The sequence below is a fragment of the Chiloscyllium plagiosum genome, unplaced genomic scaffold (genome assembly GCF_037043375.1).
Source record: "Chiloscyllium plagiosum isolate Xiang-an unplaced genomic scaffold, Cpla_swu_hap1 HiC_scaffold_18, whole genome shotgun sequence".
NCBI lineage: Eukaryota > Metazoa > Chordata > Chondrichthyes > Orectolobiformes > Hemiscylliidae > Chiloscyllium > Chiloscyllium plagiosum.
This window is the reverse complement of record NW_028270156.1, coordinates 57,490,374-58,643,806: the sequence shown is the minus strand read 5'-3', so window position 1 is coordinate 58,643,806 and position 1,153,433 is coordinate 57,490,374. Positions and strand designations below refer to the sequence as shown.

Below are 1,153,433 nucleotides of genomic sequence, written 5' to 3'. Positions count from 1 at the left end.
CATAACTGTACAGTTGTGATAGTATGCCTCTGAACCATGCAGAAATGACACACTGTTATGACCAGTCCCTGAATGAAGTTATAATTCATGAGACACAATTTCCCATGCAAAAAGCCATGTTGGCCATCCCAAATGAGTCCTTGCCTCTCCAAATGCTTGTAGACCCTGGCTCACAGAATCCCCTCTAACGACTTACCCACCACAGACATAAGGCTCAACAGTCTGTAGTTCCCAGACATTTCCCTGCAGCCTTTCTTAAATAATGGCACAACATTAGCTACCCTCCAAACTTCGGGCACTTCACCTGTGACTGTCGATGATGCAAATATCTCCACTAGGGCCCCCATAATTTCCTCCCTAGCCTCCCACAAAGTCCTGGGATACGTTTCATCAGGTCCCAGGGATTTATCTACCTTAATATGTTTTAAGACTTCCAGGACCTCCTCTTCTGTAATGTGGACATTCTTCAAGACATCAATATTTATTTCCCCAAGTTCACTAGCATCCATACCTTGCTTAATGGTAAATACTGATGAGAAGTGTACATTTAGAATCACCCCATCCCTTGTGGCTCAGCATGTAGGTGACTTTGTTGATCTTTAAGAGGCTCTGTTCTCTCCCTAGTTACTCTTTTGCCCTTCATGGATTCTCCTTTACCTTATCTGCCAAAGCCATTTCTGATTCCTCTCTTAAGTGTATTTTGACAGTCTCTATATTCCTCAAGGAATTCACTTGATTCTGGCTGCCTATATATGTAATTTCCTTATTTCATTTTCAAAACCAGAGCCTCAATAACTCAAGTCATCCAGGGAATCCCTACTCCTGCCAGCATTACCCTTCACTCTAACAGGAACATGCTGTAGATTAGTCTGAGATTTAGGGTCAGACCTCTCGGGAGAGATATTAGGAAGCACTTCCACATTGAAAAAGTAGTAGAGGTTTGGAACTCTCCTATAAAAATGGCAGTGGATGCAAGGGCAGTTGTTAATTTTAAATCTAAGATTTCTTTTGTAAAGTAAAGATGTTAAGGGATATTGGCCAAAAGCAAATAGTTGAAGTTAGGCCACAGATCAGCCATGATCTCATTCAATGACATAGCGGACTTGAGGGGCTGAATGGCTGACATGTTAATCACACTTTCCTATGTTCCTATGTTGTTAATCTATAGTGATTCTGGGTTAGGCTGTGTCTCCATTTTCAAATTCTTCCTATCCTCTCAAACGTATCTCCAATTCTTGTAACCATCTCCCGTTCTACAAGATATCTTCAATCCTTCAATTTTGGGTCTTGGGTATCACTGAATTTAATCAATCTATCAGCAGCCATGCCTTCATTGCCTATGTTCTAGTCTCAGGCATTTCCTTCCTGCACTTCACCGCTTCATTCAAACTCTGTTTAGAACTGAGCTCCTCTGTCAAGTGTTTGGTCATCTATCTGAAGATCTCCTGGAATGGTTATTGCACAGAATGAAGCCATCCAGCCCTTTGTAATCATGCTGACTGTCTGGGAGAGCAACTCATGTAGTCCCATTTCCCAGACTCTTTCAAGTTGTCCTGCAAACACTTTCTTTTTAGATAACTACTCTATGTTCATTTGAAAATCTCAATCGAATCTGCCTCCACCACATTCTCAGGTACAGCATTCCAGATCCTCGTCATTCACTGTGTTAAAAGACACATGCCCCCCACCCCCATGTCACCATCAGCTCCTTATTTACTCTGTGCAGATACCTTGTGATTTTGAGCACCTTTATCAAATCTCCTCTTTATCTTCTCATCCGCAGTTTTTTCAATCTATTAACATAACTGAGTCTCTTCATCCCTATGCGACTTGGTGCTAAAATGTGATAACTTTGTGAAAGGTATTATACATGTGAAAGATATTATTGTTGTCCTCCCATTTCATACCAACACTCTTCCCTTAGTTCATGTTTATAGCACATAGAACATAGAACAGCACAGCATAGTACAAGCCTTATAACCCACAATGTTGTACCAAGCATTTACCTTAATATAAGATTGACCTAAACTACATACCCCTCAATTTACTGCCGTCCATGTGCTTGTCCTCCTGGGAGTATTGTTTCTTCCCCTCAGTTCATTATCTAATCTCAATGTGCCATGACAATTTATACACCCAAGTTTCTCAATGGACCCCCAACATCCTTCTTGGTTTGGTAACAATTTTCTTAACTTTTCCCAGAAAGTTAATTTCCCATGTTCAAAGGTTAGGGATAAACAAAACAAGATGATGGAGATTCCGTGTTACCAGTTTTCCTTTGTCTTTGCTCATATCTCCACTCCCGGCACCTTCCCCTGCAACCGCAGGAGGTGCAAGACTTGCGCCCACAAACCCAATCTCCACTCTCGGCACCTTCCCCTGCAACCGCAGGAGGTGCAAGACTTGCGCCCACACCTCCCCCCTCACCTCCCTCCAAGGCCCCAAAGGAAACTTCCATATCCGCCACAGATTCACCTGCACCTCCACACATATCATTTATTGCATCCTCTGCACCCGATGTGGCCTCCTCTATATTGGGGAGACAGGCCGGCTACTTGCGGAGCGCTTCAGAGAACACCTCTGGGACACCCGGACCAACCAACCCAACCACCCTGTGGCTCAACATTTCAATTCCCCCTCCCACTCCACCAAGGATATGCAGGTCTTTGGACTCCTCCATCGCCAGACCACAACAAAACGACGGTTGGAGGAAGAGCGCCTCATCTTCCGCCTAGGAACCCTCCAACCACAAGGGATGAACTCGGATTTCACCAGTTTCCTCATTTCCCCTCCCCCCACCTTGTCTCAGTCTAATCCATCGAATTCAGCACTGCCTTCCTAACCTGCAATCTTCTTCCCGACCTCTCCGCCCCCACCCCAGTCTGACCTATCACCCTCACCTTGACCTCTTTCCACCTATCACATTTCCGACGCCCCTCCCCCAAGTCCCTCCTCCATACCTTTTATCTTAGCCTGCTGGACAAACTTTCCTCATTCCTGAAGAAGGGCTTATGCCCGAAACGTCGATTCTCCTGTTCCCTGGATGCTGCCTGACCTGCTGCGCTTTTCCAGCAACACATTTTCAGCTCTGATCTCCAGCATCTGCAGACCTCACTTTCTCCGCAGCAGGTAATTAGAAAGGCAAATGGAATATTGTCCTTCACTGCTAGAGGAATGAAGTTTAAAAACAGGGAGTTTGAGCTGGAACTGTATATGGTGCTGGTGAGGCTACACCTGGAGTACTATGCGTAGGTTTGGTCTCCTTACTTGAGAAAGGATGTGCAGACACTGGAGGGGGTGCAGACGAGTTTCACAAGGTTGATTCCGGAATTGAGAGGATTGCCTTATGAGGACAGATTGAGTAGACTGGGACTATACAATTAGAATTGAAACGAATGAAGGGAGAATCTTATAAAAACATATCAAACTATGAAGGAAATAGATAAGATGGAAGGAGGGAGATTGTTTCCACTGGCAGGCGAACCTGGAACTAAGGGGAATAGCCTCAAAATAAAGGGGAGCTGATTTAGGACTGAGTTGAGGAGAAACTTCTTTGCCAAAAGGATTGTGAATTTGTGGAATTCCCTGCCCAGTGAAGCAGTTGAGGCTACCTTGTTGAATCGGTTTAAGGTAAAGATAAATAGATTTTTAACAGTAAGGGAACTAAAGGTTATGGTGAGCGGGCGGGTAAGTGGATCTGAGTCCAGTTGGATCATGGATCAGTCATGATCTTTTTGAATGGCAGAGCGAGCTCAAAGGACCAGATGGCCTACTCCTGCTCCTAGTTCTTATGTTCAATCATTCAGCTTTGTCATTTCACTTGACACTCTTTCACTTATCACTGGTATTATCCCCCTGCCAAGGGCAGGGTGCCTTAAACTGGTAGAACTTCAAAATCCAAGATATTGGACCTGGTTGAAATTCAGACCAGATAAACAGAGTGAATTCAGGATGCATGGCATCTCTTCATCTCCTTGTGAAAAGGGACAAGAAAATCAGCCCCAGTTCTAGTTATCTTTAACCAACCTGTTCAGACATGTTGTGACACTCCTCCAGACACAGTCCAGAACTATTGGCCCAGAGGAACCATGTGAGTCTCCCCAGCCTCACCTGTATGTAGGTACTTGTGAATAAAATTTTTTAACTTGCTCAACCCATGTCTCATAAAATACTACTCCTGACAATGCACAATGATCAATTTTCATTGAAAACTGTATAAATGTAAGGCCTCAAAACCATGAACTTATTTATTTCTTTCAGTCTTCTTCCTATACTTTTAATTGTCACCTAATGATTTCTCTGATCTCATTGCCTTTAGATTATTTTTTCTTCTCTCCAGTTCACTTTAATAGAGCTACACATTATGATCCTGCAAAATAAGCCCTGACCTCAATAAGAAATAAAGTTTGCCAGCATCATTGAGTGAACTGACAGAATACACTTTGTGGCACCATTTGTTCTTAATCAGTCTTAAGTCACAGTAACACCTTAAGAGATTGCTGTGGCTTGCCTCAACCAGCCTAGATTGGAGAATTTAGTACTTCCTGTACAGCCCAAGCTTATGTTACAGTGAAATAAAGGGTGCTGGCGATGCGCCTTCAATATGAGTAAGTAAAGGTCTAACAGAGTTTCATTGTTGCATTAGCCATGGTGATACCAAGGTATTTTGTGAGTGAGGTTATGTAATGGGAATGTTCTTTTTTCTCAGAGGTGATTTATTTAATTAGTCCGACAGCTCGATGGAAACCTCGAACCATAATGGTGTAATTCAAACAAAGAGAAGTGCTTCTGCATATCCATTCAGAATCTTGCATTTTGAAGATACGAGATGTTTCTGGAGAAAAACTAGCATGTACATAGTCAGAAAGTACCAGAGAACCCAATGTAACTGATGTCTGCCAACATCACATTGCCCTCAATGCGTATAGTCTCAATTCAGTGATTGTGCATTAAAGCATTGCACTAATTCAGGGCCTCATGTCATAACCCATGAAGGCAAAGTTCAAGTAGTTTGTGACATTATCTTTGCACAGATTATGGATTTGCACTTGTTCCGAGTGAAATATTTTATTTGGTAAACTGCTCACATAGTATATCTGGGATATTTCCTTTCCCAAGAAGGAGAGCTCCCAATCACTCAATGCTGAATTATTTTACATTCAGAAATAGTTGTTGGCTTCACTCATAGTGGGTTGTTATTGTAACATTATCATTGCATCATTTATCCCGATTAAAGAGAAATTCTACACACACTATCCGCAGTACCGCTTACTTAATACTAACCATGTAATCCAATAGTAAATATATTTTTGCTCTTCTTGGCAGATTACAATGTCTTTTTTTTTAATAACCTTGAGCTACATTTATTTAGAGATAGCTTTACCTGAAGGTGTGGCCTGTTACTCTGTGAGCTTGTCAAGTTGATCAGATGTGTAGCTCTATTGTTTCCCCTGAAATCCTACAAAACGTCATTTTTCATTTTAGTCCATTACAAAGACAAATTGCCACCCTTTGGTTGGCTTCTACCTGAGCCCAGAGTAAACTTGTCTTTACTTGATTAAAAATCTTGTAAACTGCATTGTGACTTTATCTACAGGTAATTCGCAGTTGAGCAACAGTGGAATATATCATGTACTAGGTAATAGGTTTCTGGTTCAAGTCTCCCTCTAGGACTGAGCACAAATAAAAAAGCTAACAGTCCAAAGTACCATTTTTCAGATGAGATCTTAAACCAAAACACCATATGCTGCTGTCTCAATTGGACATAAATGATCCCTGCGGCTGTATTTTAAAGAATAAGAGGGTTATTCTCAGTGTTCTGGCCAATATTTATCCCTTAATCAACATCACAGAAAACACATGCTCTGGTAATTATCACATTGCTGTTTGTGAGATGGTTTGAGCAAATTGGCACCACCCATATTACAATAGTGAGAACCTTCAAAATTATTTCAGTGCTCCCAAAGCACTTTGAAATTTTCAGAGCTTATGAAAGGAGTGATATAAATGCAGATCTTTTTTTCTTTATTACCCTATACTGCCTTTAATAACCTTGACCTACATATATTTAGAGATAGCTCTGACCATATGATTTCATATTACTTCCATATTTACGTTCCATGCATTTCTGTGATACTTCAGTCTGGGTCTCACATTATACATTTAAGTCTTGTTACAATCTATGCGCATTGCCTCGTTTGGTTCCAAGTATTCTCCCCCAACAAACATTTTACTCTTAAGAGTTGGATAGTATTAATAAATCTATTGACCATTACCAATGTGGTTTATTATGCGATCTAAGCTTTTTAAAGTGTTATCATTGAAACAGCCTTACTCATGTTGCTCTGTACAGTTAGTTCTCCAACCAAGGGGGTAGTTACACCCAATGAGTTGTACTTTTGCGAGGTGTTTTACTTACATATATATTATATATAAGGTATGCCAGTAACCTATAAATTGTGAAATCAATATATGTTGTCACTTCGGTTTTAATTTCATAGTGTGTGAAGAAATCAGTTCATATTAACATGTTTGATTGTGGAAATGTTGTAGCTAATTGTTCACCACCATGGAACGTCACTAAAATATAATAGTGATTGCATATGTGTGGCTTCTTTTATGATCTCATGACATCACAAAATCCAATAGCAATAAATAAGGTATTTTTGTGGTGTTGTCATTATGGTATTGCAAGAAACACATACCAATTCGCACAGTTCAACAACTGTGATGAAATAATGGTGAGATAATCCTTTTCAAATAATATTGATATAGGGATAAATATTGCATGGACATTGGTTAACTTCCCTTGTACATCTTCATGGTTGTGTTATTGGACATTTTACATCTATCACTAGGGCAGGGGAGGCCTCATATTAATGTCTCTTCCAAAGGTTTCCATCCCTGTCAGTGCAACACTGCCTCAGAACTGCACTGAGGTGTCTGCCTTAATTATCTGGTCAAGTCTTAGGCATGGTATCACAATAGATGTGTCAAAAAAAGCCTTAAGTAGTTTCCTGCCAAACTCCATTGCTAACCTTATAAAGAATGTCTCACATTGGAGCCTATTTCAAGGATCTGATACCTTTCAAAGCTCAAAGAGTATTTAGTAATTGCTGTGCCAGTCAGGGCATGAAGAAGATGTAATGCTGGGGTTGTGCCCATAAATAAACATTCAGCCCTTTTGTGCAAAATTTCTTTGAGTGAAGAGGATCAAAACGTGTCCTTGAACTTTACACAGTTCCTAGAGGGGCATCTTCGTGGACCATTTGTTCTCCTCCCCTCCACTTGTTTCAACTTTTGTAAAATGTGCTCCCAAAGTTCATGATTTGGTTCATACTGTTATCACAAACTTTCAGCATGCTACCATTAATGTACTTCAATTGAGATGCTAATCTTACATCTAAATATAAATATATTGAACCAGCATTTATATGGTTATAAAGGAACTACAGTTCGATAAATCTCAGCATGTTTTACACTCACATTATAAATACTAATTATTTGGAATTCTCTTTGATGAAATACAGTGTAATGGTTGAATGCAATATGACTACATTTTTAATCATCAGTTTAAAGGCACAACCCAAGGGTGTAGTGCTAAAATCCATCATTCCACCACATACTTTAGCTGCATTGTATTTGTTTTTACAGCTCTATCCTAATGTGGGCATTGACCAGAATAACTTACATCCTAAAGCTCTGATCAGTAATGTATAAAAGACATATCATAACTCTTGATTTGTGTTCTTTGCCTTTATTTGTAAAGCAAATGATAAAATAAAACTTTTTCAACCCCTCATGCTATCTGCAAAGATTTGTTTATTTATACCCTTTGCTCTCTCTATTCCTATGTTCTGTTTATAAAAAAGCATAACTGAATTGATATTGCAGGAATTTGAGATTACAGAAATGGAGACTATGTTCGCATTTGCTGTTTCTCTCTTAATTCTGCCAGTCAACCATAATTATCAGGTCGGGTCTAAACTCTGTACTGCTGCAACATCCAGCCATGACAGGTAGTGGACAATTAAACAACAAACAGGAGGAGCAGGCACCACAAATATTCCCATTCTTAACAATGGAGGAGCTCAACCTATCAGTGTAAAAGACAAAGTTAGAGTGTTTGTACTGATCATCGGCTGGCAGCACCAAATGCATGATCCATTTCAACCTCCTCCTGAAGTCCTCAGCAGATGCCAGTCTTCAGCTAATCCAATTATTTTCCATATGGCGTCATGAAATAGTTGGAGGTACTGATATTGCAAAGGCTTTTGGATCTGGCAACATTTCAGCAGTCATACCAAAGACTGGCACTCCAGAACTAGCCATACCCATAGCTAAGCAATTCCAGTACTGCTAATGGACAGACCTGACAATGTTGAAAATTGTCCGGTCCTCAAAAACTGGAACAAATTCAACCCTGTCAATTACCAGCCTATAGGTCTAGGCTAAATAATTGCAGCAGGGGATGGTATTATCAACAGTGCTATCAAGTGTCACTTAACATTAACTTCCAGTTTGGGTTCCTCCAGAGTCATTCAACTCCTGACCTCATGAGGCCTCATAAGGCAAATCAGGGCAGGACTTATACACTTAATGGTAAGGTCCTGGGGCATGTTGCCAAACAAAGAGACCTTGGAATGCAGGTTCATAGTTCCTTGAAAATGGAGTCACAGCTAGACAGGGTGGTGAAGAGGGCATTTGATACACTGCCTTTATTGGTCAGTGTATTGAGTGTAGAAGTTGGGAGGTCATGTTGCAACTGTACAGGACATTGGTTAGGCCACTTTTGGAATATTGTGTTCAGTCTGGTCTCCCTGCTATAGGAAAGATGTTGTGTAGCTTGAAAGGATTCAGAAAAGATTTACAAGGATGTTGTCAGGGTAGTAGGCTTTGAGATATAGGGAGAGGCTGATTAGACTGAGGCTATTTTCCCTGGAGCAGAGGAGGGAAATCTTAACAAAATTTATAAAATCATGAGGGGCATGGATAGGGTGAATAGTCAAGGTCTTTTCCACAAGGTAGGGGATCCTAAACCCAGAGGCCAGAAGTTTAAAGTGAGAGAGATACATTTAAAAGGGACCTTAGGGGCAACATTTTCACGCAAAGGGTGATGCGTGTATGGAATGAGTTGCCAGAAGAACTTCTGGAGTCTGGCAACAATTATAACATTTAAAAGGCATCTGGATGGGTATATGAATCGGAAGACTTCAGAGGGATATGGGCTAAATGCTGGAAAATGGGACTAGATTACTTTAGGATATCTGGTCAGCATGGATGAGTTGGTCTGAAGGGTCTCTTTCCATTCTGTATATCTCTATGACTCTAAGTAAAAAACAGAACTGAATTTGAAATGAAGTAAAAGCGATTGCCCTTAACATTGATTGAGTATGACATTGAGGAGCTCTAACAAAACTAAAGTCAATAGGAATCCATGGCAAAGAAAAATAACCTTTCACGACTTGGATCCATACCTAACACAAAATAAGATAGTTGTGTTTGTTGGAGATCAATTATTTAAGTCCCCAAACATTACTGCAGGAATTTCTCAGGGTAGATATTTTCTAATCAACCTAAACATTGATGTTACGACCCACTTTTGTAGCAGGTAGAATTTGTACCAGGGCCTCTTGATTTAAGAGGTGGGCACACTACCTACTGGGAGAAAGTGAGGACTGCCGATTCTGGAGATCAAAGCTGAAATATGTGTTGCTGGAAAAGCACAGCAGGTTAGGCAGCATCCAAGGAGCAGGAGAATCGATGTTTCGGGCATAAGCCCTTCTTCAGGACACACACTACCTACTGCACTACAAGGACCCTAATTCCTCAGTGTGATGCAATAGATCCACCAATCGTCAACTGCTCCATCAATGACCTTCACTCCACCATAATGTCAGAAGTGGGAATCAATACATAATTTTGAGCACCCATTCAAGACTCTGAAAGTACTGAAATCAACTACATTCAAATGGAGTAGGATCAGGGCCACCTTCAGACTTGGTCTATCAAGTGGCATGCAACATCTATAGTACACATGTGTCAGCGAAAGAACATTTCCAAGAGTGAATCTAATCCTTGTCCCTTGACATTCAATGGCACTGCCATCACTGAATCCCCCACTATCAACATTCTGGGGGTTAGCATTGACCAGAAATTAACTAGACTAGCCATACTGTGGCTGCAACAGCAATTCTGAGGCTGGGAGTTTGAATTTTAATTTTACCTTCCCAAAGCCTGTCTGTTATCTACAAGGTACAAAGGAATGCATTGGGATACACCCCACTTACCTGGATGAGTGCAATTCCAACTATACTCAAGAAGCTTGACAATGTCCAGGGCAAAGCAACCTGCTTGATTAGCACCCTCTCCACTACCAACAACACTCACTCCCTCCATCCCTGACAGAATTGTAGAAGTGTATACCATCTGCAGGTTGCAGGGCAGCAATTCACCAAGGTTTCTTCAACAGCTCTTTCCAAAGCCAATATCTCGAAGGACAAAGGTAGTATGGAAACACCACTACCAGCCAGTTCTCCTCCAAGCAGGATATGGGCCAAGTGCAGGCAAATGAGACTAGTTTAATTTAGGATATCTGGTTGGCATGGATGAGTTGGACCAAAGGATCTGTTTCTGTGATGTATATCTCTCTGACTCTAAGTCAAAAACAACCACCTAACTATTTTAATCTCATTTTCCGGTACTTGGCCCACAGCCTTGTATTTTCCTGCCCTTGTGTCAAGAGGCCCCCAATTCAAGTCCTACCTGCTCCAGAGGTATGTTATAACATTTCTGAACAGGTTGATCAATTGGGATTGTTTTCCATGAAGCAGAGGAGATTGAGGAGAGACATGATTGAGATGTATAAAACTCTGAGGTGCTGAGATGGAATGAATGTTTGCCCTTGGTGGAGGAATCAATGACTGGGGGCAAGAATTTAAGTTAAAGGACAAGAGGTTTGCAGAGTATGAGAGGAGAGATGTTTTTGGCCAGAGGGTGGAACAAATCTAGTGTGATGCCAACAGTGTGTGTTCAATTCCCATCGCCGGTATGAAGTTACCATGAAGGACTCTCCTTCTCAACCTCTTTCCTTGTCTGAGGTCTGGTGGCCCTCAGGTTAAATCACCACCAGTTGCTTCTCTCTAGTAAGAGAGCAGCCCCTAGGTCTGGTAAGACTATGGCGGCAACAGTAACAAGGAAGGAATTGGAACTCACTACCTGTAAGATTGTAGAGGCAGAAACCTTCAGTGCATTTAAGCACTATTTAGATGTGTACTTCCAATGCCAAAACACACAAGGCTGTGGGCCTGGTACTGGAAAGTGGGATTAGAATAGTTAGGTGGTTGTTTTTGATTTATAGTCATACAGATGTACACCACGGAAATAGACCCTTTGGTCCAACTCATCCATGCCGACCAGATATCTTAAATTAAACTAGTCTCATTTGCCAGCACTTGGCCCATATCCCGTTAAACCCTTCCTATTCATGTACCCATCCAGATGCCTTTTAAATGCTCTAATTGTATCAGCCTCCACCACTTCCTCTAGCAGTTCATCCCATACACACACCACCCTATGCATGAAAAAGTTGCCCCTTAGGTCCCTTTTAAATCTTACACCTCTCTCCCTAAACCTATGCCCTCTAGTTGCGCCAAGGACATTTCATGACCCTTTTTAGCCCTCCTAATTTCTTCTTTAAGTTTTTTCTTACTTCCTTTCTACTCCTTAAGGGCCTTTTCTGATTTCAGTTCCCCAAATCTTACATATGCTTCCTTTGATTTTTGACTAAACTTCCAATATCTCCTGTCATCCAGGGTTCCCAAAGGCTGCCATTCTTATCTTTCATCCTCACAGGAACATACCAGTCCTGAACTCTGATCAACCAGCCTTGAAAAGATTCCCATATGTCAGGTGTGGATTTACCTCAAACAGCCACCCACAATCTAATTCCTCTAGTTCCTGCCTGATACCATTGTAATTAGACTTGATGGGCTGAAGGACCTTTTTCTGTGCTGTAGACCTCAACGATTCCATGACCATGCTGACTTGAAACTATATAAATGTTCCAGCATTTGTTACTGGGTCGAAATTCTGGATTTCCCTCCCTGACAATAGTATAGAGTTACCTATACCAAATGGATTGCAATGGGTCAAAAAGGCAGCTCACCATCAATTGCACAAGTGCAAACACTGGCTCAGTTGGTGATGCCCATATCCCATGAGCAAATTAAAAAAATGTTCCCTTGGTTTATACTTGTGAGTCATCTATCACCCACACACTGGTTTCCTCTTTCCCTCTACTTTCCTTTATGCTGCACTCTTTGATTCTTCAGTAATCCCTTTTAATATCTCTTTTGTACACCTTGGAAAAAAAGAATCACCGATCTCTGTCCTGCCTTCTCTAGTTTTACCTGTTTTTCTCTAACCTCACTGGGACTTCAAATTACTCAGCTCTGCTGGACCTAAAGCTTTGTCACATTATAATTTTCACTGTAAAGATTCCCCGTGGAATATGTGGGCCCTGTGGTAAACTCCTGTTTGGGTTCTTTGGTGTACCTGTGCCACAAATATTGCCAAAGCCTTTAGAACTGTTGTGGAAGCCCTTCAGAGTAGTTGCTGTGCTGGTTCTAAAGCTTCTGTAATGAATCTGTTTTTCCTGGACATATCAGTTGCAAATGGTTCACCAGTTCATCATTCTCAGAATTAAAAAATGCTTACTGCTGCTATACATGATGCCTGAAGCGCTGCTGCTGTTTTCCTTGTGCAATCACTGGATCCACCTTAGCCTTAGAAGAGTGATTTAAACAGCAGCCAAAAAAAAATCCCCTGGGGATACCATGCACAGAGTAACCGCAGTATTGTGGCACTCCCAATAGTGTTCTGAAAAATCACTTGTATTAAGGTGCAGCTCTCTCTAAACTTCCCTGACGTTTGACAGTTCAGAAGCAATTGCATTCAATGGCTTTGCTATTGAGTACTCAAGCAAAAATCTGCAGAACGATGTGAAAAGAGGGATAGTTGGATAGGCCTTTCAAAGAGCTGGTATGAAAACAATGACCCAAATAGCTTCCCATCTGTTGTAGAGTTCTATACTTCACCTTGGATGGTAAGATAGTTTTTAAATATCACAGTTTTGGAAGAAGCCAAATGAATGACAAAGGTAACTTCTAATACTCGACAATTCTGTACTTACTGGTTCCTAATTTGTAATGCTTGTTTCAATAGTTATGTTACTGAAGACATAACACAGAATAAAGGTTAAGTCACCGTAGTCCTACCAGACCATCGGGTTGTTGTCTCACTAAAGAGAGATGACTGGTGGTGGTTAGTCCCGAGGGTCACCATGCCACAGGTGAGGGGAGAGGTTGAGAAGGAGAGTCCTTCATGGTAATTTCAGATGGTGTGGGCATTGAACCCACGCTGTTGGCATCACTCTGCATTGCAAACCTGCAGGCCAGCTATCTGATCCCCTTCTGTATTGCAGCATTTACAATACAGAAACAGGCCATACAGCCCTACAGGGCTTTGCAGGTCTTTATGTCCTTCCTCCCCACCTGATTAAATCTATCCTATCAGTATTATTGCATTCTCCTCCATGTACATATCTAACTTCCCCTTAAATGCACCTCCTGAATATGTCTGCACATTCTCTCCACTCCCTAGGTAAAAAATCTTGCTGTTCATATGTTTTAAAGTTCATTGCTAGGGTGTGGGCATTATTGACTCTGCCAGCTTACAGTGTTGGTGATCTGCTTCTTGGACTACTGCAGTCCTTACAGGATTGGGACACCTACAGAGCTGTTCGCAACCAAGTTTCAGGATTTTGACCAAGCAATAATAAAGGAATGCCGATATAGGTTCAAAGTCAGGATGGTGTGAGGCTTAGTGTTCCCATGCATCTGCTGCCCTTGTCCTTCCAGGTGATGGGAGTCATGGGTTTGGAAGGTACTCTCAAAACAAGATTATTAGCAACCACCTCATGTAGGTGTCCATGTAACATTTTTGTAGAAAGCTGATGAAGCAATAAAAGATATTTTGAGGGACTGAACCATATGTTTAAAGTTGTCATTCTGAACTGAAATGTGGTTCAATAAGCCAGTCCTTTTCAAAGACATGACCAGATGTATAGATGAGGGCAACACATTTGACATAGTCTGCTTGAACTGCAGCAAGGCTTTTGATAAGGTCCTGCATAGGAAACTGATCGCAACAGTAAGAACCATGACATCCAAGGAAATTTGGTTAATTGGATATAGAATTGCTTGAATGGTAGGAAGCTCAGGGTGATAGTCAAGGGCTATTTGGTAACTGTAAGTCTTTGTTGAGTGAGGTTGCTCTGGGATCAGTGTTGGGGCCCTTGCTTGTTGTTGTTTCTCTAAATAATGTAGATTTGAACATAGGAAGTGTGCTCAGTATGTTTGCAGATGATACAAAAACTTGAGTTGGTAAATGCACTAATCAGCGGCAAATAGAATTCAATCTGGATAAATGTGAGGTGATGCAGTTGGGCTGGACAAACAAAGCAAAGAAATACAGAAATAGTAGGACCCTGGGAAGCATAGACAATCAGGGGGAGCTTGGTGTGCATGTCCATGGATCACTTAATGGATGGGGCAAGTAAATAAACTATTTTAAAAGGCAAATGGGATACTTGCCTTTTTTAGCTGAAACATAAAATTTAAGAGCAAGGAAGTTTTGCTGGAACTGTATAAAATATTAGTTAGGCCAAAGCTAGATATTTTTATTCACTTGATGAACATGGGCATTGCTGTTCGGCCTGTATTCATTACCCATCCCCAGTTGCCCTTGAGAAGACAGTGATGAGCTATCTTTTTGAACCGCTGCAGTCCCTGTGCTGTCTAGAACTCTGCCACCGTGGTATACCATGGGAATGGAAACTGTGCAAAATCCATGGAGTCATGGGCAGAAAACTAACAGTAGTAGGCTGCACCTTTATACGCCTGCTCAAATATCCTTTTGTGTTGACTTCAACCTGTTGGGTTTACCCCCATGCCTGTAGCTTGTCTTCATAAGCATTGATTCGCAATGCTCTTAAGGAGGACCCAGGGACTCTAAAGGAATGCCAATATATTTCCAAGTCAGGATGGGGAGTGCTTGGAGGGGAATTTGAGGGTGATGATGTTCCCATGTACCTGTTGACCTTGTCATTCTAGATGGAAATGGCCATAGACTTGAAAGATGCTGTCTGAGGATATTTGGTGAATTTCTGCAGTGCATCTTGTAGATAGTACACACTGCAGCTACTGAGCATCGGTGGTAGAGGGAGTGGAGGCTGGAGGATGCAATATTAATCAAGCAGGCTGCTTCGTCTTGGATGGTGTCAAGTTTCTTGTGTGCTGTTGGAGCTGCACCCATCCATACAAGAGGGGAGTATTCCATCACACTCCTGACTTATGCCCTGTTGCTGGTGAGGAGACAGTGGGTGAGTTACACACTACAGTATTCCTAGCCTCCTACTTACTCTTATAACTACTGTATGTATATGGTGAGTCCAATTGAATTTCTGGTCAAGGCTAACCACCCGGATGTTGATAGTGGGAGATTCATTGATGGTGACACATCATTGACTCTATGATTTGTAACTTAAATAGTAATTACCCGCGTGTATTGTTATCTCATATTTACCAAGGAATTCAGATATCCAGTTCTGAGATGCCTGGAAGTAGATGATTTCAACAGCCATACTGGTAACTTTCCAACTGGCCTCCTGATCAATAGGCCTGGATGAGGAAAACTTCAGCTGCTGCTTTTAAACCTGGTTGATACTCAGTTACCCTCACAGAAAGTACTAACAGGTGGGCTTTAGGTCAGGATAGAAATGAACTTGCCTGTGATTCCCCATTCGCAAGGGCTGCCTGAGCTCACACTGCGACAAAGAATGCAACAGCTACTGAGAGCACAAAACAGAAGATTAGTCACTGTCTTCAGGGGAGCTGAGAGGATGTTGGAGGAATGAAAATCAAACCGTGCCTTTGAAAGCAAATATGTGAAGGAATGTTCCAACACCTCCCCTCCTTCAATCCATCACTGAGATGGCACGATAAAAACTTTAAAGACACTGAGGGAAGTCACAAACGATTGGTTAATGCAGTGAACGAGCGAGTCTGGATCTGCAAAACTGCAAACCTCTCTTGTTGACAAGTAGTAACATGAGAAAACCTGCTGTAGGAATGTCAGTGCTACCTGTAAGGTGCCCAATATTAAAAGCTCATGTGTATCTATATGATTCTGGGGTCTAAATGTCAGGAGTTGAATGCAACTTGCAATTTGAATTCAATGCACAATTGGTTTCAAAAAGGGAGTTCAAAAAGGCAATCAAACGACATATTATATATAAGAAAGGTTACTACACAAAAGAAGAACTCATGTCATAAGACATAAGATATTAGCATAGGTGTAGACTGGTTAGCTAACAGGAATCAAAGAGTAATGACACATGGGTCTTATTTGGGTTGTAGCTGGTAGAAAGGGATCATTGTTGGGGCCCCAACTAATTTCAATTTATATCAATAACTTGGATGAAAGGGCTGTACATTTAATGCCCACATTTGCCAATGATATCAAGAAAGATAGGAAAGTAAGATGTCAGGAAGGAGTAAAGAATTTGTAACCGAATAGAGATGGATACATTAGTGTGTGAGAAATTTGGCAGGTGGAGTATAATGTAGGGAAATGTCCATTTTAGCAGAGAGATGTAAAATCAGCATATTACTTACATGGAGTAATATTGCAAGATCCAGAACCAGAGGAGTCTGGGTGTCCTGAGAATAGATATATACACAGCAACATTTTACAGCAGTTTTAAACAGCCTTAGTGAGATCACTTCTGGAATACTGAATACAGTTTTGGTCACTTTGTTTGATAAATAATATAATTACATTAGAAGCAGTTCATAGAATGTTCACTTGATTCATTCTGGAATGAACTGTTTAGCTTATGAAGAAAGGTTGAATAGATTAGGCCTGTGAATTAGAGAAGCAATCTTATTCAGAAAATTAGAAGCAATCTTATTGAAACAAACGACTAATTTTGCAGCCACTGAATCATGGGTATTAGCAAGAAAATTTGGAGAATCATGGGAGACTGGCAGTAAGAAGATTCCTGATGTTGAGAGCAAAAAGATTCTCAGTCATGATTGCAAGAGATGTATTGTATTAACATATACTAGCATCCCATTGTTTCCTAATCTCACCTCACTGATGTGTCAGTTCCCATTCTCCCATATGCTGGATAGAAACTAGACAGACAATTCTCAATATGAAAGTCAGACCTGTAACCTGGCAACTCCAAGTCACTGCTAGCACCTCCGGTCTTTCATCTTGGACACAAGTTATTAACATCTGAGGGCAAGATTCATCTGCAAAGCCATGCACCAACATTTCATGCCCCAATACCATTTTCTCTCTGCCCAATTTGTTTTGGACAATTAACAGAGATGCCAATATTTGACTGGCTGCACGGCTGGACTTCTAAGATGGCACCAGCCACCAAGAATCCCGGGAGATTCCAGTAGTACGTCCTCCCATGGCAAGGGGGAGGGTACCATAACTGGGATTTCATAGGATTGTGATGTACTGGTAATAAGGTGAGTTGTGAAAATAGAGTGAGAAATCTTGTTAGGTCTCACAGAGAGAAATCCTCCAGTGGACCTGCCAAAATTGACACTCAGCTGAATTTCTCCCAATAATTCCAAAGGTGACTAAATAGAATTGATACCAAGTAGATATTTCCTCTTGTGGGTGTCTAGAACAAGAGGCACTCAGTTTAAAAAATGCTATTACAGGTCACTTTTTTAAAGACAAAGGTAAGGGATTGTTTCTCCTTTTGTATTTCTCTTCTTCCTTTTCATTTTCAATTAAATCACAGGATGTGGGCATCACTCCATGAACCATGACTGGTTCATTAGTGGGAGTCCCTAATTCATTGCAATTCTGAATAAGACACCTCCAAGTGATTGTGCTTTTAGGTGATCAAGAGTGAACTAGCTCCCCTTCTTTTCTTAATAACTACCTAAGATTTAAACAGGTTCTTGTAGTAGTTGGCTCCTTTAAGAATGAGCTCTGAGGGTGGAGCATTTTAGCTGCTAATAAACTCATTTATTTCTTAAATTCAAGGAAGTCAGGTTATAATGGCTCCTTTAAAACATAAATACATTTTGATTGAGAAAAGGCATCCATGAGGGAAGGGATTTGCAAAAACTTCAAAACTTGGCTCTGCTGGTTAACTTATAAAACATAATGATTTACTCAAACTAATAACACTTATTTACAGTGTACAATACACCATCCTTACATGCCCAGCTCCCAGCTTCAATGGCCAGGTAAATTCCCACACACATCGTGCAAATTCTCCACTCCCTCCCTGGCTGGACTAGCAGGTCAAATGGGGAAAGACAAGAATCTAAAACTCTGCCACCATGGTATACCATGGGAATGGAAACTGCAAAATCCCTGGAGTCATGGGCAGAAAACTGTCAGTAGTGGACTGCACCTTTATACACCTGCTCAAATATACTTTTCTGTTGACTTCAATGGCAGCTAACCTGTTAGGTTTACATCCATGCCTGTAGCTTGTCTTCATAAGGGCTGAAGAAGTCTAAGAAGTTGCAAATCACCTTGCCAAAGCCAAAATGAATGGACAATAAATGCAACTTACCAGTACCAATGTCATCCCATGAACAATAACAAATCAATCTCCATCAAGCTCCAAGTCTTAAAAGTGTCAAATAAAAAACACCATTAAGGTACAAATAGCATTCACAGAGTGACAAAAAAGTATCTTTAAAAATGATGGCAATAATTACCTGAAAGGAATTGCATTAGTAACTGATGTTGAGACTTGCTCGATAAGCTTAGTCATTTTCAAATTGAGAAATCTGGGTGAAGGGTCAAGGTTTCTGAGGGAGAAAACCACTAAAATTCAAAGGAATTGGAGCAAGGGTTTACTTAAACATAAAATTTTCGTGGTTAGCTACCATCAGGTGTGCCCTTTAGATAATATGAGGAATGAAAGTTTGAAGAAGGTAAGATTCTGAGAATGAAAGAGTCAAAGATGTCAACACTGTAAGAATCTAAGAAATCTTGAAATCTCACCACACAATTTGCTGTTCTATCTGTAGCAATCTCTAATCCGTTTAGCAGACTCAGGGCACAACTAGTACAAAAATATTTAGCCTGCACCAGGGAAGTGGAATCCTGGCATTACCTAACATCTTGTCACTCAGAGGGCTACACCCACTTATTAATCAAGTGGAGAAGAATCTTCGGTCAGGTTGCCTTTACATGCTCCAGAAAGTAAATCATTGGCTGTAATTCACAAAGGACAATAGACTAGTGTCACGCTAATGCTGTACAGTACTACCAAATATCAGTACAGCACTAATGTAGAGGCCATTGGCTTGCTAAAGTTAGTGGTTGGGACACTGGTTTTCGCAGGATTGCAGCTACCTGGATAAATTAATGCAGCAAGGTTGTCTAGTAAAACATACAGTTCCAGATCTATGGGGAATTTTAATGGAAGCTATTAAAATTGGCATTCCCAAACAAAATCTCTCTCACCTGTTTAAGGAATTAGTGGTAAAGGGAAATGAATCCAAAACAATCACTGATAAACGAGTGGCAAATGGAAGGGGTCAAATCATCTGTCGATAATTTTAACCGACCACTTTGGAGTGAGAAACAACTTTCTTATACCAGGTCTTCAGTAAAATTGACAAAAAATTAATTTAATCATGCAAAAGTAATAGAGCATTCAGGAATCTGTTCTAGTTTAGAAAGTGGTCAGAAGTTATTGTATGGCTTATTATACAATATATTAGGTCTGGAATTGGGTTGCTATTAAGAGGGTGAAGACATTGTGAGGTTTTTATTTCCCTTTAACCACTTTAAAACGGCTGCAAAATCTGCCTTTCTCAAACCCTGACATCTTCATCCCACATTGAAGGCTGTGCCTCCAGTCATTTCTGTTCCGAGCACGTGAATTTTCTCTCCTGAAATCTCTCAACTTCTCCACTTGAATCTCCTCTGTCCTTTAGAGCTCTCCTTTTATCTACATCTCTGACCATGGCTTTGGTCATCTGTCCTAATATCTCCTTCTTGGACTCAATGTCAGTTTCAGTTTGACATCATTCCTCTGAAGCATCTCGGGATATGTTATCAAAATGAATCTATGAATATAGGTTTTCTTGCTATTAGTTACAAAGGGACAGCAACAGACCATCTGCTCAACCAAGAGAACAGTAACATAGTACAGAGAGATTTGAAACATGTGGAGGAGTAGGTAGAGGGTATTAGCTAAAAGATATTGAAATGAGAAACAATGAGAGGACAATAGAAGATAGAGCTTCCTTAAGACTGAAATGTTCTTGTTGGGCAGAATAATCTCAGCCCCCGAACATTGCAGGCATTGGTGAGAAAGTTGGGAAAATCAAGTAAGATTAGCATTAATGAGATTCAATATGTCACGAGCAAAGAGCCCCATTCTCAAACAAAATGTTGAAAAATGAGATAAGAATCTCACCAGTGAACACTGAGAGGATTATTTGCATCCAGCTGCATGTATTAATGTCTCATTGTTACCTAGTATCACCTAATTTATTGGAATGTACCATTCTCTTGCCTGTTGGATAGCAATTAGATGGCAATAATGTCTGACATGAAACAATAAATACCCAGTGACTCTAGTTAACTGCTTTCTCCTCCATCTTGGACAGCAGCCAGCGATATCTCAGGGCACAGTCCACGGGTAGCAACCAGATGCACCCCATCACTATGAGCCTTGGCATTCAATATGTACCACCCTCACCATGCCATCATAGTATATCTCCGATCAACATGGTTCTGCACTTCCATGTTGTACTTTAAAGTACTTTGGCATTTTTATTGCAGTGCTGCCACCAGGACGCTTTCCACACAGCTACAGACACCCAGCTCATGGATTGGACCATCTCAGGGTTCCTCACTTGTTCTGTTAGTGCTTACTCACCATCTCGACCTTGCCTTGCTTTTTGCACTCAGCCACAGTTTAGAGATTCTCAATACCTTTGCCTTGACTTGACTTTTGGTGAAAGGGCAATGCAGCTTGTCAGGAAAAATGGTGGACATGTTGCTGCACGGTTGTGTACTATATCTGTCTCACACCTACACCATGTGCCATTGGCATAGTGGCAACAACCTACATGAACTTCAACCAAACATGTCTCAAAGACTAAGGACTACTTCCCTTAGCACAGTAAGTCAAGGGCAGCATATACTATGAGTTCAGGGGCTTGGACATGGTTATTCAGCCACTTGGGACAGTCAGGGTCAGGGAATTTGTATCTGTACAGTCCGGGGAGTGAGCTGTGCTCAGCCTTTGGATCCAGTGCAAATAGTCCAGGGAGCAATGATATATTACTCAGGGGTCTGCACTGAGTGGTCACTCATCAGTTAGGGATGGCCATCCAAGTCAATCAAGGTGGTGGGCCAGAGTCAGCTTGGGTGCTCTGTCCACTAAGTGAAGGGGAGGTTATCAGAGGTCATTGCAGTGGGAATGAGCGTCTCAATTGTGGGGATTGGAGGTAGCATGCTGGCATGTAGAGTGGATAAAAATTGTGAAGGGAGTAACCCAGCATATGAGGGGGTGGAGAAATGATAAACCTTGGGAGGGAGTTGGAGGGGGTCATTGAAGTCAGCAGCACCTGAACTTCAGCGGTGATCTCGTGCATGCCTGTATTGGTATGACAGTGTGACATATATGGCTCTCCAGCAGTAAAGGGTAGAAATACATGTGATGGGTGGGAACATGGAGAAGGTCAGTGATGATGGGGTTGACAGGGAGTGCAACCAAGAAGCAATTTGAAAGATTTGGGGTGTCATCTAGACTGGTGCATTAACAATCTGACTCACTCTGAGAAGTGCGAACCCTGATTCTTTGCTCGTGATGCAAGTGGAGTTGAAAACGGATGTACCTAACCCGGAGTGGTCATTCTCTGAAGGAAAGGGGGTTCCATTTTCATGCAATGTTATGTACTTCACAGGGCAATAACATTAAAGAGACACCCATTTAGTGACATTGGTGATCGCAAAATGCAGTATATGAATCATAGACATAATTTAATGTGTGGAGTACAGATCTAGTAATGGTAGGCACATCATGCAGCATTAAGAATCAATACCATTAATGACTGTGACACACCAATGGCCCATAGCCTCACATAATGCAGGAGCTGCTCATTTCATACCAGGGACCATCAAATTGTGTGGCACCAAGTGTGGCTAGGCTATGTACCTTCAAGATTATAGCTGCAATTGGAAGGTATTCATTCACTCAATTGATGCTGAGAAGTAAACATCTATCCACAAGTGGTTTCCAGCGAATTGGCACCTTTGCCCTTCGAAGGTCCTTTTCCTTTGCTTCCCCTTATGTCTAAGTGCAGTCCTGAAATCCAGGTGGAGGGAGTCGGCTCCACAGTCGAGCCTTGAAGGTGTGGTTGGGTGACCCTGGGAAGGTCATGGCTAGATGGCCCAGACTTGGTGATTTTTCTCTGGGCAGAGCCAAGTGTACCTTCTTCAGCTTGAACTCCCACAGGACTGAGGCTGCAGGCAGGTCAAAAACCCATCCAGTTCTGTGGCGTCCTGATAGGGAAACATCTGTGGAGCCTGTACATTGGTCCTCCTTTGGCTGGCTGCCCACTGGCACTGCCCCGTCATCTTGTGGGGAAGGGGTACTCAGAGTAAGGCCAAGGCACCTTATTCCCCTGTTGCTTCGCTGTTGGAAACCAGCACCAATGGTTAGAGCAAGGGATTGCTGATCTGTAAATCAGTAGACACTGAGGCTGCTGGACCTGACTTTTCGTGTTGGCTGTTAACCATAGTGGCAGTCAAATGCTCAAATCCCAAGAGGTAGAATGGTGGAATTGTCTCAGTTTTCACAGACTCACAGGCAAACCTGCCTGCTGCTCCTATATTTGCGTGTACATTTCAAAGAAGTTGATAATTGCCGAAATCATGGTGTCCTGTCCTGCCTCGGGTAGAGCAGTTGCACAATCTCTGGTCGTACTATGAGTGCCAGCTGCAACGACATGGCATGCATGTGCTCACCAGCAATAACGGCTACTGAGGTGCCTGTGTCTGAACTGGTGGAGGGTGGAGGAGACAGCCTTGCCAGTACGTTCTCTGAGGGATCTGTGGCTTCTTTCTCAAAGCTGGAGGAGGAGATATCTTGCAGGGTCAACCTCTTGACAGTGCAGGCTGTGCAGATTCCATTTGTACCTGCAGGAGACAAAAGAGAGAACATGTCACAAACAAGGGGTAGCGGTTATGGATTGTTAAGAATTCATTCACGATGATAATGGGAGAGAGGCACAGCTATAGACAATTGGTTGCTGAGGCATGGAAGTTTCAGATTCACCAAATGGTCACAGTCTTCACTGGCCAGGATCCTATCTTCACAGGGAATTGAGCCAAGTGCTCGGCAGCCCACCGTCTGTCTTAGTTCCCTCTGTCCTCATGTGGAGTGCATTCCCCTGGAATGAGACAAAGGGAGGGATGGGGTGAATTGAGAGTTCACCGCCCAGTTGTTAGTACAGGTGCAGGTGGAGGGACAGGTGTCCCGAGATGATGAACAGGCAAAACAAAGGAAATGCAGGGTTAGTAGTTTGGGGGGTGGGGGTGTTATGTGACAGCGAGTGAGGGATGATGCTGTATAAAATAGTGACAATGGCAGACCATGAATCTTTGTGGGAATTATGTGCACGCCAACATGTTCTAGCATCTCGCACATTCCTCATTGGAAGACAACAAGTTTCAACTCTCTGCTTCCCAATATGTACTCAGGCCATGAGTATAAGCTAATGATTCAGACAAAGAGAGGGAGAAAGAAAATGGAAATATGAGAAATTACACAAAGCTCATATGAACACAGGAACAAGAGTAGGCTACTTGGCCTTTCATTACTGCTCCACCATCAAATAAAATCACTGATCTGGTTTCAACCTCAACTCTACATTCATACATGCTCCCAACAATCCCCTTCAAAATCACAAATCTGTCTAACTCGTCATGATCTGCCAGACCACCAATGTCAAGGGCCAGTTTCGATCCCACACTAGTGGTTGAACAGATACCGCATCTACAGTCCTACCTCACCCAAAGACATAAAGGGTACACTGATCATATTGGAAGTGACTTTCTCCTCTTGCAAACAGTCACCAACTCAACTGAACCAACCAAAGATGTGGGTTTTATCAACTAATCCAGCTGACAACCTGACTGGTGAGTCATCCAGCAATTCCCCTCTTATAGAGCAAAGCCTGAGAAATTACTGCAGCACTCAAGCCCCAGAACTCTCCAAAGCAGAAGAGGATCTGGGAGACTCAACAATCCACCACAAAGCTTCCCTCTGTTTGTTAAGATAAAAAAGAACAATAATGTAAATGTCCTTTCTTTCATTCTCTGCAAGTCCCAGTGCTCTGAAGGGCTGGTAACCTGCAGAAACCTTCATGCATTTTGCTCATTATTGAACACATATAGTAAATGTTACACGTATTACCATTGTATTGAGGCACCTCAGAGTGCATCATCCTCAGTGGAAAAAAGTTGCATTTTATTGCACTTTTCGTAATATCCAATTTGAAATCTTATGAAATGGACATTTACATATTTTATAAATTAAAATTCTTTTGGGAAATAAAATTGACACCAGTATTATACACTTGTCATGCAGTGCTAACTGAAACTAAATCAAATCAACAAGCAATTGTTACAATGGTTGAACATTCCGACTATAATAGGTATCAATGGCAAGTACTCCATCACCCTCCTGACTCATGCCTCATAGATAGTCAGGAATTGAGTTATTTGCTGCAAGATTTCCAGCCTCTGGCATATACGTGGAGCCACAGTACCTACATAACTAATCCATTTTAGTTTCTGGTCAATGGTAACCCCCAGGATGGGGTATTCAGTGACAGTGACACAATTGAATGTCAAGGGTTGATGGTTAGAATCTCTGCTTTTGGAGATATTTATTGCCTGGCACATGCATGGAGCTAAGTGACTTGCCACTTGTCAACCCATGCCTCGATATTGTCTAAGTCTAGCTGCATTTGGGTATGGATTGCTTCAGTATCTGAGGAGTTGCGAATGGTGCCGAACATTGTGCTCAGTGAACGTCCCCACTCCGGACATTATGGAGGAGGGAACGTTATTGTAGAAGCAATTGAAGGTAATTGGGCAAGGACACTACCCTAAGGAACTAGGGCTCTTTTGTAGATGGACAGACAAGATTGCAAAGAAACAATTTTCTATTTACCCATTGACCAACTTTCTACTGATGGGAGTGTTCTCATATATAGCTTATGTAAACCTAACAGGCTGAAGCACATACAAATATGTTATTCAGTTTTGAGGTGGTAAATGAATGGAAAAGTACCTCTGCATTCTATAAACAATCCACCCACTAGATACATTGGAGCATGTAGAGGAGAATGGGTTAACTTGAATCTGGACAGATGATGTTTATATGTACAGATGGCTGGGAAGCAGAAGCTAGTGTTTGTGACGGCAACTGTAAGAATATTCATTGTTCTGGTTCTTCCCTTACTGTATGCAATAATCTCTTCTGGCTCAATTCATGATGATTAGCCCGATATTATGTCTTCTAACCAACCTGTTCTGTGCTGTTCATGAAGCCAGAAGAGCTCTTGGTTTTATGTCTTTGTTTTAACCTACAAAGCAAGATTAAACTTTTATCCTTATTTGCCAGGAATTATCTATAAGCAAAGGGCAGGTTGTCCAACTCAAGATGTCTATCCATGTTCAATTAGAGCTTTAAATGAAATGGTACCGACTGTTCCAAGTTTGCCAACTCCTTTGTCACCTGTGAAAGCCATGTATTGAATTTCTTTCAGAACTTTGCAAGACGAGGTAAGTGGCTTCAGATTTTAAAAAAGCAGCTAAAACCAGGCCTAATTAACTGTATCAGATGCTGTTTGACAAGAGGCCACTTCTTTCCTCTTCCCTGCTCCTCATTTTTACTTCACCTCAGCACATGCTACACAAAAGGTGCTATTGGAGAGCATGAAACTGAAAACCAACATTTTGTTAGACCGCTGCCTGCGCTCTCTTTCAACCTGCGAACAAATAGATCAAACATACCATGGGTTTTGCTAATTGCTGTGTAAAGGTTTTGTGTCAACAATTGAACTTCTAAAAAAATTAATGTCTTCTTTACTTGATTCTTACTAGCGCCTGAGGAAAGATAACACTTCAGTATCGCAGCAAACCATGGGCATGCGCTCATATTATTGCAAGCTTTTCCATTTTATTAAAAATTGCAAATGATCCACCCTCCATTTCCCACTTTCGCTCTGTTTTCCAAGAACAGGAATAAAACAGATGGAAAACTGCAATATTCAGACATCACTTAATTAATATGATTTGAGCAATAGAAGCCTGTTTTTCAAGGAGGTTGATGGATATTTGAATGTAAACCTCGAAAAAGAGTCAACTCAATTTGAAATAGTAACATTTTGTTCATGAGGGATGAGAACTTTCTTCATCATCACTTCATCCTCTCCTTTTCAATTGGTTATATACAAACTTCAAAATTTATCATATTGGACAAAATCTGTTCATGAAAATAAATTCTCTTGAATGATGCTCCTCATTTGCCCATATTTAGCTGTAAGAAGAAACTTTAATGCATTGTTGATGTAAAATATTCAATAACATTTGGAAAATGTTGCCGCTCCTCTATAGAGTAAGTCTTTGGTCTGAACGTTAGCTAATTACACAGGATTTTCATGCTGTATCTTACCAAACTCACCTGCATTATTTACCAATCTCACTTCTATGGCATCCATTATGTCTGATTTCTATCCCATCTTATCACGCCACAGTTGATGGCACAACTCACCACTCAGCAGATATCCACCTGATACCTCTTCGATCTGGGAGAAAGTGAGGACTGCAGATGCTGGAGATCAGAGCTGAAAAATGCGTTGCTGGAAAAGCGCAGCAGTTCAGGCAGCATCCAAGGAGCAGGAGAATCGATGTTTCAGGAATGAGGAAGGTGTGCCAAGCAGGCTAAGATAAAAGGTAGGAGGAGGGACTTGGGGGAGGGGCGTTGGGAATGCGATAGGTGGAAGGAGGTTAAGATGAGGGTGATAGGCCGGAGATGGGGTGGGGGCGGAGAGGTCGGGAAGAAGATTGCAGGTCAAGAAGGCGGTGCTGAGTCCGAAGGTTAGGACTGAGATAAAGTGGGGGGAGGGGAAATTAGGAAGCTGGAGAAATCTGTATTCATCCCTTGTGGTTGGAGGGGTCCTAGGCAGAAGATGAGGCGCTCTTCTTCCAGGCATCGTGTTGCCATTGTCTGGCGATGGAGGAGGCCAAGGACCTGCATGTCCTTGGCGGAGTGGGAGGGGGAGTTAAAGTATTCAGCCACAGGGCGGTTGGGTTGGTTGGTGCGGGTGTCCCAGAGGTGTTCTCTGAAACGTTCCGCAAGTAGGCGGCCTGACTCCCCAATGTAGAGGAGGCCACATCGGGTGCAACAGATGCAGTAAACGATGTGTGTGGAGGTGCAGGTGAATTTGTGATGGATATGGAAGGATCTCTCGGGGCCTTGGAGGGAAGTGAAGGGGGAGGTGTGGGCGCAAGTTTTGCATTTCTTGCGGTTGCAGAGGAAGGTGCCGGGAGTGGAGGTTGGGTTGGTGGGGTGTGTGGACCTGACGAGGGAGTCGCTGAGGGAGTGGTCTTTCCGGAAAGCTGATAGGGGAGGGGAGGGAAATATATCCCTCCAATAACAAGGGATGAATGCAGATTTCTCCAGCTTCCTTATTTCCCCTCCCCCCACCTTTTCTCAGTCCCAACCCTCGGACTCAGCACCGCCTTCTTCACCTGCAATCTTCTTCCTAACCTCTCCGCTCCCACCCCATCTCCGGCCTATCACCCTCACCTTAACCTCCTTCTACCTATCGCATTCCCAATGCCCCTCCCCCAAGTCCCTCCTCCCTACCTTTTATCTTAGCCTGCTTGGCACACCTTCCTCATTCCTGAAGAAGGGCTTATGCCCGAAACATCGATTCTCCTGCTCCTGGGATGCTGCCTGAACTGCTGCGCTTTTCCAGCAACACATTTTTCACCTCTTCCATCTGCACAATCTTTAAAAGGGCAAAATGTACCCAGACAAGCACTACCATTCTGAAGCTCACTTGCACATTGCAGACACTAAAGCACCCCTGCACTTTGAGGGCAGTTAAAAGTCAACTGCACAAACCTCTTTGAAAACCAAGACTTCAGCACAGTTTTGATATAGGTAACATATATGGAATATTGCATACCAAGCCTCAAACTGCCTGTGATAAATGCCACAGCAGATTATTTCTATGTTTACCTACAAATACTGAGCCTCCATTTGCCAACCTTCATTGTGAAAGGGAATATTATTGTTCCTGGATTAAAGTATGATCTGAACAGTCATGCCTTGTTAATGTATATTTGGGGAAGGGCAGGGTGAGGGAGGTGACTGTATTCATCAAACATTAATACACTTGACAACTTTTCTGTCCTGTAGGAAATAATTTCACAGTTAGTAATGCAGGTCTAAAATATCTTGCCCAAACTTTGGTCTGACAGACAGCCTCAGGTGATACAATAATCATTTGGGTCATTTTCCTGGATGTGTTGAAATTGCTGCATTGCATCCAAATAATAAGTAGGTTCCATGCATTCAAAACATTGTCATCTCTCTTATTAGCTCTGACAAAATAATTAAGTTGAACAGTACTCTTCAGCCCAGAAGCAACGAACTGGGATTCAACTCCCTCCTCAGATACAGGATTCAGTCATTCGTTCACACCAAGGGAAAAATGTGATTCAGCAAAGTTATGTCCAGACTCTTCTTCAGCAGTTAAAGTCTCTGACTTACCTTGTGTTCTTGGAAGTGGTGGAAGGTTCATCCATTTCCCCACTGAATTTTCATCAGTAGAATTCTTCTTGTTTTTTTCAGAAGAAACAGCAAGGTGCTGACAATGAGAGAAATGGCAGTATAACCCTCTTCCTGCTCACACATGGTTGCTGCAGCCCAGCTTTTATCGAGGTGTGGCTAATTTTTGGTGATAAGTCAAACAGGAAAGCCCTGGAGGTTTCTGATACCACTGACCCCAGAAGCAACCTTTCTTAATTCACATCTTTAATTCGCGAGAGTACTGTACCTCGCTGGCTGGTTTTCTATGGAAAACACAGAAGGTGAAAACAGGGCACAACGAGGTTTATTTTCCAATAAGAGGTCTCCAAGTGTCAAATTCTAGGCCAAGAAATGGCATGATGCCCTATTTCACTGGCTCTCTGTTCCACCCAGCAAGTATTGTGTCTAGCCTGGCCTTGAGGCATTTCCATGCAATGTAGATGGTGGTGGTATTGCCAGCATTGATTTAACAATAATAAATGGCTGTAGTTCCTTCTTCTTTCACACTGTATGTTCAGGCCATCTGTGTAAGATGGGTTAGCTAAAGGCCTGCAATGTTCTGACCTTTCAAGCTTGAGTTTGTGATGGGCACCATCAGAATTATGAACATTGTCACAGCATTCAGTTCTTGGAGACACAAGAAAAGAATGGAGGCATATATCCAGGAGGTTCATCTGACATTTAATCACTGATAGGACAGCAACCCTTTTTAATATTTCCATTGTTGTGATGAGACCATTGGTAGCTCGGCCCATATTTATTGTCCATTTCTAATTAACCTTGAACAGTGAAACATCTACAACTTAGTGTCTTTATAGCCCATTCAGCTGTTAGGTAAGAATATTGTCATATGTGAATCAGACCTGGCAGAGTTAACTGATTTCCTCGGTCTTACAATAATTCAGTATGATCATAATTAATGAGTTTGGCATTTTATTCCAGGGATATTAATTAACTGAGTTTACACTCCCACAGCTGCATGTTAATGTCTTGATAACCCCATTTCAAATTGTTAATGTCTCTATTTAAGAATGAGAATAAAATTGTGATGGCTATTGATTGTTGGAATATGTATATAGAACACTGGGCAGTGAAAGGAGCTGTAAACTGAGAAGTCAATAAACTCTATTCACAAAGGAAGGTGTCTTGATTTTCTGTCTTGTCTTGAATCCAAATTGACACTGCCATGGTGATAGTTAAACTTATGTCTCTATTTTGTTAGTCTAACTACCTGCATTGCCAGTCCAACTACATTGCTATTATACTACCATTGTCCTGAGACAGTTGAGAAAGTATAATTTCACAAACTGTTCATGGCCACAGAGTAATTAATGAACTTGAGGCAGCTGCTACAAACTGATCATAATCCAGTTATATAGAAGACACCACTATTGACAGTCCAGGGCTCAAACATCCTCAACTTTGATTCATCCATCTCCCATCCACACCTATACATGAATGTAACATTGAACAAATCACAGAACAGAGATATATCAAACAGATAATTGATCTTTTATTGCAAATATCATTCTCATGGAATAATTTCTCATGGAAAATTGGAACTCTGTATTTCCAGAGGGCAAAATATTTGGCAATATTGCACTGTTATGCAACCTGCTCAGTGATTTTTTCTATTCAAGTGAACATGAAAGAAATGATGGTGGGATAGATAACAGGGCAGGTATTTTGCCATTCCCGATGTTGTTATTTTAATCAATCTATTTGAGCATGGGGTGACAGGTGGGACTTGAACCCAGATTCTCCAATTTAGCTGTAGAGTCAATACCACTGTGTCATAAATCCATTTCTTTCCAATCTTGTACCCTTGTTGAGAGCGAATTTCTCCCCAGTCTGATAATAAGACGTGGAAATGTTGCTTTCCTAAATGCATCATTTCTTTAAATCACTTGTCATTTTTGTTTCAGCTATTTATTGACGATATTGGGATAAGTATTCAAAGCTTTTGCCACCAAACTAAATAATCTCAGTGGGAGAGTGAAAATTATATCCCAGTTCAAACAAAAGCAATTAAGCCTGGAGGAATGAGAAAATGTAAGAATAAATTCTTCTATTCCCAGTGGAATCAGCCGTATTTCAAATCATGGAGATTTATTACAGCCATTTGGTTGAAAATTGTTCTGCATCGATGAATGTCATTTACATAAAGAGAAGTTGTATTGCTTTTTCTTTTCAATTTATTCCCTCTTTCTTGCCAGGACCTCAGTTTGTACCAGAGTTCTGAATCCAGGGTCTTCAGTATCTCAGCCAACAATTATTGATCACTCTCAGGTCCGGACAGAATTCAATAAGCTGTTTAACTGAGTTAGAGTTTCATTCCTGAGTCTGACTCTGTACATTTTGATGCTCACAAGTGCACCTTCCACCAACAGTACCAAGAAGCAACAACCTGGGCTGATCTCCTCTGTCCTATTCAAGAAACATTGTTATACCCCTCCCTCTATCCAGTGAAAAATCAGCTTATGCAACATAGATCAGTGTTTAAATATTAGATCTTCACTTATTTAAGATTCTGTATCATTCCAAGGTGTTTATAAACTATCAAGAAAGATTAAACAAAGCTCTTTCCTTGGAAGGTAAAAAGCTATTGGAGATGTTATGGTGTAATGAGTAGTATTCATGTTTCTGAACCAGAAGCTCCCAGATTAAGCCCTATTCCAGGACTTTGTGACCAAGAAATTGGTTCTTAATATGGCCAACTTGTAAACCCACTGAACATATGCCTGTGGTATATGATAAGATCAGGACACATTCCTGTTCAGACATGTGATGGAAAGGGATTGGAAGAAATTCTACCATTGTTATCGATAGCTCCAGGCATGTCAAAGTGGATATCACATATACAGTCTCCTTGGAAGCAAGTTGGGTGAATAGCCATTGCAGTTGAGATCAATATCAAAAGCATAGGTCCCTGTTCTGGCTCTGGTTATTTCAGGACCCGCCTCCATGTCCAGAACACTGGGGTCGTAGTTTCAGGATTTGGGATAGGTCATTTCAGACAGAGACGAAGAAAAATTACTTCACTCAGAGGGGGGGTGAATCTGTGGAACGCTCTACCACAGAAGGTTTGGAGGCCACGTCACTGAATATATTTAAGGAAGAGAATGATTGATTTGCACAAACTATAGGCAGCAAGAAGGAGAGAGCAGGAGCATGGCATTAAGATAGAGGATCAGCTATGATCATGTGGAAAGGTGGAGCAGGTTCATTTGGTCAAATGGCATAATCCTACTCTTATTTTATAGACAATAGACAATAGGTGCAGGAGTAGGCCATTCTGTCCTTTGAGCCAGCACCACCATTCAATATGATCATGGCTGATCATTCTCAATCAGTATCCTGTTCCTGCCTTATCCCGATAACCCTTGATTCCACTATCCTTAAGAGCTCTATCCAACTCTTTCTTGAAAGTATCCAGAGACTTGGCCTCCACAGCCTTCTGGGGCAGAGCATTCCACATACTCACCACTCTCTGAGTGAAGAAGTTTCTCCTCAACTTTGTTCTAAATGGCCTACCCCTTATTTTTAAACTGTGTCCTCTAGTTCAGGACTCACCCACCAGCAGAAACATGCTTCCTGCCTCCAGAGTGTCCAATCCTTTAATAATCTTATACATCTCAATCAGATCCCCTCTCAGCCTTCTAAACTCAAGGGTATACAAACCCAGTCGCTCCAATCTTTCAACGTAAGATAGTCCCGCCATTCCGGGAATTGACCTTGTGAACCTACGCTGCACTCCCTCAATAGCCAGAATGCCTTTCCTCAAATTTGGAGACCAAAACTGCACACAATATTCCAGGTGCGGTCTCACCAGGGCCCTGTACAGCTGCAGAAGAACCTCTTTGCTTCTATACTCAATTCCACTTGTTATGAAGGCTAGCATGCTATTAGCTTTCTTCACTGCTTCCTGTACCTGCATGCTTGCTTTCATTGACTGATGTACAAGAACACCTAGATCTCGTTGTACTGCCCATTTACCTAACTTGACTCCATTTAGGTAGTAATCGGCCTTCCTGTTCTTGCCACCAAAGTGGATAACCACACATTTATCCACATTAAACTGCATCTGCCATGCATCTGTCCACTCACCTAACTTGTCCAGATCACCCTGTAATCGCCTAACATCCTCCTCATATTTCACCCTGCCACCCAGCTTTGTATCATCAGCAAATTTGCTAATGCCATCATCTATATCATTAATGTATACTGTAAAAAGCTGCGGTCCCAGCACTGATCCCTGCGGTGCCCCACTGGTCACCGCCTGCTATTCCGAAAGGGAAATGTTTATCACTTCTCTTTGTTTCCTGTCAGCCAACCAATTTTCAATCCAAGTCAGTATTTTGCCCCCAGTACCATGCGCCCTAATTTAGCTCACTAACCTCCTATGTCGGACTTTATCAAAGGCTTTCTGAAAGTCCAGGTACACTACATCCACTGGATCTCCCTTGTCCATCTTCAGAGTTACATCCTCAAAAAATTCCAGAAGATTAGTCAAGCATGATTTCCCCTTCATAAATCCATGCTGACTCTGACCTATCCTGTTACTGCTATCCAGATGTGTCATAATTTCATCCTTTATAATTGACTCCAGCATCTTTCCCACCACTGAGGTCAGACTATGTTTTGATGAAGGTTGTAGTAACATGAGTTAGTAGAGAAATAGAGACCTTCAGAAGAAGAATGAGGTGGAGAAGGAAATGGAGGAAAGCTGAGGGGTGACTTCATGCAAGTCTTTATCATGACAATCATAGGAAAAGAGAAGATGTTTCCACCTGTGAGAAAGGTCAAAACTATCAACTGTAGATATGTACTAATGACAATTAAATCCAAGGAGAACTTAAGGAGAAACTATTTTATCCAAAAAGTGGAGATAACAATTTAGATCAATGACGTTGTATCAGAATTATTCTGATGAAAGAATATCAAACTGAATCATTCATTCTGTTTCTCCCCCCACAGATGCTGTTGAGCCTGCTGAGTATTTCCAGCAGTTTCTCTGCAGTGCTTGGTACATTTTTAACCCATTAGATGTTAATAGAATGAAATTTGCTACTACATGGGAAAATTTGTGGTGAGTCACTTTTGGGAAAGCTAAGATGACAGAGAAAGGAATAGATGGGCAGGTTGATATGAAGAGGAATGGGGAGAAACGTATGTGAAGCAGTTTAGATGGAGTGGTTAATTTCAGTTCTGTAAATTCGATGTAACTCTATGTAATGCTCAGTAAGCAAGAATTAACTGACTGATCCAGCCAGAAGCTTTGTACATCTTTTTTTTTACAGATGTTCAATGACAAAAAGAAAACAGCATCCAAAGCCTTAAAGCATTATGCAGAGGATATCCAGTAACCCAACCTGAGCACCCACAGCAAGTCACAATAGCACAGTCACTCGAGAAAGCCACCTGTGCACCACTGAACCTTCAAAGACTTATGCACAAGGCCGTGGGTATTTGTGAGATTAAAAAACACACACACACACAGACACACAGACACACACACACACACACACAAAAAACCTCCTTGAATATGCCTCACACAAGTCACCCACAAAAAAAGCAACCAGCAAAGTGTTGAGCTGCGGTAATTGGGAGCATTTCCCGAAAACAAAAGTGACCCTTGCCGGATCCATTCTGAATAATGTGGGCCTTTCCTTTCCACTTGGCAAGGCTACCCAGGATCCTAAATAATAACACACACAAAAAAAATTGCAAGATAAAAAAAAACGCAGCTTTAATGAGGCAGGTGCAACCCCAGGTGTAATTTGGCTGAACCTGCCACAAGAACGTGACAATTAAGCAGCACTTTCTGTCCCCCCCAGCGAACAAAAAAAGCTTGAAGGGAAGGAAAAGAATCAAGGTGCCTCTTATATTATGGGTTCATTATAGAGCAAACAATCTGAGAAAGCTAAAGGGTCGTGAAAGTTTTGTTTCTTCCAGCAGCTATTCAGAGATAATCTTTAGCACTTGCACTGTCAAGGGAACAGGTTTCATCTGTGCTGCTTAAGAAATCAGATGGTGTGGTAAGCCAACAAATTAGAACGAATTATAAAGGAGATTCAAACACTGTTATAAGAACAGTTGAATAATTGGCTTGCAAGCTGATGTCTCGCCATGCATTACATTTTGGAAGGTTATGTTCTGAAAAAGAAAGGATGGGGCAGCAAGCAGATAATATGTGGCATGATTACATCTTTATTTCATACTGTAATTGTTAAAGCATTTTGTTAAAGTAACCTTTCAGTCTCTACAGCCTTATCTCAAACCAGAGCACATGGCACATTTAGAATCCTTCCCCAGATAGCCCTTGTGAGAGTGGAGCTCAGAAATCCAGTTCTGAATTCAAGGTCGATATCCACTGGGATATTTGTATTTTGAAGATGTGGGTGGGTCTTCCTCATATTCTGGTTGTCAAGGCCCACAAAATGTTCCTACCAAGTAGCCACACGGTCAGCTAATATAAAAATGGCTAAGATCACGGTAAGAGTGTTCACTTTGTGGTCCATCGGTTTTTTAATTCCTTGTGAATCAACAGAAAGTAGCATTTATGTAGTATCCTTAATTTGGTAAAGTGTCTCCACTCACTTCACAGAAGCCAAAAATCAGACAAAAACATGGTTTCATTCCCCTGGGACAGGAGTTTGGCTGAAGAGGTAGGTTTTAAGGAAAGATGAAGGAAAGGTAGAAACATGAAAAGGTTCAGGGAAAGAACTTCAAAGTAATTGCACAGAGTCCTACTTTGGAAATTATCCTAGTCCTGGAATGATATTTTTTTCTCTATCTGTTAATCTGTGAACAACCCAAGATGCTTGGCTGGCTAAGGAATCGGGTGCTACAGACAGTAAGCAAATAAATTATTCAATGAGATGGATTAGACAAGTCTATTTAAAAGGAGAGGGAACTTGAGAGGTAGAGTGTTTGAAACACAATTTTTGACCACAAGGTTTGGTGGCTGCAGTTACTGGAACCATTGGTGGATAATAGGTTAAGAACCATGTAAAAATTATGACAAAGGACTAACGTTACAAATTAACATGAAAGCCTGAAGCTTATTTTTATTTTGCGTAAGTTGGAGTTGTGTTGAGCTTTTTCTTGGAGGGTTTCTTGGAGACCTAATAAGGTTTCTCACCATATCTTACCACACTTACCTCATTAATCAGCTACTCTGCCCCTACGGCATCTCTCATGTCCAACGTCCACCCCATCTTACCATATGCCATTCCAAGAACAATTCACTGCTCACTGGCCATCTGTAAAATGCCACTGTGCACCCAGACGAGAGTTGGTATTCTGAAGCTGACCTGCTTGTTGATGGATTCAAACTATAGTTAGCAGAGGTGGGAATGATGGCACCAGGTTTCTCTGGGAGTCCTAGTGGACAGATGGTCCAGTGAAGAGGATAGAGCGCTAGATTCTACCAGCCTGGTCTGAGGTCTCCACCTGTGTCAGGCGTGTGCAGGACTAGCCAGCAGTGAAGAAAGGTCAATGACCTTCTCTGTTCCACCAGCGTAAGTGCCACACTCTTCTCTCTGCCATCTCACACTCAATCCATCAGTGCTACTGCATAAGCCTCCCACCAAAGCTCAGGTACCACCACTCTCACTATTGCCTGCAGCACATTCCCTCAACCATTCTTCCCCGCCTCAGTCTCCAACACCAATAACCCCGCATGGCCTCCATCCACCCAGTCTTTTCAATCCTTTGGAACACCCAACCACGTTTCCCCCACATGGCACCAGGATAGCGCGCCCACTCCCCCCCCACACACTATTTTCTCATTCGTCCATCCTACTTTTCTGATTACAGGAAGAGACAGCCCTAAAAGTGCAGAGGGAGAGAGGGAGGGAGAGGCTGGAAGTGTAGGGGAGTGGCCTGACAACAGTATCCTCACCCTCTGTAAGGAGAGAAACCTGTGCATCGCAGGTGAGAATGCAGAGGCATCTATGTCGCCACCAAACATGCAAGTACCAGCCTCCATTCTGCCACTCTCTCACTAATCCTGCTAACACTCTCACTCATTGCATCCCACTGGCTGTGTGGGCTTCTCTCTCTCTCATTTGTCTTGCAGGTTCCTCAAGCATCCCCAGGACATCAGCGGAGAGGTGGCCTATTACAGAAGAACTACCCTGTTGGACCTCTGAAGATGAAAGTATCGAGGTCTCAGAGGAAGCATCAGCAAGGCTGCATCCTGCATTCCTGAAACTTTATTGCTGGAACAGCACAGCAGGTCAGGCAGCATCCAGGGAACAGGAGATTCGACGTTTCGGGCACAGGCCCTTCTTCAGGAATGAGCAGAGAGTGTTCAGCAGGAGAAGATAAAAGGTAGGGAGGAGGGACTTGGAGGAGGGGAGTTGGAAATGTGATAGGTGGAAAGAGGTCAAGGTGAGGGTGATAGGTCGGAGTAGGGTGGAGGCGGAGAGGTCAAGAAGAAGACTGCAGGTCAGGAAGGCGGTGCCGGGCTGGAAGGATCCGGCTGAGACAAGGTGGGGGGAGGGGGGATGAAGAAACTGGTGAAGTCCAAGTTCATCCCCTGCGGTTGGAGGGTTCCCAGTCGGAAGATAAGACGCTCCTCCTCCGACCGTCGGGTTGTTGTGGTTTGGCGGTGGATGAGTCCAATGACCTGCATATCCTCGGTGGAGTGGGAGGGGGAGTTGAAATGCTGTGCCACAGGTTGGTTGGGTTGGTTCGTCCGGGTGGCCCAGAGGTGCTCCCTGAATCGCTCCGCAAGTAGGCGGCCTGTCTCCCCAATATAGAGGAGGCCACACCGGCTGCAGCGGATGCAGTAGATGATGTGGGTGGAGGTGCAGGTGAATCTGTGGCGGATATGGAAGTTTCCCTTGGGGCCTTGGAGAGAAGTGAGGGGGGAGGTGTGGGCGCAAGTGTTGCACCTCCTGCGGTTGCAAGGGAAGGTGCCGGGAGTGGTGGTTGGGTCGGTGGGGGGTGTGGATCTGACAAGGGAGTCGCGGAGGGAGTGGTCTCTAGGGAAAGCTGATAGGGGAGGGGAGGGAAATATATCCTTGGTGCTGGGGTCTGTTTGGAGGTGGCGGAAGTGACGGCGGATGATGCGCTGTACATGGAGATTGGTGGGGTGGTAGGTGAGGACCAGTGGGGTTCTGTCCTGGTGGCGGTTGGTGGGGCGGGGCTCAAGGGCGGAGGAGCGGGAAGTGGAGGAGATGCGGTGGAGGGCACCGTCGACCACGTCGGGGGGGAAATTGCGGTCCTTGAAGAATTGCGGTCAGCTTTCCGTAGAGACCACTCCCTCCGCGACTCCCTTGTCAGATCCACACCCCCCACCGACCCAACCACCACTCCCGGCACCTTCCCTTGCAACCGCAGGAGGTGCAACACTTGCGCCCACACCTCCCCCCTCACTTCTCTCCAAGGCCCCAAGGGAAACTTCCATATCCGCCACAGATTCACCTGCACCTCCACCCACATCATCTACTGCATCCGCTGCAGCCGGTGTGGCCTCCTCTATATTGGGGAGACAGGCCGCCTACTTGCGGAGCGATTCAGGGAGCACCTCTGGGCCACCCGGACGAACCAACCCAACCAACCTGTGGCACAGCATTTCAACTCCCCCTCCCACTCCACCGAGGATATGCAGGTCATTGGACTCATCCACCGCCAAACCACAACAACCCGACGGTCGGAGGAGGAGCGTCTTATCTTCCGACTGGGAACCCTCCAACCGCAGGGGATGAACTTGGACTTCACCAGTTTCTTCATCCCCCCTCCCCCCACCTTGTCTCAGCCGGATCCTTCCAGCCCGGCACCGCCTTCCTGACCTGCAGTCTTCTTCTTGACCTCTCCGCCTCCACCCTACTCCGACCTATCACCGTCACCTTGACCTCTTTCCACCTATCACATTTCCAACTCCCCTCCTCCAAGTCCCTCCTCCCTACCTTTTATCTTCTCCTGCTGAACACTCTCTGCTCATTCCTGAAGAAGGGCCTGTGCCCGAAACGTTGAATCTCCTGTTCCCTGGATGCTGCCTGACCTGCTGTGCTGTTCCAGCAATAAAGTTTCAACTTTGATCTCCAGCATCTGCAGACCTCACTTTCTCCTGCATTCCTACCAGGCCAAATACAGTAACCTCGGAGGGAACTGTTGGCACAGGCAAAGTGTGGGTAGACAACCTTGTGAGTAGCTTGCTGTGACACTGGCTGAGGGAGTAATTGTCCAGGCCACTGGCCTTTGGTGGGCAGCTGGGGAGCAGGCACCTTCTCAGCTCCAGGCAGGAGAGGAGCCTATGGTGTCAAGTATCAGGGACTTCTGCAGAATCCATTAGGAGGAGGAGCAGACAGGGATGCAACAGCCCTCATTAAGAGAAGCTGCAGCAGTGCAACAAATCCTGCCACTATTTGCCTGCCTCCATAGATGGGTTGCTATAGTGTTGTTGTGCAGCAGTGGTCGTGACAGAGAGATGGAACGCACAGAGAAGGTCAATGCTGCAGCCTGGCCAGGGAGCAGGCAGCCTGCTTACCCTCTGTCCTTGACAGTCCATCGGCTTGTGACCAATGCTGTTTCCCTTTAAAAGCTCGTCAAAGGTTATGTTCAGCAGCCCCTCTGCCTCATTAACCCTGCCCGTTCCCGAGTGTGGTCACAGCTATTTTCTTCCCATTGCGCCCTTGTGGTTTCCATGGCGACAGCTGAACGCTCCTCCTCCAGCCCACTCCTAGCCTCAGCCTGACTGTGAGGATGTGCCCCTAGATATCCACAGTTCCGTCCTTGGAACTCAGCCCGTTAACCCCAGACTTCACAGTTCCCCAGGCCGACCAGTCTATGTGCACCGACACTTACCACCCTTTCCCCACGCAGCCCTGCTATCTGAGGCAATCATTCCTGGTGTGTTCATACACTGCCCCTTACCTTTCTGCCTCCTCTCCCCCCAAGATCAGGGTGCCCCTGACTGTGGATGACACCCCACCACCACCACCACGCTATACCCTCAGCAGTGCTTTATAGCAAACCCCCCCACCCCCCAACTCATATTTGTAAATCCTTCCCAATTGTACTGAGCCTTCCCCAGAGCCCACTGCCCAGAGTGGAGACAGTGAGGTCTGAGCTCACTGCCCAAAGTGCCAAAGAATAAACGGCCAAGGCTCATTGCCAGAGCTACGGGCCACACTTGAGTCCAACCTCCTCCCCACTTGCATTAGCGTCTGCAGACAGAACCGACATATAGACTGTATCCCAACGGCCCCCCCAACCCCGACTGAAATGATCAGACTGCTCTGCACAGACACCTGACCAGTGCCTGTAAATCCCCCCAAGCACACTAACTGTCACCCCTGTCAGACTTGCCACTACAGAGGAAATGGACTGTCCTTGCTCTACTTCCTGTACTGCAGAGATAAGTCTGAATAGCTGGTCATGTGCAACCCGCTGGACTAAGATGTGAGATGGCCCTTTATTTGCAGCACCAGGACACACTGACTGATGGATATCTCCACCGATTTCAGTGAGGACTACTCCCCTAAGAGTCAAATGCATGGCTGCCTGTTTGTTGCACATGTCATGTGTTTACTATGTTCATTGCAGGCAGAATGAGACGGGACAATGACTTCGCACCTTGTTTTGCAGCAAGATGGTCGGTACCCAGCCTAAGGAATGCTGCCCAGCTCCCTGTTTGTGTGACTGTGTTAATTGACACAGCAAGGCAAGGCAGGGGTGCTGTTCGTGTGCAGGTAGGAGCTAAGTGACCAAGTGCTAAGAGAGCAAGTAAGAATCGCTAAGGTACAGCCCAGTGCAGTCTGTGACCTGCGTGCCAGTCCCTGGGTGCAAAGGTTCCTGGCAACAGCCTTTCAATGCCAGTTGCTGCTGCACCCAGCAATGCCAGTCTGGCCTTCCAGAGCATTTTGCCAGTGCATTGGTAGGAGTGGCAGGATGGTCACGATGGGTTGGGTGGCTCCAGATGCCAAGATCCATGGAGAGGGAATACATTTGGCTGGTGCCCATGGATCATGCCTTGAGATGTTATTGCCTAGTGTCCAACATGGAAGATAATTTGCAGTAAGTAACCAGTTGAGTTCAGCAGGTTCACACTTTGGTTTCCTTGTTGGTCTTCTCAATATCTAGCCAGTTTGGTCAGATAGTCTACTGAATCTAAATGAAGAATGATGTGGCATGAACAAGGCCCTTAACAAGCAAAATGACCACTAGTGGACATCTTACTGCTACTTAGCGAGAATCCTGCCACGCCACTTGTGAAAAGTATAAACATTGGAGCAAGACGATTTCAAAATGTGGGCCTTGCCACACTTGCTGCTTAATTCTGCCACACGTCTCACCAAAGCCCCCATCTCTCAAGCCCCAATAGAGATTCCACCCAAAGCTATTTTTCAAAGCAAAATGTACAAGATGGACAGAATTCAATCCAATTCCATTATGCCTACTATGGGAATAAAATAACCAGTCCGTATCTCCAAATGATATCACACATTATCAGTGGCTTACCTCTTCAAGCACAATTAGGCTTGGACAATAAACGATAATCTAGCCAGAAACACCTAATCCCATTACAGATGAAAAATAGAAACTAAATGAAGACAAGTTAGATTTCATTTTAGTTTGCTCTGAGTTGGGAAGTGGGATTGGCAATATCCCAAGATGCATTTTGCACCATGTGTTCTCCAAAACACTTCAGCAACAGGAATCGACTGTTTGAAATGACGGTACCTCAAGTTACTTTTTACAATACATGTCAATGATTTTGATAACAGGGACAAAGGCGTGGCAACTAAATTTGCAGATTACACAAAATTAAGGGAAGAGTACGCTGTGGAGAAGACTTAAGTATGTTGAAGACTGATAAAGATAAATTGAGTCATGGGCAGTTGGAGCAAAATGTAGAGAGCTTGTTCACTTTGTTGGGAAGAATAAAAAAAGCAAAGTATTACTTGGAGAACAACTGTGGTGAAAGGTATTCTAGTGCATGAACCAGCTAAAGTTAGTATGCAAGCATGGCAAGTAATTAAGAAGGCTATTACACAATGAATTGAACATAAGAGTGAGGATGTTATGCTTCAGGTATAGACGGCATTGGTGAGACCACATCTCGAGTACAGTGTGCAGTTTTGGTTTCATTTACAGAAGGATGGAGATATATTGGAGGCAGTTTACAGCTGGATTTTTCAGATTAATACCTAAATGAGTGGGTTGTCTTATGAGGAAAGGTTGAGCAGACTGGGCTCATTTCCACTGGAGTTTACAAGAGTGAGAGGGTGACTTAATTTAAGTTTTTTTTAAAAATTTGATTTGATTTAATTTATTATTGTCACACTAACGTAGGTACATTGCATGCAGTACAGGATGATCATGCCATACAAAGTCCGTAAGGGTAATAGAACAAAGCGAGGAATACGATGTTACATCTGCAGAGAAGATGCACAAAGAGTGAGGTCAACATTAAATTTGAAATTTAAGAGTTCCATTCAGAAGTCTAATAAGAAGGTGTTCTTCAACCTTGTGGTCCATGTGTTTAAGCTTTTGTATCTTCTGCCCGACCAAAAAGGTTGGAAGAGATTGTAACTGGGGTGGGAAGGGTTTTTGATGACGTTGAATGCTTTCTTGAGGCAGCGAGAAGTATAGATGGAGTCAAAGGATTGAAGGTTGGTTTGCGTGATGATCTGAGCTGTGATCACAACTCTCTGCAGTTTCCATCTGCAGTCATTGTTTTTACCTCTCTGCAGTTTCTGACAGTCCTGGGCAGACTAGTTGCTATATCGAGCCGTGACGCATTGTATACGATCTTCAACAGTTTTGGTGAAGGAGAGGTGAAAAAGATGCTTCCTCTTGTGACTCAGTGAAGAAGGGATCATTGTTTTAAAATTAACCCTTGTTTGGAGAGTTGGATGTTCAGCTCCATTGTTCCCTGAAGGTGGCAATGCAGGTCAATAGAGTGGTCAAGAAGGCATACGGCATACTTTCCTTCATTGGACAGGGTATTGAGTACAAGAGTTGGCAGGTCACGTTACAGTTGTATAAGACTTTGGTTCGGCCACATTTGGAATACTGTGAACAGTTCTGGTCAACACATTACCAAAGGGATGTGAATGCTTTGGAGAAGGTGCAGAGAAGGTTCACCAGGATGTTGCCTGGTATGGAAGATGCCAGCTACCAAGTAGATTGAGTGTGATTATTTTCATTAGAAAGATAGAGGTTGGGGGGGGACCTGACTGAGGTCTACAAAATCATGAGAGGTATAGACAGGGTGGGTAGGAAGAAGCTTTTTTCTCAGAGTGGGGGATTCAATTATTAGGGGTCATGAGTTCAAAGTGAGAGGGGAAAATTCTTTAAACAGAGGGTGGTGGGTGCCTGGAATGCTTTACCAGTGGAGGTGGGCGAGGCGGGCACAATAGCATCATTTAAGATGTATCTAGACAGATACATGAATGGACAGGGAGCAAAAGGATACAGACCCGTTGAAAATAGGCAACAGGTTTAGATAGAGGATCTGGATCAGCACAGGCTTGGAGGGCCGAAGGGCCTGTTCCTACGCTGTAATTTTCTTTGTTCTTTGTTTTTTGTTTGTTGTGTTATTTTTGGACATCTGTTTTTCAGAAGGTGATGGAGGCAGGATTGTTGAATATTCTGAAGGCAGATTCCTGTTGCCAAAAGAATCAGAGGTAATCAGAGTAGATGGGTTTGTGGAATTCCAAATGTCAGAGCCTGATTGAATGGCAGAGCATGCTGGAGGGGCTGAATGGCCTACTCCTGCTTCAGGTTCATATGTTCGAATGTAATGGATTGGTCAAAAGTGTGTTTGGCAGCTTTGTAATCCAGGGCATTGAATTGCTATCAATTTCACAGAGGCCAATCTCTGGACAGCTCAATCACTTGCCTAAAGCAGGCCAGCCTCTTTCCCATACATATCTTAATAATACAGTTCCACCCCAATGGAAATCTCAAGGGAGGTGTGACAGGATCTTGTAATGTGAATGTTCTGTCCATATGTATTATTGCTGTACTCCTCCCGAATCCAGGAGAATTCCACAATGTTCCTGCAATCCTAGCCTCATTCTGCGATCCTTCACCTTCCAGCACCTTGGCACTGGAGTGGTGAATTGCATTTGGATCCCTGATTGGTTGACTTTGCTTACTTGCCAAATTCGAATGAATCTAAGGCCCTAAAATCTCAGCAGCCTCTACGCCTTCAGAATGACCAAAGTGCCTTACTCAAGTGAAATATAAATCTGGGTTGGATTGAAAGTAAATTCTGTGATATAAAAAGGACAACTGTGCCAAAATGGAATTCCTCAATCAGGTAATTTTATATTTGTTTGATCCATCTATTGTATTCAGGTGATGCCTTTGAACAGCAGTCAGAGGGGTAGCGTATGAGTGCAATATCAACAGGAGGTTTTCTTTCTACTACTGAAAAATTGTTGCAGTCATGGAACAGTTAACATACCAATTCTGGTCACACTTTAAGAAGAACAGCAATGCAGTTAACCCTTCAAGCATGGAAGATGACCTCGCTGGGTAGAAGCAATGCCTTTAAACCAAGCATAAGCCAAAGGATTCGGCAGAATGTATTGGCTGATCCCATCGCAGGAGGTCTTTATTTTTTAAACTGTTTATCAATGCTCAGCCGTACTTGACGTGAATCCTGAACTCCTACTGAAATTAAAACACTACTTCCATCGGAAATATGTTAAGTTCGTAGCATGTGTGCACAAAACACAGAGGATCACCTTGCTTTTTTTTATTACATTTTTGTGGCCAAGAACAGATCATCAGAGATTGGCCTTTTCCAATCTAGTTTCAATTTAACTCTAAGTGCTTTGCAAAGTTAATTTGCCTGAATATTAAGAAATGGAAAAATTTTAAAAAGGCGGAAAAAAACTCCTTCTGGAGGTGGTGACAGAGTGTAAGATGCTGAGAAGTAGCGTGGCCCATGCAGTTTAAGTGTCAGCTGTCAGGGATAGCATAAATGCACAATACAACAGAAATGAGATTATCCAACAAAGGCTCACCAAAAAGCAATAAATGGATAATTGATTAATCATAAAGCCATGGTCACCATTAGCACTTTAACTCCTGCTGACTGGGGTCATGAATGCCCAGTGATTATTGATTGATGGAATACCATCTGCTCCTGGCTACAATCTACTAGGGCCTGACTTAAACAGGTTTTGCGGGTGACTTGATGCTGATTTAGGACCAGGTCCAAAGATATAATCAATATGAATGAGTAGTGATACAATAAACCTGACCTGACTATAAAGAAACAATCATTCAGAAGCAGATCTTTTGCACTATGTATTCCATTTTGATGAGTACTTAGCAAATGAAGTGAAATTTAAATGTTGCAAAACTTGTACAGTTACCTAACCTGCATCATTCAGTTGAAGCATTTGTGTGAACTGAAGACATTTTTTGCCTGCATTATATATTTGATAACCAAGTTTCATAAACACAATTGTATTCTGACTTCAGTTATTGTTACTCTGCAAATATAGTATGAGTTACCCTGACTCAGGTATCAATTTGATCTCAGTATCTCTGAGCTAGTGGCTGCAGGAAGCTGGATGTTAAGTTCAAACTGAGTTGTATACTTCTGTGGTAGTTTCCACAGTGGAAGAGTCTGACAATATAGCTTCCTTGAACTCATCAGTGAAGAATGACTACTTGACACAACACCAGAGCACACACCACAGCTGTGGCAACCCGTGCATTTTCAACCTGTGGGCGGCACGGTGGCACAGTGGTTAGCACGGCTGCCTCACAGCTCCAGAGACCCGGGTTCAATTCCCGCCTCAGGCGACTGACTGTGTGGAGTTTGCACGTTCTCCCCGTGTCTGCGTGGGTTTCCTCCGGGTGCTCCGATTTCCTCCCACAGTCTAAAGATGTGCAGGTCAGGTGAATTGGCCATGCTAAATTGCCCGTAGTGTTAGGTAAAGGGTAAATGTAGGGGGTATGGGTGGGTTGCGCTTCGGCGGGGCGGTGTAGACTTGTTGGGCCGAAGGGCCTGTTTCCACACTGTAAGTAATCTAATCTAATCTAATACAGGGAAAAGGGAGTCAGCAAATTTAGCAGCAAGAAAGAGTTTACCATTTTAGGAGAACCAGGTAGTTCAGTGAGCCCAAAGAAAGTTAGAAAACTGGTGACTGATAAATAGACTTTCACTCTTGTGGTGATTGGAACCAGATGGATCCTGTTGACTATGAGTCCTTTGATTGGGGTTGTTAGCCTTGGCCAATCAGGAAAGCCCTGGCTGACCAGTACAACCAGGGGAGGCCCATTTGGCCAGTGGCATAATGGATAACGCATCTGACGTTGGATCGGACGGTTGTAGGTTCGAGTCCTTCCTGATTTGAGTGCAATGTACTACTTTGTCACTGTCGCATGTTGACCATTATCTATTTGTTGTTGTTTGGTGACATCCTCCGTAGCTGCAGGGATTGGATCCATGTGCTTTCGAATTTGGGTGTATTGCAGCTTAATGTCAGACTGCTTCATGACAGGTTCTGAGGAGCTATAGGCTTTGCATCAGTGTGTTTTCAAATTTGAAAGTTACATGTCGGGCTATTGCCCATTTTTTTAAAAAACAAGGGGATTTACGATCTCCCCAGTTCAGAGGACTGACTCTGAGCTGGCTACAGTCAGTGTATTCCTACTGCTATTAAGGGGGAAAGTTTCTTTGTCTTTTCCCCCTTGTTTAAGAAAGATATTTGTTTCTTTGTTGGGTTTCTTTAAAACAAAAGAAAAAAAAAAGAAAAAGAAATACAACCAGGGGATTTACAATCTCTTCACATAAGGGGACTGACTCTGAGCTGGCTGGCACTGTGTCAGTGTACTGTGCACAATTAAATAACGGGTGACTTGGTGATGGGATACCAGCCTCTGGGCAGTTATTCTAACCGTAAATGGATTTTAACACAACTTTCTGTAAGATTGAACACGTGATACACCTTCAAGGCTTCTATATTGCTGCCTTCACATGAAGGGAGATGGTAGTGTCATGGTAATATGGGTCACTGAATTAATAATTCATACCCAAAGGTATTGATTTGGGCAACATGGGGTTTACATTATACCCTGGCAGATTATGAAATGTGCACTTAATGAAAATCTGGAATGAAAGCTAGACTCATGACAAATATGTAACTCCTGTTGTAGTTGTGGGTATGTTTGCCAAGCTGGTAAGTTGATTTGAAGATATTTTGTCCCTTATCTAGGTGATATCTTCAGTGTTTTGGAGCCTCCTGTGAAGCACTGCTGTCGTGTATCTTCTGGATTTTATTTGGTTCCTTTCCTGCTTCTTGTTCTTCATTGCAGTGGTCGGTATATTGTGTCTAGGTCAATGTGTTTGTTGATGGAGTCCATGGATAAGTGCCACGCTTCTAGAAATTCTCTGGCTTTTCTCTGTTTAGCTTGTCCCATGATTGTTGTGTTGTCCCAGTTGAATTTGTGATTTTTGTCATCTGTGTGTCTGGCTACTAGGGACAGCTGGTCGTGGCGTTTGGTGTTCATGGATGAGGATTGCTAGTTGTCTGCTTGTTTGTCCTATATAGTGTTTCATGCAGTCATTGCATGGAATCTTGTAAATTGTGTTAGCCTTGCACATGATGGGTATAGGGTGTTTTCTTCTGGTGAGTTGTTGTGTGAGCGTGGCTGTCAATTTTATGGGCTGTCATGAATCCATTAATAAGATTCCATGCAAAAACTCCACCTATGAAATGGGCACCACTGTTTTGGAGTCAGATCACTAAGATCTAGAATTGTAAGCAGTGTCATTCCAAATAGCTCTGTTTGTATGTGTAAACTGTTAACAGTTTAATATCTACAATCTTTCAGTCTGTGCATGCATAGTTGAAATAAAGCAGTTCCTATACACTGGACTAACATACAGTAAAGTAAATATGTAAGTCATAAATACTCAGACAAGACGGATCTATTTTGCTATAAACTTCAATGCTTTAATAACAAAGCCATTCAAATAGATAAAGGAGCAATCTGCTGTTTCCATCTATAAGACCCATTTTAAAAACATTGAATTCCTTGTCATTATTTGTCCTGCAACTGGATTTGTTATGTATGCCACAAACAAAAATTCAAACACAACAACTTTGTGAAAGGCAGTTTTGAAAGGCACAAGATTTCCTCTTCAAGGGATTATTGTTTGCAAACCAAATTAACTTACTCACTATGTCAACCTTGAATTCAAAAACAGCTTTAATCATCTCTGTGTTTGGCAGTGGAATGAACTTTCAAAAAGTTTGCTGCAACTTGGGGGAACCATCATGAGCACATTTATTCACAAATAGCTGCAAGTTCCACCACTTCAAAATTCCCTCATCCTACTCTAAATTGGAGCTGCCTACCTTACCTTTTGTGTGATCATGTATCATCAATTTTCACTTTGAAATGGAGCATTTTCTTCATACTGGGGTTTGTCACTCTTTTCACCTTGCAATTAGCTCAAAAACAGATAAACGTGTCACTTCCAGCTAAACTGGGCAGAATTAGGTGAAGGGAAAGATAAAGGGGACAAGGCTTAACGTGCTTGGGACAGGGGTCAAAGAAGTGTTCTAGCTGATAAATGCAGCAAAATCTTCAATATATTTAAGAAGACAGTCTGGTCCCTCAAAAACATCATGCTGTAATTTTGGGATCATGTCTACCAGGAGTCCATGACCTTCAAAAGAAATACCTACCACATTTTTAGCTCCCAGCAGAGCCCATTTCTATGCATTTTTGCATACACTGGCTGTATTGGCTTCCGGTGTTTTGTGAGTTATTGTCTGTTGTTGGCACTTGCAGCATAGGAAATCCTTATGCCCGCTGCTTCTACGTAGGGTAACCTTGCAAAGGGTGGCGAAGTGAGAATTCCAAAATCAAGTCATAATCTGGAGTTTTTGTCAAGGAAGGAGGGTAAATGGGGGCACTCATACTTGAGAGTTGGCCACAAGTTCCTTAAAGCATCCAGTGAGATGTTCTATCTTGATAAAGCTGCCATAAGCAGCTTAAAGAATTTAAAGCCAATGTTTGGAAATCATTGTTCATTGTTGGGTTCAGTCACCAATGACAATCCTGAAGAAAATCATGAACGTTTGCGGCTAGAGCAGGAGTTGCAAAAGTTGACAGGACATACAGGCACCTGGGGCTCAGGGGAAGGATCTCAGTGAGTAGGGAGCTCGCAGGTGGGAAAGAGAGACATGTTTGTTCAGTGCAGTTGGAATTGGTACAAAGCAGTGGTGTAGACAAATGTATTTGTAGCATATGGGTGTTGCATAGGCTTGAAAAAGTCTATAAACCTTGGCAGAATGATTAAACACTTAAAAACAAAATAGTGCAATGCTGGAGATTTTAATCCACCTGATGAAGGAACAGCCCTCCAAAAGCTAGTGCTTCCAAATAAACCTGTTGGACTATAACCTGGTGTTGTATGAATTTTAACTTTGGAGATTTGAAATAAACACAGAAAATGCTGGTCAGGCAACATCTGCTAACATTTTGAGTTCAGTATGAACATAGACATAGAGTATAGAACGTTACAGCTCAGTACAGGCTCTTCAGCCCCTGATGTTGCGCCGACCAGTCGAACCAATCTGAAGCCCATCTAACCTACACTATTCCATTTTCATCCTATCCAATGACTATTTAAATGCCCTTAAAGTTGGCTAGTCTACTACTGCTGTAGGCAGTGCATTCCACGCCCCCACTACACTCTGAGTAAAGAAACTACCTCTAACATCTGTCCTATATCTACCACCCCTCTCGTGCGAGCCATCACCATCTGAGGAAAAAGGCTCTCACTGTCCAACCTATCTAATCCTCTGATTATCTTATATGTCTCAATTAAGTTGCCTCTCAACCTTCTTCTCTCTAATGAAAACAGCCTCAAGTCCCTCAGCCTTTCTGTACGATTCTTCCTCACACCTAGTTCCTGTGTTATGATCAAATATTTGTTATTTATAGTAGATAACATGCACATATTGTAATTGCAGTCTGCCCAGCTGGGATGCTCCTGCTCCTGAAATGCCACCTATCTGTACCCACATTCCATCAAGTTGATTCCAGCCTGCAACACAAGCTCAGTTCACTTGGTAGCATTCCTATTTCTTAATTGGAAGGTTTGGATTTAAGCCCTGTTACACATTTATAATCATAATCTCACTTGACTTTTTCAGTGTAGGACTGAGAAAGAAAGCTCTTCATTTATAAATTGTCTTTCATGATCCCAGAATGTTTCAATGTTCTTTACAGCCAATCGAACGCTTTTTGAAATGTAGGTGCTGTTTCAGTGGAGGAAATACAGCCAACATGGGCACAGCAAGCTCCAACAAACTGGAGGAACAAGCGTTGATTAAGTCAACAAATGTACTCATGTGTTCAAACGGTCCTGGGGATATTTTACATCCTTTTCAAAGGATTTACCATTCCCCAAAAGATGGGATCTCTGTAAACCTTGCTCCCTTTAGTTCTAGTCTCACAGGTATTCACGTTTCTGAGGTGAGACTTGAACCCACAGCCTCGGAGTCTGATAAGATTGCTAGCATTGAGCCACAGCTGACATTCAGGGTACTTCCCATTGCTGGAGCTGCTGCCTCTCAGTGGAGATGCTCAGGTGAACAAAAACAAGAATTCATGGCACTCATTGAAGAGGGTCAGACAGCATCTATGGAGGGACAGCAAGCTAACATTTCGAGGCTAGATGACTCTGATGAACAATCATCTAGACTTGTTCTCTCTGGATGCTGCCTGTCCGCTGTGATCTCCAGAACTGGTTGTTTTCAGTCCAGATACCAGCATCTGCAGTAACATTTTCCTGCTCGTTGAAGAGGATTTGGTTGTTCTCTAGCTATCATTCCTCTTTCAACCGACCCTACCAAAACAAGATTAGCTGTTTGTTTGTTAATTTGTTCTTAGGGGAATCATGCTGTGCTTTGATGTTTATCTCCAAAATACAATGACTGCCCTTCAGAAGTAATCCATTAATTGTGAAGCACTTTGGGATTTATGTGAACTTGAGGATATCACGCGAGTGGAAGCTTTTAATACACTTGCCGTACTTCCATGTTATAGTGAATAAATATACAAAGGGCATAATGGGGTCAGCTTTCTTAATGCCACAAGGTCTTAAACATCTATTGGTCAGCTTTAAAGCACTACCACCAAATGTGAAAGTCAAAAGCTTAACAAACATATTCTGCACTTAGGAAATTGGAACCTTACTGAACTTTGCTCATTAAGGCTTTCAAGGACTTATTATCAAAAGTGGGCAAATCCAACAATAAATACATAGCAGAGGTACAAACAATCAGGCTAGCATGGTAGGTCTGAAAAAGCAATGCTTATGTTTTAAGTAATGGAAACTTCTTGAATATTGTACTCAGAAAACCCTTCAATGAGCAACAATCCTGATGATGACTGAGAAGAAGATTTAAGCTGTTTTTGCACTTTAGTGTTTATGTTATGATATCCAGACCATGGGAAATCCTTCAACAGTTTAAATGTTGTTCCTGATTGTGGCTGGAAAAAGGATTTAATCACTTCAAAGTAAAGAGGAAAGTTTGGGCGCAGTCAAGTAAGGAAGGGCAAGGACAGAGTTGTCAACACTAAGCAGAAAGACTACTTCAGCAAGTGGAGAAAGACAGCATGGAATATTGCTGGCAGAACTTATAATTCAATACACTGATCCTGGTGCTCTTGTAGAAATCAAACAAAGACTTGCGTTAGAATAACACTTTTCATTTCCTATGAATGTCACAAAATGCTTGCTAAGAGTAGTTGCTGTTATAATTTAACAGAGCAGCCAATTTATGCACAGCAATATATTCCACAAATTACATTGTGACCAGACAAATATATTTTGGTGATGTTGATTTAGGGATAAATGTGAATTATGACACCATGGAATATTCTGTATTTGGGCTCAAGGATCCTGGATGTCCACCTGAGAGAAAGGGCCTTGTTTTACTGTCTTAACCAAAAGAAAATACACTTCTCTTTCAATATGGCTCTGCATTGGCAGCTTAGGACCTTCCTGCTCAATGCTATGGAGCTCACAATGTTCTGATGCAGAGGAAGTTTCATGTGGAGGAACATTGGAGAGGAGGAGTCGAAAGACAGGTTTATGTTCTATTTGTACAGTTCTTCATGATCGAAGATTAGTTCCACTCCAAGTTGATGAGTTCTCAGGTGGTTGACAAGTCCAATGCACAATCTCCAGATTCAGTCACACACGGTAGAGATGGTACTTGTAGGATTTTCACTGATGGTTTCATTTTTTATTTTATTGTCATGTGTGTTTTACAGTAAGGATACAATAAAATACAGTGAAAACCTTACATTTGTCACCATGAAGTGGTGCCATTTTGAATTCAGAATAAGGAAAAGAAAAGAAAGATATAGGTTGAAGAGAGTTCACCAGACCTGAGCCAACTCATCGCTGTCAGCGATGCCTGTGCCACCGTCTACACCCAACCCAACCAACAACAGAGTCATGTCTCTTGCTACTGGGCTCACCTCATCGATGTTGTTGTGATGTAATTGTGCCATTGTTTCTCAGCCCCGAACCCAATCAACAACAAAGTCGCTGATCCTCAGGCACCATCTTTTGCCCCTGGGCCTACCTCACCAATAGAACCTCTGCTGATGTGGCAGCTACCAACTCTAGGTCCTGTGTTTGGTCTGAGAAATATAAGTAGGGGCTGACTCTCCTGGGTGCTGAGGTTTACGCTGATCCCACCCAAGGTCTGCACCCTGGGCCGGTTCAAGACCACTCGAGGGCTGCACCCCGGGTCCACTTGCAGTCCGCACGGTGGACTCGTGCTGCTACTGATGCTGTCCAAGCTCAGGACAAGAGGGTAAGTAAGAAAGTAGGAAAAGAGACAGAAAAAAGGAAAAGAAATGCAGTCGGAGCAGATGAGTTTCAGCACAGGAGCCCTACTCTACCTTGGACTGGAAGGTGACCTTTGGGGAGGTGATGCTTGGGCGGATGAGTTGTTTGGAAGCTTGTGTGCTCTCTCCAATGCCTTGACCTCACTCTGCACATCTCCAGCAAAGTCTCTCAATGTGTATTATTCTTTTATCTCTCCAATTGGCTTGACCAAGGAGTTGAGTTGGACGGGATGCTTGATCTCTTGAAGATATCCCAAAAGCATTTTTATTGTGCTCCTGGGAGTCCCCTGCCAGGACCAAATTCTGATTAGTGCAGAAACAGCTAAAGAACTGCGGACACTGGGAATCAGAAGCAACAATGGAAATTGCTGCAACAACTCAGCAGGTCTAGCAGCATCTTTGGAGAGAAAGCAGAGTCAACGTTTCAGGTCCAGTGACCCCTATTTCAAAGTGATTGGAGCAGTTGCTTTACAAATCTCCAGTGGGCCAGCTCTGCCTTTGACTGACTGAGGAAAACGGTATTTGTAGTCCAGGATCTCAAGTCCTGAGAACATGGTCTAGTGTGCAGTGTGATCCCTTGCACTCCAGCAGCCTTCAGAAACCTGCACAGCCCCAGCAGGTACTTCAACGTGCTGGATTTTCCAAACCCAGAAAAAAGCAACACAAAAGCATTGTTCTCTCCCAGGTCAGCATTCCCAGCATTGAGCTGCTAATTACTCAAAACTGGCTCCATTTGGAAGGATATTTTATTTGTATTCCTAACAGCAAACTCTTGAAGGGTCAACGGGCTATGTATCATGTAATAGTGAACATGGATATTACAGGCAGGAGTACTGGGGCTGATGCAGAAAAGCAAGTGCACACTATAACAACTGCATTTTACTGGTCCTTGGGAAGACAGTTGGCAGGTTAGGAGGTGGCGTCATTCCTCTCAATCATTTCATCCATGGTGAAGATGGCATCGGACAGCCTCCTTGCCAACTAATAACAACTTAAAGGCCTTCTACTATCAGCACTTGGATATTTCCTGCATCACAGAAGGCCCACATTAAGTTTCGAAGCTACCCAGTAAAAGTTGACCACCTCAGTGCCTGGGTTGGGAAGAGCTTCCCTTCATTTTGGGCACCCTGTGCTCATTGGAGTCCAGCCAAGGTTTTGCACTGCCTTCTACTTCCTCATCCTTCTACAAGCCTCACTCCTCCCCTACTCTATCCACCTCAGCTCCCAAATCCATCTCTCATGACTGAAGTCAATGAGAAGGCCCAGCAGTCTTTAAACAGGCAAGGTCAGGGGGCTTTCCTGACTGTCATGCTGAAGGCCAGAGACCACTCACCCCCACAACCCTCTCTTCTAATCTCCATCATAACATTGAGCCCTGTGTGAAATCTTTTAATAGTTTACTGGTCACTCCCCCATTGTATCACATTGTTATGTTACATTCTATATATATTATCACATATATTTCATGATGTCACATTACGTATACGATCATATATATTACGTGGCATTATGCACAGGAAGTCAGGAGCTAATGTAGTCTTGATGGGAAGTAGTGTTAGCTTCGAGAAGTAATTGGAGAGAGGATGTGGATATTACTGTGGCCCCATCTTCATTTTGTTCTTATCAGTTATACATTTCCTTACTTCATATGGCTTATGGTTAATCATTAAGCCTTCTTGCAAGGCAGAGAAATATAATACAATACAATTGAACTCAGGGCTATTTGCAATGTAAGTGGCATTGGAAAATGAAAACTGAAGTTAGAAGGAGCCAGTGGTGAGACAGTACAATTGCACCTTAATAACAAGGCTGTATCCATTATAAATGGGATAACTACAGCAACAAGCATTTCAATAATGACTTTATTGTAAAAGAAAACTCCAAAGGAACCAACAGATAACTGAGATCATTAGATATTTACAAAAAGGATAAGTCACAAATGACACAGAAAGTAGGGTTTATAGACAGCAATTGTTTTCAGATGCAGAATTTGTAACAAGTGGGTGCAACATTTCTTGTTTAAATTTGGCTTACAATTGTAAAGAAAAAAGGCACCAACAGCACTATCAATAACCAATGACATCAGATTGGAATTATTATAAAAATAACTGCGTTTACCCTTTAATTATTTACTGTTTAATAAATGTATTCTGCTTTCTACAGAGACCGTGGAATGAACAGCTTTAAGAAATCTAAAGAAAACAGGTTCTTTGAGAGCTTTTTTTTAAGCACATGCCTTTAAACTTATTATAAATTCCATCTTGAACCGCTAACAATGAGCTGGACAACAAAAGTATCCACAGCCTTGCAGACACGCATTGAGAGTGAATTTGCTGAAGAAATATAGTCCACCCTCACGGTCTCTAAGAAAGCAGTTAAACTGCAAGGGAGGCCACACTGTGTAAAACAAGCTTAACAACATTTCATGGTGAGTTTATGTCTGAATAAAACCAGTCTGCGTCTGCCTTTTTGCTGCATGCATTTCAAAGTTTCTATTGCCAGCTTGCAGAGTGCAGGGAGACTGCCTTACTCCAGCAAAGTCTTGTATTGAATCGCTGTAAGATTTGCATAATTTGGATAGATACACTCGTCGACGAATGCTTTATTTTTTTTTACATGCTGTGGAGGAAGCAACAATTGTTTTATTCAGTTAGAATTAGGTACTGACTTTTTTTTTCGGAGGGAGAGGTACCTTTCTCTTTATAGAAAATGAACCCTGTAGGTTCAATAATCCAAAGTTTAAAGCTCAGGGTGCTTTATTTGTGGCTGTGACCGTGATACAAGAGTATTATTCAGGCCTCGTACAGTAGCAGTGCTCTAGGTATGCAAATGCTGATAAGAGCTTCTTCCAGTGACACCAGGACAATGTGTGTAAATATTAGCTGTGTGAATGGCAAAGACTAATATAAAGGCCTCTGCAATTTCTTTAAGACAGCTGTACACATACACTGTAAGAATCTGTGTATTTTAACTGGCACCGCATTTTCATGCAAATATATAGCAATGATGTCAGTTTTATATCTAGGTCTAATAGGGAGGAGATCATTTCGGACTTTCTCGTCTCAAAGAAATCTTTCAATCCGTTTTATACCACGTGTGGGTATGAAAAGCCTCGTAGTTTATTTGTAGTGTTTCTTATTCACCGGGGTTACATTTTGATGGTCTTCGAAGACAAAAACAAAGCAATTGGGCTACAATCAAAATTTGCCACACGGGGGCTGACCGCAGCAGCTGGAGCTGCACCAGGATGTACCTTTGAGTCCAGCATTGCTCTGCACTCTGTCTCGGCTGCTCCTTGTTCATTTAGCGGCAGCACCATGAACCCTGAAGCCAGCATCACTTTTCATTGATGAATGTTTCGGTGTTTCCCAGTTACTGTGTCTGCTGGCCAATTGGGTAAGACAAGCGAGAAATAAGCCCCTGATAGTGACTGCACAAATAAAATAAAGCAAAACACCATCCTCGGCCCATGTGAAATGCAGAGCTAAGCATGGCCATGTCTTTTAGCTTTGAAGGTGGAATGTGAGTGGGCAGTTGAACTGGTGAGAGAGAGATTTATATTCACTGGCTGCATGCCAAACCCGTGCTCTGGGATATCAGCGCACTGAGGACAGTGTGTATTTGGGCTAGAATGGGATAAATTCAAAATACAGAACGACAAAAGCATTGATGACAAACTGATGTTTCACTATTGATGCTGGTGGTTGCATTAATTTGCCAAGGGTGAAGACTCACAACTTGAATGAAGAAAGGAGAAGCATAAAAAAAATCTATAATAAGTTGTGGGCTGGGGTAGAAATGTAACAGTGCAATCTGGTAGATGTGCCAACATGAATGGGCAAGAACAGTTCCATCATGAGCTGCGCTGGGGAATGGCACAGAGGGATTTACAATACCAGGATGGACCGAGTTGTAGAAAAGTGCCAGATTGATTCAGAGAAGAAGCTTGAAATGGCAGCACATGATGAGTGGTCATTTGAACTGAAGGGCGAGGAGTACCAGCTTGAACTGAGGTACAAGAAAGCTTTATGCCAGCATGAACTGGCATGTTTGTGAGGCGAAAGGTCACTTTGAATCTTAGGTTCCCAAAGCCCCCCCACCCCCCCCCCCCCAAACCATCACGGATGTTTCCTTCACCTCATATTTCAGAATAATTAATGAAGATTGACGATTGCAAATAGTCAACTCCTCCGTTCACATTGCATCATGTGCCTATTGGGATGATAGAAAGTGGATTAGCTGGAAGTTGGTCTTTTTCATCCAATTTCAGCCACGCAGGCTGTTCCAAAAATGACAGATTGCCTCTAGCTACAAATGTCACGATTTATAGAGCAAAAGTTAAAAAAGAAACCTTACATAAGGGTGTGTTTTTTTTCACATCACCTCTGGGCAACACTGGAACAAGCTTTAGAGACACACCCACGATATAATCTCCTGCTGAAACTTTTAACCATGCAACATACCAGAGTCATCACTCTCCGAGTCACAGGTTTCAAATGTTCGGTGAGCTTGGATTTTCTCACAATAAATGGCAAATTTAAATCAGCAAAACATGCTTTAAGGATAAAGCACTTAAATTTGTATAGCACCTTTTCATTCTGAAATGTCCCCAGATGTTTCACTTTACCTTCAAAGAGCGCTTGAACCAAGATCTCAAAATGCTGAACAAATTCAACCACAGCAAGAATTTGTATGTACATAGAACATTTAACAAAATTAAAGGCAGAAGGTCAAAGCATATTAGGTCAAAAAATTTGAAACAGAGTTCAATTCCATGGACCATGTTAAAGGAGGGAGGAGAAGTAGAGATGGTAAGGATTTTAGGGATGAAATTTCAGCTGTTCATGTCCAAGTACCTCAAAGCCAGTCAACAATGATGAAGCAATTAAAATTGGAGTTGCTCAAAAGGCTAGGATGATCAGAGTGCAGATATTTTGTAAGAATGGATGAATCAATAAATGAATGAATGAATTAGCTTCATTGTCACACGTACTCACATGAGTACAGTGAAAAATATACAAGTCACCATTTATGGCACCATCTTAGGTACAAAGAATCCTAGGTACAGCTTCTCCAGTTACAGTTCTTAGAAAAATAGAAAAGGAAAAAGACCAGCATAGTTTAGGAATAAATTATGAAATGAAGAAAGAGAAAGTTCAGAACAATGATCTTCTAACCCAGTCCATGCTGTCACCCAGTCTCTGGGCCTTGCCTCCAGACTGCGCAGGGCTTCACCTCATGGTTCACAAAATTGGGAGGTTGCTCTGGAATCATCTTGAGACTGGAAGTCCATGCAGATGCCATGCTAGCTCAAGAGACCGCCATGTAACACCAGAAGGCCACCACACTCAGGTTGTGAGAACACCACGCTGAGCCACTGGGTGATCGCCTTGACAGGCCGAGATGATGCTGGGCTGGTCTGGCAGGCTGCCATGCTGGGTTGTGGGTGAGAGGAAATTGTGCAGATAGTGTGGTCAAGGCTCAGATCTGAAGTCAAAACTATGTGCATTGCATCCTAGTTAGGTTTATATGTTCTTGATGAACATGAAAGCCAAGCTCCAAGCCACAAGTGGAAAGCAATAAATACACCTTTGTAAAATGGCAGAAATAATGATCATTTCTTACCTAATGCCAAGATTCCTGAATTTTTCCAGTGTGTAGATTTACTTCCACTAATGAAATTATAGTAACACAGAATGTAACATAGGGACTGAAAAGAAAAATGAAGATCCTCACATTATTGAGATTGATTCATCCGAAGCAAAACTAAAATCTCCATGAACATTTGCTACTCTGTTACCAGTAAAGTCAAGCTTGCTTTTCTGACGTTGATAATAATCCTATCTTGAAATACGGCAATCAGAGCCATTCAGAGTCAATGGTCATATCATATTCAAATGATCTTTGAACTAATTGGAAAGTGAAAGAAAACAGTGAATACTAGAGAAATTCAATAGGTCAGGCAGCAGCTGTGAAGACAGTAACAGAGTCAAAGTTTCAATTCCAATATAACTCTTCCTTAGAAGAAAAATCATACCATATTCAAAACGTTAACCTTGTTTTCCTCTCCAGACAAATGTGGAGCTTCTTTGACATGCTCTGTGTTTGTTTCAGATTCCCAGCATCCACACTACTTGCATCTTTAGTCAGAAAAATTGAGTTACCTTTTCAGTGGAAGAGGGAAGCTCTTTGTGGTGCTACATTGGCTCAAATCCCAAAAGTGCAGCAACAATGCTCCAAGTCCCCAGTGCGTACACCTTACACCTCATGACCCAAATCGACATCCCAGGAAGTAAACAATCATTCTGCTACCCCATCATCATGATCAGAGTGACAAATTTAGAACAACCAGCAGCAGGTAAATCAAACTGGTCAGGCTGTCAGACAAACAAGCAGTAGCATTAAAAACAGCTCAAGACAGACCTACAGGGTAGGTGATGGCCTTGTGGTATTATCACTGGACTGTTAATCCAGAGATCCAGGGAATGTTCTGGAGACATGAATCCTGCTATGAACCCTGACATGATGGTAGAATTTGAATTCAATAAAAATCTAGAGTCTAATGATGACCATGAATCCAGTGCCAATTATTAGAAAATCCCATTTGATTCATTAATGCCCTTTAGGGAAGGAAACTGCCATCCTTACCTGGTCTAGCCAACATGTGACTCCAGACCCACAGCAATGTGATTGACTGTTAATTGCCCTCTGAGCAGTTAGGGATGGGCTTTAATGCAGGCCTAGCCAGTGACGCCCTCATCCCATGAATGAATTAAACAAAAAACTTGTACAATATGAGGAACATGCTGAAGGCAAAGGGAGAAATGAATTTTTGATAATGTGTCACATGCTTGTCAGCAAAGTGGAAGCACAGAGAACTAAAGGGAAAGCGGCAGTGACATGCCCTTGTAGTGTCTGGAAACAAAGTGGTGTGAGTAATTGTTTTTTTAAACTGATCGAAGGTCTGCAAAAAATACTATGGCAACATTTTTGTGGATAAGTTATTAACTATTTAGTGACTTAAGTCATGTACAGGGCAAAATTTCACAATTGAAACAAAACTTGGAAATATTGTGAACAATTAGGAGCATGATAGACTTCAGGAGGATATGGACAAAGCTGGTGGCTAAACTGTAATTTAGAGGAATATGAAGTGATACATTTTGGTCAGAGTAATGAGGAGCGGCAATATATAAAAAAGAAACAGAACCAGCAGTCTGCACACACTGCAGTGGTGGTTAATACAGCATGAAGGTTCCTGGACTTAACAAATTGGAACATCTGTGCAATTTGTGCAAGGAAGTTACAATGAACCTTTATAAGAATGTAATTTCATCTTAACTAAGTTAAAAATCACACAACACCAGGTTATAGTCCAACAGGTTTAATTGGAAGCGCACTAGCTTTCGGAGCGACGCTCCTTCATCAGGTGACAATCACCTGATGAAGGGGCGTCGCTCCGAAAGCTAGTGTGCTTCCAATTAAACCTGTTGTACTATAACCTGGTGTTGTGTGATTTTTAACTTTGTACACCCCAGTCCAACACCGGCATCTCCAAATCACATCTTAACTAAAGTTTGGTGTGCGATTTTCCCATGTCTACAGAAGTGTGAACAATGGTGACAATGTTCAAAATATATGAGAATGAAATATATCCAAATTTTGAAATCAAGAAAAGCATTTCGATCTTCCACTTTACTTTTAGAAAGGGAATTCAGAGACTCACTATTGAGCAGCAGCCACCTAATTTTCATGCGTTTGTATCTCAATGATGCCCCAACTCACTTCATTTCTGTGCAAATTTTAATTATTCACTCATTCAACGAAAAGCTCAAATCCCCATCATTAAGGTCAGACCAGGTACCGAGAGGCTTCAGCTCACCATTTACTGTGCTTGGCCATCATCCGACTCTATCTTCACCACAATTCACACCTTGCATGCTCTCTGGACACCATCTTCCTTAATGCTTCATTGCCGCAAAATGGCAGCAGGTTCACCATACATCATCATGTCTGCTTTCAGTCCAAAATAAATATTGTCTGTTCTTCCAGGTTTACCTGAAACTTACATGTTTCTGACAGATTGTGTTGTGCGTAGGGGGACACACACAACTTGTGTACCTATACAAGATGAATCTTATTTCTCTTAGCTTGCTTCCTTTGCATGAACTTATTTTGCAATGGCCTCATTGTCTGGAATTGAATTTTAGTGCAGAGGCTTTTCATTGCCCAGTTGCAGGCTGCCCACCTCCTGGCTTGCATTGTTTGTTAGGACAGAGGAACAGGCAAGTGGGGAGCACACTAAATAGTCCAGGGGTGGAGATGTTGCTGTGCAGCACTGTATTACATCAGTGTCACACCTACAGTATGATTTGAAGGTGCTGGTATTGGACTGGGGTGGGACAAAGTTAAGAACCACACAACACCAAGTTATAGTCCAACATGTTTATTTGGAAGTACAAGCTTTCGGAGCGCTGCTCCTTTGTTAGCTAACTACCATTGGTGAAGTGTCAAGAATCGAAATACGGTGATTTAAGTACAGTGAATGGCAAAAGAATGACAGATGAAAAAGTGGTTAGGACCTGGAATGCACTGCATGAGAGTGTGCTAGAGGCAGACTGAATTATGTCTTTCCAAATCAAAGTAGGTATGTATATGAAGATAAAAAAAATTGTGCAAGGCAAAGTGAAAAGTGCAAGAGTACCACTAGCTGCTTTGCTCTTGCAGCTAGTTAGTGTGGATTTGATGGGCCAAGTGGCCTCTTTGTCTTCTGTTACTATTGTTTGATTCAATGAACTATGTATCTTAACAAGAGATTTAACTTGTCTTTAAGTCTGAAAACAAATTCCATTAGAATAAAAGATGAGTAGTGTGCCACACCAAAGATACTTCCAAAGAGCAGAGAAATTATATTGAAACGTGTCAGTAAAGCAGGAAATGTGAAGAGACTTATACATACCTAACCATGATGATGTTGATGTAGTGCAGCCCTCTGCTCTGAGTATTAACCTCAGATGTTTGAAACTTAAGCTCATTACTGCTCCTCTGAAACATGTTCCACTTTGATCTCTTCCATTGTGACGTTTTGTCTGCATAACTTTTTCCCATCCTTGCATTCTCAGGTTTAGTGCACAGTTCAGACATTTGACTCTGGGGATCATAGTCATTGGTATGTTCTGACCTGCTCTTAATTCTCTTATCTCTCCTCATGCTCTGGTGAACCAACTGAGCTCAGTGTTCTTCAATTGTTGTCCCATTTCATCCAAATCATACTCTGATATGTTATGATTAGATCACCCAAATAATCTATTGGCTTCATTTTATTACAGGTTTACACTGAATGAATAATCTCCTTACACTCTTTGCATCTCTTTCAATTTTATCCTTAACTAAATGCCACATTTATGAAGAATGTAGGTTGTTCATATTTTCCTTCCCACATTGACTTAAAGCTGTCATTGATTTGCCAACTCACTTACTTTATCCAAATCATTCTTGTAATTTCTGAACAACCTCTTTCAATTCTAATTTGGTAGCATCAGCAAAGTTCAGTAATTTGTACAGATGTCTTTGACTGCAAGTCATTGGTGTAAAATAGAAATTACAATAGCCTTGACATCTACCCATGGGGGACCTTAAACATTTCATAACCCTCCTCTCCACAGCATATTTTGCCTAACAAATATGTTTTAATTTCTACCCATGCGACCAACGTATTATCCATTCCCAGATTTAACCCAAATCCTAGTAGTCTGCTATTTGGTAGACTTTTGAAGTCTTGGTATATCACAGTTCAATTGTAAAGCTATTTCCATGTGAAATACCAAATAGGTCAGTTAAGTAAGATCCTCCCATTTCCAATCTGTTTGTCAGATTATTATTGTCCAAATGACTTGATACTTCTGCTGATGATGCATTTTATCAGGATGGAAGTAAAATTAATCTATTTATGGATGTAGGTTTGCTCGCTGAGGTGGAAGGTTCATTTTCAGACGTTTTGTCACCATACTAGGTAACATCATCAGTGAGCCTCCAGACGAGGTTTTGTCTGGAGGCCCACTGAAGATATTACCTAGTAGGGTGACAAAACATCTGAAAATGAATCTTCCAGCTCAGCGAACAAACCTACATCCAGAACCTCAACCTGAGCTACAAATCTTCTCAAAACTCGCTAATCTATTTATTCATTTGTTTTTTTCTCATCCTCTTTGAAAATATAACAGCTTGTTCCAATTTCACAATTTTAAAAGGGCAACATTCTAATTCACCCCCCTCTCTTCTCTTTCATAGTATCTTAGGATAAGAATAGTCTGACTTGAAAATTTATGCTTTGTGAGTCCAATTATCAGTCTAAATTTTCTTAACTCAATCCAGCTCCAATACTTACTGTTAATATTCCTGAGGGCTTAAAAGACAGTGAGTCTGCCTCCAGGGGCTGGCAAGTAACGAGAAGACTGACATTGCTTTGTTCTCAGTAGTGTCACTGGGAGTGTGAGGGTAATGCGGGGGTTATGATGCTGGGGAGGGAAGTTGGCGGGGCATGGTATGCAGAGATGATAGAACGTTAGCAGCCAGCAGAGCACTTGATAGGACACAAGATGCTCAATCAGCAATGCTCACAGCAAGGCTGTTAGAGTATCCGCAATGGGCTCACCATTGGACATACAGCATCCCCAACCCACTGGCAACAGATACGTTTAATCGACCTGTTCAGCAGTTTTATGATACACATCTGGAGCAACTCTGACTACAAGTAGTAGTCTTACTACAAATACTGCTACCAACAATAGCAGAGCGAAGTTCCAATCTCTTTCTTAATCAGTCAAATAAGATCTTCAATTTAACTCCACACAGAAAGTCTCCCCCTGCTCCTGGTTGAAACGGGGGAGAATGGAAGGCAACAAGATCAGTACCCTACGCCTTGCCTCCAAATTATACAGCCCAACCACCCTCCCAGCATCCTCCTGAGCAGTGATGACTGAGAGGAGCAGGAGTGAAATTAAATCCTCCCCACAGTCACCCAGCCAAATCTGAAGTTCTCACATGGATTTGTAAGCAATAGTTTAGGTTGTCCCTCCAGTTTACTTTTCATGTATTTATTGTGGCTTAGCCTTTTTTTATTTAATATTTATAAATACCAAACTTTCCCTGAAATACAATTTCAGATTTTTATTGTGTTAGCAGTCTGACTTGATTTATTTGCCCCAATTAAGTCTTATTGTGAATGCTTATCCTAAATTCTAATTATTACATTAGTTTACAATACTTTAATTCTAGCTGTAATATAATCACCAGGGATCAAAACTAAAATTAGGAGACTAATTTAGCTTGATTCCAAATCAGTTTATAATTAGTCAATGTACAACTACAACAATTGCACAACTATACGATTTTTAAGGTAGTTATTTCAATGATTTCCAAACACAATGTGTATTATTTATGTCAATGAAAATGACTTGGTTTTCATGGGTTTCTTCATTGTGTGAACCATGCCCAGACATTTCACAATGTCCTCAGAGTTTTGTTTCCCTCCTTTCTTCTCAATCTGTTGCTGCTCTGCTCTGCTGCTGTTTAAATACTTCAGAGCTACTCAACCAGTGCTCCCCACTCTCCTCACACACTCATCCAGTTCTAAAAGAAGGATTATCAACCAGAAGTATTTACTCTGTTTCTCTCTCTGGAGAGGCTGACAGACCTGCTGAGTAATTTCATTTACTATCATCATTTTCTAACTGCTCGCTAGCCCAATGCTTTATGCAAGATAAGAATAGCTTGTTTGTTTTATATTTTGATGTACCCATTTATAAAACCCAGGATTCATTTTTGTTTGAAACAGCTTTAATAACCTATTTTCCCACTTTTAAAGATTTGCGAATTTGTGCACTTGTGTCCCTATGCAAATTATGTATGTTAAAATGATGTCAATTAATATGTACTTCCTCATCTGCCTTTATCCTGAAGTATATTATCACATTTCACTGCATTAAAATTCATCTGACATCTACTAACTGGTCTATGTACTCCATACCTAATATATAATTTTTCTCCACACTCCACACTATTATTTGTGTTATTTGCAAATGTTGATATTATATCCACATATCTTCATATTGATCACACACAACACACACACATACATACACCAAGAGGAGCAATAGGCCTTCTGTCAGTCTCACTGTTTACATCCCCATAGTTGGAAGTATCCATGAATCATGTGTGTGGCTTTTCTGTCCTTTGATGAACTTTCTAAGTTCGTTATCTCTTTTGCTTTCATGTTGTGTGCATCCATTTTATTATCAAGTCTCTGATTCAGAACCAAATAAAAGATTTTTTTAAAATGTAGGCAGAGTTGGCACTACATTCTCTTTACCAACAAATTATATAATGCCCTCAAAAGTGTTTCAATGCATTTGATTAGCAAAATCAAACCAATAAGTTCAAGGACACAAAACTGATTGAGCAACCTAGGTAACTTGTTGATTCATAAATTTGGACTTAGTGGTCAGTGGTGTGTTTACAACTCTGGTAGTTCTAAATTGGAACCACAGAGTCTCATGCACTGATGTGAGTATGGTTTTGATAAGCTTGTGTTTCTTTTACATAATGCCTAATGCCTCTCACTGCAAAATCTTCTCGTGTTCTTTGAATTAAAAATAACACCAACGTTTTTCACTCTTTAACTGCAATCAATTATTCTGAAAGAAGTTATTCTTCCTGTGTTGGGACCTTTGAGTTATTGATGTGCGCTCCATATTAATTTTCTGTAAACTGATATGCTCCAACACATCTGCTTTAGAAGCTTTACAATAAATCCACAATTACTAATGACTTTACTTTGCATTCATACTTCAAGGTGCTCACTACTATTAGTTTTCTCAGCGCAATGGCTAAATCACCAGACCTCAAGCTGACTTGTGCCTTTTATTGAAGCAGTACATGCTTTGTTTCTTTAAATGCATCAGTTTTCAATAATTCGGTCACAAGTTTAACTAAAAGCGACACACTCCTTGATGTGCCGGCTCTTCGAGCTTCACCTATTTCTTGAGTTCTGGTACTCAGCATCTGCTCTGACTTCTAATGAAATGGATTATCTTGATGAGTTAAATGACTGTAATGCATTAAGCTTAAAACTGAAATACAAGGAGAAAAACAAGTTGAGATTTAAGAAAGATAGGGGAATTGAGCTAGTTGAGGTGAGGAGGAAAGAGAAATTAGTTCTTTCTTGTTCTCAAGCTTGAACAATACCAGAATATTTTGTAAAAGAAAGTTGTAAAGTTACAGAACAAACATCTGTCATTTACTGTTGAAGTCACTAATTATCTTAATGAGAAAGTATTTAGAAGCAGGTAACAAGAGTCTCAGAAAGAAGTGCAATCGAGCAACTTTGGGAGCATAAACCAAGGGGTAGTGAATGGGCTCCTTGTTATAAATGGTGCACGGAGGCAATTGGGTGGATGCTGTGTACATGGACATTCAGAAAACCTTTCACACCATGTAGATTTTTGGAGAAGATTATAGAACATAGAATGAGGAGCAACCCTTGAATTAAAAATCGGTTAGAACAGAGGTAATAAAGGCTAGAGCTAATGATGACTTTACCAGAGTGGTTGGATGTAGTCCCATGGAATGTTTTGGGGATTTACTTCTGTTCATTGAGAATATTGATTGTTTGGATAAAGGGAGTGCTTTCTAAATTTTCATAAGATCTTGAGAATTCAGGGAATCTCTAAAGGCTTCGATATTGGAATAGACAAAGGTAGAGGCAAATAGAATGAAACCTCAGTAAGTAGGCAGGGGGTATTTAAGTAAAACAATTATTATAAACATACGTTGCAGGAGGGAAAGCTGAGTCATGTGAAAGAGAAAGCAAATTTGTGTTCAGGTTCTCAAGGCACTAAAAACAGCATTTGAATAAAACTAATTGGAAACTAGTTTACATGGTGAGAAGTATGGTTGACTCTATGATTGCTGACATAAAAATGAAGATGTTATGGCAAATCTCAGTGTGATTTACCTTCCTCAGTCTTTCCTCCCTCCAAAAGTCTTCCAGCCTTTTCACATTCAAAATTTGTCTGGTTGAGGATTTCAATTTTCAATGATCCATGTTGGTTATATACAGCATCAAAACAAAAGTTGTCAGGTTGTAATTACCAAAGAATCCAATCATTCACAAAAATAAGCTAGTTGATTGAAACCACACAGATTTATTGAGAAATCTACTGCAGTCATATTTTCACTTGGTTTAATTGATGTCTTTTACACATTTCTTTCGACTTGATTGCTTCTTCATCTTAACTTCTTCAGATTTTGGGTGTGGGCAAAGATCTTTCAGTAGATCGACAGTAGCTGCAATTACATAGTAAAGTTTTACTATAAGGCAGAATGATTTGATCTGAAATGTTTCCAACAGTTTCAATTTCAGTGGCTTGTCCAAGATAATTGATGCAATATCTGCTTTGTCCCAATTCTTATATCTAGCAAGTAAGTTTTGTTTTACAAAGACTCCTGCAACTGTTTTCAATAATTCTCAGCCGTCAAGATTGGAATTAATTTGTTCGACAGAATTTACTGAGGTATCAATTCAAAACAATAGAATATAATGGAGGCAGAATATATCAGTAAATTGCAGAATTTGAAATAGTAGCAGGAACTTTGCAGGAGTTGTTATGATGAAAAATATTAAAATTGGTTTGCTTTCAAATCCTAGCCATGTTCCTAGCTCTATAGCTTCCTTCAACCTCACAAACTTCTAACTTCTCTGCGCGCCTCCAATTTTGGCTGCGTGTTCATCCTTGATTGCTCCACCAGCAACAATATTGTTTCAGTTGTCCAGGCCTGAAACTCTGGAATTTCTACCTTAAATCTCTCCAAATCACTATCCCTAACTCATTCTTTTATTTGCTCATTAACACCAATCTCTTTGACCAAATATATGGACAGCTGCCCTATTATTTGTTTACGAACAATGCCACAGACAACACCATCGCCATCCCTAGGTATGTCCTACCCAGCCAACCCAGCAGAGGTAGTGGCACGGTTGTACACATTCAGAAGGTAGTTGCCCTGGAAATCTTAAACATTGACTCTGGACTTGAAAAAGTCATGTAATATTAGGTCAAACATGAGCAAGGAAACATCTGCTGATTACCAAGTTCCACTTCCATCTACCACAGTTGATGAATAAATGTCCATCAAGTAGAACACCATTTGGAGGAAGCACTGAGGGCGGCAAGGACACAGAATATACTGAGGGACTTCAGTGTCTACAACAAGAATGGTTCAGCAGCACCCACTACTGACCAAGCTGGTCGAGCCTTAATGGACATTGATGCTAGATGCATTGGCAAAAGTGGTCAAACAGATGTCACAGATGTTAAAGGTACAGAAGGAGGTCATCCATCCCATCATTGTCAGCTCAAGACTTATGGGACAAAAAAACTGCAAATGCTGGAATCCAAAATAGACAGGCAGGAGGCTGGAAGAACACAACAAGCCAGGCAACATCAGGAGGTGGAGAAGTCAACGTTTCAGGTGTAATGTGCAAGATGGGTCCTGAAGAAGGGTTACACACAAAATATCAACTTCTCCACCTCCTGATGCTGCCTGGCTTGCTGTGTTTTTCCAGCCTCCTGCCTGTCTACTAGCTCAAACAATATCAAAATAATGAAGGAACATGGTCCTGATGAAGAGGTGAATGCAAGCTTGAAATAGTAGCAGTAACATTGCAAGAGTTGATATGATCAAGATATTACGATTGGTTTGCTTTCAAATACTAGCCATGTTCACATGTCACTCTGTAACTTGCCTCAGCCCCAGCTTTGTTTAGGGTGAAGGACCGCACCAAGGTAGTGTTCAATCAGATTTAACATGAGTGAACAGCCAGAAAAAGGCTTAAATGAAATTCTAGGTTATTATGCTTTTTCCCAGGGACTCAGTAGATTTGCTTTGGTATTTCCAAACTTGGTCCGAGACTGAGAAACCGATCTCCCATAAATGACAGGCTCCCAAGTGTAAATCCTACAGTTTAAATTGAACTATTGATATATGACAAGAATCATAATAATGTTCCGGTGTAGAGAACTAATAAAGCATTATTAATGAATTAACAGAATATAAGACTGTTAACCCTAATTATATTTCAAAAGCAATTTATTGATAAGGTAATGCATGAATGCAAATTCTTTCTTTTATGTGTGGTGAAAGAGTTCTGTAACTTTGATAATCAACTCCTGTTATTTGTAGGAATCAGGGCTGATTTACATGAAATGGTTTTCCAGATATAAATTATGATCCAAATTGAGGAAAACCATAATAGCATTCAATTGAAAGACCTAACAGGTTCATCAGCTTTGGAAAAAATTAATTGGTTTAAATAAACTTTGATTCTTCTGCGATACTAATGCTGGAGCTCAGTAAGTGAGATTAAAATGGTTATTAGGTTTGGAATAGATAAGATTTCGCAGAAACATACATACCATCTAATTATGATTAGAAATACAATATTAACCTGTTTACAATCGCTATGATTTGCAGATCAGAGGTTTCTTGCAGCTGCAATGTAACATGAGGACTGCCAATCCTCTTAATTATAGTGCACCAGTTTGAAGTAAGGTGTTTCCATCCTCTTTACCTTGAATACATCCTGCCATCAAACAACATCCAAATCAATTAAAGGGATGTGCCTGAGTGAACATTTTTTTGTTGGCCAACCATGCATATGGTGGCCATAGCATTGGAAATATCGGACTGAATTTCCCCAGCCCCTGAACGATGTGGCCAATGATGAGTCAGTTGGGAAAATGTGGCAGGACCAGAAAAATGAGGTTGTTGTTTGCTCTGTGGGGCCTGCCATCTTGGTTTGCGTTCTCCATCATCTCTGCCCAAACGCAACAGGCAGCGAATACCTGTACCCAGAATTCATAGAGGTTGGCACTGGACACACAACAGCCTCATCACATCATCATGGTATATCTTTGACCAACTCAGAACATCATTATCCACTTCTATACAGCATGTTGGAGCACAGCAGTGTTGCTGCTGTTTGGCTACTTTACATACATGGACAAGAACCCTGGATTAGACCAGGGAGCACCTCAAGGGCTCTTTGCTTGCGTTCTTACCACTCACTCACTTTACACTTCTTCAAATGCTCAAAACCTCTCTGCTTTGCCTTCCCCTTTGCACACTCATAACTTACAGGCTCACAGGACTTTTCTGTCTTACCTTTTCATTGCAGAGCTAAAGCCAGATAATGATTGTCAGCAGTGTTCCTGTAATTCCAAGATCCAGGTTTTTAGCTCTGATGAAGGGTCACTGCTCTTGAAATGTTCTCTCTGCTTTGCTCTTAACAGATGCTGCCAGACCCACTGAGTTTCTCCAGCACTTTCAGGTTTTGAGCCACTTGACATGGTCTGTCTCAGCCTCTACTCAGGGACAATCTTCAGCTGTCTCCTCTCATACATTTGCAGAGTGAACTTGGGGAGCATTTGATGATGTCACTAAGTCCTCTGATAAGGTTTGTTATTTAGAAAACCTGCTACTGGAGTGGTGATATATCTGTAACGAGAGAGAGAGAGAGAGACAACTTACGATGTGCATGGTTGAATAAGTTGCTGCTGTGCACGCATGGCACTTTCTGTGGCACAACACTGAAATAAAACAAAAAACTGTGGATGCTGGAGATTTGAAACAAATAAACTCAGAAATTGCTGGAGAAACTCAGCAGGTCTGACAGCGTCTAGGGAGAGACAGCAGAGTTAACATTTCGAACCCAGTGACCCTTCTTCAGATTTGAAAACCTTAGTTGAGTTCACCTGAGTTGCTCCAGCAATTTCGGTTTTTGTTTGTGGTTCAACACATTCACTCCTTAACAATGACAATTTGCATACCCAAAGTCCTACTCCTCCCCCTTCAGGTCATCCAGCTCCTTCCTCACTGATGACTCCATGACAGTGATTTTGCTGGAGGCAAGATATTAGACCTGGCAGTATGTCTTCTCTAGAGAGAACCCTTTCAGTAAGGAGAATATGTTGACTGTGCTGACTTTTTTAAGACTGCAGTAGCAGCTTATGAGCTAAAACACAACTAATTGGAACACCAAGTACCTTTCCCACAGAAAGGTATATGAGAATTTTTGAGAGCAGACTGAGAGTGCATTGTCAGCTAACAGTAAGTTTTTCTCAGCTTCATCTCTCTTTTTTTTACTTTAAGCAATTCTCAGGTTACTCAATCTCCCAAAGTCAGAAGTCACACGACATCAGGTTGTAGTCATAGAACATAGAAACGTATGGCACAGAACAGGCCTTTTGGTCCAAGATGTTGTGCCGAGGTTAATCCTAATGTAAAATAAAATAACTTAACCTAAGCACCCCTCAATTCACTGCTGTCCATGTGTATGTCCAGCAGTTGCTTAACTGTCCCTAATGACTCTGCTTCCACCACCACCGCTGGCAACGCATTCAATACATTCACAACGCTTTGCATAAAGAACCTTCCTCTGACATCCCCTATACCTTTTTCTAATATCTTAAAATTATGACCCCTTGTGCCAGTCAATCCTGCCCTGTTGAAAAGTCGCTGGATATTGACTCTATCCATGCCTCTCATTATCTTGTATACCTTGATCAGGTAACCTCTCTTCCTCCTTCTCTCCAGAGAGAAAAGTCCGAGCTTAGTCAACCTCTCTTCATAAGGCAAGCCCTCCAGTCCAAGCAGCATCCTGGTAAACCTTCTTTGCACCCTCTCCAAAGCCTCTGTATCTTTCCTACAGTAGGGCAACCAGAACTGGACACAATATTCCAAGTGTGGTCTCACCAGGGATTTGTAGAGCTGTAGCAAAACCTCGCATCTCTTATACGCGATCCCCCTGTTAATGAAAGCCAAAATTCTTAACAACCCTATCAACTTGGGTGGCAACTTTGAGGGATCTATGTACTTGAACACCAAGATCCCTCTGTTCCTCCTGACTGCCAAGAATCCTGTCTTTAATCCTACGTTCAGCATTCGAGTTCAACCTTCCAAAGTGCATCATATTACATTTATCCAAGTTGAACTCCATGTGCCATTTCTCAGCCCAACTCTGCATCCTGTCTATGTCGCACTACAGCCTGCAATAGCCCTTGATACTATCAACGGCATCTCCAACCTTTGTGTCATCTGCAAATTTACTAACCCACCCTCAACCTCTTCATACGAATCATTTATAAAAACTACAAAGAGCAGAGGCCCAAGAACAGAGCCCTGCAGGACACCACTCACCACTGACCTCCAGGCAGAATACTTTCCATCTACAACCACTCTCTGCCTTCTGTCAGCTGACCAATTCTGAATCCAGATAGCCAAATCTCCCTGTATCCCATACCCCCTGACTTTATGAATGAGCCTACCATGGGGAACCTTATTAAATGCCTTGCTGAAGTCCATTTACACCACATCCACAGCTCGATCTTGGACTACCTGTCTTGTCACCTTCTCAAAGAACTCCATAAGATTTGTGAGGCATGACTTGCCCCTCACAAAGCCATGCTGACTGCCTTTAATCATGCTATGCTTTTCCAAATAGTCATAAATCCTATCCCTCAGAATTCTTTCCAAAACCTTGCTGACCACAGATGTAAGACTGACTAGTCTGTAATTGCCAGGGATTTCCCTATTACCTTTCTTGAAAAGCAGAACAACATTCGCCTCCTTCCAATCCTCTGGTATGACTCCCGTGGAGAGTGAGGAAGCAAAGATCTTCATTAGTGGCTTAGCAACCTCCTTTCTCACTTGCTGGAACAGCCAAGGGAATATCTGATCTGGCCCTGAGGACTTACCAAACTTAATGTTTGCCAAAATTTCCAGCACATCAACTTCGTCAATCTTGATCTGTTCAAGCCTGTATCCCAGCTCCTCAAAGTTCTCATTCACAACTAGGTCCCTTTCCTTAGTGAAAACTAAAGCAAAAAACTCACTTAGGGCTTCCCCTATCTGCTCAGACTTGACGCACAAGTTCCCTACGCTAGCCCTGATCAACCCTACTTTCTCCTTGATCATTCTCCCTAGTTCAAATTTGAAATCAGGAGCTTTCAGAACATAGCCCCTTCGTCAGGTGAAATGAGACAGAAGCATACAGGCACAGAATTTATAGGCAGACAGATCAAGGGCAGAGAGATCAAAAGGTCATAGAAATGGAATGATTCTTCAGGACAACATCGACCACAACAGCACACAACCCTGCCACGGCAACCTCTCCAAGACATGGCAGACCATCACTATGGATACTATCATAACACATGGGAATACCACCCAATGCATGTGTGACAGGTACTCATGTGACTTGGCCAACGTTGTCTATCTCATATGCTACAGGCATTGATGCCACAAGGTATGGTATATTGGTGAGACCATGCAGATGCTACAACAACAAAAGAATGGACACCATACAACAATCGCCAGACAGGAATGCGCTCTCACAGTCAGGGAACACTTCAGTGATCAAGGACATTCAGCCTCCCATCTTCGGGTAAGCATCCTCCAAGGTGGCCTTCGAGATACATAACACCACAGAATCACTGAGCAGAAACCGGTAGCCAAATTCTGTGCCCATGAAGCCGGCCTCAACCATGATCTTGGATTCATGCTGGCGGCCTTTACTTGACAGTGAGCCTGTTAGATGGATTCTATAGATGGGAGGTCGACCTTTGTGATTGTCCAGGCCGAGTTCACCACTCTCTGTAACTATCTCCGATTTTGAATGGTACAGTTGCCATACCAAGTAGTGATACATCCAGACAGAATGCTCTCGATGGCGCACCTATAAAAGTTGGCAAGGGTATTCGTCATCATGCCACATTTTGTCAGCTGCCTGAGGAAGAAGAGATGTTGTTGGGCCTTTGTAACCAATGCGTCCGCATGAAGAGTCCAATAAAGCTTCTTGTGGATGACCATTCTCTTGACACTCTCGCACTCGTTCCACCTCTGCGCTGTTAATGTGTAGGGGGGCATGACTAACATCCTGCCGAAAGTCACTAATGAGTTCCTTGGTTTTGCCCACATTAAGAGCTAGGTTGTTCTCAGTGCACCATTTTTCCAGGTCTTCTACATTCTGTCTGTAGTCTGTTTCGCCGCCAACTGAAATTTGATCAACTATGGTGGTGTCATCAGTGAACTTGTAAATGCCGTTAGTCTGGTATTTGGTGACGCAGTCGTGGGTATACATTGAGTACAGTAGGGGGCTGAGTATGCACCCCTGGGGGGCTCCAGTGTTAAGTATTAGTGAGGATGAAATACTGTCCCCAATCTTCACTGATTGTGGCCTGTGGGTCAGGAAACTGAGGATCTAGTTGCAGAGAATGGGGTTTAGTCTGAGATCACTAAGTTTAGTCATCAGTCTCGGGGGGATAATAGTGTTGAAGGCTGAAATGTAGTCAATGAGCAGGATTCTGACGTGGCTGTTCTTGGTGTCAAGATGTTCTGGGGAGGAGTGAAGGGCAAGTGAGATGGCATCTGATGTGGATCTGTTGGTCCGATAAGCAAATTGAAGTGGGTCAAGAGTAGTGGGGAGGCTGGAGTTGATTAATGCCATGACCAGACTTTCAAAGCACTTCATGACCACCGAAGTTAGGGCCACTGGGCGGTAGTCATTGAGACATGCTGCATGAATCTTCTTAGGCACAGGCATGATGTTGGCCCTCTTGAAACAGGCAGGGACAGTGGCCTGTTGCAGTGGGAGGTTGAAAATGTTTGAGAAGATTTCTGCCAGTTGATCTGCGCATGTTCTGAGTGCATGGCCTGGTACTCCATTTGAATCCATCGCTTTTCTTGGATTCACACGAAGGAAAACTGATCTGACCTCTGATGCAGTGACTGTTGGGATAGGTTCATCAGGACTTGTTAGAATAGGTGTTATCTCTCCGCCGAAATTCTGCTCAAAGCGAGCATAGAAGGCATTGAGACAATCTGGGAGGGAGGTGTCATTGTCTGCTATCTTGCACTGTCTCTTTTTAGAACCTGTGATGTCATTCAGTCGTTGCCATAGTCCTTCCAAATGATACAGACTATATTCATTCCCATGCCTTGACATTTTTTGTCAAATCTGCCAACTTCTGCTAGTTTTATATTCTCCTGAATTATCTGGGCACATGGCCCTGCAACATCATCCTGAATGATTTCCATCATTGGATGCTTCACTTGACAAGGTTAATGGCTTAGCCTCTATTCCTTTGAGAGAATTTTGCTACCCCTTCCCACTCCAAACTGCAAATCGAGATTCTTAAACTTATATTTCATCCGCTGTTCTTCTTTTGGATCTCTTAGAGATTGCACATTCTCAAGAGATATTTCCCCAAAGCGAGTTATTTAGATCAATTAAGTGTTCCTTTATTTAACTCTGTCGCACCTTTGCAGATATATTCCCAATTTACATAATTATTAACACATGATAACCCATTCAAGTTTCCAGAAAATAAATGACATAGGCTTTATTTCCAGTTAATGCATGAGGTATGAACTAAATTGTCATCTCTAAATGTTTAGTGGATGTCTATGCAGCCTGGGCTCCATTTATCTGCCTTTCATAAGAATTCTATATTTTATTTTTGCATGAATTAATAGCCGACCTAGGCCTTGAAATTCATGGCTATGCAATTATTTCAGTCTCATGTTTTAACTTGGAAGTTGACCGGCAAAATATTATGCGTACATTTGCCAAGTAGTATTATATTTTAATAGTACATTTAGATGGATCCTGTTAACCGCATTGTAAAAAAGAAGTGAGGTATAAATATTCACACCACCTGAAATTCAAAATCAAATTAAATCACAATTTTTTTCATAATGCCCAGTCCTGTTGGAAGTTGTTTGTTCAATGCTTTAGACTCTTTATATGACTGAAACTAAGATTAGATTACTTACAGTGTGGAAACAGGCCCACCGGCCCAACAAGTCCACACCGACCTTCCAAAGAGCACCCAGACCCATTCCCTTACATTTACCCCTTCACCTAACACTATGGGCAATTTAGCATGGCCAATTCACCTAGCCTGCACACATTTTCAGACTGTGGGAGGAAATCCACGCAACACGGAGAGAATGTGCAAACTCCACACAGACAGTTGCCTGAGGTGGGAATTGAACCCAGGTCTCTAGCAGTGTGAGGCAGCAGTGCTAACCACTGTGCCACCATGCCGCCTGATATTGTTCTTTATACGTTTCCTATACTGCTAAAAAAAGTAATTTGAAACATGTCTATTTTAATTAATTTGGATGTATATATTATTTTAAATTTGCCTTCTGTTAACTAATAATTAAAGTAAACACAGACATTTAAGTAGGCTAATTCAAAGTGTTCTGTTGGTTTATATTTCACAGTGTGATATACAAGATATGGGAAACACATGAAGTTCTTTATCATGAACTCAGCTTTGAACATATCAAAGACAACAACAAAGATTGAATTCCTGTCTTAAAAAAGATGGTGTTGGTTATTATGACATGCTTACCTGCAAACTCTCCATTATTTCTGTCTAGTTTTATCTTTTATATCATAAACTTCAGCAATTTTTAACGTGAAATATATTGGTTCTCAAAGTGGCATTCCCAAACAATTTTGAATGGATATGGAAAACAAACATATTTATTTGTTATACTTTCAGTATTCATTCCAATGGTACAAGTTTTAATTTTTCACTTATCAATGCACTATTGTATATACTTACAGAATTAGGATAAGTTTCATTTGATAATGTCAGATTTGAACACATGTATGTCTCAAAGATCATGAAGCAGAGATTCTTTATTCCACTAGGGAATTAAAGAATAAACAGGAACTATAAATGGTATGTACATGGAAGGACCATATAGGGTTGATGAATTTCTTTGTCTGCCTGCCTTCCCTTCACATCAGCCCCTTTTCCACCAAAGGTACAATTTCATTTCCAGTGAGTCTATTCAACTCTTCCAGTTGCCCTCCTTCATCATTGCCATCTGCTGCAGGAGGTCTCATTACATTGAGAAAATTTGTCTTTTCACTGTGTGTTTGAATATAAAAGTCAGATTTTAATTTGAGATAAATATCAACAGAAAAACAACTTTGGCTTGCAAAGCTTTGAAGTGCATTATCAGCAAAAAGAAACAGAGTATTGAGTCTCAGGAATATGTCTCCTATGAGGTAAAGTTACCTCAAATGGCAGCAAAAAGAAGAGGAAATATGCACTAATTAGGAAGATTTAGTTAAAAACTGCAAAGAAGCAATACATGATAATGAATCACAGCACAACTGCTAAGAATGAGGTAGAGTTATAACAAATCTATATATTTCAATAAGAGTCAAAAATGCCACAATAGGTACTTGACAAGAGTTGTTATTGAAAATGAGACTGATTGTGGGGGTTTACAGTTAATTGAACTTATAAATCTGAAGTATAATTTAACAAATTCAAATGTTATCGGAGACTTTAAAAAATAAACAATGTAAATAATGTTTATGTTCTTTTAGAATTTTTGTCTGTTACGAAGAGAGTTTCGACTGGTTCATGGGGATTTGAAGGACTCTGAATCTGCTGTACAGGTAGTTCTTCTATAACAAGATGGTTGCGTTCTTGTCCAACCCTGCATTATAGAAAAATTGCACTTTAGAAACAGCGCTTAAAGTGTTGACAATGTAATTGCATTACAGCCACACACATATTGAAAGTTCGCACTTTAGAAATAATGTCTCCAATTCATCCATCGCGTTATAGCAAATTCTCATTAATGAAACACACGTTTTAGCAGAATGACCTATACTATTTATTGTATGTTTCAACATTAGAAGCATTCATGTTTAACTTGCACATGTGTTTTCATATGCTTCAGGCAAAAGGTCTACTTCTAAATTATAGAAAAATGCAGAACAGCATGCAAAAGCTTCATTTCGCTTTGAAGGCATTGAAAAAATACCCAAGTCATGAAAGATCCTCCAAAGGAAAGTTTTCATCAAAATTTATTATTGCCTTTGTAAAACATCCTAAATGTTGTTTGGAAACATAAGGAAAATTTTTGCAAAAAAGCATGTTGACCTTCTCAGTGGTCAGGCCCTCAACTATTATTACTGTCCACAGATTGCCTAATCATAGCAGTTTGAGGGTCTTGCTATGCAAAAATTGACTATGCAAAAATTTCAAGTGACTATGATTCTAAAATACTTGTTTGGCTGTAAAGTATTTTGAGGTATTCAAATATCATGAAAGTTGCTACATAACAGCACAGTTTCCTTTAATATGCATGGTAGTGAAAAACTTAGATTCTATATACGTACGCCATCAAGGAGGCCAACTTGCAATTAGGGCTTTCCCATTATGTCAATCTTACAGCAGGCCCTACATGCAGGTCACCGAGACAGGTGCAAGACCAATTGCCATGAACTCAGTTTCACATTTTATGTGACAGGTTTTCCAAGCAGAGAATACATGACTTTCTAGCGAGTGAGGTTTAGGATTTCGCTGCCTGTGGTTGAATGCTGTTCTCTCTTACTAACACACAGTAAGGAGTATTCTTACCTTTTTTTCATCTTTTTAGCTGATTGGGACTGAGTTAGATGAAGCTCATTGCCAATAATGATGAATTTTAATCATTTAGCTTTGTTGGTTTTTCTGCAAGCAGTGCTAGTATTTTTATAAATCTTGCTTTTCTCTCCACAGTTCTTTTTCATGTTCCTTTGTTCTTGTCACTTCTTTCACTCTCTTTTTCACTGATAATTTCATAGATTCCTTTCTTCCTAATATACAGCCCCTAAACCAACCATGAAAACAATCAGCATTTACAAAGCGTAGAATCATAGAATCATACAGCATAGAAACAGACCCTTCAGTCCAATGAGCTCATGCTGATCATGATCCCAAACTAAACTAGTCCCACTTGCCTGCTCCTGGCACATATGTCTCTAAACCTTTCCGATACATATACTTATCCAAATGTCTTTTAAACATTGTAATTGTACCCACATCCACTACTTCCTCAGGAAGTTCATTCCACATGCAAACTACTCAAATGTAAACATTTCTGTAAAGTTACAAAAGGTATTTCACAGAAACAATGTTAAATAAATTTCATATAAGGTACATTAAAGGAGATTAGGACAGATGACCGAGAATTTGGTATCAATTGCAAGTTTTCCGAAAGGGTGAGAGAGAGGTTTAGTGAAGAAATTCTGTAATTTATGGTCTAGATAGCTGAAGATAAGGCTGCCAGATATGAAATGATTAAAATTAGAAATGTGCAAGAAGTCAGAATTGAAGGATATTTTCAAGCATTGAAGTACTGAAAAAGCTCAGAAAGGTAGAGAAAGGCAAAATCCTGGCGGGATTCCCAAACAATTATGAGAATTCTGAAATTAAGAATTTGTTGGTCCAGAAGTGTGACAGATGAGCAAGATCGGGGATTATGGATGACCAGGGCATAATGGGATTGGGATACAGGCAGTAGAGTTTGAAAAAGTTCAAGTTTATCAAGGATGAATGATTTATTTGGGTGATTGGGTCAGAGGATATTGCAATAGTTTGGTGTGGAGGCAATAAAAGCATAGCTGAAGATTTCAATCTCATCTTTTTGTGCTGATTGTTTCTAAACATTAAGTTGGCATGAAAGGAAATGTAATTATTTCAACACCTGTCTACTGACATTTGGTGGAGTGCTTTCCTCATTCTTATCAATAATCAGCAGCCAGAAAGTCAATTGTAATGACTTCCCTACCTGCTTCTACAGCCTTGGCTATGAAGATTTTGGGACATAACATAGCCAGTGAAGGCCAGAGTTAGATTTGCACAAGAAAACAGTGGCTTCCTTTATTAAACTATTTCTGTAGACTCAAGCAGACTCTCTTGGCTAGTACAAAGACTATTGGTAGCATCAAGTGAACAAAATGAACAATGTAATTTTCAAAACATGAATGTGTTGCATCTTAGTCCATCCTATTTCTTGCCTACCACTCCTTCGTTATGTCATCTGAAAGCACAGTGTTAATGTTCACATGCTTGTTAATGACATCCTGCTCTAGTCACTGTCGTATATCTGATTTTGGTGTAAAGCGCTCCAGAAAACACAATGCAATGAGAACTTAGTCAAAAGAATGTAAAGTTCACTGATATATGTCAGTTCTACACATCTATGGCAGTCACTGGAAAAGAGTCAGGTGGCTTTTGAGAAGTGTGCACCTATAAAATTGCAGAGGGTACAGCCACTTTGGTGTTTGCATTGCTGATATAAATGTATCTAGACTTGAAAATTGAACACTTCAAGTTCAGGGGTCAGCAACCCTTCACCCTTTACAGAATTGCCCATTAACTAGAAATGTACTGTTAGAATTCAATGTAGTCTAATGCTTCCTGTTGGGTTTAGTGTGGTGCTTTGCCACAAATCAGAGCACGCATCAATAGATTTATCCTGCCACTTAAATTTTATCAGACTGAACAAATACATAAGCAGTGCTGCATTCTTTATCCTCACAAGATAAGTCTCCGACAAATATTTAGGATGTCGGAAGTGTTAAATAGTTTGTGAATGTTGAACCAATATAGATATCCATTGCCACAAACATTGATGCAGAAATAGTGCAACCAATGTTTTTTTGATCTGAAAATCTAAGGGAGTGAACTACGATAGGGATCTTGCTATCCATTCAATGTAAAATTCAATTAAGTATTTTTAACAGTCATCAACACATTAACTAGATGTTATCAAGGCTGGAAACGGAGAAAATGTATTTCAGATAAATTGATAAATTTGGCTTTAAAAAGTTATTACAACAAAGAAATGTCTGACCAATAACAGGCATTTGTAAAACTCCCGTACAAATGCAGAATGACAATGTTGCACAGTTCCACAGTTTACTGTTCTTAATTGGCATACAGTGAACTCAGTAAGTTCTTGGGAGATTGTGTTGATGTATGATGAGAGGTTGAGTGAATTGGGATGCTATTGTCTGGAGTTTGGAAGAATTAGAGGTGATTTCATCAAAACTTACAAGATTCTGAATGGGCTTGATGGAATAGCGGCTGATTTACTGATCAGAGAATGGAATATGGGTTCATGCTCAGGATCCAATCATTTAGAACTGAGATACAGAGAAATTACTTCATTCAAAGGATTCTAAATCACTGGAATTCTCAATTCCAGGGCTTTGTAATTTTCCATTGTTGACTACATTTAAGACTGGATTCATCAAATGTTTGATTTTTCACTAAGTCAAGGCTTATGAGGAGTGGGCAAGAAACTGGAGTTGAAGACCTGGATCATGTGATCATAATAAATCAGATCAAATCAAATCAAACACGATCATATTGATTGGTGGAACACGGTCAATGGACCATCTTGTCTAATGTTTCTATTTCTCATGTTCCCATGTTCCAGATTTTAGGCCTTATCAGTCAGCTCACACAGTGTCTCCAAGACTTCCTGTCTCTCTTCCTGTGAGATTAAAAACAACTTTTCCCAAGAGTGACTTACTTTTTTACCTGGTAGGAATTATCTATATTGTTTGTTCTCTCTCTGTTTGCTGTCTCATTCACCCATGTTTTCCAAACTGTGTGAAAATCTCTATCTCTGACCTAGCTCAGGTAAAATATTGCACAGTTCCTAAGCTGTGACGTTATTACAGTGACAATTTATGTTGTGGGGCACCAGCACACATTTTGTTTACATTGGAGTTTATTTAAATGCCACGACTACATACAGAAATGTGGCCACCAATTTACACAAAACTGGGTGTCAGGAAATCTTTAACAACTACAAGGTAAAGGAGGCCTTAGGTTACTGTCTCCTATACAGGACAACATCTCCAACAAAGTAATATTTCCTCAACAATGCACTCCAATGCTGAAGTGCTGACTCACAACGAGGGTTCAGAAGCTGATGTTTGACATGAAGGCAGGTGGCTTGGACAGGGAAAATAAACTGGCCCAATGAAGCTGGGTAAACAAATGGTTGCACAAGAGGTAGTTGAACTGGGAAATCTGACTGTAGTTTTATCTATCACCTGAAGAAAGAGAATAAAGCAGATGGTTCAAACAGATGGAAGAAGAGTAAGTGAAATGTATTTCAGATGCTTAATCGAGGTCGTTTGAAACTTGAGATGGGTTACTGCTTTGAAACACAATTCTATCCATGTTCCTTATTATGGAAGATATTGATTTAATCATTTCTGTGTCTTAAAATGAGGGCAGTCTTAAGCCTGTGAACACCCACATGGAAGCTTAACTGTGCTCCCAGGAAGCACAGGTCAGAATATCAAGGCAGTATTGTCGTGGATCTATTTTGAACTCACACTTTCTTTGAGCTTAGCTTCCCTGCTGGGAGCAGAGAATTGTGGAATTGCTCCAACCAAATTATAAGCTTAAATGCTTTAAGTTGAATTTCTCTGCCATTAAAGGCAGCAAGCTGGAAGGAGAATCATTTGCAGTTGTAAAATACTGTGCACCTGCTGCAGTATTTGTACAAATCCATTCACCAATATCTAATCATTCCGCTTTGATAAATTTGTTCATGTCGCTTATTGGAATTTCATTCTGACATACTACGCTAAACAAATGGATTATTATCCTAGTACCTAATAAACCTGTTAATAGTTAAACCAACTACTAAGCACAAGTCATTAGGTGTAACATGAATGACTTGGCACCAGCAGCCTCTCCATAAACATGCCTAATATTCAGAAATCAAAAGATACAGTTCATGAATAAACAGAGCTTTTATATTTTGGAATGAAGTGGGATTTTAACAAAAAAAATCTACGATTTGAACAGAAGACCTAGCAAACTTTAAATTTCCAAAACTCTATTTGTTTCATTGTGTAAAATTTAATTTTTAAGGAGGATATGAGAATTTGACTGCTGGGAAGACTTTTCCATTTCTACTCACTCAGACTTGAATCACAGCCAGGTCGTATGCAGAATAAAATCACCTCTACATGTTCCAAGCTCAGTGCCTCAGTCCCGACTATGAAAGAACACTGGTTACGTACCAACATGATGTTTTTCAATTCCCACATCATCGATCTTGTGACATCTTTAAGTGAGATTGGCAATTCATGTTGAATTATGGAGTTCGATACAAGCCAGGGGAGAAAAGATTCCCATTCATTAGTCCAAATTGGACTTGATTCCCTGTCCCAAACATAAAATGCATGTCCCAAATTATTGAACTGCTCAGTTCCCTATCTGTGTTGATATTTAAAACTATATTATAAAGAGTTGTTGAGAAGAAAGCAATAGATAAAGAGGTTTACTGAAAAGATAAAAGGGCTGACTCTATGATTCCAGCAGTAATGCAAGGCAGAAAAGGATGGATTTTGAGACTCAAAGACTGTTGCGCTGTGATGCACGGCACTGACAATCTGGATGCCTATGATAGAAAGTATTTAAGTGACAACTTATTACATTGGTTGCAAACAAATTGGTTCACTTTTGTTACTTATATATTTACTGTTACAAATGACTGTATTACTTTACCATATGGATGTTTAACCTTCTCATACCAGAAATCTTTTCTCCACTATTTGGTGAAATTGGTAACTTGACTGCTAAAATAGCATAAAGATAAAATGTATGATGAATGTATGCACACAACATTGCCTGCAGTATTTTCCACCGAAGTTTTAAATCACAAATATCTGTCTGTATGCAACATTGTATTAGATTTCCAAACTTCCCAGCATCATTATCAACTCTATTTAAAGTGACAAAGAAAGATCAAAAATAGAAAATACCTAGTTCATAACAACTAATTATTATTACAAAGACAGAATATTTATTCAGTCAGACTGCCCAGCATGAACTCTGTTTGAATTGGACAATCTCTGTGATAACGGTATCTATACACGAGCCTTATTTCAACCATGGTAAACTCAATCTGTTCAGTTACGGCATATACAATAGCCATGTCATAAACTGTGCAAATACTTAACTGCATTATCAAGCCAAATATAAAGTGAACTAATACTAGAACTGTGCAGCATTCTCTTTTTAATAAGCGAAAAGTAAAACAGATAAAACTGCAGTCAAGTAATTTCCTTTCATTGTGCCAAGCTCACCAGTACAAGCAGAGTGCCAAAGTGCTATCACACTCCACCAACAGACTTGATCAACCACAATCATGTGCATTTTCCTGTGCGGTCTATGTCTTGCAAAACACATGAACACACAGTAACACAAAGTAAGATTACTTCAAGTAATACTAATCAATTGTAGAATTATCACCAAGTATTAACTGATGCAGCAACCTCTCTTATCATTACAGTGGTGTCAGTCTTGGCACAATAGCAATTGGCCTCAGAATTAAAACTTCAGAGTTCAAATTCCACTCCAGATGCTTGGGTACAAGTTATAAATTAACATTTTAGTGAAGTACTAAAGGAGATCTGCACTGCCAGTGATTTGACTTTCAAGTGAGTTGCTAAATCAAGAGACTCTCAGTGCATTTTCTTTAATCGTTCTTGGGATGCAGGTGTCACAGGCTAAGGCAGAATTTATTGCCTGTACAGTATTTTCCCAGAGGGCAAGGCAATTCGGAGTAAACCACATTGCTGTGAGGTCTGGTGTCATGCAGAGGTCAGACCAAGTAAAGATGGCAGATTTCCTTTAGTGAGCCATATACTCCATACAGCGTGGAAGCAGGTCATTCAGCTGACCTTCGGAAGATTATCCCACCCCGCTCCCCCTACTTGATCCCCATAGTAAATCTGCATTCCCCATGGCCAATCCACTTAACCTGCACATCTTTAGACTGTGGGAGGAAACCCACGCAGACATGGGGCGACTCTACACAGTGGGTCACCCTAGGGTGGAATCGAACCCAGGTCCCTGGTGTTGTGAAGTAGCAGTGCTAACCATTGAGCCACTGTGCTGCCCCAAACCAGATGGGTTTATTTTATGACAACCAACAGTGATTATACAGTTGTCATTAGACTTTTCTTTATTCTAGGTTTTTATAGATTTTCCAGCCATCCAGGTTGTTAGTGCTTCGCACCACAGAGGGGCTAAAACCTATCACTTCACCTTCTGCTTTAATGGGATTCAAACCCATCATTCCAGAGCATTAGCCTGGTTTCTGGATTACTCATCAACTGACATTAGCACAGCTTCTTCAATGATTGATTGCACAATGCTATTTCAAAGAAGAGCACGGGATCTCCCCTCAGGACAATCTCCCTCCACACCCCTCAGCTTCCAGAGCTGGTGTCCTAACTAATAACTACCCCTCAATTAATTAAAATTTGTTATCAGGTCATTGTTTTCTTGCAGTTTGTGGGACCTCACAAAAAGCTGCTGCATTTCCAATATTTCCAAAGTGGATACATCCAATGTTGCTTGCAGATGCGAGCCGAGCTAACTTGTAAACAGTGCAAGCTGGATGCAAACGATAGTTTCTGGAAACTGCTGTGGTTCTGTTCGCCGAGCTGGAAGTTTTTGTTGCAAACGTTTCATCCCCTGTCTAGGTGACATCCTCAGTGCTTGGGAGCCTCCTGTGAAGCACTTTACAGGAGGCTCCCAAGCACTGAGGATGTCACCTAGACAGGGGACGAAATGTTTGCAACAAAAACTTCCAGCTCGGCGAACAGAACCACAGCAACCAGCACCCGAGCTACAAATCTTCTCACAAACTTTGAGTTTCTGGAAACTTACCCTAGATGAAGAATTCAAGCTGCTCACCATGTTCAGAACACTTTGGGATGCTTTTAGTTTAATCATCTGGCCTTTCGCATGGCCACATCTGAGCTCTTCCAACAATGTTCAACATGGTATAAAATATGGAAGCCATCATATGCATTTTTATCCATGGATTCATTAAAGCATAGCATAGCAATAAGGTAAGAAGAATCTGAATGAGTTACAGGGTTGCTGGGTTGACACTCAATGAGAACTGTGAAGTCTCGAAGGGAATGATATAACGCTTGTGCCATGTGGTCAGGCAATGGGGATCACAGCAGACTCACTGAGGATGGAACATTTCACCACCTTGGAATGGTACAGAACCCGAACAACAAATGGGAATGGTCAACCAGAGGGGAGCATTCTTGGCCCACTTAGCCAGAGTTAATGAAGTCCAGGGCAGTTTTACCAGCAAAATGGTGTTGGACTGAGCATCAACAGCAATCGTTTCATTCCGTCAAAGACATATTCATTTCATCCCTCAGGCACATCATGAACCTAAGTTTCCAATTGTAATAGCAGGGGATGCACGATTCATAAGTCTGGGAGAAGCCTTATCTCAGATTTAGCATCTTTGGATCATGTTTATAATGTTTCCAGAACTCTTACTGACATGGGCAAAGATATGCCATCATTAATGTCTACTGATAAATTGATGACAAGCTAATGATTACTGAGTCAGACGAGCTCATAAAGATGTCTCCCAGAATCCAGAGACTTTGACTGTGCCTGATGCCATGCTTACAGAATGTATATAAGAAAAACACTAGATTACTGCTGACACTCCAACAAGAATATCCATCTATGGTTCAGGGAAAGACAACAACAAATTTATTCAAGAAGCTAAGGCCTGTGTGGCTATCAAAACTCACCACTTGGCAACCATAGCAAAGAGACTGCAGGACGTCCACGGGGCTGAATTGTACAATGAAGAATATGCACAGATCTGCATATTCTGTCTTGATGATTGGACAGTGCATGGCCTCAGAGACCCTGCGCTAGGGCAACATGTTGAACTGATGACTTTTCAGTTTATGATGAGAAGTTGGCGGTCTCCACCTCAGGAACTTGCAAAAAATCCACCAGAGTCATCTCGGTATTTTAAAGTGTCAGGCCAGGGCGGAGTATTCGTTTGGTAGTCAGATATCTCACTCATCCTTCAGAACATGAGCCCTAACTGTTCTCCTCACAGAGAGCAACAGAAGGAACCTGATCTTCCCTCCTCCAGTCTAGCAAGACCTTGGAAATGCCTTAGCATTGATCTGTTTGAATTGTTGGTGATGGCTTATCTTGTCCTGATGAACTATTAGTTCTGAGGGTTGCAAGCTCCAACAAACCACTCTGGAAGCTGTTAGAACCTCTTTCAAGACCACATTTTCCACACGTGAAATCCAACTGTACTCATCTGCAACAATGGGCTAGAATTTAGCACCGTGTTTCCAATGCTTTGGAGTTTCATATGAATTTATTCACATTATGAGCTTTTTAATATATTTTCATGTGATTGGCACACCTGAGAGAGCTAAGTACCATAAAACTTTTCCTAAAAAGGAATTACCATTTTAATTTAATCCTACTCAAATACCACTTTACAACATCACAGAATGACTTTGCTCCATAAAGTCCATTAGTGTTCATACCATGATTGCAGATCTACCTTGCTGCAGTTCCAGATCTGGTCATTTTGTACAACAAACTACATGAGTGCATATTGTTGGAACTAAAGTTAGCTTTACTCAAGCAACTAAAAACATTCAAGAAAGAAAGTGTTAAAGTTAAATGTCTTTTTTTTAACAGACACTACACTGTGGTCAACAGGAGTGACTGCTCCCATTTTTATTATCTTTGCAATTTGTAAACCTTCTGCCTGCAGGCATAGAAAAACAATAAGAACTATGTAGTGCTATTCTGTCTGAAATACTTTGCTTAAGGACTCACTACAAGGCCTTCAGTTTCAACACCATGTCATTTTAGTGTGCCATTACTCATTGAGATATTGATGTCTTTTTGTACTTGCCTAACAGGTTGTAGTGAAATACATGGCGGAAATCCCAGCAGTCACAGTGAACAAGTCAGATACTGTCTTGCAGTTTTGTACAGATAACTGCCTTCTTTCTACAAACAGCTTACATGTGCTCCCAGTGGAAACTTAGATTTTTCAATTCTACATTTGATCTTTTCAAGCACTCTACTTGTCAGTATGTTCTGAAGTCCCCAGAAACTTTATTAAAAAAAGTTTAGCAAACTGTTTCTCATGATAGATATGCCCAAAATTCAGACATAAGTGTTACAGATCTTCCTCCTATTGGTCACAACTAACTATTTGGAAATCTTTGGAATTCTTTACTGTTAAGGACTAAGAATGTTTTGTTGTTGAATTGTTTCAAAACAGTCAGTGGCAGATTTTTGGGTACTAAGAAATTGAGGATAATGTGAATGATGTGGGACAGTGGATTTCAGATAGAAGATCAACTTTAATCTTATTGAATGAAAGAATAGAATTAAAAACCTAAAGTCCCAAGTAGTCTGTTCCTATTTCTTATGGTCTTAAACTTTCTAAATACCAATGTTACAGTGCTTTTAGTAAACCTAATGATCATCTACTCAACAGTCGAACACCATTTCATCATAAAATATGTTGGCTCTTGCATCCTTTGTGCTGAAATGAAATTGTTGAATTTTCTCAACTATTCAAGATGTAAACGTGCCTAGATTCAATTTACGTTAGTGATGGAATTTAACAGCACCCTAGTTTAACTGCAACTTGTACAAAAATAAATTTGAAGGAGGCCACAGAATAAAAGCAGCATAGAAAAATAAAACAATCACAGCATAGGGGAAAGCTATTTGGCCATCATGTATGTTTGCTGTCTGAAGGAGCAAGTTGTTCAACTCACCCCCTATGCCTTCATTCAATAAGGCTTCTCATTCTTCTTTCTCCGGTAATGATCCAATTCCCTCTGTAATGCCTCGGGTGAACCTGCCTCCATTACACGCTCAGTTGTGAAGGCTTTTTTTCCATCAATGCTTCTTCCACCAATCACCTTAAGTCTGTAATCCCCAGTTCTTGATCTTCCTAACAATGGCAACATTATCTCCTAATCTAATCTGTCTAGGTTTCTCATGATTTTGAATATGTCTATCATAGAAACATAGAAGATAATAGTATGAGTCGGCAATGTGGCCCTTTGTGCCTGCTCCCCATTCAATGTGATCATGGCTGATCATCGAGGTTAATAGCCTAATCATTCCATATTCCTTGATCTCTTTAACCTCAAGAGATAGATCTATCTCCTTCTTGAAAAAACATAACCACTTTCTATCGTTATGAATTCCAGAGGTTCACAATCCCCTGGTGAAGAGTTTTCTCCTCATCTCAGGTCAAAAAGGTTTACCCCTTATCCTTAAAACATGACCCCTAGCTCTGGACTGTCCCATCAGTATGAACATCATTCCTGCATCTAACCTGTCTAGTCCTCTTGGAATTTTATAGGTTTCTATGAGATCCCCCTCATTCTTCTCAACCAGCAAATACAATCCAAACTGACTCAAGTGCAGGAAGATGGGACTAGTTTAGCTTGGGAACATGGTCAGCATGGACTGGTTAGAACAAAGAGTCTGATTCCACGCTGTATGACTCTATGACTCAATCTCTCCTCATATGTCAGTCCTGCCTTTCCAGGAATCAATCTCATAAATTTTTGCATCACTCGCTCGATAGCAAGTATATCCTTCCTCAGATAAAGGAAATGAAAACTGCACACAATATTCCAGGTGTGGCCTCACCAATGCCCTGGACAATTGCAGCAATACATCCTTGTTCCTGTACTTGGATCCTCTCGTTATGAAGGTCAGTGTATTTCATGACTGGTGCCTGAGAACACCCAAGTCTCATTGACCATTCCCTCTCAAAGCCATAATAACCTGCTTTATTGTTTTTCCCACCAAAATGGATAGCATCGCATTTATCCATATTATACTGCACCTTACTCAGTCTGATCAATTCATTAGCAGCATTTCTGTATCTTCGTTATAGTTTATCCTTCCAACCAGCTTTGTGTCATGAACTATCATCTCAACCTTCTTTTCTCTAAGAAGAATGATGCTAGCTTCTCTTTCTGTGTAATTTAAGTTACTAATTCTTTGAACCATTCTCGTGAATCTTTTCTGCACCCTCTCCGATGCCTTCACATCCTTTTCAAATCTCAGTGCCCAGAACTACTGTAGTTAAGGCTGAAACAGTGTTTTATACGGATTTAACATAACTTTATTACTTTTGCTGCACATGTACATTCAGGTGCTTATTCCTCTCTTTAGAATTATATTCTGCATAACATTATTTTGTCTCCATTTGCCCTTTCTCCCAATATGAATCACTTCTCACTTCTCTGCATCAATTTCAACTGCCACTATCTGCCCATTCCAACAATCTATCTGTGTCATTATGAATTTCTTCATGAGGTTCTTCTAGTTTACAATACAGCGAACATTTGTATCACCCACAAATTTTGAAATTGGGTCCTTCACAGCAAAGTCTATGCTGTGGATTGGCCATGCCAAGTCGCCCATAGTGTCCAGGGATGTGCAGGCTACGTGGATTAGCTTTAAGGGGTGGTTGAGGGTGTCTGGGATTTTTTTTTGGCGGGTCAGTATGGACTTCATGGGCTGAGTGGCCTGCTTCCCCATTGTAGGGATTCTATGATTCTATGACTAACATATATTAGGAAGAGCTGGGATCCTTATATTGACATTTGGGAGTTCCATTAAAACATCCTCCAGTCTCAAAAATAACTGTTCAGATCTCTGTTTCCCGTCATTCAGCTCATTTTATATCCATGTTGCTACTGACCTTTTAAATACGTGAGCTCTAAATCTGCTTGTGCAACAATTTGTTGAGCAATACTTTAGCAAATGCTTTTGGAAATCCATGTAAACCATATAAAAAGCACTACCCTCATTAATCCTCTTTGTTACTCCATCAAAAATCTCAAGCAAATTAATTAAACATAATTTGGCCATTAAGTCCAATCTGTCTGTTCATAATTAATCACATCTACTCAAATGGTTATTCATTTTGTCCTAAAATATAATTTCTCAAAACTCCGAGGTTAAACTCACTGGCCTGTGATTGCTCGGCTTAACTTTGTGCACTTTTGTTTGCACAAGGGTGTAATATTTGTAATTCTCCAGTCCTCTGACACCACTCATGGGTCTTAGAAAGTTCAGAAAATTATGGCCAGTGGCTCTGCAACTGCATCTCTCATTTCCTTCTGTGTCTTGGATGCATCTCATTTGATCCTGGTGTCTTATCAATGCTAAGTACAAACAGCCTGCTAATACCTTCAGCTTAATTATTCTAACTCTTTAAAGTGCTTGAACTATCCCTTATTTCATCATAACCTGGATGCCATCTTCTTTGGTAAAGAAAGATGCAAAGTATTTATTTAATACCTCAGCCCTTTCAATCCCTAGCCAGCCCTGTGCCATTTTTTACCATTCTTTTACTGTGTATAAGGCTATGGAGCACTTCTGTTAGCTGTCAGTTGTTTCTCATTATCTCAGTTTGTTTCTTTTTTATTTTTCAATTTTCCTCTGAAACTTCCATACTCAGCTTGGATCTTGGTTGTACTATCCACCTGAAATCTGCCATCAGCATCTCTTTTTTTCTTTATCTTAATCTCTATGCCTTTTGTCATTCAGAGAACTCTGGATTTGTTCTCCCTACTTATTCCCTTCATGAGAAATATGTATTGGCTGTGCCAAAACTATCTCTTCATTAAAGGCAACTCTTGTTCAGTTACAGTTCTGTTGTCAACCTTTGATTCCAATTTATCTGGCTAGATCCATTTATACCCCATTGAGGCTGACTTTCCCTCGGTTAATTATTGTTACCATGGATTAATCCTTGTTCTTTTCCATAGCCAAGTTGAACCTTTATGAGACTATGATCACTGTTCATAAAATGTTTCCTCACTGAGGTTCAATACAATTGGCCCGTGTTGTTCCCAACATCATATACCAATTAGTAGTATTGTTAATAAAATAAATTAAAAGCAACAAAAGTAACTTAATAATATAATTAAATCATTAAAACTCATTAAGGATGACATAAGGCTACCTGTGGGAGCTCCTGGATAAGATTATAAGCTTGAGGCTGAACTACAGACACTGAGACATATGAGGGACTGGGGGGTGGAGGGAGTTACCTAGATTCCTTGTAACTAGAAGCAGTCACATCACTGAGGATAGAGTCTTCAGATTTCATCAGCATGTCAGGAGCAAGAGGAGGTGATTGTGACTAAGACAGCTACAGGGACCCAAAGGGTAGGAGTTCAGGAGTATCAGCCTCTTTATTTATCTACAAGGATTGGGGTTATCCCAGCCTGTTTGGATGAGAATGGGAACTAAACAAAGCAAAAACTGTGGAGATGCAGGGTGATCTAGATGTTCTGGAATGTGAGTCACAAAATGTCAGGTGCAGCAGGTAACCAAGAAGGCAATGCCATCCTTTATTATTAGAAGAACTGAACCATAAAAGTAAGGATGTTACAGTTCAGTTATACAGGGCATTGTTGTGACCGAATCCTGAAAACTGTTTGAAATGTTGGTCTCCTTATTTAAAGAAGCACAACAATGCATGAAGACTGCTCAGAGGAGGTTTACTAGATTGATACCTGCAATAATTGGTTTCTCTTATGTGGACATGTTGGATAGACTGGGCTTTTTCTGTCTGAGTTTAGAAGAGTGATCTTGATTGAAGTGTATACAATCCTGAATGGTTTTGCCAGAGCAGATGTGAAAAGAATGTTTACTCATGTGGGTGAACCCAGGAGCTAGGGATACTATTTAAAACCAGAGGTTGCCTTTTGATGACGAAAATGAGAGAACAGTCTTCCTCTCAGAGGGTTGTTCACCTTTGGAACTCTCTGCCTCAGAAGTCGGCAAAGGTTGTGCCACTAAATAAGTTGAAGACAGCATGGATAAGTTCTTGTTGGGCACGCAAGCAAAGGTTGTTGGAGGTGAATGGGAATGTGGATATTGAAATGCAAACAGTTCAGTCATGATCTTGTTGAGTGGTGGAACAGGCTAGAGGGGCCAAACATTTTTCTTCTGCTCCTATTTCGGATGTTCATGTAATCCGCAAGGAAATTGGTCAGAATTCTCTTTAGATAAATCTCGTCAGGCATGTATAAGTCTCATCTCCTGTGGACTCCATGTCCCTGGAATAATGTCCTCCCTCCTATATCATCTTTCCAGCTTTATCCTTTCATTTCTATACTCACTTGTATATGGCAGATTACAATGTTTGAGGATCTACTTGCTAATTTCTAGTTAGCTCCCTAAAATGCAGGACCACAGCCCTTTTCCTATCTAGATTATTGTTACCAATGTGGGCCATGAGCCCTGGCTGATAGCTTATGCCCCTTCCCAAGGTGCTGGTTAGTGACACCATTGACCCTAGTATCGTGGAGGCAACATACTATCCTGGATTCATGAAACGCCTGTCTGTCCCTTATCAAGCCTCTAATCTTTATTCTTCATCTTCTTCACATCTCTTCTATTCAGCCGATGTTTCTAATACACCATGGATTTAGTTCCAGCTGCACTCTCCTGCTAACCCAACACTCTCATCACTATTCAAATCTGCATATTGGTTGGAGAGTGAAATGTTGTCAAGGGGCATTTTTTTTGTTATTCATTCACTGGCTATGGGCATCACTGGTTAGGCCCGCTTGTATTGTGTATCCATAATTGCCCAGAGGACAGTTAAGAATCAACCATTTTGCTGTGTGCCTGGAGCCACATGTAGTCCAGACTAGGTAGGAGCAGCAGTCTCCATCCCTATAGGACATTGGTGATCCAGATAGGGTTTGTTTTGACAATTGACATTGGTTTCATGATCATCATTAGACGAATGATCTAATTCCAGATTGTTATTAGATTCAAATCCCATTATCTGCCTTGATGGGATTTGAACCCAGATCCCCAGAACATTAGACAAAACAAAAACAAAAGAACTGTGGATGCTGGAAATCTGAAACAAAAACAGAAATTGTTGGAAAATCTCAGCAGGTATGGCAGTATCTGTGAAGAGAAATCAGAGTAAACATTCTGAATCCAGTGACCCATCTTCAGAATTAAATACCATTCTGTGTCTGTTTTCAGAATTTCTGTTTTTTACCTGGATCTCTGGATTAATAGTCCACTGATAATACCACAAGGCCATCACCTACCCTTAAACTCCTGCAGTATCTGCCCATTTCTCCCTGATCACCCAATCATTCTCTTTCTGAATACTCTTACATTGCAAATTAGCAGCATCTATCTCTAAAGTTCTCAATCTCAAGAATGCACTGCATCTCCGAAACCCAGAGCCTGAGCTGTTGCAGCTGGCAACATGGCAAAGACATACAGTGCATCTAGTTATTGAGGATATGGAAATCCTTCAGAAGTCCCACAAGGTACAGAATGTGCATTTGGAACATCAGAGGTGCCCTGCCATTTCTTTATCTAAAAATAAAAAAAACTAATCACTTAAAACCGACAGAGTTAATGGCTACTTACTTCCCCTGTGCTGTTGTCATTTATAGATGGGCAAGTTCATTTAAGTGTTTATCTGAAAGGAAATTGAAAAAGGGAATTTCACAGCTTCATGGATTAAATACACAACTTTGGAAAAGGGAAACAAAATAATAATCTGCACCCCAATCAATCAACCAGTGATGTCACAGTCTTTTTTAAAAAATGCTCTTATCTTTTCAGTCCTCTGCTTCTGTAGTCTCCAGCCAGGTCTGCAATGTTCCACTGTGCTCTGTCTCTCCCTTAACCTACACTGCTGCTGTTGTCATCTTTAAACAGGTTTGCATCTTTCTCTGGCACTTCTTTTTTTCTCTATCCCTTAACCGTTGCTGCTGCTGTTATCTTCAGCCATGTCCGCACCCTTCTCCTGCTCTTTCCCTTTCTCTCTCTCAGATTCTGCGACTGCTTCAATCAGTTTGCATTCTTATTTTCCTCTTGCAGACCAGTTCCGTAGCACTTTGCCTTTTGGAAACACATCGCAGAATGTGAGACATACCATCATGAACCTCTGATCAGTTTGTTTACAGATTCAAGGTAAAGCAGGGCAGAATGTTTAATATGTAGATGAGGCTCCAGGGACCATTAAGTGAATTTTACCCCCATTCAAATTTTTAGGGACATTGTCAGAACAATTACAAAGCAATTACATTTTACTTTGCAACAATGTAATTTTTACATTTTAGCGTTCTTTCTTTCCATTTTGGCTTGTACTTTTATGTTGGATCTTTAGGCTCACATTGCTCTTTTATTATACCACTTTTTACCCTATGCTGCAAAATTGTTGTTTTGTTGTATTGTGGAGAAATGGTTACATAATTCTGCAGTTTGAAAGAACTTCAGTTCTTCATAAGTTCTTAAATTGTAATTTTAAGAGTATGAATACAAAAAGTCCATGATGATATTTGGCTGCCCAAGTTCATCCCTCTTGTGTTCAACTCATTTGTTCTAGAATCCAAGTGCATTGTGATCTCTTCCAACATTTCAAACCCATCTGCCCTTGTTGATTATTCAAAGTATATATGTCAACACTGACTGAATAGCTATCTGTAAATTGTGTTTATGTGTTTAAAGAAAACTAATCAGGAATTTGTGACTCCAAACATAATCACACAATATGAGTTCAACTGAGTTTAATATTTTCTGTATTTCACTACCCATACTTGACAATAATGAAATAATTTCCATTTATGTGGCATCATTAATGTAAAAATAAATCCCATTGCAATTCCAAAATTGAAAGTCGAAGTGAGAAAGGACATGGTGCTCGAACAACGGAGGGAAAGCTCGGCAAAAAAAGATGAGTTTTGAGAAAGATGAGACAGGAGCATTAGATGATAGGTTTTAGAGGGAGCATTCCAGTGAATGAGACCAAGGCAGCTAGATGCTCTGCCACAGTGGCAACATGGAGGAATGCACCTACAAAACGACCGAAACATTGTGGTTCAGGCTGTAAAGCTGGAACAATTTATGGATAAATGGTGAGATATGGCTGCATGGGAACCTGGAGACGAAAGGGATAATCTTCAGCTTCATTGATTGGGCAGTAAAATGGCAGAAAGGAAGAGCTGCCTGCTTTTCCTTTCCACCATTTTAAATCAGGCATGTTCTATAATATAGACATGATTGGTTCCACCAGCTTACTGTGCAAACTTTGGAATAACTATCCTGGGGAGGCCAGATTTGATTCTGTGGAATGCGGAGGTGCAGCTTAAGTCAAAAAGGACATGGTGGTCAAGTGTGCTTTTAAGCAAGAGAAGCAAAGGCTGTGGGATTGGCTGCATTTTGGACAAGTAGCGGTTGATGGTGTAGGATGGAGAGCAGAAAGGAAGGAATTGGAATAATTGGGACTGAAAGTAACAGAGACAGAGACAGTTAGGCTAAAATGGCAAGAAGGAAAATTGGGTGTGCAGATGCCAAAATAGGTAATGGTTATAATAGTGTCTTAAAATCAAAGATGGCTTAAGTAGGATGACAGGTTTTCAAGTAGCCCAGTGCTAATTATTTTGCAGAGAAATTTTCGAGATTGTAAGAGTAAAGGTAAGCTTTGACAAGGATCACAGATGAACAATTTCTCTTTCTCTTCACTTGAACCATAGAGATCTATAACTAGATGTGATTTACGTGATAAAACAGTCCACTGTACTCTATTGTGGCAAATTAACGTCAATGGAATTTTCCTAATAATTAATGACACCTTGGAAGCAGGTGCTCCTGTCATAATGTCTTGCCTATTGTTTGCCGGACACTCCTTCTGGATTATCTATGTTGAAAATCTTAAAGTTATGTTAGCATTCTTCAGCACATTTATTAGTGCTCCAGGGGCAGTGACAATCCTAGTTGCTTCAGGCAAATAGTTTCAAAAATGCAAATACATTTGAAAGCTTTAACCATATTCATTATGTGTGCATGGCAGGGAGAGAGCATTAATTTCTAAGATGACTAACAATAGATTATTTTTAAGGTTCGTGCAATGTCTAAATTTCTGTAAAATGGGATGCCATTTTCTGCTGCAATTGCAGCTTTTAAATGCCAACAGGGCTGGCTGGAGAAGGTTTGTGTTATTTGTACAAAGGTCAGCTCTTTGAAGCATCTCAAGCAGCATTTACCTCAAAGCACTGCTGTCGCCAACAAGCCCTGTTAAAACTGCAGCACTTCAAAAAGCAAATGAGACACGGTTGCTGCCATTCTCTCCTGGATTATCCAGTGTTGATACTGTTGAAGCGGTATGTCAAATGACCACTCTCAGAGTGTTGACTGATCTTGATTCTGGCTTGGAACATCAGCACACTTTGCACAGGGCAGTAAATGAGCTTTTCACATCCAGAACTCCACAGGAATCATTCCCAAACCGTCGGGGAATGAATAGCAACCAAGAAGTGAAAGTTGCGTCTCATAATTTCATAAGGTGACGTAGTCAGGTTTCTTGATTGCACTTGTGCTGTGGAGTTTGTCTCACAATTTATGTCAGACAAATTGGGTAACGCAAAGCGAGGCTGGGACAGTACAGAAACAAAATAACACAGATACCAAAATCTGGCAAAAAGTACACACAGAATGACAGGAAAGTCATTCACAGTAAGTCAGGCAGCACCTGTGAAGAGAGAAAGATGTTGAGTATTTCAAACCGTTAACCTTTATTGGCAGCAATGTTTCTTTGGATAGCAGGGCTTCCTGCCTTGGCAGCACTAATTGGTTGGAGGCAGTCCCGAATCTAAGGAGAATGCCCCACTTCAAAGAGCTGCTGGCCAAGATTTTTATGATTAATTGACATTAGTATACAAAGAAAAGGAAGCAAATGTGGGTTGACTGCGATAGCAGTGAAAATTACCTTTTAATTCCTGGGGGTCTCCAGAGTAAATGGCAAAGAATGGCAATGTGAGGAGTCTCCAAGTCATCATTTCATGGGTTCTTTTCCAGACCATTCTGTGACCCTGGAAGTCTCTGTATCAAGTTTATGACTTACTGCCCTTGTTAAAGATTTTTCTGATAGAATTGGGATCGTTATGACGTCCTCTACATGATTCAATGCACTTCTGAAAGAAATCTATTTAATTTTATTACTCTACAAGAGAAAATAAAAGAATAGTTTAGAGGATGCTATCCTCAGAATAGTACAGGTACACAATCCTTTATCCGAAATCCATAAAGTTACAAAATCTGAAGTTTTCTTCGTGAAGTTTTTTTTTCTCCATAACAAGGGAGATGGGCATGCAAACAGTAAACCCAACTCCCACTCGAACCACATCACTCAAATATGATGTGGAGGCGTGCCCCAGTACTGGCAGGCATCAATTCTGTCTCAGCGCTCATAGTACTCACAGGTGTGTCTGCTGCTCGCTAGGATTCTTTCTATTCCTCCACTAAACTGTCACTAATTCCGAAAACCAAAAACCAACCTGCCCTGATGGATTCTGTACACCAGAGAATTGAATGTTCCTGGAAGTGGGCCAGAGTAGACAATCCATCAAGTTTATATTTTAAGTCATTAATGGGATATGGGCCTCACTGGATGAACCAGCTTTTATTGCCCATCGCCAGTTACCTTTGGGAAAATGGTAGTGAGCTGCCTTCGTGAACCAACTACAGTCATTTTCTAAGGATAGACCCATAATATTGTTTTAGAGAGGGTGATTTTGAGCCAGTGACACTGAAGGAACAATAATATATAAGGGGAACCTCGATTACCGAATGAGATGGGCAGGCACTCTTTCGTTCAGATAATTGACTATTTGGTTACTCGATTAAATGTCTTTCCTCTGGGGCTCGGAGTTTTTAAAAGTCTGCACCCCATTCAGGAGGTTGCAGCAGCACACTGTTCATGACCACCCTCCCCCTGCCCAACCCCCCACACCCCACCCCAACCCCTGTCCAACACCGCCCCCCCCCCCCCGGTCTGGCCCCAATACCACCCCCCCACACGCCCCCAACCCCACCCCGTACAACACCGCCCCCTGCCCACCTCCAAACCCGTCCACCCCGTCCCCCTCCTCCGCTGTCCCCCGCCCCCGTCCAATACCGCCCCCCAATCTGGCCCTAACACAGCCCCCTGCCCGCCCCTCCAAACCCTCCACGCCCACCCCCTCGCCCCCATCCCTGTCCAACACCGCCCCCCCCCAACCCCGTCCAACACCATCCCCCACCCCTACCACTGTCCAACACCGCTCCCCTCCAACCCCGTCCAACATCACCCCCCCACCCCCACCCCTGTCCAACACCGTCCCCCCCAAACACCGTCCCACACCATCCCCCACCCCCACCCCTGTCCAACACCGTCCCCCCAAACCCTGTCCAATGCCAGCCCCCACCTCCACCCCTGTCCAACACCGCCCCCCTCCAACCCCGTCCTACATCACCCCCACCCCCACCCCCACCCCTGTCCAACACCGCCCCCCAACCCCGTTCAACACCACCCCCTGCCCCCACCCATATCCAACACCACCCCCCAAACCCCATCCAACACCACCCCCCGCCCCCACTCCTGTCCAACACCGCCCCCCAAACCCCATCCAACACCACCACTGCCCCCACCCGTGTGCAACACCGCCCCCCCAACCCCGTCCAACACCAGCCCCCACCCCCACCCCTGTCCAACAACACCTTCCAAACCCCGTCCAACACCATCCCCGCCCCCATCCCTGTCCAACACTGCCGCCCCAAACCCCATCCAACACCATCCACCGCCCCCATTCCTGTCCAACACCACCCCCCAACCCTGTCCAACATCACCCCCGCCCCCATCCCTGTCCAACACTGCCGCCCCAAACCCCATCCAACACCACCCCCCGCCCCATCCCTGTCCAACACTGCCCCCCCAAACACCGTCCCACACCACCCCCCGCCCCATCCCTGTCCAACACCGCCCCCCAACCCCATCCAACACCACCCCGCCCCCATCCCTGTCCAACACTGTCGCCCCAAACCCCATCCAACACCACCCCCCACCCCCATTCCTGTCCAACACTGCTCCCCCAAACCCTGTCCAGTACCACCCCCGCCCCCATCCCTGTCCAACACCGCCCCCCCAAACACCATCCCACACCACCCCCCGCCCCATCCCTGTCCAACACCGCCCCCCAACCCCATCCAACACCACCCCGCCCCCATCCCTGTCCAACACCGCCGCCCCAAACCCCATCCAACACCACTTCCCACCCCCATCCCTGTCCAACACCACCCCCCCAAACACCGTCCCACACCACCCCCCGCCCCATCCCTGTCCAACACCGCCCCCCCAAACCCCGTCCAAAACCACCCCCCACCCCATCCCTGTTCAACACCGCCCCCCAAACCCCGTCTAACACCATCCCCCACCCCCATCCATGTCCAACACCGCCCCCTGTGTGCCCCCCCTGTCCACTGCCGCCCGCCCCCCAACACTGTGCACCTCCATCTGCCATGGTCCCTTTCCGGGGCAGCCAGACTGGACACCTTCAGCAAGACTGCTGCTGCTGCTGCCACACACACAGCCTCAACCACAAAACTTTTTACTACAACTTTTTGACAGCTTCCACATTTACCCTGTACTGGACAGTTTTGGAGACATTATCTGGGAAAGGGGTGTTTAGGGTACACTCCTCTGTGGAACTCCAGGGAAAGTGTGTGTGGAAAGAGAGAGAGAGAGCGCGGGAGGTCAGTCATTTGGAGACGGTGCCTGTTTAATCACTGTAAGCAAAAGACGCGATTACTGTTAGAAACATGTCTTTGATGTAATGTTTCTATCGGGACCTCAAGATCTCATTCGGATATTCCGATTTTCAGATAATTGGTATTTGAATAAACGAGATTCCTCTGTATTTCCAAGCCAAGATTGTGTGCAGCTAAGAGGAGAACGTGCAGCTGGTGGTGGTCCCATGTATCTGCTGCCCTTGTCCTAGATGGTAGTAGTTGTGGATTTGAAAGGTGGTATCATAGGAGCCTTGGTGAATTTCCGCAATGCTTCTTGCAGAAAATACACATTGTAGCTACTGAGCATAGGTGGTGGAGGGAGTGGATATCTGTGGATGTGGTGCCAATCAAGTGGGTTGCTTTGACTTTGATGTTTTCAAGCCTCTTGGGTGTTATTGGAGCTGCACTCATCCAGACAAGTAGGGAGTATTCCTTCACACCCCTGACTCGTGCCTTCTAGATGATGGATAGGCTCCTAGCCTGTGACCTGTTCTTGTAGCCACAATGTTTATATGACCGCTCAAGCTCAATTCCTAATCAGGATTTTGATTGCAGGGAATTCCCAAAACGTTGATCATAGGGAATTCAATGAAGGCAATGCCATTGAATGGCAACTGGCTAGACTCCCTCTTGATTTAGAGTGCTAACAATCACCTATCATAGGCATAGAGAATCCCAAGAGAAAACAAACTGATCAAAAAAAGGAAGGACAGAGCCAAAACATAGTAATTACCTGAAGAATCATGCAGTAAAGCCAGTTACTAAGAGCAGACTTTTTGCACAATTTTCCTTATCCCATATAATTCTCATTTATTTACTTAAGGCACTTACCATGCAGGTACACACACCCTCTGCCCTCCAGCTGTTTTAGATGAAAGTCAAGGCTGAGACTGTAATGCAGAATTAAGTGAACAGTACATTGTTGGAGATACCATTTTTCAGATGAGACCTTGAATTGAGGTCCCATCTTTTTGCTCAGGTGGATATAAAAGTTCCCGTGACATGATTTCGAAAAAGGTCAGTGTAATTCTCCCCTCTGTGCAGGTCAGTTATTGTCCCTCAATTCAAGAGAGATTATCTTGTTATTATCACATTGCTGTGCACAAATCAGCTGTTATAATTTCAACTTGACAACAGCGTCAGATCAAAAATGCCATAAAATTTGTCTGAATACGTGACAACCCTTGAAACTTTGGAAAATCCCCCCCAAAAATTAGGATCAAAGTATATGCTAATTGGAAATGTGGGCAGGCACCATCACAGTCATTCACCACTCAAGATATGCTCTGTGCGGGTGTGCCTTACACTTCACTTCATCATCGTAACACAGCCTGACTCAGTTATAAGATCTGTGAAAACACCCATTTGTGGGGTGAGAAATTGAGGCAGGTTACTAATGTGAGTACAGCATGTTGTGGCTTTAAAGTGGGGGTGTGAGCTATGAATTTTCTTCTGAGTATGTGCGAATACCTGAGTTTTGGAACTGATAAAATGAGATTGTCTTTTATCCAGGTCAATGTATAGATCACAGAGTATCACAACAGCTGTAAAATGCTATGAAATGTCCACAGTAGACAAGCCGGGGGCTGGAAGAGCACAGCAAGCCATGCCATTGTTCGTAAAGCAAAACATCATTTTTGCCTTAGTCCATGTTTTTATTCTTTGGATGCTAGACTAGACACTATGTGTTTCCAAATTGCAACATCCAGAACAAACTGAAACAACTTTCCTAATCAAAGAGCCTAACTTACCTAATCATCACAGTTCTGTGTAACCTTAGACTCTACAACTCAAACTAATTCAGTTCACTGGTTAAACTTAAGTCTTTGTTATAATGTCTTTTCTTTAATATGTTTGATGGTGTGAACACTAGACCACACTTCAGTGTCAGTTGACAGTTAGCATGCAAATCCATAAATAGTTTTTTTTATGTGAGTATAAAGATTCTCTTTCATGTAGCAGCGGCTATAAAACAAAGTGTTAACCTTTGATTAAAACACATATAGGTGATAATATTGATTAAGGCAATGTTATTATACCACTTTCCAACAAGTCACAGCTGCAAAAATTTATTTCAAACCCATTGCCTAATTCTCCTCCCTCATCTGTTCTTCTTCTGTTAAGTCATTTTCAAAGAAACTTTTCTGACAATGTTCTGTCATAACCATTTCCATGTGCCAGATCGTCCCATAGATACAATGGTATTGGGAGTGGTGCAGCAGAAAAATGGGGAGAATCTGTCACTGTGGAGGAAATAACTGATTCTCTGCAAGGAAATATATTTTATCAGCCCTGTTCCCCAACACGTCACATCAATTTCCACACCAGCCAGTCCTCGAGACCTCTCTTATTGAGATGATTACTTTAGTGAATAGGTCCCACTTGGAACTGTTCCAGCATCTGCCAGTAACTTCACTTCAGAACTTTACAATTGATGCATAAAGAAGAATTGCATTAAGCTGAAGCGGATTTGAGCTGGGGTTTCACAACTAAAAGGACCACAGTTCAACCCATCTATCCAATCAACTATGGAAGTATCTGTCTTATTGCAATTGCATAAGTGCATCAAGTCAGAATACTGTTAAAGTCTAAATAGCATTTCAGTATTAATAAACGTTTCTAAAATTAGTTTTATTGAAATACTCCCTGTGGGAGGAAGGACTGAATAGGTACAACTAAGTAAGACAACTGTTCAGGTATTCTTGACCTTGATTGTATTCCAAAGGCTGGATTGAATGCAGAGCCTCGGCTCCTTCAAACTCAGTACAAACTTTGGAATACAGTCCTAGTTTGCTTCACCAACTCACCCTACTTCTTTTTTGGGCAAGACTTCATAGGATCCCTAGAGTATGGAAGCAGGCCGTTCAGCTCATCAAGTCAACACCAGCCTGCCGAACAGCATCTCTGTAACCCTGCTTTTCCTGTTGGAAATTCCATCAAGTCTGCAGTATCCCTGGACACTATAGGGAATTTAGCATGGCCAATTCACCTAATGTGCACATCTTTGGACTGTGGGCGGAAACTGGAGCACCCGGAGGAAACCCACGCAGCCACAGGGAGAATGTGCAAACTCCACACAGACAGTCACCGGAGGGTGGAATTGAAACTGGGACCCTGGTGCTATGAGACAGCAGAGCTAACCCCAAGGCCACCATGATAATCTCCCTGACTTCCATCCATCTCAGGAAGTGTGTTCCAGGTCATAGATCTGCCAGCCAATTGAAGGCCCAAATTTCTGCATTCTGGTAGCAGCAAACATGAATGGTGGCGACTGCCACTGCTGACAGTCAGCCAACGAGGTAACATTCAGTGGTGGAACCAGACATTGAGATGCATCTAGATCTTGCCTGGGCACACAGCATAACAGGCTGGTTCAGCCAGGTTGATAGGTGATACATGGTTTGTAACAATGGGAATAATGATTGCAGAAGAAGAGCATCAACCTCTTCACAGATCTGTGCAAAATGGTTCAATATTGTGATCCTAAAATGAAGCTCTGGGAAATAAGGTGAAGGCAATCCAATGGCACTGGACTCATGCCAGGAGGACAGTTACTCTGCAAGCGGAATGCAATAGTAGTGTTCTAGATCATAGACAGCCGGCAAAGGCAGGTAATCTCAACCAGAGAAAGATAGAACTTGAACTGGTGACTCAGCAGCATGCCGAAGAGTTTTGCAACCTGTCCCAGAGCACTAGTTCATTGATCACAAAACAGATTTTCAATCAGTACAATGATATCTTTATAGTACAGGTTTAGGATGTCTTCCTGGAGAATATCAAAAGGGAGTACTCAAGAAAGTGACAATTCCTCCCAAATGGATTAGTATCATGGTAGCGGTGAAACAACCAGAAAAGCTGACAGCATGCATTGACCTAAAGTATTTTAGTTTCAAAGTATATAAGTATCCGAAGGGATTGCAATATCCCATGCCAACCATCAAAGGACTTTTGTTTGCAAAGGCAAAAATCTTCATTATCCTCTATGCAAACAATGATTACTGATAAGCGAAGCTGGATCAAAACAGTAGCTTTCTAACAACATTTTACACACAAATCAGCAGATACAAATGGTTGCATGTACCACTTAGCATTTCCATGGCTCCAAAGAAGCATCAGCACAGACAGCAGAAAATAGTTAGTGATCTTCCCAGAGTAAAAGCTATTGTGCATGATCTGCTAGTTTATGGATCTTGGTCATGATCAAAATCTAGTGTGACTGTTAGACAGGGCTTGCCATATGAATTTGAAACTGAATAAGAAAGGATTGCAAAATCAAGTAAATTGATCATGTACCAGCAGGAAAGGCTTGGCCTGGAGTTTGAAATGGTAGGAGCCTGAGCAACGATGTAGCAGCTGATAGATGCAAAAGCAGTGCAATGATTTTGTCAACTATTGAACAAAACTCTGGCCAAATTTGTCATCAGATTGTGAACGATTATGTCAACTCACTACCAAGATCTTAAACTGATATTGAGGCATGAAATAAGATGCAGTTGTTTACCAAAATCAAGAATTAGTGATGACAACAGTAGTTTTGAAATAATATGACATAAATTATGAAGTCAGTCTGCAGTGTAGTGCAAGTGAGACAGGACTTAAAGGAACCTTAATGCAACAAGAACAACCAGTTGCTTTTGCATCCAGGATTGTATTTTTTTCCTCTCATGAAATGTGGCCATCTATGGGCCAGCATTTACCTATCCTTATTTGTCCTTGAGAAGGTGGTGGTGAGCTATCTTCATTCCATTTGTTGAAAACAGACCCACAATGCTATTAATGAGGGTACTCCAGAATATTATCCCAATGACACTGAAGGAACAGTGATATATTTCCAAGTCAGGATGGTGAGTGCCTTAGAATGGTGTTCCCGTGTATCTGCTGCCCTTGTATACCCAGATGGTTGGGCTGATGGGTTTGGAAGGTGTAATCTCAGGAACCTTGACAAATTTTTATTGTGTCTCTTTTAGATGAAAAAGTATAGTAAAAGTTTTCACTGACTGTAAATGTTTTCACTGACTTTGAATGGGAACCTGCCCTATCGTGATGCTGTTGGCCTTAGAGATTTGGGCAGACATGCTGAGATGATCCTAGCCAGATGCAGTCCCACCATTCTCGGCTTGATCTTCCACATGGTTGGGGGTAGCGATTGTTGGTAGGGTGGAAGTAAAAGGTTCAGGTATCTGTGGAGTGTCCCAACAGGATATTTCTGTGGTTTCCTCCCCCGTCCTGCTGGGTGTCAGGCTGGTACCACTCTGTCTCCTTGTGAGGCAGGAGAACCTACTAATGGGTCACGGTTCCTCATCTTGCTATCATCCTGCCATTGATACTGAGAATGATGGCTTGAATGATGGCGTGTACATATCCAGCAGGTCTACCCAACATGGGTCTCTATGGAAGCTACCAACCTGTCCATGGAGAGAACCAGACGCACACATGCTGAAGCCAGCATGGTACTGATGTTGCTGGTGAACTCCTGAACCTTTTATCCAGTTTGCTGACAAAGCTGCCTGTCTTACCTCGGTCTGTGTATTAGTGCAACACTTCAAGCTGACACCACTCTGTCTGGGGCAGAGCAGGTGCCTGGTCTCTGGCAGTCCTCTCAATGCCAGAAATTTGGGATGTTTCTTCCACGGGCAACTGAAGGAAGTGAACACCAGATAGACTGACACAACCACAGGCACATATGCACAACCAGAGAAGGTGTTCCTGCATGGCGGGCAGCTGATCAGGAAGATGTGAATACATCATCTGACAGACCTTAGATTAACCATCAGTCCCAGAGGTCCACAAAATCTCAGCAATGGGAATGGAACTACAGGTACCACAGCAACAACAAGGAGCACAGAAATGACAATACCTGAAGAAAAAACATTGCCCACGTGAACAGCCAGCAACTACATGCACATATACCATTAAGAGACCAGAATGTTTTAAAGACTTGGGGCTGAATCTTACTTCATTTTGGCTAAGTGTGAGGTGTGTCACGTATTTTGACATTATTTTTGCCATGAGGCGCAACTGGATTTCTCACTATAACTTACCAAAAGCACCTCATTAACTACCTACAGTCCCGAAGGCATCTGTCATGTCCAATTCTGTTCCCATCTTACCACACTCCATTCCCGGATCAACTCATCAATCACTGGAGGTTTGCCAAGACACTTCTATCTCTTGTGGCCCCTCTATTGTTTGAAGCCCGTTGTGCACCCGAACAAGCACTGTTCAACCAGAGCTACTCTGCACTGTTCTTACCACTTGCATTGGAAATGACAAAGAGGGGAAATTGTAGTCAGGGACATTTCAGCATGGGAAATCCTCGTCACCCAGAACCAACAGTGGAAGTCAGTCACCAGGTCTGAGGTTTCCATCTGGGTGAATGCAGTCGCACTGAAAGAATTCACGGAATGTCAGCATCCTTCTCCACTGCCACCCTCATCTCTCTGACACCTCACATTCACTCTCGCCCTGCCACTGCATCCACCTCCCACCAAATTTCACGCTCCACCACTTTCACGATTGCCTGCAACATCTTTTATTTTCATTCATTGTGTGTCTCCATTTCTGGCTGGCAAGCAGTTATTGCTCATCCATAATTGCCCAAAGGGCAGTTAAGAGTCAACTGCATTGCTCTGAGTCTAGAGTCACATGTAGGCCACAATTGGCATGATGAATGAGATGAGTCTTTATGGCAATCAACAGTTGTTACTAGGTATCATAGGATTAGATTTTTATTCCAGATTTAATTGAATTCATGGCAGATTCAAACTCCATCCCCAAATATTGGCTTGGGATATAGATTGCTTATCCAGTGAGGTTACCACTACTCTACCACCTTCCCCTATCAGTTCTTGTTTATTCTCACCTACCACAACTCCTGACATCAGTCCTATATGCCATCTGCACTGCCTACTCAGTTACTCAGGGCACCTTCACCAAACCAACTCCATCCCCACTCCTCACTACACCAAGAGCAATAGTGGTTCCACACACTTTCATCTCCTTTAATATCTGCCTCTGTCATTCCAGGAGGAAAACTGTGTCAAGTAAAGCAGAAAACTGTGTCAAGTCAAGGAGGATGGTGGGCTGCATGACATACTGCTTCACATCCCTTATGATGAGAGAATCCTGGCTCTGACTGCAGGCAAGCTCCTGGACTGGTACGAAATCTGACATATATGTGCCAGGAACCCCTCAGCAAAGGTGTTCCTTCTTTCACAAAACCATGTTCAATTACATTAAGCTTTTCTAAATCTCTTGGTAGTTCTCTCTTACTGATGTACTCCAGCATTTTCTCAATGATATATTATACTAATGGGACTGTAGTTTTCTGCTGTCTATCTGCCTCCCTTCCTGAAGAGGGCCATCCCATTAGCAGTTTCCCAATCCACAGAAACCCTCCTAGAATCCAGTGAGTTCTGGAATATTTCAACCAAGCTTCACTATTCTTGCAGCCACTTCCTTTAATGTAGTCTTGGTAACTTGTTTGCATGGCATCCCATTAATTTGTCAAATACTTTGTCCCTCATAATAGTGACTGTTACAAGATTTTTCCTTCCATTCACACCTTGGCTGATATTTTGAGATTTTATAGTCTCCTCCATTATGAAGACTGATGCAAACTATTAGTTAAACTCTCTGCCAATTCCCTGCTTCCCATTATGAGTTCATCAAAGGGCCCCACACTCAATTTATCTACTCTCTTTTAATATGCACATAAAAGCCTTTGCTATTTATTTCTATATTTATTGTTAACTTATTTTGATCATTAATTTTCTCACTTTTCTCAAGTTGCTGTCCCTCAAATGGTACTTGAAATTTGACCATGTTGTGATTGCTATTGCCCTAGAGAATCTTTAACTATGGGATCTCTTATTAATTCCATCTCACTATGTTCTATATTCCATTTCTACATCTAAATCCCCTGTTCTCAAACAGGTTGTGCAATGTACTGCTCTAAGAAACAGATTCACTCAACAAATTCACCTTCCATGTTACCACCACTACATTTTGAAGGATAATTGGTGTCAAGCTGCTCATTAGTTAGTCCTATTGATCTCTTACTGTGAGTAAATGTTTGACGATTCGGCCCTTCTCTGACTCCCACTTCATTACCAATGGATTTTCTGCCCCCAACAGCCTGCCATACAACTTCTCTCAAAGTTTAGTGAGCCACGTTTCCCATCACCGTGATCTGAATTAAAATCCACTCAAGGGCTTGCCTTGGAATATTAGCTGAGATCAGCACTGGAACTTTTGCCTATCATTTCAACCAGAGCAATGGAGATTCAGGGTAAAACCTGGGGCCAAACAGTTGGAAAATAACTAACAGTTGGAAAATATGGTGAGTATCTGTTAGAGGAGGGAGGTTGGTTACCTCAGTTAGCTAGATGTGTGGTATAAAATAAAGGGTTCAATCTTGCACTGCCTGTGGTTGTTCAAAGAGGCCTGCGCTGCACCTTAACCCACACTTATGCAGTGGCTACCCTCAAGATGCATGCAACCAATTGTCTCTCTCTGATGGAGAGCGATGTCTATGGTGCTTTGTGGTTTAGGCTCCTCACATTACATTACATCTTTTAAAGGGGTTCTTTCAAAGTATGGAAGTATTAGAAAGGATGGTATAGTGAGTTGAGGTGGAATCTGTTATTATCTCAATATGCAGTGACTTAACCAAAATATGTCAGTATAGAAATATGCAGGACATAAAATGTAATGCAAATAAATGTAAAGTCCTACTTTCAGGAATCAAAAATAGCGAGACTACTCTCCCAATAATTTAAGAGTTAAAAATATTGGCTTTTAAAATTCTTTGTGTTTATATGTCGTGCTTGGATCCTTAGTTCGTTATGTTTACTTGACGTCAAATGGATGAAATGCAAGTTTTTCTGCATTGGTCAAAATCTTCAATAGAAGCCTCTGTGTGTAGATCTGACAATCAATAGCAAAGGGACCCAGGAACACATTGATCATGGCACCAACTTGTTTTAATTTGAGCTCATACCATGCACATGTCTTTAATATTCAATAAATTATTTGATGAGACAAATTAACATCAAATTGAATGTTCAATTTGGTCCACATCCTTTATAATTTTATGGATCATAAATAATAGCGTGGAGTATCTAATGTGACTTAAAGTCAACATTTTCTTCAGTATAATTAAATGCAAGCAACAACGTTATTTCAAAAATACATGCTTCAAAAGAGAAGAGACTCAGGATGTAGCAAAATAATTAGCTATAAACAGTATTTCAATGTCTTAGGGTTAAATTAAAACATATCAAAATATCCCCACAGAGCAGCATTATCAAACTAATATGGTTCTGAGAGGTATTGTCAAAAGAGGAGAGTGTAAATTTGAGGAATTTATGCTCTAGCTATATTACTCTGTAGTCAGGCCACACCTCGATTGTTTATTTCTGATGATGTTGGTTCAGAGCCAAATGGTCGATCACTGACAGATCGTACATTTGTGAGGAAAACCCTGGAAGGATATTTTTTCTTTTTAGTCATAAATGAAGGTATGTGAAAGATGATCAATAGAAGTTCACAAGGTGTTAGGAAAACATAGGTTTGGATAAGAACATAAGGACATGAGAAACAGGATCAGGAATAGGTATTCAGTCCCCCAAGGCAACAGCATGGTTCAATAAGATGGCTGATTTGTCCCAGGTCTCAACCCTAGTTTAGTGCCAACTCCTCATGGCATTAATTCCCTGATATTTCAAAAATCTATCTACTTCCCCTTGAAATACTTTCAGTGATCTAGCCTCCACAACTCTCTAGCTAGAGGTTTTTGGACATAAGCTCCGAAGAAGAAATTCCTTTGCACCCAAAGTTAAAATGAATGTCTTCTTATAACTTTACCCCTTGTTTGAGATTCCCCACTAGTGGAAATATCTTCTCAGCATCTACCCTGCGAAGCCCACTCAGAAACTTGCATGTTTCAACAAGATCACACCTCATTCTCTAACTCTAATGAATAAAGGCCATAAAACTATAGGCATGGGAGCAGACACAGACCATTCACCCCATCAAATCTGCCCTACCATTCAGTGAGATCATTGCTGATCTGATCATTCTCAAATCCACTTTCCTGCCTTTTCCTAATAACCTTGAATCTCTTACTGATTAAACAGCTGTCTATCTTAGCCCTGAATACCGTCAGTTCTCCTATCACACAATGGTTGCATTCTTGTGCAACCCTCTGTTCTAGAAAAATCACACTTTAGAAACAGCGTTTACAGTGTTTGTGTTGAAATCGTAATACAGCCAACACACATTTTAAAAGTTCACACTGTAGAAATGGTATCCTCAATTAGTAAGTCACATTACAATGAGTTCACGATGATGAAATGTGCGTTATACAGAACGACCTGTACACTGAACTACACAGCCTCAACAGCCCTCTGCAGTAAAGAATTCCACGCATTCACTACCCTCTGAGAGTAAACATTCCTCTGCCTTATCCATCACAAACTTGCTGGACTCTCCCACAAGGGAATCAACCTTTCCGTATCTAACCCATCAAGTCCTTAACGAATCTTGTAAGCTTCAATAACATTGCCTCTCATTCTTCTAAATTCCAATGAGTACAGGCACTACCTACTCAACCTCTCCTCATGAAACAGCCCCTACATACCTGGGATCAGTCTACTGAATCTCCTCTTGACTATCTTCAATGCCAGTATATCTTTCTTCAGATAAGTTGCCCAAAAAATGGTTCATTGTATTCCAAATGTGGTCTGATCTGCATTGTGATACCAAAATCTCCCTATTTCTATACTCCATTTTCCTTGAAATAAAGCCCAACTCTACAATTTCCTTCCCTGTACCATGCTAAAGTTAGATGCTAAGCTCTTATAATTCATGAATGAGCACTCCAAAATCTCTCCATTCTGAGGGTTTTGGTTTTTAAACAACATTGAGCTCCTCTCTTATTCCTGCCAAAGTGCATGACTTATACCTTCCTACATTATTTTCCATCTGCCAGGTTTGTGCCCACTCACTCAACCTATCTAAATCCTTCCGCAGACTCTTTATATCATCCTCACCACCAATTTTTGTATCATTTGCAAACTTGTCTATAGTATATTCACTTTCAACATTCAAGTCATGAATATATATTGTAAAGTATTGTGGTCCCAGCACTGATCCTTGTGGCACTCCACCAGATACATATTGTTCATATTATTAAGTAACCTAATGTGCAATTCCTTATCAAATGTCTTCTAAAAATCCAAACACATTCATACCCTTTAACTATCCTGTTTGTTACATTCCCCAAAGATGATGCCAAAATGGACATGCCTGCTATTTCTTCCTTTATAATAAATCCCAACATTTTCCCAATAACAGATGTTCAACTAACTGGCAGTTAGTAACCTTTTCTTTGTCTCCTTCCCTATTTTAATAAATGTGCTACATTGACAGTTTTCCCAGTCCCTTGGGCGTTTCTCGAACCTAACGATTCTTGGAAGATTACAATTAGTGCATTCACTATCTCTGTAGCTACTTCCTTTAATATCCCAGGATATATCCTATCGGGTCCAAGGGATTTTTCAATATTTAGCCTCATTATTTTCCTTGATACTTCTTTCTCAAGTGATTGTCATTTTATTTATACAGTTGTACAGCATGGAAACAGAACCCAGAGTAAGCTAGTCTTACCTGGCTGCACTTGGCCCATATCCCTCCAAACCTTTCCTACTCATGTAAATGTAATAACCATAAGAAATCCAGAAGTAAATCTAGAAATAAGCCTGAATCTCAGGAACAACTGCAAGATCTAGACTACTCTTAATCCACCATTTTAGAATTCTAGAATTTAGAATTTTAGAATTCCTCTCCTTATTTTGCCCCTTGATTATTTAGTAATTTTGGAATGCTATTAGTATTTTCTACTGTGAAGACAGGTGCAAAGTATTTATTCGACTCCTCCACCATTTCCTGGTTCCCCATTATTATTCTCTCAGCCTCATCCCTTCAGGGGTCTATGTTCTCTTTGGCTACTTTCTTCCTTTTTATATATTTAAATAAACTCTTGCTGTCCTAACCTTTTTAGCTGTTCTTGATTAGCCAACTCCTTCATCCCAGAAATCAGACAAGTAAATCTCTTTTTAAATGGCTTACAATGGCATTTTTTGTTTAATACAGGTACCAAAACTCTGCACAGTACTGCAGGTGTAGCCAGGCCAACATTTTGAAACATTGTAATGAGAACATCAACAATACATCAAGCAGCACCATCAAGGGCATGGTAAAAGGACACGGACTCAAACTAGTAAGCAGAAACGTTCAGACTGATGCCAGGACATTTTGTATCACACAAAGAATGATCAACACACAGAATAACATCATGAGCACAAGAGTGAAAACAAAAACACCAAAGCCAGAGGCTGATGGGATACTATCAGGGCTTTGTGCATGGAAGTCTTAGTGGGCTGAATAGCTTGCCTCAGACATTTGACCTTGCAATGATGCAGTGGAATATTTGCAATAATAAGAAACAGTGGTTGAGAACTAAGCAACCTGATGAGTAAAAGATTAAGATACTGTTACATTTCGATGTATAATGGCACTTTAAGGAGACATTGGAAAGCACAATGAATTAGCACACTACCTTATACATTTGTGCTCAGCCAGGACATTGACATCTCGCATCAAGTTATAAGGACTCTCCAAATTTGAATTGTCTGAGTAACTAGTAAGCTTGACCCACATTATAAATGTGTTCCTGAATTTGGTCTGTCAGTGGTGGTGACATGCAAAGCGCCTCACTGGCACAGAAGAGAATGCATTTGTTGTGGTTTTGTTGAGATGACTTTCCTCTGCACGTAGATACAGAACAAAAAGTACTATAATCGCAACTGCTGACATCTGTCTGTTTCATGAATAAATCTGTATAGTTTAGAGACGGTACTTTATTTACATGTGGGATGTGGGCTTCACTGGCTGGGCCAGCTTTTATTGCCCATCCCTAATTGTTGTTGAGAAGGTGGTAGTGAGCTGCCTTCTTGAAACAGATGCAGATGCATCCAATTATGCTGATAGGAAGAGAGACTATTGCTTCTGCTCTTATGTATTAATATCAAATATACTACAATAGTTTAACAAATTAGTTTTTCAAATACCTACAGCACATTTTATTCCAAAAGGTAATGCAAAATACTTGAAATGTCACAGATAAAATAACAATGACTTTTTTCTAGTAATAGTATTTTTTCATCGGGTGGATAACTTCAGAGTTTGCAAATACACTTATTTTTAAAAGTGGGTAATGTGGCACATGATTGTATTGTAAGGCAAGGTGGGTAAGACACACCTTTTAATCTTCTAAATACCTTTTATTTGGCAGGTGGATGGCAAATTGCAGGACAGGCTTAATCTAATGGTCAGATTAACATCGGTCTGATTTATGTTCACAGCGCATTCTTTAATTTTACTATGTCTATTCTCATGGTAATACTCTGTAATTACCATTGCCAAAAAGTTGATTTTGAAAGCATTCTGAAGCATGCAAGTACAGTATTATATGACACATAGTGCTATTATCTAGCATGTGTATTGTAATTTAGTGGCACTTAAAGGTTCATGGTTGACCTTTGCTTGCTTGTGATACCATAGTATTAAAACAGTGGGGGGATTTGATTGGCAAACCTGCCTTCAAAATGTAATCAGTTTTCAACCTGATTAAAGTACCAGATGAGTCTTCATCTAAGGATGGAGTTATACCGTAGTTTTTGAGCCCAACAGACATGGGTTAATTGTAAGGACTATTTCCTTTTATTTTTCAATGATTTTGATTGTGGATTGAAATGAGAAAAGAACTATTTTACAAACAAGGATTGCGGAAGGGATGGCTTAACTTTTAAAATTGAGCTACCAACACTTCTTGTTTTCACTGCTGTTTGTTCAACCAGTGGGGGTAGGTTACTGCAGATGGCCTGGCACCAAAGAGTTTGTGCAAAGTGAGATTCAGCTGGCACCAAGTAGCTGATTGGCCTGTAGAACAGTGACCAGTTGTTAATGACAAAGACCTTCTGCCTGTCAATGTGATTAGCCCCCAGAAAATTAAATAATTGGTTGCCAGAGCAATATGGTCAGAAGGAGAAATGCTGTCCTTTCATCTACAATAATAAAAAAACTCACCTAAAGTCTGAAGAAAGCCAATTTATTTTCCCTCACCAGTTGTGTATTATGTAGCATTTATCCAAATAATCAGAAATTTTATTATTTATGAAAAGTTTCTTTGTGCCTACTGCAAAGAAGTAGAAAACAAGTGAAGAGAGAGAAACAAACAAACAGCAAGACTTGATGGGTCAGAGAGATCATCTTAATGAAGTCAGAAACAAAATTAGAATTTGCTGGAAAAACTCAGCAGGTCTGACAACATCTGTGGAGAGAAAACAGAGGTAATGTTTTAGTCCAGTGACCCTTCTAAAGAAACATGAATTCTGATTCCTCTCCACCTTACATCTTTCAATAAGATGACCGTGGTGTAGGACAGTCCAGTTGGAAGTCCTCTGCTCTGCCCATTACTTTACTTTGTTTTTCTCTCTCTCTCTCTCTCCTCCCTTCTCTTGGCCTCTGACCCCAGGCCCTGGCCTCCAAATCTGAATAATGTGACACAGTGGCTTAGTGCTTAGCTCGCTACAGCACAGCTTCAGTGACTCAAATTCGATTCCATCCTCAGGTGACTGGCTGGGCAGATTTTGCACATTCTCTCCATGTCAGCATGGATTTCCTCCAACAGTCCAAAGGTTAGGTGGATTGGCCATGCCAAATTGGCCGTAGTGTCCAGGATTGTGCAGGCTAGAGGGGTCAGCCATGGGAAAGCTGGGTTATAGGGTTAGGGGTGGTCTGGATGTGAGGGTCAGTGTGGACTCAATGGCCTGTTTACACACAATGGGAATTCTAGTGGGCATTGATCTCCAGTATGCCACCTCAGTGATGAGACAAAGTTGGGGGCTCATCCAGGATCAGTTTTGAAACGGATACAATGAGATTTGAGAGTAGTGTTAGTAAATGACACAAAGGAAGGAAAACACTGGGTACTGTCGGGAATTTAGACACCACATTGGAAACAGCAAGGAATTTCTTATAGGTGGTGGAGATGTTCCTAGCAATCTTAAGGGAATTTTCAGAACCCAGGTTGATTAGGTTAGCAGGTAAACTGAAGGAGAAATTAAGGACTACAGATGCTGGAGATCAAAGTCGAGAATGTGGTGCTGGAAAAGCACAGGAGGTCAGGCAGCATCCGAGGAGTAGGAGAATCGACATTTCGGGCATAAGCTCTTCATCAGGAATGAGGCTTGTCGGCCGGGGTGCTGAGAGATAAATGGAAGGGGCTGGAGTTGGGGGGAAGGTAGCTGAACTTTGCGATAAGCAGATGAAGGTGATAGGTCAGAGAGGAGCAGGTGGTGGAAAAGGTGATGGGCAGGTCAAGAGGGCAGTGCCATGTTGGAGGCTTGGGACTGGGATAATGTGGGGGAAGGAGAAATGAGGAAACTGGTGAAAACCACATTAATCCCGTCTGGTTACAAGGTCCCAAGGCCGAAAATGAGGAGTTCTTCCTCCAGATGTCGGGTGGTAAGGGTTTGGCAATGAAGGAGGCGCAGGATCTACATGTCCTTGGCAGAGTGGGAGGGGGAGTTGAAGTGTTCAGTCATGGGGAGGTTGGGTTGGTTAGTGCGGGTGTCCCAGAGATGTTCTCTGAAATGATCCACAAAGTAAACTAAAGGTAGCATTGCCCAGCAGAAATAATCCACTTAGGTTCAGAGGAATTGCAAGAGAGGCCAGGTACATCACAATCAGTTGATAATCTGTTTCAGTTAAAATAGCTTGAACGTGAGGAGGGAACAAAGAAACTGGAGATGGAAGAAAAAAAATCAATGCAAGGACAGAAAAGACACAGAAAGGGAGATGGAATTAAGAAGGCAGGAAAATGAAACAAAAAGAATGCACATGAGAAAACTGGAATTAAAATTGACAAGACCGAGCGAAAACAAGAGAATATGAATTTGAACTTCAAATGATGCAGTTGATATGGAGACGTCAGATACTCATGCAAGTTCAGGTTTGCACAGGCCCTGTCAAAATGTGGAGGCATTCTTGAGTTATTTGAGAAAATGGTGAGGCAGATTAATTGGGAAAAGAAGACTGAACACTGCTCACACAGACTAAGTTGGCAGCTAAAGCACAGTAAATTTACACTTCACTATCAGAGGAGGTTTCTTGGGATAATGGCATTGTAGAAGAAACTATGTTGGCCTCATATGGATTAGGGCCTGAATCTTAAAGGCAAAGTCTCTGGGATTTAAGGAAACAGGCAAGGGATTAGATATTTTAGATATTATTCTCAAATGAATCTGTTAGGTTTAGTCCATTTGAATTGATTTATGATCATGAACTCAGAGGTCAATTAATATTAATTAAGGAAAAGTTCTTGAACCAATAAAACAGTCCTCAATGTTGGTTATGTGTCCATGTTTATGGGATGACTTGCCGGAGCTTATAGTTTTGCACAAAAGGTACAATTGAAAATGGAAGGATGGTTAGATAAATATATTCAGCAACCAGAATGTTTCAAGCAGGGGATAAAGTATTGATATTGTTACTACTACAAGGTGAATCTCTGCAAAATTCATTGATCCATACAAGGTTAGCAGGGTTAGTAAAGTGGCTCATCTGATAACCATTCCTGATTATGGAAAAGGAATGAGCTGTGTCACACAAGCATGTTGAAAAGGTTTGTCATAGGGAAGAGGGTAAGGAGGAGTGAAACTATCAAGCAGTAAGAATAGTAGACAATTAGTCCTCTTAAAATTCAACTAATTAAGGCAGATATTGTATGACTGTTAGACACTGAGTTGACATATTAGGAGAAAGGACAACAGGAGGATCATGTAAGGCTGCTGAGGATGTATGAGGTAATCTGCAGAGATGCATCTGGATGTACTACATTAACTACATGATGTGGATGTAGAAGAACTATGAGAAAGTGAGGACTGCAGATGCTGGAGTACCAGAGTTGAAAAATGTGGTGCTGGAAAAACACAGCAGTGGATGTAGAAGAGTCAAGACTGATAAAACAGCATCCTTGTTGGTTAAGCACAGAAAAGATAACTTCAAGCGGAAAGAGAGAGATTCAGTATATGCTGGAAAACCATTTAATTAAAATTAGTCAAAGCAAGTGGAGTTCACCAATACCTAACTAGATGGATCAACGAGATTGCTGAAAGGTAGAGTGTTCACAAAGATAGATTCCACAGTAGGAGGCACGGTGGCTCACCGCACCAGGGATCTGGTTCAATTCTATCCTCAGGCGATTGTCTATGTAGGGTTTGCACATTCTACCAGTGTTTGTGTGGGTTTCCTCTGGATGCTCAAATTTCCTCCCATAGGTCCAAAAGTGTGCAAGTTAGGTGAATTGGAAATGCTAAATTGACCATAATGCCCACAGATGTGCTGGCTAAGTGGATTACCCATGGGAGATGCAGGGTTACAGGGATAAGGTGGGTGAGGGTTGATTTTCAGAGAGTTGGCATGGACTCAATGGACCAAATGGCCTGATTGTATACAGTAGGGATTCTATGCAGATTGAATTGGTATGTTTGGCAGTGTCGCAGTTCTTTCTAAGAATGGCCTATTACAGGGAGTCGAAAAGTATGTTACTGGAAAAGCACTGCAGGTCAGACAGCATCTGAGCAGCAGGAAAGTTGATGTTTCACTTTCCCCTATTGAAGGGATACTGGCAAGTACAATTGACTCAAAGGTTGAAGAAATATCCTCTGTTGTTATGTAAAATGGCTTATATCAATGTTGAGTGATGCCATTTGAGTTGAAGAACAGCTCAGCTACATTCCAGTGGTTTGTGGATCAAGTTGTAACTGAGGTTCCAAAGAGTGTAATTTATTTAGAATACGTTGCGGTATATAATGATGCATGGAAAGAACATAAGAGACTAGAAGAAAATTTGTTTTAGCAATTACAGTTGCTTGACTTAATAATAAACTTAGAAGTGGATTTGCAAAAACAAAAGAACTGCATGAGGATATATTATATCAAGTGTTGCCAAGTATAGCAAAAGTGAAGGCTCAAACAGAATTTCCTGTTCCTGAAACTAAATGAAACGTCATGAGATTTTCAGGAATATGTAGGAATGTGTGCACAATTTCAGTGTGATTGGTGTACCTTTAATAAATTTGTTGAAGCAACAAGCAAAAGTGATACAGTCAGCAAATTGCCAAGCTGTCTTTGGGAAGCTGAAGATTAATTCCCAGGATGCTGAACATCTGTGGTTCTGAGCAATATAATCAGAAGCCTTTGGAGCTCTGGAATAGAAGGTCATATCCTCTTCCCTGCAAAATAAAACATCTATAGCCTACAGAAATCCATTCTTTGTTCCCTTATCATTTGCTGTGTTCATTGCTTTTAACCAATAAGTCAGAGACTTTATAATTTGTGACCCAGTTGCTTTGTATCCTCTACAAGGAAGTGGAAAATATATGAAGAGCGGGAAACCGACAGACCGCAATCCCAAAAAACCAAAAGGACCATCTCAGTGAAGATTGTGGTAATGGCCGTTGAATTGCCTTCCCAGTTTTCTTTCCATTCATAATATCAATTTTTCTCTTTATGTGTGTTTAAGAGTTAGTTATAAGCGGGTTGGAGTTTAAACCAGTTAAACATAGGAACAGGAGTAAGCCATTCCGCCCTTGAGAGAAAGTGAGGACTGCAGATACTGGAGATCAGAGTCGAGAGTGTGGTGCTTGAAAAGCACAACAGGTCAGGCAGCATCTGAGGGATAGGAGAATCCACATTTCAAGGATAAGCTCTTCATCAGGAATACTTCATTCCTGATGAAGAGCTTAGACTTGAAACATCGATTCTACTGCTCCTCGGATGCTGTCTGACTGGCTGTGCTCATTCAGTCCTTGAACCTGTTCCACCTTCCCCTGCGATCATAGCTGAGCTTTGGCCAAACTCTATATACCTGCATTTAGCCCATATCCCTTAACACCTTTGCTTAAAAAGAATATCTATCTCAGATTTAAAATTATCAACTGACCCAGCATTCACATGTATTAGCAGTTTATAATTATTTACATGTAGCTAGATCCTATTTATTAGTAATAAAAAGTCATTCTTGTTAAGTACAGAAACTTGATCCATTGTTTTTGTCAACCTATATCTGAAAAGACTGGCAAATTGGAGAATTGTGTGTACTTTGATAAAAGATTTAACTGATATAAAATTCCAGGAACAACAGACCTTGATCTCCAAAGTACCAGTTAGTGAGGTGTGTCATAACCTGAAAGTATCATTTTAATTCTGGAATATATCTCTGCAGTCACATCCGAACTTGTCTCCCAAATAAAGCAGCAAGTGGCCCAAATTAAACTTCGATTCTGAAGTTCCTTTTTCTGAACAAATTCTAAGATAGTTCACTGTACTTCTTGGAATGATTAAGACTTTCCACTAAATGTTTTCAATATTGATACTGACTCCCACCAATTAAAGAGAACTGGCAAGAGAGTAGAATTTAGGCAATTCATGAAGAGTTAATATACACAATGACCAGTATCAGTCCATTCTGATGATCTCATTCCTTGGATGTTGTATAGCTGCAGCTTTGAATGGTAGCACACATATCCTCTGATCCTATTACCCTCATTTTCTTTTGACCTGCTTAAATGTGGAATAAAAATGTTTCTCCATATTCTCCCAAATAGCCGTCCTGCACTTTGCCATCTGGCTGCCTAATAAAAATACTTGGAACAACAAAGGTATTGTTCACCGTCACAGTGTTGCAATAAAATGAAACACATAACAACTTTTCAACCTAGCATTCACCAGTGGGATTCACTCAACCTGCTTTAAAAATGTGACCACATTTGAAAATAAACACAATTCAAATCTCATTTCTACCACTCAGAAATGCCAATCTTATCCTTTCTCAATGTTGTTACCTCTGGGCATCTTATTTCAGTCTAAATTCACACCGACGTCAGCCTCTCATTTGATCACAGTGATAGATATGTTATTTATTCTTTGAATTTTATCAGAAATGATTTTCTCCTGGAGAAAAATAGTTCAAGTTCTGCTTTGATGCAAAACTTTGCCCAGGAATTGCTTCAGAGCTGCTGTTGTTCCACCACTGTAACTTAACCAGGATTGCAGCAAATAAATCTCCTTCTGTGAATATAAAGGACAACTTCTGCCAGAGTTATGGAATTCAGGCAGTTCCAAGAGGATACCTCATTTGATAGCATTTCCTCAGTCCACTAATTGCAATAAATTGTTAATGATTTTGAGTGAAGTCCTTTTGTTCACTATTTTAATCAAGTTGTTTTATTCATTTAAAACAAACGGTTGAATGACAGCGAACAAGTGAATTTCATCTAAATGAATGATTCAATTTGTAGCATGTAGTGTACAAAGGAATTTGTGCTCCTTAGCTCCTTAGAGACCAGTCCCTGATTTTTTCTATTGGCCTTATGAGCAAGTGATGGAGCAGCATTTGCACGACTGAATGTGCTCAATTAATGTTCATTGCATTTCACCAGGCGATATGAAGGAGGTCGCTCACAAGCATTCAGTCTCAAAGTAGCTCCTGGTATAACAGCAGCTGATGCAAAGTAATCAAACATTCAAGAATTTCCAAGTGGTTCAACTTTATCATCTTAAAATTTAACTTTAAGATATTCGCACATAGACAACTTTAGTAATATTATGAAACAAACGAACATTTCAACATTAACTTGTAAGTTTATACATTGGCACAGCATCGTGGTTCCCAAATTTCATATGGACAGAATCCTGTTTGACTAACCAGGCAAATTGGCAGTACTGCTCAGCATTGCAGGCTAGGGTTCACTGTGCAGGTATCAGTCCCCACATACAACAAGCCATAATCCAACCTTTCGTTGAAGCATTTATTTACAACAATTTCTTTCAGATGTAAGCACACTTATTCTGGTCAAATATTATAATTTGCTCTGAATCATAATCATTAAGAATCAAGTAATTGTTTAATCACTGAGGCACCCTGTAAGATTCTGAACATTATCATTAGATATCCACCTTTTCAGTTATTATTTTTGAGAATGACACCTACCATTTCTTTCGGGTTTGTTTTGGATTTTTCACTAAATTGTGGACGTTGTGAGGAAAAGAACAGGGAAGAGTGGAAAAATAATTACAGTAAAGATATGTTTAGCAGAAGACCGGGTGCAAATCTTTGGAGTGTGTTCCCAATGCATTTTCTGTGTGTGTGTGTGTATTACACAATATTTACATAATCTATAACAGGTCATTATTATGCCTGACACCAAGCATCTGAAACAGACTGCTCTACTTGGAAATCATTTGCAGTAGGAGAATCACAGGAGGATAGGGAAACTATGGTGTTTTCGGGATCACCTCCAAGCATTCCTGAAGGACTCAAACATCCCCATCAACCCATGGCTTGTGACCAATAAAATGCAGGAAGTTCTGTCAGGGAGGCACTCAAAAACTCATGTGACTTCATTAGGACTACAAAGGGGTGAAGTCAAGTTGTTGGAGGCACTACAAAAACCACTAATCTACCTGACCCAATTGTCGCATGTGACAGTGACCATTTCTTATCATCCAACTCAGGGCCTATCAATTCAGATTGAAAGAAAGGCATCTTCAATCCTAATGGCTGCCCAAAATGAAGACACAAGGAACTTCTTGCAATTTGAGTGCAGAAACAAGAATAAAATTGGTAAAGCAAAAGCAACATCTGTATTTTTCATAGGAGGGAAGTAAATTTAGAAACGTTTTCTGATTGTACCAGAATAGAACGCTTAAAAAAAGGTGCAAACTGTTGAATTCATGAATAATACATATGCTGAGGGAATGAGTAAACAGAATTTGTCAGTTAAAGCAGACAGATAGAGTCCATAATCGCACTTCTACTGCAACAGAACCAAGGCAAAAGTGTATATCTGGTCCATACTAATCAAGCAATTAACAAACACAGTTACGTCTTGCTAAGAACTGATTGGAGTTCTCTCAGCAGGTCACCAGCACAAAGCTTCAAATGGACGTTTTACCAGGAACTAACCATTAGAATGTACCATTGTTACAATTGATTGCTTCATTCATCACTTCAATCATTTGATTAAATCAGTGAATAATTGGTTTCATCTTATGAAGGAAGGCAAGAATATGTCATGGATGGTGTGAAGAACAGTCAGTCCTGAGAGGGTTAATGCTTTTTTTCCGGGCAATTGATCCTATTGGTAAGAATCTGGTTCTGCCTGAGTTTTTGGGAACCATTCAAGTTCAATTCTTTGAAGGACTTGTCTCCAGCTTTCAAAGGGAGTTTAAATCTTTTGAAAATATACTGAATACTGAAAACATTCCTCAGCTTTAACAAGGGACTTCTACAATAACCCAATCTAACAAACTTTTATGGAGAAGAGTCCTATCTCTTTTCAAGATGACAAAAACATACATTTACAGGAAAACATGATTAGCAATTTAAAAATATTATTTTCACGTGCTTTCTTTGGATTTTTTTTATTGTGCTTTGACTGCAATGAATCTCAAATTTTACGTAAAATGTATCATTGAATCCATTTTAATTTGATATTTTAATAAGGCATTAACTTGTTAATTTTAAATGGCATAGTTACTGAATTTGCAAATTTTCTGCCATTATTGCACAATATTTCTAACCAGTAGGTAGTGGAACATTTTAGATTCATTTAAGTTATGGATAAACACCTGTGAAATAGATTCAGAATGATTATAATACAGACCAGTTATTTTTGTGAAATATTCAGCTTCCTATTAATATGAAAATGTGGTATAATCTAGGTGAAAATGGCACCCAAATTGCGCAGGCATAGTTATCACGAACCTACCTCCCAAAGCACATCAACATTTGAATTTAATTTTGCTCATTACTCTGTGTGCATGTGTGTATATCTTGTGTAAATGTATGGTTGTGCATGCATGTGTGAGTCTTTGAATATGTCTGAATATTGTCAATTCTTTTGCCTGTTTACACTTCTGTGAAACATCATGGAATATTTCACTACATTAAATGCAGTATATAACTGCAAGCTGTTGTAAGTGCGCAGATGTGTGTAGGCATTAACTGTACACTCACTTTACACATCTATCCAGACCTTCCCTTTCCCCAGCTACTGTCTGAATCAAACTTTGAGCCAAGTTGGATCGGTTAGATCTGTTACTTTAAGCATGCCATCATCTCCATCTGGCATCTATGATACAAACTTAAACTTTCTCAGATATAAGATTGCTTTATACAGTATTTGATGGCATTTTCTGAATTAGTTCAGTTAAAAAAAAATTGTAAACTGTTCTGTCTTGTGTTTATAAATAATAGTAACAAGAATTTGTAAAAATTTATGCCTTTAATCTATTAGAAGCTTTCTCCCTCCAATTTCACTTCTCAAATTCATTGCATTCCAAACATGATTCGCGTTTTCACATTCTAATTCACAACAGCCTTTAAATTTTCTGTCATTTCTGGAAAGATGGAAAAGACTTTTTGTACTTCTTCGAGTGATATTTAGAGCATTTCTTAGTGAAAAAAAACCTTAACATGCTTAAAGTTTGCATTTTTGAAGCTTTGTTACATAATGTGAATGAAACTTCCCTACTGATTTCAAATCGGGCATGCTCAATAACAAAGAGAAGTTAGTCTTTAGGTTCAGCTTCTCTCCAAGTAGTACAGAATAAAAAAAGTAATCCCCACTGCTTCTGAACTGAATGCAGCAAGCTCTACACTCCTGACTGACACTTCACTTCTTCCCTGAATAGACTTTAAACTTCAGACGACCTAACAGGGTACTAGATCAGTACTGCAGGGGGATAATAATTTGCATGATCCATTGTGCTGTAGAATTTTGGATGCATTGCAAGGCCAGTTCCATTTACTTCCACTCTGGCTGCCTGTTGCAGCATTTGAATAGTCCCAGCTCAAGGGGACACAAAGAGCTTTTGTGTGTCATATGAACCATATTCATCATGTAATGCCAGTAACACAAATCTGATTGGACATTTTGACCACTTTGATGCTGATCCAGAGTGCAAGTCGTCAGTGACTGCTAACTTGAGTCTCTATTCCCCCCTTATTTTTTAGCATTGGGATGTGGTTCCTCATAATATGAAACAGCAAATTAATAACAAACGCTCCCAATGAACAAAAACACAGGAGCATGATTGACACTACTTTATGCCGGGACTAACAAAAGGGTGATTTGAGCAGAATTCAGAATGAGTTGCCGGAGCGTGGATTTAATTCAGATATTTAAGATTTCTTCTCTGGAGCTTAAACGCTGGCATTCTCAGCTTACAGCACACTGAGCTGCTACCAAAACTGCTTATTGTATGCGGTTGAATTACTGAGCATGACACGCAGGAGTCCCAAGCTTGTATCTAATGGCATTTTTGTGGTTTGAAAGAAAAAGTAAATTAGGATTTTAGACTCAAAATCTTTGCAGCCATTTGGTAAGATTTTACTTAGTAATAATTTGTTTAACAATCAAGGTACTGGCAATCTTGTTTTGTTACTTTTAAGAAAAGGACAACATATAAAAATAATGTGAGGGAAATCCAATGCTGACAAAGCTTATACATCTGTAGTAATAGAGAGCAGATACATAGGTTACCTTGCTTCTTTGTTTGTACTTTAATCATGCTTTTAACCTGCATTCAAGCTATGGCTTACAGAAAGATACTGACATTATCTTGTGATGCCTTGTAAAACCAGGTTGCCTTGTATTTGGTGGTAGCGTTATTCATTAGAGTGTATCTCTTTTTGTTGCATTTAGCACTACAGACCTATTCATTATTTAACACTTGAAGCTTAAAAGGCTGAAAGGAGGTAGTGCATTTTTTGTTTCAAACCAACCCAGAAGCAATTTGTCATTGGCTTTAATGGAGATGTCTACTCCATGTGGGAAAAAAAACAGCTGACATTTGATTATAAAGAATTGAGGAGGGAGTAATTGGTAAATTTTGACATTATTTTGTTTTATCATCTATACAAGATGAAAAACGATGTGAGGAATTTCTCCAAGGCTAACGTGAAACCGTGATAGAATTCATGTGTGTATTTCACTGCATAAGATACAAACAGAGAAGATAGGTGCCCATGTTTATTGATCTTTTGTGAGAGAGAAGGAATAAGAAGCAAACATCTATTTTAACATCTATTTACAATATGGACACAGTGGACATGGGGAATGTAATTTCTGATCTATTTTTGTCTGCAGTGATGCAGCTTGGTTTTTTAAAATAAAAACGACAGATTGTGGGGAAAGGGGAAAACTGAAGAAATTAGGAACCTTGACTTGTTTTAAATGTATGGGTGAAAATGAGTTAAGTAGTACAAGGAGCCTCACTTTCAACACAATGGAGATTCATGGAAGGTGGAAGAGCACAGATCATTGGAGTTCAGATGGAAAGCACACATCAATGTGATTCCAGGATGCCTCATTCTATTGGTACTATAAACGTAATGCTTTTTTGTTAATTAAACATACTGAATACCTGTCCTTCTGTAGTATATGCTGGAAAACATCAGGTGTTCTGCAAAAGACAAGTGTATGTTCCCACAAGTTGCTATGATGGGATTTCAGCTCTTAAACCCGAGCTGAACCTCAGAATCGCTAATCCAGTGACATTATCATTACATCACTTACACTCCAGAGGCAAGAAGCAAGAGTGTAAAAGTGCTAACTTGTTCAGTGTTAACTTCACTGTGATGGGACCTGTCATTGAAGCAAATTAGTCTACCCCTCATTAATTACAAAAGAGATCCAAGTTTGAAATATCTGAACACACTAAGACCCATTCAAAGCAAAACGCAATAGACTGCACATGGTGTGCCATGATGACAGTCAGAGCTGTCAGAGCAGGGAGATGTTATGTAGATATGCTTGGAGTGCTGCCACCCCAACTGATCATTGGGTATGTGTTCTGCACCCCCCACATGACATTGGGTAAGTAGAAGTGAACTTCCAAGTTTAATTTGGGTTACTAACATGATCTATAACAAGGCTTTTGATGACCCTGATCAATTGCCCAACTTGTGGAGGTGAATAGCATTTCCTGATCCTGAACTCATATTGTTAAAATGGACAAAATCAGGAAGGAGTCAAGAAGTCAGTATGCCAACACTAGCCTTGTAATATTTCGCTCCTGCCCTCCTCTATTTCCAAGTCTTGCAGGGCGTGAAGACACAGCCCTCTATTCTTCAGTGAATATTTTATTCTTTATTTTCCTGAATTGGCTGAAACCCATCTCAATTACACAATGTTTTGCTGCTCTGTATTTTGTCTTCAGAGCACAGGTAGGAATCCTTCTCATTTACAGAAGCATTACAAGATATTGAAGCAAGGATGGAGAGGGGCATGATACATTGGTCATCTTAGGATTGAAACCCAATAATAAAGCATGCCAGAATGTTTAATCCATAAGTTTTGCCCTTCCCTTTCCAGTGAATAGTGCAGTGGAGTACAAACCTATGAAACAAATAACTGTTATATATATCAAAACATGAGGACAAGTTAAAACCAAGATATTTTGAACTTTATTAGCGGTAGTTGATGTTGATAACAGTTTGTAAAGGGTGGTTTATTTGTGTAACAAATTTGTTAAGGCAACCCTGTGTTTACGTTACACCCCTGTCCCACCAGTGAACCCACATGTCTCTTTTGTCTCCTGCTGTGCCCTGTCTGAGCTCATTTTACCATTAGATATATCAGTGTTCTCCACTAATTCCCATTAAACTGATAACAATGCAACCTACTTTTCTGGCTCCCGGGCTAGCTGGTATTGTAAACTGTTTCTTCACCTCGGATACTGTCCCTCCAGTATTCAAATTTGCCTTCATTACAGTCTCCTTGGAAAAATCACCATTGAATCTCTTTGTCTTTGCAAATCACCAATCACCCTCACTCTTCCAGAGTCCTTCAAAATATTCTGAATGGTCTTGACAAAGTGTACATGGAAAGGATCATCCATCTTATGGATCAGTCACTGTTTTAAATTAAGAGTCATTCTTTCAGACAGAGATAGAGTCATAGAGTCATAGAGATGTACAACATGGAAACAGACCCTTCGGTCCAACCTGTCCATGCCGACCATATATCCCAACCCAATCACCTGCCAACACCTGGTCCATATCCCTCCAAACCTTTCCAATTCATATACCCTTCCAAATGCCTCTTAACTGTTGCAATTGTACCAGCCTCCACCACATCCTCTGGCAGCTCATTCCATACACGTACCACCCTCTGCGTGAAAAAGTTGCCCCTTAGGTCTCTTTTATATCTTTTCCCTCTCACCCTAAACCTATGCCCTCTAGTTCTGGACTCCCCGACCCCAGGGAAAAGACTTTGTCTATTTATCCGATCCATGGCCCTCATAATTTTGTAAACCTCTATAAGGTCACCCCTCAACCTCCGACACTCCAGGGAAAACAGCGCCAGCCTGTTCAGCCTCTCCCTGTAGCTCAAATCCGCCAACCCTGGCAACATCATTGTAAATCTTTTCTGAAGCCTTTCAAGTTTCACAACATCGTTCTGATAGGAAGGAGACTAGAATTGCATGCAATATTCCAACAGTGGCCTAACCAATGTCCTGTACAGCCGCAACATGACCTCCCAATTCCTATACTCAATACTCTGACCAATAAAGGAAAGCAAACCAAACACCTTCTTCACTATCCTATTTACCTGCAACTCCACTTTCAAGGAGTTATGAACCTGCACTCCAAGGTCTCTTTGTTCAGCAACACTCCCTAGGACCTTACCATTAAGTGTATAAGTCCTGCTAAGATTTGCTTTCCCAAAATGCAGCACCTAGCATTTATCTGAATTAAACTCCATCTGCTACTTCTCAGCCCATCTGGTCCAGATCCTGTTGTAAACTGAAGTAACCCTCTTCGCTGTCCACTACACCTCCAATTTTAATGTCATCTGCAAACTTACTAACTGTACCTCTTATGCTCGCATCCAAATCATTTATGTAAATGACAAAAAGTAGATGGCCCAGCACCGATCCTTGTGGCACTCCACTGGTCACAGGCCTCCAGTCTGAAAAACAACCCTCCACCACCACCCTCTGTCTTCTACCTTTGAGCCAGTTCTGTATCCAAATGGCTAGTTCTCCCTGCATTCCATGAGATCTAACCTTGCTAATCAGTCTCCCATGGGGAACCTTGTCGAACGCCTTACTGAAGTCCATATAGATCACATCTACTGCTCTGCCCTCATCAATCTTCTTTGTTACTTCTTCAAAAAACTCAATCAAGTTTGTGAGACATGATTTCCCATGCACAAAGCCATGTTGACTATCCCTAATCAGTCCTTGCCTATCCAAATACATGTACATCCTGTCCCTCAGGATTCCCTCCAACAACTTGCCCACCACCGAGGTCAGGCTCACCGGTCTATAGTTCCCTGGCTTGTCTTTACCGCCCTTCTTAAACAGTGGCACCACGTTTCCCAGCCTCCAGTCTTCCGGCACCTCACCTGTGACTATCGATGATACAAATATCTCAGCAAGAGGCTCAGCAATTACCTCTCTAGCTTCCCACAGCGTTCTCGGGTACATCTGATAAGGACCTGGGGATTCATCCACCTTTACCCATTTCAAGACATCCAGCACTTCCTCCTCTGTAATCTGGACATTTTGCAAGATGTCACCATCTATTTCACTACAGTCTATATCTTCCCCATCCTTTTCCACAGTAAATACTGATGCAAAATATTCATTTAGTATCTCCCCCATTTTCTGTGGCTCCACACAAAGGCCGCCTTGCTGATCTTTGAGGGGCCCTATTCTCTCCCTAGTTACCCTTTTGTCCTTAATATATTTGTAAAACCCTTTGGATTCTCCTTAATTCTATTTGCCAAAGCTATCTCATGTCCCCATTTTGCCCTCCTGATTGCCCTCTTAAGTATACTCCTATTTCCTTTATACTATTCTAAGGATTCACTCGACCTATCCTGTCTATACCTGACATATGCTTCCTTCTTTTTCTTAACCAAACCCTCATAAGGAAATTTTTCTCTCAGTGAGTTTATAACTTTGGAACTCTCTGTCTCAGAAAACGGTGGCGGCGGGGTCATTAAATATTTTTAAGGCAGAGGTAGACCGAATTTTGTTAGACAACGGAACCAGAGATCATCTGGGCTAGATGGAAATATGGACTTTGAAATATTAATTGATTAATCGTGATCTTGTGGGGTGGTGGAGCAGGCCAGAGATGCTGAATGATCTCTGTTTGCTCCTAATTTTTATATTCATATGTTGGTGTCTCCCAAAACTGAGTCCACTATTCATCAATTCAGTGGTTGAACCTCTCCCAAGAGCTCCTTACCCTGCACTAGAGTTCCCTACTGGTGCTAATTGGTCACAAATTACATTCTGTCTGATTTTAACCATATGCATTCTCATTCCTCTTCCTCCAGATCAGGCTGTCAGCTTTGACATGGTTAATCACATTACTTAATACTTTCACCATCCAACTAAGTGAGACTGCACTAGTCTGTTTCTATTCTTATCCACTCTGTTGTAGCCAGAGAAGCGCCCTCTTCTATTCGGTAATTATTTCCTTTAGAACCCTCCAAAGGTCTATCCTTGCCCCACTATTATTTCTCATCCTCTCGGCTACATCATCCAAATATCTGATGTTAGGTTGTACAGTGTACGTAATGACATCTACTTCTACCACAGCACAACTTTTCTCCAACCCTCAGTGATTTGTTTTGCTTCCTCTCTGATATCCTGACTTGTACGAACCATAATTTTGGCCAATTAAATGTTGAAAAGACAGAATTCATTGCCTTCAGTATACACCAGAAAATCATTCGCAAGACATCAATTCCATTGCCTAAATTGATCACTTTATGACAATTCATAGATCAGCAGTTTGGTAACATGTTCAAAATGGTTCCTGTAATTTCTGCTTCTTTAAGCAGGAATGAGTGCATTTTGTGATCAATACTTTAGCGTGACTTCAAAGGGACATGTTTGCAAGGTGAGATACTTAAAAAATGTAACAGAGACAACTGCCCTCATCAGTTCTGGTCTGTCCACTAGAGAAGCTATCAGATCCTGTATCGGATTTGCTTTGTTTTTCTGATGTAAATATTATTACTTGAGAACCTGCAAGGGATTCTGCATTGACTCTGAATGCATTTTTGATTATCAGTGTTGTGCAAATGAAAATGATGCCTTTGAATTATCTTCCTGTGTCCCAGTCCAATTTCAAAGTCTGGGGAAACAATTGAGCTTTAATCAAAGTTTTTATTTCAGTGAATCTCTAGTTTGTTCGACAGCTAAAATGCTGCGGTAATGAAAATCCAATTTAATGCAACAACTTTGCATTCCGGGTATCGATCTGAACTAGAAGGGTTACTGTTGTCATTTTGGAGAGATTTAAAATATTTTATTAATTTCCAGCACATTATGATTTTTTCTAGTATGGCTGCTTTTGCATGTGCTTTTATTTAAAACGATATGAGGTTGGGGCATGAATATCACACTTGGCTTCTCAAGCTTGTCCATCATTCTGCAACACAATGGCTGATTTTCTTCCTCAATTTCACTTTCCAGCCTGCTTCCATAGCCCTTGATATAGTGCACAGATGAGCATTCACGTTCCACTGGGATGGAGAAATCCAATGACTCACAGACCTCTGAGGAAATAATTTTCTTATTTCTTTCAGCTGAGTCCTTATTCTGAGACTATGATCCTTAGGTCTAGACTTTTCAAGCAAGGGGAATGACCTGTCAGCATCTATCTTATTCAGTTTTCTATGAGATCTATTCTCATTTTTCTAAGCTCCAGAAAGTATTAGATTAGATTAGATTACTTTAATCTGTGTGGAAACAGGCCCTTCGGCCCAACAAGTCCACACCGATCCGCCGAAGCGTAACCCACCCATACCCCTACATTTACATTTACCCCTTACCTAACACTACGGGCAATTTAGCACGGCCAATTCACCTGACCTGCACATCTTTGGACTGTGGGAGAAAACCGGAGCACCCGGAGGAAACCCACGCAGACACGGGGAGAACATGCAAACTCCACACAGTCAGTCGCCTGAGGCGGGAATTGAACCCGGGTCTCTGGCGCTGCGAGGCAGCAGTGCTAACCACTGTGCCACCGTGCCGCCCACTATAATGGTCCATTATAATAAATCTAACCTCTGAGGACAATCTGTTATCACCAAGAATCAATTGAATGACTCTTTGCGGTCGATTATCTCAGGCAATTATGTCCTTCCTAAGGTAAGGTGACCAAAATTATATATAGCACTCTGGAAGGTCAAGTACTGGTTGAAATAATACAGTGAATGGCAGAACCCTTAGGAGTATTAATATGGAGAGGGATCTGGGTGTAAAAGTGTGCACATCACTGAAGGTGGCAGTACAGGTAGATAAGGTCATTAAAAAAAAGTTCACTGGCATCCTTGCCTTCATTGGATGGGGCATTGAGTATAAGGATAGGCAAGTTCTGCTGTAACATTGTAGGGCTTTGGTTAGACCACACATGGAATATTGTGTACAGGTCTGTTCATAACATTACCCAGAAGAACGTGAATGTTTTGGAGAGGGTACAGAAAAGGTTCACCAGGATGTTGCCTGGTATGGCAGATTTTAGCTACGAAGAAAGGTTGGATAGACAGTGTTTATTTTCACTGGAATGCAAGAGGTTGGGGCATTCTGATACAAGTTTATAAGATTATGAATGACATGGATAGAATAGAAAGTATGAGGCTTTTTCCAGGATTGAGAAGTCAATTACTAAGGGACGCAGATTCAAAGTGCAGGAGATAGTATTTAAAAGAGATGTGTGAGACACGTTTTTCACACAAATGATGGTGAGTGCCTGGAACACGCTGCTAGAGGAGATGGTGGAAGCAGACACAATAGCAGCATACAAGAAAGACCTGGACAAATACATGAATAGGATGGGAATAGAGAGGTATGGACCCTGTAAGTGAAAAGGCAGTATTAGTATGGAAAGGCAAAACATGTGGGCACTGGCTTAGAGGGCCAAAAGGCCAGTTCCTGTGCTGTATTGTTCTTTGTTTTTTTGTATCTCACCAAAACCCTATAGAATGGCAGCAAGACTTCTTTATTCTTGTTCTCCAATCCCTTTGTGGTAAAGACTAGCATACCCTTTGCCTTCCTGGATTTTGCTGCAACCCTTTGCTAATTCCTGTCTTAAGTATACAAGCACACCCAAATCTCTATAGCAGCAATTACTATTTTCTTAACTATTAAAAGACAATTCTGCTTTTCCATTCTTACTGTCAAAGCAGAAAATTCCAAACTTCTCCACATTATATTCAATCTTGCTTCCTCTTGTCAACTCACGTAAATTGTCCATATCCTTTGGTAACTTATTCTAACCTCATCTAGCTCATCTGCTTAATTTCTCATCTAGTTTTGCATTTGTAACAAACTTTCATCTATTATGCAGAGTCACCCAAGTCATTGATTCTAGTAATGCTCTGCATATAGGCAGATCCTTTACTCTTTTCTCCATGCCTCATTGTCATGTGCTTTTCCTCTTCAGTTGCTAGGAGCTTCCTTCTTTTAACTTCAATAAGCCGTGATATGAATGGCAGAAAAGAATACATGAGGTGGTTTCCAATTGCTTTCTTCAGGTGCACTGTTAAGGAAGCACAGGTTACTCTTCCTAAAGGATCCTCTAGCTCTAAGGAGCTATTTCTCTTAAGGTTCTAGCTTTCCTGCCATCACTAACAACAATCTAGTGGAGCTGCCTTCGGCCATAGCTCATATTCCTAAAAATGGTATCCTTGCCTGGTGCTGGACCATCTGCTGGAGAGATTCACAAAGCGACACAGGCAATGACCCCCTAAGGTTTCAAATTACTGTCTATCCTTTCAGTCTTTGATATAGATCGTAAGTAGCTGTGGCTCAAACACTTATTCTAACAATATTCCAATCAGAAAATGATCAGTTTATATCTACTGTCTTTTTCCTGCCTATTAACCAATGCCCAATTCATGCTAGTACATTACACTCCATCCTCTAATCCCCCAATTTTGTGTGGCATTTTCTAAAATGCATTTTGGAATCCAAATGCATTGCTTTCACTTGTCCCCCATATCTACCAGGCATCCCTCAAAACGTGTTAATGTCAAACACAATTTCCCTAAAACCATGTTGACTCTACATCAGCATCTTATGATTTTCTAAGATGCCTTTAATAATTGATTCTAGCATTTTACCTACCACTGATGTCAAACTAACTGACCTATAATCTTTTGCTTTTCTCCCATTCCCCATTTCTTCAATAAAAGGATTATGTTTGTTATCTTAAAATGCATGGAGAATCTAGAAATATTAGTTGCAGGAAATTCTGGAAATTCAAAACCAGTATATCTTATTTAAAACTCAAGATCAGATCCATGGGTTTTATTTGGATGTTATTCTCATTAATTCCACTTATACTTTTGTTTTTCTGATATTAATTATTTTAAGTGCCTCATTCTCCTTTTATTCAATTGATTTCTTAACTTTATTACTCAGACAAGTCGAGAGAAATATCTCCAATATACGTTTGCAAGGAAATTTAAGTCTTTTATCTGACCAGGTTATGTTTTGCCACACTCATAAGAAGAAAGTTTTGATTATGGTAGGCAACTCCTACAAAAAATAGCTAAAATTCTTCTCTTTGCTGCTGTCGTGTACTTCTGATTATCTACAGAGAATGCCTACTTACATGCCAAACCATAAGGTGGTTTCCAATTGCTTACTTCATGTGCAGTATTCCTAACATTACCCTACCTAAAGGATCCTCTGCCTCTGAGCAGCTATTTTTCTCAAGGTTCTTGCTTTTCTGCCATCACCACCAAAACTGGTGAAAAGATGCTCAGCCTTGTCCACCTGAGATCCAAGATCCAAGTCCTCAGCAGAGAATTGCTGTGCACAATGATGTTGCACTTTATTCCATACCGCAGAACGCCATGAGTGGCAAAGTGGGCAATCTCTAACATCACACCAGGCAATGTTTAACACAGTGTCCTACCATGGCACCAATTATCATCTTCCAAAACAGAAGACTGCTAAAGTAAGAGAATGATATCAAGACACGAATTGTCAAGCATTAATTATCAGAAGTAGAAAGGACTAACCAAATATGGGTCATGTCTAATTTCCCAATCCAGTAGCATCACCACAACAAGGTTTGACGACTTCATTTTAATAATGCCGTTGTGCAACTTTGGACACTGCCTTGGACCCCATACCATCATGAGCTACAGGCTGCACAATGTGATCCTGATCCTTTTCTTCTCTAACACATTACTCAGAAGAGCCTGTGTTTGTGAGTACTGAAGGCTGAACAGGGGAGCAATCCACCAGCTAAGTGCAGTACTTATTCTGCTGTTGTGAAAAGGTTCCAGGGAATTCTGAAGTCATCTTTATATCAAACATGTACATTAAAAATATAAACTGTGTTTGGCCTCTGTGGTGAACATAAAGCATCTGGTTAAAAGGCTTGCTGTAACTAACTGAACATAAATAATTCAGAATATGTCTGATGGGCCAGCAATTTCATCCAGAGAGTAGGTAAGCAGTATGGGACCAAGAAGGTGCCAGATTAATCCCTAGGTTCTCTTGCGCTGTAATATTTTGACTACGGAAATGTTAAAAATTAGCCTAAATTAGATTAGATTAGATTAGTTACAGTGTGGAAACAGGCCCTTCGGCCCAACAAGTCCACACCGACCCGCTGAAGCGCAACCCACCCAGACCCCTTTCTCCTACATTTACCCCTTCACCTAACACTACGGGCAATTTAGCATGGCCAATTTACCTAACCTGCACATTTTTGGATTGTGGGAGGAAACCGGAGCACCCGGAGGAAACCCACGCAGACACAGGGAGAATGTGCAAACTCCACACAGTCAGTAGCCTGAGGCAGGAATTGAACCCAGGTCTCTGGTGCTGTGAGGCAGCAGTGCTAACCACTGTAACACCGTGCCGCCCTAAAATTAGGAAATGGGACTCATTACAGCTTCCCATTACTAAATGCCAGTTCTTACAGAATGTGCATCTGTAATGCCATCCAGCAAACAGACTTGGATGTGAGGCCCGTTGTAGTCAATTATACTACATTCAATATGACACAAAGTGTCATATGTCAGCTGCCCTTGAAACTTGGTGACTAGTTCTCACTTTCAGAAGATGCAGACTGGGGAAAGTTTGTAAGAAACAGAAACATAACTGAATATCTTTTATGCTTTAAAGATACACAAAGCATCAGATTTTGGAATGTTACAAAAATCAGTGCACAACAAAATTCATATAGTTTTTACAAAAATTATATGGACACTGGAGTGAAGCAACAGAAAAAAGTGTCCAAATGTTTTGGAGCTCCCAGTCTACCACAGGTATAATATTCTACAGTGCAAAGAAAAATTCAGAGGGCAAGCGGAGGTAATGTAGAACAACAAAACAGAAAGGACAATCACTTTTGTTTTGTTATGGTTAAATATATCAGATAAGAGCAGGTTATTTCACAATCCCTGTCCAGACTTGTTTTGACTTGAAAGAGTTTAACAATCCTGAGACCATTATTTTCCTCTCTTGCTATGGGTGAGCATAATTGTGGCACATTCCATCACTTCAAGGGCCAGTGGATAGAAACCTGTGCTCAGCTATGTATCAGGTTATCCTATTTAATAAGTGGGCAGAGACGATTGCTTCAGGGTGCGCTGTTTAGTCTCTTGGTAAGTTTATGTAAATATAGCTGAGCGTCAGCTATGGAAGGGAAGTATTTTTTGTATCTCCAGCAAGCTGCAGCTTGCCAAGGCAGCTTTTCACACAAAACTTAAGGGAATGAAAGTGCAGAGACTGCCATCTTTTCAACTATTTAGTCTCTTTTTGCTAGCTGGCTGAGTTATTGACACACTTATGCTCAGGGATACAAGGCACAGTGTAGTGTTGTGTCAAAGGTCTTTGGTCTTGATGTTTCAGTGACATTCAATAATGGTTCTTATTACTTAGCACTGAGCGTTTCTTCTCCCCAAAAATATGCACTTTGAGAAATTCCTGGCAATTTTAGAAAGAAAATTCAGTAATCCTGGCACGGAGATTCATTTGATGGGTAGGCAAGTTGGAACTTGGGCTAAAATATCCTCTGGCCTGCTTTTTGGAAATCTAAGAACATTAGAGGAGGAGTAGGCTACCTGGCCCTGGCTTCTGCTCTGCCATTCAATAAGATCATAGCTAACCTGATATTGGCCTTTCTGCTGGTCCCTCATAGTCAATGAATGCTCTATGGATCAAAATCTGTCTAACTCAGCCTTGAATCTATTTAAATGGCCCACCCTCCACTGCTCACTGGGGAAGAGAATTCCAAACATTAATGATCCATGATACTCATTTATGAATGTGCAATTTGTTGCATTTTCCATGATGGCATTATTCAAAGATGGGCAGGAAATTCTCCAGTATCCTGCCCAACATTTATCACTCACCCTGCACTGAAAACAATGCCATTCGGGCTATTTATTTTGTTATTTGTATGGGTTTGCTTTATGAAAATTGTCAGTCACACCTCCAGCCTTACAAAAGGGAATACATTTCAAAGATATATCATTAGTTGTAGAGCATCTTATGACATCTCAAAGCTAGGAAAGATACTGTAGAAATGAAAGTCTTTCTTGTTACTCATTTCTATTATGTTCTTGTTCCTATGAACAATTGACGAAATTCTGAGGCCCTGGCAAGCAATATGCAGAGCTTTGGAGATGAAGAATGTCCAAGGGTCAAATGCTGGTATATACTGAATTATTGAATTCCAGTCAGGAAAATGGTAGAGTTGGTCTTAGCACACCAGGTCAGGCAAGGAAAAACCTAAGCAAGTTTCCAGAGCACAATCTCTTTACCCTTCTATCCCAGGAAAAATGCAAATGTGGACATTTGCTGACAACCATATCGGAGTCAGATCTATAGTTTAAATTGTGTAGTTGCCAGGCTTAACACAGTAAACAACAGTTTTGATAAGAACCAGCTGAAATGGAACGGGCAAGTTATAATCAGAAACAAAGAGATGGCAGATGAGTTAAATGCATCCTTTGGTTCTGTCTTCACAAAGGAGGGCACCAATAATGACCAAAAATGTTGGGGAACACAGGGCCAAGTGAGAGGGAGGAACTGAAGGAAATCAGTATTAAAGAGAAATAGTGTTGGGGAAACTAATGGGTTCAAAGGCGAATTAATGCCCGTGGCTCAAAAACCTATGTCAAAGAGTACTTAAAGATGTGATTATAGAAACAGTGGATGGTCATCTTTCAAGATTCTATAGACTGTGGATCAGTTCCTATGGGTTAGAGAATAGTTAATGTAACCCCATTATTTAAAAAAGGAGGTGGAAAGCAAACAGGGAATTATAGACCAATTAGCCTTGCATTAGTAGTGGGGAAAATGCAAAGGATTTAATGTCAGTGCACTTCAAAAACTAGTGGAAGGATCAGCGAGAGTCAGCATGGATTTATGAACAGGAAATCATGCTTGACAAATCTAGAATTATTTGAGGTTATTATTAGTAGAATTGATAAGGGGAAACTAGTGGATGTGGTTTACTTGCAGTCTCATAGGCTTTTGATAAGGTCACCTAAGAGATTAGTATGCAAAATTAAATGGATTGGGGGTAGTGTACTGATGTGGATAAGTAACTGGTTGGCAGACAGGAAACAAAAAGTATAAATAAATTCTTCTTTTTGAGAGTGGCAGGCACTGACTAGTGGGTTATTGCAGGAATCAGTACTCAGACCCCAGCTATTCACAATTTATATTTTAATGATTTATATAAATGTAATATTTCCAAGTTAACATTTGACACATGGGTGGAAGACTGAGCTGTGAGGAGGTTGCCAAGATGCTTCAGTGTAATTTAGATAAGTAGATTGAATGGGCAAATGCATGGCAGATAATGTGTTAATGTGGCATTTAGATGCAGAGTTAAGGGACGTACATTTATCATGATTGTTTTTTTTTCCCTTCACATATCTACAGAAGTTTATGCAATCAGCTTGCATGTTCTCTGCAGGCTTAATCTCTTATTCTATTTCCCCCTCCTAATCAATCCTTTTGTCCTTCTTTGCATAAATCTAATCTGCTCCAGGTCCCTTAAATACAACAAATACTGTCCCTAATTTAAATTGTAGAATTAGAGTTTAATGCCGATTTCAAACCACAAAATGAAATTACATATGTCCAACAATCATTTGTTATGTAACAAATGTGATCTGCAAAAGAAGCAAAGATGAATTCATAGAGTCATAGAGTCACAGAGATGTACGGCATGGAAACAGACCCTTCAGTCCAACCCGTCCATGCTGACCAGATATCCCAACCCAATCTAGTCCCACCTACCAGCACCCGGCCCATATCCCTCCAAACCTTCCTGTTCATATACCCATCCAAATGCCTCTTAAATGTTGCAATTGTACCAGCCTCCACCACTTCCTCTGGCAGCTCATTCCATGAGGAAAATCTTTTTAAATCTCTGAGTAGTTAGGGTATGGAATGCACTCCCTGGAAGTCTGAAAGAAGCAGGTTCAGTTGAAGCATACAAAAGGGCATCAGATAATTATTTAGGTACATACAATGTGCAAAGGCATAGGGAAATTGCAGGACATTGGCACCAGCTAATGATGTTCATTTAACAAGGTGATGGATATAGACTAGAGGGATTTGGTGTAGAACTACTTTAGCCATCCACCGTCAGTTTTGAGATGACCACTTTAAATGCTATTGGGTCCTAGTTTTAACTGTTAAGACTGGCCAGGTTCATCTTGGAATACAAATGGAGGTTCTAGCTTTTTTTTCTACTGCAAAGCAGCTTCTTAAACTACCATCCCCTCTTTCTTCTGCTTAAACCTCCAACCAAATTTGCAAAAGTCATATTGACTTCTCTGTCATTCAATTGGATACCATTAAATCTGCTTGCATCTTCCTTTCCTATCTCTGGACCAGGACTTGTCAAACTATGTGCATGTTAGGTCAGAAGACAAATTTTGGCGATTCTGGACTCCCTTGTATCAATGACTGGCCTGGAACTCTGACCAAGTCCCAATAGTTGCAAGGTTTCTTTAAATCCTGGAGTTATAGTCATAGAATCATACAGCACAGAGATAGGTCCTTTGGTCCAACCACTCCATGCTGAGCATAATCCCAAACTAAACTAATTCCACCTACTTGCTCCTGGCCATACCCATCCAAACATTTCCTACTCATGTACTTATCTAAGTATCTTTTAAACATTGTAAGCATGACCACATCCACCACTTCCTCAGCACGTTCACTCCACAGACAAATCACCTTCTGTGTAGAACATTTGGCCCTCATATATTTTTAAAAACTCTCTTCTCTTACCATTAAAAAAATGCCTATTCGTCTTGAAATACCCCCTCCTCGGGGAAAGGCACCTATCATTAACCATATTTATCGCCCTCATGATTTTATAAGGTCACCTCTCAACTTCCTTTGCTCCAGTGAAAAAGGTCCTAGCCTATCTAGCCTTTCTTTATAATTCAGACCTTCTATCTCTGAACTCTCTCTAGGTTAATAATATACTTGCTATAACTGAGCGATCAGAACTGGACATAGTTGTTTTTCAATGGTGGGAATAGCTAACTACCTGATCTTGTTGGCATAAGAACCTACAAGATCTGTTGTACCTAGTACAAGATTCAAGGTACTCATATATCTTGTACATATTTCTGATGATATCATCTTGGTGTAAAGCATTATTATACAAAATAAAGATGAACCATCTATGACTCCAAGCAAGCCAGTCTGGTGGCCTCAGACTTGAGGCATAGCAAAAATAAAAAATCACCTGGCTTAGAATTGTAGGTTCCTGTAAAGTAGAAAGAGCTCGCTTCTACTGAGGAGCCATCATCCATGATGAAAATTCATCAGATTAAAGGCCCGTTAGTCATTGTCATGGCAAAACTATTTGGTTCAGCAGGGAAGAGTTCCTCTGCAAAAGGTATTGAAGAAATGAAGCATCCTCCAGATGAGGTGGTTGGTGAGCCATGTGGCTTAGCACCTCAGAAGATTGTCCAAGAGATATCAAGTCATCCAGTAGTCAAACAGTTTACAGACCATACAAGATCAGAGCCAAGGTCAGCAATCCTCAAGCCAAAGATCTGCTGATCATACAAATTCAAAGAGTAAAGGTTCTATAAGAATTATGAAACTTCCAGATCATCTCAATTTGCAAAGTCATTGATTTGGCAGGAGATTAGGTAATGGTTAATATAATAATGTTATTGTATGAACATTAGCCATGGGACAAACGCCTAGGAAGAGATATTGTATAAGACAATACTTCTGATGAGGTTAATTTTGGAGTCAGCATTAAGCCCCACCCAATTTGATGATACCCAGGCAATATTGATTGGGAAATCAAGAGAATAGCTTTGAATGCTGAAGGGGACAAATGTGTCATTTATGACTCCCCATAAGTTTAGTAACCATGCCTAATTAGGTAATGTTATCATGTAATAAACTGCATCACACTAAGACAATAGCTTCTTCTTGTTCAGACTCTCTACTGGTTGTTCCTCGACCATTATAAATTAACTGGGCCCACAACTGAACAAAGAGACATTGGAGTGCAGGTTCATAGCTCCTTGAAAGTAGAGTTGCAGGTAGATAGGATAATGAAGAAGGTGTTTGGTATGCTTTCCTTTATTGGTCAGAGCATTGAGTATAGGAGTTGGGAGGTCATGTTACGGCTGTACTGGACATTGGTTAGGCCGCTTTTGGAATATTCTGTGCAAGTCTGGTTTCCTTCCTATCAGAACGATGTTGTGAAAGTTGAAAGGGTTCAGAAAAGATTTGCAAGGATGTTGCCAGGGTTGGAGGATTAGAGCTATAGGTAGAGGTGCTGAATAGGCTGGGGCTGTTTTCCCTGGAGTGTTGAAGGCTGAGGAGTGACCTCATAGAGCTTTATAAAATCATGAGGGGCATGGATTAGATAAATGGAAAAAGTATTTTCCCTGAGGTGGGGGAGTCCAGAACTAGAGGGCATAGGTTTAGGGTGAGAGGAGAAAGATATAAAAGGGACCTAAGAGGTAATGTTTTCATGCAGAGGGTGGTGCATGTATGGAATGAGCTGCCAGGGTGGAGGCTGGTACAATTGCAACATTTAAAAGACATTTGGATGGGATATGAATAGGAAGGGTTTGTAGAGATATGGGCCACGTGCTGGCAAGTGGAACTAGATTAGGTGGGGATATCTGGTTGGCATTGACAAGTTGGACCAAAGGGTCTATTTCGTGCTGTATGTCTCTATGACTCTATCTTGTGTTTACCAGCGCTAGGACACAAAAAACAGACTTGGGAAGAGAGAGCAATTTATCCGGCATGGGAATTTGATTAGTTTTGCCATCATTGGCATGTAGAAACAGCAAGCAACCTTGGTTATCAGACCAAGCAGGTGGACTCTGATTAGTCAAGGTATTGCCATGGGAATGCAGTAGAAATTGGGAGTGTTCATGACCCTTTTACTTATCATGAAAAAGGGACAATGTCTGTATGAATTCCCTTTGCCCACATAGAATCTGTTCCTATCTATTAGATTAGATTACTTACAGTGTGGAAACAGGCCCTTCGGCCCAAAAAGTCCACACCGACCTGCCGAAGTGCACCCACCCAGACCCATTCCCCTACATTTACCCCTGCACCTAACACTACAGGCAATTTAGCGTGGCCAATTCACCTAACCTGCACATTTTTGGACTGTGGGAGGAAACCGGAGCATCCGGAGGAAACCCATGCAGACACGGGGAGAATGTGCAAACTCCACACAGTCAGTCGCCTGTGGCGGGAATTGAACCCGGGTCTCTGGCGCTGTGAGGCAGCAGTGCTTACCACTGTGCCACCGTGCCGCCCACAGGTAACTTTTAGCACATGCAGAAGCATCACTCTGCAAACTCAACTGATAATCTTAAACAAAATGGAAGTAGCTGGAGAAGCTCAGCACTTCTGAAAGATCTGTAAAGAGAAAATTGAGTTAATGTTACAAGTCCAGTGACCTTCCTCGAAATTTGTAATTCTTAACACAGTCTGGATTATTTAACAAATGATTTCTAATATAAGAATCACATGTGATAGTGGACAATATGCCCTCAGGCTTGACTTCATGGGCATGTTGGGCTCCACTGGAATGCTGCCTGCTGGAAATGGTTGATCTGGTGTGCAAGTCAATAGGATAGATTGCCTGGCACCACACCAACAATGAAACTCATGTATCTCACTACTTATTTACATAGAACATAGAACATTACAGCGCAGTACAGACCCTTCGGCCCTCGATGTTGCGCCGACCTGTCATACCAATCTGAAGTCCATCTAACCTATACTATTCCATGTACGTCCACATGCTTGGCAAAATGGCTTTTTGGCTTGATGACAGTATCCTGATCATGGAGAAAACCATTTTGGGTTTTACTTCACAATAACAATGGAAAACAACTAGCTTTACCTGCTGTTCACATTTTAAAACATGGGCACGGTGGCACAGTGGTTAGCACTGCTGCCTCACAGCAGCAGAGACCTGCATTCAATTCCCGCCTCAGGCTACTCTCTGTGTGCAGTTTGCACATTCTCCATGTGTCTGCGTGGGTTTCCTCTGGGTGCTCCAGTTTCCTCCCACAGTCCAAAAATGCTCAGGCTAGGTGAATTGGCCATGCTAAATTGCCCGTAGTGTTAGGTGAAGGGGTAAATGTAGGGAATGGGTCTGGGTGGGTTGCGCTTCGGCGGGTCGATGTGGACTTGTTGGGCCGAAGGACCTGTTTCCACATTGTAAGTAATCTAATCTGAAACATCCTTTACTCTGGGGAAATCTGAGGGAGACTGAGCATTGCTTAGGACCAAAGGTGGTGGACATTGACCACTTTAAATCCTGGAGTTAGAGTCATACAGCACGAAAGCAGATCCTTTGGTCCAACAAGTCCATGCCAAACATAATCCCAAACTAAACTAGTCCCACCTGGTTGCTCCTGGCCTATATCCCACCAAACCTTTCCTATTCATGGACTAATCTAAGTATCTTTTAAATATTGTAACTGTGACCACATCCACCACTTCATCCACCACAGAAGGGTTTCTGCAATATATGATGAGTGATGATTTGATCATGATAGCCATGATCATGCAGAATAGCTATCTCATCAACGAGCTTACACAGTAAGCATGTGGTTAAGCTCCTTTGCATGAAGTTACCAATAAGATTGATCTTATAGCACATGCAGGTACAGATATCACACCACATATTGACCAGTTAACACAGACGCTTAGTCAACATCAGTTATCGTACCCAGACCCTTGGCAAGGTTCTCCAGTTTGTTATAGCTTCAGATGACATATCCCAAAGTATTACACTCCAGGTGAGGAGGATGAATTGCTTCCTACTTTTTATTCACCCACCCGCTCAGTTGGTAATAAAAGTGTTATTTAGAAAATGGTCCTCTTCCCTTCTCTCAGACTCAAATGAATGTATGTTTTAAAGGAACCAATTTAACGAGGTTTTCTTGAGTTAAGCAAGAGTAACTTTACCAATTACTAAATATGACATGAACTGATTATAAATAAGAAGAGAGTACAAAAAGATAGAAATTAATGAGGAATAGATACACAAATTATTTGTAGAGCAGGGAGGTTGAACATTGCAGTGGAGGCTACAGGTAGCATTGACATTGATAGTTTAATATTTGCTTTGAAGATTCTTAGTTTTACAGGTTGGTTGAGATCCTGTTGTTTCAATGCCTTTCAACCTTTAATGAATTCAGCATTCAGACCGAGACTGTCCTGTCATTATCCTGTTTCTTTTTGTCTGGGTTGTTAGCTAGCTGACCACTGAAACTCAGTGTGAGAGAGGCTCAGTATCTGTAATACAAGGGCGACCCAGGGGTAGTCTTTGACCATGACATTCACAGAATGCCAACGGTTAAACCCAGGCTAATACATGGGTACCTTAGTCCATTGTCACACACAAAAACCTCAGTCCAACTAACACACTCCAGCAGAGTTGAAACTGGCAATTTAACTCATGTCTTTATGTATTCTTCAAAGAGAAAAACAGACAAAGTTTCTACAGTTTGGGACATAATCCACAGGGGTTGGCTTACTGTTGAGCAGGGAATTGTCAGCTACTTACTACCATGCCATTGGAGGAGGTCACTGTCTTGGCTTACCTTTAGACTTAAGAATTATATCTAACTCCTTCTTGTAAACATTCAAACGTTTTGGCCTCAACTGTTTTCTGTGGCAGCAATTCCACAGGCTCACCACTTTTTGGGTGAAGAAATGTCTCCTTTTTTCTGTCCTAAATGGCCTACCTATTTCCTTAGACTGTGACACTGGACTCCCCAGTCATTGGGAATATCCTTCCTGCATTTACCTGTCTAGTCCTGTCAGAATTGTATAAATTTCTATGAAGTCTCTCCCCTCTATCATCTAAACTTCAGTGAAGATAACACACTGACTGATCAAGTTTCTTTTCATATATCATACTTTAGCGGCATCATTAATGGTACTAGCATACCTTTTCTGTTTGAATACATTTATAGTGTAAATATGTTACAATTGGCTATTGTTTAGTGTATGGTTATCTATAGAGACTGATATTGTCTCTCTCTTTATCATTCCTTAGCGATTCTCTTACAGGGTTTCACTTCATAAAGCATTGAAGTGTTTCTACTGGGATAATTCTACAAAGGTGAGAAACCATCATGACTTTAGAAAATGGCACAACAGGGTCTAGGGCTGAATGGCTTAAACTTGCTTTTAATTTCTATGTTCATGCTAGTTCAGTTAAAGTGGCTGTTCAATTCTTAGATCCTTCTTTTTGCGTTCATTAACACGTGCACATTAAAGTGTTGCACTGTTTAATCCCACAAGGTTGCTAACATACTTATTATATCCTAGTTATTCATATTTATGACAGGAAAAGAGATAAATCACCAGGGTACATCGCGGCAAGTAAAAGATCAAACACGGATGTTATCTCTCCATTTGAGATAAGACAATCTCATTTTCTACAACTTCAGTAAGCCACTACCCCACTCATGTATTTTACAACCACTTCCTGTTGTTTGATCTCTTAACCATTAATATGTAAATTATGTTAGACTATTTTAACTTCTAATAATATTTTCTTAACTATATCACATGGCTTCACAGCATTTTCTGTCATCTATTCATTTGAGCAGTTTATTGTTGTATTTACTGCATACTGATACCTCTGGCCTTTGGAAAGTGTAATCAAATGAGAGGATAATAACACCTCTTTTTGTGTAGTGGACCTGTTCAGGAGATGTTTTATTTAGAAGTAAGAGCTGGGAATAGCAGTTGTGCAAAGCACCAAATGATGATTGTGAAACAACAGGAAGAAGAGGTGTAGCAGTAATATTTGGTCAGCATGCAGTTTAGACCTGCCCAAGCCATGATCAGAAAGTACAAGCTCCAATTAGAAATTTGCTTTTAACATATACTACTGCTCCTGCTCTGAAATCTGACCAATCCAAATATAAGTGGAGTTGATGTCAAGGCACAGTGCAAGAAGGCTAACTAAATTACAGCTATGTGAAGTGATTCAAGTGAATACAAAGGCAACACTGGGGCAAACTATGGTAGACAATGAAATTCACTCAGGACATCATTAATCCCTCTGTCAAACAGGCCCAGTAACTTTTCTACATGATTAATATATTTGAAATTTCTGAGTTAGGACACCATTTGAATAACATTTCTTAGCATAACACGGCTCCATTAAGAATGTGAAATAACTGCATGCAGGCCAGGTCCTATTACCATGTCACTCTGCATTTACTAGTGCACAGTATAGTGGCTGGGACCAGGCAATTCAGAGTCAGTCCTCAACTGAGGAGATTCTAATCGCTTGGTTATATCGGTCAGTCAAGGCTTTCCTGATTGGCCCAGGTTAATAACACCAATCAAGGACCTCATAGCCAACAAGGGCCACCTGGTCCCAATTACTACATCCCTCTCCCCCTAAGTTCGGGGCTTCAGGCCTGGACTTTGGCTTGTAGCTTCTTTCTCCCCAGGTCTGGTTCCTCCGACTTGGACTCGAACACAGGTACCGTGTATCAGACTGTAGCCTTTTTCTTACATTGGGAGAGTTTCTTTCTCTTCTTCTAGTAGCAAGAGTATCATGAGTTCATCTATTTTGGACTCTGATGTTTTCTCAACACTAGATGGAGGAGGAGCACCTATGGTTTCTGCTAGGCCTTCTTGCTGCTTTGAGGGGCATGGGATGTTTTGCTACTGCCCATTTGTGAGGTTACAGCTTTCAGGTGATCCACATGTTTGTTCAGGACTGCAACACCTACCGGAACTTTGAATGTCAAGGGACCTGACCTCGCGTCAACCTCGCCTTGGACACATACAGGGCCATTTCCATGGGTCCGGCTCCAAACTTCGTCCCCTGAATTAAATTGTCTCTCTCATTTAGAGGAAGCATTTGGCCAGTATTGGCACCTGTTGCTGCTTCAAAAATTTCACAGGACTCTTTCAACAGTGGAAAGCCACTTGATATTGAAAGAGAAGTGAAGAGTGTAAAAGTGGTGGTAAAAAAAATCTCAAAAGGAAGGGTGATAAAAAGCAAGAGATGCTTGAAGAGAGTATTTCAAAGGATGCAAGGCAAATTGCTCAACATTGGCCAATGAAGGTGAAGTGAAAAAGGGTGCTGATACAGCCAAAGGTACACCAGTGACCATATAATAGGAGGATAGACTAGTGGCTCTTGTGGCACAGGGACAGTGTTCCTAATCTTTGAGCCTGGGTTCAAGACTCACCTGCCCTAAAGGTATATCCTAACATGTCTGAAAAGGTTGAGTAAAATATCAACATTTGATATAGTGATAATGATCCAAGCCTCAAAAGATTGAATGGGAATCAATTTGCAAGGGATCATCAGAGAGGCACAAGCCTCTAAAGCTTAGCAGAAATAGGAATGATAAAGAGTTGACCCTTGTTTGAGTCAGTTCACAAGTCATGTCCATCTGCAAGGTTCATAGTTAACTCTCCATTGAAGTCACCATCGAGCCAGATTTGCAACCAATCCTGTGGGATTCTTAGCCAGTAAGTTTGGTTAAAATCCCTTGACTAATTGCTGAATGTGGCACACTTTTAAAATGCCCCAATTCTAAATCTTGGTTACAGTCTCAGAGGATCAACAAAACATTTCTTATTTACTATCAGAAAAGCAAGATGATATGTAGTATTTTTAGGAAGCAATCTCAGAGTTTCTATTTGACCCTCAAAAATGATATATTGTATATGGAACATAATATTTTGTTTTTTAAAGACCATTTAATTCATTTATGTGAGCTGACGTTGATGAACATTATTTCAAAGAGAGATGAGGGAATATACATTAATTTATCCGGGATTCAGAAACCACTATAATTGAGTTGCACAGATGTTAGTACCTGCATTCCCATTCCTTCACAGACTGAGCCACTCCTTTGTATGCTTCATAGTTTACTGTATGTTGCCATGTGGAGCTTGGGAGTAATTGAGTTTCATATTTTATTGTGAACTATGCTTCTGATCATGTCACTTGTGAGATGCACCTGGAACCTACTGTCCAAATAACAAATTCTCATTTTGTCATTTATCTAATTCCCAACTGGTAACTAGTTTCATTCAAAATAAAGTGGGTGCTTTTGGGGTGAATGTGTCCAAAGATGACCCAATGATGAATTTTCAGATGAAGACACTGCAGTGTGGAAGACTCAGAGATCAGATGCCTAAGCCAAGCAGGGCTTTATTACTTCAGGCTGCTGCTGATAATAGATAGCCAAGTTATCAGATTAATGAAGACAGAAATGTTGAACTTGTCAGTAGGGACTGTGATTCTTCTCACTCAAATCAAGATTATGCTGTACAACATAGTCCAAATGATTTTTCTGCTCCTTGGATGCTGCCTGATCTGCTGTGCTTTTCCAGAACCACTCTAATCTTGACTCTAATCTCCAGCATCTGCAGTGCCCACTTCTGCCTAGTCTAAATGATAGTTTGGGCCTGGAGAATGTAAGCCTGTGCTTTATATTGGTAAACTGCCCAGTTTTAATAGAAAAGACTCCAGCAGTACTGCAGGGAATCTTTGGGAATCACTAAACCATGACTCAATCAACCTCTTCCTAAATGTTGTGCATGCACCAATGTCTTAAGGGGGAGATAGTTTTCATTTATATGGAGAAAGTAGAAACTCTACAACTGTAGATTCCTTAGAATGGTAATGGTTTCTGCACACAATGGATAGTTAAATAAAAAAGCATTCCAATGATCCCATTCTCTTCCCAAACTTTCATTCAAAGTCCTTGTTACATTTCAACAATTTCTTATACAGCATTTGAAACCTTTTGCATTTGTATTCATCATCTATTTTTATTCCCTCTGCCACTAGATGGCATTTACTTGTAAGGCCATTTTTGGTATGTGCAGCTCTTCAGTCAATAAATAACACATTAATCTCAGCATTGCATGTAACATTTATTTCTTACAAACATGACAGCCATTTCCTATACACCTTGTTATTACTTTCCTGATATCTTACTATTTCTATCTTGCAGGGTTTGAACCCCTTACAACAGCTGCCTGTCAAGCCTGTTTAAAAACACCTGTCTGTGATCCTGGCTCAAAGTTTCGGTTTGAAACCCTGATCACAACACTTGTCTGTAACCCCTGATCACAACACCTGTCTGTAACCCCTGATCACAACATCTGTCTGTAACCCCTGATCACAACACCTGTCTGTAACCCCTGATCACAACACCTGTCTGTAACCCCTGATCACAACATCTGTCTGTAACCCCTGATCACAACACCTGTCTGTAACACCTGATCACAACACCTGTCTGTAACACCTGATCACAACATCTGTCTGTAACACCTGATCACAACATCTGTCTGTAACCCCTGATCACAACACCTGTCTGTAACACCTGATCACAACACCTGTCTGTAACACCTGATCACAACATCTGTCTGTAACATCTGATCACAACATCTGTCTGTAACCCCTGATCGCAACACCTGTCTGTAAACCCTGTTCACAACACCTGTCCGTAACACCTGATCACAACACCTGTCTGTAAGCCCTGATCACAACACCTGTCCGTAACACCTGATCACAACACCTGTCTGTAACCCCTGATCGCAACACCTGTCTGTAAACCCTGTTCACAACACCTGTCCGTAACACCTGATCACAACACCTGTCTGTAACCCCTGATCGCAACACCTGTCTGTAAACCCTGTTCACAACACCTGTCCGTAACACCTGATCGCAACACCTGTCTGTAAACCCTGTTCACAACACCTGTCTGTAAACCCTGTTCACAACACCTGTCCGTAACACCTGATCACAACACCTGTCTGTAACCCCTGATCGCAACACCTGTCTGTAAACCCTGTTCACAACACCTGTCCGTAACACCTGATCGCAACACCTGTCTGTAAACCCTGTTCACAACACCTGTCTGTAACCCCTGATCACAACACCTGTCCGTAACATCTGATCACAACATCTGTCTGTAACCCCTGATCACAACACCTGTCTGTAAACCCTGTTCACAACACCTGTCTGTAAACCCTGTTCACAACACCTGTCTGTAACACCTGATCACAACATCTGTCTGTAACACCTGATCACAACACCTGTCTGTAACACCTGATCACAACATCTGTCTGTAACCCCTGTTCACACCCTGTCTGTAACACCTGATCACAACACCTGTCCGTAACACCTGATCACAACACCTGTCTGTAACCCCTGATCACAACACCTATACATAACACCTGATCACAACATCTGTCTGTAGCCCCGATCACAACACCTGTCTGTAACCCCTGATCACAACATCTGTCTGTAACACCTGATCACAACACCTGTCTGTAACCCCTGATCACAACACCTGTCTGTAACACCTGATCACAACATCTGTCTGTAACCCCTGTTCACACCTGTCTGTAACCCCTGATCACAACACTTGTTCGTAACACCTGATCACAACATCTGTCTGTAACACCTGATCACAACATCTGTCTGTAACCCCTGTTCACACCTGTCTGTAACCCCTGATCACAACACCTATCCGTAACACCTGATCACAACATCTGTCTGTAATCCCTGTTCACAACAACTGTCTGTAACCCTGCTCACAACACCTGATTGTAACCCGTGATCACAACACGTGTCTGTCACCCATGTTCACACCTGTCAGTAACCCTGGCTCAAAATTCCTGTCTGTAACCCCCTGCTCACAACACCTGACTGTAACCCCTGAACACAATACCTGTCTGTAATACCTGCTCACACCTGTCTGTCATCCTGGCTCAAAATTCCTTTTTGTAACCCCCTGCTCTCAACACCTGTCTGTAACCCCAACCCCTGTTTAAAACACCTCAATGTAACCCTTGCACACAACACCTGTCTGTAACCCCTGTTCACACCTGTCTGTATTCCCTGTTCACACCTGTCTGTATTCCCTCTTCATACCTAACTGTAAACCCTACTCAGACCTGTCTGTAACCTCTGTTTACAACACCTGATTTTAATCTTTATTTGTAACCTCTGCCTATAACTTAATGCCCAGCTGTCTTTAACAACCACTGAGTTACTCCCGGTTCCATGGCACTTTGGTGTTGTTGCCCACAGTATCACGGGCCTAGTCAAATGAGACCTTCCATACAACAACTCTCATATTCTATACCTTCTGCTCTCCTGAGCCTGTTGGTAATTTGTCCAACCTAAAACCACCTTCTGTACTACATGCACATACTCACTCATTTCTGTTCCATAGATTTGTCTGCTCTTATTCAGAATCCTCAAGCTATTCATGCGGACACAAGTGTGCAAACTTCAATTGGGACAATAGAAAGCCAAGTTTACAGAGTATTGATTGTAGAATTTACAGCTTTAGTCCAACTGATCCATGCCAGTGTTTATTCTCATTATAATCCACCTCGCATTGTGCACTATCACACCCTATAATATTTTCCCGTATGTATCCATCTAGCTCCTCCTTAAATAAGTTAAAAATCACACAACACCAGGTTATAGTCCAACACATTTATTTGGAAGTACTAGCTTACAGAGCACTTCTCCTTCATCAGGTAATTAGTGGTGCAGGATCATAAGACACAGAATTTAAAGCAAAAATTCACAGCGTCAATTAAAACGATATATTGAACAAACCTCGATGGCTGTTAAGTCTTTCATCTTTTAGGGTGGGTGCAGGTTTCTGTTCATTACTATGGGTAAATGTAAATTAATGAATCAAATCTTGCAACCCATTCTAAAAGATTCTCAAAGTGGAGAAGATCTCCAAGATTGTGCATATTGACATGAAACACTTAATCTAAATTTGCTTAAAATATCATTACAGCTCCATGAGACAGTGACCCTTTTGTTATAAATTCTGTGTCTTATGGTCCTGTGGAACAACCACCTGATGAAGGGACAGTGCCTTGAAAACTAGTTCCTCCAAATAAACCTATTGGACTATAACCTGGTGTTGTGTGATTTTTAACTTTGTCCAACCACAGTCCAACACTGACACCTCCAAACCATGGTGACCATTGACACCACTAACTGTTGACTCAAAGTGGAGGGGATCTCCAAGAATATCATGCATTTGACACAGATATCAAGTTTCTAAAGAAATGCAGGAAAGCAGGAAAGATCCCAAAAGGATTACAGATCACGAACCCACTCAAGTTGACCTACAACACAGAGTACGAGGAGAGACTTTGCTGCTGCACGTCTTGCAAACTCCTCAATCATCTTGTGCACCAACTCTGCAGCAGGCGCCATAACCATGAAATTAAGATGGAGTCCAGGGTCCACGCAAGATACAGCATTACAATTACATGACATTGCCAAACAGACAAGGTGACAAAACTACACCATGTACATGCACACCAAGAACAAAAAACAGGAGAAAATTGACATCACCACCAGCTCCCCACCCTCCGGCACCACAGCTGAAAATCAGTCATCAACTTATTGGACCATACCCTTCAACTGGATGAGATTGAAGTTCTTAGCAGAGGGTTCAATTTCTGTCCCACCACTAAAATGGACTCCATGAGTCTCGGAGTAGACATTGAGGAATTCATCAGATGAATGAGACTCCGGGAATTTTTTCAAGATATCAGCAGTGATCCCACTGACAAACTGGAACAGTCATCACAGGGATCAACTGAGGGGCGACCAAAGAAGGAGTCAACTTAGACCCCATCGGAGAGCCGCTGCCATGAGCTTGACATGTGTGCTCAAACTATCTGGAAATATATAAATGCCAGATTCATCAGCCGCATCCACAAGGTAGAACGAAACATCACCCGATCACAATGCAACACCATCTATGCTCTCAAAACCAATCATTGTCATCAAGCCAGCAGATAAAGGAAGAACCATTGTCATTCAGAATAGCACAGATTACAGCAAGGAAGTGTACCGACAACTGCACAACTAGGAATACTACAGGTAACTACTGGCTGATCCAACCAAAGGACACACCCGTGATCTAAAAACATTGATCAGGACTTTTGATCCAGTCCTTCAGAGTTCCCTACGTGTCCTCATCCCATGTACTTCTCACACAGGTGACTTCTACTGCCTTCTGAAGATACACAAAGCCAACACACCAGGACATCCCATCATATCATGGAACGGGACCCTGTGTGAGAACCTCTCTGGCTATGTCGATGACATCTTGAAACCCATTGTACAGGATTTCTCCAGCTTCTGTCACAACACTACAGATTTCTTACAGAAACTCACCACCCATGGACCAGTCAAACTGGGAACATTCCTCGACACAATCGATGTGTCAGCATTCTACACAGCATTCCCCAAGATGACAGCATCATGGCAACAACCTCAGTATTCGATACCAACAATTGCCAATCTCTGAGCACCATCCTACAACTCATCAGTTTCATCCTCGACCACAATGTTTTCACCTTTGACAACCGGTTCTTCATCCAGACACACAGAATGGCCATGGGGACCAACTTTGCACCTCAATATGCCAACATTTTCATGCACAGGTTCAAATAAGACCTTTTCTGCACAGGACGTCCAACCAACACTATATACCAGATATATTGATGACCATGGCGAGAAGTCACTGAAACAATTACACGGTGATATCAATGAGTTTCATCCCACTCTGTCATCAGACTTACCATAGACTACTCTTTAGTATCTGTCTCATTCTTGGACACATTCATCTCCATCAAGGATGGGCACCTCAGCACTTCACCCTGTCGCAAACCCACGGATAACCTCTTTGCTACACTTCTCTAGCTTCTACCTGAAACATATTAAAACAGCCAGCACCTATGGACAAGCCCTATGCATACATAGGATCTCTTCAGATGAGGAGGTACATGACGTACACCTGAAGGTGCTCAAGGATGCCCTCATAAGAACAGGGTACGATGATCAACTGATCGACCGTCAGTTCCAACATGCCACAGTGAAAAACCAAAATAACCTCCTCAGGAGACAGACACTAACTGCAACCGATAATGTACCCTTCGTTGACAAGTACTTCCCGAGAGTTGAAAGACTGCACCATGTTCCTCGCAGCCTGCACCACATTATCAATGAGGATGAACGCAAGACCTTCCCCACGGCTTCACTTCTCACATTTAAATAACCACCATACCTCAATCAGACATTGTTTGCAGCAAACTGCCCAGCCTTCAGGACAACATTGACCACGACACCATACAACCCTGTCACGGCAGCTGCTGCAAAACATGTCAGAGTGTCAACAGGGATACCACCATTACACACGGGGACAGCTCCCACCATGTGGCTTGGCCAACATTGTCTGTCTCATACACTAAAGGCAAGAATGCCCTGAGGCATGATACATTGGTGAGACTAAGGGGATGCTACAACAACAGATGAATGGACACCGTGCAACAATCACGAGGAAGGAGTTTTCCCTTCCAGTCAGGGAAGAGTACAGGTGACCCCACTGCATTATATATATATTTTATATATATATATATATATATATATATACACACACACACACTCACACACACTCACACACACTCACATGCACACACTCACTCTGTCTCGCCTGTGCACACATATAAGTGTGTGGAGTGAATTTGTATTTGCAGAATTACATTTAATTTTGCTCAAAAACTGCATAAATCCATGTAAGATTCCGTAGATCCCACTTTAGAAATAGAACCAGTCTGCCTCAACATTGGGACACAGGCAGACTTTAACCTCACACCTTTAATGCATTGTCTGCGCTGAGATAGCAAATATTGTTAGAAAAGCTGAAGCTATCTTGAGAATGTAACTTAAAAGGAGTTCTGAGATTTACATATTAAAAATCTTAAACTAGCATATCCCATTTTAAAAGGTGAAAGACTTAATCTAAATGTTTTTAATATATCATTGCAGCTCCATGAGACTGTAACCTATTGCTATAAATTCTGTACCTTTTGGTCCTGTTCCACATCGACCCAATGAAGGGGCAGTGCCTCAAAAGCTTGTGCTTCCAAATAAACCTGTTGGACTATAACCTGGTGTTGTGTGATTTTTAACTTTGTCCACCCCATTCCAACACCAGCACCTCCAAACCATTCTAAAAGTGAAAGATTTAACAGCAATCTAGGTTTGTTCATTATAATGTTTGAATTGCATGATACCTTGACCTTTTGCTATAAATTCTGTGTCTGACAATCCTGCCCCACTAATTATCTGATGAAGGAGCAGTGCTCTGAAAGCTAGTACTTGCAAATAAACCTGGTGGACTATAACCTGGTGTTGTGTGATTTTTAACTTTGTCCACCCCATTCCAACACTGGCACATCCACATCATGGCTATCTCCTTAAATAAGTCAGCGACCTCCACATTCTTATTCCCTCATTGCTTTCTTCTGAATTCTTTCTTGTATTTTTTAAATGATTGTGTTATATTGATGACAAATGATCTTCCACCCTGAGCTTTGATTTTTATGTTATATAACTTGGTACTTGTGCAGAAGTTGATTAATTTAATCCTGACCTCATTCACACTCTGAAGGAACTGGGTTTGTAATATTCGCTTCATCAACAGCCTGGCTCCTGGCCTTGATTAGGTTAATTCAGTTGACCTGAGTGGATCAGTTTCTCCAGAGTGTCTGTCGAGCACTCAACAATGTATTGAGTTTTCAGGTACTAGAGTCCTAGAATTGCACAATTGATATAACATGGACACCATAATAAATAGTTGTTATTTTAAGATTTTTGAAAAGCATAATGTCCAAATGAGCAAAGTCATTTAAGATTGGTATGATTCCCAACTTTGATGTCATAGAGTCACAGCCATAGAGTCATAAAGCACAGAATCGGACTCTTCAGTCCAACGCATCCATGCTAGCCAAGTTTCCCAAACTACACTAGTCCCACTTGCTTACATTTGGCTTATATCCCTCGAAACCTAAGCTGAAAGGTAGAGACACAATACATATACATGGAAAACTAGCAGTATTGCTCCTAGAATTAAAACTCCCAGAATTTGCCTGCATAGTTATGCTTTCATGATCATAGAAACATTGAGAATACTTGGAGGAATGCAAGGCTAAATACAATATATTAAATAACACATGAATGAACCAATTAAGAGAACATATTATTTGATGTCTTGTACCAAGATCACAACATAATTGTTGATGTAACTTCAAAGCTATTAAGATGCATGTAGAAACGGGGTAGAAATGTATTTCTGGCTGTTACATAAACAACTGATATTTGACTCACCAAACATAATACGAAGCACCATATTCGAGTGGTACAGTAGCTCAGTGGTTAGCACTGCTGCCACACTGCGCGGGGATCTGGGTTCGATTCCAGACTCAGGCAACTGTCTGTGTGGAGTTTTCACATTCTCCCCGTTTCTGAGTGGGGTTTCCTCCCACCATCGAAAGATGGGCAGTTGACCTATCTAAGTGCGTTATCTCAAAAGATGGTACTGTCAATAGGGACTTAGAAAATTGATTGTGCAACATCAACTGATGCATATAACTCCACTTGAAGATGATCAAGTAAAAAAGTTAATTACTAATTTCTGCCAGAACTCAAGTATGCAGAGTGGTTGCCATCACTGCCTCTTATGTGGGGCAGAGATCCTGTTCAGGAAGTCAACTGCCGGTGCAATTCTGCCAATCCATTATGAACCTCAGATGGCAGGACCATATCACAAACAATCAACTCCTGAACAAAGCCAAGGTGTCCCAGCATCAAATATATTCTCTTACAACACCAGTTGCTCTGGATGAAATAGATATCATCCAGAAGACTAAAATTGTGCTTTCTGGTGAACCAAGCTGAAGGAAGCAAAACCAAAGTATACCATACAAGTCCTTCAAAGGTAACCTGCAAGTTTGAAATAAATGAGTGTGAGGCTGCTGAAGAAAGGTGCAGACAATGAAAGGACCAGAGCCTTTCCAAATCAGAAATTGCTAAACCTCAAGAGCTCAACAACCTTCAGACCAAGAATTAGCCTCTTCAGTCCCCAACAATTACACCATCTACCAGAGATGAGTGTTCCCACGTTGTTTAGCTGCAAAGAGTCTGACATGATTTCTTGAGTCAAATACTGCTATCACAGAACATGGTCTGAGTATTTCCCAATATGTTCTCTCATGTAACATATATCACCAAGATTTGCATTCTCGGTGAGACAGATGTCTTGAAGTTTTTTTAATGGCACTAACTATTTGCATTGTGGTGTTTTTTCAGACTGACACATTCCTGAAGAAGGGCTTATGCCCGAAACGTCGATTCTCCTGTTCCTTGGATGCTGCCTGGGATGCTGCCTGACCTGCTGCGCTTTTCCAGCAACACATTTTCAGACTGACACATTGTCTGGTTTCTCTACTGGCTAAACACACTACATTCACTCCATTGAACTGAAAAAACCTTTATGATGAAGCATTGCATGTTGTAATATCATGTAATTGTCATAAAGTTACACTGCCCATCTAGTTTGGAATCCATGAAGCAATACAACAGGATCTGCATCACCATTATAACCCTGCAACAGCAGCATGAGCAATAACCACTACTTCCAGTGGTGTTGCTGTGGCTGCTAAGCTGTAACCCATTGGTAGATTTGGCAGCCCCTTGTAGACAGTTTTCTGATCTTAAATGGACAGCAGCCCCAGAGACTGGCACTTAAATAGTCATCACTTGCAATATGCTCTCAGGTTTCACTGCCCAGTGAAGGGGGGGGGTTACCTCTGCTTTCATCTCTAGTGTGAGGACAACTGCCATCTCTACATTATCCAGACAGTTGCTTCTGAGTCAGATGTGTATTGGTTAAACCTTAGCCTGAGGTTTGGAACACAAATTATACCTTGGAACGGCAATGAAATTTCTGAGGGTGTGTTACATCATAATTATTGCCCTTAGGAACATGAGTGATTCTGTTACAAGACTATTAATTCAAAGACCTAAATCAATGCTCCAGGGGTATGAATTCAAATCTCTCTGAGGCAAATATAGATATATAAATGTAATTAATTAATAAAGATTTGTAATGATGTCGGTCAGGAAACTACCAGATTATTGTAAAATTCTATCTGGTTCATCAATGCCCTTTAGGGAAGGAAACTTGCTGTCCTTACCCAATCTGACCTAAACATCACTCCAGCGTTGTTGAATGAAATGCTATAGAAAATTGAACATGAATAAAAGCAGACAAGCCACACAGTACCATGCTCGGCCCTGCACAGTTGACCATGCAAAGTCCTCCCATGCATTTCTGCTACCCAATTCTGCTGAATTGCAAAATGAAAAAATCACCAACAAGTGGAGTTACAAGTGGAATCCATCTCTGTAGTGATGGCTTCAGGCTTTTGGAAGCATGGCCTCAAAGCAGTGTTTTTTATGAGCTGCCACTGTTTAGAGAGACTGAACCATGAAGCAACTGCTGCCTTCTCCTGACAACAATGGGCATTTCAGCCAAAATTGGGAGAGATCAGCCACAGAATGGTTACGAACTAATAAAAGGCCATGCACTGTAAACTTCAACACTGCTTCTTTCTCCACAGATGTTGCCAAATTTGCTGAGTGCTTCTAGTTTCTGTTGGAGTATCCATGCCTGTCTGAAAAAAAGCAGGTGTTCCGGGAGTCCTGTTTTCCTGATACCCTGATGTTCCTCAGTCAACCAAAGCCAGCAAAGGTGAACACACATCAGTGATGGTGGCAGACTCCAACTGCTCCATACTGCCTGCTGCATACTGTACGTCACAGTACAGTTGGCTCTGGTATGATGCAATAGTTCCGTTCTCATGCAATCCCACATTGTAAGTAAATCACACAATAACCATGCCATTTAAAGTAATGGGGCCAGAATCGCATTATAGTCAGCGCAGGTAAGGAAAGTTCGTGTTCTACAAATAACAGCCCAAATTCTTCAATCACGTTAAAGCCAATTCTTGTTGAAGAAACATGCATTGTAGCAGAACTGACTGTCATTCTTCTGTTTTAAATGCTTGTAGAATGTTGCAATAAATAGTTGCAAATTCTCACCTTCAATCTGTTGAAAACAGACTAGGCTTTGAAAGGTTTTAGCTGTAATAGACACAGGAGAAGAAAAAATGGACAACAGGTTACAAGCATTTGAAAGGGAAAAATAGTTAATTATTCCAGATGGGAATGTCATTTAGGATAGTTATTCTTTATCTATTCTGAATTTACTGTAATTACTTACATATTAAAATATGTAATGAAAGGTGGAATCACAATATATAAGTACATTCTGTATGGAAAAAGCATAGATATTGCTCATAAAGTTCAGTTGCTCCCATTTGTACTTGATTATTTGTTTCATGCTTATCCCATAATTTATCCAAAGTAGTTGATTTGTCTCCACAACGAATGGCATAGTTTTGAGTCTAACATCTGACATTATAAAATTAGAATAAATATCAGTGCCATGTTTTATTTAGTTGTTCATCACTATCAGCCTGGATTATGCATCTGCAAAAGAAAAAATTGAATTGATATTGGCAATAATCGACCCTTTAGTTAAACAGCCTCGAGGATAAAATCCAAGGTGGGTATTCAGAACACAGGGTAAAATTAACATCATAGCATATACATTGTGGTATTACATGTCTAAACTTTAGTACACTACTTTAAGATTATTTGAATCATGTTTTGAGTTATAATCTTCACTAGTTCTTTTATTAGACTTCTTTAAGCGCTGTGAAGGAATTTCACAAATCTGTGGGTGAGTTTGTGTTTCTAGAGGGAAAATAAATAAAGAGAAAATCTTATATTTTCCACTGTTGAAACATTTGAAAGTGTTGATGAGTTTCCAGCAATGGTAAATAAATGCCAAATATTTCACCAGTATTATTAGTTAATATGTTGAGTGAGAAAGTCTTTAAGTTAGAGATCAACACAAACATGGATAAATTGTGAGGCGCTTCCACAAATTAAAAATTACAAGTCAATTAATATAAATCAGCAAAGATCATTAGTCACATAGAAAGCCACTCAGCTTCCCAGGATTCCCAGCACTGGCACCTTTTTTAAAATCCAGCCATCTATGAGGTCAAACACTGCCAGCCAGGAGCTATCCCGTTAGGGGAGGGAAACAAAAAAAAAATCTTTCTGAGGGCAAACATTTAACATGGATGACACTTAATTGCAAAAACAAACTCATATTCATGAACGTGATGGTATTTTACATCATCAGCTATCTGATCAATGGTCATTGGAACCAAGCTACACAAGTTGCTTGTACTTAGCATCATCCCATCTTAGAACTCTGTCTGAGGAACTACTACTCATTGCCTAACACTAGATGTGACATAACATTTTCTCATTGCAACCTGGGAGCATTATGTACTGGAAAGTCTTCAAATGGTTGAAAAATGTTCACCTTTATTACTTACAGCAATAACAAAGAAAAAGCAAAGAGAATTTGCATGTCCTTCTCAGAACAGAAGAGCTACTTGCATTTTGAATAACAACAAATTTAAAGAACAAAAGCAATGAATGACCACTGCCCCAGATACCATTGATTGAAACCAGACTTAAATTAAGTCCTGACTGGCTTGTTGCAAGTGACACTTCAGTTCTCTAGCAAAGTGATGGTGATGCTTCTCCTGCTCATTGTGCTCACTTTCCTCCACACAGGATGGCTGATGCTCTCCCAGCTCTTCAGTATCCATCCCAGCCTCTCTTTGCCTACTCCAACTGTGCAGAACACAGCATGCTAGGATTATGTAGCACACTCTGTTTGGGCTGTATTGCAAGGAGAAGGGTTCAGTACTCATGCAGCACCTACAATCTCCTACTCTGTCTTTGTGTCATGATCGGTGCTGTATTCATCAGAATAATGTCCAATGTCAAAATACCAGGATGAGTCATTCCATTGGCCCTCTTTGTTAGAATGCACCGTTGACCATTTTATGAAGAAGTATGCCATTTTTAATTGATGCAAGTTCTGAGTGTTCCCATTACTAAGGTCTGTTTCCCACACAGGTTCATTGGAAGCATGGCTGACGGATCCAGCCATAGTTGGTGTCATCATGACTGTTGCTGTGACGCAACTAAAATGCACTGAAACGGAAGTGGAACAGATGCATCAGAAAGCCCAGGAACAGCAGCAACCTCCAACAGATGCCCAACTGCCTCCGCATGAAGAAGTCACAGCTGAAGGTCTGCTTAGGATGCGCACCAGGTACAAGATGCCAAGAGTGTTTCATCCTCAGCACCAGTCTTTGTAAATGAGCAAGAGCCAGCAAAGGCTGAGGGTGTCCTATGACACTGTAACTGAACTATGCCAAACACTGGAACAGGATTCGCAAGCTGAAGAACGATCACAGGACCCAAAACGTTAACTCGGCTTTCTCTCCACATATGGTACCAGACCTGCTGAGTTTTTCCAGAAATTTCTGGGTTTTTTTTATTTCTGAAGGAGTGGATGGTCATTGGCTGACAAGGTGGTGTCTTCGTTGAGCTTATATACAACCACCTCCGTCTAAGCATCTGTTGGGGATCTGCGTGGGATCTCTCAAACTTCAACCCACAATGATATCAAGATTGCGATTGATACCATTTGGTGCCAGATCACACCATTCTATCTCATTTTCCCTTGAGGAGATCAGTGTTGCAGCCTGGGCCGGAGGTTTTGCCAACATTGCTGTTTTTTTCCAGATGGAGGGTGTGATAGACTGTACACGTAACACACTGAGAGGGTCATGTCACAATGCGGCAGACTTCAATGTGCAAATGATTTGTTACCATCGGTACCACTTCAAAGCTGCACCTGCTCCTCTGGGAACTGCCATGGTGACTATTTCTTCAAGAACTCTCATGATGCATTTGGTGGGGGGGGGCACATTCTTCACAAGAAGTTTAATGGGAGGCAGGGACCACCCATTGTGACCGTAGCTGATGACTCCATTACTGGTGCCTGCTGACTAAAGGTGAGCATTAATACAACATGGCCCATCCTTTGACCAGGTCCAAGGTGAAGCAGACGATTGGACTCCTGAAGATATGGTTGTGATGCTTGGGTTGCTCTGTGGGGACGGAGGCTTGGAGTAAAACCCAGACAAAATGTGCGGCGTAATCCCTAGCATTCTGTGATCTGCAAAACTTGGCTGTGATGTGATAGAGGATGAGAGAAGAGGAGCAATCGTTGAGGAGAAAAATGAGGACAGGAGGAACATCACCTTCTGTATGATACAGCACAGCACTGTTGAACCCTACAATCCAAGAAGGACTTAATTGACACCCGGTTCCAGTAAATGAGAGCTAGGAGTAGTGATTATTCATTAACTATACAGTTGCTGGTACTCGAAAGGCAAGCAGTTCCTTTGTGACTGGAGAAGCACATGCAGATTCTATTCATTTCATTCTTAATGTTGGTGAATATGAGTGAATGCTTTGAAGTGATTGAAGCTTTCTCTGTTCGTGATGATCTCATATTGACCAACGGTAAGATGCTGGGTACAATGGGCATTGCAGGCAGATTAGCAATGACTTAGAGCATATTGTCAGTAAGATGGGATATGGCTAAGGGAAGGTGATCAGTGTGGTCTGGTGCTTAGAAACAGCAATTACATGTGCAAGGAAGCATCTACTGTGCCACCTGTATGCCATAAATGCTTTGCTTCATGGTTATTGTTCCAACCACTTTTATAGCAAAGGGTCATTCCAGACTGCCAACATTTGACAGGGTTCAAAGGTGGTACCAGTGTTCAGGGATTCCCAGATACGCTGAGCGGAAGAATCGTCAAACATCAAATGATAGGGGCACCATGGACATTTGATACATTATTAATTAGGCATGTCTGAGGTGATTGTACGAGAAACTATTTTAGGCAGAGAGAAATTCTGCATGAAAATTTACAAAACTGTCACTTTGTCATTATCCGGTAAGATTCAGCCCTAACTTGAAAGTTCCACTGCTGTTCCACAGATTAGTGCAATTGCCAATTACTGAATCCTGCGAAACATAAGATTAGATGTTTTGCTGGGATTTGTTAACAGGTGAAGCTTGGTAACACTGGAAGAATGTCACCATTCTTCTTTGAATTGCACCTGAAGAAGCAAATGTCACCTTGGTTTAACATCTTATCTAAACATCAACACCTCTAGCAATGTTGTATTCTCTGTGTACTGCACTGACAAAAACAGGGAGAAGATCCTCAGGGAGCCTGAGCAGGAAGCAATTTACTCAATGTCGCATAATTACAATGTTTAAAAGACACTTAGATTAGTATATGAATAGGAAATGTTTGGAGGGATATGGACCAGGAGCAGGCATGTGGGACTGGTTTAGTTTGGGATTATGTTTGAAATGGACTGATTGGGCCAAAGAATCTGTTTCCATGCTTATGATTCTATAACTGTATGACAGATTCAGGATTGACCGGGTGATGCCCTTGTGATCAAAAGGTCTGCCAACTCTCAAAATACTCATGATTAAAGCTGACAATGAACAGCGTAATGGCCACCTGAGAGTGGCACAGAAGGAAACAGAACACTGCAGATGCCAATGCCTTCAGAAAGGAATCAGTAGTCATGAAATCATAACTTTGTAAACTATTTAGGCAAAGGCACAGTGAAGATATGAAAGAACACGTGGCATTCTATTACATTTGGTTAAACTTTATCAATTTGCCAGTTTCACAAACCATAATATAAATAGCCTTGGTTTTCTACTTGCTTGTCAGTGCAGACAGATAAAGGCAAGTTTTCTTTGGGAACACTGGGCCAGCTTTGCTTCAGCAATAAAGATAAACAGCCTTATTGTGCAGTAACCCTGACTGGAGATTGCTAAACACCATCCTGGCTGATGGATAACATTGTAATGATGATTAATGACAATAATGAGTTCTGCCTTTATGCATAATGGCCTCTTTAATTTGACTGGTGCCTTTAATAATTTAAGCTGCTGTAAGAATTCATCTTCTTCATTTTTCTATTTCATTCTGCATCAATTTGTGACATATGCAAATTGCTTTTCCCAAAGGCAAAATATTATATTTCATTGTGCAGAATAATAATCATACATCACAGATCCAAAAAGATGAAAGTGGTTTGATCGCTTAGCTGATAACCTTAGGCTGAGTAGAGCTCACATTTATAGTATTGTACTGAGAGTCAGCTACATATATAAATAATGTGTTAGATACATAAGTAATGTAAGAAATTCCAATTTAGTTGCTCCTACATTGCAAAACTTCAAAAAGTATTTTATCGGCTATAAATAGGAGCAGTCACCGATCAGCAACACTATCAAGCAACACTTGCTAAGCAATAACTTGCTCGCTCATGCTCAGTTTGGGTTCTCCTGACCTCATTACAACCTTTGTCCAAACATGGTCAACAGGTGAGATGACGTGGATTGAGAATGGGTTAGCAGACATGACACAGAGAGTAAGAAGAAATAGGGTTTTTTTTTGCAGTGGAAGGCAGTAACTAGTGAGATACCACAGGCATCAAAACTTGGGACCCAGCTATTAAACAGATATGTGAACAAATAAATAAACAAGAAAGGACAGGACTTACACAATTAATGGTAGGACCCTCGGCAGTGTTGTAGAACAGAGAGACTTAAGGTTTTAGGTACACACTTCTTTGAAATTTACATCACTGGTAGACAGGATGGTTAAGAAGGCATTTAGCACACTTGTCTTCATTGTTCAGTATAGGAGTATAGGAGTTGGGATGTCATGTTGAGGTTGTACAGAATGTTGTGGAGGCCTCTTCTGGAGGACTGTGTGCAGTTCTAGTCGCTCTGCTATAGGAAGGATTCAAAGTTTGTGCGAAGATTTGTAGCTCGGGTGCTCGTTGTTGTGGTTCTCGGCGAACAGAACCACAACATAGGAAGGATATTAATAAATTGGAGAGGGTTCAGAAAAGATTTACCAGGATAAACTGGGACTTTTTTCACTGGAGCTTAGGAGACTGAGAGGTGAGCTCATAGAGGTTTATAAAATCATTAGGGATATAGATAAAGTGAACAGCAAGTGTCTTTTCCCTCGGGCAGGGGAGTTCAAAACTAGAGGGAATATTTTTGAGGTGAGAGGAGAAAGATTTGAAAAGGACATGAGGGGCAATTTTTTTTTTATACAGAGAGTGTTTCATGTGTGGAATGAATTGCCAGAAGAAATATTGGATGCTAGTACAGTTACAACATTTAAAAAAACATTTGGATAAGTACACGAATGGGAAAAGTTTGGAGGGTGATGGGCCAAATACAGGCACATGGGACTAATTTAGTTTGGGAACATGGTTGGCATGAACTAATTGGACCCAAGGGTCTTTTTCCAATGCTATATTATGCTATGACTCTATGCCTACGACTATATATCGATGATTTCAATGAGGGAATAAATGTAATGTTTCCAAATTTCCTGATGAGACAAACTTAGAGAGGATGTTGTGACATGAGGAGGCTGCAAAATGATTTCAAGGCAATTTAGACAAGTGAGCAAATGCATTGCAGATGCAGTATAACACGGATAAACATAATGTTGCCTATTTGATAGGAAAAACAGAATGGCAGAGTATTATTTAAATGGTGTTGGATTGGAAAACACTGATGTACAAAAGGATTTGGGTGACACGAGAAACATGCAGGTGCTGCAAGCAAGTAAGCAAGGGAAATAATGCTGGCATTCATTGCAGGAGGGTTTGAATAGATTAGGAATGGAGTTTTATTGCAATTGTGCAGGGCCTTGGTCAGATCATACCAAGAGTATTATGTGCGTTTAGATCTCTTAACCTAAGAGATTATGTGCTTGTCATAGAAGGAGTGCAGTGGTGATTCATCAGACTAATCCTTTGCTCTGATTGAGCTTGATTTCATTGGAGTTGAGAAGAACAAGAGAGAATTTCATTGAGATGTACAAAATTCTGACAAAGTTGGACAGACTGAATGCAAAGATAATGTTTCCCTTGGCTAGGGGTCCAGAACAAGCTGTCAGCATCTCAGAATAGGTCATTTTGGACTCAATGTGTGACAAACCTATAGCATTTTATACCAAGTCAATAAAAAGCAAGTCAATAAATTTCTAGAAGGAGAAAGTGAGGACTGCAGATGCTGGAGATCAGAACTGAAAAATGTGTTGCTGGAAAAGTGCAGCAGGTCAGGCAGCATCCAAGGAGCAGGAGAATCGACATTTCGGGCATAAGCGCTTCTTCAGGTATGAAGAAAGAGTGGAGCTGATGGCATTGAATAAAGGGTTCAGAAAAAATAGAGATAGAGGGAACAGCCATGATCATGTTGAATGGCATAGTGGTCTCAATGGGCCAAATGGCCTACAGCTACCTCCCATTTCAAATATTATAAAGGCAGTGTTCAACTAAGTATGACATCAAGGAATCTTTGCTGGTTGATGGCATACCTAACAAAAAGGAAGGTGGCTGTGGTGGTCGGAGGTCAGTCATTTCAACTCCAGGACAGCTTTGCAGGAGTTCCTCAGGTTAGTGTCCGAGGCTGCTTCTTCAATGATCTTCCAACCACCATAAAGTCAAACGTGAGAATATTTGCAGATGATTGTATCATGTGCTGCACCGCTTGTGATTCCTCAGATACTGAAGCAGATGGTAAGCAGGAACATCAGCAAATATCCAGGCTTGACCAATCAACTGGCACGTAATTATTGCACCAAATAAGTGACCATCTCCAACAAGAGAGAATGCAAGCAACTCTCCTTGACGTCCAACAGTCTTTTGAATAAGCTCAACCGGGCACCTACCCTATTTCGGTGACCCCGTGCTGAAAACACAGTTGGTGGGGTGGGGAGGGTGTGGGGTGGTGGAGGGAAATGTTAAATCCACCATGTATTGCTGTTCCTCCTCCATCACAGATTCAAGATCCTGAAACTCCCTCCCTAACAGCACTGTGGTTGTACCCATGTCCCAGGGACTAGAGTGGATAAAAAAGGTAGCTCCCTACCAGCTTCTCAAGGGCAATTCCAGATGGGCAATAAGTGTTTGCCTTTCTGATGATGTCCACAAGTGAACAAATAAATATTTCAAAAGTGGCCTTGGAGCATCCTAAGGATGTCAAAGGGTCTACACAAATGTATTTTCTTTTGTCTAAATACAGATGATGTACTGTTGATAAATCCGCTTTTCTTAATGCTTGGCAATAACTGGATGAATTTTCAAATTTAGCTTCAGACATGTAGGTCAGACCGCCTTCTTCTTATTCCTATGCTAGTATGGGAAGCAGTGCTACAGCAATTGCCAACATCAAAAGCCACAGTGTGGAAGCAAGCAGCTCCTGTAATACCTCCTGTGACTGTCTGTGTGGAGTTTGCATATTTTCCTTGTGTCTGTGTGGGTTTCCTCCCACAATCCAAAGATGTGCAGATTAGCTGAATTGATTGTACTAAATTGTCCATAGTGTTCAGGCATGTGTAGGTTAGCTGCATTAATTAGGGGTAAATTTACAGTAATAGGTTTGGGAAATGGGTCTGAGTGGGTTACTCATCAGAGGGTTGGTGTGGACACTTTGGGCCAAAGGGCCTGTTTCCACACTATGGGGATTCTATGATAAGACACACAGCCTAGCGGATAGTAGTCAGGCTTCACATTATCACTGTTACCTGTACAGTTTGAAAATAACTTTCAAAGGGTTGGCAGAGTTCAAGAAGATAGGATAAGTTCTCCAAGCATTTCTATGCTAATACAAAGGAAAACCGACTTGATTTCATCCTCATAAATCTCCTGGCAACAGACACACCTGCGAATGACAGTTTTGGTATGAGTGACCACTGCATGATCTTGTTCAAACAATGCCCCAGCTTCACACTAAGGATGCCTTGTACAATGTTCTGTGGCATGAACACATTGCAAAATGGCATAGATTCAAAACATATTCAGCAGCTCAAATTTGAGCACACATGAGGATCTGTGAACCATCTGGATTCAGCCAGAATTTGTTACCTCATGGCTGAGATATCTCCACTCTACCATTACCATCACTCCCTTAATGCACTCCCTTAGAGCACTCCCTTAATGTTTAATGAGGACTGTAAGACAGCACACCAGGAAGAGCACCAGGCATGCCTACATATATCAGCCAGGTGAAGTGATAACACAAGATGGCATCCACACTAACTAACAGAAACAACACACTACAGATAGAGCTAAGTAATTCTATTACTAAAGGATAAGATCAAATATTAACAGTCCTACTATATCCAGTCATGAATGCTGGTGAAAAATTAATCAACACTCAATTTGGGTCAATTTCATTGTTCCCATCCATAAGTCTTGGTGACTATCCTTGCACAATTCTTCTCTGCTGACTTTATTAAGTATGCATAGCACCTCCACTGGGCTAATCTCACACAATCTGGAAGTCAACAGAGATGGTAGTGCTCATGGGTGCTAGGACTTTATATCAGCTCAACACTGCATTTCAAATGCTGCAAGCCAAGAACTGCACTCTGTGTTACCGTGTCATTCCAAATGACATGGTTGAGAGAGGCATGTTGGCACCCTGACTCACAGAAAGGGATATTGCAGGATTTGGCAGATTTAATACTGGACAGCATGACCTTCTTTCCCTAGGACCACTAGATTGATCTACAGTACAGATACTTGTCAGCCAGGTCTGAGGTAGCCAAGTGGATCTGTACAAATGGCCATGGTCCAGAAACTTATAAAACTCGGACAGCATGGACAGACTGCATGCAGCGCTGATAGATCCCCCTGGCTCTGGTTCCAGATCAAAGGGTCACTGTCTCAGGATGTGTAGTAGGCCATTTCAGACTGGGATGAGTGGAAATTTTGCCACTCAGAGGGTGAAACTATAGAATTATCTACCCCTGAAAGCTGGGAAGGCAAAATCACTGAAAATATTTAAGAAAGAAATTTCATGGAATTCTGGAAGTGAAAGGCATCAAGGGGACTGGGAGAGAGGAGGAGGATGGCATTGAGATATAAGTTCAGCCTCATCATGTTGACTTATATACAAATGCCAAGTGGCCTGCTCCTGTTCCGAGTTTCTATGTGGAGTGTGGAGCATCTTCCGTCAATATAACTCACCTACTCCATTCCACAAAATTTCTAAAGCTTCATACCTCAGTATGTCCTACACATGCACTCTGGACACCTCATCATCTCTTCTGTCTGAGGTCCAACTCCTTGATTAACCATAGACCCTCTTGACTGGACTAAAATATTGCTCCCCTTATAATTTCAAACACGGCCATTTGGTTGAGGTATATGCATTCTGTTTGCTGCATAAGCTGCGGGTACTTGCTGCAGGTGTGACATTGACATAGCACCCTACTGTACTCAAGTATACTGACCACTTTGATTCCTCATGCTGACAAACAGGCAATGCTATCTGGCTTTCTGCCTGTGTAAAAAGGCAAGGCAAGGCCAGTGATGCTGTGAGTGTCCAAGTAAGCATAAGGTGAGTACACAGGAAGAAAATAAACAAGGAACACTGAGATGCACCCTCTTTGATGCAGGATATGGTGCCTGTCAGTCGAAGGTTTTTGACCATGGTCAGTCAGGCACTTGTTCCTACCAGAGTCTGGAGACTTGTGTCCTTGCAGACTAAGATTGGGCCATGGTATGTCCAGCAGATCAAGTGGAAGCCATCTGGAGATGGCAGGCAAGTCAGCAGGGATCTGTGGAGAGAATAGTTCAAGGGCTGGGTCATGGTCAGTCATGATCGGTCTATCAAGTCAGGATGTGACCATGTAGTCACTTTATATGATAAAAGTGGAGGCGCAACAAGGGCATAGAGAATACATTGGCTCTGAGGGCAAGATAGGGATATTAATTGCTATGTAAAAGGGCTCACAGGAAATAGGGAAGAATGAAGTCTACAGCACAGGAAAAGGCCCATCAAAACACTAACTACTCTCTCATCCCTTTTCCACTTGGCCCATAGCCTTGTATGCTTTGGCATTACAACACACATCTAAATATTTCTTAAATGTCATGAGGGTTTCAACGACCCTTGTAGGCAGAGTTCCAGATTCTCAGTGGCCTTAAGGTGAAAAAGTTTTCCTTCACATCTCCTTCTGTCTCTTATTTTAAATCTATGTCCCCTTGGTCATTAATTCATTCACCAATCGGAAAGGTTCCTTCTAGTCTACACTATCAATGCCCCTCATAATTTTATACATTTCCATCATGTTCTTCCTCAGTGTCCTGTGCTCTGAGGAAAACAATCCTGGTCTATCCTATTTCTCTTCACAACTGAAATATTCCAGCCCAGGCAACATCCTGGAAAATCTCCTCTGCACACTCTCCAGATCCACCCCGTAATGTGGATTGCAGAGTCTAGACATAGCCTAACCAATGTTTTATGCAGTTCTAGCATAACCACCCTGCTCTTGAACTCCGTGCCTCAGTTAATAAAGGAAAATATTCTGTTTGCCTTCAAAATCACTTTATCTACCTAGGGACCACAGGGACAGAACACAAAAGGGAACACGAAGAACATAGGGATATTTGTGCATCAAAGAGGGAACCTGCAAATCACTCACACTCAAACAAAGTTCGAATCAGGTCTAAAGACAACAATGCAATAACTACACAAAATGGTTGATGCTGCGTGCAATATGGATAGAGTAAGTTACCGCTGTTTGCTTTGGAAGGTGGAGTGAACCTTTGAAATTTGATGCCCTCCTAGTTGGCAATTGCAGCAATCTTCCCCACACTGATGTAGTGATACCACCGTCTGGCTTCAATTTGCACTTCATCAGCATTGTCCAAGAGTGCAGGTTGATAATTATGGCCTCAGCATTCATGGCCAATACATTGTGTGGTCATACTAATTACCTCCTTGTCACATCAATTAGCAACTGTAAGGAGAACATGGCAGTCAAAAACAGAATCTGACATTTTTATTTTGCATCTACATTCCATAGTAGGCAGACAACACTTTGGGGCTGTCAGATTTGCACACTGTAATTAAGGTATGCAGAATGTAATCTGTAATGTGGAAGGGATCTCAGCTCATCTTAATGCCTGCAACTCTGTTTGAAAATGCAGCAAGTTGCTCCCATTGTTGAGAAAGGCCTCTCCCAACTTCTCATGTGATTTGTTCCGATTTCTCATCATAGCCCGTGTCGTTCTGGGCCCTAGAAAATTCCACCCAACTTAACTGTTACTTGGACTGTTGGTATTAATCTGAACATCTGATGTGATCTACCAGGTTTTAAGGAGAAAGTGAGGTCTGCAGACGCTGGAGATCAAAGCTGAAACTTTATTGCTGGAACAGCACAGCAGGTCAGGCAGCATCTAGGGAACAGAAGATTCGACGTTTCGGGCACATGCCCTTCTTCAGGAATGAGCAGAGAGTGTTCAGCAGGAGAAGATAAAAGGTAGGGAGGAGGGACTTGGAGGAGGGGCGTTGGAAATGTGATAGGTGGAAAGAGGTCAAGGTGAGGGTGATAGGTCGGAGTAGGGTGGAGTGGGAGGGGGAGTTGAAATGCTGTGCTACAGGGTGATTGGGTTGGTTCGTCCGGGTGGCCCAGAGGTTCGAACCAACCTCTGGGCCACCGAGGATATGCAGGTCATTGGACTCATCCACCGCCAAACCACAACAACGCGACGGTCGGAGGAGGAGCGTCTTATCTTCCGACTGGGAACCCTCCAACCACAGGGGATGAACTTGGACTTCACCAGTTTCTTCATCCCCCCTCCCCTCACCTTGTCTCAGCCGAATCCCTCCAGCCCGGCACCGCCTTCCTGACCTGCAGTCTTCTTCTTGACCTCTCCGCCTCCACCCTACTCCGACCTATCACCCTCACCTTGACCTCTTTCCACCTATCACATTTCCAACGCCCCTCCTCCAAGTCCCTCCTCCCTACCTTTTATCTTCTCCTGCTGAACACTCTCTGCTCATTCCTGAAGAAGGGCATGTGCCCGAAACGTCGAATCTTCTGTTCCCTAGATGCTGCCTGACCTGCTGTGCTGTTCCAGCAATAAAGTTTCAGCTACCAGGTTTTAACTCAATTAAAACCTATCCAGTTATCCAAGGTTAAAATTGTATCTGCCATTTCAGAATTGCACAAGTGCACACTATCCTGACTTAGAACTATACTGCCACTGCAGCTGGGTCAAAGTCTTAGAACTCTCTTCTGAACAGCATTATAAGTATACCTGCAGTACATAGACTGGAAGGAAGATCACTGTCAACTTCTCAAGAAAAAAACTAAAAATGACCAATAAATTCTGGCCTAAACGATAATGCTCACATCCCATGAATGAGCAAAAAAACATGCTTTGTCAATTGACGTTGATTATTCAATTCAACTGCGGAGCATTGCTAGCTATGAAAGTGGCATTTATGTTCTTCTATTCCTTGGCAAATGTTGTATTATAATTACATTTGGTAACTATCAGGCTGCAGTTACTTTCAATATGAAAAGTGATGCAAAATGTTGGCTTTGTCAAATATTCTGTCAATGTTTTTGTTTGATACAAGTGTAAACGTAACTTTTAGTAAGTATTGCAAATATTTCCTTCACTGATGACCTAGCCCAGTTACATAAATAGTGAGCAGTTTGGTCAAGTTTGTTGCCAGTGGTTGCTCATGTGGTTAAGTTAGCTGCAGGACTACTTGAAGTAGATGCGATATACAGCATGTATGAGAACAGCTGATATCCTTTGCATGCCTCTTTATAGTTCCTCCTTTCTCTGTAATTGGAATTTTTAAAAGTAATTTTCATATCTTTGCTCTGAAATTAACATTTAAACAAAATGACAGCATAACTGTCTCATCAAGTAGTAATGTCTCCAGCCTTTAACACAATTTAAATAGATGTCAGTACTGGGCAGAGCTATGCTGAAATACAGAAAAAACAAAGCTTCCTCACGTATTCTCATTAGCTTGAAATGCAAATATTCTTTCTTCTCTATCCAAACAGATTAGCACATTTTCTCTGAATTTTTGTCACCATTTTACAGTGCAATTATTTGTTCCTGTCCAGTTCACTCCAAACTCAAAACATTTAGATGCCCTTTGAGTGCTAACTAATAAAGCAAACAGCCACCCACAGTGACATTTGTGGGATGTTATGTCATAAACTCTACCCACATTCATTTTTGCTGAGCAGTCAAACATTCAGAGGTCATTTTTCCTTCCAAATTTTTAGGTAAACACTAACAAGACCCTTGCCGTTTACTCTACCTTGCTACATTTTTCTCTTCATCTTCATTATGTAAATTATAAAATTGTCTCAGATTAAGGTCCTGGTTATAAATGTAACAAATTGCCTCAGAACAAGTAGACTCAATCTTCAGACAATGGTGAAAGCATCTTACTCCTCTCCAGTAGCGAACATTTCTGGTGCAATATCTCAAAAAGGGTCTGTGGCCAGATAGTGAGTGTAACTTCAGAGAAGGTCAAGGAACTAGTTCAATAATTCCAGGAATAATGTTAAGCACTTAATATGAGCAAAATTCTGGATTAATGGTGCTGGAAGAGCACAGCAGTTCAGGCAGCATCCAAGGAGCTTCGAAATCGACGTTTCGGGCAAAAGCCCTTCAGCACCTAAGTAATATTTAGAAGCACTATCTTTTGGAGCACTGCTCCTTCATCAGGTGGGTGTGTGAAGGAACAGCGCTCTGAAAGCTAGTGCTTTCAAATAAAGCTGTTGGACTATAACCTTGTGTTTTGTGACTTATAACTTTGTACACTCCAGTCCAACACTGCACCTCCAAGTCATAAATAATATTTCCTGATCTGATGAAAACCTTTTAACCCAGTCCACTATGAGGGGCTGTCAAAGGTAATAGAGACATTTAACTGTCCTAAAAGATTGTTCACAAAGTTTGAACGATTCGTTGAAGCATTGTCACACAGGTCCTGGATGATAGTGACTCAGCTGACTATCCTCCGCCAAGTTAAGAAGGGGTGCATGTTGGCACCATTCTTCATCAGCCTGTCTTTCTCTGATATGCTCTCTAATATCTTCCATGATGATGATCGTGGCATTGAAATCAGGTAATGCATCAAAGAAAAACTGTTCAGTCTGAGATTATTCCAGTCAAATACCTAATCTCTAATGACATATTTCACGCTTTCCTTTTTGCTTATGACTGAATTAACTGAAACTTCAGAATTCATTACACAATGCAGCACAGACTTGTTCCCCAGTGCATGAGACAACTTGACCTTACGATCAGCATTTAGAAAATTGAAGTGATTGCCAGCATGATCCAAAAGAAACCCTTTCTCAAGTCTACACATTCAGTTCATGACTTGAACCTGTCAACAATGCATAATTTCACTTGTCTTTCCAATGCCTCACTTGATATTGACAGTGAGATATATGCAAGAATCGCCAAATCAGAGATAGCCTTCAGCATATTTCAAAAATCAATCTTGAAATAAGGAGACTGAAAGTCTATACAGCTGTAATCCTGCCATCTCAATGCTAGCAAGACTTGGGCTTGATAAATGTGAGGTTCTGTATTTTGGGAAAGCAAATCTTAGCAGGACTTATACACTTAATGATAAGGTCCTGCGGAGTGTTGCTGAACAAAGAGACATTGGAGTGCAGGTTCATAGCTCCTTGAAAGTAAAGTCACAGGTAGGATAGTGCTGAAGGCGTTTGTTATGCTTTCCTTTATTGGTCAGAGTATTGAGTACAGGAGTTGGGAGGTCATGTTGTGGCTGTACAGGACATTGGCTAGGCCACTTGTGGAATATTGCATGTAAATCTGGTCTCTTTCCTATTGGAAGGATGTTGTGAAACTTGAAAGGGTTCAGAAAAAATTTACAAGGATGTTGCCAGGGTTGGAGGATTTGAGCTATAAGGGAGAGGTTGAATAGACTGGGGCTGTTTTCCCTGGAGCATCATAGACTGAGGGGTGACCTTATAGAGGTTTATAAAATCATGACTGGCATGGAGAGGATTAGTAGACAAAGTCTCTTCCCTGGGGTGGCAGAGTCCAGAACTAGAAGGCATAGATTTAAGGTGGGAGGGGAAAGATATAAAAGAGACCTGAGGGGCAAATTTTTCATGCAGAGGGTGGTACGTGTATGGAATGAGGAAGTGGTGGAGGCTAGTAAAATTGCAACATTTAAAAGGAATCTGGATGGGTATATGAATAAGAAGGGTTTGGAGGGATATGGGCTGGGTGCTGGCAGGTGGGAATAGTTTGGGTTGGGATATCTGGTTGGCATGGACGAGTTGGACTGAAGGGTCTGTTTCCATGCTGTACCTATCAATGACTCTATGACTAGTTGCCTTAGGAAGGTTTAAATTGGAATGCACATCTTCAGTAGTTCAATTAATAATTATTCAGATTTACTTTGTAATGGATTTAAATATGTCATAGCAACAAATAATGTTGAAAATCAATCTAGAATGGCAAAATAGCTTGCATATGGGGTGATCCGACAGATGACTGATAACTTCAACCAATATGATGATCAAGCAGGAGTTCTCGTTTTTAATGTTTGTGTCATAATTGCATGAGGTTTATTCAGAACAAATCTGTGCTGGACTGCTGGCAACATTGTACACAGCTTATACCTCACTGGCAACAGATTTAGATTTTCTGGTCTAAAGCAGAAAAGGTGGAATGTTGGTCTCACTGCATTTATTACCAAATCTCTAGGTTCACTTTAAAAGGTGCTTATGAATGTTTCTCTTAAACAGCTGAAGTCTATAGTTTTGGAAGTGAGACTGCACAAAAGCATTGCGTCTTATGCCATTTTCTATGAGGCATGGGTTGACATCTCCCCTCTGAGTACAGTTGCAATAAATTTAAAGTTAGAGAAATACACACTAATGGTTTGCCTGTGTTTAATTTTATGACTCTTAGATCTTGCATTAATTTAATTTTAGCTTTTTTTATTGCTTTAACTGAAGAAAAATGTCATGTCACGCCCTACCCTTTGACCTGCTGAAACAGATGAATGTTGGCATTATGACATTTATTGCAAAATGACCTAAAGCAAACTGGAAGAAGATCAAAAATAACCTCAAAGACTTTCTTCTAGCAAGGTCATAAGTAGCAAAGAAATCAGGTTATTAGTCATAGAAGGAATGAAAGAGAGAAACGTGTTTGATTCCAAGTATACAAACTGTATAAGTCATTATAGCCAGCCGATGTGATGTTAATTCAGGGAATCTATTATGAAGATAATCCATTTGTTGTCCTAATTCAAATAATACAGAACACTTTCAAACTAAACCCCTTACAACTGGTTCTTATTCATTTCTGAAAAAGAGATAGCTTTTCATCTTGTACTCATCAAAACAGATGGAAGAATGTCAACTTTGAAAGGGAGCAACAATTTCTACTGCATAATAAAGGATGCTAATTGGTTGATAAGACAACTCTCATTGGTCAAGAAATTGCCATAGAAAATGTACCAGAAACCATTGAGACCGGCCTGCACAACTTTAGCAGAACGTCTTAATATCTTCCTTTGTCCTGCAGGACAGATTCCTGTGCATGAATATATGTGAACAGTCAGGGATAATGCAGTTGTGGAGGTTGGAGGAGGTGATTATATAATTAAAATCAGATGACAGGTATACTTCAAAATAGTGGCAGTCATTGAACTGAATGCAGACCTCAAGGGGCATGGCTTCAGTTCATGATGTGATAGGGGGCTGCTTTTGATAGAATTGCTCTTCATCATGAGGCCTCCCTGCTCACCTCACCAATAGATCCACTCTACAGCTGGGATGGACATCCAGAAGCTCCAGCATAAAAAGACAAGATCACAGTTTGGAACATTGTCAGTGACTGGAAGGTCTGAGCCAGTATCACAAGCAATGACCTTCCATCAGAACTGAAAAACTCAGAGATGGAACAGGTTTTTGGCAAGTAGAGAGAATAGGAAATGAGGAAGAGCACACATCATCACAGACAACCAACTGAGATGCACGCCCCTCCTCCCCCCACACCAAATACCTACTCACTGAGTACCTGACCTGACCCCTCAAATACTTGACGCACTCTTACTCACATACCTACACCTGTAATTCCTTATCCATAATGTCATCTTAGCACCTCCTCATTTGCCACTTGTACCATCTTACAGTCCTGGCACCTTATCCTCCCACTGAATCCCCCCCAAATTGCTTCACCCACTTGCCTTTATACCCTCTACCCACATACTACTCTATCCCCTTACCCACCCACCATCTGTACTCCCTCACTCACCTGTGACCACACCCTATTTACACACCTGACATCTGTATCCTTCTCCAACCCATCTGTCACCTAATTTGCCACCCATCGACCTCCACCTTAACCCCTCACCCACCCATCTGCTACCCCACATTCTCTCAGTAACTTTTCAAGGTGGCTTTTAACCTTTAAACTGTATTAGTTATCACATTATAACAGGGCATCACCTTTCCAATAATTCTCTCTGAAGCTGTTTCTGCTGTGATCAAGCCAGCTTACACCTCTAGCTGCAAAATTCTTAAAAAGGTAAATGGGTAACTTTTTGTCTCATCTGGGACAGAAGCAGGGAATCCAACACAGATTAAAATATTCAGGCCATTATTTCTGCTTGTGAAGATGAGCAAAACTAAAGACATTTAATGTCAGGTAATAACCAAGGAATTAAATATGACTTCAGTAGAAACATCCTTACCCAGAACAAGCCAAATGTTAGATAAAGATTTGATTTCAATGAAAGTCTTTTATTCATAAAAAGATTATAAAAATTATATTCTATATCATTACAGAAAGTGCGATCCAGTTCACAATTTCACCATACAGCAAGCATTTTAATACAGTTGCAATTACACATGATATTTACAATATACTGAACATTCCATGACAAAGAAACTTTTCAATAGGTTTTGTACTGTTTCCAACTCTTTGGTGTTCAATGGCAGGTGAGCCTTTCCATACTGAGCCTCTGTTGTCGCTGTCTCAAGCTTCAGTATTTTTATATAGTCCCAGACCTCAGAATGTAACAGTGTGCAACAGTTTGTGAAACTTAGTCATGGACAACTAAATAGAGCATTCTGTGGAAACATGGCTACCCATTCTTTGCAATACTTGAGACAGATAGAGCTCAGCACATAGTGACACTTAGAATCTGTACACAGGGATTAAAATATTACCTTCACAATCATGCAAGGCCAAAATAAATAGTTTCATGGAACAATAATAGGAATATTTAGGTACACATGAAGCAAATGATGACAGACACAACAGGATTGAGCAATATGTATAGCTGTAGATGCAAAAGATAAAAGTAGAAGTTATTTCAATACTGCAATGCCAAGTTAAATTTAAGAACATTAAAAAGTGCAGATGGTTGATATTTGTGAAGAATATAAATAGTAAATATTCTGTTTAATTCATTCTTCAATATATTTACAGATGGTGAAATAAATGTCATGAAAACCCAAGCAAAATGAGGCAAAGAAACTGAGCTTCAGCACAGATAAGATGAATTCCCAGACAAGGTGAAAGGGCTCAAAACAAATATATCCTGGGGTTATATGTTATTTATCCCAGGTTTGACATTAAGTGAGGAAAAGACGCACAAGGCATTCACAACCATTATGAAGAAGTAAGCTGACGTTAGAGATGTTCAAGTTGATTGTGGATCAGGCTAGTGTAGTGAAATATGTTTGCAAAACAAAGACAGGTAATTTCAGACCAATTATTTAATTTTGGTTCTTTGTAAAATAACATAATGGATGAACAGCACTAAATGTGCACCTGGTAAATAGCAGTCACAATGCTGTTAACCAAACACTGAATGCATCTGATTCAGACCACTGGAGCATTTGGAGTCCACTGGGCACTGGGGTCTTGAGCTAACAAAGTTCCTGAAAACTAGCACTAAGAGATAAGGTAGATATCTCATGCTGGTTTCATATACAAGCAAAGGGGAGGTAGTCAGTGTGTCACTTATAAAGACCTTATTTTTATTTTTATAATTTTGATTGTTTACCAAAAAGACTGATGAGGGCAGAGCAGTAGACAGTGTTTACTTGGACTTTAGTGAAGTTTTTGGCAAGATTCTGCAAAGTAGAATAATTAGTAAAGTTAGATTACATGGGATTCAAGGTGAGCTTGCCAATTGGATACAAAATTGCCTTAACAGCAGGACTCCAAGTGTGGTGGTGGAGGATTGCTTTTCAGATTGAAGGCCTGTCACCAATGGTGTTCCACAGAGATTGGTCCTAGGTCCTCTTTTGGTTGTCACCAATATAAATAATTTGAATGAGAATATAGAAGGCATGGTTAGTAAGTTTGCGGAAGACACCAAAAATGAAGGCATAATGGTCAGGAAAGAAGGTTTTTGAGGATTACAAAGGAATCTTAATCAAATTGATCAATGGGCTGAAAAATGGCAGATGGAGTTCAATTTGAATAAATGTCAGGTATTGCATTTTGATACAGCATACAACTGTAATGTTTATATAATTAATGGTAAGGCCCTGGGTAGTGTTGTACAACAGAGGGACCTAGGGGTTCAGGTGCATACTTCTTCCAAGTTTGCATCACATTTAGACAGGGTGGTTAAAAAGGTGTTTGGCACCCTTGCTTTTATTGCTCAGTCCATAGACTATAGGAATTGGGAAGTCATGTTGAAATTGTATTGGATAATAGTGAGACTTCTTCTGGAATACGATGTCTAGTTCTGGATGCCCAGTTATAGGAAGGATGTAATTAAGCAGGAGGGGCTCAGAAGAGATTTACCAGGATGTTACCGAGTATCGAAGATATGAGCTATAAAAGAAAGACTGGATATACTGGGACTTTTCCCCTGGAGTTTAGGAGGTTGAAAGGTGATCTTAAAGAAGTTTATAAAATAATGAGTGCTATAGATAGAGTTAATAGTAGTTGTATTTTCCTTAGGATAGGGCTTTCAAGATGAGGGTGCGTATTTTTAAGGTGAGAGGAGAGAGATGTAAAGTCACGAGGGGCAACTTTTTACACAATGGGTGATTTCATATGGAATGAACTTCCTGAGGAAGTGGTAGATGTGGGTACAATTATAATGTTTAAAAGACATTTGGATAAGTACATGAATAGGAAAGGTTTGGAGGGATGTGGGCCAGGAGCAGGCAGGTTTAGTTTAGTTTGGGATTATGGACTGGTTGGTCTGACGGGTTTGTTTCTGTGCTGTATTTTTGATTGTGGACAGAAATGGGAAAATAACTATTTTAAAAACAATGGATGGAGAATTGCTTCACTTTCTTAAAATCAGGTTACCTGATACTCATTATAAGTGCTGTTTGTACAGCTCTTGGTTCAAGAAGCAGGGAAAGCCTAGTGACAGATGAGCTGGAGTCAGATGGCTGTGCACAAGTGGAAATTAGGCTAACATCAAGTAGCTGATTGGTTGGTGAAATTATGAGCAGTTATCAGTTACAAAGTCCTTCTGGCTGCCAATAACTATATGAATGGTTCCCAAGTATTTGAACAGCTTGGCTCTGAGAATGTTTGGGAAAGAAGACAGTGGGCATCTGGTAGGGAAGGAGCTGTTTTGCTCTGCACTAAAGAGTATCTCAGACCTAAAGATAGCCACCTTATTTCTCTTCATCAGTTGCTGTAAGCTGTGACTTTTAATGAAGAAGTCAGAGAACTTGCACCCTGGCCCTCCTACAAATCATCTCAGCAAACCCTGTGGATTGTGGTCACTAAACTGTCTTCTCAGTTTATCTCTCTGCCCATTGCACCCACATATTATTTCTGTCTTTCTTATGCTTTTGTAGAGAAGGAGGTTTATGCGTGGTTTGGAATTTTAACAAGTAGTTATATATTGAAAGTTCATAATTGCTAATCTGTAGTTAGAATCTATTTATTCATAATAATTAATTATTGTGTTAAGTACAGAGGCCTGGTCTACACTCGCTGTCAACCTTGGTATAAATGACATGTAAATTCAGGAATTTTGCAAACGTTTTTAAAATCTTTGAAATTTAAAGAAAATTAAAATTGGAAATAGGGATTTATTTCCAGCATACCACCCCACTGAGGTATAACACATTGTGCATCAGTGTGCAGGGGAACATATTCGTTATAATTGTTGATCTTTTTTGCCTTGGTGAAATTCTGAGTAAACACTCATGGGCGGCACAGTGGCACAGTGGCTAGCACTGCTGCCTCACAGCACCAGAGATCCGGGTTCATTTCTTGCGTCAGGCAACTGACTGTGTGGAGCTTGCATATTCTCTCTGTTTCTGCGTGGGTTACCTCCCACAGTCCAAAATGTGTAGGTTAGGTGAATTGGCCATGCTAAATCCCCCGTAGTAGGGGAATGGGTCTGGGTGGGTGTGCTTTGGTGGGTTGGTGTGGACTTGTTGGGCCAAAGGGCCTGTATGTAATCTAATCTAATCTTATATTCAGATGTTTAATGCTTCTGTTGGTGATACTTCCAAAAGCGCCATGAACCATCAATGCAAATGAGACCTAAGACCATCTACCAAACTTTAATTGTTCCTTCTCCTACAAGAAATGGTAACAATGAAGTATTCTTCAAGTAATCAAGATTCGGAGATGCCGGTATTAGACTGGGGTGTACAAAGTTAAAAATCACACAGCACCAGGTTATAGTCCAACAGGTTTAATTGGAAGCACACTAGCTTTCGGAGCGACGCTCCTTCATCAGGTGATTGTGACACAATCACCTGATGAAGGAGCGTTGCTCCGAAAGCTAGTGCTTCCAATTAAACCTGTTGGACTATAACCTGGTGTTGTGTGATTTTTAATCAAGTAATTAAGGAAGCATCCATTCATCTGTATTGTTCTATGCTAGTACCTGATACAAATGATATGTTAACAGAGTAAAAGTGCTTGAAGGTCGTACAGCAGCATTAACTGTGCTCATCGGTGCAAGTAGCAAAATGGATGCAATCAGTAACTACCTTGACATATTGAAAAGTAGCAGATCCAAAGGATTGTGCTGTCCTAATCTCATAAAATATTGGTTCTTTTGGAATAAATGTAAATGTTGGACTTGCTAACTAAAGTATCTCTCATCTCATCAGTATGTCTGCGTACAAACTGACCGGCACTCTACTTACCATCTAAATTTGATTCATAATCAGCGATTTGGGTGATGTTTAGTCCACTAATTCTGCTTTCTGCATGGTGAATTAATCTATCATGGAATAAGACACACAGCTCTATTACAAGTGCATTCATAGAATTATAGAATCACTATCGTGTGGAAGCAGGCCGTTCAACCCATCGAGTCGACACTGACCGTCCGAAGAGCATCCCACTCAGACCTACCCCCTACCCTATCCCTGTAGCCCTGCATTTTCCCATGGCTAACCCACCTACCCTACATATCATTGGGCACTATGGCGATTTAGCATGGCCAATCCACCTAACCTGCACATCTTTGGACTGTGGGCGGAAACCGGAACGTCCGGCGGAAACCCACACAGCCACGGAGAGAATGTGCAAACTCTACACAGATAGTCGCCTGAAGGTGAAATCGACCCTGGGTCCCTGCTCGAACCCTGGGGGTACTCTAAAATAATTTGTGGAACGCTCTGAGAGCTAATATCTACAACCTTGAAAGAGAAGACAATTGGCAATGGAATATTTTAAATAATGACCATATATGCAATCCAAAATGAATGCAAAATATTTTACTTAATGTACTTAGATATGACTTTTTTAAAAATATCATTTCATTGCAGAGAAAATACTTTATTACTATTGTCATCTTTACCAACTACTTCACCCAGCCATCATGTCAAAGCACGTTCCACTCCTGAAAGCAGTGACCGGTAGCAAATGTAAGGCTTCTAGAGGACCATCTGGACTTCAGTAAAGCAGCATTGGACCCCACCTTCACCTCTAGCTGTGAATGAAATATGTTGTGGAGATTATTGCAACTGGTCCAATGCCTCGTTCAATTTTAGGACATAAAACAGAATCTGTTTTTGTTTTCAGTTTTATTACATTTTCATGGGATCCACCTTACCTTTGGTAAGTGACAAAGTAGCATTAGCACTGGATCTTATTTTAGGCTTTAGATGACAATGCAATCATATGAAAACAACATTTTTGTTGCATACAGTCATCGGACTTGGGCGTCGCTGTCTGGGCCAACATTTATTGTCTGTCGCTGACTGCGCTTCAGAAGGTGACGGTGTTGCAAAAGGCAGTAATAGAAACAAAGTACAAATAATATATAAGCAATAATTAAATTTTATTCTGTTTCTGGAGACAAAATAATAAAAAGACATAGAATTATTACTATAACTATAACCATGATTATTGTTTAATGTGCTAGTTTTGCTAATCATTTTCTTGTCAGCTATATAATTCGTGTGTCTTATCTTGTTCTCATTTGATGTTTCAGTGCAATAGCTTCCTGCTTGGAAGCTCAGATAAACTATGTGTTTTTGAGAACGTAGATTCTGAAACAATCGCCCAAGTGTAATTAATTTAATAATTATCTGCGAAGTTCAAAAGGGATCTAATATCTGAAAAAGAATCCTATTGCATCTTTATACTTGAGTTGAGTTGCTTAACTCTTCCCTTTAATGAACACCTGGGAAACCATGCAACATTTATATTTTGGTATATATTTGAATACAATTTATTTTTAAAGAAAAAATATATACATTGTCATATAATTAGAAAAGCAGAGCCAAATTAGATTTTAAATGAAAGATCTTATGTGTGGTATTTCTTCTCATTGTAATTTCAGTGTTCAAATAACTTGACATTTGGGAAGGTAAAGTTAAAATATTTTGGCTTAAATTGAACTCTGTTATTTCGAGGTCCATCAAGCTAAACGAGCTGACTTTAATTTTTAAAAGAATTAGATACCACACTTATAAAATGCTTCAAGAATGGTGGCAGATAATTTGCATAACGTCATGCTCTTTTTTAATTGCTCGGTCAAGATGAATTTGGTTGGATGCCTGTAAACTCGGATCTATAATTGAATCAAGGACACAGAAGGGACTTTATTAAAGTGTCGATTACCAATAAATTGAATTTAGCATCCCTCATTTTAAAGTGCTCTCAGTCGTCATAATCCCATACTAATTAATCTTGTGGAAATTATCCTTTGTGCAGAACAATCTTCTTGGCAGGCCCGAGCGGTGGTACCCTTACCTCGAGGTCACAAGCTCTGGGTTCAAGTCATCTCACAACAAGTGTGAACTCAGAATTCAAAATATTGATGAACAACCTGTTTGTCTGAAGGGTTATGTGATCATTCTGTCCAATGGGAAGCAATGAGGAACTCCCCTACTTTGGATCTCAGAGAAGCTCAATTTACGGAGGAAAACGTAACCATTTTGAAAATGATTGTTTAAAACACCATTCATTTCTAAGCCACACTCAGCTTTTCTTCATTCCAAACAGCTGCTTTCCTTCACTGAATGAATCGACAGTCTACTTTTTATCCTTGTTACAATCTTAGAAGGTGCTTTATTGAGGATTGAACTGTTTATTAAAATAAGGATTGATCGTGGAAATTTAGTTTAAACATTGCTGAACTAATTTAAAGAAAACACGATCCACCCTAAATCTTTCATCTTATGCATTATCTTATACAACTCTTCTACCCAGAGTAGTATAAGACACCAATCGCAGGCTGTCGCGAACGTTATTTTATTGCAAAAGCAAACTGTTTTTAAAATTGTTTTCATAAACGCAACAAAATGGAATAAAGGTTATATCCTTATGTTTTATGTAGAAACACATACACTGTGCTGCGTGTTTTAGAACCGGGTTACATTAGTTGCAACGGAGGCTCGTAACTTAATTGGGGTTATTGGTGAAAGCTGCCTTTTTCAAACTACCAACTGATATATTATTATATTCTTCGGATCAGAGAACTAGTCCAGTAATTCCTGCCTTTGTCTAACGTGGCAGTGAACGTCCAGAGATTACTTCCCCAAAGTTAGTTTTCCAACATTGTTTCTTGTTGGTGAAATAGATATTTAAATGTCAATTTGACTAACAGTGCCTTATGAAAGCATACACAGTTTGGAGGGAATAGGAGGTATGGTCAGTTATTGAAGAAACTTTGCTCACAATACTTTCTTCAGCAAGAATTCAACCATAGTCCGTAGAATCATGCAGTGCAGAAGCGACCCTTTCTCCTATCAAGTCTACAGCAATTTAAGAAAAAACTACTCTAAATTTAGCTAGACCCAGTTTACAGCAATTGGGCCATTGCCTTGAATGTTTTAAGTGGTCATCCAAGTATTGTTTAAACGTTGGGTGGTTTCCCACCTCAACTACCCTCCCACCACCATCCAGGTGCAAAATATTTTCCTGAAATCCACTCTGAACATGAGACCTTAAATTATGCCCTTGTTATTGATCCTTCAACCGTGGGGAACAACTGCCTTCTATCCATAATGTCCTCGCCTCTCATACACCTCAGGTTCCCCCACCCCTCAGCCCTAATCCCTGATAGAAAACCATTTTTTAAGAATTGGCAACCTCCAGTGTGAAAATCTAGAAAGGGCCAGGTGCTGAACTGCATCACGTTTCACCCGAAAAGACACACCGGAAGCGAATGAGTTGCATTGGTCTATGATTTGAAAAGTCAGATCCTAGTCTTAATTAAAACAATTTCGCAGGACGAATGGAGTCCTCGCTGACAATGATCTTTGGCCACAATATGTAATCTGATGTAACAGAAATTGCTGGAGAAACTCAGGAGGTCTGACAGCATCTGTGGAGAAAAGGCAGAGTTAACGTTTAGGGTCCAGTGACCCATCTTCAGAACAGTAATCTGAAGTGTTCCCACACTCCTTGTCCCAATGATTACCCAATGGCAAAACGAATGCACAAACAAGAGAGTTTACACCTAGTGGTAAATCCCTACCTTAACCCCCTTTTCAATTTCAGCCAAGAAAACACACTGTCTGGCCCAACAACCAACGTTGTGATAATTCCACACAGCTCTGCACTTTGACAGACTATTTGTGCACACAGCACTGGTTATCATTGTCGGGACTTTGTGTTAGCATCGCTCTGGCTGTTGGTTACAGTTTCATTTCTCCTTCTATCCAGCGAGGGCAATAGCCATGTTGCCTACTCAGGCACATGACTGTGTGCGTGTTCATGTGTTTTTTTTAAGCGAAAGCATTGGAAAGGACTCTTTACCCGGCTATTTGCACCAACTTTTACGCCCTGTTCCTGCTGTTGCAGGATGATTGAAATGTCGCCCTGAATGGGCGGACGGTCGGAATTTCATTCAGAAATGTGTTGGGCAGGTGCATGAAGTCTATAATCTAGTTGGACCTAAAAATGACCCCCAGCCCATTAAGTTGGTGCCTGGAGAATATAACACTCCCTGAGGTCAGTGCTGGAAAGTTGGTCGACCTGCTCCCTTATATTTTCTAATTATCTATTTTAAGAGCGTTTTCGGTCACGTTTTGTTTCAAATCCTCTCCTACCCCATTCTCCCCCTCTACCCTTGACAGAAAAGCAACCTTTGTTGACTATTGTTTTAAAAAAAGGACACAGAGAGAGAGAGAATTACTATAATCAACGCTCGCACAATGAATATGGGAGGCTTTATTATTCAGAAAATGATTGATGGTCATACAAGGATTGTGTTGCGCGCTCTACAATCGGATTTTAAAAGTTGAGGGGTGGAATACACTTCAAGGAGCTGGGCAGGGAGTTAAGACCGGGAGAGACTGGGCCCCGAGTATGTAGGAAGGTTCACAGCATTTGACCCCGGGAAATCACACCGTGTAAACATCAAAACCCGAGAAGTGCTCGCACTACCCAGCAAGACCAAGATTTTTGCTTTGTGTGTGTGTGCAGGGCAGCGAAGCAGCGAACGCATCCCATTCTTTGGAGTGCGCTGCGGGACGCCGGTGGGGCGAAACCACAGGGCCGTTTGTCCCGCGGCAGCCGATGAGTAATTGCCCTCATTAATCACGGCTTTCAGCTCATTGTGGTTCGAGGGGGGGTGGGGAGGTGAGGAGAGGCCGAGCGGGCGGACGTGCGCCGCCGGCCAATGCGCTGTCCGGGAGCGGCGTGAGTGACAGCGGACGCGTGGCCGCCCTCCAGCTGCCCCATTGACTCCAGCCAGGGCTCCCAGGGAGACAGATCCTATCCTCCCTCCCCAGACCAGCCAGAGCTTTCCCGACAGGTGACAGTGAAAGCAGCACTTTGCGTGTGTGTTCCTGTCCCGAGCCTCAATGTTTATTTACAATCATAATGACGATGCCACACAATATGAAGAATGAGATGAAAGAGCCTTTGCAATGGTCCCAGACAATAGCCAACTCCAAACCCTCCTTTTCTCTCTCACTCTCTTTGTATTGGAGATTTTTGTCCTAGACCTCGTCCTACTATACAAAGTGTGCCGGAGGTGCAATTCATTAGGGCCACGAAAACACTTTGGAAAGAACGCTGACATTTCAGTAACCAGCGGTTTGGATGGTGTTCTCACATCGTTCAGACGTCTTCACGGATATTATCATTTGTCACCCCCCAAAGCTGTCGTATTTCTATAATGCCATTCTGCCAGCGTTGTGGTACTGTAGATGACCAAATATGCATCTTTTTGCCTCTGGCCTCGTTGTTTGTTTAATATTGAAATCAGGACAAGTTGGCAAAAGTTTGCAGCGCTTTGTGGAATGAAAAGAGTTTTAGACACAACATTGCAAGTGAATTGGTAAATGAACCCTGCTCGGTCTCGTTGAAATACCAATCCCATCAGAGCTCGGGGCAAGTGATCTATTGATTTGAGTTTTTTTTTGCTGAAATATTGCTGAGTTGGTTTACTTTCTGCTGCATAGCTGATGAGTGCCAAATGTATATGCATTAATTTCATTGGCCCATCTGAACATTGTTTGGATTCCCTACTCTCGTTATTCATCACGCTCCTCTGAAGCGTCTTGGGAATTTTCCTTCTCTGTGTAAATACTAGTTGTTGAATTATTGCTGTGAATGTTGTCAGTAATAGTGTACAGTCCTCAGCGCCGGTGCACGCAGTCCCTAGCGACTCTATGAACAGCCCCATCCCAGAATTCTCACTTTAGACAATCCATGGAGACGTTTGATTTTCACTATTGATTACTCTATTTACTTTGTCTTATCACAAATAAATAAGGAATAGAACAAATTAATTATTAGTGTGTTATGCAAATCTTCCATTACAAAGAGATGTATGTCACATCTCCCTCCTTCTCTCACCGGTTTGCACGTTACCTTGAACTGAAACTAGTTAAATCACTTGTTTACAACTCACTGCGGATGCTGGTTAACACTCAACATGGAACCTACCTTCAGAAAGAAAACTGAAGATCAACAGTTCTTATCTTCTGACGTTGCATGCCAAACTGAACTTTCGCCCTGAATGGATATTTCCCCCCTATTTTCAAGATAAAATCGGACAGTTTAGTTATCGTGAAGCAGACACATTGAGTGTTAAGAGCCAATCGTGCGCAATAATTTCAGAATCACAGAATTACTACAGTGCAGGAGGAAGTCATCGGTCAATCGACTCATTAAAGGAACATCTAGTGCCAATCTCTTGTTATTTGCACATACCCTCGCACACTATTTCTATCCAAATAATTGTTCAATGTCCTGTTGAATGTTTCAGTTGAATCTGCCTCCACATTTCCAAGCAGTGCATTCCAGACCCAAGTGTTCGCTGAATGAAAAAGTTTATCCTCACTTTGCCCTTCCTTTTGAAAATCATTTAAATCTATACCCTCTTGTTCTTGAAACTTTTAGGAGCGTGAACAGTTTCTCCCTGTCTATCTTTTCCAGCCGGTTCATGACTTTGAAAACCTCTACCTGATCTCCTCTTAGCTTTCCTCTCTTCAAGGAGAACAGTCCCAACTTCTTCGATCTCTTTTCATACTTGAGGTTCCTCATCCCTGGAACCATTCTTGTAAACCTGCTCTATCTTCAGTACATTCACATTCTTCCTATAATGTGGCACCCAAAAATGTACACAATATTCCAGCTGAGCTCTAACAAGTGTCACATACTTGTTTAAATGGAACTCAATCCACTAATTTAAGTGGGCGTGCTCACATTCTCCTTACAGACAAGAATACGTTCAAACTTTTCCCAAACCGTAGTCAGCTGAGAGTTTAGGCTAATAGGTGTGAGCTCTGCGCTACAATGTACAAGGGTACACGTTATTTAACGGGTTTCTTAGGCTGCAGTGGTAATATCCCTATCTCCGAGTTAAAAAATCTGGGTTCACGTACGACTTGTTCCAGAGGTGTGTCATGGCATGTCTGAGCAGGTTGATTAAACACGAAGTTTAGCGGACATCGTAACAAATGGGCAGAACGTAAACTGCTGGCTGAAAATTGTGAGCTTCAAGACTATAACCTGCATCATTTTTGCTGTTCGTTACATGTAAGAATCAAAGTGCAAAAGCAAGAAATTTGGAAGGATAGCCTGTGTTAATTTGATAAAGTACCCCATTGTAGGTGATCTGACTTAATTCGAAATGCATATTTGCTATCAATACGATGGTGAATGTGTCTGGATCTAATTTGCATATAAGCGATTATGCTTTCAATGAATACATAAGAAGCAAACTCGAAATTAGGTAACAATTTGCATATGTTTAGGCCATTGCCATGGTTGTACTTCTCTCTTGATTGCAAATACGTGAGCTACTAAACATTTACAAAAAATTGCAATGTGATGATCGCATTGATCACTTGGCCTCTATGCAAATTTTATATTAAGAGGTTTATGTTTTTGGCATCAGTTTAACATAGCCATCAAGGTATGAGCGTCCTCGAATACTTTGTTGTATTCCACGCTACTTCCCAAATTATGTCAGAATCACCAACCTGCGTCTGTTAATTTATTCTTTCTACCCCAATCATCTCCCTTTTGGCATCATTCCCACCTATCAAATTATATACATTGTCTTCCTTCTACCATATAATCTCCCAAAGACAACTATTTCACTCATTAGTGCAGTTTTAAATGAAAACAGCAAGTGTTATTTACACCAAACGAAAAACAGCAAGTAATGTATAAATAGAAAATCTTTATTTATAGACTATTTCACATAAAATATACTTTTTTAAAAAATTGTTTATATACAAGTTTAGTAAAAACAAACAAGGTAACCACAGCAAGTGCACATACATGGTGTTTCCCATGCATCAAAACAACCTTCAATCAGACCGGAAAGGATTGGGGGAGGGTAACGGATAGGTAACTCTGCAGAACAAGATTACAATAAATGAAATGCAAGGCACACCATAGATAAGCATCATTGACAATGAGATTTCAATGGAGAAAAGGATTGTTTTGTTCTTGCACTCTTTGACACTGTGCTAGTGGCAGTGTTGGAGTAAGTCATGTTAATGATCTTGATTTTATTGGACTGCTCGTTTTTATTCTGCTTTCATTTATATACAAAAATAAGTCTTCATATAATCCTTGTAGTAAGAATAGATACAAAATAGAAATGTTTACATCAATTGGAATGAAAAAAAAGTATTTCAAAGTACGGAAGCATCAAGTAGTTTTCTTCTCCACTCTAAACCCCAGTATAAAGTTAGTTTTCTATAAATTGACTCCCAAAGGCGACAGGGTATATACGTATGTGACAGACGGATGTCTTTTATGCCACTCAGACATTCCCTTTTAATACCACACCCTTTAACAGCTATATTAGCTACACAAAAAATTGTAGAATACCCCTTTCAGACAGGCATCGCAAGGACTGTACCCTGTCAGTCCGCTCTCCATGGTCCCCTCCATTCACGGGGGAGAGCTATTTACATAATTGCACTTCAGTTATAATTGTTCGTGGCTTTCTCTTGGAAGCATCTTCAAAATGTGTTTTCCTGAGTAGTCTGTGGTCCCCGGTGTTCAGCACTCAGGAGGCTGGCAGTGAAACGAAACTCTTGGTAAACAGAAACGCGCCATCCTTCTCTCCTTTGCTCTGATCTCTTGTTAGACAGAAATGGTGACGCAGAGGTATTGGTATGCTTCCCTTCAAACATCTGCAACAGAAAGGCGAGGAAGAGGTGTGTCACTCAACACATGGATGCACAGATTGCACTTTTGTATTTTAAAAAAATAAAATTTTAAAAAGCGATCTACCGTTGCAACTCCCTCACGTATCAAACTCCACTTTAAAAAAGCAATGCAATGTATTGACAAGTCAGCAATTTGGGAGGGGGTGGTCGAGAAATCAGTCAATCGCCTTACCTGCTTCAGTACCTGTCAAACCAGCTGGTGAAGTCGAGAAGTTCCTGCTCCTCGGGGCTCAGGGCCTCGTAACTTCCTTCATCCGAGGAGTAGGTGGAGAGCGGCGACGCGGGGATGGAGTTGAGGTCGGTGGAGTAGCTGGGGGACAGGGTGGGCGAGGGCAGGCCGCACTGGAAGGCGGCCGACACGGCGTCGTGCTCGTCCAGCAGCTGCTGCAGCGCTCGGATGTACTCGACGGCCGAGCGCAGCGTCTCCACCTTGCTCATCTTCTTGTTGGCCGCGCCGTTCGGCACGTGCTGCCGCAGGGTCTGGAAGCCCAGGTTGACCAGCTTGACCCGGTTCCGCTCGCGCTCGTTGCGCCGCGCGACCGCCGCGGGCTGCTGCTGCGGCAGCGAGTAGCCCAGACCCGTGAAGCTCAGGCGCCGCTTGCAGCGCAGCAGCTCGGGCGAGCTCGACCTCGGCCGCTTCACCGGCTTGGCGACGCCTTTCCCCCCGCCTCCGTTTGTGGTGCCGCCGCCGCTGCTGTCCGGGGACGAAGCCGGGGAGCCGCCGTCGCTGTTGTAAGGAAGCGGCCGGCTCTCCAGCAGGTACTGACAGGAGGACGGCATGAGCTGCGAGGCCGCCGTCCGCTCCATGGACCCGCGGGATGAGGTGCGGGGGGGGAGGGGGGGGGGGAAAGAAGTGAGGCGGGGGTGGGGGTGGGGGTGGGGGGTGGGATGTGGGTGGGTTGGGGGGGGCGGGGGAGCGGTGTTCTGGTGGAAATAGAGTGTTAAATGCAAGCGGCAACAACGGCGAAGAGGAAAGGGGAAAGGTGGGCAAGATGTGGTGGTTGGCAGTTGGCGGTGTGCAGCGCTCGTGGCGTTCGCGTGGGGCTCGCGCTTTCCCCGCAAGGAGCAGGTCCTGACCCGCACCTCTCCGGGAGCCGATCTGCTGCAAACTTTGCAGGCACTCGCCCTTTTCAACACGCGCCTCCCTAACCCTCCCGTCCCCCACCCCTCCTGGAGATGCACGCTCCGGACGAAGCCCCTCCCCTCCCCCAGCAGCAACCCTCTCTCCGATTCGCTGCCTTGCCTCTCGCTCGCGCCCCCTCCCTCCCTCCCTCGCTCTCCCATTGACATTCCACGCGCGTCGCCCCCCTCCATTCGTGCGCCCGGCGCGTGCCGGCCCCGCTCTAAATAAACAAATGGGAGCTTTTCAGCTGCTCGCTGCCGCCGCTGCGGCCGGCCGGCCGGCCCCCGGGAGCACGCGCTGCCCCTCATTTCCATAGCAATAGCTCACCACCGCCACCACCCTCCCTCCCTACCCCACCCCGCCTGCCAATGCCTCACCCGCCTCCCCCAGCCCTTCACTCTCTCAGCTCAGAGCTGCAGCGATGTTCGCGCACAGCAACCACGCTCCTTGCATCCACATCAATATCACTCGCGGAGGTTTACTTGCAAACGGGTGCGGACATTCGCGCTCTTTTTCGGGGGGTGGCCTCAGATCTAAGCTCGCGCGGATCCCGATCTTAGGTTTATTCTCCCAAGCTCTTCTTCCATGCACAAGCACACACACACCTCCCCCGCCAAAAAAAATCCATCCATTCCTTTCACTTTCATCACTCTCTCGCACTGGCCAACTTTTCTAGTCGCTTGCAAAGTCTGGCGGCGTTGAGGTCCCACGCGTACACCTGTTACAGAGAATACGTGTCGATTTTAAACCTCTAATTCGTTATAATTGCATAATTGATTTATCTCTTTTTGGGAGGGAGCAGCTAAGGACGTTCATATTGTATGTCAAGAAGAAAGGAACCCGAAGTGAGGTTGCAGGGGAGTACTTTTGGGGGAAGGTTCAGGAATCCCTAACATCTGAGCGGTGCAATGTAGCGCCTACATGCAGACTTTTGCACTTTTCGCCGCTCAGTGAAGGAGCCAGAATTAAACGTTTGATAAAGTTTCACTTTGCCTTTTCTCCCCCATCCCGTTGTGGGAGACCCATTTGTGTAAACATAACCGATCCTGGTCTTTTTTTGTGTGTGAGCGCGCACTTGTGTCCCTGTTCTCGAGTAGGAACGCCCCCTGTATTGCTTTCATTGCCCAACACAAATAGCCACTTCTGCAAGTGCCGACTAACCCATGCGAAAGAGAACGGCTAATTCTCTAACAACTTAAATTGTATCTTCGGATCGAGCGTTGTAAAACTGGCGAATGGCGGGGTTGTGTGTGATTGTTGGGGGGATGGTGGTGTGGGAGGTCTGAAAGTTTAAATGATCTTGAGTTGGAATCTGAAAACTTCTTTCAAAGTGTATAGTTACTAGAACAGTCCCTGTCTCTAAAAAAGAGAGAAGCTAAATAACGTCAATAAATATCACCGAGATGATTTGAGAGCGTGCTCTAAACAACCATTTGCACAAGGAGCGATATTGACTGCACAGAGAGGGAGAGAGAGAGAAAGGAAATCGATGTTGATGCGTGCAGTTTGTCCTTTCAGCGAGACGGTTGCGAAGACAGCAGTATGCAAAGCGATCGATCACTTTCCGACACAAAATGGCAAAATAACATTCAACGCTAGCCTAATTTCTGACCAGTCCCTCAATATACAGCCCCGTGACTGTAATGCGTGTCTCAGACCGTACAAAATAGCACTTTTTTTCTGTTTCGAGTTTGTAGCTACAGATTTTTAGTACAAAAGCCTTTAGAATGTGCAACTTGTCCCGCTGCCGAAAATATCAGGCGGCGGAGACCCAGACACTTAGACTTTCAGTGTAGTGTCTACAAGTGGCAGTGGAAGAGAATAGGCAGTCAGTACCATTCATGCGATAGACAGCTAGCCTAAATGGAAAGCTTTAGACTGAACAATTTTGTGGAACAGAGTGACGCCCCATTTAAAAAAAGAAAGCATTTATTTCACTTTGACACTTTGATTTCTCTCTCCCAGTTTTTAGCTCGAACTATTATATAATATATAATACTTTTAAACAGTTCCCCTCGCCAAAATACCTCGACGTATTATTGGAATACAGAAAACAACATTTTTGTTGCAAAGTCCCACGAATTTACGAGATGACAAAAGCTTTTGGATGTTGGTGTATTACAGTAGTTGGACTCTTTTATTGCGTACGATAAACTACTCCCGAATCTGGGAATAATCATTACTCATTTATTGTTTTACGCTACCATTGCAGCCTGAAGCAACACGTAACAAATTCAGAATCTTCATATCATTGTTAGCACTGCGTCGATAAAAGAATTTTTTAAAAAATGAGTTAAATGAAACCAAGTCCTTGAAAAGGATCAACAGTTTCAGATATATTTAGACTGCAGTCCCACTAAAGTTCAACTCGAACCAAAGTGGATATCTCAGGTGTAAAACAAAAGATGCTTTGTTTATAGTTAAAACACGCCAGGTTTCTCCTAAACCGGTCACTTATATTTCTCATATACCTTTGTAACTAAAAACACGATGCTTAAATTGGTTGTCCAACACTGAAATCTGAAAGTTCCCCAAAACAATGTGCGAATGTGCTGCAAAATACTATTCCAAATCACGGGCAGCACATCAAATCTGGGATGAAGATCGACAAGGACATCTTTAAAAAGAAACAGCTCTGCTGCAGATGGAAATAATGACACCTAGTGAAGATGTGGTGAAGCACAAGTTTGAGGAGATTTTGCGCAAATACATCGTCGATTGTTTAATCGTTTTTGGTGTCCTTTCTATCATCTCCAACTTCGATATCTGAAATATTGGTGCTTTTTATTCTTCTATGAGAGAATTTTATTCCTGTATTATTGGTGATTTGGATTATTCTAACATTGGATATCCTGATACCTTTGTTTTTTTTTAACACGTGGATGTTCCTTGACACTGATCCAGCTCCTTCAGAGCCAGCTCTCAGAGTGAACAGAACCTTTAACGCTCCTTTTTTACACCTGATACATTTATCATTGATGGTTCTGATTTCTTATTGGTCATTGTGATTCTTCTATTATCAGTGGTTCAGATTCCTCTATTATTACTTGAGGTTCTGATTCCTCTTATTATTGATAAATATTCCTTTTTGTGATTTTGATTCCTTCACTTTTGCAGGTTCTGATTATTCCATTCCTAGTAATATTGATCTCTTTATAATTGATGGTTCTGATTAATTTCTGACTTTCGATTCTGAGTTCTCTGCGAATGGAAGTTCTGTCTTTTCTGTTATTATCATATTATTGTTGGGGTTTCTGAATATTAATGCGTGATTAATCACAATGTTAAATTTAGATTTTTTATGAACTGATTTAACAGGTCAAAACAGATGGTGGCTATGAATTGGTTTAACATATATATATATGTTACTGAATATAGGGTCAGTCTGAAGAAGTTTCACCACAAATACAAAGATAAACGTATATTAATTTCAAGCTCCCTAACTGGCTTGGATTTTACAAAATGTTGTGGTAAAGATGATTACCCAAAGGTGGAGATTTGATGCTAGGACTTTGAGTTGCACTGGGGACATGTTGCTCAAACTAAGTGCAAAATGTTGAGATATAATTTTCCATTGATGTTCTGTGGAGCTGATCGTTAAAATCAGTGGAAAAATGAAGTGGATATGTGGACTCAGATTGCATCTTCAGCAAGAAAAATCCAAGGTAGCCATGGCACTGTCATTTCCCAATTGAAGCAAGATTCAATGGTAAGTAGTCTTAAAGGTAGGGACTGTAAAATTGGACACTAAGGAAGGTTTGGAATTGCATTAAAAATGGTGGACAAAATGTATACACAGATGGTGGCACGGTGGCTCAGTGGTTAGCACTGCTGCCTCACAGCACCAAGGACCTGTGTTCAGTTCCAGCCTTGGGTTACTGTCTAGGTGGAGTTTGCACATTATTCGAAGTGCTCTGGTTTCTTCCCACATTCCAATGACGTACAGGTTAGATGGAATAGTGATGCTAAATTGCCCTTAATGTCCAAGGACATGCTGGCTATATGGATTAGCCCTAGGAAGTGCAGGTTTAAGGGGTAGAGTAGGATGTGGCTCTAGGTGGGATACTTTTCAGAAAGTTGATGTGGATTTTGTGGGCCAAATAGCCTGTTTCCACACTAGGGATTTTCTGACCTTTTGAATCCAAATGAGATATAGTTAGACTTTGACATAATTTAGAAAGTCAGATGAATATTCCAATGAAGAATATATAATGGAATTTAACAAATTGCAACATTGCAAAAAGTCTACTTTGTATTCCTAATTCAGTGTTTGCTGTTAAGTCGATGGACTGCTTGTGTTAACTGGATTTAGACATTCAGAAAGAAAATGCTTATGGAACAAGTGTTGGAAGCCTGTAAGATTAAATAGTCATTTCCCGCAACTCTCATGGCATAAATGGAAGATTCAGCAGGATTATAAAATGGTGGAATTGATGGTAGCAGTATTTAAAAACTTCCAAAATATAGGGTGCAGTTATCAATTTGAAAAATGGATCATCATCAAAATGAGTGACGATAGACACCTTCGGTAGTTATAGCAGACAACAGGACTTGGGGAACTGTAACAGAAATGAGGAACATCTGAGAAATTGTCAGCAGGTGTTTCAGATGTGATTCTAAATATCATAATGAAATCAGTTGTTCCTAACAGAACCTCAAGGTTTTTTCAAATTATGCTTAACACTTTAGGCTTGGAGGAGAAGATGGTGACAACCGCAATGAATGTTCCAGTTATAGATGTATTCAATTGTGCTGTGTTTGATGGTGCAATCGTTTGGTTAAAATGTTGCCTAGATTAGCTACATAATAAGGACTGAATGAAGGTTATGGAGTTTGAGAAATCCACATTTCAGGTTTGTTGGTGACAACACAGTAAAACCAATGAAAAGCATAATAATTCTATCTAAATCAGAGTTAAACCATATTATTAGAAAGATTTGTATACTTCTACTGTTGAACAGGACATCCCTGTAAAAGGCACAAATTAAGCTGGAAATTGAACACCAGAAAAAAAATGTTCTTTTTGGTAAATTAATGTTTTTACAGTTTATACAAATTGGATATTATTGTATCCCTTTAATGTGACCTAATATCACAAGTAACAAAGTTAAAGAAATCTTAATTACATCAGGAAATAGGAGCTTAAAGGAAAAGTAAATGACTGTGGACAAAATCAAGAAGAAATGTAAAGGGACTGGATTGGGGTAGTGGCTATGTTTCTAGTGGATAATAAGGGGGAGTTTGACAACAATTTAAAGGTATGTGAGAAAATATGAATATGTTGGTAATAAATATGGCAGCAAAGAAATCCCCTTAGTAATGGAGTTGTGAAAAGAATCATGCAATATCATATTAGATATTTTATAAAATCTAATGGACCAACTAAGTTGTAAACTAACATCTGCACCTCTGTGCACAGTCCATATGAAAAATCTACTGACGAATGGTTAAGGGCTGCTGTGGTAATGAGTGACAATTCTGCATCATGGAAACGGGCTACATTTATCTCACTTTTCTCTAAGCAACTGAATGCTCTGCAAGCAGGATGAATGGCATTTATTAATGTTAAGGTTTCACAAATCATTTAGTAAGACTTTATGTTATTTAAGGCTATCAAAAATGAATTTCAATCCAGGTAACATGGTATCTTACAAGAGAAGGGCTCAAAGAATGGCAAAGACTAAGGTTATAAGTTGTGATGGAAAAGCAGTAATTTTGCAACCTGGCAATTAAAGTGTTAGGCTGCATCCCTTGAGGTTAATTGGCACAGATTACACACTTCCAGAATCTGAATCAGAAAACGATAGGTATTGTGCACTTTGCATAGACACTGTGAACAGTTAACAGGAGCAGATTATGGCAAATGAAGAGATTGCCAAATATGGAGATCTTGCAGCAGCAGTCCAGCCAAGGTAGGTCATAGTTTGACAAGTTCAAGGACCATTGAATTGACTAGTAATAGCAAGAAAAGTAGACATTCTTATGATTGAGAGATTTTGGTAGCTAATAACTTGGAGGTAAGTTAGTGAAGGATGTTAACCAAAAAAAGGTAAGTTTCGAAGAACATAGTAAAGGCATTGAAGAAAGGATTTTAGTACAGATTGATATGCACAGAAAAACTGCTTCTGATCGCATGTATAAAGCTAAAGCCAGACTAGTGGCTTCAGAATTTGAAGAGAAACATGTTGATTGCGTATAAGATTCAATCCCTGAAGCATTTCTTTGCTGTTTTAGCAATATATTCATCAAGATTTCTTCAGCAGCACCATCTAAGCCTCGACCAGTCTTGAGTGATTCAAAAGATATGAAGTTAATTTGTTTTTAGATACATTTTACATGCCAACCAGCCAGATAGGCATTCTATTCAGGCAGGATTTATCATATTCTTGGTGAGTAAAGATAAGAAATGTCATCCACTTGCTAGGAAAGTCAAGACATTTTTTTTGGAAAATAATTAATTGAAGATTGGCTGTTGAAGCACTGGCACTAGTAGAAGCAATGGATTTGAGAGCCTACTTGTCTAATATTCTGAATGAAATCTTACGTCAGGAACAATCTGAGAAACAAATTACTCATAGAACATTATTTGGATAATGTTCATTCAACAAGCTGTCACAGAGAAAAGTTTGGAATTGACCTTGCTGTGTGAAGGGAATGTTGGAAAGGTTGCCAAAACAAAATGGGTTGACACAAGTTACCAAGTCAGATTCTTTTATAAAAAGAAATACCCTAAAAATGTATTAGATATATTCAAAGAGGGATATCTTGTGGTAAGATGAATATGTGCAGCGTCCAGATGAGGTTATGGCATGTAATGCTATAAGAATATAAATAACTATTTTCTTTAATTGCTTTACAACTACTTATATATGTGGATTTTTTTAAGGAATGGAAAGTATGGAATTTGTTAATGGTTGTATCATAATGCACTACATAAAAGATAATGAATTATTTCTGTTGTATAGTTTTGGAAAGATTGTTACCAGCAGTTTGAATTTAAAGAGGAGGTAAATTGTTCTTGATTTTCATCACTACAATGGATTTAAACTCTATTAATACAGACTACTTTATTATTGGTGGTTCATATTCCCCTATTTAAGGTAGCTCTGTTTCTTCTATTGGTAATTTTGTATTCTCCACTTAAAGCTTTAGTTATTGATATTGCTGTGCTCTTATCTCACCGTTCTAAATACTTCCAGTGATATAAGTATCCGTATTCATCGAACCCCTCCAGAGTGCAAGCAGGCCATACAGCCCATTGAGTCCAGACCAACCTTCAGAAGAGCATCCCATTCAGACCCAGCCCTGTACCCTATCCCTGTAACCCTGCACTTCCCATAGCTAATCGACCTAACCTGCACATCTTTTGATTGGGGGAGGAAACCCACTCAGACACGGGGAGAATGTATAAACTCCACACAGACAGTCGCCTGAGGATGGAATCGAACCCATGTCCTTCGTGCTGTGAGGCAGCAGTGCTAACCACTGAGCGACCGTTTTTGTTTGGATGTTGAAGCTGGTGGGGTAGTCCGTGTGAACCAGAGGGATCCTGTTGCAGTTGTGGAAAGGGACAAGAGAGTGTGAGGGCTAAAGTGCAGGAGACGGGTCAGGCACAGCTCTGGGGCCATCAACCAAAGTGGTGGAGAAACCTCGTAAGAAGGTGGGCCTTTCAAAGGACCCAAAGTTCGAAGTTGGCAGAATCGGACCAGATGCAACTGAGACAGAGGAACAGGGAGAAGTGTGCTACATGGCAATAATCCCTGTTCTTTTTGTTTGATTGGGCTGGAAGAAAACACGATTTGGAAAAAGACATGATAAGAAATTTAACCATGGTACAATTTGTACCCATTAATTCGATAATGTGAAGTTTCTTAAATGATTACGTTTCTGTAAAGATGATATAATTAGAAAATATGCTGTAGATGCGGGGGTGAAGTGTGCAAAGTGTAGAGGAAGGAGATCCGCCCTATATTTGTCCATGCCTGTTCTGCCATCATCTATAATTCCGGTTAGGTGTGTCCAAAACTACGTGTCAACTCAATTCTTCTAAATGATTCACACCGACTGAAGTCAATGAGCTGGAGGTCAGTTCGACGAACATGGTGGTATCCCGTAAGAGAAAAAAAAACTGCAGATGCTGGCATCCAAGGTAAACAAACAGGAGCCTGGAAAAACACAGCAAGAGAGGCAGCATCAGAAGATGAAGAAGTCAGCGTTTCAGGCATAACACTTCTTCAGGATCTCCTGCTTGTCTACGGTGGTATCCCAGCATCATTCGGTTTGTGCAACTCCGCTGTTCATTAAACTTAACGGCCAAGCACACATTTTCATTGCAGATTACTCCCTGAAATGTATTTCGAACAGCAATTGGTGGAAGTAATGATTTGGAGATGCCGGTGTTGGACTGGGGTGTACAAAGTTAAAAAATCACACAACACCAGGTTATAGTCCAACAGGTTTAATTGGACGTACACTAGCTTTCGGAGCGACGCTCCTTCATCAGGTGGTTGTCCTGATGAAGGATCACCTGATGACAATCACCTGATGAAGGAGCGTCGCTCCGAAAGCTAGTGCTTCCAATTAAACCTGTTGGACTATAACCTGGTGTTGTGTGATTTTTAACTTTGGTGGAAGTAAGGTTGCGACCAGTTTTTCGTGATCAGACTATATGCAGATTAGTCGTTTTCAAAGCAACAGGAAACAGTTAAAAGTGGTAAATTCATTCAAAAAGAACGTAACGACTATCTGTTACACAACATGATTTACTGTCCCCAAATATTAAAGGTGCCTAGTTTTGTTTTAGTAAGAACTGACATTTAGGTACAAAAGGATTGAACATCTGCATTGTAAAGACACTCGTTTGCCTTTTTAGAGCGTTGTTGGATGAGTTGTTATCGAGTATCGAATACTTAACACGAGTGTCTCTATTTTGTTCATTCAAAAAAGTATAGTAGCATTTCTCATGAAAACGTTCGATATGATCATATATTCGTCATCTACCGGGGGTCCACTTCCCGTAATATTTGTGACAAAAACATTGACTGCCCTCTAGTGTAGTGAGATGTAATACAATTCCGCTATAAAAAGATATTTTATCTGAGAGTTAGAATATTGTTTTTGTTTTGCTATACAATAGTGTAAGTCAGATATTCCAGAATTTATGATTAGGGAGATGACATGAAACCTTTGCTTTGAGGATAGGCTTTTAGGGAAAATATATTCTTGTGACACCTCTAACGTGCTGTAACACGGTAATCGCTCGTTCTATCAAATTGGAGATGGGTCCCATTAAACAGGTTGTTACTGGACCTCGTCTCTATATTCCTCGTTTCTTAGGACACTTCTGAAAACTTACCTCTTTGATCGAACCAATACCTCCTTACGTGGCTCCTCGTTAACTTTTGGCCGATAACGCTCCCCTGAAGTCGCTTGGGGCTTTTTAATATATAAAGAGGCTCTACAGTGCAAGATGTTCCTGATGCGCTCAGGGGTATGAAAAGGAATCCATGTGCGGTGAGAGCTCCTAACTTGACACCAGGGGACGTGGGTTTAAGCCCCAACTGCTTCAGGGGTATGTAATAACACCCCTGAAGCAGGTTGTTTAAAAATGTATATAAAGGGACACATGGGGAGTATCACTGAAATTGGGGGTACTTTAAAGAATATTCTGCGTGTTCATTTTGAAGTAAAAGTGTGAAATGGGTTGGAGAATCGATTAACTTCAGCCCATCAACAAAAGGAATCCTGTTGAGCCGGTCGCTGACAGTTGAGAATAGGAGGGCGTGGAAAAATGGAATGAAAAATACCCTTTGGTTCTCAAACCAGTGGCTATCGGTATGACTGTTGGCAGGCTAATGTTATTGGGTGAGTTTTCCCACAAGGGCTGGGTTCCAGACGAGTTTATTCGAAATCGAAAACACCGAACACGCTCTTGGTGACTGAGGAGAAAAGCCGGCGTCTCTCCATCAGCATCGGACCTCAGCGAGGAGTTTCCAACAAGGTTTCACCCTGCTATTAGAAATGGAGCTTTAGGGACTTTGACCCAGTGTCTGTGAAGGGATTGTGATATAGTCCAGAGTGTGTTGCTGGGAAAACACAGCAGGTCAGGCAGCATCCGAGGAAGCAGGTGAATCGACGTTTTGGGCATAAGGCCTGTGGACCTGGGGAGCTGAGAGATAAAAGGGACGGGTGGGATTGGAGGGAAAGGTAGTTGAGAAAGCGATAGGTGGATGATGGTGAGGGAGAAGGTGATAGGTCAGAGAGGGGAGTGAAGGTCAGGTCAGGAGGGCGGTGCAGAGTTGGAGGCTTGGGACTGGGATAATGTGGGGAGAGGGGAAATGAGGAATCCACATTTATCTTGTGTGGTTGCAGGGTCCCAAAGGCAGAATATGAGGCATTCTTCCTCCTGGCATCAGGTGGTAATGGTTTGGCAGTGGAGGAGGCCCAGAACCTGCATGTCCTTGATGGAGTGGGAGGGGGAGATGATGTGTTCAGCCACAGGATGGTGGATTTGATGGATGTGGGTGTTCCAGAGATGTTCTCTGAAATGATCTGCAAGAAGGCGTCTTGTCTCGCGGATGTAGAGGAGACCACATCAGGTGCAATGGATGCACTGGATGACGTTGGTAGAGGTACAGGTAAATTTATGACAGATGTGCAAGGATACCTTGGGGCCTTGGGCGGAGGTGAGGGGAGTGGTGTGGGCACAGGTTTTGTACTGTCTGTGGTGGCAGGGAAAGGTGCCAGGAGTGGGTGTGGGCTGGTGGGATCATGGACCTGATGAGGGAGTTGTGGAGGGAATGATCTCTTCAGAACACTGATAGGGGTGGGGAGGGAAATATATCTGGTGGTGGGATCCATTTGGAGGTGGAGGACATGGTGCAGGATGATGTGGTGTATGCAGAGGTTGGTGAGGTGGAAGGTGAGGACCAGTGGGGTTCTGTCCTTGTTGCATTGGCAGGGGTGAGGTTCAAAGGTGGTGGTGCGTGAAGTAGAGGAGATGCGCTAGAGGGCATCATCAACCACATAGGAAGGGAAGTTGCCATCTTGGAAGAAGGAGGCCATCTGGGACTTTCTGAGGTGGAATTGGTCATCCTAGGAACAGATGCAGTGGAGATGGAGGAATTGGGAATAAGGGATGGCGTTTTTACAGGAGGTAGGATGGGAGGAGTTGTAGTCTAAGTAGCTGTGGGAGTCGGTGGGCTTGTAATACATGTCTGTGATTAGTCAGTTGCTGGAGATGGTGATGTAGAGGTCCAGGAAGGGGAGCGAGGTGTCCAAGATGGTCTAGGTGAATTTGAGATCAAGGTGGAAGGTGTTGGTGAAGTTGATGAACTGTTCAACCTCCTCGTGGGAGGATGAGGTGGTGCCGATACAGTGATTGATATAGTGGAGGAACAGGTAAGGGGTGGTGCCAGTGTAACTGCAGAAGATGGACTGTTTCATATACCCGACAAACAGGCAGGCATAGCTGGGTCCCATGCGGGTGCCCATGGCTACCCATTCAGAGAACATCTCTGGGACACCCGCACCCACCAACTGCACCACTGAACACTTCAACTCCCCCTCCCACTCTGTCAAGGACATGCAGGTCCTGGGCCTCCTCCATTGCCAAACCATTACCACCCAATGCCTGGAGGAAGAATGCCTCATATTCTGCATTGGGACCCTGCAACCACACAGGATAAATGTGGATTTCAACAGCTTCCTCATTTTCCCTCCCCTCACATTATCCCAGTTCCAAGCCTCCAACTCGGCACCACCCTCCTGACATGTCCATCACTCCCCCCTTTGACCTATCACTTTCTCCCTCACCTTCACCCACCTATCGCTTTCTCAGCTACCTTCCTCGCCTCACTCCAGATGAAGGGCTTATGCCCGAAACGTCGATTCTCCTGCTCCTTGGATGTTTTCTGACATGCCGTGCTTTCCCAGCAACACACTCTCGACTCTGATCTCCAGCATTTGCAGTCCTCATTTTTTCCTCTAGGTTGTGACATAGTGCCATATCCATATAATAAAAAGTAATAAATAATAAGTAAGCACCATGTTGCAAATTAGGTTTTAGCAGAGGGAAAAATCAGACAAAAACATCAAGGTTTCATGGCTGGGGACAAGGATTTTGAATTAAATCCATTAGGAAGCTATGGTAGGTCAGTGATAAGGAGGACAATTTATGGTCATGGAGGGGTACCTAGTGGTATTTCTGTCATTGTCCTTCCATATGGCTTCCTCTGTGGTCTCCTTTGCCACATTAACAAAGCCCGTTGGCTTATCTTGTTTTACCACATGCTTCTTTAGAATTTTTTTTTAAAAATTACCAACACTGCAACTTGATATGTCCTAATGTATTACAGTGAAAACACCTGAGTGCTCTTCCCCAATTTCTATTCACCGATTGAAATTGGTGTTATAAGCTAAACTTTATTTTATGAACTAACTCATTATCATCTGCCATTTCTGCTGCTAATCTTGCAGTTTTAACTCTCTGCTCTTCCATATGAGATCACGTTACTTCCGGAAGTTAATTTTTGAACTCCTCCAAAATTAGAGCATCATGTGTCTAATCTATTTGCAACCCCTTTATCCACCTATGAAAGTTACTTTGTTTGATCCTTTCAAATTCCATGTATGTTTGACAAGGTTTCCTCCTTCAATTATTAAAATGTCTGCAGGCTTTTGGCACTCGTTTATATGCTCATAAAATGTTTTTTTTCACCACATCATACTCCCCAGACACCTCCTTTGAAAGTGATGCAAACACCTCACCAGCCCTGCCTACCAACTTCGTTTGAATCAACAATACCCACATAGTCAGTGGCCATTTCATTTGTTTAGCCACTTTCTGAAATTAAATGAAAAAGGCTTCGACATCCTTTTTGTCAAACTATGCAATGCCTGGAATATTTAAACAGATCCTCATCTTTGGCTGGAATGGGTTTGTTCTTCATCACTGTCCTTATCACTACTCCCACACACACATTTTTATTTTCACCTCCGCCATTTTAAGTTGATTTTCATTTTTCAGTTCAAAAGTTCTCTCTTTCTCCCTTTCTTCCCGCTTTTTATCCTTTTCTTCTGCTAGGGTTATCCTTTTCTTTTTCCCTTGCCATTGCATTTAATTCAAGTCACTTCTTTTGCAATTGAATTTTAGTTTTTTCCAAAGATTCTGACTGCATTCTTGACAATTGTAAATGCTGAGCTATTGCTACTACTATCTCCCCTTTCTTCATAGACATAGGGTAATCTCAATTTCAGCTTGTCTGCCAATTCTGAAAGCTTTCATCTTCTGTAAACTAGTTGAAGTGACTTTTTTCACATCCAGGAAATTTGTAGCCACTGAAAGAGCCATTATGACACAAGGCATACCCTATTTAAACTAACCAAATGCAACACCTGAATAGAGAACACCAACACTCATTACTCACTGAGTTTGAGTTCAATAATCCTAAACCCTACCTCGAATTATAGATTTTGATCCCAACTAAGAGCCTGCAATTTATTTTGGACTAGATCAAACTCCTCAAAATATATCAAGGACTTACTCTAAACCCTAATTTTTATTTTATTTTAAGGCAAGTGTAAGGCAATTTGTCCACAACTAGGCTTTAAACAAAACACACTTTATTCCTACAACATAGTTAAAATACAAACAAAAAAGAAGAATTGGTATAACTTTAAGTCTATTGAAATACTTAACAAAATAATATATATTTTTAACTACTAATCATCAACTGTTCCAATATAGCAGCATTGCATAAACACACCTTTGGCAAAGGCAATTTCAGTAAAACAGATTTTCCTCATGTGCTAGCTCCTTTCCAGTCTAGGAGAATAAATAAAAACAGAAATAAGTAATCTAGCAGCAGAGGAAAAAGCTTAAAGTTTTTTTTTTGCTACAGCAGAGAGACAGTTGCATCCATCAGCTTCAATAGGCAACTCCAAAACCCAACCGAAAGCAAAACTAAAACCTTGGGTTTGTGGGAGCCTGACTCCAACCACCCATGATTCCTTTGTTTAATTTTTAAAAAGTCTCAGTTTAGCCACTGCTTCTGAAGCAGACATTCCACCACCACAGTGGCAAAATCTCTCTCTGCAAGAGAAACAGAACAAATTTCTCTTAAAGGCATAGTACCACCACAGTGGTAAAGGTTACATGCTTGGAAGATGCTGTCAAAGAAACCCCATTGAGTCACTGCAATATATCTTGCTTATACATTGCTGCCCCTATGCATCAGTGGTGGATGAAGTGCCAGTCAAATGTGCTACTCACGATTCATTCAGACAAATGGTTCTATCATACAATGGACATGCTTTTGGAGGTGAGAGGTGAGTAACTTGCTTCAAAATCTCCTCTCTTTGATCTGCTCTTGTAGCTGTAGTAGTTACATGGTTCAGTTCAGTTTCTGATCAAAGCTAACTGCTGGGATGTTGATAGTGGGGATTTAGTGATGGTATGTTATTGAATGTCAAGAGGGAACAGTTAAATTCTCTTTCATTTGAGACACAAACAAGAAGTATGAGTAGGCCATTCTTTCTTTCCTGCATGCTCCACTATTTAATAAGATCATGACTGATCTTATTGTAACCTTAGGTTCACATTACTGCCCAACCTTAATAACCTTTCACCCGATTTACATATTAAGAACCACCTCTGCCTTAAAAATATTTAAATACTCTGCTTCCACTGCCTTTTCATGAGAGTATTCCAAAGACTCTCAATCATCTGTGAGAAAATAAATCACCTCATCTGAAAGAGCAGCTCCTTATTTTTAAACAATGATCTCTTGTTATAAATTATTCCATCAGAGGAATTATCCTCTCCACATTTACCCTGTCAAAACCTGTTAGAATCATGTATGTTTCAATCAAGTCATTGCTTACTCTCCTAAATTCCAATAAATTAAAGCCTAGCATATCCAACCTTGCCCTATAAGACAACATGCCCATTTCACACATTAGGCTGGTAAATCTCCTTTAAACTGCTTCCAATACATTTATATACTTAGATTAATACAGTATATTCTCTGACCATTTAAATAATATGTTGTTTTTATTCATTCTGCCAAAAAGAACAAGTTTAAACTTATCCACATTGTTCTTCATTTTCAGATCTTCAACCTATCTATATCACTTTGTAGAGTCCTTATGTCGTCTTCACAACTCACTTTCCTACTTGTGCCATCAGCACATTTAGCCACCATACCTCTGACCTCTTCATCCAAATCATTTATATAAATTGTAAAGAGTTGAGGCCTCCACACTGACCACTGTGGCACACCACTCAAAATCCTGCAAGCCTGAAAAAAGACTCTCATCCACTCTGTAGCCTCTATTCCCATCCAATGATTAAACTGAAATGGCCTCAACAGTGTGGACAATTGCAAAGGCTGAGGATTCTACCTTCTGGGTCCCTTTAACTGCCTCATTCACATTCACACACTCCTAACACTGAACACAGACCAAATCAGAAGACCCTATCCTAAGAGGTGTGACTGCCTTCTGGTACGAAGAATCTCTTTCCCACTCCCTGATGCAATTCAGTGTCCAGAGTTGAGCCTCCAACTCATTAACTGTGAACCAAAGCTGCTCAAACTTCAAACACTAACTGCAAATGAGTTTCCTTGTATCACATTGGCATCCAGAAACTCCCATATGGTGCATTTGTGACACATCACCCATCTTACCATCCTTAATTAGTTCTAATTAACTATTCAATTATTTTATTCAATTATATCTTTATATAGTCAGTTGCTGTACTTACTTGAAGTTTTGGAATAATTCAGAATACTTTTTAGTCACTTCCCGGATACTCGCCAAATAACTAGCTTCTTCTACTGTAGCACAATAATTCATAATTCTTAGAGGCTGAAAAGAAATAAAGAATGACTGGAGACTTTGTGATGCCAGAAGACTGGAGGATAGTATGCATCATGTCCTTGTTCAAAAACAATTGTATGGATAACCCCAGAAATAAACCCACACCAATTAATTTCAGTGGTGATGAAACCTGTAGAAACAATTATTCAGAATAGAATTAGGAGCCACATAGAAAAAGGTGCAATAAAAACATTCAGAATCAATTTCTAAAGGGGAAATCATGTTTAACTGATTTTTATTTGAAATTTCTGAAAGAGATAATGCAAAGTATCAGTGAGGGTAATGCTGTTGATGTGACGTACATGGCCTTCCAGAAGGCATTCAATACAATGCCATGTAACAGACTTGACAGAAAACTATAGCTCATAGACCAAAAGGGATAATAGCAATATGCATACAAAGTTGGCTGACTGTTCAGAAACAAAATAACAATCAATCAATATTTTTGAAGCTGGAGGAAGATTTGTAGTGGAGTTCCCCAGGTCTCCATTTCCTGATGTATGTTAATATTCTAGATCTTGGCATGCAAGAGACAATTTCAAAGGAGGTGGATATGAAACTTGGAAACATTGTGAATTCAGCTGAAATTCAAAAGGACATTCAGAAGTTGGATTGGTGTCAGATGAAGGTCAATCTGGAGAAGTGTGAAGTGATGTAAATTAGTAGGTATGACATGGACAGACAATACAAAACAAGGGATACAATTCAAAACGGGATTTGGGAACAAAAGGGCTAAGGTATATCTGTGTACAGGTGGATTGGCAGGCCAGTTGGAGAGGGTAGCTAATAAAGCACAGAGTTTCCTGGGCATTTTTTTTAAGTACAAGAGCAGTACAAGAGCAAGGAGGTTTACTGAACTTGTACAAGGCAAGTCGAAGATTTCAGCTGGAATATTGTGTTCCATTCTTGGTGCTGCATAGGAAGGATGTGAATGCATTGAAGAGAATAAATAAGAGATTTACTGTTCTAGGAATGACAAACTTCAGTTTTGAGGAGAGGCTGGAGAAATTTAAACTGTTTTCCCTTTGGAGAAGAAGGCTAAAAGAAAATATGATAGCAGTTTTCAACATAATAAGGGGACTGGATGGAGTAGATAGGGAGAAAATATTCCTACTTGATAAAAGAATTAAAAAGAGATTTAAAATGAATTGCAAAAGAAGTATGTCAGAAAAATTAACACAAGTGGTCTTGGGCTGGAATCCACTGTTTGGAAGTGCTTAGTAAGAGCTTTTTCAATTGTGATATTCAAGGGAGTATTGGATGATTGTTCCAATAGAAGCAATGTGCAAGGGTATAGGTATAAGGCAGGAGAACGTCGGTCAGTCATGACTCTTATTTGGACAGCCTTACAAACATGATAAGTCAAATGGCCTCCATCTGTGCCACTGCAAGATGTTAGATAGTTTTCTATACTCCTAACTCAAAAGGATATCTGATTAGTTAGAGGAACTGGTTTCAACTATTTCTTAACTGAACACAACTGCTCCTGTAATGAAAACCTTCTTTAGGCAGGGAACTTCAGAATTTAAGTGAAAATTAGAAATTAAATTCTAACTACGAACAAAATTGGATTTGTACAAAAATATTAAGATTTTCTTACTACCAGCCATCAGCATTTAATTCTAATTGAGGTGATCATTGCCTGATTCTTGGGTGGTTCATTTGGTATTTACTAATTATCAAGCCAAAAGCGGTCCAGGTCTTGCTCCATATGAACATGACTGCTTCTGTAATGAAAAATTGCAAATGGTTTTGAATATTGTGCTATTGTCAGCAAACGTGGTCACTTCTGACCTTATGATGGAGAGAAGGTTAATGATGAAGCTGCTTAGGATTGTTGGGCTAAGACACCATCCTGAGCAACTCCCAAAGTGATGTCTAAGGTCTGAGATGATTGGCTTTCATCAAACACAATCCAACCATATTCGTTTTGCTAGATGTAATTCCAACCGGAGGAGAGCTATCACCAATTTCCCATTGACTTTAGTTTTATAAGGGCTCTTTAATGTCATATTCATTGATGCCAAGGGCAATCACTCTCACTCCCCCCTTTGGGCCAGATCTGAAACATTGACTATGTTTCTTTCTCCACAAATGTTGCAGGAGCTGCTGAGTATTTCCAATTTCTTCAGTTTCTTTATCAACTCCAACATCCACAGTATGTTGCTTTTGAGCAAGAGGTCAAAGTTTAGCACAGTTGTCAAAGACAATGGGTAGTTTTCTCAGGCTCTGTTGAGGCAGGCAATGGTGAGGAAGTTAGCAAGACATAGTGAGAATGAAAAAATTCTTTCTTTTCTTGACCACTTAAAAGTTTAATGGCGAGCTGAGAATCTTACTAGTAAACAGTAAGGGTTTATTTTCATGTATTACCATTTCATTATTATATAATTTTACCTCATATTCAGTTTGTTGTTGCAGAGAGAAACGGGATGGCATCTATTCCCAATTTGAAAATGATAGGAATAATCTGGCAGCTGCAGCTCACCATTGTCTTCTCCAGGCATTCATCTTGGCCAATATTCCCTAACATATCAGGGCACACTCCATGGGCAATGGCCATCAACAACCTCCATCTATTGAATTTGTCATTGAAAAAGCACCAGCCTCACCACATCATCATGGGCATTGCACTGATCCATGTGGCCCCTTTATACCAAGCTGGCAGCATTTGATATAGTGCACAGTTGGGGTTTAATATGGCACAGGTGGCATGAACACTGTAAGGTCTTGGCATTGGTAAGTATTTCTGATGCTGCTGCATACAAGATAACATGAGAGCAGTGCCATGGAAATGGAGTGCATACTTAATGATGTGAGCAGTGGAGAATTGTATGAGAAATGTTGTCAGGACACACGGATTGAAACATTCTATGAACCTCCCCCCCCACACTGACGCAGCCAAAATTTAAGACAATTGAGCCCACCATTTCAGCTTTCCTGATGTTGAGTTGGAGGAAACTGAAAACAATGTCTTTTGAAATTTTGAGGACTGAGATTGATTTGATAAGCTGGTTATCAAATGCTTTAGCAAATAAGATGGGTTAATTGGAGGTACAGATCACTCATGGTTTAATTGAATGACAGAATGAGCTCTGGGATTGAAATAGCCCACTTCTGGTCCTATAACTGCGATAAATAGTCTAGTATCATTGATTAATTTGAGAGGGATTGGTGAGACAAAAAAGAATTATCTGCATTTTTATAGTACTATACTCAGGACCTTCCAGGATTTCTTACTTTTCAGTACTTTAATAGAACACAAACTGTTATGTCAGAAAGATAGCAGTTAATTTCAGCACAGTGAGGCTCCTCAGTTTGCCAATACAATAATGATATGTTGTTTTGATGTTGGTTGAGAGATGTATCCTTGAAATATTATTGTGCTTAGGTCTCTGAATTAGAGGTAGAGATGAATATCAGCAAAATGCTGTATCTATTTTAACAGTTGAAACAGTTTTATCTATTTGAAAGCTGTATCTATTTTAACAGTTGACACTCTGCAAGAGGCAACAAATAGATAAGCAGAGGAGAGGGTCAAGCGCAGATACTTAAAAAACCTGGAGGTCATGGTGTAATGGAGGAATGAAGATTCATTGCTGATGTTCCATTTATAGGTAGGAATAGAAGGACATGAAATGAACCATATTTTCCTGAGTTAAAGAAGAGAGATATTGGAGGGAGGCATGATCATCATATTGCACATTGCAAAAACAATCAGGAGTATGAGGAGAGATTGTTGTGGCTATGTGCCTCAGTGCACTAAGTGTTCAAGGAAAGAAAGCAGTTAGAAATATCCAGTAGCATGCGGGTCATGAAAGAGAGTTGAGTAGTCAGGAGTTACATGGAGGAGGGATCAACTTTGGTTTCATTGATAAGATGAGCTTGGAAAAGGCAGGGGAGAGTGAAGTGAAATGCCACAAAAAGACAGACATGTTATAGTAATCTTAGAGGCGACTTGGAGGAATTTTGTTTCTTTTTATTCATTACCAAGATCTGAGCATTACTGACAAGGTCAACACTTGTTGTCCTTAAACTGAGTGGCTTGCTAGACTATTTCAGAGGATAGTTAAGAGTCAACCTGTTGCTCTGAAGTCACATATAGGTTAGATCAGATTTAGGGTCATAGAGATCTACAACATGGAAACAGACCCTTCGGTCCAACTTGTTCATGCTGACCAGATGTCCTAACCTTATCTGGACGCATTTGCCAGATATCCCTCTAAATCCTTCATACCATTTCCTACACTAAAGGACATGAATCGACCAGATGGGTTTTTACAGAATTGAGAAGAGCTCATGGTCACCATTTTTCATTAAACTAACATGTTCAGAGATGTTGTTACACACCTCAGGAGCAGGTGGGACTTGAACCTAGATGTCTTGATCCAAAGGTAAGGACGCCACTCCTACACCCTTTTGAAGCTAGCCTTGAATGTCGAATGTGTTAACTCAAATAAATTCCACCAGCTGCCATTATAGGGTTTAAATCCATCTTTCCAGAATTAGTTTAGATTGCTGGAATATTAATCTGTACATTGCCACTGTACCATCATCCCAGAGTCACTGTAAACTCAATTCCAATCAAAACCAGGAATAGTGTCAAAGTAGACAACTATTTGACAGAAATTACAAATGACAGAATCAATTACACACAATATGTGGAAAAAATAGAAAAGTGGTGCATGAAAGTTTGCACAAATATATAAATGGAAAATGGACAGTATACTCAAAAACCAAAATAAGTTCTGAATGGTGTTGAAATAGCAGAATATAAAGTCTAGGCATTAGTATACATCATGCTCAACTGAAAGAAATACACATGAATTTTGTAATCTCATGATGTTCCAAGGTGTTTCTAAGCACTTTTCAAAACGTAGCAACTATTCTAGTCTAGAGTCATGAATGATGGATAAATATAGGCCAGGACACATATCTGCTCTTTTTGTCAAAATACTGCTATAGGGTTGTTCAGGTTCACCTGAAATGACAGACTAGGGGCTAGATTTTCACTACAGAGCTGGGAAATAGGAGTTGGGGCTGGTTTTGTGTTAGAAATACCAGTGGAAACTGACTGAAGTTGTAAATTGAAATGGAGTCAGGGTTTTTTGTCTAATTAATGCTAGTAGGCAGGCTTGGAGGTGTGGTTCAAAACATCTAAGAAAGCTAGCACTGAGATTACAGGTTGACAGTTGTCTCAGGAGGACAGTTGGTTCCAAATTTTTTCTGTGCACCACAGGGACTTGTGATGACACAATGGAGCCAGAGGCCTGACAGACATTGAAACTCTCTTCACAGAAGGTGACAGGAGAAGGCCTCCTCATCCACCAGCAGGGATACATGTTAATTAAGCATCACGTCCCTCTACCTCAAAATCCTTCATCTCTCATTTTGTCCCTCTCTCAGTGATTTCTCCTCTTCCACAGCCTCTCCATTCTCAAGTTTCACATTTTTCTAGATCACCATATTTTTGAAAACATACCATTGTAGTGACAGGAGATCCTTACAGTGGGTTATTGCAGGGCACCACTGATTGGTCCAGGCACTAGACCTATTGACTTCTGCAATTGTCCCTTGTGAATTTGATGCATTGCCTCATTTCAGTAAAGACAGCATCTGTCACTTGGGTGATGCTTTGATGTGCAGCCAGTTGTAAATTACTGCTAAGGTCCACATTGACAAGGACACAGATGTTTGTGACCTGCTGCCTAAAGAGTTGCAGTCTTCTTTGGCAAAGCGTCATAATCACTTCTTGGTCTCTTCACCTCTACTTGTGGATCCTATCTTGCAATCACTTTATGCATCATCTTCTGGCCTTCGCTCCAACATCCTGTGCAGACTGCAGCTCCTGAACCACAATGGTCTTGATTTCTGAGGGTGGAATGCTCACTTCCAGCTGCAGCCTTCAAGGTGTTCAAATGCTGAAGCCCAAGCAAGACTCGGAAGGTGAATTAGCAAAGTTCTCAATGTTAGTTCCTCATCTGACTTGTAATGGGCAGTTGCAAATTTAATCCATAAGCCATAATCCATTTCCCTTTTGAAACTTTTCTGGACTACATGGCTTGCCCCTGACATGGTCCTCACCTGCCTTCAGTGGATGTGAGGCAGACAGCTATTGAATGCCCTGAATGGATTCATTGGCCTGTTTAAGAGCTTAGAAACCCATGCCAACTTGAAACTTGAAGCACTATTCTATTCTTGTTGCTGGATCAAAACCCTGCAACTCCCTACCCCAGAGCATTATTGGTGTACTAATTAAAATAACGCCACAGAGGCCGGTATCCCATCACCAAGTCACCCTTTATTTGCACAGCTTCGTCAGAGCCAGCACCCAGAGTGTCAGAATTTCTGTCACTTCTCTTTTCATCTGTCAGCCAGGGCTCCCTGATTGGACCAGATTAACAGTCCCAGGGAACTCATATCCTATCAGGTCCAGTTGGCTGACCTCATCAATCATTACACCCATAAGGACTACAGCAGTTCAAGGAGGCAGTTCAAAAGCAATAAGGATGGACAATAAATGCTGGCTTTGCTCACAATGACACACACTCTGGTCAAATAAACTGTCTTGAACAACAAAATGCAGCACCAGCAGGTCACCACTCTGCTTTGTATTAGTAGGACTTCAGCAGCAATCTAAACAGTGTTAGGACATCCCTCTCAGATGAGAGGAGTTGGAGGAAGCAGAAATGACATGTGACAAATTTGTGAAATTGTTTCTGCAAGGTTCATAGCCAGAGGCCTGGAATAATTTGTATGGTATACATCATGGCCTGAGTCACTCACAAGGATATTCCCCAGAATCAATTAACAGGCAGATTTCTAGAAAATTCCAGCTGCAATAGGGAGCCAGGTTTTGGTACAGATGAATTCAATGAGATGGGTAGTGTTCTTCATATACATTTACTAAACCATTTCATTTGCTGACAGCTATGAAAGCCAGGTAAATGACAATGCTTGTATAGTCCACTAGATGGCAAGCTTGTAAATGTATTGTCAATGATTACCATACGAAACTTATCAAACAAGATATGGGTCTAAAATTATATTACGATAAAATAGTACATTGCTAATTGCAGCATATATCGAGATATTGTGTGATACCTAAATATTTTTTTAAAATGTCTTGACGAAATATAGAGAGGCAGCATGTACCACAGAATATGTCCATTGATGCAGCGCACCAAGAAAAAGAGAAAGGCACAGTGATACAGAGTGATTATCTGGGGACAGCTGGCACCCAGTGAATCTCTGGGAAAATATGGATTAAATGAGTGGGACAGTGTCCACTAATTGACTGTCTGAAATCAGTGCGCACTGAGTGATTACCCGGGGACAGCGTGGCTCCAGTGAGTGCCCCAGGCCAAAGTTTCCCCAGCGAGTACCTGGGGACCATACGCCCTGAATGAGTGAATGGAGATAGCATTCCTCCAGCTCATGCAGAGAAGCCATGTACCCTCAACAACTGTCTGGGGGCAGTGAGCATCCAGCGAGTGCACAGGGTCAGCATGCAGATTGACTAGCGTTGGCAATCAAACCACACAAAGTTAAAAAATTTTCCAGTGATTGCAAAGTCCCCAGTTTACAAGTACCTCTTGGGAAATAAGGCAGGGCAGGTGACTGAGTTGTCAGTGGGGGAGCACTATGGAGCCAGCGACCATAATTCTATTAGTTTTAAAATAGTGATGGAAAAGGATAGACCAGATCTAAAAGTTGAAGTTCTAAATCGGAGGAAGGTATTAGGCAAGAACTTCTAAAAGCTGATTGGGGGCAGAAGCTTGCAGGTAAAGGGATATCTAGAAAATGGGAAGCTTTCAAAAATGAGATAACAAGAGTCCAAAGACAGTATATTCTTGTTCAGGTGAAAGGTATGGCTGGTAGGTGTAGGGAAAGCTGGATGACTAGAGAATTTGAGGTTTTTTGATTAAGAAAACAGGAAGCATACGTCAGGAGGTAGACAGGAGAGATCGAGTGAATCCTTTGAAGAGTATAAAGGCAGTAGGAGTATACTTAAGAAGGAAATCGGGATGGCAAAAAGGGGACATGAGATAGCTTTGGAAAATAGGGTTAAGGAGAATCCAAAGAGTTTTTACAAATACATTAAGGACAAAAGGGTAACTATGGAGAGAACAGGACCCCTCAAAGATCAGCAAGGCAGCCTATATGTGGAGCCGCAGGAGAGGGAGAAGATATTAAATGAGTATTTTGCATCAGTATTTACTGTGGAGAAGGATATGGAAGATATAGAATGTGGGGAAATAGATGGTGACATCTTGAAAAATGTCCATATTACAGAGGTGCTGATGCTGGCTGTCTTGAAATGCATGAAAGTGGATAAATCCCCAAATACCTGATTTTGTATCCCAGGATTCTGTGGGAAACTAGGAAAGTGATTGCTGGGTCCCTTGCTAAGATATTTGTATCATCGATAGTCACACGTGAGGTGCAGGAAGACGAGAGGTTGGCTAACATGGTGTCCCCAATATTTAAGAAAGGTGGTAAGGAATAGCCAAGGAAGTATACACCAGTGAGCCTGACATTGGTGGTGGAGTTGTTGGAGGGAATCCTGAGGGACAGGATTTACATGCATTTGGAAAGGCAAGGATTATTAGGGATAATCAGCTTGGCTTTGTGCATGGGAAATCATGTCTCTCAGACTTGATTAAGTTTATTGAAGAAGTAACAAAGAGGATTGTTGAGGGCAGAGCAGTGGATGTGATCTACATGGAGTAAGGCATCTGACAAGGTCCTTCATGGGAGACTGGTTAGCAAGGTAGATCTCATGGGATGCAGGGAGAACTAGCCATTTGGATTCAGAACTGGCTCGAACGTAGAAGACAGAGGGTGGTGGTGGGGGGTTGCTTTTCAGACTGGAGGCCTGTGACCAGTGGTGAACCACAAGGAGTGGTGCTGGATCCACTACTTTTCCTCATTTATATAAATGATTTGGATGTGGACATAGGACGTATAGTTAGTAAGTTTGCAGATAACACCAAAATTGGAGATGTAATGGACAACGAAGAAGGCTACCTCAGAGTACAACAGGATCTTGATGAGATGGGATAATGGACTGTGGAGTGGCAGATGGAGTTTAATTTAGATCAATATGAGGTGCTGCATTTTGGAAAAGCAAATCTTAGCAGGACTTATACACTTAATGGTAAGGTCCTGGGAATGTTGCTGTACAAAGAGACCTTGGATTGCATGTTCTTAGTTCCTTGAAAGCAGAGTCACAGGTAGATAGGATAGTGAAGAAGGTGTTTGGTATACTTTCCCTTATTGGTCAGGCCACTGAGATGGGAGGTCATGTTGCGGCTGTACAGGACATTGGTTAGGCCACCTTTGGAATATTGCCTGCAATTCTGCTCTCCTTCCTATCAAAAGGATGTTGTGAAACTTGAAAGGGTTCAGAAAAGATTTACATGAATGTTGCCAGGATTGGAGGATTTGAGCTATAGGGAAAGGCAGAATAAGCTGGGGCTGTTTTCTCTGGAGTGTCAGAAGCTGAGTGGTGACCTTATAGATTTCTAAAGTCATGAGAGACATGTATAGGATAAATAGACAAGGTCTTTTCTCTGGGGTGGGGGAGTCCTGAACTAAAGGGAGTAGGTTTAGAGTGAGATGGGAAAGATATAAAAGGGAACTAAAGGGCAACCTTATCATGCAGAGAGTGATGAGTGTATGGAATGAGCTGCCAGATGAAGGGGTGGAAGCTGGTACAATTAAACAGCATTTAAAAGGCATCTGAATGGGTATATGGAGAGGAAGAGTTTATAGGGCTATGGGTCAAGTGCTGGCAAATGGGACTAGATTAGTTTAGGGTATCTGGTCAACATGGACAAGTTGGACCAAGGGTCTGTTTCCATGCTGAACATCACTATGATTCTCTGACTCTATTTATTAAAAATAAATACATTCTGACCATGGAGATACAGTTATGAACTGTTGGCGCATAATTTTACTAATTAAAACTCTAACTCCTGCCCTTAAGCACATATAAACAGATACTGACAGACAAAGAAAAATCAGTTCTGTCGAGCCACCAAACTTGAAACACTAATTCTGCTTTCTACCCACACATACTGCCAGACCTGCTGAGTTTCTCCAGCAATTTCCATTTTTGTTCAGTCAAATCTTCAGAATCTGCAGTTCTTTGTTTTATAATACAAAAAATATAACGCTTTGGATGGAGGAAACATCACTGGGGGAAACAGTTCAATAGCATCAGTACTCAGAATTCGACGGGGTGAATTCTTTTTGTTCTCTGATCTGTTCCTTCAGATTCTTTCACTTCCTTACGAGAGGCACAGAGTGACTGGTTCACAAATAGTAAAGTTTCTGACTTATTTGTTAAAAGCAACAGCTCACAGCATCTGGTGGAAGCAAACAGTCAGCTTTCTTTGGACTTCAGGTATTTTTACTGCTGGGAGAAATGTACCATCTCCCCTTCCAGTGATTCAAAGACTCCTCACTGTATCATTCATACTCACTAGCTGTTCAGCTACCCAGGAACTTGGGATTTGTAGTCAGGCTGACGATATGTGGCATCCAAACCAATCAACAAGCTGTTGCTGGCTGAAACACACTTTGCGAACATAGCTTGAAGCTATGCAGTTTCCTTTTACACCTTTCCTCACTGCTTGAGAAGCAACAGTGTAAACACATTTTACATTGAGTTTGAGTTACTAGATTTTTGTAAGTGAAGCAATTCCTTCCACATTCCCTGGTTTTAAAACTGTTATTTTTACAATTCAGTCTGCAATCAGAAATAAGATTTAAATAATATGATGTGGTCTTTACAGTTCCAAAAAGAAAAATGCGTTTTCATATACTGGGTTCACTGTGCAATAACTGACAGTCTGGAGACTGTGATCATCCAATGAGTATTCTGAAACAACATGCATTAAGTAAGCTTCTTGGCACAGTGTGCAACAAGTGAATGGTCATGGCCAGCATACACCAATTGGCTTGTCAGCTGTCTATGGACAATGGGCACAGAGTGATTGTCAGGGAACATTATTCATTGAGTGATGTTCCAACCACTGTGTGTCTCCAGTGGATGTCAAAGAACAGTGTGCATGAATGAGTGTCTGAGGAAAGCAACCAGTGAAGTGGCCAGGGATGGTGGGCACCTAGTGAATATCCAGGGCTAGTGTCCATGACTGAGTGATCAGGGGACAGGGCCACCAAGTCAGCATCTATTGACTGCATGCACTCAAAATCAAATGCCTTTGCTGTAGTGTCCAGGTGGATTCCAAAGATTGGCATAAAAGAAGTCACTCTGGCAGTTGATAAAGTATTTTCATCATTAAGATAATCCATTATTTAATAGCAGTTTTGATGGGTGGCAAAGTTCAATGAATTAGCTGTAAGGATACCTTGATTATCTAATACTGTCACACTTGTCTTTTATTGGCGTTTTAAGTTCGAAGACTTATTAAAAATTACGCCAGCACTGGGGTGATTGTTGTCAGCTCCAAGCATCTTCTGCAGTAGTACATCAGTTGTTTAGATTACTTATTAGTGTTGTGTAACCTAATCTGGGAAATGTACTTCTGATTGCAGTGACTGGCTGTATCCTCTATGGCCTTGGAATTGACAAGGATCTCCATACCAGAAGAGCAGTGCTGGAAGAAAGTAAAGATTTTTCAGAGTTAGAATAATGAATATACAGGGAGATGTTGGGTGATTCTAGCCAAAGTATCCAGAGAAACTTTATTGTTAAAAACTTTTGCCTGAATTAACATTCCAATATAATTGAATATTGGGTGGTCTATAAGGTGCCTATTTCACATCAACTTAATACCTAATTGAAAATGTACCCCTGACCATCCATTCATCGCTTTCTCCCTCTCTCTCAATCTTATTCTACACTAAAGATATCTCTATAAACTTGACATACATCCTTTCATCAACAACCCACCTGCTTCAAAACCTTAACCTTCCATCAACATTGAGAACACATGGCACAAAGCATTTATCAAACATATTTCCACCTTGCTTCTGATATAAATCTACTCACCTTCATATTTCTTAAATGTGGTTGTCTTCTGTGCAGAATTAATTAGTCTCAATTTGTCTCAGTGATTTTCTAAAGGCATAAACCAAGAAGGATGATGGCAGCTGATGTGGAACATAAGGTACCTCTTGATCTGTGTGAATTTGCCCAGAGGATGAGCCAGCTCGAAGTTTCACTTCCACCACTTCTTACAAACAGTCATTGTTCATGTTCACGCTTCTTCAGCAACTGATGATGGGTGCAGAGATGAGACTGATAGAGATCTAGTCATTTGACAAGAGGACCAACATTCATTAGTTCTGAGGAAGGGTCACTTGATTTGATTTATTAACTGATTTTTCTCCACCGATACTGCCAGACCTGCTGAGCTTTTTTCAGTAATTTCTGTTTTTGTTACTAACACCTACTACCTTGTCCTGTCTGAACTTCTTGACCGTAGATGAGGTTATTACACCTCATGACAGATCCGTTTACATCATGGGGACAACAAGAAAACAACATCACAAAATAATTCACACCCTGGTCAGAAAAAAATGGGCATTTGAAAGGGGAGCAAAGATAGACAACATAGCATTAGGTATAAGGAATTACACAGAAAACTGCTCTAAATATTTCAATGTACTTTCAACTTTGAATGTCAGAACCTCATACAAGGTTATAACAACCTCTCTACATTTGTCACCACCTTGGAGAAACTGTAATGCACATCACCTAATGGCTGCAACAGTCTATTCTTCTGCAAAATATTCTTATTTTGGAAGCAAAGCCTCAATTGACTGCAAGTGAAGTTGATGGAGGAAAGTGCTATCATCTGCATGACAGAACTCTTCTTTCTCTTCTTGCATGCTGTCCTCTTGATCTCCTATGCACCATGATACCATCTTACTATCTACATTTAACCCCATCCCTGTAACAATCAAGGTGGAAACCACTGAGTCTTGTAACCATGCCAAGATGCCAGGTAAAGTATTGTCTACAGATTTAGTGGAAGTTCCAATGTCTGCCAGTTATGTCAGCCCATTAAGAGGAACAATCATAACAGCTGTTGAGTTTAATACGTGCTCCTGATTAATACATCATTTTTTTCATAGAAAATGATATTTTAATATCCCACAAAAAGTACTAGAATTAGGAGTGAACGATAGAAAGAATTGGTTTCACAAGTTGGTGCAACAGAGGACCAAAGGGCCTGTACTGCAGTGTAATGTACTATGTTCTAAAGAGAATGAAATAAACTTGTCATTTCGCCCAAATTTAGTTATCTGCTCCTTTCCTCAAACATGCAGAGTCCAGTACAATAGTTCCTGCTTGTGAGCAATAGGTCTGCTTTCTGTCAAAGCTACATTCTCCTTCAGAGATACATACAACCTTCATTAGTAACAGCAGTATCTGGGCACCCTACAGTAGGAAGCTGTCATCACCCAATATTAAGAGGAAGCTACAGTGAAGTAGAATTTGCTGCTGCTGATTCTATGCAATAGATATTCTCCGGTGTGGAATCTGTGCAGATTGCAACAAGGACGATATGCCTCAGTGGGTATGAGAGTCAACAGGCGTACATTGTACAGTTCAAAGGAGCACATTACAGAGCATGATACAAAACTCTAGGTTGTTGCCAAGTTGCTTACAAACAGCTTTATATTTGTATTTTAAAATTCACAATTGCCTACACCGTTCTGGTGAATTCATTTAACTTGTTTTGGCATAGTTTCCATGTCAGTTGGACATTGCTCTGCTTTTGATAATCTCTGTTGTTCCTTGCCAGCTGCACAGTGCCCTTCCTTCCTTGGTGGCAAAAGAATTGCCCAGTGACCTCATGACCAAAGTAGATTGCCCTCAGGCTGACTGACTGGCTCAGTGATGGACTGCAATGCAGATGCATATATCTTCCTCCTTGGCACCTACATGTTAAAAAAAAAACTTCTTGGAGGTCCTCCAGGAATACAGATCCAACTGGAGACTTTCTGAATAATCCAGCTATAGTGTATCCCTTATAGATTTGTGCAAGCTACTTAAGCTCCTTTAAGTAGCCACAGGCCTTGAAGCAGCACTACACCCAGAGGCCTCAACACCTGAACAAAAACGTCACAAAAATATTCACACCCTGGACAGAAAACCTGGAAGATGCCTCTGGTTTTGTGCTGTTCCACTGAACAAGTCTCATTCCACCGATTTTCTGGTCGAAATAGACGGGACAATGTGGAAGTTGTGTGTGGAGATACATGGTGAAAATCCAACTCCCACCGGTTTGTGGGATGGCAAACCTAGCAGAGAGACACCGTTGCCTTCACTTTGTCACCTCTTTTATTTTGCTGTTTACCTGGAAATAGCTGGAAGGAAAACAACTATAAATATCTTTCACAAAAGAGATCTTCCTGGCAATTGACTCTCTCCTGAGTCACTAATACCAAATGTATATCAGAAAAATACATACTCTGGCCATAATACCACTTTATTTCACTAAAAATGAATGAGATATCTCACAATCAAAGCAACAGCTGCCTTTTCTGCTTGCACCTTTCTCATTCTTTAAGCTTGTTTACCCTGTAGTTCCACTGATTATTTGTCACCATGGTGTTTCTGTTTCACCAACTCTGGCCAAGGCAGCTTTTGCAGGCTTTGTGGTGTTTCAGCCACCAAAACAGCAGTAAAAAGACAGTCACAGAAGAGGCACATCAAAATAATTATGAACAGCAGAATCACATTTTCTTCTTCTGGCTTAATAGACTATTCATTAGCAGTTGATTATTACATTTAAGCTCCAAAAGCAAATGAAAAGCAAATAAATCAAATTCTCTCTCACACAGAACTAAGGCCAACTCGATAGAAGAAAACACCGCCAGGAGGTGGCAGCGGAAGCTTTTGAATTATCAAAGAGAGGCTCGGGTTGAGAGAGAGAGAGAGCAGGAGATGAGAGAGAAAACAAGATCAGGGCTATCTCAGAGAGGGAGAGTGAGAGAGAGGGGAACAGGGAATGAAAAGTGAGAGAGAGGCTTGGAAACCAGAGATTGAAAAAGGGAATGGCAGAGATCCAGATACAGGAGGAGACTAAGTGGGTGGGAAGAGAGAGTGAAAGTCAGGGAGAGAGTGAGATGGGTATGTTCATGAGTAATGAGAGAGAGTGATGTGAGGATAGAGGAAGATGGTGATGGTGGAAGAGAGACTTGAGAGGGATAGGTAGTAAATATGATAGAAAATGGGGAGTAAGAGATTCAGCAGATCAGGAATGACACCAGGTTGTAATAGTGAATACGAGAATGAGACATGGGGAAGAGGGAATCAGAGATAGGGATTGGGACAAGACTAGGGGGACAGCACCAATTGATAGCAGTGTAATAAGGTGTGTCTTATTATTAGAGCACATCAAGGATAAGCACGTTGTCCATGGGAAATGACTGACTCACCACAGATGTGGCTACTGACACCATTTATACCACTAGCCCTAGTTTAGCAGAAAACTGCTCAGTTTGATGGTTCCAGGTAAGTGCACATGTACATAAATGACAAATGTCTACCACCTTTCACTTACCGAACTGGTAAAGCACACAAGATGACCAGAAATCATTTAAACACATATTTACTTTGGGGCGGCACGGTGGCTCAGTGGTTAGCACTGCTGCCTCACAGCGCCAGGGACCCAGGTTCGAGTCCCACCTGTTTGGTTGTTTCCTGACAGCAGTGCTCCCACACAGGTTACTGATTAAATTTGCAGTGGGTTCTGATCAAGAGATGCTATTGTAATGGAAGTCCTCACAGTGTTTGTTGAGGTCTCTTTGCCAGCTGCATTGTACAGTAGGTTAAAATTGAAACAGAGGGCGCCTTGGCCTTCTGCAGGGTAACGTTGAGCAATGTGGCCATTTTAACCTGATGCCAATTCTGAGATTTATTGCCAAGGGCTGCTTGAGTTAATCAGAAGCGAACTTGGCTTTGAGACGAGAATTTCTTTCTCAAACACAGACATTGCTGGTGAAACTTAGCAGGTCTAGCAGCATTTGCAGAGAGAAAGCAGAATTACTACAGTCCTTGCATCCTCCAGATTTCACCACTGTTGCTAACATAGTCTTCCTCTGGTGTGTTATTGAATAGAATAGAATCCATACAGTGTAGAAACAGGCCCTTCGGCCCAACATGTCCAAACCAACCCTCCAAAAAGTAACCCACCCAGACCCATTCCCCCTACCCTATATTTAACCCTGATTAACCCTGATAAACCCTGATTGTGTTTCACTTCTACCCCCAGCATTCCTGATTTAGGTACTTTTTCAAACTAACCTGTCTAGAGATGTTATTACACACCTCTTGAGCAGGTGGGACTTGAAGCCAGGTCTCCAGGCTCAGAGGTAGGAATGCTACCGCTTATTTAACCTGTGCTGAGCTCTGGAATTGATTTTAATCTCAAACTGCGAATCGTCATTCTCAATGTCTCCCCCTACCTCACTGATCCCAGTCCTTATTTCCAATCTCCTTCCACACCGCCCAGTTTCTCTCGGTCTTGCTTGATCCCAGCTGCATTCCCATTTCTGTCCTCAGACAGGATCTCTTCAGCCCGTTGTTAAAGGGGCTGCAATCCCATTCCCACCTTGAATTCCCTTCCACAAACATGGTGTGCATCGTACTGAAAGTGGAACGCTATTCTCTCACTCCGTATTTTTGACTGCCACTGCTCTTCTGTATAATTTTGATGGAATTTAATGCGGGGGGGGGGGGCGTGTGATCATTTTAATTGGGTTATGCCGTTCAATTACTTCAACTTTTCCGAGTGACAAACTCTGCCACGGCGGCAGAAACTTCTCAAGAGAATGAGAGGTGTTTTGGAGGCGTGGTTGGATGGAGAAGGAGGGGGTGTCTAAAAGCACATTCCCTCATGTTAGACTGTTGAGAAAGAAAGCTCCTTACATAGCACGGAGTGTGTACAAGGAATCGCTGCAGAGTTGCGACCCTGACACAAGGTGGGGCTCTATTGAAACGAACGGTTCCCTTTCACTGCCAGCCTCCCGATCAATTCCAAGCTTTGTCCGTATATGGCTACCCCCAGCTCTCTCTGCTTTCACAGCGCTTGCATCTCAGACGCCCTCGGCTGCTCCGGCCACACGAAGCCTTATAAGGCATTTGCCGACTAATATTTACAATATAAAACAAACGGTCCATAACCGCTCGAATGGGTTTGCAGCTGGAGTCAACGACAGTAGCAGGAGGTGGAGGCAGCAGGAAGCAACATCCGTACACTTGCAAGCAACCACTGTACAACGTCGTAGTGCACTTATGCCTGGCAACAGCAAGCAGCCTATACTCAAGCACAAAGAAGGCTTTTTTCAATATCGTGCAACGCGGAAAAGCTGCCATTCCTACAACTCAGAAGCCACCAAGATCCTAAGCAAATCCAACCCGAAGCTAGTCCCTATCCTTTCAATACAACACGCAAAAAGAAACATTTTAAGGATGCAAACGAACTTAACATGTTGATTAAAGAAAAAACAAATTGAAACCAAAAGGCAATGAATCTGAACCATTAATATACTGGGCACAGTAAGAACACTGGGTCGGTGTTCATGTCGGGTGAGGATGGGTTCAAAAACAGAAATTGCTAGAAAAGCTCAGCAAGTCTGGCAGCATCTGTGGAGAGAAATCAAAGTTAAAGTTTTGGGTCCAGTGACCCTTCCTCAGAACTGATGGTAGCTAGGAAAATGTCAGCTTGTATAGGATGGGGACAAGGGGTAATGAGTAAACAATAGGTAGGGGTAAAACCCAAAGAGAGAGAACAGTTGGACAGATAAAGGAGTTGATAACAATCTGGTTGGAATGGTGAATAACTATTAATGGAGACTGTTAGTGGCTAGGAGAAAGTGAGGACTGCAGATGCTGGACACGAGAGTTGAAAAGTGTGCTGCTGGAAAAGCACAGCAGGTCAGGCAGCATTTGAGGAACAGGAGAGTCAACATTATGGGCATCCCGAAGAAGGACTTATGCCCAAAACGTCAACTCTCCTGCTTCTTGGACGCTGCCTGGCCTGCTGTGCTTTTCCAGTGCCACACTTTAACACTGCTAGTGGCTAACAATAGGTAGTGTGTAATTGCAAATTGTGATAACAGGGTCTGATATGTGGGGTAGGATGCTAGGACATGGGGGAATTCAGGCCCTAAAATTATTGAACTTGATATTGAGTCCGGAGGGCTGCAGGACCCACAAGTGGAAAATGAGGTGTTGTTCTTCCAGCTTACACTGAGCTTCACTGGAACACTGCAGTAAGCCTGAAACAAAGATGTTGCCCAGAGGGCACGGTGGTGTGTTAAAATGGCAGGCAACTGGAAGCTCAGGGTCGTTTTTGCAGGCAGTACGTAGATGTTCAGCAAAGTGGTCACCCAGTCTATGCTTTGTTTCCCTAATATAGAGGATACCATATTGTAAGCAGCGAATGAAGTAGACTAGATTATGTGAAATGCAGATAAAGTGCTGCTTCACCTGGAAGGTTTGTTTGAGCCCTTGGGTACTGTGGAGGGAGGAGGCAAATGGGCAGGTGTTACACCTCCAGCAATTGCGTGGGAAGTTACCAAAGGGCTGTGGAGGAGTGTTGGAAGTGAAAGAAGAGTAGACCAGGGTATCCTGGATGGAATGGTCCCTGTGGAAGGTGGTCAATGGATGGGAGGGGAATGTGTGTTTGATGGCAGCATCTCCTGGAGGTGGGAGAAATGGTGGCTGATGATCTTCTGCTTGTGGATCCTGGTGGAATGATAGGGAGAGAATAAGGGGAACCCTATCATTGTTGCAGGAAGGAAGAGAGGAGTCAGGATGGAATTGCAGGCAATAGATCAGACCCGGTTGAGGGCGCTGTTGCCAACAATGCTGGGGAATCTTTGGTTGAGGAAGTTGGTGGATATTACAGAGGTCCCCTTGTGGAAGTTGATCTCATCAAAACATGTGCGATGGAGACAGAGGAACTGGGAGAAAGGAATGGAGTCTTTACAGGGAGCAGATGGGTTCAAGATGAACGCACTGTTAATATGAATGACAACTTTCCAATTTTGTGTAAAGATGGACTCAGTATAATTTTGAGATGTGTCTACGAATTAATATAATAACCAGAACAGAAGAACTGACCTTCTCACTGATCTGTATACTTAATTGAGAGAGGTTTTCTCACTGCACCAGTCCTATCTCAACAATCCAATAATCTGCAATTTCATTCATCACAGATACCAATTAATAAACATGCTAATATACCATGATTCAGGGGAATAATTTTATGTATCCAATAGTGAAAATCTGGTTCCGTACTGGGGAACGTTGCACTTATACTGTCTGGTCCATATCAAAAACCCAAAGGACTGCAGATGCTGGAAATCAGAAACAAAAACTAATTGCTGGAAAAACTCAGCAGGTCAGGTAGCATCTGTGGAGCAAAAGCAGGAGTTAATTTTTGGGATCCATTCTGAAGAAGGGTCACTGGATCCGAAACATTAACTCAGCATTCTCTCCACAGGTGCTGCATGATGTCCTGAGGTTTTTCAGCAATTTCTGTTTTTCTTCTCTGCTCCATGCTCTTTGTTCAGTTTTTGCTTTCACTTCATCGATGGAGTGATCATATATGGTTATTTGACAACAATTTTGACTCTAAAACCAAGAACAACTATAATGTGTTCTGAATTTTGGAAAAGCAGATTCTGAAGCAATGACAAGTGAAGTTAACTGGTAAACCTGGCTTAAAATAAAGCAGATAAATAGATGCAATATATACATGGTTCAATTGTGAGGAAATAAAGAATACTCAATGGAAAACAAATTGTTTATTAGAAACATTAGAAGGATCATTTGAAAAAAAAACACTTTTTTCCCTGCACTGTCCCGTATCATTTTGGAGCCAAACACTGCACGTATCTTATAGAAGTAAAACAACTTTTATTTTATGACCTTAAAGTAAAATAGACTGAGATACTTCACAGGATGACTTGCAAACAAAAATTGACAGAGGCACATAAGACAGGTGACCAAAAGTTTGGTCAAGAAAGGTAGATTTTACAGAAAATCTCACAGGAGGAAGAAAAAATTTGAGAGGCAGTGAGGTGTAGGGAGAGGAATTCCAGGGCTAAAAGCCTTGGTGGTTCAAGCCAAGTCTGCCAATGACGGAGTGATTCCAATTAGGTGTGTGGAAGATTAAAATCAGAAGATGCAGATATCTTGCTCCTTACAAAGGAAAGGTAAAGCCGCGGACAGATTTAAATTTAAGGATGAAAATGTTATAATCAAAGCATTATTTAACTGGATGTAAATATTGATCAGTGATTACTTAACTAGGCATAAATATTGATCAGTGACTATTGATGATTGCGAATGCAATTTCATTATTCATGACACCTGTTAGTAGAGCTTTGAAAGATTGCAAATGTAAACATTATTAGTGAGGTACAAAGCCAAATCTTTTCATGTTGTACTCATCAGCCCTGAAATACAAGGAAACTTAGAAGGAAAACAACAATTTACATTCCCAGCTGACAGTAACCGTGGACAAGTTATACACCAGAGTAAAGCATGATCTGATAGACTATAAGATTTACTTTTTGTTTGTTTACTGTGGAGGTCAGTCACTGAACAGACAAGAGGATGCCAATACATTTTTAACAGAAGTACATAAAAGTTAAGTACAAGACAAACATGAACAACATTATACTATGCAAGAGCTATTTCAAAAAATTCATTACAAATAATCAAAGGAAAGGTTTGTCCCTTTTACCTCCAGCAATAAACTTACAGACATGCAAACTTCAATGAACAGTCACCATGTCACTTTAGCATGTCTCCATGCTACAGAATAATGCTCAACTGAAATGGCTGCAATCAATTTCCTTTTTGGAAAATTTCTGTACATTCGCTACATTCTTCAAATAATGTCATTCCCCTAGACCTTTAAACAAGCTGCTAACTCAGTTCACTACGACTTTGTAACATGCGTTCCTTAATGTCTCACTTTCAAGAGCCTGAGAGGGTGCCTTTCTCCCTGACACCCGATTAGCCCTCCACTTCCGAAGTTTTTTTGGAGTTCTAAGGCCGTGACTGCTTTAAAGACTGTTATTAACATCATATCATCTATTATGCATCCCTACTCTTTGAAAGAATGTGCTTCTGACCCTCCTTTGTCTGGATTGTAAACTCAAGTCAGCAAACATCCATCATCTCCCCTTGTAACTTTCTAGATATTTACCTAAAATCACTTGACTTCTTAAGAATTCTGAATTAACTTGCTGTTCAAAGTAACTTTTTGAACCTTAGGAAAAAAAAGGATCTTCACAGCATTGGAAGATAAAATCAACTTCCCTCTACTTTAGATCCTAATTCCCATATAATAAAGGTAATCAGGCTGAGTGAAAGTGTCTTTATGAAAAGGAAATCCTAGTGAACCTATCTGCTGGAGTTCTTTGAGAAGTTATTTGGACATACTGTATTTAGATTTCCAGAAGGCACTTAGAGTCATACAGATGTACAGCATGGAAACAGACCCCTTGGTCCAACTCGTCAATACTGATCAGATATCCTAACCTAATCTAATCCCACCTGCCAGCATTTGGCCCATGACCCTCTAAACCCTTCCTATTCATATACTCATCCAGATGCCCCAAAAATGTCATAATTGTACCAGCCTCCACCATTTCCTCTGGCAGTTCATTCCATATACACACCACTCTCTGCATGAAAAAATTGCCCTTACGTCCCTTTTAAATCTTTCCCGTATCACCCTAAACCTTTGCCCTCAAGTTCTGGACTCTCCCACCCCAGGGAAAATACCTTGTTTATTTACAATATCCATGCCCCTCATGATTTTATAAACCTCTATAAGGTCACCCCTCGGCCTCTGACACTCCAGGGAAAACAGCCCCAGCCTGTTCAGCTTCTCCCTATAGCTCAAATCCTCCAAGCCTGGCAACATCCATGTAAATCTTTTCTGAACCCTTTCAAGTTTTACAACATCTTTCCAATAGGAGGGAGACCAGAATGGCACACAATATTCCAAAAGTAGCCTAACCAATGTCGTGCACTGAAACTTGACTTCTCAAAGATTATTGTGGAGAATTATAGTACAGGATGTAGGATAGAGGCATGCATAGAAGATTGACAGTGTAAAAATAGACAGAGAGTCGGCATACATAGGTATTTTCTCATTTGGCAAGATGCAACAATTGGTGCATCATAGAGATCGGTGCTGGGAACTCAATAGTTTACAATTTGTATAAATGATGTGGATGAAGGATACAAGATCCAGAGGTGTTTTGACAGGGTAAGAGGATGTTCCCTCTTTTGGCAGAATCTAGAATTAGGGGTCACTGTTTAAAAATAAAAATTCACTAATTTAAAACAGCCATCAAGTGATTTTTGTTTTGTTCTCTCTCAGTGGGTTGAGAGTCTTTAGAACTCTCTTCCTAAAAAGGCAGTGGTAGCAGAGTATTTTAAGAGCTGGATAGATTCTTGATAAGAGAAGGGATGAAAGTTTATCAAGAATAGGCAGGAATGTGTATTTGATATTTTAATCGGATCAGTCATGATCTTAATTTGTAGCAGAGCTGGCATAAGGGGCTGAACAGCTTACACCTACTCCTTATTTGTGTGCTTGCATAAAGCTTTATCACACCTTCACTCTAGAAAAAAAGTTATTTTTAAGAGGCATTTTCTATTACCGTTATCATTATATATATTCTATTTTGACAATAAAAATATACTTACATTAAATATAGAAGGACTTTCCTAACAAAGTCGACACAAGCCCATTTGGATCACAACATTTATCTTCCTTTAAATTTGCTCTTGATAAAGCATTGGCTATGAGTGTGTGTCTTTTTGCTTTATGAATGAATTTCAAGTTGTCTAGTTGTAGTCTTAAACTCCACTGAAAAAGTGTCAAATTCTAAGTATGAGACATTTAGAATCATAGAGATGTATAGCATGAAAACAGACCCTTCGGTCCAACCTGTCCATGCCGACCAGATATCCCAACCCAATCTAGTCCAACCTGCCAGCACCTGGCCCATATCCCACCAAACCCTTCCTATTCATATACCCATCCAAATGCCTTTTAAATGTTGCAATTATACCAGCCTCCACCACTTCTTCTGGCAGCTCATTCTACACGTACCACCCTGTGTGTGAAAAAGTTGCCCTTTAGGTCTCTTTTATATCTTTCCCCTCTCACCCTAAACCTATGTCCTCTAGTTCTGGACTCCCCCACCCCAGGGAAAAGACTTTGCCTATTTATCCTATCCATGCCCCTCATAATTTTGTAATTCTCTATAAGGTCACCCCTCAGCCTCCGACTCTCCAGGGAAAACAGCCCTAGCCTGTTCAGTCTCTCCCCATAGCACAAATCGTCCAACCCTGGCAACATCCTTGTTAATCTTTTCTGAACCCTTTCAAGTTTCACAACATCTTTCCGATAGGAAGGACACCAGAATTGCACTCAATAATCCAACAGTGGCCTAACCAAGGTCCTGTACAGCCGCAACATGACATCCCAACTCCTGTACTCAATATTCTGACTGATAAAAGAAAGCATACCAAATGCCTTCTTCACTATCCTACCTACCTGCGACTCCATTTTCAAGGAGCTATGAACCTGCACTCCAAGGTCTCTTTGTTCAGCAACACTCCCTAGGACCTTACTATGAAGTGTATAAGTCCTGCTAAGATTTGCTTTCCCAAAATGCAGTACCTCGCATTTATCTGAATTAAACTCCATCTGCCACTTCTCAGCCCATTGGCCCATCTGGTCAAGATCTTATTGTAATCTCAGGTCAAAATAAGGTAAGCATATTGTCTGAATAAATAAGTTTTTACAGTTTTGATGGATATGTAAACTTCAAAATATTGCAAAGTGAATACCAAATTCAATTTTTTTCCCACAATTGAATATTTCTGTTGGCATGCATTTAACTTGTGTAAAAAATAACTAACTGGCATTAAGATCCTAGCTCATTATACTACTGGACAAGTCAGATCCCAGAACAAAATCTGCCCTAATGAAACATTTTTCTAATAAAAAGTTAGTGAATATGGTGGTCATTCACTGAAACAAAGTCACAAAATGCTTCAGTTTCTTTAACAACAGAAGTTCATCAGACAATGGATGAAAATGACAACAAATAAGCTATCTCGATGCAGAAGACTATTAGATAAAGCTTTAAAACCCTACTTCAAAAACAAATAAGTTACACTTCTCTATCAAATCATGAAGTTTAGCTTAACTAATTCCACACAGTGTCTTTCCTGTGAATTGTAGAACGGTTTTGCTTGAAAATCCACAAAACCGAGAGCCTAGATGTTCTTGGCTTCCAATAAGCTGCAGATTTCCAACCAAATGTTTCTAGTCTGCAAGTAGTACAAAATAAATGTCTTTTTACTGATGTGGTGCATTTTCTTAAATGCTTTGAAAAAAAAACATATTTCTAGGCTTCTAACCCTGGTCAGGTCTCCTCTGAACTTCCTAAAACTTCTGTTCTCAAAATTTTCTAATTCAAAAATCAATCCTCATTTATTCAGAACTGAAAACAAGCTAATGGCATTTGATATTTTCTCTACCCATTGTAAATCACCCCAGTATAAACAATTTTCCATTAGCACTTCAGAGGGTTCTTGCTCTCTTAACACATACAGGTTTAAATCATTACCCAGAAGGAATATCTGATCAAACCCTTTACAAAGGTGACCAACACCAATATGCTGTTATTTTAAAATACAAACACTAAACATGACATAAATATGTATGTAAATTCACACACACTGGTCACATTAATCACACTGGTCGTTCAAACCCTAGCCTATCCTCCTGTGTTAAAATGGCTTTAACACCAACATTCCTAGCATCAACAGGCAAATTAAATGTATAGCGTAATTTGGTTCTGCTGAAACTGGGCAATAGTCAGTGAAAATTTCGTTATCAAGAACACTGAGATTCCTGGGCTCATTCTAATTTCTTGCCTTTCTTCAACAAATATATCGGAAAGAAACACCATAGTTCTGAGATGTATAATTCATGTAAAATTTCTGGTTTGTCTAGGTAGTGGAACCTTTAAGATAGTCCTTATCTTTGCTTTCCTTGGTTCTACTTGAGCTTTCCCCTACTTGAGTATGGCTGTAATAAGTTATGTTTCTTTCGCAAATTCACTTTTAGCCAAGTTTATGACCAAATTGGCTCTTTGTAACTGATCAAACAATTTTTTCAATTGTTAATTAGAAATATTCTTGCCAGGCTTTGCTGTGCATGACCAAATCATCAATATATGCATAAACCTTTGATTACATTGTTGGTCAAACAGGGAAAAGTTGCTAGTGAATTTTTCATTCCAGATGACATGATTCTACATCAATAAAGTTATGAAAATTGTTATTTCTTTGATTGCATCAGTCAATGAAACATACCAACACCCATCTCATAGATCAATTTTTGTAATAGACCATGCTTGACTAATTCTCTCAATATATAGATTCAGATATGAATCAGCCTGTTACCACTTGATTATGATAATCTATATACAAACATTGTGATCCATCTAGTTTCTGTACCATCACAACGAGTGATGTTCAATTCCTGCAATTCAGTTCAATTATGTCATTTTCCATCATAAAATTAAATCTTCCCTAACTTATGTTAATCCTGCTGGGCATTGCTTTATCCATGTCATATTAACTAATGTTAACATGATGTATGGCCAAAGAGGTTATTTCTAGCCTACTTAGACAAATTAGTTTGAGTCTGTGATATCTTTCTTAAGTTACCTTCAGAATTTTCTGCGAAGTAACTTCTTAAACTTTTATGTATTACTCAATCTGGTTCCTGGAGGGCTAATTTTAGAACTTTACATTTTTCATTCTTAAATTGCATTAATATTTTTATTTCACACCTTACTACTTCAACTACTGTAAATACAGCCCCAACGCTCAATTACTTAGGATACCATGTTAAAATGACACTATGATTCCGCCTCCTATCTGGAATACACACCACATAATTCACATCATTGAGCTTCTTTTGATTTGGTAAGGTCCAATGACTCTTAATTATACTGGTTCCCCAGAGAAAGTTAACAGTACTTTCTCTCCAGTAACAAAATTCCAAGTTTTCACTTTTTATTTTTCCCTGCTCTAGTCTTCATTGTTTGTTGAGCTCTCTTCAGAAACCTTTTGAACTCATGCTTCATATTGCCATTCTTGAAAACTTGACGTTAGAAATGCAATTCTGAACTGTAATACATATATCTTTCTTTAATTAATGTAAGGGGTCCTCTTATCTCATGCCAATCTATCAGTTTAAAAGAATAAAACCCTGTATGGGCCACCCATAATGGTAAACAATAACAAGGAAATATGTTTACCTCAATCATTAGCACATTGCTAACAAAAAAACTCAAAATATGGCCTGTAAAATTTTATGGCATTTTTCTATGATTCTTTGTGAATGTGGATGATAAGATAAAAATTTAAATTAATTTATTGCCAAACCATCCATTTTTTCTTTGAAATTTGATCAGTTTTGAACCTTGATCTGATTGCATCTCCTTAGATAATCCATAGCTCTCAAAACCTGAGTTAACTTCTCAGTTTCAATTTTGCTGCAATTTTCCACAAAGACACTGCTTCAGCTATCATGTTGAAATATTCATAACTGTTAAAAGATGCTGATTCCCACTTCTAGTTTTAGGCAGCGGTTCTCCATGATCATTAAGATCTTCGAAAGCTGGTATTAGAATTAAAGTCACAGACTTGATTGTGTTTTCTCACTACCCGATATGTGTGGCATGTCTAGCAAAATTTAATCACATTAATGGCCAATAAATATGATTGAGTGTTTTAGTCTGCATTTTCTTAACCCTTATACCTCAAGTGTACTGCCATTGAAATTTCAGAATCAACTCAAATGCTCAGGTGAAACCAATGGCCAATGGATGAATACCCATTCCTCATTGGCTGGTATTTGAGGTGATCTCCATTTCTTCATTAAGACTGTCTTTTAAACAATAACACTCGGGTATTGGCTCTGAATCATAACACAAGATCTGTTTATTGCATTTTATTAAAGGTAAGCGAAATATGTCAATCTTATTCACTTTACTTTCTGCTTTTTTATTTCAGTCTTCAACAAAATTGAGAGAGAACACAAAATTTTTCATTCATCTTTTTTAAAAACAGACTTGTTCTTTTCCTGTCTAATGCTATGAGTCTGAGATCTACTCACAAGATTAAGGAAATAATCCAGGATGTTTGCCCTGTAGCATCTCAATTTCTTTTACATATACTGATTGTTCCATCACCCTCAGTGAGACCAACATTTTTAACCAGCCAGGTCATCCCCTAAAATAAAATTAATTTCTCCTATCAGGCTTTGTTTCAATACTCCAACTGCAACTTTTCCATTTATTAGGTTACTCTTTAATTCAGCTTTACAGACTATACCATCCCTGAATACCCCCAATTACCATATATTAATGTAATTTGGCAGTGGTAGAATTCAAACCCACTCCTCTGAACAGACTAGAACCTTAATTCAGTGCCTTAGACCGCTCAGCCATGCTTCCAAGCATATATGGTAATTCTGAAAATCCGGAGAGAAGCACAACAGACAGCGAATTGGAAGACAGGGAGCGGAGCAGAACAACCGGCTGACTGGAAAGCTTGAGCGGGACGTGACTGCCGGCACATTGACTCATAAATGTTGAGCTGTTATTTGTGAAGAACTAGGGTACACTTTTACATGAGATACATGGAAAATTCCAGATTATTTGGCCAAAAATAGGGGGTCAACTTTTACATGAGAGAGACTATTACTCGAGTATGTACTTTGGGGGGGCAGGGGCCTAATGGTATTATTGATTGACTGTTAATTCAGAAATCGAGAATTATGTTCTGGGGACTTGGGTTTGAATCCCGCCACAGCAGATGGTGGAATTTGTCTTCAATAAATAAAATCTGGAATTAAGAGTCGACTGATGACCACAAAACTATTGTCAATTGTCAGAAAAACCCATCCGGTTCACTAATATCCTTTAGGGAAGGAATTCTGCCATCCTTACCTGGTCTGGCCTACTTGTGACTCCACAGCCACAGCAATGTGGTTGACTCTCAACTGCCCTCTGAAACGGCCTAGCAAGCCACTCAGTTATATCAATCGCTAGAAAGTCACAACAAAGAAATGAACTGACCACTTTGCATCGACCTTGGAACCAGAAAAGACAACAACAAAAACACAAACAGCCCTGTAGACCGAGCAAAGTCCTCCTTACCAACATCTAGGAGCTGGTGTAGAAATTGGGAGAGCTGTCTCACAGACTAGTCAAGCAACAGCCTAACAGTCATTCTTACGGAATCATACCTTGCAGATATTACCCCAGATACCATCATTGCCATCCCTGGATATGTCCTGTCCCACCAGCAGGACAGATACAGCAGAGATGGCAGCACAGTGGTAGACAGTCGGGAGGGAGTTGCCCCGAGTCCTTGACATCGACTCCGAAGGACTCATGATCATTAAGACTCATGGCTTTAGGTTAAATATGGGCAAGGAAACCTCTTACTGGTTACCACATTGCATCCTCCTTCAGCTGATGAATCAGTACTCCTCCATGTTGAACAACACTTGAAGGAAGTACTGAGGGTAGCAAAGGCATAAAATGTACTCTGGATTGGGGAATTTCAATGTCCACCACAAAGAGTGGCTCGGCAGCAGCATTACTGATCATACTGGTTGGGTCCTAAAGGATATAACTGCTACACCAGGTCTGCTGCAGGTGACGGAACCTACAAGAGGCAATAAACATACTTGACCTCATCTTTACTAATCTGCTGGCTGCAGAAGCATCTGTCCATGACAGTATAATAAAATCAACCACAGCACTATCCTTGTGGAGACAAAGTCCCGCCTTCGCATTGAGAATAACCGGTGTTGTGTTGTGTGGCATGATCACCGTGCTTAATGAGAGAGACTTCAAACTGATCTAGCAGCTCTAGACTGGGCATCCATGAGGTGCTGTGGGCCATTAATAGCAGCAGAACTGTAGTTCAGCACAATCTGTAACCCCATGGCCTGGCATATCCCCCACTCAACCATTACCAATCAAGCCAGGGGATCAACGCTGGTTCAATAGAGAGTGCGGGAAGGCATGCCAGGATTAGCATCAGGCATGCCTTAAAATGAGTTGTCAACCTGGTGAAGCATGCCAAACGGCATAAACAGCAAGTGATAGACAGAGCTAAGTGATCCCACAACCAACAGATCAGATCTGAGCTCTGCAGTCGTGAATGGTGGTGGACAATTAAACAATTCACTGGAAGAGGAGGCGGCTCCACAATAATGGAGCAGCCCAGCACATCAGTGCAAAAGATAAGGCTGATGCATTCACAACAATGTTCAGTCAGAAGTGACAAGTGGATGATCCATCTCGGGCTCCTCCAGTGATCCCCAGCATCACAGATACCAGTCTCCAGCCAATTCAATTCACTCCATGCAATATCAAGAAACAGCTGGAGGCACTAGATACAGCAAAGGCCCTGATAATATTCCAGCAATAGTACTAAAGACGTGTGCTCCAGAACTTGCCACTCCCCTAGCTAAGCTCTTCCAGTATAGTTACAACACTGACATCGACCCGACAATGCGGAAAATTGCCCAGGTATGTTCTGTAGACAAAAAAACAAGACAGATCCAACCTGGTCAATTACCGCCCTATCATCAGTAAAATGATGGAAGGGGTCATTATCAGTGCTGTCAAACAGCACCTGCTCAGCGACATCCAGTTTGGGTTTGCCAGTGTCAGTCAGCTCTTCATCTCATTATAGAGTCGTAGAGATGTACAGCATGGAAACAAACCCTTCGGTTCAACCCGTCCATGCCGACCAGATATCCCAACCCAATCTAGTCCCACATGTCAGCACCTGGCCCATATCCCTCCAAACCCTTCCTATTCATATACCCATCTAAATGCCTCTTAAATGTTGCAATTGTACCTGCCTCCACTACATCCTCTGGCAGCTCATTCCATACACGTACCACCCTCTGCGTGAAAAAGTTGCCCCTGAGGTCTCTTTTATATCTTTCCCCTCTCACCCTAAACCTATGCCCTCGAGTTCTGCACTCCCCCACCCCAGGGAAAAGACCTTGTCTATGTACCCTATGTATTCTTGCCTAATACCATCAAAATTGGCCTTTCTCCAATTTAGAATTTCAACTTTTAGATCTGGTCTATCCTTTTCCATCACTATTTTAAAATGAATAGAATTATGGTTGCTGGCCCCAAAGTACTCCCCCACTGACACCTCAGTCACCTGCCCTGCCTTATTTCCCAAGAATAGGTGAAGCTTTGCACCTTCTCTAGTAGGTACATCCACATACTGAATCAGAAGATTGTCTTGTACACACTTAAGAAATTCCTCTCCATTTGAACCTTTAACACTATGGCAGTTCCAGTCGATGTTTGTAAAGTTAAAATCCCCTACCATAACTACCCTATTATTCTTACAGATAGCTGACATCTCCTTACAATGTGGTTTCTCAATTTCCCTCTGACTATTGGAGGGTCTATAATACAATCCCAATAAGGTGATCATCCATTTCTTATTTCTCAGTTCCACCCAAATAACTTCCCTGGATGTATTTCTGGGAATATCCTCCCTCAGCACAGCTGTAATGCTATCCCTTATCAAAAATGCCACTCCCCCTCCTCTCTTGCCTCCCTTTCTATCCTTCATGTAGCATTTTATCCTGGAACATCAAGCTGCCAGTCCTGCCCATCCCTGAGCCATGTTTCCGTAATTGCTATGATATCCCAGTCCCATGTTGCTAACCATGCCTTGAGTTCGTCTGCCTTCCCTGTTCGGCCCCTTGCATTGAAATAAATGCAGTTTAATTTATTAGTCCTACCTTGTCCCTGCCGGCCCTGACTGTTTGATTCACATCTGTTCTCAGCTGTACCCGTCTCAGATTGATCTCTTTCCTCATTATCTTCCTGGGTCCCACCCCCCCACTTTACTAGTTTATATCCTCCCAAGTAGTTCTAGCAAATTTACCTGCCAGTATATTAATCCCCTTCCAATTTCGGTGCAATCCGTCCTTCTTGTAGGGGTCACTTCTACCCCAAAAGAGATTCTAATGATCCAAACAAAAATAGAAACAGGCCCTTTGGCCCAACCAGTCCACACAGACTCAGACCCATTTCACTCTAACCAATGCACCTAATTAGCCTTGGTTCAACATGGACAAAAGAGCTGAATTCCAGAGGTGAGGGGATTGTGACAGCCCTTGACATCAAGGCTGCATTTGACAGAATATGACATCAAGGAGCCCTGGCAAAACTGGAATCAATTGGTATCAGGGGCAAACACTCTGCTGGTTAGAGTCATACCTGGTAGATGGTTGGAAGATGAAGAAAGGTGGTTGTGGTTGTGGAGGGTCAGTCACCTCAGCTCCTGGACATCTCTGCAGGAGTTACTCAGGGTAGTGTCCTCAGCCCAACAATCTTCAGTTGTTTCATCAATTACCTTCTCTCTGTCATAAGGTCAGAAGTGGGGATGTTGGCTGATGATTACACAGTGTTCAGCACCATTTGCAATTCCTCAGATACTGAAGCAATCTGTGCTCAAATGAAAAAAGATCTGGACAATATCCAGGATTGGGCCAACAAGTGCCAAGTAATATTCACGCCACATAAATGCCAGACTATGACCATCACCAATAAGAGGCACTTTAACCACCGCCCCTTGACATTAGTGATATTACCATCACTAAATACTCCAACGTCAACATCCTTGGGGTTACCATTGACCAGAAACTCAACTGGACTCAGCGCATAAACACATTGGCTACAAGAGCAGGTCAGAGACTAAGGATAACTCACCTCCTGACACTCCAAAGTAAATTCACCGTCTCCACGGCACAAGTCAGAAGTGTGATGGAATATTCCCCATTTGCCTGGATGGGTGCAGCTTCAAGAATCTTGACACCATCCAGGACAAGCAACCCGCTCGACTGGCACCACATCTACAAACATTCAATCCCTCCACTACGGAACTCAGTAGCAGCAGTGTACACTATCTTCAAGATGCACTGAAGACATTTACCAAAGATCCTTCGACAGCACCCTTCAAACCCACGACCACTTCCAGCTGGAAGGACAAGGCCAGCAGGTACTTGGGAACACTACCACGTGCAAGTTCCCCTCCAAGCCACTCACCAACCTGACTTGAAAATATGCTACTGTTCCTTCACAATCGTTGGGTTAAAATCCTGGAATTCCCTCCCTACTGGCATTGTGGGTCAACTCACAGCAAGTGGACTGCAGTGATTCAAGAAGGCAGCTCACCACCACCTTCTCAAGGGATGGGCTATCAATGCTGGCCAGCCAGCGGCACCAAGTCCCACAAATGAATTCAAAAAACTCGAACAAGAGTCGAATTTGTTTGACTACTTAAGATTAAATTTATGAGGTTGACTATTACATGAATACTATTTTTGACGGTCTGAAATTCATGCCGTCAAAATTCATACCGTATCATTAGCAGAAGCCCAATTGATCTCTAAACGAATGAAAAAGAAAACAAAAACGAATTACGGTAATTCTGAAAACCCGGAGCAGAACACAACAGCCAGTGGACTGGAGGACCGTGAGTGGAGCGGAGCGACTGGCAGACTGGAAACCTGGAGCAGAACATGACAGCCAGCACACTGACTCATAAATGTTGATCTGTTATCTGTGAAGAACGAGGGTCGATTTTTACATGAGATATATGGAAAATCCCAGATTATTTGGCCAAAAATAGGAGATCGACTATTACTCAAGTATAGTCGGTAATTAGTTTTACTTCATTAGTCTCTCAGGAAGACAAATTGTATGATCAGCGACTGACTTACTCCAGTATTTCTCAAAGTAGAGTCATAAAGATGTACAGCACGGAAACAAACCCTTCGGTCCAACTCGTCCATGCCGACCAGATATCCTAACCTAATCTAGTCCCATTTGCCAGCACTTGGCCCGTATCCCAATAAACCTCTCCTATTCATATACCCATCCAGATGCCTTTTAAATGTTGCAATTGTGCCAGCCTCCACCACTTCCTTTGGCAGCTCATTCCATACACGCACCACCCTTTGCCTGAAAAAGTTGCCCCTTCGGTCCCTTCTAAATTTTTCATCTCTCACCCTAAACTTATGCTGTCTCGTTCTGGACTCCCCCACTCCAGGGAAAAGACCTTATCTATTTACCCTATCCATGCCCCTCATGATTTTATAAACCTCAATAAGGTCTCCCCTCGGCCTCCATGAAAAATAGCCCAGCCTCCTCAGCCTCTCGCTGTAGCTCAGACCCTCCAACCCTGGCAACATCCTTGTAAATCTTTTCTGAACCCTTTCAAGTTTCACAACATCCTTCTGATAGGAGGGGGACCAGAATTGCAAACAATATTCCAAAAGTGACAGAACCAATGTCCTGTACAGCCGCAACATGACCTCCCAACTCCTATAGTTGATGCTCTGACCAATAAAGCACAGCATACCAAACACCTCCTACACTATCCTATCTACCTGCAATTCCACTTTCAAGGAATTATGAACCTGCACTCCAAGGTCTCTTTGTTCAGCAACTCTCCCAGGACCTTAACATAAAGTGTACAAGTCCTGCCCTGATTTACCTTTCCAAAATGCAACACTTCACATTTATCTAAATTAAACGCCACCTGGCATTCTTCAGCCCAATGGCCCACCTGACTCAGAGGTAACCTTCTTCGCCATCCACTACACCTCCAATTTTGGTGTCATCTGCAAACTTACTAACTATATCTATGTTCACATCCAAATCATTTATATAAATGACGAAAAATAGTAGACCCAGCACCGATACTCAGGTCTCCAGTCTGAAAGGCAATCATCCAACACCACCCTCTGTCTTCTACCTTTGAGCCAGTTCTGTATCCAAATGGATAGTTCCCCCTGTATTCCATGTATTCCAACCTTGCTAACCAGTCTACCATGAGGAAGCTTGTCGAACGCCTTACTGAGGTCCATATAATCACATCCACTGCTCTGCCTTCATCAATCCTCTTTGTTACTTCTTCAACAAACTCAAACAAGTTTGTGAGACATGATTTCGCATGCACAAAGCCACGTTGACTGTCCCTAATCAGTCCTTGCCTTTCCAAATAAATGTAAATCCTGTCCCTCAGGGTTCCCTCCAACAACTTGCCCACCACTGACGTCTGGCTCACTGGTCTATAGTTCCCTGGCCTTTCCTTACCACCTCTCAAATAGTGCCTCCACATTAGCCAACCTCCGATCTTCCTGCACCTCACCTGTGACTATTGATAATACAAATATCTTAGCAAGGAGCCCAGTAATCACTTTCCTAGCTTCCCACAGAGTTCTGGGGTACACCTGATCAGGTCCTGGGAATTTATCCACCTTTGTGTGTTTTAAGACATATAGCACCTCCACCTCTAAAATAGACATTTTTTAAGATGTCACCACCTATTTCCCCACATTTTCTATTTTCCATGTCCTTCTCCCCAGTAAACACTGATGCGAAAAACTCATTTAGTATATCCCCCATCTCCTGCGATTCCACACATAAGGTGCCTTACTGTTCTTTGAGGGGCCCTATTTGCTCCCTAATTACCTTTTTGTCCTTAATGTATTTATAGAATCTCTTTGGATTCTCCTTAGCTGTATTTGCCAAAGCTGTCTCGTGCCCTTTTTGCCTGCCTGATTTCCATCTTAAGTATACTCCTACTATTTTTATACTCTTCAAAGAATTTGCTCAATCTCTCCTGCCTATACTTGACATATGCTTATTTTTTCTTCACCAAAACCTCAAGTTCTCCAGTCATCCAGCATTCCCTACACCTACTTATCCTTGCCTTTCATCCTAAGAAGAACATACGGTTCTCTATAGTTCATCTTCCATTATCTTCTGGACTTTTAAACAAGTTAAGAACTCTCCCCAGCCCTGACTGCTTGGAGACTGTAACTAACAGCAACTCTGCTGATGTGGAATTAACCCTTTGTTTTGTTAATTTCATAGGATGTCACTGGCTAATGCCAGAATTTGTTGCCTATCCCTAATTGCCAAGAGGGAAGTTAAGAGTCAACTACACTGCTATGAGTCTGGAGTTATATGTAGGCCAGACAAGGATGCCAGTTTTCTTCCGTAAAGAACATTAGTGAACCAGATAGGTTTTTCCTGACCATTGACAATGATCATCATCAGACTCTTAATTCCAGATTTTATTGTATTCAATTCAAATTCTACTATCTACCATGACAGGATTCGAACCTGGGTCTCTGGATTAACAATCCAGCAATAATACCACTGGGCCATCACTTCCCACCTGCTCATGGCTTCTTTCTCTATCTCTCGATTGTTAAACTTGCCAGTAAACACATTGGCAACAACCTGCCAGGTGGCTGGCCAATTTTTTTTTTAACTAAAATCACATGACTTCACAAAAATGTTGTTTGTAACTTACCGTACAAAATTACTTTCTGATCTTTGAAAAAAGTTGGATCTTCACTGAATTGAAAATAAAATCCATTTTCCTCTACATAAAAAACTGAGTTCCTAAATATTATATTGTGAATCTTCAACGCAACATCTTTTGTTTGTTGATATTTTGAATGTTTGTCAAAGTTCCATGTTCAGTACAAGTTATGTGATGAAGATGAAGGCACATTATATTCTACTCTAATTAGCTGACTGGAAAAGAACGAATGGCAGCTAGAAATCATCAACTTCAAAGCTACTCTAATTTCCAATCTTCTCAATGAACTCATGGTTGTAGAACAATTTTTTTTTGTTTTGTATGAATCTCCATTTTCTTTTCTGTTTTTTCTTCTTTTCACAACTCTTCACTGACCTTACTAATGAGTCATCTACCACTTTATGCCTTAAGAATCCGCATTTCCTTCTAAATACATATTTTACAATTCACCACCTCATTCTCCTTATTGGGCTAATTATTGGCTACTTCTCCATCCTCACCAGGTTCTACTAGTATAATGCTTGCAGGGCCCTTTCGAGTACCTCCCACCTAACAAATCTACACAACTGAGATACCGTTACCAAAGAGTTACTGTTACCAAAGAGTTATCAAAGTAAGAGTTGATCCAAGTTACAGAATGAAGAGTTCTCAAAAGAGTAGAAGAGCTGAAGAACATAATAAGGGCATGGGTGGGTTTGAACATGAATGAGGATATAAAAATTGAGCCATTGGTGATCCAGGAGCCTGTAATATGGAGTGATTGATCAAGTTAGTGGGAGTTAGGACATCAGCAGTAAAGATTTGCATGAACTTAATTTTATAAATTGTTAAAGGATACACAGGAGTAGCTGAAACTGGAGATAATGAAATGGCAATACTACTGTATAACTCACAGGTGCTGTATGTTATAGAATCTAATACAAACACTTAATAATATGTCATGTGAATTTTCATATTGGTATCCACATCTTTAAGCAATTATCGTGGTGCATTTGTAGCATCCAGGACTATTATTGTACATAATCTACATCATTGTGCTCTTATCATGCTATAATGCATATCAAATAAGATTCATTTCTGAATAAATTGCATTGTATGATATTCCGTTTCCAATAAGTGATGCCCTTTGGTTCTTAAAATTGTATGTTGTACATGCATTTCATAATAAATATGAAAAACAGCCTTGTCAATATAAATTTGCTTGCCAGTTCAGGGAATGAAAATTCACCTAACCACAAACCCAACAGCTCTGTTGCCAAGTTAAGTAAAAATTAGTGATGAGAATTGTTCTTAAACCCCTCATATATGTTGTTTCATGGTTGAAGCAATGGCAATGTCAATTTTAAATTCAGATCCCAAATTCACTATGGGAGCCCGATTTAAAGATGTTCATTTATTACTTATCTCTTCACTTTGGGAAACTTGGCTGTCTTAATATCCATTGTGAAAAAAAAGGACATTTATGTATTCTCATCAAACTACACAAACCTCACCATTATCACATTAATTCCCAAAATTCTCCAGATCATCATTTGGGCCTAGGGTAGAGATAGGGTTAATAGAGACCTGTGTCTCACATTTAGGAATTCAACAAATGAACTAACGTTACATTTCCCTCTAACTACAATTGATGTAATGTATATTCCCATTGCCAGTTCCGTTTAGCTATGAGTCCAGCTTTCCATAACATTTTAAATTTAGGCTGATGTGCTCCTACAACAAAGGCTCAAGATTTTCTCTATGATAAGCACAGTTCATTAAAATTCTACGTCATTTCTAAACTATATTTTCAACTATTTATGCACACATTTCAATTTCTGATGGTTTGCTTATAACTCACAAAGGCTATAATGCTGCAAATCCTTATTTAAGATTTTGCAGATTATACTTTGGTAAAATTGTTCAGCATATATTTATGGATTGGATGCTCAATTATTGTAGCTGATCAGCCTTCCCCAATCAATTCAAGTGCATGTTGGTGCTGCTTTCCTTTGCTGAAATTCTTTATTTTCACTCCTTTCATCAGTGTCATGTCTATGGCTTCCTCTGCCTGCTTTATCATGGTCATTTGCTTTCCTCACACTTACAATTTGTATCCTTATGCTTTTAGATACTCCTCTGCAGTTGAAGATCCTCTTGTAAAGAACATAACAGGAATTGGAGTAGATCATAAAGCTCCCCTGAACCCATTCTGCAAGTTATACAACCATGGATGATTTGCTATTTCACCTTCATTTTATTCCTGCTCATCATATCCCTAAACAATCCAAGGGACCAAAAAAGCTGTCCACCTCAACTTTGAGTATTTTAATGATGGAACATTTACGACCCTCTGGGGTAGACAAATTAATCCCTGTACAAATCTTATTCATTGCCTTTAATCTCTTGCAATAGAAAACAACATGCTATTTGCTTTCCTAACTGAACCTAAATGGGGGTTGGTAGCATACTGTTATGATTGCTAGACTATTAATCCAGATACCCAGGTAATATTCTTGGAACACGGGTTCAAAAGAAAACTGGAATTACGAGTTTAATGATGATCATGATGGTATCACTGATTGTCAGGAAAAACCCTCTGGTTCTCTAATGTTCTTCAGAGAAGGAAACTGTTGTAACTACATAACTGCAGACCAGGTAGAGGGAAGCTGCAAGGTAATGTTGGAAGGGTCAATAGTGATGGAGACAAGTGTAAAACTGGCAGGAGGAATGTAGAGAGTAATGGCTTTCAGCACAAACCTACAATAACCATATTTCCCCCAGATGTATGTGCTGTGTCAGGATTGGAGTTTGAAGTGGTGGAGCCCAGTGTTTGTCGGATGGAGCTTTAATTATGCACAATGGAAGGAGGTGGCAATCTCATTGCTTATCAGTTCTCCAGGTGAAATCCATGGACAAGAAGTTCTTATCTCATTTCCGACATAATTTGTTCAGTTTGATAGTTGGAATAACTATGGATCTCACACAACGTTTGAAGTTGCACAGATATGTGACCAATGATCCATATCATTCCCAGTATTGATTTCTGGTTTGGAAGTTAGTACCACACACATATCTTGGATGTCCACACAGAAGGAAGCAAAATTAGAGGGAACACAGATCTCATATACCCCATATCCATGCAAACACAAGTTAGAATAAAAAGAGAGCTCTTGCTAGTCAAAGACAAAGGCTGTCATGCCAGCTACAGAAGGTGAGGCTATCCTCCCAAGCAGCCACCCTGGGAGAATATTGTCGAAAGTGGGTACTGCTGTTTGGTCTTGACATTGTTCACATGTTGTAGAGTCAGAGAGTCATAGAGATGGACAGCATGGAAACAGACCCTTTAGTTCAACTCGTCCATGCTGACCAGGTATCTTGAACTAATGAAAGACTCCCTGAGATTCTTGTAGAGAGAGGAGGAAAACTTCTTCAAGGCAGGCATCCTTGCAAGAGGATTCGCAGTAGGGTTAAAATCAACGAGGTAAAAACAATGACTGCAGATGCTGGAAACCAGATTCTGGATCAGTGGTGCTGGAAGAGCACAGCAATTCAGACAGCATCCGAGGAGCTTCGAAATCGACGTTTCGGGCAAAAGCCCTTCATCAGGAATCAAGGCAGAGAGCCTGAAGCGTGGAGAGATAAGCTAGAGGAGGGTGGGGGTGGGGATAGAGTAGCATAGAGTACAATAGGTACCTGGGAGTTGCAGTGGGAGAGAGACTCCCTGAGATTCTTGTAGAGAGAGGAGGAAAACTTCTTCAAGGCATCTGCAGTCATTGTTTTTACCTTGTTGATTTTAACCCTACTGCGAATCCTCTTGCAAGGATGCCTGCCTTGAAGAAGTTTTCCTCCTCTCTCTACAAGAATCTCAGGGAGTCTCTCTCCCACTGCAACTCCCAGGTACCAATTGTACTCTATGCTACTCTATCCCCACCCCCACCCTCCTCTAGCTTATCTCTCCACGCTTCAGGCTCTCTGCCTTGATTCCTGATGAAGGGCTTTTGCCCGAAACGTCGATTTTGAAGCTCCTCGGATGCTGTCTGAATTGCTGTGCTCTTCCAGCACCACTGATCCAGAATCTGGTTTCCAGCATCTGCAGTCATTGTTTTTGCCATCTTGAACTAATCTCATCCCATTTGCCAGCACTTGCCCCATATCCCTTTAAACCCTTCCTATTCAAATACCCATCCAGATACCTTCCTCTGGCAGCTCAATCCATACATGCACTACCCTCTATGTGAAAAAGTTGCCTCTTAGGTCCCTTTTATATCTTTCTCTCTCACTCTAAATCTATGCCTTCAAGTTCTGGACTCCCCCATCCCAGGAAAAAAACCTTGTCTATTTACCCTATCCATGCCCCTCATATTTTATAAACTTCTATAAAGTCTAGAAGGTCACCCCTCAGTCTCTGACGCTCCAGGGAAAACAGTCCCAGCCTATTCGGTCTCTCCCTATAGCTAAATCTTTTCTGAACCCTTTCAAGTTTCACAACATCCTTTCGATAGGGAAGAGACCAGAATTGCACGCAATATTCCAAAAAATGGCCTAACCAACGTCCTGTACAGCCACAACATGATTTCCCAACTCCTACACTCAATGCTCTGACAAATAAAGTAAAGCATACCAAACACTTTCTTCACTATCCTATCTACCTGCGACTCCACTTTCAAGGAGCCATGAACTGCACTCCAAGGTCTTTGTTCAGCAATATTCCCAAGGACCTTACCATTAAGTGTATAAGTCCTGCTCTGATTTACTTTTCCAAAATGTGGCACCTTGCATTTATCTAAATTAAACTCCATCTGCCACTCCTCAGCCCATTGGCCCATCTGGTCCAGATCCCATTGTACTCTGAGGTCCTCCTGATTTTCCATGAGGTCCTATTACAGCTACATGTATCCGCTGCATTGTAGGCTGAGGACAGGTTGCACCACTGACACATTTCGTCCACTGCATGATCACATTTTTTTCTGCATATTGCTAGGACTTTAATGGAATTATATAGGAAGTAAGAAAGAGCAAGAGAGCAGAAGCACATTTCTAAGTTAGCTCTCCAGGACATTTCAACTAAAATATCTGTCCGACATTATATTTAACCCTTTCTTCATTCTCTATAATAATTCTCATTTCTGTTTTTAAGGGACCAATGTCTAGTTTAGCCACTTACCTTTTGTTTATAAATAGTTTTAATCAACCTGTTCAGACATATAACAACACTTGCCTGGAGCAATTAGTGCCACTGACACATTTCGCCCACTGCATGATCACATTTTTTCTCTGCATATTGCTAGGACTTTAATGGAATTATGTAGGAAATAAGAAAGAGCAAGAGAGCACAAGCACATTTCTGAGTTAGCTCTCCAGGACATTTCACCTAAAATATCTGTCCGACATTATATTTAACCTTTCCTCATTCTCTATAATAATTCTCATTTCTGTCTTTAAGGGACCAATGTCTAGTTTAGCTACTTATCTTTTGTTTATAGATATTTTTAATCAACCTGTTCTGACATGTAACAACACTTGCCTGAGGCAATTGTCACTTGAACCCAGGCTTTCTGGCTACCTCTTGTTCATATACAAGCTCTTACAAACTTCTCAAAGTATACATTGCTGTCTAGTTGATACTTGTTCTATTTTACCCCATTTTATGTAAGTTTTAGTTCCCTTTGCTAGTTTCCAAAACATACCGAATCTCAGGCTATTATCCTTTGTAACATAAACTTTTCACACAATCTAACACTATCCCTAAGTCAATGGATCTTCCTGAATTTTTGTTGTTTTATTAGAATAGTTCTACTGAACATGGTTAACCACTTATCGATGAAAATAAACAGATATATTTGATATCTTTCAGTATACAATCAATCTTACTCAGCTGTCCTCTCAAATCTATAGAACTGGTATTTTGAAGTTTAGCATACCTGAGTACATTGCTTTCAAACCTGTATGGAATTGAATTGCATTATTTCTTTTCCCCCAGATGATACTTGCTACGGTATATTTGATTACTTCTCAAATCTTCCTCAATGTACGTTACAAGATTTATAGTAGCTTTATCCCTGGTTAGTTCTCCAACATATTGTTCCTGGAAAGCTTCACTGGATCATTCTATAAACTCATATCTCAGGCCACATTAACAAATTTGGTTTGTTCTGTTCATATGAATTAAAATACCCACAATTATTACATTGCCTTTGTTATATGCCTCTGTTTTCTTTTGCATAATACTTTGTGTAACATTTATAACTACTGCCAGGTGACTTAGAAGCCAGTCGCACCAGCATTTTCTAATCCTGGAGTGTCCTAGTTTCCATCCATAATAATATTCCCTGATTTTCAGAAAAAATAATCCTTTCTTACAATCAATATGGTGTCCTTTACTAATACGCCTCTACAGCATTGCCTGAAACTTAAGTGGATCGTTCTATGATCTTTTTTATCTAAACATGCCAATTCTCTCAAAATTCTGACCATGCTATATGGAAAACAAACAGCTAGAATAAATGAAATTGCCAACAGCTTGCACAATACATTTCCTCATCATAAAACCTTTACCTTGAAAACAATTAAACTGGGTCATATCAAAATCTACTTTTCCAGTAGAACCTCCCAACCTTGCAAATTCTGTCCCATGTTTTACATTCTGCTGGGGAGAATACAAAAAGAACCTGTATCCCAAGTAATTTACAAACCAAATTATCTGGTTTGTTCTCTGTAGCTTCACTGACCCCAACTGAAATGAATAGGCCAAGATAGCCACCATCTTACAACTAGCGAATTAAAAATCATTTACATTGTCTATATATAGCTGATGTCACCGAGAAACAATCTTAGTAATTATACTGTAATTTGCAGCTTCACAGAACACTGTACCACCTTAGTGCTAGTAGTGTCAATCATAGCATTTGTAGACCAGATGGTTCAGTTACATGTTCAGTTACATGCTCTCAGCCATGGGCATTAGGGGCAATATCAGATTTAGATATCATCTTTTCCCCACTGTCAACAATCTGCCAACAGTTGCTGTTTATGTCCATGCTAAGAAATTTGGCAATTTAAACCAATGCATTATGGGATGCTTTTTTGATTAATGATTTCTGAAGGTTAATAACCTCAGCTACAAACCTCACTCACCTCTACATCAATTTTGTTTTCTTGATAGAGTACGAACTGGAAATATTCAAAAATGACAATTTCAACATAATTAACTGAGAAAGGCACTTCCAAATGTTGTTGCGAATCACAATTTGGCAATTATAAATGAAGACTTTCTTTTGTAGCATGTGCAGCGTCAGTGCCACATTTGCTTCTTTTACCCAATGTTGTTACAGCTTCTGAGTGAGACTAACGATGGTTTGTATTGTACAGCATCATCACAGAGCTGAATTGAGACTGCACAAACTCATTTGGCAACATACTCTTACAGCAGGGAGGAGAGACCAAATCCATTCTTTAGTATGGTCTGGATTAAAATCTGGAATTATTGGGAGCATCTTGATGGCACCCAATTGTGGAATGCAATAATTAAGTCAAAAAAACATTCAAAGTGTCTTAAGAAAATGTGCTACAGCATTCCACAATGGACAGAGTCATGTAACTTACCAGCCTTTGGAAAAACCCAAACATCTTACTTCAGTCAAGCAAATACACTTTTCCTATATTCCAGGTGGGCTCCACTCAGTAACAGCACAGGATCCTTAAAGGAGATGCATCTTTGTAATGAGTTCTGTATCCAAATATCCCTTCAGATATAAAACCTGAAAAAATGTAAATTCAAAGTACAGAAGAAAGGAGAAAGAGTGGAGTCTAGAAGCAGCAAGACAGGCAATAGGACATGACATGAATCTGTTCCTTTTTTTTGTAAAATATATATTTTTATTTTTGGTGCATATTGTGCTCATCAATACGAAGGATGGCAGTGCTGAGATCTGAATATATTTTCACTTTTATACCCAGTATCAATATTATCTACTCCCAGAAAAACACATGGTATTGTTGAGAAATTATCTTAATTAACGTTTTGAAATTGGCTTTTGACATTTCTATTTTTCATACCAGTCATCTCAGACAGGCAATGCCCTGTGTTAGAATTATGAGATTATGTTTTTTGGATGGCCTTTTCTCATTAAAATAAATTGACTGGATTAATTGAATTATTCTGGTGTCTGCCTAGAGATTAAACAGGGCCCAGATCTTTTTCTGGGAAGAAGGGCAAGTTGCTTACACTTGGAGAAAATGGCCACAGAGTGTGTCCGAATAGTGGACAAAATTAGTCTCCAAAGTCCTTGAAAAGTGTGAAGGAAGTCAGGTTGTAAACATCTGTGCTCCAAACTGTCCATTTACTTCCAATCCATTTGCTGCAAAAAAGGTCAGGTCTCAAGGATAGCTAATCAACATTTCCACCAGGATGCAAGGCTCATCTGATTCACATTGCCATGGAGATGGGCTAAGAGCAAGAGTCTAAACTAACCCAGGAAACTCTCAGAAAAGGTTAGTTTGAGAGGATCTGGGAGATGCAGCAAGACAATGCATGATTTGTATAGCCTGTAGTAGAGAACGAATCTCTGCGGTATTTAAAAATCATTTTGGACAGGTTCTGGGAGAACTGAATATCTGCTTAAAAGGACAGGGTAAACTACATTTTTTGCAGCATGTTTTTGGTTGTGCTAATAAAAGTGAAGTACTATCACAGATTAAATCTTACGTCATCCTTTCAATGTTAACTAGAATTTCAAAACTTCTTTTTTCAGAAGAATTCCAAAAATGAGGGTCAGAACTGAGACGCAGGCCTAAATCCCAAACTGAGATCCAGGTCTGAGAGGGAATTCTGGTGAAGACAGTGACATTGTGTGTTAACAAGGATCAAACAAGAGAATTCAGAGGTCTGAGAGTGAAGGCTGGGTACAAAAGTGAAGGGTGAAGGCCATGATCAAATCTGATGGTAAAGCTAGAAAGCTAAACAGCTCTGGAAAACACAAAGTCACCACGACACATTATAGCGAAGCTTGTCTCACTTCATATTTACCAAGAGCAAATCAAATTTTAACCAGTGGTTGATGTGAATTGGTGAGCAACAATTTTCTTTTAAATATTAACATACAAATGTACAAGAATATAAAGTTTACATTTGAGAGGAAGGTGAAATATATAGAACTCATTTCAAACACATTTGTGGATTTTATACAATAAGACATTGTGCAATTTGTTGGCAAGCATATAGAAAAGTAACTTATACATTATTGCATAAAAGACAAAACTCAGCATTATTGCACAAGTGATGGAGCACGTGCACTGTGTTCACCCATTAGGTACACAGCATGAAGGAAGCCCCTGCCCCATACCTGCTCCCTTTTCCTAAATGTACAAATCTATTCTCTGCTTTCAAATTCAAGAGGACAATGGCTATAAACAGGGAAGCACCAAGAGGTATGTATGCACAGATGTGGGAATAAATACTTCCTTCTCATTCTTGGGGCATTTCATTCTCGTGGCATTTCATTCTCGCAGAGCACCTTTACTGAAATACTGTTAATTTACGCAGTTTCATTCCGATATTTGGCAAGTACATAAGTACAGTCATCCTTTCACCAAATTAAATAAAAGACTAGCAAGATCATTGTTAATATAACCCATTTGCTTTGGCCATCAAAAGATAACTCTGGAATTTGCTCCTTCATATTGACTCAAAGAAAGACTGAGATATTGAATGGTTCAGTTCACCTCTGTTGCCTCCAAGTGTGCCAAACAATGATCATCCATTCTATCTTTTACTGAACTAATTCCTCAATCTAACTTTACAGAGTCTGGCTGTTCCAACTCTTGTTGATCTTAATGTGTACATGCTGAAGAAAAGTAACTTGCTGTACAAACCTAAACACCTCTTGAATGGTTGATGTCTCAATTCTGGTCATCACAGAAGGACATGGATGCTTTGGAGTGGGTGCAGAGAAGGTTTACCAGGATGCTGCCTGGTCTGGAGAGTTTTAGTAATGAGGAAAGGTTGGATAAACTCAGATTATTTTCACTGAAAAGATGGAGGGGCGACCTGATAGAGATCTACAAAAGTATGGGATAGTCAGAGGCTTTTTCTCAGGGTGAAAAGGTCAACTACAAGTGGGCACAGGTTGAAGAGGGGGAACATTAAGGGAAAGAAGTGCGGTGAAAATTTTTCACACAGAGGGTAGTTGGTGCCTAGAATGCAGGCACATTAGCAACATTTAAGGTGTATCTTATAGACAAATGATTGGGAAGCAAACAGAAGGATAGATATGGGCAATAAGTAGCGGGTCTAAATAAGGATTAGGAATTAGTGTAAATTTGATGGGCCAAAGGGTCGGCTCCTGTGCTGTATTACATTGTATTGTATCTGACCCTAATCTCTTGCAACTAAAATCTGTCAGCATACCATTCACAGTACAGTAACATAATGAATATTCCAACTTTCAGTGAGATCACCAACCAAGGAACAGACGAAGGATGACAACTTGTTATAGGTGATGTTGGGAAAGTCCACAAGGTTTCAGTGGACAAGTGTAGACAGTTCGGTCATGTAAATGTACTGGTGTTGTCTTGGGGCAGCAATGCTCAGTCTTCCAAAGCAAAAGGACAATACTTTCTTGAGACACCCAGCCAATTGCCAAGTTCACAGAAGTGTCACAATATTGCTTGGTCACTTCATTTTCAGATCAGTTAGTCACTGTTCTATTTGCAACAGCAGATTCCTCAGTTCAGGAGCAAGTGCTTGCTTGGATCCTCATCAGAAATAGACCAGAGAATGTCCCATTCAGTTGAGGGGAATGTCAGTGACTGCAGATTAAGAGCTTTCAGGTTTTTAAAGTGCAGAGAGTAACAGCAAGCATCTAAACATTTGTCCTCCGGAATCCTTGCACTTATCTACCAAAATGATTTGCTGGCTATGCAATGAGTCTGGGGTTTAGCAATGATGTAACTGTGACTTATGCATCTTCAAAAGGAATAATTTAGGAAACAATATCCTTAATCAGATTGATCATCAATCTTTTGACTGGATTCCATGAACATTTTCATCAAATAATTGCATCAATGAGGTGGATCTTTTGGCAATAGTGAGGCCTACACCAATATTGAAGAAAATCACCTAGTGGAGGAGGCAGGTAACCAATTTGGGTAAGAGGCCATACTCATATCACAGATATTTGTGCATTTAAAAAAAATGTCTCTTACTTATATTCCAATTCATTGATTTGATCAGTAGCATTGCTGTCCAAGTCTGGAGGCTTGGGCTTCAAGCCCCACTCCAGGACTTCAGAATATGGGCTGACAATAGTGCAATAGTGAGGGAATACTGCACTGACAAGGAGCCACCCTGAGCATGAAATACTGAACCAAGTATGTAGTCACCTATGTTGGTGGAGATTAAGATCCCAGATTCATTTCTAAAGAGGAGCAATATACTTCTCTCTGGTGCCCTGATTTGCATCCTTTCCTTAGTCAACACCAAAAGCAGAATAACCAACTAATTCTCTTGTTAATGCTTTTACTATCTCACGCTTTCAATAATAACCACAGAAATTTGAGATTTTTCTGAGGGAAGTGGAAAGGGTTGTAGTCTCCCTTACAAGTGGAGCAATGTAAGAGCCCAGACTGTAGACGTTTGCTCTTCAATAGCACCACAAGGAAGGGCTTTTTTTTTTTTTATCAGCACCAGTACGAAAGGCTGTATTATAAAAGGATCTGCAAATTATATACTGTTGTAAACACACATACTTCTTTGGTACCATGGTACTTTAGATTCTGACTACTTTGTTTATATTGCTCATTCTGTGTTTCTTTCTTTTGGCAAAGAAAGTGGAAAGTGCTGATTGTTCAGAATAGCTGATATTTTGGTACAGGATACAGGAAAGACCTGAGAAGATTTATTTTTGGCAAGAGAGGGGCAGGAGAGAGATTTTAAAATTGGGGGCAGTTTATTTTTGTTTTAGAAACGGGGAGAGATCAAAACCAACTAGTTAGCAGGCAGAAAAATATAGTGCAATTCAAACTCTGAGTGCTCACACTGAGAAACACTTCCATGTACCGATGTAGGTGCAGCTTTTTACCCTTTCTACATCCCCCTGATAAAAAAGGAAAGCCTTGACAATTAGCAGCAGCAGCAGCAGCAGCATTAACTGCTCCAGTGATAGTATCACATCTTTCACAATCTCTCCATGTTAGGATGATTCCTTCAACTGTTGCTGCTCTTATGCTATTGCAGTTTCAAACCCACATACCAGAGTCTAAACAATGACTCTGACGTTCAAGCTATTTTTAAACTATACTCGATTACGTATGGTGCCACTGCCTGGGTTCAACCCCTCATGTTAAAAAGTAACCCTCAATGGCTGTCTCTTCTTCTCTCTTTTTTTGTTGCCTCTCTTATAGTCAGCAGGGCTAATGATCAACTAAGGTGGATCACAAATCTAAGTGCATCTTATTTTTGGGAGGCAAAGGGTTCTTGACAAGGATGTAAGGGCATCTTAACCACTTCTTCTAAGTCCACTTCTGCAGAGCATTTCATTAATGAAAGACTGTGCATGCCAGGAAAGTTAAGTTTTGTGTGTTAGGTCGGAATCTTTGGTGAAGATGAATTTTTGGTAAATGTGTTCTTGGTGGAAGATCCAAAAAATACTGCAGGAATTTTTAAAAAATGGCTTTAAGTCTTGTTCTGTTCTATTCCCTTATAAAACAATGCAAAAGGAAGAGTCAGTCAAGCAGACCTGCCTTGCTCTGAATCTGATCCATGAACATCCATTTCTTCAACTGCTCACAAACAATGAGCAAAGCAAAGCACCCTTTTTATAATCTCATCAGCAAAGTCAGGTAAATGTAGAATGTCCTTGTGTGGGGAGTGGGACAGTTGTATTTATCATGGGCTGCCGAAATAACCATTCCTCACTGTCCCTCAGCAGTGTGTCGATACATGTACCAGTTATGAGCATCGTTTATAGACTTCATTGAACATGCCTTTCAAAACTATCCGGGGGCAGTAGTCCAGGTGCTATTGTAACAGCAATAGGCGTGGCTTGATTAGCATTCCCTCCAGGTAAAGAAGGTGAGGCAAGCATCTAGACATGGAGACCTGTGGAGTACATCCCATCACTCTGGAAAGCTTTGTGCAAGTGTTGACGTAAACGCCAATTACTTGGAGAGTTTGCTGATGACACGAATCAGTGCACCATTTTCATCTTTCAGTCTTTGATTGTCAGCTCTCAAATCTGTTAAAACCTGGAAAAATATTTTTTAAAAAGCTCATGTTTAGGGTATTGACCATTAACAAGAACCATTTGTTTCAAAATAAATGTGCAACAGGGAGGGAAAAAAGCCTCAAACCTTTAATTCTTCCTCAAGTTCTGAAATTCTTCTTTCTAAAGCCTTCCGCTCCTGTTAAAAGAAGTCTGAATCAATGCAGAGGCATGAATAGCATTAAGTCAATAAGTAGTCTTGTAGAAATAAAGACTTTCCAGCCCATTGTCTCTGTGTGTGGTGCTAGCTCATCAAATGGAACTCTCTATTCTAATGTCATTTCTATGCCCATGCACCATAAATTTTACATATTAGTTATGACGAATGTTTATCCAATTCCCATGTAACTTGCCTGCCAGTTTCTGTCTTGACTTGTGGTAAAATACTATATATTTCTAATAACCCCCCCATGATGATTCCATATGTTACAATGCACCAACCAATGGAAATCAAATTCATCCTTTTGTAGTTTTTCAATATTGTCAAAGGTGAACAAGATCCACCTTAGAATGTCTGCTATTGAAAAAGCAGAAAAACATCAGCACCTCCCTGAATCCTGCAGCAACCCTGTTCCCTTCCCCAAACACACACACTTTTACGACAAACACCACTTTGGTGAATTTTTAGTGTACCTTTTCTATGACTCCTTTCTAGGACAGATTGGCCAGAACTGTACATATTACATTTAAACATGGCCTTACTCAATTTCTTGCACAAATTCAGCATCAATTCCTTGCTTTGATATTTAGATTTTCTATGTTTTTTACATAAATATAGGGATACTACAATGGGTAGTGTCCCTATCTCGGACCACGAGGCCTGAGTTCAAGTCCCATCTGCTCTTGAGGCATACAATAACATCATTGAATAGGTTAGTTAGAAAATATCCATAAATACTAAATTCTATTTCTTGTTTTTAAATTACTTTTTTTTGTTTTCCAACTTTTAAAGATCAACATGTCTAATTAACTGTTTCGTGCTCTCAGAACATAATTTAAGGTATATTTATTCACTCAAAATGTTCTGCTTTTTACTTCTCCATTGCGAACTATATTTGTCATGCACCTTCTTACATGTCTGTACTCTTCAACATTTCCTTTAAGTCTGCCATGTCTCCTAACTTCCAGTAATTTGCCCAAATGATTTATGCAGATGAGATTGAGGTACAACACTCATAACATCTTGCTAATCTAAAAATAAAATTTACTTCTGCCCTTCAGTTTCCTCTAACAAGATACATGCAAATAAAGTTTGAGCTGGAATCAGTAATTTGGCCCCTCAATTAAACCCCTGGGTGACTGTCTGTGTGGAGTGTGCATGATCTCTCCATGTCTGTGCGGGAGTCTTCCAGTTTCATCCCACAATCCAATGATTTACAGCTTAAATGGACTGGCCATGCTAAATTGCCCATGGTGCCCAGGAATGTGTAGGATAGGTGGATTAGCCATGGTTAATGCAAGGTTACAGGATAGGGTGGGTCTTGTGGAATGCTCTTCGGAGATTGGCCAAATGGCTTCTATCTGCACAGTGGGGATTCTCTGATTCTATTCTAGGATTCTAGATCAGCTTCTGATGTGGATTGGAAGTGGATTCAGAGACAATTCAGCTAACAGTTCTAACAAAGTTATCAGTCTGAATGTTAATTCTGTTTGTCTTGACAGAGACTGCCTGATCTGATGAGTATTTCAAGCATTTTCTGTTTTAGTTTTTCTTATTTTGAATAATCTAGTATTTTGTTTTTGTTTCTTCATGTACATGTGCAGCATCATCTCTTAGTTTATAACGTTCTCAGGATCACTAATTGCCAACATCAGCCAGCACCCCATACCCATTCTCTTAATTACAAGTGTTCCGTATCTGTTCACAGTATTACTTTGGGGATCCTCTACTCACTTTCTTTTCCATCTCCAAGTGGACAGTTCTGTCTGCGAACCTTTCTTGCATCTATAAACCCAACAAATAAATAGACAGATCAAAAAAAGTCATAGTGTAAGTATGAGAACAGAGTCATCTCTATTTAACACAGACTGAGCAATAATGAGGACATGGTGTGTTTATTTAATTTTATTTTTAGATTTAGTGTTCTGGATAGTAAAACTTCTTGCAAGGGAGAACATCAATGGCAGAAGCCTTTAATAGCTCAGTTTGCCTTTGCTGTTTCCTGCCGCTATCTTCTAGCATCATGCCATTTGCTTCTCTTCATGGGTGACATCTATCTATAAGCAAAGAACCCACGTGAATAAGATACTGTTTGCCTTCAAAACATTTTTGAAGGAGGATAAAGATTTACACAAAGTCTTGGAGAAAAAGCGCCTTCTATTTAGTGCCTTTTATAACCTCAGGCCATCCCAAGTCAATTAAGAAGCTCTGAAGCATAGTAACTCCTGTATTGCGGGCAACCACTTTGCAAACACAAAGCTGTAACAAAGCAACAGGTTGGTGACCAGACAGTCTTGTTTCATTGATTTGGATGAATAACAAATATTGTCTAAGACAACAAGGAGAATTTGTCAATTCTTGTGCAAAAGTGCCAAGGCATCTTGCATGTCTGCCTGGAGCTGATAGGCAGGGCTTGTTTAATGAACCATTCAAACGATAGCACTGCCAAAAGTGCAACCTCGATTGTGTTCAAGTCTCTGGAATGGGACCTGAACCAATAACCTTTTGGTTCAGAGATAAGAATGCTATCAAATAAATTATGGCTGATACCTAAAGGACTTCTGTTTCTTTCCTCTAAAGTGGTAGATTCTCAAAAATGCAAGGATCCCACCCATATGAACTCTTTTCAACAGTACCATAGTTTGTGAAAACAAAAATATTTCATTCGTTAACTTGGCAGCACGATAGGCCATCACAACTGTGTCATGTTGGTGGATGTTAAGAGGCCTGGAAGTTGGCATTGCAGACCAGCCTTATTTCCAAGATAATTAAAAAAAAGGAAATGTTGGAAACAGTCGCCAGTTAGGCAGCATCCACAAAAAATCATCAACATTTCAGTCATTGATTTGACTTAGGTTTATCACAACTTGGACAAATTGTCAAAAACCTTTATTGGTTTCTCTATCCACATCATGCTGCCTATGCTGAGTACTTCCAGCATTTTGCTTTATTTCATATTTCTAGCATCTACAATATTTTGTTATCCCTTCAATGGCTTAGTTCTGACTAGTCTGGCAGATGGACCCAGGGCAACTGGCCCTGAATAACTAGATGAATAGATTGAGGGCAACCAAAGACACTGGTGCCATCAGTCAAGGATCACAAAATGTGTCATGTCAGAACAGCATCTCAGGAGAAAATATAATAGACATGCAGCACTGCATGGAACCGAATAAAACACACTGCTGGATTGTTCAAATCAATTAATCAAATATCTTCTAGAAGTCTGAGAAGGGCTGTGATTCTGTACAATCCCACAAAGTTTCTACAATGGTAATTTCCTGCATGGTAAGTCAAGAGAGGTCAGAAACATAAGGTGGAGCCTGTAAATGCACCAATTTCAATCTACAAATGGTAGATTTTATTTAAAATTTGCAAGTTTCCCACCTGTTCCTTTGAACTTTCATAAGTGGCTCTACAATTACTGTGACGCCTTACTGTATCCACCATCACAGCACATCCAGTCATCAGCTTAAATGAAAACCCAACACCATATTCATTGATCAGCAAATGAGTTTAAGAAGAAACAAAAAGGAGAAAATGCTGGAAAATCTCAAAGGGTCAGTTCGACGCGAAACGTCAGCTTTTTTTCTCTCCTTTCAGATGCTGCAAGACTTGCTGAGATTTTCCAGCATTTTCTCTGTTTTGGTTTCAGATTCCAGCATCCGCAGTAATTTGCTTTTTTAAGAAGAAACAAGATGGGAATAGACGAGACAGCCCTTGAGAATGCTCTGCCAACTAATAGGATTCACAACTTTAACCTCAACTCTACTCTCCAACCAATCCCACGTTCCTTATTTTCCATAAATACACTGACCTCACCTGTAGTATATTCAATGATTGAATATCCTCTACACTTTGGGATACAGAATTCCAAAGATTCTCATAATCCTATGAGGAATTAAATTCTCCCTAACCTCAGTCTCGAACCCTGAGAGTGTGGCTCCAATTTCTGAACTCTCCAGCAAGGAAACCAGTTTTTCTGTATCTACCCTGTCAAAGATGCACAGAATCTTAGAGGTTTCAATGAGGTCACTTCTCATTTCTCTCAACTTTAAACGGTATGAGCCTCTTTTACTCTTGTATGGGTCTAGAATTGTATTTTATTCCAGTGTATTCTCTGAGTTACAATATTTCTCAACAATATCTTACTTCTCTTTCAAACAGTTGAACTTTATATATCCTCACAGTATGTGCTTTTGGCATGGGGGACATGTGATACAGGACAGGTGCCCAGCCCACCAGCTTCCTAACCACTTTTGAGCTCAGTCTCATAACTGAGCTCCACCTTATGCTTCTGACCTCTTTTGACTTACCATGCAGGAAATTACCATTGTAGAAACTTTGTGGGATTGTACAGAATCACAGCCCTTCTCAGACTCCTAGAAGATATTTGATTAATTGATTTGAACAATCCAGCAGTGTGTTTTATTCAGTTCCATGCAGTGCTGCATGTCTCAGGCTCAGTTTCAGTCTCATAACCGTGGGCGGCACGGTGGCACAGTGATTAGCACTGCTGCCTCACAGCGCCAGAGACCCGGGTTCAATTCCCGCCTCAGGCGACTGACTGTGTGGAGTTTGCACGTTCTCCCCGTGTCTGCGTGGGTTTCCTCCGGGTGCTCTGGTTTCCTCCCACAGTCCAAAGATGTGCAGCTCAGGTGAATTGGCCATGCTAAATTGCCCGTAGTGTTAGGTAAGGGGTAAATGTAGGGGTATGGGTGGGTTGCGCTTCGGCGGGTCAGTGTGGACTTGTTGGGCTGAAGGGCCTGTTTCCACACTGTAATGTAATCTAATCTAATCTAAACAGAAGATGGTGGGCTCCAAAATCGGTACCTGCCCACTACAGGTAAACAAACAATTATTTATATATTAATCTCTATCTCACGCTCATCCATGATACAGTCGGCATGGACAGGTGGCTGGGAGTGGAGTTTCCTCTTGTTTTTACACAGTATTTAAAATCAAAGGAAGGAGATACCATCCTCTAGGTGAGGGGCTGTGTGCCCTTTGTACAGTGGGGATACAGTGACCCACACTGATGGAAATAAACCCCTTCTTTCCTTCCGACATGAAATTTAAAACCCAAAATCCCACCTCCCTCGTTCTTATATGCCAAACACCCACCAGCGCAAACTGCCCCCTAACTTACATCACTCTAGCATCCATTGGGCCTCCATTGTTGGCCTGCCTGCCTACATCCCTGCAGTGCCCACTGGGCTTTCAAGAGCTGCCGGCCAATCTGATTGACTGGCAGCTCCGTACAGTGGGCCTTTCTCCAACAAGGGGCAGATGTCCAACTCAGCTTCAATTGAGCATGCCTATAGCACTTTTATGGCCATTGAGAAGGCTTTTTGTTGGCCTGTCAACTTGCCAACTGTTCTTCCCAGGATGGGGCGAGTGAGCTGTCTGCTTCTGTTATTTTTTGCCCAAGGTGTTGGGGTGACAACCTGCTGCCTTTTCTTAAAGATTCCTGGATTTGTTTCCTCCTTCAGAAGGATTGAAAGTGCATGGTTTTTGGAAACTGCGACCTCCCCTGAGGAGGATGGTTACGGGGCAAGGATGAAGTGTGTCTTTTAAGAACCTACTCTGTACTTGCTACGTCCTTGCAGATGCTTTAAATCAAATTGCTGCCAAATCCACCCTCCGTATGAGAATCAAAGAAATTGGAGCCCAACATCTCCAAGGCAGCATCTGTATCAATTCTGGCAGTACCTAAAGACTTCTTTAACCCTAGAAATTCCATATGTTCCAAAGTAGAAAGTAATTCTGTGATCACTGCACGTAAAAAGGAAGTACATTCCCTCACTGTAGCATGATTCTGGGCTCAGAAAAGGAAGCTGTTTAAGTGCATGAATTAATCGGCGAGGTTGGACATGTTTCAAACACACGCAAGTTATCAAAACTGTGTGTTGACAGTTAATAAAAAAATTGGAAATGCTGGTGCAAAGTGACCCCCCACCAATTCTGGAGATGTACATTGAAAACACAGCATTCATTGATCTCGTCCTGATTTGATTGATGATGCATTAATCACACTGACCCTTAACAATTAATTCTATCCATGGGTACATTTTAAGGGGACTGTTTCATACCTGCGTGGCCTTCTCTAGCTCCAGCTTTGTCTGTGCTATCTGCATCTGCACCTCCTGCAGTTGGTCCCGAAGTTGGACATTCTTTCTTTGAAGCTCTTCATACAGCTGTTACATAGAAAAACAGAGATGAGGTTTTCTAAACAACATTTTTGATCAGCAACATAGTACAACATTACATCAGGGATGCTACTTGAGCAGAATTAGATTTAGTCAAAGCTCCAGATTTACCTTTCTGTAGCCTCTTTTATCGGTCTCAATCTCCCCTTGACCTATTTGAGTAGGCTGCAAGCTAGTGTCCGAGTATGAAAAGCCCTCTTTGTTTGCAAGATGCCCTTGGCTACTTCCTGAGGTATATCCCCTATAAATGAAGCAGGAGAGACAGAAATAAAGTAGTAACTTCTTAAATATACTTTCTCAACCCACATTTATATGTGTTGAGACTACTGACAGTGGATCTGGTCACCAGATTATACAAACTGCAACAGAATCAAAGAACTTTTAAGGTGTAGTCAGTCAATTATACTTCCACTGGTTCTTCAAACAGGCATCATTACTAAGTGCCAATCTCCTGCTTTTTCTTCATTGTAGAGCTCCAAACTTTGACAATAGCAGGAATCAAAAGAATAAGGTGTTCCAATGCCAGGTGCAAACTTCAAAACTATTTATATATTTCCTACTAAAACAGGCCTTCTAAAACTGTACCATTTATTTTATTGCCATTTACACATCACCTCGGAATGTTGTAATCTTGTCAATACGTGTGATATGTGCTGGAATGAACTAACTCCCAAACCTATGACCACATTATTGACATGGCTGCTCTATTTGTTATTTTTGTATAATGAGGGGAACTATCTGGTTCAGATCATGCTGCAGTTCCTCTATTATAAAGACTAGTCACAAGATAACCAAGCTAGTTTAACTTCTCATCAGGATTCAAACAACCAATGTATAAATCCCAACCATTTCAGAAACCATCAGAACTCTCACAAATCTTCAACCAAGATTTCTGTAGGCCTTCAACTCATTGATTAATGGTCACCAAAATGGAGGTCTTCAAAGATTTGCCATCATGGACATTGTGAAAATATCCCCCCAAGAACTCATAGTTAAATGTACTACCCAATGTGATATTGAAATACACAAGCAGAGCAACCTATTACAGGATAATGGAGTATATGAAAGACTACTCAGTTTACATTAGCTGATCAATGCTGAAGACCCCAAAGGCTCGCTGCTGTTCAGTCCAGGTTCTCTGATGAGCCTGAGGAATCTCATCTAGCACAGCAATTGGGATTCTATAGTTAACCTGGGCTAACCTTCACTTGGAAGTGGAAACATGAGCCAGTGATCCCAACTTGGTAGAATATCTGTCAGTGTTAAGTGAGGATAGAATATATCTTGGCTAAGGCAAGGTGAGGAATGAAGGAGATGGAATCCTTACCTGGTTAGATAATCAATCTGCAAAAGAAAAAGAGAATAAGAAAATAAATAAATAAATAAATAGTGTGAACAATAATTTAAGAGCAAGAAACAATCCCTATTGAGACCCCCATTTGAATTGATACAATTTATTAAGTATCTCTCACTGTTACTGGGGTGCCATAATTTCCAGTTCTTTAACAATTTCTTTCCTACAAATCCTCAGGAGGCCTTTGGCTAAGACTCGTTGCTGAAAATGTTATGCATTCCGAATGCACCACTATCAATCTACATCCTGAACTGCCATATAAATTCTCATTCAGGTTGGACTCACCATCAAACTACATTATTGCAACACTCTGCCAACAACCCACCCTCCATATACTTCAAATGATTCAAATAAAATGCCTCTATCCTATCCTACACACTGTTATTAACTCCCATCCTAACAATTTAGCAACAATACAAAAGTAAAACACTGTGCATGCTGAAATCTGAAAAACAGAAAATGATGGAAATGCATCTAGTCAGGCAGCATCTGTGGATGTTTCAAAAAAACAGAGTTAACAATAATACCAAGGTGACACTCAATGCCCTTGGTAATGAAGTGGTGAGTGGATCAAGTATCAGTGGAGGAGTATTTAGAGTCAGCGATCATTGTATCATCAGGTTCAGGATGGTGTTTGGGAATGACACACAATAATCCAGAGTAAGGGAAATCAATTTTGAGAGAGCTTTTGGAGTTATGCACTGACCTTTAAAGTTTAGCGTCATCTGCAAACTGAAATGTTGTCACCACAAGAATTATGCAGTGGTTAACCCTGCCAATATTGTATGGACAGATGAATCTAATGCAGTAGAATGGTGAGGCTGAGATCAATGAGTTTCTTCCCACTGATTGCTTCCTCCACCACTGCATTACACAAGCAGTAATGGCTTTCATAACTCTGTCAGCTCAGTCGGTAGCAGTGTTACAAGGCCAGTCTTAGTGATGGGAATTGAAGTCTGTGCCCTTGCTACAATCAGGGCTTCTTCCAAGTGATGTTCAGCACAGAGGACTACCTCAGCTGAAAGTTGTAGGAGGTGATCAGTCGATTCCCTTGTCCACATTTGAGTTGATGCCATGAGATTTAATGGAATCCAGAATCGACATTTAAAATTCCCGAGGCCATTCCCTCCTCACCAACATTCTCTCAAAATTGTGAAGCCAATAGGAAGATCCACACACACTGATCAACACACACACAGCTTTTGCTTGCTGGAGCTATTGTTGAGCCCAAACGTCAGAGGTCTGCACAGCAACAGGAAACGTTATTGGGAAAGTTCCTCCTGACTAGACATCACTGTGCTGCCATCTCCGATGAGTCTGTCCTGCTGACAGAACACAGCAAGGGTTGGTGACGTTTGGGATGTTGTGTGTAAAGTATGACTCGGTAAATATGATTATGTCAGACTGCTGCTCGAATAGTCTGGGGGATAGCACTCCCAATTTTAGCACAAGTCCCCAGATGTTAGTGATAAGAACTTTGCCCGGTTGACTGGGCTTGTTTCAAAGTAATGTCTCGTATTTCAGTTGGAAAAGCAGTCTGGTTTTATTCTTATGGTTCTTTAGTGGTTTGAAAAATGGAATAGCTTGCTCAGCCTGTTCAGAGGGCAGTTATCACATAGCTGGTTTAAAATCACATGTCTAATTACACCAGATAACAGACTAGATGAAATTTTATCACAATTGGATATTTCACAGACACCATTACAGATACTAATATGAAAACAGGTTTGTTTTCAACTAACTGAATTTAAAATTTCTTATGGAGACCTATACTAAGATTTGAATTCATGTCCGTGTATCATTTGTCTGTAGATTGGTCAGTCCCATAATAATCACTGTGGTGGAGAGGCTGAGCAGAGAGACTATCAGGCATGAAATAAGACAGAGCATAAGATAGCGCGCGATCTTTAACACAGACACCTCCCTTTAGAGCACTAATATATCAGAAAATGGTCCAACACACAGCAGTAGCAGCTACTTTAAGTTAGTCTTGTATTGCAGTGTTAGCAGCCTGAATGGGTGCCTGATCCATACCTGCCTCTTTTCAGATTCCACCACATCGTCACCAGAGTTATCCTGGTCATTGTCATCCTAGAGAGACAGAGCATTTATTAAGCATATCATCAGATCCTTGGAAACAGCATCAAGTGATTGGCCAAGTCCACTTTCAAATTCAAAACTCCTTATGTGAACAGCACTAGTGTTCCAGTACAGATATGGTGAGACATTTCAAATTTCTTCCACTCACTGAGCTCAATAGCCCAGGCAATCTTTACTCCCTTCGGCATCTCAGCAAAGTGAGGAATGATTGCCCACACAGTGGTGAAAGAATTCCAATGCTGACTCTGTTAAAATAATTTTCAAACAGGACTGAGTGTACCCTATCATTCTGCACAAAGTCACAGTAATGAGGAGTTAACACAGTACTGTTGGAATCTGTGTGCGTTGGCACAGAAATCAATCATCTCCATTTTCAGAGAAGTTAACAGTATCATGGATTTTAAAGATTACATTTATCCACAGTTCAGAAACATACCATGCAGCACAGGTATCTATGCCAGCTTTCCTGCTCCACAAGAGCCAACCTTCAGAATATGTTATCTAATTCTAATACTAACCCATTCAATTATTTTGCATCTCTGTAAGTACATTGATGCTATTTGCCTCAGTGGCTCCACATTACAGCAAGCTGCTTATTCTTAAAACTGCAGATAGAGATGTTTCTCCTGAATTCCCTATTGGCTGCTATGTTTATGACCTATAGTTTTGATCTCTCCCACAATCTCGAACACATTCTCCACATTTGCCCTATCAAACCCTTAAGTTCTGTCAAAGGCCTCTTCCCTGGGTCTTCTCTTTTCCCAACCGGCATAGTCTTTCCTGATAATTATAATTTCATACTTACGAATTTGTGAACTTGCTCTACTGCCCACATATCCTTTAAGGATAGAATGGGTGTTTAATTAGTAAAATCTAACCTGTTTGAAATAAATCATTTCTCCTCTCACATGGCATTTTCCAAAATGTATTCGTGAATAAAGCTTTCAAACTTTGCAATCCACACTTCCTTCAAATAATTTTGAAAAATAGCTAAATACCTAAAACAAAACTGTGAGTGAATGAGGCTACAACGGTCACATAGTGGTTCTTATATTTGCAGTAAAATTAAAGAGCAGAGCCTTGTACTGATGAACCTTGTGCACTTTAGAGGGGTCAAAAGGAATCTCTATGAACAAATTAGCGTTGACAAAATATTTGAACAAAGGCCTTGGAGTTAGAAGCAATTTAGAGACAAGGAGGAGACGGACACTAATAAGGAATGGGGAAAAACAGTACCAGACCAAATGATCCTTGACTGGGTGAAGAAAACATTAATGATATTTATATCTGACCTCGAATGGGCATCTGTTTCTTCAGTTTGTATGGTGCAAAATTGGAATTTGAATAATGAGATGCCCATGTGGTAAACAAATGGTATGAATATATTGCATCTCCTGGATTCCTCTGAATTGTTCGAGCTACCCCTTCTCCCAGTGTAGGTTTGAATAAACAATTGAAAACCTGTACTCAAGACAAATTACTTGAAATAAGCACAACAAAGAAACGAAAGAGAAGAATTTAATCTATTCAGCTCACGAAGTGCTATTGACACATCCACGTAATTCTAAGCATTATATCAGACCATCAGATCTGTCTCCAACTAAATAAGCTCTCAGCAAAAGTACTGAAGTGCAAGGCAAGAACATCTGGAGGGGCTCGGACTTTTAGGTAAAGATAGAGAGAAAAAAAAATTTGTATTTACGAAGAACCTAAGCAAGCCCTTATGACACTTCAAGCAAAATATTTTTAACGTGGCCCGCTATAAGGTTGGCGAACGTGGCAGCGATTATAAATTGTACAAAAAGGAACCAAATCAATGACTAGAACAGCTGGTTCTGATAGGAGAGAGCAGCTACCCAGAACATGGGCAATAGTGCAACTGAACCCTTATGTCCATATGAACATACAGGCAGAGCCTCACTTTAATATCACATCCCAAACATGATAATCAAAACTCCTTTGTGTTGCACCAAAATGGCTCTCAACCTCAACTTTCTTACTTAGAGATGACGGTGCACTGATATTGGCGTTTTGACCAAATAGGTATTAAAATGAAGAAAGGAGGGAGAGAGAAAACAGAGAACTATAGACCAGTTAGTCTGACCTCAGTGGTGGGAAAAATGCTGGAGTCAATTATAAAGGACGAAATTACGACACATCTGGATAGCAGTAACAGGATAGGTCAGAGTCAGCATGGATTTATGAAGGGGAAATCATGCTCGACTAATCTTTTGGAATTTTTTGAGGATGCAACTCTGAAGGTGGACAAGGGAGATCCAGTAGATGTAGTATACCTGGACTTTCAGAAAGCCTTTGATAAAGTCCCACATAGGAGATTAGTGAGCAAAATTAGGGCACATGGTATTAGGGGCAAAATACTGACATGGATTGAAAATTGGTTGGCTGACAGGAAACAAACAGTAGTGATAAACAGCTCCCTTTTGGAATGACAGGTGGTGACCAGTGGTGTGCCGCAGGGATCAGTGCTGGGACCGCAGCTTTTTACAATGTACATTAATGATATAGATGAAGGTATTAAAAGAAATATTAGCAAATTTTCTGATGACACAAAGCTGGGTGGCAGGGTGAAACGTGAGGAGGATGTTAGGAGAATGCAGGGTGACCTGGACAGGCTAGGTGAGTGGACGGATGCATGGCAGATGCAGCTTAATGTGGATAAATGTGTGGTTATCCACTTTGGTGACAAGAACAGGAAGGCAGATTACTACCCAAATGGTGTCAAGTTAGGTAAATGGGTAGTACAATGAGAGCTAGGTGTTCTTATACATCAGTCAATGAAAGCAAGCATGCAGGTACAGTAGGCAGTGAAGAAAGCTAATAGCATGCTGGCTTTCATACCAAGAGGAATTGAGTATAGAAGCAAAGAGGTTCTTCTGCAGCTGTACAGGGCCCTGGTGAGACCGCACCTGGAATATTGTGCGCAGTTTTGGTCTCCAAATTTGAGGAAATTGAGGAAATTCTGGCTATTGAGGAAGTGCAGTGTAGGTTCACGAGGTCAATTCCTGGAATGGCGGGACTATCTTACGCTGAGCGACTCGGCTTGTATACGCTTGAGTTTAGAAGGCTGAGAGGGGATCTGATTGAGACGTACAAGATTATTAAAGGATTGGACACTCTGGAGACAGGAAGCATATTTCTGCTGATGGGTGAGTCCCGAACCAGAGGACACAGTTTAACAATAAGAGGTAGGCCACTTAGAACAGAGTTGAGGAGAAACTACTTCACCCAGAGAATGGCGAGTGTATGGAATACTCTGCCCCAGAAGGCTGTGGAGGCCAAGACTTTGGATAATTTCAAGAAAGAGTTGGATAGGGCTCTTACGGATAGTGGAAACAAGGGTTATGGGGATAAGGCAGGAACAGGATACTGATTGAAGATGATCAGCCATGAAGATAATGAATGGTGGTGCTGGCTCGAAGGGCAGAATGGCCTACTCCTGCACCTATTGTCTATCTGGCTAAATGTTACTGCAAAACTTGTAATTTTAAGGTTCAAAAACTTCTTTTGCATCTTAGAAATTTCAATATTGATCGAATAATGTTTGAATGATTTAATTAGGTTCATCTTTAGATTCTTTTTGCCATAGTTATATTCTCTTGAGTGATCATTCAGAAATGGCGGTTTTCCCCTCAGTACTCAGCAGACTTTCCAGCTGCTTACTTTGACTTTTGTTCGAGTCTGGGTTAGAGATGTACAGCATGGAAACAGACCCTTCAATCCAACTCGTCTATGCTGACCAGATATCCCAACCCAATCTAGTCCCACCTGCCAGCACCCAGCCCATATCCCTCCAAACGTTTCCTATTCATATGCCAATCCAGATGCCTTTTAAATATCACAATTGTACTAGCCTTTGCCACTTTCTCTGGCAGCCCATTCCACACACGCACCACCCACTGCGTGAAAACGTTGCCCCTTAGGTCTCTCTTAGATCTTCCCCTCTCACCCTAAACCTATGCTCTCTAGTTCAGGACTCCCCCACCCCAGGGAAAAGACCTTGTCTACTTACCCTAACCATGCCCCTCATGGTTTTATAAACCTCTATAAGGTCACCTCTCAGCCTCCGATGCTCCAGGGAAAACAGCCCTAGCCTATTCAACCTCTCTTGATAGCTCAAATCCTCCAACCCTGGCAACATCCTTGTAAATCTTTTCTGAACCCTTTCAGGTTTCACAACATCCTTCCATTGGGTAAGAGACCAGAATTGCACGCAATATTCCAATAATGACCTAACCAATGCCCTGTACAGCCATAACATGACTTCCCAGCTCCTGAACTCAATACTCTGACCAATAAAGGAAAGCATGCCAAACACCTTCTTCACTATCCTATGTACCTGCGACTCCACTTTCAAGCAGCTATGCACCTGCACTCCAAGGTCTCTTTTTTTTCAGCAACATTCCTTAGGACCTTACCATTAAGTGCATAAGTCCTGCTAAGATTTGCTTTCCCAAAATGCAGCACCTCGCATTTATCTAAATTAAACTCCACCTGCCACTCCTCAGCCCATTGGCTCATCTGATCAAAATCCCATTGTAATCAGAGGTAACCTTCTTCCCTGTCCACTACACCTCCAATTGTGGTGTCATCTGCAAAATTACTAACCATACCTCTTATGTTCACATCCAAATCATTTATATAAATGACAAAAAGTAGTGGACCCAGCACTGTTCCTTGTGGCACTTCACTGGTCACAGGCCTCCAATCTGAAAAACAACCCTCCATCACCACCCTCTGTCTTCTACCTTCGAGCCAGTTCTGTATCCAAATGGCAAGTTCTCCCTGTATTCCGTGAGATCTAACCTTGCTAACCAATCTACCATGAGTAACCTTGGTCGAACGCCTTACTGAAGTCCACATAGATCACATCTACTGCTCTGCCCTCATCAATCCTCTTTGTTACTTCTTCAATAAACTCAATCAAGTTTTTGAGACATGATTTCCCACGCACAAAGCCATGTTGACTATCCCGAATCAGTCCTTGCCTTTCCAAATACATGTGCATCCTTTCCCTCAGGATTCCCTCCAACAACTTGCCCACTACCAACATCAGGCTGACTGGTCTCTAGTACCCTGGCTTGTCCTTACCACCTTTATTAAATAGTGGCACCACATTAGCCAACGTCCAGTCTTCTAGCACCTCTAGCACGATTTTGAAGGCATTGGCCATTCTTTGGTCTTTCCCTTTTCACTGTGCATTCTTTCTACTAAATTGGACAAAATATTTATTCAGATACCTCAGCTGGCAGACTCTTTTACTTACTGTTTTTCCGTTGATATTAATCCTGTTTCTCTTTGTGCACTCCGATGGCACCAGGGTTTAAATGGAAATATTTATGAGATTGCTTATCAAAACACATGTCTGAAGTAAAAACAGCACTAAAAATCTCATCAGGTGTGGAGAGAAAAACAAAGAAATGTTTCAAGCCCATTGAGATCTTCTTCAGAAATGAAGAGAGGTAGAAATCTGATTGGTTTTATGTTTTTAAAAAGAGGTGAAGAGGGTTACGTAGAACAAATAGGAAGATCAGGGTTAGAGGGCAGATGAGTTTAAATATCATAGTTATAATGGATTTAGTAAAGAAACAAAACATTGATCTGCAGTTAAATGTTAATAGTCAAATAAAGGGCAGCTGTGAAAGCATAAATATAAGAACACTACACATTTGCACTTGGCAAGTAAAATAAAATCAAATCAAATGGAGGAGAGAGTACACAAGTCTGAAGTTGTTGAGTTCAATGTTAAGTTCAGAAATTTATTAAGTGCCAAACTGGAAGATGAGGTGTTGTTCCTCATGTTTGCATTAGCCTTCACTGGAGTACAGTAGCAAACTGAGGAAAGAAACATGACATGAGAGCAAGATGGAATTAAAATGGCAAGCATCCTGAAAACTGGGGAAGCACTTGTGTACTGAATGGAGATGTCGTGCATAGCAGCAGACACCAAATCTGCATTTGATCTCCCTAGCACAAAGCAGAATGATTATGAGCAGGAAGTATAGTAAAAGGTAAAATTGTCACCGTCTTACCAGACCATAGTGCTGTTCTCTTGTTAGAGAGAGAGATGACCATGCCTCAGGTGAGGGGAGAGGTTGAGAAGAAGAATCCTTCAAGGTAGCCTTAGCTAGTGCAGGAATTGAACCCAAGTTGTTGGCATCACCCTGCATTGCAAACTAATCATCCAGCCAACTGAGCTAACTGGCCACCGAGAGAATACAATAGACAAATTGCAAGTATGTGTTGACACCTTGAGATTTAAGGAGATAGAAAGTAAAAGGAATATTTGATTTCAGTGTGAAGAATTGCAATGGCCTGTATTGATCTATTAGCAATATTTCTTTTGAACAGCATACCTGAACAGCTTAGGATTCTTGAGAACTCTGAATACTTACATCTTGTGATATGGAATGCACACCTGTTGATCTTCTTTTTCCTCTTGGCCGTCTCCGGTCCCTGGTACCAGATCTCTTGAATGATGAGTCATCCGATTCCTTCTCCTCCTCTTTAGCTTTCTCCAATTCTGTGGGAGAGATACGAACCATTCATTCACAAACAATTCAGGAACTTCACTTGGATGCCAGTGTCAGCACTCAATCCCCAGCTACTTTCAGGGAGAACACATGTTGACTGGAGACAAACAGCAAACACCACTGTCACTCATTCCCAGAGACAAACTGTACCTTTTGTGGTGATAGCTGAAAAATGTGTTGCTGGAAAAGCACAGCAGGTCAGGCAGCATCCAAGGAGCAGGAGAATCGACGTTTTGGGCATAAGTCCTTCTCCTGATCCTTGGATGCTGCCTGACCTGCTGCGCATTTCTAGCAACACATTTTTCAGCTCTAATCTCCAGCATCTGCAGTCCTCACTTTCTCCTTTTGTGGTGATAATCAGGATACAGAAAAATAAAGCAAATCCTAGTTAGTATATGCCACCCAGAAGTAAAGTAGCACACAACAATGACTAGCAGAATCCTGAGACAAAAATCAGTAATCACATGTGGCGCCAAATCTATACTAGTGCAAATTCAGGAATGACAACCCATACTTGAAGTTAATGGCTTTGGCTCTGTGCAGATGCATTGGTATCCTCTGGTGATTTGACCAAATGGCCAGCCTTCATATATGAACCTTGACAGTTACTATCAAATGACTATTCACTATTCATTGGGAAATGCAGATGAATTTGTTAAAACCTAACATCACACCATAGCCCTTTAGTCATACACATTTTCACAGTTAGTTTTATTCAATTATAGCCAACATGGAAGATTTGGAGATAACTCTGCATGCAATCGGGATACAGCATTCTGGATTAGCAAAAAGGCTTTCTCCTGTTTCAGACTGTATTCACGGATCTGAGAATGTTGTAAGAAAGCAGAGTGTTTTCCTAATATACTATTAATGGCCTTTAGTACTGCAAGACTTTTTGAGCCCTTTTCTGAATTCTCTCTTTCTCTTGCTGCAGCAATGACAATTTGGTGAGGCATTTTGGCATTCTGAGTTTTGGACCGGCATCAAGCACAGAAATTAACACACTCGAGAAGTTTGGAGAAACCTTTGTTGTCCAGTGGCTCCACAGCATTGTGGCAGGTGTAGGCAGGAACACTGGAACGATTGGAATCTGTAGAGGAGGTGAGGCCCAGCAGATCTGCTTTTTGTAGGTTGGCTAATCTTGACCGCCAGTTCTTCTCCTGCATTGGGAAAGGAACACTGGGTGATTAATCACTAGCATTTTGAGGCATGGCCTGTATTTTACAACACTAAATGCTGAGGAAGGGAAATTAACCAGCACAGAAAAAGTACATGTAAGATAAGAAAGGAACAGTGACAGACAAGAGTCAATCTTCTCACAAACTTTGAACAGACAAGAGTGAGTGCATGAGAGAGATGAGGTTCAAGTTCCTGTGACAAAGATGGATTTAATCAGTTTCTTATAGATGGAAATTAGCTGTTAATGAAAAACTTGTCTGAGATAGAGCTTTGAGAATTCAGTTTTTAGTTTATTTTGAGTCCTTCTGAAAAAAGAGAGGGATGGGCTTAGCTCACTGTCACTCTCCAAGTGTTTTGCCACTCTTGCAGATCATGGCTGAGCTACACCTGAATCCCAGCTGCTAATGATCCATATAACTTTAAACTTTTACCTCTCAAAACACTAACACGGATGTGGAAAAACTACAGAAGAGAAAACAATAGACTGAATTACATAACGTGGTGTCAAAAATAAAGATCTGTAGGGATGGGCAACACAAGAAGTACAAAGTAGGGACAGAGTAGAAATTTAAATGCTACAGATAAACAAACATCTTTAAAAAATAATTTCCCATTGCAAATCCAGAGTTTATAAACTTAATAGAGTCATAGAGATGTACAGCATGGAAATAGACCCTTTGGCCCAACCCGTCCATGCCGACCAGATATCCCAACCCAATCTAGACCCACCTGCCAACACCCGGCCCATATCCCTCCAAACCCTTCCTATTCATATACCCATTCAAATGCCTCTTAAATGTTGCAATTGTACCAGCCTCCACCACTTCCTCTGACAGCTCATTCCATACACATACCACCCTCTGTGAAAAGTTGCCCCTTAGGTCTCTTTTATACCTTTCCCATCTCACCCTACACCTATTCCCCCTAGTTCTGGACTCCCCGACCCCAAGGAAAAGACTTTGTCTATTTATCCTATCCATGCCCCTCATAGTTTTGTAAACCTCTATAAAATCACCTCTCAGCCTCTGACGCTCCAAGGAAAACATCCCCAGCCTGTTCAGCCTCTCCCTATAGCTCAAATCCTCCAACCCTGGCAACATCCTTGTAAATCTTTTCTGAACCCTTTCAAGTTTCACAACATCTTTCCGATAGGAAGGAGACCAGAATTGCACGCAATATTCCAACAGTGGCCTAACCAATGTCCTGTATGCCGCAACATGACCTCCCAACTCCTGTACTCAATACTTTGACCAATAAAGGAAAGCATACCAAACACCTTCTTCACTATCCTATCTACCTGCGACTCCACTTTTAAGGAGCTACGAACCTGCTCTCCAAGGTCTCTTTGTACAGCAACACTCCCTAGGACCTTACCATTAAGTGTATAAGTCCTGCTAAGATATGTTTTCCCAAAATGCAGCACCTTGCATTTATCTGAATTAAACTCCTTCTGCCACTTCTCAGCCCATTGCCCCATCTGGTTCAGATCCTGCTGTAATCTGAGGTAACCCTCTTCGCTGTCCACTACACCTCCAATTTTGGTGTCATCTGCCAACTTACTAACTGTACCTCTTATGCTCGCATCCAAATCATTTATGTAAATGACAAAAAATAGAGGACCCAGCACCGATCCTTGTGACACTCCACTGGTCACAGGCCTCCAGTCTGAAAAACAACCCTCCACCACCAGCCTCTGTCTTCTACCTTTGAGCCAGTTCTGTATCCAAATCATAAATCATTACAAAATAAATAATAAAACATTGGCAATAACGTGCATTAATCTAAGGTATTGATTGTGAAATATCCCTAGGTCCTTCACTGGGGAATTATGAAAGAACATTTCACATCGAGCTACATAGCAAAATAGGTAAGAGGCAGATTTTAAGGTATAGCTTAAGGAGGAAAGAGAAGTTCAGAGATTAAAGGGGATAATTCTTGAGCTTCGGGTTAAGGTAGCTGAAAACATGGGCACCAAAAATGGAGCAATTTAATTCAAGGATGCTCAAAGAGCTAAAATCGGGAGGTCAGATACCTCAGTGTGCTATGGGGCCAGAGAAAATGGTCAATAACGGGACAGGGGATTTGAATGCAAGGATAACAATTTGATACCAGATACATTGCCAGACAGGAGCTAATTAGGCCAGTAAGTACAGTGACGATAGGATTTAAGTGAATGTAGCTCAGACGTCATGAAATACTGATGTCTATAGCAATGAAGGAGGTTTCAGGAGAATTTTAGCAGCATGTACAGCCATCTGACAGCAATTGATCTTACCTCATCTTGACTAGTCCTACTATATCTGTATTTGGATGCTGTATCTTTTGCTTCTGCTTCCTTCTCTTCCTTTTCTTTTTCTTTGTCTTTCTCCTGCTCTGCAGTTTTCTTGTCACGCCTCAATCCAATTGTTTTCTCAGCCTCTTGCAGGTCTGTCAGTGTCACACCCTGTACCACAGAAATCGGGAATAAAGAAGAGCTACTTGGTACGGCACAGCAAGATATGTGTCGAGAAGGACTTTGACACAGTGTGTGAAATGCTATCGTCCTGTTGAAGTGAGATTGAACACATACAGCCATCTGCATCTGCGATAAGGCTCAAAGGACAACCAAAAACATCCGAAGGCAATGTAATTCCAACACTTCTTCAGGTGTAAAAATAAACCTTTTATTTTCGTGATATCAATTGCTGGCGAGACTCAGCAGGTCTGGCAGCATCTGTGGGGGATGCTGAATGTGTTCCGATGAAGAGTAATCTGACTCAAATGTTAACTCTGCTTCCTCCCCATGGATGTTGCTGAGTTTCACCAGCAACTTCTTTTTTTTTGTTTCAGATCCAGAGTTCTTTGTTTTTTGTTTTGTTAAATATCCTGCTTTTTGGCAACCAAATGGCATTTTAAAAATTGCTGGATCTGTCACTGAATATCAGGACAAAGGAGTTGGGGAGTAAGGAAGTGGAAACTTTACCAGTGCTGGAAAATGTGAACCGTCTCATGCTCACCTGCGTTGATCTGCGAGATTGGCGGGCATGTCGCGAGCGTGCCTTTCTTTGTGCTTCAGCTTCCTCATCACGGACTGGAGTGAGGTAGGATCTGGAAACAGTGAAACATGGCATAACACTAATCACTCCAAGGCCGACATTGCAATGTTCACAAGAAGATCACCCCCAGGGAGAGGAGCCACAGCCTTGAAATTATCATACCAGATTTGAAACATTAAAACTCAGTCTCTCTCTCTCACAGATGCAATCAGATCTACTGAGGTTTTCCAGCAGTATGTGTTTGATTCAGATTCCAGTGTGTGCAATATGTGCCTTTATTCATATAATGTCTCCCTATCTATTTTCCTGCTCATTCATATGTCATTCCTGATGAGGGGTTTATGTCCGAAACATCGATTCTCCGGCTTCTCAGATGTTGCCTGACCTGCTGTGCTTTCCCAGCAACACACTCTATATATCTCTCACACGCACCACACACACATGAACCATACGTTGCAAAAAATGAGATCAAAAATATTAAACATCCCTTGGTCTGTCAGTCGCCAGGGAGAGGCAAAGGGCACATAGAACTATTGCAGTGGGTTGCACTCTTCCTACGCATGACACACTATTTCATGGGCTAGGAACCCCAAACAGAAACTTGACAGCATTTAAATAGAATCCACAATTATTTACTTGGGATTCTACCCAGTCAACAGCAAAAGCCAATGATGGTGGTAGCAAGAACAGCCTTTCATACGGAGCATTTGGGACAGCACTCCAGTGGCTCGCAACTTCTTGGATTACTGGCCAACATTCCACAGACCAGTGATATGCCACTGTGGGTCTATAAGCTCAAAATCTCACCTCAACGTGTATTCTTGCTGGTCTGTAACTGGGAAATAACTTCACTGTTGCTTCACTGTCACTGCATTAAACTTTTGGAACTCCCTCCCTAATTGTATTGTGGGTGTACCTATGGCAATTCAGGAGCAGTTTGGGAAGGCAGCTCCTTACATCCTCAAGAGGAATGAGAGGTGGGCAAGAAATGCTGTCCCAGCTAGCAAAGCCCACATCCCAAAAAGGAACAAAAATAACTTGGTAACTGGTACCTGCGTCTCTCACGGATCTCTGTGCCAGAGCCATTGCTTTGTGTGGTCGGATTACTTTCTTTGTCTGTTCCATTTCCAACTTGGTTTCGAGTCATGGAGCTGAGGGTACAAAGGAACAAAGTAAGGCATATGAATGAGTCTTTTCCTGCACCATGTACACGGTGCCACTCCAACTCTGATCAAATGTCCGTGACACACCAGTATGATCTGCTCAATATCATATACTGAGCAAACTTGACAAAGCGTTCACATCTCGTTTTAAATTGCAGTATTAACTCTAAGTAAAGCTCCAAGCTGCAAATCTGGTTTTGCCAGCTAATTTTGCCTTCCTGCTGGCTCAGTCTTAAATTGTGCAGTACCTTTACATGCTGACCATAACTTATGGCCTCCATTTGAACCTTCCACAACATTGAACATTCTGCCTTAATAGATTTTATTGATTGACTTTATTTTCAAATGAATCGCCTGAAAAGTACCTTTTTTTTTCAAGAAAAACAATATGGAAGAAATATGGCAGCAATGTTTACAGCCTCAAAATCTCAGAACATCAGGTACTTTCTTCAGCCAAAATTCTAATTTCAAATATCTTTGCCTCCCATCTCTGTAATTGCCCAAAGGTAATTACAAAATATACATTACAAAGTCCTACCCATATCCCTTGTTATGCTGGCTCCTATAATTTATTATCACGGTCTCTAGTTCTTTAGTTCTTTGAGTGATCCCATAACTTTTGCAAGAATTACCTCACCAGGAGATACATTCCATGACTGATCAATTGATGCCTCAAGAACTTGCTCATACTCATTCTGAATTTACCTATTAACAGTTTGATCCAACAGCTCCTTTGTAGCCCTATCATTCTTTGGTTTGAGACAGCATTCCAGATTAATCAATTCCACTCATTTTATTCAAATATTTCACTGAGGTTCCCTATTGCTGCTAGTGAAGCCAGATAGCCCAAGTCTCCTATTCATAATCCTGATGCAATGATTAGAAGTGAATAGTATGTTTCAGAAAAGAGCTGGCACTATTTATACAGCCAAGATACACGGTATACACTCTGTCCATTTGCTGTTGCAACTGCAACATTATACATTGTACTGATGGTTTCTTAATTAATCCAGTTTCATTACAATTCTTTCCTATTCTTTGTGCTGTACTACTCAATTTAACAATAACTTATTCTTTGTCTGTTGCTTCCTTAACAATTAATTTTACATTTGTTTACATTGCACTCCAACTGCTTTCTCCTGTTCCCCAGTACATCATAAGATTTCAAACACTTCTGAATTTAGCGATCATTGGCCGTTAATTACTCAGTGACCTCAAAAATCACTGACATTGCATGTCAGCAGCTCAGAAACACAAATGCCACAAAGTATGGTGATGGTTTCTTCCCATTAATATTGTGCCAGACAGAAAAAGTTGCAAACAAAAACAGCAGGATAGTTGTAACACCAAAAACTTGCACTTGTAAAGTATTTTTAATTTAATATAATGTTCTAAGATGTTTCACAGGATTGTTACGAGACTAATTTGACATTATACCACTTGAGGTAAAAGTTGGAAAAATGACCAAAAACTGTGTTAATGAGGAAGGGTTTGAAGAATTTCTTAAAAGGAACAGAGAGAGAAGTAGAGAGATTTAAGGAGAGAATTTCACAGTTCAGACTGTGGGGTTACATGAGGGATGCAAAAGAGGTTAAAGTCAAGGAAGGTAGATACTGGAGGATTGAGAGTCTGGACGAGATTACATGAATAGTGAAGGGTGAGACCACAGAGATTTGAAAGCAAGATTGAGAATTTTGAAACACCAATGCTGCTTGACCAGAAGTCGACATTTAACGAGCACATGAGTAAAGTGTGGAAAGGACTTGGTGTGAATAAGAGAACAGACTGCAGATTTTTGAATGACCTTAATTTTCTGGAAGGTTTAATGTAGGAGGGCTGAGTAGAAGTGCAGAGTAGTGGAGTGTGGAGATAACAAGGACATGATTGAGGGTTTCAGTAGTAGATGGGGAAGTTACAGAACAAACATAAGAAATAGGGAAAGGAATATGTCATTAAGTCCCTCATTCCTGCTCCACTACGTGATAAATTTTTGGCTGATTCTTGTTCAAATGGGACTGTCTGTTCGTTGTAGTTTGGCAGTTAGACACACCATTGTTCTACCATTCTCACATTCCGAACACAATCTGCACAGCCTCTCTCCCCAGCACTCCAGCCCCCCCCTCCTCCAACTATTGCATAAATGCTGTATCTCACCCTCTCACATCAGCTCTGATGGCAAGTCATCTAGATTCGTAATGTTAGCTTGCTCTCTCTCCACGGATGCTGCCTGGCATGCTGTGATTTCCAGCATTTCCTGTTTTTGGCACAGATTCCAGCATCTGCAGTAATTTGCTCTTCCAAGATTCTAGCTGACCTCAACTTGGCCTAAATTGCACTTTCCTACCTGTACTTCATAATACTCGGTCCCCTAAACTTAAAAAAAACCTGGCAATCAAAGCCTTCAATATATACAAGAACTCAACCTCCACTCCTCTTGGGAATAGAGAATTACAGATATTTATAATTCTCAGACCAAATTCCTACTCATCTTCAAATTATGTAAGATCCCTTTTAACTATGCCGCTTTATTTCTTCTTGTGAGTGAGTCAAAACTGTCTGTCAGCATCCACCTCACCAAGGAGGTAGCACGGTGGCTCAGTGGTTAGTACTGCTGCCTCACAGCGCTAGGGACCTGGGTTTGATTCCCGCCTCAGGCGACTGTCTGTGTGGAATTTGCACACTCTCCCCGCATCTGCGTGGGTTTCCTCTGGGTGCTCTGGTTTCCTCCCACAGTCCAAAGATGTGCAGGTTAGGTGAATTGGCCATGCTAAATTGCCCATACTGTTAAGGAGGTGTGTAGGTTAGGTGCGTTCATCTGGTAAATGTAGAGTAGTAGGGGAATGGGTGTGGGTGAGTTACTCTTCAGAGGGTCAGTGTGGACTTGTTGGGCCGAAGGGCCTGTTTCCACATTGTAGGGGTTCTGTGATTTAAAGAAAGCCCTCTCAGAATCTTATATGTCAATAAAATCACCTTTCATTCTTCTAAATGAAGATGCACAGATTTATTCAAAATCTCTGATACTTCCTCATTTCTATTATTAGTGTCAATGTTTATTTGAGCAACTCTCTTTTTAATACATCTGTTCTGAGGAAGAGTCCCTTGACCCAAAACGTTAATCAATTTCTCTCCACAGATGCTGCCAGACTGACTGAGCTTCTCCAGCAATTTCTGTTTCAATCTCTTTTTAATATAAATTATAGAAGCTGTTTCTGTCTATTCTTGAACACTTTTTCTAGTTTACGCTCCTACACCATCTTTGTTACTTTATTTAAGGCACCTTTTGCTGGTTTTTAAAATTTTCCCACTCTTCTGATTTACTACTAATCTTGAATATATCTTTTTGACTTTCCCCATTGGCCACAGATGCTTCATTCTTTTGCTGAGTCTTTGTTTCTCAATGGAAAATATTTACTTTGCGAATTCTACAATATCCTCTTAAATACCAGCCACTGCTTATTGACCATCTTAATCTATTTCTCAAGTATATTTTAACCAATTCTGTCTTCATAAACATAAATAAAGATAATTACAATCATTAATTAAAAGGTTTAGACCCAAGTTTCCAACTCGCAAAGTGATAATCTAATACTTTGATGAACATTTCCCAGATGATCATTTTGCATGGAGTTCATTATGAAACATTAAGCAGCTTATTCATATTGGTTTGACTGCATATTATTCCAGGAAACTGTCTCAAATATACACTATAAGATCAACTTTTAGGCTAACTTTACTGAGTTGATTTCTCCAATCTGTCAGAATGTCAGTAGTCCATAACTTTTGTATTGTCTTTTTTACAGGTCTCTTTATTTCTTGATTTATAGTGCATCCATTCCAAGGTCTTTACTGCTCTGTAGAATATTCCCTCACTATTTCTTATCCCCAAATAAACTAATTCTACATCTTAATCTCTCAGAGCAAATTAATTTCTCACCAGTGAACAGATTCATTCTTAATTAACAAAGCTACCCCACTTCCTGTTCCTTTATGTCTTTCCTCGTGGAATGTCAAATATCCTTGGATATTCACTTCCCAATCTTGATCATCTGGCAATCATGTTCTTTATTCCTATTTGTACCATCATCGTGTAATTATGAGTGTTGTGTTCTTTAATTTTGCCCTTTGAACATTTTTCTTACTCTGACCTTAGTTGCTGATGCACTTTCACGGATTATACTCTGATCTCTCCTGTCACACTTTAGTTATGATTACCTATGTCACTACACTGCAATATTGCCTTGTCTTTTCTCTTTTTTTTTAATAGATATTTTTATTGAAAATTTAACATGTTTTTACAAACTTACAAATAAAAAAAACACAATAGCCAAAATCTGTCAAACAAAAAGAGGAGATACAGAGGAAAAAAAAGAAAAAGACAAAACTCAACTAACTACTAATCTAATCTATAACTAACCAGAGTGTATGATCAAATATCTTACATTACTCAAGAGAAAAAAAAGGATAACATAGTAATTAAATAGTGAAGTACATGCTCGGAATGAATTAACATCAAATCGTAATAAAACCCGTATTAATGCGGAATTCCTCCCTGGACCAGCCAGAACCGCTACCTCAACTAGATGAAAGCCTTTGACAAAATGGCCGAAATATCTGTACCTATGTAATTCAAGAAGGGCTGCCATATTTTATAGAATAATTCAGTTTTTTTGGTGCACCACATTTGTAAGGAAGTCAAGGGGAATACATTCCATGATTAATCTGTGCCGATTTGGAAGTCCTGGAGGGCCCTCAACCACCCAGTTTACTAAGATATTTCAGTATGTGCGGATCTTATGGCATGTCCATAAGCAGTGTGTAAGAGTGCCTACCTCTGTTTTGCATTTGGGACACATTGGAGATGCTCCTGCCCTAAATTTTGCCAATCGTTCCGGTGCTATATGAGCCCTATGGAGTATCTTTAACTGAATGGCCTGGGTTCTGTTACAAATGGAGATTTTTCTGGCATTTTCTCAGATGTCATCCCACACTTCTGTAGAAATTTTCAGCCCCAATTCCTGATCCCATGTTCTAAGCAGATGGTCCATGTCTTCCGACACTTCATTATGTAATAAATGATAAAGACTGCTGACCAAGGGTACACCCATTGGCCACAACACGCTACGTTTTCGATCTGATTTATAAAGGCTATCTAATAGCGTAGGCTTCTTCTGTATGTAGTCTCAAATTTGGAAGTATCAAAAGAGGTCTCTATTAGGTAGTCCAAATTTCTGATGCAGCTGTTCAAAAGACATCAGGGCCCCCTCTGCAAACAGATCCCTTAAACAGGCGATCCCCTGGACCTCCAGGATTTGAATGTGGCATCAGTGAGCCCCGGTTGAAACCCCATGCCCCCCTATAGGAGTATAGGGGGATGTTTTATGTGAATTACCCTCGTTTTGCTGCATTATATTCCAGGCTTAAATTGTGTTTAATCCTATAGGGTTTTTACAGTGGTCCCATAACGATTTTCATCTTATCTAAAAATAAGAGGTTAATAAGAGGGCACTTTACTTGAGAAGCCTCGATATCCAGCCAGATTGATTGCGGGTCAGACGAGACCCAATCGGCTATGTAGCTTAATAGTGAACTCAGCTGATACTTCCTAAAGTCTGGAAAATCCAGCCCTCCCCTTGCCTGTGGAAGCTGTGGCTTCCTTATCTTCATGAGGGGCCGTCTATGATTCCAGATGAAAGAACCAAGCCAACCATACAATCTGCGCAGTGCCGGCCTCGGCAGCATCACCGGGAGCATTCTCATAGGGTATAAGAGACGGGGCAAGACATTCATTTTAATTTGAGCTATCCTACCTCGCCAGGAAATTGGAAGATCCCCCAACGTTGAAGGTCCTGCCTTATCCTTTCCAGTAGATACACAAAATTGACCTTGTATAGCTGGCCAAATACTGGGGTGATAAAAATGCCTAAATATAAGAAACCCTCCAAAGACCACCGAAGGGAAAGTGAGATCCATCCAATAAGTGGGACATATTAGCGAGGCCATCCATTGGCATGGCCTCCGATTTTGAGAAATTAATTTTGTAGCCTGAGAATGCATTAATTATATTAATAACTTGGATTAAGTGAGGCATGGACATCAGAGGATTACTAAGAAAAAGGAGAACATCATATGCATAAAGGGTAGCTTTATATTTACTTGTACCAACCCTCGGGGCCATTAAATTAGAATCAGCCCATATAAGCTTCAGCTAGTGGCTCAATTATTAGCGTGAATAGCAATGATGAGAGAGGACATCCCTAACGGCAGCCCCTACCCACACTGAAGCTATCAGAGTCTAATGCAATGGTGATCACAACTGCTTTGGGATCATTATACAATGTTGAGACCCATTTAGCAAATACCTTTCCAACGCCAAACCTTTCCAATGTATAGAACAGGTATGACCATTCAACCCAGTCGAATGCCTTCTCTGTGTCCAATGAGACTACTATTCCCGGTATTTTTCCTGATGACAGACTTGAATCACATTCAAAACCCTTCTAATATTATTAGAAGATCTACGGCCCTTGATAAAACCCGTCTGATCCTCTTTAAGGATATATGGCAATACCCTCTCCAGCCTCAATGCTCATGTTTTAGAAAGAATTTTAAAATCTATATTTAGCAAGGATATTGGTCTGTATGATGCGCAATCTTCTGGGTTCTTTCCTTTTTTTTTTAAGAATAAGGAAGATATTCGCATCTTCCAGCAAAGGCGGGAGGCAGCCCTGACTATATGAGTAAGTGGACCAGCTAATACTCCTGTAAACACATTGTCGAATTCAACCTGAAATCCATCTGGGCCAGATGTCTTGCCATTCTGAAGCTGCCTGATTGCGTCAAGTATTTCCTGGTTTGTTAGGGGAGCAGTCAGGACCGATATCTGTTCTGGAGTTAAGTCTGGAAAGGCCAGGCTTTTAAAATAGAACTGCATCCTCCTGGCTCTATCTTTACAACAGCGATTTATACAAATCAGAATAAAACTTTCTGAAGATTGTGTTGATCCTGTTATGATCATGAGTCAGAGTACTAGCACTTTCCCTGATGGACGTGATAGCTTGAGGGGCCTTTTTTTTCTTTGTGAGAAATGCTAAGTGTCTACAAGGTTTATCGCCAAATTCATATAATCTTTGCTTTGCAAATAATATTTCCCTCTTTGCTGTTTGGGTAAGCGCGGTATTCAGGGCTGTCAAAAAGGGCCGTAATTCTTTGTAATTTAGCAACAGAAGGTCTTTCAACATACGCTGTTTCAGCTGCTTTTAAGCGAGCCTCAAGTAGACGCTATTGTTCTCCCTTTAGTTTTTTCTGGGTCGCAGAGTATGAAATGATCAGAACTCGCGCATAAGCCTTAATGGTCTACCATATCACTGATGGGTTACTAGCCATACCTGAATTAATTTCCAAAAAAAGTTTTAAATTCTTGAGAAAAATATTTTACAAATTTACTATCCTTCATTAAGAAGGAATTCATACGCCAATGTTGGGGAGGATGCCTCATTGTTCCTAGCCTTGATTTCCATATTCACAGCAGTGTGATCAGAAATATTACCTATTTTGCAGGATGATATGGAATTCAAAAAGGTCGAGGGGGCAAAAAACATATCGATTCTAGTGCGACATTTATGTGGATTAGAGTAAAAAGAGAAATCTCTGTCTTGTGAGTGAAGGTACCTCCACACATCTACTAATACTAATTACTTATTCAAATCTACCAATTGTCTGGATCTGGGGGATACACCCGCAGTACTCTTGGGTATCCTGTCTATCTCTGGGTCCATAATGAATTAAAGTCTACCGCTATAATTGTATGACGAGCCCCGAGAGCCATCGGTTTGGAGAAGACTTCCATAATAAATTTGAAAGGATGTGCCGGGGGACAATACAGATTTAAAATCCCATATTCTTCTCCATTTATAAGGGCTTTAATCAGTATATATCGTGCAGATTCATCTTTACCTGACTTCGGATTTTGAAAGGGAGATTCTTCGGAATAAGAATGAAAACCCCCTAATTTTTTTGAGCTGAAAGAAGAAGGCCTGATCAAATCCACCCTGTTGTAATTTCAAGTGTTCTTTATCCAGTAAATGCGTCTCCTGTAGGAGAGCTATATCAACCCTTTCTTTTTTGAGATTTGATAGTATTTTCTTCCTTTTGACTGGTGAATTACTCCCCTTGACATTCCAGGTGCACCATTTAATCGAATGACTAACCATAATCATCCAGGCAAGTCCGAGACCCCCCCCGGGAGGAGAAATCCTATCCAAAACTCCCCGAGCATAGACCACAGAAAATTCACAAAAGTAGAAATTCTTTAATACACTCATACCGGTATAAAAAACTATTTCTAAATAGAAAAAATATAAAACATATTTAAACGGAGATTTTCCCCCTTGTATCCAGTGGGCATCATTTCCTTTCCAAAAACCCATCATATCCTCTCCCAACCCTCGACCCAGGCATCCCATAATAAAATAAAGAAAATTCAAGTGTACTATAAAGCTAAAGTTAACAGTGAGTACCCTACCCCCTGCCCAATCCACACCTAGATATATTTGGTAATGTTAATACCGCATATAAATATATAAACTATAAAATGACAGTCTCAGCAGATAATAATTAAGTATAGTAACACAAAATAATAGGGGGAAACAACCCCGCTCTAAAAGAAAGAGATAAGGTAAGACAAGGCAAACACCCCTCCTCACCTGAATCAACTAGACCACCCGGCCTATATATATAAAACAAAAAGGAAAATCGCAAAGTGGAAAACAAATAAGCCTCCCTCCCTACCCCCCAGAGATAATATTAAACATTAAAGGCAATAAGAGAAGAAAAAAGAATAAACCGGGGAAGGGGGGGGGGGGGAGAGAGTGGGAGAGAACAACATCATTCACCACACAAATTAACTCTTATAATTTATTTAAGAGAGTCCAAAAATTCCTTAGCCTTCTCCGGTAATCCGAAGTTATAGATGGACCCTTCGTGGCTAAAACGTAGCATTGCTGGGTAACACAGGAAGTATTGAATGTTTAAATCCCTTAAACGTTTCTTTGTTTCATCAAGCGCCCTCCTCTTGCGGACCAAAGCTGGGAAAAAGTCCTGAAACAGCATAATCTTGGATCCTTTGTAAGTCGTGGCTTGGGGATCTTTCCCGAGATTTCCGGAGGCTTCCAGGAGCATTTGCTTCTCTCTGTAGAACTGCAGCCGAAACAGAACCGGTCGGGGGCACTGGTCCGACCCGGGCCTGAGCATTGTAACCCGGTGGGCCCATTCTACCCTTACCTGGCCTGATCCAGCGTACAGCTTCAACATCTGAGGAAGCCACTGCTCCAGAAACACTGCTTGCTGGCCTTCCTCTTCCCATTCGGGAAGGCCCAGCAAACAAATATTTTTTCGACAACCTCAAGAATCGAGGTCATCGAGGTGATCTTCTAAGGCCCGGACTCGCTGTTCGAGAGTCCGGACCCAACCCACAGCTGATTCTGCAGTAGCCTCGGAGGTTGCGGCCTTTAGCCCCGCCCCTTCCGACTCAATGTTCGATTTTATTCAATATCTTGGTTGTACTTTTGCAGCGCGACCGATAACTATTCTCACCTGCTCCTGGACTCTTCTATAAAGGTGTCGATCTTCTCTTCAAGCTTAGAAATCACTGCAACAAGTCTCACCACCGTAGGTAAGTCCCCCGGGGCGGCTGCGGATGCCTTTGCTGCAGCTTGGGAGGGTCGGTGAGGGGTTCCTGTGTGCTGCGAGCTGCGGGCATTCTTTCCCTTAGTCATTTTAACAGAGCACCAATCTACTCAAGTTTGGTGCAAAATGACTAGCTGTATTAAATAAAAGTTATTTTAAATGATTTACCAGGTGTGGTGGAGGCGGGCAGCCCACTTTGCCTGAGTGTTGGGCAGAGCACTACAGACTCAGACTTGCTGGGTCGCCGCCATCTTGGATCTCCCCTATCTTTTCTCTTTAACTTTCTAAATTTTCCCTCACTTGAATTCTTGTTGCTTTGATTTAATTTAAAACCCTCTCTAAAGCTGTATGTATTCAATTTGACAGACACTGATTCAAATGAAGCCAGGTCCAACAGAACAGCTCCCCTTCACCAGAACTGGTGCAAGAGCCCAATGAATTGAAACCTATTTCTTCATCACCAATCTGAGTCACACATTCAACTCTCTGATCTTCAGACAGCCCATGACAATTTACTCCTGGCTCAGGAAGTAATCTAGAGATTATGCACGTGTAGATCTACTTTTTGAATTTAACCATTAGTTTCTCATACTCCCCTCAGCAGAACCTCTTACCCCCACCTACATCTTTCATAACCATGTGAACAACGACAACTGAATCCTTCACCCCTTCAACTTCAATTTCTCACCAGCCTTGAGAAATTGTCCTTAAACCTTAACAGGGGCCAGGCAACACAATCATCAGCACTCTCAGTTGAGGAGAAAAGTATTTATTCTCTGGACTATGCTGTCTCCTTTTCACTAGCCCACTTGAATGGTTGTCAGCAGCACAGGATTGTGGTCAGTTTGTTCATCCTCCCAACTTTCATCCACCCAAGCTGCAAATTAACCTCTGAATAATTGAAAGATGTGAGGCTCCTCCTGTGTTATCTTCTGGATCCTCATCCTCACTTTTAGTCACACTTTCCTGTCCCTGACTGTGAACCATATCTGAGGTATCTAACCTAAGAGGTGCAACTACCTCCTGGAACAAAGCTTTCAGATATCTTTCCACTTGCACTGTAATGTCTGAGCTCATTACCCAGCTCATCAACTCTGAGCTGAAGTTTCTCAAACTCTAAATATTTACTGCAGATGTGGCTATTGTAGATAACATGTGATTCTAAGTCACTTTGTTACGGTGGAAATAGGAGATCATAGCAATGACCCACACATGTGATCAGAAGCTCATCTCAGGGACAAACATGATAGCAAACAGTCTTGCACAGACTTAGTCCTTTGTTAGGCAAAGAGGTGGAGCTGGAGACCAGGAAATGAAGTGGGCAATGTGTGAAAAAAACAATGACTAAGATCTTACCAATAAGGAGGAATTTCTCAAAACAATAAGACAATAACATCGTAAACGATTTGAGTTTTTTTTGTTGAAGGCGAGCAAGAGGTAGGTGGAGAAAAGATTGGTGCAAATTTTCAGTGCTTGCTATACACATCAGTGTTAACTCTGATAGAAACAATAATCAAACACAGGACAGGAGTGGGGAAGCTTTGCACGAGTAACGTAGACATTCTTCCAGGGTCACATGAAGCATGGCTAACAGACAGCAAAAGGGGAAAGGTTGACGCTAACATACTGATGAGTCAATCTTACCGGCTCGTGTCACTGGTGGCTGTAGATGCTGCCGAGGAACCCATGGTCAAGGCCCGGCTATTGGCAGGGTTGGTGGAAAAACCTGAGCTTGAAACGGTGTTGACAGAACCAGGGGCTGAACTGCTGACAAGACTTTCCTGTCTCCTCCCAAAGGATGAGCTGCATGAGAAGTAAATGATGGGAAGAGGATTCTCTTAGAAAGAGAAAAATCAAACAGGGAGCACACATCAGATATTCAATAATGAACCATCAATTTAACTCACTGGGAAAGTAGAAAAAGGTTGACTGGAACTGTAGATTAGACACTACACTTTCATCTGTGGGGTCTGAGCTCAAACCCAACTGAAACTGGCAGGAGCTTGATAGAAAACAATGTACCAGTTACTTGTCCTACTTGAATTTCTTAGTCAAGTTTAATCTTGGGCTCCAGTCTCTTCAACTTGCGAGTTTACCACATGGATGAAGGTTGTGAAATCAATGCTCCCATTCTCTCTCTCACATCTACCTCTTATCCTGCTCATGTTGTGATCTCTCGATAGTAAAGTGATTTGCTTGTGTTTTTTTAAAATCCTTCAGGTCATGGCTGAAAAGTAGGAGCTTTCAAGATGCAGTATGTGTCACAAAACAACGTCTAGATATGCCTACAATTCCAATAGCTCATATTGTACAAGAGTTTAAGGCTAGGAATATTGCTGTTTTCCTGACTTCAGCTAATGTGTACTATCCAGTAGATATGATTTTTGTCTAACCATAGAATCATAAGAGTAATGATGATCCCACAATGAAGGTGACTTCCTCTTCTCATAAGTATTGATTCATTTTGGCACACTGCATCAAAAAAAGATTTGACCAGAAATTTAAACTATAGCTAATTTCAGTAGCATGTCCTGTTGGCAATGGGGTAGTTCATTTTCTAACACAGTACAAAATGTGGACAGAAACCAAAGTGACAAGTACCTTTTAAATATGATGATGTTGGTAGAAGCAGAGTCAGAGTTAGTAACATTATTGTTTGAAGCCACACTTGACAGGGTTCTGGAACGAGCTGTGAAGTCTTGTGCACTATAACTGCGGCCTATCGTTCTCAGGAAGAAGTGACTAGTGAAGCGGCAGAAGAGTGTACAAACATGCAGGAAGAGAACAGCATCATAAGTACATGATCTCACAAGTTGTATGCATGGACTTAGACAGATCACAAGAACAGAAGCACAAGCCTGTGATACGTAGACTGACAGGCAGAGAATACACAGGTCTGTCAGTATGCACACAAATTAAATACTGAAGCATTAGGTCTGGCAAGTTCCATAGCCCAGAAAAGCCATGCGATACATGCAAAGACCACTTTTCTCAGTAAAAGAAAAATAGCATATATTCAGAAACTTTACCAGACAGGCTGTTATGGAATGACTGGCATATACATCAAATGCATAGGCTCACACAGAAACAAGTTAAATTGTAATAAAAAGAAAAACACCATCAATACAGAGTAAAGAGATGATCACTGAATGAGACTGGTAAATTACAATTAAACACATTAGTTTTGAATCTACTATACAGTACGATAAAGAACTCTGAGAAAGAATATAGTAATGAGACATAACACGATGTGAATGGCTCAAGTATGTTCCAGAATAGCCTGTATTCAACCAGAGGGAAGTACAGGCAAGTCAGCAACATGTGGCAGGCACCTATCAGGTAACTGCTCCTTAAGAACATGCAACATCAGACCTGCTATTTGGATAAACAGTGCGAGATGCTTTTGTCCAAAATACACCTCAGCAGAAACAGCAACTTCCAACTTCAGAGAATTGTCACCAAGGCATTAAAACATCAATGACAGGAAGACATAATGTGAACATTCACATCACAGCCAACATCCATCAACATACTGACTGCTTTGTTTTCAACATGATACTGTCACTGTTTTGATTACATAAAAAAAAACAACTCAACTGAAAAATAAACATAAAACAGACTAATAGGGTATTGTTAGGAAAAATATATAATTTTACGTTTAATTTATTTTTCCCATTTTGTGGGTTAAGAAGGGGGAGACATTTAAAATGTTATTCTTGCGATCTTGCTGCTGATAATTCTGGGGACCAGTTTGTTTATATGCATTTTTAAATTTTCAAACCTTTAAGTGAAGAGATGGAGGTTAGCAGTTGGACGGTATAAAAGGTAAGAACAAAAAACTGTGCTATTGTCTAGTGGCAGAGGTTCAGGAACACAGACAGATCCACAAGAGAGTAAGTCAATGTATGTGCATGTGTGCAAGTAGGTGGAGCAACGAGTATTAAACTCTCCAGTAAGACTGGTATAACTAAGTTTTGGGAACTCTTGTGTTTGTGCTGAGTTACAATAATATCAAGTTTAGTTTATAACTTGTTTTAGGCATCTCAGGAAAAGTCATCAGCTGGAGGAAGAAAGTATCTAATGAAGGCATAGGAATTCAGTGGAATGAAACCAGGTATAGTTGTGCCAGACTGAGAAAGAAATGTTAGTGTGGAGATTGGGTAAATCTTTGTTGCGGCTTTGGAGTCTGCAAAGGATATTGTTTGGATAAAAGGGATAGTGAGAGTCATAGGGTCATAGAGATGTACATTACAGAAACAGACCTTTCGGTCCAACTTGTCCATGTCGACCAGATATCCCAACCTAATCTAGTTTCATTTGTTAACACTTGGCCAACATCCCTCTAAACCCTTCCTATTCATATACCCATTCTGATGCCTTTTAAATGTTGTAATTTACCAGGCTCCACCACTTCCTCTGACTCCCCTTTCCATATACCACCCTCGGCAAGAAAAAGTTGCCCTTTGGGTCCCTTTTAAATTTCTCCCTTCTCACCTGAAACCTATGCCCTCTCGTTCTGGACTCCCCCATACCAGGGAGAAGACCTAGTCTATTTACCCTGTCTATGCCCCTCATGATTTTATAAATATCTTGAAGGTCAACCCTCAGCCTCCGACGCTCCAGGGAAAACAGCGCCAGCCGATTAAGCCTCTCCCGATAACTCAAATCCTTCAACCCTGGCAACATCCTTGTAAATCTTTTCTGAACCCTTTCAAGTTTCACAACATCTTTCCGATAGGAGGGAGACCAGAACCGTACACAATTTTCCAAAAGTGGCCTAACCAATGCCCTGTGCAACTGTAACATGGCCTCCCAACTCCGAGAGTTGATGTTCTGACTAATAAAGGAAAACATACCAAATGCCTTCTTCACTATCTTATCTACCTTAGACTCTACTTTCAAGGAACTATGAACCTGCACTCCAAGGTCTCTTCATTCAGCAATACTGCCCAAGACCCTACCATTAAGTGTATAAGTCCTGCTCTGACAGTTTGAACCTACTTCTCATCTTTTCAATGAAACATTTTCAACGTTTTTGTTTTGTACAATATAAAGCATGTTTTTTTGTTTAATAAACATTTTATTCTGTGTTACAAAGGCACATCAGAATCTTATGATTATATTCCGTGACTGACCATCATGAATAAGGGGAAAAAAGTAGGGTTTATCAAGCCAGATTTCACTCTGGGATCTGACTTGTTAAGTATTAACATCAGCTGAGATAATAACAGTATCAAGTGCAAGGTGCTGACATTGAGAATGAGTGGGACTGCATAATTAAATATTCAGTCAATATAACAAAGTAAGAACTAGAGACAGGAGCCAGAAGTTTCTGAATTAACTTCAAATTACAATAATGGAGTGAAAATGAAGAGAAATTGCACACTACTGTTTAAAAGATATTACAAGTTCACACTCCTCTTTCATGCAACTTCACAAAAGACTAAACAGATTATTTAGTCATTCATCTGCTCGATGTTTGAGAGACTCCTGCATGCAAATTGATCATTGTATTCAATGAGATAACAACAGTCAGTAAAACTCAAAACTAACTCATTATTTGGAAAGTGCCTTAGGGTGCACTGAGGATATAGCAAAACACCATATAAATGCAAGCTTCTTTATTTCACTCTGACAAATGCAAGTGAGGTGACAACCAGAGTGAATGACAGCTCATGGCCTCTTCAATACAGAAACATCAGGAGTATCTCAAAACTCAGTGATGGAGAATGCTGCTTTCTGCTATATTATAGAAAATGTGTTACAATGAAAATTGCAGATGTAAGCAACTGTCTGGAAATAATACAGGGGGGAAAAATAATAATGTTTTTCTCAAAATGTCTTACAAATGGGGAGAAGGCAGATATGGAAGCTAAATGAGAGAAAAAGGTAAACACAATGAGAGAAGAGTATAAAGAGCACTGTAAGCTTAACCTGCATAGATTTTATGAAAAAGTATTTGGGTTTAAGTTGTACCATTTAAAAATCACTATGGGTAAAGAGAAAATTTTTGTAATGAGCTTTAAAAATAATTGACTACCGTTGGTCTTTTGGGACTGGTCCATAATTGAGAATGTAAAGAATCATTGGATGCATGGGAGGAACGATTATAGGTAAACAAAATTACAACCATAATGATTCTGAGCGTGACTATTGAAAGATAGCTGAAGAGATATCATCTCATTGTACAAGCATGAAAGGTTGTTGATGTGGACAGAGTTTAAATATGGTGCAAAAATGGGACATTCAGTTTGTGCCTCTCTCCGGGTGATTAGGCATCCACTGAAGAACATTAAAATCTGTCACATAAGCAAACTGTGGGAACTCTGGGTAAAGTATATAACCTTTGAATTAATAAAAGATGGAGCAGGCTCTTATATACTGGAAGAAATGAAAGCATAATTACTTAGAGTCATAGAGATGTACAGCATGGAAACAGACCCTTCAGTCCAACCAGTCCATGCCAACCAGATATCCCAACCCAATCTAGTCCCATCTGCCAACACCGGGCCCATATCCCTCCAAACCCTTCCTATTCATATACCCATCCAAATGCCTCTTAAATGTTGCAATTGTACCTGCCTCCACCACATCTCTGGCAGCTCATTCCATACATGTACCACCCTCTGCGTGAAAAAGTTGCCCCTAAGGTCTCTTTTATATCTTTCCCCTCTCACCCTAAACCTATGCCCTCTAATTCTGGACTCCCTGACCCCAGGGAAAAGACTTTATCTATTTATCCTATTCCTGCCTCTCATAATTTTGTAAACCTCTATAAGGTCACCCCTCAACCTCCGACACACCAGGGAAAACAGCCCCAGCCTGTTCAGCCTCTCTGTATAGCTCAAATCCTCCAACTCTGGCAACATCCTTGTAAATCTTTTCTGAACCCTTTCAAGTTTCACAACATCTTTCCGATAGGAAGGAGACCAGAATTGCACGCAATATTCCAACAGTGGCCTAACCAACGTCCTGTACAGCCGCAACATGACCTCCCAACTCCTGTACTCTCTACTCTGACCAATAAAGGAAAGCATACCAAACATCTTCACTATCCTATCTACCTGCGACTCCACCTTCAAGGAGCTATGAACCTGCACTCCAAGGTCTCTTTGTATAGCAACACTCCCTTGGACCTTACCATTAAATGTATAAGTCCAGCTCAGGTTTGGTTTCCCAAAATGCAGCACCTCACATTTATCTGAATTAAACTCCATCTGCCACTTCTCAGCCCATTGGCCCATCTGGTCAAGATCTTGTTGTAATTTGAAGTAACCTTCTTCGCTGTGCATTACACGTCCAATTTTGGTGTCGTCTGTCAACTTACTAACTGTTTGCATCCAAATCATTTATGTAAATGACAAAAAGTAGAGGACCCAGCACCAATCCTTGTGGCACTCCACTGGTCACAGGCCTCCAGTCTGAAAAACAACCCTCCACCACCAGCCTCTGTCTTCTACCTTTGAGCCAGTTCTGTATCCAAATGGCTAGTTCTCCATGTATTCTGTGAGATCTAACCTTGCTCACCAGTCTCTCATGGGGAACCTTGTCGAATGCTTTACTGAAGTCCATATAGATCACATTTTAAAGGAATAATGATGAACTAGCTGAGACAAAAGGCTGACTGAGATCTGGGAGTGGACATAAACTCAACATTGATCATATTCAGTAATTACAGAACAGTGCTGAACAAAATAAACAGTTTATTCAACCATGTGCCTCGAATATGGTGTTCAGTTCTGGACACCAAATCACAAGGGAAGCATCCAATTCCTAGAGAAAAGGCTTATTGTTGGGACACTGGGTTATAGGCAACAATTTAAAAAAAAAACTTGGATCATTCTTGGGGGAAAAAAACAAAGATATTTACTTTATTAAGCTGAGCGAAAAAAGTTAATACTAGGCATTATTTCTAGTTTAATTACAGAACAAGAATACACAGGGGCTAACCAAGAAAAGGTAAAATAAGGACTGTTGCAGAAATTTACTGCAAAGTTCTCATTATTCAGATCCCAATCATCCAGAATTCTCATGCAACCAGCATCCAAGATTCAAAAGGAGCATTCTGGAGACTCTACGTGCATTTGAAAGAGAATAATTGATCAAATGCTTCACGACAGTTAGTTCAAGACTTAGCTTATTAATAAAGACAGAATCACTGATCGTGGCCAGGTCTATCGGTATTTCGGAATGGTCCTGGCCACATGTTTTTAAAGTACATTCAGCACATGGCAGTGACAGTTCAGTGCTCCCAGCTGCCACTAGTATTACTCATGCAACTGGCAGATTCAGCTAACTGCTTCCTCCATTCCCAGTATGTACCAGAAATTGGGGAAATTACTGTCGTCTGAAGGGAAATGATTTCATTGTTACCAGGAATCATGTTCATCAATACCCATCATCTCGACAGCCATCACTCTGCACCAGTCCACAGTAGTATCAGCTTTAATGCCACCAGGAAGGGGTAGAGCATTACTTCCCAAACAAACAATCTCTCACTGTGACCCTATCTTGACATTTGAAAATTGTCATGATTCCCACAGTGAGACCGTAGTGAGTGGGGTGATAGGGGAGACTGTTGAAACTTTATTGCTGGAACAGCACAGCAGGTCAGGCAGCATCCAGGGAACAGGAGATTCGACGTTTCGGGCACAGGCCCTTCTTCAGGAATGAGCAGAGAGTGTTCAGCAGGAGAAGATAATAGGCAGGGAGGAGGGACTTGGAGGAGGGGCGTTGGAAATGTGATAGGTGGAAAGAGGTCAAGGTGAGGGTGATAGGTCGGAGTAGGATGGAGGCGGAGAGGTCAAGAAGAAGACTGCAGGTCAGGAAGGCGGTGCCGGGCTGGAGGGATTCGGCTGAGACAAGGTGGGAGACTGTCTGTTAGAGCAGGAGGCTGGCTGTTACAACAAAGTCAGCCATTGCTGCCTTGAAGCACACCATACATTTGGGGTCCTAACACCCACATTGAGAAACCCTCGACTAGAGAGAGATTATTGGGCAGCAAGGGTCATCTGCTGACCAGTCGGCTCAGGACTCCAGTGCATTCACATATAACGAGAGCCATGCAGCCACAGAAAGTATCAGGCAGGCCTTGGAGATCCTCAAGCTGCCTAGATCATTTTAGAGAAGCCCTGAGGTACTCTCTATACCACTTGCCAACATTTCTCCTGCTCTGCTGTATCTTGCACAGTCTTGCCATCATAATGGAATTCCCCTTGCCACCAGGCCTATGGGGAGCAGTTAAGGAGAAGGAGACCACTAACGCACCCACTTTCCCAGTATTTTCTGTCAATGATTGGCTTGCCCATTTGGTACACCATTGAATGCAACTCCAATCATTATTTTAACATCAGCTCCACACCTTAATCTTTCATCTGTTATTGACCACTACAATGTCCACTTGAGTCACAATAATGAACTAAAAGCCAACACACACACAATGAAACAACTTAAACATACAAAACATCATTACTTCCAATCAAAGTCAAACTAATTCTCTATTTGCTTTCCCTTAGTTCCTAGCTTCTTGGAGTCTTTACCCAGCCTACCACTGCTTTGCAGTGTTATATCAGTAGATGTAATATGGGTATCCAAAGGCATGCTGCTGACTTTTAACAAAAGGCTGCACTCTGATAAGCTCGCACACTTCTAGCTCTAAAAGGCTCAATTTAGATGACACTGGCATGACTGGCAGAAATCTGAGTTGGCTAACTGACAGGCAACAGTGAGGACACTTAACAAAGCAGCAGTGGTGGGAGGACTAGTGTTGAGACAGGACAGCAGGTACATATTTAACTGAGCCACTGCCAGCATCCACAAGTATGAGAGAAGCAGACTGAGCCTGCACAGCAGCAAGTACTGCTTGCAACGCTATTAGCCAAAACTGCATGACTTCTCTCAGATTTCTGTTCAGCATTCAGATGCTGTGTGCCATCTGCATGCGCTGTCATGAAAGGTGAGGAGTCAGTCTGCATGTGTTCTCTGGGAATTGGCTAGCATGTCCCCCAATATGATCCTTCCCAGTTCTCACCAAAACTCTATGCAGGATTGATGGCAGACTCCTCCATGTTTATTTACAATAGCAACACGTTTTCCAGCAAGACAGCCAATGCACCAAGGAACTCCGAGTGAATATCTATCATCCTTTCCCCATCTGTCACCCCATCAGAAACCACATCAGAGCCCTCCACAGCAGTGCTTATGTGTGACCTTGCAAGAAAGTTAGTTGTGTGAATGGATATAGTGCAAGGTTTCTGGTGATATGGCTACCAGGTTTATGTAACTGCCTGTGAGATTTGCAGTGTTGCTAAGGGGCTGAGGCTGAGACGAAACTGTAAATAGGAGATATAAGCAATGGTTATAGAAACCACTTGTAGGAGAGTGAAAGGGCTTTTGGTGAATGAAACGATGCATGAAATTAATGGTTCTATTCTACAGATATGGTAATTCACAATTAATTTACTTACCTTGAGCATTTGCAAGAAATCATTAAACTTCTTCTTTCACTACATCAAGGTCCTCAGTACATTGCAAAAACTCAGAACAAATCTCTATCATCTTTTGATGCAGACAAAGTCAATGGATGAATTTTCTTATTTGTAAACTTCTCTCTTTTAGTATACCTCATGAACCAAGACCTCCAGTGCTGTGTCAGAACATCAATGGAGTCTGCATCACATTCACTCTCCTGCTGGTCAAATTCTCCACAACCACTTTTAGCAATTGCTACAACTATAATACTTTCCCACTTTAAGAGGTACAGGTCAGCTTTAAATGGTGCTAGTTTTGCATTAACCCGAGTCCTCCGCTGTCTGCATTCAGCACTAAGCACTGCACCACTAACATTTAAAAAGGCAGAGAAGTCACAATTTTTATTCATTCAAAGAAAAAAGGTAATTAATTAATTCCTTCCGACACTCCCCATTTCAATTTTCTGAGGTAACTGAATTTAGACATGCCTCCTATTAAAAAGACGAACGAACAGTTTGACAAAAGCTTGCCCCCCCCTTAAGTTATGCTGTTTACTTTATGGTTTTGTCTGGTGTACAGAAATCTCTGTTTTTGTTTCAGATTTCCAGCATTTTTTTCCCACTCCAAAGGATTTTTTTCCCTTGATTTTCAAAAGATATAACAGCAATTGGCATCAGTACAGAGGGACTATTCATCCCTCTCATATATAAAACTTCCTCTTTTATCATGAAAGGAACTTGATTTTCTGATGACGAATGGCTTAATGACTTTAAGACATATTGGAAAATTGTGGGCTTGAATTCTGGCTTAATGGAATAAACCTAATAAGGACCAACTGTGACACTGACTTTTTTCGAACATTCAAAACCTCAGTTCAATTTTTAAGAAAATAACTTATTGGTTAAAATTATTTTAACTTAATTGGACTCATCTGAAAATATCCAAGAGCCAAGTTTGTGCCAAGTTGCCTGTGTTTGGGTGCATGAACAGCATTGCCTTAAGGGTATTTGTTACTTGAGGTACATGTCACCGCGCAACTGATTAGATTAGATTAGATTCTCTACAGTGTGGAAACAAAAGAGTACAGAGATACAAAATAAACTGCAAATCATATACTTTCAGATTGCTCCCTTTTGAAGAGGGTAAGCCAGAAAGTGTTGTATTTAATTTGCATAAATTAATAGAAGTTAGCTGAGCAGAAGGTGAAACATTTGATTCCGAGTTAAAGTTGGATGGGATTCTGTAAGAACAGCTCCTCAATCCAGTAAGTGGACTCATATCTAAATCCCTGAAACCAATTAAACTCCAAGCCAGAATTCCTACTGCATGCCTGTTACATTAATGCTCTGCCAGTAACAATAATCAATAAAATCAATCCTTTCATTTCGAGATTGCACGATGCAGTGATGGATCAGGTCACAGAGCGGAATCTAGGATTTTATTTTATTGGGCACACAAATAAGGAACTGGAAAGTGGGATCTGATAGGTCTCCGGAAGAATGATTGTGGAAATTATTTGTCAGTGTTTAAACAAAAACAGCACATGTTCTCCTTGACTGGATCTTGGTTAGTTAAGTACAAGACTTTGTACGACGATGGTTTGCTTGTTTTTGTTATTTCAGAAAGCAAAAATGCAAGGTCACTTAGCACATTATACGTTGTCATGTACATACTATTCAAAGCAATTTCAAGGAGGCAGCATTCTAGCATACGCTGCTTCTCCAATTTCGGTAGATGCCTACATGTACCAGGCAATGCTCTCAGTGCCAGGAGAGAGGCTTGCATCTCACTAAAACCTGATACAGTTACATTCAGCTAGTTTGAGAAGGAGCAACTCGTGAGACACAGAATAATGTGAGAAGAAGCACTGGTGGTAATGAAAGAGGTCAGCACAGCTCAGTTTCTTCCAGAGCCAAATAATCCACAGACTCTATATATCTGCTACTCGAAAAGTTACTAGACCATAATCGTATTCTGTCATCACCTGACAATGGGCTCAACACTCTGTTGGATCAGCCAAGGTTTGTAGATACATTTGACTTGTATCTTGACAGTTTAGCCTCAAGAAGTGAAGTTTCCTCTCATTGTACATTCATTATATCCTCGAGAGTAAAGTGCTCAGCCTGGTAAAGAAACCATCTATGGTCTGGTTGAGGCAAATGTACACGCTAAATGCTGCTGCTGATGATCTGTGTAGTTGTTTGAAAGAAGTCAAAGGTTCAGAATGGTGACTATTACTGGCAATGCTTGTACCCAAAGGTTTCAGCAGATGCACAATGCAGCCACTACCTCCCTGGTGAAGATTTCCACCAAAGGCAGTTATCTTCAGACACGCCCAGGAAGGAATGTTACTGTCTATGTGTGCAAATGGAGATGTGAGCAATTTACCTCTGATGTAAACATACCTCCTGACCACGATTTCTTTCATCCTTTTGTTCCACCTCCAAAAATCTCAAGCAGGAGAGGAGCACTGTGGAATGCAGTAGTCATTGCCACAATTTTCAATCCAGCATTTCCTCCATGAAGAAGCTTTTTTTTTTAGGAGATCCTCTTACGCATAGTGAGACCACTTAGCAAACAACTGGGATTTAGTAGCTGATGTAAGTGATACAAGACTGATAAAATAATGGTCAATTTTGATGGAATGGATGCTAATCTCTCTGTCCCCACCCCCAAAAACATTTCCACTGAGCAGAGTTCCGAGCTGCTTTTTCAGTAATTCATGTCAGTTGTACAGTCATTTGGTGTTGTTGCAGTATAGCGCATTTTGAACTATAGATCCAGTATGGCAATGGCTTCATAAGTGCTCCTTAGTCTTATCTTCCTAGTTTTATGTATCTAAGGCACTCTAGAAAAAAATCCTACGTAATCCCACTGTGTACTACACAGCACTTCAACATACCCCATGTTAATCCATTGTCTGAGAAACACGGTGAAAGACACACTTACAGCACATCAGAGTATTAACCCATGTACATTCCTCTACACTTTCATGTTGTGCCTGTCATTCGTGAAAGAAAAAAAAATCTTTTATTATAAGTTATTCAGGACATCCCAAATGCTCAAATGACATTTGCAAGATCAAATTTGTAAGCTCCTACACACAGTATGGAGTTGAATGACCAGTTAACCAATATCATCAAATGAAATGAACAAAGAAATGAACCGTCAGGTCCCAATAGTTCATTAAAGCTAGCAAGAATATTTCAGTGAGTGAGAACAGTGTGCTCAAGTGGTAAAGAGGATATAAGGAAATGAAACGTCATTTCCCCACGTAAACCAAACGTAGGGAAAAATAAACCTCATTAAAAGGATTAAGATCAGCTCCAGAGTTCAATCTCTTTTAAAGAAAGGTAAGGAATAAGCTCATTATGACCAAGCAGCTAAAGAATACTCTACAAACTAGTCACAAACCTTTTTGGATAACCAGACACTGCAGCCGTGGAGATGCCTGCGCTGCTTGGTATTGTGTTATTCAAGTCTTTATCCCTTTTGCTGCTCTCCAATTCTGTCTGTCTACGTGTGTAGGATGAACCCCGGGTCAGGCTGATCAATGGATTGCCAGAGTCATCCTCTCGCTGCCCTTTGTAAGAGGTACTTCGAGACAAAGGGACTGTGGAGTCACTGCATTGTAAAACAAAATTACAAATAGCACAAAACAGGCAACGACTAATAGTCTAATGGCTAGATTAATATTTCTACATATATCTTTCGATATGCTATCATTTGTTTACAACATTTTCAGCTAAAGAACAGGCCAGTCAGGGCAAACAAACATGTTAAGTAGTGCAGATTCCATCAGTCTTAGTCACCACCTGAATGCTACCGTGAGCTCAGTACCTATGGTTGAATCCAAGTCAGAGGGAAGGTGAGACGTTTAGATTACAGAACTTCACATGATGAATGATAAATATATAGAACTGACTTCTCATAGAAGTAGAGAGAAAGTGAGGGCTGCAGATGCTGGAGATCAGAGCTGAAAATGTGTTGCTGGAAAAGCGCAGCAGGTCAGGCAGCATCCAAGGAACAGGAGAATCGACGTTTCGGGCATAAGCCCTTCTTCAGGAATGAGGATGCCTTCCTTGAAGAAGCTCTCTTCCTCCCTCTACAAACAAGGATGCCTTCCTTGATGAAGCTCTCTTCCTCCCTCTACAAGGGATGCCTTCCTTGAAGAAGCTCTCTTCCTCCCTCTATAAACAAGGATGCCTTCCTTGAAGAAGCTCTCTTCCTCCCTCTACAAGGGATGCCTTCCATGAAGAAGCTCTCTTCCTCCCTCCTCAAACAAGGATGCCTTCCTTGAAGAAGCTCTCTTCCTCCCGCTACAAACAAGGATGCCTTCCTTGAAGAAGCTCTCTTCCTCCCTCTACAAACAAGGATGCCTTCCTTGAAGAAGCTCTCTTCCTCCCTCTACAAACAAGGATGCCTTCCTTGAAGAAGCTCTCTTCCTCCCTCTACAAACAAGGATGCCTTCCTTGAAGAAGCTCTCTTCCTCCCTCTACAAACAAGGATGCCTTCCTTGAAGAAGCTCTCTTCCTCCCTCTACAACTCCTGTTCCTTGGATGCTGCTTGACCTGTTGTGCTTTTCCAGCAGCACATTTTCAGCTCTGATCTCCAGCATCTGCAGCCCTCACTTTCTCTCGAAGATTTTAACCTACTGCGAATCCTCTTACAAGGATGTCTTCCTTGAAGAAGCTCTCTTCCTCCCTCTACAAGGACACTTTCCTCATTCCTGAAGAAGGGCTTATGCCCGAAACGTCGATTCTCCTGTTCCTTGGATGCTGCCTGACCTGCTGCGCTTTTCCAGCAACACAGTTTCAGTTCTCATAGAAGTAGTAAGGTATTCTGAGGGAGCTAATTTACAAGCTTGCATGCACTTGTTTGCAAAGAAAGATGCATATGTGAGTAAGGCAGAATATATTTTCTATCCCCGCCCAGTCCTGTAACTTTCTTAAATTCTACCATTGCTTTGGTTTCTTATTTCCCGAACTAAAGTTCAGATCTCTGTTTGGATACAACTCCATTCTCATCTCTCGTCAAATACTTCATCCAAACAGTCAGATACCTTAAGCCAAGACGAGTCAGTGAGCGCTTCCAGATTATTTAGCTATCATGGCATCATAACAATCTTTGGGCTTTCTTGCAAGGAGACTGAGTATAACAGAAAGGAAGTTTTGTGAAAATCGTACAAAACTTTGGTGAGGCCATGCCTGGATTATGTGAACAGTTTTGATCATCGTATAAAATGATTGAGATGCTTATTTTGGAAGGGCCACAACAAAGGTTCACTAGATTAGTCAAACTGATGAAGGGATGTGTCACAGTGACAGGTTGAACAAATTGGGCCCACATTCTCTGGGAGTTTAAAAAAAAAATCAAGAAGCAATCTCATTAAAACACACAAGTTTTTGAGGGGCTTGAAGAGGATAGATGTTGAGAACATGTTTCCTGACTGGAGGGTTCAGAGTTAAGATGGCATGGTTTCAGCAAAAGGGGGAGCGAGTCTGGAATTCTCTACCCCAGAGGGCTGTGAATACTCAGTCACTGAGTAGTTTTAAGTTTGAAATTAAGAATTTTTTAAGCTCTGACCTGAATTACATCTTACAACCTGATCACCATCTTCCATAGTTCACCTAAAAGTCAGCCATGATCTAACTGAATGGCAAAAAGGCTCATAGGAAATTGTGGCCTATGCTTAGGTTTCTTGGTGCTTAATTCCCAAGCATGTTCTCAGTAAACCTTCACAGGTTTGAACATCCACAACAACCACCCTCCTTATCCCATTGGATCAAAATCAATTGCAACATTCCAACTCATGTACTGACACTGAAGCTCAATGAAGCACAGAATCAGATCTGGAGAGTCTGTTCAAGTGTTGAAATCAGAAGTCCATTCAGGCCCAAATTCCAGTTTTCATGACTATTTAAGGTAGGTGAAGTGGAGAAGAACTTGGTGCAGGTACCTATAGCCCAGTAAATACATTTTTTTATACTGTTTTGGTAACATTTCACTGGAATAGATATCCCAACTAACCAGTGAACATCTGGACTTGAGAATTTTGCTTGATTTTTGAATTTTACTTGACTCATATTTGCAATTTCACAGAGCCTTCCCAGTCATATGCAGTCAGCTGAACACAGAGGAGGAGGAGGAGGAGTCACTGAGCTAATGTAGTATCCCCAAATACCGCTACTCATTCTTCAGAGTCAATGGCTCCAGGTAAAATATAACTCCATTTGATTACTTTATTGTAAAACCATATCTGACAATGTATGGGAAGTAGAGTCAAATTAGACTAATATTTAGATTAACTCTTAATTCAGATCTTTGTGGTGCTAACATGGTTGAGATCATTACATGGATATTTATATATTGAGTTGCAATATTTGACTATACAGCAGTTCAAAAATCAAGCAAGGCATGCTGGTCTAATAAGCTGAGGGAAGCAGTTCATCTGCCCACCTAGTTTTATCTTCATTGGCATCTCCAATCGTGAAGAGCTTCCTTGTTGGAGTGGGTGGCACTCGGGCTAATCGGGGTTCCTTCTCCTGAAACACAGGAACAAAGGGTAAACTCTAATCCAACGTTGTTGCACCCAGCACAGAACATTGGAGCACGTTCCCATTTAGATTATATACAACATGTTAGATAAAGGAAAGCTTCTCCCCTTCACATTATGTTCCCATGTCAAAAATACTACATGCTAAATTTGCCTACATGGTTCATTGAACATCAATGTATCACATACATGGTGCGTTAGATACCGGGTAAAGCATCAATGAAGCATTTTCAGATCACAGACAGTAGCAGAACAATCTCACTATTGATGTATTAAGCATATCTTAAGCAGAACTCTTCCACATGCACTATTATGCACTTCCAGATTTGGTTCAGATGGCATTTAATATGCTGATTTTTTCCCCCATTATCCTATAAACCTATGCAAGATTAGGAATAGTTTCAATCCAGTTTAAAGGTCCCTCTGATCCATCCAGCAATTTCAATCAGTGACACTTAAGGATTCCTCTATTCCATCCCAGAAAGCACTTTGACAATTTCTAGAAAGAATTAGCTGAACGGTGAAATGCATTCTGTGCTGGAATCAAGCAATTTCATAGTTGAAGAGAGGTTGGATGCAGAGTATTTAAAAAAACGTTTTGGTAACATTTATACTCTCTTAACCATAATTTAATATCCTGTTTAACTTTAATGTGAAATAAAGCAGTTCTACTGCCCATTGAGCACTCCTCAAAATCCAACATAAATTTAATTTATACAAAATCCCTTGTTGCCTGCAGCATGTCATGCTTTATATTGTCCCACCAAAAATTCAACATTCAGTGCAAATACAGACAGAAGCTCCTTTAAACAATCCCAAGTCAAAAAACACAAGTAATTGGAAAAAGAATAAAGTTTCTTTGGGATTATTCCATCAAATGTTCTGAGATCAGGTATAACACAGATTATTGCAATGTAAAGCTTGCTTTATTTTGAATCACTAACTCTATTTCCACAGATGTTGCACAAACTGCTGTGTGTTTTCAGCATTTTCTGTTCTTACTTCACATCTCTAGAGCTACAACAAAGCTGATTTGCTTTGTGAAGGACTTTGACTTGAGGTAAAGCGTTCCTTGACAATGCCTATTTGATGTTCTCAGGCAAGGTGTAGCTTTCAATCTACTCGTGCTCCACTAAGTACACCCAGAACAAGTAGAGCAGGGAAAATGGTGCACAGTTACCACTCTGCATACTGCCATATCCAACACTACTGTTTTAAATAGTGCAGCATTTATTAACTTTGATAAGTGTTGCATGGACTATCCTCAAAATTTAAAGCAAATTGGAGATAGAAGCGTCTTAACTTCAACTTCCTTTTCCATAAATATGACTTATCCAGTTCCAACACAAGTTATCCTCTGTCTTGAGAGGGGCTGAGATTGTCAACTAATGATTATCTAGGTGACTTCTGACATGTGGTAGTCACCTCAAGAACACATTTAGGCTGTGAAAAACTTGGGAGTTCTCACTTTCTGCAGGGTTGCAGTGTGAAGCCTGTTCTAAACACTGACAGATGCTTACTTTCTTACTATCTGTTGGGGAGGATGTGGCTGACTTCCCAGTGTATTGCTGTTTCTACCTTCCTTTCTATCTCTTTCTCATATACCCAGACAGATGCACTTGTACAGAGTTGCCCTTGCACACACACTCTCAATAGGAGTCTTTTCTTTCTTTCCTGTAGAAGGTCTTTGCTCTGTTTTGTGAAACAGCTGAAACAACTCCCTTGTGAGGGAGTGGCTGTCCTCTGCTCCCTAAGGGAGTGGTTGGCCTTTGTCCCTCCCTTCTGTTCAGAGGTTGCTTTTCACTGTGTGGGCCCCTGAGCATGGTTTCTCCCAGTGGAGAAGGGTTAGGTCTCCTTTTCCCTCTCCCACAAGAGGATTTGGTTGTGCCCAGCATGGTGAATCAGCTAATGGCTACTCCAGTGACAGTAGCAATACCACTTTGGTGTCCTGGATTTCTTTTTGGGGAAGCTAGGGATGGTCAAAGGAGGTATCTCTCTGGTTTTTGTACCTGAAATGATTTAGAGGCTTATCCTTAATGCACCAAAGAATAAGCAGCATCCGTGGCAGTGAACTGTAAGAGGAGCCAAAGGACTTTATTTTGCAGTATGCAGCCACCTGACCCTTCATACCTGACAGCTCTCGGAAGGATCCAGCCAATTAGCGCTACACTCCTGCTTTTTCTTCTGATATTACCTTTTCAAATGTAATCTATTTCCTTTTAGAAAGGTACTTCTGAATTAAACTTCCATCACTCTTTCAGGCCACGTATTCCAGATTAAACCAATTCTCTGCATAAAAAGATTCTCAAACAGTTCTTTTGCCAACATTAAGAAATAGATGGACTAAAACCTCCCTCAAGTGTTGGCTCCAACAGTTCCTCCCACATACCTTTTCCTTGGTTTCAGCCAGAGTCAGTTTGGGACTACTTGCTGATCGGATAATGCCCACCTCTTTTCCTTTCTGCTCCTCTTGTGGTGGTTGCAAGTTGTTGAGGGCTCCATAGCTGCCCGTTTTGCGGAGGGCAGTGCGCCACGCTGCAGGGGACTGCTGCTCCTTCTTCTCCTCATCCTGGGCAGCCGTTTTGGCAGGGGGGCCTGTAAACTGGGTGCACAAGTGTGACAATTTAAGCGACAAAGTGGTCAGTCAGAAGTAAACCAAAGTTGAGTTTAAGGAATGACCAATGGAAGTGAAAAACAAACTGAGGCACAGGCAGAAAAGAAAATATGCCATTAAAGGTCGACTGCTTACCTCAAATTGGGATTGGGGCTTGGGAGAAACTGAACTGCTTCTGACAAGAGGAGGAGGAACTGACCATTTTAACAATTAGGATAATAGGGGCATATTCATTTTCTGCAAGGAAGTATGCATCCCTTAGTCTTTCGGTTGTCTCCTGTGTCGCATACCCAACAAAACTATTTCATGGTAAATAGAGGCAAAATGCAGCCTAGTTGACCAAGTGCAGCCAAAAAATAAGTATTAGTTGAAAGAGGCACAAGCCCCTCCCACTGATACCAGAGGTAGCAGTGGTCAACATTTGTTGCCCACCCTGTCCACCTTCCAGTAGCAGAGAAATGGAAAGCAACCCTTTGGTAACGTCTGGTAACGTCCAAGAAGATAAGAATTTCTAAGGACCCTCAACGATCTTGACAACGTAGATGGGAAAGGATGCTTCCTCTTGTGGATCAGTGCAGAATTAGCAAGCATGGCTTTAATGTAAGGGATCACCCTTTTAGGGCAGATGCAAGGATTTCTTTCTCTCAGAAGGTTGTGCAACTCTGGAACTCTGTCTGTGATGGAGGCAGGCTTATTTTTTGTAAGGCGGGGTAGATTGATTCCTTTTAGACAACAGGATATCAAGGGTCATTGGAGAGAGATGGAAATGTGAAATTCAGATTACAAACACATCAGCAAGATCTTATCGAATTGTGGAGCAGGCTTGAGAGGCTGAATATTCTTTTCTCCTCCTGTATCTATTGTTTATTTATTCATAACAGGCTGCAGCAACCTTCCCAAACGAAAATGCATTCTGAACTATGAGATAAAACACTAACAATATTGGAGCAGACTTCCACTGGTCAACACCATTGTGGCAAAGATATCTTCAAATAGCTCTCTCGAAATACTTTTGGAGACACTTGCAATTTTGTTCAAAGTAGTGGCCAAAGGATGCTTTCTTCCAGTGACCAGCATTTATTCTTCAGTGGCCTCCTCTGTCTAAACTGTTTTGTATACAGTTACTACTCATGCTTTCAATATAGCCATAGCTGAACCCCAGGGATGTGTGCACAATGTTAATAGCCTTTTAGTGACGGGAGCAGTCAGTCAGAGCTAAACTAAATTTTAGCCAAAAGAATGACGAATGGAAGTGGAAAACAAACTGAAGAACAGGGAGCAAATAAAATATGCCAGTAAAGGTCAGGGACTTACCTCCCATTGGCATCATGGGATAGGAGGGACTGAGTGAAAATCTGTGCAAACGTTTGAGTATAAGCAGGATTTGAATGGCAATGCAAAGTGAATTCATAACAATCAGGGAACTGATTGGGAATCCACACCGATCATGGGACCAAAAGACATGTAAAAAAAATCTTGTTAAATCTGGTACATTTGAATTACAGTCAGAGACCACAGCTACTAAAGCTTGCATGACATTTGCGAGAGAGCTGTAGCGTCCTGCTTCCCTGATCTTTGATGCCTATGTATTGTTAGCTTTCATTGCCTTGGATTGTTTCTATACATGGAGAAAGTGAGGTCTGCAGATGCTGGAGATCAAAGTTGAAACTTTATTGCTGGAACAGCACAGCAGGTCAGGCAGCATCCAGGGAACAGGAGATTCGACGTTTCGGGCACAGGCCCTTCTTCAGGAATGAGACCAATCTATACATGGACCAATCATGATGCAGCTTAGGGATAAGGGTTTGGGTCAGTGCTACTCTGTGTGCATGAAGAGTTTGAAACTTGGAATAGAATCAAAGCTGTATAGGTTTATTGATACCACCAAACATGGGGGAGCTAGAGCAACAACTAACTGTATAAAAGATCAAATACAGAGCAATTTACAACCTGTGAAGTTGAGCCAAATAATGTAGGTTGTCTAAAATTGGTGAGTGCAAAATAATGAGATTTTGTAAGAAGAACTGACTGCAGTACCTAATGGGATGCAGATTTTGGTGGGAGGAGGACTGGTATTCTGATAATAGTTTGTTTACACTGTTGTGCACACGAAGTAACAATGAACTCTGACAAACGACCTGCCTGGCCTTATCAAGAGCTCCACACTACCTTATCTGTCACAATACAGGAGGGACATCTTAAGATAGAAACAACTGATTCTTTGGATGAGACCCTTGGGAATGGAGAAATCATTGGTAATATCCACATTGGAGAAGAAAGTGATTGGTGAAGAGATTCTAAAGCAATCAAACAAATTGAAGCTTTTTAAACTCTTTGGAAATCACTAACTTTACAATAAAGGGACAGCAAAACATTCTTGAAATTTCAACTTAACAGTGAACAGTTTCGATTGAACTACTTTTCGGAGGAAGGTGCTGAATTATATGAACCAGAGAGAGAAAAGAGTTGAGGTGAATAGTGTGGATAGATTCAAGATGAACTGGCACAGAGACTTCATAGAGAAAGTGTGCAGGAGGCACGAAAGATAAATCGTATTTGGTGATTTCAGAATCTTAAGAGTAGCCAAATGGATTGTAATGTTTATCAGCCTATCCATTTCCATGTTCCTATGCAACATAGCACTTTCCAATCTATTTTTAAAAGGCAATTGGCATGATAACTCTTTCACTGCAGTATGCAATGTAAAGAATTGCTTTCAATAAAGTCACACTTCCTTTTTTCTCCAAACATCCATATCTGTCCACAGGGAGGTAAATAGGGGAGACAGAAGGGAAACACTTAATGAGTAACACATATCTGCCACACACCCAACTCAGAGTTAGTGAATAATTGTGTGCTCCAGAGCAATTCCCAGATACTTAGTTGCAGAAATATGTGGATATGGGAAATTGTATCCAGAGAAAAAGAAAAGGCATGGATTAAATGAAAATGTACAAGAGATTAGCTTGTAGAGTTCCAGAGTTTCTGTTGCTCTAATCTGGAAATCAGGAGTCAGCTTGGCTCCATTTGCAGGAATAAGTTGGCCTGAAATCTAGTAGGTTTAAAGAAAGAGGAATACCGAGAGAAATAGAAGTGCAAGACAATAACATAATCATGCAGCAAACCAAAAACTCGGAGATGAGAAACCTCAACATGCAAGAAGCTCACCGCTGCTCTTTGACCTCTCTGGGGCACCAAGACAATGCCAGTTTTGCGCAGGCCCTGTCGCCATGACGTTGGGTCACTTGGCTGACAAAAAGGTAGCAAAGGAGTAATGAAGTCAAACTGCAGTCAGAGGAAGAGCAAAGGGAGAGAAAGAGAAAGGTAGGTGAAGTATGGATGACAGTAAGAGAGAGAGAGAGAGAGAGAGAGAAAGATAGAGAGAGAGTGATAGTGTCAAGGAGACAAGAAAATGCACACAGGAGGATCACACCCGCATTCTGTAGATAGCATTAAACCCTCTTAATATAAACACATAACTTGATCAATTCAAACCCAAAATAACATATCATGCAATCCATTCAATGAATTAAACATTATGTATCTCTGAATCATTCACCAGACATTAAATATGTCAAGGTGCATTTATCAATGGAATAAAACTTGGTAACGATTTTACTCCTTTTATGAAAACCAATTCCTTGCTTTTCTTTTAATCAAACATTTATTTGAAGTTGCACATGTTTTGTGGGGTGAAGGGGTGGTGGTAAGTTTGGTGGGGATATCCTGAAGAGGATTGGGATAGAGAGAGCTGGGGTCCATGTGCAAAGTGGAGAGGAGTATCCGGTGCAAAGAAACACAATGAGCATGCTCTTCCCATCAGAACAATACTGGGTGTGTCACACCATTTAACCAGCTCACAAGCAAAAATAAAGACAAATCACTCTCACTACACAAAGCAAAGCATCACACTTGAACATTTGTTATGTTATACTCACAAAGGGGAAAAATGTAGCATCCCTCACTGGTAGCAATGCACCACATGAGGAACTCCTGAAAAATTTTGCAACAAGCAATATGTTTGCACCTCACAGAAAAGTAAATAGAACATCAAATGCAACAGCAAAGACTGAAGTTTTCTTTCTAACAACAGGAATATTTTAACACATTCTCAAAAGGCACCTCTGGAAAGGAATCAATCTAAAATTCTTTGCAAGAGGAAACATGTAGTATCTGCCCTTGAATGTGATGGTTTCTTATTCCAATGAATGAGACAATCACTCTAAAAGGATTAACCACTAAACCTTTCAAATAACAGAACTGTTATATACTTATTTTGTCTGCCTTCATATGAAATTCCTGTTCAAACCACACCATTGTTTTCACATTTTATGAGTATTTCCATCAGAGTTTGAGTTCAGAAAAGTATTAACTTGATTTAAAAACCATCTTACTGTGGCTTCATCTTGCTATAAGGAGGCAAGTAGGCAAGATCATATGACATGACACGAGTTCCTATGATGATGCAAGCATATAAATCAGATATATTCCCTACCATCTGGGAAAATGGAGGTAGCCTTGCATTCTACGGGCTCCTTGAAATGCAACATGGTTGGTATTTATCTGAGCTTACTAACTATTGAGTATTGGAATGGCAAGATAAATATCTGCCATTTGAGGCAAGGAGTGGAGTTGACTGACAGATTGGTAAACCAAGCCCGAAACATTGCAGTACACAAAGTTAAGTCTCAGTAATACACTAACAAGACACAGTATCCACAGAGTAATGCAATGTCACATGATCTTGGCCTCTCGCAGCCTTTGGCAGGATGAAGACATAGTGAAATGTTTCTGAAATAATTTTTTCTTTAACACAGAATACACTAAATATTCCTCAGCAGCACGAGATAGATAATATCAAAAATAGGATTAAGAGTTAAAGGTGAAGCCTTTCCTTCCTAGGTTTACAAATCAGAAAAAAACATACAAGAAACTTGGTCAGTCAGTTTCAACAAAATCTCAATTGATAGATGTTGGACAGACCTGGACACCGAACACTTATCTGATTGGTGCTTACTTCTAAATAGTCACCTAAATAAAGGAAAAATCATTTGGGAGTACATAAAACACATTTGTTGTTTTATATTATATCAGAGGCATAAACGTTAACAATTTAAAAATGCTACTTATCTAGTTCAGTGTGTTGGGTAAGTGATACCAACTTGATTTCACTCTGTCTGAGCGTTCATTAAGTTCATAAATCAAAGAAGGTCTATTTCTATATCCCTCATTGATGTCAACATATAAATTGAATATCACATGGCCTATAATATGCCACTGCACTAAGACCCTCTAAGATAGATCTATAAATTTGTATCACAACAGTTGCTAGAGGCAATAACGAACTCATCCTGCTGCTGTTTCACTTGCTGCAGGAATTAATGCAGCAACCCAAAAACAGGAAATAAAACAGCATTTCACCCAAAAAAAAAACAAAATTGCATCCCTCAACAGGGATCAAGTATCTCCAAATTATAAATAATGATGCATTCTTCATGAGTTAAAAACTCATGCCTCACACACCTTAAATGGAGGCATTGCGCCATCTGCAAATGGAAACCATGCAGTGTCACAATGAAACCATGCACAGCATCTTGCAACAGTCCATCGTAACAAGAACGAAAAATGCCTTGTAAGAGAAAGGAATACCTCATTCGGCAGAAGAAACAACACAGTATTCACTGCAATGTGTAATAATGCAATGCCGTGAAAGAAATAATGCAGCCTTTTTCCCCAATGACACAGAGGAGAGAGAGCAGCATTAATCACAGCTTAAACAATGCCATCAGATTGCAAGAGGAAACAACCTAGAATGCTTCAACATAGAAAGCAATGGCTGTGAATACCCTCAGCGAAAGTACAGTGATGGAAAAGGAGCAGTTCTGAAAAAAATATTGGCCACTGAGTCATCTGTCACAAAAGGACAAAATGCACTATGCCTCTGGAGTGAGACTGAGGGAGAGTGCCAAATGAAGTAGTGAAGACACCCTTTGGAGAAAGGCAACATGCCGGACAATAGGGAATAATGCAGGGTTGATTGCAGCAGGAAGGTTAGGGTGGCACGGTGGCTCAGTGGTTAGCACTGCTAACTCACAGCTTCAGTAACCTGGGTTTGATTCCACCCTTGGGTGATTGTGTGGAGTTTGCACATTTTTCCCATGTCTTTGTGGGTTTTCATTGGTGCTTTGGTTTCCTCCCACAGTCCAAAGATATGCAAGTTAGCTGGATTAGCCACGTTAAATTGCCCACAGTGTCCAGGGATGTATGGGTTAGATAGTTAAGCCATGGGAAATGCAGAGTTACAAGGGTAGGGTACGGGGGGATGGGTCTGGATGGGATGCTCTTTGGAGGGCCGTAATGGACCTGATGGCTGAATGGCTTTCTTCCATAATGTAGGGATTCTATGATTTCTACGAAGATTTACATTATTCTTTGTCTCTACATGCTTGCGGCATTACTCACCACATAAACAATTAGAAAACTTTTACAACGCAAAAACAAACTAAGCACTGTCCCTGACAATAAGAATCACATCACAATAACTCTTAAAAAAAGGAACTATCACTAGATAGTAGAGGACTTGAATTTTGCTGAAAAGGAAGACATATTGTTGAAGCTTTTCATCTTGTACTTATCAAGACAAATTTCAAACAAAAACAGAGAGGGGAAAGGGGTGCTGACTGGTTGCCATGTTGACAAAGAATGATTACACGCAACATAATTGAGCAATGGCAATGGATTTTAGTATCAGTGAGATACCAACTACATAGACCACACATCCCAACAATTGAATGATGGAATCAAACAAGAGATCCTCTGGCAATTTGTAATAGGCAGAGTACAGATTCTGCTCAACCAACTTACTTGTGAAACACAAAACAAAATGCCTGTCACTGGATATGATTTGGCAATTGGATATCACTTATTGCACAGTCCTGAGTGTGCTTCTAACAACCAAGTTAAAGTAATTAATCAACCTTGCACTGATTGCTACCAAAGATATACATGCATTGGCGGGGAGCTATCCTCTGCAAACAAAAGGAATATGTTTAAGCCTTGCATCGGTTTTGAAATGCTTAGGTGCATGGGAACCTTTCGATACTTGTTGATTTCTGCCTCAACAAATCAACTTGGCAACCAATCAGCATTTCTCCTGTAGTATAAATTGCTTGAAATTTAGCATTCTTGCCGTTATCCTGATGTGTTCAAGACCAAAGGCTCCCAAAAAATGTCTCTTATCATATCCGATGTAGCATAACATATCATTCTACGTTATTTGCAAATGCAAACAATTCAGCATAGCTCACTCAAAACAATGCAGTCTCTTTTACAAAAACAATTTGTAGCAGCACAACACAATGCAAAATACTCCTCTTAGCATTTAGATGCAATGGATCACACCTCACATGAAACTGCACAGGTACAACAAACAATGCAGCATTTCCTGCAATGAAATGCTGTAACTCTCAAAAGAGGAGCATAGCATGATCCAACAGAACAGAAACCAGTGCAACATTGATTGCTGTAAGCAACTATGGAGTATCCTTCTCAAAGTAAGCAAGCAGCATTTATCATAGGTTGCAGTAAAGTATTTTCAGTAGTGCTAAATTTTCTGTTTGATAATTAATTAAAAGATAGGAGAAAATGTCAAACCATTAGCAAACAGTTACAAACTAGTTTCAATCCCAAGATCCTGGATCTATTCATGTAAACAGTAAGCTAAACATCAAGATAGCACTTCAGAATCTAAACTCAAAACTTCCAACATTTCTTCTTGCATGTCACATACCCTCTTGTTGGTTCCACTGGGTGCAGTGGAGGATGGAAGGATGGAGTCTGTCATGCCCAGTTTGGTGCTAAGGTTGTTCATGTTGAGTCGGGCTTTTGTTTTCTCTAGCAAACCAAAAAATGACAAATAATAATCAACAACTGGCAGCATGAGAAGGCAAGGATGAATTTTAGCTTCCCATCCCACATATGCAAATATATCAATAAGTGGAGTTCTGTAGGATTGAGTGTCTCCATAATCAATTACATCCTTAACACAGCAACACCAAACTAATTGTATATTAGTACTCATTATCCAAACTTAACTTTAATTCAACACCATCTGCTCCATTACCAGTATTTTTGTCAATGGTGGCAATTTTAAGTAGTCCACAAGTGTTTAGGGGTTCTCATTCACTTTGAGAGCAGTAACATTGGCCAAGATAGATTTATAATACCACCTTGTAAACGCTGGTGTTGAAGAGAGTAACTGTTTCCTTAAGAATTCCTTGAAAGAACAAACCAATGTCCACATTTCAGGGAGCTTACCCCTTGGAGGAATGACTGGAACAGGTGACAAAGGCAGTGACTTAGTGGAGGTTGAAAATAGGGGCAAGACCTACTGTTGATTGTTCAGGCTACTGTGTTTGTAATAGGTCAGTACATGTTAACTCCTTCCTGCTGATGCGTCTGTTTGCTGACATTTTTTCCGCTGATTGATCATCTACATAGAATGGATGGCCCTTCATGTTTTGAGTGAAGATAGCCAAATATCATTGCTTTCCATAGTCCCTTCTCCCAATGTGTCTTGTAGGCTAGTTTGGTGAATAAAATAAATTTAGATTTGGACCATTGGATGTTGTGGTTATTAAGGTGAGTGTATTTGACATTGCTGACCCATCCACCATGTTTGAAGTCGCTCTGATGTTCCTCGAGTCTTATTTAGGCTGTAGCCTGGCTCCCCAGTACAGACATGACCATAAGCTCTGATTTGATATGTCAATGATAGAACCGTCATGTTTGGATCCTGAGGTCAATGAGCAGATTCGATTTTGAGAATGGGCTTTTGGCTAGTCAGGCAAGCAACAGAAATTAAGATAGGGTGGGAAAGTGGAATTGATGCAGAATTTCAATCATGATCTTACTGAATAGTGCAGCAAGCCTTTTATTTTAATGTTCTTAGCCTTTTAATTTTACTTGTAAGCTGTATTCCATTAAGTCCCTTCTTCAGAGAAGCTAATGGGTACAGAATCCCAGCTTGGATGAGATCTTGGGATTGAAGATCATGTGCATGGCATTGTAACAGGAAATAATAAACACACCAGCCCCCATGCTCATCTACAAAGAGAGATATTTGAATCCCTATCCCCAGCAATAGAAAATGTCACTGGCCTTGGACTTACCAGCTTCTGATTTCGCTTCATTTGGCATCTCCTCCTCAGAACTTGAGCCATTCAACTTCTTCCTATCTTCGTCGTCATTGACATGTTCCAGCATCACAGACTCTAAGGTCTTGCGCTCCTTCTCATGCATTGAGATTTTATCTTTGCTGCTCATACGGGAAATAGAAGTCCTGGTGGGATAACGGATTAGCTCTGGTTGGCTGTTAGTGTGATGCGTGCAGCCCAGGACAAGGTCAGCAAGTTTCATCTTTCAGGGTTAGATACAAAAACTCAAACAGGGTATAAAGGAGCCATTCTCCAGCAGGCACTGCAAATAAGGGGGTGCTGATCTCAATGGCTGACCAACTTAACACAGAGTCCCAATATTGCATCCATCTTTCAAACAATTTGCTCCCAGCTCTCTACTTCCTCATGGAACATATTTCATTTTCCTGTGCAAACTCTTTTTCCAACCCTGAGAGAGATAATGCATTCCTACCTACATAAACTGGTGCATGACAATTGTAGAAATACTGTCCTTCCTGCAACATGTTGGGGGTGGCATGGTGGCTCAGTGGTTAGCACTGCAGCCTCACAGCGCCAGGGACCCGGGTTCAATTCCAGCCTCGGGTGACTGTCTGCGTGGGTTTCCTCTGGTTTCCTCCCACAGTCCAAAGATGTGTAGGTCAGGTGAATTGGCCATGCTAAATTGCCCATAGTGTTAGGGGGAATGGTTTGAGTCAGAGGGAAATGAGTCTGGGTGGGTTACTCTTCAGAGGATCAGTGTGGACTTGTTGGGCCGAGGGGCCTGTTTCCACACTGTAGGGAATCTAATCTAATGTTCACATTCAATCTATGTGTAATTTGTCCTCAGCTCACCTGCAAACCATGCTCTTGGTTTTCTGCCATACATTGAGAATATTGCTACTCTTTGTCATCCCCAGTTCTCCATCATATGTGTGACACACTTCCAGTTCCCTGTTAGACTGCATAGCATACTCAGCTCTTAACTCCTACGTAATATACTCAGAATTTCTTCTGTTGTCTTATAAGACTTTTACAGCTCCCTTTGCATGATAGCATTCTTTTATGCTGTCTTTCATTCTCAGCCCTAACTCGTTCTTTAGTCACATTTTATTGTGATTTTTCAAAACGTGACTTTCTTTGCAAGGTCAAGTGGGCACCACACAATTGTCGCAGTGCTGCAGCCTATATCTGAAGGAGTGCTGGAGTTGTTCTTTTGTACCCTGTTGGATCTCAAAGCACAAACCAATCAGTGAACCCCTGGCAGGAGCCCAGAGGCCTTCCTCGCACAGCATTTTACTGGGCGAGGCATCACTCTCATTGTCCAGTGACGAAGCTGATACAGTGCAGCCGACTTCCAGTTAACTTGCACAAGGTCAGGTCTCAGCACACAGTGAATCCCTCTTTATTACATGGTACTGCAACACTCCCTGCTGTCCAGCATTTGCCCCACTCAGCATATTCCTTAATATCAAAATATTCTGAGCATAAATTAAGCAGCTCTTAATTTAAGGAAAAATCACTTTTAACACAGATTTGGAGCACATCAACTACTGGGCAATAAATGTTCAAGATTCATGTAGTTTGCCTTCTGTCACGCTGGTTGGTAGTCACAAGCTACAATGATAGAATATGCAATGCGCTTTGAAAGATGTACAAAAACAGATAGCAATGATTTTAGGATTCTTAACAACAGTCAAGAGCAGGAGGTTACAACTAGATGGGCTCAGGGATGGTGAAAATATGAATCACTCTTTGAAGGAACGAGTGCATTAGAAACATCAGAATCATAGAGAGAAAGATCAGATAAGCAGGCTAAAGCCCTGAGCAGCAAGAATACTGAAGCAAGCGTCACGTCTCAAACATTTCAAATAGGTTTATACAGCTAAGTAACTGGGAATTGCAGATATTTTCTCATCAACCTCTGGATAAGTGCAACTTGAACATGTGTTTCCTGGCTCAGAGGTACTGCACCACAAGAGCCCTTAACTAGAAGACATCTGACAAAGGTTTACACTTGTAGACGTGGAAATGTTTAAGTCTCATTGGTGGGTAAATTAGTTAGATTTGAAGCTGAGACAAGTAGAAGAACAGGGGTGTTAAATGGAAAATACCTTGAGAGCATTCATGATAGGAGTTGTGCACTCTCTGCTTTAGATTCCCAGTTTTCTATTGACAGGATTTATAAATAACATTGTGCTACTTTTTAGCTGATAAATTAACGAATAGTACTAAATGTCTCAGTGATTATCAAGGTGAATATTGATGAAATTATGTTAATCTGAGTAGAATTTAGTCAATTATTTTTCATGTTAAATAAATTTAACGATGTACATTGGAACAGTGATGTGAAGCATGAACAAAATGGAGGCATATCCATTTGAAAAAATCTCAGTGAGATTATTAGCTATTAATCACCTTTAGAATAAACTTCCTAATTCCTCGATTCCATTCAGCCATATTGGTCACTCAGTTTAACCTGAGTTTATCAGTTAGGATCACCTCATCTTACAGTCCAATAAGACTTTTGGTCTTGCTGTAATCTGTCCCATCATCTGCAAATTGTGTTTTGTGTTAAATCATCTTTATAATTCATTATTCTCCTCGTACTGCTTACCCAGGGGTTCACATGTTCACCAAACTGCTAAGAAAAAGTAAGTGTTCCTATACTTTAAAATTGCCACCTCTATTAGTTTGGAAACTGTGAATAAAATCATCTGTTACATTTAAAGTTTTAATTCAATGCAAACTCACTGGTATGTTTAATGGCAGGATTATTCCATTATTCTTGTCATATTTAAATGTCTCTGCCTGAGCATACTTCTTTTGTCCGGCATGTGACCATGTGCAGTTTTGAACAAATCAATGTGGAGTTCTCGGCATCATCCCACTATACATGACCACCTAGTTTACAGCCATAATCATTCCATTTGTGTTGTTGGTGGAACTTCTCCTTTGATATATTTCCATTCCCCTGGATCTCAGTCCTTTCTTCTTCAAAGCAGTGGCTTCTTCCACTTTTTATCTAGCCCAATCTTTGCTAATTATCCTACTCTACAATAATCAGTTTCATTCAGATTGCATTCTCTCAGTTCTGATGATCTCTTCTCCTTGTGTAAACACCATCACTACATTTATTTCTCCTATTTACTGGAGGAGGCTCAAGAATGGCTGGTTTGGAAAGACTGCATCTTTTTTTGCAAGTCTTTAAACTTTCTCCCTCAAATTGGTGACATGATCTTTTTATCTTTACAGTATTTAAACAATTGAGTTGTGGGATCCTCTCAACTCTCCACTTCTATTCTTTGTACTTCAACATAGTAGAGCTGCAACGAAAAGACAGAGAGCACACAGTGTTCAAATGAAGACACACTGCATGATCTCCTATAATAATTATTTTACAAAACTTCTGAGCTATGGAGACCTTATTGTTTTACACTTGGCAGCCTTTTACAGACTTTGATCTTTAAAAGAAAACATTTGCAACATTTAACCATAAACTTTCAATATCTTTGTGCTCACTCTTTTCAACACACTTCTCAAATCTTTTCCATCCAGCTCTCAAAATCTTAAAACAGACTGAATGTGTGCTGGAATTTATTGCAAAGATATTTGATTTCAGGTTTAAGTAGGTTATTCTGACTATGTAAGGATACTTGTGAGCTGATATTTTGACTGTTTTCCAGTTTAAACAACATCTTCAAAATAACACATAAATACAAAAAATTACTAACGGATTCAGGGCCTTTATGCTTCAACTAGTTTTCACCAGAGAAAAACTGAATGACTCAAAAATCATTTTTCAAAAACACAGTGATGGATAATGCAGATGTAATCAGATCATGTAACACGCTCTGAGAAAACAGAACAAGGAGTATAATAATTAAGCAAGGATAAGCATATTTCTAGACTAGAAGGGCTCTTCCTTTTCATCAGAGAGTTATGGAGATGTAGAATTGACTCCCAGCTATGAGAGTTAATGTTGTTTCAGTAAATATTCATAGCAAAGAATAGAAAAGTTTCCTTCCAATAGCTCAGTTAGTTAAGAAAATAAATAGTTGAGGAGAGGTTATTACTAAAAGAGCTTGACAAACAGGATTGAGGATCAAAGGACATAGAATGTAATGGGAACATTTGCATAGAGATCTCACATGTCATGTGTAATAGGGACAGAAGCATTGGGGAGGCCATTCTGGTGTTTTGGCAAGCTTTTGACAGTGCAAGACGGAAATAATGGGCAAAATATTTCTTTTAGATGTTCAAGTACTTGTGAAGAGAATATGGTCAAAGGAAAGGGGTTTACACTTTTGGTTCTCAAATTTTCTCCATGAGCATCATATGCAATTAATCACCGTGAAATTAAATGAAGAAAATTTGGCTAAGCATTAGTGGGATTAACAGAAAGGAACTCTGTTTAAAATACTATCAGAATGGACAATAATTCATACAATGCAGGACTTCCTCAATAACGCACTTTGGTGTCAGCAGAGATTAAGCATTCAAGTCCTAGAGTGGGGTTTGAACACACAACCTTTGGACCCAATACTAAGCATTCACTGAGACAGCTGACTGTACATGATCTATCTTAGCATGGATTTGCTGGCACAAAGTCTGCTTTCACACAGAGCTGGGATTGAAAGATTGATGCAGTACTTGAAGCGACCACTGGAGGTTATTAGCACACTTTTTAAAAAACTGCAGTTAAAGTATTATCTTGTGAAAGGAAAGGAGAACTGCAGCATTTCAGTTTCTGTGCATTTTTAGTATTGCAGCAATGAACTGCTTTCTATTCATAAAAAATATTGTACAAACTCAATTGAAAGAGGGCTGCACTGTACTCCAGATATTAGAACAGCAAGACATTCACACACAAGATTCCCAGTACATCTTCAGCTCCTCACTCTTGCAGCACCTTTTACAGAGATCACAGGAAACTAGGTTCCATTTGTACAGATCAGAGAAAAAACATTGATAATCGATAGGTGAACCACAATTTTCTGTAAAGTGCAATTTTACCCCTTTATTTTCTTTGCTTTGCAAACTTCCCCCATCCCTACCCTTAAGCAATAACACAAGCCACTTATGAACCGAGAGGCAAGATGGAAACATATCCCAGGCTACTGGTATTGCTGCTGTATAACTGGTTATTATATAGTAAATGAAAAGGGCCTGAGATGATGATCTTTCAGGTCTACCTCAAGATGCGGATAGGAAAGATGATTAACTATATGTTCAAATTAAATTAAGACAATGACCCATAGGCGAGTGAGATTGTGCAAGTGCAAGTGTGTGTCCTTACTTCATTTGTTTCAATACCTCCCTTGCTGTTGTATCTCAGCAATTAGTGATGGAAGTGGTCTTAAGCACCCCCTGGAAAACTGCAAATCAACTTTAAAATCTCAATCAAATAAAAGTTATTTTAAAATGTCTGGAAGTAATTAGAATAGAAGTATTAGAATACTGTAGAACAACAGCAAAATTGCTTACAAGTACAGAAACAGCCTGTGAGCATTCAATATCTGTGACCATCATGATGTCTGCATTTTTCTATAGCTTAAAATCCAACATCATCAGCAGGTCTAAATTATTTTCCCTGCCCCTGAGGTCAAAGTTGATAAACATCACCTCTATTTGATGTGATTTCATTCAGGATCCTATCACACAGAGCTTTAGCATATTCGGACATTCCTCTCTGGCAACCAGTCAGAGTTTAAAATTTTGTTCCACAAAACGGCCTCTTCTGTTTTTAACACTGGTTATTAATTGAATTGATACTTCCACTTTCAGAAGAAGAAGGAGAGAAGAGGGGAAGGTGACGAGAGATAGGTGGGGTGGGGGGGGGAAAAACATGAGTGTTTATAAGCATTAGCTCAGTTCTTTCATCAGTGAATATTGTGCCCACAGTTTTAAAAAAAACTCCAGTGGTGTTATGGTGAGTAATGGCACACCACTCAGTAAACAGTGAGTTTACATGCTGTCGAATCATAAATACAGATTGAGCATGAACTAACCTCCTGGTCCTGGTCGGAAGTTGCTGTGAGGCATTCGACAATTCAATCAGGGAGGCATCCATCTTGGCTTGTTTCTCCTTCTCCATTTTCATCTGTAGTTTTGCACAGAATCAAGAGAATATAATATACAACTTAATTCATATGCTTCTGCATTCCTAACTCAGCAAAATAGCCACACAAAGGACATGGATTTAAGAAGGCCTCAAAAGGTCCAACATCAACAGCCTTCATTTGCACAATTCAGAATCAAAGAATATTGATCACCAAACTCAAAATTAGGGTGTCAGAATCTGATCTGAACCATAAATAAAATCACTACAATTGGTCACTAAGAAAACAGTGATAAACCCCAACAATTACAGCGTCTAAGAAAAACCTATGCAAGTTGGACATGTTTGCATTAAAATAAAGAATGAATGGTCATGGAGGAACATGGAAGTGAATGAAGCAGTGCCACATTAATTGATCTCCTGAGATCTCTTGATAATGCTAAAGAGCACTTGGCTGTGAGGCTTCTTTTCCACTGCCAAACCATTTAGACAAATCTCAGTTTCTCACGCCCAGGATGGACCTGAGTCTTCCCAACATTTTGGAATCACAATCTCTCTTCTTTTTAATGGATACTGGTATAGATGATGAAAAAAAATCTGTTTTCTGTTGCTGTTGAAGAAGAGGATTGGAGGGAGAAAACATACAACCGGTGTCGCTCCTATTTTTCTTAAATCAAATTGAAGGGCCTGTGGTCACACCCACCAATACCTGTAGCTAAAGGGGCATTACTCTCTCATATATTATAAATCACTGCCTCCCAAATAGAGGACTCTGGTTGATTGCAGGTTACAGCAGGTAAATTCTGTTGCAGGATAGGCACTTAGGTTTTATACCACCTTAGTGCGCTGAGGCTAGAGTTACAGTTCTTCAGCCGATAATCAAGGCATGATGCCCCCATACCAAATAACTGCTATCGGTATCTTGTGCAATACTAAACACTTATTGACATATTGAGAGAGCAATAGGGAAACCAGGATGTGGGCAAGAAAGAATAGTGTTAATTATTTAATGTGAGATTTGGATCTGTGCCTTATCATCCAGATACTTGAAAATTAATGGCAGAATCTCCATTATCCGCCCAATCCTTCAAAATTTCTTTTTATAGGTCGGGTTATACCCCACTTTCTGTGTGCTCTAAATATCCTCCCTTTCAAATACTTTATATTTGGCTGGACCTTTGTTCTTGAGCAGCTAAAGCTACAAGATGATTTAGCTTGCACGCAACCACATGTCTGATCTTCAGGAACAGGTCCCTCCAGTGGAATGAGGGAGACAAAATTAACAGCTCCAATCTAACATTAACATGGTGTATTACACTCCCTATCACTTGCCATCTTCTCATGCAAACCAAGAGGTGACACTAAGCCATAGGTGACTTCCTCATTGTGAAGGCTGGAAAGATCTGCCTATGATATTGCACTTCCCAGTGCCTGTTTAACAAACTACATTGCATTGAGTACGCTTTCAGTTGCCAGAACTCTGTCAATGTCAGCTGGCAAGTATAATTCTGATCTAGTCAAATGCAGTGTTCTTCCTGTCAGGAGGAAGTGAATGAACTTGGATTATCAATGGAACTTCTTCAATGTGAACCGATGCAATGCATTTGCCATTTTCTCAATGCATTATTCAGTAACCTAACCAACAAACAGTCCTCTCTTTCACATCAACAGTTTTCCGAGTTTTATCAGAAGTATAGCTTCAGGTTTATCAGTAAAAGAAAATCAACCTTACGACTTGATCCATCTTTTGCCACTGTTTCTAGAATTATAACACTGGATCATCAATCCAGTCTTACAATTCACTTGGCAAATCCTATCCTGTGCTACTTACCATGACGGTATTTATCTGTGTGTATGTACTATCAACTTTCAACAAAGAAGAAACATCAATGATGTTGAACCAAATAAGCTGAACAAAAGAAAGATGACTGCATTCATTCAGCCCTTTTCGATACTTCAAATTGTCCAAAAGCTCTTTACAACTAATGAAATATTTTTGAAGTATAGGCTTTGTAGTGTTGGAAATATACCAGCTGGTCTGTACACAATAATGTCCCACAAAGAAAAACAAGATTACAATGAGATTATCCCATCTTTGGCACTGGTTGAGGCACATATATCAGCCCGACCCCGCCCCCCCTGCTGTCCTTCAAATAATGCCACAGAATTTTTGATAACTTCCCATACAATCGGTATAGCTTTCATGTCATCTAAAGAGCAGCACCTCAGACAGTGCAGTACTCTGTTAGTACTGCATCCAAGTGTCAGGATGGATTGTGTTTAAATCTCTGGAGAAGACTTCAATGCACAAATGTCTGACTCAGAGGTGAGAGGTACAGGTTATATAATACCGAATGTGCCTGACTACCATGCTGAGAGAGTGTCTAACTAAAGTCAAATATAGTCCATAATATAAAAGTAACTAAACTGTACAATCTTAAAATTGATAAGGTAAAAAAATCTTGATACAGAAGTAACATTGAAAGTTTCTGCTTTCCGCACTTGACAACTAATGTCTTAATTTGACAGGAGAGATGACAAACCTATCACAATCAAGTGAATGAGTACAAATGAGGAATTGAACAAGATTGAAGAGGACCTCTCAATAGAAATGAACAATTAAAAGACCAACCCAAAAGACATTGTAAAATCCCTTTAACCGGTGTGAACTAAATGTGAAACTTCATATTCAACGACAGTCTACTTAATGTTGGGCTACTATACAAATGTATGATTTTAAAGTAATTCCAAGCAGGTTTCAGAACTACGTTGAGGGCACATGGATTTTTCCAAAGTTGTTTTCAGGTAAAGATATTCCTTGAAATGAGATTTCCTATGATACCATTTGTGATTCTAGTAAAAGTTTTTGTCTACTAATTATAGATTTCTGGCAGTGGTTGGATACCCTCTTGGCTCCCAGCCAAACTAGATCAACAGTTAAAGAGATGTTAGCTGCCTTTTTAGCCTTGTCATGAAATCTACCCTAAGACTAGTCCCTACTGTATGTGAGCAGGATGGTCTGAAATGGCTGGCAGTACGTCAATCTGTCAGATACTTACAACGGCTTGTTTCTTCTGAAGCTCCTCCAACATCTCCAAGAGGTTTTCATCTGCAACATCAAATGCTGTTTGACCCTGAGATTCAGGAAAAATCTGTCAATCTTCTGATAGTAAACAATTGCTAGTCTCCACTTAACTTTTGATACAGTAAAACAAACATGTAACCTTCCCCGCTCCCCCCTCCCCCAACCCATCTATATAATGCAAGCAAATGAGTACAATGTCTGTCATTGTCAAATTATTACCACCTTAATTTGAACTCCAAGCCCTCCATTGCTTGACCCACTAAGCATTGGAAAGGTCAAGTATCCACTCAACAAGCATTTCAACTACACTTTAAAAATGGCATCTTTATGACTATATTTCTTTTTAAGAAGCTTTCACTCAGTTTTATCTACAGGAAATTGTCTTTCTCGAATTGAAGTATGTCAGTCTTCCAGACAGTTTTAGAAATAATATAGTCAGGCTCAGTTCTCAGGAAACAGAGATCAGACAGCATCTGTAACCCTGCAGCCAGTTTCAGGTTTAGCTCTAGCTTTCCAGTTATTGACTACTTACTGCTTTTGTAACTGTTTTACCAGTGTCTAACCTCCTGATAGGCAGCATTCGCATCAGCATTAAACTGCAACTAGGTGCCATTGTGAAACAGTTGATGACACCTGTCTTAATGTATGATGTGCCCATGTAAAAATCATTGTATTTATATTAGCCCAAGAGTGGAGTCATCCAAGGTAGTAACCAGTCTATATAAATACGTTGTTTATGGTTCCTCATAAGGAGACTGGATTCAGCTTCATCAATTCCCTACAGTTTATTCACCCAAAAAGAAATATAGTATTTCTATAGAGTGAAGCTGCTCGTGCAAACTCAAACTGATAGAACATCTCACATTTTGCACAATTTTCAAACTGTGAAGTAGAAATCTAAAATGCAAGTTGAACAGGAAACAATTATTTACAAGTGTGAAAACAATTGAACATCGGTTTTACACAATACCTTAATTTTTATTTTCTATTTTAGTAATGCAAAGGAAAGCACAGCAATATGGTACAGTACAGAAATCTAATGTAATATAAAATACCAATTTACAGAAACAAACTCAAAGAAAGCTGCACAGTAGAAAACAGGAACATGGTGCACTATGAAGCAGCATCAACAGTTTGGAACAACAGAGCACTAAATAGCATGCAGTTAAAAAAAGACAAAGTTCAGTGTAACAGAGCAGCATAGTCTCAAACTCACAACTGAGCAAATGGCTGAATATTACACTGAAGTAGACAATATTTCAAATGTATTGCAAAACAAAGCAAATAAACTTTGAGAAATGAAATCCAATAAAGCCAATAAAAAGGAACACACTGCAAAACTAAATATTCAATGTCGATCAACCCTGAAATAGAGATGAATAGTGCAACTTAGCCCAATACATAACATCATGATAATCAAGAGCAACATTAATATTATGCAATATTCAACAATGCAAAGCACAGTGCATGTACAACAATATGGAATACAAAGTCAAGTGCAGAGCAAAAGCTCAAAACACCAACACAATTCACTATGCTGGTGTAGTGAGACATTTGGCAAGTAAACAACCATGAGGCTGTTTGTACATTGCAGGATACAAACCGTAAGGTGGAAAATCACTGATGAATCTCATTAGAGTTTTTGGCTCAGAGAGCACACAGAGATAAACAACAACCACTAGTTGTTGATGAAACATTTTAACACAGTAAAAGGTGCAATCCTTTTTATAAGAACAATACAACACAAAATTTGCTACATGAGGAGATATAGGAAGGCAGGATCAATATCAGAGGGGGAGCAGTGGGGGAAAGCAAAACAACAGTGTTTACGCAAAACAACAAATGAAGAAAAGAAGAAGCTAGAGAGAGAATTCCCAACGTTAAAGTCTTGACATGAAGCGATTAAAGTTGGGAATCCACATCAAGCTAAATTTAAAATGAGTGCAAATACCCACAACCACTTCCATCTAGAAGGACATGGGCAGGTGATATATGGGATTAACACCACCTGCAAATTCCCCTCCAAGCCACTCATCACCCTGACTTGGAAATATAATCTCCCTTCCTTCAGTATCGCTGGGTTTAAAATCCTGGAATTTTATTGACATCCCTAAATGCTATGGGCAATTCAGCATGGCCAATTCACCTAACCTCCACATATTTGGATTGTGGGTGGAAACCCACGCAGACACGGGGAGAATGTGCAAATTCCACACAGACAGTCGCCCGAGGCTGGAATCGAACTTGGGTCCTTGGCACTGTGAGGCAGCAGTGCTAACCACTGAGCCACAGTACTGCCATGTAACATCACAAAATACACTTAGGCATCAGATCCTGTCAGGCTGCATTGGTGATGGTGCCTGTCCCTTGATTTGAGAATGATGTCTATTCATGGCTGTGAGTTTCCACCCTGGCATTCCATGCTGTAAACCAGAGATCTTAGGGTGCTTGGGGCAGGAGATTCCATCAGATAGTGGGACCTAGTGTACAGAATCTGCTTCCTTTTCTTTCCTTCTTCACTCGTTAGGATACTGTGATTCAAAGTCATGATTTGGAGATGCCGGTGTTGGACTAGGGTGTACAAAGTTAAAAATCACACAACACCAGGTTATAGTCCAACAGGTTTAATTGGAAGCACACTAGCTTTCGGAGCGACGCTCCTTCATCAGGTGATTCAAAGTGCAATGCATAGATGGTCAGCTTGTCACTGTTCTGACCATTATAAATAGATATCGTTACCGTGCTTCAAAGAGAGGCCGAGACTATGTTTAAAACACTCCATTGACCTCCCCTGGAACACTGGCTATTTAATTGTTGAAGAAACAGGACATGATGATTTTCAACTTACTAGACATAAGGTCCAGTTCAGTGAAGTTGGTTATTCAAGAGTTTTACCCGAATGTTTGTGGAGTTGACTTCAAGGAAGACACAAATGTTTATTCAACACTTCTCCCATTTGAATCCAGAGAGAGTCCAGTGTCCACAATGTTGTGCTGAACAAGATGCCAAATTAATCTAACCCCTTCTCTCTGCCCTTGGTCCATATCCCTCCAGTCACTGTATATTCATCTTCTTACCTAAAAAAGTCTCTTAAACGCCTCTACCGTATCTGCCTCCACCACCATGCCTGGCAGCACATTCCAGACTCCTTACCATTCTTTGTGTAAAATACTTGCCCCTTACAATTCCTTTGAACTTTCCTCCTCTCACCTTAACTGCATGCACCCTACTTTAAGACATTTTAACTCTGGGGAAAAGATTCTGACCGTCAACTGGATCTATGCATCTCAAAATTATAGACTTCTCCTGTCAGCCTCTACCACTCCAGAGAAAACAGCCAGAGTTTTTCGAGCTTCTCCTTATAGCTCATACCCTATAATCCAGGCAGCATCCTGGTTAATCTCTTCTGCACCTCTCCAAAATTTACACATCCTTCCTGTAATATGGCGACCAGAATTGAATGCAATACTTTTAAGTGTGGCCTAACCAAAGTCTTATAAAGCTGCATTAAGATATCCTGACTCTTACAGTCATAGAGTCATGACTTCGGTCCAACCTGTCCATGCCGACCAGATATCCCAACCCAATCTAGTCCCACCTGCCAGCACCTGGCCCATATCCCTCCAAACCCTTCCTATTCATATACCTATCCAAACTTCTTTTAAATATTGCAATTGTATTAGCCTCCACCACTTCTTCTGGCAGCTCATTCCATATACATACCACCCTCTGCGTGAAAAAGTTGCCCCTTAGGTCTCATATCTTTCCCCCTCACCCAAAACCTATGCCCTCTAGTTCTGTAATCCCCCACCCCAGGGAAAAGTCTATTTATTCTATCCATGCCCCTCATGATTTTATAAACCTCTATAAGGCCACCCCTCAGTCTCTGAAACTCCAGGGAAAACAGCCCTAGCCTATTCATCCTCTCCCTATAGCTCAAATCTTCCACCCCTGGCACCATTCTTGTAAATCTTTTCTGAACCCTTTCACAACATCTTTCCGATAGGAAGGAGACCAGAATTGCATGCAATATTCCAACAGTGGTCTAACCAATGTCCTATACAGGTGCAACATGACCTCCCAACACCTGTACTCAATACTCTGACCAATAAAGCAAGCATGCCATATGCATTCTTTACCAGCCAATCTACCGGTGAGGCTACTTTCATGGAGCTATGGACTTCAAACCCAGGATCCTGCTATTAACGGTGTACTTTTCCTGAAAATTTGATCTCTCAAAACTGCAGCACTCATACCGACCCCAGATTAAACTCCATCTACCATTTCTCCACCCATGTCTGCAACTGATCTATAACCCACTGTATCCTTTGAAACTCTTCTATACAATTCACAACTCCATTGATCTTTGTACTATCTGCAAACTTTCTCACCCATTCACATTTTCATCCAAGTCATTTATATAAATCTCAAACAGCAGAGGTCCCAGTATGGATCCCTGCAGAACACAACTAGTCATGGACCTTCAGCCTGAAAAACACCCTTCTAAAACTATCTTCTACCTTCTGTGGGCAAGCCAATTCTGAATCCATGCAGCCAAGTCACTATGGGTCCCATGCATCTTAATCTTCAGAATGAGCCTACCATGAGGGGCCTTGTTGAAAGCCTTACTAAAATCCATGTCGACAATATCCACTGTTTTACCCTCATCGATCAACTTTGTCACCTCCTCGAAAAATTCAAACAAATTAGTAAGACATAACCTGCCCTGCACAAATCTATCTTCTCTGCTTCTTTTCCTGCACCTTATTTGATTTCAATTCACATCCCTTTTTCTTTCTTTCTTAAGTCTACTAGTTAAGGTGATAATGTTGGCCCCATCGTTCACCAAGTCCCAAGTGCCCTGTCACCTCACCATGTTGTAGTCTGCTCACATGTTCAGCAGTTTATAGGGCAAAAAGAAGACTGCATAAAAAAGATCCATCACCACATGCCATTAAATGCACCATTGACACAATGATAAAAAGTGCAGTGAGTTTTGAGAAGATTTGTAGCTCAGGTTGAGGATTTGGATGTAGGTTTGCTCCCTGAGGTAATATCTTCAGTGGGCCTCAGGTGAAGCACTGCTGAAAATTCACATTTTCTATTTATATGTTTGGGTTTCTTTGGGTTGGTAATGTCATTTCCTGTGATGTTATTTCCTGAGGTGAAGTCACTTTCGGTTCCTTTTCTCAGGGGGTGGTAGATGGAGTCTAACTTGATGTGTTTGTTGATAGAATTCTGGTTGGAATGCCATGCTCCTAGGAATTCTCGTGCATGTCTTTGTTTGGCTTGTCCTAGAATGGATGTCTTGTCCCAGTCGAAGTGGTGTCCTTCCTCATCCATATGTAAGGAGACTAGTGAGAGAGGGTTATGTCTTTTTGCGGAGAATTCCTAGAAGCACCGCATTCCAACCAGAACTCTATCAACAAACACATCGAGTTAGACCCCATCTACCAACCCTTGAGAAAAGGAACCGGAAGTGACTTCACCACAGGAAATAACATCACAGGAAATGACATTACCAACCCAAAGAAACCCAAACATATAAATAGAAAATGTGAATTTTCAGCAGTGCTTCACCTGAGGCCCACTAAAGATATTACCTTATAGGGTGACGAAACGCCTGGAAATGAACCTTCAAGCTCAGCGAGCAAACCTACATCCAATAAAAAGTGCAATCTGGAGTTAATGTTTAATGAATTGCAAAGAAGTGAAATGTAGTGCATGACTCATTTGATCATCCATGGCAAGAGACAGTGAAACACTTCTCAGAGACTCTGTAAGAGAACTGAATTAACATTAACACTGTTACAATCAATAAGATAAAAATGGTCACAAGTCTGGAAAGGTAAAGTGTTATAGAGTCAGAGATGTACAGCTCAGAAACAGACCCTTTGGTCTAACTTGTACATGTCAACCAGATATCCTTAATTAATCTAGTCCCATTTGCCAGCACTTGGCTCATATCCCTCTAAACTCTTCCTATTCATATACCCATCCAGATGTTGTAATTGTACCAGCCTCCACCACTTCCTCTGGCAGCTTATTCCATACACGCACTTCTGTAAGGTCACCCTTCAGCTTCCAATGCTTTAGGGAAAAAAGCCCAAGCCTATTCAGCCTCTCTCTATTGCTCAAACTCTCCAACTCTGGCAACATCATTGTAAATCTTTGCTAAACCCTTTCAAGTTTAACATCTTTTCTGCAGCATGAAGACCAGAATTGAATGCTGTATTCCAAAAGTGGCCTAACCAATGCCATGTACAGCCAAAACTTCTATACTCAACACACTGAACAATAAAGACAACCATTCCAAATGCCTTCTTCACTCTCCTATCTACCTGTGACTCCACTTTCAAGGATCTATGAATCTGCACTCCAATGTTTTTGTTCAGCAACACTCCCTGGGACCTTACCATTTAGCATATAATTCCTACCCTGATTTGCCTTTCCAAAATGCAGAACCTCACATTTATCTAAACGAAATTCCATTTGCCAGTTCATTGGCCCATCTGATCAAGGTCCCGTTATACTCTGAGGTAATCTTCGCTGCTGTCCACTACACCACCATACCTTGCATGTTCACATCAAATCATTTATGCCAGTGGTGTATCCACGAATGCAAGGCAGCTCAAGGCATCCACATTTGCCACTTTGTCTCCTGGAGGGTGTTCCAACTTGTAATTTTATGCACTCAGAAAAAGAACCCACCTCTGAATTCGATCTGAAGTTAGTTGAGTTGTTATAATTCGAGATACACTCAGAAACACAGAATGTTAAAGAATTATTGAGCCTCACAACAGGAGGGAACTAGGTTAACATGCAGTGTGCCTATTAGAGTCAGACAGCATAAAACCAGATCTTCGGTCCAATGAGTCCATGCCAACCATGTTCTCAACTAAACTAGTCCTACCTGCCTGAGTCTGGCACATATTCCTCCAAACCTTTCCTATTCATAAACTTATCCAAATGTCTTTTAAACAGTGTAACTGTACTTGCATCACCAGTCCCTCATGTTTTTAAATCTTTCTCCTGATGTGTCCAAGAGTGACTGGTTGAGGAGCAAGAATGGGAACCCAGCTTTCTCTATCCTAGAGGCCCTTAAGTTATCTGAAATAGTTTAGCTGTTGCGTCAAGGTAGATTTAGATGAAATCCAGGATCTTCCTAATTTGCAAAAGTATTGATACCATATCAAAGGCATGTCAATCAACTGCACAGAGAAGAGCCTGAGACAATAACTTCAGCCTCAATATCTGACACCCACTCTTACCAAAAACTCAGCAGCATGAGTGCAGGAATGCCAAACCCATCATTAAATAATACCAGACTCACCACTTTATTGATGGCCTGCATGTTGCACAGGTTCTCCACTAGCAGTTTGCACACCTCCTCTTTACCCCAGTGTGATGCTGCATGCAATGGAGTCCAACCGTCATTGTCTAGGCTGTTCACATCGAAGCCAGCCTGGATTAACAACCTGCAACCACAAAAACGTGTTATAAAAAAACTTTGTTCAGGAAAGGCTAGCACAGGAGAAAGCACCTTTTTTTGCAGAGACCACTGCTTTCTTTAGACATGTATCCTTTATATTTTGTGAGTCAGTTAGCTCAGCGGACCGGACAGCTGGTTTGTAACTAGATTGACAGTAGATTCGATTTCCACACCAGCTGAGGTTACTACAGAGGTTCCACTTTCTCAACCTCACCCCTTGCCCGAGATGTGGTGACCCTCATGTTAAACCACCACTGGTGGTCTCTCACTAATGTGAGCGCAGCCCTCTGGCACTATGGCAACATGATCCTGTTCAGTGAACTTTCTGAGCAGAAACATCACCGTGTCCTGCCAAGGAGGGAGTGAACAATGAAGAATTACAAGATATAATGAATTTCGTTTTTGAAACATTTTGGTAAATTTGGACTTCCTATCAGCACTTTTCCTCGTTTTACATTCGATGCCACATCAAGTATTCCCCAGCCAGGTCCATGACAGACAATGCAAACAGGTCATCCCCTTTACACAGTCCCAATGATGTATATTAACCCCAGATCATCAACCATCCTTATTTTGTGAGTGAGACTGACTGTGGAATACCAATTAGCATGAGCAGTTCCAAGCTTTGTATCCATCAGAAGGTCAGTGAAGACTGAAATTCTTAGGATCCTTTTAGCAATGAGTGGGCAGACTGCTATGCTGTCAGTGTGGGCTAGATTGGAACCTACATTTCACAGGCCAGCTCCCAAGAGACACACATTATTATAGGCGCCAAGAAAAATCCAACTCAAGGTTACAGCTGGAGGTCATCCACCCATTCCATTTTCACTTTCTGATTTCGAATAATACTGCAAAGGACAATCCATCCCCAGAGATCTCAGGAAAATGCCTCTGACTGAGGGATTACTGCATTAGGATCTAAATATCACAGATTATCTCCTTACTTTGGCACTCTTTTATCTCACTCACCTGGGCTATTCTGGAGATATTACATTTAACATTGAAGTGATGAGGTCTCACAACTGCCCTGTTTTACAGTCTCAACTAAAAACCTGCACCCACAAACATACTGTTGTTACCTAGGTATTATTTGGCTTGAAGATTCCATAAATTATTAATTTGACCCATATTTGAGCCAGATAAGCCTGAGGAATCACCAATAGCAAAGCCTGACACTGCTCCTGATTTTGAATCAAGTAAAATCTGTTCCTAATGGCATGAAGCAGGAAAGTCAACAAAACTCCAAATATTAAAGACCTTATATCATTTTAAAAGAAACACGTTTGTAAAACAGGGTAAACAGGCAGTCAATGAAAATCTGTTCACTAACACGGGAAATTCAATGTCTTCTGTGTAATCATGATACACTCACTTTATAACCTCTAAATAGCCTTTGGCTGCAGCGACATGAAGGGCACTGGCTCCAGTTTTTGGATGTCGAATATCCTGTATTTTCCCTCGATTTAGCCATTGCCTGGCATCCTGGACCATTCGCTGCTCTTCCTCCCTCCTGGCTACCTCCACATCAATCCCTGAAGTCAAAAAACACAAAACACGTCACTGTCAACTCAAGACTTGGCATCTCATCAGTGTATCTGCAAATGCATTTTATTCTGTATGTCAACCAGTTTTGTGGTGTGTGCTGCCAGTTTAACAACTTTTGTTCTGTTCACTCCAATATTGCCTTCCATTCTTCCCAGTTGTTGTTACTATTTGGATTGCCACTCATTCACAGCAGCCAGGAAGAGAATTCCTTTCAAACTTTCGAAAGCATTGCACAACAATAATTTCCACACGTGGTCTGCCTCAAAGAGCTGGTTGGCAGAGATCTTATGATGTTTTAAGCTGACTTACAACACATCAATTGCCCCTGCTGCTCCTTACATTATTTCACCTCTTCTGTCCCTGTTTAATTTGCTTCTCTCTGACTTTTTATTTTGTTTCTCAGCCCTGATCTACATTTTTCTCTATGCTTATGTTTTCTTTTTATCTGTCCTACATCTCCAAAGTGATGGGTGAGATTGGACTGACAGTTGAAGGAGTGATCTCCGACTATGCCCTTCACAATGCATTAGAAAGTAGGGTCAACTGAACCACATGATCACACCGGTTTCCCATGCAGCACACCAAAGACGTTTGAAATTTTACTCAAAATGTATAGAAAAGGACAAATTTAAAAAAAAGTGGAAATGGCATACATTCCTTTTCAACTGTTGGGAATGATGCATCAAAGCTAAAGCTGTAGTATATCAATGCAGTTGTACCTCAATGAGAGTATCTCATTCCCAAAAGGAAAGTTGTGAAATTATAGCACAAGAGTTAGGCTGACAATCCAGTGCAGTTTTGAAGGAGTGTTGTGCTGTCTGAGGTGTTGTATTATGGAAGGAAAATTAACTCAAAGATCCTTCTGCCTTCTTAAGGCTGAAAGGGGTGGTACATTTAGTTGTTCTCCCTCAAGCCTCCCAGATAAGATCTATAATTTAGCCAAGATTAAAACCAATTAATTGGTTATTAACTCATTGATTTGTTGTGGAAACATTCTGTACATTTCCTCAACAAAAACAGTGAACACAATTCATTATTACTTCAGTGGCTGTTGGACTCAGAGGTACGGGGAGGTTGTGAAAGGCACTATATAAAAATAAGCCAGTCAGTCTGTGGGTGAGGATGGGAGTGGAATGAGTGTGTTAGGGCCACTAACTGCAAAAGCTGTTTCCCATTCTTACAAATATCTCTCCTAGCCATTAAAGATTTTGGATGGCACTGCATATGACAAGTCAAATTTTGTTCCTTTTCTCTCATCTGTTTCCATTATTCTTCACTGATCCTTACATTATTTCATCTCTTCTGTTCCTGTGTCATTTGCTTCTCTCTGACTTTTTATTTTGTTTCTCAGTCCTATCTACATTTCACTCTGCGCGTATGTTTTATTTTTACCTGTCCTAGGTTTCGGAAGTGATTGATGGGATTGGACTCTCAGTTGAAGAAGCAGCAGCCATCAATGACCCTAGCCAACTTTTTCTGATGAGGATTTGCTTGGGTAATGTGGTGTCCAGCCAGGTTTTAATGGCTGCTTCCCTGTCTGCCTCCCACAATTCTTATGGTTCTGAAGTCTCTCATGCCTACCATGGTCCTACACACACACACACACACACACACACACAAACACTTCTATATTAGTATCTGAGCTGAGTCAGCTACTGCTGAGCCAAGAAGCTTATTTGTTTTTCTTCTCCATTCCAGGACTGGAGATGGTGACACTGATATAACAAAACAAATAATATTCTGGGTTTTATACAAGAATGAATCAAATATAAAACAGCAAAGTAATGTTGAATTTCTCTAAACAGAGCAGTTGGGTCACACTGCAATATTTGCAGTTCTGGTCAACCCATTATCTAAAGAAAAGCAGAAATTGCTAACAAAAAATGCTCAGCAGATTTGGCAGCATCTGTGGAGAGAAATCAGAGTTAATGTTTCGAGTCCAGTGACCTTTCCTCAGAACTGATGGTAGCTCAGGCTTGCAGTTCTGAGCAAGAGTCACTGGACCTGAGATGTCAACTATGATTTCTCTCCACAGATGCTGCCGGACCTGCTGAACTTTTCCAGCAACGTCTGTTTTTGTTGCTGATTTCCAACATCTGCAATCATGAAAGGAGTACTGACACACACTTATGACTGAAGTTCTAGTTCTGAAAAGGAATCACACAACATATTTATCAACTAGAATGAAGTAGTTTGAAAATGAGGGGAAGGCTGGGGACACTTTTACAACTTGCTGGGGTAGCATGCAGAACATTTGGAAGACCATAATCTAATCAAGTAGAATCAGCATGGCTAATTATTAGAGTTTTTTGAGGAATTCTCAACTAGAATAGATAGAGGGGAAGGTGTAGACATGTTTTGTTTGGACATCCAGAAGACGTTCGACAAGGTAGTACATTGGCATGGATAGAGAATTAGCTCACGGGCAGGAAACAGCAAGTGAGAATAAGTGCTTCTTTTACAGGTTGGCGACCAGTGGGGTCCCAGAGATCAGTGCTGGGTTTGTGACTGCTTACAAAATAAATTAACAACTTGGAGGAACAAAGTGAATGTACGAGAGGCTAATTTGCAGTTTACACTAAAATAGGTAGAAAGGCAGATCGTGAGTGACACCGGTATTTTACAGAGAGATACTAATAGGTTATTAGGCAAAAAAATTGGAAAATGGAATATAATATGTTTGAAAATGTAAAGTTGTTCACTTTGGAATGGAGAACAAAAGAGCAGAGTATTATTTAAATGGAGAAAAATTGTAGAAAGAAGGACAAAGGGACTTGGAGGTATTTGTGCATGATACTCAAAGCTACAACAGGCACAAGGAAAAATCAGGAAGGCTAGTGGAATATTGGTTCTTATTCCAAGGGGGTCGGGGTATAAGAGTAGCAAAGTCTTACTGCAACTGTACAAAGTGCTATTGAGACCACATTGGGAATTAGAAGAATGAGATGTGATGTCATTTAAACTTATGGGATTCTTAAGGGGCTCACAGGTCAAATGCTGAGAGGATGTATCCCCGTCATGGGAGAGTCTAGGACCAGAGGGCATAATTTCAAAACAAAGAGGACCAATTTAAGACTGAAATGAGGAAAAGTTTCTTCTGAGGGTTGACCGTCATTGGAATTCCTTGCTACAAAGAGCTCTGGGGACAAAGTCCTTGTGTATATTTAAGGCTGAGATAGATTCTGAATCAGTGGGGAATCAAGAATTGCAAGAAAAGTAGAGTGAGGATCCTGCTGGATGGCAGAGCAAGCTCGAATGAGCCAAAAGTTTATTCCTATTTCTTGTGGTCTTATTATCTTATTACACCATCCGTCTTTTAACCATCACTTTCTCAGCTCAATCATGACCACTGCTCACTTCTATTGCTACATCCCTTTGAAGTACTACTCAACCCTTAAATCTTTGCCATTCCATTATTCCAGTTTGGCCTTAACTTCCATTCCTCTGTCACACAACAGCGGCTTTCAGATTCAGCAGCCTTTCTGTACAATGAAAGAACTCAACGTCAGATAATGAAAGTCATCATTTGCCTTATGCCCTTTCATGCACTCTCGCTGCGTCTCAGGTGTCAGAATGTTTACATTTCCTAACCATTAATCTTTCTTCCCAGGTGTCAGGAACAAGAAAGATTATATTTTCTAACTGTGAACACAACCTGGAGGACAAAAACTCTCTTTCAGAAGTTCAAACATTTTTTTTAAGAAACAAGCTTGTGAACACAGGAATTGCAATCTGTCTCAACTCTGAAGTTTATAGTTACAAAAGGTTTGTGATGAGAACATCCCATTCTCTTTATTCTCTCACTGGAATGTGCAGGCTTGTGGTTCATGCAGCCTCTCTGCATGATTTTTAAACACAATGTAAACATTTCCCAAAAAAGCTTTTTGATACTGTCTTCTAGCTTTTCCTTCAAATAATTTTGAAGACGAACTCATCAATAACTGTAAGCAAACTGAAAAAACATTCCAGTCAATCAGCTGACTAAATGCTACTGATGCAGATTGGGAGCCAGTGGACGTGTTTGGTGCTTCATTTTCTGCATTTAACCAAAAGTGTTCAATATCCAGCCAAAAAAATATTGTTCTAGTTCAGGACTCTGGGAGAAACTGGGACCTTGAAACAAAACAGAATAAAAAAGGCAAAAATACCGAATGATATTATTGTATCAAGCAGTTTTTTTCTGGATATATTATGCAAATAGCCTGGCTACGTTTGTAACACTGCGTTGGATTCTACATCCACAATGAAGTGATGCCAATAAATCTCAGTCTTTTTTCACGAGAGGAGAAACGAATGTGTTGTCGAAACAGGGACTCCTTTCTATCTATATAAAATTGGGTCCCAGCCTCATTCGCTATCATGCATTATTAATAATGCACTATATTTGGTGGTAATTGGGAGGAAGGTGAGAATAATCAAGATCAGCCTGTCAGGGTGTCAACTGCATATCAACTGAATTCAGTTATCTCCAGCTGATGGGTATCAATTGGTGATTTATGTGTATACATCTCGGTGAAGGGATTGTGGGGCACACTGATAGTGACAATTAAGAGGCCCATGTGCAAATCCCAGATTGCTCCAGAGATGTGTGATAATATTACTGAACAGGTTGTTTAGAAAATGCTTGAAAATAAAATTTTGTGACTAAAAACTAGACTCCAACACTCCTTTACTGTCTGGCTTTCTGAGTTGGACACAGGGATCATCTCTCCCTGCTCTGTGCTCAATGATGCAGTGGGTAGCTTTGTAATAGGATTGGTAAACTGAATGTTCAAAGACAAATTATCCATTTTAGTATCTGCTCAGTGGAGGTACACATGTTCAACACCAATGATTTATTTGTTATCAATGATTCTTATGTCGCAAGCTCAAAGTAGCTTTACCAAAAAGAATAACACTGATATCTGAAGTTCTGCTTAGGCTCAAAGAGTGCCATGCAATTCACCTGCACAGGCATGTACCAATCCTGAGAAGGAAGATCGTACAATACCAAATGCTTTACCATGGTTCTACATTGTTGTGGAAGTCATTGGCAAGTGGTGGTCTCTCCATCATAAGTATTCAGCAATATATAAGGTTTATTCATGCAAAAAGACCACCACATGCTCACACAAAGCCAGGATTCAACAATAGCAACTGGAAATATTTCCCACACAGAGTTTGATGAGTGATCACTGTCAAGGTTTAAAATTGGACACATTGCCATCATGAATAATCAGTGCCTTTGCGCCTCATTATCCAGTCATGGACAGTTCTCATGTGCCTGATAAAGAATTGACAATGGCACAGACTTTCACCATGGACTCCATACTGAAAGAAGAAAGAATTCAGATCTGGATACTTGGGCAAATGTGATTGTTCTGAATCTACCAGTAAGTTAACACAAAACAAATACAGAAAATGGAGAAACTCAGCAGGTCTGGCAGCACCTGTGGAGACAGAGTTTGTTTTTCTCTTTCCACAAACCTGCTGAATTTCTTCAGAATTCACTGTGCTTGTTTCAGATTTCTGCATTCACAGGATTTTCCTTTAACTTAAGTAAGTGAATGGAACATTCAACTCCAACATGAGGAAGTGTGATCTTTCCTTGAAGGTAGCACAGAAATCTGGTCAGAGCAGTGGAACTGGCATACTGCCTGCAATCATAATGGGTTGCAAAATGCTTATTATCATTGGAAGATGAATCACTCTCAAGCGGTACAAATCTATCTTCCATCCATGCAATCCATGATATGGGTGGAACATATACACTGGCTATCAGGAACTGAGCGTGAATGACGGACCAAATAATTCTATTTATGAAACCAACTGTTGGTCACATCCATTCAGATGCAAAGATGACATTGACCCTTACTTCTCGACATTAGATTAGTCTACAACTCGCCTGGACCATAGATTGTGGAATGTCTGAAATTAATAGTTTACTCCAAGTATATATAGCGTCAACAGTTTGGGCCTGAAAGTGTGGCAGAGGCAGGTTCAATTGAAGCACTCAAAATGTAGTTAGATTGTTATCTAAGAAGGAAACATATGCAGGGTTACAAGGAGAAGGGCTCCTGAGAGCCAGAGCAGACGCAATGACCCAAATGACCTAGCTCGGCATTCTGACAGTTGTGAGCTGGAAAAATAATGGTAACCTGCTTGGCAAAGTGACACTCCATACTTAGGTCTCCTAACCTGCTTCCTACTGAGAAAAAAGTTATAGCCTTTCATAATTACTAACAGGATTGTGAATGAACAAATCGCTAAGAGGGACAATCAGGAATTCCACAAAATCCTCAGGAAATAATAAGTAGCAAGACCACCAGGTTATAGACAGGAATTTACCAGGAAATAACTAAGTCTGAATAGTAGGCATTAGTTGTAAAGTAGCAGTAATACAGAAGACATTCACACATTGAAAATCATTCCTGAGCTGAGACACTTAGAGTTGAAATAAAATTTGGAATCATCAGAAGTTAAAACAGTTTGATATTCTCACATCTCTCTGACAGCCACCAAAACATCTGACTGAATTTTACAGTGGCTCACTGCATACAAAGCACTCTGACAGAGTACAGAACGATAGACTGAAGATTTAATTCAATTAAAGCATATATTTCTTTCACTCCCTTTGTATATAGCTGCCCCCTCAATCAGAAGCATTAGTCACTATCAGCACAGAGGAATTGTGGGTTAACTTACCCAGAACTGGACTTACAGATGACATTGAATGAATTATTAATGTATTCAGTGAGGGCTATCACAGAGGTAAAGGTGTAGCCTTAAAACTACAGAATCCAACAGTAGTGATGGTTTGGACTAATACTAGCTGACTGCTCGCTCAAGACCTCAGCTGGCGAAACACAATTATTAGCTGAATCATATAGACCAAAGGTAGTTCTGGTTTCCTGACCTTGTGTTGAGTTATTGATCTCAGCTACATTAGACACAGGGATGCTACCAAGGACTCAATAACCTTGCCTGGGAGGAGAAAGCCTATTTAACTGCAAGTTAGGCGAGAACTTAATAAAAGTCTGATGTTCTGTCACAACTGAAATCTCAAGAACACTCCCTCGAGGCTTCTACCCAAATGGAGGGTAGCCATTTGGTCAAGTTACTGAAGGATACTTGCCATCATGTAACCACATCTCAGCAAGGATCAGTGCTGTTACGACGGAAGAGGAGAAAATGGAATAAATAAATAAATATAATAATGGCAGCAGATCAGCAGGAAAGAATGGTGGCTACTAATTTTCCATTTTTGAAATCAATATCCTGGCAAGATCAGTTATCCCCCTCGCTATCAACCCATTACTTCTAAATGATCCCAATTATTTGACTTTCTCATTATAACGCTACTGTAATCTTCGGTCCAATTATGCTGAAGGACTTAAGATTGTTTCTTCACAGCACCAATTTAAAGAATCTTCTGCTGTCCAATTGGGCATTCCAAATTGCAGTAGATTCTTTACTTGTGAGGCAGATATTTTTCATTCCAGAATTAACTGCTTAGTCAGAGCCCTTACCTTGCTTTTTTATGACGTCTTTCAGCAGTTTCTCCATAGCTTCACCCTGAGCAATGTCAATTGGCAGTTCCCCTTCACTGTTCACAGCTGCAACATTCGCCCTCTGTTTAATTAAATACCTAACAAGGAGAAAGCAGATACTTTTACTGGGCACTTGGGCACTTCCCAGTGTTGATTTGAACTGAATCTTGGCCAAATTCAATCACATCACTCACTGATCACTATCAACCATTCTGAATTCTTGGTTAAGCTGCTGTTAGATGAAAATCAACAAAAGGAAAGATGAAATATTTTTGTCAGATCTTACACTTATCAAGAGCTTTATTTAGTGAGTAATTAATATCACTAAATTCCAGTTCTGGCAGTTCAGTTAGAGGGTCCTTAAAGCAACCCATCTCTTTATTGAAGTCCAACTGGCTGGTGAATATTTAAAAAGGTTGTGGCATTATCAGTTCCCTTTTTACTGGGTGCACAGTACTTACACTTGACTGAGATTCAAATATTCTTAATACTGACATCAATGGTGATATAAAACATAGGGCATGTGCAAGGAAAACCACAAAACGGAGCTTATCTGAATTTTCTCGCAAAATATATTGATAAGGTGTCTGCTTCTGGTGAGCACTGACAGAAAAAGCACCAAACATACTGCTGCTTTAGGTTTCATTATTCCAGTTTGATTCTGTTCTTGTGATGGATGCAGGGGTCTGAATTCAAATCTGAAGCATCACTGAGAAACATCTTTTTTTATGAAGCAACAGGGAAGATGCCTCACACAGCAGCATCATAGAGGCTAGATGCATAATTAGAGTTTATAGAGATATACTGCATGGAAACAGATCCTTCGGTCCAACTTGTCCATGCCGACTAGATATCTTAAATTAATCTAATCGCATTTGCCAGCATTTGGCCCAGATCTCTCCAAACCCTTCTAACTCATATATCCATCCAAATGTCTTTCAAATATTGTAATGGCACCATACCCACCTCTTCCTCTGGTAGTTCATTCCATACACACACCACCCTCTCATGTAAAGGTTGCCCTCAGCTCCTTTTTAAATCTTTCCCCTCTCATCTTAAACCTATGTATTCTAGTTTTGAACTCCCCTACCTTGGGGAAAAGTCTTTGCCTATTTACCCTATCCATACCACTCATGATTTTATAAACCTCCATAGGTCACCCCTCAGCTTCCTACACTCCAAGAAAAATAGCCCTAGCCAATGAAGCCTTTCCCAATAGTTCAAACCCTCCAACCCTGGTAATATTCTTGCACATCTTATCTGAACCCTTTCAAGTTTAACAACATCTTTCCTAAAGCAGGGAGACCAGAATTTAATGTAGTATTCCAAAAGCAGCCTAACCAATATCCTATTTGGCTACTAAAACCCCATGTAATTGCTCGGTCGTGTGGGAGCCCCTTTTTGATATTCCTACTTTACATTGCCTTATCAAGCAATGGCAGCTCATAACAATTTGAGAGGTGTAGATAACAAAGCTAAGAGCAGAGTAATTAAAGTATTGAATAAGAATATACAAGGTTAAACTTAGCAAGCCTAAGGAAGACTTAATATTAGAAGCATATTTTCTTCCCTCTCATGCATTAATGGATTAAAGATAGAGGGACACAAACTAAGAGCAATGAAATTATGAATATGGGAGTTGTGATGGAAAGCTCCGCCTAATCCTTAAGATCTCACTAACCCTCAAAAAATAAATTTGAACTTCCAATTAATATCTAAATTGACCTGTAAACATTGTATCTTTTTATGTTGACATATTTTTGATTCTGAACTAAAATCAGAAAGTGACTGTTTTAAAGCCAAGAATTGTGAATGGAATGGCACTTTTAAAAAGCACAATACTGAAACTCATTGTAGGTCAAGTTTACCCTGCTGTTTTTTTTTGAGCAGTGAAAGAGGCTGTTTGCAGATGGGCAAAATTATGCCAGAGCTGTAGACAGCAAGTCCCTGGTAGTTACAATTAATTTGATCTGTCCCATTTGCATCCTACCATATTCGAAACAATTCTCTAAATATTGCAATATTACAAATATTTGTTCAGTGAGAAATCCTAGTACTGGAAATTGGTCACCTACATTAAGAAATATTGCCAAGGAAACTAAAGCTGTAGTACTGGTGAACTGTTGTCATAAAGTTATTATGGCTCAAAAGGAATCCAGTGTCTCCAAACTAACATTGTAGCTAAATCCCCATCCCTCAAAGCATTCCTCTACACCTTCTCAAGGACGCTAGCATCCTTCCTGAGGTATGGTGACCAGAACTGAACACAATATTTTATATCACATTATACAATTTAACATTATTTCCCTGCTTTTATATCGAATGCGTCCAATTATGAAACATAAGATCCCTCATGCTTTGCTAACCATTCCATCAAAACACATTGTATGGGGAGTCAGATCAGATTTCATTTAGGCTTTTAAGATTCTAAGAGGTGTATGTATAAACTGATTCCTAATAACATCTGGCAAAACCACAATATCTACAAGTTGCTCAAGGGAGAGAGAAGGTGGAGAAAGTGAGGTCTGCAGATGCTGGAGATCAAAGTTGAAACTTTATTGCTGGAACAGCACAGCAGGTCAGGCAGCATCCAGGGAACAGGAGATTCGACGTTTCGGGCACAGGCCCTTCTTCAGGAATGAGAGAAGGTGAACAGCTAACTTAAATGGAGCTACTTTACATAAAAAGATGACTATAGGCTCAAATGAAAGTGGAGAGTGGAGCAAATTGGCAGATAAAGTGACTAAGTAGCATGAGAGATTTTGTAGCAATGGGTTAGTTTGGTACATTTGAGGGACTGTAGATGGCCTCTCTCATATTTCCCCATTGTAGTGTTCCTATGGTGTGAAAACAGGCCAAGTAATTCTCAATATTGTTGTTTCTAAGGTAACCAGTCAGTGGAACATTCCAAATTTTGTTGGTGAATTCACCCTTGTACCAAGTCAATGTGGCCTTGACCACACTGATCTAACTTCAGCTCTGTTGCTTCTATAAACTGAATTCACTAATTATTCCTGCTTGGAGCTGAAAGCCTTGATTGATTGCTTCAATTTACAGGAATAGCCCAAAAACATGAGTCTAAGACTTAGAGCAGCCCTGAGCAGGGACAAACAGGTGATAGTTAATAGCCATTTTACATTCAAAATAGATCATCCAATATGCCTGGAGGAATCATTTTGAAATGCAGACAAAATAATTCCCAAACAAGGGACAGTAATTTTTAATACCAATTTCCATTCATTCAATTGAATTAAAAACTGCAATCAACTTTACTGTCTATTTCAAGATACTGTTTACTGAGTGTCTGGCTCTGGACAATTACAAAAAGTAAATTCTCTGCCTCAAATCAATTAATTTCTCCCAAACATTCGTATACAGTGCTTTTAACACTGATAATATGACTGAAGGAATATTAGATCATCTACATTACAAATCTTTTGCCCCTGTGCATTTTCAAGGCAATGTCTCCTTTAGGAGTAGTCAGAATTTCAGGAGCTACTAGTTATCTACTGCTCAGGTTTTAAGCTTCAGACTATGTGAGCCAAGTTTGAATAGGAGACAGGTGGTGAAATTAATACCTATGCTGAAAGGGTACTCAATGCCCCCCCACCCCCAACAATGATTTATCAGTGAGGGTGAATTGTTCCTAGCAATTTGCTGCATCTACACTCACTCTGCAATCTCCATGAAACCACACGAGGCAGCAGCGTGTAATGCTGTCCAACCTTCATTGTCGGGCTGATTAATGTTAGCTCCATGCTCCACCAGAAAAGTGACCATGTCTAGGTTTTCATCGATGCAGGCCTGTCAAAAAGAAGGCAATAATCAGTTAACAGACACATGGAGCTGCTCCACTACATGATGCTCTCAATCACTATTTTAAGTGGAACCACAGGGTCAATTTATTAAAACTAGTTACTAAAGAATCTCCTGAAACACCATTCATACTGAACCACAGGATATGCAACAAAAAATCTGTTACAGGAAGGAACTGTGCACAATATGAAAAACTCAACAAAAGGAAATAAGGCTGAAAAAACACTGGAAATAGTCAGCAGCCCAAGCAGCATCTGCAGTGCAAGAAATGAGGTTACTGTTCCTCCTCTCCCAATTTGTGTTTCTCTCCTGTTCTTCCCTTAGTGGGTTATTTTCACCCTTTCTTGTACGTTTCTCTGCTTCCCTGATCGTGTTGCTGTATGGCTTCATTGAGCTTCCAGCCAGGAGATGGTCACTGTTCCCATTACCCTCATTCCCATGAACTGCAATGGAGTGGTGAGTTCCTAATGCTGGAGAGATCAGAAGGCTGACACTGCACAACTTGGTTGTAAGCCACAATATTATAGCTTTGCATAGAGCAGCTTATCAAATCAGTGATTAGCTCTGCTTCCTCACAGTGTTAGAGACCCAGGTTCAATTCCACCCTTGGGCAACTGTCTGCACAATCTGCATGGCTTTCGTCATGATCCAATTTTCTCCCACAGTCCAAAGATGTGCAGGTTAGGTGGACTGGCCATGCTAAATTGGCCATGGTGTTCAGGGATGTGCCATGGAATTACTGTTAGGTGGTAGATAGATCCAGGTTAGGTGGATTAGCCATGGAAAATGCAGGTTATAGGTTTAGAGTAGGAGGGTGGGATGTTCTTTGGAGAGTCGGAGTGGGCTTAATGGGCTAAAGGGCCTGCTTCCACACTGTAGGGATTCAATGATTCTATGAATAAACCACACATACAAGTTTGTAGATTTCCCAACTACCACTATCACCATCAAGTTGTCAGCAGCACTCTGGGGTGGAAAAAAATATCCACTGTAATGCAAACATGCTTGGGCACTCAACAGGGCCAAAGCGCCATTTAATTTTAGGTTGGAAGGTTTTAAAATTGAGGTAAAAGATGAGAGGAGTTTTGAATAAACATTTTACAAGTTTACAGTTTTACTGACAGCAGGAATATGGAGAGCAGCTCGAGACAAGTCAACATGCGATGAGTTCTCCAGGAATATATTTACACATTCACGTTTTGGAATGTTCCTTCATAGTCACTGGATTAACATCCTGGAATTCCCATCTGAATAGGATTATGAGTGTACCTGCACCCCATGGATTGCAGCAGCTCAAGAATCCAATTCAACATCACCTTCTCAACTGCAACAGGTAATAAATGTTAGTCTGCAATACTCTCATCCCATGAATGAATAAAGGTAAGAAATTAACTAACGTTGACAATCTTATTTCTGCTAGACAGAGACTGTGAAAATGAGGAAAGCAGCTTAATATCATTACCAAGGAGCCTGTAATTTCAAAGTGACAAGCAACAGGTGTACATGGACTTGCTCTATTATCTTTATATAGAAGCTATATCTAAAATTAAAGGTATTATCAAATCACAAGATTTCTAATAATGTAAGCACACAAAGCAACTTTATTATCCTCACCTGCTAAAAGTGCAAAGTTTTCTGCAATAAAGCTTCAGCTTGTTTTCACACACAAGTTGATAATATTCACACATGATTAGTGTGGTTTAAGAGAAATTCAGGTTTTCTGTGGTTTGTGCAATTCAGCACTGTACCGTTGGCTGTATTTTTTTAAAAGGTATGGAAACAGTTAAGGAAGAAAAGCCGTTAAAAAGAAAACTAAAAGGATATGATTGCTTTGTGTGGTAGGGAGTTTAGAAGGGATGGCTTGATGAGTGGAAGTATGCTGTGGGGGAAAAAGGGAGGCCTGAGTCAGAGAAACTCCTATTGAATTGTAAAAACAAGAAGCAAGTTCACAAATTATAAGCAGTAACCCAGGCAATCAACAAAACAAAACAATATAAATCCCCTTGTATCAGGAAGCTCCATCGGAACAGGATCCCTGAAATAGATAAGCATCTGGAAAAATCTCAGCAAACTAATTTCTTAAAGTGGCTATGAGAATGCCCTTATTTGTTTGGTTTTTGATGGCTGGTTCGGATGGTGGCAGGGTTACAGGAAACAGCACCAGTGTCCTTACTCTAAGAATGGCAACAACAGCAACAGGCTCACTAAAAGACTGTTCCCTGTGCAGCCAGGAACACAGTGCCAAGACAAAGGGAAAAAGATAGGGATGCACAGAAAGAGATTGATGACAGCAAATTGGGAGAGAAGTAAATATTGATTGGGCGCTGATGAGAAATGAGTGCATTTTAAAATGGGTTGGCTGGAGAGAATAGAGAATATGGCCAGTGTGGAGATGGGTTACGAACATGCAAGACGGTGTTCATGCTCTGAAACAGTTAAACTCTGTCGGGTTCTGAGGGCTATAAGGTATTAGGCAGAAGTTGAGGTAGATAAGGTGTGTTCCAGAAAATGGTCACTCAGTCTACAAAGCAACAGTGCTAGCTTTATTTGTACAATTGAAGAGAAAAAACAAGTCCTACAACAAATCTCATGCAGCTCAGTTCTGCCCTCTCTCCAGGACAGGCAGACAGAATAGTCATCATATTTACAAAACAGAGACGCATCTTCCTATTTCACCAATCTGTCTACATTCTCGTAAAATTCACATTCTCTTCTTTCTTTACTCAATTTCTGAATTTTGTTCTCATCTGCAAACTCTGAAATCATGCCCTTTAAATCCAAGTTCAGGTCACTGCTGTACATATAGAGGCGAAATGGGCTTAACAATGCTGTATACTTCCAACCAGTTTGAAAAACAACCATTAAACACTACTTGCAGTTTACGGTCTCTCATCTCAGCTTCTAGATTTTCACTGCTGTGTGTTTTAATGCTTTCAACAAGTCTCCTTGTAGTTAACAAGTCTATTATGTGACACTTAATCAAAGGCCTTTTCAAAGTTCATTTGTACAATGTCAATTGAAGACATGCCATGGTGCAGTGATAGTGCCCCAATTCTGGTCAGAAGGTCCAGATTCAAGTCCCAAGTGCCCTGGAGGTGTGTCATAACACGTACAAAGAGGTTGATTAAAAATATGTTCTTTAAACATAACATCAATGACACAACTCACATATTTTAATCAAATTGTGGGGATCAAAATCAGAAGGAATGATAAATGGACAGGAAACAGTTCAGTATTTTTAGGACTTTTCAGGGCAGAGAGAAAGGAGCAACAGGGCAAAGGTAATTTCAGACAGCAAGTAAGTTACTGAATCATCATTCTGTGATAGCACAGTTCTGAAAGTAGCAAATAGATGGGGAATCCAGAATCAGAAGATACTGGAGAAGTTCATTCATACGAGATGGACTGAGTCCACAGAGAGACGCAAGGGCACAGACAACCAGTGGGGCTTAGGAAAAGACATAGGTAATTGCTGTACAAATGAACTTTGTAGAAGGAATTAACTGAGCTTTGTGAAAGATGCAGATGATAAGAGGAATGGGGGAAATTCATCCTCAAAACAACGAGAGCATGGACAGGAAGGGCAGGGCACAGGCAGAAGTTTCAGAACATGAAGAAGGTCCAGGAGATGAGGGAGCATGTGCTATACATCATCCCTCAATGCAATCCCTACCTTGGATAATCCACTAGACAGGTCCACAAAGAGGACAAGAATGGAGGTTTAAGTGTGAAGGGAGTGAGCTATAGAGAAAGATTTGAGAACTCAAGCTCAATAGAAAGATTGCACTTTAGTAAAGAGGAGATTAATGTATGTAAACCCAGAATATTATTTCATTTATACCTGTATCACTTTGTAAAGTAAGTTCAAAATGGTTCATGGAAAATAAAAACCTCACCCAATACAGTTGATGTAGTAAATGATTGGTGAATTATTTGGTAAATTAAACCAAAGTTTAAAGCAATGGAGGATTACAAAATACCATTAAATATTCAGCCGAGCAGGACAAACTTAATGAGACAATGATCCTTCCTCATTTTGCTCTCTGACATTCCAACATCCTATCTGCTGTAAAATACAAACACTTGTCCAAACAAGGTAGAGGTGTTGAATGAAACAAAAATGATGGACTGGTGCCATTTTTCTCAATTGCCCTCACTGCCATGGTGGATTTTCCCAGTGCCCAATAAAGCTACAGTCAGGCAAGGCATATTAAAACTGAAATGGCCAATCACAGAGACTGAGTTAACCATGAGGGAATTGATTTATAGTCCCCTTAATGGTATTTTGTGTGCGTTTAGTCAGAGAAAGACCATGCTGCTTTATTCCTGACCATACACCTTTCAGTAGCTGCAAGTGCTGAAGTAGAGCAGCATAGAGTCTCTACACTCTCCACTAATTAGAGTTTTACTTCTGGCAATTCTGTCAGAAGCAAAACTAAAAACACTGACATGAAACTCACCCAGGAAATGTGTGGTGAATTATATATTTGTCAGATGAACAGAATTTCTAATTAATCTCCGGGTAGTCTTCACACTTGAAAGCCTTTGCAGACTGGCATCCTGGAATCTTGCATATATTAGTATCTCAAAAGAGGCAGATGTCACCTAATCATTTCACATGTTGATACAGGCAATGGCACTGATGTGTTTTCTTTTACCTCCAGCAGAACATTTATGCCGGACTTAGCAATGCTTATGTTTTCCCTTATAACATAAGAACTAAACATGAGAGAAATAACTCCACAGAGGCAAGTGAAGTCAACTTCTATTTAGTTGTGGCCAGCCAGCTCGCTCAGAGTCAGTCCCCTGAATTGAAGAGATTCTAATTCTCCTGGTTATATTGGTCAGCCAGGGCTTTCCAGATCAGGGTTGTTAACCTGGGCCAATCAAGGATCTTACAGTTAAGAAGACCCAGCTGGTTCCAATCATTACAATGAGTTCTGTGGTAATGGAAGATCCAACAAATGTTTATTACACTCTCTACATATTCAAGTAAGAGAGCAACAGAGATGTATTCTGCTATTCAGTTATAAAGGGAAGAGTCTGGGACAAAAATAAAGGATCTGGTACTGCTCCTGGACTTGACCCACGGCTCCAGCCTCTGACATGAACAGTGGCCTCACCACTCAAACTTGACCGACCACCCACTCTAACTGAGCACAGTCGCATTCTTCCATCAGTGTTGTGCTTCAAGTGATCAGAGTTAAGATGGCATCTGAAACCTTTATACTCTTAGGTCACATGCTATGATACTGTGATGATGTCATGAGCATGTGAGGCATACTGACAATGAGACATAATCAATTGATACCAGTAATTAAAACCCTCAAAGTTCATGATCACCATTGACAAATAGGTATCATTGGAGAGTTTAATACACTGTACCTCCTTGACCAACAAGACAAAGAAATTTATCTCCAAAAGAACAGCTAAACTAAGAGAAATGTCAAACTCCTTAAAAGACCTAAAAAAACTGCTGATGTTGTAAATCAGATACAAAAATAAAACTTGCTGGAAAAACTCAGCAAGTCTGGCAGCACCTGTGAAGAGAAATTAGAGTTAATGTTTTGTGTCCTCAGAAGATTCTTTCCACAGAAGATTCTTTCCACAGAGGCTGCCAGACCTGCTGAGTTTTTGCTTTTGTTTCAAAATCCTTCACGTCTAATGTTGCCAAATTAAGTAAAAAGCACTACGATATTGAATTTGCTATTCAGATTAAAATTTACACAAATTGATCACAAAGATGCTATTTAATCTCTCTAACACTGGATGACAGCCAGGGATAAGTTAACACTCTAGTTCGGAGGCTGAAAGTCAGTCATTCTCTCGCTGCACACACTGCACATCAATGGAATGTGGCAATACAGAGAAAATCCTGGCCAGGCCAACATTAGGGAGTCATGATTTGGAGATGTCGGTATTGGACTGGGGTGTACAAAGTTAAAAATCACACAACACCAGCACTCCGAAAGCTAGTGCTTCCAATTAAACCTGTTGGACTATAACCTGGTGTTGTGAGATTTTTTTAATCTTAGAGGGGGAATGGAACACTTCAGCATATATACCTTTAGAGCAGTTGACAAAAACAGTAAAACATTAATAACTAAAACAGCACAAATTTGATATATATAGTACAGAGGGGTCGTGGGATCTAGCATTTTTCCCACAAGTGCCCTCTGGCCCATTAAATCAAGAATAACAAATGCTTTTGGCAAGGTTTCCATCAGTCACTGGCGCAGCAAGAAAATCCCTTTGCTGACTTGTTCTGACATTATTAAACTACATTTCTTCAATTCTGAGGCACCCACTTCTCATTAAGCTACCACGACTTGTCCCCTGTAGGTTGTTAGTAGCTGCTACATTCTGCTTTCTTGACAACTAAAAGGACAGGACAGTATCAAATTTCCAGAGTTAACTACAAGCTTACAGCCCTAGATTCTTCTACCAGTGAAGAAGGAAAAACCTTAAAAGAAATACAAGCTTAGAGCAGCTGAGTTAAACACTTTAGGGGATACTGTTATCTTAAAAGGCACTCTATGTACACAAATTGTTCTTATAAATAGCTCTGTCCACCTCTAACTCTTCAAAGATTAAAAAGCAAAACAAGTTTGAAGTCTCCACGAGGTTGTTCCAGTAGAAAATAACATTGTCTTTTGAATTTTTGAGGGAACTCTGCTGTCACTACACACCTCTAGCCCGTGGACTACCACCATCAGTATTCAATCGCACAGCAAGTCAATGCAACATAAATAGCACAGAATGAGCACAAAGTCTCAGCAATGCGAGAGCTTTAAACAAAGCAAGATAAAACAGACTGGGAGGGGGAAGGGAAGGGGAAGATGAACATGTTCAATCTGTCACCCATGGCTCCTGTTCAAATCAGAAAATCAATGTGAAAGCACCCATCACTAGGAGCTCTACTTCTGCTGACTCTAATTCAGAAGATAGAAATTGAACAGAATTCTCTCTAGTGTACAGTAAATGATTTTGAACTTGATGTGACCTGTGTAGCTCAACACTGGTCTCAATGTAGGCCCCAAGCAGGCAAGAGCCCACCTCCAAAAAGAAAGCCCTCAACCAATAGGAAAGAAGCTAATTCCTTTTAGCTGACGGCTGCAGTGACTTGGAAAGTGTTCAGATCAGACTGAAAAGGAATGCATTGCGGGGAAAATTAGATATTGTGCACCAGCTGGGATACAAACACTGCCAACCAGCATTAACATCCTTTCTCGAGTCATCAGTTCCAGCCAATCACCTCTGGAAAACACATATACACAGTCTCTCTTACTCTCTTCCCCCTGCAGTTCTTTTTCCACATTAAACACAGATTCCTAACACCCTTATCCCTGCTCCCCATGCTTCAGTCAGCGTACCACAAGCTTGCTCAGGAAACTTTTCTCAACATGGGCCACTCAGCTAATGCTCCACACTTGACCGCCTTTCTCCTGTGGTCCACATGTCAATTCTCCTTCATTTGTACCAACCTCTCCTGCTCTCCAACCCATTGGATTCAGCCAGGTCAACATACCCTCAGTGCCCCAACCTTGCACACCTCCAGCTATCATTAAGACCAGTAGCATCATAATACCCTGTTTTGCTTGGATAGCTGCCAAAATGGGAGTCCGCAATAAGTGACCAGTGACTGGGTTCTGTAACTGGTGGAATAGCATAATCCCTGGCAGCCCCCTTCATTTACTGTAATTGAACTCTTCTTGAATTTGTGAGTCAAAACCTAAGTGACAATATCAACTTCGAGCCCATCCCAGCTAATGTCAAAAGTAAAACTGAAATTATTCATAATAGGACAAAATGTACTGAACCATCCAAAAAAATTTTGGAAGACACAAACCTGAATCCTTGGAAAATATTTAAACCTTTCTGAAGGGAGATGGATTCATTTTAAGTAGGATTGATACATATCAGAGACTACACCCATTGCACTTTAACAATTAAGGAACTTCCTTAAGCTGCACGGACATGCTACAGGTGACTCAAGGGCTGCCCTATGCCAACCCAGAGGGAAACACAAGTAAAAGTAAATGCACTGGATGCACTTTCCATGTTTTGAAGTACACACGGACCAATATGTCCCATTCTGTGGGAAGCAATGGCATAGTGGGAGTATTACTAGATTGTCAAATCAGAGACCCAGGTAATGTTCTGGGTACCTAGATTCAAATTCCACCTGGCAGATGGTGGAATTTGAATTCAATAAAAGCTGGAATTAAGAATTCTAATGACCACAAAACCATTGCTAATTGTCGGGAAAAACCCATTTGATTCACTAATGTTCTTTAGGAAAGGAAACTGCTATCCTTATGTGGTCTGAACTATATATGACTCCAAACTCACAACAGTGTGATTGACTCTTAAGTGCCCTCTGGGCACTGAGGGATGGGCAATAAATGCTGGTCTAGCCAGCAACGTCTTCATCCTGCAAATGAATTTTTAAAAAAACACTGGTTTCATTGTATTTTTTTTTAATCATAAAGCATTCCTGTCATCAAAATGAAAGACAGCAATGAGAGTGTCAAGTCAGAAATGTAGCTCATAGACATTGAGAGATCCCAGTTATCACTGGAAACAATCAACAAATGAAAATTTTAACTACAATCAATATCCTGAACTGGTATACAGGAGCTGATTCTTTTAAATACAAATCTAACTCACCAGACACTGAACAAGACAACTCCCCAATCCAGAAAAGGAGAAGAATTAGTTTGTTCACATTCCTAACTACTCAGGATATGACACTGAAGTTTCTTGTTCCACAACCTTACCACTCCCATCACCCTGCCCAACTTGATTCATTCTTGATTCGCTGCCCAACACCAGAAGGGTCTGCTCTGCTTCCTGAATCCAACTGAAATCTCAGCCTTCTACTCAAAATCTGGCCACTTCGAGTGCATCCTCAAACCCTCTTTAGTATTTGAAGCTCGACCTTTGGCCGGACACAGCAACTTTGGACCACTCAGGTCAGTGAGATGGGGTGCTGAGGCTTCACTAGATAATCCTTACTGAGGGAGTGCCAGACCCTTATATGGACAACTCGAAACAATGAAAGGCAATACTGGATGTTGAAAATCTAAGTACAGATTAATAAAGAACATGCTGTCACTTAGCATCTTGGAAAGAAAGTGGAGGGGATGACAGGGGTTGGTCTCATCCAAGTTGCATAGTTGTTTACTCTTTCCACAAATGCTAAAATGGTTCCTGCATTTTCCATTTGTACTACCCACACTGATAATCCAGGACAGATTACTTTGCGTATGTTATAAAGGAAGCAATTGTAAAAATGAGTGGATGGCTGTTTAGCTGTTGCCCGCAGAAAACCGCATTGTCCATTATTACATCCTGCATTCCCAGCTCGTAGACAGGAAAGCAATAATGACCAAGGTCAAAGTGCTCAATGCTCGAGACTAGGTCAAGAATTTGGGAATGTTCCAAGAGCTGAATTTATTGTCTCTGTTTGCCAGATACACCATAAAAGAGACAGCATTCTTCCTCTGTATAGCTGGGCCAACTGCTGTCATACAAAAATCTAGAGCTGCATCGACAGAGGAGATTCATCTAAATTTGAAACACAGGCCAAATCTCTCTGAAATTTCAGCTTACCATCAACTGTGAGTTATTGCTAGTTATAGTCCCAATTTAGGAGCAGGTTCCTAGCCTCCTCGCTTTTGTGACAAATTAAGCATTGCACTTAATTTTGCATTAATGACTAATTGTATGTCATGTTTTATGTGGCTGGGGACAACTGAACTCTTTTCAATTATGTATCTCAAACAAAATATTGAAACAAGAATTTGATGAGGGAGGGTGAAGCATTGACTTAAGAGACATACAGGATGGAAAAGACCCCTTCAGTTGAACTCATCTGTGCTGACCAGACATCCCAATCTGACCTAGCCCCAGTTGCCAGCACTTGGCCCATGTCCCTCTAAATCCTTCCTTTTGACATACCCATTGTACCCACTCCAAACACTTTCTCTGGCAGCTTGTACCAGACATGCCTGAAAAGCAACACCCTCTGCATGAAAAAGTTACCCCTCAAGTCCTTGTTTTTAAGGAAGGAAATCAAGGAAGATCTCCAGCGTTGCTGGAGTAAGTGCATTAGATTCTCAACTTGAAGGCTGGGCATGAACCTGGAATTATGGACCATCTGTCCACATTAGAAATGGTGGCAAATTGTTAGACTGACAAAGCTCAGTTGCAGGCAACCATTGTTGAAATATCTTTATTTACACTTCCCCAGAGAGCAGCAAAGATGACAGTGTGACAAATTGCTCAGATCTTGCAACACGCCACAATCCCTCCCTGCTTAAAAAGACACATACATTTAAATTTAAAATGGTCCACAGACATAAGATTCCAGAGTACAAAATGAATAAACCAACATCAATAAAATTTAACAGGTTGGGTTGCATTCTACTATATTTAAGATTAAAGCATGCATGACCATTACTCGGATAGAATTGGTCATATAAAAAGATTCTTAATACCAGTGTACATACAACAAAAATTGAATATGATTGGATGAGATATAATGAAAACAACAAATGGTTAATTTTACCTTTCCAAATACATCCAATTAAAAATATCTAACTTTTTTTCTATCTTTGCCTGGATATTTTCTGCTAGACTGGACATGTCCTCTCCATATCTTAGTCTATATCCAACAAGAGCTTTGACAGCAGACTCCAGTTAATAGCTGGGACTGTGACACTGATTGATCTGTTTTAATTAAAAACCCTGACTCATCTTATACTTTGGTGGGAGAGTGGACTCTGAGGTTTATTGTGCTCTCTCTTTCAGCGATGCCCTCTTTCAAGTAAATTATCTACAAATCATTTACATGATCACTGACACTCCCTCTAATCTTTACTAAACACGTGAATGCACGTACTCTCTATCAAACAAATCCAATCAAATACTTCTCCTTATTTCCCTGATGTTTCACCATGACCTTCTGACTAGGCCTGAACACTCTGTTTCAGGCCTTGTAAAGCAAGTGCATCTTAACTTTGCATTTTCTTCCTTTTACTTTGCTATGGATGAGAGGTTTAAGCAAACTAAACTGTGTTGTAGTTATCACTAACTTGCAAGGTGAGGAACCTGTTGCACACTATGGTGTTATTCCTTACGGTGAGATAAAATTGTCCAGGTTGTGTTGAAGAGAAGCATAAAAATTACAGTCTGGCTCATCACGTAGCAAACTTTTTTCTGCAGCACCATTTGTTGTTGGGAGGTACTAGAGTGTGTTTGACTCCATTCTGGCTCAAATTTTTTAAACTGTTTGAAAATATATCATGAACTATTACCTTACAACAGTTCTAACAACCACAAATTGTACCAAATTCTCAAAATTGCAATAGCTTTGGGAACTACGGCAATGGGCACATACTCTACATTAGTTTGCTTACGATAGCTCTCATCCAAAACTAAATATCTTAGCTTTCCACTTCAAAGAAATCAGCATGAACTCATTCCAATGGTGTTCTTGTATTGGGTTAGGGAATGAAAACAAACTTTGAATCATCTCTCAATCTGAGACACATTTTACAATTTTTCCATCAACGTTTCAGTATCACTATCCACCTTCGAATACCAAAAGGAAGCTTTCACTACTGTTTTCATGGATAAAATCTGGGTGTGCTTTTGATAATGTTTCTCTCACAATCTCTCTTTCTACCTTGGAGAATAAAGACTCAAACCCCAACACTCAGTCCATTTCTAGGTTTGAGTCATAGAGATGTACAGCACGGAAACAGACCCTTTGGTCCAACCCGTCCATGATCCCAACCCAATCTAGTCCCACCTGCCAGCACCTGGCCCATATCCCTCCAAACCCTTCTTATTCATATAACCATCCAAATGCCTTTTAAAATGTTACAATTGTACCAGCCTCCACCACTTCCTCTGGCAGCTCATTCCATACATGTACCACCCTCTGGTGTGAAAAGAGTTGCCCTGGAGGTCTCTTTTATATCTTTCCCCTCTGACCCGAAACCTATGCCCTCTAGTTCTGGACTCCCTGACCCCAGGAAAAAGACTTTGTCTATTTATCCTATCCATGCCCCTCATGATTTTATAAACCTCTATAAGGTCACCCCTCAACCTCTGACCCTCCAGGGAAAACAGCCCCAACTCTCCCGATAGCTCAAATCCTCCAACCCTGGCAACATCCTTGTCAATCGTTTCTGAACCCTTTCAAGTTTCACAACATCTTTCCGATAGAAAGGACACCAGAATTGCAAGCAATATTCCAACAGTGGCCTAACCAATGACCTCCCAACTCCTGTACTCAATACTTTGACCAATAAAAGAAAGCACACTAAAAGCCTTCTTCACTAGCCTATCTACCTGCAACTCCACCTTCAAGGAGCTATGAACCTGCACTCCAAAGTCTCTTTGTTCAGCAACACTCCCTTTGCTTTCCAAAAATGCAGCACCTTGCATTTATCTGAATTAAACTCCATCTGCCACTTCTCAGCCCATTGGCCCATCTGATCCAGATCCTGTTGTAATCTGAGGTAACCCTCTTCGCTATCCACTACACCTCCAATTTTGGTGTCATCTGCAAACTTACTAACTGTACCACTTATGCTCACATCCAAATCATTTATGTAAATGGAAAAAAGTTGTGGACCCAGCACCAATCCTTGTGCCACTCCACTGGTCACAGGCCTCCAGTCTGAAAAACAACCCTCCACCACCAGCCTCTGTCTTCTACCTTTGAGCTTTGCAATTGCTTCTCATCACATGTTTTTGGATATTAGGTCATTCAGGACATAATTGAGCACTTTACTAAGCATCACTTGCTAATGAGTTTCTTCATTAATTTCTCTAGCAGGTCATTTGTGTATGTAAGATAATTCACAAGTCACTCAGTGGTTAGAAATGAATCAGTCTTTATGTAAGATCACAGAAGGCCAAATATCATACTGATGGGACATCAAAATTATTATTCATTTCAACAGTGCTGCTGCCACTAGACATGTAAAACTCCTTCCTTGAATTGAACATGCAATCTCCCACTGTGATCCTTGTCCCAAAGTCATTTGCTACGTGTAAACCACTGTTCCAGTGTCATACACACACTGTAACCCACATTTTACGTGACTCATTAATACTGTAATCTACTGTCTCAGCAACACATACATCCTGTTACCAGCATTGTTCCAGACACACACAGTTCAATTGACAGGTTTACTGGGTAACAACATCTGTTCCAATGGTAATTTCATACTCTTTGACACTGAAGCCCACACTGTGGTAGGGCCATATTCACAATGTAATCCATTATCTCAGCTGCACTCCCATACAGTAACCTAGACTGTCCTAGAAACACATTCACAATGTAACCAACATTGTTCCAATTAGACTCTCATGATAAAATCTGCACTGTCCCAAAGAAATGGTTACGTTGCGATTGACGTTGTAATCCATATGGTCCCTGTGATAGTTTCTCGATATCCCACATTGTCCCACTTGCATTGTAACACTGGGACCACTACTGTCCATTACAACAGGCTATGAAACTGTACAAAGTTAGTGAGAGAAGATGCAGCCAACTGTACACAGCAAGACAACTCTGTCTGCCTGTACATGGACTTAAAGGGTTTCCCAATGGGAGTTGACAGATAATGGAAGTTACCCAGGCTCAAACTAGTATTGTTTTCATCAACTCCTTAAACTCAATTTCAGAATTAAATGTCTATTGGAGCAAAACAAAGTTTCAAAAAAAAAGTGCCAGATCCACACTCAGACAGAACAAAATATCCAGACTTTGGGATAATAACGGAGAGCACTGATTCACTGAGTGAAACATAGTGTACATATGGTCGACTTAGAACATGAGGAGTTTTAGTTTTGGTTCAAGGCATGTTATGTCAAGACAACCAATAACAGGACCGCCTGTTAAAAATCCTGCCGATACTTTGATGTTAAGAATAGCAGCTTGAGTGAGGTCTCAGAAGAGAGATAACACCCATTGAGCTGAATCGAACAGCAATAGGGACCCACCAAGAGAGCCGGAGGGAAGAAAATTGTAGACTCAGCGTCCTACTCTGAGCTGGAGTATTAAATGTAATGTCTCAACTCTCTACTGATTGTAGAAATGCAGATAATTCTTTCTGATGGGGTTACAGAAGCATGTTCACATCTAAAAGCATCCAGTAGCCATTTCATTCTGACCCAGACGGACTATCAAAACTCAAGGTATATCTTTGACACATGGGGATATAAATAAGTGTCTAGGGGGATATGGCCAAATACTGGTAATTTGGACTAGATCAGTTTAGGATATCTGGTTGGCGCAGACAATTTGGACCAAAGAATTTATTTGCATGCTGTATAATGCTATGACTCTGACCAATTTCCTTCCAGCTAACAGGCTTGTAATGGAGCAAAATCTTCCCATCACTTCCCTCTCTGACATCGCCTGAACCATCGGAGAGAGGTTGACTGTTTTGGAAACATGCAAAGGAAGCTGAAACATTACACTTTCGAGGCACGCTGCATAGTGCCAGAAATGTATCAGCTCTGGAACTGGCTGTTTGTTTGCTGGGAATGGTCTGGAAGTTGTTGCCAGTGCTGTCAGTCTTATAAAAGAGGCCACTGTATGCTCCATGTTTAGAAGGAATTTTGATGCAAAGCAGAATCGTGAGGTGCTGCAGGATGGTCTGGTGATGGGAGAGACAGAGTAAAAGAGAGAGAGAGAGAAAAAGTGAGAGAGAGAAAAAGAGAGAGAAAGAGAGAGAGAGAGAGAGAGAGAGAGAGAGAGAGAGAGAGAGAAAGAGAAAAAGAAAGAGAGAGAGAGAGAAAAAGAGAGAGAGAGAGAGAGAGAGAGAGAAAGAGAGATAGCGAGTCAGACAGATAATAAAAGAGCAATCATATTCAAAGTGACAACAGAAAAGGAAGCAGATGCAGAAAAGACCAGAGTTAGAAAGAGAGCTCCGAAGATAGGGAGGGTGCTTTAAGGCAGATGGTTACAGAGGAACGTCACGATGGGGTTATACACAATGAAGGAATTTTTAAAGTGGGAGACCAAAAGCCAGCATAGATCAACTGGGAAAGGTTTGACAAACGAGTCGGACTATGTGCTGTACACAATATGGCAGCAGAAATGAAGTGTACTCACAAAAGGCCATCAAATAGTATCGAATTAGTTGAGTTTAGAGGTAATAATGACCTGGAGGTTAATTTCAACAGGAGAAGGGTTGATATAGGGGCACAATCTGGCAGCATTCTGGAGGTAGAAGTCAGTTTTCTTTGTGTTAAAGAAATGGGCTCAGAACAGCAAGGTTACAAATAGTCTGGTTCAGTGCACAGTGGTGCCTTGGAGGGAAATGGATCCAACGGCCAAAGCAAATTGTTCATTGCAGGAATTGGAGACAATGGGTTCAGTCTTCTCAATAATTAACTGGAGGAAATTGCAACTCATTTAAGATTATGTATCATAAACAAGAAGCACAAATGAAAGGGAAGGACAGAGAGAGAGGAAGCAGTGAAGTAAAGGTGTTGTCAAAATAAGAATGAAAGCTGACCCCCATGTCTGTCAATAATTTCACCATAGAGATGAAAAAATATTGGAAGTCGAGAATAGACACTTGGGTCATTGCTAAGGTAAAGGTATCAGAAAAGAATGAGAAAGTAGTTGCCATGGATACCCTAGCTACGGTCAAAAAGATGATGAAACCAACTCATGGCGGTCACAATGAGCTGGACAATGGAGGTAAAGAAAGATCACTCTCCATGAGAAAAGAAGAAATTGACAAGGATAAGGAGGGATAGTGCAGCACATTCACAGAGACTGTAACTTGTGTAGCTGATTAGTTCTATTTGTTGCTGCGCTAGAAAATTGATCAGCAAGATTTAAACAGGAAATCTGGGGCATGCTAGCAGAACCTCAAGAGGCAACGAAATGAAATAGTGCTCGAATAACAGAACATAAAAGACTGGGAGACAGAAAGGGGGAATTAAATGGAAACTGAAGACAGAGAGGCAATCAGAGCAGGGACACAGAAGAAGGGGCAAGGTTTAGCTGGGAGTCTGATGAGGAGACAAACTTTAATAACCTTATGGTGAGTTGAAGTGCGATGGACTCAAAGTCTCTTTCACCATCACATCAGAGCAAACTAATGAGGGCTTATGACTAAAGGTCAGGATGACATTAGGAAAACAAAAGCAGGATGGATCCTCCTGCCTGATGAAATACTGTAGTAATTTCAACATCTTACTTAAAAAAGAGAGTTATTTCCATTTTCCACTTTGGAACAAAGCACAAAGAATTGGAAAAAGGGCACGAGGGAGGTGACAGGTGAAAGACAAAACAGGAAGAGGCTTCTCGCTTTCCCACATCAGATGCTCCCTTATCACAGAGAACACAAAAAAGGTAAGGCATGTCTGTCCCTTGTGACTGGTATAGAAGTCCTTATTTTTAGATAACAATGTCAGTGCAATGTAAACCTGTAGAAAAAAAGCACTCGAGTTTCAGTTGAGGCACATCCAATATCCCTATAAAGGGATGTGAAATTTTCTTGCCGGCAGACAGTTTATTAGCCCATCATTCACACACACAAGTACCTCAACATCTGACAGAATAGACACTTGCAAGGGAGACCATTATAATCCCAGCAGCCACTGATACAACTAGTAAGGAAAATCTTTGTGGTGAAAAGCAACGCTACCCAACTTGTTTTTTTTAAATCAACAAAACAATATATTATTATGCCCAAGTCACTTAAAACTTACATTGAACTAGTGCTGATCAAAGCTGGGAATGGGCACTGCCTCCTCAATCACAGTAATGACAGTGCAGGCCAAGATCAGACACAGCATCAAGCCTGTGCAGTGCTACCTCTTCAACTAGATCAGTTTATCCAAATCCCTTTGATGTTGTCATTTATAGTCTCTCCTAAACAATAAAATCTCTGTTGCAATAGCCACTTAATAAAAAATACTCTGCTTTCCTGTGTGAGAGAAATACTTCTTGCGACTTTCCCCTTTCTTGTGATAACCTTCATTTAAGATTTCCTCATTACTAACTGAACAATTTGTGGAAATACGCTTCATTATTTACTCTCATGAAAACAGTTGTATTTTTAAAAAGATCCATTTGCATTGTAAGGAGCCTTTTCAGTTTTTTTTAAAAAGCTGGGGATAGAAATGACAAGGAGCTTTATTTTTGAAAACATGATTGCAAGGATGGCTGTATGTTTTAAAACCTAATAACCCAAACCCATTGCAAGTATCTTTTAAACAACTGTTTGAACCAGAAGTAATTGAAGTTTGACCTGCAAAAATTTGGAGCCCATGGTGTAGAGATGCAGCTTTCACTGGCAACAAGACCAGTTATTAATGATAAAGACCTTTGTGCCTGCCAACATCTGTGAGATTGCTTCTCGGGTAATTGAGCAACTTGGAGCCAGGAACAGGTTAGAGAGAGACAGAAATGTTCAGCTCTTCCTCCGCTCAAGAGTGGTCTCTCTGTTCTCTGCAGTCAAAACTTATAGTGAGCCTGAAGAAAACCAAGTTATCATCCCTGCAACAATTACTGTAAGGTGCAACTTCTAACTAATAAGTCAGAGACTTTTATGAGTGAACCAGCCACCTTCTGTCTCTTATCACCTTCTGTGAAAGTATCCAAAGAAAGACGACTGATGCAATGCGCTGTCCAGCAGGATAATTTCAACAATAGAATCTGGGAACAAAGCCTACTGAACTGTCTTTCCTATTTTTCTCCACTCTTCATAACCTATTGGGGTGTTACAGTGGCTCAGTGGTTAGCACTGCTCCCTTACAGCGGCAGGGACCCAGATTCAATTCCTACTTCAGGAGACTGTGTGTGTGTCTGCATGGATTTCTTCCAGGTACTCTAGTTTCCTCCCACAATCCAAAGATGTAAAGCCATGCCAAATTGCACAGTGTTAGGTGCATTAGTGAAGGGTAAATATAGGGTAGGGGAATGGGTCTGGGTGGGTAACTCTTCGGAGGGTCAGTGTGGACTTGTTGGGCCGAACAGCCCGTTTCCATTCTGTAGGGAATCTAATCTAATCTACTCTATTTCACCCTGTCTGTTTGACTGTCTGTATTTGACAGGGAGTTTACAAGAGGATTAGAGTTTTAAATCAGTATTATTATTTGGCAATGGTTTATAATCATTTACCTGTAGCTCGAGTCCACTTACTGGTATTAAATAGCAATTCTTGTTCAGTACAGAAACCTGGCTTGTGCCTTCCATCAACTGGTGTCTGAAGGTCAGGTGATAATTCCAAGAATAGTGGTGCTCGATTTCCAGTACACTAGCCCAACAAGTTGTAACAATGTCCCCCAATCCACCACTCCCTTTCAATCTACTTCACTCTAGTAGATAGATACAGTTTGTGTTTCCTTTTCAGAGCTACTTCAGTCCTATCACTGTACTTGTACTTTTTCCACGTCTGCAGTATTCTTTCAATAATGGATTGTCTAGAACTACAACTATTGTCGCATGACCCAATTTGTCATATTAGAGAAATTCAACATTACTTTGCTGTTCTATATTCAATTCAATCATATATAAACCCCAGAATTTTGTATGTTTTATGTTATGTTACTGTCAGTACCTCCAACTCTGGAATGGAGAAAAAAAAATGTAGGTTCCTTGGCTCAGGAGTAGCTAATTCAGTTTAGACACTTATATAGAAAACACACACACACACACCCTCTGAACGAAGAGTGACCTCCTTCCACTTTGTTTCAATTGGTCCTCAAAAATGTCACTGGTGGGACAGGTGATGGTTGAAGGGCCAGGTGAATAGTTTGATCAGAGGTTTGTCTCCACTCTCTCACACTTCTACTTCACCAGTGTGTTCCTAATGAAATCTCTCGACATGTTTTGAGTCTTCCTGAATGAACCTTCTCCATTTGAGTCAGTCACATGCTGGGGACGCCAATGATTTAGTGGGGATGCTCAAGTTCTTTAGGGATGTTCAAAAGCATCCTGGAAGTGGTTCTGCTGTAGTGCTGGGGGCTTCCAATGCAATGCAGTTCTGAGTAGAACTGTTGCTTCAGGAATGTAGTGTTAGGTGTGTGAAAGACTCATCTTACCCAGCCAAGCTGGCTCTGAGTGATTAGTATCTTGATGCTGGCCATAATAAAACACACACATGGTAAATGCATGGAATAAACTGCCCAGTGCCCACCATTACAATAAACTGAACAAAGAACAAAACAGTAAAAAAAATGCTTTCAGCTCTCCAGGTCTGTGCTGACACATTTTGCCCCTCCATACTAAAATGGTCTTCACTTATAGGATCCGTGTCCCTCTAATCACTTCCTATTCATGCATTCATTCAGGTTTTTCTTAAATGCTGTGATTGTGTCTTCTTCCACCACCTCCACTGACAGCGCATTCCAGGCACTCACCACAGTTTGTGAGAAAAACTTGCCTTGCAAATCTCTTTTAAACATCCCTGCCTCACACCTTGAACCTGTGTCCCATAGTAATTGAGCCCTCCACCCTGGAAAAAAGACTCATGCTTTCCACTCTATCCATGTCATTCACAATCTTATAAACTTGTATTAGGTCGCCCCTCATTCTCCTGAGATCCAGTGAAAACAAACCTAGTCTATTCAACCTTTCTTCATAATTAAAATCCCTCATACCAGGCAACATCCTGGTAAACCTTTTCTGCACCCTTTCCAAAGCATCCACATCCTTCTGGTAGTGTGCTGACCAGAGCTGTACGCAATATTCCAAATGTGGCCGAACTAAAGTTCTATAAAGCTGCAGCATAACTTACCTGTCTTTATACTCAATGCCCCTTCCAATGAAGGCAAGCATGCCATAAGCCTTTTTTAATCCCTTATCTACCTGCGCTGGCACCTGCAGTGTTCTGTGGACGTGCACACCAGATCCCTCTGCATATCATTACTCAAAGGGTTCTGCCATTCACTGCATAATTTCCACCTGTACTTGATCTTCCAAAATGCATCACCTCACATTTGTCCAGATTAAACTCCATCCACTATTTTTGTGCCCGTGCGTCCAACTGATCTATATCCTGCTGTATTCTCTGACAATCCTCCTCACTATCCACAACTCCACCAACCTTTGTATTCTGTGTGGCATTTTCAATGTTTGTGATCAGGCAACTGAGCAGTCATTGCCCGCTCCAGCCCTATACGTTCCTCTATTCACCTTCAAGTAATATAAATTAATTCTACACTTCACACATTCTCAAGGGCAATTAGGGATGGGTAATGCTGGCCCAGCGAAAGGCCATATTCTGTAATAGAAAAATGAAACAAAGGACCAGACATAAAACAGTTGGTAGAGTGATATTTTATGGAGAATAGATAGATTGATGGGAAGGATTAAAATTAGCTTCAGATTTTTTCCAACATCTCTGACTGCATACCAAGTTGGGGGAGACAGGCAAAGAACCAATGGGCTTCCAGAACTATTTTGTGATTGGTTGTCCAAGGTTTAGGCTACAACTCAATGTCTGACAGAAATTCCAACCCAAAAACCAAAAAAAAAGCAAGACCTCACCATCCTTACAATTCAACCTTTACTTAATGAATCCCAACCATTTTCAACAAAGAGGCCATCTCACCCATTACAACTGCCTCTGTTCTCTGAAAGAGTTATCACTTCATCCTAGTTTACTACTGTTTTATTCTGGAGCCCACCTCCACCACTCGTTCCGATTGGACTTTTAATGTCCTAACAACCAGCTTTACAAAAATCTGGTTGCTCTTTGATCTTAAATCTATTGTTTCTAAATATTTTCTCACCAAGAGGAAGGGTTTTTCCCAACTTACTGCATCAAACACATCATGACAGTGAGCACCACAAATTAGATAGTCTCTTGATATCTCTTGGCCTCAACAGGACAGCCTAATTTCTTTTAGTTCAAAGAAGTTTAACTTTAAACAGGGCACTATTCAGTACTGTGACCTAAAAATTAATTATCTGGGTTTAGTAATAAACCTTTTGTGTTTTTGCATTACAGGTAGAAGATTCTTTATCTTTTGTTTTGGTTTTTGGGTTGGAATTTCTGTCAGACATTGAGTTGTAGCCTAAACCTTGGACAACCAAGGTTTAGGCTACACATTAGTTCTGGAAGCCCATTGGTTCTTTGCCTGTCTCCCCCAACTTGGTGCGCAGTCAGAGATGTTGGAAAATGCAAATGAAATGTTCGGGACCAGCTGTTTTTCAGAATTCAGAATTTTTCGGTTTTCAGAATTAGTGACAATTTAATGGTGAGACTTTTTAAAATCTTACCGGAGGAGCAGACTTCTAAGTAAGAATGTGATTGGCCACGCCTCCCCCATGTCGCATCTGAGTGACACGCATTGAGTCGGTGTTGACTTGGGTTAACTGTTTGCTTGCTAAACAACCTTGTTAATGAGGAAAAAACTTTACAAAAAACCTTCGGATTTTGGAGCTTTTCGGTTTTTGGATTTTCAGATAAAGGATCTTCTACCTGTATATAGCCCTGTTTATAATTTGACTTTTATGATTCGTTGTGATTTTTTCTTTAATTTTAATTATTTATTTTCCCACTTTGAGAGATGTGTGGACCTCATCTCTCTCAAGTTATTTTACTCTGCTAATATCTTTCAAGTTCAATATTTGTATTATCTTTATTTCACCTTTCAAAATAAATCACTTATATTGAATAGGGTTATTAAACAATCTAAAACTCAATTGGACAGTTCTCATATATCTGCTGCCCTTCCCCTTATGATGGAAGTGGTCATTGGTTTGGAAGGTGCTGTCTGAGGATCTTTGGTGAACTTTTGCAATGCATCTTGTAGATAGTACACACTGCTGCTACTCAGCATCTGTGGTGGACGGAGTGGATGCAGTGCCAATCAAGCGGGCTGCTTTGCTCAGGACATTGTCAAGCTTCTAGAGTGTTATTGGGGCTACACTCCTCCAGGCAAATGGGGAGTACTCCATCACACTCCTGACTTGTGCCTTGTAGATAGTGGACAGGTTTTGAGAAGTCAGGAGGCAAGTTACTCACTGAAGTATTCTTAGACTCTGACCTGCTCTTGTAGCCACTGTGTTTATGTGGCCAGTCCAGTGGAGTTTCTGATCAATGATAACTCCCAGGATGTTGATAGTGGGGGATTTAGTGATGGTAACACCATTGAATGTTAAGGGGCAGTGATTAGATTGTCTCTTGTTGGTGATGATCATAGCATGACATTCGTGTGGCACGAATGTTACTTGCCACTGGTCAGCCCAAGCCTGGATATTGTCCAGATCTTTTTTCATTTGGACACAGATTGTTTCAATGTCTGAGGAGTCGCAAATGGTGGTGAACATTGTGCAATTATCGGCGAACATCCCCACTTCTGACTTTACGATAAGAGGGAAGGTCGTCGATAAAGCAGCTGACTATGATTGGGCCTAGGACACTACCCTGAAAAACTCCTGCAGAGATGTCCTGGAGCTGAGATTACTGACCTGCACAACCATCTTCCTATGTGTCAGGTATGACTGCAACCATCGGAAAGTTTTCACCCCCGATACCCATTGATTCTCGTTTTGCTCGGGCTCTCTGAATAAGAAGTGTGTGGAGAGATATGTCCAAGCACAGGCAGGTGGGACTAGTTTAATCTGGGATTATGTTTGGCATAGACTAGTTGTACCTAGAGTCTGTTTCTGTGCTTATGACTCTAGGAGTTTATTAAAAATTCAATTGATCTCAATGTTACACTGCATTTACCAAAAAACAGTTGGCATAGGCAGTCAGGCAGAAGTGGACAGCCTGTTTTCTTTTTTAAAGGAGTACTTTGTAAAATAGATGCTATGTTTGGAAGGTGCCCTACACCCACTGAGAACACACCCACCATGATAGTATTCACCTTCCTTCCAATCCAACACTCTTTGCTAACCTACTCTGCCAAGTCCAAGTTATGTGGGTCTGGTGTTCCATCAGGTTTCCTGGTCTTGACAGTGCCAGCTACACAGCTGATCAGCTGACACCTCCTGCCACTGATGGACAGCAATTCCACACTGCAGTAAAGTTAGCCCAATCCTTGGCTCGGGGGGAGGGGGGGGGGGGGGGGGGGGGAAGGTTATTCTTAGCTTTCTACCTGCCACCAACTTATCACCCACCTATCCCATCCCAGTAAGTTACTGCCCAATTTTTCAAATAGTGAAACCATTTTTATGACAGCTTTATCATCTTGTAAGCTAGATAAATATTAGTGTTTATTATGTTGTCTGAAGCTCACACATGTGCGAAAGACAGAACACGTGTGTGGTGCTCACTCAGAGGATGACTCTTGTCCATGGCAAGAAGTTGCACATAGAGTTATATAATGTGGCAAGGTTGGCACATGACAGCTACTTCATGCTTCTGGCTGACCAGGAGGACCATCCTATATTACTATTGAGCAGAAGCATGTTAAGATTTTACAGATTGATAACCAGCTTGTTTGAGCATGTTCATGACACATGTTCCATGACCATCATGCCTTGTGGTGGGACTTGAACCTGCAGCTTTGGCTCAGTTGAAGAGATACTACCACTGTGTCACATGACTTCCCTCTTACACACAGGTGGTTAGGTACTCAAATGTCTTGCTATAATCCAGAAATAACTTGGTTCCACATGTGCCAGACTGAAGAGGTTATAATGTACTTCTGAAACAAAAGATTGAGAGGGGTTAATACTTCAACATATTTATCATTATTGCCTAACAATAAATGTATTCCAATTCCAGACTTGATACATTGCTCTCAATGATCAAGTTAGGCAACCTTTGTACCTCGCAAGTGGAGTCTGAGATAAATAATATAGGTACCAAACTTGGGCGGAATATTGAGATTAGCCCAACAATGAGCATTCTAGCACCAGAGATTTTCTCTGCTCTGTGCAGAAATGTAAAATATCCTGCGTTATACGGTTGATAGAAAAATCCCTCAACTTCAGCACAAATCCAGGCCAAGGCACAGTGAGAAACCAGGAGGGCAAGCATCTAAAATTCTGATACTAATCCTTCTAAACGGATTAAACACAGCCACATGCTCTTCAGCTCCATAGTTTTTTTTTAAACCCATTTTATAAACAGTTCACCTCCCACAGTCCTGAAGCATCATGTCTTCCAACAAAAGCAGCATTCCTCCAAGCAGGGCCATGGGTTAGGGAGTCACACCACATCAATGAATGATAAAATAACATGTTGCAGTCACTTCAAGAATGGACAGTACTTCAACAACAGCAGACAAACTTTTCTCCAGGGCCTCAGTATCACATTCATTAGGAAATTCAGCAGGGAAAGCTAATTTCTGAGGACTCCCACCCCCAGATCACTTGTACATTATTGTTCACTCCCAGAAAATTCTCTAACATTCAAAGGGGAATGCCGCAAGAAAGACCTGTCTATGCGACATGTATCTTAACTTCCAAAAGACAGTTTCAGCTAACAGAGAAAATAGTTTTAAATTTACTTTATTAACATATGTTCCACTCTTAATCAGTGTACATGGCAGACATTAATTCAGTTACAAGATTAGAGTTTTAACATTCCTCTCAACCCCATCGTGCTGTAATTACAGATTAAAATAGTTGATTTTCACCTTGGCATGTGGTACAGAGGCAAATATTCCTTTCTAAATGCAGCATACTGTAATTACAGACAAATATTCTCTTTCTAACCCCAAGCATGTAACTACAGGATAAAGCATTCTGTTTAATGCTAGTAAGCTCTCATTACAAGATCAAATATCTCGTTCTAAGCTCAGTATACTGTAACTACAGGTAAAAGCAAACTATTTAAATCCAGCATACTCTCACTACACCATCAATAGTCAGACACGTTCTAATTACACCATCAAGAATCCAGTCTAAATCTAGTGTTCCCTTACACCATAAACAAGCTTGTCAAAATCCAGTATGCTCTCAACACAGCAGTAACACTCTTGTCAAAATCTATGAACTCTAATTACACCATCAACAAACCAGTTTCAATCCAGTGAGCTCTAAGTACAGCATCAACAATCCTGTCAAACTTCAGTGTGTTCTCATTGTACAGTCAACAGATATTGGATGATTGGTGTAAAGTTAAAAGATTAGATTAGATTTCCTACAGTATGGAAACAGGCCCTTCGGCTCAACAAGTCCATACCGACCCTCTGAAGAGTAACTCACCCAAACCCATTCCCCCAACCTCTATTTACCCCTAACTAATGCATCTAACACTATGGGGCAATTTAGCATGGCCAATTCACCTGACCTGCACATCTTTGGACTGTGGGAGGAAACCGGAGCACCCGGAGGAAACCCACAGGGAAAATGTGCAAACTCCACAGACAGGCGCCAGAGGTGGGAATTGAACCCAGGTCCCTGGCGCTGTGAGGCAGCAGTGCTAACCACTGAGCCGCCAGGCACAAAGTCACACAACACCAGGTTATAGCCCAACAGGTTTGTGTGGAAGCATAGCTTTTGGAACATTGCTTCTTCATCTGGATTTTTAATTTGGACACCCCAGTCCAACACTGGCATCTCCAAATCAGTTGACTGTAGATCATGATCACTAAATCTATTCAGTTTGGCCCATCCATTATTACTAATCTGAGTTTCTGTTTAATCAAGTTGACAAGCAATCCTATTTGACTATTATTCAGCTCAGTAATGTCAGTGATAGAAAGTGGGCAGTTGCACTCAAATTACCTGCTTTCTTCTCTGAAAGATAGATCTTAAAACTTTTATTTGAGAAGTTCATTTCTAACTACTAAAAATATATACAAGTTTATACTTCTATTTTTTCAGGAATATAAATTCAAATAATTCTTGACTGCACACTGAAATTATTATGTGACATTATACAAAATTATGACAGTCAGTGGGGTATCTCGATTCAAGTTCACTAGAATTCATCTCAGCTTCAAGCTTGATCTTAGGTTGCATTTCTGGCCCACGTATCTCAGGTTCTTTGTTAAGGTCCTACTGTAAAGGCTTAAAACTTTCAGACGTGGAATTAAATCTCATCTGCAACTTTTTGCTGGTTAATCACTTGCTGTTATAAAATGCATTTTACTTTCTATTCCAATATACCACACTGGCTGGATTCCGAACCAATTTGCTTAACTGCAAGCAATGTCTTGGTACCTCCCAGTAGCAGGTAGTTATGTGAAAAGGTCAAAATCCTTTGTCCAATTATATCTTTTGCTTATTTTCTGTTTTATATCAACTGTTGGTGTTTATGTTTTGTGTCGAGAGTGTGGCACTGGAAAAGTACAGCAGGTCAGGGTGCATCCGAGGATCAGGAAGGTGAAGGGCTTTTACCTGAAACATGAATTTTCCTGCTCCTCGGATGCTGCCTGACCTGCTGTACTTTTCCAGCACCACACTCTCGACTCTGATCTCCAGCATGTGCAGTTCTCACTTTCGCCAAGTTTACTGATTTGTGCAATTTTTTTTGTGGGGGGGGCGGTGGGGAGGAGTGATGCTCACATTCAAAAGTACATCACCAATAGCATTGACAATACTGTCTCATTTTCCAACATTTCAACAACTCAAGCTAGATGTTTGCAAACTTCACCAAGGATGTCAGATTGCAGAGTTGAAACTTTATTGCTGGAACAGCACAGCAGGTCAGGCAGCATCCAGGGAACAGGAGATTCGACGTTTCGGGCACAGGCCCTTCTTCAGGAATCCTGAAGAAGGGCCTGTGCCCGAAACGTCGAATCTCCTGTTCCCTGGATGCTGCCTGACCTGCTGTGCTGTTCCAGCAATAAAGTTTCAACTTTGATCTCCAGCATCTGCAGACCTCACTTTCTCCTGTCAGATTGCAGAACACACTTGCATTTAATTTACTGCTTTTGTTTGACTGAGTTTTAAAAATAGGGTATGGATTGTTCAATGGCGATTATTTTTCTGATTATTAAATAAAAGTGAGTAGTCATTTTGTGCATAGTTTCAAAGCACAACTGCACAGGTTAGCATGTGGTCTTGAACCTTATTGCAGGCTTGAAAATAGGAACTTGAAAAGCAGGAAGTGTAAGATCCCTTGAATGGTGGCGTACCGTCGAACATTTCACTGATGTTAAAATTGCTGTATATATTTGCATGTTGTTGTTGCAAGTTTGGACACAGAAGTTGTTTATAATGTCTATACTTTTCAGATAAAAAATTATACTCAGTCCCATATATGTTCAGCTCGGAACATCTCGAATTTTACAATCAAATAGCATTCTTGTATCCTTCAAATTGAGTTTATTTAGGACTTCATGAAGTTCTATAGTATTAATGTCATTGTCAGACTCTCAGTCACTACAAAAATGTTTTTGCTTGACACACTGGGGGAACTTTCTACACTTAAAAGTTGCAGCTCTTTCTCTACTTGAGCATATTTTTACAGAGTTGCTTAAAAGGGTAAAATCTCCCGTTGTAACTCTGCACTTATTTCTAAACTGCTAATCCTCACTGTTTGGATCCACATCTTGGTACTTCCAAAGTGGACTATGTAAATGTTCCCTGGGCTGACCTACCCTCTAACTTCGAAATCCCCTCTAAACTTATCACTCCTTCATTACCTTTACTCAGTTTTATAGATTCTACTTTGAGCAAGCTCATATTCATCTAATATCTCATGTGTTTTGATGTAAGGATTTGTTGGATAACATTCTCATTAAGAACCTTAGGACATTTTGTGATATTAAATAGAAGTTACTATTGCTGTTTTATTTAGTTCTATCATTTCAGTCCCAAGGATTTTATCATGAGGTGAGGCAGTTCTTTCAAAACTTTCATCATGCCCAGTCCAATCTCGTGAAATGCTCTTTAAGCAGCTTTTTAAACAAGTGAAGATCTGTGAATTATTGTTTCATCTCTATAACCACAAGTCTGATCCCTCCCACTTTTTTTTGTTGCTTTTAAGTTTGTGGCTGGTTAAGCTACCTTCTTATGATTTGATGTTACACATGCCGTGAGGTAATTTTACACTGTGTGCTCCTTGATGTAAGGACTCTGACCTTTAACCATAGTTAGGCTCACTCCTCCCCAAACCACTATGCAACTTCCACTCCTTCAAGATCAGCTTACACTCTGATAAGGGACACTGCAACATTTCAGGAGCTAAGCTAATAACAAACCTGGCTGTCACATATCTGCCTAAATGTGCGTAACTTTAACAGGTTTTATTCGATTGAATTCAGCATTGTCCTTGAATTATAACAATTTGGAATTTGAAAACGTTTCCTTTGGCTTCTGAATTGGGTAATTTTCTCTTTGTCACTTTATTTAAATTTTTAGGAACACTGTGCATTGCTAAATTAGAGCTTGGCTCAATGGTCGCCATTCTAATCTCGAATTTATTACATCAAAATTTTCCATTCTCTCCACCGTCACAATGTGCAAATGGCTAAATAGAGGCAAGAATAGTTCAAAAGTTGATATTATATCCTCCTTTCTTGCTATGCATCTGAACTTTCAAATACATCTCAGTCAGGCATACACTGCAAATGACTACATTAATTACATGATCAACCCTGACTGCTGGAATGATTACACTGAAGGAATGGCTGCATACAGTACACTGTTCCATAAACTGCAGTTCCAGACTTCGCTATCTGCTTCTCATGTAACATTTTCCATCTAGCTTGATGCTATGGCCACAGTGCATCACCAAACTTAAGTTTGCTGAACTATGTACTCAGTTTCGTGTAAACCAGCTGAAGTTCAACAATATGTTGAGCACCGGAGTCTAGTCTAAATGTCACCTGTATCCAGGTTGACTGCCCATTCACTATTATCTCCAACTAGCCAAAAGAAATTCATTTGCCTCCCCAGACTCTTATGAACTTTTCATTTGTCTTTTGCTTCTGTGACAAGAATAGCTTTCTGAACTGAAGCTATTTCTTTTCTCAACACCACATATAGATTAGATTGTACATTGGATTTTATTTCCTCCTGAGTTTCTATAGCATTGCCATTTTTGACCAAGGTTTACCTGAATCATACTAATCTTGTTACCTAAATGTGTGCAGTGATAAATCTCCTTACATGACTTTCACCATGGCTAGTACTGTATGGCTATACTGGTTGCATTTTGTTAAATTCAGTTGCCTGGAAATATTAATTGCTTTCAGTCTATTTGGACTCATCTCAGGGAGCGTTTGAAAACAAATTGGTTAGGTTACTCGATTGGGCATCAAGATACCTAGGCTAATGATCTGAACAGATAGGTTCAAGTTGCATTATGGCAATTAAGAATTTAAATTTAGTTAACTAAACAATTTGTTCGAAGAATCTAGTATCAGTAAAAGGTATATATGTAATAAGCACAAAATGTGGTAATAATCCATAGAGTTCATTAACGTCTTCAATAAATCTACCTCTCTTACTTGCAAATCTGCAAACCCACAACCACAGAAATGCCTTTTGCTGCTCTATGAAGTGGTGTAAGAAGCTACTGAGTTTCACTAAACTGCAACAAAAACGTCTAGAGAGAATAAAGTGGATAGACTACCCAGCAATAAACTAAGCACTGGAGCGGACAACAGCACTCAGAGATGGGATAAGCCAGTACAAGACGTCCTTATTAACAGCTGGGACTTGTGCTAAAATTGGGAGAGCTGTCTCACAAGCTAGTCAGGCAACTGCCTGAAATATTCATAATCACTGAATCATAGCTTCCAGTAAACTCCCTGACCATCCCTGGTTAGGTCCTGTCCCACTTCCAATAGGAGACGGAACAATTATAGAAAGAACGGACTCTGAACTAGATGTTGCCTCATACTATCAGGTCAAACATGGATAAGGAAAGGAAATCAACTCGAAGAGTGTAGTGCTGGAAAAGCACAGCCAGTCAGGCAGCATTCGAGGAGCAGGAGAGTCGACGTTTCAAGCATAAGCTCTTCATCAGGAAATCAACTGCTGATCACTATTAAATGTTCTCCATCAGCTAATTAATCAGGACATATCCATTTTGGGCACAATAGAATGTGTTCTTGCTAGGAGACATTAATGGGTCTACTAAGTCAATGTTGGTGATAGGCAAAAGACAGCTGGCTGAGTCCTGAAGGACAGGTCTGGCAGACTGAGCCTGCAGCATCTGATGAGAAAACCAATGCAAGGTGACAGTGCCTTGTCTTTGCCCTCACCAATCTGCTTGTGGTATCTGTCGATGACAGCATGGTCAGGAGTAGCAAAGTTCATTCCTTGTCGAGGAAAAAAAAACACACTTAGGCTGAGGACATCTTGCAACATGTTGTGTGGTGCTATCACTTTGCTAAATGGGATAGTTTCAGGACAGCTCAAAACTGGACATCCATGAAGTGCTGTGGACCATCAGCACAGCAGAGTTGTACCTCAGATAGTCTGTAAACTCAGGGTGAGGCACATTACTCACTTTACCACAAGTTTCAAGCCAAAGCATCCAACTAATGAATGCAAAAGTGTGCGCTAGAAGCAGCACCAGGCATACTTGAAATTGAGATATCAATCTTTAAATCTTTAACACAGGAGTACATGCAGTGCTAAACATCAAAGCTGCGTGCAATAGACAGATTTTGGCAATTCCACAACCTACAGATCAGAGCAAAACTCAGCCATGAATGCTGGCTGACAAGTTAATAACTAATTAGAGGAAGAGAAGATCTCAAACATGCCTGCACTCAATAACTGGGATAATCCAAAACATCAGTGCAAAAGACAAGGCTAAAACATTTGCAAGGCTCTTCAGTAATAAGTACCAACTGGTTAAGACATGTCCATCTCTTCCTTAGTTCTGCAACACCATAGATGCCAACTCGATTCACACCACTTGACATCAAGGAAATACCAGAGTCAGTAGATACTGCAAAGCTTATGGGTCTTGATAATGTCATGTATGTAGTGTTGAGGTTTGTGCTCCAAACTAGCTGTTTTACTCTCACACAGCTACCTGACAAAATAGATACTGCCCAATCACATCCTGCTTGCCAAACAAAAAGGACAAATTAAATTTCCCAACTAATAGCGTATCCTTTTACTTTCAACTGAAGTGATGAAAGGTGACATTGATAATGTAATAAAGGGGCATGTAAGGGGCTCTTGTGGTGCAGTGGTTGTGTCCCTATCTCTGGACAGGAGACCCATTCACATTGCATCTCCAGAGGCACATCATAGCAACTTTGAACAGTTCAATTAGAACTAAAGTAAGGTATAAAAGAAAAAAATAAAAGTATCTAATTTATCAACGCTTAGGGACGAATCTCTCAGTCAGCTTCTACAAGTCTGCTTTTCCTGAACTCGATCAAGAATCGATCAGAATTCCTGAACTCTATTCAAGAATTGTTTTTTTTGTTGCATATCAATCAATTAATCTAAATGAGTTTAAGAATTGATGTTCAACACATCCTTTGTGCACAAAATAACCTTTTGAGGTCTAACCCCTCACAAGCTTATCGGTAATACCTTCGAAGTCTATTTTTCCATCCCCTTTGCATGTGTAAATGCATGAAGAAAGAAAACACTACAGCTCCCTCATCAACTTGCAGATATTAAACTACTGCCTCCATTTTTTTTCCTCAGAGACCTACTGCTTCAAACAAACAGAAAATACATTTAGTTGTTATGTCCATGGATCTGCAAGGTAATTTGATTTTAAGCTCAAAGACTTCAAGTTTTCCACTGCAATCCCAGTTGTTCCCTCAAACAGTGGTGTATAAAAGAATGCAACAACAACTCTCAGGGGACTGTTTGCAGCAAGTACCAAGCTTAATACAAAATGGCTGCTTCCTTCCCTGAAAGCATGGTATTTATATAATCAGCCCTATCTCGGACAAGAATTGTTACACAACTTCAAACATATTTCCTGTACAAATTTATACAACCATTCAAAAACAAACTTGCATTTATATAGTGTCATCAACATAATGACATTTTCCAAGACACTTCATGGGAGCCTAATCAAAGAAAAACTGACACCAAGTCAAAAAATGGGACACAAAACGTTGGTCCAATTGTTAAGATATTAAAAACAAAAACACAGTCTTATTGGATGAGAGGAGGAGATGCAGTGAGTTAGACAGAGAATTGCAGAGCTGAGCCAGGTGATTTTTAAGATTTGTAGCTCCTCTTCAAACACTGGATCACACTCACCACTTGTTTTGCTCTCAACATAAACTGTGGATCTTGTGGGAGAGAAAGGTTCAGCTTCTGGACATTTAGAGTCAGAGATGTACACAAGGAAACAGCCTTCGATCCAACTGGCCCAAGCCAACCAGATATCCCAACCTAATTCAGTCCCACTTGACAGCACCTGGCCCATATCCCTTCAAACCTTTCCTATTCATATACCTATCCAAATGCCTTATAAATTTGACAATTGTACCAGCCCCCTCCACTTCCTCTGGCAGATCATTCCATATACACATCACCCTTTACGTGAAAAGTTTACCCCTTGGGTCGCTTTTATATCTTTCCCCTCTCACACGAAATCTATGCCCTCTAGTTCTGGATTCCCACACCCCAGGGAAGAGACTTTGTCTGTTTATCCTATCCATGCCCTTCATGATATTATAAACTTCTGTAAGGTCACTCCCCAACCTCTGATGCTCCAGGGAAAACAGGCCCAGCCTATTCAGCCTCTCCCTATAGCTCAAATCCTCCAACACTGGCCACATTCTTGTAAATCTTTTCTAAATCCTTACAAGTTTCACAATATCCTTCCGATAGGAAAGAGACCAGAACTGCATACAATAGTCCAACAGTTGCCAAACCAAAGTCCTGCACAGCCGCAACATGACCTCCCAACTCCTGTACTCAGTACTCTGACCAATAAAGGAAAGCATACCAAACGCCTTCTTCACTGTCCTATTTACCTGTGACTGCATTTTCAAGGAGCTATGAACTTGCAATCCAAGGACTCTTGGTTCAGCAACACTCCCGAGAACCTTACCATTAAGTGTATAAGTCCTGCTAAGATTTGCTTTCTGAAAATGCAGCACCTTGCATTTATTTAATTTAAACTCCATCTGCCACTCCTCAGCCCATTGGCCCATCTGATCAAGGTCCCATTGTCATCTGAGGTAACCTTCTTCGCTGTCCACTACACCTCCAATTTTGCTGTCATCTGTAAACTGACTAACTATGCTTCTTACGCTCACATCCAAATCATTTGTATAAAATGACAAAAAGTAATGGACCCAACACCGATCCTTGTAACACTCACTGATCACAGGCCTCCTCTCTGAAAAACAATCCTCCACCACCACCCTCTGTCTTCTACCTTTGAATCAGTTCTGTATCTAAATGGCTAGTTCTCCCTGTATTCCGTGAGATCTAACCTTGCTAACCAGTGTCCCATGGGGAACCTTGCCGAATGCCTTGCTGAAGTCCATATAGATCACGTCCACTGCTCTGCCCTTACCAATCCTCTTTGTTACTTCTTCAAAAAACTCAATCAAGTTTGTGAGACATGATTTCCCACGCACAAAGCCATGTTGACTATTCCTACTCCGACCTTGTCTTTCCAAATAACTCTAAATCCTGTCTCTCAGAATTCCCTCCAACACCTTGCCCACCAATGAAGTCAGGCTCACCGGTCCATTTCTGCACAAGTGAAGAGTGTCATGGAGGATCATTGGGAATTTGCTGTCTTCTACTCAGCACTGAGTATCACAGCAGCACCATAAAAGATGTGTATACACCAGTCAGTATGTTGTATGGAGCAATAATCATTCCTGTACAAAAAGGGATAAGCTCATGTTTCAAAAGCATCATCACTCAAGTCCAAGTTCTGTAGTCTTGACAAATGATAGCTCACAAAGACCTCATTCAAGTACTTAAAATATTAATTAGCTCCTGTATTCTGGAATATTATTTGTTAGTAAGACAAGACTGTTGTACAAGAGGACATGAAATCAATACAAAATACTCTTTTGAAAGTAGAAACTTATTTGTTAAAAACTGCAGAGGAGCTTCACATACTGGGTGGGGTAGTTAGAAGGTTAAGAGGCACATTGTTTGATAAATTAGTTGGGCTTTCTCCACTTTTACACGTAATCACTGCAAGCTTCAAAGGTAGTCGTCAGCAGTTCCAGTAACTGTCAAGTGCCTCCTGTGCCTATAAATGTTTTCCAAGGAGGACTTTGCTAAAGTACAATTCTTTGGATGCTTTAGTCCAACAGTCCACATTTTAGTCCCACTGGGAGACAGAATCTTGGCCGATAAAAGGGATGCAGTTGAGACAGAAAAAAATTAGAAGAAACTTAATCTTTTGTTTTTGACTATTTGACCACAGTTTGAACTTATTATTCTATTCACTCTCAAATTTCTGTCCCCGAGGCTGCTGCTACATTAGACTTGACTCATCTGCCTATTTTGCCATCTCAGTACTGATGATGGTCCACAATTTTCAGTCGCACTGCTTTGCAGTGGGTTATTGCTAAAATGTTGGAATCCTAATCCCTTGGTGGGGCAGTAACAAGTAGTTAAGAGTACATATTAGAAATTTACACTGATATCACCATAATTACAGATGACCAACATTTTGCAGAAATCTGTCACAGTAAACCAATCCTCAAAGTCATTCTCCAATTCATTGGTTGCTCTACCAATCAACTCCAATGCATTAAAATTCCTGGTATGTCCTTTAACATGTTCTCCATGACCACATGTTCCCACCAGCAAGAAGTACAGATAAATAACTTGTGCTTGTACTATACTTCATTTCTTCCAGAGATATTCCAGGTCACTCCAAACACCAATCAATCACTTTGAAGTGCCCTTGCAGTTGTATCATACAATATGAAAAACTCAGGTTCAAGTCCTCCCTGCCCAGAGGTAAAAATCACCCTACACCAGGTTACAGTCCAACAGGTTTATTTGGAAGCACTAGCTTTTGGAACACTGTTCCTTCATCAGGTGATTGTGGAGTATAAGATCGTAGGACACAATTTATAGCAAAAGTTTATAGCGTGATGTAACTTTGCCACCTGCCCAGAGGTGTCATCACATGGCCAGGTTGACTTTACTTTTAAAAAAGGCAAACAGAAGAGACTATAGACGTAGCCTGCAGCATTAACACTGTTTATGTTACAAAGCACAGCACATCAAGACAAAATACATTTGATTACATTAGAAAAGATTAATGGCATAAACCAAAAAACAATTACTGGTTACTGCTGTAAATTAGTGAACAGTGCTTCCTAACTGGCATATACTGGGTACCAGACTAGCATAAGCTGCTGTCACAGCCTTACATTGCACTGCCTTTTATAGAAATCAATTATCCTTTTATAACATATACAAAGCATGCGAGATAACCTGATCAGGTTGCCAAATATCAACCCTCTGATGCACCCCATGCACATAATTCCGTATGGAATTCTCCGCTTATTCATTTTCCAGAAGTCCTTATCCAGTAACAATGTAGCTGGAAATGTGTTGCTGGAAAAGCGCAGCAGGTCAGGCAGCATCCAGGGAACAGGAGAATCGACGTTTCGGGAATAAGCCCTTCTTCAGGAATGAGGAAAGTTTGTCCAGCAGGCTAAGATAAAAGGTAGGGAGGAGGGACTTGGGAGAGGGGCGTCGGAAATGTGATAGGTGGAAAGAGGTCAAGGTGAGGGTGAAAGGTCAGACTGGGGTGGGGGCGGAGAGGTCGGGAAGAAGATTGCAGGTTAGGAAGGCGGTGCTGAATTCGATGGATTTGACTGAGACAGGGTGGGGGGAGGGGAAATGAGGAAACTGGTGAACTCGGATTTCACCAGTTTCCTCATTTCCCCTCCCCCCACCCTGTCTCAGTCAAATCCATCGAATTCAGCACCGCCTTCCTAACCTGCAATCTTCTTCCCGACCTCTCCACCCCCACCCCAGTCTGACCTTTCACCCTCACCTTGACCTCTTTCCACCTATCACATTTCCGACACCCCTCCCCCAAGTCCCTCCTCCCTACCTTTTATCTTAGCCTGCTGGACAAACTTTCCTCATTCCTGAAGAAGGGCTTCTGCTCAAAACGTCGATTCTCCTGTTCCCTGGATGCTGCCTGACCTGCTGCGCTTTTCCAGCAACACATTTCCAGCTCTGATCTCCAGCATCTGCAGACCTCACTTTCTCCTCCAGTAACAATGTAGCCAATGACCTTGGAGAATGGCCATCGCTCAATGGCTGCTCAGCAAATTTACTCTAAAACTGTCACAACAACACCACCACAAACAGTATATTCTTTACGCATTATAGAAAATAACTTGAGGCCAAGGAAAGTGGAACAGAATCTACTTCCAATTAAATATTAATTACAAAAATTGGGACAAGGACATCAAAAGACCGTCCTGATATTCAATCCATCAGTCCCTATCATATATTCGGCAGTCTCGGAGGCCTATTAATAGCCACCTTACCTTCATTGTTGCTCCTTCATTTTGTTGCCCTGGTCATTATGTGTCCCACTCCCCAATTTGTGCATCTGTCTTTTCCCCACATTTCCTTAGTTATGAGTATGGTCATTTTTTTTCATGACTTTCTGCAGTATAACTTGAATGACCACATCCCCTCTCAGTTATTAATTCAGTTTTCCATGAATCTTATGCAAACATTCAGCTACTGTCCTGACCCCAGTATTTTAATCCTATTAGAGACCACAAACATTGAAAAGAAAATAAAAGCCAAATATTCAGAACAGTTTACATCAAAAAGAAATAAACAAAGTGCATGTCATTAACTTAACACTATAGCTTATAATTAGCCATGGGCTCGATTCTACTTTTTTTTTACCTCTCCCTTCTTGCAATAATTCCTTTACACGTTACAAAAATCTTAAAGGATTATTCATTTCTTCAAGGAACTGTTACCATTCCAGCTGATGGCAGCACTGGACAAGTTCAATCCCAGGGTAAAACCGGGATTGATAGATCGTAAGTGTTAATTTGGCCATTTGTTTACTGGGGTGGTCAGTCACTGAACATATTCATGAAAGCCTGTCAATGTACTTTTAACACAAGAACATAAATGTTCGTTATACATGCAGAAGTGAATTACTTGGAACTTAGTGGAAGTATCAGAAACAAAATTCAACCCTTTCACCCTCAACAACAATCTTTACATTCTCAGCCCAAGTGAAATGTCATTTTGCTTCCACTTAAAAGCCTTGTTCAGTTGGCACCCCTGTAATCAGTTTCATTGCGAAACATTTCTGCAGTTCAATCAATGCTATTTCATGAATTAATATTTCTTTGAGGTCCTTAGATAAAACAAATCAATTATTTCTTCCCATGGGGTTGCTTAACGAACTCTTCAAGAACCTTACGTTTCCTAAAGAAGTTTTTCTTTTGTTGACTTTAAGCCACTACTTTTCCTCTGCACTGACTGTTATGGAGGTTGCTAAACTGTATTGTCATTGGTGCAGACAATGGCCTGCGCTCCCTCTGAGAGAATCTTGCACTCAGACTTGACCTTCTAATGATTTGGTCCTTAAAAACGAAAACTGCTTTCCCTCTTATGTCACAGCACACATTGGACTGTTGCCCAGCAACAATTATGATTTTCTCTTCTACGTACGTTTCTAAATACTGAAATAAAAAGGCCACTTTTAAAGCAAGTAAACAAATTTACAGACAATAATACTCAACTATGAAAATATGTCCTCCTTTCTTAACTCTCAAAATAAAAATACAAATCAAACTTAGAACTATACACACCAGTCAATTTTATTTTCCAAGTAAAATAATAGTATCATGAACCTTCGTCATAGTCCAACCTAAAATGTATGCCACAGCCCTCCAGAATTACTTTGATTCTCAATATTATTCCAACTATACTTCAAGCTACGAACATCATGTGGATTCTTCCATTTGGCTCAAGGTCCTTCAATTTTCTCATCAAACCTCAAAACTGCACCTCTTCATTTCTGGCTTCAGACATACACAGACCGCTTTTTCCCCTGGTGTGCTCCCACATCTTCTGTCCTGCTCCTTGCCAACTAAATACTCAAGCTAACAGTTATCAGATACAAGGCTCTGTGAAGACAAGTATAGGTTTCTTCCACTGGCTACAACCTAGAACAAGATCTTCCAGCTGCTTGTGTCTGCACAAAACCGAAACTGAGCAGCTTCCCTCTGTCAAGAAACATGCCAAGATAAACACAAGAATCTTCTAACCAAAGCTCCATCCAAATCACTCTTTAATGACACTGTTGCACACTTCAGGACATGCACAAACAAAATTGTGAATTCATTATTTCACTTTCAACACAATCCTTTAATTCTTTAACTGATATGAATAATTTATATTTTTAAAGAAAATAACTGCACTTGTTCTGAACTCTCATGCTTCATTCCAAGCTTGGAGACAGATCATCATTGTTCAAGTTTTTCCACTGTCATCTCTGACCTTAAACCGGAATTAAAATCAAACTTGTTTGAATTTCTCTTATTTCAGGATTGGTCATCAGTTTCTAAATCAAATTACTCCATGTCTTACAGTCAAGTTTCTCAATTCTTAAAACTAAAAGTTACATTCGAAAACACAAACTCTGAATGACAGTCACAACACCAGACTCGACTGTGGGACTAACTTGGTGAGACCATCTGATCTCGCTGATGTGTCAATGGCATTTCGGTTGTTGTCAGCCAACAAAGATTTTGGGTCGAACTTGTGCTCTCGCTAGAGGTGGCGAAAGGGGACACAATCACAGACATATTTGGTCCCTCTTGCCTGAAAAGAGCCACTATTACCAGTGAATCAGAAAAGTCAACAAAGGCCATTAGGAGGTTAATTAAAAGGCCTCATCTCTCTGGTGCCCAATTACCTGACTTCAGTGGGTGAACAAAGTGGCTGGGTAATCAAGGTGACCGAACAGAAAGGGGGAGTAGGGCTCCATTTGCCCCAAACCGGAGGCAGAGATGGGGAAAAGGGGTGGTCTCCCACCAGCCTCTGATCATCTTAACTCCCTTCTTCTCATGGCCACCATTCTGGGAGAAACAAAAGGAAAACCGTTTACAGAACAGTTAGGGGCAGGGAGTATTTTGTTCTGATAACAGAGTTCAAATAATGGATAGTGTTTTACAGGATCTTGAGATTCTGTTCGGATAATCAGAGATTTGGATAACTAATGTTCGCCTAATCGAGGTTGCTCTGTACATTCTCACGACTGGATTCCCCTGAAGATGAGGCCTCAAGCAACAGTAAGCCGTGGCATGACTTCAACAGCAAGATGCTCACCTGTCAGCTGTTAAACTGGCTCATAAGCTGGCATGCTTTCTCAGTGGTGGGAATGAATCAGCTGGCACAGTTGCCTGCTTCCACAGACAGCTTGCAGATCAGAGAGTCATAGCCTTTGTCACTGAAGCATGAGATCATAGTATGGGCAATGTGCCAGAATAAGCAAGCAGCTTAAGAGCAGGGCCTAGCTGTTGCCCAAACCCACCAAGGTGAAAAGCCAAGCACAATAGCCAGGATCCACAGAAACCAGACCCCATACTGACATTTCACATCAGCAGCCGCAGACATTAACAACGCATTTCAACCTTTGTTTTTGTTAGCATCCTCAAATTAATGTGGACTGAATGCAGACACGTGGGGTTGTTCCTGTCTTTGCTCACTGGATGGATGATACATCAAGTTCCAACTTTCAGATATACTAAACTGGTGAACAAAGTTCTTATAAAATTAACAGCAAACTATATCACTTAAAGGAAATGCAGATTCTTGAGAATACCCTTTGCTTCAATAAGCATTTCCAGGATTTGTACAGTATTCCCCCAGGTTATTTTCCCTCAAATCTTAGTCAGTAGTCTACAGCCAACAGAAAAATCGGGACTTTTTAAAAATTAATTCTTAGAATGTGGGCACTGCCAATTGGTCCGGCATTTATTGCTCGTGCCTGGTTGTCCTCGAGAAAGAGATGATGAGCTGTCTTCTTGAACTGTAGTTGATTCAGTGTAGACAGACCCACAGTACTGTTGGGGTGGGAACATTATGACTTTGATTAGCATGGTGCTGGAAAAGCACAGCAGGTCAGGCATCATCCCAGGAGCAGGAAAATTGACATTTCGGGCAGGAGCCCTTCATCAGTAATGAGACTGGGAGCCTCCGGGCTGCAGAGATAAATGGGAGGGGGGTGGGGCTGGGGAGAAGGTAGCTAAGAGTGCAATAGGTGGATGGAAGTGGGGATGAAGGTGATAGATCGGAGAGGAGGATGGAACGGATAGGTGGGAAGGAAGATTGGTAGGTAGGACAGGTCAGGAGGATGGTACTGAGGTGGCAGGTGGGAACTGGGGTAAGGTGGGGGAGGGGAAATGAGGAAACTGGTGAAATCCACATTGATGCCCTGGGGTTGAAGTGTTCCAAGGCAGAAGATGAGGTGTTCTTCCTCCAGGCATCAGGCGATGAGGGAGTGGCAGTGGAGGAGGCCCAAGACCTGCATGTCCTCAGCAGAGTGGGAGAGGGAGTTGAAATGTTCAGCCATGGGGCGATGGGGTTGGTTGGTGCAGGTGTCCTGGAGATGTTCCCTAAAGTGCTCTGCGATAAAGCGTCCAGTCTCCCCAATGTAAAGGAGACTGCATCAGGAGCAATGGATACAATAAATGGCATTTGTGGAAGTGCAGGTGAAACTTTGATGGATGGGGAAGGCTCGTTTGGGGCCTTAGATGGAGTTGAGGGGGGAGTGGGGGCGCAGGTTTTGCGATTCTTACGGTGGCAGGGGAAGGTGCCAGGAGGGGAGGGTGTTGTTGGGGGGCACGGACCTAACCAGGTAGTCACAGAGGGAACGATCTTTGTGAAAAGTGGATGGGGTGGGAGGGAAATATATCCCTGGTGGTGGGGTCCGTTTGGAGATGGCGGAAACATCAGCAGATGATGTGGTTTACGCGGAGGTTGGTAGGGTGGAAGGTGAGGACCAGGGGGTTCTGTCCTTGTTGCGGTTGGAGAGGTGGGGATTGAGGGCGGTGGTGCGGGACATGGATGAGATGCATTGGAGGACATCGTCAACTATGTGGGAGGGAAAATTATGGTCTTTAAAGAAGGAGGCCATCTGGTGTGTTCTGTGATCGAACTGGTCCTCTTGGAAGCAGACAAGGTGGAGGTGACTGACATCTAACAATAACATCAATCTTCCTTTGTGTTCAGTTTGACTGTCAAGTGGAGCTTCATCCTAGCTAATTCCCACCAACTTCAATTGGGAATACGGGATAGCATTTTTGCAGAACAGGTGTAATTTATACAAACCCACCGACTCCCACAGCCACCTGGATTACACCTCAATTTTATTAGAGTCTCTTGATGCCATCAGCTCTTTTGTTCGTGCTTGGACTACGGCTGTGACAAGGTGAAAAATGAAGCAGTTCGGGAAAAAAATTCTGAGCATCAATAAGCAGGTTATTGAGAAGTAAGTGCTGTTTGATAGAACTGTTAATGATACCGTCCAGCACATTGTTGATTGACAGTCGACCTGAAGAGGTGGTATTTGATCAGATTGGATTTGTCCTGCTCTATGTGAATAGGACATACTAAAGCAATTTTCCACATTGTTGGTACAACGTAGTAGCTGCATTGGAAGAGTTTGACTAGGTCGCATATTTAGTTCTGGAACATATGTCTTTAATACTACTATAAAAATGTTGTCAAGGTGAGCCATGTCTTTAGTCATTTCTTGATATGTGTGGTGAAATGTATGGCTTGTGGCTATCTGATATGGTGGGCCTCTAGGAGGAGGCTGAGATGTAACATCCACATTGTACTTCTCACCTAAGATGGCTACAACTGGTTCAACATTGCCTTTTGCACTGTGCGCTGGGCCCTGACATCATTGAAGTTATTAATGTTTTTGAAGCCTCCTCTTCTGGCTAATTGTTTAATTTCCCACTGAACTCACAACTGGATATACAAGATAACAGAACTTTGGTGTGATCTGTTGGCTGTGGGGTTGATGAGCTTGGAATATTGTCACTCTTTCTTCTGTTGGACACAAAATGTAGTCCTGTGCTGTAGATTCACTAGGTACATTTACAGGTCTACTTGCTGCTGTTCTTGATAGGCCTTCTTACATGTCTCATTAAACCAGGTTTACTCCTGGCAAAGAGGAAATGGCATACTGAGAGATATGCTCAGCCATGAGTTTATAGACTGGGGTGGGATACAATCCTGCTGACCAACATGGCCTTGTGGATATCCAGATTTGAGATGCCAAATCTTTCTGATATCTATTCCATTTAGAATCTTTTTGGTATCAATCCCATTTAGCACGTGGATAGCTCCCATATATCAGAAGATATCCTCAGCACAAAAATAGGGCTTCATCTTGGCAAGCACTGTCCTTTACCATTCTGAACCCAAATTTTCATTTATAGATACCATAGACAGATTAGTGAAGATGAAGTCGTCACTTCCAGCTTGCAATGGTTCTCTTGCCATATGGGAGAAAGTGAGGACAGCAGATGCTGGAGATCAGAGTCAAAAAGTGTGGTATTGAAAAAGCAGAAACAGCCAGGCAACATTCAAAGAGGAGAGCCAACATTTCGAGCTCCAAAGTATAACATTCCTGATGAAGAGTTTATGCTTGAATTGTCAACTCTCCTGCTCCCTCGATGCTGCCTGTCCGGCTGTGCTTTTCCAGTGCCACACGTTTTGACTTCTCTCACCGTATGTTGCTGGACATTCAAGACTCAACCAGGTCTGTCTGTAATGATTCTACCAAGTTACTCTTGGTGCTGAGCACTGATGATCCTAGCCAGAGCAGTTTCTTCCAAGTTGTTTTCAACATAGAGATGCACTTAGTGATTAGTTAAAGTGGACAAGCAAGAGATTTTGTTGCTCAAACTTATCTGATATTGAGGCTTCATGTGGTTCGTGTCAATGTGAAGTACTCTTGGCCATTCCCTGCATTATTGTGCCACCACCTTTGCTGATTTGTTGGACAGGACATGGCAGTAATGGTTTCCAAAAAGTGTTTGGCTGAAAGGCATGCGCCTAGGAGTATGACAATGTAAGTCTCTTGCTTGACTAGTTTGTAGGAAGACTCTCTCTATTTTGGCATAATTGGGGAGGGTGATATAATGATGATCATGAGATGCCCTTGTCCGAAAAGAACTATATCACTTGCTCTTTAACTGCCGTTGGATTAAGATCAGAGAACTCCTTTCCTAACAGACTGCATTTATCCTTATGCCATGAGGTAGCGGTTCAAACAGGCAGCTCACCACCACCTTCTCAAAATCAATTAAGAATGGGTAATAAATGATGTCCCAACCAGTGATACTCATATTCCAAGAATAAAGAAAATAAGGAAAGGTGTCCACAGCCTGAAAGTCAAACTTCATCTGTGTGAGCATTGTGGTTGTAATTACTCCTACAAATAGGATTGTATCTCAAGCTAATAGACAAGTGAGGATGAGGTCAGGTGGGTCAATCACATTATTTCATAATTGGTGACTTCTAAGATCTCATCACTTCTTCCTAATTTCATACTAAAGTTTTAGCCAATACCTTCTCCGAGGAGCCCTCAACATATGAACTTGCCCACAAGTGAAACACTTCTTCATTTCACCTAGTGAGTCCCTTCACTAATTCAAATGTCTCTCTCAGCCTTTTCATACAATAAAGAGAACCAGTCTTTCTGTCTGTCTGTCCAATGTATGGCATTATCTTTGCAAAGTGACAAACGTGGCTATATTTCCCCCCTCCCCTATATCAGTACCTTTCCAAGTCTGGCATCACACATGCATTTGTTGCATCTCACTATTCTACTGAAAATGCTAAATCGCTGAAAAAAGTTACTGATAGTAAAAACAGTTTCAATTTAACCGTAAAACATTCAACAGAAATACGAACCAATGCAACTGTTAGATTTCCGTCATTAAAAGCAAAGAACGAATAAGCGACAGATGGTTGCGCAGCTGAATTAATCCTTTTGTTTAAAGATAAGCTGCCAATTTTTAATCAAGTGATCAATCAATTCGCTTCAAAATCTCCTATTTATTTAGTTTGGGCCATCATGTATTTTCTTCCACCTTCCACATTAAAGCTACAGGATTGGAGACATTTGTAACAAATTAAGAGCAACAATATTGTTTGAATTGCTATTTGAAATCCCTTGAAACATTTTTTTCTCTCTCTCTCTGGGAAAGCCCAAAAGATTAATTTGGAGTTCTTGGCTGCAAGTTCAATTAATAGATTGAGCTTTGTTGACTGTTACTAGGCAAATGCTTTGCTCCTGCAGATTAATGAATTCTCTGTTGATCACAGAAAGCCCCTCCTCATATCATTTTGTCTCAAATGTAAATTTTGACACTAAAACAGAGCTTAAGAGCCTCCCCTCTGAACCTACCGAATGCCACTTCTGACAAGTTTCAGTCAAATACTACACTGACATTTCCTCTTTAAGACAGGATCAGGTGACTGACATTGGAATGTCTACCATTTACTTGAGAACTTTGCTGGATTGTCGGCCAAGCTTTATGCTGTCAAAGTAAACTGAAAAGCTCTTTATTTTGTTCCCATATATAATTCTGTTTAAAAACTTAGACAAGCCACAGCCTAGCTGTAATGACCCAGTGTCAGAAGTGAAGTAAACTGTACTGCGATCTGTAGCAGAGTTGCTAGGTACATCTCGGTTTGATCTCTCGAAATTTGAATTTCTGCCAATTCTGGCTGTAAGCTAGGAAAAGAGGATTTTCACCTTCCTGGCTGCATCAAAGCTTCACAAAGACTCAGTGATCTGCAAATCAAGACAGTTGTTTGCGGTAATGAGGCAAGAATCAGAGCAAATTCAAAAAATCATTTGGAACAATATAATCTGATGATGTACTGAGGGGGCACTGCAGTATCAGCAACATCATCTTTCAGATGGGGTTATTATACTTAAAACTCCACTTATCTATTCAGAGATCCCAAGGCAATTGAAAGACTTCAGAAAAAGGTTTACAAGGATGTTGCCAGGTTGGTGGGTTTGAGTTAAAGGAGAGGCTGAATAGGCTGGGGCTGTTTTCCCTGGAGCATCAGAGGCTAAGCAGTGACCTTATAGAGGTTTATAAAATCATGAGGGGCATGGATCGGGTGAATAGCCAAGGTAATTTTTTTTCCCCAGGAAAGGAGAGTCCAAAGCTAAAGGGAACAGGTTTAAGGTGAGAAGAGAAAGATTTAAAAAGGACACAAGGGGCAACCTTTTCACAGAGGGTGGTGTGTGTATGGAATGAGCTGCCAGAGGAAGTGGAGGAGATGGGTACAATATTTAAAAGGCTTCTGGATAGGAAGGGTAGGAAGGGCTTAGAGGGATATGGGCCAAATGCTGGCAAATGGAACTTGATCAGTTTAGGATATTTGGTCGGCTTCGACAAATTGGATGAAGGGTCTGCTTTTGTGCTGTATATCCCAACAACACTATTTTAGAAAGCGAGGAGGCAAAGTCTCCATCAATGTTTATTCCTGAACTAATCTCAGGAAAACACAATTTGTTTGTGAACTCAATGCTGTTTGGGGAAGCTTGCCGTATGCCAATTGGCTGCCATAGTTTCCACATTAACAAAAAAGTGACTAAACCTCAAAAATATTTTGTCGGATGGAAAGCATTTTGGTGAGTCCTGATATTCTGAAAGGCACTATGCAAATGCAAGTTCATTTTTACTTTCTGAAAAGATATGAACCTTACACTTCACTGCAAGTTGATTTACAAAAGGATAGCTCTTCTGCCCTTGTGCAACACACTGACCCTCAGCACAGACAGAAACTCAGGAATCATTTATTTGAAGTCTCAATAAATTGGCTGAATGCTAACTGTTGACCAATTTCAACATGGAACAGTGATGGACTCACTGGCTTAGACTGGTCATAGAGGTTGCGATTGAAATCAGATGCAGTATTATACTTGAACAAACTATTCAAAGGGTATGATGCCCAAAGCTGGTAAAATACTGGGTGGCAGGCCATTCTTGAATTGTGAAAAAGTAGTTGCTCAAAAATGATGATTTTGTTAAGAGAAATTTTAAAATGCACTAATTCTTAAAGCCAGATTCACACTAAAACAGAAAGTTCATTTAGAGTTCAACTGGTGCTGGACTGTTAACTCAAGAGTTCATAGTGATGTTGGGTTACTGACATGTGAGCCTAATAAAGTTGTGTTTACGACAACAGTGAATTTAGTGCATGAATACATCATTCTCATTCCATTCCTTCTACTACCTGAAGTGGAAGAGGAACTAAAAATAATGAAACAGCAGCTCAATCTGAAAATGGTCATTTTTGAGAAATAGGTTGTTAACCAAATATTATAGATGCTTGTGGCAGTTATGGAGCCATAATGTGAATTCTTAAGATCTTGTTAGATCTTAACTAAGACAAAACTAACAAAATTGATCGACTAAAGAAAGCAATGAAACAGAAAAGATGCACGTTGTCTACACAGTAATGTTTGGTATACATACTGATTGGCCCACATCATTTTCCTCCTTGGATGGTTCATCAAGAGTGAGAGAAAGAGCAAAGAGCAAGAAAGGCTTCTGTAACCTAGTTGAGAGAGAAATCAAGTGATAGGAGAGAAACTGAGCAGAGAGAAAGGGGAAAGTGAGGGAGATGTAAAGGAGAAAGTAAGAGAGGAGAAAGAGAGAAAATGAGATAGAGGAGACAGTGAAAGTGAGAGAAAATTCAAATGTGAGAGAAGAAGGGTGTAAGTGAGGATTCAAACATTGGCAGAGGTTCAAACTTTGAGAGATTCAATCTACAAATACAGGGAAACTCTACTACAGATCGCAGTACAACTTAGTCCACTTCTGAGAAGTGGGAAAAGAGGAGGAACAACCATGATAGTGAGAGGTGAGAAAAAGAAAGAGATGGTGTGAGTATAGGAGAAAGGGAAAGTGAGAGAGAAATAGAGAAATGAAAGCAGAGACAGCAAAATCTAAGAGAGAAAATGGGATGAGAAACAAGAGAATGAGAGTAGTCCATTTTACATTTTAAAACACCTTGCGCAGCATGACCATAACTCGCTCTCAGAATTTACACTGGCAATAAGGAGAGCTCGACCTATCTGGATTTGCTTCTGAAGCAATGTTCTTCCTCACTGACTCACAAATCTTGCGTTGCATTATAAACACACTCCAGAGTTACTAATAAGACCTTAATAACTCACATTATGGCTCCATAACTGCCACATGTATTTATAATATTTGGTTAAGTTAGCAAAATAAGAATGATCACCATGGACTGAAGTCAAGGAGGTGTGTCAAGACCATGGGACCTGGATTTCAAACACTACTGCCACAGTGACCGAGTCTAAAACATTTCAATGAGAATGTAATGCCTGACCTCAGCTTCTGACATATAACGTTCTCTTTTGACGTGATCTATTAGAAGATTCCTGTTGTGTAGGGGCTCCAGACTAAATAGATAAATAAAACTAAAATGATAATGTGCATTAAGTATTTTCAAAAACAAGTTAATGCACATTTAAAGCTGGGGGGGGGGGGGGGGGGGGGGGGGTTGGGGTATGGTGGTGGTGGCGGGTAGGGGCATTGGTACTGGGGCTGTAGTTACTGTTGGAAATCTGTGAGGCTAACAAATAGAAAAAACTCACCAGGTATTCAGGAGCTGCTTTGTTCAGGAAGATTGTTTGGGGAGGTGAACCCTAGTCAATGATCCCACTGCTTGAACCACAAATGACTGCCCATTCTCTTCCTGGAGATGGAAAATGCTCTCACAGTATCTTATTTCCTGGGATCAGAGTGGAAAAAAAAGCTCCTAACACTTCAGCAAAGTCTTGTCTTTCAGAATTTATCCAAAGACCAAATAAGATTCAGCCTCTATCCAAATATAATTTGAAAATTCCAGCTCCCTCCCAGACACAGAAGAGCCAAGAAATCGAGTGTGTAAACCCAGTAGAAATGTCTGAGGGAAACAGCACATCTCAGGGAACATTTTCCATGCAACTAACACACAGCAGCTACCAACAAAATACAGGAAGCATTGCTGGTCCCAGTGACATCAGGGACCACAGATCACTCAAATTGACCAGTGACAACAAATTAAGATAAATTGCTTCCAATTGAATTACATTTCACTAAAATGAGAGAAGATATTTTTTATTGTTTCAACACTAGAATATAGGAGATGGAAGAAATAAGCCTATAAAGAAAGCTCTCAGCATCCCAATACAACCCATTGCACTGATCCTGCAATAGCCCTCCCAGCTGCCGTGTTGACCCCGCAACAGCCCCGCAACCTGCCACATTGACCCCACAATAGCCCCGCGACTTGCCACACTGGCCCTGCAATGGCCCCGCGACCTGCCACCCTTGCCCCACAATAGCCCCATGGCCTGCCGCACTGGCCCCACAATAACTTCATGATCAGCCACACTGGCCCCATGACAGGCCCATGATCTGCCACACTGGCCCCACAACAGCCTCTGATCATGCTGAACCTACAATAACCCTATGATCTATCATGCTGACCCATCAATAGTCCCATGATCTAACACGTTGACTGTGCAATAGGCTTGTTATCTATTCATGCTAACCCCATAATCTATTATGATGACCCCACAATAACCTCATGATCCATCATGCTGACCCTATAATAGCCCTGTGATCCTGTATTAATCCCTGATCTGACAGGTGGACCCTGCAAAGACTGTGACCCTGTTTTAATCCTGGGACCCTGCAATAACCATGATTCCGCAATAATCTTGCGACACATTGCATTAACCCCACAATAACCCTTGACCCATGCTAGGCAGAAGTGGGTACAGCATCCAGGATGGTAAAAACAATGACTGCAGATGCTGGAAACCAGATTCTGGATTAGTGGTGCTGGAAGAGCACAGCAGTTCAGGCAGCATCCAAGGAGCTTCGAAATCGACGTTTCTGGCAAAAGCCCTTCATCAGGAATGTCTGACCTATTGTGCTTTTCCGACACCACTCTAATCCTGACCTTGACCCATGCTGCTGACCCCATAATAATTCTGCAACTTTGTAATAAACCCATGACCTGTCACACTGATCCTCCAATGATCTTAATTCTGCAAGAATCCTGTAATCCATTATATTGACCCCACAAACCCTCTGTGGCCTGTCATAGCCCAATGACCCAGATACTGACCACATAAAAATCCTGTGAGCCTGGTTTGCTCTCCCCAGCAATATAAATCTCTAATCCCTGGCTTCATCAGTAAGTCATTCAATAGAGGCGGATAACCTTCTCCAGGCTGGGGGGAAATGCAAAAAGTGATGGAAAGGTTGGCCAATTACCCATGAATTACATGTGCACTAAATAAGAGAGAAGGGTGTTGTTTCACTGGATGGGTCCAATACTAGCTGCAGAAATTTTACCATATTTCTGGTAATATGATAAACTACACTGTCATTTACAGAGCCAGACTTCAAAAACCAACGTACAGTTTGGCCTTGAATGCGATGTGCATTTGGGGCCCTCTTATAATGTGCTACACTCCTGACTCAGGGTCTGCCTACAACTTTCCACATTTATGGTTCATAAAAACAAGGAAGTTGCAAGCATATCTACTGTGCCCCCAAACAAACCACTCACTCAACGTGGTCACTATAAGTCTAAAACTAAATTTGATGGGATTGGAATGTGGTCTCCTTTTAATGAAGAGCAACAGTTTACAAATGCAAAGAGCTTATATTAGACCTCGATATTAAAAATAAACCTGCTCAGTACCCCAGTGCAGGGACTGTAGCCAATTCTGGGCATTACTTTAGGAAGGATGGTAAGACCCTGCAGACTGCGCATAAGGTTCACAAGAATGAATCCAAAGATGTGAGACTTCAGTTATGAAGGAAAACTGGAAACTTTGGCATACTCTCCTCATAACCGAGAAGAAGAAAGTGAAATTTGGTGCGTATTCACAATTGAGACATATCGATCGAGTTAATAAGGGGCAAAGGGTCACCAACTGAAAGTAATTGGCAAAAGAACAAGATTGAGAAAAGGTAACGTTCTTTTGAAATGTAGAAAGATTTGCAGTGTGTAGCTAAAAAGGCCATTTAAAATACTTTCAATAATAACTTTCAAAAAGTAATATTTATAGAGGCATAGAGATGTATGGCACAAGTGGTCCAACTTGTCCACGCCAACCTGATATCCTGCATAATCTAGTCCCATCTGCCAACATTTCCCACTAAACCTTTTCTATTCATATATCCATTATACTACCATTTAAATGGTGTAATTGTACCAGCCTCCACCACATCTTTTGGCAGCTTGTTCCATGCATGGAAAAAGTTATGTACCCTTTAAATCTTCCCCCTCTCACCCTAAACCTATGCCATCTAGTTTTGGACTCCCCAACCCTGGGGAAAAGACCTTGACTATGTGAAAAAGAAAGACTTTCAGAATTCTGGGGAAAGAGCAAGGGAATGCAGTGAACGAGTGGAATATCTTTCAATGATTTGGTACAACACCAAAGACCTAAAGGAGTGCTCTACCACTGCCAGATTGCTCAACCCCATTTAGCAGTATAGTGTTTACAATACATTATTAACAACTTGGAGGAAGAAAGCAAATGCACTATCACCAGATTTGCAGACGGCACTAAAACAGGTAGAAAGACAAGTCACGAGATGAATACAAACAGTTTGCAGAGATACTGATGGGTTAAGTAAGTGGGCAAAAATCTGCCAAAAATGGTGTGTAATGTGGGAAAACGTGAAGCTTAGTTTGGAAGGGAGAGCAAAAGAATAGTGTTTTAGTTAAATGGAGAAAAACTGCAGGAAGCAGCAAGGGACTTTAAGGTACTGTGCATGAACCACAGAAAGCTAGCACAAAATGCAGCACATAATCAGAAAGACTAATGAAATGTTGGCCCTTATTTCAAGAGGGTTGGAGTAAAAGAGTAGGGGTGCCTTACGCCAAGTGACAAGGTCTTGTTGAGACCACATCTAGAGTACTGTGAGCAGTTTTGCTTCACTCATTTAAGGCAAGATATTATTTCAGTGCAGATAGTTCAAAGAACTTTTTGTGGGATAATGCCCGGAATAGGGGAATGTCTGAGAAGCAAAGGCTAAACAGGTTGGAACTCAACTCATTGGAGTTTAGAAAAACAAGAAGTGACACGTAAGATTCTTAAGGGGCTCAGCAGAATAAATGCTGAGAGGATGTTTTCCCTTTTGGGACAGTCTAGCACCAAAGGGCAAAGTTTCAGAATAAAGAGAGTGATAATTTAAGATAGTTGAAGAGAAATTTTCTCTCTCAGAAGAATGGGTGTCTTTGGAACTTCTTGCCACAGAGAACTATGGAGGAAGAAGCATTAGGTAAATTTAAGACAAAGATAGATAGAGTCTGGATCAGTAGGGGGAAGAGCTGGGAAAAGGGCAGGAAAGTAGATGCAAGGAATTTCGGATCAGCCATGATCTTAATGAATGGCGAAGCAGACTCAAGGGGCTGAATGGCCTAATTCTCTTCCTATTCCCTAAGGCTTTAATCAAACACGAAACCAAATTCCCTATCATTAGATCGCAATTCAAAAATCAGCCAACAGAAGCAAAGATCTCAGCACAGTGAAAATAACTCAAAGTCGTTGTAGAGTTATCATTGAGTTGAATTCATCTTCCAGTCAGTCAAGCTTCACGTGCTCATAGGAAGTAAAGCCACAAAAACAAAAAGCAACTACATGGCTCACCTCTGCTCTCGGAGCTGGAGGTTGTGTGGGCAGGGGTTCAGGTAGTGAAATTAGGGACACCTCGGTCTAGGTATGGAGGCCACAAATAATGTCATCTGATCGCTGACATCAGGATTACAAAATGCAAGATCACCAAGCAGCTACAAGTCTGTTAGTGGTACAGGAGAGACGAAAAGTAATCGGGGGTAGATTAAATGTTTCACTGAAATCAAACTATAATTTAAACAGAACAAGCAATTAGTTTAAAAAAACTAATCCCTATCTAACCTCCTATTCCTGAAGAAGGGTTACACTCGAAACGCCAACTTCTCCATCTCCTGATGCTGCCCAGCCTGCTGTGCTCTTCCAGCCTCCTGCTTGTGTGTCTTAACTGCAGCATGCATGAGTTTGTGGAGTGTTTCAGGGCATCATGTCTACAGTAGGTGCCTGCATCTCCAGGAATGTTAGTTTGGGTTCAGAGCTGAAATTGGAGGTTACAATATCATAAGGACAGAAGGGAGGGGACTAAATCTTTCCCAAATACTTTGATCCAGGAGGCAATATAGCCTCAGAATAGATAGCATCACAATTCTGATTACTGTGTGAATTACATCCATGAATTAATATTATAGAAGCTCCTCTGGCAAAGTGAGTCAAAGCTCTGGGTTCAAGTCCCATGTCAGACTTCATTGGCCATGAAGGCATACAAGTAACATAAACAAACAGATCAATTGCCAGCTTGTACATCTTTCAAATATTAGCAATTTTTGAAAAAATTTGTAGCTCAGGTTGATGATAAGTATGTAAGTTAGCTCTCTGAGCTTGCAGGTTAGTTTTCAGATGTTTCATCACCATACTAGGTAACACATCAAGGAGCATCTCCAGTGAAGCGCTGGTGCTATGTCCTGCCTCTCTATTTACTGGTCTTCGTTTCTTAGGTTGGGTGATGTCATTTCTAGTTATTTTCTTCAAGGGAAGGTAGAAAGAGTCTAGATCGATGTGTTTATTGATGGAGTTCTGATTAGAATACAATGCCTTTAAGAATTCTTGTGCGTGTCTTAGTTCACCTGTCCTAGGACGTGTGTGTTGTCCCAGACAAAGCGGTGACTTTCTTTGTCTGAAACTAGTGACAGTGGGTCATGTCTTTTGGTGGCAAGTTTCCTGCTAGTTTGTCCAATGTAGTGGGTGTTTTTTTTTTAAACAGTTTTTTGCATGAAATCTTGTAAATGACATCAATGTTGCTGGTAGTATCTAATGGATCCTTTAGGTTCATTAGTTGCTGTTTAAGTGTGTTGGTAGGTTTGTGGGCTACCATGATGCCAAGGGGTCCGGGTAGTCTGGAAGTCACTTCTGATAGGTCTTTGATGTAAGGTAATGTGGCTATAGTTTTTGGTTACATTGTGTCTGCTTGTTTGGGTTTGTTTCTGAGGAATCAGCAGATTGGGTTTATTGGTTACCAGTTTTTCTTGAAAACGTTGTATAGATATTTTTGTTCCACTTTTTGTAGTTTTCAGGTGCTGCAGTGTGATGTGGTACATAGAAATAATGTCTTGATGCATTGGGATGATTGCTCCTGACATACCACCAGCGCTTCACCGGAGACTTTCACTGATGATGTTACCTAGTATGGTGATGAAACATCTGAAAACAAACCTTCAAGCTCAGCGAGCTAACTTACAGACTTATCTTTCAAATATGCCTGATGATAGGAAGAAAGAACTGAAGAGTTTCCTAATCAGCCATCCTGCTGAGCTAATGCACTTTAGCACTTTGCCCAGAGGCATGGACTAATCTAATGGATGTCCATGACCTCAACCCTCACAAATGAGGACGGGAAAGAAAGAAAGTAATAATGAGTAGCGAATTAAAAACCCCAATTGCAAAAAAGATCCAATCCTAGCTAATCACAGAAATTAACCAAGATACAATCCGCTTAGAGAATGGTGTTCATAATGGTGGCAATAAGAGGAGTGCACATGTCTGATACAGGCAAATTTGAGATAATTGATAATAGGGAATAACAAAATGGCAGGCACATTAAACAAATCCTTTGTATTTATTTTTACAGTAACATAATCTAGAATTAATGGGGAACCAATGAGAAACACGGAACTTGTTAGTAAAGAATTGGCAGTGGAGACATTATTGTGACTAAAAACCAACAAATCCCTGGACCAGATGACATGCATTTAAGTTTTTGAAAAAGCTAAGTAAAATGAAAGTAGTAAAATATTTGTGAAGTGCTGGTTGAATATTAACATTTCAAAATCAGTGACCTAGGTGTTTGTGTACACAAATCACAAATGTTACCATGAAAGAATAGCAAGCAATGAGTAAAGTAAATGGTACAGTCACCGTTATGACAAAAGAAATGAAGAGATAAGAATATCAGAGTCTAATGATATACGCCATTAGTAAGACCACACCTGTAGTATTGACTATAGTTTTGGTTTCACTATCCAAAGAAGGATATATTGCCAAGGCAGCAAGGCAAGTTCATTGGGCTGATTCCAGATATGGGAAGATTGTTCCAAAGGAGAGATTGAGCAGACTAGGCCCTCAATCCCTAAAGTTTTCAAAAGAACTAAATATATTAAACTCTGAAGGCATTTGATAGGATGAAGAAAATCTGAAATAGGGTGTCACAGTCTCAGAATAAGAGGTCAGCCTGTGATAAGGATAAATTTCCTCACTCAGAGGATTGTAAATCTATGGAATTCTCTCCTACAGAATGCAGATGATGTTCAGTTTGAGTATAAACAAGGCAGAGAAATTTTATTAGATACAATGGAATTAAGTGACATGAAAAGTTGGAGGTGGGGTAGCAAATCAGCCACGATTGAATCTCTCTGTTATCCCATTTAAAACGGGTCAAAAGACTGAGTCTGATTCCTATTTCTTGTGTTATGACATTAGTAACTATTATTTTAAAGTATTTAATTGGTTGCAGAAGGTTTTTGGACATCCTGAAGTCATTGTAGACTTGATATTAATGTGACGTATCTGTTTATTATATTGTGCAATAGTAGAAAAGACTAACATTTGGGATTTGTAATCTTTTTACGAGCATTCTCTTAAAGAGTAAAGACAGAGTTCAAATTCAGGAGGTTTCTCAAGACACAGTCAACAGTTTAATTACAAAGTTCCATGATCAACTACTGATCTGATCTATTATCCATTGCCTTATATTGGAGAACCAGGGAATAGAAAATTGACCAATGAAAGACTAAGTGAGAGGCATTACATTTGAATAAACAGAAATGGCAAGGATATGGGTTATTTCACATAGACAGAACATGGTATCCTTCACATCAGCAGCTGCTGTTCTCACACCTCTTTATTCCCTCTATTCTTCAACATTGCAAACCATCCTCTCCCAATCCCTTCTGTAAACATTGTCCTCTTATTCCAGAGGTATTTTCCCCCTTAATGGCTTAGAAACCTACTTCTTTGACGCTACTTCGCCTCACCAGCTCCTATCAATTTAAAACATCAATATCAATCAATTCTAATCATCTGTCTTCCAACAGAAACACTCCTATTTTCCTTCCTATTTGTTAAAATAAATTTGCAGAGTACAACAAACACAAGACAGGACTCTGACACAAGGAGTGGGTTCAGACAGAGAAGTCTAATCGTTTAACGAATAAGTTGGATAAACGTTCAAGGAAAATGAGGATATAAGAGTGTGTGCTGCGGGCGATTAGCTTGTGGATAGCAAGGCGCTGGCACGTCCTCAACGGACTGACTGGTCTCAGATGCTGTCAGCTTCCATGGTGACAAATTGCTGATCTCTACCAAGTCCGAGCGCGGACAAATCTGAGGAGCAAGGGGTCTCACTGCCCTGTTGTAACCTTGTCACCCGCTGACTGATTTTTTTGCCTTATTAAGCTGTCTCTGGTCTGATCCGTGCTGGAGTCCCAGTGTGACTGGGGGAGGGGGCGGAAGGTTGGAGAGCAGGGGGAGGCGGCAGGAGCACTTGCCCGTGTTCTCCCCGGGGTGGTCCGGATCGTTTTGGGAGGGCTGCAGAGACACGGCGGAGAGAAACCAGACCGCGCCCCGTCCCGAGAGTAGAGCCCGCAGGGAAGGGGGCACGATGTCGACCCCGCAGTCGGACTCAGTCCCCCCCCCCCCGCCAAAGCGGTGGTCCGTGAGGAGGACCGAGAGCTAGGAGCTGAGATGTCACTCTCTGCTGCAGCAATCGAGAGAGAGAGGGGAAAAACCCAGACACAGACGAAAAAGTTGTCGCCGGCTCGTTTCCTCTTGCAGATCATCTCAATAACATTTATTCATAACCATTTATTTGTTGTACTGGTCTTTCTCCCTATTTATTAGAAACCTGTAACAATGTCAGAGAGGTTGTGAGTGAGTTTCTCCTGCAGGTTTAGAAGCAGCTCTAACCCAGTCCAGCTGCAGTTCCCACACTGACTGAGGGTTGTCTAGTTCGGGGCAGTGGGTTTAGCCTGTCTCGGTCTCGGTCTCTGTCTCTCTCCCCTGGGAAGTTGAAGCTGGTGAGCGTGTGTTTGTGTACCTGGTGCAGGGCGGTCAGTCCGTCCACATTGGTGTAGTTGATGTCAGCTCCTTGCAGCAGCAGCTTCTCCACCTCTTCCCGGTCCCCGCTCGAACAGGCGGCCAGGAACACTGCGCCCTCGGCGAACTTGACCCGCAGCTGCTTGGTGCGGGGCCGCTCCGACTCGCGGTCGGTATCCGAGCCCAGCCAGCGCTTCAGCTGCTCCTTCCTCTTGTGCCTGGCGTTGTCACTGCGGGCCTGGTCCCTCTCCCGATCCTCAGCCGCCATCTTCCACTCAACTCAACCGGGAGTGCCCCGAAATCCCAGCTCCAGTCTCCGCCACACAGCCCTGCGCCATCTACACACCCTCTGTATACATTACAGCCCGAGGAGCAGCCAACCTACAGCATCCGCACTCAGCCACACCATATACATCTCAGCGCGCTCTCTCTCTCTCTCTCTCACACACACACACACACACACACAAACCTGCGCCATCTAGTCACATCCCTTATACACTGCAGCCTGGCTTCCACCCCTGACCCAGTGCTCTCCTAGACCCTACACCACAGAGATCATCAGATCCACATATCCAACCCAATATCATACTCAAATCCCTTCCCCACACTGATATTATCAGATCCACATACCCGACCCAATATCACACTCAGATGCCTTCCCCACATAGATGACCAGATCCATAAAGCCAACATCACATTCAGATCTCTTTGCCACAGAAGTTAACAGATCTATATACCAAAAGCCATCTAAAATAAAACAGAGAGCTGCCAATGCTGAGATTTGAAACAAACAAAAATAAATTGCTGGAGAAACTCAGTAGGTCTGGTAACAATCTGTCGAGAGAAAGCAGAGCTGATATTCCAACTCCAGTGACTGGAATGGAATTTCTCCAGCAATTTCTGTTTTCCTATCACATGCAGATCCATCCAATTGTTCAGTTTCAATTATTGTCACAAACCTGACATTCAAACATTTATTCAGTGTGAATTATAGGCGATACAGATCAACAAGGCCCAACACATCAACACAATTATACCACACAGAAAAAGGCCCTTCAGCCCATCGTGTTTGCACTCGTCCACACCATCCACCGAAATGTTCTAATTCCATTTTCTAGTACTTACCTCATACCATTGTATGCTTTGGCAATGCAATTACACATTTAGAAGTTTCTGCCTCTGCCACTCTCTATATGTCCTTCTGACATGACTATCCTTGGATTCCTCCTTTGCCACAACAAACCAAATGGCAAATTAGGGGGATGATTCCTCATCTTCTGTCTGGGCAGTCTCCAGCCTGGAGGACTCAACATTGAGTTCTCCTATTTCAAATAAATCTCTCTTCCCTTCCCCAGACTCCCTTCCCAGACCCTCCCCCTCCCTTATTGAATTCATTCCTCCTTGACCACCCAGGTATAGCCTCTGCCTGTCTTCACCTATCCTGACTTCATCACCCTGTACCCCCACCCCCTTTATCTGCAGCTACCCCCACACTCACCCCCAGTCCTTATGAAAGGTTACAGCTGAAACATCAGCTTCTCCACCTCCTGATGCTGCTTGGCTTGCTGTGTTCTTCCAGCCTCCTGCCTGTCTACTCTGCAACTCTTACAGGTAGGTTCCAAACACTTGTATATAGATACATTTTATATCACTCATTCAGAAATATTAATACACACTTTGGAGTGAGTGGGATTTACAAACAAATGAACAAGAAACCACAGGCCACTCTGCCCCTTAAGCCTCCTCTACCACTCAATAAGATCATAGCTAACTTGAACCTCGGCCACTAGTTCAGCAGTAGGGACAGTATCATTGCACCACAAGTGCCCTTTCAACATTTATATATCTATTCTTATTCATGTGGTGTGGATATTGATGGCAAGACCTGCATTTATACCCCATCGCAAATTGCCCTTGAGAAGGTGGTAATGAGCTGCCTTCTTCATTACCGTACCCAGAGTGTTGTTGGGGAAAGGGTACAGGATTCTGGCCCAGTGGTGGCAAGGAGATACAATAAAGTTTGAAGTCAGGTCAATGTGTGACTCAGAAGGGAACTTGTAGGTGATGATCCTCCTATGCATCTGCTATCCTAGTCTGTTGAAGTGGTAGATGTCCAGATTTGGAAGACACTGTCAAAACAGCCTTGGTGAGTTGCTACAGTCCACCTTGTATATGTTACACATTGCTGCCAATTGCATTGGTGGCGGTGGTAATAAATGTTTAAGATGATGATGTGGTGCAAATCAAATAGACAGTTTTGCATGACATGATGTCAATGTCCATGAGCATTGTTGGAGCAGTACTCATTCAGGCAAGGGGAGACAATCTTAGGACAGTGAAGAAGGCGTTTGGTATGCTTTCCTTTATTGGTCAGAGTATTGAGTACAGGAGTCGGGAGGTCATGCTGCGGCTATACAGGACATTGGTTAGGCCACTGTTGGAATAGTACCTGCAATTCTGGTCTCCTTCCTATCGGAAAGATGTTGTGAAACTTGAAAGGGTTCAGAAAAGATTTACAAGGATGTTGCCAGGGTTGGAGGATCTGAGCTACAGGGAGAGGCTGAACAGGCTGTTTACCCTGGATCGTCGGAGGCTGAGGGGTTATCTTATAGAGGTTTACAAAATTATGAGGGGCATGGATAGGATAAATAGGCAAAGTCTTTTCCCTGGAGTTGGGGAGTCCAGAACTAGAGGGCATAGGTTTAGGGTGAAAGGAGAAAGATATGAGAGAGACCTAAGGGGCAACTTTTTCACGCAGAGGGTGGTACGTGTATGGAATGAGCTGCCAGAAGATGTGGTGGAGGCTGTACAATTGCAACATTTAAGAGGTATTTGGATGGGTATATGAATAGGAAGGTTTTGGAGGGATATGGGTCGGGTGCTGGCAGGTGGGAATAGATTGGGTTGGGATATCTGGTCTGCATGGGCGGATTGGACTGAAGGGTCTGTTTCCATGCTGCACATCTCTATGACTCTATGACTCCAGAAGTGTCTTGTAGATGTTGACCAGCCTTTGAGATGTCAAGTGGTGACTTACCCACCATAGAACTTACAGCTCAACCTGCTCTTTTAGTTACAATACATCTTTATATGTCTGATCCAGTTCTCAATCCAACTCCCAGGAAGTTGATGCTGGGGGTTTCACCTGTGGTGATTCCATTGCAAAATGACGGGAGATAGTTCTCTGATTAGATGTTGCCATTACCTATCACTTGTGTGGCATAAGTATGCAAACACAGATTGCATCAGTATCTTGGAAGCTGTAAGTGGTACTGAGCATTATGGAATCATCCCCACTTCTGACCTTAAAATGGAAAGAAAGGTCATTGATAAAGTAACTGAAGATGGTTGGTTACTACCTTAAGATCATAAAACATAGGAACAGAAGTAGACATTTCAGCCCAGCAATTCTCTCTGCCACTTGATGAGATCATGGATGATGTGAAAATCCTCAGCACTATTTTCCTGCCGTTCCCCATAATTCTTGATTTCCTTACTGATTAAAATCTGTCCATCTCAGTCCTGAACATACTTAATGACCCAGCATCAATAGTTCTAAATGGTAAAGAATTCCCCAGATTCATCAACCAGTGAGAGAAAAATTCCTCTTAAATGTACAACTCCATATCCTGAGATTATGCGGTCTCGTCCTAGATGTTCTCACAAGGGGAAACAATCTTTCCATATCTACCCCGCCAAGTCTTCTAAAAATCTTACACACATTCCTGATGAAGGGCTTATGCCTGAAACGTGGACTCTCCTGCTCCTTGGATACTGCCTGACTGGCTGTGCTTTCCAGTGCCACACTTTTCGACTTTGATCTCCAGCATTTGCAGTCCTCACTTTCTCCAACATGTTTCAAAAAGGTCACCTCTCATTCATCTGTATTCCAAAGAGGACAAACCCAATATACTCAACCACTCATTATCGACAGTGTCTTCAAACCTGGTGTCAGTCACTTGAATCTTCTCTGGACTGCTTACAACTTCCGTTTATATTTCTTTAGGTAAGTACCTGTTTACAGTATTCCAGCTGTCATTTGACTGGTGCCTTGTGTTGTTTTAAGAAAATCCCTCTACTTAACAAACAAAAATGGAAATCGCTGGAGAAACTCAGCAAGTCTGACAGCATCGGTGAAGAGAAAACAGTGTTAAGGTTTTTAGTCCAGTGTCCCTTCCTTCCGAAGGGAAGGCAGTAATCTGAAGAAGGGTCACTGGATTTGAAATATGAATAGTTTTCTCTCCATAGATGCTGCCAAATATGGTGAATTTCTCCAGAACTTGCAGTTTTGTTTGTGTCAGATCTCCAGCATCTGCAGTTTCTTTGCTTCATTCTCTCTACTTTTATAGCTGAAAATGTGTTGCTGGAAAAGCGCAGCAGGTCAGGCAGCATCCAGGGAACAGGAGAATCGACGTTTCGGGCATAAGCCCTTCTTCAGGAATGAGGAAAGTTTGTCCAGCAGGCTAAGATAAAAGGTAGGGAGGAGGGACTTGGGGGAGGGGCGTCGGAAATGTGATAGGTGGAAAGAGGTCAAGGTGAGGGTGATAGGTCAGACTGGGGTGGGGGCGAAGAGGTCAGGAAGAAGATTGCAGGTTAGGAAGGCGGTGCTGAATTCGATGGATTTGACTGAGACAAGGTGGGGGGAGGGGAAATGAGGAAACTGGTGAAATCAGAGTTCATCCCTTGTGGTTGGAGGGTTCCTAGGAGGAAGATGAGGCGCTCTTCCTCCAACCGTCGTTTTGTTGTGGTCGGGCGATGGAGGAGTCCAAAGACTTGCATATCCTTGGTGGAGTGGGAGGGGGAGTTGAAATGTTGAGCCACAGGGTGGTTGGGTTGGTTGGTCCGGGTGTCCCAGAGGTGTTCTCTGAAACGCTCCGCAAGTAGCCGGCCTGTCTCCCCAATATAGAGGAGGCCACATCGGGTGCAGAGGATGCAATAGATGATGTGTGTGGAGGTGCAGGTGAATCTGTGGCGGATATGGAAGTTTCCTTTGAAGCCCTGGAGGGAGGTGAGGGGGGAGGTGTGGGCGCAAGTCTTGCATCTCCTGCGGTTGCAGGGGAAGGTGCCGGGAGTGGAGGTTAGGTTGGTGGGGGGTGTGGATCTGACGAGGGAGTCACGGAGGGAGTGGTCTTTACGGAATGCGGATAGGGGAGGGGAGGGAAATATATCCTTGGTGGTGGGGTCCGTTTGGAGGTGGCAGAAATGACGGCGGATGATGCGCTGTACATGGAGATCACCCACACCTCCCCCCTCACCTCCCTCCAAGGCCCCAAAGGAAACTTCATATCCACCACAGATTCACCTGCACCTCCACACACATCATCTATTGCATCCTCTGCACCTGATGTGGCCTCCTCTATATTGGGGAGACAGGCCGGCGACTTGCGGAGCGTTTCAGAGAACACCTCTGGGACACCCGGACCAACCAACCCAACCACCCTGTGGCTTAACATTTCAACTCCCCCTCCCACTCCACCAAGGATATGCAAGTCTTTGGACTCCTCCATCGCCAGACCACAACAACACGACGGTTGGAGGAAGAGCGCCTCATCTTCCGCCTAGGAACCCTCCAACCACAAGGGATGAACTCTGATTTCACCAGTTTCCTCATTTCCCCTCCCCCCACCTTGTCTCAGTCAAATCCATCGAATTCAGCACCGCCTTCCTAACCTGCAATCTTCTTCCTGACCTCTCCGCCCCCACCCCAGTCTGACCTATCACCCTCACCTTGACCTCTTTCCACCTATCACATTTCCGACGCCCCTCCCCCAAGTCCCTCCTCCCTACCTTTTATCTTAGCCTGCTGGACAAACTTTCCTCATTCCTGAAGAAGGGCTTATGCCCGAAACGTCGATTCTCCTGTTCCCTGGATGCTGCCTGACCTGCTGCCCTTTTCCAGCAACACATTTTCAGCTCTGATCTCCAGCATCTGAAGACACCACTTTCTCCTCAAAGATCTCTACTTTTATACTCCATTCCCTTTGCAATAGAGTCCAAAATGTCTTGCCCTCCTTGTTACCTGCTGAATATGGATACCAGCTTTTTGTGATCCATGGATGAGCACTCCAAATTCCACTGTTCCGTGGCCTTCTGCAGTCTTTCTTCATGTGAATGATACTCAACTCCTCTAGTCTCCCTGCACAAGTGTCTAATCTGGCATTGCCCAATACTATATTCCATCTGCCACGTGTTTTGATGAACTCCTGCAGAGATGGCTTGGAGCACAAGTGGCTTATCTCCAACAACCATAATCATCTTCCTTTGTGCTAGGGTATGGTTTCAACCAACAGATCATTTTCCCAATTCCAACTGACTTTAATCTTGCCATGGTTCATCAATTACATTCAATGCACTCAATCTCTCAAAACATCTACACACATTTATTATAAAGTACATAATAAATTCAACCCCATAATCTGCACCATCCATGCACATCGAATATAAATGATTGCACATATACCTAACCTCAAATGATTAAGGATCACTCCAAACACATTCAATTTAAAATCACCCAATGCACCCTGCACCAATTAAAAATAATAAAGCATAAACAATATACACATCCTCACAAGGCCCAAAACAGTCCATATTCAAAGTAACATGTTATAGAGCTAATTTGTGCCACAATCAAAGGACTAGAACCTTATGCTCGAAACATCGACCCTCCTGCTTCTCAGTTGCCTGACCGGCTGTGTTTTTCTAGGACAACACTTAGTGACTCTGATCTCCAGCATCTGCTGTCCTCACTTTCTCTAAATTCTGCCATTTCCAGTCATAAGTGATAACAGACATCTGAACAATGAATAAGAGGAGGAAACTCCATTAACACTCCCAATGTTGATGATAAAGGATCATGACATGAATGCAAAAGAGAAGGTTGAAGACACCTTCAATTAAAAGCAGTAAGTGGATAATCTATTTCAGTTTCCTCCTTTAGTTCCCAGCACTACAGATGCTGAGAGTTCTTTGATAAATTGATTCATTCTATTTGATATGAAGAAATGGCTGAAGACATCATCCATCCAGCAACATCTGAACAATAGTGCTGAAGATGTGCTCCAGAAGCTTATCTCGTGCAGTCAGTTTTTCTATAACGCAATGGTTGCATTCTTGTGCAACCCCGCATTATAGGAATATCATGTTTTAGAAACAGTGCTTAAAGTGTTGGCATTGTAATCACATTACACCCAACAAACATTTTAAGAAGTCTGCTCTGAAAAAACAGTGTCCCTAATTCACCAATCGTGTTACAGCAAATTTGCACTGATGAAACTCAGTTTAGAACAGAATGACCTGTACAGCTTTGGTACCAACATCTGCCTCACAATGTGGAAAAATGCCCTGGTATTTTCTGTCCTCAAAAACCAAAGACAGTTTCACTGTAACCAATTACTGTCCCAACAATCCATTCCATTCTCCAAGTTCCTCTATCTCCATGAAATCTGTCTTAATGAAGCAAAATCCACAGTGTTTCTGAGATACCATCTTCCTCAAGCAATGTTTTTTTCCCCCTCCACTGTGGTTGACAGGGCTTTTGAACATGTTTACCACTTTTCCTGCACTTACACTCTCATACCTTCCTTTCGTTCCACAACACTTGTTCTCATTTTCAGCCTATCTGCCTTTGTATTAATCGGATCATTTTACGCCATTTTTGCCACTTTCATTCTGTTGCCACTATAAAATATATCTTCCCCTCCCCTTTCAGCATTCCTCAATCATAGCCTGGTCCATTCTCAGTCAGCCCAATAACCCATCCCACCTGCCCTTTTCCTCCCCTCTCTTCAGTGTCCATAGCCCCAAACACTCGTTCCGCATGAAGCAATAATGTACATGCATTTCTTTTAATCTAGTCTACTGTATTTGCTTCTCACAGTTTGGTCTGCTTTAGTAGTTGGGAGATCAAACAAAGACAGAGTGATCACTTTGCAAAATATCTGTGAACACTCTATAAACATGATTCTGAGCTTTCAGTGGCCTGTCATTTTAATTCTCTACCATTCCTGTCCTTGGCCTCATGCACTGTTCCAGTGTAGCTCAACATAAGAAGAACAGCAGTTCATTCTTTGATGAGACAGCTTACCCCTCAGGACTTTGGAGGGGTAATGGCATTATGGCAATGTCACTGGAACAATAATCCAGACGAATGTTCTGGGGACATGGGTTCAAATTCCACTATGGCAGATGGTAAGATTTAAATTCAATAAATATTCAGAATTAAAAATTAACCTATTGCCAACCATATTGAAAGCCCATCTGGTTCACGAATTACCTTTATAGAAAGAAATCTGCCATTCTTATCTGTTCTGGCGAGTCCAGACACATAGCAACGTGGTTGATCCTTAACTGCGATCAGGGCAATTAGGGATGGGCAAGAAATGCAGCCCACATCCCATGAATGAATATAATTTTATTTAAATTCTAATATTTTTAAAAACTCAACAATTTCAGACCATAATCTTGGTACCCATTTGGTTTCTCTTGCTTTTTCATGCTTCAGCTCATCTCACATTTTGCTTGCATTCAACAGCAAATCTTCTCTTGGAACATCTTTTCCTAACCCATTGCCATTCCACTCCAAAAGAAATTAAAATATCTAATGAGCAATGAAATGCAGTGCAGAAAAGTCAGAGAGGCAATAAACAGTATCAGTCAAAGCCTTTTGGAATTTTTAATAATAACAGTATTTTAATGTAAATCCAGTCTCTTATTTCATGTACAAAACTAATATCAACTCAAGTAAGACATTCCATAGAAAGACTCTGATGAAAGGAATAATAAGATTTATACAATACTGTACAGAGTAGTTCTCAATTTTACTGAGGTAATAATATTGGAGCTGTACCATCTGAATAAATAAAGTTCTGTTCAATAATCTGTTGATCAGTAGTTCACAGTTTTGGTATCTAGTCTAAAATGCTTCACAAAATCACCAGTGTACGTCCAGTGTACTCCAGTGTACGTCCTCCAGTCCCAGGCCAGCTGTAGTGTCCACACTCATTGAGTGAGGGCTCACCAACCTTTCCACCATCAAACCAGGAAGATTTGTAGTAACTTCAGTTAAACCGTGGGTATAAATGGATCACTGTTATGCACCATCACAAACTTGGGAAAAAGGATGCCTCTCTCTGGCTGTAGAGTGATTTCATTGGACACAATGAAGGTGGCAAACAATTCGACTGATACATGAACAGACCTATAAGACAGGAGGGGGGTAATATTAATTGCTGTAAGCATTCCTGAGTTATGGAGAGTCAATTCATGAACCTGGCATTCATTATCGCCTATTAAAACATGTGTGCATGAAGATACTGAGTGAGATGTCCCATGATATTGAAGACATCTAACTAAATATCTTCCTAGTTGAACAGCAGATCAGGCAGTATCCGAGAAGCAGGAGAGTTGACATTCCTGATGAAGGGCTTATGCCCGAAATGTCAACTCTCCTGTTCCTCAGAAGCTGCCTGACCTGCTGTGCTTTTCCAGTACCACACCTTTTGACTCTGATACCTCCAGCATCTGCAGTACTCACTTTCTCCTAAATATCTTCCTAAACCAATCCTGGTCCAAGGAGAACAATTGCAGTGATTTTTCACGTGGTTAAAATTGTTCATCGCTAACAATCCACAAAAATCACCACTGTAATGGTATTCTTCCTAATTTCTAGTCCCCAGAAACAGATGGCATAATAAAGCTGAGACCTGACCATTCAATTGTAAGGGTTTAGCACAAATAACTTTGCTTTTGTACATTATGCTTTGATTTATAACGTCATGGGTTCCATAATATATATATATATGTTTTTGAAAAACTGGTGTGAGCAACAAACCAGATGTAGTTATTTAGTAACAAGAGAAGAATCTTGGGAATAGTTGAACAATCTGAGTAATGACACCATCAGGCCTAAAATGGAAGGCAGTGGATCACAAACAACAGAGTTAATTTTGAAAGAATCAAGAATCACATCCATTGAAAAAAATTTTGGTAGAACAACACTGGTGGATATAGATGTATTGAAAGCACAAAATGAATTTTAGTCAGAAGGAGTGGGAAATGCCCAGAGGTCCAGGGAAGGTTGAATATTCATGAATTTATGAGTTTTATTTCAGCCCAAACAGTGAAGATCAAAATAAAGATTAAATGATTGAGGTCCTAGCTCAGGTCTGGTGAAAATAGTAAAAGGAATGGAAGAAAAAATTGGAGATGTGTTAGTTATAACCTTCCAAACCTGAGTGTTTCGGGATGATACTAGACAATACAGTGAGGAGGTTTTGTGGCACAATGGGTAGATTCCTACCTCAGAGACAGAAACTCTGAATTAGAGTCCCATCAAAGACTTGAGGAACATGGATTGTGATTTCAAATATGGCCAAACAGCTTGAGTGTTGACCTTAAAATTCAACAAACATATGCCAGTGGCAGATGGTATGAGCAGGAGAGATTTGTGGTCAGCCATTTGGCAAAAAGAAATGTGGAGCCACTAACATCACCATCCAAATGTCCAGACTACAACATGCAGTGAAAGTGCATGTTATCATAGCAATTCAGATGCTAAGTGATCTGTAACACACCACTACCATGAGACAATTTGTACAAGACTATAAATGATGACAATAAATGTACAACATAATTCAAACTTATGACATATAGTACAAGGAATGTAGCTGTGGGGATACAGAAGTGGCTATCAGACAGAAATTAAAAAGTTGAGCATGTTTGTTTCTTTGCATCGGTGGGATTTGGGGTGGGATGTTTTCCAAGTATCCATTTCTGTAATGACTGAAAAGTCCAAAATATTAAGATAGTATAATAGGCTAATTGGCCTAATCTGTACAGTATTTACAGCCAATATAAAACATTTGAACATCCAAGCTTCAGAACAATTTCTGGGACACGATGGACAGCCTTATTGTCCAGCAGTTGCATACTTCTGGTAACATTATTAGCTGCAAGACCTCATCACTGTTAACGCATTGAAGATCATAAAATATATTTTTATAAGTAAAGGATAGCACATATGTTGAACTGGATAAACAACATTCCTTTGATGTTCTGACAGGGGACTGTTTCACTGTTAGCTGTAGCAAATTATTTTAGAAGCTGAAAGAAGCTTATTCAACAAGACATGGTAAGAAATTTCACTTAAGTCCAGAGAGAGATGCAGAAGAATTGATACCACTTCATTCAACAAAACTTGGGGAGAAACAGAACAGTTGACTGAGGAGACAGGAACAAAAGTGATCATGGATAATTTCTTGGAGACATAATTTCAATGTCATACCAGCCATTGTAGAGACCGATGGAATCTGATTAAAGTAAAAGAGAGTTTAAGTTCTGCCCAATAATTTCTGGAGTAAAAAGGGGCATTAAGCCTTTTTAACAATACCATAGACTTAAATGAAGAGAGTACCGTTTTGATGACAAAAAAAGTAACAGTCTTTGGAATTTATGTAACATCGTTCACATCCACAGGACGTTCCAAACATTCATGGGAAAAGGAAGCTTTCTATGCTTTACATTATGATGTGGAGGTGCCAGTGTTGGACTGGGATGGACACCGAAAGCTTGTGGTTTCAAAGAAACCTGTTGGACTATTAGCCAATGTTGTATACTTTACGTTGGCACAGCACCTACAGAGTAGCTGCCAAATGTTCCTTTAAATTTCAGGAGATCCACCTTTAATGTAATGGAAGCTGAAAATAGCACTGGGAGTTGTTGTTGGGTTCCATTACTACCTTCATTAACATAACAACCATTCCACCAATTGTCAATGCCTGTGACTGCAGCCTTTTGTAAAACAACTCCTCCCTTTACCTCATGGCTGACCAATCTTTCAACTGCCTGCCTGATCCCACGATATAATTCATTTTTTAAACCTCTGCACTTCTCTGTCCTCCTTTCTCACCTTCCTTAAAATTCACCACTTTTGCTTGTCCCTCCTAATTTCCTTTTGCACAGCATCCACTTTCTCCCCACAAATCTCTCACACACCTAGGAATATTTACACAGGTTAAACATCTTACATAAATGCAAATATCTGTTGTTATCCGATATCTGAACAAGTTGGACAAATTTGCAGTGTTTTGAATATAACGAAGGCAATACACCATGAAGTTTCAAATTTCTTCCCTTTAATTGGCATGAACCCAATCACAGGCGTTAAATACCTAATGCCAGAAATGCAGGCAGGTTGGGACCTGCTCAGTTTGCTCGTAGCTTGGGAGTGTTTACTTTAACGTGTACTTGAGGAAGGGAGACAGGAGGGGGTAGGAGAAACAGCCAACTATGCCCTCTGCCGCTTTCAAAACTACTATGTTTAACTGAGATATACTTTGATATATTAAGCTGAATCCAGCTGCAGATTTGGGGCAGTGGGTGAAACCAAGATATTATAATGATTTCTAACCTGAGTTACTGGAGGTGCCATGATAATTATATTAATTGCCAGGAGCAGAGCATTTGAAGGAACAACTCCTAGTTAGCATTCATTTTTTGAAGTTTAGTATGCTGAATGTTAAGCCAAGAGTTCAAATCTGTCACTCAATTGCACATCAGTTAACACAATATGTAGAGGAGTTTCTCAATGATAATACTGTATTCAGATTCGCTTAAGTGAAAGCAGGTCAAATACAGCTTTGTATATTAAAACGCTTAAAGCAAATAAAAAAAAACTTTTCCACATTGATTGTGAGTATCATTGAAAATTTTCCATAGAATCCAAAATTTGACATTTTTCCAGGGGCTTATGAGAGGTGTGAACTTTCTCAACTGGTTCAGATATCTGTCAGCAACAACAAATACTTGTATTTATATAGGATCCTGAACATGGAGAAACATAGTTAGATGTGTCTAAGGATTCTAGGAAAATAAATCTAAGGGAGCACATTAGGAGGGATGACCAGAACAAAACATACATTATTACTGCCAGAGAATCAACATTGTGTTTTGAAACTTATATCATGCCAAAATAAATTAACACAGTTCTTTAGTACACTAGTAGTTGGTTACTATAATTTACCGCCAGTACTTACATTTCACCATCAATTAGTACAGATCATCAGACAATACAATGGTATTACTACAACCTTTGAGCTGTCATAACTAATCAAAACTATACAACAGGGTACATAGGGACACTTAATATACATTCTTAATGTAACATGGTGGATGGAGGCTGTGGTACCAACTGCCATATTACACAGTGAATCTGGACTATTGTACACTGCCACACAGGACTGTTTCAAAACTGAACTCAGGCACAATTAGAACAATGGAACAGAGCCCATACTGGACATGGATTGAAAGAGAAGAGATTCAACGATGGGTTAAAGTTGAAAATGAGTGGACACTTGCTACTTTTCTCTGTCTTTGTTACTGTCAATCTGTTCTGGTTGTGTGATAGATTATGGCCCATAGGTAGATGGACAATGATTTTATATTGTGTTTATTTTCTTTTGTTACCTGCAGGGCACTGGCAGCCAGGCACGCAGGTGCTTGTGGAGCACTGTGTCTCTGGTTGTAGGTAGGTCGAACAGGTTTGAGGGCAGCTGCACTCAGTATAACTTGAGCCACCGTTGCAAGTTACACCTGAGAAAGAGAACAAATGATTGAAATCTCTATTTATCCTGGCATTTTAAGCAAAACGTTTCTTGGGTAAAATCTATCTCAGATGCAAACTTAGTGAGACTCTTGGCAACTGATTTTTCCAGTATCACATTAAGGTAGAACGTGACTCCTGAAACTGGTGCTCCACTGGCCCATCTGGGTAAATATATTGCCCATGGTGGTTCTGATTGATACTGTTCTAAAGGTCCCAAATCTTTCTTTATTTAGCTTATTGCATTCAATTGCTGCGTTGCGGTTAGCCTCAATGTGTTAGGAAGCAGAAAGTAAATAAAAAATAAAGAGTTCCTGATCCTGAACACCAATCAGAAGCCTCACTGCAAAACATGGGAATAAAGGATAATAGCAATATTGACACACATTTGGCTGAACAATACAAAACTGAGAGAAATTGTCAATGAATATTCTTCGGCATGGAGTAGATTTATAGTGGAGTTCCCAAGGGGTCAATATTGGGATCCTTGCTTTTCTTGATGCTTGTGACCTAGATTGTGGTGTGCAGGGGACAGTTTAAAAGTTTGTGAATGATACAAAACCTTGCAAACTGTGACAAGGTAGTGGAATAGGTGTATAGGTGAGTTCAATGCAGAGACATGTGAGCTCGTGCATTTTGATAGGAAGATAACGGAGAGAAAATATAAATTGGGACTACAGTTCGAAAGGGAGGTATAGGAGCTGACAGACCTCAATGCTCTGTGCACAGATGATTGAAAGTGGCAGGACAGGTGGAAAGAACAGTTAATAAAGTATATTTATCCTATGCTTTGTTAATAGGTGCCTAGAGGTGAAAAGCAAAACAGATGATGTTGAACTTATATCAAAAATATTTTGGACCGAAGGGTCTGTTTCAATGCTATACATCTCTACACCTCTATGACTCGCTCATTCTTGTAAACCTTCTCTGGACTCCGCCAATGCCTGCACATCCTTCCTTATATACAGGGCACAAAACTACTCTCAGTGTTCCAAATGCGGTCTGTCCAGAGCCTGATACAGCCTGAGCAGTACATCTCTGCTCTAGTTCCCTTGAAATGAATGCAAGTGTTGCATTTGCCTTCCTAATTGCCAATTGAACCTGTTTGTTAATCTTAAGAGATCCTGAACTAGGGCTCCCAAGTGCCTTTGAGCTTCAGATCTCTGAGCAAGGATATGATGCTGGCAGTTCCATGAAGATGATCCAGTCAATACTCAGTATCTGCAGCAAAGAAAGGTCACATAAGTTACTGGAGCAGTAAAATCTCAGCAAGTTTCAACAGCTGCAGCGACTCCTTATAGACCTATTCCATCACTTAATGTAATCATGATTAACAAGCATTTTAACTCAAACTGTGTGTAGGGGAAAACATGAGAGGAGAAATGGGTGATATGCATGTGAAGGTGCATAGACCCATAATAAGGAACTAATGATGGGTTTAACAGCTGCTGCTTGGCCCATCAACTTGGTCATCTGTTTTTGGTAGGGCTGTTATAGTTTACACCAGAGATATTACAGTTGGAAAACGGAGGTACCGTAAGGCAGACAATTCAATCCCAAGCTGGTCTGCAAATGGAGCTGACCATCAGTTGTTGTGCCTTCAGTTACCAAAGGACCTATATTCTGGAATTCATGCCCCAAACTTTCATTCTAAGTCACTCCTTATAATCTAGTTCTTTGATCACCTGAACTAATACATAAAGCAGCTCAGAATCAATTTTTATTTCTTAGTGCTTCTGAGCAGCACCTTGAATGTTTTATTACATCAAAGGCACTACATGAATGCAAGTTGTTGTTGTTGATGTGAAATGAATTTGTTGTTCTGAAAACCCTCGCTCCGACTGACAGACTCCAGGCCATCTCACTGGGGCCCCAAGCAAATACTCACCGCACAGCGTTTCGTTTCTCCAGTTTAAGATGATTCCATTTCTCAGAGCACGGAAAGCATATGCTGATAGTAAACTGCACAGGCACCATGTCTGTTCCACACAACTGCACAGGTCAGTCAGGCAGGCTTGGTAATAAGGTTGAGGATCGACACTCTCATGTGCTGCCTGAAATAAGGGACCCTGAGAAGAGCAGAACAGAATTGGCCATCACTACTCGAATTCTTCAAACAGCGTAAATAATACACTATCAAAGGTTAAGGATGGGTTAAGTAGTCAATACATTTAAATTTAAATTCTGGTTAATTTTTTTGGAGTCAAATTCATGGAATAGAACTCTCAATCTCTGACATTATGGTCTGATAGACAGTTCACAGCAGATACAACATAAGAGATGAGGGTAAGGTTGCCTCTGTATTGTAAATCGAAGCAAGGCAGGAACATTATGGGATTTATTTTAACTCACGGCAGGTCCCAAACAGACAATTATGAGTTTTGAGAAGATTTGTAGCTCAGGTTGAGGTTCTGGATGACATCACCACAGGAAATGACATCACCAACCCAAAGAAAGCCAAACGTGTAAATAGAAAGCAGGAATCATCAACAGTGCTTCGCCCGGGTGCCCACTGAAGATGTTACCTAGTATGGTGACAAACGTCTGGAAATGAACCTTCCAGCTCAGCGAGCAAACCTACCTCCAGACAATTATGAATTACACATGTGCAGCCAAATCACAGATTCTGGCCAGTCTGACTCCTGGGCCCTCAACTACAAGCAACCCCAGATCATTTTCTGTCTGGAATGGGCAGGAAGAGAGCGTACAGAGCAGTTTTCATCAGATCAAGATTGGACAGCCCCAGCAACGTCCAACTTGGAGGCTGCACTAGGTTTTGGAGCATCTTGTGGACTGGTGGGAAGTCCAGGTCAGTCGTGGCTTCTCTGTTCCTGCTGCTCCCCACTAAAGGACATTGCTTCAGTTACATGGAATGATCTGCTTTCACTTTCCACTGAGCACCAACCTGCTTTCTGCCTGAGGGGCAGAATACAACAGAATTACTATCAAGCCCCCAGTCAGAGTATCATAGGGATCCAATTAACCTCATGGGACCCCGACTTATGGAAATTCCAGAGGATCCCATCTGCTTTGGGCAGTCTCTTCATCTATCTGCTGTTTAATATTTGAAGCAACAGGAAAAGACTGGAGCAGGTAGGTGATCTGTTCCTTTTTTAGCTGCCCTACCTCTCCGTTTCTGACAGGTTAGGTTTAAAAATCAATATCTCTGCTTTGAGCTGTGCAGTAGATCTCCCACAGTACTGCCCACACAGTGGTCAATGGTTTGATTTTTCTGTGATTGCTTATGCTAGTCTGGTAAGATCTCTGTTGACTGTGTGTGATTAAGTAAGCCTAAGTGATGACTGAGAGCAAAATAAATGGACAAAGCCCAGAAAAAGACCTTGAAGCAAGCCAGGATAATTGGGAGTTCAGGCATATTGCATGTGTAGTGATATTTCAAAAGCCTTGTTAATAACCTCTGTCCACCTTTTGAGAATAGTGTAATTTCTGTATTACCTGAAGATACACAAAATATACAACAAAGTGGCAAGACAGCACCCCAACATGGTATGACCCAGTTAGGTAGAGACTCAGAGGAGCAACGATATTGGAAAAAAGCAGCACAGTTTTAATCATCCTGATGATAGAAAGGTGGGATTTAGAACAATGGAACTAGAAAGACTTGTGGCAATATTTTATCAAACTCCATGCTGTGGCAATCAACAGATGATCAGGCAGCGTACACAAGGAATGACTGAGGTGCCTCTAAGTGGAACACAGTTGGCCTTAGTCATGGGGAGGGGGGTTAGTGGAGAGAAAGGTGGGTTGTGAAGAAAATCTCACTAACAGTATAAAGGATGCACCATGAAGAAAAGTGAAAAAGTAGGGAAATGGTGAATTAGAAACAGATCTGTGGATGTGAATATTTTGCTTTGGTCTTCCAAGTGCCTTTCATTAAAGGAGGACACATTGCAGCAGGTACAGGGAAGGATAGGTTAGATATTCTGAAACAGAAATATTGTAAATAATCAACTCATGGTGTTGAACCCAGACAGCTACTCAAGCTGAGATTATTTTTACCTGAGATTGGCATGATTGCCACCTATGGTTGGACTGGATTTAGAGAGATTTATTCACATGACCATCTCCTTCCAAGTGCCACTGGAACATTTTGTGCTGATGGTCACCTAGTGTGTCAATTATTCATTATGGGGAGTTACGTTACTCACAACCCTATACACTTCAAAAAGACATGCTATCCATTACCCTATTTCGCTGGAGCTGTCAGTTATGTTTGGGAGCTTTCATCATATAACTGTCCAGCTTCGAATGCCCCATTCCCATGTCTCTGCATTTCCTTGGCCAGTCTTCCCACAACAATTCGGAAATATACAGACTTTGCTTTGCCTGATTGACAATCAAGGATTATCCAATTAAACACCATTTTAGCCCCCAGCTCCAAGATTATTCCTTGCTGTCAGTTGAATCTTTACCCTGGGCTGTTTGGAATAGCACAAAGAAACTAACGTGGAATTCTAGAGACTTTGGATAATCCAGAATAATTGATTAGATTAGCTGTTAGCAAGGAATGTACCAATAAGGGGAAAAAAAAATTGGTGAAGGATTCCTTTTTATTTTGGCTGAATGAGTTGCCTGGTGTTAAATCATGAAAACAAGTAATTCCTTAAAGGTTACCATGATAATGCTGCAAGTCGTGTTGGCTGCGTGTTTATCAGCAAGTATTGTTCCATTGCACGGGTCCTCAGTATCTTCAGTCATGCACAGTCTCTCTTTATTCACCCTGATGGGCTGGACGTTTCCAAACCCAACAGGGGACAAAGCCTTTTCTCCACTTGGTAACCTGTCCCACACAAACAATCCATTGTTATTGTCTCGGTGCAATTTCACTAGATGAATGTGAAAACTAGTAACTTAAGTTAGAGATGAAAATTCAACCAGCATTTTCAGTGAAGGGAGTTTTAGTACTACCACTAAGACAAATAAAGTAAGTAAATAATTATTCATTTCACAAGCAGCTGTATGAGGTTAGGTATAATGTAAGAGAAAGGCAGAATAAAAGCTCCCCCTAATGTTCATCTGTCAGCACGGCTGCATGAGGCACCAAGATGTGATTAGATTCTTTACCCTGGACTGCAAAGTCTTCCAGTTACTCAGTAAATAGTGGAGACCTATATACATGATGGTCAGTGGAAGCTACTATGGTTACGGACTCCCTACACTTGGAGATCTCATACCCCAACTGCAGGGGTACATCAGCGCAGGATGAAACAATGTGAGAGTGGTGTCATGATGCCTCCCATGTGCCTGAATGTGACCCCTACTGGAAGACTGCATTGACCCCATGCTCAAAATAAACTCCATGAGTGTTTTTAGTCAGAATTTAGGCAAGCTGGACAACCTCCTGAGCAGGTACTAGAATTCCTGCCCAGAACAGACAAGGCAAGGACTGGAGATTGTCAGGCCACACCAAGCAAATGTGGTACCCTCCCACTGACTCCATAAACTTCAACTGGATTAGCACTGGGCAAACACTGTTTCGCACAATTCCACCAGGATTGTGACGAGAGTAGTTTCTGAGTCTTTGTAATAATCTGTTCTGCAACTGATATCAGAATAATTGTTTAAACAATATAGAGAAAGTGTTAATTTGTATACCAAACTGCCAAGCTTGAAATATTCAGTGCAAACACTCGGGATAAGTAAAGGAAAGCACTTTATCAAAGGACTGAAATTCCACAAGCTTAATGAATGCAAAGCTCAAGCAGAAGGTGAAGACAATAAATGATCAGGCAGCCAATTCCTCAAACTGAGCTCCCAATGGGGAAGGCATTATTGAAGAGAGCAACTGTTAGTGCCTGCAGCTTTGATCTCTGGTCATACTTCCTGAGAGCAGAACCCTTCTCTGGGATAAAGGTTTGATAGAATTAGCCATTGTACATTATCAAAGATAACTTGATGCTGGGTCAAATGAAAGTATGAGCTGCTCTGGGATTGTCAACTTTGGCAACTAAAATGTGACTTTCTCATGTTGCAGGAGTTGGTGACCCATCGAAGGGGAACAATTGAAATCTAACTTGACCATCAGGAAACTGACAAGATTGGATAGCACATTAGTTTTTAAACTCAGTTTGATCTTACTCTGTATTATGTCAAAGGAGAACAATAGTGTACAGGCTATAAAACCAGCATTAGGATTCTATCCTGGTGAACTTTGCTTCAATAACACCTCCACCCACCACCAGACATGCAGACAGAACAGTAAAGCTGAGACTGTAGCGTACAAATGGACTTCAACACTTACACAAAATCATCGGATGAGTTTCCATTCCAGTTGCCACACAGTCCACACATTCTTGATTGCAACGATTCAGGGACATTGATTTCTACAAAACCTTTCCCATACCAGGTGATGCTAAGATCTTCCAGTAAGTTTAAAGTTACATAGATTCCTGTTGAAAAGAAGCACCACAAACTCTGTACCTAGAATAACCTGGCTGAATTTTGCTGCACACCTCTGCACAATCTCTCACAGTGCAATACCAGACTAATATTAACTTTGTTAAATATGACAATGCTTTCCAGATTTCTAGATCACACACACTTGCATTCCTCCTGTTAAATTTATGAAAATCTTGGATGATAGAATAAGAATGTATAAACATAAAAACAGGAAGAAGAGTCGACCATATGGCTCCTCAAGTCTGCTCCACCATTTACGATGTTAATAGTTGATTATATGCCATCACTCCACTTTTCTGTCCACGCTGCATCTCATTTGGAAATCCAAGTATACTGCATCCACGGGCTCCCCTTTATCTAAGGTTGTGTTCTCACAATATGCTAATAAATATATCAACCATAATTTCCCTTTTTCAAAACTATGTTGGCTATGCCTGATTAAATACAGATTCTTAACAACAGATATCAGCACTTTCTCGACAACCGATGTGTAATGAAGCTCCTCCTCTGTTCATCCTGTTCCTCTTGTTGGAATGTACCTTGACTATACCCAAACCATCTCCTCTTTAAAGGATTGAAATTCTTAAAAAAACTTTTGTTTGAGTTTTACCTGCCAATCTTTGATTCTATTCCTCTACCAGACCTGTTTTCACACTGTTGCAGTTAGCCCTCTCCCACAATTTGGTAATTTTAGTCTGGATTGCAGGTCTGTTTTTAAATATCTAATCTAAACCTTACGGGAATTTAATCACCAATCCCTAAACATTCCCCTCTGTACACATGATCCGACTCTTGCCCCAATACCAGTCGACTAATGCCTCCATCCTCATTGGAAAATGTACTGATCACGAAAATCCTTTCAAAAAAGATTCAGAACCTCTTTCCCCCTCTATCTTTTACACTATTACCATTGTTATTATTCAGATAAGTGAAGTCCCTAACTTTCATTACTCAAATGGTTCTTGCATCTCTCCAACTTACTGATAAATTTGCTCCTCTATATCCTTCTCATTAGTCATTTGTGTATTGATTTTCTTAAGTGATGTAGTGATGCAGTACTGTCTGTCTCTTGCTGTGTATTATAGCCTTGCATTTCTCCCCTCCCCTGAACTTCTTGCACTTCTCCATCTCCCCCCACCCATATGAAGCCTGGTTCTTCCTGCAACTTCCCACCCTCACAGCCTCTCGATTCCCTGTTTGTGGACCCCAGACCTGGCAGGTAGAATTCCCTCAAAGCTTCTTAGCATTCCCAAGTACGGCACTCATGTTTAGCCTTGGCTATTGCTCCAACCTTGTGGCTTTATCCCCTCCCCTCAGCTTTTCTTTCATCCCTGTGATCTAGAGGCCTCTGCTGATCTGTTAATCATGAATGTTTTCATCACTGGTGAGTATACTTCAAAAGTACCTCTTGGCTGTAAAACACTTTGCGGCATCCTGAGCTCATGAGAAAGTAAGTACACGTAAGTAATCTTTTTCAAAATCTCTGACAAGGCAGTACTGAAATACAAGGGTTTAAGTAACTTGAGTGTACAACCTGAGCTAAGTGTCATCCTGGCTCAGTTGGTTTACTGGGAGGAGAAAGTGAGGACTGCAGATGCTGGAGATCAGAGCTGAAAATGTGTTGCTGGAAAAGCGTAGCAGGTCAAGCAGCATCCATGGAGCAGGAGAATCGACGTTTCGGACATGAGCCCTTCTTCATTCCTGAAGAAGGGCTCATGCCCAAAACGTCGATTCTCCTGTTCCTTTGATGCTGCCTGACCTGCTGCGCTTTTCCAGCAACATATTTTCAGCTCAGTTGGTTTACTGTTAATATTGAGTCAAAACATTCTAGGTTTAAGTTCCACACCATGACATTAGAGCACAAAAATCAAAGCTGACACTTCAATGCAGTGCTGTGTGACTACTGACCTGTTGGAGGTGCTGTCTTTGGAATGAGATGTTAATGCAAAGCTCAAATTGTCCTTTCTGGTGGATGTAAAAGATCCCAAAAGACTTTTTTTGAAGGGAAGGGATTTCTCCCTGGAATCTTGTCCAAAATGTTTCCATCCAAACACATCACAACACAGATTACCTGATTATTATCTGTTTGTGGGGTGTTGCTGTGCACAATTTGGCTGCCACATTTCCTACATTAAAGCTGTAAAATGCTTGGAGACCGCCAATGGTTGTAAAGGGTTGTAGATGGTTATAAATGCAAGTCATTATTTCAGTGACTGCACAACATCAGAAGCCGACTTCCAGGATTAAAGTGGTACATATTGACTGTGTTAAACATAAATGGGCCTGCATTTATTGCCCATTCCCAATTACCCAGAGGGCAGTTAAGAATCAACGGTACTGCTGTATGTGGGTTTTGAGTCGCATGTAGGCCAGTCCAGATAAGAATGGCATAATTTCCTCTCCTAAAGGGCATTAATGAACAAGGTGGACTATTACAACAATCAATATTACTCTAGCTTTTACTTTAGGATATTTATTGAGCTCATATTTTATGATGGGATTTGAATCCTTTCACCCAGAACAAAACCTGGCTTTCTGGACTACTCGTTCAGTAAGATTACTACGACAGCACCACCCCTCCCAGGTATCATGTCAAATCAAAGGACGTTCCCAAACCTGCAACGCACTTGAGTTACTCATCGAGAGAGAACACATCATTTAAAGCTATAGACCAAAAAACATTAACCTTTCTAACCCAGTTTTGGATAATGCTCCAGAGACAGTAAGGCAGATACCTCGGAGCTGCCAGCTGTGTAATCTTTCTCTGCTGAATAAGCTGCATACCTGAATGCTGGATGGAGATGCCTGCTGCATCCGCATAAGGAAGGTCTACTTCTGTGTTGTTAATTCGAATTTGATTCTTTTCTGTAAGCTGGATTGTTCTATTTTCAATCTTTATAATCAACACCTTTATCCCAGGCTCAGTGAGACTATCATTCCATTTACTCTGGTAAACTACCTGAGGAAAATAAGTTATCATTAGGAAGCAACCATAACTCATGTTTAAATTTGAAATTTAAATTTAAATTAGAAAGCCACACAAAATCTACTTGTTACTCGCCATTGGAAGATTCGGAGGCAACGGGAGCGGTATATTTGCTCAATGAGGTTGAGTTGAGTTTTAGCTGTTGTACCGCTTTGGAGTAAGCAGAGGTTCTACGTGAGACCAAGCCTCTGAACTGAATGTGGGTGCAATAAGTGGAGCTGAGGCCAGGGCATAGGGGTTAACATCTGGTGAGATTGGCCAAGAGGAAGGTGGTAGAGATGGCTGAGTGGGAGCTATGGGGTTCATGGTAAGAGGAAGGCTGGGATTGGAAAAGCTGGAAATAGAACAGTTTTGGGAGAGGCCACCACGATGCGAGGAACAATACTGTTGGGAGCAGAAATTTGTACTGTCATTTGTCCATCGCACACTGTATGGCTTCAGTTCAAATGTCACTGGATGGCAAGTGATCTGGTCCAAATTGACAGAGTAAAACCCGGTCGCTGTCTCCAGTCCGGAAGGATTGGGTGTTATTTCCTGTCATTGGTTCCAATCTTCAGTGCCTGGTTTTATAGGGACTTTGTGACTGAGTGGGACAATACGTCCAAAGATTCCTGACAGAGATAATTAATGATGACTTCTCATCTGCTTCACATTATCTCTGTCCCAGATTCAATCAAACTTTTGAATTCTCAGCCATCACCTCTGGCAAAGCACTTGAAATATCTTCACACACTCAGCTTGGATGGTAATACAAAAGGGTGGCATTTTCTTGGCCATCTGACCCATGTCCTATTCGATGCACAATCCCAATGGCTGTAATTGGGTATAACAGGCAGCCAAAGCCATACTGTCCATTCTACATGTCTGTCCAAATCACATTTCTAGTCCTGAATAATTTGTTAAGGAGATCCATACACAAACACTGTAATGAGCCCGCGCAGGACCCACATTGCTAAAGTTGGTAAATTAATTCTCTTCCATCTGCCAAGTTCACGATACAGCCCATCCAGTTTGTGAGTGAGGTAGACAAAGCTGTCCGCTGCCTCCCTATTGTTAATGCCCTGTATTCAGTGTTTGCACTGAAACTCTGCACTGTTGGAAGCTTTTCTTGTATTGGAGATACCAGTGGGCTGAATCTGGTTTCCTTCTGTTGAGGACTCTCTGTTGTGTCACCAAAATTGTGGAAATCCTGACCAAGGAAGGCAACATGAGGCAGGTTGAAAAATGTGTCCTTAGCAAGAGTAGTTTCTATCTTTATGGGATGAAATATAGTCAGCAGGTATCAGGAAGAGCATTAGCTAGGGATGGGCAATAAATGCCGGTGTAATCAGTGATACTCACATGCCGTAAATGAAAATGAAACAAATCCAAGAACAGTGTCACGGGATGAGATGGGGGGTGGTGTCAGTGCTTCCATGTTTCTAATGGTTCAGTTCAATGGGTTCAATTTTGAAAGTGCCTGTGATGCCTCTGTCTAACATATTTATTTACTTGTAAAGGCAAGCATCCACGTTCCCATAATCTGTGCAATCTGTATAGAACTCACTATTTACATATGAAGTTGCACTGTAATAATAGAGCAGAAATTAGAAACTCACTCCATGAAGTGCCACATTTGAAACATATTGGATGATGTACAAGTGATGCTGCTGATTGTGGGAGATGTGCTGTCATGATCTGCCATGGATATCACACATCCATTACCATTCTTCTGCAATTTCTCTGTGATATCCCAAATCTAACTATGCCTAGATCAAACCCTCTTTCTGCACTTTGCCATATAGAAGAGATTTCTTGTACAACACACGTCCATTATATAACACAGGTGATTTATTTTAACTGGAATGAAACTTGAATGGATCCTATGATGAGTGATAAATTCAATTATCTGTGTGATGAAGATAAAGATTGTCCCTATTGACTCTGAACAATAATCACTGAATACTGAAGGGCACTGGATATTTCATTGATGATAAACTTCATAAACATTATCAAGTACACCTGCATCAACAAGGGCAAAAGGATGAACATCAATAAAGCAAGCACCAAATGCATCAGCATAACAAAGGTAATATTAACATGGATAGCAACAGTGACCATACATCACAAATATTACCACCCAGAACAACACACTGTCAACAGCAAGAACTGCAACATCAATAGTACATGTGTCACCAGCAATAACATCAAAAAAACAATTTTGAATGCTTCCAATACCAGGAGTAGAATTTTCCCACACTGGAGGCAGTGTGAGAGGAGATGAGTTTGGATGATAGAGTGTCAGGATGACTCCCTGATATATTCCCCTTATTTTTACATTTCCCGGAGTTGAGAGTGCATCAGTAATGCCAATGCTGGGCATCAATGGGAGATATTTAACACAAGTAATGAAGTAATTTGCAGGCAACTCCCAAACAGTCTGCAGGTTTATGGAAGATGGTCAGTGAAATAGCTCTGTGGAGCTTGGCATCCCGTCACACTTTATTTATAACTGCATAGCCTCTGCCAACAACACTGCCTCTCACTGAGTCAAGCATTCCACATCTCAATATCCCTGACACCCGCCCTTTTTCTGTCAGCCAGGGCTCCCTGATGGGACCAGATTAACAATTGCAATCAGGGAACTCATATTCTACGAGGTCCAGTAAGCTGACCTTGTTACAATTACTAGAGGCAGGACGTTCTGTACTTGCCTACTCACTACAGACAGCAGAGCGCAGGAGGACAAAGTGCCCTAGGATGGAAGTGATATTTTAATTTTGAAGGATCAAACTGGCCATCAACTTGCAACAGCTCTGCAAAACAATGTGCCCACCAGGTATGATTGGCTGCCAGTTGCATTATTAGCACATTGGATCTTGTGTTGCGCTCTCCTGCTATATTCAGAGAACCTGAGCAGCACCCAGCTTTGACAAGGAGGCTACCAGCTACCCTTCACTTCAGGCCCTCCTGCAGTTGTGAAGTGTGAATCACTGAGGCAACTTACTGATCTCAGAAACAACCCTGACGCTGGGTGTTTGATCCTCGTGGCAAAATGCAGATCAACATATTGGAACCAATGGTTCCATGCAGAGATTTCTTAGAGTGCCTTATAAGGCAGAAAGAAGAGAAATACCACACAGTGAACTTGGTGGTGAAAAGGAAAAAAATACTTGGAGGATGAGGTAGAAAACAGCAATTTCTTTTAAAGGAGGCTTTTGAATACAGGAGGGAGGAAACTTGATAAAAACACAATTGTAGTTTTTTGTAAAAAGTCAGAAGTCACAATGACACCAGGTTACAGTCCAACAGTTTAACTGAAAGCACTGCTCTTTCATAAGTCTGTTGGACTATAACCTGGTGTCGTGTGATTTCTGATTTTTTTCAGCCCTGTCCAACACCGGAACCTTCACATCATAGCTTTGTGTAAAACAATGAATTGGCTAAACTTAAAATACTGTGTCTAGTATTGGGCTGCCAATTAATAAAATGGTGAATGCCATGTGCAGCCGACAAGATAATGCCAGAGACAAGAAACTACAGTTCAAAGGGAAGACTTTAGATAATGGAGTTATTATGCTGGAGCAGAAAAGGCTTTAAAGGATTTATCATCAGGTAGAGTTTTGGCAGAATATGCTGTGCTTATGGAGCACAGTTTAAGATTGTCAATTTCAAACTGTCACCAAGAGGGTAAGAAAAGATGTTAGAAGAAATTTCTTAGGAATAGTTGTGCTGGAGATCATTGCACTTTTAATAGAGCAACTGGAAAAATGCGTAAAGGAGAAATGAAAAAAAGCAGGACAGTAAAATTGATCCTTGAGTGATGATTAGGAGCAGGTATAAACAAACAGGAAGGAGAGGTGCCTGTCAGTGCTATGGACCTTTACAAAATGCTGCTGTTCCTTTATCCTCTTCTTCATGTACTGAATATAATGCACTAGTTCCAGGAAGGAAGTTCCGGGGGAATAATCCGCTACTGCCAGGGGGACTATGGAGAATAAGGAGTAACTCAATTATCAGAGAAACTAAGTGCACATATGGATAGATAAGGTGGGGACTCATGGAGTGGAGACACATAGCTGAAGAAGGTTCTGGGGAGAACGGTAGGTGAGGGGTTTGGAAAATTGTTTTAGTAATTCAGTTGAACACAAACAGTTAATATAGCTTGACAAGGGCAGGACTCCCTAAAGGTAACATTGTCTGTCACAATCTTCTAAATGGGTTTTTTTACTGTGAAAGGCAGAGGCAAGATTGATAAAAAACAGTAAAGGGAGCTGCATTGGACAACAACAAGGCTAGATTGAGGTTTGGGCTGCAATGGGCAAAGGGTTTGAATACAGGCAGACATTGATAGGCAAGTGACAGCAGTGCCCTGGTAACAGCATGGATGTGGCAGAACATCCTCATCTAGTCAGGTCGACATATACAGCATTCAAAGCACAAAGACCAAGCAGCCGGCCCAGCAGCTTATGCTCCACAGAGCATCATCCCATTCTTTTTCATTTAATGCTTAAATTATTTTCTCCACCACATTTATCTTGCTTCTCCTAAAACACATCTGTGCTACTCACCTCAATTACTCCTTGCAATGGCATGGTCCACATTCTAACCATTCTGTGGGCAAAGAATTTTCTCCTCATTCCCCATTGGTGAGCACTTTATATTTATGGCCCCTGCTTTTGGTCTGCCATGTAAGTGAAAACATCTTCTCTACAAATACCATGTCAAACTATTTCATAACTGTAATGAGTTCCAGCAGCTCAGTTCTCAGTCTTCTCTTTTAGAGACCGTGAGCCTGTTCAGTCTTACCCGATAAGTGCATCTTAGTTTTAGTGTCATTCCAGTGAATAATTTTAGTGCCTCCTCCAACACCTCTCCGTACATTTTTACTGTACTCCATGTGATCTAACCAGGATTAATATATCTTTTATATGCTTTTAAATTCTATCACTTTAGAAATAAACACCAAAGGTTTGTTTGCTTTTTAAAACATATATAATCTTACTTATTGTGTCACTACTTTCATTAATTTGTGCAACAACATCCCCAGATCTCTGTTCCTCAATCTCATTTGGACTCTTGATTTTCCAAGAAGTATGCAGCCTCCTCAGTTTCCTGACCAAAACATATCATGTTGTTCTACCTGCATTCAATTTTCAAGTACGTTGCCAAATATTTGCATACAATTGTCTTCTTCTGTATTAATTACACCCCCCAGCAAGTTGGTGAGGATCTATAAGCACTGGAATGCTCCATATTGTGTTGCCAAAAAATAGTATGGGTACTGCCTTGTCTAAATATTGTGCACACACTGGATAGAGAAATGGACAGAACTTCCAGATAATATTGATTCTATCTCCAGTTAAAAAAATGACAGAACAAAGTCAGATGGATCAACAATATTACACATTTATTTCCCTGTATTAACCTCGCTCCTCTATTCCCACAAGCCAAACATCTCCCTTAAGGTAACTGCCCATCTATTTTTTGAATCACTGGATGAAAATTTTCAAGGTGTAAGATGCAGGTTATAAGTCTTTGCTGTTGGTTGGAGTCTGGTCCAGGAGTAAAGTGGCTGCTACCATTTATGGTCTAACTTACAATATCTAACAAGAATAGGATTACAGCTTCTCACTTCCACTCAATCTTACTGACCACTGAGGTACATTCTGTCTCCCCCTCAATGAATGACGCTGAACATGAATGATAAAACGTTTCTTGCTGATAACTTCCTCTCTCATAGAGCCAGTTTGCCTTCTGCTTGTGTGGTTCACTGAGACCAATAGCTAATTCTGTGGGACTAAACCCAACCATAAATACCACAGCCCCCTTGTAAGTGGCGTGTATCCATGGTTGCCTTTATTGTAGGCTTAAATAGGAAAATGGTTTGTTTACTCATTGCTTTAGTCCACTTTAGATAGGACAAAATTGACAAAATCAAAACGTAGCACAACTGTCAAATGAATGATACTTACATTGAAATGATTTGACACACAATCCTGGGCTAAAAGATAGGCACAGGTTCCATTGAGGTTAGAGATGATTCCATCAAAGGTCGTAAAGTGCAACTCTCCAAACACAGTGCATGAAGTGCCCTCTGCAGGAAGATAGCAGTATAGTGAGCAATGGAAGAACATATTTAGAAAAGGTCAGAGCGCAACCAAGTCTTTCCCACTATGTTAATTGCTATTTTGAAGTGCAATTATAGTAGCTGTGTAGGCAAATGAAATGTGGCCGGGCCCTAGCTAGTGTTGTCAAATAGAGACACCTAGGGTATCAGGTGCATAATTCTTTGAAAGTTGCATCATAGGTAGCCATGGTGATTAAGAAGGTGTTTAGCACACTTGCCTTCATTGCTCAGACTATTGAGAGTAGGAGTTGGAATATCATGTTGAGGTTGTACAGGACATTGGTGAGGCCACTTTTGCAGTACAGTGTACAGTTCTAGTTGCCCTGCTATAGACCATAAGACCATAAGACATAGGAGTGGAAGTAAGGCCATTCGGCCCATCAAGTCCACTCCGCCATTCAATCATGGCTGATGCGCATTTCAGCTCCACTTACCAGCGTTCTCCCCGTAGCCCTTAATTCCTCGAGACAACAAGAATCTATCAATCTCGGCCTTGAAGACATTTAGCGTCCCGGCTTCCACTGCACTCCGTGGCAATGAATTCCACAGGCCCACCACTCTCTGGCTGAAGAAATGCCTCCGCATTTCTGTTCTGAAATGACCCCCTCTAATTCTAAGGCTGTGTCCACGGGTCCTAGTCTCCTCGTTTAACTGAAACAATTTCCTAGCATCCACCTTTTCCAAGCCATGTATTATTTTGTACGTCTCTATTAAGTCTCCCCTTAATCTTCTAAACTCCAACGAATACAATCCCAGTATCCTCAGCCGTTCCTCATATGTTAGACCTGTCATTCCAGGGATCATCCGTGTGAATCTCCGCTGGACACGTTCCAGTGCCAGTATGTCCTTCCTGAGGTGTGGGGACCAAAACTGGACACAGTACTCCAAATGGGGCCTAACCAGAGCTTTATAAAGTCTTAGTAGTACATCTCTGCTTTTATATTCCAACCCTCTTGAGATAAGAGACAACATTGCATTCGCTTTCTTAATCACGGACTCAACCTGCATGTTTACCTTTAGAGAATCCTTGACTAGCACTCCCAGATCCCTTTGTGCTTTGGCTTTATTAATTTTCTCACCATTTAGAAAGTAGTCTATGCTTTTATTCTTTTTGCCAAAGTGCAAGACCTCGCACTTGCTCACGTTAAATTCCATCAGCCATTTCCTGGACCACTCTCCCAACCTGTCAAGATCCTTCTGCAGCCTCCCCACTTCCTCAGTACTACCTGTCTGTCCACCTAACTTCGTATCATCGGCAAACTTCGCGAGAATGCCCCCGGTTCCCTCATCCAAATCGTTAATATATAATGCGAACAGCTGTGGCCCCAGCACCGAACCCTGCGGGACACCGCTCGTCACCGGCTGCCATTCTGAAAAAGAACCTTTTATCCCAACTCTCTGCCTTCTGTTAGACAGCCAATCCTCAATCTATCCCAGCAGCTCACCTCGAACACCATGGGCCCTCACCTTGCTCAGCAGCCTCCCGTGTGGCACCTTATCAAAGGCCTTTTGAAAGTCTAGATAGACCACATCCACTGGGTTTCCCTGGTCTAACCTACTTGTTACCTCTTCAAAAAATTCCAACAGGTTTGTCAGGCATGACCTCCCTTTACTAAATCCATGTTGACTTGTTCTAATCAGACTCTGCTCTTCCAAGAATTTAGAAACCTCATCCTTAATGATGGATTCTAGAATTTTACCAACAACCGAGGTTAAGCTGATTGGCCTATAATTTTCCATCTTTTGCCTTGATCCTTTCTTGAACAAGGGGGTTACAACAGCCATCTTCCAATCATCCGGGACCTTTCCTGACTCCAGTGACTCTTGAAAGATCTCAACCAATGCCTCTGCTATTTCCTCAGCCACCTCTCTCAGAACTCTAGGGTGTATCCCATCGGGGCCAGGAGATTTATCAATTTTAAGACTTTTTAACTTTTCTAGCACTATCTCTTTCGTAATGGCAACCATACTCAACTCAGCCCCGTGACACCCTTTAATTTTTGGGATATTACTCATGTCTTCCACTGTGAAGACTGACGCAAAGTACTTGTTAAGTTCTCCTGCTATTTCCATTTTTTCCCATCAATTGGCTTCCTGCATCAGTTTGAAGTGGCCCAATGTCTACTTTTGCCTGTCGTTTGTTTCTTATGTACTGAAAGAAACTTTTACTATTATTTCTAATATTACTGGCTAGCCTACCTTCATATTTGATCCTCTCCTTTCTTATTACACTCTTTGTTATCCTCTGTTTGCTTTTGTATCCCTCCCAATCTTCTGATTTCCCACTGTTCTTAGCCACTTTATAGGATCTCTCTTTTTCTTTAATACATTTCCTGACTTCCTTTGTCAGCCAAGGTTGTCTAATCCCTCCCCGGTTAATCTTTCTTTTCTTGGGAATGAACCTCTGTACAGTGTCCTCAATTATACCTACAAACTCCTGCCATTTTTGCTCTACTGTCTTCCCGGTTAGCCTCTGCTTCCAGTCTATTTTAGTCAGTTCCTCTCTCATGCCCTCATAATTACCTTTATTCAACTGTAACACCATTACATCCGATTTTGCCTTCTCCCTTTCAAACTGCAGACTGAACTCTATCATATTATGGTCGCTACTTCCTAAGGGTTCCCTTACTTTAAGATCTTTTATAGAGTCTGGTTCATTGCAAAGCACTAGGTCCAGAATAGCCTGCTCTCTTGTGGGTTCCATGACAAGCTGTTCCAAAAAGCCATCCTGTAAGCATTCCATGAATTCCCTTTCTTTAGATCCACTAACAACATTATTTACCCAGTCCACCTGCATATTGAAGTCTCCCATGATCAATGTAACCTTGCCTTTCTGACATGCCTTCTCTATTTCCCGGTACATGTTGCGTCCCTGGTCCTGACCACTGTTAGGAGGTCTATACACAACTCCAATTATGTTTTTTTTGCCTTTGTGGTTCCTCAATTCCACCCACACAGACTCCACATCATCCGACGCTATGTCATTCAATACCATAGATTTAATTTTGTTCTTAACTAACAAGGCAACCCCACCCCCTCTGCCCACCTCTCTGTCTTTTCGATAAGTTGAAAAACCATGGAGGTTTAACTGCCAGTCCTGACCCCCCTGTAACCAAGTCTCTGTGATGCCTACTACATCATAATCATTCACTATTATCTGTGGAAGGATATTATTAAATTGGAAAGGTTCAGAAAAGGATCCTGCTGGAACTGGAGAGTGTGAGGTGTAAGAGGAAGCTGGATAGGCTGGAACCTTTTTCACTGGAGTGTAGGAGGTTGAGGGGTGACCTTACAGAGGTTTATAAAATCATGAGGGGCATAGATAACCTGAATAGCAAAGGCCTTTCCGAAAGTTGAGGGAGTTCAAAACTAGGGAGCATATTTTTAAGGTGAGAGAGGAAAGATTTAAAAGGGACCTGGGGGGCAGCCTTTTCACACAGAGGATGGTTTATGTGTGGAATTAACTGCCAGAGGAAGTGGTAGATGCAGGTACAGATACAACATTTAAAAGACATTTGGGTACATGAATAGAAAAGGTTTGGAGGGATATGGGCCAAAAGCTGGCAAACGCTAGTTTAGTTTGAGAAATTTGGTCAGCATGGGGAGTTAAACCAAAGGGTCTGTTTCAGTGCACTATGGCTCTATGAAAAGAAAGAGTCAATTAGTTTGTGGCATTGTTGGTTAAATTTTCTGCAAAACACTGGAACCATGGATTTATTTTTACATTTTTACAAAGTCCCAACGATAATAGAATGGATCCCTATCAGAAACGGTTCTGCACTCCAGCAGCACCTGAATACAATGAATATAGTACCCTTTTAAAAGTACTCTTTATAAAACCCGTGTTTGGAAGAATCGCTTTGATATATTTAATGCTGACTTACTTGGTCTTGTTGTCGGGACACAGCTCATGCAGCATTCTCCATCAGGCTGGGACAAGACAGACTGCGCTGGGCAGGAACTGGGAGGAGAGCACGGCTTGGGATGACACTCCAAAGTTCCATTGTTACAATGACAGAGATTACAGCCATCCAGCCAGTGAGTCTGACCCTGTCACAAACAGCAAAAAGAGAGAGAGAGAGATGAATGGGGAGAATCACAAAAGACCATCTAACGGACTAACTTTTAGATATTTTAGCTCCTGAAAAATTGGGAATGTGAATACAGAGGCACGATACATGTGGAACTCTACATCTAAACCATAGCAATCCTGGCCAGGATGTGCTTGGTGGACAATACAGGGAGAGTTCTACATTGTGTTCAACCTGTACCAAAGGTGATTGGGGAGTAACTTGGTCCCAGAACTATCACCGTTACTGATCCTGAAGAAGCAGCCAGAAAACTAAAGGAGCACAAAGTTAATCTGGATTTCTGATCAAATTCCAAATTCTACTCCAGACTGAGGGCAGACAGAATGGACAGAACAGTTGCCAGTGGAGAATCCAGGATAGTCAACATCACTCTACTCTACTCCTTGCACATCAGCAGTAATTTTCCTGAATGTTGGAACAGGCTCGAAGCAGGGATTTTTGCCCAGGAAGATGGATAATGCTGCCTCGTTCTACACAGCATGGGGCCTCACTGCCAGCTTTCTCTGTCATTTCTTATTCATAATCGGGAGGGGAGCTGCAGTGACAAAGTAGCAAACATCATGAACAGCGGAGATACGAGGGGATAATTATTTCCTCACATCTTTTGGGAAAGAGCAGGCAGCCTCACCTCATGTACTTGATCCTGGTGCGCACACAGTGAATCAACACATACTGGGCAGCATTGACCCACTGGTGTCTCCTGCTGCAGTAAATCACACTGCAGGACCTGGCATTGCCCCTTCTGTGACTTGCACATAACTGTCCCTTCCTAAAAATAGGAAATATAATAATAGTCAGAACAGAACTAATTTCTTTTCTTTTGCACCAGATTTATTTACAATTCAAACAACTCAATTCAAATTGTAATCTGTCTATTACATCAACCTAACAGTCAAAATAGGCACAGAACAAAGGAATTAACAATGTTGCCGCAGTGTCTGGTTGCTGCCAGCAGATGGGAGTGTAACATTAGAAATAACTGATACTATGGGCAGACTCATAAAGGTCTTAAAAATGTGGGCTATTGAGAGATTCGTGGCAGAATCTGAGAAGACCTCTGGTCAGGCTAACCTTAACGTCGGGAGCACCTCGCTCCATATTTTATGCTTTTCACAAGCAGTGCACTTGGACTTTCATTGGACAGCCACAAATTTCCACTCGAGAGGGATTATTGCTTGTTAAACACCTTGTTAATGGCCCAACATATCCCATTGATATTCACGTTTCCATTTCATCAAATGTGCCAAGCAAACTCGATGTCAGGAGAACTGAACATGAAAATCACAGCAGGTGATTCAGCTCTCTGCTTGCTCTGAGCAAACTCCACACTGTTTATGGCCAAACAACATCTCAGCTGCCTGTACGCCTTATCCATGAATACTGGCATCTGGGATTTGCCAATCCCTCATTGCACACCTCTCCATCACACTGGTAGGCTGCTTAGGGAGCACACGCTCACACTGTAGGGCACACCAGAAAGTAGCATTGAAAGGTTCTGGCAGGGATGCCTTGTGTGCAGCGCCCAGCTCAAGGATTGGACCAGAGCTGCATCTCAGAGCTGCCTATTCGATCTCTCAATGCTTGGTGACTTGGCACTGAACTCTCAGAAACTTTTCCTTTGCCAGTTAGCCCATTGGCGATATAGCCAGAGCATGTGCTTCCAGATCAAGGAGCTCTTCGACACAAAGACTCAGACAGGCTGTTTCTCAGTAAGAAAGGGTTTGGGGTGGGACAGGATGATGACATCTTGATGTACGGCGCTCGGAAATATCTGTTTAACACCTACAGCACTTGCTAGCTGCCTGTGTGGCTTTCCGCTCTGCACAATTGGAACATGCAAGGAGGTGATGTGTTGGGGAAGGAGGAAGCTTTCCTTGTGCATGACAGAGCTCAGCGGAGTCAGGTGCTACATACCAGCCAGGACTTCAGAGATCCCCGGCTTCAGGAGATCAGAGCTGGGTGCAGTAGAGAATTGCAAACTGTGAAATATTTATTGGTAATGATGCTGAAATCTGGTTTTCACTGTCGGGACAAACCTCAGCCTCTAGTGGTTTTGTTTGTCTTCACTTTTGCTTTCTGGAATTAAAAGCTTATGTTCAGAATTGTCTGAACACTTGCCTCTATGTTACATTTTCAGCTGGACAATGACAAGCCACAGGTCTCCAGCGGGCAGAGGACAGGGAAGTGCTAATATACAGGGTGTTTAGACAAGATGTTGTGATGAGGCTGTCATTTTAACAGGGTTAGTTTGTCCTTAGGTTTTCTTTAAAAGAGGGGTCATAGAGGCAGAGGTGTCAAAATGGCTGGGCAGAGCCTAGTTTAACAATGGCAGGGGAGTGGTCAGTTCTCTCAGTTCAGGTTTTTTCTAATTTATTTTAGTTGTAACAGTAAGAAGCTGTTGTAGTCCAGGGAAGGTTCCAAGCTTCAGCAGATATTTCCTGATTGGCTTTCTCTCTGAAATCTCTTCTGACTGTAAGAACCTGAGTTTTTGTTGGGCTGAAGGGTCTGTTTCCACACTGTAGGGATTCTTGAATTTCCCTTTTGCCAAGGGATGTGTTTGTGGGATGTTTCGGGAATTGGAACAGCTCCTTAGTTAGGTTGTTACACCAAGTCGGTTGGGTTTTCAAGTAGTTAAATTATTCTGAATTCTGTTTTCTTTTGTACATGTTTGAACTGTAGAGTTTAAATAAATTATGTTTTGCTTAAAGCTGAATAATTTGACCAGCTACATCACACCTGGAATGTACACTTCACATCTGCCTTTAATATAAGAAAAGGTTAGGGTCTGGGCTACCTTCTTAAAATATTTTGATGGAGTCTGGTGTGGTCCATAACAATGTAGCTAAGGTAAAGTGTGCGGCGCAGTAGTTAAACAGTGACAGGAGTAAGAGAATGTTCAAGGAATTCTCAGCGCTTCAGAACTGCCGTGCCATGACATTACTAGTGAGGGGCAACACTGGATTGCCAGTGCTCATCTTTCAAAGCTGGTGAGACTGCCAAGAATGACAGTCTTTCGGTGGATGGTGAGTTGTTCTGGGAACGACACACAATAAGATTGGGACTGGAATTAGACGTGAGAGACATCATAGGACAAAGCGTGCAATTAATGAAGCGAGAAAACTCACTAAGCCTGGCAATATAAATTTCTCCAAAACAAAAACCACAAAACAACATGGACTTATCACAAACAAGATTCAGCCTTGTATCTCTAATCACTGGTGTCTAATGACTTTTAACTTCCACAGATGCCATCTGAAGGAGCAGCGCTCTGAAAGCTAGTGCTTCCAATTAAACCTGTTGGACTATAACCTGGTGTTGTGTGATTTTTAACAAATGCTGAGGGTATTGAACAAACACTGAGTTTTAGATTTCCAGCTCCTTCAGCTTGTTGTTTGCTGATCCCTAATCCTCAGCTGACCCTCATTATGTTCAGATTGATAAACTTCCACCAGAACCCCAATCCTCTTCCCGAACTCAGGGTCCATTTCCTCGGATTACTGACCTTCACAGCTTTTTCTTCAGGTTCTTCATTGTCACCTAATGACTCAATATCATCCACAAACACTGTTGACCACGGTTCAGAACTTGCTCTATCCACCTTGTTGGATTTACCAGTGAGATCTCACACATCCCAGGGCAGAACTATAACGTGGCAACTATAACTGTGATACCAGCACAGCAGACAGACTGGGGGAAAGGAGATTATAAAAGTGTTGGGATCCTATTGGACAGGCTCAGAGGCCTTGCTGAGTTTCTGTGCAGCATTTCCCTCACCTTTCTTCCCATTGCATGAATTGCTAGCCTTTTCTATCTGCCAACGTTGCCTCTAGGTGTTCACAGTATAAGCAGTGAAGATACCTCAATAACAGTTCACAACCTGTCCCCTTTAAGATGCTGTGCGTGTACAGCCACTGCAGTGATTTAAAGGAATTGTGTGCAGAAGTAAACAGGCTCTGAATAACAGGCTCTGAATAACAGACATAACTTAAATGTATCATTGCTCTTCACGCGGTAGCATCTCCAGTGACTGCACAGAATGATCTCCCAGTGCCCTCCTATGTGGCTGGAATGTTCAGAGTGGGATTGACCATTACTGCAAAGTGACATAAAGCTCCCACAACACCTTCTTCAGTCCATGTTCACAATTCATATAGATATCTGAAAAAGAAGAGATCAGGGGCTGGGTCCTCCGTTAAAACCAGCAGTCATACCATGGAGCGTAAGGGACAATGAGGTCTGCTAGTTGGAGTGGTCAGCAATGCTGAACTGAAGGGGAATATCTACCCGAAACGTACTCACAGCAATGCAAAAGATGAAACCACTTTCCTGGACTGCAATGTGCTCTCCCATAGTCCTCAGTTGTGTCCATCACATTAAACCTCAATGAAGCAAAGCCAGGAACAACTCAGTCAAATCTGTGTGTACTAGGAAGCGATGCAAGCCATCACTTGATGAAACTGGCAGAATATGATCTGCTCCAGGAATGAAGAAATGGAATGCACCTTTGAGTATATATATCTTTAATTGAAAGTTAATGTTTTATCATCCCCTGAATTGATTATTCCCAAAATCAGTTTCCATCAGACGTAAGTTACACAATGTTTACTTACGGAGCATTGACACTGAAGGCAGGGCTCATCACGATGGATGAACTGAGATCCATTGGTGTAGTTCACGCCATTAAATAAACAGCCTGTGAAAAGTAAAAGAATGTCAGCATTTACTTGCTTCGGAAAATGTTCCTGGAAGAACACCACATCTTCCTCTATAATGATCCAGAGGCAAAGCTATGGACAGGGTTCATGTTAATCCCAAAGAATTGTTCAAGTGAAGTAAATATTTTTTTGGATTGTGACTTGTATCAAGTCAGGAAAAAATTCAGTCAAGTGTTCCTGCCACTTATTTCATGATAACATGTTAGTTACTTTAGCATCAACAGTGAATTGTGGAATATTGATCAATCTTTCAGTTTTTTATTGGATGGTGTGAACATACAGCCATGAGGGATTGATTCTAGGAAGGTAACTCAAAAATCTTATTAAATCCCTCACTATTTGTAGCAGCAATATGAATACCTTTGCTGGAGCCCATTAGTCCTTATGCAGATAGTCATAGAGTCATAGAGATGTACTGCGTGGAAACAGACCTGTCAGCCCAACTCATCCATGCCAACCAGATATTCCAATTAATCTGGTCCTATTTGCCAGCATTTAGCCCATATCCCTCTAAACTATTCCTATTCAGATACCCATATAGATGTCTTTTAATGCTGTAATTGTACCAACCTCCACCACTCCCTCTGGCAGCTCATTCTATTCACACACCACCCTCTCCATGAAAAAGTTGCCAATTAGGTCCCTTTTAAATCTTTTCCGTCTCAGCTTAAACCTATGCCCTCTAATTTTGAACTTGCCCACCCCAGGGAAAAGACTTTGTCTATTTACCCTATCCATGCCCCTCATAATTTTGTAAACCTCTATAAGGTCACCCCTCAGCCTCCGACACTCCAGGGAAAACAGCCCCAGCCTATTCAGCCTCTCCCTATGCTCAAACCCTCCAACCCTGGCAACATCCTTGTAAATCTTTTCTGAACCCTTTCAAGTTTCACAACATCTTTCCAATAGGAAGGAGACCAGAATTGCATGCAATATTCCAAGAGTGGCCTAACCAATGTTCTGTACAGCCGCAACATGACCTCCCAACTCCTGTACTCAATACTCTGACCAATAAAGGAAAGCATATCAAGCATCTTCTTCACTATCCTGTCTACCTGCGACTCCACTTTCAAGGAACATGAACCTGCACTGCAAGGTCTCTTTGTTCAGAAACACTCCCCAAGACCTTACCATTAATTGTATAAGTCCTGCCCTGATTCGCCTTTCCAAAATGCAGCACCTCATATTTATCTAAATTAAACTCCATCTGCCACTCCTTGGCCCATTGGCCCATCTGATCAAGATTCCGTTCACTCACAGGTAACCTTCTTTGCTAGAAGACAGTGAGGTCTGTAGATGCTGGAGATCAAAGTTGAGAGTGTGTTGCTGGAAAAGCACAGCAGGTCAGACAGCATCCAAGGAGCAGCAAAATTGACGTTTTGGACTGGAGTCCTTCATTAGGAATGAGGCCTCATTCTTGAGGAACCTTGTTGAATACCTTACTGAAGTCCATATAAATTACATCCACACTCTCCCCTCATCAATCCTCTTTGTTAATTCTTCCAAATACTTAATCAAGTTATTGAGACACGATTTCCCATGCACAAAGCTATGTTGACTATCCCTAATCAGTCCTTATCTTTCCAAATACATGTAAATCCCGTCCTTCAGGATTCCCTCCAACAACTTGCCCACCATTGATGTCAGGCTCACCAGTCTGTCGTTCCCTGGATTTTCCTTACTACCTTTCTTAAATTGTGGCACTACATTAGCCAATCTCCAGTTTTCCAGCACCTCACCAGCAATCACTTCCCTAGCTTCCCATAGAGTTCTAGGGTACACCTAATCAGGTCCTGGGGATTTATCCACTTTTATGCATTTTAAGACATCCAGCACCTTGTCCTCTATAGTATGGACATTTTTCAAGATGTCACCATCTATTTCCCCACATTCTATATCTTCCATATCCTTCTCCACAGCAAACACTGATGCAAAATATTTGCTTATATCTCCCCCATCGCCTGCAGTTCTACACATAGGCTGCCTTGCTGACCTTTAAGGAGCCCTATTCTCTCCCTAGTTATCCTTTTGTCCTTAATGTATTTGTAAAATCTCTTTGGATTGTCCTTAACTCTATTTGCCAAAGCTATCTTATGTCCCCCCTTTTGTCCTCCTGATTTCCCTCTTAAGTATACTCCTACTGAATTTATACAGTTCTATTTTGACCGAAACCTCAATTTCCCTCATCATCCCGCTTTGCCTACACCTACCAGCCTTGTCCTTCAGCCTAACAGGAACATACTGTCTCTGGACTTGTGTTTTCCCAATTTTTAAGGTTTCCCATGTGGTTTCACTACTCAGTCACATGGGAGATTGCAATAATCTAAATTACTGTCTAGTTATGTCCTTTAAATCCTTCAGAAAAGTAACCAGCCAACTCCATCTGCTACTATTCTAAGATCCAAACTCCAAATATGATATTCATATCAGACAGCTTTCAGCACACACTAAGTATCTAAAAGGCACTATCGGGGGCAGATAGGAAACAATATCAAGGACACAGTGCCTCATTTGAAGCAGAGGATTTAGGCTGTCAACATCAAGAAGTGCAGCAGACATGGCATTACTGAAAGGATAGGAAGTGGTGTTAAGTTGCAGATGAGATTCTGAGAGAATTGACTGAGTAGTGAAACCACATGGGAAACCTTAAAAATTGGGAAAACACAAGTCCAGAGACAGTATGTTCCTTTTAGGCTGAAGTTCTCTTATGTCTGAGGGAGAGTACTCATCAAACAATGCATGTCTCTCTCGTGGAGTGCATCACTTAGTCAATGTCAGTGGCTTCATAGCACATTGTTTCTTCTTGTGTGCTTCTTTTAATATTAAATTATTACGTCTGGTTTTGTATCTTGCTCTCGCTCTGTGCTGCACTCAGTGCCTGAGACTGCAGCAGTGGGTATTTTGTGAAGGTGATTTTACTGTCATCTGCAGTGAGCAGTGTTTGAATCTACAGGTAGTGAAAGTGCTTAGTACTTTATGAATTAATGGAACAATCAACATTACGATCCTATCACAAGCTCAAAACATGTACCTGGTATATTAGCAATATCTTGTTTAGGCAATTGTGCTCTTGATTTCCTGCAAGTGGTGTTTAACAAACTGAACACTTCTTTTTGGTTCATGAGTGTAAGTGTATGTTCTAGTTAGCTCACTAACAGCATTAATCAGCTCACAACCATCTCTGACTTTTTTCTACACCTGTAGCCTGATCTGACCTCACTCAGGTCCTCATTATCCATGTACCACCCAAGCTGAACATTTTTCTTTCTTCCTCTCCCTTTGTGCTTACTCAAGTCTTCCTGGAAAATCTTGCCTTGAAAATTGGAAGCATTTAACGAAGTGGTTTTGGCCATTGTTGGTGAAGGCAGCTCAGTCTGTGTCACAGAGTGCCTCTGGTCCATACTGCCGGTGCTCCTGTCCATTTCTGTGGTGTGTCCAACCACTGGTTGTTGTGTTGTGACAATCTCAGATCTCTCAGGCGAAGCAGTGAATCCCTGCGCTAGCTTGCTCCTGACACTCCACAGCAAAATCCGATGCAGGGTGTGCTGCCTGGCTGTGGGACTGGCTGAAGGAGACACAGATAACAGCCTGCCATCCAGGCCAGAGGGATGAAGCTGAACTGTCGCTCTCCAATGTCCTCGGGAGAACCGTGTTGGTGCCGGTTTCTCAGGGATCATATTGTCGGTGATAGGAGGGTACAACACTGAGCTCTCAGTAGATACTGGAAAAGAATGGAAATTCAGGACATAGAATCAGAGGTCAAAAATTGTTGATGACTCTTGTGATAATATCAATGAAGCAGTTGATCAGTTTCATCCAGACCATCCTTCCATACCCATATGATTTTAGCATATCATAGAATCTAACTGCCTCTAGAAAATTTCAATGTGTCTTTGTCTGCACTGCTTTAAGATGAAATGACCCAGTCACTATTTGGGTGAATAAGTACTGAAATGGTAGTTTATCACAGGAGTTTATCAGCTCCTGTTTCACCAGCAATAATTACCAGCAAGTGCTTGAAAACTCCACTGACACGCGGGAATTATTTTTCAGATGCACCTCCAATGAAGTAGCAGAGCTAGAGCAGATTATAAGAACCTCAGGACCTTTTAATCTTTAAACTAACCGTCAGGACTTACACTGAAATTAAGCTTGGAATTTATGTTTGGAATTGCACTTAGGATCTCAGAAGTGCCCCTTTGGTCCCATCTCAGACAAAGATCAAGGATCATGGAGTCATAGAGTCATGCAGCAGGGAAACAGACCCTTCGGTCCAACCAGTCTGTGACGAACATAATCCCAAACTGAACTAGTCCCACCTGCCTGCTCCTGGCCCATATCCCTCCAAACCTTTCCTATTCATGTACTCATCAATCTACTTGTAATTGTACCAGCATCCAGCACTTTCTCAGGAAGTTCATTCCACATGTGAACCACCCTCTGTGTAAAAAAAATTGCCTCTTATGTCTTTTTTAAATCCCTTTCCTCAGCTTAAAAATATGCCTCCTACTCTTGAAATCCCATCCTACGGAAAAGACAACTACCATTAACTCTATCCATGCCCCTCATTATTTAATAAACTTCTATTAGGTCACCCCTCAACTTCCTACAATCCAGTGAAAAAGGTCCCAGCCTGTCCAGCCTTTCTTTATAACACAAACCTTCCATACCCATTAGAATTAAATCATATTTCAAAATGTAACTTGACATTTTAAATTATTTTGTGCCCCGATAAGTTACTGATAAAACTAATTATCATGAGGACCAGTCCTCAACCAGCTCCACTGAAGAGGGTACTTACAGTCAGGACACATGGGACAGCAGCTGCCAGGGATATGAAGTAAAGGCTCTTCACACTCCAACTCTGTACAACTATCTCCTTTCCAGTCACACTCTACATTGCCTTCCTGGGGTGGGAGAGGCAGAGAGTCATGCTATTGAAAAACTATCTCAGTATCTCACACAAGAACAGCACCAAACAGATCAACATTGGCACAAAACCTCAACTGAACATCAAGGTGCAAATTAATAACTTACACGAGTGAAATACTGATCTGTGACACAAGTTTTATTCCAACCCAGAGTTTGGGAGAGGGGGTTTAGAATCTCTGATTTTTTTTAGATTCAGGATAGAAGCTCACACTGTACATGGAATGGTCAAATCACAGGGCGGCACGTTGGCTCAGTGGTTAGCACTGCTGCCTCACAGCGCCAGGGACCCAGGTTTGATTCCAGCCTCGGGCGACTGTTCGTGTGGGGTTTGTACATTCTCCCTGTGTCTGTGTGGGTTTCCTCCAGGTGCTCCGGTTTCCTCCCACAGTCCAAAAATGTACAGGTCAGGTGAATTGGCCACGCTAAATTGCCCGTAGCATTAGATGCATTTGTCAAAGGGAAATGGGTCTGGGTGGGTTACTCTTCGGAGGGTCAGTGCGGACTTGTTGAGCCGAAGAGCCTATTTCCACACTAGGGAATCTAATCTAATCTCATCTAAAGATCACTGCTAAACTTAGATTACGAGAGGAGACCACATCACATTGTGACCTTCTCCATTCAACAAACAGTAAAATGAGGTATCTCATTTTCTATAATAGTCACCCAATTTGATGAGACCTTTTGCTGAAATGTGTGGTGACTGAACAATCTTCATTGGCACCCCCTCGAAACAACTGTTTGAAAATCTACTCTTATATCCTCATGCGCTGTAGCCAATTTGAAATCAACTTTATTTTTACAGAATTGACTCAAAATACAAGCTGACCCAATTAAGCCTTAATAACCAGTGGAGGCCCCCTTTTCAATAATGAACAGGAAACATTCATTAAATGTGAATACTCATTGAATCCCTACAGAGTGGAAACAGGCCCTTCAGCCCTACAAGTCCACACTGACCCTCCGAAGAGTATCCCACCCAAACCCACTCTCCATTACTCTACATTTACCCCTAACCTACACGTCCATGCACACAATGGGCAATTTAGCATGGCCAATTCATCTGACCTTCACATCTTTGGGCTGTGGAAGGAAATTGGATCACCCAGAGGAAACCCACACGGGGATAATGTGCAAACTCCACACAAACAGTCTCCCGAGGCTGAAATTCGAGCCCGGATCCCCAGTGCTGTGAGGCCACAGTGCTAAGTACTAAGCCACCATGCTGCCCTGAATATTGTTATCAATAATTTTTATAAATAGCAATCACTTTCATTATGAGCAGATATTGACAAATTCTAAATGCAGTTTGGCCTATAATTGTCTTCTTGACTGCTCTGCCTTCAATACTGACATTGATCTTTCATTCAGTGATAGACCCAGGTCAGAATACGTTTAATGCTTCTAACATTTAAGTTCTCTCCTGATTATGGTGACTGCCTGCCTCCCTCCCTCTCCCTTGCCTTTTGACAACTTTTACCATCTGTGCACATGTCTAGTGCTCGACTTAATCCATGTAGGTGAAGAATAAAATACACCCATACATTCAAGGAGCCACACTTCAGCCACATGCAGCTTGAGTAATAACTGGACAAAACAGAGTGGTGAAAAGCTAGTGAGGTGGTCAGAAACAACCAATTACATGGTGCATTTTGGTAGCGCCTAGATCACCGAAATGAGGACCTCCAGGTATTCGGATTCTATTCAATATCACATGTCTCCTTAAACCAAACTCTGATCCAGCACTTGTTGTCTACTTTGTGTAAGAACATGAGCAGCCATTTATCCAAACATCAGTGTTCCTCTGAGTGGCATGTAACCTATCGGGAACTGCATTCCACCTTCTGAGGAAACTTTTGTGTAACCGGTGCTTTAAGTTTGAGAATAAAGCAAAGTTCCTTCACCCATCCTCACAATCCCACTGTTCAGCCATGGACAATAGTACAGGAGAAATCTAGTTACTTGGAAGTTCTGAGAAAGGGTCACTGGACCCGAAACATTAACTCTGATTTCTCTCCACAGACAGTGCCAGACCTGCTGAGCTTTTCCAGCAATTTCTGTTTTTGTTTCAGATTTCCAGCACCTGCAGCTCTTTCAGTTTTTTTAAGATACATGTGTTCCCCATCAATAGCCAATCCCATTCTCATTTGACCAACTACTTTTTATCAATGATTTAAATATTTCAGCCACAATTGTGTTTTATGTTAATTTATTCTGTGGGATTATTACCTTGGAAAAGTATTGTTCCTTTCATTTTCATATCACTCAATGCTTGGGACTTCTAAACTTCTGTCTTCACATTCTACACTCTCAATGAAAGAAAAACAACCCATTTGCATTGATCACATCCACTCACTGTGACAACACCTACCTTACAGAGACAGACGACACAGGGATCAGTGGCTGAGATATAATATCCTCCATCTTCCAGAACTTGGCCATCATATAGACACACTACAGAGAGGAGTTAAATAAGAAAGCTTGGAAAACAAAGTTATCATTATTAGAGAAAAAAATGAAATTAATGAAATAATCCAGCAACAAGTAGTTAAAGAACGACAAACAGCGATAAAAAGCCAAGCAGGGAAAAGGAAGTGCTTAAATCCAACTTGGACCATGTCAACGGTCAACATTCAGAAATTAATGGGCTGCGTAACTGGCAGAAAGAGCATACAAATGTATCAGATATCCCTCATTCAACAAATTTGGGATTAATTGGTAAAAAGCTTAGAGAGACACAATATCTTGACAGATCTTAAAATCAAGCATAAAAAAGAAAGTTCTGAGGAAGGGTCACTCGACTCTGATTTCTCTCCACAGATGTTGTTGGACCTGCTGAGCTTTTCTGGCAATATTTCTATTTTTGTCTCACAAAAAAGGAACTTCAACTGAGGTGCAAAGAGGAAAGCTTATTGCAAATTTCTTACAAGTTCAGCCATTGTTCTCAATCAACGAACACAGCAAAAGCTTGGGGAAAATGTTTCATTTGCACAGAGGTGTTCAGAACTCAGAGATCACTACAAACTATGAACTGACTATGAAAGTTCCAGAGGAACTATGAATGTCCCCTGTAGTTAATTAATCTTATGTTTAAAAAAGACACTCTTGCAAGAGAGCAGACATCTTCCTTGAAGTTTGAAGAAGACCGTCAGGGAGAAGCAAGCCGCAGAATAGGGGCAGTCTTGTGGAAAACACCTTAGCAATACTGCAGACCACAGAGCTATGCAGGAATTTCTTCCCCCTCCTGATTCTGAAGTCTATTCTCCCAACAACAATGATGCACTTCTAGTTTCTGATAGCATTCCAGAAATGTTCGCATCCTCTGAAGAGCTGCGGACAATGATAAGTGAGGCCTTGCATCCTGTAAAACTTCCAAGAGAGCTGAGAATGCTAATTGGAGACTGATGCCTCAAGTGAAAAATATGCGTGTGGAGTGGGGGAGATGGGAATTGGGAGTACGGAGGTTTTTCATGATGGTTAAAAATGGAGCCGTTGAAGAAATTGAGAAGTGATGTGAAGTAAAGAGTTCATCTACTTTAAGAATAGCCACTCAGCGTATGAAAAAGGAACAATACAATAGTGTTGTCAGATCACATGGACCTGGATGTCAGATCACATGGACCTGGACTCTTGAGTCTCTCAGATCCAATAATATGCCCTGTCTTACCATGACTTGTAAGCAATTAGGTTTAATAAAGCCGAGTCATGGTCACTCAGCGGAGTGTGGATACCATCTTACCACAAACCAAACCAAACAACAATGAACCAGTTACACACCAGATTAAGCCACACTGTTACATACATGAAAATCATTGAGCCAGTCACATGTTAGGAGGACAGGGGAGGATGGTATTACAACCACTGGTTGCTCCTCAGTCATTGAAACAATGGATTGATCATTTGGAAGATACAGTGAAAACATAAGTTTTTAACAAATTGGCCTCATCAGAATTGATGTAGCAAGCTGCCTATTCAAAAAAGGCTGCCCAGAGGTAGCTTTCTGGATTAAAACTGAAATTGTAGGCAGCCTACCTGCAGGACACCCTTGACCCTATATTATCAGAAGGAACTGTGATGAAATTTTCAAATCCAGAAATGGAGGCAAGATCAAGGAAGCAGTGATCTATCTGTTCCATAAAGCCCCATGGAGCATTTTGTTAATCCTGGTCTCACAAGCTGGGAGATGATGGCATCATGGTAATATCTGGATATTGAACAAGTAAAAAAAATTCTCTGGGTTCATCAGAATCATGGAAGGAAATCTGCCAACCTAACTTGATCTGGCCTACATGTGACTCCAGAGCCACATGCTTAACTCTTAACTGCCCTCTGAATTCACCTAGTGAGCCACCCAGTTCAAGGACGATCAGGGAATGGTTACAATGCTGGCCTTACTATAGTGATGCTCACATCCCACGAAGGAATATAGAAAGGGGAAAGGTAACTGATTTTTGCTCACCATGTTTTGTTCAGAAAGACAGATGCTCCATTAATAGGTCATTAAAGTGGCTCAGTGGCCCTATGTATGTCCTAAGAACCTGATTTGTATTTCTCCATCAGTTTTCTGCCCAAGTTAGGGACATACAGCACAATGACCAAGAAAACAGTGGCATTAAAATGGTCAAATCCAATGGCATTGATTTTAATTGCAGTTCAGTCTACTTTGCATCATCCACTTGGTGATTTTACAAACAGCTTGTGCAGAAGCAGATGCAGTAAGATCAGTGGACAGCACTGTGCACTCTTGACCCAATGTTTGCTCCCAACAGAAACTGATTGCCACTGTAAAAATCCCTGCAATTGCAATAGTTCATTACATTTGCTGGAATACTCCCGACACAGTACTTCACTTCTTGACTTCCCAAAGCCTGTCTAATAGCCACAAGGCACAAGTTAGGAGAACAATGGAATACTCCCTATTTGCCTGGCTGAGTGCAGCTCCAACAACACTCAAGATGCTTGACACTATCCAGGACAAAGCAATCTGCTTGCTTGGCACCACATCCATAAGCATCTACTCCCTGCACAACTGATGCTCAGTAGCAGCAGCATGTACTATCTACAAGATGCACTGCAGAAATTCACCAAAGATCCTTAGACAGCACCTTCCAAAGCAATGATCTCTTCCATCTAGAAGGTTGTAGGCAGCAAATACATAGGAACACCACCACCTGTAAGTTTCTCTCCAAGCCACTCACCATCTTGACTTGGAAATATGTTCCTGTTCCTTCACTGCCAGTGAGTCAGAATCCTAGAATTCCCTTCCTAAGGGCATTGTTGAGTTAACCTACAGCACATAGACTGCAGTGGTTCAAGGAGGTAACTCACCACCACCTTCTCAAGGGGCAACTGGGGAGGGAAAAACAAATGCTGTCCAACCAGCCCACGAGTGAATAAAAGAATCACTTCTTAACCAGTCAGTCACAATTTGATGCATAACAAACATGTCACACAGTAAAGAATCAGCTACAAGAAATTAATTCAAAATATGATGTGCTGGATCCATGTTCTCTCTGGAACACTGGCCATTCGAGATTTAGGAAAACAGGACCTGATGTGGAGATGATTTTCTGTACACAGTGCTCCATCTGGTGAAGCTGATTTTCAGAAGCTTTATTCAGATGCTCATTGAGCTAACTACAAGAAATAGTCTAACATTTGTTCAATGGTCCTCCCACAGAATTTGGAAGATAAAGCAGAGACTTTGCTGATGAAATTTCTCTAGCTCGGTGTGCTGCTGATATTCAGTATGGGACAGGAATGCAGTGATGACAACTGCTATGTGAACTTGGACTTTTTGTTGACTTGAGATCCTTGTTTCCATGGAAACTGATCTGGTCTTGAATCTCCTTGTCAATGTTGGCTGTTTGACAAAGCTGGCTGCCAACCTATGGTTTACAAGTAAGATCACAGTAAAACATGGAAACGAAGATGCAGGCACAACGTCACTATGAGTTATAAATACTGAAACACTGTTGGATCTAAGACTGAAACACTGTTGGATCTTACCTGAGCAAGTTGGGCAGCATTCACCAGGCATGGAGTAGGGATTCTCACAGGAAGGTGGTTCACACATCAGAATGTCACAACTTACTTCTCCAAACTGTTTGAGAGAGATGGACAGAGAGTAAGAGGACGGTGATACGGAGAAACTGAGTTACAGAGTAGGGAGATTGAGATGTGGAGTCAGAAGGTGAGAGAAAGAGACCAACATAGATGGAGTAACACAGAGAGAGAGAGAGAGAGAGAGAGAGGAGAGAGAGGGAGATGGAGGGGGGAGGGTGAGAGGAAGGGGGGGGATGGAGGGAATGAGGTAGAAGGGGATGCACTGGGGAGATAGAAACTCACAAATCAACATTTTCCAAAAATCACAGGAAATATTAAAAAAATTACAGAATCATGAACATCACAAAACATTACCATGTGATAAAGTACTGGGGAACCAACAGTTAAAAGCCTCCATTTAAAGTTTCCATCTTGCAATAATAGTTTGTCTTACATTTTTAAAATGGCAGTCACAGCAACCGTGAGAATGAATTTAAGAATGTAATACTCTTGACATAACCTTGTAGCTGTTCTTTCTCAGGCGGAACTGTCATCACCTCCAATGAATAAAATACTGATTATTTTTTTTTGCTTTATCTGCTTTGACACAAGAGAATGGCACCAGATGTAGAAACATTTAAATCAATAACTTTGTTTCAACCGATGTGAACAAGACTAAAATGTGTTAGTCATCTAATTTTAATTACAAGAACTTAATTAGAGGTAGAAACATTACATTGTGAGGGAACTGAAACATATGAAATTGTTACGCACATAAGGGCTATAAAATATGCTGCTTTTTTGCTAAAAATCAGAGATCTGTCATTAGTCCATCCAAGGTTATCTTATTTGATACTCTGGACTATAGACTTCATCTCTCACCAGCTTAATCTAAATAAAGTGTGTTTTGATATTGAAACTTTTGTGTGGTCCGAGATTTTTTTTTTAAGTCAACATATGAACTTAAACTCTCTTCCCTTGTCTGATTCAAATAGCTCTATTAAAAAAGATGTTGATAATAAAACTTATAGAACTAGCATTCTCTGATACTAACCTGGCAGTTGGTAATTAGAAACAAAATGATCATTTGCAACCAAACTTTGACATCAACATCAGATCAATATTTGCTTGCCCATGAACATTGGTATTACAAATTTAAAAGCTCCATTTTAACAAGTGAAATCAAAAGGCTGTCAAGATGTTGCAGCATGCCACGTGACATTTTGCATTGGCACTGTGGGCCAAGAGTCCGTAGCCATTACCTGGTTAAAGATGGAGCCGAGTGTCACCATTGCTTCACTATCGCCTGGTCAAAATTCTGGAATTCTCTTCCTAAGTGCATTGTGGGTCAACTTACAGCAGGTGGACTGCAGCAGTTCAAGAAGGCAGCTCACCACCACCTTCTCAAGGGTAACTAGGGATGGGCAATATAAGTGCTGGCCAACCAGCAATGTCCACATCACATAAATGATTAGAAAAAAAAAGCCCACAACATGGGCTGAACTTGGAACAAGATAATTTGGGTCAGATCATCATGTTTGTTGCCTATTTTTAAAGTAGAAAGCAGCTCTTCAGACATAGAGAAACCATCAACAAAACCATTGAATCTACTTTGGCCAACTGAGCAGCCAAGGTTGCTCACAACAGCACCTTAAAATTAGGAGAAGGCCTCTCTCCAATCTGTTCCAACGTCAAGATCACATGAGAACCAACCTCCTGGCATTGACAACAATAAACATTGCAACTTACTGAAAAAGCTCTACAAGTCCTTCACTGCAATGAAAACTTCAACACATCTAAGAAAATACAGATCTGATACAAAAACTGAAACAATTCCATGCTGTAATTGCATCTTTTTGTTTTCAAGTGTATCTAATCTTTGTGCAAATTGAATTAGTAAGATGTTGCATTTTTAAACATCCAGGCAATGCTTGTAATAACAAATAACCTTCTTTGTTTTAGAATTTACACAGAAAGCTTGCTATTAGAATGACTTAAACTGGGGACATCCACTCTGAGTTTACATGTAAACCTCAGATTAAAACACCTTAATCGTGGTCATTAAGAACACTAATTCTGTCTGGGACAACAGCCACTTTGTTCCATGCAACATTCAGCCATAACGCAGGCTGGCTACACAGTGAATCAGTCTATCAACTACATTCAATATATAGCTCATAACAACATTAATTTCTTGCGACTGAACCGCAGCCTTATTTGACTTGCAATCCCCCTCTTGTTCACTATATGTTTAAGGTCCATCCCTCCTCCTCCATTCAGCCCCCGCCCCCCCCCCCCCCCCCCCCCACACACACACACACACACACACACACAACACCCTCCAACATGGTGCCTGATATTGTCCTGTAATAAATTTCTTTCCATCTAGCCAAAAATCAGGAATTATCACCTCGTGAAGCCACACTCACTTGGCATTTACATTGGTAGCAGGGTCTATTTTCAGGCTGAAATGACTGGCCATTGGTGACTTTCCTCCCTTCATAGTTGCAATCTGTAAAACAAGGACCATGTGAATACGTGAATGCAGCCACAACACAGATGAATCCAATAATTAGGCATTGTTCATTGTCAGTAACTGCTCGCCACTGATTAATGTCAGCTTTCAGAGCACATCAGGTTGATGGGCACCTATCTCTTGATAATGATGTTTGGTTCCATCTGAGCGAAGCTATGAACTAACACACCAATGACAGAGAACACAGATGGGTGAACTGCCCTGGGACATCCCACAGTCTGGGACATGGAAGAATGCAGCTGATCTCCCTTTTCTGAAATATCTCTATATAGTGAAGCTTCTGAGATAAGACACACTTGAGAAAAGAAGTTGTATGTACATCGCCATCCATTGCCGCTTTATAATGAAATGTTTTGCTGCTTCCTCCAGTGGGACATCGATTAGTGCAGTGAGGGAGAGAGAGTGAGTGGGAGAATGATTAACACAGTGAGGTAGACAAACAGTGGGATCAGTATTAGTGCAGTGAGTGAGACACAGTGAGCGAACAGTGACAAGGAGATTAGAATTTTTCTGGCTCCCAAGTAACACCAAGCAAGGAAATACAATCATAACAATCATTGAAGTTAAACAGCTAGTGTGCTAAAACTCAGTGCTCACTGCTCACATCTGAAGGGCTTGTCGAAATCATTGATGCACTCACCAATGCAAAGAGGACAGCACTCTCCTTCAGAATGGAAAGGGTAAGTGCAGCGAACTTTGCACTCCATCGGGGAGCAAGCAACAGAGCCTGACTGTAGGAGAAAAGGACATGGTCAAATATTAAAAGGTATTAGAGTCCTTTTGGACATGATTGGTGACAAAATGAAGGAATCCTTTAGAAGTAAGAACAGAACTTGGAAATTTATCTTGTGTCATAACTAATCCAAGAGGCAAAGACACAGGTCAAACGTCATAACCAACCTTACTGCAAATAAAAATCCCAGACTTTCTCCTCAAACATCTGAGCCCAGCTTAACAGCAATGAGCTGTAGTCTGAAATACTAAAGACCCATACACACCTACCAGACAGATGCAGGTGAGGCAAGAATCTGATGTTGATGGGAAGCTCTCATTATTCTGATAGGTCACCCCACCATAGGTACAACCTTCAAAGAAAACAAATAGGTTACTGACGGATCCAATTCAGAAACCAATTAGTGAATGAAGACCTGAAACAAGCAGGCCCACTATTACCCCTTGAAGCTGGAAGTACCATATATTTAATAGCTGAAATTGCAATACTATAATTTTTGTATGATATACAAGACAATTACCTATGTTTTTTTAAAATTATCTCTTGAATTAGAAAAATTGATAACTGCCATGTCATTTCAAAAGGGCAACAGCAAACCTTGAGTATATCTCACAGGGTTATGTAAAAACTGAAAGAACTGAGGATGCTGTAAATCAGGAACAAAGGAAGTTTGAATGTTCTGAACGAGAAAGGGTCACTGGACCCGAAACATTAATTCTAATTTTTTTTTCTTCACAGATGCTGCCAGATCTGTTCAGCTTCTCCAGCAATTTGTTTTTGTTACAGGTTTATGTACTCAAAATCAAACTGTCCAGTTCTACTGTATATACTGGAGTAAAAGTCAATTTTTTAGATCAAAATTCATGTGGTTGACTTTTACAAGGATAATGTTATGAAGGGTTGATGCGTGAGCTTGATTTGGCCCCAAGTGAAATCCAAAAAGGACCACTGCAATGGAATAAAATAATAAAAATATAAATAATTTATGTTCAGTACCTAACATTTATTTCACAAAATTACAAACTGTAAACAGCTATTCCATATTATTTTCCAACAGTTGTTTATTTACCAGCATTCTTTTTCATTGGTACTTAAACATTTACATTGGAATCAAATCATTGAAGTTTCCAGGAATATTGCTTGGTTCTGAACCTTTTGGGCTTTAAATCCCTGAAATCTGAAGACTAACCTTTGCACAGTTGTATCAAAACTTTGGGGGTTTTAGGCCAAAATCATGGTGTTGACTTTTACACCAGATTGACTTTACACTAATATACAAGGATAGTCAAGTTTCAACCCAGAGCAAAAGCACCCCATTCAGAGAACATCCTCAAACAGCGTTTACATTTTGACCAAGTGGAGTCAGGTTTCAAAATTTATGAGCTCAGTGATTGTGCTTTACATTAGCTGGATACAAGATACTCAGGGAGATTCATAGTCATGTTTGAAAATCCCCAAATCAAAGTGCTGCAGAATGTACACCGGACAATTTTTGAATCTTTGAGTCTTTCCTCATGGTCAGTTTAGCTTGAAAAGCTTTGCGCTTAGGGTGACCAAGGCAAGGCCTAGAGACAAGTGAACATGAGCAGGCACTTACTGAAAACAAAAAACATGGGAAACCTCAGCAGGTCAGGCAGCATCCATGGAGACAACAAGCTTACATTTTGAGTCTCGATGACTCTTCATCGGAGTTAATGTGAAGTGTGGAGTTGGCAACATTTATGCTGGGTGAGGGGGGGCGGGGGAGAGGGAGAGGGTTGGTGGAATGCTGGGGGAGAAAGGGTGTTGATAGTGCAGATTAAATGATCGGACTATGAGATTGGCAGAACAATGATGTGTCGAACTGCCAGACTGGAAAGAACAGACAGTCTCACTGGAGTGCGGGAGAGAAGAGAGAGGACATGGTGACAGAGAATGCAACAAGTAAAGCTAAAGGAAAGGGAAAGAATAAGAGTGAGTTCATAGTGTAAAGGTGTTGAAGGTATTTAAGCAGCTGGAATGAACAGACCCCACCAGTAAAGAGCATTGGCAAGGTTCCTTCTTCTTGTTCAGCTGCAGTCAAATACCTGTTCAGGTATTGGTTTGCAGGGTTTCTGGAGTCAAGGGAGCAGAAGCCAATCTTCCACCCTTAGCTCTATCCTCTCACCACCACCATAGGATTTTAATCCGTCCCCTTTAGTAACACCTCAAAGCTAACCTCAGTTGAAAGAGACCTGGCTATCTCCTGTAGCAGAAGTTGGTAGTTCTGATGGGGTTATTGGTCATATTACATTGCCTCCATCCATTCTACTGATGGCACACAGTCTATGGTGAAGACAAAGAATTCCGCTCCAGCCTTTAGAGGGAGCAGGTACATCTGCAACAAATTGCTTAACTTCTAATTATGTTTTACCTAAAAGATTTATACTTTTTGTGATCATGCAATAAATTTTCATGTGATCCAGGTCGGTGACTCTTCTCTGCACACTCTCTAGTAGTGTATCCAAGAATTGGAAAAAGACCACAGGGCACCAGGAGTGGTCAATTTGAAAATACTACATCACCCTCCCAGGATCATAGTCATTAACTGATCGGTGTTCAAATGCTTCCTCAATGACCTTCCTTTGATCATTAGGTCAGAAGTGGAGATGTTCATTCATGATTTCACATGCTCAGTTCCTCAGATATTCCAGCAATTGTCCATATATAGCAAAACATGGACAACATTCAGTCTTTGACTGTACATGCCAAGTAATATTTGAACCATATATATGTTTAGCAATGATGATCTCCAATAGGAGATATTTATAACCCCATTCTCTTCATATCTGTTGGCATTACAATCAGCAAATATCCTTAAGTTCACCACGAAGCAGAAACCTAACTGGATCAACTACCTAAATATCAAGCATACAAGGCCTGCATAGTCGTCAGCAAGGAACTCACCTCTTGTCTCCCAAAGGGAAGAAGTGGGTACTGCAGATGCTGGAGATTAGAGTCAAGATTAGAGGAGTGCTGGAAAAGCATAGCAGGTCAGGCAGCATCCAAATCAAGGGCTTTTGCCTGAAACATCGATTTTTCCTGCTCCTCGGATGCTGCCTGACCTGCTGTGCTTTTCCAGCACCACTCTCGTCTTGACTCCAGACTCCCAAATTCAATTCACTATTGTAAAGGCACTAGTAAGGAGTGTGCTGAAGTATTCTGCACTTAAATGAATTAATGCCATTCCAACAATGCTCAAAAAGCTCAACACTTGTGGAACTAAGCAGCCTGCTTGATTGTTAATCCATTCACTACCTTTGACATTTATTGCCTCTAACACTGAAGCACAATGACAACAGCGTGTACCATCTACAAGGTGTACTGCAGTAACTAGCCGAGTCTCCTTTAATAGCACTATGCAACACAGGTTACACAGGTGAGATGTTCACCTTATTCTATTCTGTTTTCATTTTAGTTCATCTGTATTCATCATGCTCTTCCACTGTTGACAATGTTGTCAATTATGTTGCATTAAGTGGTGATGTGCCAGGGATCGAGATAATTAGGGCTAGGCCAATGCCGACTGGCCTTTCCCTGTGAAAGCTTCAGTGGCAAGACCAGCATTCATTATTCACACTGAGAACTCCACTGCCGAGAAGGACAAGGTATCAACTACATAGACATAGCACTATCTACAAGATACCTCTAAGTAACATATCATCCTGATTTAGGAATACATTGCATTACTTCACCACAGTTGCGCTAAAATTCCAAAGCTCCCAAACCAACAGCAGTGTATGTGTACCTACAGCACATGGGTGACAACGGATCAAGGTGATGGCCTTCATCAACCTCACTAGTGAAATTAGGGATCAGCAATAATTGCTTGCCATACAGACACACCGATAGTTAGTAAACTACCTGCAGAACAATCTGGGCAACATTGTCCAGGAACCAATATTGGGTGTGCGCAGGTCTCCAAGCACTCTGTCCTCTTACAGACAATTGAACCATCTTCCTGAAATGAAACAGACAATAAGACCAAGGAACAATAGCACAAATAAACAATCCAAGAGGAAATGGTCGAGAGGCTTTCTTCTGAGACACTGCAACACACATGTTGGTAACGTGAGTTTCTCTTTCCTGGCTGGACTCACCTGACACACACATACTTCACAAGGGTCGCCAGGTGACCATATTTGCCCGACTGGAAACTCAATGCCATTGTCATCTATAAAACAGCCTGTCAAGGAGAAATGGTACAAAATAGAATCAGAGAAATTCAAGTTCTATTAAAAACAAATATGGATAACTAATATGCAATCAATTAGCTAAAATTTGTGCAACTTCGTACCACTGTGAATTCATCATTCAAAATATAACGGAAGATAATTAAGCATCAAACATGAAACACCTTGAAACCAACTCATTAACACACTTAATTGAAAAAACAAGGCATTATTAATGCTGGAAATCAAAGCATACACTGAAATGACATAGATCATTCAGCAGCAAAGGCAGATTACAATTTTGAACATAACCCTTTGTCAAATCTGAAATATTCACCTTTGAGCAAAATTGTTTGGATAAAAAGTGAGTTGTAGAAGAGAAACAGCCGATACTCAATCGCAGCATGGAAACTGGTAGCATTTTGTAACTACTTGATACGACATAAATGATCATGAGGGAGTGAGAAGGTATTCAGTGAAAAATGCACATGTGGCTAAGAGACAGAATAGGCTGGAGTTTGGGGAAGCTACATGTTACCAGCAATTCCTGTTTTTGCCTCTGTCTTAGTTCTGTAAGGATTTTTCAGATACATTCATTCCAAAATGGCACCCGGCATATTTCTCAAAACCCTAGCTCACCTTTGATGTTTTTATCCTGACGGCAAGTAAAGCAGCATTGGCCAGGCTCCAAAAACCAATTCTCTCTGGCACAGTGCAACACTGGGCAAGGGCTGTAGGAACACTCCACTTCACCATTCTGAGGACACAATCAGTCAAATTTAATGGTTAAAAGAGAAATGATCAATACTTCTCAAAATGAAAAACAAAAATCAGTTGTAGTCCTCAGTTTATTTCTGTTGATAATACTGGTACCACTCTGTCTTTTACCAAACGTTCAAAATGGCAACAACAATGTCTGTCAGTGGCATTTTGAAAGTCCAACTCCTTAACTAATATGGCAGGGAGTTTAGCAGATTGGAAGCTGAGAAAATCCTGAGCTCCAGATCCCACCAGCTCGTGGGGTGCACTGCCCTGTGTACCTAATGATGTGAGAGTTGTAAATCAACCTTTTCAATCACATGACGAATAATAGCAGAAACTCTCAATCCTGTATACACATCATTCTCGAATAAGGGACAGATGACAATGTGTTTGCTTTGTTAATATTTCATACACACTCGTGCCTCTCTTCACTACAGAAGAGTGAAGTGTAATTCATATGGAAGTGTTGATTTTAAGTTAGAATGATATCCACTGGGCACATAATGGGGCAGGGTGGGTGCGTGTAGGTTAGATTTACCTAAACTAAGCTGGCATTCAGGTCTAGACCGAAAGCCTCCACTACACTGGCCCCAAACACAGGTTGGACTCTCGGGTCATCCTTCCTAAGAACTGGATAGGACAATAAAACACTTCCATCTATACGACCAAACTGGTTCAGAAAGGAAAGAGGAGCTTGCAATGATTAGGGATAGGGAGTTGGAATGAATTTATGGTGAGCGAAATTTGTATTTGGTAGAGATTTATGATGGTGGATATTGGGATGGTAGGTTTTGTAATGAGAGATTAGGAGAAGAAATGGGTAAACAATTGAGGGATTTGTGGAACATGACTTACAGATAATTGCAAAGTTGAACTGAAGATAAGGCATATTTATTTGGAGTGGCCCATGCTGCCACAGTATATGAACAATCTATCAACAATGTACTAAGATGGATTGCACACATGGGTAACATACCCATTTTGCCATAAACTAGTCTCTGAATTTATCTATATCTAATTCTCCTTCATAGTTCAGGTATAGTCTATAGTTGTGCCAACTGGGAAACAGTGAGGACTGCAAATGCTGGAGAAGTCAGAGTTGATAAAGTGTGGCGCTGGAAAAAGCACAGCAGGTCAGGCAGCATCTGACGAACAAGAGAATCGACATTTCAGGCTTGACCCTTCATGAGTTCTGATGAAGCAGGAAAAGTAGACTCTCCCACTCTTCAGATGCTGCGTGACCTGCTGTGCTTTTTCCAGCGCCACACTTTATTGACTATAGTTGTGCCTCCAGCAACTAGCTCTATGTCAACTGTATGGTCAATTTCTGAACTGTCCTTGGATGATACTTCATGAGAATTGACCCTTTCATAGCAAAGAGCTGCTAATGTTGAGCAGTGGTGCAATTCAAATCAAGAATTCTGTCTGGAATCATTTAGGCAGGCCATAACGTAACTATGAATTTCTCTGTCTAGTACTTAATATCATAGGAACAGAGGAATAGTTTGTTCCACCATGCAATACGAGCACAGTTGATTGAACACTTTCATGCCTTTTACCCACACTATCCCCATAACCCTTTACACCATTGATCATCAAAAATTACCAAGCTGTACCCAGAGGCTGAACTTGCATGGCTCTCCGGAGAACAGACTTCCTCTGAGTAAAACCTCTGGGTTAACCCTTACCTCAGTCTTAAAGGGCAGCCACCTTGTTTTTAAGTGGTGCTCCTGGTTCTAGACTCCCTAACAAGGGAAACATGTACTGCTATGAAGGTTTAAAAATGTGTTGCTGGAAAAGCGCAGCAGGTCAGGCAGCATCAAAGGAGAAGGAGAATCGATGTTTCGGGCATTCATCCCCTGTGGCTGCAGGGTTCCATGGCGGAAGAGCTGGAGAAATCTGCATTCATCCCCTGTGGCTGGAGGGTTCCTAGGCAGAAGAGCTGGAGTAATCCGCATTCATCCCCTGTGGCTGGAGGGTTCCTAGGCGGAAGAATGCGGAATTCTCAAGCTTCCTCATTTCCCCTCCCCCCACCTTTTCTCAGTCCCAGCCCTCAGACTCAGCACCGCCTTCTTGACCTGCAATCTTCTTCCCGACTTCTCTGCCCCCACCCCTCTCCGGCCTATCACCCTCACCTTAACCCCCTTCCATCTATCGCATTCCCAACCCCCCTCCCCCAAGTCCCTCCTCCCTACCTTTTATCTTAGCCTGCTTGGCACACCCTCCTCATTCCTGAAGAAGGGCTTATGCCTGAAACGTTGATTCTCCTTCTCCTTTGATGCTGCCTGACCTGCTGCGCTTTTCCAGCAACACATTTTTAAGCTCTGATCTCCAGCATCTGCAGTCCTCACTTTCTCCTGTTATGAAGGTGTACTGTAACTTAGAGTTGAAAAGCTAGCAAGGTCTTAGAGAAGCAGAGAGTCCGGAACATGTTAACAATGTAACATTTGGTTGAAAGAGCTAGAGTAGCTGGATTGCCATAAGACAAAAACAAGTTCAAATTCAGTCAACTAGTTTAAATTATGCCCCAGGATACCAAACCCCAATCAAGTTTGAACCAATGGAACGACCCGATGTTTTGGGCTATAAATATCAGACACTTTGAACAGTTAGCCAGAGTGACAAAGAGAACTGCCAAAAGACCAACAGATGTAGGCTGCTTGTAAGAGCTCTCTGAGAGGTAACTGTCTGGAGAAGGAGATTGCACAGAAAGAATCATCAAAACTGACCTGGAGAGAAAATCTACAGATTAAACTTGGCAAAGCTCACTGGTTTTGAAACGTGATTGTTTTTCTGTAAATTGTAATCTGGATTTTTTAAAAATTGGACTAGCATTGTAGAGGGGGAGGTAAAAGATAGGTTTAAGAGAAAGGAGTTATAAATAATTGTTAGTTAATATTCTCTGTTAGACTTAAAAAAAGTTATCAATTTTTACTTTAAATAGTGACTTTTGGGATAGTTCTTTGCCTCTCGAATTTTAATAGATTACAGGAAGGGGTGAATCTTTATCTGTGTTGGTAGTTTAAATTAGCAGAGGGGTTTACCCCGTGTTGTAACTGTACCCTGCCTATCCCTCTAAGTATTTTTAGGTTTCAATGAGCTTACTTCTCATTCTTCAAAATTCTAGGGACTGCAGGCTCAATTTACCTAATAACCCTTCATAGCAAGGTCCTGTCATCCAAGGATCAAGATTGGTGAATCTTTATCACACCCTCTCACTCACTGGCAATAACACGTGTCTTCAGATAAGGATACTAAAAGTGCACACAGTACTCCAGGTGCAGTTTAACTAAGCTCCTCTATAATTGAAGCAAAGCTTCTCTACTCCTGCACTTAGTCCTCTTGCAATAAAGGCTATCATTCCATTTGCCTTCTGAATAATTTGCTGCATCTATATGTTAGCTTTCAATGACTTACTGACAAGGGCATTGGAGATAGTGAGGACTGTAGATAGTGACAAGGACACCCAAGTCTCTTTACATATCTACACTTTCTAACCTCTCAACATTTAAGAAATACTTTGTACATCTGACCAGAATGGATCAGATGAACACAATAATTTAAACACTCTGGATTTTGACTTGAGGCTGGTAACTTATGTCTTGAGAACACTGTGTTCTCTGAGACTGCTTTGAAACGACCATGAGTAGTAGCCAACTGGATGCACAAAAACATTGAATGCTCTAATTACCTATACAATTCAGTAGCTATTTCTGAACCAATATTTAGAGACTTCTTCACTACAAAAACAGCAGCTTAAGGAAACTCACAAATCCAAACACAAAATGGCCACAGTCTCCCATCTCTCATCAGAAAGGAAGAGAGAGAGGGAGAAAGAGAGAGCGAGAGAGAGAGCGCACGCGCTGGTGGTGTATTTAACCTGAGGGTCACCCACCTCAGGTGAGGGGTGAGCTTGAGAAGATAGAGTGTTACATGATGACCTCAGACAGTACAGGAAGCACAGGAAGTGAATTCACATCACTTTGTATTACAAACCAACCATGCAATCAACTGAGCTCATCTTGACTACAGCACAGGAAGGAATAAAGCTATTCAAAAATACTTTTGCCAATAGACATCAAATGGAGATAGCATTAGAAATGCTTGAGCTTTCCAGCTGGGAGACTGGATATTTTTGGAATATTGCTGTGTGACCTAGCAACTCCAGATAACTCAGCATTCAGGACATTCAAAACTTACCAAACATACACAAGTGATGCAGTCAACACCAGGTCTTGTGAATTCTGTGCCATGGGGATATACTATGCCTTGGTCAATACACTCAGCTGAGGAAAACAGAAATGACAACGATGACTACAGAGGGACATTAACTAATTTAACCAGACATTTTTTAACACTTACTCGGGTCTCATTTTTCTGTAGGTTAAAGACAACACATGCACAGATTCTGTATTTGCAACAATGTCGTGAATCAAAATTACAAGTAATCACAACATTTTGGTCATTATTTTAAAATTGTTCCCGGAGTAACACATGTTGTAAGACTTGCCCTAGATCAAGTTACACTGAAGTGTCAAAAGACAAGGTCTCTTCGAACATACGGCTGCTTAGTTAAAAAAGAGAAGTGAAGAAATTCAGGACGAAATTCAGGAGAAACTTTACATCTGCAACAAAATAAGAATTTGGAATGTATTCTAGTAGCACTAACAATAGTAATGGCGAAGACTGTTGGCATGTTTAAGGAAAGACAGATAATGATCAGAATTCTAAGCACAGACTTGATAGGAGCAGTTCTCAACTAAAGGTAGGAAGAGGGCAAAGTGGATATTGTTCATTATGAGAAAATATAACACTTTATAGTTTTTGACTGTTAAAGACCATACCCCTGCAAAACATTTTTAAAAGGTTGCCCAGACCCTAACTTTGTTAGTTGTTTTAAGCAGGTGTAGAGTGGATATTGCAGGAGCAATGCAGCTGGCCCCACCACTAGGTTTTAAAAACAGGATTTGTTTACACACAAACAAAAGAGAACAGAATATTGAATAACGTATCTTATCTGAAAACCCAAATGACTCTATCACAATTTACTGATGCTGTTCCAAATACTTGCAACAGCCCCATAAACAGCCCCTTGGCAAAAAAAAAAATAAAATCAAACACAGGGTCTTACAGGAGTGATGTCAGAGAGAGAGGGAGTCTGCCAGAAAACCCTGTTTAATCCGGGAACCTTTGCCTCTCCCAGCAGTTTTCCTTAACTGTCAGCTCCAAACTGACTGCTTGCTAAAACCAAACCAGAACCTGAACTAGGAGAACTAGCCACTCCCCTTTCATTGTACAAGTGTTTTCAAAGAAAGAGATAAAAGCTGTCTCAAGTAGATTTGTCCAGACATATCGAAACCCCTGCCTTTACGACCCCTTTTGAAAAAAACAACATAACCTTGTTAAAGGAGCAGCAGCATCACATGACATTCCCTAAAACTGAATAGCTGGAGTTTGGCCAGCTTGAGGTTTTATCAACTAAGTCAATTCTCTGTGGGGAATTATATAGCCTAAATATAAAGAGATGTAACTTCTTGAAGTGAAGACAAATTCTTCTGAATGCACCAATCCAAGATCAATTTTGGAAGCTCTGGTGCACAGTTGTTCCCAGAGGATATACTAACCTGGGCAAGTAGGACAACAATCCAGGAGGATGGGTTTCTCACATGTGACTGGAGGGCATTCAGGAGTGATGCACTTCACATTCCCAGACTGGAAGAAATAAAGAGAATTGACTGTTATAGTGTCCCCAGTCATAAGCTACGAAAGACAGGTCAAGATTCAAATTAAGCATTTTGCTATGTGTAAATTGTCCTTGACATTTCTTTGAGCTACCCCAATGACATGTTGGGCTGCTGAAACGTAGATTTGCAACTGAGTTGGACAATTGCAAGGAGGTCCCTTGCCTAACTTTACGTCGACAATGTTTAAAGAAACCCACCTTGAGATTACCAGTTGGAAAAGTGAAGCAAGAAGGAGACTCTTCTGCTGTTGCTAAAAAGTGACCAAACACCAAAAAGACCACAGCAATATGAACTTGCTTCTTTCAATTAAGGCATCTATGTGGTACTATTACGAAAGGATCACATTTGGGAACCCGATCGCTCAATCGTAATATTATTTTCTATCTGCATAATGCTTAAAATACTAAGAATAATGGGCTAATTCGTTCCTGAAAAACACCAAAATGCATGCAAAAAAATTGCTCATGTCTGTAACCTATATGAGAAAAGTCATTTTTGTACAGATTAGAGGCAGAAGCTGTGCAGAGCTTCTCCTCCAATTACATGCTGTTTTTAACATTGCTGCTCTAGCATCACACCCACAAGTACCCTCTCTCATAATCTTGATGCTCTTCCAGAGACAGAACCTAAGATTGGAGGAGTGGGAGGGAGGGAACTATAATTCGATGAGTTAAGGGAGTTAATCTGGTTGATCTTTGAGCCACTGTATAGCAGAGTTAAAGCAGCCTGGAGCAATGGGCTATTCAGAAGAGAGTGTATCAATGACAGCCAGGCCAGAGTGTCAGCTTGCGGGGGTCAGTGACAGAATAGACACCAGGCTCAGTGTCAACTCACTCACAAATGATTGGATTGGCGCCATATCCTCATTTTTCCTGGTTACTGAACTAATGATACCTGTAAAATCAGCATTAAGGTTGCTTTTTTTTTGTGTAAAGCATGCATTTCACATTTTGGAAAATGCATAAAAAGATATGGAGCATGGGAGATTTATTTATTATAAATTAACAAAAATATTCTTATGTTTAGATTCCAATTTAAAAGGTTTAATAATATATTCGTTTATCAATCTAAAGAAGAAACTCTAAAAAAGAACAACACAAATACGGGTATTCCGTACACAGTATACTCGAGTAATAGTCAAATTTTTTTACTACTTTTTAAGGTTAAATTTATGGGGTCGACTATTACACGGATACTACTTTTGAGGGGCTGAAATTCATGCCCGTCAAAAATCATACCGTATCATTAGCAGAAGCTCAATTGATCTCTAAATGAATAAAGGGCAAAAAAAAACAAATTGTGGTAATTCTGGAAACCCGGAGTGGAGCAGTCCAGCCAGTGGACTGGATGACGGGAGTGGAGCAGCACAACCGGCAGGCTGGAATGCTGGAGCGGAACATGACAGCTGGCACATTGACTCATAAATGTTGATCTGTTTCCTGTGAAGAACTAGGATAAATTTTTACACGAGATATTTGAAAAATTCCAGGTTATTGGCCAAAAATAGGGGGTCGACTTTTACATGAGATTGACTATTACTAGAGTATATACGGTACATAAATTATTATTCCTGCATCAACTAATAAAGGAGTTAATGAGAATGAAAATATAGCCCCAAAAATCAAAAAGTAGCCCTCAATAATAACATCTCATGAAGACCACTCAATAAAGAAATTATTTTGACCCCTGTATCTACAGGAAATGTTTTTACCTATAAATAAATTTAAATCAAAGCACTTATATACGCAGATTTTCTTTTGTCTCAAGCTTGGAAATCTGCCAGCGCTAAAGTGTTTTTTTTAACATGAATTTCATACTCACCTACAATTAGCATTTTACATTTTAATTTGAGGAAACTAACTCTCAGAAAGGGTATTTATTCAGGGTTGCTCTGTATGAGAGGGAAGGATAACAAAAAAGGTCAGATTCAGCAGGAAGCAAAGGACGAAGAGATGCACTGGAAGACTGGAAACAGATGGCACGGTGGCACAGTGGTTAGCACTGCTGCCTCACAGCGTCAGAGACCCAGAATCAATTCCTGACTCAGGCGACTGACTGTGTGGAGTTTGCACATTCTCCCAGTGTCTGTGTGGGTTTCCTCCGGGTGCTCCGGTTTCCTCCCACAGTCCAAAGATGTGCAGGTCAGGTGAATTGGCCATGCTAAATTGCCCGTAGTGTTAGGTAAAGGGGTAAATGTAGGGGAATGGGTGGGTTACGCTTCGGCGGGTCGGTGTGGACTTGTTGGGCCGAAGGGCCTGTTTCCACACTGTAAGTAATCTAAAATCTAAAAGATATGCAGAGGGATTGAAGACTTAGCATTCCATTGAAAAATTGACCATTGTGGGACAGGTACAATGAAGGATTGGAGCTGCAGGGAGAGACCATTTGATGGTTTAAATGGAAGATGTTCATCAAAGTACTGGAGATGCAGGGATTCAAACATTAAAGAGTTGGTGATAATGCAAAAGACACTGAATGCTGGACATAAAAATATAGGTAGAATGAAGGAAGTGTGGTCAAAAGAGATGCATGCTGAAATGCAACGCTTGTACAAGTTGCTGTACAAGAACTCAGAAGGTAGTTGGTGTAAATGAAAAAGGAATCACTAACGTAAGAGTTAGTTTAGCAGGCAAATCAATTGAACCAAATTACAGAGCAATAATAGATCCTTTGTGAGCTTAATGAAAAGGTTTAGCTCTGATCATTATTAGCCGTTTATTGAATAGGGAAAAGTGCTTTTTATGTATTGTTTATACTGTTACATACGTACTCATCAAAGATTATTGAAATTTTAACTTTATATCTTTATTTTTCCAGTTTATCTTAAGAAAGGTTTTAATGGTTACCTTATTTCTTTATTTTTCTACTTATTCTATGAAGGTAATGCTTAACTTTTAAACTTTGGTTCTTTTACCTCCTAATTAGTACCTGAGCTTTTTGTACTTAAAATGGCGCCATGTGTGGCAACATTATGTACTTTTCACTGTACTTCTGTACTTGAGTACATGTGACAATAAAATATAAATCTAAATTTGAAGAATAGCAGGGAGTCCTCTGGGTATGTTAGCCAGCATTGTTCCCTCGAACAATACCAAAGACGGATTCTGAAACTTTAACTATGTTTCTCGATGTCACCAGACCTGCTGAGTATAACCAACACTTTCTGTTTCTATGCAATTTTTCTTGCCATCCATAGTGTTTTGTATTTACCAAACATTAATTAAGTGGTCATTTGTGTTTGGTGGGATCTTGCTATCTAGAATTTCGATTACCACACCCATCTACATACAATGTATAAGGCCATTAATTGACTAAGATGCGTTGAACTGTATAACAAATGTAAAAAGACATTAGAGAAATAGTACTTTCATGCTTTGCCTCTCTTCCAAATACAGCCAGATACTCTAGGTAGTCCTAAACCTAGAAAACTTCTTGAGCCTCTGTGGTGCTTTAAGCCATCACTCAGTTCCTATTAATATGGATTTGCTAATCTTCGTCAGGCACATTGCCACTATTGTTACATACTTACAGGCTATTACAAACAGGAAATCCTACTTACAATACAGACACAAAGGGTACAATTGTCACTGGTGGGAGAGAATACATCCTCATGGTTCACGACCATGCCTTCATAGAGACATTCTGAAATATCAAAAAAGAATGTTCATTGGAATGGTAGAACAAAAATAATGTCACATATCATCAGCCAAATATATAGGAAGGATCAGGCTTTGGTTATAAAAGCAATATATTTCAGCACAACCCTGAGAAAAACATGTCCACTCTAGGGTTAGTGATATTTCAACTGACCTTGGGTTGGCTGGGTAATCTCTGAATAAGCTGCATCATCTGATGACCATCCCAATAGACCGAATTACACAAGCAAAATCTACTAGATTTATTTAATTTTTCAATTAATTCAGAAAAGTCAAATAACAGAGGAAGGTTCTGGATTTAAGCAGCATTAAGTAATAAGACTGACATTAGAGCAAAATGGGGTTAAACAATCTGTTGCAGAACATAAGAGTCAGCAACTAGAGCTCCTCTAGTCCAAAGATGTGCAGGTTACATGAACTGGCCGTTCTAAATTACGTCATAGTTTTCATGGATGTCTAGGTTAGATGCATTAGTCAGGGGTAAATGTAGAATAATTGGGTAAGGGAATGGGTCTGGGTGGATTGCGGTTCGGAGGGTTGGTGTGGACTTGTTGGGCCAAATGACCTGTTTCCACATTGTAGGGATTCAATGATGATATTGTGATCTTGTACGTAAATGATGGAAATCACTGATCATCCACAGAGTTCCGATTTCCTGCTGGGACAATGTGAGAAATCTCCATTTTAGTCTGTTTCCAGGACCAATCTGGTTAGAGATATCAGTCACAATAGTAGGAATTAATGCACAAAGTGCTCCTACATTGGTCAGGCTATTGCACTTCCGTGCTTAATAAACCACCATTTGTCTCCCATTCACTGCAACAAACAAGTTGGGATAATTTGTATCCTATGTACCAGATCAAACAAAGAGGCCTAGCTTGGTGGAGAACATTCTAGCCAAGATTCACTTTGGAATTATGAGGAGGGAATTTTTCTATTTTAAATCCACTTCAAATCCATTGTGATTGCAGTTTACATGTTCTACAAGATTCAAAATTCTCAAATCTACTTCAGCACTCCGTTGCAATTGCTAAAACTGAGCATAGTAAGAGAAATAGCATTGTGGGAACATCACTACATCCGAAATCCCTACCAAGTTACACTACTCATTGCCTTGACTTCGACACTAATCATCGTTTCTTCATCAAGTCCCAATTCTGGAACTTTCCATCCTGTGCTGAGTAGGAACACTGTCACCACAATGGCTAACCACCACCATCACATCAACTGGCAGACATGGAATGGGAATAAGCATCAGCCTTTCCCCCACACACATCCCAAGAACTTAACAGCAAATCACTCACTGGAACAAATTTAATCACCTTCGTTCGAAACAGAGAAAAATCTCTGCTTGTCCTTTAGAGAATTTTGCTGGAGTTTCCATGAAGATATTTTGCCACAACATTTAGCAATGTTTCATCTGTTATCCAAATCAAACCATGGAATACTTGGCTAGACACATTAAGTTTAGTTTGCCTTACTACTGACCTGGGGTTGTTTGATAATGACACTGGTACGTAAAATGAAAGGGTTTCCATTTCAATGACACTGGAGCATGAAAATTCATCAACAAAATGACTTACATCGTCTTACCAGATTATTTCTGACATGAGTGTAAAATGGTCTACTTTCTGTAAATACTGCATTGAATGTATTGGTTGAATCTTATTAATCCAATGAGATTTCTTTGGAATAGTATATAATACTCACTATCACATGTTCCGCAGCACTGTCCTTCCTCACGGACCTGATGGCTACAAGAAGATTCACAGACAATAGGTTGGCAAAACACCTGCCCTTCCTGAAAGGTCAAGAGCATGGGGAATAATTTCAGATCATGAAGGAAAAATTCACACTTTCTTTATATTATAGTGATCAGAACTAATATAACACAATCCAAACAGTTATTAAAAATTTAGGAAAAAAAATCTGATCCTAATTAGATCACATGAGTTTTTTACTTTCATTGGTTCTTTCACTTCCTAATTAATTCCTTGGTCTATCGTCTTCCCTATTCTGGATTTGTGGTGCTGGAAGAACGCAGCAGTTCAGGCAGCATCCGAGCAGCAGTACTTCTCCTCGGATGCTGCCTGAACTGCTGCGCTCTTCCAGCACCACTAATCCAGAATCTGGTTTCCAGCATCTGCAGTCATTGTTTTTACCTATTGTCTTCCCTAGGCAAAAGTGAGGACTGCAGATACTGGAAACCAGAGTTTAGATCAGAGTGGTGCTGATCAAAGCACAGCAGGTCAAGCAGCACCCGAGGAGCAGGAAAATCGACGTTTCGGGCAAAAGCCCTTCAATAATAGAGGCAGGAAGCCTGCAGAGTGGAGAGATAAATGGGGGTGGAGGGGGGAGAGCGGTGAGGCTTGGGAGAAGGTAGCAAAAGAGTACAATAGGTGAATGGGGGTGGGGATGGAGGTGATAGGTCAGAGGTATTGCTACCGTCCCCCAACCTCCTCTCTGACCTATCACCTCCATCCCCACCCCATTCACCTATTATACTCTTTGCTACCTTCTCCCCAGCCTATCCCAACCCCCCACCCCCCCACCTCCCGCTCATTTATCTCTCCACTCTGGAGGCTTCCTGCCTCTATTCCTGATGAAGGGCTTTTGCCTGAAACGTCGATTTGCCTGCTCCTTGGATGCTGCCTGGCCTACTGTGCTTTTCCAGCATCACTCTGATCCAAACTATTCTCTTCCCTATGCTGATTTACACCATCACCCACCCCCATCCCTACATCCTACTCCCCATATTTTATCCATTCTATTTAAGATATTTTATATACCTTACTGTGTCTAAATTGAAGAAATTGAGATTCTCTAATGTCCCCAGATTCCTTATTCATTCACAGAAGGTGGCCATCGCTAACTAGGTCAGTATTTATTGTCCATCCTTAATAACCCAGAGGGCAGTTAATAATCACAGTGTTATGGGTCTCGAGTTTCACATAGTCCAGATCAGATAAGTTTCGCTCCCTAAAGGACATCAGTGAACCAGATGGTTTTTTCCCGACACTCAACTGGTTTCATGGTCATTATTAGACCCTGAATTCCAGATTCTTTTTATTGAATTCAAATTATATGACCCATGCCCCTCAACATTAGCGGAATTTCTGGATTAAGAGTCTAGCGACAATACCACTAGGCCATTGCCTCCCCGTATGGTTCTCTGTGTTTACGCTTCACATCATTCCTTTTGATTTTCACTACACCCCCTCTGATGTGAAAAGTTTCTTGAAAATTTTAAATTTGAAAAAAGTAACATTGAGTAACATAATGTCTTGGTTACATGATGTAAATGTGACTTTGGAAAGAGTAGGTATTACATTGAAAGAGCTGCTCGACCTTGATCATTCAGGCAATGTTCTCTGCCCATCAGCTGAAAATGACAAACATAACTTCTATTGTGGAGGAAGGAATAGGAGGGATCTGATTGCCTCTTTTCACTGGGTGGGTAATAGATCAGTACATGTTAACATCCATGCTTCTGACTAGTTGATTGTGCAGAATGGATGGTAATGCATTTCTTGAGGAAGGGGACCCCAGTCACTGAGGAGAAGGGCTATATCTTGAGGAGCAGCGTGATGCTGGCCACGCAATGTGTCTTCTGTTGGATCATCCATAATCTTATTGAATGACAGAGTAGGCTCAAGGGGCTGAATGTCCTACTCTTGCTCTCATTTCTTATGGTCTTCTCCCAGTGCATGATGGAAAGATAAAATTAGAGCTTGACTATTGTCTATAATGATTATTAAGTTGTATATGTTTGAACTTTCGATTTCAAACAAACCTGTTGAACTATAACCTGGTATCTTGTGAATTCTGTTGTTTGACGATAGCAGCCTTGTCCATTTGGAACAGGCTAGATGTTCCAAAAACATAGTGGAAAGTTGCCTATAATCCCTCCCATTTTCCAACCTCTGCTCTAACTAACTCCCTGTTCCAAATGATGAGCAGAGCATGCTGTCCAAATTGTCGTCAGTTATTCCAAGGAACTCGTTTAAAGTAACAACTATTTTGTTCAGAACAAGATTTACATGGTCTAACTGTCAAAACCCTTCTCTGTTGTATGTCATTATTTTTGATAATAATGAGACTTGTATATGGTAGCTAGGATTTTCTGAACTAACAGAAACACATTTGCATTAATCTCTTTTACAGAAAGTTTATTCCTCACTACAATTTTGTTCACTTCTGTTCTTTTCAAATGATCAGTGGATTGCTGTGTCTTTCTTAAGTTATCTCACCAATGTCACAGCACCTGAGTATGCTTCTTAATGGTGATATTATTGTATTAGCAACAAACAAAGTTCCATCCAGGTCACTAGATAACAGACAATAAAGGAAAAATGTACTGATCTATGAATAAGAAATAGAGTTGAGGGCAGTGATACTTAGTTAGCTGATATATCACAGATTTAGAGAGACTTTGGATTTAGATATCTGTAACTTGTAGCACTAATTCTTACCTGACAGGAGCATGTCAAACAGGGCTGGGACACTGAAACCCATGAGCTGTTATGAGTATGGACACTTCCATTGTAAAGGCAGGCTAGGAAGTCAAAGCAAAATGATTCTGCTCAGTACATTCAAAAATGAAACAGGTAATGTCTATTCATCCAAGTAGTTAATTTATTCTAATGAATTCAACTTGACACATATAATTTCCTGAGGGAGATGATCAAGAGAACACCTCCTACAGGGAAAGGAAATATTTTGATGCCTTACAATGAGTTTTTCTTACAAATTCAAGTAATACCTTTGACGTAGGTTAGAGTTTCCAGCAGCCTGCTCATTTAGTCTAATACATCTCTTATTGACACACAGTGGGCAGAATTTTACCAATGTTTTATCATCTCTTTGAGGCAAGAAGTGGGAGGGGTGGGAACGGGCAAGCCAGTGTTAACAAGAAATGGCAAAACAGAGTTATTAAAAAGGCTGCTAAAACAGACCTCAAAGATCTGGAAAACCAAATATGTATCAGACAGTGTCCTCAAGTCTTGATAGACATGAGCAATTACAAGACAGCATATAAATAAATCAGGCTTCATATCGAAAAAATTGCTAACTCAGTCAATCCTGCACATCCTGGACCATTGCAAACTCTAATGGAAATGTCACCCTACATGAAAGGCTGTAAGGGTTGAAATTTGATGCTATAGCCAAACACAGAGACAGAGAAGGGAAAGAGAGAGAGAGAGAGAGAGAGACAGCGAAGGGAGCAAGAGACAGACAGACAAAGAAGGGAGAGAGAAATGGGGACACAGAGAGAGAAGGGAGAGAGAGAAGAGAGAGAGAGAGAAACAGACAGAGACAGTGAAGGAAGAGAGAGAGAAACAGAGAAGGGGGGAAGAGAGAGAGACAGAAGGAAGAAAAAGAGAGAAAGGATAGAGAGAAGGAAGAGAGAGACAGACAGACAGAAAAGGGGGGGAAGAGAGAGAGAGAGAGTCAGACAGACAGAGAGTGAAGGGAGAGAGAGAGGGAGACAGAAAAGGAAGAGAGAGAGAGAGGATAGAGAGAAGGATAGAGAGAAGGGAGAGAGAGAGACACAGAAGGGAGAGAGAACAGAAAGAAGGAGAGGCAGGGAGAGAGACAGACAGACAGAGAGCATGAGAGAGAGAAAAACTGTGCTAGAATCTGTGTTCTAGACAGGGAAGTGGAGGTGCAGATTCTCGGATCAGCCAATTTATCATTAAATGGCAGAGTAGACTCAATGGACCAAATGGCTTACTTTTGCACCTATGCTTTACGGTCATTTCATAACATCCATACAGCATTATTGTTTGTAATATAAGTTTTGAACATTCACTTTTTTTTCCTTTTATAATCCATGGGAGAGTACAGAGAACTTGTGCTGTTACTAAATCAGCGAATGAACATTACATTCTATCTGTTGCAAAATATAATTATTTTTCTATTCATTCACAGGATGAGGGTACTGCTGGCTAGGCCACCACTTATTGCCCATCTGCAATTGCCCAGATGGCAGTTAGGAGTCAACTCCATCTGGATTCACATGTCGGCCAGACCAGGCAAAGCTGGCCATTTCCATTCTGCAAAGGGCATTAGTGAACCAGATTATTTTTTCCAACAATTATTTCACGATCTTAATTCCAGATTTGATGTTGAATTCGAATTCCACCATCTGCCATGGCAGGAGCTGAACCCAGGTCCCCAGGACATTACCTAGGTCTCTGGAATAATCGTCTAATGATCATACCACTAGGCCATTATCTCATCCTCTCCCTCATCCATGTGAGAATGCAGTGAAGTTGTGCTTTTGCTAACTCTGAGTGAATATTACATTCTATCTGTTGCAACATATAATTGTCCTTTTAGCTGCTCTCAGTCGATCAGTTGGGTGCTTAAATATGATGTAATTGTAAATTACTATCTTTCAGCTCATGGTAATTATTGGGTGAAGTGAATTAACTCCATTGTTAGTTCTGAACCAGCCTGACCTCTTGTGTCAACTGTGATAAGCCATTCTGATCATTACTGATCTCGGCCTTCCTCAAATTCTCTTTCTTTGTACACAGTTGACAAGCCCATAAAAGATATTCTAGTTGTTTCTATTTTGTGAAGACTGAACAATCTTACCAATTCTTTCAACCTACTGATTTCTGATGTTCAAATATTTTCCTTAAATACCTTTCCATATGTCAACACTCATATCTATATAAAGATAAGGGAGTAACAGCCGCTTAGTGACCACTTGAGTCCATTGTCACCAATATGTCTTCAGCCTTCCATATATCTTGGAAATAAACTGCAGAATCCCTTTGTGGGCGGCACGGTGGCTCAGTGGTCAGCGCTGCTGTCTTACTGCGCCAGAGACCTGGGCTCAAATCCTGCCTCGGGCAACTGTCTGTATGGAGTTTGCACATTCTCCCCGTGTCTGCATGGGTTTCCTCTGGATGCTCTGGTTTCCTCCCACAGTCCAAAGATGTGCAGGTCAGGTGAACTGGCCGTGCTAAATTGCCCGTAGTGTTAGGTGTAGGGGTAAATGTAGGGGAATGGGTCTGGGTGGATTGGTCTTTGGAGGGTCAGAGTGGACTTGTTGGGCCGAAGGGCCTATTTCCACACTGTAAGTAATCTAATCATATTTAATTCTTCTTAAGTTTTCATAAGTCTTTAACACAAATTCAAAAGTACAAAACATTTTCACTGATTATAATGAATTTCCTCTTAAGAGTAATGCATAGACTCTTTCTCCAAAATAAAATGACCTTTGTCTTTTGGTTGACATGTCATCCAAATTGGAAATGTGTTGCTGGAAAAGCGCAGCAGGTCAGGCAGCATCCAGGGAACAGGAGAATCGACGTTTCGGGCATAAGCCCTTCTTCAGGAATGGGGAAAGTTTGTCCAGCAGGCTAAGATAAAAGGTAGGGAGGAGGGACTTGGGGGAGGGGCGTCGGAAATGTGATAGGTGGAAAGAGGTCAAGGTGAGGGTGATAGGTCAGACTGGGGTGGGGGCGGAGAGGTCGGGAAGAAGATCTCAGGTTAGGAAGGCGGTGCTGAATTCGATGGATTTGACTGAGACAGGGTGGGGGGAGGGGAAATGAGGAAACTGGTGAAATCCGAGTTCATCCCTTGTGGTTGGAGGGTTCCTAGCCGGAAGATGAGGCGTTCTTCCTCCAACCGTCGTTTTGTTGTGGTCTGACGATGGAGGAGTCCAAAGACCTGCATATCCTTGGTGGAGTGGGAGGGGGAATTGAAATGTTGAGCTACAGGGTGGTTGGGTTGGTTGGTCCGGGTGTCCCAGAGGTGTTCTCTGAAACGCTCCGCAAGTAGCTGGCCTGTCTCCCCAATATAGAGGAGGCCACATCGGGTGCAGAGGATGCAATAGATGATATGTGTGGAGGTGCAGGTGAATCTGTGACGGATATGGAAGTTTCCTTTGGGGCCTTGGAGGGAGGTGAGGGGGGAGGTGTGGGCGCAAGTCTTGCACCTCCTGCGGTTGCAGGGGAAGGTGCCGGGAGCTCAACATTTCAATTCCCCAACCAACCCAACCACCCTGTAGCTCAACATTTCAATTCCCCAACCAACCCAGCCACCCTGTAGCTCAACATTTCAATTTCCCAACCAACCCAACCACCCTGTAGCTCAACATTTCAATTCCCCAACCAACCCAACCACCCTGTAGCTCAACATTTCAATTCCCCCTCCCACTCCACCAAGGATATGCAGGTCTTTGGACTCCTCCATCGTCAGACCACAACAAAACGACGGTTGGAGGAAGAACGCCTCATCTTCCGGCTAGGAACCCTCCAACCACAAGGGATGAACTCGGATTTCACCAGTTTCCTCATTTCCCCTCCCCCCACCCTGTCTCAGTCAAATCCATCAAATTCAGCACCGCCTTCCTAACCTGAGATCTTCTTCCCGACCTCTCCGCCCCCACCCCAGTCTGACCTATCACCCTCACCTTGACCTCTTTCCACCTATCACATTTCCGATGCCCCTCCCCCAAGTCCCTCCTCCCTACCTTTTATCTTAGCCTGCTGGACAAACTTTCCCCATTCCTGAAGAAGGGCTTATGCCCGAAACGTTGATTCTCCTTCTCCTTTGATGCTGCCTGACCTGCTGCGCTTTTCCAGCAACACATTTCCAGCTCTGATCTCCAGCATCTGCAGACCTCACTTTCTCCTCATGTCATCCAAATTGTCTACTCTTCATGTACAGAGTATCGTGTCATTTCTGCAAAGCTATTTTTGATGCTGCTGTAAAATTAATACGATTGCAAATCTGAGATTTTTATTAAAATCTTGCCATAAATGATGGCTCATTCAATATCCATTGATATAATCATTGGATGTGGGCATTTCTGGCAATTTGTTCCCCGTGTCCTTAAATGTCCTTCAGAAGATGTGGTGAGGCACCTCTCAAAATCATTGCAAACCATGTGTTAAGCCATTGGGAAGAGTTTCAGGATTTTGTCAGAGCAATAATGGAGGGACAGTGATAAACGTCCAAGGCAGGACAGTGCAAGATTGGGACAGTGCATCTTCTGCCCTTGTCCTTCTGGATAGCTGGAGTAATGGGTTCAGAAAGTGATGGTGAAGGAAGCTTGGTGAGTTGCTGCAGTACATCTTGTGGATGATACAAATTGCTGGAAGAACACATCAACCATGAAGGGAGTGAGTGTTGCTTTGTCCTGGATAGTGTTGTGTTTCTTGAATGTTGTTGGTGCTGAATTCAGCCGAGCAAGTCACACTCCGGAATTGTGCTTTTTAGATGGTGGACAGACTTTCAGAGACTGAAGTTGTGGCAGAATTCCCAACCTCTGACTTGTTTTTGTCGCCACAGTTTTCAGATGTCGGATTGTGCTTTAGTGCAAGATTTCTGACTGCTTGCAGTTCCAGATAACTCAATGAAGTGACAGTGTGAATTCTTATCTCAGGCCACCACATGATCTAAACCAAAACTTTCCGCTGTAAGTACGTTCAGGGACTTATTATCGATGTTTACTACTAAACTGATAAAATTCTCAGGAAACCTCAACCATAATCATATCCTTCTGGTCAAACTTGATTTAAACTCCATTTAAAATAAATGAAGTGGTTAGTACAATGAACGCAGTGTCCTACAAATCTCTCTAATCATGAACAGTTCTGCACTTTGTCCAGGTCTAAAACCAACTTGCCTTTCTGAACTACCACTGCTGCCTGGTTCTTCCTTCACTAATGCAGTGCTTTAGCAAATGCTTTTCAGCATATACTCAGTGAGCATATTCCTCTGTAAATGATGAATTTGCTCTATTTCTTTTTGCAGATTGGCACAGTATGATTGCCTTTCCCGTGTTCAGGAACTTGTCCTTCATGGGCTTTGCTAAACAGTCATTGCTTCACTTTGTTCCTCAACAGCATGCAACAACTCTGCAATTATAATATGGACACCAGTTTTTCAAACTATGAGTAAAATCTGATGCTTTCCAATAACTATCACGAAAACTTGGTCTTTCAAGGATTTCAGCATTAACTAAATTTGTACAGGAGAATTGTTACAAAACGGATTGCTTTTTTTAAAAAAAAATTGAGCCTCAGTTCACAGGCAATCTTTTTCTGTATGCTGACAGGTTTACTTGCTGCATATCAAGGGTTCTAGTGATGCAGTGGTGATGTTCCTACTTCTGAGCCTAGAGATCAGAATTCAAGTCCCACCTTCTTCTGAGGTATGTAATAACATTTCTCTGAACACGTTGACTAAAAAAATGGCTTTGGGCAGATATATTAAGCGCTGTTCTGGTGCAGTGGTAGTGTCCATGACTCTGAGCCAGGTAACCCAGATTCAAGTCCCACCTGTTCCAGAGGTGAGTAATAAAAATTGTACCTAGGTCAATTATAAAATATTTATCTTGAGGGCTCTTGTGGTGCAGTGGTAGTGTTCCTACCTTTGAGCCAAGAGGTCCAGCTTCAAGTCCCACTTGCCCTCAATGCATGTTATAACATGTTCGAACAGGTTGATTAAAACTAACTTGGGTGCTTGTGTTTTCAGAGGTCTTGAGGAGTCAGTCTGCCAAGTATACATTGATGCACAAGATCACAGCCCCCTTTCAATTTTTATAGAGGGCTGTTGCTTAATAACCCATTGCACTTCAGTCCCAACTGGAGTTGGGTGGGTTGATAGATCGGAGGACCTCTTCAAGGGTCTCCTCCTGAGCCTGGCCAATGTGATCATAACAGGTCCAGAATCAGTCAATGAAGAGGGTTGTTATACAGCAATGCCTGCCTCTCTTCTGTGGTTATGTCTGCATGGCTATCCTTGGAAAGGAAGCACATGGTGTACATGAGCAAGCTTGAAGCCTTCCATGACCAGTGGGCACTGCAGAGTGTATTATCTCCAGCCACAATGTCAGTTTAATTTAAATTATTAATTTGTCTTGAGCTTTTGGTTTTTGTTAGTGTGTTTGTCATGGCTGTTAATGTACAATTTGGTTTGATTTGGGTCTTTACTTCTTTTAGAACATAGAACATAGAATAATACAGTGCAGAACAGGCCCTTCAGCCCTTGATGTTGCACTGATGTGTGAACTAATCTAAGCTCATTCCTCTACACTATCCCATCATCATCCATGTGCTTATCCAAGAATTGTTTAAATCTTCCTTTTATTGTTATTTTAAAAGTTTTTTTAAGTGACACTTGTTGAAACTGTGGGATGATTGAGTTAGAAGGTATAACATTTCACTCTGCGAATAAATACAAGACTAAGTAAATATTAAGGCTTATGCTATCCTTCATCAACTGGCTCCCCAGATTAGAACACACATTTTACTGTACTGTATACCAGTACGCCACTCAAGTACTTACACCATTATATGTGGGTATGCCTTTGAATTAACTTGTGATTATGTGTGTTTGTGTGTGTACATATCAGTAGATATGACTTTTACTTAATACTAGCAAACTGGCTAACCAGAGGGAAATGTAACCATCTTTTCCAGAATAGTTACAAATAACAGTACACTCAACCTTAATTTTCTTTTATTCTTACATGGGATGTGAATGATGCTGGCTGGGCCAACTATTACTGTACGTCCCTATTTCAGAGGAAGGTTAACAGTCAACCACATTGCTGTGAATCTACAGATACATGTCGGCCAGACCAGGTAAGGATGACAATTTCCTTCACCAGGAAAGGTTTTTTTCTGCAACCAGTAATGATGAGAGGATTGTCATTAGGCCAGCTTTCTTTTAGTGCCAGATTTTATGGAAATCAAATTTCACCCTCTGCCATAGTGGGATCTGAACCCATGTCGACAGAACGTTAGCATAGAGCTCTGGATTACTTGCCCAGTGACATTATCATAAGGCCATATGAAATAGAAACAGGAGTAGGCTTGGTCAGCCCATTGTTCTACCATTCAATAGGATCATGGCTGATCCAATGTTTCTTACTCCCCCATAATCCATGATACCCCCCCCCCCCCCACCTATTGATCAAGAATCCATTGTTATTTTTCTTTGAGCACAAAATCTAAGAAATGTCAACATTGCAAAAATACACCAACAAACTAAAGGCTAATTTGCCAGCAATTCAAAATATTGTTCATTAATTATTCTCATGTGTTAATGGGACACACCACAAGCAAAAGCTGCTTTGTATTTACATCCTCAGCTAAGGTTAAAAACCTTATACTTATGTAGCATCTTTCACCATCCACAGGATTCTGTATCCTAAAAGTATTTCATACTAAGCTAATTAATTTTGAAATGTAATAATTGTTAATATATAGGGAAAGTCAGTTTGTGTTGAGCAAAGTCCAGAGAACTGAAATAAGTTAGCCAAACAAATACCTTCAATGGTGCTAGTTCAGGAATAAACGTTGGCTAGGATGTAAAATGGGGTATCCTCTTCCTGTTCCAGAGATCCTTTCACCCATCTCCAATATTCTCCCTCCAACTGGACCCCTTCCCCAGGCCTTACCTCCACTTGATCTCTTCATCAGTAACAATCAACATGGTTGTTGGTCACCTCAATCTCCCTCCTCCCACACACATTTTTCTCTCTGGATTTGCTCTGAGATATAACCCTGATTTTACTATCAAACATGTCAGCAAGGCTGCTGCAGTCATCATCTGATATCCCGACATCTAACTTGCAGAAGCTGAGCGCCAAATCTCAGACACGACTTGCTATCTTCCCAGAGACTCGGACCCCACCACTGACTGTCGTGCTTCCTGATTGCTCACAGATCCCACATCCTCTAGAGATCTCCTCTCAACTCAAAGACCTATAACCCTGTGGAGCACATTCTACATTCCTCCTCAAGCTATATATAGGACTGCCCTGGCAAATATATCATTTCAGACTGCTCCTGCCCCACTGAACTTCCCCAATCCTATCTTGATTGTATATTTTCTCCTCTAATACAGCCTCTTCCCACTTACATTTGGAATACTTTGTGTCAGTTCCACAATTTCCAATTTCCTGGCCTCAGGTTCCTCCCCTTTACCTTATTCAGACAAGGCAGCAATTCGGCTGTTACAATTGATTTCAGCAACTCTGAGCTTAGGAAGGAAAAACCAGTCAGAGTTCATGTTCCAGATTGCTAGGCAGTGACCTCTGTTGCAAAGCACACAAGTGCGAAGGCATCTAAGGAGAGATGTTCCTGGTTTGCACCCAGATAGATGCCTGTGCACAGCAGATATCGGAAAACCTAATAGGATGCCCAGGAAGGAGTCATCCTGATTTTTCATCCAATAATTTAAACTCTCTGTCTGTATTCTTGGCTTCAGATTGGAAGGTTGTGATGTCCCCTGCATGAAATAAAGACTCGTCAAGCAACATATCAAGGGGTACATGGTGCCCATGATGTAGCACTCCAATTAGGTTCAAATATTTTAGGAGAAGTACTAAAAGGAGAGTGATTGCTGAAGCATTCATGGCACTAATCTAACACCTTACCTTCGGCTGCAGGAAGATACTTACACTTGCAAATTGGGCAGCAAAGCCCTGGCACCAGCTCTACCTTGCTACAAGGCAGTGTAGGGCATGTGGTACATGAGACTGCTCCCAGCTGATAGATACAAACAGGAAGAAAAACAAAGGTTAAAAAAAAACAATCAATCAGTTCCATTGTGATCTACTACCTGATAGAATGAAGAGAGAATAAAGGGAAGAGGGAAATAAGGGAAAATGGAAAAATACGAACATGCATAGTAATCTCAGATTGTTCCAAATCATTTTACAGCCATTTACATTCCTTCAAAGTGTAGCCATAATTGTACAGTAGAAATCACATTAGCCTTATTGAACACAGGAAGCTCCCATGAACTACATTTTTGATAATAACCAAATAATCTGGTTTAGTTTGGTCGGTTGAGGGAGAAATGTTAACATGCCACTAGTGAGAAGCATGGTGACACAGCTGGGGACCAGCCTGTCTGAAGATATTCATCTGTCTATTAGTAATTACTTGGGTTATTGGAATATATTGTACAAAGACTTCTCTTTAATTTAAAGAAACTCCTCAATGATACTTTAGGGAAATGGGTGAACTTGAAAAGGACGGTGGGAATACCAGAGCTCTGGAGAACACAATAGTAAACACCTGCATCTCCTTACCTGGCAAGTACACTTCACACACTCAGACACTATCCAGGTGGCACTGTCCTGGTGCAAGGTCCCATTGTGCCAACAGGATGTCAGTGGCTTCCAGGGCGTGGCAAAGATCGCAGCTGGTAGAGGCTGCTTCAGAGACTTCATCGCTGGAGCCAAATCAGGCACATTTTCTGGGAAATAACATATTACAACTTAGTGCGAATCAATCTGCAGAGTGTGACCCTTTCTATTTAAACTGAAAATCAATTGTTTCAACTCCAGAAAGTTCCAGGCTGCAACAAAGACAAAGCAGATGGTTGAAGTATCTGGGCGAAAGAACATCAAAACGAAAACTTGACAAGCACTGCCTTGTGGAAGCCTGCTTCCAGATTTGCTGCTGGCCTTCCCCATCTCCAGCTAAAACCAAAACTGGGTGAGTTGGCAGCACATTTCAATTTTTTTGCATTTTGACCTCCCACCCGTTACAAACCCACCAGACTTTATAGGGGTTAAAATTATGCCGACATTTTTAGCAGTTTGTTGCCTCAGCGTATCATATAACTTCTGTCTGGTTAACTTGTAAATAAATCTAGTTAATTGTTTTATCCTCTATGCATTAATCTAGCAAATGATCTTACCATCTAGAAGCATTTAAAATGTACCAGGCACTCCAGATGGCTTTTAATGAAGTTTACAATAAAATTAGGGTTTTTGGTTAATGACATGCATGCTACACACTTCATAATGATAGGTTTACAAAACTAGATTTGGTTTGGAAGTGGATTCAAGCTGGTTACAGAAACTATCTTTAGCTGTCAACAAGAGAGAATAGATCATGAAAATACAAAAACTGATGGAACACAGCCAGGAAGGACTGTCTACCATAGGTATAGACTGAAGAACAGTCATTGTGTCAATGCAAAAGGGAATTGCTGACTCTTTGACCCCGAAGTCAGTCAGAAGAAACATGGATTAAGAAATAGGTGTGGGTATATTTCAAAATGTTCTTTATATTTATATATAAACAAAATATATATTTATATACACACACATATACATGTAAAAGAATGAATAAAAAACAATCCTTGGTGGATGTGAAATAGATGTATAGCAACACATTGGAGTTTCAAAGCATAACACTGCAAATCGTTATCATTGCCTTAACTCCTGTCCATATTCCCTTTACTCTAACATTGTCTGCATTCTCTCTCTCGACACTGTTTCTCTGCTTACCTGTGCAGGTGTTGTTCATGTTTAAGTGAAATCCTTCAGGGCACGTGCAGTAAAAGCTTCCCTCAGTGTTAACACAATGATGAGAGCATGGGTTGGACAGGCACTCATCAATATCTGAGAAAATAAAAATGACAGGCACAAGGTAATAATTGATTCAGAATCCATTGGCAACTCAAGTCAACCAAACACTCAGGCAAGTACAAGATTGCAAGGCACAAGAAAAGGAAGGAGATGGACAGGCAGAAACTCCTTGCACCACCTGGATGGTCCTACTGAACCAGTCAGGTTTCTTATGCTGTAACAGAGATTTACTGAATATATGAACTGCATGCTCACATCCCTCCTTTCCACGTCTGTATTATTTGAAAGTTGGAGTGTGGGTTCTGTGCTACACACATGTAACACAAGTGCAGAACAGCACACGGTTCGGTGGTTAGCACTGCTGCCTCACAGCGCCAAGGACCTGGGCTCAATTCCATCCTCGGCAACTGACAAGTGTGGGGTTTGCATATTCTCCCTGTATCTATATGGTTTTCCTCCGGGTGCTCTAGTTTTCTCCCACAGTTCAAAGATGTGCAGTTTAGGTGGATTTGTCATGCTAAATTACCCATAGTTTCCAGGGATGCGCAGGCTAGGTGGATTAGCGATGGGATGTGCAGGGTTTCAGAGGTGGGGTGGGACAGTCTTCGGAGGGTTAGTGTGGATTCGATGGGTCGAATGGACCACTTCTACTCTATAGGGGTTCTATGATTCAATGTTCAACAAAGGTTGAATGATAATTACAGAAGAGTCAATTTAACTTCAGTGTTGGAGAAACGTGTTGAAACAATTATCCAGAATAGAATTAGTAGCCACACGGATTTCTTCAGGGATAAACATGTTTGACTAACTTACTGGAGATTTTTTTTGAAGAGGTAACAGAGAGTGTCAATTAAGATAATTTGTTGATGGGAATGTGAAAGCTATTTCATACAAAGGCACACAACCTCAATGATGATTCCCTTAGCAAGGAGGAGATTGTGAAAGTTGCTCCCTCTCATGAAAGGATTGAGAATAAAAGAGCAAAGTCATTTTTTTTCAAAATAAGCAAATACTCACACACTGAGTAGTTAGGGTGTGGAGTGCACTGATTGGAAGAGTGGTGGAGACAGGTTCAATTGAGGCATTCCAGAGGGCACAGAATGATTATATGAATTGAAACAATTTTCAGGGTTATCAGGAAAAGGCAGGGAAATGGCATCAGGTTATAATGCTTGTACATATAGCTGATTAGACAACATGGGCTCAACAGCCTCCTTTTGCATCACTTAAGTTCTATGAAAATGGCATCAGAAAGAGGGAGAAATAAATGCCTGTCAACACCAAAGCTTAAAGCTAAAATTGAAACCATTTGGTCTTGGAGGTGGTAGGCTTGGAAGTGGAAAAGCCCTAGAATCCTAGTGTGTTCCCACCTCCACCCAGTTAGGGTCTTCCCACCCATAAGTGGTCATAGAAGACCTCCCAAAGAACATTTAAGGGAGTAAACACCCTGCTGAGGCTACAATTATCCCAGTTCCAAGCAGGACAAAGAAAGAATATGCTGCTCGTCGGATGCTGCCTGAATTGCTGTGCTCTTCCAGCACCACTGATCCGAAAGAAAGAATAGTCCCACCTGACTGGTGAACCAATGCAGGCAATTATGGTGAAGGGTGGGTGGGCCAGGGGCTTGAATCTGCATCAATGTGAGCACAATTAAGGGACTGGGCCTACAGCAAGATGGCGACCACTGATAGCCACTCACCTGATCCTGCTTCTGACCCTCCTTCCCAAAGCAGCCAGTAACCCCAGAAAATAGGGTCTTGGCTGAATTTGAATCAGTTACTCCTGAGAAAGAGAGATAGTGTAGTCCTATTAAGAAAGAGATCACTTCAGTGTAAGAGGTTCTGCTTAAAAGTTCCAGACCAGAAGTCTTTAGTGAAAACATCCACGCTCAGTTGTATGAAGACTCCAGGAAGAGCTGTCAGATTCTCAGGATGAAGAAAGCCATGGTTAAACTGAGCCCTACCAACATGCAAGATTACAAAATTCGCTGTTGTGAGCCCTTTACGTAGTGTTTTTAGGATTGATGTGATTGTATTTTGCAATGTGAATTGCATGTAAATAGCTTGGTTCATTCTTTGTTGTCTTCATTTCTTTTACATGATACATATTTGTTTTAAAACAAAACACAAAATCAAATTATAGTGTATCAAGTCAGATTTCTGTCTAGGATCTTACTTATCCAGTAATATCATCATAAGACCATAACAAGAATAGAATTAGGCCATTCAACCCATCAAGTCTTCAGCCATTCAACCATGGCTGATATGTTGCTCAACCCCATTGACTTGCCTTCTTCCCATAAACCTTGACCTCCTTATTAATCAAGAAATGATCTAGGTCTATCTTTGATACACCAAATGTTTGGCCTCCACAGTCTTCAGTGGTAATGAGTTCCACAGATTCATCATTCCTTGGTTGAAATTCCTGCTCATCTCAGTTCTGGAAGGTCATTCCTTCACTCTGTGGTTGTGTCCTCCAGTCCTAGTCTCTCCTATAGTGGAAATATCTTCTGTACACCCGCTCTATCCAGGCCTCTCAGTATTCCTTCCATTTTAATGATTCCCCTCTCATCCTTCTAAGCTCCATCGAGTCTTTAATCACTCTAATATGACAAACCCTTCATCCATGTGATCAGTTTTGTGAACCCCCTCCAACACCAGTACATCCTTCCTTGGACATAGGGCCCAAAACTGCTCACAATTTTCTAAATGTGATCTGACCAGAGCCTTACAAAACCTCCTCTTATAGGCTAACCATCTTGAAATGAATGCAGCTAGGATCATAACACTGGCCAGCCCACACTGCCTGATACCTGTTGGCACACTATCACCATCCCCTTCTATCTGCTGCTGTCTTTTCCTTTCAACACTCTGTTAACAAGCACACTTGGCTGTGAGGCTGACAACACTCAATGTCTGTGTTCACACATGAAGAATCACTACTGAGATGAGGTAGTCTAGAATAACCCACATTGCAAACACGTACACCCTCAGGAGAGGAGAGAGATGAATAGCTGTCTTCCTGACAGTCTGCCAATTCAAGTAGCCTGTTAACCTCTTAGCAGCCACTTGAAATCATTCTTTGGAAAAGTACTCCTTAAGACCTGAATCAGACATCTCTGAGCGAAATACTTAATATCTCGCTAAGAACTTGCTGATAAAATTGCAGGCCATGATCACCTCCCCCTCTCACTGTGTTTGGCAGTAAAAGAAGACAAACTGTGTAAAGTGAAGCAAATTAATGCTGAGTACATGTAGTGCTTGGCTTATCACCATGGCAATTAAACCTGGCTAAGCGAAAGTGGACATAAACCATCAGCTATGAGTCACTATCTGCCAGAGATCTGCATCCAGACTTGTAGAATATCCAATCAGGTTGTCATTGATAAAAGCTCTGTGCTGATTTTGATCAACTCTGAGTTTAGTATTCTGTCAAATGGTCTGTAGCTCGGACATATCTGCAGGGGGCTGACAGGAGAGAGACTGCAGACTGAACCTTATTTTTTTTAGTTAAATGTGACTTGTTTTCCACCTTGAGGCCTCGTGGAATTTCTCGTTGTATTTTATCAAACGGTCCTCATTAGCTAAGTACTCCACCCCTACTGCATCCCTCTTAACTTATTCAATACAGAGCTCACCGCGCACCAGAAATCTGCCAAAAGACCAGCATTCCTGATGCCCACACAGACTGTACTTCCAAACCTTCGAAACACGAGTTCCCATCAAGGGGTCAGTCTGAGCTGGGGGGATGATAGTGGGATGGTCAGGGATGACTGGGAGGGGGGCACGGGAGGGCAATGCAATAGGATGGCTATGGATTAGGAATCCTACAGCCTTGTGTCCAGTACAGTGCATGGGGCTGTGTGTATTATTGTTTTCCATTAAAAGGGCATCACATCGATGGGTCTGGCAGCCCCCTCCCTCACAAGTTGAGACAGTTACCTCACCCAAATCAGATGTAGGGGCTGCCAATTTCCTCCCCATTGTGTTCTTTCAAATTCAAACACAATGGAAGCCCACAGTGACTACTCATCAGATGATGGCTTCCAGCCTCCACATCGATGTGAGGCAGGAGTCCCAACTTTCTAAATCCCTTTCCTAATGGCTCTTCCTGTAAACTCCACAGGATTTGCACCTTCCCCAGGTCTCCCTTCAGTCCGTTTGCCTGCCCACATTGCCCCAGTGAGGCAGAAACAATCAAGATGACAGCTGGGTTGCCTAGCATTTGGCTCCTCACTCCTTACGAGGATCCTAACCCTGAGGTGCCTGTGTCCAAGCCTCTGGACTGGAATTGGAGTTGCCATGGGCTAACTATACTGGGACCCCCTTGACTTTACTGATGGATGCTGAAACCAGGCCAGGCCTCCTGGAACTGTGTCTGCCCCAAACAGCAAGGCATCCAGATGAGCTCAAAGTGAGAACTGGTGAGCAGGCCTGAGGTGCAACTTGGTCCAGATTGTGAGCTGGGTTCCTGTCCCTGTTGTCAAGTGTCCTTGCAGCAGCACTGCAATTTATAATTGCCAGTGCGCCCCCAAGCAATCGCAAGCTGAGGGAATGGGGGTGTGAAGGAGGGGAAGTGTATTTGTCAGTAGACGGTGCGGGGGATACAGTAAAGCATTGATGGAAATAAGATACAGTGGGAGGAGGTTTGTTCATGGGTTGGGTGAGAATGAGAGAAGATGTAATCATGAGAGTGACAGAGCAAGTGCCTTGCTAGGAGAGTACAACAGCAGAGGTAGAATGAGGTTTCTTTTTTCATTCTTTCACAGGAAGTCATTGGCCAAGCCAGCATTTCTTACCCATTCCACTTTGCCCAGAGTATCAACCACATTGCTGTGGGTCTGGAGTCACACGTAGGCCAGACCAGGTAAGGATGGCAGCTTCCTTCCCTCAAGGCCATTAGTGAACCAGATGATGTTTATTTTGACAATCAACAATAGCTTCATGGTCATCATTAGACTGCTAATTCCAGATACTTGCTGAATTCAAAGTCTACCATCTGCCCTGGCAGGATTCAAACCTGGGTCCCCAGAATGTTACCTGAATCTCATTTCCTGATTACCAGTCTAGTGATAATACCACAAGGTATTCTATCTTTCTCTTTCATCCTCTCTCTCACTCATGCCATCCCACTCTCTCTCTCCCCAATTCCTATGTTTCTCTTTCATGCTCCGTCTCCCTCATGCCTTCTCTCTCTCTCTCTCTTTCTCACATGCTATCGATCTCTTTACCTCTTTATTCCTGGCAGAGCACAGAAGATTATGGATCCTCTTCCTAATCTTCTGACTATTGTCTCAGACAAATGAGACTTCACTGAGCCGGGTAGAAAGTGAGGTCTGCAGATGCTGGAGATCAAAGTTGAAACTTTATTGCTGGAACAGCACAGCAGGTCAGGCAGCATCCAGGGAACAGGAGATTCGACGTTTCGGGCACAGGCCCTTCTTCAGGAATGAGCAGAGAGTGTTCAGCAGGAGAAGATAAAAGGTAGGGAGGAGGGACTTGGAGGAGGGGCGTTGGAAATGTGATAGGTGGAAAGAGGTCAAGGTGAGGGTGATAGGTCGGAGTAGGATGGAGGCAGAGAGGTCAAGAAGAAGACTGCAGGTCAGGAAGGCGGTGCCGGGCTGGAGGGATTCGGCTGAGACAAGGTGGGTGGAGGGGGGATGAAGAAACTGGTGAAGTCCAAGTTCATCCCCTGTGGTTGGAGGGTTCCCAGTCGGAAGATAAGACGCTCCTCCTCCGACCGTGGGGGCGGGGTTAGGCCTGGGGGCGGGTAACCTACATTTGGAACACATCGCCGCATGTGTCTCCGCCCCCCTGCCGCATTCCGTCACCACGCCTAACCCCGCCCCCCCCGCCGGTCTCCATCACCATGACCAACTCCGCCCCCACGCCGACCTCTGTCCCCGCCCTCAGGCCTAACCCCGTCCCCCACATCCAGCTCCAGTCCCACACCAGGTCCTAGCTCCCCGCCCTGCCGTGTGTTCACCATCCCTCCAGACTTGCCCCTCTCTGAGGATGAAAGATCAGTCCTCAGCAGAGGTCTCACCTTCGTTCCCACACGTTCTCGGGTCAATGAATTCAATACACGGAGTGACATCGAACAATTCTTCCGCCGCCTTCGCCTCCGCGCCTTCTTCTTCAACCAAGACTCTCGCCCACCCTCTGACGACCCCTTCTCCCACCTCCAACACACCCTGTCCACCTGGACACCCCGTGCTGGCCTCCTACCTGCCCTCGACCTCTTCATAGCAAACTGCCGCCGCGATATTAACCGCGACCTGAACTCCCACACCCCTCCCACCCACTCCAACCTCTCACCCTCGGAACGCGCAGCCCTCCACTCCCTCCGTTCCAACCCCAACCTCACCATCAAACCAGCTGACAAGGGAGGCGCAGTAGTAGTTTGGCGCACTGACCTTTACACCGCTGAGGCCAAACGCCAGCTCGCAGATACCTCCTCCTACCGTCCCCTTGACCATGACCCCACCCCCCACCACCAAACCATCATCTCCCAGACCATCCATAACCTCATCACCTCAGGGGACCTCCCATCCACCGCCTCCAACCTCATAGTCCCACAACCCCGCACCGCCCGTTTCTACCTCCTGCCCAAAATCCACAAACCTGACTGCCCCGGACGACCCATCGTCTCAGCCTGCTCCTGCCCAACCGAACTCATCTCGGCATACCTCGACACGGTCCTGTCCCCATTAGTCCAAGAACTCCCCACCTACGTTCGTGACACCACCCACACCCTCCACCTCCTCCAGGATTTCCGCTTCCCCGGTCCCCAACGCCTCATCTTCACCATGGACATCCAGTCCCAGTACACCTCCATCCCCCATCACGAAGGACTCAAAGCACTCCGCTTCTTCCTTTCCCGCCGTACCACCCAGTACCCTTCCACCGACACCCTCCTTCGACTGACCGAACTGGTCCTCACCCTGAACAACTTTTCTTTCCAATCCTCCCACTTTCTCCAAACAAAAGGAGTAGCCATGGGCACCCAGCTATGCCTGCCTCTTCATAGGGTATGTGGAACAATCCATCTTCCGCAACTACACTGGCCCCACCCCCCATCTTTTCCTTCGCTACATAGATGACTGTATCGGCGCTACCTCGTGCTCCCACAAGGAGGTTGAACAGTTCATCCACTACACTAACACCTTCCACCCCGACCTCAAATTCACCTGGACAGTCTCGGACTCCTCCCTCCCCTTCCTAGACCTTTCTGTTTCTATCTCAGGCGACCGAATCAACACGGACATCTACTACAAACCAACCGACTCCCACAGCTACCTGGACTACACCTCCTCCCATCCTGCCCCCTGTAAAAACGCCATCCCATTCTCCCAATTCCTTCGTCTCTGCCGCATCTGCTCCCAGGAGGACCAGTTCCAAATCAGTACAACCCAGATGGCCTCCTTCTTCAAGGACCGCAATTTCCCCCCCCGACGTGGTCGACGGTGCCCGCCACCGCATCTCCTCCACTTCCCGCTCCTCCGCCCTTGAGCCCCGCCCCTCCAACCGCCACCAGGACAGAACCCCACTGGTCCTCACCTACCACCCCACCAAGCTCCATGTACAGCGCATCATCCGCCGTCACTTCCGCCACCTCCAAACAGACCCCAGCACCAAGGATATATTTCCCTCCCCTCCCCTATCAGCTTTCCGTAGAGACCACTCCCTCCGCGACTCCCTTGTCAGATCCACACTCCCCACCGACCCAACCTCCACTCCCGGCACCTTCCCTTGCAACCGCAGGAGGTGCAACACCTGCGCCCACACCTCCCCCCTCACTTCTCTCCAAGGCCCCAAAGGAAACTTCCATATCCGCCACAGATTCACCTGCACCTCCACCCACATCATCTACTGCATCCGCTGCAGCCGGTGTGGCCTCCTCTATATTGGGGAGACAGGCTGCCTACTTGCGGAGCGATTCAGAGAGCACCTCTGGGCCACCCGGACGAACCAACCCAACCACCCTGTAGCACAGCATTTCAACTCCCCCTCCCACTCCACCGAGGATATGCAGGTCATTGGACTCATCCACCGCCAAACCACAACAACGCGACGGTCGGAGGAGGAGCGTCTTATCTTCCGACTGGGAACCCTCCAACCACAGGGGATGAACTTGGACTTCACCAGTTTCTTCATCCCCCCTCCCCCCACCTTGTCTCAGCCGAATCCCTCCAGCCCGGCACCGCCTTCCTGACCTGCAGTCTTCTTCTTGACCTCTCCGCCTCCATCCTACTCCGACCTATCACCCTCACCTTGACCTCTTTCCACCTATCACATTTCCAACACCCCTCCTCCAAGTCCCTCCTCCCTACCTTTTATCTTCTCCTGCTGAACACTCTCTGCTCATTCCTGAAGAAGGGCCTGTGCCCGAAACGCCGAATCTCCTGTTCCCTGGATGCTGCCTGACCTGCTGTGCTGTTCCAGCAATAAAGTTTCAACTTCACTGAGCCGGGTGCCATCTCGGACACAGCTGGCAAGGTCTGGTGCCATGACCCTCCTCTCCAAGTACTCAGACAAGACGACTGCCCTCCTCTGCATTACCGCACCTACCAGGAGCTCCAGGCCCCAATCCCTGCCAATTTCCTCTTATCTAACATGTGCTAGGCAAATGTCATGAACTGTGCTCTGTATCTCCAGACTCAGTATCCCATCAAAAGTGGCACCAGCACCAAGACTGCCAGTCCATACGGGCTCATCCAGACAGTGATGTTTCTTCAGGTATGACTCGTGGTAGTATTGGGCTCACATTAAATGAGAAGTGTGCCAACGGGCAGGGTAGGTAATTTATAAGGGTGACTTGGAATGATGTGATAAGAGAATGTGCTAGGCCTCACAGAGAGAAACCTTAGTAAAGCCTCACAAAACTGACATTCGCCAGAAAAAAAAAGGAAGATTTAGCCGAATGTGCTGATAAATACCTTGGCGTCTATTTCACTTTATTCCACCAGAGGGTAGCAGAAATAAACAGAAAACTTGAAAAACACAAAACCAAGTGGGCAAGCTGTAAAGAAAGAGATAAAATAGAGATAGAGTAGAGAGCAATAATGACAATTTGTATTTGCACAGCAACCACTTATTAGCAAAATGTCCCAATTCGCATTACGAGACCATATGCAGACAAAATTAACATGGAACCGAGGAAGGAGTCATTAGTCATGAAGAGAACTTTGGTCAAAGAAGTAGGGCTGACATTGCTGTGTTACCTCTGCGCAACTGCTGAGAGATTGAATGAGGGAATTATAAGGCTTAGCACTTGGCTAAAAGCACAGAGTGTCAATGGTACTTAAGAAGTGGGGGATGCACGGAGCCAGATGTGAAGGAATGCAAAGTTACTAAAGGACTGAAAGGCTAAAGGAAGTTACAGGATGGAAAGACAGGACCATGCAGAGATCTGAACTTGAAGGTAAGCATTTTAAAAATGAGGATTTGGTGAACGGTGTGCCAATATAGGTTAGTAAACACATATGCTAATGGATTATGAGTGAATGGGACCAGGGATAAGCGAAAGACAGGGACAGTAGACTTCAGGATGAGTTCAAGTTTTTTGAAGCAGGAACAACACTGGCTGGAGACCATTAGATTGAGACAGGAGGTAACAAAAGGATGGAGGTGGTTTCAGCAGCAGATTTTATATCCAGGCAAAGGTGGGGGGTAACACACAAAAGGAAATAGATAGCCATTTGTGATGGAAAGGACATGGGGTTGGAAGTTCAGCTCAGAACTAAAATAAGATGCAAAAGTTACAAACGGTCCAGTTCTGGTTCAGCCTCAGACAATGACTGGAAAAGGGAATGGATTTGGTGAGTGGAGAATGGCAATGCAAATGATGCTTTGTTTCCAGCTAAATGGAACCAGGCGAGAGCCAGCCCACACAGACAACAGAGGAGGATTCTGAGTCAACTTCTATAGTCAGGTCAAAAATAAAAAGAGGACGGCAAGTCAGGCACCATGGGTACAAGTCGTTGATGATGCAAACTGTGACTTGGATTTGGATCATTCAATGTGTGGTTGACGTAGTAATTTAAATGGCACTGTGGGGAAAAAAAGTGTCCAAATATGAGAGTTAGATCAGATCAGATTTCCTACAGTGCGGAAAGAGGCCCTTCGGCCCAACAAGTCCACACCAACCCTCCAAAGAGTAACCCATCCAGTCCCATTCCCTTCTGACTAATGCACCTAACACTATGGTGTGTATATATAACATACTATGGGCAATTTAGCATGGCCAGTTCACCTAACCTGCACATCTTTGGACTGTGGGAGGAAACCAGAGCACCCGGAGGAAACCCACGCAGACACGGGGAGGATGTGCAAACTCCACACAGACAGTCACCAGAGGCTGAAATCGAATCTGGGACCCTGGTGCTGTGAGGCAGCAGTGCTAACCACTGAGCCACTGTGCCGCCCCATTAGGAAGGTGGTCAAGCATATTTATTTTGGGTGGAAACAAAATTGAACAAAGGGCAAAGTGTGAGACTGTATTAACTCTTGCTCCCAATTTAGTTTGCCCAGTTCCACGAAAATAACTCAATTCTTTAAAAGTGTTCAATTCTAACAGGAGTTTTGCTCACCAGGGAATTGTTATATTGGAAATACTTCTTTCTTAAAGAATACTGACTGATAGTTGAAGATCTGATGGGAAACTCATGGGTTCATCTATTCCCAAATCAGCTTTGAGGCAGATCTTGAAATAATCGATTTACATATTTAACAGCGACAACATTTTTTTGCTCTCTTGCAGTTCGTGGGCACCGCTAGTTGTCCAGCATTTATTGCTTGTCCCTAGTTGCCTTTGAGAAGGTAGTGGTGAGCTGCCTTCTTAAACCGCTGCGGTTCGTGTGCTGTGGGTTGACTCACTTTGCCCTGGTGGAAGGAATTGCAGGATTTTCATCCAGTGAGAGTGAAGTAACGGCGATGTGCTCCCAAGTCAGGATGGTGTGTGGCTTTGAGGGGAACTTGAAGATGGTGGTGTTCCCATTATCTGCTGCCCTTGTTTTTCCAGATGGAAGAAGTCATGGGTTTGGAAGGAGTGTCTAAGGATCTTTGGGAAATTTCTGCAGTGCACCTTGGAGATAGTACACACTGCTGCTACTGAGCGCCAGTGACGGAGGAAGTGGATGTTTGTGGATGTGGTGCCAATCAAGCAGGCTGATTTGTCCTGGATGGTGTCAAGCTTCTTGAGTGTTGTTGGAGCTGCACCCACCCAGGCAAGTGGGGAGTATTCCATCACACTCCTGACTTATGTTTTATGTATGGTGGATAGGCTCTGGGGAATTAGGAGGTGTGTTATTTGCCACAGTATTCCTAGCCACTGACCTACTATGTAATCACTGTGCTTATACGGTGAGTCCAATTGGGTCTCTGGTCAATGGTAACCCCAGGACGTTGATACTGAGAATTCATTGAAGGTTACACCAATGAAAATCAAGGGGTGGCAGTTAGATCATTTCTTTCAGAGATAGTCATTGTCAAGCATTTGCGCAGTGGAAATGTTATGAACCACTTGAACCACAGTATCTGAGGAGTCACGAATGGTGATGAACATTGCACAATCATTAGCAAACATCCTCACTTCTGACCTTACGATGGAGCAGCTGAAGATGGTTGGGCCTAGAACACTACCCTGACGATCTCCTGCAGAGATGTCCTGGAAGTGAGACTCCAATCAGCTCCAACCAGCAGAAAGTTTGACCCCTGATTCCCACTGATTCCAGTTTTGCTCGGGCTCCTTGGTACCATCGTCGGTCAAATGCAGCCTTGACATCAATGGCTATCACTGTTACCTGACCTTTGGAATTCAGCTGTTTTGTCCAAGTTTGAACCGAGGCAATAATGAGATCAGGAGCTGAGCGGACCTGGCAAAACCCAAACTGGGTGTAACTGAGCAGGTTATTGCTGAGTAGGAGCTGTTTAATGGCACTGTTGAAAACACCTTCCATCATTTTACTGACGATCAAGTGTAGACTGATAGGGGTGTAATTGGCTGGGTTGAATTTGTCCTGCTTTTTTGTGCACAGGGCAACTTTGTGTTGTTGGGTAGATGCCAGTGTTGTAGCTATACTGGAACAGCTTGGTCAGGGGAGCAGCAAGTTCTGGAACCCCAATCTTCAGTACTGCCTGTAGCCTTTGCAGTATCCAGTGCCTCCAACCATTTCTTGATGTCACCCGAGTTGGTCGAATTGGCTGAAGCCTGGCACTTATAATGCTGGAGACCACTGGAGGAGGCCAAGATTAATTATGTACTCAGCATTTGTGGCTGAAGATAGTTACGAATGAAAATAGAACATAGAACTGTACAGAGCAGTAGAGGCCCTACGGCCCATGGTGTTGTGCCGAGCATTTATCTTAATCTAAAACCAACCTTACCTACCCATCCCTCAATTTACTGCCGTCCATGTGCTTGTCCAGTAGTTGCTTCAATGTCCCTAATGTCTCTGACTCTACCACCACTACTGGCAGTACATTCCATGCACCCACATTCTGTGTAAAGAAACTACCTCTGACATCTCCCCTATACGTTTCTCCAATCACCTTAAAATTATGACCCCTCATGACAACTATTTCTGCCCTGGGGAAAAGTCTCTGGCTATCTACTTTATCTGTGCCTCTCATTACCTTGTACACCTCTATCAAGTCACATCTCTTCCTTCTTCCGTCCAGTGTGAAAAGCCCTAGCCTAGCTCTCTCAACCCCTCTTCATAAGACAAGCCCTCCAATCCAGGCAGCATCCTGGTAAATCTCCTCTGCACCCTCTCTGAAGCATCTACATCTTTCCTAAAAATGCACACAATATGCCAAATGTGGTCTAACCAGGGTTTTATAGAGCTGCAGCATAACCTCACAACTCTTAAACTCAATCCCCCTGCTAATGGGAGCCAAAACACCACACGCCTTCTTCACAACCCTAACAACTTGGGTGGCAACTTTGAGGGATCTATGTACATGAGCCCTAAGATCTCGCTGTTCCTCTACACTGCCAAGAATCTTGTCTTTAACCCTGTGTTCAGTGTTCAAATTCGACCTTCCAAAATATATCACTTCACATTTATCCAGGTTGAACTTCTTCTGCCACTTCTCAGCCCAGTCCTGCATCCTGTCAATGTCTTATTGTAGCCTGCAACAGCCCTTGACACTATCTACAACACCGAGGAGAAAGTGAGGTCTGCAGATGCTGGAGATCAAAGTTGAAACTTTATTGCTGGAACAGCACAGCAGGTCAGGCATCCCCTGGATGCTGCCTGACCTGCTGTGCTGTTCCAGCAATAAAGTTTCAACTATCTACAACACCACTGACCTTTGTGTCATCGGCAAATCTACTAACCCACCCTTCCACTTTTTCATCCAAGTTATTTATAAACATTACAAAGAGCAGAAGCCCAAGAACAGATCCCTGCGGGACATCACTGGCCACCAACCTCCAGGCGGAATACTTTCCATCCACTACCACTTGCTGTCTTTTGGCCAGCCAATTCTGTATCCAGATTGCCAAATTTCCCTGTATCCCATACCTCCTAAATTTCTGAATGAGCCTATCGTAGGGAACGTTATCAAAGGCATTTCTGAAATTCATATACACCACATCCACTGCTCGACCGACATCAACTTGTCTCGTCACATCCTGAACGAACTCAATGAGGCTTGTAAGGCATGACCTGCCCCTCTCAAAGCCATACTAACTATCTTTAATCACACTTGTGTTTTTTCAAATAGTCATAAATCCTATTCTCAGAATCCTTTCCAGTACTTTGTTTATCACAGATGTAAGGCTAACTGGTCTGTAATTCCCAGGGATTTCCCTATTCCCTTTCTTAAACAGATGAACAAAATTCGCCACCCTCCATCCATCCGGTACTACTCCTTTGGACAACGAGGATGCAAAGATAATTGCCAGAGGCACAGCAATCTCATTCATCGCTTCCCGAAGTAACCTTGGATATATCTGGTCAAGCCCTGGGAACTTATCTATCTTGATGCTTCCCAGACTTTCCAGCACATCCACTTCCTTTTAATATTGAAGCCTATTAATCTGGTCCATAGTGTTCTCACCATCAACAAGGTCCCTCTCTCTAGTGAATACTGAAGCAAAAAAGTCATTTAGGGCCTCCCCTACCTCTTCAGACTCCAGGCACAAGTTCCCTCCACTATCCCTGATCAGCTCTACCCTCTCTCTGATCATTTTCTTATTCCTCATGTAAGTTAATGCTTCAGCCTTAACTTTTGCACTGATGAGCTGAGCTCTTTCATCATTAAGAATGGGGATGTTTGAAACTATTAGTAAGAAAAGGGTGAAGGCACATGTCCAGTCCCAACTGTCGAGGAATTATGTGCCAATAATTATTGACAAATGGAAGCCTCTTCTTAAAGATTAGTTGAAGACTTTTGTAGAGTAAGGAGGAGCAATTCTGCTCCTCTGAACCCTACATAATGGCCTTGTCTTGTGCCATTAACTGAATATTTGCCTTCAGCTCACCCAGAAATGATAATGCTGCCTGCATGTGAAGGTGGTTTGAGCCTTCATTGCAATGTTGGGCAACATAAAAGAAAACTAATTGTCCTCTACATTTACTTCCTGTTCTATCTGGGAAAACATAGCAAAGACTTCAACAGTTAAACTGATCCAGAGCAAACAGCAAACCAAGACTGAGTAGAATGTAAATCTGAACAAGAAAACAACAGTGAAACATGGACACGTTAGTGTTCTAGGCTCGTTTACCAATAGACTGGCATATGGATGCAAAGAGCTTTCGATACATTAATGAATAATAACTATCAGAGGATTAGAATATTGCCAAAAAAAGGATTAGTAAACTTTCCTTTGGAGGTTTCTTGGAATGAAATTTATCGATGAAATGGAGTTTTCAGACTACTTCAGGTTGTACACTTTAGGATATTTTCCAATGTATTACTCATCAGAACCTCAGGCATTCTCACTGATCTGAAGACCAGCAGCCAGAACTGAGATATTTATCTCATCCAAATTCAAGGTGCATACTTTTCTTTTGAAATACTCAAAGCAAAGAAAATATAAAGAGCCCTCAAACCTTGGCAGATATCCAGACTGAAGTACGCAATCATTGACTTTACTACCAGAGTATTTTCGCACAAGGCCACACTAGAAGTAAGAGTGTAAATGCTGTGAAAGGCTACTTCTGAATTGTGGCCTTGCGCGATGCAGTGATAACAGAAAAGATCAATGCACCCAATTTGAGACATTCCTGAATTTAAAATAATTTAAATTTAAAATAACCTAAGAAAGTGGAAGCCCCTCAAAACAGAACCATGGACCTGCAGTCCCTGAGTGAAACTCCGAATGTGCAAGTAATTTGGCCTACACTTCCCACCTGACAAAACATCCATCCAGCTCAATCAATCTGCCCAATCCCCAAGATAATTTTTTTATCTGTTAATTCATAAAACTACTTCCCTCAGTCTCCTCTCCAGTTCAATGGTTTGCTGCAACTTAAAGTCAGAGTGGTCAGGGAGCCTTGTAACTCATGGTTCAGTTCATGAGAAACCTTTGCAGGACATTATCCTGCGCACACTCCCTGTTTGGCTGCGGAAGGTGGAGGTGTCATGCTAATATCTTGACTCTATTGAAGAGCCTCAATAGAAACTGTCCCATCACTTGGATTCACTTCTGTAAATAGCCCAACCTCTCTATCAGGGACTGAGTTCAAAAAGGTCTGTCCATTATTTCTACTTCTGTCTACACAGAAGTGGCCTGGAGTGATTAATACCGCTAACATTTCCTGCTGTTGTTTGTGGTGAATCCACACTCTGGGAAAAAAATGACCCAAATGTTCAGGTAGAGACAGCTTCACAGTATAAATGGGTTTTGTAGAGGTGACATGGATATTTTTCAATGTACTTGATTCATACAAATAGGAATTGAATTGAACAACAACCAGCAGCAAATGCAGCGAGAGAGCTGAATACAGAACAACGTAATTCTTCAAATCCCAGTCAATGTTTTGGCAGTGAAGTCCCTTGCCACAGTACATCTGAATGTCTGTCTGCACATTCATTGAATGTTTCAAGCTCTTCCATTTTCATGTGGCTGCAAGGATTAATTGCATGTAATGTGGTTTACGTTATGAAATGCAAGAGAAATCTAATAGTGATAATTAACTGTAAGGTGTGCTTAACAGTTGGTATTTACAACCTCTTTCATCGTCCTGCCAAGGAGGAATGTTACACTCGGCATTCAGAACCACACATCTTATCCATTAGCCCCCTTAGATTTACAGCTCTGCCACTGCATTATCCTCCTTCTTAAGTATGCTAAAGATCAAGCCTTAACTCAGTGAACTTAAACCAAAGTCTGGGCCAGTAGCCAGGCAATTAAAGCAATGGCCTTCATCCCATCCCCTCCCTGTTACCCCACACCTCCAACACAGACAAACCCAGGGAATCAAGAGCTTCAGTTCGCAATCACTTGATTCTGCCTGCCTGACAGTGAACAGCTCATTCAATGCGATCCATATTGAAATCAACTGGATTGATGTCTGCAGAGTTATGATGAATGCAAATTAAAAGTCACTTACAATAACTTTGTTTTTTTCACCAGGACAGCAGCAGGATGAAACGAGGTTGCTGTCATATCTTGTGGTTCGATTCTTTTTGATCACACTATGGGTACATGTCAATTTAATACTTTGCTTTCCAGCACAAAACAGCCAGGTTGGACCTGAGCCAATTATTATCTTTTCCCCCTTAATCACAGGTAGGTCTGCAGACACATGATGGCACACACTGTACGCTTGCTACGTAGTTGCAGCAAACCAATTTGCTCCTGAGTCCAACCATAATTTTATTTCCATTCATGAGGAAACTGCACAGGGGTCAGTTTACAGTCCACCACAAGTCAAAGCATATGTTTGGCCAACTGCGAACTTGAGAACGAAGATCAGAATCTACGGCTCAACCAAAGCCTCAGCTGCCAATATAAACTGAGCACCAGATGAAAGCCTAAGGGTACGGAGTGAAAATTAACAGGACATCAGAAGGCTAGAAAAATGCAAATTCACTGAAATATTTAGAACTCAGGCTAGTTCATTTCAAAATTACGTCAGTCAGGATTGAACTAAACCAGGTGCGATTCCGGAAAGCACCTCTCCATCACCAGAAACACTCAAGTAAATGCAGAGGAAATCTAAAGAGAATGCTGAACACATGCTGGTTGTGTACATATGATTCTTACAGAGAACTGTCATTGCGCAGCAATAAATTGATCAGGAAGACGTACTCAGACGACCCTGGTTATTATGAAATGGTTTGTCTCCATGAAATCCAAATGAACAGACAGCCAGACACTCCTGGGGATTAGTGACATGCTGATGTTAACACTCACAGCTCCAACAGGGTGCCTAGGGTAACATTCCCTCGATAAAACTCCCCCTTTGAAGTGGGTTTAGGGGCGTCGGAGTAAAACATTTGTAAGATTCTGCCAGAAAATATTCCATCAATGGATGATTAATCAATGGAAGATTTAATGAATGACCAGTGCTTTCACACAAAAGCCATGGTGGTCTTTGAGAATTATGAATATTTCCTAGTTGGCAAAGTGCCTGGATGATCAATAGACATCAACGTTAATCATACAGAAAGAGAGAGCTAACTTCATACTCTTAAACCGCAGCTGGAGTGGATGCTTATCTTAGCATTGAAGTAGGTGTACATTTATCATGGGGGTGCTGGCTTTGTGGTTCTATCACTAGTCTGTTAATCCAGTTAATGTTATAGGGACCCAAAGTTCGAACCCTGTCACAGCAGATGGTGGAATTTAAATTCAATAAAAATCTGGAATTAAGTGCCTGATGACAACCATGCAATTGTTGGGGAAAAACCCACTTGGCTCACTAACATCCTTTCGGGAAGGAAGCTGTGATTCCCGACCAACAGCAAGGTGGTTGACATTGTGGGCATTAAACACTGACATAGCCAGCAATGTCCACGTCCTTGAATAAATAAAGAGTCTCCCAGGGAAAGAGATCCATAGTGATCACTTTGTCCAGCAATATCTGTACCTAAACAGCACAAAAACAAGCACTTTGCCTCAATTGTTAGTTGATGGAGGGAAGGTAACACTGACTCCTCCTGATAGGTTGTTCCCACTGGTCCACTTTCTTGACTTCAACAGAACAGGAACTCTCTTATGTTTCAGCCTTAATTGGGAAAGGAGGTAACAATTCACATGGGGAGAGATGAAGAACAAGAAAGAAAAGAAAAAAACAAAGTAGAAACCAAAGAAAGAAAAAGATAGGAAGAGAGGAAGAGGGCAGGGAAGGAAGTCTACTTTGAAGTGCTTTACCGTAAATGAAATACTTACAAACCATACTGCAGTCACTGTCAGATAAACAGCAACCAAATTGTGCACAGTAAGCTCCTACAAACAGCAATATAATAATAACCAGACAGTCTGTGTTTTATTGTGTGTATCAGGAGATAAATATTGTTCACAGCAGTAGGAGGCCTCCTCTTCTTTGGAATAATGACATGAAAATGTCGAAGTCTGCCTAAAGTAAAGCCTCTGGTTTAATGTCTCAGCTGAAAGTAGCAACACAAACCTTTCTTCTCTGGATCATCCACAAGCTTTTATATCTATGATCTGCTTAAGGTCAGAGCCGCAGGGGATATAGATAACACAATGGCACTGTGGAGTAATAAATTACCGACAGTCTGAGGAGTGACCATTCATGAGCATAGGAAACATTTGGACATACCTTAAAACTCCATAGGCTCTCCCATTCAGAAAGATGCTGCAGCAGAATTTGCTTTTCTCAGACAGCTGCACAGTGACTTGGTGGTTGGCGCTGTCATTTCACGGCACCAGGGACCCAGGTTCAATTCCACCCTGAAATTTGCACGACCACTCCCCATCAACCTCTCCCCCCACCCCTTCCCCACCCTCCCGTGTCTGTGTGGGTTTCCTTTGAGTGCTCCAGGTTCCTCCCACAGTCCAAAGGTGTGCAGCTAAGGTGGATTAGCCATGCTAAATTGCCCTGTAGTGTCCAGGGTCTTTCAGAATAGGTGGATTAGCCATGGGAAATGTAGGATTATGGGGATAGGCTGGTGGGTGGGTCTGAGTGAGATGCTCGTCGGATGGTCAGTACAGACTTGATGGGCCAAATGGCCTCTTTCCACGGTTTAGAGGTTCTTTGGGTCATGAGACTTTACCATTCCCTTTCCCAGACAGCAATGAAGGAGATTCATTGAATATCCCTGTGGCCAAGATCCTTGTTTACTAAGGGAGTCAAAGATTATCAGGAGTGGAAAGGAGAGGTAGAGGCCCCAATTAGATCAGAAATGACCCCACTGAATGACAGAGTAGACTACAGGAGCAGAATGGCTTACTCCTGCTCTTAGTATGTACGTTAGAAGTTAGTAATCCATTAAAGGGGCATAGTCTAATCCAATATCTACAGTTAAAACAGCTTCAAATTAACAGTGTATTAACCTCCAAGGTAAAGTAATGAACATAATGGAGAAAATGGCAAAAACCTTTATGAAAGAAATAACGATTCCAGAGGTCATAAATTCCAGGGATCATAATTCACATAATAACATAGAAACCTTGCTAAGGGAACATGAACAGCTCAGATCTAGATTGCCATTCAAAAAATCTCAGGACTAAATATGGTGTTGCGAGCTGAACCAGTCAAACTGACAAATTAGATATAGCAATTCAGTTTTCAGAAATGGCTTGGAAGGGAGAATTTTAGATTCCTTGGTCATTTTTGGAAAAAAAACAGACATTGGGACAATGGAAGATAATGAAGCTTAGTAAGATGGGCAGGTCTTAAACAGTACAGAGAATAGAAATTAATAGCACAGAAGTTTTCTAACCAGATAACCTGGTTTGAAGTACACAGTGAAAGAGTAAGATAAAGAGCTTTTGAGGGTTGCTGTAGACAACAAGGGCAACAAAAATGGGAAAACAGGTTAGTTTATGAAGAGACAGGTTTGTGCAAACAGAAAAATCAAATTGGCATGCTATTAGGAAATGGTCAAGCAGTTTCTGTCTGAACTCCTCAATACTACTTTGGGAGTATTTGGGCTGGAAGTGTAAGGAACACTATAAGCTACACCCTAAATATAGAATGTTAATGAATAGATGCTTGGTCTTTTTAGGTACCAATCTGAAACCAATCAACTCAAAGACAATCAGGAAGCACTTCAATCATGTCATGGAGATACAGAAATGAAAACAACAGTGATTTTCAAGAATATGCTGAGTAATTATGACTGAGTACAGAGAATAATTAGAGACCAAGGACTGGTTCATACAAATTGAAGGAATGTGAATATAAATGAATTGATAAAGTAATATGAAGATGTTCATAATGAAAAACATATGATACAAAGCATAGAAATAAAACAAGAAGGAAATCCAATGCTAACGGTGTAAACGTTACTTACAAAAATTGTAAAATAGGTACCATGAGGGCATAAGAGAGAAATAAAACTTAGGGCAGCTTTATAATTGAAATGCATGTTGGGACATCCTTCAAGTATTGTAACAGCAAGAAAGTTATTAAAATAAGATTAAGGGCAGAATGTTATCAATCTCCAGTGGAGAAATAGAGATGGAGGGATTGAGAAACACCAGGGAGTTGTGTCAGGACATCTCCCTGACACAGTCCTCCCATGGGGTGCTTTCTGAGCAGCAGGAATAATGGGTAATTTGCAGAATTAATGAATTGGTAAAGGACAATTTTCCCAGGCTGTTGGCATTTTGCCTTTCAGGAGCTTCTTGAGGTGCCACTAAAGCCAGAGACTCCATTGCGCAGGGAGAGGGCTGCCAGCAATAAATTATGACCATTATAGCTGCCACACTGTCCTGCAGGCTGTTCCCCTTTCATAGAATCACAAAATCTTTAGAGTGTGGAAACAGGTCATTCAGCCCAACAAGTTTAAACCAACCCTCCAAAGAGTAACCTACTCAGTCCCATTCCCCATATCCTATATCTACCCCTGACTAATGCACCTAACCTACACATCCCTGAACACTATGGGCAATTTAGCATGCCCAATTCACCTAATCTGCACATCTTTGGATTGTGGGAGGAAACCAGAGCACCCAGAGTAAGCCCACGCAGACATGGGGAGAATATGGAAACAGACAACCGCCTGAGTCCCTGGCACTGTGAGGCAGCAGTGCTAACCACTGAGCCACCTTGTCGCCCTTTGCTACTTCTCTTCTTGGTACACATAGAAATATATTTAGTTCTCATACCAAAGGGAAATGTTCTGACATTCTCCTCATCACTTCAGCACTGACTACCTCTCTCATAGCACTGACCAGAGATGTCGGCCTTCTGTTTGAGCAGACAGTTCATCCACCGATCTTAATTCCACCTCAGAGCCTGGCAACTCTTTATTGTTTCCTCATGGCAATAAGAGAGACATCTCATCCCTTTCTGGCTTGCTGGATAACTGAAAGGTCACCCTGAAAACAGGAGCCCCAATCTTACTCTGAATAACCGAAATATGGTCAAAACAGGTGACAAATTAAAAACTGCGAGTCAGAGTTTTCAGCCTGTGCACGTACCTGCACACGATTATTTCTCATTCCATTCTCATTGTTTATAAGAATGAGAGCAGAAATGTACAGTATTCAAACAGGACTAGACAGGCTAAATGTGGAAAGACTGTTTCCAATGATCAGGGAGTCCAGAACTAGGGTCATAGTCTAAGGATGTGTGATAGGACATTTAGGACAGAGATGAAGAAGAAATTCTTCAACCAAAGAATGATGAGCCTGTGGAGTTTTCTACCACACAGCACTTTTAAGGTGAAAACAGTGAATGCTTTCAAGGAGGAGTTAGATAAAGTTCTTAAGGCTAAAAGGAAATGGAATGGGGAGAAAGCGCAAAGAGGCTATTAAATTGGATAATCAGCCATGATCATATTAAATGGTTGACTCAAAGGGGTGTATTGCTTATTCCTACTCTTATTTTCTCGGTTTCTATTTATTATAATGGACAGGGAAATCACATTCTGGAGAGCAGACAACCCAAAATTAAGCTCCTATGACCTCCTCATGGAAGTGTTTACTAGGGAAGATAATAATAATGTTATCGAACAGACTATGACATCACTTTCATGGAGGAACCGAGAAGATTTAAAAGCTCAAAGCGAATTGAAGTGTGAAATACCTGTTCCAGCTTCAAGTGCTAAGTCAGACAACTGATGAAAACTATCAACAGCTGCCATCATGAGGAAGTCAAAGAATACAGGGGAAACAAGATACTGTGCCTGAAAGTGATCAAATCCCCAGAGACTTACACAAAGAATGCATTTCAATCTTTCATGTAGTCTCACATTTCAGATGAGGACAGGCTGCTTGAAGTCCCACCCAGAGAAAACAGCCATCACCATTTGAGTTAAGATTTAATAACAGCTCAAGTCACAATTAGACAATGACTCCAGTATAAAAGTGAGTCTTGTCAATTTCAAGCCAGGTCTAAGGAAAAGGTAACAATAGGTGCTGAAGTCACTTTCCACATTGTTTCCACAGGTGAAGAGATCCTTAGGCACAGGGGCTTGTGTCCTTACATTTGGGCCAGAAGCTCAGAGTTCAAATTCCACCTTAGGACTTGATGCCCACAGAAGGTGTGCCACAACATAGTCAGACACATTGATTAGCAATCTCTAAGTCCATTTGATATGCTCACAGCAGGTATTAAGAGCAAGTAAGTTTCCAGGTCAGACGAATCATGTGACAGCTGTTGTATTTGGATCCAACAGAGATAATACGAGATTGCTCCCCTTCTCCTCCCCTGTGCTTCTATCAAAAGAATGAAAATAACCATTTTCCGACCCCTTTCAGTTCTGAAGTGTCAAACCAGCCTCAAAATAGAGTCATAGAGTCATAGAGATGTACAGCAAGGAAACAGACCCTTCGGTCTAACCTGATGAATGCCGACCAGATATCCCAACCCAATCTAGTCCCACCTGCCAGCACCCGGTCCACATCCCTCCAAACCCTTCCTATTCATATACCCATCAAAATGCCTTTTAAATGTTGCAATTGTACCAGCCTCCACCACTTCCTCTGGCAGCTCATTCCATACACGTTCCACCCTCTGTGTGAAAAAGTTGTCCCTTCGATCTCTTTTATATCTTTCCCCTCTCCCCTCTAGTTCTGGACTCCCTGACCCCATGCCCCCCCATAATTTTGTAAATCTCTATAAGGTCACCCCTCAGCCTCTGACGCTCCAGGGAAAACAGCCCCAGCCTGTTCAGCCTCTCCCTATAGCTCAGATTCTCCAACCCTGAGAACATCTTTGTAAATCTTTTCTGAACCCTTTCAAGTTTCACAATATCTTTCCGATAGGAAGGACATCAGAATTGCACTCAATATTCCAACAAGTGGCCTAACCAATGTCCTGTACAGCTGCAACATGACCTCCCAACTCCTGTACTCAATACTCTGACCAATAAAGGAAAGCATACCAAACACCTTCTTCACTATCCTATCTACCTGCGACTCCACTTTCAAGGAGCTATAAACCTGCACTCTAAGGTCTCTTTGTTCAGCAACACTCCCTGGGATCTTACCATTAAGTGTATACATCCTGCTAAGATTTGCTTTCCCAAAATGCAGCACCTCGCATCTATCTGAATTAAACTCCATCTGCCACTTCTCTGCCCATTGGCCCATCTGGTCAAGATTCTGTTGTAATCTGAGATAACCCTCTTCACTGTCCATTACACCTCCAATTTTGGTGTCATCTGCAAACTTACTAACTGTACCTCTTATGCTCGCATCCAAATCATGTATGTAAATGACAAAAAGTAGAGGACCCAGCACCGATCCTTGTGGCACTCCACTGGTCCACTAGTCACAGGCCTCCAGTCTGAAAAACAACCCTCCACCACCACCCTTTGTCTTCTACTGTTGAGCGAGTTCTGTATCCAAATGGCTAGTTCTCCCTGTATTCCATGAGATCTAATCTTACTCTATTTCTCTCTCCACAGATGCTTCTAGATTTGTTGAGTTTATTCAGAAATTTCTGTGTTTGTGTTAGATTTCTAACATCTGTAGCCTTCTGCTTTCATTAATACTAGATTTAAAAATTAAGCACCACCCATGTTGATAATGTCATGCAGAACGTGTACTGCAGAAAGGAGTTTGTGAGACAAACCTGAGGTTACTGTGTCTTTATCAGCCTCTACAGTAAAGAAAGTCATAAGCAACATGCTATACATAGCTGCTGTGGTGCAATTAACTTCATACTGTCTAATATGACCACTAGCAGCAGTAGTAGTCACCAAATAACCACAGAGCTGCTTTCTCATTACAGAGAGACGACTGGTGATGAGTTTAACCTAACGGTGGTGAGTTTGAGAAAATGGGACCTTCTCGGTGACCTCCGCTGATGTGGAATTGAACCTGGACCAATGGCATCCCTCTGCATCGCAAACCAGCCATCCAGCCAACTAAACTAACTGACTCCCCAATATGAATGATACCATTTAAAGAACAAAGGTAGCATTAATATGGGAATACCATCACCTGCAAGTTTCCCTCCGAGTCACTACCATCCTGACTTGGAAATATATCGCCGTTCCTTTATTGATGATGTACTGGTACATGCCAAATCACCGGTCAACCAGCTTAACATCATGAGGACACCTTGGATAAGTCACTTGGTAATCACTAATTGTCAGGCTAGAGCTCAGTCATCAATATGCCAAATCTTCAGGCACATTGAAGATACTATCAGACACGAGCCATCAACAGGGTAAAACACAAAGAATCTTTAATACTCACCAACTTCCCCACCAGCCCTTGTGTATGTGGATTTGTTCATTTTCCATTAAGTTTTGCCTCATTGTCATCAAGTATTTCTCCTGATGGATTGAAGTTAGGAGGTTCTTTATGATGTCTGCCCAGGGATACAGTTATCTAAGTTTTACATGAGATTTTTGTAATGTATGGCATCCCTGATGCTGTAGTTGTGTGCAACGGGCCACAGTTTGGGACTGATTGTTTCAGTCTTTTCAAGTCCTATGTACCTAGGTACCTTGCATCTTTTCACTGAGTGTATATATAACAATAAAGCTAATTCATTCAGAAAGCTGATTCTGAATTTCAGCCTGTCACAAGCAAAGTGTTAGAGTCACAATATAATGGGGAACCTGGATGTAGGGTGGAATGCTGAAGTCACTCTTGAAGAAGAATTGTGATTTCTACACAACACAGTTGAAGTATAGATTCACCCCTCTCCAAGACAATCTTACATCAGAATTATTGATGGGCAGAAAACTGAAGACTCAACTCCCTATCCTACGTAAGGAATTGGTTCCACACAATACTTCATGATTACTAAGCAGTACACGATAAAGAGCAATTCTATTGCCCACATCATGCCTCACAGAACCCACTGTGTGAGGAATGTGCCATAACTAGGAATGGAGGACACACATTACAAAAACCTCATGTCAGACTTGAATAACTGCATCCACGACCATCATATATAACTGCTTAACCTTGATCCAATGGGAGAAACAATTAATGGCAATAGAATAAGACTGCATCAAAAACAAACAAATCCAGCCTTTCATATCTCCAAACTCTGGTGGTGGGTTTAGTGAATAGGGTTGAATCAGGGATTCAACAGTAAAGTACAAACTTTACAGATGCCAACAGAGAACACACATTACTCGTATTGCCAAGAGGATTGTATAATGAACATGGAACCTCATCCCATTACAGTTGAGTCATCCACAGATAATTTATTGGGATTAACCAATGGCAATTCTGTAAACTGAAGACAATTGGAAAGGTCAGAGCATTACGAAGTCCCAACAAACTATGTTCTACCCAAGAGAAAAAACACTTCAAATAGAACACATTCATGGAGAATAATGCAAACTCCTAGATCGCCTGAATTTGCAAAATCAAAGACTTAGAGGGAGAGGTGGGTTACTGGTAAGTGTAAATATACAAACAATCATATAATTTAATAATTATGAGGGTAAAAAAGATGAGATGTATACAGGATCCCCGATTTACAAAAGCCTGACTTAGTTACGAACACGAGTAATTTTAAAATTGCATTATATGAACATTTCCTGTACTTTATGTTGACTTGAATTGTGTTTTGATTTGTATACTTCTTACCATCTCCTGATAATGTAGCACATAGGCATGTAACCTGTATACAGTTATTGTATTGCAATAGACCTCCTATTGCTTACTGAACAAACTCTTCTTGTTAGACCAGAAAGGCAGATATCTAAATCCACACTAGTCCCCTTTGGCCTCATAGAAACCCACATACAACAGAATCTGTACTGCACAGCTCCCCACTTGAAATGACTTAATATGTCTTTGAAATGAGCAAGCATCATCCTCATTCCATTGAGCCCCCAGAAACAAACAGTTGAAACTTTATTGCTGGAACAGCACAGCAGGTGAGGCAGCATCCAGGGAACAGGAGATTCGATGTTTCGGGCACAGGCCCTTCTTCAGGAATGAAGGGCCTGTGCCCGAAACGTCGAATCTCCTGTTCCCTGGATGCTGCCTGACCTGCTGTGCTGTTCCAGCAATAAAGTTTCAACTTTGATCTCCAGCATCTGCAGACCTCACTTTCTCCCCAGAAACAAACATCCCTCCTTGTGAGTGCTGAGTCACCTTAAAAATGTTGTCAAAAAGAACTGAAGACCTAAAAATTATGTGGGAACAGCAATTTGAAAACAAATATTATAGGCTCTGTGACCTTCCCAAACAAAAATACTTCCCAGGATGGCTGCCAACTTTCAGAAAATGCAAATGAAAATAAATTTGATCTAGTCATGTCATGGCTTCTACACAGCCACTGAAAGATAGCAAAATAAATATGTTTGACCTGCAACCTATTACATTCTTGTCCTCCAGAAAAAGAAATGCTGACGTCGATTTGGAAATCCTCTGTAGCAATATCACCAAAATCTGAGAACATAACAGGACAATTCACAGGCACAGACCACTACCTTTTCCATGGCACAGTATACTTCAGATTTCTAGAATACATGACATTTCAGATTCTAAGATTTGTCAAATGCTTAGTGTAAGTGAAGATTAATTTAGGAGAAAAAGAAGCGGAATATGTGTAGTCAGCCATGACCTATGCAAAGATCTTAACACTGGAATCATTTGGTGCAAAGAGAGACTGGTATCCTTACCTGTACAGTCAACCCCATTGGGGAGGAGGCTAAATCCAGGAGAACATTCACCTTGGCAATCCTGGCAAGCACCATCAGCTGTAACAATAAATGGAACGTAGCTTTAGAAGTTTATTATAAGTGTTCCTTACATGTTGCCCCATCAAACATTACCAGACCAGGTCGAGCATGAGTATGTGATTGAACAAAATACCTTTATCTTTCTTCCAACACTGCGTTTCAGGAGTTCCACAAAAACTGGGAGTTTACTCAGGATTAGAAAACAATACATCTTACCCAAATATCAAGATTGATAGTGTACGGTAAGGAAAAGCTTGAAGAGCATTACATGAGTTGTTATCAATGCTGATTGATGACGCAGAGAGTAGAGAAATAAGAATCAACGTGGATTCAGAATTAACAAATTAGTTCACAAATCTACTGCAAGTTTTCAAAATGACAAGCTAAAATAAAACTTTATTAAGTAGTTGCTGGAAAAAAACATTTGTTGGAACTGTGCAGGACTTATCAATAATATTATTGTGGGTGGCATGGTGGCACAGTGATTAGCACTGCTGCCTCACAGCGCCAGAGACCCGGGTTCAATTCCCGCCTCAGGCGACTGTGTGGAGTTTGCACATTCTCCCCGTGTCTGCGTGGGTTTCCTCCGGGTGCTCCGGTTTCCTCCCACAGTCTAAAGATGTGCAGGTCAGGTGAATTGGCCATGCTAAATTGCCTGTAGTGTTAAGTAAGGGGTTAATGTAGGGGTATGGGTGGGTTGCGCTTCGGCGGGTCGGTGTGGACTTGTTGGGCCGAAGGGCCTGTTTCCACACTGTAATGTAATCTAATTAATAATTACGCAGTGTCCATGTGTTCATTTGACAGTCACCAGTGTATTCCTCAAGGAAGCCACAGGCGTCGGTATCTAAGCATCCCACCACTGTATGAATCAATATTTATTAAACTTATGAATTTGGTAACTCACGTTGTTCAACTTTAACAACAGCACATATACCTAAATAGATGGTGTTGCCAGGCAAGTCCTGATAGGTCCAGCTCTCACTAACTTCCTTGTTGGATTCTGTGCAAGTGTAACCCTCTGCCGACCAGGGACAATGACCCAGGCAGGATTCAGGCAAGTTGCAGACTTTTATTCAAGCAACAACTGATTAACGCAGGGAGAGGGCCAAAGACCTTCCCGAATCTGGGCTCGACGTGAGAACCTAGTCATTAATTATAGCTCAAATCGGATGAGAGATCAATGATGCATTCTGATTTTTACACTGAAATACAGCATTTTTATACATTCTGAGTTACAATCATCACAGAACGTGGTCATTGTGTCTTTCCCCTTACTCCACATATCGATCCTGTGAAACATCTAATCAATGATGGGGATTCCTATGGACAGCTCTCGGTTCCCATGATCTCATGGTGCTTAACAGACATTGCAATCGCCAAGCCTTGGGATCTTTCTACGCATCCTATTAATATGCATTCCAAAGTTACAGTTTATACTCCTTCGGGTCTATCCCAGACTTGCTTATCTCTCAGGACTGCTTGAATTCTGTTATTCATTGTATTCCATGTGATATCTCTATCAAATTCTGTTATTCCTCTATATTTTCCACTGTCCCAATTATTTATATAAGTTGGTTTTAACTAACTGCTAAAAGATTCATAGTACTAATTGCCCATTATAAAGTTATATGTACTTTTTAACTAATAAGTTGTGAACAGTCTACTTCATTCAGGACATGCCAGGTGTCTTTTTAGAGATAAGGAAAGCGTTTCCTGAGACCAATCATCTTCACATCTAGGTTTAAATGTTTTTCCCCTGATGCTTATATTATACTTTGGTTAAACATGTACCTATACTTATGTTTAAATCTATCCCTATGATTATCAGAAGAATCTTTAACTTGAACCTATGTCTTAATATTGTGAATAACTTCAAAGAAACAACTGATTATTGTAAAATAACTTCAGCCGTTGTTTTCATAGCTGCTTAATGAGTTAAGCTGACTGGTTCACGGACTGAGATTTACACCCCTTGTTCTAAGTGGTGCTGTTCAGCTAATGGGATAACATCCTTTCATTAATGAGGCTGGAGTCAATTACTTATCTATCTTTAGGCATCCACTTATCAAACTGCCTCAGATGGTTGTTTGTAGGGCCTCCTATTCACCTTGGAGTAGCCTGTTCAAAGGTACCTTTATATTTTACTTAAATGCTGGAGCAGGCTCTTTAATTCTACTTATCCCTCGTCAGCCATTTTGTGTCCTAATGCTGGAGCAGGCTGTTTCATTCTGTTTAACCCTTGTTGGCCATTTTGCGTCTTTCAAACTTGAGCTGTCCTTACAGGTTCCATGAGAAAAGTATCTTTGATAGAATCCTTGTATATTTCTGCTGTATAGATGATACTTTTGCTATATTTAAATCCAGTTACATGTCAGAATTTCTTTCCATGTCTTAATGGGCTTCAACCTAAGCTCAAATTCATCTTTGAAATAGAGCAGTAAAATGTGCTCCCGTTCCTCAATGTCCTAGCTGAGCATGGTCTCCTGTACACTGGGAAGACAAAACGCAGACTAGCGGACCACTTTGAAGATCACCTACTTTCTGTTTTTAAAAAGTGGCCCCAAGCTTCTGGTTGCTCCCCATTTCCAAGCACCACCATGTTCCCTGACCAATGCCTCTATCTCAGGCTTACTGCAGTGCTCCAGCAAACTTCAGCGCAACCTGGAAGAACAGCATCTCATTTTCTACTTGGGGACCCTGCAGCCTTCAGGACTCAATATTAAGTTCAATAATTTTATAACTTCAACAAATTTTTCCTCACATACACACACACACACACACACACCCCCAGGGCCCTGTTATGATGTGGGCTGCATTTAGTACAGACAATCCAGTTTCACCTACTCATTGTCCTCATTATGAACTTTTCCATTCCCTGACCTACTATCAACTATCCCTTTACCTTTCTAACTTTCTTTCCCCTGGGCTTGATTGCCAATTTGCTCAATCCTTCACCGTCCTTCCCCTCCTCCAAACATCCGGCCATCACATATCCTACCTTTTCCTTGCTACTATCAGTTCTGAAGAATGGTCACAGGACCTGAAACATTAACTCTGTTTTCTCTCCACAGATATTACCAATTGTGTTTAATTTCAGACTTCAAGCATCCACAATTCTTAATTTATAATATATATAATATGTATATATTTATTGTCTGAATACTGTCCAGTAAAGATAATTTCCTGACATTTTCAGAAGTCACAGTGGTATTCCACACAAGATTTGACAAGATTAATACCCACAGGATTAATGGCAACTGGGCTAAGGGAAAGCAGATGGATTTTAAATGTACCAGATCAACAGAAGGTGATGCCAAATAGAACAGGAAACAGAAAACATCTGTGCACAATGAAACCAGGTCCATTAGGAATGATTGAAAGAAGGACTGGGTGTGATTATTAACCACCCAATCAATAGCATTCAATCAGGAGAAATAGATCATGCACTAGGGGTATCTCATGAACAGTTGACTACAAGTCAATAAACATTTGCCCTGCATCAGCCACTTGTAGGTATTTATTTGAACATGTTGTGCCTTTCTACATCTCACATTACCTTCATCTAGACATTGATGGTTCAGAGAAAATCCATACAAAAGCTACAAGTATGACTGAGTTTCTGAGGTTGAAGAAACAATTCCCAAAACTAAACAGCTACACTGCACAAAAGAGGAATGAAGGGGACATTGCCAAGTTTTTTTATATTCTGACAGGAATAATGCAAGATACAAATTCGAGCCCGTTTGTTAACTTGGGCTCTTAAAACATGAGGGCATAAGTGTACAACTGAAATCAAAGCAGAGTACACTGAAAAGGTAGAACATGGATAATGAAGAAACTACTTCCCTCATCAAAAACTCAAACATGTTTTGTGCAGTGTCTAAAGTTGGGCAATATGAAAGACATTAAGACCATATATTAACATATTTTTATTAAGAAGAATTTTTTTTCCTTTTGAAAATTGCAACAAATGCAAAACCAAACAATTCAAACCAATATTAAAAAAACAAAATCAGTAATTACCTAAACAAATACTAATAACAAAGCTACAAAAGGAAAACCTTAACAATAATAATAATGATAACAAACGTAACATAGCTCAGCAGAACAAAGTAATAGCCCTTAATCATTGAGCACATAAGTTAATACGTGTTCATACGTTTGAAATTCCTCCCCTCTGGATGCCAAACTCATTACTTAGAATTGCCATGGCTATATAAAGCCTCTTGTTAGTATGGCGGACAAATCTGTACCCAGGTAGTGCAAAAAGGGCCGCCATGTCTTATAGAAATTCTCAGTTTTATGGTGCACCATACTCATCAGAAAGTCCAAGGGGATGTGCTCTATAACTTGCTTATGCCAGCCCCGGGGGGCTGTCCGACACCCACGTTAATAGAATGTTCTTTCTGGCACAAAAGGTGAGGATACTGAAAAGCCTTTTTTGTGTGCATCCAATGCATGAGAATTAACAAAGCCAAGAAGAAAATATACCGGGTCCATCTCCATCTCCATCCCCAAGGCCTTCTCTATTTCGTCTCCTATAGCACTCCAGTACGCCCGCAATCTGTGGCGGGACCAAAGACAATGAGTAAGCTTGACCATGCTCACTTTACATTTCAGACACATTGGAAGTGCTCCCGCTTTAAATTTAGCGAGGCGGTCTAGGGCCAGATGGATCCTGTGGAGAATCTTCAATTGCAAGACATGGGTCCTGTTGCAAATCGAAATTCTCCTTGAACTTTCCCAGATACCTTCCCATATTTCAGAAGAGATCTCAACGTCTCTCCCATATCCTACACAGCCATTCTGTCTTGTCCGAGGGGCCCTCTCCCAATAGATGATAAGCATTGCCAACAGATAATGTATCCTCAGCACTCAACACCCTCTTCTCCATGTCAGACCTAGAAGGATCAGTTAGAAGTGTGGTCTCTTTTTGTGTGAAGTTTCTAATTTGAAAGAAATAAAAGAGATCCCTACGGGGCAATTCATATTTCTGAGCCAACTGGTCAAAAGACATCAGTATGTCCCTTTCAAATAAATCACTCAGACAAGACCCAATCACTAAGACATGTCCCTAGCTGCCCATTGGGTTTAAACCCAGAGTCCATCATCCCTGGCTGATGTTTTGACAATATTGCCCTCACCCTAACGCATTGCCCTCCATGCCTTGACTGTATTGATGACTATTGGGCTATGGCGATATTCCTTAACTGTTCTCCTTTTATCCAAGAACAACAGGCTAACAAAGGGACATCTCGCCTGAGATGCTTCAATGTCCAACCAAAGTGAGTGTGGGTCCCCCCCAGGCCCAATCATTCACTAAGACAGCAATGAGCTTAACTGATAGTTTTTGTTATCTGGGATGCCGACTCTTCCCAATATGTAAGGTAACCGCAATTTAGTCCATTTAATTAGGGGCCGCTTGCGATACCAGACAAAAGAACTAAACCAGCCACTCAATCTTCTAGATACTTGCTTAGTAAAAAGCAAAGGAAGCATTTGTCTAGGATACAACAGACGGGGCAGAATGTTAATTTTAATGAGGGCTATCCGACCTAACCAAGAGATCAGAAGCACCTCCCCTCTATGAAGGCCCTGCTTGATTTGTTGAATAAATAGGCAAAATTGACTTTAAATAGCTGATCAAAAATGGGAGTAATAAATATACCTAAGTAGAGAAAGCCTTCCTGCGACCGTCTAAAGGGGAACCTAGATCCACCCTCAGGATCATGCACTCTCGGGAGACCACCCATGGGCATGTCCTCTGACTTTGCAAAATTGATCTTATAAGCCGAGAAGCCACCAAATAAGTTAATGCTTTGTTTCAGATGTGGCACTGAGACTGTTGGGTTTGATAAGAAGACAAGAGTGTTATCCACATACAATGCGATCTTATGTGACTTCGTCCCCACTTCTGCAGTGGTTACATTGGGATCTCTGCGTATTGCCTGCGCCAGCGGTTTAATCACCAATGTGAAAAGCAATGGTGACAAGGGACAGCCCTGTCGACTGCCCCAACAAATATTAAAATTTCTTGACCGTACACCATTGGTGAGCACTGCGGCAAGAGGATCACTACACAAAACCTCCAGCCACCTGATGAAGGTCTCTCCCAGGCCAAACCACTTCAATGTATGAAAAAGATATGGCCACTCGACCCTGTCAAATGCCTTTTCCACATCTAAGGAGATCACCAATCCCCATACCAATCGCTGGTGACATACTTGGATCATGTTAAGTAATCCCTTGACATTATCCATCGATCTGTGACCTTCTATGAACCCTGTCTGGTCCTCCTTAATGATAGAGGGCAGTACAGTTTCTAGCCTTAATGCCAGAGTCTTGGATAGAATTTTGAAGTTGATATTCAGGAGTGAAATGGGCCTACAGAAAGCACTGTCTTCCGGGGCCTTCCTTTTTCAAGAATGAGAGAGATGTTCGCCTCTTTGAGAGATGGTGGGAGAAGACCACAACTACGTGAGTCATTAAACATATTAAGCATTGGCCCTGACAATATACTTATAAATTCCTTATAGAACTCACTGGGGAGCCTGTCTGGACCCGGTATGTTTCCATTCTGGAGCTGCCTCACAGCCTCCTGCATCTCTTGCTCTGACAATGGGCATTGAGGAGAAACCCTTTTTCAGGGGTCACTGCCAGAAGGCCCAAATTCTTAAAAAAGAACTCCATCCGAACCCGCCCACTTTCACAGCTTTCAGAATGGTATAATTCAGAGTAAAATTCTGAAATTCTGCATTAATCCTTTTAAATTTCCAGTGTCCTCTCTGATCAAGGTAATGGCTTGGAGGGCACTCCTTTTCCTAGCAAGGTAAGCCAGGTACTTGCCTGGCTTATCCCCAAGCCTTTGACTTGCAAATGTAAGCTCCCTCTTGGCTGTCTGTGAGAGCATGGAGTTCAGTGTAGATCTAAGCGATGTGATCCTCTGCAGCTTAACTAGCTAAATATGCCTTTTTAGCTACTTTCAGACGCATCTTGAGCAAGCGTTGCTGCTCACCCATCTGTCATTTCTTATTGGTTGAATAGGAGATAATCAACCCTCTAGCATAGGCTTTAGCTGTTTCCCAGAGAATGGATGGGCTTCTGGCCGAGGCTGAATTAATATCTAAAAAATCCCTGAACTCAGTAGAAAATAATTCAATAAACTTGCGACCCTTAAGAATAAAGGGGTCCAGTCACCAGTGTCTCAAGCCTATCACTGTATCCTTACTCTTGACCATTAAACACACTGGGGCGTGATTGGAAATAGTGATTATTGCCAATTGTCATTATTGCCACCGAGCCCAGATGTGCTGTGGGAGTCAGAGAAAGATCAATCCTGGTATGGCATTTATGTGGGTTCGAGAGGAATGTGAAGTCCCTGTCAGTAGGGTGAAGGTGCCTCCAAACATCTACCAACCCCAATTCAGCACACAAGCCCCTTAATTGTTTAGGTTGCAAAGAAGCTATCAGCGGGCCTTTGGGCAATCTGTCTACAGTAGGATCTATGAGACAATTGAAATCCCCTCCTTGATATGTTGAGATGCAAGGTTAACTAGCCTAGAAAGTGTGTCCATCAAGCATTTAAGGGGGTGGGCCGGGGGACAGTAAACATTTAAGATCCCATATTCTTCCCCATGTATCAAAGCTTTAAGGATTACGAATCTCCCGCGTGTGTCTTTAATGCACTCTAATAACTTAAATTGGAGAATCTTTCTAACTAAAATGGCCACCCCTCTACTTCTCGTATTGAAAGATGAGAAATAAATCCGGTCATACCCCATTCTGTTGCAACTTCAAATGCTCTGCATCATCCAAGTGTGTTTATTGTAATAATGCAACATCCACCCTCTCCCTTTTAAGGTTGGAAAGTGCCTTCTTCCTCTTGACAGGCGAGTGACTTCCCATAATATGCCAGGTGCACCACTCACACACATCCTTAATCACAGCACCATCTAGTTTCCAGCGAGGAGGAACCCAAACTACAAATCACTGAGATATAATGCAAAAGAATCCACAAAACCTAAAAATTACACAGACTAAAATAACATCCAACAGATCTACAAAACTAATAAAAACTGTATACAGCAAAAACAGAAAAACAAAAAATCGCCAAAGGCACTGATTGGAGGTATTTACCGTGCTGCGCACCACCCCCCCCCCACAATTCAAAGGGGGTACCCACACACCTACACATCTACTAACCATCCCAATCGCCCTCTCAACTTCCACCAGCTAGGGTCACACCACATACACTGACTACCTGGTCGAGAAAAAAAAACCCAAGAGCAAGGTTAGTACTATAGACAAGTAAACTAAAAATAAATATGTCACCCATCCCTTAACATAACTTAGAAATTAAAAATAAATACTCTATCCATCCCAGATATCATTTCACACAACGTATTACCAGAAAGGAGACTCACCAAGTCCTTTTTAAAGAAGAGCAAACCCGATCAGCTCTGTTCTCTACGCCTACTTGGCCGTTTGACTTAAGTGTCCACAAAGTTGTTCGCTTTCTCTGACCTGCTGCGCTTTTCCAGCAACACATTTCCAGCTCTGATCTCCAGCATCTGCAGACCTCACTTTCTCCGCTTTCTCTGATGACAGTCGAACAAATGTATGGATCCATTATGATTGATTCAAGCACTGTTGGATATCTTAAAGAATACTGGATCCCAAGCTCTCTCAGTCTCCTCTTGACGCTGTCGTAGGACTTCCTTTTCTGGACCACTGCCGCCTAGAAGTCTTGAAAAAACATGACCCTGGAGCCGTCACACACCAATGCCCTCTCTTCCCTCCCCTGGGCTCTAAAGGCTTCCATGACCCTCTGCTTGTCTTTATAATAATGGAACCTTACCAGGACAGGGCGTGGGCGCTGACCCACACCTGGTTTTCATGCCACGATCTGATGGGCTTTTTTAATTGTTATCCTTCCCTTCTCAGTCTCCAAACCAAGGAACTCTGGGAACCACTTCTCGAAGAACTTCACTGGTCACTCACCTTCCATCCCCTCCGGTATGCCAACAACATGCAGGTTCTTTCTTCTGCCCCTGTTTTCGAGATCATCTACCAGATCCAACAGACCCTGGATCTGTATTTCCAGGTGTTCAATCCAGCTCTTGGAGGAGTCAGTCTCTGCCTCTATCCCTGCAGCCCGGCGCTCAAGCTCATTGGTCCTTTTTCCCAAGTCTTGCAGCATAGCAGATACTTCTCTTCAATGTTTTCCTGGATCTGCCTCCCCAGGACCTGCATGATTTTGCCAACTCCTCCACCAGGGTGTGGTGAGTAAGCAAGCCCACTGCTTCAGTGGGCTGGGCCATGGCCCGGCCCTGGCCCAGGGTGAGCTTCCTCCTTTCTTTGGCATTCTTCAGCTGCAAGGACAAAGGTAAGTAAGATTTTTCAGGTTTCCAGTTCCTTTACTGTGTTTTTGCGCACTGTAGAGTGTTTTGGATGGGTTTGTGCTCTGTCGGACCAGTGTTGCAGCGCGGAGCCCAGCAAATGCGATCCTACCAGGACACCGCCATCTCGGATCCCCTCTGAAGACCATATTTTAGTGGAGCAGAATTAGACCATTCAGCCCATCAAGTCTGCTTTGACAGGTTTGTTTCTTAACCCCGCCATCCTGCCTTCTCCCTCACTAATAAAGAACTCACCTGTTTTAAATATAGTCATTGAGTTTGTCTCCACAGCTTTCTGCATGATAACAGAGCATAATCTCACAACCTTCGTCAATGAGGCAAAAGTGAGGACTGCTGATGCTGGAGATCAGAATCTAGATTAGAGTGGTGCTGGAAAAGTACAGGCAGCATCCGAAGAGCAGGAGAATCACTGACTAACTTCAGTATAAAACAATTGAACAAGTCCATCGCTAAGAATGTACTTAAAGATAACAAAAATCAAAAGCAAAGACATAGATGTTCAAAAACATAATAAGTTGCACACTATTAGATCCTTGATGACATCTTCTACAGAAAGCCATGAATACATAATTCAAGACAAGTTTATATACAATGGACTATAGCTCAACTATCATTGCCTTAGAACAATCTTGTTTAATTAAAACCCTTCCATTGAGCTCAAGTCTTCAATCAATGTAACAGATAAAGACAATTTTCCAACTGCAGAATCAGAAATGAAGTAACCATTGTATGTGAGAACAGTACATCATGTATAAGAGAGGAAAGAACTTACAGATACAAGTATGTCTGTCAAAGTGGAGCCGATATCCTGGATGACAGGTGCAATAGTAGCTTCCTGCTGTGTTGACGCAGTTATGAGCACAGTGGCCATCTCCAGAAGTACCACATTCATTGTTATCTTAAAACCAATGAAAGTAATTAATGCCCATGTTGTATTAAAATTGGTATGTCCTACTCTTCTGCCTATGATTAGCTGACTCTTTTAATACCATTTTCCAATCTGATATGACAATGTCTTCCGCCATGAAGTGACTCTATAGAGGAATTTATATAGATATCTATCTATCCTTACAGATTTTATACAGCATATTTCATTTGTGTTCTCCAAGTTGAACTTATTCTCTCGGCAAACCAGTTCAATTTTCTTTGTGCACAGATATTTCAAAATTAATTGTGCCTCTTTTTCCTCTTCCAACAAACTGTATTTTCTCACTTTAGCGTCAAACTGCTTTCCTCCAGATCTCTTAAGCATGTGCTTGAGCTGCTTACCCTGCTGATCGTGTCTGGCCACTTGGTCTATTATTCACCATTCTAATTCCGCCACTGGCTGTGAGCAGAAAGTCAACCAACTGGACATTAGTGCCCTGAGGTTACCATGAAGGACTCTTCTACTCAACGTCTCCTCTCACCTGAAGTGTGCTGACCCTCAGCGTAAACCACCACCAGTTGTCTCTCTCTAATGAGAGAGCAGCTTATGGCCTGCTAAGTACTAACAATTCCTCTCTCCATCATCACCTCATCCTGCTACCTATCAACCAAAATCAACTGGAACCAATAAACTGACAATCCCCATTCTCCTCCAATGTTTCTCCACAGTTGTCCAGCTGCAAAGACCACTCTCACCAAGTTTCCTTCTTATCCAAATAATGGTTGCCAGAAAATGACTTGCAATGGCTTCACTTTCCATTCTTTCTCTGTTACTTCTGGTGTCCCCCAAGGATGCATTCTTGGCTCCTTTCTTATCTGCTCCAAATGCTTCTGCTCAGTGACATCTTCCAAATGCACAGTGCTGGTTTTTACACATACACTGACAACATTAGTTCCACCACCACCTTGACTCTTGACTCATTCATTGTCTCTAAACTACAAGACTGTTTATTCAAGTTCCAATAGTGGACCAGCACAAACTCCCCCCCATTGGAAAATCGGGATGATTCAAGACATCAACCTTTTGTCCTGCATCAAATTCTATCCATTTAGACCCATCCCTTTGGAATCTCACACCTTGTGGATATTGTACTGAACAAACATAAGAGAGCAGCATGATATGGAGCCCCAGTGATTGATAAAGCAATCTATCAATATCATAGAAAACCTATATAAAAGCAAAACACTAAAGATTCTGGAAATCTGAAATGAAAACAGAAAGTGATGAAGAGACTCAGCAGGTCTAGCAGCATCTCTGGAGAGACAAACAGTTCTAAAGAAGAATCATACCAGACTCAAAATGCTAATGGGTGTTGCTCTCTCCAGAGATACTGTCAGACCTGCTGAGATTCTCTAGCAATTTCTATTTTTGTTTGTTCAGGCTCCAACATCCATAGTTTTTTGAATTATTTTAATGAATAATAGATCCTTGGCCAGAGGAGTGAAAAAAACTGACAAACTGAAACTTGCTGTTACGTGGCTAAAACACATTTCTGAAGCCTTGATTCAGTCTGCAAAGACTTCAGCTGGCCGGTAGCATCTAGTCTGCTTTCTAACAACCAGTAAGTTGAATCTACAAGGCCATTGAAAGAACAGCTAAGTCTGCCTCAAGCCCAAATAAATGTCTTGGAAACCTAGTTCCTGATGAAACCTTGCATTCAACTGAAAGATGAACCATGTTTCCACATATCAACATCATATCGCTGAGCCTTCCTTAATATTATGGGAAATTCTGCAAATTTTGCCTTGGGTAGCCATACCCACCTGAGTCATAGCTATTATGAAAAAGAACTCTCACTGAACACTAATCTGCAAGAGTTGGGCAATCACCAAGTAATATCTGAATCTTAACTTTCTTTAACTAAGTCAGTCTTCAAATCATAGAATCCCAATGTGGAAGCAGGCCATTTGGCCCATCAAGTTCACACCAACCCTCAGAAGAGCATCCCACCCAGATCTAGTCCGTAGCCCCCCCATCCCCACCCCATCCCTGTAACCCTGCAATTCCCATGAGGCTAACCCCCTTACCCTGCACATCCTTAGACACTATGGGGCAATTTAGCATGGTCAATCCACCTAGCCTGCTCATCTTTGGACTGTGGGAGAAACCTGGAGCACTCAGAGGTAATCCATGCAGTCAAAGGGAGAATGTGGAAACTCCACACAGACAGTCATCCAAGGGTGGAGTTAAACCAGAGTCCCTGGCACTGTAAGGCAGCTGTGCTAACCACTGAGCCATCTCTCCAACTCTCTATTTATTTATTTTTCCTTCCTTTTGTGCTTGAGTGTGCGTGTGTTCTAACAATCAGCCTCAGTCTGAATGAATGAATACAACATATTTCTGATTTAGTCCTAAAGAGAGCTTGTTTACTTAAAAAATTGACTTCACACACAGAAGTTTCAGGAGAAACATGCCAAAACCTGTTACAAAAGAGATAAAAATTTCGAAGACTTCTGCTTACAAGTACAAGGGAAGGAAAGTAAGAGTTAAATTTACTCCTCTAATTATATAAAAGTTAGTATAAACATACGAACAGATTCATGAACAGCTTCTTCCTCGCTGTTATCAGGCTTTTGAATGGACCTCTTTAATATTAATATTGATCTCTCTCTGCACTTTCTTGGTAGTTGTAACATTGTATCCTGCACTTGACTCTGATACCCTGATATACTTGTATAGTATAATCTACTTGTAATGCATGTAAGACAACACTTTTCACTTGACCTTGGTACAGGTGACAGTAATAAATCAAATCAAAATTGAAATCTAACTCTAGAATCTTCTGTATCCCTAATTTGAGTTGTTCCACCATTTGTGGCTATGTCTTCAATTAGCAAGGCCCCCAGCTGTGGGATTCTCTCCTGCCACTGCTCTGCCCCTTGACCTCTCTTTCATTCTTTAACCCTCATTAAGATTTTGATCACCTGACCAAATGTCCCCTTTTGTGGCTCCATGTCATAGTTTATATAATGTTCTTGAGAAACAAAAGGAATTTAATTCTGAAAAGTGAGAGGTTTGATGCTTTTTAACAGTGCAAAAGACAAGGGAATAAATGCTGAAAGACAGGATCCTGATTCAGATTCCGATCACACTCTCATTTGTGTTAATGCCTTCAGCTGACTATGTCATAAACTTTGTAATTCTCTTTCTTTCAAGTTCTTTCTTTTAAGGTACTCCTTAAAACCTCTTTGGCTGAGCTTTTGTACATCTGAACTAATCTTTTATTTATTTATTCATGGAATGACGGCATCGCTGGAAATGTCAGCATTTATTGCCCATCCTTAATTGCCCAGAGGTCTGGAGTCACATGTAGGCCATACCAGGTAAGGATGGCATTTTTCTTCCCGAAAGGACATTAATGAATCAGATGGGGTTTTCCAACCATTGACAATGGATTCATGGTCATCATTAGACTCTTCACTTAAGTTCCTTATTGAATTCAATTCAACCATCTACCATAGTGGGATTTGAGCATGAGCCGAGTTTCTGGATTAATATTCCAGGGATAATACCACTGGGCCATCACCTCTCTTATGTGCCTCATTGGAAATTTTATTATATGTTAAAGGCTCTATACAAATACAAATCGGGTTGTTGTTCCTGTTGTACCTGCAATTGTTTTGGGCTGGAAACCTGCTATCAATTAAAATAATGTTAATTGTGTACTATTCAATAAAATACTCACATTCTTGTCAAGCTAGATATAAAACTCCTCTCTTAACACAACTGCGTCACATGAGATTTTCAAGTATGTCGATGTAAATAACATTATTGAAAGCACCATCTCCTTGAGGGCAGAAATGAAGTAGATCTGCCCCAAATTGGGAAGTCATATCAATTAAGACAACCGACCATTCAGTTGTCAAAGAATCCTCTACTCAATGAATTAGAGCTATGGATGTAAGTTTACTCGCTGAGCTGGAAGGCTGATTGTCAGACATTTCGTCGTCATAATAGGTAACATAATCAGTGAGCTAGCAGAGAAGTGCTGGTGTTATGTCCCGCTTCCTATTTATGTGCATAGATTTCCTTGGGTTGGTAATGCCATTTCCTGTTCTTTTTCTCAGAGGGTGGTAGATGGGGTCCAAATTGATGTGTTTGTTGATACAGTTCCAGGATGCTTCTACGAATTCTCGTGCGTGTCTCTGTTTGGCTTGACCTGGGATGGATGTGTTGGCCCAGTCAAAATGATGTCCTTCCTCATTTGTGTGTAAGATACTAGTGATAGTGGGTCATGTCTTTTTGTGGCTAGTTGATGTTCATGTATCCTGGTGGCTAGTTTCTGCCTGTTTGTCCAACTCAAACTTTGAGTCCGCTACATAGAGTCATAGAGATGTACAGCATGGAAACAGACTCTTCGGTCCAACCCGTCCACGCCGACCAGATATCCCAACCCACTCTAGTCCCACTTGCCAGAACCTGGCCCATATCCCTCCAAACCTTTCCTATTCATATCCTTAAATGTTGCAATTGTACCAGCCTCCACCACACCCTCTGGCAGCTCATTCCATACACGTACCATCCTCTGCGTGAAAAAGTTGCCTCTTAGGTCTCTTTTATATCTTTCCCCTCTCATCATAAACCTATGCCCTCAAGTTTTGGTCTCCCCGATCACAGGGAAAAGACTTTTTCTATTTATCCTATCCATGCCCCTCATAATTTTGTAAACCTCTATAAGGTCACCCCCCAGGCTCCGATGCTCCAGAAAACAGCCCCAGCCAGTTCAGCCTCTCCCTGTAGCTCAGATCCTCCAACCCTGGCAACATCCTTGTAAATCTTCTCTGAACCTTTTCAAGTTTCACAACATCTTTCCGATAGGAAGGAGAGCAGAATTGCATGCAATATTCCAACAGTGGCCTGACCAATGTTCTGTACAGCTGCAACATGACCTCCCAACTCCTATACTCAATACTCTGTCCAATAAAGGAAAGCATACCAAACGTCTTCTTCACTATCCTATCTGTGACTCCACTTTCAAGGTGCTATGAACCTGCACTCCAAGGTCTCTTTGTTCAACAACAGTCCCTAGGACCTTACCATTAAGTGTATAAGTCCTGCTAAGATTTGCTTTCCCAAAACGGTGCACATTGCATTTATCTGAATTAAACTCCATCTGCCACTTCTCTGTCCATTGGCCCATCTGGTCCAGATTCTATTGTAATCTGAGGTAACCCTCTTCGCTGTCCACTACACCTCCAATTTTGGTGTCATCTGCAAACTTACTAACTGTACCTCTTATGCTCGCATCCAAATCATTTATGTAAATGACAGAAAGTAGATGGCCCAGCACCAATCCTTGTGGCACTCCACTGGTCACAGGCCTCCAGACTGAAAACCAACCCTCCACCACCACCCTCTGTCTTCTACCTTTGAGTCAGTTCTGTATCCAAATGGCTAGTTCTCCCTGCATTCCATGAGACCTAACCTTGCTAACCAGTCTCCCATGGGGAATCTTGTCGAACGCCTTCCTGAAGTCTATATAGATCACATCTACTGCTCTGCCCTCATCAATCTTCTTTGTTACTTCTTCAAAAAACTCGATCAAGTTTGTGAGACATGATTTCCCATGCACAAAGCCATGTTGACTATCCCTAATCAGTCCTTGCCTTTCCAAATACATGTACATCCTGTCCTCAGGATTCCCTCCAACAACTTGCCCACCACCGAGGTCAGGCTCACCAGTCTATAGTTCCCTGGCTTGTCTTTACCGCCCTTCTTAAACAGTGGCACCATGTTTGCCAATCTCCAGTCTTCCGGCACCTCACCTGTGACTATCGATAATACAAATATCTCAGCAAGAGGCCCAGCAATCACTTCTCTAGCTTCCCACAGAGTTCTCGGGTACACCTGATCAGGTCCAGGGGATTTATCCACCTTTAACCGTTTCAAGACATCCAGCACTTCTCCTCTGTAATCTGGACATTTTGCAAGACGTCACCATCTATTTCCCTACAGTCAATATCTTCCATATCCTTTTCCACAGTAAATACTGATGCAAAATATTCATTTAGCATTTCCCCCCATTTTCTGTGGCTCCACACAAAGGCCACCTTGCTGATCTTTGAGAGACCCTATTCTCTCCCTAGTTACCCTTTTGTCCTTAATATGTTTGTAAAAACCCTTTGGATTCTCCTTAATTCTATTTGCCAAAGCTATCTCATGTCCCCGTTTTGCCCTCCTGATTTACATGGATGACACTTTTGTCATCAGTAAACAAAACAAATTAGAGGAAACCTTCAAGACCATCAATAATACCCTTACGAAAATGGAGGAAAACAATAACTAACTGTCATTCTGAGCTGTCACAGTAGAGCAAACAGTCAATGGGGATCTTCAAACCAGCATCTACAAGTAAATAACACATACAGACCAAATATTGGACTACAGAAGCAATCATCCCAACACACACAAACAAAGCTGCATTAGAACATTACATCAATGAGTCACCACACACTGCAGCACAGAGGAACTACGAAGAGCAGAGGAAGATCACCTACACAACATAGGGGTGACTATGTCATAAGTTTTGCAATTCTCTTTCTTTCATGTGCCCAATGAACACAGTCCATCGATTTCTTAGCAACAAACCCAAACAAGCAGACAAAATGCCCAGAAACCCTAACCACTCTCCCCTACATCAAAGACATCTCAGAAATGACTGCCAGACTACTCAGACCTCTTGGCATCATGGTAGCCCACAAACCCACCAACACACTAAAATAACATCTAATGGACTTAAAATACCCTGTACAGACAACAAGCAAAATGAACGTCATTTACAAAATACCTTGCAAGAACTGTAACAAATACTACATTGGACAAACAGGCAGAAAAGTAGCCACCCGGATACATGAGCATCAACTTGCCACAAAAAGACATGACCCACTATCACTAGTATCCTTACATACAAATGAGGAAGGACACCACATTGACTGGGACAACACACCCATCCTAGATAAGCCAAACAGGTACACGCACAAGAATTCCGAAAAGCATGGCATTTCAACTAGAACTCTGCCAACAAACACATCAATTTGGATCCCAGTTAACACCCTCTGAGAAAAAGAACAGGAAATGACATCACCAACCCAAGGAAATCTAAGCACATAAACAAAAAGAGGACATAATATCAGTGCTTCACTGGTGGCTCACTGATAGTGTTACCTAGTAGGGTGACGAAATGTCTGAAAATGAACCTTCCAGCTCAGCGAGCAAACCTACATCCAGAAGCTCAACCTGAGCTACAAATCTTCTCAAAACGCAGTAATACTCAGTTACCTGTCAGAATGCCAACAGCATCAGATCATAGTTTGGAGTCATCTAATCTCATGGACTTTAATTATGATCTATTCATCTAACACATGAGATATCATTGGATTTTACCACTTGTTTGGCTTAATCACAGAACAACATATGACAATGGATGAAGAGTCTCCCTTGGGTGGCTGTTTGCACAGGAGAGTCAAATTCAAAATAGCAAGTCTACACTTGAGTAGATAAACATTCATCTGCTTTGCATCTGAGTCAGCTTACTAACATTTCCACAGCTCCTTGTTTGGCCACTCCTGAATTTAAAAGAGCAAGAATCCTCCAGAGGCCTAACACCAGGCACATGTGTCATAGGTGTTCCTCCGTACCCATTGATGACACACCAGCATGATAGCTAAATTAGAAACCAGATGAACCTATGAGAAAGTCTACGGCAATAGTTGCTCAAACTGCTAGTTGAATTGACGGGAAAATGAAGAGTTTACTAAGGACACATGCTGATCATCAAATGCAACAGTTCATATGGAAAAGGGCACCACCACTAACCTAAACCCCATCTACAGTACCTTCAGTCACTCCACCTTCACAGCATAATGTGAACAGCACGCTCCAAATTAAGCAATTTGGATCCCTCAGCACAGGAGGATGTTGCTCAGTCCCTATGCCTCGGTCAATTTTTTCAGAGTTATTTATTTACTACCATTAAAGCACTCCTTTCCCATTGCCCTCGAATTTATTTTCCTTTTCAAGAACATGTGCACTTCTAAATTCCCTATTTGAATGTATCATAACATTCTAAATCACTTGAAGTTAAATCATGTTCCACTATCTTTCAGGAAATGTAGAGGGATCGCACTAAAAGGCCATAAAAGTGATTACAGTCAGAGATGTACAGCACGGAAACAGACCCTTCAGACCAACTCGTTCACGCCGACCAGATATCCTAAGTTAATCTAGTCCCATTTGCCAACATTTGACCCAAATCCCTCTAAACCCTTCCTATTCATATAATCATCCAGATTCCTTTTAAATGTTGTGACTATACCAGCCTCCACCACTTCCTCTGGCAGCTAATTCCATACATGCACCACCTACCGCATGAAAACGTTGCTCCTTAGGTCCCTTTTATATCTTTCCCTTCTCATCTTTCTTTTTATAACTTGCCCCTTTTCCTTTACCAAATATCTTAAAATATATGCCCCTCTGGTCTTTCTGCCATTTGAATCATCTCACCTTATTTACAGTAGCCTAAATCCTTCATAATTTTGAACATTTCCATGAAATCTCTCTTTAACCTTTTCTATTTGAAGGAGAGCCATCCCACCTTCTCTAGTCTGTCCACATAACTGTAGCTTTATCATCCCTGATACCATTCGAGTAGATCTCAACCCCTTGATACAAAAGTACAGCCAGTTTTGGGAAGGTGACACTGAAACACAAGAAAGTAGCATCTAACCTTGACAATTGTGCCCATTCACATGCTGAGTGTATCCACGTGGACAGAGGCACTGGAAGCTGCCCAGTGTATTCACACAATGGTGGGAGCAGTTGCTCTTCTCACACTCATTCACATCTGCCAACAAAAAAACAATCATGGCATTTCATAGGTGTGCAAATAATAAGACATTGCAAGTCCTCATTGTTACTCTTTTTCAATATTATACAATTTTTTAATCCTTACAAAAATTTGGACCATTCGCTAATAATGGAATCACTTTCTACCACTCTGATTCAGAATCATAGAATTCCTACAGTGTGGAAACAGGCCCAACAAGTCCACACTGACTCTCCAAAGATTAACCCACCCAGACCCATTCCCCTCCGCTATGATCCTTCATTTACCCCGACTAATGTGCCTAACCTACACATCCCTGAACACTATGGGGCAATTTAGCATGGCCAATCGACTGTAACCTGCACATCTTTGGACTGTGGGAGGAAACCAGAGCACCCAGAGGAAACCCACGCAAACACTGGGAGAATGTGCAAACTTCACACAGACAGTCACCCGAGGCTGGAATCGAACCTGGGTCTCTGGTGCAGTGAGGCAGCAGTGCTAACCACTGAGCTACCGTGCCACCCCAGAGTGAAAAGCTTCCAAATGGTGTGACTACCATTAGACTATATGAAAATAGTGGGTAGGATATGCTGATCTCTCAGCGAAACTGGGCTTCGGCCTACTGCCCAGCAACCATCCCTACCCTGGCCTAGTTTCCTAGGTTAGGAATCATTTCTCATTCGGGTCAGGCTCAGGATGTCACCACCAAGAGGGAGCTGTCACTATTGTTCCAGCAAGACCACCCCTGTAACAGTATAAAAGTTAAAAAGATTAGATTAGATTAGATTATTTACAGTGTGGAAACAGGCCCTTCAGCCCAACAAGTCCACACCGATCCCTCCGAAGAGCAACCCACCCAGACCCATTCCCCTACATTTACCCCTTCACCTAACATGACGGGCAATTTAGCGTGGCCAATTCACCTAACCTGCACATCTTTGGACTGTGGGAGGAAACCGGAGCACCCGGAGGAAGCTCACGCAGGCACGGGGAGAATGTGCAAACTCATAACTCGTAACAGCCTGAGGCTGGAATTGAACCTGGGTCTTTGGCGCTGTGAGGCAGCAGTGCTAACCACTATGCCACCGTAAGGTCTAAAGAGAACACTGACATTCTTATAGGTCTAGCATCATAGAAACCTAAACATGTGGGTGGCACGGTGGTTAGCTCTGCTGCCTCACAGCGCCAGAGACCCGAGTTCAATTCCTGGCTCAGGCCAATGACTGTGTAGAGTTTGCACATTCTCCCCGTGTCTGCGTGGGTTTCCTCCAGGTGCTCTGGTTTCCTCCCACAGTCCAAAAATGTGCAGGTTAGGTGAATTGGCCATGCTAAATTGTCCGTAGTGTTAGGTGCAGTGGTAAATGTAGGGGAATGAGTCTGGGTGGTTGCGCTTTGGCGGGTCGGTGTGGACTTGTTGGGCCGAAGGGTCTGTTTCCACTCTGTAAGTAATTTAATGAAGTTATTTTCTACTTTGTTCTCCAGTGGTGTTTTTAACCTTCAAAATGAATGGAATTATCTATAGGGAGACCAATCAGTTTCCTCCTCGGCCCCAACATATTGCAAATGCAAAGACCATGGCTCTACATTTTTCCTTGCCTGTTCCCTATTAAAGATCTATTTCCTCACACCAAAACTGGGTGATCTGAGGAACTCAGCAAGAGAGTCTGGAACAGCAAAACTTTGAATCCCTGAAAGTTCTTGACAGTGAATCTCATGGATGCTACATCATTGCTCAATACAAGTAGGTGAACAACACATGAAGCAGCAGTCTGAGATTAATTCACTCATGAAAAAGCCTTAAACAAGCAATCTGTTAATTTCCAAATCATAAAACATAGCCAATAATGTACTGGTACCAGCATCTGATCGATCATATGTAGCCACACTATCATGTTACTGTGAACAGTGAAATAAAAGGAATAAACTCAAACTGGGCCTCACCCTGAATTGTTTGAAAGATTAAAAACATCACAAAACTCAGAAAACCTCACTTGGAGTCTTTGCTCCATACTCCTTGTACAGTATCTGCCACTCATTACTACAGAGTACTTCTGGCTCTCTGTCTATGGTACTGGCATTCTGAACATCCTAACTAATGTCAATATTATTGTTGGGCTTTCAAGCATAATTTTCACATGCTCAAAACCAAACAACAAATAGAGTGACAGCTGTCTGATTTTTTTAACCAATGAATATTCAATATTTGAATATTGCACATTCTGAGGAGTGAGAGGGAAGGATTTAACAAGAAAATTCAATGTACGAGACACCCCAACATTTTCTGCCCAAGATGTAAAACATCAAAGGGAGGGCATGGATGCTTCTTGAACCAGCCCCTTTTATTGTGTCAGAATTGAAGGAGACAGGTCTAACAGCACCAAACCTCCTGTCAAAAAGGTCTGCAACTCTAGTCATCTGGAAGCCTGCACAATGCAGATATGCTGACTGTACAAAAGCATAGAAGACTCTCCAACTGACTTTTCTATTTGTGGTCCTATCACAGAGCAGATATCCAGAATGCACAGATGTCATTATATAATTGACACCAACATGTCTGCCTTTATTGAAACAAACTGATCCCTGTGGTCACTGGCTTTTGATTGCATCAGCACCACTCCAGATGGGTGGGTACCATCTCCAAAATATCCACCTCATGTCTGGTCCTCCTCTGCATCACCCCCTTGAACATTCTCTTGTGCTGGGTACTGCTTCTATATGTTCCGAGTCAAGGACCATTATCTTGAGCTAAATTTGTAGTATTATCCACAATGCCCAGATGACTCTGTGATGCTGTGGAGAAGGTTTGGCTTGAACGGTGGATGGTGGTGCTGGAGCTGATGGTCACTGCCAGCACTCTAAATTATTGAGGTAATAGTTGAATCATTATGTTCTTTATATGGTACTGGCTGCATTTCCTGCTACACAATAATCAGTAAAAGGTCAAGCTGAATTTGTAAAGATAAATTTTTCAGCTTAATAACAATTTCAGCTTTAACTTCTAAGTCTGTCCATTAGATCCCCAGTGGAAAGATCCTGTCCTAGTGCTGGCTGCTCTCGCCCCTCAACACTCCTCTGGTGCTAGCTAAATTTTTGCTTCACTTTACATATTAGGGAGAAGAAAAGACAATATTTAGAGCAGGATTCTCACTAATATGCAACCAACTCTTCTGTGTGGCCCCTGAAAGTGGAAAATTAATGCTACACCATACTGTTGCACACAGGTTAAAACAACATGCCCAAACTTATTGTTAGTAAAATCATACAGAGCAACATGAAGGTCAGTAATCTTCTTTTCAGTCCAGTGCTTGAAAAGACAAATTAATATAATAGGAATACGAGACAACTTCTTAGTCTCGTGCCAGAATAATCCTTTGAACGAATCACTCCTACTTACCATTTCTTTTCCAGTGTGTCAAAGATAAAACAGAGTCACATGATTCTTTCAGCTTGAATGTGATCGTTCCAAAACATAAAACCAGCAGCCAGAACCACATTTATTTCTTGTGCATAAATTTCTTCTGAAGCAGCTAAACAACCAAGATGAGAACAGATTTTGCAGCTTAAAAGGCAACCTGTAGAGCACGTTAACAGGCTGAGCTTCACACCTAATGTCAGTTGGCAACTCTTCTGTGCAAGCATTAACATTTCAAACATGCCATTCCAGCAGCCAGAGTAACTTTATCCTAATTTGGTTTCCAAACTGGAATCGCTCCATCACTAGCAGACTAACTGTTTATTGCTTTTGATTCTGAAATTCAATGAAAAGAGAGTGGCCTCTTAAACCTTAGAGAAGAACACCCAAATGAAATAATGGCACTGGCCAGCTGGAAGTTCCTCAACGTCACTCTCGTTCCAGCGATATAACTGCCATGGAAATGCAGCGTAAGTTTCTGTTTATACCACAGTTCTGGTGAATTCAGGATAGTGGCGTGAGGCCAGTTCTGAGAATGTCTGAGCCAAAATATTTGTCACATTACATTCAAATAAATTCGAGCAATTAAAATCAATCTCGTCACCCGCTTGTTATCTTTCAGCAGACCGAGTTCTGACTCCATCTACACTTTTACAGAACACATACATCATCGTTGGTTTGTTGAAAAATTGAAGAGATGATTTCCTACATAAAGGGGCCGAAAATAGGCAGAGGGATCACATTGTATGATTAATTCACACCCATTGACTGAAATTCAGGCAACATTCCAACTCCCTGCGGCCTGCTTATTATAGCGGTTTCTGTTTACATACAATGCTGGTCATTGTAAAGTTGGTACTGAAAGCCAAAGTTAAAAAAATTTGTCCACCCCAGTCCAACACCAGCATCTCCACTTCAGTAACAACAGGAGCCCACAATAATAATTTCATAACGCAAAATTGCACGGCTTAAAACTAGCATTCACCCCTGACAGTGGAGGTGCATTGTGACTAGAGCAGGTATTAGTTGGGGTATAAGAAATGAATCTATCCTAGGGAGCAGCAGGGGAAGGAATAACATGAGAAAATGTGGGACTGAAGGTTCCCAGTAGCTGCAGTGGGTTTTCATGTAGTAACTGAAATGGAGAAGAGATTTCCTAATTTTGACTGTCTTCAAATCCAATACCTTCTTGTTACACACAACCTGCGCCACATGTTATCTCTTCAAAAGCAAGAAATACTAAAAGCATTTGTTCAGAATCTGTTCAGATAGCTTAAATATCCATAAAATATTTACAACTCACTCTTTCAGTTATCGATTGCCCAGTTGTAACTGGTAGGTTTTTTTTCAGGAAGGTTCTCAATATTTATGTTACTAATACCAGAAAATCTGAAGCCCTCTGACAGAGTTAGGAAGTCTAATTAGCACAGACACCAATCTGAGTCTGTTTGCCAAATTACCTCAAATTTCAGGGTCGCATCTATCCCAAATTGGACAGAACTTAAGCACTGCAAAGTCTTTTATTAGAATTGTGCTCCTGAATATCTTAGCAACACTTCCTGTGGTTACCAATGCAACTTCATCAGACTTGATCTGACCTTCACCGCCGCTCCCTCACCACCAGACGCCTGGAGGAAGAACGCCTCATCTTCCGCCTTGGAACACTTCAACCCCAGGGCATCAATGTGGACTTCAACAGCTTCCTCATTTCCCCTTCCCCCACCTCATCCTAGTTTCAAACTTCCAGTCCCCTTGACTTGTCCGGACTTGTCCGACCTGCCTCGCTCCTTTTCCACCTATCCACTCCACCCTCTCCTCCCTGACCTATCACCTTCATCTCCTCCCCCACTCACCCATTGTACGCTATGCTACTCTCTCCCCACCCCCACCCTCCCCTAGCTTATCTCTCCACACTTCAGGCTCTCTGCCTTTATTCCTGATGAAGGGCTTTTGCCTGAAATGTCGATTTTGCTGAAGCTCCTCGGATGCTGCCTGAACTGCTGTGCTCTTCCAGCACCATTGATCCAGAATCTGGTTTCCAGCATCTGCAGTCATTGTTTTTACCCTGACTGGAAGCTGAGTCCAACTGCTGCTTTTTCAGCATTGACATTATCAAATAAAAGAGCATAAAGGGATCATTTCACTTTTGAAGTTGTTGCACCAAGTCGGTCAGGAGAATAATTTTAAAGCAATGTATTCATGTGATTCATAATGATGTCAACGTTGTGATTGGTTATTGGTCTTTTCTTTAAAATTCAATTATGGGACACTGATCTTATTGGTTGGGCCAGCATTTATTGTTTGTCCCTAGTTGCCATTGAGAAGATGGTGATCAGCTACCTTTTTGAACCACTGCAGTCCATTTACTGTAGGTAAGCCCACAATGCCATTAAGGAGGGAATTCCAGGATTTTGACCCAGTGGTAGTGAAGGAATGGCAATATATTTCCAAGTCAATATGGAGAGTGGATTTGAGGGAACGTACAAGTGTTCTCCTGTATCTGCTGCTCTTGTCATTCTAGTTTGAAGTGGTTGTTGGTTTGAAACGTGTCATTGATGAAACATTGGTGAAATCCTGCAATGTATCTAGGAGATGATATGCACTGAGCGATGGTGGTGGAATAAGTGAATAATTGTGGATGTGTTGCCAATCATTAAGTTGTAAATATTATTGACAATTTTATGAAAGTGAACATTGTAGAACCACACTGTGCTTTGTAAAGGAGAAAACACAAGGAACAACCACATACCTCCACACCTCTGTCCATCGGAGAGCAACTCATAGCCGGGGGGACATATGCAGTTGAAACTACCCACAGTATTCATGCACTGGTGCTCACAAAGTGTGTGTCCATGTATTTCACACTCATCTACATCTAAAATCAGAGAGAAGCACAGTGAATGCCACTGTTTTCAGAAATGTAACCATCAGTACGGACTTCATCAAAAATCACCATTTACCACATATCATCAATATTTATTATGTTAAATTACAATACACACTAAACAAATGATCAGACTCACCACCCCAATCAGCAGCTCTTCCTACATGAATTGCCAAAGATTTAATACAACAATAATTAGTAGCTGGTGGAATAAGGGGAGTCTGTGGCACAGTAGTGATGTCACAGAGGCGCAGGTTAGTGTGGTATTGGCACAGGTTCAAATACCATAATTGTCGGTGTTTTTTTAAAATAGTTATAAAAGTTTGTCTCAGCAATGGTGACCATGAAATTATTGTCACAAAAACCCATCTGGCTCACTAAGGAAGATGATCTGACTGTCATGAGTGTTCTCTCAGAATCATACAATGTCTCAGACGCCATCATGATCACGCTGGGTATGCACTGTCTCACCAGACCCTTCAGAGCTGGAGTGACATAGTTGAGATACATACAGAAAGGAGGTGGAGTGGGAATCTTCAATATTGACGACAGACCCAGTTAATTCACATGGGCAAGTCAAAATAGGTAAGCAAGTCTCCTGCTAATTATCAACTAGAGTCAGTCTCAGTTGACAAATCAGCACCACTCCATGGTGAGCAGCGACTGGAAGAAGCAGAGAGAGTGGCAAGTGAACAGTATTTATTTGGTGTGGCGGCTTCAATGTTCATTGTCAAGAATGACTTGGTAGTACCACTACTGATCAAATTGTCCAAATCCGAAAGGACATGGCTACTATATTGGGTCTGCTGCAGATGATGAGAGATTCAAGGAGAGGGAAATAACTAATTGACCTTTCAATCTACCTGTCACAGATGCACCTCTCCATGACAGTATTCAGTGGGAGTGAGCCCTGCACAATCCTTGTGGAAAGAAAGTACCATATTTACACAGAGGATACCCTCCATCGTGTGATGTGACAGAACCACCAGGCTGAAGGGTTAAATTACGAACAAGTAGCAAGTAAAACTTGGTATTAGTATCAGCAGCAGGAAACTGTTATTCACACATAGTCACATCGCACAGCAGATCCTCCATTCTATCATCATCAAGCTTGTCCCTCACCTATGTGAAATACATATTAATTCTGGGTTCTAGAATATAAATTGTGCTTGTCATGCAGATCAGGTTTCTGTCCTAATGTTGTATCATAAAGTTTATTGTTGTTTGTTCAAAACCATCAAATCTTGTGACTTTCTCTCTTAGAAAGGCCTCTCGAACTGTAAATTTGTCTACTTCAAAAGGAAAGTTACTGGTCCATAGCCAGATTATAACATAAATTTAGCCGTCAGCTCCAGGCTCATCACACAGGCATGGAGCAGCATGCAATAGACAATGGATCAAAACCAATGGGTCAGCTCTGAGCTCGTCCATCATGCGTCATCCTGTTGTGAATGGTGGTAGAATAATGAAACAATTAACGGGAGGAGTCAGCTGCAAAAAATATCCTCATCCTCAATGAGTGGAAGGCCCAACACATAATGAATTTGTTAAAGACTGCCATCTTTGATGCTAGGATCCTGAGAGGCACCAAGGATCCTGAGATGCACCACTAGCATTGTGATGCCTCCAGGTGCAGATAGCTGTTAATGTTTCAGTCTTTTTCTTTCACGTGTATTCTGGGCCACAAGTTACACTGCAATAATTTAGCATGACTCCTTTAATAGCTCCTTTTTGAATCTGCAACCTTTATACTGGCACTTACAACACATAACAACTTTTAGTAAAGCAATTAACAGTTACGATGCTAACAATTAACAGTTATGGCTATAATTAACATTTGCAACATAATCATTAGCATTTACAGTATTAATCCACAAAGACAATATTAAACACTATCACAAATCAAAACACCTAATTCAAATTATCACCAGAATAATTATTCAAACCGTAGGACAAACCTAATGAACCCTATACTGTGGAGGAATGTGTGAACAGTAATTTCCTAGTGCAGTATGTTGTGGAACTAACTGAACAATATGCTATTTTAGATCTAATATTATGAAATGAAAAATAACTAATTAGTAATCTTATTGTCAGACAACATTTAAACTTGATTATAAGATACTTTTTCCCAAGCTCTTGAAAGACAGAGCCACGTAGATGGATGCATTAGTAATAATCCTACAAAATCTAATAAATGCTGCAATGGCTCTTGCAAATTGAAAGTTAACAATGTCATTCGACTTTTAGGAAAGGGAAGGGGATAAGAAGAGAAAATAGGCAACTACACATTTGTTAGCCTTATAGGAATAGTAGGAAACTGTTAAAATCTATTACAAATGAGATGATAGTTGGACACTTGGATAATCATTATAGGATTGGGCATAATTGGAGTAGATTTATAAACTGCAGTCATGTCAGATGAATCTGGTGGAGTTTTTTTGGTGATGTTACTAACAGAGTTGATAAACGGACTTGATAGGTATGGTATTCTCGATTTTCATTTTTGAAAATGTCCCAACAGAACGTTGATTTGAAATTAAAGCACCCATAAAAGAATGTAATTCACTGATACACATTAATAATTGGCTAACATGCAGAAAACAGTGTTGAAACAAATTGGTCATTCTCACACTGGCAGGTTATGACAGGATCAGTAGTTGGGCCCACTGGTCTGGAACGAGATCAAATGTAACAGCTGCAAGTGTGTAGATGACACAAAATTAGACGGGGATGTATCCTATGAGTAACATGCCAAACAGCCTCAAGAGGATTTGACAGATGTGGTGAGTGGGCGATAACATGGGAGATGGAATATAATGTGAAAAAAATTAGGTTATTTACTTTCACAGGAGAAATAGATGTGCAGTGTGTACTTAAATGGTAAAAGTTATGAAGTGTAGATGTATGAGAGAATCTGGGTGTTCTGATTGATAAGTGACAGTTAATATGCAGGTACAGCGAGGATTTGGGAAGGTTAACAGAGTGTGTCAGCCTTTATCACAAGATGACCTGGGTACAGGAGTACTGAAGACTTCCATCAATTGTACCGATGATTAGAGTGCATCGGGGTACTGTGTCCAGTTTTGATCCCTTACTTTAGAAAAGGATATTGTTGCCAGAGAAGGAATGCAACAAAGTTTCACCAATCTGTTCCAGAGATGACAGGACTACCCATGAAGAACAAAATAGGCCTGTATTCTTTAAAATTTTAAATAATCAGGGTGGTCTCACTGAAATGTGCAAAACACCTCAAGGAATAGTTCAGGTAGATGCAGGTAAGATGTTTCCCCTGGGTGGGAAGACTGAAACCAGGGATATAATTGTTGTAAGATAAGTAATGTGTTTTAAATTTTTTGAACTTCATTTTTTGACATTCAAAATCTTAATTGCAGAGAAACACAACATTTGAAAAATTTTGAAAGCACTTGTATGATCTTATTATTCACTTTAAAGTAGAATTTGTTAACTGAACCTGACTAACTAATCAGGTTTGCTTATTTTAAAAACTCCTTATAACCCATTTTCCTTGCTACTAATTTGTACCTTCTTCAAATTTGAAAGAATCTTGATACTTGCTTTGTTGCTCTTTTATTTGGCTTGAGAAAGTGATTGGAAAATGCATGGCAAACTGAAAAATGTGTGTTGACTTGACATTATGTGTTGTTTTGCTAAACTGTGCAGCTTTTGGAAGTAAGGAGAGGACTGTGCTGACTCTCTTTATTCTTAAGCTCCATCTTGTAACACAGTGAGTGATCAGGATCTGGAATGCAGTGCTTAACAGTGTGATGGCAGCAGATTCAATCAAGATATTCAAGTGAGAAATTTGGAAAAGAAGATTGTGCTGTGCTACAGCGAGAAGGTGAGGGAATAGTGTGATATCTTTGGAGGGCTGAATAAAGAGCACACAATATATGGAGAATCAACACTGAATTAAAAATTGATTGAGTCTGGCATATACATATAAATAAAACATATATACACAAATGGTCTCAACATGCTACTACAGTCCTCCCTCTTTAATGAATATGGTGCATGATGTTCAAAATCCCGCACAATGTACATTCACCTCTTGTTTTGTATCAGTTTACAAATCTAATTGAATCAGTGATCTCCTATTCCTGAAAGCGTTACCTCCGACCTTGACTCAGACTTTCAGAATTTGGGGAAGGACCTTGGGTTTTCTGGACCTGAGACTGGAGAAAAGTTTCTCTAATAAGGAGTGATTCTTCTTTTCATCACACAACCTGACTCTGGCTTGGGCCTGAGCTGGTTTCAGGCACAACTTGCACTGGAGAAACTATCTATTTGAATCTCAGCTATTCAATTCATCAGACTCATTTCATTGCTCCCAACTCCCTTCTTCTTCATGAACCTCTACTGCCAAAACATGACCGACACGTAAACACTAAACTTTTCGCTCACAAACATTCTGAATAAGTATACGTGAACATGAAGTTTTCCTTACAACTCTTTTACATCTCTCTCTTACAAGTTACTGATAAACATAGCAACTACTTATGGTGACTGGATAGCTCTTTCTGAAGCCAGTACAGACACAATGGGCCAAATTGCCATCTTCTTTACTGTAAAATTTGATGTTTCTACGTTCCTTCACTTCAACATTTCCGTTAAACTTCAAACTTCTGTACTTCCCAGAGGGCAATAAGAAAGGAATCTTATTTCATAAATCTATAATATCTTGAGCAATTTATTTATATAATGTTCATTTTGAAAATGATTGTGATCAAATACAGAATGGGACAATAGCTACTTGTAGAAATTTCCAACAATTTTCTCTTAATCTACCCATCATGCCCTTCTTTCTGCCTGATTGTTTCCCTTCTACTGACTGCAAGAACCATCGCTTCAGTAATTAAAGTCTAATTCTAGGCTGTCTTCCAGGAAACAATTCGGCTGATGATAATATGAGGTTTAATGCGATAAATAACAGATAACCACCAGTTTCTGATGCAATGTTATCTGATGTTTCTCTGAGATTGTATTTATAATTCGTTTATCAAGAGCATACCACAAATTTTGTACCATACACTCTACTGCTCCATTCGAAACAGGATTACAAGGTGGAACTCTGGTCTGTTTTAAGTCATTTATTTACATGAAATTTGAAATCACGTTTGGAAAAAAAGCTCAATTGTCACACATAAATTCCTCTGGGAACCTAAAAGCAGCAATTAAACCTTGCAAAATCTCTGCAATGAATAAATGAATGAATGATTTTATTATCCCATATGTCTAGGAAGATACAGTGAATAGTGCTTGGCTGCCATTTTGAGACAATCCGGTGCCATTTTGAGTTACATAAAGAATAAAAAGAAATTACTTAAATAGAGTTCATCTTCTGTTTAAACTGGGTTTCGCGCCTGGCCATAGGCTATCTCTGGAAGGTGTTCTGGTCCTCAAGGGGTCCTGCTCCAGGTACAGCAATGACAATGCCGACGCCCCAGGAAACTCTGCTCCGCCTCTGCAGTCACCTCGCCGACACCAGCAAGAATCCCCGCTCTGGGCACCACTACCACCACAGCCAACACCCCTCCACAGCCTAGAATTCAGGCTTGGGGCCTACCACAGCCAAGAGGCCCTGCTCCAGCCACCACCAAGAGTCCAGGCTCGGAGTCTACCACAGCCAGGAGCCCCCACTCCAGCCACCACCAAGAGTCCAGGCTCAGGGCCTACCACAGCCAGGAGCCCCCACTCCAGCCACCACCAAGAGTCCAGGCTTGGAGCCTTCAGGCCCTCGCAGTCCCTGCTCCAGGCACAGCCACTACCACCAGGAGTCTGACTCTATGAAGTTCTACACAGTAACAACATGATTTGCGAACTTCTATACTCTGTGCCCTAACCAATGAAGGTAAGCATACTATAAAGCCTTTTTTATTAGGTTCTACATTCTGTAGTTCCACTATGTCTTCCATGTTTTTAACCTACTCAATCCACCAAAATAGATTCTCACCAGACTTTTTGTCAAACTCATCCTGACAGGTTAAGTGAGCTCTGCAGATGCTGGAGATCAGAGTCAAGAGTGTGATGCTGGAAAAGCACGGCACGTCAGGCAGCATCTGAGGAGCAGGAGAGTCAACATTTCGAGCATAAGCCTGGTGAAGGGCTTATGCCTGAAACGTCGATTCTTCTGCTCCTCGGATGCTGTCTGACCTGCTGTGCTTTTCCAGCACCACACTCTCAACTCATCCTGACAGATGTAAAAGGACAAAATCAGGTAGCCTGGTCCTACTGAGATCTGAGCTGGAAATGTGTTGCTGGAAAAGCGCAGCAGGTCAGGCAGCATCCAGGGAACAGGAGAATCGACGTTTCGGGCATAAGCCCTTGATGACAGGTCAGTTGCCTTTCTTTCTGTGCTGTAATTCTGTAACGTACCTGCACAGGATAGATTATCAGCACCAAGTGAATATCCATTTTCACAGGAACAATGGAAACTCCCTACTGTGTTGGTGCATGTTTGTGGACATATCCTCTGACTGTTGTCTAAGCATTCATCCCAATCTGTAAAAGACAGAGAAAATAACTTTTTCTGAAAGGGTTATTGTTGTTTCTTTTATCTTTCCAAAGCATTTAAAACCAAGAAGTTAAGAATTCCAATGATATTAGGAGGGAATACAATGTTTAGTTACACTGAGGAAATCTTCCTGGTGAAATCACATTTGGGAATGTTTGCCAAATTTTTGAACTTTTAGGATTCTGCTCTCTTCTCTCAGGAACTGGGGCCTTATCCTGTGGCTGGATTTTCTTTCCTTTCAAGGCAGGAATTTCCTGTTGTCATGATCCCACCTCCTGCCCAGCATTAATGGTATTTTCACAGAAGGATGAGATGGATTGGAGTCTGGGCAGCTGTGGTAGGAATGGATTCAGAAGGTAGCAATGACGGGCCAGTTAGAAAGCTCTCCTGTACTCATAGGAATAATGATTCAGCTCTGCATATGAGTATTAAGTTTCATAGCCCTCACTCCCACACCTCCTTAACCCTCCCATACTGCCTTACCTCCTCCATATTCTCCATACCCAAACCCCACTCTCTCCATACTCTATGATCCACAATATCCTCTGCATGACTCACCACATATCTGCATGTCCACTCAACCAGAGTCCACTATGGACAGAACACAAAGAGACCGTAATAACCACTTTGGGGATGGCGATGGCCTAGTGGTATTACTGCTAAACTATTAATCCAGAAACTCAGCTGAAGTCCTAGGGATCCAGGTTCAAACCCAGGATGGTAGATAGTGGTATTATCTGGAATTAAGAATCTACAGATGACCGTAAAACCATTGTTGATTGTTGGAAAAACTTATCCAGCTCACTAATGTCCTTCAGGAAGGAAGGAAATCTGCCTTCCTCACTTGGTCTGATCTATATGAGACTTCAGACCCACAGCAATATAGTTGATTCACAACTGCTCTCTGAAGTGGTCGAGCAACATACTCAGTCATATCAATCGTTATAAAGTCTCAACAAATAAAGGAAACCGGATGCATCGACCTAGGCACTGGAAAAGATCACAGCAGAAACAGGCCTGTCGATCTTGCAAAGTCCTCCTCACTAACATCTGGGGACTAGTGCCCAAATTGGGAGAGCTGTCTCACAAACTGGTCAAGCAACAGCCTGACATAGTACTCGGGGTGGGGGATTTCAATGCCCACAGTTACTGAGCGTCAGGCATCCAGGGAGGTCCCTCCAAATCACTCATCAGCTCCTGAAAGCTGGAACAAATAGTCTGCCTGCCAGTCATTGGGAAAATCAAAAACGCGGAGTACAATTTACTCAGCAGCAGCTGAACCTCAGTATGGTCCACTGCAGATGAGCAATTTACCCACTGGATAAATTGAACCAATGCATCCAAAGATGTGTCCACTTTTACAATGCTGGGCAATGCTGGACTTCACCTGACGAAGGAGTTACACTCCGAAAGCTTGCGATTTCAAATAAACCAATTAGACTACAACTTGGGGTCATGTGACTTCTGACTTGGTCAGTTTAACATCACTTACCTTTTCTAACAAAAGGTGCGATCATCAATCCTTGCATATAACATCCATAACTTATTAGATACCAAAAGTATGCAGCATGTGAAGTTAGTAACACATTTTGAATGTAGCTGTCAAAGGGCACTTGGCTCCAGAACAGTCTTCCTCCATGATTCACAACACTTCTGAGAATGACATGACCCAAATCTCTTTCAGAAGGCCTCCTGACTCCATGAAAATTCCAGTGGGCCAGAAATCCACCACCTCCACAATGGAGGCACTGGATTGTCGTGTATCCCACATCCTTAAAATGGAAACTGCTGCAGGAATCCCAGAATCAGGTCGCACCAACCTCTTTCTTCAGCAGACCCCATCATCCCCCAGCCGACTAAGGTATGTCCTGCTTCAGGATGTAAAATCCAGCTCTAGGTTTGATCTGCCTGACCTCAGAATTCAGGAGGTGGTGTCCTCTTACCTTCACATGTCTTTCTATCACTCAGGAGTCGGAAACCAGCTCGGCAGGAACACAGGTAGCTGCCAAAGGTATTGTGGCAAGAATGGTGGCACACCCGGCTCTCCCCGATCCATCGGCACTCATTTATATCTGGAATGAAAGAGTCACCACAAATGGTCAATGATAAAGAGACAGTACTGGCAGCATAAATCTCTCACTGAGAATATATGTGAGTAAAACCGCGCAGGCAACACACCAGTCAGATCATTTAAACAGGGAATTCATAAAGTCATTATGCATGTGACACTTTATAAGATGGTTATACAGTCTGTTCTGATATAACGCGATTGTTCCATTCCCGTGCAATTATAAGAAAACTGCACAATAGCAGCACCATTTAAACCAGTGGGACCAGGATTACATTATAGCCAACACAGGGAAGGAAAGTTCGCATTCTACATGTAATGTTCTAAATCTTCAATTGTGTTATAGCCAATTCGCATTGAAGAAACACACGTATTAGCAGAACCAACTGTATTTGAACAGTTCTCCACGAATTCAAGGCAATATGGCTGGTTCCTATTGGTGACAGGCCCAAGTGATTTGGTTGCCATTAAGATACAGGGCAAGTTCTATATGCAACTCAAGTGTAAGCTCGCACAACTGGACCCAGAGGGAGAAGCTACTGTTCTGGTTGTTTGCACAGAGGCAGGCAGATCTAGGGAGTTGGGATCAAGTCCATGCTGAAGCACAATGGACTGCTGTTGGGTCAAACACCCAGCAAAAGGCTGGTGTTGACAGAATATGGAACTCAGGAATATGGATTGATTGAAGAAGATTGGCTTTAAAAGGATAATAGAGAATTGACCATGATGAGACAAGGACATGATAACTTGTCAAAATTTTGGTATAAGTTCGACCTCAATCTTACGACTATAGGTCAATGGAGACTGTGGTGTAATGTAACGTTAATGTTAAGGTGTTGTGGAGTTTTCCATTATGTTAAGTGCTTAATAGCAAAGACAACTGTTCTGTAATTTATTGGACCAGTTAATTACTAGTTAATTCACTCCTCGGTCCAGTGCACAGAGACAGGCAAATTCTTGGCTCCACAGTTAAACCTTTAAGAATGGCTGCCGCCATATCAGATTTTAAATCTGGGATTGCATGCTGGATTTGAAGTTGGGACAGACAATTCCAGAAGAACTGAGGCTTCCAGCAGTCTTGTCCTCCAAATGTAAACGTTTGGGAGCTATAATTTGCCAAATTAATATTTCACAAAAACCTTGACAACCCCTCCTGTTTATTGGGCTGTACTATATTATGAGCTTTTACCGACTGCACTGAACTCTGAAAACACACTCTCTCATGTGACATCTAGAAATCACGACCCACTATTCCCAGAGTCATCACAAAAATTAAATGTTTCATAAAAGTATTTGAAATTTCCCCATTTACCTGTTTTTGATAAAACACGAATCAATTTTGGTTAACATCTTATTTGTTACACATAAGTAGATTCTAACCACAGATACATAATTATGAACGGACATATAACTCTGCCATTTAAAACTCTAACCCCCTTCTAACATGCTGCATGTACGTGTACACACACACACACACGTCTACTGCACTGCGATCTTCCTTTGTCAGGTACTTTCACTTGCAAGTGGCACAGGACAATTGGGTCAAACTGAGAATTCTCTGACTTATTGGTTAAAGCTACAGCTTATGCTGCAACAAAGTGATGATGGTATTAAACACTCTCTTTTTCAGGCTGGAGGTGTTTTTACCACAGAGAAAAGGTCACATCCTTCCTTTTCAGAGGTCTGATGGCTTCTGAGCAAACAGTCACACCCACAAGCTCTTCAGTGACCTGGGAGCCAATCATATAGTTATTGGTCGGCAGATGACTTCTGTCAACGACAACCGGTTACCATTTCACAGACCAATCAGGTACCTGTTGCTGACCAAATCTCACTTTCTACACACCACCTGGCTCCAGCTCCTCTGTAGTAACCACCCTCTCTGCTTGAACAAACAACAAGGGAATAGCACTTATGATAAGTGTCAGGTTTAAAGAAGTGCAGTATTCTCTTCCACAATGCTAGGGTTTAAAAACTGTCCATTTCCAGTTTCAGTCCACAACCAAAAACGTACAAAAATAAACAGATACTTAGAGTTTATCTTGACCCACAAAAATGACACTTGGTTTTATCGCTTCAAAGATTTTAAAATGATATTATTCAAGGAAAACTTCATTCAAAAGAAAAAAAGAGCTGAGAATCTTTGTCCATTGTATGGGTTATGCTATTCCTAACAATATGTATACACCAAGATAGGAGGATACCCAGAATCCCGTGTGTCAAATGTTAACTGATTTTCTACATCTGTGAGCTATTGAAGGTTTTGTAATGGGTTGACAGCACATGATTCACAACATGGCAGGAGTCCACAACACCATTAATTCTCTCTGGCTGTGCTTCAAGATCTTTACTTGAACCAACAATTGCTGTCCGTGTGCCATGCCTTGTACATTTTGTGAACTGTCGATCTGGTGCAGCCCTTTGAAACTATCTAAGGCTGCAGAGAATTCCTGTCTGGCGTCCTTTCAGCTGGCCAGTGTGGTTGATTCGCCTTCCCACTCACTTAATGGTTCCTTGAAACTCAAAAGACTGGACAACTCAAGCCATCTCATTTAGTACTTTCTTTTGTCTGGCAACTTTGTATCTGTCAAGTCCAAAACAGCCTCAAGAAACTAATCTGTTAGTGAAATATCCTGACCTAATTAAAGATTTATTCAAGGGATATGGATATTGCTGGCAAGTTTCAGGAGTTTGACCCAGTGACACTGGAAGACTGGTAATATATTTACATATTACAACTATTGCAGAAAGAAAAAAAACTGGCATCTAACTGGCACTTGCATCAACTTTCCAAAATATTTTACAGCCAATCAAGTATCTTGAACTGTAATCATTGTTGAAATTTGGAAAACAGCTGCCAATTTGTGCACATCAAGCTCACAAAAACAAAGTGACATGACAGTCTTTTTTTATTCCTCAACAACGATGGTGGGGAATTTGGAGATTTTCAATGCTGCCCTCATTGTCCTGAAAAGAAGAGGTCACAATCAACCATGTTGTGGTTTGCAACAGAAACCTGTTGTTGAATCTTTTCATTTAAAGTCTAATACAGAGAAAGAATATTGGGCCTTATCAGGACTAGGTGAAACATTTTAAAATTTAATGCTGTGACCTATGCAGCAACAGGACTAGAGAAAGACAGTGCCCACCTCCTACCTTGGTCATCACAAAAACTAGAACAGGATGCTTAATAATGGTGAAAAGCTCGAAAAATGGAGATTCAGAGAAGTCTAGATGCCTTTCATTTAAATTTAGATAATTAAAGTACCATCAAAAATACAGAAAAAGAACAAATTCTAGCTAGGACTAGAATACGAGGGAGAAGAAGTGATGCTTTAGTTGTGCAAAGACCTTGAGTACAGTTAAACATTCTGGGTGCCACACATTAAATAGGATCGATTAGCCTTGGACGCAATATAGGTGCACTGACTCCGATGATCAAATTATAAGTCAGGATTATTCATACGACAGATTTTGTGATGATTTCAGGTAATTTAATCAAAGTTTTCAAGATGTTAAATGCAACAAATAGGGTAGATAGTGATAGACTATTTCTATTTATTGTGGAGACCATAAATTGGAACCACGGCTTATAAATTAGAGACAGAAATAACCAGGAATAAAATTAGGAAATATTTTTGTATACAAAGGGTGGTAGAAGTTTGGAATAAGGTTCCTCAATTAGCAATCAATGTCTGATCAGTTGGCGATTTTAAGTCTGAAGTTCATAGATTTTTGTTAAATAAAGCTATGAGGGGAGAAAGGCCAAGATAGTTATATGATAATAGGTAACAAATTAACTTGGATCCCACTGAATGATGAAAAATCCTCACAGGGCGAAATGACCTTTTCCTATTTCTGTCCTGTTCTGGTGCATTCCTATTGTGACGATTCTCTGATTTTAAGAGTGTGTTTTGTCCTGGTTTCTTTTTGGGAGAGATTCAGAGACAAGTAACGAGCAGTCTATGAGAAGAAAGGTGGGAGAGAGAAAGCAGGAAATTATAGACCAGTTAGTCTGACCTCAGTGGTGGGAAAGATGCTTGAGTCTATTATAAAGGATGAAATTATGACACACCTGGATAGCAGTAACAGGATAGGTCAGAATCAGCATGGATTTATGAAGGGGAAATCATGCTTGACTAATCTTCTGGAATTTTTTGAGGATGTAACTCTGAAGATGGACGAGGGAGATCCAGTGGATGTAGTGTACCTGGACTTTCAGAAAGCTTTTGATAAAGTCCCACTTAGGAGGTTAGTGAGCAAAATTAGGGCACATGGTATTGGGGACAAAGTACTAACTTGGATTGAAAGTTGGTTGGCTGACAGGAAACAAAGAGTAGTGATAAACGGCTCCATTTCGGAATGACAGGCAGTGACCATTGAGGTACCGCAGGGATCAGTGCTGAGACCGCAGCTTTTTACAATATATATTAATGATATAGAAGATGGTATTAGTAATAACATTAGCAGATTTGCTGATGATACAAAGCTGGGTGGCAGGGTGAAATGTGAAGAGGATGTTAGGAGATTACAGGGTGACCTGGGCAGGTTAGGTGAGTGGTCAGATACATGGCAGATTCAATTTAATGTGGATAAATGTATGGTTATCCACTTTGATGGCAAGAACAGGAAGGCAGATTACTAGCTAAATGGAATCAATTTAGGTAAAGGGGCAGTACAGAGAGATCTGGGTGATCTTGTACACCAGTCAATGAAGGTAAGCATGCAGGTACAGCAGGTAGTGAAGAAGACTAATAGCATGCTGGCCTTCATAACAAGAGCGATTGAGTATAAAAGCAAGGAAGTTCTTCTGCAGCTGTACAGGGCCCTGGTGAGACCACACCTGGAGTACTGTGTGCAGTTCTGGTCTCCAAATTTGAGGAAAGACATTCTGGCTATTGAAGGAGTGCAGCGTAGGTTCACGAGATCAATTCCTGGAATGGCGGGACTACCTTACACTGAAAGACTGGAGCGACTGGGCTTGTATATCCTTGAGTTTAGAAGACTGAGAGGGGATCTAATTGAGACATATAAGATTATTGAAGGATTGAACACTCTGGAGGCAGGAAACATGTTTCCACTGATGGGTGAGTCCCGAACCAGAGGACACAGCTTAAAAATACGGGGTAGATCATTTAGGACAGAGATGAGGAGAAACTTCTTCACCCAGAGAGTGGTGGCTGTGTGGAATGCTCTGCCCCAGAGGGCAGTGGAGGCCCAGTCTCTGGATTCATTTAAGAAAGAGTTGGATAGAGCTCTCAAGGATAGTGGAATCAAGGGTTATGGAGATAAGGCAGGAATAGGAAACTGATTAAGGATGATCAGCCATGATCATATTGAATGGCAGTGCAGGCTCGAAGGGCAGAATGGCCTACTCCTGCACCTATTGTCTATTGTCTAAGATAAAGAACTTGTGAAGCATTGGGTTTTTTATTTAAAGAGTTTAAATAAAAGAAGCATGAGTGGGTGAGGCAAACACAGACCTAGGATTTTGCAGGTTTTGCGTTAGTTAGTTAATAGGTGTGAACTAAGGTAGCGGAAGGAAAAGCCCTCTCTCTCTCTGGGAGCTGCTGCACGTAGCCTTTTCTTGCTGACAGGATTGCATGTGAAACAATCGGTTTTCTGAATTTGCTGTTTGCCAAGAGTGTGTTTATGGGATGTTGCTATATTGGAACAGTTAATTCGTAGCAGGTACTGTATCTACTATTTTGTTAAGTTTTCCAATAGAGTTAAGTTATTCCCATTTCTTCTTTCGTTTTCTTGTGTTTTAACTATAGTGGTTGAATAAATTGTGTTTTGCTTTAAATCCGGTAGTTTGACCAATCAAATTTCATCTGGAACACAACAACTTACGTTTTCCTTTAAAATAAGACAAAGTTAGGTTCTATAGTGTCTTCTTAATATTTTGAGGGGGTTTGGTCTGGTACAGAACACAATGAAACAGATAAAGATGGTTGAGCCAGGGCACGGCTCTGAATCACTCACGAGAGGCAAGGATCTAATCGTATTAGTGCGAGATTATTAACCCAGAGACCCCAGTAATGATCTACAGACCCAGGTTTGAACCCTGCAATGGCAGATGGTGGAATTCCTATTTTAAAAAATCTGGAAGTAACAGTCCAAAGTAACAGTGGAATTCCTGATGAAGGGCTTTTGCCCGAAAAGTTGATTTTCCTGCTCCTCGGATGCTGCCTGAACTGCTGTGCTTTTCCAGCACCACTCTCATCTAGATTAGATTAGATTACATTACATTACAGTGTGGAAACAGGCCCTTCGGCCCAACAAGTCCACACCGACCCGCCGAAGCGCAACCCACCCATACCCCTACATTTACCCCTTACCTAACACTACGGGCAATTTAGCATGGCCAATTCACCTGACCCTGCACATCTTTGGACTGTGGGAGGAAACCGGAGCAACCGGAGGAAACCCACGCAGACTCGGGGAGAATGTGCAAACTCCACACAGTCAGTCGCCTGAGGCGGGAATTGAACCCGGGTCTCTGGTGCTGTGAGGCAGCAGTGCTAACCACTGTGCCACCATGCCGCCCATTATCTCTAATCCAGAATCTGGTTTCCAGCATCTGCTGTCATTGTTTTTACCTAAGTAACAGTCTAATGATGACCATGAAACCGGTATTGATTATTGTAAAAACCCATTTGGTTCACTAATGTCTTTTAGGGAAGGAAATCTGCCACATGTGATTCCAGACTCACAGCAATGTGTTGACTCTTAACTGCCCACTGGGCAATTTGGGATGGTAATAAATGCTGGCCTAGTCATGGATGATCACACCCTGTGAACGAATAATTAAAAAAACAATGTGAGGTTGATTAGCCTACAATAGCACTTTTAACCAAGGATTTTGTTTGCTTTGTTGATGATTGCGAGTGGACTAATAATTGGCTAACTCACATTTCTGCTGCCAAAGTAGTTGGCAATTTTTCACATTGTCAAGTAAAAGCCAGTTTTGTAGCTGTAGAGAACAGCTTGGTTAGAACTGTAGCCAGATTCAGCAGGTGGGTTGTTGTCAGGGCTCATTGGCTTTGCTGCATTCCACAGAGATTATTCCCTCCGGGACAACTTAATCCACTCCTCCATCACACCTAACACCTCTCCCATCACACACGGCACCTTCCCATGTAATCGCAGAAGGTGCAGCACCTGCCACTTGACCTCTTCCATGCTCACCATCAAAGGCCCCAGACATTCATTTCAGATTAAGCAACGTTTCACTTGTATCTCTTTCAATTTGGTCTATTGCTTCGTTGCTCCTAATGTGGTCTCCTCTATATCGGAGAGACAAAACGCCGACTGGGTGATCACTTTGCTGAGCGCCTTCGGTCTGTATGCAATCAGGTCGGACCTTCCCGTGGCTTGCCACTTCAACACACAATCCTGCTCCCATGCCCACATGTCTGTCCTGGGCCTGCTGCAATGTTCCAGTGAAGCTCAACACAAACTGGAGGAACAGCATCTCATCTTACAACTCGGCACGTTACAGCCTGCCGGTCTCAACATTGAATTCAACAACTTCAGATGATTATCCCATCTCGACCCCACTGTTTTTATTCTGCTCCGTAATTTTATTTCATTTATTTTATTTTATTTTTTTTTTACACTGTTCTGTACCTCTTATTTCTTGATGGTCTCTCTTTCTCTCGCTCCACACTCTCTCATCACCATTTTCCTCTCCTCTTCCCCCTTTGCTACCCTTCTCCCCTGTTTTCCATTTTGCCTCTGCTTCACCCATCCCCCACATATTTTGTCACATAGCACTGGCTTCAGCCTTGGTCATTCACAGCCCCTAATCTCCCTATAATCTCTCTATGCACTGTCATTATCACCTCTTTATTGCTACCTTTGCTTCTGGAGCCATGACTCACCATCTCTCAGCCTCTAAATACCTCCCTATTTCTCCCTTTTTTTCCCTTTTTTTTAAAGCTTTGACAAAGGGTCAGTTAGACTCAAAATGTCAGCTCTTTTCTCTCCTTACAGATGCAGCCAGACCTGCTGAGATTTTCCAGCATTTTCTCTTTTGGTAACCTTCTTCGCTGTCCACTACACCTCCAATCTTGGTGTCATCTGCAAACTTACTAACCATACCTCTATGTTCACATCCAAATCATTTATGTAAATGACGAAAAGTAATGGACCCAGCACTGATCCTTGTGGCACTCCACTGGTCACAGGCCTCCAGTCTGAAAAACAACGCTCCATCACCACCACCTTCTGTCTTCTACTTCTGAGTCAGTTCTGTATCCAAATAGCTAGTTTTCCCTGTATTCCATGTGATCCAACCTTGCTAACCAGTCTACCATGAGGAACCTTGTCAAATGCCTTACTGAAGTCCATACAGATCATGCCTGCCGCTCTGCCCTCATCAATCCTCTTTGTTACTTCTTCAAAAAACTCAGTTAAGTAGTTCTGGTCTTATGACAGAGGAAAGATCACTGATGAAGCAACTGAAGATGGTTGGGCCTGAGACATTACCCTGAGGGGTTCACGACTCCTGCACTAATATCCTGGGCCTGTCCAGACTGACAGCCAGCAATCACAACCATCTTCCTTTGTGCCAGGTATACCTCTAACCAGCAGAAAGATTTCTTCCTGATTTCCATTGGTTTCAGTTTTTCTACTGCTCCTTGATGCCATACTTAGTTGATTCCTTTGTCATGTCAAGGACAGTCCCTCAAATGCTCATCTCTTTTGTTTAGCTCTTTTGTCCATGTTTGGAACCAGGTAGTAATGAGATCAAGAGATGAGTGGACCCCGTAGAACCCAACTGAGCCTCAGTGAGTCAGTGATCATTACCTGCTCTGGAATATACATGCATTGTTTCTCTATTCTTTTGATGTCATCCCTGCCCTGAAACCCCACATGGGTATTGATTCATCTTCCTTTTCCCTTCTGTCTTCTGTGAATTGACTCATGCCCCTGTTGTGCCTTTCCCACACTCATGATCCACTTCTCTCTTTTCCTACCCTTGGTACAACACTTTGTTGCGGGCTCCAGTGTAAACATGCTGAACGGAAATTCACAGACTTGTCATCTACTGCCAGGTCCACTGGCTCGAACTGTGATACCATAACTTTCTCAGGCCTGGTGCTAATGCTTTTCCTGCTGTTTCATTTTTCTTGTTTAATTTAGCTTACATTTTATTGAATGAACTGAACCAAACATGTTTCGTAACAAGCTAAACTATATTAAGTGTTTATTGTGAAGAGAATTATTTTCAGAAATAAACAGTTTGCAGACACTACTGGACAGTCCAACACAGTATGAGGGGCCAGGAAACATCTTGCAAGGGGCTTTAGCTAAACAATCTGATGACTCATTTTTACAAGAAATAAACAATCTCATTCTTCACTGAACAACAAAACAAAGTATTTGTAAACAATGTTTACCACTATACTTTATTGCAGATGAATCAGAACTGAGTCAAAGATGATAGGTCAGCAATATTTACTTCATGGATTAATATAAAAAGCAATTGTTTTGAAGATAATCCTCAGCAAGTGATAAGATGACTGGGTGAATGCACTACACAATCTTAAAAGAACTCTGCACAGTTATGAAGTAGTCTGACAATTCTGACAGGGAATTGAAGGCATTGTTGCTGGTACATCAACCTCCATAACAGTTATAAACTCAAAGGGAGCACCTCATCTTGACAGTAAGAATTTTACAGCATCCATAAATGCTATGAAGCGTTTCAAAAAGTTTTCAAAGTCACAAGCGTGCTGGATAAAGCGGACAGGGAGAAACTTTGTTCATAAGAGAAAAAAGAACAAGGGGCATAGACTTAAAGTGATATGCAAACAAAGCAAGGGTGAGGTCAGAAAAAAATGCTTTGCTCACACAGCAAGTAGTTAGAGTGTACTTAAACTGAGTGCAGTGGAATGCAAATGTGGCAGAGCAAGGTTCAGTTGAGGCATTCAAGAGCACGTTGGATGATTTTCTGGATAAAAATGATGTGCAGGAATATAGGAAAAAGGCAGGAGATTGGCACACGGGGGTGCTAGAACAATTCTATGAGTTCGTGATATACACAGCATGGAATGCAACCATTTCAGATCATACATTCTGCCTTCAACTTTTATATGCTGCCTTGCTAGTTTGATTTATTAAATCTCATTGTGTTCTTATTTTCTTCACTTTGTGTTCAGTTGGCATCTGCTTGAGACATATCTTTTGTCTCTCAACCTGTCCCTTGCACCGTGGGACCTTGTGTGATTTAACTCCCTTCTTCCACCAGATCAACAGTTTCCATCTGTTCTTCTTATTACTCTTCCCCTTTCACATACTCTATACTTATTGCATTTCTAAGTTCCCCAAAGTTCTGCTAAAAGCCAATCGACCTGAAACCTCTATTGCTCTCTCCACAGATGCTGCCTGATGTTAGGAAATCCTACTTCACGCAGTGAGTAGTTTGGATTGGGAATGTACTGCTTTGAGAATATGGGGAAGCAGGACCAATCGAAGCATTCAAGAGGGACCTGGATTACTATCTGAAAAGGAAGAATGGGCAGGGGTCCAGTTGAAAGGCAGGTGAGCAGCACTGGGAGAATTGTTTCTTCGAAGAAGACTTGGCGCACACATAACAAACCAAATGGTTTCTTTCTGTCCTGTAACCTCTGAGATCCTTCTTATTAACGTTAGAAATCAATTTGTTTAAGTCAAGTAAGTTAGTCAACCCATTGGTATGAGCAAGTGTAAAGTGGTCATTTTTTTTTTAATAGTATGACAAGACAAGCCAAAGAAATTGAATTAAATAATTTTGATCATAAGTTTTGCTCTACAGATAGTCATACAACAGAGAAACAGACCCTTTGGTTCAGCTGGTCCGTGCCGACCAGACATCCCAATCTGACCTAGTCCCATTTGCTAGCAGTTGGCCTATATCCTTCTCAACCCTTCTGATTCCTATAATTATCCAGATGTTGTAATTTGTACCCACCTCCACCACTTTTTCTGGCAGCTTGTTCTATACATGCACCACCCTCCTTGAAAAAGTTACCCCTGTCAAAGTCCCTTTTAAACCTTTCCCCTTTCACCATAAACCTATGCCCTCTAGTTTTACACACCCCTAGCCTGGGAAAAAGACCTTGGATATTCACTCTATCCATGCCCCTCATGATTTTATAAACTTCTATAAGGTCATCCCTCAGCCTCCGATGTTCCAGGGAAAATAGCCCCAGCCTATTCAGCCTCTCCCTAGAGCTCATACCCTCCAATCTCGGCAACATCCTTGTAAATCTTTTCTGCACCCTTTCAAGTTTAATATCATCCTTCCCATAGCAGGAAGACCAGAATTCTATGCAGTATTCTAAATGTGGCATCACCAATGTCCTGTACAGTCACAACATGACTCCCAACTCCCACAGTCAATGTCCTGAACAATTAAGGTAAGTGTGCCAAATGCTTTCATCACCAGGAGAAAGTGAGGAATACAGATGCTGGAGATCGGAGTAGAGAGTGTGTTGCTAGGAAAGCACAGCAGGTCAGACATCATCCAAGGAGCAGGAGAATCAACGTTTCGGGCATAGGCCCTTCATCAGGAATGAGGCTTGTGGGCCAGGGGGCTGAGAGATTAATGGGATGGGGTGGGGCTAGGGGGAAGGTAGTTGCGAATATGATCGGTAGATGAAGGTGTGAGTGGAAGCGATAGGTCGGAGAGGAGGCTTGATGGTTGGGTGGGAAGGAATGAAGATGAACAGGTAGGATCGGTCAAGGGGGTGGTGCCGAGTTGGAGGCTTGGGACAGGGATAAGAGTGGAGGGGGGAAATGAGGAAACTAGTGATATCCATATTGATCCCATGTGGTTACAGGGTCCTAAGGCAGAAGATAAGGCATTATTCCTCCAGGCTTTGGGTGGTTAGGGTATGGCAATGGAGGAGGCCCAGGATTTGAATGCCCTTGGTGGAGTGGGAGGGGGAGTTAAAGTGTTCAACCATGGGGCGTGGGGTTAGTTGGTGCAGGTGTCCCAGAGATGTTCTCTGAAACAATCCGCAAGTTGGCAGCCTGTTTCCCTGATGTAGAGAAGATTGCATCGGGTGCAATGGTTTCTGTAGATAATGTGCGTATAAGTACAAGTAAATTTCTGTCAGATGTGGCAAGGTCCTTTGGGGTTTGTGGCTGAAGAGCTTCAGAGCAGAAGAGATGACCTGGGCGGTGCAGTGAGAGAGTGACTCACTGAGATCCTTGTAGAGAGACGAGGAGAACTTCTTTAAGGTGGGCATCCTTGGAAGAAGCTTCACAGTAATGTTTACAATCAAGTAGGAGAAAGTGAGGACTGCAGATGCTGGAGATCAGAATCGAGAGTAAGTTGCTAGAAAATACACAGAAGCTCAGGCAGCATCCAAGGAGCAGGAGAATCGATGTTTCGGGCATATGTCCTTCATCAGAAATAAGGTTTGTGGGCCAGGGGTGGCTGAGAGATAAATAGGAGGGGGAGGCGGGGTTGGGGGAGGGGGGGGGGGCGAAAGATAGCTGGGAATATTATAGTTAGATGAAGGTGCGGATGGAAGTGACAGGTCAGACGGAAGAGTGGAGCAAATAGGTGAGAAGGAAGGAAGGTGTATTCCATTGTACAAGGTTTGTAGCTCAGGTTGAGGTTTAGGGTGTAGGTTTGCTCATTGAGCTGTAGGTTTGATATCCAGACGTTTCATTACCTGGGTAGGTAACATCATCAGTGGCGACCTCCAAGTGAAGCGAAGCTTTGTCTCCTGCTTTCTATTTATATCTTTGTCCTGGATGGGGTTCCTGGGGTTTGTGGTGATGTCATTTCCTGTTTGTTTTCTGAGGGGTTGATAGATGGCATCTAGATCTGTGTGTTTGTTTATGGCGTTGTGGTTGGAGTGCCAGGCCTCTAGGAATTCTCTGGCATGTCTTTGCTTAGCCTGTCCCAGGATAGATGTGTTGTCCCAATCGAAATGGTGTTTTTTATTCCTCCATGTGTAGGGCTACGAGGGAGAGAGGGTAATGTCTTTTTGTGGCTAGCTGGTGTTCATGTATCCTGGTGGCTAACTTTCTTCCTGTTTGTCCTACGTAGTGTTTCTGGCAGTCCTTGGCAGCATGCATGTGTATTAGCTCTAAATAGTCACCTTCTAGAATTATGGGCAGGACACAAGCATTCATATTTGTCTAAGGCTACTACAATTATAACGTCAGCCAAGTTACATATGTGAAAACAGCTAAAGTTGGCATTGTCTTACATGACATTAAAGAGAGGCGACTGATGGTGATTTATGAAGATGATAAACCTTGTGAAGATGATACCTTCATGGTAACCTCAGCTGTTGTGTGAAGTGAATCCATGCTGTTGGCATTAATCTGTATCACAAACCAGCCACCGAGCCAACTGAACTAACTGACCTGCAATACTATAATGTATCAGCGAGGATGATGTAAGTACTATTTAATTTAAAGTCCAAGGAGATCTGCTGTAGTTCAGTCCAATTATAAAGTGGTTTCATTTGTTGGGTCCCAACACCCGCGTTATAGCAGACTTCCACTGTAGTTCCAGTCTGAAATGTCTAATCACTGGTGACCTGAAGTGACTTGCGATGACCCAAACATTTCCAACAGAAAGTCACCACACTTTGCTCGGTATCCTTAGGCAAAGAAAATCATTCACAAATACCTGAGCCCATCCCAAAGTTAGTATTTCTTGATAGATGTCCCCTTAGAATCTTTTTCTATTAATGGAAAAGTTAACTGTACAAAGTGGCTAATTACAGACAAGTGTAAATACATAGAGACATTTTTGGCTTTTTAGAACCCGTACCTGAGGTCAAATTAGAGACAAGTCACCTCCGCCACTTCACAGATCAAAGACAAAAGGTGTGACTTCAGAGTAAGAGACAACCATAATCGATTTCCCTTTGATGTCAGGAAAGAATAGGTTTGCAGATGATTAAATGTACAAGCCTGACAGACAGGGACTCAGACAGGACTTCACTGAGTGTTAACCCATCAGGGTAAAACAAGTTTAGCAATAAAATGTGCAGTTCAGTCTGCAGAGGGAAGAATTTGCAATGACAATGACAATTTCTGACCACAATCATTTCTTTTCGAGTTGTGAAGGTTACTCCAAAGGAAACGGCTGAAAAACACACAAAAATGTCACTGTATTAAATTAAATCTGGTTGCCTGTTTTCAATTGTGGCTTGTATAACCACTGGGACTCAGTTGGTTTACTCAGGCCTGGATCAGAGGTTGTAGGTTCAAGTCCCAATCCAGGTCTTCAGCTCCACAAACTAAACTGAAAATACTCTGCTTTTCTCTCTCCACAAATATTGGCTGACTGATCTGATGAACATTTCCAATATTTGCTCATTTTTAGCCTTATTCACAATATTTTGATTTTGAAATTGGGCTGACACTTCTGTACAGTACTGAAGGAATGCAGCGCTGTCAGACAAAAAGACATTGGCCTGAAGCCCTGTCTGCCCTCTCAGGTAGATGTAAAAGATCCCTTGGCACTGTTTTGAAGAAGGACAAGTGTAATTATTCCTCAGTCGCCTAGCTAATATTAGAACAGCAAGTGAATTAAAACAATCATATAAATGTCACCCCTAGGTGGCGCAAAGAGCACACATGCACTGAGAGATCAACTGAAATTCTACCTTCATTCAGACAGTAAGCCCAAGACTTTAACATTCAAATGCATGTCAGCATCCGCAGTATTTGGTGGCTGTATTAATTTGAAACGGTCTCTGTTTGAAATGAGTAAGGCTGCGGGACAGAGATCATTTAATTGCTGGTTCAGTTCCATTGACAGACATATGGTGGCTCTCTGAGAAGTGTCGTTGGCTTCAAGCTTTTAAACTTACAACTTTTATTTCTTAGCTATTCTTGGCTGCTATTTTCTTCAATAGTTGTTTCTTCACAATTGGTTTCTTCACTTTCTCCTGACTTTCCTTCATAGGGATTTTGAAGGAGCCAGAGGTACCTGACCATTTGCCTGCAGCAAGAAGCTTTACTCCACCTTCCTCCTGATCTGGAACCTGAGCTTCTCCACATCAACACCGCTGTCTATCAAAAGGTTTTAATCAGTGCGGCTAGGGTCATCCCATTATAATCACAGATATCCACTGCCTAGATGTAAGCTGCAAACATCAAGAGTCACCAGCCACTAGATGGTTGCCAGCTGTTCGTAGCACGCACTTTGAGATGTAATTGCCTGGAAAGGCACAGTAGTAGGTCTGGCAGCCATGAAAGGTGCTACACAAATGCAGGTGTGTTGAGCTCTCACTGCGCACGTGCTAAATTCCACGCTCAAATTCTTCTGATGCCCACAGACTGCTTAAAAGAAAGTGGCTTACTGATGAAGCTTTTGTGAAATGATTCTAGTTTTATTATTTATTTTCACTTCTGTTTAAGTATTCTGCTGCCTCTTCACTTCTGCACATGATCTTGCCGGTAAATAAATCTGCTGCAGTGGTTTAAGCTTGAATTCAGTGGATATCAGTGTCCATCTTCAGAAGAAAGTACATGGAATTCCATGTACTATGACCAGGTGCTAACTCGGCTGCACTGGGAACCTTTAGGCTGACTATCAACATGAGTATAGGCTGAAAAACCCCAGATTGTAACACCGAGTACAAAAACTGTGAACATGAGTGAGAGTCAGAGCCTGATTTACGATTGAGGAGTACTTGGCACTCAATTTGGAACAGAAATTGCAAACTCCAGTCAGCCTAATGATCGGGTCAACCATGTAAATCTGTTGATGAGTGTCTGAATGGACACGTTGCATTGCCACACAATGAGAGATGGCGGAGGAGACAAATCCGAAAGATGCTGATCTGAAAAACATCCACGCTGTGAGAAACAAGCTCTGGAGCTAGACGCTGGCATTTCCTGGGCTGAGATTTGCTGAGTACCCATTCGGTTATGAAAGAAAAAACAAACTTGACTAGGCCTCAATCCAATATCAGTGCGAACTCAAAACACATGTAACTCGGCTCCTTGGCTTCAAAGCAATGAAAGGAAAACATGAAAAATAACCATCAGAATGAAAACTGACAAACTAATATAAATTTCTCCAGTGTGGAAAATAACAGACTCATGTCAACTCCCTGAACAAAAAAAAGTAGAAAACCCAACTGAGATGGAGCCAGAATGCAAAAAGATCAACCCACTAGCCCTCAGTGTGTAAAGGTCCTCCCAGGGACAGATCCTTCAGTTACTTTCCTCCTGGAATTACAGCAATTGTAAAACTGCATGTGAAGACTGAACTGCATGTGGACCAATTGCTATTGAAGTCTCCCCAGGGAAAGGCATGGGTATACAAATATACCACATGGAATTACTAATAGCTAATGTCAAAGTGGAATTGTTTTGCAGTGGATTTGGCAAATTGTCTTTGTAAGAGGATTGCTGGCCAAAAGCCAGACTGTATGCTTTCCCCCCTCTTTACTGGCCACAGAAAGCAAAACAGATGTTTTGAAGTGATCTACATTACATTTGGTATTTCATGGCACATGCTTGAACCCACTAACTCACACTGATGTGTAAGAAGATAGTTTTCCATGTTGTTAGATCCCAAGTTTTGTTTCCTTCCTCACCTGAAGTTCCAAGGAGAAAAACTCGTGCATGTCTGAGAAGTGATTGATGGGTCGAATAGGCTTGCTTCTGTGACAATGACTCTGTGGCACAAGGAAGGTCAGATCCCTTTACCAAGAATTCCTCATTTAGAAGCCAAGATGGTGTATCTCAGCAGGGTACTTAAGTATAGAAGGCATCACGTCTAAGCTTGATCCTGCGTTTACAAGATTGCCAAACTTCCAGAAATGCCTTAGAGCTTCTGCAATTGAGGATTACTTTCCTGGACCTTTCTGAGAGCAACCAGGGAGAAAAGGTATCATGGCATTAGGAAAGAATTGTGACTCATTATCAGTTTATTTCAATAGTTTTTTTTCTCCGATAGTTATAAACAAAAATGGAGATGAGAGATTGTGGGAGGGCATATGCAAAGCTGCTAAACCAAGCATGAAGAATAATCAAATCAGATTAAAAGAAGAGCTTTTTAGTTTCCCAAGTGATGTGTTCCAAGGTGGAAGATTACAGATGTTAATATAGCAGGTAGTCTAGCAGGCAATTGGGATTAACTGATTATCCCTACATAGTCACTGAATTTAAGAGGGAACAAGAGGAACCGGTTGGCTAAAGGAACTATCAGACTGCATAGGAAATAAACTCTACCTACAAAGGAAGCTGCCTTTGATTCTAGCTGCCTTGTGTCCAAATGGCGTTGGCAACAGGGGAATGTCAGTTAAAGATAAAGATTGGAAACCAAGAGTTCTTTTCAGATGTAGGATTGTGATTGGAGTTACTTTTGAGAAAAATGTTTGAAACCACATGCAGAGTGTCAGAATATGACTTTCCACTGACATTTTATGACATTGAAATTAGCAATCAAAGGCCAAAATGAAGTGTCTGTGGGAGCACAGGTTATGTATTTACCAAGAGACAAGCAAGGTACGGCCTTGGCACTGTTATTTCCCGTAAGAAGCAAGGTGTATTCTGGGAGTTTTACAGAAGATCAACAAGTGAACACTAAGAAATGCTTGGATTCACTAATAAAATTGATGGACAAAATTGATAAGAACATCCTAATTAAATGCCTATGAGGCATGGTCAGACTTCAGTAAATGTAGAAAACAGGATGGATTTTCTATCTAAGAATACATAATGCAATTTAACAGACTATATGCGAAATTGAAAATGTTCTACTTGGATTCTCCTAATTTAGTGCCTGCCTTTAAATTGTTGGACTGTATTAAGGTGTCAAACACTGATATTTACTCAGAGCACTAGGGGGCTTAAACTGTCAGAAAAAACTGCGCTTTCAGAACTCATGTAAGGAGTCTTTAAAAATGATTCCTGGGAAAACATTTATTCCCAGCAGCTTTCATGGCTCAACTGGGACAGGCAGCAAAATGCAAAGAATGGAGGATTTAATGGTGGGGGCAATGAAACCTTCCAAACCAATATGTACAGAAATTTGTGACTGAAGGGTATGAAGATAGAAATACATCTAATGTCTAGAATAGTTGTCAGAAATTGGGGAAATGTAATTGAAGAATAAATCCAAGAAAAGTGTATGCTTAAATCATGTTTATATGCAATTCAAAATATCATTATTCAATAAATTGTCTGAAATGGAATGACAGGTGTTTTGAAATTACACACAACACGCTATATTCAGAAGGAGAAGGTGATGATACTGATTAGGCGGAAGAAATTGTACTACTTATAAGAAACTTCAGCCCAATAATGAATATTTTAGTCACAGACTCATTCAATTGCAGTCTATTGAACAGTGGATGCATGTCCACATTGCATGGGTTAGATTAGTTAAAATGTTACAGATCCTTTCAATGATAAAGACCCAAGTACTATCAAGGAATTGGAGAGTTCTGCTTGTTTCACGTTTGGGTTTTACTAGAAAGAGATGTAATGGATACTAGGACAGTAAGTAAATTTAAGGAGGAGTTATACAGATTTTTAATGGGCAATGGGTTGAAGGGTTATGGGGACAAGGCAGAAGAAATGGGGGTGAGGAGCACATCAGCCCCCCGAATGGCAGAACAAACTTGATGGGCCAAATGGCCTAATTCTGCTCCTACATCTTACAAACTTATGAAATCTGTGGTAAATCAGTTTATCAGCACTAAAACTGTGTCATGTGAAATACCCTTATGGTTGAAAAGTCTGTCAAGAAAAAAACTCAAATAAATCTGAATGTGAAAAATGAAAAGGCAATTGTTTTGGGGAACTCAGTTGATTTACAATGTACACACTCTGGTTACTATTGTATTCCTTTAACAAGACCCAACATTTCTAATCATATTACTAACAAAAGTTTTATAAAAACCTGTCTCCTGATATTAAAAGGGAAAAAGGCTAATCATCTTAAAACTATATCAGCAGTTTGCCCATCCATCTTCTCACAGGATCAAAATCTTACTAAAGGAGGCAGGAGGAAGGGACCAAAGACGTAGATGAGATCAGCGTGTTTCTGTGGTGCAGTGGTAATGTCCCTATCTCTGAGCCAGGAGGTTTGGGCTCATCCCACCTGCTCCAGAGGTGTGCAATTACATCTGCTGAACAGGTTATTTAGAAAATAATCTGGAGATGAGATTAATGAAAAATGTAATCTGTAAAAAATGGATATACAAGTAGACACCATCACAGCCTGTATGGGGTTTTAACAAGACAAGGTGACAAGTTTGCATCAATTCAATTGATGGGTCAAAAATAAGGAAAAAAACATTTTCATCTTACAGTCTGTAGACAACCTGTTTTATTCAGGCTAGAATAAAATATAGTTAACGACAATAAAAACAAAGTGGAAAAGGTAATGGAGAAACAGATCAGGACTAGATCAGGGACAGTGGCTAAATCCAAAACTTACAATGGTGGAGAATTTGCCAATGAATTTAGGGATGTGTGTGAAAATATGAAAATTGTGGTAATGAACACAGCAGTAGAAAGCTCAAATCGTAACAGACCGTTTGAAGGAAATGACATGGTAATAGATGAGATGCTTCATAAAATCCAAGTTGACCAATCAAGTTGTCAACTAACATCTGCCCTGCCATCATGGTGCATGCAAAGATTTCACTGCAAATGGTTAGGGACAACAGTGATATTAATTGGTTTTTGGAAGAAATTCAAAAATTCCTTTTGTAATGAGGGATCATATGCCAGCTTGAGAATAAACTACAATTCGTTCCACAATTCCTGAGCACTTGAAAGTCCTTCATGTAGAGAAAAGGACATTCATTAATGCTAAGGTTTCACAGAAAACTCAGCATGCCTTATGATAACGTGAAAGGCTATCAAAAGTAAATTTTAATCGAGGGCCATTACATGTTACAAAAGCAGAGGCAGGAAGAGTAGAAAATTCTGGGTAAGGTTATAGGTACTGATGTAAGTCAATAAGTTTACAACACCAAAAATTGTTAGGGTACTTCTCAAGGTTAACTGGTACAGATTATACCCTTAGAGAATCTGAACAAGTCACAGAAAGTAATGAGACACCATATACTTTGCATAAACAAATATTGGACAATTACAACAATGAAAGTATGATTATGGGTTGCATAAATATGTGCAAAGTGATAGAGAGATGTAGGAAAAGGCTATTTGGCTTAAAGCAAAAACCAAAAGTTGGCACCAGTGTAACATATATGCCAGAAGGGGCCGGTGAATCAAGGAATGCCCTGGCAGGTAGTCCGAAGCAGCAGCATGAGCAGGCAGAATAGATTGAGCCTTTGTGGTCATTGAGAGGCCAGCACAGCTAAGCATTTAAGAAGGACTGTAATGTTGAACTTTTAACTTTATTTCTTTTTTTCTATTTTGGATCTTAGATTTTGTACTTATGTATCTTTGTACCTAAAATAGCTCTGGGAATGACGGTTTTGTACACTTTTCACTCTCCTCCTTTATCCCTGAAATTGAACACAGGTGATAATAAAACTTAATTCTAATATACTGAAAGCATGGAAAGCACTGACACATGCAAGATGAGGAATGTCATTCATGGATTGGCAAAATAATCCAATATGGAAGCAAGAAGAAGCAGCAGAAGTAGTGAAAGTGGTGTAGAAGTGAGCATAGCCCAAGGAAAAAAACTTGTTAAAAGAAGCCGGAGTACATGAGGGTGGATCTCACAATTAGTCCAGAAGAGATAGAACAGTGAGTAAAGGTCATAGTTTGACATGAGCAATGTTATGAAGATGTGGGTGTACCTTTAAGAGAGTGAAGGACTTGGCAAGTACACAGAGTGCTGGAAAATTTACAAAATAATATTTTGATTAAAAATAAACAGCACTCACTGAGTGGCCTGGAGACAACAAATTCAAATTCGGCCAATCAGTTTCAATTATACTCCCCCAAAAAAATCACTTTCCAATCAAGAATGAACTGAGTATATTGACAATTTTACAAGCCAATGACACAATCTAATGCTCTGGAGTATAAGACCAGGGAAAATTGAACAGTTGAGAGGAGATCTGCCACATTCTAGCATGTAAGAGATTGCTTGGAAAAATATCTCTCTTTAAAGTCCCTTTTCAATCAGTAACCTGTAATGTAGAAATTCCCATCAAGGAGAAAAGATGACACAGGAAGATACAAAGACAAGATCCTACAGCTGCCTGGGTTTGAGATAAGTGTTGTTTTATAAGTCTTAATTAGGAGTTTTATCAGACTAGTATTAAAGAAGGAGAGCTAAAAAAAAAAGGTTAGAGAAAGAAATTATGAATAGTGGTTAGTTAATTATTCTCTGTAATACTTTAAGAAATAAAGTTGTTAATTTTTACTTTAAATAGTCTTTGGCCACTCGAATTTTTACAGATTACTGCACAGGATAAATCTTTTCTGTGTTGCTGATTTTAAGTTAAGCAGGAGGGTTTACACTGTGTCGTAACAGTAAATACTAGGAACAGGTAAGGAAAAACCAAAAAAAGTCCTTATCATTGTATAGCTTTGTGCCTGCAACAAATTAGTAAACAATTTGATTATGGACACCAAACAAAGAATTGGATAGGTGAAAACAATGTGGTGTATACATTGAGGTACCAGATAGGGCACAGCCAGTCTTATCATATTGATGGGTAGGTGCAGAAAAACTACAGAAAAGCTAAAACAAAACCAACCTGGGATTTGAAAAAGGACCTTCAAAATCAAGATTTTAACAGCGGATCTTCTTACCAACTTTGTCCACTTTGGCAGTGCTTCACATACCAATATTTACATGGCTACTCAAAAATGGCAGAGTTCATCATGTTCTTTGAAGGGAAAAATTAATAAATGTCACCATTGGCCTGGGAAGCCATTAGAATAAAATGGGAAGTTAAAATGTACCTTAGCTGCTGAAATATTTGCTCTGGTAAAATCTATTGATGCAGGGATGTATTTATCCAATATTCCAAAGGAAACGATACACAAGGGCAATTTGAAGTAGGTTTGCACACACAATGTTTTGTGTATAATCGTTCTTTAAGAGTCAATGTACGTTCAGCAAAGGGTGTCTCTGATAATAGGTTGAAGATTGACTTTACTCACTGAAAGGAAATTATAAAAAGAAAATAGATTTCCGAAATAAAGTAGGTTCATGCAAGTCATCAGTTGTCAGATGGTTCCAGAAAAAATAAGAGGTGTTTCCTGTATGATGCTATGGGAGATCCTTGATGACGAATGCCTCATTTCATGTGACATTACAAGAATATAAAAAGGAATCCTTTTTTTGTTTGGCTTGCTGCGTGATTAAACATACCCTTTTTTTTGTAAAGAAAGAAGGGAGATAATGGTAGCATTACAAGGTAAGATCTAGAATATGAAATAAATTATTTTGTCTAATTTTCACCAGTTTTGTTTGTAAGTCTTCAGAAGCTTTATCTGAAGAGAAGAAAAAGTGAATCTGTTATCTGTTAATAAGCTAGGTAGGTAAGTAGGTATTTGGGGTTAATAGATTAGTTCAGTGACTGGGGAGCATACTAAACGGAGCTACTAAAATGAGCTGTAATGCTGAGAAGTTAATAAATTCTATCCACATAGAAAGATGTCTTGGTTTCTGTCTCAATGACTGACTTTGACCTTGATTGACTCTAGGAAAGGGAAACCCATCTTCCCAAATCTAAATTCTAAATAACTTTCCCTTTTCCAGGCTAAGAGCATGACTTCCACTGTGGCATCACAATTTCTTGCCCAGTTGAATTCACCTACATAACAGAAAGACTGACACCTTCATGGCTGTTTGGATCACCTATTCAATGAGCCACAAAAAGACATTTTTCATCATTAGTCTTCATGAATGATGATCTGGTCTACATTTACTGACCATTAAAGGGCTGACTCAAATTAAGTTATGTTATTAGAGGAATGCAAAATGCTTCTTTTCTTAAGAATCAGTTTTGAGGTCCATTATTAAGAGATTGTTAAATCAATCTTGGTTCACTCATTCCACTGGTAAAAACAATTGTCGGGATGTGGTCATACTCAAAGCACACACTGTTGGAGGGGAGTGGCAAAAGGGCACGACTATTAGCTATTGTCATCTCACAGACCTGCAATATAACCCTCCAAAAAGTATACACTCGTCAACTTACGATCGCTTTGTGCATTGAAGTTGCAGAGTGCATGACTTTATATTCTAAAAGGTATATAAGTTTGAGAATCCTTTGCATGTTTTTAATTCTTTGATCAGAGTTAAGTATGAAAAAGTTACTTCAGATAATGTCCAAGCAATTGGTGTTTCAAATTGTTTGATCTTTAGATAAATGGAAATAAATTCCAAGTTACTATTACTGCTCCTAATAATAATCATATACCTGCCTGTTTGAACAGTGGAATTCAAGTGTGGGAAACCATTGACTGCTCAGAGAATAACTTTCTCTACTTTTTAAAAAAAATATTAAAAACACACTGGTTCACATCAAAACATCATATGGGCTTCAGATTCCTCGAGAAGATTTATGGCTTAGGGTGTGCATGAGGTTGTTAACTTTCTCGCTGAGCTGGTCTTATATGGGCTTGTAATAGATTGGTATTTAAACCACTATTATTCCTGAGTATTACTCCTGGGTGGTTTCTTGCGAAAAATGGATGTAGCTGAGATAAGTGCCTGATTTCTGACATGTTGGCAAACTCCTCCAGTTTGTCAGGGTTGACAGGGAGTAGATAAAATTCTGACAAAGACTTACAATAAGCAGCATTCAGGAGTAAGGAAGATCCATTTCTTGGATGGAATTTTATACATATGGTAGGGGCTCTGACAATGTGCACCAAAGCCAGGGGTGACCCCACAGCAACTGTTTGCAGACACTGCCACATTTTAATAATTAGCTACTGTCAGAGCCAATCAGTGAATGAGCAGCTCAGCAGTCTCTATTAGGATTACACCTGGAAGAGAAAACCACGGAAGGACACTGTCTTTCAATCCAGCTAAGTGGGTTCTGTTTGGCAGTGAAGCTGCAAGGACAGCAGTAGGTGCATAGAACAGGAGGGAACTCTTATCTAAAATGCCCACAGTTACAACAGGGGTCCTTAATTGGCCACGTTAGGTTTTCAGTTGGATTCTGGGAAGGGCAGTTGTCCATCAGCTACTCTGTCACTGCAAACACCCTCACCTTTCATTGTTTTTAGATCGGATGCCCCAGTCTACCATTAGAGGGCTGGTACAATCCAACCCCAATTCTCCAACAGGAAATAAGAGACCTCCTCAGTATCCAACATTGGATATACTTTCCAATAACTAGCACTCAATAAGAGAATGAGTTAATCTCCAGTATCCAGCATTGTGAAGGGAGAGTATGAAATACCCTTGCAGTATCTATATAGAAGGCAAAGGAAGTGGAGAATGAGATCCACTGCAGAGGCCCACGGACTGGGGTGGTGTGGGGCATGGGGGGTTGGGGAATGTGGAGGTTAGCAGACTTCAGGATTATTGAGTTAATTCCCAATATCCAACACTCAGTGGAGGAGTGAGATCCATCTTCGGTCTCCAATATTGGTGTTGGGTCCATGAGATACATTCATAGCATCCGAAACTTCAGAGTTGAGGAAGGGGTGATGGGAATGAAATACACTCCAGTATTTAGCACCAGGATATTGGCAGAGGTGGGGGACTACTGAGGTATGTTTTCAGAATCCAACACCGTGTATGGATTGAGATGTGTTTCTGGTATCCAATACTGGTTGGTTGGTCAGGGGTCGTGGTTGTTCTGGGATTTATTCCCAGTTCTCAATACTTAGCAATTAAACTGAAAGAAAATTCCAACTGATGAATGTAATAGGAAAGATATAGAAAATGTGCTTTCCATGGATAGAGGCCAAGTATTTTCACATACGTTCTGAATAAAGTTTAAAGTCAAAATAAAAGCCAAATATATGAAATCAATAAGAGAAACACCAGTCAAAGTAAGCCATAATGAAACTGTCAAATAAATTGACCTCTTCCTTCAGTTTTTTTTCAGCTTGTCAATATGGCCAGTTTCACTGAAAGCTTTGTAGGGTTTCATGGAACCAGCAGAGGAACTGATGGGTCACAGTCAGTCAGAACCTCTGTTTCAAATTACTCCACACTGACAAATCAACATTGACAGTCTGCCCATTACCCAACTCCGCTGGGATTTACTGAGCAAATTTTAATTCTGGAAGGAATGCCACAGTGTGTCCTCTCTTTATTACTTAAAGCTGAAATATATTAAAGCTGAACATCACAGTATCTGCAGTTTTTACTGGGGTGGAATTTTGACCACAGTTGGAGAATGGAAAGAGATGTTATTGTTTGTCAGTGCTGTTTGGGTTCAGCTTGTCTAAGCAGCTACCAGAGTCTGTAGATTGAGTCACAGTGATATTTGGTTTGACGTGTTTTTGTCTGGGACTTTTTAGCTTGCTCCTTCCTCTGCTGGCACAGGAAAATGAGAAGGTCTGACCAAGGTTTTTCAGAAACACTGGACTTCACTCCCTAACCTGACATAGAGTTGCTCAGCACAGAAACTGATCCCTTCGTCCAACCAGTCCATGCCGAACATAATCCTAAATTAAACTAGCCCCACCTGCCTGATCTTGGCCCACATCCCTCCAAACCTTTCCTATTCTTGTACTTATCCTAATGGTAAGCATGTCGTAAAAAAATCTATCTGCTTCGCTCATGCCCTTTAGGGAATACATGATCTGGTTTACATTCTAAACCCACAGCAATGTGGTTGACTCTGAACTGCCCTTTGGAAAATTATGGATTGGCAATAAATGCTGGCCCAGCCAGCAACACCCACGGTGCATGAATAAATAAAGTAAGCTGTTAGCGTTTACACCAATAAATATTTAAATGTTTACATTTTAGAGAAACACAAATTGACTGCACGAGACTGCTATCTCCACACACTTGGCTCCTTTTCTCAGCATTTCTGATATTGCCGAAGCTACAGCAAATCGAGATAACAACAGTATGATTCTGTTACTTGTACAGAAAATGAAAACTTGAGTTACAAGATAATAGTCATTAATTCAAGAAGGGAATTCAGAAGAAACAAGCCAGTGATTAGAGTTTGGAGCTTGTTATCACACAAAATAATTAAATATTATTGGCAATGGATTATTTTAAGGAGAAACTAGATAAACACATAAGACTTATGCTGATGGGGTTAAGATGAATTAGATTAGGAGATTTTTATGAAGTATAAACACTGATGAAACTTAAAAACACAAGTACCAGTTTCCACACCTTGACAGAAAAGAGGGGCAGCTGGTCTTTCTAAATATTGACTATGAGTGTCCAAGAGTCTGATAATCCTGGAAGACCTGTTGTGCTATGAAGAGACAAACAATGTTTTTGTGTCATCACGCCAAGCAGTATGCTGGTGAGAATGGATTCCCTGTGTGAAGAGATTAAACATCTGGAGATACAAAGGTCAAGGAGTCATCAGAGGGTGTCTTCCCACCAGAAGACTTTTCGAAGGAAACTAGAAGACTTGGCCTGATGTGGCCTATCATTGAAAAGCCAGGAGGAATTTGGAACTGTACTACAAGGTTACATATCCACAGAGAAAGAGAGGTATGATGTGTAAACATGACATGGGGATTTCAGCTGTGTTAATGAGTTGATGTAGAAACTATCTTTTCTATAGATGGAAGTATTACTTGCCTAGGTAATGTTTAGCCCATCTTGTTTGTTAAAATAAATGTTTTAAAACCTGACATTTTGGCGCTAGGAAATTAATTTCACTTCTTAAAAATTATTTGTCTCTCTGGGGATTGTAATACCTTGTCAGACCAAGTGACCTATTTTGCAGCATATATTCTATGATTCCACGTGAAGCTGGAATAGATAAGCTGTTGTAATTCCAAACAGAACTTTAACCAACAAAATCTGCAAGATTCTAAGCTAGAGAGAATAGTTTACCATCTACAACCATCCCAGAATGATTATTCAAAAAAAAAAGTCTAACTATTTCAGTAGGCAATTTATGCCAAGGACGACAAAACCATTCTCCCATTTAGCATTTAAAGCCCAACAAAGATCACCTTCAGCAGGTACACTGTAACCTTTATGGAAACACACTCTTCTCCTACAACCTGTCAATGTGATGAGTAACTCACCCTTCCTTCCCAGCTGGAAAATCTCTGATACTCAACCATTTTAAATGTACATGTTAAGTTAACGTTTTACCCTCCAGCTGAAGCTAGTCAAATCTTTCAACATCATTTAAAACTTTATGACGTTGGTCTCTTCAATATCGACAAGAGCTCTCACATTTTCTGTAGTAAACAACAGAATTGGTGTCTCTCTCTCTCTTGTGCACGCGCATCACACACACACTCTCTCTCTCGCGCTCTCTAATTCTTTTAGACTGACACTGAGAGGTTCAGTGATGCTTTGGAAATACTGCAATACACCAACATTTTAATGGTTTCATACAAACCCTTCCTCTTGCAAAAGCCAAGAAAGCAATTGTTACACAGGGATTGGGCATATTACTTTGGCTTGCCATTAGCCAATAAATGGAACAGGTATCCCGACTGGGTAAACTTAGTTCTAAGTAATTAAGTGATGAATGGGCATTCAGCTGAATACCATTGGTATTGTATCCTGGCAACAGTCTGTGCCTTTTGCAAGGCAGGCAAAACTTATGTAAACATTTTGTTTAAATAGTCAATGTAATAACATAACAAGAATTATCGGAGGATTACAAGGTGAAGTATTTATGAAAATTTAAACTCCTGTCCCAAAGTTCAGGAATAACCACAACAAAATTTGAAATGAAGAGATGTTTCCTACCTGTGCAGGAAAGACCATTGCTGTGGAGGTAGAAACCAGGCTGACAGGAACACTGAAAGCTGCCCACCACATTCTGACACCTTTGCTGGCAAGGAGACCTGTTCCCTGCGCATTCATCAACATCTGCAATGTAACAGCACATCAGGATCAGACCAGAGAGGGACAATTTAACTTCCACCAACCTGTACAAATCTCAGTGGTTTTATTTTGAAGAAAGAAAGCATCATGAATCAAAACTGAAGCACTTAAACATGGCAGGTCTGGGTGAAGTAATGAAATTAATAACAATCATTATAATAATTAATGAATAATAATAGGTTCTTTGAAGACATATCTGGATCCATCATCCTACAAATCAGCATTTCATCTCTGCACTATATGAAAGTAGGCAATGGTCTGATGTTTCTGGGCACATTGGGTGAGGTGAGACAGTTGGCAAAATATGGGGAGGAAAAGAATTGGGAAGGGTGCCCAATGTTTTATCACTTTGTTGGCAGCATGGCACGGTGGTGGCAAGGTTGGCAAATTTGTTGTCTGCTGGGAGAACAATTGAACTAATTAAGTAGCCAATTAAAAGCCACTCTGTTGTGGACAGGCTTCATGACGCTGCAGCAACTTTGTGGTGATGTCACAGAGCTGCTTCTCACTGGGAATAAATAGTACCGTGTGGGCGGAGTTCAGGACGGAGAGAGGAACAAGTGCAGAGAAGCATGTGGACTACATCAACTACCAGTAGGTGATAACGTTCATGGAATTGCCTCAACAATGTAATAGGCTAATTGCAGCCGGGTAATACCATGTCTGATACTCTGAATACCATTTAACATTTCACCTTAATACATAAAAATCAGCATTATAACGAAGTCCATACCTGAAGACAGTTTGTAACCTTGTTTTCTCTTCCAGCAATCTGTCTTGAACCAAAATCCATGGATGTGAGGCATCAAACCTCACCACAAAATAATGTCCTGCCTTTGTGAAATGTTTTTCCGTAGTGGCATGGTAAGAACACCCAAGGAGTATAGCAGCATTCCGGTATGTTACAAAGGAGCCAGATGCTCTGTGACCCACACATAGGAGCGCCCAGCAGCAATAGCCACTCCTGAAGCAATGGAGCTACTGGTGGATCACAAATCTCAACTTCCTTCCCCCATACACCAGGGTCTGATCGCCCTGTCTCCTACAACCTTCCTGAAAGTTCATCAAGGATGCACAGCCATTGAGGTACCATCTCTCAGGAGCTGCAGCATCAGCAGTAAGCAGACCATCCATTCTGGAGGGTTGGAGGCATCTTTTATTGAAAAACAACCTCTGTGGCAGCCAGTAAATTGGTTGTTGGCACCTAAAAGCATTAAAGCTAACCTCTCTCTGCACCTTCTCTGTAGCAAAAACACTGCATTCTGTCCTATTACCCTGATGTACTTATGCATGGTGTGATCTGCCTGTATAACACACAAGACAATACTTTTCACTGCACTGTGGCACATGTGACAATTATAAATTAAATCAAAAAGTCTTCCTGGGTCCTGCTTTTGGGCTTTGCAATGGAAATGCTTTATCAAGAAACGTCAACTGAACCTGAACATCTGTATGCATGGAGCCTTTCATTAGAAAGATGGAACCTTCGGTAGTACAGCGCTCTTACAGCACTGCACTGGAGTCAGCTTTGATTTTGTGTTCCAAGCCTTCAAAGTGGGACTTGACCCACAGACTTTGGATTTTGAGATGGAAGTTCCACAACCAACAGCTTTGAACGACATCGGGAAATCTTCATACAATTGTCTCCAACAATCACCAGTTTAAAATCACCTGAAATTCTGTTGGACTCCTGTTATGACAGCAAATTGGTTGAGAATTGCAGCCAGAAAGCTGAATTCAGAGTTTGAATTGTGAAACGAGAACACAGGTGTGTACCTGAATCATTTTCTGGAAGCTGTCAACAGTTTCCCACTGAAATCCACTGTCAGCAAAGCCAGATCAAGGAGTAGAGGAGTGAAACACCTTCCAACCTGGAGGTGTTGAATTCAGAGTAAAGCAAAACTATTATAGATACAAACTCCTCATTGATATTTCTGAGGAGCGAAGGGTAATGAAGGAAAAGGGCACTAAATACACAGCATTGAATATCCTTATCGACAAGGTTTCCATTTTGTCGCAAGAATTTCTTAATTAAGAACAGCTTTTATTTGAATGTTAACCTTAGGATCTGCTTGAACTGCAAAGTTCTCAAAACTCAAATGCATAAATTTACTGCGTCTTAGCTTCAATTAGATACTTAGAGGCCTATTAACTTGTGCTCTCCATCTAATCCCAGATCTTTGCTTAATCTTTCCTCTCTTTCCCCATCTTTTACTTGGTTCTAGACTTCTCCATTAACGTCTTGTTTTGACGTATAGTCACCAACCTGAAATTTTCTCTCTTTTGCTGTCCACAGATGCTACCTAAACCATTGAACATTTCTTGCATTCTCAGGTTTAATTACAGATTTCCCGCAACCATGGTATTTTCCTTGTAAATCATTAACATAGCAAGATTGTTCACAGCAGAGGTGAATGACAGCTGGGAATTCAGGTGAGGATCCATATTCCTGGATCCTTGACCAAAAACACAGAGTTGAATCCTTGTGTTCCTGCCATTTCAGGCACATTCCCTAAGAGCTTCATTTCAATGGGAAATTATACAGTAATAGCCATTAGGTGAAGCCATACACAATTCTTCCATTTTCTTACAAGATTACTACCTGTGTTCACATTGGATGGTTAGTTCAGGTCAGGCCCATTCTGTGTTTAAACTGCAGCATGTCCTCAGTGTCATTCTTTGTTTTTGAGAGCTTTATTTCTGACTGCAGAATGATTGTGTTTAGGAATTTATCCTGCCCAGATTTTGATGACTGTAAATGTTTTACTTATTTTTTTTCCAAGATGAAGGAGGAGTTGAAAGAAGGGATATGATGCAGAATCACTGAGGCTGAGGCAGGCCTTGTCCATGCAAGTGCCAGAGGATTAATTGGCTTCATACTCTCCAAATGATCAAGGAGGCTGCAAAGAATTGGTTCAGTCAACATTATTCATGAACCATGTGCGCTCCAACTGAACTGTAGAGTAAAGAGTTAACTATACCTTCACTAAGATCAATTCGACGGTGCCAGTGTTGGACTATGATGGACAAAGTTAAAAAACACACAACACCTGGTTATAGCCCAACAGGTTTATTTGGAATCACTAACTTTCAAAGTGCCACTCCTTCATCAGGTAGTAAGACACAGAGGCTGATAGCCAAGTTTGGTACTATGGGGATGGCCTCAACTGGGACCTTGGGTTCTTGTCATACTTCAGGTGACCCCACTATATTATACACACACACACACACACCCAGATGCATACACTCTCACAGAGATTCACACCCCCACACACACACCCACAAGCACACACTCACTTGGTCTCCCCTGCACGCGGGCGCGCGCACGCACAGACACATATATACACACACACACATACAAGTTTGTGAGTGAATTTGTACTTGCAGAATTACATTTTATTTTGCTCAAAAACTGCATTAATCCATGTAAGATTCTGTAACTCCCACTTTAGAAATAGAATCAGTCAGACCTAACATTGGGACACAGACAGACTTTAACTTCACACCTTCAATGCTTTATCTGAGCTGAGAAGATAGCTATTGTTAAAAGCTATCTTGAGAATGTAACTTTAAAAATGTTCTGGGATTTACATATGAAGGAAACCAAACTAACACGGCCATTCTAAAAGATGAAAGACGTAAGCTAAATTTGTTTAATATTTCATTCCCTGACACTGCAATCCTGTTGCTATAAAGTCTGTGTCTTAGGATTCAGCTCCATAACCACCTGATGAAGAAGCAGTGCTTTGGAAGCTCGTGCTCCCAAATAAACCTGTTGGACTTTTTTTTAAACTTTGTTCACTAAGATCGGAAATGATCGGTTGCAAATCAAAGTGCATCTGAAACAGAGCCTGGACTTGCATCGGTTCAACAGAATGTTCTTTTGTTATCATGCTGTGTAAATAGCTATATCTAATAATGATTTGGAGATGCTGGTGTTGGACTGGGGTGTACAAAGTTAAAAATCACACAACACCAGGTTATAGTCCAACAGGTTTAATTGGAAGCACACTAGCTTTCGGAGCGACGCTCCTTCATCAGGTGGTTGTGGAGGACACAATTGTAAGACACAGAATTTATAGCAAAAACTTACAGTGTAATGTGACTGAAATTACACATTTAAAAATATCTTGATTGTTTGTTGAGTCTCTCATCTGTTCGAATATCATGATAGTGTCACTTCCTACATATGTAAATCACAAAACCTTTTTTTAAAAGTTACATTCTCAGGTTAACTGTAACAATTGGTCATGATTCGGAGATGCCGGTGTTGGACTGGGGTGAATTTTTTTGTACTTGCAGAGTTACATTGCACTTTGCTCAAAAACTGCATACATTCATGTAGAACTCTGAGCTCAAAAACTGCATGAATTTATGTAACACTCTGTTATCTCACTTTTTAGATTAGAATCAATCTAAACATCAGGTCATAGACAGAGAACACAGGGGGCTAACACCTTCAACATATTGTCGAGCTATCACCATTATTAACAGCTAACCCGAGAATGCAACTTTAAAACAAGGGTTTTGTGATTTACACATGAAAGAAGTGAAACTATCACTGTATTCTAACAGATGAAAGGCTTAACAGACAATCAATTCTTCAATGTATAATTTCAGTTACATCACACTGCAAATTTTTGCTATACATTCTGTGTTACGATCGAGCCCTCCACAATCTCCTGATGAAGGAGCGTCACTCCGAAAGCTAGTGTGCTTCCAATTAAACCTGTTGGACTATAACCTGGTGTTGTGTGATTTGTAACAATTGGTGTTAGCCAGATATTGTTGAAGGTGTTAGCCCCCTGTGTTCTCTGTCTGGATTAGATTAGATTAGATTACTTACAGTGTGGAAACAGGCCCTTCGGCCCAACAAGTCCACACCGCCCCGCCGAAGCCCAACCCACCCATACCCCGACATTTATCCCTTACCTAACACTAGGGGCAATTTAGCATGGCCAATTCACCTGACCTGCACATCTTTGGACTGTGGGAGGAAACCGGAGCACCTGGAGGAAATCCACGCAGACACGGGGAGAACGTGCAAACTCCACACAGTCAGTCGTCTGAGACGGGAATTGAACCCGGGTCTCTGGCGCTGTGAGGCAGCAGTGCTAACCACTGTGCCACCGTGCCGCCCCCTAGACTGATTCTAATCTAAAAAGGGAGTTAACAAAGTCTTACATGAATTCATGCAGTTTTTCAGCGAAGTACAATGTAACACTGCAGGTACAAATTCACCCCACAAACGTATATGTATATGTGTGCATGTGGGGTTTTTTTGTGTGTGTGTGTGTCTGTCTGTCTGGGGTGGGGGGTTGAGAGTGTGAGAGAGTGTGTATGTGTGTGTCATGTGAGTGTAGGGTGTCTAAGTCTGTGAGGGGATGCATGTGAGAGTGTGTGTGTGTGTGTGTCTGGGGTGGGGGGTTGTGAGTATGTGTGTGTCTGCATGTCTGTCTGTCTGCAGTGGGGGGTTGAGAGTGTAAATGAGAGTGCATATGTGTGTTATGTGAGTGTAGAGTGTCTAAGTCTGCGAGAGGATGCATGTGTGAGTGTGGGAGTGTGTGTGTCCATAGGGGTGTGTGTGAGTGTCTGTGTATATATGTGTCCGTGTGTGTCTGTGTGTGTGTATAGGGGTGTCTGTGTGTTTGTATAGGGGTGCCTGTGTGTGTAGCTAAGTTCCATACCCAAAGGGAGGGCCTCAACTGGGACCTTGGGTTTATGTTACACTATAGGTGACCACTATTGCACTATACACACACACACAGACACTCCTACACACACACAGGCACTCCCATACACACACACAGGCACTCCCATACACACATCTACACATAGACACACGTATACACAGACACGGACAGACACACACTCCCACACTCACATCCGCATCCCCTCACAGACTTAGACACTCTCATATACACTCTCTCTCACACTCACAACCCCCCACCCAGATAGACAGACAGACAGACACACACACACAAAAAAACCCACATATACATATACGTTTGTGGGGTGAACTTGTACTTGCAGAGTTACATTGTACTTTGCTCAAAAACTGCATGAATTCATGTAAGACTTTGTTAACTCACTCTTTAGATTAGAATCAGTCTAAACATTATGGCACAGACAGAGAACACAGGGGGCTAACATCTTCAACATTATCTGGCTAACACCAATTGTTACAGTTAACCTGAGAATGTAACTTTTAAAAAAAGTTTTGTGATTTACACATGAAAGAAGTGACACTATCATGGTATTCGAACAGATGAGAGACTCAACAAACAATCAAGATATTTTTCAATGTATAATTTCAGTTACATCACACAGTAAACTTTTGCTATAAATTCTGTGTCTTACAAGTGTGTCCTCCACAATCACCTGATGAAGGAGCGTCGCTCCGAAAGCTAGTGTGCTTCCAATTAAACCTTTGGATGATAACCTGGTGTTGTGTGATTTTTAACGATATCTAATAAAGCTTAATAAGTGCAAAGACTACACACTTGTCATGACTGTGCACTTATATTCCTGTAGCTTTTACAAATAAAATTGTTAAAGGTTTCTGCATTTTGCAGAACCCAAATGATATACCCTGGAGATTTATTGGAACTTTCTTGCTGTTTTCTGGCTGACACATTGCTGTCCTGTATCAGCTTGTCCTTTGGCTGCATTCCTTTGGATATTCGTGTTCTTATTGTTTTACGTTAATATTGACTCTCCCATACCAGTTCCCAGTTATACCAATCTTGTGATGCATACCCCTCTTAGTCTCGGACCTTTGGTCCAGAACCATGCAGAAACTCACAAAGCTCTGCAAGTTGTCACAACTGCACGCTTCACTCAGTGCACTCCTCACTCCAGGTCAGACTCCCTCAGATCCATGGCAACAATCACACCCTCAGAGAAACGAGGGAAGTGAGTAGACCTTGGCTTACCCCAAAAGCAACACAATGAAGGTAAAAATCTATTCCACTTTATCCCCCTCTCATAGAGTCACAGAGTCCTACAGCACGGAGATAGGACCTTTGGCCCAAACTGGTCCAAACCGACCAAAATGTCCATCCACGCTCACCCCATTTCCTCACACTTGGCCCATATCCTTCTAAATCTTTCCTATCCATGTTTTGTCCAAATGCCTTTTAAATGTTGTTAATGTTCCCGCCTCAAACACTTCCATTGGCAGCTCATTCCATATACATAATACCCTCTGTGTAAAAAAGTTGCCCCTCAGGTTCCCTTTTATTCTTTCTCCTCAAACCTTAAACTGATGCCCTCGAGTCCTCGATTCCCCAACCCTGGGAAAAAGACTGAGTGAATTCACACTATCCGTGCCTCTCATGATCTTATGATCTCATGATCCTCCCTCAGACTCCTATGCTCTAAAGAAAAAAGTCCTAGCCTGTCCAACCTCTCCCTTTATCCAAGACCCTTGAGTCCTGGCAACAGCCTTATAAATTTCTTCTGCACTCTTTCCAGTTTGATAACATCCTTCCTATGGCAAGGTGACCAAAACTGAACACAATACTCCAAGTGCAGCCTCACCAACATCCTGTACAACTGCAACATAACTTCCCAACGTCTATACGCAATGTCCTGACTGATGAAGGCCTGTGTGCCAAAAGCCTTCTCCTACTGGAGATCCCAAGGTCAGTGGAGAGAGAGGTGCATTTCTCAAAAGAGGTATTCCTGACAAAATCATCCAAAAAAAAAAGGCGTCGGCTCGGGAAGATCGATTTCCTCCAAAAACGTTTGAAGTTGGGCCTTCTGAAAACTGAAATGGGCCTACACAACCAGACAAAAACACATCTCCTTGTTTCCTTATGCTCTAGGCAAAGGAGTTATCTCCTCCCACAAGAACCTGTAACTGCTTTGAAATGGTTTTCTAATGTTAGTTCAAATAAAGGAAAGCTTTAGCTAATCAGTATTGAATGTTAAGCCTCCCCTCAGGAGCTGGCACAGTGCAGTACTTTCTGTAGCCAAGCTCCATCCTGCGTGAACAGGCTGAGAACGTTCTGAAAGCATTTGGGTGGGAGCAGATTTACATTTAAATTGCATCGAACTCCTTGACAAAAGTTGTGTACTGGGGCCCAATTTCAGGTTTCAGAAAGTCCAAATATTTGCAGAAAACAGGCCAGCTAAAGTGCAGGAATTATTCTGAATGACAGTGTCCAGCAACCCACAGAAGGATAAAGATCAGGTTGAAAAGTAAATGTTGGTTGGGGGTCAGCTTTCGGCCCATGTTTAAATAAAATGCTGATGCCTATCCACTATGGCATTGTACTGCAGAGGGACTGACACCTACAGCAATTTATCCCAGCAGGAGCCAAAGGCAACCAGAGGAAGAGGAGATTTGTCAATTCATAATACTTCAATTATTTTGTGGGGTGGGAAGAATCTAAGCCACGGTTCTGGCCCACAAACTGAATGGGTCATTAAGAAATAGGAGCAGGAGTAGGCCATCTGGTCGAGCCTTTCCATAAAATCATGGCTTATCCTTTCATGGACTCCTCCACTTAACCCGCCCACTCGCCATAACTCTTAACTCCTTTACTGTTCAAAAATCTGTCTTTGCCTTAAAAACATTCAACGAGATAGCCTCAACTGGGGCAGGGAATTCCACAGATTCACAACCTTTTGGATGAAGCAGTTTCTCCACAACTCGCCATCCTAAATCTGCTCCCCCTTACTATGTTTCACCCAGCCTCTGGTGTATACTTCTGCCATTTACCAGCATATTACCCCTGGTTGTACCAGGTATGGTTCCACTGATCCTACATGGGAATTTACAATATTGGGAAAGCCTGCTAAACTCTTTTATTACTGGCCATGTAAAAGATTGGAGGAGGCTCTGCTTCTAATCAACCCCGTAGAAATCCTCAAGTAAGGCTAGGATTTACATCTATTCTGATCCTAAATAAACTTCGAACCTCTTCACTGTGGTTATGATGGGAATGCACTGCAAACATTATAGTTTTGCAGTCCCCTGTATCCTGCCAGTCTCGCAATATGGATCTCAGAGAATGACTGGTAAAAGAAGGAATGAAAGTAGAGCAGATGAGTACAGTTTTAGTCACAGTCTACTAAGGGGCAGGAGCTGAAGAAGGCTGTTTGACCCATTGAATCTGCTTCACCTTTCAGTGAGATCATGGCTGATCTGAAAATTCTCAACTCCACTTTCCTGCCTTATCTCCAAATGCTTTGATTCCCTTATGGCTCCTCTAACATATCCAGGAGACCATATAGATGGAATGGTATTCCATATCTAATCTCTGCTGTGCCTCCCAAAACCTTTACCATAGGTAGGTTTTTGATCCTTGTTTTCATTCACTTCTTGTATACTACTGTGCCTTATATTAGAATACTAGGTACCCACGTTTGGCATTTTAGCATTGCTTCACTTTATTTATTACGACTGGAAATCTCATTCAGCCTTGAAATTCACTGCAGTATCAAAGCTGACCCGAATGGTACCTTTTTTTTATTCATAACCTCTCGTACACCTTGAGACCACTCCACGCTTTCCAACTTGTGGCCTCTTCCCATGCTGCACATCAGCCAAGGTCCTCAGCAGGAGGCCTCTGCCGACTAGGCCTCAGGCTACCTGCTGGGCTGTCATTGCCTTGGTCTACCAACATGGCGGGCACCATCATCTTAACAGAAGGAAGACTGCCATCACTCCTTTCATGTCACGACCTGCAGGTATTTCACCTTGTGGCCACTGCATTGTCCTAAGCTGGGTATAGTTGAAATGAATTGCCAACTGCCTCCAGCAGTGAAACAGTTAACATTGTGCTCCAAGAACAGGTAGCAGCTGAAGCTATCTGTAAATCGGATTTCAACCCTGGCCGGTAGCCAGTTGGCAATTAGCCACATCTTTCCACTCAGAGCCTGCTGGGGAATGCATTTGGCAAGTTGACAGTTCTCTGTCACAATCCATCTCGCAGATAAATCTATCTGCAGGTAGCATTGGTCCCACAGCTACCGTTTCAAAGAGACCTGAGCATACATGACAGCAATAAAGCAGTCTCCAGAACCTGACCGAAGCTAACAAATCAGATAAAATTATCCTGGCACTCTGACATTTGACCAACGTAAGAGTTGGACAGGAATAAAACAATTAGTTTGATTGATCAAAAGGGATAGCTAATGTAAGGTCCAGGACAGGCTATATGCTGCACACTGTAACACATGTGTTCCTTGCAGACTCAGTGGCCCTGAATCTGCATGGACGCTGTCTGCTGGGATATTGACATGACCTCTAGAGAAACAGATCCTGGTGCTGTTCATCCATAAATACTGTTGATCCTCTTTCAAGATTAAAACAACAGATGGAATTCTTTGCTCATGTTCATGGTCCATTATACCAATTGCTCACAGTTACTACTCACTTCCATGTTACATTAAGATAAGGAAAGGAACGGGAACCAGAGTCTGTTCTACCATTCAGTAATGTCACCAGGTGATCTCCTACCTCAACCCCACTTTTAAGGATAGCAGGGAAATGAAGGGATATGTAGATGGAGACCTGCACCATCTACATATCCCTTTATTTCCCTGCTATCCTTAAAAGACTATTAATCTCTGCCTATGCCTATGTATAAGTCTTGCACAAAAGCCACGCTATCCCAGATCAATTTCTGCCTCTCCAAATGATCCAGAAACCCTATCTTTAAAAATCACTTCCAACAATTTACCCACAACTGAAGTCAGACTCACTGGTCTTTAGTTCCGCAGTTTCTCCTTACAGCCTTTCTTGAAAAAAAGGAACATTAACCATCCTCCAGTCATCAGGCACCTCACTTGTTGTTATAGATGATGCAAATATTTCTACAAGAGGTCTTGCTATTTTCTCCCTTGCTTCCCACAATGTTGTGGGATTGATTAGATCAGGTCCCGGAGAATTATCCACCTTTATGTTCTCTAAGACTTCCTGGACCTACTTTTCTGTAAAATGAACTGTTTTAAAATATCAGAATTTAGTTCTCTGCGTTTTATAGCCTCTATTCCTTTCTCCACATTAAAACTGAAGCAAAATATTCATTTAGTGCCTGTCCCATCTCCTGGTGTTCAACATAAAGATGACCTCCTTGATATTTAAGGGGGCCTACCCTCTTAGTTTCAATGTGCTTGTAGAATTTGTTTGGATTATCCTTAACCTTATCTGCCAATGATATCTCATATCCCCTCTTTGCCTTCCTGCTTTCCTTCGGGAAATCGTTGGACTTTAGTAAAGCCTTCGCCATTTTTCCACATGGCAGACTAATTAGTAAAGTTAGGTCAGATGGGATTCAGGGTGAGCTTGCCAATTGGATACATAATTGGTTTTACGACAGGAGGCAGAGAGTGGTGGTGGAAGGTTGCTTTTCTGGCTGGAAGCTTGTAACCTGTGGTGTTCCACAGGGATCAGTTCTGGGTCCTCTTTTGTTTGTCATTTATATAAATGATTTGGATAAGAATATAGGAGACATGGTTCGTAAGTTCGCAGAAGATACCAAAATTGGTGGCATGGCAACAGTGAAGGTGGTTTTCTAAGATTAAAAAGCGATCTTGATCAAATGGGTCAATGGTCTGAAAAACGGCAGATGAAGCTCAATCTGGATAAATGCAGGGGAATTGCATTTTGGTACAGCAAACAAGGGTAAGACTTATACAATTAATGGTAGTGTCTTGGATGGAGTTGTAGAGAAGAGGGACCTACAGGTTCAAGGTTATAATTCATCACATACAGACAGGGTGGTTAAAAAGGCACTTAGCATGCTTGCCGTTATTGCTCAGTCCTTTGAGTATAGGAGTTGAGAAGTCATGTTGAGGTTGTATAGGACATTGGTGAGGTCTCTTCTGAAATACTGTGTCCAGTTCTACTTGCCCAACTACAGGAAGGATTTATTAAGCTGGAGAAGGTACGGAAGAGATGTACCAGGATGTTGCCAGGTGCGGAAGGTTTGAGTTATAAAGAAAGGCTGGATATGCTGGAACTTATTTCACTGGAGGATAGAAGGTTGAAGAGTGACCTTACAGAAAATTATAAAATCATGAGGGGTAAAAATGGGGTTATTGGAGCTGTCGTTTCCCTAGGGTGGGGATTTCAAGACTGGGGGCATATTTTTTAAAGTGTGGAGAGAGATTTTAAAAAGACATAAGGAGTAATTGGTTTTTTTTAAACACAGACAATGGTTCACATGTGGAATGAACTTCCTGAGGAAGTGGTGGATGTGGGCACAGTTATAAAGTTAAAAAGACATTTGGATAAGTAGATGAATAGGAAAGGTTTGGAGGGATATGGTCAGGAGCAGGCAAGTGGGACTAGTTTAGTTTGGGATTATGTTCTACATGGACTGGTTGGACCAAAGGGTCTATTTCCATGCTGTATGACTCTATAAGCCTAGACATTGAATGTTGACAGGCTGTTTCACTGCAGTGGGCATCACAATTGAGCCCAATCCTGCCCTGTCCAATCCTGGGAAAGGCGTTAGCTAACGATTATTGAGAGAACATTTTCAGTCAAGCTGTCCATGTAATTGTTTCACAATGAAAACATTTGCAAGGGGATACCTTGATTGCTCTCGTTTAGCTCCAAGGCAGCCAATCTGCAAACAAGCGGCATTAACATCTCACCCAGATCGCCAAGCTGGCAGCAAATCAAAGGTTAAAAAGGTGAACAAAATGCAGCAAATCAGTAAACACCAGAGTCTACATCCCAGGTTATATGCTTGCTCTACCCAAGAGGTACAATTGCTAGTTTAGATTCCTTGTTGAGGTTTGGACAAGGAGGAGGCAAGAGTCATGGAAGCAAGTGATTTACAATGTGAACTACACTGTCATAACCTTGCTGAATTGTGAAAAGACTTGACAATGAATTGTGCGACCAGACAGACAACACAGAAGCAAACCTGGTGAAGACAATAACATGCCCAACAATCTCAGAACAGAGCCAAGTCAATGCATACAGTAGACCAAAGACTTCTGAGGAAACAATGGTTATTAAGTGTGATGAACAGGTTAATGTATCTGCTCTGCAGAAGGGTCACTGGACCCAAAACTGTGATTTCTCTCCACCAATGCAGCCAGACATGCTGAGCTTTTCCAGCAATTTCTGCCTTACAGCATCCACAGTTCTTTCATTTTTTATTTAATGTAGTTGTGCTGCTGCTCTAATAGATACCCACTCTCAGTTTTTTCCCTATCCTTTTCTCTCCCATATTTCAGTTTAACTGAGAAATTGTCACAATTTTCAAGCCACAGAACAAGGTCACAGTGGGACAAAGTTTGGGAAGAACTGTACTGGACTATATCCTAAGAAGCTCACCACAGTTTTCTGAAATATGGCAAAAACAAAAACAAAAAGCCTCAGAAACTGGATTGCTTCAGGAAGTGGCCAATTATAGTAAAAGTGTTGTCAAGGAAATGAATGTCAAACATGCATTTGATTCACATTTCAGAACCATGCTGTTGCCACCGTGAATCCGATGTATAATCCTCAGCATGTGCTGACAATGACTAAAGTATTCACAAACAGACTAATTCTTTACATTCACCCTGCAGTGAGGCCTACAAAAGATCATGAATATCAACAGCAGTAACACTGTGTAGATTAGAGTACAAAGTTAAAAATCATACAACACCAGGTTATAGTCCAACAGGTTTAATTGGAAGCACACTAGCTTTCACAACCTGGTGTTGTGTGATTTTTAACTTTGTACACCCCAGTCCAACACCGGCATCTCAAAATCATAGATTAGAGTAGTACTGGAAAGGTAAAAACAATGACTGCAGATGCTGGAAACCAGATTCTGGATCAATGGTGCTGGAAGAGCACAGCAATTCAGGCAGTATTGAGGAGCTTCAACAAAATCGACGTTTCGAGCAAAAGCCCTCTAGTACTGGAAACGGACAGCAGGTCAGGCAACATCTGAACATCAGGAAAATCGACATTTCGGGCAAAAGCCCTTCATCAGGAATGAAGCCCTGATGAAGGGCTTTTGCCTGAAATGTCGATTTTCCTGCTCCTCTAATGCTGCCTGACCTGCTGTGCTTTTCCAGCACCACTTTAATCTAGACTCTAATCTTCAGCATCTGTAGTCCTCACCAGTCCCCAGTAATAACACTGTGTCAAAAATGCATTCCCTGATAACTTGGCCACACATACATTGCTTGCCTACCCCCACCCCACTACTTATCTGTCTGCCAGCCTTTGTACCTTAGTTAGTGTCTTATGGCTGCAGAGGTTCAATGGAACATTAATCCTGCTCATCCCCAAGATAGGATAGGAAAGCTGCACTCCAATGGTAAAGGGCACACAGATACTTTGCCCATTTTCTGGGCACACTGAAATTTAATTTTCCAGACCTTGGTTCAAACTGGCAATGTCTGCTCTACTAATCTTCATTTACCACCTTGTAAACCTTTTTTCTGCTTTGTGCTGCCATTGAGAAATTATGAAGAGTTTTAATGTTTAGTCTGTGAGCCACTGGTTTGGGAGAGAGGGTGTGCTATCTGAGACATCTGATCTGTTTTATCGGGTTAAAAGCTTTAATTCCAGTAGATTCATGTGCAGCCAGCATGTTCTACACTCTCAGCCACTGCACTCATCTCCCTCTTACTTTAGCGCCAGCTGTTCCTCAAGCTACAAGACATACTGCAGCACCTTCACGTTCTCAATCGTAACTTCATATTTCCGTGATTGCCTTCTGCAACAACTATCACCTACAGTATCTAACTCACCTCTAAGCATTTTCTCTCATAGCAAAACCTAGTATAACAAGGCCAAAACTAAATGAAACCTATTCTTATTGAAAATGTTTTTAAGAATATTGGGGCAAAACTTGGTATAGTGTAAATGAATGTCATATTTAACAATGCCTTGATGAGGAATTTCCCATGAAATGTGCAAAGACCCTTTCGTCATTGATTAGTGCTGCCAGGAAATCTCTTTCAGCTTCTTGATGGTCACAGTCCTTCTAGTAAGAGTGGCTGTACAGTGATCAGGAATGTGAACTTTAACCCACACTAACCTAGGGGTGTGCACCTTCACTGGTTTTAACAGAGTCAAAGACCAAACCCTAATCCAAGTCAGATGGTGGTGGAGACTCTGCATGACAGGTATGCAATGGAAAAGAACTGATGTAATATAACATTAAATTTTTTTCTGGGAAGAAATTGCACTGACAATGATTAAATCACTGGTATTGAAGCTTTCTAGGCCATCTGGACAGGTTGGACCAAAGGGTCTGTTTCCATGCTGTACATCTCTATGACTCTATGACTCTATCTCTATAATCTGTAAGGACCGGTATCTGAAAGAGAATGTAGGTTGCCTACATGCCTTCATTTAATGTATCAACAAATGCTCAGCTAACTTGGTGGAGAACTTCATCACTGATGACCATCCAGTGATTCCTGCATCAAACTCTGTTCATATGGGTATGGGTGAGGAAAGGCTCAGCTAAACCCTAATGTCTTCCATGATTGAAGGATCTCTCATGAGTAATTTCTTCTTAGGAGCAAGGCATTATTAGAAATACGAGTGGGCCATTCAGCCTCTAAGGACATGCTTCTATTCAATGAGGTTATGGTTTAACTGCAGATGAATTCCAATTGAGGGAGACCCAAAGGCTGTACATAATCTGCATAACTGCATTCAGGAGTGTTTGATGAGACAAAGCATCGATGTCTCACTCCGAATGTAAGCTGCGCTGCAGCTGACCTTTGTGTTTCTGCAATTAACAGATTTGAAAACTTGGGATACTGTTCCATTTCTTAGGCTAACATACCTCTCATTGATAAGGAAATGAAATGTAGCCAAACTGAAAGGGAACAGATCCCGTGAGTAACTGGCTCACATGACAGCATGAACAGCAGCTTATTATATACATTTACCAAAGGTCTTGATCAAAGGTGCAGGATATCTAAACACATGGCAACAATACATTGAACCTGGGTTACAGATATGTGATCCATTACCAAATTATTGGACCGTGCGGTAACATGGCGGTGAATAAACAAAAGAATAAAAAGAACTCAGATGTATCCTGCAACTTCCAGAATCACAGGATTAACCAAATTGCTATAGCCAACATACCTCTGAAGTTTAGTCAAGGTTGTAAGACAGGAAATGCAGCAGCCAAACTGTACACTGCTGCAGTCTGTCTGACACTGATATAGTGAGCAATATAATACCAATAACATGAGCTGTCAGCAAACTTCTACCCACCCCCCCCCCCACCTCTCCAGCTCCTCCCATCCCCTTGGAGTACCATCAGCATTTTGTGTGGAAAGGTTTACTTGTAGATAATGTGGAAAACAATCAAGGAAGGATACCTCCTCCAGTGTAGTTTTTATTTCAACATGTGGAAAACATCTGGCATGGGACACTTTACTCCATGATCCTCAGAGCTATAGGAAGGCACAGCACACATTCTCAGTGCCTGACAGTCAAAAGTATGGACAATGTCATCTTTTATGGGATGTGAGCCTCTCGTGTCAACAATAATATCACCTTTGTGCTGTGAAACTGGATGTCGTGGTATGAGAGCAGGATTACTGGTACTGCCCGAATTTGGTATGGGCTAATTGAACCGTATTGTATGTATCATATCTGGAACCTCCTTGAATGGCAGGAGCTAATGAGATAACAGGAATAGAAAGCTTTTCTGAAAAAAAAAAACAAACAGCAGTTTAACTTTTAGTATCACTGCTTTAGCTAGATCATTATTACAAAGGAAGTAATTATTTTTCAAGTGTTTCCGCAGCTGTAAAGCTCCTACATGGAGACATGTAGGAAACCTGCATTCTCTTTCAGATACTGGTCCTTGTGGATTATAGAGATGGCCAAGAAAGCTTCAATACCAGTGATTTGATAATTGTCAGTGCAATTCCTTCCCAGAAAAATGTTAATGATATTTTACATCAGTTCTTTTCCATTGCACCTTTGTTGTGCCGACTCTCCACCATCATCCGACTTGGATTCGGGATTGGTCTTTGAGGCTGTAAAGTCCAGTGAAGGGTAAGTATGTTTTTAGGATCATGAAGAAATTGGAGGCATGGGCCCAAATATAAATCTCTCAGTAATTGGTGGGATGCGGCATGTTGATGTGATCCTGTTGTTAACCTACATCTTATTTTTCCGTGGCTTATTTCTCACTATAAACATGGGATATGTCCCGGGGAAAGTCAACCCGCTTTTCACTGGCTTTCTGTTGCTGGTTGGGAGGGGAATCAGATTGTCCACATTCTCCAACAGCAGTGGGCCATGTGTGGAAGCAAAAAGCTAATTCAGTGGTAGGATACAATGATTTGTAAAACATCCATCCACCTATTGATGGATGTTTCACTGAAGTGCAAGCCTCAGGGAATAAAATCCTGTTGACCGCTAACAGGAAAACCCCACGTGATGGTGCTACAACTATGTATAGACACAGCAGAGACTCACTTCAACAACCCATACCCACTAGGCTGCCACCTAATCCAGACAAAGATTGAACATTCCCATTAGGTTGTCCAAGGTAAGTGAAATCGCTATGCCATGTCCATTTGTATTTGGGCAGTGGTCTCTCTTAAATATTCACTGCAGAAGAGCTAAGGAAACCTTAGGAAAATGGCATGAAGCCGTTGCAAACATTTACCCTCTTGGTTTATATCTGGTGTATATACAGTGTTTATGAGATGTTGGCTGAACTTCCTTCCTCAGGAACCATCATGAAGGAGACTGCCAACATTGATCTCGAGTAGGCTTCCTTAACATTTAACAATTGAGTATGTGTGACTTTTTGCAACCCATAATTAAGCTAAGACATCATTCATTTCTGCAGCACCTGAAGTCACTAAGAAACAGCAAGTACTCACTTTGGTCATGAAGTAGGAGTATCTCGTTATGATCTTAAAGACATTTTAGTTTCCTGTAGAAACTTCCAGGGTGACAAATTTTATTTCACTTCCATTCACAATATTCACAAGGATTTGTACAAGTGCCAACAAGTCATCTAGCTTACTTAAAGTGAACAACATGTCAATGACTTGCAATAATATACTACATTTAATGTGATAAAACATCCCACAGTGTTTTACAGAAGAGATAGAGGGATGGTGCCAGCAGTCTGTGGAATTGACATTGTACCACCTTTACGCATAAGAAAACAACCAAAGGCCAAGCAGAGGTGGGAAAGATATCAGAAACAATAACCAAAGACAAAATTATCAGTCACTTAGACAAATGCCGATTTAATGTTGACCTAACAGAGTGTTGACGAGTTGGTATTTGTGGACCTTCAAAACAGTTTGAGAAAAAGTCATATAACAGAGTCCTATAATAACACATTTAAGGTCCACCAAATAAATCACATAGTGGCAGCAGGGACAAAGTTGGCTTTGCGACAGGAAACAGAGACAAATGGCGAAAGCTTGATTTTTAGACTGAAAGAATATTCTTTGGAGAAGTTCCTGATGGGTCAGCATCAGGACCATTTTTATAAATAAAAGGCATGGAGAATAAATAAAAAAATTATGGAGAATCTTTAAAAAAATACTTGTTGGCCTAAATGTTCCGATTCTGGACAAGAGACTTTAAGACGGATGTGAGACATTAGAAAGGGTACAGAAAAGATTTACAAGAATGGTTCATGGACGTGAATAGAATCTGGACTATTCTCCTTCAGGAAATGGAGCAGTGATTTGTGCAAAACCATGTGGGTCCTGGGCAGAGTGGATGGAGAGAAACCATTCCCACTTGTGGAAGCTCTGGGAATCAGAGGACATTGAGACAAGATCAACAGAAAGGAACCAAAGATAACTTGAGGAAATAAAAACTTTTTTTAAAAAAACGTATATTTGGCTAGGATCTGACCTCCAGTGACTGAGACTGTGATGGAGGCAGCTTTAATGGCACTTTCATGCTGGCAATGAATATTCATCTGTTGAGAAAGGCTCAGTGGTTAGTACTGCTGCCTCACAGTGCCAGGGACCTGGGGTTCGATTCCTGCCTCAGGCGACTGTCTGTTTGCACATTCTCCCAGTGTCTGTGTGGGTTTCCTCCGGGGGCTCCGGTTTCCTCCCACAGTCCAAAAATGTGCAGGTTAGGTAAATTGGCCATGCTAAATTACCCATAGTGTTCACGGATATATAGGTTAGGTGCATTACTCGGGGGTAAACGTAGAATAATTGGCTAGAGGAATGGCTCTGGGTGGGTTACTCTTCGGAGGGTCGGTGTGGACTTGTTGGGCCAAATGGCCTGTTTCCACACTGTAGGGATTCTATGATTCTATGAAAAGATTATCCAGGCCATGATGTAAGGACAGCGGGATGCAACAAGTTGAATTGCTCTTGCAAAATGCATAAACAGAAAGAAGTAAATGTCCCCCTTTGATGGTGAATTCTCTTTACTTTTGAGACATTGTCGGTTCTATCTCTCAGTCTACTCTCCTGGGTGAATCACAGTTTCCTATGAAAGTGTTATAGGTTATCCTGGAGCCAAAATTCAGATCACAAGCAGAAATTGATCAGAATATCCTTCAGTTAATTTTAACTAACAGTATTATACTATAATCTCATGTGTCTTCTGAAGGCCACAAATAGACAGGGTGGTGAAGAAGGCATTTGGCATGCTTGCCTTCGTTGGCCAGAACATTGAGTGTACCCGTGGGATGTCAAGTTACGGCTGTACAGGACATTGGTTAGGCCACTTTTAGAATACTGCATTCAATTCTGGTTTCTTTGACACAGGCAAGATGTTACTAAACTTGAAAAGGTGCAGAAAAAATTTACAAGGACCATTCCCAAGGGCTGGGGGATTTGAGCTATAGGAAGATGCTGAATAGGCTAGGACATTTTTCCCTGGAGTGTCAGAGGCTGAAGGTGACCTTATAGAGGGTTATCAAATCATGAGGGGCATGGATAAGGTGAACAGCCAAAATCTTTTTTGCATGATAGGGAAGTCCAAAACTGGAGGACAAAGGTCGAAGGTGAGAGGGGAAGGATTTACAATGGACCTGAGGGGCAACGTCTTCACATAGAGGATCGTGTGTGTATGGAATGAGCTGCCAGAGGAAGTGATGGAAGAAGATATAATTACAACATTTAAAAGGCACTTGGATGGGTACTTGATTAGGAAGGATTTAGAGAGATATGGGTCAAATGCTGGAAAATGTGACTAGTTCAGTTTAGGACCAAAGGGTCTGTTTCCGTGCTGTATAACTGTAGAAATAGTATTTCCTTTAGACTTTGTATGAGGGTCAGAACATAGAACATTACAACGCAGTACAGGCCCTTCGGCCCTCAATGCTGCGTCAACCTGTGAAACTATTCTGAAGCCCATCTAACCTACACTCGTCCATACGTCTATCCAATGACCATTTAAAAGTTGGCAAGTCTACTACTGTTGCAGGCAGTGTGATCTACTGAGTAAAGAAACTATCTCTGACATCTGTCCTATATCTATCACCCCTCAATTTAAAGCTATGTCCCCTTATGCTAGCCATCGCCATCCGAAGAAAAAGGCTCTCATTGTCTACCCTGTCTAACCCTCTGATTATCTTATATGTCTCAATTAAGTCACCTTTCAACCTTCTTCTGTCTAATGAAAACAGTCTCAAGTCCCTCAGCCTTCCCTCCATACCCAGAAACATCCTAGTAAATCTCCTCTGAACCCTTTCCAAAGCTTCCACATCCTTCCTATAATGCAGTGACCAGAACTATGTGGCCACACCAGACTTTTGTACAGCTGCAGCATGACCTAATGGTTCCAAAACTCAATCCCCTACCAATAAAAGCGAACACACCGTATGCCTTCTTAACAATCCTATTGACTTGGGTGGCAACTTTCAAGGATCTATGTACACGGACACCAAGATCTCTCTGCTCATCTACACTACCAAGAATCCTACTAATAGCCCAGTACTCTGTATTCCTGTTGCTCCTTCCAAAGTTAATCAGCTCACACTTTTCCGCATTAAGCTGCATTTGCCACCTCTCAGCCCAGCTCTGCAGCTTATCTAGGTCTCTCTGTAGCCAACAACATCCTTCGTCACTATCCACAACTCTACCGACCTTAGTGTCATCTCCAAATTTACTAACCCATCCTTCTATGCCCTCATCCAGGTCATTTATAAAAATGACAAACAGCAGTGGATCCAAAACAGATCCTTGCGGTACGCCACTAATAACTGAATTCTAGGTTGAATACTTTCTATCAGCCACCACCCTCTGTCTTCTTGCAGCTAACCAATTTCTGATCCAAACTGCTAAATCACCCTCAATCCCATGCCTCCGTATTTTGTGCAATAGCCTATCGTGATAAACTTTTTCAAACGCCTTACTGAAATGGAACCATTTCAAATGCCTTAATCTTTAATAAATTAGTAACGGTTTAAAATTTGCACCAATGTAGCAGGTATTTTTATGGCTAGTATGAAAATTAGACATTTATTAAGCAGTACAGAACAAAAGAATACTGCACTAAAGTAGCAGATCAGTACAGATCACATCATCTCAATAGAGAGATCAATTGACACCCCTTTGGTGATACTGTACATGGCTTTTAACAATTTCCCTAAGGACTGCATCACCAATTCTGCCTGTGTTGCAACTATAACAAAATTTCAGTTTTAGAGTCTTTGTTTCTCTTTCTTGTCATCTATTCCACTATATGGATGAACAATCAATCTGAACAATGCAGGTTGGAAAATATATTCAAAGAGCGGTGGTGGCTTGGCAGTTTGAAATTACTTACTTCAAAGTTCAAGTCAAGCGGCTGATCAAACAATGCAGCTGGCAATCAAGAGTAAACAATGAAAAATGTGTAACCTTACGTTATTTGTTCACTGAAAATTTTCATTTCAAACATTACAAAGATTCTCTTTATTCTATCCCATCAAGCTGTCCAAATTGTGATAAAACATGCATTGATTACAGCTTAAAGCTTATTCCTTATCTCAATGACATTTCTTAACCTGATCTTTTGCCATCTATGCAGTGACGATTTGCTCTACATAGTGCAGAGTTCTGTCTATCAATAGATCTATGCTAAAATTGAATTGAAAGAACCTCCCAGACCCCTTGCAGATGTAACTTTCAACCTATTCGTTAAAATTCAAACCAGGGAAGAAAGACAGCTATCTAACCCCATGTGCTAAGCAGGCTAGGGATAACATCCCAACACCAGATAACCAAGTAAAATATAATTATGCAAGTCAACGTTGCCACAAAATCACCAATAGTGTTGTATAAACTCCTTCTCAATAATCATAAAACCAATGCTGGCAACAAGAGAGATCGGTGTAGCTATTGCAGAACACCTTTAATTGTTTTGTACAATTACACAATATAGCAGCAAATTATTACTTTATGAAGTTCAGTCTGAAGGCTTGCATCTGCATTGCTATTTACACACTGGCTAATATGCACATGTGTTAATGTAATGGTATACATAACTGTGTAATATTTGTATTCAAACATGCACTTCCATGCAAGTGCTTTGCAATATGTGCAAGCTGCGGATACATACATGCTATTCATGGGACCCAGGCTTGCTGGCAGTCCAGATTGTTTTGGAATGAGGCAGGTTCAATGAATGCCCATCTTTCGTCACTGTAATGCATATCAGAAATATGCACCATCAAGGTCAAACCAATTTGTCTGCTCTTTCCCTGCACCCCTACCACCAACAGAAAAATTGACTAGAAAAATTCAGAAAATTAGCAAAATAAACATTTTTTTTGGAATTCTTTCTTTTCCTTCCTCCACGTGTCAGATCCTGTCAGGGGACAGTTCTATTCCTGCTCCAAAATCATACACAAAGCTACTTTCCGCATTTTCACAACTGTTAACAAGAGGCCTTTGAGCACTTATCCATATTTGGAAGACTGGGTCAATGAGTGAAATGCATTCCTTTGCACATTGATCTATGTAACTCCACTTTCAGTAGCACATCATTTCAGGAAGCTAACATCATAAAAACGACTGAGTGTTTATCAGCTGAACATATCCCATTCCAACCTAAAGACCTCTGGCAGACAGATTTGTAATCATATGGCTACCCACAGTCAGTGGTTTGCAATTGTAATGATGATTGGATTGAATACCAATCATTGATGTTTCAGTAAGAAAATGAACTGCCCCAAATGAATTTGAAAGCTGCAAGTTCCTTTTTTAGACCTGCTCTGAATGAACGGATCTCAATGTGAACAAAAAGGTGGCAGAGAAATGCACGACAAGGGAAAGGATCACTGAGCCACTATCGCCTTCCACTAACTTGCCAAGTTGTGGCTGGATTTCTGGTACCATGACCCAAGTGTCAATTCTTCACCCGTGAGCATGCTCTGAGTGTGTAGCTGATGGCATTTTGTCGCCCCTCTGGCTCTGAGGCCAATTGCAGCAGCCCCAAACACTGAATCAAATCATACAACACTGTAAGAGGTCACTCAGCACACTGAGCATGTGCCAACTCTTTTACAAGGGCGAGCCAATTACTCACACTTCCCTGATCTTTCCATATGGCCTTGTAAATGTCATTGTATTGAGTGTTTATCTAATGATGCTTTGTAATTTTTCCTGAACCTACCTCCTTCTAACCTTTCAGGCAATACGCTGTAATTTATAATAACTTGCTTTGTGAAAAATTGTTTCTGTATGTCGCCTTGTCAATCAAGAGATTTTGTCTATCTCTTTAAGTCTATCCTCTCTGCCTATGGACTCTCCTGCTAGTGGAAACAGTTTCTCCTTACTTATTCTATCAAAACCTTTGATTGAGATTTTAGAATGGACATGACACTTCCATAGCCTTGAGTATCTTGGTATCCCCTTGCAGAGTGAGACTTCAGAAGGACGTCCTTTAGGAAGCATGAATAAACTCTTTCCTCACTCAGCCTTCTACCTTTGCAGCTGACGCCATTGCTGGTCTCAATCATGGTGAAGCCAACAGGACATACACGCGAGATCTCCTCACAGCCACCGTGGTTACAGCTCATGTCACAACCATATTCCCCGCAGTGGCCAGGAAGTCCTGAAGGAAAAGAAAACAGGCGTTAGGTTAACTGGCCAATAGTTACCTGATTTCCCATCTCCCGCCCTCGTTAGGGGAAAGCTACCACACCAGCCATTCCTTCCTGCAGTTCTTTTGCAAAAGTTCTGGGAATAGCAAGGCTTGATTTCTATTGCACGGCCCCAAGTGCAACACAGCGTGCATTCAGATGAAGTAAGTTAAGCTTTGACTTCTGACCACAATTACTTATTCTGGTTCTAACTTCTGCTGCATTCTTCTACTTATGTTCTATGCCCTTCCTCATCAGACTTCGATTATTGCTGGTTTCTTCACTACCATGCACCTCTGCTCTCTCATTTCTTTAATTTTTCTAAACTTCTTTTCAATTGAAACACCTCCACCCCATTAGTTTAAAGCCTTATCTGTAGGTTATACTATTGGCCAGCACACTAGTCCCTGCATAAATCAAATGAAGCCCATCCTAATGGATCAGCTCACTTTTTACTCAGCACTGGTGCCAATACCAAATGTATCAGAACCCTTTTCTCCCACATCAATTTTTAATCCATACATTTAGCACTATTACATTCGCTATATATTAATTTATTCATGGCTCACATAGTAATCCTGAGATTATTACCTGTGCCATCCTACTTTTCAATCTAGCTCTGAGCTTTCATAATCCCGGAGCAGAACCCCTTTCCTAATACTATTTATTGTAGTGTAATCAACGTGGACCACAAAAACTGGATAGTTTCTCTCCAGTCCAGGAGAGATATCCTTAACCTTGGCACCAGGTAGGGAACTCAGCCTTTGGCACTCTCTTTGCTGCAGAGAATAATATCTATTCTCTTAACTCTGCTTCCACTCAGTGCAACATTGCCTTTTTCTCCACCCACTTCAATGGCACTCTGTATCATGGTGCTTTGATCATCTTCTCTGTTGTGTGCACCCTAGTCCACAGCAAGAACAAGAACCTGTACCTATTGGCAAGAATCTGACTGAGATGTCTCCAAGGCTAAAGTGTGGATCCCAATATCTGCCTCACAGACAGTTGCACCCTCCTGTCCTTGACATGGACAAAATGTGATATAATTAATCTAAGAGATGTGACTATCTCTTGAAACATAGCGTCAGGTACCTCTCCTCTTCCCCGATATCTCACACACAAACGCATTGACTCTGAGTCAGTGTTTCTCGAGCAGTGAACATTTGTGGTAGAAATAGCCATTGTGAATTCGCGGTGTCGGCAGCTCCACAAACTTCAGCTGCAACACATCATCTCTCTTTATTCTATTTATTAATATGCATGTTAAATATTTTAAAAGTGAATTTCCTGTATTCTTCAGCCAGTATAATATCTCGCGATTTAAATCATTTGGTCAATCAAGAGAGAATATGAAGAAATACCTATTTGTTTTCCTATGACATGATACATCAATTCTGACCAGTAGAAACAGTTTAAAGGGATTCTTTGCTGCTAGTTATAATCTTCCACCACTGCTGCCCTTCTCACACAGGTCTGCTCTCCCAGTCTGCTTCACAGTGATGCTCATTTAGAATCATAGAAACCCTACAGCTTGAAAGCAGGTCATTCAGCCCATCGGGTCTATGCCATATCTCTGAAGAGCAACCACCCCCACTAACGTATCCCTGTAACCCTGCATTTGCCTTGGTTAGGGTCTAGATTAGAGTGATGCTGGAAAAGCATAGCAGTTCAGGCAGCGTCCGAGGAGCAGGAAAATTGACATTTCAGGTGAAAGCCCTTCATCACGTATAGAGGCAGGGTGCCTGCAAAGTGGAGAGATAAATGAGAGGGGCTTGGTAGTGGGGAGAAAGTAGCACAGAGTACAATAGGTGAATGGGGGTGGGGATGGAGGGGTTAGGTCACAGGGAGGGTGGAGTGGATAGGTGGGAAAGGAGATTGGCAGGTAGGACAGGTCATGGGGATGGTGCTGAGCTGGAAGGTTGGAGCTGGGTAAGGTGGGGGGGGGGGGCGGGGAGGGGGGGAGAGGGGAAATGAGGAAACTGGTGAAATCCACATTGATGGCATGGGGTTGAAGTGTTCCGAGGCAGAAGATGAGGCGTTCTTCCTCCAGGCATCTGGTGGTGAGGGAGCGGCGGTGAAGGAGGCCCAGGACCTCCATGTCCTTGGCAGAGTGGGAGGGGGAGTTGAAATGTTGCGCCACAGGGCGATGGGGTTGATTGGTGCGGGTGTCCCGGAGATGTTCCCTAAAGCGCTCTGTTAGGAGGCGTCCAGTCTTCCCAATGTATAGGAGACCGCATTGGGAGCAACGGATACAATAAATGATATTGGTGGATGTGCAGGTAAAACTTTGATGGATGTGGAAGGCTCCTTTGGGGCCTTGGATGGAGATGAGGGACAAGGTGGGGGCGCAGGTTTTGCAATTCCTGCGGTGGCAGGGGAGGGTGTCAGGATGGGAGGGTGGGTTGTTGGAGGGCTTGCACCTGATCAGGTAGTCACGAAGGGAACGGTCTTTGCGGAAAGTGGAAAGGGGTGGGGAGGGAAATATATCCCTGGTGGTGGGGTCCGTTTGGAGGTGATGGAAATGTCGTTGGATGATGTGGTTTATGCGAAGGTTGGTAGGATGGAAGGTGAGCACAGAGGGGTTCTGTCCTTGTTGGAGGGGTGGGGTTTGAGGGCGGAGGGGCGGGATGTGGATGAGATGCATTTGAGGGCATCTTTAACCACGTGGGAAGGGAAATTGCAGTCTCTGAAGAAGGAGACCATCTGGTGTGTTCTGTGGTGAAACTGGTCCTCCTGGGAGCAGATACAGCGGAGGCAGAGGAATTGAGAACATGGGATGGCATTTTTGCCATCTTCCTCTCGGACCTATCACCTTTATCCCCACCCCCATTACCCATTGTACTCTTTGCTACCTTCCCCCACCCTCCTCTCTGACCTATCACCTCCATCCCCACCCCCATTCACCAAATCTGCAATTTGAGAGGGAGAGGATACAATCGGAAGTGACAATATTTCAGTTGAATAAAGGGAACTATGGAGCTATGAAGGAGGAGCTGGCCAAAGTTCAATGGTGCAATACCTTAGCAGGGATGACAGTGGAGGAAAGATGGCAGATATTTCTTTGTATAATGCAGAAGATGCAGGATCAGTTCATTTCAAAAAGGAAGAAAGATTCTAGGAGGAGGCATGGGTGGCCGTGGCTGATGAGGGAAGTTAAGAAACATATAAAGTTAAAAGTGAAAAAGTATAACATAGCAAAGATAAGTTGGAAAACGGAGGACTGCAAAGCTTTTAAAGAACAACAGAGGATTACGAAGAAGGAAATACGCAAAGAAAAAATGAGGTACGAAGGTAAACTGGCCAAAAATATAAAGGAGGATAGTAAAAGCTTTTTTAGGTATATAAAAGGCAAAAAAATGATTAAGACTAAAACTGGGCCCTTGAAGACAGAAACAGGGGAATATATTACCGGAACAAAGAATTGAATCTGTGTTCACTGGGGAAGACACAAGCAATCTCCCTGAGGTAACAGTGGCTGAAGGACCTCAACTGAAGGGAATTTATATTTGCCAGGAATTGGTGTTGGAGAGACTGTTGGTCTGAAGGTTGATAAGTCCCCAGGGCCTGATGGTCTACATCCCAGGGTAGTGAAGGAGGTGGCTCGAGAAATTGTGGATGCGTTGGTGATTATTTTCCAGAGTTCAATAGATTCGGGATCAGTTCCTGCGGATTGGAGGGTGGCTAATGTTGTATCACTTTTTAAGAAAGGTGGGAGAGAGAAAGCAGGAAATTATAGACCAGTTAGTCTGACCTCAGTGGTGGGAAAGATGCTTGAGTCTAGTATAAAGGATGAAATTACGACACATCTGGATAGCAGTGACAGGATAGGTCAGAGTCAGCATGGATTTATAAAGGGGAAATCATGCTTGACTAATCTTCTGGAATTTTTTGAGGATGTAACTCTGAAGATGGACGAGGGAGATCCAGTGGATGTAGTGTACCTGGACTTTCAGACAGCTTTGGATAAAGTCCCACATAGGAGGTTAGTGAGCAAAATTAGGGTGCATGGTATTGGGGGCAAAGTACTAACTTGGATTGAAAGTTGGTTGGCTGACAGGAAACAAAGAGTCGTGATAAATGGCTCCATTTCGGAATGGCAGACAGTGACCAGTGGGGTACCACAGGGATCAGTGCTAGGATCGCAGCTTTTTACAATATATATTAATGATATAGAAGATGGTATTAGTAATAACATTAGCAAATTTGCTGATGATACAAAGCTGGGTGGCAGGGTGAAATGTGAGGAGGATGTTAGGAGATTACAGGGCGACCTGGGCAGGTTAGGTGAGTGGTCAGATGCATGGCAGATGCAGTTTAATGTGGATAAATGTATGGTTATCCACTTTGGTGACAAGAACAGGAAGGCAGATTACTATCTAAATGGAATCAATTTAGGTAAAGGGGCAGTACAAAGAGATCTGGGCGTTCTTGTACACCAGTCAATGAAGGTAAGCATGCAGGTACAGCAGGTAGTGAAGAAGGCTAATAGCATGCTGGCCTTCATAACAAGAGGGATTGAGTATAGAAGCAAGGAGGTTCTTCTGCAGCTGTACAGGGCCCTGGTGAGACCACACCTGGAGTATTGTGTGCAGTTCTGGTCTCCAAATTTGAGGAAAGACATTCTGGCTATTGAGGGAATGCAGCATAGGTTCACGAGGTCAATTCCTGGAATGGCGGGACTACCTTACGCTGAAAGACTGGAGTGACTGGCTTGTATACCCTTGAGTTTCGAAGACTGAGAGGGGATCTGATTGAGACATATAAGATTATTAAAGGATTGGACACTCTGGAGGCAGGAAACACGTTTCCGCTGATGGGTGAGTGCCGAACCAGAGGACACAGCTCAAAAATACAGGGTAGACCATTTAGGACAGAGATGAGGAGAAACCTCTTCACCCAGAGAGTGGTGGCTGTGTGGAATGCTCTGCCCCAGAGAGCAGTGGAGGGCCAGTCTCTGGATTCATTTAAGAAAGAGTTGGATAGAGCTCTCAAGGATAGTGGAATCAAGGGTTATGGAGATAAGGCAGGAACAGGATACTGATTAAGGTTGATCAGCCATGATCATATTGAATGGTGGCGCAGGCTCGAAGGGCAGAATGGCCTACTCCTGCACCTATTGTCTATTGTTTGTCAATCAGGTTGTGGCTAGTTGCTGCTAGTTACTGCCATGTCGCATCAGTGAAGGAAGTGAATGATTATAAAGTGGACAGCAGGATCATGATCAGTTGGACTACATTATCTGGATGACGGTGATATGACCAGTGTTCAAGCTCATCAGTGCTCTTCCACGTAAGTGGAGTGGAGAGTACTCTGCCTAAGATATATGTGTTATATAATGGGCAAGTTGAGGGGAGTCAAGAGAGTTATTCACTGCAGAATTATTACTTTCTGAACTGCTCTTGTAGCCATAAGTTACATATCTACATAGCTCACCACCCCTGCCCAGAGAGGTTTCATCCAATGGTGACTCCAAAGCCAGGGCAAATTCAGTAAAGGTAGTGTCAATGAATGTCAATGGTAGGTGGTTAGATACTCTCTTGTTGGAGATGGTCATTGCTTGACACTTCTCCAGCACAAACTTTGTTTGCCACTCAACAGCCCAAGCCTAAATGGTGACCAAGCATTGCTGCCTGAACTGCTGCATTATCTGAGGAATTGGGGATTGGACTGAATAACATACAGTCATTGGCAAATGTCTCCATGTCTGACCTTGCAATGGAGTGAACATCATGGAGAACAACTGAGGATATTTGGGTATGGGACACTGCCCTGGGAATTCGGGTGGTGATGTCTCCTGCAATTAAGATGATTGGCCTCCAATTCTCTTCAGTTATGAAACGGCTCCTTGATGCAACAGTCCGTCACATATTGGCTTGATGGGGGAAGATTTAAAAGGGGCCTAAAGGGCAATGTTTTCATGCAGAGGGTAGTTTGTGGATGGAATAAGCTGGCAGAAGAAGTGGTGAAGGTGGGTACAATTACAGCATTAAAGGGATATGGGCAAAATGCTGGGAAATGGGACTAGATTAATTTAGGATATCTGGTCAGCATGGACGAGTTAGACAGAAGGGTCTGTTTCCATGCTGTACATCTCCATGACTCTATGTCAAGGGCAATTATGCTTACCTCAGCTCAAGAACTCCACTCTTTGGTCCATGTTTGTACCAAAGCTATATTAAGGAGTAGAGACCAATGCCATTGGCAGAACCCAAACCAAGCACTGATGAAGTTACAGATTATACAATGAAAGTCACCTTCCACCAACTTTGCTGATGGCTGGGAGTAGACTGATGGGGTGGAAATTGGCCAGATTGGATTTCTTCTTGTCTTTGTTTGTTGACAGAATAGTTGCCATGGAAGCTCTACATTGTCAGGTGAATGTTTAATATTGGAGCCGATCTGAAACAGCTTGACTAGAGCTTAGGCTGGTTACAGAGCACAAGGTATCAGCACCAGAACTAAATGTTGTTTTGAGTGGACAGATTCTGCTGTCGCCCATGTGCACTCATTTACCAGTGCATTGAATTGGCATGAGGCCATGATAGACTGTACATTTGGTACTTTCAGGGATTCCAATAATTCAGTCTTGTTTTTGTATTAACATGCTGTGCTTGGCTATTGTTGAGGAAAAGAATGTTCATGTGACCTTATTCCCTGCTTAGTTATTTAATTTTACACCACCATTCATAACTACTTATGACAGGCTATCAGAAAAATGATTTAGTCTGTTGGCTGTGGGATCAGTTAGCTGTGTTTATAACACTTTACTTCCAACTGAATAGGCAGGTATCAAGTGCTGGTGGTAGCTTCATGAATTTGGCACCTCATTTTCAGGCGAACTTCGTTACTGTTTAGGCAATCACTTACAGTCCTCATTGGGACAAGCTGATCCTCCAGAACTGGAGGCAAGGTTTCTGATTGTGGAAGAATGCAATTCTGCTACAGCTGATGATCCAGAGCACAACATGGATGTGCAGTTTTGAGCTTTTAGATCTGAGCTGAATCTATCGCTCTTAAAAGGATGCCAGTGCTACATAACACAACAGAGGGTGGCTTAGTGCAAAAACGAAACATTGCTTCAAAGGATTGTGAAACCATCAATTCTACAAATATCAGCATATTCAGGCACACAGAGTCGTAGAGTTTTTACACAGAAACAAATGCAATATGACCTCCCAACTCCTATACTAAGTGCACTGACATATAAAGGAAAGCATACCAAATGCCTCCTTCACTATCCTTTCTACCTGAGACTCCACTTTCAAGGAAATATGAACCTGCACTCCAAGGTCTCTTTGTTCTTGAAGGGGAATTTGCAGGTTGGAATGTTCCTGTGTGCCTTCTATTCTTTTCCCTCTAACTGGGAGAGGTAGCATACTTGGACGATGCAGTCAAAAGGGCTAAGGCAAGTCGCTGCTGAGCATCTTTAGATGGTGCTTAGTGCTGCAACTGTGCACCAGTGTTGAAGAAAGTAAATGTCTAAGGTGGGGGAAAGGGACGTTTTCAGTGTTATTGAAACTGCACTCATCCAGGCAACTAAAGAATGTTCCATGACATTTTTTATTCTTATTAGCAGTTTGGTGCAACTAAGTGGCTTGCTCGTCATTTGAGAGGTCCGTTTAACAGTGGTCTAGGGCCTAGGTTCACATGTGGCTAGACAGAGGAATAACTGCAGCTTTCTTTCCTAATGAACCAGTTAGGTTTTTATGGCAAAATCCCATAACCCTATGTACATTACCAACACTTTCAGATTTACTTAACATACTGAATGGTCAGATTTTAGCTCACATCAGTCCAGGCCTCTGGATAACCACTAAGCTACCGGATTTAGCTCAGATAAAATATGCATGAAGCAGAGCTAACTCCCATATTAATAAAACACAATGTATTTTCTTCCCGTGTTGTAGTAGGCCCTGAACAGGCATGTGCAAAACTCAGCAATCTTAACAAGGCCCTCGGGTGCACAAGTAAAAGGCCTGAGGAAATGGGTCATAAAATTGGTCAGCTGTTTTCTTCAGGAAAACAGAAATAGTGACTGAGGAGGCCAAATGTAATAGCAGTTTATTACAAGCAAACTTTGTTGATTACAACCAAAGATAGCTCTGGAAACCATTCACCGTTGAGCCTTTCATTTGTAGTTGAAGAACATTACAGGTTAATGGAGAGAGCAGTAAAATGCCTAGAACTGGGACCTGCAACCTGGGGATCAGAACTGCATTCAACATTTTAACACCTCATTTACAGCTCCCAATAGGGAGTTTTCAAGTTAGATGACAGGAACAAAAAAACTAAAACTGGGTTCAATCAGAATTAGGCTTACTTTAATTTCGAACAAAAAAAAATCAAGAAAATCATTACGCTTTATGACTTTGAATAATTATTTCAGCTAAAACCATTAATATGCTCTAAATAAACATTTTTGAGTAGTTACGACCACACTGTGGGTAAAGATAATGCCTTTACTTTCAAGGAGCAGGTTTTATTACTGCATCATTATAATGCCGCATACGCGTAGAAGATTAAAATTATGCTGAATGTTCCAGCTCTTCATCACAAGAACCAATCCATAGAATTGAGAAAATTTTACGTTAAGATGATGACTTTGCTATCAAAATTGTAATTTAAAAAGCAAAAAAAAGCGGTTTAATCAGAACGTGCCTACTTTAAGTTTGAATCTTTTTCCCATTGTTATAGGAATGTAATAGATTTATCTTGAATAAAGTAAAAGCATCTAATCGACAAGAAACACTTAGCAATGAACATGTATTTAGTCTAGAATCGGTGAATAACTGTTTTTATCTTACTTTTTACCCAACCCAGGGAAACACAGTCAAATGTGGCAAACCAGCATTGTTTGTAGGGGGTGATTCGCTACATGGCTAAACGTAGTGACTACTTGAAGGAAATAACAGACCAGTTGGATGACGGAAATTCAATAGGTTGAATTTCAGAACTTCAGCAAAACCAGTTGGGAGATAAGGTTGGAAAGCAGGAAAGAGGGAAAGTGGGATGAGAAGGAGTTTTGAAGCAAACTTGAAATCGGCTCAGTCTGAAGAAGCAAAAGACATTTTATATCAGATGTTGAGCTGGAATGGAAGAAGGTAATTACCAGGGTATGTCTGGAGTCAGTATGGGCCCTACTGTTTACACTGGACAACCATAATTTAGAATTGAGGACAGAAAACAAAGCATTGTTTTGAGTTTAACAAAGGGACTAGCTAGAGAAGGAAAATAATAGCAGGAAAAGTTGAAAATACTCAGTGGGTTTGACGGCAATGACAAACAATCAGAACTCACTTGACACTTCAGCCCTTCCTTAACCTGAAGAAGGTTTCACTTAAAGCCTGAAATGGTGGCTGGCATGGTTTTTTTTCCATATCCAGATATCCCACAATCCAAAAATGTGCAGGTGAGGTGAACTGGCCATAGTGTTCAGGGATGTATAGGTTAGGTGCATGAGTCAGGAATAAACGTAGGGGAATGGGTCCGGGTGGGATACTCTTCAGAGGGTTGGTGTGGACTTGTTGGGCCAAAGGGCCTGTTTCCACCATGTAGGGATTCCAATTCTAATTCTAATTTGTACTTTCATTTTCAGATTTCAAGCATGAGTTTATTTTTGTTATTTAACAAAAAAGGGCAGAATTTGGTTTGATGAGGTGACTGAGCTAGTATCATTTGATGATGACGGGTACAAGATGATGAGGCCAGGGGAGCAAAATAAACATTGGAGAAATGAAGGTTGCAGACTGCAGGATATCAAGTAAAAGAGGAACTTAAGGTGCTTCATCAAGCCGTTGATGCAGAGTGGAACTTGAACAAATAAAGCCAAAACGTTTTGCAGTTGATTGAAAGAACATAAATCCTAAGGCATAAAAACACACTGTACAGCAGCAACGTAAAATGGTTACCCTATATCGGCAGTCCCCAGGTTGTGAACATGTTCTGTTCTGGAGTCAGTGTGCAAGTCAATTTGTATGAGAGTCGGAACACAATTCAAGTCAATGGAAAGCAGCTGTTTCTAAGTAGTCAGCACTCTGTTACCTCAAGTATCTGTTGCAGAAGTTACAACACCCATCCTAGAACTTTCTGGTTACGTAGGGGGGCTCTCGTAAAGCACTCCACCTCTCCAACACCTTCTCCTCCTTTCAGACCCACTTTAAAAACCCACCGTCTTTGACTAAGCCTTCAGTAACCTTTGAACTTCTTCTTCTTTGATTCAGCATCCATCTTTGTTACATGAAGCCCTCCTATCAAACTATCACTTACCAGTTAGTCCTAAATATTTTGAAGTAATGCAGGTGCGCCCATTGGCCAAGAGCTGGTATCCTTGGTAACAGAGGCATCTGTAGCTGCCAATGCTGTTCTTGCAGATTTGCTGACAAAGACTTTGTCCACCATATCGGGAACATTCATCCACATCTAAAAATAAACGTAAGAAAAGAGGGAAGAAGCCATAAGTCACATTCTTTTGTATGCAATATTTGCAAATCAATAGTTAATTCTCAGATCCAAACATTACAGACTTTTGTGTATCACAAACTTTTACTTTATTTGACTGAACCAATTTGTAGTACACAACTTAAATGTTGCTACAAAGTGATATGAAGTCAAAGGTTTTCATCTTGCCCTCATCAGGACTGGGACACAAGAAACCAAGCTTAGAAAGGGAACACCAATTTATACAGCGCAAGAAGAGGGTTGAGAGTGTGGTGCTGGAAAAGCACAGCAGGTCAGGCAGCATCCGAGGAGCAGGAGAATTGACATTTCAGCCCTTCATCAGGACTTCCTGATGAAGGGCTTATGACCGGAATGTCGATTCTCCTGCTCCTAATATGCTGCCTGACCTGCTGCACTTTTCCAGCACCACACTCTCGACTGTGATCTCCAGCCCTTCCTTTCTCCTAACACAAGAAGAGGGGGCTGATCGATTGGCAAGCAGGATCTATGAACTGCCAATCTTAGCTAAACTGATAAACCTCAGACTGGGCAGGCAGAGTTTAATTGTTAGGGGGTTTTGCCATGAAGGACACATAAGGAATTGGTCATCTCCATAACCCCATGTGCAAAGCTCACACACACTCTTTTTGCTGATACAAAGAGCTGTGAGGTGAATATATGTGGTTTCTAGAATGCACAAAGGAAACACAGTATCATGGTAAATTGATTTCTGGTCTAATTGTTAGCATAGATAACATTCAACCACAGAATTAACACAATCCAGTGTAATTCTAGGCACAGTCTGGATTATTTACAAATGTTGTCCAATAGCAGAATCACCTCTGGTGCTGGACACTATATTCTGAGATTTGTATTGGGCAAGTTCAGCAGTATGCTGCCCACTACTGACAATCAAGAGACGGATAGTTTGATATTATTCACCTGTCCTTGGGTTGTACAGCTGATTCCTGAAGAAGGGCTTATGCCCGAAACGTCGATTCTCCTGTTCCCTGGATGCTGCCTGACCTGCTGCGCTTTTCCAGCAACACATTTCCAGCTGATGTGCCTGGCAGCACAACACCAATGAAATGGCAATTTTTACCCATGAATCATTTGTGGGTAAAATCCAGACTGTACCAAGAATTATGCTCCAGATAAATTTAAGATAATTTGGGCTTGCAGTGCATTTCATTTGTGGGCATGAGAAACAACATTCAGTCACACACAGATCACTGCTCTGTTTAAGCAAAATATATTGCACTATTTCCATAGTAAAAGCATTTTGGGGAACACCAATCTCTGTTGTATTCTCCATGACAATGCTCTAACCAGACTGCCAGCCTAGTATGAAGTTATTCAGCTAGCTACAGTTGAAAATGACTAGATCCTGCTGATAGGTCTTGTGGCGCAGGAATAGTCTCCTTACTTCTGGGTCAAATGGTCAGTTTCAAGTCCCACCTCAGATGTGATGGCCTCAGAGGTGTGACGTAACACGTCCATAAATGTTCGCTTTGAAATGCTGCCTTATCTCTGTGCCAACTATAGTTCAATCAATCAGCATCCTCTTCATTTGTCATGTTTGGTTTCTTGCAAGTTTGGTTTCTTGCATCTTAATCCTGATAGGTACAAGACAAAAAGCTTTGATTTATCAATACCCTGTTAAAAAAAATGGCTGATATCGTAAATGTATTTGATTATATCTTTTCATTATTCAATCATGGGATGAGGGTGTCATTGGCTGGGCCAGCATTTATTGATAATCTGTAATTGCCCAGAGACAGTTGAGAGTCAATGACATTTCTGTGGGTCTGAAGTCACATGTAGGCCAGACCAGGTAAGGATGGCAGTTTTCTTCCACAAAGGGCATCAATGAACCTGCACTTTCAACATCTACCGTGGTGAGATTTGAATCCAGGTCTCCAGAACGTTACTTGGGTCTCTGGATTAACATTCCAGTACAGGACGGGCACGGTGGCTCAGTGGTTAGCACTGCTGCCTCACAGCGCCAGGGACCTGGATTCGATTCCACCCTCGCGCGATGTCTGTGTTGAGTTTGCACATTCTCCCCATGTCTGCACGGGTTTCTACTGAGTGCTCCAGTTTCCTCCCACAGTCCAAAGATGTGCAAGTGGATTGGCCATGGAAATGCAGGGTTAAGGGATAAGATGGGCCGGTTTGGGATGCTCTTTGGAGGGCCTATGTGGACTCAATGTAGGATGAATACCAGCCAACGCCTCCCCAAATGTTTCCCATTCTAGACTGCACCAAGTTGCCTTGGTTTGCAATAGTGAGGACATCATTCAGGAAATTGACAGTGAAGACTAATCATCGGTGTCTAAATCTTCAGGAATGTAGGGAGTTTCAAACATTGAGGGCAAATCAAACCGGCTATGTTGCCACATCTATGAAATCTGAGCACAAGGCTCAATGAGATTCCATTTCATTCTCTGCGGCAGAATAAGAGGTACAGATAGGAGAGTTAATTTTAAAGATTCAGGTGTAAATTTAAGAAATACCAAGTAGGGCCGAATGTTCAGGCACTATTTATAGATCATTAGGATGTAAAGTAATATCTCCCTATTTGAAATACCAAATATTGGCTCCTGCTGTGATACGTTAACCTGATGAGTTTATCTTGGTTCATGTGACTGATTGTCATGTTCAACACATAAAGATAAATCATTCAAAACATGATATATCAAAGAGCATTGCATGTCCTGTTTATTGCAATGTTTCCTTTCAGCGTGCAGAACCCCAGAATAGAAACATGGCTCATTGTTGAATGTTTAAATTGGATATGATCAAATGTTTGAGTGGAGGGATGTGTTTGTTGGGTGGGGGGGGGGGGGGACAATACAAAAATTTTTCAGATATTATTTGCCTGCTGAAGATTCTACTTATGATATCCATTACAATCATGCTGCGTACATTGAATATTTTCTGTATATATGCATGCTGGAACATTGTATATCATCAGCCCTCATAGCTACATCTTCTTTATCGCCTGTCAGAGAAATATAACTAGTTGAAGGTGAAAGATGACACTTATTATGACATAGGTATTTTGAGATTCTCTAGCAACATGGCATGGTGAGGTTCAGAGAAGGATAGCTCAGCATTTTACTTCCAATTTCTTACAACACAACATTCCTCTCTCAGTATTGCTTGTACAGAATCAAAGTGAATGACTGCAACTAATTGTGTGAAGAAGATATTAATGTATCACATTTATAACACTGAACAATTTGCCACAGTTTGTTACAGATAGAACTTTGCTGTGAGACCAGACCTATTGTGTTCTAGGAGAAAATTTCAGTAACGACCTTTTCAATGGGATGTGACGGACATTTTATGAATTATGCATGAAACAGATTTCAATATATTTTACTTCATGTGTGCAAAATTAGTGTTTAACGAATCCCAGAAAACTCCATTGCAAAATTACATGTGGTTTACGCATTAAGACATTGTTTTCTTCTTACAAATTCATTAAAATGCATTTGGATATATTGCAAAATCCAATTTAAGTGTTGTGAAAGGTATACTTACAGTACAAATTTTGCATTGTCTGTTATTGCTGCAGTATCCCTGGGGAGCCTTGCTTGGCAGGAAACCAAATCGGAAATCTGTGCTTGTGTTGAAATTTATTTTCTAAGCCTTTTTAAATTTTTGGTCCATAACTCAAATGCACCATAACTCTGGTGATCTCCATTATCAGTTTACACTGTCCAACAGGAATGTGAGGTTTGGAAATCACCCCGTTTCTATCTTTGTTAACTGCTTTTTACTATAAACTGAACTTTCCAGTGCAAAGTAATATTGAGTTTGTGTTGCTACATGGAATTTGTCAATGCTCTTCTCTACTTTCGGACAACTTTCGAGTTGTGCTTCAATTATTTGTGCACATTGTTTTAATTGGATTTTAAACTGATAAGCATTGGAAGTGGCATCATTAGCTTTAGTTCAGGTTCATTGCGAATTAGGTAGTATGAGTTTTGGGTTGTGCACAACAAGGGAATCTATATTTCATTTGAAGCATAACACACCGATTTAGAGTGACAAAAAGAAGGGTGAATGTGTGGATTAGTGACTCCCATGAGAAATGATTCTCCAGAATCTTAAATTATTGACACCATCTTGTATTGTGAGCTATACCATGCTCCCTTACTGAGTTAAGTTGCTTCCTCAATGTTAATTTATCAGTGCAGAATTCACTCTAAGGTACAAATAGTGTCCATTATTCATTTGACTCAACTTTGCCCAATTAAGTTTCATGAGGTTTTGAAAGGCAAGTTGCTGTATGTATGAAATGGAAATGACATGGTCCCTTCTACCTGGAGTCCAGGTAAATGTGACAAACATCTGTATTCCCCCTCAATCAGGGTCTGAGGCATTGTCAATGACTGACAGTGAATACTGGTCCACGACAGGCAAATGCACGTATAGAACTGGTTTATATATTTGCTGTTCCTTTCAATAAAGATGGTAAAAATTAAAAGTTGTTTTTCACCAAATTTGTTTTCCATGAATGATGCATTTTTCTATTACCATCTCATTTTTCCTTTGGTCTGGAATCCATTAATCAATTTTGAAGTACATGCCAGTGTTGAAAGTTTAATTTCAGTTTTATAATTGACTTCAAGTGCGAATGTTGTTGCATGCCTAATGGTTGTAGAATATGTTTATTTTTACTAGGAGCGGGCATGGTGGGTGGAGCGGACTGGTGTCGAAACGCTGTGATGAAATATTACACAAGCTTTCCTTGTGTTGAGTGAGTGGTGGTGCATTTGGCATGCATTGGATTAGTCTCAGATTATTTTTCATGCCAGCGTCATAAACCGTCAAACAAAAGATTTAATAAATTTCACATTTAATAAAGTGGTGTGGATTCTGTTCATTTCCTGTTAAATTCATATTAATAATTGCTTCTGTTTGCGCACTGCTTCAAAAGTGATGATATCACCTTTTCAGAAAATCAGTATTATTTATTTAATACGAACTTCAATCCACTTCAGAATAATAGATGACATTTGGGCTAATTTAATGTAATGCAAAATATCATCGGCAGCCAATTTTAATTATTTATGACCTTAAGTTATTAAACGCTTTTCCTATGATATCATCTGGGGAAACCTAAAAACTGACAACAAAATACCAAATGCAGTGGTTCAAAAAAATACCTTCACCTTTACAAAAATATCAGTTGGCCTTGCCAGCAGTACCCATATCTCTACAGCGACTTATTAAAAAAAGGCCTGCCTTTAAATTTAGGGGTTGAATTTTGTCCCTGGGCTTCACAGTCCCACTGTCAAGATCAAATATGGGTCAGAAGATGATGCTATATTGGGAGCAGTCACCCTGCTGTAATTTTCCCTGCATTAGACAACTAAAGGACAGAGGGCAAGCTCACCATCCGATTAAAAATGGTGGACACGTTTTCAAAGCTGGAAAGCCAATAGAAGGTGCCACAGAAAACGTAGCAGGCTGCCTTTGCAAGTAGGTGATGGAGGGAGGGTGTTCCTCAAGATGGAGGCACACTGTCACCAATTTCTTTTTTTAACTTGGACCTTTTCTTTCAAAAGAAATGGCCACTCCAAATGGTCACCATTTGGGAGGGGTTTTTTTCTAATAGTAACCTGTAGCTGTAGTTAGATGAGATCTACACACTTGAGAGTGACGAACAGCAGATTTTATTAAAGCAAACTACGTACAGAAGATAGTAAGGGTGGTCATCTCACTTAACGACCTACAGATCCCAGGCTCCAGATGCATGTGATTTAGATTTAAGAGTAAAGATACAATTCTCTTTACTCCACAGGTTCTGAATTCTTGCTCTATTCTGCTCGTGTTTTCGATTCTCCATGTTTGTATTGTTAATGAGTGTGAGATCATTAGCAGCAACTGAAAAATCACACAATTATGTCTGAAAATGACAACATGATTTCTCCAGTGACAGGTATACCCGAGTATCGAGATCCATAAATACCAGTAGTGCAGCCCAAGGGTTGTTTACGCTTTTCAGTCATAACACTTTGAGCAAATGTGCATGAAGTTATTGGAGGTGGTAGGACATGTTATACAACAAAAAAAGCTGTGATTGTGCTATCAGTGGAGAGATAGTGCAGCTAAGGAGAAGTCTTATTGAGGGAAGGATTGAGCAGAGGGTACAATATTATGGTAATTGGCAGAAGGAATGATGAGAGTTTGCGATGTGGAATGTGTTGTCTGACTGAGTGGTGGAGGTTGGTTCAATTTAGGCACTCAAAACTCAATAGATTGTTACCTCATATAGAAGGACAATGGAGAGAAGGCAAAGGTGTGGTATTTGATGAATTGCTCTTATGGAGATCCTGCAGAAATACAATGGGCTGAACTGCCTTCAACTGTGTTGTACCAATTCTGTGTGTCTGGGGTTGAGAGGGTGTATACTTTGACTTTCCACGTTGTTCTGCGGGGGATTTAAGTGCCTGAATCCTTATATTTCCACAGCAATACTGCAGCCAAGGTCGGAGCCATGCAAATTTAAATGTGCTCAAGAGACAAGGCCTGTTTTATGTACAAAGGAAAAGGCATACCTGAATCTTTCGATAGAGGTGCTTGTCATACATTTAATATAAATCTTCAGTGAAACTCAAACCCAAACCTTGACTTGAGCTAAAATGATGTTCCCTGGACTCCCTCAGCAGCAGTTAAAATCCAGAACCACAGTTACATTAATATACCTGCTTCACACATGAAAGTTGAAACCCTTTTACAATGTGATGCAATATATTTCCATTCATTTTGACACCACATCTGTTTTCGCAGGATCACATAAACTAACAACTCAAGTCAGGGTTGAGAGGTTGGATGCTGCAGAACACCAGGAGCAGTGGGGAACGCCATTAAAGCTCTTGCACATTTCACTACTGTTCTTCACAGCATCCCACAACTGCACAAGTTGCATCAGTTTAAAGGGAAAGTAAATTCAGTATTACCATTTTCCTATGTGCTATAAAGAAGATAGGTGTCTCTGAACTCCCCTTGTTTATTGTACTTTATGCTTTAGATGCAATCAGACTTCAGAAGCAGTGCACGTTTACTGCCAAGTGACGTTATTCGCCTGGAAGTTCAATTGTGCTGTATCTCCTTACAGGCACAGAAACAGCATTCTGGGTGAAATACGGCAGGCATTAATGCGGACATGGTAGTAAATAGCAAATTTCAAAAGGGCCTATAGTTTTACACAAAGGCTTTCATAAATCCCACTTCACCACTCAAATAATTACTGCAAGGGGCAAATGATCAGGCAAGCGTTCCCACTGCTCCACCAGTGTGAGTCACCACTGCCCTCGACTAAACATCCACAGAGAACATGGGAGAAAGGGAGGACTGCAGACGCTGGAGATCAAAGTTGAAAGTGTGGTGCTGGAAAAGCACAGCTGGTCAGGCACCATACGAAGAGCAGGAGAATCAACGTTTCAAGGTTTCTTGCTGAAGAGCTGATGCTCGAAAGGTTGATTCCCCTGCTTCTTGGATGCTGCCTGACCGGCTGTGCTTTTCCACCGCCACACTCTTCGATCCACAGAGAACAAGTCAGCTCAGCTCATGTCATTCACTGCTCCATTTAGCTGAGCGAATTTTGATTTCACCTTGGGTCCATCTTCATACATGTAAATGTGAAAGTAGTAACAGGAGAAAGTGAGGTCTGCAGATGCTGGAGATCAAAGTTGAAACTTTATTGCTGGAACAGCACAGCAGGTCAGGCAGCATCCAGGGAACAGGAGATTCGGCGTTTCGGGCACAGGCCCTTCTTCAGGGCCTGTGCCCGAAACGTCGAATCTCCTGTTCCCTGGATGCTGCCTGACCTGCTGTGCTGTTCCAGCAATAAAGTTTCAACTGAAAGTAGTAACAGTCAAGGCAGCTATACTTATACTCACACTGCATCATCGCCTAACATACAGGCCACACTTGATATGTCCTGCCCATTTATACATCTACACATAATTACGCGGCATGATTAAAGAAAGATGAATTATTCCGTAAAATACATCTGTGCGGCCAGTGCGAGTATAAATGCATACTTCTCAGGGAGTACACCCTATACTTTCTAGCAGTGCATGTGGGCTGTGATTCAGTGCTCACAAATACTGATGCCACAGGGCCCTCAAAACCAAGCACTATTTGGTTCCAGTGCTAGCATCTGAGCATGCTCCGATAATGTGAAGAATGATATGAACGCAACGTCAGTCTGATTTGACACACTTCTTTCAAACTTGCCCTGTATGTGCCCACTGAATGACTGCACTAGTTACATAGAACCAATCATATACTTGACCTGCACAAGCAGCTCCCCATTCGCTTCATATAAAGGGTAGAGGAATCCATTTAAGAGGTGAGGTCACAGAGATGTACAGCACGGAAACAGACTCTTTGGTCCCAATCGTCCACACCGACCAGATATCCCAACCCAATCTAGTCCCACCTGTCAACACCTGGCCCATATCCTTCCAAACCCTTCCTATTCATATACCCATCCAAATGGTGGTCCTTTTGACTTTCTTCAGTTATTGCACTATTGATGTGTTCTCTGGAGTTAGAGATGTTGGTGGATGGGGTTGTGTATCAGTCTTTGGTGGCATTTGCTGCAGTGTCTCTCAGCAAAATGACCAGCGAAAGGAGTAGAGGCTGCAGAGAGGGGAAGCGAGGAAGCTTCTCTCAAGAAAGCCCTACCCACAGGGATTCAGAAAAAAAAAATCATTTCTCAAACCTCCAGGAGAGACAGCAGCAATGCCCAAACTGTGTAAGGTTCAGTAAGTGGTCAGAGAACTGTGCCATCTCCTTCACCTTGAATGTGACTTGGCACTCGTGCCAACGTGAGGATGGTGTCACCAGTGGCTTAAAAATCATAGGGACATGAATTCTGTGTACCTGAATCTTTACAGGCAGAAAAAAGCAAGAAATTCATCATCTCCTACTGAGCCCCGCGGGGGTAACAGAGGCCCTATATACCAACATAGGAGAATACGCCATCACCTCTCAAAAGAGGGACACCAACTCAGCAAAGCCCAGGGATTGAACCTTTGATATTTCTAGGCGGATACTCACTGGATCAACATCAGAGCTAACAAGCCCTTCAAGGCTTGGCTACTATTGCTAATTCCCAAAGTTGATAAGCATCGGTCTCTTACCAAAGCAAGTCTTCCCATCCTTCCCCAGAGAGTAACCACCATAGCAGCTGCAAACAGGCATCCCTCCAATCAGAGCACAGCTTTGGTCACAGTGCATGTTCAGGCACGACGGGGGGTTTCCTGCAAAACAATGAAAATGTAAGCCAACGCAGGTCAGTGTGTCCAAAAGTACACAGCAGCAAGCAAAGGAAGACCAAGAGAAAGATACAAGGGTTCAGCAAATGGCAGAGAAGTATGGACTGAGTGGTTGCTCTCAGAAACAAACAATGAAAGTGAAGACAAGCAAAGAACAGGAGAATCAGACAGGGCAGAACATAAAGCCACAGCAGGCCCCTCTTTCATGCTTTTAAATTGCCCAATTACAATATACAAGAAATAAACCACACAGCATTAAGTATCATTTATATGGAATCCACTACAAACAAACCCTGTTCAACTGAAAGATTAACAAATCTGTGGGAGAAAATCTATTCAGCTTGGGAAACAATATTAAAGTCAATAAACCAATGTCTTCTAGTAGAGGAGTTGAACTGAGGAAAGGCCAAAGCCGCTGGTTTCCAAATTGCTTCCTCTATGGAGCCAGAGAGAATACGGAATACGGTGCTCGGTTAATGTTGAAACCACTGCTTCGCCCAACTTACATCAACAATACACAGATTCAACTGTTATTGTAGTGGTAGAGACAGCTCAGAGCTTTCCATGAGTTAGACAGAATAACCTTGACTATCCTCAGACCCAATATGTATGTTTGAAGGTTCAAGCACCGCTAGCAGTGGCTGTTAACCCCGCTCAGTAACTAGGATCAGCACAGCCACCAGTGACAGTGTAGCTTTTCAGAATTCCTTTTCGACTTACCAAACAATAACAGCCAGGATTATAGATTTATCATTTCTGGGGAAGCATCCACCTCTTTATCATCTCAAAGCTATTTTCACACCTTTCCAGGTTTAACAAAGCAAAGTACCTCCAGGAACTTCTGTCTCCTTTTCTGCTTAGCAGAAAAAGAAACTTGTCTCTACTTGAGAATGTGTTGCATCTACTCTCCACAAGCATTCGGAATTCCTCTTTCTGCCTACTTCTGCAATTTTCTCTTATTTACACCTTATTTGCATTCACCTCCAACTCCTCTGCTTATAGCTCTCCTTTGACTGTAGCTCTATGGGTCTACTAGTTACATGGTTTCTGGTATTAACATTCTCCCTCCTGGAACTGCTTCCAAACTAGATTTGCCTGTTTACATGAATTAGTATTTTTGATCATATGAGAAAATTATATAAATCTTGATAAAAATGCTTAACAGCACCTTTCAAATATTCTGAAGAACAACTGCAAATTCCCTCATTTATTGATGGAATTTCAAATTTTGCTTATAGTACGATTTCAGGGTCAAAGGTACAAATTTTTAAAACTCCCAGAGGCATTTCACATGGGTATTACAGAACAAAAATGTGACACTGAGTGACACCAAGAGCCAAAGATTCTAGGAACCATCATAAAGGAGGAATATGAAGTAAGAGAGTAGTAGTGATTCAGTGAAAGGTTTCTCAAGGTCTGTCCTTAGTCAAACAAAGGCACAGCCATCAGTGGTGGACTGATTAAAAGTGAGGATGTTTAATAGCCTGAAATTAGCAATGAGCAAGTCTCCAGAAAGTCTGAGGACTTCAAAAGATCAGAAGAGATGTGCGGGCAAGGAGGTACGAGAGAGGCTTGAACATGGAGAGACCTGAAACAAGGACGAGAACTTTAAAATCAATTTCTTCTTTGAGCCCAGGGCCATTGGATGAAAAATGATCTGGCGCAGGTTGGGACATGAGCAGCAGAATTTGATGTGACCTCAAGTTTATAAGAGTGTTAAATGTGGGAGGTGACCAGGGGTGTACAGATTCCAAATAGATATGTCTGGAGGTAACAAAGTCATGGTTGTGGGTTTCAGCAGATGAAGAATTGAGGCAGGGTTAGAGTGACAGCATGGAGGCGAAGCTCAGAATGATGTGGCTAGGTGCTTGAAAACTCAATTTGGAGCCTAATATATCAGTAAAGTTGCAAGTAGTCCATTCCGTTCCAGCAGACATCATTCAGTCTAGTCACTGATAGAGGAATGTCAGCAGATTAAGGAGATTAATGAGTTGTAGGGTGTTAAGTACACACAGAAGCCCAATTAACCAAACATTTCAAACAACAGTGAAACCATTTGGGGGAAGAGCTTACACCTGTCCCAGAGTACAGCCTTGAGACTCCCTGAAACAGCACTACCAGATGTCAAGCCAGTCATTCACGAGTAAGGGAGATGAAAAACTGCAAGAACATAAACAGTTTATTTAATGCGAACATGCTATTTGGTCCAAAAAACACATGTTGCCGATTGTCACCAGCCCCAGTGAACTATCTGCATTCTTTCCAAAATCTTCTCTCATTCCAATCATTCTCATTCTTCAAATCCATTTATATCCTCGGTCTCAGTGGACATCTTATTTCATCATTTGATCGTGAGCTGAACGTGTTGTTCTGCTCAACATCCCCTTCTATTCTTAACTTCTTCATCCGTGATTTTGGAATAATTCACCATATACCATTCCCTTCCACAGAAGCTGCGTAACCTCATTAAGACTTTCCATCCCTCCCTCTGCTAAATTTACCATTGTTCACTGCAGCTAAGTGAGATGCTACATTCTGGCAGATTAATCCACTGAAACCCATAGATCCCATTTATGAACTACACCCTCTCAGTGACACAATCCCTCAATCAGTAGGCAATGGATTCTTTGCAGAGGGTGGTGCTTGCATGGAATGAGCTGCCAGAGGAAGTGGTGGAGGCTGGTACAATTACAACATTTAAAAGGCATCTGGATGGGTACATGAATAGGAAGGGTTTTGAGGGATATGGGCCAAGTGCTGGCAACTGAAACTAGATCAGTTTAGGATATCTGGTCAGCATGGATGGAATGGTCTGTTTCTGTGCTGTACAACTCTATAAATTTAAATGTATAAATTTAGAAATAGTTTTCTGGTGACAAAGGGAATTAAATGCTTTGGGGTTTGTGTGTAAAAATGAGGTTGAGGGAGAAGATTAGCCCTGATCTTAGTGAATGGAGCAGCAAGCACATAGGCCCAAATGACTCCAGCTCCTGTTTCTCATGTTCTCATGCAAATGTCTTCAGAGCACTGGCTGCAGACCCAAAACAGAAGAGTGTTCTGCCCTCATATAACAGCGCCTCCTTATGGTCAGGATTGGATTGTCTCTTTCTGCGATCAGATAACCTATCTGAGGGAATGGAAACTCTTGCCCCCACTCCAGGATGATGAATCGGATGTTTCTGGTGCTCCTGACCTCTCGTACTAGGCCAATGTCTGTGCACGGAATTTGTCAAGGGCATAAAGCATGTGCAAGAGAATTACAACTCCTGTGTGGAAAACCCGACTTCCAGGATTTTCAACTAATGCTGCTTTTCTAACTAGAAAGTGTAAGAACAGAAAAACATAAGATATAAGCCTGAACTACCACCCAGTAAAATCATGGCTGATCTGATCTTGGCCTGAACGCTTTCTTCCCTCAGGGAATTTCCTCTTGACTCCACTGCACTTCAAAAGATCTGTCTAGCTCAGCACTGAATACATTAAATAACTCGCCATCAACAGCTCTCTTGGGAGACTACTCTGGAGATTCACAAAGTTAAAATACACACAACACCAGGTTATAGTTCAACAGGTTTATTTGGAAGGATTAGCTTTTGGAGCACTACTCCTTCCCTAATGAAGGAGCGGCGCTCCGAAAGCTAGTGCTTCCAAATAAACCTGTTGGACTATAACCTGGTGTTGTGTGATTTTTAAGTTTGTACATCCCAGTCCAATACTGGCATCTCCAAAGCTGGAGATTCACGATTTCTTAGGAAAATGAAGAGGCATTTCTTCTGTAAGTGGGAACTACGTACCCACAAACCCCAGCTCTTGCAGAATTCTAGATTCCCTCAACAAGGATAACATTCTCTCAGGAGTTACTTCACCACGCATTTGTAAGCACAGGTTCCAATTCCAACAAGAGAAAATCCGATCATCTCTCTTTAACATTCAATGACATTACCGTCACTGAAGCCCCCCAAAATCAAGTTCCAGGCAGCTACCACTGAAGAGACTCAACAACATTCAGGACAAAATAGTCCCCTAGTGCAGCACTCAACCATTGGTGTACAGTGGCAGCAAGGTTTAAGAAAAAGTAAGATCCATTTAGAAAGAAAGCGTCGATGAAAAAATGCCATTCATGGCTAACCAAGAAGTTTAAGAATTGTATCAAATTGAAATAAATGTTGTGAAGATAGCAGAAAGGAAAGGAAATCTGCCACCCTTACCTGGTCTGGTCTCATGTGACTCCAGACCCACAGCACCAAGATTGATGTTTAACTGGTCTTTGGGCTATTAGAGGTAGAGAATAAATGCTGACATAGGCACATCCATTGAACAAAAACAAAATTATGCCTGCCTTTGTCATGTCCAGCCTACATTCCCTGTATTGCACTGACACTGAAATACATGTATCACTGTGCAAGCATGATGCTGAGGTAGACAACATCAAACCTATCATGTGGGATGACGAATCTCCCATTAGGATCATTTCTCATGGCATACCACACGCGTTCGTGAACAGGAGTAAGGCTATCAGTTTGGTCCTGAAATGTACCCATTCTCTCTCAGTTTAGGTAAAATATTCCCCCCAAATGTTTGACCAAAGGTGTAGCTGGCTTTTTCATGCTATACTAAGCAGCAATATGAGTCTATCACACAAATGAATAATGTGATATATGCCTTTCAGTGCTTCTGTGATGCCAGATATTTAGGTTGTATGTCTCATAGACCCGGGGATTCCCTTAGTACATAAACAGTATTACCCTTCTGCTGTTCACAATAATCAAGGTTCTGTCCTTACCCAACTGAATCTCTCTTGCAAGCTCACAACACTGTCCGACATAATTCCATGATTGGACATATTTGCTAAATAGCCCTTGGTGGATCAAGAATGATGCTGACCAACAATTCAGGCTGGTCAGCTGGGCTCCCAGTGTGGTGCACTTGCATGAACTGGAAGCTACACATATTAATAGCAGGGTCCTGTTCTTTGCTGACAGAAAAAAAATATTGTATACACACTGGCCTGTTTTGATACAGCAGAATAGATGGGAGTCATTTTCTGGTTCATTTTCATGGACCTGGTTTAAAATTTAAACAGATCTTCAACTGATGTATTCTTCATAGAAATGCCTCGACCAAGCAAAGTCCACTTACCAACCTATCAGCATTCTCCTCTCATACAGTTGTAATCTTCGTAATTTCAAGATTAAAAAATCCTTGGCACAATATGTATTTTTTCAGTATTATCTCACTATTTCTTGATTTACACTCTGATCTACAGTGTAATTGCTGTTAGGGAACACATCCCATCAGAGACTTGTATCCCTTGGTAGTACTCATTGTCTCTGAAACAATTACACGCTTTGATCTTCTGAGCCCTGACCATTTCTCACTATTATGCTGATCTCATCCTTTATCAAAAGAGCAATCCCACTGCATTTTCTCTTATACCTATCCTTTAGAAATGTCAATCATCCCATAAACTTAACCATTCAACTTGCAACCATGTCTCAGTTAAGGCTATCATATTAGATCCATTGATTTCTACTCATGCCATCAATTCTCTCCAACATGAGATAATCCAACCACCAGCCCTCTATCATTGAATCCACCACTAATGACATTCTGGCAGGCACAATTGACTAGACCCTGAACTGGACTAAGTATATAAATACTCTGGCTGAAAGAGTAGGTCAGAGATTGGGAATTCTGCAGTGAGTAACTCACCTCATCATTCTTCAAATTTGCCTACCATTTACAAAGCAGAAGTTAGGAGCTTGTTGGAAATCTCAACATTTGTTAGAATGAGTATCGCTATAAAGTCAAGAAGCTCAACACCATCCAAGCAGTGTGCTCAACTGGTACCCCCATCTAATATCTTCAACTTTCACTCCCTCCACCATCAATTCATAGTTGCACTGCATTTACAAGATGGGCAATAAATACTGGACAAGCCAGCAACACCAACAGTGAATGAATGAGAAAATTCATCCATCTCTGACCTGTCTTTCAGACGCTAAGATGAATTATTCAGTTTGATTGCCTAAAGAAATATTCAGAACACAGATCTGTTCGGGATTTCTACTCACTGGGAGCTACATTCACAAGGATTTAGAAGGATGACTGAGATGTATAAAACTCTAACAAGATTAGACGCAGGGAGCACATTTCCCCTGGTTGTCAGTTTAGAACTGGGGTTACAGCCTCAGGATACAGGGTTGATCATAAAGGACTGAGATGAGGAAACATCTGTTCACTGGAAGGGTAGTGTGTCTATGGAATGCTTTACCACTGAAGGCAGTGGAGGCCAAGTCACTGAATATATTCAAGACATCAAAAGTTATCAGAAAAGAAAGGAGGAATACAGCATTGAGATAGCGGATCAGCCATAATTATTTTGAGTGGAGGAGCAGGTTCAAAAGGCTGAAAGGCCTATTCCTGCTCCTCGCTTCTACCTTTCCATAAATATCGTAAATCAAGAGGTAATTCATAGAATCTGAGAATCCCTACAGTGTGAAAGCAGGACATTCAGCCCATCAAGTTCACAGCAATGCATCCCACTCAGACCCACCTCCCTACCCTATCCCTGTAATCCTGCATTTCCCATGACTAATCCACATAGCCTGCATATTCCTGGACACTATGGGCAATTTAGCTTGGCCAATCCACACAGCCTGCACATCTTAGGGCTGTGGGTGGAAACCGGAGTACCCAGAGGGAATCCTCGCAAGCACGGGGAGAATGTGCAAACTCCACACAGACATTAGTTCACGGGCGGAACTGAACCTGGGTCCCTGGCACTGCGAGACAGCAGTGCTAACCTCTGCATCACCATGCTGCCCCAAAAGGTGGGAATGTTTATGCCCAATGCCCTAACATTAGACATCTGGGTGCCAATACGGTGGAACTTTCAGGTCCTCATGCTGACATAAGCAGTTTTGTTACACAGTCTTAAATCAGGGGATCAGGAGGTGGTGAGTTACCTTTCCTTTTGGAACAATCACATTTAACCAATCAGTGATGATATTGCGAGTAATTATGAAATATCTGCCTGTAATGAGATGCTGACTTAGAAATGAAAAGTGATGGGTTTTACATTTGATCTTGCCCATGGATAAAAAAAACAGGCAACTATCAAGTCAACTTGCAGGTATGGATGCAGGTTGACAGACAGTGTGATGGCCAAACAGCATCTCAATATTCACTGCACTGTTGAAGAATAGCTGATATTTGTGAGGTTGTTCAACGTTTCCTGGGCCTCCTCCATCACCAAACCCTAACTACCCAATGGCTGAAGGAAGAATGCCTCATTTCCGCTTTGGGACTCTGCAACCACACGGGCTCAATGTGGATTTCACCAGTTTCCTCATTTCCCATACCCCAACATTATCCCAGTCTCAAATCTCCAACTTGGCACCGCAGTCTTGACCTGTCCATCATCTTTCTCACCTACCCGCTTCACCCTCTTCTCCTACCTATCTCCTTCTCCCCCACCTTCATCCAACTACTGCATTCTTAGCTACCTTCCCCCAGCCCTACCTCTGTCCCATTTATCTCTCAGCAACCCCCCAACCCACAAGTCTCATTCCCGATGAAGGGCTTCGATTTTCCTTCTCCTCGGATGGTGCCTGACCTGCTGTGCTTTTCCAGCACCATATTCTCAACTCTGATATCCAGCATCCGCAGAGATCACTTCCTCCTAGTTTCCAGCAATGAGGCCATTTCCCACCAAGAGATGGTATCAGCGGGACGGGGGAAAGAACATGACAAATGCTTTTAAAAGGAATATGGAGCTGAATTCAAAGACCATATTCAACAGCTGAACCTGAGCCTACACGCAAAATTATACCTGCACAGACACAGCATGGCTGAGAATGATGTGGCCTTTGGGGCAACAGCAGTCACAAGAATCAGAAGAATCACAAAGAAGGCAATTTTCTGGTCCAGGACAAATAGTCAGTCATCCCAAGAGGCTGTTTGTATGCACTGAGCCATTCCAATCAAGTTCACAGAATTGAGACTGACTAAGAAAGGTGCAGTACTCTCGTGAAAATTTACCAATTCCCTTTCAAAAGAGGGAAATCACTTGTGCTGGAGAAAAAATAGATTTCTGCTTTGCTAATTTGTTTTTCTCTCCTGGTAGCTCAGATGGGTGTTGACAATTCTCTCATCCTTTCCGACCTGTCACTGGGAGCTGAGGGAGTGGGAACTCTGACTACAAAGGTAAGGTTGTCATAATGGAAATCAATGTCAGGATAGAAATGGACTCAGCCTAGAGATGTTGCCTAGAGACAAGCAACTCAGTGACCAGGATCATGGCTGGATGCTAATCCCAAAGGAACCATAAAGCAGAGAAGGACAGAACTGTCAGGGAGGAGAGGAAAGGGCGGGGTGAAGGGGAAGAAAGTAAAATCCTTAGGCATATGAATATTTTTATAACTTGACAGAAATGACCTAAAAATAATGGGCCAGCTGGTAACATGGTAAACTCACATATAGGTGTGTCAGTTGACTTGGACCAGATCAAACCCCTTCAAAATATATTAAGATAACTTAGACCCTAACTTTTTCTTATTTTAAAGGCAAGTGCCAGGTCATAGAGTCCTACAAACCCTTAGGCACAAACTGGTCCATGCCAACCAAAATGTCTATCCATGCTAACCCCATTTCCCTGCACTTGGCCCATATCCTTCTAAAGCTTTCCTATCCATGTATTTGTCCAAATGCCTTTTAAATGTTGTTAATGTACCCACCCCAACCACTTCCGCTAGCAGCTCAATCCATATGCATACCACGCTCTTTGTAAAAATGCTGCCCCTCAGGTTCCCTTTTGTTCTTTCCCCTCTAACCTTAAACTGATGCCTTCTCATCTTTGATTCTGCAACTCCAGGAAAAAGACTAAGCGCATTCACCCTATCCATGCCTCTCATGATCTTATACACTTCTATAAAGATCTCCTCTCAATGTCCTACGCTCTAAAGAAAAAAATCCTAGCTTGTCTAACCTCTCCCTATAACACAACCAGTGAGTCCTGGCAACATCAGGTGTTGCATTCTGGATGCAATTTGATTGGCCAAACTACCAGTCTTGAAGGAAAACTGATTTACTCACACACTATAATTAAAATACAACAAAAGAAAGAAAAAATTAGAATAACCTAACTCTATTGGAAACTTAACAGAATATAGGAAGGGTTTGGAGGGATATGGGCCGGCTGCTGGCAGGTGGGACTAGATTGGGTTGGGATATCTGGTCGGCATGGACTGGTTGGACCGAAGGGTCTGTTTCCATGCTGTACATCTCTATGACTCTATAACTCTAATAATAGATTATCTAACTACTAAACAGTAACTATTTCAATATAGCAACATCGCATAACCACATCCTAGGCAAAGACAAATTCAGTAAAATAGTTTGCCTCACACGCAATTCTCCAGTCCAAGAGGAAAAATATCAAGAGAAAAGTCAGAGAGAGAATAGCACGGAGAGATGTACTACAGCTTCCAAATCAAGCTTAAGACCCCAACAACTGCTGCTGAAAACCTAAACTTAACACTCCTTGCTCTGGGAAGCTTGACACCATCCATTCAGGCTGCTTCTATTTTTAATTTCTATTTTTCACAGGTTATTTACTCTATTGAATCTAATAGACAACTCAGCACTACTGTCTTAAAACCTCTCTTCAAAAAAGTAAAATCAGGACAAAATACATTTCTTAAAGCCACAGTATTGTCATCCAGTAGTATCATAATAAATAGAGGGCTGAAGGTGTTGTATCTGAATGCCCATAGTATATGAAATAAGGTAAATGAGCTTGTGGCGTAGATTGAAATTGGCAGGTATGATGTGATGGGCATCATGGCTGCAAGGGGATCAGAATTGGAAGCTAAATATCCAAAGATATGCATCCTATTGAAAAGACAGGCAGGTGGGCAGAGGGGGTCAGTTTGCGTTATTAATACAAAATCAAATTGACAGCAATAAATTATGTGTCAGATGATGTAGAATCTGTGTGGGTAGAGTTGAGGAACTGCAAAGACTAAAAAATAACTGTAATGAGAGTTATGTACAGGCCTCTAAATAGTAGTCAGGATGTGGGGCACAAGATACACCTGGAGATAGAAAAGACATTTAAGAAAGGCAAGGTTACAATGATCATGGGGGGTGGGGGGGGGTGTCAATATGCGGCTGGACTGAGAAAATCAGGTTGGTAGTGAATCATATGAAAGGGAATTTGTGGAATGTCTATGATATGGCTTTTTGGAGCAGCTTGTGGTGGACCCCACTAGGGGACAGGCAATTTTGGATGTGCAATGAGGCAGACTCGAAAAGGGAGCTTAAGATGAAAGAACTCTTTGGAGACAGTGACCATAATGTGATAGAACTTAGTTTGCAATTTGAGAGGGAGAAGGTGAAATCAGGTGTAACGGCATTACATTTGAATAGAGACAACGCCAGAGACATGAGGAAAGAGCCAACCAGAATTGTCTGGGAGAGGAGTGTGGAAGGACAGGTGGTTTGTGGAGGTGGGGAGGCTGCGGAAGGATTTAGACAGGTTAGGAGAGTGGGCAAAGAAGTGGCACATGGAATACAACAAGGGTAAGTGTGAGCTTATGTACTTTGGTAAGAAGAATAGAGGCATAGACCATTTTCTAAATGGGGAGAAAATTCAGAAATCTGAAGTGCAAAGGGACTTGGGAGTCCTCGTCCAGCAATCTCTCAAGGAAAAGATGTATGTTGCGTTGGTAGTTAGGCAGCCAAATGCAATGATGGCATTTATTTTGAGAGGACTTGAATATTAAAGCAGGGATACACTTCTGAGGCTTTATAAAACTCTGGTCAGATCACATTTGGAGTACTGTGAGCAATTTTGAGCCCCATACATCAGGAAGGATGTACTGGCCCTGCAGCAGGTCCAGAGGAGGTGCACAAGAATGATCCCAGGAATGAAAGGTTTTACTTATGAGGAACTTTTGAGAACTCTGGATCTAAACTTGATGGAATTTAGAAGGATGAGAGGAGAACTAATTGAAACTTACAGACTACTGAATGGCCTGGACAGAGTAGATGTTGGGAAAAGCAGGAGAGATTAGGACCCGAGGGCACAGCCTTAGAATAAAGTGAAGATGTTTTAGAATGGAGATAAGGAGATACTTCTTCAGCCAGAGAGTGGTGGATTTATGAAATCCATTACCACCAACAGCTGTGGAGTCCAGGTCAGTGAGTATACCTAAGACTGAGATAGATAGGTTCTTGATTGTCAAGGGGACCAAGGGTTATGTGGAAAAATCAGGCGAATGAGGTTGAGAAACTTATCAGCCAAGATTGAATGGCAGAGCAGACTCAATGGACCGAATGGCCTAATTTCAGCTCCTAAGTCTTATAACGATGTTTCAGGTCTAGCAATCCTTAGGCCTGGACAAATGATCTGAAGATGTGTTCAAATCCCACCATGGTAGCTGGAGTAGAACAAAGAAATTTACAGCACAGGAACAGGCCCCTCAGCCCTCCAAGCCTGCGCTGATGCAGATCTTCTATTAAATTCAATTAAATACATCTGCAATTCGAAGCCAATTTCACTAATAAGGCCTATGAAATACCAGATTGACATAAAAATCCATTTGTGTCATGGTCAGATTGGCCTACATGAAATTGAAAACGCACAGCACTGTGGTTTCCTCTCGATTACCATCTGAAATGGCTGAGCAAGCAACTTAGTTGTGTTAAAGAAGGTGAATCAACAGCCCCCAGTCAAAGGGAATTAAAGAGACAATACATGCTGGTTTTCTCAATGATGGTCACATCTAGTGAATGAAGCTAAAAGATCCTAGCCACTGGAATAGCTGGACACTCACTCTCAGCTTCTGAACCTGCAAGGGGATTAGGGAGTGCACACAGAACCACCAACAGAGAAATCAAGACAGCAAGTAAAGCAGCAGAGAACAATGATGGGCACACAGACAACTAATAGATCTGCATAGAACTCTGGAGAGCTAATGGGCAGCTGGTGAAACAACAGGGAACTGGGGAAACCAAAATTCAACAACTGAACTACCAAAGATGGAGAGTTAGTCAGCAGGTAGCATCTCAATGCCGGGTGCACCAATAGTCAGTATTAGGCCTGTATTAAATATAGTTAATCTGTATATACTCATGGATCACACATGGAGTGCGGCAAACAGAAAATCACATATTGATAGCAAATGGCAATATGATACTGGTAGCTCCAAACAGATATCACAGTTTGCAACAGTGCTGGAGAAGCAAATTCAAGGTTGAAGCGATAATGTTGAGCTCAAAGGTCAGACTAAAAATGTACATCGAGAAGTTTCAAAACTTCTCTTGTAAACTAGAATTTCTTTTTGGCTTGGAAATGGTGTACATTGAAACATACTAAAGGGGCAGATGCCTTTGAAAGGAGGATTCAGAGTTGGATGGCAAGGCTCTTACATCACAGATCATATTCCTTGTTTCAGTCCAATGTACACTGTGCCGCTCTGCATGCAGCATTCCTGCAGCAGACTGTCAGTGTTACCACAGCAGAGAGCTGTCTCAAGCACACGGAAAGAACTGGAATGCAGCTGCGTTGAGCGGCAGGCAACCGCAATACAGAGGCCAAAACTAACTTCATATTGGAGCTGGAATTTCTCATTTGAATCAAATCTATTTTTAGCCATTGTTCATTGAAAAACAGGTGCCTGTTTGGCACGTCTTATTTCACTCTGAGTCCACTTCTATTAATCTATTTCTTTCCAATTTACTGATGATTGCCCTGAGATGACAAGCTTTTCAGGCACAGCCTGAGGGAAAGAGCACCATTCATATGGGATGAATTTTACCATCAATGCCCATATCATTCATCAAATTTCATACTAAATGGTTCTCTTTAGGACACAGAGCATTGTTAGCATCCCTCTTAAAGACTGCCTCATCAGCAGGTCACTCTTACAGCTCCTTTCTTGAATTCTCATTGGGACCCCTTTAGAAAAGGGTGCTCCTTTTAAGCAAAGAAGCCTATATATCCTAGCCTTTGAGTCATCAAGTCATACAGTATGGAAGCAGACTATTCAGTCCAACCAATTCGTGCTAACTATATTCCCACACTAAACTAATTCCACCAGCCTGCCCTTGGCCCATATCCCTCTAAGCATTTCTTATTCATGTACTTATCTAAATGTCTTTTAAACATTGTAACTGGATCCATATCTCTCACCTCCTCTGAATACTTATTCCACACACATACCACTCTCTGTAAAAAGAAAATTGCCCTTCATATCCTTAAAATCTTTCTCCTCTCAGCTTAAAAAATGCCCCTAAGTCCCGAAATTCCCCATCCTAGAGAAAAGGCATCTGCCATTCAGCTTATTTATGCTCCCCATGATTTTATAACCCTCATCACGTTCACCCCTACCTCCTACACTTCAGTGAAAAAAGCCCCAGCCTTTCCTTATAACTCAAACCCACTATTCTTGGCAACATCCCGGTAATTTTTTCTGAAACTTCTCCGCTACATAATAACCTTACTATAACAGGGAGACCAGAACTGCACACAGTACTCCAGCAGAGGTGATGATGTATAAATTATAAAGCAGTCCTTTTGCTTATGAGCCATCACCAAACAATCTAAACCAATTGATTCACTCATGTGCGTATGGTAACATAATGGTTATCTTATTAGAATTTAGAGGTCTGGACTAAGGATCCAGAGTCAACAAGCCCACTTTGTGCAAGCGGATGACAATAGACAATAGACAATAGGTGCAGGAGTAGGCCATTCTGCCCTTCGAGCCTGCACCACCATTCAATATGATCATGGCTGATCATCCTTAATCAGTATCCTGTTCCTGCCTTATCTCCACAACCCTTGATTCCACTATCCTTGAGAGCTCTATCCAACTCTTTCTTAAATGAATCCAGAGACTGGGCCACCACTGCCCTCTGGGGCAGAGCATTCCAAACAGCCATCACTCTCTGGGTGAAGAAGTTTCTCCTCATCTCTGTCCTAAATGGTCTACCCCGTATTTTTAAACTGTGTCCTCTGGTTCGGGACTCACCCATCAGCGGAAACATGTTTCCTGCCTCCAGAGTGTCCATGGGTTTTGCAGGGGTTAAAATCTTGCCTAATTCTGAGTCCAAATCCCACTGGAGAATTTAAATTCAATTAACTAAATAAGCATGGGATACAAAGTCAGTTTAATTCATGACAATTAGAAAACTAACACATCATTGCAAAGGCCTATCACTAATATCCATTAAGGAAGGGTCTCTGACCATTCTTACCTAGTCTGGCGTACAAGTGGACTCCATAACCAGAGCAATGTGAAAGCCACTCATTTCTGATCAAGGCAGCGGTTCACCACCACCATCTCAGAGACAGCTAGGAACAGGCAATAATAAAGGTTGGCCTTGCCAATGACACTCACATCACATAAATGAATAAGTCAAAGCAGCAGTACTAAACCAGAGCTTTCACTCATACACCAACATTCAAACAATCTACTCATTCATTCAATAAACCAGTTGTTCATAGATGGACACTAAACTCACCCATTCTAACATATACCAATGCTAAGGCAGATTGTACGTATATAGGGGACATTAAACCAGCTTGTTCATTCCTACACTGGACATTTATCTTTTAAGCACAGTGATTGGTAATAGGACTTTTGCTGTCTAGTTGATGACCAAAATTACTGAGCAAACAAACTATATGGTTCAAAAGCAGATGGCTGGTTACTGTCGGAACACAATCTAATGTAGTTGAAAAATGTGGTGCTGGAAAAACACAGCAGGCCAGGCAGCATCCGAGGAGCAGGAGAATCGACGTTTTGGGTATAAGCCCTTCTTCAGGACTGGTGCTTTTCCAGCACCACTCTAATCTAGACTCTGGTCAGGCTAAAGGGTCTGTTTATGTGCTGTATGACTCTATAATACTGTTTATCAACAGGCCTGCTATTCTTCCACAGGTAAAATAGTGTCAGCACATTCAGCCTTCTAAATTTGGCAAACTGTGAAGGTGAAATGCCTTCAGGAGAAAGAAGACAGAAGAGGTAGGAGGCAAGGAGGGTGCAAGTTAAATAAAAATGATGTTTGAAATCTGAGCACATCACTATTTAAAATCGGATTTTTTAAAAACTATTTCCTCTATTAAAAATTTATTTATTTACCAGTACACGATCCATCACCAGGTATGATCCTTTCAGTTATATCCTGTTATTTATCCCTCACATAGAAGTTATTTTTGTCTGTAATAACATGATGGTTAAATGTGTCCTTGGTGTGATTTGATCCTTATAGAAACAGCAGGTCCGTTGAGATGACCTCAGTGAGGAAGCAGTAAACGAAAAAGGCTACAATGTCCACAGCTAGGAAAGGACAACAATCTGCTCAGGTACCAGATCATTTTCCACGGCACATTTTGGAAAGTATAATTAAGAATGCAGACAAGACAAGGTAATTATTCAAGACAGAGTTACATGTTTGATTGCTAAGGGTTAGAGGGATCAGGTAGGAAAGTTCAGAGGAGACCAAAGCCGGATCAGCCATGATCTTATTGAACAAAGGAGCAGAGCCGGTCTGCATCCTTAGCTTGCTCCCAAGCTGGGAGTGTGACTGTGATGGTGCTACTCACAATGACAGCTCTGAATAACATTGTGGTTTAAGAGGTTAGTTATGCAGCCAGATTGCATTAAAATGGCTTGCACTCCCTCTGACTTATAAGACAGCAAGTTGACCTGATCCAAGTGTTTAAAATGTTGGCTTCAGCCACAGTCCAACTCTATACCCTGGCTACCAATTCATCCCACTCCCTACAACTGTCTGAGACTAAACTGGATTGCTCACAATATTTCAAGTGCATCGACACCATTACTAATTTTGCACTTGCCTCAGCTCATCTGCTACTGAAACCCTCACTCATGCCCTTGTTACTTCCCTGACTTGATGACATTAACATGACCCTGGGTCATCCCCCACTTTTTACCCTCAGTCAATTGGAGGTCATCCAAAGGTTTGCTATCAGGTTCTCACATCATTATTAAGTTTTTTTAAAATTCATTCACAAGACATAGGCATCACTAACTGGTCACAGCATTTATTGCCCATCCCTTGTTGTGAGGGTACTGGCGAGCTACCTTCTTGCACCACTCCAGTCCATTTCATTAGGTAGATCCACACCGCCTTTATGGAGAGAGTTCCCAGATTTGGACCCAGTGACACTGAAGGAACAGCTGTGGGCAACTTTAAGGTAGCAGTTCCCCATGGAGATAACTTGAAGGTGGCAGTGTTCCCATTTATCTGCTACCCTTGTCCTTCTAGACAGTAGTGATCATGGCTTCAGAAAGGGCAGTCAAAGATGGATTTTTGCAATGCATCGTGCACACAGTTCACACTGCTGTGACTGATTCTTGGTGGTGGAGGAATTGTGAGCATTTGCAGTATTTTCTGCTTTTATTTCAGATTTCCAGCAACCATAATATTTTGCTTTTTGCATTTTAGAGATAAGCACAAACCTGTCAAGGTCTATGATCAGGAACTTACAAACCCTGGCATTTCTTTTTAAATAAGCAGCTGCCTGATTGACTGACCACAGTTCTGTTGCTATAATCATTGGTGCAAGTTGATACCATATCTCATTGCAATGGGTGGCTCTCCAGGAATGTTTTTCATTCTTTCTTTTAAACAGCATAACTGAAATATTCTTCCCCCTTTGCAACAACTCTTGTCAGAGTCAATTCTTGCTGAATACAATTCGATGTGATTTCCAGCACTTCAATGAGTGTAGCTCGTAAACCTGAAACGTAAATGGGGTGTGGATGGCGTAATTGTATTACCGAAAAACTATTAATCCAGAGGCCCAGATAGTGTACTGTGGACCTGGGTTTGAATCTCACTTTGATTGAATTTGTGTTTAATAAATTCTGGAATTAAAAGCTGGTCTAATGAAGACCATAAAACCACTGTTTATTGTCAGAAAATCCCATCTGGTCCACTAACATCCTTTAGGAAGAAAATTGCTGTCCTTACCTGGTCAAACCTACATGTGACTCCAGACCCACGGCAATGTGGTTAGATTCTTAAGCACCCTCCAGGCAATTAGGGACGGGCAATAAATCCTGGCCTAGCCAGCAATGCCCAGACCCTAAAACAAACAAAAGGAAATTCTGCTTCCCTCCATCGATTTTGAGTGATTCCAGTATTTTCTGTTTTTATTTCCACGGTTATCTTTGTTCAACCCTGGTAAGTGCTGAAAATGTGTTGCTGGAAAAGCGCAGCAGGTCAGGCAGCATCCAAGGAGCAGGAGAATCGACGTTTCGGGCATGAGCCCTTCTTCAGGAATGAAGAAGGGCTCATGCCCGAAACGTCGATTCTCCAGCTCCTTGGATGCTGCCTGACCTGCTGCGCTTTTCCAGCAACACATTTTCAGCTCTGAGTTCCAGCATCTGCAGTCCTCACTTTCAACCCTGGTAAGTTCCAAGCACAATCTGCAAATAAGTCTGCTGAGAACAAAACGGTCTGGTGCCAGAAATTGCACGTTGAGGGGTAGAGAAAGTCCCTTCGTCACTGGTTTAAGCACCCATTCCCTGCATCACTGATGTGTCCTGTTCTCTGTTTGGCAGAGTCATCATGGCTTCTAAAATAATCCCTCCCAAAACTGTAAGCAGTTCCACCTAGAAAGTCAGGGTTAACATCTACAAAGCGAAAACACTCTTAATGTTCCTTCTACATCCCAGCTGTTCCGATTTGATTCATTACTGTCATGTGTGCCGAGGTACAGTGAAAAGTGTTGCCTTACATGCCTTACAGGCAGATCGTATGATACAAGTGCATCATTTTGGCAGAATCATCAGCATCATGAAGACTGGAAATGATGAAGCAGAAGGTACCAGTACCAATGCCTCAAAGGCTATTAGGAAGGAGCAACTATTCCAACCTGACCAGTGCTACCCAGATCCCAAAATTGAATTTCAAAAAGTATCATAATTAATCATCAGATTACTCATGGAATTACTTCTTCTAGAACTAGACAATTGATGCACTTAGAATCCCTATAGTGTAGAACTAGACCCTATGGCCCAATAAGTCCACACCAACCTTTGAAGAGTAGCCTAACCAGACCCATTCCCCTACCCTATTACTCTACATTTACCTCCGCATTAATACATCCAACCTACACATCCCTGAACACTAGGGACTATTTAGCATGGCCAATTCATGTAATCTGCACAACATTGAATTGTGAAAGGAAACTGGAGCACCCAGAGGAAACCCATTCAGACACGAGGAGAATGTACAAACTCCAAACAGACAGTTGCCGGAGGCTGGAATCGAACCTGGGTGCCCGGTGCTGTGAGGCAACAGTGCTAACCACTGAGCAACCATGCTGCCCATGCAAAGAGGTAAAACAACTTTAATGGAAAGTTTAAGATATGTAAATAGGTCAGCAGGTTTAAGAAAGAAAATCAATTTCTGCCCCAGGATTTCAACTTAAAAATAATTTACTGGATATCACAAAATATAATTTTCACAATGACTCCTCAGCACTTCCCAAGTGGAAATGAGATAATTAAAAATAGGAGGTTTATGGGGGTGTTACTTTCATCCAGCTTTTCCATTGGGCTCAGTAAGTTCAACAGGAAGTGCTGAATAATTGATTGCATCTTTACTGCACTTAATTCAGCTCCCTCACATTGTCAGCCTTTGTAATTTATCCCAGCTGGCTAGATGTCAGATGTCGCAAATCCAACTTGTTCACACAGTCAAACTCTGTTCCTGCTCTGACATGATTAGTAATGCCCTATTGTTCATATGGCCAGATAGTCACCTCGAAGCACAGACCCATTCTTCACTGTACTTTCTTTTGTTAGCCCTGTTAGCTATCTGGCTACTGTTAGCCCACATACTGAAAGGAACATCTCTGTGCAATTACAGCATAGGCACTACACTCTGTAACTGTCAGACCAAGGAAAGCAAACATTAATTTTGCACTGAGTATATGCTGTGTTGTCATTTGTCACCTGTGAGTATTTTGAATATTACAGCGCTGTTGACAAGGAACCTGTTCACTGCTTGCGAACTTCATTCCTAATAATTTTCCTCAACGATTCCAAAAAGGAGATTGCACACAGACTCATACGGCCTTCTGAACAATGGGACATAATCAACTTCTCTTCGCTCATCAGCTGAATGTCATGACAGGTAGATGAAGGTCGAAAAGTGTGGCACTGGAAAAACACAGCAGGTCCAAGGAGCAGAAGAAACAACATTTCGGGCATAAGCCCTTCATCAGAAATCACACACACATGGACAGCTCATTTTCACAGCTGGCATGAAGCAAAATGAGTGATTAGGTGTCAGCAGAGACAAATGTCTTATATCCTGAATCTATGACCACTAAAGTATCAGGAATGTTTAATGAGGATATTGAAGATTACTGCGCTTTAACCAACAGTATTTCTATGGCTGGTCTGTTTCAGTTTCTGGACAATGGTAACCTCCAGGATGTTGACATACAGGGATTTGGCAATGGCAATGCCATTGAACTTCAAGGGGCAAGAATTAGATTCTCATGGCAATTTGTGGCATAAATTTTACCAGCCTTTTGTTAGCCCAAGCCTGAATGTTGTCCTGGTCTTGCTGTATATGCACAAAGACTGCTTCAGTATCTAAGGAGTCTTGAATGGTGCTGATGGAAGAGAGTTGTGTAATTATCAATAGAGATTAGAGTGGTGCTGGGAAAGCACAGCAGGTCAGGCAGCAACCGAGGTGCAGGAAAATCGACGTTTTGGGCAAAAGCCCTTCATCAGGAACAGAGGCAGGGTGCCCGCCCCTAACTATCAGTAATCAATCCTACGTCTGATCCATTGATGGAGCAACTGAAGGTGGTTAGACCAAGGGCACTACCCTGAGGAACTCTTGCAGAGATGTCCGGGGCTGAAAGTTATCAACCTCCAACACAACTCCTTGGGAGTCCAGAACTAAAGGGCATAGGTTTAGGGTGAGAGGGGAATAATTCAAAAGGGACCCAAGGGGCAATTTTTTCACATGGGGGTGGTGCGTGTACAGAATTAACTATCAGAGGAAGTAGTGGAGGCTGGTACAATTACAACATTTAAAAGGCATCTGGATGGGTGCATGGAAAGGAAGGGTTTAGAGGGATATAGGACTACATTAGGTTAGGATATTGGTCAGCATGGACAAGTTAAACTGAAGTGTCTGTTTCCATGCTGTGCATCTCTATACATCTAGCTACATCTCACACATATGTGAATATATGAACATTCATGCGCACATACAAATTAGGAAGCTGGCCACTTGATCCCTCAAGACCCTGTCTTTCAGTAAGATCACGGCTGACCTGATTACTTCACATTCCTGCTCACCCCTTCTTGTTTATCAAGAATCAATCTAATGTCGCCTTCAAAAGACTCAAAGACATTACTTCCACCACCTTTTGAGGAAGAGAGTTCCAAAGATTCACAATCCTCCTAATTGAAAAAGAAACAAAATTCTCCTAATCTCAGTCTTAGAAGCATAACCTTTCATTTTCAAATTGTGACCCTAGCTATAGTCTTGACCGCAAGTTTAGGCATCCTTTCCACATCCAACCTGTTGAGACCCCTCAAGATCTTATATACTTCAATCAAGTTAGCGTTTAGTCTTCTGAACTCCAGGGATAAAACATGTACAGATGAAAAACAGATAATAACAAGCATGAAATGCTTTTCCAAAGCATTCCAAAGATTCCAGAATCAGCATGGCTTACCAATCCTCTGTGTGATTTAACAAGGATCAACCCTCAGTGTGATTGAACAAGGATCAATCCTTGGTGTGATTTAACAAGGATACACAGTAAAATTCATTATCCTTTCCTTGGAGTGGAATAGGTTCCTTGGAGTGACAGTCCTCGACCCCATGCTCTAGAGTCAGTATCAGATTTCCAATTTGTAATTTTCTTTCTTAAGCCTTGATCCTTTGGTTAAAGGATCTTTTCTTTTTCTGAAACATTCATTGCTCTTACAATTAACCAAATTCCCCATATCTACACCCATAAAACTAGATTAGACGTATACATAGTTGAATATGTTTGACCTTGAACAAAGTGAGGCGCTCAATGTAGACTGAAGGATGATCTGATATAGGTTTATGAAATAAAGGGAATAGATTGTACCTCAAGTAAATGGATTAGGAAGGACAAGGGTTCATAAATTGCAAGGCCAGATTAATGCCAGCTTTTAGGAATTTCACAGAGAATAATGAACATGATGCTGGCTGACAAGATGGATGTCAATTCAATAAATTCCTTCAAACAAGAGCTGGATTCATTTCTGGCTTGGACGTTAAAGATAGTGCATAGTATTATTAGGGCAGATTGACCTCCTGGCCTAACTCTGATCCCCTAAAGCAAACTGGGCAACACAAGCTGAAATAGGAGAAAACCCTGAAGTAAGACCCAAGTGATTGTAAAGGCTACAAAATGTTGTGGTCTCAATACCAGTTTTTTTTTTTTTTAACTGTTTTCCATATGAAGATTAGATTCTGAACAGAGTTTACATGGACAGACAAAGGGATAAAGATTGGGTAGGCAGAAAGGGATAGGAAACCATCGAATGGCGTCATGGTCTATGATTCCTATTCAGCTATCTACAGACTCTGCAATGGCAACTGGAGTTATACTGCATTCTAATCTAGGTTCTTACAGTTCAGATATAATCTAGAGCATGTTACAGTACAGAAGAGGCCCTTCATCCCATCGGGTCTGCACTGACAAAAACTACTCTAAAGCGACACTAGTCCCATTTTCCAACACTTGGCCCATAGCCTTGGATGTTATGACATTTCAAGTGCTCATCCAAGTACTTTTTAAAAGATTGCCTCAACTATATTCCCGATTGTCACTACCCTCTCTGGGTGACAAAATTTTCCTCAAATCCCCTCAAAACTGCCTACCTTCCATCTTAAAATTATGCCCATTGTTATTCAACTAAGGGGCACAGCTGCTTTCTATCCACCTGTCATAACCTTATATACCTCTATCAGGTCCACCCCCCTCCCCAAGCTTTCTCTACGCTTATGCACACTTCAGGTTGAGAGGATGTCTGGTCTTACCAAAGGAATTTGTCGAAGTTTAGTGAGCGAAAGGAAGACTGGCGAATAGGTGTTAATATAGGAAAGTCGAAGGTGAGGTAAGGAACATCTGATAGGTGTACAATCCTTCTCTGTTTAAATGGAAAATTTTAAGATGGTTGCCTACAGTGAGTGCTTCCTGGCTTGCTGTAGTCACGTGATCCCTGCTATTATGACTCCTAGTGGGTTACCAACTGGAAGCTGCATTAATTGATTCCTGACAGCAACTTCAGGCCACAAAGATTTTAGCCTCAGGGAGCTGAGATTTTCCTTCTGGAGTCCTGCTCCCTGACCCGTATCAAACAGTAATTGAAGAATCATCTTGCAGTTCTCTTGACATCCTAATCCTCTTGGAACCTGTGTCAAGCTATTTTTGGGGGGGTGTAGTGAGAGGGAGAGAATACAGCAGCTTTCCACCAGCCTGGTCAGCGTGATTGTGATCTACAGTGACGCCCTACCCATGGTGGAGAACAGACATTTTACCAGCTATTGCAGAACACTGTTAGCATCAACTGGGTTGGAATGATTAAAAAGCCTCATTGAAAGCAGTGTAATAGGCACCATTGACCTTGTAGGTTAGGTATCCCCTCATCCATTTAACCTCGTTGGAGCACTACAGCAAGCCAGAGACAGAGATATTGGCCAGGGAACAAAGTGGCTTATTGAAGTCTCAGGCAACTGGAAGCTCAAGGTCATTTTTACAGGTGGAACGTAGGTGTTACACAAAGCAAACTGGGCACCAACTAAGCTACAGTTCTGAAAATGAGTCACCAGGCCCAACACATGGGCTCTGCTTTCCCTCCACGGACATTTCCCAGAATTTCCCCAGTTATTTCTATTTTTGATTTTGTGAAGAAAACCTGGGAATTACCTTGGTGCCTAAAAGAACTAATCCTTCAATCCATACCATTAAAAAACAACCAACCGCTCGAATCTCATTTGCTAGTTGTGAGATTTTCCTGTACACAGATTGGTCGTTGTATTCCCCTACATAACATCAACTGCAGCATTTGAAGAATAATTCGTTGTTTGTGATTTGCTTTGGCAGACGTTCAGCATGCGAAAAGCAATGTATACATGCACGCATTTTATATTTGTGCTCCTTTCAGCAAAGTCTGCCTAATAAAGATCAAAAATACTTTTTCTTAATCAATTACACACTTGAAAAATTGTAACAGAAAGACCACTTCATAAACTGCATTAGCTATTTCATTCAGTCAGAATGCTTGTCGTGGTGTTTACATTCTAATGATTTTATAGGCTACACAAAGAAGGATACTGGGACCTCTCAGTGTTGCATCCTTGTCTTTTGCAATTCATTCTCAAATGTAGCCATTGTTTCTTGTCCCTAATTTCCCTTGGGAAGTTGGTGGTTTTTTATGAACTGCCACATGATACATGGTGGAGGTGGCCTCACAGTGTTGTTAGATGGGGAGTTCCAGGATTTTGACATAATGATGTTGAACAAATAGTGATATTATCGAGGTCATACTGATAGATGATTTGTTGGAGATGATGGTATTCCATAGTAGCTGCAATCCTTATCCTTGTTGTTGGTGATGTTGACAGATTTAAGAGGTTCTATCAAAGAAGCAACTCCCGAACTGTTGTTTGCTGTATGGCTCTATTAGCACCTGGCTTAGAAATGTTCCTGTCTTGATCATAACTTTAAACTTGTGTCCCTTTTGACTCTCCACTATACAAACATCTGAACTCGATTACTTTTGCGAACTCTTTTCACAATCTGGAGAACACAAGTGCAGTCACCTTAAAGACAAAACTACTTTATGTTCTTCAAAGTTATTCTGTGACTTTGGGAATCACCATCTTTATGCACCAATGATATTATTATTGGCAATTTTTAAAACAGGTTACATTCACAGACATAATTGTGTTTGAAGCCTTATCAGGAAGCAGTGTTTCCGTGAGTCTTCAAAACTGTACCAGCTCCAGTAGGTCACAGTTGGTACAATTCTACAAGTTTGGGCGGACACAAGGTTTAGTCCTACTTACCATCAATGTCCGAGTGGTTTAATAAACTATCACTGAGGAGGTAACTGGACCTTCCATCATCTGAAATTAAAAGAACAAACAGGAAAATATCGAAATATTGTGTATTCAGATATATTCCTCCACTGTTGAGTAGACAATATCTCCTTTAGAGTTTAGAAGAAGATGGGTGATTTAAATTGACAGGGGGCTGATTCTATGGGGCTGTTTCCCCGAACTGGAGACCACAGTTGCAGGATAAGGTGTTGCTCAGTTAGGGGAGAGGTAAGGAGAAACTCTAGGGGTTGGGAACTTTTGAAATTGTCTTTCCCAGAGGGTTGAGGCATATCCATCCTTAAGCATATTTGGGACAGTCATTGTTAGAATTTTTGGCACGAAGTAAATCGAGAGTTTATATAGAAATCCAAAGAAAAGAACAATACAGCACAGGAACAGGCCCTTCAGCCCTCCAAGCCTGTACCAACACATTTTGCCTCTCCATATTAAAACTGTCTTCTCTTACAGGATTTGTATTCCTCTATTCCCTTCCTATTCGTGTACTCGTCCAGGTGTTTCTTGAGTGCTGCTATTGTGTCTGCTTCCACCACCTCCTCTGGCAGCGTGTTCCAGGCACGCACCACCCTTTGTGTGAAAAACTTGCCTCATGCATCTCCTTTAAACTAACCCTCCTCCTCCACCCACTCACGCCTTGAACCTATGTCCCCTAGTAATTGACCCCTCCACCCTGGGAAAAAGCCTCATACTTCCCACTCTATCCATGCCATTCACAATCTTATAAACCTCTATCAGGCTGCCCATCAACCTTCTGCATTCCTATGAAAACAAACCCAATCTATTTAACCTTTCTTCATAGCTAAAATCTCCCATACCAGGCAACATCCTGGTACGAATTATGAAGTACAAAAATTATTTATTCCAAACTGACTTAAGTGCAATGAGAACAGTGGCCAAACTATGCCTTACAGGGTAAGTTTCAGATAGTATTAGGAGGAAGGTTTGAAAAGAATTCAAAGGAAGGTTCTTTACGCAGAGAGTTGTGAATGCATGGAATGCATTGCCAGTGGTGGTGATGGAAGCAGAGTCATTAGGGATATTTAAGGGACTGCTGGACATACACATGGACAGCATTGAATTGAGGGGTGCATAAGTTAGGTTATTTTATTTTACATTAGGAATAATCCTCGGCACAACATCGTGGACCAAAGGGCCTGTTCTGTGCTGTACTTTGCTATGTTCTATATTCTAGAAAACATTTCTGTACCCTCTCCATCCTTCCAGTGGACATGACCTTATTGAGTATACTCCAGACCTGTATGGTCTATTCCTGCTCCTGCTTCTGATTTTAACAGCGAAAAATTCCATTTGAACACTGCAAATTAATCCAAACTTCCCGCACGGCAAATTCCTCTCTCATTAGCGAAATAAAGTGAATTTCCCCACCTTTAAATAAATCAGTGATAATCTATCTAATACAAAAGGTGTCCTCCCTCTTAAGTGAGGCCCAAGCTCGGCTGTATGGTTACATAAACATGAAAGCAGCCGATAGCTGTCATGGTTACCTGAGCAGGAGTTGCTTTGTTGTCCTCCTCTGCAGAAACAGAGGTTGGGTGCTATGCAATAACCATTACCACATCCAAAGGAGCAAACAGCTGTAAACAAAGCAAAACAAAAAGGTCATGGTTAACATGCAACACTCTCCCCCGAGGACAAAATATGCACAAACCCACTGCAGTCAGGCAAGAAAACAGTCTGCAAACAATTAATAATTTGTCTCTTTCACTTCCGAAAATATTTTCCCATCGCCTGCCTTTTCTGAACCACTAGATCGCCAAACTATAACTGCAACATGCTTCAAAGGACATACACAACATAATTTGCAGCCACTGAACCAGAGAAGTGCAATAATACCCAGTGGGAAAAATACCTTCTCACTGGGTCAGAGATGAGAAACAATGGCTCTGGAATAGCTCCGTTTAGAACAGCTTTATTTGGAGAGGAGGAGGACTCAAAAGCCGACAGATTTGGGATGGAGCGGGGAAGGAGTGTTGTATAAAAGGGAGTAAAAGGGTCTGAGAGGATTAATACTGAGACGTGCCTCGAACACCAACAGCTATGATGTCACCACTCTGTGAAAATCCTTGAATTTGCTCCCGAATAACATTGCGAATGCACCAAATGGATTCACAGTTCAAGAAGCCAGCTCACCACCATTTTCTCCAAGGACATCTAGGAATTGGAAATAAATGCTGGGCCAGCCGGCAGTGTCCATATCCTATAAATGAACTTTTAAAAATCATTCAGACCTGCCGGGAGAATAGCTTAGGGGTGACACAGAGGCTCAGTGGTTAGCACAGCCACCTCACAGCACCAGGGACCTGCATTCGATTCCGGCCTTTGGTGAGGCTGGAGTTTGCACATTCTCTCCGTGTCTGCGTGGGTTTCCACTGAGTGCTCTGGTTTCATTTCATAGTCCAAAGATATGCAGGTTAGGTGGATTGGCCATGCTAAAAGAAATTGCCCATTGTGTTCAGGAATGTGTAGGCTAGGTGGATTAACAATCGTAAATGTGGGGTTACAGGGATAAAAGAGGGAGAAACAATGACTGCAGATGCTGGAAACCAGATTCTGGATTAGTGGTGCTGGAAGAGCACAGCAGTTCAGGCAGCATCCAAGGAGCTTCGAAATCGACGTTTCGGGCAAAAGCCCTTCATCAGGGATAAGGTAGGAATGCATGGTCTGGGTGAGATGCTTTTCAAAGGATCAGTGTGGACTTGATGGGCCAAATAGCCTCCTTCTGCACCATAGGATTCCATGATTCCATTACCTTCAAGGAGTAAGACAGGATATCCAAGCTGTCCATACAATCTCAATGATAAAGTCTATCATATCAATCCAACTAGTTGCTAACTTGCAATACGCTACTTCTCATTCAATACAAGAGCCTCATCGAGTTACACCAGTAAGTGGACATTCCCCACCGCACCAGACCCTTTCGGTCACAACAATGAAAGTGGCTGGTGGCAGCAAAGTGACCACATGGTGAGTGCAGAGTTAGTTTAGCTGTTGGTGGGAGGCAGAGAACCAATGGCTGCTACATGGGCAGTGCAATGAATTAGAAATTGGGAGGGATAAAGAAATGAGGTTGATTGCAAACCTTTGTGGATGTTGTACAAGGACCGAACTTGGCTTAAAACAATGGCCACACAGTTTAATAGGCCTCTGGCACTTTTGTGTAGGATCACGAGTAGAAAAGTGTCTCTTTCATTTCTCAGCAAGCATTAGTGCCTTCAGGGGAGATGAGGGGGCGCATGGCGAAAGAGAAGGACATGAAATTGTGGTGATGTCACACTATCTAGATGGCAAACAGCGGTCACTCACAGCTTTCCCAATCTCAAACTAGGGACAGGGACACACACACACGCACATTAATGGGCAGCAGTGAACTGAATCCACACTGAAGCAGTGCTCTCATCTTAACTTACGTATTATGCAGAGTCCACTGCCCCGTGTCGGGTTCCACCCCAGGCAGCACCCATTCCCAAACCGTGATTGGCACATGTGAGGACCTTGGCGATATCTGCAAAAAGGCAAACAGAAACTGCCTGAGATCTCAGCTTTCATAGTGGCAGCAAAAGAATTGGCACTTCCGTGTATCCTGTACGATTCATAACACCTCACCATTCCGAAGTACCTCACAGCGAAAGAAAACATTTGAAGCGTAGCCAGTGTTATTTCACAGGCAAAGTATCAAGTCCCTTCGCAGTCAAATAATAAAGAGATAAAGATCAGTTCATTTGCTTGTTTGATTGAGGATTACTTGCCAGCACAGTAGCTATGAAAACTGTCCCCCAATATCACACTGCAGTCGGTGTTGGCATCATGAGTACAAACACAGATAAGTTCAGATTATCATCATAGTTGAATCAGTAGCAGTTCTGTAGCAATTTGTGACTTGTAGTAATTGCAGACTCACGTCAGTCTGAAGGTTGAGAACTTCAGTCCCACTCCAGAGAATTGAGTACAGGGCGATATTTCAGTGCAATACAGAAAGTGTGCTGTGCTGCCAGAAATGCTGTCTATTAGGTGGAATGTTAAACCAGGTCCCTGTCTTCCCTCTTAAGTAGGCATAAAACATCCCATGACATTATTGCAAGGAAAATTGAGATATGTAATCTTATATCAAATGGACTGTGGCCTTTCCTACATTCCAGTGGTGACTACACTTCGAAACAAGGGCACACATACAAATACACTCAAGTAGCAGACTATTCAACCCCTCAAACCAGCGCCTCACACTGTATAGTACATTTAAATCCCCAGCACATCCTAAAGCCAATGGAAGCTAGAATTATTTTCAAACACTTCTACAGGGTCACCACTCACAACAATATTTGTTGCTTTTCTTGTGATCACGAATATTTCAACATTTTCCCAAAATAAATGACAAAATCTGATAACTGCAAAAATGCAACTTAACTGAATAAATTTAAAAGCAAGTGCCGGAGTTTCATTCAAACTTATTGATAACTATATTACAGACTGGAATTCACTAAACGAATGCCAATCTCTCGGCTGGTATATCCTCTGTTGCGTACACACACAAAGGTATCTATAACACTACAATCCCAATGCTCAAAACTCATGAGGGAAACAAAAACACTCTGAGGCACATTGCTTCATGAACAGCAGCAGCCGCATGCTCTCACACTTGTGTCACTTTCCTTCGTATTAACATATAACACAGCAGCACCACCAGTCATCAAAACTTACAATTGCAATTGGTAAGTTTTATTACTAACAGAATTTTGCATTCTTTCCTACTGGCTGTATGAGGAGTTTTGTGATTGTAGTGAGGTTACTAAAAGGTGTGAACTTTGCTTGATTTTCACTTTTGATTTCCTTAAAGTTATATTCTATTTGTAGAATTTGGAAAAATTACATTTACAGTTCAACATTGACAACAATATAAAAGCCTTCACAGACAATATCGATAGTGTACATTTCATGTCAAGCATTCCTTGGATCATCACAGGTTGACTTTTTCTCTATGTAGTTTTACCTTCTGAACATTTCCTTCAAATGTTCAGTGTTACTTGCATTCAGTGGTGACATTCCCTCATCTTTGTAATGGGATTCAAGCTCTACTCCAGAAAGTCAAGCACATAATCCCAGCTGACACTACAGTGAAGCATTGATTGCTTATTGCTTTTGTTGTAAAATGCAAAATGCAAAATGACAGCTGCCCTTGTATAGATACTTCAAATGTTATTCATTGGCTGTGAAGTACTTTGAGCATCCGAAAGGAAAGAAAGTAAATTATTTCTGATAAGTTCACTTTCTTTTCTCCAGATGCAAGATGCCTTCCCTTCCATCATTTTTCATCAGGATAATGAAAAAAGCACTGTATTCCAGGCGACATGGTGTCTGACCGTGTTTATCACACAATATTGAATACACATTGTTGCCTATTGCGTATTCTTCTGAAATACAGCAACAGGCAAGGCCCTAGAGTTCAGATTTTTGCATTGTTTCAAAGTGAAGTGTGGAATCTAATGATATAATGGCCTCCTGGTCTCATTTCACATTGCTCTGATTTCAGTCTAGATTTCCGATACAATTTGTGGAGCACATCTCCATTTAATTGAGAACATAAGAACAGAAGTAGGTTATTCTGACCCTCGGGTGCGTTTCACCCTGTAATTAAATCAAGGCTGATCTGTACTGCGACATCAATTATCTGCCTTAGTTCCCTCTCCCTTGAAACCCTGAGTTGACAAAAATTGATAGATCTATCTTGATAGCTGCAATTATTTAAAAGTCTTTTGGGAAGAGAATTCCAGATTTCCATAACCCTTCGGGTGAAAATGTGCTTCTTGTTTCCACTCTTTCCAAATGGCCTGATTCTAATTTCAGGATGTTGCCCCATTGTTCATAAATCCTTCACTAGGGAACAAGGTTTCTCTGCATCAATCCTATCAAATCCTTCTATCCCTTTCAACGTCTTGATTAGATCATCTTGCAATGGGTATTTCTCCTGACTTCCTTGAAGCTACACTTTATAGGTGAGCCTGAATCTTCTGAAGAACGGCAGTCAATGTCAGATGGCCACTCCATTTGAATGATCCCTAATTTGACAACACTCCGTATTTCTTGCTGCTTTCTGTGCTTTCCCAGCCCGGATTTATCAGAAATGTGGAATACAAGGTCTCACACAGAATGGGGCAGAGACGGGTCAAGCACACTTTTTAACTGCATTTTTAACTCAATAACATACAGCAAATGTAAAGACGCGACTTAGATGTCAGTAAGTGGCCGAGTGAGTGAATGGGTCAGATGGGTGAGGTTGCAGGGAGGTGAGTGCAGGCAAGTGGGCAGGGTGGCAGGTGGTTAAGGTGGCAATTGAATGTGAAGTAGGAGTTCATGGGGTGGTAGTCAGCAGGGTGAAGGGGCTTTCAGGGAGACTTGGTGGTGGCCATCAGGGGGTTAGTGGGAAGTGTTTGGTGTAACGGAATGGAATGTCAGTTATGGAGTGAGACTCGGTTTTCTTAGTCTTTTATTTACTGGTTTAAAAAAAAACCAGGAAGTACTTTGGACCATCCAGAAGTTCTAATTCCATTTCAGTATCAGACAGTTACAGAGGCCCGCGGGGAGCAGGAGAATTGCCCATTTGAAGTTGAAACTTTTCAGGAGGTCCCAATAGATTAGCATGTCAAGATTTTCACAGGGTCCCAGTGTACATTTCTGGTCATACCTGTGGTCTCTGATCATCCAGGGATGGGGTTGATGTTTCTCAAGCTCTTAGAATGATCTGTCTCTTCTGCTGATAGCATCTATATTCAAGATTGAAGGTCTATGTCTTCAGTTGATACAAAGTTCACTTTTTTGGTCCAATTCTCTCTCTCACAATGAAACAGGTAGTCCTAATACTCTAACACCAATGTGGTGTTTATGGCTTGACAAGCTTTTTTATTTTGTTCACTGCCCTCATTCTGGTTGTGTCTCAGTTCAAATGGCTTTTTATTGGAATCTACTGGTTTACAAGTCTGGTTTATATCATGACAGACTGACAGTTTCCTTTCACTAGACATCAAGCTACTTGCAAATATGTATTACCTCAAAAATATTTGCCCTCAACTTTACAAAGAACAAAGAACACTAGAGCACAGAACCAGACTCTTCAGCCCACTAAGCCTGCTCCAATACATGATGCCTTTATAAACTAAACACCTTTTGCCTCCATGTTGTCCACATCCCTCTCTTTCCTGCCTCTTCATGCATCTGTGAAGATGCCTCTGAAACATTGCTGTTGTATCCATCTTCAACATCTCCACTCTGGTTTTCCTGTGGGAAGGATGTTGTGAAACTTGAAAGGGTTCAGAAAAGATTTATAAGAATGTTGCCAGGGTTGGAGGGTTTGAGCTATAGGGAGAGGCGGAATAGGCTAGGGCTGTTTTCCCTGGAGCATTGGAGGCTGAGGGGTAACCTTACAGAGCTTTATAAAATCATGAGAGGCACTGATAGGATAATAGACAAGGTCTTTTCCCTGGGGTGGGGGAGTCCAGAACTAGATGGCATAGGTTTAGCGTGAGGTGGAAAAATTTAAAAAGGGACCTAAGGGGCAACTTCTTCACCCAAGTTGGGGTGGGGATTGGGGGGGCATGTATAGAATGTGCTGCTAAAAGAAGTGGTGGAGGCTAGTATAATTATAACATTTAAAAGGTGTCTGGATGGGTATATGAATAGGAAGGGTTCAGAGGAATTTGGGCCAAGTGATGGCAAACGAGACTAGATTAATTTAGGATAGCTGGTCGGTCTGGACAAGTTGGACCAAAGGGTCTGTTTCCATGCTGTACATCTCCACTACCGCTCCTGGCAGCGCATTCCAGCCACTTACTACTCTATCTATTAAAAGAAATTGCCTCTCACACCTCTTTTAAACTTTCCCTCTTTTAACTTCAATCTACGTCCCTGAACAATTGGCATTTCTACCCTGGGAAAAAGACTCCAACTATCTATTATGTCTAAGCCTCTGAAAATTTTGTAAACTTCTTTCAGATCGCCCTCTTCTTTTCATAGGATCCCAAAAGTGTGGATGCAGGCCAATCGGCCCATCGAGTCCATACCAACCCTGCGAGCAGCATTCTACCCTGACGCAATCTCCTACCCTATCTTTGTAACCCTATATTGCTCATGCCTAATCCACCTAGCTTGCACATCCCTAGAGGCTATTGGTAATTTAGCATTGCCAAGCTACCTAATCTGTACATCTTTGGACTGTGGGTGGAAACCAGAGCACCTGGAGGAAACCAAGGAGAAAGTGCAAACTCAAGACAGTCATCCAGCTGGAATCGAACCCGGGTATGTGTTGCTGTGAGGCAGCAGTACTAACCATTGAGCCACCATGCCGCCTTAATAGATGTTAGAAAATAGCTTGTGTCACATGAAGTCGTGAATTTAATAACTTTTTAATAACTGCCAAAACAGATTTCTCTTACATCTCACTAAATAAAATGAACAGTTGCCAAAAGAAAACTCCTTCCAGATGCAATGGAAATTCAAATTTGCAAAGAAGCATTAAATTAAGAAATGAGTTTATAGAACAGAAAATAAAGTCAACAATTGCAAAATCAGGCCATTTAATTTCTTTGCTGTATCACACACAGAGGTTCTTATTTAGAATAAATATTATCATAGAGCTTTGGAATTTCAAGTTTGCTTTAACTAATTTTCAACAACATTTGGACAGAAAGCATTGGGCACAAATTTAAAAATAATAGCCCATGGAACTGATTCCCAGGACACCTCAGTGCTGGCCAAAGTGTAGATGTTCAGACTGCGCTATCCAAATTCAGCTGTACTATTGCAGTTCTGACAAAAATAACAAGGCCAAGTCTTTGCTTTTCGGAGTGACTGAAGTTTTGAAATGAAAGATATCATGAAGACATTAAAAGGCTCAACAGATAATTCTATAGGTTTGTTTAATGCTACAGTAAAATATGACATTTTTCCAAAATTTTATTTTCGGTTCAACACTTTTTATGCACATGAGAGACTTCAGTTATTAAACAGGAAAAAGTTACTGCAAAACCTTTTACAGGATGCGCTTTGAGAGAATTGGTAGATCCTATGAGCAAGATTGTGCCATCAGTATAATGAGTTGTTCAATATAAATGAAGGTGTAGGAATTTATATTAGAAAGGTTGGCACAAATGTTGGTATTTTGACTGATTACCACCGGTGGCCCTTCATGTTATCTGCCATCTCTGCAGTATTTGGCAGAAGGTAAGAGTTGCTTGAGACAGTATACTGCCATTCATCCTCTGTCAATAGTTTGTCTAGGGCCTATCTACTCATCAGTGATACAGGATAGACCACTGGTGAGTCTGAACAAAATAGGCACCAGTCTTAGCTAACTAGATAACTTAATGCATATCATCAATATTATTGTAAATATATCTGACTAGTCACATAAAACGGTCGGTTGGGAGTTGTACAAAGTACACCAGCTTGTTACAAAGACTAGTGCAGAAATCCTCTCTGTATCCAAAACTGTATGACATCATTCGAGTCATGAGCTATTGAAACTTAAACATTAATTCTTTCAGAATCGTTACCAATGTGACAAAAACATGGCAACAGGAAATTAAGCAGTACAGCCAGTGAGGCAGACCTGTCCATGATTGGTGCCAGTGTGGATTTCCTAACTGATGACTGAAAATCTGTGAAAAAACATTCACTTGACATCATATTAGAATGCAAGATATTTTGGCCATTTGCCTATATTCCACTTTCAAAAGATCATTGCTGATTTAGTTATGGTTTTCATTCTATTTTCCCATGTGCTCCTTGGTAATCTTTGATTAATCCCTTGTAGACCAAAACTGTGTCAAACTCAACTTTGAATATATGCAATAATCCAGCCTCCACAGCTCTCCGGGTTAGAGAATTTGGAAGATTAACCACTGTCAGAAAATAAATTCTTCACCTCCTAATAAAATGGAAGGACCCTTATTTTGAAACTGTATCCTTGATTCGAGGTAAAGTCGCCACAGTCCCGGAGGAACAGAGGGCCACTCTCTCTTCAGAGAGAGAGAGAGATGACTGGGTGGTGAGTTTAACCTGAGGGTCACCATGTTTCAGGTGAGGGGACAGAAAGCAGGACCATCATGGTGACCTCAGCCAGTGTGGGAATTAATGTCACTCTGTATCACAAACCCCCAGTTGCCCAGCCAACTGAACTAACCTTTGATCACTTTACAAACATGTCTCTGAAATGGCTCTCAAATCATACCCATTTATCCTTATTTTTGGCTTTCTTTTCTGATTGCAGTCTGTATTCAGAAAGGGAGACTTGAAATCTGTCCAGATACAGGCACCACCTATTTGGTAACAAGTGTCCTGGGCAATGAACACATGCGCTGCTCTGCAAAGACCAGGAATGAGGTTGAAACTTGATCCCTGCACAAATACTCGTTAAATCATTAGGCACCCAAGTTGCAGCCAAGGTAATGGCAATTTATTCTATTACAAAAGTACCCTGAGTAGCCTGGAGGCTTTGTGTGTTGAATTCCTATTATTTGATGCAAATGTTGCTGCTTCCGGACAAGAATGGCAGAGGATGCAGAGTTACCAGGGATGAAAATAGAAGGGGTGCCATAGTGCAGCATGGGGTACCTAAGGGGGCAGGGTGAGGAAGAGTGTCAAAAGGCCCTCAAGAATGGCCTGTAGTGTAGCAGTTAACCTAACAGGTCAACCCATCAAGGTTGGTGCTAAGGACGTGGCAAAGCATTGCTACAAGAAGTCCACAGAATCCTGGCTTTGGGTCAAGGTCACTGATTGCATTCTCACACACACCAATGGCCACAACACTACTCAATGAACTGCATGTCCATCACTCACCCAGCAGCACACCCTAGCATGCAGCACTCGGCCAGAACATCCAGATGTACCATCCAGATGTACCACCTTGGACATCTTCCAATGGTTCCAACCACAAGCATCTCTCACCACTTTCTCATAGCTCCAGCTACTCCAGTAAGGCAGGGACATCACACAGTTACAGTGCAAGACAATCACTGTTCTCTCTTGCAGGACCAATAGAAGGAATTAGTCCAGCACTGATAGAACAAAGAACAAAGAAACTTTACAGCCCAGGAACAGGCCCTTCAGCCCTTCAAACCTGAGCTGAGCCAAATGTACTGTCTAAACTGGTCGGTCAATTCCGAAGCATTTGTAACCCTCTGCTCCCCACTTACTCATGCATCTGTCCAGACGCACCTTAAATGAATCTACCGTGCCTGCCTCTACCACCTCTGCTGGCAATGCGTTCCAAACGCCCACCACCCTCTGTGTGAAATACTTGCCGCGTGTATCTCCCTTAAGCTTTCCACCTATCACTTTGAAAGCGTGATCTCTGGTTATTGAATCCTTCACCCTGGGAAAAAGCTTGTCTCTATCCACCCTGTCTATACCCTTCATGATTTTGTAAACCTCAATCAAGTCCCCCCACCCATCTTTTTTCTAGTGAAAATAAACCTAACGTACTCAACCTCTCTTCATAGCTAGCACTTCCATACCAGGCAACATCCTCGTAAACCTTCTCTGTACCCTCTCCAAAACGTCCACATCCTTTTGGTAATGTGGCGACCAGAACTGTACACAATATTCTAAATGCGGCCGAACCAATGTCTTGTACAATTTTAACATGACTTGCCAGCTCTTATACTCAATACCCCATCCAATGACGGTAAGCATACTATAAGCCTTCTTGACCACTCTATCCATCTGTGCAGCAACCTTCAGGGTACAATGGACCTGCACTCCCAGATCTCTCTGCCCACCAACTTTTTCCAAGGCTCTTCCATTCATTGTATAATTCGTTCTAGAATTAAACTTGCCTAAATGCATCACCTTACATTTGTCTGGATTGAAAGCCATCTGCCACTTTTCTACCCAATTCTCCAGTCTATCTATATCCTCCGGTATTCTCCGACAGTCCCTTATGCTTTCTGCTACTCCACCAATCTTTGTGTCATCTGCAAACTTGCTGATCATACCAACAGTGCCCTCTTCTAGATCATTTATGTATAGTACAAACAACAGTGGCCCCAATACCAACCCCTGTGGAACACCACTGGTCACCTTTGTCCATTTCAAGAAACTCCCTTCAACTACTACTCTCTGTCTCCTGTTGCTCAACCAGTTCTTTACCCACCGAGCTAGAACACCCTGCACACCATGTGACTTCACTTTCTCCATTAGTCTACAATGGGGAACCTTATCAAATGCCTTACTAAAGTCCATGTATATTACATCAACAGCCCTTCCTTCATCTAACAACTTGGTCACCTCCTCGAAGAATTTTATTAAGTTGGTAAGACACGATATCCCCCACACAAAACCATGTTGCCTATCACTGAGAAGCTCATTCTTTTCTAAATATGAATAGATCCTATCTCTTTGAACCATCTCCAGCAACTTCCCCACCACTGACGTCAGGCTCAGTAATGTGTAGTTACCCAGAATATCCCTACTACCCTTTTTGTACAGGGGGACAACATAAGCAACCTTCCAGTCCTCCAGCACTTCACCTGTATTTAAAGGTGCCACAAAGATATCTGTCAGGGCACCAGCTATTTTTTCTCTCGCCTCTCTCAGCAACCTGGGATAGATCCCATCTGGTCCTGGGGATTTGTCCACCTTAATAACCTCTAGCATACCCAACACATCTTCCCTACTTATGCCAACATGATCCAGACTAATCAAACTTCTATCTCTAATCTCAAGATTCATCATGTTCCTCTCCTCAGTGAACACTGATGCAAAGTAATCATTCAGAATCTCACCCATTCTCTCAGGTTTGGCACACAGCCTTCCTTCATTATCTTTTAGTGGACCAATCGTTTCTCTAGTTACCTACTTGCTTCTGATATAAGAATAAAATGCCTTGGGATTTTCCTTAATTCTGCTCACTAAAGCTATTTCATGGCCCCTTTTCACCCGCTTGATTCCTTGGTTAAGACTTGTCTTACTCTTCTGTTATTCCTCTAGGGCCCATTCTGTTCTTAGCTGCCTAGACCTTATGTATGCTTCCCTTTTCCTCTTGGCTAGCTGTACAATTTCTCCTGTCATCCACGGTTCACAAATCTTGTCCTTCCTATCCTTTGCCTTCAGCGGGACATGTCTATCCTGCACTGCTGTTAACCTATCTTTGAAAGCCTCCCACATCTCAAATGCGGACTTCCCTTCAAATAGCTGTGTCCAATCCACATTTCCCAGCTCCTGCCTAATTTTGATATAATTGGTTTTGGCCCAGTTTAGTACTCTTCCCTGAGGACCACTCTCTTCTTTATCTACAAGTATTCTAAAACTTATAGAATTGTGGTCACTGTTCCCAAAGAAATCCTCCACCGCAACTCCTACCACTTGTCCTGGCTTGTTCCCCAGTACCAGGTCCAATATGGCCCCTTCCCTCATCGGACTATTGACATACTGCTCTAGAAAACTCTCCTGGACGTTTCATATAAATTCTACTCCATCCAGACCTTTGATGCGAAGTGTATCCCAGTCAATGTTGGGAAAATTAAGATTTCTCATCACCACTATCCTATTGCCTCTTAATCTATTCATAATCTGTTTACCTATTTGTTCTTCTACCTCATGCTCACTGTTGGGAGGTCTGTAATACAGCCCCAACAATGTAACTGCACCCTTCTTATTTCTCAGCTCCACCTATAATGCCTCACTACCCATAGTGTCCTCCTTTAACACAGCCGTGATATCGTCCCTGACCAGCAATGATAGGGATCATCTGAACTCAGTGAAGGAAGTGCTTGTGTGGATCAAGGAAATGGCTGACATAACAGTGTAAACTGTCAACACTTTCACATTTTAAAATTTAAAATTCCCTCCTTCATCACCACCCTGACCCCAAAGAGATTTTCTCCAGTACCAACACCAGTTTCACTACTTTTGGAATCTGTCACCTCCTGATAGAAATTCAACTAACAGTTTCTTTCTTCCAAAAGAAGAGGATATTGTTCAAAAGAAATTCAATCTCCCTCCGGTCATCACAAAGGTTAAATGATTGCATTCACATTTCATTAACATAGGCTAGGGCAAAGGACATCGACAATAACAGAACTTGATTTCCACATTTTCCTCTCAGTTTCAGGCTCCAAACCAAGCCTGTTGTGCTCACCCTGGTAATAGGTCACTGACTCTTTTTCCATTTACATTCAAGAAATTGGTAGCTGGATTGGTAATTCAGGCTGGGTGGGATTCTGTCCTTGGTTCCTTGAGCATTATCTGAGTCGGACTCAAATAATGCTCAAGGAACCATGGATAGAATCCCACCATTGCACAAAGTTCACCATCATACAGTGTGTGCAACCCCACTGATTGGCAGTCGACCTGCACTTCAACATTTAGTCATTCAATCTTTAGTGCATGGTGACAATAGTGTGTACCTTCTGCAACATGCAATGCCACACCTAGCCAATTATTATTAGTGGCTTCCAAAACTGTAACCTCCACCACCTGAAAGGTCAAGGTCATTAAGCACCTAGGAACATTGCCATTTGCCAGTTCACTGCCAATAACTATGCTAATAATTCCTTCTTTGTTACTGGGGGATATATACTTGGATTTTCTCCTGCATATCGCCATGGAAGTATCCTCACCATAGTAACTACAGCAGTTCAATATACCACTTTATCAACAACAATTAGGGCTGAGCAATAAATGCTAACTTTCCAGTGACACCTACATTTCAATATCAATTAAATCCCTTCGGTTGGCTGAAATATAGCAGTCATCTAACAGCAACAATTATAACAAATTAGTGTTAAATGAACAATGCAAACTTGCTGATTTAGTAATATCAAACAGATAGGAAAGGTTTACAATAAGCAATTAGGGAACAGCATCCAATAAAACCTAGCAAATGTCCCCTTTGATGCTACTGTATTCCAAGGTAAGGAAAACCAATTAAATTCCTTAAAGATAACCCTGAATATACTTCTAGTTAGTTATTTTGATATTACAAAGTAATAAATTAAATTTGCAGCATAATAAACAGATAAAAACATAGGTACTTTACAAAAAAAACACAAAGTTTACCCCAAAGCTATCTTGTGTTGCTGGAAAAGCGCAGCAGGTCAAGCAGCATCCAGGGAACAGGAGAATCGACGTTTCGGGCATAAGCCCTTCTTCAGGAAAGGCTCCTGTTCCCTGGATGCTGCCTGACCTGCTGCGCTTTTCCAGCAACACATTTTCAGCTCTGATCTCCAGCATCTGCAGACCTCACTTTCTCCCCAAAGCTATCTTGCCTGAAATCTCTGCAATTACTTCTTCCTCCATGTGTCTGCACTGTGTGTGTGCCGGCCCTTCAGCTCTGCTTTCTCCTCACAACTATTACCGTTAGAGACTTCCCTGAATGAAGAGATTTAATCCTGCAAGGGACAACAATCCCAAGGGTGGACCAATTTCAAACTGCACCATGCTGCATAATACTAAAATAATGAGGATATTTTTGTTTTTAAGGGACAGTTGTACCATCTGTGGGCTTTCTCCAGGTCTTACTATGAACAGAATTAAAGCATGTTGGCCTACTTGCTGGCCTCCCTTCAGAAATACTGACAAACGTTGCTACTCAACATCACATGGGGACTGAAGAGTAAAATACGCACTTTTATGCTAACTTTCTCTTGCAATAAAGCATCACATTCCCAGTAGCCTTCTTGATTCTCTGATATACCTGCACACTAACATTTTGTGTCTTCAGCACCAGAACACAATATCAATCTGCCCCTCAGAATTCTGCAGTTGCTCTTTGTTTAAAGTGATACTTTGATTTCATTTCTTCCTGGCATAATGAACATTTTCACATTTCCTCATCTTATACTCCATCTGCCAGATTCTTGCATTCAACACGCACTCAACTTGTCTATGTCTGCCGACAAACTCAGGTCTTCGTCACAACTTACATCCCTACCTACCTAAGTGTCATCTGTGTATTTAGGTATTCTTTCCTTGACTCTCCTCATCTAAGTCATTGACATAAATTGTAAAAAGATTGAGGTCCAACAGAGATCCCTCTGGGCCACCACTCATCATATCCTGCCAATCAAAGACTTGTTTAAGCACATTCTCCATTTGCAACCAGCCATCGATCGTTCCAATGCTAATACATTAGTCCCTTCACCATGAGCTGTTATTTTCACAACAATCCTTCATGTAAGACCTTCGCAAATGCTTTCTGGAGATCCAAGTGCCTAAAATTACATCGTAGGTGGAATGCAATGTAAACGATCGTGCTGGTCAATACTCTGAAGGGTCACTCGACTTGAAATGTTAGCTCTGCTTTCAATCCACAGACCTGCTGAGTTTCTCCAGCAATTTCTGTTTTTGTTTCAAATTTCCAGCATCTACAGTTATTTGTTTCTTCCAGTTATTGTTTGCTGTTTTCCTCTGAGTAAGCAACAGTTTTGTTTGTAAAGTTGAAAAAGCAGCTGGTATGTCGAGTCTATCCCATGTACTAGCAATGGTTTAAACTCAGAACAGTCCACATCTATCACGAGGCAGAAGTGCATACTGCAGATGCTGGAGAGTAGAGTCAAGATTAGAGTGGTGCTGGAAAAGCACAGCAGGTCAGGGAGCATCCGAGGAGCAGGAAAATCAATGTTTCGGGCAAAAGCCCTTCATCAGGAATCCTGATGAAGGGCTCACATCCATTACGAGCCAAATAATTTTCTGGGAGAGGGAAAGATTTTGTAAAAAAAAACTCCTCAGGATGATTCATGTTGGAAAAAGACTGGAAAACATATTCAAAACACCCTCAAGCCAGACCAATGAAAATTATTCCAGATAACCACGTCTCATCATGATATAAATTATTCATTATTCCAATTACTTTTTGAAGGATGAGATCCCTGTACCAGCTATAAATTGATCCAGCTCTTCTGATGATATGCATTGAATCGGCAGTCACAGTCAAACCTGCAACTGATTCTATGCAACTGTTCATTATGCCAGGAAGAAATGAAATCAAAGTATCACTTTAAACAAAGAGCAACTGCAGAATTCTGAGGGGCAGATTGATATTGTGTTCTGGTGCCGAGAGGTAGTTCTCGTCACCTATCCCAGTTTTGTCCTCCTGTGAGTTGTACACACAATCACTGATCCTCCCAAATCTGTTAAATTGAAGTAACACATGAACATCAAGACAATTTAGCTGTTTTTGTCAGTACGTCACTGGAAAAAGTAGCCAAGCTTTTCAACACAGCCTGAACATTTTCTATAACTTCTTACTGACCTAACACCAGATGAGATGGTGGCTCAGTGGTTAGCACTGCTGTCTCACAGTGCCAGGGACACGGGTTCGATTCCAGCCTTGGGCAACTGTCTGTGTGGAGTTTGCACATTCCCCCGTGTCTGTGTGGATTTCCTCTGGGTGCTCCAGTTTCATAGAGCCATAGAGATGTACAGCACGGAAACTGACTAGATTAGATTACACTCTAGATTAGATTAGATTACTCACAGTGTGGAAACAGGCCCTTCGGCCCAACAAGTCCACACCAACCCGCTGAAACGCAACGCACCCAGACCCATTCCCCTACATTTACCACTGCACCTAACACTACGGGAAATTTAGCATGGCCAATTCACCTAACCTGCACATTTTTGGACTGTGGGAGGAAACCGGAGCACCCGGAGGAAACCCACACAGACACGGGGAGAATGTGCAAACTCCACACAGTCATTTGCCTGAGGCGGGAATTGAACCCGGGTCTCTGGCGCTGTGAGGTAGCAGTACTAACCACTGTGCCACCGTGCTGCCCTTAGGTCCAACCTGCCCATGCCGAACAGTTATCCCAACCCAAACTAGACCCATCTGCCAACACCCGGCCCATATCCCTCTAAACCCTTCCTGTTCATATACCCATCCAAAAGCCTTTTAAATGTTGCAATTGTACCAGCCTCCACCACTTCCTCTGGCAGGTCATTCCATACACGTACCACCCTCTGCGTGAAAGAGTTGCCCCTTAGGTCCGTTTTATATCTTTCCCCTCTCAACCTAAACCTATGCCCTCTAGTTCTGGACCCCATGCCCCTCATAATTTTGTAAACCTCCACAAGGTCACCCCTCAGTCTCCGACGCTCCAGGGAAAACAGCCCCAGCCTGTTCAGCCTCTCCCGACAACTCAAATCCTCCAAACCTGGCAACGTCCTTGTAAATCTTTACTGAACCCTTTCAAGTTTCACAACACCTTTCCGATAGGAAGACCAAAATTGCACGCAATATTCCAATAGTGGCCTAACTAATGTCCTGCACAGCCGACCTCCCAACTCCTGCTCTCAATACTCTGTCCAATAAAGGAAAGCATACCAAACGCCTTCTTCACTATCCTATCTACCTGCGATTCCACTTTCAAGGAGCTATAAACCTGCACTCCAAGGTCTCTTTGTTCAGCAACAGTCCCCAGGACCTTACCATTGAGTCTATAAATCCTGCTAAGATTTGCTTTCCCAATATACAGCACCTTGCATTGATCTAAATTAAACTCCATCTGCCACTCCTCAGCCCATTGGCCCATCTGGTCAAGATCCTGGTGTAATCCGAGGTAACCTTCTTGGCTGTCCACTACACCTCCACGTTTGGTGTCATCTGCACTTATTAACTCTACCTCTTATGCTCGCATCCAAATAATTTATATAAATGTCGAAAAGCAGAGGACCCAGTACCGAGCCTCCAGTACCGAGGACCCAGTACCTGGTCACAGGCCTCCAGTCTGAAAAACAGCCCTCCACCACCACCCTCTGTCTTCTACCCTTGAGCCAGTTTTGTATCCAAATGGCTAGTTCTCCCTGTATTCCGTGAGATCTAACCTTGCTAATCAGTCTCCCATGGGGAATTTTGTCGAACACCTCATATGGATCACATTTACTGCTCTGCCCTCATCAATCCTCTTGGTTGCTTCTTCAATAAACTTAATGAAGTTTGAGAGACATGATTTCCCACACACAAATCCAAGCTGACTATCCCTAATCAGTTCTTGCTTTTCCAAATACATGTACATCCTGTCCCTCAGGATTCCTCCCAACAACTTGCCCACCACTGATGTCAGGCTCACCGGTCTATAGTTCCCTGGCTTGTCCTTACCACCTTTCTTAAACAGTGGCACCACGTTAGCCAACCTCCAGTCTTCCAGCACCTCACCTGTGACTATCAATGATACAAATATCTCAGCAAGAGGTCCAGCAATCACTTCTCTAGCTTCCCACAGAGTTCTAGGGTACACCTGATCAGATCCTGGAGATTTATCCACTTTTATGCAATTCAAGCCATCCAGCACTTCCTCCTCTGTCATATGGACATTTTTCAAGGTGTCACCATCTATTTCCCTACAGTCTATATCTTCCATGTCCTTTTCCACAGTAAATACTGATGCAAAATACTCGCTTAGTATCTCCCTCATTTTCTGCGGCTCCACACAAAGGCCGCCTTGCTGATCTTTGACGGGCCTATTCTCTCCCTAGTTACCCTTTTGTCCTTAATGTATTTGTAAAAACAGTTTGGATTCTCTTTAACTCTATTTGCCAAAGCTATCTCATGTCCCCTTTTTGCCCTCCTGATTTCCCTCTTAAGTATACTCCTACTACCTTTATACTCTTCTAAGGATTCCCTCGATCTATCCTGTCTATACCTGACATATGTTTCCTTCTTTTTATTAACCAAACCCTCAATTTCTTCAGTCATCCAGCATTCCCTATACCTACCAGCCTTCCCTTTCACCCTGACAGGAATATACTTTCTCTGGATTCTCGTTATCTCATTTCTGAAGGTTTCCCATTTTCCAGCCATCCCTTTACCTGCAAACATCTGCCTCCAATCAGCTTTCAAACGTTCTTGCCTAATACCATCAAAATTGGCCTTCCTCCAATTTAGAACTTCAACTTTTAGATCTGATCTATCCTTTTCCATCACTATTTTAAATCGAATAGAATTATGGTCGCTGGCCCCAAAGTGCTCCCCCACTGACACCTCAGTCACCTGTTCTGACTTATTTCCCAAGAGTAGGTCAAGTTTTGCACTTTCTCTAGTAGGTACATCCACGTACTGAATCAGAAAATTTCCTTGTACACACTTAAATTCCTCTCCATCTAAACCCTTAACACTATGGCAGAGCCAGTCTATGTTTGGAAAGTTAAAATCCCCAACCATAACCACCTTGTTATTCTTACAGATAGCTGAGATCGCCTTACAAATTTATTTCTCAATTTCCCTCTGACTATTAGGGGGTCTATAATACAATCCCATAAGGTGATCATCCCTTTCTTATTTCTCAGTTCCACCCAAATAACTTCCCTGGATGTATTTCCGGGAATATCCTTCCTCAGCACAGCTGTAATGCTATTCCTTATCAAAAACACTACTCCCTCTCCTCCCTTGCCTCCCTTTCTATCCTTCCTGTAGCATTTGTATCCTGGAACATCAAGCTGCCAGTCCTGCCCACCTCTGAGCCATGTTTCCGTAATTGCTATGATATCCCAGGCCCATGTTCCTAACCATGCCCTGAGTTTACCTGCCTTCCCTGTTAGGCCCCTTGCATTGAAATAAATGCAGTTTAATTTATTAGTCCTACCTTGTTCCTGCCTGCCCTGACTGTTTGACTCGCTTCTGTTCTCAACTGTACCAGTCTCAGATTGATCTCTTTCCTCACTATCTTCTTGGGTCCCACCTCCACCTCCCCCCCCCCCCCCCCCCACCCACCTCCACCTCCCCGCCCCCCCACCCACCTTATTAGTTTAAATCCTCCTGAGCAGCTCTAGCAAATCTCCCTGATAGTATATTAGTCCCCTTCCAATTTAGGTGCAATCTGTCCTTCTTGTACAGGTCACTTCTACCCAAAGAGATTCCAATGATCCAAAAACGTGAATCCTTCTCCCATACACCACCTCCTGAGCATGCATTCATCTGCTCTATCCTCCTATTCCTACCCTCACTAGCTCGTAGCACTGGGAGTATTCAGATATTACTACTCTCGGGGACGTCCTTTTTCAAATGCCTACCTAACTCTTTGTAATCCTTTTCCCTTCCTATGTCATTGGTTCCATTGTGGACAATGATCTCTTGCTGGCCCCTTTCCCCCTTGAGAACATTCTGCACCCTCTCTGAGACATCCTTGATCCTGGCACCAGGGAAGCAACACACCATTCTGATTTTTTGCCACTGGCCACAGAAACCTCTGTCTGTACCTCGGACTAGTGAATCCCCTAACACAATTGATCTCTTGGAATCCAGCGTACCCCTCATTGCATTAGAGCCAGTCTCAATACCAGAAACTTGGCTGTTCGTGCTACGTTCCCCTGTGAATCGAGCCTCAATACTCTGACCAATAAAGGAAAGCATACCAAATGCCACTATGCTATCTACCTCTAACTCCACTTTCAAGGAGCTATGAATCTGCACTCCAAGGTCTCTTTGTTCAGCAACACTCCCTAGGACCTTACCATTAAGTGTATAAGTCCTGCTAAGATTTGCTTTCCCAAAATGCTGCACCTCACATTTATCTGAATTAAACTCCATCTGCCACTTCTCAGCCCATTGGCCCATGCAGGTTGGGTGGATTGGCCATGGGAAAGTGTCCATGGATGTGAGGGCTAGGTGGATTAGTCATGTGTAGACTCGATGAGCTGAATGGCCTGCTTCCACATTGTAGGGACTTTATGATTCTTTCACACATTGAGGGTATACTAGATTCACTCACACATCCTTGGTTCAAATGGTCACATGTCAATTTCTAAAAAGAACACTTTCTTACTTATAAACAGCAAAGAACAGGCAATGAAACTGAGTTCAGTCCAGGTTCAGGGGTAAAGAAATAGCATGTTCTTACTCACCCTGCAAAACATTGGGAAAATAATGGGAACTCTCCATAGCCTACAAGTAACACTTTCAAACACAGACCTTGAACGTTGTAGATTGCTGCTTGGGTGATAATCAGTTTGCAGAACTGATAATCAGTCTGGTCCACATCTTCGAACATAAAATCACCATGGACCCTTAATGTCAATAGGTTTCTCAGCCTGTGTATTCCTTACTGTTCACCAGATTCTTCTTATCACCTCTTGTAAGAGTCATTTTCATTCTCAAGCACAGCATCTCATGTTGACAAGGAACGATTGTCAGGAATTTAAAAAGGGTTGATACATACACATTTTGAAATGGTTATAAAAAAGATGGTTTGAAATATAAATGCCATGCCTTTATTGTCGCTGAGTTAAAATCATTGAGCTTTTATCTGACAGCGTGAACTGCAGCAGTTCAAGCAAACAACTCAATGTCACCTTCCTGTAGGCTAGTAGAGATTGGCCTTGATTTGACACCCACCTACCTTGAAGAAATAAAACACATGTGTACCACATGCATACCAGGTCCACACATGTCAATGGGAATGTGGTCATATTCTAAAAGCTGCAGCTTCACTGAGACGTCAGAAACACACGCAATGGCAGGAAAAACCCAGAGGGAATATGTAGCAGTGAACTGATTGGATTTTTATTTTTGTCCCCTGAGATTTCCACTGCCCTCTCCCTGACTGATAGACAGTCAGTGAATGTGGGCAGGAATCCCCTGCACTTCATTGCCAGCTAACAGCTCATTGATCCCTCGGGCCTGTCAGGAGTTTTGATAAAATTTCTAGACAAAGGAAAACATCATGAACTCAGCTGACCCTGAAATGTTTGACACGTCTGTGCTGAGTTCATGTTCAAATAGCAGTCAAATTGCTCACTGTACAACTGTCAGAAATGTCCATCAGGATAGGGCCTATGACTCATGATCCAGTACACCATCAAAATAACGGGAGGGACATTGAGAAATTCATGATCGAAAATGACACCAAACTAAAGATTTGAAAAAAAAACCCAAAAAGAAATAAAACTTGAAGGGATACTTATTTGTGCATTTCAAGTCTTGCCAAATAATTTGTTATGGTCGAACATAGTAAAACAGATCTTGATTTCAATAGTTGCAATGCAGACAGAAGAATGTTTTTCTCATGTAAAGAAAGTGGCTGCAGGCTAAAATTAAGAGATAGATAAATTATTATCTGACAGTTATTGTGCAAACAAAACTCCACACCTCAAGATCATATTAGAAGATTATCTCACCCCTTATTGGTGCTCTCCCATTCAATATGATTATGTCTGATCTGATTGCACCATTCTTTTGCCTGCCCCCCCATAACCCTTGATTCCCCTAAATCTGTCTAACTCAGTTCTTAACGGATTCATTGACTCAGCATTCACTGCTCTCCAGAGTAAAGAATCCCAGAATTAAATCAAACACTTTTAGACAAAATCCTCCGCATCTCTATCTTAAATGGGAGGCCCCTTAACTTTGAACTGCATCTCCTAGTTATTAACTCCCGTACAAAGGGAAACATCCTCCTAGCATCGATTCCATCAATTCCCCTCAGATTTTTGTGCTTCAATAACATCACCTTTCATTCATCTTAACTCCAAAGGGCATAGGACTAAGCTGCTCAACCTTTTTCACTGAATAAAAATCCCTTAATCCTAGGCATCAGCTGAGTGAACCTTGTCTGAACTGTTTCCTATGCAATTATATCCCTCCTTCAGCACCGAGACCAAACATGTACATCGTACTCTGGAGATGGTCTCAATGGATCCTATTAAACTATCGCAACATTTTTCTACTTTTACAATTCATTCCCTTTGTAACAAATGCCAACATTCCACTTACCTCTGTTGTTGTACATGTGTACTAATTGTTTGTGACTCATACCAGAATACACAGATCCTTTTGTAGCTCTGATTTCATTCTCTCTCTATTTAAATATGTTTTGCCTTGTTCTGCTTCATGCCAAAGTAGACAGGCTCACATTTCCTACATTAACTGTCAATTTTTCGCCCACTTACTTAATCTATCGATAACCATTTACAGACTCCATTTTATTTATAACTTGCTTCCCTAAGTCTTTGTGATATCATCACATTTAACTACCAAACACTCTGTTCCTTTATCCAAGTCACTCAGAGAGATTGTAAATACTTGAAGCCCAACACTGATCCCTTTAGCACTTCATTATCACAATTGAGAAAACCCATTAATCCCAATTCTCTGTTTTTTGTAAAATAATCTTCTATTCATGCTGACAAGTTATCCCCAAAACCAGGAGTTTATATACTGTTTAGTAAACTCATAGGACATAGTCATAGAATTATACAGCATGGAAACAGACACTTCAGTCCAACCATTCCATGCCAACCATAATCCCAAACGAAACTAACCCCATCTGCCTATGCTTGGCCCATATCCCTCCAAACATTCCTTATTCATGTAATTACCTAATTGTCTTTTAAATGTTGTAACTGTACCCGCATCCATCACTTCCTCTGGAAATTCATTCCACACATACTCAGTATATTAAAAAAATTGTAGCACCTCACTTTTTGGAAATTGAAATGCACCTCACCTTCTCACTGTCCAACCTGTTTGTTAGTTTCTCAAAGAACTCAAATACATTTGTCAAACACAGTTTCCCTTTAATAGCACTGTGATGACTGTGCGTGTGTGTTGATTTTCTATATGCTCTGATATTACATACTTAATAAACAGTTGCTCCCTCTATTTTCTTTCTTGATTTTCAACTACTCTTAGCATGGCGCTTGTGATATCCACAGTGAAGACCAGTACAAAATACCTGCTCAATTTTTCTGCCTTTTCCTCGCTTCCAATTATTAACTTCCTGCATTGATCTCCTGAGGAACCAACATTTACTCATGGATTATACCTTACGTCAGAGCATGACAGGACTCTGTAACTTGTAATCATAGCTATTAAAGCCTTTTGCGTCTGCAAGGACAATAAGCAACATTTGAATGGAGTGACTGTCACCTTCCTGGTTCCATCACAGCACTGGACCATCAGTAGGGAAGGTGGATCACATCCTTCTCCCCAGAAACCAATTATGTCATTTAAGTGACCATTTCGGAGTCTCCTCCATGGCATTTTACCATAAGCAGGTTGGCTCTCCACCACATGGGCAGATGGATTGACAAGCCTTGACAGTTCGTGCTCTCAAATAACAATAAAGATTGATAATAAAGGCACTTAACACTTGATTTCACACTCTCATCCACCAGCTGAGAAAATGTATTTATCTCAGCTAAGCTGCACACAAGAACAAATCAGACACAATTGCACTGCAGGTAACGTCAGGGCCAGGGTACCAGATTACCAGAGGCTGCAGTGATACACAGGCCCTCCCTACTGGAAGAAGACTAACGTGTATATTTAGCAAAATAGTTTGTGCATGAGAAGTCTGCCTGAAAGCACACTGTCATTTACAAGCATGGAGGAATCCATAACCAAGTCAGCACAGGGCTTTGTGCTTCAAGTCTGTTCCTTCCAGCATTGAAATTGGGCATCAATTCACCAACAAACTCACAAACTCACCCACGATGCAATGCCAGAATGCTTCCAACATGACTGGCAACACCAGCATCCAAAATGCTCTCAGGGTGCCGAAGCAGTTCAGGACTCGATCCTTCAGCATGCAATTAGGATCGCTGTGCCGTAATATTTCAGGAGCGGCACTGACTCCTTGGACCACAAATTGCTGTCCCTTCTGTGGACGACAGGGAATATTGCATGCAATTCTGGTCTCCCTTCTATCAGAAGGATGTTGTGAAACTTGAAAGGTTCAGAAAAGATTTATAAGCATGTTGCCAGGGTTGGAGGATTTGAGCTTTAGGAAGAGGTTGAATAGGCTGGGGCTGTTTTCCCTGGAGAGGCAGAGGCTGAGGGGTGACCTTATAGAGGTTTATAAAATCCTGAGGGGCATGGATAGGGTATACAGACAAGGTCTTTTCCCTGGGATAGGAGAGTCCAGAACTAGAGGGCTTAGGTTTCGGGTGAGAAGGTAAAGATTTAAAAGGGACAACGTTTTAATGCAGAGGATGGTGCTTGTATGAAATGAGCTGCCAGAGGAAGTGGTGAAAGCTGATACAATTACAATTTTTAAAAGGCATCTGAATGGGTATATGAATAGAAAGGGTTTAGAGGAATATGGGCCATGTGCTGGCAAATGAGACTTGATTAGGTTGGGATATCTGGTCGGTATGGACGAGTTGAATCGAAAGGTCTGTTTCTGTTCTGTACATCTCTATGACTCTATGACAGGGTTTGTCCTCCCATCCATGCCTGTGCCCCTCAGCCAGCAAGTCCAGGCTGCTGCTGCCCGTGGCGAAATGGTACAGTCTGAAGCCCAGGATGTTAGGTCCAGAACTGATTGAGACCATTCTGCAACAGCATCTGCTGTCTCCCATCCCAGTGAAAACTAGCATTTCATAACCAATGCCAAGGCAATTGAAATACTATTTGATGAGGTTTCGAAATAATATATAAACTCTCAGTGCTGGGGATAACATGTCATGTTGGATAGAAGGTTAGATAGCTTACAAAAAAAGTGTGGAATTCAGATAAATGGGTTTGGCCATTTGCAGCTAAGAAAGTGCTACAGGGATCAGTGTTAGCAGGCAAATGCATAGGCTGGACAAGGACTAAGGAACACATAAGGTAATTAGTTTACTTTTGTATGTCAGATCATGTGATTCCATTCATAAATTTGTTTTGCAATCTTACAAGATAGGTTTTATTTGTGCCTTCCTTTTCAGTATTGTGGCTAAGATAATGTTATGTTGGTAAGTGACAGAGGGCAAGCTAAAATGTATGGGTCTGTTTGCAAATGGGCAATTGGGTTTTGTAGCTATTAGGTTCTAACTCAATTTAATTCTTCACGCACAATCAAGGGAGCAAGCAGCAGTTGAGGCTGTCACCTTGGTTCATTCTTCTCCTCAACATGCTCCGACACTCTTTCAGTAACTGAATGTCCTCTTCCATTACATTTCTTACGAAAGGATGACTCCCATCTTGCTATGATGAACCATAGAATCCCTACAGTGTGGAAGCAGGCCATTCAGCCCATCAACCCCACACCAACCATCTGAAGAATATCTTACCCAGACCCACCCCACTCCTGTAACTCTGCATTTTCCATGGCTAACCACCTAAACTAGGAGAAAAATGAGGACTGCAGATGCTGGAGATCAGAGTCGAAAAGTCTGGCGCTGAAAAAGCACAGCAGGTCAGGCAGCATCCGAGGAGCAGGAGAATCGCAGTTTCGGGCATAGGCCATTCATCTTCTGCGTTGGGACGCTCCAACCACATGGCATCAATGTTGACTTCACCAGTTTCCTCTTCGCCCCTCCCCCCACCTTATTCCAGATCCAACCCTCCAATTCGGCACTGTCCTCTTGAAATGTCCTACCTGCCCATCTTCCTTCCCACCTATCCACTCCACCCTCCCCTCTGACCTATCACCATCGCTCCCCACTTGTATATATCTATTGCTTTCCCAGCTACCTCACCCCAACTCCCACACTCCTTTTATTCGTCAGCCCCTCCCCACCCCCACATTCCTGATGAAGGGCTCATGCTTGAAACATCGATTCTTCCTTTCATTAGATGCTGCTTGACCTGCTGTGCTTTTCCAGTACCACACTTTTCAACTCTAACCACCTAACCTGCACACCCTGAACACAGTGGGCAATTTAGCATGGCCAACCTACCTAACCTGTACATCTTTGGACTGTGGAAGGAAACCCACACAGGCATGGGGAGAATGTGCAAATGCTACATCGTAGTTCCAGACATGTAGAGGTAAGGATAGTTAAGATGATTCTCGATAGGTGCGAGAGTGACAGGATAGTTGTTATGGGGGATTTAACTTGGCAAACAATTGACTGGAAATACTATAGTTTAAGTACTTTAGATGGGTCAGTTTTTGTCCGTTGTGTGCAGGAGGGTTTCCTGACACAGTATGTAGACAGGCCAACAGGGGCGAGCCCATGTTGGATTTAGTACTTGGTAATGAACCAGGCCAGGTGTTGGATTTGGAGGTAGGTAAGCACTTTGGTGAAAGTGACCACAATTCGGTTATGTTTACTTTAGCGATGGAAAGGAATAGGTATATAACGCAGTGCAAGAGTTATAACTGCAGGAAAGGCAATGATGATGTGATTAGGCAAGATTTGGGTTGCATAGGATGGGGAAAGAAACTGCAGAGGATGAGAATGACTGAAACGTGGAAGTTATTCAAGGAACAGCTACTGCATGCCCTTGATAAGTATATTCCTGTCAGGCAGGGAGGACGTTGTCGAGTGAGGGAGCCGGGGATACGAAAGAAGTTGAAGCTCTTGTCAAGAGGGAGGAGGAGAAGGCTCAGTTAGGGTACTTGAGAGTTACAAGTTAGCCAGTAAAGACCTAAAGAGAAAGCTTAGAAGAGCCAGGAGGTGACGTGAGAAGCCATTGGCGGATAGCATCAAGGAAAACCCGAAGGCTTTCTCTAGGTATATCAGGAATAAAAGATTGACTAGAGTAAGATTAGAGCCAATCAAGGATAGTAGTGGGAGGTTGTGAATGCAGTCAGAGGAGATAGGGGAAGTGCTAAATGAATATTTTTGTTAGTATTCACACTGGAAAAAGACAATGTTGTCAAGGAGAATACTGAGATACAGGCTATTAGACACGATGGATTTGAGGTTCGCAAGGAGGAAGTGTGAAAATAGATAAGTCCCCAGGCCAGATGGAATTTACCCTAGTATTCCCTGGGAAGCCAAGAAGGAGATTTTAGAGCCTTTGACTTTGATGTTTATGTCATAATTGTCTACAGGAATAATGCCAGAAGATTGGAGGATAGCAAATGTTGTTCCCTTGTTCAAGAAGGGAAGTAGAGACAACCTTGGTAGCAATAGGCCGGTATTGGTTGTGGGTAAAGTGTTCAAAAAAGTTACATGGGATAGGATTTATAATCATCTAGAAAGGAATAAGGTGATTAGGGATAGTCAACACAGTTTTGTGAAGGGTAGGTCATGCCTCACAAACCTGAAGAGTTGTTTGAGAAGGTGACCAAATTGGTGGATAAGGGTAAAGCAGTTGATGTGGTGTATGATAAGGTGTTTGATAAGGTTCCCCATGGTAGGTTATTGCACAAAATACAGAGGCATGGGATTGAGGGTGATTTAGCTGTTTGGATCAGAAATTGGCTAGCTGAAAGATGACAGAGGGTGAAGGTTGATGGGAAATATTAGTGGTGATTTGTAAGGATCTGTTTTAGGGCCACTGCTGTTTGTCATTTTGACAAATAATCTGGATGAGGGTGTAGAAGGATGGGATAATAAATTTGCAGATGACACTAAGGTCAGTAGAGTTGTAGATAGTGCCGAAGGATGTTGTAGGTTACAGAGGTACACAGATAAGCTGTAGAGTTGGGCTGAGAGGTGGTAAATAGAGTTTAATGCGGAAAAGTGTGAGATGATTCACTTTGGAAGGAGCAACAGAAATGCAGAGTACTGTGCTATTGGTAAGAATCTTGGTAGATGAGCAGAGAGATCTTGGTGTACATAGATCCCTGAAAGTTGCCACCCAGGTTGGTATGGTTGTTTAAAAGGCATACGGAGTGTTAGCCTTTATTATTTGAGGGTTTGAGTTTTGGAGCCATGAAATCATTCTGCAGCTGGACAAAACTCTGGTGCAGCCGCACTTGGAGTATTGCATACAATTCTGGTCACCACATTATAGGAAGGATGTGAAAGCTTTGGAAAGGGCTCAGAGGAGATGTATTAGGATGTTGCCTGGTATGGAGGGAAGGTTTTACAAGGAAAGGCTGAGGGACTTGAGACTGTTTTCATTAGAGAGAAGGAGGTTGAGAGGTGACTTAATTGAGACATTATAAGTTAATCAGAGGCTTACATAGGGTGGAGAGTGAGAGCCTTTTTCCTCAGATGGTGATGGCTAGTACAAAGGAACATCGCTTTAAAATGAAGGGTGATAGATATAGGACAGATATCAGAGGTAGTTTCTTTACTCAGGGAATAGTAGGGGCATGGAATGCACTGCCTGCAACAGTAGCAGACTCGCCAACTTTAAGGGCATTTAAATGGTCATTGGATAGACATATGGATGAAAATAGAATAGTGTAGGATAGATGGGCTTCAGATTGGTTTCACAGGTCAGTGCAATTACGAGAGCCGAAGGGCCTGTACTGCTATGTTCTATGCTCCAGACAGACAGTTGCCTGAGAGTGGAATTGAACCCAGGTCCATGGTGCTGTAAGGCAGCTGTGCTAACCACTAAGCCACCATGCCACAGTCATAAACTGGAGTTATTAATCATGTAGTCGGTGAATAGAAATTGTCACTCAGCAGACACCATTTTGTTTGCCATGACGTGTATTATGACTATGTATTTATAACAATTTACAGTATACTCTCAAAAAGCCTAATTTGTCCTTTAAACATGGACACAGAATCCTACAAGACAGTTGTCAGAAGTCACACAACTGCCCTTGTGGATGCATTTAGGAGTCAATCGAAAAGAGATAACATAAGGGCCTTCTACAGGACAAGCTTCCAAGAGAACAGAAGCCTGAAAGGCACCACTGGGACTTCCAATACAATTGATTTTATTTCATGGAACAATGAATTGAATTTAATATAGCAATAATTTAAGTTTTGATCCATCGAAGATCGGCCCCATTTTGAGTAAAATTACCCAGAAAGGTTCTGAGAGAAACTGAGCCATCGGGAGCACAAGCAGAGAGGCTTTTAGAAATCAACTACCAGTCTGCTGAAAGATTTCAGGCAACTCTAAATACTTAACCACTGAACCACTGAGGAACATGAAACCTTCCCCATCGCTCTCTCTTGCAAACCCTGCTTTGAGGTTGAAGTTGTGGTTGCATGACAGCACAGATTTCAGTGAGGTCACATTCAGTGAAACACAGATGTCTTTTGTCCCTCCCATTTTTAGGTTGTGGGCATCCCAGTTTTGGGAAGGCACTTATTACCATTTCTGAGTTGCCCTTGAGAAGGTGGTGGTGAGCTGCCTTCTTTAACAACTGTTGTCTATTTGCTAAGATATCCCCGACACTGCTACTAGAGAGGGAGGTCCAGCATTTTGACCCAGTGACTCGGAAGAAGTGGTGATATATTTCAAAGTCAACTTGGTGAGATTTGGAGGAGAATTTGTGAATGAGGGAGTTTTCCCATGTATCTGCTACCCTTGTCCTTCCAGATGGTGGGTTTGGAAGTTATCTAAAGAACCTTAGTGAACTTCTACAGTGCATCTTATAGATCGTACACACTGCTGCCACCTGAGCGTCAGCGGTGGAAGGTGTGGATGATACCAATCAAATGGCTGCTGGTCCTGGATAATGTTAAGCTTCTCAAGTGTTGGTGCGGAACATATACAAAGGTTTCCTAGACACACTTCTGAAAGATGTTCCCCAGCCTCCTCTTCTTCCAGCAGCTCTGCATGGCCCCTGTTCATTCTCCAAATCATGTTGTATTGCAAGGAGTGCTCTGCCAGTTCACACAGGGTGAGAACCAAGGGGCTTGTGCATAAGTCTTGAAAGCTTCAAAATGACTTTCAACACCCACTTCCTGTAGCCATTTTGAAGTTGAAATCATGGAAAGAACCAAACTCCATTGAGTCATTCCAACAGTCAGAGAAAAGAAAAATCAACAAGTACTTAATCTTTTACACTGAGGAGATCTCTTTAATTAGCACTGTTGCAGAATCCTCCATGGTAAATAATGAAAGGTTAGGAGGGCGAATTAGCTGGAACATGAAGCTGCAAAATAGTAATATTAGCATCAGTTCAACAACGTGTGCTGACTGCCATCAAGCTGTACCTGTTCTGCATGTTTCTAGGTGACATCAGGCACGTCCCCACCAACATATTCACCAAGATGACATCTGGTGCAGCTCATGTCAGAAATAGATGTGAGTATGAAGCATGTCATTTTGCACTCACAAGAGACAACTATATTTGCAAATAATGGATACTATCAAGTCTAATTTATGCACTCCATTTACTCAAGGTGATTCCTTTTTTTTAAAAGAGAAAATGACAGTGAATCACTTCATTGCAGCTTTGACCCTACTCAAAGATTCACCAAATTAAATGAAGCAGTCTTCTTCAATAACCTGACAGATCCCTACAAACTGTTGGGTCACTTAGTACTGCGGACTAAGTAACCTTTTCCAAAACATGTTTAAAATATCTGTGAAAGAAGACTTATTTTCTAATAAAAGCTTGTGCTGTTAATCTTTTTTTTATTGCAGTTATTATACCGTAATGATGTTTTTTTCTACAGTGGTTCTGTTTTGTTAGGAAGCAGCCCACTGTGCAGTCTAAAACCACCTGAAAAACACCAACATCTGGTTTCCATTCCCACAGAGTGAATATTCTGGAGCCTGGTGCCTGCAGTAACAAGAGCACCCACTTTGCCAGCTTCACAAGTTAGTTTTAGGTCAGCTGTACAAACGTTGTTTAAATCAACGTGAAGCAAACAGACTCGCAGAACATGAGGAGATGCGGAATGCGAGCAGGAAATGGAAAGGCTTCATAAAGCAAATGCAAGACTAACATCTCTCCATTTCCAAACATGCATCAGCACTTACCTTTCCACTTTTTCTGCTTTCTCCCCTTCCCTTCTGCCAAGGAGACTGTATCATGCAGAGGTCTACTGGAACCAGCCGCCCTCTGGTACCTTGCTCAAATAGCCACGCTAAATGCATGGTGATGAGGTTGGTCAATCTCGTTCTTATCCAGATGTACATGGGGACCAGTGGGCAACAGATGTAAATCAGAATCAGGTACTTCCAATGGCCAAGCTCACATTTACTGAAGCTTACATACACAAATGCAAATTCAAAGAAACACAAGGACTCGCTATGTATTTGACTCTACGTGTAGGTACACCGACAATCAGAGAATGATTGAGTTATAGAGATGTACAGCACAGAAACAGATCCTTTGCTCCAACTCACCCATGAGGGCCAGATACCCTAAATTAATCTAGTCCTGTTTGCCAGCATTTAGCCCATATCCCTCTAAACCCTTCCTATTCATGTACCCATCCAACTTTTAAATGTTGTAATTGGACTGGCCTCCATCACTTCCTCTAGCAGTTCATTCTATACATGCACCACCCTCCGCGTGAAAACATTGACCCTTAGGCTCCTTTCAACCTTTTCCCTCTTACCTTAAATCTATGCCCTCCATTTTTGGACTCCCATACCCTAGAGAAAAGACACTTACTATTCACCCTACCGATGTTCCTCATGATTTTATAAACCTCTATAAGACGACAGCTCACCACCATCATCTCAAGGGCAACTAGGGACAGGCAATAAATGCTGGCCCAGCCAGCGACACCCACATCTCACAAAATGAAGAATTTTAAAAAAAAAATAAGGTCAGCCCCCTGCCTCCAACACTCCAGGGAAAACATTCGGCCTCTCCCTATGGCTGACACCCTTCATTTCTGGTAACATCCTTGTAAATCTTACCTGAACCCTTTCAAGTTTCACATTGTTCCTGTAGCAGGGACACCAGTCAACTGGCGATAAAAATACAGTCCTATTGAAAGAGTTATTAACAAATGGACAACCACCTCCTATAAACATTCAAATTCAACTCCCCAAAGTTTTTCCCATTCAGACACATATCGTGGTACCTAAAGGAACAAATACACTATGTACACTCATTATGCAGAATGCCACAGGAATCAGATTCTCCATTTCCATTCATGCCTACTATATAAAACTCCTGATGAAAGCAAAAGGTTACAACATGAAGGAATGTATCATCAATCCAAATCAATACTTGCCGAGGTGCTAAAACATATTTTGGAAATGGAACTTATTCTCCATTAAATAATCACCCTTGTTGAGTGTTTTGTGTTGCTTCAAACGAGTTGCTGACTGCATGACTGAGTGGATAACGTATTGAAGGTTTGCCAGGCCCTAACAGGAATCTGGAGTTTATAGACCCTGGCCCACGTATATGGCCACTTGGCCAAGTAGTTAATGTGTTCATCAGGATATAATTATAATCCTTGTCACACCATTACTTTTAGAATGGTACAGTAGAACGAGGGAATCCATTGCAAGGTTCAAGCAGTGGACTGGGGTCCTGAGATACATCAAATTTGGTGTTAAGTCCTCAAGACCTTAAACATAGCACAAATTGTTTTAAGAACTACATTTTCTTGGTTAATTGCAAAATGAACTTGACTGGATGAAAACATTATTGGCATCAGTGACATGAACTAGGTTGGTTATAATTTCTGGAAATTTCCCCTCTTGTCAACAGAGCGCACATGCCCCCTCCCAAAATCTCTCGATTTTGTATTGTGTTGTCTGTGCAAACAGCAAAGACCAGTTGATTTATCTCTCCATCAAAACGCTTTATGCTTGAAAAGGTGCTAACGGCCCAATGACCAGCCCACATAATGACAAAGACTTTAACCAGAGCATAGTAACTGCCTTATTAATTCCAACCAGAAATCCTGTAACTTGGCCAAAAAACTTGCGGTCTCTGAAAAATTCAACAGTAATTATTGGACCTGATTGCCTCAGTCAGATAAGAATCACATGAATTAATATCCACATTTTTGCTTCTTACAGAGTCATAGAGATGTACAGCATGGAAACAGACCCTTCGGTCCAACCTATCCATGCCGACCAGATATCCCAACCCAATCTAGTCCCACCTGCCAGCAACCATCCCATATCCCTCCAAACCCTTCCTTTTCATATACCCATCCAAATGCCTCTTAAATGCTGCAATTGTACCAGCCTTCACCATATCCTCTGGTAGCTCATTCCATTCTGTACCATCCTCTGTGTGAAAAAGTTGCCCCTAAGGTCTCTTTTATATCTTTCCCCTCAGGGCTCTTTTATATCTTTCCCCTCTCACCCTAAACCTATGCCCTCTAGTTCTGGACTCCCTGACCCCAGGGAAAAGACTTTGTCTATTTATCCTATCCATGCCCCTCATGATTTTATAAACCTCTATAAGGTCACCCCTCAGCCTCTGACGCTTCAGGGAAAATATCCCCAGCCTGTTCAGCCTCTCCCTATAGCTCAAATCCTCCAACCCTGGCAACATCCTTGTCAATCTTTTCTGAACCCTTTCAAGTTTCACAACATCTTTCAGATAGGAAGATGACCGGAATTGCACGCAATATTACAACAGTGGCCTAACCAATGTCCTGTACAGCCGCAACATGACCTCCCAACTCCCGTACTTAATACTCTGACCAATAAAGGAAAGCATACCAAACGCCTTCTCCACTATCCTATCTACCTCTGACTCCACTTTCAAGGAGCTATGATTCTGCACTTCAAGGTCTCTTTGTTCAGCAACACTGCCCAGTACCTTACCATTAAGTGTATAAGTCCTGCTAAGATTTGCTTTCCCAAAATGGAGCACCTCATATTTATCTGAATTAAACTCCATCTGCCACTTAAGTGGTGGAGGCTGGTACAATTCCGACAATTAAGAGGCATTTGGATGGGTATGTGAATAGGACGGGTTTGGAGGGATATGGGCCAGGTGCTGGCAGGTGGGACTAGATTGGGTTGGACGGGTTGGACCGAAGGGTCTGTTTCCATGCTGTACATCTCTATGACTCTATGACTCTATAATTCAACTCACTTCATTTGATAACAAGAAATGGCTGGAGGCACTGGATACTGCAAAGGATATGGGACCTGATAATATTGCAGCAATAGTACTGAAGATTTGAGATCCAGAACTTGTTGCACTCCTTGACAAACTGCTCCAGTGCAATAGACAATAGGTGCAGGGGTAGGCCATTCTGCCCTTCGAGCCTGCACCACCGTTCAATATGATCATGGCTGATCATCCTTAATCAGTATCCTGTTCCTGCCTTATCTCCATAACCCTTGATTCCACAATCTTTGAGAGCCCTATCCAACTCTTTCTTAAATGAATCCAGAGACTGAGCCTCCACTGCCCTCTGGGGCAGAGCATTCCACACAGCCACCACTCTCTGGGTGAAGAAGCTTCTCCTCATCTCTGTCCTAAATGGTCTACCCCGTATTTTTAAGCTGTAAAAAAAAACGGGGCAGTGCAGCTACAACTCTGACAATTACCCAGTAATATTGAAGATTGTCGAGGTGTATCCTATACACAGAAAGCATGACAAATTCAACTTGGCCGATTGTTGCCCTATCAGTCTATTCTTGATCATCAATAAGGTGATGGATGGTGTCCAGCAGCACTTGCTCAGCAATAATTTGTTCATTGACACCAGGTCACTCAGCTCCTGACCTCATTACAACCTTAGTTCAAACATGGATAAAAGAATTTAGAGGGGAGTTGAGTGTGACAGCCCTTGACAACAAGGACCTTGCTAGGGCTCCTTGAGGCCACACTCGGTGGCCTCAAGGAGCCCTAGCAAAGCTAGAGTCAGTGGGATTCAAAAGGAAAGCTGTGCATTGGTTGGATTCAGAACTAGCACAACACAAAGATGGTTCTGGTGTTACTGGTCAGTCATCTCAGCTCTAGGATATATTTGCAGGAATTCCTCAGGTTAGAGTCCCAGACCCACCACCTTCAGTTAATTAATCAAAGATCTTCCCTCAATCATATGGTCAGAAGCAGAGATGGTCGCCAAGGATTGCACAATGTTTAATTGTGGAGTTGAACATCCAAATACAGGGTAAAAAAATGCCTGTATTCCGGATGAAGGGCTTTTGCCCGAAACATCGATTTTACTGCTCCTCGGATGCTGCCTGAACTGCTGTGCTTTTCCGGCACCACTCTAATCTTGACTCTAGTTTCCAGCATCTGCAGTCATTGTTTTTACCCCATATCCAAATACAGCAAATCCTGGACAATATTCGAATTTGGGCTGACAAAATGGCAAGTATCATTCACACCACACAAGTGCCAAGCAATGATCATCTCCAAGAAGAGTTCATCTAACCATCATGCCCCTTACCATTGCTGAATGCCCTGCCAATAACATCCTGGGATTACAATGGACCAGAAACTGAACCGCACTTGCTGTATAAATACATTGGCTACAAGAGCAAACCAGAGGCTAGGAATCCCGCAGCAAGTAACGCACCTCGTAACTCCCAAAAACCTGTCCACGAATCTAGTAGGAACCTACTAGATTGGTATCCTATAGAATCATAAAATGCCTACAGTGTGGAAGCAGGCCATTTGGCCCAACAAGTCCACACTGACACTGAGAGAGCTTCCCACCCAGACCCACCCCGCTTCCCTATTCCTGTAACTCTGCAATTCTAATCGGCTAACCGACTAAACTTGCACATGCATGGATACTACAGGCAATTCAGCACGACCAATCCATCCTGCCTTCACACGTTAGGACTGTGGAAGGAAGTCAGAGCACCTGGAAGAAACCCACACAGGCACAGGGAGAATATGCAAACTCCACGCAGACAGGCACCCGAGGCTGGAGTTGAACCCGGGTCCCTGGCACTGTGAAGCAGCTGTGCTAACCACTGAGTCATCGTGCCACCAACTTCACTGAGTCATCTCCAACACTAATGCTCTAATAACAGTGTGTACCATCTATAAGATGTACTGCAGAAATTCACCAAAGCTCCTTGTCAGGAAGACCAACACCTTTGTTCTTTTCCATGCCATCCCTATCCTGACTAAGAAATTGTATCGCCATTCCTTCAGTCTTGCTGGGTCAAAACCCTGCATCATTCCCTTTAACAGCAATGTGGGTATGTCTGCAGGGATCTAATAAGGCAGCCCACCACTACTACCGACACAAGGGCAATTAGGAATGGGCATTAAATACTGACCCAGTCAGTAAAGCCCATATCCCCTGAATTAATAAAAAACAATCCTGGGGGACCTTGTCAACAAACAACTCATTTCAGCAACTAATGCATCCGTGACTTGGTAAAGGAGCTGGTGTCACACTTGCAACCAGCATGAACATTATTAGATTAAGAGATAGCAAGCTCAAGACAGGAATGAAGCCAGACACAATGCCAATGAGTAGAGGTGCATTCAGGATAAAGGAAATTAAAGAAAGCAGAAAAAGAAGCCAAAACAAATAAGTACAGAAGAAATCTCAGAAAATAAAACATAATGTTGAACTGTAAATAAATTACTTGATGGAAAGTCACTGCTCAGACCAACCATCCTGTCCAGTCGGCACATTTGCCCTAAGCCAATCTGACTTCCCTTTTTTTCCCAATAACCCTTTATCCTATTTCTTATCAATCACCTCCCTAAGCTGTTCTTAATTGTCAGCGCTTCAGTCACTGAATCCAATCGTACTTTCCATAGCCTCATTGACCCACAGGTGCAAATACCTCACATTTAATATCAAAATTCTATGATTCTGGACACTTTATTCACTGAAAAAATCCTGATTTAAAGTTTTTTTTTTAATCAAACTATTCAGACATATTACAGTCCCTCTTCAGGGCAGGTGAAACTTGGACCCAGACCTTCAGACTCAGAGACAGGAACATTACCATTGTGTCAGAAGACCTGTAATAATCTTGTTGTATCCTGTTCCATCCCTTCATCTTTTTAAACATTTATAACAAATCATTCCACAACAGTTACAATTCTGATGAAAACAGCCTCAATGTTTCCAGGTTTCTCTTCATATTTGCATCTCCACATGTAAACGTAAACCAGCATCATGGAGACTCTTGGTTGCAGCATCGCTGTGAATCTGCCATGTCTTTAGCTTTAAATATTTGGCTGCTCACTATACCACATCCTATATTTCAAAAACCAATGAACAATCACCCTCAAAGACAAAAAAAAATCACTTAAATGGTATCCTTAACAGAGCAATTTTTTCTAAGAGGCAGAAGGTGAGAAAAATAGACACGGGAAAGCAGGTATACTTTAGAAAGGGCTGTGAAGGTGGAGATAGATGTGGAGGCATGTGAGAAGAATGTGGGGCTTGAATCCAGTTGGACAAAGGCTCAACTGCTAATAGCAGAGTAAAGGAAATGTGGAATGGATATGAGACCAAAGTTGAATGGAGGGATTGGAAAAATTGGGAACCCATGTCATTCAGCAAGGTCAGAACTGATTGCTGTTGACCTACTCACTGGAGTTTTAAGTGAGCTTAAAGTTAGAGAGAGGAGGAGAGGATGGGAAGTGAACAGACCCACAATGCAATAGTCACTTTTGGAGGTGCAGCACAGCACAGCTGCAGTGCAAAGAGGAAGGTTCCCCCATGTGAACAGAGAAAATGCAGCTGAAATTGATACATGGCTGGGCAGTTTTACTTTGCCTTGTCTTGTTCTGCACCTACCACAGGAGTGGATTAAAAAAAAAGTTCCCATTCACAGGCAATGACATTTCACACCTTCATAAACACATACAAAAAACCTCTCACAACCTTGAAAAAGAATAGGGTGCTGAGTGGAGCATTCCAAGCAGCTGAAGCATGGTAGATAATGGGTAAGGTGCTGACATCTGTCAGTGATTGTTTTTACCAGCGCAGTCCACACAACCCTTTATTAGTTGCATTCTTGAAATACAGAGATTTATTGATGTGGTGTGGAAACCTAATGACCTTGGAGTTAATTAGTGGGAGAACTGAAGCTCAGGAGGGTAGGCCCCTTAATGTTTATCCTGCAGTACTGACAGACTTATAACAGATTATGTGTCCATGGTCACGGCGACTTGTTGAAACTAGTGAGAATGTTTATAAACCAGTGAGAGAACGGACCGAGGCCTTCATATTGAATTTTAGAAAACATAACAGAGCCCTAAAAAGCTTCCAGCTTATCACAGCTTTGGAACAGATTGAACCATGCTACAGTAGGGTTTACTTTTAAATTTAATCCATTTGGTGAAGAGTTTGTACATTTTTTTAAAAAAAAAGCTTTTTGCCTACCATTCTGAATGTATGGTTTAACAAAGTTAAGAATCACACAACACCAGGTTATAGTCCAATAGGTTTATTTGGAAGCATTAGCTTTCAGAGCGCTGTTCCTTAAGATGAAGGAGTGGCACTCCAAAAGCTAGTGCTTCCAAATAAATCTGTTGGACTATAACCTGGTGCTGTGTGATTTTTAACTTTGTCCACCCCAGTCCCAACACCGGCTCCTCCAAGTCATGGTTTAACAAATGGTTACTTATCCACCAACAACTGAACTTCAACGTTTGAACTTCACATCAATGGGTGTCCATAACCTATTCAATGATAGCAGACTTGGCCAAACCTGGTTCTATTTATTGCAGTCTTCCTCCACACCATGCGCCATAGTGTAATGTTTTCTGCTAATGGAGACATGCAAAGGTGGCACACCAATTTTCAAGATCTAGACAGGAGTAAGATTTATAAAGTGCCTCTTTCAAATAAAACAAGGAACTGCAGATGCTAGGATTCTGAAACAAAAGACAGAAGTTGCTGGTGAAACTCAGCAGGTCTGGCAATATCTGTGGAGAGACAGTCAAGCTAATGTTTTGGGGTCCAGTGATCCTTAAGGAACTTTTGGATAGATCTATAACCTCTTCCTAGTGATCATCGGTTCTGAAGAGGGGTCATCTGACCCCAAAACATCAACTGTTTTCTCTCTGCAGATACAGCAAGACCTGCTGAGTTTCTCCAGGACTTTCTGTTTTTGCTTTTTAAAAATGTTTCTGCTGTCAGGATTATGGCCGTTTCTTACAGTTTAAGTTCTTTTTCTCTGGAACCATACCCAGACTTGACAAATAGCCCAAGTAACAGAGAAAAGTCAATACTCACACATAATTAAACAGGGAACAATTGAGTATGACAATTTTCCTGTCTTCTAAAATTAAAATAAATCTATTGTAAATTGCATTATCCTAAAATTTCAAATGTACGTTGCCTCAAGTCATTTCTTCGAGTTCGGCTTCTCTATTCTCTCTAAGTACAGGAATAACCTTTAAGATATCGTGTTCAGGGTATGGATACAGGAATAGTTAATGAATGGGACACAGAGTTGGAATAAATGGATCACTATCTGGTTGGAAAACTAATAGAAGGGAACAGAGATCATTGCTGGGTCCTCAATTATTTGTAATCTACATCAATGACTTGATCAAGGGACCATGCTGCCTGACCTGCTGTGCTTTTCCAGCAACACATTTTCAGCTCTGATCTCCAGCATCTGCAGTCCTCACTTTCTCCTCCAAGGAACCACTGGTACTGTAATCAAATTTGCTGACAATACAAGGACAGGGAGAAAAGCAAGCTGTGAGGAGGACAAAACATGGCTTCAGAAGGATATGAATAGTTTGAGTGAGTGGACAAACACCTGGCAGATGGAGGATAATGTGGGCAAATTTGAGTTTGTCCACTTTGGCAGGATGAACAGAAAATCAGAGAAATTGAAAGAGATTGTGGGATGCTGTGACATTTTCAATCACAAAATGGCAGCATATAGATACAGTGAGCAAATAAGATGATAGATTGAATCTTTGCCTTTATTGCAAGTGACGTAAAAAGAAAGTAAGGAAGTCTTGCTCCAACTGCATGGGACATTGATGAGATTACATAGATTGCTATACATTATACTGTTGTGATTTCCCTGCTCATGCAGGTACATAGTTGCATTGGGGAAGGGCCGATATTCATTGCAGCTTAAGAGAATAAGAGTTGCTTTTATTGAAATAAAAAAAAGAGGGCTTCATAGTGTAGGTGCTGAGAGGATGTCTTCCTTCTTGGGTGAATCTAGAACTTGGCATCTTCAATTTAAGCTGTAGATGAGGAGGAATTTCTTCTCTCAGAAGGTCTTTAGTGTTTGGAATACTAGTCCTCAAAAGGGAGTGAAGGCTGAGATACAATACTCCATATTCCACTTAGTGTCATCAACCAAATGATAAGCATTGGTACCAACCAAACATCTGATCTGTTTCATCATGATCGAGAAAGTTAATGTTGTGACTTGTCAGCTGATGCAAACCTAATCTTCAACTCCGAATTCTGGTTCCCTTATCGAAGAATGCTTTTGCTTTACTTTGTCACTTGTGATTTATTTTTCTCTCTGTTTATGCTTTGAACTCTTATTGGATATCTACAACAGCTTAGAGATAGTTAGTGGCATGCGACATTGACGGTCACTGGTAAGTACAGACAATGTATTTCCAGTCAGTAAGTATGAAGTAGATCACTATGTGCAGAAATAGGACATGAACATATCACATGAATCTTTGCCTGTCACAAACTAGCTGTCAGACTGTCCATGATCACCCTTTTGAGTTGCTTTATATCACCATACAATTGCATGTTGTATCATGATTCAAATGGCAGTAACGTCTGTACCTTGCTAGGAACTCTGCACACCTTCTGTTTCACTTGTCTCTTTCTCATCTGCATAAAACCCATCATATTTTCATCTCTGTCTGGGTCCAAAGTCATCTTACGGAATTCAAAGTGTTAACTCTATTTCTACCTCCACAGATGTTGCCAAATGTGTTGAATTTCTCCAATACTTTCTGTTTTTATTTCAGATCTTTAGAATTCACTGTACTTTGCTTCTTTTTTGAGAGAGTTGTTTAATCAAATCCAACAATCCAATGTCCTCCATGGACAAATTGCACTGCACACTGATGCAGCACTTTCAAGATAACAGCTGGGTTCTGTGTGTGTTATTGTTGTCATCAAACAATGTGAGTTCATTGCATACTCTGTAGAATGGGACCTGTTCTTTCCCTAGTTTACACAGCCTTTCAATTTTGAGATACTGGCTTACTTTCTGCTGTATGCTGTCTATTGCCAATTCTGCCTTCAATTACTTTGAGGTAACAAGATTTACAGTCAAGTGTAAAATCACCAAATTCATCTCTTTCAATGCCATAAGTTGCTCTGCAGTTGTTAACACGGATAGTAAGATGGAGACTCCTTTCGGCTACGTGGTTGCATAAACCTTCAAGATAATTGACCTTGATGTTAGATATGTTTAATCAACCTGTTCACAGATGTTATTATACACCCCTGGAGCAGGTGGGATTTGAACAGCCTTGATGTTATACTGACCTGACCATCTGCAGTATGCACCAGATAGATTCTGAAGTGAACAACAATATAGTCAGTTCTTGGTGATCAGTGCAAAAGTTGAAGTTTCCATGAGAGAAATGCATATTTCAAAGTTCACAACTTTAAATTTAGGCTAATAATACCATGGTCCAGTAGAGTCTTTGTGTTTAGTTTCTGACAAAGGGCAGAATACAAAGACAATTGCTTCCTTCAGTGTAATATGAAAGTGCAACTCCAATTGTGTTTTACACATCTGTCATAACATGGGTTTCTTCATGTGGGATGAAATGTGTAAAAAGCAGCAAAGATGCTATCTCTAATGTCCCAGACACTACTTTTTGCACAATTTTCCATACCCATTGTATATCTCTGCACATTAGCTTTCAAAGGGGCTCTGCAATTGCTGTCTACTCAGAAACAAATGTGATAAAAGTTGATCATTCCAACTAATAATGTTACACCGTGATGGAAATGCACAAACAGCTTTGACAATATATAGGAGACAATTACTGTAGATGTTGGAATCTGTACTGAAAACAAACAATGCTAGAGATCACAGCAGGGCAGGCAGCATCCGTGAAGAGTAAACAAGCTAATGTTTCAAGTCTAGATGATTCTTCATCAGAGCATTCGATTATGGTTTAATGTGATGAAGAGTCACCTATGGGACTTCCAGCATTTCGTATTTTCAGCTTTGACAATACGTGCTGGCTTCATTCCAGATGCTCCCACTTTATATCTTTGAAAGTCAATCTCTGATGTTACAAATGTGTATTTGACCTTGGAACCATCAAAGTGTAAGAACCATTGATATTCACCGAACATTTTCTGCTTTGTCCCTTCTATTAACAACGATATGATCAAGTACCCCAACAACTGACAAAACTGCAGACTTCTGGAATTTGACCTTAGTCTGTGGGGCACTCTGTGGGACTAAAATACACCTTTCTGAATATCAAAGCTGCAGGATTCCACTTTGTTCTGTTAGTGATATCTGAAGATAGTTCTGTCAAATGTTGAGCTCATCAAAAGTGTGGAGTCATTAATTAACGCGTATCTTCCTTGACTTGTAGGAAGTGAATACTTGCTTGGAATAATATCCTTGTCAGAGCCTGAAGGTCAAATACATAGTCTAAATTTAGTAATGTTGTACAGTGACCAGATTCAATATGCACAGTAATAAATCGATTCGTCTCATTAAGTCATTTCAGCTCCAGTAAGACTTGAGCACAGACTGCAAATGGCAACCAATTCAAATATTACAGGACTTCAGAAATGTTGATGGGAAGATCATGACTGTATCCTTTAATCTCCACAACAAGTAAGCAAAGGTCCTCATATGCATAATCTCTGTCATCAAACATATTAATATGTGTTCCAGTAGGACTTTCAGGTTTGAATCCAAGCTTATCGATCATGTTTAACCCGGTAAGGTTTCTGCCTTTAGTCATATAGAACTAAATCTGTCGACAGTGATTTTCTTTTATCAAACTGATTATTCCCAACTCTGGAATAATAGTATTATGATCCAATTGCCACTCCTCACGGTGGTAGCATACAGCAAAATCAAGGCCCACTATTCCCGGATTTGACACTAAAGTTAAATATTTTATCCCAGTACGACATTCTAACAGGAAGTTTTTTTAATTTTCCTTTCAGGCATTGAGAAACTCAAGATACAATAACTAAGAGATAACCACTCAGAGATAAGTTAGAGATAGCCCCATCTGGAACCTTCCTGCCCTCTGACTCTATCCCGTCTCCTAACCTTATCCCCTGCCGTGTATTCACTATCCCTTCTGACTTTCCATTCCCTGATGCCGAATGTTCCTTACTCATCAAAAGTCTTAGCTTTATCCCTCTGTGACCCCACCTCAAAGGGTTTCAAGCAAGACAGAGTATTAAACTCTTTGTCTATCGCCTCCACTTCCACACTTGTTTCTTTGAATAAGAGTCCTCTCCTAGTGCCCACATTCTTTCACTCACCTCCAACACTCTCCCTCCACCTGGACCCCTCCTCCTGCCTTTTACTTGCATTCACCTTGTTCATTGAGAACTGTCAATGTGACATCTGTCATCTCAATTTCTCTGCCCCACCTCTCCTTACCCATTCAACCCTACCTCCCTGTGAACTGACTACACTCCATGCTGTCAGATCCAACCCTGACTTTGTAATTAAGCCTGCTGATAAGGGTGGTACTGTTGCTATCTGGTGGACCGACCTCTCCATTGCAGAGGCTGAACACCAGCTCTCAGGTACCTCCTCCTAATTTACCCTGGACCATGACTCCATCAAGGAACATCAGGCCATTGTGTCCATTACTGTTACTAACCTTATTTCATCTGGTGATCTCCCTCCCACTGCCACCAAGCTCATAGTCTCTCAATCCCGTAGAGCTCACTTCCACCTCCTTCTCAAAATCCACAAACAGAGCTGTCCAGACAGGCCCATTGTTTCTGCCGGCTCCTGCCCCAGAGAACTCATCTCTTCTTCCCTTTTTCTCCCCTTGTCCAGTCCCTGCCCAATTACATCTGCGATTCCTCTGACACTTTGCATCAGTTTCAGCATTTCCAGTTCACGGGTTCCAGCCACCTCCTTTATACCATGTTAGTCCAATCCCTTCTGGAAAAAGGCTTGAACCATCCCCACTCAGCACCACGCTCCTCCACCTGGTCGAGCTCAACCTCACTTTGAACAACTTCTCCTGCAACTCATTAACCTTTCTCAGCTCAAAGATGTTGCCAAGGGTATCTGCATGGGCCCTAGTTGTGACTGTCTCAGTGATGGGGTACATGGAATATTCCTTGTTTCCTGTCCTACTTCCATCCCCACCCATAACTCTTTCTCCGGTATATCAATATTATCACTGCTGCTCTTCTCTCTCCTCCAGAATTGGAAAGGTTTATCAATTTTCTTCTAATTTCCATCCCACTCTCACCTTCACCGAGTCCATCTTTGACTCCTCCCTTCCCTTCTTTTACATCTCTATTTCCATTTCTGGGGACAAGCTGGCTACCAATATCCACGACAAACCCACCATTTTACCTTGACTACACATTCTCACACCCTGCTTCCTGTAAAGATACTATTCCATTCTCCCAATTTCTCCTTCTCCATCACATCTTTAATATATAACACTGAACAAACAGAATATAATGACAAAATAGGTATATTGAAACATCCATTCCATAAACACTGAAGACTCAGAATTAGACTCAGGATTACCAAGATTCATTTTGAACTAACAGACAAACTGTGGTGGAACACCTACAGGTTAAAAGGCTAATGATGTCAAGACTGATGTTATTACAGTGTTCGTCATCAAATCTCAGTAAAATTCTGTCACTTTGAAAAGGAATTCCAATTCTTCTTTTGAAGATCTAGGCTTGGAACACTTTTGAAAACCTCTCCTCTCACGATACTGTTCCCAAGCATCTAACTACTGGTGCAATTTCAGCTTTTAATAAACAGCTGAGTTGCCAGTGAATTTCTTTAAGCCCCCAGTTTTTCTCGGCTGCATTAAACAAATACTGTTTGCAGACTTTCCTTACCCGAGTCTCAGTTACACTGAGCTATCAATGACTTCCACGGTCTCCTCCGCCCTAAATGCTTGATGACTGCCAATAGCAACACCTTTTCTACTTCTGTCGCCTGCCCTGAACTGTCCATAACCTCTATGCTTTAAAGCTAATTTAGCTCGGACTCCCTCTGGATTGCTATCACTGTGAACTCTGCATGTATCGTGTGATCTGTTAAAGTAAGTCACATTATACTTTCAAAGCTCCATTCCTTATGTTCTGATTATATCAGATACACATTGGTAGCCTTCGGAACTACTACTTGTTATCAGTGATCTGACAAACACCATTGTAACAAGTTCAGCCAAGTGGACCTCAGAGTAAGAGTTCCCTGATTGGGCCAGGTTAACGGACCCAATCAGGGAACTCTGGCTGACAGATATAACCAGGTGAGTCAGACATCCTGTCACTCTGAGAGTTGGCTCTAAGGGAGCTAGATCAGTGTCAAGGACTCTCCACATGTAAATAAAGGAGCAAAGGTGATGGGATTCTAGCAGTGGTGACAAATGTGGAATTCTAGACTACAAAAGGGTCCCATTCAGCTTAAATTAAGTAAAATAACACAGAGGCCATTCTCCAGGAGAGTGCACACCCTGGAAAGCCCATCTACATCTAGTTTGGAAGTTAAATTGCTTAGAAACATCCAAATCAGAACCAATCAAAGTAAACATCTGGTTAAATGGTCACCTGTTTCTAATGTAAGTTGATACTGCTGCTGTCATTTCAGTGATTGCAGAACCAGTCTTTAACAAAATCGCTCTGGATTCCAACCCTCAATTTACACATGACTTTGTCTACATGGAGAACCTATACGAGGGAAGCTTTACCGATTAAGGGTACAAGTTGGGTTCCGGTCTCTTATTAAAAACAGGTGGTTCAGTTATCACAGATTGTAGTAAATGGCTCGGGCCCAAGTTTGATGGGGTGAAATTGGCTGAGAAAGATTGGCTCAACATTTTTCAATTAGAAAATGGCTGCCTGAGTGAAGTCCTATTTAAATACCCAGAGCTTTTTCAGGAAGGTCGAGGGACTAGATATATGAATGGGCAGGGAGCAGAGAGATAGAGATCCTTAGAAAATAGGCGACAGGTTTAGAGAGAGGATCTTGATCGGCGCAAGCTTTTGGGCTGAAGGGCCTGTTCCTGTGGTGTAATTTTACATTATTCTCTTTGTTTTTTTTGACTAGAAGGCTGGAAAGCGAAGGAATCATCAAATCAGTCCAGTTTGCCAAACTGGCAGTACCATTTGTTCTAACTGTAAAGCTCAGCGGGTTGGTTCACCTTTGTGGGGATTTTAAACAAACGGTAAACTGCTTTTTGCAGCTGGATAAATATCCAATCCCTCACACAAAGCTGGTGGGGAGGCTGGCGGGTGGGGAGGCTGGCAGGGGGGGTGGGGGGAGGCTGGCAGGGGGGGCGGGGGGGTGGGGAGAGGCTGGATGGGGAGTGAGGGGGCTGTCCCTTACAAAGCTGGATATGTGCCTTACATACGTGCAATTGCGGTTACATAAAGATTCCCAGAAGTATACTACAATTAATACTCATAAGGGTTTATAGAGTCATAGAGATCTACAGCACGAAAACAGACTCTTCGGTCCAACCCGTCCACGCCGATCAGATATCCCAACCCAATCTAGTCCCACCTGCCAGCACCCGGCCCATATCCCTCCAAACCCTTCCTACTCATATATCCATCCAAATGCCTCTTAAACGTTGCAATTGTACCAGCCTCCACCACTTCCTCTGGTACAAGACTGCCATTTGGAGTATCGTCAAAATAAAAGCAAATTACTGCGGATGTTGGAATCTGAAACCAAAAGAGAAAATGCTGGAAAATCTCAGCAGGTCTGGCAGCATCTGTAAGGAGAGAAAAGAGCTAATGTTTCGAGTATAACTGACCCTTTGTCAAAGCTAAAAAAAGGGGAAAAATAGAGAGGTGAGTCATGGCTCCAGAAGCAAAGGTAGCAATAAAGAGGTGATAATGACAGTGCATAGAGAGATTATAGGGAGATTAGGAGCTGTGAATGACCAAGGCTGAAGCCAGTGCTATGTGACAAAATACATGGGGAATGGGTGAAGCAGAGGCAAAATGGAAAACAGGCGAGAAGGGTAGCAAAGGGGGAAGAGGAGAGGAAAAAGGTGATGAGAGAGTGGGGAGCGAGAGAAAGAGAGACCATCAAGAAATAAGAGGCAAAGAACAGTGAAAAAAAAAAATTTAAAAAATGAAATGAAATTACGGAGCAGAATGAAAACAGAGGGGTCGAGATGGGATAATCATCTGAAGTTGTTGAATTCAATGCTGAGACCGGCAGGCTGTAACGTGCCTAGTCGGAAGATGAGATGCTGTTTCTCCAGTTTACGTTGAGCTTCAATGGAACATTGCAGCAGGCCAAGGACAGACATGTGGGCATGGGAGCAGGATTGTGTGTTGAAGTGGCAAGCCACGGGAAGGTCCGACCTGATTGCGTACAGACCGAAGGTGCTCAGCAAAGCGATCACCCAGTCGGCATTTTGTCTCTCCGATATAGAGGAGACCACATTGGGAGCAACGAATGCAATAGACCAAATTGAAAGAGGTACAAGTGAAACGTTGCTTAATCTGAAATCAGTGGCTGGCGCCTTGGATGGTGAGCATGGAAGAGGTAAAGGGGCAGGTGCTGCACCTTCTGTGATTACATGGGAAGGTGCCGTGTGTGATGGGAGAGGTGTTAGGTGTGATGGAGGAGTGGACTATGTTGTCCCGGAGGGAACAATCTCTATGGAATGCAGACAGGGGGAGGGAAGGGAAGATGTGTTTAGTGGTGGCGTCGTGTTGGAGTTGGCGAAAATGGCGGAGGATTATTCTTTGAAGGCTGGTGGGGTGAAAGGTGAGAACAAGAGGGACCATATCCTTGTTCTGGGAGGGGAGGGAGGGGGTGAGGGTCAGGCGCGGGAGATGGACCGCACGCTGTTGAGAGCCCTGTCAACAACTGTAGGTGGGAAGCCACGGTTGGAGAAGAAGGAGCACATATTAAGAGCACCACTTTGGAAAGTGGCCTCATCGGAACAAATGTGGTGGAGGCGAAGGAGCTGAGAGAAAGGGATAGAGTCCTTACAGGACATAGGGTGAAAAGAGCTGGAGTCCAGTATCATCAACCTGTGCAATTTTTCAGCTGACGATGAAGAATATTTTATAATGTCTTCCCCAGGTCACTAATGACATGCTGATAACAGGGAAGACCAACAAAGAGAACTTAGAGAAGTCAGACATACTCCTTAGGTGTTTCTCCCAGGTGGATGTACGCCTAAGGATGGAAAAATTTCATGTTTCAGGCAGCCCATGTGACCTAATTGGGCCACAGACTCAATAAGACCCATTGGAAGATAAAGTGAGGACGATCAAAGGTGGCCTGACTCCCATATCTGTACCAAAGCTTAGCTCTTTCCTTGGGCTGGTGAACTATTACAGGAAGTTCATACACAACCGAGCACCACTGCATCAATTCTTCAATAAAGGTAGCCTTGGAAATAGTCACATAGCCAAGCCATTGCTTTCAGGGAAGTGAAGAAACAGTTGTCATCCTCAAAGGTGTTGGCACATTATGATCCCAAGCTAGATGTGGTATTGACATGTGATGCCTCCCCATATCACATTGGATAGTATTAGCTCATAAGTGGCCCAATGGAGAGGAACGCCCAATAGCGTATACATCTAGGACTTTAGGTAATGCAGAAGGAAGGTTCAGCAGTCATACTTGGAGTCAGAAAGTTCTACCAACACCTTCACGGATGTAAATTCATAATAATAATGAACCACAAATCCCTACTAGATCTACTGAAAGAGAACAAAGCAATTTTGCCCAGAGTTTCAGGCTGAATTCAGCAGTGGGTTCTAATACTAAGTGCATATAATTACAAGTTGGAATACCATCTAGGAGGCCAACAGCAAATGCAGTTGCATTGAGCCGCCTCCTACTGGCAGATACCCCTCAGATGGTATTGCTGCTGGAACAGTCCGCAATGGTTTAAAATTTTCTGGACGCACTTCCAGTCACAGCTGACAATATCAAAAACTTTGGATGCAACAAGATCCAGTCCTGGCAAAATGGAAAAACCTGGTGGTGCCAGGGTCAGCCAGGTGGACTTCATGGAATATGAGTTCTCTGCTTGAACCACATTAACAGCCCCAGTCAGGGAGCCCTAGCTGACTGTCAAGACATCCTGTTCACTCTGAGAGCAGGCTCTCAGGGAGCTGGATCAGTATCAGTGTCTCTCCACATGTAAAGAAAGTTTGCAAGGGTGATGGGATACCAGCCTCTGTGGAGTTATTTCTACCACAGCCTTGTAATTACATAACCTTCCTGGCTGTAAACCTTTTAAAGTAATATGACCTGTTCAGTGCACTTGACTTTATGGTTCTTCAGTTACATTTATTCAATTTTTTGTTGTTAAATTTTAACTCCCAAATGTTACCAGCTAAATCACATGAACCATAAACTATATATTTGCAACATAAGCCATCGCAAACTTGAAGACTGTAAGCCACAGGAATGACAGAAAGTTCCAAAAGTAACGATGGTAGAGATTCAATGTATAAATTCACAGCAACATTGAAGAACAAGATTAAAATACGTGTAATAGTGACTGGACATTCCTTAGATTGACTGAGTTCTATGCCATTCATGTTGTTCCTCACATTCAGGAAGAGACTCCTCTACACATTCAACTGGCGGAGTCATGATCTTCAGTGACTTGAAAACTTTTGTGAAGGGATTCCACTTTAGATATCAGTTACATTACATTCCCTCGAGCTGGATATGGTATTGGAAACCAGTTGGGGAAGTAGCTTACCATGATGTTGAGTCTGCTCAGGTCTCTGTCACCATCATTCTTGTAGTTGAACCAGTTGTGCATTAGGTGCTTGCAAATGATTCTGAGTGTGCATATCTCTGCAGTCTCTTTGAATCAAACATGTGAATTTGATTTGGATGCCAAGATTGGTGGTTTCTTCCAAGATGGACTCATAATCCTTCATGAGTATAATCAACAGAATTAAAGTTTTCTCAACCAATTAGTCACATATTCTTCATTTGTTACTATCAAAATTACAATAAGACTTCATCATTGACCAGGCACCTCTGGTAGAATACATATTTTCAATCATCATACTTTTCCTGACTTAAAGTATATTTCAACATTAGTTATTGTTGCAATAAACATCGGGGGCACGTCCTCTGTGAGTTCATCAAATTCTTGCTGGTCTACTGCTCAGAGATAAACAATGAGCATCGTCTTCTTTATACATCACTGCTACATCTAGGCTGTTCATCTCCTCAATGAGCAGACAGATCCTGAACTTCAAAATCCATCAGTCCCATGGAATAGGCGGATCTTCCAACAACGAACAGAAAGATGATGCAACTGACAAATTTAAAGGAGTCTCTGTATTGTTCCCAACTGTTGTGTTTCATACTGCAGAAATACACACCAAAACTACACCAGATTTTCATGTCTAAACTTTACAAGTGCTTTTTGAAATATCTGATCACACGCACAGCTATTCTTTTTGACATAGTTCCTCTCTCTCTATAACCAAATTGAGGTTTGACTAACAGAGGAGAGAAGGGTTAAAGAAATATAGATTCAAACACCGAACAACTGATTACTATTGACCTGGCTGGAGTTCCTCAATCTCCTTAGAAACCTTCAGACTAATTGTAGCTGTACAACCTAAGGTCAATTAATTGAATCCTCCTGATTTGTAGTGTCTGGGTATTGGCATCAATTGTTTCATTATTCAGTGATCTGGGGAGTTTTAGCTATTTACTCTGCCATGAAGTTAATACATGGATAGCATTTAAATTTCCCCAGATTTGGATTCTTTTTGAAAACTGAAACGCTGATGTGAACTCGTTGAAGCTGCCCATAACATTACACAGGAGTTCATGGATCATTTAACGTTGTGAGAACACCACTGAGCTGGACCACAGCACAGCTTAATCATCAAATGTTAGCATGACACACTGATTATTTAGCTATTTATTTCAATGTTTCTAATACATGTTTCACTGTAGCACTGGTATACCTACGCAGATCCAAAAAAATCACAGTGGATCACTAAAGTGTCTCAGCCTTGCCATCACAGTGGATCACTGAGCAACAATCAGCAGCTTCCTCTGCAACACTGCACTTTCCCCCAGCAGGTCACCAAGTGTATTGGCAATGAACTGCAGCCGGCTGCCATCCATCCTCTCAACAACATGTAACATTTGAGAGCTGCTCTCAGAGATGAAAAGGCACCACAGAGCACTTGACAAGCAGAGCAAAGAACAGACAGTAAGCAGGGATAAAGGCAAAGATCGAAAACAGGGAAAAAAAAGTCTATCACTAAAAATTCTCTTTAGGAACGATAATGAGAGGGCATAGATTTAATGTGATGTGCAAATGAAGCAAGGGGGTGATATGAGAAATTAGCTTTTCACACAGCGAGTAATTAGGGAACAGAATACACTGCCTGGAAATGTGGTGGAGGCAGGTTCAATTGAGGCATTCAAGAGGTTATTGGGTCCTTATTTTGATAGCAGTAGTGTGTAAAGCTATGGGAAAAAAGCATGAGATTGGCACGAGGTAACCACGTTCGTTTTGAATGGCCAAACAACCTCCTTCTCAACAATAAAAATTCTTTGATTTGCAACAAAAAAGCAAACATTTTATTTTCTCCTCTTCTTAGCAACAGTTTCTGAACCACAAGCACCAATTTCAATCAGTTGCCATTACTCAGATTGGAGTTAGATAACAAGTACCAGAAAGCTGAAGCAGGTGTGACCCAGAGCACTGTAAACACCACAACTTCTCTGATGACAGCTACCCCCATGCAGATTTACAATGTGAAAGGTAAGTAAAGGAAAATGTTGGGATTAGAAATTACTCCCAAAAAAGTGATAAACTACAAACAGCAAAAGCGAGCAAAACATTTGATCTGGTCAGTCCTTAAAACAAAGAAGTAAAACTGGGGACAAATAAAATTGGATGCTTATCGGTTATCGAGAAGAAGCTGTTAAACAGGAATGGAAAGGTAACTGAGTGAACTCCAGTAAGGTATCCTGAAAGACAGAGCATGTAGACATTGAAGAATGACCAAAGTAGTCTGAATAGACTTACATGGGTCAACGTTGGTCAATAAATCTACTAAAGCTCTTTCAGAATATAACTCAGGTAGTTGACTAGGGAACTCGGAATTAACAGACCTAGACTTCAACAATGCCTCTAACAGAAATTACTTTGTAAAATAAGAATGGAACAGAAGCTTTTGAGTTGGATTCTACTTGATCATGCTAGAGGATCTTAAAGTAAGAAGATCTTAAAGTAAGGGAACACTTAGGAAGCAGCGATCATAATATGGTAGAGTTCAGTCTGCAGTTTGAAAGAGAGAAGGCAAAATCAGATGTAATGGTGTTACAGTTAAATAAAGGTAACTATGAGGGCATGAGAGAAGAACTGACGAAAATCGACTGGAAGCAAAGCCTAGCAGGGAAGACAGTGGAGCAAAAATGGCGGGAGTTTGTGGGTAAAATTGAGGACACTGTACAGAGGTTCATCCCCAAGAAGAGAAAGATTATCCGGGGAGGGCTTAGACAGCCATGGCTGACAAAGGAAGTCAGGAAATCTATCAAAGAAAAAGAGAGAGCCTATAAAGTGGCCAAGAGCACTGGGAAATCAGAAGATTGGGAAGGCTACAAAAACAAACAGAGGATAACAAAGAGAGAAATAAGGAAGGAGAGGATCAAATATGAAGGTAGGCTAGCCAGTAATATTAGAAATGATAGTAAAAGTTTCTTTCGATACATAAGAAACAAACAACAGGCAAGAGTAGACATTGGGCCACTTCAAACTGATGCTGGAAGCCTAGTGATGGGAGATAAGGAAATAGCAGGAGAACTTAATAAGTACTTTGCGTCAGTCTTCACAGTGGAAGACATGAGTAATATCCCAACAATTAAAGGGAGTCAGGGGGCTGAGTTGAGTATGGTTGCCATTACAAAAGAGAAAGTGCTAGAAAAGCTAAAAGGTCTTAAAATTGATAAATCTCCTGGCCCTGATGGGTTACATCCTAGAGTTCTGAGGGAGGTGGCTGAGGAAATAGCGGAGGCGTTGGTTGAGATCTTTCAAAAGTCACTGGAGTCCGGGAAAGTCCCAGATGATTGGAAGATCGCTGTTGTAACCCCCTTGTTCAAGAGAGGATCAAGGCAAAAGATGTAAAATTATAGGCCAATTAGCCTAACCTCGGTTGTTGGTAAAATTCTAGAATCCATCATTAAGGATGAGGTTTCTAAATTCTTGGAAGAGCAGGGTTGGATTAGAACAAGTCAACATGGATTTAGTAAGGGGAGGTCGTGCCTGACAAACCTGTTGGAGTTCTTTGAAGAGGTGACAAGTAGGTTAGACCGGGGAAACCCAGTGGATATGGTCTACCTAGACTTCCAAAAGGCCTTTGATAAGGTGCCACATGGGAGGCTGCTGAGCAAGGTGAGGGCCCATGGTGTTCGAGGTGAGCTACTGGTATGGATAGAGGATTGGCTGTCTGACAGGAGGCAGAGAGTTGGGATAAAAGGTTCTTTTTCGGAATGGCAGCCGGTGACAAGCGGTGTCCCGCAGCTGTTCACATTATATATTAATGATCAGGATGAAGGGACTGGGGGCATTCTAGCGAAGTTTGCCGACGATACAAAGTTAGGTGGACAGGCAGGTAGTACTGAGGAAGTGGGGAGGCTACAGAAGGATCTAGACAGTTTGGAGGAGTGGTCCAGGAAATGGTTGATGGAATTCAATGTGAACAAATGCGAGGTCTTGCACTTTGGGAAAAAGAATAGAAGCATGGATTACTTTCTAAACGGTGAGAAAATTCGTAAACCCAAAGTACAGAGGGATCTGGGAGTGCTAGTTGAGGATTCTCTAAAGGTAAACATGCAGGTTGAGTCCGTGATTAAGAAAGCGAATGCAATGTTGTCAATTATCTCAAGGGGGTTGGAATATAAAAGCACTGTTGTGCTGCTGAGACTTTATAAAGCTCTGGTTAGGCCCCATTTGGAGTACTGTGTCCAGTTTTGGTCCCCACACCTCAGGAAGGACATACTGGCACTGGAGTGTGTCCAGCGGAGATTCACACAGATGATCCCTGGAATTGTAGGTCTAACATACGAGGAACGGCTGAGGATCCTGGGATTGTATTCATTGAAGTTTAGAAGATTAAGGGGAGATCTAATAGAAACTTACAAGATAATACATGGCTTGGAGACGGTGGACGCTAGGAAATTGTTTCCGTTAGGCGAGGAGACTAGGACCCGTGGACACAGCCTTAGAATTAGAGGGGGTAAATTCAGAACAGAAATGCGGAGACATTTCTTCAGCCAGAGAGTGGTGGGCCTGTGGAATTCATTGCCACAGAGTGCAGTGGAGGCTGGGACGCTAAATGTCTTCAAGGCAAAAATTGATAAATTCTTGATGTCACAAGGAATTAAGGGCTACGGGGAGAATGCGGGTAAGTGGAGTTGAAATGCCCATCAGCCATGATTGAATGGCGGAGTGGACTCGATGGGCCGAATGGCCTTACTTCCGCTCCTATGTCTTATGGTCTTAGGATGCAAAGGGAGCAACATCTGCACAGAAAGAGGAGACAAGTAGGTAAGTACTGGGATTGATTTATGTTGAAACAGCAAAAACAAAAATCAATGATCTTAAGGCATGAATGGGATTGTAATATCTCTCACAGCTAGTATGAAATATAGATTTAATGCTTATGATACCATCAGTGTATGACGGCTTGTGACCTGAGGTGTAAAGGTCTGATTCTCCATTTTACTGTGTACCCTTGCAGCAGGACATACTACACTAAGTGTGCTACAGGTGACAAGCAAATCGCTTAGCTTGAACTCAGACACTGAAGTATCTGTGATTTTCAATATGTCGTTACCATGAGCTATTATAGACATCTGCTGAATCCTTCAGCATTACATTACACAGGGTGTGTTTATATTATAGGAGCTAACATATATATTAGCTTATCAGGTACGATACCCTGAAGGTAAAAGAAAAATCATTGCACGTACAGAAGATTGTAAGGGCAGAACAGATCTACATTAATTGATGGCCATTTATGAAGAAACAACTCTGATATATTACTTCAATAAGAACAAAACTTTCCTGCTTTATAATTGAAGGGGTTTGGAGGATGGTAGAGATAATGGGGAACCAGTGAGAGAAATGTGGAAGCTGAGACAATGTGCCAAAAAACAGAGATGTCACTAAATAAGAAGAAATTATGTCTAGATGCCGGAGAATGTAAAATAAATGAGAACAGTAAAGAGAAAACAGCGCAGAAGGCAGGGGATTGGAAAACATCTTGAAGCCATCAATACAACATGCAGCAGCAATGAAAAAACAAACAGAACCTGCAGATATAAGGCAGGATAGTTAAAACAAAAACAAAAATCCAGAACTGTTCATTAGTTTTTAACAAAACACTGTGATGCCATTCTGAGTACTTTACACACGACAGGACAAAGGGGCAACATCCTGCCTCTGAAGGGAACACTGAAAGAAACTAAGATGGCAACTGGTCAGAATATTAGAAAATGTTGCATACTTTTAGTAATAATCTTTTTGGATCAACTAGGTTCCAGAAAAGTATTAAGAAACCTATACAGCAAGGATTCTACACAGATTCAAATTTCGATGAGAAAATAGAAATATGGGATAACACATAATTTTCATCAGCGATAGGGAGGTAACAGGTCAGTTTAGGTAATGTCTTAAAGGGAAACCATTGAATATATGAGATGTTTCATTCCATATAAAGGAGAGAGAAAGTTCACAGTATGCTCTCCCCTCAACAAAATTAGGCAATGTTTATATATATATATCTACATATCTATACATTTATTTATATATTATTTTTATACAAACACACATTTTATATAAGTATAAGCAGGAATCCAGATGGCAGTATATGCACAGTTTCACTTGCTAAAAGTTGAGAGATATTGGATGGGACTGGTGGGCCTACAGGTCATCTCCAATTTAATAAGTGAACTACGAAACTTTTCTTCACACACAACAAAAATAATGAACAGTGTCAGGTTTGTCCATGATAGAATCGCTAAAGAAAAGAGAAACATGATGGTGCAGAGCCAGTTATTTGGCCCATTGTGTCTCTCAGTGCCTAGGCCAACACAAAGTTGTAAACACCGATTATGGAACAGTGTCCAGGTGAAGGTTCACTCACATCCCCAAACATCAGGAAATAAAACTGACAACGAAAACTTGTTTAGGCAGAAAACATTCAAAACAATCAATACAGGTTGCTGTGGTTGGAATGATCTGAATACTTGTTGGCCCTACATCAGAATATCAGTAGTTTCAGAGACATGGTAATTTTGCCATCATTCTACCAGTATCCACTATTCGGATACCAAAGGTTAAGAACACTTTACCTAACAGATATCCTCCTTTTCTTGATTATTAATTAAACATAGGCCAAGGACTTCAGCTGAGAAACATTAATCTTAATCTTAATAGCATCAAAATGGAACATCATGCAGATGACAAAAGGCAGGCTGGTTATTTATTAACAGAGCAGCATTCATAAATGCCATTGTTAATTCACAAAACCAACTAACAAAAGGCTCCAATATCACAAATATTTAACACTGTGCACTGCAACAATATAATAAGTGCAAACCAAGAAGAGTAATCTCTCGCTGACAAACTAAACCCTCCAATTCATTCAATTGATTCATTCATGGATTCAACTCCAAGAACTTTGGAAGCATGCCTATTTTGGTGTAATCTGGAATTCTGAAATTAAATCACAAAATTCTGACAATGGTCAGCCGGTCTGACAGCATCTGTGAAGAGAGAAACTGAGTTAGCGTTTCAGGTCAACCCATCATCCTTCTGAACTCTTTGCCATCACAAATCAACAATATAGCAACAACTGCCAACAGATCTACAACTCCAAGTTAGCTCTCAGTAGCAGCATACAATAAAAATGTTGCTTTTTCAAGTGGATTCCATCAATCAGAAGCTGTGCAAATATTGCGATGGAAAGGTTAGCCAAAGACAAGTTGAAATATTGACCTTTGATCTCAAGAACCTAGGTTCAAACCCAACACGGACAGAAAAAACAAAGACTTGATTCTTTTTTAAAGACTAAGCACTGATAACATCAGCTGGAGACTGGCAGTTACTAAGCTTAACAATGTGAAGAAATTCCGTTTGTGAGGTATAGATTCAGTTAGTAGCAGGGTACAGGTAACTGAAAACAACAATCCTGAGATCAAAACGATTTACAAATATCTCACAACCTAACACATTTAAAAGCAATTTCCAAAAATGCATCAAATATGAATATAACGAAAGGAATGATGATCAATAAGTACCAATTATTTCAAGCATAGCAAGATCCCACAACACTGAAACCCATTAAAAGTGATTTTTTTTTAAAAATGATATTCAGTGAGCAGAATATGTCATGAAAATGAAATCAGAAAAGCAGAAGCTTTTGAAATCTTTAAAATTGTGCAATAGGGTCTGCGCCATTCAAACAAATCATTGCAATTGGTGATTCAATGTCTTCTCTGAAGGGTACTTTGTTGTATTTCTTTCTCATTCAGACAAATAAGAGCCCTAACAGCAAAGCATTCCTGATGTTAATACTCCCTCTTATGAGGAGTCATGATATTGTGGTTTACTTTTTTTTAAAAAGGGATCCCCTTATTTAGCTCTATTTTTGTCATCCTCATCTATGATTAAATGCAACAGAAAAAAATGCTCAGCTGAAATTTAGACATTCCTTATTGTAAAACAAGTTTGATTGCTCCAATAGAAATACTTGTGCTGGAGAAATGAGCTTTTGCTCCATGCAGTATATGATACCTTGTACACTGAAATGGCATGTCACAATGGCTCCCTTTCGCAGCATCCTTTTGGACGTCTCCTTCCCTCACCTTTGAACGAGATGACTTCTCATTTTCAGTGATTTTCACTTGCCTTTTCCCAATTTCCCTAGTCCTCCTCCACTAATCTTTCTATCCACAATGTCATTCCTTACATTAATCATCCCATGTATATGCTGTGCTACTCCTTTAACTCCACCACCTCTCTGCTTGAAATCTCAATCACTAACACAGCTATTTCGAGCTATTTCTGCCATGCGATTATCATTCGGGTTGTTTTGCCTTCCTCCGACCAATCACACCACATACTAGTGGAATAAACTCTCTTCAAAGTCCTTTGCTCTGTGAGTCTCAAACTTCTGACTCCACCTTCTCTGGCCCTCTGTCAGCAATGTACCTTTGCCACTATTAACCTGTTAAACCACTCACTCAACTTTGCCTCTGAAGTTCATCTTCATAGCAAATAAAGCACAAGTTCCCACTTCTGTTGTACTATCACGGTGGTTCCCCAGTACCATTGCTCCTCTAAGTCAGAACACAAACACAGATAACAGGTACAAAACTGCCAATGACATTTAGTTCAACAATGTCAAATTGCTTACAACCTTGTACAGCAAGGGTCAACCCTAAGAATCTTACCTTGTCAATTAATTACATCTGAAACCCCGTTCCATCTAGTTTTGGCTCCAATACCAAGAACGAAGAGTCTTAATTTGCTTCAGCTCCAAAGTTAAGCTCAAGCATAAAGGTACTCCCAATAATTTACCCTCTTTCTGCTGCCACTCAGCTGCCCAAAATTCCCAACTACTCTAACCTTGAAATAAAAAATGGAAATGCTGGAAGTTCTCAGCAGTTCGGACAGCATCGATATTGAGAGAGAGAGAGAGAGAGAGAGAGAGAGAGAGTTAATGCACCAGTTTGGATGACCTTTCATTAGATCTGGGTTCATCAACCAGAAACATTAACGTGTTTCTCTGCAGATGCTATATTTTCTGTTCTTATTTCAGTTTTCCAACATTTGCAGTATTTCGCATTTATACCTTGGTCGTTTGATACTTTGTCCCCAAGGTATGCCTTCTTAAGCTTCCTGAGTCCTCCATACTGAACTCGAATTCACCCAAGGGTGTTTCTACCCCTGCAACCTGATGTTGCTCCTTTTTGCACTCTCTCACACCCTTTGCTGGGAAGCCATGCCAATAGTTTCCATCCCAGAGCTTCAAATGTTTCTGCTTAGAGTCTCTAACAGTGATTGCCCATTAAAGAGTCTATTCTGCTCACACACCCCATGATTACATGGTGGAATTAAGAATGTGTCCAAGAAATCTGTTTCTAAAAATGACATGCAGTATAAAATTACATCTACTTTCCCTCCAACACCTATAGCACTGCCAGTGCCAAATATCAAAGTTGCCTTAGGGTCAGTTCTTCTTAGTTGGAGAGATTCTTGGGTCAGCACAGAGGCTTCCCCCTTGCTTGTGCGATGCCTGAATAATGAGATACAATATTGCAAACCTCATTTTACCAAACAATTGTAAAGTGCATAATTGTTTTAAAAGAGATGGTTTCCAGAGCAACAGTGCCTTATAATGTTTCAGAACATCTTAATGTTCGTCTCTTGATGGAACTGGAAATGCAATCTAGAGAGAGATTTTCATTTATGGAACACATATGGTATCCCAAAACATGTCATGTGCTTCACATAAAGTAAGTTACCCCTTGATCCATGTGGACTTGGCAGCAAATTTGTATACATAATGCCATAAACCAAGAAAATACAGGGCCACTTCAGCTGTTTGCATGCTCTGCTCATCTTTGAACATTGTTTTATAGATGCTTCAGTGCCCAGCAAAACCACAGGCTGATCTGACACAGGATTTTTGAGGATATGCTGAATTGAATTTATTTTGTGATATAAAACTGCCTAGAAAAGTCAATTCTGTTGGATGCACCATGAATTGAAATAAAGTTAAACTCTCTACATGCTGCCCATAATGCACTCCAATGTGACTTCCGTTTTTAATATATTCATAGGATTTTGGTGATGCTGCCTAAACCAACATTTATTTCCATTCTCAATTTCCCCAGAGGTGATAGTGATGAGCTGACTTTCTCAACTACTGCAATCCTTGCAGTTTAAGGACACCCACAGGGCTGTTAGGGAGGGAGCTCCAGGATTCTGACCCAGTAAAAATGAAAGAACAGTGATATATATTTATAAATCAGAGTGGCTTGTAACTTGGAGGTGATGCTCTCTGTTGGTCCACAAAGTACTCTGTGTAATGTACAACACAGGCTTTTGCCCGAAATGTCAACTGTCCTGCTCCTTGGATGCTGCCTGAACTGTTCTGCTTTTCCAGCACCACTCTAATCTAGAACACAAGCTAAGTGCAAAGCTGAACTCTCTGTAGACTACCTGATCAAAAAAAAAGCTAAGGTTAGTCAAACAATCTACAAATAAATCCAAAAGCTACTAAACTATATACTTATGTGAGAAATTTCATGGTGTGGATCTACATAGAAAATGTACCCTGCATGTTCAGGTCAAGAATAACATTGGATAGATGGTTAAAAAAAAAGTTTCTTTTACACAGAAATTAAAATGAGGTGCTGGGAAAACTCAATAAATCAGGCAGGATTTGTGGCAAAGGAATTGGAGTCATAGAGTCATACAGCATGGAAAGAGATTCTTTGGTCGAAACAGTCCATGCCCAACATAATCCCAAACTAAACTAGTCCCACCTGCCTGCACTTGGCCCATATCCCTCCAAACATTTCTTATTCATGCACTTATCTAAATGTTTCTTAATTGTTCCACTGGAAGCCCATTCCACACACAAACCATTCTCTGTGTTAAAAAAAATTGTCCCTCATGTCTTTTTTTTGCCCCTCATGTCTTTTTTAAATCCTTCTCCTCTCACCTGAAAAATATGCTCCTAGTGTTGAACTCCCCACCTGAGGGAAAACACAGCTGCCGTTTACCTTATTTAGATCCCTCTTGATTTTGTAAATCTCTCTAAGGTCACCCCTCCACTTCTTATGCTCCAGTGAAAAAAGTCACAGCCTATTCAGTCTCACCTTATAACTCACATCCTCCAGTCCTGGCAACATTCCTGGCAAGTCTCTTCTGAACCCTCTCCAGCTTAATAATATCCTTCCCGAAACAGGGCAACCAGAACTGGACACAGTTCTCCAGAAGAGGCCTCAGCAACATCTTGTATAACCTTAACATGATGTCCCAACTCTTATACTCAAAGGTCTGAACAATGAAGGCAAGTGTGCCAAATGTCCTCTTAAACACCCTGCCTACTTGAGATATAAACTTGAAAGAATTTCATACCTGAAGCCCTCGGTCTCTCTATTCAACAACACTTTCCAAGGCCCTACTTTTAATTGTATAAATCTTGCCCTTGTTTGTTTTTTTCAAAATGCAATACATTTGACATTTCATGTTGAATATGACTTCTCCAGAACTAAAGGGAAATAAAAGAGTGATTTTTAAAAAAACTCCTTTTACTTGGCCCTGTGATATACTTTGGCTTTTCACCACAAAGATGTAGATTCACAGAATTGGAGGTAACTTTATGCAGTGAGTTGGTAATTGATTAGAGGAAAGATGCAGGAAAAAAGGCACATGGGTATATTCTATCTGTACTGGAGCCTCAGGTTTGTGCCATGAAGCTTTGCAACTGGAGATAGAGAGAGATGTAAATCCAAGTTTGCAGCCAACACCAACTGAAGAGACACAGTAAGTGTGTGGATGGGACCTGGTGGTTACAACGAGATTTTTTTAAAAGGAGTAACGTTAAGCCTCAATCACAAGCTTTTAGGGCAGAAGGGAAGTAAAATTGTGAAAAATCCAACCCAGGCTCAAGCCAGCCACTTACGACTTTAATGAAGGTTGGATGGTATTCCTATATACTCTCAGGAGGCAAATTGGTCACAGACATCCTTCAGGAATGTAGCATGTCTCAGTTTGTATATGATTTTTATTTCTTAAATAATGCTGATCTGGCAGCTAAGAGAAAGCAAGTAGGGCTTTATCTTCTGTATAAAAACATTCCTTTCCTAGTCACCATCAGTTCTGGGGAATTGTCACTGGACCCGAAATGTTTACTCTGACTTATTTCCAGAGTCTTTCCACCACTACCTACTGCCTATGCAGAGGGTGCTTCCTCCAAACCCACAGAAACATCCTCATGGATCCTGCATTCAGTTAAATACACATTCCACCACACCCATCTGAAACCACTCCCTTATCTTTCACTCCTGTGTCAGCCGAGTTGGCTGTCAAACACAATACCTACAGAAAAAGGTTCTAGAGGCACCTATCATTAGTTTCAGCACTGCATTCAGAAAATCCATATTTCCAGATTTCTCAAAATCCACCTTCTCATTCCCTCCACAAGCAGGAGTAAATATCGAAGCCTGAAGTAGACAAAGCCAAGGTGATTAAGTTACAATTAAGTCTAAAATAGAACAGAGTGAGAGACATTTGTATAGTTTCTTAACAGTGACAGAATGAGAAGCTGCAGAGGGGCAAAGAGAATTGCATATTGTTGTACAAAAATTACAAAAAGTTAGGTTGCAGATCTAGAATGTCTGGTGTGATTGTTTTAATATTAACTGCAAGACCAAAGTCACTTACAATGATAAACTGAGTGGAGATGTGTCATTTAAAGGAAATTCTAAGGGCCTTCCAGTCCTTATTAGCAACCAGACCACGGTGAGCACAAGCATGCTTTCGGAAATTGTACAGTATTAGGTTCACAACAGTAAGCACAAAAAAATGAGACTTGATAAAGCAGTGGTACAGTCTGTCTGTGGGATAAAACCTTGAGATTTTTAATTGATTGGGTGCATGGCTTTTGTTTTGTTGAATGAAGTTATTTTTCTGTTTTCTCTTCTCTGTACTCTGAACTTCCAAGAGTTACTGATAATTAATCATTGGTAGCCACAATTTCAAGCTTGATCAGAGAAATCCAAAAGCTCTGACTAGATTGCCAATGCATGAGCAACACATCATCAGTCCCAGAGTGGCTGGGTGGTGTGGGCTCAATTCTGACTGGATTCTGAAGAGTGACTGTCATCTTTCTGATATCCCTATTGTTAAAGATTTCAATCAGTTGTGAAAACATCCCTTTTCTCTCAATTTTTCCCTGCTAGGAGAGAGTCATAAACTTAGTTTTAAAAATTATGTAATCAACCTGCTCAGAGATGCTATTACACACTTGTGGTGCTGGCGAGATTGACAGTCACAGAATCATAAAGCTATACAGCAAGGAAATAGACCCTCTGGTCCAACTTGTCCATGCTGACCAGATATCCTAAATTAATCTAGTCCCATTTGCCAGCACTTGGCCCAAACCCCTTTAAACCCTTCCCATTCAAATATCCATTCAGAAGCCTTTTAAATGTTGTAATTCTATCAGCCTCCTCCACTTCCTCTGGCAGCTCATTCCATACATGCACCACCCTCTGTATGAAAGGTTGCCCCTCAGGTCCCTTTTAAATCTTTTCCCTCTCACCTTGAACCTACATCATCTAGTTTTGGACTCCTCTACCCTGGGGAAAAGACCTTGGCTATTCATCCTATCCATGCCCCTCATGATTTTATAAACTTCTATAAAAGGTCACCCCTCAGCCTCCGACACTGCAGGGAAAATATCCCCAGCCTATTCAGCCTCTATAGCACAAGCCCTCCAACCCGGGAACATCCTTGTAAAAGTTTTCTGCACCCTCTCAAGTTTCACAACATCTTTCCTATAGCAGGGAGATGAGAATTGAATGCAATATTCCAAAAGTGGCCTAACCAATGTCCTGTACAGCCACAACATGACCTCCCATTTGAACCCAGACTTCCTGGCCCTTCCTGAAGAAGGGCTTATGCCCGAAACGTCGATTCTCCTGCTCCTTGGATGCTGCCTGGCCTGCTGTGTTTTTCCAGCATCACATTTTTCAACTCTGGTCTCCAGCATCTGCAGTCCTCACTTTCTCCTTCCTGGTTCAGATGTAGGGACACACTACCACTGTGGCTCAAGAGACACAAGCTGAGAAGGAAAGCACAAAAGTACATTCTGTCTGCTTTGACAATATGTAGCGTCACACCTTAAAGATTAACAGCACCTCAAATATCTAATTGATTCATCTAAGGCTACTGGAGAATTCCAAAGCTTGGCAAATATCTTCTAGAAGAGAGCCATTTGTGAACTGAAAACTAATTTTGAATAGGCAACTGCATTCCTTTTTTCTCCAGAGAAATAAATTCATAAGAATTTTCATCAGCCCACACTACAATATCAGAAATCAAACCTTCTCACTGTGCTGAAGTAACAAAGTACCATTGCAAGTTACAGCTAAATACAATTACGGGCGGCACGGTGACACAGTGGTTAGCACTGCTGCCTCACAGCACCAGAGACTCGGGTTCAATTTCCACCTCAGGCAACTGTCTGTGTGGAGTTTGCACATTCTCCCCGTGTCTGCATGGGTTTCCTCCGGGTGCTCCAGTTTCCTCCCACAGTCCAAAAATGTGCAGGTTAGGTGAATTGGCCATGCTAAATTGCCCGTAGTGTTAGGTGAAAGGATAAATGTAGGGGAATGGATATGGGTGGGTTGCTCTTCGGAGGGTCGGTGTGGACCTGTTGGGCCGAAGGGCCTGTTTCCATACTGTAAGTAATCTAATCTAATCTAAATACAATTAAAAAAGGTCAAAATAACCATAACTAAAAAACTAATTACAGAATGCAGCTCTATGATAATGTATAATCTGCTACAGACAGTAAGTTACAAACCTAAACTAACTTAAAACACAAATCTGTGCCCTAAAACCCTAAATTATTCTGACTTCAAAGTGATTTAATATTTGTCCTTTGATAAACAAAGCCATAAAATATAACAGAGGGTGTCATCTCCACCATTTGTTTTTCTTGACCTGACAGCACGCAGCTGATTTCACTCAACATACAGACATGTGGGCTATAGATAACAGTGACACATCAGGAGTTTACTGACTACAATTAAATAAAATGTCATTTAGTTCCTCACATGTTTGTTGTTACACGCAAATTATTGATAAAAACTCAATACCAGAGACCAAGCAGTAATTTAAGAAAAGGTTAATGGCTTTTGGCCTAAAGGGTTTGGAATATGAAGGTGTGTTGTACAGAGCTTGATCAGACTCCATCAGCCACTCTGCATTCAGTTTTAGATACAGTATCTCAGGAACAATGTGCTGCCCTTTGAGGGACAGAGCACACATTCACCAGAGCGATGATATCAGAGCTTAATGAATTATATTATGAAGGAATATTGAATAAGTGTAGGTTTGTATTCCCTTGAGATTGATGAAGGGGTGAGCTTTTCAAAGTGCTTCAGATGGTGAAAGGATTTGATAACAGATTTTCCCAAATTACCTAGACCAGATTGGAAAATAGGAAATGCACATCTTCTCGTTAAAAAAGGTGGAAAACAAAAAGTAGGAAGCTAACAGTCAATTAGCTTTATTTCCTTTGTTCATTCATGATGGATGGGTATATTAGTGAGGGAGGATCCTCAATCAGAAGAATGCATGGAATCATTTGGGTGTAGCTAAGAAACAGTAAGAAGTTGCATATATTAGTTGAAATTGTTTACAGTCCAAGTAGTAGTGATTGTATGGGGCATAGTATTAATCAGGAGATGAGATATGTTTGTAGCAGTACAGTTATCATGGGTGACTTCAACCTGTACATAGATTGGATAAACAATTGAACATTAAAGCTGAGAAAGACAAGTTTCTGAAGTGGATTAGGGATGGTTTTCTAGACCAGTATGTTGAGAAGCCAACTAGGGATTGTGCTATTTTAGATCTAATATTATGTATTTACAAAAGGCTAATTGGCAATCTTGTTGGAAAAACACCTTAAAGATGAGTGATTACAATAAGAAGGAATTTTATGCTATGTTTTAAAGTGAGGTAGTTCATTCTGAAGAAAGGATGTTAAATTTGAATAATGGAAATGCTGAATGCATGAGGCACAACTTGGCTGAGGTGGACTGGGAAAATACATTAAAAGTCATGACTGTAATAGGCAATGGATAGTTTTAAAAGAATTATTATGTGACTTACGACAACTATATATTACTTCAAGATGCAAAAGCTTAAGAAAGGCCAACATGGAGAACAAAAGAAATTCAAGTTTGTATAAGATTAAAAGAAAGGCTTGTAAAGTTGCCAGAAATAGCAGGAATTAAGGACTGGGAAATTTATAGAATACAACAAAGCAGGACCAAAACAAACGGAAAAAAGAACAGAATATGAATGTAAACCAGCAAAAAAACCCATAAAAACAGACTGTAAGAGCTTTCTGGATACCTAAAAAGAAAACATTTGGCTAAAATTAATGCAAGTCCCTTAAAGCCATTTACACCGAGGAGTAGATGGTAATATATAGTTGTCGTAAGTCACATAATAATTCTTTTAAAACTATCCATTGCCTATTACAGTCATGACTTTTAATGTATTTTCCCAGTCCACCTCAGCCAAGTTGTGCCTCAAATGGCTTTGTGTCGGTTTTCACAGAGGAAGATACATTTCCCAAAAGATGAGATGCAATGTGACAATGATGATTTGAGGAAATTCGCATTAAGACAAAATTGGAGAAATTAGTGGTGCTGATAGTTGATAAATCACAGGGCCTTGGCAGTCTAATCTCAAGGATCGTATAAATAGGTAGGAAATCATGTCTCACAAACTTGACTGAGTTTTTTGAAGAAATAACAAAGAGGATTGATGATGGCGGTGGACATGATCTATACGGACTTCAGTAAGGTATTTGACAAGGTTCCTCGTGGGAGACTGGTTAGCAAGGTTAGATCTCATGGAATACAGGGAGAAACAGCCATTTAGATACAGAACTGGCTCGAAGGTAGAAGACAGAGGGTGATGGTGGAGGGTTGCTTTTCAGACTGGAGGCCTGTGACCAGTGGTGTGCCACAGGGATCGGGGCTGGGTCCACTGCTTTTCATCATTTAGAAAACTGATTTAGATGTGAACAAAGGAGGTACGGTTAGTAAGTTTGCAGATCACATCAAAATTGAGGTGTAGTGGACAGCGAAGAAGGTTACCTCAGAGTACAATGGGATCTTGTTCAGATGGGCCGATGGGCCAATGGGCCGAGGAGTGGCAATGGAGTTTAATTTAGATAAGTGTGAGGTGCTGCATTTTGGAAAAGCAAATCAGAGCAGGACTTATACACTTAATGGTAAGGTCCTGGAGAGTATTGATGAACAAAGAGACCTTGAAATGCAGGTTCTTAAATAGGATAGTGAAGGCGGCATTTGGTATGCTTTCCTTTATTGGCCAGAGCATTGAGTATAGGAGTTGGGAGGTCATGTTCCAGCTGTACAGGAATATTGTATGCAATTCTATTCTCCCTGCTATTGGAAGGATGTTATGAAACTTGCAAGGGTTCTGACAAGATTTACAACGATGTTGCCAGGGTTGGAGGATTTGAGCTACAGGGAGTTTAAAGACTAAGTTAGGATATTTCCATGGACAAGTTGGACCGATGGGTCTGCCTCCATGCTGTACATCTCTATGACTCTATATCTGAATGATAACAAGCTGATGGGGCATAAGCAAGATGGATTTATGAATGGGAAATCACGTTTGATGAATTGTTGGGGATTTTTTTATTGATGTTATTAACAAACTTGATAAAGCAAAGTTGGTGGATGTACTGTGTTTAGCTTTGCAGAGAATTTTGATAAAGTCCCCCACATAAAGTGATAAAGTCTCTGCTGGGTTAGGACGTAACGGGATTGGGATAGGAGGTAATTTAATGGCATGGATTAACAATTAGCTAATTGGCAAAAGACAGGGAGCAGGAATAAGTGGGTCATTTTCACATTGGCAGACTGTGAATAGTCGGGTATCTTAATGATGAATATTGTGTTGCGAGGAAGATGTAAAGTGATTTCAGAAGGATTTGGACATGTTTAGTGAATTGGCAAGAATATGAAAGATGGCATACAATGTGGGAAAAATGTGAGGTTATCCTGATGAAGGGCTTTTGCCCGAAACGTCGATTTTACTGCTCCTTGGATGCTGCCTGAACTGCTGTGCTTTTCTAGCACCACTCTAATCTAAACTCTGGTTTCCAACATCTGCAGTCATTGTTTTTACGACTTTGGTAGGAGGGACAAGTGAGCAAAATATTTCTTAAATGGCGAGTGGTAAATATACAAAGGACCTTGTTGATAAGTCTCTAAAGGCTAAGATACAGGTGCAGGAATCTACTAAGATGGTTAATGGAATGCCTGCCTTTATTCAATCCTTTGCAAGTTCTGCATGTGTGCGCAGCTTTTCAGTGGGTGTGCAGCATTTCAGTGTTCGTTCTTAGTGTTAACACCATGAAATGAAAGTAATAATGTGTACTTAATTTAAAATTGAGTCTGACTCACAAGAGGCAGCGTGTTACAGACATAATGCAATTAGCTACGAAGCAATATATTACAAACCTATTTGCTGGAGAAAGTGAGGACTGCAGATCCTTCAGGAAGGGCTTATGCCCGAAACGTCGATTCTCCTGTTCCCTGGATGCTGCCTGACCTGCTGCTTTTCAAACCTATTTGCTGTTTATCAAGCTTGAGCCAGTTTTCTGCCGAAGGTACCATGTGAGCATCCTTCCCCACACGTATCAGTTGTTCTGACTATTATCAACCAAGGAGGATTTTGTGGTAGCGAGTCTACCCAAGGTACTTCAGATGGTTGTAGCAGAGACTAACATTTACAACATGCTGGCACAACTGACATCTGATACCACATTGGTCATCCAGGTGAGAGGCAGGTCAGGATGGGGGAAAAAGTTGGCTTTTGATTGACGGCAGTGTCTGAGGTGAAGGTGTAGGTTGAATCTATAGGAGAGGAAAACCAATACTTTCCTATAGTGCTTTGGACTGACAGCAATGTTGCCAAGAAAAGCGTCTACTCAGCTCAGCAGCCAGTCTGAAGTTCACTGAGAATGAGCAAAGCTGAGGTTCAAAGGCAATGTTTCTCTATGTATGATTTCACTTCAAAGATCAACATTGAGAGTCAATGCAGCGGTATTGTACTCAAAATGTAAGAACATGTTAGTAATTAATGGAAATTGTACAGTTTGCACTATTTCTTGCTCATTTGTCTTACTTAATACCATATAAATGTCTCCTTGGATCAATAGAATAAGCCTTGGTTGCATATTCATCTTTCTGCTGCACATGAGTTCACAAAGCAGCTAGTGATGTGTTCAAGTATTTTCAAATACAATGACATCCGTACTCTGTTTGATTCCTTCACCAGTTTAGGTAACTCCAGGCACACTCTGGTTCACAGGATCATGGCATCTGCTCAAGCATGTGACTGGTGACGCTGGAGTGATGGAAAATGGAGCTGCACAGATGGAGTGGTGGGGTTGGCAGGTGACAAAGGAAACCAGGGACCCAACACCAAAAGGGAAGATGATCAGATAAAATATCACATAAATTAGAACATTTTGATGGTCCGAACAGTCTTTTCCAAATTAGTGTCCATGTCTTCCCTTGGCAAAGAACTTTGAAATTTCGCAACTTGTTGCAGCTAACAATACAGCAATGTTTGATCATAAGTAGTACATTATTTAATTAAGACCTGGGGTAAATGGTGTTTTTGCCACTATTGTGTTATTAACATTTTGAAAGTAGATTATCTTTTACATAGCACTCTATGGAAATTGCATGGTATTAAACGTCTTGCGCAATTTTGTCCTATTGTTCTTATGATCACTGGTGCTTCATAAAGCTGTCTTCAAGGTGACTTAAAGTGTAAAATGTGCAATTCTTTTAATGTCCAGCTGCTCAGACAGTGTGCTGCATACCCATTCAGAAGTACTGAACTCCATGACTGTTTGGGGGTTACATATTACATTGGTAGTCACTCAACACATCACAAGACCACATTCGTGTTCCCCAAGGAACAAAAGAAAGCTTCTTTTTTCACTTCAGAAACATTCAGAATACGAGAAGAAAACCTCACAGATTTTGCTGAACTCTGAGTTTTATGAGGGGAAATCTGGATGTTTGGAAAGAGTAATGTAACTGTTCTGGGCTGTTTCAGATCATTGGTATACCTTCCCTGTGTTGGGTGGCACATTTTGCCCTTTGGATTGAAGTAGTATTGGTGCATTGCTTATTTCCCAAGAAGATTCTCTTTTAACTATTGCTATTCTTAAGATGAAACTTTCAGGCTGACTCATAGATCAAGATGCTGGTTGATGTGGCCTGTGTTCTCAGCACTTTATTTGTAGACTATGTAACATTGATGTCTTATAGCCATCAACAAAGGAAGCTCAATAACTTCAACCTTTACTGTGTAAGGAGCAATCTGGGCATCTCACGTTAGGACAAACATGGCACCAAAGGTAGCAATCCTCCAAAGGCTCTATCTCCCAGGTTCATTGGCCCTGATAAAACAAAGGCGACTGCCCTGGCTAAAACAGGTATGCATCATGGAACTTGGTCACATATCCAGGAATCTGCTGCACTTCAAAGGATGTTTTCAACGAAGGCATTTAAACATTATTTTTCACAGCTGGGAGACACTAGCTGATGACACAGGAAAATGGCAACATTATCTGTGAATCAGCATGCATCACCATGGAGATCAATGGCCACAGTGGCTTGCCAATAGGTGCCAAGACTGAAAACAACAAATTACCCCACAACACCTGAAAACCATTTGCATATGCTGTCTCTGCGGTAGAACCTGTTTCAAACATACTGGTCTCTTCAACCATCAGCAAGAAGTTATCCAATCCCAATGGATTTGCTTTGCAGTATGCCCATCATCTTACCGACAGGAAGGACGCCAATGATAAAGTTCTTAGAATAGATTCCCTACAGTGTGGAAACAGGCCCTTCAGCCCAACAGGTCCACACCGACCCTCCCAAGAGTAACCTACCCAAAACCTTTTCCCTCTGACTAATGCACCTAACATATGCGTAATTTTGCATGGCCAATTCACCTGACCTGCTCACCTTTGGACTGTGGGGGGAAACCGGAGCACCCGGAGGAAACCCAAGCATGACACAGGGAGAATGTGCAAACTCCACACAGACAGTCACCCAAGGCTGGAATCAAACCTGGGTGTCTGGCACTGTGAGGCTGTAGTGCTAACCACTGAGCCACCGTGTCGCCCAGGGTAACATTGCTCCCACAATCTACTATATTGTTGCTATAACTTCATAATTTGTAAATAAGCTTTGATTATAATTGTTAGCCTGCAGCAGTCACTTACTGAGTGTGGCATTGTCCACGTTTCAAATTGACCAAAGACACAGAAGATGGCATAAACTTCAGTGCAGTGTTACTAGTGATAGAATGATGTTTAACACTAGGTTATTAAGCCTAATGCACGTACTCCCTGCTGTCAAAGAGTACAAGTCACTCAAAGGTAATCTGTCACAAATGTGAAGAGAGAAAAACTACATTTAAAAACCTGAACCACAGCACCATCACCTTCAGAAATGGATAGCAATGCACAAACTCACCACATACAACACCTTTATATAAAGAACTCCTGGAATCCTAAATTCTTTACAACTGCTAGACTTCCAACAATTGGCCTATTTTCCTAGCATTTAACATGCTTAGAATAGCTGTCCAGCCTTGATGGGACGGGATCAGCCCTGTTCGATACTGAACTCTTCCTCAGGATAGCTACATGAGCTCATTCCCATTTATCAAAAGCTCAATAGGAAGTGAATCCAGGCTGTCAACAGCTCATCAGATCAGCAATTCTCAGCAAGGTTTTTCAAATAGACAGGGCCAATGTGTCACTCAAATTACATAATGTCATCCTCTATTGAAAGCAATCAGAAAACCAGATGTACCAGACTGGCACAGACATATTGATATGACTGGTCAACTATGTTTACCTCTGTCCAGAGTAATTAACTCATATAAACATCTAATAAACTAAGTGGAGTCAGCTGTTTGAGCAATGACCCTGTATCATTTGCACAGGTAGGTAGTAGTGTTCACTATGCGCAAGTACTATAATTTCCAATTTCCAGTTAATTTACCTCTGCTGCTGTTTGAAGCAGGCAGGTTTAGTCACTTGCTGTGTGTTCCTTGGTATTGGCACTATTTTCCCTGGCAGCTCATGCACACAGGTTCAACGAATGTAAACTGTTCAAATTAAGTGATCTCAGGCAGTCCACACCTTAGTGATCTACCATCCATCTTATATATCAGTGAAAAGATAAAAGTGAAAATGAGAGAGTATTAGCATAATGACAGGACTTAGAAGAATTCTTTGCATTAAATCTGTTATAAATTACTTAACATTATTGCTGAGTACATTGAAAATAGCAATACATAGCACACTGTGATGTTAAACAAGGAAACATTTCAGTCCATGTAGTTATTAAGTTAAATTACACCCTCGGTTATAAATATTCTTTCCTTTACTCTGACAGTTAAACTATTACTAATTGCTTCATTAACACAGGTTAGGTTATGATGCTAAACTTTCCTTCAGCATTATACATATTTTCTTCTGTTTTGTCAGCATGTACTAAACTTACATCTTTTTGAATGTTTATGAGGAATTGCAATTATTCCTATTCCTGATGAAGGAGCGTCACTCCGAAAGCTAGTGTGCTTCCAATTAAACCTGTTGGACTATAACCTGGTGTTGTGTGATTTTTAACTTTGTACACCCCAGTCCAACACCGGCATCTCCGAATCATTCCTATTCCTGTAATACATCTGCTGGATGTGTATTTTGCCTCTAAGAGAGGCAATCAGGCGTTGCAGACACAACAGAAATTACAGGCTATTCAGGAAGCACTTACAGAACTGACTATGAAATAAGAAAGGGACACTACACTTCTTTTTAAATTAGTGGAGGTAAAGTTTCAGCTGCTGTGGAGAGAGAAATTAAAGTTCAATAGGAAAAATCTGAAGTAGCTCAGGTCAAATCCAATCTTGAGGACACCATCTCAGATAATGAAGCCTTCATCTGATATCTCCACTCACTTCATAAAGATTGAAGAAGAGCTGGAAGAGAAAGAAAGGAAGCAGATGAACTATAAACTCTGTACTATCAATCCAATGAAAAGATTGCCAGTTTACCCAAAACTTTGCTGCAACTTGCACATAACACTGATCAGGTTCGGCAGGAGCAGCTACAGAATTATTTGTTTGACCACAAAGCAATGCTGGAGAAAATTACAGACCTGAAAAGAATGGTGGAAATGCATATCGCACACAATAAGGAGCTGCAAATTGCTTATGACACAGTGATTTCAGACATGAAGTGTAGCAATGATATTGTAGTAAGGAAGTATTCAGACATACAGGAAACAAAACAGCAAGGGGAAGAGATCCAGGGCTTTGAAGAAAGCAAACAGTTTAAGGAAAAAAAAGCGTACAGCTAATCAGGAACAAAACTTGTCATAGTTTGGTTTTATTCTTGCATGGAATGCAAGTGTCACTGCTAAGGCCAGTATTTGTTGTCCATTCCAAACTGCCCTTGAACAAAATGGCTTGCTTAACCATTTCAGAAGACAGTTTTTAATCAAAAACATTGCTGTTGGTCTGGATGCCAGACTTGGTAAAGTCAGCAGATTTCATTCCCTAAAAGGACATCAGTGAACCAGAGGGGCTTTTATGACAATGGTTACATGCCCATCATGAAATTAGATTTGAATGCTAGGTTTTATTGAATTGAAATAATACCATTTGTTTCAAATCTATGTTCCCAGAACGTTAAAAGCAAAAACGGAAGCTGCTGGAAAAGCTCAGCAGGTCTAGCAGCACCTGTGGAGAGAAATCAGAGTTAATGTTTCAGGTCCAGTGACCTTTCCTCAGAATGGTTCTGAGGAAAGGTCACTGCATCCAAAACGTTAACTCTGATTTCTCTTCACAAGTGCTGCTAGACCTGCTCAGTTTTTCCAGCAACTTGCATTTTTGTTTCTAATTTACAGCATCCACAGTTGTTTTGGTTTTTGCTTCCCTAGAACATTAGCCTGTTCAGTAACATCGTGACTACACAGCCACCTCCCAAAGTGCCTCATGATATGCAAATTCTGCAGCAATTACTGCAGCATGTGAAAGAAAACCTGCCATTGTTAATAATTAAGGTCTGTTTTGAAAAGGAGGAGGATGTTGTCATGACTATAATCAAAGGTGGAACATGGCAACATCTATGTAGCACAGGTTGCTGAAGCCAACAATCTATAAAGAGTATGACAACTATGTTTTAAGTTACTTTTCTCAACTGCAATCCTCTAGATGTACCATAAAGGTGGAAAGACATTGGCAGTCCCACATGTTAAGAACCAGTCTTCTCGAAACTGAGTAGCTACATGAGCTGCTTTGACTGCCTCCTGCAACATTTGATCAAGCATAAAGGAGCTCAGATCTGAGTGAGCTGTGCAATGTGATACCCCACTGCTGTATATATTCTGGCTAAGTCTTCAAAATACACTTTAGACAACATTCATCAGGCATTGCAACAGAATGGGATCATTTGTTAATCTGAGCAGTGTGACAGAGTGACATTAACATTGACTTAAACAATAATTAGCTCTGCGTGGAAATTAAATTACCTCACATTAGTTGTAGGGACTCCTCACCTCTTAAAGGATAGGTTTTTATTCCCTGTCAGAAAATGTTTTCACTCTTCACAGTTTAAATATATTCAGAAATTAAATGGGCAAAATATTATGCATGTTAATTCTGACTATTAGCAACCATTTGATTTCTGCAGAAGTGTGAATTACTCCATCATTAAGCATCTTCCTTCAGGACGTGCCAAAGTCTCCTAAGGGAGACAGCAGAATGGTGTGTTGTTTCCCTGGTGCCAGGATCAAGGATGTCTCAGAGAGGGTGCAGAATGTTCTCAAGGGGGAGAGGGGCCAGCAGGAGGTCATTGTCCACATTGGAACCAACAAAAAGATTGAGATTCTGAAGGGAGATTACAGAGAGTTAGGCGGAGATTTAAAAAGGAGGTCCTCAAGGGTAGTAATATCTGGATTACTCCCAGTGCTATGAGCTAGTGAGGGCAGGAATTGGAGGATAGAGCAGATGAGTGCATGGCTGAGGAGCTAGTGTATGGGAGAAGGATTCACATTTTTGGATCATTGGAATCTCTTTTGGGGTAGAAGTGATCTGTACAAGGAGGACGGATTGCACCTGAATTGGAAGGGGATTAATATACTGGCAGGGAAATTTGCTAAAACTGTTTGGGAGGATTTAAACTAGTAACATGGGGGAGTGGGACCCAGGGAGGTAGTGAGGAAAGAGATCAATCTGAGAACAGAAGTGAGTCAAACAGTCAGGGTAGGCAGGGACAAGGTAGGACTAATAAATTAAACTGCATTTATTTCAATGCAAGGAGCCTAACAGGAAAGGCAGATGAACTCAGGGCATGGTTAGGAACATGGGACTGGGATATCATAGCAATTACAGAAACATGGCTTAGGGATGGGCAGGACTGGCAGCTTGATGTTCCAGGATACAAATGTTACAGGAAGGATAGAAAGGGAGGCAAGAGAGGAGGGGGAGTGGCATTTATGATAAGGGATAGCAATACAGCTGTGCTGAGGGAGGATATTCCCGGAAATACATTCAGGGAAGTTATTTGGGTGGAACTGAGAAATAAGAAAGAGATGATCACCTTATTGGGGTTGTATTATAGACCCCCCAATAGTCAGAGGGAAATTGAGAAACAAACTTGTAAGGAGATCTCAGCTATCTGTAAGAATAATAGGGTAGTTATGGTAGGGGATTTTAACTTTCCAAACATCGACTGGGACTGCCATAGTGTTAAGGGTTTAGAGGGAGAGGAATTTCTTAAGTGTGTACAAGACAATTTTCTGATCCAGTGTGTGGATGTACCTACTAGAGAAGGTCAATTTTGACAGTATTACATTAGAACTTTCAAAAGCTGATTGGAGGCAGATGTTCGCAGGTAAAGGGACAGCTGGAAAATGGGAAGCCTTCAGAAATGAGATAACAAGAATCCAGAGAAAGTATATTCCTGTCAGGGTGAAAGGGAAAGCTGGTAGGTATAGGGAATGCTGGATGACTAAAGAAATTGAGGGTTTGGTTAAGAAAAAGAAGGAAGCATATGTCAAGTATAGACAGGATAGATCGAGTGAATCCTTAGAAGAGTATAAAGGAAGTAGGAGTATACTTAAGAGGGAAGTCAGGAGGGCAAAACAGGGACATGAGATAGCTTTGGCAAATAGAATTAAGGACAATCCAAAGGGTTTTTACAAATAATTTGGAGATGCCGGTGTTGGACTGGGGTGTACAAAGTTAAAAATCACACAGGTGATAGTCTGTCACCTGATGAAGGAGCGTCGCTCCTAAAGCTAGTGTGCTTCCAATTAAACCTGTTGGACTATAACCTGGTGTTGTGTGATTTTTAACTAGGTTTTTACAAATATATTAAGGACAAAGGGTAACTCGGGAGAGAATAGGGTCCCTCAAAGATCAGCAAGGCGGCCTTTGTGTGGAGCCACAGAAATGGAGGAGATACTAAATGAATACTTTGCATCAGTATTTACTGTGGAAAAGGATATGGAAGATACAGACTGTAGGGAAATAGATGGTGACATTTTGCAAAATGTCCAGATTACAGAGGAGGAAGTACTGGATGTCTTGAAACAGTTAAAGGTGGTCAAAGGACCTGATCAGGTGTACCCGATAACTCTGTGGGAAGCTAGAGAAGTGATTGCTGGGCCTCTTGCTGAGATATTTGTATCATCGATAGTCACAGGTGAGGTGCCGGAAGACTGGAGGCTGGGAAACTGGTGCCACTGTTTAAGAAGGGCGGTAAAGACAAGCCAGGGAACTATAAACCGGTAAGCCTGACTTCAGGGGTGGGCAAGTTGTTGGAGGGAATCCTGAGGGACAGGATGTACATGTATTTGGAAAGGCAAGGACTGATTCGGGATAGTCAACATGGCTTTGTGCGTGTGAAATCATGTCTCACAAACTTGATTGAGTTTTTTGAAGAAGTAATAAAGAAGACTGATGAGGACAGAGTAGTAGATGTGATCTATATGGACTTCAGTAAGGCGTTCGACATGGTTCCCCATGGGAGACTGATTAGCAAGGTTAGATCTCATGGAATACAGGGAGAACTAGCCATTTGGATACAGAACTGGCTCAAAGGTAGAAGACAGAGGGTGGTGGTGGTATTTTTCAGATTGGAGGCCTGTGACCAGTGGAGTGCCGCAAGGATCAGTGCTGGGCCCTCTACTTTTTGTCATTTACATAAGTGATTTGGATGCGAGCATAAGAGGTACAGTTAGTAAGTTTGCAGATGATACCAAAATTGGAGGTGTAGTGGACAGTGAAGAGGGTTACCTCAGATTACAACACGATCTGGACCAGATGGGCCAATGGGCTGAGAAGTGGCAGATGGAGTTTAATTCAGATAAATGCGAGGTGCTGCATTTTGGGAAAGCAAATCTTAGCAGAACTTATACACTTAATGGTAAGGTCCTGGGGAGTGTTGCTGAACAAAGAGACCTTGAAGTGCATGTTCATAGCTCCTTGAAAGTGGAGTCACAGGTAGATAGGATAGTTAAGAAGGCGTTTGGTATACTTTCCTTTATTGGTCAAGTATTGAGTACAGGAGTTGGGAGGTCATGTTGCGGCTGTACAGGGCATTGGTTAGGCCACTGTTGGAATATTGTGTGCAATTCTGGTCTCCTTCCTATCGGAAACAGAACAGAACACAAGGTGGGCGGCACGGTGGCACAGTGGTTAGCACTGCTGCCTCACAGCGCCAGAGACCTGGGTTCAATTCCTGCCTCAGGCGACTGTCTGTGTGGAGTTTGCACATTCTCCCTGTGTCTGCGTGGGTTTCCTCCGGGTGCTCCGGTTTCCTCCCACAGTCCAAAGATGTGCAGGTCAGGTGAATTGGCCATGCTAAATTGGCTGTAGTGTTAGGTAAGGGGTAATACGTATGGGTGGGTTGCGCTTCGGCGGGTCGGTGTGGACTTGTTGGGCCGAAGGGCCTGTTTCCACAATGTAATGTAATCTAATCTACTTTCTAAATGGTGAGAAAATTCGTAAAGCCAAAGTACAGAGGGACCTGGGAGTGCTAGTTGAGGATTCTCTAAAGGTAAGCATGCAGGTTGAGTCCGTGATTAAGAAAGCGAATGCAATGTTGTCAATTATGTCAAGAAGGTTGGAATATAAAAGCACTGTTGTGCTACTGAGACTTTATAAAGCTCTGGTTAGGCCGCATTTGGAGTACTGTGTCCAGTTTTGGTCCCCACACCTCAGGAAGGACATACTGGCACTGGAGCGTGTCCAGCGGAGATTCACATGGATGATCCCTGGAATGGTAGGTCTAACATATGATGAACAGCTGAGGATCCTGGGATTGTATTCATTGGAGTTTAGAAGATTAAGGGGAGATCTAATAGAAACTTACAAGATAATACATGGCTTGGAGAGGGTGGACGCTAGGAAATTGTTTCCGTTAGGCGAGGAGACTAGGACCCGTGGACACAGCCTTAGAATTAGAGGGGGTAAATTTAGAACAGAAATGCAGAGATATTTCTTCAGCCAGAGAGTGGTGGGCCTGTGGAATTCATTGCCACAGAGTGCAGTGGAGGCTGGGACGCTAAATGTCTTCAAGGCAAAAATTGATAAATTCTTGATGTCACAAGGAATTAAGGCGACGGGGAGAATGCGGGTAAGTGGAGTTGAAATGCCCATCAACCATCAACTATAATTGAATGGCTGAATGGCCTTACTTCCGCTCCTATGTCTTATGGTCTTATGGAAAGATGTTGTGAGACTTGAAATGGTTCAGAAAAGATTTACAAGGATGTTGCCAGGGTTGGAGGATTTGAGCTACAGGGAGAGGCTGAACAGGCTGGGGCTGTTTTCCCTGGAGTGTCGGAGGCTGACAGGTGACCTTATAGTGATTTACAAAATTATGAGGGTCGGGGAGTCCAGAACTAGAGGGCATAGGTTTAGGGTGAGAGGGGAAAGATATAAAAGAGACCTAAGGGGCAACTTTTTCACGCAGAGGGTGGTATGTGTATGGAATGAACTGCCAGAGGAAGTGGTGGAGGCTGGTACAATTGCAACATTTAAAAGACATTTGGATGGGTATATGAATAGGACGGGTTTGTAGGGATATGGGCCGGGTGCTGGCAGGTGGGACTAGATTGGGTTGGAATATCTGGTCCGCATGGACAGATTGGACCGAAGGGTCTGTTTCCATGCTGTACATCTCTATGACTCTATCACCAGCATATTACTGACAGGTGTAATGCAAAGTACAACCATCTATTCTGGCCCATGATGTAATTCCAGCTCAGCTACAACACAGGCTACAGAAGTAGGTTCACCAATTACTCACTGATTATTAGAGCATACATCAAATGCAAAAAAATGCTCCCTCTTCACTACACCATCAATCATACTTTAACTGGTACAAAGTTAGTACAAACAGAATGGTTCCACATCATGTGATCAATCGCTACCTAACTGGTTTACTGTAATTTCAGCGCAGAGTGCAGTTGTGTCTGCCCAGTTTAGTTAAACTCTGCAAGGGAGGTACTGTTAACCTCAAGCTAAAAAATAATTTAGCAAAATTGCTGATTGTGACTCACTTTATAACTTCTGTTAGTCAGACAAGGAACTATTTTAACTGCTACACTTTTCCAAGTGTCTCAGTGGAACAGCAAGCCTTACGTTGAAGAAAACAATTATTTCGATTAACCTCCATAACCTTCAATCCCATCCTTGATCAACAGAGGTCAATGATTGGAGTTGTTAAGCATTAAAAACAGTGATGTGACAGCTTAACATGTCACCTTCTTGGCAACTTGATAACATGCTTAAACCTGACTATATGGCCCTGGGAAAATGCATGATGGGATAATGAGGAAACCAGGCATACAGTGAGAGTGTTACAGAACATGGATTTATTATATGACACAGCAAAGAGAAGGGTATGCACGGACAGAGACATCAGAGCAATCTTTCCATGGATCTCACATAAGAATCAATGAGTTCAAAGAATCTACCATGTAAATACTGCAAGCACTTAATGTACTGCTAACTGCTTTTTATGCTGGCAATCTATTACTTTTGATTAGTAGTGAGTTATTTTAAAACAAAAGTGCAATTGTGAAAATTTAAAACGACTCACTCCTGAAACTTTATTGAAATCAGTATTTTTGGAATTGCCAATTGTAATAATCAATTGCTCTATCCCTCACTGCCATTTTAAAACAGTTGACTATTTGATGCAGCTAACCTCAGTTGTTCGTTGAGCTTTTAAGTAACTCCATATATTACATGATGAGTTGGGACACTACAATCACTGAAACAGATACATTCGGTGGTCACTGAAATATATTTGTGATTCATTGAGGTAAATACATTAGCGGGGCTGATTTTAGCAGGTATGTTGACTGCTGCATTGGGGCAGATACATTAAATTTGGAGGTCTATTGGGGCAGGTATATGAGATAGTTCTCTGAATGAATGACCGAGTGGAACTCCACCACAGAGAAACATTAGGTGGTTATTTCATGGGATGTCTGAATCACATCATGTCATGCTATCATCTGACTCTTTTGTGAAAATTACTTTAGCATAATGCAAAGTCTTAATTGTTGCTGGGATTTGTTTTTTAGTCCTTCTGCAAGACAGCCCTTTACAATCTAATCTATTGTGGACTCTAACCCAAATATTTACAGACCAGATAACAGGATATTATCAGTGACGGAAAATCTAGTCACATAAGATGGACAAGCAGAGATAATAGAAAAGGAAAACAAATAAAACTGTTTGCATAAAAACTCATTTTAGGGATTTTTCAGAATCTGATAATCTGAAACATTTCTCCCTCTCTCATGTATCTTCGTGACTTCGCAGCAACAAGCCAATCCTGAGTCAATTAATGAAGGAGCGTCGCTCTGAAAGCTAGTGTGCTTTCAATTAAACCTGTTGGACTATAACCTGGTGTTGTGTGATTTTTAACTTGGTACACTCCAGCTCAACACCGGCATCTCCAAATCAATTAAGAAGACTGGAAATTATGCCCTGCTCTTGAGCACAATTAACTCTCCAGGCAAATTATATTTGATTAATTAAGTAATTGGCTTGCATTTGGCAGAGATAACGCATCATATTGGACAAAATGTCAAGCTCACGAATGCACAGGTGAAAATTAGAAATTGCAGTTTGACCTTTTCCTGCACCACCGCAGGCTGCATTCCAACAATGAAGGGCTTCCTGAAGAAAGGCTTTTGCCCAAAATGTCAATTTTCCTGCTCCTCAGATGCTGACTGACCTGCTGAGTTTTTCCAGCACCACTCTAATCTGCACTCCACCAATGCCTCACTGATAAACTCAGCATCAAAATCCTTGAAATGGTGCAACATTTCAATATTTATCCATTACTTTCTCGTGAACCACAGCATGAAGTTCGGGCTGATTTATTCAGATGTTGTAAGTGCAATTTAACAGCGTGTGAATTTATATTCAATGCAAAAGACAATGCTGAAGTATTTGCATTCATCTTCAGTCAGAAGCATAGTGTGGGTGATCCATCTTTGTCTCTTCCTGAGGTCTTAAGCATCACAGATGCTGCACCTCACCCAATTTAATTCACTCTACACACTATCTAGAAATTGTCATGACAACAGGTCAGAACCTCAAAATACTTAACTTGCAATTTCAAAATGTGCTCTTTCAAAGGAGGGTTGATCCAGCCAAACATGGCTCTGCATTTACATTCCTCTAATGTTTTTTCTCAAGTAATGAGGGGCTGACAACATCCTGGTCAACATCAAGCCAACCCCTGCGGATTATGTCCCAAACTTACTCTGTGTATTCTTCAAAAGGGAAAAACCCAAGGTTAAGGGCTAAAAAAGCAACTTCAACTCTACTAGAAGAAAGTGAGGACTGCAGATGCTGGAGCTAGAGTAGAGAGCGTAGTGCAGGAAAAGCACAGCAGGTCAGGCAGCATTCGAGGAGCAGGAGAATCTACATTTCAGGCATAAGCCGGACATCATTCCTGATGAAGGGTTGATGCCCAAAACATCAATTCTTCTGATCCTTGGATGCTACCCGATCTGCTGTGCTTTTCCTGCACCACACTCTCAACTCAACTCTACTAGTGCATGCTGTCATTTGTACCAGCTTGAATTTTGATGGTTAGCATGCTGTGAAGCTTACAATTGCTGCAATTCAGTCACAGTTTAAAAGGAATGACAATTACAGAATCTTTACAATCTACAGAACTAAAAATCATGGAACTCACTGGTCAACTACCAACATCCCCAAAAACCTCCACTGCAATGGTTACAACATTCAACTATCAGCTCTCTGTGAACAATTCGGAAACAAATCTGGATCTTTTCTGTACTTTTATCTTTTTGGACCACCTCTTACTTATAACCTAAGTATGTATATTGCATTACTAATTCTTTTGCATTTAGTAATTAATAAACTCACTCACTGTTAACTCAAGGAGGCCTATTTGCCTAGTTAAATTGGATCCTTTCTAAAAACAATTTCATCTGCGTCCAAGAGAAAGGGATCTAAAAGGGAAGGGATTCTTTCTAAAATTGCAACCAATCTGAGGGATGAGCGAATAAAGAAGGCTGAAGCTAGTTCATCCCTCCTCACCCAAGAGCTTAACAATTTGGAATATCCCATCCGGAACCCTGACAAATTGGGGGAACTTGTCCAAGGTTTGGGTGTAACAAAATCAGCAGTTCATTAGGGATCTAGCCATAACAACATGGCTGAAGGTACTGTGTGCTTCAAAAGCAATGGGCCCTGACAACATTTTAGCAACAGGACTGAAGGCTTGTCCCTCTTGGACTAGCCATGCCTATAGCCATGTTACTCTGGTATAGCTACAACGTTGGCTTCTGCTGGATAATGTGAAAAGACTCTCAGGTAATACCGTGTGGACAGAAAGCAAGACAAATCCAACATAGCAAATTACAGTCCAATCAGTCTATTCATAATCATCTAAGTATGGAATAAGATTGTCGGCAGTGCTCTGAAGCAACACTTACAAAGAAATAACCTACACTTTTTGTGTGCTACAAGGCCATTCAGCTCCTGATCTTATTGTAGGTTGAGTCAAACATAGACAAAAGAGCTGAGCTTCAGACATAAGGTGACAATGACTGTCCTTAACATAATTTCACAGAGTCTGCCATCAAAGAGCCCTAGGAAAACTAGAGTCAATGGGAATCAGAAGGGAAACTCTTTGCTTGTTGAAGTCATATTTGATACAAAGGAAGATAACACTGAGTCACAGAGTCATAGAGATGTACAGCATGGAAACAGACCCTTCAGTCCAACTCGTCCATGCTGACCAATATCCTAACCTAATGTAGTCCTATATCCCTTTAAACCCTTCCTATCCAAGCGCCCATCCAGATGCCTTTTAAACATTGTAATTGTACCAGCCTCCACCACTTCCTTTGGTGGTTCATTCTATACACACACCACCCCCTGTGAGAAAAAATTGCCCCTTAGGTCCCTTTTACATTTTCTCCTCTCACACTAAACCTATGCCCTCTAGTTCTGGACTCCCTGAAGGTTGATAACTTTCAGCCCAGGACATCTCTGCAAGAGTTCCTCAGGGTACTGCCATTGGTCTAACTACCTTCAGTTATTTCATCAATGGATCAGATGTAGGATTGACAACTGATAATTACACAATAGTCCATCAGCACCATTCAAGACTCCTTAGATACTGAAGCAGCCTTCGTGCATATGCAGCAAAACCAGGACAACATTCAGGCTTGGGCTAACAAAAGGCTGGTAAACTTTGTGCTACAAATCGCAAAGAGACTCTAATTCTTGCCCTTTGAAGTTCAATGGCATTGCCTTCACCAAATCCCTCTCCGTCAACATCCTGGAGGTTACCATTGTCCAAAAACTGAAACAGACCAGCCATGCAAATACTGTTGGTTAAAGAGCAGGTCAGAAACTAGGAATCCAGCAGCAATGAACCCACCTACTGACTCCCTAAAGCTTAGTCACCATCTACAAAGCACAAGTCAGGAGTATGATTGAATACTCTTGACATACCTGCAGTTCCAACAATACTCAAGAAGCTTGAAATGATCCAGGACAAAGCAGCCTACTACTGGATGCCAGCTACAAAGCATACTACAGTAACTCACCAAGACTCCTCTGACTTCACTTTCCAAATGAATAAACAACTGCCATCTACAAGGGCAGTGGCTGCAGATGCAAAGGAACATCACCACCTGCAAGGTCCTTGCCAAGTCAGATACCATCCTGTCTTGCATCTATATCAGCATCACTTAAATGTTGCTCGATTAAAACCCTTCCTCATACCGTAAAAAATGCAGCAGAGTAAGTCAGCATCTCACCATCACCTTCACCAGGGTAATTAGGGATGGGCAATAAATGGTGGTCCCGCCATTGATGCCCATATCCCGTAATTAAATAAAATTCCAATCAAATTTTCTTACACTGAAAATTTGCTTTTAGAGGTGTGGAGTCGCACTCTGCCAGAGTTAGTGAATGTTAGAAAATTAAAAGCAGTCTTTCTGTCCATGAGTTCACAACATAATTCATTCTGATTTTTTAAAGGACTAGGCAATTTGCCTCAATCAAACCTGCCAAATGAAATCCCACTCCTTCCCCTTCACAGCAATCTTTTCCAACACAGTACCCTTTAAGTACCATAAGTTGACACTCAAAAATCTGGCAGAAAGCCTATTAGCATCAAATATGATGAATGGTGAGCACAGATCCCTAACTGCAGACCACAAAATCTAGATGATTGTGTACTCTTCAATATCCTCATTAAACATTTCTGATACTTTAGTGGTCAGGGCTGGAAAGTGGTTTCGTTCCAAGTCTTTCAGCCCAAGGGGCTTCAAGTTTTCATACCTGGCATGTTTCAGAAAGCACCTCTCAGCCACAGCAGTAACTGAATTGCTAAAACTGGCCTTAGTGCTTAGAGCCTGTGTCCTAGGGAGAGAAATTAACAGTCAGAAATTGCAGGCATGGCATTATGGATGATGACGTATCAATCTCTAGATGAAAGACTGCTGACACTAACACAGATGGTCATGCATCATGTCTGAAGCTCCACCTGAAGCCACATGATGCACATGCTATGGAACACACAACTCGGTAACTGGTCTACTTTCTAAGAGAGGTGAAATTGAGCACAGGAGTTGGGAGGTCATGTTGCAGCTGGACAGGACATTGGTTAGGCCACTGTTGGAATATTACGTGCAATTCTGGTCTCCTTCCTATCGGAAAGATGTTGTGAAACTTGAAAGGGTTCAGAGAGGATTTGAGCTATAGGGAGAGGCTGAACAGGCTGGAGATGTCTTCCCTGGAGCGTCAGAGGCTGAGGGGTGACCTTATAGAGGTTTACAAAATTATGAGGGGCATGGATAGGGTAAATAGGCAAAGTCTTTTCCCTGGAGTCGGGGAGTCCAGAACTAGAGGGCATAGGTTTAGGGTGAGAGGGGAAAGATATAAAAGAGACCTAAGGGGCAACTTTTTCACACAGAGGGTGGTACGTGTATGGAATGAGCTGCCAGAGAAAGTGGTGGAGGCTGGTACAATTGCAACATTTAAGAGGCATTTGGATGGGTATATGAATAGGAAGGGTTTGGAGGGATATGGGCCGGGTGCTGGCAGGTGGGACTAGATTGGGTTGCGATATCTGGTCGGCATGGATAGGTTGGACCGAAGGGTCTGTTTCCGTGCTGTACATCTCTATGACTCTATGACTCTCAGTCCAGGATTGACAAATATTAACCTGGCAGCATCAACCAGCCCATGTTTGCAAGAAAGGTAAAGTGTATCCATGGTAAGATATCACTGCAGTCAGAAATCACCCAACATGTGCTAAGAGTCACATCAGAAATCAATTTAAGCTCATCAACCAGACCCACAACTTGTTGCTAGATATTACAAACATAAGCTCTTTTTTGTCGGCAAAAGGAATTTGTACATATATTACACCTTTCAAAAAAAAGGGTCATGGACGCAAATAATCTCCGCTCCATTCCTATGGCAATGCCCTGACCAATCAATATATTTGATGTGAGATTTGCCTGGTATGACCATTAAGGTTGAAAGTTCACTGCTCCTGCCAATTTTCCATGCCAATGATATTTCAACCAATCAACACATTCTTCTCATTAGTATTAAAATGATGTCCCTACCACCACCCCACCCCTGCCCCATGATGCAGACCCTTTGATCCAAAGTGTCCATGCTGAAAAAGTATCCTAAACTGAACTAATTCTATTTCTGTGTGTTTAGCCCATATCTCTCAATACCTTACCTATCATCTTCATATTTCCTTTTAACAATGTTTAATATTAGCCTATTCAAGCACACCAAAGCTATCCAACATCTTGGAAAAAGCCAAATTAAAATAATTCTTCTCATCATGCTCCTGGATCCAAATTACTCTAATTATCTGTTTGCAGGGAACTTAGATTACGTTGCAACACATCAGCACAACAAATTTAATGTTTCGAGACCAACGTGACTCTTCTTCAGAGTCAGGGTTCATACGACATCAAGTTATAGAGCAACAGCTTTATATGAAACACAAGCTTTTGGAGGATGACTTCAGCTGACAAAGCAGCAGCACTCCGAAAGCTTGTGGTTTCAAATAAACCTGTTGGACTATAACCTGGTGTTGTGTGCCTTCTGACTTTGTCCATCCCAGTCCAACACCAGCACCTCCACACCACTCTTTTTGAGAACAATTCCTCAGTTTAAAGATCATGAACCTGAAGTGTGCACTTTGTGTCTCTCCATAGATACAGACTGTTCCTGCTGAGTTTTTCCAAGCTGTAATTGTTGTGAAAGTGAGGTATTTCTAATTAACCACTGGTTGGCTGTGGACTGAATAGGACACTGTTTAAGAGTGTTGTTAACTTGCACTATACTAAACAAAGGGGCAGTAGTGGTCCAGTTTACTAGAAAAGAATGGGAAAAAATAAACAATATGTTATGTTGTAAGGTAGAGCAGCATTTAGGGCCAATTATTGGACTTAAGTTTTCCAGTTGGAATAGATTTTGAAAAATTGATTCAAAATCCAAGTTGTTCAAGCAGAAAAGTGAAAACTTATTCAATTTCAGTTTGAGGGTCTTAGTACTAGTGCCAGATATTCCAAGAGTGAAATTAGTAAGCAATTTCATTCACAAAGAATGATGGAAGTTTGGAAATCTCTTTCTCAAATTGCAATGGGTGCTAGGTCATGTATTAGATTCAAATCTGAGAACAATAGACTTGTATTTTCTAACTTTTTTATTCTAGGCAGTACTATACAAAGACAAGTGTATGGAATTAAGTCATGAATCAACTACTACCTCATTAAATAGGCATCAGGGATTAAATAGGCAAAAGTGGGTACTGCAGATGCTGGAGATGAGATTCAAGATGAGAGTGGTGCGGGAAAAGCACAGCAGGTCAGGCAGCATCTGAGGAGCAGGAAAATCGATGTTTCGGGCAAAAGCCCTTCCTGATGAAGGGCTTTTATCTGAAACGTCGATTTTCCTGCTCAGGGATTCAATAGCTGATTCCTGTTCCTGTGTCATAGAAATGAAAGGGGACATTGAAATTTAAATTTAAGAATTAGAACACAGAAATATTTCATTCTGAATTGCATTCGGTCCAGATCCAAGCACTGAGGCTGTATATCTGAGAGTTCCAATCTGATGACGTTAATGGAAACAAAAATGGGGATAAATGTAAAATAGGTTTCAAAATTGTTATTGTTTCATCACTATTGAACAATTTCAAAATCTAACTGTCGGACATTAAAAAAGACATCTGCAAGTTTGAGCACAAGGAAATTTTGACTCTTAATTGTCTTAATATTGGACAAAGTCTGACAATGTAGCAACAGTCCAAAAGTCAATGGTGATAATACCAGGAAAGTAGAGTTTGGCATCATCTGCACAGAGCTGAATGTTGATCCAAGGATAGCTGATAAAGTTATTAAGGAATGGCATGCAGACAGACATAGGAGGGAATCATGACTGAAGCTCTGGAGTATGGTGTAGCAGAAACCACTTTGAGATAATATAACTACTTAAGAGCTAAGATTAGGATGCCACAGAAATGGACTACAAAGAAGAGAAATGTCACTTATTATTTAAAACTGGCACCTTCGGCAGATGATCTGCATCAGTAGCATTTTTAAAAATTCACAAAGACATAGAATAACATAAGAGGTAATTGAGAGAAAATACTGGAATTCTGAAATTCAAACAGAAAATGCTGAGAATACATAACCGATCAGCATTTGCAGCACTTCACTGGGACTGTAAAATAAAATACAAGTAAATATTTTTGTTTGATTTGAGATTGCATCAAGAATTCAGACCTCAAATTTCTCTTCAGAGATACTTAACGTTGAAATCCAGCTCGCATGGTCAACATTTCCAGCTAGAAATATAAACAATGTTCAGCTCAGCTGTGATGGCCTCCACAATCAAATATCCTACTCCCAATTATTTACAGGGGTGCCAAGAAAGTAATGACCTTGAGAAAGATACCTGCATGTATCTAGTACCTATCGAAGAAAGCCGAACAAGATATTAGCAGTATCAGGTCAGGGAGGAAGGATACTGGGGAAATGTGTTTCAAATGACTTCTGTGAGTGACTAAAGTAGAAGAATCTCATTGAGATTCATGGATCGTAAACTATCATAGAATCCCTAGTGTGGAAGTAGGCCATTTGTCCCATCACATCCACACCAACTCTCCAAAGAGCATTCCACCCAGGCCCTTCCCCCCCCTCCCTATCCGTGGAACCCTGCATTTCCCACGGTTGACCCACCTGGCCTACCCATCCCTGAAAACTACAGGCAATGTTGCATTTCCAATCCACCAAACCTGCACATCTTTGGATTGTGGGAGGAAACTGGAGCACCTGGAGGAAACCCCACTGACACAGGGAGAACGTGCAAGCTCCACACAGACAGGGTGGAATTGAACCTGGGTCCCTGCCGCTGTGAGGCAGCGGTGCTAACACAGCACAGCTCTTATCAAGATACTGGTTTCTGTAATCAAAACAGAAACTACTGGAAAAAAGACAGCAAGTCAGGTGAAAGGAGGAACAGTGAATGTTTCGAGTCTGAAAATGATTCTTCTTCAGTTCCGAAGAAGTTACATTGAATTTGAAACGTTAACTGTGTATCTCCCTCCACACGTTCTGTCAGAGCTGCTGAGTTTCCTTTTCAGTACTTCCTGTTTTTATTTCAGATCTCCAGCATCTGTAATCTTTTGCTTTGGTTTCTTTGATGGTTTAAGTCAGCCCTCCATTCCATTGTTCTCTTTTCACAGCTAGTTACCAATCCCATTTTAACAAGCAAAGTAAACGTTAATGTCATATTTCAATAAAACTTCATGCTTTCTTATACTCTCCAGATCAGTAACTCTCTAATAGCATAGGCAGAGATCCCAAATTTGATTTTAATCTATTGAGAGTTCAAGAGTATATTTTTACAGGTGGTCTGTGGTTTTGGCAGGTAACTCTAGAACCAAGACTGACAGAGCTCCATACACAAACACATTCTCAATATCTTAGTGTCCAAACTTCCCATGTTAGTTTTCCATTCAATTTACCTGACAGGAATCTAAAACTCTGCTTCATACTCGGAAAATAACACAACAGCACAACACACAGTGTCACAACTCATCTTTAATTCTATCCTTTTTGCGACAGGTGTGGGCCAATGAGTAAAGTATGAATTTGCCCGGAGTCACACTAGTCAACAATATCATTTGGTAGTACTTGGCTCACTTCATTCAGGTACTAGTGTTTGAATGGCACTGATGAGACAATACCAGACAACGCCATGATGTGAATTGAGACTAAAAGGAAAGACAAAGAAGGAAGATGAAGAAACAGATCCAAATTAACCCGAAAAGACACCAAAGCAGGGAATTCCCTTAAGGGAGTGGGAATAGTGACCCTCCTGAAGTGAGAAGGGGTATCAGAGACCGTCCTGAAATGAGGTGATCAGTGATCCTCCCAGAAAGAGAGGAGGGAGACCCTTGAGAAGTGAAAAGGGGGCCGTGACCCTCGCAAAGTGAGGAGGGGGATCAGCCACCCTCCCAAAACAAATACTGCTCCCTGGCAGAGCAAATTAATTCTGAGAATGAGGACTGAACACACTGACTTTACAAATGTGATCCTGTAACATGTGCTTGAATAGCTTGTATTTTTCCACAAGTATTTCGAGATCAAAATGCATAATTGCAAACAGCCTGTGAAATCACAATGCAAACTTTTGGAAACAACGTAAAGCTAAGAAGAAACAGCATTCATAAAGTTATGAGCAGAGTTAGTTTGTAGCAATGAGACATACTGTTATTGTGGAGACATGAAAGAGATTATAGCAGCCCCACTTGGCATTCTTTCAGAGGTGCAGCCTGACTGCTTTTGGTATTACAGAAGAGCTCCTACGAGCACATTACAAGTCAGGAAGCTATTAAAATTTGCTTTAAGTGTTAACTCTGTCACTGCCTGCTTACTTTATCAACATTTCTTCATGTTTTTAAAAGTTATTCATGTCACATACACGAGCAAAATGAAACAATACATTTCACATAGTTTTACCTCCCTCGAGTACAGCCTCTCAATTTTTGCTTCCATTCTTTATTGCCCCCACTATCACCAACGCAAATATTACTACTCTTTTCCATTGCTGCTCCCTCTCATTGGGTCTCTTTGCAGCATTATTGCCCCCTTCATTATTGTCTTGCTGCATTTCCCATTATTCCCATATCCTTATACTGCTTTCATTAATGTCCATGCAATGCTGTTTCTCTCCATTATTTCCCACTGCAATAATATTCATCACCAGTGCCAATTTCTCAATAATGCCCCTTCCTTGTCATCTGTTCCTCAGTATTCCAGCTCACTATTCTCAAAGAAGCCAGGGAACTATAGACCGGTGAGCCTGACCTCGGTGATGGGCAAGTTATTGGAGGGAATCCTGAGGGGCAGGATGTACATGTATTTGGAAAGGCAAGGACTGATTCGGGATAGTCAACATGGCTTTGTGTGTGGGAAATCACGTCTCACAAACTTGATTGAGTTTTTTGAAGTAACAAAGAAGATTGATGAGGGCAGAGCAGTAGATATGATCTATATGGACTTCAGTAAGGCGTTCGACAAGGTTCCCCATGGGAACTGATTAGCAAGGTTAGATCTCATGGAATACAGGGAGAACTAGCCATTTGGATACAAAACTGGCTCAAAGGTAGAAGACAGAGGGTGGTGGTGGAGGGTTGTTTTTCAGACTGGAGGCCTGTGACCAGTGGAGTGCCACAAGGATCAGTGCTGGGCCCTCTACTTTTTGTCATTTACATAAGTGATTTGGATGCGAGCATAAGAGGTACAGTTAGTAAGTTTGCAGATGACACCAAAATTGGAGGTGTAGTGGACAGCGAAGAGGGTTACCTCAGATTACAACAGGATCTGGACCAGATGGGCCAATGGGCTGAGAAGTGGCAGACGGAGTTTAATTCAGATAAATGCAAGGTGCTGCATTTTGGGAAAGTAAATCTTAGCAGAACTTATACACTTAATGGTAAGGTCCTAGGGAGTGTTGCTGAACAAAGAGATCTTGAAGTGCAGGTTCATAGCTCCTTGTGAGTGGAGTCACAGGTAGATAGGATAGTTAAGAAGGCGTTTGGTATACTTTCCTTTATTGGTCAAAGTATTGAGTACAGGAGTTGGGAGGTCATATTGCGGCTGTACAGGACATTGGTTAGGCCACCGTTAGAATATTGCATGCATTTCTGGTCTCCTTCCTATCGGAAAGATGTTGTGAAACTTGAAAGGGTTCAGAAAAGATTTACAAGGATGTTGCCAGGGTTGGAGGATCTGAGCTACAGGGAGAGGCTGAACAGGATGGGGCTGTTTTCCCTGGAGCATCAGAGGCTGAGGGGTGACCTTATAGTGGTTTACAAAATTATGAGGGTCGGGGAGTCCAGAACTAGAGGGCATAGGTTTAGGGTAAGAGGGGAAACATATAAAAGAGACCTACGGGGCAACTTTTTCACGCAGAGGGTGGTACGTGTATTGAATGAGCTACCAGAGGATGTGGTGGAGGCTAGTACAATTGCAACATTTAAGAGGCATTTGGTTGGGTATATGAATAGGAAGGGTTTGGAGGGATATGGGCCGGGTGCTGGCAGGTGGGACTAGATTGGGTTGGGATATCTGGTCGGCATGGATGAGTTGGACCGAAGGGTCTGTTTCCATGCTGTACATCTCTATGACTAACTTCTGCCACCTTCCTCTTTCACTATAGGAAACAGAAGATCTGCTTAGTCAAGTGTGCCAGAGGAAAACCACATCTTGGTCTAACTCAAAGAGTCTGTTGTAGTTAACAAGATATGCTTTATTGTGTGTTAGCAATTAGTAAAAGGGGCTTTTGTTATGCACTGGTAATATCCCTATCTTTGGGCCAGAAAGACTGGGTTCAAGTCCCACCAACCACAGCGATGTGTTATACCAGATTGACTAAAAAACAGCAATTAGTCACAGGTTTTAATGCGATAGATCGTGTTACAGAGACTTTGCGTAGGCATAGGTGTAGGCGTTCGGCGACATTCCTTCAAGATCCTAAGCTGGTCTGCCCTAAGTCCATATGTCATTATCATACTGAGTGGTGTTTATGGACTTCTTCAGTATTCATCTCTCAGAACCATATACAACACACAAAGTGGAAATAACGACATGGAATCTATGATACAGAAATTGGCCAGACAGGTTAAAGTTGTTGTATATGTTTCACATGTTCTTCCTTGAACTCTAATTGAGCTCACGTTAATATCTATACCATTTATTCATATTTCCCTCACACGCTTATTCAGTTTCATTTTAAATGAATGTATGCGATCTGTTCCAACCATTCTCTATGCAGTGATTTACTCTCTAAGTAAAGCATTTTCTCCTGAATTTATTAGTAACTACTTTATATTCATGACCTCAATACTTAGACTCCCCCATAAGGGGGAATAGCATCCCAAGATCTGTCCTGTCAAACCCCTTACATTTTATAAACCTCAATTAGTTGACCTCAATATCTGTCTTCTCTTTTCAAGGAACTAGCCCCAACCTGTTCAGTCTTGCTTGACAACTTTCTCCAGGTTTCTGTATTGTTTTGATATTATGCAAACCTGAATTGTGCATGATATTTTCAACATTTATATAACTAATTCCATGTTAGTTTAATCAAGCTTTTCTGCTTCTAACTTCTACTTTAGAAATAAACAGATTTCAATTGTACTTCTTCTAAGATAGTTTTCTTAATACTGTATTATTTATTACTGAGTATCTGAACACATATGTCAATTCTACTCTCTTCTTTGTGGTTTGGAGTTATTTTCCAAGAAGTAAATGGCTTCTTTATTCCCCCTACAAACACACAGTCAGATTTTTGAACTTAATTTGCCATTTATACACAATCAGCAGGTTCCTGCACATTTTCCTGTGTTTCTGTCACAGTCATGCTCAGTATTAATTACTCCTAATTTGGAGTTGTTTGGAGATTTGGATATGGTGCTCCCAAATCCTGAATCCAAATCATTAAAGTCAATTGTGAACAACAATCACCCCAGTATTGCTTTCTGTGGATTGTCACTTCCCACCTTCTGCATTAACTACGTTTTCTGTTTTGCATCCAGTTTCTCTCCATTCTCTCCTTGTCCCGTGACTCCGTACACATTAATCTTAGTCAAGTCTATCATCCAGTAGTTTACAAACATCTTTCAAAAGTCCAAATGTTATAATGTCCATTATATCATCCTCATCAATTTTGGCTGCCAATTTTTCCAAGAATTCTGAAGTTAAGCAACTTTTTGTTGTTTTTCTTTCAGTGTAGGATTCTTAAGGGGCTTGACCGGGAAAATGCTGAGAGGATGTTTCCCCTCATGGGAAAGTCTAGGACCAGAGACATTAGCTCAGAATAAAGAATGGCCAACTTAATTGAGATGAGGAAGAATTTCTTCTCAGAGGCTTGAGAATCTTTTGAACTCCTTGCCACAGATAGCTGTGGGAGCAGAGTCCTTGTCTATATTTAAGGCTGCGATAAATATATTATTGATCAGTCGGGGAATCAAGGGTTATGGGGAATAGGCAGGAAAGTGGATGCGAGGAATGTTGGATCAGCCATGATCCTATTGAATGGCAGAACAGGCTCGAGGGGCTGATGACCTATTATTCCTATTTTCATTTATACACGTTTTTCTATTAAATTCTGACGACAGATTGTACTATCGTTCCCTCCAGTGACGTTGAACTAAGTGGTTTAGAATTCCCTGGATTTGTTCTGACATCCTTCTTGAATGTAGGAACAACAGCTGTCTGCAAGTCTTGTCATACTTTTCCCTGTGCCCCCCCTCCCCCCCCATGGCTTATTTTAGTATACATGAATGCAAAAAGGGGCTGTACCATCTTTGTGTTTGTACAATAGATCGTCTTCCTTTCTATTTAAAACTGATCCACACTTTATTGTTGCCCTTTTATTGTTCCTCACCACTGTTGTTAGTATTCCTCATTATTGCCATTTCCACTGGTGTTCCCATCATTTTTGCCCCTTCATTTCTTCAATTGCTGCTGTCTAATTACAATATGGTCCATTACTGTCTCTTCCATTGTTGCCTCCTCCATGACTGTCACTTATATAGAACATAGAACATTACAGCGCAGTACAGGCTCTTTGGCCCTCGATGTTGTGCGCCCTGTCATACTAATCTGAAGCCCATCCCACCTGCACTATTCCATGTACATCCATATGCCTATCCAATGATGACTTAAGTGCACTTAAACTTGGTGATGTACACAAACAATATAGGATTACAGTGAGGTTATAAAACTTAGTCCAACTCACCAACCTTCAACGAAGTTAATATTTCAGAAATTATTCACTTATTAATTTCTATTTGCTCAATAGCAATAAAACAATTTTAAAGCATCAATTAAATTGATCAATCTGGACCTTTTAAAACTACATGGCAATTGTAAGACATTTCTAAAGGGACTTGTTTCCATAGAGTTAATTGTTCTTTTACATGTACTGTTCAACGGATGCCTTGCAGTGAATGTAGAGGGAGTGTAAGCAGGATGTTACTTTATTCTCACTAAGCTAAATTCTCATGTGGCCTGTTTTTATCATCTTTCATGAGCATAGGGACTTGTACAGCCAAGTGTAGGTTGTTTCCATGGACATCCAATACATACCAATCCACATTCCACCACCCAAACAAAGGAATAATTCTAAGATGGAGCCGGGTTTTTTTCCCACAAAAAGGTCAATGGCAATGAACTCTATGGAACTAGCAAAGCTAAAGTCATCAGATTGTTTCATATCCGATGCGGTCAGGACCTGCCCACTCAAATGCATCCTCCTGTTATTGAGCAGACTGCATATTGAATGCTCATTCGTGAAGGAATGCATTCCTCCATAGATCTGCTCAAAGGTGCTCAGGAGAATACACTGCAATTTCGGAAATGAACTTGGGATGTAGCTTCCATATAGCCACTGGGGAGTAACCGTTTTTCCACCTGCTTAGAAATGTTTCCATGCATCTGCTGGGAGATTATTAGGAAGACAAAAGTGATCGGTTCTGCTCCCACTGCAGATTCTGCTCAATAGATATTGACTCCATCTTCTTTCAGGCAAGTGTCTGAGATTAAATCAGTTTGCTTTTTTTACATTTGACCTGGAGATGAGATTCTAATCCCATATTCATGGTCATCACGAGGACTATCAATTCTCATTACCATAACCTGCCCAATGTCATCCTGATCTCTGCTCCCACACTGATGAAACTGTTGTCCATGCCTCTATTGTCAGTTGACTCTTCCAGAGCAATCCTGACTGGTCCCCCACAGTCTACCCTCCATAGACGTCAGAACATCCAAAGCTTTGATGATCATGTCTTAATTCACACCAAGTCCCATTTCCTTCTGACCGCTATGCTTGCTGACTTACATTGGTTCCTAATCAAGCAATGCCTCATTTTTAAAATTCTCTTCTGTGATTTCAAATCCCTCTGTGATCCTCCCTACCTTCATTATCTCCTCTAGCCCCAGAAGACACCACACATCTGTGTTCCTCTAAATCTGGCCTCTTGTGGATCTCCATTTTAAGCACTCCACCATGGGAGGAGGCATTCTCATGGCCCTAAGCTCTGGAATACTGACGCCACATCCTCTCAGATTTCTCACCTGTCTTGAAGACTTTGGTTCTTATTAGGTTCAGTGCTACAACCAAAGGTCCAGTTACTGTATTTCATGAGTGAATCTAGACTGCAAGTATTAGCCTACTATCTACTCACAGGAAACCCACAGCCAGGACATGGCCCTACTGGATGGAGCAGTGGTTAGTACTGCTGCCTCACAGCACCAGGTTCAAATCAGGTGACTATCTGTGTGGAATTTTCACATTCTCCCAGTGTCTGTGTGGGTTTCCTCCAGGTGCTCCAGTTTCCTCTCTCAGTCCAAAGATGCGCAGGTTAGGTGGACTCACCATGCTAAATTACCCACAGTGTTCAGGGATGTGCAAGCTAGGTGAACTAGCCATGAGAAATGCAGTGCGACAGGGATAGGGTAGGGGGCGGGGAGTTGGGTCTGTGTCAGATGCTCTTTGGAGGGACAGCATGAACCCGATGGGCCAAATGGCCTGCTTGCGCACTGCAGGGATTCTATGATTCTAAACTACTGTCCACTGGCTTCCAATTCTCAACTTTCCAGTAGAAGCAAGATTTCTGGTTTCAGCTTTCCCACATTCACAAAGTCACTGAAGTCAATTCAAACACCTCAGCTGGGGTAGGGAAAGGAAATGAATGGCCAGGACTACAGACCACTGCAGTAGGTGAGGTCAGAAGTAGTCCTGGTGGTAATCACTGCTTAGTACAGTCAAACAAGCTGGTTACATTCATCTTGTTCGAGGCTCAAACATATACAATGGTCTATTAGAAAAGCTACAGGCAAAAATATTGATGATTGAAATCATACTCTAAATCGAGGAAAGCATTTTTCAGACTTCCTTTAAAACGCGCAGATTGGGCATGAGCTCCCTCCTTTAAATAACAGCTCCCAAATACCCCAAAATCTCAGTTACATGGTCAAGGTCACTAACCTTGATGCCCATTGTTAATTACAAATGGTTAACTGAATACCCAAGAGATTTGGTGACAGGTTATAATTTTCCAACTGCCTTTCTGAGTCGACACTTTTTTGCTGGACTGGGCCAGCTTCTGGGGGGAAACCAAAACACATCAGAGTGGGAAATAATTGGGCCGCAGCCCCCTTAAGTGGTTTAGTCTGAGAAACGCCACCTCAGTGAGTTTAAAAATCAAAGCAGGCTTCAATTCAATGTTAGTGGACCTTCTTTGGGAGAGTCTGAGACATAACAGTGCATGCTGGCCAATACATCACTGAAATCACTGAGTGTCACTGGCTGCAGAAAGGTAACAAACACATTCCGAGAGTCGTGTTCTGTGACTTGGACTCATTATTGGGATGATTGATGAAGCAGGTGGGAAGACAAAGGAGCCTCAAGGTCACTTTAGATCAGTGGGGTACAGTGGGACTGAAAGAATCTTTCTATAAGTACTCACGTTCACTGTAACAAACAAAACAGACATGAAGAAAAGGTCATAACTGCACAAAGGTTAACCCTGCTCTTAAATGGTCAGCATCAAGCTATCAGCATCTTTGTAAAGCAGTCGGATTCCAGGGCTAACACACCAAAGTTGTGCTGCAATCATTATTTACTAAACCTAGTGGTGTGGCTGTGCTGACTTAATGGTGAGAGATAAAGAGCTCTATGATAAGGCAGTGTGTACATGCTGTGCAATAATTTTGCTCATACGTTTCAGCCCCAATAATATCACAATGCTCAGCAAAGTACAGTGAAGGAAGTAATTATGCTTGACAGTGTAAGACCACCAGCACGGCAGGATCACCTCATTTACATTACAAGACAGCTTTTACCCGAGGCCAGATAAGGTGCCTGTGTTGTTTGCAAATGCAGTCTATTCTTCTTTGCTCTCTGTCTGCCTGTTCTTCCTTCCCCAGCTGCTGGCAACATCTACACAGGTGAGCTAGCTGAAAACAACATTGTTGCCAAGAGATGGCAGGTTATACCCATTGAAGCTCCATCTTAGAAAGGTGTCAGAGATGGCTCACTTCAAAGTGCGTCGGTAGCTTGAGAGACATAATTGGATTCATGTTCTTTCGGTGTTATTATTTCAATACAGATACTTTGACCAATTCAGTCAACCATGTGTTGAAATAGTGGCACCTAAAGAACACGAGACATGGTTTCCCAATAGATTCATTACTCATCATCAACTTACATTCAGCAGCAGGGTTGTTTTGCAAGTGAAGCAAACTCAGAACAGCAGCTTAAGAGTTACTTTCTCCTGTTGTCTCAAGCTTCTCTTCTCACCCAATATCTGCAGTATGAGCTATGGGACCATTGGTAAACAATTTAACAGTTATCTCCCCATGGCCCAAAAGTAGTGAAACACCAGAAATTTAGCAGGTTGGTCAGAATTGGTACAATAAACCTATCTAGAGACTGTACATAAGATTGGGTTGAAACCAACATTAATACTTGGCTTAGAGTACTACATCTGGGAGAAAGTGAGGACTGCATTTGCTGGAGATGAAAGTCGAGAGTGTGGTGCTGGAAAAGCACAACAGGTCAGGCAGCATCAGAGGAGCAGGAGAATCAATGTGTCGGGCATAAGCCCTTCATCAGGAATGACAAGTCTCATTCCTGATGAAGGGCTTATGCCCAAAACATCGACTCTCCTGCTCCTCGGATGCTGCCTGACCTGTTGTGCTTTTCCAGCACCACACTCTCAACTTAGAGTAGTCTATCCTCTAATTGTGCTCATCTCTTAACACTGAATTAGTACCTAACTAATAGCAGCCAGCACTCAATCATCCCTTGGAATTAAGAACTGCACAATACTGCCAAGCTGCAGAACTGGGGATTCAGAAGTGAGATAAAACAGGATTAAATGGATATATTTTGGCATCAATTAACAGCAGTGAAATGTGGCACTCAATGTGACCAGGACAAAAACCTCAGTGGCATCAAATGTGTAAAGGATTTCACATTTTCTGGGATTCATTCCAGTGGGATTAGCAAGCCCCCTGATTTACTCAGTAATTGTGCACACAATCTGACACTAACCCACACATGTGAAGAAAGTCAAGATCGGTTCCCTGGTTAAGATGCTTTCACTATCATTTGTATCCCCAGAATAGGAATGACAGAAAGTAAGCACATTTTCTGATTACTGCTGGAAACCATGTGTGTGGATGGTGAATGAGGACTGTATTGTGGTTAGTTGTAACCTCCCTAGGTCATCCATCTGATACTGAAAAGTCCAGACTCATAAATTTGACAAATAGCCATGAGCACAGTCTATAGGACACTGCTGGAACTGCACCTCAGCAAACATCAACACCGTCAGGAAACTGCAGGTGAAGTTCGCCTGACTAATGCTCATCATCATCTGCAGTTTAAATACCGTACTGTATTACAAGAAAATAAACCACATATGAACTAAAGAACTGCAAATTTGTTTCATAAATTTGTCTCAAGTTGTAACTTTCAGTGAACTGTAACTGCAATTGAAATAATAAAAGAAAGTACATACATACGTCAGAGTGCACATGGAAGGTTTTAATTTTATATGCCAAGGTGAATAGAACTGGAGCCTAATCTTTTACACATATTAGTAGATTGTTTTATTTCCAGAAATACACATTATAAAATTCACCTTCAAACCCAACCATCCCCTATCAGTTTCAATCTGTTTCTATTTACAGTCAAAATCCCAAGTTTATGCATACAATTATATTAAATAAAAGTAGCCTTGCATGTTGTTACGCATTGCCTCTTGTTGAGATACTTGCTATACTTTTTTAAAAATCATCATTACATTATATAGTTTCACAATTCAAATGGGATTTCATCCCCCAATCGCAGGGCTACCTGTAGTGATACCGAGGAAGTCTAATTTACATCAGACCAGTGGAGTTGCTTGTGCACAATGGGAGGCCCATTGTAGCTCACCAGATTAAGGGCTGATGATATTAGGTTCCATATCATTTGGCCCTCATGGGAAAGTTTGCCATGACAAATACCTTTGACCACATGGTCTGCACCCTCTGGGAAAAGGAGAGGGTGATTCCTGTCACATTTCCCTGAGCAGACTGTCAAGATAATTTGGTGGAATGCCACATCACCAGAACTTTCCAACAAGCAGCAAGATTGGAACTAGAATTATAATTAGATTTATTGTCACATGGACTTATTGATAGAAATACAGTGAAAAGTGTACATTCTTCAGCACCATGTCAGGTACAAATCCAGAATTTTTAACCAATGCACCAAAAGCAGAACATAAAAAGAAACAGAGACAAGCAAAGGAAAACATCCAGATTTTAAATGCTTATCTCACACCCAGGCCTACCCACAGCCTGGAGTATCCAGTAAGCTTGCAGTTGCTGTCACTACCATCATGCTCCTCAATTGCCACAGGATCCATGGTCATTGCTGTTGCTATCTGCCCTGATCACCGGGAGGAGCCATGTCCGTCGCTCCCGTCCCTGATCACCAGTAGGAGCAGTGTCCATTGCTGCTGCTGCTGCTGCTTTCACATGCCGAAACATGCTTGGCTTGGAGGTAAGAAGAATGGTTCATGCATGCCTGGTCTCTGTGCGCCATCACACGCTGCCCTCGAAGTGGCTGGAGGAAGGTACAGACGGTCACTCATCACCTTTGGAACATTCCTTTGCAAAGAAGGTCTGGAGAGAGAGAGGCAGTGGTTTGTGTTGAGGTTCATCCAGAGCAACTCTGTGTGCTCTGCAGGTTGTTCCCAAGACACAGACCGAGACAAACATGGATTGCGCCTAGAAGACTATTATCGCAGTGAAACTCGCTCTTTGGTCTACCCGAACCTTGTTGGTCTTCCAGTCGAAAGACCGATTGCTGCAGACTGACACATCCCGAGGTCCAGGACTATGTACTGAGGAACAAACTAAAGGCGAGAGCAGCTGCCACCAAGGTACAGTGGCGAAAGACTCAGGCCTTTCCGCCAAAATATACCGAAGGTCTGTCCAGGTCTGTCTATCAGATTCCCTCATTCCCTTAAAATGAACATAAATAGTTACCTGCATAAGTAGGAAATGTTTTTTCTTAAAAAACAACTGTAGAGAAACCCTGAGAAGAGTCAAAATTCAAACATTTTGTTTGTTTTCTTTCTTCAAAGACCATAAAGATATAATTTAGAACCTTTGTACATCCTTATGGATGATTTTGATGAATACATAGTTTTGAAATAAAAACAAATGTTAGGTTCCCTCATCTGCCACAATAAGTGCTGGGGGCGGAGGAGGGGAGAAATGATAGGTAGCAGAGACACTGGTTTATAGCAAATGAGGAGCACTTCTCATTCACCAGAACTCTCAAAATATCAAATTTCACTGTGGATGGTTAAAAGTCAAACACCAGGTTATAGTCCAACAGGTTTAATTGGAAGCACTAGCTTTTGGAGCGCTGCTCCTTCATCGGGTGAAGGACCTGATGAAGGAGCTGCGCTCTGAAAGCTAGCGCTTCCAACTAAACCTGTTGGACTATAACCTGGTGTTGTGTGATTTTTAACTTTGTACACCCCAGTCCAACACCGACGTCTCCAAATCACGTTCACTGTGGATGAGTCTTTTGGGCTCCACGACATCTGACACTTCTGAGGCCACAATTCAACATGAATCTGTTGCACTTGGGGCACCCAATATATTAACTCTTTCAAAATGACACCAGCCTCAGAGGTGTGGGGGCAATAATGGGTTTGCCCATTTGACCCAAACTGTCAATCAAAACAAGTGAAAATCAACCTTACTGAAGCAAAGATTACACATCAGAAATTCACCTCACAGCTCAGGTCAGTTATAATCAGTCGCACAATTCCAAAAAAGGGACAGAGGTTATGAACACTTACACCCCCAACAGAATGACCACACATCACTTAATTCGCCATGTTGTGCCATGTAATAATTGTCTACAAACCCAAAGCAAACATGGAATTAAAACGAAGTCGCCTGTGCTAAAACACATGAAGTGGCACAGCCCTGGAATTCAATTGGGAGACTTCACAATTCGAGTTGCAATTACATATTGGGTACATTTTACCTTACGACCCTCGCTTATACCCACATTTAACAAAAAACAATGGAGATTTGCAGTGAGGACCATGTCCCTTTAAGAGCTACAGGTAAACCTGTGACTTAACGCAGAGAGAGCCTGGCCAATGTCAACAGGTTAACAGAGACAAATTCGAGTTGCACATTTTTTGTTTTGGTTCCGTAGGTCGGAATAAAATGCTCTGCGCTGAGTTAAATGAGCCCTCATTAAAAGTAAGGAACAGACTGAAATCAGCGCGACCTGGCTGCTGCTGATACGAGGGTTTGATATGAATGAAAATGAGCGAGGGTCTCTCACCTCTGCATGGCGGTGCTGTAGTTTTTCTGAACTCCTCGCTTCCTGCCCGTATAGACCCTGCCATCAGCTCCCAGCACACACAACAGCACACACAGCGTCTTCAGGCCAATCATAATTGCACAGAGAGAGAGCCGAGCTCCTGCCGAACCCACTGCCCCTGACCGGGATCCAGCTCAACTCAACGATCCTCTGAGTGCAGCTTTGCTCCCCCGGGCGGGAGCGCTCTCGACTCTCCCGTCCACTCAATGGGAAGGCTGCCCCTGCCTGGAGGAGCCGGCTGGTGGGAGGAGAGGAAAGTTCTGAACCCAGCCTTCAGCCAGCAAGGAGGAGGTGTGGAGATTCCATGCCCTCACACGGCGGGGGGGGGAGGCAAAGTCCCTGTGCTCACAGTGACTGGGGAGTGGTCTCTGCCCCCCCACTGGGAGGGAGTGTGGAATCTCTGCTCCCTTCACTATTATTGTTCTCACTGCAGTGCACCCAGTGAGTGTTAGACTGCGATGTGGGGTGAGTGGGGCGGCTGTTCTGTTTGCCCCTGCGGCCGCAGGAGTCATGTATCACCTTTCATACATTAAAATAGTGACGGATTTTCTGAAGTCCTTCGCTGGCCTCAAAGAATGTGTTCTCGGAGGTGTGAAGGTCATGGCCACTTTGGGCATTGGAGATTGCAAGGCAATACTGTAATTCTGTTTGCCAGAACCCTTCCCACTTCCTTTACATTTTGTTCCATGGCATCTTTTTGTTTTGTAATCTCAGGCTCTAACTTATCCTGGACCTTCCCTTCAATGTCTCAGCCCGCTCCTGAATTCCCCCATCCCCCACCTTCAGCTTTCAATGGCATAAAACCTGTCTCATTCCTACCTGCCTTCAGTTCTGAAGAAGTCACATCTGACGTGAAAGTTAACTCTTTTTCTTTCTCCACAGAGGCTGCCAGACCTATTGAATATTTTTGACACTTTCTGTTTTATTCCCTTTCTCACATTTGGGATCACTGCTCAGAAAGGCTGTTTCTGGGGGTGTTCTGATCTCGTGGCTTCATTTACATGGCCATGACCTTCACATAGATGGAGTCTCTGCCTCCAGTTGGCAGTGTCTATAGTAAAATCTTTTTTTTACACTGGGAAGAACTCTCTTGCCCAGATCCTGAAAACTTCTGTCCTCAGTTGGAAAGTCTGCATTGACACTAGGTAGAGAGGTCTACAATCACACAGTTGAGCTTTGCTGAGCCAGCTCCCTTCTTTGTCAGTGTGGAGTTTGCACATTCTTCCCGTGTCTGTGTGGGTTTCCTCCGGGTGCTCCGGTTTCCTCCCACAGTCCAAAGATCTGCGGGTCAGGTGAATTGGCCATGCTAAATTGTCCATAGTGTCAGGTGCATTAGTTAGAGGGAAATGAGTCTGGGTGGATTACTCTTTGGAGGGTTGGTGTGAACTTGTTGGGCTGAAGGGCCTGTTTCCACTCTGTAGGGAATCTAATCTAGCCTAAAGATGGTTGGTCCCAGACTGTGCCCACATGTGTTAACTTTAAGAAGCCAAAGTGCATTCAGCCTGGATGAGAACCCACAGTTGTTGTGCACCATGTAGTTCAAGGAGAACATTGCTCAGTAGCCATTGGAATCCATCTAAATGCCATTTTTCATCCATAACCCTTATCTTTATCCTTAATCTCAATATTAACACAATCCAACACCCACCTCACTTCCCTTACAAACGCTGAACTTTATTGCTGGTCACCCACAGACCCCAGGTTATTTTCAACCCCAGTCTCCAGTGTGGAACCTAATCCCTTTATGCCTGCCTTTTGAGGATCTGCTTTGCCTTACGCTGATATTTTCACCAGAATTAACAAGACAAATTGAAACCTGCAATTTATGCATGCTTCTGCCAAGCTTAAACAGCAATCGCTGGCTCTTTCATAGTTCCATCAATATTCTTCTTTACATTGCCTCACTGTGTCTCAACTGAAATTGAGCTTCCATAGTTCCCCTGCACATATGACAACTTCTGGAAAAACATTTCTTAACCTCATATTTTCTCCAAAACTGATTCTAACTGAAGGAAGTTCACCGAGCATCTGGACCAGATTCATGCATGAAAAAGCAGTTGTTGCTAAATAAACAGTTCTTTCTGACTTCAGCCTCTGACTGTATATTTTCTAGTTACCTGATGAAGGAGCAGCGCTCTGAAAGTTAGTACTTGCAATTCAACCTGTTGGACTATAACCTGGTTTTGTGTGACTTTTAACTTTGACCACCCCAGTCCACACCATGTAATATTCCTGTAAAACCTCCAACTGTAATATTGCTGTGAAACAAAGATTTCTCATTCGATTCAATACATGTTCTGAATGTAATGTGAGATAGGAGAACTCACCTCAGAGACACACGAGCATCCTTTTCATAAGCAGTTAGTTCAACAAAGCTGAAAATAGATTGCAGACAGAGTCAATCTTGTTGGTAGAACTGAAACACAGGACAGGAGGAAGATGGCTAACCTGCAGATTGCTACTTTCAGTAAGGTTATAATTTTCAATGCTATGCTCCTTGCTCAAGGGCACTCACCCTAAAATGTACATTCAGTATATCTAACTCAGTTTGTGCTGATCCATCCAAAGTATTCATTTAAGCTTAATAAGTTTAGTTCTAGCAAGGGAAAAACAGATCCAACAAGTTTCTGATATGTGCGCCACAGCAGGAATTGAGCAAACTAACAGAGTTGCTCTGCTGTTTCTATTGCTAACTAATTCTGCCAAAATGTCTAGGATATGTTAACATTCTAAACAACCATTGGCTTTTCCAATTCAATAATTCCTGGGCAGTGGTCTTGAAACAATCAAAAGGAATACATCTGGGCTAGATGACCATTGTCACAGTCAGACTATACAATATGTTAAATGGATTAGTCACATTCGCCTCAGATGAATGAATGCTACCAAGAGATGCCACAAACTGCAATTTTCACCAACTAACATTAGGAGGACAACTTCAGTGCTTATAACCTTAGTTTCTCTCTAAACTTAATAATTATTAGATCTTGATTTTTTGAACTTCAGGCAATGAAAATCTTGTTTTCGTTCAAGTCCTTTAGATCTTATTTCTTCCTGTTCATCAGCAGTTAAATCATTAGGTGCCAACTTCCACCTTTGGTCACTCCAACAATAATTTTTGTTTGCCCTTGATTAAATTACTTGCATGTGAATATGTAAGGTATTGTTAGTAAGTTTGCAATGACATCAAAATTGGTGGTGTAGTAGAAAGCGAGGAAGGTACAACAGAATCTTAATCAGATGGGCCCATGGTTCAAGGAGTGGTGGATAGAGTTTACCTTAGATAAATGAAAAGTGCTGCATTTTGGAAAGGCAAATCAGGGCAGGACTTATACACTTAATGGTAAGGTCCTGGGAAGTATTGTCGAACAAAGAGACCTTGGAGTGCTGGGTTATAGTTCCTTGAAAATAGAGTCACAAGTAGATAGGGTAGTGAAGAAAGAATTTGGTACACTTACCTTTATTGGTCAGTGTATTAGTTTGGGAGGAGACGGGAGGTCATGTTGTGGCTATACAGAAGATTGATTAGGCCACCTTTGGCATACTGTGTTCAATTCTGGTTTCCCTACTATAGGAAAGATGTTTTGAATTTTGAAAACGTTCAAAAAAAATTTATGAGGATGTTGTCAGGGTTTGAGCTAATCGGAGAGACTAAATAGTCTGGGATAATTTTCCCTGGAGTGTCCGAGGGAGTGGGATTACCTGATAGAAGTTTATAAAATCATGAGGGGCATGGATAAGATGATTAGCCAAGGTCTTTTTCCCGGAGCAGGGATGTCCAGAACTAGAGGGATGGGTTTAAGGAGATAGAGGAAAGATTTGAAAGAGACCTGAGGAGCAACTTTTTTCATGCAGAAGCTGGTGCAGGTATGGAATGAACTGTCAGAGGAAGTGTACAAATACAACTTTTAAAGGGGATCTGGATGTGTACATGAATAGAAGGGTTTAGAGTGATATGCAGGCAAATGGGACTAGATTAGTTTAGGATATCTGGTTGGCACAGATGAGTAGGACTGAAGTATCTGTTGCCATGCTATACATCTCTATGACTCTATCAGTTGTTGGCTTTGCAATCTCCCTTGATCTCAAGTTTTGTTCCCATATTTCTCCAACATTAAAACTGCTTCCTTCGAACTGTTCTCCCTTCATTCTAAATACTTGTTTTCCTTGAAGACCTCTCTATCATGTACAAGTCTGTACAGGACTTGAATACTGTTCCCATACTGTGTTGTTCACGTCTGAACAAGATCCATGATAAAGTTAGTTGTTTGAGAGGCATTCCCTTTCCTTTGAGTTCCCAGAATACCATCTACATTTCAAGTTTTCTTGTCCCTCTCTTGAATGTCTACTGCAACGACCATTGATTTTCTGAACATTTTTGCCTTGTTCCTTCTAAACATAAAAAGAAACATCTGATAATTCTCTTTTTTCCTTCCTATGCCTTCAATTGTATTGAGATTAAGGTGCATTGCATACGCAACTCATTCTTTCCCTCAAATCCAAAGCAGCTTGCCTCCCAGGGTCTTTCCTCTACAATCTTCAAGCTTCTAGAAATGTAAGCCTGATATTATTTAATCACTACCTCCTGACTAATTTTATTTTCTCTCCCACTTAATAAAAATTAATATACAATGCATCTTCAAAGACGTTGATGGTGCAGTGACAGTATCCCTACCTTTGTCCAGAAGGTCTGGGTTCAAGTCTCGTCTTCTCCAGAGGTATGTCATATCATCTTCGGTCAGGTTGATTGAAAATACCTATAATAAATTTCTCCCTTTGAGAGAATCAATTTGGTAGGTCTCCTTCTGCATTTACTGTTCAGAGTATCTTGGAATTGTTTCAAGGAATAATGTTTATTCCTGGTGCCACTGTCAGTTAGATCACAGTCCCCACAGGGCATAACTCACACAGCTGAATATAGCTGAAAGAATTATAAATTTCTGAAGGCTTTTTGATGGTAGGGAATCGTGGTTTGCTACTCTGAAAATAAACGGCCCGAATCGAGATTGCAGTGGAATGAAGAGCAGACATATTAGGTGGGTGCAACAGTCAATACATATCTCTATTGTCGAAAAGTGTGGCACTGGATAAGCAGAGCAGGTCAGCCAGCACCCGAGGAGCAGGAGAGTCAACATTCGGGCATAAGCCCTTCATCATTCCTGATTAATTTACTGCAGAAATAGCTGATACCATTACTTAAACAAATTGTAATGTCAGTTCTACGGTTCTTGCTCCCACATGGCAGAAACCTGCCTTTCTGTTATCGGTGTGACACGGGGAATTGGCACTAAAAACAGTTCATTGGATCAGAAGCATTTCAAATATTTCTATAAGTGTCTGAGGTGGATGGATCCAATCCAAACCAAAAGCAGAAATTGTTGGAAAAGCTCAGCAGGTCTGGCAGCACCTGTGGAGAGAAATCAGAGTTAATGTTTCAGGTCCCTTCTGGCATCTGCAGTCAATTCAGTTTTAAATAGATCTAATCCAATCTTACGTTTCTCTACAATGCAACTTTCACTTGAAGTGGGGATCTTGTGTAGACTTTTGTATCTCTTGTTGGAGTTTGCAATAGAATACAGTCATTAGATCGGAAATGTTTCTCTCTTCGCTGAAGCTGCCAGACCTTGCTGAGTGATTCCATCACGTTTTCTTTTGTCCTTATTTCAGATTTGCAGCATATGCAGCAGGTGACTTTTTTTTTGTGAGTGTTTGGACTTTGGGATAAGTACAAGATCCAGCTCGACATGATGTCCCTATGGTAGAGAAGTTTGTTTGTGCTCAATGCCTTGCCTCAGGATACAATAATGGGCACTTCAGTGGCATTTCAGAGGGTGCCAGTGAAAGCTATACCATATACAAGGCTGAGAAGCAAACCACATTAGTGAAAATTTAAATGGTTAAAAATGAGGTAAAGAAAATTAGGTGAAAATTATGGAAAATTATGGAAAACACCTTTGAGAGTTCCTTGTTCCCATGTTATATGTAATTACACACAATGGGAGGACAATAATTGAATCCTCCACTCTGTTACAATTAATAATTACTACAGCCAGACAGCTGAAAGGAGAGCAGATACCAGCCAGAATTTATTTAATATTTAAACAGCTCAGTGGATTAGTTTGGGAGAAGCAAAGTTACCAATATTCTTGATTTTGATTACTACTGTCACAACCCACTTGGTAAATCCACAAATACCTGAGCCCCACTCCTTCCAGAGGGCTGTTACAAAAATTCAAGGGTTAATCAAATTACTCAAAATCCACAGATTTTTCTGTTGGATAAACCCAGGTGAACAGAAATCACTAACCAACTTTCTGTACTTAACAAGAAACCACTACATAATGCAAAGAAATCATTACTTCACTGCAAGGAAAGAGAGAGATGCTGTAAGGATTGGCAGATGGAGTTTAATTTAGGTAAATGTTTGGGGCTGCATATTGGAAAGGCAAATCAGGGCAGGACTTACACTCTTAATGGTAAGGTCCTGGGGAGTGTTGCTGAACAGAGAGACCTTGGAGTGCAGGTTCATAGTTCCTTGAAAGTGGAGTCACAGGTAGATAGGATAATGAAGAAGGTGTTTGATATGCTAACCTTGGTTGGTCAGTGCATTGAGTATAGGAGTTGGGAGGTCATGTTGCAGCTGTACAGGACATTGGTTAGGCCCCTATTGGAATGCTATGTTCAACTCTGGTCTCCCTGCTAGAGGAAGGGAGTTGTGAAACTTGAAAGGGTTCAGAAAAGGTTTACAAGGATGTCGCCTGTGTTGTAAGGGTTGAATTATAGGATTGTTTTCCCTGGTGCGTCAGAGGCTGAGGGGTGACCTTATAGAGGTTTATAAAATCATGAGGGGCATGGATAAGGTAAATAGACAAGGTCTTTTCCCCAGGTAGAGGAATCCAGAACTAGAGGACAAAAGTGTAAGGTGAGGGGGAAAAGATTTTAAAGGGATGTAAGGGGCAACTTTTTCACGCAGATGGTAGTGTATGTGTGGAATGAACTGCAAGATGAAGTGGTGGAGGCTGGTATGATTGCAACATTTAAAAGGCACCTAGAAGGGTAAATGAATAGGAAGGGTTTAGAGGGATATGGTCCAAATGCTGGCAAATGGGACTAGATTAATGTAGGATATCTGGTCGGCATGGACGAGGTGGACCAAAGGAGCTGTTTCGTGACACCTCTGCTGTGACACCTCTCCATCAGCACTCCTCCCAAAAAGGCGCCTCACCACCACAAACATCTTCTTCACTACTCACAACAAATTACAATTCGTATTAATGTTCAACGCCGACTCTTTCAGACATAGAACACATTATGCTGTGCAATGTACATCTCTATGACTCTATAGAGGCTTTTGTATGACAGTTCATACAAAGACTGTCAACGTGCCCAGGAACCAAAGGGCAGTTGTCATACTGATCACTCCTGACCCACACTACTAGCCCTGGTTAAAAAAAACAATCAAAAGCCTGTCACTGTTACAGCAAAGCTGCCCCAAAATCACACATCCAGTCTTCTCCAGGATCTTTCTCCATCACTTGACCAATGCAACGATGTAAAACAACTCACAATGAGTTCCAGTAATTTGTTTAAAACTGCAACGTCTCCCTCCACAGTCTGCTTCGGTTTAAAGCAGGTGTCCTTTTCCCTTTTCGGTTCGCAGCAGGTTCTGCTGGTCAAATGATGGTGTGGACATTGCATAGGTCCATTTGATAATGCCTCTGTAGATGAACAGTCTGCCATTGCTCATTGCTGCCTCAAAAATGAAAAATGTGAGGAGTTGTCAGAGGACAGGAAATCCACCTTTAAGCTAAAGAAAGAATAGTAAGAAAGATGGAAGTTGAGGGTAGTGTTGCGGGCTGATGTGTTTCCAAAGGTATTGTAAATAGTTTTGGAACAATCAACAAAGCTTTGAGATGATTTTTGTTAATTCCACATCTCTCCCCCAACCCCATGCTATGTTTTGTTATTCCTGCAATGGTCAGAATTGACTAAATCCCACCAACCACACCAACAGTCTATATATGAGATGGAGTTACCTTTGACTTCTAACTGTCCCTTTTGTGCCCTGCACCATCACAAATGACACATTTGGGAAAGAATGCACCTTCCTCTGTGAGAATATTACATATGCATTCAATTATATGACATAGCTATCCTTATAAAACAAGGTATCAATTAATTCTCATTCCAGAGGAGAACTGTTGTTATGTATCTGGTATAAAGCTACATGCATTTCCTGTCCACTGCACTTCATAATTTATCATTGGACGACATTGATCGGGGGTGCAGGACAGTATAATTGTGGGTGTGAATTTGGAATAATGTGAAGTATGGCAATAATTAAGAATAACAATGCCTTATATATAGACTCCCATTTCTCTCAGGAGTGTTAGCTTTTGAATATTCTGCAGATCAGAGTTCTGATTACATTAGATACTACAGAATATACCTTAATGAGAATTTAATGGATCTGGAATTCCATCTTGTGTGCAACTAAAGGATAGATTTACCCCAGCCAGACACAGCTAGTTACTGACTAATGAGGCCATGCTACTGACCCATTTCTATCAAGATGTGAAACAGCTCTTTGTGCTGAATCAGAAACATAGAACTAAGCTGCTGTGACACCTCTCCAACAGCACTCCTCCCAAAAAGGGGCCTCACCACTACAAACATCTTCTTCATTACTCACAACAAATTACAATGCGTATTCATGTTCGATGCTGACTCTTTCACTTTATGCTGTGCAATGCAACCAACTCTGTCTGCCCAACTGAGACGGCTGAGGTAAGCTGGGTATCATTGTACTGATAGTACTGAGGGAGCTGAGTGAACAATGGGATCAGGCATCAGTGTCCCCGCTCCTTCTGATCCAACCAAAACCAGTGCCATGGCTGCCTGGTTTAATTTATTATAACAGTCTGAAGAAGAGTCCTGAAGCACCACTGCTTAGGACACCAATGGTCAAACATGGAAATTGTGATGGGCTTTTGTGCCATTGCAGGAATAGCCTGATTTCAAACTTTAGAAAAAAAATCATTCCCTCAACTGTTCCTTCGCGGGGTGCTCTCTGCTTATTGTCCCCAGTCTGATATGGCTTCAAGCTCTTCCATCTGTGAGTGCAGGCTATCCTTTTTCAGTACTGAGTTGGAATACTCTGAGGCAAGTAGTGGGCAAAAGATGTCTTCTCACTGTTGTCTGTCCATCACCCAATCAATTTTATTTCCAATCTGTTACAAATGTTTCAAAAGGGCACATGCAGATGTGCTTTTCAGACACCGCTCTTGTGTTTCACCTTCTGTTACACATACAAAATAATCTGCAAGGTTTTGACCTTCAGCTTGAAGCTGACAAGAACATGCCAACCTATAAAAGAGCACTTGATTAGATTTCAAACTTGGAAAGGATAAAGTCGTTATTTACTCAGTAACAATTACTTGTACCTTTTTAAAAAATGCACCTTCCTCTGTGAGAATATTACATGTGCATTCAATCATATAACATACCTGTCCTTATAAAACAAGTATCAATTACTTCTCATTGCATAGCAGAATTGTTGGTATATTTATCTGGTATAAATCTGCGTGCAATTCCTGTCCACTGTGTTTCATAATTTATGATTTTGTAGATCATAAGTTGTAAAAATGCATGACTCAAGTTTTGTCTATTTGAAAAACAGATGTAAACATAATTGAAGAGTCAGGATAGGTAGACATCAAATGCAGTGATTTCACTTAGGGAGGTATGAGCAAGGATGTATTAAGCACACGCAACTACAATGAAGTATGTTAGAAGAGCAAAGCAAATCTATAAGTTAAAGAGTTAATTAAATCGATTAAATTGTTCTGAAGGTTTTTCAAAATCATTTTATCTTTGTTTTCTTCGTAAATGAAATGTTGAAACAAAGTTTGTTGCACTTGAAGACATAGAGTCACACAGCATGGATCATTAAATATTTCACAATAACATTACTAAATGAAATGTTATTATTACAGAATTGTTATGATGACATTTGGCCCACCATGTCTGTACCAGCTCTCCAATGAGCATTGTGACTTTGAGCCTTTTACTTACCTTTTCTCCATACCCTCGCACATTGTTCATAGAGTCATATGAATAATGACTCCATAGACCCTTCAGCCCAACCAGTCCATGCCAACCACAATCCCAAACTAAATTAATCCCACAAAGGCTGCATCTCAAATAATTACCGAACACCTCTCTTGAATATCTCAATTGAATCTGCATCCAGGCAGTATATTCCAGGCCACATTGTGGGAGAATTTTATTCTTCATCACAAAACATTTACAAATCATTTTAAATCTGTGCCCTCTGGTTTCAATCCTTTTATGAGCAGAAACTGTTTCTCCCTCTCTGTGCTATCCAAACCTCCTTGCTCTTGTTCTCTATGTCTCATTTAATAAAGTCCAGAGTACCTCATGCTTTATTAACTGCTCTCTTCCTCTGTCCTGCTGCATTCTCTGCTCCTGTACCCTTTATCTTATATTGTCTGTTCTATGTTCTTCTGACCAAAATGTATCACCCCACACTTCTAAAACTCAATTATAAGCTATCGTGATGCTATTTAAAGAAGATGAGCACGACCGATCTCATAGTTTCCGTATCAAAATATACTCCTCAATTAACACACCCAGATGCAGATTTTCTGTCCATTTATTTCATTGCTGTTTATGTGACGCTGCTATGAGCAAATTGGTGGCCAAATGTGTCCATGCCACAACAGGAGCTACACTTTCAAAGTAGTTCATTGGCGAAATAACATTTCAGAATAAAACAGAATGTAAAGAGCATTTATGAATACAGTGAAAAAGAAGGGAGTATCTAAAGAAAATGTTAGTCCTTTAGAAGCAGAAACAGGTTAAATGATTGTGGAGAAGAAGGAAATAGTAAAAGCATTGAACAAATATTTAGTGTCTGTTTTTACAGCAAAAGATTCAAAATTCATTCCAGATACAGATAATAAATAGGGGCTAAGAAGTATGAGGAAATTACTATACCTGGCACATCAGAAGATAGTTGTGGTTGTTGAAGGAAAGTCATCTCAGGATATCCCTGCAGGAATTCCTTGGGGAAGTGTCCTAGGCTCAGCCATCTTCAGCTGCTTCATCAATGATCTTCCCTCCATCATTACAGGGATATTTGCTGTTGATAGTACAATGTTCAGCACCATCTGTGCCTCCACAGACACTGAAGCAGTCCATGTTCAAATGCAACAAGACCTGGACAATATCCCAGCTTGGGCTGGCAAGGGGCAAGAAGCATTCACGGTAGACAAATGCCAGGCAATGAGAGATTATCTAAACATCACCTCTTAACATTCAGTGATGACCACTATCAACAGCCTGGGCCTTACCATTGACCAGAAACTCAACTGGACTCACCATATAAATACAGTGGAAACACGAGCAGGTCAGAGGCTAGGAGTACTGCAGTGAGTAAGTCACCTCCTGATCCCCCAAAGCATGTCCACTATCTGCAAGGCACAAGTCAGGAGCATCACGGCATATTCTCCACTGGGAGAAAGTGAGGACTGTAGATGCTGCAGATCAAGTTCGAGAGTGTGGTCCTGGAAAAGCACAGCAGGTCAGACAGCATCCGTGGAGCAGGAGAATTGACATTTCGGGCATAAGCCCTCACTCCTGCTCCTTGGATGCTGCCTGACCTGCTGGGCTCCCCCCATATTCCCCACTGGCCTGGATATGTAAGGTTCCAACAAAACTTAAGAAGCTTGATACCACTTAAGATAAAAGCAGCCCACTTGATCGGCATCACATACACAAACGTTCACTCCATCTATCACTATAGCACTGTGTACTATCTACAAGATATACTGCAGAAATTCACTGAAGCTCCTTAGACAGCACCTTCCAAAACCACAACCATTTCCATCTAGAAGGACAAGGGTGCAGATACATGGTTATACCCCCTCCAAGTCACTGTATCGTCGTTCCTTCACTGTCCCTGGGTCAGAATCCTCCCTAAAAGCATTGTGGATCCAGCTACAGCACATGGACTGCAGTAGTTCAGGAACCATCTTCCCAAGGGCAACTAATTTCATATCTCAAGTGTGAATTTAAAAAAAAAGAAAAATATTGTATCAGAGAAACCTGAGGGACTAAAATTTGCCAAATACTTGGGTCTTGGTGGCTTAAATCCTGGGGTTCTAAAAGCAGAGATATTGGATGCACTAGACATGATTTTCCAAAATTACGTGGAGTTAGGAACAGTTCCATCAAATTAAAAATTGGTAAATGTTACATCACTTTTTCGGGAAGGCAGGAGAGAAGAACATGGAACTACAGGCCAATTCACAGAAACCTTAGTTGTTGAGAATCTGATGGAATCTATTACTGAGTTTTTAACGGTACATGTTTAAAAGTACAGACTGATAAGAACAAGTCAACATGGTTACTAAAGGGCAATGCTGTTTGACAAATATATTGGAGCTTTTTGAGAATGTAACTAGTAAGATAAATAAAGGGGGAAACCATTAAAACCAGTATATCTGGTTTTGCAACGGTCATGCGATAAAGTGCTGTACAATGTATTAGTAGCCAAAATAGGACACATAAAATTGGGGAAAACATTAGCATGGATAGATGATTGTTTAAAGGACAGAAAACAGACAGCGAGCATAAACTTGGCATTTTTAAGTTGTCAAGTAATAGGTAGTGGATCGCCATAAGGGCTGTCCTCAGTTGTTGACAATTCATGTAAATGACTAAGAAGAAAAGGCAGAGAGTCATTTCCACTGATGATACAAAGCCAGGTGGAAATTAAGCAGTGAGGAGGACACAACAAGAGAAGTAGACAGGTTAGGTAAATTGACACAATGTAGTGAAATGTAGATGTTGTACAGTATCATGTTAAATTACACACTCACTCATCATCTAAGGAGATAAGTGAAAATATTTTCGCAAATTTGTGACTATTGATGTTCAAAGGGTTTGTATGTACTCATTCAAGGAATACCAATGGTGCTTCAAGAAATTAAGAAAGCGACTGGCAGGTTGGCCTTAATTGCAAGGATATTGGAGCACAGTCTTACGACAACTGTCCTTGGTTTTGGCATGGTCACATCTGGAGTACGATATGCAGTTTCAGCCTTCACATTTAAGAACACATATACTAACAATGGAGGCCACAAACACAGCTCACCAAATTAATCCCTGGCATGAGGCAGGGCTGAGGGGATGGGGGGAATGGGGGGTGGGGGGCAGGGGGTGTGTGGTGGTATTTGGGAAGGTGAACGGATTGAATCCATATTCTCAGGAGGTGACCTCACTGAAATGTATAACAAAAGGTTTGATAAAAATGTCATCAAGGGATTTTGTTTTGGTGAGGGAGATTAACATGTGGGCTGGGGTTTTAGTGGGGACAGGTTCAGATTGAGGAAACTATCAACTGGGACTGAGAGACGGAGATATTGCTTCACTCAAAGTGTTGTGAGTCTTTGGAATTCCCCGCCTCCATTACTTACGACAGTTAGGGGTAGGACGAACAGATTTTATAACTGAAGTGGGCACATAGTGGAGTTGAAGTATAAAACCTGCTGAGATTGTATCGAATGACACAGTAGGCAAGACAAGCTTTATTGTCAATGCCTGGTTCCAACTCTTGTGTTCCTGCATATAAATAGAACTCCTTTTGTTTAGCCATGCTGGCACAATGGTTTTACAGCATGCTAGCTGAGCAACTACTAAAAGATACACTACTAAACTTCCATATCCGCCACAGATTCACCTGCACCTCCACACACATCATCTATTGCATCCTCTGCACCCGATGTGGCCTCCTCTATATTGGGGAGACAGGCCGCCTACTTGCGGACCGTTTCAGAGAACACCTCTGGGACACCCGGACCAACCAACCCAACCACCCTGTGGCTCAACACTTCAACTCCCCCTCCCACTCCACCAAGGATATGCAGGTCTTTGGACTCCTCCATCGCCAGACCACAACAAAACGACGGTTGGAGGAAGAGCGCCTCATCTTCCGCCTAGGAACCCTCCAACCACAAGGGATGAACTCGGATTTCACCAGTTTCCTCATTTCCCCTCCCCCCACCTTGTCTCAGTCAAATCCATCAAATTCAGCACCGCCTTCCTAACCTGCAATCTTCTTCCTGACCTCTCCGCCCTCACCCCAGTCTGACCTATCACCCTTACCTTGACCTCTTTCCACCTATCACATTTCCGACGCCCCTCCCCCAAGTCCCTCCTCCCTACCTTTTATCTTAGCCTGCTGGACAAACTTTCCTCATTCCTGAAGAAGGGCTTATGCCCGAAACGTCGATTCTCCTGTTCCCTGGATGCTGCCTGACCTGCTGCGCTTTTCCAGCAATACATTTTCAGCTCTGATCTCCAGCATCTGCAGACCTCACTTTCTCCTACTAAAAGATATATGCTTCTTAAAGGGAGTAGCGGGTGGCGTTCTTAATGTGGATGGGAAACCCAGTAAACTCTGCCCCTCTACAATTTAACTCACCCATCTTATTGTCACCAAAATATTTTCCAGTACAGTTGCAGTTGAGAAGTGTGGCTGGACCTTGAGAAGGGTGATGGTGAAAAAGGGTCATGGAAGAATAAACACCACCCATAGTATTTCTCACCATTGCCCTTCTCATCTGGTGCCTGTCACATTGTCTCATCTTCCAATGGTGCATGACCAAGAGCATCTCAACAGCCAGAGCCATCCTTTGCTGAGGCCACAGCATGTACCATGTCGAAGTAACAGAAAAAAAAAGGAAGGATAAAGCTTTGGAGTTGAATGAGAGATTGCACATCAATGTGTGAGAAATTACATTCTGATAATTTCTGTTTCTTTATTCAGTGTCGTTAAATATTATTAATTTTCACCACTATCTTCCTGTCGTCTCTGCTCATGGGAGGTGGAAAAGTGGCTTTCGTAATCCTTCTACTGGTCCAGGCATTGCTGTTGAACAATGTTGTACAGGCCTCAACAAACTAGAAGCATTTGGGAGACAGTGGTTAGTGAATGCTGAAGGGTATCATCAGCATGTTTATGGCCCCATCAGTTACCCATCTGGTGGCAATGAGATATTCATTGCAGTGCACTTTGGAGCCAGACCGAGTGCACATTCTGACTGTGATTAACGTGACCAAAGTTGACATTGCTGCTGCCCTGTTCCATCAATGTCATGCCTAATGATTTTGTGGGTTGTTGACTGTGAGATCCTGATGGATCTGGAAGAAAGGACGTTGGTAGTAGTAATAGAGGAGAATGGGCTGTGATGGTGACTTTGACAGCCACTGGTGCTGAAGTCTCCAGACCCAGCAGGTTGCAGGTTCTCTTCCAGCCAGTATCTGTGAACGTCTGACAAGGTAACCCAAATGTCTTGCTGCAATCAAGGAAACAGACTGTAGATCCTGATTTGTTTGTAGTATCTCTTGTAAGCTGCAGATCTCTGTACGGCTATAGCTCTGCAGCCAATAGTCAGCTCCTGGTATGGCTGTTGGCCGCCCATCTTGCTTATCATCTGAGGTCCCCACTACAGCAACATGAGCAATGCTCATTCTCCTAGCATACAGCAAACCTCCGAAGAGTAGTAAACAATGTCACAGCCTGTTAGTACTGTGAACAGACCATCTCCTATGGGCAGGTCAGGAAACAACTGTGCATTACTGAGTACTTAATTGCATTCTTCTGCTAGATTGATATTGAATTTCAGAATGACCAGATTCCACCGGGTTGTAGATGTTGTCAATTATATCCCAAGGGCATTGAGTAGCCCAGCTGAAAATGCTTCACTTTATAAGAATCGTAGTTTCTCTGTCCTAAATGTGCCTCTTATTTGTGATGAGCTACACAACCTTTTGCATGTGAATTCATAACATGTTGGGACCTGCATTGAGACCTGTTTTTTTTAAGCGGCTCATCCCTATTTCAACAACAAGGGAATGCAGGAAGGTGATGAGGGATGCATGTCAATGTTCTTCCTAAACTGTGTGGTCGCACTGCAATCCAGAATATATCGCACCATGCAATAAACACGCTGTGCATGAACAAAGACTCAATGCCAATTGCTCTTATTGCTATGGCCAGTCTTTGTACAAACACCAGCACAGCAGGGCAGCACTGCAACACACATAAAGACAAATCTAATAGCAGAGCAAGTCACTGAGATGCTCAGAGTATGACACCTTGGTAGGTCCTAATGTGTCTTAACAGCCTGATTCAACAAAGACGAAGACTTCTGTTGGAACCTAATGGAGTGTTTCTTTGTCCTGTTGGTGTGAGAGGAAATAATCCATGAGGGACCTACACCAAGTTTTCCACATGTCCTCGGATCAAGGTTCTTGTTACTAGTGGTCAGTTGGAAGACAGAGTCAAGACAATTTTTAAAAAAACCTTATATTTCTGTCAGCTCCGCAACTAAATAGCCTTTAATCCTTTCAAGATAGTAGTGTATATATTTTGCAACCATCTCCATCCAGATGGTTTCCCTTAAGACCTGCTGCCCTTCAGTTAATCTTCCATGTTGACTTGTCTGGATGCCTGGTGAGGCAAAGGAAAGTTTACGGATCATCCAGCAGTTGGACCTTCGAACAGGCTGGAGCTTGGAATCAGTTGAGCCACTTTTGTGTCTTAACACATAATGAAGCATCGGACTCTATTGATATCACATCCACTTGGTGCACATCTGGGAGAGGCACCCACAGCCTTCATAGTTGGCGCACACTCGGCTATCTTTACGGCAGCACCTCAAAGATAATCATTTGCTTCTGAAGTAGTCAAAAGCTGATAAATCCTCTGGTATTGCTCAGCAACATCAGGCCTTGCATGCACACTGCATATTCGGACTTTGAAATGCACTGCACGTCTCACCACATATCAATTCCACGATTAGCTATTGAGTGGGTGTCTCAAGATTGCTGATAGAGGAATGGCATGGATAGATGCATGGCTCTGTTTCCAGAGCTAAAGAAAGGTCATTCACCTGGTCTGCAACATCTGGCAGAGAGAGAACAATCCCAGTAATTGTGGTGTGTTCCAGCAGCATTCTACCCCAATCATGTATTTTGTAACTATTTTATGCAGAATGTAGTAGCTGATGAACAGGGTAAAGAATATTGGAAACATTAAGAAAGAAAAGGTATATACATAATGTTTTCAAAAATGAACTGAAGGTGCAAGTGCTTTTACATTTACATTCTCAGTTGTCAGTGCAAATTTAAGCTGAAGAACAAAACTGCCAAACTGCAGTAGGTGGTAAGAACGCCAACAAGAGAGGAAAACCTACTTGACTTTATCCTCATCAATCAATCTATCAGATTCATCTGTTCACATCACTTACAACCTCATGATTATTGTGAAGAAGCTCTGTCTTTGCACTGTTTCTCATGATACGTAGCACTGTACCACATCAACGTTGTGTCATATATATTCAGACCATGGCTAATGGCTCAAGACTTGGGATCGATAAGGTATGGCGGGCCTCTTCTTGAGGTCCCAGACATTATAGATATGAGTTTTCAAACAACTGGACTCATTTCATATGATATGAGGAAATGCCTGAAGACTCGAGATGCTGAAATGGCTATGGGCCGTGATTAATTCCTGGTTGCATTACTGAGGATCTGTGCTCCAAAAGTAATGGTGCCCCCTAACAAGCCTTTCCCAGTACAGCTACAAAACTGGCATCTACCCAACAAAGTGGAAAGTTGCCCGGGTATGCCAGGTTTTCAGAATAAAGCAGCCAATTTGTCTGGCACCCTATCCACCACGCTAAATGTTCACCTCCTCTAACACACCCACAGGGTGGCAGTAGTGAGTACCATCCACAGGACACATTTCAGCAACTTCCCAAGCTTCCTTCAGCAGCTCCTCCCAAACCCACAGCCGCCAATACCTTGTAGGACAAGGGAAACCAGTGTGTGGAAGCGGCATGGGCCTGAAGTTCCCCTCCTGGGTCACAGATCATCCTGGTCAGGTCGTTCTGCATCAAAATCCTGGAACTATCTCCCTAACAGCATTGCTGGTACACCTTATCCACAAGGACTACATTGATTCACCACCTTCTTCAGAGCAATGATGGAAGGGCAGTCAATTTTCCCCTACTCATTAACTCTAACCTGTAGCCACGTCCAGTCTATAAATGAGAAAGGATATCAACGCAGCCACCCTCAGTGTCCTGAAGAACCGAGACATTGGATAGTGTTTCCTCCTGGCAATGGCTTTTACATGGTAATTGGCTACTTCAGTCTCCTGATCCTACAGACAGGATTCACGTATTGAATGATAGGTTAAAGGAAGCCAGAAACACGCTATGATATTTCAATGTGCTAGTTGCCCTACAGGAAGCAGGTGCCAAGTAAGTTTGTTCCTGGGAATGCAGGATATAGTGCTGTGGGGGATGCTAAAGACAATTGATGATTGCTGATTTAGGAAACGTCCATCTCATTGCTTGTATTGCAATTCAGCTTTATACAGTTACTACACCAATAGTCTGCATGTGGTGAGGGATTGTTTGTGTTATCAGCACTTTGACAGCACTCTGAAATGTTAGCTCACCTTATTTGCCTCTTCCGGTTTAGATATCTCAGTCGTGACTCCAATCGCATGCTAAGTTCTTAAAGGCACGGACCACTTCAGTTACAGAAATTGAACTCTTCATAAATTCTTCCCAAAGTTAAACTCTAAATGTGTCATATGTCCTGAAATGCCAAAATACAGAAAGATAACTCAGGAACAAATTGTTCACCACTTCACATTCACTAATTTTAATTAGTAAAATCACATCTGAAGTGTGCATATTTTAAAACACAAGAGCAACATTTCTCACACTGTAGTGACACAGTTCGGAAGAAGTGGCAACCTCGGATTTGGAAATTGTTTCTAAGAGATTGGTGCTACTTTTCGCTGAGTGTTCAGGATTGCCATCTAGTGGTGTGACGAGGTACTCCAGCTCTGCTGCAACAGAATCACAGTGTAATGAGTTAAAAATCATACAACGCCAGGTTATAGTCCAACAGGTTTATTTGGAAGCACTAGCTTTCGGAGCGCTGATCCTTCATCAGGTGGTTGTGGAGTTTAAGATCGTAGGACACAGAATTTATAGCAAAAGTTTACAGTGTGATGTAACTGAAATTATATATTGAAAAAGACCCAGATTTTTATTAAGTCTCTCATCTTTTAGCATGTGCCTGTCAATTTCAGTTTTTTCATATTCCAGAACTTTGGCTGGAAGTTAGGCTGACTAGTATTTGAGGCATTTGTCACCTCAGTGAGGGGTCAGGGCTCCATGTCGTTGAGGGCACTGGGTCCTGCAGAAGTAGTGAGGAGCATTTGTGTTCCAAGTCTTGAGAATGTCAGATCTAGTCCTTGGGGTGAGGAGATGTCAGGTCAGGTATGGTTCCAATGTGGATGGGCTTGTCTGATGTGGTTGGGTCAAAAGCTGGGTCAATACCTACCTGACAATGTGGAAAATTGCCCAGATATGTCCTGCACATAAAAAGCAAGACAAATCTAACTAGGGCCAATTATCACTCTGTCAGTCTACTCTCAATCATCCTAAAGTGATGGAAGAGGCTGTTGACAGTGCTATCAAATGTCACTTGACTATAAATTGCTCACGGAGGTAGTTCAGCTGGGCCTATCCAGCAACTAAGCTCATTATAGCCATTGAGTGGGGCCTTCTTGTGGAATAAGTGGTAGTGTCCCTACCCCTGGACTGAGAGGTAAGGGTTCAAGTCCAAAAGTAATAAATTACATCTCTGAAAAGGTTGATTAGAAAAATAAGTTAAATAATAACTATTTTTTAAAATTACTGCCTTAGCTCAAACATGTATGAAAGATTAAACTTCAAAAGGGAAGCGAGGGGGACTGCTTTTGACATTAAGGCAGTCTCTGACTGAGCATAGCATTGATAGTCTCTAGAAAAAACTAGAATCAATTGCAATGAGGTGGAAATGCCTCCATTGATTAGGGTTGTACGGAGCAAAGGACGATTGTTGCTGTTGGAGGTTAATCAGCCCAGCTCCAAGATATCTCTGCAGGAGTTCCTCAGGGTAGTGTTCTAGGCCCAACCATCTTCAGCTGTTTCATCAATGTCCTTTCCTGCATCATAAGATCATAAATGGGGATGTTTTCACTGATGATTGTACAATATTCAGGTTCATTTGCAACTCCTCAGATATCGAAGCAGTCCATGTAAAATGCACTAAGACCTGGCAAGTAATATTTGCACCACGCAAGTGCTAGTCAATAACCATCTTCAATAAGAGAGAATCTAACCATCACTCCTTGACATTCATTGGCCTTACTGTCACTGAATTCTGCTACTATCAGTAACTTTACCTTTAATGAGAAACTGAACTGGAGCAGCCATAGAAATCCTGTGGCTACCTTCAGTTCTGTCTATCCTTTACAAGGTGAAAGTCAGGACTATGGTGGAACACTCCCTACTGGGGAATGCAGATTCAACAACACAAAAGTAGTTCAGCAGGAGTTCATCCAGGACAAAGCAACCATCTTTGATTAACACCACATCTACCACCTTCAATATTCAATGCGTGCGCCATTTTGACTTGGAAATATACCATTGTTCCTTGACTACTGCTTGGTTAAAATTCTAGAACTCTTTCCCCACAACTGCACTATGGATACACCTATACCCCAAGGACTATAGTGCTTCAGGTAGGCATCTTGGTTTCCCCTTCTCAAGGACATTTACAGAGATTAAATAAATATTGCCTAGCAGCACCCCTCACATTATGTAAATAAATGTTTAAATATGTAAATATAGGATGTTGTTCCATGCCAATGACAAATCTACAAGAGCGCACACATTTTCAGCTTTTTCTGGACCCTGTTCATTGTTGAGCTTCCTTCTCTGAAGTTAAAAATCGCACAACACCAGGTTATAGTCCAACAGGTTTATTTGGAAGTACTAGCTTTCGGAGTGCTCATCCTTCATCAGGTAGTTGTGGAGCAGGATCATAAGACACAGAATTTATAGCAAAAGATCTGAGTGTCATGCAACTGAAATGATGTATTGAACAAACCAAGATTGCTGTTAAGTCTTTTATCTTTTAGAATGGTTGCTGGTTTCAGTTCATTAATAATGATCTCAGAACTTCTTTCCAGTCGCATTCTCAAGATAACAAGGTGTTTTAAAAAAAGGTTCCAGCTCAGCTCAGACAATGCATGAAAGGTGTAAGGTTAGAGTCTGTCTGTATCTCAATCTTGAGCCAGAGTGGTTCTATTTCCAAAGTAAGAATTTATGAAATGTTGCATGGATTGACTGCCTGTGGATTGTATGCTTTTTGAATAAAATGGAATAGATCTGCAATTACAATTCTGCAAATGCAAATTCACCCCATAGACTTATATGTGTCTCTGCATGCATGTGAGGGAGAGAGAGAGTGTGTGTGTGGGAGGAGTGTGAGTGTGTCATAGAGTCATAGAGACAGACAGCATGGAAACAGACCCTTCAGTCCAACTTGTCCATGCTGACCAGATATCCCAACCCAATCTAGTCCCACCTGCCAGCACCCGGGCCATATCGCTCCAAACCCTTCCTATTCATATACCCATCCAAATGCCTTTTAAATTTGCAATCGTACCAGCCTCCACCACTTCTTCTGGTAGCTCCTTCCATAAACATACCACCCTCTGCATGATAAAGTTGCCCCTTCGGTCTCTTTTATATCTTTCCCCTCTCACCTTAAACTTATGACCTCTAGTTGTGGACTCCCCCACCCCAGGGAAGATACTTTGTCTATTTATCCTATCCATGCCCCTCATGATTTTATAAACTTCTATAAGCTCACTGCTCTACTCCGATGCTCCAGAGAAAACAGCCCCAGTCTGTTCAGCCTCTCCCTATAGCTCAAATCCTCCAACCCTGGCAACACCCTTGTAAATCTTTTCTGAATCCTTTCAAGTTTACAACATCTTTCCAATAGGAAGGATACCAAAATTGCATGGAGTACATGAGAGTGTGTGTTTGTGTGTGCACATGCTTGGTAGAGTGTGCTCGTGAGTGTGATGGAGTATAAGCCTAAGAGAGGGTGTGTGCGTGAGTGAGAGTATGGGGGGTGTATATGTGTGTGTGTCTGAGAGAGATCATGTGTTTGAGAGAGGGTCTGCGTGAGTGTGTGAGTATGTATGGGTATGTGTGTATGTGTGCTCATGTGTGAGTGTGTGTGAGAGTGTATAGTGTTGTGGGGTCACCTGTAGTGTAACATGAACTTAAGGTCCCGGTTGTGGCCATCCCCATGGATACCGAACTTGGCTATCAGCCTCTGCTTGGCCATTCTGCATTGTTGCATATCCCGAAGTCCGCCTTGGAAGATGGTCACCTGAAGATCCGAGGCTGGATGTCCCTGACCGCTGAAGTGTTCTCTGATTGGGAAGGAACAGTCCTGTTTGTTGATTATTGCATGGTGTCCATTCATCAGTTGGAAGAAGTAACTTGATAGGTTCAGCTTCTGCTGTACTGAATCCCTTTGTGCTTGATTTTTTTTCTGGTGTAGAATAGATTTAAATCACTCTCTTATTGGGTGCAGTTATCTCAGATCAGATCAGTCCCAGCATTGATCTCAACCAGTCTTAAGAAGAAAGTACAGCTTATGAAATCTGACTAAAACACAATGTTTGAATACTGGTAAGGATGGATTCAATAATACTCGAGAGAAATGCAAAAAATACACTCAGAAAGATAAGGATAAACAATGATTTATTTCTTGATTTTGATTGAATCAGATCTGTTTTGTAGCTTTGGTGACCGGTTGGGATCAAAGAATATGGCCTTTGCAGTGGTTGTAACAAGGTTAGCCAGGTGGACCTCTTAGCATATGAGTTCCCTGATTGGGGCTGTTAATCTGGTCCAATTAGAGAGCCCTGGCTGACAGGTATAAACAGGAGTGTCAGAGGTTCTGTTCACTCAGAAAGCTGGCTCTGAGGGAGCTCGAGCAGTGTGAAGTACTAAGCACATGTAAATAAAGAGTGACTTGGTGACAAGATAGCGGCCGCTGTCTTATAAAAGCAAATCTACAGGAGAAAGCACAGCAGATGGTAGGAAAAATGAACAGTGATACTGAATCAGTACCATATCCTAATAAAGTACCTAGGTATCTTAGCATACTTTTAAAAGTGAAGCTCAGTCTGTCCAGATCAGCATATTTATATGAATAGTAAGTAACAGAGGATTTAATCTGAGTACTTCTGCAAGATGAGAGGGACTCACAACCAAAGATGTGTATGTGGTGGGGTAGATGGAATCAGACACCTAGTGGGACCGGCTACACCTAAGCGTGACATGAAGGCAGTGGAGACTGGTTATGATATTAGCTGTCGACGAAGGAAAATGACGTACCTCTTGTGCCTGGCATGCAGCACTATGATGACGAGTGGTTACAGAGGCTTACATATAATGCTAATGCCATAAATAACAATCCATAGCAATATTTAGTAGCTTTCTGTGCAATGCTTGAGGACAAAATCTACTTCTAAAGCCATCAGCCGAGGCTCACCATATGAAGATACCCAATTGAAATGGATTTGTTTGCTGCATGTCCATCATCCTTCACAGATGAATGGATGGGTACTGGTAAATTTGAGAAAGGGAGACACTGTCAAGAATTGGGAGTGGTGTTTCAACATCATCTGCTCTCTATATTGCACTGATGCCACCATGCTCCAAGATACTGAATTGTCAACCCAGTGATTAGGACTCTGCTCATGGAAATTGAAGAGATTTCCATGTTACTGTGCAGTCAACTGATTTACTTCCGAATAACAAAGCGTTGATATATGTTTGTTAGATGGGCTGTGGTAGACTAGTTGCCTGTTATACATCCTACAATGACAGTAATGGAAACTAACCAAATCCCCAGTGTTCAATGGGCAGCTGATCCACCAAGCCTTGCAGTGGACTGCTGCAGTTACAACTGAAAATAACCACTGTTTCATTGTTTTTTTTTAATTCATCCAATAACTTTTAATCAGAAGAATGGTATTTGCCATCCATCGCAAGGTCCATTTCAGAAGATTTTCAACAATTACCTCGCTTTCCAGACAATGATATTTCTCGAACATTGGAGTTGAAATGATGGAGGAGGTCAACAAGTAGAATCATAGAGTCATAGAGATGTACAGCATGGAAACAGACCCTTCGGTCCAACGTGTCCATGCCGACCAGATATCCCAACCCAATCTAGTCCCACCTGCCAGCACCCAGCCCATATCCCTCCAAACCCTTCCTATTCATATAAATGTTGCAATTGTACCAGCCTCCACCACTTCCTCTGGCAGCTCATTCCATACGTGTACCACCCTCTGCGTGAAAAAGTTACCCCTTAGGTCTCTTTTATATCTTTTCCCTCTCGCCCTAAACCTATGCCCTCTAGTTCTGGAAATCCCCAACCCCAGGGAAAAGACTTTGTCTATTTATCCTATCCATGCCCCTCATAATTTTGTAAACCTTTATAAGGTCACCCCTCAGCCTCCGATGCTCCAGGGAAAACAACCCCAGCCTGTTCAGCCTCTCTCTATAGCTCAAATCCTCCAACCCTGGCAACATCCTTGTAAATCTTTTCTGAACCCTTTCAAGTTTCACAACATCTTTCCGAGAGGAAGGAGACCAGAATTGCATGCAATATTCCAACTGTTGCCTAACCAATGTCCTGTACAGCCGCAACATGACCTCCCAACTCCTGTACTCAATACTCTAACCAATAAAGGAAAGCATACCAAACGCCTTCTTCACTATCCTATCTACCTGCGACTCCACTTTCAAGGAGCTATGAACCTGCATTCCAAGGTCTCTTTGTTCAGCAACACTCCCTAGGACCTTACCATTAAGAGTATAAGTCCTGCTAAGATTTGCTTTTCCAAAACGCAGCACCTTGCATTTATCTGAATTAAAACTCCATCTGCCACTTCTCAGCCCATTGGCCCATCTGGTCCAGATCTTGTTGTAATCTGAGGAAACCCTCTTCACTGTCCACTACACCTCCAATTTTGGTGTCATCTGCAGACTTACTAACTGTACCTCTTATGCTCGCATCCAAATCATTTATGTAAATGACAAAAAGTAGAGGACCCAGCACCGATCCTTGTGGCACTCCACTGGTCACAGGCCTCCAGTCTGAAAAACAGCCCTCCACCACCACCCTCTGTCTTCTACCTTTGAGCCAGTTCTGTATCCAAATGGCTAGTTCTCCCTGTATTCCATGAGATCTAACCTTGCTAATCAGTCTCCCATGGGGGACCTTGTTGAACACCTTACTGAAGTCCATATAGATCACATCTACTGCTCTGTCCTCATTAATCTTCCTTGTTATTTCTTCAAAAAACTCAATCAAGTTTGTGAGACATGATTTCACACGCACAAAGCCATGTTGACTATCCCTAATCAATCCTTGCCTTTCCAAATTCATGAGGTAAAAACAATGACTGCAGATGCTGGAAACCAGATTCTGGATTAGTGGTGCTGGAAGAGCACAGCAATTCAGGCAGCATCCGAGGACAGGCAAAATACATGTACATCCTGTCCCTCAGGATTCCCTCCAACGACTTGCCCACCACTGAGGTCAGGCTCACCAGTCTATAGTTCCCTAGGTTGTCTTTACCGCCCTTCTTAAACAGTGGCACCATGTTTGCCAACCTCCAGTCTACCGGCACCTCACCTGTAACTATCGGTGATACAAATATCTCAGCAAGAGGCCCAGCAATCACTTCTCTAGCTTCCCACAGAGTTCTAAGGTACACCTGATCAGGTCCTGGGGATTTATCCACCTTTAACCGTTTCAAGACATCCAGCACTTCCTCCTCTGTAATCTGGACATTTTGCAAGATGTTTGCATCTATTTCCCTACAGTCTATATCTTCCATATCCTTTTCCACAGTAAATACTGATACAAAATATTCATTTAGCATCTCCCCCATTTTCTGTGGCTCCACACAAAGGCCACCTTGCTGATCTTTGAGGGGGCCCTATTCTCTCCCTAGTTACCCTTTTGTCCTTAATATATTTGTATTCTCTTTGGATTCTCCTTAATTCTATTTGCCAAAGCTATCTCATGTCCCCGTTTTGCCCTCCTGATTTCCCCCTTAAGTATACTCCTACTTTTTTTGTACTCTTCTAAGGATTCACTCGATCTATCCTATCTATACCTGACATATGCTTCCTTCTTTTTCTTAACCAAACCCTCAATTTCTTTAGTCATCCAGCATTCCCTATACCTACCAGCCTTCCCTTTCACCCTGACAGGAATATATTTTCTCTGGATTCTTGTTATCTCGTTTCTGAAGGCTTCCCATTTTTCAGCCGTCCCTTTACCTGCGAACATCTGCCTCCAATCAGCTTTCAAACGTTTGTGCCTAATACCGTCAAAATTGGCCTTCCTACAATTTAGAATTTCAACTTTTAGATCTGGTCTATCCTTTTCCATCACTATTTTAAAACGAATAGAATTATGGTCACTGGCCCCAAAGTGCTCCCCCACTGACACCTCAGTCACCTGCCCTGCCTTATTTCCCAAGAGTCGGTCAAGTTTTGCGCCTTCTCTAGTAGGTACATCCACATACTGAATCAGAAAATTGTCTTGTATGCACTTAAGAAATTCCTCTCCATCTAAACCCTTAACACTATGGCGGTCCCAGTCGATGTTTGGAAAGTTAAAATTCCCTACCATATTTACCCTATTATTCTTACAAATAGCTGAGATCTCCTTACAAGTTTGTTTCTCAATTTCCCTCTGACTATTTGGGGGTCTATAATATAATCCCAATAAGGTGATCATCCCTTTCTTATTTCTTAGTTCCACCCAAATAACTTCCCTGAATGTACTTCCGGGAATATCCTTCCTCAGCACAGCTGTAATGCTATCCCTTATCAAAAATGCCACTCCCCCTCCTCTCTTGCCTCCCTTTCTATCCTTCCTGTAGCATTTGTATCCTGGAACATTAAGCTGCCATTCCTGCCCATCCCTGAGCCATGTTTCCGTAATTGCTATGATATCCCAGTCCCATGTTCCTAACCATGCCCTGAGTTCATCTGCCTTCCCTGTTAGGCCCCTTGCATTGAAATAAATGCAGTTTAATTTATTAGCCCTACCTTGTCCCTGCCTGCCCTGACTGTTTGATTCACTTCTGTTCTCAACTGTATCAGTCTCAGATTGATTTCTTTCCTCACTATCTCCCTGGATCCCACCCCCCTCCCCCCACCTTACTAGTTTAAATCCTCCTCCTAAGCAGCTGTAGCAAACCTCCCTGCCAGTATATTAGTCCCCTTCCAATTTAGGTGCAATCCGTCCTTCTTGTACATGTCACTTCTACCCCAAAAGAGATTCCAATGATCCAAAAATTGAAATCCTTCTCCCATACACCAGCTCCTCATCCATAGTTGTTAAACTTAACCTTTTCATTTATTGTCTAACCCAAACACAAACATATTAGTGAAAGATGTGGCAGGAAAGCAAAAGTAAAATGATTGTTCTATCTGTCTGCAACTCAGACAAACTAGATTGGTTACTTCAGCGCAGTGCCTATGGCTTCCTGCAGAAAACCACTAATAAAAGCATACTGTACATTTCCTTCAAACTGTTTTCCAAAGCACTCCACCAGGAACACTATAGTCGATTACAGCTCAGTTTTATTGAACAAGATTACTTAGCTGATGCCAATTGAGTCAGATGCTTCAGGAAACAAACAGTCAGCCAGGAATATAATTAATATCAATTGAGAACTCGGTTGAAGGCGATTTCATGATGGCAAGTAAAAGATTAGTTTTCCATAGATGCAGCAAGTAATTAATCATATTCTCGACCTAATTTCCAAAGTTGATGGATTTTATCACAGTCAGATTTTAACAGTGTGCTTCTATTGTTAATTATAAGCAGATTTTAAAAATCCTGCAAATATATTTCTCGTCACCATAGCTGGAGTCAGTGGCTTATCATCAAAAAAATCTGACTAGATATTGTATGAAATTTTAATGTTAATTGTATTTTATCACATTTCACAATTATTTCATAAAACTATTGCTCAAAAATGAAAATCATTGTTATATTTTAATTTTTAATTTTAATTTATGAAGTTTTAAAGTGCACTGGTAAAAATTGTGTTATACTTTCCAGTACGTTAAGCAGGCTATGGAAAGAAAGCCAACTCCCATCAATAATGGTGAAGAGGCACAATATTCCAGGTGGTTTTATTTGCCAGATGAAGTCTTTTGGCATTTGATAGATAATTTTGGGAATGACTATTTTCTCCTGCAATCATTTCAATTTTACCTTTATGAAGCTACAACAAGCTATTAATGTGTGTATATTAACTTTAGAACTAGACATCATCATAGGTCAAACTAGTGCATATAACTAAAGTTATCCACATAAATATCATGCAGTTTTTCAATCATTACTGCCTCAGGCCTTGGCTTCAGCAAGTTACAGAGATTAAATATTGACATGCCAGTAATGAGCAAAGTCTTGACTCTGGACTCTGCAAGTGATTCGCTGACATTAAAAGACAAATGACAGACAGTTTGGAAATGATGTTCATTCACCCAATTTATTATGCCAAAAATAATTGCTTCTCTCTTAAGAAACTCAGTTTTCACAATGGCAGCCAATGGCTAGCTTCGATCTATGCCACTATGCGTTGAGGTCCAGCCTGAATTCACATGATGTGCTTACTTCTACGTGGACTTTCTCCAATAGTATTCTGTATGATGGTAACTCCTTTTTCTGTAAAATAGCAAAGTCAAAATTTAATTCTTCGTTCATTCGCTCTCTACCTCTGTCTCTGATTCATTTCTCTCTCACTGCCTCTGATTTCTTCTCTTTTCCCCCATGAAGGTCTCTCCTTCTCAACCCTTCCTATTGCCTGATATATGGTGCCCTCAGGTTAAAATAACAGTCGTCTCTCTCTAACGAGAAAGGAGCACTATGGTCCTCTGGGACTATGGCGATTTTACTTTTACTTTTGTTCATTATTTCTGCCAGTTCATTCACTCTCTTTGTCTCTTGTTTAAAAAAGGTCATGGATGTAAGAGACCATTGGAACACAATCATTCTTTGCTGCTAATTGTAATTTGAACAGTTCCAATGTTTCTTTCATTGGTTTATTTGTATACTAGAACATTCCAAAGATTTATTACTCTACAAAGTTTGGTTTTCCCTGTTATTTTATCTAAATTTCCCTTCACATTCTCTGTTCCTACTTTCCTGGTTAGTTGTGAAATAATGAGTGGGATTTATTTTCACGAGTCAATTTTCAACAAGGGCAGGAGAGTCGGTGTTTCGAGCCTTAGCTCTTCATCAGTAATGACATTCCTTATGCTCGAAATGTTGACTCTCCTGCTCCTCAGATGCTGCCTGACTGGCTGTGCTTTTCCAGTGCCACACTTTTTGACCCCTATCTCCAGCATCTGCAGTCCTCAATTTCTCCTAATTTTCAACAAGGTCCTGTTTAGCCACTTTATCTGTCTTATTGGGATATACACAATCCCTGAGAGGACTTGACAGGGCTAATGCTGAAAGGATGTTTCCCCTTGTGGGAGAGACTAGAATTAAGGGACACTGTTTAATAATGAGGGGTCTCTGATTTAAGACCGAGTTAAGGGGAATTTATGGAGAGTCATGAATCTTTGGAACTCTTCTCCCTAAAGAGCAGTTCAGTCAGTCATTGAATACTTTTTTAGGTAGAGGTAGATAATTTCTTAACTCACAAGGGAATCAAAGGTTACAGCTGAGGCTGGAATGCAGAGTCGAGGCTACAATCAGCAAAGCCATGACTTTATTGGATAAAGGAATCGATTTGAGGGGCCAAATGGCCTTCTCCTGCTCCTAATTTATATTTTGTATGGAAATGAAGTTGCAGTTAGACAGGGTAGTAAAGAAGGCATTTGGTACACCTGACTTTATTGGTCAGTGCATTGAGTATAGGAGTTAGGAGGTCATATTGTGCTGTACAGGATATTGGTTAGGCCATTTTTGGAATACTGTGTTCAGTTCTGGTACCTGCTATAGGAAGAATGTTGTGAAACTTGAAAGGGTCCAGAAAAGATTTACAATAATGTTGCCTGGGTTGGAAGATTTTGGCTATAAGGAGAGGCTGAATAGGCTGGAGCTGTTGTCCCTGGGGCGTCAGAGGCTGAGGGATGACCTTATAGAGGTTTATAAAATTATGAGGGGCATGAATAGGATAAATAGACAAAGTCTTTTCCCAAAGTAGAGTGCGTGTATGGAATGAGCTGCCAGAGGAAATTGTGGAGGATGGTGCAATTACAACATTTAAAAGGCATTAGATGGCTACATGAATAGGAATGGTTTAAAGGGAAATGGGCCAAATGCTGGCAAATGGGATGAGATTAATTTAGGATGTCTGGTTGGCCTAATGGATGAGTTGGACCAAAGGAGGTATTTCCATGCTGTACAATTCTTTGACTCTCATATTAATGGATAGTTTTCAATGATTCCCTTTCCATAGACTATTTTTTGGGTGGCACTGCGGCTCAGTGGTTAGCACTGATGCCTCACAGTACCAGGGTCCCAGGTTCAATTCCAGCTTCGAGTGACTGTCTGTGTGGAGATTGCACATTCTCTCTGTGTCTGCATGGGTTTCCTCCGGGTGCACCGATTTCCTCCCACAGTCCAAAGATGTGCAGGCCAGGTGAATTGGCCATGCTAAATTGCCCATAGCATTAGGTGCATTAGTCAGAGGGAAATGAGTCTAGGTGGGTTACTCAGCGGAGGGTCGGTGTAGACTTGTTGGGCTGAAGGGCCTGTTTCCACACTGTAGGGAATCTAATCTAAAAATGTTGTAAAAGAGTATTCAAACAGTGGAGAAAGTGGAAACAATATTTACTCGGGTAAAGAGTGTTTCTCTGTAGTTACAGGCTTGTTGTATTTATAATAAATAGATATTTTTGTTCAGTACAGAAACCCAGCCTGTGCTTTCTGTCATCCTGAGTCTAAAAACAGAAATCGATAACTCAGTCACATGTAATACTAGAATTATATAAGAGTTAAAAGATTACACCTGTCATAATATATTACACCTAGTGGGGCTCACTTCTCCAGAAAGGAGAATACCAAAAGGAGATCTGGTATGGTCTTGTAAAATTATGAAAGGGTTTCCTTTCTAAATTAAAGATGTTTTCCCGAAGACAATTTTTGTTTCTCTATAGCTTCCCCTCTTCCAACCCACTTCATCTTGGAGGTGCAAGCTCATTCACTGATATAGTACTCTGGATGAATTCAGCTCACTAAAACTTCTTTTAAATGTAAGTTTAAATATTAAACACCAACAAGCCATTAATCTATGGGAGGCATCACATCTGATCCACTGAACCTGTATTTGCCCCAAAATGGGCTCACTGACTCTTTCCAGTAAGGAGTTCGAAGGAGTGGCCAGGAATGGAGAACTCTGGGTGATGTTTCCCTGGAGAATCGCAGCCAATTGTAATTCTACTGCTGAGCGCACTCAGTAGGCCCAGATCATGGACTGAACTTAGAATTCGACATTGTACTGAATTGTCAGGATACTCAGTGCTGGTCTATATAACCCATAATTTGTAAGAGGAACCGGTCATGAAGTCCACCTTTAATCCATGGGAACATCACCTGTTGCATGTTCCCCTCCAGGCCACTGAATATCCTGACAGGGAAATATATCCATGTTCCTCCAGTATCACAGGATAAAACTCCTGGAGTTCCCTCCCTCATGGTGTTGTGGGTCCACCCGTATCAAATGTCCAGCAGTCCAAGAAGGTGGTTCATCACTACCTTCTCTATGGCAACTAGGGATGGACAATAAATGTTGGTTCAGCTAGCCATGCCTATATCACATGAATGAATAAAATTACTTACCATTAACAGTCAGCTTACAAGAGCACTTAGCCTTCCCCAGGGAGTTTTCAGCCATTATGGTATATTCATCAGCATCTTTCATTTCTGCACTGGGAATGGTAAGTGTACAGACACCATTTGAGGATGTGTACCAATATTTAAGTTTCTCAGAGATGAGGATTTTGCCTTTATACCAACTGATGTGTGGCCTCGGATTGCCAATAATGGCACAACTCATGGTACAATCATTGCCTCGGTGAACTGTGTGGTCCTTCAGTGGTGTGATAAACGCAGGGGCGTGGGACCAGTCCTTCTCCTGATATTCCTTAAGTTGGAGGCTGAAACGTTCTAGAGGAAGGAGGGAAAGAAGTTGGAACAAAAATAATTTGCACTTAAATAGCACTGTATTACATCCTGTTCTTCTCTGAATCATGTCTCAAATGACTGAATTGTGGGGATAGAAAAATGTGCACCATTTTGAAACCTTATCTGAAGGACTGTACCACTCCCCCCAGGATTCCACTGGAGTCTTGAAATTAATTATTTTTGGAAGTGTTGTTCCATTGATGTGGATGCACTGATAAAGTATCATGGATTTCATCGGTAGGAAAGCAGACATGGGACTGCAAGCCATAATTGCTCACACTGTGCTGAACAAAGTTACCACTTTTATCACCTACAACTCTCTTAAAATCATAGAATGGCTATGGCAAAGGGGGTCATTTGGCCCATCAGGTCAACACTAGCTTTTTGTATTACATGCCAGTATACCTTTGCTCAGATAAGGAGTCCAAAACTGTTCATCTTATTCAAGGTAAGTAAGACTTCACTATTTTTATACATCTTTCCCTTTGCATAAAGGCTAATATTCCATTTGCCTTTCCTATTACCTGCGAAATTGTATGCTAAATAAAGTCATAGAGTCATAGAGATGTACAACATGAAAACAGACCCTTTGGCCCAACTCATCCATGCTGACCAGACATTCCAACCCAATCTAGTCCCACTTGCCACGACTTGGACCATATCGCTCTAAACCCTTCCTATTCATATACCGATGTGATTTATTCACTAGAACTCCCAAATACCTCTGTACTTTAACTCTTTGCAGTTCTTATCTATTTAAATAATATTCTGCTCCTCTATTATTCCGTATTGCTCCATCGTTCACCAGCCTCTCAGGGTATACTCTGTAGATGTGTGAGCCCCCCACTGCCCTGGATCACCAGTAGGACCTCCAGGTCACTGTTAATAAAGCGGGGTGCCAATTCATGTCTGGGGCAAAATGATCTATTCAGGGCAGCTCTAGCCTGCCATCATTTGACTTGGAACACAGCTGAGCTTTAAAGATCATGCCAGTGCCAGAAATCCCAGGAGGTCCTGTCAGCAACTGTGCCAATGAGAGAATAGGACCAGCAGGATGCCACATGGGTTAATGAGGTGAATTTGTTATAATAGTCCAAGGCAACTCACTATGGCTCATAGTTAGAAACTGTCCATGAAACCTGCTAAAAATGCCACTCAGCCAATTTCTGGCAAGATACAGCCCTTTATTTTGTTTTTAGAAGAAAAGACATCAACAAGCCAGATCATGACTAAGAATGCAAATCAGTCACTATCAGAAAAGTCACTGCATGGATTACATCCAGTCTCAAGACAGACCTTGGAATTTCACACCCAAGGGTGGCATGGATTTCCAGAGTAACACTGTCAAGGGAAGAGATACAATGTGAACGCCTAAAGAATCTCCTGTGAGTTACAACCGCAGACTATGGTCATGATGTATGACAAAAGAAAACAGTTTAGGTGGAAAGACTGTCTCTCCACGCCGCCTCCACCCCCCCACCCCCCCACCCCCCACAAAGAATATATACAGAATGGGTTAAAAACCAACTGCTACTCCACTGTGTGTGTGTGCACTACTCTGGAGTTCTCAAGCTGCTGGGCCAAAGAGTGCTGTGAAGGTTACAGCTGATGAACATCTATTAGACATCCCTGCATTTACAGGTAAAAACGAAAAGAATGGAAAGTCTCTCTCTCTCTCTCTCTCTTTCTCTCTCTCTCTCTCTCTCTCTCTATCTCTCAGGGTCTTTGTCTCTCACACACAGACCTTCTGATAGCTGGTAGCAAATTACTAGCTAGAAGCCATGGTTCAACAGCAAACTAGACAACAGCTCTCAGGGAATATGCAGAACCCACAATCTTCAAACCAGCTGCTCAACTACTGGAATCTATACCACTAAAATCACCCAAATTGATGGCTTCAACATTTCACCATCTGCACCAGATGGACAAACCAAAGTCTGATTTGAATACCTTTTTTTATTTTTTTGTTTACTGACTTCACATTTCTAATCTGGGTGTATGTGTTGTAATTTATTTTTCTTTGCATTATTCTGTAACTCAGGAAAGCCAGGTTAAATCGGCTCTTTTCAAAATATAAATACTTCAGAATTGGGAAAAGTATCCATGAGGGAAGGGGTATCTTCGTTTTAAGTTAACCTGGTCATGACCAGAGGGAAGTATTGAATAAGGAAGGGAGGCAGTCCTTGAAAGGGATCATAACAAACTGGAGACCCTAACCCAGGGACTTCTCACAACAAGGAATATAGCCAGGCAGACTAATTGTTCTATGTTGTGAATTCTTCACAATTAGGATTAAACAATTGCTGTAGCATATCTGTCGTGTATGTTGTGTGTAATGGATTTACAATTTTTGAAGTATATTTATAGAAAAGTATACAATATTTGCTTATTTGTGGTGCAGTGATGGATAGGCTACCACTGAGCCAGGAAACCTGGGTTCAAGTCCCACCTGCTCCAAAGGTGGGTAATAAAATCTCTGAACAGGTTGATTGGAAAATATCTACAGTATTTGCCTAAAACCATGTAGATGGAAGATGTTGCTCAGAAGCTCTGTGTGGTCAATTGTTCTCTGACAGCACCTTTGTAAAAGAAAAATTTAGCAGACAAATTTGTGTCTGGTGTATAAATTACTCAATCAGAATTAAATCCAAGTCCTTTGAAGTTGTAGTCTGACATTGGACTCAGCTCTGTTTCTTTTCACAATGGAAAACTTGTCCAGATTATCATTTCATACAAGCAATAAGTGATGGACGTCTTTTGTTTGAGGAATTATAACATGAATAGAAACCAGTTTCCCATTCCTCTAGGACTAACTACTTTCCTCTGTGAATTCAGCCTCAAAGCCCCAAGGCAAAGGAGACTGTTAAATTGTGTATTTAAGAGTTCATTTAAAATACAACAAAGGACGCTGCTTATGGTAAATTGAGACATCTGCTTTGTGTCTTTTTGCAATATAGTGTCTTTTTTTGATATTGCTTGTAAGGTCAGTGAAATATTGCAATTTGAAATTTTGCTGCTGCTTACTTTTCACATTAATCATAAATAATAATGTATTTCTGTCTGGCATGTTTCTGAGAGTGTACTGAAACAAGCTAAGAAAATAAACTAATATAAGAGCAAGGAAATCCACTCTTCGGACAATAAAAGGAAGTGGCTCCTGTAAATTTCTCTTAAGGATTTGTTCCAAATTTAAATTCTTGTTTAAAATATTGTTTCAGACTTGTAACCTTAAAGGAAATTTAAAATGCATAGCTAGACATGATAATAATGGTTAGAACATGTCTTAAAATTTAACAGTTGGTTATAAAACAGTTGTTTTAGTTTTGTGACAGATTTGCTAAACCTAGAATTTGTTTCATATTGTTTATGCTTTTTTGGCTTCTAGAGAAAATGCCTGCTTTAAGTAATAACAATTGCTAAAATCTTATCTGGCAGATACTTTCATATATATTTGTGATTATATATGGAGTGAGAGATAGTTATGCATTTGCAGTCCCCACTTTCTCCTGAGAGATAGTTATGACTATATACGAAAAAGGAAAAGTATAGGAGCTCAAAAGTAAACATATGGATAGTTAAATGCTTGATTCTGTGTCAAAAGCTTGTCATTTATGAACTGATTTATTTCCGAGGCTAGTACTTAGGGGCACAATTTTCGTTCAATCTAGGATAAGTACAGTTTCATTGCAAACAACTTAGCTCACTATATTGGTATTTCTTGAACTACATTCCAATTTTTGCAGGAGCTAAATGCATTCTTTCCCTATTCACATTCTCCCTTGTAATACAAACTTCTTCAAGTTACTGTGAACAATACCATAGTAAAGTTATTGGTTTATTTAGAAGACCTATTTTGGTTTCTGTACATTTGAGGTACACAGCAGCGTCAATGGCCTACCTTTGTCCCTTGCAATGTACCATGGCTCCTTCAAACCCAACGGGTCACTGTCTCCAATGTCGTTCCGAGCAATAACCCTAAAGAAATACTTCCTACCAGGAAGCAGTCCTGTCACGGTGTACTTATTGCCAAAGACCCGGTCTGTGACAGTGTACCAAGTTGCAGTGCTGGCATCACGCTTCATTATCACATACTGTACACGGCCGTCCTCTATGTTATCTGGAGTATGGTCCCAAGAGAGGGTCACTGTGTTTGGAACTTCCTCAAACAGGTTTAAGTTCGTGGGAGGCCGTGGAAAATCTGAAACAAATAAGCAGAGAGCACTTACTTAAGGGCCTCCAGCTACTTGTTAGGGAGCTAAACAATATTGGCCATAATCTATAAAATGAGTAAAACCCATCCAGCGAGCCAATGGTAACACAGCATAGCCACGGGGCAAGAGTTTTACATCACAGGGACATTATAGTTGAGGTTGCAATTTATTCCCAATAAACATTTGTTCCACCTCTTGGTTACAGCTTGACTCAGTGGCAGAATGTCTGAGTCAGAAGGTTCCATTCCGGGGTCAAATAATCAACACCATCACAATAGTACAGTACTAAGTGAGTGTCGCAGGGTCAGAAGTGTCAAACGTTTAATCTTTTAGGTGAAATGTGAAGTGAAGGTTATGTACTTGCTTCAGTAGCATTATTCAATGAAGTGCAGAGGTATTTTTTGATGCCCTGATCCAGTGCCTAAACAATATCCCTCAAAGTGTATTAACTTAGTTAACAGACTAGCCACAAAATTTCAGCTATCAAATTTATCCAGAAAAGGTATAGGATATATATTGGAGTGTGTAGCACTCAGAGGGAGGTAAAATCATTGTTTGTTTTTATTTCAAATGGTATATGGATTTTGCTGAAAAAGCCAGTTTGTTACCCATCTCTAATTGCTCTTGAAAACAAATTGTCAGGTGTTGTTAGAGTTACAGTGCTGTTTGGAAGAGTGATGGGATTGTGATATGGGGTTGGGACATGCCTATCCCTGCCAAGGATCTGGCTGGGATAGGACTGCAGGAGGACTGCATCCATCACCATGTTGATTTCAGGGTTGAAAGATTGGCAAACGAGAAGTGGTTGAATAGTTTGGGCTTGCACTCAGGGCTGAGGGTCAGGAGAATGACAGGGGATCTGATTGAGGTATATAACATGCTAAAGGTGGATGCTGAACAGATGCTCCCCCTTGTGGGACAGTCTCAAACAAGAGGTCATCGAAATAGTGTAAGAGGAGGAAGCAACTACTTCTCTCAGAAGGTTGTGAACCTGTGGAACACATGGCCCCAGAGTGTAGTGGAGGCAGAATCAATAAACAGATTCAGGAAAGATATGTTTCTGATGAAAAGCAGGATAAAGGTCTACGGGGAGCAGGCAGGAAAGTAGAGGTGAGACCAACATACGATCAGCCATGATCATGTTACCAAAAGAGAAAATGCTGGAAAATCTCAGCAGGTCTGGCAGCATCTGTAAGGAGAGAAAAGAGCTGACATTTCGAATCTAACTGACCCTTTGTCAAAGCTGTTTACATCACTCTTCCAAACAGCACTGTAACTCTAAATGGTGGAGCAGGCCTGAAGGACTGCACTGCCTTCCTAATTCCTACGTTCCTATGTTATCAGTCTGTATATTGCTCAGATCTTGCTTTATATTGACAAGATGGCTTCAGTTTCTGGGGAGTTTTAAATGGTGCTGAACATTGTGCAACCACCAGCAACAAGTCTCTGTATCTGATACATTGGTGGAGAGAAGGCTAATAAAATTGCTGAAAATGATTGGGTTTAGACACTATCCTGAAGAATTTCTGCAGTAATGGGGCTGTAATGATTACAATCTTTTTCCTTTGTACAAGCCATATGACACCCAACAGTAAAAAGTTTTCTTCCATTCCCCTTTGACGTCAGTTTTGCAAAAGCTCCTTGATATCACACTCATTTAAAAGCTGCCTTTATGGCAAGGACAGTCATTCTCACTGTCCCTCCTGAATTCAGCTCTTTTATTAACATTTGGATCAGTGCTCTAAAGAAGTCAGGAGTTCAGTGGCCCCAGCAAATCCCAAACTGAGCATTGTCGAACTGAGATATTAATAATTGCAGAACCCCCCCCCCCCACCGCCCCCAAGCATGACAATGCTTACTGTACCTGCAACACGAATTCTGATATCATGATACTTTTCACCATAGTCATTTTTCAGCATAATCTTGTATATCCCTGAATCAGATCTCTGCGCACTGGAGATCAGGAACTGTGACATATTCGGTCCTTTTGTAATGTTCTCCCTGCCTTTGGTAGGGGTTCCATCTTTCAGCCAGATCACATTTGGTGGTGGTGAGCCCTGTAATAGTAACAAATTAATGTGAAGCAATCATGACTGTATAACAACAATTATAAGATCAGATGTCTAAGCCTATTAGTAATTAATCATAATAAACATCTATTTTTATGTGTTTTGTGTACAAGATCTGGCAGTGAGGCACACACTGTCCAATGAAGTAGTGAAGCATTGCTTTATATTTGTTCCCTAAGGGAAACATGCAAGAGCCCACAGTCAGAGGCAAAGGTACTAATACAGGAGCTGGAGTGAAAAAGACCACCTTAAAATCAAAATATTACCCCTAGAAAATCAAAGGTTAGCTCTCTAAGAATCTCAAGAAGACCCTTGAAAGGTGGAATAATTTGACCCTTGAATTAAAGACTGTAATTTTCTGAACTTTAGTTTAAGCCTTTGATTCACCTGTATGCCTTTAAATGGCTAAACAAGATAAAATTCCTTGTTTTTTGAGCATTCTTTTGAGATGTTGACAAAGAACTAGGAGACTTGGAGTTCAAACCCACTGGCCTCCTACCCTCTGATGCCATCACAGACCCCACACACACCACGCATTTATGTAGAGTCTTAGGCTTTTCAACACACTTCCAGTGGGCCTACACAGCTATTATACCAGGAAAGGCCACTATCGTATGGGATTAAACGATAGCACAACATGTCATCACAGAATTGATGCAGTGCAGAAGAAATCCAATGGGCCCATCATAGTCAGGCAGCATCTGAGGAGCAGGAGAATCACATTTTGGGCATAAGCCCTTCATCAGTTTTATGCCCGAAATGTCGATTCTCGTGCTCCTCGGATGCTGCCTAACCTGCTGCATTTTCCAGCACTACACTCTTGACTCTGATCTCCAGCATCTGCAGTCCTCACTTTCTCCCATTTGGCCCATCATGTCTGCAACAGCTTTCTGAGTGAGTACATGATGTAGGGCTGTTCTCCTCCGCTTCCTCTGTAACTATGCACATTGTTTCTATTTCAATAATCATCTAATGTCCTCTTGAATGTCTCCGTTGAAACCATCTCCATCAATTTGCAAGCAGATCCAAACACGTGTTGTATGAAGGAATTTATTCTCACATCTTATTTATATCTTTTGCAACTCACTTTAAATCTGTATCCTCTTGTTCTTGGGTGTTTACGAGTGGAGAAAGTGAGGACTGCAGATGCTGGAGATCAGAGCTGAAAATGTGTTGCTGGAAAAGCGCAGCAGGTCAGGCAGCATCCAAGGAACAGGAGAATCGAAGTTTCGGGCATAAGCCCTTCTTCAGGAATTTACGAGTTTACGAGTGGGGATGTTTCAACCCTGTCTGTACTTCTCATAACTTTGAAAACTTTAATCAAACCTCCTTGTAGCCTTCCCCTCTCCAAGGAAGTTGTTTCAGCTTCTCCAATCTTCATGACTGAAGCTTCCTGCCCCTGGAAGTATTCTCTTAAACATCTTCTGCACTCTCTCGTCAATGTCTTCACATCCTACCTAACGTCTCGTGTCCAGAACTGTACACAATACTCCAACTGGGTTTTTCTACAGGTTTAGCATAACCTCCCTACTCTGGTATTCTGTGCCACTATTAATAAAGATGAGGATACTGTATGCTTTGTTAACTGTTTTAGTTTTGCCATTTTGTTCTGGACATGCGTAGGATGGGATAGTGAAAACCACAAGATGCTCAGTACCAAGCAAGTTTGAACATTCCCTTTTATCCAAATTTATGAATACAGGCACTATGGCACCAGTCAGGAATCATTACTGTTTTGTTATTCTGTTCTGTACTGATAAAGGAGCTAACACTGGCATATGAGTAGTTACAGTGTCAGACAAACCTGATGTGTTGGAAGAAGTGCAGTTAATGTGTAGTTAAAGATGCAAACTTAGACATTTAAGATAAATGTAGGACTGGATCATTTATTTGGTGTGCACTATGCATGTATAAGAATGGTATGATCTTCATCAAGATGAACTTGCTTCACTTGAATCCATTGAGCAATGTTTAGATACAAGATCTTATTCTGAGATACAAATGAGTTATAAGCTATAGAAGAGAATTCATTGCTTTATTTCATCTGGAGTTGTTTTTTTCTGTGCTGAAGATAGGATAAAATAGAAGGGCCCTGTTTTATCCACATCAACCTTTTCAATTATTGCCAGTGAATTATTAACCAGCAGTGTAGTGTACCCTAGAACAGCTGAAGCAACTGAAGCCTGTCACTCACCGAGAAGCCCACGTTAATACACAGTGCAGTACCTGCACGGACCACCATGCTGCTTGGCATTCTGGCATCCAAAAACCTAGGAGCAGCTGCAAATAAAACACTTTAGTCTGTGGAGGAAGTTATTTTGCCTGTTGCATGAATTTCAGTCAGAGGATCATAGAAACATACAGAACTGTCAGAGGTTAGTTAGTGCTGGTTACTTCATTCAGTACCCCAGCTCAGTAAATGGTCTCTGTTTATTGTGGTGATTGTAATGAGGTTAGCTAAATGGATATTATAGAATATGAGTTCCCTAAGTGGGGCTGTTAATCTGGTCCAATCAGGGAGCCCTGACATACAGATATAAACTGAAGTGTCAGAGACTCTGTTCACTCTGAGAGCTGGCTCTGAGGGAGGTGGATCAGCATTAAAGACTCCCCATGTGTAAATAGAAGGTGACTTGGTGAGGGGGTACTGGCCTCGTGGAGTTATTTCATTTACCATTCAATCAGAATTAACCAAAACACACAAAAGCAGCCTGAATGAAGAGATTACAGGTAGAATCTGTGTGACTTTGCCATAGTGCCACAGTCTGGTCGGGGTTAACATCCAATCACAACAGTAACACCAGGAGGTTAAAGAAACACTCGCATTTATAATTCCCTCAACCTCACCTAAGCATTGGGGTCTCAACACTTTCAAACAATTCGCAGTTATCCTTGAGAGGTGTAAATAGAAGTGAGAAGCCAATGGTATGGAGGTATTGTAACTGGAATATTAATCCAGAGACGCAGGTAATGGTCTAGGGACACAAAAACAGAAATTGCTGGAGTTCTGGCAGCATCTATGGAGAGAAAGCAGAGATAATGTTTCTACTCCAGTGATCCTTCTTCAGAACTGGGGACCTGAGTTTGAATCAGACTCTGACAGATGGTGGAATTTGATTTCAATACCAATTTAGAATTAAGCCTCTCATGATGACCATGAAACTACTGCTGATTATTGGAAAAGTCTGACGGCAAAAGCTTCCAGTTGACTTCTACTTCAATACAACACACCAATATTTCTGTCATAGACATGCTGCAGTGCTCCAGTGAGCATCAGCACAAGCTCAAAGAACAACATCTCAAGTTCTGCTTGGGGAACCTGCTGCCTCTAGGATTCAACATCAAGTTCAGTAACCTTAGAGCCTGATTCCAACCTTCCATGTTTTTCACCCAACCCACATCTGGTCCGGTTGTGACAAGAGTTGCTTTTAGCATTGTCACCCATTCCCACATACTCCTAGGTCCATTATCTCACTATGTGTGTTGCAATCCGCATAGCTAACCCATATTTTTGTTCTCGACTCTTATTATCACTTATTCAGTTTTTCTTCTGTACTGGCCTACTTCCATAATCTCCTAACTTACTTACTCTTTCCAATTTATCTCCTCCTGCCTCACTCTGGGCTCCATTTTCACCTACGCACTCAACTTCCTCCACCCCCCAACAACTTCAGTTTCAGCATAAATACCACTTTTTCCCGGCTGCCATCAGTTCTGGTGAAGACCAACTGGATTCGAAATGTTAACTCTGCTTTCTCTCCACAGATGCTTCCAGACCTGCTGAGATCCTCCAGCAATTTCTGTTATTGTTTTAGATCTCCAGCTTCTATAGTTCTTCATTTTAAAATGGAAAAACACCCATCTGGTTCATTAATGTGCTTTATGGAAGGAAACTGCCATCCTTACCTGGCCTAGCCTACATGTGACTCGAGACCACAGCAATGCGGTTGACTCTAAACTGCCCTCTGGGCAATTAGGGATGGGTGATAAATGGTGGCCTAGCCAATAATGCCTACATTCTATGAACAAAAAGAAAAAGCTGCCTTTTTGTAGTCCTGCGGGTTAATCACTGGGGACTCTGTGTATGCTTCTCCAACAGAACCTGTACCTTTTTTGCTAGGTAAGATAAGTGAATTTCATGCAGAGATGCTTAATGTGCATACACTACATTCCTGTTTGCACTCATTTTAAAGAAAGAAAGGACTTGCATTTATAATGATCAGGAGTGCGGCCTGACCTATTCAGACACAATGATCAGGAGTGCGGCCCTATCTGTTCAGAGACAATGAGCATGAGTGCTGCTCTATCTATTCAGAGACAATGATCAGGAGTGCGGCCCTATCTATTCAGAGACAATGGTCAGGAGTGCAGCCTGAAATATTAAGAGACAATGATCAGGAGTGCAGCCCTATTTATTAAGAGACAATGATCAGGAGTGCAGCCCTATCTATTCAGAGACAATGAATCAGGAGTGCGGTACTATCTATTAAGAGACAATGATCAGGAGTGCAGCCCTATCTATTCAGAGACAATGATCAGGAGTGCGCCCTATTTATTCAGAGACAATGAGCAGGAGTGCAGCTCTATCAAGAGACAATGAGCAGGAGTGCGGCCCTATCTATTCAGAGACAATGATCAGGAGTGCAGCTCTATCTATTAAGAGACAATGAGCAGGAGTGCAGTTGTATCTATTCAGAGACAATGATCAGGAGTGCAGCTCTAACTATTCAGAGACAATGAGCAGGAAGGTGGCCCTATCTATTAAGAGACAATGATCAGGAGTGCAGCTACTTCTATTCAGAGACAATGAGCAGGAGTGCAGCTCTATCTATCAAGAGACAATGAGCAGGAGTGCGGCCCTATCTATTCAGAGACAATGATCAGGAGTGCAGCTCTATCTATCAAGAGACAATGAGCAGGAGTGCGGCCCTATCTATTCAGAGACAATGATCAGGAGTGCAGCTCTATCTATTCAGAGACAATGAGCAGGAGTGTGGCCCTATCTATTAAGAGACAATGATCAGGAGTGCAGCTACTTCTATTCAGAGACAATGAGCAGGAGTGCAGCCCTATCTATTCAGAGACAATGATCAGGAGTGCAGCTCTATCTATTAAGAGACAATGAGCAGGAGTGCAGCCCTATCTATTCAGAGACAATGATCAGGAGTGCAGCTCTATCTATTAAGAAACAATTAGCAGGAGTGCAGTTGTATCTATTCAGAGACAATGATCAGGAGTGCAGCTCTATCTATTAAGAGTCAATAATCAGGAGTGCAGCTCTATCTATTTAGAGACTATGATCAGGAGTGCAGCTCTATCTATTCAGAGACAATGATCAGGAGTGGGGCCCTATCTATTCAGAGACATTGAGCAGGAGTGCGGCCCTGTCTATTCAGAGACAATGATCAGGAGTGCAGCACTATCTATTCAGAGACAATGATCAGGAGTGCAACTCCATCTATTCAGAGACAATGATCAGGAGTGCAGCCCTATCTATTCAGAGACAATGAGCAGGAGTACAGTTGTATATATTCAGAGACAATGATCAGGAGTGCAGCTCTATCTATTAAGAGTCAATGATCTGGAGTGCGGCTCTATCTATTCAGAGACAATGATCAGGATTGCAGCCCTATCTATTCAGAGACAATAATCAGGAGTGCGCCCTATTTATTCAGAGACAATGAGCAGGAGTGCAGCTCTATCTATTAAGAGACAATGAGCAGGAGTGCAGCTCTATCTATTAAGAGACAATGAGCAGGAGTGCAGCTCTATCTATTAAGAGACAATGATCAGGAGTGCAGCTCTAACTATTCAGAGACAATGAGCAGGAGTGTGGCCCATTCTATTAAGAGACAATGATCAGGAGTGCGGCTCTATCTATTCAGAGACAATGATCAGGAGTGCAGCCCTATCTATTCAGAGACAATGATCAGGAGTGCAGCCCTATCTATTCAGAGACAATAATCAGGAGTGCGCCCTATTTATTCAGAGACAATGAGCAGGAGTGTGGCCCATTCTATTAAGAGACAATGATCAGGAGTGCAGCTCTATCTATTAAGAGTCAATGATCTGGAGTGCGGCTCTATCTATTCAGAGACAATGATCAGGATTGCAGCCCTATCTATTCAGAGACAATAATCAGGAGTGCGCCCTATCTATTAAGAGACAATGAGCAGGAGTGCAGCTCTATCTATTAAGAGACAATGAGCAGGAGTGCAGCTCTATCTATTAAGAGACAATGAGCAGGAGTGCAGCTCTATCTATTAAGAGACAATGATCAGGAGTGCAGCTCTAACTATTCAGAGACAATGAGCAGGAGTGTGGCCCATTCTATTAAGAGACAATGATCAGGAGTGCGGCTCTATCTATTCAGAGACAATGATCAGGAGTGCAGCCCTATCTATTCAGAGACAATGAGCAGGAGTGTGGCCCATTCTATTAAGAGACAATGATCAGGAGTGCAGCTCTATCTATTAAGAGTCAATGATCTGGAGTGCGGCTCTATCTATTCAGAGACAATGAGCAGGATTGCAGCCCTATCTATTCAGAGACAATAATCAGGAGTGCGCCCTATTTATTCAGAGACAATGAGCAGGAGTGCAGCTCTATCTATTAAGAGACAATGAGCAGGAGTGCAGCTCTATCTATTAAGAGACAATGAGCAGGAGTGCAGCTCTATCTATTAAGAGACAATGATCAGGAGTGCAGCTCTAACTATTCAGAGACAATGAGCAGGAGTGTGGCCCATTCTATTAAGAGACAATGATCAGGAGTGCGGCTCTATCTATTCAGAGACAATGATCAGGAGTGCAGCCCTATCTATTCAGAGACAATGATCAGGAGTGCAGCCCTATCTATTCAAAGACAATGATCAGGAGTGCAGCCCAATTTATTCAGAGACAATGAGCAGGAGTGCAGCTCTATCTATTAAGAGACAATGATCAGGAGTGCAGCTCTATGTATTAAGAAACAATGAGCAGGAGTGCAGTTGTATCTATTCAGAGACAATGATCAGAATTGCAGCTCTATCTATTCAGAGACAATGATCAGGAGTGCAGCCCTATCTATTCAGAGACAATGAGCAGGAGAGCGGCTCTACCTATTCAGAGACAATGATCAGGAGTGCAGCTCTATCTTTTAAGAGTCAATAATCAGGAGTGCAGCTCTATCTATTAAGAGTCAATGATCTAGAGTGCGGCTCTATCTATTAAGAGTCAATGATCAGGAGTGCAGCTCTATCTATTCAGAGACAATGATCAGGAGTGCAGCTCTATCTATTCAGAGACAATGAGCAGGAGTGCGGCTCTATCTATTAAGAGTCAATGATCAGGAGTGCAGCTCTATCTATTCAGAGACAATGAGCAGGAGTGCGGCTCTACCTATTAAGAGTCAATGATCAGGAGTGCAGCTCTATCTATTCAGAGACAATGATCAGGAGTGCAGCTCTATCTATTCAGAGACAATGAGCAGGAGTGCGGCTCTATCTATTAAGAGTCAATGATCAGGAGTGCAGCTCTATCTATTCAGAGACAATGATCAGGAGTGCAGCTCTATCTATTAAGAGTCAATGATCAGGAGTGCAGCTCTATCTATTCAGAGACAATGAGCAGGAGTGCGGCTCTACCTATTCAGAGACAATGATCAGGAGTGCAGCTCTATCTTTTAAGAGTCAATAATCAGGAGTGCAGCTCTATCTATTAAGAGACTATGATCAGGAGTGCAGCTCTATCTATCAAGAGACAATGAGCAGGAGTGCTGCCCTATCTATTCAGAGACATTGAGCAGGAGTGCGGCCCTATCTATTCAGAGACAATGAGCAGGAGTGCAGCTCTACCTATTCAGAGACAATGATCAGGAGTGCAGCTCTATCTTTTAAGAGTCAATAATCAGGAGTGCAGCTCTATCTATTAAGAGACTACGATCAGGAGTGCAGCTCTATCTATTCAGAGACAATGAGCAGGAGTGCTGCCCTATCTATTCAGAGACATTGACCAGGAGTGCGGCCCTATCTATTCAGAGACAATGATCAGGAGTGCAGCTCTATCTATTAAGAGACAGTGATCCGGAGTGCAGCTCTATCTATTAAGAGACAATGATCAGGAGTGCAGCCCTATCTATTCAGAGACATGATCAGGAGTGCAACTCCACCTATTCAGAGACAATGATCAGGAGTGCGGCCCTATCTATTAAGAGTCAATGATCAGGAGTGCAGCTCTATCTATTCAGAGACAATGATCAGGAGTGCAGCTCTATCAATTAAGAGACAATGATCAGGAGTGCAGCTCTATCTATTAAGAGACAATGATCCGGAGTGCAGCTCTATCTATTAAGAGACAATATCAGGAGTGTGGTACTATCTATTAAGAGTCAATGATCAGGAGTGCAGCTCTACCTATTCAGAGACAATGATCAGGAGTGCAGCTCTATCTTTTAAGAGTCAATAATCAGGAGTGCAGCTCTATCTATTAAGAGACTATGATCAGGAGTGCAGCTCTATCTATTCAGAGACATTGAGCAGGAGTGCTGCCCTATCTATTCAGAGACATTGAGCAGGAGTGCGGCCCTATCTATTCAGAGACAATGATCAGGAGTGCAGCTCTATCTATTCAGAGTCAATGATCAGGAGTGCAGCTCTATCTATTAAGAGACAATGATCAGGAGTGCAACTCCACCTATTCAGAGACAATGATCAGGAGTGCGGCCCTATCTATTCAGAGACAATGATCAGGAGTGCAGCTCTATCTATTAAGAGTCAATAATCAGGAGAGCAGCTCTATCTATTAAGAGACTATGATCAGGAGTGCAGCTCTATCTATTCAGAGACAATGATCAGGAGTGCAGCCCTATCTATTCAGAGACAATGATCAGGAGTGCAACTCCACCTATTCAGAGACAATGATCAGGAGTGCGGCCCTATCTATTAAGAGTCAATGATCAGGAGTGCAGCTCTATCTATTCAGAGACAATGATCAGGAGTGCAGCTCTATCAATTAAGAGACAATGATCAGGAGTGCAGCTCTATCTATTAAGAGACAATGATCCGGAGTGCAGCTCTATCTATTAAGAGACAATATCAGGAGTGTGGTACTATCTATTAAGAGTCAATGATCAGGAGTGCAGCTCTACCTATTCAGAGACAATGATCAGGAGTGCAGCTCTATCTTTTAAGAGTCAATAATCAGGAGTGCAGCTCTATCTATTAAGAGTCAATGATCTAGAGTGCGGCTCTATCTATTAAGAGTCAATGATCAGGAGTGCAGCTCTATCTATTCAGAGACAATGATCAGGAGTGCAGCTCTATCTATTCAGAGACAATGAGCAGGAGTGCGGCTCTATCTATTAAGAGTCAATGATCAGGAGTGCAGCTCTATCTATTCAGAGACAATGAGCAGGAGTGCGGCTCTACCTATTAAGAGTCAATGATCAGGAGTGCAGCTCTATCTATTCAGAGACAATGATCAGGAGTGCAGCTCTATCTATTCAGAGACAATGATCAGGATTGCGGCTCTACCTATTAAGAGTCAATGATCAGGAGTGCAGCTCTATCTATTCAGAGACAATGATCCGGAGTGCAGCTCTATCTATTAAGAGACAATATCAGGAGTGTGGTACTATCTATTAAGAGTCAATGATCAGGAGTGCAGCTCTACCTATTCAGAGACAATGATCAGGAGTGCAGCTCTATCTTTTAAGAGTCAATAATCAGGAGTGCAGCTCTATCTATTAAGAGACTATGATCAGGAGTGCAGCTCTATCTATTCAGAGACATTGAGCAGGAGTGCTGCCCTATCTATTCAGAGACATTGAGCAGGAGTGCGGCCCTATCTATTCAGAGACAATGATCAGGAGTGCAGCTCTATCTATTCAGAGTCAATGATCAGGAGTGCAGCTCTATCTATTAAGAGACAATGATCAGGAGTGCAACTCCACCTATTCAGAGACAATGATCAGGAGTGCGGCCCTATCTATTCAGAGACAATGATCAGGAGTGCAGCTCTATCTATTAAGAGTCAATAATCAGGAGAGCAGCTCTATCTATTAAGAGACTATGATCAGGAGTGCAGCTCTATCTATTCAGAGACAATGATCAGGAGTGCAGCCCTATCTATTCAGAGACAATGATCAGGAGTGCAACTCCACCTATTCAGAGACAATGATCAGGAGTGCGGCCCTATCTATTAAGAGTCAATGATCAGGAGTGCAGCTCTATCTATTCAGAGACAATGATCAGGAGTGCAGCTCTATCAATTAAGAGACAATGATCAGGAGTGCAGCTCTATCTATTAAGAGACAATGATCCGGAGTGCAGCTCTATCTATTAAGAGACAATATCAGGAGTGTGGTACTATCTATTAAGAGTCAATGATCAGGAGTGCAGCTCTACCTATTCAGAGACAATGATCAGGAGTGCAGCTCTATCTTTTAAGAGTCAATAATCAGGAGTGCAGCTCTATCTATTAAGAGTCAATGATCTAGAGTGCGGCTCTATCTATTAAGAGTCAATGATCAGGAGTGCAGCTCTATCTATTCAGAGACAATGATCAGGAGTGCAGCTCTATCTATTCAGAGACAATGAGCAGGAGTGCGGCTCTATCTATTAAGAGTCAATGATCAGGAGTGCAGCTCTATCTATTCAGAGACAATGAGCAGGAGTGCGGCTCTACCTATTAAGAGTCAATGATCAGGAGTGCAGCTCTATCTATTCAGAGACAATGATCAGGAGTGCAGCTCTATCTATTCAGAGACAATGATCAGGATTGCAGCCCTATCTATTCAGAGACAATAATCAGGAGTGCGCCCTATTTATTCAGAGACAATGAGCAGGAGTGCAGCTCTATCTATTAAGAGACAATGAGCAGGAGTGCAGCTCTATCTATTCAGAGACAATGATCAGGAGTGGGGCCCTATCTATTCAGAGACAATGATCAGGAGTGCAACTCCATCTATTCAGAGACAATGATCAGGAGTGTGGCCCTATCTATTAAGAGTCAATGATCAGGAGTGCAGCTCTATCTCTTAAGAGTCAATAATCAGGAGTGCAGCTCTATCTATTAAGAGACAAGATCAGGAGTGGGGCCCTATCTATTCAGAGACAATGAGCAGGAGTGCTGCCCTATCTATTCAGAGACATTGAACAGGAGTGCGGCCCTGTCTATTCAGAGACAAGGATCAGGAGTGCAGCTCTATCTATTCAGTGACAATGATCAGGAGTGCAACTCCATCTATTCAGAGACAATGATCAGGAGTGCGGCCCTATCTATTCAGAGACATTGAACAGGAGTGCGGCCCTGTCTATTCAGAGACAAGGATCAGGAGTGCAGCTCTATCTATTCAGAGGCAATGATCAGGAGTGCAACTTCATCTATTCAGAGACAATGATCAGGAGTGCAGCCCTATCTCTTAAGAGTCAATGATCAGGAGTGCAGCTCTATCTATTCAGAGACAATGATCAGGAGTGCGGTACTATCTATTAAGAGACAATGATCAGGAGTGCAGCCCTATCTATTCAGAGACAATGATCAGGAGTGCGGCCCGACCTATTCAGAGACAATGATCAGGAGTGCGGCCCTATCTGTTCAGAGACAATGAGCAGGAGTGCTGCTTTATCTATTCAGAGACAATGATCAGGAGTGCGGCCCTATCTATTAAGAGACAATGATCAGGAGTGCGGTACTATCTATTAAGAGACAATGATCAGGAGTGTGGCACTATCTATTAAGAGACAATGATCAGGAGTGCAGCCCTGTCTATTCAGAGACAATGATCAGGAGTGCAGCTCTATCTATTAAGAGACAATGATCAGGAATGCGGCCCTATCTATTAAGAGACAATGATCAGGAGTGCAGCCCCATCTATTAAGAGACAATGATCAGGAGTGTAGCTCTATGTATAAAGAGACAATGAGCAGGAATGTGGCCCTATCTATTCAGAGACAATGAGCAGGAGTGTGATCCTATCTATTCAGAGTCAATGAGCAGGAGTGCAGCTCTATCTATTAAAAGACAATGAGCAGGAGTGCGGCCCTATCTGTTCAGAGACAATGAGCAGGAGTGCTGCTTTATCTATTCAGAGACAATGATCAGGAGTGCGGCCCTATCTATTAAGAGACAATGATCAGGAGTGCGGTACTATCTATTAAGAGACAATGATCAGGAGTGTGGCACTATCTATTAAGAGACAATGATCAGGAGTGCAGCCCTGTCTATTCAGAGACAATGATCAGGAGTGCAGCTCTATCTATTAAGAGACAATGATCAGGAATGCGGCCCTATCTATTAAGAGACAATGATCAGGAGTGCAGCCCCATCTATTAAGAGACAATGATCAGGAGTGTAGCTCTATGTATAAAGAGACAATGAGCAGGAATGTGGCCCTATCTATTCAGAGACAATGAGCAGGAGTGTGATCCTATCTATTCAGAGTCAATGAGCAGGAGTGCAGCTCTATCTATTAAAAGACAATGAGCAGGAGTGTGGCCCTATCCATTAAGAGACAATGAGCAGGAGTGTGGCCCTATCTATTCAGAGACAATGAGCAGGAGTGCAGCTCTATCTATTAAGGGACAATGAGTAGGAGTGTGGCCCTATCTATTCAGAGACAATGATCAGGAGTGCAGCTCTATCTATTCAGAGAAAATTATCAGGAGTGCAGCTCTATCTATTCAGAGACAATGATGAGGAGTGTGTTCCTATCTATTCAGAGACAATGAGCAGGAGTGTGGCCCTATCTGTTAAGAGACAATGGTCAGGAGTGCGGCCCTATCTATTCATAGAATGAAGCACTAAAAAGGTGAGTGAAAACTACAGTTAAGACTGGCAGGCAAATATTTGTCCAAAGAAGAGTTGGTGATGAGTTTGATAGGCTGAAATAGAGCTCAAAAAAGACCATCTTGTGATGAATTCCCCAGAAAGCACAGATTAGTCGATTGCAAGAAGATATTGAAGAATTAAAACCCAGTGGGCAGTGGAGTGAGCATGGTGGAGGACCCCCTTGGTCTGTCACAGACCTTGGCCATGTTGGCTGTCAATGGGTTAATCAGTCTGCCTGAATGCTTCTCCTTTGCAGTTAATGAGTAGGTTCCTGAAGAGGGAGTACATGCTCTCCACTGCGATATTTGAGGCTTCCCTCCATCATTAAGCATTGGAACGATTGGATTACATCATGAACTTTCAAAAAATTATTTTTGTTTAATTCAACATACTCTTGGAGTTATTGTCTAAAAAGCTGATTAAAAAAATAGACCTTACCTGGAGGTGGCATGGCATAGACACCTTTCATCAGCTCTGTTGGTTCACCCACACCTCCTTCATTTACAGCTCTGATTCTGAAGAAGTACTTGCCTCGCTCTTGCAGGCCTCCAACTGTATAATGGGTGCTGGTAATTGGTATCTTACTGCATTTTGTCCATTCTTTGGCATCTTCAGCCCTCATCTCTAAGATATATCCTTGAGGCTCATCACCTGAGTCAGGTTTGTCCCAGGCTAGAGAAATGCTCGAGTTAGTGGAATCTGTCACCTTGATATCCTTCACCATTCCTGGAGCACCTGGGTGGTAAGTTCAAAGTTAGCTGTTGTTTGAGAAGAAGTTAACTTGAGAAAAAATTGTGGCATTCATTATTGTAAGTGCATTAAATCAAAAACAAATCAGACTGAGCACATAAATGAAAATACATAAAGATCCATCAAGATGTTTTCAGATCTTCACATTTGCAAATTTGTACACTAGGAAAACAATGGAACAAATATACACATCAAAATGACTGTTAGTGTGAAACACTGCATCAGGGCATCTGTGTGATGCCAAGTATTAATTTTAAGAATTCCAAAATTTGTGTGATCCTTAACTGCTGCTAACCTGTCATAAAGTTGCTGCGGAATGATTGTCAGCATGGAATGGTGTGACTATACAAGTTTACATTAGGTGCATCCTGCATGAGAGTGAAGGGAACATTGCTTTAAAAGGGGAAGACCATAAAGTTGCTGTGTTTGCATGTTGCCTGCCATTTAAGATCTGTCCAGCTCTCTTACTGGTCCTGAAATTCCATTACCAGAGCCTCATTTTCATGATGGATTAAGAGATTATTCTCCTTTTATGACTGGTAGACCATTTCACACATTTAAAATGGAGTATGCCTTCAAGCAATTCAAATCTGTTTCTATGAAACCAGGGGAATTGCTGTGTATTGGATATGTGATTGGATCATAATACTCGAGAAGCCTAGATGAACAACACAGAGAACGCGAGTCCAAATCTGACAATGAAAGTTTGAAAATTTGAATTAAATTTAAAACTTACTAAAATAAGAAAGTATTAAAAGCTGACAATGAAATTGTTGGTTTGTGAAACTTTTGGATTATCACAAAAATTCCACTGGTTCATTAATCTGGTTCATGGGAGGAATCTTGCCCTCCTGATCCTTTCTGGCCTTTAAGTGTTTCAGATGCTTACCAATGTGGCTGACAAAACTATCTCTGAAGTTACCCTTGTAACTCACTTATTTGTATTGAACTACTACATAGCAGTTCAGAAACCTTTTCAATGACAATTGGCTATAAAGACTTGCCTTTCTAGCAGTGCTTCCTACAAGCTGTGTGGGTTCTGGGGAAATCAAGATGCAGTGAGTTGGGACAAACACGCCATGCTCAAGCAATGTCCCCTTTAACAGAACAATTACAACATTTAAAACAGATTTTGACAGATACATCAATAGGGAAAGTTTAGAGTGATATGGGGAAAGCCCAGGCAAATGGGACTAGTTTAGTGCAGGGTACCTGGTTGGCCTGGACAAGTTGGGCCAAAAGATCTGTTTCCATACTGTGTGGCTCTATGAGTCTATAAGATGTCTGATCCTCAAGCAATCCTAAAACAGTCCTGGAGGTAATTCTAATCCTCAAATATTATTCACTTATGAAGTTAAAACATTCAAAATGAACTCAATCCGCTTGAAGCTGTTCACATCAACTCACTGAAGACAGATTCTAGGTGGGGTAGGGATGGTGTTACGAATTTAACTTATTGAAAACCTATAAGTAGGTTATGCGTCTTCATTTTAATAACTCTACTGTTATTAATTTCCAGCAAGTTTCCCAGGCCTTATAGATAAATTGATTGAAACTGTCTGGATCTATAAAGCAGTTATTTTTATAGCACTGTGTTTGGAGCAGGAGTACCAGTATCCTTCTGGCTCCAAATTATTGTTCAAGGCTCAATATTGGGACCACAGCTTTTCACTTTCTGAATTAACAATCTAGATGAAGGAATGGAGGGCGTTTTGGCAAAATTTGCAGACAATACATAGATAGGTAGAGGGACAGGTAGCACGAGGAGGCAGGGAGGCTACAGAGGATTTGGACAGGTTGGAGAGTGGGCAAAGAAGTGGCAGATAGAGTACAATGTGGGAAAGTTGTGAGGAGAATAGAGGCATGGAGTATTTTCTAAATGGGGAGAAAATTCAGAAGTCTGAAGTGCAAAGAAACTTGGGAGTTCTAGTCCAGGATTCTCTCGAGGTAAATTTGCAGGTTGAGTCAGTAGTTAGGAAGGCAAATGCAACAGTGGCATTTATTTTGAGAGGACTTGAACAGAAAAGCAGGTATGTACTTCTGAGGTTCTTATAGATACTTTGGCAGACCACATTTCGAGTATTGTGCATAGTTTTGTGCCCCGTACCTCAGGAAGGATGTACTGGTCCTGGAGCATGTTCAGAGAAGGTTCACAAGAATGGTTCCAGAAATGAAAAGCTTAATATATGTGGAACGTTTGAGGACTCTGGGTCTATACTCGATGGAGTTCAGAAGGATGAGAGGGAATCTAATTGAAATTTACAGAGAACTGAATGGCCTGGACAGAGTAGATGTTGAGAAGACGTTTCCATTGGTAGGAGAGACTAGGACCCGAGGGCATGGCCTTAGAGTAAAGTGAAGACTTTTTAAAACAGAGATAACGAGCCAGAGAGTGGCGAATCTATGGAATTCATTGCCACAGAAGGCTGTGGGGGCTTGGTCATTGAATATATTTAAAATGGAGATAGATAGGTTCTTGAGTATCAAGGGGATCAAGGGTTACAGGGAGAAAGCAGGAGAATGGGGTTGAGAAACTTATCAGCCATAATTGAATGATGGAGGAGACTCGATGGGCTGAATGGCCTAATTTCTCCTCCTATGTCTTATGGTTTTGAAACCCTGCAAGCTGATTGCAGTCCTCTATTTGCTCATGACAATCTTCTCCTATCCCCCTTTCACTCCATCACCACTCTACTCCACCACTGGACCCATCGAGTCTGCCAATGGATATCTACTCTGCCAATGGACCTATCTACTTCATCACATGACCTGGCTGCTCTAGGTGTGTTCCACTGCCAACTTTCTCACCAAACAGCAAACCAATCAGGCTGGATGTTGCACTGAAGGCAGGGCTTGGTTAATAATACCTAACTTTCAGTTAGATGGAAGCAGTTACCAAAACTAAAATTTGATCCAAAGCATTTTAAATGCCACAAAATGTGTTTTTCTAAAAAAAAAACACTGGTAGACGATACTTCTTAAAGGAGCACTTTTTTTGTTAAAAGTGGTTGTCCAAACCCCAATTGGAACAGTCAGCTATTGTGCAGATACTACACAGACTCACGGATGGGGTCTTTAGCCACCACTGAATTGGATGCAGTGCTGGGCTCACCAACTCCTGCTCGGTTAACGGCTGTGACACGGAATTCATATTCCACATCCTCCATTAACCCATCAGATGTAAACTTCGTGTCTAGAAGAGTAATGGATAGAAGTTCATTAGGAATAAACATCTAACCCTGGGATGATATATAAAATAAAAAGACATGTTGCCCAAGTTACCAGAACACTGTTTCCACAAGTCAGTTTTTAATTTCAGTCATGACATCAGTAGGGTAAGTGCAGCTATTTCATCCTGGTTTTTCTGTTTTTAATTTATGGGTTTAATTATATAGCTTATTAATTTACAATATTTATTAATTAGAATGTTATACCATGTATTCAACCCCAAACACTGGGATTGGTTAACTTTTAAACATTATTATGAAGATATCCTCTAATAACTATTTTTAACAAAATCATAACTGTGAGTACAAACAATGAGATTATGATTTTGATCCAAATGGCAAATGAAAAGACCTTTTTTTTCATGAGCTCTTCCCAAATTATACACAACAGGAATAGAAATTATGTTATCTTTCACTGGAATGATTAAAATCAAAGCTATGAAAACAAAGCTATGCTAAATTCTCTCAAAAAGAATAAAAGAATTCCTCCAAAAAATGTTGATAGTTCACCCCTGCAAAGAACACCAATGTACTTTCCAGTGAAATAACTTGTTATTTGCTAGAAGGACGGAAGGCATTGGGAACAAGAATGGAGGGAAAGGAAGCAGTCAAAAACTATTGCAACTTCATCATGAACTGACAGAGACTAATGGAGTAATGGTTTTTGGTTGTGTTCTCAAGTACCATCTGAGTACTACCAAAGATACTTTTGGTAGATTCACTGACACCACTTCATCTAACTGGTGCCAGGCTACATTACTGATACCAAATGGGGGAAATCTTCGATAGAGGAGAGGCTCAATCTTGATAAACCTCTTGATTTACTTCATGTGTAGTTACATTATATCTAAGATATATGATGCTGTCTTGTGAAACATCAGGCTCAACCTAAGAGTAAGTATGCATTACTGCTACTGAAACTTTCTGTTTCAACTTACAGATTTGGCCTATTTAGCAACTTGTTAGATCCTTCCTTTTATGTCTTGATAGGTGGAGCTTATGACATGATGTAAATTAACCCTTTGAGGAATGAACTCTTATGTAACAAAAAGACCCTTTAGAAGTCAAGCCATTAGGGTATGCAGGTCAGGTAAAGACTCCCCCATAGTGCCTCCTCAGGGCAGTTATGTTCTTTAATGTAGAGGTGGAGTTTAATGTATACTTGGATGAGACTCTTAGTTAAGCTTTGATGTAAGCTTGAACTCAGTACTCATGTGCTGGTGTTCTCCTCAAAGGTTGAAGCCTGTACAGTACAGAATATGCCACTCTGTAACCATATCATCATGTCGAGTCTATTGATAAACTTAGTTTAAAAGTCACCTGGAAGTCTGGCCTGAGTTTGATGAAAATACAAAGAATACACACCAGAATATCAATGGTCTGGGGACTAGTTGATAGAATTAAATAAAATCCACTGTCACCAAGACATTACCATCATAACTATCATGCAATGGGAAAGATGGTCCCGTGAAGGTGGAGACTTGGGGGAAGGAGGAGTTGCTTATAGGCCTCAACCAATTTATGTCACCATTGTTTTTGTTTCAGATTTCCACCTTCCGCAGTTCTTTGTTTTATATTGATACTTTTAATATAACAGTTTTACATGGAAAATGACTTAAGATGAATTCCAGGAATGAAATCCTGACTTTATGGGTGAAACAGAGATAACCTTCTCAAAGCTATTAAATCAATAGAATATGACCTTGAATTGGCTCTTTGGTTGCTGGAATCCAACGATTGCTGCCTTTCTTCCTTCTCTCCACAATATAGCCCAGCAAGGGGGCACCTCCATCCTTTGCTGGTGGAGTCCAGGTGATGGTGATTGCCTCCTTAGTAACATCTGTAACCTGAGGTTGAGATGGCATTCCAGGTGATTCTGAGAATATAAAATAAGAAAAAAAAGTTAATTTCCCTTCATAATCACACCTCCATATGATGCCAAGCACTGGTAGACAATTTGCTGATTTAAAGAGACCTCCTTGATTGACATCCTAGTTTCTTCAGAAGGCGAGAGATGAAAACATAGAGACGAAGTTTGGAGAAAACATCCACATTAGAACCATAAACAATGAACTCTTCTACTTTCCGTCATCATCTCTCATAGGATTAATCTTTGACTTCTCTCCTCAGCTAAAGCATTTTCTGACGCAACCTGTTTATACAATGTATCTTGTTGCAAAGCTGTTTAATATTTAATATTTATGTAAGGATAACGGAAATGCCTGGATGAATTTGTTTTAAAATGTCAAAGAAAAGGCATTAGAACATTTTTTCTTTAATACTGCTTCTTAGAAATCATGTGACTTGTGAACAATTACTGGTCTTGGCTATTAGAACTCACTTTGGAACAAACACCTGACTTTCTTCCCACTGGGTTTTCTGGTTATCCTGTTTGACAGGTTTGGATTTGGTTGGGGAAATGCCTGCTACAAACAAGCTTCCAAGCTCATGTCTCCTGTTTCTGAAATACCCGCATGGTGAATTCAGAATGAAATCTAATTATTCTTTCGGAAGAAACTGACTGAAAGAACTTCTAAATATTGAGTTTCATGAGCAAGCTGTCTGCCAAGAACCAATGCATGATTAATAACTTTACCACAAAGAAAAGATCATCTGATTTAGGATATTCTACTCCTTGGGCTAAACCTTCAGATCTGATGGTGAAGTGTAAGTTGTATTGAGAGTTATGCACCCAGGTGAGCACTAACATTCTGACACTGCCTTGCTCAATGACTGACATACTGCTTGAAGGTGTTGGAGAAGAAGATGGCACTATGATTCTCTGACATAAACCTGACAGGGGGGATGATAGAGAGGAGAGCTGTCCACTCCTGGAGGGCCAGCAGAGGATGCCACGACAGCAGACCTTGACAGCCTGAGTCTGATATCACCACATGACCCCTTGTTGTATTTCTGATTGTATGGAGGCTGTCTGCCGCCATCATCTGCAGCACACGGCAGCTCTGACTGTTCTTAACCTGTTCTGTTACTTCTGGAGTTGGAATGTGAGGAATACCAATAATGTAGCATCAGTTGCGTGACTTTGTGGTTGCTGTGCCATCAGGTTATTGGTGAAGGGCAACTACAGATTTCTGTCCTACAATCTGCCAATCAGATGTCAACAATTCTCGACATGGAAGTCAGAGCGGTGACTCCAGCTCACTGCTTGCTACAAAAGACGCCTGGTTGGACACCTGGCACTGACATCCCAGGACATGCCTCCATCCATAAACATCTCTATCCTGCATATGCCAACAATTAAGAATACTCAGGGCACCCCTCCAATCTACTTACAAAACATTTCTGCCCTTCTGTGCTATACCTCAGGGTGCAGTGGTAACTATCTTCGAGGAGAAAGTGACGAATGCAGATGCTGGAGATCAGAGCTGAAAATGTGTTGCTGGAAAAGCGCAGCAGGTCAGGCAGCATCCAAGGAGCAGGAGAATTGACGTTTCGGGCATAAGCTCTTCTTCAGGAATGAGGAAAGTGCATCCAGCAGGCTAAGATAAAAGGTCGGGAGGTGGGACTTGGGGGAGGGGCGTTGGAAATGCGATAGGTGGAAGGAGGTCAAGGTGAGGGTGATAGGCCGGAGTGGGGTGGGGCGGAGAGGTCAGGAAGAAGATTGCAGGTTAGGAAGGCGGTGCTGAGTTCGAGGGATTTGACTGAGACAAGGTGGGGGGAGGGGAAATGAGGAAACTGGAGAAATCTGAGTTCATCCCTTGTGGTTGGTGGGTTCCTAGGCGGAAGATGATGAGCTCTTCCTCCAACCGTTGTGTTGCTATGGTCTGGCGATGGAGGAGTCCAAGGACCTGCATGTCCTTGGTGGAGTGGGAGGGGGAGTTGAAGTGTTGAGCCACGGGGCGGTTGGGTTGGTTGGTCCGGCTGTCCCAGAGGTGTTCTCTGAAACGTTCCGCAAGTAGGCGGCCTGTCTCCCCAGCATAGAGGAGGCCACATCGAGTGCAGCGGATGCAATAGATGATGTGTGTGGAGGTGCAGGTGAATTTGTGGTGGATATGGAAGTATCCCTTGGGGCCTTGTAGGGAAGTAAGGGGGGAGGTCTGGGCGCAAGTTTTGCATTTCTTGCGGTTGCAGGGGAAGGTGCCGGGAGTGGAGGTTGGGTTGATGGGGGGTGTGATCCTGACGAGGGAGTCACGGAGGGAGTGGTCTTTTCGGAACGCTGATAGGGGAGGGGAGGAAAATATATCCCTGGTGGTCGGGTCCGTTTGGAGGTGGCGGAAATGACGGTGGATGATACGCTGTACATGGAGGTTGGTGAGGACCAGTGGGGTTCTGTCCTGGTGGCGGTTGGAGGGGCGGGGCTCAAGGGCGGAGGAGCCGGAAGTGGAAGAGATGCTGTGGAGGGCATTGTCGACCACGTCTGAGGGGAAATTGCGGTCCTTGAAGAAGGAGGCCATCTGGGTTGTACGGATTTGGAACTGGTCCTCCTGGGAGCAGATGCGGCGGAGACGAAGGAATTGGGAATATGGGATGGCATTTTTACAGGGGGCAGGGTGGGAGGAGGTGTAGTCTAGGTAGCTATGGGAGTCGGTCGGTTTATAGTAAATGTCCGTGTTGATTCGGTCGCCCGAGATAGAAATGGAAAGGTCTAGGAAGGAGAGGGAGGAGTCTGAGACGGTCCAGGTGAATTTGAGGTTGGTGTGGAAGGTGTTGGTAAAGTGGATGAACTGTTCAACCTCCTCGTGGGAGCATGAGGCAGCGCCGATACAGTCACCGATGTAGCGGAGGAAAAGGTGGGGGTTGGTGCCAGTGTAGCTGCGGAAGATGGACTGTTCCACATATCCTACGAAGAGCAGCCCTCCTGCCCCACCGAACTTATCTCTGCATACCTCGACACGGTCCTGTCCCCCTTATTCCAAGAACTCCCCACCTACATTCGGGACACCACTCACGCCCTCCACCTCCTCCATGATTTTCGCTTCCCCGGTCCCCAACGCCTTATCTTCACCATGGACATTCAGTCTCTGTACACCTCCATCCCCCATCACGAAGGACTCATAGCCCTCCGCTTCTTCCTTTCCCGCCGTACCAACCAGTACCCTTCCACTGACACCCTCCTTCGACTGACTGAACTGGTCCTCTCCCTGAACAACTTCTCTTTCCAATCGTTCCACTTCCTCCAAACCAGAGGAGTAGCCATGGGCACCCGCATGGGCCCCAGCTATGCCTGCCTCTTCGTAGGATATGTGGAACAGTCCATCTTCCGCAGCTACACTGGCACCACCTCCCACCTTTTCCTCTGCGACATCGATGACTGTATCGGCGCTGCCTCATGCTCCCACGAGGAGGTTGAACAGTTCATCCACTTTACCAACACCTTCCACCCCAACCTCAAATTCACCTGGACCATCTCAGACTCCTCCCTCCCCTTCCTAGACCTTTCCATTTCTATCTCGGGTGACCGAATCAACACGGACATTTACTATAAACCGACCGACTCCCACAGCTACCTAGACTACACTTCCTCCCACCCTGCCCCCTGTAAAAACGCCATCCCATATTCCCAATTCCTTTGTCTCCGCTGCATCTGCTCCCAGGAGGACCAGTTCCAAATCAGTACAACCCAGATGGCCTCCTTCTTCAAGGACCGCAATTTCCCCCCAGACGTGGTCGACGATGCCCTCCACCGCATCTCTTCCACTTCCCGCTCCTCCGCCCTTGAGCCCCGCCCCTCCAACCGCCACCAGGACAGAACCCCACTGGTCATCACCTACCATCCCACCAATCTCTATGTACAGCGTATCATCCTTCGTCATTTCCGCCACCTCCAAACAGACCCCACCACGGGGGATATATTTCCCTCCCTCCCCTATCAGCGTTCCAAAAAGACCACTCCCTCCGTGACTCCCTCGTCAGGTCCACACCCCCCACCAACCCAACCTCCACTCCCGGCAGCTTCCCCTGCAACCGCAAGAAATGCAAAACTTGCGCCCACACCTCCCCCCTTACTTCCCTCCAAGGCCCCAAGGGATACTTCCATATCCACCACAAATTCACCTGCACCTCCACACACATCATCTATTGTATCCGCTGCACCCGATGTGGACTCCTCTATATTGGGGAGACAGGCCGCCTACTTGCGGAACGTTTCAGAGAATACCTCTGGGACAGCCGGACCAACCAACCCAACCGCCCCGTGGCTCAACACTTCAACTCCCCCTCCCACTCCACCAAGGACATGCAGGTCCTTGGACTCCTCCATCGCCAGACCATAGCAACACAACGGTTGGAGGAAAAGCGCCTCATCTTCCGCCTCGGAACCCACCAACCACAAGGGATGAACTCAGATTTCTCCAGTTTCCTCATTTCCCCTCCCCCCACCTTGTCTCAGTCAAATCCCTCGAATTTAGCACCACCTTCCTAACCTGCAATCTTCTTCCTGACCTCTCCGCCCCACCCCACTCCGGCCTATCACCCTCACCTTCACCTCCTTCCACCTATCGCATTTCCAACGCCCCTCCCCCAAGTCTCGCCTCCCTACCTTTTATCTTAGCCTGCTGGATGCACTTTCCTCATTCCTAAAGAAGAGCTTATGCCCGAAACGTCGATTCTCCTGCTCCTTGGATGCTGCCTGACCTGCTGCGCTTTTCCAGCAACACATTTTCTGCTGTGGTAACTAACTTTGTAATGCTATAGCAAGGACACCAGGCAATCAGGGACAGGCACCCAGCTCATGGAATGGACATTCCTGATGAAGAGCTTATGCTTGATATGTCGACTCCCCTGCTGCTCAACTGCTGCCTGACTGGCTGTGCTTTTCCAGCACCACACTTTTTGATTCTGATCTCCAGCATCTGCAGTCCTTACTTTTGTCCTCATGAAATGGACCAGGCTGGTCTGTTCACTCACTCATTTTGAGCCTAACTGCTCACAGCATCACTATCTTGCCTTTTTGCACTTTGTCCCTCAGCCTAGGTACTGGGCTCACAGTAATGCTGCATTGCCTTGTTGTTTAGCACAGACACAAGTCCAGGGAGCTTGTCATGACTGTCTACTGTCCCCAAGACAAGAGTGATTGTCTTCAGTTGGTGCATCTGGGCAGCCTCCGATATCAGTCCAGTCAGAAGTGGTCAGTGTCAGGAATGACTCTTTACAAGGGGTGAGGACTTGAATATCAGGAAGCTCACCTCCTGGCTTGACTCTTCTGCTTGCCTCCAAGAATACGTGAGAGCCAGATTTCAAGGGAGATGAAGGGGTGGTGGTGGAGGGGGTGAAGGGTGGGACTGGTGGACAGCACAGTAGCAGAGATACAGTGTGAGGTATTAGAGAGAAAATGGTGCCATTTATACTGATAGAGCAAAGAAGGTTGTTGATCTTCTTACATTGCTATCCATTCCTCCAGACAGTTGACACTACACTGACTCAGGTGACAACTTAGAGCAGGCTGGCATTGTCTGGGCATGGCCACCTCTGCTGGTCTTGCAGGAAGAGGGCATCTGTCCTCTGAACAACCCCATCCACCAGGACCTCCAGTTCCCAATCTCCAAAGTGGAGTACCAATCCCTCCCTCTGCTATGTCGAGGCCAAATGTCAGGAACTGTGCTGAGCCACTCCAGATTGACAGTGCTTATCCAGCCTTTTAAAGATGGCACCATGCCAGGAATGCCAGTCAGTTCTGGGATATCCCAACAGCGGTGAATGTTTTTGGGTACAGTGAGTGGAAGAATCAGGCTAGAATAAGATGTGTTTGGTGCCATGGGGTTCAGGGTAGTAAGTTAATGGGTAAGAAATCTCACTTGGCCTTGCATTGAGAAACCCTCCATGAAACTAGATGAAATTGACAGTTCGACATAAAAGTAAAATTATACAATAATATCTTTGTTTGACCATTGATCGTTGCCTAAGATTGTGATATATATACAGTCACTAATTTGAGCTCCAGGATCACTTGTCTTTAATAACTTTTGATTGGGATGGATTTACGTGGTCATTTTTTTTTCAGAAGAAATTCCATTTGTGTTCTGTTCTGAAACCATTATCCTTTCTGTAAAATGAGGAAGATTTCTTCTGTGCTCGTGAAATGGCAAAATAATGAGTGTGTTCATATTGAACAGTTTAGGGTATCTTTGCACCTTTCAAATAGAGAAAGTTTTCCAGCCTTATGGGTATGAAGCTACAGTTGGGATAATGTGATTTCCTGCTAATGGAAAGAAAGTGAAGATGACAATCACATCAGTGAATAGTGAAAGGTAATTAAACAGTTTAATTTTAAGTATTTGTAAATAGCCATTCTCTTGGCTATAATTTTGATAAAAGACTTGCATTTATCTTGTACAGTAACTCTTCTCCACAAAATATATTAAAGTGCTTAAAGTACAAAAATACTTCATAAAATAATTATGTAGGAAAATGTATTCTTAAAACCTGAGTAATTAAAATCAATATCTCCTTTATTAAAGGATTAATCTACTTATATGTAATGTTTAAGAATAGGATTGTGTCCTGATTATGAAGGATTCAGTTTTAATTTTAGCTTCTATGCTGCCATCAATGGTAGATTGAAAACCCAATGTGAACGCTTACCAATGGGGTCACCAGCTAAGACCTCTTCAGAATCAAGGGGATCACTGACACCTTCGCTGTTCACTGCTCGGATTCGATACTGGTATGCTTGTCCCTCCTCAACCTTGTTGGTGGAAAAAGTTGTGGTGTCACTGTCAACCTCACCAACCTTGATCCATGACTTCTTTCCAACAAGTTTCCTCTCGATGATGAAGCTCGTTATTTGCTTGCCCCCATTATCACGTGGTGCCTTCCATTTCATTGTGATACACTTCCTTGTGTGCTCCAGGAATTCCAATTTTCCTTGAGGAGGTTTAGGTCGATCTGCATAAAGAAAATGGGAAAGCAGAATGATTCTGTACACATAGCACATTTTGGGTCAATGGGTTAGGTCAGAAATGCCTATCTCCACAATGAAGCTGGCCAGGTCATGCTTATAACATTTCTGCTCGACATCTACACTTTGACAACAAAAAAGTTCCAGTGTCAAAAACAGGCCAATGGGGAAATCCCACAATTGGATTCCAGAATTAATCCAACTCCATAAACCTGTAGATCTCAGTTTCCAAGCATTTCAGCAGAAAAGGCAAGGGAGAGAGAGAGATTCTATGGAGATAGAAAGACAAAGGATTGCAGCCAGTCTGCCAGCAGTGTGCAGGCGAGAAGATCATCTCTCGTCGAAGAGACAGATCCTGGGCATTCCAAGGAATATGAACGATTTGTTCTGGCAAAGCTGAAAAGAGAGATTGCCAGAATGGGTCTTAAAACCTGTAGTCCATTTCAAAATTGTCTGAAAACTGAGCACCTCTTGATGGCTGTTCCATGTTGCAACTTGGTAAAAGTGAAGACAAATAAACCCTTTGGAAGCTAAGGGTAATTCTGGACTGGTTCACGTGAAAATTATTATTATTCTGTGGAGAATAGGGTGAAAGGTATACCTGTGGCATGGATCTTTAGTCATGTTAAAAGTTACTAGGGGTAAATCCTTTTGGTACTTTGGTATATTAATTGCCTACTAAATAGAGTTTAATTGATGGTTGCTGTCAGTTCACTTGTTACAGTAGAAGTCTCACAACCTCAAACAACTTTGTGTGTTTTCTTTAGGCACTGAAAATTCAAATACCTTTTTATAAGTCATTAATTTCTAAGGGAGGGGAGGTGTTTGATCACACAAATAAGGACGTTATGATTCAGGGGAAGTAGAGTTGAGTTTTGCATGTGGAGGGCGGTCTCCATATTCAGGTTCTGTGCTGGAGCATGGCCTCCATTTTCCTGCCAGGGAGGTTTGACGTGAGGCAAAGGTGAAACCCTGAGCAGCAGGAGATGAAAGGGGGCAGAAAAGAAAAGAAAATCATCTTCAATAAAGGATCCCACACAACATCTGATATGTCAGTAGATTACCACTTGTCCCAAATTTTGGAACAAGTAAAGAGGAAGCACATGATGCACCACCTCAGTGTTTTTAAAAAAGAGCTTTACATGCCTGTAACAATCTACTTGTGCAGGAAGGAACACAATATTTTCACACCCTTGGTTTTTGAGTCATGTGTGCTTGCATTTCTTACTGAGTATAGATCAAAGAGAAAAGCAAGTGAATGAATAGTGCATCTGTTCTTCTCTCACTTACCAATGACATTTAGCTGAAGGTTAGCTGAGGCTGAGCCACAGTCGCTCTTGAGCTTCAACATGATGTTCCCACTGTCCTCCCTTACACAGTGTTTTAGTACTAACACTGTCTGTGTAGGACTCTTCTCTATCTCGGTTTTAGCATCTTCAAACACCTCAAGGCCATCCTTAAACCAGGTCACTTTAGGAATGGGTTTTCCCTTAAATGGGATCTTAATAGTTGCTGTCTGTCCTGCCTTGACAGTGATTGGGTCCTTGGCCAACAGGGACAGAACATCAGGATCGATAATTGGTGGATCTGCAAAAAAATAAAAAGATGACAATGTGGTCCAGGCTCTAAAACTGTAATCCCATTATGCCAAGCATCAATTCCTAATTCCGCAACACAAATGCTGTTGTTTCCTCTTTTGGTTATAACAGTAAGGTATTGCGACTTTGATTTCATCTGTCAAGGTAAACATCTGGCCGATGTATCATGTGGAAAAATATGAAATTGTTCAGTTTGGCAGTAAGAACGTCAAAGTCGAAGATTACCTAAATGGAGGATGATTGCAGAATTCCAAGGTGAAGGGGGATTTAGATGTTCTCGTGCAAGAGTCACAGAAAGTTAGCTCGTAAGTATAGCATGTAATCAAGGAGGTGAATGGAATGCTATTCTTTATTATGAGACTGTTTGATCACACAAATAAGGACGTTATGCTTCAGTTTTACTGGGCGTAGTGAGAACACATCTCAAATACTGTGTGCAGTTTTGGTCTCAATATTTAAGGAAGGATGGAAATCCATTAGAGGAGGTTTACGAGATTGATATCTGGAATGCGTGGATTGTGTTCAGTGAATAGATTGAACAGGCTGGACTTGTTTCCTTCGGAGTTTAGGTTAGTGAAGGGCAATTTGATTGAAGTGCATAAGATCCTGAATGGTCCTGACCAGATGGACGATGTTTCCACTGATGGGTAAATCCACAACGAGAGGAGATTTATTTTAACATCAGAAGAACCTTCTTTTAAAAGAGGAATGAAAAGAATTTTTTTTCTCTCAGGGGGCAATTTTGCCTCAGAAGATAGTGGAGGCAGGGACACAGAATTTGTTTGAGGCAGTTGTGAATAGAATCTTGTTGGGCAGGGGAATCAAGGGTTTTCACAGTTAGATGGGAATGTGTAATGTGATAGGCAAATGGACCTTATTGTGTGGCAGAGCAGACTCAAGGGGATGAATAGTCTCCTCCTAGTTTCTATAATCGTACGTTCACATTCAGGCATCAGCTGGGCACAAGAGGGAGAAGAAATGTCAAGGGACCGAATCTCTTGTAATTCAATTGAAGTCTATTATTTCTCTCAATATTTCATGAAAAATTAATTGAACTGAAAGCCAGTCAGATTAATAACCACCAGGTAATTTCCCTCACCAGATTACTGCCCAGGACGTAAAGCTTAATATTTGTCTCCAGGTATCAAATATCATTGTTTGCAAATCAATATTAGAAAATACAAATGTAATGTTCTAAAGAGCAATGGTAATACCTGCAATGGACAGTACTGCCTCACTCTCTGCTCCTTTTGCTTTGAATGTATACTTTCCTTCACTCTCATCATCCGCTCTATTGATGATCAGTTTGTGCACTGCCCCTTGTTTCACAATCTGTATGTTTTTTGTGTCTGTAATCTGAACAACAGACAAAGAACACATCATGAAGAAAGAAGTTGACAGAATAAGGGTTCAGAATGATAAGGAAACGTTTACAGCCTCACATGAAGCAGATTTCTTAACTAAGTGAAGGTAGAAATAGTGATGTGGGCAGGATTTTAACAAGAGGTTGGGATCCTGACATTTTGTATGCATTTTCAGATACTGATTCTACACTGTGTTGACAACACAAACACTGTTCTGTCTTTATTTGCAAAGTCTTTCCTTGGTGTGGAGTTCACCTCCAAACAGCAGTGGTAGGTGCTATAAAAGCAAGAAGTGGAAAAAGGCAGGACTGCAGCGGCATCCAGTGGCAGGGATTGTCAATGTTGCCACTTGCCCAAGGAATGGAAGAGGAGGCTGCGCCCAGAGCAGTGAGAAATGTATCCACTCCCATGTCTACCCTATGTGAAAGCAGATTCAAGATTTTCTGGACTCCTCGCTGCAGCAGGCAGTAAAAAAAATGCTGTTCCCTGCCAGTAGAGGTAGATAGCCAGCAAAGCTCATGAAGAGGACATTGGAGGAGATGGATAATGAGGTCAGTGACAGACAGATGTTGAGGAGGAAATGGACATAGTTTGGAATTGTTTCAGTGGACTCCTGAGGTTTAAAATTGTAAGTGCAAAAAAGGAACCTAACCATTCAGCAGGCACCAGAGAAGGATATTAAGAGGGCAGAGAGTTCGCCTGACCATGGGAGAGTTGCGTGCTCTGCAGCCTCTATGACCTGTAAAGCATGTGTCAGAATTCTGGTGCTGCTAGACAGGAGGCTGGGCTGCAGAATACAACAGTTTATGCAAGCTGATAACTGAGAGTGGTGTGGGAGGGAGGCACTGTCCTGAATGCATTTTTCTTCAAGTGGAAGATCAACTGGACATAGTATGTCAGGGGCAGTAAGAGGGCATGCCTGAGATATCAGGGACAGTGATAAGGCATGCTGGGATATCAGGGACAATGAGAAGTCATGCTGGGATATAAGGGACAATGAGAGGTCATTCCTGGGATATCAAGGACAGTAATAGGGCATGCTGGGATATCAGGGACAATGAGAGGTCATGCCTAGGATATCAAGGACAATGAGACGTCATGCTGGGATATCAGGGACAGTGAGAGGTCATGCCTGGGGTATCAGGGACAATGAGAGGACATGCTGGGATATCAAGGGCAATGAGAGGTCATGCTGGGATATCAGGGACAATGAGAGGTCATGCTGGGATATCAAGGACAGTGAGAGGTCATGCCTGGGATATCAGGGACAGTGAGAGGTCATGCCTGGGATATCAGAGACAATGAGAGGTCATGCCTAGGATATCAAGGACAATGAGAGGTCATGCTGGGATATCAAGGACAATGAGAGGACATGCCTGGGATATCAAGGACAATGAGAGGTCATGCTGGGATATCAGGTACAATGCAAGGTCATGCCTGGAATATCAGGGACAATGAGAGGTCATGCTGGGATATCAGGGACAATGAGAGGTCATGCCTGAGGTATCAGGGACGGTGAGAGGGCATGCCTGGGATATCAGGGACAATGAGAGCTCATGCCTGGGATATCAAGGACAATGAGTGTTCATGCTGGGATATCAGAGAGAGTGAGAGGTCATGCCTGAGGTATTATGGACAGTGAGAGGTCATGCTGGGATATCAGGGACAGTGAGAGGTCATGTCTGAGGTATCAGGGATAGTGAGAGGGCATGCTGGGATATCAGGGACAATGAGAGGTCATGCCTAGGATATCAAGAACAATGAGAGGTCATGCTGGGATATCAAGGACAATGAGAGGACATGCCTGGGATATCAAGGACAATGAGAGGTCATGCTGGGATATCAGGGACAATGAGAGGTCATGCCTGAGGTATCAGGGACAGTGAGAGGGCCTGCTTGGGATATCAGGGACAATGAGAGGTCATGCCTGAGGTATCAGGGACAGTGAGAGGGTCTGCCCGGGATATCAGGGACAATCAGAGGTCATGCGTGAGGTATCAGGGACAGTGAGAGGGCATGCCTGGGATATCAAGGACAATGAGAGCTCATGCCTGGGATATCAAGGACAATGAGTGTTCATGCTGGGATATCAGAGACAGTGAGAGGTCATGACTGAGGTATCAGGGATAGTGAGAGGTCATGCTGGGATATCAGGGACAATGAGAGGTCATGTCTGAGGTATCAGGGATAGTGAGAGGGCATGCTGGGATATCAGGGACAGTGAGAGGTCATGCCTGAGGTATCAGGGACAGTGAGAGGGCATGCTGGGATATCAGGGACAATGAGAGGGCATGCCTGAGGTATCAGGGACAGTGAGAGGGCATGCCTGAGGTATCAGGGACAATGAGAGCTCATGCCTGGGATATCAAGGACAATGAGTGTTCATGCTGGGATATCAGGGACAGTGAGAGGTCATGCCTGAGGTATCAGGAATAGTGAGAGGGCATGCTGGGATATCAGGGACAATGAGAGGTCATGCTGGGATATCAGAGTGTGGTGCTGGGAAAGCACAGCCCATCAGGCAGTATCTGAGGAGCAGGAGAGTTGATGTTTTGAGCATAAGCTCAGAACTTATACTTGAAACGTCGACTCTCCTGCTCCTTGGATGCTGCCTGACTGGCTGTGCTTTTCCAGCACCAACCTCTTCCACTCTGATCTTCAGCATCTGCAGTCCTCACTATCTCCATATCAGGGACAGTGAGAGGGTTTCCTGACATATCAGGGACAGTGATAGGACATGCTGGGATATCAGGGACAGTGATAGGACATGCCAGGGATATCAGGGACAGTGAGAGGGCATGCTGGGAAACCATGGCTGGCATCACTGCTATTTGTTTCGAGGAGCTGATTCTTGTATTGGCTGGAGTGGAATGCCAGTGGGATGCCAAGACTGAGAAATGGAGACTGAGCTTAGACAGATTGAAAATATCTTAACATCTCCACATCCAGGGAAAGCATGGCAATCGCAGTCATTGAGTGCATTTAAGGCAGAGATAGATAGATTCTTGATTAATAAGGGGATCAAAGGTTATGGGCAGAAGGCAGAAGAATGAGATTGAGAAACATCAACCACAATCATTTGACAGAGCAGATTCAATCGGCCAAATGGCTGAATTCTGCTCCGATATCTTATTGTCTATTAATATGAAGATAGAGATCCCAAAGTTCCTTATGGTCCAAGTACTTAGAAGATCAAAGTATCCTGGGAAGGTATAGAAAATAATCAGAAAACCAAGCTTTTATATCTAGAGGTTTAGAATACAATGGGATGGAAGTTATGCTATATTACAGGTTAAACCATACTGGGGCCAATGGAAGAAATTTTGAGCACTACATCTGAGGATATACTGGTGAGAGTTCAGCAAAGACTTACCAGAAACATACCCAAACTTCGAGAGATAAATTATAAGGAGAGATTGCAAAACAAATGTATTTCCTGGAATCAGAATGTTAATAGACAATTTGATTGACTTTTCAAAACAGGAAAGGAAGCATTAGAGTTGATTAAGAGAAACTATTTCTGCTAGTTCACGAGTCTAGGATTATCCAGGACAATTGAAGATAGATTTTTCAGAAGTGATTTTCAAAGACACTTCCATATACAAAGGGTTATAGAAGTTTAGAACATTCTTCCTCAAAACGCAATAGATGCTACATCAATTGTAGTTCTAAAACTAGAATTTGATGCTATCCGAAAGTATTAAAATTGCTGGATAAAGGAGTGTGTATAATTGTGGATTAACATGCTCTAAAAATTAGAGAACAGGCTTAATTGACAAAATGACCTGTTCTTGTGTTCTTCCTCTCTTACGTTTCCAGGAAGCTACCCTCCAAATTCAGATTGATGAATAGGAATGGATGGGGATAAATGTGTGTAACATTGCATTTAGTGAATAAAGTTAATATACTGTCAGTATTGGTCATGAAGTATGACATTCATAATGCCAGTAAACAAGTTTCTCAGAGTAAATCTTTCATTATAACTTAAAGTAACAATCTGCTGATGTATACGTACCTCTTTCCCATCCTTTAGCCACACTCCATCAACTTTCTCATCATTTAGTACCACACAGAATTCTGCAGGTTGGCCTGTCTGAGGGTGGGCATCAGACATTCCACTCTTAACTGTGGCAAACCGGTCTGGGGTGGTATGAAAATAAGGCATACGTTAATGTCTAGTGCAAGCCACAGAGAGGAACTTTACCATTATTTGTTTAGCACAGTCGTAAAAAGCAGTGTTTGACACTATATGAATTATTTATCATTCCCTATGTCAGACATTTAAACTACAAGAAAAAATGCAGATATTCAGCTTATTGCTGATAAGATGATGAAGGCCATTAAAAAAAATGAAGCCAGCTTTGCTGTTTAATCTGATAAAAGGTTCAAATATCAAAGTTGTAAATTGAATTAAGACAATTAAAAGAGGGAAAGAAGTCAGGTGAAATGTTTTCACTCAAAGGGCCATAGAGGTGTGAAGAGGGATCCTCTTGTGTTGCAGTGATAGTGTCCCTACCCCTAGATCAGGAGGCCTGGGTTCAAGTCCCACCTGCTCCAGAAGTATAGAGTAACATCTCTGAATAGGCTGGTTAGGAAACATAGGTTAAACAAAAAAAATGGTGTGGAATTGATAAGTGTGGAAGTACAATGAAGAGAATTGAGTTCAAAAAGCAATTGAATGGGGATGGGGGTTGATGGTTATGTTAAGAAAGTAGACAAATGAGCTCAGCTTTCAAAAAGCCCAGACTTCTTCAGTCTGACAGTTTGCTTCTATTCTGAAAAAGTTGGTTCTTCTTACCTTGAACATTCAATGTGCAGGCACAGGTGTACTCTCGATCATCATTGTCTTGCATGGCCACAACTGTGTACTCCCCACTGTCTTCAAGCTCAGCATCATCAATAATCAGCTCAACCCGTCTTCCTTCCCGCATCATATTGTACTTTGGGGACCTGGTGATCTCTTTGCCATTCTTTAACCACTTGATTCGGACATCTTTGGAGCTCAGTTCACATTCCAGTCTCGCTTTGCCTTTTTCCTTTACATGTACATTCTTCAAGGCACTTGGGAACTGGATAGGGAGTCCTGTAGAGGTTGAAGAAAACTAAGAATGTTTAATCAATTACTGTATGAGTTTCCTTCAACAATAAAAAAATGCCAGAGAACATTTGCTCATTTTCTGCAAATTGCTGCCCTGAATTATTATATTTTGCTAATGGACTGCAAATAGAGATTACTGCTCTTCCCTTTTCCTAAGTCCCCATGTTATATAAGCAGAGCTGGTCTCAGAAACCTATATTGGAGTTGAGCATTTTCACCTTCATTGCCAAGGTGGTCATTTGGCAGGGTAGATTACTTGATTGTTGGAGAGCACTGATTTTTATTGATTTCAAAGGGTTGAAGATCAGACAGCCTGTGAAGCTAAAAATTACCCTCCAAACTATTCTGTTTCTATACCTCTGTTAATATTGCCTGCTCTAGTTAACAGGTGGCAATGACACTTCTTTACTCATCTCTTTTTTTCCCAGGAGAAATGCTGGATAGTCAATTACTTAGGAGAGTATTTGGTTGAGACTAGCAAATCAGAGGCTTCAAATTATTGTTTAGTGTGTTTTTTTCCTGTATGAGTGAGTACAATTGGATGAATTCCTATGTTTATTATTTTAAGAAAGTCATTAACTCATATATGCATGAAGGCTTCATTGAACACATTTACCCAATGGTGCATAAAGTAATTTAAACCTTCTTTCAAAATGTACCAGCTTATTGGGGTTAAATTAGATGCATGTAAATTGTGATGATACAACTGATCATAATTCTGACAACAGTAAAAGTCTCCAGCCTAGACCAAGCATATGTTCTTAGACACCACACTAGAGAGTCACATTTGAGAACAAACTATATAAAGGATTGGAAACAAAGCAGTGTCACAGTACATAAGGAGTTGAAGAGCCTTTTTCTAGTGCTAAGGAGTAAACAGCCTCAGGGACAGTGCATGCGCAGAAATACACTTTGTGCTCCAGCCTTTTGCAGTGATATGCTGGGCTTCCCCATCATTGAGCACTGAGATATTTGTGAAGCCTCCTCCTTCACTGAGTTGTTTCATTGTCTGTCCCCATTCATGACTGGATGTAGCAAGACTTACATCTGATCCATTGGTTATCGAATTAGTTAGCTCTATCTGCCAATTGTTACTTGCGCTGCTTGGTATACAAGTAGTCTTGGTGTTATTGCTTCAGCAGGTTGGCACCTCATTTTTAGATATGCCTGGTATTGATCCTGGAATGTCATGGGACATGCTGGGCTATCAGGTTACAGATTCTATGTGAGCATAATTTTGCTGTTGCTAATAGCCCATGGCACCTCATGGCTACCCAGTTCTGAGTTGCTAGGTCTGCTGGAACTTCACATCTTTTAGTGCCACACAGTACCATGAAGACAGGACTTCACTTCCACAGGCACTTTGCAGTGGTCAATCCTACACATTGTGTCATTGACAGATACATCTGTTACAAGTAGCTCAGTGAGAATGAGGTCCATAATGTTTCTCCTTCTTGCTGATTTCATTACAACATGCCACAGACCCAGTCTAAAAGCTATGTCCTTTAGGACTTAACCAGTCTGGGCAATAAGTAGTGATGCTGAGTCACTCTAGGTGATGGACATTGAAGTCACCCACCAGGGTACTTACTGCATCCTTGTCATATTCAGCGCCTCCTCCAACTATTGGTCAATACATAAAAGTACCGATTCCTCAGTTGAAGGGAGGTGATACATAGTAATCAGCAGGATGTTAACATGCCCATATTTGACCTGATGTTATGAGACTTCATTGTCTTCAGAGTTAATGTTGAGGACTCCTATGGCAATTTCCTCCTCTGTGTAGACCACTAAATACTTTTGCTGGGTCTGTCCATAGAGGGAGTCATCAGATAGGGGAGACAGTATTGGGGAGGTAGAGCTAGTCAGCAGCAAGGGTGAAGGTTTGCTCTCAACCGGACTCTGCTACCTGATGCCAGTTAGTGCCAAGCAGGCACCGTATGTCTTTGAATGAGGGGTCACTCCTGCGAACCCACAGCCAGGGTTGTTTGCCATGCTCCGTCACATGGTGAACCCTCCCTAACCATTGCTGGGTTTATACCAATAGCACTGAGATGAGGCTCTTAATTAATAGCCTAAACACCTCAATTGGTGGCAGCATGAGTAAGCAATCCCACAAGCCTTCCTGCCATGGACTTCATCCGGATGGAGGGCTAAAAGCAATGGGGCCTCCACTTGCCACCTTCACTCCTGTACCACCACACCGACACTGGGGACATCACAAGGTTCAGCCCTAGTGGCACTTTTTCATGTGTCAAGGCAGAATATAAAGAACTTATTTAGTCCCTCAGCTATCCCAATTCCATGCACAGATATACATTATGGTCCCTAGTATTGAATGGGTAGCAAGCTAAGAGTCTCTCAGTTTCCTTTAATGTAGGTTAACTGAGATGACAGCTCCTTGGCTGATTTTTTTACGTCTTAATAATTACTTTAAGATCCAATGAGAATGACATTTAATCTGAACATAATCAATGGGTGTCACCACTATTTGATTGATAGTACCTGACCTCAAAGAGGGTAGTGCAAATAGATTTACTTAAAAACAAGGCCTTGCTCTTTTAAGTAACTCTGCCAGCCTGCTGTGATATAACATACGGGCTATCTGCAGTTGTGATTTGGAGGTTAGGTTGTCTGCAGAAAAACTGTATTCGCCAACATCACTTGGTCGCACATCTTTGATTTTCAAGGTATGGGTCAGTCCATCCTCTGACACAATGATGTCATGCTTGTCATCTCGCTTCACCTCAACACCTTGGAATTTCCAGCAGACACTCGGGACCTTCTTAGTGAGGCGGCACTCAAAGGTTCCTGTTTGTCTCTCCACCACCTTTATAGGTTTGAGTTCCACCCCAAACCTAAGTGGCTCATCTGTGAGAAAAGTGATTTTAAAACAATATTTAGTGAGATATTTACAGTGGAATGACATCACAGACTTGAACAGTTATGGAACACATTTTATTTTGTACTTCCTCTGGAATTAAGACTTGGTTACTCAGTGACCTCTCATTTTATTGGGATTCCACCATTTTGTTGTCCTTTCCATTACTGACAAATATCAACAATCTGGCATTGTGATTACACCCATGGTGACAACAACTACATTTACATAGCTGCTTTAACATTGTCTAATGTCCCAAGGTGCATTAAAGGAGTGTAATAAGATAAGACACTGGCACCACACTATTGTTTTGGGATATGTTGCACAATAGTTTACCTATTAACATAACATGCAGTTATGCAGATTATTTGATTAACTAATAGTTCATTGACTGGCTAGATGTGAAGGGAAAGGATTTCAGGTGGGGCTGGTGTTTGTAAATTATTGTCAGTCTGAATAGTTAGTAAATTCTATCCACAATGAAAGGTATATTGGTTTCTGCCTCACTTACTGTCTTGAATCCAGATTGACTTTAGTGTAAAAGACATAGACTGGGCACTTTGCAGCACCAAGAGTGGCTACCTTAGGAGCTTTCATGATCTTGCAATGATATATCGAAATTAGGGGAGCAATAATTCCACAGGACGCTTTTGGTGTGTGCTGTTTCAACATAAATTTTACAGGATGAATAAATCGCTCAGGATCTGTTTGTGAAGTTATCAATTTATGTCATTTCAATACTGGTGTGATGTTTGAGGGGCACCTCATCCACCACCTTCCGATATTAACTCCTGACACACAGTAACAGCAGTGAGTACTGTATACAAAAAGATTCACTGCAGTAATTGACATGGCAGGACCTTCCAATCCATGCAACCTCCACCATCTTGGAAGAATAAGGGCAGCAGATGCATGGCAACGCCACCATTAGCAAGTTCTAAGATAAAGGAACCTTGGATGACGAGAGCGGTGGAGCTTCTCGTCAAAAGGAAGAAGGTAGCTTACATAAGGTGGAGGAAGCTAGGGTCAAGCTCAGCTCTAGAGGATTACAGGCAGGTGAGAAAGGAGCTCAAAAATGGTCTGAGGAGGGCCAGGAGGAGGCACGAGAAAGGCTTGGCAGAATGGATTAGGGAGAACACAAAGGCATTTTACACTTATGTGAGGAATAAGAGAATGGTCAAAGAAAGAGTAGGGCCGATCAGGGATAGCATAGGGATTTTGTGTGTGGAGTCTGAGGAGGTAGGGGAGGCCCTAAATGAGTTTTTTGCTTCTGTCTTTATGAAAGAAACGAACTCTGTAGTGAATGAAACCTTTGAAGAGCAGGTGTGCATGCTGGAATGGATAGAGATAGAGGAAGCTGATGTGCTGAAACTTTTGTCAAAAATTAAGATTGACAAGTCACCAGGCCTGGACCAGATTTGTCCTCGGCTGCTTTGGGAAACGAGAAATGCAATTGCTTCGCCAATTGCGAAGATCTTTGCATCCTCGCTCTCCACTGGAGAGGACTGAGGACTGGAGAGAGGCAAATGTAATTCCTCTCTTCAAGAAAGGAAATAGGGAAATCCCCGGCAATTGTAGACCAATAAGTCTCACGTCTGTCGTCTGCAAGGTGTTAGAAAGGATTCTGAGGGATAGGATTTATGGCCATCTGGAAGAGCATGGCTTGATTAAATGCAGTCAACACAGCTTTGTGAGGGGCAGGTCATGCCTCACAAACCTTATCATGTTCTTTGAGGATGTGACTAGAAAAGTTGATGAGGGTCGAGCTGTGGATGTGGTGTATATGGACTTCAGCAAGGCATTTGATAAGGTTCCCCATGGTAGGCTCATTCAGAAGGTCAGGAGGAATGGGATACAGGGGAACTTAGCTGTCTGAATACAGAATTGGCTGGCCAACAGAAGACAGCGAGTGGTAGTAGAAGGAAAATATTCTGCCTGGAAGTCTATGGTAAGTGGTGTTCCATAGGGCTCTGTCCTTGGGCCTCTACTGTTTGTAATTTTTATTAATGACTTGGATGAGGGGATTGAAGGATGGGTCAGCAAGATTTCAGACGACACAAAGGTTGGAGGTGTCGTTGACAGTATAGAGGGCAGTTGTAGGCTGCAGCGGGACATTGACAGGATGCAGAGATGGACTGAGAGGTGGCAGATGGAGTTCAACCTGGATAAATGCGAGGTGATGCATTTTGGTCAAATTTGAAAGCTGAGTACAGGATTAAGGATAGGATTCTTGGCAGTGTGGAGGAACAGAGGGATCTTGGTGTGCAGGTACATAGATCCCTTAAAATGGCCACCCAAGTGGACAGAGTTGTTAAGAAAGCATATGATGTTTTGGCTTTCATTATCAGGGGGATTGAGTTTAAGAGTCGTGAGATCTTGTTGCAGCTCTATTAAACTTCGGTTAGACCGCACTTGGAATACTGCGTCCAGTTCTGGTCGCCCTATTGTAGGAAAGATGTGGATGCTTTGGAGAGGGTTCAGAGGAGGTTTACCAGGATGCTGCCTGGACTGGAGGGCTTATCTTATGAAGAGAGGTTGACTGAACTCAGACTTTTTTCATTGGAGAAAAGGAGGAGGAGAGGGGTCCTAATTGAGGTGTACAAGATAATGAGAGGCATAGATAGAGTCGATAGCCAGAGACGATTTCCCAGGGCAGAAATGACTAACACGAGGGGTCATAGTTTTAAGCTGGTTGAAGGAAAGTATAGACGGGATGTCAGAGGCGGGTTCTTTACACACAGAGTTGTGAGAGCATGGAATGTGTTGCCAGCAGCAGTTGTGGAAGCAAGGTCATTGGGGACATTTAAGAGATTACTGGACATGCATATGGTCACAGAAATTTGAGGGTGCATACATGAGGATCAGTGGTCAGCACAACATCGTGGGCTGAAGGGCCTGTTCTGTGCTGTACTGTTCTATGTTCTATGTTCTATCTGTTGTATTATAAGATGTAGAATATGAAAACAAATCATTTAGTTTACTTTTCATCAGCTTTGTTCAAGAATTGTTTATATGCTTTCAAAATGTGTATTTGAACATAGTTGGGATGTCTATTAATACAGCGGCACAGTGACACAGTGGTTAGCACTGCTGCCTCACAGCGCCAGAGACCCGGGTTCAATTCCTGCCTCAGGCGACTGACTGTGTGGAGTTTGCACGTTCTCCCCGTGTCTGCGTGGGTTTCCTTCGGGTGCTCCGTTTTCCTCCCACAGTCCAAAGATGTGCAGGTCAGGTGAATTAGCCATGCTAAATTGCCCGTAGTGTTAGGTAAGGGGTAAATGTAGGGGTATGGGTGGGTTGAGCTTTGGTGGGTCAGTGTGGACTTGTTGGGCCGAAGGGCCTGTTTCCACATTGTAATGTAATCTAATCTAAAAACAGCAGATAGTTAAGTAGATGTTTGGAGTGAATTGATTAAATAATTGACTGTGTGCATAGATACAAAGGAATACTTGCCCAGGCTTGGGCATACTCCTGTAAAGCAACTTGTCCTAAGGAGTTAGTTTGACTCTTGAGGTGATGTTCCAGCAAGGATGGATTTTTACAAACCCTTCCAAAGCCATCCCTAAGCCCCACCCATTTCTTGGGGTACAGTGGGGTACAAGGCTTTACATGTCAATGCACGTAGTGCTGCAGCTGGACCATCAGTAAAACAGAAGCTCGATTTGAATTTAGATAGTGACTTTCATAACATAAAACAAACTGACTCCAAGTACTTTGCAATTAATTAGCTTTTTAAATATATGGTTTCTAGTCAATACAGGAAGAATGATTGGCAAAATGAGATAAAGATGTAGAAGATCAGATAACACGATGTGAATTCAGGAAACACCTAAGAAGCAGGTGTTACAAAAGGGAAGCTATGGAAATGAAACAAATGTGTTTATGGCATGAATATTGCAACAAGGGTAAGATATTTCTCAGTTAGACCCATCTTGCTAAGAGTAAGTTGCATTTAACATAAAGCAATGCTCTACCAGTATTTCAAATAAAAACTGGCAGACATCTTTATGATGCATGTTCGATGACTTTCTGTGAGGAAGCTGCACAAAATTTAAACAATGCATGATATATGGGAGTTTAATGAATACAGGAAACACAGCAGCCATTTTGTGTTTAGCAAGATCCCACTAACAGCCCACACCAATGAATGAATAAGATGAAATTATGTAATAAAGATCAGAGAATCCATTAGTATCTTTGATTGAGAAATAACTGTTGATTTGGAATCCATATACAAGTCTCCTGCTCATTTCAAAGTTAAACCATAGGATTCACCTGAAGGTTGATAGAGCATTGGTTTTCTGTCTCACCCATGCCCACAGGCAGCTGCCCCCAAGACTCAGGTGCCAGCATACAGTATCAGAAGAGGCAGAGATTGAAAGCTGCCTGGGCAAATAAGAGGAGGCCAGACAGCAGCAAGGACTGCTTCATTTGGGAGATCTTAATGTTTTTACTGCCACTTTGTGAAGCTTACTGCATCTTCCGCATGATGATCTTGGGAAGTAGCAGTAAGTTAGTTGAACAGTAGGAAAATGTGCGAGGGATTACAACATCCCTATGTTCATCACAAGGAGTGACTTGTGATGGCTCAGAAAAGTATGATCATTGGCAATGTAAATGATTGTGGAAAATAGATATGCAATTGGTCAGCGTGTTTACCTAAGAATCCACTGCACAGTATTACACTATATCCACATGCAAAATTAACAACATCTTTCTGCTGGATACCTTTCACTTTCAGCCCCACAGTGAATTTTTTATCTCCTACTACCAGGGTGTATTGGCCAGCATCCTTCTGGGTTAAGTTCTTCACAGAAAGCATAAACTTGGTTCCCATTTGTTTAATTTCAAACTTCCCCAATGAGAATTGTGTTCTTAATGGCTCGCCATCCTGCAACATAACAGAAACAAAATTGTTAACTGTTTCAGGAGAGAAAAGCAGTCTTCAGTGAGCAACCTGAAATGAAGTAGACTGTGATCAATATTGTGCAGCTTAAGAGACAAGAAAACAGGAACAGAACCACAAAGTAAGAGCAAGCTCATTTACTGTTGACAATTCCACTTATCACACTTCAGCAGCTCCCTAACCGATGTTTGTCCAACCTACCTTCTATCTAGTGATGAGGAGCAGGATTACTTTATTTTTCCATCCTGGAATGCTAATATTTCAAATTCTATCCCTGTTGAGATCAATGAGCTGAACAAATGCCAGGGATGGAACATATCTTATGTTGTGAATGGTTAGAAACGACATGAGATATGCCGTGACTCAAATCAGTCTGCAATCTGACATCAAGTAGTCTGTATTGGTCTGGGCTCACAGTTTTCTTTATTTCTTAGTGAGATCTCTCAAACTCTGCTTTAATTACATAACTCCACAGTAAACTCCACCATAGATGTTTAGGGGTGAATTCACGTACGGCTTCTCTGCTGACCTGCTGTAAAACTTTGGAGAAAGAGTTAAAGAAACCCCAGGAATGCATGTAAATGTTGTTTATATTACACTTCTGGCTTTCCCATCAGTTTTCTCCAAAGGTTACAGTGAATGAGTAAGAGAACTCTCCAGAAAGTTTCTCCCCATCGATGCATCCTATGGAGAGCTAAGCTATTGAGCTGCAGATGCACCAAGTGTGTGTCAGCCTTTTACCATTTCCAAGGCCCTCTATTAGGGTCAATTGTCTCCAATGATTAGCCAGTACTGCAGAAAAAATCCAATACTATCTGTATAAGGTAAAAGAGGAGTAGCCGTGTTTTGCCAAAATGTAGTGGAGTGTGGTGTTAGCTAAACATTCATAAATCGAAGAATAAAGAATCACATGTGGTGTTAGGCAGCACAGTGGCTCAGTGGTGAGCACTGTTGCCTCACAGCACCATGGGCCTAGGTTCGATTCCTGCCTCAGGCAATTGTCTGTGTGGGTTTCCTCTGGGTCCTCTGGTTTCCTCCCACAGTCCAAAGATGTGCAGGATAGGTGAATTGGCCATGCTAAACTGCCCATAGTGCTAGGTGCATTAGTCAGGGATAAATGTAGGTGAATGAGTCGGAGGGTCGGTGTGGATCTGTTGGGCTGAATGGCCTGTTTTCAGACTGTAGGTAATCTAATCTAAACACACTGAAAAGATAAGACTGCAAATCTGATTGAGAAGGCTATTAGAATTAAATTATATTCACTGTTAACAACAATCCAGACAGGTTTCTGACATTTTAAACAATGTCAACACTTCAAGAATTTAATTCAAAAAATCTCTACTCCCTTTATATCAGCACAGTTATTGCAGAGCCACACATGTGTGTAGAAGTTATATTGTGCCTTCATTCACCAGTTTTCCACAATGTGTATTAGGAGTTTGTCTGACAAAAGGGGGATCATAGTATAGTTGCTCCTATTGTTTTCAATGGAAATAAATTGGGCAGGTTTTGCAGTGGGAGGGTGATGTGCTCCACTAGAAAACTGCTCAGGCAGTAAAGGTGGAAATTATCTCCACTCTGTCATTTCTAAGCACCTCTTTGTTCACTTCAGTGTATCCCATCCAGCTCTGCACAATTTCACAGAGAAACCGGTCAATCTTGTATAGATTATACTACCTCAAATTGGGCAATATAGCAGAAAGAACGTTTGATAAATGGTGCTCTCAGCCCAATTACCACTTTCTCAAACTAGGCTTTCCACCAACCCACCCGCCCATCCCCAGCCTCATCAAGGATCAAGGGTTACGGGAAGAAAGCAGGAGAATGGGGTTGAGAAACTTATCAACCATGATTGAATGACGGAGCAGATTCGATGGGCTGAATGGCTTAATTTCTGTTCCGATATCTTATGCTCTAATGGTCTTATCAAGCCAACCCCTTGAGGTCTGACATGCGTAAATCTATAAAGCCATTGGACCATACGACACACATTATTTTCTGCCTTCTGGTCAACCAAATTGTCCTCCTCAGGGACCACCAAGAAGTTGGGAGGAATGTTGACACATTAACTGCACTTCCTGGAAGAGTTACTCATTCTTTTTGGGTAAAGGCACTCAGTGTAGGCACTTCCTGTTTCCATTTGGGGAAAGCACAAATGAATCCACTCTCTTCTGTTCAATCTCACCTTTTTCCTATTGCCACTTCCATGCCTACTCGAATCCATCTGGGATTGGTTCATTCTCACCTATTCAAGGTGGTACCTCTCTCTTCATGTGCCCCAGCCCTCCTGTCAGTTTAGCAAACTCTTCCTCTTCTCAACTCTTGGATTAATACTGACACTCTTTGCCACACTCAGTTAATGCTAGAATATTTTAAATTACTGTGATCCAAAGTGCTTCTTCTCTTCTTCCCTTAAGTATCATTTTCTGTCTCTTGTTTAATTCCTTTCCCATACTTTCCACAGTTCTTTGTCACTTCCTCTCCTTTCTCCCTTCTATTCATCACACTTCACTGCTCTCCATTTTCCTTCCTTCACCCATTTACATGACATTATTTCATCTGTTCCTCTTCTCTTAACTTCTGTCCACTCTTCCCCTTTCAGTGTCATGCACTCCTTTATCACTAGCCATTTACCATTCTCCTTTACACTGTTTCTACCTGAGTACTGGAGTAATTGGACTTTTTTCGATCACTGCCTCCTAACGCATGATGTGGCTTGCACATTATGCGGAACAAAGATCTCATCAATGAACAATGAGATTGGGTATCAGCAGTGCAGAGGGGAAAGGACAGTGTCCTCAAAAGAAAGATTGTCTGTGTGAAGTACTGACAGTCAATATTTACACTAATTCCAGTATGTTGTGAATTAGGTGGTGGGGAATATTGGCCCTGATCACTAGCTCATACCTCTTGTGTATAAGGACACATCCAAAAGCTACTTGCTCATGGTGAATTAATCTACCAATATTCACTCTTTCGCATCCAACATCAAAAGGATCACTCAGCGTTATACAGAAGGGTTGCATCAAGATGCATATTTTCAGGAGATAAGGTGGCAAAATGAATAATAGGAAGTGAATGTAACACTTATCAGAAGTAACTATTAATAAGAACTCAGCACATTTATCATCTGCGGAGGTTCAACTTCATTGTTGCAGTCAAACCTGATGAAGACCAAAAAGTCAAACATTTGACTACTTCCCATTGCAAGTTAGACTTTAATCCTGCAGATTTAATCACCAGAACCCTACAAAACACAAAGCTGATTATTCCATAAACTCACTATTATCTATTGCATTGACATCAAAGGAAATAGAGTGATAATGAACTTGACACAACAATATCAGCACTAAGTATCAGCATTGCCATACACTGTAGGTAATAGTGAATGGGGTGTGTTCTTATTGGAGAACTTGCCCATTTCCAACTGCAACTATACAGTAAAATCCCGTGCATTATTGTTGCAGATGAGGCAATGTACAATTGTAAATAAATTTCAGGATTTGGCTTAAATATTCATGAGTCTAGTGATGCTAGTAATTCCCACAACTAGTCTGAGCATCAGGCATTCAAGAATTTGGTTTATTGCTCAGTCATACAAGCAACGTTATAACCCATAGACTTGGCAATAAAACATCCTTGTGATGTAAACTATAGAGAAAGAAAGCATCCAAGGAGCAGGAGAATCGACGTTTCGGGCATGAGCCCTTCTTCAGGAATGAGGAAAGTGTGCCAAGCAGGCTAAGATAAAAAGTAGGGAGGAGGGACTTGGGGGAGGGGCGTTGGAAATGCGATAGGTGGAAGGAGGTTAAGCTGAGGGTGATAAGGTGAGGGTGATAGGCCGGAGTGGGGGTGGGGGCGGAGAGGTCAGGAAGAAGATTGCAGGTTAGGAAGGTGGTGCTAAGTTCGAGGGTTGGGACTGAGACAAGGTAGGGGGAGGGGAAATGAGGAAACTGGAGAAATCTGAGTTCATCCTTTGTGGTTGGAGGGTTCCTAGGCGGAAGATGAGGCGCTCTTTCTCCAGCCGTCGTGTTGCTATGGTCTGGCGATGGAGGAGTCCAAGGACCTGCATGCCCTTGGTGGAGTGGGAGGGGAAGTTGAAGTGTTGAGCCTCGGGGTGGTTGGGTTGGTTGGTGCGGGTGTCCCAGAGGTGTTCTCTGAAATGTTCCGCAAGTAGGCGGCCTGTCTCCACAATATAGAGGAGGCCACATCAGGTGCAGCAGATGCAATAAATGATGTGTGTGGAGGTGCAGGTGAATTTAAGGTGGATATGGTCCACACCCCCCACCAACCCAACCTCCACTCCTGGCACCTTCCCCTGCAACCGCAAGAAATACAAAACGTGCGCCCGCACCTCCGTCCATCGCCAGACCATAGCAACATGACGGCTGGAGGAAGAGTGCCTCACCTTCCACCTAGGAACCCTCCAACCACAAGGGATGAACTCAGATTTCTCCAGTTTCCTCATTTCCCCTCCCCCCACCTTGTCTCAGTCCCAACCCTCGAACTCAGCACCACCTTCCTAACCTGCAATCTTCTTCCTGACCTCTTCGCCCCCACCCCCACTCCGGCCTATCACCCTCAGCTTAACCTCCTTCCACCTATCGCATTTCCAACGCCCCTCCCCCAAATCCCTCCTCCCTACCTTTTATCTTAGCCTACTTGCACACTTTCCTCATTCCTGAAGAAGGGCTCATGCCCGAAATGTCGATTCTCCTGCTCCTTGGATGCTGCCTGACCTGCTGCGCTTTTCCAGCAACACATTTTTAGCTCTGATCTCCAGCATCTGCAGTCCTCACTTTCTCCTCGAGAAAGAAATCCAAGTGCCATGGCATGTGAGGTAGTTTTTTTTGTCCCAATTGGGGCAATGTTAAAACATTCAGTGTAATAATCCTGCCTTACCTTGAACCACTGCATCTTCATGTTAGGATCTTTCAATTCCAAAACTGTATCAAAGGTAACTGTTGAGTCGACTTTGCCTTCCAGGTCCTCCAATGGCTTTAAAACCTTTACTGCCTGTCAGAGCAAAGTCAAGCAATGCATCACTAATGAGAACAGATCACTTTCTGTATTCATTGAGATGAGGAACATCCATTGATAGCATTTCCCTCCTTAAGAAAAAAGGAAAAACCTTGTTTTCAAAGTTTGTCCCAGCTCTGTAAAGTTGTACAAAAACTTCACTATTTTCACACTTCATCCCCTTTGTAATAAAGGCCAGCAATGCATCTTCTTAACTACTTGTGTACCCATATGCTACCATTTTATGATTCACACATGAGGACACCCAAACCTTTCAAGATCACAGCATTCTGCAATCTTTGAATTCACGTAATATTCTACCATTCAATACTTCTTAGCAAAGTGCACAGCCACACATGTTTCACGTACTCCATCAATAAATCTTTGCCCACTCAATTAATTGGGAGGCAATAGCCTAGTGGTATTATTGCTAGACTGTTAATCCAGAGATCCAGATAATGTCCTGGGGATCCAGGGTTGAATCCCGCTAGGGCAGATAGCATAATTTGGACTCAGTAAAATCTGGAAGTAAGAGTCTAATGATGACTATGAATCCATTGTCGATTGTTGGCAAAACCCATCTGGTTCAGTAAGGAAGGAAACTGCCATCCTTACCTGGTCTGGCCTACATGTGACTCCAGACCCACAGCAATGTGGTTAACAAGTAGGAATGGGCAATAAATGCTGGCTTGATCAGTGATGCCCTTGTCCCATGAATGAATAAAAACAAACAGTCTATCGCCTTTTCCAGGATGGACTCTTTGGGCTGAGTTTTATTAGACTTGGGGAGACTCTGTGGAAGTGTAAAAATAGCAGCTAGGTCTTGATTCCAGGATTCCCAATCCCATTCCTAGGATTACTGATTTTCACGAGTGCCATGAAATGTTCTCAGTGCAAAGCTACCTGCACCAGGTAATACTGAGCTGACTGGCTCACTGTTGGGGCTGGGCATGTTCTAGCCTGTTGCAATTTTATGGAGTGTCACTAACAGAAACTACAAACACTTGAAACCTCTGTGTTGTGTAAGAAAGCATTGTGTAATTGGCAGAATAGGTGACAGCTCCAGAACTGTTGATGAAGTCATGATTTCACTGCGACTCAGCTGCTTCAGCAATCTAATGGATGGCTGGGCTCTTCGCTAGGCTTTTGTGCAGTCTTGAATCTGGATAACTGACAGTCTTATGGGCCTTTAAACCTCTCTCCTTTCACCTTAAAAATATACCCCTGAGTCATAACCTGCTAGGATTGTTTGCAATTCATTCAGTCCCTTCATCCAAGTCATGAACACAGATTGCAAATAGTTGAGGTCCCAGCACAGGTCTCTGTGACACTCCACTAAGTTACAGTGTTCCAACCTGAAAATGACAAATTTATCCCTCTTTTCTGTTTTCTTTAGTTGAGCAATCCTCTATCCATGCTAACATATCACATCATGACCATAAGATCATTTTTCACATTTACATGGTGGCTTATGGCATGACTTTTGGAAGTCTAAACATATTAATTACTTTTAATTCATCTTGATTAATACTTTCTCAAAGAACTCTTAATAAGTTTGTCAAACATGGGTTTCCCTTTCATAAAACTGTTTTGACTCTGCTTAGTTTCTCATATACCAATGTGCCCAAGAAGTAAAATGTGGCTGCAATTGTATTTCTCAACCAAAGAGAAAAGTAACTTTCAGCCCATCACTTTGATCTGGAATTCAGATGCAAAGGTTGTTGAATCTATCACTCTCCCCAACTTCCCTACACTCTTGGACATAATCTAAGAAAACATTTACTTTCTAATTTGCCATTTTTACCCATTCCCGTTTTCAATCTTTCTCCATTGAAATTATGGTCTACTTGAGCAATATTACTATTGTCAGAGTTCTCTGGATTTTCAGACTTGTTTGACATTCAAGTGTCTCCATAGTGCACTGATTCCTATTCAACCTCATTCCTGAGCTCAAAACTTTTCAAACTTTTCCCACCTCAGTCTCTACTTTTTTCTTCATTTCCTTTAAGCGCTTCAGCATTCCTCTGAAGTCAGTGAAGCCATACTGCAGGCAAATTTTCTCATAATCCTTCTTATCGGCTTTCATTAAGATCTCCCACATCTCCTTTTCATCTGGAACTTTCCTTTCTTCCTTTGGAGCTGGTGCTGACCTGCAAGTAAACCTCAGTTACTATCAAGTATGATGTAAATTCCAATTCCTCACTGAATGATCTCCACACAGCAAGCCGAGGTGAGGGGCTTCAAAGTCTGAGCACATTTTCCGATTTATTCCGATGGATGCAATATTTATGATTTTTGATTAATGCCTGTAAGGCCCAAATAGCACTGCAGGATCCCAGCAAATGTACCCAATATTTTGGAGGACAAACTCCACCATGTACCTTCTTCATACCCTGCACTATATCAGGTCAAGTGAAGAAAGGCATACCAGCACAGAGATTAATGGGCATAGAGTTCAAACAATCATACAAATGGTGTGAGTGGTCTGCCTATAAATTCTGTGCCAGTATGCTTTTCTTCACTTCACCTGTCAAAGGAGCAGTGTTCTGAAAGCTTGTGACTCCAAATAAATCTATTGGACTATAACCTGGTGTTGTGTGACTTCTGATGTTGTCCACCCCAGTCCAACACTGGTACCTCCACATCATGAATGTTTTTGTCTTAAGAATCTGCATGTTGTTTCAGAATTTACTTTTGCAAGGACAAAGGTCAAAACAGGGACCAAATCAAATGAATACCAATCACTGAACTGTCATTTGGTTTTGTTCTAATTGTCCCAATCATATATTTGTATGACTTTATATTTTTATATATTTATGGACTTTTTCCAATAAATCACTTGTTATTTTTCCAAATTAAACCATCTCCCTTTTCATCCTCTTTCTTCTGCTGGGTTTTCTATTACTGATTAACATATACATCTTTTACTGAGTTTGTACATGTGTTAAGGTGAGTCCATTAAACATAGTTGACCACATTTGTAGAGGGAGGAATCAGGACAGGGTGCAACTATTGGTATAGACAATGCTTAATGCGGTATAAGCAGCTCTTGCGTTTATAGGAACTTATACAAATAATTTTAATTTAGTTCACTTTTATATGTGTTTGTGATGGGATTAAAGTACATTTTGCTTAATTTAGGAACAAAATGTGCAATTTGTGATGGTATAATAGAAATAATATTTGGCAATACGTTATACAAATGCCTACATAAGCAATATGTGTTGTGTTGTACATGCTAAAATGCAAAGCATATACAGGCTTCCACTGATGAATAACTGAACACTAAACCAAGTGACACTAGAACAGGAATGACTTGTTTAGATCTCTGTCAGTGTTCCGTTAACCATCCTATCCAAATGGCAGAGTCCAATATCTGTCAGAAGAGTAAAATGAAAGACATCAGTGTTTCCCATTCTGGTTTGTCAGCCAGTGGCCTCTCCTGGCAAGTGCTTATGTGTAACCATCTCGTGAAGCTGTAACACATTGACTGATGTAGCTGAATAAAGTAATGCACCTTCTGAAGCGTTAAAAGTGTTGGTCAAATTTAGTATAACTTGTTTCTGTCCACCAGTTACATCAATGGAAACAAAGCACCGAGTCAGAATGAACATTGATCAATGCATATGGGTGTTGTCCAAGGTACATCAGCAACAGGTTTCACATTAAATAAGTCAAACAATAATAATAAATACATGATAAGTAATAAATATGTAATCATTTATATAATGATATTTAACAACAAAATACATGTTACAGTAGGTGGGAGGAGCTAAGAAAAAAAGATTGAGGATAGCTGTTCCATATATTCCACACTTACCAAACTCCTTCTATAATTCCTACAATTATCCTGATAATGTCAAAAGTGGGTCATTACAGATTCTTTGTATATCATATGGTTACTTATTGAATATCCTTTTTAGATCTCAGAGATGACCATTACACATCCTATTACTACCATTGATTCAGTATCCTCTATTTATTCTACATTATCTCACAAGTAACTTCCTTACTGAACCAAGTCCCTCATAAAGCAGCACCCTACTGAACGATCAACAACGTTTTATATGGACCATAGTTTTCACTGCATATTCTCTATCCAAACATTCCAGTTACCAAAATCCCTCTATGTGGCCTATATTTACCAATTGAAGATACTTTCACATACATATATGTGTGTGTAATATATATGCCTATTGCATTTCCTCTCTGTATGCTCCAGTTCCTGTGTATCTTCTCTAAATCTTTCATTTAACAGCAGGTAGCCTATATACATTCTTCTGTTCATCTAATTATCACATTGCTATCTGCAAGGAGCCCTCTTGAAATCTTTCTGGGTAATGGAGTAAAGGATTTACCTTTTTTTCAACATTGTCCGAAAGTTCAATTGTTTCTCTTGACCTGCATCAAAAGAACAAATTGCACAAGAACGAATAAGGAATTTTGAATTAAATAATGTGGAACAATTCATGTGGAATAATTAGCTCTCTATTATTCAATTTCAATATTTGTATTCTAAATGTGGAAAAATAGAATCAAGCTCTCATGACTTGAGTTATAAATTTATAGAAGTGTTTTTATTCATTCATTGCCGGTCTAAAAGGAACTTGCAGCATTCAAAATCATCTGGGGCAGTCCATTTTCTTACTGAAACATCAATGATTGGTATTCAATCCAATCATCATTACAATTGCAAACCACTGACTGTGGATAGTCATATGATTACAAATCTGTCTGCCAGAGGTCTTTAGGTTGGAATGGGATATGTTCAGCTGATAAACACTCAGTCGTTCTTATGATGTTAGCTTCCTGAAATGATGGGCTACTGAAAGTGGAGTTACATAGATCAATGTGCAAAGGAATGCATTTCATGCATTCGTGGGCGGCACAGTGACACAGTGGGCGGCACGGTGACACAGTGGGCGGCACGGTGGCACAGTGGTTAGCACTGCTGCCTCACAGTGCCAGAGACCCGGGTTCAATTCCTGCCTCAGGCAACTCTCTGTGTGGAGTTTGCACATTCTCCCCGTGTCTGCGTGGGTTTCCTCCGGATGCTCCGGTTTCCTCCCACAATCCAAAAATGTGCAGGTTAGGTGAATTGGCCATGCTAAATTGCTCGTAGTGTTAGGTGAAGGGGTAAATGTAGGGGAATGGGTCTGGGTGGGTTGCGCTTCGGCTGGTCGGTGTGGACTTGTTGGGCCGAAGGGCTTGTTTCCACACTGTAAATAATCTAATCTAATCTTATATGGCTAGTCTAGTTCAGGTTCTGATTAATGGTAATGCCCAATGGGGGATTCAGCCATTCAGACTTTGAATGTCAATGGGCAATTGTTAGATTCTGTCTTTTTGGAGTTGATCATTTTCTGGCACTTATCTGTGGCTAATGTTACTTGTCACATTGTCATGCCAAGCTTAAATGCCAGGACTTTCTGCATTTGGACATAGAAGGCTTCAGGAATTGAGGAATTATGAATAGTACTGCACATTGTCAAACATCTCCAATCCTGACCTCATGATGGAGGGAAGGTTAATCGTGAGGGCAGTTGAAGATGGTTTGGCTGAGGAAACTACCATAAAATAACAACCACAACCATGGCGACCAGAGTCAATATCAAGATCTCTGAGGGCAACTTCCTGCTGACTGTTTATCACTGTTTCCCCTTTTCTCCTGGGGATCAGGGGGTGCGAAACAGGGAATACCCAGGAAAGGTGCTGGTTTTGTCTGGGACATTGTCTATAAGGTCTATTCTGTGAATATGACCATGTCAGGCTCTTGCTTAACCTGTCTGTAAGATAACTCCCTAATTTAGGGGAACTCAAAACCTCGACCCAACAAAAACAAGATTGCCCATAAATAAATCCTGTAAAGAATTGTAGAGAAATCTAGTGCAGCAAAATGTAATAAAAAGATGGAATACTAAATGCAAGGAGCAATTGAGGCAAGTAGAATAAATACATTTAAAAGAAATTTAAATAATCATATGAGGATGAAACAAAAAGTGTATATTAATGAAGTTAAATAGAAGGATAGAAGGAGGTTCACATGAAACATAAACATCAGCAAAGACCAACTGAGTTAAATGTGCTTTTTTTGTTGTAGACTTGACGCAACACAGCTCATATCAGCACAACATGCTTGGAGAAATCCTCTTTGCATTGTAACATGAAGATCACGAAGAGGTACAGTCATGACAAACTCATTTAGCCAAATACAGCTGATGCATACCCTCAGAATGCTTGGAAAGGGCTATGGGAGCTCAAATAATGTAAATGCCCCAAGTGGAGTGAAGCTCTCCAGAGGAATGGAATGAATATAATCTTTAAAACAGTTTTGTTTTTCATAACACATTATGTTCAAGAAAAGAAGATCACAAAAAAACCTAGGGAAAACAAGCTTGTCTAGTAGCTGCACGTACTTCATTCAGGAACTGTTTCAAAGTAACACCACAGCAACGTGCAGTAAATAAACATTATCATGTATAATCCACTCAGGTTCAGAACTTACACTCAGTCACCATCAATGAAACAGTGTATGTGCAGTCAGCATGAGTGTTGGAAGCAATGCATTTGTAGGCATCCTCATCATCTGGAGTGACATGGTCCAACTGTAAAAGTAAAAATTTCTACAAATTACGCATTTACCAAGCAAAGAAAACATTGTCCTTCGGTAGAACTGAACTTGCAGAATGCAAAGCTGGTTAAAATCTGGTCTTAAATGAGCTATACCATTGTTGAACAAATTAAAACTGCATTTGTAATAAGATTGGCTAATTTGGTACAAAAACAGAAGTTGCTGGAAAAGCTCAGCAGGTCTGGCAGCATCTGTGCAGAGAAATCAGAGTTAACGTTTCGGGTCTGGAGATCCTTAGAACCGCTGGCTAATTTGGTACTGCACTTCACAAGTCAGGCTGAGAAATCTGAAGTCACTAGGATGGAGGTCTCTGGATTTGTTATCTCACTATAGTGCAGTGTGAATAATTCAGTGACTTAATCAGTGAATAAATCAGCTTGTCTGACAAATTGCGATACCTAAGGGCATTTTGATCCTGATGGAATTAGAAGTTTGTGTGCAACAAGATTTCTTTGTAAAGATGGAATCAGACGGCACGGTGGCACGGTGGTTAGCACTGCTGCCTCACAGCGCCAGAGACACGGGTTCAATTCCTGCCTCAGGCGACTCTCTGTGTGGAGTTTGCACATTCTCCCCGTGTCTGCGTGGGTTTCCTTCGGGTGCTCCGGTTTCCTCCCACAGTCCAAAGATGTGCAGGTCAAGTGAATTGGCCATGCTAAATTGCCCATAGTGTTAGGTAAGGGGTAAAGGTAGGGGTATGGATGGGTTGCGCTTCGGCGGGGCGGTGTGGACTTGTTGGGCCGAAGGGCCTGTTTCCACACTGTAAGTAATCTAATCTAATCTAATCAGACTGTGTTTCTATTAAGATTGATGATTGCAGCACTGCATAGGATGTGAATTGGGCAACTGGACCTAATTCTCCCAAATGCATTACCAGTGAGATAAATACTATGTACAAAGCCTCACAAAACGTAAGTACGTGAACATAAGTGGTCCAAACATCTCAAAATTTATTGAAGTGCCAATTGTGCATGAGTCTGTTCTTGATTGAATTGAAGCTGAGAGATAAAGAGCTTCATATATCATGGTTTCTATCAAATTAGTAATAAAAGTATGATAGATAACCTTATCGTTGTGTGTGTGCATGTGTGTTGTGTATACTTGTGTGTGTATGTATGTATGTGTGTGTGTGTTTACATGTGTACAGGCTAGCTGCTTCAAGGTGAAACATCAATTTTACTTGTCACTCCAAAACCACAAGGCCCGAGAAGGGATGCTAATGCCAATCTCTGTACTCAGTAGCACAGTCTCAGTGAATGCTGTTATGTTGCTGGCTGCAGTGTGAGGTTAATGGGTGTTATGATATGGATATATCAGACCGAACCCCTGAGGTCTAAATCAGCAAGCTGTATACAATCAAATCAACAGCTTGAATATTACTGAAGCGACTATCTCAAGGGGTTAGAGTTTAGTCTGAATGCAATGGCAAGTTTAATAGCACACACAGTCTGACACTGAACAACCGACTGCTATTTGAAATACCTTTAGAATATTCTCCTTCAAGATGGTGTCAAAGAAAATCTTTGCTCCTTCTTTGATTGGCTTTCCACTTCCTCTCTTCCATGTTATAGTGGGTTTGGGGTTCCCAGACACCTTGGCTTTAAAAATTACATCTTTGCCTGGAGTAACATAGATATTTCAGTATTATCAGCATAAATGGCTCACACAAACATCAAACTCAATACTACTTGAGTGTAATATGCACCCGTAGATTCATTTGATTAGAATAATGCTAAACAAAAGTCAATGCCCTGGAATTTAAGGAGATATAACTCCCCTCCTCCTATGCAATATTTCCAAAATATATTCTTCTCCTTAATCACAACATGCGGCAGGTCAACTATTTACCTACAAGCAGTCTTTGGGGCCTTGGGCAGTGAAGCATTCAGAGCTAAAAAGAAAAGATATTACACTCCCTATCGAGTTAGGCTGCTGAGGGAAGCGAGAGAGGTGTTGCAAGTGTTAGAGGAGTGGAGCAGTGAGTCGTGTATGGAATGCTCCCTTCAGAATGCTGACAGGAGAGCAAAGGGAAAAATGTGTTTTATTTTGGCAACATGCTTGAGTTGGTGGGAAATGGTAGAGGTTGCTCCTTCCTGATGAAGGGCTTATGCCCAAAATGTCGATTCTCCTGCTCCACAGATGCTGCCTGACCTGCTGTGTTTTTCCAGCACCACACTTTCCACCTTTGAATGCAGAGGCTGCTGTGGGGATGGAATAAGAGAGAACAAGGAGAATTTCATCACAGTTCTGGGAGGGAGAGGGTGAGGGCAGATGTGCTGGAAATGAGTGGATCACAGTTGAGGGTCTTGAAGATTGGTGATATGAAATCCTTCATTGTGGTAAAAGGAAGACAAAGGAAGAGATTAAAAGGAGGTAGTAAAACTGGGCAATTAGAAGGGGGGCTTGACAGCATTTTGGGTGTAAGGAAGTTAAGTCAAGGAACTGTGAGAATCGCTGGGCTTGTAATGGTTATTTGTATATTGCCCTTCTTCTGATACGGAGACAGAAGTCAAGGAAGAGTAGCAAAGTATCAGAGATGGAGCAGGTAAATGTGGGAGAAGGGATGGAAATTTGAAAGTGAAACTGTTGAACTTATCCAGTCCTGGATGAGAACAGGATGTGGCACTGACAGTTATTCATCTTTAAACAAAAGAATTGACATAAAGCATCAGAAGCATTTATGGAGGTTGGGAGGGATTGAACAAGGTGAGAAAAAGATAGGAAGAGATCAGCTAAGTGAGACTGGAATAAACTGAAATGATGGGCTTCTCAGGGAACTACATTGATTGATTTTTGTTATCACATCAAATGAGATACGGTGAAAAGTATTGTTTTAATTCTGTAAAGGCAGATTGTCCCATACAAAGTGTATCAGAGTAACAGAATAGAGTGCTGAATACAGAGTTACAGCCGCAGAGAAGGTGCAGAGAGAGATCAGAATAATATCTTTGAGGTCCATTCAGAAGTCTGAATATAGCAGCTGTTCTTGAATCTGTTCATACATATGTTAAAGCTTTTACACATTCTACCCAACAGAAGAGGGTGGAACAGAGTATAACTGGGCTGGGAGGGATCTTTGATAATGTTGGTTGCTTTGCTGAGACAGTGCAAAGTATAGATTGTTAATGGCTGGGAGGCTGGTTTGTGTGATGGACTGGGCTGTGTTCATGACTCGCTTAGTGTCTTACAGTCTTAGGAACAACCAAACTACATTGTGATGCATCCAGATAGGATGCTTTCTATGGTATACCTTTGAAAATTGATAAGAGTCCTTGTGAACATGCCGAATTTCCTTCGCCTCCTGAGGAAGTAGGAACATTGTTGTACTTTCACGACCATTACACTGATGTTGGTGGACCAGGGCAGATTGTTGGTAATTGTCACTCCTAGGAACTTGACGCTCTCCAGCATCTCCACCTGAGCACTGTTGGTGCAGACAGGGGCATGCCCTCCACTCCACTTCCTGAAGTCAATGACCAGCTCCTTCATTTTGCTGATGTTTGATGGAGAGGTTGTTGTCTTTATCCCATAGGCATTTAATCTCTTTCCTGTATTTTGTCTCACAGGTTGTTTGAGATCCAACCTACAATGGTGGTGTTGTCAGCAAACATGTAAATGGTGTTGGGGCAGAATTTGGTTACATAGTCGTGAGTGTATATGGACTACAATAGGGGGCTGAGTACGCAGCCACGCAGGGCGCTGATGTTGAGGATTATGGTGGAGGAGATATTGTTGCCTATTCTTAGTGGTTGCAGTCCATGGATCAGGAAGTCGAGGATCCAGTTACAGAGGGGGAGCAGAGACCTAGGCCATAGAGTTCCGAGATGAATTTGTTTGGAATTGTGGTGTTGAAGGCGGAACTGTCATCAATAGTAGGAGTCTGACATAGGTATCCTTATTATCCAGATGTTCCAGGGATGATGTCAGGTTGGGGAGATGATGTCTACTGTGTACCTGTTGGTCAATAGGCAAACTGCAAAGGATCAAGGAAATTTGGTAGGTTGGAGATAGTGTGAGTCATGACTAACCTCTCGAAGTACATCATAATTATGGAGGTGAGAGCCACTGGGTGATAGTCATTGAAGCATGATGCATGATTTTTCTTTGGCAAGATGGCGATCTTCTTGAAGCAAGTGGGGACTTTTGATCATATTAAGGAGAGATAAATCATGTCAGAAAATACTCCCACCAGCTGGTCCACAAAGAATCTGAGTGCACAGCCGGGGACTCCATCCAGGCCAGTCGCTTTCACTCTCAAGAAGGCCAATCTGATGTCTGTGGTGGTGACCGTGGGTATAAGTGCATCTGAGGCTGTTGGGTGGGGGTGACATTGTTTCACTAATCAGCTGTTCAAAGTGAGCATAGAGTGCATTGAGCTCATCAGGTAGGAATGTACTGTTGCCTGCAATTCTGTTTGCTTTGTAGCCCATTATGTTACATTAGCCTTGCCACAAAGATGGATGTCTGTTGGTTGGTCTGGGTCTCAAACTTAGTTTGGTATTGCCTCATGGCAGTCTGATGACCTTACAAAGGTTATATCTGAATTTCCTGCATAGATCTGGGTTGCCTGACTTGTATGCCTCAGACCTGGACTTCAGTATGGAGTGGATCTCCCAGTTCATCCATATATGATGTATATGCAGTGTCATTTCCTCAGTATTGCACAGATCAACCACAGATAAAGTAGCTGTTCTGCAGAACTCTTCAGTCCAATTGGAAAGTATAACCCCAAGTTACGAGTTTTAGTTCCTTATCATCTTAATTCTCAGATCTGAGCTACTGAGAGAGGCTGACCAGGCTGGGGCTGTTTTCCCTGGAACGTCGGAGGATGAGGGGTGACCTTATAGAGGTTTACAAAATTATGAGGGGCATGGATAGGATAAATAGACAACGTCTTTTCCCTGGTGTCGGGGAGTCCAGAACTAGAGGGCATAGGTTTAGGGTGAGAGGAGAAAGATATAAAAGAGACCTAAGAGGCAACTTTTTCACGCAGAGGGTGGTACATGTATGGAATGAGCTGCCAGACAATGTGGTGGAGGCTGGTACAATTGCAACATTTAAGAGACATTTGGATGGGTATATGAATAGGAAGGGTTTGGAGGGATATGGGCCGGGTGCTGGCAGGTGGGACTAGATTGGGTTGGGATATCTAGTCGGCATGGACGAGTTGGACCGAAGGGTCTGTTTCCATGCTCTACATCTCTATGACTCTGATCTTGGTCTTTGGCCTGTTGCAGTGTTCAACTGAAGCTCAATGCGAATTTAAGGAACAGCATCTCATCTATCAATGGAGCACTTTCCAGCCTTCTGGACTCACATCTAGATTCCTTACTGTATATTACCATTCCCTTTGGTCTTGCACCTTTTGTCATGTAACCTCTCCTACCTTCCACCTTATCAGAAACCATTTCTTCTCAGCTTCCTCCTTTCCCCAGCTTGAATCTTACATTTCCAAATTATTCCAGTTCAGTTGTAAGGTCACAACTTTGAAATATGAACTCTCTTTCTCCACATATTCTGTCAGAACTGCTGACATTTTGTTTTTAATTTAGATTCCAAATAGCCAGTGTATTTTGATTTCACAAATACAGCCTTGTAACAGTAAAGAGCACTTTAAACCCCTGATTAATGTTTTAACTGAAGGTGAATTTAGCTCATGATTTCATGGATTGGGAGCTTGAATGTTCCAGGAGTAAAATTAAAATTGTTGGTAATATTCAGCCTGTCTGGAGAGAGAGTTAACATTTCAAATCAGTGACCTGAATATAGTCCAGCAATTTTTGTTTTTACTTCCAGCATCTCCAACACTTTTCTCTTATTTAATTGTTCACGAGATTGGGAGTGCAAAAGGTCCAAAAGGAATGGTTATTTACATCTCCTTTTCAGCTTTTGTAACAAAATTAAAAGCACAGGTGATAACCACAAACTGACTGCTCAGAGTCTTTGCTGTGATCGGAGAAGTAAGAGAATGACAATGAAGTGAATCAGGGAGCAACATGATTAGACTGGCTTACCTTCTTGTACGACAGAGGAGTTTGGCTTTTCATCAAACTCAGGGATGCTTTCCCCTGCAGGGATCTCAAAAGACCGTGTGACGACATTTAGTGACTGAAGGGTGATCGACGGTTTCCTTTGTACGCGGTCTGCCTCTGAAATATAGCACAATGCAGCAAGTTTTAACTGCAGAGGAACACAGCAGATTGCTATGAAACTGTTTATGGAAGGTCATCTCTTTACCGTGATTCACAATAGCTGCACAGCCCATTGCTTCAGGATAAAGAGCCAGATTTAACTCAGAGCTATAGGCTGATGAATTCCTTATTTTGATGTTTATCGAAGGGTCCAATGAAAATCATAGTGAAAAGTGTCAGTCTGAGTTCTGAACAGTTGAAACTCATAAAGCTAAATTATCCTAAAATATAGCATAAAGTAGTATCTTTTAAGATAAATAAATCTAAGAGTGTAGAGTATGAGAAATAGGACTGTTGTTTTCATAAACATAACATACTGAACAATATTTGCTAACTCTCTCACCCACATGCTCAGCCACCCCAATAATCTAAACATTTTGCAAGGTCTCACCATTTCTCAAATCTTTACAAGATCAGATACCACCACATCTTTGTTTCTTTTGCTAGATAGAGTTTCCAACTCTTCTAGAAATATGATGAATCTTATAAACCTGATTCCACAGATCTGATTCTAGCATCTGTGACTCCTAACTCTCTCTACTTCTGCTGTCTGCCCTTCACAATTTCAATTTTTCCAAAAATCTACTCAGCATGTCCTACTTTGATGCTCTTAATGTCTCTGCCTCACTTTTGTGTCCAACATAACCTTCATTCATACAATCCCTTACAGATTCAATGTTTCCAACACTTCTGCATTGGTTCCTGAGTTTTACCTCCATGAACTCCAACCCATCTTGAACTAAAAGGAATGACACCTATCCAACATAACATTTTATTTGTCTATCATCCTTCTATCCCAATCACTCAATGTTTTGATTTTGAAGTTCCAATCTACAAATCTGTCAACACTCTTTTATCCTATTGACAAATGCTTCCTCTATTATTTGACTATACAGGTGATTTCTTAAGATACATGCTCTCTTCATGTGGGTTTCCTCCGGGTGCTCCGGTTTCCTCCCACAGTCCAAAGATGTGCAGGTCAGGTGAATTGGCCATGCTAAATTGCCCGTAGTGTTAGGTAAGGGGTAAATGTCGGGGTATGGGTGGGTTGCGCTTCGGCGGGTCAATGTGGACTTGTTGGGCCGAAGGGCCTGTTTCCACACTGTAATGTAATGTAATGTAAAAATGTAATGCGTAATTGCACAGCCATGGCCTTGCCAATTAGTGGCGTTGTATTGTGCACAGCTACTTTGAGGTCACTGTCTGGCGTGTGGCTTAAAAGCAACATTGCTGTCTACCTCTATAGCTACTACAATTCTAACTGTGAATTTTGGTTTGGTTGTCCCTTTCTCTATTCTGCTATTTTCAGCACAGCCACCATCAGCAGCAGTCATTCACATTCAGAGAGACTGTTCCCCAAACTCTGTACCCCTCTAATCATTTTGAAAACCTCAGCACCTTGAGTAATGCCATCTACTCCAGCTTGGCACTGATCCTTAACTAGAAGTGCTTAGGGATTGTTTACAAAGTTAAGGGCATGAGTCATTATGAACTGTGATGAGGATAATCACAGGGGATCTCCAGGAGGTTAAGGGTTAAGACAAACAGCAAAGGTTGATGTAGAGGAAATCAATAAGATTCACAGTTGATACAGAGGATCCCAGTGAAATTCACAGTTGTCAAAGTTGATGTAAAGATGTACTTGGAGGTTCAGGGTTGAAATGTGGTAGTTAGTGCGAGGAATATCCATGAGGTTTGAGGTTTGCGAGGAAAGGCTCTGTGAGATTGCTATGCATGGACTCTGACACTCAGAATTGAAAAAGACTGCCACTGTTACTGTTGTGAGGTTCAAGACTGAGGTTGTATTGTTAGGGCTATGCGTAGAGAACCCTGTGTGAGGTTGTGGTACAGGCTTAGCTGGGGTCATTGTATCAAATGTCCATCAAGTTCATTATCAAGTTTCAAAGGAGCTCTGTGGGTTCAGAGTTGTTGTGCTGCCTGTGTAATTCCTTCATAATTATAAATGAGGCAGAAGATTAGCCATGTGAAGGTGAATGGTGGAGATGGCTCAAGGGATAAAATCCTGCTCATACTTTCTGTTTTCTTATTAGGAAAGGATTTGGAAATTACCTTCCTCGGATGTGATTTTCGTCACCTGGCTCACTTTTTTCACCCTGGTCATCCCCGATTCAGTGGAGTGCTCAGTGGTGATCGTTGTAGTTCTGGTCGTTGTCTTTGACATTGTTGAAGTCATGGTTGAAACTCTTATGTCACTGTTAAAACAACATTCCAAAATATTAGAAATCAAACACTAGCTTGGGTGGAACTTCAGGTGACATTAATGGTCCTCCTGTAGCTGGAGTCAGAGTTAATAATAACTCATCAGCATCAATATTCAATAGGAAATCAGGCATAACATGCATCAAGTGCAGATCAAGGTTTTCTCTATAACTTTTCATCAGTACCTCAGGGATGAGCTATATTATAGACAAGATGCAGAATTAAGTTGCCACTCTGTCTTCCAATCAAACATTAGTACAGCACGGGTTAAGTACAATATAAATCACCTGAGCTACTCAATTTGATCCCTCAGCTGTAAAGTCACCATAGTCCAGAGAGCTGCTCTCTTAACTGAAAGAGATGGTGATTTAACCTGAGGGGCACCACACCTGAGAGATCTTCATAGTAACCTCAGTTAGTGTGGGAATTGAACCCATCGTAAATCAGCCAACTGAGCTAACTGACTCCAACCTGTACCTGAAGTGGAGCTACTTCCTTCTGACAAAATGGGAAAAATTGAGTGTGGGGATTATCGTGCCCAGTTTCATCGAAGCAGGCAGTATGCAGACCTTGTCTAAATGACCAAAACAGTGTACAGCCCAGCATGGAGCATGCTTCTGACTGGCTCCAGCTCCAAGCTAGATACTGGCCTGGTTTGATGTACAGTAGTCTGGCTCTCTCAGCAACGGAAGCCTCTGTAACTGTCTCCAGGATCCTTGCCTGGAAGGAAGAGCACAGCAAATGGAGGAAAAGACAAAAGAAAGGGCTACTAGTTTTCTAAAGCCATGCTGAAAGTATACATCATGGAAAAGCAAAGGAGCAAAGACAGCATTTTCACAAAGGGGCCGGTTAACCCTAAAGGCTAACCTGAGATGGAAATGGTCTCAGAGGTTAATTCCCAAATTCTAGTCCTGAGACAATGGCTGAACTATCAAAGAAAATTCAATTATCTCCTAAGGGTGAACTGAGTTCAGTAGATGAATCTACACATGAGAACGCCACCTCATGTAGCACACTCATATCATTCACTCACCAATAACTGGGATTTGGGGAATATTCAGAGATTCCAGCTAACTGGAATCCAGCAGACATTTACCATCATGCTGCCATCTGGCACAGCATCCATGCTACAGGTAGTGCTACAGGTATGTACTAATGCTGTCAACCTCATACCCATCCCTTGTGGCCTTAACACAGCTCCAGCTTTGAAACTTTGGCAGTGAATTTATCCGAGGACATTGCAACACATTCATTGACAAGGTTGCCCACAACAAGTGACGGTAACTAACCAGGGGAGAACAACCATGACTGAGACCTCTGAAGAAAAGTGAGGGCTGCAGATGCTGGAGATCAGAGTTGAGAGTTGGTGCTGGAAAAGTGCTGCAGGTCAGGTAGCATCCGAGGAGCAGGAGAATCCATGTTTCAGGCATAAGCCCTTCATCAGGAAGGGCTGATGAAGAAAGGATTACTGATGAAGGGTTTCTGCCCAAAACATCAATTCTCCTGCTCCTTGGATGCTGCCTGACCTGCTGTGCTTTTCTAGCACCGCACTCTCGAGTGAGACCTTGGAGGTAACATTACTCTGTATCACGGGGGCAACTATTACTGAAGCTGCTATATCCAACGGTGCAGGGAAAGATCAGGATGAGTCAGACATTTACCATCATGCTGCCATCTGGCACAGCATCCATGCTACAGGTAGTGAGTGTTTAAGTAGGAACAGGTTGTATCCAGTCTAAGAGCAAAGGACAGTCAATGTGTCTTGAGGCTTAGGTTGTAGATAAGTTCTACTGCAGAGGACATGCATAATGAAACAGTAGGATGCTTTGGCAGACCAACCAGAAACTCTTCCCATTGTCAACGAGTTTAAGTAGTCTGTCTCTAATCTGGAAAAGTGTTTTTATTACGTTTGGAATCAAGCTTTCCAATGTGGTAGTGATACTATCCCTTTCCAACTACTGTGGCTGATATCGCAAATTCTATTGCTCAGGTACCTATCCAATTTCCTTTATAAACCATTGATCATCACCACCTCCACCACACAATTGGCAGTGAGTTCCATGTGATTAACATTCACTGCATCAACAGGTTCTCTTGTACATGCTCCCCTGCACCTTTCGCACAGCATTAAATCTGAGTTCCATGACATTGTACCATCAGCAAATGAAGCATTTTTTGTTCTGTGCCTATCTTATCTAAACCTGTCATAACCTTGAACACTTCCATCAGATCACTCTTTAATCTCATTTGCTTGAAGGAAAAGTGCCTAAGTTCCTTTAAACTAACTTTGTAGCTAAATCTCCTCATCCTCTCTCTTCCAGAACCACATTGAGTCCTGGTTGTGCTCAGTTTCAAACCTATGTATTCACATGATCATTCCCTGGCATTTTCTGTCACCTCCAGCAGAATGTCACCTGCAAACATGTGACCCTGTCCTCCCCAGCAAATAAATCAAACGGACCATTCCTTCTGTGACACTCTTCTACACTCCTCTTCACCTTCAACATCTCAACCCTCTCATCTCCAATGACACCTTCTCATGCAATTTCAGGAGGTGTAACAGTTGCCAGTTTTCCAAGGATTCAGACACTCCTTGCAAGCAAAGCAGCAATTTACTTCTGCTTATTGCGGTCTTGTCTACTGTTCTTGCTGCTCACAATGCAGTCTCCACTGCCCTGGGGAGACCAAATGCAGACTGAGTGACCATTAAACAGAACAGCTCGTCTCAGTTATTAAGCAGCATTGTCTAGTTGCTTCCTATTTCAATTCCCCAGCCTGATCTCACGCTTATATTTTTCTCTTAGGCCTACTGCAACGTTCCAGTGAAGCCCAACGCAGACTGGAGGAACATTACCTCATTTTCTGTTTCCAGCCTTCTGGAATAAACGTTGAGTTCAACAAATTTAGACCATGTCATCCCTGCCTTCTCTATTTCTATCCTCCCCATTGCTCCAGTGTTTGCTTTCAGCATAGCTGATACATATTCTGCCCTTACCACTATTACTAACATTTACTGTGGATCTTTCTTTCCTCACTATAATCTTTCCTGATTCTTTTGCCTTTTGTTCTGTGACATCCATAATCCCTAATTTTCTTCACCATCTAACCTTCTTCAATGCTACCTTCTGTACCACTTGCTCCTCATGACTTTAATCTGCATTATAAAACCTGTCACTTTTCTACCTCTGGCTTCAGTTCTGAACAAGAGTCATAGACCCACTTTAAATGTACATTTTCTCCACAGTTGCTATCGGATCTGCTGGGGTTCTTCAGCATTTTCTGAGTTTATCTCAGATTTCTAACAGATTTTGATTTTGTCACTCGACTCTTATTCTGGCCTAAACAGAGCTTAAGAAAGATTGAGCAGAAATTCCTTGTGTTGTTTTTTCTGCGCTGAATATCTCCATTTGTAAAGCCTGAGATCCCATATGCTTTGCTAACTACTTTCTCAGTGTGCCCTGCCACCTTCAAGAATCTGCACAGATGCACTCTCTCTCCCTGCACATCTTCAGAACTGCGACATTATATCAATGTTGTCACTCCCTATCGCCTCTGCCAAAATAGGTCAACTTACAAATTTATTAGCGAGTTTTGAGAAGATTTATAGCTCAGGTTGAGATTCTGGATGTAGGTTTGCTCACTGAGCTGTAAGGTTCATTTTCAGACTATTTGTCACCATACTAGGTCACACCTTCAATGAGCCTCTGGATGAAGGCTTCATTCGGAGACTCACTGAAGATGTTACCTCATTTGGTGACGAAACGTCTGAAATCTAACATTCCAGCTCAATGAGCAAACTCATACTTTTATGTATTAAATTCCACCTGTAACTTGCCTGTGTATTGTGCTGGACTACCTATGTAAGTTGCAGTTTTTTGAACATAAGAACTTAAAAGATAGGAGCAGGAATAGACAAAACAACTCTTCGAGCCATTGCGTCATTCAATGAGAAAGTGGCTGATTTACTATTTCAACAACATCTTCCCGCACTATCCCTCCATTCTTTATTGTTTTTAATATGTAGAAATTGATTGACCTCAGACTTGAATGTACTCAACAACTGACCCTCCATAACCTGCCGCGAAAGTAATGGGAAATTCCAAATAATCGCCATCCTCTGGGTGAAGAAATTCCTGTTCATCTCAGTCCTAAATGGTATACTGCTTATGATCCAACTGTGTTCTAGTTCTCAATAACCGCCCAACTCCAGTCAGAGGAAATATCCTTCCTGAATCTACCCCACTGAGAACCTCTAATGTCTTGGTGTGCAGGAACAATTTTAAAGTTTGAGGATGATACAAAATTTGGAAGGATTGCAAACTATGGGGACGACAGTACTGAACTTCAAAACAACATTGTCCAGTCAGTGGAATAGGCAGATAGGTGGCAGGTGACATTCAGTTGGAAGAAGTGCAAGATGATGCCCTTTGGTACTAAGATCATGGGAGGGGGGGGGGGAAGCGGTATAAAACAAGGAGTGCTATACCAGAGAGACATGATGTGGAAATGTACATTAAGTCATAATTGGTGCAGGACAAATAGAAATAACATTTTTAAAAAGCATTCAGTATTTGAGGCTTCATTAATAGGGACAACAGCAGGAAAATGATGCTGAATTTACATCGGATACTACTTAGACCTGAGCTGGAGTATTGTGTACAGTTCAAGGTACCACACTTTGGGAAAGGTTTGTATGTGTTGGAGAAGGTGCAGAGGAGAATGGTTCCAGGCATCAGAAACTACAGTTATGAAGATATATTGGAGAAGATAGGACTATTTTACTTTGGGAGGAGAAGACTGAGGAGAAATTTGATAGAAGTTTTCAAAATCATGAGGGGTCCATACAAAGTATATAGAGATAAATTGTTTCCATTTGTAAACAGATTGAGAAACAGAAAGCATGTATTTTGTGAAAAGTGTGAAATAGTTTTTTCCACAGACCGAGTCGTTTGGGATTTCAATGCACTTCCTGGAAGTGAATCGTAGAACTGGCTTGAGCCTACTTCTGTTCCGATGTCTTCTAGTCGTATGTGTGGCAGGTTCTATTAGGCATTCAAGAGGACGGATGATGATTTAATGAGAAGCAATATGCAGGGGAATAGCACAAAGGCAGGTTTGGCACTAACCCGAAATATTCAGAGAGCTAGTGCAGACAGAGGGGCTTCATTCTATGCCATAATATTTCTGTGATGCTGTGAATTGTTTAGGCCTGAATGAAATTGCCTCTCATTCTTCTGAACTCCAGAGAATAAAGGCCAATTATATTTAATCTTTCCTCATAAGACAATCCCTCCATTCCAGGAATTAGTTTGGTGGACCTTTGCTGCACTCCCTTTATGGCAGAGTATATTGCTCCTTGGCACTTTGATTATGGTGTCAGCATGGCTCTATATAATTGTAGTAAGATATATTTGCTCATAATCTTTTTGTAAGAAAGGATAGCATACAATTTGTCTTTTTCATTGGCTGCTGAATCAGCATGTTAACTTTCAGTGACTTACCAACAAGGACACTCAAGTCCCTTTGTGTGATTTTTTTTTGTTTATTCGCTTGTTGCCCATCCCGAGCTGCCCTTGAGGAAGTGATGGGTGAGCTGTATTCTTGAACTACTGCAGTCTATCTGATGTAGGTTGATCCACTATGCCCTTAGGGAGGTAATTCCAGGGTTTTGACACAGTGACAGTGAAGGAATGATGATATATTTCCAAGTCGGGATGATAAGTGGCTTGGAGGTGATCTTGTAGGTAGTGGTGCACCCATTTATCTGCTGCCCTTGTCCTTCTAGATGGAAGTGGTTGGGGTTTGGAAGTTGCTGTCTAAGGATCTTTGTTGAATTTCTGCAGTGCATGTTGTAGATAATACAGACTGCTGCTACTGAGTGTTAGTGGTGAAGGGAACAGATGCTTGTGGATATGACGCCAAACAAATGGCCACTTTGTTCTGGATGATGTCTGGCTTTTTGAGTGTTGTTAGAGCTGCACCTACCCAGGCAAGTGGGGAGTATTCCATCACACACCTGACCTGTGCCTTGTAAATGTTGAACAGGCTTTGGCGAGTCAGAGGTGAGTTATTTACAACAGTATTCTGAGCCTCTGACCTGCTCTTGTAGCCACTTTGCTTATGTAGCCAGTCCAACTGAGTTTATGATCAATGATAATTCCCAGGATATCGATAGTGGAGGATTTAGTGATTGTAACACCTTTGAATGTCAAGGGGCGATGCCCAGATTCAGCATCTCACCGTTTAAGAAATATTTTGCATTCCTGTTCTGCCCACAAAAGAGATAATTTAGTATTTCTCCATATTATATTCCATCTGCTAATTATTGCCCACTCATTTAGCTGCTGCAAATCCACCTTGAAGTAGCTTTATATCCTCCTCACACCTCACACTGCCACTCAGTTTTCTATCATCTGGAACCTTTTGTGAAGAATTGAGGGCCAAGCCATACTTCACTATTCATAGCTTGTCAACCTGAAAATGACACATTTATTCCTAACTCTCTGTTATTTTCCATTAAGTAGTTCTCAATCCTTGTCAGTATATGCTTTTCAATCTCACATGGTCTAATTTTTAAAATAATTTCTGGTGTGGTATCTTCGGAAAATCTAACTGTACCACATCCACCAGTTCCTCTTCCTCTATGCTGCTAATTACATCCTCTTAAAAGCTCTGATAGGATTCCCTTTCATACGTTCATGTCAACTTTGACTATCCTTCTAATATTTTGTTACCACATCCTTTATGATAGAATCTATCATTTTCCCTTTAACTGATGCAAGATTACCAGGTCCAGTCATAGAATCATGCAGTATGGAAGTTACCCTTCAGTCCATCAAGTCTGAACTGACAAATAAAATGCCTCAAAATCTCCACCAGTCACACTTCCCAGCACTTGGCCCATAGCCTTGAATGTTATGATATTTAAAGTACTCATCCAAGTACTTTTTTAAAGGTTATGAAGTTACCTGCCTCCGCTGTCTGCCCAATACAGTGCATTCTAGACTCCCAGATCCCTTTCTGTGAAAGAGAAATCCTTCAAATTCCCTGTCAACCCCCTGCCTTTCACCTTTAAATTATGCCCATTGTTGATAACCTTTTAACTAAGGGGAACTGTTGCTTTCTATCCAATTTGTGATTATTTGCCCCTCATAATCTTATTACATCACAATCAGGTCACCTTTTAGCCGTCTCTTCTCTAAAGAAATCAAGCCGAGTTTATTTGGCCTTTTTACATCGCTAAACTGATCCATTCCACTTCATATCCTGGTGAATCTCCTCTGCAGCCCATCCAGTGCAATCCCATCCTTCCTACAGTGCAGTAACCAGACTGCACACAGTGATCCAGCTGTGGCCTAAGCAAAGTGCTGTACAGCTCCAACACAACCTCCCTGCTCTTATAGTCTAAGGCAAGTGTCCTTTATGCTTCCTTAACAACCTTGTTAACCTGTCCTGCCACCTTCAGAGATCTGTGACAAGAACAGCAAGATCCCTGTGTTCCTCTGAGCTACCTAGTGTTCTGTCATTGATTGAGTATTCCCTTGTCTTGTTATGTTTGTCGTGCTGTGGATCCACACTGAGAAGTTATTGTTTTCTCTATCTCTCTCTCTCTCTCTCTCTCCCTCTCACTATCTTCCTCCCTCTCTCCCTTTTTCTCCCCCTCTCCCCCCTCACTATGTCTGGATATTGGCCTAACATCTGTAAACAGACTGGAGGGTGTTTATTGACTGGTACACCCTGATGATTTTGAATAGCTTGGTGAGCATCTCCTGGGGGACCTGACCTAGAGGACGCAGCCTGCTGTACAGGCCCATCTTTGCCAGCCTGAGCTGTCGGAGGCAATAGGGTGACTGGCAGTGGGAGGTAGAGGGCAGACCATCTCTGGAGGACATTAAATTTATCACTTTCCAACCTTCAAGTACTGCCCCATTTTTAGAGGATACTGAGAGATTTTTGTAAATCCTCTGCTGTTCCCCACCCCGCTCCCTTCAATGAGCAGACTACGATGTGAAGTGTACAGACTACGTGATTTATTCACTTTGAGTACAGCCAATCATCACTGTTTATCTTGCCGATCAATATTCAATCAATCCATTCTCCCTGTACCTATATTTTGTTAGCATCCTCTTCCTTAGTAATCCCAATATAAAGTATTCATCAAATATTCTCACTTGCCCACATTGCATCTAAGCATATGTCACTGATCACCTTGTCCCTAACAGACTCCATCTCCACTCTTACTATCCACTTAATATTTCCATGACGGGAAATTTTAAGTTAAGATTTGATTAGATTACTTACAGTGTGGAAACAGGCCCTTCGGCCCAACAAGTCCACACCGCCCTGCCGAAGCGCAACCCACCCATTCCCCTACATTTACCCCTTACCTAACACTACGGGCAATTTAGCATGGCCAATTTACCTGACCTGCACATCTTTGGACTGTGGGAGGAAACCGGAGCACCCGGAGGAAACCCATGTAGACACGGGAGAACGGGCAAACTCCACACAGTCAGTCGCCTGAGGTGGGAATTGAACCCGTGTCTCTAGCGCTGTGAGGCAGTAGTGCTAACCACTGTGCCACCGTGCCGCCCATAACTGTCATGCTATTCTTGTATTCCTTCTTTGCCATTCTTAGTTTCCTTTCATTTCCCCTCACAACTTAATGTATATGTACAGGAAGCTAAAAGAAAAAACACATGTAGTCCCGGTTCATGGCTTGAAAAGTTCATCTTACATGCATCAGACACTTTAATTGTGTTATCAGATTGTATAATTTCCTTGAAAGCCATGAAACCCTGGCTTTGCTTCCCCTGCTTTTTCCTCTTCTTCGAAGTTACCCAGCATGGACCTGAAAGATCCCTTCCTTAAATAAGCCCCAGCAATGGGAACGTACCATTTACAAGATGCACTGTGTCATGTCATCAAGGTTTCGTCAACAGCATCACCCAAACGATAAAACTGAATATCACATTACTGAAAAGTCAAAAAGCAACTGAAGCAAAATCAATTCAATTTGCTGTCATTCTGCTTTTGTCAGACAAATCCCCAGCATCTTAGTGTGTCTCAGCTTACACATGGGAAGTAGACTCTTGGTTGAGACTACTAATAGAACTGTAATCTCAGAAGAAATTAAAACCTTCAGTAGAAAGAGGAAAGACTGTGTTAATGTAGTCAAAAGCAGAAAACAGTCTTCTTGCAACACCTAGCAGATGTCTGCCTCCAGTTTAAGATATTCCTTGCCTTTCAATGGATAACCTTCAAGACTTATCCTGAAATGCAGTCTGCTTCTTAGGATGATTTTAGTAGTGACTGATCTGAGATTAAGAAGTGGATGCTTCAATTCTCAAGACACAAAAGAAATATAAACTATCCAGCAAGGGGAATTGACAGCAATCTAAGAGCTCTCTAGGTTTGCCAAAACAACAGATGGACAGACAAATAAGGTGAGAAATGAGATGTGACCATGGATCACTCAGCAAAACAAGCTTGCCTTAACTATTTAAAGTAGGTTCTAATTCCAGTTAAACCCTGGCCCACTATTACAGTGGGTAGGAAATAGATATTAAAACACACTGTAATATCTCCACTCTAGACTGTGGGATGTTTCCAACATCTTTGTCATAAGAGCACAGCAGAGAGCAGCAAGTAAGAGATGAAGAAGGGAGAAAATGCAGAAACAAACCTACATATTTTAATCAACCCGTTCAGCAATGTTATGTCACACCTCTGAAGTGGGTAGGATTTTAACTTGCTCAGAGGCAGCAGAGTGAAGCAAATAAACTGATGAGGAGCAGTTTCTGCTGATGGTGTTGGTTCATGCGGGCGACTGTGGGTTTGGAAAATGGGAGTTCTATGCTTTGATCCACAATCAAAAAAAAATGTGATATTGAATAGTAAATGATCTCCAATGGTTCAGAGTAAAAACTGGAGGAGGAGACAGGACCAGAATATGTTTAGCAGGATATTCCCCTAGAGCTTCTTTAGCATATGGTGGAGGGAATTGGTGAAGCAGATATGAAGTGCATTACATTTAACTGTAGATTGTAGGTGCTCTATCCCTTTTTCTTCAGCTAACTGGCATTATTAATCACATTGCCTGGCCTGTTCAAAGCTTTGCCCTTGGATCTAGAAGCAAACTTGGCCAAGGATGTGGAGATATGTAACAGGGATATGTTGTGGAGTAGACTAAAATTATAGGATGATTAACGCAATCAAGAATAGCTGTGTTCAAGTCTAATTTGGATGTAAAAGAGAAACCGGGTTGGACACAATATTCCTGCCATTTGCTGGCAAAGCATAATCTGGCCTCAGTAAAAGGATTGATGTTATTTGATGTGTTCTCACCCATCGAAGGTTTCTATGGCTTAGTGCTGGGCTCATAGTGGCGTAACAGATTAACAAGAATGAGTTGTAGATTTTGACTCAAGAAATGAAGATTAGTTAAGGAAAGTGACGGATTCTAGAGTGTTATTTATGTGGGTTGAGTAGTAAATTGAATTTGTCACCACTTTCAAAAGAGAATTGGATAAATACTTGAAGGAGAACAATTTGTAGAATTGTGGGGAAGAGCTGGGCAGCGAAAATTTCAAAGAACTGCTGTTTATGTTACAACATCTGCATCATCTCTGATTTATTAATCGCTGAATCATAGAATCGTGTTCTCCCATGAGATTTCATGTAGGTGAGATGACCACATGGGAACAAAGTCAGGGAATGTATCTTGAAAAGGCAAAACATGCCAACTGTATGGATAGTCTCAGATGTGACTCAATTAGATAAGATTCCCTACAGTATGAAAACAGGCCCTTCGGCCCAACAAGTCCACACCAACCCTCCGAAGAGTAACCCACCCAGACCCATTCTCCTACCCTATATTTACCCTTGACTAATGTGCCTAACACTATGGGCAATTTAGCACGGCCAACTCACCTGACCAGCACATCTTTGGATTGTGGGAGAAAACCAGAGCACCCAGAGGAAACCCACACAGACACAAGGAGAATGTGCAAGTTCCACACAGACAGTCGCCCGAGGTGGGAATCAAACCTGGAGTCCCTGGTACTATGAGGCAGCAGTGCTAACCACTGAGCCACAATGCCGCCGCCTTATGCTTAGGTATATGGGTTAGTTTTGTTAATTTGGATTAATCTAGCAATATATCCAGTTGTGGGACACAATGTGTTTACTTCTGAAAGATAGATCGGTATTCCTCTATGTGTCTTATATTTTTTAGCTTCCTGTTTTCTAAGCATTAGAATTAAAATGGTGTGTGAAAGCTTAGATTCATCAAGTCCCAGAATTACCCTGTCATGCATCTACACCTATAACTTCTAACAATCAGAACCTACAATTGCACCGGCATCTTTACACACCGAGTGCAACTGCAAACCTGATAGATACCTGATAGATCCACTGTCTCATTGCCAGCTAGTCAGCCGTGTCAACTACATCCCTGGAACAGATTGCACAAACCTCCCTGATAATTTTCCCTTTCTCTTACTGGAATCATCCAGGATGATGATAATCTCATACCTAATTATAATTCTCATATCTCAGTTCTCTCATATCACAAACGCCTTCTGATTTAAAACTTGCAGATTTCCCCATCTTAGTGCACCTTAACTTTCGTATTTTTTCCTTTCCAGAACATAAGAAGTTGGCTGGCTGTGCTTTCTGCATGGTTAGATCTTCAGCAACAGTATGAAAAATGCATTAACCCTTTTAAAAGCTGAAACCTGACCTCATGCATTTCCAAGTTCACCACAGTTCCATGAGCAACACTCTGTAAAATCTCATAGCACCCTGAACAATCTGCAAAAGTATAGAAATTCTTTAACATACCAGCACCCCTTTGTATAACCCCAAAGACCAGGTTCACCCAAATTTCTCATTTCCCACCAGTAGGACAGATATGGTTTTCAAACACACTGCACTGCTCCTTGGAGGTGTTGATCCTGCAGATGTTTTGGACACTCTTTAATGTAACTCACAAGCTAGATTACCCTGACCTGTTTAATGCATTCCACAGACTGGACATTTGTAAACTTCTTCAGTGAATGCAACACACCACATTCTATTGCAATCTCTGTCTGGCTCCTGACTGTGCCAGAGACCACACAGTCATGGCATCATTTTAAACACATCATTCTTTCTGAATTGTGACATACACTCATTCACACAAAAGCAATATTTCCACATGACACTGAATATTGACAAGTTGAAACCTGACTCAGGTTAAAGTCTAAAAGATGGTTATTACACTCTTTAAATGATTTTTCCTTAACTCTTAAACACTCTTCTTGTTATGTTAAATATAATTTGTAATACCTTCCAGGATTTCTTTCTTCCCACTTCATATATTTTCTAAGATCTGAATAAGTTTTTAAATCTACCACTTATGATGGAGATATTGTCGTCATAAATGAGGTAACTAACATTGGAAAACTTGACAGCCAATGTTCATTATTCCAAAATACAGAGATTTATAATATTCATAAACAAATTACAATTTTGTTTCCCTTTTAAATTTTAGCTGTCAGGTGAGAAGTTCTATTGTTAGTAGATTAGAGAACACATTCCTGTATTGTAGTATACTTCATTCTAGAGACAGAGCTATTTTCTGTGGGACCTTTTCATTTCAACAACACTTCATGTTATTTCATGTTTTCCATTTTTATTTTAAATCTAGATAACATACAAAAATAGGGGAAGAGATCTTACCTGTTGCTGTAATGCCCAGTTCCGAACTGAGGTCAGAGCAGTTGCAGACTGTGTTGCTGCTCTGAAGAGTTCGGATAGGCATACAAGCTCAGGAAAGGCTGATTTGGCAGATGAGCTAAAATTCTATAAATGTTCAATTCTCCTGAGAGATATTCATTTACTTCAAAGGTGCCTTGTTCAGCAGTTTGCAATTTGCAGCGAAATGGGAGGTTCAGCACTGATGGGTCATTTATGAATTCAGAATCATTCTCTCTGCTCTGAAACTGCCTGTATGATTCTTTGCCTCAATTCACATTCTCATTACTGCTGAAAATTTCCATTGCATTTCTTTGCTTTCAATTTTTCCCCATTATCCCTTGATCTTCAAATTCATGTGATGCATTGACTCACTGGGAATGTTTCTGTGTCTAGGTCAGATGGAGACTATATTAAGCTAGATTCCAAGTTACACACTGCCCAGTGCAAGCGGATATAGATAGGTCTGGGGAGGTGGGTAAAAAATTATTGGCAGGTGGATTATAACAGAAAAAAATGTGAACTTGTACTTTGGTAGGAAGGTTAGAAAAGCACCATATTACTTAAGTAGTGACAGACTGCAGAACTGAAGGAGGGAGCAGATTTGTGTAGCATATCCTGTGAAACAAATCACATAAGATGTAGAAGCAGAAATATGCCCTTCAGCCCATTGGGTCTGTTCTGCCATTCAATGAGATCAAGGCTGATTTGATATCCCTCAATTCCTTTTCCCTATAATGTGTCATTCCTTTGCTGATTAAAAATCAGTCTACGTCTGCTTTGAATATACTTAATAACCCAACAACAATAGGCCTTTGTGTTAAAGAATTCCACAGCTTCACTATCCTCTGAGAGAGGACATTCCTCCTCATTTCTATCTTAATTGTGTAACCGTTTGTTCTGAGGATGTGCCCTTAGGTCCTTGACTCACCCACAAGGGGAAACAACATTTCTGTATGAACCCTGTGGAGTTCCCGAAGTATTTTGCGTATTTCAATAATATTGCCTCTTACCTTTCTAAATTCCAATGGACACAGGCCTAACCCACTCAACCTCTCTTTATAAGACCGTCTCCCCTTGCCTGGTTTCAGTCTAGTGAACCTTCTCTGGACTGCTTCCAACGCCAACCTACCTTTCCTAAATGGCCCAAAATTGTTCATAGTATTCCAGTTGTGATTGGACTAGTGCCTTATATAGTTTTAGCAAACTTCCCTGCTTTCATATTCCAACTCTTTTGAAATAGATGTTGACATTCAATTTGCCTTCCCTATTACTGGCTGAATTTGGATGCTAGGTTTTTGTTATATGTGGATGAGGACTCCCAAATCCCTGTGTTGTGTAGCTTTCTACAGCCTTTCTCCATTTAAATAATATTCAGCTCCTCCATTCTTCTTGCCAAATGCAAAACTATACATTTCTACACATTATATTCCATTTGCCAAACTTTTGTGCACTCACTCAACCTGTCGATATCCTTCTGCAGCTTCTTTGTGTCATCCCGAAGTCGTGGTCCACATTGGCACCAACGACATAGGTAGGAGGAGTGCTGAGGATGTTAGACAGGCTTTCAGGGAGCTAGGTTGGAAGCTTGGAGTTAGAACAAACAGAGTTGTTGTCTCTGGTTTGTTACCCGTGCCACGTGATAGAGATTCGAGGAATAGGGAGAGAGAACAATTAAATGCGTGGCTTCAGGGATGGTGCAGGAGGGAGGGGTTCCAGTTTTTGGATAACTGGGGTTCTTTCTGGGGACGGTGGGACCTCTATAAACAGGATGGTCTACACCTGAACCTGAGGGGAACCAGTATCCTTGGGGGGAGGTTTGCTAGTGCTCTTGGGGGGGGTTTAAACTAACTCGGCAGGGGCATGGGAACCCAGATTGTAGCTTCAGGGTGCAGGGCCTGGAGTGTAGGGAGGTGAGGAACATGGCATCAATTTCCAAGGAGGGTGCCTGTAAACAGGGAAGTGGCTTGAAGTGTGTATACTTCAATGCAAGAAGTATACGAAATAAGGTAGGTGAACTTGCAGCGTGGGTTGGTACCTGGGACTTCGATGTTGTGGCTATTACGGAGACATGGCTAGAACAGGGACAGGATTGGCTGTTGCAGGTTCCGGGATTTAAATGTTTTAGTAGGGTCAGAGGTGGGGGTAAAAGAGGGGGAGGTGTGGCATTGCTTGTCAAAGATAGTATTACAGCGGTGGAAAGGACGATGGATGAGGACTTGCCATCTGAGGTAGTTTGGGCTGAGGTTAGGAATAGGAAAGGTGAGGTCACCCTGTTAGGAGTCTTTTACAGGCCTCCTAATAGTCCTAGAATCATTGAAGAAAGGATTGGGAAGGTGATTCAGGAGATGAGTGACAGTAATAGGGTGGTTGTTATGGGGGACTTTAACTTTCCTGATATTGATTGGGAAAGCTATAGCTCAAGTTCGTTAGATGGGTCAGTGTTTGTTCAATGTGTGCAGGAGAGTTTCCTGACACAATATGTAGACAGGCCAACAAGAGGTGAGGCCATACTGGATTTGGTTCTGGGTAACGAACCAGGCCAGGTGTTAGAATTAGAGGTAGGTGAGCACTTTGGGGATAGTGACCATAATTCGGTGATTTTTACACTCGTGATGGAGAGGGATAAGTGTGTACTACAGGGCAAGAATTATAGCTGGGGTAAGGGAAATTATGATGCGGTGAGGCATGACTTAGGATGTGTGGCTTGGAAAAGTAGACTCCAAGGCAAGAGTGTAAATGATATGTGGAACTTGTTCAAGGGGCAACTATTGAGTGTCCTTGATAATTATGTACCTGTCAGGCAGGAAGGAAAGGGTCGTGCGAGGGAGCCGTGGTTTAATAAGGAATTGGAATCCCTTGTTAAATGGAAGAGGGCGGCCTATCTCAAGATGAGACGTGAAGGTTCAATTGGGGCGATTGAGAGTTATAGGGTAGCCAGGAAGGACCTGAAGAGAGAGCTAAAAGCAGCAAGGAGGGGACATGAAAGGTCCTTAGTAGATAGGATTAGGGAAAACCCTAAGGCTTTCTATAGGTATGTTAGGAATAAAAGAATGACTAGGGTAGGAATAGGTCCAGTCAAGGATAGTAGGGGGAAGTTGCGTGTGGAGGCGGAAGAGATTGGGGAGACACTGAATGAATACTTTTCTTCAGTATTCACTCAGGAACAGGGCATTGTTGTCGATGAGAATACTGAGGCACAAATAAGTAGAATGGATGGTTTTGAGGTATGTAGAGAAGAGGTGTTGGAAATCCTGGAAAAGGTGAAAATAGATAAGTCCCCTGGGCCTGATGGCATTTATCCTAGGATTCTCTGGGAAGCAAGGGAGGAGATTGCAGAGCCATTGGCCTTGATTTTTATGTCCTCTTTGTCTACAGGAGTAGTCCCAGAAGACTGGAGGATAGCAAATGTGGTTCCCTTGTTCAAAAAGGGGAGTAGGGATAGCCCTAGTAACTATAGGCCGGTGAGTCTCACTTCTGTTGTGGGCAAAGTCTTAGAGAGAATTGTAAGGGATAGGATTTATGCACATCTGGATAGGAATAATGTGATCAAGGATAGTCAGCATGGTTTTGTGAAGGGCAGGTCGTGCCTCACAAACCTTATTGAATTCTTTGAAAAGGTGACTAAGGAGGTTGATGAGGGGAAAGCGGTAGATGTGGTATATATGGATTTTAGTAAGGCGTTTGATAAGGTTCCCCATGGTAGGCTACTGCAGAAAATACGGAGATATGGCATTGAGGGTGAGTTGGAGGTTTGGATTAGGAATTGGCTGGATGGAAGAAGACAGAGGGTAGTAGTTGATGGCAAAGTTTCTTCATGGAGTGCCGTCACTAGCGGTGTTCTGCAAGGATCTGTTTTGGGACCATTGCTGTTTGTCATTTTTATAAATGACCTGGAAGAGGGGTTAGAAGGTTGGGTGAGCAAGTTTGCGGATGATACGAAAGTCGGAGGAGTTGTTGACAGTGAGGAAGCATGTGGCAGGTTACAGCAGGATATAGAGAAGCTGCAGAGCTGGGCAGAAAGGTGGCAGATGGAATTCAATGTAGCTAAGTGCGAGGTGATTCACTTTGGGAAGAATAACAAAAAGATGGGGTACTGGGCTAATGGTCGGATACTTGGTAGTGTGGATGAGCAGAGGGATCTTGGTGTCCATGTACACAGATCTCTGAAAGTTGCCACCCAGGTAAATAGTGTGGTGAGGAAGGCATATGGCGTACTGGCTTTTATTGGTAGAGGAATTGAGTTCCGGAGTCCTGAGGTCATGATGCAGTTGTATAAGACTCTGGTACGGCCGCATCTGGAATATTGTGTGCAGTTTTGGTCGCCATACTATAGGAAGGATGTGGAGGCATTGGAACGGGTGCAGAGGAGGTTTACCAGGATGGTGCCTGGTATGGAAGGAAAATCGTATGAGGAAAGACTGAGGCACTTGGGGCTGTTTTCACTAGAGAAAAGAAGGTTTAGGGGTGACTTGATTGAGGTGTACAAGATGATTAGGGGGTTAGATAGGGTCGACAGTATGAACCTTTTCCCGCGTATTGAGTCGGGTATTACAAGGGGGCATAGCTTTAAATTAAGGGGGGGTAGATATAGGACTGATGTTAGGGGTAGGTTCTTCACTCAGCGAGTCGTTAGTTCATGGAATGCCCTGCCAGTAACAGTGGTGGACTCTCCATCTTTATGGGCATTTAAGAGGGCATTGGATAGGTATATGGAGGATAGTGGGTTAGTGTAGTTTAGGTGGGCTTGGATCGGCGCAACATCGAGGGCCCAAGGGCCTGTATTGCGCTGTATTCTTCTATGTTCTATGTTCTATGTTCTATCCTCGCTACATGCCTTCTCATTTAGCTTTGTGTGACCTGCAATATCGGCTATAGTACATCCACTATCCTCACCCAAGTCATTAACATATATTATAAATAACTGCAGTCTCTGCACTGATCCCTATGGCACAGTTACAGGTTGCCCCCTTTATCCCAACTCTCCGTCTTCTGTTAGTGAGGACTGCAGATGTTGGAGAGTCAGAATCGAAAAGTGTGGTGCTGGAAAAACACAGCAGGTCAGACAGTATCTGAGGAGCAGGAGAGTCAATGTTTTGGGCAGCATTCTTTAAGTTGCCTGATATAATTCCTGATGAAGGGCTTATGCCTGAATGTTGACTCTCCTGCTCCTCAGGTCCTGCCTGACCTGCTGTGAATTTCCAACACCATACTTTTCGGCATCTTCTGGCAGTTAGCCAATCCTCTATCCATGTTAATATACTATGTCCAACACCTTGAGCTCTTATCTTATTAAGTAACCTAATATGTGGTACCTAAGTAAATGCTTTGAAAATCCAAATATATTACATCCATTGATTCCCCTTTTTCTATCCTGCTTATTACTTCCTCAATTTACACAAATTTATCAGTCATAATTTCTCATTCATTAAGTTATGTTGACTTTGCTCAAAGTCAGTGTGAAGGCACAGTAAATGATTAGGAAAGTAACTAGAATGTTGTCAGATATTGCAAGGGAAATATAAATGTCCTGCTGCAATTGTATAGAATATTAGTGAAGCCACAATTGGAGTACTGTGCACAGTTTTGGTCTTGTTATTAAAGAAATTATAGAAATGTGTTGGAACATGGGACTAGTAGAGCTTAGAAATTAAAACAAAAAGGTTGCTGGGATTATACAAAGGGCTTCCCAACAGTCAGAGGGAGATACCCAAGCAGATATTAGATAAATTATAAAAAGGTATAAGAGGAGGGGGATTGAAAATGGTGGTCATCTGAGTAGATCTGCCTTGCTGAGCTCTGACCCCGGCCCAGCAGTAGTGATACTTTTACCCACCCCCCCACCACCTTATCTTTTTTTGGAGAAAATTGATGTTAAACGGTTGTGAAACCATTTAAATCTGTTTGCGGTGGAGCCTTGAGTGTCCAAACAAGACGGGCAGGGAGTATTTTGTTTGGATGATTGATCATTCAGCTAGCTGGAAACAGGTGGTCATCTATGAGTGCTGGTTGTTCAAGCATTTATTGATTATTAGATTAGATTAGATTCCCTACAGTGTGGAAACAGGCCCTTTGGCCCAATCAGCCCACACCAACCCACCCAGACCCATCTCCCTCATGCCCCTAACACTATGGGCAATTTAGCATGGCCAATTCACCTGACCTGCACATCTTTGAATTATGGGAGGAAACCTGAGCACCCAGACATGGGGGAATGTGCAAACACCACACAGACAGTTGCCCAAAGCTGGAATCGAACCTGGAACCCTGGCGCTGTGAGGCTCAGTGCTAACCACTGAGCCACCGTGCCACCCAAGCAGTGCATTATCCGGCAATGCACTCCATAATGCCAGTTAGCCAAGAGCTATCGGTGACAAGCATCTCTTGGTTATCTGGCAATGCAGGCCCTAATGCCATTTAAGTGATAACTGAATGCTGGGTTGCCTGGTGCTGTTTTTGCAGGGCCTTGGGATCTCATTTGGATGGTCTGGGATTCAGATTGTTAATGTTCAGATAGTCGAGGCTGTACTGTAAATTATTTTTGAGTGAGTGAGGATGACAAAAGGAAAGCATACAGCCAAGCCCTAACACACGGGACACTTGCCGAAGGCATCAGGCACGTCCACAACTGCGGATGCAACTTCAGCTTCCTTGGCAGCTGAAAAAGAGGTTCCTGTGCAGCAGAACATCGCTGAAGAACTCTTGGTAATCTGAGGGATGATCAAGGAGTCGATGGAAGACAATCATACTCGGCTGGAGCCGATGTTGGTCATGCTACAAAAGCATGAGAAGGAGTTGGAAAGTCTCAAGAAGCGAGTCGAAGAGGTCGAGCAGCAGACTACTGCGTCGGAGATCAAGGTCGAGTCCTCAGCAGGGCGGATCCAGACCCTTGAAAAATAGGTCCGGGCCTTGACTGAACAGGTCCATGAACTGGAAAATCGAGGGAGGAGGAAACATATCTGGGTCGTTGGGCTGCCAGAGGGAGTGGAAGGTGGGTAGCTAGCAAGTATTTTTGAAGACTGGCTGTCCCAGTTGCTTGGCTGGGATGCCGTGGTGGACTGAGTGAAGGTTGACAAAGCTCACCAGGTTGTGGTGCGCAAATCTGGTCTGGATTGGTGCCCTCGCCCAGTCCTGGGATGATTTCCAAGCTACAGGGACAAGCAGAGATTCCTAGAATCTTCTAGAAGGATGGGGAATGGTCCACAGGCCCTGACTTATACAGAAACTAAGATAATGTTTTTCCAGGGTTATTTTGCAGCAGTGATCCATAAAAGGAAATCGTTTGATGAGGTCAAGAGAAAATTAATAGACCTTGGGATTCAATATTTGATGAAAGATTCAGCCATGCTTCGTATTACTCACAAGGAGATGGCATGGTCATTTGACTGGACAAGTGAAAAATTTCTTGGACACTTTAAAATAATTCGGATGGAATTTTAGACATGGATAATAATGTTTGGTTCTTTTTTTCTCTTGCTATGTTTCTTGTAATGTTACCCCTTTCTTAAAGAAGCTGCTGATGGTGTATTTTTGCTTCTCCAATTAGGATTGGTGTTGGTATATAGTTGGGCGGAGTGCTCACTACTTTGTCTGTTTCCTTCTATTGCTTGGGTCTGGGGTGCGGCTCAACGGGGGAATGGAGGTGTGTGTGGGAGGTGTAAGCACCCTCTATGGGCAGGGGGGGTAGAGACCCCCATTAAGTGTTTTTTGTATTTTGTAGTAGTTTAGCTTTTTGGTTTTTCATAAATAGACTCCACCAGTCTTCTTTGGTATACACCCAGCGTGCTGCAAATCAAATTCTTCCCCTCAGCAGGTCAAAGGTGATTGTAAAGGATCATGGCTAACAGTGTTCTTAAATGATGCACCTGAAATATTAAAGGGATCCATTTGCCAATTAAAAGGAAAAAGGTGTTGTCGAGCCTTAAAAAGGAGAAGGTGGATGTTGCCCTGTTGCAGGAGTCTCACCTTAATGACAAGGACTCGACGTCGACATGGTTGGATATTGAGACCTCCCAGACGAAGTATCCTCTTATCAACCTGTTGTTTTTACACAAAATGAGGGCAGTTGCAGAATATTGCAGTTATCCAATAACACGGTCAAAGCATGGAAGGCAATGAGGCAGATAGAGGATACTATGTCTAAAATATCTTCTCTTACTCCCATAGTTGGCATGCCGGGTTTCCAGCCAGGGACAATGGATCCCATATTTAAACTTTGGGTGGAGAGGGGAGTCTCTTTTGTTTGGGCGATCTGTTTGAGAGTGAAATATTGATGCTATTTGATTAAATAACTCAGAAATATGGATTGTCGAGTAAGGATCTCATCCCTTCCTTTCAGCTTAGAGAATTTATCCACAAGGAGACCACACTTTTGACTGAGTATTCTGGAGCTCCTACAGAAAGGAGGGTGCTTCAGGCTAAGAGCAGTCTTTCAGCGAGTGCTCGCTATCATTTGTTAGGGGGAGGTTCCTTCGGTGACATCGAGCGTCTACATGAGTTCTAGGAGAGAGAGTTAGGAATTGAGGTCACTTCGGAAACATGGGAAGACATTTGGAAGAATGTAAAGAGGATTTCAATATATAATAGGACCCATGTTGCGCAGTTAGAAAATCTTTATAGGGCTCAACTGGCCCAGATCGTTTTGCGAAATTTAAGCAGAAAATATCTTCAATGTGCTCCAAACGTAAAATAAAAACAGGTACACTCACTCATTATCTGTGGTCCTGCCACGGGCTCCATGCGTATTGGAGTGCTGTAGCAGGAGTAATAGAGAGGGTCTTGGGGCTGAAGTCAAGGTGGACCCGGTTTCCTTGCTCCTGGGTCTCCCAAATTTACCTCCCTTGTATGTACATGGGTAAAAGCTTTTTAACATTCTCACTTTTTATGTGAAGAAGAACACCCCGGGTCTGTCGGGGCGGTGTAAGTTAACTATGGAGCACATTCCTTTGGACTTTCTTACAAATATGGTGCCCCAGAAAGTGGACAACTTTTACAGATCGTAGCAGCCCTTTTTGAATTGCTTGGCAGCAAATCTGTCCGCCATTTTGATTAGGGCTTTTGTCTAGCCATGATGGCTTAATCTGATAAACCTAGGGACGTCAGAGGAAAATTTTAAACAAATGTGGGTTTAATAATTGATGCTCTCAAAATTTGAGAGGTATGGTCTTGTTGCGCAGAGCGGCATTATTTATTTACTTATTGTTTTGTTATAAGTGAAATTTTGATTTATTTTCCATAGTAAAGTAGTTGGTTTATTATTTATTATTGTTTTGACATTATGCTATATTTTCATTGTCTGTAACTTTCTAAGATTGTATTTCAATAAAAATATTTTGAAAGAAGGTAATTTCAGCTTTGATAATGTTAAATGGGATCATCTTAGTGTGAAAGGATTTCATGTGGTGGAATTTGTAAAGTGCATCGAGGACAGCATTTTGTGCTAGTACATAGACAGTCTGACCAGAGATGGGGCAATGTTAGACTTAATCCGAGGCAATAAAGCTGGTTAAATGGTTAAAATTTTAGCAGATGAAAAGTTAGGAGATAGTGACCATGACTCTAAAGTGATTATAGAAAAGGATAAGGATAGTGCAGAGGTTAAGTGTCTAAATTAGAGGAAGGCCAATTTCAATGTCATTAGACAGGATCTGGAAAACACAGACTGGGAGCAACTACTTTCAAAGTGGGAGCCTTTTGTAAGTAATATATGTGTAGTGAGAATTCAGGGCCAGCATGTTCCTTTAGGGGTAAAAGGCAAGAATAACAAGTCCAGGGAACCCCAGGCAAGGGATATGAAGAATTTAAAAAAGAAAAAGAAGGAAGATTAAATGCTATCCTGAGGGATAGGCCAGGTAGTTACAAATCTGTTAGTCTGATGTCAGTGGTTATGGAAATTATTGGAAAAAATTCTGAGAAACAGGATTAATTAACACTTGGAAAGGGATTGATCAGGGATGGTTCGCATGGAGGGAGATCCTGTCTTACTGATTTAACCTATTTTCTAATCATCCCATTCAGAGATGTTATTACACACGTCTGGAGCAAATGGAACTTGAACCCAGGCCTCCCGGATTGGGAATAGAGACACGCTCACAGCACCACAAGAGAGCCCTCTTTATTTAAAAGGGGACGAAATATATTGATGAGGGTAGTACAGTCGATGCAGTTTACAGTGCATTAAAACAGGGGAGGCCCTTCAGGAATATAGAGGGAGTAATGGATATAGAGTCAGAGAGTCATAGAGATGTACAGCGTGGAAACAGACCCTTCGGTCCAACCTGTCCACGCCGACCAGATATCCCAACCCAATCTAGTCCCACCTGCCAGCACATGGCCCATATCCCTCCAAACCCTTCCTATTCATATACCCTTCCAAATGTCTCTTAAATGTTGCAGTTGTACCAGCCTCCACCACTTCCTCTGGCAGCTCATTCCATGCACGTACCACCCTCTGTGTGAAAATGTTGCCCCTTAGGTCTCTTAAATCTTTCCACTCTCACACTAAACCTATGCCCTCTAGTTCTGGACTCTCCGATACCGGGGAAAAGACTTTGTTTATTTATCCTATCCATGCCCCTCATAATTTTGTAAATCTTTATAAGGTCACCCCTCAGCCTCCGACGCTCCGGTGAAAACATCCTTGTAAATCTTTTCTGAACCCTTTCAACTTTCACAACATCTTTCCGATAGGAAGGAGACCGGAATTGCATGCAATATTCCAATGGTGGCCTAACCAATGTCCTGTACAGCCGCAACATGACCTCCCAACTCCTGTACTCAATACTCTGGCCAATAAAGGAAAGCATACCAAACGCCTTCTTCACTATCCTATCTATCTGCGACTCCACTTTCAAGGAGCTATGAACCTGCACTCCAATGTCTCTTTGTTCAGCAACACCCCCTAGGACCTTACCATTAAGTACATAAGTCCTGCTAGGATTTGCTTTCCCAAAATGCAGCACCTTGCATTTATCTGAATTAAACTCCATCTGCAACTTCTCAGCCCATTGGCCCATCTGGTCCAGATCCTGTTGTAATCTGAGGTAACCCTCTTCACTGTCCACTACACCTCCAATTTTGGTGTCATCTGCAAACTTACTAACTGTACCTCTTATGCTCGCATCCAAATCATTTATGTAAATGACAAAAAGTAGATGGCCCAGCACCGATCCTTGTGGCACTCCACTGGTCACAGGCTTCCAGTCTGAAAAACAACCCTCCACCACCATCCTCTGTCTTCTACCTTTGAGCCAGTTCTGTATCCAAATGGCGAGTTCTCCCTGTATTCCATGAGATCTAACCTTGCTAATCAGTCTCCCATGGGGGACCTTGTCGAATGCCTTACTGAAGTCCATACAGATCACATCTACTGCTCTGCCCTCATCAATATTCTTTGTTACTTCTTCAAAAAACTCAATCAAGTTTGTGAGACATGATTTCTCATGCACAAAGCCATGTTGAATATCCCTAATCAGTCCTTGCCTTTCCAAATACATGTACATCCTGTCCCTCAGGATTCCCTCCAACAACTTGCCCACCACCAAGGTCAGGCTCACCGGTCTATAGTTCCCTAGGTTGTCTTTACCGCCCTTCTTAAATAGTGGCACCTGTGACTATCGATGTTACAAATATCTCAGCAAGAGGCCCAGCAATCACTTCTCTAGCTTCCCACAGAGTTCTCGGGTACACCTGATCAGGTCCTGGGGATTTATCCACCTTTAACCATTTCAAGACATCCAGCACTTCCTCCTCTGTAATCTGGACATTTTGCAAGATGTCACCATCTATTTCCCTACAGTCTATATCTTCCATATCCTTTTCCACAGTAAATACTGATGCAAAATATTCATTTAGCATCTCCCCCATTTTCTGTGGCTCCACACAAAGGCCACCTTGCTGATCTTTGAGGGGCCCTATTCTCTCCCTAGTTATCCTTTTGTCCTTAATATATTTGTAAAAACCCTTTGGGGGGATTCTCCTTAATTCTATTTGCCAAAGCTATCTCATGTTCCCTTTTTGCCCTTCTGATTTCCCCCTTAAGTATACTCCTACTTCCTTTGTACTCTTCTAAGGATTCACTCGATCTATCCTGTCTATACCTGACATATGCTTCCTTCTTTTTCTTAACCAAACCCTCAATTTCTTTAGTCATCCAGCATTCCCACACCTACCAGCCTTCCCTTTCACCCTGACAGGAATATACTTTCTCTGGATTCTTGTTATCTCATTTCTGAAGGCTTCCCATTTTCCAGCCATCCCTTTACCTGCGAACATCTGCCTCCAATCAGCTTTTGAAAGTTCTTGCCCAGCACCGTCAAAATTGGCCTTTCTCCAGTTTAGAACTTCAACTTTTAGATCTGGTCTATCCTTTTCCATCACTATTTTAAAACAAATAGAATTATGGTTGCTGGCCCCAAAGTGCTCCCCCACTGACACCTCAGTCACCTGCCCTGCCTTATTTCCCAAGAGTAGGTCAAATTTTGCACCTTCTCTAGTAGGTACATTCACATACTGAATCAGAAAATTGTCTTGTACGCACTTAAGAAATTCCTCTCCATCTAAACCTTTAACACTATGGCAGTCCCAGTCGATGTTTGGAAAGTTAAAATCCCATACCATAACTACCTTATTATTCTTACAGATAGCTGAGATCTCCTTACAAGTTTATTTCTCAATTTCCCTCTGACTATTGGGGGGTCTATAATACAATCCCAATAAGTTGATCATCTCTTTCTTATTTCTCAGTTCCACCCAAATAACTTCCCTGGATGTATTTCCGGGAATATTCTTCCTCAGCACAGCTGTAATGCTATCCCTTATCAAAAATGCCACCCCGCCTCCTCTCTTACCTCCCTTTCTATCCTTCCTGTAGCATTTGTATCCTGGAACATTAAGCTGCCAGTCCTGCCCATCCCTGAGCCATGTTTCTGTAATTGCTATGATATCCCAGTCCCATGTTCCTAACCATGCCCTGAGTTCATCTGCCTTCCCTGTTAGTCTCCTTTCATTGAAATAAATGCAGTTTAATTTATTAGTCCTACCTTGTCCTTGCCTGCCCTGATTGTTTGACTCACTTCTGTTCTCAACTGTACCAGTCACTGATTGATCTCTTTCCTCACTATCTCCCTGGGTCCCATCCCCACCACCTTACTAGTTTAAATCCTCCCAAGCAGTTCTAGCAAAGTTCCCTGCCAGTATATTAGTCCCCTTCCAATTTAGGTGCAATCCGTCCTTCTTGTACAGGTCACTTCTACCCTAAAAGAGATTCCAATGATCCAAAAATGTGAATCCTTCTCCCACACACCAGCTCCTCAGCCATGCATTCATTTGCTCTATCCTCCTATTCCTGCCCTCACTAGCTCGTAGCACTGGGAGTAATCCAGATATTACTACCCTTGAGGACCTCCTTTTTAAATTTCTGCCTAACTCTCTGTAATCTCCTTTCAGAGTCTCAACCTTTTCCCTTCCAATGTCATTGGTTCCAATGTGGACAATGACCTCCTGCTGGCCCCTCTCCCCCATGAGAACATTCTGCACCCTCTCAGAGACATCCTTGATCCTGGCACCAGGGAAACAACACACCATTCTGCTTTTTCTCTGCTGGCCACAGAAACATCTGTCTGTACCTCAGACTACAGAATCCCCTAACACAATTGATCTCTTGGAAGCCAACGTATCCCTCATTGCATTAGAGCCAGTCTCAATACCAGAAACTTGGCTGTTCGTGCTACATTCCCCTGAGAAACCATCACCCCTACATTTTCCAAAACATCATATCTGTTTGAAATGGGTATATCTACAAAAGACTCCTGCCCTAGCTGCCGACCTCTCTTACCCTTCCTGGAGTTAACCCATCTATGTGACTGTATCTGAGACTTTCCCCCCCTTCCTATAACTGCCATCCATCACATACTGTTGCTGTTGCAAATTCCTCATCACTTCTATCTGTCTCTCCGACCGATCCACTCAATCTGATAAGATTCGCATCCAACAGCATTTATGGCAGATATAATCCGCAGTAACCATTAAACTCTCTTTAAACTCCCACATCTGACAAGAAGTACATATTTTTGCTCCTTCATAATCTACAGATCCAGAAAAAAACACTGTCTTATTCCTCTACAAAACACTGCACCAGGTTAAACTAATAGCTTTGGCTTATATTTTAAGTTTAATCAAAAAACTTAACTCCAAAAACATATAATCAAGAAAGAACCCACTGTACTCACTACTGCAGCCTTTCTATTGGACACACTTAAAACAACAATTAACTTATCTGATTCTGTGTTGTGAACTTCGCCCAAACCGGTTCCTCCAAGATTAGTTGTGAAATTCACTATTTGTTAATTTTTCCAGATGTACTCCGATGTCCAGCGACACATGAATTCAAAAACAGCAAAGGCAGTAACTATGCAGGTTCTCTCTCTCTCTCTCTCTCTCCTGAACTGTCCTCACCACATGCTTCCTTTATCTGCTCTTCTCCCTTTTAAACTGCTGTTGTTTTGACTTTTTTTTTCCAAAGTTCCAAAACAATACAACAGCATATAAAACAGTAATTGCTGTTCCTGGAATTCAAGGAAATCACCTCCAACACCTAAAATACCTCAAAAAAAGGAGCAGCTCTTACAGCCAGAAATTTTTCCCGTCCTCCATCTTGGATTACTTCTTAAAAAATAAATTAGGAGGACAAAGAGGTGCCATAAAATATCTTTGTCAATAGATTAAGGAAAACTCTGAGACATTTTATAAGTAACTTAAGAACAAGAGGACAGCCAGGGATAGACTGGGGCTTATTAAAGACCAAAGGTACAATCTGTGCCGGGAGAAAGAGGGTTTGGGTGAGGTCCTAAATGGATTCATCTTATCTATATTTACAAAGGAGAAAGACATTGTAGATTTATAGAATCCCACAGTGCAGATAGAGGCCATTCGACCCATCAAGTCTGCACCAACCCTCTCATTTTACTTCTCTATTTCTCCTTCAGCATCATTAGCAACCTCTTTGACTTTGGCTCCTGTACAATCTGTTCCAGTTGCTTCTCTGTCCCCTCTGACAACAGCATAAAGAACACAATTTTCCAGCTTTTTTCAGTTCTGAAGAAGAGTCATGTTTAGATTTAAAACTTTAACTCTGTTTTTCTCTCCTCAGATGCTTCTTCAGTACTTTCTTCAGTACTTTCTGTTTTTATTTCAGAACTCCAGCATCTAACCTGTTTTGTCTTTATTTGTAGATGATTTAACATTCAAGGAATACAGCAAGCAGTTTGAAAGTGAGTAACTTCCAAAACAATTCCCCGACTCTTATCTGCTTATGCAGCCACAGAATTTATAAGGTTAGTTCAGTTCGATTTCTTGTCAATGGTAACTCCCAGAATATTGATGTTGGTGGATTCAGTGATGTAATGTCTTTGTATATCAAGAGGCAATAGTTGGATTCTGTCTAGTTGGAGATGGTTATATTTGCCACTTGTAATTCAGTGTTAACTTGCCTGAATCTAAGGAATTTCAGAAAGTTAACATCAGCTCATCTACTACCTCAATAGCTTTCTAAGGCCCGAATATGAAATCTCACTGGACCTGTCAACTTTCCCCCCCCGACGTGGTCGACGATGTCCTCCACAGCATCTCTTCCACTTCCCGGTCCTCCGCCCTTGAGCCCCGCCCCTCCAACCGCCACCAGGACAGAACCCCACTGGTCCTCACCTACCACCTCACCAATCTCCATGTACAGTGCATCATCCGCCGTCATTTCCGCCACCTCCAAATGGACCCCACCACCAAGGATATATTACCCTCCCCTCCCCTATCAGCATTCCGTAAAGACCACTCCCTCCGTGACTCCCTCGTCAGATCCACACCCCCCCACCAACCCAACCTCCACTCCCGGCACCTTCCCCTGCAACCGCAGGAGGTGCAAGACTTGCGCCCACACCTCCCCCCTCACCTCCCTCCAAGGCCCCAAAGGAAACTTCCATATCCGCCACAGATTCACCTGCACCTCCACACACATCATCTATTGCATCCTCTGCACCCGATGTGGCCTCCTCTATGTTGGGGAGACAGGCCGGCTACTTGCGGAGCGTTTCAGAGAACACCTCTGGGACACCCGGACCAACCAACCCAACCACCCTGTGGCTCAACACTTCAACTCCCCCTCCCACTCCACCAAGGATATGCAGGTCTTTGGACTCCTCCATCGCCAGACCACAACAACACGACGGTTGGAGGAAGAGCGCCTCATCTTCCTTCTAGGAACCCTCCAACCACAAGGGATGAACTCGGATTTCACCAGTTTCCTCATTTCCCCTCCCCCCACCTTGTCTCAGTCAAATCCATCGAATTCAGCACCGCCTTCCTAACCTGCAATCTTCTTCCTGACCTCTCCGCCCCACCCCAGTCTGACCTATCACCCTCACCTTGACCTCTTTCCACCTATCACATTTCCGACGCCCCTCCCCCAAGTCCCTCTTCTCTACATTTTATCTTAGCCTGCTGGACAAACTTTCCTCATTCCTGAAGAAGGGCTTATGCCCGAAACGTCGATTCTCCTATTCCCTGGATGCTGCCTGACCTGCTGCGCTTTTCCAGCAACACATTTTCAGCTCTGTCAACTTGTAACCCTGCAGATCCATCAACTTGATTAGTGCTACATCCCTCATGATTGTAATCTCACTAAGTTCCTTTGTCCAGTTCCTGAATTGAAGTTATTACTGGAATTTGTTTTTGTAGCACCTTTTGTAAAGATAGAACAGAATATTTGTTCATTTAATTTGCCATTTTCTTGTTATCTACTATTTACTCTAAAATCAAACCATGGAGAACCAGGGATTAACCATGCACTTAATCAAGTTCCATTTGCTCCAGATGTGTGTAATAACATCTCTGAATGGGATAATTAGAAAATAGGTTAAATCAGGAAGCCAGGATCTCCGTCCATGCTAACTATCCCAGATCAATCCCTTTCCAAGTGTTGATTAATCCTTTTTCTCAGAATTTCTCCCAATAATTTCCATACCACTGACATCGCACTAACTGGTTTGTAACTACCTGGCCTATCCCTCAGGATAGCATTTGGTCTTCCTTCTTTTTCTTTTTTAAATTCTTTTTATCCCTTGCCAGGGTTCCCTGGACTTGCTGTCCTTCATAACTGTTGGAACTCATGCTTTCTGTTTTTAGAGTTCTAACTAGCTTCCTCACATACTCTAAATTATTCCTTCAGATTAAGCCTTTCGTGATGCTTTGCCGTTTTTTTTATATTCTGACCGATCATTTTTTGCACAGCCTTTCCCTTAAGTTTAACACTTACCCAATTCTGTTATATTCAATTCATGTGAGACAACACCATGATGGAATTGAGCTTTCCCCATCATATATTCCAGAAACCTTGCAAGTAAAATGCTTCTAATATTTCTGAAATGTTCAATGTTATTTTCTGACAAGCGGTCATGTACTTTTAATTTTAAAAAATATCTCAATTAACCCACAATGCATCATTTATTTGTTTTTTGTCTGCAACCTAATCCAAAAATATAATCATCAATTTTCAAAGGCTGCGTTGCCCCGACAATGTCCTTGAAAAAGTGCTTCTCTTCATCACTTTAGACAAAATTCTGTCTCAATATTGGAACCTCTGAGGTCAAGCGTGTCTAATCCAGATGAATCTGTTGTATACTTTTCAACAATTGACTGTGTAATCAAATAATTGATTTCCAAGAAAGAACAAGAACTAATGTTTTAAGTTTGATGTTTTTTGTTCCACAATCGAGAAATCATTGATATCCAATCCTGGCTCCATATTAGCATTGCTCCTTCAATTAACACATCAATCTTGTAAAATTGGGTGTTTCCTGAAATTTTCAGCTTTCAGTTTTTTCCCCTTCATTTTACCACCAGAGATTCAGTGCAATGGGACTTTTGGCTATTTGTCATTGCAATTATGATCTTTTTCTCAATCCTCATGTTCCAGGTCAGTAACATTATGAACATGTGAACTCAAACCATGTATCGTACTTCTGAGGCATCTTACACAGCTGGCTGATACCACTGGAAAAACATAGAAAGATAGAAAATATGAGCAGGAGTTGACCATTTGGCCCTTCAGGTCTGCTCTGCCATTCAATATGGCCATGACTGATCATCCAACTCACTATCCTGTTTTGTTTTCTCTGTACCCTTTGATCCCTTTGGACTAAATTTAACTCTTTCTTGAAAACATTCAAGGTTTTGGCCTCAACTACTTTCTATGGCAGCCAATTCCACAGACTCAGCACTCTCTGCCTGCATAAATTTCTCTACATCTCATCCCTAAATAGTTGACAGTATATCCTAAGGTGTGACCCTTCATTCTGGACTCGTCAGTCATCAGGAACATCCTTCCTTCATTTGTTGGCACGAGGACAGTTTACCCTGGGGTATCAGCAGAAATTGAAAAAGAGAATAAATACTTAGAACCCTTACAATTTCCATTTGTGATTCTGAACTATCAGCAAATGCTATTCCAATTTTACAACATTCCCACTGGACAGAATCTATGCAGATGCCAGTAAATACATTAGTTTTACAAAACCGTCCATTTCTCTACCATAATGCACCAATACCATCTGGGGCAGAAGGTCCAAGAATTGGTGTTGAGAGGCAGGCCCGCAATAGAACGGCTCCCTGCCCAATTATTCTTTGTTGGTCATCTAGACTTTGTAACTTTCTTGGCAAATTGTTCAGGAAATTTCAGGACTAAGATCCTAAATCAGGGTATCTTACTGAGTAAAGGCACTTCTTGAAGGTGTGTGAATTGTGAATTTTCTTTTAATATAATCAGGGTTTTATATTTTTTGTTATTAAGAAATATTTTGGAATACAGCGGTGGGAAAGGGTTTGGGTTTACAGGCATTAAGTGGATCAGGTTGCTGCATGTCTCCTAGAATATGTACTTAGCGCTAGCAACAGGTGTTTTCGCATTGAACTTTTCTCTTATAAGGTCATGTATTTGCTCTGTCTTCCTTCCCTGGAGTGTGCAGCGGTAAGACGTCTTCCTTGAGTTTCTGCTATGTTGCCATTCCATACAGCTGGCTAAAGTAGCACTTGTTCCCTCTGGGAATTATCATTAGAGTAATAGCTGCGCATGCAACCTCTAAAAAATGCAAACAGCTGATTCAGGCATACAGGATGAGCTCAATGTTGTGGAAAGATCTTTCTGTCTCTCCTCAAGGCTGATTACCAAGATGTCAAAAACTGAAAGCAACTTTCAACTCATTTACATTTTGCAATTTGGGAAAAAGCAGCTGTTAGGGCGAGGGATGGGATCCTGCTTTGGGTATTGCAATTTGCTTGGCTGCAGATACAGTTTCATTACAAACTCAACAATAATTCATACCTCTCCTGATAAAATACAGATGTATATTGGGAAGAAAAGGATTCTGTCTTTTGTAAGGATGTAGAGACTTTTGTTCAGCTAAATAGGTGAAGAATTGAGATGGATTGTTGAAAAGAGAGAAGTGGAGGGAGATGGTCATTCCAGTATTTTGTTTATTTTCTGCCAGATTCCAATTTCAGCATCCATACAAAAGGTTATATTACATGTCCTCTCTCTAAACAATAACGACAACTAGCTTGTATCTTGCATAGCTTCCCTTTACCATTGTTTAACACCCCCACCATTAACTCAGAATGATCTGTTCTATACCTTAATAACAGAAGGGAGCTGTTCACACCTTCAGGAATTCTGCCCTTTCTGTTAGAGCCTCCCTAGACTTTGGTTCTTCATGCAATTGAATAGGACTTCACAGCAGAAGTGCCTTTTGTTTAAGTTCTGTATACATGACCAGCTGATGAAATTACAAATTAATATTTCATGTTTTTCATCTTTCAAGTGCTTACTACTCCTTACTAAGTGACCAGTGGCCTACCTGAATTAGTGCAGCCTTTAATGAAGGTACAATCACAGAGCTGTTGGGAAAGAAGCTCCAGAAATTTGACTTAGTGACAGTGAAGGAACGGTAATATAGTTCCAAGTCAGGATGGCATGTGACATGGAGGAGAGCTTCAAGATAGTGGTGTTTCCATACATGCATGTCCTTCTAGGTGGCAGACATCGTGGGTTTGGAAGGTGCTGTTGAAGAAGTTCATGGGAGTGATGATCATCAACAATCTGGCCTGGTCCACCAACATCAATGTTACGGTCAAGAAAGCACAACAACGCCTCTACTTCCTCAGGAGGCTCAGGAAATTCGGCATGGCCATAAAGACTCATCATTATTGATAGTTGTACCATAGAAAGCAGCCTTTCTGGATATATCACAGTGTGGTGTGGCAACTACTCCTTCAAAGACAACAAGAAACTGCAGAGTTGTGAACACAGTCCAGCCCACGTAAACCAGCCTTCTATTCATTGACACCGTCAAAACTTCCAGCTGCCTCAGGAAAGCAACCAACATAATCAAAGACCCCTCCCATCCTGGTTATACTTACTGTCTTCCACTCTGTTCCGCCGGGCAGAAGGTATAAAAGTTTGAATACACGTACAAATGGATTCATGAACAGCTTTCTCAACTCTGTTATCAAACTTTTGAATGAACCTCCCAAACGTTAATGTTGATTTCTCTCTGCAATGTCTCTGTGGCTGTAATACTCTGTTTTGCACTCTGATCTGCTACCCTGGATGCACTTTGTATGGTACAATCTGCCTGTATAGCATGCAAAACAACACTTTTCACTGTATCTCGGGAGATGTGACAATAATAAATCAAATGAAATCAAATTAAATTACTGACAGAGTTTGCTGTAATGCATTCATCCAGACAAGTGGATATTATTCCATCATACTCCTGCCTTGTAGATAGTGAGTCCCTCACTGCTGAATTTCTAGTCTCTAACCTACTTTGTAGTGGAATTTATCAGTTCAGTTTCTGATTTATGGAAACCCCTGGCATGTTGATTGCGGGGAATTCAGTGAGAGAATGCATTGAACAACAGGGGAATCAGATTCTTTGCTTTTGGGGAGTCATTGCGGACACTTGTGTGGAGTGAATGTTACTTGTCTTTGATCAGCCCTTTAGAATGTTCTCCAGGTCTCGTTAAAAATGGACACAGACTACTTCAGTAACTGAAAAATCTAAATGGTACTGAATGTTGTGCAATCATCAGTGAACATCCCCACTTCTGATCTTGTGGTGGAGGAAAGGTTGTTGATGAAGCTAATGAAGTTGCTTGGGCCGAGGATACATTCCTGAGAAACTCTTGGAGCTGAGATGACTGACTTTGAACAAGCATAACCATTTTCTTTTATGTGAGGTATGATTGCAGGAAGTGACGATCTTTTCCCTCTGATTCCCAGTGACTCAAATTTTGCTAGAGCTCCTTGATGTCACATACAGTCAGTGTGACTTTGACATAAGGGTAGTCATTCTTACCTCACCTCTTTGTCCATGTTTGGGCCAAAGTTGCAATGAGACCAGGAGCTATATGAGCCTGGCAGAACCAAAAGTGGGCATCAGTGTGTTGGCTACTGCTGAGCACTAGCCACTTGATAGCACAACCTTTTCCATAATCCTGCTAATGATGGAGTGCAGACTGTTAGTATTGTAATTATCCAGCATGATGTGACTGTTTTTTTTAAGCACAGGACTATACCTGGGAAACTTTCTATTATTGCCTGGGTAGTTGCCAGTATTGAAGCTATAGTGGAATAGCTTGGTTAGATTTAGAGCTAGGTTTACAGCTCAAGTCTTCAGTATTCTTGCCAGAATACTGTCAAGGCCCATACGCTTTCCAGTTTACAGTGCCTTCAGTTATTTCTCAATATCATGTAGAGTGAACTGAATTTGTCTGAAAACAGCTGTCCATGATGCTGGGACCTCTGGAGGAGGCTGAGATGGATCATCCAATACGCACTTCTAGCTGAAGATTGCCACAAATGCTTCTGCCTTATCTTTTGTACTTATGGACATAAATTCTTATCTACAAAGTAAAATTTATATAATTAGAAGAATTTTTAATGGAAAATTAAAGTATCTCTCAAAGGTGTGATGTAAGTTCATAATATATTATTGTTTGAGAGCTTGGTTTTAAAGTGGAGCAATTATATACTATTTTAAATTGGAATTTGTATTTCTACATATTATGTGTTAAAAGGGGAAGGACATTGTTTTAGTATCACTTTTGCATTTCTAAGTCTTGGTGCCAAAATTCTCAAGTTTGTTTACATATTTATTTTTAATGAGGGTGAACAGCTGAGTAGAGCTGTGTATTAACAGTTCAATCAATATTTGTTTAGGTACTGCTTGAGGAAACCATAAAAAAACTATAAAATTTACATTGTAAAATTTACAAGAGAAAAAGTAAAAGCTATGATTTCAGTAATTTTGATTACAATTTAAAAATTGTAAAATTTACAAGAGAGAAAGTAAGAGCTGGATAAGTGATTTCAGCAATTAGGCAGGTCTTTTTCATCTCCAGACTCAACTATTCTGGCATCACATCTACCACCTCGACTCGTCCCACTTAACCCACATCCCACCTTACTCATTTATCCCCTCAGTTTTTTCTCAGCTGCATTGCCCAATACATCTCATTTAAAAATGATGTTCCTCGTCCCTTCAAAGTCTCAATACTCCTTTTTCAGTAACCTTCTACGAGTCTAATGTCTTAACCTCCCCCCCTCCCCCCGCCGCCCATTCTCAATGCTTGAATTTTGAGCATGTTGCTCTCTTTGCCTTACCATACTGTCCTATCTTTCATAAATAAGACCCCAAGAGTTAGCATTCCCTAGAATTGGGCAGCACGGTGGCACTGTGGTTAGCACTGCTGCCTCACATTGTCAGAGACTTGGGCTCTATTCCCGCCTCAGGCGATTCTCTGTGTGGAGTTTGCACATTCTCCCTGTGTCCGTGTGGGTTTCCTCCCACAATTCAAAAATGTGCAGGTTAGGTGAATTGGCTATGCTAAATTGCCTGCAGTGTTAGGTGAAGGGGGTAAATGTAGGGGAGAGGGTCTGGGTGGGTAGCACGTCGGTGTGGACTTGTTGGGCCGAAGTGCCTGTTTCCACACCGTAAATAATCTAATCTAATCCCTAAACTCAACTTCTCTTTAAAACCCACTTCTTTGATCAAGTGTTTAATTACGACTTCTAATGTCGCCTTTCATGTTTCTGGTTTTTGAATTCAAATTGCACCACTAGCTCTGGTGGAATTCAAACCTGGGTCTGTGGATTAATAGTCCAGTGATAACACCACAAAGCCATTGCTTCCCCAAAATGTGAGTGCATTATACGTGTGATGTTTTGGAGACTGTACAAAAGCTATTTTGTTTATTTCCAACATATAAAGGAGTGTTTGGGGATTAAAATGTTTAAAATATTTGAATTTCTAATACAAACAGATAGTTCATACTATTTTATCTTCATTCCTTTTGTAATTTACTTTAGTTTTGTTGTGAAGCAAAATCTGCAACATTGCATGCTTATGTTTCAGAATTATAGTCTTTTTGCTAAAACTAAAAGTGTGATCTATAAAGCAAGGTTTCTGACTGGAATCTGACATCTACTGGGATCAGAATAGTCTGTATTACTAATATATTATTGTTTGGAATTTGGCTTCTAAGGTGAAGAAATGATTTATGGCTCTAATTGTATTTCTATACTGTGTATATCAAGAAGACAATATCAATGTTTAAGTTTCATTTTTTCAGTTCCCAGTGGTATCAGGTTATTCAGAGGTTTGTTAACATATATTTAAATAAGGTTTGAAAATTATTATGGTGAATAGTTCAATGCATGTGAAACAAAGTTCATAGAGAAAATAACTGGAATATTGCCCAGCAACAAGGTGTGACAGAGGGAATCAGAGACAGAACTAAATCCATTTAGAAAGACTTATTTCAGACAAATGTAGGCCATTCAGATTGATTAGCAATCCCCAAAGTCAGGGGCAGAAGTTAGAAGACATGAATGACTTAGACATTAGTAAGAAGCTCCAGGAACAATTAGAGCCATGCCAAATGAACTAGGAACTTTAAAGTAGAGACAGAGTGACCTTCAGAGTAAAGTGTTCAAGTTTCTTTTATTTCTGATATTTGTAATAAGACCATTTCTATATGGTGCCATTAATGTTCTTTCTAGTTTTGTTATAATAAACATGTATCTTTGATTGTTACAAGTTTATTGGCAGTCTCTTGTGAATATGATCAATAGCTGACCACCACAGTAAATAAATAGCAAAACTAAAACTTACAGTCTATCAACTCAGGTTTCAATCTGGGGTTTGACTGGATCAGCAATACCATCAGCTGGGATCATAACAAATGTACATCCAATGGTAAGTATCAGTGATGTAGTTACCAATTATGTAGCAATGGTTATAAGGTGCATAGCACGCAGTGCATGCATGATGGGTATTCAATTTGTATGTCTCTATTAGCAACTATCAGGTCCTAATACGGAGGTCCAACAACAAAGTAGAATCCCACCTTCTTGTCCCAGCTCCTTTGGTTAAGACCCTGCCACTACACAAGCATGCGCTGCGAGCACTCACAGATCCTGAAATTCTTGCACCTCCAGAACATAATCGGCCATTTTGGGGAAATGTTCTTGCCTCGCACTGGGGTGGGGTGAGATGGAAAATTTCCTAAAGCCATTCATTACAAATATTTTACTTGAAGTATCTTCCTTCAACATCTTACACAAGTAATGATCGGTATTAGTGTCCCAAATCAGTTGTAGCAGATATTAGAGTAGTAATTCAGCAACATTTCCCGATCGAAAACTGCTCTGATCAGAACGCTGGTCAGCACTTTACAAATGGGAGAATTTGTTTAAGTTTAAGACAGCAGGGTCATTTGGAGGGTTACACCTGTAAATTACTGCAGAGTGCTAACACAGCAAAGAGAATGTAACTTCTGACAGAGAAAGCTCCAATGAACTATTGTACAGGTATCAGCCTGCCTATGGATAAAGGCATTTCAAACAGGACATGAACTGAGGGAAGTAAAGTTTAGCAGGAAGAGTGGGTGTTTTTGTAAAGCTAGATTATGACGCTCAAAAATCTCAGCCTGTATGTAAGTTAACTTCTATCTGATATTTTAACTATAAACTTTGAAGTATTGCAAAGAATTCATCAAGAAAGTACCTGAGGAAGCTCCCATTATGAACTAAATCAATGTAAATTAGAGATGCTTCAACCAAAAAAAAACTAGCAATCATTTAGATCTTTATTGAGTATGATTTTCACATTGCTGATAAGGAACTCACAGTTGATCATTGATTACAAAAGCTCTAAAGTCCCTTGCTCTAATAGGTATATTAATATTTGCTTGGACCTTCATCTGCTGCTCTCCATTTAGTCTTGCCTCCCACTATCTTTTGCATTAGTTATCTTAAAGTTACAATTTGGTAGCAGTTGTTTTGTGTGTAGATGTTTGAAATGGAAGTTACAGGTGATGAGAAGTTGCTCAGTGTTGGTGTGATTTATCCCTAATCAAATATATTGCAATCAAATATTCAAATGCTTAGAAAGAGTGACAGGAAATTGCATTTACAAAGTTATACCTCCATCTCTTTGGGGTTATCAACTTACAGTTTCAGAGAAGAATACTAGTTAATAACTGGTGAATAAGGGTATTGGTGGGTGCTGGATGTCTATTAGAGATCAGTGATAGTACAGGTTTAATTTGCACTTCAGATAGGACAGGTACAATATGTGCTACTATGAGATGAACAGTGAATAACATGACTGTGGTGCATAGCAATTGTCAGTCAGTGAAAGATGCACCCAGAGCATTGATCAGTTACATACTGATTATCAAAGAGTGCAGAGGCCAATGAGGATCAATAGGTGAAGATGCACAGTGAGTGCTTAAAGCTATGCAATGCCCAATAAACATCTGTGGGTACAGTTTGCAACCAAGGTACATTAGTGATATTGTACACATTGAATGCTGGATGTACAGTTGGCATGGTTCACTGTGAATAACCAAGTCTGGAGAGTGCACAGTAAAGACAAGTAGATTTAGACAGTGCCAGTGGTGGAATGTGCATAGTGAAGGTGAGCAAATACAGCACCTCTAGTGAGTTTTGGTGAATATAAGATGTACAAATTAGCCGTCAGGTGTGGGTGCAAACTAAACATTGATGAAATGCAGGGAAATAACCAATGAGTATTCACTGATGTAATGTAATTCTATCAACTAGGATATTTCAAGCATTTTTTTCAAGCACCTGCCACTCTAATGATAATAAAGGGTTACTGGAATTAAGGATCTTAAGTAAAAGCATATATATGCAACAAAGACAGATTTCCAAATGTTAAGAAGCTTCTCATTCTTGCTCTTCTGGAGCAGGATCTTCTGGAGCTGGCTCTTCCGGAGCTGGCTCTTCTGGAGCTGGCTCTTCTGGAGCTGGCTCTTCCGGAGCTGGCTCTTCTGGAGCGGGCTCTTCCGGAGCAGGCTCTTCCGCAGCAGGTTCTTCCGCAGCAGGTTCTTCCGGAGCTGGCTCTTCTGGAGCGGGCTCTTCCGGAGCAGGCTCTCCTGGAGCAGGCTGCTCTAGACCTGCCAAGGTGGCCTTCAAAATGGCAGAACAGGCAACAGCTCCTGCATCAGGTCGGGTGAGCTGAGCTGAGGAGATGTAACTTGCTCGTCCTGCCTTTGCTGCCATATCCTTGGTGGCTTCTGCACCTTCTTCAGCTTTCTGGAAACAGAGAGAGGAGGTGAAATTACAATATTCCTCAGTCTTACAAAATAGCCACAAACCACCATGGTCCTTGGATCCATATAACATCACAATCCATTCAGCACATGTTCATTTCAAAAATCACACCCTGCATTTATTTCTGATTCAACCATTTACATTCAATTACTATTAATTTTCAGGCAGACAGGTTCCTGAAGAAGGGCTTTTGCCCGAAACGTCGATTCTCCTGTTCCTTGGATGCTGCCTGACCTGCTGCGCTTTTCCAGCAACACATTTTCAGCTCTCATCTCCAGCATCTGCAGCCCTCACTTTCTCTCAAACACTTATGAATATTAATCTAACGCTAAAGTGTATTAATGATATGAAAAACAAACAGCAACATCTATAACTTTCCAAAGCTTTTTTACTGGGTCACAGCTCCAATGATAGCAGTACTTGTCAGGTATTTGGTCTAAGTAATCAATGTTTTTTTTTTAACCTCAGGCAGTGAGTGTTTGTAGGGTGATCAAATATGAAGATATTAAAACTCAGCCCAATTTTGCCCTCACATGTCACCCTTGTGTACCAGCTCCAGCAGCTATGCTGTACAGTGATCACAAGTTTCAGTTAACATTTGTTTCCCACATTCATGTACTGATCAGAACTCAGGCTGTTTCTTACCTGCACAGCGTTAGCCAGCACTTGCAGTTCATTGCCATCTTCATCTGTCAATTTACTTAACTCATCCGCAGCAGGACAAAGTGAGTCAAGCTAAGATAAAAGGCACAAAATAGTTGCATATTGTGATCCATTAAAAATCAATTCAATTATATTCAATTTACCCCAACTGAGAGAAATATCCAGAAAAAATAAGCATTAATGAACAACAGTCCTAAAGCCCATGACTTTCTATAATTTGGATCTTAATCATATTTTAGAGTACCTGCTTTAAATGAAGAATATACATACACTGGCATACATTTGACTCCTTTAGCTTAGGAAAACACAACAAAGCATTTTACACGAACAATATCAGGCAAAAATTACATATGGCTAAAGGAGGGGAATTGGGATGGTGAATAGGTTTAAAGAGACTCTTAAAAGAAGAGAGGTGGAGAGGTTTAGGAAAGGAATTCATTGCTGAGTCATGATAGAGCTCAGGAACAGGTTACAATTTGTGGGGGTTAACAGATTGAAGCGTGGTGCACAAAAAACCAAAGGTGGATGAACGCAGTTCTTGGAGGGTTCTAGGATTATAGGTAGGAACAGTTTTAAAGATAAGGTAAAACAAGGTTGAGATTTTTAAAATCGAATTGTTTATTTTCCACTCCTACAATATGTCATTTGATGGAAAGATGCAAATTTCAGCCACTTCCTCATGTAGTAGTTTTTTTTGGTGGCCATTTAGTGAATAAGTCATAGTTTGTTCAGTTGTAATCACCATCATTTCTCATTGAATTTCTGCACTAAAGTGGCTGAAGAACTGTCTGAGAGAAGAGTTTGCAGGCACAAGAGGGAGATAATGGCCTAGTGATATTATCACTAGAATATTAATCCAAAGACCTAGGTAATGTTCTGCGTTCACCAGGTTCAAATCTTGCCATGGCAGCCTGAATTTCAATTCAATAAAACAAAAATCTAGGATTAAGAATCTAATAATGAATGTGAACCCATTGCCAATTGTTGGGAAAAACCTATCTAGTTCACTAATGCCTTTTTAGGAAGGAAATCTGCCAGACTTAATTGGTTTAGCCTATGTGTGACAACTGACCCACAGCAATATGGTTTGACTCTCAAATGCCCTCTGGGCCTGGCCAATAACGTCTTCATCTCATGATTGAATTTAAAAAAAGCAAGTGGCATAAAAAAGAAGCTTAATGTTGTGTGAATCAAAAAGACATCAACAGACAAAAACATGGTTCAAGGGTAAAGGTTCCTACCATCATCACATTTGCTGGCAACCAGAGTGAGTTTTAAAAATTAGTTTACAGAATGCGGATATTAGATTAGATTACACACCAACAAGTCCACACCGACCCGCCGAAGCACAACCCACCCATACCCCTACATTTACCCCTTACCTAACACTATGGGCAATTTAGCATGGCCAATTCACCTGACCTGCACATCTTTGGACTATGGGAGGAAACCGGAGCACCCGGAAGAAACCCACGCAGACACGGGGAGAACGTGCAAACTCCACACAGTCAGTCGCCAGAGGCGGGAATTGAACCCGGGTCTCCGGCGCTGTGTGGCAGCAGTGCTAACCACTGTGCCACCGTGCCGCCCATATTGCTAGCAAGTCCAGCAATTTTTGCCCATCCTTAATGCCCTTCAATATCGTAGCTTGCCAGGTTATTTCAGTGGACAGCTACTAGGCAATCACATTACTGTGGGTCTGGAGTCATATGTGGGATAAAGTAAGAATGGCAGATTTCCTTCCATGAACGAGATGGATTTTTATCGCAATCGTCACGTAATCACCATTAGCTTTGAATTCTAAATTTTATGGAATTCAAATTTCACCACCTGGGATTGAAATCTATTTCCCCAAACATTGGCCCAAGGCTCTCGATTGCCAAGTCCACTGACATTACCATTGCATCACTGACTTCTCTTAATATAATGACAGAGTTAAGTATGTAAATATTGAGTTTTCTCAAATTCAGAATACAGCAAGGATCAAAATTATTACTAAAATGTTATCCTTTTGTTCTGTACAACTCAGTGCCGCCATAGCATATTTAACAGCCAGACTATACAATTCAACATTATTTCAAGACCGATGTAAAAGCTACATGTTTGATTAAATATCCATTTAGCATCTGCAATATCAATCATTTTTGTAAACTTAGCGACAATTAAAACGGCTCAAGTTCAAGTGGCAGGACTCACCATGGTTCTGTCCCCTGGCTCTGCACCTCCATATCTGTACAACAACAAATAACTAAGTTAAACAACTTTTGGTAAACACTACAAGCCACATCACAGTTTTGGAAACTTGAAAGGATAGAAATGTTTAAGTAAACCTTTAATATCGCTCACTGTAGGCTAGAATGATAATTTTGAGATCGGGTGGTGTTTGGACGTTTCAGTCATCAGCTGTTGGTGTGGGAATCGTTTATCTCTTTTCAGTTTCATGAAGAATTGGCATTTGTCTGAGATTAAATTGTTGCAGTTGGTCTCTTTATTTTTACGTAAAGGCCCTGTGAACTTCATTTCATATCAAAAAGATCCAAAAGGCTTCTGGATTGAGTTTCTGATTTGGGTGCAATTGATAACTTTGGAGCAAATTTTAACAAAAATTGCATTATCGCTAGACTATTAATCCAGGGACCCAGGCAATGTTCTGGGTCATGACTTCAAATCCCACCATGGCAGATGCAGAAGTTGGAACTCAATGAAAATCTGGAATTAAAAATCTAATGATAACCAAGAAACCATTGCGAATTGGAAGGAAAAACCCATCTGGTTCACTAATGTCCTTTAGGGAAAGAAGCTGCTATCCTTATCTGGTCTGGCCTACATCTGACTCAAAACCACAGCAAAGTGACTCTTAACTGATCTCTGGATAATTAGGGATGGGCAATAAATGCTGGTTCAGCCAACAATGCCCACATCCTATGAATAAATATAAATTTTGAAGTAAATATTAAACTCAACCCTCAGTTTCCATTCAAATCAACTTACATGTTGCTTGACAGAAAATCTGCCATGAATCAGTGCAATCAATGTTTTAAATGTAAATATTCCTTACACATTTACAAGTAATGCCTTAATAAAACTTTGATTAGTGATGTTGAAAATGTATCCAGTGTCACAAAAATTATGCTTTTAAAATCATAATACGAAGCCACCACTTGTCAACAACATGATTTCAAATTACTAAAATGACAATGAATATAAAAAATATGCTTTATGATATATTAAAAAACTATTCTCTAGTTGGGTGGTTATTTCCTTAGAATATTTTTTAAAAACTGGTATTCTAAAACTTTGAAGATGCGATGATGAGAGTCCTTTATTCCAAGAAATCCAGGTTACTTTTCGAAGCCTCCTGCAACTGAGCACTACAAGCACAAAAGGGGATTACTAGGGTGGGGACAGCTCCATAGCTGTGACATGCTTCTCGTGCAAAGATTTTAAAACAAACACATTGGATCTTACAAAATCAAGTTGTGCTGAATGTAATTGGTGATTACCATAGAGCAGTTTTTAGTGGCAGATGTGACAATCACAGGAGCACAATGCTCAAAAACACGATAATCAACCAGAAGTACCAGTCCATTCTCTTTTCAATAGCAGAGAGATATGAAAAAGAAAGGCAAAAGTGACATAAGAACGAAAGATACCTATTGTTCAACAGTCTCAGCAAGAGAAGCTGATGAAAATCACAAGAAACAAGAGTAAGCATAGGCCATTCAGTCCACAGTGCTTGCTCTACCATTCAATGAGATTGTAGCTGTTCTAATTGTGGACCATAACTCTAATTTCCTGCCTGTCTCCCAGAATCTTGAAAGGATAGAAATGTTTAACTTAAAAATTTTACATAGATAATTAATATTTTAGAACTTACAAACAAAATGTTTTAGCTTGATAGAATTAAGGAGCTCTTGTTGTTTATTTTACATAATTTACATAATTAAAAATGCAGGTGATATGTGATAGAAATTCAAGGATAAATCTTGAATCTTTTGTATAGCAAAAATTTGTTGAACTCAACATTTTTCAATGACCAGACTCCCATTTTCCATACTGGAGAAGAGTTCCAAAGTCAAATGACCAAATGAAAAAACAAATACTTCACCTCTGCCTTAAATGGGAGATCACTTACTTTTAAACTCTGTCCTCTAATTCTACATTCCCCTATGAGAGGAAACATTCTCTCAGTATCTATTATTTAAAGACTGCTCAGAATCTTTTATGTTTCATTCTTTAAAAGTCCAATCTGCTCAATCTTTCCTTATAATTGAACATCTTACTTCCAGGAATCAGCCTTGAGAACCTCCTCTGAACTGCTTCCAATGCAATTATGTCTCGCTTTAAATAAAGACACCAAAAGGGTACACAGTACCCAAAATATGGTTTCACCCATGCTCTGTTCAGTTGTACTGAGACTTCCCTAATTTTCTATGCCACCCCTTTGCAATAAAGGCCAACATTCTTTTTGCCTTCTTAATTGCTTGATGTAATGCTATAAATTAACTTTTAAAAGTGAATTCAACTTGCAGTTAATAGCTGAAACGAGATATAAGATTTCATATTTTAAGATTTATACGGTAATTGGCTACTAATTGGACATTATTAGCACTAATAAATATAAACTAAATCTACAGGCAGCTTATACTTTAAACTACAAAACATTTAGCACAATTGGAAACAAATTACATAATGGTGACTTTATAGTGACCATTACACAGACCATCATTTTTGTTGGAACAAGTCCAAACTAATTCTTAGCTACCAAGATTTTATTTTCCTTTCTCAGGCTGAGGACTTTTAATCTCAGTACTGCTTTGCACAATGGCATTTTTATACAGGTGAATTATGTAAAATAAACAACAAGAGCTTCTTGATTCTATCAAGCTAAAACGTTTTGTTTGTAAGTTCTAAAATATTAATTATCTATGTAAAACTTTTAAGCTGTATTTACATGCCAATAGCAAAGACAAATAATTTGGACAAAGAGAGTGAGTGCAATTTATCTAAGTTAGCTTATAATACAAAGTTAGATGGAATGTGAGGAAGACAGAGAACTACGAAGAGATAGTTACTGGTAACTCTTCTTGCACTTGGATAACTATCCCTTATGCTATTTATATGCTTTGGATCCTTTTAAATCAACAACACGTCAGTGTGCATGTACTGACCTCTTCAATGCTTCAATTCCGGTACTCATTGCCGCTGCCCAGGCAGTAGGATTGTTGTTATCTTTCAGACATTGTGCTGCTGCCGTCAAGGCAATACTGTACAGCTACAATGCAAAATAAATCAAAAATCAAGTGGTTGAAACAACTAAATCAATATTAGAGGACACCAAACTGGAAATTCTAAACCCAATCTCACACAGTGAAGCGGTATGACTCGCCAATTTAGGTGAAAGTAATAAATAAATGTTATTTATTTAACATTTTTAAACTTATCATCATAAACATCCTAAAGCACTTTGCAGGGCATTAAGATCAGATGACCAAATGATTGCTCAAAGTGGTAGGTTCACAGAAATGTGTTAAAGGAGGAAAGTGAGCAAGCAAGATGAAGATTTTGGATAGTGCAGCTATTAGGGACTGGCAAATGAAGGCCCAGCCAACAAAGGGAGAATGATTAAAATCAGGGATACTCCAGCAGCCTGAATTGGGGAAACCCAGGTAACTCTGAGAGTTGTGCAGCTAGAGGGAGTTACAAAGGAACCTCGATTATGCGAAAGATTATCCGAAGATGATTTCAAGGTCCCCGCAAAAACATTACATCAAACAGGTAAGTGTATTTGATTTACTTATATTGAAGAACATGTGAAAACATTGGCAAAACAAAGAAACACAAGCAGCATGAGCATCAGCGACTGGATTTTTTTTAGGAAAGGGTTGTTATACAGTATTTTACAGTATTCCCATCACTTTACTGGACCATCCATGAGAAAAATGGCCAAGAATGTAAACACGCGCGCAAGGTGGTGTTTCTGCCTTTCTATCGTGAAACTGAGTTCCCGGAAACCGACAAATGCTCTTGTGATGGTAGAAGCTGTTCGGGACCTTGTTTACAGGTATGCTGTCTTCACCACTCTTTGCCAAATGCTAACTATTGCTGTATTTTTAAAAAGTGTTCTCGTGTTATCAATGCTTTATTTTTGTTCATCATATGAAATCTGTGTCCAATTGCAGTCAATACATTAAAATTAAAGATTTAAACAAATTCTCCGGTAGAGCATAGCATTAGATCAACATGGCTTCCTTTGTTCAGGTAAAATTGATTATCTGAATAATCAATTATCTGAACAAAATATTGCGAACCAATCTCGTTCGGATAATCAAGATTCCTCTGTACAGAGGTTGGGAGGGACAAAGCCAAGGAAGAAAATTGTAAAATCCTAAGTTGCTTCATCAAGTGTTAATATCATTGAGCGAACACTGAGGTGTGAATTGCTTTTAAATAATCTGTTCAGGCATGTTCTGGCAAGTGTGGCAAATGGAATATAAACTTGAATTTTCTGGCTCAAGAGTAGGCACACTTTTGTTGTGGCAAGGAGTATAGGTGAACAATACCTGGTCTGATTTCAGACAATAACAGCAGAGTTATGAGTGATTTAAGTTCAGGTTCACAGAAGATGAAACCACAGAATGAGGAAACCAGCTGGAAGTGCTCGGAATAGTGACGTCTCAAGGTAACAAAGGAATGAATGAGAGTTTCAGCAGATGATGGGCTAAGACAGGGGCACAGTTTAGTGATATTGCTAACATAGGCATCAGGTTAGCAATGACACATATGAGGACAATAGTTCATTTCAGAGTCAAATGTGACACCAAGTTGCAAACAGACTGATTTAATATTAAACCGTTGCCTGGTAAAGGAATGGAGTCAGTAGCTAGAGAGTGGAGTTTGGAGGAGTAACTGAAAAAAAAGTTTCCATCTTCCTAATATTTAACCAAAGGAAATTCCTCCACAAGCAGTTCTGGATGTTGGATAAGAGTCTGATGACTTTGCTGTAGTGGAGAAGTTGAGAGAGGAGTGTTAAGATGAGTTTCTAAGATTATACGGAATAGGAGCAGGAGTAGGTTATTCGGCTATATCAAGCTGACGCATACATACACATGTGCGTACACATCACCTAAGCTACGGATTCGCTTGCAGAGCAAAGATCTGTCTAACTCAGCCTTTAATATATCTAATAACACTGCAAAGAAAGGAATTTCAAAGTCATGTGACATCATGACAGAGGTAATTTGAGAGGAAACGGGAAACCCTTCCCTCTTAAACTGTGTGGTCTATTTCTAGATTCTTGTGTGTTCAGCACATACCTTGCCAAGCCAATGCAGAATCTTAAATGTTTCAATAAGATTAACTCTCATTCATTTACACTGCCCCAATTGCTCCTCATTAGAGTTTCACTCCTCCCATAATCAAACAGTGAACATTCTCTTGAGAGACTAAAGCTGTACAAAATACTTTAGGTGTTTCACTAACGTCCTGTACAAATGTTGTAAAATTTCATGTGATGTTATACTTCATCCCTTTCTCAATAAATTCCGGCCAATTGTCAATGGCAACTCCTAGCACTTAGTTGATGACTGAGTGCAGACAGATGGGTCAGTAATGGCCAGGTTAGACTTTTCTAATACCAAGTGGTTTGCCAAGTTTGCTCTAAATGTTGGTTAGAAATAGAGTCATTATTTAGACTTACTGCTCCTGACGACCCTCCCATATGGTCACGCACTATTCGACCTAGACATAAAAGGAGCTGATGGCCATTGCCAGGAACTGTGTTAGATGTCAACAAGTTCCTAATAGCTGAGTGAAAAAGAAAGATTCTTAGAAATCAGGACATTTTACAAACAAACTTCAACTCTTCAATGTGAAATGGATATACCCTACACCCTTTAATAATTAACCCATGATTATATATGCTTAGAGTCCTCAATTTAAGACTCAGACATAAAATTATTTTCACGATAACACTGACATTTTCCATCTCTTTTCTTTACATTTTCTGTTACTGATCCTATTTAAAACTGAGGTTACATATCTGCCCTTTTGAGCATCCTTCCAATTTTTACCATTCCTTTTGGAGTTTAATGTTAAAAAGTGTGGTGAATTGAAGTCTGATTAGTGCATCATATTGCTCTAGGCTCGATAGATTTATAAATGATAAAATCAATTATTCAGAATCCCAAATGCAATCTTGTCTGCTCGAACTGCACATTGGAAACTCAATCTTGGATATGAGCAGGTGTAGGTCATTCAGTCTCTTGGGCTAGTTTCGCCATGGAATGAAATCTTGCTGATCTGTGGCCTAACTCCATATGCCTGCCTTTGGCCCATATCCCTTAATACTTTTGCTTAACAATAGAACAATCTATTTCAGATTTAAAACTAACAATGACTAGCACCAACTGCTATTAGTGGAAGAGAGTTCTAGACCTGTACAAACCTTCGTATGTCAATTTTTTAATCCACAAGACATATGCTGATATCTCTGCAAGGAGCACAATTTCTTAAGTAATTTTCATGGTCCAACACATTGTATAGGAGAGACAGACAATTAAGTAACTGTGTGAGAAATTACACATTATTGCTTGGTTCATAAATCATAAATAAGATGCCTTGGAAGAAGTCATTGATACACTGATCAAACTTTTACAAAAAGCATTGATGACTCAATTGTTAAATTCACTGCTCAATATCCTGAAGCATAGATAAACAGGGAGAGTGTGAACTTTCGAATAAACAATGGATGTTTGGATGAAGTATTGGACAATACTCAATTCCTATTGAAGTCTATTTAAGAAAAGAGAAATAAAACTTTTCATAAAGAGCTGGATGAGTGAGAAAATGATGGGAATGCTTAAAAACTATATATAAGGTTATAGTTCTAAACATTTGTGAAAAGAAAGGTATGAGTAGATTAAATACATTGTGTACAGTCCACAATACAGATTGTAAGAACTCTATGGATGGTTGTTCATCAGGTTGTTCATCACTATCACCTGATGAAGGAGCGTCGCTCCAAAAGCTAGTGTGTGCTTCCAATTAAACCTGTTGGACTATAACCTGGTGTTGTGTGATTTTTAACTTTGCACACCCCAGTCCAACACCGGCATCTCCAAATCACGGATGGTTGGATATTGTGACAAAGCTGCTCCTTTAACAAGGTTGTGCAGTCCTTGGCCTTTCTTTTTCAGAGAGGTTGTAAATGACACAGACTCCCAAAAGTCTGGAGGTGAAGAGTTTTAGGGCCAAGTTGATAATAACTAATAGAGACTGCCTCAGGCAGAAGGCTTTCAAGGTTTAAAAAACACTTGTACAATGAAAGGGCTGTAGTCATTCCTCCCAGCTCAGCTTTTCTCTGGCTTGGTTCTTTTTAACAGTAGTATGAAGATTTGGTTACTGGATCCAAAGAAGCAGGTACAGGCTGGTATTGTCTCTCTCTCTTTCTCTCTCTGACATCTATCCTATAAGAACTTGTGTTTGATTTTACCTTTTGTGCCAAGAGGTGTTTATGGGGATTGTTGCAATTATTTGGGAACAGCATCATTAAGTTGGGATGATCTGTTGGGTTTTTGGAATGGTTAAGCTATTCAGTATTTTGTTTTTTGTTGTTTGTGTTTCATTCAGTAATATTGTAAATAAATTCTGTTTTGTTTAAAACTAAGTGGTTTGACCAGCTGATTCTCTCCTGAAATATGCACTTTACACCTGCTTAAAATAACTAGGAAAGTTAGGGTCTGGGCTACCTTCTTGAAATGTCGTGAGGCATCTGGCCACGTCCATAACAATATAAATGTAATTCCTCATTCTCATATCAATTTAATAGCATTGAGTGCTCTGCAGTGTTGATGTGAAATCAATTTAAATCACTCAAAGGGTGCTTTGTATCATTAAGAGAGGAACTGAATTAGTTTACCATACAAAAATGTTTCTGTATCTGTCAGAGCCATTAGTCAATGTACACACTGTTCATGTTCCAATCTCACATTCCTAGTACTGTGAAAATTTTAATCAATGTTTATTGTCAGAGTTACATTCTTTCATAACTTACCATTGGCGGCCCTTGCATGCGTAACACCACAATCACCATCTCCTGCTTCTCTATCCAGTTCATTCAGTTCTTCTTCCATCTGAAGCAAAGTGTTGGAGATCTTATCTAAGACTAATTGTGCCTTTTGCACAAAAGGACCTGTGAAGCAGTTGAAATTACATAAAAGGCCTGGGTTTCAAATCTTGCTCATTGCAACTTTCTACCTGTACAACACTACAAAATTTTCGATACAATGCTCCAATTTCTTTTTTTGAACAAGAGTAAGGCTCATACCAGAGTGTAAAGGACAGTCAGTTTAGCCTTGCAGGAGAAAATCTTTCAGAAGTGAAAACATAAAACAAAATTAACTGTTTGAATAAATACCAATTAACTAGTGAAAGGCAGATTGGATTTGTTAAAGGCAAATTGTGTTTAACTAACAAATGAGTTTTTACTGAAGTAATGGAGAACATCATTGAGGATAAAGTAGTTGATATGGTATACTCAGAGTCTATATACCCCATAGATACCCAAACACATTTACTAAAGTGCCACATAACACATTTGTGAGAAAATTTGAAGCAGGGTGGTAGCAAGGACATAAAGCTGTCTGAATATCAGGTTGAGGTCAGCACTTATTTTTCAAATTGGAAGAAGGTGTACAATTTGCTTCCCAAATGATCATTTCCAGATCCATTGATTTCTTTTGGTGTGTAGATTTTGTTGTTCAGGGTACAATTTTAAAATCAAATCACCCAAAACCTGGAAGCTTTGTGAACTGTGTAAAGGATAGTGTTAGACTTCAAGAATACATAGGCAGGTTGGTGGAATGGATGAACATGCTGCAGTTGAAATTTAATGCAGAGAAGAGTAAGGAATGGCAATTCAAGATGCACTTCTAATGTCGATGTTGGAAAAGAGAGACCTGAGGTATACATACACAAATCATTAAACCTGGCAGAGTCCATTATTTTTATTCTTTCATTGGACTTGAGTAACTCCGGCAAGGTTAGAAATGGTTGCTATTCCTTAATTAGCCCCAAGAAGATAGCTGTCAAAGTTGCTACATCCACACTGATTAGATTCGATTAGATTAGATTACTTACAGTGGGGAAACAGGCCCTTCGGCCCAACAAGTCCACACCGACCCGCCGAAGCGCAACCCACCCAGACCCATTCCCCCACATTTACCCCTTCACCTAACACTACGGGTAATTTACCATGGCCAATTCACCTAACCTGCACATTTTTGGATTGTGTGAGGAAACCCGGAGGAAACCCACGCAGACATGGGGAGAATGTGCAAACTCCACACAGTCAGTCGCCTGAGGCGGGAATTGAACCCGGGTCTCTGGCGCTGTGAGGCTGCAGTGCTAACCACTGCGCCACCGTGCCGCCCACAAATTTGAAGCAGGGTGGTAGCAAGGACATAAAGCTGTCTGAATATAAGGCAGAGGTCAGCACTTACTTTTCAAATTGGAAGAAGGTGTACAATTTGCTTCACAAATGATCATTTCCAGATCCATTGATTTCTTTTGGTGTGTAGATAGGGACATCCAAGTCTTTGATCCATCAAGTAAGGGATGATCAATGTAACTCCAGGTCAGTTGGCACGTAACTTAAATGGGATGATGGGTGTATTCCCCTGCAGCTTTCGCAACATCTTTGACTTTGTGGGGTTGTGGGTTTTGAAGCTATTGTTAAATGAGACTTGGTGAGTTGCTGCAATGCTTTCTTCAATGTGGTAAACTGCTGCTGCAGTACATTGGTGGAGGAGAACTAAATTTTTATAAGGTGAAATAAATGGATCTTTGACTCATGGAAAATTAAACAATCTGATGAGTAAGTGGGAATGTGGAATTTAGCCAGGATCATGGTACAATGGAGAAAAGAAGCGAGTCAAACAGTCAGGGCAGGCAGGGACAAAGCAGAGAACAAGATAGGATTGTTAATTTAAACTGCATTTATTTCATTACAAGAGGCCTAACAGGGAAGGCAGATGAACTCAGGGCATGGTTAGGAACATGGGATAGCAATTACAGAAAAGTGGCTCAGCAATGGACAGGACTGGCAGCTTAATGTTCCAAGCTACAAATGCTACAGGAAGGACAGAAAGGGAGGCAAGAGAGGAGGGGGAGTGGCATACATCCAGGAAAGTTATTTGGGTGGAACTTAGAAATAAGAAAGGGATGATCACATTATTGGGATTTATTATAGACCCCATAATAGTCAGGGGGAAATTGAAAAACAGATTTGTAAGGAGATCTGGGTTATCTGTAAGAATAATAGGGTGGTTATGGTAGGGGGACTTTAACTTTCCAAACATAGACTGGGACTGCCATAGTGTTAAGGGTTTAGATAGAGAGGAATTTTCTGATTCAGTATATAGATGTACCTACTAGAGAAGATGCAAAATTTGACTTACTCTTGGAAATAAGGCAGGGCAGGTGACTGAGGTGTCAGTGGGGGAGCACTTTGGGGGTCTTAATTCTATTACTTTTAAAATAGTGATGGAAAAGGATAGACCAGGACTAAAAGTTGAAGTTCTAAATTGGAGGAAGGCTAAGTTTGATGGTATTAGGCAAGAACTTTCAAAAGCTGATTGGGGGCAGATATTCACAGGTAAAGGGATGGCTGGAAAATGGGAAGTCTTCAGAAATGAGATAACAAGAGCCCAGAGGTAGTATATTTCCATTCGGATGAAAGGAATGGCTGGCAGGTGTAGGGAATGCTGGACGATGAAAGAAATTGAGGGTTTGGTTAAGAAAAAGAAGGAAGCATATGTCAGGTATAGAGAAGATAGCTCAAATGAATCCTTAGAAGAGCATAAAGGCAGTAGGAGTATACTTAACAGGGATATCAGGAGGGCAAAAAGGGGACATGAGACAGCTTTGGCAAATAGAGTTAAAGAGAAACCAAAGGGTTTTTACAAATATATTTAAGGCCAAAAGGGTAACTAGGAAGAGAATAGGGCCTCTCAAAGGCCAAAGGTGGCCTTTGTGTGGAACCGCAGGAGATGGAGTAGATACTAAACAAGTATTTTGCACCAGTATTTAGTGTGGAAAAGGTCATGGAAGGTATAGAATGTAGAGAGATGGTGATATCTTGAAAAACGCCCATATTACAGAGGAGGAAGTGCTGGACGTCATGAAATGCATAAAAGTGGAGAAATCCCCAGGACCTGAACAGGTGTACCCTATAACTCTGTGGAAGTTAGGGAAATGATTGTTGGGTCCCTTGCTGAGATATTTGTATCATCAATAGTCAATGGTGAGGTGCTGGAAGACTGGAGGTTGGCTAACGTGGTGCCACTATTTAAGAAAGGTAGTACGGAAAACCAAGGAACTATAGATCGGTGAGCCTGACATCGGTGGTAGGCAAGTTGTTGGAGGGAATCCTGAGGGACAGGATGTACATGTATTTGAAAAGGCAAGGATTGATTAGGGATTGTCAACATGGCTTTATGCATGGGAAATCATGTCTCACAAACTTGATTGAGTTTTTTGAAGAAGTAACAAAGAGGATTGATGAGGGCAGAGCGGTGGACGTGATCCATATGGACTTCAATAAGACATTCGACAAGGTTCGCCATGTGAGACTGGATAGCAAGGTTAGATTTCGTGGAATACAGGGAGACCTAACCATTTGGATACGGAACTGGCTCAAAGGTAGAAGACTGAGGGTGGTGGTGGAGGGTTGTTTTTCAGTCTGGAGGCCTGTGACCAGTGGAGTGCCACAAGGTTCGGTGCTGGGTCCTCTGCTTTTCATTATTTATATAAATGATTTGGATGCGAGCATAAGAGGTAGAGTTAGTAAGTTTTCAGATGACACCAAAATTGGAGGAGTAATGGTCAGCGAAGAAGGTTACCTCAGATTACAACAGGATCTTGATCAGTTGGACCAATGGGCTGAGAAGTGGCAGATGGAGTTTAATTTAGATAAATGTGAGGTGCTACATTTTGGGAAAGCAAATCTTAGCAAGACTTATACACTTAATGGTAAGGTCCTCGGGAGTGTTGCTGAACAAAGAGACCTTGGAGTGCAGGCTCATAGCTCCTTGAAAGTGGAGTCGCTGGTAGATAGGATAGTGAAGAAAGCGTTTGGTATGCTTTCCTTTATTGGTCAGTGTATTGAGCACAGGAGTTGGGAGGTCATGTTGCAGCTGTACAAGACATTGGTTAGGCCACTTTTGGAATATTGCGTGCAAATCTGGTCTCCTTCCTATCAAAAGGATATTGTGAAACTTGAAAGGGTTCAGAAAAGATCTACAAGAATGTTATCAGGGTTGGAGGATTTGAGCTATACGGAGAGACTGAATAGGCTGGGGCTGTTTTCACTGGACCGTTGGTGACTGAGGAGTTACCTTAAATAGGTTTGTAAAATCATGTGGGGCATGGATAGGATGAATAGACAAAGTCTCTTCCCTGGGGTGGGGGTAGTCCAGAACTAGAGGGCATAGGTTTAGGGTGAGAGGGGAAAGATATAAAAGAGATCTGTGGGGCAACTTTTTCACGCAGAGGGTGGTACATGTATGGAATGAGCTTCCAGAGGGAGTGGTGGAAGCTAGTACGATTGCAACATTTAAAAGGCATCTGGGTGGGTATATGAATAGGAAGCGTTTGGAGGGATATGTGCTGGGTGCTGGCAGGTAAGACTAGATTGGGTTGGGATATCTGGTCAGCATGGAAAATTTAGACTGAAGGGTCTGTTTCCGTGCTGTACATCTCTATGACTCTATGACATTGAATGGAGAAACGCATTCAAAGAACTGTGTTGTCTAATCTTACTTCTATTTCTTTTGCTCTTTTTGATAGGTGCATCTTTATTAGCTCACTCAGTGGTGCTCTGGAGCACAGGAATTTCATTCATCTCAGACCACTAGCTTTGCTGTCAAACTGGAGTTGAAAATGTGCACAAAGATCCACGTTTAAATAGGCAATCTGTTATTTCTGTGACCAGCAGTGAGTACTAACTGAATCAAGTAATGGTACATTTACAATGCATAGTGATTTAGCATGATGACTATTTTCATTTGTGACATTAGTACTATCTTGTTACTTTTGGACAACAAAATGGGTATATTAGATTACAGAGATCATTAACTGTGTCAATAACATACAGCAGCCTCTGCATACACTATTATTCACTGTAGTTTTGACACTGCCATGTCCGCATTACTCTCGCTACATTGGAAAAGAGTGAGCCCTAATCCTGTTGTCTTACTGCTCATGAATTCACCCAGCAATTGTCCTCCTGTTTGTCCTACTTCTGATTCAATGTGCGAATTTTCCCTTCTTAGAGTCAGAAATAATGGCAAACATGGAAATATACTCAGGCAAGGATCAAAAAATCAAATTAATCAGAGTTGAACTTTTGCGAGTAAGCTGCTCGTCCTTAAGTGGTGAGATCCATTTTCTTATCATTAAGTGGCAATAAGCCTAAACACATGTATTTAAGCTTCATTAATTATTCCACTCACTACAATTAACTTTGCCTTCTTAATTAACTTTTGCCCAATTGAGATACTCAACGCTTCAGAAACTTAACTACATAAACCAAACTAACCTGGCAACTTTGTTACTCCAGTCTCACTAAGTACACAGTTTTCACATTCACAATGTGGCTCCTTCCTCCAGACAGACTGCAGGATAGCCATGACAGACTGTTGCCCATCCCCTGAACTGAATTTGCAAGTTGACCTGACCTGAGTGACCTAGATTAATTTTGATTTTTTGATCCTTGCAACATTTTCATGTTTGCCATTATTCTTGACTATCTAAGAAAGGGAAAATTCGCATATTGAATTAGAAGTGGGACAAACAGGAGGACAATTGCTGGGTGAATTCATGAGCAGTAAGACAACAGGATTAGGGCTCGCTGTTTTCCAATGTAGTGAAAGTAATGTGGTCATGGCAGTGTAAAAACTACAGTGAATAATAATGTATGCAGAGGCTGCTCTATGTTAGTGACACAGTTAATGATCAGGGGTATAGGTTGTATAATTAGAGTTTCGGGTTAGTTCATGGCAAAAAGATGACAGGAAACTCGAGTCTGGGCATTGATCTGCTTGTATTTGGTGGCTGAGGGAATAGTCACGATCATGGGGGACAATTGTAGATAGTTGGGTGGAGACTACAAGATCTTGAAGTCGAGTCAAGTCAAGTCATCATCATTCTGGCCATGATATGAGAAGGGTTAACAAGAACATTAGGACATCAATAGTCAGGACCTCTAGAGTAAATTGAGGACACTGATAGTCATGTAAAGGGGCTCAATTGAAATGTAGGAAGGAAGAATGCAAGGATTAAACTGTATCAATAGATCTCAAAATCAACAGTTGTGATATTGGTAAAGCAGCACCAAGGTGGGATGAGTGTGTGGACTTCAGGTCTAGGACATGAGGCATCCTTCTGCAATCATGAACCAGTGATTACACAATCCCACACATCTATCTTCCTATCACAGTTAAGCGGAAGATCAACGTGGCAATGTCCCTATCTCTGGCCCAGAAGATCTGGGTTCATGTCCCACCTGCACTGCAAGTTTGTGATAAGATGTCTGAACAGGTTACTATAATAATTTTCTCATTATCATCCACTGAAAGAGTCTTGTGGAATGATTATGTTTCTTTCCTGATACTATTCAAAATATAACTGAGCTACTAGATAAGATTTATGTCCACGTTAAGATATGATAACTGTGAAGGTGTGTCTAGAAATGTCCAAATAGGTTAATTTCTTTAAAAAATCTGTATTTGAGCGTCTTGTGGTGCAATGGTAGTTTTCCTACCTGAGGCAGCCACTTGATTCCAAGGTCAAATGGACAGTTTCTTGAACATCTTACATGAGATCAGGATACTAACATGTTTGGAAAGGTTATAATCAGGTTTGAATGAGACACTGCAGTAGTACCTGGCTCTGAACTCCTTCGAGGTTAGTGGATGAGAGAGGTGGAGGGGCCATTGAGTGTCCAGAGATGAACCTAAAGGGATGCTTGTCGATTGTCTCTCTTCCTGTAGCTACTCACTGGCACTACCAAACCCCAAACCCCATTTCTTATTGAGAAGATGGAGCACTTGGGGTGAGGCTAAGGCACTTGAGCTCTTGTCGGCTTGCCAGCAAAACTGAGCACTCACGGCTAAGTAATGGAATGCAAGTCTGAATGCACTTCTGGCAACCACAGAATGTTCTGATGGATCTGGGTTTTCAAGGCAGCTACTATGCATTGGCACTCACATCCAAACAGAGAGAGAATGCGGACAGACCCTTACATCTCTCACTCTAGGCTCCTGGTACCCCTGCCTGATGTCCCCCTGCCTCTGCTTACAGGCTCGGCATCTCAGTTATAGCATGTCTTCTACATGGAGCTCAGAATGAGCCTGATCTCAGAACGTGCAGTCTTCTGAATTTCACAATGGCTTGCCTTTTATTATCAGAATATGGTTCTATAATTGACAATCAGCGGAAACATGCTTTCTACATGAATTATGTTTGTCCCTTTGAGAATTTTATAAGTTTCTCCAAGATTGTTTCTCATTCTTCTAAAGTCCAGAGAATATAAGTCCAGTCTCCTCAATCTTTCCTCATAAGACAGTCCCGTTATCCCAGGAATCAGTCTGGTGAATCTCTGCTGCAATCCCTCTATAGCAGGAATATCGTTCCTTAGAAGAGTCATTCAGAAATGCATGCAATACTCCTGGAGTAATCCCACCAGTGTTCTACACAATTAAACTAAGACTTCTTTGCTCCTGTACTCAAATCTTCTTGTAATAAAGGCTAACATACTGTTTGTCTTTTGAATAGCTTGCTGCACCTGCATGCTAACTATCAGTAATTTATAAACAAGGGCTCCAAGGGTTCCTTTTGACATCAACACTTTCCAATCTCTCACTATTTAAGTATTACTGTGCACCTTCTTCCCTCCACCAAACCACAGCTCTCCACATTATATTCCATCTGTCATACTCTTGCCCACTCACTCAGCCTGCCAAAATCCCCTAGAACTCTCTTTGTATTTTCCTCACAGTTCACATTCCTTCCAAATTTAACATCGTCTTCAAACCTGACAATATTACAATCAGGCCTCACATTGAAATCATTGATAGAGATTGCGAACAGCAGAGGCTCAAATATTGTGCTACTCCACTGATCACAGCCTATCAACCTGAAAAGGACCCATTTATTCCTACTCAGTGTTTTCTGCCTGTCAAGTTATCCTTGACAGAATAAATCCTATGAGCTTTAATCTTCCTTCCTAACCTCCTGAGTGGGACTTCACCAAAAGCCTTCTGAAAACCCAAAAACATCACATCACTGGATTCCCCCTTTTCGATACTGCTAGTAACATCCTCAAAAATGTTTATTAGGTTTGTTAATTTGTACATGTTAAAATCACCTGAACAGACAATAAAACAAACAACTGGATAATGTCAGACAAAAGAAAAATACTGAAGAATATTAAGCTGGACACTAATTTGTTAGCCTTCTTTTTACCATTTAGATCCCCTACATAGGCAGATGGCAATCCAAAAGATACGATCAATAATGCATCACAACTTGAATAATGGCTTAAGTGACCACAAAATTATATCATCAAATTCATAAGCTTCTAAGTCAGAGGTGAGAGTGCTACCACTGAACTACACCATACTTCTAAATTCAATTCCATGGATAGATGCAAACGGTCATATAAAACAGAGAAGCAAGTTACAACATTATTTTAGAAGTTTTTTTTTAACATCACTACAGAGAAAACAAAAGAGCTTAAGTGTTACCAATCTTGCATGGCATAAAAAAGCACAACAGTATCATGGTTTTGTTTGCTTCTCACAATTTTTATCATCCTTCCTCCCCCTCTCTCTTTTCCATTTTTTTGGTCTGTTACTGATTGTATTAACTTTTGGTCTTATTCTATTATCTCCTTTGTTGTCTATTAAATATTATCTTGCAATCTATACTGTCCTCCATGTGGTACTGCTACATTTCACTCAACAGGAACAGATTCACAAACCACGTAAACTATGTGAGCAGCTTCTACCTGACTCAGCGGCTGTGAGTGAGCTCTCAGGTTCCAAGGAGGGGGCACTCAGAATCTTGCATCTCCGTACCAGACGATGTCTCCCTGCATTAGGCCAACCAGGGGCTGAGGTACGTGAGTCTGTAAGAAAAATAAAGAGTAGAATCTTGTTGCAGAAAATTGACACATGGGAATAATGTATACTTTATATTATCCATCAATACTATAAATTTATAAGGTAATCTAGTCCCCAAAAATTGACTTCCTGCTTACTTGGCAATATTTTGATGTGTGCAGTCGTTTGGGTTACAAACCAGACAGGCCAAGAAGTCCTGCATATTATCTTTGGCAACAGCTGTTAATTGAATTCAATCTAAGTGTCATAGACATGCTGCAGAAACATGTCAAAACTCTGTTCCATTTACCTTGTCAAAGGTACATGTGAAGATAACTAGTGATGAAAGCTTAGATTCAGCTATAGGAACATCCCACAGCTCCACCATTGCCTCAGCTGAGTGGCTCAAGGAAACTTGCTACGCAGTTTCGAAACACAACAGAGACACCAACAAATACTACACCACACCAAATGAGTCAGTGCCTTCAAGAGAATAGGGATATGAGGAGAAATTCTGTGAAGGAGAGGGCCAAATGCAATAGCAGCTGAAACTCAATGCAGGGATTACAAGGCATGATCAAACCATGCCTGTTGCTTCCAATACAGGTGGTCAATTGCACAAATGTTGCCATTTGGGATAATTGCTGCTTGTAGCCAATGCTCAACACATTGAGCGCTGTATGTCTCAACAGGAATACAGATTTGAGCAAGGCTAGAACCACTTAAAAGTAACCTGCACTTCTTCAATATCAACTTGGATCTCCTAAAGGTTATGATAAATAATGGCTGGAATTGTTTATGGAAAATAATCTGAGCAGGAAGAGAAAGGAATTATAGCATGACAGAGACATACTCCAAGATTCTCTGATGTTGCACTCGATGCCTTGGAGGAGCACATAAAGGGGAAAATTGAAGTGACCTATCCTTAAGAATCTAGGAGGTCTTTCAGCAAACTTTACAAAAAGCAATAAGAACTGATTGCCATGCAATCAACACTAGGACACAAGCAAAACGACCAGGATGACGTGCAACAAATAGTTCAGTGATCTCACACGAGTGTTTAAGATCAATGTTCCATTAACTGCCTCTTGCCTCAAATACTGCTGAATATGCAACCCTGTCTGGTTATAAATAACTGGAAGCTGTAGGAGCTAATCTACAGGCACAGTTGCTTTTCTTGCCCCCACAAGCAGTAGGGACTGTCACTACCAATGGATTGGTCTGTTCAACAAAATTGAAACATCCAAAAATTCCAGTATTCCCCCAGCGCTCTTCTCACAGCCCTTATCCTCATTTTTTTTTTCTGATTTACTACATGAAAGCATGCATCACCTGAGTTCCCTCACTTCCCCTGACACCAAGCCTATTGTTGTACATTTCCTCTTTCAAGTATCCAATGACTTTAGCTTGGCCAGGCAATGGTGCTTGATTAATAATACAATGATGAGGGACAGACACCAGCACTTGCTTCTACATTTACCTGCCAGCTTAAGTAATGACACTTTCTGTACTTTAATGGATAGCTCAGGGGTGGGTATACAAGTGGTAAGACACTCAAATGAACAAAGGACAAGCGTAGCTCAGGGGCCATCTTGCTGGAGTTCTGCTGCAGACAGATCAGATGAATACTTTGATAAAATGGACTACTGAAGGAGGCTGATGGACATGCATACTGAAATTCTTGAGAGAGTTACAGCTTGCCAAAAAGCCTGTATGTAACATCAAGAGGTATGGAGGAGACTGATGTTGAAACTTTATTGCTGGAACAGCACAGCAGGTCAGGCAGCATCCAGGGAACAGGAGATTCGACGTTTCGGGCACAGGCCCTTCTTCAGGAATGAGCAGAGAGTGTTCAGCAGGAGAAGATAAAAGGTAGGGAGGAGGGACTTGGAGGAGGGGCGTTGGAAATGTGATAGGTGGAAAGAGGTCAAGGTGAGGGTGATAGGTCGGAGTAGGATGGAGGCGGAGAGGTCAAGAAGAAGATTGCAGGTCAGGAAGGCGGTGCCGGGCTGGAGGGATTCGGCTGAGACAAGGTGGGGGGAGGGGGGATGAAGAAACTGGTGAAGTCCAAGTTCATCCCCTGTGGTTGGAAAGTTCCCAGTCGGAAGATAAGACGCTCCTCCTCCTCCGACCGTCGCGTTGTTGTGGTTTGGCGGTGGATGAGTCCAATGACCTGCATATCCTCGGTGGAGTGGGAGGGGAAGTTGAAATGCTGTGCTACAGGGTGGTTGGGTTGGTTCGTCCGGGTGGCCCAGAGGTGCTCTCTGAATCGCTCCGCAAGTAGGCGGCCTGTCTCCCCAATATAGAGGAGGCCACACCGGCTGCAGCGGATGCAGTAGATGATGTGGGTGGAGGTGCAGGTGAATCTGTGGCGGATATGGAAGTTTCCTTTGGGGCCTTGGAGAGAAGTGAGGGGGGAGGTGTGGGCGCAAGTGTTGCACCTCCTGCGGTTGCAAGGGAAGGTGCCGGGAGTGGAGGTTGGGTCGGTGGGGGGTGTGGATCTGACAAGGGAGTCGCGGAGGGAGTGGTCTCTACGGAAAGCTGATAGGGGAGGGGAGGGAAATATATCCTTGGTGCTGGGGTCTGTTTGGAGGTGGCGGAAGTGACGGCGGATGATGCGCTGTACATGGAGATTGGTGGGGTGGTAGGTGAGGACCAGTGGGGTTCTGTCCTGGTGGCGGTTGGAGGGGCGGGGCTCAAGGGCGGAGGAACGGGAAGTGGAGGAGATGCGGTGGAGGGCACCGTCGACCACGTCGGGGGGGAAATTGCGGTCCTTGAAGAAGGAGGCCATCTGTGTTGTACGTATTTTGAACTGATACCAACTTGGCACAGAGCTTTGAGCAAAACCTGGTACTCATACATGCAAGTTGAAACCTACTCATTTCGCACATTAATCAGCTCAAGCATGCTGCAGCCTCTAATGGTTATTCAATAAGGTGTCAGACTATTGCTAAATAGGGAATTGGAAGTGCATTTATTGTATTGCAGTTGAATGAGGCTGTCACAGACAGCTCAACCAAAAGATGATTGTTTTGAGTGCCTCCTCCTTCTCCTGTTTCATTACTTGCTGGCATATCACCCTGTTACAATGTCATGATAGCAAGATAGTGTGGCATACAGCAAACCACCATAAATCATGCCATGTGTGATGCAAAAATATTTCTGCACGGGTACTATAGAGAAGTCCAGGCCTTAATGTTCTATGTGCTATCAAATTTTTTATGGCAGCATTGCTTTTATTACATATGTGCTGCATATTGCGTACTGCTGTCATAAAAATGTCATCAAAGGAGACCCCAGTCTCCCAGTTACCCACAGAATTGTAGCACTGTGAGCGCTGCCTGGGTAAGGGACCTGATCCACATGATATTACTGAGTGCGGTTACAATCCAGTAAGCACTGGGAGTGGAATCTCAGTTGCAGTATATCTCAGAGTTGATATATGGTATCTGCAAAGCAAGGTGAGTATTAAAGTGACCTATCCCCAGGATGCTACATGAGGTCAACCTCCTCTGGAATATCAGAGACGACCATATTTAAGTTTTCAGAGCAGGGTCCTGGAATCTAAGGGCCTAGAAATTATACATGCACTGGGTGAGCAGAGATTGCAGAGTTTATTTGTCTTCAACTGACAGCCATCGGAAATAGATTTCATTCAGGAACCTAATGGAGTGCCTGAAAATATGCAATCTTCTTACTCCACCAAACAGTGTGTCAATGTACTAAACTCCTTCTCTGGGATACCCATTCAGTGTCTTGAGCTAGTTAAAAAAGCAAAAGTTGTATGTTCTGTCACAGTTCTCACCCAAAAGCACTCACCCAGGAGTTTCAGTTGTTCACTATTTACAATCATCAAAGTCAGAGAAGCTCCTCCCATTTCCAAAGCTGTCATCAGCGATCCAATGTATGCCCTTTCAATAATGACCTCTTTATGCTCTGAAAAGGATGCGCAGAAAATACAATTATCATTATTATCACAGAAATGCTTAGCTTTTTTTCAATGTGTACAATATTTAAAGAAATCAAATCATTAAACAGCTTCAAGTTCATACTTGAATTTCTGGCATATTTTGAAAACAGGAAATATTAAACTTACACTCACATCCATTAAAAAAGGAGATAGTACAGGTGAAATTTGAATGAGGAGCAGGGAATTTATCTTCATGAGCCCAGTATTTGTATCAATGCAGACTGAAATTTTCCTACTTTCACTCCATGGGTCAAGATACCATTACAGGATAGACCACTAACATTTAACTTGTGCACCTTGATTTGAATCTGGCACAAGGAGAGCAAACTGCACAGAAAAAAGGAAATCAGACTGTCATGTAGAAAGAATACAAGACAAAACAAAAGGTGAGTGAACCACAAACATTACAGACCAAATGTGCGCAAAGCATCTTTGAGAAGGTATGAGTGGAAGTGACAACACACGAGTGAGAGTAAGTGAGAACACAGAAGCAAAGGAATTCACAATAAGGAGTGTGATAGTTGTGTGAAAATGCGAATGCCTGAAAGGCAGAATGAGACAGACAGAGGGACAGAGAAAGAGGAAGTTCACATGAGACTTAGCCTTCTATACCTTGACTTTTGGTTATCATAGCCAGTTATCTTTCTTTGGGCTGTCAGACCTCCCAAGCTCAACAATACTCTATCCTATTTAAGTCATATCTAAATGGAGCCTCGAACCCTTAAATGACCACAATATTTGCAGGTTAGGTCATTTGTTACAGTACTGTTTAGGAAGTGATGTCCTGTTGCCTAATTTGTAATTTGAGATATCTCATTATACGGCTGACAACCATAAAAATCATGGTAGGAGAAAAAAAGGTCTGAATTTTACTAACTTAGATGAAGAAATTTAGAATTTCAATTGCAGCATAACTACTGTGCCTTCTTTTTCTCAATTGTCATTTAGATATGACCCTGAGGAACTGGGATAGATTTTTGTTCCCACTGGTAGACTTGTTGGGACAAAGGGCCTGTTTCCACACTGTAGGGATTCTAATTCTAATTCTAAAATACGAAAATAAAACTAGCAATTCAACTGTATAGTGCATTTTATGTTGTCTTCTCTGAATAAAAGTAGAAAATAAAAGTGCAAAACAAAAATGCCAGTTTACTGCTTAATTCCAGTTCTGGTTATCTCTAATGTAGGAACTGCACAACATCAGCTTGCAGACTCGGTTGTTGATGTGCCACAACATGTTTGGACAAAAAACTCATTGATGATGAGCTCCAAAATGATACAAGATCAAGGGTGGGTATTCTAAAGCATATTCTCTAATCAATTAGAACATGGTTTATTTGCCATTGTCCCATATTGCTTAATGCCCTGTTCTATCAGAAATCAATCACAGTTCTTTAAATTTTCAATGTTGCATTATTCACAGACTTTTAGGAGAAAGGTCCAGATTTTCACTACCTTTTGAAATGAAATAATGCTTATCCCTAAATGGCCAAGGTCTAATTTTAAGAATTTGCCTGTTGTTCTGAACTCCTCCACCAGGAACAGGTTTTTCTGTAGTACCCTCAAATCCTTTCATCCTTGATTAGTTCACAACTGCATTTTATAAATTCAATGTAATAATAATAATGATTGTAGGGCCCTCCTGAGGTGCAGTGGTAGTGTCCCTGCCCCTGGACTAGTCCTGGGTTCAAGTCGCACCTATTCCAGAGATATGTAATAATATCTCTGAACAGGTTGATAAGAAAATTAGGTTAACTTTTTAAAAATTAAAATTGTTACAAAAAAATGAAGATTTCCCATTTTATTTAATCCTTTGAAAACTCTTTGAAGATCATTATTATTCCGGTAATCCACTTTGTACCTGTTTCAAGGTCAAGATGCTGCTGAAACCCTCAAGTTGGTCATATTACTTTTAGATCATTTCAATCCATTTTTGGTCAGTCTCCCAATTTATGCCTGCGTCCTAATTTATGACAGTTCCCCTTCAGTCATCATCCATGTGCTTGCTTATATCAGTTTCCAGTTTTGCAAAGATTTGATTTTAAAATTCTCACCTTCATTCTCATCCCATGTAATTTCCTCAAGCCCTACAGCTATCCAAGAAGTCTGTGTTCCTCAAATTCTAGCCTTTTGAGTATACTTAATTTTAATAACTCAGTCACTAACCGCTTTACCTTCACAGCCTTAAGTTCTGAAATTTCTTCCCTAAACCTCTTTGTCTCTTTTTATATTATTTATTTTTTACAATGCTCTTTAAAATATATCTCTTCAATTAAGGTTGCCCTGTCTCCCCTAATATTTATTTTAATTTCCTTGGTCTTGTGGGATCGTGTTCAAATAACAACCAGAATCAGTGAGTAGTGAAAATAGTCTCTCTTATTCAGTAGCACAGCACAAGTTTGAGGCGGCAATAGAATCCCAAAATATTGTTCTTAGAAGAGCACCTTTATACACATTTCTTACATATATTAAAATCCCATTACTATAGTGTTACATTGTTTTGTCTATAGTATACAAAAGTTTGAAGGGCTTCTTGTCCTGGAAGACTGGAGATGGGTTAAAACATGTGCTAAGTGCTGGCTGCTACTTCTGACGGGATTAAGAGTGTCTGGTCTGCTTGGTCTGCTTGCATAAATAAGAGGTGTTACACCGGCATCTCCAAATTAAGAGGTGTTAGTCCTTTTGTCTTTTAAATTAGTAAATGTTAGTAAAAATACTAGGCCTATATGCTGTAAATAAGTTAGAAATTTTAGCTGTATTTAATAAAAGAATAAAAGATATTAAACTGATTACCACACTGGGCTGTGAGATTTGTTTATTATTTGCCTGTGTGAGTATCATTCATTCATGCAATTTCATGGAAACTCTGCTTTGTCAGTTAGCTTCTTAAAGGGATAATGACCCAGTTAAAAGATATTTAACAGGTACATACTAATTGGGAAAAGTGTTTAGTGTTTTGGTCAGGTCCAGGATATGGTTGGTAAGGGCTGATTAATATTATAATGTTTCCTAGAGACATGATGGGGGTGGTATTGTTTACGATACTGGCAGCTATTCAGAGGAAGCTAGGCCTAAACACTGCTGATAGCAAAGGCTGATAAAGTGTGAAAATGCAGCAATGGGCCTTACCCTGTCACAGTCGGCGCTGCAAGACGTGTCAGAGTGTGGACATGGATGCCATTATTATGCGTGGGGCACCTCCCACCATGTACATGGCAGGTATTCATGTGACTCAGCCAACATTGTCTATCTCATATCCTGCAAGCAAGGACACCCTGAGGAATGGTACATTGGAGATATGCGAGAAGAGGCTATGACAACGGATGAATGGGATGAATAATCAACAGACAGGAGTGTTCCCTCTTAGTTGGAGAACACTTCAGCGGTCCAGGACATTCAACCTCAAACCTTCAGGTGACCATCCTCCAAGGTGGACTTCAGGACAGGCAGCTGCGAAAAGTGGTCGAGCAGAGGCTGATAGCTAAGTTTGGTACCCATAGGGAGGGCGTCAACCAGGACCTTGGGTTCATGTCACACTACAGGTGACCACCATTGCACTATACACTCACACACACAGACACATCTATACACAGACACGTACACAGACACACCTATACACTGACACGTACACACACACACACACTCACATATGCACCTTCTCACAGACTTAGACCCCTTTACACTCACACACACATATACAGTCTCTCACAGACACTCACAATCCCCTACCCCAGATATACACACACTCCTACAGACACACACACTCCCACACTCACATATGCACCCTCTCAAAGACTCAGATCCCTTTACAATCACACACATATATACACTCTCTCTCACACTCACAACCCCTCAACCCAGACACAGACAGACAGACACACAGACAGACACACACACAGACACACACACACACACGTTTGTGGGATGAATTGTACTTTCTGAGTTACATTATACTTTGCTCAAAAACTGCAGGAATCTATGTAAGACTCTGTTAACTCATTTTTTAGATTAGAATTAGTCGAAACATTATGGCACAGACAACACCGCACAGGGGCTAACACCTTCAACATATTATCTGGGTTGACACCAATTGTTAAAGTTAACCTGAGAATGTAACTTTTAAAAACAGTTTTGTGATTTACATATGAAAGAAGCGAAACCAACATGGTCATTCTAACAGATGAGACTTAACAAACAATCAAGGTATTTTCAATGTATAATTTCAGTTACATCACACTGTAAACTTTTGCTATAAATTCTGTGTCTTACAATTGTGTACTCCACAACCACCTGATGAAGGAGCAGCGCTCCGAAAGCAAGTGCTTCCAATTGAACCTGTTGGAGTATAACCTAGTGTTGTGTCATTTTTAATGTTGGGTTTTAAAGGGTTGTTTTAAAACACTACAAAACCAGTTTTATGAAAACCAGCGTTATAGTAAATAGCAGGTTAGTAAACGTTTCTAAATGAATGAACAGGAACCCGGTATTAATAAATATAGCAAGCTGGTGAGTGAGCTTGTAAAGGTAGCCTAAAACACAATATCTCACAGTCTGAAATTTTGTTTCAGATTGTTCTCTGGAGAGCCTTAAGATATTTAATTATCTATAAATACAAATTATTATTGCATATTTCTGAAGATATGGCTCCTAAAACTGAACACAGTACTCCAGCTGGGATGTGAAAAGGGTTCTGCACAAATGAAGAACTGCTTCCTTACTTCTAAATGCCAACCCTCAAGATAAAGACCATAAGTCTATTAGTTTTTTGACTATGTTTGTCATTAACTTTGAGTGAATTATGAAGACTGCCACCATTGGTCCTTCTCAGCTCCTTGTTCTTACCGTATGGAAAATATTCTATTTGATCTTTCTTCCAACCAAACCGAATGACTTCAAAGCTGATATCAAGCTCCAATCATACAACTGCCCACTCACCAATGCTATTTATGTCACTGTGCAACCTCTTTCTTCAAATTACTTAATTTATTCTGCCCTAAATTAGTGTTATCTGAAAACTTCTCTCTCACACACACAATACCTTGGCATATTTTACAACATTAATAGTAATTTGTAAAAGCAAGTTGTAGTCATATATAATGAAACTTCAGTTTTGACATCCTCTGAAAAGGATCTTAGGCAAAGCTGTCAAATCCAATTAATGCTTCAAGCTGGTGATGCACTTTAACCTATGGAGATTCAGGACACAATAACTCAGATACAATTTATAGCCCTCCAGCGAAACAGCAACAATATAAGCTTCTTTATGGAAGTTCAGTTATTTACCTACAAAGTAGTAAGTGCCAGGATTGCATCTGTTTCAACAGTACTAAACAGAGGCTTCTAATGACAGTGACTGCAAACAAAACATAGCATTATCAAACCGGATGCATCATCAGTGAATCTTTGATTAAAACTTTCCGAAGTGGTGTTGACATAACATTACAAAAGTCCAAATTGTTTATATAAATAATTGAGCGTCAATGATATCCACACTGATCTCAGTAATGGAATACCACTTTTCAATCTTCCATAATTAACTATCTTTAACCCTACATGTTTATTTCCCTTTTTGTAGCTAGTTTGTTAACTGTAGTGTTACATGTCACCCAACTCCACATGCTCTCATCTTAATCATGAGTCTAGGACAAAAATATTCAAACTTACCCAGATATTTGACTGCAGATTTGGCCACAATACTCAGTTCCAGGCAGGACAGCCCTCCAAGGTTGTTCACAATCAACACAATATGATCGCCTAGAGGCACAGTAAAATCAAACACAGTAAACAAAATTAGTAACTAACTTCTCCAGCTGAAATATGAGGTAAGGAAACACAATAAGAATCTTCTACAATGATCCAATCAGTGAAACCAAAGAATTTACTGTATACCCCACTAAATGACTGAGACTGCAACTTCATGCTTCAGAACTGAGATATTAACCGTGTTGTTTCCAACTTCATATTCAATCATTAAATACTAACTCTATTTACAGTCTCTACATCCCAATATACTCTGAAAGTTCAGCTTGAGTGCAACTTAATTGCTTCAGAAGAGATGTATGTCCTGAACAACTAGAAAACTTACGTCTCTCGCATTCAACAATGAATCTCTCGCATTCAACAAGGTATGCTATTTAGAAAAAAACGCTACAAAACATAATCACAGTTGCAAGTAAATCAGTAAAACAATTATAATTATCTTCAATTGTCAGATGGAAATTTGGCCTTCAAGTATTCAACGTCACAAGAATGGGAAGAATATTTAAATTGAAAGGATTCTAGCCTACCTCAGTTCTTCCAAGAAAATACTTGTGCACTGAATGGTATATTTCAGTACCTTCCTCATGAAGAGATCTATATATTTCACAACCCATCCCTCAAAGTGGCACATGTAATGAGCTTATATACTTCATCTTTTCCTTTCTTGCTAGATTTAATATTTTAAGATAACTAGCTTATGAGTCCCTGGAAATAATGTCATACATAAGAACCTTTAGTACTGTTGTACAATGATAACAGACACAATGCTCAGCCATTTTAAATGACAAGGAGGCTGACAGGACAGCTGAGACATAGGTCAGTGCTCTTCAGAATCTTACTTATCAGAGTTAGTATTTTCTTTCAGATGCACATAAAACTCTTTGGTTGATTCCACACATGAGCACGAGTGGTATGAGCAATATTAGAGAGATCATTGTTAGTTTAATGCAGAATAGTTTCTGGGCGTACTATACAGATACTCCTCCAGTACATGAGACTAATGGAGGAGAAGAAGCCACCTACACCCAATTTTGTACTCACCAGCTTCTAGATTCAAATGAGACTCATTAGAGGGATCTGTCATGTGATCAATCATTTTTTGTACTACTTCATTAGCTGACATCATCTGGGGGAAGAAAGCACAATGCAAAAGATGGTGAACCAACAGCTAGCTGCAGAGTTAAAGGATTTGAATGAGATATCATCAACTATCATCACAGTGACAAAGTACCATTCCAGGAATGGCTTAATATAGGTGCAGTATTCCTTACTTCAATCTGACTGCCATTTTGATGAGGCCACATTAGTAACGCAGAATTCCTCGTCCCAGAACAAATGCCAACAATAAATAATATTTATATAATTCCATCCTACATCTGAAGTGAGAAATCACAGGAGACAAGCACTAATCTATGGAGGAAGGGTGGCATGATAAATTCTGGGATAATTAAAGAGAAGTGGAGAGATGCAATAGGATTAAGACAGCTGAAGGTCTACCCATCAATGATGGGGTATTAAAAAAATCGGTGCGCTAAGATCAGATTCAGAGGATCAAAGGGTATAGTTAGAAATATAAAGCTGAAGCAAGTTGCCCATATAAAATTGGCTAATAACACAGAAAAAAAATGGTGAGAACATAGATTTTCAATTTAGATCAGTAAGAAAGGATTTGGTAAGTAGGATTTAGTGCAGGATAAGATATGCACAGGGAGCTAATTTTGACAATTGCTGCAATTTGTGGAGTGTGCAAGCGTTGAGAACAGCATTGAATTTCTCAAATGCACAACTGACAAAGGCATATGTACAGAAAACAGCTGTATAATTAAAGGATTTGAATGAGATATCATCAGCTGTCATTACAGTGACAAAGTACCAAACCGCAGGATAGGTGAGACCATACGACCATAAGGAATAGAAGCAGATATTAGGCCATTCAGCCCATTGAGTCTGCTCCACTATTCAGTCATGGCTGATATGTTTCTCAAGCTCACTCTCCTGCTTTCTTCCCGTAAACTGTACAGGAAGAATGTGGAAGCATTGGAAAAGGTACAGTGGATATTTACCAGGATGTTGTCTGGTCTGGAGGGAAGATCTTGTGAGGGAAGGCTGACAAACTTGGGTCTGTTCTCTTTGAAAAGAAGAAAGCTAAGAGGGGATTTGATAGAGACATACAAGGTGATCAGAGGACTAGATAGGGAAAACAGTGAAAGTCTTTCCCCTAGGATGATGACATCAGCTCATACGAGGGGGCATAGCTACAAATTGACAGATGTCAGAGGCAGGTTCTTTACTCAGAGAGTAGTAAGGGTGTGGAATGCCCTGCCTGCCAATGTAGTTAACTCAGCCACATGAGGGAGATTTAAACAATCCTTGGATAAACACATGGATGATGCTGGGATAGGTTAGGAGGATGGGCTTAGATTAGTTCACAGGTCAGCGCAACATCAAAGGCCGAAGGGCCTGTTCTGCGCTGTATTGTTCTATGTTCTAACCCTTGATACTCAAGAAGAAAGTGAGGACTGCAGATGCTGGAGATCAGAGTTGAAAATGTGTTGCTGGAAAAGCGCAGCAGGTCAGGCAGCATCCAAGGAGCAGGAGAATCGACGTTTCGGGCATGAGCAAGAAAGGCTCATGCCCGAAACATCGATTCTCCTGCTCCTTGGATGCTGCCTGACCTGCTGCGCTTGATACTCAAGAACCAATCTATGGCAGTTTTAAATATACTCAATGACTTGGCCTCCACAGTCTTCTGTGGCAATAAATTCCATAGATTAACCACAGTCTGGCTGAAGAAGTTTTTCCTTATCTCCATTCTAAAAGCTCTTCCCCCACCTAAGGCTCGGGTACTAGTCTCTCCTATCAATGGAAACATCATCCCAAAGGTTTTACATCTCAAATGTTCAACTGATAGAAACAGCAACACATCCAAATTTTACGGTGAGACAGCCCATCCAACAGCATGGAAATAGTTATCAAAGTAAAACTGGTGGTGGAGAAGTAGGGGTAATTGTTATCAGGACGCATATATGTATTTTTACTCAGTTCCTGTATATAATATTATCTGAGCAAAGTGCTAAAATAGTGAACACAGAAACAAAGGGACACAATTTGGCTATTTGGCCATTCAAGTATACTCAAACACAAAATGGGCCCAGCTCCACTTTCGTTTCTGTACCCAATAACTCTTGATTGTGCTGTAAATCAAAAATCTATCTAACTCAGCCTTAAATAAATGTAAGCACCTGTCAATCACCTTCTGGGGAAGAGAGGTCCACACACAAACAAACCCCAACATTGTATTAAAACTGAGATCTCTTATTCTTAAATTCCATCCCATAGTTTTAGCCCTTCACTCTCAAGAGGAAACATCCTCCTAGTATTCACCTATCTAGTTCCCCTAAGGTCTTTTATGTTTCAATAAGATCATCACTCATTCTTCTAAACTCCAAGGGATATAGGTCTAATTTGTTCAACCCTGACCCCAGGAATGAGTTGAGTAAACGGTTCTTCTTGGAACTTCCTTTAAAGAATTTAAAACACTTTTTCAAATGAAGAGCCCAAAACTGCACACAATGCTCCTGTACAATGTCCTGTACAGCTGCAATAAAATGTCTCTAGATCAGTGGTGCTGGAAGAGCACAGCAATTCAGGCAGCATCCGAGGACAGGCAAAATCGACGTTTCGGGCAAAAGCCCTTCATCAGGAATAAAGGCAGAGAGCCTGAAGCGTGGAGAGATAAGCTAGAGGAGGGTGGGGGTGGGGATAGAGTAGCATAGAGTACAATAGGTCAGTGGGGGAGGAGATGAAGGTGAGCGGGTTTGTTTCAGGACATGGTTGAAGAGCTTCAGAGCTCTTCAACCATGTCCTGAAACAAACCAGCTCACCTTCATCTCCTCCCCCACTGACCTATTGTACTCTATGCTACTCTATCCCCACCCCCACCTCCTCTAGCTTATCTCTCCACGCTTCAGGCTCTCTGCCTTTATTCCTGATGAAGGGCTTTTGCCCGAAACGTCGATTTTGCCTGTCCTTGGATCCTGCCTGAATTACTGTGCTCTTCCAGCACCACTGATCCAGAATCTGGTTTCCAGCATCTGCAGTCATTGTTTTTACCTCGTTGATAAAACATCTCTACTCTTATAGTCCATTATCCTCGAAACATCTCTGATATTTCAGCAGTCTTCAATGCTGTGCTAATTCTCAGTCTCAAGTTTGACTTCAGGTTGTGGAGTGGTATTTGAACCCACATACTATCAACTTATAAGGAGCAATACAGTTGACACTTATTAACAGTTAACATTTAAAAGAGTACAAAGTAATTTAAGTATTTCGGTATTGGTAGGCTAATCTTACAAAAGCCTTTCCCAACTTTCATTGAGTAATCCACTGAGCAAAGATGAAAAGGAAATAGAATACTCAGGCAATCAAGATCAATATTATCACTTAGGTCTCCCTTAAAGCCCAGCAGTTGATGTTTCAGTTTTCTGCTCAGCATGTTAGTTAGTCATTACACAACATAAATCCGACGGTTTATGCTGTTTTCTCCACTGAAATTTAAGATTTTATTGTACAATATACCAGTAATAATTCCACTAATGTAAATCTCCTTTATTTCACTGTTTAATGGTCTCTCACCTTTATCCGCTCGATACCGGCTTCTCCATGGATACCTAAAAAAATAGCAATGATCTTAAAATAATGTAAATACTAAAGCTGTGCTTCTAAATGTTATTTTCTCTGAAAACAGAGATATTTGTTTGGTCAGAATTCTATGGCAAATAACCATGCTCTGACACCTTGCCTAAGTGAGCATTCAATGTATGCCAAGGTAGCAAGTGCTCTATTCAGATACAGGATGTGCATCTCAGCCAAACCCTATCTTATTTCATTTACTGTTCACTTCAAAGCAGTTTACAACAGGAGTTAAAATGGGGACCCTGGCTGATTGCTTCTTTACTATTTATCCCACAGATACAGTCAAACAGCATGGCTCCAAAATCATCTTAGCTGAGATCAGATTGAGGATCTCACTAACTTTAGGGGCAGCACAGTGGTTCAGTAGTTATCACTGCTGCCTCACAGTACCAGGGACCCGGGTTCGATTCCAGCCTTGGGTGACTGACTGGGTGGAGTTTGCACATTCTCCCCGTGTCTGTATGGGTTTCCTCGAGGTACTGCAGTTTCCTCCTCCAGTCCAAAGATGAGTAGGTTAGGTAGATTGGCCATGCTAAATTTCCTATAGTATCCAGGGATACGCAGGTTAGGTGAATTAGCCATGGGAATACAGGGTTACAGGGATAAGGTAGTGGGTGGGTCTGGGATGCTTTTTGGGGGTTTAGTATGGACTTGATTGGTCGAATGGCCTAATTCCACACTGTAAGGCTTCCATGAACTTAATGATCTATGAAGTCAGTACGGAAATTTGTTCTAAATAACCAGCTGAGTTAGGAAGATACATGATCCAATTATAACTGCCTCTTATCAGCATCAATAAACCTTGTTTTAAAAATCTATTTGCAATTATCCATTGATGATAACCAGGTTTTGTATGGACTATGATCAATTTTTTTTTGTGCTGCCTTGCAGAAGGAGGTCCCTTGGAAAAGGGGTTCTCAGCTTGCCAAATTTGGATATAGGAAGAAACATGTTTTTTCACCCTCACTGGAATGTGACTATGTGTGCATTAAAGTTCTCATGTGCTTACCTAAACTGCGAAAGAGTATCCATTCTTCTTTCCTCTTGTATTGATAGTAACTTCCTGTACGGTATGGTGCCACCGGCTGAACAACCTCTCATAATTTCCTAAAGTAGTCTTATAAACATGGACAGACTTGCCAGTAGAGGGTGGCTGGATTGTGAGTGGGGTCAAGGACTTCAGGTTATTTTCATCTCAAAATCACATAAGTATTTTCTTTTATTTTTGTAGGCAAATCTAGAAAATCTACTACTCATCCCTAGATGTTGCTTCCATAATGGACTTAGATGGGATGTTTCCTTTTGTGGGAGACTAGAACTAGGGCCAATCTTCGATTTGAGACAGAGGAAACGAGAGGGTTGCGAGACTTTCTAACTCTCTTTGCCAGGGAGCACTGCTGCCAGAGTCATTGAATATTTTTAAGAGAGGTCAATACATTTGTGACTAACATGATTGAATTTTTTGAAGCGAGTCAATGAAGCTAGTGCATTCAACGTGATTTACATGAATTATATCAAGGCATTTGACAAGAGCTCATATGGCATACTGGACAGAAAATTAAAAACCCATGGGTGCAATGGAAAGTAGCAAGTTAGATCCAAAGTTTACACACTATCAGGAAGCAAAGTGTAATGATCAATAGAAAAATGTTTGTCAAATGTGGCTCCTTCGGGCTCAGGGCTGGGTTCCTTGCTGTTTGTGGTATATATCATGGTTTAGATTCAAACTACAAGACATGCTTAAGAAGCTTGCAGATGATACAATAATAGATCATTGTGTTCATAGTGAAGAAGACAAATCTAGGCTGCAGAAAGCTAACAGTGGACTGGTCAGGTGAAGAATAAAAGGCAAATACAAAATGCATTGGAGAAGACAAAAAAATGCAAGGAAATAATTGATTAATGGCAGGGGGATTCCATGTCACAGAGAGGAACAGCAAGATCTTTAAGTGCACATCCACAGTTTCCTAACAGTAGGAGTACAGGACAGTCGGTGGATAAGAAGGAACATGGAATACATTCCTTCATTGGTTAAGGCCTAGAAAAGAAGAGCAAGGAAGGTTATAGTAGCCTTGTGTAAAATACTAGTACTTTGAGGGCAGCACGGTGGCACAGTGGTTAGCACTGCTGCCTCACAGCGTCAGAGACCCGGGTTCAATTCCCGCCTCAGGCGACTGACTGTGTGGAGTTTGCACGTTCTCCCCATGTCTGAGTGGGTTTCCTCCAGGTGCTCCGGTTTCCTCCCACAGTCACAAAGATGTGCAGGTTAGGTGAATTGGCCATGCTAAATTGCCCGTAGTGTTAGGTAAGGGGTAAATGTAGGGGTATGGGTGGGTTTCGCTTCAGCGGGTCGGTGTGGACTTGTTGGGCCGAAGGGCCTGTTTCCACACTGTAATCTAATCTAATCTAATCTAATCTTGTGTAAAATACGAGTTAGGCCTCAGCTACAGTAAGGCATAAAGTTCTGGACACTGCGTTCTCGGAAGAATGTGGCCATTCCAGAGAGGTTACATAGGATATTTACAATGGCAGGTAACAATTATGGCCTGAAGGGGTGTTTGAGGTAGAAACTTATCTTGTGTTTACAAAATAATTGTTCACAAAATAATGTGAACTTGAGGTGCCATAACCTACATGACTACAGATCAAGAACTGGGGAAGATTGAATAGTTCTTTCTCAGCTGCCACAAGTATTTCTTCCTGTTTCTGTGTGAAGAATGTTCTTTTGTACCAATGCTGAGGTAAGTGTATTATATTGAAATACTACTAGCTGCTCTGCCACGCTAAGCTCTACACATTCTATGTTCTGAACAGCTTCTTACCCAGTCCAAGTTCCAGCTCATCTGCTTTCAGATTGAAGGTTGGCTCTGATCCAGGTACACTGCAGGGTGACAGACAGATTCCCATTGTACCTGAGCAGGAAAATACAGAGAAATTAAAAAGCCAATAATCAAAGGAACATGTATGATTTTGCTTCCATTGGAACCATATTTAATTTGAACATATAATGAATAACTGTAGCTCCAAGGTCCTAAAATTTACAGATTTTTAAGTAGTGATGTGTGCTACCTTTGCGTTTTGGATAAAAACATAATCTGGAGCAAACGTTGCCAGGTAAGGAGCATTATCTGATGCCACAGATGTTGGTAATGCTGAAATGGATATTTCTTTTTTTTTGTCAGCTTTTTCTGTTCCTTTACTGGAGATGATGGAAAATGCTCTTGCTGGCTTACAAACTTGTAGGTGCTAAAGACCTGCATCAAATGGCCTAGGTAGCTATAGTCAACACACCATGAGTCTAAACAATGATGGCTTTGCTTCTCATCTTCAAAACAGAATATCTGGAGTCTCTCACTAATCTATCTTTGACATTCCACACCCTTCCTCCTCTTCCTTAACTGCATGATGCCTCTTAGCAACTTCAGTTTTAGACATGTGGAAACCTTGCACATTTATACTTATACAATGCAGTTTTCAGCTCCCAAAAGCCTTCTGGGCTCCTTCAATGCCTATAGGCTGTCTGATTATTGATGTAAAAACTAGTCATGGATAGGTCGCAACATTTTTCAGCTAAACACTGAATGAGTAAAGAATCATTACAATCCTCACACCTCCCAAACTTCGAAACTCCATTTCCCTCCCTGCCTCAGGTTGAACCAGGCCATTCACAATATTGAAGGTCTGAAGTTGTGCTTCGAAGGCCACATGTATTTTCCATCAGAAAGATCACTGGTGCCAAGTCTACAACATCACCTGCCTTTTCCTAGATTAATATATGTGTTGTGAAAATCCTTATCTAGTCCTTTGCCAGCTCCAATCTTGAATATTCTAATACTCTGGTGCCAGCCTCCTATTCTTCATCCACCATAAACAGCAGTTCATTCAAATCTCGGTGGTCCATATCTTATCCAGTATTTGCTCTCGTTATCCAAACATCCCTATCCTCACCAACACACTTTCTGCTTCCAGTTTTGAAAGAACTTATTTTGAAAATTCTCATCCTAGGTTTTAACTCTTCATAATGTTCCCTTCCTTCTTTGTCATTTTTTCCAGCTTGATAACTCAAAACTTGACTATCCACTCCTCTGATTTTGGACTGTTTTCTACACTGCACTTCAGTCATCTCGGCTTTAACAGTGAAATTCTCACCTTAAATTGCTCACTGTCTTCTCAAAATCAAAATGCAGCTTGGCTCAAGCTTTAGGTTACATCTACTAATATTTTCTTCTTTGGTTCAGCAGCTATTTTGCCTGATGCCTGGGAGGACTTTTTTGCTACTTTTCTATAATAAAGGGGACTATATAAAATAAAATTTTACAATGGACAGACTTTTTTTTTAAACTGAGTATAGGCACAACAATCATATCCAATCCTGCTGTCATCCCTGATATCCTTAAAATCTTCCAGCAGGGATCACCGAATAGGGAAACGGCTGACAATTTGCTCCCTCGATCAGAGGCATAGAGGCCAATTATGAGTACTTTGCCTTGATTAGCTAACCTAATACAGAATGAGGGGCATTTCTGGCCTGTTTGGCTTGATATAAGAGCACATATTACATCTGCCCATTATATCTGACGATAATATCAGACGAATAAATTCACTCATATTAGGATAATTCTCATTTGTATCACTTCAAAGATGAAAACTATAGCTTGTATAGTTCTATGCCTACTATCTGCACAGAAAAAGCCTGTGTACTAGGCAGTCCTAGAACCAATTAATTTCCTTGATTTTAATTTGCTTCTAGCAACACCACTAATGCAGCAAATAATAAACAACGGTCAGTATAGCTGTGAAGAAGCCCTCGGCTTTTTGTAGAATGCCTTCACCCAGAGACTAACGAAAGGCAATAATTAATTCCAGCATATGTTCTAAGTTTGTCTATAAACTCTTGAACATATGTAAGACATGCCAAGTTAATGGAAATAATTCCCTTCTGTCTGATATTGTGCAAATTACAAACATTTCACTGTTGATTACCTGTTCTCTAATTCAGCTATTTAATGCAACTTACATTAATTACAAACTTTTATGCACTAAATTTCAATTTTGTTGTATTATTTATTTTACTTACATTCATATTATTAGATAGCTTTTTTCTTTCTTAATAGAAAACATACTCTGAAATATTGGGAAGAAACTGCAAAATGGAGGAGCTGTAATTAGGCACAGGATTACAATTAGTGTTTGAGTAGAAAGCTCCAGTAGTGCTGAATGTAGTGCTTCAAAGCAGAAGACAGAGGAGATTGTTTACCACCCAGAACATACATGTGGCCAGTTCTGTAATGACACTCAAGGGGCAATTCAGTACAGACTGTGGTAATAGGAGTGCCAGTGAACTTACACAAACATGGAGTTGTTGAACTACATTTATGTTACTTTAGATGACTGGTACCCTTACTGTGAGCAGTTAGTCTTTCTATTTCCTCACTCTAATGTTTAGATGAATGATCGTCTGACTTCCCTTTCCCAAATAATCAGATAATAGGTAAGTCAGTTTATGTTTCATGGCCTTAGATGATCATATTAATCTTCCTCCTTTGAAGGTAACTCAAGGCTATTTCTGGATTGAATGATATTGCAGGATAACTTCAACAACTTATTTAATTCAGCTCAACAAAACATCCAAATCTTATCAATCTGAATGACAGTTGGTTCAGTCTAATTATTTCCTTAATATAGTGGAAATCCAGCAGCCAAACAAAAACGGCTTCCAGTATAATCCATGTATTACATGATTATTGCTTAAGAGAACAGGAGACTTTGGTGAATGCTGTCAGCTGCATTAATAAAAATCCAATTTCAAATAATGTGAGCATGTATCTGTGGGCTCCACTAACTTTTGTCTAAACTAATGGGAGTCAGTACATTTTTATCTTTCAAGCAGTGCTGCCTACATCTTAAATCCAAAGTGACAATGAAGTGTAAGGACTGTAGGTGTCAAATCGCAAGTACGAATTGAAGTTCATCTTAACTGAACCCTTAATATTTCTTGCAGGCTGTAAGTGTATTGCAGGCGTCATCGATGGTGATCAGCTGGCTCAGGACTCCAAGCTATATTTTTCTTTCTTTCCCTTATTCTTAAATTATTCAAAATGGTGCCATTTTGTAATGACAAATTAAAACTTATCAATGCATTTTATTATATTTTTACTGTAAAATACACAAAACAATAAAATCAAAACCAAATTAGTTAGAATATTTTCCTTGATTAGTTTCCACAGTCTGATTGGTTATCACTTACCTAATTTACCTAAAGCGACATTCAGCTTCTCAACAATTTCACAAAGTGACATTCCCATTTCAGACATGGCCCCAGCCATCTGTCAAAGGCAAAGATAAAGTGGAAAGACTTTGACTTGTGGACACAATTGCTCAGATTTGTTGTAACATTTTTCCATCATTTTCTGATACTATTTGCTTCCCTGCTTCAGTTTTTTCCCCATATCTCAATATCTCTCACAAGTGGTTATTTTCCATTTGTAATCTTAGAGTATTCAACCAGACAGTACAGCAGTGCTACATCTAGTTTTTTTATTCAGCCAGCTGTTACTGTATCTTTTCTGGACCTTAGCTCATTTTCATGCAAAGCAGCCGGGGTACGAAACTATAAAGGGGTTAAGTTAAATTCACAATGAGTTGGGAAGGTGGAGTTGTCCATTCCAGTCAAACCATACTAACTAGTTTGATGGAATGTTGTCACTTTCAGGGAATATTTAAGATCAGATTTAAAAGGCTTGTAATTGAGGCAAGTAGGAAACAAACTATGCTGAAAAAACAGAACCAATCAGGCCTACACAAACATTCAAATTTTTAGAGTGAAAGTCCAAGGAAAGAAATTACATCACTGGAGTTTAGAATAATTAGGGGTCATCTTAATGAGAGGTATAACATCCCGAGGGGATTTAACAGGGTGGATACCAAAAGAATGTTTCCACTTGTGGGTAGGACTAGAACTCAGGGACACAGGTTAAAAATCATGGTCTCAAGTTTAAGTAAGAGAAAATTCTATCTCTCTAAAGGTCATTAGTCATTAAAAGTCCCATTTATGGAGAGCAATCAAGGCAGGGTTAATGAATATTTTTAAGGCAAGGGCAGAAGGACTCTTGACTAATGAGAGAGTTAATATTTTCATGGCTTGGCAGGAACATGAATTTAAGAACAATCAGATCAGCAGTGGTCTTGTTAAATGGCAGAGCAGTCTCAAAGCGCTGAACGGCCTACCTGCCACTAATTCATACTTTTGGAAGTACTTTAGCTCATTGTTTGTCATGAGGTGAAGCCTGCACTAAATGTCCCACCATTAATTTAATTATGAATTCAAAAACCAGTCTGTCATTTTGAAGGAGTGGGCAAGGTGAGGATCATGAGACAGACAAAGAGAGATAGAGCTACATTCATTGGGAATGATTGGAAGCAGTTCTTTCTCTGCTACAAATGACCTAGTTGTTTGACAAGTCTGTGCTAAGTAGTTAAGGTCATTTCTACTTTTACATTTTAACACAGTATGGAAGTTGATTGCAAAATTAAGAAAATATTATAAAAGAAATCATAATTAAGTGAATATCATAATTTAAACCTATGAAGGATGGCAGTAGAAATGATGTGTCCAGCTGCAGTATGTGGGAGCATTGTGATCCAGCTCAAATAGGGCTGCAATAAGTGTTTGAAGTTCAAGCAACTTTGCCTGGAGAGTTTATGAGCTGGAGGCTAAACTACAGATACTATGACCCATCAGGCAGAGGAAAGTTACTTAGACTTCAGGAGGCAGCCACAAGACTTCATACAGGGTCTTCTGATTTGGTCAGGGATCAAGGCAAGAGGGTGTGAGTACAATTGAAGCAGGTAAGTGAAGCCAGAGGACAGGAGTTCTAGCCTTTGCATTTGTCACATTGTTTGATGTTTTCCCAACTATTTGGAAGACAGCCGGATTGCAGGATGCAAGGTAGATGTTCACACACACTAGCATACTGTGGTACAAGAGGCCATTCAAGTGGGGGAGCAACAAGATATGTAGTAGTACTGGAGGTAGTACAGTGAGGATGGAGTGACACTGTTCTCTGCAGCAAAGAGCAAGAGTTTTTGGATCAGATATTGATTGCCTGCTGCCAGGGTTCAGAATATCTGCTCAAGGCTGAAAATGAACTTGCAGTGGGAGGAGGATCCAGTGGTTGTGGTCCATGTTGATACCTAGACAGAACGAGGAAAGAGGGTCTACACAGAAAAAATGACGAGCTAGCCACTAGGTTAAAAAAAGTTTATAACTTTTGGATTATTACCTGAGCTGTGCGCAATTGGCATTAGGTATCTAAAATTAGACAGTTGATTGCAAAATTAAGAAAATATTATAAAAGAAATCATAATTAAGTGAATATCATAATTTAAACCTATGAAGGATGGCAGTAGAAATGTGTGTGGGAAACATGGATTCCAGTTTCTGTGGCATTGGCACCAAAATTGAAGAAAATGGGGGCTATACACTAGGACAGCCCAAGCCCCAACTTTGCTGAGGCCAGTGATTTTGTGAACTGCATGACGAGGGAAGTCGAGAAGCAGAAATAGTAAGGGCAAGACATCAAATGTGATATATCAAAAAATCAGAGACAAGGTAAGAAAGGAAAATTGTAATAAGGAAAATGATGGTCAGAGAATGGTAGGAAGGAACAGAAAAAAAAAGAAACCTTGGAATACATCAATAATCAAGGCAAGATGACACAAAGATAGTAAAAAGACAAAACTAAAGAACCTGTATCTGAAAGCATTTTGCATTCACATTGAAATAAATAAATATAATAGCCATTATGAAGACCTGATCTCAGAATGGTAAGGATTATGTTCTAAAGGAAAATAAGAAGCGATGTAAAAGTAGAAAGGTAACACTATTAATCAAGAGGGGTATGTATGCCATAGTAAGAGGTAATCTTGGTTCAGGAGATCAAAATGTGGAATTGAGTTAGATACAGATGAGGAATAGTAGGGGAAAGAAGTCACTAGTGGGAGTGGTCTGTAAATCTCCCAATAGGAACCATAATGTGGGCAGCTTTGCATGAAGAAATACTGGGTGCTTGGGATAAAGTGATGTCAATTTTACATTAAGGAGCAGGATAATGAGAGGGAGTTTGAGGAAAGTTTTATTTCACTCAGAAGATGGTGGGTATCTGAACTCACTGTCTAAAAGGTTAGTTGAGACAGGAACCTTCAAAATATTAAAGAAATATTTAAATGTGCACTTAAAATACCATAGCATACATGGGAATGGGCTGAGTGGTGGAAAATGACATTAGAATAGATAGACATTTAATGACTGGCATGGTCATGATGGGTTGAATGGACTTTCTTTATGCTGTTATAATTCTAATAATTATGGGTAACTTTAATCTATGTATAAATTGGAAACTAGATTAGCAGGAGGAACCTGGATGAGTAATTGAATGCTTTTCAGATAGTTTCCTAAAGTATGTCAGAATCATCCACAGTACAGGTTTTATTAGACTTCAGATCATGTAATGCGACAGGATTAATTATTAACATTAGAGAAAAGAAACCCATTTTCATCACTGACACATTGCGAAATTACGGTCCACAATCCTTTGACATTTCTCGGTAAAGCTAACTGAACGGTGTTACTCTTTAATCACAGGATAAACAATGGGTCAGATTCACATTTTTACAAGGTCAGATCTACCAGAGGTAACAATGGCTCACTTAGGAAAACATATTTTTGCATGCCCTTTCTCTATACATTAAAAATATTATTGCCACTATGAGGATGTTAAGTTGATGCTTTGATTCTTAATTCTCTGCCTGTTATTTTGGAGACATCTTCAAGAAACATTCCAGTATGATTCGGCTCCGGACAGCAGGAGTAGCAACTTCAAGCTTACCTGAGTCAATTTGCATTGGTTTAAAGTAGACAAGATTATGTGCAGTGCTTTACATTGAAAAAAATTGCTTCCTGCACTAAATGGACACAATGCACACCTTGCTTCTGGTTTAGTTTGAGGTAAGGGTAAAGTTCCTTCATGGATAAGGCTTCTTGCTAGAAAGGACCCCTTCAATCTTTCTCCTCCCTCTGATCAGATCATCCTCTTCTATTCTGCCTGTTCTCGACCTTTAATTTTATGTTGAAAGGTATAAGGTATGATAACTACAGAACTTGTCTACAAGCAAGCAGCCTCACTCAAACTACATCCCACATTACTCTCTATCAACTTCACCAACTTTAAAGAGTGTTAGTAAACATCCACACATTCTATAAAGTCTGTTGGACCCCATCAAAATCGATTGGCATTTAACCCAAAAGCAATTTACTAATCCTTAAATAGCAATAATGTGGAAGTTCAGCTGTCTGTGTTGATGAGAGGACATTGGCTGTAGTGGCAATGTAAGTGGAGAATTGGCATCATGTGCTGACCAAGATTATGATCTGTCTACTCTGTGTATTCTCAGGACACAGAGCTTGAAATATGCACTTGCAGCATGTATATCATTTTGGTACTAACATTCTAACTATATCACTGAAGCTATGGACACTATGGAGCTACATTCTGTAACCTCGGAATCCACCCACAACCAAGTTAAGAATATCTTAATCCAATTATGAATGAGGATATATAATTCACTATCCTCCTCCATTTCAAAATTCTTATTCACAATTATGATTAGCGTCTCCATTTCTAACCAGGCTCCTTTAGCATTCTGGAACACAAGCCGTCTAGATACACTGACTTTCTTTACTTGAACTTTCAGTACCCTTGGGAATGTGTGAGACTGACCTCGGTGTGAAACGTCACGGTTCCAGTATTGCACCTCAGGACTTTTATGTATCAAACTTACTTTGTGTATAAGTACTGTGCCACACAGACCTCTCCTTCCAGCTTTTTTCTGTGTAGTGAAGGCGCAGTCATCAGCTACAATAACCATTTCCACATCAATTCCATCTGCTTTTGCCCCCTCTAGGGCTAAGCCAAAGTTCAGTCGATCCCCTGTGTAGTTCTTCACAATTAGTAGTACACCAGCTAGAGGAAATGCAGATAAAAAGTTTTAAACAATGTGACATGGTGGAACTTAAATTCTATTTTCTTAACTCTGACTCACAACCAACCACCAAAATTAACTTCATCCAGCTAAATAACTTGCCCATACTAGACAGAAATTTTTAAGATTATGAAGCTAATTGAAACCATTCTAAAAATGCTTCACAGAAAGTTTAATCAAAAAACAAATATTGAGCAGGAGAAGGTAACATTAGAAAGGATGGTTGATCGAATGGTTACTGAAAGGTGTCATCTATTTGTAGGTTGGCCAATAATATAATTCATGTTGCCTGGAAGAATGTGGTGGTTGATTGGTTGAGAAATATTGACTACAATACCCATGGTTCATGTTCCCTACAAACATTCCAGCAGGAGAAGGTACGGATCCTAAATTAGACCTCTACCGATCCTTAGTCCATGAAGTGAATTGCCCTCCATTATTCTGAGCTGAGTATACAATCACCTGCAGCTATAATTCATTGACGATAGGTCAAAATTCTGGTTTCTGGATGTAGCTATGTAAGGGCTTGAACAATTCAAGGTGGCACACTAACACTTTCCCCAGGGCAATTCAGAATGGTCAATAAATGCCAGCAATAGCAATATCCAATGAACGAATACAAAAAGGCATCAGTTGACCTTCCTACCTAATGCATTTTCAGTTTGTACCATTTCAAGTGTAAAATATAATTAAGCGTAATTAGACAGCATCCTCCAAACCCATAACACTACCATCCAGAAGGCAGCAGTTGCATGGAAGCATCACCACCTGCAAATTCCTCTAAGCCACTCATCATCCTGACTTGGAAATATATTGTCTTTCCTTCAGTATCATTGGTCAAGATCCTTGAACTTCCTCGCGGCATTATGGGTCTACCTATACCATATGCACTGCAGAGGTTCAATGCAAAGGTTCAAGGCAGCACAGCACCACCCTCTCAAGGGCAACAAGGGATGGGCAATAAATACTGGTCCAGCCAGTGATGCTCACATTTCATGAAGGAATTTTTTAAAAATGAAGATTTTGAAGAGTTCCCTGTACAGGTCCTCTTTTCTCAATGCTAACATTTCAAATAAAACCTTGTAAATAATATGATTGCTTTTTGATGCATTAGTGGAAAACATTCTGGTGCCATATAAACAGTGCACACTTTTGAAAGAAAAACATTTCTCCAAAGTTAAACCTGTGCAAGAACTGGCCATTTTCGATTGAGTAATGAACCTGAATTAGTGAATAGTCCAACAGTTAGTGAACATCCAACCAACGATAACTATTATGTTTCACATTAGTTTCGAATGGAAGAGGCTGATTCAAAATATTAAATTTAGTAAAGATGATTTTGTAATGATAAAGGAGAAATTGACAACAATAGAAAGGACACAACTGTATGAACAGATAAACTGCATGCGAACATTGGGAGATGTCTATAGCTGTATTTGGTAAAGTATAAAACTTATGGATTCTAAAATATGGCAAGAATTGTACAAGCAATTGATTTGGTCAATGACTGGAAATATTGCAATTAGAAGTCAGAAAATGGCAGCCATCCTAAGTAAAGACTTGGCATTGATCTTCACAATACAGGATCAGTCTAAACTGGCGCAATGTAGGAAAACGAAACATAAAAGGGACAACTAACTAGATTCGGTATAAGTGAAAAAAAAAGTGATTATGGGGAACATATGAGAATTTAAGGTACAGAAATCCCCAGAACATAATGATTTCTCCATTAGTTTATTCGAAGAAATATTGAGAAAAATTATTGATGCATTAGTCATTTCAAACTCTCATGATTCAGACATTGTCCCCATGGGATTTCAAAGTTGCCGATGTTGTCATAATTAATGTACTGCAATTGGTTCTGGTTATCACATCTCAGGAAGGATATACTGGCCTTGGAACAGGTGCAGCACAGATTCACCAGCGTTCACCAATATTAAATTATTAGTGTATTTCCAAAATGATGCTTCTATTTCATTGAACATGAAAAGTTTAGCAGTGATTTAACTGAGCTGCTTTAAACAGGAACATATGAAAGAGGTTTGGGGTAGGTCCTTCAGCTTACTCAATTGTTCAAGTAGATCATGGCAGAACTATCTTGATGCTATTTTCCTTCATTATTTCCATATGCCTTAATATTAAGAAATGTTGATTAAATTAAATAACTAAAAAATTTAATAGGATAGAAAGAAAAGAATTACATTATATAGTGTCATTCACAATCATCACCTCAAAGCATTCTACATTCAATGAGGTATTCTTGAAGTGTAGTTGCTGTTAAGTAGGAACTGTCGCAACCAACTTGTGCTTAGCAAGCTCCTACAAGCAGCAATGTAACAATGACTATTTCTGTGTTGTTGACTGGTGAATAAATATTGACCTGGGAAAATTCCCTGCTCTTCTTTGAAATAGTGCTAGGGAATATTTTACCTCTACTGAAAGGGCAGATGGGATACAATTTCTTGCCCCATCTGAAAGATGGTGCCTTCTCAGCACTACAATACAGCATCATCCTGGTTTTCGTAATTCAAGTTCTGAAGTGGAATACATACCTGGAACTTTATGAGTCACAGCAAGAGTGCTACCAACCAGCATGGTAGACAGAGGGCCCAGGTCAAGTGATCCAGGCTTTAACGCTGGAGTTATGCCTTTCAAGAATAATGTTCGAAAGCATGTCTTTCATATTATGGTACGGGAAATATGGAAGTCTCTTCAAAAACTGCTGTGCAGACAAGGTCATTTTAAAAACTTTAAAACTGTGGGTAATAGATATTGTTAGGAAAGTGCGTTAAAGATTATAGGATTAAGGTATGTAAAATGTAGTTAAAATATATTTCAATCTATATAATTGATAAACAAAAGAAGTTTAATGAGCTGATTAGCTCATGCCTGTTTCTGTGGGCCTAAATAACAATTTAAACATGTTATTACAAATAATATTATGAAGGTGTAGAGGTACTGTACCTTTAAGAGAGTTGAGAAGCTAGCAAGGCTTTGCCTGACATAGAGAGTCATAGAGATGTACAGTGTGGAAACAGACCCTTCGGTCCAACCCGTCCATGCCGACCAGATATCCCAACCCAATCTAGTCCCACCTGCCAGCACCCGGCCCATATCCTTCCAAACCCTTCCTACTCATATACCCATCCAAGTGCATCTTAAATGTTGCAATTGTACCAGCCTCCACCACTTCCTCTGGCAGCTCATTCCATACACGTACCACCCTCTGCATGAAAAAGTTGCCCCTTAGGTCTCTTTCCCCTCTCACCCGAAACCTATGCCTTCTAGTTCTGGACTCCCCGAACCCAGGGAAAAGACTTTGTCTATTTATCCTATCCATGCCCCTCATAATTTTGTAAACCTCTATAAGGTCACCCCTCAGCGTCCGACGCTCCAGGGAAAACAGCTCCAGCCTGTTCAGCCTCTCCCTGTAGCTCAGATCCTCCAACCCTGGCAACATACTTGTAAATCTTTTCTGAACTCTTTCCAGTTTCACAACATCATTCCGATAAGAAGGAGACCAGAATTGCACGCAATATTCCAACAGTGGCCTAACCAATGTCCTGTACAGCTGCAACATGACCTCCCAACTCCTGTACTCAATACTCTGACCAATAAAGGAAAGCATACCAAACGCCTTCTTCACTATCCTATCTACCTGCAACCCCACTCACAAGGAGCTATGAACCTGCACTCCAAAGTCTCTTTGTTCAGCAACACTCCCTAGGACCTTACCATTAAGTGTATAAGTCCTGCTAAGACTTGCTTTCCCAAAATGCAGCACCTCGCATTTATCTGAATAAACTCCATCTGCCACTTCTCAGCCCATTGGCCCATCTGGTCCAGTTCCTGTTGTAATCTGAGGTAACACTCTTCGCTGTCCACTACACCTCCAATTTTGGTGTCATCTGCAAACTTACTAACTGTACCTCTTATGCTCATATCCAAATCATTTATGTAAATGACAAAAAGTAGAGGGCCCAGCACCAATCCTTGTGGCACTCCACTGGTCACAGGCCTCCAGTCTGAAAAACAACCCTCCTCCACCACCACCCTCTGTCTCCTACTTTGAGCTAGTTCTGTATCTAAATGGCTAGTTCTCCCTGTATTCAGCACAAAGTGTTCTGAACAAGGTAACAATGTAACATTTGGTTGAAACTGCTCGCACTGGATGAGTTGCCATGAGACAAAAACAAATTCAATTCTCATATGTTTCCCATAATCACTTCGGCCAGTTTAAATTATGCCCCAACCTACCAAACTCCAATCAAGCTTGAATTTAGTATTTTGACATTATTAAAAGTAACTATACAATCCGGCGTTTTGGGGTATAAAGCCAGACATTTTTGAACAGTTCAGGGAGAACTGCCACGGAGACTGCTAGCTCAAGAGCTCTCTGAGAGGTATCTGTCTGGGGAAGGAGTTTGCATAGCAGAACATCGAAACTGACCTGGAGAGAAACTATAGAGGAAAATCTACAGAGGAAACTCAGTAAAGCTGACTGGTTTTGAAACGGGATTTTTTTTTGGTAGACCTTAATCAGATTCCTTTTATCGGACTAGTATCGTAGAGTGGGAGGTAAAAGATAGGTTCAAGAGAAAGGCGTTGCAAATAGATGTTAGTTTTAATATTCTCTGTTGGAATTAAAGAATAAATTTGTTAATTTTTACTTTAAATAGTGACCTCTGGGATAATTCATTGCCTCTTGGATTTTAACAGATTTCAGCATGGGGTGAATCTTTTCTGCATTGCTGGTTTAAATTAGCAGAGGGGTTTACCCTGTGCCATAACAATACCAACAAAAGGTAGCACTGAAAACATGATTTAAAATTGGAAATGAAAACTACCTAAACACTTCTTAAGAGAACTATACCGCTATAGCATCCTTTATGCATTTTCCCAAGTCCTGAACTGAGCACTCAGTGCAAAGCTGTAGATGGACACACTTAACTTTGTGCTTATTGTAAATGTTATAATATCTAAGGCTAAAAGATTATCCAAAAACACATTAAGCATTTAAAATAAATGGCACTAGTATCGCAATCAAGATCTCCACTCAATTTTCTTGCTCCAGTTTCAGGCAATCTATCCTGGTCCATCCACATCGATGTTATGGTCAAGAAATCACACCAATGCCTCCATTTCATCAGAAGGCTAAGGAAATTCGGCAGGTCCACACTGACTCTTACGAATGTTTATAGATACACCGTAGAAAGCACCCTATCTGGATGCATCACAGGTTGGTATGACAACTGCTCAATCCAAGACCCTAAGAAATTACAGAGTTGTGAATGTAGCCCAGTCCATCTTGCAAACCAGCTCTCTTTCCATTGACTCTGTCGATACTTCCTGCTGTCTCAGGAAGGCAGCCTTTTGAACGGACCTCTCATATATTAAAGTTGATCTTTCTCTGCACCTTCTTTGCAGCTGTTCTGCTATATTCTGCATTCTGTTCTATTATCCTGATGTACTTATGTAAGGTATGATTTGTCTGGATAGCACACAAAACAATACTTTCCACTGTAACACGGGACATGTGACAATAATAAAGCAAATCAAAGGCAACCAGGAATTGGTGTTTTTTAAAAATAATAACGAGCATCACATTTTCTCTGACAGCCAAGGCCCAAAGCTATGCCAGCTGCTGGTGGGCTGAGAAGGTATTCCTGCAACAAAGAACTCAAACAAATGTAAGTCAGTAAACTCGTAAATATATTCAACATAGTGACTATAGAGATTGACTCAAAAGGCTGTATTCTATAGAACTGAAATCTGCTTATGGGAAATGGTGGCCCCTGCTCTGTTCTGTGTTTCTATGTTTACTATAAGGTCGTACCTGCTCCTGCTCTGTTCATAATTCGGATTGCTGCTGAAATGCTTCCAGGTGGTGGAGAAGTGAAGACATCTCCGGCAATGGCACCAGACAACATTCCTACACCAACGTATCCTGAAACGAGAGAAAATAAACTTTAAAAGTCTATGGTATTTTCTGTGTTCAAGAAAAATATTTGAAGAATACATCTCATTATTCAACCTCTAGTTTTCTGTCCCCCAGTGGTGAAGGCACTGACTCCTGTTACTTTGTATCTTTAGGTATGTCGGCTGTACCAAATTCATTTCCAAGTGCTCATCCTTCACATGTGCATCTGAGTATATGTATCTTGGGCATAAGCAACATACAAAATCACACTGTTCTTTACCAAAGAGGTAGGAAAACAGCAGAATTATCTGAAAGGTGATGTAGAATGAAGTCATGATGAGGACAGAAAAAAATAATCTTTCATACATGACATTTATTTCTGTTATTTACTCACTCATGGAATTGCTGGACAGCAAGAACTTATTGTCTGCCCTAACTGTCCCTGAGAGGGTGGTGTTGAGCTGCTTTCTTGAAATGCTGCACTCCACATTCTGTAGGTTGACTCACAATTCCCTTAGAGAGGGAATCCCAGGATTTGGCCCAGCGACAGTAAAAGAGCAGGAATATATTTCAAGATGGTGAGTGGGTGGAGTGGAACTTGCAGGTAGTGGTGTTTGCATACATGTGCTGCACTTATCTTTCCATATGGAATGCATTGTGGTTCTGGAAGGGGCTGTCTAAGGATTTTTGGTGAAATTTCTGCAGTGTATCTTATAAATAACACACTGCTACTACTGAACATTGGTGGTGGAGAGAACAGATGTTTGTCGATGTGATGTCATACAAACAGGCTGCTTTGTCATGGATGATGCCAAGCTTCTGGAGTGTTGTTGGAGCTACACTAATCCAGGCAAGAAAGGAGTATGTCATCACTTTCCTCAGTTGTGCCTTGTGAAAATTGAACAGGCTTCAGGGAGTCAGGACGTGAATTACTCGCAGCAGTATTCCTAGCTTCTGACCTGTTCTTGTAGCCACTGCATTTTTGTGGCAAGTTCAGTTGAGTTTCTGATCAATGGTAACCTCCAAGATGTTGATAGTGGGGGATTCAGTGATGGTAATACCATTGAATGTTAAGGGTGGTGGTTAGATCATTTCTTATTGGAGATGGTCATTGACTGGCATTTGTGTGGTGCAAATGTTACTTGCTACTTGTCAGCCCAAGCCTGGATATTGTCCAGATAGAGTCATAGATACAGTCATATAGCATAGAAAGAGATCCTTCAGTCCAACTTGCCCCCACAAACCAGACATCTCAATCTGACCTAGTCCCATCTGCCAGCATTTGGCCCATATTTTGAGATATTATTCAATTATATTATTCTTATTCAGATGCCCTTTAAATGAGTCAGTGTTGGGTCTGCAACTGTTCATGATATGTATAAACGATTTGGAAGAGAAGACTTTGTGTAACCTATCCAAATTTGCTGATGATACTGAGTGGAAAGGCAAATTGTGCAGAGGATGTGGAGGGTCAGCAGATAGATTTAGATTGATTAAATGAGTGGGCAAGGGTCTGACAGATGGAGTACAATGTTGGTAAATGTGAGGTTAACCACTTTGGAAGTAAAATTAGTATGTCAGAGAATTTTCTATGGTGACAGATTGCAGCACGCTGTTGTGCAGAAGAACTCAGGAATGCTTGCACATGAATCGCTAAAAGTTGATTATATGTGCATCAGATAATTAGGAAGGAAAACAGAATATTGGCTTTCATTGCTAGAGGAATTGAATTCAAAAGCAGGGTGGTTCTACTGCAATTGTGCAAGGTGTTAGTGAGGCTGCATCTGGAGTATTGTGCACAGTTATGGTCTCTTTACTTCAGGAAGGGTAGGGGAGGCAGCATCCGAGGAGCAGGAGAATCTACTTTTCTGGCATAAGTCCTTTTCCAGGATTCCTGAAGAAGGGCTTATGCCCGAAACATCGATTCTCCTGCTCCTCGGATGCTGCCTGGCCTGCTGTGTTTTTCCAGCACCACATTTTTCAACTCTGGTACTCCAGCATCTGCAGTCCTCACTTTCTCCTTGAGGAAGAGTATACTGGCTCTGGAGGTGATGCAGAGGAGATTCACCAGGTTGATTCTGGAGATGAGGGGTTACCCTATGAGGAGAGACTCAGTCGCCTGAGACTGTACTCACTAGAACTTAGAAGAATGAGAGGGGATCTTATAGAAACATATTAAATTATGAAAAGGATAGATAAGACAGAGGCACGCAAGTTGTTTCTGCTGGTGGGTGAGACTAGGACTAGGAGACATGGTCTCAAGATTAGGGGGAGTAGATTTAGGATAGGGATGAGAAGGAACTGCTTTTCCCAGAGAGTAGTGGATCTATGGAATTCTCTGCCCAAGGAAGCAGTAGAGGCAGCTTCATTAAATATATTCAAGACATATTTGGATGAGTGTTTGCATGGTTGGGGAATTAAGGGTTATGGGGACAATGCAGGTAGGAAGAGCTGAGATTATGGATCGATCAACCATGTTCTTAATGAATGGTAGAGCCGGCCTACCCCTGCTTCTAATACTATGAAACAATGAAATTTTGTAATTGTACTAGACTCCACCACTTTCTCTGGCAGCTTGTTCCATATGTGCACCACCCTATGCGTGAAAAGATTACCCATCAGCTCCTTTTTGACACTTTCCTGTTATCAGCCAGGCCAGACACCCTCAAAACATTTTAAGAAGATAGCAAAGAACCTAACTTTTCTAGCTGTTTTAAGCCGATGTAAGGTGAATATTCCAGGAACAACACAGCTGGTCAAACCACTGGGTTTTAAACAAACTGAATTTATTTATGCACGAACAAAAGAAACTGAGTTTAAAATAACACAATTATTTGAAACTCCGCCCAATATGAAAACACAACTTAACAAAGAAGTGTTCCGATTCCCTGTAACATCTCATAACACACCCTTTTGCTGAAAGGGAGGAGAGAGATGTCACGGAGAGAGATGTCAGAGAGATAGATAGAGAGAGAGAGAGAGAGAGAGAGAGAGAGAGCCCTGAATTGTATCAGTGTTTTTTAAAAAAGGTGTAAAAGCCTTTTCGAGGAGATGTCAGAGAGAGAGAGAGAGAGAGAGAGAAAAGGGAGAGAGAGCCCCTTGAATTGTACTAGTGCTTTTAAAAAAGTGTATAAGCCTTTTCAGCCTCTCAAAACAAACCAAAGACAACATAACCTTGTTAAAGAGGCAGCATTGTTACACCTCCCACCTTAAAAAAAAGCCATCAATATCCAAACATGGCTTCATTTTAAAATTGCTTAATTTTAGTTAGTACCCTACAATACATATACATTACATTGACTATAAACATGTAAACATGCACTACTACATTCTGTTTCAGTCCGTTTACTCCTGCCACTGAATGCCTCCATTTCTCATCCAAGTCTCCGCAATGCAACGGTTTTCTCGTCCTGCCACATGCACAATTCTTAAATTGAATGACTATAAGAACAAGCTCCATCTAAACAGATTGGCATTTTTGTCCTTAAATTTTTCAACAAACTTCAATGGATTATGATCAGTGTGTATGATTGCCTCAGATACATTACTGGTAACATAAACATTGAGCTCAAAGTGTCCTTCTCAACTGTTGAATATTTCTGATGAATGTTCAATTTTCTGGAGAAATACCCAATATGTCTTTCTATTTTATTGTCAACTTCCTGTAACAGCGTGGCACCAACACCCACGTCCTTGCATTGATAGCCACCTTGAATGGCTTCATGCAATTAGGTGTATCTAATACCAGGGCATTGGTAAACACAGCTTTCAGTCTATCAAATGCCTTCTGATATTCTGCTGTCCACTGAAACTTTGTGTCTTTCTTTAGTAATTCAGTGAGTGGAGCAGCCAGAGAATTTGGTACGAATTTCCAAACAGATCCACTTGATCCCAGTGAATGTAATACTGCTCTTTTTGTCGATGGTATGGGAAACTCCCCAATTAGCTTTGTTTTTGCATTCCGTGGGCCATTTGTTCATGTCCAATAAAATGGCCTAGGAAGATGACTTGGGCTTTGGCAAATCCACTCTTAGCCAGGTTTATCACCAAGCTTGCCTTCCGAAGTCGATTGAACAATTCTGATAAATGTTGCAAATGTTCCTTCTGCGTGTGGCTAAAAATCAGCAGGTCATCAATAAAACTAGACAATTGGGTAATCTGGAAATGACTTTTATTGGGTAGTCTTTGAAATGTGACTGGTGCATTTTTCATACCAACAGACATGACTTTAAATTGATACAGCCCATTTGGTGTTACGAAAGCCAAAATTGTCTTTGCTCTTTTGGACAAGGGCACCTGCTAGTATCCTCTCAGCAAGTCCAACTTCGAGATGTAAGTTCCTTGCCCACCTTCTCAGGAGTCTTCCAAACATAGAATCGGATACGAATCAGACTTTGTAACTGCATTGACTTTGCGGTAACCCACACATAACTGTTGGGTACCATCTGGTTTTAGCACCATTACTATTGGTGAGCTCCAGTCACTGTAAGTCACTTCGATTATGTCGTCTTGGAACATGCATTCAATTTCCTTTTGAACCTGTGCCAACTTTAGAGGGTTAAGCTTATAATGATGTTGCTTAATAGGAGCAGCATTTCTTATATCCACATCGTGCATTATTAGGTTAGTACTTCCCAGCTTATTTCCACATATCTCCCCATGTGATAGCAATAACTCTTTCAGGTCATTTTGATTTTCCTCTGGAAGATAACTCAATAATTTATCCCAATTTTTGACAACTTCCTCATTGTCCAATTTAATGTGAGGAATATCTAAATCAGAGTCCTCTGAACTTTGTACTTCACTCGGTGTTGTAATCGGTAACACAGTCTCCTTTTGTCTTCCTTCCCTGTCAAAATACTTTTCGAGCATATTCACATGACACACTCTGTGAGATTTCTTTCTGTCTGGAGTCCCTATCAAATGATTCAACTCACTCAATCCCCTTTTGACTTGATAAGGTCCGCTAAATCTTGCTTTCAAAGATTCACCTATCATTGGAAGCAACACTAACCCTTTATCCTGATAGCAAAATTGTGAGTTTGTGATTTCTTATCTGCTTCTTGTTTCATTGTATACTTTTAAATGCTGCCTAGCCAACTCTCCTGCTCCATTTAACCGTTCCCTAAAATTTGACCCATAGTCCAAATATGTGGTCTCCGAATTCTGACTTACCAATTTCTCATTAAGCAAGTTTAGCGGTCCTCTCACTTCATGCACAAAAATTAATTCAAATGGACTAAATTTGGTTGATTCATTGGTGGATCTCTGATGGCAAAAAGTACAAATGAAATTCCTTTATCCTAATCATCTGGACAGTCTTGACTATAAACTGTCAACATTGTCTTTAATATCTGATGCCACCTTTCTAGCGCATCCTGCGATTCTGGATGGTATACAGTAGATTTGAAATATTTTGTTCCTAAGCTGATTATAATGTCCTTGATTTATTTTGATGTAAAGTTTGACCTTTGATCTGATTGTATCTCTGTGGGTAGTCCATAATTAGTAAGGACTTTGAATAACTCCTCTAACAATCCTTTTATCCGTGATATTGCAATAATAGAATGGCCTCTGGAAATCTCATGGACACATCCATTATTGTGAACAAATACAGATTCCCACTCTTTGTTTTAGGTAAGGGTTCTACACAATCAATTAAGATCTTGCATGAACAGGTATTACAGGTGCAGGCTTCATTACTGCCTGCGGTTTTCCAACTACCTGACATGTATGACATGGCTGGCAAAATTCAACTAGATCTTTGTGCAGCCCAGGCCAGAAAAAAATGGTTTTGCATTTTAGCTTGAGGTTTTCTTACCCCTAAATGACTTCCTACTGGTAATTCATGTGCCATTCACAACTACTTTCTATAACCCACTGACAATACGATTTGATGAATTTCTGCCCATTTCTCATCTGCCTGAATATGTGACGGTCTCTATTTCCTCATAAGACATCACTTTTAAGATAATAGTGTTCAGGGGTACATTCAGATTCATTTTCCGTGTATGCTTTTTGATACAATTGTTTTAGTTTCTCATCTTTCTGCTGTAACTCAGTTAATTTCTCTGTGCCAAATATGTATACTTTGGCACAGTGCCAAATATGGTGGGCGGCACGGTGGCACAGTGGTTAGCACTGCTGCCTCACAGCGCCTGAGACCCGGGTTCAATTCCCGCCTCAGGCGACTGACTGTGTGGAGTTTGCATGTTCTCCCCGTGTCTGCGTGGGTTTCCTCCGGGTGCTCCGGTTTCCTCCCACAGTCCAAAGATGTGCAGGTTAGGTGAATTGGCCATGCTAAATTGCCCGTAGTGTTAGGTAAGGGGTAAATGTAGGGGTAGGGGTGGGTTGCGCTTCGGCAGGTCGGTGTGGACTTGTTGGGCCGAAGGGCCTGTTTCCACACTGTAATGTAATGTGAAAATGTACTTTGTCATCCATCTGCTCTTGGGTTGTCTCAACCATTTAATCAAACAGGGTCTCTGATAACTCCACTTTAACTTTCTTATTTGTACTCTTTGATTTCTCCTGTTTCAACTGCTGACTCTATGACCTTGTTACCACAGTCAAGGAAAATCCCAGGATATGCTTCCTTCAATACCTCTGTGGCCTGACTTTCCACTGGCTTTTCAACCACAGTAGGAAGCATTCCTACCTGTGAACCAGCTATATCGTAAGCAAGGACAAACTGTATTTCTGGAGCTGAGAGTTTGTCCAGTACTCCTACCATGACTTTTCCACTCTTCACTGGACAAGCTCACCTCACTCTACATAATTGAGTGCTCCTTGACTCACCGTGAATTCCTGCTACTAGCACTTTTTCTGGCAATAGTTCTTCAGAGATACATATCTCCTCATCTTTCAACATCACGGATTGAGAGGATCCTGTATCTCTTAATATCATAACCTCTTTACCTGCTGCTCCTGGCCAATGCAAATAAAGTTTATTTTCACAAGTATATGGTGTAAGATCTGGCACTTCCTCCTTAGCCAACCGCTGACTAGGTTGTACATTCCAGTGTAGCTTTTTAGCCTCCATTGTGTTTTCCGTTACTACTCCAACGAAATTCACTGGCTTATCCAGTTTTCCTAATCTGTCTTCTCAATACTTTTCCTAACCCACCAACACTGACTCCATGTGATCTACTTTATTGCAGTGAAAACACCAGAGCTTTTTAGCTACTCTTTCCCTTTCAACAGTTTCCTTTTTACCTTGTGTTAAGTTATCCTTATGATCTTCACAAAGATATACTTCCGCCTTACTGTATGAGGATGGATGTAGGTTTGCTTGCTGAGCTGAAAGGTTTGTTTTCAGAAGTTTCGACACCATACTAGGTAACATTATCAGTGAGCCTCTGGATGAAGCACTGGTGGTATGGCCCACTTTCTATTTATGTGTTTAGGTTTCTTTGGGTTGGTGATATCATTTCCTGCAATGACATCATTTCCCATGGTGACATCATTTCCTGTTCTTTTTCTCGGGAGCTGGTAAATGGGATCCAAGTCAATGTGTTTATTGATAGAGTTCTGGTTGGAATGCCATGCTTCTAGGAATTTTCATGCGTGTATCTGTGTGGCTTGTCCTAGGATGGATGTGTTGTCCCAGTTGAAGTGGTGCCCTTCCTCAACTGTATGTAAGGATACTAACGAGAGTGGGTTATGTTTTTTTGTGGCTAGTTGATGTTCATGTATCCCGGTGGCTAGTTTTATGCCTGTTTGTCCATTGTAGTGTTTATTTCAGTTCTTGCAAAGCATTTTGTAAATGACATTAGTTTTGCTTGTTGCCTGCATAGGGTCTTTCATGTTCATTAGCTGCTGTTTTATAAAAGGCCCTATATAGGCAACAAGCAAAACCAATGTCATTTACAAAATACCTTGCAGGAACTGTAACAAACACTACATTGGATAAACAGGCAGAAAACTAGCCACTAGAATACGTGAACATCAACTAGTCACAAAAAGACATGACCTACTCTCACTAGTATCCTTACATACAGATAAGGAAGGGCACCACTTCAACTGAGACAACACATCCATCCAACGCAAGCCAAACAGGGACATGCATGAGAATTCCAAGAAGAATGACATTCCAACCGGAACTCTATCAACAAACACATTGACTTGGATCCCATCTGAAGATGGTTGGACCTACGACACCACCCTGATGAACTCTTGCAGAGATGCCCTGGAGCTGAGATGATTGATCTCCAACAACCATAACCATCTTTCTATGTGCCATCTATGACTCCAACCAGCAGAGAGTTTGTCCCCTGACTCCCATTATTCTGAGTTTTGCTAGGGCTCCTTGATGCCACACACAGTGGAGGGATTTTCTTATGAAGAGAAGTTGAGCAGAGTGGGCCTGTATTCATTGGTGTTTTGAACAATTAGTGGTGATCACACTGAAACATTCAAGACTCCTGATGGATTTGACAGGATAGGTACGGGAGGTTGTTTTCCCTTGTGGGACTGATTGGACTAGAGGAGATAATCCCAGAATAAGAGGATGGCTGTTAAGACAGAGTTAAGGAGACTTTTTTCCTTGAGAGGGTAGTGAATCTGTGCAATTTACTGCCGCAAAGGGCTGTCAAGGATGGGTCATTAAGCATATCTCAGAAGACAGATCTCAAGATAGATTTTTGATCAATAAAGGAATAAAAGTTATGGAAATAAGGCAGGAAAGTGGAATTGAGGATAATCAGATCAACCATGATCTCATTGAATGGTGGAGTAGGCATGGTAGGTTGAATGTTGAAACTTTATTGCTGGAACAGCACAGCAGGTCAGGCAGCATCCAGGGAACAGGAGATTCGACGTTTCGGGCACAGGCCCTTCTTCAGGAATCTGAAGAAGGGCCTGTGCCCGAAACGTCGAATCTCCTGTTCCCTGGATGCTGCCTGACCTGCTGTGCTGTTCCAGCAATAAAGTTTCAACTTTGATCTCCAGCATCTGCAGACCTCACTTTCTCCATGGTAGGTTGAATGGCCTATTTCTATTCCTACATTTTATGGTCTTATGGTTGTTAAAGAGATTATCAGAGTTTTTAATGAAATAAGTAAAGAAATTCTTTGTAATTTTTACCATAATATGCTTTACAAGAAATGGTTGCTGGGTCTGCTTGAGATGTGGACGCACTGGTTACAAATGCCCAATAACATCTCTTCTTCCTCAGGCAGCAAAGGAAATTTGGCATGATGGTGAATACCCTTGACAACCTTTATAGGTGTGCCATTGAGAGCATTCTGTCTGGATGTATCACTACCTGACCTGGCAATTGTACCATTCAAGATCGGAGACTGTTACAGAGAGTGGTGAACTCAGCCCGGACAATCACAAAGGCTAACCTCCCATCTATAGAATCCATCTACCAGGCCCGCTGTCAAGAAAAGGCTGCCAGCATTCTCAAAGATCCATCCCAACCTGGCAATGTTTTTCTACAACCTCTACCATCAGGGAGAAGGTACAGAAGCCTGAACATGTGCCAGCCGGTTTCAAAACAATTTCTGCCCTATTGTTGTTAGAATACTGAATGGACTCACAAACTCTTAACATTCACCTGTACCTGTATTTTTGTTTTTGCCACTGTTGACCTATTATTTACTTATCTATGCTACTTGCATGTTTGATCACAAGACGATGCTTTTCACTGTGCCTCGGTACACATGACAATAAATTCTATTCAATTCAATTCAAAGCAATACCAATCCACATTTTTGGTGTAACTACATGTCATCCATCTATAGTCAGGACCTTAAGAATTTAAGATTTCTAAAAATCTTTTTTTTTTCCACGGCTGTCCATTATCTTTTTGTTAATCTTCTCTGTTAAAGTGTGTAATTAACAGCTTAGATCCTTGCAATTGCTCAACTGCTGCATGACAAAGTATTTCCATTTCCATGTGGTTTTCAATAACCTGGCCTCCTCCACTACCTTGATTCAATGATCCATGACTGAGGACCGTTCTCATTTAGTCCCACTCCTATGATTCTCATTGCAGTTAGCACTTCTTCTAATTGTTCCTTCTCTCTTGTACTTATTTTCATGTGGCCCCTTGCTGATTTTATTCACAAGCTGAAATTAATGTCCACATTTATGTTGGCAACCATCTGTACATCTCTGGCTATCTTCAATCTGAAGATCATTACTGCATAACATCGAATTACTTAATCCTACATAAAATTATAGATGAGTCAGGATTTTCTCCACCTGAACAAGAGGAGGACTGTTGTCGCCTGGTTCATCTCTCAAATTATCAATGTTCCTACAATTCTCTCCATAAAAAATCTCGCCTGAGTTTGCTCCTGCTATCTTCAATTTCAATTATAATTTGAAACTGATAACCTGTTTAGTTCCCCCCAATCTCCCTTTTCTTATGTTCCTGTGGAGCAATTTCCAAGTTTTACAATGGTCTTCACAAAACTACATGCAACATTTCACTATGGTTTCACCAGTACAGTGCAGAAAACTATTATGGCCCTTTAATCTTCTATGCTGTATTTCCATTCACAAAATGCTATTGAACATGGTCTTTAATCACACTTTGCAGGAATTACATCCTGAATTTGCTCATATTTTGAAGAAGGTTCATGGCAGCCAATCTGCCATGGTCCATGTTGACTTTTCTCGAGTAATCCTCTGCTCTTCAATTTATTAAGTATTTACCTGGCCTCTTTAGCATCTTCCTTCCAAAATTATGCAATGGGAGAGGAAGAAGAGTTTGCTGCTGCTGAGACTTTGCAATGTTCGTACTGCTGGCGCACGACCTCAGATGATATGAACCAAAAGCCGCTCTTCACATTCTTCAGGAGTTCTTGTGATATTATCACTGGACTGTTAATCTAGACACATAGATAATGTATTGGGAACCCAGGTTCGAATCTCACCACAGCATGTTGCACTGTTACCACAGTGGAATTGCCCTAGAAAAGGAAGTCAGCGCCCTGCTTTGCAGACAAAGACTTCAAGCTGCTTGTGGATAATGTATTGAAAAAACAGGCAAACCTTTAATCTGGTGACAGTCACCAGACTTGTTAAAGTAGAGATTTGAGATGGCTCAGAGAATCCCTTGTGAACTCAGACCTGTAAAGGTTCATCCCGGAGATCGTTCTCTGGAATAAAAACCTCTTACAGACAGTTTAGTTTAATTTTAGTCATCCCCTTTATTCACTAATAGCATCACTGTTACAACATAACACATACCTATAAGCTAAACTAACTGGGTTCTAATAACCCAGGAGAGTAGGATACCAGGACTTCAGGTGCCCCAGCAGGCTACTCCGATGTACTGATACAAAGTGGCTTCCTTTGTACAAAAGTTTACAAAAACATTGCATGTTTTTAATTAGACAGATAACAGTGAAAGACAATAATTTGTAAGGAAGAAAAGTTAATTACAGGTCAGTGTACACTTGACTAATCACTCCTACAGGCCCTAAGTCATTCATCAGGTGGGAAAAACATACCCAGCCGAGTTGGGCGCCTGCTAGCGAAATTCACTCCTATCATAAAGAGATACCAGTCTGAGCTAATTGAAGAGTTCATAAGGTAACCTTGCACAGATCACATGTCAGATACAATTGCTTTACAAAATGACTTCTTAGCAAGGAGGGCAAACTTTTGATCATAAAATGGCTTCCTGATACATTGTGCAGTTTTTGGCTCATGCCATCTGAGGCCATGTGCCAGATGTACAAACGTTGCAAAGTCTCAGCAGCAGTGACATTCTCAGGCTCAGGTAGCCTGGACTGAGTTAGGTTTAGGATAACTTTTTTTACAGCTAGAAGCAGGCTCCTGCTTTTTAACCAGAATCATTCCGTACCTGAGGCTGAGATGTTACCATAAGTTTGTATTTCAACGGATTCATTAGTCTTCGAATTAAACATGCTTTCTTTTCAGGGTTGTAACTCAAATTAAAATAAGACTTAAGATCTGATTAGTTAGAATTGACAGTGGGGCAGTCTATAAGTTCTGTAGAGTGGTTTGCAAGAACAGCAAGTAAGCTAAAGCTTCACCAATATTATCTTTTACAGAGTTTGTATTTAATAACCGGTAATGGCTATTCAAGACAGTAAGTACCAAAAACTGTCATGTACTTTCCCCCACACTCCGGATTCCTCAACTGTTCCAGAATCTTCCATCGGCCTCCGAAATCAGTCTGACGCCATTACACACGCGGCCGCTACATCACCCGCGGCAATCGCCGGCGGCGCCGCCGATGACGTCACAGCCGCCCCCACCGACCTCGCAGCCTCCGCGATCGCCGCCCAGATAACCGCCTCCGCGATCGCCGCCCAGATAACCGCCTCCGCGATCGCCATGAAGACAATCGCCGACAGATTCGCGGCTATGGGGAATAACTCTGTCTCTGTGGTCGCCACAGCCACTTCCGCCCCCAGTGACGTTACTAACCTACACGACCACAACGCCGCATGTGTCTCCGCCCCCACGCCAATCTCCACGCCTAACGCCGCCCCCCCGCCGAGTTCCATCACCACGTCTAACCCCGCCCCCACGACGATCTCCGTCACCACGCCTAACCCCGCCTCTTTGCCGATCTCCGACTGCATGTCTAACCCCGCCCCCACGCCTATATCCATCACCACGTCTAACCCCACCCCTTTGCCAATCGCCATCACCACGCCCAACCCTGCCCCCACGCCGATCTCCGTCCCCGTCCCCAGGCCTAACCCCGCCCCCACACCCAGCTCCAGCCCCACACCAGGTCCTAGCTCCCAGCCCTGCCGTGTTTTCACCATCCCTCCAGACCTACCCCTCTCTGAGGATGAAAGATCAGTCCTCAGCAGAGGCCTCACCTTCATTCCCCTACGCTCTCGGATTAATGAGTTCAACACACGGCGTGACATCGAACAATTCTTCCGCCGCCTTCGCCTCCGCGCCTACTTCTTCAACCAAGACTCTCGCCCACCCTCTGACGACCCCTTCTCACGCCTCCAACACACCCCATCGACCTGGACACCCCGTGCTGGCCTCCTACCTGCCCTCGACCTCTTCATAGCCAACTGCCGCCGCGATATTAACCGCCACCTGAACTCCCCCACCTCTCTCACCCACTCCAACCTCTCACCCTCGGAACGCGCAGCCCTCCACTCCCTCCGTTGCAACCCCAACCTCACTATCAAACCAGCAGACAACGGAGGCACGGTAGTAGTTTGGCGCACCGACCTTTACACTGCTGAGGCCAAACGCCAGCTCGCAGGTACCTCCTCCTACTGCCCCCTTGACCATGACCCCACCCCCCACCACCAAACCATCATCTCCCAGACCATCCATAACCTCATCACCTCGGGGGATCTCCCATCCACCGCCTCCAACCTCATAGTCCCACAGCCCCGCACCGCCCGCTTCTACCTCCTGCCCAAAATCCACAAACCTGACTGCCCTGGCTGACCCATTGTCTCCGCCTGCTCCTGCCCCACCGAACTCATCTCCGCATACCTTGACACCGTCCTGTCCCCCTTAGTCCAAGAACTCCCCACCTACGTTCGGGACACCACCCATGCCCTCCACCTCCTCCATGATTTTCGCTTCCCCGGTCCCCATCGCCTTATCTTCACCATGGTCATCCAGTCCCTGTACACCTCCATCCCCCATCACGAAGGACTCAGAGCCCTCCGCTTCTTCCTTTCCCGCCGTACCAACCAGTACCCTTCCACTGACACCCTCCTTCGACTGACTGAACTGGTCCTCACCCTGAACAACTTCTCTTTCCAATCCTCCCACTTCCTCCAAACGAAAGGAGTAGCCATGGGCACCTGCATGGGCCCCAGCTATGCCTGCCTCTTCGTAGGATATGTGGAACAGTCCATCTTCGCCAACTACACTGGCCCCACCCCCCACCTTTTCCTCCGCTACATCGATGACTGTATCGGCGCTGCCTCGTGCTCCCACGAGGAGGTTGAACAGTTCATCCACTTCACCAACACCTTCCACCCCGACCTCAAATTCACCTGGACAGTCTCAGATTCCTCCCTCCCCTTCCTCGACCTTTCTATTTCTATCTCAGGTGGCCGAATCAACACGGACATCTACTACAAACCGACCGACTCCCACAGCTACCTGGACTACACCTCCTCCCACCCTGCCCCCTGTAAAAACGCCATCCCATTCTCCAAATTCCTTCGTCTCCGCCGCATCTGCTCCCAGGAGGACCAGTTCCAAAAACGTACAACCCAGATGGCCTCCTTCTTCAAGGACCGCAATTTCCCCCCCGACGTGGTCGACGATGCCCTCCACAGCATCTCTTCCACTTCCCGGTCCTCCGCCCTTGAGCCCCACCCCACCAACCGCCACCAGGACAGAACCCAACTGGTCCTCACCTACTACCCCACCAATCTCCATGTGCAGCGCATCATCCGCCGTCATTTCCGCCACCTCCAAACGGACCCCACCACCAAGGATATATTTCCCTCCCCTCCCCTATCAGCATTCCGTAAAGACCACTCCCTCCGTGACTCCCTCGTCAGATCCACACCCCCCACCAACCTAACCTCCACTCCCGGCACCTTCCCCTGCAACCGCAGGAGGTGCAAGACTTGCGCCCACACCTCCCCCCTCACCTCCCTCCAAGGCCCCAAAGGAAACTTCCATATCCGCCACAGATTCACCTGCACCTCCACACACATCATCTATTGAATCCTCTGCACCTGATGTGGCCTCCTCTATATTGGGGAGACAGGCCGCCTACTTGCGGAGCGTTTCAGAGAACACCTCTGGGACACCCGGACCAACCAACCCAACCACCCTGTGGCTCAACACTTCAACTCCCCCTCCCACTCCACCAAGGATATGCAGGTCTTTGGACTCCTCCATCGCCAGACCACAACAACACGACGGTTGGAGGAAGAGCGCCTCATCTTCCGCCTAGGAACCCTCCAACCACAAGGGATGAACTCGGATTTCACCAGTTTCCTCATTTCCCCTCCCCCCACCTTGTCTCAGTCAAATCCATCAAATTCAGCACCGCCTTCCTAACCTGCAATCTTCTTCCTGACCTCTCCGCCCCCACCCCAGTCTGACCTATCACCCTCACCTTGACCTCTTTCCACCTATCACATTTCCGACGCCCCTCCCCCAAATCCCTCCTCCCTACCTTTTATCTTAGCCTGCTGGACAAACTTTCCTCATTCCTGAAGAAGGGGCTTATGCCCGAAACGTCGATTCTCCTGTTCCCTGGATGCTGCTTGACCTGCTGCGCTTTTCCAGCAACACATTTTCAGCTCTGATCTCCAGCATCTGCAGACCTCACTTTCTCCTCAATGGCTATTCAATGTCATATAAAGTCCGAAAAGCAATTAAATTCAATCCATAGTCGGTAAGCACTAAGAGTTAACTTTCTACTAGCTCGAACAGCCTCAGCACTAAAATGGTCTCTCCCTCTAGTGTCCTTTTGAACATTGATAGTCAGGATCTTGTAAAAGCAAAGATGTTTTTCTCTCTGTGTCTGCCCCGCTTGCAAGGGATAATAAGAATCCATTATAATTGACAGGATCTGACTGTTAATTACAAGGCTTTTGATAGTACCAAGTTTCATTTCAGGATCAGAATCAAATAATGTTATTAATATTATTATTTGGTGTCCTCTTCACACAGATTCACCGATGCTAAGGCAAATGTACTTAACTGCCTTACAGCATCTTGTTATCACTTGGTGAGCACAGATGTCCCTATCTTCTGCATTCCTTGAGTTCCCCGCTTTTCTGAGCCTTCATGCCTGTCTGTTTTCTAGTGCAGCATATGTGTTCTATAATTCAGCATTACATTTTCGTCTAAATGTTTAAAGACAAGCTTTAAGGCTATAGACTTTCTCAGGCTCAGGTAGCCTGAACTGAGATAGTGACCCCTAGGGAAGTACAGCACCATAGGTGAAACAGAATGCATAGCAGTGCATAAATAGTTGCATGAGCAGAATAGCTTGATGGGGTATAAACACCAACGTGCAATGGCTGGGCTTGAAAGACGTCTGGAGAAACACCTTAGACCTCTCTGCTTTTGCTCCCATTGTAAAATGGTACAATTAAACTACATTATCATTTCCCACCCTTCATACTAAAATGTATCACTTCACTTATCTGTGCTGGATTTCAGCTGCCATGCAAACACACATTCCAACAAACTGTCTGTGCCTTCTTGAAGTTTTATTACTCCTTTCATAGTTTATACTCTCATGTTTCATATCATCTGCAAATTTTGAAATAATGCCCACAAGAACAAGTCTAAAATGTGCATCGAAAGCAGTGTTCCAAGTACTAAGGTCCTTGTTGCTGTATACCTCTCTCTCTAGTCTGAGCAAAAACAGTACCCCATTTGTGTATTCTGACCTACTGCCAATTGGTTTCCATGCTCTTAGTATTCTTCTTACCCCACAAGCTTCAAGTTCACTAACAAGTCTAATACATAGTACTCATTAACACAAACATTTTTGAAAGCCCCTATATACAACATCTACTTTGTTGCCTTCATCCACCCTCTCTACTACTTAAGAAAAAACCTGGATCAAGAGATCTTCAGTATTCACCTGAATTGGTTGAGAAGGCCTTAATTTAATGTTGCATGTGTAAAACATCACCTTTACAAAGCACTAGTCTCTTTTTGTTTCATACTTTAAATGGGAGTTTGATCAATGTATTCAACTTAGAGCCAACCAGAATGCTCTACCCAGTATCCAGATTTATGATCAGCCAAAGAAAGGGTTCAAAATCTCCCAGAAATTCTCTGAAATAAAGCTGGAGTATAATTACCAGCATGAGCAGGCTCATGTCCAGATCCTCCTCCTGACAGCAAGGCCACTTTGCCTTTCATGTTCTTCAGGTCAGCCCTGATTATTACACGGTGCCCTTGCAGCAGCTGCATTCCTACATTGCAGGCCACGAGTCCATCCAAAGCATCATCCACACAATTCTCCACAGAGTTTATCAGTTTCTTTGAATGCTGCAGCAAAAATATCAATTAATATTTCCATTAATAGGATGAATAACAGAAAGTTTCAGCTTGTCAATCGTTTTACTCTGTACTTTATGGTTCATAATGTATCTTCCCTCCAATAACAACAAATTACATTTCCTTTTTTCACAAATGCCTGAGGAAAATCTTGCTTTGACATTCTCCCCTTTTAAGTAACATTCAGCCGGAGCTAAACTAATAGCTGAATCAATATCACACCTCAGTTAGCCTCCTCCTTGGTGGGATAGAGGTATAGTTATCTGTATCATGAAGAAAAATATTTGACAACCTCCTGTTTTAAACCTGAACACTGATTGTAATGTTACACTTTGCCTCATATGGAAGCTAATATTTATTTACATTGTACAATAGCCGAATAGAAGATAAAGGCAATATTTAGGAATAAATAACAACATTCAGGTAGTGTCCTTCATGTCCACAGCATTCAAGGAGTACTTCATGATCAACGATTGCTTCTGAAGCATGTAGCCACAGTCTCATCAGCTTTTCATCTTTAATTTTGGTTGAGTGAATGTGTAAATGCAAGGTTGCTGTAAAACTCACTGTTCATTATCAAATTGCACCACCAGACACTTTATATCAAGCTAAACAGTTAGATGGGGCCTTACTCTAAAGCTTCAATAAATGAGCAGAAATTGGGGTGAGCCTAGCCTTTTCCTTGTGTGCTATAATGGAGCTTGGGAACAGCCATCTGACACATAAAGCAAATACTGTATTATGCCACTATGTCAATGTAAAGCATGAGCTAAAGGCAGAGGTGGTCATAGTTTCAGAGTTGGGAGAGAGTGATTTTGGTATGTAGAAAGGCAGGGTGTGGGGTCTTGGAAGGGGAAACTATTTTGAGGAGGATGTTAACATTCTGCAACCTAGCTCAGCAAGAGAAAGAACCTGGCAAGATTAATAGATTCAAAGCCAAAGGCCTGCAGCCCTATATGGAAAAAAAACAGATAACCTCAAACTTTGCCAATAGAATTAGAATTAATTTTATTGTCACATGCAGTCAAGTACAGAAGTACATGAGTACAGTTAAAAGTGTACAATGTCACCATTTCTGCCTCAGTACAAAATCTTAAATACAAAATAGAAAAACAAAAACAAAGTTAAAAGTTAAACATTATAATATGCAGCTGGAGAAAGTTTGAGGTCAGTACAGGTCTTTCTGCTATAACGCGTGTTTTGTTATCACAAATTCTCTGTAACATGATTGACAAATTGGGAATACTGTTTCTAAAGTGCAAACTTTTAAAACGTGTGTTGGCTGTAACTTTAAGCGCTGTTTGAGTTAAGAGCCCCAGTTGGTCACACAAGATGTCATTTGTCACTTTAACAAAGAAGTGCTGTAGAAAGCAGGTTGGCTGACCTGATTAACGAGAGGCAAGCTGTGAAATCATAGGCAAAATCAAAAATGCTTTCCTTGACTTGAGAAAATTGAAAATTCTTTCAAAATCAATACTCCAACAATTTCAATGTATATTCCTTTTATATAATAAAACCTCTCAAGGCACTTCACTGAAGAAGAGTGGGAATGCTTGATGAAGGTTTTAGTATTCAGTAGCATTTTACTGAATACTAAAACCTTCATCAAACATTCCCACTCTTCTCAACCACTGAAGCAATCCATATACATATGCAGCAAAATCTGGACAACATTCAGGATTGGATTAACCATTGGCAAATAATATTCATGCTACACAGGTGCCAGGTGAGAACAAGCTCCAACAACAGAAAGTCTAACCATCCTCATTTCATATTCAATGACGCTATTGTCACTGAAACCCAGACTATCAACATCCTGCAGATTACCATTGGCCAGAAACTTAGCTGGACCAGTCACTCTTTAACACAAGAGCATGCCAGAGACTGGGGACTCTGCAGCAAGTAACTCAACTATTGAATCCTCAAAGCTTGTCCAGCATCAATAACTCAGGACAATGACAGAATAGTCTTTACTCAGCTAGATGAGCAAGTCTCCAAAAGCTCAAGAAAACTGACACAATTCAGGAAAAAGCAGCCCACTTAATTAGGATTCCATTCACCAATTCAAATATTCACTTTCTCCACTACATAAATACTACTATAGAACTACTATTTGAGGAAAAAAAAACACACAAAAATGGTAAAACTTTTTAAAAATATATTACATTTGGAGGAAATCAAGTGTAGCAAATCTCCAAGGTGCCTTCTACAGCACTTCAAAACCTGTGATCTCTACCACTTAGAAGTAAAATGCCAGGAAATCCAAGGAGATACAACCAAGGAAATGCATGTTCCTCCAAACTGCAAGCACCCTGACCTGATTGGAACTACATCACCGCTCCTTCATTGTTGCAAGTCATTGTCGTTGAAAATGCCTCCTTACATTGCTGTGGATCATAACTTCAAATTATATCAGCATTCCTTCACTGATGCTGGGTCAGAATCCTAGCAGCACCCTTGACATTTCTACACCACATAGCCTGCAGTGGTTCAAAAGACTCAAACCACTACCTTTTCAAGGGGAATATAGAGGTGAGCAACAAATGCTGGACTTGCCAGTAATTGTCATATCCCATGAAAGAATTCAGAAAACAAAATATGACACCAAATCATGTGAGGAGATGTGAGATGAGACAACCAAAAGCCTTGCCAAAGAGGTAGGTTTCAAGCCTTGACTTAGAGGAGAATTTGAAGGACAGGTTGAGGAAAGGAATTCCAGGTCTTTGAGTCTAGACAACTGAAGGCCCATCCTTCAATAGTGAAGTGACTAAAACCAGGGATGTTCAAGAGGTTACTCTTTGATTAGCATAGGTCTAAGGCCATAAGACATAGAAGTATGCCATTCAGCTCATCAAATCAGCTCCACTATTCACTGTGATCATGGCTGATCTGATAATCCTCTGTCCAAATATCTTATCTCCTTCTCATAATCCTTGATTTCATTACTGCTTAAAAGTCTATCCAAGCCTTGAATATTCTTATTACCTGGCTTCAATAGCCTTCTGTGGTAAGAATTCCATTGATTCATTACCCTCTGATTCATTCATTCTCACCTCATCTTAAATGGACAACCCCTTTCTGATTTCCTAGACTCTCCCACAAGGGAAAACAACCTCTGCTTTTATCCTATCAAGACCCCTGAGAAACTTGGATTTTTCAATAAGATTTCTGTTCAATCACGTAATCTATTTCCCTCTGTAGATCTTCTGTGTCACTTGCACAACTACTCATTTGTTTTATGTCATCTGCAAACTCAGCAATAGTACATTCCTTTCAACTAACTCATTAGTATATATTGTAAATAATTGTAGCCCCACCACTGATCTCTGTGGCAGTCCACTTATTATATATTGCCATTCTGAAAATACCTTATCATCTCTGCCTTCTTGTAGTTGGTCAATCTTCTACCCACTATCCCTAACACAATGGGCACTTATTAGGTAGCCTAACATGTTACCTGATCAAATGTCTTTTGGAATCCAATATAATACATTTACTGGTTCCCTTTTATCAATCTTGCTTGTCACCTCCACAAAGAATACTAAAATTTGTCAGGCGTGATTTCCTCTTTATGAAACCATGCAGATTCTTGAAAGGTTTAGGGTTGTTGGAGATCACAGGGTAGACTCCAGAACTTATATGAGCCCCATAACCCAGATTCAGTGCTGTTCCTATCATCTTGCTACAAATGCGTTAGTGAGAAAAATGCACTATGGAACAATTCCTTCCACATCCTTCAGCAAGATGTATTCTTCAGTTGTTTAGAATGACTAAGGAATAGATGTCAGTCCTGGTACAGGATATTTTGGATTTAAGTCTTACAACAAGACTATGTTATCTAAGCTGGCAATTCTGTGTTACCCAGTAAGAGATGTTGTCTTTTGGAAGATATGTTAAACTAATGGTGAGGTGCCCATTGAGGTACGTGCAAATGATCCCACAGTGTTTCAAAGAGAAGGGGCATTGTCCTCTTTTGTGAGCAACATTTGTCCTTGATCATCTAAAACAACTGATCTGGTAACTTATTTTATTGTTGCATGTGATAGTTAGCTGATGCACACTACTTTTTACTACACTAGAATTGATATGGTAAGGATAAAAAAAAAACACTAGAATTATGACTACACTTCAAAAGTGGCATATTGGCTGTAAACTGTTGGAAACATACAGAGGTAATGAAATACACTGTACTAATACATTTTTCTTGCGAACACCATGTTTTGGGCTTTTTGATTTAGAACTATTTTCCTTCCCAAAGTAAAGATTTCTGTGCATGCATTGAAGCTAAATATCTCAAATGTAGCTACAATGTATTCACATTAGCCTTTGAAACAAGAATGAAGCAGCAATCCTGTGATGACAAAATTATGATACAAATGCATTTTAGAGTTGGAATTCATGACTGCTGTCGTGAATAATAAATTCCTGTTTAACAGAATTGTACATGTACAATTACCACTGGATATTATTGCAAAGCCAGCAGCATTTAAAGCACCTCGCATAGTCTTCTTATTTAAAGAAGGCAGGATTATCAAGTGGTGACCTAATTTTATTTAGTAGAATAAGATGAGCATATTAATTAAAGAATGTAGTTGATTGGACAAGATGTCAAGCAGTGTGAGCTAATGGCACTCGATTAATGAAATTTGACAGTACAACTGTTAGACAGTTTAAAACAAAGTCGAACAGTTCTATTTTAATTCAAAGTAGAATGGAGTAGTTCAAAGAAGGGGATTTGAATACCTACAAATTGTGCTTGGAGACAAGCCCATGTGACCTGGTTGTCAGGGGAACAGAGGCCCATGTCAAAACATTTTGAAAGTGAAAGTTTTAACATGTGGATACTGTTATGATCCGACCGTGGACAAGGTCCCCCAAGGTTATCACATTTTCAGATAGGATATTCTGAATCAGTAAGCTAGAGTGAGACTCAGTGGACTGGTTGCAACAACATTAATGTTAAGAAAAGGATCCCTCCCTTGTGGATGCCATTCTCCCAGAACCAAATGAGGCAATTTAACCAAGTTTGTTTTTGAGTGAGCAAGAGAAAGTTTATTCATAACTAAACAGGAGAAGAAATAATAATACACCACACAGATTAGATATGAGAGATCAGTTTAAAAAAGTTAAAAGATAAACTGAACAGTCTGTATCAGTTGTTCCTTAAAAGTAGACAGTGCAACGTTGATAGTGGAATAGTTGATTTTGTGTTCTTTGCAGGTGAGTTGAAATCCTTTTGTCCTCCTTCCTTTTGATGACTCGCTGTCAGAATTCAGAAAATCTTTATTTGGCCCTGTTTCCATTTACTGGCTGCTGGTTACAAGTACTTAAATAGAAAAAGAGTCCTTTACCTGTAATGTAACAGGTGGTTCTTCAGCTGTGATCTTCACACATTACTGTTTGAATCCAGGCTAGTATACATGAATACCTCAGTCTAGTGGCACACAGGAGCACCTCAGCTCACTTGCACATCTTCTCCCTCTAGCATACAAAGACCAGGGTTGAGCTGGCTTTTAACCTGTTCTTCTATATTTTCAAACAGGGCAAAATAAAAATTTCTCACGCTGATTGTTGTTTTTTTCTTTCAATCATGTTCACAATCTGAGATAATTCCCAGGAGATTACATTTCAGTTTATAGTGCATTTTCTCCTTTTGAAGTCTGTCGTTTTTAAGTTTCTTTGATACCTCAGCAGATGTGACATACCTGAGGTTCTCTCTCCAAATCCAACTTAACTTACACCTGTGGTCATTTGTTACAAAACACATGATGCCACGCAAAGTAGAAGAAAATTACTGTTTTTGGATTAATCATCAAGCAGGATACTGTTAAGGATTGATGCCCGGTTTGTAGAGATGATTACTTCTGGCACTGAGTGAAGGGACTTTTGTAAATACTGTACCCTTTCCTTTTTCTGTATTTTTGACTGTGTACTGAAATGGGAAAGAGGGCTGTTTTATAAACCAAGGATTGTATAAAGGATTGCTTTACTTTTTTAAAAATCAAGTTACTTGGCATGTTGTTTCCACTGCTGTTTGTTTTAGCTGGAGAGGAGATTACTACAGATGAGCTGCAGCCAATGGCTGTGTACAAAAGGAGATTTGACCAGCAACAGGTAGCTGATTAGTCTTTAGAATAGTGAACAAGTAAATTGGGGAATTACGCATACTTTTATATCATCCTTAACTCCAGAAATACCTGGGTTCAGTTTCTCTCACACTACCCCAGTGAGTTCTCATTCTATTCTAAAACAACACCAAGAGTCACCATGGTATTGCAGGGAGAAAAGGTCCTGTCAAAAGCAAGGGGAACGTGGATATACAATCTTTGTATATATGACTACATTCCTGCTTACGCAGTGTGGTGTAAAATACAAATTTAACTTGGGTTGTTCAATTATGTGAAGATGTTATAGAGAATACACTCTGGGTTAGCAGGGTGAAGTAAATGGGATTAAGAGAGGAGTGTGGGAAATGTATGGCGTGGAGGGTGGCAGAGTGTAGATGGGTATAGTACAGCATGGCAAGATGATTGGTATATAGAATGGCAGGGTGATATGATGGCAGGTGGATTGGGTACCAAATTGGCTGTTAGTAGAATTGTAGGCAGATAGAGTGGAAAAGATGATAGGTGAGTTATATTAATGTGGTGGCTGCCAAAGTGATAGATAGGGTGGTAAAGTAGGCAGGGAGTTGGGATGATATGCTAGAGGTGTGACAAGAGTGGTTAGGCAACCGGCAAGCTGGTGAGGGTTATTTTGGGTGTTCAATGGAGTGAGCATGTGTGGGCCAGGTCCATCAGAAGAGGAGTATTTAGAAGATTAAAGAAGTTGAATGTTACTTCCAAGATAAATAATTGGGTGCCCGTAGGGGAGTCACATTTATTTTGGGGATGCGGGGAAGTTGGGTGTCTGTGGGACATTTTAGGAGGGCATGGAAATCAGTGTGTGCAAGGGATATATTGTCAGATGGTTTGATATGTGGTGGGGTTCAATGATGAGGGTGAACCATCCATCAGCAATGAGCTCATCGTTAAACAGTTTCAAGACAAGCCTGTGCTGGTCCCTCTGCCACCGTTCTTTATGCATTATGAAGAAACATCAACGGTGCTGCACACTAACCACTTTTGTCTCCTCCTGCAGGCAAAGTGCTGGGCTAATCAACTTTAAACTCAACAAACGAGTGTAATTCTACACCACGCTGCTGCATCGACAATCCTAAATTGCAATATGTAGGTAAGGTCCTTCCGAATTTGCACCTGGTTTGAGCCAATCTATGGGCAGCTCTGGTGAAGAGTCATCTAGACTCCAAACGTAAGCTTGCTGTCCGACCCGCTGTGATCTTCAGCAATTGTTGTTTTCAGTATAGATTGCAGCATCTGCAGTCATTTGTTCCGACAGTTCAACGCTGGGTTTTGCAGTTTCTTAAAAATACAATGAACTGACATCTTGACCACGCCGAAGTTCTGGTCCTTTGAGTCCCAGCGCTTGGGGAAGCCTGGTATAACATTTACCCGAGTCAGAGATGTAAAGGAAGGGGACTGATACCCCAAAATAATTTTTCTCCCTGCCCCGAAAGAAAAGCTGTTCCTCTTCCTACCACCCGGTAGCCTGGCCCATGGAGACACCGTAGCAGGCCCCTCGCCGCCCGCCCATCAGCACCGGGTTAGTTTGATGGGGCGGGGCATGTTACTGCCGCTGGGTTGGTGACCAGCTTCTCCCAACCCTCCCCAGCCCGGAAAGGGGTTCACAGTTCAAGCCCCAAAGCACCCCCCTGTCCCACCGCTTACGTGCATCCTTCAGGCCGAGCGGTGAAAACATCCGAAGCCAAGACAGCCGGCGATACGAGTGTTGCTGCTCTTTGACCGGGAGAGGACAGCGAGGTCAAGGCGGTAGGCGGGGGCTTCTCTCGGTCTCTGTCTCTCCCCCGGATTTTTGGGGGTGGAGGGAATAGGGAAAGTGCCTCTCTCCCTGGAGAGGAAGCTGGAGATCTCTCCTTTGCTGGGGGAGGGGAAGGGTACCTGCCTCTCTCTCTGGGCCGTGCTCCGGCTGACGGTTGGTGCTGGAATTCTGCTGCAGTTTGAATTTGTCCGGTGCGCGAGCGAGCGCCATCTGCTCCTGGGCCTTCCCGCTCACACAGAACTGACCACCCATCTCCTCAACAGAGAGAAAGGGAGGGGGAAAACAAAACCACTCCAGTTGGGCTGCATTTATTGAGCTCCGATGCGTGCAAAATAATCATTGCAGTCATTGTATCTCAGCGCTGACAGGAGTGCACGCCATCACTCCAACGGCCTGGCAGTCGTTATTCCGGCGAAGTTGGGAATTGTTTATCGGGACCCTCCAGAGTCGCCATCGTGGCATAAACTGAAGAAATTGCCTATGAGGTCGAATTTTTCCGTGGGTAATTCCCCACGCCTGGACCCTCCAATGGCTCCGTTTAATTATTAATTCTAAGGGTTCCGATGAGATTAGGGGAAATGAGATTTTTCAAATTCTTGAGAAACTATTTAACTCACCAACTACCAGTCCCTGTCAATCCCTAACCTGTCCCGCAAGGAGAGATCTCATTGAAACTTAACAGGATAAGACTCATAGAGTTGTGTACAACGGAAACAGACCCTTCCGTCCAACTCGGCCATCTTAAATTAACCTAGTCCCATTTGCCAGCACTTGGTCCATATCCCTCTAAGCCCTTCTATTCATATAACCATCCAGGTGCATTTTAAATTTTGCAATTGTACTAGCCTCTACCACTACCTCTGGCAGTGCATTCCAGACACACATCACTCTCTGCGAGAAAAAGTTGCCCTTTAGTTCCCTTTTAAATCTTTCCCTTCTCACTTTAAACCTCTGCTCTCTCGTTTAGGATTCCCGACCCCAGGGAAAAAGTCCTTGGCTATTCACTCTATTCATGCCCCTCATGATTTTATGAACCTCTATAAGGTCACTCCTCCCCCTCCGAACGCTCAGGAAAATAGCCCCAACCTATTTAGCCTCTCCCTATAGCTCAAATCCTCCAATCCGGCAACATCCTTATAAATCTTTTCTGCGCCCTTTCAAATTTAACAACACCTTTTCTACAACAAGAAGACCTGAACTGAATTCAGTATTTCATAACTGACCAATACTGAGAAGCCTGGATAGCTTGGACATAGAGAAGATATTTCCACTGGTAGGAGAGACTAGGACGCAAGGGCACAGCCTCAGAGTGAAGGAATGACCCCTTTGAACTGAGATGAGGACGAATTTCTTCAGCCAGAGGATAGTCAGTCTGTTGAACTCATTGCCATAGAAGGCTGTGGAGGCTAAGTCATTGAGTGTATTTAAGGCAGAGATAGATAGGTTTTTGATTGGCAAGGGGATCAAAAGTTACAGGGTGAAGCAGGAGACTGGGATTTAGAAATATATCAGCTATGATCAAAAGACAGAGCAGATTCACTGGGTGAAATGGGATAATTTTGCTCCTATATCTCATGGTCTTAATAGTCTTCCTTTGTGTTGGACAAAAATTATACAAAGTACCTTATCAGTTTCAAACTCATGGGCTCATGGTCTTTCACTCCTGTTTGCCAGAAGCCATTGATATACAGGATACCTTCAAAGTCCTAATGCACTGCAATAATTGCCTGGAAAGTTTAATCCTCCCAGCTCTGAGTTAAAGTCAGAGACTCAAAAGGGTTATAGTTACCTTACAGTTAGCCTGGAAAAGCTAGAGTATTAAAACCTGCTCTAACTGGACTACAGACTCCATGAATACTTGACCCCACCAACTGAACACTTCCCCTTGATAGATACCTGACTCTATGATACCTGACCCAGCTTAATCCCCACACAAATAACTGCAAACTATCCCCTCACAATTCACCCATTTAACTGCTATCTTTACCCTATCTTTCACCGTTCCCCCCTCACCCTCCCAGCTCTACCTGCTTAGGCACCTCCCTCTGTGGCTTGTCAAAGTACCTTTGTGACATTTAAACCGTAGAATTACTGCTGTACAAAGGATTTGATTTGGCATCCTACACTTCGCTAGAAGGCTTCCTGATCATTTCCACCTTTCTGAAAAGGCCCAAATCGGAAGTGTTAGCCCAGAAATGCGGAACTCTTGGCAGGCTAAGTGAGAAAGCTGTCATTGCCACTCCATTGAAGATTTGGCTGTATATTGAGAATGCATATTGGTTATACAAAGTGTGCCTTTTGGATTTTTACCAAACCAGACAGATCATTGCTAATCCAAAAATTAACTTGACAATTTTTGTTTTATATCCATTTCTTCAGTATCCAGTTCAAAAAAAACCTCACTCATTCACCACTGTCCAAACTCAATTAACTATCTGTTACAACTGAGTTGCAAGGAGTCTGTCTTTCTCTAATCTCACTATTTCCACTAGTTACAACTTACATTTACATAAACTGCAAAAAATAGTAACATTGTATCTCTTTCCACAGAATCTGCCAGACCGTTTGAGTTTCTCCGGTATTTTCTGTATTTGTTGCAGATTTCTAACATCCACTGTATTTTGTATTTTTTTACACATAATTGTTTTTAATTGTTTTATTCAGTTCCCAATATAGCCAATCATACACTTTTTCCATATTAGACAAAAAGATCTATTAAGCAGGCTCCTTTAATAAAGAAAATTATAATTGATTTATTGTAAAACAAAACTTATTAAAGTAAATACAATATTGGCTAATACATTCAGTTTATATCATGAACATTTACAAGTTTACCCATCTATATATCCCAGTATATAAATATATAGCTCTGATAAAAGTGAGATAAAAATATCTGTACAGATTCACTTTTTAGGAATAAATAATTTTGCCTAATAAAGTCTTCCAGGCAAAAAAAGGGATAAAAGTTTGAGATGTTCAGATGGCTGCAGGTCTAATGATCTAGCATAGAAAGGTGGATGTTGCTGACACGTACAGGTGTCTCTGGAGATCTTTGCAAATGCAGTCATTCAGGAAATATTGTCAATCTCTTCCAGAGGATTCCCTTCCAAAAGCAGCTGTAGCAAGGCTCCAGACACCACACAGTGCCCACAAAAAGGATTCATTTTCCAGACACAGGAGAAATGAGCTGAGTTTCTTACTTTCAACAGGCTTCTCTTCAACTACTACAAACATTTTCTAAAACAGTCACAAACCCTGCATGTGGTCTCCACTACACAAGCAATTATCACAAGAAATATGACTACCAAAAAAGCGTTATTCTACTGTCTTTTCATTGATCTGTTAAAATCAATTCCAGATATCCACAATCATTCACATTCAAGTCCACAATATTAATAAATATATAGCTTTGATAGCAAATCACACTGGACACCATCCAGTTCACTATCCTTAAATAGACACGCTTCTTCCTTGAATTATTCTTGTTGATAGCTGAAATTGTTGCTAATCAACAGAAAGTATTAAACTTTGACCAAGTTGATGTTTTTTGAATGTGATCTTTACATTGCTGATAAAGAAGTTGATCATTAATTGCAAAAGCTCTACAGCCTTTTATTTTGATATTTTAATCAATATTAACTGGACTTCCACCTCCTGAGCTCCTTTTAACCTTTGCTTCTTACAGCCTTCTGCATCAGCTTTTGTACAAATGGCATTTAGATTCATCCTTTTGTTTGTTTATGTTTAAAGTTGAAGTAACATGTGAATGAAAACTGGTCAGTGTTGGTGCAGTTATCCCACAGGATCAAAACCAAGTATCCAAATGTTCAGAAAGAGTTAAAGCCTTGCGTATTTGCCAAATTAGATTACAAGTAGATCTCTGAATTTGGTTATCAACCTTCAAGTTGAGTGGAGAGCACTAGTTGATATAAAGTGGTGGATATACTCATTAGGGAACTTGGACCATACATTGCAAAGTTTCTAATAATGGGTTAAGGTGAACCAGCAGTTCGATGGGTGTAGGGGAATGCAGTAGATGTGTTTTTATTTATAGGATTCACAATGGATATCAATGATAATGTTGCGTGTTGATTATTATTGAGGAGGATGCACAGAGTACTTACCAGTCACATACTGAGGTTGAATGGGTTGTGGGGGCTTTGAGGATCAGTGGGTGTAATTGATATGTAATCAGGAATGAATCTGGACATAGACCACAATCAAGGGGCGGACAACAGTGCAAGCGTGGTTCACTGTAGGTAGTAATGGATGTAAGGCGCACAGTGAAGAATAAGGATAGGTATTGTGTGTATAGAACAATGTCAGTGATTGTAGGGTGTACAGTGGGAATGAACACCTATGTAGTGCAAAGTCATCAGTAGATGTGGGGTGCACAGTAATGTTGGTGAATTAGAGAAAGTATGGTGGCACAGTGGTTAGCACTGCTGCCTCACAGTGCCAGAGACCTACGTTCAATTCCCACCTCAGGCAACTGTCTCTGTGGAGTTTGCATGTTCTGCCTGTGTCTGAATGGGTTTCCTCCCACAGTCTAAAGATGTGCAGGTTAGGTGAATTAGCCATGCTAAATTGCCCGTAGCGTTAAGTGAAGGGGTAAATGTAGGGGAATGGGTCTGGGTGGGTTGCTGTTCGGAGGGTTGGTGTGGACTTGTTGGGCCGAAGGGCCTGTTTCCACACTGTAAATGATCTAATCTAAATCAAATGCAAAATTTGTCCCGTCAATGTTGTTCAGACAGCAGTGCAGTCCATCATCATTAACTGCACATTAAAGAAGATTGTCATGACCACATCTGATAGTTTAACTTGAGATGGCCTTTACATTTCAAAGAATTCATCTTCAATGAAAACCATCTTCTTTTGTCTGAACTGTGATGCCAACTGGTGGTTAAATTTCTTCTGATTCCCACTGACTTCAATTGTCTAGGGAATCTTGATTTCACACTGTGTTGGAAGCTGTGTGGATGTCAAGGCAACTACTCACACTTCACCTCTGGAATTCAGCTCTTTGACCATGTTTAGGTTAAAATTGCATGATGATCTGAATCTTGGTGTTGTGGCAGAAACCAAAATGACCAAACCAAACAATAACAGGGCAACCTGTATGTGAGTAAGTGCCACATAATCAGGCTATAGACAACATTGTTACTGCTGAAGGAATTGTCATTGGATGGATTATATATGTCGGATTTTTGTGGACAACACATAATCTGCAAAATCCTCCACTTTGTTGGCTGGTTTTCAGTGTTGTAGCTGTATTTGAATACCTTGGTTTGAGGCATGGTTAGTTCTGGAGCATATGCCTTCATAACGATGTTGTCAGCACCGATACACTTTGCTGTACCCAGAGCTCTCAGCTTCAGATCACCTGGAGTGAAATAAAGACTTTCATGATGATGGAAGTCTCTGAGGGAGGCCAAGATAATTTACTCGGCACATCTGGCTGAGAGTGGTTACAAGCACTTCACTCCTTGTATTTAGTAATCACACGCTGCATTTCAAAATTACTATTCCTGTAATATTAAGAACTCCCACTCAAAGAGTACAGCAGAGTCCATCATTTGGAGCAATAACAAGAGGCAGAGCGTAAAAGATCAATGCAAACAAATAAGGCTGCAAAGTTATAAGGAGTATTCTAGGTGAAAGAGAAGGAATAGGAGAATTCTATAATTAACTGAAGTGATGGGAAAAGAATGCTTGATTGAGTTTGGGAGGTAGAGTTGGAGATGAGTAACAACTTGAGTAGTGCCAGGTTAAACTGGGGGGAAACAAGAAGTAGTGTCAGCTGGAATTGTGAGGGGGTAGAAAAAAGTACAAAAGCCAATTCCTCTTTCAGCAAGTGGGCTCCTTCTAAGGATTTGAAAATAGTCTAGCTGCCTGAGCTATGGGAAACGGCACGTCGGCAGCCCAAGTGTGCTTTTAATTTTTCTTCCAAATGGATAAGAAACAGTCGCAAATGGGATTTAACATGTGGAGAATATCATGTTTGATATGGCTTACTTTAGAACCATAGCACTGTATAGTGTCACAACATTGTATCGATTCTCACTGTGCCCATTCTTAATTGCTGATATTCTTGATGCCATTGTCCACAGCTACATGTCTGTTTATGATGAGAAATTTAGATCTCATGGATTACAGGGAGAACTAGCCATTTGGATACAGAACTGGCAGAAAGGTAGAAGACAGAGGGTGATGGGTGAAGGGTTGTTTTTCAGACTGGAGGTGTAGTGGACAGCGAAGAACATTATCTCAGATTACAACAGGATCTTGATCAGATGGGCCAATGGGCTGAGAAGTGGCAGATGGAGTTTAATTTAGATAAATATGAGATGCTGCATTTTGGGAAAGCAAATCTTAGCAGAAATTATGCACTTAATGGTAAGATCCTCGGGAGTGTTGCTGAACAAAGAGACCTTGGAGTGCAGGTTCATAGCTCGTTGAGACTGGAGTCACAGGTAGATAGGATAGTGAAGAAGGCATTTGGTATGCTTTCTTTTATTGGTCAGATTATTGAGTACAGGAGCTGAGAGGTCATTTTGCAGCTGTGCAGGACAGTGGTTAGGCCGGTGTTAGAATATTGCATACAATTCTGGTCTTCCTAAAGGAAAGATGGTGTGAAACTTGAAAGGGTTCAGAAAAGATTTACAAGGATGTTGCCAGGGTTGGAAGATTTGAGCTATACAGAGAGATTGAATAGGCTAGGGCTGTTTTCCCTGGAGCGTCAGAGGCTGAGGGGTGACCGTATAGAGGTTTACAAAATTATGAGGGGCATGGATAGGATAAAAAGACAAAGTCTTTTCCCTGGGGTGGGGGAGTCCAGAACTAAAGGACATAGGTTTAGGGTGCGAGGGGAAATATATAAAAGAGACCTAAGGGGCAACTTTTTCACTCAGAGGGTGACACGTGTATGGAATGAATTACCAGAGGAAGTAGTGGAGGCTATGACAATTGCAACATTTAAAAGGCATTTGGATAGGTATATGAATAGGAAGGGTTTGGAGGGATATGGGCGGGGTGCTGGCAGATGGGACTAGATTGGGTTGGGATATCTATTTGGCATGGACGAGTTGGACCGAAGGGTCTATTTTCGTGCTGTACATCTCTATGACTGTAACCAGTAGGTATGAAGCAAACATTGCATTTATGTTTAGTTTTTACAATTTTTTTCAGAAACATATCAACATACTTTACTTTAAAGTGAGGTTATGCAGGCAAAGGCAAGTAGGGCCTACAAACAGCACTGTGAGTAATAAATAGCTAGTTGGGTCTGTTATTGAAGGCTAAGAGGAAGGGACTTTGGCTTTGACACGAGGTAAACTCTGACCTTGAAATTAGTACCATGAAATCTTGCCCAGTTACCTGCACAAACATATTGAGCATTGTTTTAACATCTCATCTGAATTTTTCACTAGCTCATGTACTGGCATCTCCTTGACAGTATGGAAATTATGTATGCATGTCCGCTCAGCAAAAAATAAGAGGAGCTGGGTTTTGCCCATTCCCCCAGTCTTTAAGAATTCATGGACATCAAACTAATGGGAAAACCATGACCTTCTAGTTGTTCTGCAATTCATATACCATGTGAACTTGTTCTGTCACTGTCAATCGATCAATATCCTAAATTCAGAACACGAAGGTGACCTTTTAGATGATCACTTACTTCTGCTGATGACCAGAGCTAGGAACTGCATGAGATGCCAACAAGTTCTTTATGGCTGAGTGAAAAAGAAGTATTCTCAGATGTCAGGAACTTTTAAAAATACATTTCAAGTCTTTAATGTAAAACAGATACAGGGTAAATGGTACATTGCTAACTGCAGCATGAAATGCACTGAGGCATTCTCATTTCTTCTGAGACAATAGGCTCAAATCTTCTGGCCTGAGTCAAAATTCCTATCTTCACTCAAATGTGTATAGTGCATCAAGCCTTGGAAGATGTACGAATGATTAAATTATTGATTTAAAGTTCCACATTAAGCCTTGTCTGCTGGGATTTCTTCTTGGGAATTCAAATACATAAATTGTAAGATCTTCTGGTATGTTTAATCCATTAAATATCTTTCAAAGCCCACCAATCTTCCTCTACAAATAATCACCAAGTATGCTTAGAGGCAAAACTCCTTGCTAGGAACATAATTTTCTTCCTCCAATAGTTTGGATTTTGAGAAGAGCTAGAAAATAGGAATGGTTTTCTCTCCCTGGAGGTGGTGAGAAGTGGAAATTAGGTCAATTCGCCACAGTGACAAACTTATCCAGTTCTTGCTACTTCAGCAATTAAGTGCTGTTGAGAAGATCCATGTATGACTTTCCCAAATCACCAGCAAATAAGGGGCTGAAGTAGTCAGTTAATGGCAACCTAAGGCCCTCAGCCATGCTCATCTGCCTCTCTTGGCTGAGAAAAGTAGCTAGTTTTCTCACTAGTGACCAGCCTAATAAGTTATGGGAGTGCCTCAGATTAGTCCAATTAGGTGGCAGTTGGAGACACTGAGAGTGGGAAGGTGAGGACAGGAGGGGGTGAGGATGGGGCAGGGGGGTCCTCTGAAAGCCACCCTTCTGCCCTCTACTCTGATTCCCCCAAAACATTTCTTCTAAATACCCACAACCCACAAAAAACTTTGCTTACTCGTGGTTCCCCTGATGTGAAGACATGAACCAGCAGTATACAGAACCCAGAAACCACTAGCTTTCAGTGGCTGATGATAGGCAACTTCTGGTGACAGGAGTTTCCAGTATTGAGGTTTTTGATAGGGCGAGATATGCTCCCTTGCTTGCTGATAATGAGCTGATGTGGGAACGATCTGATGAGTTGCCTTATCAGTGGGGTATTGTGTTAATAGCCATCTAATACACTCACCCCACTTAGAAAAATGAAGAAATGTCACCCTAAGAGACTGTGCAAGAAACTGTATTGTATTATAAGGTTAGTGAGTGTTAAGTAAATACATAGGAAACCAACCTTTCGTATTGAACAAACCTATTAAACCGCCTTGATAACTCATTTATTATATGCAATATTCAATGTACTGAAACACACAAAGAAACAAAGACCAAAACTGCCAGTCTTAGGTTTTCCTGAATAAGCAGAATTTGATGGCACCATTGTAACTGGCCAGAGAAAAGAATAATTAGTTAATGTTTCTGCTTTTGATTACTTTCTAATGATTCCTGCTCAAAAGTGTGTATATCTATATTTGAATGTCAGATGAAAATAGAATGTACATGGCACTTACTATCTGTAGTCTCATATACACAATGGTTATTGAATGAAGAACTTTTGCTCACCCTCTTCATGTAGAACTATACTCAATATTAGCAAAAAAAGCTGAACATTAGCTAGCAAGATACCACATAGGCTCTGTTCAATGATACATTTCATGCTTACCATAGAAATGAATCACGTAGACAGCATGCTGAAGTGCCACAAACAACCAAATAGAATTCAAAGAGAGCAAGACATAAACACAAGGGATGTTTAAATATTGCGTTGTTTAGAAGATGTGTTATCCAAAATATTATACTATCAATAGTTGGATGTATCTTCCTTAAATTTTTGGACAGAACACGTTTCAGAGAAAAGGACACTGGCTAAAGCAGCTGAAAAGAAAAAAGTTGCTTATGATGATGACGCATTCAGGGAGAGTTCACATGACCCAGTCTGTAGTTGAAAAAAATTATTTCTGAACACAAAAGCTTGACAGAACTTGCAACAGTGGCAAAAGTCTATGCCCTCTCTCTTTGCATCTGCTCTCAAAAAAGTGTCTGATTTGAAAACCCACAGGAGGACCTCATTGCCTTAAGTGGGGGGTTCCTAAAAATGGAGCCTGGATCTACAGCACTGTCTTCAGAAAAAGGGAATTTAATCAGCTATAACAAATCCAGGAGGAAACTCCATGCTAATAACTTGCATGAAAAATGACTCCAGTATTTAGACAATCTATGAATTACCCTTTTTTTTCTGAATGTAACTATTTCTTAGCTAATGTTCTTTCCTCATCTCTCTTTAATTTCAAACTTTATTCTGGCCAGTAGATGAATGGGATAAGGAAAAGAATCAGTCTATTCATCATTATTGAATCATCACATTCCATAAAATTATGTTCTGCTAACCTTAGGAAGTAGAACAGTACAGCATAGGAACAGGCACTTCAGCAACCACGTCTATGCCAGCTGTGGTGCCATTCTAAACTAATGCTTTCTGCTTGCACATGGTCCCTATTTCTGCCTATTCATGTGTCTATCTAAATGCCTTTAAATGTTGCTTAAGATCATAGAATCACTATAGTATGGAAACAGGCGATTTGGCCCAACAAGTTCACACCGACCTTCCAAAGAGTAACCCACCCAGACCCATTCCCCTAATCTATCTCTCTATATTTACCCTGACTAATGCACCTAACATGCACATATTTTGGATTGTAGAAGGAAACCCACACAGACATAGGAGAATGTGCAAACTCCAGCCAGACAGTCGCCTGAGGCTGGACTCGAATCCGGCTCCCTTACACTGTGTGGCAGCGGTGGTAACCACTGTGCCACCCAGTATTAAGTATTTGTTTCTATCACTTGCACTGGCAGCGTGTTCCAGGCACCTACTTCTGTGTAAAGAAATCTTGCCCCGCACATCTCCTTTAAACATCCCCTTCTCACATTAAATCCATGCCCTTTAGTGTTTGATATTTCCACCTGGGAAAAAGACTCTGACTGTCCACCCTAACAATGTCTCATAATTTGATATACTTTACCGGGTCAGCCCTCAGCATCTGACATTCAAGCGAAACCTTCTGCTGATACATAATACACTCCAGTCCAGGCAACATCTTGATAAACCTCTTTTGCATCCTCTCCACAGCCTTCAGATCTTTCCTAAAAGGTAGTGACCGGAATTGTGCACAATACTCCAAATGTGGCCTAACTTAGGTTTTATACAATTGTAACATGACTTGCCAATTTTTATTCTCAATGCCCTAACCAATGAAGGTAAGCAGGCCGTATGTCTTCTGTATCACCTTATCCACTTGTGTTGCCACTTTCAGGGAGTTACGGACCTGGACTCCAAGATCCATCTGTACATCAATGCTTCGAAGGGTCCTGCCATTTACTGCATATTTTCCTCTTGATTTTGACCTCCAAAAGTGCATCACCTCACATTTGTCCAGATTCAACTTTGTTGCCATTTTTCCATCCAACTTTCCAACTGATCTATATCCTGTTATATACTTTGACAACCCCATTCCTCACAATCCACAACTCTACCAATTTTTGAGTCATCTGCTAAGTTACTATTCATACTAACTACATTTTCATCCAAATCATTTATATATATTGCAAACAACAGAGGTCCCAACACTGATCCTTTCAGAACACCACTGGCCACGCACCTCCAGTCAGAAAAACACTCTGGTGCAACTGCCTGCCCTGGCTTCTATCACCAAGTCAATTTTGTATCCAACTTACCAATTCACCATGGATTAAATGTGACTTAATCTTCCGGACCAACCTACCTTGTGAAATTCTGTAGTAAAATCCATGTAGACAACAGTTACTGTCCTACTGTCATCAATCATCTTTGTCAATTCCTCAAAAACTCAATCAAATTTGTGAGACTGGACCTCACTTTGCACAAAGCCATGCTACTTCTCCATAATAAGTCCATTCTTTTCCACATGCAAGTGAAAGACCATGCAAAATAAAAATTCAACAAAAAAGTTATCAGTAAATTAAATGAGTTGTGCCCAATTCTATTATGTAGGTAGTAGGCACTCTATAAATTGGGTGGCTTTAACTTCAATCTGTCATTCTCATAGTCTTTCTGTTCTTTACAGTGTTTATACAAATCAGTTCAACAGCTGTAAGAAAACAAAGCATGAAGCTCTGAAGATACATTGTTTCACCACTGAAGGAAGGAATAAAAGACATCATCATTCAAAAATGTTTCTGAATTGGCAACTTACATCCGTTAGTCAGTATACAGATATTTCTGTAAGGAGAAATCAAGTTTTAATTTGGTGAGGTTTAAAATTATTTGCAGGTATATATTTTTGACATTTTAGACCTTCATCATGGAATAATCAATTAATACTGATGGTTTTCAGAGATTTTTTTCCCCAATGCCTGGAATGTCATTCTTTCAGTAACTCTGCTGCCCTTGGATGTGTAACCACCCCCTGCTTCTCTATCCAGTTTATTCCATTCTTCTTCTATCTGAAGCGAAGGCTTGGAAATATTGACTAAGACTGATCACGCCTTACCCACAAAAGAATCTGTGAAGCAATTTAAATTCAATGTAAGATAGAAAGGCTTTAAACCTAGTTCATATAAGTAGATGGCACTACACTTCTGAGAAGGATACTGCAGCTACTAAATCATTGAAATGCAATAATATTCCTGATGTAGTTCACATTTGGGTTCAAAATCAGTTATTCACAAAGCTCCAACCGAAATCTATGGAACACCACCTTGAAAATAAGAATTGCTTGCTTTAACTCTCCTCCAAAAGGATTTGTTTTCTTATGCTTTTTAAAAATCATTTTGTGGGATGTGGACATCACTGGCTGGCCAGCATTTGCCCATCCGTAGTTGCCCTTGAGAAGGTGGTAGTGAGCTGCCTTCTTGAATTACTGCAGTCCACCTGTAGTGCCAAAAGGAAGGGAATTGCAGGATTTTGACCCAGTGACAGTGAAGGAATGGCAATATATTTCCAACTCAGGACAGTGAGTGCTTGGAGGGAAACTTCCCATATACCTGCTGCCCTTGTCCTTCTAAATGGAAATGGTTTGAGAAGTGCTGCCTTAAATCACAACAGAACAGAGCTCACAAAGGTAAGCCCAGCACTTTTGACTCTATAATGGCCTACTTACTAATATCTGGGGACATGTGTCAATATTAGGAGACCTGGCCCAAAGATTAGTAAATCATATCTTACAGCCAAAATGCCTTATAGCCAATGTTTCAGATGTCAAACTTCAACGTCCTTGGTCTGCACTATCCCATCAGCTGGACAGACCACCAGATTTATTTGCACATTGAAATATAGTTACAAGTGTGTGGTTCTAGGAACTCTTCAACATTGGCTGTAGATCCCATGAGGTTTCAAGGCATCAGGTCATATAAGGACAAGGAAACCTACTGGCATGTCATCTTATATTGCAGGGGAATTGGAGTACAAGGCTAAAATGGTCTTCCTACAATTATTAGGATTTGTGGGATTATACCTGCTTGGAAGGTATCTAATGAGTGGCGAATGATGCTAAACATTGTGCAATCATCAGCGAAGAAAGTGGTTGTTGGTCTGGTGTGAGCACAACTCAATGGTATTACACACACTTTTCCCAGTACTATTGCCAATGGCTATGATTAGAAACCTATTGCTACCAGACAAATATTTGAGGCACATATTCAACTCCCTAATCTTACTTACCCTAGTTGATATAGTTCGGGTAATAATTCAGAGATTTTTAAGCATTTAACCTCTCGCTGCTCATTCTCACTGAGGGGAACTTCTTTCCTCGTCTTATGTATTGGTGCCTACCAAATCACATTAATTGGATCCGTCACCCCCACCCCCCTCCGAATTTCCTCTTCAGCCCTGTGCAGATGGTCCAAGCCCTGAACTGGCTATAAAAATACAGCCTCCCACCTCCTGCTCTTGGATATGTCTGTTAGCACTGACTATAATGTTCTCTACTTCCAATATTCTATTTACTCCCTCCATTTCAATGGCTTCCTATTTCACAAAGCCATGGTTTGTTTGCTCATCTAGCCTGTAGTGCCTGTACACATACATAAAAGCTTCAAGAACCTCAAAATTGTTGGACAATTCTAAACTCAGAGGCTCCAGCAATTCTGGCTTCCCAATTTCCATACTTCACCTGCTGTCACAGTTCCCAGTCCCTGACAATTTATCCAATCAGGATATCCTATCCTAAGGTGTTTGATGACCTCTGAAATAGTGTACAGGTAACTTTCTCCTGCCCTAATACATACAATGTGTGTAGTTTGGATGACAGGTCATTGAACCCGCAACACTCCTTGTCACAGACACTGATTGCTGACTGGTTGTTGTGCATCATACTGGTGTCCAGTACCTCTCACATGCTGCAGCTGCAATACGTCACCTGCCCTGCCATCCTTATTGCATTTATTTAACTAGTTAATTATTTTCTAATTCTGGAAAGACTGAAACTGTATAAAACATTAATCAAAACAGAGATGATGATCTCAATGGTGCAGACAAGGAGCCTGAATAAGACACAGCTTCAATCCAAAAGCAGAGAATAAGCACACACACAGTTGCTGCCTCTGTTTTTGAAGATAACATTGGTAGATTTAAGCCATCCAAACAGCTAGAAGTAGAATTGAGGAGGATCTGCAAATATATGCCACTGTTGGTGAGGGCTGTGTCCATGGAATTTAGATGGATTGAGTACTGGAGGTCAGAGTAAATCCTAGAAGAGGAGCTGAACTGCTTTGCAAGGAAGACAGAGTTTTGGAGAACTTTGTGACTGAGATTGATGACATATGTGCTGAGTGATGGCCATCCAATTCGTAAAATCTCTCTTTGTTGTATTGGCCATTTCATTGACAATATGTTGTTTATAATCGACTGCAATTTGGTTTCTTGAATCATGCTAATTTTAGTTGATTCTGGGATTTTCAGTATAGATGGTTCTCCAAGATAGAATTTAATGTTTGCCTTGTTTAACTCTTGTTTGACAGTTAAAAATCTTTGGGTTAGATCATGGACTCTCGTGGTTTCATTCTTGCAATAAATAAGTGAGATTGTGGATTTCTTCTTTTGCCTAAATAAAATTGCTGATCTCAACCAAGATCACAACAGTGTCTTACTAATTGCATCTTCCTCTCATTCTAGCCATCATCTTGGAATGTTTGCTGTCACGTGCACTAACTTATGTATGATGCAGTTATATATCACGCTACTGGACCACTGACTGACCACATGAACAACCTCTACCTGACCCAGGAGGTGTGTTTGTGTTCTCAGGTTCTATGAAAAGGGCATTCAGAATCTTGCATTTCCGTGCCAGACAATGTCTCCCTGAAGTAAGCCAACTAGGAGCTGAAGAAATTCTTCCTCTTTTCAGTCCTAAATGGCACCACCTTATTCTGAGACTTTTTGGCTTGCTTTCAAAACAACCTGCCAAGCGAACATTCTTCCTGCATTTAACAAGTCAAGCCCTGTTATAAGTCAATATGTTTTGATGAAGTCACCTTTCATCTTCTAAACTCCAGGCATGCTTAGTCTGCTGGACCTTTGTTGCTCTCCTTGTATGCCATCAACTTCAATCTGCAGTTCCTTTACTTGTAGCTCTTCTTTGTGCTTGCCAGCTGCTCAGCTTCTTTCTTAACTTGCTTCTCTGTGCTACCGAGCAGAACTGGTCTTTCAATCTAGACAAGAGATGCCACGTGCTGTCCAGTCTCTGAACAAAACTGGATTGTTTTTGAAAGGTCAAGTGATTTACACTGATTGCAAATGAATTTCCTTTCTCCTTTCACCGTGTAAGGATAGATTGTATGGTTTTAGTGGTTTTGAACCTTTAATTCTTCTGGGAATGGATTGGCAGCAGAGTTCAGCAAAAAACTATTTTGATGAGATAAAGTCAGACCAAGTTTGTGCAGCTTTTCAGGTAAACTAAAAATGTTGTTTCATTTCCTTTACTATATTCACTTTTCAGAAGAAGTCTCAGTTTGACATCTTTAATTAGTATAGATTCAACATTTTTAAGAAGAACAGTCCAGATTTCCATTATTATTTGTGTGAAGATGTACTTCTTGATACCACTACTGAAGTACCCATACTAATTCCACATTTGTGCCCTTTAATACTGCAAGATCATGAGCAGACAGCCTATTCAATGATAAAAACAAGATCATCAATAAAGCAGTTGGAGATGTTTGATTCAACTAGATACAGATCAGCACAAGTTCATGTACCTGTGCTATATAGTTCAGTTTATAGAAAATTTACTAACAATCAGGTCTGATTGTATGATTTGCCTCTTTCCATGTCATCGGAACTTGAATCATCAGAGTAACCTCTTAGGAAAGTAATACTTTTCTGTATCCATGCAAGTAACATGTACTGCGTAACTGTACAATAACCTGTGCTAACGATACTGCTCTCTATGTTTTATGCTTTGAACAGTTTCTTCTTACCTCGTCCAAGTTCCACTTCGTCTGCTTCCAAGTAGAAGGTTGGCTCAGATCCAGGAACGCAGCAGGGCAACAGACAGTTTCTCATTGTACCTGAGCAGAAAAATCATAAATTCCTAATCAAAAGAACTTGCGCAGATGATACTGCTTCCACCTGATCCACATCAGATGGCATATTCAAGCTAAATAAATAATAGAACAAAGGAGAAATAATAAAACAAGGAACAAAGCCTGTTCAAATCCCCATCCAACCTTCTTGTATCATCCTCATAACTCATTCCGATCACATTATATATTGTGTACAAACTTTTAAATATTACACTTGATCCCCACATTCAAATAAATGACACAGATTGTAAACAGCTGGGCTGTAAGCACAGACCCTTGAAATACCTTACTAGTCACACATTGCCAACCTGAGAATGATTCATTTATTTCTGCCCTGTTTTCTTTGCATTAACAAATCCTTGATTTATGACAGTATCTTGCCCTGATCCTATGTGCTCAAGCTTTGTTTATTGATCTCTTGTGTGGGATCGTATTAAAATCCAAATACACTGCATCCACTGGTACACCTTTATCTACTCTATTTGTAGCACCCTCAATAAAATGCCAACAGGCTTGTAATACATGATTTGCCTTCATACATTCACGTGGACTGTGCCCAAACTGATCATTATTTTCTAAGTTTTACATCCTTAATATTAAATTCTAATGTTTCCCTGCAACTGACATCAGATTACCAGATTCGTAGTTCTGCATTTCCTCGGCTCCTTTTTTTCTCAAATGCTGAGGTTTCATTTGCAACCTTCCACTGTAGGCACTGTTCCAGCATCCATAGAATTTTGAAGTAATCTATCTCTCGGGTCCCTTCTTTAAACATTGTGAGATATAGATCAATGGGTCCTGGAAATCTGTCAGCTTTCAGTCAGTTGTCTAATAATATGTTTTCATAAACATTCATTTCGTTCATTCCTCATTCATTTCTTGAATTTATTATTTCTGGGAAATTTCTTGTCTCTTACTCAAAAAAAGATAGTCACAAATACTGGAGTCTTCCCAGGCCCTGAATAACCTGGGCAATGGGTGAGTCAGTTGGGAAAATATGGAAAATCAGAAAAATAAGCTTTTTAATGGTGAGAAAAAAAATCTGATTTTTTTTTACCCAAGGTTCACCATTGAGATGAGAATCTCATTAATGTCTGAATGCATGTGTAGACAGCTCATAATTACCTAATTTCACCTCATTTATATGCAGTTTCCTATTTTACCAGATGGTGGACAAAAACTAGATGGCACCAATTTTTAACATGAAAGTCTCTTCTGGGCCTCCAGCTCGGCCAGCAGTCCTCAGCATCTCAGAGCATGCTCCATTGTCAATGGATACCCACAACCTCTGTCCACAGTGGTTGGATTAAATACACACTAGCCTCACCATATCAGCATGGCCTTACAATGGAGGGATGATCATTGATGAAACAGCTGAAGACGGTTGATTCTAAGACCACGCTATGAGGAACTCCTGAAGCAATGTTCTGGGACTGAGATGATTAGTCTCTAGCCATCAGAATAAATCTTTCCTTGTACTAGGTCTGATTACAACTACTGGAAAGTGTGATTGTCAGCAAACTGCTGAATTATATGGTGCCCTGTTCTGTAGCTAGACCAGAGACTATTTAGCAATGTAGAGCTGGGAGTAGTATAGGTAGAAAATAATATTCTAGAGCCCTGGACAATACACTGTTTAAATATTATCCTTACCATGGACAGATGCAGTGTCCCATACCTTGTTCTCATTATCTCCTGTGCCTACAGAAGGCACTGTTAACTGAGGAAACAGAAGACAAGAACTCCAATTTCAGAAAATGTATACTCACTATGTTGGTTACAATTTTGCTTAAATTTGTTTCTTTCAGGTGATCCTGCCTACTTCAAGATGTGATGTGACAAACCAATAGGAACTGTGGATTCCCCATCACAATTTGGCCTTAGTTTTCCTCTTAACTAACTTCTTAATATCTCCCATTGGTTCTAAATATATTGAATACTCATCATTGACTGGAATATTTGGTAAGGCTTGGTTCTGTGGGTCTGGTTGATGGCCATGCACCTAATTTATTTATGGCAATTTTCAGACTCTACAATTTCATCAAGTCACTTCCCTCATATCAGATATGACCCCTATCGTCTGTCAACAGCAGGGATAAGTTAATAAATGTGGGGGTAGTGCTTACGCTTAAATATAATGGTTCAACAAATGTTTGTAGTAATTTTCTTCCATTCATTTCTGGAAATGTTTGGACCTGTGCTACAAAACAGCTCTACAGTTACCTTCAATACATCTCCCAGTGGTTATACATCATTTGTGAGTCCAGATTATTGTCAGTGTATTCAAATATAGAAGATATCAGTACCTACACTAATGCTTTACACACTTAAGATATCGGTGTCATTCTGAAACTTATGGATTTCCCTCTGTTTCATTCTCCTCTAGGACATATCCAAAGTTCAGTTGATTTGCTTGTTATCTCCTCGACGTTATGTGTAACTCATTGTATTCTGACCTTCATTTATACCTTATCAGGGGCACCAGCCTTAGCCTTGCAGGTAGGTGTACAAGCTATGGTTTTAATCAGTACACTCATTCTCGGCTAAGAGCTGTAGTTTTTATATTAATTCCTATCTCTCACTTTTACTTTTAGGTGTATGCAAGGCTATTTCAGCAACCAAATAGCTTGAGACCCTGCAGATCTAATACCAATTCCCTCTTTGGTACAAGTCTATGCCCTACTGTGTGTTTGAATCATATTTATCCTACTAGTTTCCTCTTGCCAGGTATAAGAAGCCAGTTCAAACTTTTAAGATGTACGTAGCTATGTAGACATATTTATGATAGAAATACAATCTTAAAATACATTGTTACAAAGTTAATTCTAACATAATAATTACAGGTACAATAATCAGACTTATTCAATTCCCATATACAAAACAGTGAATTCAAGAAACTGGAATTAAAAAAGCTAATCTAATGGTGGTGTAACAATTGTGAACTGTCAGAAAAATGTATCTGCTTCAATAGTGACATTTAGGGAAGGAAATCTGCTATCCTCACCTGGTATGGCCTACCTGTGACTCCAGACCCAGATAAATATGTTTGACTACCTAGGTCATTTCAATCAGCTCAAGGACAATTAGGCAAGGGCAAGAAATGCCAGCCTTGCCAGTGATACCCAAATCCATGTGAGAATAAAAGCCTCACAGACTCACTAATGTAGATGTATAAATGTGTGTCCATTTCCCAACACACACATTCATAGTGGGGCAGCATGGTGGCACAGTGGTTAGCACTGCTGCCTCACAGCGCCAGAGACCTGGGTTCAATTCCCGCCTCAGGAGACTGACTGTGTGGAGTTTGCACATTCTCCCCGTGTCTGCGTGGGTTTCCTCCGGGTGCTCCAGTTTCCTCCCACAGTCCAAAGATGTGCAGGTCAGGTGAATTGGCCATGCTAAATTGTCCGTAGTGTTAGGTAAGGTGTAAATGTAGGGGTATGGGTGGTTTGCACTTCGGTGGATCGGTGTGGACTTGTTGGGCCGAAGGGCATGTTTCCACATTGTAAAGTAATCTAAAAAAAAAGTCTTCAGAAAAAGATATTAAAAAGGTTTATTTTCATAAATTGGCTATTTGAAAAAGAAAGACTTTGGCCATTCTTGAAGGTTATTCTTGAAGGTCAAAAGATAAAGCATAAAATATTCTGGAGTCTGCTACTCTGAGGTTCTGGCATGTGTGATCAAATCATAATTATTGTTCTGAAGGTGAGTGTGAGTGAATGTTCTGCTAATGCTAACAGAGTGAATGCTGTTCTGAACTGAGAGCTTACAAAAACCTGTGTATATGACTAGATGGCAGTCTCAGAGTGTACTGGAAAATTGAAAATATGTAGCATTTGGCTGTGAAATTGATACCTGAGTTGGTTGCTGTTTTGGCAACAAATCGAATTTAACCATTCAGTTTAAAATATGCCCCAGGATACTAAAACACAATTGCGCTTGAATTTATTGTTTTGCCAACATCGAACCAATGAGATGATCTAATGTTGAGGATATAAAAATGCATGCAATTTGAAAATTGGACAGAGCAACTGCCATCAAAAGCGACCCAAGCAATTAGGAAACACTCTCTCTTAAGTTACCTTTATACCTGAAACATATTTGCAATAAAAAGAAAGAAGACGACTGAGGATGATCTTCAGCCAGAAGAAGAAAGACACCAAAGACACTGTGGTTTTGAAATTAAGTTGATGTAATTTTAATAAGTGTCTTATTGGAACAGCATATTGTTATAGAGTTGGATGCAGATAATAAACAGTTAAGAGAAAGGAGAGCTTAGAGTTATGAATAGTTGTTGTTTAATGTTCACTTTTAGAGTTAAAGAATAAATTGATATTATTTTCTTTAAATAGTGGAATTTGGGAATTCTGTGTCACTCATATTTTAACAGATTACAAGGTGAGGTGAGCTTTTCTGAGTGTTTGGTTTAATTAACAGAAGGGTTCACCGCTGTGTCATAACTGTTTGGGGGGCTCGGGTCCAAGATTTGACAGATTTAACGGATCTGGGGTACAAAAGATCCCAGCAGATTTAAATAATTGCTAAGTAGCATCCCAGATCTTTTTATAAAACATTGGTGAGACAATTTGTTTAATTTCGGTTACTTGTGGTTAGTTAAATTAAAAGTGAGGAAAATGGCTCTTAAGATTGCTAAAGACGTTTCAGGGTTTGAAGATGCTTCCCAAATTTACCAAGAACGTTTAGAAAGACAGAGGAAGGACATATTTTTAGAATTAGCAAATAGGTTAGAATTGGGTTTAACCAAGGACAAAGGGAACGCTTAAATTGTAATGGAGTTGGTCAAGCACATGGGTGTATCAGAGAAACAGACAAGTGCAGGAGAGTTAGAAAAACTCAAATTGCAATTGAGGCAAATGGACTTAGAAGATAAAGAGAGGGAAAGAAGAGCCACGAGAGAAGAAAGAGAGAGAGAGAGAGGAAAAAGAAAGAGAGAAGGTGCTTGGCTGAGCAAAGAGAGCAAGAAGAGAAAGAGAGACAAAGAGAGGAGAAAGAAAGCGAGAGAGAATTTGAACTTCAGAATTTGTGGATTAGTCAGGAGAGTCAAGTTAACAGGATGGAAATGAAGAGAGAAGGTAATGATGTATACAAATATATTAAAAGATTGTCACATTTTGATGAGAAAGATCAAAGTCTTCCTCCTTTCCTTTGAAAAATTGGCTAGGCAGATGGAATGACCAGAGAACTTGTGGGTAATGTTAGTTCAGACTAAGCTGGTAGGCAGAGCTAATGAGGTATTTGCAGTGGTGTCAGATGAGAGGTGAAGCAATTATGCAGATGTCAAACAGGCTATTTTGAGTGCTTATGAATTGGTACCAGAAGTGTATAGACAGGGGTTCAGAAACATAAAGAAAGAACCAGGTCAGACTTACGTTGAGTTGGAAAGATTTAAACATCATAATTTTGATAGATGGGTGAGGGCCTTAAAAAATAGATAAAGACCTATGAGGCTGTAAGCAAGATTATTCTGCTGGAGGAGTTTAAAAACTCACTTCCAGAGATGATAAGAATTCATATGGATGAACAGAAAGTTCAAGAAGCGAAGAGAGCGGCAGAGATGGCAGTTGAATATGCACTGGGGCAAAAGGCAAAATTTAGCTTCCAGTAAGAATTTCATCCTGTGATGGCTAGAAATTGGGAGAAGGGGAGATCCCACACAATAAAACAAAGGTTAGAGAACACTGGTAATAGTTTACCGTAGGTGAAACAAGAAACCCAAGAGGGTGAAAAGGAGTTGAAAGGCCTCAGGTGTTTTCACTGTAATGGAGTGGGTCACAGAAAATTACAATGCCGGTGGTTTAAGAAGGACACTGGGAAAAGGTGTTTTCACTACCAGAGGGTGAGACATGTAAAGTCACAGTGCTGGACATTGAAGAAAGGTACAGTGGGAAAAGATGTGGAAAAAGAGGTGAAGCCAGTGGCATTAGAGAAAGTAGTAAAGGAAACCCCAAGAAAATTCGAGGAGCTGCAGGAGAGCATAGGCAGGAACTGGCAAATGAGTTAGTTCCCAGTATCTGTAAGGACTTCACCTCTGTTGGTAAAGTTTACCCAGGAAGGACAGGAGAGACGGAGATACTGGATCTAATCAGCCTCTAATAGTAAGATATGAATGTATTTGCACTCTTTCTGACCTGTTACCCGAGAGAGTGGCAATTTGCAGAACAGATGGACAGAAACTTAGCGTTCCTCTGTGTAAGATCAGGTTGGAGAGCCGACCCAAGACTGGGGTAGTTACAGTGGGAGTGATTGACAGAATATCAGTTCCAGGAATAAAATTTGTTCTTGAGAACGATCTAGCAGGATCCAAGGTGAGAGTGACACCCTTGTTGTGGAGCAGTCCAAGGAAGACCAGGGAACTGAGGAGTTAAAAGAAAAATACCGGAATATTTGCACATTGTGTAGTAACAGGATCATAAGACAAAGCTTTATCATGCTTTATTGTGCTTTATCATAAGACAAAGCACGAAGCAAAAACTAAAGAGAAAGATGAAGGAGTTGTGGTTCAGTTATGGACACCCTTTTTAATGTAATGGTGAAGGAAAAACCCAAACAGGTAGAGGGTCAGGCAGAAGTGTTTAATTCTGAAAGGCTAATGGACTTACAACAGAAAGACGAGGCAATAAAAAGTATATATATGTATTAATGCATACTCAGAAAAGGAAACTGAATGTATTCCTGAGGGTTATTATCTGAAAGATAGAATCCTAAGATGAAAATGAAGACCACAGCAGGTTAGTGTAGAGGAGAAATGGGCAGAAGTGCACCAGATTGTGTTACCAGTAGCATACAGACAGGAAGTGTTATGGGTAGCACATGAATTACCAATAGGAGGCCACCTAGGTGTGACTCAGGCTAACGTACAAAAGCACTTCTATTGACCTGGACTGCACAAGCATGTGGTTAACTTTGCCGTACGTGTCATATGTGCCAATTACTGCCACAGGCAGTAATAAAATGAGCACCTTTGTTGCCAATTCCCGCATTCGAAGAACCTTTCATGTAGGTCCACTTCCAAAAACTAAAAGTGGGAACCCGTACTTGCTAACCATAGTGGATATGTCTACCAGATTTCCGGAGGCAATTTCATTTCAGAGTATGAAGGCAAAAAGTGTGGTAGAGGAGTTAGTTCTTTATTCGGTATGAGCTACCCAGAGAGATTTAACCTGACCAAGGGTCTAGGCTAGTTAAGGAAGTCATCAATAGCTCAGGCATACAGCACTTTAAATCAAGTGCATACCATCCTGAATCCCAAAGAGCTTTGGAGAGGTGGTATCAGACTCTGTAGGACATGTTAAGAGTGTACTGTCAGGATTATCCAAATGATTGGGATAAAGGTATCCCATTCGTATTGTTTGCCATTAGCGATGCCCCAAACGAATATACTCAATATACTCCCTTTGAGTTAATATTCAGACATGAAGTGAGAGGGCCTTTGACATTAGTTAAAGAAAAATTGACAGGACTGACGTCCGAGATCTCACACTTGGATTATGTATCTGATGTGAGGAAGAGATTAAATCGGGTAGGTGAGTTAGCTATATGGCATCTGAAGAGGGCACAGCTTGGAATGATGCAGGTGGCAGATATAAACTCTAACATTTGGACATTTTGCTCATGGGGGTGATGTATTAGTATTGTTACCAGTGGTAGGAGATCACTTCAAAGCCAAGTTTAGTGGTCCCGATCAAATTGAGAAAAAGTTGAGTCAGGTAAACTATCTGGTAAAGATGCCAGATAGAAAAAAACAGTATCGGGTATGTCATGTCAATATGTTGAAACCTTACTATAATAGAGACGGGAAATGGAGAAACAGATGTTAGTAACTGCCCCACAGTGTGAGGAATCACATCTAGATGTCGTGAAATTTGATGTGCCTCAAAATACTTTAAGTAATGAGGAAATCCTTGAGGAGGGGAGTAGGTTAGTGAACTATGTATCTCAGGAGCAAAGAACCCAGTTAAAAGGTTTGTTGCAGCAGTATGAGGACATATCCAGCAATAAGATGGGGAGGACTAATACTATTTTGCATGAGGTAGAAGTAGGTAATGCTGTTCCGATAAAACAACACCCCTACAGACTTAATCCTCTCAAAGCCACACAGGTCCAGAAGGAAGTGGATGCGATATTCAACAAAGATACCAACGAACCAAGTCAGAGTGAATGGAGTTCGCCAATTTAGTTCCCAAACTGGATGGGGCTCAATGATTTTGTGTGGACTATCAGAAAGTTAATGCCATAACAAAATCAGATTTATATCCAATACCAAGATTGGAGGACTTACTGTGTGATTATTGGCAGGTGCTTTCATCAGACAAAGCGAAAGAAGTTTCAGCATTTGTAACCCCAAATGGGCTGTACTAATTCAAAGTGATGCCTTTTGGAATGAAGAATGCACCAGCCACATTCCAAACACTCATGAACAGAGTTGTGGCTAGATGAACAAACTTTGCAATTTATCTGGATGACGTAGTGATCTTTAGTGAGTGATGGAAAGATCACATCATACAGTTGTGCAGAGCTCTTTGAACATTTATGAGAAGCAAAACTGGTAATAAACCTAAAGAAAACAGAATTTGCGAAGGCAGAGGTGACATTCTTGGGATATAACATTGTCATGGAAGATTGACCCCAAGGAATGCAAAGTCGAAGGCCATCGAGGAATTTCCATGGCCAATCTCGAAGAGAAAGGTGCTTTGATTTTTGGGACTACACAGATTCTACTGGAAGTTTGTTCCACACTTCAAGAGCTTGGTGGCACTGCTAACAGATTTATGAAAGAAGAACACAAAATTTCAGTGGACAGAACAATGCCAGGAGGCATTTGAGAATTTAAAAGCAGTATTAACCACTGCACCAGTTTTAGCTACACCAAATCTTTTGAAACCCTTCAAAGTTGCAATCAATGCTAGCGATATAGGAGTTGGAGCTGTACTGATACAGGAAGATGATGATGGAATTGAACAGCCAATGAGCTACTTTTCAAAGAAACTCAACACCTACCAGAGGAAATACCCTATCATCGAAAAAGAATTATTGAGTTTAGTACTGGCCTTACAACATTTTAATGTTTATGTGACAAACAATGTGTTGGAGACAATTGTGGACACAGATCACAATCCTCTTACATTCTTGGAAAGATTTAAATAGAAAAATATGAGACTATTTTGTTGGAGTCTTATGTTACAGACTTTTAATTTGCAAATTATACATGATGCAGGTCATAAAAATGTGATAGCAGATGCGTTATTGCAGATTTAAAGGAAAAAAAGAATAGATAAAATTGGACAGATTCTAATGGAGCAGAAATCAATATGAACTTAGATTAAGAACCTATGTATTTCATTGTAATGAGATGAAGAATTAGAAAAAAAAGAAGTCATCTTTTCATTATGATTGTTCATTTTTTTTAAGGGGTAAGGTGTTAAGAAGTTGAATGCATGTCCTGTACCTTTAAAAGAGAGTGAATGCTGTTCTGAACTAAGAGCTTACAAGCACCTGTGCATATGATTAGATGGCAGTCCCAAATGGTACTGAAAAATTGAAAATATGTAATATTTGGCTGTGAAATAGATACCTGAGTTGGTTGCCATTTTGACAACAGTTTAAATTTAACCATTCAGTTTAAATTATGCCCCAGGATGCTAAAACCCAATTGAGCTTGAATTTATTGTTTTGCTCACATCAAACCAATGAGATGATCCAATATTGGAGATATAAAAATGCAGGCATTTTGAAAACTGGACAGAGCAACTGCCTTTGAAATAGACCCAAGAAATTAGGAAACACTGTCTATCAAAGGTACCTTTTCATGTAGAACATGTTTGTGATAAAAAGAAAAAAGAACCTAGGGAGATCTTCAGCCAGAATAAGAAGTTCACAGGAGACAACAGCAGCTGTGTGGTCTTGAAATTAATTTGATGTAATTTTAATAAGTGTCTTATTGGAACAGCCTATTGTTATAGAGTTGGAGGCAGATAATAAGCAGTTAAGAGAAAAGGGGGCTTTGAGTTATGAATAGTTGTTATCTAATATTCACTTTTAGAGCTAAAGAATAATTATTTTCTTTAAATAGTGGAATTTGAGAGTTCTCTGTCACTTATTTTAACAGAGTACGAGGCAAGGTGAGCTTTTCTGGGTGTTTGGTTTAATTAACAAAAGTGTTCATCACTGTGTCGTAACATCATGCACACCTCTGAAGTCTTGCAGAGAGAGCCTGCTCAGAATGTAAAATCTTGAGATGTTCTTTCAATCACTTTACAAAGAAGAAATAAGTTTCACTTTGAATTGATGTGGAAATCTTTCAGAAATGGGAGAGATCGGTTGGACAGCTCATCCATTGCTTTCCTCCAACTCAGCTTGTTAATGTCAAGGCTTCCCTCCATCTCAGCTGGCTGTGAACAGGATTTCCTCCAACTTGGCTTGAAACTAATCATTGTTCAAAATGTTCCAGCAGAATCTTCAGCAAAACAAGCAGTACTATGATTTTAGGAAGATTTTCATTAAAAAAAAATCCATTATGTATAGTGAAAGTTCAATGACCTACTTTAAAGAAACAAATTTAGGCATGTCCTTGAAGCAACATTAAATGTGCTTGTAGCACTACAGTGGTCCTCCAGTGAAAAAGAAATCAATCAGCTGAATAAAATGGAGAAAGTAATCAGAACAAGGAATTAAGGCATCCACAGTCAAGAGATACTAAATAAAGTTTTACTTCCGGGAATAGTTGGACCTGAACAAAATTAAAAATAATTTATAGGGGACTGTGGTATATTTTATGGTTTTATTCCTATAAAAGTAAAGGCCTTTAAGATTAATGTGCCTGATATGAGAATTTCTGGGGAAAGTTATAAGTAAACTTGATTGCATAAAGTGTGTATATAAACCATGTTGTTAATAGTAACGATTTTGTTTAATTTATTGCACATACATAAAATCTATGTTTTTTTTTAAATGTAAAATCTTATTAAAATGTGGTATATTTCTATTGTTTGAAACAAGCTGTTTGGATTTCTGTTTAAACTTTACTGATCTTGAAACAGGGGTGGTACAAGTGCTTTAGATGTCACTAGAAATATCACCGTGGTAAGTTGTCCAAAGCAGAGCGAGGTTTTCAAAACAAATACATGATACAAATAGTTCAGAAGCAGAAGATGATAACATTCAGTTTGAAGGAATTATGCTGGCCACAATAAGATTCAATATGGTAACGAGAGCAATCATTGAGAACTTGTATTGGGCTTTGTCAGACAATGATTGTGTATTGACTGTGAGTGGGACTCATTAGTTACAAATTGCACCCCTGTTAGTCAGTGATTGTATATTAACTGTATGTGGGACCGATTAGTTGCATTGTTATTTAGATTCACTCGCGAGTAAGAATCGAAGGAAGGTCAAGGAATATGCAAGTTTTATTTGGTGGTGACAACACATTGAGGTCACTCCTTTTAGCAGTGTTTAAATACTGTATTATCAATTATTTATATCAAACTTGCTTTCTTTATGAGACCTCTCCTTCCAGCTTTTTTATGCGTGGTGAAGTCAAAGTCATCAATGACATTAACCATCTCTATAGCAATTCCTTCCGCTTTTGCCTTCTCTAGGGTTAAGCCAAAGTTTAGTCAGTCCTCTGTGTAGTTTGTGACAATCAGAAGTACACTAGCTAGAGAAAACACAGATAAAGCTTTACTTAACAAACCATCAGCAGTCTTTCCTTGTTAACCTTTGTATCACCTCCTATTTGCTATGAAAGCTCAGACAACTTATTGCCCCTAGTCAGACAAGAAACAACAATATGAAGTTACCAACATTCAAAGTTTGTGAGAAGATTGGTAGCTTGGGTGCTCGTTGTTGTGGTTCTGTTCGCCAAGCTGGGAATTTGTGTTGCAGACGTTTCGTCCCCTGTCTAGGGGACATCCTCAGTGCTTGGGAGCCTCCTGTGAAGCGCTTCTGTGTTGTTTCCTCCGGCATTTATAGTGGTTTGTCTCTGCCGCTTCCGGTTGTCAGTTCCAGCTGTTCGCTGCAGTGGCCGGTATATTGGGTCCAGGTCGATGTGTTTGTTGATAGAATCTGTGGATGAGTGTCATGCCTCTAGGAATTCCCTGGCTGTTCTCTGTTTGGTTTGTCCTATAATAGTAGTGTTGTCCCAGTCAAACTCATGTTGCTTGTCATCTGCGTGTGTGGCTACTAAGGATAGCTGGTCGTGTCGTTTCATGGCTAGTTGATGTTCATGGATATGGATCATTAGCTGTCTTCCTGTTTGTCCTATGTAGTGTTTTGTGCAGTCCTTGCATGGGATTTTGTACACTACGTTGGTTGGACTGCAAGGACTGCACAAAACACTACATACGACAAACGTTGTCTGAAAGCACTTCACAGGACCAAATCCAAAAAATGGATGATGTGCCAGAGAAGATATTAAAAAATAACAACAAATAACTGCAGGTGCTGGAAATCAGAAACAAAAACAGAAAGTGCGAGAGAAATTCAGTAGGATTGAAAGTTTCTCTCTGCAGAGAGAAAAACAGAGTTAACATTTCGAGTTCTGTGATCATTCATCAGAACTGACAGATGTAAGAAATGGTGACCAAATAGCTGTCAAGGATGTGACTTGTTTGATCATCGTGCTATGAAAATGTGTTATCTAAAATATAAAAGTAGAATATTATTCACAGAGGTGTTCCATGGAGAGGTAAGACAGAAAGTTCATTGAAGCCTGTTCATGACAAAAATAACTGCCATACTAAAGAATATAGTTAGAAGCAGAAAGTTACGAAGGAACATAGATAGATAAAGTGAGTGGGTAAAACTGTAGGCAGATGGAAATCATAAGAATATGTACTTTGGACCTAAGAATGTTAGATCACAATATGTTTGAAATATAAAGCAAGTGGACAGGAAAAAAATATTATTTAAAAAAACAAATGTAATGTTGACCTTTACATCAAGATGGCCTGAATACAAAAGGATAAAAGTGATTCTATAACAGACACAAATTTCTGATTCGACTCCAGCTGGAGTACTGCATTCAGTTCTGGACACCATCCTGGACACCATCCTTCTAGAAAGACATGCTGACCTTAGAAGGAGTGCACTACAGATTGAACAGATTGGTACTCAGGCTAAAAGGATTACTTTATGAATATGTGTGGGAGGAATTAGATCTGTATTCCTTTCAGTATTGAAGATTAAGGTGACCTAAGTGAAGTTTTTGAAATGATTAAAGGATTTGCTCAGCTAGACAGAAAATATTTCCCCTGATGTAAGAGACCAAAATAAAAGGACATAAACTTAAAATTAGAGTTAGACATTGCAAGGGTGATGTCAGGAAATATTTCTTGATGTGAATGGTTGCAGGATTCTGGCAGTGTCTAGACAAACAAAGTTGAAGTCTAGACCAGCTGTGAACTAACAGAATGGTAGAATAAGTTTAAGCAGCTGAATAGCCTTGTTTTGTACCTATGGTTCTAAATGTGTCATCAAGACAATTTGTTGAGAAGAATATTAACAAAGAGCAATATCAAAGTTGGAAATTTAAAAAATGGATAAAATCTGCAATTTTCTTCAAAAGCTCCACTGTGGCAGGAACATCATTTACTTATACTGTAGATGGGCAATAGGAATGCAAAGTGCAAAATGGTAGACAGGAATACTGCTTTGTGCTTAGTTTAAAAATGCTATAAAATCTAAGGCTAAACAGTTATCAGAAAGCCTATGGACTATCTAATATTGAATAGCAGTGATGTACAGAAAAGGGATCTCCAAATGTTATTCCTACTCTTGCTCATTATATTCATTGTGCTATCAAAGGCCAAACCAACTGGAAATTTTGCCTTGATTTTAAAAAAACAGGAACAGCTCATTCTCTATAGACAATGAGGCCCAAAAAGAGGTCAGCTTTTGGTCAACTGAGAAGCCATACCCAGAATAAATGACACAAAATTGATAGGATGCAAAGATTGAATATGGTGACTGTAGGCATCAACTCAGAGTTTTATTCTGCATAACTGAAATCTGCTCATAGGTAATGGCAGCCGCAAGAGAGCTTCACAGGGGCCGTACACTGTTCCATGATTCTCGGTTTTCGACAAGAATGTACCTGCCCCTGCTCTGTCCATGGTTCAGGTTGCATTGGTGGAGAAGTGAAAACATTGCCTTGAATGCCACTCAGACAACATTTCTACACTAGCATATCCTGAAAAGAGGGGAAAACAACCTTAGAATGAGTGTGTCTGGTTACAAAACAAACATTGAACACATTTCTTCATCTTTTCCTCTAACTTTTGCTCCTCCAATCCTGAAGGTGCAAACTTCTTGAATTAATGTGTTTCAGTACCCCACAATACATTTCCTCAGTAATGGATTCTTCTCATGTGAGCATAAGAGAAGTATCACAGATGAAGGAGGCATCAGTTGGGTCTCTTCCTTACACAACAGTCCGAGGGTGAGCAAGTAACAAAATGAACTGGTAGAGGGTGTGGAATGGTATAGTCTGGGTGGAGTGGCAAGGACAGGAAAAATAGGGTACTGCATAAATGTTATTTTGGTGTGTGAGCAACAGTCCCTTGGTGCTTTTATTTGTTTTAACAATTGTATAAATAACATTATTAAATTTAGGCACAGGTTTTCATCCCTGATTTTGAAATTCACACTCTTACTCAGGTTTTTATGATCCCAGGATAAAGGTATAGGTAGTAATCTGCACGCAGCTATCCTACCCTTGCCTAGACTATTGTGGGTGTAGCTAGTTTAACCCCTTGGTGTTTTCATGAAATCAAGTCCATTTTGTTCACAGATATGGTTCACAGCACCTCAGAAGAACTATGACCTTTTGGTTTGAAACCTCTTTTGAAAGGTCTTGCCAACTTCAACTGTCATTATTAGATGCTGAATTAGACATTATATATGTTTTAACGCAGTAATAACTCCGTCATTAAAAGGGAGGTGATCATTCAGTTGACCAGCAATGTGTAAATGTTTGCATATATTCGAGCACTTCTTCCTGTGGATAGATTCCATTTCTGCATTCAACAGTATTTAGAATCTGATTTTAATGTATCATTGTACTTTTTATCCATTTTTCTACATTTGAAGATTAACTTTCAATAGTTACATTATAACAACAGAAGTTACATTAATCAAATATGCTACTAGTTTCTACTGAAATCTCCAAATATCTGTAATTATGTTCATATTTCCACATGCTTTTCTCTTCACTATTCAACTCCATTGTCTCTGTTCCATGGTCCATCTCTAAAGATTGCCCACATGTAGACTCACTCTATTAGTTCAAAATACGTACAACACAGATGGCCTCCTTCTTCAAGGACCGCAATTTCCCCCCCGACGTGGTCGACGGTGCCCTCCACCGCATCTCCTCCACTTCCCGCTCCTCCGCCCTTGAGCCCCGCCCCTCCAACTGCCACCAGGACAGAACCCCACTGGTCCTCACCTACCACCCCACCAATCTCCATGTACAGCGCATCATCCGCCGTCACTTCCGCCACCTCCAAACAGACCCCAGCACCAAGGATATATTTCCCTCCCCTCCCCTATCAGCTTTCCGTAGAGACCACTCCCTCCGCGACTCCCTTGTCAGATCCACACCCCCCACCGACCCAACCTCCACTCCCGGCACCTTTCCTTGCAACCGCAGGAGGTGCAACACTTGCGCCCACACCTCCCCCCTCACTTCTCTCCAAGGCCCCAAAGGAAACTTCCATATCCGCCACAGATTCACCTGCACCTCCACCCACATCATCTACTGCATCCGCTGCAGCCGGTGTGGCCTCCTCTATATTGGGGAGACAGGCCGCCTACTTGCGGAGCGATTCAGAGAGCACCTCTGGGCCACCCGGACGAACCAACCCAACCAACCTGTGGCACAGCATTTCAACTCCCCCTCCCACTCCACCGAGGATATGCAGGTCATTGGACTCATCCACCGCCAAACCACAACAACCCGACGGTCGGAGGAGGAGCGTCTTATCTTCCGACTGGGAACCCTCCAACCGCAGGGGATGAACTTGGACTTCACCAGTTTCTTCATCCCCCCTCCCCCCACCTTGTCTCAGCCGGATCCCTCCAGCCCGGCACCGCCTTCCTGACCTGCAGTCTTCTTCTTGACCTCTCCGCCTCCATCCTACTCCGACCTATCACCCTCACTTTGACCTCTTTCCACCTATCACATTTCCGACTCCCCTCCTCCAAGTCCCCCCTCCCTACCTTTTATCTTCTCCTGCTGAACACTCTCTGCTCATTCCTGAAGAAGGGCCTGTGCCCGAAACGTCGAATCTCCTGTTCCCTGGATGCTGCCTGACCTGCTGTGCTGTTCCAGCAATAAAGTTTCAACTTTGATCTCCAGCATCTGCAGACCTCACTTTCTCACTCTATTAGTCACAATGTAGCCAGCACACCTGTAAGTAGCTTCTTCTCTCATTCTTTGGTGCTTCCTTTTCGAATAGAGTAGAATCCTTACAGTGTGGAAACAGGCCATTCAGCCCAACAAATCCACATCGACCATCCGAAGAGTAACCCACCAGACCCAATCCCATATTACTCTACATTTACCCCAGACTAATCCACCTAACCTACACATCCCTGAACACTCTGGGCATTTTACCATGGCCAATTCACCCTAAACTGCACACCTTTTGATTGTGGGAGGAATCCAGAGCAAACCCATGCAGACACAGGAAGAACGTGCAAACTCCACACAGACAGTCACCTGAGGGTGGAAGCAAACCCGGGTCCCTGGCGCTGTGAGGCAGCAGTGCTAACCACTGAGCCACCATGCTGCCTGTTGTGCTTCATCAACTTGCCATGACTTTTATTCAATTATATTTAGCCCTGAATCAACAGCAGCATAGATTAATTGTGACTTATACACAAATACTCTCAGGTCTTTTAATTCTTGGACCTTCTTTAAATTATACTCTTCAGCACATATGGTTTCTTCTCATTCTTGTAAACCAAACATCTAATCTTTTCTATAGTGAATTTCATATCCAAGAGTCTGCCCACTCCATCAGTCTCATTGTTAATTAATTCTCATTATATTCCTCACTGTTTACTATGCTTCCCAATTTTGTGTCAACTGCAAATTTTGAAATTGAATATTGTGTATATCTAGAAGTCCAAGTCATAAATATATGTAAGCAAAGGTCCTGGCAATATGAAACCTGATGAACACCACAGTACACCTCTCCAGAAGGGAAAAAATCATGACTTTGCTTTCCATCTTTCAGCTAATATTGCCTCTATGTAGTAATAACTCCTTTTATCAATGTTGTTAACTAACTTAATATGTGGAATGTTATCAACTATCTTGGAAAGCCCCTTTACATATCAACTATACTGTCTACATCCATCCTCTCCATTACCCTAGAGATGTCTGCATTCACCTAAACAGTCAGAAAAGGCTTAAATTCAAGAGTGTAGTTAGAAAGCAGCACCTTAACAGAGCACCATCTTCTTAATCAGGCATGAAATCTGCATCATTAAACACAAAACTTTCTATCTCAGTGATATGAGGATTAGCAACTGAACAAACCAATCAGCATGCTATACCCAGCACCCTGATCTATTATTGGCCAAAGGAAGAAATCAAAACCTTCCAGAAATTTATTGAAATCAAATTTGAGTATTGTTACCTGCCTGAGCAGGCTCGTGTCCAGATCCTCTTCCACACAGCAAAGCCACTTTGTCTTTGATGTTCTTCAGGACAGATCAGATCATTATTCAGTGTCTCTGAAGCAGCTGCATTCCTACATTGCAGGCCACAAGTCCATCCAATATTTCATCCACACAGCTGTCGGCAGAGTTCATCAGTTTCTTTGAACTTTTCAGCAAAAACATAATTCAGTATTTCTCTCAATAGAATGAAAGTCAGTCTTCAATTGCTTCAGCTTGCATTTTATGGCTCAGAATCATTGCATGGTTCTAGTACAGAGGCCATTTGATTCATCATATCTGCACTGGTTCTATGCAAGACTACTTGACCCCACCCTTTCCTCATCACCCTGAGTTTTCTTTTATCTGTTTATCCAATTTTCTTTTGACAACTACAACTCAATTGCCTCCACCACACTCTCAGGCAGTGCATTTCAAATTCTAACCCCCTGCAGCATCAGTTTTTTCACCATGTCTTTTACCAATCGGCTGATAGAAATGTAATTAAGTTCTTAACCCTTCCACCAAAAAGAACGATGAAAGAGAATGATACCAGCTCCTCCAAAAGCTTTCAACAAAATTGATGTCCCTCATGCTTCTCAGGGTTTGGCCATTTACTGTATACTTCCCTCCTGCATTAGATCTTCCGAAATGCATAAACTCACATTTGTCCGAATTAAATTCCATCTGACATTTCTCTCCCTAAGTCTCCAGCTTATTTATATCCTGGTGGCATGGTGGCTCAGTGGTTAGCACTGTTGCCTCACAGCACCAGGGTCCCAGGTTAGATTCCAGCCTTGGGCGACTGTCTGTGTGGAGTTTGCACGTTCTCCCCATCTCTGCGTGGATTTCCTCCGGGTGCTCTGGTTTCCTCCCACATTCCAAAGATGTGCAGGTTAGGTGAATTGGCCATGGTAAATTGTCTATAGTTGTTAGGTGCATTAGTCGGGGGGGGGGTTGGTTACTCTTTGGAGGGTTGGTGTGGACTTGTAGGGCTGAAGGGCCTGTCCCACACCGTAGGGAATCTAATCATTTCTGGTGGCTTTCTTGTAAATGTTATTGGTACATCATAAAGCTTAAAATCTTTCCTAATATTTGTTGCCCATAATAGATACAATAGTCCAATTGTGGCCAAACCAGATTTTATAAAGATTCATTATAACTCTATTTCCACAAATTTGGGTAGTACAGCATATACCACATACCTGGAGTGCATCCCATGTAGTCAGTCTATGAATACCAAAGAAAGGCACACTAAGGTGTATCCCTTGCATACACGGAAGGTTGCAAACGCACACAATTATGTGACACCGGGCTTCAAAATTTAGTCCTTAGAGATTATGTATCCAAATGTTAATCACTCAAACATAGCATAGAAAGACAAAATGATTCATGAACCAGGAATAATTAAAAGACCAATCAACAAATTGCAGGTGGAGTGTAAGTGGCAAACACAGGTGGTCACATGGCCTAATGGGTAATGCATCTGACTTCAGCGTAGTTCGTGATGTTATCAGAAGTTTGTAGGTTTAAGTCAGCCGTCATCACTTTTGGAGAAAAAAATACAGTTTTGCTGAGTGACATCAAGCTGCATTCACTGAAGTTACCACCTTTCCTTGTGAACTTGTGGTGGTGTACTATTAATACGCATTTACAAGACGCCTTTTTCTCTGATGCCATACTAGTCTGAAAGCTCCTGGTCTCAGAAACTAAGCAGACTCAGACTTAGTTAGAACTTGGATGGGAGACTGCCTGGGAATACTGGATGCAGTAAACATTTAGGGGCTCTTGTGGTGCAGTGGCAGTGTTCCTATCTCTGAGCCAGAATGCCTAGGTTCTTGTCTCACCTACTCAAAAGTGTGTAATAACGTCACTGAACATACTAGGAACATGTCCACAGGCATAATTAGTAAAAACACTCAGAAGTCTTCTTGAAGGTGTAATTTGCATTTGATGATAAAAGGCAGCAAAGAGAAAGGAGTAATAGATGCGTGTAAGAGGATAATTGTTGCACTAGCTGTTGTTTCACAAATGGAAAATAGGACGAGGTAGAGTCTGAAATATAGCAAACACGTTGACATTATTGAGATCATCTCAGAATCTAGGAGGTGACAGAGACAATATACACAGGGCAAGAGAACATCATCCCGTTAAAGGTGGAAAGTGAACTAGAAAGGCAGAGAGTTGTAGGGAGGATATTCCAAAGCTTGGGGCCTAAGCAAATGAAGTTATGGATGCCAATATTATAGCAATTAAAAATGGGCATGCAGAAGAGGCCAAATTTAAAGGGTTCAGATATTTTGGAAGGTTGTCTTTTATTCATTTACTAGATATTGGCTGGACCAGCATTTACTGTACATCCCTTGAGAGGACGGTGGTCTGCCTTGTTGAACTTCTGTAGCAGTGACAGACACAATGCCGTTAGTGAAAGAATGATGATATAATTCCAAGTCAAGATGGTGAGTCACTTGGAAAGGAACTTGCAGGTGGTGGTGTTCCCATGTATCTGCTGCCCTTGTCCAGCTAGATGGTTGTGGGTTTGAAAGATGCTCTCTAAGGAACCTTGATAAATTTTTACAGTGCATCATGTAGGTGGTATGTTCTGCTGCTACTGACCATTGGTGGTGGAGGGAGTGGATGTTTGTGGAAGTGGTGTCAATCAAATAGGCTGATTTGTCCTGGATGGTGTCAAGCTTCTTGAGTATTATTAGATTTTGCACTCATCCAGGAAAGTAAGAAGTATACCATCACACTCATGATATCAGTCTCGTTAACAGTGGATAGGCTTTGGGGAGTCATGAGGTGAGTTACTTAGAGCAGGATTCCTTACCTCTGACCTACTGTTTCAGCCACAGTACTTATAAGGCTCATCTAGTTAGTTTTTTTTAGTCAAAGATAATCCCCAGAATATAGTGAGGAATTCTGAGATGGTAATGCCATTAAATGTCCAGGGGCAATGGTTAGATTCTCTCAATTTGTTTAGTTTTTCTTCCATTTCCTTATTTGATATTACAAATTCTCCTAACCAATCCACATCTGTTAATCATTTCCCTTTTACATCCCTAAGTTTTAACTCTCCATTGTTACGTTTCTCACTAGTTTACTTTCAATTTTCCCTTTCATAATCTTTTGCATAGTCATAGAAGCATACAGCATAGAAACAGACCCTGCAGTCCAAACTGTCCATGTCGAACACAACCCTAAACTAAACTAGTCCCATGTGCCTGCACCTAGCCAATGTTCTTCCAAACCTCTCCTATTCATTTTATCCAAAGGTCTTTTAAGCATTGTAATTCTGCCCAAATCCACCACTTCCTCAGGAAGTTCACTCCACATGCAAACCACTTGCTGTGTAAGAAAAATTGCCCTTCATGTCTTTCTTAAATTTCTCTCCTCTCACTTTAAAAATGTACCCCCTAATCTTGAAATCCCCCTTGAGAAGAGAACTACCATTAATTCTATCTATCCTCCTTTACAAAATTCTAAAATCTTTATGTTTGCTACTTTCTGAGTAACTTTATAGCAATTTTCCTTTGATCTAATGCAATTCTTATTTGCCTCTGTTAGCTATGGTTAGAACAGCTTTCCAGCTGTGTTATTGTACATTAATGGAAGGCATTTTATATTAAACTATCTATTAGTCTTTAAATTTTATCAATTGTCGTTCTATTCTCATACACTTTAACTTATTTTCCCACTGCAGCACAGCTGATTTGTCCCTCATAACTTCGGAGCTACCTATAGACTTAATGCCCTCGTTTCTGATTGAACTATATAATTTCAAAACTTTATGTTAAATAGTAGCCTATTACCATCATTCAAACTAAAGATTAATAATTTACTCTTTTCATTCACAATACTGGATCTAAATTAACCTGTTTCTAATTTGTTTTTCAATGTACTACTCCAGAAAACCATACTACATGCAAAGAACTTAACTTTCACAATATCAATACTAATTAGGTATATCCAGTCTATACTTACATTGAAATTTGTGATAGTTTCCTTATTACCCTTTTATACACATCTCCGATTTCCTGATTTTTTACTGTGAGTTACATTTCATTGCGGCTTTGTAAATTATTAGGTCTTCTGGCTCTTGTTCTTTCTTAATTCCTACCCAAACTGATTTTACAACTTGAACCTCCAGAGCTCCTCTTTCACTACAATCCTTAATTAACCGAATTATACTTCCAAGCTGCCTGTTCTCCTCAAATGTTGCATGTCCTTAAATATTCAGGTTCTAACTTTGGTCTTCTCATAGCCATGTGGCTGCAATGGCTATTATGCCAAAATGAACTTTTATTTGAGTCAACAATGCAGTTTTTTAATGTGAAGCTATGGACACTCACATACAGAACACTGAATTCAGGGTTTTTTTTTGCATTTTAACAAACTCTGTCTTCACCAACTGGTACATTCTTAATTTTGCAATCACTGTTTCTTCTTACCATACTCTACATGGTATAGCTTTTATTGTTACTACCTGCTTCTTTGTCATTCCCTTAAATTCACTCAATCTTGCCCTACATAATCCCTTCCTCCCTCTACTTAGTTTAAAACACTACATTCCTAGTTATATGACTCACCAGAACAATGGCTTCAGCTTGGTTCAGGTGAAGTCCATCTCAGTGGCACTGTCCCCTTTTGTCCCTTACTTATGTCCTATGAATCAGAATGCAATTGTCCCAAACTCTTGTTGAGTTTGTCATTACGGCCATGGTGGAAACAATACATTTCCTAGTTCAGACCATGCCAAATTCCAAATGCAGCTAACACTAAGAGTAACTGAAAATTCTGATTGGCAGTTTCTCTCTGTCTGAAACTCTTCACAAAAGTACTTAAATTAAGAGACCTCTGAAGGTTGAAGCTCACTTAAGCTTAATAGCTATCCAGGAAAAAAAAAATGGAAGATGAGAATCCTACTCTAACACCTCAGTAGCTATTAAACTGGACTCGTGGCTCTACTCACTCACCCATTAGTACCTGCTGCAGACCCAGTGTTGCCAGATCAGATGACAACCCCAACCAACTCTGGACCTAACTCAATTTCAACATCCCCAAGTTCCATCCCTACTTATCTTAAGCACTCATATACTGAACTTACACCCTACCCCTTCATCTACATGGGACCCTACCCCCTTATCTATCCATCTGTCACCAGACCCCCTCACTTACCTTATGTACTTAACCTTTCTTAGTCTCTATCAAAGTGACTTGAGGATGTTTATGCAGTTTAATTCCTGAAATACTCAGCCAGTGCTGTTAAAAAAAAAAGTGATGTACCTTGGCTTGCAATGCTGCTTCTTCACTGAGTGGATCTTTCCTTTGCTTTTCTCTGATGATCACATTTGGGACAGGCCAGACTCTGAATTTTAGCCAGAAAACTTATCAATGGTTGAGCAGTTAATTTTAAACAGAATTACCATCAATTGGATGTATTCCAAAAATATTTAGAATTTCTGGGCCCACATCTCCTCTGCCCACAGATTCACCAGCTAAAGAAAATAACTTCCCAGTTTCTAGATTGCTAAACCCCTTCTGAATCTTGTAAGTTTCAATTAAACAGCTTCTCATTCTTCTAAACTCCAGGAAGTACATACCCAATTTACTGTATTTAGCCTCCAATCATAAGATAATTCATTCTTCTCAGAAACCAATCTGCTGAACAGGCTGTTTTTTAAAAAAATTCACTCATGGGATGTGGACTTAGTGTCAGGTTCAGCATTTATGCCCATCCCCAGTTACTCTTGAAACGTTGATGATGAGCTGCCTTCTTGAACTGCTACAATCCATTTGGAGTAAGTACAATCACAATGCAATTGCTAAGTGAGAGTTCCAGGTGCTGTCCAAGGAGCCTTGGTGAAATTCTGTGGTGTACCTTGTAGATAGTACACAATGTTGCTAATGAGTGTCAGTGGTGGAAGGAGGGAGTGAATCTGGAGATGTGGTGCCATTTAAGCAGGCTGCTTTGTTCTGAACGTTGTCAAGTTTCCTGATTTTTTTTGGACCTGCACTCATCTAGGCACATGGAGAGTATTTCATCACACTCTTGACTTGGGTCTCATAGATTGCTGGACAAGTTTTGGGGAGTAAGGAGGTGAGTTACCTGCTGCAGGATTTCTAGCTTCTGAAATGCTCTTGTAGCCACAGTATTGATATAGCTAGTTGAGTTCAGTTTTTGGTCAACATTAGGAAGGACTAAGTATTGTTAAGAGTGAAAATTGTTGGCAGGCAGAGGGATAAGCATTGCTGGCAGTGCAAGTTCTTCATTGGAGTTAGTGTGATGATGAAATGCTTTGACACTCCAGCTGATTTGCATCAAGATGCATTCCTCAGAATGCCTTACACCTGATGGAAAAGCTCTAAGTAAATCTACATGTAAAATGTAGGACAAACAGCTCAAGTTTCTGTGGAGATAGCCAAATAGTGGTGAATTTAATAACTTACATAAAAAGCAACATAGGTAAGTGAACAATTTGAAGAAATAATTAAAATGTCTTAAGGATAGCAGTTCAAGTGTGTGTCAAGGCAGTAGCATAGGGGAGCTCCCGGATACTAATGTGATCCATGGAAGAAAGCCCTGCAGTAACTGTTTGAAATGAAGCTGCTTGAACTTCAGAGTTTCTGATTTGGAGGCTGAACTGCAGACACTCAGCATCATGGAGAGAAATGTTGCATGGATTCTTTGGGTCAGCAGACAGTCATACTACCAAGGTTAGGGTCTTCTTATTTGCTCAATGGTTAGGGACAGTTGAGTGTGATTGTGAGTCAGAGAAGTAAGGGAACCCACAGGACAGCAATTGTCCATTAGGTTTGCAATTCTCTCAGTCTGTTGGATAAGAGAAGAGATGAATGAGTGCAGAGTGGATGAGCAAACTTAACAATGCGGTATAGGAAGCCATTCAACTGGGGGCAAGCATCAAGGAATGTGTTAGTAAAAGGTGATAATATAGTGAGCGTGTTTTGACACTGTTCTCTGCAACAAAGAGCTGCCTGCCTGGCTGCCCTTTCAGGACTGAGATGAGGAGATTTTTTTTCTCTCAGAGGTTTATGGGATTTTGAAAGTCTCTGCCTCAGATGATAGTGGAGGCAGAGTCACAGAATATTTTTAAGACCTAAGTGGAATGATTATTTTTATGCAAGGGAATCGGGATTAACAAAATGGATGGGAATGTGGGTTTTGAAACACAAACAATTCAGCCATGATTTTATTGAATAGAGGCACAGGTTTGAGAGGCCAAATGGACTAGTTGTCCTATTTCAACTGTTCACATGTGTGAGATCATCAATTTTGGATCAGGCTTTCAGTATAATTTTAAGTGGTGAAAAGTTAGAAGGTCCAAAGAGATTTTGTTTAGGGGAAAGGCTGTGAGAAAGAAGTTTTGGACTCAGGGACATAATTCTAAAATCAGAGCATCTAAAATTCAGGAACGATGTAAAGGAACATTGCCTCTTGCAAACTTGAACTTCTACTGGAGTGTTCTGTCCAATTAGAAATGATATGAAAATTGAGTGCAGTGAGAAAAGACTTAGGAGAATGGTTCTAGGTTTAGCAATTTCAGTTCCATGGATAGATTGTAGAAGTTATGTTTGCTTTCCTAAGAAAACAAAAGGTTTTAAAGAAGATTTGATAAAAGTGGTCAATATCATGAAAGATTGAAACAAATTAGATGGAAATAAAGGACCAAGAACCAAATGTCTCCAATGGTTAGCAAAAGATCAAAAAGTCAATTGTCTGTATTTGGAATGCCTTACCTGGATGTGTGTTGAAGCAATGAGATTCAATTATAGTTTTCAAAAGAAAATTGAATCAGCACCTGAAGAGAAAAAGTATGGAGGTGAGAGCAGAGATGTGGGATCAGCTAAATCACTCTTGAAGAGTGTTGGCAGTGAGATGATGTGTCAAATGCTGCCTCTGGTACTGTAACCATTCTATAATTCTGTGAAGTGTGGAACTCTCACCCATTAAAAAAAGTCAGTAAATGTTTACTTGAATACATTTGAGACTATTACATTTTTAGTAGATTGCATTATTAAAGGAGGAAAACATGCCAGATGTATACAAATATGATACTGTTAGAGTTTTCACTGATTTTTCATTATTTTATTTTATATTAATTTTGTTATGGAGCTGGGAGCTGAAGATGACCTTTGGACTGTGAGCAGCAGCTTGTTTTTTTTTTGAATAAAGAAAACAAACAAGCTGCAATTTGATTTTGAGGCCTGGCCTGGAAGTTAATTGCAAGTTGGTTCTTGACCAAAGAACTCGATCAACTCTTCAACTCCAGAGAGGCAGCATGCTTAACCAAGTAGCAAACGGTTGGCCATTAATGATACCAGCACCTGGAATTGGTGCCAATAAGTATGGGAGAGAAGATGATGATCAAACAGAGGGATGGCCTAGAGTTTTGAACTAGGCGGGTTTCTGAGAGGAGGAGTTCAGTGCTTGATGCTACATCATGAAGATCTAAAAGCTCCCTGCCAAACCTCCCATTATCAGCTATTGGAGGTTCAGGGAATAAAAAAAAGCTATAAGTATTAAATACTTGCCTTAGAGTGAAATGGAAAAGGAGGCGTTGATCAATGCCTTCAAAACATTAATTAATAATCCTATGCACCTGTAAGACAATGCATCATAGAAACTGCTTAAGTACACTGGCCAGTTTTGTTATTTTCATTTTTTAAAAAATGTGTCCCTTAACTATAATTTTTGTCAAGATTAGAGTGGTGCTGGAAAAGCACAGCAGGTCAGGCAGCATCCGAGGAGCAGGAAAATCAACATTTTGGGCAAAAGCCCTATCATTCTTGATGAAGGGCTTTTGCCCGAAATGTCGATTTTCCTGCTCCTCGGATGCTGCCTGACCTGCTGTGCTTTTCCAGCACCACTCTGGTCTCGACTCCGATCTCCAGCATCTGCAGTACCCACCTCTGCCTGTATTTTTTGTCAAACTGTCTTTGTGTGAGAGTGGAGGCTAGATTAAAGAGGATGGGGTTTAAACAGACATTAATTAAAATATTAAATATTATATTAGGAAATCTGAGGAAGAGTCACCAGACCCAAAGCATCAACTCTGATTTCTCTTCACAGATGCTGCCACACCTGCTGAGAGTTTTCAGCAATCTCTGTTTTGATTGCATTAAATAAATTAGATTGTGCTTTAACATTGCTACAGTTTCTGTATTGTGAATTAATGATAAATTAATATAAATTAATTAAAATGAATTAATTAATCTTCTGTTTGCATTGTAAACTTGGTGTCTGGTATTAGTTATTTAACTTTGATCTCATTGAACATTAGAGCAAGGTCAATGAGTTCCATGGCCAGAACAATTTTTCGTAGTCCTGTAAATGTCTGACTGATTTCCCTGTTCCTGATACTTATCCTCTTTTCAATATTACCACCAAGGCAAGGTTTGGTCAGAACAGAAGTACCATTTGTTCTCAAACCCATTTGTTCTCTAATCCTTATTCTGTCAAAATCTTCAGATGAAATGAATCTAGTTCTTCAATGTTTGATGATACATTTTGTTAAATTAGTGGCCAAGTATTGGAGATAAACATTATCTTTATTATATCAGTAGTCCTAATGATGCAGTTGTAAACTAAGGGATGGCAACTTTGTCATAAATCTTTCCACATTTAACTGGAAGAAGTTTATCACATCAAGGTTAAAAGCAGCTGTGATCTGAAAGAAACTGACATAGCCTGAAGCATTGTGTGAATTCAGTGTCAACCTCCTTTGGGAATCTTTGCTGGCAAAGGTTGATTTCTTTAGTTGGGTCCAGATCTTGGCATTTATGAAAACCTCAGCACAAGGATAGATGCAAAAGAAGTATCAATTATGTGACTTTCATCATCTGATCATTCTAGCACCAATAAAAATAAAGGAGATACCTTTGAGAATGCAAACAGGTGGACAGATTAAGAGCTGCAATAAAAATAATAATCAAAGGGAAAATCTGGTACAACTTTAAATGGTTATCAGGAAAGTGCCAAAGAGCATTAACAAATTCCTTGTCCTACAGTATCAAAACTATACAGAAGCTTTGTGATTGATCACTGGTGAAACCAACAACGAATATATATTAGTGTTCGGAGCTGAAAATGTGTTGCTGGCTAAATGTTGATTCTCCTGCTCCTTGGATGCTGCCTGACCTGCTGCGCTTTTCCAGCAACACATTTTCAGCTCTGATCTCCAGCATCTGCAGTCCTCACTTTCTCCATATATTAGTGTTTGGCCTATTATATTACCAATCCCTGTGCATGCAAAGAGGCAGCAACTGCAGTATCAACACAAAGCTAACATTAAAATCTGGCTTCAGGTTAGGGGAGAAAGAGCAGCAGCATGAACATTGGTTGGGTTTTCCTTTGGCTTATGTTCCCAAATCAAAGGGACAGTTTCCAATGCTTTCACATCCTGAGATTCACTTTCAGTGGTACCATTTCCTAGGTTCTCAATCTACAATGTTGGCATTTGGCACATCAGTCCCCAATGCTGCAGAATCTTAGTATCTCCATAACTGTTGTCAAGTGGTCCAGATTTATTTTATCTCCACACTATTACTAAACCTATTTATAACAATTACCTTATCCTATATATGATTATCTTGTATGTCAAAGGTTTTAAAAAGGGAAGTTTTTTAAAAGAGAAAGAGTGAGTTGTCAACTGTGCCTGGAAGGCCTATCATGACTTTAAGCTTATGTTCTCCAGTACATTCAACATTTTTTTGAATATTATAATAAAAGTATCCCACATACAGTTTATACAACTAAATATATATATTTGTGTGCTGTGCTTGAAGGGAGATCAATGGTTCATTGTCTGCTGGTGTTTCATCATGTGCTGTTTTATAATAGAATTTGACAGTGGTGCTTTGCCATTGCTTTCCATTATCAGGAACAAGGTGAGGATGCCTGTTCCAGGTCTCCTTCAGAAAATACTGGGGATTGAACCTAAGCCAATGATGCTACTATGAATATTATGATATCCAGCCCCTAATCTAACCAGACCTTCGTTTTTTTAGATAGAGTCACACATATCAATCTCTAAAACAGTGGCAAAATAAAATAAAAACATTTCATTTGAGTTACTCAATTACTGTAGTCCTGATAGTGCGTTATATGCTATATAGCATGACATTACTACTCACCACAAGGAACATTAAGAAGGACTCATAAGGGATCAACAAGAACCCCTTTTCAAGATCATTGATTCTTCATTCACTCATCCATTTTACTAAAAGAGATATCTTCTTCATATTACTCAATAGTCCTGTCAGATGAATGCCAAGTCAGCAATTCCAATATGATAACAGTCTGCTTTTACATAATCCATTTAACTTAGTAAAATTATTCTCAGGTGCCTCACAAGGAATTAAAATTTGATACTGAGCCACATAAAGATGTATTAAAAGTGTTAAAGTAGATTTTAAGGAGAGACTTAAAGGAGGACAGAGGGTACAGATGCAGAGATGTTTAGAAATTAAAATACAAAGCTTAAGGCCTAGTCAACTGAATGCATAACTGCCATTGGTGGAACAATGCAAACGTGAGGTGTGCAGTGATTTCTGAAGGCCGTGGGGCTACAGCCATCTTTGTAAAGAAGCATCTTTGTAAAGAAAGAAGAGTCAATGTTTCAGATCCAGTGATCCTGCTTTAGATGTTCCGGATTTGCTGAGTTTCTCCGGCTGTTTCTGTTTTTTGTTTCAGATTTCCAGTTTCCAAAGTTTTCTTTTGTTTAGGTCACAAGTGGGTTGGAGGTGAGTACGCAGGACTTGCTAAAAGTTAACAATAGATAATATGGTCAAAATATAATACAGAAATACGGTTTAAGTGAGAAACATATATAGATGAATACAGGTCATTCTGCTTTAATGCACGTTTCATAAATGCAAATTCGCGATAATGTGATTGATGAATTGGGGACACTGTTGCTAAAGTGCTAACTTTTAAAGCACGTATTGGTTCTAACACAATTCGGGCCCCATTAGTTTAAATGGTGCTGCTATTACGTGCTTTTCTTATAACATGGGATCGTATGAGAATGGATCTACCGCATTGTAGCAGAACTGACTCCAGATATTAAGGAAATATAACAATATACTCAACATAAGTAAGGTGCATGATTGAGCAGATATTCCTTGAAATTATGTCTTTTGTCTTCATTGTAGCTGCAAAGTCAACCATTTGGAAAACTTGGTTGCTAATGAAATAAAACATTAGAAATCTATAAGTCAATGAATTCTTTATTAAAATTCCTAAACACCTCCATCACTTTTTATTAAAAAGTTACATCAAATAATTTGACATTGCATCATATTGAATGAGGCTCTTAGAAATGCCAACATCCTCTTGGTCTTTTGTAAACTAAGCTTGTAAAAGTGAGACTAAGACCTTATTTGTTCCTATTAAACATATAACATGCCACATACTAAAAACACTCCAGTAAATTAATTTCATGCTTTTCAGTCATTTGTGAAATTTATTAATTTGTCTAAATATTCTAATATGTCTCAGGTCATATGGGCTAGGCAATGACACGTATGTTGTGACTTAAGCATTATTCTTCTTCCGGCCTTATTATACTTCAGGGTTCTTTTTAAACTAAAGAAGTGAACGGGTCTTGGATATACCTGAACTTCAAGTTACCAATCCATTCTATGGCAATTTTAGTATAACTAGTTATTTTTACATTTTATGGACTTATATTCAGCACTGTCTATGAAGTCTTAGCCCTTTTGGGGGCTGTGCCAGTTTCCTTGAGGAAGTAAAGTTTACTATTGATGGCCAACATTATTTTGCACTAAGGGAGGAGGAGGCAGTTAGCAAAGAACAGTAACATTCTGAAATTATATGTGTAACTTTTGTAATCTGCAGATAAGGGATCTTTCGAGAGTAAGTTTTTTTCCATCACTGGTATTTCTTATACTAAAAATGAACATAATTTGACGTTCCGCTGGGCCCCTGGGACCACAATCACTTTGCGCCACCTCTCTACCAATAACAATTTTCATACACTTGGGTGGCAGAACGGTAAATTGCCATTGTTTGCTGGAGTACAAAGAGGAAGTAAAATTTAGGTCAGATTCAAGTGCAGTGATGTACTAGAGGAAATCCAAACTTTAAAGAGTCTTTGTTGCAATTATCATGTTCCCAGTACTTCTGTGAAAAGTAAACAAACTGATCCTTCCATAAAGAGTAATTATGAATTTGAGATTCAAACTTATCCCATCCAACAAAGTTTTTTCTTATCATAAACCATTCACAGGTCTATCCAGATCATTTTAAAGATTTTTTTGATACAGCAATAATTGTTTTATCTGTTATTTATTTTATTTGATCTGTGGATCTGATACTCTGGACTTTTTTCCTAATCTCTTCTCATACCAAGTTTGTTAGTGAAGTTCTCTGCTCAAAGTTGAAGTAATTAATTTAGATCCACTTCAAGTGACTGCTGATCAGAACTCAGCAGATATCAGCTATTCTTTTTAATCTGAGGAACATACTCACAGCAACCCAGTTCTTAAGTAGTTCATGTCTTCTAACTTTACCTGAAAGAGCAAATATAGGGAAGACCCATGAAGAAGTTATGTTTCCTCAGAGCTGAAGATATGCAACTGGTACAAGCTCAGGGGTGGCATGGCAGGCTCAGTGGTTCGCACTGCTGCCTCACAGCACCAGGGATCTGTGTTCGATTCCAGTCTCGGGTGACTGTCTGTGTGGAGTTTGCACATTCTCTCCATATCTGTGTGGGTTTTCTCCAGGTGCTCTGGTTTCCTCCCACGATCCAGAGATGTGCAAGTTAGGTGAATTGCCCATTAATGGCCATGCTAAGTTGCCCATTATGTAGGTTATTAGTCAGGGGTAAATATAGGGGAAGGGTCGGTGTGGACTTGTTGGGCCGAAGGGCCTTTTTACCACACTGTAGGGATTCTAATTCTAACTCTAATTCAAGTGACTGAAAAACTGGAAATTAATCTGTTCAGACTAAATTTTCTGCTCACATTTAATTACAAACACACCATAGGAATGACAAGCAGGATACAGCAAATACAAGAATTAACATGTGAACAGGGTTCAGTAGTAACAATACATCTGAATAAACTACAGCAGAGTACAAAAATAATTTGCTACAATGTAAAATAGTTTCTCAAGTCCTTTGTTATTGTGAAAATTGTAATATGCAGTTTCAACAGCTTTAGGAATAGGAGTTCAAAACCGTTCAAATTCTTGAAGTGAAGATTTCAGCAAGTGAGTTCATACACAACCTGGACAACATAAATGGTAGGGAGGCTTAGGAACAGCTAGGACAATACAACTAACATCGGTCTCTGTTACCTGTCAGTAATCAGAATCCACATTCTCCTTCAACCCCCAGCAAAGGAAAGATAGACTTAACATATTCATACATAAGCAAAAGTCATGCATTTATTTAACATTTGTCATCATCTTGGAGTGTTTCAATGAATGACACAACCAGCTAGTTTTGAGTTTTGAAGTGTAACAGCAATTCTATGCACCTCGAGGTGCCACACAGTAAACACGATAAATGGTTAGTTAATCTGATTTTGCCCCAATGAAAAATGTTAGCACTCAGGACAACTCCCTACTCTTCTTCAGGAAAAATGTTCCCAGTGTAAATTCTTTTCTAAAAGACAATGGGTAACTTAGTACTGCACTGAGTAGTGTTTTTACATTTTATGTCAGTTTTTAAAGCTGCTGGAGATGACTGGCACAGGTTTATAGATAAAGGCTGTAAGTGATGCTGTGCAGGTAATTAGTCATTATTGCAGATATGTAGCAAGTATGAATGGCATTGATTGGTGCTGGTGTAAATGCACTGGCTGGCCCAGTCTATAAACAAATCAATGCTGATTGTTTATGATGCCACCAGTGGCTGGAACAAGATGGATGTGGGTGGCACAAACTGATGGAACAAGATGTAAGTATTTTGACTGATGTACAGTAGGTGTGAATGGCAGAGGTTAATATATGAGGGTGCATGACCCAAAACTGTTAAATGATGAGTTTGCTCTGTTTGTTCTTTAGTGGAAGTCCACACCAGTAATGTGGACTTCACCAGTTTCCTCATTTCCCCTCCCCCCCCCCCATCTTACCCCAGTTTCAACCTGCCAGCTCAGCACCATCCTCATGACCTGTCTTACCTGCCAATCTTCCTTCCCACCTATCCACTCCACCCAACTTTCTGACCTATCACCTTCATCCCCACCTCCATCCACCTATAGTACTCTTAGCCACCTTCTCCCCAGCCTCACCCCCCTCCCATTTATCTCTCCACCTCGGAGGTTCCCTGCCTCATTCCTGATGAAGGGCTTTTGCTCGAAACATCGATTTTCCTGCTCCTCGGATGCTGCCTGACCTGCTGTGCTTTTCCAGCACCACTCGAATCAGCACACCAACAATACCAGCACTTTTTAAAAATCAATCCCACTGACATTTGCTAGAGCAAGAGTGAGTGTCACAGGTTGGATTATTGTTTCCTTTCTCAGAGGTCATCTTGAATTCCACTTGAACATCTCATGAGGTATCTACTAGAAATCTAAACTTATCTGGGATAGAAACCTCTAATTGCTTACCTGAGCTAACTCTTGCTGGGCTACAGTTGCAAATGGAATTAGATGCCCTATGTTCAAGTGATTTTGTTTGAAGTTGAACTCAGCAGCTCTTTTAATCATCAGAGTTGGATCAACACAGTTTAATCATTAGATCCTATCTTCACCCAATATCCATAGGAGTTCTTGCCTTCAGGGATTGTTGATGTTTTAGATGACTTCATAAGCTTACAAACCTATATGTCAGACTTGAACTCCTGCTAGCTGTTACTCTCTCAAATAAGAAAGAATGAACGAGAAATAGAAGGGCAGAGACAATGATCAGAAAGAGTTACAGAGTAAGAAATAAGCAGACTGTTACAGGCTAGAGACAGCGTTAACACAAAACAGATCAATTATATGGGGTGGATCTACTGAGTTTTCAATCTATAGCAGCTTGGTAGACCTCTGCAAGTGTAAATCAGAAAATTGTAGATGCATTGCCTATAATTTTCCAAACTATTTTTGTTTGGTTTATTAATTTTATATTAAGTATTATTTTTCTGGTGAACTGTTTACAAAAATTGGCTCTGCAAGTTCCTAACAAAAAAAGTGTTACGAAAAGATTGGAGTTAAGGAGATGAGATTGCAACACAACATTTCTATCTTTCATTCTTTCTTAACTTAGGCATTATCATCATTGTCATTGTAGTTGAGTTTGGCAAACTCTGCACAGATTAGTAACTGAAATGGGGATCATGTGGTCAATGTTATCAATTTACAGTGAAGCCAAAGTTGTCTAGTCATTTTTTAATCTGTCCTGGGGATTACAGCGTGTGTTGTGAGGAAGTGTGACAGTAATAATATTGTTTACAGCATCACTCACCCAGGACCTCTAAAGTTGATATCTGTAAAACGTTCTGTGCAGATTAGTACTAATATTGAATGATTCAGGAATGGAAAGATTGGATTATAGGAAGTGATCAAAGAAAAGATACATTAGGAGATGTGATTGCTATTTTTAGGACTCAGAAGGAACTAGATAAATTGATCATGACGATCTGTTTCATTTATTCAGGTCAGTAAAACTGGATGGCATGCCCATCCTTGAAAGAAGGTCTGTTGATAACTAATTTGTGGAAACATCATTTTAGTGAGCAAATAGTTAATCCATAGAAGTGCTCTCCAGGGAAATTTTAATTTCCTTTTACCTACAAATATTAAAAAAATTTAAAAGGAGAGCATTTAGCAGAAAATGGAGATTCATAGAAATGCAAAGTAAATTCTGCAAAGGCTGACATGATAGAAATTAAAGTCAGACTTTAGATAGATGCAATTATCAGACACTGAAAACTTTAAGATGCTGAATTTTTCTAAAGATTTTATAGTCATAATGGTAACTCAAAATACACACTTTATTTGGTTATAATTTATTCAAAGATATATCTGTTGCAATTAACATTGCAATCATTGCCAAACACCTTTGTAAACTTTTTCTATTTGTCTGTCAACTATTTGATAGAGTAGCATTATTCAAACTGAGAAACATGATTTTTTTTTCATCAAATTGCCACAAACATATATTTTACAACTAATTGTTTTGGTTCCTCTGTTCGTGCTAGTGGTTGCCTTGCCTAATTACGAGTTGGCACATGAGCAGAACTGAAGTCAGTGGGAATTGGAGGAAGTCAAGAATACGGTGCTGGAAAAGCACAGCAGGTCAGGCAGCATCCGAGGAGCAGGAGAATCGACATTTTGGGCAAAAGCCCTTCGTCAGGAAAGGCCTAGCCTAGAGAATTGGAAGAAACCTCTCCATAGTTTGCTAATACAAAGGAAGATGTTTCTAGCTGTTGAAGATACGTCTCAGCCCCAGATCTTTACTTACAGACGTTCCTCAGGATGATTTTCTAGACCTAACCATCCTTAGCTGCTTCATCAACGATCTTCTTTCCAACATAAGGTCAGAAGTGGAGACATTTGCTGATGATTGCACAATATTCAGCATCATGCACAACTCCTCAGAGACTGAAGCATTTTCATATGGAGCAAGACCTGGACAATATCCAGGCTGACAAGTGGCTAGGATCATTCATGCCACACAAGTGCCAGGCAATGTCTAGCTCCAACAAAAGAGAATCTAACCAATGCACCTTATCATTACTGTCACTGAATTCTTCCCTGTCAACATTCTGGGGATTACCATTGTCCAAACACTGAACTGGATCTGCCATACACAAACTGTCACTACAAGAGCAGGTAAAAGGCTAGAATTCTGCAGTGAGTAACTCACCTCCTGATTCTCCATTGCCTTGACCACCATACACAAGGTACAAGCCAGACGTGTGATGGAATACTCTCCAATTGCTTGGAGGGATGCAGCTGTATCAAATCTCAAAAATACAGGACAAAACAGCTCGTTCCACATTCTCTTCTTTCACCACCACCAGCACAGTGTACCATCAACAACAGCTCAACATGGCTCCTTAGACAGCATCTTTGAAACCTGTGACCTCTACCACCAGAAAGACAAAGGCGGTAGATGCATGAACATCAGTCATCTGCAGGTTCTCTTCCATGCTGCACATCATCCTGCCTTGCAACTGGAATGCTATTTCTTCACTGTTGTTGTGTCAAAAACCTGAACTCCCTCCCTAACAGTACTAAGGGTGCATCTACACACCAAGGATGCCAGCTCACCAGCATCTTCTCAAGGCTAGTTTAACATGGGCTTTGGCAGCTATGCCCATATCCCAAGAATGAATAAGAAAAAGGGAATCTTTTCATTGAAAACTGCCTAATATTAGCTAAGATGGCAATTCTTCACATCAGCTTCATCTCTAGGAGATAATTATCTGAAGAGATTGCTGCATATTTAGCATGAAGGTTACTTATCTATTCCTTTTATCGTAAGTTTTCTTGCTAAAGTTCAAGATGGTGGCCATGAATGTTGATAATTGAATTACTGTTGAACTCACACCAAGAATCAACATCAACTATTCCCAGCTCAGATACAGCATGGGTAAAATCAGCTTAAAATTTCTTGTATTGAAAACTAAAAACGCTGGAAATCATAGCAGGTCAAGCAGCATCTGTGGAGTGAGTCTGATCTGCACAAGTTGACTCTTCATCAGCCTAATTGTCATCCAATGATTCATCACCAGAGTCTTCATCAGCTTAAAGCTTCTTGTATATTATCCAAAAATACATCCTACTCTCAACTTGATACGAATGCCATATACTGCACCAATATCGTTTTTCCATTTCCCATATCAACCCTCCTATGGGTTTCACTTAATGACATTTCCAATTTTTGTTAATGAAGGACAGTTGTGCTTAAGCATTTTGACTTGTTTTCCTGTAGGAGCCTCCTGCAGTGAGTAACTCACCTCCTGATTCTCCAGTGCCTTGACCACCAAACTCAAGGTCCAAGCTTTCAATCTTTTGTTCTGGCCCGAATTTGAACCATAATCATACAAATGAAATAACAATGGGCCATACCTTTGAAACCTTATTGTAACAAATGCTAAGTTATATTTCAGAATTACTACCGATAATAACTCTGACACTGCTCCAGTCATGCAGTACAAGTTTTAATATACACCATCCTGTATTATTGATGGATTGGATCACAAGATAACTTCTCAAAAATTCAGTAAATACATCCCTATTGTTAATTTCAGTGTGACCTTCATATTTTGACACAAAGGACATTGGAAACTAATATATGTTTTGTAAGTTTAAAGTCAACACAAAAGGGGGATTGAACAGAATATCCCTTCCTCAAACTTTATTTTGGCATCTAAATTCTCTAAAATTGTTGAAACATTGCTATTTCAAAGTTGTACTTTCACCCCAGATTTTTAATCAAACAAATAGCTGGAGTTTTGTTGTCATGAGCAGTGGCCATCAAGTTGAGACATGAGTCTTATCACTTATCAAACTGAAATGTTATACTTTCCCTGGTGATAAGCTATGAAGACTTCCCAATAACTGCAGTTACTCTCTGAGGAATATGTCTACGGATCTCTAGTAATGAGTTATTTCTCTTTGTCCACCATAACAGGGCTACAGAGCTCACCCCACATTAAAAGGCAACATACTCATGTATTTGTGATACATTTATTATTTTAGCTGTATTCTACTCAGTTTGAATGTTTTAATCTATCTTTTATCAGAACCCCAAATCATCTGGAATAACTGCAGGCAAGCCAACACCAACAATAAAACAAATCACTACCCTTCAAAATTCCCTTCACCTTCAATGGTTTCAGTGGATGGCCATGTCTTCCAACATTGCTTTGGTTATCTGTGATTCTTCCTCCAGACTAACACAACCTCATGTATGTGTCTGGGATTGGGGTTGGGATCAAAGCTATAGTTCAAAGCATATCACCCTGCAATAATTTTTAATACGATATCAGTTTGGACTAAAATCATAATATGGGTGCCTATAGAAGATATTTAGTTTACTTTCTACAAACTTCCACATGTTTCAACTTGATAAAATGACAGAAGAGTCATTGCACTCTGGACAGATAGTTCCAAAATAACATGTGGAGAATGTAATAATTTGGATAAAACAACAACAAATAACAAGACTCTGATATGTATAACTCAACCATTCCCTTAGCCAAAAGTGGTGCTTAGCTCAAAGAGAAAACAGTTACCCTGACAACAAAATACACAAGCATTTAGAACTTCAATGTACATAAAAATGCCATTCAATCAATTTTCTGGCATACAATGTGTAATAAAATAGATTGAATTAAAATCGTTTTTATAATTATACTTTCAAAAGTAAAAGTTATTTCCTCTCATTAGAGATTTCAAAATCTGTTTTACCAAAGTAAGTGAAGTCGAAAGAAAAGAATTTAAACTTACATAACACCTCATCCTGATTTTCATAAATAACCCAAACACACACAGCAATTACATACACAACAATTTCCCACAACATGCTGAGTTGAAAATGCAGTTTGTTTTTGGTGGAGTTTGTGGAAGGAAGCTTGGATGGAAGAACTCCCTGATCTTCAGACAGTGTATTGGGAATTCAATATCTAACTGAATGCCTCACATTGCACATAGCATAATCCCCACATGTACTGCTTGGGCTAAATGGCCTATTTCTGTGCTGTATGTCATATGTAAACCGATATATGTGATCCAGTGGAGGGAGAATATCAGTGATCTTGGCAATGTAAAATGTTGCTTTAGAAACTGAAGTGAATTGCAACTCCTGAGAGAGTGACAGACATCTATCTATTCAGGCATGAACACAGATATACACACTTATGATTGTTTAACTTCTCCACAATTGCATGAATTGAAAAGTTGTTCTTTAAAAATGAAATGACTCAGACACTAACATTCATGATGTCCACTTCAGTGACAATGAACCATTCTGTTTGTAAACCACATACCCACACAGTTAGCATCAGCTTGTTTGACAAATGACATGAAAACATATTGGTAGAGAGTCAACACTTTTGTGCCACTTTGGTCCATGGCTGCTTGGTTGCCAGGCTGTCAGTTATTCCTCTGCTTGTTGAGATAGCTGTCTCTCACACAGACTCAGGGCATGGTGCACAAACTGGTACTGCTCACATGTCTGGATCATGCCTCCCCTGAGAAACAACACAACATTCACGTTATGTCAGATTCCTGTCAGCATCCACAATCCATCTAATTTATTTGAAAAAATAAACTCAGATATCCTGGCTGAACGAGGCTGAAAAGGTGGAGTAGAGGCCTTGACCTGACATCATGGTCATCAGGCTTGGAAGAGATTAATGTCACAGTTTTCCTCAACTTAGGAGACTGCTCTCCTTCCTGCCAGCCATTCAGATAGGCAGCAGCCATCTAGTCTCAACTGTGTTACTGGGAATGGGGGCCACCATAGGACTGCACCAAAGTGAGGACTGCAGATGCTGGAGATTAGACTCGAGACTGTGGTGCTGGAAAAGCACAGCAGGTCAGGCAGCATCAGGGGAGCAGGAAAATCAACGTTTTGGGCAAAAGCCCTTCCAAAACATCGATTATCCTGCTCCTCGAATACTGCTTGACCTAATGTGTTTTTCCAGCACCACAGATTCGCCACCGTAGGACTGCACTTGTGAGTTGGAGTGGTTTTGGTGGGGTCGCTTAAGCAGGCCCTGGCAAGTGGAGTAGAGTGTCCATGATCATCAAATCAGGGGTGGAGATGAAGATAGCAGTCATAAGTGATGCCTTCTGATATGTCATCTGATTTTAAGCCCCATGCTCATACTGCTAGCCCACTCCCAGTAGATCAGAATAATGTGGATCCTGTTACAGTATGAGAAAACATTAAAGGATCATAATATGTTCTAGAAGATTGTCATCAGTCAGGGGTAATGTAGAGTAATAGGTATAGGGGAATGGGTCTGGGTGGGATAATCTTCAGAGGTTCAGTGTGGACTTGTTGGACCAAATGGCCTGTTTTCACACTGTAGGGATTCTAACTATGTAGGCTGCAACTCAGAATAGAGCATTTTGAAGGTATTGCCCAAAGTGCTGGGTAACTCATTTCAGCTGACAGAATGATCCTTTGGGAATTTACAAAGGCATACTCAAACTGGCGCTTCCTAGCATTAGGCCTTCTGTTCACCCTGAGCCTTGTTTGGCCATGAAGGAGGTCATAGCACAATGGGAATGTCACCAAACCTGGAATCCAGACTCGCTCAGGGTAATTTTATGGAGACATTCATTCGGATCACACTACAGCAGCTGATGGAATTTATGTCAATAAATACATTTGGAATATAACACTAATCTCATGGACATGAAACTGTCATTGAAAGTTACAAAAACATCCTTTCGGGAAGGAAAACTGCCATCCTTATTTAGCTTACATATGTGACTCTAGCAATGTGGTAGTGGCAAGTTACTCAGTCTCAAAAGGTCAAAGGGACAGTAATAAATTTTGGCCATGACACAAATGCCCAAGACTCATGATATTCTTTTTACGTCACTTCCTGATCTCCATCTTGAATTCCTTGTTTTATTCATTTTCAGCACAACAAAAAAATACAGAAGGACACAAATTTATAAGGGATCAATTGTGTCTTGCTTCTGTCTGGTGTCAATAGCATTATTATCTGGCATTAATGTCAATGTAGATAAATGCATTTTGAAAGGGGACTCAAAGTAGGTGTTGGTTTCATGTTAAAACAAACGGGAAAATTGGAGCCCTATGGCATTAACAAGATCTTGATTGCATTTTAATTTGGGACTGGTTGGTGCATTTACAAGAAACAGTGACCCACCGACTGTACGATTGGCTTACTTTAGTAAGCCCCGGAAGAGCAGAGGACCAATTGTGAGTGTAGTGGACCAGGAGCGAATAAGTAGTCAGGAAGGAGGGTATAACTAGGAAAAAGATGGTTTAGCAATCAGGACAAAGAGGGGGTGTTAATTGAGCGAGTAGTAAGTGCTGGTTGATAGCAGCTCTTGCTTACAAAGAAAAACAATGTTGCAAAATTCTCTTTAATGGCACCCTGTAGTGATAAAGGCCCCCTGGAGTGGTAGAATGCACACCTTGATTTCTAGGCATCTGTGATCAGGCCAGTTCAATCTAACATGAGTCTCAAACAGTTTATTCGTATTAAGGGATGTTATGCTGCCATCAGGCTTTGTTTGCATATGATTTGGTGCTTAAGACAAATGGTGCATTTCTGGCTCAGTGTCTGCAAGTATATTATTAGAATGTTGGATATTCTTGTGTTATCTTTACACTTGCAAGGTGGGCACAGCATCATCCATTTTCTAGGCTCATACTTTATGAAATGAATGAAATAACTTTTCTTTCTCTAATCCACTGTACTTGATAAATCTGTGTATAAACAATTACTATTTATAAAAGCTTGAAAGTCCGAGTGGCAAGGATGAACTCAGAATGTAATAAATTGTTTCTGACTATGTTTGATTCTGAGATCATGTTTCTTTAAAATAAAATATAAAACAACTGATAACAGCTACCCTATGGAACTTTCACCCTATATACGTTCTTTATATTTACCTTCCAGCTTGACTCACAAAATGAAATAATTGTTACACAAAACAAAACATACCTTCTACTGAGAAAGTGAGCCACCTACAAGCCATAACTGTTCACATGAACAAATGTTGTTATTCTAATTACTCATACCCGTCTCTGTTGGCAACTGTGTCTCTATGCAGGACTCTAACAAATTAAGTACTTGTTAACATAGAAAATCTTTCAAAGTTTATTTATTTAGGACTTTTAAACCATTTTGAGAAACAAAGTAATGAGACATTCTGTCACATCATGAGGAAAGTTATAATTTCCCCAGACAGAATTGTACAGATGGACGAAGGGAATTTCTATACACTATCAGTTATGCTGTGCCTGACATTCACAGCATGCTGCAATCTCCAAAAGTGTGGAATATGGTTCTTATAATACTAAGTCACACATGTTTCCATTCAATTTACTGTAGAGCGCAGACTTGATATTGTGGGATCATGCACCTTGTTATAGAGACTCATAGACTCATTAGCCTCTGTAAAAATGTAAACTTTCTTTTACAGCTTGAGGGAATGTTGTTGTGTATCTTGCCTTTCAGAGCATTTCCCTGTAAAGATCTCTAATGCAATGTGTACATAATATTGCGACTCTGCCTGTCGGTTTGTCTGCTGTGTGTCTGTAATCTGCACACGCCAATCAGTCGGCTTGTTGTAATGTCTGCTTTATAACATGGAATGCGTTTTACAGCTTTAAATGAATGAGTCCACTGACCTGTCTATCCTTAGCTGACAGGTTGTCCTCAGTATATCAACTACACCAGCATATTTTAGCTCTCTGTAACAGATGCTGGTGGCAATGAAACAGCCTGTCCTTCCAATGCCAGCACTGCAATATAATAGCAAGAGAATGATGTAAACATCTGTATTCACAAGAAACCAAAAGAGTCTAGAATTTACATGACTAAAAAAACAAATAGATGAAATGAAAAAAACACAAGAATATGGTTGAGAATCTTCTCTTCTCTGGGAATCCAACTGAATAAACATTGCTAGAGATCTTTTCTGACTTTGAGAAAAGCAGGTAAAGGCCAAAGAACAGAACAGCACCATGAAAAACACAGAAGATGGCACAAATGAGAAAGCAGTGACTGACTCACCATCTTGATTATTAAATGCTGGGGAATGCAGGGGAGAAGATCTATAGTTTTAAGACCAGTAGACAGGATGATTTAGAGTTGTAAATGGTGCAATGACTTTTGAATCTGAAATTATCGTATAAAATTGTCTTTGTACCTGCAGTGGACTATCACTGGTCCACTATTGTCCTTCTTAGCTTGCTGTCTGGCCTCTTCCACCTCCTGAACCAGCTGTAAAAGTGGACGAGCATTATCTGGTGTCTTCTGATCAGGCCATGATGTGTACCAGTAGTGCTTTAAATGTCTTTCCTCTGAACCATCCTGAAATTGGAAACATGTGCAATGCAAACTTATATGTGGTGGGGTAACAAACCTGCAGACCTTAATACATAACTTAAATGCGATCATCCACCTCACCTGAGCTGATGCTATTGTTAGTCCTCAGGCTGCAGATGGATGCTGTCTGTAATTACAACTTTCTCCCTCTCTCATCCTTATCAGACCCTAACACCTGAGAGAGTGAGGCTGTTAACACATGGCAGCACTCCATTTCCAGGCCTCCTCTCCCATATACTGCTAACAACATTTTCTCCGCTTCCAACAGCCTCTGCCAATGCCCACACCAATGGCCCCTCCCTGCCAATAGCTGCTGCTTAGAGCCAGCGTTTTCTGTAATTCACCATCTTGTTATACTTGAAAAGGCTCTAACGTTTGTAGTCCCCATGCAAGCTTTGCAAAATCTGAAAGCTCCTGTAAGATTGCAGTTATTTGCATGCTTAACAGGTTTTTTCCTGCCACTTATGTGAAGCACATCCACCTTTCCAACGAGATTCCACATCCAATTGCATTGTAAAGACTAAGCCTTTGACCTGAGGCCTTCAGTTTCAATATTGCATTTTCTGTCACCTTTATATACATCCCACCACTGTTGTTTTATTCTGTGAGCTTTAACATTACTACAAGCATGTTATATGCAATTTTATCAAATCCCTTTTGGAATTCCAAGCATACCAATCCCTCTTCATTACTTAAAATCTTAAATCCTAATATCCACAATTGTCACAATGTGAAGGCAAAGACAAATAAGTTTGGGTGAGAAACAATGACAAATAATTTTTTTAACAGTCAGAGAGAGAAGATAATCTTACTAATATATAAAACAATGGAAAATGTTTTCATCAATACTATTGATCCAACAATGAAGTCAGAAATGAATATTTTTCACCTTTAGGGTGATGTTTCTCAAACTGTAGTCATCTGCATGTTGAACACTGTTTACGATCACTTCGATTCCTTGGTAATTGGCTTTAACCTCAGGCCAATACACCGTACATTTCTGAAACAGGGGAATGAATTTTAGAAATATCAGTTGACTCAGAAGGCCATGAAGAGTTAAGAACTCAGATTTGAAATCTGAAAGCTTTGTCAAATACATATGTTTTTTCCTCCCCGAATAGGGGATTTCTCATCCATATTCAGTGATCAGGAAGGTCTAGTCATCACCTCAATGTATTGAATTATTAATTTGTGGTAAGGGAGAACTAGGGATCTTAGTACAGGAAAAGAACATAGGCTTGGCTGGGTTATTAGTGAGATCATTTGGCTTGAAGTGGTTTCCACTCATTGACTCAGGTTCAATTGCTGGTCTGTGCTAAGTCAGCATTATCAGGAAGAGAGTAAGTAAGTAAAAACTCCATACCATTGATTAGTGTGATAAGAAAGTGGAAAAAAAAACAGGCTTTCCATTCCTGTTACTTGTTAACTAATGGCTCTTGCTGGGAAGTGCATTTATTTAGATAAATATGGATTTGAACACAGCTATAATACTGCCTCCATGGAGTACTGCAGCAACATTAATTGTGTGGACTCAACTCTTCAAGAATGCCTAATGAGTGTTGTACAGGGAGATGGTTGCAAACATGGATGGCAGACTACTAAGTCATCAAAGAAGTACCACAGTTATATGCATCTCATTTGATATCCACATGCATACACTGGATAATGTTCAAATCTGTCAACAAACTTATAATGCATGAAAATGAAGAACATAGCTAATTGTCTGAAGTTAATAATTATTGCTACCAGAAATCTGCAGAATGCCCAGGAGAGAGATAGATTGGGATGAGAAATTTTAATGTCAAAAACAGGGTTGAGTTTGGGAGGCAGTTAATACATTAGAAACCTGAATTCTCACCCTGACTTACCCTGACCCTACCCACTTCCAACTGTAATGAGTGGGAGAATGGGATAGAATGCAGGCATACAGCCACTCCTGAGAAATGGGTGAGCACTTTAAATATTGTAATGAGGAAATGAGTATCATTTGTACGTCCAATTTAAAATTTAACTCTGACCAGCAAGATTTCAAATGCTTCTGGAATTCTGTCAGCTAAATTGAAGCAATGCCTCAATGCTAAGGAAGTAAATGCCTTTGCACTTAGCTGCTTGGTACACTATGCACTTGAAAGGACACCAGCTCCTCCAATTTCTCCACACGGCCTTTGATCTCCATCTAAGATCACATTTTTTCTCCTGAGGCCTCCAATCACTTACTTTCTCCAGAGACTTCGAACTTTGTGACTCCAAACCTCTGATGCTCCAATTTCTCACCCCAAGTCTTATGAGCTGCCCACCAAAGCCTCCAGTACCCCACATGTCCTCCCACTAAGACCTTGTTTCCCTAATTACCTCTCTCAGAGCTCATCCACCTTCTGCCAAGAGCTTTTAAATTTCTATCTTAACTTCAAGACCGGCCATGCATCTCGTAGAAGATCCCATCTGAGTGGCTCACTAAGATCCAGATTCTCCCCTACTCTGATTGGAAACCCCTCATCCAAAAGTTGCATTCAAAAACAGCAGATCTCAGAGGGACACTACTCACAAGACTTCAGTCGGTTAGTGAAGTTAAAATTCTCACCACTTTTCCTTTCCTTAAACCTGACTGTAAAGATATGAAGGTTGAAGATGGAGAGATCAGTGTAAGGAGAGAACTGGGAATTTAAATGGGAACTCATAGAAAGCTGGGAACTGTTGCTGACAGACAGAATGTTTTCAGCAATGCAGTTTCTCAGGATGTATTTTATTTCTATATGATATAAAGACCACAACTTGAAAAGTCTGCACTCAGTTTTCAATGAATTATTGAAAAATTATTCTTTTTTTTAGATTATTTCTCAACATCTTAGCTGTTTTCAACTTCTGTATCATTGTTGCTGTCTTCTCAGGCAATGTTTCACATCCTCTTAGCAATTTCCATCACTTAGTTCAAGTGGATTGCGGGTCTTTTAAATCTCCCCAATTTCTCTCCCTTCTTCTCCTAATTGTAAGAAAATGCTGCTTCATCATTCAATCTTTCTTTGAAAAGAGCCAACAAGGGATTATTTGTAAGATTTCTCATTCACTGAAAAAGTGTTGTTCTGTAGAGACCTTAAGCTCACATGTCAGTGAGGTACATATTTGGGCTACCATAGCTAACAAATATTCAGATTTTTAGCTATTTGTGAACAATGCAGGCTTGTTCCCTCTGTCACCATCTTGAGTCAATAGCATTGCAAAGAGTCTTGTTGGCAGAGGCTTGTAATTAGCACTCTACCTGTACACTTTCGGAGAGTGTAGCTTAGGAGAGGGGAAAGAAAACCAATAAAAAATGAAGTAGACTGTATTCCCTCCCAGGAATGTACCATGAATGAAAAATATAGCAGTTGATTTATAAGGTTTTCTTGCACTTAGGTGAGGAGGGGGAATTTAAACTCACCCACCTGGTGGAAATTGCATTACTGTAAGCCAATAAAATCATCCATGGAACTTAATGAAGACCCCCAATTTTAACCTACTCTCCTAAAAAGAGAAGAAAGGACATGCAAATTGGGTCCATGGTCATTTACCTGTTATGGCTTTCCCGCCAGGACATGAAAGGAAAACCCAGGATCAGCGAAAGTTCAAGTAGGAAAATTATTTTACATTTATTGAGTTCTATTGTGGAGCCAGGCATTGCACCTGCTCTCGATAAAACTCACCTGATTGTCAGAGACAGTTTCTGTGGTCCCTGCTATACAACATGCCATGCCCACTTGCTGTCCAACTGCTTCTTCCCTTCAGCTTTGGGTGGCTGATTAACTAAGGGCATGCAGAGAAGTCCCACCAGTTAATTCTTTTGGGTGTCATATTGTTAAGGCTGGGATCGTTGCCAGGTATTTCAGCCCCTGTCACTGTCAAAGAATCTCAAACATAACTCTCATCACCAATCATAGTTGGATGCTAAGTACACTGAGACATAACAGTTAGGAAGGAACAATCCCTGTTCATTTGGAAGTGGTAATCATGGACAGTGCTGAAATTGTGCATCTATAGCTCCTTTCAGTAGAAGTTGCATGATCTTAACATTTGAACACTGATTGAATTTTGCTCTTGAAATAATACTTGAACAGATGAGACTGGAAGGCAACCAAGACTTGTAGGGGATGACAATAAGAACAACTTCAAAATAAGATGATCGTGAGTAGAAAGTAAACACAAATTTGGACAATAATATGTGCAAATTAATGTTTTCTCATCAAAAAAATCACATTCCTCTATTTGAAAATAATGCCCAAGTCTATGGTGCTGATAGTGGTAATAGTACCTCATTCTTCTCCTCTAGGTTTGTGATCATGACAACAATGGTTGACCGCTCCTGCCAAATCATTGTCCAAAAGTCTGACACTGTGTTCACAGTTGGTCCCTGAGTGGCAATGTACACTTTTTCCTCCCCTCCATAGCCCTGCAACATACAAAGTTATCAACTCAATACCAGTGCTAGAGAAGCAGAAACATGACAGCATAGTTGCACTATGCTCCTGCAGTGATGCAGTGAGGAGAATCGCTGATACTCTTACTGTCACAAGGAGTGGTGGAAGAAAACACAGTTGCTTGAGCTGTACTTTGAGTTGAAGAGAGCAGAAACTAAAACACGGGATCAGTTGTGCAAATAATAGAGTTCAGTTGTTGTGCAGATACTTTACATACCAAATCAAAGAAAACAATTTGTTCTGGTGGCTCGGTTTTGTCTCACTGTCAGCTCTTGCACAACCTTGCTGCTGAGAAAGCCAATATTCTGTAAGGCTGACAACAAGGTTGCTGCACAACGCTGCTGACTTAGGCAGTGCACACACGGGATGAGCAAAACACTAATTTACACAATATACTTGTGCTATCAATCATAACGCAAAAGGAATGTCAGTGCCTGATTTTCAACAGCAACAGCCAGTGAAGGATTGTTTGGTGCCCAATGCATAAGGCTATTTTCTGGCTATTGCAGGAGGATTACTGTTGTGACAGTGTCTAGGTTGGAATGGTAGCCGGTTTGGAGGGAGCCACTTGGTTGAGAGGCTAAATTCTTTTGAATAATGGGACCCCCTTCAGCACTCATTCTTCATGACCACAGATGCAGTCCCCATTTTGATCATTTTTAAGGGTCCTATGTAGCCTGCCCACAACATTTTGTCATTGAGGCATACTAACGTCATCACACATAATGCAGGCCATGTGCTAATATAGAGCACCTGCTATCAGCATAGTAGTACCTATAAAACAGACAGTATGTAACAGTGCTGCATAAACTGCAACGCTGAAAATCGCACATAGGGACAAATACTTACCCTTCCCATCAATCATAAATGACTCAGCAAATAACCTCATCCTGTTTTAAAGAAAATAACTTCATAACTTACACAGGAAGTAGCCCAGGGTCTGCTGAATAAATGGAAATTCCATATCGCAACACAATAATTGTTATACTTGTATTGTAATTGTTACATTCATTTTTAAGATTGGCTCAGCCAGCCCCTTCAAGCTGTGCCTCTAAATATTGCACTTACCCGAATGTAATTAGCATTAATGTATGAACTAAGCGGATCCTCTGTTTTGTTAATGGTAAGGCACACTCTGCTGTGAGGATCTGAAAATGAAATGGCAAAATAAAAAAGAACAGAACATCTTTGCATTAACTGAAGTTGATCACAAATTTACAAACAAGTGCCTTAGTAGTGTAACCCTTTGGGCTACATCTTAACCAAAAGATAGTTTAATGAACAATTCCATTCCCTAACATTCCCTAACATAAAAAGCACCTATTCTATCATTCCTATGCAGTCTTATTAGAAAATAAATTAGCTAAATAGCCTGAATAAGCAGGATCTGATGGGACATTATGGTACTTATGCAAGTCTCCCTCGAAGCGGTCAGGATCAATTTCAAAACTGATGTTAACACATTGGAGTGATAATAATATAGAGGAATTAGTTGCACACTACTGAGGCTATTATTTGCATTTCTTATAGCCCATAGTCTAGTATTTCATCAGTTAATAACTATTGTAACTGGAAACTCACCCAAACTTCTGTTTCCTGTGTTCCACCTAACACCAAATGCAGTTCACTGATCACCCTAGACTTTGCTGACTTACTTCAATTCCTCGTTAAGTAATGCCTCAACTTGAACATTCTTACTCTCACTTTCAAGTCCTTCCATAGATTCACCCTTATCTCTCTCTAATCTTCAGCTCCATAACCCTCCAAGGCACCTACTCTGCTGTAATTCTGGTCTCTTGAGAAGCCCCCAATTTTAATTACTTCACCAGATTTGCCTTCAGCTACCTTGGCTCGAAGTTCCTGGATTCCATCCCTATTTCTCTCTGCTGCTCTAAATTGCTTCCCTTTTTTAAGAAATTCCTTAAAACCTATTTCTTTGACAAACTTTTGGCCATCTGCCACAGTGTCTCTATATGTGGTTCAGGGTCGTAAAGCTGCCCCCTTCACTGCCTACCCCCTGCACCCCCACCCCCCAAGGCCCATGTATTGGGGGGGGGCTGTTAAAAGCACTGTACATAGCTAGAAGTTGACGTTATGGCTGTTGTGAGGGAATTGGGGCTCTTTTTGGCAAAAAAACAAACAAAAGAGATCATGTTCTGACTTGGCAATGCATTTAATGCTGGCATTTTGGCAATCTACTTACTTGGGAGGATTGTCTTATAGCGATTCTTCAGTCCAAAACCTGGAATATCAAATTCCTTTGGATCAACAAAATTCATTGGTATTTCCTACAGTCGAGAGAATTAAAGCATGAAGATCAAGATTATACTAATATTGTATAAATATTATAATTGCAATATTCTAAAAAAAAGGCACAGTTCATATATTTGCCACGATTGACTATAATGTGATTACTTCTGACATCTGAGGATCTGAACTCCATAAGATACAGCAGCTAAAAAAAAACATGGATTAAAAAAAAGCAAACAATAATCTGCTTGGATACACAAATCAAACAAATTCTCTTTCCCATTCAGAGTGTTTATTGACTGCATTGCAATGTCATCTTAACCCAGGAACTGAGAATTCCAGATATGGTGCTGCCACACTTCCCAGGAAAACGATGGCATCGGGAAACACAGTGTGAAAACAAGTCACTTTACCATGGGCTGGAGAGAGAAAGAACAAAAACTAAAGAAGGCTGTTATACTCCAAGATGCCAGATGTTCATTGCATTTAACAACAATAAATTAAGCGGCTGTCTGCTTGGTTTAGTTTTGCAGGCAATGAAAACCATATGGGGAAGGTTTAAAGTGGGCAGAACAAGGAATAGTGAGATCGTGAGTCAAAAACATGTACTTAGCGCTTAAAATGTTTCTGCTGAAGCGTGATTTAACAAATAATGATTTGATAGATCAGAACTTGAGTATTGCTGAAGACATTCAGTTGAAGCTTTTCATTTGGTATTCATTACAATAGAACAGTTTCACAAGAATACTAAATCTCAAAGGGAACAATAATTTATACTCCGTGAGAAGAGAGAATTAATAGATTCTTCTAAGAGAAAGTGAGGACTGCAGATGCTGGAGATCAGAGCTGAAAATGTGTTGTTGGAAAAGCGCAGGTCAGGCAGCATCCAAGGAGCAGGAGAATCGACGTTTCGGGCATGAGCCCTTCTTCAGGAAGGCTCCTTCTTCAGGATTCCTGAAGAAGGACTCATGCCCGAAATGTCAATTCTCCTGCTCGTGGATGCTGCCTGACCTGCTGCGCTTTTCCAGCAACACATTTTCAGAATTGATATCTGGATATCAAACCTACAGCGCAGCGAGCAAACCTACGCCCTAAACCTTAACCTGAGCTACAAACCTTCACAAACCTTGCAAAAACATAACAAAATAATACAGGTAGAAGCTATTTGGTCCACTATACTGTACCAGATCTTTGAAACATGAAGTCCATTCCTTTCCATTATAGTGTCATTTTTCCAAAGCCTAGCAAATTGTTCCCCTTAAATAATTTATTTAAAACCATTTCAAAAGATTGCTTCGTTGTTACCAGACTTGCAGACAGTGCATTAAAGATCACAGCAAATCACATTAGAATAAAAAACTTACTCTTGTTTTGGTTCTTCTGCCAACCACTTTGATATCTTTGCCCTCTGAGTATTGACCCTTCACCATTAGAAATAGCTTCTCTTTATTTATCAAAAACTCTCTATTGATTTTTAACACGTTGATTAAATTTCTTTTAACTTAATCTAAATTGAGTTAGTTCTCTGCATGGCAAGGCAATTAAAAAATGGGAAAATAATGAGTTGAGCAAGGTTAGTTTTTGAGTGGAGACTGGGTACTGATCATAGGCCAGGTACTGAGTGCAGGTTGGGTGCTAAGAAGGTGGATCACTTGACACCATGCAAAAATACAATTGAATGAATTCACTCCCAGTCAGACTGGCTACACATAGTGAACATTCCTTTGCATTACACACTTATCCCACATTTCTTGATGCTACTTACAAGGAACTCTCTCTGGAGTGAGAAGGAATCCATAGCCCGTTCATGCAGTATCTCTGAAGTGAGTAGATTAGATGCTGTTTGCAAGTATTCCCATGCAGACTGCTCCCTGGGTGATAGCAGCTGCCCATCAGCTTCTTCACTTCCTGGTGTACACATGTCCAGAGTAAGGGATACATTGGAGCCTCTCCTTTAAGGTTAAAGGAGAAGATAAAATTTCACAAAAACAATTTGACAGCTGTCACTTATTTCCAGAAGCTTTGTATACTCTATATGATGTATTCAGTGGAGATCCCCTAGACTTAACGTATTTTTTTCTCTGGTACATTTTGGAGCATTTAGTTGTATGCAGCTGATTGTCAACGCAATCTAATGAATAAGGTGCAGCAAGCAATTTATGAGGCAAGAGGCATTGCCAGCTAGGCCAGCATTTATTCCCCATTTCCCTTGAGAAGGCGGGGGTGAGCTGCATTCTTAAATTGCTACAATCCACTTTGTGTAGGCAGACATGATGCCATTACAGAAGGAGTTCGAGGATTTTGACTGAGGGAAAAATAATATATTTCCAAGACAGGTTGGTGTGTAACTTGCAGGGAACTTGCAACTGACATTCCCATGTATATGCTGCTCTTGTCCTTCTAGGTGGTAGTGCTTATGGTTTTAGAAGGTGCTGTCTCAGGAACTTTGGTGACGATCTGCAGTGCATTCTGTAAATGGATCACACTGCTGTGATTGTGTCTTGGTGGTGGAGGAAGTGAATGGATGTGGTGCCAGTCAAGTAAATTGCCCTGTCCTGGATGGTATCATGCTTCTTGAATGTTAATGAAGCCACTCCCATCCAGGCAAATGGGGAGTATTCCATCACAGTCCAGACTTGTGCCTTGTAGATGGTGAATGGGCTTTGGGGAGTCAGGATATGAGCTACAAGCCATAGGATTCTCAGCCTTTGACCTACTCTTGTAGCCATACTATTTATATAGCACAACAGTTTCTGCTTGGGAACTATATAGCCTTCTGGACTTTATATCAAAGATTTTAGGGCTTGGTGCACCTTCTCCCATGTCCTTACCCCAACACCCACACACCAGGGCTTGTCATCACTTGGCCTGCTACCACACACAATCCATTTTCAGCTACTAATGGTCAGCATTAGCAGCTATCCATTCCCACAGAATAACCTTTCCCCACTCCTTTTTCTGTCCAACTGTTTCTCTCACTTTGATCTCTATCTTCACCTATCATTTAACTCTCCCAAATCCACCCCCCCACCCCCAACCTCACCTTCTGCATAACTACCAATCTTTTCCAAGCTACCACCTGTTCTGAAGAAGCGTCACTGAACCTGAAATGTTAACTCTGATTTTTTTCTGTTGAGTTTTTCCAGCAATTTCTGTCTTTGTTTTTACATTTTTACAGCTAGGCTGATTCAGTTTCTGGTGAATGGTAACCCACAGGAAGATCATGATGGGGCAGTCAGCGATGATAATGTCATTGAATGTCAAAGGTAGATCATTAGATTCTTTCTGGTTGGAGGTGGACACTGTCTGGAACTGTATGGTGAAAATGTTACTTGCCACTTTTCAGCTCAAAATTGGACATTGTCCATGTCTTGTTGGATTTGGACATGGACAGTATAGGATGTGTTGCAAATAGCTAAAATCATACAACCATTAGCAAACATTCCCACTTCTGACCTTATGATAGAGAGAAGATCATTGGCAAAGGAGCTGAAGATGATTAGGTCAAGGATAGACCTCTGAGGAAAACCTGTAGCAATCATTAGGAACTCAGATGACTGACCTCCAACAGGCACAAACATCCTCCTTTATGCCAGGTATGACGGCAATGTTTCCCTTCTATTACCATTAACTCTAATTTTGTCATGACTCTTTGATGCCATACTTGGTCAAATGCACCCTTGATGCCAAGGAATGTCACTCTCACCTCACCTCGAGATTCAACTCTTTTGTCCTTGTTTGAATCCAGGCTGTATTGTGGTCAGGACATGATTGTCCTTGGTGGAACTCAAGCTGGGCATCAGTGAATATGTTGTAAAGCAAGTGCTGAATGGTAACATTATTGAGAATACCACCCATCGCTTTACTGATGATTGAGAGCAAACAAGTAGGGCTGTAATTAGCCATTTTGGATTTTTTCCTGCTTTTTTTTTGTACAGGTCATCTATGGGCAATATTTGACTTGGTCAGCTAGATACCTATGTTGTAGCTATACTGGAGCAGCTTAGCTGGGGGAGTGGCAAATTCTAGAGTGCAAGTCTTCAGTACTATTTCCAGAATGTTGTCAGGGTCCAAAGGCTTTTGATTATCTAGTGCTTGATATCACAATGAATTAAATTGTCTGAAACATCTGAGGTGTTGGGAACCTCTGGAGGATACAGAGATGGATGTACTTAGCACCTCTAATTGGAAATCTTTGCAAATGCTTCAGCCTTATCTATTACACTGATGTGCTAACATCCCCTATCATTGTGGTTGAAGACATTTCTGGAGCTTCCTCCTTCAGAGACTTGTTTAATTGGTCATTCCATTCATGACTGGCAAGACTCCAAAGTTTAGATCTGATCCATTGGTTGTGGAATCACTTAGCGCTGTCTATCACTTGCTTATTGCTTTAGGTGTGCAAATAGTCCTGTTTGGTAGCTTTAGCAGGTTAATACCTCATTCTTAGTATGCCTGGTGCTGCTCCGAGCATGTCCTCCTGCCTCTTCCACTGAACCAGGGATAGACACCTGGCTTGATGTTAACAATTTAATGGGGGATTGGCTGAGCAATGAGATTGCAGATTGTTTTGGAGTGCAATTCTGCTGATGCTATGGCACACAGCATCTCATGGATGCCCAGTATTAAAATGCTAGGTCTGTCCTATCCAACTTAACAAGGTGGTAGTGCCACAAAATGTGATACAGCATATCCTCAACATGAAGAGAAGACTTTGTCTCCACTGTGCGGTGGTCACTCTTACCAATACTGTCATGAACAGATACATTAGCGAAAACTAGATTAGTTCTCTGTCGCAGATCTGGTCTAGCAACTTTGTCCTTTAGGACTCAACCGATTCAGACATAGTGGTGCTGCGATGCCACTCATTGATGGATATTGGAGGCTCCCACCCAGAATACATTCTACCACCCTTGTCACTCTCAGTGTTTTGCTAAGTGATGTTTAACATGGAGGAGCACTGCGTCATCAGCTGAGGGTGAAGCAATACATAATCATTAACAGGATGTCTTCTTGCCTTTGGTAAATTTGATGCCATGAAACTTAATGGAATCCAGGTTAATGGTGATGACTCCGACAGAAATTCCCTTCAGACTGTATATCACTCAACAATAGTTTAATCGTTCTCATTAGACTTTCTCCCCCTCTATTGAATTTAAATCCTACCCTCTGCCGTGGTGGGATTCAAATCTGGGTCACTGGAGCATGACCTAGGAATCTGACTACTAATCCAGTGACAATACCATTTCACCTTCATCTGAATTATTGCAAAAGAGTTTGGATATAGGAGGAAAGAACGCTTACTTTATTTGTATAAGGCACTGATGAGACTGCACGTGGAATACTGTGCGCAGTTCTGGTCCTCTCTCCTAAGAAGGGAGTGTAGCAGTGATTCATCAGACTGATTCTTTGGATGGTTGGACTGTTCTATCAGGAAAGATTGAGAAGGCTGAGTTTACATTTTCTGGAGTTTAGAAGAATGAGGGGCAACCGCAGAGTCTAAAGAGTGAGATAGTTTGGACGCAGAAATGATTTTTCCTCTTGCTTTGGTGTCGAGAACCAAGGTACATAATTGCAGAATGTTAGACATGTCATTTATGACATCAGAGGGTGGTGAACCTTTGGATTTCTCTATCCCAGACAGTGGGAATCTAAGTTAGTAAGCAAGTTCAAGACAAAAATGAACAGATGTAGAGCCTTAGAGATGGACAGCACAGAAAAAAGGCCCTTTGACCCTCATGTTTGTGCCAGGAAAAAAAAAATGCACCGAACTATTCTAATCCCATTTTCCAGTACTTGGCCTATAGTCTTGTATGCCGTGGCATTGTAGGTGCACATCTAAATACGACTGCAATGTTAACAGGCAGTAGTTGATTTAAGAGTTACTCATAACATCAAGGGATATGATATTAGCATGACAATATGTTATTGAGGTTGATAAGTAGCTTTGGACAGCAGAATAAGTTTGAGGGGCTGAACAGCCTATACTTGCTTCAATGTTCTCACCCCACCACATCCTAGTCTCTGTTGCTCTAGGTTCTCAGTCAAGATTGATTTTGAAGAATGCACCAAAATTGAGCCCCAATTTTCTATAAACCATCACAAATGTGTAGCTAACTAATCAAACTGAAGATGAATGAAGATGCTTAATTTTCATGACTGACTGCTACGTAGGACAAAAGTAATTTACATCAGGTTTCATCATGAACAGGAAAATAACAATCTATTGCAAACAAACTTATTCTTTAACAAATGGCAAGTAAGAAAAAATTGATTACTAGTTATGACTTAAGCCTTTACAATCCCAAATATACACATATTCATAAGACAGACAAAAGCAGATGGTTTGACAAAAAATATTATGAATGGAAAAATGTACACAGGGAGAAACCAATTCTGCAGTTCAAGATCCAGACCACAAACACAGAATTGTTTCTCATGGTTTTGATTGTACACTATCTACAGAGCAATGGTTGATCATCCATGCAGTAGCAGATTTCATAGACTCCAGGCTTTTCTCGTATGGAAATTCCTTCTTTCAAAGTCTTTAGGTTTGTTGTTTTCACTCAGAGAGAGAGAGAGAGAGAGAGAGAGATACTCCTTGTTTGCAGGCTTCTGGATGTCTCTGGGTGCACTGCCTCACAGATTTGTAATAAATACAGCAAGGCCAATCCACCAGACCTCAGTCGGGAGTTCTTCCTTAGGGTAAAGACAGGTGATGCCCCTCTGTCTCTTAAAGAATCCATCTCGCTGATCAAAAGTCTTCTGCAGCTGAAGGGCACAATCCTACTTGATCTTTAAGATGCAAAAGCCCTCCTGGTATATCTTCCAGTTTATATTCCAACAGAGGAGTAAACAAAAAGTGATTCCCTACATCTCTCACTCCTGTGCATGCCATTCTCAGTTGATTTGACAACTCCAGAGGTGCCCAGTCTGGGCACAAAACTCATGAAGGTGATGGAGTTAGTGGTGGAAGAGGACATGGGATGGGGGAAGGTCTTCTTTCCTGTAGAATTCAAAATATCTGAAGTAGCATCTGATTCCAGCAGGCTTTGTGGACTGAGGTTTAATTTTGTTGATATGTTTGTAGCACAAAGGTTTACTAAGCCAGATATTTAATATCCTTTCATAAACAGAACCATTGAAAGCTTACCTCTCCTGAAGTCCAACTGGTTTAACGGCAAGTGTAGACTGATCCACTGACTCTGATGCTGAATCAGTGGAGCTCTCAAGGCCCTGAACCAGGCTTTCTACCTGTTCCGGACTCTCAGACTGTAAAAAGACTTGACCCTCAATATCATCCTGCTCATGGTCTTGAGGTACTGCATCAATGATTTCATCCATCTTTTCTTCAGACCATTCTGAATAGGTAAAGGAGGGTTGTCGACTCATTGACTGACGCCTTGCCTCTGATGAGAATTGGCGGATGACTGTTTTCAGACAATAGAGGATCTGAGAATGAAGAACAGTTTCTTTTTAGGTAATTTGTTGAGATATGTCTGCTTTAAAAACAACAGCATCATCTACACTTTCTTTTGCTCTTGATGTACATTGTGATGACCCCAGCTGATTGGAGTACCAGACAAGTTACAGCTTAAAGTGAAACCTGGCTTGATCAATCACAAGTGTTATTTTTGCAGTTTGGTTACCATAGTGATCAGTCACTGAACATATTCATACAAGGCCGTCAATGATCTTTTCACAAAAGAATGTGTGTGTATTACACAGAAAATAAATCAAGCCACATATATATTTGTGACAATTTAAAAATATCTTAATATATAAACAATAAAAGGAAAGATTCAAACCTTTTTCCAGAAATATCCTTTAGTCACTCAATCCCAGTAAAGAATCTTAACTCCTCATGATTCAAATTATTCTTTCCAACTCTTCTCTTTCAACTGCTAAAGCAACTTAACACTTCTTTCTATCTCTGGTGGGCCGAACACTCATTTGCAATTCTGACAGACCAGAAATTTCTACCAACCCTCGCCCTCTGGAGACTTATATAAATTTTTTTTTAAAAACTCAACTTCTCTTCTTCTGAACTCAACCTATGCAGGATGTATCATAAATCCAACATTCAGCAATTCATTACCCAAGTAGCTAACCCAGTCATTTAAACTTACATCACATGCTTTCTCGAAAACAAGTCAAATATTAACAAGAATCTAAAAATCACACCATGAAAATGAGGAAACATTGTGATAGGAAAGGTACACAGTTTTTAACTATTAAAAGTGACATTATATAGCTGAAGCACCATACAATTACAATGTCCTTCATTCTACTATGTGATGGAGTTCTGAATACAAGCATTTATGAGTGGAAAATAAGGTTAATTTTGCTGAAACCAAGTCTGTCAGAGATTGGAATTCTTTCCAATACTTCATCTAAGTGGGGAACAGATTATATTCTCTGTCTGAGCAGAAATCTAGAAGTCAAAAGCCAGTGTATCCAATTCATGTTGTACATGTGCTAAAGGTTCATACTGCCAACATGAGGCTCAATCAACAATAATTCACATTTAGAAGAGAATATACTGTATCACCATCTCCTTTCATCTGCTATCAGGGACCTGAATTGTAAATTTGATGAGCACAATATCAGCATTGATCTGATTTTATGCCTATTGTAAAATGACAAAACTTCCCTGATTTCACCCTCCAACTTTGAAGTGTTTCTTTGACTGGACAGTGCATGAAATTAGTTAGGTTGGCTGTCAGTAAATAAGGAGAAAATGAGGACTGCAGATGCTGGGGTTCAGGGTTGAGAGTGTGGTGCTTGAAAAGCACAGCAGGTCAGGCAGCATCCAAAGAGCAGGAGAATTGACGTTTCGGGTATAAGCCTTCATCAGGAATTAACATGATCTTAAATTTCTATGGAGTTCTTCTGTCTTGGTGTAACTTGGATGGAAGATCCAAATAAACTTTGAAGAAATATAATTTTCAGATCTTTTTCTTGGGGTGGGGCTGTGGTTGAATCTTCTGCCAAAATATGATTACAGATCAGGAGGAGCATCATTTATTATTTTCTGTTGTCATTTGGTAATACAGATCTTGAGTATTAGTGAGAAATGACACATTTTGTTGAAGCTTGTCTCCTCATACTTCTCAGGAACTCCTAACAATACCAGTGTGAAGGGAGAAACAACATATTGTACTGCATCAGAAAAGAGTTCACGTTAGTTGGCAATGGACTCTGGTTGTTAGAAGCAGTTGTAGTAAAGAAAGTACTACTTGTATCAAGGCCACTCAGCTCCTGAGCTTATTAGTAAAGTCACCATAATCCCAGAGGACCACAGGACTGTCTCTCATCAGAGAGAGAGAGAGAGAGAGAGAGAGAGAGAGAGAGAGAGAGAGAGTGTGTGTGTGTGTGTGTGTGTGTGTGTGACAGACAATTGGTGTGGTCTAACCTGAGCGTCCCCATGCCTTAGGTGAGCGGCAAGATATGAGAAGGAGTAAATGTTATGGTAACCTTAGCCAGAGTGGAAATTGAACCCGTGCTGTAGTAGCAGACCATGTGATAACAGAGCCTGGTGTGTGGGGGTTGGGAGAAAGACATGGGAGAAGTTGTCTCGAGCCCTAAACTTGTTGAACTTGATATTGTGTTCAGAAGGCTATAGAGGTGCCAAGCAGAAAATGAAGTGCTATTCTTCCAGCTTGCGTTGACCCACACACCAGGCCTTGATATCACATGGTCTGCTTTTACACACCACCCATCGGTAACCACTAATTGTCCACTTACAACTATTCATTTTCCTAAGCTGTTCATTATCCAATCCATTGTCTGCCCCAGTGTTCTTCTCTCACTTCGGGCTCTATCTCCTCTATTGTTCACTCCTTACCCTGTCCCCTCACCCAATCTTCTGCAAAAAAAACCCAACTTTTTCCCAAGCTACCATCAGTTCTGAGGAAGGGTCTCTGAACTTGAAATGTTAACTTTGATTTCATTCCATAGCTACTGCCAGACCTGCTGAAGCTTTCTAGCAATTTCTGTTTTAGTTTCTGATTTCCAGCATCTGCAGTTCATTTAGTTGAAATGTAAACAAAACCTGTAAACAAAAGTCTTTGTTCTTTGATAGGTTTCAGATTTGAATGATGATAAGAAGCCTTGGCAGGTTGTTGTCGATGGTATAACCAACAGCCATGGTTCAAAGGTGTAAATGTGGTGTCAGTCAAATAGGTTGTCTTTTCCTGGCTGGTGAGACCTTCTTTAGTGAAACAAGTAATCATGAGAAATAAGAACAAAACAATGTTATTTGACCCTTTTAAACTCACTTCTCCATCCTAAAATATCATGGTGAATCTTCTCCCTCAACTCCACCTTTCTGAACTTTCTCCATATCCCTCACTTTCCTTAGCAACCAAAAATCTATCACCCTCCATCCTGAAAATATTTAATGACTGAGCATCCTATGGTCTCTGTATTCACAATACTTTGATTCAAGACATTTCTCCTATTTTGAGTCCAACAGGACTGATCCCTTATTATGAAACTGTGAACTCATGCTCTAGATTTCTCATCCAGGGAAAACATTTTCTTTAACCTATGAAATTCCTTAAGAATTTTATGTTTCAATTGAACCCCCTTTCATTCTTTTAAATTACAAAGAACATAGATCTTGTCTGCTCAATGTCTCCTAATAGGACAAATTCTCAGGAACTGGTCTGATAACTTTGCACTGCAGTCCCTCTGGGTCAAGTATGTCCTTTCTTAGGCAAGGAGTTCAAAATGGTACTCACCAATGCCCTCTATAATTATGAAAAGACTTCTTTAATGTGTTTATGACAAAAACTAATAAACCTCTTTCTTTCCCAATTACTAGTAGTACCTGCATGTTAAATTTCTCTGACAGATGTCCAATATTACTCAGGTTACCCCATAAGCAAGTATCTCCCAGCTTTTCACAATGTAAAAAAAAAATCATTTTTTTCCCTATTGTTTGCTTACTGAAAATGGATGACTTCACATTTCATCATGTTGCTTTCCACATGACAGGCTTTTCCCTACTCACCCAAACTGGCCATAATCTATTGCAGCTCTGTATTCTCCTCATTATTTACTTTGCTAACTTTGTATCAGAGGCAAACGTGGATACATTACTCAGTCCGCGAAAGTAAATCTTTGATGTAAGTTGTAAATAGGATGGTCCAAGAACTGATTTGGGTTGCTGTCTGTCCGTGAACCAATCCTTAATCTATGATAATTATAGTGCCACTTCACCCCAAACCATTCTATGAGTCCTAATCGTGTGTGAATAGCCTTTTATGGGCACCTCAATGAGTGCATTTAATAATCCAACTACACCACAGCCACTGTGCCTCTCTTACCCAGCTAACTAGTTACATCCTCAAGCTAAACATTTGTCAAACACAGTTACCCTTTCACTAACTCATATTAATGATTTTTTGAAGTATTCTTTTACCAAGTCTCAATATTAAATTCTAATTTTTTACCCATGATTGCTGTTAGACTAACTGGCCTATGATTTCCTGTTTTCCCTCTTCCCCTCTCTCTTAAAAGCCGGGTATGTGTGCACACTGCCAAACTTATGGAATTTTTCAAGTGTCTAATGAATTTGAGAAAACCAAACTCAATGCATCCATTATTTCTGTAACTGCCTCTTTTAAAACATTAGGATATCAGTCATCAGGTCCAGTAGATTTTGTGCCATTTAGTCCTATTAATATCTCCAGTACTAGATTTAAAATAAATGCTTTACATTCCTCATTTTCATTAGATACTCAGTTCCCAATTATTATCAGGAAGATTGTAAAGAGGGAGCAATGTTGAGAAAAGTAAGCATTTATGGGAGTGCAGGGATATGATTACTGTCAAGAGGGAGAATGAGAGGATGAGAAGTGTCGAGGGTGTAGGAGAATATGTAATGTCAGGATGGTAAGCAACTTGAGGTGGATGCCAAGCAAGCTTCAGGGAATAGTGGGGTAAGCAGTGTTATGTGTTGTGCTCAAGTACAGCAGTGAACAGTCTTTTATGTTGGGTTGCAGCTCATGTAAGCATTGTAGCAAGATGTAAGTTTTTTTGGCCTTTCTGATACATTACCACTGTTATTCACTGTCAGTTCAGATCCTTTGATTCATACCAGGAGAGTCCTGGCATAAATTTGTGTGACTATAAGCCGTTGAACCCAATGGCGATACATTTCCATGTCAGAATGGTGAGTGGCTTGAAGGGGACCTCGAACATGGTGGTGTTCCATATAGCTACCGCCCTTACCCTTCTAAATGATAGTAGTCAGGAATTTGGAAAATATTATTTAAAACAGTCACTCTCACCTTACCTCTTAAATTTCTCTCTTTGTCCATGTTTGAATGAAGGTTATAATGGAGGTCAGGAGCTGAGTGACCCTGAGGGTGTCGTTGAATAGGTTATTGCTAAGAAAGTGCTGATTGACAGGATTGGGAGGATGAGTTGGTGACACCTTCCATCACTTTGCTGATGATCAAGAGTAGACTGATGTTCAGTAACTAGCTGGGTTAGATTTGTCCTGCGTTTATCTTCAGGACATACTTGGGCAACTTTCCACACACCGGTGTTGTAGCTGACTAGAACTGGCCTGGTTACTAGCACGCTGTGGAGCACAAATCTTCAGTCTTATTGCCGAAATATTGTCAGGTCAGTAGCATTTACAATATCTCAGGACTCCAGCTGTTTCTTGTTATCACGTTGATTAAAGTGAATTGCATTGGCTGAAGACTGGCATCTGCGATGCCCTTTGAGGGAGGTAGAGATTGGTCATGCACTTAGCACTTCTGGCTGTAGATTATTGCCTAATGTGTTGCATTGATGTGCTGAGCTCTTCCATTATTGAGGATGGGGATACTTGTGATACTTGTCCACTGTCATTCATGAGTAGTCTTGTTTTACAGCTTTACTATGTTGAGACCTAATTTTTGTCTTCCTGGTGCAGCTCCAGGCATGCCTTCCTGCACGTTCCACTGAACAAGGATTGATCCTCTGGCTTAATGGTAATGGTAGAGTGGGGGATATGCCAGGCTATGATGTGCTGGAGTACAATTCTGCTGTTGAAGAATTTAAATTTAGCACCCTTGTTTTGGACTTAACCAAATTGCTGTCAATCTCATGAAAAAAAGATATCACATTATGCCACTCTTGTCTCAAGGCACATTTTCCTGCAGGACTGAATTGGTTCGTCAACGTAACAATTGAGACAAATCTTGCATATCTTCAATGAATTCATCCTCCCAATTATTATTGCAAATTTGGTTTATCCGATCAATATGATGATTAAAGTTTCTCATGATTGCTATACTAGACTTACGATATGCTACTCCAATTTCCTAATTTATACTCTGCCTTGTTAAATGTATATTAGTTGTGCTTTCTTTGTAGGTGCTGCAGTCTTTTATAATTTTTGCAACACGAACTAACATCAAAGTTAGGAGCACCATAGATTCATACAGTTTTGTTACAGAATGTTAAACTCACCCCGGAGCCTGTCAGCACAGTTCCCAGTATAGCTGTTGCCAGGAGAGGGCAGCAACTCTCTGTATCCCAAAATCCTTGCTGCAGAGGCAAGAGATCCTGGAGAAAATAAAAGTTCATTGAGCATAAAAATGAACAGCGGCCAAATAGCGATAGTCACACATATTTTTCATTTTCTTACCTGAATCTTCTGATTTTACCAATAAAAATACCTAGAAAGATTGTTGTGCTTGAATGTGTAGGGAGACAAACTATATGGAAGAGAAAACAGGTGCATTTTTCATGACACGTTTCTTTACTACCATGTTAGGAAATTACTTCAGTTTCCTTCTTTGTTGTAATAAGGCCCATCATCCATTCAGTCATAGGAATGTCAGCAATAGCAGGAGTAGGAGACTATTTGGCCCTTTGAGCCAGTTATGCTATTTAATGTGATCATGGTTGACCCTCTACCTTAACAGCATTTTCCTGCACTATTCCAAAGCCCTTAATACCCAGAGAGGTATCAACTTTTTTGCCTTGAATATATTTATTGATTGAACCACCATAGCTCTCTAGGCTAAAGGGTTCCTAACATTCATAACCCTGTGTCAAGGAATGTCTGCTCATCTCCATTCTCCATTGCACACACCTTATTCTGAGAATGTCATCCCTACAGGGGAGGCAATGGCATAGTGGTATTATCGTTAGACTATTAATCCAGAAACTCATTTAATATTCTGGGGACCGAGGTTCAAATCCTGTTACAAGAGGTGGTTGGAATTTGAATTCAATAAAGAATCTGAAATGAAGGATCTAGTGATAACCATGAAACCATTGTTGATTGCCAGGAAAAACCCATCTGGTTCACTAGTGTCCTTTAAGGAAGGAAACTACCATCCTTACTTGGTCTGGCCTACATGTGACCCCAGACCCACAGCAATCTGGTTGACTCTGAACTGACCTCTGAGCAAATAAGGATGGGTGATAAATGTTGGCATAGCCAGTGACACCCATAGTCCGTGACTGAATTAAAAACAAATTCCTTGTTCTATTCTCTGTAGCCAGGGAAATATTTTCTTAGCATTTACCATCAAGACACTTATAAATAGACAATAGACAATAGACAATAGGTGCAGGAGTAGGCCATTCTGCCCTTCGAGCCTGCACCACCATTCATTATGATCATGGCTGATCATCCTCAATCAGTATCCTGTTCCTGCCTTATCTCCATAACCCTTGATTCCACTATCCTTGAGAGCTCTATCCAATTATTTCTTGAAAGTATCCAGAGACTAGGCCTCCACTGCCTTCTGGGGCAGAGCATTCCACACACCCACCACTCTCTGGGTGAAGAAGATTCTCCTCATCTCTATCCTAAATGGCCTACCCCTTATTTTTAAACTGTGTCCTCTGGTTCGGGAATCACCCATCAGCGGAAACATGTTTCCTGCCTCCAGAGTGTTCAATCCTTTAATAATCTTATACGTCTCAATCAGATCCCCTCTCAGCCTTCTAAACTCAAGGGTATACAAGCCCAGTCCCTCCAATCTTTCAACATAAGATAGTCCCGCCATTCCGGGAATTGGCTCGTGAACCTAAACTGCACTCCCTCAATAGCCAGAGTGTCTTTCCTCAAATTTGGAGACCAGAACTGCACACAATATTCCAGGTGCGGTCTCACCAGGGCCCTGTACAGCTGCAGAAGAACCTCTTTGCTTCTATACTCAATCCCTCTTGTTATGAAGGCCAGCATGCTATTAGCTTTCTTCACTACCTGCTGTACCTGCATGCTTGCCTTCATTGACTGGTGTACAAGAACACCCAGATCTCTTTGTACTGCCCCTTTACCTAACTTGACTCCATTTCGGTAGTATCTTTGAGGAGAAAGTGAGGTCTGCAGATGCTGGAGATCAGAGCTGAAAATGTGTTGCTGGAAAAGCGCAGCAGGTCAGGCAGCAACCAGGGAACAGGAGAATCTACGTTTCAGGCATAAGCCCTTCTTCAGGAAGGGCTTATGCCCGAAACGTTGATTCTCCTGTTCCCTGGATGCTGCCTGACCTGCTGCGCTTTTCCAGCAACACATTTTCAGCTCCATTTAGGTAGTAATCTGCCTTCCTGTTCTTGCCACCAAAGTGGAGAACCATACATTTATCCACATTAAACTGCATCTGCCATACATCTGTCCACTCACCTAACCTGCCCAGGTCACCCTGTAATCTCCTAACATCCTCCTCACATTTCACCCTGCCACCCAGCTTTGTATCATCAGCAAATTTGCTAATGTTACTATTAATACCATCTTCTATATCATTAATATATATTGTAAAAAGCTGCGGTCCCAGCACTGATCCCTGTGGTACCCCAATGGTTACCGCCTGCCATTCTGAAAGGGAGCCGTTTATCACTATTCTATGTTTCCTGTCAGTCAACCGATTTTCAATTCAAGTCATTACTTTGCCCCCAATACCATGCGCCCTAATTCTGCTCACTAACCTCCTAAGTGGGACTTTATCAAAGGCTTTCTGAAAGTCCAGGTACACTACATCCATTGGATCTCCCTTGTCCATCTTCAGAGTTACATCCTCAAAAAATTCTAGAAGATTAGTCAAGCATGATTTCCCCTTCATAAATCCATGCTGACTCTGACCTAACCTGTTACTGCAATCCAGATGTGTCGTAGTTTCATTCTTTATAATTGACTCTAGCATCTTTCTCACCACTGAGGTCAGACTAACTGGTCTATAATTTCCTGCTTTCTCTCTCGCTCCTTTCTTAAAAAGTGGTACAACAGTAGCCACCCTCCAATCCGCAGGAACTGATGTTGAATCTATCGAACATGTAATGTTAAGTTTAGGGGATAAGTGATGGCCTAATATTCCAGAGGCTCAGCATTATGCTATCAACACATGGATTCATGTGCTGAGACCAAATGTGGGTTAACAATGAAAGCAAGTGGAATTTAAATTCAGTTAGTAAATCTGAAATTAAGCCTAGTCTCATTAATGTTGACCATGATGTAAAAACCCAACTATTTCACTAATGTTCTTTAGGAAAGGCAATGTTCTATCATTAACTGATCTGGCTGCACAGCAATGTGATGATTCTCAACTGCTGCCTGAAATAGCCATTCCATTGTTTCAAACCATGACAGAATCCTAAAGGGAGTGCTATAATAGAAATGTGGCTCAAAAAGAGGCAATAATGGCAGTTTCTCTAAGACCCCGCATATAGAGTCTTCAGGCAGGATGGAGAGGAGGATAGAAAAAATGTGGGAGCGTAACGTCATTGGTTAAAGAAACAGTTCCAGCTATGAGGAGGGATGATGGACTAAATGAATGATCAAATTAGGCGAAATGAGTTGAGGTCAGAAATAAGAAAGGGAAGTTACACTATTCAGAGTATCTTATAGACCATAAGTAGTGCAAGGAAGATGGAAGAAGGAATGTGCAGGTAGATTTCTGAGTGCAAAACAATAGGGCAAAAATAGTTGGGAACTTCAACCACTCTCCATCAACTGGGATATAAGGCATTGTGAAACGTACAGAGGACACAAATTCTTAAATTACATTCCAGAGAACTTTCTTAGCCAGTACCTAACAAGTCCAATGGGAGGCATACAATTCCATATTTAGTTTAGGAAATTAAGTTGAAAAAGTAGATGAAGTCGCACTAAGTGACCGTTTTGGAGACAGTGACTATATTACGGTTAGCTTTAGCATAATTACGGAAAAGTTGAAAGATAGAACATAATTGAAAATTCTAAATTGGGGGAAGACAAGATTTAAGAAGCTGAAAAGTGATGTGGTGAAGTTGGACGTGATACAGCCACTTGAATGGAAATCCAATTTGAGTCAGTGGAAAGCCGTGGACATCTTGTCCCAGTCTTGAAAAAGGGTAGTATTGCTAAATCTAGAGTACCTGGTTATCCAGAAAAACACAGTTTAAGGGAAAGCTGCAACATACAAAAAATGTACAGGGGTAATTAAAAAGAATATTAAGAAAGCAAATAGAGGAAATTAGAAAATATTGACAAGGTTAAATCAAGGAAAAGCAATTTTTGCATTGTTTAGAACAACATTTTAAGTAAGGTAATGACAGAGTCTATCTAAGAGATGTAATAGATAAATCATGATAATATGAAGAAGATTAATACTTTGCCTCTGTCTTCATAAAGGAGAAGGTATTTAGTTAAAGAAGAGTGTGAAATAGTTAGTACAAGAATGCAAAGCAAGAGGAGGTCTTAGAGAAACTGATATCCCTGAAGGTGAATAAATTACCAGGACTTGCTGGATTGTATCAGGTTGTTAAAAGGAAGCCAAGGAGGAAATAATGGATACTGTGAAGATCCTTTTCCAACTCTCACTAGAAACAGGTGAGGTGTAGAGGATTACAAGTAACTGAACATTGTTCCATTGTTTAAAAAAGGTCGGGGTGAGGCCAAATTATATAGGCTGGTCAGGGGGGAGGGAAATTGCTAGGATCTGTTCTGAGTTACAGAATAAACTGTCACTTTGAAAGGTACAGATTAATCGGGGTAGTCTGGTTTTGTGTAGGAAAAGTTACACTAAGTTACATAATTGAACTTTTAGAAGTAACAAGGAGGATTGATGAAGGCAGTGTCATGGCGTGAACAAATAAAATCCCATGGAATACAGGGGAATGGGGCAAGTTGTACCCAAAATTGGTTCAGTGACAAGTAACAAGGGATAATGGTTGAAGGATGGTCTTTATGAATGGGAAAGAGTTTTCAGTGATGTTCTATGGGGCTCAGTGTTGGGTCCCTTTCTATTAGTTATATATATTAACCATTTGGGCCGAAATGTGGGAGACATGATTAGGAAATTTGCAGATGACATACCAATTGGCCAGGTAATGAAGAAGATAGCTGTTAATTTGAGAAAGAGATCCATAATTGTTTGGTTGAGCGGGCAGAACAGTGTCAGATTGAATTCAATCTGAAAAAGTGAGAAATAATGTATATGGGCCAATCAAAGCTAGGGAATGCCCAATAAACGGGAGAAAGTTAGGAGGGTAGAGGGAGTGAAGACCCTTGGAGTGCATATTTACAGGTTGTTGAAGGTAACTGAACAGGTGGATAATATGATCAAGGGACCATGTGAAATGTTTCCCTTTGTTGAACAAGGTGTACATTACAAAAGCAGGAACGTATTGTAGAATTGTACAAACACAGGTCAGACCAAGGCTGTAACTCTGTGTACAGCTCGGGTCACCACATTACAGGTCTGACATCATTGTGTTGGAGACAATACAGAGGACATTTACAAGGCTGTTCCCAGGCTTGAAGGTGGAACAAAGATTGGATAGGCTGGGGCTGCCAAGTTTAGAATGGAGGAGGCTGAGGTGATGACTTAACTAAAGTATACAGTACAAGAGTATGAGGAACATAAATAGAGTAGACAAGATTTGGCTCCCCTTAGTGGGAAGGCCTGTTAACAGGGGACACAATTTTAAGATGATCCATATTAGGATTGAAGGGCATAAGGAAACCCCAGAGGGTGGTGGATGTCTAGAATTTGCATTTTGGTGAGAGAGGCACAAAATCTCAACTCGTTTAGGTGATACCTGGATCTCTACCTGAAGCACTGTCGCCCGCAATGCTACACAGCAGGTGCTTGAAGATGGGATGAGGATGGGTGCTTTTCAGCTGATTCAGACACGCAATCAGCTGAATGGCTTCTTTTTGTGTTGCAACGATCCAATGCTAGATCACCCAGCAACAAGTCAGACAATGGAAATTGTCTGAAATTATGAGGAATGATGAGAATAAATTAACAGAGGGAGAGGGAAAAGAGGCAGTAGAGGGATTAGCAGGTTTAAAAGTGGATAGATCTACAGGCCCATAAGAAATGTATCCCAGAAGGTTAATGGAGGCACAGAGGAGATACCAGGGGCGTGGCATTAACTTTGAAAATCTTCTCTCGTCACAAGTGAGGGATCAGAGGACTGGAGGACAACTAATGTTATCACATTGTTCAAGTCAGAGAGATAAAAATTACAGGCCAGATAGTCTAACCTTAATTGTGGGAAAGTTATGAGTAAGAATCGGAGAGATAGAATATATCTGCACTTGGAGAGATAGAGATTAATCAGGGATATCCCTGACTTGTTAAAGGAAAGTCGTGTTTCACAAGTTCAATCAATTTTTTGAGAAGGTAACTAGGAGTGTTTATGCAGGTTGATGTGGTCTATATGGTTTGCTTCTGTGTTGTGAACATCTATGTGACTTGATTAATGTGTTTTAGATCCTGAATGGTCTTGCCAAAGTAGATGTGGAAAAGATGTTTCCTCTTGTTGGCCAATCCAGAACCTGGGGATTTAAGATTAAGATTCACACTTTTAGAACAGTGATGAGAAACCTGTCTTTCAGAGGCTTGTGTGACTTTGAAATGCTGCCGAAGAAAAAAATGGAGGTCATTGTTAGGAATCCAATGTTATCTGTGGCTGATGGGAATGTGAAATTTGAAATGCAAATCAAGTTAGGCTAGAACAAAAAAACTTCAAAACTAGTGCCACCTGACAGTTACAAACTCAGCACTACCCACACAGATTCTACACCTTCTGACTCAATATCACTTCTTGCTATTGATTTAATTTTATTTCTTAATAACAAATCAACCTTGCCACCTCGGTCCATCTGTCTGTCCTTTGATAGGGCATGTATCCTTGGATACAACTGAGCACTGAGGCTGTCACAAGGAAGAAGGAAGATAACTAAAGGAATATTTTCAGAGCTAACGCAGACAGACTAACAGAAATACAATAGAAAGATGGCTTTTGAGGCCAGGATAAGAATGAGAGAACCACAATTTTAACTGTAGTTTAAATAGAAAGAATTTATTAAGGATTTATTTAAGGAGTCATGAAAAAGGACAGGCATTGTGCATTAGGCCATGAAAGGTGGGAAATTGTCCATTTTGCCCACATTTAAAACAAGAGCAAATATACAAACAAAGGAACAGAAGTAGGTCACTTAATTCTTTGAAGCTGCTCCACATTTGATTTGATTGTAACCTCAAATCTGCATTCCAGCCTTTTCCCAGTCACCCCCTTGTTTATCAAGTACCTGTCTACCTCTGTCTTAAAAATATTCAAGGACTCATCTTCTAACACCAACTCAAGAAGAGTTTCAAAACTTCACAATCCTCGAAGAGAAAGATAAATCACAGAATCTGCTCTAAATGGATGACTCCTGATTTTTTTAACCAGTCAGATTTAATTCTAGAGTCTCCCATAAGAGAAAACATTCTCTCCACATCCACCTTGTCAGAACCACTCTTTGTTTCAGTCAAGCCATGTCTTCTCCATACAACACATACAAGCCCAATCTGTTGAACATTTCCTCATAAGACAACTTATTCATTTTAGGTATTAGACTGATAAATCTACTCTGACCTGCTTCCAATGCAGTTACATACTTTCTTAAACCAGGTGAAAGATACTTTGCACAATACTCCGCATATTGTCTCACCACTGCTTTGTATTACTGAAGAAAAATGACTTATTTTGCATTTAATTCCCCTTACAATAAATTTTCAATCAGTCTACTCTCAATCATCAGGAAACTGATGAAAGTTGACATCAACAGTGCTATCAAGCAGCACTAGCTCAGAAACAAGCTGCTCAGTGATGCCCAGATTCCACCAGAGCGACTCAACTCCTGACCTCGTTATTGTCTTGGTTCAAACATGGACAAAACAGCTGAATTCCAGAGGTCAGTGACAGTGACAGCCCTTGCTATTTGGCCAAGTGTGGCATTAAGGAGCCCCAGCAAAACTGGAATCAATGGGTATGAGGGACACACTCTCCACTGATTGGTCCTACCTGTCACATAGGAAGATGTTCTTATATGTTGGAGGTCAGTCATCTCAGCTCCAGGACATCTCTGCAGGAGTTCCTCAGGATGGTGTCCTAGGTGCAATCATCTTCAGCTGTTTCATCAATGACCCTCCCTCCATCATAAGATCAGAAGTGGGGATGTTAGCCGATGATTGCACAATGTTAAGCACCATTCACGACTCCTCAGATACTGAAGCAGTCTATATCCAAATGCAACAAAACCTGGACAATATCCAGGCTTGGGCTGACAATGGTAAATAACATTTGCACCACACAAATGCCTGGCGATGACCATCACCAACAGGGGACAATCTAACCACTGCCCCTTGACAATCAATGGTGTTACCATCACTGAATCCCCCACTATCAACATCCTGGAGGTTATCTTTGACCAGAAACTCAACTGGACTCAACACAAAACAAGCACAGTGGCACAGTGGTTAGCACTGCTGCCTCACACCGCCAGAAACCTGGGTTCAATTCCCACCTCAGGCGACTCTCTGTGTGGAGTTTGCACATTCTTCCCGTGTCTGCGTGGGTTTCCTCCGGGTGCTCCGGTTTCCTCCCACAATCCAAAAATGTGCAGGTTAGGTGAATTGGCCATGCTAAATTGCCTGTAGTGTTAGGAGAATGGGTCTGGCTGGGTTGCGGGTCGGTGTGGACTTGTTGGGTGAAGGGCCTGTTTCTACACTGTAAGTAATCTAATAATTAATCTAATCTAATAACAAAATCACAGTGGCTACACGAGCAGGTCAGAGGCTAGGAATACTGCAATAAGTAACTCACATCCTGACTCCCCAGAGCCTGCCCATCAGCTACAAGGCACAAGTCAGGAGTGTGATGGGATACTCCCCACTTGCCTGGATGGGTGCAGCTCCAACAACACTCAAGAAGCTTGACACTATCCTGGATAAAGCAGTCCTTTTCATTGGCACCACATCCACAGGCATCCACACATTCCACCACTGACACTGCTACTACTATCTACAAGATGCACTGCAGAAATTTACAAAAGATCCTTATACAGCACCTTCCAAACCAAAAACCACTTCCATCAAGAAGGACAAGGGCAGCAGATAATGGGAACACCACCACCTGCAAGTTTCTCTCCAAACACTCACTATCCTGACTTGGAAATATATTACCGTTCTTTAACGGTCGTTAGGTCAAAATCCTTGAATTCCCTCCCTAAGGGGAATTTTGGGCCACCTTACAGAACCTGGACTGCAGCGGTTCAAAAAGGTAGCGTACCACCGTCTTCTGAAGAACAGCTAGGAATGGACAATAAAAAGTGATGGCCAGCTAGCGATGTCTACATCCCACAAGTGAATAAAAAATATTTTAACATTCTATTAGCCTTCCTAATTACTTGCTGCACCTGCATACTAACCTGCTGTGATTCATGCACGAGGATAGCCAGATCCCTCTGCATCTCAGAGCTCTGAAACCTCCCACCATTTATACAATCTGCTTCTTCTTTCTTCTTCCTGCCAAAATGGACTATCACACATTTTCCCATAATATACTCTATATAACACATCTTTGCCCACTTAACGTATTTATGTCTTTTTGCAACTTCCTTGTATTCCCTCAGCAATTTATTTGCCCACCTATCCGATCATCAACAAATTTAGCAATCATATTGTCCATCCACTTATCAGAGTCACTTATATAAACAGTTGATGCCCCAGCACCAATTCCTGTGGCATACCAGTTGTTACATACTGCCAACCTGGAAAAATCAATTTATGCCCACTCTCCACTTTAAATTAGCCATCCTAATCTTCTATATATTCCAGTGTGCATTGCAAAACTCCATTTTGCCTGCAAAACGGGAGAAACATCTAATTCGACCACAAAAATGTGAAAGATTTTGCAGGTAGATTTCCAGTTGTGCAACATCACTAATCAATAGAATTTAAAACTTCAAAAGGAGGAGAAATAAACATTGATTTATTGAGCAGTATAAACATTTAGGAGTATAAAACAGCATTGTTATTTACAGAAGTAAGAGTCTTCAAAGGAAAGAGAAAGGGGAAGAAAAGAAATAATAAAAATATGTAATATTTAAAAACTTTAAAATAAGAATTAAAAATCACATTAAAGAAGTCATGGTAATCAAAATAGTATCACCTTAAAAATTAAATATCAGAGTTGGGCCAAATATGATTGGATAACTTGGAGAAAACAGTTCTTCAATGACCAAATTGCTTCACACTTAAATAATATATTGCAAACTGAACAAATAAACACAATATAGTATTCAAAAGGACTGCTGATGACTTTGAAAATATCCAAAATGTGAAAAAGGCACAGATATTTTTTGAAGTTCCACAACATGTTGATAATTACATTTATCTGACAATCAGAAAGTTCTTGAAGCAGCAAAATTTAACAGAAAAGTTTAGCTTCCAGGCAAATATGTGGATGATTTAAATATCTTAACCACAGATTAGTTGAATACTGTGATAGTAGAGTACTGAAATCCAATGTATAAGAGACATAACTGTTATTGAAAGAGTGATGATTCTTTGGCAGAGTTATTTTAAGAGAAGATTTGACTTCAATGTCAGCTGTTCAGATCATTCTAGGATCAGAAACTGGGAAGAGATACAGACAAATCCTGAGAGGAGAAGGTTAACCTTATCACAAGAGAGAGTAACAAAACTAATTAACTTTACAAAGATATAAAAATTCTAAACTCAAGCCAAAGCTGAGAGTAGGCCACAAACCAGATACTAAGAGACAGTGTCAGCTTTGTGGAGAGAAAAAAAAACTGCACACGCACAATCAGTGTGAAACCATGACAAACAACACAAATTTGTAAAGATAAAAGCAAATTACTGCGGATGCTGGAATCTGAAACCAAAAGAGAAAATGCTGGAAAATCTCAGCAGATCTGGCAGCATCTATAAGGAGAGAAAAGAACTGACGTTTCAAGTCTAACTGACCCTTTGTCAGAGCTTTGACAAAGGGTCAGTTAGACTCGAAATGTCAACTCTTTTCTCTCCTTACAGATGCTGCCAGACTTGCTGAGATTTCCCACAAATTTGTAAAGCTATAGGTCCCTTCAGAGGAGTTGCAAAGGTAGGACACAGTTGACCGCAAGATATGAGCACAGAACTGCACCAGTGTAGCCACTAATGCTCAGCAACAATAGCAGGGCAACATAGCAATAGGGGGCCTAGAGCTTACTTCAGGGATCCCTTCCACTCAAGGAGACCAGGCACTCCCAGTTGGCACCAGACAGAGGAAGAATACATAAGGGCATTCTGAAAGTCTCCTCTCAGAAAACCCCAGCTGTGATTGGACTTTCTACCTACACTTTCTCTTCCACCCATAGCTCTGTGGGAGATCAAGCCATACATGGCAAACTAAGTATATCTTCACCCTCTGGACGAAACTGACCACAAAGTTGCCTGACCAAACATTCAAGGTCAATTGAAGGGCAGGCTCCCTGCAGCCTTGCTATATAACCTGTACTGCACTGAGATGAAGTGGGAAAGGAAAAAAGAACAACTTCTGAGGGCACATTGGTGGCATTGGCAATATATCATGGTAAACATGTTATCACATTTGTAAATGTGTTCACTTTTCATCATTGTCTGTGTGTGCAAGTCTATGTGTAGACTCAAATACAACATTGAGGGCACAGATCTAACCCAACCTTAGCACTGCAGAATGTCCTATGGTACAAGATGTGAAGTGAGCAGCTCCCAGAACAATATGCAAGCTATGGGTAAATTGCAGGTTGACTGTTGCTTTGGTAACTTTGCTTCATCTTTCCAGATAGTCAAACATTACTATAGTATGATAATCACCAGTTGGATTCATTCATTATCTTGCATGTTATGCTCAGGAGTGTTTGGGGCAAGGATGTAGACTGCACACAGTAGGTGCATGCCTAAGATTCACAAAGTAAAGCGCTCATGGATGTGTTTCAGCATCAGCATCAGAGTGGCTGTATAATGCTGCTGCCCTTTGAAAGGCTTGCCGTCCCTCAAACCCACTACCTAACAGACTTAAACACTTACCCATCACTCTGGGCATGATTGCTGCCATTCCTATTGTGCACTTGCTATTGACAACTCGACAGAAGGCAGCAGCGATTGCTTCTCCAATGTTGAGTCTCAGGCTCTGTCTCTATGCTTAGTAAATCCCAAACACAAACATCCCCTTCCTGGTATCCCTTTGCATCAACCCCATAGACCTTGCACTTCCCCAAGTTCCCACCCAATCTAGCTATTTAAGTCTCCATCTGCTCACATTGCCCTCCCGGCCACAGGCACATTAAGTAAACATGCTAGATCTGGTCATGTACTTTCCCCTACAGGAGTCAGGGTGCTGCTTACCACTGACAGCCTCTCCTCCCATGTAATCCTTTCCCTCCCAGGGTCTCTCATTTTCCCCATCCCTTCTATACTGAGTCATCCCTTTCAGTATCATAATTCCTTCTGCATCCTAGCAATCTGATTCCAAACCCGACAACTAAGTTCCCCAATCCCCTGATAGCCCTGTCTGACTTTTAATGGATAAATCCTTAAGTCACCTTGGCCAGTCACTTTGAGGGATTTAGCTGGCTGGTCCTGAATGATGAATGACCAGACGCCTGCCCCTGACTGGCTTCCTGAGGATGCCCAGATTGCCTCCACTGAACCCACAGGGGTAATCATGGCCCATTCAAGGACTGTAGCAGTACAGACACCTTGACCATGACTACCCAGTGTGGTTAAATGGCCATACCCAACTCCCTCAATTGATATTGGAGACTGCCTTGACTTATTCTACCAGTGCGCCCTGACTGAAAGGTGTTTATCTTAACTTCACCGACGACACAAACAAACAATCAGAAAGAACTTGCCACAGAACATGCACTTATATACACCTCACGGACATTAACCTGTGTTCTTTCTCAAAATGTGACAGTTGAAAACCTATGGGAAGGCCCTAGCACCACAAGTGGGGCATTCTTAAAACAGAATTTTGAATTAGCACCACTAACTCTGGAAAATGACACTGCAACCAACCATAACTGATCCGGGAATGGCCTCATTGTCACAAGCTTGCGTGAAAAGTGTCAAATATGGTTCTGTAGTCAAAATTAAGCTGTAGAGAAGTATTTTTTTCCAAATGTAATGGCTATTTGATCAAAGCATTCAAGATAACCATCTGCGGAACTTGTGCATCTGAGGGTGGAGAAGATAATTTGGATATATCTGTACATTTTAAACATTGTTAATAATCTTGACCACTTTGCTAATGTATTTTTAATAAACTGATTCTTTATTTGTTCATGTAAAGAATCCGTCTAACTTGTTTCTGATATTGAATTATATTCAGTCTAAAATATAACTTGATCACTTTCCTATTAAATTCAAAGTTGATTCTGGTCAATGGAGGATCGTGACAATGAAAGGAATCAGTCAAGCTTTCCTAACCGAGTGTTTGCTTTAATCTTCTATCCTTTTGTTTGTAAACTCAAATAACCCATATACATTTTGTTTATGCCTTCCTGCTCTTCAACATTGTTCAAACTTATAGTCTTTGGACTTATGTATGTTATCCTCTCTTAATTAATATTTACTGAACCCATGCATTAAATGAACACCCAAATGGAATTTCTGTTTTTGTTCAGAGGTATTTGCAAAGAAATAAATCTTTATATAATACTGTTAGATACTGCAGTCAATTATTATTGATTTTTAGTCAATTGGAGCAGCTAATTGGCACATTAGCAAGACTTACAAGCAGGAATGAGGAAATTGATCAGTTCATCTGTTCCTGTTGTCAATGATTGAGGGACAAATGTTTGTTCAGTATACCGAGAGAAAGCCACTGATCTCTCTGTTCAAGCTGGGCTGTCACGTTTAAACATGAATCTGATCTCTCAAATCCCTTTATTCTTCAGGATTTATTTTTAATTAGAATTTAGCTACTGTTGTTGTTATTTTTAAAACATACATCATGTCATCCAGAAATTCAGTTTATCATATGTCTTACAGGAGAATTTTGAATGAGTGCCATTATCTCCAGCAAAAGTTTCTGCGACCAGCCATGACAGCTCCAGGAGTGACCTCACTGTCACTAGCTTGTATGGAAAGTGTCAAATGCTGGTTCTGCAATCATAATTAATCTGGGGAGAGATATCCTTTTCAAATGTAATGGCCATTTGAACTGTTGTATTGTTCAGTACTTCAGGTTCATAAAAGACAAATTACTTGATATTGGCTTTTGACTTATTGTGTGAACATGTATTTTCTAACTATATTTTTGTTTGATAACTAAAAAAGGACTGATTTGATGAGCTGATTTCAATGTATTTTAATCACACATTGGTTGATTCCTATATCAAACGTATTGAAATTGAATAAAATATTTGTGGTAAATTTTCAGATATGTCAGATACTCAGTAGTGATTCTGAGCTCAGATATGACCTCTGACTTACCTTAACAAAAAATTAAAATGTTAATGTTCCCTTTCCCCTATGGCTGATTTGCTGAAATTTTATTGTGTCATTTAGAATGAGGGTGGAGCTCATGAAAATGTGGTCAAGATGCATCAGATTGGAAGTCTGATATTGTGTCATTATGTATGAATTTTGGAAGGCAGACTTATCATAGTGATGGGGGAATGACGTGAATGAAGTATTTAAGACAGTACTTGAACTTGATGGTGCTGTTACAATTTGAAGAGAGGTGCTTCTGTTTAGAGGAGATAACAAAATGGTGAAATTTCAGTGCTGTCTCTGTTAGTCAGACAAATGGAGAGGCAACATGCAATGCAAGAGAGGGTGGGGAACAAATCATAATCAGATAATGGGAGAAAAGAAATAAAAGTGGCAGCGGCAAGAGGTGTTGTGGCGATGGCAAGAGCAAGAGAGGGTATGTTCTATAAGTAATGTGGTGTGGCAACGGCACTTGCTCCCATGGGACTTGTCAGGAAAGACTGTTCAGGCCATGTGTTGAAATGTGCACACAGAAGGAGAGAACCTACCTAACCTATTACTGATCCAGCCAACATTCATGATCATCCCAACCTAACGGAGTTAAAAATCACATAACACCAGGTTATAGTCCATTAGGTTTATTTGGAAGCACTAGCTTTCAGAGCACTGCTCTTTCGTCAAGTGTTTGCGAAGCACGACCGTAAGACACAGAATTTATAGCAAAAGATAACAGTGTCATGCAAGTAAAATGATATATTTAACAAACCTAGATTGTTGTTAAGTCTTTCATCTTTTAGTATGGGTTACAGGTTTTGGTTCATTAATATGTAAATCCCAGAACTTATTTTAAGTGACATTCTGAGATAACTTAAGGTTTTATAAAACCGAGGTGACATCTCAGCTCAGACAAAAGTGTGAGGTCAGAGTCTGTCTGTATCTCAGTCTTGAGTCAGACTGGTTCTATTTCCAAAGTGGAATTTACAAAATATTACATGGATTGACTGTCTGCATTGACTGCCTGCAGATTGTGCATTTTTTGAGCAAAATAGAATATGTCTGCAAATACAAATTCACCCCATAAACTTACATGTGTGTGCATGTGGGGGGTTGGGGGGGGGGGGGGTGGTGGAAGAGAGAGAGAGAGGGAGGGAGTGCATGTGAGAGAGTGTGTGTATGTGTATGTGTAAGCTTGGTCAAGTGTGTGTGTGTGAGATGAGGTATAAGACAATAAGAGGATGTGTGCATGGGCATACCTGTAGAAGGAGCAGGGCTCCAAAAGGTAGTGCTTCCAAATAAACCTGTTGGACTATAATCTGGTGTTGTGTGAATTTTAACATTGTTCACCCGAGTCCAACACTGGCTTCTCCACATCATCCTATCAGAGGAAGAGAAGAAGCACAGAGTGCAGGATATCTTGGTACCAGTGGAGTCATAGCAAGAATGAGAGGTGCAACAAAGGCATCAACAGAGTGGAGCTGGCTCAGAGGAATGCACCAACAGTCTCCTAGATGGCCTGTAAGCCCTTAGCACCTATCATTAGCTGAGACTTCTTAGAAATATCTGAGTACCAATGCAGAAGGAGTTTCTCCAGGAAGACTATCGCTGATCTGTGCCATGCTTCAGCAGTTGGCGCCATGTCAGATGAGATGCCATGTTCTATGCCATTCTCATTCAATGTCTTACCTGTTTCAGTGCAAGATTGAACAGAGTACGAAAATTAGAGAGACCTAGGGCATACAGAAGGCCTTCACTCCAGGGTTTAGTGGACATCTAACATCTAAACTCTTGGAAATCACTATGATTCCCAAATTCTATGTCTCATACTCTTTACATGGGATTGACTGGTGACATGCGGCTCTCATAATTGATCGAAAAGGCAACTAATATCATATGCAAGAGTACTGAGGACCATCGACATGCTAAAATTGACTCAGACAGACAAGAGCCTTTTTCACAGCCATTGTTGAACTTTCCCAAGTTCAAGGTATCATTCACTACAAATGGTGTCCATTAAGGGTCTCATTGACCAATCAGTGGTTTCCATCAACAGGAACAGCTCCTATTCCATCAATGTAAAACAGGTCTGTGATCAATGAAATGGATCCTTTAGACGTGTACACATGTCCCAGAATACAATGCAGCATATTTACGCAGGTAACTCCAGGCTGCAGAGCTCTTGTGGCTCCCTGTATGCCTTCAAGGAGAGTATCTTAGGGACAAGGGCACCATTTGAAGACATGATTGGTCACGCCTCTGGAGATCTAAGTACTATAGCAAAGAGGAAGTCATAGCACCTACCCTGAACCTCCATCAAGCATGCCGCTTGGCCGCTGAAAGTTAGGTTCAGGTTTGTAGATTAATTGAAACTTCAGAAAGCCCCTCACCTCACAGATCATGAAAATCTACTGTAAGAAGAAAGAGTGTGAATGCTACATTCAGGTCAGCACTGAATGCTACATCTCATCTAATGAGCATTTGGATGAAGCTGCTGCCCCAGCCCCTGCGTTTGGCATTCTGTCACCTTGTGCTGAAGTCTGCAGCATTCAGTATCAAAACTGAGTGACTGAGCAGATACACTACACTCTGAAATTAAAAGGGAGCAAGGCTGAAGATTGGGCATAAGTCGTAATAAAGCATCAGAAAGAATGACCAACAGCAATGTTGCTAATATTTCTTTAAATGGTACTAGAAAGTTTAAACTCCCATCAAAGTGCCCCCAGGTGCTCTCCTTAACTTGTTCCTGTGAACTCCGTCAATGCCACACCTGCACGTACAGCAGAGGTGGGGCCAGGTTCATTGTGCTGCACTGTTGACTCGAATGACCTTGGTGGCCCTTGTCTAGATGCCTGAGCTATTCAGGCTTCCAGTATGTTGAGGGTCTTGTGTGTAGGTTTCCCCTGTCATTGGGGCTATTAGTGGAACTGGGGTCACTGAGGAAACTGCAGAGCTTCTAGCCATAATCAGAGCTCAGATTCAGGAGATACCTGCTTCGCTATCCACCCAACCCCCCCTCACTTCCCTGCACATGCGTGAAAAGGTAAATCTGCAACAGAGACTTCCATTGATATCTCTCTACAAGAAGAAAGTCAGTCTCTTCTTCCCATCCCTTGGACCTCCTTATATTGCTCTTGCAGCCTGAAAAAGAGAACCTGCAGGAAAACATCATGAAACTGTAGGGCCACCAAATATCTTCCCTCTGCAAACATTGCAGCAAAGGAGGAGCCACTGTAGGTGTGGCAATCATCTTGAAAAAGGTATGCATGTAGGACTGGTAGCCCTTATGTATAGAGGAACATTGTCATTCAGTCAGTTACTGATATTACTGCTACCTCGTTTGCCTTGTCTGTAATGGATGAGTCCCAAGCCACCACATTTTGAGACATTCAAGAGAGCAATTGAATGATTCTTTGGACAGAAATACAGACCGCTGTATCGGCAGAATCGTTTTCCACAGTTTCAGTTACCCACGGTTTACCACAGCCCAAGCATATTGTAGGAACATTCCAGAACCAGGGACCAGCCGAGAAGGTAAATTTCCCGTTTAAATGAATCAGTTCACTCTTATCCACGGTTTCGGGCTTTCGTGGTAGGTCGTGGAACATATCCTGCGCCCCGCCCACCCCCACCCCCGTGTACAGGGGGACTACTGTAGTGTACACAGATCTGCGACAAAAGGAGATGAGCATTCGGTAAGTTTTGAGGAGCCAGTGAATAACGCCTGTACTGTAATAATTCTCTGAATCTGTGTTGAATGGTCATCCAATGTGTAATCATGTTCAGCCAACTGCATGTCACTTCAGCAGAAGTGGTATCTACTTCTATTGACACAACCAAGACCTTAGTTTTTTGTTTCATTGTAACTAATTTCCCCACCTTCCTTGTTGCTTCAACGTAGTCTGGCTTAGAATCAACTCCATGTTTTATTCCAGCTCTGTTACAAATTTTCTATTCTCAAATTAACATGTTCGATTGGGGGTTATTAGATTAGATTAGATTACAGTGTGGAAACAGGCCCTTCGGCCCAACAAGTCCACACCGACCCGCCGAAGCGTAACCCACCCATTCCCCTACATTTACCCCTTACCTAACACTACGGGCAATTTAGCATGGCCAATTCGCCTGACCTGCACATCTTTGGACTATGGGAGGAAACCCACGCAGACACGGGGAGAATGTGCAAACTCCACGCAGTCAGTCGCCTGAGGCGGGAATTGTACCTGGGTCTCTGGCGCTGTGAGGCAGCAGTGCTAACCACTGTGCCACCGCTCAACAGAAAGGTTTAACTCATTAGAAGGTTTCACTGGATTTAACACAAATATTTTAAGTTTATATTTAAACCTTCCAGGACAGGGGTTAGCAACCTTAATAAAAACAACCATTTATTTAAACTCAGCCAAAAATCACAATGTCTTGAGAGTCACAAAGCTATTAATCCATTGTCAGTAGTAATGAAAAACAGTGACACATTTTAACAACTGAAAGCTTTTGCATAAGAGTTGTTCAGTGAATTATACTTTCTCACAAGTACAATTATAGTTTACCAAAAATCAAAATTAGCCACCAATAATTAATATCATCTATTAAAAGACATGAAGGTAGTTATTATACTGTTGCAAGATTGCACCATTTCTTTTGTAAGTTTGAGCAATAAATCAAGTAGACAATAGCAAACACAAACAAAAGCAGACGATGGTGGATTCACTCAGCAATCATCCAGTGTTGGAGAGATTGACCAGCATCAAATGTTGGGTACATGGGAGAAAGGGCGATTTCCCTACTGAGCATCTTGAATTAGTAGCTAAGATGAAAACTGTTTCTGAGAAATTAGTGGTAGTGAATTTGAAACAGATCAGATGAATTAATATGCAATCCAAATATGTTTGAAAAAGAATGGAAATTTAAAAATCTTCATGACTATTTTTAAACCTGTTAATAGAGTTGTGATACCAGAGTGTGACACTAATTATGTTCTGAATGGTGAGGTGATGAAATGAAGGCAGATGAATGAGAGAGGAACTCTTCTCAATGAAATTGTAGAATAATGGATACAGAAGACTATAAGATCTGGAAACAGAGTTAGGGCTGATACAAGCAATGTTTCAAAATCAAAAACGGAAATTGCTGGAAACTCTCAGCAGGTCTGGAAGTATCTGTGGAGAGAAAGTGGAGATAACTTTTCAGGTCCAGTGAGTCTTTTTTTCAGAACTGGTGGAAGTTAGGGAAAGATTGGTATTTATACAAAAAATGGGGTGGGAGAGTAAACAATTTCTGAGACAAACAAGTTTCTGATTTCCAGTATCCACAGCTCTTTTGTTTTTTTTGTTTAGTACTATTTAAAAACTTCCATGAGTGCTGATTGTTGCCAATAAATTAGAAGAAGGTTTGTGCCTGTTGTGATATGAGGTATGTGAATTATTTATAATGATCTGATTAATTTTAGTGTTATATTTTGAACTAGAGACATGTGGGTTTTGATTTATATTTACAAGGGGATTTCATAGTTAACTTGTCAGCCATGATTTTAAACCAGTGAAAGAGAGACCTGGTCCTATAATGATATTGGGAATTTGTTTGCACGCAGAGAGTTATACCATTGAAAGAGAGTAAATATTGAAAAGAATTGTGGTTTAAACGAATCAGGAATTGATTTTGCTTAGGGGAAAGATGCATAGATTGGAAAGCTCTAAGCTTCAATGTACAGAAGACGGAGCTGAGGTTGGGCGTTTCTCCTAGAGAAAGGAATCAGTTCAGAATAACAAGGTTACCTCAGGGTAAGGGTTTTAGTTTGAACAATCTAGCTTAACAGAGTATGGTTGGAAACCTGAAGGAGTTATTTGAAGCTAAAAAAGTTTAAGCTCAGTTGTATGACTAATCAAGAAAAGCTTATCAAGCTCGCAAGACTGGGAACTGAAAGAAAGTTAAGTCAGACCTATGGATGTGATAGAAAATGGAACTCTCTGATAGTTGGATACTGTACATTGATAGTGTTGGAAAATATGTGATTTTGTTTAACCATGTGTTTTAAGATCTTTCAAACTGTGTTATATGTAAATAGTTTGGTGTACTTTATTTTCTATTGTATAATTGTTGTTTCATTGTTAAAACTACATCTCCAGCATTATGTGCTTGTGTTTCAGTGTTGGACCATGTTAAATTAAAAACCATGATTTATCAAACCAGATTTCAGTCTGGGATTTCTTTTGTCCAGTAATAACATTAGCTGGGATCAAAAACAGACAAGACAATCTGAACCAAGTGACAAGTGTGCTTCTGAGGTTCTATTAAAACTAAGGAAGGATGAATAAATGAGAAGGATACAGATAATTTACAATGCTACTTGAACAGCACCTTCCTAACCTGTAACCTCCACCATTTGGAAGGACAAGGACAGCACCTGCAGTGGAACACCACCACCAAAATGTTTCCCTCCAAATTACTTACCAACTCCATTTTAAAATATATTACTGTAGCTTTACTGTTACTGGGTAAAAATCCTGGAACTACCTTCCTAATGGCACTTTGAGTATCCCTACATTCCAAGCAGCAATTTAAGATAGTAGCTCACGAACACCTTTTTCAGGCCAATTAGATGATAAATACTGGCCTATCCAGCAATACCTACACCTCACAAACAAATGAATATAAATTTTCTATAGACAAGCTATAGACAAATTCTTTTAAAGTCATGTTTTAAGATTCTTCACTGCTGCCAACCATTGGAACCATTTTAATGAGAAAATTAGCAAAGAAACATAGTATACTCTTCAGTTAGAAAGTACAGTTGCACAGCAACATGGGCTGTGATGAATACTGACATATGGTTGGAATGATGTTACCTTGTATTGCCTTCAATGGAAGTGTAAACTCAGGAAAGATATATACTATGATGTTGAATTGATTTCATTGGTTTTACACTTACACACAATTAAAATTGCTCCAAAGTTTCAAGGTTGATATTAAATATATTACCGATTTCTCATCATAACCAGGTAGCTTGCATTCTATTACTTAGTCATAGCCATTGACATAGTAATAGATTCATAGAAGAAGCTCTTCAGCTCATCGTATCTGCACCAACAAAATAAAACCATCACCAATCTACACTCTTCCCTCATTCCCATACTATGCCCATAATGTTGAATGTTGTAGCATTTCTATTGTTCACCAGGTACTTTTTAAAGGTTGTGAGTTTTCTGCCTGAGCTAGCCTTCTAACCAGTGCATTTCAGATTCCCACCATCCTCTGGGTGAAAAAGATCTTCTTCAAATCCCTTCTAAACCTTCTGTCCTTCACCTTAAAATTATGCCTTCTTGTTATTGATCCTTCAACTAAGGGGAAAACTGCTTCCCACTGACCTTGTCCTTGCCCCTCACAATCTTATATGCCTCCAACAGGTCACCCCTAGCCCTTTCTGCTCTAAAAACCAAACCCAAGCCTGTCCAGCTTCTCCTCATAGCTGAAATGGTCCATCCCAGGTAATTTCCTGGTGAATCTCCCCTGCATCTCCTCCATTGCAATCAAATCCTTCCCATTCATACAGTGAGTAGAGCTGCACACAGTACTCCATTCGTGGCCTAACCAAAGTTTTGATACAGCTCCAACATGACCTCTATGCTCTTAAAATCTATGCCATGACTCATAAAGGCAAGCATCCCATATGCCTTCTTAACCATTCTGTCCTGCCCCCTAAAAAATGACAAAACCTTACCCTGGTGGTTTGTGGTTTTATGTAAAGCCTTTATTTAGCTACTGGATTGTGGTTCTCTGGGAATGATCAATGCTTTTTGAATATTGCAAAAGCAATTAAGTATTAGCTAAATACTTCCCATGGCAGCTACTCTATGTATATGCAGCTGGATTATTCTGCAATCCCACTTTTACCACACTGTCACTATTAACAATGGAGCTTGAAATGATGCTGTACTAAACTCACAACAAATTCCAACCCATATTTTCTTCTAAAAAAAAGCTGTTCAATTATTTATTTGGGAACAAATAGATATACTTTCATTCAAGTGTTCTGCTGCTCAGTGTTGCTTCAAGTTCATTGTTTGTTCTGAAAAAGGAAGTATCAAATGAAAAGCATTGCTAAAATAATTAGCACAGCCATGATTTTATGAGAAAAGCATTAAATGTATTGCAGCATTGTGTAGCATTTCCAGAGTTCAGTCTTTGTTCTTAATTTGAAGAAGAAGCTAAAAGATGCTTTGCATCAATGAAGTGTTATAGTGCAGAACAAGGTCATACAGACCAATGTCTGCTTACCAGCTGTCTGAACATTTTAACTCAGTGCAACATTTAATTAATAAGTACAGCATGCTTAAAATGATGTCATTACTTTCAGAAGTTAGTTCTTAAATCAAGCCATCTTATCTACTGTGCTTGGAATAACTAAGTTTGTTACCCAAAATATCTATTTCTTCCTCAAAACAGTGTAAAATGGGTTACATGTGGTGAATATGAAACAGCATTGGTCATGGAATCAGAGAATTGAAATAAGAGAGGTTGCTTTGCAAATCAGGCACTGTATACTTTTCAGTATAACACACGACAAAGGAAAAACATCGTTCAGAACAGTTCTGAAGAAGGGTCATTCAAAACATTAACTCTGGTTTTAAATAAACACGTCATTGCAGACACATTTAAACTGCTATTATGCTCTGTACAACTTGACCTCAGGATTATTAGGTGACATGGATCCTACTTTTCTTCTCATTTACTCCCACATCCTTTCTGTCCACTTTGCTGTTCCAATACTCCTTGAAGCTCTTCCCATTGTGCAGGCTGACATCGGAATGCAGGCATTTTTGAAGCTGGTGTCTTTCTTGACAGGGTTATTTCAGACTGCTATTGATTGATTATTATTGTTGTTCTAAAGAATTGAGAATTCCTAAGTTCTAAGCTCTGGTGAACTCCAGGTATTAGCTTAAAAAAAAAACAATTATAAGGGTGTGAAGACAGAATTGTTCAAAGTGGACTGGGAAAATAGGTTAAAAAGTAAGGCAAAAGAGAAGCAGTGACAGACATTTAGGGCACAAAACTCTCAGCAAAGATATATTCCATTGAGAAAGAAAGATTATGAGAAGGATATACCATCCATGGGTAAATAAGGAAACGAAAGGTCGTGTCAAATCGAAAGGGGATATCTGCAAACCTGAGATTAGTGGTAAGTAAGAAGATTGGATGCATTTTAGAAACCAGCAAAGAATGCCTAAAAAAGCAAAAGAAACATTGAGGATGCAAGCAAGATAATTAGAGACAGAGCTTTTACGCACACATAAAAAAATGGAATAGATCAAGTGAGTATTGTTCCCTTAGTGGGTGAGACAGGGGAATTAATAATGGGACACAAGGAATGGCAAAAGTGCTGAACAAATATTTTCTATCAGTTTTCATTATAGATGATGTTAAAAGCATCCCAAGGTTTGTTGAAAACAAAGAGAGAATAGGGAGTGCTGCAGACAGAAAAGATTGCTCCAGAAGAAAAAAGTTCATGGTATTGGGGTAACATATTAGCATGGCTAGAGGATTGGTTAGCCAACAGGAAGTAAAGTGTTTCCATTAGGGAGACATGTTGGGGTACATGGATCACAAAAAAACTATCCTTTAGGTATAACAAATGATTGGGAAAGCAAAATAAGTGACATTGCACTGGGAGTGCTGTGTATACAGTTTTGTTATCCTTAACTAAGAAAATATATTCTTGCAATGGAATCGATTCAGAGAAAATTCTGATTTCTGGGATCGAATGTGGAAATATTGAACAAGTTAGGGCTACTCTCATTAGAGAATAAAGAGGTAATCTTACTGAAATAAGAGATCCTGAGGGGGTTTGTCAGGGTGGACCTGAGAGGTTTCTCCCTGCAGAACAGTCTAGAATTAGGGGCAGGGGTTAATGTGTCTCCATTTATAGTGGTAATGAAACAAAATTTTCTTCACTCTGACGCCATTCCAAAATTCTCTCATTTGCTTATTTCCATTCTCTTGGTGCCTGTCTGATAATCATAGATTTATAGAATGGTAACAAAACAGAAGGATACCATGCAATGTATTGAATTCCTGTTAACTCTCTACAAGAAGAACGTAGCTAGTTCCACTCCCCCACTTGTCCCATATAATCCTAGCTGACTAGACGTGGGTTGACAAATGAGTTTGTTTTGACAAAATTCAAGCACATCATGAAGCAATTGCAGCGTCGTGAAGAATTTTATTAAACATCCAAGTCCTTGGGCACAGTCCAGAGACTAGCAATTCACTGTACCAAATGCCTTGATCAGATAGATGAGTGCAGTCGAGTTCCTGGCATTGGTTTTGACATTTTTTTAGTTGTTGTCTGGCTACAAAGCCCACATTAGAGGTTTCTGTGGAGGTCTTAAGCCACACTGTACCTCCAATCAGTTTCAGGAGAATGCAGGGTTTTCCCTGTTATGCATAACAGGAAAGACATCATCATTCAGGATGGTGCAAGGACTTCACTAAAATCAGAGGAGAACCTCTCCTTAATATTTTCATTAGAGTCAAGAATCAGGTCAGGGACAAAAATCATAGGCCCAATCCTAGCACAGCAGGGCCTCGATTGGAGCTCAGCAGACCCCTGATCCAAACAATAGGCTAACTACCCAATGCAAGTTCAGCAGTCCTGAACCCCTAACCCAAACAAAGTAGGCTGCTTACAGCCCCAGACCCCAGTTTTTGGCCTATGTTGGGCCCTGGATCAGGATATGTGTGATGACAGTGACATATTGGTTACCACTAATGAAGTTTCATGAGACTTTTATATAATATTGTGGAGTTCTGGCAGCATATCCAACAACATATACCAGATGGCAAATCCAACTTTGTGAACACAAAGGTTGCTGTCGGCCATAGTTTTCCAGTCAGGGTATGCCACTGTCTGTTCCTTTAGTTACGCTTCCTCAGGAAGCTATGATTTGGAGGTGCTGGTGGTGAACTGGGGGTAGACAAAGTTAAAAATCACACAACACCAGCTTATAGTCCAACAGGTTTAATTGGAGGCACTAGATTTCAAAGTGCTGTCAACCTCCTGATGAAGAAGCAGCACTTCAAAAGCTACTGATTCCAAATAAACCTGTTGGAGTGTAACCTGGTGTTGTGTGATTTTTAAACTTTCGCCAGGAAGATATGTTACACTAAGGGTGTCAGTTCCAATTTGAAGCCTTGATAGATTGCGTAATGTGATTATTGTTCTTCCCACCTCCATCATAACAACACCACTGTATTTCCTTTGATCCTGTCCACTGTATTTGCTGCTCACAATGTGGTCTCCTTTACATTGGTGAGGCCAAACACAGACTGGGGCACCATTTTGTGAAACACCGCAAAAGGAGTGACTCTGACCTCCCAGTTGCTTAGCATTTCCAGAAACCATCTTGCTCCCATGAAAACATTTCCATTCCTGGCCTGCTACAGTGTTCAAATGAAGCTGGAAGGGCAATGCCTCACTTTCCACTTAGGCATTTTCCAGTGTCTAGTTCTCAATATGTGTTTCCATGAATTCAGGTAATGACCTCTTCTACTCCGTTTTCTTAGACCTGCCATCCTCCCTGACTGTGTTTTATTGTATTTTGTTGGATTCGCTCTAAACTGAACATATCCATTTTTCCCTTTTCACTGCTAACATTTACACATCTATCTCTCCTCTGTCATCATCATTGTCTTTGACTTTTGGGCACCCTCAATCTGTTCCACTTGCTCTTCCTCCCACACAGCATAAAAATCACCATTTTCCAGCTTATGTCAGTTCAAAAGAAGAGTGATACCGGACTCCAAATGTTAGCTGTGTTTCTCTCTCCATAGTTGCTGCCAGAATAGAGGTTCTTCAGCATTTTTTTTTCATATTTCCACATGAAAATTTCACTGCAGTGCAAATACACAAACTACTTGAAATGCATGATGCAATCAAGCCCATCAACGATCATAAATACCTGTACACAAGTCAATTCAATGCAATCAGCAGTTTTAAGGATGATGCAAATCCATTTATCGATCCTTCAAGGAAGTGAATTATACATGTTCAGGAGAAGCATCAAGTGGAACTGAATGAGTTGGAGCAAATTCAGAATTCAGAAAGTCAACTATCGCAAAGATGTGTGTAGCATTTCAACATGCGTCTTAAAGTAAGATGCCACCCATAAGAGTATACCTCGATCCTCACTCAGGAGTTCCCGTCTCTTGTGTCTTTTTTCATTTACCGTATCTGAGTTGCAGCACTTAAACCATGAGGGCACCTCAACCTTTCACTTAAACAAGGTATCCACATAAATAACCGACACAAAATTCAATCCTCAATTTTCTAAAGCAAGATTTATTTCCAAACTAGATGCAAAGGACAAACGCTGGTACGTCCAATTACTTACTCTGCCCATGGAGACTGTACCAATCCAGTTAAGGTTGAGAAAATACAGCAAACTTTGTTTTAACTGGCACTCTTGTTAAACTGGCAAAAAAAATGCCTCAGATGCCATGAGGTTTACTGTATCATTCTGTCTGATTATTATTGTTTGTAAATATACTTGTTGGTCAATTGAATGGCCACTTGAAACATCAATAATTAATTCAATTTGGAGTCAATTTCTCCTCAAATACCACAATATGTGAGTAGTCAGTTGAAGGTGCAAGTGTGAATGCTTTCTGCTGGTAAGTTTTACTTAAGACAAAGTTGTATTATTATTTAAGTGATTCATGCTGTAAATAACGTATAAGATTGATGTGTGTATACCCCCTGCATTATGTTTTGATTACTTAATATGTGTTTTTACATTGATTATATAGACCTCTTGATTATCTAGAATATTTGATCAATTGACATATTCCTTGTCCCATAGGTGTCAGATAATTATTGCAAAATAAATGCTGACCCTAAACAATAATGAGGATTTATGACAGTACCTCAGATTCTTTTTTTAAAATTTCCTGTCTCCATATATTCTCAGTTCACAGAAAAAATATCACCACAGAGATTATGCTCAAGAAGGACCTATCCGATTTGTGGCCAGATGACCATCAGTATATCTTCAATTCTCTCAAACAAGTTTTTCAGCAAAATCTTGACTATTGTATACCATGACGTCTTGAGGCGGGTGGATGGCAAAAAGGCCGAGGTATGTATATTTTGCAAGACAAAAATAAAATGACTGCTTTTACTTCAAAAACAACATGGCCTGAATAAACACATCTGGTTATTTGGCAAAAAATTCATCATTGAAACAGATCATGAGCCATTAGAAATGTTCTGCTGCAAACTGCTGATGAGAGCTCTGCCACCATTGCAGCGTTTACTTGTCAATGTGTAAGAACATGAGTTTCAGGTAAGATGTAATGCTCGGAACCAATTTGGCTGCATCTGACACACTAAGCATATTGACCAAGGTATTTCCCTTGATTTACACAGTGACTACAAAGTTGAAGGTGTTCCCTAGATGGATCCCTTACACTTTGTTCTGAGTCAATGTGAACAACTACAACCGTCAACTACTGAAGTTGAGGAATTACAATAAGGGATAGAAGATCCTTACCCAGGATATATTGACAGTATTGTAGTGCTAAAGAAGATGATTAATTAACTGTGGCAATACAAAAACAAAGATGACAAAAATGACAAGTCATTTTAAAGGGCAATCAAATCCAAATACCAAAGGCACAAGCCAAATATCATATCCACATTTCAACAGGCGCACATGGGTTTTGATCATACAAAGTGGCTAAGCACACTCATCTATGTACTAACCAGCAATGAATCATAATATCTAATAACTCATGAGCGTGTGGGAAGAATGCAAAATAAAGCAACCATAGCAGCCAAGGGAGCCTCTACATCCATCAATGTCGCATCCACTTCTTGGATGATTGTAGCAGCAGACACAATCACAGCAAATGGGCAGGTTCACATCCTTGTGATGGATTATTTCTCCAAATTTCCCATTGTTTGCTGACTTAGCCACATAACACGTGCAACCTTCATTGACAAGCATCTGTTAACCTTCATGGTGACATTTCTCATACCTTGGTATCTGGGAAAGCAGTTGCAGGCATCAGTAGGTGTTGCAAGAGGCTGAGGACTTTCTGTCCAGAGGCAACCATGCCATAACCTTGGCATAGATACACAACCCAAAGGACCTGCAGTGGAGAAATCAGACCATTCATGGGAGATAATTATTTACTGTGTTATACAGAATCAATGCATATAGGAATTATTAAAATTGGTAGAACAATGACAATAACGTTTAAATGAGCTACAAACTATTTATATAGTGCCTTTAACATAATGGAACATCACAAGGCACTTTTGACTTGATGGATTTGTGCAATCACAACATATCCTATCATTTTTAGAATTTTCTCAGAAACTCACTTTAGTTTAGAGCAAAATGGTAACTTGACTTGGATAAATTCTAATTTGCTTGACGTGCAAGAAGGGAAAATGTCACACTGATGCAGTGAATGACAGGCTTCTCAGCTTGGGGTTCAGGCAGAATTGAGAAAGCTTCAGACCAGAGGACAAAGGAGCAGAAATTAGGCCATTCAGCCCATCGAGTCTGCTCTGCCATTCAATCATAGCGTTTCAACCCCATTTACCCACTTTCTCCCTGTAACCTTTGATCCCCTTGGCAATCAATCTCAACAGGCACTCCAGGGCAGGTACAGCATGAATTCTATCCAGAATGAGGCTCCTTCTATTTGGTCCCATCAGCATTCCTAAAATACATGTAGCACCAATGTAACTCTATAACCTTGAGATGTATTGAATCTGCTCAATGAATGCTTGATGTTGACTTAGGGTTTCCGTTTTGAAAAGGCAGTCAACTTGCAAGCAAAGAATTCAACATTTTGTAAGGAACAACTTACTCATAGTTAATTGCTAAGTTAGAACATACAAATCAATCAATGCAGCAATGGACATATTTAAAACATTCAATAGTAAATTGGAAGGAAAATCTGTCTAGGGTAAAAACAAATAAGTAAGAAATGGTCAGATTGAGCCAGAAAATAGGAACTGGATGGTGAGAAAGCCAGGTTAAATCAGCGGGATAGGATGCATGTCTTTTTCTGATTACTACATTACTTTTATTGTCAATTCATTGTGGAATAGAGTGAAATTGTTTCACAGCTCAGTAGGTGAATGCTCCTACTGTGTTACTGGGTTTCACACACCAAAAATGAATCAGCTTTGAATTTCAGTTTATCCTTTGTTAATTGATCTGCTTTTCTACCAGAGGAATCTTAATTTGCAGTTCTCTGGTTAAGGAACGCTACATACTTAAGAGTCTTGTGTCACTAATTAATACACAGAATGATCATTGTCGGCAAAGTTTGCAAACAGTTTATCAGGATTCCCATCTGCCTATCAGTGGCATTTCTCAGCTTTAAAATTTCCAGAGTTGTGCATACATGCAACAAGGGTAACTTTAATCAGCCTATTGCTCTGTTATAATGACTAACTGCTCAGTAACCTCGCAGCTGTTCCATTCACAGCCTTTAATGGATTGTTACTGTGATTTCTTTTTCATCCTTTTAAGCTACAGTGGCATAAAGCTCATGTCCAGGGGGGAATCTAGTTCTGATTCCACAGTGTAATATTTAATTCACACCTTGTCTGAAAATCTTGTGATATGAGAATTAAAATCTTATCTGGAGAGATCACTCTTCAGTCTGTGTCTCTGTCTGACTGCTCCCTTGTCTCAGCTCAGCTGCTGCTGAGTCATTCATTCAGACCTTCATTATCTCTAGATTTGACTGTTCCAATGTTCTCCCATCTGGCCACTTATCTTCCCTCCCTATAAACCCAAGGTCATCAAAACTCTGCTGCTTGTGTCCTAACTCACACCAAGTTCTGTTCTCTCATCACTCACTCTGTCTCCTGCTCTAGTAATGCCTCAGTCCCTGATCTCAATAACTAATATGGCCATGCCTTCAGTAACTTAAATTTCTTCCTCTCTTTCTCTCTATCCTCTCTCTATCCTCCTTCAAAAGAAAATGTTGAAACCTATCTCTTTGAAGAAGTTTATGTCATTTACCCCAATATGTCCTTATAATGATCCAATGCCAAATTTTGGATGTTAAAATCCTTCCTTTGGATCATTTCACTATACTAAAGGCTCTATAAAAACACAAATGGTTTTGTTGACTGGACTCTGGTAAATCCCAGCAATGAATGTCGCAACCAGAATCCAGCTTACAATGTGTAGAATGTTTTACAGAATTGGTGGCAGCAAAGAAACAACTGCACAAATAAAGAGCTAGAATCAAACTAATTGAGACATGTATGATGCGTGCAACATTAGATTACATCTCAAAGGAGTATTATGTGAGAAATTACATCTCACATACATGTTAAGTCTTTTTCACGGCTTAGCTGCATTAGGTACTTACTCTCTGAGTGATACAAACAACAAAGTCCAAGGTCATAGGGCGTGGAGCAGGAGTGGACTATTTGGCCTTTCTGGCCTGCCCCAACATCCAATAAGAGCAGGTTGAGCTGACTGTGGCCTTAGCTCCACTTTCCTGTCTATACCTCATAACATGTGATTCCCTTGTCTATCAAAGATCTATGTAACTCAATTTGGCCAGAATAAAATTTAAAAGACACAGCCTTCTGGAGAAGAAAACTCAATATTCTAATGAGCCTTTGAGGGAAAGAACTTCTCCTCAGTTTTGTTGGAAAGGAGACATCTTATTCATAAACTATGTCCCTTGTTTTTAGTCTCCCCGGTGAGAGAAAAAGTCCTCCTGGTATCCTATCAAATCTCAAGAGATTATATGTTTCAGTAAGATCATTTTGCATTCTGTGAAACTCCAATGGAAATTGGCCTAACCTACCGAACCTCTCTTCATAAGATAAACCCTTCATCCCAGGAAAGAGAGTCAAGTGAACATTCTAAAGCAGTATCTTTTTCAAATAACCAAAACTGTACACAGTGCTCCAGATGTGGTTTTGCCAATGCAGCTGTGATAAAACTTCTTCACTTTTATGCCCCATTCCTCTTTCAATAAAAAATACATTCTATTTGCCTTCCTAAATCTGTTGACGTACCTGCTTACTAACATATATTTCATGTATCAAGACCCCCACCATATCACAATATACCACTGATTTCTGCAATGTCTTTAGATTTAAATAGAATATTGTTTTTGTTATTCTTACTGCCAAAATGGACAGTTTACATTTACTCATATTACACTCCATCTCCCAAGTCTTTTGCCCATCATTTAACCCATCTATGTCCCTTTGCAGACACTGTCTCCACTTAAGAATTTACTTTCCCACCCACCTTGGTGTCATCAGCAATTTTAGCTAACATACATTCAGACCCTTCATCCAAATCAGTGATATATTAGTTGAAGACCCACCTTTGATGTGTATTGGACTTTACCTGTTAAAGTCTGTCAACTCTAAAAAGACCAGTTTAACTTCACTCCAATTCCTGTTAGCTAACCAACCCTTTATCTGTTCTTGTATGTTTCCTTCCATCTCATGTGCTGTTATCTCAGATACCGCTACACCTATGATTTAGTACTTATCAAATGATTTGGAAAATCCAAGTACATCACCAGTCTCCCTCTATCTAATCTGAATATTACTTTGTCGATAAATCTGGGCAGACAGAACTATCACTAGAGTAGAGCAAATTGGGACGAAAACCCTGGGTCCCAGCTGGGCCCATAAACAGTGGTGGATGGTAATCACAGCAAAGTTCAACCTGCAGATTCAGAGACCTTCATTCGGAGAATCGAAGGAAAAGCTGGAGAGCCACACAAGGGAAGATCATTGTGCACAATGTGATTTGCAATGACAGAGGGAGATCCCCACACAATATGATTTGCCCAGGCATCACAGCCCCTTTTTTTTGAGGGGGGAGGGAGGGTTGCTGATATTAAAGGATAACTGGAAACCATTTTAATGCATTTCAGAATGGAGCTCCCAGGACTAGATGTCCAACTTCACTTAGATTGCAGTTAGCAGGTGTAGGAAATAGGAAGACTTCACCGTGGCATGGTACAATGATGCATCGAGCCTCTGAACTGAAACCAAGCATTTCCTAGCTTCATTCAGACCTGGGAGCAAATTGCTTTGCCTCTGAATTGATCCTCTCCACACTCAGCATTGGGCAACACATCCATCCCATACTATGAGAGAACTGGGCATAGATTCAGAGTCAGAAAATAACACACTGGAAGCAGAAAATGAGTCAAGTGAGCACATTCCCTAAGCAAGATGGCGATATCATCTTGAAAGCAAAGTATTGCAGGTGCTGTAAATCTGAAATAAAGGGTCACATTAACTAAAATATTAACTCAGGTTTTTCTCCACTGGTGCTGGCTGACCTGTTACTTTGAACACACCTCATTCTTAGCACTTACCTCATTCCTCTATGGCTGTGTGCAGGCAGGAGTTGGATTTAAACTTCCTTTTTATTTGTTTGTTGGATAAGGGCATCACTGGCTGGACCAGCATTTATTGCACATCCCTAATAACCTAGAGGCAGTCATGCGTTGGCCAGACTTCCTTGCTAAAGAAAGGACATTAGTGAACCAGACGAGACACCTGGGAGCAAATTGACAATGGTTACTTGGTCACCATTAGCCTGAGATTCTGAATTGCTAGCCCAATGAAAGTACCAATACACCACTGGCTCCATTCTGGAGCAACGTCATTTGTTTGAAACAGCCATTTTACATGCAGCATAGACAGCACAACTGAGCCTGACCATGCTAACAGTACTGTTCCCAACTGAGCACATCACCAACCAAGGGACTTTTAGAATAAAGATCTTTATTCTCTTTCTCACCTACTGCGTGCTGGTGGCAGTAATTCCTGTATCGCAAACCATCATGTACCTCTTACTCATACTCCTAGTGGGTATGTCCAAAACTAAACAGGAGAGAGCGGTAAAAATATAAAGAGTTGTAAAAGAAGAAAAGATTGAGGAGAGGGAGGTAAATCTATTACATTCTTACATTGATTTGTTTGCTTTGTAGCAATTCTGAGGGTAATTGCAATCTCTTAGCCTCAAACCTCTGAACATGGGATAATTGAAGGTGAACAGAAAGCAGAAACTGGCTGACTGCGATGATGTAGCAAGAAGGGGGTGCAGATCGATGCTGTCAGTTTCCTCTGCTTTTGCAGTGTTTTTTATTTGTCCTCTTTCTCTGAAATTCCCAAATAATGTGCAATGCTCTGTTGCAGCAACTGATGACTGCTTACTTAATACCCAGCTACTTCGGCCTTATTCTCTGATTTTCCATCCATATTGGTTATCACTGTTATTTCTGCTTTATTGGGTGTATCGTTGGTGCTTTTACTATCTTATCAATACTTTTAGAGATATTATTGCCTTGTTACCTATGATTGCAATAATCGAATGCTACTAAACCAACAATTATTTATTTCATTCACAATTAATGCAGTGATATACAGACATCATTCTCCATGACTATCAGCACTATTATCATATGAATAATCCATGTCCTTATGTTTAGTTTTGTCTGACTAGCAATATTTTGCTCTTAAGGTTGCTTGCATCTACTACTCTGGTCTCCATAAAGGTCACCAGGCAACAATGGCACATTGTGGATATGCCCTACGAAGCTAACCTCCATATAAATCTAAAAGATATCACTTGATCATAACCAACATTAATGCTTTTAACTGCATTTATATCCATCCCTTTGTTCAGTGGACCATATAATGGATATTGGATAGGTTATGACAGATGTAAAGCAGAAGTACCACTTTGACTGATGTCATGTTTGACATCAAGTGTTTTGACAATACATTTGATGATTTGCATCCCTACCCAAAGACTTACCAGGATCTGGGACAGGACACAGAGGAGGACACTGTAGCTTGCCCTCAGACACACTCTCTTCATCCAACCCCATCGATTCTCCTGGCTGAGCTGCAAAGAATTCTGGGATTTCTCTGGATTGGCCACCTCTTCCCCCTGGGGGCTGCATTGTGTCAGAGCTCCCATCATTCTTCGCTCCTACCAGTGCCTCAAAGCGACCTGCAAATATAAACATGAGCAGGATGAAGGTGAGAGTTAATCAGGATACATCCAGAGTGACCAGCTGTTCTTCCCACTCGATGTAAAGGCTTGATCTATGCGGCTGATTGTGGTGTCTCAATCCCTACTGGCAGATGCAGGACTGCATTCAACAGTCATGGTTTATTCATTGTGAGCTGCTGCTTCTTTTGGAAAAAAAAGTGAACCCACACACGAGTGGGAGGACGAATCACTGTACGCCGTTGAGCAGTAATGGAAAATTTTACAACAAGGTGAAGGCAGGCAGCCAATGACTGGCAGAATTGATGGCAAAATGCAGTGAAAAAAATGATGTGAGAGAGAGAGAGAGAGAGAGAAAGAAAGAGAGAAGCAAAAAGAGACCAGGAGAGGAAGCAAAACAATACTGATGTTAACAAACAGACCCCGGGAAAGAAAGAACTGCATAAATGCAGAGAATCATGAACATGCAGAGGGATGAGAAATACCACCAGAGGAGATGGGTACAGGAAAAAGTGAATGAGAGAAAGAGCCATAGTAAATCAAGATAACCCATCAGAAGTGTCGACATTGGTAACTAAAAATCTGGAATAAATTGGGTGATGTAATGAAATTATATGATGTAATGTAATTGGGTGATGTAATGACATAATGATGCACTTACTTGACCATTTGCAGAAAATGCTAAAAATTAGCATACATCATTTATTTGCATACATCATTTATTTGCATACATCATTTATCAGCTATTGTTCTAATAGCAGGACAGTGGCTCAGTGGTTAGACATTGCTGCCTTACAGTGCCAGGGACCCAGGTTTGATTCCACCTTCGGGTGACTATCTGTGTGGACTTTACACATTCTGCCCATGTCTGTGTGGGTTTCCTCCGGGTGCTCTAGTTTCCTCCTGCAGTCCAAAGATGTACAAGTTAGGTGGTTTGGCCATGCTAAGTTACCCAAGGTATCCAGGGATGTGCAGGCTAGGTAGATTAGCCAAGGGAAATGCAGAGTGACAGGGATGGGGTGGGTCTGGGTGGGATGCTGTTTGAGAGTCAGTGTGGACTTGATTGGCTGAATAGCCTGCTACCACACTGTAGGGATTCTATGATATACAGCAGCTTGACAAAACATTCAGACCTGGATTCTCAGTTACTGTTAACGTAAAGAGCCCCAACAGCAATTTGAATGGGTGCTTTGTCACATATATTGTAAAGGCAGGGTGACCTCGGGGTGACACACTAAAAGGTTCACTGAGCTTGTGTACAAGTGGAGGAAAAAAGTGCATTCTTAAAAAAAACGCCAAGCCTCATGGAAAGGATGACTATGGTGAGTGCTATCAATAACAATTGCACGATCTGAAACAAAAAGGACAATGTGGTGAACTTGTAGAGACTGCTAAAGTAGGTCTACACAATACCTCACTATCCAAAATAGCTACCCAGTTATGTTACTGATATTGTGTCATTTAAAGTCATTCGCACCACACACCAATATTATTGCCCTGTCCAGAGAGCTGCCACAATTTTCTAAAATTCAAATGTTTCCAATGTGTGGCCATGTTGGAACAACTAACAAGTGACACCATCATATTAAAATGTTTAAGTGCTTCACACAGAAAATCCTCCAATACAACTTTCTTACATCATGCTGTAATGGAACAGACTAGATCCCCTTAAAATATTTTAAGAAGGTAGCCTAGACCCTGTCTGTTTCTTATTTGCGTGAGGTGCTGTGTTCCCAATGCAATTCAATAAGTCAAATTATTTAAGCAAAACACACTTTATTCCAACACAACAGTTAAAATATAACAAAAGAAAGAGGAACTTGGACTAACTTAACTCTTCTGGAAAGCTTAATAGAATAATAGATACAGCAAATATTACTAATTAACTATTCCAATATAGTAACTTCCCATAAACGCACTCCTTGGCAAAAAGACGAATTCAGAAGACAGATTTTCTCACATACAATGCCAGCAGTAGGGAGAGAAACCCTAGGTTTGAACTGTAACAAAGGGGAAAAAATAGCTTCTACTTATTCATGACTCCAGCAGCTTATGCTAAATCTAAAAGCTGAAAAAAAAGAAATCCTGAAGTGTAAGAGCTGGCCACACTCATCCAGACTTCTTCTATTGTTCCAACTTAAAAAAAAACAAGACCTCACAAGCTGTTTATGTTACCACAGACTGTTCAGTACCTCTCATTTAATCACTTTCTAAATAGAAACCAAGACAAAACTTAACTGGGTCAAAGGTAGAAGACAGAGGATGGTGATGAAGGGTTGTTTTTCAGACTTGAGGCCTGTGACCAGTGGAGTGCCACAAGGTCAGTGCTGGGTTCTCTGCTTTTCATCATTTATATAAGTGATTTGGATGCGAGCATAAGAAGTACAGTTAGTAAGTTTTCAGATGACACCAAAATTGGAGGTGTAGTGGACAGCGAAGAGGGTTACCTCAGATTACAACAGCATCTTGACCAGATGGGCCAATGGGCTGAGAAGTGCCAGATAGAGTTTGATTCAGATAAATGTGAGGTGCTGCATTTTGGGAAAGCCAATCTTATACATTTAATGGTAAGGTCCTAGGGAGTGTTGCTGAACAAAGACACCTTGGAGTGCAGGTTCATAGCTCCTTGAAAGTGGAGTTGGAGGTGGATAAGATAGTGAAGAAGGTGTTTGGTATACTTTCCTTCATTGCTCAGATTATTGAGTAAGGAGTTGGGAGGTCATGTTGCGGCTGTACAGGACATTGGTTAGGCCACTGTTGGATTATTATGTGCAATTCTGGTCTCCTTCCTATCGGAAAGATGTGAAACATGAAAGAGTTCAGAATGTTGACAGGGTTGGAGGATTTGAGCTATAGGTAGAAGCTGAACAGGCTGGGGCTGTTTTCCCTAGAGCATCGGAAGCTAAGGGGTGAACTTATAGAGGTTTACAAAATTATAAATGAACTTGATTACAGATTACTTACAGTGTGGAAACAGGCCCTTCGGCCCAACAAGTCCACACCGACCTGCCGAAGCACAACCCACCCAGACCCATTTCCCTACATTTACCCCTACACCTCACACTGCGGGCAATTTAGCATGGCCAATTCACCTAACCTGCACATTTTTGGATTGTGGAAGGAAACCGGAGCACCCGGAGGAAACCTACGCAGACACGGGGAGAATGTACAAACTCCACACAGAGAGTCGCCTGAGGCAGGAATTGAACCCGGGCCTCTGGCGCTGTGAGGCAGCAGTGCTAACCACGATGCCACCGTGCCGCCTACATGGATAGTGTAAATAGACAAAATCTTTTCCCTGGGGTGGGGGAGTCCAGAACTAGAGGGCATAGTTTTAGAGTGAGAGAGGAAAGATATAAAAGAGACCTAAGGGGCAATTTTTTCATGCAGAGGGTGATCAGTGTATAGAATGAGCTGCCAGAGGATGTGGTGGAGACTGGTACAATTGCAACATTTAAAAGGCATTTGGATGGGTATATGAATAGGAAGGGTTTGGAGGGATATGGGCCTGGTGCTGGCAGGTGGGACTAGATTGGGTTGGGATATCTGGTCAGTATGGATGGGTTGGACCGAAGGGTCTGTTTCCATGCTGCACATCTCTATGACTCTATGACAACTCTTAAAGGCACAGCGTTGTCACAATACATATAAACTTACTAACAGCCAGAAGAGGCAGGTGCATTTCATTGCATGAGCTCTTTAAACTGCAACATTTCAAAATTACTCTTCTTGCTATTGTCATGATGGTATGAAGTAAAAGAAAGTTGTTTCAAATTGCAAAAGGTCCATGCACATCAAAACCTATATCTCCTTTCACTTAGGAGGAGAAAGTGAGGACTGCAGATGCTGGAGATCAGAGCTGAAAATGTGTTGCTGGAAAAGCGCAGCAGGTCAGGCAGCATCCAAGGAAGGGCTTATGCCCGAAACGTCGATTCTCCTGTTCCTTGGATGCTGCCTGACCTGCTGCGCTTTTCCAGCAACACATTTTCAGCTCTCCTTTCACTTACACAAGATAAGTGAAAAGTTAGGATGGTAGTAAACTAAACTTGTAGGTGCCAGATAAAAGGGTGCCAGCTGGGTAGGGTGCCAGATGGCAAATAGACCAGATAGGTGATGCAGTGTTTCAGGTAGGTCGAGTTGGACGGGAGAAATTGGTTCCAGTTGGGGTAGCATATGGCGAGTGTTTGAATCAGGTGTATTGAGGTTGGATCCAATGGATGGGTGGGGGGGATGGGTGATTTAAGTCCCAGGATGGGAGATGGTGTGGAGGCAGATCAGGTCCAGAGCAGGGGAGATGTGATAGCTCCAGGAAGAAACAATCTGCAGTTCCTGTCTAAAGGTTGATGTCCCAAGTGACTGAAAATGACAAGGTGTTAAATGCAAGGACACTGGGTGAGTATTGCAGAAGTGGTATTTTGAGTACTGCGTGTTTTAAATACTATACAAAAGCTATTTTGTTTCTTTTCAATTTACACAATGTTTTGAGTATTATTGGGAATATTTTTAATGTGCATTTAAAAATCTTTGTTTTAAAATTTCACTTCTTTTGTAATAGACATCCGTTTTACTGTTAAAACAAAATCTGCAACATTGCCTGCTTATTTTTGTTTCAATGAGAAACCCCTTCATCAAAACCAAATCAACTAAGAACATGATCTATCAAGTCAGGTTTCTGTCTGAGATTTGACTTGTCAAATAATGTCATCGACTGGGATTGCAACAATCTATACTTGCTGTGTTGCACATATAATTAACAGGCTAACAGAAACCTGTACATTCTTAGCAACATGAATGAAAATTGCAATCAAAAGTTCATTTGATATTTATGCAGTATGCAGCAGGTTATCACAATCCTTGATATCCTCACAAGCATTAGAATGTTCTTCCCGTGTCTGCAGCCAGAAAAGCAAATCAACTCCCCCTCACTAATAAATCATCATCACTTTTGCCTGACCATACTTTTTCCTACCTCCTTACCATGAGCAGCTGGACCATCCACGCTGCCATGATCACGGTTCTGGCTTGTCTCCACAGAGGAACGGTCATTCTCTCTGTTTTCAAAGCTGAGGAATGGTTTGCAAGAAATGCACTCAGGAGATTCCTTCACTGCCTGCTTGTTCCTCTCCTTCTGTCTGGTGGTCGCTTCTCTTCCTCCTACACTTTCTTAAGCTGTCGAGTTCCCATGTCTTGAAACATGCTAACCACAGACCACTCAGTCTTACGAAAGCACCATAGCATGTTCTCACCCAATATGTGGGCAGCTTTAGCTTCCTTACGTAAGAAAAGACATACCCACCACCGAGAGAATATAGTTTGACTTCACACATTCCTAGGATGAAAGATTGCTGTCTGAGGAGTAAATAGTCACCTAGGCTTGTATTCACTGGTGCTTCAAAGAATGAATGAGAGGGGATGTGTTACATAACATTCTGACTGGGCTGGATAAAATGAACCAGGGATGATATTCCTGCCTGCTTTGGGGTTCAGCACCAGGAGCCATGGTCTCAGGATATGATTCAGAGAGCACCTCTGGGCCACCCGGACGAACCAACCCAACCAACCTGTGGCACAGCATTTCAACTCCCCCTCCCACTCCACCGAGGATATGCAGGTCATTGGACTCATCCACCGCCAAACCACAACAACCCGACGGTCGGAGGAGGAGCGTCTTATCTTCCGACTGGGAACCCTCCAACCGCAGGGGATGAACTTGGACTTCACCAGTTTCTTCATCCCCCCTCCCCCCACCTTGTCTCAGCCGGATCCCTCCAGCCCGGCACCGCCTTCCTGACCTGCAGTCTTCTTCTTGACCTCTCCGCCTCCATCCTACTCCGACCTATCACCCTCACCTTGACCTCTTTCCACCTATCACATTTCCAACTCCCCTCCTCCAAGTCCCTCCTCCCTACCTTTTATCTTCTCCTGCTGAACACTCTCTGCTCATTCCTGAAGAAGGGCCTGTGCCCGAAACGTCGAATCTCCTGTTCCCTGGATGCTGCCTGACCTGCTGTGCTGTTCCAGCAATAAAGTTTCAACTCTCAGGATATTGGGTCAACCATGTCAGACTGAGATGAGGAGAAATCTGTTCACTCAGAGGGCAGTGCACCTGTGCATTTCTCTAAAACAAATGCTGTGGAGGCCAAGTCACTGAATATTATTAAGAAAGATATAGTTGGATTTTCTAGAAATTAAAGGTGTCAAAAGGTATGGGGAGAGAGTGGGAGTATGAGTTGAGACAGAGGATCACATTGAATGCTGCAGCAGACTCAAAGGGCAGAATGGCCTACATTTGTACTTATTTACTGTGTTTCCATGAAAAAGGCAACAAGAACACTTCAATGGTTGTGGGATTGTTGAACAATAGGGATCTGTGGTTTTACTTGCAGGAGCTGGAGTTGGATGTATGAAGACTAATAGACAACCTGTGCAGATTGTGGATGTGCCAACTGCCTCCTACCTCTTCCCTCCAACTTATCCAGGACGGTGGGCATTCACCAGCGTGATGTCACATACCAACTCCACACTGAACGGGTCAGAACTTTTGTGGTTTCATTACCCTTCATCATTGCAATTCAGCATCCACAAAGCCATGGGAGTTATGAGTGGCACCCTGGAACATGGGGAGGTCCACTATCAAAACAAAGCCTTATGTTTATGCTTCTGCCTACTTCTATCCATACAGAGAGAAGACAAAATGTCACCCATCCTGACAAACAGAACTCCTATTAACTCTGATGCAGAAATGGACAATGGACTGGAAAATTGTACCTATACTGCATGTTCCAACCTGGAAGGATCCAGTCACCTTCACAGACACAAATAGTGTAGTACCCACCCCTGCAGTAGGTCTGAATCAAAGAGGTGGTGGGCTTTTGAATTGCAGATGCATCCTGCAAAGAGACCTTCCTCCTCTTTCTCCTGCTTTGTCTGTATTTTCTATAGATATGTAAACTGTGTGGGCAAAAACTTGGCAGATGGAGTACAATGTGGGAATATCAGGTCATCCACTTGGCAAGAGAAATAAAAAGTGGAATATTATTTAAAGTGGAGAGAGATGTACTGCAAAATGCTGCAGCCCAGATGGACCTAATGTCTTTGTACATCAATCAGAAAAAGCACTAAAAACAGCAGGTAATTAGGGAGGAAGATGGAATGTTGTCTTTATTGCAAGGGAATGAAATATAAAGGTAGACATGCCTTATTCTAACAGTTCAGGACACTGGTGAGACCACACCCAGATTACTCTGTATAGTTTCGGTCTCCTTAAAAGGAAGATCTTACTTGCATGGAAACAGGTGAGAGAAGATTCATGAGGTTAAATCTTGTGTTGAAGGAGTTATTTTTTGAAGAGCAATTGAGCAAGTTTGGCTTTTACTTCTTGGAGTTTCGAACAATGAAAGGCATTATTGTTTAATCAGCTTTGAGGAGGATTAACAGGATAAATACTGAGAGAAGGTTTCCCCTTCTGGGAGAATCTATAACTGGTGACATATTGAGAATAAAAAAATCTCTCATTTAAAACAATGAGAAATACTATTAAAACTGATCTACTAAGGAGTCAAGGATAATGGGGGACTGGTGGAAAAGTTGAGTTAAGGCTGCAATCAGATCAGCAATGGTGTTATTGAATGGTGCAGCAGGTTTGATGGGCTGAATGGCCTACTTACAGTAATGTTTCTTAAATTGATACTTGCTGCAAGTGCAACATCTTCCTCTTGTACTGCAGACTAAGATGTCCTGATACAATAACCATGACTGAAAGCAAAATGTCCTCTCATTCTTGCATTCAGTCACAAGCAATGCCTTCCACATGTGTAACACCAGTACCAGCAGATTTTAATGACAGTAATCTTTCAGAGTTAGAAACATAAATCCTTTCCAAAGGTTCAAACAGAAAGTATATCCTTAATATCGACCTGTTCAAGAATGCTATGCTGCATCCCTCAAGTTGCTAGAACCTTGAACCTAGGCCTTCTGGCTCAGAGGTAGGAACATTACCACTGTACCACAATAACACCTAGAATCAAACAGCATTTTAGACATTATCCAACCAACCTGTTCAGAGATGTTATGATACATCTCTAGAGCAGGTGAAAGCTGATCCTGAGCCTCCTGATTCAGAGGTAGGGACATTATCACTGTACCACATAAGCCCTTATAGACAAACAGGACAGCTTCAGAGTTGATTCGGAGCAGGTGATGCTCATTGTTCTTCTTATTGGCATAGAAACATGAAGGGGCATTTGTGTTGCAGTAGTAGTGTCCCTACCTTTGGACCAGTGGGTATGTCTTCAAGTCCCGTCTGCTCAAGAGCTGTGTACAGGTGTATCTGTACAGATCAATTCAAAGGTATCTTGCAATTTTTGGTGGTCATGTGACCTAATTGGTAAGGCATTTGACTTTTTTGTGGGTCATGATGTTATCAGAAGATTGCAGGTTTGAATCCTGTTGTGGTCATTTTGATTCTTGTTTGCACAGTGGCAGTGTCTCTACCTCTTAGAAGGGAGAACTTGAGTTTAAGTCCCACCTGCTCCAGAGGTGGTTCAGAGATATTATTGAACAGGTTGGTTAGAGAAATATCTTTAAAGAAATGAGAAGAGATCTTGGAGTTGATCAATAAACAAAGAGAGAAAAGAACAAATAAAGAACAAAGAGAATATGACAATCTCCATCAGAGTCTGCCCACCCAGAGATCAGCAGCTAGGAGAAAGAGACTTGTCAGGCCTCAAGGTTATTTGACTGATCATTCAGCCAATCCTTCAGTGACATCCAAGAGGGGATGAATGACTTACCTGGTTTCAGGAAATACTGTATTTTCATTTTTAAAACACCCAAATGGTCACTGACATGGCCAGGTCATGGAGGGGTCATAATTCCCAACTGCCCACAGTCACATTAGGAGTCCCTGGAGAAGAAGCATGCAGTGTCCACCAGTAAACTCCAAGCATTTAAGGATAGGAAGACACAGCGTGAGCTGAGGTATGCAATATTTACCATCCACACCATTGTGATTTAATGCTCCCCATCTTTTTCCGCCTTTCTGATTTTTGTTACGTTTACATCAGTCCTTGTGCGCAGGGTGTGTGGTTTGTAATTTATTCACAAAGTGACTGGTTAATTATGTGTTTGGTCTCCTAATACAGAAAGACAAACAAGCTAAGCTACATGCCAGGAACTGTTTGGTTTCGAGATGGAAAGGTCCAGAAGGGAAAAGGTGGAAAGTGATGTATCTGCAAAACTCTAGGTTTACAATAAAATTCTTGTAATTCTCTGGAAGGTTTTTGCAAACTTCAACATATGGTTATTAGTGTATAGAAGACTCTTCCAAATATCCAGCACTTTCACAAGCTCATTGAGATGGCATTTGGTATTAGCCAAGTTGCAACTGGGCATTGGTTTGACACCAGCAGCTGCAGCATCCTAACTACCAATGATATAGCCTCACATTTCAAGAAGCTTGAATGAAACTAAATTGTTGACTAGCTTAATCTTAATGGCTTCGATTTTAAGTGAAACAACAAAAGGAAGAAGTTTGATCGTTTTAGAGGTAATGGAATTTGTCATCAACAGCACTATCTATCAGCACCTGCTCAGCAATAACCTGCTCAGCAATAACCAGTGTGGGGTTTGTCAGGGCTACCCAGCTCCTGGCCTCATTACAGCCTTGGTTCAAACATGGACAAAAGAGTTGAATTCCAGACTGTGAAAGCAAAGCCATGTTGATTGAGTGTGACATTAAAACCCTTGCAAATCTCCAGTCAATGGAAATCAGAGAAAGCTCTCCCCTGGTTGGAATCACAAGTGACACTTTGGAAGATGGCTGTGGTAATTGGAGGTCAGACATTGCAGCTTCAGAATGTCTCTGGAGGAGTTTCAGGCCATAGTGATCTAAGTCCATCTTCAGCTGTTTCAATGACCTTCCCTCCATCATTAGGTCAGATGTGGGGATTAATGCTGATGATTGCACAATTTTAAACTTCATTTGCAGTTCCTCAGGTACTAAAGCAGTCCATGTCCAAATGCAGCAAGACCTGGACAATATCCACCTGTGGGCTAACAAGTGGCAAGTAACATTCACGCCACACAAATGCCAGGGAATAACCATGTTCAACTAGAGACAATCTAACCATCACTACTTGATATTCAATGACATTGCCAGTGCTGAATTCCCCACTATCAATATCCTGGGGGTTCACCATTGACCAGAAACTCAACTGGACTCATCATATATACACAATGGTTACAAGAGCAGAGGCTAGAAATACTGCAAGTGATTTGCCTCCCAACCTCTCAAAACCTGTCCATCACCTGCAAGGTGCAGGTCAGGAGTGTGATGGAATATTCCCCAACTGCCTGGATGAATACAGTTCCAACAGCAGTCAAGAAGCTTAACACCATCCAAGTCAAAGCAGCATGCTTGATTGGCCCTGCATCCACAACCATCCACTCCCTCCACCACTGACGCTCAGTAGCAGCAATGTGTACTATCTACAAGATACATTGCAGGAATTCATCAAAGATCCTCAGACAACCCATTCAAAATTCACAATGCCTTCCAACTAGGGGGACACGGGAATACCACCCTCTGCAAGTTCCCTCCAAGCAACTCACTATTCTGACTTGAAAATATATTTGCCATTCCTTCATGTGAGTTTAAAGTCCAAACAGCATTGCAGGTCTACCCACAGCACATGGAATGCAGCAGTTTTGAAATGGCAGCATATCACCAATCTCTTGAGAACAATTAGGAATGGGCAATAAATGCCAGTCCATCCAGCGACACCCGCATCCCACAAGAGAATAAAAATAAAGCCACTGCAAAATGAAACTTGCATCTTCGGCAAAAATTGCCATTTTAGCTTGAAAATTAAACATCTACTTTCGTGTCACAGTAGCTCCTAAAAATATGCTAAAGCATTTTAATATGTTAATACTGTGATTAAAAAGTTATTAGCTGATAATACGTGGTATGTAAAAGCAAAATACAACAGAAGCTTGTAATCTGAAATAAATATAGAAAATGCTGGAAATACTTAATGGGTCTGACAGCAACTATGGAGGGAGAAACAGAGGTAATATTTTAAGCTGAAGTGAAGTTTCCTGAAGAGAGATGCTGAGTGATTCCAGCTATTCCTGATTTATATATTTGTACCCTATTATGTTTTGAAATTGTGCTACTGTCCCCAAACACAAATATTTCACCTCCTTCCACTGCTCAGCTTTGTACCTGCACGTGTTTAGGTTGTCATGAATGATTTGCTGTTCACTTTTATCAGATTAGAGAGTTTTTCACCTGACGACTTATGAGTGTAAAGAAAAAAAGGAAAATTTTTTATCACACCTATCTTTGGATTACCACTCTCGATAGTATTCATGATGCTACCATGCCAAGCATAACATTCAATGGTGAGGCATAGAATGTTGGAATACTCAAAAGACAACAATAAATTGTTTAGGGAAGAAGGTGTTGACGTAGGCTTGGGAACGTTTCAGAAATACAGAGAAGTGATGCCATGAAGGAAGTTAAATTCAAGGAATGAGAAATGTAGTCTGAAGAAAAAACTGAAAATGCTGGAAATACTCAGCAGTTCATCTGTGATGGAGATGAAATATTATTGACCTTAAAGCATGAACTTTGTTTCCTTCTCCACTGATGTGGTCAAATCTGCTGGATATTTCTAGAACTTTCTGTGTTTATTAAAGAATAGTCCCCTTCTGTCTATTTGGGTGATGAATGGATGCAAAAGGTACAAAGAAGAATAATAGTGTAAGAATCTACAGGTATTTCTAAACCAACCTCAGTAAAGGAAATTATCTGTTCACTTATTTCAGTGTTGTTGACCTACAACTTGATTTTTGATTTGATTTACTATTGTCACATGTACAGTGAAAAGTGTTGTTTTGCATGCTGTACAGGCAGATCATACCGTACAAAATTGTAAATTAAGGTTTATGCTTGTTTCAGAAATGGTGTACATGTGTCTCCACTTACAGGACACTGTCACCCTTGACCAGATTTTCGTGGCTATCCAGTTTAATTTTCAGAAATGGGACAAATCAGCTATGCAACTTGTTCTTGGTCAGCTTTTCTCCCACTCAGCTGATTCTTCGAAAGCTTCTACCCAACTCAAAATAATAAGATAAATACTGCCAATTCTGGAAATCTAAAATAATACCCAAAAGTGTTGGAGAAGTTCAGTAGATCTGGCACCATGGGTGCTCTGAGAAACCAAAACACAGCTGTGATGATTCAGGTAATAGCAGGCCTGCTTTTCTGCATGCTCTCACAGTAGAATGTAACAGTTTTAGGTGAGTATGCTTATATCAGGCTGTTACTTTAACTAGTCTGTGGGATATCTGTCCCAATTTTGGCACAGGTCCCCAAGGCTAAAAAATAGACACCACAGGATTGAGAGAGTGAGGGGTGCCTTTATAATTTCCAGTACCAAGGTCAAAACTCTGTAGTCTATCCAGTTGCATTTACCCACATTCTGTAGTAGTTTGATTTTATACAATCAAATAGCTCGTTAGGACATTTCAGAGGATATTTAAACATCAACCATATTAGAATTAGGTTTTAGTGTTGCATATACTTGAGTGCAGTGAAAAGTGTACAATGTCCCATTCCCAGTGCCATCTTAGGTATAAAAGGTCGCAAGGTACAAAATCTTAGGTACAAAGTAGAAAGAAAAAGTAAATTACAAGTTCAGCATTACATTCCTTCTTTAGCCATGGGCCCACAGACATTTCATGTTGGGCTTTCCCCAAGAGGGTCTGGAGTCACATATAAACCAGACCAGATAAGGACAACAGATTTCCTTTTCTGAACATTCAAACATTAGTGAATCTGATGTGTTTTAACCACAACTGTTGCATGGAGTCACTCAATAAACTCAAATTCCACAAGCAGCTGTGGTGGCAATTGAAACTATGACCCTAGTACATATGCCAGAGCCTTCTGTAACTTTTAACCTGATGACTTTACCACTATGTCACTGCTTCTCTTTAAATAATGAAGTGGATAGATTCCAGGCTGGTTGGAATCATATTTTGGATTTTTTAAAGATTCCTAAGTGACCCAAGCCATTCTCTTTTTAGGGGTTAGTCTATTAAACTAATGTATCATTTGAAATAAGCTGATTAAATTATCCTTGAAGGGACAACAAATCAAAATTATAGCATCAAACCTCATGATTTAAGTTTTGATATCATTCTGGTTATTCTTACGTTTTCTTGTACAGGACTACCTTTCCTGAGATGTGAGCTCCAAACTGGAGTGGGTACTCCAGATGCATTCTGACCAAAATGCAGCATAGCTGAAGTATCACTTCCTTGGTCTTGAGTTCCACCTCCTTTAATGTTAAGTTAACAATTCATTAGCCATTTGTTTAAATTTTTTAACCTACCAACTGGATTTTAAAGCTTATGTGATTTGTAAAAATGGACATCCAAATTCTTTAACTCCTCTGTACCTCCCTGTCTCTGATCATTTAAAAAAACTTTTAAAATGTTCCTTTCTCTGACCCAATGAATGAGTTCATATTGAAGGAGCATCCTCCACAATTTATGTTATCACATGAATAAACACGCTGTCCATTATCCATCTGTACAACGGATACATAGGAACAGACATAGACCAACACTCCAACTGTACAGTACCAGATAAGAATGAGCGCTTCTGATGCATCTTATCCATATATTGGAGTTAACACTGAAATCCATTTAATTCAGATAAAACCAAGTAATATAATCCTTGTAGCCTTCTTGTTACCTTATGCATATTGCACAGGTAAATAATCAATAGCTGTGCTGAACATGTACAATACAAAGTGACATGCATGAATCCCTTTTACTTTGTGTGTATTCATACATGTACAGGAGCCAAGACATAGGCTACAGTGTCTGACATTATCTCAAACCACTCTGATATGGCTGCAAAACATCCCACTTTGCAAACTTACAGTTGTAACCTTCTGTAAATTGGATATTATCCACACTACCATATGTGTAGTACTAGAAACCTTTTTTACAAAAATGCCTGCCTCTCTGTAAAGCACTGAGATTACAGAGAGAAAGAGAGAGAGTGATGCATATGCAGTTCAGGAAATTAAATTAGGGATTGTGAGAGAAAGAGTGAGGTAGGGAAAGGAGAGAGACATTGGAAAACCAGAATGTCAGGAGTAGAAATTAAAATGGAAATGATGAATGAGAAACAAAGAGAGAAATATAATGATAAATAGAGATTTTAAAAAATGAGGACATGTGGGGAAAAAGAGCAAAATAGGTTGGGACAGATGTGAAAAAAAAGAGAAAATAGCACAAGAGAGGGAAATAATAGGAGAAGCAAAAATAAATGGAGGCCCTACTTTGTATATGCATGATGGTTTATCCATTCACCTCTGGAATATTGTGCAGATGATCCGTAGTATTAGTTCTTACCATATGGATGTCTTGATGCTGTACAGGCTTGAGCTGAAACAGCTGGAATTCATCCTCACACTCTGACCCACATCTTAGCAAAGGAGCAACCTTCAGCACACTGACGCCAATCACCTTCCATAGCAGGACCATGTGATATCAATGAGGATACAGTCAATGAGAATGTCAGCTGTGATTAATTCTTTTTTCACAGTACGAGAACAGCAGCTACCTCACTGAGAGAGCTCCACTCCTGTATGCAGACATATTAATACTGGCTTGTAATAGGATTAACTATGGATGAGAAGCACAAATAATGTGAAGAATAAATCATATTTTCCGTTATTGCTTTTCTAACTACATGTAGCGTTCCCTTCTGAATTTTAATATTTACCATGTGGGAAAATACCTGATTAAGTGACACTTGCAATATAATACACAGGATCTAAGGCAAGTGCTGAGAGCTCAGTTAGTTAAAAACAACAAATAAACTACGTTCTCCTCAGAATTCATAATTCTTTCCAAGCCCCATAAATCTCCCTTTCTGAATAGACACCAAGGATTCCCAACAAGAACCTTTTGAGAAGAAAGGAGGTATTTTGATTTTTATTGATGTAAAATGGCTGTAGTGATTAAGTCAGCTGTTATAAACTCAAATGTGAATTAAAATCAGGAAAGATCGGAAATGAATGGTGAAATCAGTCATGGCCATTTTATTCAGTCAACTAATCCCAAAATTATTTCCATAATATTTCAGTCAAAATGTCGTCCTCTCCTGCTCAAAAAATGTGAGATCCTGTTGGAATACTGTTCCAAAAGTACACACCAGCATTGCACCGAAGTGGGACTCTCAGACGGCTATTTAACTGCAGGAGTATCACTCTCATCTTGCTCTCAGCTCATATCTATCAATGCAGTCCTACCAGCAGAGTCACATGGAATCTAATCAATAGAAATGTTGAGTGATTCTCTTTTTATCTCACTAGCCTAGCTGTGGAGCATTAACCATTGCTCCAGTTTAGATCAGACTGTATGACAGAGGCTGAATATTGGGCATAAGACTATGGCTCGGTGGCAAATCAAGAAAGGCATTTATCCCTTGAGGCAGTGAGGGAACTGTCCACATCTTTTAAGACAATTTCCCTTTTCTTGATCTCCAGTGTATTTCCAGCTATATCTCATGTCATCACTGATGTGAACAGTTGGCAGAATAAAAACTCTTGTGTTATGGGTGAAATTCCTGCTAAGCTTATCTACAGAAGAACCAGAATACACCCAGTTCAATAGTTAAAAATCGCACAACACCAGGTTATAGTCTAACAGGTTTATTTGGAATCACTAGCTTTCGGAGTGCTAGTGCTCCTTCATCAGGTGGTTGTGGAGAATAAGATTGTAAGACACAGAATTTATAGCGAAAGTTTACAGTGTGATGCAACTGAAATTATATATTAAAAAAGATCTGGATTGTTTGTTAAGTCTCTCATCTTTTAGAATGATTTGGAGAAGCCGGTGTTGGACTGGGGCACACAATCACCTGATGAAGGAGCATCGCTCCGAAAGCTAGTGTGCTTCCAATTAAACCTGTTGGACTATAACCTGGTGTTGTGTGATTTTTAATCTTTTAGAATGACCATGTTGGTTTCAGTTCTTTCATATGTAAATTGCAAAACCTTTTTAAAAAGTTACGTTCATGTCGGCCCAGATAATGTATTGAAGGTGTGAGTTTTCCTGTGTGAGGCTGTTTGTGCCATAATGGTCAGACTGATTCTAATCTAAAAAACGGATTTACAGAATCTTACATAAATTCATGCAGTTTTTGAGCTAAGTAAAAGATTGTTCTGCAAGTACAAATTCACTCCACAAACGTGTGTGCGTATGTGTGTGTGGGGGGTGTAGGGGTTATGAGTGTCTGTGAGAGAGTGTGTGTATGTGTGTGAGTGTAAAGGGGTATATGTCTGTATGTGGGTATGTGTGGGAGTGCATGTGTGAGCGTATGAGAGAGGGTCTGTGTGAGTGTCTATGTTTGTAGGAGACTGTGTGTGTGTGCGTGCGCACACGTAGACTTTCAAGACATTACATGTGACATTGGTGAATGAGCTTCTGCAGGATCATAGGCATTCCGAGGCTGTTCTGCAGCACAGCAAACTGAGTGACCACACACAGCACCAATATTTGCCTGCAAGGACCACATTTCATAAAAATTGATGACTTACTGACCAATTACAGTTGTGCTATTTTCTTGTATGCCAGTATTTACTGCTAGTCCCAATTGCCCCAGATAAGGTGAGTTAACTTGCGGAACTGCTGCTGTTTACAGTGATGAATGGCAGAGAGGACCCTGGACCCTGAATTGGTATTTTGCCACCAAAAATCATTAACAGGCCATTAATGATACTGCCAAGGCTGCTGAGTTTGTGGCCCTCTGATTGGCCTGCCAGCTGGAGGAGGTGAACAGCTGTTCTCAACTGGAAGATGACCATCCAATTGAGAAAAGCCGTTCACCTCCCACAGCTGGCAGGCCAATCAGAGGGCCACAAACTCAGAAGCCTTGGCAGTACCATCAATGACCCATGCTGAGGTGCCGGGACAAGGCACCCTCATAGGGCAAGTAAAGTGACTTTGTAGAAGCTACGGCCAGGCAGGCAGACCTTGACATTTGGTGGAGGATGTCATATTCCATGGTTGCAGGGTCAGGCATTGCTGCTACAGCGCTCTTTTGTGTGACATGGAGCAGAAATTAATGAGAGTCATATCCTCAGGAACCTGCCAGGAGGTCAACAGCGTTTACCTGACAGTCTCGCCTTACAGCAGTAAGCCTTTCTAACATGAGCGAAATGTAAACAAGGGCAGAAAGTTAACCTTAGCTGGCCAGGAAGCCATACCTCCGAGCTTACCACCACTGGTGGTGGAAAGGCACAAGTCTGCCCTCCAATTCTTTGCACATTAGCAACATTCCTTCCTTTGTTGTCCATACCTAATTGCCTTTTAAACAGAGCATTTTGCTAGGCCATTTCAGGGGGCAATAATGAATCATCCACATTACTGTGAGCTTGGAATTGCATGTAGGCCAGACCAGGAAAGGATAGCAGATTTCTTTCACTAAAGGGCATTAATGACAGTTTCATCATCATCATTTCTGAGACTAGCTTTATATTTATTCCAGATTTGTAAATAACTTTTACTGTATTTAAATTGAACCAGTTACCATGATGGGATTGGAACAGGGATGGGATGATGGGATCTGCACAGCATTAACCTGGTCCTCCATATTGGCTAGGCATTGAGCTACATGAACCCTAAACTCTGGAATTCCTTTCTTAAAACTACATATCTCTTCCTCTCATTTTCAAGCTGTTCCTTAAAAACTAATTCTGTCCCATTGTTACGTTATGCAGCTCAGGATTAATTTTCTCTATTAATCCTCCTGTAGAATGTCTTGACATGCTTTATTACATCGAAGACATTTCATGAATGAAAGTTGGTGTGATTGCAGATTCCTTACACATGAATAATACACTCATTGTAACACAGCGGGAATTTCTAAGTTTTAGTTTTATCAACTACTGCATGACTAGGAAGAGCTTAATTCAATGTGACAGTGCTAGATACCCTCCCCTGCTGTGTTAAAAAGTATGGCACTGGAAAAGCACAGCAGGTCAGACTTATACCCGAAAAGTAGACTCTCCTGCTCCTCAGATGCTACCTCACTTGCTGTGCTTTTCCAGCGCCACACTTGTCAACACAGAAGGGAAGGGTATCTCGGACTGTCACACTGAATTAAACTTTGGAAAAACACAATCTTTAATTATGATCCTGTTCCACTCAGACACCTGTGGGAACAATCTCCAGCCATTCAACTACAAAAGCCATCACTGCAATATTCCAGCTTAAGGTTTCCAACCCCTTCACACTGGAAAGCGAAATTTTAAGCAAATCAGCCCTGCAACAATAATAGGGACTGATTTTGTTTTGATCTTTGTATATAACTTTTATCATTTCTTACTTTAAATCTTAATATCAGTATTTCAGCTAAGAACTTTATTGCATTTTACTTAACTAATTTTCAGAACAGTTGGGTAATACAGTAACCTTTTATTTTGCTTAAAGAACAAAGCTGTGCTTGATTGTCATTAAATTGAAACACTTGAAAACTAAAAGGGGACCACAAATGAGTTTATATAAATTCTTAGTTCACAGACAACTGTGAGGACAATCTTGTTGTGGTCATGATAGTCGATTGCTGACATTTAATACTGAGCTCCTTGTTTAATAATGAGCTCACTGTTAAATACTAAGCTCCTTATTTAACACAAATTATCATTTAATATTGAACTCAACAGCTGAGTCTCTACACTGTGGTGCTGAGCTTACAGTTTAAAATTGAGATTACTGTTTAAAACAGAGTTCACTGTTTATTACCAAGCTCACGTTTTAATCCATCTTGCCGAAAATAGATCACATTTTTCTAAATATACAGTTCAGCAACCAACCTTGTCCTTTCTGTACAGAGCTTACCTTTTAAAACAGAAAATGCTGTTTAAAGTGCAACCTTATACACAATACAATTTCTTTTCCTGGGGCATTGGAGGTTGAGGGGTGACCTTATAGAGTTTTATAAAATTATATGAGGGGCACCAATAAAATGAATAGCCATTTTGTTTGTAAGGTAGATGAGTCCAAAGTTAGAGACCATAGGTGAGAGGAAATTTAAAAGGGACCTCAGGGGCACTGTTTTCATGCAGAGGGTGCTGTGTGTATGAAATGAGCTGCCAGGGGAAATGGTGGAGGCAGGTACAATTACAGCATTTAAAAGGCTTCTGGTTGGGTACATGAATAGGAAGGGTTTAGAGGGATATGGGCCAAGCACTGGCAAATGGGACTAGATTAGGTTAGGATATCTGGTCAACATGGACGAATTGGATCAAAGGGTCTGTTTCCATGCTGCATTACTCTATGACTCGATAACTCTACAACTGTCTGACTATCGTGGTGCACGCTGGGTAGTATCCTTGATTAAAGAAAATGAAAATCAGGAGCTTGAGTGTGGAAAGCTGCATCAACAAAGCAGATGTAAAAGCTTCTGTCTCCTCATGTACTGACAAATGTTCTTATATTTCCAGCAGTTTTTGCTTATTTGTCAGATTTGTAGCAATTGCAGAATTTTGATTTATTGTTAGTACTTAGCTGACTGCAATCTTTCCTTCAGAAATTGCCAACTTCAATAGAGCCTTTCTTTCCGTTGGAGGTTTCAATGGTCTCTTCAATTTGTTTCACCTTAAGTGTTTTCTCGTTCCTTTCCCATGTTTGATCAAGTAGAGCAAACTTTATTTTAGCCAGCACCTGGCATTCTTGATAAACTGGCAAAAATAATGTACCTCAAATACCACAGAGTTTGTCATTCTGTCCACTTATTAAAGTCTTTTCAATGTAAATATACTTGTTCAAACAAATGGCCTTAGGAAATTATCAAAAGTTGATTCAATTTCAAGTCAATTTCTCCTCAAATACCACGATGTCCAAATAGTCAATTGAGGGTGCAAATAAAATGGGACCTGCCAGTAATGTTTATTTAAGGCAGAGTTGCATTATTATTTAAGTGATTTATGCTTTAAATAAAGTATTACAGTGATGTGTGTACCTCCTGCATTATATTTCTATTACTTAGTGTGTGGTTTTACATTGATTATGCAAGCCCTCTTGATTGTTCAGAATATTTGATCAACCAGTGGTCCCATGAACACTGATCAATAAAGGGTTTGCTGTAGGGGCAGCATGGTGGCTTAGTGGTTAGCACTGCTGTCTCACAGTGCCAGGGACACAAGTTTGACTCCTGCCTCTGATGACTGTGTGGAGTTTGTACATTCTCCCCGTGTCTACATGGGTATCCTCCCATGATCCAAAGACGTGCAGGTCAGGTGAATGTTCATGCTAAATTGCCTATAGTGTTAGGTGCATTAGTCAGGGGTAAATATAGGGTAAGGGAATGGGTCTGGGTGGTTTAGCCTTTGGAGGGTCAGTGTGGACTTGTTGGGTCAAATGGCCTGTTTCCATACTGGAAGGAATCTAATCTAATCTACAAAAAAATGCTTACATGGCCATATTTCCTTCCTTAGTTCGTTGTCCATCCCATATGTTTTGCTAATGCAGTCTTCCATACTAATGCTAGCTGATGAAATAGCGATTGTCTCATACTTCTTTCAATTTAGTGTACCATACTCCCTGCTCATGATGTGATCTCGTCTACACTGGGGAGGCCAAATTTCATGAACCACTCATGACATTTGGATACAATTGTCAGGTGGAACTACTGTCTGATGGACTATATCTTATTCCTTATTAGTTATTATTTGAGGTGGCTCCCATTTCCCCATCAACACGATGACTTATAAATAATAACTCGCCGGTTTTGGGTTGTGATTCAATTTTTGTTTGATATATCATTCAATTCAAGATCAGTACATTGCATTCCTATTAAAGAAGATGGGTTAAAATATTAGTCTCATTCTCTTGACATCATTTTAATTTATATTTTTAAAAATAATGTCATATAACTTAATTTTCAAGTCATTCCCCTCTTTGATAGGCACCCTCTCTTCCTATCTGATTCTATAAGCCTAAGATCTAGTCACAATACAATCAAGAAACAATCCAGAATGTTCTCCTGTGGTATCTCAGTTTACTTTATTTCCACTCATAATTCCATTACCACTGGTCACACCAATATGTTTGCACCAGCCACATCATTCCACAACATAATATCAATTCTTTCTATAAGCATTCATGCCCTATTCTATCTACAAACTCTTCATACTAAAATAATCTTTCATTCAACTCTAAACAATGTGACTGGCTTGTAGTGTCCATATATATGTCTAATTAATATCTTCCCCATTAATAGCTCGGAGGACAAATTGTGTCATCAACCAGCTTTAGCAATTGACTTACAACAAAGAACAAAGAACAGGTCAGCACAAACCAGGCCCTTCAGCCCACCAAGACTGCACCAACACATAATGCCTTTCTGAACTTAAAAGAATTTTTTTTGCTTCATGCAATCCATACCCCTTCTATTCCCTTCCATTTATATATCCATGAAGATGCCTCTTAATTGTTGCTGTTGTATCTGCTTCTACCACTTCCTCGGACAGCGTATTCCAGGCACTTACCACTCTGTGTAAAACAAAACTTGCCTCTTACATCTCCTCTAAAGTTCCCCCTTTTACCTTCAACTTATGTTCCCTTGTGATTGACATTTCTACCTTGGGAAAAATACCCCAACTATCCATTTCATTCATGCTTCATAATTTTGTAATATTCTATCAGGTCACCCCTCAGCCTTCGACACCAAACTAAATTGTCCAATCTCTCCTCAATATTGAGAACCTCCAAAACAGGCAATGTTTCTGTATCCTCACCAAAGCCTCCGTGTTCTTCTGCTAGTGTGAAGACCAGGCTGTACGCAATATTCCAAATGTAGCCTAACTAACCTTCTATACAGCTGCTACATGACTTGCTAATGTTTATGTTCTTGATGTAGCCGACTGATGAGGACAAACATGTCATATGCTTTCTTGACCACCTTATTCACTTGTGTTGCCACTTTCAGGGAACTGTGGATTGTCCACGTAGATCTCTCTGGATGTTAATGTTTCTAAGGGTTCTGCCATTTACTGTATACTTCCCTCCTGCATTAGGCCTCCCGAAATGCATCACCTCACATTTGTCCGGATTAAATTCAATCTGACATTTTACAGCCTACGTCTCCAGCCTAACTATATCTTACTGTATCCTTTGGCAATCCTCCTCACTATCTGCAGCTCCCCAGTCTTTGTGTCATCCACGAAGTTAGAACTCAGACCACCTACAGGGGTCCCTGCCCTGATCCCTATGGAACACCAGTGTTCACAGATCTTCAGTCAGAAAAGCACCGTTCCATCACTACTCTCTGTCTTCTATGACCAAGCTAGTACTGTATCCATCTTACCCCATGTGACTTCACCTTCTGTATCAACCTGCAATGAGGGACCTTGTCAAAGGCCTTGCTAAAGTCCATGTGGACAACACACAGCACCTTGTCCTCAGCAATCATCTTCGTCACTTACTGAAAAAGCTCAATCAAGTTTGTGAGACATGACCTCCCCCGTATAAGACCATGCTGCCTATCGCTTAAAAGTCTGTATTTTTCCAAATGTGAGTAAATTTTGACCCAAGAATCTTCTCCAATAATTTCCACTGGCCTGTAATTTCCTGGATCATCCCTGTTGCCCTCCTTAAACAAAGGAACAACATAGCTATTCTCCAGTCCTCAGGGACCTCTCCTGTGACTAAAGAGGATACAAAGATTTTGTACAAGGCCCCAGCATTTTCCTCCCTTGCCTCCCTCAGCATTCTGGGATAGATTCCATCAGGTCCTGGTACTTGTCTACCTTAATACTTTTCAAAACAACTAAAACCTTTTTTTTATATTGACATGCCCTAGAAAATCAACATATCCCTCTCCACACCCTTCTTCTTTATGAATATTGATGCAAAGTTAAAAACCTCACCTATTTACTCTGAGCCCACGTGTAAATTCCCTCATTTCTCCTTGAGTGGACCTACCTTTCCTAACTACTTGCTTGCTCCTTATACATTTAGAAAACAACTTTGGATTTTCCTTAAACCTGTTTGCCAAGGACATTTCATGACCCCTTTTAGCTGTCCTGATTCTCATTTGAGTCCTTTCTGGCTTTCTTTGTATTCTTCAAAGGCTCTGTCTGTCTTCAGTTTCCTAAACCTTACATATGCCTCCTTTTTCTTTTTGACTAATCTCACAATTTCTTATCATCCAAAGTTCCCAAATCTTGCCAGCCTTATCCTTCATTTTCACAGGAGCATGTTGGTTCTGAACTCTAATCAACTGGCAGTTTAAAAATTCCCACATGACAGAGGTGGATTTACCCTCGAACAGTTATCCCCAGCCTTCATTCCCCAGTTCCTGCCTAATATTGTGATAGTTAGTTTTCCCCCACTCAAGTGCTTTCACCTGAGGACGACCCTTATCCTTGTACATATCTAACACAAAAGTAATGGAATTATGGTCACTATTCCCAAAATGTTCCCCCACTGAAATTTTGATCATGTGGCCTTGCTCATTCCCCAATACCAGGTCCGGTATGGACCCTCCCCTCGTTGGACTATTCATATGTTGCTTCAAAAAACCCTCCTGGATGTATCTAACAAATTCCCTCCCATACAGGCACTAAACAATTCCTCGTCAGAATAGGAGAAGTTAAACAACCCTGTTGTTTTTATAGATATTTTCATAATCTATCCACATATTTGTTCTTTTAGCATTCACTAGCTGTTTGGAGGCCTGTAATACAATCTCATCAAAACTGATTGCACTCTTCTTGTCTCTGAGCTCCACCCATCTGGCCTCACTGGATGGGCCCTCCAAAGTGTCCTCCCTCAGTCCAGCTATTATATTCTCTCTAAGCAGTAACACAACTCCCCCAACTCTTATACATTCCTCTCTATCTCACCAGAAAAATCGAAGTGCTTGCTCCAGTGTCTCTGAATATCTTTGTTAGTTTGACTCCTTGAATACATGAATAAGAAAATACCTCTTACTTTGAAACAGTCAGAACCTCCAGTGGTCTGATGCTTTCTATCAATAATTTGGTAATATTTTCTTGATTGTCCTGAATTGTCTCTCTGTGCCTAATAGACTGTAAAGCAATGTGGTCCATTTGTACTACTGTTACAATCTTAATGCTCATTGATTTTCCTGAGACACTTTATTGAGGATTACTTAGACATTCCACCTGCTGCAAGTGGTGTCCCTTTTAACTTCCAGCAATTTACTTTAGAAAAGAGTCTTATTATGATTGAAACACGTATTTATTATTTTTTCAGAAGCATATTGCTTACTTTATGTTGTTTTTAGGTTCTAGCCTTTCTCCTGTACTACTTAGAAAGTCTTTTGTTTACTCCCTAAAACTAAGGCCGCGTTTGTTGATACTGATACTTGCGTGGTATGTGCTGATTTAAATTGCACGTGCACAGATTTTGGGGGAGTGGCCGGGATCCGGGAGAGACCTAGAGGAGAAGGTGAGGTGAAGAGAGCCTGGGGATGGAGAAGTGAGACAGAGGGGGAAAAGGCCTCTTGGATCCTGGGGTCTCCTTCTCCCTCTCCTTCCCCTTTCCTGCTTTTGGGTCCTCTCCCATTTTCACTCCGGGGGCTTCCCTCTCACCCTCTCCCCACCTGATGAAGGAGCAGCACTCCAAAAGCTAGTGCTTCCAAGTAAACCTGTTGGACTATAACCTGGTGTTGTGTGATTTTTAACTTTATTTTGTATGGTAATCTTTCATGCGGCACTTTGCCAGATGCCTTTTGAAATCCAAATGCATGACTGTACAGGCTCTTCTTTATCCACATCACTTGTTACTCTTTCAAAGAACTCTTAAGATTTTAGTCAAACATGATATTCCCTTCCAAAACGCCATGCTGACTGAGCATGATTTCATTGAGATTTTCTCAGCACTTTACTAGAATAGATGCTGGCTAATTGTTTGTTTTTTTACTTGTTCAATCACCATTCTCTTTGGATTAGCATCATGGATCTTCTTATAATTTAATTTTTCCTGCCCTCCACTCTTTCAAAGACGTTTTTCTTGGGTGCTTTTCCCAACCTCTATCCCACTTGCTCAAGACCAATTACATTCCTAATTTTACCCAATTCTGACCAATCTGAAATGTTAACTCTGTTCTTCTCTCCACAGATAATGCCAGGCTTGTTGAATATTTCCAGAGTCAGCAATATTTCACTTTTATATTAATACCAATCAGTACAGACTTCAGCCCCAGATTCAGAAATCTATCCTGTGTGAAGTTAAAAAAGGTGCCTATCCTATTACTTAAAATAATCTATTTTGCTAACAAAGCCGAAAGGTTCATAAAGCAGCATTTTTTGAATTCAGTTTATACCTCTAAATAAAATCCACTGCAATTTAGCAGACTGAGTCTACACTCAGTAATAACTATATCATTTGGTCCAGAAGATTCCAGGCTCCGCGTTCAATCTGAGCTGTGTTCACTGGTCTCAACCAGGCCACCAACTGGGGCAGCGGGTGAGTGGGCAGCTGAATCGATCTCAGAACCCAAGCTGTTTACTGCTCCAATTCCATATGTTTCTGTGTGACTGTTGGGTGAGAACCAGTGTTGGCAAGGACCTATTGGTAATATCACTAAATTATAAACCCTGAGACCCAGGTAATGTTTTGGATACCTACATTCAAATGCTGCGTGGCAGATGGTGGAATATGATTTCGATATGCAAACTGGGATTAAAAATCTGAAGACAACCATTGGTTCACTAATGTCCTCTGGGAAGGAAGTTGCCGTTCTTAGCTGGTCTGGCCTACATGTGACTCCACAGCCACGTGGTTGACTTTCAACTGCTCTCTGGGCAATTAGGGATGGGCAATAAACGCTGACCTAGCCAGTGAATGCGAAAAAAAAATTTCCCAATCCCCTGTTGAAAACATGTCAATGTTCCTCACAAAGGCACACTCGTAATGAAAGTCTACTTGGGTGAAGTACTGGAGGACAGCTGCTTGCATCCATGGATGTAAAACCCAGCACGACCCAGCTCCTTCATAAGTAGTGAGGGGAGAAAACTGACTCATCTAAACATTGTTCCGTTTGCGGGGTTTGTGGAGAGGCCAGTTAACAGCTGCTGGCCACCTTTCACATTTCATTCTTTCCTTAACAAAATGGATGTAAATTAAATTAATGGAAACCAATCTGTGAAGAAGAATTTGCATAAATATAAATGATTCTAATCTAAGATATAACCCAGGCTAAACAAAGCCTGTCCTTGGCTGTTAGATCCCACCGAACGCCTACGCTTCTTTTTTGCATTCTGTGCTTTTTTTTCTAATTCAGTGTTCTAATGAAATGCTCCTGGGAGTGAAAGCTTGTTAATTGTGTGAAAAGAGACAATTCCTTTCTCTATTTTCAATCCTTGCCAGCCTGCCACATACAACAAATCATAAAGCAAACAGACCTTGTGAAAAGAAAAGGCTTCTGATGAAGCAAAGCCACTTGTTTTTTTTTTCTTTCACCCTCTTTATATTAACAATAGTTACTGTCCCTGGTTAGGTCTATTTTCACACTTCCCCACCTGTGAGAGACTGATTCATAGGAAAAATGCAGGATGCATCACAATTTCTCAAACTGATCAACACAAATCATTTCAAATCCTTACTTTAATCCTTGGGTCATACAGGAATTAGATTGGAACTGGATGACCCAAGGTATCAAAACCAAGGCTGGGATTCTTCAAGGCAGCAGCGAACCCTCTGTCAGGGCAAAAAGCAGGGGGGCGACTCCATTTCAGTGAGTAGTTAGACCCAAGGACACATGTTCACATACTGCGATCATAATGTTGCTTTATGGTATTCTCCATGAAATATACCACAGGTACCTGATGTTTATTTACAACACCAACTATATACAAGGCTACAATATCTCATACTTACACACATAGGCTGGGTTCTGTGTTGACTGATGCACTGTATATGGCACACATGGCTGACTGACTACACTAACTCATTACGCACAGGGCTACCCTGAAGGTGAGACAGGTAACTTTGTACCATCCCATTTCATAATGTTATGTGATTATCTTAAAGGTATACTGCCTGTGTGGACTGGAGGTTGTAGCAATACATCTCAGAAGCCTTCCCAAACCCACTGTCAATCGAGACACGTAAGAGGTAATTAGTGATCATCACCCTTCATACCTCTACCTTCCAGCACTCACCTATAGTTTAGATCATTCAGCAAACATGAGTTAATGAGTGCATTCTCAGAAGGAGCCATTCCCAACTGAGAGATGCTGTCTTACAACACATGACTTCCAATCTCCGATTAGCCGGAAGATTATGAGGTTGTCGTTTCCGACCCCAGGTTCTTGATCCCAAAAGCAGGTCCTCTGCTTCCAATTAAATGCCTGAGTAGTACTTGATTTGATTAAATTTCTGAAAGTAGGGAATGTGAGGTGCTTGCTGACTCTCTGTCTAATGTGTGAGAATCCGCAAAACTGCACGAACATCACTCAACATATTTACCAAACTTTCAAAAGTAAGTTAAATCAGAAAGTTCCATCTTCTACTCAAAATACAACTTTGGAAATACCCTAACTCTAGGAGCTCTAACAATTTCTTTGCACCATGATTTATTTTTGCAAGAAATACGACAATTAATGACTTGAATCCACTCATTTAATTTGAGATTTGCTTTCTCCCAGTTTCAAGTGGGGAAGATCAATCAATAAACGTATCCAAGCACTGTTCAAATATTCATCACTGTTACACAGTCAGGATCAGGAAATACTTTATCTCTAACATTACTATTTGTTGGATGCATCAACACCGAGGCCATGGCCAGTTACATCTTTGGTAACTTGCATCCATTATCCACTTTATTTTTCTATTGGTCATATGCTTCAAAATCTGAGCATATTGGAGGGGAATCAGACTCCAATGTTCTCTTGATTTCGATCATTTTTCACAGTGTCTGCTAGTATTTTAGTTGTCTACTTCTGTTTTTCTCAGCTTCCAATGGTTATCCTTGTGAAACCATCTTCTGCAGACAAGTTATGTTCCATTTAGGGAAGGACAGATGTGGAGCCAATCTCTACTTAATCTTCTTTTTACTTACAGATATATATACTGATGGGGTCGAACAATGTTACAGTGGTTAGCACTGCTGCCTCACAGTGCCAGGGACCTAGGTTTGATTCCAGCCTTTGGTGGTGGACTGTGTGGAGTCATGTCTGCGTGGGTTTCTCAAGGAGCTCCAGTTCCCTCCTACTGTCTAAAGATGTGCTGATTAGCTGGATTGGCCATGCTCAAAGTGGGGTTACAGGGATTGGGATATGCATTTAGGTAGGGGTAAAGCATGGTAATGTTAATTAACTACCTACTTAAGTGCCTCGATTGACAGTGGGTTTGGGAAGGCTCCTGAGGTATAATGCTATAGATTCCAGTGCTTTGGAGGGTGGCTCAGGCTTGATGGGCTGAATGGCCTCTTTCTGCATGATACAATGTACAATATTACTAGCATCCAACTCCTATCCCAATAACCACGGTTTTAGTCTGTGCCTATTTATAAGAATTCGAGTGAATCACCAATTAATGCCCACTACTGACAAACAGTTAGATGCAAATTATGTATGTCGATCATGTGTTATTAATATTATTATGTTTTAGGACTGTTTCTTTAAATTTAATCTGTTTTGCCTTCTGCCTGACTGTAAACCTGGTTTGATGGTTAGGGATCAAAGGAACATTCAGATTGTTTTACTGACAGGAATGTGAAGGGTTTTATGTTTGGAGGAAATGATCAGTGTCTTTGAGTAGACCATGAGTGATACTGAGTGTATCAAAGTCCCAAAAAAATGTTATAGGGATCAAGTTGTTAGCAATTTTACTCCTGCATTAACTGTTTAATTCTAAGATAAAAGGTAGTTGAAATCAAAAAGATGAATTAGCGTTTCTGTCTGGATACAGAGCCTCAGAGAAGAAGGTGGAGGGAGCCATTTTGTGAGATTGGGTTTTCATGTAACCTAAGAATAGGCAAACAGCAGTTGGTAGATTTTGCCTTGTGTGGTCTGCAGTCATTTCAGATGTAGAGAGTGAGAGATAAAAGCAACCAGGCATGAACTTGAAGCAGAGAATCTGCTGAGTCTATTGTCCATAATGCAGAAATAGTCGAAGCTCGCATTCAGAATGAAGTCCAAATTTGTGAGGGGAAGTATAGCGTCATAGAGATCTACAGCATAGAAAAAGGCCCTTTAGCCCACTGAGTCTGTGCCAGTCACAAAAAAACGACAAAACTATTCAAATATTATTCTCCATAACTTGGCCCATAGCCTTATGTGCTTTGGCATTGCAAGTATACATCTCAATTCTTCTTAAATGTTATGAGGGTTTCTGGCTGTACCACTATTACAGGCAGTGAGTTCCAGACTTGCACTGCACAGTGCTGAGGAACATACTCCTCACATCTCCTCGAAACATTCTGCCCTTGCCTTAACTTCATGCCCGCAGGTCATTGATCCCTCCATCGGGGGAAAAGTTTTGTCCTGTTTAACCTGTCAATGCTTCTCATAATTTTATATGACTTGGAGGTGCCAGTTTTGGACTAGGGCGGACAAAGTTAAAAACACATAACACCAGAAGACTGGAGGTTGGCTAACATGGTGCCACTGTTTAAGAAGGATGGTAAGGACAAGGTAGGGAACTGTAGACCTGTGAGCCTGACGCCGGTGGTGGGCAAGCTGTTGGAGGGAATCCTGAGGGACAGGATTTACACGTATTTGGAAAGGCAAGGACTGATTAGGGATAGTCAACATGGCTTTGTGCATGGGAAATCATGTCTCACAAGTTTTTTGAAAAAGTAATAAAGAGGATTGATAAGGGCAGAGTGGTGGATGTGATCTATATGGACTTCAGTACAGTATTCAACAAAGTTCCCCATGGGAGACTGGTTAGCAAAATTAGATCTCATGAAATACAGAGAGAACTAGCCATTCGGATACAGAACTGGCTCAAAGGTGGAAGACAGAAGGTGGTGATGCAGGGTTGTTTTTCAGACTGGAGGCCTGTGACCAGTGGAGTGTCACAAGGATCGGTGCTGGGTCCACTTCTTTTTGTCATTTATATAAATGATTTGGATATGACATAGGAGGTATAGTTAGTAAGTTTGCAGATGATGCCAAAATTGGAGGTGTAGTGCACAGCGAAGAAGGTTACCTCTGAATACGGGAATCGACGTTTCGGGCATAAGCCCTTCTTCAGGAATGAGGAAAGTGTGTCCAGCAGGCTAAGATAAAAGGTAGGGAGGTGGGACTTGGGGGAGGGGCGTTGGAAATGCAATAGGTGGAAGGAGGTCAAGGTGAGGATGATAGGCCGGAGTGGGGTGGGGGCGGAGAGGTCAGGGAGAAGATTGCAGGTTAGGAAGGCGGTGCTGAGTTCGAGGGATTTGACTGAGACAAGGTGGGGGGAGGGGAAATGAGGAAACTGGAGAAATCTGAGTTCAGATATGTCTAGAAAGTCAATTATGTGGTATATGTCACAAAATGATGGATTGCTGCACACTGGGTTTAAGTAACTTGTGTAGTTGCTCTGAAATTAAAGAAATAATGAGTTTAGTTTGCAGTTTGTTTTAGATGTCTTAGGGCAGATACCAGATGAAGGCATGAAGTATCTGGTGAATGAACATAAATTTGCTGGAAGGAAACCATTTGTGGTTGTTCCAGTCTGAGTCTCAGGAGCCTTTGTGTGGAGATAGGGTTAAATCTTGACTGAGGTTAGATTGGTTGCAATAATATTGCTGGAAAAAAGGGAATAGTGTGAATTTAAATCCTTTTCTGATGTTTGAAATTAAATCTTTCAACCTTTAATTTTATCTAGTGTAATGTAGTTCATGTTTTTCTTGTTTAATAAACATTTTATTCTCTGTGTTAAAATTGAACTGGCAGCATCTTCTGAAAGTGTTCATGTTTTAAAAAAACTAATTTAGGTGATTCCTTTCTGGGATCTGACTTGCCCAATATTATAGCAACTGAGATTACAGTACCATATTTATTGAATCGCTGTTATTAAAGCTTTTCTTACAAAGGCAATATTTGTTTTTTGAGGACTTGCTGCAGATAACAAAGATTCATTTAAAAGCAATAGCAGAAAAGTTGGAAATATAGTAAAAGGTCAACTCTACAAAAATGGAAATGTTTGAATAATTGGCTCAACATTTGAACCTTGAGGTAAAGCACAGATTAGGTTCGCTGGGCTTCGTTTGCAAATGAAGCTGTTTGAAATAGAAACAGAAAAGCAAAATCTTGAACCTAAATGCAAAGTGAAAGAGAAAGAAATGAAAAACAGTTTGAACCTGAAAGATGGCGAAAGGAGGGTAATTGTTAAAATTTGAATTAGAATTTCATTGAGTAAAGAGAAAGGAAAGCCTGGAATTGCATTGAGAGAAGGGAGTCGGGTACTGTGAACTGAACAGAAGAAGGCTTTGATTATGTAGGCAGGGAGTAACAATCAAGTCAAATTTAAATTTTGATTTGATTGGAAGAGGAATTGATTTTGTTTTGAGTTGGATAAAGATTGCTGTAAAGTTACAATGGGCACAAGAAATTTGGAAAATCCGACAATCTTATTAGCTGCTTTCTAAGAGGGTGGTGGAGGAGGCAAGTACACTTGCAACATTTAAGAAGCAGCACTTAAAATGCCAGGGTAAGTTTTGGATTAAGAGCAGGTAAATGTAGTTTGGCATTTGTTGGTTGATGTAGACATGATGGGCCGAGGGTCTGTATCTGTGCTGCATGATTCCCTAACTCTGTGACTTTATGAAGATATTTTGTTTTGCAAAACACTGGACGTTTATGAAATTATTTCTGATTAAGAGATTGTGGATTACAATACAGTGAAGACTAGTCATTTGGTCATACAGAACTTAAGTATTGTTGATACATTGTCAAAGTTTTTCATCTTGCACTCATCAGGTCAATTCATAAGAAGTATCAATGTAAAGGGAAAATAACAGTTGTGAGAGGAGAGTGCTGATTGATGGGCATGTGGACTCTGATTGGTAGAGGTGTTGCCATGGAGAATATACCAGTTAATGATGACTGACATTTATTTGCCAAGATTTTTTCATGAGCAGTCATCATGAGGCATGGTTACAATAGAGGAAGTCAAGGGCTATAGATGTAACTTAAACTAAGTTCCAAAGCACTGGAGATGAACTAATTTGCCTCTCAGCTTGTAAATGTGCATTTTTTTGCTTTTTTCGAAGCTTTTTCCTTGCCCAACAAGGATTTCAACTTTGCCTATGGATGTCTATTCACTCTCTAGCTGATCATTAACCTGGCACCATTCCTACAGTTCATTGGCACCTGATGTAATCTGTAACTGCGCAATGTGACCAGTTTTCCCACTCGATGGAGCTTTTTGCCTCATACTTGCTTCTTTGCTTCTCTTATTAGGTCTGTATTGCTATTAGTACTAACTGTGGATTCTCACTAGTTGACTGTGGCAGTGGGTTAGTCTGCTGTAAGCTGCTTCTGCTGCTGGCTATCTGCCCAAGTCACTCTTAAAGCTGTAACTAGGAGGTTCTTCTGGGTTTGCTACAATCAAATTTCAATCCACACTGCTTCCTGCAATTTTATAATGATGTCTCTAAATTAAATTTTCCACAGGCACTTCTGGCATCACATGGTATGAGCTAGCTGGACTTATGGCCATCATAAAGTAGATTTAATGCCAGCAATCTCCTTCTAGGTTGGGCTTCATAAGGCCTTTTTTGTCTAGTGTGGGAAAGGAAAGCTATGAGGTTGTCTAACAAGAAAAGGCTCTTGGTTTAAACAAGACCTATTTTGTTGCATGATAGCAATCAGGTACAAGATACATGAATCTTATAGGGTCCCTGAACAACATGTGCTATGGTGAATTTCAGAGCAGGATCAGATGAGATTTCCAGTGAGGTCTTTTTTGCCAATAGCAGCATCTCACTGCATTTTTTACACATTTGCCAAGTGGTGAGGCAAGTTTCTCACAAGGCAGGTGATGAGTTGCCAATTAAGGGGAATTGGAATTTGTTAAATGCCTTATTAATGGCCAAAGTTGCCTCAGTAATGATCAGTTGCCTGTCTCACCAGACACGCCAAACAAACTAGATGTTGAGAATTTGCGACGTGGACGTGAGGGCGGGTACTTCAGCTCACTGCTTGCTCTGAAGGACCTACATGTTGGATACCAGACACCAACATCTCAGGATATGCTCCATGGGCACTAGCAACTCACATCATGAATTCTTGGACATTGGCATCCAACATGTGCCAACCTCTAAAAACCCTCTTCATGCATCTCTATTCTACTTACAGGATGCTTCTGTACTTCAACGTGGTACCTTGGGCTGCAGCAAGGAGACTGTGTACTCAGGGATGCACACCCAGCTCATGGGCTGGGCCAGGCTGCATCTCTATGCATTTTGCTCTTTGTCATTGCACTCACACCCTCTGGACCTATCTAGATGTCCAACTGCATCCCTTGCATTGTCTTGTCTTGTCTTTTTGCACTTCACCCCTTCAGTTTGCAATACTAGGATCATGGGTACTGCTGTATTGTCTCGTCATTTCACACAGGAACAAAGGCATGGAAGCCTAACATGTTTGTCAATCATCCTCAATTAAGTCAAGGGAAACAGCCTTTTGACAGGGGGGCCTGAATAATAAGTCAAGGGCAGCCTCTGATATCAGTCCAGGAGCATGGACACAGTCAGGAGAAAGGGAAGACTGCCGATGCTGGAGATCAGAGTCGAAGAGTGTGGTGCTGGAAAAGCACAGCCAGTCAAGCAGCATCTGAAGAGCAGGAGAATTGATGTTTTGGGCATATGGCCTTCATCCGGTCATTCATGATGAAGGGCTTATGTCCGAAACGTCGACTCTCCTGCTCCTTGAATGCCGCCTGACCAGCTGTGCTTTTCCAGCATGCATAGACACAGTCAATCAGAGATAAGAATGTGATACCTGTAATGATAGAGTGGACCTTCTATCCTACATTTCTGGACATTCCTCCAGTTGGTTAAGACAGCACTGACCAGGATGCTAACCTCTGACCAGGCACGGACTGATGAGGCCTTCACGGCTGGTCCTGGAGAAAGAGGACATTGCATGCCTCCACCAACCTGTCCACCAGGACCTCCAGGTCATTACGTGCATTATCTCCCTGTCTGCGCTGTCTGAGGCAAATGTTAGGAAATACACAGGGCAACTCCAGATTAACTGTGCTTGTCTGGGTGTACAACGGACTTTTAAAAATGGCCCGGTGCACGGGTTGCTGGTGAGAGGCAAGTTATTTGGAAACAGTGTTGTGACTTGGGGGCTAGAATTTGACAAGAGGGATGCCACAGGACCAGGGTACGTAGTTAATGAGGCGAAAATGAGGACTGCAGATGCTGGAGGTTAGAGTCAAATGTGTGGTGCTGGAAAAGCACAGCAGGTCAGGCAGCATCTGAGGAGCAGGAAAATTGACATTTTGGACAAAAGCCCTTCATAGTTAATGAGGCAAATTTGGTCAAATACAATGAGAAATCTCACTAGACCTAACAGCAAAGATCCCGGCAAAAATAAACTCAACACAACTCACACCAAACCAAATAAAACGTTAGATTCAGACCATTGCCACTGAGACTACTGGGCGATGTAGGTGGTAAGTCCGTCTTTTTTGAGAATCTGAGCTATTCTTTCTTTATGCACAGAAGTCCTTATGATGTCACCAGATTAGGAGGGGTTTAATGCAGTCTTCTGCATTAACTCTTCCAGTGCTGTTAGCTTATTCAACAGTTTTGGCAGCTGAGAAAGGCTAAGAGCAAAAGTGTAGAAAATATGGCCAACATAGTCAGGGGCCCTGCCAAACAGAATGAAAGGTGGGTGGGGGTGGGGAACATCATTTTCCATTGAGGATAAGAAAGGAAATCTCAGACGCACTGTTGTGGAACAGATGTGACAAAGATGGAGGAACTGGTGGAATAGAGAGGATTCCTAACCGGTGTAGCATGTGGGGAAATACCATCAACCTAGCTGTCGGAGTCACTGGGCTCATAATGAATATTAGTTGATAGCCAATCGGCAGAGACTGGCAAGTTAGGGAAGTGAAAAGTCAGAAATTAGCAAGGGAGGAAAGAAAAGAGTCAAAAATAGTCAAGGTGCATTGAGGATTATATTGGGCACTGTTCTCACTCTCAATTGGAAACCTTAATTAATTTTGTTTCCAATTTTCACTTTTCTTGCAGATTCACATTGACCTCGCAGACTCTTTTGAAGTACAATCACTGTTGCTCTGCTGGCAAATGTGGTGATTAATTTGTACACAGTGTGATCACACAAGCAGCAAATGAGTAATGTTAGCCAGAACACCAAGAGTGCTGTCTGCTCTTCATTCACTATAGCTATGAAATCATTCATACACATATGTTTAGGCAGACACACTGACAATAATACAGCATTCTCTCGGTACTGTCTTCAGCTTTCAAGTCCATAGATTTTATAAAGTAGAACATGAAGAATAAAAACAATAAGTTAAGGCCTGGGGCTGAATCTTACCAAAGTGTCAGTGACATTCTCATTGAGTTTACGAAGAATTTCTCCACGCAAGCCAAGCGAGGTTTCTCGTACTATCATTCCAAATGTTTCTTATTGATTACTACAATCCTTATGACACCACTCTTACCTGATGCTAACCTGATTCTCCTCATTGCCATATCCAGAGTCTTATTCCTGCCAGGATCCCTGGCAGTACTGCCATCTTTAAAATGCTGTTGTGAACCTACTCAAGCCCTGCATTTTGGAGGTGAGCTGCATAGTGCGTGAAATTTACCTGGACATTGCAGAGACCAGGCCAGTGTGGGCTCAGCATCTGTAGGAGTACCCAACAATGTAAGAAGAAGAATGAAGAATGATTTTCTCCACTCAGCCGGTAAATACATCCCAGAAAGGAGGAAAAATTCTAAGGTGAGATAAACGAGTCATGGCCATCCAAGGAAGCTATTTCAGGTGAATTTCTGCAGCGCATCTTATAGCTGGTGTATGCTGCTGCTCCTGACCGCTGGTGGTGGAGGAAGTGAATGTTTATGGATGAGGTGAGTATCAAGTTGGCTGCTTTGTCCTGGATGCTGTCAAGCTTCTCGAGTGTTTTGGAGTTGCACCCATTCAGGCAAATGGGAAGTATTCCATCACACTCCCAACTTGCCTCTTGTGGATGGTGGACAGGTTTTGTGGAATCAAAAAGTAAGTTACTCAGGGCAGGATTCCTTGCCTCTGACCTGCTCTTGTAGCCACTGTGTTTATATGGTCATTCCAGGGCAGATTAACTTTGTTCTCTCATGGGATGTGGATGTCACTGGCTGGATAGCATTTATTGCCTATCTACAGTTGCCTTTGCGAAGGTGATGGTGGGCTGCCTTCTTGAACCACTGTTGTCTATATACTGTGGGTTGACCCACAATGCCCTTAGGGAGGGAATTCCTGGATTTTGACCCAGTGATAGTGAAGGAACAGTGATATGTCAGATGGTGAATGGCTTGGAGGGTAACGTGCAGGTGATGGTGTTGCCATATATCTGCTGCCCTTATCCTTCTAGATGGAAGTGATTGTGGGTTTAGAAAGGATCTATGCTAAATTTCCCAAGTGTATCTTGTAGATAGTACACACTGCTGCTATTGAGCATGTTGATAGAGAGGGATTCATTGATGAAAATGCACTAAACCATGAAAATACTAATAATTATAACCAATTCAAATTTCTGGAGACAAAGTCCTCTCTTCACATTGTGGACTTCCTCCAGTATGTTGCATGACACGCACGTATTGTTGAATGGGATAGATTCAGAACTGATCTAGTGGCACAAATGTGGATACTCATGAGGTGTGTGCAAACTTATATTCAACATAACGCCATCTCTTGATCTAGTATATCCCTCGCAATACCATGACTATCAAGCCTGAAGATCAATCCTGGATAAATTAGCAGTGAAGAATGCAATTTCAGACATGCCCAAAAGTGAAAATGTAACACATGAGTAAATGCATCCTAAACAACACAAGTTATTTGCTGTATTGCTACAATCTAAAATCAAGTCAAAATTCTGCAATCCTGACACATCAGCCTTCAATAGTAAGGGATAGTTAAACAACGAATGGGAGAAGGAATTCCATGAGCATCCCTATCCTTAATGATGGTGAAGTTCAGTATTGATTTTTGGAGAATAATTTGCCAGTTTGCTGTGACACCTTCTATCCCCCATGCAGCCATGTTGATAGCAATCTGAGCTTGCATAAAAGCTGTCTGAGCTTCCATAGTGATGAGCCACCCTTACATAACTGATGCCTAAGGTTCCATTGCAGCATCTACGCAGAGCAAGTGGAGGGATCAGGATAGGTTGTGAACTGTATGCCCTCAGCATATAGATCAAAGGTTATTCTATATCATTGGATGATGTTGCCAAACCATACACTATGTATGAGGAAAAGGTGAGGGTAATGAAGAGACTAGACCCTTGTGGGACTCTGGAGTTAACAATGTAGAGTGAAGTGTAAGTCATTCTGAAAATGCTTTGGCTGCAATTGGATGGGTTTGTTTAGAATCATGTGAGTGGCTGTCTCGTAAAGCTGAGAGAGAAATATACATGTTTGAGGAAAACTGACTAGTTGAATTCATCAGAGCAATAGAATGGCTAAGAGGATCAGAGGCTTGGTGCATCAGGGTGAAAAATTGATTGGAGATTTTCAAACAGAATTATGGGAGAGATGGATATTAATTTGGAAGAACATACCATGCTCAAGGATTGTCTTTACCTCTTTAATTTGAAAACTCAAAAGAAGTGCCTCTGTTCACTGTGATTAACAATGTGTTAATAAAATGGTAAGACACACAGCAATGAGAATGCCATTTAATTGGAAGAACAGAAAACCAGCAGCCAGTTACAGCCAATCTGCTATGTGGACCATCAAATATCGCAATTGTCAAAACATTCAATATGAAATGTACAATTGTTGAGGAAAATGTATCTTACAGAAATCAGATTTATTCACAGAATCCAAGACCTGATTGTAATGCCTGTCTAGAGAAATTAGAGTTTATTTTTTGCAAATGGAATTTGGCTCAGAAATGAGCTAATTGACATTATAAGTATGTCAGTATGTGATTAAAGTAATGAACTCAAGAATCACCTGCATGGAGGACTTGGCAAGAGTCCAGCGGAAGTGGCACAGGATGTAGGAACAAAGGAACAGGACTAGGAGTGGGCCATATGGCCCTTCAAGCCTGTCCCATCATTCCATATCACTATGAGTGATCTGGTTGAAGTCTCAGTTCTACTTGCAGTCTGCAGCTCCTGACCTTGTTTATCGAAACATTTATCAAACTCGGCCTTGAATAAATTTAAAGACTCAGCCTCTTTTACCATCAGATTTTCAAATGACACTTTGAGAGAAAGAAAATCTAATTTCTGGCTTGTGGGATGGAGGGGGTGTGGGGTGGGGGTTTGGGGGGGGGGTGGTCCTCATATTCTCAGAAAGTGTCTATTAGTTTTAAGCCCCTGTTATGACAATGGATCAGGACCTCAAAGTGTTTTCAAATATTTTCTTTTAATTTCAGTCCAAAATATGTGGAATTGTTTTAAAGAGGACTGCTATGAAATGGGGAAAATAACCAATGGATGTAAATTTAGTGACTGTTTGACAAAGTCCTGAAGTCCATGAAATGTTGCATCTGAAAAATGTTAGGGAGACGTCAAATAGAGAGAGGCTTATCAAGAAGAGATAACAAGGGTTTGAGAGTTTCTTATCTCAGTGGAAAGCCATCTCTGTTAGACATGGCTATTCTATCCTCTAGGAATATACGAAAACAGGTGTTTAAAAGTTACTGCAACAGTGTGTGTGTGTCTGTGTGTGTATGTGTGTGTGTGTGTTCCTCAAAATGTTCCTCCACAGACAGGAACTTCAAATTTTGGAAGGGTGGTCAGTGGTTCTCGGGTGGAATTTAAGGATGATGAAAATGATATATTGGAGGCAGAGTTTAAATTATAGCAGATGAAATTGGAATTTCAAAAAAAGTAAAGGAAAGACAAAGACAGGAACAGAAAAGGGAGACAAATGGGAAAGGGAGGAAAGGTCAAGGAGGAAGAAAGAGAGGTTCATGAAAAAATAGCAGGAATAGGAGTTTGAATTCACACAGTCTGAGCGAAGGAGCAAGAATCCTACTGTGTTCCATGAAGACACCCTTAGTTCAGACTGAATGGTGGTTTCCAGATGAAACCTTTCCCTTGTCTTCTCCAATCAACTAGAAAGAATTGCTTTGGAGAGGATGACAGAAAACTAGACACCAAAGTGGGGGAGGGACTGCTGGGAGCTCTCATAAGGAAATAAAGGGTGATGTTGTGGTGAAAGGTGAGGAAAGGAATCCTGTGTTTCAATGGCTGAGAGGAAGAGGCATGCCTGGGCCATTGCTGGAGGCGACATGAAAAACATATGGGGTTTGTCAGGACAGATATGTTCTTTGCAAAGAATGAGAATCAATCATAGAACATAAGACCAGGCAAAGTCTCTGACTGCACTGCAAAAACCCGGAAAGACATTCTCTGGTGTACAGGTAGTTCTTCTCTAATATGATGGTTGTTTTGTTGTGCAACCATGTGTTTTGGAAACATCGTGCTTTAGAAGCAGCACTTAAAGTATTGCCAATGTAATCACATTACAGCCAACACATGTTTTAAAAGTTTGTGCTTTAGAAATAGTGTCCACAATTCATCAATTGCGTTACAGCGAATTCGCACTACCAAAATGTGCATTATAGCAGAACGACCTGAACTGTGGTCAGTTCTGGGCACCACACTTTTCGAAGAATGTTTTGGCCAAGATAGATTTCAACACAAATTTACAAAGATGATACCCAGCCTTCAGGGTTACGTTTTTAGGAGAGATGAGACAAATGAGCCTTCATTCTGTAGAATTTAGAAGGTTAAGGGGCAATCTAATTGACATCTTCAGGATATTGAGCTGAAAATGTGTTGCTGGAAAAGCGCAGCAGGTCAGGCAGCATCCAGGGAACAGGAGAATCGACGTTTCGGGCATAAGCCCTTCTTCAGGAATGAGGAAAGTTGCTGGACAAACTTTCCTGCTGGACAAACTTTCCTCATTCCTGAAGAAGGGCTTATGCCCGAAATGTCGATTCTCCTGTTCCCTGGATGCTGCCTGACCTGCTGCGCTTTTCCAGCAACACATTTTCAGCTCTGATCTCCAGCATCTGCAGACCTCACTTTCTCCTCCATCTTCAGGATATTAACAGGGAAAGACGGGTAGATAAAGATAAACTATTTCCACTGGTTGAAGATTCTAGAACTGGGGCATAGCCTAAGAATTAGGGTGATGCCATTCAGAAGACATGTTGGAAAAAACTTCTACACACAAAGGCTAGTGGAGCTTTGGAACTCTCTTCCTCAAATGGCAGTTGATGCTAAATCAGTTGGTGAATTTAAATCTGAGGAAGACTATTTTTATTAAACAAGGATATCAAGTCTTATGATGCCAAGCAAGGCATATGGAGTATGGCCAAAGATTAGCCATGATCTTATTGAATGTTGGAGCAGGCTTGAGGGGCTAAATGGCCTACCCCTGTTCCTATATTCTTAATTTGACCACCTCCTCATGTGTGGGTGTGTGTGTGGGGGGGTGGGGGGGGTGGAGGGTGTGTGTGGGTGTGGGTGTGTGTGTGTAGGTGTGTTTGTGTGGGTGTGTGTGGGAGCGTGTGTGTGTGTGTGTGTGTGGGTATGTGGGGTGTGTGTGGTGTTGTGTGTGTGGGGGGGGGTGTTGTGTGTGGGGGTGTGGGGGTGTGGTGTGTGTGTGGGTGCATGTGTGTGGGTGTGTGTGTGTAGGTGTGTGTGTAGGTGGTGTGTGTGTGGGGGTGTGTGTGGTGTGTGTGTGTGGGTGTGTATGTGTTGTGTATGTGTGAGGGGGTGTGTGTGCGTGTTGTGTGTGGGTGTGTTTGTGTGGTGTGTGTGTGGGGTGTGTGTGTGGGTGCGTGTGTGTGTGTGGGGGGGTGTGTAGGGGGTGTGTGTGTGGGGGGGGGAATGTGTGTTTGTGCGTGTGTCTCTTCTGTAATGAAGCAGGAATCGATCTTATTTCATTCATCCTAGGCTTACACAGATGGATCAGAACTCTGAAGTATTTCTATACAGGTTTTGAAATTTTAGAGCCAAAATATATTTTCTATGAAATGATGACAGCTAAAGAAAGATTTCTGCGGATGTAAATTCAGTGACTGTCTGGCTAAGTCCAGTGTGAAGTCTCATTTAGTAATTAATAACCTCACTCTTCTTGTTAATTCAAGGTAGACTGGTTAAATTGACTCCTTTTCAAACATATGTTCATCTACATCTGAGAGAAAGGTATTGAGAAAAGAGGGGATCCTTTTTGAATCAATCTTGTAATCAATCAAGTGGGTGAATAATCAAGTTAGCCAGTCCATCTCTCCTCACCTAGGAGCTGGATTATTTGGAGTAAGTCATTTCAAACAATAATCAATTGGGAAACTCACCCTCAGTCTACTTGCATTACCCCCACAAGGGGAAATATCCATCTTGTCTAATCCCCTCAAGAATTAATATGGTTCACTTAGATCAACTCTCATTCTGCTCAACTCCAATGGGTATTGGACTAACTTGTTCAGCCTTCATCCCCGGAATTAGTTGTCTCAAACTTCTCTGAACCGATTCTAAAACAATTGTGATTTTCTTTTCAAATAAGGCCAAAATTTCTTTACCTTTATATTGGATTCACCTTTCAATAAATGACAACATTCCATTTGCCTTCATAATCACTTGTTGTACCTGGATACTGACTTTATGTGATTCATATGCCAGCACACCCAAATGTATCTGCACTATTGAGTTCAGCAAAATGGACAGGTTCACATTTACCCATGTCTGCCAAATTTCTGCCTCTCATAGTTTCCCGACTACGTGAGCATTATTAGCAAATTTAGCCACCACACATTCAGTCCCCTCATCCAAATCATTGATATGAACTGTAATTAGTTCAGGACCTATCACTGATCCCTGCAATACTGCACCTGTTGAAGCTTTTTAGCCCAAAACCTACCTATTTATCCCAATCCTCTGATGTCCATTAGCTCACCAATCATTTTGCACTTTGCCTGCACAACCAGACATACCCAGCTTATATTAGTTCTGTCTTACTGTACTGTTTAGCACAAACAGAAAGCTCGAAAGCTTATCATGATGTAAGCAGGCCTCAGGCAAGTCAGGGGGAATAATTTTTGGAGGGGAGGTCTAGGTGCTCTAGATCAAGGACAGCCTTAATACCGGAGGCTTTTTAAAATTTACTCATGGAATGTGGATAATGCTGGCTTTGTCAGCATTTATTGCTTGTCCCTAGTTGCCCTTGTGAAGATGAGTTGCCTTCTTGAACTGCTGCTCTGGGTTGGCCCTCAATGCGCTTAGGGAGAGAATTCCATGATTTTGACACAACAACAGTGAAGAAATGATGGTTATATTTCCAGGTCAGGATTTTGAGTGGCTAGGAGAGAAACTTGCAGGTGATGGTGTTCCCATGTATCTACTGCCCTAGTCTTTCAAGATGGAAGTGGTTCTGAGTTTGGAAGGTGCTAATCATAGAATCCCTACAGTTTGGAAACAGGCCATTTGGACATACAACTCCACACCAACCTTCCGAAGATTAACCCACCCAGATCCATTTGCCTACCCTATCACTCTACATTTACCTCTGACTAATTCACCTAACCTACACATCCCGGAACACCATGGGCAATTTAACATGGCCAATTCACCTGACCTGCACATCATTGAACTGTGGGCGGAAACCAGAGCACCTGAAGGAAACCCACACAGATATGGGGAGAATGTGCAAGCTCCACACAGACAGTCGCTCAAAATGGAATCGAACCCAGGTCCCCAGCTAACCACTCAGCCACCATGCCACCTGTGTCATGCTGTTTAAGTTCTTTGATGAATTTCTGCAGTGCATCTTGTAGATAGTACACACTGCTGCTACTGAGAGTCAGTGGTGAAGGGAGTGGATGTCTATAGATGTGGTGCCAATCAAGTGGGCTGCTCTGTACTAGATGGTGTCAAGCTTCTTGAGTGCTGTTGGAGCTGCACTCTTCCAGGCAAGTGGGATGTATTCTATCACATTCCTGACTTTAGCCTTGTAGATGATGGACCGGCTTTGGGGGGTCAGGAGGTGAGTTACTCACAGCAGTATTCCTAGCCTTGACCTGCCCTTGAAGCCATTGTACTTATATGCTGAGCCCAGTTGATTTTCTGGTCAATGGTAACTTTCAGGATGTTGTCAGTGGAGGATTCAGTGATGGTGTTGTCCCTGATAATCAAGGGGTAGTGGTTAGATTATGTCTTTTTGGAGATGGTCATTTGCCTGCCATTTGTGTGATGTGAATATTACTTACCTCTTGTCAGGGCCAAGGCAAGATATTGTCCATTTAAACATGGACTGCTTCAGTATCTGAAGAGTCATGAATGGTACTGAAAATTGTAAAATCATCAGCAAATGTACCCATTTCTGACCTTAAGATGGAGGGAAGGTCATTGATGAAGTAGCTGAAGATGATTGGGCCTAGGACACTACTCTGAAAAACTCCCACTCAGATGTCCTGGAGCTGAGATGACTGATCTCCAACAATCACAACCACCTTTGAATGTGCCAGGTATGATTCCAACTAGGGGACAGTTTTTCTCCTGATTCCCACTGATTCCGGTTTTACTAGGGCTCCTTGATGCCTCGATCAAAGGCAACTTTCCCCCTCCCCTACAGATATTATAGCTCAGTCTCTAACACACTGACACTCAGAGTCAGAAGATGTACAGCATGGAAACAGACCTTTCCATCCAACCAGTCCATGCTGACCAGATGTCCTAAATTTATTCAGTCCCATTTGCCAGCATTTGGCCTATATCCCTTTAAACTCTTCCTATACTCCTTGAGTCACAGACATCGCAGATGTGCTTGTTATGGAATACACTGACATCCAGAAACACTCACATTCCGCATCCTTACCATAGTGACACAGAGCAGTGTTAGTGAAGATGTACCAAGTAAGTTGACTCTGCTTTGTGCTTTTTGGATGACTTTCACAAATCCAGGTAAGCCACTGTGTCAGAAGAGAGAACAGGTCAGAAAGAAGGTTGTAACAGGGTACCTCTTAGTCTCAGTCACAAGCTCTCCACTGACAGTATGAGAACGCTGAACTGCCCTTTCTTCAGTTTGAGTCAAAACGTCAGATGAAATCAGCTGCAAGTAAATAAAAATCAAATAGAAAAGAAAATGTTCCTAATCATATAACTTAGGCCTATGGCTTTGATTACATTTAAGAGTGGACAACAAAATTTCATATGAATATGCTGGCAGATGTTAATAGTCAAATTATATATTTTCAAGACCTTAGGGTTTGAACCGCAACATAATTGTGAAAGAATAAATTATACATTACTTTATGTGATGTAAATGATACAACTGCTCTCACAAATTATCATGATAAAAGGCATTGACATCCATCATCAGTTACACACTCACTGCCTCCTCAAGAAATGTCACTACCTAAGAGCAAATTTGCAGGTACTTTAGTGAAACATGGAAGTATAAAACAGTGCGTGCTGTCAGCAGCTTGGTCTCTTCAAAAATACTTTGTTGGAAAACCATGGAATTGAGCTTGGGTAAAACAAGATAGACTTCTCAAGCACTTGACAAATTCTATCTTTCCTGCATATTTGCTGTCATATGTTGAGATGTTGTTAATATGCCACTGAAGGCAGGATGCACAATTTGCACATTGCTGAAGCCCGTTAGTCACTGTGTGCCTCTTGACATATGTGCTGCATCCTTAAACAGAATTTTCCCTTGAAAATTGCCCAAACTGAATAGTAATTAGGCCAGCAGTGATTAAAATGTCAGAATCCTTTTGACATGACATGTATAATAATAATTTGACACCAAGTTCTGAGGATCCTATGTGCTTTTGACAGACGTTCCATCTGTTTGTAGAACCTAGCAGGTTGGTATGAGAGACATTGGGGAAAGGTTATATTGAGAATGGGTGAGTAGCCAATTTTAACTGCAGTCACCCTGTTTCTACTGGCAGGTGGGGTTACATTCAGCCCCGCTGTTTGTCTCTGCTGTCCCACTCAATGTCATAGAGTCATACAGCACGGAAACAGACCCTTCAATCCAACCAGTCCCTGCCAATCATAATCCCAAACTAAACTAGTCATACATGCCGGCATACGGTCCATATCCTTCCAAACATTTCTTATTCACACACTTCTTCAAATGTCTTTTAAATGTTGTAACTGCACGCATATCCAGCACTTCCTCTGGAAGTTCGTTCTATACATGAATCTTTCTCTGTGCAAAAAACATGTCTTTTTAAAATCTTTCTCCCCTCACTTTAAAGATATGTCCCTGAGTCCTTAAATCCCCCACCCGAGTGAAAAGACACCTACTATTCTCCTTATCTATGCTCCTTGTGATTTTAAAAACCTTTATAAGGTCACCTCTCAACCTCCTACACTCCAGTGAAAAAACTTCCAGTCTCTCCCTATAACTCAAACTCTCCATTCCCAACAAGATCCTGGCAAATCTTTTCTGAACCCTCTCCAATTTAATCAAATGCTTTCTGTAACAGGGTGACCAAAACTGGACAAAGAAGAGACCTCACCAATGTCCTGTACAACCTTATTATGCCATCCCAACCTACACCTCATGTCCACAATGCATCACTCTTACTGAAGCACTCCGAGGGCTCGCAGTGAATCCCAGCAGAGCTTAACATCAGAACTGCAGTCCAACATAGTTTTGTTTGCACAATATAACCTTTAAAATGTAGCGCAGGCTTCTGATCAAAAAAAAGGTTATTCAAATTCAGATGTGCTCTGCTAATCACCCTGCAAGCATCACCAAACCATCTTGCACCACGCATAGCACAACAAAACATAAGGGTTTGTTTGGATAAACATAAGGTCACATAGAACGTTTTGCCAAAATGAAGGTAGGTTTATCATTATCAACTAAAATTTAATTACCTTTTGCTGGTTTGAGACACAGGAAAGCAGTGTTTATTTGAATTCTGAACAATCTTAAAAGCAGAAAAAAAAGAGTTCCTCTCAGCACAACACCCAACTTGATAGCTTAAACATCAATTATTTTCCTGTTAGCATGTCTCCTAAAAGTAACTATCCATAACAGTATCATATACTAGGGTGTAGGTTTGCTCACTGAGCTGTAGGTTTGATATCCAGACGTTTCATTACGTGGCTAGGTTGATAGATTTTGACTGGGACAACACATCTATCCTGGGACAGGCTAAGCAAAGACATGCCAAAGATATTCCTAGAAACCTGGCACTCCAACCACAACGCCATAAACAAATGCATAGATCTAGAAACCATTTATCAACCCCTCAGAAAACGAACAGGAAATGACATCACCACAAACCCCAGGAACCCCATCCAGGAGAAAGATATAAATAGAAAGCAGGAGACAACAGCTTCGCTTCACTTGGAAGTCGCCACTGATGATGTTACCTAGCCACTGATGATGTTACCCTAAACCTCAACCTGAGCTACAAACCTTCACAAACCTTGCAGTATCGTATACTATTATATTCTATTGTAACACATCCTGTCACTATGCTATTATGCAGTAATTTGACCTGTTCTTGATGTCCTAACCATTATTGATCTAGCCAATTCAGTTCAACTGACATGACACTAAGATGTAGTTGAGCACTGTGCTATAGGTATACACACCAGAACTGTCTATGCCGAGAGAGGATGTACCAGTGCAGTGCAACTGTGCCCTGGTTTTATCACCCTAGTCTTCAGAAACATGACCAGCAACCAGTTAACAATAGTAAAATTATTTCTCCACATTGATCTTACTGAGATATTAGCCTCCTCTTCCTAGCCAGCAATCTGACCCGAACTGGAAGGCTCTTCTTTACATCATTGCCAGGTGCAACTTTAGCCTGAGATCCAAGTGGAGGAGCATCCATCTTATCAAAGTTGCTAAGAGGCAGGTCATACCCTAGAGTAGACTCAGGCAGGGATTTTTAAAATGTTATTTTGATTGCATGCTCGTCGAGACTTTCCCAACCCAATTGCCTTGATGCGCTTCAGTCTTTCTACTTATTTGCATTGCTTGGACAGATGCTGTGAGAACTGAGTTATAGTTGAACTGAAATGTTTTGTGCCTTTTGGCTGACCATCTTGTCAATGTTGATGGGTTCAAGAAGGATTCTGACACATATGATAATTTAAACCAAGCAGCATCCACCCCAGTATGCCACCTTCTCAAGGTCTTGCATGTACCATAAATGCCCCCTTTAAAATTGCACCCTGTGATACTGGAATCTACCCAAGAATGTAAAAGGTAGCCCAGGTGTCCATGAAACAAAACTGAACAAGGCTAACCTCGCCACTATCAGACTTCTTCTAAATTATCAACCAATGGAAGGAGTTATTTTGCACTATTCCCTGAGATAATTTGACAGACCAACTAGTATATGTTCACCTCTCATCCCTTTTACTGGGAAGTGAGCATCGCCAGTGTTTACAACCACAGATGTTCATCGCTAATTAAGTTTGAAAAGGTGGTAGCGAGCTGCCATCTTTAACCGTGATCCTTTCACCTTGTGGTGTGGGTACATTCACAGTGCTGTTAGGACTTCCAAGCTTCTAAACAAGCTACAATAAAAGAATTGTTCTAAGTCAGGACAGTACAAGGCTTGGAGGGGAGCTTGGCTTGGTTACAGTTGGGGCATCAACAGTAACAATAACAACCAGGACTGCAGATGAGTTATATAATTTCCGACTGTAGCCAAAGTGGCCAAAAATGGAGCCTTCACAAAAGAGTAACCTACACAACGCAGGTGGTAAAGGATATTCAGCCAGATAAATTACTGTAATTTAAGTTTCAGCAAGTCAGCTGTGAAAGAGAAAAAAATAACTTGTTTTTACATTGTCTCAAAACATTTCATGGCCAAATGTACTCATTGTTGGTTAACAGGGAAATGTTTCAGCCGAACTCAGCACCTTTAAACCTGGAGAAAACAATTCATATTGCTTAAATGGGGAAACTAGCTCCCAGTGGGGGTGTCATTTTAACCGAAATTCAGAAATCGTAATGTCTAATTGACAATAGTTTTGCTTATAAAGAATGATTATACACGGACAAATTAAGAAACATTTATCTCTCAAAAACAGTCTTCAAAATCAGGAACAGAAAGATCGTAGCTCTAAGATTGAGACCCAAATTTCCAATCTGCACATACTGCAGTTGAAGCTCAGTAAGATATTTGGCCTGATAGAAAATTTGTCTCAGTAGCTTTAAGCAATGTAGTAACTAGCAACAATTCCTGTCAGGGAGAATTACACAAATACCATATTAAAAAAATCCGGGAATAATGAACATTATGCTGAAACCTGTCATGTGAATAGCTATTATGAAGCAACTATGAATAAGTTCTGTAATAATGAGTATAGCATAGTAACAGCAATTATGAATATTTCTTATTGCAGTGTTATAGGAATCTTAAATACATCTTGTATGAGTGAGAATTACAAAGAAAGTGTAAATAAAATCTTCCACAATGAACAATCCTGCAATTGTGAAAACTTTATAACATCTACAAGCATGTCTTATCGCTGGCTTGTATGATATGTTGGTTGTTGAGAAGTTCTTTTACTGTATTTCAGAGTTTATGATTGAAATTTGGTGTCCTCTGGGGCAGTACATAACTAAAACTGTGACAGTTGCCCGATTTTACATGGTAATGAGCCTACACCCGATTTCCATCATCAATAAAAACTAGATGCTGGCTAGTTATTACTGTATTTCGTTGAATTGCTGAAGCTCATTTTCTGCATACACATTTCAGTAACTACCTGTCATGGACAAAAAGGAGTTTCTTTTCTCCACTTAGGCCCAAAACAACAAGGTGTTGCTTGATTTACTCCTTTCCTTTTTTTACGGAAAAGGATGTTTCGAAAACCCTGGGGTTTGGAATCCAAATTTTTAAATAAACCCACAACAAAACCTTTAAAATGAAAGCAAAGGTACTGTTTACTGACAAAGCATTCCGAACACAAGGGAATTATTCTGCTACCACATTCACACAGACAAGTACAGAGGCTTATGGACAGGACAGGAGAGTAGACAGGTTAGAAATTACAATGTTTGATAGACTCAAAGGTTTATAAATCAGTTCCAATAACATTTCTGTTAAAGAGCTGGACATAGTGGTTTTCTTTCTTACAGACCAAGTGTCAACTTCTTTGCAGCTGGAAATGTGAAAACTGAGATGGAGGGTGTGAGCAGTCTGCCTGAAGTCCTGCTGACCTTCTGGAGGTCAAATAGCAACTGACTTAAAATGCCAAAATTATGTACATTAGCAATTCAGTAGGCTCAATTTCTGTCATGTAACAGTCAGATGCTGATGGCCCATCTCAATGCTAATTGGAATGTAGCTTCACTTCCCCCATCAGCATTTCCAGTGCAAAATGAAGAGTAACTGTAAAAGCATAAGTGCCCATTTTAACATAATAGGTTTTTATGTTTTCTCTTTGTCCAGAGCTGGCTGGAGGTAGGCAACTCATCTCCATTGCTATGTGTTAGCTTTAGATGGAATGTCGATACAATGCAGGGGTTCAGAAGCTTCTTGAAATATAATTATGTGAGCATCCATTGCTATTTTGTGAATTCAGCAAGGTTGTCCATTTTTAAAAGAAACAGAATTTAAACATGACAGAATAGAGGAGAATATGGTTTTCTTTGGCCACAATATATCACTAAAATAAAAATAATTGCTGCTTCGCAGGAGAAATATAACCCACTTGCGAAACGTGAATACACAGACTACTCAACACTTACCTGACCAAATAGGACAATTTTGGTCTTCAGTGCTGCCAGTTCCCTACTGAAAGAATTGTGTCATGCGCAGTGTCCTGATAAAGGATTAGTACAGAGTTTCTTATTGTTGTCAAAGACATAACACATTGGCATCCAATGCAGCAGGATTTTTCAAGGTTGCTGCAAAGGACCAGATCAGCCAGTCTGCAATCCATTCCCACATCAATAATGCAATGTTTACTTGGTGAGATTTGTTATTTCCCAATCCCAAGTGGATGAGAAGCGGTAATTGAAGATGGCACAGAAGTTTCAGCAGATGGTTATTAAAGTGCTAAGGATTGTTTTCATATGACCATCAGGGCTTTTCACCAGAATCACTTTCATTTCAACAAAAGGAACTTTTCATTGCTGTGCAGTGCAGGTTGATACTGACCATAAGAATGTTCTCCTGCAGGTCAATACATAGCTTCCAGAAAAATGCAACATTATAAATTCTTTGGATGACTGCATTTCTGTCGCTTAAATGATCATTGCAGTTGATGCAATGCATAGTAACAGAGCTGTTTAGTAAATTTAAGATAATCCATTACAAATCTTCCTTCTGCCCCTCTCACCTCTGGCAAGAATTCAGCAGAAAGGTCAGAGATTCTGTGCTATTCAAGGTGCCAGCTAGACCTTCTCCGGTCCCTGAGGGAACATATAAGAGAAGAACAAAAAGCTAAAAAACTGCGGATGCTGTAAATCAGAAACAAAAGCAGAAATTGCTGGAAAAGCTCAGCAGGTCTGGCAGCACCTGTGAAGAGAAATAAGAGTTAACATTTCAGGTCAGATGACACTTCCTCAGAACCATGTATGAAGGAGAAAGTTCTTAGCTTGACACAGAGGCTAGTTATCAATCATTACTCTTCATTCTTTGGATCTGGAAACCAGTGTTGATTTGCAAAATCACTTATGAAAAGACAGCTGTCCAAAACAAACAATAATTCTAAGTAATCTTGCACTGTAATTATAAACAGCTCCTACAGCATTGAAGATAGTATAATATAATGAATTTTCATATCTCTCAAAAGTTGGACAGAAAACTCTTGAAGACATCATAGACTATGAGGACTGCAATGATAAGTTAGGAATGTATGAATGTATGTGCACAAAGTCGAGAATAAGGATGGTGAGTTGCAATCACAAATAGACCTGCTGGAATACGATGCCATGACAATAATGAAATGAGATCTGTTGTTTGCTATTCAAAGAAACGTTACCGTGCTATCTTAGAAGCAAGATGGCAGCGGTGGAGTGGACAGGGCTCAGGCTGCTCAGCCAGGGGCCCGTCAATCATTCTGCTGTTCCGCACTGCCTTTTCTTCTCTTTTTTTCTAAGACTTTGACATTTTTATTCAGATAAGAAAACTAACCGTAGAACAGCTGAGAGCTGGTGCGGAGCAGGCTGAAGGCCTGGAGTGGTGCAGAGTGGCTGGAGGCCTGGAGCAGTGTGGAGTGGGCTGGAGGCCTGGAGCAGTGTGGACTGGGCTGTAGGCATGGAGCAGTGTGGAGTGGGCTGGAGGCCTGGAGCAGTGTGGAGCGGGCTGGCGGCCTGGAGCAGTGTGGAGCGGGCTGGAGGCCTGGAGCAGTGTGGAGTGGGCTGTAGGCATGGAGCAGTGTGGAGTGGGCTGGAGGCCTGGAGCAGTGTGGAGTGGGCTGGCGGCCTGGAGCAGTGTGGAGCAGGCTGGAGGCCTGGAGCAGTGTGGAGTGGGCTGTAGACATGGAGCAGTGTGGAGTGGGCTGGAGGCCTGGAGCAGTGTGGAGTGGGCTGGCGGCCTGGAGCAGTGTGGAGTGGGCTGTAGGCCTGGAGCAGTGTGGAGTGGGCTGGAGGCCTGGAGCAGTGTGGAGTGGGCTGGAGGCCTGGAGCAGTGTGGAGCGGGCTGGAGGCCTGGAGCAGTGTGGAGCAGGCTGGAGGCCTGGAGAAGTGAAGAGTGGGCTGGAGGCCTGGAGCAGTGTGGAGCGGGCTGGAGGCCTGGAGCAGTGTGGAGTGGGCTGGAGGCCTGGAGCAGTGTGGAGCGGGCTGGAGGCCTGGAGCAGTGTGGAGCGGGCTGGAGGCCTGGAGCAGTGTGGAGTGGGCTGGCGGCCTGGAGCAGTGTGGAGCGGGCTGGAGGCCTGGAGTGATGTGGAGTGGGCTGGAGGCCTGGAGAGGTGTGAAGTGGGTTGGAGCCCTGGAGTGATGTGGAGTGGGCTGGAGGCCTGGAGAAGTGAAGAGTGGGCTGGAGGCCTGGAGCAGTGTGGAGTGGGCTGGAGGCCTGGAGAAGTGTGGAGTGGGCTGGAGCCCTGGAGCAGTGTGGAGTGGGCTGGAGCCCTGGAACAGTGTGGAGTGGGCTGGAGGCCTGGAGCAGTGTGGAGCGGGCTGGAGGCCTGGAGCAGTGTGGAGTGGGCTGGAGCCCTGGAGCAGTATGGAGTGGGCTAGAGCCCTGGAGCAGTGTGGAGTGGGCTGGAGCTCTGGAGCAGTGTGGAGTGGGCTGGAGGCCTGGTGTGATGTGGAGTGGGCTGGAGGCCTGGAGAAGTGAGGAGTGGGCTGGAGGCCTGGAGCAGCCCGCTCCACACTGCTCCAGGCCTACAGCCCGCTCCACACTTCTCCAGGCCTCCAGCCCACTCCACATCACACCAGGCCTCCAGCCCACTCCACACTGCTCCAGAGCTCCAGCCCATTCCTTTCTTCTCCAGGGCTCTAGCCCACTCCATACTGCTCCAGGGCTCCAGCCCACTCCACACTGCTCCAGGCCTCCAGCCCGCTCCACACTTCTCCAGGCCTCCAGCCCACTCCACACTGTTCCAGGGCTCCAGCCCACTCCACACTGCTCCAGGGCTCCAGCCCACTCCACACTTCTCCAGGCCTCCAGCCCACTCCACACTGCTCCAGGCCTCCAGCCCACTCTTCACTTCTCCAGGCCTCCAGCCCACTCCACATCACTCCAGGGCTCCAACCCACTTCACACCTCTCCAGGCCTCCAGCCCACTCCACATCACTCCAGGCCTCCAGCCCGCTCCACACTGCTCCAGGCCGCCAGCCCACTCCACACTGCTCCAGGCCTCCAGCCCGCTCCACACTGCTCCAGGCCTCCAGCCCGCTCCACACTGCTCCAGGCCTCCAGCCCACTCCACACTGCTCCAGGCCTCCAGCCCGCTCCACGCTGCTCCAGGCCTCCAGCCCACTCCACGCTGCTCCAGCCTCCAGCCCACTCCACACTGCTCCAGGCCTCCAGCCTGCTCCACACTGCTCCAGGCCTCCAGCCCGCTCCACACTGCTCCAGGCCTCCAGCCCACTCCACACTGCTCCAGGCCTCCAGCCTGCTTCAGGCCTCCAGCACACTCCACGCTGCTCCAGGCCTCCAGCCCGCTCCACACTGCTCCAGGCCTCCAGCCCGTTCCACACTGCTCCAGGGCTCCAGCCTGATCCACACTGCTCCAGGCCTCCAGCCTGCTCCACACCACTCCAGGCCTTCAGCCCACTCCACATTGCTCCAGGCCTCCAGCCCACTCCACACTGCTCCAGCCCACTCCACACTACTCAAGCCACTCCACACTGCTCCATGCCTACAGCCCAGTCCACACTGCTCCAGGCCTCCAGCCCACTCCACACTGCTCCAGGCCTCCAGCCCACTCCACACTGCTCCAGGGCTCCAGCCCACTCCACACTGCTCCAGGCCTACAGTGTGGAGTGGGCTGGAGGCCTGGAGCAGTATGGAGTGTGTTGGAGCCCTGGAGCAGTGTGGAGTGGGCTAGAAGCCTGGAGTGGGCTGGAGGCCTGGAGTGGTGTGGAGTGGGCTAGAGGTCTGGAGAAGTGTGAAGTGGGCTGGAGCCCTGGAGTGATGTGGAGTGGGCTGGAGGCCTGGAGCAGTGTGGAGTGGGCTGAAGGCCTGGAGCAGTGTGGAGTGGGCTGGAAGCCTGGAGCAGTATGGAGTGGGCTAGAGCAGTGTGGAGTGGACTGGAGGCCTGGAGTGGTGTGGAGCAGGCTGGTGGCCTGGAGCAGTGTGGAGTGGGCTGGAGGCCTGGAGCAGTGTGAAGTGGGCTGAAGGCCTGGAGCAGTGTGGAGTGGGCTGGAGGCCTGGAGAAGTGTGGAGTGAGCTGTAGGCCTGGAACAGTGTGGAGTGGGCTGGAGGCCTGGAGCAGTGTGAAGCGGGCTGGAGGCCTGGAGGATCTGGAGTCGTGTGGAGTGGCCTGGAGCAGTGTGGAGTGGGCTAGAGGCATGGAGCAATGTGGAGTGGGCTGCAGGCCTGGAGTGGTGTGGAGTGGGCTGGAGGCCTGAAGCAGTGTGGATCAGGCTGGAGCCCTGGAGCAGTGTGGAGTGGGCTGAAGACCTGGAGCAGTGTAGAATGGGCTTGAGGCCTGGAGCAGTGTGGAGCGGGCTGGAGGCCTGGAGCAGTGTGGAGTGTGCTGGAGGCCTGGATCAGTGTGGAGTGGGCTATAGGCCCGGAGACGTGAGGAGCAGACTGGAGGCCTGGAGCAGTGTGGAGTGAGCTGGGGGCCTGGAGTAGTGTGGAGCAGGCTGGAGGCCTGGAGCAGTGTGGAGTGGGCTGGGGGCCTGGAGTAGTGTGGAGCAGGCTGGTGGCCTGGAGCAGTGTGGAGTGGGCTGTAGGCCTGGAGAAGTGAGGAGCGGGCTGGAGGCCTGGAGCAGCGTGGGATGGGCTGGAGGCCTGGAGAAGTGAGGAGCGGGCTGGAGGCCTGGAGCAGTGTGGAGTGGACTGGAGGCCTGGAGCAGTGTGGAGTGGGCTATAGGCCTAGAGAAGTGAGGAGCGGGCTGGAGGCCTGGAGCAGTGTGGAGTGGGCTGGAGGCCTGGAGAAGTGAGGAGTGGGCTGGTGGCCTGGAGCAGTGTAGAGTGGGCTGGAGGCCTGGAGCAGTGTGGAATAGCTGGAGGCCTGGAGCAGTGTGGAGTGGCTGGAGGCCTGCAGCAGTGTGGAGTGGGCTGAAGGGCTGGAGGCCTGGAGCAGTGCAGAGTGGCTGAGAGCCGGAGTGAAGTGAGCTGTGACATCATGTGGAGTGGGTTCTGGTGCAGCTGTTCTGCAGTTTGCAAGATCACATGTGGAAGCCCCTGTGCTTATCTACTGCCATGTAATGTTTATCTCTAATTTGTTTCTCTGACTGTAATATTTATCCTTTTGGCTCTGTCTTTTTTGTAACATATACTATGAAGCACTGTTAGGTACTGCAACTGTTATGGACCAGGCCAGGCCCCCTCAAAACATTTCCAAATCTTGTTAAAGGAGCAGCATCATCACAGCAACTTATTTTCTTTTTCCTCCTCTTTTTGCAACTAAGAGTTGTTACCAGGTACTTTGTACCTAAAATGGTGCCATGAGAGCTGATATTGTAAACTTTACACTGTACTCCTGTAGTTCTGTATTGAAGTGCACGCGACAATAGCGAATATGCTACTCTATTCTGAACAAAATGTCTGAAAATGCAGAGAAATGGGAAGAAGGATTTGGGGTGGCCATAGTGTATATGGACAACGTTGTATTTGTTAAAAATGGTGTCCTTGAGGAAATAAGGACTCAATTCATTCTCAACTCTAACCAAATCAATTAGATTTGAGAAGTAAGAAAGGCAAGATCACATTACTCGAGTTTTCCTGCAGAACACCATACAGGACTGCTATAGGAATAAGATGATCAAAGTGGTCCATCTGTGGGAAGGTCATTATCATCCATCATAAGGCTTAGTTTAGTAAATGGAAAGATTAAGGAACAATTTATAGCAAAACTTCTAAACTGGAAGAGGGCTGGTTTTTCAAAGGGTTAAGAGGGTCCCGAACAAAATGGAAACAGTGGCTGACAGGAAAAGCGGTAACAGAACAAACAATGGTCCTTACGGGGTAGGTGTGTCAGACATAGGTACAGTACATGCCGACAAAGGTGAAAAAGGCAGAGGAACCAAGCCAATGTTCCTTGGATGATATTGGAAATAGTGATTGTGAAGAAACAAAAAGTGGAATGTATGAAGTGTGCGAGGTGAATTGTGCCAACCAGAACCCGGCCAAATTACTATAAATGGAGTGGAGAAAGTAAAGGGGAAAATAAGACTGGCAAAGAGAATAGAGTGGCAGTCAACATAAAAGGAAACATAAACATTTTCCACTAGTATTAAATAAAAACCAAGTATTACGAGGTGCCATCAAGTCCAATTTTAAACAAAGAACAAATTTTAAACAATATATGCTTCAAGGGCAAGGCTAGAATGTTTAATGGGTACTTGATATCTGTGGAAGAAGAATCTAACAAAACATCAATAGAAACAGAGTTGTACTAAAGGTTTTTTTTTCAGATTGGAGGTTGGTGTTTGGTAATGTTATCCAAAAGGCACTGCTAGGACGTCTGCTGTCTAAGTCCGTATAAATGCATTGAATATTAGAATGCAGAAGGCTATAGATAGGATCATAATGGGTACATATTTAACAAATGACATTTAAAGTAAAGGTGTATGAAGCCTTTTGGCGGAAGAGTGAGGGACAGGCAAGAACATAAATTAAATGATATTGTTTTTAAAAATGAGCAGGAACAGAGGATTTGAGAGTTCATGTGCATTGATTTTTGTAGATGCAAGGTGTTAAGAGAGTAATTGCTGAAAGAAATGGGGTATTTGGCTTCATTCATAAAGATATTGAGTAAAAAGAATGCTAAACTCTTATAAAGCTCTGGTTAGGCCATAACTTGAGTATTGTATCCAAGTTGGATCATAACACCTTAACATGGGATGTGAAGGCTGTTAGAAGAGTGCAGAGGAGATTAACCAGAATGAGGGATTAGCTTTGAGCTGAGGTTAAAGAAGCTGAAGGTTGTTCCCCTTGGAGCAAAGGAGATTGAGTCAAAGTTAGAGGAAATGTTGAAACTGACAAAGGATAAGCAAAGAGAAACTGCCCGGAATTTTCTCGGACTTAAGCTTATGGACAAATGCAGAGATGCAGGAGGGATACAGAGGAAAGCCTTTTTTTGTGCAGTGAATGGTAATGATCAGGAACTCTGCCTATAAAAGTGATAGAAGCGGAGATGATCAGTGATTACAAAAGAAAATTGGATGAGCTCTTGGAGGGAAGTAAGCTTGCAGTTCTACGGAGATAGTGTACCTGAACAAGACTGACCGGACTGATCTATGGAGAGTTAATATGCATTTGATGTAACATTAATATTAATATACACATTTCTGTATCATGGTGATTCTGATTGTAAGTGTTGAACCCAATTGCATTTGGAGATATTTGGAGATATCATGGCCCTGGTGTGTCGCTATGCTCATTAATGGAAAGGCCTCTTCCCAAAGGATTCTGGGCTGCTAGAATTTGTTCTACTTTCCCAAATGTCCATGCTGCCATTTCTACTGACCATATTGATGCTGATTCACAGAATCACAGAATTGTTACAGTGCAGAGGGAGGAGATTCAACCCATAGCATCTGCACCAACTCTCAGAATGAATTTTATGACTTTGTAACATTCTCCTTTTTTTTATCTGTAATCCTGCACATCATTTCTCTTTATACTACATTGTCCTTTGGAATGTCTTGATTGAACTTAGCTCCACTCATTTTTAGGCAATGCATTCTAGACCCTAACCACTTCATCATAATAACGTTCTCTTGTATTCTATTCCCATTTTAATAAAGCCTGGCTTACCATATTTTTTATTAACTGCTCTCTCCATTTATCCTGCCACCACTAGCCACTGATGCACATCCACATCCATGTCCCTCTGCCCTTGCACACCCTTTACAATATTGCCCTTTGTTTTATACTGTCTCTCCACATTCTTTCAACTGAAATGTATCAACTCATACTCCTCCACATTGAGTGACATCTGCCACTCATCTGCCCAAACACTAACTTGTCCATGTCCTTTACACAGTTCACAATGCTTCCAAGTTTTTTATCTTGCATAAACTTTGAAATTGTCGTCTGCACACCAAGATCAAGATCATTAATATATATCAAGAAAAGTAAGTGACCCAATACTGACCCCATGGGGAACTTCACCAGCTCATAAAGTATCCATTGACCACTATTTTCCATTTCCTACCATTCAGCCATTTTTTCCATTCAAGTCACCACTTTCTCTTCTCTTCTCTTCGATCTATGTTTGGCCACAAGCCCTTTTTGCGGCATTATATCAAACATCTTCTGGAAGTCCATGTACATCACATTGACAGCATTACCCTCGTCTACCTTCTGTTAACTCTTCAAAAATCTCCAGCAACTTATTTAGACATGATTTTCCCTTAAGAAAACCTTACTGAACCATATATATCCATAACTGGTAATATGTTCTCTCATTATACCTCTACAGTTCATTTTATGACTTCAGCCAGTTAACCATATCCTGTTTTCCAGTCAAAAGATTGCATTTTCACGCTCGTTCTTCCAATCTTTTTGTAACTTCTGCAGAAGGTCCGTAGGGATCACAAATAAGCAAAATAACTGCTATTTACATCATGTCCTAGAGTCATAGAGATGTACATCACCGAAACAGACACTTCAGTCCAACCCGTCCATGCCGACCAGATATCCCAACCCAATCGAGTCCCACCTGCCAGCACCCAGCCCATATCCCTCCAAATCCTTCCTATTCTTATACCCATCCAGATACCTTTTATATATTGCAATTGTACCATCCTCCACCAATTCCTCTGGCAGCTCATTCCATTTATGTACCACCCTCTGCGTGAAAAAGTTACCCCTTAAGCATCCTTTATATATTTCCCCTCTCACCCTAAACCTATGCTCTCTAGTTCTGGACTCCCCCATGTCTCTATGATTTCCACAAATCTTTGTCTGAGGTAACAATAAACGATCATCTAACCCTTGGCCTGCTCTATTTCTTCTCTGACATCTGCTTTTTTTCCCTCCTTCTTCCTTTTCGTTTATTTCTTCATAATTGTTATCTTTCAATAGCATTCTCCTCACCTAGTGAACGACCACATATAAAATCTAACATGTATGTTTTGTCCTCAAATAGTGCCTGACCTGCTGAGCAATTCCAACATTTTGCTTCAAACATCCAGTACCCTGCAGGTTAATTTTGTAATTTGTTTGTGCTACCATATGCCTGCAGTTTTCACCTATTATCGTTCCCTCCAGAAATGACACTGAAATCATATTTTTTTAAAAAGAGGAATATATCACCTTATACAGTCAGAAACAAAGCATGTACATGTGTTTGCTGATCTGACACTTACTCAACCAGAGGATTTCCACAATTTGAATAAATTCCTATCCAGTTTATTACCCGAACAATGATGTGGTTTGGTACATTCAGCATGTTGAATGATTGCAGACATAAATCTAGTCTCAACCTGAGATTCACCCAGTAGCCTGGAGGGTGACTGGAGGGTGATTGAAGCTTCCTAAACTCTAAAACCTGTCCAATGACAAGTTGCAGCCTGATTCCTTCTTATAGCATAAGTTAATGCTTGATATTGTCATATTTATTCTTACATTTTCTCTATAAGAAATCCTGCAGTGTACATGGCAATATTGTATAGGATCCTGTCACAGTGCTGATTAGTAAAATCTAAGAGAGTTGAGATTACATCCTGGGATATTTCTATACAGCTGTTCAATGACTTACTGTTGATGTTGCATTGTTTCCATTAAAATGGCAAATGAAGGAACTTTACACAGACGCATGATGCCAGCCTAAACTAATAATGGTCAGCATTATTAAAATGATAAATGCACACTCAATTCACATAAGTGCTTTTTAATAAAAGGTTAAAGTCCCTGATTAAATGTGTGCTCATCACCTTATGCAATAACTGGTTCACTACCTTTTTCCAAGTCCAGCAAAGGCAATCAGTAGAGGTAGGATGGTAATCAGAGCCCTTTTGCTGAAGATCCACTGAAAACCACCCTTAAAAGAATGAATGACTCCATGTCATAAACCACAATAAAAAGTGAAAAACTGATCTTTTGTTTGGAAAGCAGACTTTAGATTTCCAGTCACATTTTGAAAAATGTTCAGACAGCCTACTCCAAAATAAAAAAGCAGACAGACCATAGCATATTCAGAAACTGTCATTAAGCCACTGTGCCTGACATTCACCTACTGATAAATAAGATATAAACCCGACCGCCACCAAATCATATCAGTGTTGACTTATTATGACAGCATATTCAGAAATCTCTAACGCAAGAGCATGTCTTCATTATATTCATTTTTGTACCAGACTCAGTAAATATCAAGTCAATATGTCCAATTAAAACAAAAGTCTGAAGGCTTATACAGTGCTGCCAATGTTATACTCCAGAAAGCAATAATACATAACCATAATAAAGGCTTTACATAGGTCTTGGCTCTAAGGGTTAAGCATGCACTGTATGACGGCTTTGAGAAGATATTTCTTGCAGACATCTGCATACTCCACTGCAACTACAGTAACACATTGGAAAAGTACATCAAAGAAATGGATATTTACCATTTGAAGAAATTGGTCAGCCGACCTGCTGTTTACATCGCAAGGTTAATCACAGGCAATGCATGTGAATGAACTCTGTCAATCTGAGGACTGTCTGCCTTCCTTTGAGCACCTGTGGCTTCAAGTGCAGAATATTCTTTTTGGCAAGTGGTGGTCATTGGCATTGGGGGGGGTGGGGGGGGGGGGGGTGGGGGAAGGGGAGGGGAGATGGAGTGCGTCAGAAGTAAACCTTACGCTGCTCTCTGTTATATCTCCTGAACCAGAGAAGACAAAGGATCCTGTTTCTGCTTAGTGAGCTAAGATGCTAATCAAGGTTGGTGGAAGAATGTTCCGGATATCACGATTCATCGACAAGTGTCTCGGAGCAGCTGCTGTCTTCACGCCCACATCCCTGATTAAATTGTGAAGGTTTTTTTTCTCTCTCTCTCTTACTCTCTCTTCCCCCCCCCCCCCCCCCCCCCCCCACGTTTCAAGCTCTCTCCCTTTCTCTCTCTTCAGCTCAGTGGTTTGATGAACAGGATACTTTCAAAGCCCACCCACACACATGCACACATACATAGGCACATGCTCCCTTGAATTAAACAGAAACATGAATGGAAAACTCAGAAGGGAGAAGAAAGCAAACAATGCCAGGAAGATTGTGCAGCTTACACACAAACAGCTGCTAGGTGTATGAGAAACCTCTGATTGCACCGATACAGTTCCAGTGAATTCAAACTGTATCTCTGTCACACATAAAGCCTCATGCATGTTGCAGGAGAATTGTAACAAAACATGAATTGAAAAAAAATTGACTCATTCCTTACATACACTTTTAAAAATCCACTCAGCAGCTGCCACTTCAAAAACTTTTATTCTTTAGATTTGTGTTGAAATCTATTGCCAATCTTGGGTGGCACGGTGGTTCAGCGATGAGCACCGTTTCCTCACAGTGTCAGGGACCTGGGTTCAATTCCTCCCAGGGTGATTGTCTGTGTGGAGTTTGCACATGCTCCTTTGCCTGCATGGGTTTCCTCTAAGTGCTCTGGCTTCCTGCCATATTCCAAAGATGTGCAGGTTAGGTGGATTGGCCATGGTAAATTGCCCATAGTGTGCAGGCTTGGTGGATTAGCCATGGAAATGCAGGGTTACAGGAATGGGTTGGGATGCTCTTTGGGTTGGTGTGAAGGTGATGGGCCAAACAGCCTGCTTCCGCAATGTAGGGATTCTATTTGAGCAGATCCATTGGAAAGAATCAAAATACAGCACAACATTGATAGAGTGATTGATTTGTTGAGGTGAGAGAAACTTTAGGATCAAAGAGAATGTGAAACAGCACATATGAGAACGAAAAAATATTTTCTTCATGTTAATGTTCATTGAATTTTCTCCCAAATGTTGGTAACCATCTAATTATTTTTTCTGTGTTTCATCAATGGTACTTTTTTCACCTATAAAACAGATTTGAATTGCTTACACTTATAAAACAGGGAATGGGGAGCAAGGGATGGAGAGAGTAGTAGACAGTGTCCATCATCAGAGTCAAAAAGTGTGGTGCTGGAAAAGCACAGCAGGTCAGGCAACATCCAAGGAGCAGGAGAATTGACGTTTTGGGAATAAGCCTTTCATCATCGATTCTCCTGTTCCTTGGCTGCTGCCTGACCTGCTGTGCTTTTCCAGCACCACACTCTTTGACTGTGATCTCCAACATCTGCAGTCCTCACCTCCTACTATTGTCCATCATCATTCTACATTCACTTGTGTTTAACATTGACTCTTCTGGAGGAGGTGACACGGAGACTGAGAAAGCAAGGTGGACAAACAGATTGAGGATAAAAGGTGTTCTGTCATCTCCCAAAAGTTGGGCAGAGTGGATGAAGAATAGATATATGAGAGCTAAGCAACAAGTGAGGAGGATATAGGGATGGTAAGTCAAAATGGAAGGTGGAAAGAAGGGGCAGTTGAGTAGGAAGAAGATATTGGAACAGTGAAGGAGAGGGAGTTGTAATGGGATTGAGGAGGAAAATGAAGAAAAATCCACATGACTGGTGAGGAGATGAGGAGGGAGATGCTGGACAATTTTTAATCTAGTCCCACCAGCCTTTGCTTGGCCCATATCCCTCCAAACCTTTCCTATTCACATACTTATCCAAGATTCTTTTAAACGTTGTAACTGTACCTGCATCCATCACTCCGTCTGGAAGTTCATTCCACACACTAATCACTCTCTGTAAAAAAGTTGTCCCTCATGACCTTTTTAAATCTTTTTCCTCTCACCTTAAAAATATGCCCACTTTGCTCAGCTTTGAACTTCGCTATTCAACTTCTCCATACCCCTCATGATTTTATAAGCAGCTGTAAGGTCACCCCTCAACCTCCTACGCTCCAGTGAAAAAAGTCCTACCCTATCCAGCCTCTCCTTATAACTCAAACTCTCCAATCCCAGCAACGTCCTCGCCAATCTTTTCTGAATCCTTGCCAATTTAATAATAAGAGGGTGAGCAGAGCTGAACACAGTACTCCAAAGAGGCCTCCCAACATCCTGTAAACCTCAACATGATATCCCAACTCCTATCCTCAAAGGTTGGAGTAATGAGGGCAAGTATGCTAAATGCCTTTTTTAAAACCCTAGCTACCTGTGATGCAAATTTCAAAGCTTATGCACCTGAGCCCCTAGGTCCCTGATTAATTGTGTAAATCCTATCCTTGTTTGTTTTATCGAAACATCACATATAACCAAATTAAACTTGATCTGCCACTCCTCAGCCCATTAACCCAATTGATCAAGCTCTCTTTGTAATCTTAGATAACCTTCCTCACTGTCCACCACACCACCAATTTTGGAGTCATCTGCAAATATACTAACCATGCCTCCTATATCCTCATCCAAATCATTTCTATAAATAACAACCAGATGCAATGCAGAGAATTGTAACAGAGATACAGTTCTCTACTAATATATCTCTCCCCTGCCTTTGAAAGGGAAATGCTGGAAGAAACAGGGGAGGGGTATATGTACATAATTGCTCCCAGTTTATTGATTTAATCAGGGCAGGAAATGTCAGTCAAGCAGCACCCTCATCTCCATCCTGATGTGCATGGTTGAAATTTGCCATTCTTTTTCTAGAATCCCTAGGGTGGAGGCAGACCATTCAACCCATCGAGGCTACACCACCCTGCCAAAGAGCATCTCACACAGACCACCCTACCCCTGTAACCCACATTTTTCACAGCTAATCCACCTAACCTGCACATCCCAGGATACTATGAGCAATTTAGCATGAACAGTCTGCCTAACCTGCACATCTTTGGACTGTGGGCGGAAACCAGAGCACTTAGAAGGTGCTCATACAGACACGGGGAGAACATACAAGCTCGACATAGGCAGTCGCCCAAGGCTGAAACCGAACCTGGGTCCCTGGTGCTGTGAGGCAGCAGTGCTAACACTGAGCCATCCTGCCCTGGTGAGTGCAAGACAAAAGGCTTCAGCAACGTGTCTGCCAGTAACATTCAAGCTCTGGATTGCTAAGCAATAATTTCAATATATTATTACACCGATACACAGGAGAACAGAGGAAAGAACAGCAGGGAGAAACAGAGAAAATGAGGTGAGAGCCTACAGCAATCTGATAATTGGTAGCTGCACAAGAGAAGATCAAAACAGAAGGCAGGGTGTCATCTTGGTTGTCCACTAGGGATAGGAAGATCGGTAAATTCTCAACTGTAGTTAAATAACATACAGCAACATTGCATACAATATTCAGTGATTCTGACTTGATGTCAGCAGCAAGTCATATGTGATCACGCACATTAAAATCAGTTAAAACCTTACCTTGACAGTTCTATTCAAGTCTCCCACAGGATATTCAAGCATTTCATAGGAGGTGGTGCAGGAAAGCAATGACTCATCAGAGGATCTCACTTCCTCTGAAAATGCACCGTCACAGGACTCATGTTGACCACACAGCTCAAATATTCATACATAGGTGGGACTAATAAGCAAGATATTTGGATTGTCAACTAGGAATCAAAAATATGCAAGAGTAGAAATTGGAGACAGGGACAGTAGTGACAGTGTCTTTCTAACAAACTGCAGAGCACTTGAAGCTCAGCTTAACTGGGCATGAATACTCGATCTAAAGGGTTGTCAATGAAGGGTTGTCTGGAGCTACAGGAAAAAAGTATGGCAGTGGATTCGTAGGCTTTGCAGGCACACAGTGCACACTAGGGAGAGAGAGAATGGAGAAATTGACTCAAGCACAATGACATCACAGACCTTCACAAAGATTGAATTGAATTGAATTTATTATCACATGTACCAAGGCACAGTGAAAAGCTTTGTCTTGTGACCAATACAGGCAGATTACATAGTTAAGTAGCATAGATAGTAAATAATAGGTAAACAGCAGCAAACACAAAAACACAGGTACAGGCGGATGTTAAGAATTTGTGAGTCCATTCAGTATTCTAATAAAGGTAGGGTAGAAACTGTTGCGAAACCAGCTCATGCGTGTGTTCGGGCTTCTGTACCTTCTCCCCAATGGTAGAGGTTGTAGAAAAACTTTGCCAGGGATGGTTCTGTAAGAATGTTGGCGGCCTTTCCTTGACAGTGGGCCTGATGGATGGATTCTGTAGGTAGGACGTTGGCTTTTGTGATTGTCCAGGCCGAGTTCACCACTTTCTGTAACTGTCTCCGATCTTGAATGGTAAAGTTGCCATACCAGGTAGTGATACATCCAGACAGAATGCTCCCGATGGCGCACCTATAAAAGTTGGCAAGGGCATTCGCCATCATGCCAAATTTCCTCAGCTGCCTGAAGAAGAAGAGGCGTTATTAGGTTTTTGTAAGTAGTATGGAACATTAAATACAGGAGTCAAACAAATGCAGGCCCTCACCAATGGGTTTGAAATTATGAATGTCACAATACATTGGATTCATAAAATTTTGGTATTGGCTACTCATGGTGTCAATAAAAAAAGTTGCTGTGTGCTATAAGAAGTTTAATGGTGGAAGTGGGCAGAAGTGGAGACTAATTTTCATTGGTTATCCTCATCCTCAAACAGGATGCCACATGTTGGTTCATGTTCCTCCGGCTAAAAGAGGAAAAATGTTTGTCCTGTAGCCTCCAAATCCCAAAGGGCATCAGACAAAAGCAGCTAAGCAGTGAGAGCATGCATATAAACTGCAAGATGCAAACTACATCTCCTCTGCACAAGTCCCAGGCCCTACACTATATAGAATTGTTAGGAAGCAGAAGAATGATGGATTGCAATATAACACACCTACATGTAAATATGTTACAAAATAAACAAAACCAGAGATCATGTTCACAGTTGGTCCCAAACAACTTAAGTGAAAAGAGAGAAGAGGTCCTCAGCAATTTTTACAATGTTTTGAAGAAGTTGGACCTCGAAGGTAATAATTTCCAGGTTACTCATGGTGCCAACTCCAAGTCAGCTTAAAAATTGAATGACAAAGGTGAATGTGTTCACGAAGAAAGGCTTTAGATTCTTGGGACGTTGACTGGTTTTGAAGGATACAGGTCCTGGACAGGCTAGCCAGATTTCACTTCAACAGAGCCAGGTTTTTGAGGAACCAGTTTGCTGGCGACGATGAGCAGGGCTTAAACCAATATGGCTGTCAGAATGCTGTGGCTTATTGTGAGAAGAATTGAATGCAAGAGTAGAGAGGTTATGCATCACTCATACCAAGATGCAGCAGTCAAAAAAGAGAAACAAGGTACAGAAAAGATTGAAAAAGACTCTCAGCACCAAAGTAAAAAAATAACAATGTATTTGCTGGGGTATGAATGAGAGGGAATGCAATGAAGTGCTAGTTAGGAATAGGAACATATCAACATATAAGAAACAAACAAGAGAAGATAACTCAGCCCTTTAAGCCTGCTCCCTCATTCATTAAGATCATGCCAAATACTCCTGCATAGCCCCAATAATCTTTCATCTCCTTGGTAATGAAGATTCTATCTACTTCTGCCTTAAAAATACTTAAAGATGCTACAGCCAGTGCCTTTTGAGAAAGGAAATTCTAAAGACTCCTCAACCATCTGAACGAAAACTCTTTCCTCAGCTCTGTCTTAAATGGACATTATTTTTAAACTATGGGGAGGTGATGGCCTAGTGGTGTTAATCCAGAAACTCTGGTAATGTTCTGGGGACCCAGGTTCAAATCCTGCCATGGCCGATGGTGGAAGTTGAATTCAATAAATATCTGAAATCAAGAGTCTAATGATTGCTGTGAAACCATTGTTGACTGGGTGAAAACCCATCTGGTTCACTAATGTCCTTAAGGGAAGAAAATTGCCATCCTTACCTGGTCTAGCCAACATGTAACTTCAGACCCATAACATCTTAACTGCCCTCTGAGCAATTAGGGATGGATAATAAATGCTGGTCTAGCCAGTGACATCATATCCTGTAAATAAATATCTTGAAAAAAAAACCCAAGTGCTAGATTTTCCCACAAGGGGAAATGTCCTTTTGACGTCCACCTGGACAAGTCCCCTCAGGACTTGTTTTGTGTTTAATTAAATCACCCCTGACTCTTCTAAACTCCAGGGGATATAGTCCTAGCCTCTCTAGCCTATCCTCATAAGGCAATCTGCTCATTTCAGGAATTAGTTTAGGAAACCTTCACTGAACTGCTTCCAATATATTAACATTTTCTTCTGTAAGTATGGGGACCAGTATTGTACACATCTCTCCAGATATGGGTCTTAATAATGCCCTGAAGCATAATGTATAACCAAAGCATAACCTCCTTACTCTTGCATTCAATTCCCCTCACAATAAACCATAACATTCTAGTAGCTTAGCTGATTACTTGTTGAACCAACATGCGAACCTTCTACGATTCATGCACCCAGATCCCACTGTATCTCAGAACTCTACATTCTCTCACAATTTGGATAATATACTTCTTTTTCATTCCTTCTTCCCAAATGGACAATTTCCCACTTTTCCATATTGTACTCCATTTTTCAGATCTTTTCCCACTCACTTAATCTAGATATATCCCTTTATAGGGTCCTTATGCCCTCTTCACAATTTAATTTCTTACCTATCTTTGTGTCATCGTCCAAATCATTTAAGTAAATTGTAAAGTCTTGAGGCCCAAGCACTGACCCCTGTGACACACCTGCCATGTTAATATGTTACCACTGTAATGTACAAGAGTAGAATTAGACCACTCGGTCCATCATGTCTAATGCACTATTTGATTATGTCTGATATGTTTCTCAATCCCGTTCTCCCGCCTTTTCCTTGTAACCCTTGATGACCTTATTAATCAAGAGCCTATCTATCTCTGTCTTAAATACACTCAATAATTTGGGCTTCCACAGTTCTCTGTGGCATTGAGTTTCACAGATTTACCACCCTCTGGCTGAAGAAGTTTCTTCTCACCTCAGTTCTAAAGGGTTGTCCCTTCATTCTGAGGTTGAGCCATCTGGTCCTAGTCTCTCCTACGAGTGAAAACATCTTCTTTCATCCACTCTATCCAGGCCTCTCAGTATTCTGTAAGTTTCAATAACAGACCCACTCATCCTTCGAAACTTCATTGAGTACAGATACAGAATCATCAAATGCTCCTCATACGACAAGCCTTTCATTCCCAGGATTATTCTTGCAAATCTCCTCTGGACCCCCTCCAAGACCAGCAGTTTACAGTCCAAACTGTTTACAGTATTCCAAATCCTTATACAGACCCAGCAGTACAGAGAGTCATAGAATCATAGAGATGTACAGCAGAAACAGACCCTTTAGTCCAACTTGTCCATGCTGACCAGATATCCTAACCTAATCTAATCCCATTTGCCAGCACTTGGCCCATTTCTCACTAGACCTTTCCTATTCATATACCCATCCAGATGTTTTTTAAATGTTGTAATTGTACCAGCCTTCATCACTTCATCTGGCAGCTCATCCCATACACGCACCAACCTCTGCATGAAGAAGTTGCCCCTGGGCCCCTTTCAAATTTTTCCCTTCTCACCCGAAACCTGTGCCCTCTAGTTCTGGACTTTCCCACTTCAGGAAAAGATTTTGTCTATTTATCCTATCCATGTCCCTCATGATTTTATAGACCTCTATAAGGTCACTCCTCAGCCTCCTATGCTCCAGGAAGGACAGCCCCAGTCTATTCAGCCTCTCCCTATAGCTCATATCCTCCAACCCTCCAATCCTTGTAAATATTTTCTGAACATTTTCAAGTTTCACAACATCCTTCTGATAGTAGGGAGACCAGAATTGCACACGATAATCCAAAAGTCCAATGTCCTGTACAGCCACAACATGACCTTCCAGCTGCTATACTCAATGTTCTGACCAATAAAGGAAAGCATACCAAATGCTTTCTTCACTAACCTATCTACCTGTGACTCCATTTTCTAGGAACTCTGAACCTGCATTCCAAGGTTTCTTTGTTCAGCAACACTCCCCAGCACCTTCCCATCCTGTTTATAAGTCCTGCTCTGATTTGCCTTTCCAAAATGCAGCACCTCACATTTATCTAATCTCTGCTCTTTTATTCTAACCTTCTTGAAATGAATACTAATATCACATTTACCTTCCTAACTGCTAATTGAACCTGCACCTTAATCTTAAGAGAATCCTGAACTAGGACTCCTAAGTCCCTGTGTCCTTCAAACTTGCAAAGCCTTTTCCCATTTAGAAAAAAATCTACTCCTCTATTCTTTCTTTCAAAGTGCATAACCTCACACTTTCCCACATATGTTCCATCTGCCACTTCTTTGCCTAGTCTCCTAGCCCGTCCAAGTCTTTCTTCAGCCTCCTTGCTTCCTCAACATGACCTGACCGTCCACCTATCTGTGTGTCATTCGCAAACGTAGCAACAATGCACTCAGTTCCTTCATCCAGATCATTAATGTGTTACATGAATAGTTGTGGTCCAAACAGTGACCCCTCCAGAATTCCACTTGTCACTGGCTGCAATCCTGAAAATTAATCCGATATTCCCACTCTCTGCCTTCTGCCAGTCAGTCGATCCTCTATCCATGCCAGTACCTTGCCTCTAACATCATGGCTCTTACCTTAGTTTGCACTATCTTGTACAGTATCTTGTCAAAGCAGGTCAGGCAACATCCAAGGAGCAGGAGAATTGACCTTTCAGGCTTTAGCCCTTCATCAGGAAAAGTTCCGCCTCATTCCTGATGAAGGGCTTATGCCGAGAACATTGATTCTCCTGCTCCTCAGATGCTGGCTGACCTGCTGTGCTTTTCCAGCATCACACTCTTGACCCTGATACTCCAGCATCTGCAGTCCTCACTTTCACCCAGTACCTTGTCAAAGGTGACCTGGCCTTCACCACCTATACCATGAGCTTCTATTTTCCACAATAACCTTTGACGTAATACCTCTGTAAATGCCTTCTGGAAGTCGAAGTACAATAAATCCACTGGTTCCACTTTGGCTACAGCACATCTTCAAAGACCTCCAATGGAGTAGTTAAGCATGATTCCCTTTGAAAAACCATGTTGGCTCTGCCTGATTGCCTTGAACTTATCCAAATGCCCTGATGTAGTATCTTCAATAACAGCTTTGGACAATTTCCCTCTGCCAGATGTGTTAGCATTACATATTTGCAGTATTTATAAGTGCGCAAGGCATTGTACGTAAGGTTGGCAAGCTGCATGTTTGAATAACCAGACAGCAAAGCAGAGATCTGAGTCACAAAAGGGCTGGACTGGGTTCTAAATATTTCTGGATACAAGGTGTTGTGGAAATTTATGGAAGAGAAGGAAGGAGGAGTGATGACATTATTGATAATGGAGAATATTGCAGTGCCAGAAAGAGAATATTCTTGAAGGGTCATGGACAGAATCAGGCTAAGGACACAGTTTAAAAGGTGTACCGATTGTAATAGATTAGATTAGATTAGATTAGATTAGATTACAGTGTGGAAACAGGCCCTTCGGCCCAACAAGTCCACACCGACCCGCCGAAGCGAAACCCACCCATACCCCTAACCTAACACTACAGGCAATTTAGTATGGCCAATTCACCTGACCCTGCACATCTTTGGATGGTGGAAGGAAACCGGAGCACCCGGAGGAAACCCACGCAGACACGGGGAGAACGTGCAAACTCCACACAGTCAGTCGCCTGAGGCGGGAATTGAACCCGGGTCTCTGGCGCTGTGAGGCAGCAGTGCTAACCACTGTGCCACCATGCCGCCCTGACTTGCTACAGTAATGTCTGACTTGCTACAGTACGGAGTTAAAAAAAGTAAGTGCATGTCTGTGGAGAGTAAGTGTTTAACTGTACTAACTGTCGTAAGAACCTGCTGCTGGTGCTGAAACAGCCAGAGGACAAGGGAGTCTCAAAAGCCCTGCCCTAAACCAGTTGTTAAGAGGGTTAGCTCCCCCCACCTACTCCTCCCTCCCCCCCCACCCCATACCCACAATCACGCGAAGGTTGGGATTTGAAGTGGGAATTGAGGCATTAAGGACACTACAAGTTGTGAAGCACAAGTGGCAAAGTCGGGTAACATTGGACTCTGTCGGGGTGAACAATGCAGAGCCCAGTTAGAGTTTAAGTTAAAAGTTGGGTGCTGTTTGTACTTGTAATGTCCAATGTTGTAAGGAGGAGGAGTTGATCACTCTGACCAACAGTCAAACCTCAGTGGAGCGCATGTTACCAAGGTGGGGAGCATGGACACTGTGAGTACCCTGTCATTTCATAGTAGAATGACAGAGCTTGAATAGTGGCGGCGGCCGGGAGGGTAAAGAGTCCCACCGGTAGACAGCACGCTAGGCTAGAAGTAGGTTTCTGGGCCTATCGGGAGGTGTTGGAACAGTAGAGGTGGCCGGAAGGGTGGAGGAGTCCCAGTGGAGAGCACACTCTATTGAGCCAGCATTCCTAACCGACTGGTAGGTACCGACTAGTAATGGTGGGCAGGAGGATACAGAAGTCCCACCGGCAGAGAGCACACCTTGCTAGAAGGCTGCTACGGGCGTACGGATGGTGCTGGGACAGTATTATTGGCCAAGGTGTAGAGAAGTCCTCAGTGGTTAGGAACGCTTTACTGTTGGTGGTACCTGGGAGTACACAATCTGCCAAGTGGCAGATCAAAAGTTTAAGGGAGATACTGCAGGTTCCCTTATTGAGAAATACAAGGCAGACAGACAAGGTTGACAAAAGCAAATGAAGAAAAGTGGTTGGGATCCATCCCAGACATTAGCATAACAGAGAGTGTGGGTAGATAAACAGAAACAGAATAAAACTAAAAAGATAGGGGTAATGTTAGTACCAATTCGCAGGCCTCATTGAACAAGTGAGTGCCTCCACGAGTAGGTGGAGAAAGGACTGGGAACAAGTTAAAGAGCTGGAGGACAGAATACAAGAGTTAGAGCAGGGAACGATGTAAAATATTGCAGCCATTGAGGCAGAATAGGACACATAGAAGCAGTGTGCATGGGGCAGCCCAAACACCACCCAGAACACTGTGGAACCAAGGGAGTCCCGAGGTCAGCAGAGCTGACAACCATTCGTGAAGGTAAGACAGAGGGGAGAATTATGCAGTAATAGGAGGGAGGAAATGTGAAATGCTATTAGACACAGGAGCAGCTGCTATCTGTCACAAACCTACCCTTACCCCACACAAATAAAACGATTCATTTAACTGGGGTAGGAGGGAATAAAACACCAGCTTACCTAAGCAAAACTACCCTTGTAGAAATAAACTATATATCCCATGAAATTCTACATATGCCAAAATAATGACGGCACCATAATGGGCAATGATCTCATGAGAGAATGTAATGTTCTAATCGATTGTGCAAAAGGGAAATTGATTCGGCCTAGGCAGGATGATCGGAAGACTGAGATTGGGAAAATTACAAGTCACCTTGAAACTATTAAAGTGGCTACAGTCACCAGTAGGGACTGGAACCTCGAAAAGGGGGAGGGGGGGGGGGGGGGATTTGGATCCATCTGCGCCTCCATCCCCAGAGCATGGGCAGAAACCAAGTTAGATACAGGTCTAGTTAACATAGACCCGATAAGGGTTCCTGGACCTGCAGCGAGCAGGTGTGCTTGAATGTGACCACAGACAATTCATATACGGTCAGAGTAATGGTAACATGTCAGCGTTGCCACATTGACATACCTGTTCAACACTTACCAGCTGTGGGGGGTGGGGTGGGGGGGTACCCGGATTGACAGACAGACAGAAGGACAGAACAATGTATGTTACCAAGTGGTGACGGGATTTGTTTTTCTCTTTAAGGGAACTTCTTCAACCCCAAATCTCCCAAACCTGTTCACAGTAGGGACAATTGCACCCTTTACTGTACCATGCCCTGAGACTGGTGATTTTCCCCACAACAGCTTCATACCTTCAGCACCCTCCATGGCAGATGTGTTCTTGACCTACTTTCACCAGTTGGTTCCAGGAACGATGGGAAACCTGTGCATCTATAGTAAATTTCATAAATCATGTGACCATCACTCTAAATGATCAACATATTGAAATTAGCAGCTTGTCTTTCACAAGAAGACTGCTCACACTGAGTCCAATGTGCCCCAGTTAAATATGGAAAATGGACAGTTGGTATTGGCTTCCTGACAAACCTCGACTTTTCAGGCTTTAATCCCTGCCTTGTTCACAAACCACACTTGCCACAACCTGAAATTGGGCCCACACAGCTTTCATAGTTTTTTTCCGTTACAATGTTGGTGTGGACATTCATGTTGCAATATTCAGCTCCATAGATTGCCATTTTCAGCTGGACAAACTATTTAGTAATTTAGTTTGGTTTAGGTTAACTTAGCTGCTACAGTTTACTATCAAATTTTGGTGCATACCATACTCACTGACTTCTCGCTTGGCTACGTATTCCAAATTCTTTGGAAGTGGTCTCCATACCTCACTGGATTAGGGATTCCAATACTTAGTCTTCTGCTGTATTTACCATGATCCGGTGATCATGAGGACACAGTCCTTGACACCATGGATTTATTGATAATCTCAAAGGGAGCAAGAAGAAAGGAGGCAGATGGCAAATGCATATTTTAGGCAGGCTGTTGGCATTTGCCAAATATGACTCTGGTTTTTATGAATGCAACCCCAGATCTGCATTGCTCAACAGTTCCATCCCTTAGCATCACTCAGTGACCATAATGGCATCCTATGCGCTGTACTTTTGCGAAAAAAACACACAAAACAACCTCACGTGTTCCCTTAGTTCCTTTTCTTCAGCTTCGATTGCTGGGCCGACAGAAAGCTGCACAGCTCCAGTGAGGGAAACTGCAGGTGGATCTTTCAGGAGGTCTTTGAGCACCTCTGGCCCTGGAAGGCCCAGCTTTAAACTGCACTGTTGCAGCAAAGTGGGCTGGATGACTGACTGACAGACAATAGCGAGGGCATGGTAGAGTGACAGTAGTGGGAGAATGAGACTGGGCAATATGCCTGACCTACTTCCATGCTACCCTCTACAGTTCACACAGTGATTGGGAGTGTCAGAGCAAATTAGAATTTTCTTTATCAGTTTATTCTTCTCTGAATCCTAAGCCTCTCTGAAGAGGTGGCAGTTCTTTAGTAGCCAAAAGGAAAGGGCAGGATTGGGGTGAGGGAAAGTAAGGGAACCGCGTGTGTATGATTACATCATCAACTGACTGCCTTGTTCGGTCTTATTGGAGGGTGAGGGTGAGGTAGGCTGTGCGAAGTGGAGTCAGCAGCAAGATTCTGTCATCCTCGATAGCTTCAATTGCATTGCTGATACAACGGTTCCAAACATTTCCAACATGGCGCCATCCATCAGGATTAGCACAAGCAGTTGAGCCTGTCCCCCGATGACTCTGTCATGCTGTCACTTATTATGGGACACCTTGACCTGTAAGAGAGGGAACACTCTGTGAGTGATTGTGGTAAAGTCACTGTTGTTATCTTCAAGCTGCAGGCTAAGACTGTACAGAGTGATGTGAATATGAGGAAGAGTCACAGATGACAAAAGCTGTCGGTCGGCAAATTCAGGGGCAAATGATGGGGAAGTGATGCAATGGTGCATGGTGTGAGCTTGGAGAACGTGACATAAAAAGATGTATTTGCAGACCTTGACCATACAAGCAAGTCATTAAACATCTTTTGGCATGGGAGGTTGGCTAGTGCCATTTGGGAGGGTTTACATTGTGTGGCAGGGGAGTGGGAACCAGAGCAATACATCATCAAATCAAGTGACTAAGGAGAGTAAGATAAAGGGAAGCGCAGACAAGGAGAGGTTACTGTACACGATAGGACAGGCAGTCTAAAATGGTCTTTGTTTTAGAGGAGTATGACAAGTCAGGCAAATGAACAGAGAGATTGGATTTATACATATAACTATGAGTTTACAGATATAACAGATCAAGTTGAGAAAAGGACAAGACTGGCAGCTAAACATTCTGGAATTTAGATATTAGATGAGATCTAGATTTAGATGAGATAGTGAGGGGTATAAATAAAAGAGGTGGGGAGTAGCGTTACTGCTGTGGGAGAATATCGCAGCTGTACTTAGGTAGGATACCTTGGAGGGCTCATCCAGTGAAGCCATATGGAGAGAGCTCAGGAATAGAGTCATAGAGTTATACAGCACAGGAACATGTCCATGCCAACCAACAAACACCAAACTACATTAATTCCATTTATCTACACTTCCCTCAACATGAAGGGTGCAATCATTTTGATTGGGTCGTAGTACAGGCCTCACAACAGCCAGCAGGTGATGGAGATATGTGGGCAGATTATGGCAAAATACAAAAATCACATGGTTGTTGTGATGGGTGATTTTAACTACCCCTATACTTACTGGGAATCGCTTAGTGCCAGGGGTTTGGGTCGGGGGAATTAGCTAGGTGCATCCAGGATGGTTTCTTGAAACAATATGTAAATAGTCTAACGAGGGAAAGGGCCATCTAGAGCAGGTACTGGGGAATGAGTCTAGCCACATCTTTGAAATGTCAGTGGGGGTGCATTTTGGGTACAGTGACCATAATTCTGTAACTTTTAAGTTCCTTGTGGATAAGGATAAGAGTAATCCTCGAGTGAAAATACGAAACTGGGGAAAGCTAACTGCAACAATATTAGGCAGGAATTGGGGAATGTAGACTGGGGACAGCTGTTTGAAGGTAAATCCACATCTGACTTGTGGAAATCTTTAAAAGAACAGTTGATTTGAGTTCAGGACAAGCATGTTCCTGTGAAAACGAAAGATAAGGCTGGCAAGATTCTTGAACTTTGGAAGACAAAAGGAATTGTGAGCTTAGTCAAAAAGAGAAAGGAGGAAAACACAAGGTTTAGGAAAACTGAAGACAGACAGAACCCTCAAAGAACATAAAGAAAGCAGCAAAGAAAACTTGAAAGGGTTTAGTAGAGATTTACAAGCATGTTTTCACGGTTGGAGGATTCAAGATATTGGGAAAGGCTGAATAGGCTGGGACTGTTTTCTCTGCAACTTTGGAGGCTGAGGGGTGACCTTACAGAGGTTTATAAAATCATGAGGATCATGGATAGGATACATAGACAAGGTCTTTTCCCTGGGGTGGGGGAGTGCAGAACTAGAGGGCATAGGTTTAGGGTGAGAGGGGAAAAATATAAAAGGGACCTAAGGGGCAACTTTTTCAAGCAAATGGTGGGTTGTGTATGGAATGAGCTGCCAGAGGAAGTGGTGGAGGCTGGTACAATTGCAACATTTAAAAGGCATCTGGATGGTTATATGAATAGGAAAAGTTTAGAGGGATATGGACCAAATGCTGGCATATGGGATTAGATTAGGTTAGGATATCTGGTCGGCATGGACAAGTTTGACTGAAGGGTCTATTTCCTTGTTGTATATCTCTAAAGTAAATGTCCTTGGCAAACAGGATTATGGAAAATCCCAAGGTGTTTTATACATATATAAGGAGCAAGAGGGTAGCTGGGGAAAGGTAGGCACACTCCAGGACAAAGGAAGGAATTAATGCATGGATCCAGAGGAAGTAAATGAAGTCCTTAATGAATACTTTGCATCAGTGTTCACAAAGGAGAAGGATGGTGAGTGTTGGGAGGTGTACGTTGATATTCTAGGACATGTTGGTATAAAAACGGAGGAGGTATTGGCTGTTTTGTAGACGAATCCCCATAACCTGATGTGATCTAACCCAGAATACAGAGGGAGGCAAGGTATGAAATTGCTGGGGCCTTGTACGAAATCTTTAAATCCTCTTTAGTCACAGGAGAAGTCCCTGAGGACTGAAGAATAACCACATTATTCCTCTGTTTAAGAAGGGCAACGGAGATCACCTGGGAAATAACACACTGGTGAGTTTGACATCAGAGGTAGGGAAATTATTGGAGAAGATACTTGGGGACAAGATTTACACACATTTGGAAAAATATGGACATATTAACAATAGGCAGCATGGCATGTATGGGGGAGGTCATGTCTCACAAACTTGATTGCGTCTTTTCAGGAAGTGACAAAATGATTGCTGAGGAGAGAACACTGGATATTGTCTACATGGACTTTAGCAAGGCCTTTGACAAAGTTCCTCGTGGCAGGCAAATATGCAGGTGAATTCATATGGTACTCGCAGTGAGCTGGTTAGATGGATACAGAACTGACCTGGTCATAGACGACAGAGAATACTGGTAAAAGACCATTTTTCTTGACGAGAGATCTGTGATTGGTGATAGCATCAGTTCTGCAGGGATCAGTGCTGAAACCCCTTTTTTTGTGATATATATAAATGATTTGGAGAAGAATTTATGTAGTGTGATTAATAACTTTGTAGATGACACAAAGATTAGGGGAGCTTGGATAGTGAGTAGGATTGCCAGGAGATACAGCAGATTAGATTCCCTACAGTATGGAAACAGGCCCATTGGCCCAACAAGTCCACACCGACCCTCCAAAGAGTAACCCACCCAGACCCATTCCCGTGGCCTATATTTACCCCTGACTAATGCACCTATCACTATGGGCAATTTAGCATTGCCAATTCACCTGACCTGCACGTCTTTGGATTTTGGGAGGAAACCCACGCAGACACAGAGAGAATGTGCAAACTCCACACAGACAGTTGCCTGAGGCTGGAATTGAACCCAGTCCCTGGCACTGGGAGGCAGCAGTGCTAACCACTGAGCCACCATGCCGACAGGATATAAATAAGCTGGAGACTTAGGGAGAGAAATGTCAAATGGAATTTAATTTGGACAAATGTGAGTTTATGCATTTTGGAAGATCTAATGCAGGAGGGAAGTATACAGTAAATGGCTGAACCCTGAGAAGCATTAATGTAGAGAAGGATCTAGGCGTATAAGACCATATTTCCTTGAAAGTGGCAACACAGGAGGATAAGGTGGTCAAGAATGCATATGCTTTCATTGGTCGGAGCATAGAGTATAAAAATTAGCAAGTAATGTTGTAGCTTTATAGAACTTTAGTTAGGCCACATTTGGAATATTGTATACAGTTCTGGTCACACTACAGAAGGATGTGGAAGCTTTGGAGAGGGTGCAGAAAAGGTTTACCAGGATGTTGCTTGATTTGGAGGGTATTAGCTATGAGGAGAGATTGGACAAACTTGGTCAAAGGCTGAGGCGCATCCTGATAGAAGTTTACAAATCTATAAGAGGCACAGATAGAACAGGCAGTTGCTGTCTTTTTCTCAGGTTAGAAAAGTCAATTACTAGTGGACTCAGGTAAAAGGGGAAAGACTAAAGGAGATGTGAGAGGCTAGATATTTTGCACAAAGGGTGGTCAGTGCCTGGAATGTGCTGCAAGAGGAGGTGATGGATGCAGATACAATAGCAATGTTTCAGAAGATCCTTGGCAAATACACAAATAGGCAAAGAATAGAGGAGTATGGACCATGTAGAGGCAAAAGGTTTTTAGTTTAGAAAGGCGTCATATATCAGCACAGGTATCGTGTGCCAAAGCACGTGTTCCTGTGCCGTACTGTTCTTTGTTCTGCATCTGAATTGTTGGAGCTCAACTGCTAGCATTAACCACAGTAGCTGCTGGTTTCCATTACCTTCTGAATAGCTGCCTAGTGTGCATCCTAGATCCCTGATGATCTCCTGCATGAAGGTCTCCAGCCTGCCATCAAGGAACCTAGGGACATGCTCTTTGGCCTGTTGTGCTATCTTGTACATTTTACCCAATCTGCAACTCCATTTCCATTGCCCTGCCACAACTAGAGAGCCCCTTGTCTGGCTTTAAGCAATGCAGGCCGGCTTTGAATGTTATTAGCTTTGCCTTTACGCAAGCCTCATACCTTAAATGTGCAGCCAGTTAATGCCTCCTTTAGTTGCAGTTATTATCTAATCAACCCATTCAGACCTCTGGACCAAGTGGAATTTGAACTTCGGCCTCCTGGCTCGCAGGTCTCTACCATGAAACTCTTCCTCCTGTAGTGGCAATCAGCCACAACTCATATGGAACAGCCGCATTCAAAGGGAGCAAATTAAATCCATAACAGTCGTAACTTACTGCCAATGCAATAAATTTTATTTCCCCTTTGATTGATACTTTAGCTTTTGGTAACTATTGAGTGTGTTCTATTT

At 41.3% G+C, this 1,153,433-nt stretch overlaps 6 protein-coding genes and 1 long non-coding RNA gene across 26 annotated transcripts; 1 reads left to right on the top strand and 6 right to left on the bottom strand.

The window, feature by feature from the left end:
- Positions 1–189,792: 189,792 nt before the first annotated feature.
- LOC122557925 (achaete-scute homolog 1-like) lies at positions 189,793–191,644 on the bottom strand. The gene is made up of 2 exons (XM_043706151.2): positions 190,988–191,644; positions 189,793–190,779 (listed from the first exon to the last, which is right to left on the bottom strand). The coding sequence occupies exon 1, from the start codon at positions 191,620–191,622 to the stop codon at positions 190,993–190,995; it is 630 nt and encodes a 209-aa protein (XP_043562086.1). The 5' UTR covers positions 191,623–191,644; the 3' UTR covers positions 189,793–190,779; positions 190,988–190,992.
- A 59,582-nt stretch (positions 191,645–251,226) lies between these two features.
- On the bottom strand, positions 251,227–402,815 carry LOC122557924 (protein phosphatase 1 regulatory subunit 12A-like). 5 transcript variants are annotated; one of them, XM_043706148.2, is made up of 27 exons: positions 402,411–402,815; positions 346,198–346,328; positions 342,504–342,622; positions 334,823–334,982; positions 333,292–333,436; positions 325,933–326,007; positions 322,824–322,915; positions 316,810–316,979; positions 315,429–315,532; positions 310,808–310,924; positions 307,475–307,627; positions 304,929–305,014; positions 301,884–302,093; positions 290,601–290,741; positions 289,644–289,802; positions 278,205–278,303; positions 277,114–277,204; positions 276,393–276,560; positions 273,963–274,098; positions 272,801–272,928; positions 266,322–266,378; positions 264,261–264,277; positions 263,045–263,174; positions 262,817–262,921; positions 258,459–258,509; positions 256,653–256,703; positions 251,227–256,547 (listed from the first exon to the last, which is right to left on the bottom strand). In XM_043706148.2, exons 1-27 carry the CDS (start codon positions 402,675–402,677, stop codon positions 256,461–256,463), a joined length of 3,249 nt encoding a protein of 1,082 aa, XP_043562083.2. In that variant the 5' UTR covers positions 402,678–402,815; the 3' UTR covers positions 251,227–256,460. The 5 variants fall into 5 exon arrangements, with proteins under 5 accessions (XP_043562083.2, XP_043562081.2, XP_087852835.1 ...); XM_043706146.2 differs by having other exon boundaries at positions 307,415–307,627; positions 402,411–402,814; XM_087996709.1 differs by having other exon boundaries at positions 307,415–307,627; positions 316,810–316,955; positions 402,411–402,814.
- Positions 402,816–411,072: 8,257 nt separating this feature from the next.
- On the bottom strand, positions 411,073–745,852 carry LOC122557922 (kielin/chordin-like protein). 8 transcript variants are annotated; one of them, XM_043706141.2, is made up of 42 exons: positions 745,457–745,852; positions 644,909–645,003; positions 642,986–643,075; positions 641,430–641,489; positions 617,172–617,291; positions 607,831–607,983; positions 597,408–597,536; positions 573,410–573,532; positions 545,486–545,614; positions 543,404–543,529; positions 536,873–536,998; positions 530,610–530,726; positions 521,729–521,854; positions 511,478–511,555; positions 484,203–484,316; positions 482,994–483,160; positions 482,358–482,445; positions 473,395–473,477; positions 470,633–470,723; positions 468,826–468,908; positions 465,147–465,234; positions 463,723–463,808; positions 459,400–459,517; positions 458,689–458,774; positions 458,453–458,549; positions 454,840–454,922; positions 454,478–454,568; positions 453,731–453,813; positions 451,266–451,359; positions 447,628–447,710; positions 445,129–445,234; positions 443,617–444,048; positions 440,223–440,305; positions 436,241–436,381; positions 435,406–435,571; positions 431,367–431,488; positions 425,211–425,385; positions 422,269–422,416; positions 420,642–420,807; positions 417,895–418,075; positions 415,871–415,996; positions 411,073–411,605 (listed from the first exon to the last, which is right to left on the bottom strand). In XM_043706141.2, exons 1-42 carry the CDS (start codon positions 745,567–745,569, stop codon positions 411,508–411,510), a joined length of 5,064 nt encoding a protein of 1,687 aa, XP_043562076.2. In that variant the 5' UTR covers positions 745,570–745,852; the 3' UTR covers positions 411,073–411,507. The 8 variants fall into 8 exon arrangements, 7 of the variants coding, with proteins under 7 accessions (XP_043562076.2, XP_043562077.2, XP_087852832.1 ...); XM_043706142.2 differs by having other exon boundaries at positions 443,641–444,048; XM_087996706.1 differs by lacking the exon at positions 415,871–415,996.
- A 27,269-nt stretch (positions 745,853–773,121) lies between these two features.
- Positions 773,122–858,365, bottom strand: LOC122557920 (immunoglobulin superfamily member 22-like). Of its 3 annotated transcripts, XM_043706138.2 has the most exons (24): positions 858,258–858,327; positions 846,185–846,254; positions 845,385–845,527; positions 843,138–843,272; positions 838,606–838,742; positions 836,998–837,097; positions 834,851–834,893; positions 832,468–832,642; positions 830,376–830,489; positions 825,296–825,458; positions 820,285–820,557; positions 817,387–817,671; positions 816,604–816,728; positions 812,439–812,580; positions 810,917–811,213; positions 809,311–809,613; positions 802,472–802,645; positions 800,607–800,735; positions 797,231–797,527; positions 786,178–786,263; positions 783,779–783,971; positions 781,602–781,901; positions 777,359–777,685; positions 773,122–774,232 (listed from the first exon to the last, which is right to left on the bottom strand). In XM_043706138.2, exons 3-24 carry the CDS (start codon positions 845,506–845,508, stop codon positions 774,165–774,167), a joined length of 3,990 nt encoding a protein of 1,329 aa, XP_043562073.1. In that variant the 5' UTR covers positions 845,509–845,527; positions 846,185–846,254; positions 858,258–858,327; the 3' UTR covers positions 773,122–774,164. The 3 variants fall into 3 exon arrangements, with proteins under 3 accessions (XP_043562073.1, XP_043562074.1, XP_043562075.1); XM_043706139.2 differs by lacking the exon at positions 846,185–846,254 and having other exon boundaries at positions 858,258–858,365; XM_043706140.2 differs by lacking the exon at positions 858,258–858,327 and having other exon boundaries at positions 846,104–846,241.
- Positions 858,366–883,456: 25,091 nt separating this feature from the next.
- On the bottom strand, positions 883,457–961,537 carry tkfc (triokinase/FMN cyclase). The gene is made up of 17 exons (XM_043706132.2): positions 960,916–961,537; positions 952,930–953,119; positions 936,089–936,199; positions 930,052–930,233; positions 925,460–925,538; positions 922,035–922,124; positions 919,153–919,187; positions 915,559–915,643; positions 914,422–914,511; positions 908,607–908,723; positions 904,694–904,813; positions 895,679–895,816; positions 893,324–893,430; positions 890,796–890,899; positions 887,821–887,854; positions 885,607–885,696; positions 883,457–884,943 (listed from the first exon to the last, which is right to left on the bottom strand). Exons 1-17 carry the CDS (start codon positions 960,919–960,921, stop codon positions 884,575–884,577), a joined length of 1,947 nt encoding a protein of 648 aa, XP_043562067.2. The 5' UTR covers positions 960,922–961,537; the 3' UTR covers positions 883,457–884,574.
- On the top strand, positions 960,810–988,431 carry LOC122557918 (uncharacterized). 5 transcript variants are annotated; one of them, XR_015760202.1, is made up of 6 exons: positions 960,810–961,017; positions 972,868–973,863; positions 979,132–979,285; positions 979,710–979,822; positions 979,918–980,050; positions 985,640–988,431. It is a non-coding gene; the product is annotated as an uncharacterized LOC122557918 (long non-coding RNA). The 5 variants fall into 5 exon arrangements; XR_006313974.2 differs by lacking the exon at positions 985,640–988,431 and having other exon boundaries at positions 972,868–973,050; positions 979,918–984,266; XR_015760200.1 differs by lacking the exon at positions 985,640–988,431 and having other exon boundaries at positions 979,918–984,266.
- An 18,810-nt stretch (positions 988,432–1,007,241) lies between these two features.
- Positions 1,007,242–1,135,012, bottom strand: ptpn5 (protein tyrosine phosphatase non-receptor type 5). Of its 3 annotated transcripts, none has more exons than XM_043706133.2 (13): positions 1,134,896–1,135,012; positions 1,074,322–1,074,519; positions 1,068,518–1,068,631; positions 1,040,214–1,040,309; positions 1,033,894–1,034,192; positions 1,028,506–1,028,692; positions 1,026,694–1,026,778; positions 1,025,559–1,025,638; positions 1,024,325–1,024,462; positions 1,020,929–1,021,039; positions 1,019,861–1,020,024; positions 1,019,340–1,019,453; positions 1,007,242–1,016,187 (listed from the first exon to the last, which is right to left on the bottom strand). In XM_043706133.2, exons 2-13 carry the CDS (start codon positions 1,074,487–1,074,489, stop codon positions 1,016,094–1,016,096), a joined length of 1,650 nt encoding a protein of 549 aa, XP_043562068.1. In that variant the 5' UTR covers positions 1,074,490–1,074,519; positions 1,134,896–1,135,012; the 3' UTR covers positions 1,007,242–1,016,093. The 3 variants fall into 3 exon arrangements, with proteins under 3 accessions (XP_043562068.1, XP_087852829.1, XP_087852830.1); XM_087996703.1 differs by lacking the exon at positions 1,134,896–1,135,012 and adding an exon at positions 1,118,600–1,118,719; XM_087996704.1 differs by lacking the exons at positions 1,040,214–1,040,309; positions 1,068,518–1,068,631; positions 1,074,322–1,074,519; positions 1,134,896–1,135,012 and adding an exon at positions 1,034,549–1,034,689.
- Between the last annotated feature and the right edge of the window lie 18,421 nt (positions 1,135,013–1,153,433).

Coding starts and splice junctions, on each gene's coding strand:
- LOC122557922 (XM_043706141.2), bottom strand. CDS start 745,569: ATGATTGGCCTGAAGACGCTGTGTGTGCTGTTGTGTGTGCTGGGAGCT. Junction 617,292..641,429: donor AAACCACTCGGACATTGATG/GTAAGTAGGACT, acceptor ATTGTTTTGCAG/GAAACCCCCCGTCGTGCCTG. Junction 545,615..573,409: donor CAATGGTCTTTCCTGCACAG/GTAGGAAACATC, acceptor CTTTCATTCCAG/ATATAAATGAGTGCCGATGG.
- LOC122557925 (XM_043706151.2), bottom strand. CDS start 191,622: ATGGAGCGGACGGCGGCCTCGCAGCTCATGCCGTCCTCCTGTCAGTAC.
- LOC122557920 (XM_043706139.2), bottom strand. CDS start 845,508: ATGACTTCAACAATGTCAAAGACAACGACCAGAACTACAACGATCACC. Junction 797,528..800,606: donor GGTGGCTAAAGACCCCATCC/GTGAGTCTGTGT, acceptor CTTACCACCCAG/GTGCTCCAGGAATGGTGAAG. Junction 786,264..797,230: donor CTATGCCATGCCACCTCCAG/GTAAGGTCTATT, acceptor TTTTATTTGCAG/CTGCTCCTAGGTTTTTGGAT.
- tkfc (XM_043706132.2), bottom strand. Junction 936,200..952,929: donor ACATGAGCCTGCTCATGCTG/GTAATTATACTC, acceptor CTCTCGTTTCAG/GATACGTTGGTGTAGGAATG. Junction 893,431..895,678: donor GCATGCAAGGGCCGCCAATG/GTAAGTTATGAA, acceptor TTTTTCACTCAG/CTATTAGGAACTTGTTGACA.
- ptpn5 (XM_043706133.2), bottom strand. CDS start 1,074,489: ATGATGGGAGCTCTGACACAATGCAGCCCCCAGGGGGAAGAGGTGGCC. Junction 1,026,779..1,028,505: donor CACTCCAGAGAGAGTTCCTT/GTAAGTAGCATC, acceptor TCTCGACTGTAG/GAAATACCAATGAATTTTGT. Junction 1,025,639..1,026,693: donor CTATAAGACAATCCTCCCAA/GTAAGTAGATTG, acceptor TTTCATTTTCAG/ATCCTCACAGCAGAGTGTGC.
- LOC122557924 (XM_043706146.2), bottom strand. CDS start 402,677: ATGGCGGCTGAGGATCGGGAGAGGGACCAGGCCCGCAGTGACAACGCC. Junction 322,916..325,932: donor TTCAGAAGAAACAAGCCGTT/GTAAGTATCTGA, acceptor GCAAAACTACAG/ATGAAAATGGAGAAGGAGAA. Junction 289,803..290,600: donor AACATCATCATATTTAAAAG/GTACTTGTCACT, acceptor CTTCTCATGCAG/CTCATCCTTTGGGAGGAGAC.